Source organism: Rhinatrema bivittatum, chromosome 3 (genome assembly GCF_901001135.1).
Source record: "Rhinatrema bivittatum chromosome 3, aRhiBiv1.1, whole genome shotgun sequence".
Lineage (NCBI taxonomy): Eukaryota > Metazoa > Chordata > Amphibia > Gymnophiona > Rhinatrematidae > Rhinatrema > Rhinatrema bivittatum.
The window spans coordinates 522,376,494-523,423,580 of NC_042617.1; the positions used below are offsets into that span (position 1 = coordinate 522,376,494).

At 44.1% G+C, this 1,047,087-nt stretch overlaps 2 protein-coding genes, 1 long non-coding RNA gene and 1 other non-coding gene across 10 annotated transcripts in view; 2 read left to right on the forward strand and 2 right to left on the reverse strand.

Annotated features, from left to right (window-relative positions):
• Nucleotides 1-83,668: 83,668 nt before the first annotated feature.
• Nucleotides 83,669-857,316, forward strand: OTOF (otoferlin). Of its 7 annotated transcripts, XM_029596254.1 has the most exons (49): nt 83,980-84,058; nt 198,409-198,467; nt 365,836-365,924; nt 475,248-475,347; nt 506,027-506,174; nt 543,024-543,043; nt 558,933-558,957; nt 603,034-603,073; nt 635,118-635,188; nt 647,904-648,030; nt 649,236-649,290; nt 650,901-651,032; nt 654,970-655,032; nt 658,662-658,746; nt 663,140-663,299; nt 668,610-668,796; nt 672,154-672,340; nt 677,371-677,594; nt 681,094-681,202; nt 683,214-683,397; nt 687,137-687,257; nt 690,544-690,644; nt 693,245-693,335; nt 693,444-693,560; nt 694,625-694,777; nt 699,703-699,892; nt 705,430-705,554; nt 708,291-708,425; nt 722,309-722,470; nt 728,058-728,177; nt 729,645-729,806; nt 732,132-732,294; nt 733,397-733,467; nt 736,002-736,031; nt 736,920-737,045; nt 738,431-738,497; nt 755,022-755,143; nt 778,709-778,843; nt 781,073-781,210; nt 781,496-781,623; nt 787,644-787,814; nt 795,605-795,765; nt 800,487-800,629; nt 804,006-804,094; nt 824,594-824,692; nt 831,271-831,512; nt 838,813-838,991; nt 846,971-847,071; nt 857,136-857,316. In XM_029596254.1, the coding sequence occupies exons 1-49, from the start codon at nt 83,980-83,982 to the stop codon at nt 857,314-857,316; spliced, it is 5,967 nt and encodes a 1,988-aa protein (XP_029452114.1). The 7 variants fall into 7 exon arrangements, with proteins under 7 accessions (XP_029452107.1, XP_029452114.1, XP_029452110.1 ...); XM_029596247.1 differs by lacking the exons at nt 543,024-543,043; nt 558,933-558,957 and adding an exon at nt 600,004-600,057 and having other exon boundaries at nt 83,669-84,058; nt 506,027-506,244; nt 603,029-603,073; nt 754,992-755,143; XM_029596250.1 differs by lacking the exons at nt 543,024-543,043; nt 558,933-558,957 and having other exon boundaries at nt 506,027-506,244; nt 603,029-603,073.
• TRNAK-UUU lies at nt 590,779-590,851 on the forward strand. The gene has a single exon. It is a non-coding gene; the product is annotated as a tRNA-Lys (tRNA).
• LOC115088212 lies at nt 725,126-739,457 on the reverse strand. The gene is made up of 3 exons (XR_003855723.1): nt 739,398-739,457; nt 738,247-738,464; nt 725,126-725,343 (listed from the first exon to the last, which is right to left on the reverse strand). It is a non-coding gene; the product is annotated as an uncharacterized LOC115088212 (long non-coding RNA).
• Nucleotides 857,317-917,176: 59,860 nt separating the features above from the next.
• Nucleotides 917,177-1,047,087, reverse strand: part of DRC1 (dynein regulatory complex subunit 1) — a 310,180-nt gene continuing 180,269 nt past the window's right edge. The window contains exons 10-17 of the mRNA XM_029596255.1: nt 1,018,216-1,018,454; nt 1,002,781-1,002,953; nt 978,035-978,124; nt 974,513-974,599; nt 957,161-957,315; nt 942,386-942,529; nt 920,804-920,906; nt 917,177-917,802 (exon numbers count right to left, since the gene is read on the reverse strand). Coding sequence (XP_029452115.1) covers nt 917,740-917,802; nt 920,804-920,906; nt 942,386-942,529; nt 957,161-957,315; nt 974,513-974,599; nt 978,035-978,124; nt 1,002,781-1,002,953; nt 1,018,216-1,018,454 — 1,054 coding nt within the window. The 3' untranslated portion in view covers nt 917,177-917,739. The remainder of the gene's footprint in view (nt 917,803-920,803; nt 920,907-942,385; nt 942,530-957,160; nt 957,316-974,512; nt 974,600-978,034; nt 978,125-1,002,780; nt 1,002,954-1,018,215; nt 1,018,455-1,047,087) is intronic.

A 1,047,087-nucleotide genomic window follows, 5' to 3' on the forward strand; every position in this document is an offset into this window, starting at 1 on the left:
GAGATCAAACAACGTATCCCTCCCCCAACTCTGAAATTCCCTAGTACACGGTGGAGTTTCCCGAGTGTTCTGGTAAAGAAGGGTTCTGAATGCTATTCTGAAAAGGAAAAGTGTAAAATAAATGTTCTAGTGGAGTGATTTCTGTTGAATTTTTGCAAATAAATGACAGACCAGTTGGAATCACTACCTCTATGTAGTCTGCATTTTTGGACCATACTAACAGAAGTGGAACCATAGCCCACTTCTGATTATAGTTAATAAACCCCCCCCAGGTCCACTCTAACATCTGCTACACGTGACTGGATCAAGAATTTGCACAGTTGTGTCTTAAGTCTGCACCCAGGAACAGCTTATGGAGGGAAGAGGAATAGCCTAGTGGTTAGAGCAGTGGACTATGAACTAGGAGACCAGGGTTTGAGTCCATTTGCTTATTAACTTTCTTAACTCCTTGCTTCCATACGGGCAACTCTCTAAATTTAGACCAAATTAAAATATTGGACCAACCCAACTTAGTTCCTCTCAAAAGGTTCATTAAACAATTTAAATCCTTCCTTGCCGCTGCAGTAAAGTCCCACATCATTACCCCCCAAATGGATGACCAGGAGCTCTGGCTGCTGTCTTCACATGGACATGGAAATCATCTGAAGTAATTGATCCCTTTTCATTCCACGGAGCCCCATCCAGATCACCCGATGATTCTCAACCTCCAAGCCCCAATGTATGCCACAAGGCCCGACGACATGCCCAATGAATGAATGAGTGGCCCACGACCCAGGCACACCCAATCTCTATCATGCCCTCCCATGACTACAAAAAAACACAAAATCAGTATTAAACCCCTAATATCACCATACCATTACAAATGGAATAAGTGAATAACCCAAACCAACAACATAAATGTTGCACTCCCAGTACCCAAACCCTCAACGAATATAAGTTGCATAAGCCCCAGACTTCCATCACCCAATGCGTTTAATGACTTTAAGAACATAAGATCATAAGAAATTGTCATTCTGGGTCAGACCAAGGGTCCATCAAGCCCAGCATCCTGTTTCCAACAGAGGCCAAAACCAGGCCACAAGAACCTGGCAATTACCCAAACACTAAGAAGAACCCATGCTACTGGTGCAATTAATAGCAGTGGCTATTCCCTAAGTATAATTGATTAATAGCCATTAAAGGACTTCTCCTCCAATAACTTATCCAAACCTTTTTTGAACCCAGCTACACTAACTGCACTAACCACATCCTCTGGCAACAAATTCCAGAGCTTTATTGTGCGTTGAGTGAAAAAGAATTTTCTCCGATTAGTCTTAAATGTGCTACTTGCTAACTTCATGGAATGCCCCCTAGTCCTTCTCTTATTCGAAAGTGTAAATAACCAAGTCACATCTACTCGTTCAAGACCTCTCATGATCTTAAAGACCTCTATCATATCCCCCCTCAGCCGTCTCTTCTCCAAGCTGAACAGCCTTAACCTCTTCAGCTTTTCCTCATAGGGGAGCTGTTCCATCCCCTTTATCATTTTGGTTGCCCTTCTCTGAATCTTCTCCATCACAACTATATCACTTTCACAGACATACTTTTCTCAGCCACAGTGGTAGCTGCCCCAGTGCAGAAAGAATATGTTTTATAAACCCCAGGGTTTCAACCCAAACTCGAAATAAGCAAGGAAAGCACCCTAGCCAACTGAAAGCAAGTCAAAGGAGACTCATCCTCATGTACTAAGAAAAGGCCACCCACTTCAAGCCGCAACCTAAAAGAAGCCTGTGCCGCCCTCACTGGAGAAATCAATTCTTCCCCCGCCCTACCCAAACAAACCATCTGCCCCTTTCCAAACTGATCCACTTATAATGAGATTGTCCGGAACTGGAGTTCCTTCCACGTCTGCATGTGAGGCCAAACGCCTGAAGGAATCCCACTTGCAACAAGAAAGGGTATCCGCAATTACATTTTTTTACACCAAGAACATGCTTAGCTCTAGTAGTAATATTCCATCTTAAGCACAAAAGGACAACTTCCTCAATAAAGCAGACACCAGCTAGCACCTGGCGGACTGCCTGCTAATCACCTCCACAACGCCTTTATTGTTACAGAACTTTCCTATCACTTAACCTGTGACCCCAAAAAGCTAGAGCCTCAACAATCGAGAAAACCTCTAAAAAAGTGATGTTTCTAGTGATACCAGCTTCAAACCATTCCACAAGCCACCAAGCTGCACACCAGGCTCCCTGCCAATAAACCCCAAAACCCGTGGCACCCACTGCATCAGAATATAACTCTGTCGGTTGGACACCTGTTCCTTCTGCATAATTAATACTCCATTGAAAGAATCCAGGAACACCTCCCACATGCCCAACTTGCTCTTTATCCTTTTGGTCTCCCATATGAAATGATGTGCTGCTTTAATTCTCACCATCAGGGGCGCATTGGCCTATCAGGGGATCGAGCAGCAGACCACGTGGTATCTCCGGGGCGGCGAATCCCCGGGGCGACGAATCCCCGGGCCGGTCCGTCATCGGGAACCCGCCCCTGCTCACCATCACAAATGAAAGTCTGTGAATAAATGCATGGCCCTTAGGAAGGACCTGGCAGTGGCAACCAAAGTTAAGAGAGCCTATCAAAGACTGCATCTGATGTAGCGTAACTTTCTTGGAATTCTCTCAACCTTACCACCTTCTCCATTAGCAAGCGGCACACCATATCCACCGAATCTAGTTCTATACCCAAAAACGTGAGCTTAGTCACTGGATGATCAGTTTTGCTGTGAGCAATTGGTACTCCAAACATCCTTGCCACTTCTATAAAACCCTATAAAAATGCCTTGCAGTCCCCCCATCCATGGGTCCCACAAATAAGAAATCATCCAAGTAATGCAACATAGAATTGCGTCCCATAACCTGAACCGTCACCCAAAGAATGAATGAGCTAAAAATCTCAAAAAACGCACAGGACACCGCGCAACCCATTGGATGGCAACGGTCCACAAAAAATGACCCTGAAAATCAAAGCCCAGCAAGGGAAAACTGATCGGATGAATAGACAGCAACCTGAAAGCAGATTCAATATCCGCTTTGGCCAAAAAAGGGCACCCCGCCCACCCGTCTCACTAAATCAACTGCCTCGTCAAAACTCGCATATGGAACAGAATACTGATCTTGCGGAACAAAATTGTTAACTGATGCACCTAAAGGAGCGGACAAATTCAATATCATCCTAAACTTACCTACCTCTTTTTTGTCCTGCGGGGACAAATGCAAGACCTCGAAAAGCAGAACTGCAAAAGGACCCAGAATCCATCCTAAATCCAACTCGGCTGGCAACTTCTCCTGAACCACTCCCTGGAATCGGGTAGCTAACCTAGCATTCCTTAACCCACTTCCCACACCCAGGACCTTGATAAGGAATCAAAAATCCTTTGTCAAAACCCTTCCGCAAGATCACTGCTGCATTCCTATAGGTAGGGGTACCTCCCCAGCCAGCCAAACATTCTTTTCAAACTAAGAGGTGTGGGAGCCCTTGTAAAAAACACTTCTTTATTTGCACCACCCCCAGCTCTTTTACCACATTTGGAAACCGAATGGGCTCCTCCACAAACTGATCAAGCATGCAGGAACTTGCAGAGTTAGGGAACAAACAAGAGGACTTGTTAAATCTCCAACACACATCTGAACTTGTTTGAGATCATCTCTGATTCCCTGGTTTGGGAGCCGATTCCCTTGAAGCCAATCGCTGCACCCCTGACTCACAAAAGGAGCTTTCCTATTGACTTGACCCCCCCCCCCCCCCAGCCTTATCACCCAACCACAGAGCCTTTATTAGTCATCTGAGTAAACCAAAGGTTAATGTCCTGAGTGCCCTATGACATAAAACGGTTCTCCAAAGAATGTCCGATTAGAAACTTTTATTTATGGAGACGTGTTCTTTTTTGAGGTGAGCCCGACTCAGGCCGAGTTTTGCCCCCACATTGGGGCTGCCTCAGGGGCTAAAATACACAAATAACAAATATAACTCAACAATACAGGACATACAAAATCATATTATGAAATCATAATGATTCATGAATCCATGAATAATGGTAACATATATAATGAAACAGACTTTCTGGGGTCACATACAATGAATAGAACATTATGAAGCAGTTGAAAAGAACAAAATGACTTTGTTGTCTGATTTTACCTGCATATAGTAAATCTTTTAATGTATATGAGTACAGTCTCTTAACAAAGGTTTTCTGATGGCCTGTAAAAGTGTGCATAAAAAATAAAGATTTATGTAAGTATACAATTAAAAATAATAATGACATTAAAAACAAAAAAATGCCAAAATACTTTAAAACTTAAAAACTGGATCACATAAAAATATATTAGTATGGGGCTGATGCGGTAGCTGGTGGACCACCGGGTATTCGCATGGACTGTTATTGTGAAAAACATTTTTATCTCCCGTGGTATAACTTTATAGCAGAAGAGCAGTGAGACGCTAAAAGCTATTTATAAGGAATGAAACAAGTTGTTTTAAACTAAGTCCTGCGGCGATGCAGAAGCACAACACAAAATCACGAATATTAAAACCAGTTTTGTAGAGCATCGAAATGTTATTCTAATGTGGCAATCTATAATTTTGTTTGACAAAAAAGAAAAAACATTAATTTTTCAAAGTTTATAGGACGCATACCACAGGACTTACTTTTGAGGTGCACAGTGACAGTATGTACCGTCTCCACTCTAATCGCAAAAGTGAATAAAGAGACCAGGTACAGGTTTTTAATACACTGAAAACCGCGCCAAAATAAATGTCAATCAAGGGAGGGGGTGTGACTAAGAAATGCCCATATGTGACAGCTAAAATAAAATGGGGAATTAAAAAATTGCGATTTGAATGCTTTAAAAAAACAATATAGATAAAAATTAGAAATAAAAGAATGTGAAATGTGTTGTGATTCCGGGTCGGCCCCGGAATCGCCACCTACCTGCTCGCGGGTTGGCGCGGGTCTCGCGCTCCCCAGGCCTCCAGGGACGCCGGCGGCCGCAGGTCCGGCGTCTCCCCAGCTCGCCCGGGCCCACAGCTGATTCTGCTCCCGCTCCCCTGCCTCGCCGGAGCAGCCGGCGCCGCGCGGCGCTAAGCCCCGCCCCCTAGACGCGCGCGCGCGTCTCATTCAAATATTTAAAGGGGCCAGCGCGGGAAACCGTGGGGACGCCCCCTGATGACATCAGACGCCTCCAGGGTACTTAAGCCCTGCAGCTGGACCAGAACGTCGCCTTGCAACGAGGTTCCCAGGTGTTCCCTGCCTCCAGTTGCTGTCTTCCTGTTCCGTCTGATTTCCGGTGTTTCCTGATCCTGGTCTGGCTTACGGCGATTCTCAGCTTCTGACTCTGGACCGGCTTACGACTACTCTTGGCTTCTGATCCTGGTACGGCTTTCAGTGTTTCCTCTGGCTCTGGACCTCGGACTGGCTTACGACGTCTCCTGGCTCTCGGATCCCGGTTTGGCTGACAACGATCCTTTGGCTTCTGATCCCGGACTGGCAAGCGACGATCCCCTGGTACACGACTCCGGCCTGGTGAGCAACAACCTTGGACTCCGTCTGACTCCACCCCCGTGGGCTCTCCTAAGTCCCAGCGGCCGGGCCCCTACGGGCTCCTCCTGGGGGGGCGCCGGCTTCCAGGGTGAATCTCCTAAGTCCCAGCGGCCGAACTCCTACGAGCTCCTCTCGGGGGAGGCTCGGCTTCCAGGGCGAAGACCACCTCACCACCTCACCACTGTACCAGCTCCACAGTTCCGTCTTTCCTTGCCACGGCCCTTGGTCGCATAGGGCCTTCCAGGATCGTCTTCCAGCCACCCACAGCTCCGTCCTTGCCGCCTTCCGATCGGGACCTCCGCTATCACCCTACTCAGCGGCTCACCATCTGGTTCCGATCGGTCCAAGGGTCCACGAGTTCAACAGATTGCAAGGCCATGGACCCGGCGGACCTTGCCGGTCTAAAGGCTATCCCAGGCATAGCCCAGAAGCTACAGCAACAGCAATCCTGCCTCGACACCCTGATGTCAGCCGTCCAACGCTTGGCGGATCGCGTGGAGGGGACTTCCGCAGCTCGTCCCGCAGCATCCACGTCTCAGGTCAATCCGGGCTCTTCTGTCCCGGTACAGATGCCAGCGCCCCCTAGGTACTCGGGAGATCCGAGGGCGTGTCGGGGATTCCTCAACCACTGCTATATTCGCTTCGACCTCCTGCCGGCGCAGTTCACCACGGATCGGTCTAAGACTACTTACATAATTTCCCTCCTGGACGGGAAATCTTTGGCTTGGGCTTCCTCCCTGTGGGAGCGCCAAGACCCCCGCTTGAATAACCTCGTGCAGTTCGTCAAGGCTTTCCGGCGGATCTTCGACGAACCTTCCCAGGCTTCCACAGCCGCCTCAGAGCTCCTCCAGCTGAAGCAAGGCAATCGCCCCCTCGAGGAATTTGCAATGGAGTTCCAGACCTTGGCCACCGAGCTGGCCTGGGGGGAGGATAGTTTGCATGGAATATTCCTCGAGGCTCTTTCCCTCCGGCTCCAGGATGAACTTGCGGCTCGGGACCTCCCAGACGACCTTCAGGAGCTGATAGAACTGGCCGGACGCGTGGATCGGCGCATCCAGCGCCGTTTTAGAGAGAGAAGGGTCACCCAGGGACAGCTTGCTCGTCGAACCACGCCACCTTGGCTTCGAGCTTCGCCTCCTGCGGCAGCCGCTCCCCCGCCTGAAGAACCCATGCAGTTGGGCCGGGGTCCCCTCTCGGCCGAAGAGCGGAGACGTCGGCGCTCGCAGGGCTTATGCCGTTACTGCGGTGGTGCAGGACACTTTCTGGCTCGCTGCACAGCGCGCCCGGGAAACGCCTGAACCTAGGGTCTAGTGGGGAGTTGACTCTAGGCAGTATTTCTCCGGACTCCCCATTTACTGTTCCAGCTAAACTCTGTCTTCCTGGAGGGGGTTTCGATACCCTGGCACTCCTCGACTCCGGGTCCGGGGGGAATTTTATCCTCCGAGACCTGGCGCAACAACTACAACTCAAAGTCGTGCCTCAGGAACCACCCTTGCGAGTATCGTCCATCCAGGGGACCCCCCTCCCAGGAACCATAGCTACTCGTACGACTCCGCTTCAGCTTCAGGTGGGCCTTCTTCATAAAGAGGAGATCTCTTTCCTCATTCTTGAGAGGTCCATTCACCCACTCGTCCTCGGACTGCCCTGGCTAAGAAAACATTCTCCGGTGATCGACTGGTCCTCTCTCCAGATCACATCGTGGGGTCCAGGCTTTGCCCACCATTGTCTTCCTGCTCGCCCGCTACAGATGCTTCCGCTCCTGGCCACTCCTCTGACTGTACCACCCCAGTACCAATCTTTCCAGGATGTCTTTTCCAAGGAGAAGGCAGAGTTACTCCCAGAGCATCGCCCGTTCGATTGCGCAATCGACTTGCTCCCGGACACCACGCCTCCTCGTGGGAGAGTATATCCTCTGTCCTTACCCGAGACCAAGGCTATGTCCGCCTACATTAAAGAGAACCTAGACCGAGGGTTCATCAGACCGTCTAACTCTCCGGCTGGAGCCGGCTTCTTCTTCGTGGCCAAAAAGGATGGGTCTCTTTGGCCCTGTATTGATTACCGGGGCCTGAACCAGATTACCCGACGAGACCGCTATCCATTACCTCTGATTCCGGAGCTCCTGGATCGCCTGCAAGGAGCTCGCATTTTCACCAAGCTGGACCTTAGAGGGGCATACAACCTCGTACGAATCCGACCAGGCGACGAGTGGAAGACCGCCTTTAATACCAGGGACGGCCATTACGAGTACCTCGTCATGCCCTTCGGTCTCTGCAACGCTCCAGCGGTGTTCCAAAACTTAATGAACGAGGTGCTACTTGACCTCTTGTACACATCAGTCATTGTTTACCTTGACGATGTGTTGATTTACTCCCGGAACCTCGAGGAACATCGGCAGCATGTACGACAGGTTTTGCTAAAGCTGAGGGAAAACCAACTGTATGCGAAATTGGAGAAATGCCAGTTTGAGGAAGAATCTCTGCCCTTTCTGGGATACATTGTATCCTCTACCGGCTTCCGCATGGATCCTGAGAAGGTTGCTGCCATCCGGAACTGGCCCCGGCCAGTGGGAGTGAAGGCTATCCAATGGTTCTTAGGCTTCGCCAACTTCTACCGCCACTTTATTCCGCACTACTCCTCCCTGGTGGCGCCTTTAACGGCCCTCACGCGCAAGGGCGCCGATGCACGAAATTGGTCTTCAACCGCCGTCCAGGCCTTCCAGGATCTCAAAGAGGCCTTTCTGCAGGACACTTGCCTCCGACACCCGGATCCCCTACGTCCGTTCGTTGTGGAGGTGGATGCCTCCAACGTGGCCGTGGGAGCCGTCCTGTCCCAAGTCTCCAAAGACGGGAAGACCCGGCCATGCTCCTACTTCTCCCTAAAATTTTCGCCTGCTGAGAAAAACTACGGCATAGGAGACAAGGAGCTACTGGCCATTAAGCTGGCCTTCGAAGCTTGGCGTCAATGGCTAGAGGGGGCCCAACATCCCATCGTGGTTTACACGGACCACAAGAACCTTGAATACTTGTCCCATGCACAGAGGCTCAATCCGCGGCAAGCACGCTGGTCCCTCTTCTTCAGTAGGTTCGATTTTGTTCTCCGATATCGGCCAGCAGCCAAGAATACTAGGGTAGATGCTCTCTCACGCGTCTCTGAGAGTGAGGACGGTCCCAACCCTCCTCAATACATTCTGGATCCGGCCAAGGTCCAAATGGCAGCCACCGAACTAGCACCGGCAGGGAGAACGGTGGTTCCTGTGCGTGCCCGAAGGAGGGTCCTAGCATGGGCACACGATTCTTTGACGGCGGGGCACCCCGGGGTAGCCCGGACTCTCCAGCTTCTGACTGAGTTCTATTGGTGGCCGAGAGTAAAGGAGGATGTCCGCCTTTACGTCCAGTCCTGTCCCACATGTGCGCAGCAAAAACCTCTGCCTGGTCGCCCCTGGGGACTCCTTCAGCCACTCCCTGTACCCGCGGAGCCGTGGACCCACATCTCCACAGACTTCATCGTCGAGTTGCCCCCGTCACAAGGGAAAACGGTGGTCTGGGTCACGGTTGACCGCTTTTCTAAGATGGCTCATTTTGTGCCACTAGCCAAACTACCCACGGCTCCTGAGTTGGCAGAACTCTTCGTCCATCATGTCTTCCGCCTACACGGTTTGCCTCAGCATATCACCTCAGACCGTGGGCCCCAGTTCACGGCCAAGTACTGGCGGGCGCTCTGCAAGAAGTTTGGGATTCAGGTAGACCTGACCACGGCGTTCCACCCCCAGGGCAATGGCCAAGTGGAACGCACGAACCGAACCCTGAAAACGTTTCTCCGCGCTTTTGTAGGGGAGCAGCAGGACAACTGGGTGGCTCTCCTCCCCTGGGCTGAATTCTCTTACAACCGGCATCGACACTCCGCCACGCAACAGTCTCCCTTCAAGATGGTTTATGGAAAGGTCCCCAAGCCACCACTACCGTTATCTGTCTCCACCTCCTCGCCAGCGGCGCAACTGACGGCCAGCCAGATTCAGCAGCTTTGGCACTCCACGCAAGAGAAGCTCCGCCACACCACCGCACGCTTCAAGGCTTACGCGGACAAGTCCTCGGCGACCCGCTCCGGTATTTCTGCCCGGTTCCAGGGTGTGGCTCTCTACCAAGAACATCCAGCTCAGAATTCCCTCCATGAGACTAGCTCCTCGCTACATCGGGCCCTTCCGGGTAGCCGAACGGGTTGGCACGGTTTCCTACCGCTTACGTCTTCCATCTACCCTTCGGATACACGACGTCTTCCACGTTTCTCTCCTCAAGCCAGTGGTCCTCTCTCGTTTTCGACCTCTGCCTCCGGAGCCTTCCGAGATTGCTTCTGACCCTGGGACCACGTACACGGTGAAAGAGGTCTTGGACGTTCGGTTCCGTCGTCATCGCTGGGAGTATCTTCTCTCCTGGGAAGGATATGGCCCTGAAGAGAACTCGTGGGAGCCCTCTGCCCATATTCTGGATAAGGATCTCCTTCGGCAATTTCATTTGGCACATCCGGATAAACCACGGCCCCCCGGGAGGGGGCGTAGGAGGGGGGGTACTGTTGCGATTCCGGGTCGGCCCCGGAATCGCCACCCACCTGCTCGCGGGTTGGCGCGGGTCTCGCGCTCCCCAGGCCTCTAGGGACGCCGGCGGCCGCAGGCCCGGCGTCTCCCCAGCTCGCCCGGGCCCACAGCTGATTCTGCTCCCGCTCCCCTGCCTCGCCGGAGCAGCCGGCGCCGCGCGGGGCTAAGCCCCACCCCCTAGACGCGCGCGCGCGTCTCATTCAAATATTTAAAGGGGCCAGCGCGGGAAACCGTGGGGACGCCCCCTGATGACATCAGACGCCTCCAGGGTACTTAAGCCCTGCAGCTGGACCAGAACGTCGCCTTGCAACGAGGTTCCCAGGTGTTCCCTGCCTCCAGTTGCTGTCTTCCTGTTCCGTCTGATTTCCGGTGTTTCCTGATCCTGGTCTGGCTTACGGCGATTCTCGGCTTCTGACTCTGGACCGGCTTACGACTACTCTTGGCTTCTGATCCTGGTACGGCTTTCAGTGTTTCCTCTGGCTCTGGACCTCGGACTGGCTTACGACGTCTCCTGGCTCTCGGATCCCGGTTTGGCTGACAACGATCCTTTGGCTTCTGATCCCGGACTGGCAAGCGACGATCCCCTGGTACACGACTCCGGCCTGGTGAGCAACAACCTTGGACTCCGTCTGACTCCGCCCCCGTGGGCTCTCCTAAGTCCCAGCGGTCGGGCCCCTACGGGCTCCTCCTGGGGGGGCGCCGGCTTCCAGGGTGAATCTCCTAAGTCCCAGCGGCCGAACTCCTACGAGCTCCTCTCGGGAGAGGCTCGGCTTCCAGGGCGAAGACCACCTCACCACTGTACCAGCTCCACAGTTCTGTCTTTCCTTGCCACGGCCCTTGGTCGCATAGGGCCTTCCAGGATCGTCTTCCAGCCACCCACAGCTCCGTCCTTGCCGCCTTCCAATCGGGACCTCCGCTATCACCCTACTCAGCGGCTCACCATCTGGTTCCGATCGGTCCAAGGGTCCACGAGTTCAACAAAATGAGGCATAAAGCAAAGTGAATATACGATTAAAATTAATGTTAAGAAGTTTGAAAAAAACTATAAAACTGAACACTGGATCACATAACCAATATTACTGGCACACACATGCACTGCTATTTTGCAAGACTTAGAACGACGTTTCTATCTGCCGCAGTGCATTTTATATGGATTTTATCGGAAAAATTTAAAAAACTTAAAGATAGGATCCCCTAAAATATAACAGAAGAGCGGTAAGACACTAAAAGCAGATAGAAAATATCACAGAGGAGTGGTAAGACACTAAAAGCAGATAGAAACGTCTTTCTAAGTCTTGCAAAATAGCAGTGCATTTGTGTGCCCGTAATATTGGTTATGAAATCCGGTGTTCAGTTTTATAGTTTTTTTCAAACTTCTTAACATTGCTTTGTTTTAGCAACTAAATGTTTTCTTAGCTGTATTTTACATTATTTTTATGCCTCATTTCACATTCTTTTATTTCAATGGATTTGGATTCGTTCTATCTAAGCTACACTGCCTCCTCGGACTAACCAGGGGTACCCGCTCCTCGGGGGCCTCGCTCTCTCTCTCTCTTACTTTGTAGATTGCAGTCTGGAACCGGTACTCGCTCCTCGAGGGCCCTTGTTCCCGGACTTCTTCGAATTCACTTCTGCCTGGAAGTTAGCACTGCCTACTACATCAGTGAGTTACCATCGCTCTCTCAGAGCTTTCCCTGGAACCAGGTACTCGCTCCTCGAGGGCCTAAACATTACAGCTCCTGGGCTTCTATGAGACATTGTGTGAGTCTTACCATCAGGTTCTGTACATGAACTCTGCTTACCCTGCCTACTCACTATATTTCAATTTCTCTACAGCTCAGCCTCCAGGGATCGCTGTTTCAGCTTCTGAGGAACTACAGCCCAGCCGGGCATTCCAGCTCACTACTGCCACCTCTGGTGGTTCAGTATACTGTCTAATAAAATAATTAGTGGTGTCTGTCTCCATACTCTGATCCTGACCGGTGGTCCCTCTCGGGGTCTTCCCCGGGGGCGTGGTCATCTGCCACTGGTCCAAGGATCCACCCACAGCTCTCCTAAATGCTACAGATTGCTAACTCCTATCTGATTGCTCCTCCCAACAGATAGCTGTTTCATTACAGATTGCTAACTCCTCACGGAGAATCATTACACAAACCTTCCCTTGATCCCTAACTCCAGATGACCCAACATGCCCCACAGCCCTATCTCTAGAACACCATCCCATACCCTTCTAACCATAAGGAATCCCAGAGATCCCAAAACCCTCACCCACGAGGGCCACCTAAAAAGAGGAACAAATCCCATACTATATCCCCCCAAAGGGGGCCCTGAAACCCAGAACCTAAGATTTTTTTTTCTTCTGCAATTGCCAGCAGGCTTAAAAATACCGAAGGCAGGACAAGCAAAAGGAGGGCAGGAAGGGGGGTCAGAGGGGGCCAACAGGCCTTAGGGCCCCCCACCCCAGCAGGGAGCACCACATACAGGCCAGGAGGGGGGGGGGGATCTCAAATCACGCTCACCTGGCTCGTCATCAGGCACCGCCTCGCTGCACTCCTTGCCTCCTGTAGAATTCCCAGCATCTGTGGCAAACTTCTCAAGCCCAGGATCAGCAAATACATGCTGATAATAAAAACAGAAGGGAAAGAAGGAGGAGGGGAAGGGGGAAGAGTGGGAGAGGGAGAAAAAGGTGGGATGGGAATATAAGAACATGCCATACTGGGTCAGACCAAGGGTCCATCAAGCCCAGCATCCTGTTTCCAACAGTGGCCAATCCAGGCCACAAGAACCTGGCAAGTACCCAGAAACTAAGTCTATCCCATGCTACTGTTGCTAGTAATAGCAGTGACTATTTTCTAGGTCAACTTAATTAATAGCAGATAATGGACTATTCAAATTTACCCGTTCTAGACCTCTCATGATTTTAAACACCTCTATCATATCCCCCCTCAGCAGTCTCTTCTCCAAGCTGAATAGTCCTAACCTCTTTAGTCTTTCCTCATAGTCTTTCCTTTATCATTTTGGTCGCCCTTCTCTGTACCTTCTCCATCGCAACTGTATCTTTTTTGAGATGTGGCGACCAGAACTGTACACAGTATTCAAGGTGCGGTCTCACCATGGAGCGATACAGAGGCATTATGACATTTTCCATTTTATTCACCTTTCCCTTTCTAATAATTCCCAACATTCTGTTTGCTTTTTTGACTGTCGTAGCACATTAAACCGATGATTTCAATGTGTTATCCACTATAACGGCTGGATGGTAGCTCCTAATATGGAACCTAACATCGTGTAACTACAGCAAGGGTTATTTTTCCCTATATGCATCACTTATGCACATTAAATTTCATCTGACATTTGGATGCCCAATTTTCCAGTCTCACAAGGTCTTCCTGAAATTTATCACAATCCGCTTGTGATTTGACTACTCTGAATAATTTTGTATCATCTGCAAATTTGATTACCTCACTCGTATTATTCCTGTCCAGATCATTTATAAATATATTGAAAAGTACGGGTTCCAGTACAGATCCCTGAGGCACTCCACTGCCCAGTCCCCTCTACGGAGAAAATTGTCCATTTCATCCTACTCTGTTTCCTGTCTTTTAGCCAGTTTGTAATCCACGAAAAGACATCACCACCTAATATCCCATGACTTTTTACTTTTCCTAGAAGCCTCTCATGAGGAACTTTGTCAAATGCCTTCTGAAAATCTAAATACACTACATGTACTGGTTCACCTTTATCTACATGCTTATTAACCCCTTCAAAAAAGTGAAGCAAATTTGTGAGGCAAGATTTGCCTTGGGTAAAGCCATGCTGACTTTGTTCCATTAAACCATGTCTTTCTATATGTTCTGTGATTTTGATATTTAGAACAATTTCTACTATTTTTCCTGGCACTGAAGTCAGGAAAATTGGTCTGTAGTTTCCCGGATCGCTCCTGGAGCCCTTTTAAAATATTGGGGTTACATTAGCCACCCTGCAGTCTTCAGGTACACTGGATGATTTTAATGATAGGTTACAAATTTTAAATAATAGATCTGAAATTGCATTTTTTAATTCTTCAGAACCCTGGGGTGTATACCATCCGGTCCAGGTGATTTAATACTCTTCAGTTTGTCAATCAGGCCTACCACTTCTTCTAGGTTCACCATTATTTGGTTCAGTCCATCTGAATCATTACCCATGAAAACCTTCTCCGGAATGAGTATCTCCCCAACATCCTCTTCAGTAAACACCAAAGCAAAGAAATTGTTTAATCTTTCTACGATGGCCTTATCTTCTCTAAGTGCTTCTTTAACCCCTCGATCATCTAACATTCCAACTGACTCCCTCGCAGACTTTCTGCTTCGGATATATTTTAAAAAGCTTTTACTGTGAGTTTTTGCCTCTTTGTGCAACTTCTTTTCAAATTCTCTCTTAGCCTGTCTTATCAATGTCTTACATTTAACTTGCCAATTCTTATGCTTTATCCTATTTTCTTCTGGAAACAGGAGGAACGACTGGAAAGGCAGAGTGGGTCTCCCGGGTTAGAGGTGAACCGGAAGAAGCCATAAGAAGAAAACAAGGCCTGGATTTATCAAAATGTGATAAGTATCGCATGCGATAGCAAAAAGGGCCTGTTTATGTTAATAGACAATTTATCGCAATTTGTGCTAATTACCTATGTGAAGAGCTAAGTTAGTGCAAATTGCAGTAACGTTTTCAGACTTTGTGATAAGTGCCAGGCCTGTTGTATTTCCTGCATACAACCACTGGGGGGGGGGGGGGGTGGAGAGAGAGAAAGCCAAGCCTAGCCATAATGTCCTCTCCCTAGATAGGTATTTGTATCCCTATGGGAGGTCCACCTAGTAACTCGAGGTGAGGTTTAGGTATTAGTGTAGGGGGTTAGGGGCCACTTTGACATTCAACATGAGACGTATGAACAGAACAGTGGTCTCTTGTGAAGATTTGATGACCTTCAGAGTGAGGAAACTCACTCCAAGATATTTGTTCAAGGTTCTCTCAACCTAGCTTGATGGACACTTTACCTGGGTAACATCAAGCTAGGTGGAGAGAACATTGCACAAATCTCATCTTTGGGTGAGTTTCCTCTCTCCATAGGTCATCAAATCTTCATAAGAGACCACTGTTCTGTTCGTACGTCTCACGTTGAATGTCAAAGTGACCCCTAACCCCCTACACTAATACCTAAACCTCACCTCGAGTTACTAGGAGGACCTCCCTATCTAGGGAGAGGACATTATGGCTAGTCTCTCTATCTCTCTCTCTCTCTCTCTCTCTCTATCTCTCTCTCTCTCTATCTCTATCTATATCTCTCTCTCTCTCTCTCTCTCTCTCCTCTCTCTCTCTCTCTCTCTCTCTCTCTCTCTCTCTCTCTCTCTCTCTCTCTCTCCCTCCCTCCCTCCCCCTCTCTCCCCCCCACTCCCCCACGCTGGTGCTCCAGGAGCTTCAAACCTACTAAAACAGACATTTCAGGAGACATCGTGAAATGCGCTAACACCTTACCACCCCGTAACGCAAGCTATCGCATGGCTTAACATGGATTTGCATCGCACCATATGATATGGTGCTATCGCATGCGTTAAAGGCATTTTCGCATGCGATAAGCCCTTAACGCATGCGAAAACGCCTTAGTGCATTTTGATAAATGACCCCCAAAGACAGCAGGAACTGCCAAAGAAAAGACAAAATTATAACAGAGAGAGGGAGAAAAAACCTACCATCGGCAGGAAACCGTTGACAAAAAAAAAAACCAACCAAACAAAAAATGCCTGACCAATCAGGCGCTAACAACATATTCAAAATCTGTTGCCATGGCAATCTGGCCTCATTTTGGCCAAACAACACCCCCCCCCCCCCCCGGCTAAACAAGGTTTAGGGGAATGCCCACCCGCTGCAATGTTAATTCCCCCAGCCTTTCAATTTCTTATGTTCTTATGACTGATGCATTAAGAAGAGATAAGCAAAGATTCACTCATTCTAGAGGAAGACACAGTTAAGTCTACTTGATACTAAGAATGACTACCCCTCTATGCAAAAGCAGGATCATATAGCTACCCAAGGATATCATATGACATTTTCAGCAAAACCATGAAGAACTTGTCACAGAGAAACTAGATTCTATGCAAAAGGTATCCAGTAGCCGTGTCATGTTCTGTCGCCCAGGAGACCTGGGTTGTGGTTCTCCATTTCTTCATTTGTAGGATGACTCATATTTGTATGGAGGACAGTTAGTGATACTGTTTCATGTCTAGCAGAGGCAGCAATCGTCTTCTGGAGTTGTTGCAGCTATATCTGTGACATTAATAAATGGAACACTGTGCATCCAGGACAGACTCCAAGAAGACCCCTCACATTGGCCACAAGAAACCACTTGCAAGGTGATATACAATGTCAGCATTTTAATTTTAAGTCTGCCTGAACAAAAGAAATGCACCCAAACTTCCAGAGCTTCTTGTCTAGTAGGGAAATTATTTGTTGCCAGCTGTTAAACTGCTTCCTTGGGGTATCTTGCAGCAGTCATTACATAAAACACTCACGCACGTACAAGATTATTGTTTCCATGATCTGATGTACAATTTCACAAAATCAGTCAGTTACAGAGCATGAATTTTTCAAATGAATATTGCATTTGGATTTGAACAGGTTATATTTTCTGAAACTCATATATAGCCCACACAAATGATCAGGGCTATCAATCAGATATCATCTTTTGCAAACAAATACATCTTGTCCAATCAGGAAACATGCCAGAAGTGTGAAAAACCCTTCAATTTGAATGTTTCCAGGAGTTATGATAGGCTGAAGCCCAACAGTCGATGGGAAGGACTGAGGCTTGGCTGGAATTGAAAGCTTTCAACAGACTTAACATTCTGGACAGAAGCATGAATAGTTTATGAAATATATGTATACTAGCAGGGACCTGCAAGACATAATATCATGACCACCATTATGATGCTGTGGCTTAAAATTGCCCACAAATTACAATCACAATAACTGTTAACCCTGAGAAACCTAAAGGGATACTTTAACATGAGAAATGGCAGTCTATTTTCTGTTTTATAACATCTCTTTTCATCCTGCCCTGTAAGATCCAAAGCCATTATCTCCTTACTACCACAAATCTGTAGTAAAAAGGAGAGCAAGTGTTATTTAAAATGCTAGCAGAGTATCGAAAAATATTTGCCATCAAAATAATATCTTTATTGCAATAATACTTTTATAAATACAGGAGTCCTGGTTTTTCTTTCCCTGAAGATTTTAAAAGTACAGGTGAGTAACCAGATTGGGAGCAGAACATACGAAATTGCCAAGCTGGGTCAGACCAAGGGTCCATCAAGCCCAGCATCCTGTTTCCAACGGAGGCCAAACCAGGCCACAAGAACCTGGCAAGTACCCAGACACTAAGAAGATTCCATGCTACTGATGCCAGTAATAGCAGAGGCCATTCCCTAAGTCAACTTGATTAATAGCAGTGAATGGACTTCACCTCCAAGAACTTAACCAAACCTTTTTTAACCCAGCTACACTAACTGTACTAACCACATCCTCTGGCAACAAATTCCAGAGCTTAATTGTTCATTGAGTGAAAAATAATTTTCTCTGATTAGTCTTAAATGTGCTATATGCTAACTTCATGGAGTGCTCCCTAGTCCTTCTATTATCTGAAAGTGTAAATAACCAATTCACATCTACTCATTCAAGACCTCTTATGATTTTAAAGACCTCTATCATATCCCCTCTCAGCCGTCTCTTCTCCAAGCTGAACAGCCTTAACCTCTTCAGCTTTTCCTCATAGGGGAGCTGTTCCATCCCCTTTATCATTTTGGTTGCCCTTCTCTGTACCTTCTCCATCGCAACTATATCTTTTTTTAGATGCGGGGTGCCCCTCCCTCTACTCTGCTCCTTCTCCTCTTTTATTCTTTATTACCTCCAATCCTCTTTCTCTCCCTTCCCACTGTCTCTCACATCCCCAACCCTAGAACCCTCTCAAATACAGACCCACCCTTGGTGCAAATCTTTTCTCTCTCACACACATCCCTCGCGCTCATCCCCTCAGTTACATACATATACCGGGTGTTGCATAACCTTTGCCTGCCCCCCAGCTCCCCAATGGATTATCCTGTTAATATGAATTTTGTACCATTTTGTAGGCCATTCAGTTTGGAATTTAACACTACAGTACCTTACACATTATTTAATTTATTATTTATGGCCAGAAAGTACGATAGCAAAAAACAGCATCAGATTGTCCATATTAAGCGTTTTGCAGTTTGTGAGGCATGTGATGCTGGAGCAACCTTTATTACAAAAAAGTGGATTGTCGAAAAATGAGGTCGAAGTGAAAGCTGGGTTCAGAGGACAGGGGGCAAGACTGCCGATGAGTGTTTTACAGAATTTAGTGACTACCGCCAGCTAAAATTGTCTCAAAAAAAGCCAAAAAAGTATTGAAAATGTCATCAAGTAGAAAAAAAAAGCTGTTATCAGGTGGCACAAATGATTTTCGATGAGAGGAGGAAAAAATTGATAGAGGAACAGTTTGTTGTTATCAAGTCAGGATTGGTATAAAAGCATTTCATGTTATTTCAAAATAACTGAAAACCAAAATCCATATCTAAGACAGGCTCTGGCTGGTGAATTGGTTATGAAATTGGGATGAAGAAGCTTTCCTTCATTTAGCACCTTCTGACAAATTTTTCATTTGGTCAATTTGAAAACCAAATTTTCAAAATCATCAAGTTTGGTCAAAAACTTTGAATGACATTAGCGACAAGAAACTTTATCGCCAAATTGTCAGAAACCCTGCATGCACTGGTCTTTTTGTCCTGTTCACAGAGAAGAAAATGTTGTGTGTAATCAAAGAACGTGGGGTATCTTGGGATGACACCTATTTTCAGAAAAGGATTCTAGCCGAAAATGTTATCCCATTTTTGAGTGATCCAAAAAATGTTTCAGTATTAGGCATAGCTACTTTTTCCCATGATAAGATGCCATGCGTAGATGGCGACATAGACGGTTGGTGCTAACGCTGCTCTTGGCTTGCTGTTACTTTTTTACAATAACTGGGTTTGTTATCCTTGAATTTAATGCCGCACAAACGCAAGGGCAAGATCAGGGTGTTCCCTGCGGACCCTGGTCAGGCAGTAGAGCAGCGATTAATAACGCAGTACACAACCGCTTCACAGCAGCAACCAGTGGTGAGCCCTATTGGCGTTTCGCAGAGAGAAGCTTTGATTTCGCCCGGGGAAGTCACCTTAAGCCCGCCGGATTCTAGACAACCTCCATATGCTTCCTCACCGAAACCTGCCATATCGACACAGTTATTGACGGAAGGTGGAAGTCCTTCCGGATCTGGGCCCGCGGGGAGAAATGGCAGTGAATCGGGGATTCTCCCTACCCCCATCCGGCAGAGTCCGCAGGAGCCTCCGGAGATTGGAGCAGTTGGAGGAGTGGTTTCCTTGACCCGTGAGGAATGCGGTAAACCGGAGGAGTTTGGTTTGAACAGCTTGGAGACGAAGGATTTGGTCAAACCGGAGGTTGTGTCCCTAGATTCTCTCTGGGGAATGATGGCAGGTATGTCGAAACTAATTAAGGAACAAACTTCTCAAATTGTGAACTTGAGGAAAAAACTGGATTTAGTGGCGGGAGATAGTTGCCGTGCACAACAAGAACAAGCACAAGCAACTGAGGCACTAAACCAGGATGTAAGAAAGTTACAAGGTGTATCTACGACTCTAATGAAAGAATCCCTGAACTCAGCGAGACGTTTAGAAGCTGTGGAAAATTTCCTCAGACATTTGAACATCAGACTTCTAAATTTTCCAAAAATATTGGGTGAATTACCAATAGTGACCTTCAAAAAATATCTACAAGAGGCCTTAAAAATTCCACTGGAGCAAATCCCTCCTGTGAAGAAGATCAGTTTTTTGACTCAAAGGACTGGTAATGTCTTAGTAAGAGAAGAGAATAGACCTGATATTGATAATCTCACCCAGTACCTAGAAAACTCTGAAGTAGAAATTATAGAAAGGGCTGTGTTGTTTATATCATTATATTCGGAACAAGATTTCAGTATGATAATGAGAGCGTACTTTAAAAATATAAAAGAATTGTATCTAGGCCAGTCGATCCGATTATTTCCTGATTTATCCCGGCCGACTCAAATGCGTAGAAAAGTTTTTCTTACTATGAGAGCGGAAGTCTTGGCATTAGGAGCGAGTTTTCATCTTCGCTATCCTTGCAGATGCATTGTAAAAATTTCCAGTAATGTTTATGTTTTCTTTAACCCCGAGCATTTGAGAGAATTCCTGATTGGTAGAAGTCAGCCTTCATCAAACTAGAATATCAAAGTATTCTGTGCAGTACTATGTTTGTGTTCTCCTAAATTCCTTTACTTATTTTTCTTCTCAATGTATAGTAATTACGCCCCCTTCTGGTTTTCTTGCTTGGATTCAAATGATATATTAATATCTATTGAAAATATGTTAAGAGTTATATATTCATAATTATATGACTAAGTGTTCTTATAATTTTGTTGCTTTTATATCATGAAACTGTTTCAAGCAAAATTATATTTTTTGTGTAATTGTTTGCGAAAATTTGAGAAATAAAGAATTAAAAAAAAAGAAGATGCCATGCATGCAAGCAAACACCATGCGACAGCTGCTTAAACAAAATGGCATAGATTTTTGGGGTAACAACTTTTGGCCGGGGAACTCTCCAGACTTGAATGCTACCGAAAACATAGGTGTCATTATTAAGAATGAGGTAGAGAGTTTAATATTGAAGGAAAGTGATCAGAGACATTATTCCACCAAAACTTTGAGTTGAAATTTGTAATTGGTCTTATTAAATTTGGAAATTGATACCAGTTTATTTCAAAATGTGTTGTGTTCATACCCTGCTTGTTTTGGATCATTAAAACCTTTCAAGTATCTGAAGATCTGTATCATATCACCTCTGCTCCTCCTTTCCTCCAGGGTGTACATATTTAGATTCTTCAATCTCTCCTCATAAGTCATTCGATGAAGACCATTCACTTTTTTGGTCTCCCTTCTCTGGATTGCCTCCATCCTGTCTCTGTCCCTTCACAGATACGGTCTCCAGAACTGAGCACAGTACTCCAAGTGAGGCCTCACCACGGACCTGTACAAGGGAATAATCACTTCCCTTTTCTTACTCGATATTCCTCTCTCTATGTAAATCACACGTCCTTGTGTGCACACTGGGTAGCATGCGCACAATGTTGCACGCACGTATTTTTAAAAAATGTACCCCTACATGTTGTTTAATTCCGTATTGAATGGTGATTAAATTGTATATTGCATGTTTCTATCAGGTTTCTGGTTGCTGCTGCAGTGGGGAAGACAAAAGTTATGCAATACCTGTACACACAGTGTCAGTCTTCCTTCTCTCTCCTCATCTGATCTCCATTCACACCTCTCAAAGTGATCCGCTCTAACTCTCCCCTGTCTTACTCCTTAGTCTGCCCAGCTGATCCCCCTTTCTCGCATTCCCTCAAACACCTCCATTCCTTTCTCTCACTCCCTCTGATACCTTCTCCTAATGCTCAGAAATCAAGCTTATACAGCAACCATGGCATTTGTCATTACCCTGGCAGCATACCAGCTATAGCTCTGCTCTGCCCACACAATATGGTGGCCAACACCAAGGCCCTTACTGCTACAGCACAAAGCCCGCTTCCCTTCCACTATTGCTGTAGCATCAAGTCCCTCACCAGCACTGCCCAATGGCTGCACCCCTGCAGTATGATTGGTGCCAATGCTGGTGCTACTGATGTGACCTGCCTCCCCTGTGATGCAGCCTTCCTTGACATCACTCACTTTCCCCACTGTACATTACTTGTGCTCCTACCTTCAATGCGGCCCACTCCACGATTTTCAATGTGGCCACAAACCTGGAGCTCATGGCCCAAAGCCACAGCCTGGCTCTACAGGCGCATCCTGTGGTCCAAATCCACATGTATGTTGAAGACAGAAATAATAACTGCCTATTATTATAATTATAGACAATATCCTTAAAGGCTTGAAGAAAGGGATGGTGTAACATTTCCACTGGGGGCAACCTGTACAGACCAGCAGTTACTACCCTTAACATAACTCATGCAAGTAACCTGTGTGGAATGGTAGCTACTACCATTAACACAAACATGGTGTTGCGCTGATGGTGGACCCTTGGCCCGAGGTGGGGTTGGTGCTACCCGCAGGGCAAGCCCTACGGGTCCCCACCGTCGGATGGCGGAGCAGGCTAGGAGACAGAGGCCAACTGGAGCTTCGCAAATACCAACCCACATTCCCCTTAGGTTGAGCCCTCGGGTGCCAGGGCCAGCTGGACTTAGGCGGGCCTCCGTGAGATGACTCCCAGTTGATGTAGACAAGGGTATGCCAGAGACCAGCAGAGGTATTGGAAGGCCGAGGATGGTCCGGGCAAGGCAGGGTTCCAAAGACCCAGACGCCAACAGGAACAAAGCAGAACAGGGGGCGTCCAGGTAAAGATAGGCCGAAGCCTGAGAGGCCAGGTCTATAGGAGACAAGGAGAGTCCAGGCAAGCTGGAGTCAGCACAGGCAGCAGGTAGGCACAGTGCCGGGAGCAAAGCTAAGGTCAGAGCCAGGAGATAGATCAGACGTAGTCCAGACAAAACGGAGGTCAATAACAGAGAATCAGTCCAAGCGTAGTCCAGGCGATGCAGGGGTCAATACCAGAGAATCAGTTCGAGGAAACGAGGAGCAGACAAGGGAATATGCAGGAACAGAAACCAGGAACAATGACAGGAACAGGAGTCAGGAACAGGAACCAGGAATGAGCAACGAGTACATGAGCAATCGTGAAGACCTGTTGCCAAGACAGGGAACAAGTGGCTGGGCCCTGCCTTTTATACAGAGGCCCAGTGATGTCATCATCCGGGGCCGCGGGCTACTTTCCCGCCGCGGCCCCTTTAAAAGACCGCAAGTTGCGTGCGCCTAAGCCAGAGCCTGGAGGAAGTAGGGCGGCGGCGAGGCCTGCCGGGCGCCAGGAGGAACCGTGCAGCAGTCAGAAGCAGAAAGAGGTGGCTGCAGGTGCTTGGGGACAGAAGCGGCTGCCCACCGCCGCGAGCAAAGGTGAACCAGAGCTGGCAGCTGAGCTCCTGGGGTAAGTAGGCCCAGGCATGGGCCTAGCACGGCTGGGACGCGTAACACATGGGAATAACCTGCATGGAATGGGAGTTACTACCCTTAAGAGAAACATGGGAGTAACTTGCATGGAATGGCAATTACTTCCCTTAAGAGAAACATGGGAATAACCTGCATGGAATGGGAGTTACTACCCTTAAGAGAAGCATGGGAGTAACCTGCACGAAATGGCAGTTTCTACCCTTAAGAGAAGCATGGGAGTAACCTGCACGGAATGGCAGTTTCTACCCTTAAGAGAAGCATGGGAGTAACCTGCACGGAATGGCAGTTACTACCCTTAACAGAAGCATGGGAGTAACCTGCACGGAATGGCAGTTACTACCCTTAAGAGAAGCATGGGAGTAACCTGCATGGAATGGCAGTTACTACCCTTAAGAGAAGCATGGGAGTAACCTGCACGGAATGGCAGTTTCTACCCTTAAGAGAAGCATGGGAGTAACCTGCATGGAATGGCAGTTACTACCCTTAACATAACTCATGCAAGTAACCTGCATGAAATGGCAGCTACTACCTTAAGCAAATTGTTGGGCAGACTTGATAGACCATTTGGTCTTCATCTGCCATCATTTCTTTCTTTCTTTTTTTTTTTTTTAATTCTTTATTTATCAGTTTTCCAAACATAATATACAAAGCATCCACTTTGAAATCAGAAATATGGTTTACAAAAGAGTATCAAATCAAATCGCATTGAGAATAACAATAAAGGAAATATTACATCAGACTCTTTTGTCTTTTTAAACCCATTTTACCACTAACTTGTGGGGGGGCAGGTAACTGCGGAAAAATAGGAGTTTCTCAAAGAAATATCTTTAATAAAATAGCGGCGCTGAAAGATGTTAACCTTAATCTAATATATAGATCAGACATTGGTGTTTATTTGGAGGGAAACTTTTTTCCCTTCAACAAAATTTTTGAGATGTTCAGGTTGGTAAAATATATGAGTATTTTCACCATACTTAACTATGCACTTACACGGAAAGCGTAAGAAGTAGGATGCTCCTAGAGCCAAAACTTCTGTTTTTAGCTCTAGGAAAGCCTTCCTTCTCTGTTGGGTAATTTTCGATACATCTGAGTATATAGCAACATTAGCCCCCATGAAGTTTTTATTGGACTTCTTAAAATAAGCCCTCATTATTACTCCCAAGTCCTTATCATTAAAGAAGGAGATCAGGAGAGTGACTCTCTCCACCACCTCGTACGCAGAAGATTCCAGGAATTCTGTAAGATTTTCCAGGACATTGGGAGATGTTAACTGTCCTCGTTGAGATCTGCGAGCAGGTAGAAAATAAACTTTGTCGAGTGGGGGAGAATTATCTGAGGAAATATCTAGAACTTCCGAGAAATATCTCTTAATCGTAATCCGAGGGATTTCTCCCACCACCCTTGGAAAATTCAGTATTCTGAGATTTAAATGTCTGTTCGCGTTCTCTAAGTATTCAATCTTGTTATTCACAGTCCCAAAGTTCTGCACCATAGTAGTCTGCACTTGTTTAACTTGTTTCAGCTCTTCTTCCATTTTGTTCAATTTTTCTATGGTTTCAAATTTAGTTTTCCCAAAATTTTCATTTATTGTACATAGCTGTGATGACAAAGTACTTATATTCACTGAACATTCATTTAAAGACTTCACCATTATTGATGTTAGTGTCCACAAGGACTCCATCGTGACTACCTCTGGTTTCTTGATATTAATAATTTCACCAGGTATGAGGGGGGTAAAAGATGTCATACTCTCACCGCTTCCGCTGATCTGATTCAGCTCCCCACTCAGCTCAAAGCCTCCGGCTCCATTCTCTCCAGACAAACTGGGACTCCGGGCGTTCTCCTCATTCAACACTTCTCCCTCGGGCCGAAAAGTCATGGCACCTGCTTCGGATCCTGCTTCCAAGCTCGGTGTTGAGGGTTCCCGCTCCGCTGGAGGTGGTCGCTGATCTAGCGGGCTGAGAGAAAACAGTTCCGTGGTCGGGTCGTGTTCTCCTACAACCGGCCCGACAGCCGGAGAAACCAGCCCACTTCCTTCGGTTTTTGGAGTGCATTGTCCGATTGTACGCTGCCCAGGGGGTAACGGAGGCGCCGAGGGATACGCTCTCTGTCTGCCCTTTCGTTTAGGGGGCATTTTACAGACAAATTACGGCACTAAGCCTTCTTCGACAGAAAGAAACGCCGGAGCAGCAACACAATGCAACCTACTTCGGCGCCATCTTGACTCCGCCCCCCCTGCCATCATTTCTATCTTACTATGTTACTGACAACTTGTGTCCACTGTTGTCAATACAGCCTCTTGTGTTTCACAACATACAAAAAAAGTGAATATTATTATATATGTGAGATACAAAGCAAGACAGTAAATCTTCTTTGCAGACCTTTCAAATTATGTGTTAGGACAGAAGGAATGAGTTAATAGAGTGACCCCTGAATCCATTCTTTATGAGCCACCAAGTCTGCTTTTCAGGATATCCACAGGGCAGATTGACAAAATATTTGTATACTAGGGATGTGAATCGTTTTTTGACGATTTAAAATATTGTCCGATATATTTTAAATCGTCAAAAATCGTTAGGGCCACGATACAATACCAATTCCCCCGATTTATCGTTAAAAAATCGTAAATCGGGGGAAGGGGGAGGGCAGGAAAACCGGCACACTAAAACCCCCTAAAACCCACCCCGACCCTTTAAATTAAATCCCCCACCCTCCCGAACCCCCCCCAAATGCTTTAAATTACCTGGGGATCCAGCGGTGGTCCAGAACGGCGGCGGTCCGGAACGGCCCCCTCAATTGAATCCTGTTGTCTTCAGCCGGCGCCATTTTGTAAAATGGCCGCCGCAAAATGGTGGCGGCCATAGACCAAAACGATTCGACGCAGGAGGTCATTCCAGACCCCCGCTGGACTTTTGGCAAGTCTTGTGGGGGTCAGGAGGCCCCCCCAAGGTGGCCAAAAGTTCCTGGGAGTCCAGCGGGGTTCCGGGAGCGATTTCTTGCCGCGAATCGTTTTCCGTACGGAAAATGGCGCCGGCAGGAGATCGACTGCAGGAGGTCGTTCAGCGGGGGTTCCGGACCGCCGCTGAACGACCTCCTGCAGTCGATCTCCTGCCGGCGCCATTTTCCGTACAGAAAACGATTCGCGGCAAGAAATCGCTCCCGGAACCCCGCTGGACTCCCAGGAACTTTTGGCCAGCTTGGGGGGGCCTCCTGACCCCCACAAGACTTGCCAAAAGTCCAGCGGGGGTCCGGAACGACCTCCTGCGTCGAATCGTTTTGCTCTATGGCCGCCGCCATTTTGCGGCGGCCATTTTGCAAAATGGCGCCGGCTGAAGACAACAGGATTCAATTGAAGGGGCCGTTCCGGACCACCGCCGTTCTGGACCACTGCTGGATCCCCAGGTAATTTAAAGCATTTGGGGGGGGGGGTTCGGGAGGGTGGGGGATTTAATTTAAAGGGTCGGGGGTGGGTTTTAGGGGGTTTTAGTGTGCCGGCTCACGATTTTAACGATTTTCACGATAGTTTACACACCCAAACGGCAACAATACGATTCCTTCCCCCTCCCAGCCGAAATCGATCGTTAAGACGATCGAGGACACGATTCACATCTCTATTGTATACATTTGGTCTGTTAATTGCCTACTTTGATAATCTAGTAAAGCAGCCCGGAGTGGGGACTATTGAGTTACTGATACAAATGTGTTTTATGCTTTTGTGTATAAAACATAGCGCACATTCATCTCGGCACTCTGATACTTTATTGTTTTTTTTTTCCTCGGATCAAAACAGAGCATTACTGAGTTATTATCTTACATTATAAACCTTTTTATAATTATTGTTCTGATTAGGAGGATTTTCCCAAAATGCATACTCAGAGGTACTCTTAATGATTCAGTGGTTAGATCTGGTTCAGTTTCTTGATCAGACCCTTGTTTCTCAGTTTGCCCTGTGGTAAAAGTAGCCTGACCACTGGGAGGACAGCAGCTAGGAGCCAAAGAAAAACACTGCATATGAATTTCAGCCTTAAACTATCGCATCCCTTTTTAGCTTGTGCTCACATTCCCCCAGAAGGCACAGAATTGCATCTTTTAATTAGCAAAATACTGACTTGCAGTATTTCTTGCATAAAAAGGTAAACAAAGCTAGTGCCACATATTTTAAGTAAGATTTGATTATTTCACTAGAGAGCTGTTGTTTTGACTGTTATCTGTTATACATGGATAGGAATTGGATAACTCAGTTAAGCAATCAATTTTAATGGTAAAGTGACTTGTACAGAGTATTGCTGCTCCCAATGTGAATCTTATTTCCTTCCCCAGCATCCTTTATTTGGAGGTACTGGGAGAAATTGCAACTTCGGTGTCCACTGAATGACAATTTTTTTTGACTCACTGTTTTCCTCCTGTTGCTTTTGCACTTAGAGCTTAGTTGGAAACAGTGCTGGTATCTGGCCCCTTGAGCCTGCATTCACAACTATCTGGGGGGGGTTTCCCGCTATTTCATATCCCCACTGCAGTTATTGCTGCGAAGGTACTGGGCCAGGAGTCAAGGACCATGGCCCCTTTCTGGATCCTTATAATCGGGGCCCCTCAATCCAGCCACTAGGTGGCACCTTTAAGCAAGGAGGACCACGATCCCCCCCCCCCCCTCCCGGGGGTTGTAAACATTGCCTTCACAATAATCTGAGTCAAACAGACCAGGGAGCAGATGAGTGGTGATCAACCGGGGGATCTTCCACATGGCAGTGCACAGCATTTACCAACTGAGCCACCAGTCCAGCCCTCCAGTGTATGATAACTGAAGACTCATTTTGCATATTAAGAGCTCTCGCTATTTCTTTTTGTTAACTTTATCCTTGCTCTTGTTAAACCTTGTAAACCATTTTCTCTCTGTAACTCATTTATATAATGGTACACAGATAAGATTTGGCAGTGTGCGAATAACTCTGTTCAGCATACCTGGGAGCCTGTGTGTTGTAGTCGCCCAAAGATTGCTGTTAATAGCAGGGGAGGGGGAAGATGCATATCAGCTTCTTTTTTCCATCCTCCCCCCACACTAATCCACATTCTTTCTTTCTCTCTCTTTCCCCTATCCTTCTCCTTCCTCCAGGAATGACCCCCCACATTCTCCTCTCCCCCTCCCCCTCTAAGTCATAGCTCCCTGACTTGTGCTTCCTCTGCTGAATCCCAAGTCCTGGAATCTTTGCTGCAGACTGAGCTTTGTCTGTTTCAGCCCCTCCCTTCCAGTTTCTCACCATATGCTGCCTGCAATATCTGTTCCAGGCTCACTCCTCTTCTCCTGTTCCCAGCAAGCTCTCTGTGGAAGGAGAATTAATATGTTTAATTAAATATATATTTTGACCAACTATAGGAGGTTAACACATCCTTCTCAGGTCCAAACAGCTGAGAAAGGGAATGTTAGATCCCAAAATGTATTGTTAGTCTAGAAAAGGGTATCAACTCCTATTCTTTTGTTTGTTGACTTTTATTTCCATGAATTCAAGTGGATTAACATGGCTACTACACTACATTCACCTATTACAAACCTAGGACAGGAGTAAGTCTGATCAGGTATTTCTCTTGTTGAAATTATTTTTTTGCTCTCATAGAAAATTGTAGGAGCCAGGCCATGCCACTTTCTGTCCTTTTATTCTTTTATATTTCATTCATATGGAATGTGAAAAATGGATCTCACATACCAATTTGAGAGAAATTGTTGTTGCATTTAAAGTATTCAGCATGCACTTTAGCTCCTCCCATGCCAGGGAGATCTGGCTTGGAAATCTGGGCCACCCCAGAGGAAAGGCACATGTTTTTAGAGTCAAGGCCGAGAATCGTTGGCGGAGCCCAGGTGCTGGAGAAGAGCCAAGGGGAGATCCATGGAGCAAGAGCACTGGGAAAGGACACAAAGCAAGACACCGAAAGCGAAAACTGGACTGTTAGGCAGGAAGGTTTATATGACAGGAATATTAGAATAGGATTACTTGGTAGCTACATGGTAGAAAACCAGAGGCCAGATGGGTAGAGCTTCCATTGGGCAGATGCTTTCTGGGACTTTATATAATGGTGTCAACTTGGGGCACACCTAGGGTTGGTATAATCAGGATGCAGCAGAGGCTCTGCCAGGAATACGAGGTAGAAATGTCAGGACTCCTGGGAAAGCTAGCAGCCTCTTCAGCCACTTGACAAGCCCATGGCTTGTAAGTCCTAGGGCTGTGGGTTGACACCTTGTTGACCCTGATACCTCACCTATTATTATATCGATCCTGGAGCTGGGCTTAATATTCATGAAATATATTTGCATACGTTTAATTTAAACAAGTTGCTTTGCATGACTTGGTTACCCTAAAAGTGAAACCCATTTACAGCATTTCAAGACAGGAGCTGTGCACTTCTGGTTTAGGTAGAATGGATCCTTAGTGGCTCATAAAAGTGGGTGGCATCAGTTGGTCCTCTGAATGCAGATGAGTTGACTCCTTATTCAATGACATGGTTTCTACATTTCTTAATACAGCCATTATGCCATTACTGTACATGTGAGGCAAGAGATGTCCATAGACTTCTATGACTTAGATTACTTTTTCAAAGTAAAGGAAGCCTGGTATTGTCTACAGTTTCCTAGCCAGATGATTACTCTTTGTCCAGACTCCTAACTTCATTCCCTTTTGGCAGTTATGTTTTCTGTATATTGCACCTTACAGATGTCAGGACATGGTATCCTAGGAGTTGTAGAGTGGATAATACGAATTCTTGTTGTGCAAAGGAGGGAAAGATCCTCCTGGTTGTGCAATAAAGGACCAAAGACAAGGTAAAATATGCAACGGAGATGAAACTATATTTCTGGGGGAAGGGGGGTTGGGTGTAATTTTTGCTTGTACATGTCCGTGAAACTTCACCTACTAATGTTAAACATTCTCTGTAAACTCAATAGAAATGTTTAAGTACTTTCTTTCATTATCAATTAAAGATTTCTGTTTTTCTGTAATTCTATGAGGCTTGGCCATATAACTGCTTTTGGCTTATTTAAATGAGACAGTGTGATGTCTGGAGTGTGAGAAAACATCTTTTGCTTCTTGCCCTCTATGTTTTTTTTTTCTTTTCTGGGGCCTGGTATGGTTTGCTCTTATTCCTCTCAATTTCCAAATCATTAGAAAATGACTGGGATTTGGTGTATAATCCTTTATTCCTGTGACTTTCCTAGGGTATTTTACCCCAATTTTTTTTATCCTTTACCCTCATTTAGACTGGCCATTAATGCAATGATCCTCAGCCGGGGTCATACAACCACAGTCCCTTTGGAGCCTACAGCTCTGGTCCCTGAGTCTGGTCACAATGTCCTCAGCCCTGGCCAACCTGGGATGCAAAGTCCTGGCCCAGGAATTCAACCCAGGTTCTTTGCATGGCCACTGGGTCGCCTGGACCAGGCAAAGATCCCAGTTTTTGTGCATAGTTACTAGGTCACCAGGCCAGACCATTGCCCTTGTTTTTTATAACATCACAGCATGAGCATGCTGAGTGGGCTCCCCCTGCTTAGTTTAAAATGTTGATGACATCATGAGACCCTCATTTTCACTTATTGGGAAAGTGATAATGAGGGTCATGCAAATTGTAATGAACCTGATAATATATTACACAATTCAGAGTGAGAGTCTAAAAACACTACATAAAGGGAGTTTACTTTACTTCTCTGAAATACACAGAGCCCCTGATCTGCAATTTTAGCATAGAATGTGATTATTTTTATTTTGCATTTTTTAAGACCAGAATTTGACCCCCAAAAACAATTACAAGTTTTACAGGTAGAGTAGGTAAGGGAAGTCCCTTCCTGCCCTGAATAGCTCAGAGTGTGTCTTACTGAAGATTTGTTTTCACATTAACTGAGAATGAGAGGAATCATTTGATAAATCATACTCTCTATCTTCTAACGTTTTTTTCTAGTGAATTTAGTTCTCCTAAGAAGTGTTAGATTGATGGCACTGACAAATGAAGTGCGCTATTTGTCCAGAAGAAGTACGTCATGAACAGCAGCAGTGCAAACTTCTCCCATGCTGCTCTGTGGGGGAGAGGGTCTCCATGCCTGCTGTGCAGTTTTGGGTCTTTGAGGCTGCTATTAATAGTGCTAATTATGAATAGTATTTCTAGCAATGTAGGCATCTCTTCATTAGGAGCTGAACTGAGAACACCAGCTTGTTTCACATAGGCAACCAAACGACTTTTGCTCATTACTAAACTGAGCAGGTTTGAACTGGTGGGTTAGAGATGAAAGATGCTCTAACCTTGCACCAATTACTTTGAGTTATCCAGTCCCTCCATGGCACAAGCTGTTTTATTAAGTTTTTTCATCTATTTAGTTCGTATTATAGCTGCCAAAGAAGCACATGCCATGCATCTGTTGTATTTTTCTCACTTTACTACTGACATAGTAAAGAAAATGTTTTCCTTTTTTTGATACTGTGAATGTTCTTATGTTAATAATTTTTTATGGAAAAATAAATAGCATTTCATATTTTATAAAACAGCAATAGGAATGCATGGTAAGAAATAGTACAAAGGTACATGATAAATAAAAAAAACAACCAATTAGGGTTGAGCAAGGATAAAAGTTCAGGTTAGGCAAACTGGAATAGATGATTTTTGGTTGAATTTAGAAAACAAAAGAAAAGAGATATTTTGGACATCCAGCTGGAACTTTCAGAAAACTTTCAGTGTGAAACTTGTTCCTCTTTAGAGATGTGCTTCATTTTTTTCTACCGGGTCGTTTTTTGGCTCGGATACTTCGTGGTAAAATTCGGGTTTTCTCGTTTAATTTTTTTGAAAAACGAAACGAGGAAACCCGAAACCGGCCCAAAAAAGAAAGCGGGAAACGAAGCTAAAAAAAACCCCACCCCAAGCATTTAAATTCATTTTATTACATTGCATACAACCCCCCCCCCCCACCATCCCGATCCCTCCCCAAGACTTACTAACATCCCTGGGGGTCCAGCGGGGTCCCTGGGTTCCATTTGTCCCTCCGTGCCCGGTGTGCTACTGCAAGCCATGCTCCTCAAAATGATGCCGAATAGCCTCTGAACTACTATGTCACAGGGGCTACCGGCGCCATTGGTCAGCCCCTGTCACATGGCCATCGGCGCCATCTTGTGCTCATACCATGTGACAGGGGCTGACCAATGGCGCCGGTAGCCCCTGTGACATAGTATGGGCAAAGGCTATCGGCGCCATTTTGATTCCTGGCAGCTGACAATGAAATCGCTCCCGGACCCCCGCTGGACCCCCAGGGATTATTGGCAAGCCTTGGGGGGGGGGGTCAGGAGGCCCCCCCAAGCTGGCCAAAAGTCCATGGGGGTCCAGCGGGGGTCCAGGAGCGATCTCCTTCACTTGTGCCGTCGGATGCCAGGAATCAAAATGGCGCCGATAGCCTTTGCCCATACTATGTCACAGGGGCTACCGGCGCCATTGGTCAGCCCCTGTCACATGATATGAGCACAAGATGGCGCCGATGGCCATGTGACAGGGGCTGACCAATGGCGCTGGTAGCCCCTGTGACATAGTAGTTCAGAGGCTATTCGGCACCATTTTGAGCACGGCTTGCAGTAGCACACCAGGCACGGAGGGACAAATGGAACCCAGGACCCCGCTGGACCCCCAGGGATGTTAGTAAGTCTTGGGGAGGGATCGGGATGGGGGGAGGGTGGTTGTATTGTACTTAATCTTGATGTTTGGGGTGGTTTTTATTTTTTTTTAAAAAATGTGCCCCTCTCCCCACACAAACCCGAAAAACGAAGTTTCCCCGAAGTTCGGAGAAAATCCTTTTCGGGTTTCGGGGCCCCCGAACCACGACGAATTAGGCAATTTCGTTGCAATTGCCTAATTCGTGATAAACGATTACTCATCTCTATTCCTCTTATCAATCAATCCACTGTCGCGTTGTGATAATAAGCAACTTTCAGACTCCGTTTCATTATTTTTTTCCCCTGTAGAAGGCTGTTCCAATTCGATTGTTCGATTTATTTCTTTATCGAATGCTTGTGAGGAATAGTCATTGTCTGGTGTGGAAGGTAATGCAACCACTTGGTTGTCTCTACTAATCTGATCATTACCAGCCTCATGTGTTTTTTGGTTTTTGATCAGAAATCCTGTAATCAATTTTGACCTTTTGATTGCTTCTTCCTGTAATTTGGCTCGTTTTCTTTTTGCCGCGCCACTTTCAAATGTTTTCTTTGTCACCCAGAACTAAACAGAAAAAGAATTGGTACAAAATTATGTAAGATAGAATACTTTACCTTCTAAATTAAAACTTAGTATTACCTGATTCTTTTAATAATAATAATAAAAAAGATGATTGTCTTTATTAATTTATTATTGTTAAAAATAAGATCACTTCTAAATAATGTTGTGATAACTTTGTCAACAATTGTAATAAATGTCTAAAAACATATGACAAACATTATAGTTACATGCAGGGTTGTTACAACATAAAATCAATAAATTGCTCAGGTATAGAAGTTCTATAAAATAAAACCATCATATTTAAATTTAAAGAACAAAACAACTGAATTCTTCTCTTGCATAAAAAAGTTAGTACAATAAGTTGAATACATTTTTTATTTATACTTGTTAGAAATAGATATATTTAGCTTTCTTTAAAATTTTGCCCAAGAAAAGTAGGCCCCTTGAACATTGTAGGCTCTAGCCAAATGGCCATGCTGGCACCCCCTCTCTCCTGGAGTGCGTCTGTGAATCTTGTATGTTGAACTTTGTTTTTCCTTCTATCAGTGCCAGTAAAGACCTTTTATTTTGAGCAGCAGCCTTGGAGTCTGAGTGGTGGTTGGACTGATGAGTGGAAGAGCTTCAGTGAGGAAAAACCCTTAGGGCCATGTAGGAAAGACTTCTCCCCCCCCCCCCCCCCAATGCGGCAATCCCAGGAAGTCATGGAGCCTTCAGTAGGTCATGAGCTGTCTAGGGAGCTCCTTTGCCTAGGGCCAGATTGGGACAGGAGTTACATATGTGAAGTGATGGAGGGTTAACTAATTTTGTGAAAACAAGAAGCACCTCACCATGGTGGAACAGAGCTGGCGTGGGTCCCTTGATTAAAAAAACTGGCAGCACATCAGTGATCATGTGAGAATTAGCCAGTATGGTGTATCCCCTTGGCTCTTCCAGTGTGGTTGATGCCAATTTTTAAAATTGTCCTCAAAGGACATTGGAATTTTAGTAACATTAGTGCCCTGTGATTTTACAGGATCATTCTCAGTGGGGAGGGAGGTGGTCGGGGGGGGTGGGGTGAAGGGGGCTGATCCTGATTGTCGAAATGAATTATCAAAATCTTGGGGGGAAGATCATATGAGCCCAGAGCCCATGTGCTGAATTTAACATAAGGAACTAGGAGCTCATCTAGGGATGAGCAGATTGAGAGCTCAGAATAGATTGAGAACTGGGAGATGGGTAAATGAAAGAGAGAGATGTGAATGCCATTTGCGTAGGAATAAAGGAAGACATAAGAACATCCAGAGAGTGAGTGATGGTGGAGGATAAGTGCCCAAGCACCTTGCAGAACTGCAGCTGACAGAGAATGCCAAGGGGAAGATGTTTTGAAGGGACAATGAAAGAGTGGTTGGATAGGTAGGGAGGAAACCAGAAAAGAATTGAGTAAGAAAAGATAAGAGCAGCAAAAGTATTTAGAAATATATTGGGATAAATGTGTCAAAGACAGTGGTTAAGTCAAGAAGAACAAGAGTAGTCAACTGGCAGAAGTCCAGAGGGGAAGGCGATGGAAGAGATGAAAAAGCAGAGTTTCTGTGAAGTGGAACAGTCTGAACCTGGATTGGTATGGGTCCATGGCACTGCAGGAGAAAAGGAAATTTAGAGCTTTCCAGTGTTTTAGAAACAGAGGGGAATTTTTAAAGAACTGGAATCAAGAGAAGGCATATTTAAGATGAAACAAACTGCAGCAGTCTTGAAGAAGTCAGGGAATATGCTGGATAAAAGGGAGGAGTCAGAGAGCCATGATAAATGGAAAAAAAAGGCTGTAGATCTCTAAATTGTCGGAGAAATGGTCTAGTGCAGAGCTTTCCAAACTGTGTGTCACGACATGTTAGTGTGTCACCTGCAGTGTGCAGGTGTGTCGCGCAAGCCCGGTCAACTCCAACGCAAGTTTGGGCTTTTTTTTCTAGCTATCCACTTTTTTTTTTTTTTTCAGTTCGTGGGTTGCTTATTATTGGGCGATTTTTGCTGTCAATCGCGTTTTGTTTGGGCTTGGTGGGTGGGACTTGAGCCCAGCTGTCCCTGTCATTGGCTGCTGCTGCCGATGAGGCCTGGCCATGAGGAGTACTGACTGCAAGCAACAGTGTCTGGTGATCATGGAAGGTGTTATGCATCATGGCAGGCTTGAACCCTGAAGGGAGTGAAGCACGTAACTGGCAACAATAAAAAAGAAGAGATACATGAGTGTGGGGGCCAAATATGTGCTTGGGGGGGGAGAGAGATGAGTGTGTGGGGGACAAACGTGCTTGGGGGGAGAGAGATGAGTGTGTGGGGGACAGAAGTGCTGGGGGGGGGGGGAGGGAGAGAGAGGAGTGTGTGGGGGCCAGACATGTGCTGAGGGGGGGGGAGAGATGAGTGTGTGGGGGACAGGACATGTGCTGGGGGGGGGAGGAGAGAGATGAGTGTGTGGGGGGACAAACGTGCTTGGGGGGAGAGAGAGAGATGAGTGTGTGGGGGACAGAAGTGCTGGGGGGGGGGGAGAGAGAGGAGTGTGTGGGGGCCAGACATGTGCTGAGGGGGGGGGGGGGAGAGATGAGTGTGTGGGGGACAGACATGTGCTGGGGGGGGGGGGAGAGAGGAGTGTGTGAGGGACAGACGTGCTTGGCAGGGGGAGAGGAATGTGTGGGGGCCAGACATGTGATGGGCGGAGAGAGATATGAGTGTGTGGGGGACAGACATGTGCTTGTGGGGGAGAGAGATGAGTGTGTGGGGGACAGACATGTGCTTGGGGGTGGAAGGAGTGTGTGGGGGCCAGTATGTGCTTGGGGGGGTGGGGGAGAGGAGTCTGTGGGGGCCAGACATGTGCTTTGGGGGGAGAGAGATGAGTGTGTGTGGGGAAGAGAGATGAGTGTGTGGGGGCCAGACATGTGCTTGGGGGGGAAGAGTAGTGTGTGGGGGCCAGACATGTCTGGAGGGAGAGAGAGAGGAGTGTATGGGGGCCAGACATGTGCTTGGGGAGGGGGGGGGAGAGGAGTGTGTGGGGGCCAGACATGTGATGGGTGGAGAGAGATATGAGTGTGTGGGGGACAGACATGTGCTTGTGGGGGAGAGAGATGAGTGTGTGGGGAGACAGACGTGCTTGCGGGGGGGGGGAGAGAGAGATGAGTGTCTGGGGGACAGACATGCTTGGGGGGGAGAGAGATGAGTGTGTGTGGGGCCATACATGTACTGGGGGGGGGGGGGGGGTAGAGAGATGAGTGTGTGGGGGCCAGACATGTGCTTGTGGGGGAGAGAGATGAGTGTGTGGGGGACAGACATGCTTGGGGGGGGAGAGAGATGAGTGTGTGTGGGCCATACATGTACTGGGGGGGGGGGGTAGAGAGATGAGTGTGTGGGGGCCAGACATGTGCTTGGGGGGGAGAGGATGAGTCTGTGTGGGGGAGAGAGATGAGTGTGTGGGGGACAGACGTGCTGGGGGGGAGATATTAGTGTGTGGGGGCCAGACATGTGCTTGGGGGGGGGGGGTGAGAGAGGAGTGTGTGGGGAGGAGAGAGATGAGTGTGTAGGGGACAGACATGTGCTGGGGGAGAGATATGAGTGTGTGAGGGACAGACATGTGCTGGGGGGGGGAGATATGAGTGTGTGGGGGACAGACATGCTAGGGGGGAGATATCAGTGTGTGCGGGCCAGACATGTGCTTGGGGGGGGGGGAGAGAGGAGTGTGGGGGCCAGACATGTGCTTTGGGGAGAGAGATGAGTGTGTGGGGGCCAGACATGTGCTTGGGGGGGCGGAGAGAGAGGAGTGTGTGGGGGACAGACATGTGCTTGGTGGGGAGAGAGATGAGTGTGTGGGGGCTAGACATGTTCTTGGGGGGGAGAGAGATGAGTGTGTGGGGCTAGACATATGCTTGGGGGGGAGAGAATGAGTGTGTGGGGGCCAGACATGTGCTTGGGGGGGGGGGAAATGACTGTGTGGGGGACAGACGTGCTTGGGGGCGAGAGAGATGAGTGTGTGGGGGACAGACGTGCTTGGGGGAGAGAGAGATGAGTGTGTGGGGGACAGATGTGCTGGGGGAGAGAGATGAGTGTGTGGGGGACAGACGTGCTGGGAGGGAGATATTAGTGTGTGGGGGCCAGACATGTGCTTGGGGGGGGGGGGAAGAGATGAGTGTATGGGGGACAGACAGTTTGTTTGATTATTGTTACTCATAAATTATAACAATAATATTAATCTTGGAATATTATATATTTTTAATATAAATGAAAGGTTTTCATGAGATAGGTTGTGTCATGAAACATTTTATTTATGTATATATTTAAGGAAACATACATAAATTGTCAAAATATGTTTCGTTTGTTTAACCTTTAACCCCTGGTTTGCTAGTAGACTGAATTACTGTGTCGTGAAATTATGTTTGTCTAAAAAGTGTGTCACCAACATGAAAATTTTGGAAAGCTCTGGTCTAGTGGTTTGAATAATAGGATACGTTTCATATCTTGTTTGTCCCAATGATACTCCTTGTGTAATTAGGTAAGATACTTCATCTATCACTGCTTCCAGTACCCACTTAGACTATGTTTTGGGACAGTTATTGATTTAATATACCACTTGTGTAAATCACAGCAGTTACAAGATAAAACAATCTTGTATAGCTATGCAATTTAATGTAAAGCATTGTGTGGTGGTTTTATTTAATTAAAACAAACTCTCACTGAGACAAACCTGAAATTTCCCCTTTCAGCACTCTAGGCACTTTTGGAGGGCATTCCTTTCTTATCCCCAACCTAAAGAGTTCACAATACCCCTGGGCAGAACATACAAATACATCCACCCAGTTCAGGGGTGTATTAGGCAATAATGAACCAGCTCTTATTTAGAAGTGGATTTGAATATAGTTTTAATAAACAGCCACAGGACAGGTTACAAAATAAATAGGAGAATGACCTGCACAATATGAAGGTTGCACCATGTATATCTGCTGCTTACTACTGGTAACTGAGATTAGGATGGTGTAATCATGCCTGAAAGGAATCGTTGAAGGAAGTAATATGTTTTAAAGGAGGTAGTATTTTCTTGGCAGGATACCTAGGAAATTGATTTTTAAGGATATTTGCAGCAGGGAGAAAATGAAAAAGCAGGGCAATGATGTAATATATTTCTAGTAGTAAAAAATATTTAAATTGATATTCACAAAAAGATGCATAGTTCAAGGTTTCCAGATAGCATATAGATATTAACATGAAGACTATTTTTCTAGTTCAATATGTGACACATGTTTTAAGTTGGGTTAAACATTAAAAAGATGATCTGCAAATCAAATTATAATATATTTTAATATAAGTTGTAAGCATCATAACAAAATCTTAACACTACTGCAATACACAAACACATACTGACAAACACATAAACAAAATCTTACAAAACAAAAATAAAAACAAAAACACAACAATAATAAAGTCCAGTTAAGAGAGGTCAACTTTCATCATCCCAAAGAACTCTCCAAGAGTCCAGACAAAAGTCCCAACACACATAGAATGTAAACCAGAATGTTTTAGCACCCAAAATATACCAGATGACAACTGTTCCAAACAACAAGAACTGCACTGAAATCAAATCCGATAGTTGTATCAATCTAGTCACAGCAGAGCTTGTGTGGAGAATGTCAGATGGGTTTGCATTGCAATATTTCTACAATAAATCAAAAAATAACTCAAAATATCAAATAAACACATGCAGACTAGGAAAGAAATATACATTGTTTTAATCCACACACCAATCAGCATTTCCAAAGTTTTACACAAATGCCAAACAAAATAACACCATTTTGCAGGCAAATCTTTTCAGAGCTTAACTATATCTTCAACAAATATCACTGGCATTTTTCCCAGTCTCAGCCCTTTAAGTGCTTAGTTAAATGGCCGTGGATCAAATATATTCACCTTTTATGATCTAATAGGAGCACTTTTCTCACTTGTCCATTTCTTTTTTGTAGCCTCTAATGGCAAATTAATTTTTGTTTGCATACTCTGCACGTGAATTTCTTGCATTTCCTAATCACATTACCAAAAATGTTGAATTTTATACTCTCTTTGTTCAGCTAGTTTCTAGCTTTCTATAGTCAAGTTTGGCCTATGTCTCATGTCACAAGAGGGAACTCGATTCAAAAAGTGAAAATCATTGTTTGATAATTTGTATAATCTTAGCGCATGTAGTTTGTAAATTCCCATTTCTATTGTAGTAAATGTGATTAATTACATCTACAGTTTAATTTAGTCTAAGTGCTTTACATTCAGACATTGTTTATTCATTAAGAATGACATTTTGCTTATAGACATTCAACATTATCAGGAAATACAACTGTACATATTGAGGTTGATATTCAAAGTACATTCAGTGCTATTTAGCGAGCCTTATGTGGCTAAGAAGTGGCTGCTGAATATGCACATGTTCAGCAGCCACCGCTTAGCCATATTAGTTCTTTATACAGCTAAAAAGGTTATCCACATAAGAAGTAGGCATGTGGATTGGGATTGGGGCAGAAGTAGGGATGTGGATTGGTGGATTGGGGCAGAATCAGTTAGCCGTATGCTGTTATAGAGTCCATCAAGCTAGGGTGAGAGAACATAGTAGAAATGGCATCTTTGTGAGATTTTCCTCACTCCAAATGACATCAAATCTTCACCGAGGTGTACCGTCCTGTTCGAATGTTTCACTCTACATGAGAAACTGGCCCCTAAACCCTAAATCACCACCAACAGTTCACCTCGAGCTATTAGACGACCCTCCTATAGAGATATAAATACTTCAGTACTAGGAGGGCCTCATGGGTAGTCTCTCGCTGTCTCTCTGTCTCTCTCTCTCTATCTTACTCCTTAAATGGACAGCTTTGAATATTGACCTCCCTACTTTTTGTTCAAACTGGTTTATGGCTCCAAGGAGTCATCATTATATGTTTTTAATACAATTTATGTAATCTATGATTTAAATTTGATTGCATCTTTATACTAACACTAACCTCAGTCCTTTGAAAATTACCCCACAAAAATTACCTGCACATAATTACAAGTACTTTGTATGGGGATGGGGAGGGGGTGTTTAAGAAAATTTACATTCATAATTTTGAAAATGCAAAAAGGATGTGTGTAATTGCAAACCCCTCCTAACTCCATCACTGGAAACACTTAAGTTAAACTGACAAGCATGCAGGACAGATGGTAAGCATGGCCCCTGCAGCCCCCAGTTCTGACACCTATGTGTCCATAAAATACAACTGTTGGTCAAACCTATTAGCCTGAGATAATTATGCGCACAGTGCACCAGGATGTTCCAGGTCTGTACTGGCACCTATTCAACCAGATGTGGCTGAAGGCAATCTGCTGCCTGAGACCAGGGATGAGATGGCGCTCCTCCTTCTCCTCACTATGGCCCAGGAATGGTACAGATTAGTTCCTCAAGAGGGCCAACTAGGAGGTCCTCTTGGAGTTTAGCCCTTTCAGTGATCTGAAATTCTGCAGAAGGGGGAAAGCAGGAGTCAGAGTCCCCAGAGGAGTGGCAGATAGAGTATCAGTGATAATATTTCTAGGAAGCTGGCAGCAGTGCCACACTCCCAAGAACCCTATCACCCGCCTCCCATGTTTCCCCAACATTTGCCTCCTGGAGAAGTGGGAGATGGGTAAATGGTAGGGGGTCTGTGTGCTTTGCACTCTCTCTAGGTCCGTGCAAGGGTATTAGATGCACTGGGCGAACTTTACAGCCTTGCACCCCCACCTTCCCAGCTCTCACCACAAACTTAAAAATTGTGCATTTATAATAACTGATTTTACATTCATAGTCTTCTGAGGTAAAATATGTATATTATTTATATTTTTACATGCACTGTTGTGGTCCCACCAGAAAACCTTACAAAAAAATACTTGGAATGCATATGATATTAGGCATATTGTAAAGTGTGTTTGATGTGGGCTTGGCCCTCAGAAAGCCATGAGTAAACAATTACAATATAGTAAACCTCCCATGACAGCACTAAATGCCAGCACTGAAACAGTAAGAACCCTATCATGAAAAGGCAAAACTACAAATATTACACCAAGGCCTAAAACACCAATACACCGCCTATTAGGAAAACAAAATAAGCCATGCTGTTATAGATCCCTACACAGAAACTACATTCCAGCAGAATACCTCACCTCGATCAGACATGCAGAACACCAAATACAGAATAAACAGAAATATGCAGGCTCTGTGTGCAGTGCAACCATGGAAAAACAGAAATACCATCATTCTTCATAAAACAATAATAAAATCAAGAAATATAGCCAATCAATCATAATAGTAAAACTATACTAATTTTTTCATTTTCATTTTTATTAAAATGTATTAATCGCTTTTCACAAATGGTCAAGGCGATTTACAAATAGCTTTACAATAAACAGAATATTTCAAAATAGCTAATAAACAGGACATCATTTAATTATTAAACAAAAAAATGTTTAAAATGTTCTCAAAAAACAATGAAATATTTAAAAACAACAGACTCATCAAATAACACCCAACTGTTAAATCTAATAAGAAAAAAAAATCTCCCACTTTCCCTACCTGGGATCTTTTAATTTCCAGTCACCCTGAGATTGTCATGGATTGGGGGAAGAAAGCCTCTCTCTCTCTCATTCACACATACTTGCACACTCCCTCTCACATACACATACCCATGCTCTCACATACACAGGTTCTATTTCCTTCATATACACTCACACATGTATACAGATACTCTCACACATACACACAGGCTCTCATGCACTCCACACAATCACTGCACACAAGCTTTCTTGCACTCCCACAGACTAGCGCAATGCATACAGATTCTCTCACACATGCATACGACACACATACACTCACATATACACACAGCCTCTCTCTCACACACACAGGTTCTCTCACATGCATGCATACACACATTATTAGGGCCTCCCCCTCCTACTGTGGCCCTGCCAGGCCTCCTATTTCTTCAGAACTGTGGTGGGATAGGCTCTGCCACGGCCCTGCCACACCTCCTCTTTGGACCATGATGGGATGGATGCCACCATGCCCCACCGAGCCTCCTCTTTCTTTACGCCGAAGCAGAATGGGCTTCATTATGGCTCTGCTGGGCCTCTTTTTCCTTCAGGCCATAGCAGAATGAACTCTGCCATGGCCTCGCTGGGCCTCTTTCTTCAGGCTGTCCCTGATTTCCACCATCCCAATAGCACCCCCTCCTGACTGTCACCTGGGGCAGATTGCTCCCCTCGCAACCTCCTTAGTATGCCACTGTGGTCAGTTAGTGCTGGAGATAAAGAACGCCTTTGTAAATGTTCCATATTCCATGGGATACATTTGTCAAATCTTATTCATTCATTAAGTCTCAGAGGTAAGTTTCCTGGGCAGAGATATATCTGTCCCTACCACCTACAAATATAGTAGTATTTGTTCTTTCAACTGATGTTGTGCAGGAGGTGGACCCTTGAGCCAAGGTGGGGTTGACGCTACCAGCAGGGCAAGCCTGACTGATGAAGGCTAGCTGGAGCTTCGCCAGTACCAGCCCTCATTTCCCGCAGGTTGAGCCCTTGGGTCCTGGGGACAGCTGGAGTTAGGTGGGCCTCCGTCCAAGATCTTCTGATGGACGAGGAGGAGGACAGCCAGGGGCCAGCAGCGGTGAGGGTAGCGAGTCTGATCTGGACGAGGCGAAGTCCCAAAGACTCGGACGCCAATTGGAATGAGAGGCAGACAGGGGGCGCCCGAGTAAGAACAGGCCAAAGCCTGAGAAGCCAAGTCCAGAAAGAATACAGCAGAGGTGTCGTTGAAGAGGCTGAAGTCACGGCAGGCGGCACGCAAGGTAGGATGGTAAGGCAAGGCAATGGTCATGTCCATGAGATGATCAGTGAGGTCGTTCAGCGGGGGTTCCGGACCCCGGCTGAACGACCTCCTGCAGTCGATCTCCTGCCAGCGCCATTTTCCGTACGGAAAACGATTCACGGCAGGAGATCGCTCCCGGACCCCCGCTGGACCCCCAGGGACTTTTGGCCAGCTTGGGGGGGCCTCCTGACCCCCACAAGACTTGCCAAAAGTCCAGCGGGGATCCGGAACGACCTCCTGCAGTCGAATCGTGTTGGTCTATGGCCGCCGCCATTTTGCGCCGCCATTTTGCAAAATGGCGGCGCAGAATGGCGCCGGCTGAAGACAACACGATTCAATTGCAGGAGGCCGTTCCGGACCGCCGCTGGACCCCCAGGTAATTTAAGGCATTTGGGGGGGGGATTTAATTTAAAGGGTCGGGGGTGGGTTTTAGGGTGTTTTAGTGTGCCGGATTTCCTGCCCTCCCCCTTCCCCCGATTTACGATTTTTTGACGATAAATTGGGGGAATTGGTATTGTATCGTGGCCCTAACAATTTTTGACGATTTAAAATATATCGGACGATATTTTAAATCGTCAAAAAACGATTCACATCCCTATGGCATATTCTATATTCTTATGTACCTGGCAAGTACCCAAACATTAAATAGATCTCATGCTACTAATGCAGTAATAATTCTTCAACATACATCGATATAAGGGAATACTTGTGTAATGGTGTTTTTTGTACGGTGGCTATTTTTAAGGGCAACCAATCTGTGGCTGTCCTTGTATTCGCCCCGTCTATTGCTCTTTATTATCAAAATCTTGAAGTCATGTAATTTTTCTGTCACAATTTTTCTTTTTGATAAAACCCCAACTCCCTGTTGGCTGAGGCGACCCGTTAGTGAGTGAATAAATACTTATCGAGGCATCTGTCTCTGTAGCTTCTTACAGGATCGCTTCTGCTTGCCCAACATGGGCCATGTTTCGGCACAGATGTGCCTGCTTCAGGGGCTACAGGAGGGGTAGCTACTGCGTCCTGCCAGGTACACAGTGGCTGGTATATCTTCAACTAAATAAAATTCACAACGATAAATCTGTTCTTTTATACCTATTATAGCCGCAAATTACTCACTCACCATTGTCAAGTCGAAATCACTTACGTTTAAATTTTCCGTGCTTCTGGCCGTGGACGACGCCTCATTTTCATGTCTGGGGCGTCTATGCCTATTCTGTGCTTTTATACTTACCGTGGGCTCCCTCCCGCTCTCTTCACGGAATCGAGGCTGACTCAGGTGAACTGTGTTACGGTACTGCGGACCTGACGGGCAACTAGACTCTCTCACGTCCGCTTGCAGTCTTGGAAAAAAGGGGGCGTGTTGGTTGACTTTTAGGCGTGGTGTGGCTAGAATTGTTTAGGCGTTGATAAATGGTGAGGATTTATGTTGGGATTGATCGCAGTGCGCTGCACCGATCTTGGCACGCATAGATGTAAACTCCTACTAAAAAGTCTTCGAATCTTACTATTATTATACAGCTCTAACCCATTTCATGAATTCTTACTCGAAAGCTTCCAATCTATGTGTGGGGTGCTAGCTGTATCTGTGCCCTTTGGAATGCCACCTTTATGTGTACGATATGCAGTAATAGCAGTGGCTATTCCCAGGTCAACTTGTTTAATAGCAGTTTATGGACTTCTCCTTCAGGAACTTAACCAAACCTTTTATAAACCCAGCTACACCACATCCTCCAGCAATGAATTCCAGAGCTCAATTGTGCAATGAGTGAAAAAGATTTTTTTCAGATTTTTTTTTTAAATGTGCTATTTGCTAATTTCATGGAGTGCTCCATAGTCCTTCTATTATCTGAAAGAATAAATAACCAATTCACATTTACTTGTTCTAGACCTCTCATGATTTTATAGACCTCTATCATATCCCCCCTTAGCCATCTCTTCTCCAAGCTGAACAGCCCTAACATCTTTCGCCTTTTCTCATAGGGGAGCCATTCCATCCCCTTTATCATTTTGGGACTCACATCAGATCTGTTCCACCATGGTGAGGTGCTCCTTGTTTTTACAAAATTAGTTAACCATCCATCACTTCACTCCATATAACAAAAAATAAATTGTACATATGTAGCTCCTGTCCCAATTTTAGAATAATTCTTGTCATCAGGAAGCCCAACTATCTATTTTCTAAGATGTCACATTTCACAATCCATGACAGGACATCATCTCCTATCCCATAACTTTTTAGTTTTCTTAGAAGCCTCTCATGAGGGGCTTTGTAAAATGTCTTCTGTTGTGCTTCCCGATCGCGTTCCTACGCGATCCGGCCCCCCTACCTTCGCCAGCGGGTCTGCCCCGACTCCCTCGAGGCGCGGGTCGCAGCGCTCCGGCCGCGGCAAGAAGATGGCGCCTTCCCCAGCAGCAGCATCGGCAGTCGGAGGGGTAGCCCCGCCCCTTGTAGGGGCCGAGGCAAGGAGGAGGGGCCGTTCCCGGAAGATGATGTCAGCAAAGGCGGGGGATTTAAAGGCGACTCAGTGAGCTGCTGATCGCCTTTCAATAGGTTCCCTGCCTTGCTTGTTACCAGTGCTGTGTTTGGACCTGACCTTGCCTTGCCTTGCCTGCTGCCTGCCTAAGACCGGATTGGACCTGACTCTGCCTTTGCCTGCTGCCTGCCTAGACCCGGACCGGACTGGACCTTGCCTTTGCCTGCTGCCTGCCTAGACCCGGACCGGACTGGACTTTGCCTTTGCCTGTTGCCTGCCTAGACCCGGATTGGACTGGATTTTGCTTTGCCTGCCTAGACCCGGACCGGACTGGACCTTGCCTTTGCCTGCTGCCTGCCTAGACCCGGACTGGACTGGACCTTGCCTTTGCCTGCTGCCTGCCTAGACCCGGATTGGACTGGATTTTACTTTGACTGCTGCCTGCCTAAGACCCGGATTGGACTGGATTTTGCTTCTCACCTTTGCCGGGAACAGTTCCGTGGTTAAGTTCGGGCCTGTATCTCCCTGCTGGATTCTACTCCGGAGATACTGAGCAGTTTCATCTGGAATCCACCTTCCGGTGACGAGAGGCACCAGATTCCCCAGGTGGGTGACTTTCGTTCCGGGCCAAGGGTCCACAGTTAACACCTTCTGAATATCCAAATACTCGATTTTTTTTATTTATTTCATTATTTATTTTCTATACCGGTATTCTGGTACAATCATACCGGTTTACAATTTAAATAAGTCAGAACATACAAGAACAATATTAATAATATAAAAACAATCATTTGCTAAAATATTAAAATACTAAAACATTAAATATAATACATCCAATAACATTAAAAGGCTAAAATATTGCATAAAATAAATCCAATATATCTACTGGCTCACCTTTATCCATATGTTTATTAACCCCTTCAAAAAAATGTAGCAGATTTGTGAGATAAGACTTCCCTTGGGTAAATCCATGCTGGCTGTGTTCTATTAAACCATGTTTTTCTATATGTTCTGTGATTTTGTTCTTTAGAATAGTTTCCACTATTTTTCCCAGCAATGAAGTCAGGCTCACCAGTCTATTGTTTCCAAGATCACACCTGGAGCATTCTTAAATATCAGGGTTACATTGGCCACCCTCCAGTCTTCAGGTACAATGGATTATTTTAATGAATTTAGGTTACAAATTTTCTAATAGATGTGAAATTTCATTTTTTAGTTTTTTCAGAAGCTTGGGGTGTATACCATCCGGTCCAAGTGATTTGATACTCTTTAGTTTGTCAATCTGGCCTACTACATTTTCCAGGTTCACTGTGATTTGGTTCAGTTCATCTGAATCATCACCCATGAAAACCTTCTCTGGAACTGGTATCTTCCCAACATCCTCATTAGTAAACATGGAAGCAAAGAATTCATTTTCAGGCCAATGCAATAAAAGCACATAGAAAATGGGTCCTCATCCACCTCTCCTGGGCATATGATACAATATGTTAATGAGGTTCTGCGCTAAAAAGGACATGCTAGGGATAAATTGTGTATCTCTAGCATGTTCTTGGCATTGAACACAAAGGAGACATGTCTTTCTTTATGGGTTAGGAAAACAGATACTCAATTTACGAGCATCCTTTTTCCTAACCCGCGGACAGCCATGGGTTAGGAAAACGGGTGTTGGTAAATTGATCGTCTGTTTCCCTAACCTGACCGCCATCAAGACTTTTTTTTTTTTCATGATGCTGCTTTCTGTGGTTCCTTCTAATTAGTATTGCGATGATATTAATTCGGAAGGACCACAGAAAAGCAGTGTTATTTGCTTTTTTGTTGAGGCTTGGGGCGTGTCAAAACTTAACGCCAGCTCTGGAGCTGACATTAATTTGTGTGTATTAAACGTGCATCGGGCGCATGGTGATTTTTTGCATCAGGGGTAATAGCCAATAGACTCATCTATATAGTTTTTACATGTGATGAGTGCTATTAGCTATGTGCTAGTTTGGAAGCGCTAATCCCATTATCGCATTGGGAGTTATTCTAACACATCCAAAATGCAAATCCAACCGCTCATCAAGCTGTGCACTAGGCTGAGCGCACTATATTGCATCAGCCTGTTAGTCTTTCCACGATGGCCTTATCTTCCCTTACAGCCCCTTTAACCCCTCAATCATCTAATGGTCCAACTGACTCCCTCACAGGTTTCCTGCTTCAGATATATTTTAAAAAGTTTTTATTATGAGTTTTTCCCTCTAGGGTCAACTTCATATCAAATTCTCTCTTCGCCTGTCTTATCAGTGTTTTACATTTAATTTGACAGTGCTTATTCTTTTTGCTATTTTCTTCAGATGTATCCTTCTTCCAATTGTTGAAGGAAGTGTTTTTGGATAAAATAGCTTCTTTCACCTTGCCTTTTAACCATGCCAGTAATTATTTGGCATTCCTTCCACCTTTCTTAATGTGTCTGGACAAGTGCTTCTAAGATGGTATTTTTAAACAATATCCACACCTATTATGTTCTCTTAAACTTTGTAGCTGCATCTTTCAGATTTTTCCTATTTTCCTCATTTTATCAGTTTCCCTCTTGAAAGTTTAGTGTTAGAGCTGTAGATTTACATATTGTCCTCTCCCAGTCATTGGTTCAAATTTGATCATGTTATGATCACTATTGCCAAGTGTCCCCACCTCTGTTACTTGTTGCGATGTGGATCCTTGGGCCAAGGTGGGGTTGATGCTACCTACAGGGGGCGAACCCCACTGTAGGTCACCACTGTTGGCAGGCAGCCTGGGGTGGTGTGGAGTCCCTACTGGACCTTCACCACTACCAGCCCTCGTCCCCCGAAGGTTGAGCCCTTGGGTGGCTGGACTTAGGTGCGGGTCTCCATGCGAAGGTTCCAGGTGGCTTGAGTCCTGAGCTTCTTCTTATCTCATTGGTTGATTCTATTAAACGGAGTTTAGATCAGGGACAACAGTTTCATCTGGTATCATTAGATATTTCCTGTGCCTTTGACTCTGTTGATCATGAGATTCTATTATACCGCCTTTGAGAATGTGGCATAACAGGTTCAGTTCTTTCTTGGTTTGAGAATTATTTGTCTGACCGTTACCAAATATTTAGGTTGAATCAACAATCATCCACCCCACAGCAGCTAAAAAAAGGGGTTCCACAGGGGTCGGCGTTGTCAGCCACATTGTTTAATGTTTATCTTGCCCCTATCACAAAGTTGTTGTCTGTCATCACGGATGGATATAAACTCTACGCTGATGATATACAGTTTTATATCAAGGTGCAAAAGTCTTGGCAGGAAACTGTAGATCTGCTTCAATTCTGTATTGATTCTATAAAGCATTGGTTAAAACAAAACAAATTATCTTTAAATACTAAGAAAACTGAAATACTGTTAATTCATTCTCCCCATACTAAATCCTATCAAGAGGCTATTGTTATTGATAACATCTCATTTTCCATTACTGAGCCCTTGAAGAATCTGGGAATCTTGCTCGATGCATCCCTGTCGTTCAAACCACAGGTTAGAGCGGTCATTAAAACTGTATTTTTAAGCTTCGATTGACGGCTGGTTTAAGGCACCTTCTTTATGATCACGATTTTCTGACTGTAGTTCGTGCTGTAATGTTTCCACATCTAGATTATTGCAACAGTCTATTTGTAGGGTTACCTAAGACCACGTGCAACCTTTGCAACTTCTGTTAAATGCTGCTGCCCAGCTAGTTTCTCATACGAAATGGATCGAACATATCTCACCAATTCTTTGTAGATTAAATTGGTTACCGGTGCGTGAACGCATTGAATTTAAAATTGTAATGACTGTGTTTAAGCTTCTTAATTCAGATGGTTCTTATTGGGCAAATGCATTGCTATGCATTTATAAACCAATTAAGCGTGTAAGATCCTCTCAATTAAATCTGCTTGATATTCCCTCTGTGCAGCAAGCTCGTTTAGTATATACAAGAGAGACATCATTTTCAATTGTTGCTCCATTTTTATGGAATCGTATTCCATCTGACTTGCGCTCCCTGGATAATGTAAAGAAATCAAGAGGCTGTTGAAAGAGTTTCTGTTCCAGCGTGTCTTTAGTATATTTTAGAATGCATGATCTTGACATATGCTTAGACCTTTTTGTAAGGGCTATTTAAGTCATTTTTTGCCTGCTTACTCCTATATTATGTGTTGGCATAATAATGTTGAGATTATGGTTTCTATGAAACTTGATGACTTTTGTTTTGTTTGTCATGTTCCATGTGAACCGATATGATATGTTATTGTTTTAATGGTATTATGTATGTACGTTGTAAATCGCCTAGACCTTTGCGTTAGGTGGTTAATACATTTTAATAAATGAAAATGAAATGAAATGGATGAAGGCAGAGTCAGATGGGCCAGAGTCGGGGCAGGCAGCAAGCAGAGGAATCCAAGAGACGTACCAGAGTCAAAGCCAGAAGAGCAGTCTGGGGAGCTAAAGTGGGAACTGGATCAGGAGCTGGATCAGGAACTGGAGTGGGAAATGGATCAGGGACTGGTGTAGGAGCTGGATCAGGGACTGGTGCAGGAACTGGAGGAGGAACTGGAGCAGGAGCTAGAGCAACACACTACCCACATGGAGCTGAGCCATTGCTGAGGTGATTCTGGTCCTGCTGATGTCATCAGACGGGGCTGTGGGCGAGTTTCTCGCCGTGGCCCCTTTAAAGGTCGGGGCGAGCCACGCGCACGTGCCTAAGGAAGCCCTGTGGGGGGAGGCGCTGAGAAGGAGGGCGGCGGCGGTGGCTTCCTTGGGCTGCGGGGCGAGATAGCCTCGATGGGGGATGAATAGAGCTGGCTGCGGAACGCGGCAGCCAACCATTGCAACATTACTTCTCTCACCAAATCCTGCATTCCACTAAGAATTAGATCTAAAATAGCTCCCTCTCTCGTCAGTTCCTGAACCAATTGTTCCATGAAGCAGTCATTTATTCCATCAAGGAACTTTACCTCTCTAGCATGTCTCTTTATTTGTTTGTTTGTTTATACATTTTATATAGCCTCGTTCCATGTATAGATCATAACAGTTTACAAAGTAACATTCATAGTTATAAATTAAACAAACAGTGATTGGTTACAGAGGTGGAATTCATAGGCAGGTATTATTATCTATCAAGTGTTCTGATGTTACATTTACTCAGTCAATACTGGGGGTGATTGAAATCTCCCATTATTAATGCACTGCCAATTGATTATCTTCCCTGATTTCTCTTAGGATTTCATTGTCTGTCTCATCATTTTAGCCAGGTGGACAGTAGTATACTCCTATCACTATGCTCTGCTGTTACCCAACATATACAGGATTTTTACCCATAAAGATTCTACTGTACATTTAGTCTCCTGTATGAACTTTATCCTGTTGGATTCAATGCCCTCCCAGACATAATGCACCCCTCTCCCACCAAATTGATCCTCCCTATCATTGCAATTAAATTTGTTCCCTGGTATAGCGCTGTCCCATTGGTTATCCTCCTTCCACTAGGTCTCCGAGATGCCAGTTATGTCTATCTCATCGTTCACTACTATATACTCTTACTCTCCCATCTTCTTATACTTCTGGCAATGGGAATCAGACATTTCAAAGTGTGTTTTTGTTTGTATTAACAACCTGCTTTTTGGTTGATAGAGATAATTTGAAATCCTTTAGTTCAGGTGATTACCTATAGGCACTACTTTGGCTTTTATTGGGACCTCTCTGTTGGTCTGTCCTAACTCTCCTGTTTCATTAGTATCCTTTGAAGATACCTCCCTTCAATCCATGCACTGCTGAGTGACTGTCGGTTTTCTCTCTTGTTCTAGTTTAAAAGCTGCTCTATCTCCTTTTTAAAAGTTAGCACCAACAGCCTGGTTCCACTTTGGTTAAAGTGGAGCCCATCCTTTCAGAAAAGACTCCCCCTTCCCCAAAAGGTTGCCCAGTTCCTTACAAAACTGAATCCCTCTTTCCTGCACCATAGTCTTATCCACGCATTGAGACCCAGGAGTTCTGATGCCTCTGGGGACCTGCACATGGAACAGGAACATTTCAGAAAATGCTACCCTAAAGGTTCTGGATTTCAGCTTTCTACCTAAATACCTAAATTTGGCTTCCAGAACCTCCCTCCCATATTTTCCTATGTTGTTGGTGCCCATATGTATCACGACAGCTGACTCCTCCCCAATACTGTCTAAAATTTTATCTATGTGATGCCTGAGGTCCACCATGTTTGCACCAAGCAGACAAGTTATCAGGCAGTCCTCATGTTCACCAGCTACCCAGCTTTCTACATTTCTAATAATTGAATCACCAACTATGATGGCCGAACTAATCCTTCCCTCCAGGGCAATAGCCCTGGAAGACTCATCTTCAGTGTGAGAGGACAGTCCTTGCTTCAGGATCACTTCCTGCTAAACCAGGGTGATGCTGTCTGATCAGAAGACCTACTTGATCCAAGGCTGCACCAGGGCTTCCAGACTGGAGTTGGGACTTGGCTACTATGTCCCTGAAGGTCTCATCTGTATACCTCTCTATCTCAGTTCCTCCAGGACTGTTACTCTAGCCTCCAGAGATCAAAGTCATTCTCTGAAAGCCAGGAGCTCTTTGCACCAGGTGCACACATACAACCTCTCACTGGCGGGTAAAGAAATCATTCATGTGGCACTCAATGCAAATGACTGGAAGCCCCCCCCCCCCCCTTTTGCTGCTGAACTACTGCTTTCATCTTCATTTTGTTGGGTTCCTAGTTAAATTTAGGTTGCTATGGGAATAGGAATGTGTTCAATTAGAGTCCTTTAAATGTATTAGTGTATTTACTATTAAGCTGGTAGTGAACTTCAAGGGGATGATTAAACTCTCAAAAAGGGCTGGTGTAATAGTGTGATTTAGATAAGAGACTGATTGATTTTTAATGAGAAAGATCTCTTGCCTATAAATTAAAGGTTGAGCTAGGGGTGGGTTGGAGTGGGGTGGCAGGGAGGGAAAGACAGACACTTGAATTAACTCCCTTTGGCTTACTTTTTCTCTCAGACATACACAAACTAAAGAATATACCCAACTATTTTACTTCTTCCCAAACTTTTTAAAGTCCTAAAATTTCCCAAAGCAATATTTACCAATCCTCTTCAGCCACTAACAAGATGATCTTCTCCTCTCAATGCTCCCACTGATTGAGGATTATTGAGCTCTTCCCCAGCAATATATCTTGTGCTTCAAGGCAAGTTAATACTACACAATCATTTTGCTGATTTAAACTTTAGTTAGTGAACCTGGGTGACTCACCTCTAATCTTTCTGTTTAATCAAATGTTGGCACCTACTCAAATCAATCACACTACTCTAACATCTTTTTAAAGTGAGTAACTAACCTTTTTCAACCTTTTTACATAGGTACACACAAACTTTATTACTTCTCTCTGGATTGCTCTTTATCTCAGACACACACAAACTCTAAAGAACCTACCCTACTATTTCACCTCTCCCCAAACTTTTTTAAATCCTAAGATTTCCCAAAGCAATACAGTACTTACCAATCCTCTTCAGCCACCAGCAAGATGATCTTCTCCTCTCAATGCTCCCACTGGATTGAGTAATTTTTCATATTCTCTCATTTGAGATCCTCCTACACTCAAATAGCAGCCTTTCTTTCCCCCTATCCTCAATCAACCTATCCATCACTGGATCTCCCCTCCCAGGGAGGAGGAGAAGAGCAGTGTTTACCTGCATTTGCCGCCTCTGTTGGCCAACTTCAGTCTGGTTATATGGAACCTGCCAGGCTAAAACCAACCAGCAAAGGCAGACCCTGCTGAATGCTGCTATCCTCTTTCTATCTCCTTCCCAGTTAATTTCCCACTTTTCTCTCTCCACCTCCCCACCTTTATTCTTCCCCTTATTCCCCTTCTCTGTACTATTACTACTACTATAAATCATTTATATAGCACGGCAAGAGTGTGTAGAGACACATATAAGTCCCTGTTCCATGGAGCTCATAATCTACGCAAGATTTGCAGATGATACAAAATTATTCAGAGTAGTTAAATCACAAGTGGATTGTGATAAGATGCAGGAAGACCTTGCTAGACTGGAAAATTGGGCATCCAAATGGCAGATTAAATTTAATGTAGCTCAACAACTAAAGAATTAATTTTCCAATCCCTCTTGTCTATTTTGCAGATATCTTATTCATAACTGATTCATTTTAATCGCCTGTATATAACATGTCTATTACTACTGTTGTTGTTTTAATGTTATTTGTTATTAGTATTTATTCAATTGTCTCCAAGTTCATTTTCCTGTTCCATGTAAGACTCGCATGTTAAATAAATAAATAAATAAATAAATAAATAAATAAGTGCAAGGTGATACATATAGGAAACAATAACCCATGCTGTAGTTACATGATGTTAGGTTCCATATTAGGAGCTACCAACCAGGAAAGAGATCTAGGCGTCATAGTGGATAACACACTGAAATTGTCGGCTCAGTGTACTGCAGCAGTCAAAAAAGCAAACAAAATGTTGGGAATTATTAGGAAGGGAGTGGTGAATAAAACGGAAAATGTCATAATGTCTCTGTATCGCTCCATGGTGAGACCGCACCTTGAATACTGTGTACAATTCTGGTCACCATATCTCAAAAAAGATTTAGTTGCAATGGAGAAGTACAGAGAAGGGCGACCAAAATGATAAAGGGAATGGAACAGCTTCCCTATGAGGAAAGACTAAAGAGGTTAGGACTGTTCAGCTTGGAGAAGAGATGGCCATGGGGGGGGGGGGGGGGGGGGGGGGGATATGATAGAGGTGTTTAAAATCATGAGAGGTCTATAACAGGTAAATGTAAATCAGTTATTTAATTTTTCGGATAATAGAAGGACTAGGGGGCACTCCATGAAGTTAGCATGTAGCACATTTAAAACTAATTGGAGAAAGTTCTTTTTTTTTTAAATTTAATCTTTATTAATTTTCAAAATCATGACAGTACATCATATTGGAAATTCGAATGACTAAATATTTATACTAGTTACTACAAGCATATAAATTCAAAAGTAGAAATACCTAAACTTTTAATTAGACATTCTATGTACTATGAAATAAAGGGAATCAATGGGGTAGATTTTCAGAGCCCTGCTCGCCTAAATCCGCCCAAAACCGGGCGGATTTAGGCGAGCAGGGCCCTGCGTGCCGGGAAGCCTATTTTACATAGGCCTCCCGGCGCGCGCAGAGCCCCGGGACTCGCGTAAGTCCCGGGGTTCTCGGAGGGGAGCGTGTCGGGGGCGGGCCCGGTCGTCGCGGCGTTCCGGGGGCGTGTCGGTAGCGTTTTGGGGGCGGGTACGGGGCGTGGCCACGCCCTCCGTACCCGCCCCCAGGTCGCGGCCCGGCGCGCAGCAGGCCCGCTGGCGCGCGGGGATTTACGTCTCCCTCCGGGAGGCGTAAATCCCCCGACAAAGGTAAGGGGGGGTGTAGACAGGGCCGGGCGGGTGGGTTAGGTAGGGGAAGGGAGGGGAAGGTGAGGGGAGGGCAAAGGAAAGTTCCCTCCAAGGTCGCTCCGATTTCGGAGCGGCCTTGGAGGGAACGGGGGGAGGCAGCGCGGCTCGGCGCGCGCAGGCTATACAAAATCGATAGCCTTGCGCGCGCCGATCCAGGATTTTAGTGGATACGCGCGGCTCCGCGCGTATCTACTAAAATCCAGCGTACTTTTGCTTGAGTCTGATGCGCAAGCAAAAGTAGGCTGATCGCGCTTCTTTTAAAATCTACCCCAATATGAGTTGAGCATATTAAGGTAATTGTTACTTACATAAATTCGGAAATTTTTTACCCCATTATTCTACTTTTGCGAATACTTTATGTTCAGTGTCCTATTCCCCCAATAGATTCTTAGCCTCCAAAAATCTTTTTAAATCTACAGGTTCATGATAGATATAATTCACATTGTTCAATTTTACCATACATTTAGACGGGTAACGAATCATCATTTGAGCCCCTACTTTTTCTGCTAGTTGTTTTAGAGCTAAAAATTCCCTTCTTCTGTTCTGAGTAGTTCTAGTAACATCCGGATAAATCCATATTTGTTGGTTGTAATATTTAACCGATCTATTTCTAAAGAATAATTTTAGTACCAAATCCCTATCTGAAGGAAAGATAAACTTAACAAGGACAATACCCCTCTTTTGAACTAGCTCCTCACTAGATCCCTCTAACAAGTCGGTAACATTCAATAGTCCTTGTTGTTGTTGTTGTTGTTGATCTTGTTGATCATGTTGATCCTCTTGTTCTTTCCCTTTCCTTTCGGGTAGGTAATAAATTTTCGCCAAAGGCGGCATAGATTCTTTTGAAATTTTCAGAACTGTTCCCATATATTGTTTAAATTGTTCCTGAACTGATATTCCCACAACCTGTGGGAAATTGATCACTCTCAGATTTAAATATCTCAGTTCGTCCTCTATTTTCTCCATCTTTTTTTGCTGTTGGTTTTCCCCTAAAATTAAACCTGTTTGAACTTTCTCTATCTTTTGGATTTTTTGGTCAATGTCCTGTATTCGTGTCTTCTGTGTCTCATTTTGTTGTTCCATATTTGACATCCGGTTATTTACATCTGTAACTACATTAGTGAGAACAGTAATAGATTTTTCTAATGTCACTATTGCGGTCCAGACATTTTCCAGTGTTATTTTAGGAGGTTTTTGGAATCCCAGAGGGTTGCTGGCATCTGAGTCCATTGCTCTTACCACACCTTTGTGTGTATCAGAGCTATTACCTTCCTCAGAGACACAAGACCCCACATTTCCTCTTTCTTGTGTTTCTTTCTCCCCTGTGTTACACCTTCCCCCCCCCTGTGTGGGGGGGGGAAGGTGTATTTGGCGCTCCCGGACTTAAGGATAGAAATGAGGTAGGTGACGCCACTCCATGCTCTATGGTAGACATCACAGCACCTCCAACATCGGGAGTTATTTCTGGGGCGGGATTGAAGAATTTTTCAATCTTTGATTGATTTTGAGAAGGGGTTACTGGTGAGGAGGTAATTGTCACCTCCCTCAGTTTCCCCTTCCTTTTTGTATGTGGCATCTCTTATACCAACGAAAAAAAATCAGGAAATAAACTTCAATCCTTTCCAAATAATCACTTGGTTCCCTTTAGTGGAGGATCCGGAAATTCAATATATAATAAAAATATAAACTTACTGAACGACGATATTCTCAAGGACTTCTAGGAACTCGGTTCTCAGTTCTCAAACAAAGCGGCGCGCGCCGGCGTCAGCTGCGCGCCGCAGGGGTGTCTGTTCTTATAGCCCTTCCGCCGGCTCCGCCCTGGAACGTCACACCCGGAAGTCTTTAGCAATTTCGTCGGGCAGAGAACTCTACCCCAAACGAGCAAGATCCAAGGTAATAAATGATATCCTTCTCCTCGGGGTTTGAACCGCAGGGGGGTCTGTTCTTATAGCCCTTCCGCCGGCTCCGCCCTGGAACGTCACACCCGGAAGTCTTTAGCAATTTCGTCGGGCAGAGAACTCTACCCCAAACGAGCAAGATCCAAGGTAATAAATGATATCCTTCTCCTCGGGGTTTGAACCGCAGGGGGGTCTGTTCTTATAGCCCTTCCGCCGGCTCCGCCCTGGAACGTCACACCCGGAAGTCTTTAGCAATTTCGTCGGGCAGAGAACTCTACCCCAAACGAGCAAGATCCAAGGTAATAAATGATATCCTTCTCCTCCTGGAGAAAGTTCTTTTTCACTCAATGCACAATTAAACTCTGGAATTTGTTGCCAGGGGATGTGGTTAGTGCAGTTAGTATAGCTGGGTTTAAAAAAAAAGGATTGGATAGGTTCTTGGAGAAGTCCATTACTTGTTATCAAGTTGACTTAGAAAATAGCCACTGCTATTACTAGCATCAGTAGCATGGGATAGACTTAGTTTTTGGGCACTTGCCAGGTTCTTATGGCCTGGATTGGCCACTGTTGGAAACAGGATGCTGGGCTTGATGGACCCTTGGTCTGACCCAGTATGGCATGTTCTTATGTTCTTAGGTATACAAACTATGTGGCTCCCTGCATTAAGAAAATGTGCATGCACTGAAATGTATACATGTACTTTTAGAGAAGTGATACATAAAGCCACACAGTTTATAAAATACCAATTACTCTAAGATGGGGTTACAGTTCATTTTCTTATTAAAAGTATCAAGTTGTGGTAAAAAGATATCCCCAGTGCAAGTCCAAAAGGTTTTCACAGACCTGGTGTGGTAACTTGTTCATTATGGGGTATGTGGGGGCGTCGTCCATTTGGGTTCAGAAAATCTGTAGCTCTGAAGAATGTACTGGTATAATACCATAACGCATGTGATAAATATGCTAGCGCACATGCAAATTTTGGGAAGGGGTGGGATTAGAGAGGAGTTTATGAGAATGAGGGGCAATATCACACAGTTTTAAACAATATTTTGGCCATTTCTGGGCTTGGGGGGAGGGAGAGAGAGACAGAGAGACAGAGAGACTGGGGAGGCCCTTACAAAGTGCAACTATTTATATGCCTATAGAAAGGGCATCTAATACCTCGAGGTTAGGTATTGGTTGTAGTTTAGGGTTTGGGTGCCAGTTTTTCATGTAGAGTGAGATGTATGAACAGCACAGTACACCTTGGTGAAAATTTGGAGTGAGGAAAGTCTCACAAAGATGAAATTTTGTACTATGTTATCTCAGCCTAGCTTGATGGTACCCTGTTATAGAGTCCATCAAGCTAGGGTGAGAGAACATAGTAGAAATGCCATCTTTGTGAGAATTTCCTCACTCCAAATGACTTCAAATCTTCACCGAGGTGTACTGTGCTGTTCATACGTCTCACTCTGCATGGAAAACTGTCCCCTAAACCACCACCAACACCTCACCTTGAGCTATTAGATGCCCCTTCTATAGAGATATAAATACTTGACTACTAGGAGGGTGTTAGGGTTTGTGGGTATGTGGGCTGAGGTGAGAGATGATATCGCCCATGGGGAGGAGCCACGTGAGCCTCACCGATGGGAGGCAAGGTCTCAGCTGCTGGGTATGAAGGACAGCAGGTACTGGAGAGGAAGTAGAGAGAGAGAGAGAGAGCAACACTGCCCGTGGAACAGGGAGTGTAGCAGGAAAGTCACACAGACACAGAGGTGCCAAGGGTCAGTGTAGTGTGGTATACCCAAAGAGATGATATGGCAGTGGTCCGCAGAGTGGGGTACACCGATGAGGGTTCCTTAGTAGAGATGACATGGTAGTGGACCGCAAGCAGAGTACTCACAGTAGCGATGGTTCCAGAGGAAGCCTCGGGGATCGGCGCAGGCAGTGGTCCTAGATGCTAGGCCCTCTGAGGAGCGGATAGCCAGAGAAGGGGAAAGGGCTCCCGAGGAGCGGGTACCCGGGACGTCTCACGCCGAGGAAGTAGGAGCTGGAACGAGATGTCCGTGATGAGCAAAACGTATTCAGCAATGAGGGAACTCGTTGCCAAGTCGTAGGCAGACAGGGCCAGTCAGCTTAAGAGTCCACAAAGAATGATGTCATCTGGGGGGGACGCCCCCAAGGTTCCCGCCATGACATGGATAAGACTGGCCTGGGAGCGCGAGCGCCTAAGGAACTCAGAGGGAAAGATGGTGGTCGGCAGCGTCCACGCCATCCAGGGAGGCCCAGGAACAGGGGTAGGCAGGCTGGCAATAGCTGGCGGAGGCCACAAATTTACCCAATGGAGTCAGTGCAGTGAGGCAAGAGGTGAGCAACAGCAGTCGCAGCCATCTGCGACCAACGGGCGTAACAGAGGGTTTTATAGGTAGTCTCTCTCATACTCATAATTATCACATTTTGATGAATCTAGGGGTTGATTAGCAGGTTTGATTTGGCGATTTGATGCTCCTGAATGATATACTGCTTTTTCCCGTGAGCATCAAGTAACCTGGCAACTATTTTTCATACAAAGAAAGAAGAGCACTAAAACATATAATCTAAAGATAGAACATTCTCAGGGTCTACACAAATATATCACTGTGCCCAGGGACAGTTTGGAGACAGGAAAACTGTTAATTGTTTTGGTCTTCAGCATTCAGTTTGCTTTGCCTCTTCCATTTCAGTTATAATAATTTTGTTGACCCTTTCATTCCTTTGGAGTTTGTGTACACCAGACACCAGAGATGGCTGATTTAATTTGCTTTGATATAATACCTATTATTTACTGATCTCTTTAATGAGGTGATGGATCCGGAGTTCTGTGACTGAAACCATCTAAGGTAAGGTCAACATTATCTTAGATTATAGAGAATTTATGACATCCAGAGATTGTTTTAACTCCTGGACATGGGACTCTACTTCTTTTTCAAGTAGACAAACTGTTTACAAGAATGGATTTTACTTTGTTATCACGTAGTCTAGTTCAAAAGGCACAACACAAATTACTTCGGCAGTGCTTTCAGACTCACTCGTGGCTGCTTTTATCTTTGGCAGAAGGGAATATTGTGCAAACAAACACTAGATGGCACTTTTACAATAATCTTCTGCATGACACCGTTTTTCAAGCAGAAACGAGGTCTGAAATTCAATGGTATTTTCAGGAAAACGAACAGGAGGATTATTCTGTTCACTTGATCGGTGATGCAGGTAAAGTGGTAATCAGAGGCACGCATTGATATTGCAGGCATCAGCTCTACAGAGAGATAAAGTAGTAAAAAATCATACATATGCCCCTATGGATTTTATAGCATTTTTATATCTCTTTAACATAATACAAGAAAAGAAAGCTTTGAATATTTTCCCATAGCCCTCTTCAGATTCTGGTGAAATTCAGTAGGGTAAATTCAGCTTTCACATAGATTCTGAACCTGATCAGTTCACTTTAATGAACGTCATCATGCATTTGGACAAGCAAAAAGATGGACAGAGTGCCTCTCTGCATAAGTGCTTTTCAGATATATTGAAAGGCCTTACCCAAGACGAAAGAAACACTTAGGTCAGAGAAAAAAATTAAAATCTTGGAAAGGCGGTATAACTTTCTGGTCATATTAAAATGAGCTGCTGAAGGTTAAATTTGAACTTAACAACATAACTTCCAAAAAAAGTGGAGTAATGCATGAACTATGTGAAATATAATTTTTACATATTTGGCAAAAAAAAAAAAGTTGCCAACTTAGAGGTCTATTTACTAAAAGGTGCTCTTAAACCATGTGTTAAAATGTGGTTAACACATTAGTTACTGCAGCATTCACTAAACTGTAGCAATTTGAATACCACAGCACAGCATAATGAATGTAGCTTTATCATGAATTTTACTGTGGCCAGTAATGTGTGAATGGTACTGGCAGTGGGACTGCATCTGCATTCCCAGCCACAGTAATGCCAGTCACCCCCCTCCCCCCCCAAGCGAAATCCCCTGCTCCCTTGGAGGAAGCCCTACCAGAGCATAATCCCCATGTACTGCTTCCTCGCTGGCTGCACAGCATCAAAGGACACCTGCTGACCACATGCTCTCCTGTTCTGCCCAGGGGCACAGCTTAGGAGAGCGTGAAGTCAGCCACTGTCATTCGATGCCAAAGAGCCAGCAGATCAAATGTCCGAATGGATGATAAAAATTTGGTAAAACCTATGCTGATGCCAAATTATACAGAATATAAAATGCTTTTCTAATTTCATATTAGAAATGGGAGGATAATGCTCCAGTCAGGGCCAGTGCTAGTTTTTTTGCTGCCTTGTGCGAACAATTTCTGTGCTGACCCCCCCCCCTCCCCCCCCCATTCATTCTCTGACCCGGGCCCATCAAAGAAACATCCAGCTCCCTTCAGGGATACGAACTTTAAAAACTGACACCATGCCCCCGCGCCCCCCCCCCCCCCCCGAACCCATGGCTGGTGCAAGGCTATTAGATGCCCTGGGCGAACCTTATAGCCTTGCATAACAGCCCCACCCCATTCCACACCCAGTAAATAGTTATGCATTTATATTTTACATGAAAAATATCAAAGCACAGCATTCTGAGGTAAAAATATCACTTACATTATATTTGCGTGCACTGCTGTGATGCCAACCAGAAATCCCTACATAAAAGACACCTGGAACCCATATGATATTAGGTCTATTGTAATGTGTGATATGTGTGTGCTTGACTCTCTGAAAGCTCAAATACACTAATACACTTCCTATTAGCAAAAAATGCCTCACTTCAGTCAACCATGCAGAACATGTCAGAATAGAACAACCTTAAATACAAACACGCAGACAAAAACTGAACTGGAAACTGTAAGAAGCTAGACACTCTATGCAGTGCAGCAAAGAAAAAACAGAACTATCACTATTCCTCAAACAGCAAACAATAAAATCAAGAAGTAAAATAAATGCATAATCATAATACTAAAAACACACTAATAATAATATTTCAAAAAAAGCTGATAAATAAAAGATCAAATAATTAAAAACTCATATACAAGTGTTTTTTAATGTCCCAAACACCAATAAAATATTTCAAAACAGCAGACACATCAAATAACACCCACTAATTTATTTATTTGTAAGCTTTTATATACCGATGAACTTTGGGAACATCTCATCGGTTCACATAAAACATAATAGTAGCTAAACGAGCTTTACAGAGAACAAGGAACAATGAGCATAATATAGAAAAACTGCGAGCAATGTAATATAACATATAAGGGGGGGAAACCACTTAAAGCATGAACTCATTAATAACTAATTACAGCGAGGATGTCTAATTACATAGCTAATTAGATAAATATAGGCAGAATAAGTAGGAGGAAAAGTACAAAAACTCACAAAATAACTATTTACATGACGGATGTCTAATTACATAGCTAATTTAAGTAATTAACTATGGCAGAATAAGAAGAGGAAAGGGGACTAGTGGGGAAGGGAGGGCTGTTCTGGGAATGCTTGCCTAAATAGGCAGGTTTTCAGATTCTGCTTAAATTTTTTTGGGCAAGGTTCCTGCCGTAGGAAGGGAGGGAGTTTGTTCCATAGTACGTGTCCAGCTAAAGATATAGCCCGAGCTTTAGTGGAACCAAGTTTAGAATGTTTAGGTGAGGGAATGATGAGGGTAGCTCTGTGTTGTTGCCTTATTGGTCTGTTTGAGTTGTGAAAGGTGAGGTATTCTGTGAACCAGTGCATGTTTTGGTTGTGGAGAGCTTTGTGGATGAGAGTGAGAGTTTTATATGTTATTCTTTCAGCAACAGGTAACCAGTGCAGATTTTTTAGAACAGGGGTGATGTGGTCGTTTTTGTGTGTGCTATTGAGGATGCGTGCAGCTGCATTTTGGAGTAATTGTAGAGGTAGTAGCGTGCTTTTGGGTAAACCTAGTAGCAAGGCGTTGCAGTAGTCAATTTTGGATAGAATAAAAGCTTGTAATATGGTGCGAAAGTCACTGAGGTGCAGTAGGGGTTTAATTGTTTTGAGGGAGTAGAGTTTGAAATAGCAGGTTCTAAGTGTGTCGTTGATGAGTTTTTTGAAAGAAAGCTGGTTGTCAATAGTAATGCCAAGACTACGTACCTGTTGGTTGTAGGCAGTGGTGGAGTGGGGGATGCAATCTGTCTGTAGGGGAGGGGAGATGCCTTGTGTAGAGATGTACAAAAGCTCTGTTTTGGCCGTGTTAAGAGCCAAAAAGTTGCATGTGAGGAGTGTGTTAATAACAGATAATGTGGAATTCCATGTTTAAACAGCTTTTTGGAGCGTGTCTTTAACAGGTATAAGGATTTGCACATCATCAGCGTAAATGAAGTACGGGAGGCCTAGAATAGATAGGAGGTTGCAGAGAGGGAGGAGGTAAATGTTGAACAGTGTGGAGGAAAGGGAGGCGCCTTGGGGAACACCTTGTGGCAGGGGGATGGTTTTGGAGGTGCAGTTGCCTATCTGTACATTGTATTGTCTGTCTTGCAGGTAGGATTGGAACTATTGCAGGGCAGTGCCAGTGATGCCAATGTCTGAGAGGCGTTGGGCCAGAATTTTATGATTGACAGTGTCAAAGGCCGCTGAAATATCCAGGAGGATCAGGATATGTGATATGCCTTTGTCTAGGCTTTTGAGAATGTAGTCAGACATTGCAATTAGTAGGGTCTCCGTGCTCTGGTGTGTTCGAAAGCCGTATTGCGGATGTGAAAGAATATTATGTTGGTCGAGGTAATCAGTTAGTTGTCGGTTGATTGCCTTTTCAAGGATTTTAGCAATAAAAGGGAGGTTTGAGATGGGGCGAAAGTTGGAGAGGTCTGAAGGGTCCAGTGTGGGTTTTTTAAAGATAGGTTTGATAATGGCATGTTTAAGCTTCTGGGGGACAATGCCAAGCATGATGGAACTGTTGATAATATTTGAGATGGGTGTGGCGATGATGCTAGGGATGGTGAGGAATGTTTTAGTCGGAATGGTGTCTGATGGGTGTGTGCATGGTCTCATTTTTTTCAAGATAGATTCAGTTTCCAATGTAGAGATGGTATCAAGAGCAGGGAGTCTTGCAGTATTGTTACTCAGATAGCAGTCAGATGAGACATTTACGGGAGGGAAACGCGACATGATGTTGCATATTTTCACATTGAAGAAAGTGGCAAGGTCATCGCATTTGCCCTGTTGATTAGTAACATGTGCGCAGCTAGAACTGGACTTAGTTAATGAGTTTACTAATTCGAAAAGGGCCCTGGGCTTAAATTGCAGGTGGTGTATTCTATGTGCGTAGAAGTCCCTTTTTGCTTTGTCGATGGCTGATCTGTATGTATGGAGGTGAGTTCTGAAAGTAGTTAGAAGAGCTGAGGTGGAATTTTTTCGCCATTTCCTCTCCAGTTTTCTGAGGTTGGATTTCATGGCTTTTAGCTTGAGGGAGTACCAAGGTTGCTTTTTCTTAGCAGTTGGGTCGATCAGGTGTGATTGCAAGGGGCAAAGGTCATCAGCAATAGCGTTAGTGAGGAGATTCCACGATTCAAGGGCAGTATTTGCTAGGGATGTGAATCGTTTTTTGACGATTTAAAATATCGTCCGATATATTTTAAATCGTCAAAAATCGTTAGGGCCACGATACAATACCAATTCCCCCGATTTATCGTTAAAAAATCGTAAATCGGGGGAAGGGGGAGGGCAGGAAAACCGGCACACTAAAACCCCCTAAAACCCACCCCCGACCCTTTAAATTAAATCCCCCCCCTCCCGAACCCCCCCAAATGCTTTAAATAACCTGGGGATCCAGCGGTGGTCCAGAACGGCAGCGGTCCGGAACGGCCCCCTCAATTGAATCCTGTTGTCTTCAGCCGGTGCCATTTTGCAAAATGGCCGCCGCAAAATGGCGGCGGCCATAGACAAAAACGATTCGACGCAGGAGGTCGTTCCGGACCCCCGCTGGACTTTTGGCAAGTCTTGTGGGGGTCAGGAGGCCCCCCCCCAAGCTGGCCAAAAGTTCCTGGGAGTCCAGCGGGGTTCAGGAAGCGATTTCTTGCCGCGAATCGTTTTCCGTACGGAAAATGGCGCCGGCCATACGCGTATGGCCGGCGCCATTTTCCGTACTGCAGGAGGTCGTTCAGCGGGGGTTCCGGACCGGCTCACGATTTTAACGATTTTCACGATAGTTTACACACCCAAACGGCAACAATACGATTCCCTCCCCTTCCCAGCCGAAATCGATCGTTAAGACGATCGAGGACACGATTCACATCTCTAGTATTTGCATCTGTTAGGTTGAGTTTACTAAGTTTCTGTGTGAGGGCTGCTACTAGGTCTTCCTGCTTGCAGCTGCTCTGAATTGGATGGGGTTTTTTTGTTGTTTATTGGCTTAGAGGACCTGTTTATGGAGCAGGAAATGTCTATACGGAAGTGATCTGACCATGGGATGGTGGTGCAAGTGGGTAGGTTGGATTGAATTAGGGAGTTGGTGAAGATAAGGTCCAGGGTGTGTCCTGCTCTGTGAGTGGGGTTGGAGATTAGTTGCTTGAAGCCTAGTGCATTTAGAGCAGATAAAATGGCTTCACAGGAGGGTGTGAGTGGTGTCGCATCAACATGGATGTTAAAGTCACCAAGGATAATGGCTGGGAGGTGAATGTTTATGTGTTTTGAGATATATTCAATTAGGATGGATGGTTTTTTTTCTAGAAGACCTGGTGGAACATAGGCCAGGCAGATTTGCAGATTGGGCGCAGTGAAAAGGTTGATTTCCAGTTTATGTGGAGGTGTAATGGATTTGTTCACGAGTTTAAAGGCCTTTTTGGCAGCTAATAGGAGACCACCTCCTTTTTTTTTAGGTCTGGGAATAGAGAATATGTCGTATGTCAGAACAGGTAGTTGGTTGATAAGGGCGGTGTTGGTTTCTTTTAGCCATGTTTCTGTGATGGCAAGAATGTCTGGTTTGTCGTCTGTAAGGATGTCATGGATTAGTGGAGTTTTTTTGGAGATGGATTGCGCATTGATTAGGAGGATTGTGAATGTTGCGAGCCTGAGTAGTTGTGTAATTGGATTGATCATGATGGGAAGTAGGTTTCTGTGTATTTCCAGTGGAGCTTTAAGGGTGGGAATAAGGGGAGCCCTAGAATGGTGTTTAATGGTAGGGATAGGCAGTGTGTGCATGATGGTTACAGGTTATCTTAGAAGAGAGGGTGCAAATGAGTCGCAGGGTGGCAAGGGAAATGGGGTTAGAGGGGGTTTGTAAGAGGAGTAACTTTGGATAACAGAAAAGAGTGTGGTGAAGTGGGAGAAGGATGGGCCCTAGCGAGTTTCCACCCTGAGATTGTCATGGATTAGTGGGAGTGGGATGCACAAACTTTCTCCTCTCTTTCTTATATATATATATATATATATATATCTATATATATATATATATATATATACACACACACACATGCTCCCTCTCAGATAAACCCACAGGTGTCTTCAGCTCTTCTTTGGTTGGGATTTACCAGCAGTGTCAGGCCCTCATCTTCATTTCAGCTGCTGGCAGGTTGGAATCCAGCTGCAATACCCATTCTCTCTCACACAACTCAGGCAGCTCCCATTCTCCCTCAGACACCCACCCCAGACAAGCTCCTATTTATACCCACATTTCCTAGGCAGGGTCTCATTCATATCCACCCAAATCCCAGGCAGGCTCCCATTCTCACACACACACTCTATGCCCATCCCAGGAAGGCTTCCATGCATGCATGTGCGCATACATGCACACACGCATACCCCTACACATCCCAGGCAAGCTCCCATTCACATACACACCCATCCCAGGTAGGCTTCCATTCACATACACACATACACATATGCAACACAGGCGGGCTCCTATTCATACACCCACCCATCCCAGGCAGCTTCCCATTCACGTACCCACTCATCCTAGGCAGGCTCCCATTCACACACCCACTCATCCCAGGCAGCCTCCCATTCACTCATACACACATGTAGACCAGACAGTCAGGGTCCACGGGTCATTCCTCCTCCACTGTTCCTGCCAGCCTGACCTTCTTCATTGGGCAGAGCAGCCATTCTGCAGTTTCTCTTCATGTGGTGGCTCCGAGGTAATTCAACACTTGCGGTACTAGCACTTCCTGTATTCTCATCTCGCGATGCACTAGATGAATACAGGGGGTCAGCACATGAGGAGGAGTTGTTGGATGGCTTCTCTTCTGCTGGTGCCTCCTGCTTCTTCTATCGCCGGTGGTATTTGGTACACAGGTGGCACCACGGGCCTCCTGCTTTTCCGCCACCGGTGGGATTGGGTCCACCAGTGGCACCACGAGCCTCCTGCTTCTTCTGCTGCCGGTGGACCAGATCCCACCGGTGGCACCACAGGCCTCCACTTCTTCCACTGCCGGTGGGATTGGGTCCATTGGCATCTCCCTGCTCCTGATGCTGCCCCATCGGGTGTGCTGCCCTGTGCAATTGCACAATTTGCACACCTGGTGGCGCCAGGCCTGGCTCCAGTAGAATTTTATAAAACTTACAAACCCGATAACAGGTCCTAAAAAAATAGAAAAACTATATAATGATACCTTACAAAATTTGATATTCTGTGTTTCAATGTATTACATTATTTTAGGTTATTTAATTATTTTAGGTTTATAAAAAGAACAAAGCTACTCATTTTATGTAAGAGCCAACTTATTTACTGAATACAGATGTAAAAATATTTACAAAGATAATTTCTCTGAGCATGCCGACAATAATTTGTAAAAATCATACCTTGCCCAATAGTTCAGGCCATAGTGCTGAGTGCTATGTTGTAGTAGATTTGAGTTTGCTGTCTGCTGTCAGGGGGCCGATGCAATATTATACACTCAGGCTAGCACATTGGTTAGCCTGCGATTTGATGCATGTTTTGGACATGCTAGGCTAACACATGATGCAAAAAACACATCCAAACATGCTCATGGTTAAATAGCACTCATCACATGTAAATGCCATGATGATGAGGCTATTAGCTATTGCCCCAATGCAAAAAGTCGAGCTAAAAAAAAAGCATAAATTACTGCTTTTCTGGAGGAACCATAGGAAGCAGCATGAAAAAAAAATCTTGATGGCAGTCAGGTTAGGAAAAAAGACGCTCAGTTTTCAAGTGTTTATTTTCCTAATTCGTGGTTGTGCATCAGTTAATTAATGAGCGTCCGTTTCCCTAACCCACATGCAGCTACATCTCCTGGGCACCTGATACCATGGATGCGCTAGGGATGCACAATTTATCCCTAGCGCGTCCTTTTTAGTGTAGCAACTCATTTGCCTATTGCATCGGGCACCCAGGAGAGGAGGATGTGCGCACACTAAAAAAGCATGAGGCCAATTTGGATGCACATTTTTTCATGCTTAATATTGCATCGACCTGGAGGGGGACAATGAGTTTAGGGGATTTCTACAGAGGGCTGGAGAGGAAAAAGAAGTCCTCAACGTATGGGGGGAGGGAGGGTGGGTGAAGTCCCCAGATTATGAGGGAGGGGTAAGGTCCACAGACTATGGGGAGGAGGGAAGTCATCAAAAAATTGGGGGGGGAGGGGGGTAAGGACCCCAGAGTATCTAAAAAACATGGTGGAGGGAGGGAAGGGGTTAAGGTCTGCAGAATATTGAGGGGGTAAGATCCCTAAAATATGGGGAAGGGGTAAGATCCCCAGAGTATGTGGTGAGGGTCAAGTCCCAGATATGTGGGGGGGGGGGGGGGGGGTAAGGTCTTTGAAATATGGGGAGGGGGTCAAGCCCCCAGATTATGCAGAGGGGTTCTGCTGATTTTTTTTGCAATGGACAAGGTTTGTTGTTGACTTTGGATCATTAAAACCTTTCAAGTATCTGAAGGTCTGTATCATATCACCCCTGCTCCTCCTTTCCTCCAAGGTATACATATTTAGATTCTTCAATCTCTCTTCATAAGGCATTCGATGAAGACCCTCCACCTTTTTGGTCACCCTTCTCTGTACCGCCTCCATTCTGTCTCTGTCCCTTCGGAGAATCGGTCTCCAGAACTGAGCACAGTACTCCAGGTAAGGCCTCACCAAGGACCTGTACAAGGGGATAATCACTTCTCTTTTCTTACTCGATATTCCTCTCTCTATGCAGCCCAGCATTCTTCTGGCTTTAGCTATCGCCTTGTCACATTGTTTCGCCGACTTCAGATCGTTAGCCACTATCACCTCAAGGTCTCTCTCCTGCTCCGTGCACATCAGCCCTTCACCCCCCATCGAATACATTTCTTTCGGATTTCCACACCCCATATGCATGACTCTGCACTTCTTGGCATTGAATCTCAGCTGCCATATCTTTGACCAATCTTCCAGCTTCCTTAAATCCTGTCTCATTCTCTCCACTCCTTCCGGCATATCCACTCTGTTGCAGCTCTTAGTATCATCCGCAAATAGACAAACCTTACCTTCTATCCCATCCGCGATGTCGCTCACGAAAATATTGAACAGGACCGGTCCCAACACCAACCCTTGCGGCACTCCGCTCATCACCGATCTCTCTTCCGAGTAAGTTCCATTTACCATCACATATTGTCTTCTGTCCTTCAACCAGTTTACTATCCAGGCCACCACCTTGGCACTCACTCCCAAGCTTCTCATTTTATTCATTAGCCTCCTGTGCGGGACTGTATCAAAAGCTTTGCTAAAATCCAAGTAGATGACATCGAGCGCTCTTCCTTGATCCAATTCCTTAGTCACCCAATCAAAAAAGTCTATCAGATTCATCTGACATGCTGCCTCTGGTCCAGCAATTCTGCTGCTTGTAGATAGATACTACTGGAGCTTCATCAAGAATTACTCCTGTCTGGCAGCACCATTAACCAACCTAACTCGCAAAGGAGCTCCGGTAAAGGACTGGCCTGCTGAGGCTGAAGATGCTTTTCAGGCCTTAAAATAGGCCTTTTTGCATCATTCCTGCCTCTGCCATCCAGTTCCCCGACTGCCTTCGTCATCGAAGTGGATGCCAACTTGATCAAAGTGGAAGCCAACTCGATCCAGCCGGGTCGTTATGTCCCAATGCTTTTTTTTTCCAAGAAATTTAACCCAGCCCAATGGAACTACATCATAGGTGATCAAGAATTCTTGGCTGTCAAGATGGCCTTTGAAGAATGGCATCAGTGGCTCGAGGGAGCCCAGCACCGTATAACGGTCTATACTGATCACAAGAATTTAGAGCACCTGCATCAGATGCAGCGTCTCAATCCTCGCCAGGCCCGCTGGGCTCTTTTTCATGCACTTCAATTTTGAGCTGCATTATCACCCTGCCTCAAAGAACCAGCAAGCATACGCTCTTTCTTGATCCTTCTCATCGGAAGAAGCACCCGATACTATGACACACATTATCAACCCTGCACGAGTGATCGTAGCAGCTCTCCAGACAGTCCCAGCAGGGAAGACAGTGGTGCCAAGCAGGCTCCAGAATAGAGTCTTAGCTTGGGGTCATGACTCCCCATCTGCCGGACATCCTGGACGGGTGAGAACACTGGCGTGTCTACTACATTATTACTGGTGGCCCAGTATGCACTCGGATGTTCACGCTTACGTGGCCTCCTGCCCAACCTGCGTCCAACAAAAACCACCCATGGGCAAACCCTGGGGCCTGCTTCAGCCGCTGCCCCCACCTAGTGAACCCTGGACCTACCTTTCGACAGATTTCCTAGTAGACCTACCCTCATCTGGGGGAAACAGTTATTTGGGTCACTGTGGATCGATTTTTCAAGATGGCCCACTTTGTGGCCCTTCCGGCTCTTCCTTCTGCCCCATGTCCAGCACAGCTCTTTACTCAACACGTCTTCCAACTCTATGGACTACCTCGGCACATTACTTCAGACCATGGTCCACAATTTACTGCCAAGTGCTGGCAAAACCTCTGTAAAACGTTCTGCGTCACTCTGGACCTTACCTCAGCCTATCATCCACAAGCAAACGGCCAAGCAGAAAGAACTAATCATTCCCTTAAGCAATTTCTACAGATGTATATCAAAGCCCACCAAGACGATTGGGCCGAACTGCTCCCATGGGCCGAATTCTCGCACAGTTCCCATCCCTGCACTGCCACGGGGGCTTCTCCATTCAAGATAATCTATTGCAAGCAGCCGCTCCCTCCTATTCCGCTGCCGCTTTCTGTACCATCTCCCACGGCCCAGATGACTGCTGAGAACCTGAAGAACCTGTGGTCACAGATACGCGAGATGCTCCTTAAAGCTAGAACTTCGGCCAAGAAGTTCGCAGATCGCCATCGTCGTGCTGGTCCTTAATATCAACCCGGCCAAAAAGTCTGGCTCAGCACCCGGTTTATTCGGATATGGATGCCATCTATGTGGCTCTCACCCCGCTACATTGAACCGTTTCCCATCCTCCAGCAACTGGGTTCTGTAACCTATCAACTCCACTTACCAACCTCCTTGAAGATCCATAATGCTTTCACACCTCATTGCTAAAGCCCCTAGTCTTGTCATGGCCTTCCAGGAAGACACCCAAGACCCCATCCTTGGCTGCTGAGGAGGAGACCACCTATCAGGTACGAGAGATTCTCGATGTTCAGAGGCGGGGGTGCAAATGGGAGTACCTGCTTGTCTGGGAGGGGTTTGGTCCTGAAGAAAACTTATGTGAACCCTCTACCAACATCCTTGATAAAGACTTGATCAAACAGTTCCACCGGGAGCACCCAAAAAATCCCAGACCCCCGGGGTGGGGGCTTAGAAGAGGGGGTACTGTTGCAAGAGTCGGCCGTGGAGAACCACAGCCAGATTCCCTCACCGACTGGCATGGCCAACTCCACTTCTCCGAGCCCGGGAACCTCGCTTCTGTCAGCGGCACCTGCTCAGGCCAGCCCCCTGACCTCTGGTTCCCCAGGTGCATGCACACATGTCACCTGACCCCCTTTCAGGAAGCAGCAGGGGAGGGGTAAGGACTCCTCCTTTCAGCCCTGCAACTATTTAAGGTAAGGCCTGCTACACAGACCTTGCTTTGGCTACTCCTGTCTCCAGTTCCTGTGAGGTACATTCTTTGCTTTGTTCCTGGTAGATGTCTTCCGTCTGTGTTGCCTGCCTGACTACAAGATACGCCGCCTACCAAGACCTTGCCTGCCTGACCTCAAGCTCCATCACCTGCCTGAGCCCCCAAGTAAGTCCAGCCGGCCCCGGTACCCAAGTGCTCAACCCACGGGGAATGAGGGCTGGTTGTGGTGAAGGTCCTGCAGGGTCTCAGGTCTCCTATAGCCTCGCCTGCCATCAGAAGGACTCTCTGGGGCTCCTCCCCATTGGCTCCTGTTATAATTAGTGAAGTTTGGGTGGACCCTTGGACACTGTGGCAGCTGACCACGCCCACGGGGGGAAGTCCCGTGAGGGGCCACAGCTCAGGCTCAGCTAGGACACACAAACACAGAGATTTGATCTTTTATTAGACAATGTGATGAAGCCACCGGAGGTGGCAATAGTGAGCAGTAGAAGTAGCCCAGCTGGGCTAGTGTCCCTCAGGCGCTGGAACAGCGACTTCTCCAGTAGCAGTGCCGTAGTGGAAAGAACTGAGAATAATGAGTACAGTAGAATATGTACAATGCCCCAGTATGGAGAACCCCAGGATAGGGAGAGCAGGCCCTCGAGGAGCGAGTACCTGATCCATGAGAGCAGAGAGGCTTAAAGGTAATGTACTCACACAGTGGTTCCACGTAGGAGATGGCACTAGGGCTGGAATGGAGGCAGGCCCTCGAGGAGCGAGTACCTGGTTCCTGTGAACAGCTCTGAGGTGAAGATGGTAGTACTCACTGGTGTTGAAGATAGCGAATTCTTCCAGGCAGAAGAGAAGGTAGGAGCAGGCTGGCTATTTAAACAAGCTTTTCAAAAAGAGAAGGGAGAATAGAAGTCAGGGATGGGCAAAGCATGAACAATTAAACAACCATACACACTGCAGAATTCACTAAGTGTGTAGTTTTTAATATATAGTGCATCATCACTAAAGGACAAGTTACAATTATAAAGTTAGTTCTGTACTTAAAACTGAGAAAGAGAGACATGGACATGATTCATCACATTTAACAACGAACACTGATCACAAACTATGTTACCGAACCTTACGGCACCTATGTGAACGGACAAATTGTAGTATCATTACTTAATGTAAACCATTGTGATGGTACCCACCAAACAACGGTATAGAAAAGATTTAAAATAAATAAATAAAATAAATAAACATGGGCCCCCAAGGAGTGGGTACCCTGTTAGCGTTAAGAGTCCAATGGAAAATGGAGGCAAAGTAGCTGGGTACGGAGAGCGAATCCCATCCATAAGATTCCCCTTGCTAACTCAAAGGCTAGCAAACATTTTAGGCTTTAAATATCCGGGCAGCGTGACGTCATCACAGGTGTCGCCCCTGAGGTTCGCGCCAAGTAGGAAATAAGAGTGAGGGCCGTGCGGCGCACGTGCCCTAAGGTACCAGCGGAGCATGGCGAGAGGCAGCGCCCAAGCTGGTCCAGGGACACCGGAGAGGACGGCAGGCAGACGTCGCGGCAGCCAGGCGTCCATCCATAGCGAGAGGAGGTGCAAAGAAAGAAAGGTAGGTGGCGTGAAAGCGTCAGGAAGGGACGGTTGCAACAGTATCCCCCTTCAAATGGCGATCTCCTCTGCGGGTACCAGGTTTTGGTTTCCAAGGATGCGAGAGATGAAACTGATGGAGCATCTCTTTGTCAAGGATATTAGCCAGAGGCTCCCAAGAAGTTTCTTCGGGGCCAAAACCTTCCCAAGAGAGAAGGTATTCCCAGGTTTTGCCTCATTTGCTGACATCAAGAATGGCTTCAACCTTGTATTGTAGGTCATCTTCTGCATTGATAGGAGATGGTTCCTGAGATTTGGAAGAGAATTCACTGATGATGAATGGTTTCAGAAGTGAAACATGAAAACATGAAAAGCGTTATGGATGGAAGGTGCTAACTTCAGACCGTAGGTAACATTGCCAAGACATCAGAGGATTGGAAATGGTCCAACGTAGCGAGGAGCAAATCGAGAGGAGGGTAACTTCAGTCTAAGGTGCTTAGTGGATAGCCAGACTTTGTCACCAGGTTGAAAGACAGGCGCTTTGGAATGATGAGCTCGATCACTCGCTTTGAGTAGCATTGCTTTCGTCTGAGTCCATAATTGATGGATTTCTTCAGCAGTGGATTGAGCTGCTGGGGACGTCACTGAGAGCTTCAGTGGAAGTGGTGGTGATGGGGAAAGTCCATATACCACTTCAAATGGTGTTGATCCAGTTGATGTTGCTGGATGAGAATTAATGGCGAATTCAGCCCATGGTAACAGTTCAGCACAGTTATTCTGACGGCAACTCACATAGGCCCGAATGAACTGTTTGAACTGTTTGAGGGTCCTATTCATCCGTTCTGTTTGGCCATTAGATTGAGGATGATAGGCAGATGTACAATCTAGAGAGATGTCAAAGAGTTTGTACAGGGCCGTCCAGAATCTTGCCGTGTACTGTGATCCTCGATCCGAGACTATGTGCTTCGGTACGCCGTGGAAGCGAAAGATATGGACTATGAAGAGCTTCGCAAGTTCCGAGGCTGAGGGTAAGCCAGCCTGTGCCACGAAGTGGGCCATCTTGCTGAAGCAGTCGACTGTAACCCAGATGGTATTCATACCTCCAGAAAGGGGTAGATCAACTACAAAATCAATAGCGATATGTGTCCAGGGATGTTCCAGAGTGGGAAGCGGTTGCAGCAATCCCCATGGTTGGCCAGAAGTAGGTTTGTGCTTGGCACAGTTGGCACAAGATGCCACATAGGAGAGTGTATCTTCCTTGATAGTTGGCCACCAATAATACTTCTGTAGCTTCAGCAGGATACGACGTTGACCAGGATGGCCAGCCAGCTTGGAATCGTGCGCCCAATAGAGCACTTTCTTTCTGAGATTTTTAATTATTTATTTATTTAAAAGTTTTTCTATACTGTCATTAAGTTATTTACCATCATAACAGTTTACAAAAGGGCACATATAGCAAAGAAAAAGATTGTACTTTACAAGGAGGGTGCCAATAGTATCCAGTATCAAATAAAATTAAGAACTATTTGGTTTATGACATGGAATTTCATTAATGAAATTCACATGGGAGAGTACAAGTGGTGATTTTCATCATTTCGGATTATTGACTACGATTATCTGTGGGATAAAAATAATTTCCAGGTAGATATCTGGAGATTATGTGCTGGGTGCTCTATGCCTGCTCTTCCTTATTTATTTGCTTGCACCGTTCTCTTTCTAAAAGGCTTGTTTGAAAAGCCAGGTTTTGAGGGTTGTTTTGAAAAGTTTATAATTTCTCTGGAGTCTTAGATCGAGGGGCATAGTGTTCCATAATATGGGACCAGCCAGAGATAGTGCACATTCCCTAACCTGGGATAGTCTTGCTGTTTTTACAGATGGAATGGTTAAGAGAGCTTTGTTTGCTGATCTTAAATTTCTATGTGGTACGTGTACTCGAAGTGCTGTGTTTAGCCATTCTGCTTTTTCATCGTGAATCAATTTGTGTATTGTGCAAAGTGCTTTGAACTGAACTCTTTGTTCGATGGGTAGCCAATGCAGTTTGGCTAGTGTATATGTGATGTGATCTTTTTTGCTTTTTCCAGTAAGAATTCTCACTGCGGAGTTTTGTAATATATGCAGTGGTCTTATCGTAGTGTAAGGTAAACCAAGTAGTAGTGCGTTACAGTAGTCAGTGCTTGCAAATATTAGTGATTGAAGCACAGTGCGAAAGTTTGGCAGAGAGAGTAATGGTTTTAGCTTTCTAAGTACCATAAGTTTAGCATACCCTTCTTTAACCTTTAGTGATATGTGCTGTTTGAGGTTTAGCTCTGTATCAATTATGACGCCGAGGTTGCATACTTTCTCAGCTAAATCGATTTTTTAGTTGCTGTTGAGTATTATTGGAGTTTGCGTAATGTTTATATTCTTTCTTTCTAGGTGTAAGAATTCAGTTTTATCGATGTTAATTACCAGTTCCATTTGGTTTAGTAGTTGTTTTATTATGTCAAGATACATAATGGCTAAACTTATTGTTTTTTCAATGGTGTCCTCTACTGGTAGGATTAATTGAATGTCATCGGCGTAATGTAATGTGTGATTCCTAGCCCTGCGAGGAGATGGCATAGTGGAAGTAGATATATGTTAAAGAGTGTCGCTGAAAGTGCCGATCCCTGTGGAACTCCTGTTTTTAGGGTTATTTTTTTCAGATAGAGTGTTATTAATTTGTACTTGAAATATTCTGTTGGTTAGATATGACCTGAACCATGTGATTGTGATACCGTTTAGTCCTATTTCTTCAAGTCTTTTGATTAGTTTCTCATGATTCACTGTGTCAAATGCTGCTGATAAATCCAGTAATACCAGAATGCAATGTTTTCCACTGTCGAATCCTCTTAGTATATTATCAGTTAGTGCAAGTAAAAGAGTTTCAGTGCTGTAGTTCCTACGGAAGCCATGTTGTGATGGGTATAGGATATTGTTATTTTCTAAGTGCTCAGATAGTTAAACATAAGAAAATGCCATACTGGGTCAGACCAAGGGTCCATCAAGCCCAGCATCCTGTTTCCAACAGTGGCCAATCCAGGCCATAAGAACCTGGCAAGTACCCAAAAACTAAGTCTATTCCATGTTACCGTTGCTAGTAATAGCGGTGGTTATTATCGAAGTCAACTTAATTAATAGCAGGTAATAGACTTTTTGTCCAAGAACTTATCCAATCCTTTTTTAAACACCGCTATACTAACTGCACTAACCACATCCTCTGGCAACAAATTCCAGAGTTTAATTGTGCGTTGATTAAAAAAGAACTTTCTCCGATTAGTTTTAAATGTGCCCCATGCTAACTTCATGGAATGCCCCCTAGTCTTTCTACTATCCGAAAGAGTAAATAACCGATTCACATCTACACGTTCTAGACCGCTCATAATTTTAAACATCTCTATCATATCCCCCTCAGCCGTCTCTTCTCCAAAGCCCCAGTATGGAGAACCCCAGGATAGGTACTCGCTCCTCGAGGGGCGAGTACCTGATCCCTGAGAGCAGAGAGGCTTGAAGGTAATGTACTCACACAGCGGTTCCACGTAGGAGATGGCACTAGAGCTGGAACGGAGGCAAGCCCTCGAGGAGCTCTGAGGTGAAGATGGTAGTACTCACTGGTGTTGAACATAGCGAATTTTTCCAGGCAGAAGAGAAGGTAGGAGCAGGCTGCGAGTCAGGGAACATGGGCCCTCGAGGAGCGAGTACCGGTTTCCTGATAGTGACCTGAAAAGCAAGTGAGGCCCCTGAGGAGCGGGTACCCCGTTAGTGTTAAGAGTCCAGTGGAAATTGGAGGCAGAGTAGCTGGGTATGGAGAGCGAATCCCATCCGTAAGATTCCCCTTTCTAACTCAAAGGCTAGCAAACATTGTAGGCTTTAAATATCCGGGCAGTGTGATGTCATCACAGGGGGATGCCCCTGATGTTCGCGCCAGGTAGGAAATAAGAGTGAGGGCTGTGCGGCGTGTGCACCCTAAGGTACCAGCGGAGCATGGCGGGAGGCAGCGCCCAAGCCGGTCTGGGGACGCCAGAGAGGACGGCAGGCAGATGTCTCGGCAGCCAGGTGTCCATCCATAGCGAGAGGAGGTGCAAAGAAAGAAAAGTAGGCGGAGTGAAACCATCGGGAAGGGACGGTTGCAACAGCTCCCACTTTCGCCGGTCCAAGGATCCACTCTCGAAACAGTCACTGACCTTGGCCACCTGGGCAGGGCTGAGGAGAGAGGCTGGCCCAGGGAGTCCATGTCTGAGTGATCCAGGCCTTTGGTCATGCCTATGTCTCCAGGTCTTAAAAACTTCTTGGAAGAATCCTGGCAGATGCGAAAGAGAGCGATGGGCGAGTTCTCTCGTGTCTATGACAAACAGCTGCCAGTTGTACCGCAGGCCATCCACCTGGTGAAAAAAATTATCTGTGAGGGGGTGCCATCACAGAGCAGAGTCTGTGTATAGAAATCTCTGCAGGACCAGGAGAGGGAAGGTGTGCACCTGACTCCTCAGGCTTGAGTCCCTCCCCACCCTTTTTAAGGGGGAAAGTTCAGGACCCCCGCAGAGAACCAGTGCTTTTTACCATCCTCCCCAGAAAAATTCCAGTAGCTTTTTCTAGGTGTGGACTGGAAACTCCCTGGTTGTATTCAGAGCAGTGAAACGGTGCCACAGCATGGTGCTCATCAGTTGGTTCATCACTAAGGCCTGACCACTGTATAATAACAGTTGTAGCAGTCTCCTCCATGGCCTGAGGTGAGCCAGGTAATGGAGGTCACTGTTTCTGAGACAGAAAGGTGGACGTGCAGATGTTTCAGGGTCTTCCTGCCCTACGAGAGGTTCTCAAGTCAGCTGGGTAGAGTGTCCACCCTCTGCAGTCCTACCAAAAGGCTGGAGCACTTGGCCCAGTTGACCTTTGTTGAGGATGCCGCCAAGTAAACCTGCTGGCAGTCATGAACCCTCTCCAAGTCAGCTGAGTCCTGAGCCATGAGAAGTGTATCTCCAGTCTAGACTGACAGAGTGACCTGCATGTCGGTCTCTCGTAGGACTAGTCTTTTGAGTCACCTATGCAGCAGACATAGGAATGGCTCGATGGCTAGTGCATATAGCTGGCTTGACAGGGGCACCCCCATGCATTCCTCTCTTGAATGTCAAAGGTGCCACCAAGGACCAGTTAAATCTTTACGAGGCACTCTGTCCTCGAGTGCAAGAGGCAGAGATGCTTCACAAATCTGGATCCAAAGCCGAATGCCTGCAAAGTACCCATAAGATAGTTGTTATCCATCCTGTCAAAGGCCTTCTTCTGATCGAGGGAATTAAAAGGCCACTGACAGGCCAGTCCTACTAGCTAGATGAATAAGATTCCAGACCAAAAAATTATCAAAAATAGTCTGTCTGGTGATCATGTAGGTCTGGTTCGAGTGGATCATCACTGCTAGCATGGCCATCTGTAGAGCTCTTTGGCCAGGATTTTATAGTCTGTACATAGCACATAGACCGAGTGCCAATTCTTTCAATTGCACGGGTCATCCCCCTTGGGCAAGAGGGTCAATATCGTGTATCATCAGGACAGGGGCAGGTGCCAGTTTCAAGGCCTTCCTTTAGGACTCGAAGGAGATTGGGCCCTAGGGTTTAAAAAAAAAAAAAAGCTGGCAAACTTGGTGGTGAACTGATCAATGTTCAGAGACTTCCCTCTTGGCATCTACTCAAGGGACTCAGAGAGGTCCCCCAAGCTCTGGAGCAAGTCCAGCCATGCCAGGCTGGCCTCATTCATCACAGGAAGCCCCTCCTACAGGGTTTTGCAGGTGTCCAAGTCCACCAGGTCTGGTAAGAAGATAGCCGCATAGAAATTGTGGACCTTCGCCTGGATACTATCTGGCTCGGTGAAGAGTACCATCTGCAGACAACAGGCATGTTATCTGCTTCTTATTCCTCCTTCATTTTTCCAGCCCATAGAAGGTCCATCTCCTTCAGGAACTAGACCCACAACCACAAAAATGCCTCGCATTTCGCTGCTCTTTGAGAAGCTGCAGAGTTTGTCTTTTCTCTTCATATTTGAGGAACTCAATTTGGTGTGCTCCCCAGTCCTGGTCATTGTGGAGGTGATCCTCAGCTCCAGCACGTCCCCCAAAACCCGCTGGAGTGTTTGGCACCGCTCTACATTTATGCCCCTGGCATAATCTTGACAGAGACCCCAGAGGTGGACCTTCCCCACATTCCACTACTGAGTGATGGAGGAAAGATCTGCCTCCCAGCAGCACCAGTCCAGCCAGAACTCTCAGACTGCTGCCACCAACCCCTCTTCATGAGGGGCAAGTTGTTGAAGTGCCAGTGGGTCGACTTGGGCTTGGCAGGACTGAGAATGAACCTAAAGGCCATTAGATTGTGTTTCGAGAGGGGGGGCCAGCTCCACCGTGCATGCTGTGGCCCAGTATATCAGCTAGTGGGAAAGATACCGCTGCACCCTGATGTAGCTGAAACTAGAGCAGGCCCCCAGATGCTGCTCAAGCCAGGCATCTACCAAAGAAAAATGTTGTACCAGCCTTCTAAGGCATCTGGCTGGGGTCAGGTGCCTCTCTGGAATTACCTGATCAAGCAGGTCTATGGTGACATTAAAGTCCCCTTTGAACACCACTTCGTCATCGGGGTCCAGGTCCTTAAGGTAGGCCAACAACTGGTGAAAGAACGTTCACTGTTCGTCCATAGTGTTAGGAGTGTGCACGATGACATAGTTAACAGTGCAGTCCCTGAGTTGCATTCTCAAGTGCAGCATCCTGCCTGGCACAATATCCTTGAAGGCCATCACCTCACCCATGGGAGGGACTAGGGTTGAGTGAGGAAGGCCAGGGAGGTTGTTGACACCCTGCTGATTGGTCATGGTGGTTGCTCTGGCTTCCTGCCTCCTCAGCTTGTGCTTCTCCTTGGCGTTCAATGGTACCGGTGGGTGGGGGAGGCAGGATCTTGTGGGTCCTCAATGGTGGAGGGCTCCTCTGTGGGTGGAGGGGAAGGGGCAGGGTCTTTTTCATGTGGGACAGGGTTGGGTGGTCTTTTGCCTCCTGAAACTGGAGTGATGGTGGTGTCCACCTGGTGGGAGCTCAGGCTGACCTCTCTCAGAATGTGGGGCCCAGGGTTGGGGGGGGGAAGGCTGTCATGTTTGGAGGAGGCTGGCCCCTCGCTCCTGGATGTTTCAAGTGATAAGGCTGGGGGAGTGCAACAGCCTATGGCAGAAGAAACACCTGGCCTCCGCTGACCAATATATTTTGAAGATTCCCCCCCCCCCTTGGAATGGTACCATCTTCAACTCCAGGAGGAGACGTGCTGCAGCTGCCGCTCTCGCTGACTGGCAGAAGCACTATGATGTGAGTCATGAGATGGGCTTTTATCAAGGCACCTGGGAGGAAGAGTGGGACATTAGAAAAGACCACCTGGGTCCCTTGTCCCACAATGGGCTCCACCTCAAGCCCCTCCTTGATGGCCTTGTGGACCGCTTGGAGGGACTTGGCAAATATGACGGCCTTGCTGTACACGGGCCCCATTGCTGGTACCTGTCTGGGGCCCACAAGCTTTGCCAGGCTGGCGTTGTAGCACAGGGTGTCCAAGGAGGGGAGCAAAGTGCAGCGCAGGCTGTGCTTGATGGTAAGGCTGGTGGACCTTGCCGCCGAGGAGTAAAAGTCCATCAGAGGACTCATGTCCCTTGGCCTGCATTGCAGTCGCTGTGGTCACCGCGTACGACTGCTTCTGGGTAGGGTGAGGGGCCGCTGTGATAATGGCACTACTGCCCCGCTTAGCAGGGTTGCTTCTCGGGGCGAGGGAGGGGGGGTGCTGAAGGGAGATAGGGAGGAGGGATGATTATGGACACCCCCCTTCCTTGGTGACTCTCCCTGTGTTGTGCCAATAGGTGGTGCCACCGGGATCCTGCCAGAAGGAGGGGAGCTAATGTCCTTTAGTTTCCTCCTCCTTTTCTCAGCGGACTCGTTCCCAGGGTCCTTGGCAGCAGACCCGGCCTCACCTACCGTGAAGAGGTGAGGATTGGGGGAGGGCGATCAGGGATTGGAAGGTGGGGTGGGGAGTTTAGGGGTTTCTTTGCCAATTTCAGGGCCTCCACCCTCTTCCTGGCCAGGCAGCTGGCTTTCCTCCCACCTGCCTTGATGGTCTGAAGGGGTTGGGGAGGGGCGGAGCTCTGTCCTCCCTGCTGCTTTTAATGGCCTGGTCCAGGCCTTTCTTTGCCTGAGTCGCTGCTGCTGCTGCTGGCGGTGCGGCCTTTGGAAATGGGGAGGGTGAAAAAACTGGACTAAGACACTGAGAGCGTAAAGAAAAGCAGACGGCAACCTAAATTAATGGAGAGGGAGGAGAAGAGAGGAAAGGTTACTGCACCTTCCCCGTTCCACTTCAAACCTCTCTAGAAAGAAAAAAAGAAGAAGAAAGGGTTCCTTCCTAAACTGAAGGAACAACATTGAAGCCCCTGTAATAGATGAGAGAAAAACAGAAAAAAACACAAAACCCTAAAAGTAGGGGGAAGGGTGGAGTAACTCTGCTAATGGAACAATTAATTGCCTGCATCAACGGCAGCCAGGACCAGGAACACCTCCCCCACTCCCCAGCCCTCAGTTAGGAGGACAAAAATAGGACCAAACAAAATTCCCGTGGCTTTCCTTTTGAATGTAGGGAGGGAGTGCAGGGATTCAAAACAGCCTAGGAACAGTGACAAAAAGCAACAAACAAAGTAAAAAACGCTGAAACTCAAAATGTAAGATAAGTGAAAGGGAGGCGGGGCACAGGATGCAACAGGAACAGACTGAGAGGGATGCTGGGGAGCTGGTTTACACCAGGGATCCTGAGATGCAGCTATCGCGAACGCCGTCCTTCTCGGGCTACTGTGCATGTTATGTTTGCATGCTCACCTCAGCTGCACAAATATTTAGTACATCGCCAATTAAAAACCATTCCTGCTTGCATACTCACTCTTTTTTTTTTTTTGCATCTGTTTTAGTGTATAGACTCCTTAGATCTTGCTGATTTAATGTTACCTGAAATATTGATACCAGATTAGCTACTTATGAAATATTTCAGAGGTGTAATGGATGCCATCGGTACGATACATGCTGAGTAATCTGGGTTATGCCGGGGAGATTGTGGGAGCGGATAAAATCCAGTTTTTGGATTAGGGCACGATAAAAGGTTACAAGGTAGATTGAGGGAAAAATAGAGAGAGTTCAGGACAATGGATGGAATGATTACAATTTACAAGACATTGCAAGGTGATACTCCGAGATGGCCGTAAGGTATAGTGTGAATTATTGATTAAAACGACTTCTCCTGAGTGTTTCTCTACAAGAAGGAATCACAGGGTAAAAAGCAATTTCTTATCATCTGGATTCCTTTCTTCTCTAAAGTAGCTATGTTTGGAGAAATAAACATTTGAGCTCTGCAAGGATGCCAATATGAATCTTGTGATGAATCTTGTAATAATCCTAGAGGAGGAGGAGGAGGAGATGCTATCAATAAAATGCTCGAGAAGCAGGGGTAGTGGTGGGAAGGGAGTGCGGTTGAGGGATTTTCCATGGAAGGCAAGGAGCCTGCAGGCTGACAACTTTGCAGCTAAAAATATAGGGTTTGAGAGTTCCAGCAATTACATTGTATATAAGCCCATTTTAAAGACGTGCTGCTGTTGCATGCTTGAATGTGTATGTCCGAGCTCTATTATGCTAGCAGAAGTACTGGCTTTACAGCCTGCAACGTACGCGTGCCAATTAAACTTCTTCAAGTCGATTTTTTGGAGGCGTGGGGCGCTGCTCTCCTGTGCCCTGCTGCAGCTCGGGATAGCGCTCCTCTCCCAGCCACCTGAGAAGGGAGGCTGCAGGTCAGACCCCCCTCCCCCCTCCGGAGAGGAGCAGCTCGCGCCACCCCCCCGGAGGAGGAGGGACCCGCTACCTCGGGCTGGCACCCGGGACGGTGCACAATTAACAAGTGGCTTGTGTCGGCGCGCGCACGGCACCGTCCGCTCTCAGGCGAGCTGCGGGCTTGCAGTCCGGCGTGGGAGGAGACTCGCCCGGCAGCCTCCCAGGGCTCCGTGCCGGTTTGCAGAAAGAGGGAGCTGAAGGCAGCCAGCCAGCCCGGCTTGCAGGGGGCGCTGAGCTCCCCTCCCCGGCGCAGCATGGCGCTCCTCGTCCACCTGAAGACGGTCACCGATCTGCGAGGCAAAGGGGACAGGATCGCCAAGGTGGCTTTCCGAGGTAAGGGTTTCGTGCCCCGATGCGGGCTGGCGAAAAGTTCTCTCCAGAACGAGCTGGGAGAGGGGTTGAAAGATGCAGATTGCACCCCCCCCCCCCCCCGGGATGCAGCAGCAAGCGGCAGGGACTTCCCCCTGGGGTTGAAATCTGGGTTGCGCTGGGGTTTTGTTTTTTTTTTTTCGCACCTAGCTATTGCATTTCGTTACATTTGCCCGACACATTTTTGCCGGCCGCCTGCGATTGCCATAAAGCCGTGAACTCTGTGCAGGAGACCGGTGCAGCTCTGCTCGATTTCGCTGCACTTCGTGCCTTTCCCGTTCCTATAGAAATGCTGATGGAGCCTTCACTGTGCTGTGCCACCGCCTTCGTGCACATGCACCGATCGGACTTATGTACAGCACAGGCGATTCGCAGTTCCCCTTAAAAAACGCTGTCCCCCTCGGTCGGAGCACTACGTGCAAGAGGTCCTCACACAGAAATGGTGCCCCCTCCCATCCAAGCCAACCGCCAGGGTTCATAGTGAGGACGCTGCCTGCTCCAAAGCAGCTCTTCGTGAAACGGGCTGACGCTTACACAGCCGTGTGTCCCTTTTGGTTTAATGGAGGGGAAGAGATTATTGGGAAAGTTAGCCGATCGAGACCCCCGTGCATTAAGGAAAGTGCCACTTACCTAGAACATAGTTGCTCGCCTCTGCACAGGTTTTTTTTTTTTTTGGCATGGACTTTAGCCACTGTCCGAAACTTTCGTTTTATATTAAGGGAACAGCGCAGTAGTTATTACTAGCCCAAATGAACAAGTGTCAGTGAATGTCCAGTAAGGCGAAGGCATGCTGATTCTTCTACTGCAAAAGCAGACCTTTACTTTAGGCCGGTTATTGTATTTGCTCTTTACTATCCTGATGAGATGTCAGGTTATTATTTTCCCTAGTGAGGGAGTTCCACGTTTTGGGAAACCTTTTGCTCCTAGGTTCTCTCTGACGCTCAGCCACTTTCCTCTTGAAAGTCTGGGATGTCGTTGCTTTTATAATTGTAACTCGCTGTGATGAGAATCAGTCACCCATGCTCTTGTAGGATGGCACAGATCAGGTCACTTCCCCACAGCCCCAGGTGCTGTGCAGGTTTGTGGTGATAAACTGAGATGCCGTCCCCCTCCAATGCATCCAATTCCAGCCTGCTCATGGTACACTGACTGGTTATAAGCTGTTGAGGTTAGGTAATTGTGTATTTTGTTCTGATAAGATCTTGCTCTTTAATTTGCATGTATGCTCACAGAGGGAACTTTGAGGACCCCCTAGCACGCTGTTTGTGCAACCGAGTAGTTGGTGCTAGCCTCGGTCTTTTTTCAAACCAGTGCAAAAATGTAATATGGGCACCCCCTTCATTTAAAAAATATTTCAGCAAATAATACAGATACTTCCGTTTCCTGGCTTTAGTATTGAATTCTTTGTCATCATAGGCCAAAAAAAGTTCTCCTTGTTAATATATATAAGGGACTGTAAAAGAAACAAATAAACATGAGGGCAGAAAAAGGCCATTATATCCTATCCAGACTGCCCATGCACACCAACTACTCAGCTAAGGGACTGACATCCCTTGCTCGACTTCACTCATATTTGACATCTTGTGGAGAAAAACGTTATTTAAACACGTTAATGATAAGTATATTGTATCACTTGATCATATATTGTTCTAAATCTATTCTTTAGGAGACCCACCTTCCCCCTCAGCGTGGGGGCCTGGTTCTGCCGTGCTGTCATTACTCTTTTTGTATATGTATGTGTGTTTAATCAGGGAGTCTGTGACTCTTTCCAGGAATTTTACTTCCAACAGTGCAGAACCAATGGAGTCCGCTTTCCCGAGTGGACACACGACTGCGTGTTCAATGTGGCAATATGGATCTCAATCATAAAAACAGTCATTAGGGTCCCCTTTGATCCCCTGACATGTGCTGACAATTTGAAGTGGATAGGACACACGTGCGCGCACACACACTCTGATCTCAAAAGCCTTCTTCCCTTCAAAAGGTAGGAAAGCAATGTGTTGAAACCTCCACCATAGAGAGGGCTGAAGCTGGGGTTCAAGCCCCTTTGCAAAACTGTGGATCAAAAAAAAAAAAGCAAGAACCCGCAGGTTTTCTCCCCTCGTTTTGGAATATCAGAGCAGTCTATCCTCAGAGCCCCGCTGCAGCAGCCCTCGGTCCTCTCCCCGTTACAGCAGTAGAGCCTGCAGGAAGACCTCCCTTCCTGCTGTGGTAGATGTTGCGCTCCCATTGTACAAGCCTGTCGGATGTCAGCCTGCGCGGGAGACTTTTCTGGCTCAAGATGCTCAGATCTGCTAATTGCCTACAGACCCCATTACAGGCGTGCATATTCATTTATTCATTTGTTTACTTACTTTTATAATCCAGCTTTCTAAATTAAAGTACAAATTAAAATCATAAATACATCCATGAAATATATTTAGAAACCATTCTTGTACCGCACATTGGCTTACTGCAGGATTTAACAAAAAAATGACATTTTCCCATTGTTCATCAGTCTATTTATTTATTTATTTAACATTTTTATATACCGACCTTCATGAAAAAAATTCATATCAGATCGGTTTACATGTAACAAGGGGTATAACTTAAACAACCATTTAACAAGAGGCGAAAGTTACATATTATTTATTTATTTATTTATTTATTTATTTAAGGCTTTTATATACCGACTTTCTTGATACAGATCAAATCAACTCGGTTTACATCGAACTAAGCAGAATAATAAACAACATTTTAACAAGTGACAATTTGAGGGAGCATAAAAGTTACATTATAACAAGGTTGCCTTAACTGGGAGAAGGAAAAAAAAGAGGGGGAGAACAAAAGATAAATTACTATATACAATAAATTACTATATACAATGGAGTATGGGAATGAGACAGGGGCCTCATAATGGCTAGTAGGCATCGTTTGTTAATTTACATAAGCTATACAATAATTCTAAATCAGGCTTATTTACATAGGCGATATGATAATTTTAAATCAGGCTGATGGGCTAGTGGCTGGGAAGGCTCGGCAAAACAGCCATGTCTTTAGTTTCTTTTTGAAAGTTAGTAGTATAACAGGGAGGTTTTAACTTGGAGGGCTAGGTTAGCCGAAGATATAGGACAGCATAACTGATCCAATCTAAAAATCTAATCCAAAAAAGTCTAATCCAAAATCTAATAAAAAAAAAAATCCAAAAAAAATCCAAAAAAATAATCCAAAAAATTATAACCCAAAAAAAAAATCGAATCAAAAAAAAATCTAATCCAAAAAAGTCTAATCCAAAATCCAAAAAAGTCTAATCCAAAATCCATAATCCAAAATCTAAACGTCTAATCCAAAATCTTCCAAAAAGATCGAAAATGTTGATAGATCAGGAGCACAAGGCCTATGTAGTCTGCTCGTTCATGTGTACCAGGACAACCCACACATTTTCAAAGCAAATGTATGCTCATAAATTCACTTTGAAAATTCAGCTAAAGTCTGTGGGCACTTGTACCCATACGCTTCAATCCCGTGCGGGCTGTTATTAAATTACCCTCATTAAGGCACTTGAGTCTCATTTCATGGGACTTGTAGCCCAGGCTCTGCATCACTTGCTAGCCTTCTCCGGGCTACCTCTACTCTGACTATATTTTTTCAGATATAAGACTTCTAGATCTGGACACAATAGTCCAGATGAGGTCTCGCTAATATCACCTCCTTTTCCGGGCATTACCCTGTGCACCAGAGCATGCCTCTAGCTCTAGCCACGGCCTTGGCATGCTGTTGTGTTGTATTCGTATCATCAGGTTTGTCCTGATGGGTGCAGATCAGTGCCTCACTCCATTAAGTACGGCTCTCTTGAATCATTTCTCTTGGGACACTGGGATGCACTCATAATTTTCATTAAAAAAATAACATTTGAATGTTGTAATACCTGAAAGTATTTGAATATCTGAAAGTAAAAGGGGTCAGTTAGGGGTGTGCTTTCGTTCCTACGAATTGGGAATCCGCAACGTATAGGGCCATTTTCGTTGTATTCGTGGGGAAGCGAAACGTCCCTGGACTACCAGGGACTTTTGGCAAGTCTTGGGGGACCCTCCTGACCGCCACAAGACTTGCCAAAAGTCCAGCAGGGGTCCGGGAGTGACCTCCTGCACTCGGGCCGTCTGTTGCCAGTATTCAAATTGGCGCCGATAGCCTTTGCCCTCACTATGTCACAGGGGCCAACCATTGGCCCCTGTGACATAGTGAGGGCAAAGGCTATCGGCTGCCAGTATTCAAAATGGTGCAGGCGCCATTTTGAATACTGGCAACCGACGGCCCAAGTGCAGGAGGTCGCTCCCGGACCCCCGCTGGACTTTTGGCAAGTCTTGTGGGGGTCAGGAGGGTCCCCCAAGACTTGCCAAAAGTCCCTGGTGGTCCAGCGGGGGTCCGGGAGTGACCTCCTGCACTCGGGCCGTCGGCTACCAGTAATCAAAACGGCGCCGATAGCCTTTGCCCTTACTGTGTCACAGGGGCTACCGGTGCCATTGGTCAGCCCCTGTCACATGGTAGGAGCACAAGATGGCACCGATGGCCATGTGACAGGGGCTGACCAATGGCACCGGTAGCCCCTGTGACATAGGTAACAGGCTATCAGCGCCATTTTGAATACCGGAGCTGAGGGTGTGAGTGCAGGGAATGGCTCTCGGACCCCCCGCTGGACCACCAGGGAGTTTTGATAAGTCTTGGGGGGGTCAGGAGGGTGGGAGGTTGTAGTAAATTTAATTTTAGCCAGGTAACGAATAGGAATAGATGTATAAACGTATCGGGGGGGCCCCCTTGCCGAATGCAACGTATCTGCCCCCCCCCCCCCCCCCGACGAATACTTATCCCGAATACAAAGTATGGCGTCCCTCTGCACATCTCTAGGGCCAATATTGAAACTGTCACATTGGTACAAACCCCCTGGGTAGTTTTGCTCTAATCATTGTCGCTGTAAAAATTACCAATATAGATTTACTCCTGCCTTTCCTGCAGGTGCCTTTTGTTTGTTTTGCAGGCAAAAACATTGTTGCTACCCCCTCCAACCTAACCCCACCCAGGGGAATGCCACCACAGTATACGAGTATAGCGTGTACTTTGTTGAACAAAGCGTACACTTTTACCCACATAGAGAGCAGACAATTTTTAAAGAATTGCGCTTAAAATGTATTAGATACTTTTGTATGTGAATCATAAGAGAGATCTGTACTTACCTATTGTATTTATCTTCAAGTCAACTTTGGCAAATGGGTCTAGACTAGCTCTCTCCTGTATCGACAGTTCTGTAGTGGTTTTCTGTTTCAGTCCATTAACTGCAACGTCACGTCACTGCAAATTTAAAAGGCAGTGGATTTGCTTTGCCAGTTCTGTGCATTTGGTGCCTGATGTACTGTAGACCTCAGTGTTGTATACTTTCTCGATTAGACTTATGAGGTGCCTTTTATGAAACTGTATCCGCCAGCAGCAGGGGCAGGGGATTAGTTTACTGGGGTCCGTTTGCAAAGTGTTGGGAACCTTTTCCATGGATAACAAATAGGGAAAGCATGCAGGGACATGATGTCAGAAGTGCTTTCTAACTTAGATTTGGAGAAGGGGATGTTTCTCTCCTTCCATTTCATTTTTGAGTACATGCTATGCCTAATTATAGTTTCCCAAGTTGTTGCAACGCATTCAGTCATTAGTGTTCTGATTACAAATAAAAGAAAAATCTGCTGGAAAAGAGGAGACAGGACTGTTTCAGAATAAAACATTTTATGGAAGACCATACTGTGTTTAGGCGCCGTGAACATTTATTTATTTATTTTGTTTATTCATGGAAAATAATTTCTGTTCCGTTTTATCCCCAGAACAGCTGCTCTAAGCAGAGAAAAGCAAAACATCCACTGGCATCCTGCTCTGCGGATGCCACCATGGGGACTGCCACTCGTGCAGTGGGCTCGCCGCCTCACCCACCCCTGCCTGCCCCTTGCAGGCCTCGCTTATTTATTTTGACCAAGCCTCCAATTGGCCACCCCCCCAGACCAGCCACCTCTCTCGGCCGGTGCCATCCATCACATATTTTGACCAGGTCTCCTTTAAGCCTACCCAAACCACCCCTACCCTGGTCTTAGGTCCTTTTATGCCAGGCTTCCCTAAATGACCTGTCCTCAGCCTCCACCTATTAATGGGCTGGTCATCTACCACTATTGGCACCTCTGCTCCACGTGCCCGGACCCTTACCCTCCCCAATAATGCCAAAGCTTCCCCCTATGTGTCAATGAGGACCCCGCCTTGGCTTTGTTACTCTAAGGCTGTGACAGTGCCCCACTCCCATACCTGTGTCACCTCCAAGGCGCCTTGGGGTAGTGGGAGGGTTGCTTCTTCATTCTCCATCAGCAAACGTGCTGGTCCCCCTCCCCTAATCCTTATTCCTCTTCTGGGACCCCTGCTGTGTCTCACTTCCCATTGGCTCCCAGTTTAGTTTTAAACCAGCAGGGTACCCTATTGGCCACTCTCCTCCCTGGGCTGGCTGCATTACACCTGCCCAGTTACTACCTGCCTAGTTACTGCCTACTATTTATTTTCCGACTGTGATCCCATGCGTTGTGAAAATTGTACACTATGGCAATATTTGTGTCTTCATAGTCAAATTGCACAGTTTCAGCAGGTGCTGGTGGTGTCTGTTGGAGTTTGACTACATTTATGGGAGTCAGTATTGAAAGGGAAGCCGTGTATCTAAGCTGGATAGCTATATCTGACTAACTTAGCCATGCAGCTGCATATCCCATCTATGTGGCTGGCATCCCTGTTAAAAGTGCTACTTAGATGGATAAGTCTTAACCATCTAAGTTTAGACCTGCTATTGAGGAGGTCTCATTTAGAGGAAAACTTATTCTGCTAAATCTTAATATCACTACTTAGCTGCCCTGATCTGCCCACTGTCCACTCCCAAGTTAGCCGGCTAGCCAGAAGGCTGGATAAGTGATTTATCTGGCTATCTAGTGGCCCCTGAACATAACTGGATATTCAGCGGCTGCTAGATAAGTCCTAGTTATCCAGCTATCCGGAGCCCGGATATCAGGCCCCTGATGTTTTGGACTGAAGTGTTTTCTGAACGTTGCTAGTCCATCTGCTTTTCTTTCTTCTGGGAAGTCTGGTGTTTTCATTTCTTTAAACCCTTTAATTGTCACTTAGCTGGGGGATGTGGGGGCCGGTGATTGGGAAGTGGTGGGGAGGGGGAGGCTGTGTGTTGGATTATGACTTGAGAAGTGGGAGAGAAGGTGCCTTTGGGGGGTCCATCCTAGCCAGATGATTCAGTTACTTGTCGCCATCCCTTTGGAGGGTTGCAGTTGGAGGGGAATTGGTTTAGTGGGGTGTGGGAGGTAAATGTCTGTGGGTATATGTAATTAAGAATGTGTGAGGGCATGTGGCTTGGAAGGTGCCATTTCTTGCAATCTTTTTGCCAGCTATGTTTGCCCTGTCTGTGAGGGGTGAGCAGGTATGGGGGAACGCAGGTGCAAAGTTTGTTTGATTTTGTTGAGGCAGGTGTGTGTATGGGTGGGTGGATGTGGGGGGTGTTTGTGTGTGCGTGTGTGTGGCAGGTGAGTGGTGTATTTTAGAGTGTGTGTGGGGAGGTGATGTATGTGTGTGGAGGGATATTTTTGTGGGGTATGGGTATGTGAAGGTGTGAGAGAGGGGTTGGACAATGAAAAGTGTGAGGCGAGGTGGCTTGGAGGAGGCCTTTCAGCAACATTTTCTTGCTAGCAGCTTCAGTTATTTCTCTCTGTCTCTCTGCCTGTTTTTTCTACAAAGATTCAGGGTGAGGTACTTACATCAGAAATAGAAAAAAAAATGAAATTATAAATTAAAACAGTGCAAAAACATTAAATACAAGTTAAAGAATTAAAAAATGCTAAAACTACAAAGTGAGGGCAAAACCCAGCAATTTAATAATTCAGTGAGATTATAAACCACGGTTCAAACATATAAAAACCAAGGACAAGGATACAATTACTATACTAACACAGCACAGAAAGGAAATAGGCCTAAAAACTAGGTTAAAACTAATCCAAGCAGCACAATGGTAAGTCAGAATTTATATAACTGCAGCAACTAAAAAAATAATGAAGGGAAGCAGATGGGTCACAGAAAGCTTGATTACAAAGCCAGATATTCTGAAGATGCTTGATCTGGAGGGAGCTGTCAATTAGTCACACTACTGTCGGAAGAAGGTTCCGGAAGTAAGGATGCACTCCGGAAAAAATCCCGCCCATGAGTTCCTGTTAATCTGATTGCTTTTAAGCAAGGGAGGGGATTTGGGATGACTCTTATCAGCTGATCTCTGTGTCCACCTGGGAGCAGACTGTCTTAAGCACTCTTTTAAATAACATGGACTATTATCCTATCCGTTACAGATCAGCAGCCAGTGCAAACCTTTCAATAACCCGAGCAATATGTTTGTGGAGTTCCACGTCAGCAAGCCTTCGTGGCAGAGCCTCTTGCACTAGTTGCTGTTTAATGGACTCTCTGTGACAAGTTTACATAAACAGCGTCTTGTAGGAGTGGAGACCAGAAGTACTAGACGGGCTGGGAGAGCAGTGTCGTTAAGGACTGAGCTGGAATGCACTTTGGCCGGGAGAGCACTGTCTAAGTCTGTGTGTCTGGAGGATTTTGAGAGGAAACTTTTTCCCAGTGCTGCAATATGGGCCTCCAAATCCGGAACAACTCATAAACTCTTCACCTGAGAGTGAAGGAAAAGAACAGCCTCATAGCCTGACATGGAAGGAGGGCATCTTCTTGACAGATTTTCCTACTCCCAAAATCTTGTGGGTTTTTTTTTTTAATTTACTGTAACATAATTTATTTAGGAAAGCCCAACTATTTACTGCTTCTAGGCAGTTTAAGAGTCTGGTACTTGCTTGGATTGGCTGAGATCATTCATGTAAATAGGATATTTTGACCCAAAAGATGAAGTCATTTCTCCAAGGGGGTTGAATGTACAGCAAATATTGACCAGCATTAGCAATAATACTGAGCCTTGAGATAACACCGCATGTGAGAGGCCAGATCAGAGAAGGGGCATACTCTAGTAACACATATTGGGGTAGATTTTAAAAAACTGCGCGATCGCGTACTTTTGTTCGCGCACCAGGCGCGAACAAAAGTACGCTGGATTTTATAAGATACGCGCGTATCTTATAAAATCCGGGGTCGGCGCGCGCAAGGGAGTGCACATTTGTGCAACCTGCGCGCGCCGAGCCCAGCGCGCGCTACCTGTTCCCTCCTAGGCCGCTCCGATTTCGGAGCGGCCTCAGAGGGAACTTTCCTTCGCCCTCCCCCCACCTTCCCCTCCCTTCCCCTACCTAACCCCCCCCCCCCCCGGACCTATCTAAACCCCCCCCTTACCTTTGTTGGCAGATTTACGCCTGCTAAAAGCAGGGGTGGGCCACTAGACCATCGCCATTCTTTTTGAAGGGGTGGGGGTAAGGGAGGCCACTAGCACTATATTATTTTAATGGAAAGGAGGGGAAGCCTCTAGCGCTTTATTATTTTAATGGAAAGGAGGGGCCCAGGGATGGGGAGGCTAACTCTTAGGGTTTTTAAAATCTGTATGGACCGGGTTGGGCAAGGATGGGGATGGTCATCATCAAGCGCCACAGTTATCCCCCCGGGGTGGTGATGGGGGTCTAGTAAGACCCTGGTGACTTTGTTTTACTTCTCAGGGGATTGTTGTTTTGAGCCACAGGGCCCGTGTTCGGTAGCATTGGGACCCAGTCTCTGTGCTCCAGCGGGACATTACCAGATTTCAAAAATGTGTAGCTAAAATAGTGAGGCTGACAAAATTCCAAGTCAGCTGTGTTATTTTATATACATAGGATTAGGTATGTATGAACTGCTCTGCATGAATATGCAAAATTCAGGCATGCAAATACCATGCAAGCAGCTCATTGTAATAGGGATGGAAATCTGTCCAAAAATACGTATGATATTGCGTGATATCGCTGTGATAGGGCTATATACTTATCACATGCTATATGCTGTTTAACACGCTTTATAGCCCTGTTGTGGATTGATGAATCTCCCTGTAAGATTACACTAGATCTGTTTTCTGGCCCGTTTCTCTTTCCCATCCCTCATTTTAAAAATTAACTGTAAAATCAGATTTCATTTAATTCTGATATATATAGCCGCCTGCCAACTCCCCACATACATAAAGATAATCAGTGCTGTTTGGTGGGGAAATATTACCAATAAGATCAGGCACTTCCTCCCTCCTGCGTGCAAATGATACTGCCCCATCCCCACCCCCATCATGCTTTGCCAAGCAACATCAGTGTATGGAGTTATGGGTAAACAGCGCCATCTCAGTTGAATTTGGGATGCTTTTAGTTGCTTGTGCAATGCAGAACAAAACAGTGGGTCTGCACCACAAAATACGTATGTATGAATGTCAGGCCAGAGGAGCTCTTTGGCATCACTGTGTCCGGGCACCCCACTGTAACAGATGCTTCTTGTCCTGGGCTCCCCTCCCTTGGGTTTAAATCTGAGGTATGTGCTGGCATAGGGTTGCTACCTTATCCCAGGTCTTCTAAACAAGTTGATCCTTTCTTGGATTTGTCCCATCGCAGACATGGATTTTTAGTTTTGATCTTCTCCATTGTTTTTCCGAATGGAATCACAAATCCCTGCATGGAATGGGGCAAAATCAGAACTGAATAAGCCCTGTTTTAGTTGACCTGGGGTGAGGTGGCAATCCTGTGGTAGCATGAAATGTCAATAAAATATTTCAAGAGAGAGGATTTTGGGCTTCAGAGATTAATGTGGACAGGATGATGATCGCCAACGATGTTTGCTCCCTTCTACGCAACATATAGATAGTGTGAATATATGAAACAATACTTATATGGGTGGTAGTTGGGCTACTGCTGTTGGTCATGGTGGTTGATACTGGGGAGTGGAGTAGAGTGAGAGCTGGGAGTTTGCCCCAAGGTTCCAGTTTGGAGGAGGTAGTTCTGGGCTTGCGCTGGAGGTAGCATTGAGGGTTTGAGCTGGCAGTGTGGAGGCAGTGGTGGGAAGTCTTCTGCCTGCCTCCAGGAAGAGGCAGAGCCATTGCAATGAAGGAAGGGAGCAAGAGTGTTTCTCACTGCTGTGGCTGACGGTGCTGGAAGCGGAGGAGAACAGTGGCTCCCACAGCCGCTGCTTCTACTGCAGGTCTGCTCTGGTTCCGGGTCTGTATGGTGATGTAATTCGGGGGTGCACAAACCCAGAAGGGTGGACTTGGGCCATGGTGCCACCGAGTCACCACCAGCAGAGGGAGCCAGAGGAGTCATAATGTAGTGGGAGAGCCTCGGGGGAGGCTCCTGCTGTATGAAGATTGCTATTAGGGAGCAGTTTGACTGAATGCCACAGGCATGAAGCTGGAATGGGAAAGAGTTGACCCCTGAAAAGGGGGATGACAGGAAAATTGGAGGCAAAGTCTTCCCTTTCCTTGGAGCCAACCACAAGGCTGCTCATCTTGCTCTGGAGACTGGAAGGAAGGTTCATGGAGAGATGTCCATTGTAGGGGGGCAGTTGGTAGTTGGAGGAGACTGGGCTTTGAGAAGGATGGAGCCAGTTTTTTGAATCTCTAGTCCTGAGAGCAGTTTATAAGGAAACAAGCGTTAAAAACTGGTCTAAACCGACTGAGAAAAATACATTCTCAATATGAGAAGCTCTGTCAGCTTCCTCAGAGAGCTGTTGGTGGTGCTGAAATTACAACCTCTATAGGGGAATTATGCTATTGTATGGAAGTGCAGAAACGATTGCGTTCCAAAATACTTTACCACTCTGACAGTATTTGGTTGGGCGCAAGCCTACATTTCTATACACCTCAGCACTGTTTAAGATCAACCAACTGAGGATTGTTAGCAGTTCCCGTGATTCAGCAGGCCCATTTAGAGGAGGTAAGGGAACGAGCAATATCTGTAGCTGGGCCTAAATTGTGGAGCATAATGCCAGAGCAACTCCGTCTGTCTGAAGATGGAGAAACCTTTAAGAAAGCTTTAAAGATATCGTTTTTTTAAGACAGTATGTGAAGAGGGAGAGCCTACCACAGTGGGAGATTGAAGCATTTCTTAAGATCTAATCAATGCACTAGAATAAGAAAATGAGAATAGAATTTTTGTATGTATGTTTCTCATGCTTGGTGTACCAGATTGAAATGTGTGTGTTTTATTGAAAGCCACCAGGATCAGCAGAGTGGCAGCATAGAAAAAATTTAAATAAGTAAACAAACAAACAAAAATGACCTGATTTGACAGAAGGGTTAAATTTGAAATTTAATTTTAAACCTGGCAGGTTTACAGAATTTAATTTTTTGCCAGTGGAGTGGCTGCTAGAGAGAGAGAGAGAGAGAGAGAGAAAAAAGCAATAAGAGTAACAATACGCTGTGAAAAAGTGAAGAGACTTTGCCGATACAATTATTTATTATTTGCTTGCAGACATTGACAGTCAGCATTTTACCAGATGATCCCAGGGTGGATTACAAACTAGTTAATTACAGTTATCATTGGATCTCATTTACAGTAGTCACAGGATTTATAGTCATAAGGGCAGACCGAACTATCTGTGACCCAGCTTAAAAATTTCTTTACCTCTGTCTGATCAAAGGAACTGATGGAGGATCCATTGTTTAATAGGACTGTGCATTCATTCATTCATTCATTCATTCAGAATGGAATGAACCAAAAACAGCCTTGCCCGAAAATACCTGAACATTTTAGGGATTTTCAGTTTATTTAAAAAAAATAAAAATTGGCTTCCTTGGGCTCCTGCCACCACTTTCTGGGTGTTACATGTGCCGGCCGTGGCAGGCCCACGGCCAAGCCCTCTTACCGCCGTTTGCCTGCTCCAGCGCCTGGTTCTGCCTCCCTTGGGCTGTGGGCCGTCGCCTCCGGTCCGTTCCCCATGCTCCCAGCTTCACAGTGGATGTCTCTGCTCCGCGGCAGGTCTCCCCGCATGGTCCGCGTGGAGATGCCACCGTCTCGTGTTTGGCCCCTCTGCTTTCATTTTAAAGGGGCCAAGGCGGGAATCCAACCCTTGGCCCCGGATGATGATGTCACTGGGTCCTGGTATTTAAGGCCGGGCCCAGCCACTGCTTCCTTGCCTTGGCAACAGGTCTCCACGCTAGTCGTGTGTCTAGTTGCTGTTCCTGTGTTTCCTCTGTGTTCCTGGTTCCTGATTCGTCTGCGTTCCTGTTCTGACCCTGATACCTATTCCTGTTCTTGTGTTCCGTGTCTACCCTACTTGTTGCTACTGACTGACTCCTGGCTTTGACTACTGCTTCATCTGACCACACTACTGCTTGTCTCCTTGCTTTGACCACTGCTTTGTCTGACCTCACTACTGCTTGTCTCCTGGCTTTGACCACTGCTTCGTCTGACCACGCTACTGCTTGTCTCTTGGCTTTGACCACTGCTTCATCTGACTACGCTACCAATTGTCTCCTGGCTTTGATCTCTGCTTCGTCTGACTATGATCCTGCTCGCCTCCTGTTTTTGACCTTTGCCTTGCCTGACCATTCTCCAGCTGACTTATGCTTTTGACCCACGCTTGTCTTGCCACTCTTCCTTGCCTGCCACCTGCCCTGACTTCAGCCTGCTCTACGACGCTCCTCTTGTCTTCATTCTGGACTTGGTCTCTCGGCTTTGGCCTGTTCTTACTCAGGCGCCCTCTGTCTGCCTCTTGTCTTCATTGGCACCCGGGTCTCTGGGACTCCTCCTCATACAGATCAGACCACCTACTCCTACTACCACTGCTGGCCCCTGGCTGACCTCCTCATCGTCCCTGAGAAGACCTCGGACAGATGCTCACCTAAGTCCAGCTGGCCCCGGTACCCAAGGGCTCAACCTGCGGAGAACGAGGGCTGGTATTGGCGAAGCTCCAGCTGGCCTCCGTCGGTAAGCCAGCTCCACCTGCCGACAGTGGGGACCAGTAGGGCTTGCCCTGCGGCTAGTGTCAATCCCACCTCGGCCCAAGGGTCCACCTCCTGCACAACACTGGGGGCTCTGTGGGCCCTTCTGATCCTCTACCCCTGCATCCCCTGCTAATAAGTTGGGGCCCAGGTCTGCCTGACTGGGTTCAGTCAAGTCCAGTCTGAGCCTCCCTGGACCCCTCTGATCCTCTTCCTGCCCCACAGAAATCGAGCTGGGGCTGAGGACCTCCTCAACTCCTCTTAGCCCTTCCTGGAGGGTCTTGCAGGATGAAAGAGTCAGGAGCAATCCTTGCTCGCTCCTGCTCCACCACATCACTTTAAAAATAGCGCCCCTTCTGAGATCAGCATTGGTCTTTGGGCCAGCTGGCTACTTTTTCTTGAATGGCTGAGGTCAGGTTCAGTTCATTCCGAATGGAATACCTTGCCTGAAATTACTCCAGAATATTTGGATATTTTCAGTTCATTAAAGAAACACATGTGGCCCCATGGAACCCTTTTTAAAAGGTACAGTGAGGAAGGAGTGGGTACGTATTACTTCTACCCTTTCTTCTGACAAGAACCTCACAGAAGAGGGCTGAGGAGCTCTCTGGCTCATTTTTTGGGGGTAGGAGGGGATCAGAGGGGTGCTGAGAGGCCCCAGTTGGTGTTGGATTAGCCCAGCCAGGTAGATTCAGGCCTCAGTGGGGGGTGGGAGCACGAGAAGAACTTCAGGAGGACCCAGGAAATGGCCACAGTGGTCCTTGGGGCTCAGGGGTCCCTGTTTCATTTTTTTTTTGTTTTGGGGTTTTATTATTTTTTTATGTTTATTTCAGTTTCCAAAACAAATCAAACCAAAATAAATATTAGAAGGAGTTGGAAATTAATAACATCCCCCCCCCCCCATCTGTGAAATGAGAAAAAAAAAATCCCTGACATCCCTACTGTTCAATGAGTTAGTGTCACTGAAAGGATAAAATAGGACTTTATGCAGTGTTTGAAGGAATTTACAGGAAAACTGAACTGAGTCCTGAGGAGAAACTAGGACTTAGAAACCAAATGGCAAGCAGCTTGACTCCCTTTTAAAGTGCCTGACTGAGCAGTGAAAACTTCCTGAAAGAGAGTCCTTATATGAAGGAGAGGAACCGATATAACTATTATAGCTCAAGACATAGTGGGGTAGATTTTAATAAAGTACGCCCGCACGTACTTTTGTTCGCGCACCAGTCGCGAACAAGAGTACGCCGGATTTTAATAGATACGCACGTAGCCGCGCGTATCCTTTAAAATCCGGGGTCGGCGCGCGCAAGGCTGCGCAAAATCGGCATCCTGTGCGCGCTGAGCTGAATTTTCCTTCCAACCCCCCCCCCCCCCGCACCTTCCCCTCCCTTCCCCTACCTAACCCACCCCCCAAGCCCTAACTAAACCCCCATACCTTTGTTTGAAGAGTTACGCCTGCGCCGGCTGCGCGATTCCCCGGCCCGGGAGCTGTTTCGGAGGCCTCGACTACGCCCCCAGGCCGGAACCACGTCCCGTTCCTGGATAATACGCCGCCGCGACACGCCCCCCCCTCCCCGACAAGCGCCCCCAGGAAAGCCCCGGGGCTTACGCGCGTCCCGGGGCTTGCACGTGCCGCCGAGCCTATTCAGCATAGGCTCGGCGCACACAGGGGGAACTTGGGGCAGGTTTTCGGGGGGGGTACGCGTGTATCTTACGCGCGTACCCCTTTGAAAATCTGCCCCATTGAATAGATAACAAAATGTATCTGCCCCATCCATTTCCTCTATTTGGTGTCAGATCTGTGATGGAATAGAAAATATAACTAGCAGCAGGAGACCTTGTGAAAAAGGAGAGGAGGGGGTGTTAGGGACACATCCTGATTGCATTTATTTCTATCAGCTAAAACACAATTCCAAAAGAGGAGGAGGCGTCCCTTGACTGAGAGTTCAGAAGATGGGTCCTGAATAGGGAGGGAGCTTTTCCTTCACTGATTCTTTTTTTTAAACAGAGAGTAGTAGGAAGGAAGAACGGATGAAAGAAGATTGCCTTTGAAGGAAGAAGACACCAGACCTGGCAGGCATCCATTGAACACAAGTGACAAAATGCGGCTGTTGGTACACCAAGCTAGCATTAAATGCATTCTGGCCAGAATGAGACAGGCGACACACACACATTTTGGAGAAGTACACGTGAGGAAACTCTGTTTACTTACCTGAGGAAACTGCTTACTGTAGGTTTCAGAGAAAAATGCGTTGAACTGAAAAAGAGAAGACTCTTTTTTTTTGGAAAGTATTGCATGCACATTGAGGTAACAGTATTCTTAAAAGGTGCTGAATAAATAGATGAAGTCCGTATGACTTGTTCCAAAAAAAACTCCAATTACCTAATCAGGAAAAAGAGAAGTTGGTAATTAAGAATAACTTCCATTTCAAGCATGAACCTGAAAACGAAAGGTTAATTGAGAAAATGATGTAAAATATGATTACTTATCTTTGCTGACTGTGTTCTTATCTGGTTTTTTTTTTTTTTTTAATACACTGTAAAAATTAATTTCGCCAGCAATATTATGCAAATTAACACAAGAAGAAAACAACATTTTATTTCTAATCAATTTACCTTTGTTCTGCTAACATTTTTTAAATGTTTTGCTCTCTGAGAGTACCCTTGGCCAGGCGGGATATTATCACCCCTTCATTCATTAAACCTAGTAGGGGAGAGAGCAATGCTAAAAGATATCTTTATGGAATAACTCCAGGGGACTCAGATTTGAGTAAAAGCTTGCAGAAACCCTGAACCTAGTTGGTATTGAAGTAGGTGAGCGCTCACCAAACCAGCAGGGCAAGGAGGAAGGCGCGAAGGAGCTTACAGGCGCCCCATTTACTCGTGTGCAAAAGTTTAGGCTCCCCTGGTCAAATTGTGTGTTAAAATGAAGAGAACAGGAGCTGACATAACTTCTTTCTGGTAGAAAGTTAAACGTGACATTCTTCTGCAATGTTCAACTCCAAACCATTATTTATTTATTTATTTATTTATTTATTTATTTATTTATTTACTCATTTTACCCGCTGGACAATAATAAAACTGCACCATCTCTGAAACGAACCCCATATCCTGCAATGCCCTCCATTCTAAGCTCTTGATGATTTTCTCGCTGCTGCTAGTTCAGCAGCGTCCTGTATATAGCGCTTTGGCACACTGGGATCTGGAGCCATTTGCTTTAGGTTCCACAGATATGCAGTCAAGCCTTTGATGTTAATCATTTTTGGTATCCGTACTATTTTTTTTTTCTTGCTGGATCTTCTCCCAACCATAAAAGTTTTGCTTTTATGGCCAGTCTGTCATAATAATCTTTTCTGCATAGTGCACTATGTGCAAAGGTTTCTTTAAATTCACAAATAATAAGATGCTGGGGTGCAGAAACATATAAAGCAGCTCGTTATTTATGAATCAGTAGAAAACTAGAATGGAAAAATGTCTTTTCATGTCGATTTTCACAAAAAAAGAGACCTACACCTTAATGAGGAATAGTTTTCTTTTTTTCCAGCTGTGCCTAGAGCTCATTTTTGCATGAAAAGGCCACTAACTGGCAGGAAATCTTACATGGTGGTACCTCAGCCTCCGTGACTGAATTCTGCTTTGCTCAATGCTTGAAACTGAAAATAGGAGCTCTGGGAATGGTTTCTTGTGACCTCTCATTACTCCGATCCCCTTCCCCCACCTCTCTCTCACCCTGACTTTAGTAGTGGGGGAGAGGAGGAATTAATTGAGAATTTTCTGCTACACATGAGCTCACCTGCAGGAAGGGCACATCCGCACTCCCTCAGGTGTACCAGAAAATGCTGGTATCCCATGCCCCCTCCCCTCCATACCACATATCCTCCTGCTCTCCCCTCTCCTCCTTCCCTTCTGAAACCTCTTTACCCCCCAAATAGGTCTGCTTGTGCTTCTCTTTCTCCTTCATCTGCCCAGTTTCTGACTTTCCTCCATGTATTTTCTCTTCCCTCTGTCCCCCTCCAAACTTGTATCCTCACTTTCCAGCACCCTTGCCCTGCACCCTTCTGTCCTTCCTGTCTTTCGCTTCCCATGTCTACCGTTCTTCTCCACTTGTCTCCTCCCTCTCTCTGTGCCAGTTGGGTCCCTAAGTACTCCAAAGCTATTCTTTCCTATCCCTTTCTCATGCCCCTCTGTGCTTCTCCCACTCCATCTCCTGAGCTTTCATCCTTCCCATCAATACCTGTGACCCTAACCTTCTCGCCACCTTTCTCTGTGCCCCTTTGCCGTTGTCTTCTCCCTCCAATTCCGACTGCTGCCCCCTTTATGCCCCATGTAGTCAGGGTCTCCTCCAGCCTCGGGTCTGGAGTGGGTCAGAGCCAACTTTTCTTCTGGATCTCACACAGGACAGGACCTCCTTCTCCCCCAGCTCTGGCACAAGTCAGACTTCATCCTCGAACGAGTCCTGCACTGTTCAGGATGAATTCCCTTTTTCTGGATCCTGCATGGGTCAGGGCCTCTCCTCCTGCTCCGGGTCCCTCACAGGGCCCAGACTGCATCTCCCTTTTGTTCTGTGGGGGTGCTGCAGTCCTTCTGTTCCTGCTTGAGGGGGGTATCACTGTTTTTGCTTACTCCCGCAGTATGGGGCAGGCTGCTGCTTCAGCAACATCCTGACACCCCCTGAGCCTGTTTTGTGAGTTACCAGAATTCTGTTCTGCTTCATTCTGACCCATTTCCAACCCTGGTTGGTTTTTGCCGTATTTAAAAAAATATATGGCATAAAACAGCTACACAGAGAGACGTGAAGAGTCGCCTATGATCCCTGAGCCAAAGGCTGGCTATCACTGTCCTAGCATCAATAATCATATTTAGCAGTGACAGGAATAATGCTAAAGAAAACATTTCCATTACAACTAGGTTGGTTCCGGGCCTTTCTGTTGGAATAATGTTTGAGGTGAAGGCTAGGTGCGGAGTGTACCACTGCAGTGCTCTTTTACATCAGGCATAGGTATTTTATTCTCCCGAATTGCAAGCTCTGGGGAGCTTAACGTTTAGATGGTCTTTGCAAGAGATTCCTAAAGAAGTTTTGAAACTCGCCATGTTGTTAAGGCACAACACCCTTACCATTTTTTTCTCCTACCTTGGTCCAGAAGTTGCTGTACTGAGCAGTGCCCAGCAGACAGAGGAAGTGACAGACAGCATGACTTGGTTAAAAGTCAACACTGGGTGCTGTTTTTAGCCCTGGTTTCCCCACACGTTTCTAGCCCTCTTGCTATTCTGCTCATCATCCTGCAAAGTGCACTGGGATGGGAGCTGCAGAATCAGGACGAGGTCGGAATATCCTGATGACATGGTGTCGAGGTGGCAGCAATCCTAGGCACTAGAGTAAATAGCTGGGGCTATTCAGGGATGCCTTTGCGGAAATAGGTGCTGCAAACATCAGTGGATATATAAAGAAACGGGTCCGCTCATTTACAGTCAGCTGCACAGATCAGTTGAACATCCCCCAGTTTTCCCTCCAAGAGCGCTCATCTGAGATTGCTGCTTGAAACATTATCAATATAGGCTGATGAGGAGAAAGATAAATGATTTGCACCTTTATACTATCTATTTCAGATATGAATCAACGCCATACAGCAGGGCATCTCAGCCTGTGGTCTATGGCTTGCACATGGATCACAAGCTGGCATTAGGCAAATGAGGAATAACATGCAGAATAAATTAGCTTGTTAACATTTTTGAACTTGGAGCTAATTGGCAGCAGGCGTATTGGTATGGTGAATTGTTAGCATTTTCTTCCTCCCTCTCAACCACCCCCCAAAAATTCCTATTCATTAGTGTATCGCAGTTGGAAATTAAGATACATCCTTCTAAAATGCTTTGAAAGTGGTGGCATGTATGTGAGAAATCTCTGAAAATGTGTCCTTTAACACCACCTGAGGAAGTAATAGTTTTAGGGATGATGTGGAGAATATTATAGTTTTCTGGCAGACACTATAATTTCGCTAGAGCTCTTTGAGTGCTTCCTTAATAGGTGAGAGTGTGCCCTGACCTGCTGCATGTTCCTGTCAGTAACTTGCCGTAGCCTATTCAGGGGGAGACAGAAGGGGCATGGCCCCTGGCAGCTGTTTCCCTGTGCATCCAGCCCAAGAATTCTCATCTTCTGAAAAAGAAAAATAATAACCCCCCCTAGTTTTCAAAGAAATAAAAGGGCAATGTCTGAAAGGCTGTTGTTGCCACTCACTGATTTTTGGAGGCTTTTGCACACTTATTTGGAAATTAAAAAAAACCAAATCCACTCCAACTTGAAGTTAAATAAGGTCCAGCACTCTATATGAAACTCTGCTGGTGTAAGTGTGCTTCTCTGCTTAGCACCACCAAGCTGTAAATGACACGTTAAATCTCTTTGTAAACCATACCCCGATCTGCCAGCAGGGGGTGCACCTCACAAGCATGATGATCAAATCAATGTCATGTTCTTTCTCTAAGCAGGTCATGTAACAACCCATTCAGTCTCCACAGACTTTTGCTGTGTGTCAATAAAATGTTTTTATTTTATTTAAAAAAAATGCATACCTAATAACAGAGCATGTGAAATACTATCAGATGACATTTAGTTCTTTCTCTTATCCCTTTCCCTGATATACATAAGCTTATCGCACATAATTGGAGCTCAGCTTCATAGGGTTTCTAATACATATGACTTTCCTTCCTATGAGTACACAGAAACAAATGCAGGGGCAAAGTCTCTCAGCCAGTTGTATCTGTGGGCAATTGTCAAAGGGCCTTTCCCTTTGAAAATCTGTGCCAAACTGCCTGCATAGGTGCAAGGTGTGTGGATATGTTTATATGCACGCTTTGCACTGGTTTTCAAAAGGAAAGTTTCAGTATACTTTCCCTGTAAAAATTGTCTCAGGGGAAAAAGTCATCACAGAGTTTTGCACCTGCATGGTTTTGAAAATGAGAAACCACGTTATGTTGTTTCCCCTGACCCAAGCCCAGTCTCGGGAACACCTCTGCATAAAATGGGGAAAACTGTGCCCGCTGTAGAATAACACATGTAGTCTTACCCACATTCAGGCTGGGCAGTTGTCAAATAGTTTATCTGGGCAAATTGGCATTTACCTATGAAAATCACTTTCAAAAATTACCCTCCCAGGATACTGTACTGATTCTATATTTGGTTTGGTTAAAGAGTTTTTCACCAGTAACTAATGATCAATGATGATCTATAAATCCAGACAGGCAAAACAGATGTGAGTAGAACAGATGTAGAGCAGGAGATGCCAGTACGATGTTCAGGGAGTGGCTGATGCAAACTAATGACTAAAGTACACTTTTAAAGCAGTTTCCAAGGTCCATGGGTTAAAATCACTGAGGGTTTTGTTATTCCAAAACCAATAAGTAAAGTTATGATGAGCTAGCAGTAGCATGATTGATGATGATGATTCTACTAAAATGTACACAACCTATGACAGGTGGCATGGGCACCAGCTCCCTGCGTCGTTGAGCACCTCCAATTTGGAAAGGAGCCGTGGTCCCTGGATGTACCACAGGAGCTCCTCAGGCTGTGATGGCGCTAGCCAGTTTGAGAATGGATAGCTGCTGAAACTACAGGCCACTGAGTAATATTATCCAGTCTGCAGTAATGAAACCATTTTCTGACCCACTGGAACTGGGCATTAGTGATGGTGGCAGCATTCACCCTTGTAGTTCTTTTTGAATTTGGAAGCCGACTTGCACTTCTGGCTCCAGAAAAGTACTGTCAGATCTTTTCTTCTCAGAAGTGACTGAGCGCGTGTTCCTAAAATGTTTTAATGGTTAAAGACAGGGGTATCCTGATAAGCTAAAAGATACAGTACTCTATAAACCTACATTCTACTTATTATTTATGAGTTAAGTTTATACAATATTTTTATATGTGTATATGCATCTCTCTCCATATTGTCCTCTACCCTCTACTTGAATACTTTTGGGTCTTTTTTCCCTTTTCAGGGGAATACGTACACTCTGTTCCAGAGGATGAGGTATCCCCATGTGTACTTTATTTATAGATCGTGATCTAGATAAATCAAGATGCTTGTTGAGGTCAGTCCAAAGACATCTACCTTTTGGGGTCCTGCCAGGTGCTTGTGATCTGGATTGGCCACTGTTGGAAATAGAATATTACTGGGCTTGAAGGACCTTTGGTCTGATCTAGTATGGCAGATCTTATGTTCTTATCCATGGCTACATCTGATACAAAATTAACAGTTCTCTTCTGGGAGAGAGAAGACATCTTTCCTAGGGAACTTTAACTAAAGGGGGTCTCTGCTTTCCCTCTACTGGCAGAAACCACCTACTACTTACCGAAAGAGGGGTACAGGGGTCTACAGTATCAACCCTGTGCAAGTGCCTGACTTTGATATATTTTAGTATGACCAGAGTATCCCAACATATAGATCATACATACATATACTGTCATTGATTCATCTGTCATGGTTACTCGGTTTTTCAGCTTCTCCATGAGATTAAGTTTTGGGACCTTGCTAGTTATCCCATAGCTCAGAAAAGAAAGCAGGGAGCTGAGGGCATTTCCAGTTCAAGTGCCCAGAAAAGAAACCTTTCCCAAAACAGTCTAAAACAGTCTAAAAAGATTTTTTCCTTTTAAAATAAGATTGTGTATAACCGGAGTTCCAACATGCTGTGATTAGTTCATCAGTTTTGGCTTGCACTCCGCACTGACAATTTAGCAGTTTGCGGGCAGGAAGTGGGACAATTGAAAACAGTTTCATTGGTTTCCTGTAACTACAGAATAATCCAAGATCCTGGGTCACAAACAGTTCTGCACACTCAAGCCCTAATGATCTGTGATTCCAGTTTATTCTTGTGACCACCCCTTTGTGATTTTGATTTACATGAGATTGTGGTTTGTGTTTGGAGAATTTTTTTTTTTTACCATATTTTATGTTATCCCTTGTCTAACAAGCAAAGACAACCTAAATGAAGCCTTTCAGGCTTAATATTTATCATAGAGACCCCTTTGGGATCTTGATGGCCCTGGTAACAGATCTGGGATAGAGAGTATAAGAGAGGAGCAAATTCCTTGCTATAGTACCCCTGTGTGTTAAGGATCTCCATTTTTACTGTTCCTTTTATTTCTCCTGGGAATTTTTCATTACTTTATTACGAGGATATTTACCTGGAAAAAAAACAAATCATGTTTTCCCCTGATTTTTCCAGTTTTTGTTTTTGCTGTAATAAACGGTGAGAAATTCCCAGGAGAACTAAAAGAACAGTAAAAAAAAAAAAGAGAGAACCCTGCCTATGTGGTGCCTGCAGTGGTAGCCTCCAGCCTGCTGAAGGGCCGGCTGTGTCAGAGTTCAGCGTCGTCGTCACAGGAGAAGCAGCTGCTTTTTCCCCCTTGGTTGCTCTATTCCTGGTAGAGTAGAGCTTGCACCCTTGAGATATTTCTGGGACCCCAAACACTGAGAGACACTTGCATCGGTAAAGTTTTGGAAATCTGAGTCTACATATGGATGTCAATGGCTAAATGTTTATGCTGGAAGATATGCAGCAGTAAAGTTTAATTCTGGAACACCAATCCAGAGTATCCAACCCGTTTATTCAGGTACCATACCTATCCAGTTTACACCTACTGCTACCACACCCGCAGCAAGAGTCGCTCCCTGCACCTTGGGCCCTTTGGGTCTATTCTCCATGTTTTCAGGGAATCCACTCCCCGGAACTATTCAAGGACTTAGCCCTGGGACCGAGTGTGACCCTTGCCTTCCTGGAGAAACACTAGAAAAGGGGCTACTTTAGATATGAGTAAAGTAAAATGCTGTAAAAAATGGAGATCTTTGCCACCCTTTGATAAGGCCAAAAATTGAATGCAAAATAATATCTTGTTTGAAAAAGTTGGCACAGATGATTTTACTTTGCAATAAGCAGTCCAAAAAAGTGGAGTGACCCAGCCACATACGGTAATAGCACAGTGTGGATGTGTGGAGCAGCTGTATACAGCATGCTCTTCCTTACTTCAAGAGGACAAATTTTATATTTTGTTTGGTGTTTTATTCACAGAGTTCCAAATTAGCAAGGCTGTTCCATAAATACAGTTGTACAGTTCCCGACCCGGGCCATGTTTTGCCGGAGAGGCTGCATCGGGAGGGTCACAGAGGTTAACACCTTACATCAATGCAGCATAGTGTAGGAAGGTTACTGGTAAAGGTTGCTGATAGTTTTATACCATTGGTGGGGGTTCCTCCAATTTACTTCCTGTATACACTGAGTCTGGTTTATGAAGAGTTTTCTTCCATTTTGAAATCAGTTTTCTACATCTTTTCTCCTAGTTTGCAGGCCAAAGGTTTCCCATCCTTGTTCCACTGATCATAATACTACTCTGTGATGCTGAATAAAATGTTCTCAGCTTTTTTAGTATGAAACTGATCCAGTTTGAACAGTTTTATTGTTTTGTATGCACATATCTTAACGTTTGTGTATTATTATAAGAAAATAAGAAATTGCCATCCTGGGTCAGACCAAGGGTCCATCAAGCCCAGCGTCCTGTTTCCAACAGAGGCCAAACCAGAACACAAGAACCTGGCAAGTACCCAAACACCAAGAAGATCCCATGCTACTGATGCAATTAATAGCAGTGGCTATTCCCTAAGTAAACTTGATTAATAGCAGTTAATGGACTTCTCCTCCAAGAACTTATCCAAACCTTTTTTGAACCCAGCTACACTAACTGCACTAACCACGTCTTCTGGCAACAAATTCCAGAGCTTAACTGTTGCCACCTATAGCAGTATTAAATATTGCATTTGCAGGTTTGGTAGATATATACATCAGCAAATATGATTAACCTTTGCTTTGATTGACTAAGTCCAGAGGGGGAAGTTGTGTATCCTGGAAATTCTGACTTCATTGTGAGTGAGAACGCTCCATTTTTCACACAGCAGCTCTCAGCTAAGCCTGCAGCTCCTTGTTACCCCTGTCTCTCTAAGATTACAAAAAAAAAGCATTGCTTTTTTACCTGATTCAGCTAAATATTCAAATAAGACCTCAGTTCATCTGTGACAGAGACTTTGTTCTAGTTATTTTTGTCTCCATTTCAAAATTTTCATTCAATAAATGTTTGGAATTTAAGAATCAGCCTTTCTTCGGTGTGTGAATTTGGATGAGAGTTTAGTTATCTGTATAGCTATCTAGTGTGATATGTAGCAAGGACAGAACAGCAAAAAGCAGCTTATTCAATGAGCTCAACCACAATAGGTTCACATTCCTGTGGCTACATCCCTACAGAAAGATCTAGGGCTACAGCCATGCTTTAGACATACAGCTAGGGCAGGACCAGAACACCGACCCAGGAATACAGCTTTACCTAGTGCTGTGGCTTTTCCAGCAGCCTGATACTGATTGCAAGCATCAGCCATGAGTGTGCTAATCTTCAACTAGACCTTCAGAACCATCTGAAATGTGCTATTTTTTTCACCTCTACTTGCAAGTTAATACCCCGTGGAATTTTCTGTGGTGGTAAAATACCACAGAGAAAAATACTGCAACTAAGCAGAGCCATTCCAAAATTGCATGATAGCGGCCCCAGACTGTGGGGCCATGCCTTGAAAGGATCAGCCTAAGGTGACCCCCCACCAAGTGTCCAAAAGACCCCAGGGGTCTCTTGAGGCCCCCTGTCCCAATCCCATTCTGCCAAAGTCAAAAAATAAAATTTTCAGCAAGGGAAGTAGCACAGGCCATGCCCCCAAACCTCTCCCCTTTTTCTAAAAATCCTCTCAGACCACAGGCCCTCCATTCGAGCCCACCTTCCTGTTGCCCTATTGGTCCAGTGGGGACCTGGAGCACCCCCCTAGGCTCCGGATCCATCGCAGCCATTTTCCCAAATGGCACCAGCTGGCTAATATCTTGCCTTTGTCCCATGGGAGTGGCCTCACGCCACTTACTAAATATCCCCCACCCACTTAGTTTGATAATTGCTCTGAAAATTACAAAGCATGGAGGGCTACATTCAGGAATACAATCAGAAACCTGGATATTACTGCAGGGGAGGCACTTGGGTTGGTAAAATGGTTAGGGAAACAAACCCTCAGATCATGTGATGAGGCCCAGGTCAATACATATAAATAATCTCACAGCAGGATTGAAGGGAGTATGGGAAAGTATAGAGGCGTGCTCTGGCACTCCAGAGGTGATCAAAGGCACAGTCTTCAAGAGAAGTGCGAATGTTTCTAAAATCAGAAACAAAGAGAATCGCACGTTATGGGAATTTGGGGAACTTTAGTCCAGACTAAGCTGAACTTGTTACGGGAGCGCTAGGCGAGCGGTGCCCATTAGAGAAAGTGTGCCCTTGGGCCCCTGGCACGATCCCGCGCAAAGGGTAGGTGTAGTGTGGGACCGACCTCCAGCCGGACCTGCATGCCTCTGGAACCAACATGTGGAATGTTGGTGATGAACAGTCCTCCAACCGTTCCCGGCCCTTTTGGACCTGCCGCTGAGATAGCAAGAGGCAGCAGGCCAGACTCAGGGCGTTGGCAGTAGAAGGATCAGGAACAGACGACGAAGACTCGCACGGACTGAAGACGTAGACTCTAAAGCAAGATACTGTAGACATAGACTCTAAAGCAAGGTACTGTAGACTTAGACTCTGAAACAAGCAGGGAGGTTCAGACGTTGGCACTGTCCCTCAGGGCACCCTACACAGCCAGTACGACTGGTCTGGTCATGGACCACCCTGTCCCACATCTGCGGGAGCGGAACCAGGCAGGAAAGGAAATGTGCTGCACAAAGCAGTCCAGGATAATGTACTGCACCCAGGCAGTCAAGCGAAGTACTGCCCACCGGCAATCTGAAATAAGTTACTGCACACCGGCAGTCAAAAGCAGGTTAAAACATCAGGGTCAGGAACAAACATCAAGGAACATCAGGACGTGCAAGACAGCGGACACCAAGCTGAAACAGGAATGAAGGCCTGACGGAGCGCTGGAAGAGGAGACATCCAGAGAGGTGTAACTCCAAGACAAGGCAAAACATGAGTGCTGGAGCAAGGCTTCTATAGCCCAGAAGCAGGCAACTCCCTGGGAGGAGTCCAGATGGTCTGTCCCTCGCTGGCTCTATAAGAGTGGAGAGGAGCCACGGGCCTGCCCCTTAGGAGAAGGGCGTGGCCCACACCAGAGCATCCAGGCTGCAGTGGAGCAGGCCTCGACTAGGCCCCGAACAACACTGAAGGCCTCCTAGGCCGTGGAGCAGGATCCGGACAATTGCTTAGGCGAGGCCCTGGCTTCAGAGCGGCCTCCAGAAAAGGTGAGATGCCTCCTGTGGCGCAGCTACAGGAGGAATCGTAACAGAACCATATCTGCCAGGTCTATCCATCCATGCCATAGCAGCCCTGTGAATCAGTGGAGGACACAGTCTGCCTACGGGGTCAAGCTAGGATTGCTTCATTCTGCAAGGAACAAAGTCACTAAAAGACAAAAATAAGGGAAAATCTTGGCCATTAGTATTGCAGGCAGGTTGTAGTCGCAAAGCGGAGTGAGATAACAGGATCTAAACAAGCATTGCTTGAGTTTTGCTTTGAATTGTCACATCATACGGTGCCTTTCCCATGTCGACTTTGTTCCTTGCAGAATGAAGCAATCCCATCCCTGGCACAATCTCCTATGTGCGGGCTTGGACTCATTTGTATGCCTCGCTGATCTCCCTCGCACCCACGGTGTCTTCAGACAGGAGGAGATGTGTCACGTTTCACACCCACTTGATTTTGCAATGAAAATCTAAATAATTCCTTGCTCCCAGATTCTTAGTAAGCTTTCACTTCTTCTTTTCTTTCTGTTAGCTTCTTAGGGGTTTGAGCCATTCTGTCAGTCTGTCAGAGGATAAAGCTGTATCCTCTCCTTGTCAGGGAGCTCTTGCATCCTGGAGCCATTCTCAGTAAAGCATACAATGAGGTCCATATTCAGTCACTGTCTGGATAGCAAAGTTAGCCGGGTAAACTCATCTGGCTAACTTTGGAAGTATATTCAATAGTGTAGCTGCACTATTGAATGTAGCCAGCTAACTTTAGGACAGGTCTATGGGCAAACCAGACTTAGGCCTGGATGTATCAAAATGCACTAAATATCACATGCGATAGGAAAAGGGGCATGTTTTATGGTAATAGGCTGTTTATCACAAACTGCCCTATATTAGCACTTCACATAGGTATTAGTGCAAACTGTGATAATTTTTCGCAGTAAGTGCCAAAATTGTTGTATTTCCTATCTACAACGAGAGAGAGAGAGAGAAAGATGAGATTTGTGCAATGTTCTCTCAACCTAGCTTGATGTTACCCAGGTAGAGAGACAATCAAGTTAGGTTGAGAGAATATTGCACAAATCTCATCTTTGGGTGAATTTCCTCACTCCGAAGATCATCAAATCTTCACAAGAGTGCACTGTTCTGTTCGTATGTCGTACTCTGAATGTCAAAGTGGCCCCTAACCCCTACATTAATACCTAAACCTCACCTCGAGTAGCTAGGTGGGCCTCATATGGAGGTATAAATACCTACCTAGTATGAGGGCCTTATAGCTACTCTCTCTCTCTCTCTCTCTCTCTCTCTCTCTCTCTCTCTCTCTCTCTCTCTCTCTCTCTCATTACCATAACTAAGATTTGTTATGCACATTTACCCTTATACACTGTCATCCTTCATAAATATGAAGCCAAAAATTGGCAGCCAAGGTAATTTTCTTAGGCCTTGCAGCCTATATCAGAGGGGGATCAGTGGCCCATTGATGCACCTTGAGGCAGGCCCCATGTTCCACCCCCTCCTGCCCCCCTCATTCTGCCAAAGTGCTGAGACAGATTACTCCCCCTTCAATTCTTCTGACACCATTTTTGTTCTTTTTTTTTTTCTTGACAATTTTGGGAGATTTGATTTATCAGAGATTTTACTAAAGATAACTAAGGCTCATTATGTGAAGGAGGTAAACTGAAGTGATAATATATCGCCGGCATAATATCAGTGCTAGCATCTTATGGGTGTTTGACATCTTTCAGATCACCTACTTCTGGGGCTGTGGCCATAAAGCAGGTCTAAAGTTATCCTGTTAACCTAGCTGGATATAACCGATATTCTGCTAGGTTAGCCGGATATCTCACTCCTTTCCAGAATGCTCCTTTTTTATGCAGCTAAGTTTAGCCAGATAAGTGGCTGAATATGCTACTTTAGCAATTTAGATGGTTTATTTGTGAGATATCAATCTAAATGGCTTTTGAATATTGACCTCAAAATGTATAAGATGAACCTTTTTTTTGGAACTGACAATTCATTTCTTGTTTGTTTATTGACCTCTATTTCTGCACATTCAGAGGGACTAACATGGTTGCCACACTACTTTATCCTAGCAAACCAACTGTAAACGAGGTGTTCCTTCAGGATTTAGAAATGATGGCATAAATTATTTCCTGCTTTTTGGCATATCATTCCTGTGTTGTGAAAACCAAGCAAAAGAAACTACTGCTAGAACAACACAGACCTTTAACAGCAAATAAACATAATCATGGACATCAATTGTATTTATTTAAATAATAGCATTAAAGAGGTAGATATTTAGTGGGCAGGTCAGGTAACCTCATCTGAATAAGTCTGTTACTGAATATACCCAGATAAAGTTTAGGGGAGGGCATATGACACGACAAGCTCTCGGCTAAAGTGTAACCTTGCTCTGAGTATGCCTCCAACTCTGCCTCCTCCTGTGCCGGTAAATTCCGTATGCGCAATGGTTTATTAGGACCAAATTTACCTGCTCATTGGTGGGGGAGGGGCAGATTTTCCTGGCTAATTCCCAAAGTCAGCTGGACCAATCCTTGGAGTATGGTCCCACACAGAAATAACAAACCCTCTGTTTGTATTTGGTCTTCACTATAAAATAACTGTGTCTGTGAAGGAAATGTTATCTTAATCAGTAAATATAGTAGATAAGAACAGGCCCGGCACACAGCAGTCATTCATACTTGAATTCTTGGCCAACATATATTGTAAAAGCCAGGTAAAGCGCTTCCTCCCATGCTTAATTACATCATTTATTTATTCCTGGCACCACTTATCATAGCTCAGAGAAATGTTATTGATGTGACTCCTCCTTATAAGCTGGAATGCAGCAGTTCTCTGAGGTATGGTAGAGTGCAGCAGGGAAGAAGCAGTTACTATAGATATCCATTTATTTAGCAAGCCGGAAAGAATTTCTGATGAAAGGTTCTTCTGCCCTCAGGCCCTCTGCATTTGGTTGCACCAAAGAGACCAGGTTACAACTTCTGAAATATACATTCCTCCAGCTCCTTAACAGTCCCATTTTTATGCTAAGAAAATAATTATCCGGGAACATTTAATATTACCGAACAAAACAATCCAGTGGCTTTCAAACTCCATAAACTCACAGCTATGAAGATTCATCCTAGCTTCCGTGCATCTCTACTTGAGTTGTCTTGGAGCAAGTATTTTTTCCCTCCGCGCACAATTAAACTGTGGAATTTATTACCAGAGCAGGTGGTGGAAGCTGATATGGTAGCTGAGTTGAAAAAGGGCTTGGATAAGTTCCTGGAGGAAAAGTCCATAAACATTATTAGCCATATAGACTTGGGAAAGTCACTGCTTATCCCTGGTTATAAGTAAGAAAGATTGGATCTGTTCTTTGGGATCCTGCCAAGTACTTGTCACCTGGATTGGTCACTATTGGAGACAGGATGCTGGGCTTGATGAACCTTTGGTCTGACCCAGTATGGCATTTCTTATGTACTTAACTCCTTCCCATGTCAGCAAGTCCCATTACCCATTCCAGTGAGTTTTCAAAGACATGAATTTGTGAAAATCCCAGACTTCATGAGTGTCCGAGGAAGATATCACTAACTAATGTAAGTCATCTAGTCTGAGTATTCCATTATGGTCACCTCAGTAGACAAGATTGAGCAACCTCAAGCATGGCCCCTTGGAGGAAAGGGGTACTGTCGGGAATTGTCATCTGAACTGCTGCCTTGGGATCTCCAAAACCAGAGGCTTCTCTAGTAAGCCATTCAGCCTACTGGTGCAAGATGTTTTCCAGCACAGTAATCAGAGCATCCTGAACTTGCCTTATGACACCTATCAGATTTCATTATAGGGTACTCTACTTTATTACTCAGTACTAGGGATGTGAATTGTTTTTTGACTATTTAAATTATCGTCCGATATTTTTTAAATCGTCAAAAATCGTTAAAGAGTGCGATACAATAGAAATTCCCCCGATTTATCATGAAAAATCGTTAATCGGGTTTGTGTCCACTAACGGGAGTTATTGGGGGGGGGGGGCGGGAAAACCGGCACACCAAAACAACCCCTAAACCCACCCTGACCCTTTAAAACTAATCTCTTACCTTCCCCCACCCTCCCAAACCCCCCAAAACGTTTTAAAATCACCTGGTGGTCCAGTGGAAGCCCCGGGACCGATTGCCCGCTCTCGGGCGGTCGGCTGCCACTAATAAAAATGGCGCCGATGGCCCGATTAAAAAAAACCCCACCCCAACCCTTTAAAACTGACCCCTTAGCCTCCCCCCACCCTCCTGACCCCCCCCAAAAACATTTTAAAATTACCTGGTGGTCCAGTGGGGGCGCCAGGAGCGATCTCCCGCTCTCGGGCCGTCAGCTGCCACTAATAAAAATGGCGCCGATGGCCCTTTGCCCTTACCGTGTGACAGGGTATCCATGCCATTGGCCGGTCCCTGTCACATGGTAGGAGCACTGGATGGCCGGCGCCATTTTTAACGATGGATGTAGCATATTTGGATTTTCAGAAGGCATTTGACAAAGTCCCTCATGAGAAGCTTCTATGAAACTTAAAAGTCATGGAAAAGGAGGCAGTGTACAGTTGTGGATTGCAAACTATTTAAAAGACAGGCAACAAACAGAGTGTAGGATTAAATGGTCTGTTTTCTCAGTGGAAAAGGGTAAACAGTGGAGTGCCTCAGAGATCTGTACTTCGACTGGTGCTTCTTAACATATTTATAAATGATCGGGAAAAGGGTAAGACGTGTGAGGTGATCAAATATGCAGATGACACAAAATTGTTCAGAGCAGTTAAATCACAAGTGAATTGTGATAAATTGAAGGAGGAATTTGTGAGACTGGAAGATTGGGCATCCAAATGGCAGATGAAATTTAATGTGGACAAGTGCAAGGTGTTGCATAGAGGGAAAAATAACCCATGCTGTAGTTACACGATGTTAGGTTCAAAATTAGGAGTTACCACCCAGGAAAAAGATCTAGGCATCATAGTGGATAATACATTGAAATCATTGGCTCAGTGTGCTGCAGCAGTCAAAAAAACAAATTGAATGTTAGGAATTATTAGGAAGGGAATGGTGAATAAAATGGAGGATTTCGTAATGCCTCTGTATTGCTCCATGGTGAGACTGCATGTTTGGTACTGTGTGCAGTTCTGGTTATCGCTTCTCTAAAATGATTAGTTGCACTAGAGAAGGTATAGAGAAGGGTGATGAAAATGATAACGGTCATTTGATGGCTCCTCTATGAGGAAAGGCTAAAGAGGATGGGACTGTTCAGCTTGGAGAAGAGATGGCTGAGGGGAGATTTGATAGATGTCTCTAAAATCATGAAAAGACGTGAACAAGTAAATGTGAATTGATTATTTACTCTTTCAGATAATACAAGGACTAGGGGGCACTCTATGAAGTTAGCAAGTAGCATATTTAAAATAAATCAGAGAAAATTATTTTTCACTCAAAGCACAATTAAGCTCTGGAATTCATTGCCAGAGGATGTGGTTAAGGCAATCAGTGTAGCTGGATTTAAAAAGGTTTGGATAAATTCCTGGGGAAAAAGTTCATAAACTGCTATTAATCATTTTGTTTTAGGGATTAGCCACTGATTTTTACCAGCATCAGTAGCATGGGATCTATTTAACGTTTGGGTGCTTGCCAGGTACTTGTAACCTGGATTGGTCACTGCTGGAAACAGGATGCTCGGATTGATGGACTCAGTAATGCAACTTATGATGTTCTTATATGTTTCTCTAGGTTTTTGGACTGTTGCTGATTTTTCTGCCTTTTCTGGACTTTGATTCTGGAACTTTGAATAAATGCTTTATTCTTGTTTTGGAACCACACATTTCATGTGAACATTTTGTTGGTGGTCCCTTGAAGCCCCACAGGTGAATTCTGCTCCCTATAGCACAATTTGTGCATTTTGCCAGTCTTCAATGACTTAACTAGTTCTCTGCAACCTCTGAAGGTAACCCTTAGTGAAAAGGAGGGGGGGGGGGGGGGTAAGGGTTAGATCTATCTCCTTTACCATTCTATTGAATCTGCAGGAACTTTATTGGATAAACTGTACTATTTCCAGATCAGCACTAGTTTCCTGCTGGTACAGTAATTTGGTTTCTAACACAGGTAACTTCTTGCCAAGCTTATTTATTTATTTTTATTTATTTATTTATAGACTTTTATATACTGAAGTTTAGCTAGAGGCCTTCACTCTGGTTTACATGTAGAACAACATATTACAGGTTGAAATACAACTTATAGAACAACAAATTATAACTCTTTTTGACTTCTGCAGTGTGGGTTTGGGGTTTTTTTTTTTTTTCATTTTGTTTGTCCCAGTTTCATGCCTGATCCAGTATCTTCCTCTGAGCCTTTGCCAAAATCTGATTTTCTGCTCCTGGGGTTTGATTCTGACTGGTATCAAAATCCTTTTGGAAATCTGCCTTGGACTTGTGCTCAGCAACCATTGCCCCGCGCCTTATGCTTAATAGCAGGAGATAAGAGAACTGATATCTAAAAGAGAGAGGAACGTGGATCTGTTGAGAGAAGGGAGCAAGCTAGGGAAGTATATGATAACCTAGAAGAGGTGGGCAGAAAAGTGGTTGCAATGTAAAAATTTATTTATTTATTTATTTATTTATTTATTTATTTATTTAGGTGTTTTATATACCGTCGTTCCAAAAGAAGATCACAATGGTTTACACTCCTACTATGGAGGCAGGCTGCGCGCCGAGCCGCGCAGCCTGCCTCCATTCCCGTTACGCCTGCCTCCATTCCCGTTACGCCTGCCTCCATTCCCGCAGCCTGCCTCCATTCCCGTTACGCCGTAACTTGTCAAACAAAGGTGGAGGGGGGATTAGATAGGGGAAGGTGCGGGGGGGGGGGGGGGGTAGAAGGAAAGTTCCCTCCGAGGCCGCTCCGATTTCGAAGCGGCCTCGGAGGGAATGGAGGCAGGCTGCGCGGCTCGGCGCGCGCAGGCTGCCGATTTTGCGCAGCCTTGCGCGCGTAGACCCCAGGCCCGGGAGCAGTTTCGGAGGCCTCGGCCATGCCCCTGAAACACCCCCGGGCCGGAACCATGCCTGTGGCCCTGTCCCCGGATGATGCCCCCGACATGCCCACCCAGGAAAGCCCCAGGACTTATGTGCGTCCCGGGGCTTGCGCTCGCCGCCGAGCCTATTCAACATAGGCTCTGCGTGCGCAGGGGGAACTTGGGGCAGGTTTTCGGGCCTTTGAAAATCTGCCCCTTATTCTCTTATTTGTGTCTGTTTAGCTTGTCTCAGCTCTTTGCAGTACCATGGTTTCTTTTGTTTTGAGGTATTCTGTTCATTTTGGAGCGTTTTTGTTTGTTCTGGGCTTAAGTTATCAGCAATTTCATTGACAATTTTATCCCAGGAGTTAAAGGCTGAGGTGGCAATAGCTTGATTGAACTCAACTAGCTTATTTTTTTATCGATTCTTCAAGAATATCCGGTTTTATCTTTTTCCTGAGTGTGAGTTTGATTATTGTTTAAATTTGTTTGCCTAATGTTTAGGAGCATTATTTCAGCTTTTATTAGTTGGTGATCAGACCAGGGCAATGTATTGTGTGAGGTAATGATTGAACAATTATTGTAGTTTGCAAATATAAGATCTAGGATGTGTCCTGCTTTATGACTGGGATTGGTTACAAATTGTGACCATCCCATTGCTTCCATTGTATCTAGAAAGATTTTGCATGCTGTAGTTCTTGGTGTTCTACCTATATGTAGGTTAAAGTCTCCTACTATTATTGTTGAGTCGGAGACTTTAAATGCTTTAGTGAATAGTTTGATTAGGGGTGAGCAGTCTTTTTGAAGTGTTCGGGGGGGGGGGGGGCGGCGGCAATAGACCATTCCTATGTTTAGTTTCGGAGATTTTAGTAGTGCCACCTCATAGGGCGGGTGTGAGTTTGAGTTCTTTTTTACTGATTATTAGTAGTCCTCCGCCTTTACGTTTAGGTCTGGGGTAGTGGAAGACATCGTAATTAGGATGATCAATTTGATTTAAAAGCACATTGTCTTTATCTTTCAGCCAGGTTTCAGCAATGCAGAAGATAGATGGATTTAGATCTTCTAATAGATCGTTTATTTTTTGGCCAGTGATTGTACATGCAATAGTAGGAGTGTAAACATTAGACAGGACAAGATTATAGGAGGGGAGGAATTGTCTACTATTCCATTTTTGGTTCTGTTTTTTTGTGTGCCTTCTTAGTTCACCATAGATGCCCTGTCAAATATGGATTCGATAAAGTTTATCTGCTCCATTGTTAGGATTGTTTCAGTTTAGAGGAGAGATTATAGTGGGGAGTGCATAGCAGGCTAGCACCTCAGACTCACACGAAGGGGCGGACAAAGGGGTAAGCTCCTTTGTCGCACTCCTTCGTGCGCACGCCAAGGGCGCGTGCCTGCCAGTGCACACAACTCCGGCGCGGCTGCTGGGACCTTGTCCGTTCGTCGGTGTTGATGGGTGGACAAAGGGGCTGTCGGTGGGCAGGAGAGGTTGTCTGGAACCGGCATCTTCCTTCCCTCACCTGTGGGGGGAGGGAGCGCCCCTCCCACGGTTTCTCGTTGGGGTCTCTGCTTTTTGGCTGAAGTCGGGGCTCTGGGGGCAGTGAGCCGGCAGCCCTCACTCTCCAGCATGGCCGTTTGGGACCTTGAATGAAGTTAATTTTAATAATAAGTACATGGCTAAAGAAGAAGGAAAGGGAATAACAGTTGCAGAGAGAATCATTAAAATAATGAAATAAGTCACTAGAAGTTGATAGAAACTTGGAGATTGAGAGTTAGTAAAGGAATGGAAAGACTGTTTAGGTTTATTAAAGACCAAACCCTGTTCAGAACTGAGTTCTGAATGCGGATTGGCCCTTCACTGTCAGCTGTCAGTGAAGGGCCAATCAGTAAACAGTGAATTGCATATATGAATACTTATGTATGAGGAACTATCAGAGTTCTGGCAATTATTTATTAAGGGAGCAGGAGGAGGTAAAACCCTTTACTCCTCTTGCTTCCTGCTCTAGGTTAGGGAACTTTTTGTCGATTCTGGGGTGAGGGCAGGGTGAATTTCTAAACTATTAAACTGTTATATTAACTGAGGGGGAGGAGGGTGGGATCAGCTCCGTACAGCTGCAATTTCTTTAAAGATATCAGGGGACATGTTGGGGGGGGGAGGGGGGGTCTGGTTCTCAGCAACACTTTTTTTTTAAAGATGTGTGGTGGGGCGGGGTGAGGTTAAAGGAGGGGGATTCCGATGCTCCGAGCTACTTTTTTTTTTTGTTATCCATCTAAGTTTAGGCAGGGTTTTTTCCTGACCAGAAACCAAAGTTAGTGTTACGTTTGCCGGATGTGGCAGCCTGCCGCATCCAGCTACACTCACCCACCATCTCCGCAGACCCTGGACCGCCACTGCGACACAGCCTGACCCTTCCACGGCCAGCGTCCGGCTTTCCTCCTTGGGGCGCCGACCGGCACAGCCCGAAATGCTGACTCCTGCAAACCCCCACTTATGGACTCCTCCTATATAAGGCTCCCCAGGTCACTTCCATGATGCCTCAGCAACAGGTCTCCTGCATGCATGTTGATCTTGCGTCTTGGTTTCTGATTCCTGCCTGTGTTCCTGCATTCCTGGTTCCTTCTTGTCTTGCCTTATCCAGCCTTCCTTGTTCAGCCTTGCCTTGACCTGTCCGCTTGTGATAAAACTACTCTGAATAATTTTGTATCATCTGCAAGTTTGAATACCTCATTCATTGTGTTCCTTTCCAGATCATTTATAAATATATTGAAAAGCATCGGTCCAAGTACAGATCCCTGAGGCACTTCACTGTTTACTCTTTTCCACTGAGAAAATTGACCATTTAATCCTACTCTCTGTTTCCTGTCTTTTAACCAGTTTATAATCCATGAAAGGACATCGCCTCCTATCCCATGACTTTTTAGCTTTCTGAAAATGCCTTCTGAAAATCCAAATACACTACATCTACCTATTCACCTTTATCCACAAGTTTATTAACCCCTTCAAAAAAATGAAGCAGATTTGTAAATCATTGGTAACATCAGCCCAGTGTTTAGAAAGTGTTTTTACAACAGCTCTGCCTTTGAGGGTCCATGACAACCTCTACAAGACCCCGTTGACAGGATTCCCCCCCCCCCCCCCCGTGCCCCTGTAACCGGAACACAAGGAAAATGTAGCATTTCATATTGATAGATTATAGCAGCAATGGTGTTTTCCTCCTCTTTGTGATTTTTGCAGTATAACAGCATGAAGGTCTTAAACAAAGTTATTGATTTCTAGGAAGAAGATTGAAAACATGGAACTCTGTAAGGTTAGAAAAGCGAACATCAATTACAGCGGAAAATCCGGATTTGCAGGATTGCGTCCCTACTGGCCATGGTTTGTGGGGGGAGGGGAGGAAATAGCCTGCAGTACAGTCGCATCCCTGGCAGCTTATCTCAGTGTCTGAGGAGAGAACCTAACAGGCGACTTGTGATTGCTTTCAGAAAACAGCAATTTCCCTTTTCCTCCGAACAGCGTGAGATCCAAACATATGTTTAGTTCATTTTTAAATGATATTACCGGCACATCACCAAATGCCGGAGGGAAGAGGAGGCGAGGAAAGGACGGATGAAGGAGGGGATTAAACTAATTGTCACCTTCCGTGGAGCAGTCTCCTCCTCCGCAGCGCGTTTGCACTCTGTGGACAGGTAATAATAATCATTGGGAAGCTGTCAGCAGGATCTGCCCTCAGCAGGAAAGAAAAACAAACAAACAAACGACCCCCCCGCCCCCCCCAAAACAAAACAAAACAAAAAACGAGCAGACAGAGGGCAAAGGGATGGAGAGAAAAAGAAAGGGAAAAACTGTAAGCTTTATTAAAACAATGTCAATGGCCATCGTTTAAAAATAAAAGTGAAGCATTTACATAAATAGTAGCTAAAGGCATGTCATCATTAAGGGAATAAATTGGAAATAAATGAACTGCATACTTACAGTAATTATTCAGAAATGAATAGATGATGGAGCTGTGAAGGAGCTACCTTCTAGAACCCCAAGCCTCTGGTGACTTCCCTCCAACATCAAGGACTGCCCCCCCCCCCCCCCCCCACACACACACACACACACATACCCCCTTTCCCTCGGATGAAACCCTAACGCTCTCGCTCCCAGCCCTCCAGAATGAAGGCTTACTATTCTGGAGTGTCTCCCTCCTGCACGGAGCACAGTTATGCATGGAGGCTCGAGGCAAGTAAGGTTTTTAAATAAATAAGTAAGAAGGTAAATAAATAAATATTCACACCATTTGATCTGTGAAACTTCGTCTGGCATTGTCATTCGGCAGCTGCAGCAGCGCAGGCGGGAGGGGTCTTAAGTCCTTCCTGCCCATGAAGACCAGGGGTCCCTCCTGCATGGCAAACCCTCATTCCAGATGGATGGGAGGGGGATCAGGACTTCACGTGGAGTAGGTGAAAAGAAGGAACGAGAGGATTCGGGGGGGGGGGGGGGGGTACATATTCCTCGAGGGGACTGATGGTTACCTGGGAGGCAGTCAGATGGTGCTGATGGTGAGGGGTGAGGGACGGGATGGTGCTTAGGAGGGGTCGGGGAAGCAGATGGTCATCAGCAGGGTTTGGGGAGAGGGAAATCCCCCACCTAACTTGTTTGGTTTTTTTATTATAGTGCAATTAGCATGGGGGATTTTCAAAGACAGGTAAACAGCTTTAGGTCTTAGTGTTCATGGTATTGGAAGGTATTACATTTTTGGTATTAGCGTGTGTACAGTAAATAGTGTAGCAGAGAGCAGACCACACAGTTTCTCTTGCACATACTAAACCCTTATTTGCGTTTGATGTCCTGTCATTTACATAAATGTACATGCCCATTTTAGCATGCATATGCTAATGTTGTGTCTTCTGTGCACGCTAAGTTGTTATTGATTAGGACTCTTAATATTTTTAATTCTTTGAGGTTCAGTTATTCAGACACCATGATAGATTTTTCATGGTAAGAAACTGATATTTCTTGTGTTTCAAAAGCAAAATAAATAAAATAAAAGAGAAAAGAGAAATGGCTAGAAATGTTACGGATAAACTAAAACGAATAACACCATTCCCTCCCCTCCACAAACACACAGACGCAACCTTGATACAAATATGTTTACAGACTGCTGGCAATCTGCCATCATCTTGTAGATGCCTCTAGGTTGCCATGGAAACTCATCCTGCAGCTCCATTGCAGTCCGTGGAATAAATAATAAAGCTTCCCAGATGAATACGAGGACACAAACTGCTCTGTAAGTTATAAACTGGCAATATTCAAACTTAAGGTACTGTCAAAGTACTATTCTTTTGGTAGTGGAAAGGAGATGAGTTATTATTTCTGCTTTATTATTCTGACATTTTCATTACCAAAGAGGCATTAGTGTTTAAAGTGTTTGTCTGTTACCTCTTGCAGAGAGACCTGACCGAGCTCTTCAGTGGACTCACTGTTGTGATTATGACTTTTCAAAGTTTCTTGCTGGTTGTTGCGACTATCCGACGTCTTCACTCCGCCCTCTTTACCTCTGTGGCGACTCCCTCCAGGTCTGAAGGACGGCTGGCTGCCGCGGCATCTCCCTGCCGTCTCCCTCCGGCGTCCCTGGGCTGGTTCGACTCTGCAGATCCACCATGTTGCCTGAAGCCTAGGGCGCGCTCCGAGTGAAGTACCACCAAGGGTGCGAACCTCAGGGCCGTCCCCCTGAGATGATGTCATCCGCTTCCGATATTTAAAGGTCTCTGTTATCACTACTAGTTGAGTTAGCAAAGGTTTGGGCTAACCTCTGGTGGTTTCAAGACCTGTTTAATAAAAGAACTAGTGTGTGTCTGTCTCCATACTCTAAGCCTAGACGGTGGTCCCTCTCGGGATCTTCCTCCGGGGGCGTGGTCATCTGCCACCGGCCCAAGGATCCACTTACTACTATCTCCGGCAGTCTATAACAACAGATTTCTAAGTCTTGCCTCACAAATCTGCTTCACTTTTTTGAAGGAGTTAATAAACACGTGGATAAAGGTGATCTGGTAGATGTAGTATACTTGGATTTTCAGAAGGCATTTGACAAAGTTCCTCACGAGAGGCTTCTAGGAAAAGTAAAAAGTCATGGGATAGGTGGCGATATCCTTTCATGGATTGCAAACTGGCTAAAAGACAGGAAACAGAGTAGGATTAAATGGACAATTTTCTCAGTGGAAGAGAGTGGACAGTGGAGTGCCTCAGGGATCTGTATTGGGACCCTTACTTTTCAATATATTTATAAATGATCTGGAAAGAAATACGACGAGTGAGATAATCAAATTTGCAGATGACACAAAATTGTTCAGAGTAGTTAAATCACAAGCAGATTGTGATAAATTGCAGGAAGACCTTGTGGGACTGGAAAATTGGGCATCCAAATGGCAGATGAAATTTAATGTGGATAAGTGCAAGGTGATGCATATAGGGAAAAATAACCCATGCTATAATTACACAATGTTGGGTTCCATATTAGGTGCTACAACCCAAGAAAGAGATCTAGGCGTCATAGTGGATAACACATTGAAATTGTTGGCTCAGTGTGCTGCGGCAGTCAAAAAAGCAAACCGAATGCTGGGAATTAGTAGAAAGGGAATGGTGAATAAAATGGAAAATGTCATAATGCCTCTGTATCGCTCCATGGTGAGACCGTACCTTGAATACTGTGTACAATTCTGGTCGCCGCATCTCAAAAAAGATATAATTGCGATGGAGAAGGTACAGAGAAGGGCGACCAAAATGATATAGGGAATGGAACAGCTCCCCTATGAGGAAAGACTAAAGAGGTTAGGACTTTTCAGCTTGGAGAAGAGACGGCTGAGGGGGGATATGATAGAGATGTTTAAAATTATGAGAGGTCTACAACGGGTAGATGTGAATCGGTTATTTACTCTTTCGGATAATAGAAAGACTAGGGGGCACTCCATGAAGTTAGCATGGGGCACATTTAAAACTAATCGGAGAAAGTTCTTTTTTACCTAACGCACAATTAAACTCTGGAATTTGTTGCCATAGGATGTGGTTAGTGCAGTTAGTATAGCTGTGTTTAAAAAAGGATTGGATAAGTTCTTGGAGGAGAAGTCCATTACCTGCTATTAAGTTCACTTAGAGAATAGCCACTGCCATTAGCAATGGTAACATGGAATAGACTTAGTTTTTGGGTACTTGCCAGGTTCTTACGGCCTGGATTGGCCACTGTTGGAAACAGGATGCTGGGCTTGATGGACCCTTGGTCTGACCCAGTATGGCATTTTCTTATGTTCTTCTTATGTTCTTATGTTCCCCCTCAACCTCACAGTTTTACCTGGAGGCTGAATGTCTCCCTTTTGGGTGATTGCAACTTTCCTGACTTAATCAAGAAGGCTATCTCTGACTTTGACGAATTTAACTTAGCAGAGGACTATACCCGTGGTCTTCATTGGGCAGCCTTTAACGCTTTCCTATGTGGCAAAATAATTAGCTATACCTGCCATTTGCAATAGCTGCATAGACAGAAGGCTGCAGATTTAATTGATAAAATCAGGAAGTTTGAAAGTAAACATAAACAAGACTGCTCTGTCTGAACATATAAATTACTCGAGGCTACATGGAGGGAATTACAAACTCTGGAAATGGAGAAGATTGGGCGAGCTCTGAAATACTCTAAGCTTAAACTGTATGAGCATGGGGATAAGCCAGGCTCTTTGTTAGCTAGAATGGTTAAGAAAAGGGCAAGTTGCCATTCATAAGACTTCTGGTGTGGTAACTACAGACCTTTCTGAAATAGAGTAGAGTTTTCTTATTCTCCACACTTTACACTGCCTCTGGTTCTGCCAGTGGGAAAGATATCCAAAGTTTCTTGGATGGTCTTAACCTTCCCCATTTGCGAGAAGAGCAGCAGGAGGCACATGAAGCCCCGTTAACTCTTTTAGATATACAGGATGCTGTTAAGGCTCTCCCTAGTGGGAAATGGCCCAGACCAGATGGATTCCATATAGAATTCTATAAGAAATTCTTCTCGGAGGTTTCTCCTTTTTTGTTACCACTTTTTCAGGTGGCAGGAGAGGTAGAAACAGTGTTAGGTGACAAGGCTGATGCTACGATATCCCTCATATATAAGAAGGGGAGAGAGGCCCAAGACTGCAGTTCCTACTGACACATGTCTTTGGCCAGAATTTTAATATCAGAATTTAACAAAGTGCTGCAGCAGCGATTGGAATCTGTTTTACCTAACTTGATACACGACAATCAAACTGGATTTGTGAAGGGTTTCCACTGCGAATACCAGGCGGTTCTTTAATGTTTTCCATATGCCTAAAAGGAGGAGTAAGCCAGCCTTGATAATTTCACTTGATGCAGAGAAAGCTTTCGATAGGCTGCAGTGGTCTTCCCTCTTTCCGGTTTTGACATGTGTGGGTATTCCTGACCAATTTATTGGCAGGATAAAAGCAATGTGTTGCACTGATGATGGAACGGAGCACAACTGGGAGCTCTCCAGCGTGGGACGAAGAGAGTGTGTGCCCTTGTAGTGTGAACGGTCCAAGTCTGGGAGTCAGGAGCCTCGAATCCTCCACCGACCTGCATACCCATGAGACTACCAACACAATGGTGGTCTCTGAGTGGTCCTCTGACTACTCCAAGCCCTTTCAGACCTGTCACAGGGTGCAGCAGAGGTGGCAGGTCGGACAGTGGTCACAGTGGGAGAAGGCTGAAGGCACTGGAGCTTGGAATGAAGACTCAGACATAGCTTGAGGTGAAGACAGGAAACAGAGAGGGATGAGCAAGACCTTCAGGCGTCCTACACAGCAAGTGGGGCTGGTCGCGGACCGCACTGTCCCCTACGCGCCCTACACAGCTGGGCGGCTGGTTGCAGACCACAAAGGGAGCAGGACAGGCTCAGGAAGTCTCATAGCACAGGATTGCAGTAACCCCTCAGATCCTCCGGAGTCAGGACTTGGAAAGACGAAGATAAAACTTGGAAGCTCGGTTTAAAAGCAAGGAATCTGCAGAGGCACGGGTTCTACAAGTCCTGGAGCATTAGGACCAGATACATAAGGCTGGGGATCACATGGAACTTGGAACATCAGGAATATCATGGAACATCAGGAATATCATGGAACCTCAGGAACATCATTGGAACATCATTGGAACATCAGGGACATCACGGAACATCAGAACAGAGACCAGGAAGATACAAGAAGATTCATGGATGAAGATCAGAAATGCCTGGTTAGGAGCTGGAGACGAGGAGTCCTTGGGAGGACTTAGCCCCTTGCTGAAGTGAGGACTGAATGATTAGGCAGCCTATTTATAGGTAGAAGAAGGCAACTCCCTGGGAGGAGCTTGCAGGTGGGGCCCCAGGGCGGAACATCCGTGGACCCTTTAAATCCCTGAAGAAGCCACGGGCCCGCCCCCTAGGAAGGAAGGGGCAGGACCCTGGACAGTGGCCATGCTGCCGCTGTGACGCCGAGCCGGAGAGGAGGAAGTTGGGCCTCAGAGCAGGCCCCGATGCCGGGAGGTGGCTCCCATGCTGCCGAAGAAAGGACTGGAGGCGGCTTCCTTTGCTGCAGGCAAGTCTGGGGATGTGACCTCAGAGCCACAGAACAAGATGGCCTGGTCAGCGGCATCCTGCCGCAGGGATGTCTGAGGATGCGGCCTCTGGGCCGCTAGACAAGATGGCATCGGGGGTCGGGCTGGCTGGAGCAACAGTCGAGCGGCTCCTGCTGCTAGGAAAGTCCGGGGATGCAAGTGGCCTCCTGCTGTGGAAGTAAGAGACCTCCCATGGCTCTGGCCGCGGAAGGGATCGCAACAGCAACCCCCCTCAAAGAGGGTCCCCTCCCGTCCTTGGAAGGTAGGAATAGGAAAGGGAACTGGAGCAGGGTGCAGGGGCCTCCTGCATATCGTAGGAAGAAAAACATGGAAGGAACCACAGAACCAGGGAACGCACAAAGGAACAAGAAAACGAAACAAGGAACAGAACAAGAAACATGGAAACAAGAACAAAACAACAGAGCAAGAAAAACAAGAAACAGCAGAGATAGAACCAGCAATGTAACACGGAAGAAAACAAAGGGGCAAAAAACACAGCGAAGAAAAAGAGAACAAGAACACAGCAGAGCAAAAAGAGAAGAAAAGCACAGCGGAGCAAAGGAACAAGAGAGTGGAGAGGAAGAAACAAAAAAAACCCAGAACAAGTAAGAACAGTGGACAGCAGAACATAGAACAACAGAGCAACAAAGAAACAACAAGAGAACAGGAAACAAGAAACAACAGAAGAATTCTGGAACTTCAAAGAAGACCAGGGGGGGGGGGGAGCCAGGGTGGGTCCAGGCTGAGCAGAAAACATCAGGTGGGGCGCAGGCGCCTCCTGCAGGTCGTGGAACCCCATCCTGGAATTGTCGAAGAACTGGAAGTCTGGATGCAGGCACCTCCTGCAGGCCGAGGAATCCAGAACCTGGCGCCTCCAGCAGGCCATATGAGAAAGTCCAAAAATTTTTTTTTTTCTGGAGTCCAGAACAAGGGTAGTCCCACTGGGCACAAGGCTTCGGCAATTCTGTTGCGCTGATGACGGAATGGAGTGTAACTGGGAGCTCTCCAGCGTGGGATGAGGAGAGTATGTGCCCTTGCGGTGTGAATGGTCCAAGTCTGGGAGTCAGGAGCCTTGAATCCTCCACCGATCTGCACACCCATAAGACTACCAACGCAATGGTGGTCTCTGAGAGGTCCTCCTACTACTCCAAGTCCTTTTGGACCTGCCATAGAGTACAGCAGAGGCGGCAGGCCGGACAGCGGTCACAGTGGGAGAAGGCCAAAGGCACTGGAGCTTGGAATGAAGACTTAGACGTAGCTTGAGACGAAGACAGGAAACAGAGAGGGATGAGCAAGTCCCTCAGGCACACTACACAGCACGTGGGACTGGTCGCGGGCCGCACTGTCCCCTACGCGCCCTACACAGCCGGGCGGCTGGTCGCGGACCATGAGGGGAGTGGGACAGGCTCAGGTAGTCTCATAGCGCAGGATTGCAGTAAACCCTCAGATCCTCCGGAGTCCGAATTTGGAAAGACGAAGATAAAACTTGGAACTTGGAAGCTCAGATTAAAAGCAAGGAATCTCCAGAGGCACGGGTTCTACAAGACCTGGAGCATTAGGACCAGATACATAAGGCTGGGGATCACACGGAACTTGGAACATCAGGATCATCAGGAACATCACGGAACATCAGGAACATCATTGGAACATCAGGGACATCACGGAACATCAGAACAGAGACCAGGAATATACAAGAAGATCCATGGATGAAGGTCAGAAATGCCTGGTTAGGAGCTGGAGGCGAGGAGTCCTTGGGAGGTCTTAGCCCCTTGCTGAAGCGAGGACTGAATGACCAGGCAACCTATTTATAGGCAGAAGAAGGCAACTCCCTGGGAGGAGCTTGCAGGTGGGGCCCCGGGGCGGAACAGGCACAGGCACTTTAAATCCCCGAAGAAGCCACGGGTCCACCCCCTAGGAAGGAAGGGGCAGGACCCTGGACAGCAGTCTTGCTGCCGCTGCAACGTCGAGCCGGAGATGAGGAAGTTGGGCCTCAGAGCAGGCCCTGACGCCAGGAAGCGCCTCCTCTGCCGCTGAAGGAAGGACTGGAGGCAGCTTCCTTTGCTGCAGGCAAGTCCAGGAATGTGGCCTCCAGGCCGCGGAACAAGATGGCCTGGTCAATGGCATCCTGCCGCAGGGAAGTCCGAGGATGCAGCCTTTGGGCCGCAAGACAAGATGGCGTCATGGGTCGGGCTGGCTGGAGCAACAGTCGGGTGGCTCCTGTCGCTAGGAAAGTGCAGAGATGCAAGCGGCCTCCTGCCGTGGAGGTAAGAGACCTCCCGTGGCTCCGGCTGCAGGAGAGATCGCAACACAATGTACCACCGTACAAGAGGGCATTTATTATTAAATGACTCTCTAGTCCCATTTTTTGCCATAGCTAGGGAAAGCGCCAGGATTGCCTCTTATCACCTCTCTTTTTTGTCTTAGATATTGAACCTTTGGCTGTGGCTATACGACAACATTTAGGATTGCATGGTATTAGGCTGGGTGGTCTTGAACATAAGATTTCTCTGTATGCAGACAACATGTTGATTTACATGTCCACTCCTGCGGTGTCTGGGCCGGCGTTGTTGGATCTTCTTACCAAGTATGGTGCTCGTTCTGGTTACAAAGTAAACCTCGATAAATCTGAGGTTTTCCCAGTAGATCATAAATTGCTTATACTGGAATGTTTGTCAGAGTTCCAGATTGTGAAGGAGGGCTTTTAAGTATTTGGGTGTATATTTTCCTAGGGATACCTGTAGTTTGTTCTCTAAAAACTACACTGGTTTAATTGGTAAGATTAAGCAAAACATGCAGACTTGTCCATGAGACAGGTGAGCTACCTGTCTCATGGACAGGAAGAATTAGCTTATTAAAGATGAATATTCTTCCAAAGTTGCTTTACCTCTTTCAGCATGTTCCCTGCACCATACCACACCAAGTGTTCTTTGACCTACCCAGCCTGATGGGTAAGTTTATATGGAATTATAAACCAACAAGGATTAAGCTCAGTCAGTTGTGGATGGGTAAGCTACAGGGAGGAATGGCGTTGCCCAACCTTCTTGTTTATTTTTGGTTAGCTAGATTGGTCTGTCTTCTGACCTAGATGTGCGGATCACGCTGTTCATGGCTGTCCTTAGAGTGAGCACAAGCTGATGAAGTAGACTTGGCTGTTTTTGCCTTTTTTTTTTTTTTTTTTATCTCTGGCTGACCCACAATGTTGTAGGATCTGTAGATGTAGCTGTATGTTGGCACACACTCTTCATGTTTGGAGGCAGGTTATTAGGTTTCTTGGGCTGAAAAGGGAGGATAAATCACCAATTTCTCCCATATATAGTAACCCGATGTTGTCGGGCTATGCTTTTTCTCCAGTCTTTAAAGAATGGAAGGAGCGGGGTTTGGTTACCTTAGCTGTCTTGTGGGTGGATAATAGTATGCAGACTTTTCAGTCATGGTGCAGGACTGTGAAATCATCTCTAATTCACACGCTCAGTATTTGCAACTGCTACAGGCCCAGTTGAACTGTATGAAAATGGAAAGTCCTCTGCATCCATTGAATGGTTTGGAGAAATGTATCAGTGACCCTGACACATGGAAACGTGGTGTTGCATTAATATATCATGGTCTTTTGGAAGGTAAATATGGTAATATGATGCCCCAGGCTCTCATTGATGTATGGAACATGAATCTGGGCATAACACTTGTTGGCCGGGACTGGAAGTCAATTTGGTTCTCTGCTCATCATATCTCTATCTGTGTACAGCGAACTGCTCTAATGATGAGACTCTTACATAGAACATATCATACCCCTGTCTTTTACTCAAAAATGTTTTCCATTTCTGATAACACTTGTTGGCGGGGCTGTGGGGAACTTGGTACATATATGCACATGTGGTGGTACTGCCAGAGTGCTCAATATTTTTGGTCCTAGGTTATACAAGAGATCACTGATATAGTGGGTTTCCCAGTTCACATTGAGCCAAAGCTTGGTTTGTTAGGCCGTTTGGCTGGCTCATTGGTGCCAGTCAAACACAGGGTGTTTGTGGGGCAACTACTCTTGGCAGCTAGATTTACCATTGCAATCTTTTGGAAAATGAATTCCACATTGGACTATTGGCGTAATCAAATTAGGGAAATTACTGATTTTGAGCGTTTGCGTTATGATCTAAAAAATGAGTGTTTTACATATGATCAAGCTTGGGGCCCCTATTGGCAATATTCATGAAATGTTAATTGTTAGTTCTTTGGATTGGAATCTTGTTTGTATTGTCATATATTGGCTCTATGATATATGAGATTTCTGACTGGAACCCATAATACTGTTGTATGCTGAAAAAGTTGTTAAATAAAGAGTTAAAAAAAATCAATAAGGCTGTAAGTGGGATAAATCAGGCTTACAATTTAAAAGTAGTTTAAAAAAAAAGGTGGGTTTTTACTTTAAACTAGATTTGAACAAGGCAAGAGAGGGAATATGATGGAAGTCTATTCCAAGCATGTGGTGTAGCCAGGTGGAAATCATGAGTCAGGAGTTGGCAGTAGAGGAGAAGGGCATAGATAGGAGTGACTTGCCAGATGAGTGGAGTTCAAGGGGAGGGTTGTAGAGAGAGATAAGAAAGAAGTACTGATGCACTGTGGAGTGAAGGCTCTTATATGTGAATAATAGGAGCTTCTACTGTATACAGAAATGGATAGGGAGCCAATGTAGTGACTTGAGAAGAGGGGTTATATGGTATAGTAATACAGCTGAATTTTGGATAGATTGTATTGGAGAAAGATGGTTCATTGGAAGACTTGTGAGGAGTAGGTTGAAGTGGTTTAAGTGGGAAGTGATGAGAAAGTGGATAAGGGTTCTGGTAATGTATTCAGACAGGATGGAATGGATTTTGGTGATGTTATAGAGAAAGAAATGACATATTTTAGCTACATTTTGAATATGTGTAGAGAAGAGAGAGGTTATGGGATGAGGGGATCAGGAGAATGACAGAAATAGAGAAAGGGAGAATAGGGAACGTGGGTTTGGGGGATGGGAAGATAAAGGGCTCTGTTAGCCATTTTAAGGTGGCGGTGCGACATATAGGCAAAAACGTCAAATAAACAGGCTGAGATCTGGGACTGAATTCCTGATCAAATTTCTGGTGTAGAGAGGTAAATCTGGAAATCATCAATATAATTTATTTATTTATTTTTATTTAACTGCTTTTTTTATACCGACATTAAAGTACACATCATATCGGTTTACATCTTAACAGTAGGTGGAAATTACAAAAAACAGGGGAGGGGGGGGAGAGGGACAACCAAAAAACAAGAGGTAAGAGACTCTAACGGTGAGCCTGAAGAATTGGAACTAAGATGAAGAGGATAAGTAGACAGGGAACATATAATACAGAAATTTAAAGGGTGTGCATGGCTAGGGTTAAATTTGATGGAAGGAAGGGCGGGTGGGGAGGATAGGGATTGAAGCAATTGGTATTGAAAGCCAAGAGAGATGATCAGAGCACCAAGGGGCTTAGTATACACAGAAAAAAGAAAAGGATGCAGGATAAAGCCCTGAGACACACCAGTTGATAGTGGGATGGCAGGAGAGAAGGCTCTTCCAGAGGACACACTAAAATACAATGGGAGAGATAAGAAAGTGTCAGAAGCAGCAAATAGGTAAAGGAGGATAATGGTTGCACAAAGGTCTTTGGTTTTAGACATAAGCAGGTCATTTCATTTTGTTTCCAATTTTCTAGGGCTATTAATACTTCTCCTACCCTGGAACACCGTGCTGAGAGTTTCTGTAGGTCAAAGCACAAACAAATCATTGCTCACATGGTCCTCCTCAGACTTGTGTGCTCAGAGGTTTCTCCTTTACTGAATGGATAGCTCAAACTGGAAAGTTCTTCTGCAACAGGAGGGAAGTTTTACAGCTTTTCAAGCTTTCTCCTAATTCCTCTGGCATAGTAGCAGGGAGATAACTTTTCCTTTCAGTTCCTCATCACCTTCTCTTCTGGAAGAACTGAAACTTACTTCCTCTCTCTCAGAAGGAAAGTTTCAGTTCTGAATTTTCCATCGTCTACGTTACAACCTAAGCACTCCACTTTCAAATTGGGAATGATAGAAACTAGAATTTTCTCCTTATCTAGTACTAGGTAACACATTTAAGACAAATAGGAGAAAAAAATGCATAATTAAACACAAATTCATTGTCGGAGGATGTGGTAAAAGCTATTAGTGTAGCTGGGTTTAAAAAAGGTTTAGACAAGTTTCTGAAGAAAAGTTCATAAAACCATTATTAAGGTGGACTTGGGGAAATCCAGTCCTTATCTACCTTTTGGGATTCTGTCAGGTAACTTGTGACCTGGATTGGCCACTGTTGGAAACAGGATACTGGGCTTGATGGACCTTTTGTCTGACCCAGTATCAAAATTCTTACCATTTATTCTCTGTAACTAAAGGGTCTCTAAATACACTTCCTTAATTTTGTGAAAGATGAACTTTCCTGTCCTGTAGGTTTCTCTTTTATGTAAAGTCTTAGCTATGCATAATTTCTCTTTTGCTTTCTGGACAGTGATTAGAGCTCCTGTTTTTGATTAGTTTTAAAGAGAACTTCCCTACAGTTTTGAAATAAATACTTGCTTGGAAATTTCAGACTTTTTCTGAGTTAAAAAAAAAAGACTCAGACAGCAAAGCAGTGGAGATTATCCAGTCGAGTAATTAAATCTAAGATCCAAATTGAAATCCATATGTATGAGGAGAGGTCGGATGTGTGCACGCTGCGGAAAGAACTCCTAGTTCTCAGGGAATGAGCATGGTCTGTGTAAGCTAGATTGGCAGACCTTGATTCGCTGAGGTGTATATGAAGGGACATAGTAGAGCAGTCCCTCCTCCACCTTGGCAGCCCCTGTGCTGCTTGGGAGAAACAAGGTTACCAGGAAGGACAGCATCACCCTGCAGCAGGAAGTGATCTTGTAGCTGGGACCTGCTTTTCAGATGATATGCTATCCTCTTACACTAAGGATGTGTCTCCAGAGCTTTATATTCAGGAAGGTAGAGATGGAACTTCTGCTGCTATTGGTGGTTCAGTCATTAGGAATAAAGATAGCTGGGTGTGACATGTCTGAAATGTGTTTCTTCTTGTGTGGTGTTGTATGAAACCCCAATGCACAGTTTTCAGTTTTGGTTTGGCACGCTGTCTCTGAACTTGTTTATTGATGTAACTATATCTAAACACAGTGATAATTTGATGTAACCAACTTTGAACTCTTTTGTTAGAAAAATGTGTTATAACTAGATGATGATGAGGATGATATACCTAAATCTTAACTTTATTACAGAACTAGTAGAACTGCCCATCAAAAAATGATGGGGTAAAATCATATACCTCCTATTGTCCCTTCAGCCCACCCTGAAATAACCTCAAAACCCCTTCCCCCCCACCCCCAACCAAACAAACCCAGCACTGTCTGAAAACCATCAATTCACTAGGCCCCCCTTAGCCATTCCTTAGCATAGGGCGAGGTGAGATCTTTAGTGTCAGGAGTGATTCATAATTGCTTCTGCCCCACCAGTGGTCAAATTCAAAATGGTGCCGACTAAGCTGCAGATCTCCTTTGCCCCATACAGCTGGTACAGTCTTGAATTTTGGTGCCGTCAGGGCAGGAGCAATTGGGCATCGCTGCTTCCCCTGAAGACCTTGTCTTGTCTTGGGGTAAGGGTGTGTGTGTGTGGGGAGGGGGGAAGGTGGAAGAGGATAAGAGGAAACCAGGAGGCCTGGAGGACCAAAATTGTTCAGATTTGGTTGGATGGAAGATGACTTTTGTTTTCACAGTCACTGCAGCCATGCCCTAAGCACAAATAGCATGCGCTACCTGCAATTCTCCAAGGACGAGCAGGATGGTAGTCCTCACACGTGGGTAACAACATCGGATGGAGCCTGGAACAGAAATTTCATCTTAAAGAACCTAGAACTTTCAAACATGCCCTGCTGAGTATGTGCAGCTTTACTCATCACCTTTCCCCCTAGGCAGTTCTTCTAGAGCTGCAACTGTTTTCTTTCCTTTACCTTATGGTAGTTTTCTTTTCTTTCTCTTTTTCCTCTCTCCTCTGTCTGCCAGCCACATGGTGGGCCTTAGTCACTGTGCAGTCTGGCAGTCTATTTCTTCTTGTTTAAAAAAAAAAAATATATATATATATATATATATATATCTACTGGACCTACAGTTTAGTTTCTGTGTCCTCTCCTTGCTCTGTCTCTTTATGTACCTTTTGTCCGGTGCTGTCAGGACTGACTGAGTGCAGTCCTTGGGTGATTCGTGTAAGCCACTGAGCCTGTGGATTCACCTGAGATCTACTCGGGCAGGAATTCCATGTTATTTCATCGATCGATTGGCATCAGTGGAGTTCAGACAGTGAAGAGATTGAGGACTTTTCTGTTCTTGTGGGGGGTAGAACTCATTCCCCCCCCCCAAAGGAACTAGTCTCCACGGGCAGGAGAAATGGATGATGTAGCCTCCCCTTCTGCTTGCTGGTGATGGCAGTGTAGTCACCCTGTGAGAGAGAGGGTGAGCAGGAGCTTGGGCAAGCATTTTGCTGCCGCAGCTTCAGTGCTATTCCCAGTAACGGTTGCCCATTCACATCTATGAACAGCGCACGGTTGATGAGTTGCATCGATGTCAGGACTGCATCAGGGACCAGGTTTGCCATTGAGCACCATGGTCACCCTTGACATTGTCGAGGTGCTGGGACTCCCTCGATGTCATTGAGGTGCAGGACCACCCTTGGTACCATAGGGCCTTCTATGCCATAGGCATCGATGTGGCGGAGTAACAGCATCGACCTTTATTGTCGGGGACCAGGTGTGCCTTCAAGTGCCATGGTTCCCCTCGATGCTGTCTGTGCCAACCTCGATGTCAACACTGTCGCTGCTTTGATGCCTTGATGCCCTTGAGGCCTATGTGCCATCAGTATCGCGGTGCCAATAATGCCGCGATGCCTGCAGTTCCATCAGTGCCATGGTGTCCTTAATGACCGCAGTGTGCTTGATGCCCGAGGTGCCATTGATGCCCTCGATTCCATCGAGATGCGTGCATGACCACTCTTGATGCTGTCAGAGTATGTGGCCTTGATGCTGCGGCAGCCCTCGATGCAGTCAAGATGAGTGGCCTCGATACGCAGCATCCCTCGATGGTCTCGAGGGTGGCCGCATCCCTCGATGCGGCCACCCTCGAGACCATCGAAGTGAGTGGCCGCAATGCTATCGCAAGGCATGGCCTTGATGCTGTCACAATGCGGAGCTGCCCCAATACCAATCGGTGCATTCAATACCATTGGGGTGCGTGACCACCATGGAGGCCATTGGAGGTGTTGGTCACTGATGATTTTCGTTGCTGTTTTTGACCACCAATGAGGCACTACGATCACCACTGGGTGACAGGCATTTCCCCCTTGGACGGATCGAGTGCCGGGATCGCTATCTACTCGGGGCACCCTGGTATGCTGAGGCATCCAAGTGCAGCTGTCCGGTGCCCTCAGGGCTCCTTGGTGGTGTCCCAATGGGGCTTTGAGGAGCACCGTGCTGTTCCGTCATGGGCTAAGGCTATTTTGCATGGGGGCCTCAGAGGCGCCACCTAGATTCATGCCCTAGCGGGGTTATTGACAGCCATTGCCGCTGATGAAATATGCCATCGAGCTTGCTGCCGAGATGAGCCGAGAGGACATTCGATGGCGCTAGCAGTCATCTGTTCCTTTGGGCATCGATGTGCTGTGTTGGGGCTGCAAAGCCTCTGCCTGCAGACATTCCTGGCATCCTTGGTACTGCTGGTCCCTTGATGCTTTCAGGCACTGGGTGCTCTATCAGGTGCCACCAGGCAGTCGAGGTCCATGGGTACCTGTGGCGCTGGGGATGACGCTTTATACAGTTGATCTGATACTGATTTGGTCAAGTGCCGTTAAAGCCCTGGGTGCCGCATTGTTCAGTGTCCTTGATGTGACCCTTTGTTTTTATGCGCAATAGTGCTATAGACCCTACAGGAGTCTCGATTCTTGAATTGGGCTCATCTCTTGGGGGTGAGGGATGTAAACAAAGAGAAGCCGAAGGTCCTCAAAAATATTTATTGGTAAACAATAATTCGTGAATGCCCGACTCTAGGCCTGAGTTTCACCTAGTGAAGGACTGCTTCAGGGGCTGTTAAAAGCAAATTTTATAATCTGACAAGATGCACTTTTATATTCTCATGCCTCATTCAAAATGAAATCCAAAAATTGGTAGCAGGTCTTGCTGATATGCTCATTCCAAGTTATTCATGAAAGAGCTCTTAAGCTCGTGACAGTGTACACACTTCAGATACTGTCAGACTGGCTCCAAACAACATCACAGAATATTTTGGTTTGATAACAGTGGTAGATCAATATTGTACAGACTGAAGTACCGCATATACTGCAATCTCACATGTGTTGTACAATATGTGCAATCTCTTGGGGGGACCAGGGAACTGCAGAGGCAGTCGTTGGACCGTTTTTGCTGGGGCTCCTCCGTTGACTACTGTGACCTACCCTTCTGAGGGTAGTTGCCAATGGTGGATTGGTCACTTCTGAACCTCAGTGATCAGTGATTGAAACTCAACTCTCCTTGGGAGAGTGGAAAAGTTTTTGGGATCGGGAGGCCCTGGTTCCCATTTCAAGGAGGGGAGATTTGACCGGGTTCCAGAGCAATCCTTATATGTTTCCCTCTGGATACCTGATTGTCCACCCTTACAAGGGGTGTCCCTCGTTCTCTGCTCTCTGAGGAGGGATGTCACCGCTTCTACTGGCGGTTGCTCTTGGTTCCTTACGAGCGCCAAGAGCCAGTCAAGAGGTAGCACTTTCCTTAGGACATTCTAAGGCACAGGAGGTCTATTTTGCGAGGGAGCCTCTCCAGGTTAGCTCCCAAGTGAACCTCCCATCCAGGAGTCACCTTGTTGCCTGCTGAGCTAAATGGGCTGTTATGGCCAGTCATTCTCATCTGCGGGACCTGCCTCAGTGAGGAAGAGTCTAGTCCATCTAATTGGCGAGTATGCCTTTCCACCTCTCGCCATATCCATGGCTAAGATAGTTGGGGGACGAGAGACTTCACAACAGAGGTGCTGCTCTTGGTTGGAGTTTTCTTCTGCTCACACTTGCATCATTCCTCTGCCATTTTGTAACTCAGCCATTTCTATGGTTTTTCTTTATAAAACCCAACTCTTCTTCAGCCTGGAACCCTGGTGGGTCAGCTGCCTCACAGGCAAAAGAGAAATCGGTAGTACTTCTGCACTGTGTGGTTTCTCACTTTCTCCTACTCGGATAGCCTATAGCTAGAGATTCACCCATGTGTGAGGACTACCATTCTGCTTATTCTCAGAGAAAGTAGAATTGCTTCCCTGTAACAGGTGTTTTCCAAGGACAGCTGGATGTTAGTGCTCATGAAACCTGCCCGCCTCTCCTGAGAGTTGGTTTTTCCATGTATTAGTTATATTATAGACTGAGGGACTCTGCCTAGGGGGCAGCGTGATGACTACAGCTGCCCATGTTCAGCAGGGCATGTTTGAAAGTTCTGGATTCTTTGAGATCAAAGTTCCGTGCTGAATTCCATCCAATGATATTACCCATGTGTGAGGACTAACATCCTGCTGTCCTCGGAGAACACCTGCTACAGGTAAGCAACTCTGCTTTACTGTATATGCATCACCATTTGTGCATGTTGATTGCAATTAGTATGTACAAATTACAGTTAGTGGATGCAGGCTGATATTAAAAGAGCTAGGCATCTAAATCTGGCAGACTGAAAATGCACCCTGTATGAATGCCTAAACTGAGGTACCTATTTTTGCTAGACATCTATAATTAGATTCCTAAAAAGTAGGTGGGATCAGGGGAGGGGTCAGATCAGTGGAACAAAGTTAGAAGCTCAGTACTGATTTCCAACTCTAGGCACATGAAAGTAGGCCTAAATGTAGGCACTTCCATTTTAGGTGCTTAAACTCACTTAAAATAGGTGTTTAGCTAAGGTACCTAAATTAGATGCTCAGCTATTTTGGAATATCAGCCTTTCAGTAATTGCAATTAGCATGTGCTATTTGCTTTGTGCAGTATGCAATTCACAGTGGTCGTATTGCCTAAGTTGTTTGCCTTATTAGTTTGAGAATTTGAAATCCCGATCTCTAGATAAACATGAAAAATATCTCCCAAGTTGCAAGGCATAAAACGAATTTAATGAAGTAATTAGAGACTCCCAAGGGAGAAGTGAAACCACAGTTCCTTAACAAACAGGCTGAATATGTGTATATTTAAGAACCAGTGTTTGTTTTTGTAGGTCTTGTACTGAATATGTTCTAACGCTGTTTACAAAGCAAGAATCAAGCAGAGAAGGTTTCCAATGAGTCAGAAAAGATATTTCAGCAATAGTACTGTTTTTGAATGCTCACAAAATCTTGCTTCCTAGTGACTAAAAAAAAAAATCTAACATTTTTGTTTCTTACTATGAACTTCCTCTCCCCCTTCCAACTGTAAACCCTACAGCCAGTTTATCCCAATAGCTCAATAATGGAAACACTGCATAACATGGCTATTCAAAACTACTTTCCTGGGACCTGCAATTCCCACTGAAGCTTCCTGATTAGCCTAAAGACTTCTCACCAGAATTTGCCTCATAATACATGAAAACTACATAACATAGAGCACTCTCTTCCCTGTCACCTAATCGGACTGAGCACCATACTCTGCCTATGACACCCTCTCCAAATCCTGTTCAAAGCCACCCCCACACATCACTATCTGCCCTCCCACTATGTCCTAAATACCTCACCACTTGTTTTTCTATTACTAAATTATATGTCCCAGATTCCACCATATTATTCATCTGTCTTAAATTATCTGACCTACGTCTTCCTTAACACTATTATTGCATTGCTCTGTGTTGATATCTGCACTACCATTGCTGGTTTGTTTGTTTACATTTAACACTTTTACCACCACTATTGCATTGACTCATTCTGATACATGTTGTACACTGCCCTGATCAGTGATATGGCAGTAAATAGTAACAGTAAATGTAAATAAATATAGGGCTATTCTGTGCTGCCTGTTGGAAAATATACATTCAGCTCTCTGCACAGGCTTTTGGTTTCTCTGGTTGACGAGGACAGGAACACGTTCCCAGCCCTTAGGCAGAGGGCTGACTTTTCCTATTGTGGTGTTACACAAATAAGTCTACTAACATTAACAAAACACTGCTAACCTGTTCTTAGCTACCTAAAAACATACATACCACAAAGAATAGTGTATTAATTCATACCTATTATCAAATATCTCACAATAATTTGTCTCTTAATATTCTTTTAATCTCAAAATGCAGAATACAAAATACAAAACTATTTAGTCTCAAGTACCTATACATTGATCACACAACCATTCACACTATACTCGACCACTCTCTCATACTATATTCAACATAACGTACACAATACAAGTAATTAAAAGAAGCCACTACAATCATGAAACACATCTGTCCTTGTTCATTTAATGGTCAGATATTTAAGTTGCCAAATCGGCGTCCATTTAAATTAACATTGCATACTATGAGTGAGTCATCAGGAATGATTTATTTAATATGGTGTCCCTGCAGGTTATGTTACATCAGTAAGACCACTCGTAAAATAAAAGTAAGGATTCAGGAACATAACTGTATCAATCGTGTGAAACGGGAGGCAGCTTTAGGCACACATTGGATAGACAAAAGTTATAGTATTGATGATCTGAGTTTCACAGATTAGAAAAACTGGAGCACCGCTGTTGAGGTGGTGATTTTGAAAAATTCTTGCTACAAAAGGAACAAACATATCTTTAAATGGGAGACTTTTGTACCTAGTGGTTTAAACCAAGAGGCTGTGTGGGGAACCTTTTTCTAGTTTTTTTGGTTCTTTAACCAAATCAAATGTTTGTGCATCTGTAGAATGCAATATAGCCTTAAATAGCGAAGTAATATACATTGCCATGTTGGATAGGAAGAGACGCTGTTTGTATGTAGTAAGGATTGTATTTGTTCTTTTAAAAGAAAAGATTAAAAGTTAGGGTTAACAGTTAAGTTGTATGAAAATATAACCTCTCTTTACAGATTGCTGATATCATTCCCCTGACACAGGCATTTTAGATGCCGAAATGTTGCAGCGATGGGATCAACCTAGTTATGGAGATAATTGAAGCTTGATGCCATAGAAAGTAATGTCCTTGAAGATCAAGCAAATCTTACTTTCTAAGGCAGTGTTATTGATAAGAATTTGAAGCCTTTTTGAAGAATCACAAGTATAAACTGTTTCAAATTTAGAGTCATTTTATTTTGGAGGAGTGATGTTAAGATTCATAATGTTGTCCTTGATGTATGAATTTGAACATTCTCCTTATTTCATAGGATTGATTTCAAGGTCCATTCCATGGTTAGGATTCACAACTTGCCTTGATACATGACTTTAAAAATTTGTTTCTTCTTCAGAGACTGATTTCAAGGTTTTTCTCCTTGTTTCATCATTGTAGTGGCTTCTTTTAATTACTTGTAGTGTGCACATTATGTTGAATATAGTATGAAAGGGGGCACTCCATGAAGTTAGCATGTGGCACATTTAAAACTAATCGGAGAAAGTTCTTTTTCACTCAACGCACAATTAAACTCTAGAATTTGTTGCTAGAAGATGTGGTTAGTGCAGTTAGTATAGCTGTGTTTAAAAAAGGATTGGATAAGTTCTTGGAGGAGAAGTCCATTACCTGCTATTAAGTTCACTTAGAGAATAGCCACTGCCATTAGCAATGGTAACATGGAATAGACTTAGTTTTTGGGTACTTGCCAGGTTCTTATGGCCTGGATTGGCCACTGTTGGAAACAGGATGCTGGGCTTGATGGATCCTTGGTCTGACCCAGTATGGCATGTTCTTATATTCTTATAGTGTGAATGGTGGTATGATCAATGTTTATGTACTCGATACTAAATAATTTTGTATTTTGCATTTTGAGATTAAAAAGAATATTAAGAGACAAATTATTGTGAGATATTTGATAATAATTAATATTAATTAATATATTGTGGTATGTATATTACACAAGGCCAAATAGCATGTAACATAACATAAGATTGCCATATTGGGCAGACCAAAGATCTATCAAGCCCAGCATCCTGTTTTCAACAGTAGCTAATCCAGGTCACAAGTATCTGGCAGGATCCCAAAAGGACGATAGATTCCATGCTATTTCTCTAGTGATAAGCAGTGGATTTCCTCAAATCCATCTTAATAATGGTTTATGAACTTTTCTTCTAGAAACTTGTCTAAACCTTTTTTAAACCTTGTGAAGGAGTGGCCTTACTACCCTTCCTTAACCTGTGTGGGACCAGGCTAGGTGCCTGACCACCTTAAATCCAACAGAAGGAAAGAACTCTGTGGGTGGGATCCTGCTAGGCAGGAACAGTTCTGTGGGTGGGACCCAGCTAGGAAGCTAAGAGGCAGAGCCCAACTCAGATCAGGAGACTTCTGTGTCTCGAGGAGTAGACAGCTCTTAAATACATTTCTGTCCTAACTACAGCTGTGAGCATTGCTGCTGGAGGTAAGCAGTGTTCTGGGAGAAGGCAGCTCATAAAATACATTTCTGCCCTGAATAAAGCTGTGACTGTTGCTGCTACAAGGTAGGCAGTCTTCTACTGATTGTATGTTGAAAGGTGTAAATAAACTTTACATTTGTTAAGAAAAGTCTGGAGTCTGTCAGGTTTCTGCCTCTAGTGTAAGAAAGTTGCTCAGTCATTCCACAGACCTTTCTTTACCTTCACCTCTGGCAATGAATTCCAGAGCTTATTTATGCATTCAGCCCTTTTGATACATGAAGCTGATTCAAGCCTCTTTTGGTCAGTATGTTATCATTTCATGTGGCAGATGAGATCAATACAAAAAACTGGCTGGTGCAACAAAGAACAGTTGCTGTTGTCAATTTATAATGATTCAAAACATAAGAACATAAGAACATAAGAAAATGCCATACTGGGTCAGACCAAGGGTCCATCAAGCCCAGCATCCTGTTTCCAACAGTGGCCAATCCAGGCCATAAGAACCTGGCAAGTACCCAAAAAACTAAGTCTATTCCATGTAACCATTGCTAATGGCAGTGGCTATTCTCTAAGTGAACTTAATAGCAGGTAATGGACTTCTCCTCCAAGAACTTATCCAATCCTTTTTTAAACACAGCTATACTAACTGCACGAACCACATTCTCTGGCAACAAATTCCAGAGTTTAATTGTGCGTTGAGTAAAAAAGAACTTTCTCCGATTAGTTTTAAATGTGCCCCATGCTAACTTCATGGAGTGTCCCCTAGTCCTTCTACTATCCGAAAGAGTAAATAACCGATTCACATCTACCCGTTCTAGACCTCTCATGATTTTAAACACCTCTATCATATCCCCCCTCAGTCGTCTCTTCTCCAAGCTGAAAAGTCCTAACCTCTTTAGTCTTTCCTCATAGGGGAGTTGTTCCATTCCCCTTATCATTTTGGTAGCCCTTCTCTGTACCTTCTCCATCGCAATTATATCTTTTTTGAGATGCGGCGACCAGAATTGTACACAGTATTCAAGGTGCGGTCTCACCATGGAGCGATACAGAGGCATTATGACATTTTCCGTTTTATTCATCATTCCTTTTCTAATAATTCCCAACATTCTGTTTGCTTTTTTGACTGCCGCAGCACACTGAACCGACGATTTCAATGTGTTATCCACTATGACACCTAGATCTCTTTCTTGGGTTGTTGCACCTAATATGGAACCCAACATCGTGTAATTATAGCATGGGTTATTTTTCCCTATATGCATCACCTTGCACTTATCCACATTAAATTTCATCTGCCATTTGGATGCCCAATTTTCCAGTCTCACAAGGTCTTCCTGCAATTTATCACAATCTGCTTGTGATTTAACTACTCTGCACAATTTTGTGTCATCTGCAAATTTGATTATCTTACTCGTCGTATTTCTTTCCAGATCATTTATAAATATATTGAACAGTAAGGGTCCCAATACAGATCCCTGAGGCACTCCACTGTCCACTCCCTTCCACTGAGAAAATTGCCCATTTAATCCTACTCTCTGTTTCCTGTCTTTTAGCCAGTTTGCAATCCACGAAAGGACATCGCCACCTATCCCATGACTTTTTACTTTTCCTAGAAGCCTCTCATGAGGAACTTTGTCAAACGCCTTCTGAAAATCCAAGTATACTATATCTACCGGTTCACCTTTATCCACATGTTTATTAACTCCTTCAAAAAAGTAAAGCAGATTTGTGAGGCAAGTCTTGCCCAGGGTAAAGCCATGCTGACTTTGTTCCATTAAACCATGTCTTTCTATATGTTCTGTGATTTTGATGTTTAGAACACTTTCCACTATTTTTCCTGGCACTGAAGTCAGGCTAACCGGTCTGTAGTTTCCCGGATCGCCCCTGGAGCCCTTTTTAAATATTGGGGTTACATTTGCTATCCTCCAGTCTTCAGGTACAATGGATGATTTTAATGATAAGTTACAAATTTTTGTAACTTATTAACGTATTAATGATTGAGAGGAAAAGACCTCAGCACTGGTACCGCAGGGTTTGTGCCGTCTGATTTTGTGAAAACCAGTAAATGCAATCACGGGTCATAAAAATCTTTCTTTCTTTATTCAAATTTCAAACAATTTTTTATATATTTTTGTATTTTCTTTAAAAAATATTTTGAAAACTGGTTCCTCTGAAAATTCTATCAGACTGTTTTCAGAGGAGACATGACGTGAAAACCTTAAGATTGTGTCGCCCTGATGCAGCATCGGTGAAATGTTGACAATGTCGGCGTCCTAAATAGCAGCTGACATAGTCCTCATCATAAGTTACAACAAGGATGGTTTTCCGAAATATTGGTGAAAAATTCCAACAAGAAATCGTCAAACTAAGATAAGAGTTTCTATCGGCAATTTCATTGCTTGCAATTACAAGTTAAATCTGGTTCTATTTTTGAGCTATAATTGAAGAGAATAACATATACATAGCTACACAAAATATAGGAACCAGTTATCAAAATATTTTGTAAAGAAAATAAAAAAATATATAATTTTTTTTTTTTTTTTGAAATTTGAATAAAGAAAGAAAGGTTTTTTTTATGACCCGTGATTGCACTTACTGGTTTTCACAAAATCAGACGGCACAAACCCTGTTGGTACCAGTGCTGAGGTCTTTTCCTCTCTGATATAAATCATTAATATGTTTTGAATCATTATAAATTGACAACAGCAACTGTTCTTTGTTGCTGCCTTTCCTCCTCTCTCCGGAGCAGCAGGACTCTTTTTATCACTTTTAGTCCTCAGAGAAGGAGAGGAGAGCTTGAAATCTTAAAGACTGTGTTCCCAGTGCTTTCAGTCCCGTTGCCTTGGGACAAAAGGCACGCCCCCCTGATGATGTCACCTATTGGGGAGGGTGAAAAAGGAGTGGGGGACGCCGGAGCGTTGCGAGACTTGTTGCGTCGATGAAGGAGCGCGACAAAGGGGCTCTTTTGCGTGCTCCTTCGAGCGCGATGAGTGGAGATGAGCCATATTCATTTCATTCTGATGTCTCTCAAACTTTAACCTCTCCTATTGCTGTTATTCAGGGGAGAGGGATTTATGGTAATCTTGTAAATTCCACTCATTTAAAATCTGTATCGAGATCTTCATGTTTAGTGAGTATTCCATCTACTTCCTCTGTCGTTGAATCGAAGGTTGTTACTTTAAACATTTTGCTGATAAATGCTCAGTCTGTAAGAAAGAAATTTCAAATTCTATATGATTTAATAGTTGTTGAAAAGCCTGATATTTTCTGTATTGCCGAGAGCTGGTTATTGGATTCTGATAGAGTAGTTTTGAATCAATTATGTCCAGTTGGATATTCTTGTTTTTCTCAACCACGTGTAAAAGGGCGTGGGGGAGGGTTGCTTGTTATTTTTAGAGAATCGCTGAACTTGAAGTTTCAAAATCTCAGTGGTGCATCGTCTCAGGAATTGTTATTGATTCTTTTGTCTAATTTCTCTATATTTTTTGTATATTGCCCTCCGAGATTATTACATTCAGATTTATCTCTGTTCTTTGAACAGCTGTTGTTAGCTCCTATTAATTTAAATAATATGATATTGTGGGCGTGAGGATCGCCTGGTAACATGCTTACTTGGTGTGAAGGAGGCAGACCGCACGCGTCACCTAGATAGGATTTTAGACAGTGCTGGGGAGGAGCCGGCTGTCGTGGCACATGTGGGCACCAACGACATAGGAAAATGTGGGAGGGAGGTTCTGGAAGCCAAATTTAGGCTCTTAGGTAGAAAACTTAAATCCAGAACCTCCAGGGTAGCATTCTCTGAAATGCTCCCTGTTCCACTTGCAGGTAACCAGAGGCAGGCAGAGCTCTGGAGTCTCAAAGTGTGGATGAGACGCTGGTGCAAGGAAGAGGGATTCAGTTTTGTTAGGAACTGGGGAACCTTTTGGGGAAGGGGGAGTCTCTTCTGAAGGGATGGGAACCAGACTGCTGGCGCTAACCTTTAAAAAGGAGATAGAGCAGTTTTTAAACTAGAACAAAAGGGAAAACGGACAGTCGCACAGCAGTGCATGGTTCGGAGAGAGGTATCTTCAAAGGATACTAATGATGGATTAGAATTAGGGCATCCCGACAGTGAGGTTCCAATAATAAGAAAAGTAGTCCAAGTGCCTGTAACTAAAAACTCACCTGAGCTAAAAAATTCTAAACTATCCCTATCAATTAAAAAGCAGAATGAAAATACAAACAAAAAACAAACTTTGAAATGTTTGTATGCTAATGCCAGAAGTCTAAGAAGTAAGATGGGAGAATTAGAATGTATAGCAGTGAATGATGACATAGACTTAATTGGCATCTCAGAGCCATGGTGGAAGGACGACAACCAATAGGACAATGCTATACCGGGGTACAAATTATATCGCAATGACAGAGAGGAGCACCCGGGAGGCGGTGTGGTGCTTAATGTCTGGGATGGCATAGAGTCCAACAGTATAAACATCCTGCACGAGACTAAATGCACAATTGTATCTTTATGGGTAGAAATCCCTTGTGTGTTGGGGAAGACTATAGTGATAGGAGTATACCACTGTCCACCTGGTCAAGATGGTGAGACGGACAGTGAAATGCTAAGAGAATTTAGTGAAGCTAACCAAATTGGTAGTGCGGTAATAATGGGAGACTTCAATTACCCAATATTGACTGGGTAAATGTATCATCGGGACACGTTAGAGAGATAAAGTTCCTGGATGGAATAAATGATAGCTTTATGGAGCAATTGGTTCAGGAACCGATGAGAGAGGGAGCAATTTTAGATCTAATTCTCAGTGGAGAACAGGATTTGGTGAGAGAGGTAACGGTGGTGGGGCCGCTTGGCAATAGTGATCATAATATGATCAAATTTGATTTAATGACTGGAAGGGGGACAGTAAGCAAATCCACGGCTCTCGTGCTAAACTTTCAAAAGGGAAACTTTGATAAAATGAGAAAAATAGTTAGAAAAAATCTGAAAGGAGAAGCTACAAAAGTAAAAAGTGTGCAAGAGGCGTGGTCATTGTTAAAAAATACCATCCTACAAGCACAATCCAGATGTATTCCACACATTAAGAAAGGTGAAAAGAAGGCAAAACGATTATTGGCATGGTTAAAAGGGGAGGTGAAAGAAGCTATTTTATCCAAAAGATCTTCATTCAAAAATTGGAAGAAGGATCCAACAGAAGAAAATAGGATAATGCATAAACGTTGGCAAGTTAAATGTAAGACATTGATAAGACAGGCTAAGAGAGAATTTGAACAAAGTTGGCCGTAGAGGCAAACACTCACAGTAAAAACTTTAAAAAATATATCCGAAGCAGAAAGCCTGTGAGGTTGTCAGTTGGACTGTTAGATGATCGAGGGGTTAAAGGGGCACTTAGAGAAGATAAGGCCATCGCGGAAAGATGAAATGATTTCTTTTCTTCGGTGTTTACTGAAGAGGATGTTGGGGAGGTACCCGTACTGGAGAAAGTTTTCATGGGTAATGATTCAGATGGACTGAACCAAATCACGGTGAACCTAGAAGATGTGGTAGACCTGATTGACAAACTGAAGAGTAGTAAATCACCTGGACCGGATGGTATACACCCCAGAGTTCTGAAGGAACTAAAAAATGAAATTTCAGACCTATTAGTAAACATTTGTAACCTGTCATTAAAATCATCCATTGTACCTGAAGACTGGAGGATAGCTAATGTAACCCCAATATTTAAAAATGGCTCCAGGGGAGATCCGGGAAACTATAGACTTCAGTGCCAGGAAAAATAGTGGAAAGTATTCTAAGCATCAAAATCACAGAACATATAGAAAGACATGGTTTAATGGAACAAAGTCAGCATGGCTTTACCCAGGGCAAGTCTTGCCTCACAAATCTGCTTTACTTTTTTGAAGGAGTTAATAAACATGTGGATAAAGGTGAACCTGTAGATGTAGTGTACTTGGATTTTCAGAAGGCATTTGACAAAGTTCCTCATGAGAGGCTTCTAGGAAAAGTAAAAGGTCATGGGATAGGTGGTGATGTCCTTTCGTGGATTACAAATTGGCTAAAAGACAGGAAACAGAGAGTAGGATTAAATGGACAATTTTCTCAGTGGAAGGGAGTGGGCAGTGGAGTGCCTCAGGGATCTGTATTGGGACCCTTACTTTTCAATATAATTATAAATGATCTGGAAAGAAATACGACGAGTGAGGTAATCAAATTTGCAGATGATACAAAATTGTTCAGAGTAATTAAATTACAAGCAGATTGTGATAAATTGCAGGAAGACCTTGTGAGGCTGGAAAATTGGGCATCCAAATGGCAGATGGAATTTAATGTGGATAAATGCAAGGTGATGCATATAGGGAAAAATAACCCATGCTATAGTTACACAATGTTAGGTTCCATTTTAGGTGCTATTACCCAAGAAAAAGATCTAGGCGTCATAGTGGATAACACATTGAAATCGTCGGTTCAGTGTCCTGCGGCAGTCAAAAAAGCAAACAGAATGTTGGGAATTATTAGAAAGGAAATGGTGAATAAAACGGAAAATGTCATAATGCCTCTGTATCGCTCCATGGTGAGACCGCACCTTGAATACTGTGTACAATTCTGGTCGCCGCATCTCAAAAAAGATATAATTGCGATGGAGAAGGTACAGAGAAGGGCTACCAAAATGATAAAGGGAATGGAACAGCTCCCCTATGAGGAAAGACTAAAGAGGTTAGGACTTTTCAGCTTGGAAAAGAGACGGCTGAGGGGGGATATGATAGAGGTGTTTTAAATCATGAGAGGTCTAGAATGGGTAAATGTGAATTGGTTATTCACTCTTTCAGATGATAGGACTAGGGGGCACTCCATGAAGTTAACATGTGGCACATTTAAAACTAATCGAAGAAAGTTCTTTTTCACTCAACGCACAATTAATCTCTGGAATTTGTTGCCAGAGTATGTGGTTAGTGCAGTTAGTATAGCTGTGTTTAAAAAAGGATTGGACAAGTTCTTGGAAGAGAAGTCCATTACCTGCTATTAATTAAGTTGACTTAGATAATAACCACCGCTATTACTAGCAACGGTAATGTGGAATAGACTTAGTTTTTGGGTAGTTGCCAGCTTCTTATGGCCTGGATTGGCCACTGTTGGAAACAGGATGCTGGGCGTAATGGACCCTTGGTCTGACCCAGTATGGCATGTTCTTATGTTAGGAGATTTTAATCTTCCCTTTAACCATTTGTCAGAAGTCAGTCAAGTACAAGTTTTTAATGATATTGTAATGTCATTAGGGTGATCTCAGATTATACACACTCCAACTCATCGATTAGGTAACATTCTTGATTTGATTTATGTGAATTTCTGATAGTGGATTCTCCATCTGTGATCCATGTGCCATGGTCAAATCATTCCCTAATTAGTTTTTCTATGGGTTGTTCCATCTCGAAAGTCAATGACTTGAGGAATGATGTTGGTTTCTCTAATATACCCTTTATAGAAGTAGGTAAACTTAAGGAATTATTAATGTCTATTCCAGATCCATTAGAAGCTATTGATCTTAATAATTATTTGAATGTTTGGTCTTCACATTTAATTGACTCTCTCGATACTATTGCACCGCTGAAGCATTTTGAAACTGGGCAACAAATTTTCACAAAAGTTATGTCACGGAAATGAAATTAGTCAATTCTTATACATTTCCATGTGCTAAACACGAATGTGACTGTGAAAATGTAAAATTGGCTCTAGTTTTTTTGTAATATGCAATAATATAATTACATCTTGAACTGTATGCCAATAGTTCACTGGGCAACAAATTTTCACAAAAGTCATGTTACGGAAATGAAATTAGTCAATTCTTATACATTTCCATGTGCTAAACACGAATGTGACTGTGAAAATGCAAAATTGGCTCTAGTTTTTTTGTAATATGCAATAATATAATTACATCTTGAATTGTATGCCAGTAGTAGGAGACCTACGGTTAATACCGTTTGAAAAATGAAGTCATAGACTACGTCTTAGATTTCTTTGCTTGTCTCTTGTACACCTGTTCGGGAGCATCTCTGCAGAGTGTCCAGCAGTAGTCAGCCAGCATGAACATTTCAAATGCTCATCCTTTCTGACTGGGCTTCATATAGTACACTGCTGACGTCAGCTTACTCAGTAGCAGCATGGCAGTAGAACTGCATTGCATCAGAAAATGATGTAATAAACTCTGGCTGATGTGTGCATGATGGTATTATGCAATATGATGCAATATTACATCATTCTGGGCTTATTTACAGTCCTACTGGATAAATTTACATGACTAAACATAGAAAGTGAACTATATTAAATATCTTCAAAACGAGAGCCAATAAAAACTTTTCATGGTCATATTCGTGTTCAGCACATCAAGATACTACAGAGTAGGACCTTTTTAGGTCAGTAACACTTTCATTGTTGCCCAGTGATTAAGAAAAAGATCATATTGCCCTTGGTTTACCCCGGCTCTTGTTGCAATTAGACAATCTTTAAGGAAAAATGAGCATAATTGGAGAAAACATCATTCTATTGAAAATGTAGTGATATATAGATCCTAATTGGTAAAATACCAGATGGAGACTTTGAGTACAAACAAAGGCCTGGATTTATCAAAATGCAGTAAGTACCACATGCGATTGCAAAAGAGGTGTGGTTTATGCAAAAATTCAGTTTATTGCAATTTGTGCTAATTACCTATGCAAAGAGCTAAGTTAGTGCACATTGAGATAACATTATAAGAGAGAGCGAGAGAGGCCATAATGTCATCCCCATAGGTAGGTATTTGTATCCCTATGGTAGGCCCACCTAGTAACTCGAGGTGGGGTTTAGGTATGAGTGTAGGGGGTTAGGGGCCACTTTGACATTCTACGTGACATGTATGAACAGAACAGTGGTCTCTTGTGAAGATCTGATGGCCTTCGGAGTGAGGAAACTCACTTCAAGATCAGATTTGGGCAATGTTCTCTACACCTAGCTTGATGTTACCCAGGTAGAGAGTCCATCAAGCTAGGTTGAGAGAACATTGCCCAAATCTAATCTTGAAGTGAGTTTCCTCACTCCGAAGGCCATCAGATCTTCAATTCACCTCAAATAGGCCTTACGGGAGACATTGCGAAAGGCGATGAAACCTTACCTCACGGTCACAGCAGCTATCACACAGTCTAACGCAATTCAAAGAGGTTTTGTTAAAATTGGTGTTACGGCTGTGCGATAGCTCATTTTGATAAATGACCCCCTAAGAATTTTATTCAAAAAAGATCAAGGAGTTAGCAAATAGTCCTAAAGCTTTGTTCCATTTGGTTCACAATTTATCTAAATATAGGCAGTTGAAAGGTAGTATTAATAATCAGATATCCCTTAATTCCTTTGTTCAATTTTTTTCTATGAAAATAGAAAATCTGTCATTACTGTTCACAAATGTTACACCATGGTGTTTTGAAGATATTTCATCATCCGATCCAATTTGGTCTAATTTTGAGACAGTTTCATTGTTAGAGATTGCTAATATTGTTTCTGGTTTAAATAATACTATTTGACCTTTACTGAATATCTCCACTATTACCTTTAGAGAGATGTTTGAAGTTATTAAAAATTCAATCTGTCATACAGTGAATACTTCTCTTGCGACCGGAGTAATGCCTAATTTATTAAAAACTGCATGGTAAAACCTTTGTTAAAAAAGTTGAACTTAGATGCTTATAATCCAGCCAGTTACAGACCAATTTCTTCTCTTACGATTATAGTAAAAATTATTGAAGGTGCTGTTTTGAAACAGTTGGCAGAGTTTCTTGAAAATAATGAGATATTAAATTTTAATCAATTCAGTTTTCGATGAGGCTTCAGTACTGAGCTTCTTCTTATCTCATTGGTTGATTCTATTAAACGGAGTTTAGATCAGGGACAACAGTTTCTTCTGGTATCATTAGATATTTCTTGTGCCTTTGACTCTGTTGATCATGAGATTCTATTATACCGCCTTTGAGAATGTGGCATAACAGGTTCAGTTCTTTCTTGGTTTGAGAATTATTTGTCTGACTGTTACCAAATATTTAGGTTGAATCAACAATCATCTGCCCCACAGCAGCTAAAAATAGGGGTTCCACAGGGGTCAGCGCTGTCGACCACATTGTTTAATGTTTACCTTGCCCCTATCACAAAGTTGTTGTCTGTCATCACGGATGGATATAAACTCTACGCTGATGATATACAGTTTTATATCAAGGTGCAAAAGTCTTGGCAGGAAACTGTAGATCTGCTTCAATTCTGTATTGATTCTATAAAGCATTGGTTAAAACAAAAGAAATTGTCTTTAAATACTAAGAAAACTGAAATACTGTTAATTCATTCTCCCCATATTAAATCCTATCAAGAGGCTATTGTTATTGTTAACATCTCATTTCCCATTACTGAGCCCTTGAGGAGTCTTGGAATCTTGCTCAATGCGTCCCTTTCTTTCAAAATACAGGTTAGAGCGGTCATTAAAACTGTTTTTTTCAAGCTTCGATTGATGGCTGGTTTAAGGCACCTTCTTTATGATCACGATTTTCTGACTGTAGCTCGTGCTGTAATGTTTCCACATCTAGATTATTGCAACAGTCTATTTGTAGGGTTACCTAAGACCATGTGCAACCTTTGCAACTTCTATTAAATGCTGCTGCCCAGCTAGTTTCTCATACGAAACGGACCGAACATATCTCACCAATTCTTTGTAGATTAAATTGGTTACCGGTGCGTGAACGCATTGAATTTAAAATTGTAATGACTGTGTTTAAGCTTCTTAATTCAGATGGTTCTTATTGGGCAAATGCATTATTATGCATTTATAAACCAATTAAGCGTGTAAGATCCTCTCAATTAAATCTGCTTGATATTCCCTCTGTGCGGCAAGCTCGTTTAGTATATACAAGAGAGACATCATTTTCAATTGTTGCCCCATTTTTATGGAATCGTATTCCATCTGACTTGCGCTCCCTGGATAAGGTAAAGAAATTCAAGAGGCTGTTGAAAGAGTTTCTGCTCCAGTGTGTCTTTAGTATATTTTAGAATGCATGATCTTGACATGCTTAGACCTTTTTGTAAGGGCTATTTGAGTCATTTTTTGTCTGCTTACTCCTATATTATGTGTTGGCATAATAATGTTGAGATTATGGTTTCTATGAAACTTGATGACTTTTGTTTTTGTTTTGTTTGTCATGTTATTGTTTTAATGATATTATGTATGTACGTTGTAAATCGCCTAGACCTTTGCGTTAGGCAGTTAATAAATTTTAATAAATTAAAAAAAAAAATGGACTGGGGTCTGAACAGATCCAGGGCTAGTCATTGTCATATAGAACCCCAGAGTCACTTAAGCAGAGCTAGAGTATTAATTGCCTGCTTCATGGCACCACCCCTGAGGATCTAGCTTAGTCCTCAGGGGTTCAAATGGATTGTTGGGAATAATGTGTTCGGGCAACCTGAAGGCTGCAAGCCAAGATGAGTTGAGCCGTTGGACCTGGAGAGCCCGGTGAGTGTTCATTCTGATGTATCTGTTTCTGTAAATAGAAGAGTATTGTAAGAGTCTTGTGAAGATATTGTAATGTTGTCTATCTGTGTCAAGTACGGAGATGACTGATATACCTGGTTTAACTGACCCGGACTGGATCTTGGACTATATTGCATTGTGGCTATGCTGTATAGTTAACCCTGCAGAAATGTATATCATATTACTGTGCTTGTCCTGTTTAAATACTTTTGAATAAATCCATGCATGTACTTCGAGCTGGAGTTGGCTCATATATTGCAGGGAAGTTCTCAACCTGAAATCAGACAAACCCCATTTGCAATTCTCCCATCCCACTCACCAGCTAAATTTTATCCCCGCAAATCATTGCCTATACAAAATTTATCTGGAGTACAGTGAATGAATAAATATCAAGTGCCAGGAGCAGTCAGCTGTACCAGCACCTAATATTCAGCCCAGCAGGAAGAGGTAAAAACGTCTTCTCCTTCTGCAGTTGTTTTTCTCTGGGTTCATTCCCAGTGCACCACTTAGATATTATAATTTTCTTGAACTTTGGGATTCAACAACCAGCCCAGCAGCCAACTGGTGGTTGCAATGGCTTATTTATTATTTATTTATTCAAATTTGATCTACCTGTCCTATCATTACACACCTCACAATGGAGTACATTAGTCAACTTGTAAAATATAACTAACCATTAAATTCACAGAAGAACACTTAAATAATCTTAACTTTAGAGTGGACAAATGAGATAGCTTTTCACAGTCACATGCATTTGTGGTGGATCTCTGGCCTTCCTTAAAGTGTACTTAAGGAAATAAAATGATAAGACTTAAAGTAGATGAAATTCATCACTCTCTGGAAATCCTCCAACATCTTCTGGAATCTGTATTTATGCAAGCTGAAATGAGATACACTTGATGGGAATTTGAAACTCAGCTGCCAAGCCACTTCCCACCAGCTCTCTCTTCTCTGGAACACTCTCATACTCTACTTCTTACTAAATGTCGCTCTGTCTTCATGCACATATCAATTAGTACAATTTAGAGGGGAATACAAATTCTGCACGGTACAAAAAAATTGGTTTACATTAGGGAAAGAAATGTGTTAGTAACACATGGGTATTAGATATATCTGCTATGTTAGATTTTGTTACTTAATCATTGTAAGACATTAGGCACCGTTCACTAAACATTGTTTCGCATTTCTGCCAATGGCAGAAGTCCTCCATAAAATGAAGGAAATGGAGCTGTGCTTTTCCGTCGATAAGCAGACTGCATTAACCATGCTGCACAGGTGACATCATCAGGTGGCACTAGGTGGAGCTGTCTCTCAAAGCTATAAGCTTTTGCCCTTCTGGCATGCACAGTGGTTCCTGTGCGAATGAGCATTCTATAAGTCTCCTCAGTTCTTTTCTGTCCGCAGTTTTCAGGGATGGTGGAATCCTTATCTCTTGGTTCCTCTCCTCAGTTTCCAAAAACTTGCTTCAGCGAACTCCAAACAGTACTTTTCAGTGCTAAAACATGGCTCAGAAAAAGCCCTCTGGAGACCAAGATGGCTGCCTCCTGAGACACGCTGAGGAAGCTCTCTCCATTTCTTTCTGTTTGGAATAATTTCCTTATTTTCAATATGCCTCATACTAAAAGAAAGGTGAAATTAATGGAGAATACGTGTTCTTCTTCCTTAATGGAACAGCTTCAGCCTTGGATTGAGAGGTTTTTCACAACCCCATCGCAAGCCTCACCGGATGTGCCGGCCGCTTCAGATGCCGAGGCAGAGCCCTGATGGTCGAAGACATGTCGCTTAGCCCCGGTGCACCAACAACGCCTTCACCTCCACAAGCTGCGATTTTTGCCAACTCTGCAGCTCAGCCCTTGCTCCCAGATTTGGGTCAAGGAAAAGTATCATCAGGGTAGCCTAGATCTGAGGACCCAAGAAGTAATATGGAGGTCATATTTCCTTTGGAGTCTCTGTGTATGAAGGACTCTATGGATCTCCCTGCTGGTTCAATTGCTTTGGAGGGAGGTGTTAACAGCTACTCGAGTGTAGGTGATGGGATTCTTCTGGTATACCCCACCTTAAGATCTTCTTTGGTTAAGCCTGCTGTTATAACTTTGAAGGCAGTTTGGAGTGCACTTGTCTCTTTGGAAACTGCTATTTCTTCTTTAACTGCAGTTTTCCTTAATATTAATTGTCGTGTTCTTGCCACTGAAGGTCAGGTAGCAACATTTGGAGTGAAGTTTCAAGAATTGGAATCCTGTATCTCATCTGTGAAGAATATACAGCATAAGTTGGTTCAATATGATTTAATTTACTGAAAAAGTTGGAAAATGTAGAAAATTCCTTAAGAGCCTTGAATTTAAGGGTCTTAAACTTTCCTTTTATTAAAATGGCTTCTTCAAGTGATCTATTTAAGACCTCTCTGTCTCAAATACTTAAAATAAAATCACAAGCTCTGCCTATTATCTCCAAGGCTTATTATTTGCCTCAAAGCAAACATGGAACATTAGAAGATCAAGTATCAGATTCTCCTCTAAATTTGACTGATATTCTTTAACTACCCCAGGAAACGGTTATCAGTAAGAGAGGAACTTTGTTGGTTTCCTTTGCATTTATTTCAGATAGAAATTCGGTGTTGAGGTTTTTTCTTCGTAACAAAAATTGGATATATCCAGATATTAAAGGGTAACACAAGAACAACAAAAGACATTTCTTTTATTGAAACTGGAAGTATTATCATGAGGAGCAAAGTTTACTTTTAGATATCTGTGCAAGTGCTTAGTGAAGTATCTTAATTCCAATTATGTTGTTTTGTTTTTTTTGAGCCCTTACAATTACGGACATTCCTGGACTCCTATGCCTTGTATAGCTCATATGTAGGGTTGGTAATTCAGATATTTAGCAATAGGATTTCTCTCGCATTGCCTTTTTTTTGTTTCATGATTATCTGTTCGCTCTGAAATCCTTGGTCTCTCCCTTTTCTTGCTATTAGAAAATAGCATATTAATGATGTATTAGTGAGAAGCTCACTTTTCTATTTCTTTTTCCTTTTTTTTTCTTTATTGATAATTATGATGCATACATACTTTTTCTGGTACAAGATATTGTTGTGTTTATTTGTAAAATTCATTAAAAATAAAATAAAGAAAAAAAAGAAAAGAAAAAGCCCTCCGGGTTCAAATATTGTAGTTGCGGCCATATTATGTCCATCACTGATGGCCACAGCTACTGCTACTTATGCCTCGGCTCAGATCACGACTAGGCAAATTTCCGTGATTGCAGAAGAATGTCTCTGAGGGCACAGAGGCAGCAAGCTGACAAAGTAGCATGGCTTAGAGCAGAAGACATACCTCCGAACACTCCTTAACCTCCCTTTCCTCTTTGGGTGATGTAGGAGACCACAGTAGGTCGGTGAAGTCCTCTCCAGGGCAACCATGCCATTCCCAGGCTCAAGAGCACTGGCTGGCCTCCATGGGAGCAGTTTTAATGCCTGCACATGCAATCGCAAAAAATTCAGTGGTGCGAAAAGATTTGGCGACTGAGCATGGTTCACCTCCCGGAGCGTTGCATAAGGCACCCCCATACTTGCACAGCTCAGAGGGCATAGAAAGCCATGGTGCACCAACACTCCTGACACATCATGCACCGCAGACGCCACCTCATTTGCTGAAGACGAAGCACCTGGTGCTGACAAGGACTCACGCTGCGCCAACACTGACACATTCCACAGTGAATTGTGTATCAACACCTAAAGCGGCACAAAAAGCGTTGACCACAGTACACACCTCAAAGAGTTCAAAAGAGAAAAAGAAATCTTCGAACCTGGATCATGGGGGAGAAGGAACCCTCCAGCCAAAAAGAAAAAACAGGATCATGGAAAGGGGGGCTCATTACTTTCTACTCCTGTTCCCAGGAGCCAAAGTTGACCTCCAATCCAAGATGATTCTGGATTTGGGGTCTCCTCTCCACTCTCATCTGGGTCCTCAAATGAGAGTGACTGACAGGTCTATTTAGGGTCCACATCTCCAAGAGGAGATACTCTCCCTACGAAGTGGCAAGGTCCAGCTCTTCCTATAAGATTGCCACCCCCGCAGGACATATTGGTGACATTGATTCTTTCTCTGAGACTCCCAATATTTGTATATCCTTCCTACGAGATGGCAGTCCAAGTCCAGCAGGCGACTACGGTTCTTTTCTGATTCCCAGCACTGTAACTGGTTTGCTCCATCTTGCTGCTGATGCCCATAAATGCACTGGATCAAGAACACATCATGCAGCATAAGAAGCCTATCCCTCATTCTTCTAGCTGTAGAACAGATCATTGATATCATGCAGAAGTTCAACACATCCTTATTTCTGCAAGTTCAACCACCGATCTTTCTTCCGGTGTATCCAAGTTGACCAGTGGTAATTGAACCGGTGATGCTAGAAGCACCTTTATTTTCTACATCAGGTTCTTCTGAGGACAATGGGGAGGAGCTTTTGCCTCCTTTTGCACCTTCTTGGGAACTTTCACCGGCACTTTATTTATTTATTTATTTATTTAACATTTTTATATACCGACCTTCATGAAAGAAAATTCATATCAGATTGGTTTACAGATAACATGAGGGGAATAACAAAGTCAACCATATAACAAGAAATGAAAGTTACATATAACAAGGGGTATTAACCTGGAGGGCTAGGATAGCCGGAGCGATAGAAGGCATAACTGAACAAATTAGATAATACAATAATATGATGAGAAGAGGCATAAGTGTATAGGCTACACTTGTCAGAGAGTTTAGGTAGGAGATCAGAAAGATCTCCTACCTAAACTCTAAAGATCAGAAAGTCCCATGTTGCTATCTCCAGGGGATTCCCCAGGGAGCTCAGCTGGCATATCAGATCTGCCAGAGGAACCACCAGACCACTCCTCTCCACTAGAGGACTTGACCTGTTCCCTTTTCATTGAAAAGATGGATACGGCTGTAAAGGTAGACATTCAGAAAGACCCAGACCACTGGGTGGAGGGAATAGGCTGTTAGACTCACCGGCCATGGCCGTCCTGGCACCTTGCCAGCTCTCTGGGCTCCGACGCTCCCCTGGCATGGCTCTTACCTCCCGGCCCTGGCCGACACAGGCGGCAGGCCTCCCATGCTGCCAGGGCTGTCCCGAGGCCTCCCCGCTCACAGGACAATGCCGGCACGGCCCACCCCCGGCTTCCCCCTTAGGCGAGCGCACGCACTCCCGAGGAACTTTTAAAGGGCCCGCGGCGGGAAATTATCACCGGGCCACCCGGGTGACATCAGGCCCCAGCAATATTTATACCTGTAGCCAGACACTCCTCAGATGACTTGGCTACAGGTCTGTTTCTCGTAGTGTTCTTGCTTCGGCCAGCATTCCTGCTTCCTGATTCCTGTTCCGGTGCTCCGTTCCCACTCCTGCCTTGCTGGCTTGGATCCAGCTTGCTTGCTCCTCCCCGGTCTTTTCCCTGCAGGCGGATCTCCTGGCTTCTCGACCTTGGACTGGCATTTGGATCTTCTGGCTTCTTGACTGTTGCGACCATCGCTGCTCGCTGTCCTCATTCCACCCTCTTTACCTCTGTGGCGACTCCCTCTGAGTCTGATGGATGGCTGGCTGCCGCGGCGTCTTCATGCCATCTCCTTCCGGCGTCCCCGGACCAGCTCAATGTTGCAGATCTGCCATGTTGCCTGAAGACCTGGGGCGCGCGCGTGCGCGCTCTGATTGAAGTACCAGCAAGAGCGCGAACCTCAGGGGTGTCCCCCTGAGATGATGTCATCCGCTTCCAATATTTAAAGGTCTCTATCTCACTATCTAACTGAGTTAGCAAGGGGATTGCTTCAGCTACGACTCCCAAGCTACTCTACCTTCTCAGACTTACCAGAGGTACCCGCTTTACTTTCAGATTACAGATAGGAACCGGTACCTGCTCCTTGAGGGCCCATGTTCCTGGACACTGTGAAGATTCTCTATTGCTTGGAAGCTATCGCTGCTACAAACAATTGTAAGTTACCAGCTTTCCAGGGAAAGCTCTCTCAGAGCTTTCCCTGGAAGCAGGTACTCTCCCCTCGAAGGCCTAAACCTTTCCAGCTCCTGAGCTTCCTTGAGACCTTATGTGAGTTTGTCATCTAGTTCTGTTCATGAACTCTGCCTACTCACATTCTACAGTTTCTCAACAGCTCAGCCATTCTGGATCACTGTTCCAGTACCTGAGGGACTACAGCCCTGCCGGGCATATCAGCTCACTACTGCCACCTCTGGTGGTTTCAAAAACCTGTTTAATAAAAGAACTAATGTGTGTCTGTCTCCAAACTCAAGCCTAGCCGGGGGTCCCTCTCGGGACATCCTTCTGGGGGCGTGGTCATCTGCCACCGGCCCAGGGACCCACCTTCAACTATATCAGATTCATTACAGATTGCTACTCCTTAGCTGTTATGACTTGGGAGGTGGACCCTTGTTCCGATGTCAATGTTCTACCGTCGGAAGGTGAGGCCAACTCAGAAGATCTCGAGAGGCGGACGAGAGCAATCTGGATGCAGGCGCCTCCTGCAGGTCGTGTGGTCCAGATAGCTGATGCCTCCAGCAGGTCGTACGATTCAAAGGCTGAGCTGGCGCCTCCAGCAGGTCGAATCGGTTCAAAGGCTGAAATGGCGCCTCCAGCAGGTCGATACAGGTAGTCGAGAGTTGGCCAGAAGAACCAGAACCCAATGATACTCCGCAGCCAGTCCAGGAATCAAGAACCAAAGGATACTTCGCAGCCAGTCCAGGGGTCAGGAACCACCAGATACTCCGCAGCCAGTTCAGGGATCAAGAACCAGAGAAACACCGCAGCCAGTCCAGGGATCAGGAACCAAAGGATACTCCGCAGCCAGTCCAGGGATCAGGAACCAAAGGATACTCCGCAGTCAGTCCAGGGATCAAGAACCAGAGAAACTCCGCAGCCTGTCCAGGGATCAAGAACCAGAGAAACTCTGCAGCCAGTCCAGGGATCAGGAACCAAACAGAGTCAGAAGCCAGTCCAGGATCAAGCACGGGAGGTCCGTCAGGAACAGAGTACAGGCACAAGACCACAGGAGCCAAGAAGCCAAGGCAAGGTCTGAAGGCACAGACCTTGCCTTAAATAGTTCCCCGATGATGGAGCCTACAGGAAGTAAATAGTTCCCCGATGATGGAGCCTACAGGAAGTAACCCAACCTATTTCCTGTAGAGGCTCCTTTAAATCCAGGCTGCTGCCATGTGCACGGCCCTAGGGAACTCCAGGGGGCGGGGCTAGCCGCACGGAGAAGACGCCGCGGCCATGTTGGAGGCAGCAGCCGCTGCTGCAGGAAAAAGCCCGCTGACGCCGGCCTCAACGTCGGCGGTTGGGTCCACCACGCCGGTGAGTGACCGGCCCCAGTCGCGGTTTTCTGCGGCTGGCGGCCATAACATTAGCAAGACGATATCTGAGACACTACAAGATTGCTGACTCCTCCTTTAGGAGCCATTACATCATATTGCTAACTCACAGCTCTATCACAGAGCTTTCCTAACAGATTGCTAACTCTTATCTGATTGCTACTCCCATCAGATAGCAGAACATAATAGAATCCTAACATTATCTTCAGACTGGCAATCGGATCTTCTTCTGGCTTTCCGACCTTGGACCGGCGATCCTCATCTCCTACTCACCTTCCATCATCCCAGAGGTTCACCTAAGTCCAGCCGGTCCTGGCACCCAAAGGCTCAACCCGCGAGGAACGGGATTGGTATTATTGAAGCTCCAGCCGGCCCCTGCCTTCCGTCATCCTTGCCTCCTGTCGTTGGGAACCTGCAGCAGGCCTGCCTCCCAGTAGTGTCAATCTCAACTCAGGCTAAGGGTCCATATTCCCATCAGGCTCATAACATAGGCCTGCTGAAAGTTTTGGAGATTTCAGGAGAACCCATTGCTTTCCCATCTCATCTAGTCCTCCAAATGTCCCTCAAGAAATTTTGGGAAAGCCCTTCCTCGGGGATCATTGTGGCTCGTAAGGTGGACCTTAAATTCCATCTCCAGAAAACAATGGGCTATTGCATTGTACAGCTTTCCTATAATTCAGTAGTCATTGAGTCGGCAATGCAAAGAGGAAAAAAATCAAGGCTGCACTCTAATTTTCCCCCAGGAAAAGATCATAAACTATTGGATGATTTTTGGAAAAAAGTTTTCCAAGGTTCCATGCTGTCAACATGGATCCAGCATCACTAATTTAATATGGTGCAATATTTGTACGCCTGTTTGCAGCTGCTAAAACCATTCATCAGAACTGAAGATGGCCAGTCATTAAGAACATAAGAAATTGCCATGCTGGGACAGACCAAGGGTCCATCAAGCCCAGCATTCTGTTTCCAACAGAGGCCAAAAACCAGGCCACAAGAACCTGGCAATTACCCAAACACTAAGAAGAACCCATGCTACTGATGCAATTAATAGCAGTGGCTATTCCCTAAGTATAATTGATTAATAGCCATTAATGGACTTCTCCTCCAAGAACTTATCCAAACCTTTTTTGAACCCAGCTACACTAACTGCACTAACTACCTTCTCTGGCAACAAATTCCAGAGCTTTATTGTGCGTTGAGTGAAAAAGAATTTTCTCCGATTAGTCTTTCTACAACCCCTCCATGACATGAAGGAAGGTCTCAGACACTTTCAGAGACCAGATTATGAGAGATTTGACATGGTGGCAAGAATGTTGACAGCCTCAATAGCAGCCTGGCTTACAGCATGGCTATGAGCAAGTGGCATATGGAAAGTCATCCATGACAAGTTGGCAGATCTTCCTTGCCTAGGTGACAACCTTTTCAGAGAGAAATTAAGAGACAGTCATCCAAATCAAAGACCAGAATGTTGCAGTGCAATCCTTCTCCATGGGGAGCGACCAGACATCTGCATCATGGCACTTTAACCCTCACTACAAGAGGCCTTTCTTCCAAACAAGACCCTACCGGCCTTACCAGGGATATCGACAGATCCCATATCAACTGCTGCGCCCTCAACAGACATCTTTCCAATCTAGGGGAAGACAAAGGGATAGACGCCAACAAAAACAATTGCCCCAGTCCACGATGATACCAAAGCAGAATTTTTAAAGTCATCACCGCCACAGCAGCTAACACCAGTAGGGGGAAGAAATCCAATATTTTGCAATATCATGGTCCCAGATAACAATGGAACAGTGGTGTTAACGGTAGTGCTAAAGGGTTATCGCTTAAATTTCAAGAGCCAGCCTCCAACACCCCACTTAACCTTACTTCCACTCAATCAGTCCCAACTATAACTTCTACATTTGGAAGTACAATCCCATCTACAGCAGAATGCCATACAAGAACTATCCCTCTCTCAGTTCATTCAGGGCTGCTATTCCAAATACTTTCTCAACCACAAGAAATCGGCGGGGGGAGGGGGGTGTCTCTGGCCTATCCTTGATCTCAGAGCTGTCAACAAGCACCTGTTCCAAGAAAAGTTCAAGATGCTCTCCCTGGGAACCACCCTGCCTTTCATCCAATCACGGGACTGGATGTGCTCCCTAGACCTCAAGGATCCTTATGCTCATATACCTATGCACCCGTCCTCTTGGCAATATCTCTGCTGCAGGGCAGGGGACAAACATAATTACAAAGTATGCCCTTTTCGCTTATCATCAGCCTCGAGAGTTTTCACAAAGTGTTTAGCTGTGGTGGTAGCTAATCTACATTGGTCCAGAGTATGAGTATTTCCTTACCTGGTCGATTGTTAATAACAGTCCCCTCAAAAGAAAAACCATTGATTTCACACACAGTTTACCATCACCTGTGTGTAGGATTTAGGATTTGTAATAAATTACTTAAAGTCAAACTTATATCTGACCCAGATGATACAATTTATAGGAGCTCAGATAGATTCACTTCAATCAGAGCTTTCCTCCTGGAAAACAGAGTTCAGAGCCTTTGGACCCTAGCCAGATGCATAAAGCTACAGACCAGTACATCAGCATGACAAATTCTCATGTTGCTAAGATATCTAGCAGCAGCAATACATGTAGTCCCATTAACACGTCTACATATGAGATGATTGCAATGGGGTTGCGAATGTAGTGGAATCAATTCCTGCAACCTCTATCAACAAGAGTTATTACTGAGTTCATGAAAGGGGATGTCAAATGGTGGCTCCATCCAGGGATATTGGAAATAGGAGCCCCACTTCAGCCACAACTGCACCAAATCATATTCACTACAGACTCCTCCACTTGGGGCTGGGGAGCATACCTCCTACAATTCAAAATGCAGGGTCTGTGGTCACCCCGAGAATCAGGTTACCAAATAAATCTACTAGAGCTAAGAGTAATATGTCATGCCCTCAAGGTATTCCAGTACATACTCCAGGGACAAAACATAATGATTCATACCGACAATCAGGTAGCAATGTATTACATAAACAAGCAAGGGGGGATAGGGTCTTGGACCCTCTGACAGGAAATTTTGTCAATCTGGAACTGGGCATAAGTCAACCTTGCGACTGTACAAGCTGTCTACCTCCTGGGGATTGCAGACACAGAAGTGGACAGACTCAGCAGACTATTCCATCCCACAAATGGGCTCTGTCACATGAAGTAGCCGACCACCTATTCCATCAATGGGGCATCATTAGATAGACCTGTTTGCAAGTGAAGGAAACAGGAAGATATCCAGTTTTTTCTCCCTATATCCCAGCTGTTACAGAGAGGCCCCAGACACATTCCTAATTTTATGGTCTTAGGGACTTCTGTATGCTTTCCCTATGATCCTGCTAATAACCAAGACAGTGCAGAAATGCATGTGAGACCATGCCAAGATAATACTAATAGCCCCAGCATGGCTGAGACAACTTTGGTGTGCATATCTCACACAACTTTCAGCAAGTCCCCCACAGTGCCTGGGTACGACAACTTTCAAAACAAGACTCAAAACCTGGCTATTCTGTCAAGCTTTTCCTTAATTCAGAGGATCCATCCATCTCTCCCTCTAATAACTGGACTAGTTTTTAGTTAGCTTTTCTTGCTCTGAACAAGGCATAACTTCGTAGGCAAGTTATGTATCTTTCTACTTGCCATGTTAACAAATTTGTCATCATCCTTTGGCCTATTGTCTCCTCCTTTATCTCATCACCCGGGATGTTTACCCATTGGTCCATTCTCACCCAGTTTCATTTGTTTTGTTCCTTCTAGACTCCTTTTTTTAATCATAGTTAGCTTTGAACCCCTGTTATGTATCCTGGATATGTGATACTGTGCATTTCTAGTTTCTTGTTATCTTGACGAGCTTAGTATTTATTTGTTTCCTTTGGATCCCAGTCACATGTATCCCTTGTTTGATGTAATGCATTCGTTTGCTTTTATCGTTTCACTGTAAACCAATGTGATTTGTAATTTTGCACATGAATGTCAGTATATAAAAGTTCCAAATAATAATAATAAATAATCACTGCTGACCCAGAGCACAGATTAATCCTTCATGCCTTGCAGCCTTCACTCAATCTCATGGCATGGATATGGACCGCTTGACTCTAGCTCACTTGCGTTTATCTAGCAGTGTTGAAAATATTTTAGTCTCAGCATGTGGCATAATTACACTTTCAAATGGAACCACTATACCACATGGTGCAAAGAACACTCCCCAGATCCACTGACATATGAACCTTGTCATTATTGGACTACCTCCATTTCCTGTCCAACAGGATCCTCATAAACTTTTCCATCCACATGCAGCTAATCGCAATAGCAATAAAGATGGTAGTCCTTTATCACAGCTTCCACTCATCTCGCATTTCATGAAAGGCGTCATACACCTAGGACCTTCCCTTCAAAAGCCTCCAGTGCCTTGGGACATAAATGTAGTCCTCAGGGGTTTAATGGAACCACCATTCGAACCCCTGGATAAAGCCAAACTAAAGTTCCTAACATGGAAAGTAGTTTTTTTTAGTGGTAATTACTTTAGTGAGAAAAGTGAGTGAATTGCAGGAGTTAATGCACTTCCCACCATACCTACAATTCTTCTGTGACAAAGTAGTCCTGTGGACCCATCCAAAGTTCTTGCCAAAGGTGGTCTCCACATTCCAATTACCGTATTTTTCGCTCCATAAGACGCACCTGACCATAAGACGCACCTAGAATTCAGAGGGGGGAAATTTAAAAAAAAAATGGTGTGCTAAACCGGACTTACTATGTCACAGGGGGCCATCGGCGCCAATTTGATTACTGGCAGCCAACGGCCCAAGTGCAGGAGATCGCTCCCGGACCTCCGCTGGACCACCAGGGACTTTTGGCAGGTCTTGGGGGGTCAGGAGGGTGGAGGGTTGTAGTTAGTTTTTTTTGTTTTTTTTATATTCGCTCCATAAGACACACAGACATTTTTCCCCCACTTTTGGGGAAAAAAAGTGCATCTTATGGAGCGAAAAATACGGTAAATCAGTCCATTGTGCTCCCCATTTTTCTTCCTAAAACCACATAAGCACATTTGGGAAAAGTATCCATTGAGGAAATCTGCAAGGTGGCCACCTGGTCTTCCATCCACACCTTCACTTAATGCTACTGCCTAGACGGTGTAGTAGGAAAAGCAGTATTGCACCAACTATTAGGCAGATGCTGTCCAGAGAGCAGTCCATGTTGTAAAAAAAAAAGTAGATTGCTGGCCGCTATGGGCCCCAGTTTCCACAACCCTCACTTTGGGATTCCCCATGCAGCATGACTAATTCAGCCTGCTTAACAACGGAAAAGAGGGTGTTTTCTTAACTGTTAACAATGCTTTCCATAGATAGCAGAATGTATTAGCCATGCATTCTCGCCCTTCCTCCCTAGACTATTTGTCCTTCTAAAGTCCCTATCCCAAGATCATTTGTCCTTCTAAAGTCCCTATCCCTAGATCATTTGCCAATACTACTGTCTCATACCAATCATAACCATTGTAGACTTTGTATATAGTTTTGAGTTATACCCCTGTTTCATCAATTCATGATCCTAGTTTGTACACCCTGTTTCAATGTAATTGCTCTCTTCGAGGCACTGTTAATGTTACAATGTAAACCGAATTGATTTGTAACTTCTTCAAGAATTTCGGTATATAAAACTGTTAAATAAATAAATAAATAAATAAATAAATAAATAAATAAATAGACAGCATTTCTATATGTTCTGGATATCTCCTTTGCTTGAATATGAACTGAGACTTCTAGAATGCTTATTCGCCTGGGAACCACCATGCATGCCCAGTAGGAGAAAAGCTTATAGCTTTGAGAGACAGCTTTGCCTAGAGCTGCCTGATGATGTCACCCATGCAGCATGGCTAATTCATCTATCTAGCTACGAAAAACACCATTTACGGGAAGCAAATGTGCTCACCTCACTGCGTGTTGATCTTTTTTCTTCAGTGTCAGTTTAATATTGCAGGTTTTCACATTTAAAATAGATGCATTTTTGACTACTGATTGTTACCTTTCTGGTACTCTCAAAAGAAATGCCAAGGATTGAATGTGTCTATAATCCCAGCTTCCCTTCTGCTATTACATCTATGACCCCCCAGGGTCAGGGCATGGCTGAAGCACCTTGGGTAGGCATTGCAAAACTGCACAGCCATGCTCCACCCTGAGCACATGGACACTTCAGTAGTTTGATTCACTCATGTAGGGAGGGGGCAGTTTCAAGTTTGCAGCACAGTAGCACCAGCCTCCAGCAGCAAAGTTTTCAAAGCTTTGGTAGCAGGACGGTACAGCATACATACATTTAAAATTTCCAGTCTGCTTCTGTGCCATGCGATAAGCAGCACTGAAAAACGGATCAGGCTCACTTATGCAAAGGAGTCCATTGCCTTCCCCAACCTAATAAATCACTTTCATGCATTTTTATCTAATTAAATAGTCATTGCTGAAGGAAGTCCATTTTTTTTTTTTTTAGGAATTCGCTTACAAAGTAAAGAAAAGAAAACCTGATGGGGAGATTTGTGTCTGTCTGTTTGTGACCATGTATCAGCATACAAACCAGCCAATAGGCTGAGCTGAAATTGGAGACAGGACACTTGGGGAGCTAGGATAGTTCAATCTAAGCATATAAAACATTTTTAGAGGATGTCATTTGCCTCTTGTCTTTGCTTCCATTTGGTTTCCTTACATTTCGGTTGTAATTTGCACGCACTTCCTGCCTGCTACGTGAACTAAATAGGTTTTACGTGCACTAAACTGTTTTCTGTGTTTAAAACCTGTTACTACCTGAGAAAGCGAGTTAGTCCTGCCTCAAACGAACACCCTCCCATATATGTGTAGACCTAGTGGAGAATTCATAATCTTTGCTTGTTACAAATGTTTTTAATATTTGGAGACTATATAAAGTTTGAATCTCCCAAAATCTTAATAGCCATCCTCATTACAATGTAGTGTGTGTCTGGGTGCTGTGGTGGAGTTTTGCATCACTCCTGAATTTTCAATCTTGTTGCCATTACAAAATATAACTATGATGATTTTTTTTGTGTCATGCAATTAAGCACTTTTAAACTTGGAACAGTTCAGATAGAAGAGCTCACGAGCCATGCTATTTTGAAGGGAAAGAATGAGGGGAGTCATCAATCAGGATAAGTAAGGGTCATCTTCTCCGATGACCTCATGGTAGCCAGTCAGCATGACAAAGCAGCTGAGAAAGCAAACAGCATCCTTGGATGTGAAAAGAGACTAGCAGGAACAGGGAAGTAATATTACCTCTCAGCTTGTCTCTAGTGAAAACCCTCATTTTGAGGGTCAACTGAAATTCTGAATAGAGTATCTACAAAAGGATCTTAATTAGGAGAAGGCAGTTCAAAGAAAGGCCACCAGAATGGTGCAAGGTCTGTGCTATAAGTCCTACATGGAGAGCTTGAAGGAGATAAAGGCAAGGAAGACAGTTTCCCACATGATCTCCATGGGTGCACATGTTTTTTGCCTGCATAGATTACCATGTTTGGAAACCTCTGCTCGCACAATGTTAATATAATGTAATAATAACAATGTTGTTTCACAATGCAGCTATATTTAGCCACATTACACAATAGGAATTTTGGGAGCAGGGAGAGGTCAGAGGAAGCCACTATGTGCATACATGAAATTTCAAAATGTGTGCACGTACTATACCTGCATGGATTTGCAATATCCTTTGAGGTGGTGCAGATCTGTTCTTATGTGTAGCCTTTTTTGTCTCTCCTAGTTGCCCCAATCCAGGACCAAAAGGGCAGGATCGGAGCATCCATTAGGTGAACTAGGCAGTCACCTAGAGCACCCACCCTTAGGGGACTCTAAAAGTCACTAGCACAAGCTCCTGACCTAGTGGCCGAAGACCCAGGGAAGAAAGGCCCAGAGGGGCCACAGCTGACAAGCAGGAGAGAAAGGCCCAGGCATTGAGGCCGCAGGCAGAGCCCATCCTGCCCGCCACTGACAAAGCAGAGAAAAAAGGGCCGTAAGCCGCAAATGGAGCTCATCCCATTTGTGGCTGAAGGAGAGGAGAGGCCCAGAAGAGCTGTAGGTGGAGCCCTTCCCAGCTGCAGCTGAAGAGGCAGGGGAGAGAGGCCCAAGAGAGCCACAGGCAGAGCCCATCCCACCCGCAGATGAAGAAGGAGAGAAGAGACCTAAGAGAGCTGTGGGGGGAGTCATCCCAGCTGAAGACAAAGAGGCCAAGAGACACTGTGCATTTGTATGTGACAGAGAGAATTAGTGTAGTGTGTATAAGAGAGAGGGAGGGTGTACATGTGAGGGAGATAGAGAGGGCATCTGTGAGCAGTGAGGGAGTGAAGGTGTATGTATTATACAGAGGGAGCCTGTGGTAGTGTGTGAGAGAGTGAGCGTGTGTGTTTGAGTAACAGAAGGAACCTATGTGTGAATGAGAAAGAGAGACTTTGTGAGTGAGAGTATGTATGTGAGAGTGAGGATATATGTGAGTGATAGAGAGAGGATCCCTGTGTGAGGGAGTGAAGGTTAGTGTCTGAGTGAGAGGAGGAACCTGAGGATTGTGTGTGAATGAGAGAGAGTGGGAGCTTGTGGGAGTGAGTGAGGGTTTGTGTGTGTGTGTGTGTGTGTGTGTGTGTGTGTGAAAGAGAGAGAGCGCCTGTGTAAGTGAAAGAGGAGATGTGTGTCTGTGAGAGAGAAAGAGAATCTGTATATGAGAGTGTAAGATACTGTATGTGTAGGAGAGCGTGTGTGCATGGAGAGAACATTTGTGTGTGTATGTGAGAAAGAAAAAGGATAAAAGTTTGTGCGCAACAATCCCCCTCCCCACCCCATCAGGGCGTCTGTTAATCAAAGTTCCCTGGTATGGAGAGATGGTAGATTTCTATTCTTGTTAGTTTAATCATTGGGTTTTATTTGATGTGTCTGCTATTTTGTAATATTATTTTGGTGTTTGGAATATTTTTATAAATATGAGGTTTTAATTATTGAACGTTATTCTGTTTGTCAGAAACATAGAAATGACAGCAGAAAAGGACCAGATGGTCCATCTAGTCTGCCCAACAAGCTTATGGTAGTATCTGCTGCGTCATGCAGATTACCCCCATGCTGATCAGTTTCCCAGACCGCAAATGTCAGGGCTCTCATTGGTTGCTGTTTGAATCCAGTTTCCCTTTAACCCCATGTTTGTCAGCTATTATGAAATATTCTTTTTCAAAATATTGATTTTACTATTATTGTGAGGGAGGAGGTCAATGTCGGTGTCAAGGTGGGAGGGCAGCAAGACTGAAGGTTTGCCTAGGGTGCCTAATACCTTTGCACCAACCCCACCCACCATCCTATTGTAATATTCTTATGATTTCAGAGGGTCCCTTTGTTCACTGGGAGGAGGGATGTGGGAGCCTAGCTGCTGCCTGATAGAAGGTGCCACCTACTGGCGATTCAGCACATACATAGTGCTGGAGCACTGGCAGATGGCACCATTCAGCAGCCAGCACCAGGGCGGACAGGAGGGATCTGCCAGTAAACAGAGGGACACTCTAGGTCAGTGATGGCTAACCTATGACACGCGTGTCAGAGGTGACACGCCGAGACTTTTTGCTGACACGCGCAGCGTTTCGTGGACTATCAGGAATTTTTTTTTTAATCGGCTGTGCCGACCCTTTAAAACTAGTTTTTTAGTATCCCCCCACCCTCCGGACCCCTCCACCCCCCCAGTGCCCCCGGGCGCAGCGACAGGCAGATAGGCAGGGCCGCGGCCCGAAGAAACAGATCACTTTTAAACGCGCTGATGCTCCTCCTCCTTCCTGCTTGTGCGGCTCCGGAAGTAAACGTTGCCAGAGCCACGTGGCCTGGAAGGAGGTGAAGCATCAGCGCGTGCAGAAGAGGAGCAGCGCTTGCGTTTATGGGCAGCTGCGAATCCCAAGTCGCAGCGACCCGAGAAGAGGAAGAGGCCTGGTAGCAGGGCTGCCGCAGAGCCCATCCTGCGACGACCCGCGAAGAGGAGGCCCAGAGGTGAGAGAGAGGCTGAGGGTCTGTAGAGACTGTGTATGAATGATTGTATGAGAGAGAGCATGTGACAGTGAAAGCCTGTGTGAGTGTGAGAGAGGGAAATGCATGTGAGAATGAGAACCTGTGTGTTTGAGGGAAGAAGATGGAGAGAAAAGAAACAGAAAAAAGACAATATAAAAGGAATTGGCAAAAAAAATAAGAAAGGGAAGGTGGGAAAAAATAAGAAAGGGAAGGTGGGAAAAAAAAAGCCTGTGACCAACCAATTAGAAAATGAAGATCAGACAGCAAAGGTAAAAAACAAAATAAATTACTTTTTAGTGATTGGCACATGTAATCTTTGGGAATGTGCAAGAATAGCACTTTCTCTATGCGGATCTCACAATGTACGAGATCAGCATGGAGAAAATGGAAGCCCACAGGGCCCTGCACAGAGGAGGCAGCAGAATGGGCTTCAGTGTCAGTAGCAGCAATCGGCATCTCCCCAATAGCCATGCGGCAGCAATGACAGTGGCAGCAGAGGAATGAGAGAGGTTCTGAGGTTGCTGGCAAAAGAGAGGGGGGTCTGCCTTTAGTGTGTGCATGTGAATGAATGGGACTCTGCATGGGGGTGTATGTGTGTGAATGCATAGGTGCCTGCCTGGGTGTGTGTGTGTGTGTGTGAATGAATTGGTGCCTGCCTGGAGGATGGAGCGGGAGTGGTGTGAAAATGAATGGGAGCCTGCCTGGGGTTCAGTGTGTGTGTATGTGTGTGAGCGAGCCAGTGAGTGTGAGAGCATGTGTGTGTATGAGAAAATCCAGGGGAGTAAAAGTTTGGGGGGGGGGTGGAGGGGGAGAGAGTGTTTTAATTGAAGATTTAGCCAATGAAATTCAGCAACAAAAAAGTCACTAAGCAGGTAAGGTAAAGAATTATTTGTTTTTGCTTTATTAATAAATACAGAACATATATTAAAATTATAACTTTTTGTTGTTAATATTAGAGCTATAAATATCACAAAATTATGGATTTTTCTAGAAGTGACACACCACCCGAGTTATGCTCGGTTTTTTTATGAATTTTGACACACTGAGCGCAAAAGGTTGGCCATCACTGCTCTAGGTACTGCACTTGGTGAAAAGTAATATCCTGACCAAAAATATTGTTTCTACATGTTACATGGTTCTGGTTAAATTTATTTCTAACCTGCCTATGCTAAGTCCTAGGCAATTTATAGCAAAACATACACATTATCATCACTGACAGAAGTTATACATAAATTAGCAAAATAATAAAGTACAGTCAAACTATTAAACCTTAAACTTAAGATATTATTATCATGCAAGTTAAGACAGGAATGTGTATAACATCGTCTTAAGACAGACCTGCAAAGAATAAAATAATATTATCAAACTATTTGTGCTGTCTAAAACAAATTGTTAAAATGCAGTAGTCAGACTCTCTTGGCTGATTCTCTTACTGGGTGTGTTCCAATCATTAACAATTAATACAGTAGCAGCTTCAAAGAGAAAGGTCTTTAAAAGCTTTTTGAAACTTTTGACGCAGTTTACTTGTCACAGTTCTAATGGGAGATTATTCCAAATTTCCGGAGCTGACATTGAAAATGCATGTTGATACGTTTCAGCCAGACCGGTTTCATGAATGGAAGGTATTTCTAAAATGACTGCTTGAGACGAGCATAAAGCTCTTTCTGGGCTATAGAATTTCAGTAATTTCAATTGTTGATCCATAGGCATGAAGGTCGAATGAGTAGCTTATATACCATGAAGATGGCTTTAAATATGATTTTCCATTGGATCAGTAGCCAATGGAGGTCAAATATCACTGGTGTAATGTGCTCTCTAACTGACAAGCCCACAATTAAATGAGCTCAGCATTCTGCAGGAATTGCCAGGTTTTAGGGTAGCCCTAGGCAGACCAAAATACAGTACATTACTATAATCCAGAATAGGAGATAGCATAGCCTGGACAACTAGTTGAAAGTCGTAGACTGCAACAGATTCTTTAACAGGCAAAGCAAGCTTAATTTATACAAGCCTGACCTAATCACAGCTTTTATTTGAGGAATGAAAGAGAGTTTTGAACAAGAATCTTTCCTAGATGATTGACTTGTAAGACAACTTTTACATCAGTCCCATTAAAGGAGAGACAATTTGTTATTAAAATTGTCTCTTTTGTCCTGATGTATATAATTTCAGTTTTGGACAAATTTAAGGCTAAACGATTTTTGGATAGCCAAGTAATGACTGTAGATATGCAAGATGATAGGTTCTCACTCATTTCAGACCATGTTTTCTCCACTGAAAGATAAAATTGGATATCATCTGTATATCCCTGGAAGCCTTCACAGAGGCCAGAGAATGATTCACAAACTGGAGCAAGATAGATGTTAAACAGTATGGCTGATAAAGCTGACCCCTGAGGGACTCCTGAATGCATTCCATAGACATCAGAGGATTTCCCCATATTCCAGCCTTGTTGCCTTATGTCGGATAGGTAAGATTGAAACCAACTCCGGACCTTCCCTGAGAAGCCAAGGGTGTGGAATCGTCATATCAAATATGGTCAATTGTGTCAAACGCAGCTCTGAGGTCAAGCATAACCAGAATGAAGCCATGGCCCCTATCCAATCTTCTCCTTAAACCAGTAATGAGTGTCAGCATTAGGAGCTCAGTATTAAAAGCTTTTCTAAAGCCAAACTGACACGGATGGTGGACCTCATGATTCTCTATAAATTCCTCTTGTTGCTGTAGAACTATGCTTTCTTAAACTGTGGCTAAACAAGGCAATGAGGAGATAGGGCAGTAATTTGATAAATCTGTGGGATCAAGCCCTGTTTTTTTTGTTTTTTTTTTAGGAGTGGTCAAACGGCAGCCAGCTTCAGATTAGCTGGAACCAGATCTTTAGCTAAGGACAGGATGACTAAGTGCTTTATAGAAGGTGAAATAGTTTCCTTCATCAGTTTTAAGGTTGATGTCTTGAAAATATCAAGTGGACATGAGGTGCAGTTTACTGAGCTGATAACTCTAGATACTTCCAGAGAGGTGGTGGGTTCAAAAGCATCCCAATTTGAGATTACTGCAGCTAATGGTTTGTCAGGCAGATGACTGACCTTCTTAAAAGAGGTAGAGATCTTAAGCAGTTTTAATGCCGATAAGCATAGTAAGGCAGCAGTGCACTATCCATGCCTTCTGAAGTTTCTGGTGTACTGACTTTGATTAAAGATTTAAAAATATTAAAGAGAGCTTTTGAATTATATCCTGCCTCATGAATCAGTTTGGAGTAATATTCTTTTCTTGCTTCATTGCTAGGTTGTTGATACTTGATGAACAGTTTTTTAAAAGCAGTTAGGTCTGTATTGTCTAAATTCTTGTGCCATTTTCTCTCGGCCTGCCTGAACCAATGTGTAAAAGTGTGCAATTCAGCATTCAGCTGATTTTGAGACACATCAGATTTCACCCTTTTCATTCTTTGTGGTGTAGTCAAGTCTAAAGCAGAAACAAAGGGGCGGATTTTCAGAGCTCTGCTCGCCTAAATCCGCCCAAAACCGGGCAGATTTAGGCGAGCAGGGCCCTGCGCGCTGGTGAGCGTATTTTACATAGGCTCACCGGCGCGCGCAGAGCCCCGGGACTCGCGTAAGTCCTGGGGTTCTCCGAGGGGGGCGTGTTGGGGGCGTGTCGGGGGCGGTCCCGGTCGTCGCAGCGTTTTCGGGGCGTGTCGGCAGCATTTTGGGGGCGGGTACGGGGGCGTGGCTACGGCCCGGGGCGGTCCGGGGCGTGGCCGCGCCCTCCGTACCCGCCCCCAGGTCGCGGCCCGGCACGCAGGAGGCCCGCTGGCGCGCGGGGATTTACGCCTCCCAGAGGGAGGCGTAAATCCCCCAACAAAGGTAAGGGGGGGTATAGACAGGGCCGGGCGGGTGGGTTAGGTAGAGGAAGGGAGGGGAAGGTGAGAGGAGGGTGTTAGAGGATTCCCTCCGAGGCCGCTCCGATTTCGGAGCGGCCTCGGAGGGAACGGGGGTAGGCTGCGCGGCTCGGCGCGCGCAGGCTATACAAAATCGATAGCCTTGCGCGCGCCGATCCAGGTTTTTTAGTAGATACGCGCGGCTCCGCGCGTATCTACTAAAATCCAGCGTACTTTTGTTTGCGCCTGGAGCGCAAACAAAAGTAGGCCTATTCGCGCTCCTTTTAAAATCCGCCCCAAAGGGAATTATTAACTCTAACACAACAAAATATTCTTTATTAAATAAACTTCACCTGATTGTCATGTAATGCTTATAAGTCTTATAACATGAATTCAACAGATATAGAGTGCTCATAACCCTGATCTAACAAAGAAATTACTAGCATAACAAATATGTCCATTACAGACATATAAACATATCTAACAAACATACTATGCATTCCTACAAATACTCATACACTAAAATACAAGTCATGCAAGTATACCTAAATGTAAAAGTAGAAAGGGCCAGATATTCATACCTACGCGCGGGCGTAGATTTGTGCGCGCAACCCGGTATGCACAAATCTACGCCCGATTTTATAACATGTGCACGCAGCCGCACGTATGTTATAAAATCCGGGGTCGGCGCCGCCAGGGGGTGCACACTTGTGCAACTTGCGCGCGCCGAGCCCTAGGGGAGCCCCGATGACTTTCCCCGTTTCCTCTGAAGCCACTCCGATATCGGAACGGCCTCGGAGGGAACTTTCCTTCCGCCCCCCCACCTTCCCCTTCCTTCCCCTATCTAACCCGCCCCCAACCCTACCTAAATCCCCCCCCCTTTATTTTTTAATTTACGCCTGCCCAGAGGCAGGCGTAGGTTGCGCGCGCCAGCTGAAGCGGCAGTGGAGAGGCCTCTGGCCATGCCCACGCCCCGCCCCCGGACCGCCCTGCCCATGGCCCACCCATTTTTTCAAGCCCCGAGACTTACACGTGTCCCGGGGCTTGTGTGTTTTGCCGGGCCTATGGAAAATAGGCTCGGCGCACGCAGGAGTGGGTTTTCGGGGTTATGCGCGTAATATACTCGCGTAACCCTTTTAAAATCTGCCCAAATTGTAATTGCAGAATGTGCATAGATACAACGTGTACAACAAAATATCCACACAAAGTATACGGTGATGCAGTGTGTAGAACCGAATAGCTAAACAGAGGGCACTGTTTCACCAAGATAGCTTCCTCAGGGGGATTTGTATGCTTCAATGTATCTTTGAAAAAGCATGCTGAAAATTGGCACAACAGCCTAGGTCTGAGGGGTTCTTCTTTTGCATAAAAAGAGCGATTAGAAAGTGAGCAGACTATGCAACGGCCATGCATGAAATCTTATGGGAAGGAGAAGCTGTCCAGGAGGAGGAGTTAATGAAAACAAGATCTAGAGAGTTATTATTATTGGTCAGGCCAGAGGAAATGTTGGTCCAGAACAAAATCCAAACAGTCTCAACATTTATAAATATACAACCAAGGGCTTCCTCTGACTCCCAAAACAGCAGGTAAAGGCTTTTGCATAAAAAGAGCGATTAGAAAGTGAGCAGGCTATGCAACGGCCATGCATGAAATCTTATGGGAAGGACAAGCTGTCCAGGAGGAGGAGCTAATGAAAACAAGATCTAGAGAGTTTCTACAATTATTGGTCGGGCCAGAGGAACTTTTGGTCCAGAACAAAATCTAAACAGTCTCAACATTTATAAATATACAACTAAGGGCTTCTTCCGACTCCCAAAATTCCTTTCAGAATACTCCCTAGGAAATTCCCAGGGTGTTCAGCTCCCTTTCTTCTATCTAAATAATATATGCAAGCTTTAACTCCTCTGAAATCACAGGGTAGGTCTCCTGCTGTTACGGGTTCAGGCCGTGCACACTGGTATCCTTCCCATGGGCTCTGACCTGGGGGGCGGCTAATCTCATATAAACACAAAATTACTGGGATTATACCTGGGGGGCTTGAACCTGGAGGCTTATCCCCCACACAAATGGCCACACACAATTACTGGGATTATACCTGGGGGCTTGAACCCAGGAGCTTATCCCCAACACAAAGAGCCATACACAAACTTGGATTCAGTATGTCATGGTTCCAGGTAAGAAAGTAAATTTATTTGCGCAATAGAAGGATAGAACAAATAAAATCAGATTGTATAGAAAAAGTAATGGTAGATAATAACAATTGATACATAGATATAAAAAGCTTACATTTCCAAAGGATCAGCCGTACCATCAAGTCCAGGACTCTCTCGCCTCTCTGTCTCCCCTTATATACTACCATCACTTGTGAAAACAACAGCTTCCCTCCCTCTGAGTTCTTATCAGTTTTCAGAAACAGTTGTGCGGCCTACATTCTCTCTCTGTCTTTAGTATAAGTTAATTGCTAGTTTTCTCATCATAGACAGTGGAATAACTAAACACTCTTGCCTGTTCGTAAACATTTCAAGACAGTAAAGAGGAGTTCACTCAGAGGTTGGCCTGTGACCTTCAAATAGTCTGTGTCTGGGTGAAAACTGAATCCATAGGGCCTACCATCTATATACATCCTCAGCAAAAAGTAACAAAAAATGACTCCAGCATATTCTACCTCTGGATTCAGAGAATTCACACTGACACCTGCTGGATGAAAAGTTTCCTAATCTATAGTTATGTTGGTGTTAGCATTAATCACAAGAATGTGTATTACTTGTTGGATATATACATGCATTAAGTACCTGCTCAAGGATGAGATCCTTCTCACTCCTGTAGTTCTCCACTCAGAATTTCTGGCAATTCACATTGGTAAGGCTTCTGTTGCCACTCCCTTGGTGTAGACCTTCTTCAGCTGTAGATCAACACTCTTAGGAACCTGCTCTTTTTCTGAATAAAAATCCACGTCACAGATTTGGAATGAAATTTCCATTGGAACAAGGATTATGGAGAATGCTTCCTTTCACTAAGAATCACCACTAGAAGCCTGCTCAGAGCCCCTCATGGTTGCTTCAACTACTTGTCTCTCTCTCTCCTGCAGCTCCAGGGGACTCCAACCTTGAGTCCTGCACTGCTTTTGGAGAAGATTACAGAAACCTCTGGGCTTCTCCACTGTACTGAATCTCCTCAGTGGGGTGTGCCAGTAAAACCACTACACCTCCTCTGTGACATCAGTGCCATGTGTCTGTGGAGACCATGCATCACTAATAGGGAGCATTCTTAGGACCTCTTACACTCTCAATTATTTATTTTTATTAATTTTATTTATTAATTTTGATTTATATTCTACTTTTTGTGACTGCTCAACCACTTCAAAGCAGACTACCTTCAGGTATCATAGGTATTTCCCTGTCTCCAAGCTTTCATGAGATGCTAGAACAGTGTTTCCCAAGCCTCTCTAATGAGGCACATCTAACTAGTTAAGTTTTCAGGATATCTGTAAGGAATATTGTTGTGTGCTGATCTCCTCAGAATAGAGGTACCTTATAGCACCCTCCCCCCAGATAAATAAAATCTATGCAGTGCTAATGACTTGCACTGGCTGTGCCTCCTCCTTCTGATCTACTTCACAGGAATCAAGAAAGGAAATAATCTTGCCACATTTCAGGGTTTAGCCTGAAACAGGGCAGTGTAAATACAGGGTTTGCCTGCTGAAGTTCAAATACAGCCGCATTCCCCCAGCAACTGGTTAACTGAAAAAAGCTCCTCCTAAAGTTCACTATTCAGTCCCAGACTCAGTAGAAAGCTGCAGCACGTCCGTCCGTTCTCCCTCCCCCCCCCCCCCAATCAAAACTGAAGTGCACCAGCCCTGTCCTCTGCAGTGTTTAATTGAAAAAGCACCATAAAAGTTCATGGCACAGTACTAGATTATGCAGGGTAAGGTGCAGAGTTTTTGTCTTTTTTTCTTTTTAAATAAAGACAGAATACAATAGTTATGCTTTTAGCAGTATTTAACTGGAAATTGCTAAGGTTTACCATCTCCCTCGGTAGCCACTAAAGATACAAATGCTACCAGCCACCCACACTGGTGGCTCAGCAGTTACCCTGTTCAGTAATACATTACAATGGGCATTTCTCAATTTAAGCACACCTTTAACATTACTCTTAATACTTCTGGTAAGTTCAAACCTTGGAGCCATTTCTCCTCGGGTGGGATAGGAACATCTGTCAGTTCAGTTTGCATACTTTTCTCTTTATCCAACTCTGTTCAGAACCGGTTTCTTGCTAACCCTTTTTCTTTTTCATGGACTACATTTCTTTTACGGTAACCTTTCTTAATTCTACCTCCCTGTCAGGGTGGCCACTGAGATGAGGGCACAGACTCTTTGTCATAATATAATAGGCATGGGAGAGATTTGCACAACTGAATCTCTCATGTATGCAAATCTAGCTCATGCATATTCATTATGGAAATTCTGAAACACCAACCAGATAGATGTGTCTCCCAGAGAAGGTTGTATTAGATGGAATCATTTTCCAGAGAATGAGACGATTAGTGACAAGAAGAGATTATATGAAGCTCAAGGGCGGGGAAACTCCAAAGGAATGTAAGACTTTTTTCTTTTTTTCACAGAGATGCTGGTGATAACATGGAACAGACCCCCAGTGGAAGTGGTGGTAGCAAAAATAGTTTCAGAATTTGAGTATGTTTGGGACAGACACCAAGGCAATATAGTGGCAGTGCAAGGGAGAAAGAAGACCATAGACTGAGTAGGATATATGGCAGCACAGTAAGCAGGTCCTGGGTGTACCAAATGCTCCATATCTGCCAATATCTTAAACATTTCTGTGAGAGCTAAGAGATTCTAAATAACAGTTGGATGCCACTGAAAGGTAAAGTGACCCATCAGGGATCAGAGCCCCCAACCAAAAAAGCAACATTGCTAGCAACCAGCCAGTAAGTAGATCTTGCAAAGATCAAGAAGCAAAGTTGTTCTCCTCAAATGTAGTTCTGTCTTCTTACTGTTAGAGGAAGCTCATGACAGTGCCAATCAGTCCCTTTTAGCAGTATCACAAAATCCTTACAGGAATCCCTCTCAAAATACAGAGTCACAAATTTATAATAGTCATGATGGAAAATGTCAGATATTTACGGGAGGGACATCATTAAGGTCAATGGAGAATGGTCCTGAAAAGAGCATGGTGAGTCTGCCTTCATTAAGGGCAACACCCTTACACTGAAGATGAGCTGAGAAGTAAGGAAAAGTAATCATATAAATGGACTAGATCCATGTCACCTATCTTATACCGTATATTATAGCATGTACCGACACTGTAATGGCACTTTCATAGATACTTTTTGTAACCAAACTAAATATATGTGCCTCTATGTAAACCGTTGTGATGGTGCATTACTAAACGATGGTATAGAAAAGATTTAGAATAAATAAATAAACAAACAAACAAACAGCACTTCTGAACCATGAGATTAGCATTATTTCATTTTTACAAACAGTGCATGCACTGCTATATATACTACCATAGATAGGTAGTATATATAGTGTATAGGAAATGAGGGATATAAGTCCTAAAAGTAGGGTGGGAGATCCCTTTCCCACAGAGTTTACAATCTTTAATCCTATCCATTATGAGGCAGGGGCACCCATTGACATCGATAGGATTATCTATGACTCCTGAGGTCCACGTTCTGACACTTACTGGGATTTTGCAGTGTAGTAGGACACAGTATAGCAAGTTGTTATTACAACTTAAAAAGGGGTAAGTACATTTTTATTTAAAAAAGAAAAATAATCTGCCTATAGAGCAATATATGTATATTAATGGATTTTGTAAAATAAGATAAACAAATAACTTCTGAAACTATATCATCTTTTGGAAAACAAAATATGGGTCTATAATTATGATGAAGCAAGAAGATGATGATATATCTTATTTATAGGGCTGCATAGCACAACAGTACAGATTTCCTTTCTGCAGTTACTGAGATCTTTGCAATTGTAGTAAGACCCCCGGTTGGCTTGCTGGCTAAAACTAGGACACTACAATGCTGGGGTCCATCCAGCAGGGGAGATTTAACCTCTTGGGCCCTTGGTGTGGTCATGTCCGTGCTTATCCTCATTAAGTCCCAATCCACTGGTAGTAGTTACTGGGCAGGGGAGTTCTCCAGGAGTGCAAGTGAGACCAAAAGTAAAGCAACTCACTCTCCTCTCACAGCCCCAGTGTCCAATGGGAAAAATGGAGTCAGAATCCAGCAATGGTGTTAAAAAAAAAAAAATTTACCGTAGTTGAGTTTGAAAATCAAAATGCATGCACAGCACTGGGAAAATCAGTGTTAGAAAAATCATTGTCTCTTTATCCATGACACTCCTCCTAGATGTTCTCTCCCCTACACCAGCATCCATTTCCAAAATCCCTTCTCGTTGTAATTCCAGTATACAAAGGCTAGGAAAGGTGGCAAAAGTCTTGTTAAAAAAACTAGACTTCAGAATCAGAGAGATCCAACAACTCTTGCAGAAATGTCTAAAAATCTCAAAACCCTTCACACTCTTCATCCTTGCTATTTATTCTGAGCAAGGGCAAAAAGAAATAGAACCCAACCCTTCCAGATACTGGGGGTTAGCCTTCCAGATACCAGGGGCTTCCCTTCCATCAGGAACTGGTTCAGATCCACAAATCCAAAAACAGAAAAAGTCTTCAAATCTCCAAAATCTACTCCTTGGGTCACCTCTACTGGGAAGCAGACAAAACCCCTCTCCTGGTCAGTCCACCTGGGGCATTGGCAAAAACCCAAACCATATGATCTGGGGGACTTTTATAATCTCCAGCAGCCTTCCACGAAAAGGAGGGGGATAAAGCAAGGGGAGGATTCTAAAATGCAAAAGCAAAGCTCCCTCCCTAACTCTTTAGCGACAGGCAACGCCAGGGCACACGACGGTCATTTACAGGGCAATACTCAGACCCCACGGGAAGGCTGTAGAAAATGTGGGTAGCTTGCACACTGCAGGTACGTTTGTACCCACGTAGTTTGCACCTGCTCTAAGGAAATTCCAGAATGAAATCTGAGTGCACTTTCACTCCCCTGACCTGAACCCACCGATTTTTCCCCTGCACCTAAAAGCATTCCTGCTGTGAATAGCGTGCACGCTTTACCCATAGTGAGAGGGCACTATTCAACCACGTTCTGATGCTGGCATCCACACAAAAGACTTTGCTTACTGCCACTTTATTCAGTTGGCTGCAAATGTAACCCCTGGGTGGGAAACGCTGGACAGTGGACCTAAGGGCTCATGTCTCAATTCAGGTATTAAGTGCTCAGTTCTTTAAAGGTGTCAACACCTATCTGCCAGTCAAGGATTCCCTGTCGCAGCAAGGTTAATTTCTAGGCCTTTTTGCATTGCTTGGCTCTTGACTGCCCTTTTAGTCCTTTGTAAACAGAACTAATAATCTCTCAGAATTAAATAGCTGTGTGGATTCCAACTCCATTTTACTGATAAGATATAAAGTGAATGGATATATATATATATTATTTTTTTTTTTAACAGCTCTTGAAAATAGTCCAATTAATTTTTACAAGTTGAAATGTAATAAATGTGTGGCCTTACTCTTTCAGCAAGAGTCTTCAGAATAATTAAGCCAATTCCTTAAGTAATTTAGCTCTTTACTTCTCAATTTGTAAATCAATCTTCAGCTTCTGCCCATTAGGTAATGGTTAGAAATTTGATCCCAGTTAATTACCAGAACGAAATGTCCCAGTTCTCTTACCTCTCCTGCAGTCTTCTGTTTTATGCATTCTTCCATCAGCAGAACTGAGACGGTGCTGCCTTTACCCCCTTCCCAAGTGACTCTCACCTGGGTCAGTAGTGAAACCCTCGAACAATACTTCCCAACCCCTTCTTTCTCGCAATGAATGCAAATTCGTTCCTCCTGGCTGATACAACTACTCTTCAGGTTCTGTCAAGGAGAAAGACACCACTTCCTCTAGTTGATAAAATTCGAAGTCCCTGGGCCCTAAGCCACGGCGTGAGTAGAACAAGGAAAAATCTCACTAAAAGGGGGAACCCAATAAGAGGCAGAAAGGGTGGAGAAAAAACCCTTCCTCCTCAGACAACAGAAAGGTTTCCAAAATTAGGGGGTAAGGCCCTCTGCCTCCAATTCTTTACCCAGGTCTCCATCAGCGAGAACTCAGAGTACCTTTCCCAAAGCAGTAATCAGAAGTGGGGACTGCACAGAAATGCTGTCCCACAGCAGGGTAACTCAGGAAAAGCAGCCAAAAATGCATGCCCTGAGATAGTGTCAGAGCACACCATCTGCTTCTCCCACTTGGGGGAGCTGAAACCTCTGACTCTGCTCACTAATCTCTCTGTATAGCCCCAGACTTTTGGTTTAAACTTTCTGGTAAGGAATCCTATGATTCCTTAACCAAACAAAGAGAGGAGCAAACTGCATATTGCTGATGCATTATTGTCCTTTTCCAGTTCCTGTTATGAACTGATTCAATGACAATTTCCTTAGCAACCAAGCTGAAAAAAAGGAAAGGAAATTTGCATATAGTGAGCTTCAGGAGTTATGAGTATTTTGAATTTCAGAAACAATGGTGACTGTTTGTGTAGTATATCATGCCAGCATTTACAGAACAAGTGCTGGGGTGGAAGTGTGAAATGAAATACATTTATTCTTTATTTATTTATTTTTTTTGTAATATTTTTATTAGGTAATAGAACAAGCTCATGTTACAGCAACTACAAATGTGAAACGTACAATTACAAAGAGGGAAATACCAACTGGTAAATACAAGTTACACACTTAGCACTGTGAATTCAAATGTATCTGTGGTTTCAGAAAGTTAATGATTAAAGAATCGCCCTGTTCCTATGCCCATTTTTGATCCGTATTACAAACTATCCCCCACCCATTCCCCCCATCCCCTACCCATTAACCCTTGAAGCCTACATAACCTTTAATAATCTAGGAGCTCTGTGTGAGATAATTTCCTGCTGGATTTGTCATTGTCTATGGGATGATGACTTGATACTTGAGTTATGGTTTATGGTTGCCCTATGGATTGAAGATATTGTGTAAAAGGACACCAAATAGCTTTACATCTGGCATACGATTGTGCAGATTCTCCCCTGAAATGTGTTGTTTTTAATAGATAGACATCTGTTAATGCAGTTAACCAACTTTCTATAGAGGGTCCCATCGGTTTGTAACCAATACACTAAGATTCATTTCAAGGCTATTACGCAACCTTTAATAAGGAGCTCAAGATGTCTAGAAGAACAACCAAAGTTATGAGGCGTAATTCCCAGTATACAAAAAGCTGAGGACCAAATATCAGTAGGGACTGACAGTTTCCCAAAATAAGAAGTTATTGAAGCCCAAAATAAGGAGCTCAAGATGTCTAGAAGAACAACCAAAGTTATGAGGCGTAATTCCCAGTATACAAAAAGCTGAGGACCAAATATCAGTAGGGACTGACAGTTTCCCAAAATAAGACGCTATTGAAGCCCAAAATATTTTAATATTTTCGCAGTCCCATAAGTAATGTATTAATGAGGCTTTGCTCTCCCCACATCTCAAGCAGCAATTTGAAGTTGCAATATGCACTGCAAAGGCTCGACCAGGCCAGAAGACCAAGCGATACAGTATTTTGATATGTACCTCCCTAAGAGAAATCCATTTCAAGGATTTCAACACTAATTTTTCACTGTTCTCCAATTGTGTTTTGATTATGATTGTGTTAAATTTTGTAGACCAATTCATGGCAAGGGGTTTAAAAATAGATTTGCCATTTACAGTTTGTAAGAATTTGTACAGTTTTGACATGGAAAGAGAAGGTGAAAACTATAATGAGTTTAACTGTTGAGATGGACCATTAACAATGGAACTCCAGCCCTCTGATAGGATCTTCCTAATATAACTACAAATTTGCATATAGAAAAGATAATCTTTATCTTGAAAGGAATAAGTATCCATACAACATGCAAAGGAATATGGTTCTCCCAATCTTGTATCCACAAAGGATGACAGCATAGAAAGATCGTTTGACCTTATTATATGTAACAGTCTGCTACCCAAACTTACATTGAACTGAGGGTTCCCCTCAAATGGGAGGTACAGAAATGTTTGCCTTGATAGACCAAGAAGGGACCTAATTTTCCGTCAGGTCCATCTCATGGCTTTAATCATTATTAATTGATTCAGGTCAGTAGCAATTTCGCAAGCATTCGCATGTATAATATATTTAAGACTTAATGGAAACACAAAGGCATTTTCCATATCTGTTATAGATCCCTTCATGATCAGTCGTATCCAATCACCTAATATGAGCATCAAGCATGCCAGATTGTAAGTGCGTAAATCTGTAAAGCCAAGGCTCCCAGCATCTTTAGGTGCAATAATATTAGCAAATTTCATCTGTGCTCAGCGGCCTTGCCAAATGAAAGTAGCAAAACCTCACTGTATGATCCTAAGATCACTTTTTCTAATAATGAAGGGAGCCATTTGCAATTTATATAGCAATTTGGATAGCAGAATCATCTTCACTAGAGCCATTCTACCTAATAGAGACAGGGGGAGACCAGACCAACTAGTCAGAGACTTTTTAAAATTCCAATATGAGGGGAGAAATGTTAAGTGAGTATCAACATCCTGGTAGACGAATTTTAATACCTAGATATTCGATGGAGTCCTTTGCCCAATTGAGGGGGAAATCTGCCCAATTTGCTTTTAAGGTCTCCGATATATCTATGGCTTCAGATTTCAGAAGGTTTAGTTTCAATCCGGAAAAACTCCTGGGAGTGATAATTTTGCATTAGATAGTACCATGAACATATCGTCAGCAAAGAGCATCATTTTCATTTCCATGTTCCTTATTCTCACACCTGTTATTTCTCTGTGCCCAAGCAAGGTATGTATAAGATGCTTTAATGAGAGGATATATAATAAAGGAGATAAAGGGCATCCTTGCTGGGTGCCTCTGTGGAGGGAGAACATCGGAGATGCCTGATTGTTAACGCTTATAAATGCTTTGGGATTTTTATATAGCAGGCTGATTGTAGATAGTTCACTATTCTTTCCTTCAGCATCGACTCCAGTACTTTTCCCACCACCGAGGTGAGGCTAACCGGCTTGTAGTTTAATGCCTCTGTATCGCTCCATGGTGAGACCGTACCTTGAATACTGTGTACAATTCTGGTTGCCGCATCTCAAAAAAGATATAATTGCAATGGAGAAGGTACAGAGAAGGGCTACCAAAATGATAAGGGGAATGGAACAGCTCCCCTATGAGGAAAGACTAAAGAGTTTAGGACTTTTCAGCTTGGAGAAGAGATGGCTGAGGGGGGATATATAGAGGTGTTTAAAATCATGAGAGGTCTAGAACGGGTAGATGTGAATCGGTTATTTAATCTTTTGGATAATAGAAAGACTAGGGGGCACTCCATTAAATTAGCATGTGGCACATTTAAAACTAATCGGAGAAAGTTCTTTTTTACTCAACGCACAATTAAACTCTGGAATTTGTTGCCAGAGGATGTGGTTAGTACAGTTAGTATAGCTTTGTTTAAAAAAGGATTGGATAAGTTCTTGGAGAAGTCCATTACCTGCTACTAATTAAGTTGACTTAGAAAATAGCCACTGCTATTACTAGCAACGGTAACATGGAATAGACTTAGTTATTGGGTACTTGTCAGGTTCTTATGGCCTGGATTGTCCACTGTTGGAAACAGGATGCTGGGCTTGATGGACCCTTGGTCTGACCCAGTATGGCATGTTCTTATGTTCTTATGTTCTTAACCTCTCTTCATGAGGAGCAAGTTGTTGAAGTGCCAGTGGGTCAACTTGGGCTTGTAAAAGAGAGAGTTGAGCCCATCCGGTTCTGGAGATTTATGAAGTTTTGATTCTTTTATCACTGCTAGAATCTCTGAGGTAGTTATTGGTTTGTTTAAACTTTCCAAATCAGTAGGAGAAACCTTTGGGAGATGGAGCTTCTGTAGGAATACCTCCTGTGAGTGAACATTGGAATTTTAAGTTGTATATAAAGACATTCATTATATGGGGGGATTTTGTGATTATATTTCCACCTTGAGCCCGAATAGAGTGGATAAATTTAGATGCCCTTTGAGCTTTGACCAAATTAGCCAACAGGTGGCAAGGCTTATTACCATATAAGTATAATATTGAATGTTTTGCTTTCTGATGCAAAATGTCATTTAGGGCACATTGAATTGTTAGAAATTTATCTTTCCACATCTGTAATTGGGTACTGTTCCAACAAATTTTATAATATTGCAATTGTTTCCCTAATTGCAAAATTTGACTATTTCGAGATTTGCGTTTAAATGCTGCATAGCTGATAATATCCCTCCGAAGGATAGATTTGGCCATTTCCCAGAATAAATTTGGATCATTAATATGTGATTAATTATCCTTCGCATATGAGGACCACTTTTTAATTAGAAATTCTTTCAAAGAAGGGTCCCTACCTAGCCATTTTGGTATGTGCCATTGAAAGGGGCTAGTGTTATATTGGGAAAGTGTTATATTGCAAAATATTAGACAGTGGTCAGAAATGAGTAGATTCTCAATCTCAGCTGAGACCACACTGTTAAACAGAGATTCTGAAAGTAAAATAAAATCTATACTTTGTCTTCTCTATCGGTGTTAATTGGTTTCCCCTAGTTCTACTCTAAACCGGTACGATAAGACTTGGTCTTGAGCATCGGTACATTAAAAGAATTTAATTAAATAAATAAATAAATATACATGATTTAGTGGGATAGGCTTTTGCATAATGCTTAAAGACTCTTTTGCCCGGGTGTAAGATACGCCAGATATCTAAAAGGGATAAATGATCACAGAGATATTGCACACCTTTTTGTTTCCCCAATTTTGAAATTATAGTCTTGGAACATTTGTCTATATTTGGATCAACTACACAGTTGAGATCGCTCCCTAAAATCATGGATCCACCCTCCCCAGTGTGAACTAACCAGATATTATATTTGTGAAAAAAGAGTGATCATACTGATTAGGGGCATATGCAGATGTCAAGTTTATTTCTTTACCCAAAATGTTGCCCCTAACCATTATGATTCTACCATCTGAATCTTTCCAAGATTTCTGAAAGGAAAAAGGAACCTGATGTCCGATTAATATCGCAACCCCCTTTTGTGAGTGGTACCTGAAGAGTAAAAAGATATGGGAGAAGCCTTTCTTATTTAACTTGTCATGTTCCTTGTCGAACATATGTGTTTCTTGAAGGAAAATAATATCACCCTTAGATCTTTTAATATGGGACAGGACTTTTTCATACATAATTGGGGAGCCCATAGCAGTGATGTTCCAACTCATGATTTTAAGAGTTAGCCATCGTTACGAATACAATACAACTGTGGCACCCCACTATGCACTTGAAAAAACACTCATATAGCCATAGGAAACACTGCAATCGAAATCATAATGACATTCTTGAAAATAAATTTCCATAAACCCATAGACAATAATAGAATTGGCTTCTGTAGCAGTGAATTCCCCCTAATACTCCTTCCCCCCACCCTGCCATCTTATGCGGCCTCCGCCACCGCTCATCCTAAGGAGAGCCGAGGTCACTGTCACGTAAACCGGATGTGTCCGCTGCATAACAATCTGCAAACAGTTCAAAAGGCAAAAATATAGCAAATTGGCATCTCAAACCATAATCATGAAATGTTCAAAACTATATGATGTTGTAATGTCTCATCCTGTCACCATATCCACTTGCAGATGCATGTTCAGATTTCACAATACTTCTTGTGGAGTCTCTAACGATTTCCCACCACTTTTTAAGGCTCACAACAGTCTGAAAAAAAGGATTCCAGGCATCCCCTCGAGCCAATGCCCTTCTCTCATGTTCAAATATATTGCAGCTCATTGCCAAATAACTGAAGTTACTAACGTTACCCCCACATTCTGCTGTGGAGGATCAATGGGTCCACAATTGTTGTAAGATATAAGAAACAATCAGGTTTGCTCCAATGCTCCACAAATTTAGTCACGTCCAATGGGGATTCAAACGTGCATACTGATCCGGCATTCCAAATATGGAGCTGTGCGAGTACAGCAAGGCAAAATGAATCTGTTTAGTAGCTAATGTAGAGCAGATAGGTGAGAACTCCTTCCATTTTGCCGAGACCTTACTAGAGAAATCTTGAAATGTTTTTATAGGTGAATTCTTATAATTTAAGGTCTGTGTTTTGTGAGAACTCACCCAGATATGCTGCTTGTGATTGTAGTTCAAAAAGCGGGCTATGACCAGACATGTCTGGGAGTCGCCTGGCTTCTGTGCTCCCAGCCTGTGGGCCCATTCCACCTCCAGCGTGGTCATTAACGATGGCAAATTTAGGGCCTCTGGAAGCCATCCCATTAATATTTGTGCCAGATCTCCTTAATCTATGTCTTCCGGGAATCCCGGGAATCTCAAATTGTTCCTTCTTGATCTGTTTTCCAGATCTTCAATTTTTTCCTCTTGGAGAAGGAGTTGTTGATTCAGTTTATCCAGTTGTCTCGTGTGGGCCAGCAAGTCATCTTCTACCGAAGAGACTTGATCTTCCAGTTGATCTATTCTAGGGCTGAATTTGGTTATCGCGCCTTTGATCTCAGAGATCTGAGTAGAGATCGCTTATAGTTTTTCATGCAAAGCTGCTGTTACTGCTTGAGAAATGGCCTCTACAACCGAGGGATCCAGCAGAGTTTGCAAGGCCTGTTTCTCTACGGCGGCCATCTTTCCTTCCCCCGGATTCAGTTTTTCCTTTTCTTTTCTTGTAGGTCAGATCGGCATTCCCGACAGAGATCCGGACATGTAGGAGTCGATACTCATAAGCAATGCTGGATAATGCCAATTTCAAAAGGTTTTAACATGTGTGTAGGTCAGGATGTGAGGGATTAGAGCAGACACATCTGGAGCCCACAAGGAAAGCAACCTCACCGGCACATCGTGTCACGTGACCACTTTATTATTTATTTTTAATGTAGTGTAACCCCTTTTTAGAAGGTGGGCAATATTCCAGAGGGTCCATAAAAAATTAAATCTGTGGCTCTTTTGCCACTTCCCCAATCTCCTGGTCCCAAGGAGTGAGTTCTTTTCTATTGGGGAGGGGGGGGGGGGGAAGGCCAACCTTCAAGGCACTAGCGGTGTGGTGTGAAATCCCTTCGGGTGTATGTCCTGTATACTCTATGTGATGGTGCTGCAGGAACAGCCAGGATACAATTGGGGTGTTCAGCCTAAACTTTACTGTATTCTTCATAAATAAAATAATGTCCAATCAAGCAGTTTCACTGTTCACTTTTCAATGTGGACTCTGCTTCCTTTCCTCTGTGTAGGTGTCCTCAGTATACTGCTCTGGGCTTTAAGTTATCCCTCATGGAGTGAGCTGATTAGAAACTCCGAGTTGCACAGTGAATTTCCTAACTGCGAGGAGGATCCCCTTTGTCTCAAAAATCATACCTAAGGTGCACACGAGTCCAGCTTGTCCTCAGCCTGTGTCATGTGTCCCCAAGGGGGGAAATCCAGTTGTGGGTCTCCAAAGCTCTTGTTTCTTTTATCTGGGCTACTCCTAATGTGACCTCTCAATAGTATAGGTCAGCAGCTGAAGAAAAGCTAATGTAGCCCAGCTTCAACTGTGAGGAGGGTTGGCACTAAACCTCCTCACAATCCAAAAAGGGTAAAACACTTTCAAAGTCCAAAACACTTCTTCTGAGGTGATGAGTCACTGCTGCCCTTCCAGTTTTGGAGGAAGGAGTACGCAGGTCTTCTCACCCCTGGCCCCTGGATTAAGGTCTTGTCCCTCCTCAGAACTGGACCAAGGTCTCACCACAGGGAAACACCATAAAAATGGCCAAACTGTAACTAAAGTCTCTTTTCCCCAAAACTGGAGGCATATACTGACAAGCAAGGAATCTCCTCTCCACACCATCAGCTACCCAAACTGCACCTTACTCTCCAGAAATCAAATAAAAGATGACCACACTCTCTAGACCGCTAGCCCCTCCAAGTGAACCAAGGAGCTACCATTTACAGACAGCCTCAAGGGGAGGTGCTGTGCAGAAATAGTATCTCCCACTAAGCTAGAAAACTCAGGGTGGAAATCTAGGACAATCTAGTGGAGAGCAGAAGATCTCTACAATAGGAAAATTATAGAAGGAACCGCCCCCCCCATTTAATTAATTTTAAAGATGAAAAAGGAGAGCAGAGGGAATGCATGTTTGTTAGTGGGGAGGAGAAAAGCATATGGGCTGACCCATACTGGCATAGATCAGATGCATTGGAGCCTCCAGCAACTAACTACTCTTTCCATTTTCCATTTTCCATTGGCAATTAATAATTAATTTAAATCGTAAAAATAATCTCACTGGATACAATTAATTTGGATTTGGCACTTTTAAAATGTATAATTAATTATAGTTTATTTTGTCTCTAAATTGTCTCAAACCATCTATAAGAATCAAGCCTTGGCCTACGATCTTAATTTACCAGCAAACTGACATCATCGTTACACTTAAAGCTCCATGATTAGCCTCCAGTAAGCAAGAGTTTGTGTGAGCAACTAAGTAATTTATTTGACTTTTATTGGTAAGATTTAATAAATATAGGGCCAAACTTACCAAGCACTTTTCCTATAGACACAAAATGGGAGAAAGGCATTAGTAAATAGGTCTCATAGACTCTGCTGCACCACTTCAGTGGACAACGTCTGGTAGAATTAATTTCACTTGGACAGTGTATTCATTATACTATATACATTTTGGTTTTTGGATGATGTAGTTTCCCAGATCATTTGATGCATTTTTGCTTTCATTTTACTATGTGCACATGAGTTTCACTTGTATGCATAATAATCTACTATCTACATGCGAGTAGTTAATACCTGATTAATAGTGTTGTTGTCTTTTCATTTACATCAATCCCAAAACAAATGATTTATAAACTCCAGTTAACTTTTTTGCAGGATCTATTACTTGCAAAATTGTGAGGTAAGAAGAATCTGCACTCAGACAAAATATATTGACGTTTTATGACAGGTTCTATTTATTTTGGTGCACTGAAAGTTAAATCCATCTAGGGAAAAAACTGGCTATAAGCAATCCAGGCCAAAACAGGGAGATGAAGACTATGCAAAATATCTAAGATCCTTTATTGTCCCAATAAGAATCTAAAATAGAAATTCATCAGACTCAGACTTAAAGGAAAAAGCATGTCCCAATCATCCTATTCCTCTGCATCATATATTATCACAGCATTGCTGTTGCCCAGCAGGATCCTTCTGTTACTTTGAGCTTTCGGCTCACTTGGCCCCTTCCCTAACTGTTTAGAGTGCGACAAGCCTTCAATCTTAGCTACTGTGTGGTTTTCTCCATTTTTTTAGCCCCGACGTCTTTCTTCTACAAACCAGCCATCCCAGTTCCCTTCAGAACTCAGTACACATGCACTTTGAATCCCACCCATAGGTGTCAATGTTGTGCAGTGGCCGGGATTCCCAACCCCAATAGGACTATGAATATTGCCTCTCACTTGTCCTGTCAGCCCCAATGAGAAGAAGCCAGCTTTGGGATGCGTGCACTCACATCAAGATCTTCCCAACTCACTGGAAGAATCTCCGATTCATGATGGGAAAACACCATTTCCAGTATCGCTTGCTGCCATTTGGGCTCACATCAGCCCTACGTGTCTTTACAAATGCCTGGCTGTGGTGGTGGCATACTTTCGCAAACTGGGAGTTCACATTTTCCTATATCTGGATGATTTGGCTGATCAAGAACACATTTCAGGCGGGGTCCAACAGGTCCATGCTCACAACCATCTGGGTGTTGGAGACACTAGGGTTCATCAACTATCCCAAGTCCCATCTCAGCCTGTCACCATAATTGGACTTTATTGGAGCCCTGCTAGACGCTGCTCAGGCCAAGGCTTTTCTGCCTTGACAAAGAGCCATCAACCTGATGACCATCGCAGCAGAGATTCAACAAAGCCAGCAGGTGTCAGCTTGGCACATGTTGAGGATGTTAGGCCATATGGCCATTACAGTTCATGTCACTCCCTTGGCACATTTATACAAGCAAAAGGCCCAGTGGACCCTGATGTTGTAGTGGTGGCAGGCCATGCAGAGCCTCCAGGATCACATCTGAGTTACCTCACCTCTCTGGAACTCTTTGTCTTGGTGGCGGGTAATTTTAAATCTGGAATGGAGGATCTCTTTTCACAGTCCTCCTACCCAAATTGTCCTAACCATTGATGTGTCCAGCCTGGGCTGTGGAGCTCATGTGGATGAGCTCAGCACTCAGGGTCTCTGTTCTGCCCAGGAATGCCTCTCTAAAATCAATTTCCTGGAGCTGTGGGTGATCAGGTACATTCTATGGGCTTTCAGAGATCAGCAGGCCAACAAAGTTATCCTGTTCGAAACCAACAACCAAGTGGCAATGTGGTATGTCAACAAGCAAGGAGGTACAGGATCTTACCTCCTGTGCCAGGAAGTGGTTCAAATGTGGTCATAGGCCCTGTCCCAAGGGATGGAGCTCAGGGCTACGTACCTGGCCAGAATTGAGAATGTGATAGAGAACAGATTGAGTCGTGCCTTCAGAACCCATGAATGGTCTCTGAACCCAGGGGTCACAAATCTAATCTTCTGCCTCTGGGGAAGCATGGATGTGGATCTCTTTGCAGTGTCCTTGAAAACAAAGGATCCTTAGTTCTGCTCCCTTTATGGGACACATAGCAAACCAGCCTCAGATGCCCTCACCCAACATTGGGGGAGGGTCTTCTCTACACATATTCTCCAGTTCCACTGGTAGTGAAGACTCTCTTAAAGCTTCATGAGGACAGAGGGACTATCATTGTCATAATTCCTTACTGGTCGAGACCTGTCTGGTTTCCATTCCTACGGGAGTTGTCCATCTGGAAACAGATCAGTCTGGTGACTTTCCCAGATTTCATAACATAGAATCGAGGCAGGTTGAACATCCCAAGCTCCAGGCCCTGTCTCTCACAGCTTGGATGTTGAGAGGTTAATATTGCAACTGCTCAATCTCTCTGAAATATGTCTCAGGTCCTGGTGGCCTTGAGAAAGACTTCCACTAGAAAGTCCTATGGACTGAAGTGGAGGAGTTTTCCATGTGATGTGATCATAAAGCCCTAGATCCTTTTTCCTGCTCCACACAAAAACTGCTTGACTACCTTCTATACCTATCGGAAGCTGGCTTAAAGACCAACTCCGTTAGAGTTCATCTGACTACAGTTGGCGCATACCATCATGGTGTGTATGGTATACCCATCTCTGTACAGCCTATAGTTGTTCGTTTCATATGGGGTCTACTTCAGTTGAAGCCTCCCCTAAGGCCCCTCCACTTTGTCTTGGGACCTCAATGTGTTGTTAGCTCAGCTGATGAAATCTCCCTTTCAGCCACAGTGCTCCTATGACCTGAAGTACCTGATCTGGAAGGTCATTTTTTGGTGGCGGTCACTTCAGCACGCAGGATCAGTAAGCTCTAGGCCTTAGTGACTTATCCACCTTAAATTAAGTTTTTCATGACAGGGTGGTCTTACGTATGCACCTTTAAGTTCCTGTCTAAGATGATGACAAACTTCCATCTTAACCAGTTCATCGTCCTGCCAATATTTTTTCACAGGCCCCATTCGCAACAAGGTGAGCAAGCCCTGCATAGTTTGGACTGAAAAGGAGCCTTAGCCTTCTGTTTGGAGTAGACAGAAGCCTATAGACATTCCTCACAATTTTTTGTTTCTTTTGATAGGAATAAGTTGGGCATCACTGTTGCCAAGCAGACGCTTTCCAATTGGCTGGCAGACTTCATCTCCTTCTGTTATACCCAGGTGGGACTGCATCTTGGGGGCAATGTAAAGGCTCACTCTGTTCAAGCCATGGCAGTGTCACTGGCCCACTTGCGAGCAGTTCCCATGGAAGAGATCTGCTGAGCTGTTATGTGATGTTCTCTCCACACATTTACATCTCATTACTGTTTAGATACAGATGGCCAACGAGATAGTAGGTTTGGCCAATCTATCCTTCGGAACTTGTGCTGAGCCCACCTAGGGCCCGTTGTTTGTGTTCAGACTGCACCCCCCCTTGTTACCAACAAAACCTATTGTTGTGCCCGTTGGCACATAGCTTGGGTGGTTTGTTAGTCCCCTTTTTTGTTGGGGGGGAGCTTGTAGCTAGGGATTCACCCATGTACGAAACTATCATCCTGCTTGTCCTTGGAGAAAGCAGAGTTGCTTAATGGTAACAGGTGTTCTCTGAGGATAGCAGGATGTTAGTACTCATGAAACCCGCCTGCCATCCCACAGACAGGCCGATACAGTAAGGAGCGGTAGGAAGAGCTGCGTTAGTGCCAGGCGCACCCGCGGTTGCCGCACACACAGTCCGGCTCACCTACCGCTCGATACTGTATTTAAATTGCTTGCCAAATGCAAGCCGCGTCCAAGAAGCGTCCGTGAAGCGTTAGGCCCGCGCAACCCATTTTACTGTATAGAGCGCTATACAGTATCCTGGGTGCGCTGGCCTAACGCTTCACGGACACGCTGGTATCTGTCATTTCAAATGACATTTGAAATGACAGGTACCAGGAAGTGGACGGTTCTCCTACACTCGAGATTGCCAGTCCTCTCTCCCCGCTCAAGACGTGACATCACATGTCGTGACGCCAAACTTCGTGACGTCACGCCTTGAGCAGCCCAATTGCATGCACAGGGGCCGCTTTCGCCCGTGCAGGCATCCATCTTCGCCTCCGGGAGGCAGGGGAGCCGCGGTCCGTCTCCGCCGATGTCCGTCTCCGGAGGAGGGCTGCGAAAAAAGTAAGTCGTTGCTTTACACTGCCAGTCCTCTCTCCCCTCCTCCCGAAGCAAGGCTGCTTTACGCGCCTTGCTTCGGGAGGAGGGGAGAGAGGACTGGCAATCCTGAGCGTAGGAGAACCGTCCACTTCGTTGCTACTTTTTTTTTTTTTCGCTTTTTTCGCTTTTTTCCGCTTTCGTTGCTTCGGGAGGAGGGGGGAGAGGACTGGGGCTGCCCCGGAGACCAGCACCCATTGACGTGGCCAGGACAGGTGAGTGGGGGCTGGGGGAAAGTTTGCCGCCTACCCTTACCCCTGCCTCTAACGCAGGGGTAAGGGTAGGCGGTAAGTTAGCAGGTTAAACGCGCGGCAAAACGGCAGGGTAAAAAAGCGATAGTTGGGGAGCGCGTTACTGTATGGGAGGGAATAGCTAATTCGATCGTTTATATCTAATATATATGCCGCAGGCGGAAGGGGTTACCCGGTGATTTAAAGAGGCGGTAAGAATCGGTTAAAGGGGATTGTATATCGCAGGAAGGGCTAACGCGGCCGGAAAGTGAGTAGAAAGCGGGTTAGGAGCGGGGTAACCGCGGCCGCACTTTACTGTATTGACCTGAGAGTTGGGTTTCCCCTACGTGGATTTCTTTTCCTTTTTTCCTTTTATCCTTGAATTCTATATTATAAGACTGAAGGGGATCCCGCATAGACATGTGGTTTAATGCATGCCTGAGCTTGCTAAATGAGGCTCAGTAAAAGTTCTAGAAACTTTGACATACGTTTTCCGTGCCGGTCACCATCCAATGATGTCACCCATGTGTGAGGAGTAAAATCCTGCTGTCCTCAGAGGACACCTGTTATAGGTAATCAACTCTGCTTTCTTTTAGAAACCAATGTCTGATTATTTTTTTTTCACTGTAGCACTATTATCCTCTCAAACATTTCTGGTCTCTCTACCAATTCCTGATGTCTTTTGTTCATATAATTTTGCAGCATACTTCCTAGGGTTATTTTTGTGTAGATTTTGATTGGAGTGTCCTTCAGCTGTAACATAGCATGTTGGTGTTTATTAAGGTACCACCTGATCACATTTAGTTTGACACACTTAGTCTGGACTCTGACTCCACAGCACAGACACCCAGGCAGTTGGAGCCAGCCCCTAAAATCTGGATTGCCTCATAGCAACTGATTACTCTCTAGAGTGTTTACGGAATAGTAACAAAGCTTTTTTTTTTTTTTCATTTTCTCCCCTTTCTGCAGGGCTTTCATTTTACACAAGAGTGCTTGAGAACTGTGAAGATGAAGCCAGGTTTGATGAGGTAAGAAAAAACAACCCCTAAAGGTCCTGAGAGGACGAAGTGCTGTGGGTGAGAAGGACTGCAGTGAACCTGTTTGGTACAAGGATTTGCCCAGAAATTGCACTGAGGGTTTGCAATTGCTAATGCAGAACAGAACTCTGTTTTCAGGGAAATGCACAGTTTTCAGGCGTGACTTAGTTGAAAGAAGACATTAGGGTTGCCAACTCAAACACCCCCCTTAAAAAAAATGACTGGTACTTCCTTCCTTCATTGCATGAGCCTTACCACTCTTCACCACTTATCACCCCCTCCTATGGAACTTCACTCCTTTCCCCAAACCTCATCTCTACCGAAGATAGGGAAGCTATTGCTGCCATTTCTGAGGTCAATGGTGGTGGTAGCAGCAGCAGCAAATTCCAAGTGAGCTCAGGGGTGAGTCCTTGTGTTCATTGTCCCCAAATTGGCCCCATGTCTCCCTCATGCATGGGCTTCCTGTTTGGTGGTCGGGGGAAAACCCATGTGGGAAGCAGTGCCACTGTGGAGATTGCACACTTACAATTGCTGAGTCTCCGTGCTCACTTGCAACCTGCTGCTGCCACCGCCATGGGCCCCAGGACCAACAGCTACCCCTGCTTCAGGAGCAAGTGGAGTCGGGCTGGGGTGGGGGCCTGGAGAGGTAATTAAAGGTATGTGCAGAAGGAGAAGCAGGTGATTGGCAGATTACCGACAGTCATATTGCCGGTTTGAATGTCTTGCCAGCTGCCAGTCAGGATAGCCAACTGTTGCTGGTTGGAGACCCTAGAAGACACTGGCGCATGAAGCTCAATCTTCTTAGTGACATTTCCTTGCAGATCTCTTTCATGGCCAGAACATGTCCTTTTTGTGTCGACATCAGCAGTAGAGAGAGCAAATCTGATGGCTCAGTGGCAGTGCTTTGTACTGTAGTGCAGGAGATTCAGGTTCAGTTTTCGAGTCCAATTTTGTTTGCTTAGGTTGGTTGGGACGAGGGATGCTGCAGAGGAGGCATAACAGCTGTAGGCAAGGGAGCCCCGTTCCACAACAGTAACATTGGCTAAACTTGGGGTGGGGTGGGAGGGATGTTTTTATTTATTAAGCCGCATTACACCCGGCACAGTAACGTAGGAGATTGGCTTCTTCTAATGCAAGCGCTAGCTATACTCAGACAAGGAGATGCAGAATTTAGGAGTGTTACGGTGGCCACATTAAGGATAGCGCAGCCATGGTAAAGACACTATATGGTAGCATGGGTTTCCCTGCACTCACCAGCTTGAAAGTAAAATGACTGAAGAGTCCATAGGCATGAGGAAACATCAGTCCATCCCCACAACCCCCAAGGCCAGAAGCCTCCTCCTTCCAGAAAGCTGAATAATGACCTCCTCCAGCAGAAAAACCACCCCACCCCAGGCAGAATACCGCCACCCCCCCCCCCCCAGTAAACAATTTCTCCTCTTCCCTGGAAGAAAACCCCTCCCCTCTGAGGCATTAAATAATTTCCTTGGCAGGGAGGGTGGGGGTCTTCTACCAGGGGGGATTGTTTAATGCTTTTTTTTTTTTTTAAAGGAGTTCTGCTGAGGAAGGGAGGTGGTTAACTGCCAAGGGGGTAGATCTTCTGCTAGGGGTGGGGGTCTTCTACCAAGAGGGTGCCTGGCCTTAGGTGACACATGCTACCATGGGCCATGTGCAACTATAAAATCAACCTCACACTACTACTGAGGTGCAGTTAACTTTTAAGCCTGCTAGATATTAATGTTGGATAGTCAATGCATCATTAAAGCCTATTGAGCCTATTTCTGTAGGTTATCCCTCTGTTTGGGGCATTTGTATGTGTGTTAGCATTACTTCACAGTGACACTAATGTACATACAAATTTCATGCTTTTACACCTGTTATAAATCAGGCGTTAAGTAACTCATGCACCCTGCCTTGAGTGAATTTCATCTTCCAAAAAAGTGGGCAATAAATAAATAAATAACACCTGTTCATGTGCATTAAGTGTGGGTGTGTGTGTGTGTGTGTGTGTGTGTGTGTGTGTGTGTAAGTGTTACACCTAAAGCCTGGTAGTAGATTGGTCCCTCAGAGTGCATATGCAGTAAGTTGTGGAGGGAGGCGCGATCTGTGTGACCCCTGGCAAAGGTTTGCCACTGCAGTGATTGGGCTTAGATGAGAGGGGCTTAAAAGTAGAGTTAAAACTCTTGCAGTTGGAAATGAAGGTTTATGGCCCAGCAGCCTGGGACCGCCAGTTAAAAATCAAAAAGATTAGCTGTAAGCAAACCCAAACTTCAAGACATTCGGAGGGTACTTTTCAAAAGGGACTTCTGCGGATAGTGCAGTGCAGAAATGGGGCTTGTTCAAAACTGCCCACCCATTATATGGGTCAGCTTTGTCATGCATGTTTGTCAAGCTGAGCAGAGGTAATCATGGGGGCGCAGTTGGGGAGGACTTTGGACTTGACGCATGCTTTGGAAATTTAAAAGCCAAAACATGGAACATGAAGTTCCTTTAATGAGAAAGCAGGGCATAGAATCCTCCATATAAGAACAGAGAGTCAGCAATCCACTCTCATTCCCTAAAAAAACAAGTGGATGCTGACACACACTGCCTAAGGAGGTGCCTGTTAGATCTCATATACCATTCAATTGTTTTGCATCAAAGTTGAGAACTTAAAACTGAATTACACTTGTGAAAAGCAAGTTGTGGAACTAATCAATGGACAATAAAGTAGATAGTTTGGAAGCAACTCTACTGTGTGTGATCCACTGTTGTACTGGAGCCTTCCACCCAGATATTGCCCTTGCAGACACAGAGAAGAATTTTTCCTTTTAATGAGATTTCATTTCATTTATTATTCTTAATATCCTGCTTGTTAAGCATGTTATTCAATCAGTAATACAATTCAAAAATACATCCATAAAATCCACCCTAGATCTACTTCCTCAGCTGATAGATTGAATGACTAAGGAACTCCAGAGCCACATGGGGAACTTATCCCATGTGCATGAGATTGCTAGAAATTGTACAGCTGCTACAGGAGTTTAGCGGTGAGGATGAAAACAGTAAATGAATTAAAAGAGGCATGGGAAAAACACTGTAGATCCCTAAAGGCTACAATGTGGAAATGAAGAAACAAGTGCATGGGGGTAACCTGCATTGAATGGCAGCTACTAATCTTAAAAGAAGGCATGGGAATTAATACCCCTAACCAATTAGCTTTCATGATATTAATGCAACTGCAACATCGCTCTCCACTTTGACAGCATTGGGGGGGGGGGAGGGGGAAGGGGAGTTGGATTCAGACAACAGCCGATGCTGGGCCCTGACTTTATGCAGACATAAGGGAAATTTCACAAGACTGCTTCTACGGCCAAGTCCAAGAGCAAAGCACATTCAAGCAGGATTGTCTGGATTATCAAGAAGGCTGCTCAACCTGTAAAAATGTTGCTAGCAATAATTTTGTTATGGGTTTGACAGTTGCTTGGTTTTGATTGTAAATATTACTATTCTTAACATCAGGCTTGGTGGTTACCTGCATAGACCGGCAGTTACTACCCTTAAAAGAAACCTGGGGGAGAGAGAGGAAGTGACGTCAGCCGATGAAATGGCTGCCTAACTTTTGAGCTCCCGATATCTTCCCTATCAAAAGCTAACTTACGAGTGGCAAATTGCACGCCTGTACTTCCTCGGCGGTGAGATTTGAGTGCAGGCATCTCGGATGGCGACGAAACGAAAATCAGTTGATTTTCGCTGCTATTCATACCAAAAGTCGGGAGGAGAGGAGACGGAGGCCCCGATCCGGAGCGCGACTTCCGACATGCTTACTGAACCCTCTGATGGCGCAGATGAATTTAATGTAACATCAGACGTGGCCCCGACGCGATCAGAGTTCCGTGAATGGTTTTGTAGCATTCGGCAGGACCTCAAAAGCTACAAAAAGGAAATTCGCGAGATGATGGAAGACTTCCAGGAGGAGCTGCACGCCATGGGCCGGCGGGTCGATGACCACGAGGGCAAGATGGATGAGCAGGCGGAGGCCACGAAGCAACTCCAGGATATTTGCACCGAGTTGCAGAGTGAAAATGTCGCCGTACGGGCCAAAATAGCGGATCTGGAAAACAGAGCGAGGAGAGGGAACCTTCGCTTTCGGGGCTTCATAGAGAATTCTGATGGCGAGAACTGTGAGCAGTTAATTACCCGCTTCTGCATTTTTCTATTAAACAGCGAGCATTCGGATGCGCAGCAGGTAGAGGTGGACATAAAGATTGACAGAGCACATAGAGCCCTGCGCTCTCCGAGGGCAAATGTCCCTAGAGACATAATTGTATGTTTCCACAGCTATTCACAGAAGGAGAAAATAGCTGCGGCGGCAAGGAAACAACAGAAATGGGTGTGGGAAACCCAGGAGATTTCTATATATGCTGATCTCTCCCAAGCCACACTACAGAGCCGCTATGAATTCCGGGAGGTTACCCAATTCCTTCGGGGTGCCAATGTTAAGTACCGATGGCTCCACCCGTTTGGGTTGACTTTCACATGGGAGGGTCAGACTTCCCATCTGCAAACGGTGGCAGAGGCGACTACGCTTTTGAAGGGAAAGGGGTTCTGCCCTGTGACATCGCTACCGGGTCCATCAAGGAAAGCTCTACCTCAGGGCCAGCATCCCAGGTGGCAAAGAGTTGGTACCCGAAATAGCAGGCTGAAAAGGAACTCTGACGCTAACAAGTCTGTGGCTGGGACAACTTGACCTGATACGGGCCCACATAGTTGGTGGTCTGTTTGCATTCTTTACCTCAGGATAAGTGAGCCGAGTGCCCATGAAAACCTGCGCTCACTGTTTCACTGTTTCACTGTTTCAAATGTTTTTTTTGAGATATGTATCTGTTCAAGAATTGGGGAACTTTAGATATTTACTGCATTTTTCATATGTTTTTAGGGAAAGGGGAGTGAAGTCAGTTATAATCTTCCTCTATGAGTCTAAAAAGGTTGGATCTGCAGCACGGAGTCTGTAGATCTGCTGTGTGGGAGGGGAGGGGGCTGGGGAGGGGGGGATTTTGGGGGAAACAGGAGGAGGTCCGATGCTTGCTGGTTACACTACTGGGTATGAGAGGTTCACAGCAATGGTATTTTTGTGTGGGAAACAAGGTGCTGGCGAGGGGGATAGGGTCTCATAAATTTCAAAGCTTAGTGACGGCTGTTTTAGCTCTGATGTAATGACTACCTTGCGCATAGCCTCTCTAAACGTTAAGGGGCTTAATACTCCCTACAAGAGACGCCTGTTCTATAAGGAACTGGACAGTCTTAAAACCGATGTTATTCTTATCCAAGAGACTCACCTACGAGCCAGATATGAGTCACTCATGGCCTCTCCCCTCTATCCGCACCAATATTATGCAGCCAGCTCAAACAAGGCGAAGTATACAGGGGTTGGAACTTTGTTTAGTAGACAGGTGATCTTTGAATGTCTAAGTTGTATTAGGGATCCTCTGGGTCGCTATCTTATTTTAGTTCTCTCTATTAACGGGGTGGTGTATACCATAATGAATATTTATGTACCTAATAAGGAACAGGGAAGGTTTTTTGACCAGGTGGGATCCCTGCTTTTACAGCATGGCCAGGGATTTTTGTTGCTCGGTGGAGACTTCAATGTGGTGCGGAGGCCGTGCCTGGATGCCTCTAAGGGCAGTGTCTCCTCTTCTCCTACTCATAGAGCTAAGTTGAATACTCTCATGGATACCTGGCAGTTATTGGATGTCTGGAGGGTACATTATCCCACCTCTCGAGTCTATACATTCTACTCCACACCTCACTGCTCCTATTCCAGGATCGATTATTTTTTGGCAGACAAGGGGCTCTTCCATCAGATACGTCACTCCGATATAAGTCCGGTGGTGTGGACGGATCATGCCGCTGTGGTCGTCGAGGTATCCTTACAGGGGTATGATGCGGGGGTACGGTTCTGGCGCCTTAATGAATCCCTATTGAACGAGACAGCTTATGTCTCCACCCTCAATGACGATATCAAGAGTTTTTTTTCTCTAAATATGGGGGAGGATGTTTCTGCGCCCATGGTGTGGGACGCATTTAAGGCTTATTTCAGGGGACTATTGATCTCTCGTGGTACTTTTGTCAAAAAAAGGGATTCAAAAATCGCCCAGGGATTGAGGGATACTATACGCCATTTGTCTCGGCTGCATCAGCTCCGTGGCTCCCAGAAGGTATGGCTGAAACTCACACGCGCTAGGGAGGATCTCACTCGTTTAGACACCAATCAGATTGCCCACTCCATGTTGCTAGCGAAGCAGACTTACTTCGAGGGGGGCAATAAAGCTGGCAAACAGCTAGCATCTAGATTAAAACGCATACAATATCAAAATAATATTGCCAAAATTAAATCCCCCGCGGGCACTATCCTCACTAATAACACGGAAATCCGGAAGTGTTTCTTAGATTTCTATGCTAAGTTATATGCCCCTAACGCTAATATCTCTCAAACACATGTAGATGGCTATCTGGCGGATCTTCAGTTACCATGTCTTACCATTGAGGCACAAGAGGCCATTGATGCTGAGATTACCGCTGCCGAAATACTAGATAGTATCCATGAGTTGAAGGTGGGGAAATCACCAGGCCCCGATGGCCTGACGGCACAATTTTATAAGCAATTTGGGCCCCTTCTGGTCACACATCTGCAAAAAGTATATAATTCTTTAAGACAGGGAGTCACTCTAGGACCTCAAGCTAACCTAGCGGGTATTACGGTCCTCCCCAAGCCAGGGCGCGACCCCACGGTGTGCGGCTCATATCGTCCCATTTCCCTGATCAATCTGGATCTTAAGATTCTAGCGAAGATACTTGCTGGTCGTATGAACAACTACATCACGGGCCTCATACACCAAGATCAGGCGGGATTTATCCCGGGGAGAATGGCTGGGGACAATATTCGGAAATTGATAGATTTGATGTGGATAGTTCACGGTAGCCGGGAGGATGCGCTCCTCCTTTCCATGGATGCAGAAAAAGCGTTCGACATGGTTCATTGGCCCTTCCTGTTTGGGGTATTGCGTAAAATGGGGTTTGGCCCGTTTTTCTGTGAGTGGCTGCTTAAATTGTATGAACATCCTCAAGCCTGCCTCAAAATTAATGGGGGATATTCTGAGAGTTTTACGGTGGGTCGGGGAACAAGACAGGGGTGCCCACTATCGCCCATTCTTTTTGCGATATTTTTGGAGCCCTTAGCAATTAAAATTCGCAGTAATTCAGCCATTCGGGGAGTACAGGTGGGAGATGTCCAACATAAACTTTGCCTTTTTGCAGATGATGTTATCTTTCCGGTGACGGATCCACATGACTCCCTCTTGGCCATTGAACAGGAAATAAGGTGGTTTAGCGAGGCCTCTGGATATCGAGTCAATTGGGAAAAATCAGAGATCCTTAATCTCACCTGTTCTCCTTCCACTGCCCACACCTTAAAACCTCTTCATCCCTTTCGCTGGGCTTCCCAAAAACTCAAGTATCTGGGGGTTTATCTACCAAGCCACCCGAGGGATATTTATGCTTGCAATTACCCTCCGCTTATACAAAAAATCTTTTATGATTTGGATATTTGGCATCGGCTACCTATGTCCTGGTTGGGGCGCATAGCCACTGTCAAGATGAATATCCTACCAAAGTTATTATACCTGTTTCAGTCATTACCTATAGCAATCCCTAATATAGCCCTCAAATTGTGGCAGCGTCGGATCTTTAGCTTTATTTGGAGAAGACGCCCACCACGCGTTAGTAGACATGTTCTTTATCAAACTAAACTTGAAGGGGGGCTCAGTGTGCCTAATGTTCAGTGGTATTATGTAGCGGGACAGGTTCGCTCTCTTATAGAGTGGCATGTGGATAGAGATCCCAAACACTGGGTAGCTCTTGAGCAGTCTCAGGTACCGGAATTGCAGTTAGCTGCCTTGCCCTGGCAACCTAGGAGTACGTGGAGGGCCTGCAAAAACCAGTTCTTGCCTACTACCTCTCACACGTTAGAGTTGTGGTCCACTTGGAAAGCTAAGTTGGTGGGTACTAAGAAATATTTCTATATGACGAGTTTATATCATAATACCAATTTTGGCCCGGGGCTTCATGCCTCCGCATTTCAAGCCTGGAAGGCCAGATCTATCACTAGATTGGAGCATTTGTGGGGTGGGGATAAACTCCTTTCCTACGCCTTGCTGCGTGAGAGGGTGGACATCCCGACTACTGAATATTTGTCCTACAAGCAGTTGGAACATTTTTGTCTTGCAAATGGAGTGTTCGCAGATTTGCGGGGCGGCAAGACTTTATTTGAGGGCTTCTGTTCCAACCCCCTTGGAACGAGGGGCCTTCTCTCCAAGATTTATAAATTGCTTAATGGTCGGTTGTTGGATGCCCCCAGTCATATCAGAGCCTGGTGTGATGATCTCGGGAGGGAACTGACCACAATTGAATGGGAGCAGATTTACCTTCGTCTTAGTAAAGCCTCCATCTCATCCCTTCTTGTAGAAAATGGGTACAAGTTATTATTTCGTTGGTATATCACCCCTGACAAGTTGGGGAAAATGTATCCAAAACATGATGGTAAATGCTGGAGAGGGTGTGATGTTAGGGGAACATTTTTGCATATGTGGTGGGAGGGGGCGTGTATCCAAAATGTGTGGAGGAAAGTTGAATGTTGGTTAAACAAGATGCTTCCCCATCCCATTAATCTCACTCCTAATGGCGCGTTACTGAATGACTTTGACCGCCTAGAACCAGAGGGGACATCGGAACTGTGTGTACAGGTGTGTGTAGCTACTCGTTTGGAAATTGCACGTCTGTGGAGGGACAGGAACGGGCCAGGCTTGGCTGTGGTTCAACGGAGGACTGATCATATCTGTACCCTGAATAAACTCACAGCAGAAAGACATAAGAGATTGAAAATGTTTTACCAAATCTGGAATCCTTATCTCAACTGGCGGACTACTGAGGCTTCCTTGACTTCTGTTACTTAGCCCTGAGTACACCTGCCTACTGTATATTTCTTGTCTATTGGTTTTTATTCTCTGGCTGGGGGATTTAGTCCTTGCGGGGAGTCGTCATACGGTCTTACTGTCTTGGCCTTTGGCTCTTTGAACCATTGTTTCCTTTTTACCTTGATATGCTGTTGCCTATGAATAGTATCATTGCTTATGTACTCTCGGGAGGGGACTTCCTTCTGGTACAAGGGGCGGGGTGGGGGGAAGGAATTTGGGAAGGTCTGAAATAATGACACTGTGACGCAACTTATTAGTTGATTACTTTATTGTTGTTCTGCTGTTACTTACTGTGTCAATAAAACTGTTCGTGGCAAAAAAAAGAAACCTGGGGGAAACCTGCATAGAGCAGCAGCTACTACCATAAGAAACTTGCTGGGCACACCGGATGGACCATTTGGTCTTTTTCTGCCATCATTACTATATTACTGTGTTAGTGGGCAATTATTAAGACTGTGGGGGGAAGTGTAAAGTCCGCGGGTAATTTTTACCTGCAGAATTTATGCTAATTTTCAAAGGGAAAACTTTATTTTTGAAATCATAAAATTATTCAAAGTTGTTAAATCACAGGAGGATTGTGAGAAATTGCAAGAGGCCCCTGAGAGACTGGGCCTCCAAATGGCAGATGACATTTAATGTGGATAAGTACAAAGTGATGCACGTATGAAAGAGCAGCCTAAATTATAGCTACGCAATGCATGGTTCCACATTAGGAATCACCAATCAGGAAAAGGACCTAGGCATCATCATGTATAATATGTTGAAATATGCTGCTCAGTATGCAGCAGCAGCCAAGAAAGCAAACTGAATGCTAGGAATTATTAGGAAAGGAATGAAGAATAAAACATTGAATAACTTAATGCCCCTGTATCCTTGTGTGTTCTGGTCACTACATCTCAAGAAAGATATAGCAGAGTTAGAAAAGGTACAGAGAAGGGCAACCAAAATGATAAATGGAATGGAACGATTGCCCTATGAGGAAAGGCTAAAGAGGTTAGGGCTCTTCAGCCTGGAGAAGAGACGGCTGAGGGGACATATGATAGAGGTCTGTAAAATAATGAGTGGAATGGATCGGGTGACTGTAAATCGGTTGTTTACTCTTTCAAAAAGTACAAAGACCAGGGGACACATAATGAAGTTACTGCAAATACATTTAAAACAACTAGGAGAAAATATTTTTTTATTCAATGCATAATTAAGCTCTGGAATTCATTGCCAAAAGGCATGGTGTTACGGGACCGGGCCATGCCCCGGTCCCTCCTCCTACCTCGGGGCCGGCCTGGCCTGCACGGACTCCTCTTCAGCCCAGTAGGCCCAACCAGCGTCCTGCCACGGCTCTCCCTGTGCGAGGGAGATGCCACCGACTCGACGTGCTTGGCCCCGCCCCCTAGGCGCTCACACGCCTGGGGGCTGGAGCCTTAAAGGGGCAAGCGCGGGAAATACGAAGAGGACGCCCCGGATGACGTCAGATGCTGCAGGGTATTTAAACCCTGCAGCTTGACTAGGACGGGGCCTTGCAACGAGGTTCACTCTTCGGAGGATCTAGTTGTGTTTCCTGCTTCCCGGTTCCTGACTACTTGCGACGTTTGACTTCTGGCTCCTGACCTTGCTTCATTCTTTGACTCTGGCTTCTGCTCCTGTCCCTGGTTTTGGCTTCGACGTCTGACTTCTGGCTTCTGACCCGGCTTTGTCCACTGACTCTGACTCCAGCTTCCGCCCCTGGTTTTGGCTTCAGACTTCTGGTTTCTGACCCAGGCTTTGTTCTTCGTTCTTCGACTCCGACTTCAGCTTCCCCTCTGTCCACAGGTATCCAGTTCTTATTGGCCTGGAGGATTCTCCTAAGTCCCAGTGGCTCGGGCTCTCAAGGGCTGCTCCCAGGGGAGCCGTGGGCTTCCGAGGGTGAAGACTCTTCTAGTCTCCTGGGCCCTGCCGTCCTCATCTTTCATCTCTTTGGCCACTTCCTGGATCCTTGGTTGCATAGGGTCCCGCCTAAGTCCAAGAGGTCCGGGTCCCTATGGGCTCCTCCTGGGGGGACCTCGGACTTCCAGTGGTGAAGCCTTCTTCGGAATCTCTCTTCAGCACCGCCTCTCGGCTGCGATGCTCACTGTGGGTTTCCACAGCACAACACCTGCAGTCGCAACTGGCCCAAGGGTCCACGATCTTAACAGTTTGCAAGGCCATGGACCTGGTGGATCTCGCAGGTTTGAAAGCCATCCCAGGCATCGCACAGAGGCTGCAACAGCAGCAAACATGCCTCGACTCACTGGTGGCAACAGTGCAGAGGTTAGCTGACCGCATTGACGGAGCCGCCGCTTCCAGTTCCCCGGTACCTGAAGCTGTGACCAGCTGCACCCATACAGATGCCAGCACCCTTGTGGTATTCAGGGGATCCGAAGTTATGTCGAGGGTTCTTGAACCAAAGCTATATCCGCTTCAATCTACTGCCAGCTCAGTTTCCCACGGACCGGACCAAGACAAGCTACATTATCTCCCTGTTGGATGGGAGACCCTTGACCTGGGCCTCTTCACTGTGGGAGCGTCAGGACTCCCACCTAGCCAGCCTGGTACAATTCGTCACCTCCTTTCGGCGGATCTTCGATGAGTTCTCCCATAGACCCTCAGCCGCATTCAAATTGCTTCAGCTGCATCAGGGTAACCGGCCATTGGCGGAACACGCCGTGGAGTTTCAGACTCTTGCTGCCGAATTGAACTGAGGAAGTGATAGCCTGCATGGCATCTTTTTGGAAAGTCTCTCCCCAAGACTTCAGGATGAGTTGGCGGCCAGGGATCTCCCGGACGACTTGAATGATCTCATCGATCTGGCGGGCCGCGTGGACCGTCATATCCAACGCCGGTTCCAGGAGAGGAAAACCGCTCTTAGACCCGGGAGCTCTGGAACCACACCTTCCCGAAAAGGGCACTCCCCTTCTGCCTCTCCGGGGGTTCAAGATGCTGCAGGGTATTTAAACCCTGCAGCTTGACTAGGACGGGGCCTTGCAACGAGGTTCACTCTTCGGAGGATCTAGTTGTGTTTCCTGCTTCCCGGTTCCTGACTACTTGCGACGTTTGACTTCTGGCTCCTGACCTTGCTTCATTCTTTGACTCCGGCTTCTGCTCCTGTCCCTGGTTTTACCTTCGACGTCTGACTTCTGGCTTCTGACCCGGCTTTGTTCACTGACTCTGACTCCAGCTTCCCATGCAGGTGGGCCGGGGCCCAATTTCGCAAGAGGAAAGGAGAAGACGTCGGTCCTAGGGACTGTGCCTGTATTGTGGTGGCAAGGGACATTTCCTTGCCCGCTGTGGTGAGTGTCCGGGAAACGCACGGACCTAGGGACAGTCGGGGAGCTAACCCTAGGTCACACCACTTCTGTCTCCCCATGTACCGTTCCAGTGACTTTACTCCTCCCCGAAGGGGAGTTAGATACGCTGCCCTGATTCACTCTGGAGCCGGGGGAAACTTCATCCTCAAGGACTTAGTCCAACAACTCCAGATTGGGGTCCAACCACAAAGACCCTCCCTCCGTATGTCTTCCATTCAGGGGAAACTCCTTCCAGGAACTATCTCCACTTGTACCAAGCCTCTCACACTACGCACTGGTCTCCTGCATGTAGAGGAAATTTTGTTCCTCATCTTGGGAAAGTCCATGCATCCGGTCATCCTGGGGCTTCCTTGGCTGCGGAAGCACTCTCCCGTAATCTGTTGGGATACCCTCCAGGTGGCATCCTGGGCCCTCGTGCTTTGACTCCTGTTTGACTGCTGTTCCCCAACCATCGATACCTCTCCTGGCGGCTTCCGTGGTACTGCCGCCCCACTATCAAGACTACCTTGATGTCTTCTCCAAGGAGAAAGCTGAGCTACTCCTGGAGCACCACCCTTTCGACTGTGCTATCAACTTGCTTCCGGGTACCACGCCGCCACAAGGTCGAGTATACCCGTTACTTCCAGAGACGCAGGCCATGTCCGCATAATCCAGGAGAACCTGGACCGAGGGTTCATTCAACCATCCAAATCCCCAGCTGGAGCGGGGTTCTTCTTCGTAGCTAAGAAGGATGGGTCCCTCCGACCCTGCATTGGCTTTGCCAATTTCTACAGACATTTTATTCCCAACTTTTCTTAATTGGTCGCACCTCTCACAGCCCTTACCACGAAAGGGGCTAATACCAATGAGTGGCCAGAGGAGACAATCTCGGCGTTTCTCAGACTGAAACATGCCTTCTTACAGGAGCCATGTCTTTGCCACCCGGATCCCACCCGTCTGTTCATTGTGGAGGTCAATGCTTCCGCTATTGCAGTTGGGGCAGTCCTTGCCCAACTCTCTCCTAAAGGGACTCTCCATCCCTGCTCCTACTTCTTGCATAAATTCTCCGCCACGGAAAGGAATTACGGCATCTGGGATAAAGAACTTCTGGCCATAAAGCTGGCCTTCGAGGAATGGCACCAATGGTTAGAAGGGGAACAACACACTATTACGGTCTACAGAGACCATAAAAACTTAGATCACCTGCATCACGCCCAGCGATTAAATACCCATCAGGCTCGCTGGTTCCTGTTTTTCTGCTGTTATGACTTTGTGGTAAAGTACATCAGAGCAGACTTTGTGGTAAAGTACATCAGAGCAGACGCCCTTTCATGGTCCTTCGACCCTGAGGAAATCCTGGACCCTCTTGGATATGTGATTGACCCTGCATGGATTTTGCTAGCCACCTCTTACACCGTTCCTGCCAGAAAAACAGTGCTTCCCGCTAAGCTTCGACAATGCGTGCTGGAGTGGTCCCACAATTCTCGAGTAGCGGGCCACCCAGGTTGGGCCCAAACCCTTGCTTTACTTAAGCGATACTATTGGTGGCCTCAGATAGACCGAGATGTGAAGGCCTATGTGGATTCGTGCCCCACCTGCGCTCAACAAAAGCCCTTGGTGAGGCAACCTTGGCAGCTGTTACAGCCACTGACAGCCCTCAAGGAACCCTGGACCCACCTGTCTACTGACTTTGTGGTAGACCTCCCCCTCTCTAGTGGCAACCGCATCATTTGGGTCATCATTAACTGCTTTTCCAAAATGGCCCACTTCACTGCACTCCCAGCCTTACCATCCACCCTGGAGCTAGCTAAGATGTTCACCACACACATCTTTCGTCTCCATGGGCAGCCATGGCACATCACCTCAGATTGTGGTGTCCAGTTTACCTCCAAGTACTGGTGGGCCCTCTGCCACAAGTTCAATATCAACCTAGACTTTACCTTGGCTTACTACCCCCAGGTGAATGGACAAGTAGAACATGCAAATTGGACCCTTAAAACCTTTCTCGGACATTTGTAAATGAAAGGCAAGACAATTGGGCCTTTCTTCTTCCCTGGGCAGAGTTTTCACACAACTCTCACATTAATGTGGCCACTGGATCTTCTCAGTTACATTTAGTATATGGGAGACAACCACTTCCACCACTTCTTCTACCCTTGGTCGTCTCTTCGCCGGCAGCCCAACTGACAGCCCAGGAGCTCCACGACCTTTGGATCCGGACCGAAGGCATGATTCAAAAGGCAGCTCAGAAAGCAAAGTATTTCATGGATAGACACCGGCGCCCCACTCCCCAGTTTAGACCTAGGGATAAGGTCTGGCTGAGTACCCGCAACATCCACCTTCGAGTTCCTTCCATGAGGTTAGCACCCCATTACATTGGCCCGTTCTCCATCCTGCATCAGATCGTTCCTGTCACTTACCAACTCCTGCTCCCCACGACCTTAAGGATCAACGACGTTTTCCACGTCTCTCTTCTCAAACCACCGGTCCTGTCCTGGCCCACCAGGGGGACCCCAACGCCGCAGAAGATATCTTCTGATGAAAATCAGGTATACCAAGTGAAAGAAGTATTGGATGTTCACCGCAGAAACAAAAGATGGGAGTATCTGTTATCCTGGGAAGGATACGGCCCAGAGGAAAATTCTTGGGAACCAGCATCCAACATTTTGAATAAAAAACCTCTCCAAAGTTTTCATGCTCTACACCCTAGAAATACCAAGCCCCTGGGAGGGGGGCGTAGAGAGGGGGTACTGTTGTGATGGCTGGCCGCGGCACCACACAGCCAGCCACACTTACCCCCTGAACCGGCCTTGCCCGGCTCCTATACTCCAGAGCCGCCACTGCCGCTTCCTTTTTGTGCGGCGGGTAGCCGGCACTGCCGCCGCCATGCTGCCAACCTCAGCCCTCCCTAGGCGAACACGCACGGCCCCCCTCAACAGGGCCGCGGCAGGAAAACTTCCCATGACCCCGGATGCCCAAGTCAGCAGGGAAGGCCTATTTAAGGCAGCCCCTGCTGTTCTAACATTGCCTCTGCAACAGGTGGCACTCTCCTGAATCTACAAGTCCATGTTCCTGCTCTAGTTCCTGCTTCTCCGTATCTCTGCTCTAGCACCTGCTCTTTCTTTCCTCCTAGACCTGTGCGCCTGCCCTGGACCCGCTTTCCTGCTGCTTGGATGGTTCTTCTGGCTTCGACTCTGGTACGTTCTTCGGATTTCGTCTGTCTGCTGCCCATCCTGACCTTTGGCTTGTTCCCTGGATTTCGTCTGTCTGCTACCTGTCCTGACCTTTGGCCTGTTCCCTGGATTCACCTATCTGCTGCCTACCCCTGACCTCGGCCTGTTTGGTTCTGCCTTCGCCTGTCATGCTCCTGGATTTGGTGCTCAGAGACCCATGCCTAAGTCCAGCCGGCCCCAGTACCCAAGGGCTCAATCTACAGGGAATGATGCTTGGTAGTGTTGAAGGTCCAGTGGGGTTTCTGCACGCTCTGCTCCACCTGCCGATGATGGGGACCCGCAGAGGGGGCCTCCTTTCACTGGTAGTGTCAACCCTGCCTCGGCCCAAGGGTCCACACCTCAACAATTACTAGGCAATCCCGTGGAAATCAAATAACACAGCTTGCCTCAAAAATCGCAAGCTGTATTATTTAATATAAAGATAGCCTCAACTCGTGAGCTGTAGCTAACTTTCCTCCGGGATCATTGGGAGCTAATGCATATCCCGATGCCTCCCGGGGTCATGACTTAATAGGGCCAATCAGCAAATTCTCCTGTCATAGCCAAACTTCCAGGGGTCTTGTGCGGTCCCTGGTCCACTCCCCCCCCCCCACCACTGCCCCTTGAGGCAGCCCCAGTGGACAAAAGTAAAAACCAAAACGAAGATATAGTTACAGCCCATGCCCCTCCTCCTCCCTTCAAAACCTCACCCCTTTTTCACAAATTCCAGCTCCTCCCCTCAGATCTCCAATCCTCCCTTGCCCTCTTCCCAATCCTCTGTTGACATACCATTAAATCTTTAGTGGGCTAATGGGGCCTGCAGTGCCCCAGTGCCCCTACATTTTGGGCCCTGTAAAATCAGTGGAACAGGTTTCTGCCAATACCATTATCATAATGATGACACAGGGCCAAGAGGGGGGTCAGCAGCTTGGGGGAGGGTGGAAGATCTGGGGCGGCCCAGAATTTGTGAAAAAGGGGCGGCATATGCACCGTTACTATTTCTTCTCTATTCTAAATTTTGTCCACTGGAGCCATCTCAAGAGGTGGTGGTGAGGGAGGGACAGGGTGGTCTCACAAGATCCCTGGGGGGGGGGGGGCTTAGCCATGACTGGAGAGGATATGTCTGGCCAGTTGTCCTCTTTAAGAAGACTGTGGCATTCCCGGTCGTAGCTAAGCCACAGTATTTTTCTCAGTACCACACCTTAGTGAATCCCCCAGTATTTTGTCCTTCAGGGAGAAAACCACAGCTTAAAAAATAACCCACATACTGGCCAATACAGAATGGTGCACCCGGCCAAGCGCACCCTTTAGCCCCCAATTGGCTGCATGTTTTTGATGCGCTATTATTACCCCTTATACTGTAAGGGGTAATAGCATGTGGAAAACGTGCCACCAACCCCACCGAAACTAATAGCGCTCATCACATGCAAATGCATGTTGATGAGCCTATTAGTCACCCAAAATACAGAAAGTAAAATGTGCGGCCAAGCCGCACATTTTACTCTCAGAAATTAACGCCTGCCAAAGGCAGGCGTTGATTTCAGACGGCACCGGGCAAGTGTACAGAAAAGCAGAAAACACTGATTTTCTGTACACCCTCCGACTTAATATCATAGCGATATTAAGTCAGAGGCTAACATTGGCATCAGGGGAAGGTGGCAGTACTAGCCTGGGGAACCCTTCTGCCAGTCAAAGTAAAAGCCAGAGGAAAGGGGATGAAAAGGGGAAGAATTTTCCCCAAGCTGATCCCAAGGCCTCTTCCAGCAGTCAGGTGGCAGGCTATTAGTTCCCAGCTATACATCCAAAGCATCAACCCACCATCAAGGAAATTGAGTGGTATTCCGTAACACTGTCCCAGGGAAGAGGCAGGCAACATCTAAAGTAGTAATGAGAAGCACTGGGAAAATGATTGCCCTTGATGACCAGCCCCTGAATGTAGAACGTGGAGTTTAAGTGTCTGCTGCATATGTTAACCCCTAATTACAAAGCCTCCTTCAGGGCTACATTCAGTAGGAAGATCATCCCCACCCTATACAACCAGTGCTGTAGTCACATGTAGGCAGAGGGGAGTAGCATGTATTTCACCAGTCATATCTGGAACCAACATGAATGCTATGCATGCTTAGCTCTTCCTGATGGCACCCTGATGGGACCTGGCCGAGGCAGGGGCTGGCAGCAGCTCTAGCAGGGAGGAAGCATCAGGTACAGGTATGCTTTGCTGCCATAAGAAAAATGCTGAAGGGTTTTACATCTAGACTGAAGAGGCAGGAGTGTTGAGGTAGGTTTCTTTGTGATAGACAGTGGTGTAAATATGGTAAAGGCAAAAGAAGATTGGGAGTTTTCAGAGTATCTGTTGCTTTTCACACTTGCTACACCTGACAGTGAGGGTTGCCCTGGGGCTGGGGCCCAATGACAACAGGAATCTGTTCTTGAAGGACCTAATAGAGAGGTACAGGAAAATAGGGTATTTCCATCAAAGTGTGAAGGTAGGGCAGCTTCCCCATGAGAAACAGGAAGAATTTGGGATGCCTCACAAGCATCTGATTCAAGATCTTGGCACCCGCTGGAATTCCACATATATGATGCTGCAGAGATTAGTAGAGCAGCAGACACCCTTTTGTGATCTGTCTCTGGCAACGGAGATAGGTGTGACTCACCCCTGGGTCATCATGATTTGGTAGTAATGAGACAGCTGATATAAATCCTGAAGCCCTTCAAGGATGCCACCGAGATTTGAGTGTCAGGAGTGCCACCCTGCGCAGGGTCATCCCTATAGTAAATAATCTGGAGGAAATAATAAAGGGCTTCCATGAGCAAGAGGGAATGGAAGCAGAGGTGTTGCGGTTTCTGGATTCCTTGCAGCAACAGATGCAAATGTGACTGAAATCTCTAAAGAACAGTACATACATGCTTGCTATACTTTGTGATTTCTGGATGAAAGGGAATCTCACCTTCCAATCCTAGGATCTCACATTCATGAAGAAGGTGCTGGGAGCTAGAGAACAGTGGGGATGTAGCACAGGAAAGAGTGGCTACCTCAGAGAGTAGTGCAGTACCCTGTCAGCTACCACTTCTTTCCCCACCTCAATATACCAAAGCCACATTGCCCTCAAAAACCATCTCTTCTGACAGAAGCCATAGCTAAAGCAGCTAGCAAGAGAGACCCTGTCCCACCCTAGCAAAGCATACCCCAGCACAAATTTCTGTGACACCCTATCTCGCAGAGCCCATCAAGGAGATAGACACAGATGTGCTGACCAGCCCTAGCCAAGATGGCTCAGAGCTGTCTTTTTTGTCCACCCACCAGTGTGCCTACTGAATGTCTATTATCAATGGCAGGGGACATCTTGTTTATTTTATTTTAAAACATTTATTACTTGCCCTTACTATGTTCAGGGAGGGGTACAATTGCACATTCACAATCTGTATAACATACTGAAAATTAAAACAAGAAATAAAAATAGGAAATTAATATCAAGTCATAGACAGTAGGGCATGCCTCTAGAGCAGTGGTTCTCAACCCTGTCCTGAGGACCCCCCCCCAGCCAGTCGGGTTTTCATGATATCCACAATGAATATGCATGAGAGAAAATTTGCATACACTGCCTCCATAACATGCAAATTTTCTCTCATGCATATTCATTGTGGATATCATGAAAACCCGACTGGCTGGAGGGGTCCCCAGGACAGGGTTGAGAACCACTGCTCTAGAGGTAAGATGGACTGTTTCAGTGTTCATATGCTTTTTTGAACAGATAAGTCATAAGAGCTTTCTAAAAAAAATTGGACTCCTTCACAGATCTTATTTCTTTAGGGAAGGAATTCCAGAGAGAAGGACCTGTTAACGAAAAGGCACGTTCTCTGGTTTCATCAAGGTGCGCTGCTCTAGGGGATGGAATGTCAAGTAAATTTTGATCAGAGGATCGAAGAGCTCTAGTGGGAGTATGAATTTTCATAATTGCTCCAAGCTATGGTGAATGTACGTTTTAATCAGTGAGTGCATTATGGTTATTAATTTGTATTGAATACGGTAAGGAATTGGAAGCCACTGCAGAAATTGTAAAAGTGGAGTGATGTGGTCGTGAAGAGGAGTTCCTGTTAGTAGTCGTGCAGCTGCATTTTGATTAATTTGAAGGGGACCTATGGTATACAATGGAAGACCTATCAGAAGAGAATTGCAATAATCGATATCAGAAAAAAGAAGAGATTGCAAAATGGTGCGGAAATCATTGAGATCAAGTAATGGCTTCAAGTTACATAATAATCTAAGCTTATGAAAAGAGGATTGTGTTACAGCAGTTAAGTGATTGGTCATGGAAAGTGCAGGATCAATTAGAACCCCAAGGTTACGTGCACCCCTAAATTTCTAATTTTATTATTTTTTAAGGTAATTTCTTGAGCCCTCATTGCTCAAGGCTGGTGCAGAGTTGATGGAAAAGCTGATCTTTTTGAAAATCGATCTGCCTTTGCTTGGGTTTCCAAAATTTCCATGTGAGTGGCAAGATGACTGAAAGTATCTTGAAAGTCTTGCTGCCTCGCTGCCTACATGCTAGGCCCTAGATGTACCACCTTAGGGGTTTTGTTGCTACTGCTCCGCCTACTTGCCATGCCTTTGATGTAACTCCTTAGGGGTCTTGCTGTTACATGCTTTCCTGCTATGTCCCTCTTATATCACATTAAGGTTCTTGCTGCTATTGCTCTACCTATCTATCATGACCCAAGTATACCATCTTAGAGATCTTCCCGCTGTTGCTCTGCTTACCATCCAGGCCCCAGATGTACCACCATAGATGTCTTAATGCTATCGCTTTGCCTACCTACCATACCCCACATGTACCATCTTGAGAATCATGCTGTAATATGCCTACCTACCATGCCTATTATGTACCAGCTTGGGAGTTTTGGTGCCTCCGTGTTTGCTATTTGGATCTCAGCCTTCTTCTCCCTCCCTGTTTGTTTCTTTGTTGATTATACTGGGGTGCTTTATCGCCAGAACAAAAATGTGAAAAAAATACAAGTTTCTCCTCCCATCCCACCTTTATTATGGTTTTCTGTCTTTCTTTCAAGACCTGTCTAGGCCTTTCTGCTGTTTGCAATTTACCACACTCCATGTCATGCTGGTGTAGGAATCTTTGTTCTGTTTGTGATGGACTTCACTCCACGCCTTACTGGTTTAGACACATTTGTGCTGCTTGAAATTCCCTACATTCCATGCCTTCGTGGTTTAAACACCATTCTGCTGTTTGCAATTCCCCCACACTGTACACCTTAGGGATATAGCCATATCTGTGCTGTTTGCAATTCCCTGCACTTTGATGCCTTTATAGTGTTTGAAATTCTATTAACTGTGTCTTAGGGTCAGGGCTCATTGGCATATATTAGCTCTGTGTCACGGGTATCTAAGCTTGGCAATCAGGGCCACTCCAAAGGGCAGATAGGTATCTAGGAAACAAGGTGGAGGCACAGTGATAGAGTTCAGGAGCTGAGCAGGAATTGAAAGCCCAAGAACAGGGCCAGGACCGGAACTGGAACAGGAACCCAGAAACCAGAGGATCAACAGTGAACTTACGAAACACAATCACGAGAACTGAAATACCGGGACTAGAGGCAAGCAGGACACTGAAGACAGAACTAGTGAAACAGGAAGGTTTATGTGATAGAATGCTGGAACAGGATACAATACTGGCATGCAGGACAGGCTACAAAGGCAGGAATACAGGATCACAATTCTAGACTAGAACAAGGCTAGGAAATCAGGGTCAAAACTGGTAGTACTTCCACAGAGTAGTTGCCAAGTTAACTGTTGGACCAGCAAAGGTATGGCAGATAGAACTTCCTTATGTACAGCTGCCTATTAAAGCCACACCTAAAGCTGGTCCAATTGGAAGACTGCAGGGGCATGTCTGACTTCCTCAGGAAACAAGACAAAGTTACCACAACACTCAGGAAAGCCAGGGTCACCGCAACATTGTGGCTGGTTCATGGCTTAGAAGTCCCAGGGACATGGGCTCATATTCCATTGACTCTGACATTCTACAGTCACCACAGTTATTCAAGAAACAGATAGAACCATAACTGATAAAATGAACTATTTACAGTTTCACTGTACCAGCTGTGTGTACATATGTGCATGGTTTGCTATTTACAATTTGACAGAAGCATATGCTAGTATTCTGGTAAGATCAACCATATTTATCCTACTGAGACAAACATCCTTTACTCTGGCTATCATGCAGCATCTGTTCAAATCCCCTTCTCTTATGGTACATGTTGACTCTTGCTTTTGCCCTGGCTATCCATTGAGCATCACTACTCAGGCTTTTGATACCATTCTTCCTCTTCCCACCCCAGCCCTCAAGGTAGAACTTAGGGATTTTTCAGCTACTTTTTTTACTGTGTTGCTCTGATCCTACAATTTCTGTTTTTAATTGCCAGCACCACTGCTGCCACTACTGCTTCAAGCCAGTCTTGATTCCTTACAGTGCTTCCTCTGCTTCTCCAGCTGTCTCTGAGGTTCCTTTCAAGTCCCCTTCCCCTTTGATATTTACCAACTCATATTCTTGCTTTGGCATCTAATGCTTTACACAGGTCTTACCCACCCAGTTATCTTTAACAGTTTCATGCTATCTTGGGCATTTTCTTTAAACTCCATGCCCTTAAGGTTCTTGTGATTATTGGCCTCATCTGGTATTTAGCCTTTGATGGATTATATCACAGCAAAGGGCAAGGGTTGCAGAAGTGCAGCACCCAGAAACATGAGGACGATGCTCCTCTATGGATCACTGCTTCTGTGGTAATGGAGACAGTATTTGCAAAAACTGATTCAGAAGAAGAATCATGTCCTGGATTTCCTGAATCACAGGATATTAAACAGCTAGTGGCTAAAAAGCATTTGGTTTCTCTAGTCAGTAACATCTTAGCCTCTAGTGAAGACCAACTCCAAGATCAAAGAAAAAGCTCCATGTTGCCTAGGGCTTTGTACAAATTTAGTTGGTGCCCTTTGCTCTTCATTTGGAGCCTTGGGGTGTTCTTGCCATGCAGGGTGGCTGCTTTGCACCTTTAATGATGCTTTGGGATCTTCATAACACTCTTTTAGTTGCTTTCACCCTCTATCACTGCTTTGAGTGGATTTCTGCTTCTTGTGGTACTTTGGTCCTCCTTCTTGGTGTCTTGAGCTATTCATGCTACACATGGTGCTACTATGCCCCTCTCATAGAGCCTTGGGAGTTCATGCCACTGTTGTTGATGCCCTTTGCCTCACTTTTGAAGCCTTGGAGTGATCTGGCCAGTTTTGCTGCTGTTTTCCTCCTCTGATGGTGCCTTAGAGAGCTCCTGCCACTGCTGGTACCATTTTGCCCCATTGTGAGTCCTTGGACTCGTCGTGCCACTTTTAGTGCCACATTGACATCGTCTTGATGAATTGGCATTCCTTCACCCTTCTGATGATGTTTACCCACCAGTTTAGACATGATTAAAAAATCCCAATTTGGAAGCCTAATACAGGCATATTGCATCCCCCATTGATTATAATGGAGGACAAGTACATAAGTAACATGAAGAAACAAATGTTTTTTTGTTTAAAACTAATGGAACAAATGTAAGTGCCCTATAAAATGAATGAATGAATGAACCGAATGAACATTTTACCTCTGCACATTCCTACACTGCAATAGATCCAGCTTTGATCATCCTGTCTATGCAGGCCAGTTGGGTTTGGGCTCATTGTAGAAGTGATTTGCTTGAGGATCTGGTAGAAGGGCTGAGGGTTGACATCTGCTGGCAGAAGCAGACATTCTCAGGTTCAGTCTCAGAGGAAGCTTCATAATTCAGCATCCAGACAGGAGGTACTGCAAAAAGTAAACAGAGGAGCCCAGTTCCTATATTTTATAAAGATGGGCTTATCCATGCTTCTTCTTTTGAAAGAAATCACCAAAAGAAAAGCTAAGAGATTAAATATTAGCATTAAAAATGTAAGAAATACATTTTAAGTAACAAATATAATAGAAAAATGAGATGTGAAGGATTGCATACTTATTTTTCAGGCATGCAATGTTTATTCATCCTGTACAGCACAAACCACTTAAAAGCTACAGATTCCCAAAAGCAATATGTGAGATCTGCAAACACTCCTTGGTGCCAGAGGTAACTCAATTAGTTTATATGGAGCAATATGTTGTGTAACCAGAGGCATCCATGTATATCTGCAGAGGTTTTTTGTTTTTAGCAGTCTGAAGTATACAATAATATGCTTGCCCTCTATCTCTATTTTATTCTCAGCTTGAGCACTGGCTGGCAGGGAATCCTGGCAGGCTTAGGGCAGCCATTAAATAGAAATGGTAAGAAAAAGAGAAACACTCAAAATAGTGGATGGAGAATATTCAGAAATAAATTAGCTGCTTAGGTTGCAGTTCAGACTGTTAAAAAGCTGCAGACTGTGGGCACTCAAGGGCAGCCTATGGGCTAATTCATTGCTTGTTGATTGCCCATAGCAGCCCTCAGATGGACTGCAAATACCTACAGCTTGTTTGCAAACCTGCTGTGACAGCGAAACATGTATTCACACACCCGGAGAAGACATGTGAACTGTAGCAAGAAGACAACAGGAGGAAGGGACGGCAGACATGCGATAATGATTATTTGGAGAAGGTCACGCACAGAACTGACTCTGTTTAACTCTCTCTAAAATGAGATGGCACTGCATTTTCATTTCAAATCCAAGCATTATATTTCTGCCTCATTGTACAATACACTTCAAATTAATTTGAAATGCAAATGTATTGAACTGCAAACTTTTTTGAAGGAAAGTTAAAAGAGCTCTGTACTATATGTACACTTTCTATTCACAGTGCAGGCTCCGTTTCCTGTTCTTGGCTGTTATCCCATGGATATCTTAAACAAGGGATATTCCACTCCAGCTTGTGCTAAAGTTTTACATATTTCTGAACTTCACAGAATAGAGACCTTTGTGGGCACATTTGGTCCAACTTGAGATGAGTACTCAGCAATAAAATGTGATATCACAGAATTGTCCTTCCAGCAGTCCTAGAAGGAATGAAGGCATATTAGTTCAATTAACAAACAGAGCTGTGTGTATGTTGCTTTACTAAGTAAAATAGTAAAAAATGGCAGATAAAGACCAAAATGTTCCATCCATTTGGCCAGCCTATCCAGTAGTGATTTGTCCAATAGGGGTGTGCACGGCCAAAACTTTTCTTTGTTTTCATTTGTCATATTTTTTTCTGTTTTTGGATGTTTCAACTTTTTTGTTTTTCATTCTCATTCATTTTCAGCAAAGTATTGCAAATAGTGCACAATATGAGGTAGATCTTCAAACAATACGCGAGCGCGCCCGCCCCCGAAATGCTGCGGCATGCCCCAGAAACGCCGCGTCCCGGGGCTTTACGCGCGCCGGCGGCCTATGCAAAATAGGCGTGCCGGCGCTTGCAGGCCTTTTAAAATCCGCCCCTATTTGCAATACTTTGCTGAAAGCAAATGAGAACAAAAATATTTGTTTTTTTGGAGTCAGATGTGTTTTGCTTGAAAGAAAACAAAAATAGTCTTATTTGTCCCATTTCCATTTTTGTTTCAAAAAAATGTGCATCCCTATTGTCCACTTTGAGTAGATTTGCATACAAATTCCCCTATGAAATGCACCATCCACACTCTCTCTTCCCCCATGTGTCTGCAAGGGTTATAGCTGATGTTCCATGCAGATTATTCCAAGCCTTTCAGGAAGCACAATGAAATCATATAACTGCTGTTTTGTGCTGTAACTGCCGCTTTGTGCAAGTTACTCCAGTGCGTCAATACAGTTCTCTTGCCACTAGGGATCCTTTTTGTTTATCCTACACTCTTAAAACTTGTTCTACCACCTCTGCCAGAAGGGCGTTCCAGGCATCCACCAGCCTATCATTGAAAAAATGTTTCCTGACATTGTTCCTGAGTCTACCCCCTTGGCTAAAAGGCCACTGAAGTTTGTGCTTCCACCATAACAGAGGTGTCTCCTAAGGAATACAAAGTTGCTGAGGGAATAGGCCTTTGAAGAACCAGCTCAGGTTTTTGGGGTTGTGTTAGGAAATAGTCTGTACAGCCCCTACTGCCAAGTTAGGACATATTAGTTGCTATCAAAACATACTATGCCTTTCCTCAATTAAGAGAGCTAATTTGGGAGTATACTTTGGCATTGCATGCTGTTGTATCCATGTTTCTCAGGAGGCAAATTTGAAAAGGAAGGCATTTGCAGTTGCAGGGATGCAGACTGAAGTAGATTGCAGACCTGTGCAGACTGATGGAGCAGCATCTCAGGTCTTTTTGGCCATTGCAGTTCATGCTTCCACCATGACAGAGACTGCACAGCTACTCACTCTTTGAGGTTGAGGACATGGTCATATCTGCAAGAGTGGCAGAGAAGATCCAGCCTTGACCAAGGAGATGGTTAAAAGTGTGTTTTTTAGTTGTAGTGCTTCACAGGTTTGTAGGGTTGAGGACCAGTATACATGAGTGGTGAGGACACAAATGGTACCATCTCTCACACATGCTCTATATATTCAGTATTAGAGACATGTTTAGCCAAAGGCATCCTTCAGTAGGGATGGGCATTCGGGAGAAACGAAATAGGAAATGACACGAAATTTCCTATTTTGTTTCATTTCGTTCTCAAACAAAACAATTGAAAATCTAACAAAGTCGCATAGGATTTCACATTTCGTTTTGAAAACAAAAAGAGAAAAAGTGATCTGTTTCACCTAAGCTGTACACCAAAATGGCAACCTCCGCTGAAGAGGAAGGCACCGGAGTTAATTAACTATGGGGTGTCCTCAGCAGACACCATCATTTTACAAAAGAGGACACCGTAAGAGGTCTGGGCTCTGACCTCTGGGTCTAGGCCAAGGCATCAGGAACCAGCCTCAGGGTTGGAGCCTGGGTTTGGGCTGAGACCCCCACATTGGGACCTGACCTCCAGATAAGACCCCTGGTGTTGGTCCTGGGCCTCGGCTTAGGTTGAGGCCCAGGCAGCATGACCTGGCATTGATTCTGTGTCTGTAACGAAGCCCCGGAATTGGAACCTGGCCTCTGGTCTGGGTCCCAGAATCAGGCCTGGATCCAGGCCAAGGTTCAGGTGTTGGGACCCAGCCTCTGGGCTGGGCTCCGTCGTTAAGCATAGGTCCAGGCCAAGGCTCCAATGCTGGTGCCCGATCTGGAGGCCAGGTCCCAATACCTGGGCCTTGGCCTTCATAAAGGCCCAGGCCCGGTCCCAAGGCTGGAGGTCAGAACCCAGGCCTCTTGCGATGTCCTCTTCTGTAAAATTATGGTGTCCCTGGGGTCGCACCGTAGTTAATTATATGCAAAATATAATGTCTTGTGAATGCAGAAAACTTCTCAAATAGTGCTTAACATGCTAATAGGCAAAATAGTGTGCATTGTCGCAACTAGTGCACATTATTTCAGGATTTTGCATGTGAAGCCTTATTTGCGGAGTGTTCTGCGCTACATTGTCATCCTTTTTGTAAGCACATCCAAATGATGAAGGACCAAACCCAGCTTAGGAATTCCCAATAAATAGGAAGAATGGTAAAGAATTTTCAAAGTCCACAAGCTATCAAATTTTAAAATAAGCAGAAATTTATAGAAGACTTCAGGATGGCACTGATACTTACATAATGCATCTTACACGGTTCCCCGACACAGAACTGTGTTGCGAGTAACTGCGCTGGGGGGGAGCTTTAACCGAACAAAAGCAGCTCCAATGCCATCCTGAAGTCTTCAATACATTTCTGCTTATTTTACAATTTGAAAGCTTGAGGACTTTGAAAATTCTTGACCTTCCTCTTTTTTGTAAATCAACCACCTATTCTTGCAGCTCTGATGAGGATAGAGTCAGCCTGTGGCTGGAGAATCTTCTCATGGTTCTGCTAAGGAACAGAGAGCAAGCCCGGGGCTGAGGATTCCCATAACCCAGAGCCAAAAGGACAGAGTATTCAGAGAGTCAGATTTAAAATGAAAAATACATGAAACTTTCATGATTTATTTCAGGTTCTCGCATGTCTGTCTGTATACTAATAACAAACAGGATTATGCCATTGTAGGACACTAGCCATTGTCATATGGATGTGATTGATTGTTGAATTAAAGCATGGAATATGTAGATTTGTCAGAAATGAGAAGTTTTGTTAAAAATGTCACACAAACTTGAAAATGAAGAAAAGTAAAATCCAGTTGTCCAGGAGTGGAGAAAAGTCCAAACTGGGTTCTCTGGATTTCCCCAAACAGGAAAGAGATCCAATTCGAATGCCATGAATTTCTGGGAAGGTGGAATATATCTGAGATGGGTGTTCTGACATCTGGAGAAGAGCGAGAGAGATCTGAGAAGATACAGGAATGGGAGTGCACGTTCTGCAGGCCCTTCAGGCAAATATCACCAGATGTGGTGAGATAAGGATTAGCAGTTCCTCAAGGCAAAAATATGGTGCATGATGAGATCTTCTTCATGAAGGAAGGCACATACCATGCCTACAATCAATTATTCTGCTGGTGATTGGCCAGAGAGAGGGAGGGAGAGACAGATAAATGGAAAGGCAACGCTAAAATTAGTATGATGACATCATAGGAATTTAAGGATGATAGTGAAGGTGGAGGGAGATTTGACAGAGGGGCCAACGGAGGAGTGAGATATGGAGAGGGGTTTAATGGAAGGATGAGAGTCAGAGGACTGAAAGATAGTGGCCATGGCAGAGGCAGGATAGCTGCAGAAGACTTGAAGCACAGCCAGGGACACAGTGAAAACATACACACTTGGTGTCAGTGCGAGCTCTTCTTTCTTCCCCACAGGGAAGGGGATGAAGCAGTTATAGAGACTGGGATTTTAGGATTTCACATCTGCACTGCTAGAAGTTAGAGATTCTGAGATGGTGGAGCAGGTTTTAGAATTTCCTCATCAGCATTGGCAAAATGAGTTCTGCTCACTGCATCTGCTGTGCCCCATAACAGCTAGATTTTCATCCTGCTCCCGCTGCCCACTATCCCATCCTTGACCCTCCTGCAGTGCTGGTTATTGCAGTGGCTCTGCTTAGACTCCTTCATGTAGGGCATCCATGTATGTAGCACCTTCTGCATCAGTATTAGCATCACTAGGCTTTCAACTGCCTGCTTTTGCACCAGACAGCCTGATTATTAATCATGCCGTGTAGTATTTGATCAGAAGTACTTATTGGATACTAAAAATCCAGTTAGTGCAGGTGGTTCCTCCTTTCCTGGATTAGAGGGTTGAAGGAAGACCAAATGACTGCCAGCATGGGTTAGTGGTGAGGGGACAGAGGATATTAAAGCCAAAAGGGCATCTTTCAAAGAATGGAAAGCAGTCCCAAATGAGAGAAATGGGGAAGAGCATAAGCACTGGCAAGTTAGATATGAAAGAGTAATAAGGCAAGCCAAGAAAGAATTTGAAAAGAAGCTTACCAAGTACTTTTGAGGCAAAAACCTTGTGAGGGAGTCAGTTAGATCTCTTGATTATCCCGGGATAAAAGGGGTGATCAAGGAGAACATGGAAATAGCAGAAAAGCTAAATGAATTCTCGCCTCGGTCTTCAGACTGGGGATATACTCACGCTAGAAATGATCTATGATGGTACTGATTCTAAGCAACTAAAGCAATCACTGTCAAACTGCAGGATGTAATAGACGAAATGGACAAACTAAAGTAACAAATTACCAGGGCTGGCTGGTATACAACCCAGAGTTCTGGAAAAAATTGTAACCTGCCTGTACTAGCAATCTGTAACTTATCATTTAAAAGAGCCACAGTATCTGAAGAGGGTGGCTAAACTAATAACAATTTCTTTAAAAGGGCTCCTGGGGTGATCTGGGACCTCATAGACAGGTGAGCTTGATATCAGTGCCGGCCAAAATGGTAATTCTCTTTATATAGGTCTCCCAGATAACACACTTCACTCACTTCAACTGATCCAAAACGCAGCAGCACGTATCTTAACAAACTCTTCCATAAAAAATCACATCACTCCGATACTTCAATCATTACATTGGTTACCAATTAAATACAGAATACAATTCAAGATCCTGTCCATTATACACTCTCTCATCTACACTCCTAATTCAATTACCTTATGTTCCATTCTCCGGATTTACAAACCCACCAGACATCTAAGATCACTGGACAAAAACCTCTTAGACATCCCATCACCACGACAGGCCCGTCTTGACATCACCAGAAAAAGATCATTCTCTGTCATTGGACCAATCTTATGGAACGCATTACCAGACTCTTTAAGATCCATACCCAATCCAAACACTTCAAAAAATCCCTAAAAACACATTTATTTCAATCTGCTTTCCATATATCACACACTAAATAACATAACTACTTCTCCATCACACAGGGCACAACATTATTATATATTGATTTATTTTTTATGTAAACTATTGTTTTAGATTTTTATTTTTATTATATATTTTTGTAATTTTGAGCTTTTATAATTTGATAATCTTTATGTTCTTTTAAATTTAAATCTTTATTTACATTTGTTTTTTATTTAGTTATGTAAACCGTTTTGATTAAACACTGTTTGTAAAGACGGTATACAAACACTTTTAAATAAAATAAATAAAATAGTGTATTTGGATTTTCAGACAAAGTCATTAATGAGAGACTCCTTCGGAAATGAAAAAGTCATGGGACAGGAGGCAGTGTCCTATTATGGATTGGTAACTGGTCAAAAGACAGGAAACAGAGGGTAGGACTAAATGCTCAGTTTTTCAAATGGAGAATTGTCAGTGGTGAAATGTCCTAGGGATCTATACTGGGACCTGTCCTGTTTAACATATTCATTTAGATTCTGGCAAAGGGGACAATGAGTGAGGTAATCACATTTTGCAGATGACACCAAATTATTCAAAGTTGTTAAAACAGAAGCAGACTGAGTAATTGAAGAAGGACCTTGCAAGACTAGGAGATTGAGCATCTATATGGCAGATGAAAATAAATGTGGAGAAGTGAAAAGTGGTGCACATAAGGAAAGGTAATCCCAACTATGGGTTCACAATGCTAGGTTCTGTATTAGAAATCCACCTGCCAGGAAAAGGACCTCAGATTCCTTATGGACAATCCTTTGGAATCTTTGGGTCAGTGGACATTGGTCAAAAATGCACATTTTAGAATGTTAGGAATTATTTGGAGAGGAATGTAGAATAAAATGGGGAATATCTTAATGACTATCAGTGCAACCACAATTTGAGCACTGCATTCAGTTCTGATCACCCCATATCAAAAAAGACATAACAGATATTTTGCTTCTCCCCCTCATTCTGCCTAGCCCTCCCCTCCTGATCCTGTCTCCCGGAAATCTGGAATCCAACCTAGGACTGTCTGTGGAAGGGAGATTTTGGAAAGTAAAGGGATAGAAGACCTGGTGTGAAGGAGACAAAAACATGCTGGATGTACATGTGTCTATGAGAAAGGAGGTTGTGGATTTGGGACTATGTGAGGAGGTTGGGTATTTGGGAGTGTGTATGAAAAAGGAGGTTGTATGTTAGGGTATGGGTGTGGGAGAAGGAAGCTGTGTGTTGGTGAGTGTGCATATGTAGGGATGTGCAGGGAAAAAATGTTTTGTTTTTCTTTTTTTCATTTTTGTTCCTCCCCTCACTCCCCAGTATTGTTTCATTTAATGTTTATTTTGGTGCTGTAATTTGCAGAAATAAAATAAACATTTTTAAAGCACATAAAACCAAAATAAATACAAATAAAAAAGGAGCCTCCTCCGGCCCTCTCCCCATGTCCCATCTCTCTCACCTTTCAAAAATTGCCAGGGGCCAGGAATCTCCCTAGTCCCTATTCACCCAGTACATTGGAGGTCACATTGACATAGCTAGCCCAACAACGGGGCCAGGTCCCAACATTGCGGCCTCGGCCTAGGTCCACTCAGGCCCGGCCTGTAGGTTAGGTCCCAATGCTAGGGCCAGGCCTGCAGGTTGGGTCCCCTTGCCAAGGCCTTGGCTTAGGCCCAGGCCTGTTGCTGGGACTTTGTTCTCAGCTTTGGCCCAGACCAGGAGGCTGGGGACCAGGCTCCAAGACATCTTCTTCCACCAATGTCCTCTTCAAAATAGCTCTTTCTGTTTGGAAGATACAAATGGCCCTTAGCCTTACCTCGCTAGCTATGTTACTAGGAACCTCCTACTAAGTATCTAACACCTTTAATCTCCTAATTCTTAATCTTAATTGTCCTTTGTTAACGTTAACTGTCTCCCCCCTTCCTATTTCCGGCTACCTTAGCCTCCAAGTTATTCCACCTTGTTGATTGTAACTTTGCTCCGTGTTGCTAAATGATTTGTTAAAGTTAAAGTTATACCCCCCTGTTCTGTGTAAACCAATTTGATACGGTTATAACCATGAAGGTCGGTACAGAAAAGCATTAAATAAATAAATAAATAAGATGCGCTGGAGTGACGTCTCTCTTGTGCCTACCTCCTGACTGGAGGGCGCCGTTTTGAAGAGGATGTTGACAGAAGAAGATGCCCAGAAACCTGGACACAGGCCTCTGGGCCTGGGTCTAGTCCAAGGATATAGGCCTAGGCCTCAGCGATGGGACCCGGTTTCTGGGTTGGGCCTGGGCCTAGGCTGAGGCAATGGGTCCTGACCTAAGGACTGGGAAGCCTTAGACCAGCCGTGTCTTTGAGACCCCCTATAGATGGGGTAAGTGGATGCCAGGGAGGTTCCTGGCCCTGCAAATTTCGGGGGGGGGGGGGGGGGGGGGCGTATTTTTCAAAACAAACAAAAAAAAAAAGAATCGCATTGGTTTTTCTGACATTTCATTTTAAAATTGTTATGAAATGAAATAGGTTTAAGCGAACCTAAAGGATCCTCTACTAGAAAGGCTGATCCATTCCTTTGAGAGGGGAGCAGCGTGATATAGTTAGTAATAGTTTGGGGTAGGAGGAGCAGATGGTATGCTGTTAATGTGTACACACCCCTGCCACCATCTCAGGGCACGGATTCTTAGTTTGATTTCTATGAGTTATCCTGTTATGGGCAGCTTGTCAGTGCAGCTCCCACTTTTGTTCATTTTTTTTTTTTTTCAGGGAAAAGGACCTTAGCGTTCTTTTTGACAGAGGCTGGAATAAAGAATTAGAGACAGAGTGCATTATCCTTTTTGATAACTGAGGAGATTATTTTATCCATCCTTCCTGCCTCTTATTTAGTTTCTCTTTTTGAGTAAGATTTTTCCTTTTTTTTTTTTGAGCTCGCTGAGTGCACCAGGGTCCGGGGACTCAGATGCCGTGCTATCTAAAGGAAGCAGTGTCTTTCGTTTAGAAAGCACCAGAAGAGTAGCTGTAACATCAAGGAGGAATGGATTCACATTCATTACAAGAGTGAGGAGCGAGTGTCACTCGAGTATTTATCATTACTGACCCAGGTGAGAACACACTTGGGAGGAGAGGAGTAACATGGTGCCAACCTGGTACTGACCAGAAGAATGAAGAAAGGAGAGTAGGAAAGACTCCAGAAGAGGTATGATGTCTGGGACTTTTTTATTCTGGTGACTAATGGGGACTAAATTCTACCCATTCTACAGTGGGAGGAGCTGAACTTTATGTTGATTTTGAAGGTGAAGGAGTTAGATTCTCACAGAAACTGGACTGATTCAATTGCTGGAAGCAAAAGGTCACAAATGTATTCAACATTCTGATTGTACATCAATTGGACTTTAACATCAGCGACCTGTAAAGAACTTTTCATTTCATCTTATCTAACTACAAGTAAATTGAGATGGAAACCATTTACCTTCCAGCGTGATTATTTCTGCTATTTACCTCTATGAGATTATCTGTACTGTTTTCAGTGGACTAAAAGGGCAGTTTAAGAGCCAAGCAATGCAAAGGGTTTGGAAGTTAATCTTTCCCCTGAAGGGAATTCTGGACACTCAGAGAATTTGTACACCTTTTGGAGAACTGAGTGCTTAATAGTTAAATTGAGATATGTACCCCTTGGCTCCTATCTAGGACTATCCACTAGGGAGTTACATAGGAAATATTGTTTCATTTCCATTTTGTTTCAAATGAATGTACATTCCTCATATATATTAGAGAGGCTTAAATATGATATAAAAATTGCCATACTGGGTCACACTGAGGGTCCATCAAGCCCAGTATCCTGTTTCCAACAGTGACCGGTCCAGGTCATAAGTACCTGGCAGGAGCCAAAACAGTAGATAGATCCCATGTTGCTAATGCCCAGGGATAAGTAGTAGCTTTTTCCAAGTCTGTCTGGTTAATAGTTTATGGACTTCTTCAAGAAATTGTCTAAACCTTTTTTAAACCCATTTACGTTAACTGCCTTTACCGCATCCTCTGGCAATGAACTCCAGAGCTTAATTGTGCATTGAGTGAAAAAGAATTTTCTCTGATTCATTTTAAATGTGCTATTTACTAACTTCATGGGCTGCCTTCTAGTTTTTTTTATTATTTGAAAGAGTAAATAACCGATTTACATTTACCCTGTTCTATTCCACTCATGATTTTTTAGACCTCTATCTTACCTCCCCTTGGCTATCTCTTCTGCAAGCTGAACAGCCCTACCTCTTTAACCTTTCTTGAAAGGGGAGCTGTTCCATCCCCTTTATCATTTTGGTTGCCCTTCTCTGTACCTTTTCCAGTTCAGTTATATCTTTTTTCAGATCTGGTGGCTAGAATTTCACAGAGTACTCTAGGTGCGTTCTCACCATGGAGAGACAGAGAAGTTTTATGACATTCTCCGTTTTATTCTCCATTCCTGTCCTAATAATTCCTAACATGCTGTTTGCTTTTTTGACTGCTGCCATACACCGAGCCAAGGATTTCAATGTTTTGTCCACAGTGATGCCCAGATCCTTTTCCTGGGTGGTAACATCTAATATGGAATCTAACATCATGTAACTAAAGTGTGGGTTGCTTTTCCTTATCTACATGGCTTTGCTCTTGTTCACATTAAATTTCATCTGTCATTTGGATGTCCACTCTCCCAGTCTCACAAGGCCTTCCTGCAGTTTTTCATAATCTGCTAATGATTTCACTACTCAGAATAATTGTGTATCATCTGCAAATTTGATCACCTCACAGTCATTCACATTCCCTTTTCCAGATCATTTATAAATATATGTATAAAGCTCCAGTCCCAGTACAGATGCCTAAGGCACTCCACTGTTTAACTTTCTCCACGGAGAAAAATGACCATTTAGTCCTATTCTCTGCTCCCTATCTTTTAGCCAGTTTGCAGTCTACAGTTTTGTTAGGTGTCCAGTTATGGTGCATGGAAAAATTAGCCACCCTAATTTTGAAGGAAAATTAAATAAGACTGGCATTCTACAGACTGACCTTCAAGATCTGCTGATAACATCAAGGCTGAAGCTCATCTCAGCTAAATGTGAAGCTCATTATATAGTAAGGTACTGCAGCTATAACTATAATTTCCCCATGCTAAAGTAGGAGACACCCCCGCAGGGCACAGGAAAGGAAGGAAAACAATATACAGATGCAACATATTACAAAATTCCCATTTGCTATCATTTATTGTGCTTAAAGAATATATTCGGAGCACATCCCAGAGGGTTTCTTTAATGAATTTTATTCATTGCAGACTTTATTTATGCAAATCAGAAGACATTGCATATGGTGATTGATCATGTGTAAGAGTGTGCAGGCACATTTTACAAGCAAAAATTCAGAGAAGAGCAAAATAACTGAATACATGAAAAATGTAAATACATATTTATATGTGTTGCGCCTCTATAATCCAATGCTGTCTTTGAGGTTGGCCAATTAAGATCTCCTCGAAGTTTCTTTTCCTTGCTTAGCCAATCATGGCAAGACTCGAGACCATGCCTTTTGGTCGCCAGCACCTTGCTGGAACAACTGTGTACTGCATCTAGCACTGATGTATTTAAAAAAAAAAAAAAAGCTCTGAAAATATGGAGCTTCAGGCAGGCCTTTGAGTGTAGTGATTAAGCATCCTGTAAGTTAATGATCTCAGCTATTATATGGAAACTTTGACAAAACCTGTTTGTTTTTTTTAACTCTTTATATCTTTTCAATAAGATTATCAAGCAACAAAGCTGTTCAGAAACCAGACAAAAAAAAGAGAAAAAATATACAAAATAATAACAAATAACCACAACAGTCTGTGCTAAACCACATTGAGGTGCAGGACCCTGGAACACCTTAACGAAGCATAAAGACTGCTAATACCGCATAGCCACAATAACCAATTATCAAATCACTCCGGCATGGACGAAAGTGCCGTAGTAATTCTGCTATCCAATAGCCCTCTTAAGTGATTAGGATCATAAAAAATTAAACTGTTCCCATCCAGTTTCACGGAGCACTTAGAAGAATAATAAAGAAAACGTTTTTCACCCAAAGCAAGAACAGAGGTCCTTAACCGAAGAAAGGCCTTTCATCTACTGTGAGTTTGTGTTGAGACATCAGGAAAAATATGAATCTTATACCCCATAAAAAGAACAGAACAATTTCATTAACAAATTTTTTTCATTCTCAGAAGAGCATTGAAGTCACAAAGTTGCCCTCTCATCTATTTTTTCATCAGATATTTCCAGAAAATTAGTCAGGTTAAATGATCCTAAGGAAACTTGACCCCAATACCAAAATCTCACCCCTCATCCCCCAAAAGCAACACCCCAGTACCTTAAATTGGATCCTGAATCAGGGCTGGGTGCATCCTCGCACCCGGCCTGGTCAATGCCATTTTCCAAAATGTCGCTAACCTGACCTTGCACCAACCATGTGACTGGGGTAAGGTCCAGGGACATGGCCTGGGTCCGATCCCCGGACCTTACCCCAGTCACATGACTGCAACAAGGTCAGGTCAGTGCCATTTTGGCAAATAGTGCTGACCAGGCCGGGTGCGAGGGTGCACCCAACCCCGACACAGGATCCAATTTAAGGTACAGGGGGTCTGGAGGGGGGTCAGGGGTGGTGGGGGAGTTCTGCACATTTTTAGGTGGTGTGGGGAGATGTATGTATTGGCTTCAGAGGGCAGGGAGTGGGGGGTATTAATGTTGCTTTTGGAATGGTGGGAGATGTATGTATTGCTTTCTGGGAGGGGTGGCATGGGGGGTTATGATGTTGGCCGCGACACAAAAGAACACACTGTACAGAAGCAAAACATTTTTTTGAGGGAGGGGCCCACTGTTGTAGTGACACACCCTATGTTGGTGGGACCCCTCCTGCGAGAAAACATTATGGTTTAGTGCATTTGGGGGTTAGCTGGATAAACTTATCTGGCTAACCTTGGAGGCATATTCAACAGTGCAGTCACTCCACTGAATATAGCTGGCTATCTTAATTAGTTAGCCGGCTAAATACAGTCGGCTAACTTTAGAACAGCTCATTGACCTAACCAGACTTAGGGCTGGATTCACTAATGCCGCAGAGCATAGTGAATCCTACGATAACTGGGGGGGGGGCGGTCCTACGCAAGCCGGCAGCGATCGTACCTCCGCGGTGCGATCACTGCCGGCGTTGCGCCAAATAACTACACCATAAAAGGTGTAGTTATTTGGTGCGTAACTGACAGCAATAAAGGTGCTTACCTTTCGCTTTCGGCGCAGTCTTCGCAGCGTAAGCCCCAGTGCCGCCCCGACTCCTCCTCTTCCGGGGCTGACTCTACCCCGAGCTAGCTATCGCATGCATGCGCTAGCTTTAGAAAATAACCCCCTTAGTCGGCTAAGTCATCTGGCTAACTCTGAATATCAGAATTACTCAGTTAACTTAGCTGGCTAACTCAGCTCCTTACAATTACGCCCCAGGAACTCCATTAACTTATCTGGCTAAATTCTAGGGTCCTAACTTATTAGCCGGCTAGAATTTTAGCCGTATATGTGCCCAGATATTAATTTAGCTAGCTAACTTCTGAGTTAGCCGGCTAAATCCTTTTTAATATGGACCTCTCTGTGTTTTTGTCTTTGTGATTTTTGTTTGTTATATTTTCATCTTGCAATGCTTATTTTATTCTGATTTATGTAAGTTTTAACGTACCCAGCCATGAAATTTGGACTAGCGGGATATAAATTATTTTAAATAAATAAATTAAATCTTTCTATATAGGCCAGCAGGTGTTGAGTGTGCTTTGGAGGTAACAATCACAGCACCCAAGATGGTAGGAGTCCGTCATATACTCAACAAAAACAAATGCTGGCCTCCTGTAGGTGCACAGATACTGGGCTTCAAAGGGAGTTGTGTTCTGTAACCTCTGACCAAAGGACTATTGATGCAATTGCTAAGCTATGGAAGAAAGGGTTTATATGTAGCCTCCCTTCTTGAGGGCACACTCAATACCAGGCCTTAGTCTTGATTCAGTCTTGCAAAACTCTGTCATGGATCCTCCAATTGGGGGGGGGGGGGGGGGGAGGAAGTATTACCTTCAGTGCCCAAGTTGTTTAGATGGTTTAGCACCCAGAAGAGACTTGGTACAAGATGTTGATGTTCCAGAAATAAGTCTTTACTGAAACAGTTCAAATCAGAAAATGCAATTGATGTAGTCTTTCAGTATTGAAAATCAAAAGGCAAAGCCTGAAATTTCACAAGGAGGTTGCCAATCCTTGCTGTTACACCTTCTTTGGATCCTCTTACTTCTCTTCCTGGGGCTAAGGCTCCCTTTGACAGATCCTGGGCTTCTTGACTCCCAAGAAACCTTTTTGAATCTGAATCTCTAAATACATATCTTTTTCCTTCTCTGCTCTGGACTCCTTGATCAGAGCAATAGATTGGTAGTTCTCTCCTTTCCTCTTTTCTTCTTTCCACACTGCTGGTTAACATAAGAACATAAGATATACCATGCTGGCTCAGATCAAAGTTCTTTAAGCCCAACATCCCTACAACATAAGCCAGTTCAGGTCACAAGTACCTTGTAGATCCCAAAAAAAAATATCTACTTCTTGCTCACTTCTATGGATAAGCAATGTCTTTTCATGTCAATAACTGTTTATGGATTTTTCCATCAGGAACTTGTCCAAACCTCTTTTAAACCTCACTATGCTAATTACCTTCACCATGTCCTCTGGCAATAAATTCCATAGACTCTGCGCCAGGTGAAAAAATACTTCCTATGATTTGTTTTAAATCTGCCAGTTGTTATTTATTTATTTTATTTGTTTTTGTATACTGACATTCAACAATAGTCATCACATCGGTTCACATATAATAAAATAGTAGAAAATACATTGTACAGGATAAGAGAGAAAATTAACAGATATAGAAAAAAATAGAGAAAGAAAAATAGTGTTTGAAAGGGTAAATAACCATTCCCTATTTACCCATTCTACTGCATTCGTGATTTTAGAAATTTCAATTATATCCCCTTTCAGTTGTCTCTTTTCCAAGCTATAGAGCCATAATCTGTCTAGCATTTCTCCATAAGGGAGATTTCATTCCCCTTTATCATTTTTGCCTCACTTCTCTATGTCTGCTCACTGCCTCACTTTTCTATGTCTGCTATGTCATTTTTTGAGATAGGGTGGCCAGAACTGCAACACAAGATGAGGTTGCAAAATGGATCTATACACAGGCATATGATATTCTCAATTTTGTTCTCTATTCCTTTCCAAATAATTCCTAACATTTTATTTGTCTTTTTGACTGCCACTGCACATCGAGCTAAAGATTTCAAAGTATTGTCCATAAGGACACTGAGATCCTTTTCCTGGCTGGTAACTCCTAATATGGAACCCAGCGTCGTGTACCTGTAGTTGGGATTATTTTTTTTATACATGCATTACTTTGCATTTGTCCACATTAAATTGCATCTGCCATTTAGAAGCCTATTCTCTTAGGGGTAGATTTTAAAACCCCTGCGTGCGTAAATCCTGCCGGATTTACACGCGCAGGGCACTCGCGCGCCGGCGCGCCTATTTTGCATAGGCCGCCGGTGCACGCAAAGCCCCGGGACGCGCGTAAGTCCCGAGGCTTCGTAAAAGGGGCGGGAAGGGGCGTGTCTGGGGCGTGTTGGAAGTCCGGGGGTTTGTCCGGGGCGTGTCCGGGGTCAGGAGGCGGTCCGAGGCGGGTCCGGGGGCATGGTGATGGTTCGGGGGCAGGCCGGGAGGGCGGTCCCAAGTCCCCCGGCACCGCGGCCTGTGCTGGGGAATGGTGAGGCAGCGCGCGCAAGTTACGCCTGCTTTGAGCAGGCGTAACTTGTACAACAAAGGTAGGGGGGGGATTTAGTTAGGGCTGGGGGGTGGGTTAGATAGGGGAAGGGAGGGGAAGGTGGGGGGACATGGAAGGAAAGTTCCCTCCAAGGCCGCTTCAATTTCAGAGCGGCCTCGGAGGGAACGGAGGCAGGCTGCGCGGCTCAGCGCGTGCAGGGTGCCGATTTTGCGCAGCCTTGCGCGCGCTGACCCCGGATTTTATAAGATACGTGTGGCTACGCGCGTATCTTATAAAATCCGGCATACTTTTGTTTGCGCCGGTTGCTCGAACAAAAGTACGCGCGCGCGTACTTTTTTAAGATCTACCTCTTTGTCTCACAAGGTTCTTCTGCAGTTCTTCACAATCTTCTGCCATTTTAAGAACACAAAACAATTTTGTGTCATCTGCAAATCTGGTCACTTCACTAGTCGTTCCTTTTTCCAGATCATTTATGAATATGCTAAATAGCACAGGCCCCAATACAGACCCCTGGGCACTCCACTGTCGACCTTTCTCCATTTGGAAAACTGATCATTTAGTCCTACCCTGTGTGTCCTATCTTTTATCCAGTTACCAGTCCACAATAGGACACTACCTCTGAAGCCATGACCACCTAATTTCCTGGGGAATCTTTCATGAGGGACTTTGTAAAATGCCTTCTGAAAATCCAAATACTCGGCAGATCCCAGTAGTTGATCTGTTTTTTGTATCTTACTCCCAGGGATAAGCATTGGTTTTCCTAAGTCTACCTGGCTAATAACTGCTTATAAACTTTTCCTTTAGGAATTTGTTCAATTCTCTTTTGAACTCCACTATGTCAGCTGCATTGATCATGTTCTCTGGCAACAGATTCCATAGCTTCTTGATTGTGCGTTGAGTGAAAAAATATTTCCTAAGATTTGTTTTAAATCTGATGGTTGTTAGTTTCATGGAATATCCCCTAGTCCTAGTGTTCTTTGAAAGGGTAAATAACTGTTCCTTATTTACCCATTCATGATTTTATAAATCTCTATCATATTACCTCTATTATCTTTTATTCAAATTAAGAGCCCTAATCTGTTTAGCCTTTCTCCATAAAGGATCTTTCTCATCCCCTTTCTCATTTATGTCATTTATCCTTCTCTGTATGTTTTCTATATCTGCTATAGCTTTTTTGAGATTGGATGACCAGAACTGCACATAATACACAAGGTGAGGTTGCACCGTGGATGTATAAGGGGACAGTAACTTTTAAACAGCTGTGCGGGCACATATGTACACATGTATGCTGGCTCATGCTAATGATGCGGCCATTTTATAACATGAGCACGTATATGCATGCATGGATAAAATAGACTGTACACTAATACATGTGTCCACAATTTTATGTGGGCATGTGCATGTGCGTGCAAATCCCGACTCTACTGCATACAGTGGGGGGATTTTAAGAGACAGGCGAGCGACGCAATTACCACTTTCCCCAGTTCATTTCCAGTTAACCCAGGTAAAGCATAGGACTTCCTAACCCTCTGAGTTAAATAGCCTCCTTTTTACCCTGTTTGCCCCAACCCTAAAAACTCTGCTAACCTCTTCAGTTTTTTTTGTTTCAGGACTTACACACCATCCATATCAGAAGTAAAGTTATGCAGTAGAGGACTCCGGCGCACACTTCTGCACGTAAATACTTATGCGTTGATTTAATTGAGAAATCTACGAATGCCCACGCCCCGCCCAGACCATGCTCACACCTCGCCCCTTTTTTTGCAAAAACATTTTTTCGTGAGCGAACCAGGAGATACATGTGTACTCATGCTTTTTAAAATCTGTGTGGCACACGCTGGCCCGAATTCTGCGGTTATCGCCTGGCTTTGGCACTTTTTTTTTTTTTAATTTGCCTTAAAGGCTTTATGATAGTCTCAGTTTTGTTCTCTATTCCTTTCCAAATAATTCCTAACATTCTATTTGCATCTTTGACCACCGCCACTGTGCACTGAGCCAAATATTTCAAAGTATTGTCCAAAAGGACTCCGTTTTTTAATGACAAGGTATCCACATGTACCTTCCCTTGAGAACTGGTGCGAAGTTCATGGGTAAAGATACCCTTACACTCTGCAACGTCCCACATAGTTTTGAAAATTGCTCCCAGAATAATTACTAGTTATATAGTAGTATAGTAGATGTTGGCAGACAAGGATAATTTGGCCTAGTCAATTTACATGGTTTCCCCTGCCTATGCTACTCTTGCTAAAAGTATTTCCCAGCTGTCAGTAATTCAAGCTTCAATGGCTACTCCATTCTAGCTGTTTTTATTACTGTTTCTTATACCATCCACTGCATTAGGAATATCTCCCAACTCACATTTGTAGAAGTCTGACTGCCTGCAGGTACTTCCTCTTTCTTCTTTTATCTTTTCTCTGAAAATAGGCCAAGAGACAGTGTTAGCTAAAGAGGAGATAAAAACTCGAGGGGTGAGTTTGGATGGTAGTTGGAGTTTAGAAAATCACATTTCCAGGGTGGTGTGTACAGCATTTAATTCGCTTGAGAATGGTTCATCAGACCATTCTTAAACATTCAGGATTTGAAATCAGTAGTCTATGCTTTGGTAATGGCCATGGTATATTATTGTAATGTCATCTATTATGGTCTACCAAGGGCATCCATTAGGCACTTACAGGTTATTCAAAGCTTGGCAGCAAGGGTAGCTATGAAGCATTCTAAGTGAGATCCTGCAACACTGCTCTTAAAAAAAACTACATTGGAGCCCTATAAGATCTCGATGTAAGTTTAAAGTGCTAGTTTTAGCTTTTAAGATATTGAAGGGGAATTGTCCACCACATAGGAAGGATCTGTTATCATGGAAAAAAGAGTATGCTGCATAGATCTCAACATCAGTATCAACTTCAGCTGCCATCAGTTAAGGCTTTCCGTCAAGTTAGACTCCAGAATAGAGCTTTCTCCATGGCAATTCCAAAATTATGTAATGAATTACCTTTGGTGATCAGGGAGGAACAGGATCTAATAAAATTTCAAAAGAAATTGAAAACTTGGCTCATGATTAATGATGTAAGCTGAGAGATTTAATAATAGTTCAGTTTGCAAAGTAAACTGTAACTTTGAATGTTGAAGATGATGGTAATTTTCTTTTATTTGGTTTTATTGCCCATTGTTTTATGTTCATATTTGATTTGTTGAACATCGCTTTGAGCGATTTAATTTTAAATCAGGAAAGCAGTTTATACATTTTATTAAATGAACAAAATAAATAAAATCTTTACTGAAAAGTGTAGCCAAGTCAATCTGCAGCCCAGGCTAAGAAATGTGCCGCCTCTGCCTGATTGTATCTGGGACTATACCAAAGCCTTGCTGCCATTTGATATTGCTTGAGCCTGCTTCATCTTCCTGGGAGCCTGGCACAGTTATACATTGCTTTGTGTAAGTCGACTATGTCTTGTCTCATTTTTCTGTCCCCTGCTGTTCCAGGTGATTAAGTGTATAGGTTTCCATAACTAGTCCAAGACCCACGGTCCCCTCACATTTTTTTTTACCTGTTGCTCCCCTGCCTTCTGTATCTGCCCCAAGTGTCCTTAAACTTGATCAGGATTTTGCTTGTTACTACGTTTTCTGGTAGTAAGGATGTGTAGGGGGCCAAATTTTTCTTTCTTTTTGTTTGGGGGTGGGTTTCGGGATTTGGTTTGTTTAATATTTATTTAGGTTCAGTTTGTTTGCCAAACAAAAATAAACATTAAATTTTAAAAAACCCCACCAAATAGAAACAGAAATCTCCCCCTACTTCCCCTTGGCTTCCCTTCCCCCTTCTGTAGTGCTGGTCAAAGGGTAAAAAGGACAGGAATGATCCGCAGGCACGTCTGCCCTGCTGGTTCCACTTCAGAAATGTTGTGGGTCTCAGGGCTAGCCAACACTATGTTGTTTTTACAGCTGTAAATAATACAGCTGCAAAACAATATAGCCGTTAAGCAAGTTTTATGGTCATAATATACTGTAATAGCATTTAATTTTAAAAGGAAGACTATGACAAAATAAGGAAATCAGAAAAAAAACCAAAAAGGATTAGTTGCCAAGATTAAAGATTTGCATGAGTCATGTACATTATTTAAAAATACCTCCTTGAAAGCCCTAACAAAATGTACTCCATGTGGCAGGAAAGCATAGCTATCAGACATGTGGCAATTTTTTCAAATATTTCAAGTCCTCTTTTATTTTTTCCATCCCTACCTTACCTTGTTGCAAATTTCGGTGTCAACTGCAAACAAACATATTGTCATAAGAACATAAGAAATTGCCATACTGGGTCAGACAAAGGGCCTATCAAACCCAGCATCCTGTTTCCAACAGTGGCCAGTCCAGGCTACAAGAACCTGCAAGTACCCAACCACTGAGAAGATCCCATGCTACTGATGCTGGTAATAGCAGTGGCTAATCTCTAAGTCAACTTGATTAATAGCAATTAATGGACCTCTCCTCCAAGAACTTATCCAGACCTTTTTTAAACCTAGCTAACACTACCTGCACTAACCACATCCTCTGGCAACAAATTCCAGAGCTTAATTACATGGTAAGTGAAAGTTTATATGCAATGTCGCTAATTAAAATATATTGAAAAAAAATTGGGCCTAGCATTGAACCCTGAAGTACCTCACTGATCGTTTTACATTCACTAGAATAGACTCTGTTTAGCAACATTAACTGAACTGTGTTGCTTAATCAGTTTCTCATCCTCATCCAGTTAACTTTCTTCCCTAATCCCACACTGCTAGTTTGTTTACCAGTCTTCTATATGGAACAGTTCAATTACTTGCCTTTCCAACTCTTGAACTTTCTGAGTGCTTTCCTTAGTCTCACATGTGAAATTCCTAATTCTTAAACTCCATACTTTTTAACCACTTCTTGCATGTGAGCAATCTTCAAAGATACAGTATCTTATAGTCATGTTATTGCTTTCCACATTTTCACTATAATAATTTGAGAAGGTGGAGCCTCCTAAAATTTTTTCAGCTCCTCCAGCTTGGATAGAAGTTATCGCTACAGGTGCCAACTCTGCTGTTTCTTCACGTGGACAAGACCCCATACTGCCACTGGCTTGGGCTGCTGCATCTGCCCAACTCATTCTATAGTCATAAAAATCCACACTCACTCTGGGGAACTAAAGTAGCTTGAACCCTTAACCATGCAGAAGGTGCCAAATTCTGAGATGGCACCAGCATCTCTTTTCCACAAGATGCCTTAGCCATAGAGAGATCTTCAGGGCTGTCTCCTCTAGAGGGGAGACCATCTGAGCCCTCAGAGGAGGGTTCCGTAGTATCATCCTGCCGGGGGTCAAAGGGCCCCTCATCCTCACTTTACTCAACAGGGGATGGTGCCCTGGCTGCTCGGCCTTCATCCAGAGATGCAGTCTCCGGCAAACCCGGTGCAACCTCCAGCAAAGCTGGATGGGGGATAGCAGGCCACGGTGAATCTACTGGCCTAGGCGGAGCTTCCTCCTTGGAGGAACAGGGAATGACCACTGCATCATTCAGGGGAAACATTGGTGCCCTGCCGGGCTTCGATGGCCTCCTGGGAACTGGCATCAGCTGGACCGGTAACACATCAATAAGCACAATGAGCCGTTCCAGCAGCAGTTCCAAAGCGGACAGGAGCTGCCTCTGTGCCATCAGTGCCACAGGACCAATGCACTGCAGTGTCCATTCCACCACCAGCTGGATGCGCCACTCCAGCTCCTCCTCGAAAGTTGGAGACCATCACGGACCCCTGGCATCGATGGAAGATGGGTGCTCCCCGCAGCAGGGTCGCTTTCTGTTTCAGTTGTTGACGGATAAAGATGCCAGACACAAGATGCTGGAGATCCTCCAGTTTGTGGAGCCTCCTAAGGAAATCGTGGCAGTCCCAGTGCACAATATCCTTAAGGAGCTGCTGTTGAGGTTATGGGAACACCTTCTCACAGTGCCTCCTTTTAACAGGAAGGTCAATGGGAGTCTATCTCATCCAGAAGGCTTCTGGATTCAGTAAGCATCAGCTCCCTCACCAATCGGTGGGGGGCCTGACCCATTCTTCGGCAACCCCAGGAAGGACGTTAGATCCTCTTGGGAGGAACATGTTTCAGGCGGCCATGCTTATTGCCCGCAACGTCTCCAACCAGTTCTACATGTGTTGTACTTTGGACATTGAAGCATGGGCCCTTGGTCGCTGTAAGAGATGACACCTCCCACAGGGTGGAGCCCTGTGGGGACTTGCAGCGATAGGCTAGCTCAAGGCAGAGATGGATACAGAGATATAGCTTTATTGTACTGCAATGTAGATGGTAACCCGAGGAATGGGTGATGATTCCAGTTAGGAGAGGAGACACCAGATGGCAATGTTCCATCTGTAGGTTGCAGGGTGGAAACGGAAGTTCCACAGTCTCACCAGGCCCGCAGGGTAGGCTGAGGATTTATGGAGAGAGAGATGAGACAATGCAAAGACAGAACTGGAGTGGCGGTACTCACTCTGATGCTGGTAGTAGTAATAGGAGAGCCCCGAGGAGCAGAGTTCTCAGACAAACAAGGCCCCGAGGTGCGGGTACCGTAGGTGACCTTGTTGGTAGCAGATAACCCCAGAGGGTAAAGAGGAGCGAGACAAGGCCCCCGAGGAGTGGGTACCTAAGTCATCCTGGAGCGAGAGTACACAGAGCGTCTGGTAACGTGGAAAGATCAGCATGGAGGATTCCTTGCTAACTCATATTAGGAATCGTGAATGGAGTTTAAATACCCGAGCTAGTGACATCATGCGGTGGAGACGCCCCCGAGATTCCCGCCATGACGCATGTAAAGGACGGGTCTGCGCGCACGCATGCCCTAGGTGACTCCTGGAGAAGGATGGCGAACACAATCACTCATGCCGGACCGGGAACGCCAGAGGGTTTGGTGTGGAGAAGCGGAAGCAGCCAACTTACCAACATGGTGTTGAGCTCGTGGACCCTTGGACCGGTCAGGACCAGGGATGGACCGCTGTGAAGGATCGCAGCCGATGGTCTGACCGGCAGGCGGCTGGACGGACTCGTGGAGGGAAGGATGAAGAAGCACGGAGGAACCCTATGCGACCAAGGGTTCAAGGGAGAAGTGGTGTGAAGACGGTGTTGGCCCGGGTGTTCTGAGACCTTCGCCCTGGAAGCCGGTACTCCCCCGAGAGGAGCTCGTAAGAGTCCGGCCGCTGGGACTTCTGGAGATTCGCCCTGGAAGCCGGAGCCCCCCCAGGAGGTGCCCATAGGGGCCCGGCCGCTGGGACTTAGGAGAATCTTCGGGGCCAGCTGAGCAGGAACTTGGAGAACAGGGAAGATCCGAGGCAGGGTCCCGAAGACAGTTCGGAGAGTCCAGGGATGAGGCAAAGCGGAGTCGTGAAGCGGACTGAGTCAGAACCAGAAGATGGAAGGCAACCAGACGGAAACAGGTCAAGCCAGGAATCAGAGGACGTCGTCAAAACCAGAGGATGAGGCAGAAGAAGAGTCAGGAACCAAACCGGATCAGGAGGAAGCAATCGAAAGCAGGAACGCAGCAACTAAGACATAGGAAACCTGCGGAACCTCGTTGCAAGGCGATTTAGTCTTGTAACTGCAGGGCTTAAGTAGCCCTGCAGCGTCTGACGTCAGTCGGAGGCGGAACCTGGCTTTCCTGCGCTGGCCCCTTTAAATTAGGAGCCTGAATGCGCGTGCGTCTAGGGGGCGGAGCCAGCCGTGGAGAGACGCCGGCTGCTCCGCCGAAGCGAGGACGCGGCGGCAGAAGAGCCTGCAGGCCCGGGCGAGGTGGGAGCGCGCCGGGCCTGCGGCGGCAGAGGTCCCCGGAGGCGCGGGGAAGGCGGCCAGGAGCCGGGGCTGCCACGGGGTAAGCGGCGATTCCGGGGCCGACCCGGAATCACAACACATGGACTGAGTCAGGCAGAAAAAAGGTGAGTAATAGAGGGCGCAGCTGTCTGCGACCGGGCGCAACAACATGAGCCAATACTCATGTTGGACGCAGGTGCAGGAGATAGCTGAGCAGCTGCCTCAGCAACAGCAGGGCTCCCTCCTGTCACTGGTGCAGAAGGGCCTGGAGTGTGGAAAAGACAAGGTCTGGATGACCTACAATGTTTTTGAAACAGCAGCAATGGTCTCTGAGTGGGAATTGGCACCTGCAGAATGGTATGGCTGCAGGCCTATGATCTCCGTCGAGAGGATGAGGAATGGCTCACTGATGTGCCATGTACTGGGGAGAATCCTTTTGGAGATAGGGAGAGGGACATGTGGCCTAGTTGCGGGACCACCTTGAGACCCTCCAATAGCTGTCTGCTGGCACACTGGACCTATCCTCCTCATCCAGGAGGTCAGTGAGCCAGGGGCAGATGAAATCTTTCTATCGCTAGAGGAGGTACTATCCTCCGCCCCCTCACTTCCATCATCAGCATGTGAGCTCCTGTGGCTTCCCCAGGGAGCAGAGAGCTCCCAAGTCCCAGCCCGTGTCTCAGTCAACTCCCAGGACAGAGTTTTGACTGGTTTGGAGGGAGCATAAGCCAGTTGCCTATACCCAAGATGCTGGAACGGGGGCAGTGTGCGGTTCTTTGTGAACTGTTGGTCCCCGGACCAGTGGGTTCTATCCATCATCCATCAGGGGTATCAATTAAACCTATTGGGTGTCTTGCCAAATTGCACTCCATGCCTGAAAAGGGGGCTGGTAGCATGAGGAAGTACTGCTGGCGGAGCTCTCTGCCCTCTTAATGGCTAGGGTGGTGGAGCCTGTTCCAACAAGGCAGAGAGAGTGGGGATTCTACTTCAGGTATTTCCTGGCCTTGAACAGGTTTCTAAAAAAGAAATGTTCAAGATGGTTTCCCTGGGCACCATGATCCCATTTCTGCCAAGTGGGGACTGGCTATGCTCCCTCTTTCTAAAGGACGCATACACCCATGTCGAGATCTTCTCAGGTCACAGGAAGTGGTGGCAGCGCACCTCCGCAGGCTGGGAGTGCAATCCTTCCCCAGTCTGGACGATTGACTGGTCAGGAGCAGATCTCAGGCAGGGGCCATTCAGTCCATGAGCTTGACCATCCGGGTGTTGGAGTCATTAGGGTTCATCATTAACTACCCAAACTCCCATCTCAGTCATTCACCTAAATTGGACTTTATAGGAGCCCTGCTTTACATGGCTCAGGCAAAAGCCTTCCTGCCTAATTCATGGACCATCACCCTGGCGTCCATTGTGGCAGAGATCCAGGGGATAGCACAAAAGAAGGGTGGAGTGAAAAACACACACATATAGATAAATCACAAAAGAAAAATGTGTGGCATAAATTATACTGGACAATAACAATTCAACATCCAAAGATTATTTTTATTTTATGTGAAACAATTTTTATTAAGGAAATTTGGTACATAACACAAGGTATTAGCAACATATGGTTTCTTCTATATCCCCAATACCATTAACAACACATTTTACATGTGCACAATCGACACTGCACGAAATTCAATTCACAGTGAACATTACTGTAAATGCGAAGGGCTCTTACCCCAATATTGACTGGGTAAATGTATCATCAGTACATGCTAGAGATATAAAGTTCCTGGATGGAATAAATTACATTTTTATGGAGCAATTGGTTCAGGAACCGACAAGAGAGGGAACAATTTTGGATCTAATTCTCAGTGAAGCACAGGATTTGGTGAGAGAGGTAATGGTGGTGGGGCCGCTTGGCAATAGTGATCATCATATGATCAAATTTGAATTAATGACTGGAAGGGGGACAGTAAACAAATCCACGGCTCTTGTGCTAAACTTTCAAAAGGGAAACTGTGATAAAATGAGAAAAATAGTTTGAAACAAAACTGAAAGGAGCAGCTACAAAGGTAAAAAGTGTGCAAGAGGCGTGGTCATTGTTAAAAAAATACCATCCTAGAAGCACAGTCCAGATGTATTCCACACATTAAGAAAGGTGGAAAGAAGGCAAAACGATTACCGGCATGGTTAAAAGGGGAGGTGAAAGAAGCTATTTTAGCCAAAAGATCTTCGTTCAAAAATTGGAAGAAGGATCCAACAGAAGAAAATAGGATAATGCAAAAGCGTTGGCAAGTTAAATGTAAGACATTGATAAGACAGGCTAAGAGAGAATTTGAAAAGAAGTTGGCCCTAAAGGCAAAATCTCATAGTAAAAACTTTTAAAAATATATCCAAAGCAGAAAGCCTGTGAGGGAGTCAGTTGGACCGTTAGATGATTGAGGGGTTAAAGGGGCACTTAGAGAAGATAAGGCCATCGCGGAAAGATTAAATTATTTCTTTGCTTTGGTGTTTACTGAAGAGTATTGTTATGGTTGTGAGGTGTTGGAGTGGATTCTTGGATACTGCAGTGATGGCTACTCCCACGGGGAGGAGTCCCGTGAGGAACTGCAGTACCAGGCTAGACTCTTTGCACACAACACAGAGAAGGTAGTTTTATTGTACAGCAGGGTGGCACTGCCCAGGAAGCGGACAGAAGTGGTAGATAGCTCCAGCAGTGGTAGTCCAGGGATCCTTGGCTGAGAGGGCCTGTCTCACTCTGTAGTTGGTAGAGACAGCATGGAGAACAGGAACAAGTCCCGGATGTAGAGTGCTGAAGCTGTAGAGGAGACAGACTGGTAAGTTAGTACTCACTGAAGCAGAAGCTGTTTCTTTGAGAGACCTAGCAGGCAGAAGTTGTAGAGTGGCAGGCACCAAGTTAGCGAGAGTAGGCCCTCGAGGAGCAAGTACCTGGGATCCCAAGATAGGCACCTGAAAGAAAGTAGAAGGGCCCCTGATGAGTGGGTACCCAAGTTAGTAGAATTACCCCAAAGGGCGGAGAGAGCTTCTTGCGGCAGCTAGGAAGTGGCAGAGCAGCTTATACCAGAGCAATTCCAATCCTTGCTAACTTGGTTTGTTAGCAAATGAAGGGCAAGCTAAATACCAGGATGTGCTGCCATCACTTGGAGGGGACGTCCCTGAGTTTCCTGCCACGACGTAGATAAAGACGTGGGTGGCATGTGCGCGCACACCCTAGGAGGCCCTCAGGAAAAACATGGCGAACGCTGTCGCCGTCGCCGATCAGGGGGACGCCGGGGAGAGCTGCATGAAGACACAGTAGCAGCCAACCTCCCAAGGCTTGAGGAGAGAGAAGGAAAAAAGGAGAGCACAAAGGTCGAAGCCGTCTGAGACTGACGGATGCAACAAGGATGATGGGGAGGTACCCGTATTGGAGAAGGTTTCATGGGTAATGATTCAGATGGACTGAACCAAATCACGGTGAACCTAGAAGATGTGGTAGGCCTGATTGACAAACTGAAGAGTAGTAAATCACCTGGACCAGATGGTATACACCCCAGAGTCCTGAAGGAACTAAAAAATGAAATTTCAGACTTATTAGTAAAAATTTGTAGCCTATCATTGAAATCATCCATTGTACCTGAAAACTGGAATATGGCTAATGTAACCCCAATATTTAAAAAGGTCTCCAGGGGCGATCCAGGAAACTACAGACCGGTTAGCCTGACTTCAGTGCAAGGAAAAATAGTGGAAAGTGTTCTAAACATCAAAATCACAGAACATATAGAAAGACATGGTTTAATGGAACAAAGTCAGCATGGCTTCACATTTTTGAAGGAGATAATAAACATGTGGATAAAGGTGAACCGGTAGATGTAGTGTACTTGGATTTTCAGAAGGCATTTGACGAAGTTCCTCATGAGAGGCTTCTAGGAAAAGTAAAAAGTCATGGGATAGGTGGTGATGTCCTTTCGTGGATTACAAACTGGCTAAAAGACAGGAAACAGAGAGTAGGATTAAATGGACAATTTTCTCAGTGGAAGGGAGTGGGCAGTGGAGGGCCTCAGGGATCTGTATTGGGACCCTTACTTTTCAATATATTTATAAATGATCTGGAAAGAAATACGACGAGTGAGGTAATCAAATTTGCAGATGATACAAAATTGTTCAGCGTAGTTAAATCACAAGCAGATTGTGATAAATTGCAGGAAGACCTTGTGAGACTGGAAAATTGGGCATCGAAATGGGAGATGAAATTTAATGTAGATAAGTGCAAGGTGATGAATATAGGGAAAAATAACCCATGCTATAGTTAAACAATGTTAGGTTCCATATTAGGTGCTACCACCCAAGAAAGAGATCTAGACATCATAGTGGATAACACATTGAAATCGGTTCAGTGTGCTGTGGCAGTCAAAAAAGCAAACAGAATGTTGGGAATTATTAGAAAGGGAATGGTGAATAAAACGGAAAATGTCATAATGCCTCTGTATCGCTCCATGGTGAGATCGCACCATGAATACTGTGTACAATTCTGGTTGTCGCATGTCAAAAAAGATATAATTGCTATGGAGATAGGTCTGATAGCCTGTGAGAAAAGAAGACGCAAGCACAAAATAGCCAGGTCTTTCTGGCAGGCTGTGCACAAAAGCGTTGAGAACAATAGCGGGCAGGCATAGCCGGTTTGGTCTGGCAGGCTGTACGCTCCCCATCTTGGCCAGGTCAGCCTGGCAGGTCAAGGGCAGCTGGACAAGTGGGCCAGCTGTGAGTGACAATGATTGTTGACCGATTACTTGACTGAATACATATGTAAGCCGAACTTTAGCTGGTCAGTTAGCATGCATGAGATGTCATTGTACCTTGAATGTCAAATAAAACTGCGGCCTGAATTTTCCAAAAAGGCCTGACTCGTATTGTGTGCTCTCAGATTTTATGTGCTTAGGAGGGGGGCAATGGGTAATAGTAGGCAAGGGCTCCGTGCTGGACCTTGACCTACAGTGCACACGTTAAGTCCTTCTAATAAGGATTTAGATGTAATGTTGTAAAAAACTATGAATATAATTGGGTCCTTGGTTCAAGAGTTGATAACTAAATGGTCACCCTTACATTTATCCTGCTGGGGAAGGCTAGAGGCTATCAAAATGATGATAGCTACAAAACGATCTAAATATTTGGATGCTTCCTCTTTTTTTTTTTATCAGATTCTTTTTAAAAGACACTTGATAGATTACTCTCACAGTTCTTATGGAAAAATAAGGTGGCATAGTTGTGAGAAAACTGTAGCTGAATAAAGATAAGGGGGGGGGGGGAACCCTTTTCTAATTTTCTTGTTTACCATTTTGCTTTTATGTTATAAAAAGGGGCTTGTTGCCTGGTGGGAGATGAAAACGTCCATCACTGAGTTGATCTGGAAAGATAAGTGGAGCCACATCTTTCCTATTTCTTTATTGCCAAGAATGGAATTGTTTGGTAAGGTTAAACCACATCCTGCATTTGTGGCAATCTTAAAACTCTCTGTAACTTTTAGAAACTAGTGGGAACCATATTGAGGTACTCCATTAAAATGTCAATATAGAATACCCCATTATTTAAGAGTCAGAAGAAAATGATAAAATGGCAGGTAAATTGAATGTGGTCATTGAATCAGCTTGTGAAAGAAGGAAACATGCTTTTTGAGGAATTAGTTAATGAATATGATTTATCAGGCATGCAAAATTATAGGTGGCTTCGACTTCACCATTTTGTAATAGCTACGGTAGTAAAATGTGAAAAGGTTCGGTGAGTGAGAAGCCTGATTATCTTCAAGTATTGTATGTCCAGGAATACTATAGTTACTAAAAATAGTTTCTTTATTAGCTTGGAGAGAGGTTGTACTGGTGTGGAAAAGGTCTGGGGAAAAAGATTTTAATTCAGCCTTAGATTACAAATCCTTGTCACTTTTTTGGGAAAAATCATTGAGAATTTCGGTTTGCATCTGTTATACATACAGGGCCGGCGCACAAATGTACGCCCGATTTTATAAATGCGCGCGCAGCCACACACATGTTATAAAATCCAGGGTTGGCGCGCGCAAGGGGGTGCACAATAGTGCACCTTGCATGCGCCGAGCCCTTGGGGAGCCCTGCTGGCTTTCTCCGTTCCCTCCAAGGCCGCTCCGAAATCGGAGCGGCCTCGGAGAGAACTTTCCTTCCGCCCCCCCCCCCACCTTCCCCCACCTTCCCCACCCCCCCAACCTTTATTTTATAAGTTGCGCCTGCAGCAGGTGTAGGTTGCACGTGCTGGCCAATGGCCGGCCCGCGATCCCGGGCACAGCAGCAAATGGCTGCTGTGCCTGGGGTCTCCAGCCCCACCCCGCCCTGGACCGCCACGCCCCACCCACGCCCTATGTAAAGTGAAAGGACCAAAGCAGCAACATCAGTGGCAGAAAAAGATGTAAAACAATGGGAAACTACAAAAAAAAAAACCCTGGAAAATGGACCAGAATCCTGTGGCTCACAAACCAGCACTTTAACTGAAGTAGCAATATCTACTCCCCACTTTCCCCAGTCACTTTGGATTGCTGAGTCCTGCACCCACTGCTGCAGGCGCTCCAATACTCCTAAGGCCTCTCTTCTCCAGAATGCTGTGAAGAGGCCACATCAGGGATGGAGTCTCCTGGGGGAGGGGAGGGCGGGAGTAAGTTTTTCTGTGTGCTGTTGTATCTGGTGCCTCCTACTGGAAGAAGAAGTACATCTGGCCTGGCCTGGTCTGGTTCATATGGCGATGATGAGGAGGACTCCATTGCTGGCTGCCAAAGTGCACGTAAATTTCATCAACAAAGGCCTGCAATGTGCACGATTTATTTATTTATTTAGAACTTTTTTATACCGACATTCGTGTAAAATACATATCACATTGGTTTACAGTGAAACAACTTATTTGGAAAACCATTACATAGAACAGGGGTAACATCAAACTGGGATCTGGGGTAATAAATACAAACTGCTAACATGGTGGTTATTAAATAATAAATACAAACTGCTAACATAGAGATTATTCGAATAGAGTATAAAGGGAGAAACTGAACAGTTTAAAATAGCACATCACATAGTGAGGACCATCTTGTTCTCTGAGGTAATCGGGGTTACTTCTGTGGCAGGGGGAGGAGAGGGAGGGTAGGGAATGAAAGTGGAAGATAGGCATAATGATTACAGCAGGGGGGGGGGGAATGATAGGAGGTTAATAATGTTAGGCCATTGTTGTTAGGCCATTGTTGATTACTTTGTTTCAAGATGCTGGCAGGCCAAAGAAAGCATATTATTGGGCTGGGTTTGGCCTGTGATCCATAGTTTGCCCATCCCTGTGATAGGTGGCAAATGCTCATGTGCATTGATTAATAATGTATAAGAAGCAAACCTTTTTCAATGGAAAGAAAGTTCTAGAACTAGGGGGTCATAGTTTCATGTATAATATAATTTCATTTTACTCACACCTTTCTATGGGTGAAGGTGGTAGAGTCAAGAAGAATGTCAGAAAATATTTTTTCATGGAAGAGGTAATGGATGCCTGAAATACCCACATGGAGGAAGTAATGCAGGCAAAAGCTGTAACAGAATTTTAAAAAAGCATGGGATAAGCAGAGAGGATCCCTAGTGGCAAGAGGACGGAAATGAATCACTGGGATAGTCTGCACAGAGAAGCAGTTACAGCCCAAAACAGCATTGATATGATGCCATCAGATCTTTCAGAAAGCATTAAGCATGGAGAGCGGTATTTACAATCCTCTAAGGCAATGATAATATTGTGAAAGATTGGGTAATGGGCATGGGGGGTAAGAAGAGTGGATGTCTGGTTCCAAATGGGAATTTATAAACACATCGTTCCAAAGAAGAAAAATTGCTGCTGGGCAGACCCGATGGCCATAATGGTCTTTATCTGCTGTCATTTACTAAAGTTACTATAATGCATGCTGGTTCATCATTCCTCAGCAAGGTACAATATCTCATACTGTGATATTTCTCTTCTCAATTGAAGATCTTTTGACAAAGAGCATAGGAAAGGATTTGTGTAATATTAGGTGTTCGGGAAAACTTGTCCTAGAAACATATAATTTGGACATCGCTGGCCTTGGAGTACCTGCTATCTATCTCAAACAAGGAAATATTGGGTATTACGCTGTACTTGGTTAAAGTTACATTACAAAACTGGAACAAGAGTGAAGCAACTGATATGAATGCTTAGTGGAATGCAGCATGCCTCACCAATAAATACAGTACGAAGCTGTTGCTGCAGGGAAAGTTAGGACAATATCATTCTTATGAAATATGGAGACCAACAGAGGAGTTGGAGTAAGTTCTGAAAGTAGACATATTCTTCAGTTGAGTGAAGTTCAAATATATATATAGGGGACCTGGGGCTCTCACAGCAAGTTGCAAACGTTTATCTTATTGTTTTATTTTTTTTTTTATATTGTTGAAACATTTTTGTGTTTTTCTTAAGAAACATGAATTTTAATAAACAAATTTGAACTAATAAAAGGCATTTGTTCACAGTTTGCACCAGTTGTGTTTGTGCCAGCGATGTTTGTGTTCTTTGTCAACACATGGCCTACAGATAAAATGCCTAATTTGCAATTTGCATTGTGGCCATCTGAACACAATTTTGTCGCCCACCTCATTTTCGAAACATTCCTCAGTCCCACAGTCACCCTCTCACCTGGATCCCCCAAAACACCCACTGTGCCCCAGAATAAGCTGACACCTTGAGGGGCAGGAGCAATGCCCAGTCGCTTCTGCCACACTGTTGCCAAAATTCAAAATGGTACCAAGTGACATCAGCAGGCGCCATTATGAATTATTGCACTGGCGGGGCAAGAGCAACTGGGCATCACTCTTGCCGCTGGAGAATTCAGCTTAACCTGGAAAATAAAATGAGGGACCTGGGGAGAAAGGCCAGGGTGTCTGGGAATGCCAGTATTTTCTTCAGTCATCTTTGACAGGCTTTTACACTAGTATGTCATACGGAAAAGACTGAATGAGTGCTACTTTATCTCATGTATCTATGAGCTTGTCATCTTGTCCTTCCTTAGAGAGCTTGGAACAGCAAGTCAATAGATGCAGTGTGATAAAACCAGGCTGGGCTCCGCCTGTAATTTGTTTTGTTTTTGTAGTTCATAAGTAAATCTGCTCAAAATCCTGTGGTTCCTAGATATTCAGTTGGCAAGTGGAAAATGGTATGAGTGTTCAAAATGGTCATTAGCGGTGGCCGTGCATCCATGCATCAGTTGATATAGTAATAAATTGAAATTTAATGAAACTGCTGGAAACGTATTTATTTTTTTTTTATTACATTTTATTATGCAAATGCAAGAAGAAAAATATTATGCCCCTCTGTTTATTAATTGGGTGCTCACCATGGCATTTAAGACAAAAGAGAAACCCATCAGTGGTTTTACTGGTGCAGGCTGCAGGAAGGGTTGAGGAAGCACACTGCAGATAACAGTGACAGGTTTATAATTCACCCAGCTTGAGAGCATCTAATTGTCCTTTCATGCTGCTGGTGCTGTCACACAGAAGTAGCTCTTCTCTAAACGGCCAGTTAATTCCACAGATAAACTCGCCAGCAAGTTTTGAGTTGGCAATAAATTCATTTCTAGGAAGAGCGAGAGAAAGAGAGAGTGCATGAGAGATAGGGGTTAGCTTAGGGACATCAAGATGCTTTTTTTTGGTTGGAGGGGCCAAACAAACCAACCTCCACCCTGGCGCCCCTTCACTCCCTCCCCCGCCCACCAGCTCCCACTGCCAATTTCATGCTTTCCATTTATTTGATTTTCATGTCATTCTTACGTACATTCTTTGCATAATACATAGGGAGGGAAATTTTCAAAGGGACTTCTGCGGGTAAAGCAATGTTTTATGCACAGCAATGGCCTTTTACAGAATTGCCTGCCCGATATGCTGGTAGATTTATATGTGTATATCATATTAGCACATAAGTTTGTCCAGACTGAGAGGAGGCGTTCCGGAGAGGCAGGTGAGGAGGAGTCTGCACTCATGTGCATATGTTTGCATTTTCAGAAGCATGCTTGTAAAACTGGCTGAAAACTTTCTGTGCACAATTTAGCAGGTCTAATTGTGTGCAGGCAATTTTAGTGGGATAATTTTGTAAAAGGGAAAGTGTGCACATACTGGTTGCTGGTGTAAATGATTGAATGTATTTGACATCTCACTTATGTGGACTGCTACAAAATGACTCCCATAGAGTATAATTGGTTATTATTGACACAATGCTAATTATGAAATTAAGGTACAAAACTCACACTGTGTGCAGTAGTACAGAAGACTCAAACAGCAACACTCTTACCTATGAAAAAGCAGCACTCCAAATATTACACCAGATCCTAGGACACCAATATACCTCCTGCTGGAAAAACAAAACAAGCCTACACAGAAACTACACCCTAACAGAATCCTTCACCTCAATCACACATGCAGAGCACAGGTGGACCTTTACCAAATATAGTAAAAGGGACACAAATGTGCTGAATGAGTTTATCTAGATAACGTTTAGCACTGCTGTGTGGCATGACCAGATTTAGCCAGATAAGTTATCTGGCTTACTCAACAAAGTTAGCCAAATAACTTATCCGGCTAACTTATCTTTGCCCTGAAATCCTCCAGGAATTCTTGCAAGTTATCCAGCTAAGTTTTATCCAGCTAACTACTTAGCCAAATAACTTGAAGGTGGTCAACTAGCATGGATTTTCAAATCCCACCATTTGTCTTGCTAAGTTGAACTTAGCAGGACAAATGGCACCGAATATTGGCCTCATTGTGCTTACTGGTTCCTCCTCAGTGTGAATGACAAAAAAAATAAATATTCCCTTGTACAGGTCCTTGGTGAGGCCTCACCTGGAGTACTGTGTTCAGTTCTGGAGAACGTATCTCAAAAGGGACAGAGACAGGATGGAGGTGGTCCAGAGAAGAGTGACCAAAATAGTGGGTGGTCTCCGTCAAATGCCTTATGAGGAGAGGTTGAAGAACCTGAATATGTATATACCCTGGAGGAGAGGAGGAGCAGGACTGATATGAAACAGACCTTCAGATACTTGAAACGTTTTAGTGATCCATGGCCAACAACAGACCTTTTCCATTGGAAACAATGTAGTAGAACAAGGGGTCACGATTTGAAACTCCAGGGAAGAAGACTTAGAACCAATGTCAGAAAATATTTCTTCACGGAGAGGATGGTGGATGCCTGGAATGACCTTCCAGAAGAAGTGGTGAAGACTAAAACCGTGAAGGATTTCAAAGGGGCATGGGATAAACACTGTGGATCACTAAAGGCTAGAGTATTTCAAAGGGGCATGGGATAAAAACTGTGGATCACTAAAGGCTAGAGGATGGGAAAGAATGAAAAAAGCATGGGGGTAGTAGGCCTGGGGATAACCTGCACGGAGCGGCAGTTGATACTCTTAACAGAATCATGGGGGTGATCTACACGGAGTGGCAGTCACTACCCTTAAACATAAACATGGAATAACCTGCACGGAGCGGCATTTACCGCCATGGGAAGCTTGTTGGGCAGACTGGATGGACCATTTGATCTTTTTCTGTTGTTGTTACTATGTTATGTTATGTTACTATATAGATAGATAGATATAGATATATAAAAGAAACACATTCTAGCTGGTAGCCTACTAAAGATGAGTGAAAATTAAAATTCCTCTGTTTCATTTCACCCTCATCACACATTGGACCCATGTGCAATGTGTGAGAAGTGAAAGGATTAGAGAAAATGATTCCTACATGAAGAAGATTTCTTCTCAGTGGAGTGTGGAGGATGACACTTCATAGCATTTCCCTGGAGTCCTGGTACATGTACAGGAGGACAAGCTAGAGGAAGGATGGCCTGGATGGGACATGGTGAGACAGCTATCTCACCATCTCAATTCAATGAGGAGCAGTATGACACTCCTGCATTTTTCAAGCATTTAGTGTGTTCAGGAGGGTGGTATCGCAAAGCTGTTTAAAGAGTCAACGTCTCTTCTAGCACAGCATGCAGTAAGTACACATCCTATTATATACTTATACCTGGTAAAACGTTGCTTTTATTAAAAGGGGTAGGATGACTGAATGGCTGATCTCATTCTTCTGGCTCGCCGAAGCTGCATTTATTTTCTGAACAGATAGCTACAGACAAAAAGCCAACATATTAATGGGCTACACGGTATGTAAACCCCCCTCCCAATGAGTCCAAATCCCCCTGGGGATCTGTTTACATTCTTGTTGCCTGTCTAGGTGGCCAAGCCTATGATAATATTCCACCCCCTTGTTAAACTACTCCCCTTTTTTCAAATTTGCCCCAATCAAATACCTCCCCTGAATCAAACACCCCCTCTCAGTGTCAGTTCCCAGAACAGCCCCACACAAAGTATTCCCTGGTAATCTAGTACCCCCACACCCTCCCCCCTTGGTAGAAATATAATCCCTGTTAAGTTTAACGGACTCCTGTACCACCCCAGAGCCCCCTGCCCCAGACCCCTCTTTCCTAAAAAAAGACTCCCTGGTGGTTCAGAGGCAGCCTAGAGTGCCCCCTAGGCCTTGGACCAGTCAACACAATTTTCCAAAACGACATTGGCCAGGTTTTGCCCTATCACAGTGATGGCAAACTCCAGTCCTCGAGTGCCACAAACAGGCCAGGTTTTCAGGATATCCACAATAAATATGCATGAGATAGATCTGCATGCAGTGGAGGCAGTGCATGCAAATCTTTCTCATCTATATTCATTGTAGATATCCTGAAAACCTGGCCTGTTTCTGGCTCTCGAGGACTGGAGTTTGCCATCACTGCCCTATCATGTGATAGGAGCAAAGGCCAGTCAGCACCATTTTAGAAAAATAGCTTCAATTAGCCCAGAGCTAGGGGGCACTCTGGGCCACCACTGGACCACCAAGGAGTCTTTTGTAGGTACGGGGGGGGGGGTGTGCCAGGTACAGGGGGGATGTGGAGGTGGGAAACAGGCCACTAGACTAGCAGGGAATGCTTTGTGTGTAGGAGATCCAGTGGCTGGGGGGCTGATACTCGGGGCGGTGGGAGTGTTTAATTCAGGGGGGCATTTGGCTGGGGGCAAATTTTTAAAAAGTGGAGGGGTTTGGCAAGGGGTGGGGCATTGCCAAGCAATGGAAAAGTGATATTTTTTTACATTTAACTTTTGTGCCACTTCAATAGGCAGTGGCAGGTGGGGGTGGAATTTAGAAACATTATGAGGAAGGGTTCTTTTAGGGCCATGTGGCCCTTAAACATGATGGCAGCCCCAGGTGAAGTGGGCTGCCTTTATATATTTTCCCCTGTATCTCTGTTTTTGTGGGTTTTTTCCATGATATTTTGCCGTGGAGGTAAAGTGACCTGGCAAAGTCACAAGGACCAGCAGTCAGATTTGAACTTTGGCTTTCCTGATCTGTAGCTCACTGGTCTAGCCACTAGGTTACTCCTCCATTGCAGGAATGTGAAGTGAGAATAATTCTCTCAAGTGCAGGGAACTTTTTCCAACAATAAATGAAGAATATGGTGGCCTTGAACAGTGTCATAATATGAGGCTCTGCAGTAACATTAGAAAATATTTCTTCACAGTGGAGGTGATATAAGTAAAACAGAAACAGAATTCAAGATAGCACAGTGCATCGCTAGTTGCAAGACATAAAAGGGACAGTCAGAGACCAACCGGCATCTATAGCATATTAGATGAGCCTTACTTGTCTGCTGTCATTTGGATTTTTTCAAATGATACCTGCAGTTGCATTTTTTTTTTAATTGAATTTGGGTTTGCTTTTAATTTTAATTGTGTTTTTTGTTTATTTTGTTGAATTGTTTAATGTGTTATTTTATGTTGTAGGTCTTTTTTATGTTTTTATTTGTTATGATCAGGCTTGTGAATCCTTGGACCGACGGGAGGATGGTGTACCTTAGGAGTTGAGTCCTAGGTTCCCCTGTCGGGTGGCGAGGCAGAACAGAAGATGGGACCGGCTGACCCTTGGCACTGAAGACTGAGGCAACTGTGGAGAAAGCGAAGAGTTGTGATGTCGGAGAGCCAACTGGGTCTTCTCCACTGGAAGTCCGGGGTCTCCCCGGGAGGAGCCCATAAGGACCCGGGCCGCTGGGACTTAGGTGGACCTTTGAGAGGTCGAGGAGTCGTGAGGTTGGTGCAAGGACCAACTGGAGCTTCACCACTGGAAGCCCGCGGTCCCCCCGGGAGGAGCCCGGAGGGACCCGGACCGCTGGGACTTAGGTGGGCCCTTGGAGACGATGGTCCGGAAGAAATCCAAGGTCGAGTGCCAGAGGGTTGTTGCTTACCAGTCCGAGGTCACACACCGAGGGATCACCGCTTGCCAGTCTGAAGTCACACACTAGGAATCACCGCTTGCCAATCCGAAGTCACACACCAGGAATCACTGCTTGCCAATACGAAGTCAGATACCAAGAATCATTGAGAAGAAACAGGAACCAGGAAGCAAGGATCCGAAGCACTAGAAGACTCACCGAAGCAAGTAGACTTGAGCAAGGATGTTGCCAAGTCAAGGAGTGAGCGGAGGAAGTCTCCTTATATACTTCCCCTGGTCTGGTTCTTTGGAAACAGGTGCAGGCAATTAAAGGGACGAGGTCCCTTTAAATTCAGTAAGAAGGCGCGGCCTCGCGCCTAAGAGGATGGCAGCCATCTTGGATTCCCGGCCGCGGAGGAAAGTGGCCTGACGCCGTGAGGGGGGAGCAGGGATGCCCCCGAACCCAGTGGTCATCGCGGAGGCCCGCGCCGACGTGCAGGGAATGACTGGCACAAGATTCCCGCGGGTTCTCCGACGCTGTCACGGCGGCCCGCTGTCGCGGGTCAGGTAGGGGAACGTGGCCGCAGCCGTCCGCGGCCGCAGAACACAACATTATTTATGCTATTTATATTTAATGTTATATATTATGTTCTCACCCAGAGCCCTTATTGGAGGGATGGTGTTAAAAATGTGAGAAATAAATAAATAATTATCTATGTTTCTTCTGTGACTGAAGTGTGAGCTGTGGTTTTGGCTTCTCACCCTCCCTCCCAAAAAATGAAAAAGATGCAGGCCATAGCAGTCTGAGGTGCCCCTTTTGAAAATGTGATCACCTTACTCTTTGCTCCCTTTTCCAGATCATATATGAATATGTCAGAAGCACAGGTCCCTGGAACACTACACTTTTTACCTTTCTCCATTGGGAAAACGAGCATTTCTTTCTTTATCTGTACTTTTTCTATCAGTGAAATACAATGTTTATTTAGTCTTACTCTCTCTTTCTAGTCTTTTAACCCAGTGTTTCCCAATCAGTGTGCTATGGCACACTGGTGTATCTTCAGATCTGATCAGGTACACCATGAAAAGTCACCACTGCCTGATGTTTCTCACCTTTTGGTTGAGTTGATATCACAGCAGAAGCATGCTTATGTTTAGTCTGCCTAATTCCAGATGTTGGAACCATCAGGAAAGGATACTGAGAATCATTCCTTTGTAGTGAAATTGATAATGGTCCTTAATCAATAAAATATTTTCAGTAGGCACTGAGCAAAGTACTGTGTTTGTTGTATTAGTCCACAAGAAAACTAGAAATAAGGGTCAAACAAACAAGTTTTAGATTGTTGACCCTTAACTGGTCTCTGCTCTCAGCTTCTTGCAATGGCTTTTAACTTGTAGGAACTCCTTTCTGAGAACATGTGTATTCATGCATGGCTCATCTTCCTAGCTACAGCATGAATCCCAGAGTGTGGTAATAAATGGGCAACATTCAGGGCAGAGATAACCGGGACCTACTTTGTGAAGCACACACATCGCACACAGCATCTCTTCATCTTCCTCGTTTCTGAGTCCTTCATGTCTTTGTCTTATCATTGTTGAGTGAGAGCTTGCACTGAGCCCTGGATATGACTCCCTTTGAGTTTTGGGAGCAGCAGCAGTGAAGGAGTTCTGCCAGTCACAGGTGGCAGCTAAGGTTACTAATTGAGCCAACTACCCACACTATATCAACTTTTCCCTTCTCCTGTACTTGTATATAAAGGTTCATCATTGATGGATGCATGTGTCTTTGCTCTCTCTCTCTCTCTCTCTTTTAAATTTTGAAAGAGACTGGTGGGGCTTTCAGTGCATTCATTTTTTGGCCTTATCGATCCTTTCCATGTTCACACTGCCTGCTCTCTGGAGGTTGGTGTGACACACATTTTTGTAATATAGGTGTTTTAACCAGTTGCCAAGCTTCAATAAGACTTCACCTCCATGACTTTTTAATTTCCTGAGGAGTCTTTCATGAGGGACTTAAGAAATTTCAGATACAGTATATTGACTTGCGCACCTCCTATCAACATCATTATTTACACCTTCAAAACAATCCACTAGATTGACAAAACAAGATTCCCTTTGTTAAATCCATGTTGGCTCCACCCCAGTAGTTAATGTCTATCCATATGGCCAGTAATTTAGTTATTAAGAACGACATCTACCATTTTCAACAACATTATCTTTTTTTTTATTTTTTTATTTTTTTCAATTCTTTATTTTACTTTTCTTAATTATAACAGGCAAATGGATACAATACATATAATAACACATTAGCCACCCTCCAGTCTTCAAGTACCTTAGCCTTTTTTAATGATAGGTTACAGATTATTAGTAACAGATCTGCAATTTCATATTTGAATTATTTCAGAACTCAGATAAAACCATCTGATCCTGGTGATTTGTTAATCTTAAGTTTGTCAATTTGTTCTGTTACTTCTTCCATTTTTATAGTGATTTGCTTCAGTTCCTCTGAGTTATTACTATCTAAGAACATTTCCATTGTGGGTACCTCCCCAATATCCCCTTCTGTAAAGACCAAAACAAAGAATTCAATTAGATTTTCTGGTATGGCCTTATAAACCCTGAGCATCCCATTTACCCCTTGGTCATCTAACAGTCTGACTGACTTACTCAAATGTTCTTCTTGCTCTCTTATTATTGTTGTATGTCTAACCTAATAATGCTTATACTCTTTCCTAATATTAATTTCTTCAGTTGGATCAGCTTTCCATTTTCTGAACGATGTCCTTTTGGTTTTAACTGCCTCTTTCACCTCACCATTTAACTATGCTGGCAGTCATTTTGTCTTCCTTCAATCTTTTTTAACACATGAAATTAATTTCATCTTGGCATCCAGTATTGTTACTCCTATCAGCTCTTGATTCCACTGAGGACTAGATCTAAAATAATTCATTCTCTCATTAGTTCTAGGACCAGCTCTTCCATGTAGCAGTCATGGCATCCAGAACATTTACTAAATCAGTACTGGGGTAATTGAAATCTCCCATTATGATTGTATTGCATCATACATGGGACCTTATGACTTTTGCTCTTTCAGTGCCTATACAGAAATAAGGGTCAACAAGCAAGTTGTAGGTGATACCTTTAAATTGGACTAACTCAATATATCAGCAACTAGCTTTCAATAACTTTGCTGACCTGCATATAGAATGTGAAAGTTAGTCACAGTTGTATTAAATTTAGTCCAATGAAAAGGTATCACCTATTTTATTTCTACATATTCATGTGTACTAATACAACAAACACAGTACTTTGCTGAGTACCTACTGAAAATGTTCTGAGTAAGGCCTATTATCAATTTTATTACAACAGGAATGAGCCTCATTATCCCTTTCCTGATGATACCGACATCTGAAATTAGCCAGACCAAAATAAGCATGCTTCTGCTGTGACATCACCTCAACCAAAAGGTGAGAAGCATCAGGCAATGGTGACTTTATGTAATAAATCTGCTGTTAGTTAGATTGCGGAGTTAGCAATCTGTTAAGTATGAGTTTAGTTGACAAGCTAGGAGTAGCAATCTGTTATTATTGGCTCCTAAAGAAGGAGGAGTCAGCAATCTTGAAGTGTCTCAGATATCGTCTTACTAAGAAGTCGCAATCTGTAATGAATCTGATATAGTTGTGGGTGGATCCCTGGGCCGGTGGCAGATGACCACGCCCCCGGGAGGATATCCCGAAAGGGACCACAGGCTAGGCTTGAGTATGGAGACAGACACATTAATTCTTTTATTAAACAGGTTTTTGAAACCACCAGAGGTGGCAGTAGTGAGCTGATATGCCCAGCAGGGCTGTAGTCCTTTAGGTACTGGAACAGCGATCCAGGATGGCTGAGCTGTTGAGAAACTGTAGAAAGTGAGTAGGCAGAGTTCATGAACAGAACTAGATGACAAAACTCACATAAAGTCTCAAGGAAGCTCAGGAGCTGGAAAGGTTTAGGCCCTCGAGGAGCGAGTACCTGGTTCCACAAATGTTTGTAGCAGCGATAGCTTCCAGGCAGTAGAGGATCTTCAGAGTGTCCAGGAACATGGGCCATCGAGGAGCGAGTACCGGTTCCTATCTGTAATCTGAAAGTAAAGAAAAAGAGCGAGGCTCCCGAGGAGCGGGTACCTCTGGTAAGTCTGAGGAGGCAGAGTAGCTTGGGAAGCGTAGTCGTAAGCAATCCCCTTGCTAACTCAGTTAGATAGTGATATAGAGACCTTTAAATATTGGAAGCGGATGACGTCATCTCAGGGGAACGCCCCTGAGGTACGTGCTCTTGCTGGTACTTCAATCAAAGCGCGCGCGCGCCCTAGGTCTTCAGACAACATGGCGGATCTGCAACGTCGAACCGGTCCGGGGACGCCGGAGGGAGAAGGATTGGAGGCGCCACGGCAGCCAGCCGTCCATCAGACCCAGAGGGAGTCGCCACAGAGGTAAAGAGGGCGGAGTGAGGACGTCGAGCAGCGATGGTCGCAACACTTTACATGATGAACCTGATCAGATCTGAAGATACACCAGTGTGCTATAGCATATTGATTGGGAAACAATGAGTTAAAAGAATGGAAAGAGATAGTAAGTTTACCTGCTCTGTTTCCCAGTGGAGAAAGGTAAATAGTGGAGTTCTCCAGGGACCTGTGCTGTTTGACATATTCATAAATGATCTGGAAAAGGGAGCACTGAGTGAGGTGATCAAATTTGCATATGAGGGGCACCTCACACCCTGCATCCTTTTCATTTTTTGGGAGGAAGGACTTGGGGAGTTGGAAGGGATCAGGCGCTACCCCAGACATAATCTAAAGTATTTGGATGGAGGGTGGAAGGTTTTATTTTACATATATATTTAACCAGCTATATTCTAAACATAGCCTGTTAAGGATGTGGTTATCTGGTTAGACATACTTGGATATCCTTAGACCTGCTCTGGGCACGAACAGACTTAGCTGGATAAACTTAATTTTACAGCACTGATATTCAGTGCTACTTGGCTAAGTTTAAGCTCTGCCCAGAACACTTCTTTTATTTTTATCTGGATAATTTTTCTGGATAATTTTTAGTTAGGTAAGACTTACCCAGCTAAAACGTATCTGGACGGTACATCATCTCCTTATTGGAGGAAAAGGCCTTGGCCTGGGCCTCGCCCTTGTGGGAACGGGTGGACCCGATCCTCCAGGATCTGACAGGCTTTCTTGCCCTTTTTCACTCTGTCTGTGATGACCCTGCTCGGAAGACCATCGCCGGATCCATGTTGCTACACCTTCACCAAGGTTCCAGATCCCTTTCTGAATACATCATCGAGTTTAGAACCCTTGCATCTGAACAACACTGGGATTTAGGCTGCCTACGTGCGATTTTTCTTGAAGGGCTGAGTCCGCATATCAAAGATTAGCTGGCAGCTCGAGAACTTCCAGATACCCTGGATGCCTTCTTAGATCTTGCTGGACGCACTGACCGCTGTCTTCGTGAACACTCACAAGAGATCTGAGCACCCAAGAGGGTGGCTGCGGGTATCCCCTGCACACATCCTGCTCCTTCTATGAATATCGTTACTCCACCAGAGGCCAACAAAGAGGAGCCCATGCAGATGGGCTGCAGCCACTTATCCTCGAAGGAGAAACATCACCGTCTACGTTCAGGGCTATGTATGTATGTACTGTGGTCAACCCGGACATGCGGTACCTGCCTGCCCACTCATTCTGGGAAACCTCCAAGCCTAGGCTCTTCCGGAGGACTCCTCCTAGGCCTGACATCACCCTCTCCTCCATTAATCCTACCTGTCTCTATCAACTCAGGAAATTTGGAATTTCACACGCTAGCCTTAGTGGATTCCAGGGCTGGTGGTAATTTTATTCTATGACAGCTGGTGGAGCACCTCCAGATCCCCACGGTCCGCAATCCTACACCACTCTTGCTCTCCTCGATTCATGGTGAGCCGTTACCTGGTGAAGTTACCTTCTCCACAGTTCCTATTCAACTGCGTACTGGATCCATGCTCACAGAGACCATGTCTTTTCTTGTACTAGACAAAGCTATTCATCCAATGGTTCTTGGACTTCCATGGTTGAAACTCCATACTCCACAATTTGACTGGGACACCCTACAACTTTCCCGATGGGGCAACTCCTGTCATAAAAGTTGCTTGGAAGTCATGTTGCCACTGCCTTGTCTAACCACCCCGATGTCTCTTCCTAGTCTCCCGCTGCAGTACTCCACATACGCTGATGTGTTCTCAAAAAATAGCTGCAGGCACATTACCACCGCAGTGGTCCTTTGACTGTGCGATTAATTTACTTCGAAATTCCAAGCCCCCTCGTAGAAGGGTGTACCCACTTTCGCTGACTGAAACCAAGGCTATGTGTGACTACATACAAGAGAACTTGGCTAAAGGGTTCATTTGATCTTCTAAGTCTCCCACTGGAGCGGGTTTCTTTTTCGTTGGGAAAAAGGACAGTTCCCTCCGACCGTGTATAAATTACTGCAGCTTAAATAAAATTACCCAGAAGGACCGATACCCCTTGCCACTAATCTCTGAATTGTTTGACAGGCTCCAGGGGGCCAAAATATTCTCCGCATTGGACCTGAGAGGGGCTTACAATTTGGTTCAGATACGTCAGGGAGACGAATGGAAGATCGCTTTTAACACCAGTGATGGCCACTTCGAATACCTGGTAATGCTTTTTGGCCTTTGTAATGCTCCAGCAGTGTTCCAGAATATGATGAATGAGGTATTCAGAGACATGCTCTATCAGTGCATAGTAGTCTATCTGGATGACATTCTAGTGTTCTCACAGGACCTCCAGAGTCATCGCCGAGATGTTTGTAAAGTTCTCCAGTGCCTACGGGACAGCCGCCTGTACGCCAAACTGGAGAAATTCTCCTTTGAACAAGAGACCGTTCCGTTCCTCGGTTATGTGGTTTCAAGCCAAGGGTTTCAAATGGACCCTCAGAAGACCAAAAGCATCCAGGACTGGCCCCAACCTACGGGCCTCAAGGCACTTCGTAGATTCTTGGGATTTACAAATTACTATTGGTAATTTATTCTACATTATTCTACTCTGACCGCCCCTCTCACCGCCATGACCCACAAGGGAGCCAACCCCTCATAATGGTCATGTGAGGCTATACAAGCTTTTCAGGAACCTAAAGACACATTCCTCAGAGAACCATACTTACGCCATCTGGATCCCCGACAACCCTTCATCGTTGAGGTTGACGCTTCCGATGTTGGCGTTGGTGCAGTTCTGAGCCAGCATTCAGCCAATCACACTCTATCCCTGCTCATCCTTCTCTCGCCACTTCTCCCCAGGACAGCACAATTATGGAATCGGGTACAAAGAATTATTGGCAATTAAGCTTGCCTTTGAAGAATGGCGCCCTTGGCTCGAGGAGGCTCAGCACCAGGTCATGGTATATACAGATCACAAGAACCTTGAATACTTGCACCACGCACAGCGTCTTAACCACCGGCAGGCCCGCTGGTCTCTCTTTTTCACTTGGTTCAATTTCCTGCTAAAATACTGGCCAGCCGACAAGAATACCTGAGCCGATGCACTTTCCCGGTCCTTCACCACTGAGGATGTGCCAGATGTTCTGGGTCACATCATCAGTCCAGACAAAATTCTTCTCTCGGCCACCTTCACCGTTCCACCTGGGAAGATGGTGGTTCCCCGTTCTCTGTGTAAAAAGATTCTCCGATGGGCACACGATTCCCTGTTGGCGGGTCATCCTGGCCAGGCCTGGACCCTATCATCACTCCAGAGATTCTACTGGTGGCCAACAATGATTAAAGATGCTCAGGCATATGTAGAGTCATGCCCCACTTGCGCACGCCAGAAGCCCGCCGACGGGCCAACCCTGGGGTCTATTGCAACCACTGCCCGCTCCCAGTGAGCCTTGGACACATATCGCCACTGATTTCACAGTGGATCTTCCCCTTTCCAATGGCAATAATACCATCTGGGTGACAGTGGACCGGTTTTCACAAATGGCTCACTTTGTGGCTTTACCTGGCCTTCCTTCTGCTCCAGAGTTGGCAAGATTGTTCATCCACCACATATTCCGACTCCATAGACTCCCGAGGCACATTCTTTCCGATGGGGAGTACAATTTAAGGCCAGGTTTTGGAAAGCTTTATGCAGGAAGTTTGACATTGCATTGGATCTTACGTCGGCATATCATCCGCAGGCTAATGGACAGACGGAGCGAACAAATTGGACTTTGAAGCAGATTCTCCGGGCCTACATCAGACCAATCATTTTGTCGTGAGTTGAATTGTTGCCTTGGGTTGAATTTGCTCTCAATTCTCACCTCTCTGCGTCCATGGGGTCTTCACCCTTTCAAGTGGTCTATGGACGCCAGCCCCTGCCTCCACTTCTGTTGCCTCTATCAGTGGCCTCTCCTGCAGCGCAAGCCACCACTCAAGAGTTGCATAAACTCTGGAAAGACACTAAGCAACTCATGCAGGAAGCTGCCCAGAAGTCCAAAAAATGCTACGATATGCATCACCGGGCAGCACCACAATTCAGTCCGGGAGATAAAGTGTGGCTGAGTACTCAATTCATTCATCTGAAACTACCTTCAGTTCGCTTTGCTCCTAGATATATCGGACCATTCCCAGTACTTCGGCAGCTTGGCCCAGTTACATACAGTCTACGCCTGCCTACCGCACTCAAGATACATAACGCCTTCTACGTCGCTTTACTTAAACCTCTTGTTCTCTCCAAGAAACCATCTGAACCGCAACCTCTAGCCTCTGAGGAGGGCGTCGAGGGGGCCATAAGTGCGGCGCAGGGAACCGGAGAGTGACCTGCTCCTCTCTACTTGCCTTTGCCGCTGCCTCCACTGACACCTGAGGCCTTGCCGTGGGATAACCGCAGTTACATCACCGCTGCCGCTCCGGTTCTCGTTTCCACCGAGCCGCACTGTTCCCCCCTCGTGAGTTAATTCCGCCCCCTTCGTGACATCAGCAAAGGGCGTCGAGGGGGCCATAAGTGCGGCACAGTGAACCTAGGCGTTGCACGCCTGGCATCGCGCGCCGAAGGGGCGCGACAAAGGGGCCTGCCTTTTTGTTCGCCCCTTCGTGCAGCACCAAGTTTTCTGTTTAAGGAAAAGTACAAAAAAAGAAATCACAATGAATCTACATTCAGGACCAAAATACATTCCGGTGATAATGGAGAAAGGTAATTACGCACCAACAAGAAATTCTGTGAAACCAAAACAAACAAGGAAGAAGATAAAATGCTACTAGGTTTTCAAATCTGATTAACATCAAGACAAAAGATTTCAACATTATGAGTAAATGTTTAGCATTATCCTTTTTATTAATTAATATACAAGCATTAACAGAAAAGACTACATTAAAAGATGATTTGTTAAAAGATGGCAGTCCAGACTTTATTGCAGTAACAGAGACTTGGTTAAAAAAGTCAGATACAGTAATTTTAAATCAAATTGATAATAGCAGTTATAGGGTAGAATCAGTTCCTAGGCTACAGAAAAAAGGAGGTGGGATAATGTTGATTAGTAAAAAAAACCTTGGAATTAAAGAAAATCAATATAGAACCTCCGGAAAAACATGAAATTGCTGTTTTTCAATTGATGAATCTACAAATATGGGTCGTGTATTGTCCACCTGGTTTATTAGAATTTAACATATCCCCAATGATTGAATATTTGTTATCAGGGATAAAGCCGTATAAACCTGTAATATTACTGGGTGATTTTAACTTACATATGAATAATAATCCAAGTTCTCCAGCATGTATTACATTAACAGAGGCACTTCATGCCATAGGACTAGAGCGCCTACTGACTGGCCCGACGCACCAAAAAGGACATGCTTTAGATTTAATTTTCATTAACTCTAAATTTATCACAGCTGAAAAAATTATGACCGAACCAGTGCCTTGGTCTGATCACTGTTTGATACATGTAAACAGCTCAGTAATATCACATAGCGTGAAAAAACAAAAAAAAAAATTGGAATTCCAATACAGGCCCCATTTTAACGTAGAACAACTCCGGAATGAATTAACAGAGTACTTACCAAAATTAAAGCTGGAAACAGCACAAGAATCAACCGAGGAATGGTATGGAATGTCACAAGAAATTACAGATAAAATTAACCCAATAAAAACCAAAATAGTAAATGATACAAAACATCTAAATCCCTGGTACAATGGTAACTTGAGGCAAATAAAGAAAAATTTAAAGAAAAAAGAAAAAGAATGGCAAAAAAAGAAAAGCCCCATCCCATTAACAAATTACCGTGTCTATCTTGCGTTTTTATAAAAAAAATCAATAAATTTAAGAAAAAGAGAGTATTATGACATGAAAATTCAGAGATTTACAAATAATCACAAAGCACTCTTGAAATTGTAAAAAATTTGATAAGAAATCCAACTGAGAAAGAAAACAATGATACTGACCTAAATTATAATGATTTTGCTTTATTTTTCAAAAAGAAAATAGAAAATCTCCTTGACACATTAGATAAAAAGAATCATCAAACAATTGCCATCCCAAAAAAAGAGACACTACCATGGTCCACTTTTAAAAAATACAACAATAGACGAAATTGAGAAACTGGTAAGGAAGTTAAACCCAGCAAATCATCCTATAGATTTAATCAATACACTGACTTTAAAACAATGTATAAATCAAATAGTCCCAGTTTTAACGATAATAGTGAACCATTCATTACACGAAGGGACTATGCATGAAATGTTAAAAAAAGCCATAGTAAGACCAATACTTAAACAAGGGGACCTGGATGTCACAAATTAAAAAAATTATAGACCAGTTTCAATCTTGCCATTTGTAGCGAAATTAATTGAGAAAGTGGTAAATAAACAATTAATAGAGCATCTTGAATATAATAACATTCTTTTCCCTACACAACATGGCTTCCGAAAAAATCATAATACTGAGTCATTATTGTTATCACTAAATGATACAGTATTGAGAGGTTTTGATTGTGGTACAAGGTACATACTAGTGCTCTTAGACCTGTCGGCGGCTTTCGATACGGTCGATCACGAATTACTGTTAATAAGACTTTCAGAAATTGGTGTAGTTGATGTAACGTTAAAATGGTTTAGGTCCTTCTTAGAAAATAGATCTTTTGCAGTTAAAATAGATGACAATTTCTCAGACACCATTAAGCTAACGACAGGTGAACCCAGGGCTCAGCGCTTTTGGCAACATTGTTTAATATATATTTACTTCCCCTGTGTCATCTGCTAACAGGCCTTAATTTAATTTAATTTATTTTGTGTAGCCGCATGTATCTTATTTATTTATTTATTTATTTATAATTTTTATATACCGACATTCTTACATTAAAATGCAAATCATACCGGTTTACATAAAACAGAAAAAGCAGGAAAAATATTTCCATAGTCAAATACAGAGAACATTTATAATAAAATTGTTAACAAAGGCATAAGGTAGGAACTTGAAAAAAGGTTACTTAACAGAAAACGTAAAAGAAAAAATAGTAAATGAAGCACAAAGAGTTGACGTTGGGGTCAACTATTATAAAATTATTATATTATATTATATTATATTATTATTATTATTATAAAATCCGGGGTCGGCGCGCGTTGCCTGTTCCCTCCAAGGCCGCTCCGAAATTGGAGCGGCCTCGGAGGGAACTTTCCTTCGCCCTCCCCCCACCTTCCCCTCCTTTCCCCTACCTAACCCATTCCCCCGGCCCTATCTAAAACCCCCCCTACCTTTGTTGCCAGATTTACGCCTGCTTCTAGCAGGCGTAAATCTGCGCGCGCCAGCGGGCTGCTGGTGCGCCATCACCCGACCCGGGGGCTGGTCCGGAGGACTCGACCATGCCCCCGGGCCGGCGCCACGCCCCCGGTCCCGCCCCAAACCGCCCCTGACCCCGGACACACCCCCGGACACGCCCCTCCCCGCCCCTTTTACGAAGCCCCGGGACTTACGACCATGTTCTTCCACCAAGGAACCTTCCTGCATTCTCCACTGCTGATTCAGTGTGTTACAGTGACTGTATTTCTCGGCTCCCCCGCTCCTCGGGTATTTCCGCTTCCTCCTTTGACCCTTGTCTCACGCAAGACAGATGTCAGCAGTTGCTGCCATTCCATGGCCCACCTCCAGAGGTCACCTTTCACGTCTCCACCTCTACGTCTGCTGTATCTCCATCCCACAGCCAAGGCTTCGCCTCCCGACGGTGAGGCCCCGTGGAGCTCCTCCCCCTGGGTGATTCCACCTCTCACCTCGGCGAAAGGGTTCACTCACTAACTGATCCTAACAGCTACACATAGGAACCTGTTGTTCTCAGCCCAGTCTATTCTCAGCTAGAAGCTCTAAAGAACTCAATTATTTACTTCATATTAGAAAAAACTCCTCAGCACCAGCATCTGCAGGAATTCCTCCAGGTACTTGTATTCAGAGCTACTTGTGTCCCTTTGTAGCATTACTGCCTTCCCTGAGCAAATGGCTTGGTGTAACTTCCTGAGGAGCTATGTGAAGCCTTTATAATGGCACTGCTTAAACCCCCTGGCTTTAAGAGGTTGTGGCAAATTCAAGGTTTAGGCAGCTGCTGTCAGATTTTCTTTGCTTCTGTAATAGTTGGTAAGTGCTTCTCTAGTGAATGATTTAGAAATAAAATGAAATCAATAAATGGGTTTTATACTCAGTAAATACGTTTTCTATTAGAAATATAATGGGATATTTTATTTCCTTGCCTACTTCTTCAGACCAAGGTTGTTAGGGGCTTCTGTGTCATCAGCACACAATGGTTCTATCGGTGCAGATAATGATTCTGTAAAAGAATTGTGCTAGAATTCTTTTCCCTTTGTTGACGCTAAAATTACTTGTTAAACAGGACTGAGAGAAACTTTCAGCCTCCAAAGTGTATGGTGACATTGCGCTAGGGCTCATAGTGGATCTAGTTTTAAAGGCATTTAATACCTGAGCAATTCCTTACTTACATACAGTACATGATGTCCTAACCTGTCGATTAGTTGGCCCCTAATTTAAATAAGAACAGATATAAAGGATAATTTAAAAACTAAACACCATGAATGACATTATTTTTATTTTATCTGAGAAAGTATTAAATGAAAATAAAAAGGTGGAGCTCTAGGAATGGGAAGCAGTATTCCATGGCTTTTCTATAGAATATTTCTATGATGTATGCTGTTGGCCATATTCTAGTCTCATCTCACTTGTTTAGATTTAGCTCACATTTTTTTCAGTGGTAGCTCAATGACAAGTGAAATTCAAGTGGAGTAGGTATTTCCCTGCTCCAGAGGCTCTATAATCTTTGGCAGTCGAAGATCATAACCTAGTCTTATAATTATCAACTGTTTATTTAACCTACATTAGGCACTGTATCTTTTACTTATGCCTACATTGGGCAATGTATCTTTTACTTGTTAACCCCATATATACTTATCCAAGTTATATCGACCTGTTCATTGTAAGACATTTACTTGTCAATGTTACTGTTAAAATGTAAACCGAATTGATCAGTAATTCTGTTATTGGAAAGTCGGTATATAAAAATGCTAAATAAATAAATAAATAAATAAATAATCTAAGTCTGGACTTGAAGCAATGGAGTGTGAAGTGAATTGGCTGGGGTCATAAGGAGCATCCCTGGTTCTCTGCCCATTGCTTGAACCACCAGGCTACTCCTTCACCCACTTTTAGGTTTAATATAAAGGATAAGACTGTGACAACCACAGTGGGGCTAAGCCAGGGAATATGAGTGAGATATTTCATTTACTGCAAGAGTTGGAATTTTCTGAAGACATTGTTATGGGTACATGAAATTGGGTTGTAAGAGAAATGTAAGAAATATTATATAAGCAACTGTATAGTCCATTTTCTGCCATCATTACTATGTGTCTGTGTATATGTTGCTATGTTTAAACTTTTCTTTAAGAGAAGGGGTGCATTGGTCTGTGGTTCAGAGATTCAGTTTTTTCCAGATCTAGCTCTTCCTTGGCAAATCAGACAGAAATGTTCTGTGGAGCTCAAGTAAGAAGTTATTAAAAATATTTTATGTAAGACACTTATGTAAGTGCAGGATAATTTATCAGGACAATGATGTGTGTTTGATCGCCTACTGCTCTGAGCCTTTCATACGAACAAGATAAAAATTTCGACAGAGGTCCTGCTTTAAGTTTCCTCAAATTGGCAGTTTTCCTGAAGCTTAAAATTGTGGTAATTAGGTGTTGCTGCTCCATCTGGGCCATCTGCTGGGGTTTAGATGGATGTAGTTTTCTCTTGTCTTCCCTTATATTGTGTTTCTTAGATCTTCATCTATATATTGTGAACTTTAAATGTGAAGATTGTGTATTCCTTTTATGTATTTATGTATTTATTTTTTAATTTATCACTTTCTTTGGGTGACTCTTCTCACTTGTATTTCAAGATGTTTGTCTTCAGGCAATAGTGGATACTTATATAAAACTAAGATTAAAAATGGGAGGGGGTCTTGGGGATTGGACTAGTTATGGAAACCTATCTACCCAATCCCTTGGAACAGCAGAGGATCAAAGACAAGTTGGGCTAAACTGACTTACGCACAGCAGAGGTATGGTTGTGCTAAGCTCCAGAGATGCGGTGGCGAGGTCAGCCAACATGAAACAAAAGCAAGGCTTTGAGACATTCTCTGGTATAATTAAAGTATGTGTGTGAGGGGGGGGGGGGCGGGAAGAGAAGTGGCAGGTTTCCAAGGATGGGCAGAACACTAACTTGGCTGCATTTCCCAGCTAAGAACAAAAGGAGACGAAACAATATCCTTCAAGCAGTTAAGCTTATACGGCTGACATCTGTGAGATATTGCTTACGCTTTGGGTGGGGGTAAGGGTAAGAAAGAGTTACAGTCACAATTAGAACAGTTAGAGGCAGCCAGGCTTGCACTGCTGACAGCTGGGAGATATCTATTCCTAAAATAGTACAGGCAGGGGCAATCAGCAGAGGCGTTGCTAGGTACTTAAAAGATTTAGGGCATGGGCCCATGGAGATCGGGCCTATATGTTCTTCCCCCGAGATTTTGGTAATTAAATTCAATATTCATGATCAGCTCCTTACCCACACCCCCCAAGAATGATCCTGAAAAAATATAGCATACTAGTGTTTCTGAGATCCTGATGGCCTTAAGGGGGCAACTTTAAAAATCGGGACTAACCACACTGGAAGGGCCAAAGGGATTCTTACAGGATCTGTTACGCTCCTGCCCACAAGAAGCATGGGCAGACTCTTACCTTGTTACAGCCACAGCCAGTCGGGCTGCTTCTTTCTCCCTGAATCAGCTGGGGCCGTTTCCACAGCTGCTGCCATGCGGTCTGCTTCTCTGCTCCTGTTCCTGCCTTCCCCCCGACGTGCTGCGATCCCGGGACCTCCAGCCAGCAGCGAGACCGTCTCTCTCAGTGCCTGCTTCAGCCCGGGTCCTTGCCTGGCTGGGAAGCCGTCTCAGCCAGTGCCTGCAGTCTTACCTCTGCTCCTGGGGCTGTCTTCACGGCATGGAGCCGTTCCTGCAGTCAGCCCTTCCCCCGCTTCCTCTGCAGCCAGCACTTCTCTCTGCCAGTGTCTGCAGCCAGCCTTACCTTCTCTGTTTCTGTCCATGCGGCTGGGAGCTGCTCCATTGAACTGCCTTCACCCAGCTCCAGTCCAGGGCTGCTCCACTGCTTCCCTGGGCCTTCCACGTGGCTGAGGACGCCACCAGCTTCCAGCTCTTCTCTCCAGCCTCCTAGGGCGCGAGCGCGCGCCTCTCTGCTCCTCTTGAAGGGCCAGCCAGGTGTGGCCCCCTGCTGACCCCTCCCTGTGCGTTGTCCACCTCAGCCCTACTAAAGGGCTCAGCTTTCAGTGTGTCTTTGCCTTCGCAAGGAGTTGGTCACTCCTGAGATCCTCGTTCCAGGAGATGCCTTGTATTCCAGCCTTCTGCAAGGTCCAGTGTTCCATGTTTCCTGTTGAAGCTTCTTGTCAAGTTGTTCCAGTCCTGATGTCTGCCTGCCGTTCCAGTCCTGATGTCTTCAGTGTTCCAGTCCTGATGTCTGCCTGCCGTTCCAGTCTCAAGGTCTGTCTCTTGATCCAGTCCTGATGTCCATGTTCCAGCCCAGAGGTGTGCCTCCTATTCCAGTATATGTGTTCCAGTCCTGATGTTCCTGATATCCTTGTTCCTGATCCTGATGCTTTAACCTGCCTTGTGCTGCCAGGAGAGCAGCGTATTCTTGCCTTGTGCTGCCAGGAGAGTAGCGTATCCTTGCCTTGTGCTGCCAGGAGTGCAGCGAACCTGCTCCTCTTTCCTGTGCTCTCCCGCTCTCTGCGTGGTCCGCGACCAGCTTTCCAGGGCTGAGTAGGGCACGCATGGGACAGGCTGGTCCGCGACTCAGTCCCGCGGGTGGTCTGAGTAGGGCGCCCTGAGGGACGGTGCCCATGTCTTCCTTCAGCCCTCGTTCCTGACTCCACCTCTGTGCATCCAGTACCTCGACCTGAGTCCACGTCTGTGCCTGTCCACGTCTATGCATCCTGCACCTCGTTCCTGAGTCCACGTCTTGCCTGAGTCCATGTCTATGCATACTGCGCCTCGTTCCTGAAGTCCACGTCTATGCCTGAGTCCACGTCTAAGGATCCTGCATCTATGCCTGAGTCCACGACTAAGGATCCTGCATCTATGCCTGAGTCCACGTCTATGGATCCTGCACCTCGTCCTGAGTCCACGTCCATGCCTGAGTCTACGTCGTTCCTGAGTCTCGTCTGAATCCATGTTCCAGTCTTCGCTGCCCTGGCCTCCATCCGGCCTGCCGCTTCATGCCGTACCCTGCGGCAGGTCCGAAAGGGCTAGGAACGGTCGGAGGACTGTTCACAAGACCAACATTGCGTTGTTGGGTCTTCCGAAGCGTGCAGGTCCGGAGGAGGGCCTGTCTTCCATGTCACTCCAGCCCTGCTTCCGTCCAGCCCATGCTCGGGCATGCCACGCCTCCCGCGGCACCTCTTCAGAGCCCTCTGGGGTCGAGCCGTGGCCCAAGGACACACATCACCCAGGAGTGGGATCGCTCTCCTAGCGCTCCACAACAGATTGCGAAGGCCATGTGTCCGGCATTCATGTCCTTGTGATGGGCCTGTGCCAAGTTCCGAAGTTTCTTTGCCAAAGGAATTTTTTTTAAAAGGAAAAAACTTCAGTCCCAGTTTTTTCACTGTGCTTTACCGACCTGCTGGAGGCGCCAGCTTATTTGAACTTTTGTTTTCTCACACCGCTAGAGGCCTAGCACCTGTTTTCATCAAGTGCCTTCTTGAGACTTTTGCTTAGCCTGGGTACACTTGCTGTACGACCTGCAGGAGGCTCCTGCACCCAGGTTCACCACCGTCTTTCACGCTGCAGCATCTGGTTCCTGTGCTGCATGACTATCTTGACCAGAATTTTTTATTTTTTCCCTCCGAGAATGCTTGTTCACCAGCAAGAGGTTCCTGCCCAGAAGAGCTTACTTTGCTGAAATTCCTGCGCATCTCGCTCTCTGGGTTCACCATGCTTACAAGTGATGCCTACTACATCCCAGCTTGTGGTACACCTCTCCAGACGACCTGCAGGAGGCGCCTGCACCCCATCTGTGGTCATCTTTCCAATGGGGCCTGGAGTGTCTGTCATCTCTTCCAGCTGAAACCGCAGATGTCTTCGCTCTTTCCGCTCAGCCTCTACAGTACTTCTGTTACCACGTGCTTGTCTCACTCACCACCCCGAGCACAAGTCCAACAGCTTCTTCGGGGATCCGCTGCAAGCTTCACCATCCAAGCAAAGGTACTGGTCCAAGTGTGCCTTTCCAAGTAACCTACTACCAGCTTGCGCTCAAGCAATCTTGAGGATGTACATCTCTACCATCAGCCTAGGACCACTCGAGTGTGAGTGTCTGTTAACCAAGCAACACCAAGATTCTGCCCAGTCTCTGGGCTTACTCCTAGATGGGAATTACTGAACTTTTGTGCCTGTAATCCTCTGCACTACTCTATCCAGATTCTCACCACCAGTTACTTGAGCTGCCAGTTCTACCCACCTGAGCATCAGCAATATGTCTCCACTAAGGAATCTTGTTACCAACCGAAGAACTCCAGCTTTCATGCTTTGCCAAGCCTTAATCCAGCTGTGACTGCCAGCTTTGACTAGCAGACCACCTCCCATCTTGAACTATGCTTATCAGGATGTCACGTTTGAAACTGCAACATCATCTGGTCACCAACCTGAGGACTTCACCCAATGTTCCTTGTCAAGTGTATTTCCATCTGTGACCACCAGCAGTGACTAGCAGTTCACCTGCCCTCTTGCATCTACACATCAAAGGAAGTCACGCTTGCTTAAACGGCATAGCTTCTAAAGACTGCCAAGTCATCCGGTCACCAGGGCCCTTCAACCCTGACCCGTGAACTACTGTGTGGTACCCAACTCCGAGCGTGCCACCTTACTTCAAGGCCAACTTGAACCAACTGGGAATGTCCTCCATCCTCTAGTGAAACCAAGATCATTTCTCGCCACGTCTTGCATTGCTACCTCGACGCCTTGCTCCAGTTCTTCCACCTTGTGTCACTGGAGTCCCAAGTCTCTGGAACCATTAATCAGCACCTAATCTCCATCTAAGTACTCCAGCCTGCACCACAGCTTCAGTCTTAAAGTCTGAGTACCTCCATTCAAGCCAACTCTTGGAAGGAGTCCTGCCTCTACCACTTGATCCTTGAACCAAGATGCCATTTTGTGGTTCTGTACCCTACACCCTGCCTGATCTACGCCTTCAGCATTCCGTGTTCTGTGTTTGTCTTGCCTGGACCGTGACCACTTCTGCCTTGTCTTCTGCTTCTGTATCCTTCTCGCTACAGTTACTCGCCAAGAAATACCAGCTCGTCCTTGGATCCTCGCTTGCCCTCGACGGTATGGACTACCGCCTTCTTCTCAAGCTGTTGACAAGAGGCTTGAGGGGGGGCTTTGAGGAGGGGGTACTGTTACGCTCCTGCCCACAAGAAGCATGGGCAGACTCTTACCTTGTTACAGCCAGTCGGGCTGCTTCTTTCTCCCTGAATCAGCTGGGGCCGTTTCCACAGCTGCTGCCATGCGGTCTGCTTCTCTGCTCCTGTTCCTGCCTTCCCCCGACGTGCTGCTGCGATCCCGGGACCTCCAGCCAGCAGCGAGACCGTCTCTCTCAGTGCCTGCTTCAGCCCGGGTCCCTGCCTGGCTGGGAAGCCGTCTCAGCCAGTGCCTGCAGTCTTACCTCTGCTCCTGGGGCTGTCTTCATGGCATGGAGCCGTTCCTGCAGTCAGCCCTTCCCCCGCTTCCTCTGCAGCCAGCACTTCTCTCTGCCAGTGTCTGCAGCCAGCCTTACCTTCTCTGTTTCTGTCCATGCGGCTGGGAGCTGCTCCATTGAACTGCCTTCACCCAGCTCCAGTCCAGGGCTGCTCCACTGCTTCCCTGGGCCTTCCACGTGGCTGAGGACGCCACCAGCTTCCAGCTCTTCTCTCCAGCCTCCTAGGGCGCGAGCGCGCGCCTCTCTGCTCCTCTTGAAGGGCCAGCCAGGTGTGGCCCCCTGCTGACCCCTCCCTGGGCGTTGTCCACCTCAGCCCTACTAAAGGGCTCAGCTTTCAGTGTGTCTTTGCCTTCGCAAGGAGTTGGTCACTCCTGAGATCCTCGTTCCAGGAGATGCCTTGTATTCCAGCCTTCTGCAAGGTCCAGTGTTCCATGTTTCCTGTTGAAGCTTCTTGTCAAGTTGTTCCAGTCCTGATGTCTGCCTGCCGTTCCAGTCCTGATGTCTTCAGTGTTCCAGTCCTGATGTCTGCCTGCCGTTTCAGTCTCAAGGTCTGTCTCTTGTCTCAAGGTCTGTCTCTTGATCCAGTCCTGATGTTCCTGATGTCCATGTTCCAGCCCAGAGGTGTGCCTCCTATTCCAGTATATGTGTTCCAGTCCTGATGTTCCTGATATCCTTGTTCCTGATCCTGATGCTTTAACCTGCCTTGTGCTGCCAGGAGAGCAGCGCATTCTTGCCTTGTGCTGCCAGGAGAGCAGCGTATTCTTGCCTTGTGCTGCCAGGAGAGTAGCGTATCCTTGCCTTGTGCTGCCAGGAGTGCAGGAACCTGCTCCTCTTTCCTGTGCTCTCCCGCTCTCTGCGTGGTCCGCGACCAGCTTTCCAGGGCTGAGTAGGGCGCGCATGGGACAGGGTGGTCCGCGACTCAGTCCCGCGGGTGGTCTGAGTAGGGCGCCCTGAGGGACGGTGCCCATGTCTTCCTTCAGCCCTTGTTCCTGACTCCACCTCTGTGCATCCAGTACCTCGACCTGAGTCCACGTCTGTGCCTGTCCACGTCTATGCATCCTGCACCTCGTTCCTGAGTCCACATCTTGCCTGAGTCCATGTCTATGCATACTGTGCCTCGTTCCTGAAGTCCACGTCTATGCCTGAGTCTACGTCGTTCCTGAGTCTCGTCTGAATCCATGTTCCAGTCTTCGCTGCCCTGGCCTCCATCCGGCCTGCCGCTTCGTGCCGTACCCTGCGGCAGGTCCGAAAGGGCTAGGAACGGTCGGAGGACTGTTCACAAGACCAACATTGCGTTGTTGGGTCTTCCGAAGCGTGCAGGTCCGGAGGAGGGCCTGTCTTCCATGTCACTCCAGCCCTGCTTCCGTCCAGCCCATGCTCGGGCATGCCACGCCTCCCGCGGCACCTCTTCAGAGCCCTCTGGGGTCGAGCCGTGGCCCAAGGACACACATCACCCAGGAGTGGGATCGCTCTCCTAGCGCTCCACAACAGGATCAGTGATGTGCTGCTCTGTTCCACTTGGTGAGGCACTTCTAGTTTTCACACTACTTTTCTCCATATAACAACAAAAATAAATGATACATATAACATCCAATAACACTGAACATTATATTCCAATCATAGGATTCTTGGCAGATTCTGAAACCTTTTTCTGAATCAGTTTAATAATTATCTAAAAATATTGTGCATGAACTTCTGAAACCACAGAGGGCCCTTCTTACGATATCACATCAGAGACATTATTGACATAGGCGGAAGAGACCTCTGTGGTCTTGATAGCTCACGTATGACATCAGTAGATATAGGGCTGAATTTTCAAAAGGATTTATGAGCATAAAACATATAAATGGGCTTTTGAAATTGTCCGGGGTGGTTGTGCAAGTAAAAGTACACGCAGAAGGGATTCTGCATGCATTATTACATGTACTAGAAAGCGGAATTCCAGCAGCCAATATGCACATGTTTTAGATTCTTAAGAGTATGCATGTAAAAATACACATTTACACCTGCTCCCTGGGTTCTACGTGTAGCTAATTTTCAAAGTGGACGTACCCATGTAAGTTTGCTTTGGAAATTCAGGCTAAAGTCTATATCTACTTTCTACATGCAGACTTTAACCATAAGTGCAGTGTTATAAAATGACCTTCCCTATGCACATAGTCTAAAGTGCTGTCTGCCTGTTGAGGACTGGCAATGCGGATATGTGCTTATCAGGGCTTATGCACTCTCCTGCCAGAGGCTGAGGAGCCCAATCCTCTTTGCTTCTCCCAGGATAGAGACTCTGGTAGGGGTCGATAGATGAACATAAGAAAATGCCATACTGGGTCAGACCAAGGGTCCATCAAGCCCAGCATCCTGTTTCCAACAGTGGTTAATCCAGGCCATAAGAACCTGGCAAGTATCCAAAAACTAAGTCTATTCCATGTTACCATTGCTAATGGCAGTGGCTATTCTCTAAGTGAACTTAATAGCAGGTAATGGACTTCTCCTCCAAGAACTTATCCAATCCTTTTTTAAACACAGCTATACTAACTGCACTAACCACATCCTCTGGCAACAAATTCCAGAGTTTAATTGTGCGTTGAGTGAAAAAGAACTTTCTCCGATTAGTTTTAAATGTGCCCCATGCTAACTTCATGGAGTGCCCCCTAGTCTTTCTACTATCCGAAAGAGTAAATAACCGATTCACATCTACCCGTTCTAGACCTCTCATGATTTTAAACACCTCTATCATATCCCCCCTCAGTCGTCTCTTCTCCATGCTGAAAAATCCTAACCTCTTTAGTCTTTCCTCATAGGTGAGTTGTTCCATTCCCCTTATCATTTTGGTAGCCCTTCTCTGTACCTTCTCCATCGCAATTATATCTTTTTTGAGATGCGGCGACCAGAATTGTACACTGTATTCAAGATGCGGTCTCACCATGGAGCGATACAGAGGCATTATGACATTTTCCGTTTTATTCACCATTCCCTTTCTAATAATTCCCAACATTCTGTTTGCTTTTTTGACTGCCGCAGCACACTGAACCGACGATTTCAAATGTGTTATCCACTATGACACCTAGATCTCTTTCTTGGGTTGTAGCACCTAATATGGAACCCAACATTGTGTAATTATAGCATGGGTTATTTTTCCCTATATGCATCACCTTGCCCAATTTTCCAGTCTCACAAGGTCTTCCTGCAATTTATCACAATCTGCTTGTGATTTAACTACTCTGAACAATTTTGTGTCATCTGCAAATTTGATTATCTCACTTGTCGTATTTCCTTCCAGATCATTTATAAATATATTGAAAAGTAAGGGTCCCAATACAGATCCCTGAGGCACTCCACTGTTCACTCCCTTCCACTGAGAAAATTGTCTATTTAATCCTACTCTCTGGGAGGAGGAGGTGAGAGGGAGCTCTGTTGAGGGGCTAATAATTACCTGTTGCTTCAATTTCTTCATTTTCAACAACCAATAGCCCTAACTTGATCTCGTGAAGCTCCTTCCTGGATTGCTGACATCAACGGAGGCGGGACTTCCGGGACTAATAAAATCGGACGCCCAGCAGAGTTCCCCTTGAGGAGGAGGTGAGAGGGAGCTCTGTTGAGGGGCTAATAATTACCTGTTGCTTCGATTTCTTCATTTTCAACAATCAATAGCCCTAACTTGATCTTGTGAAGCTCCTTCCTGGATTGCTGACGTCAACGGAGGCGGGACTTCCGGGACTAATAAAATCGAACGCCCTGCGGCGCGTCGACGTTGCTGGCGACACGCCAGCGTTTTTCTGAACAAAGCTGCGCGCCAGGGGCGCGCAGCTTTGTTCAGAAAAATGCCAGGAAAGTTATATTGTTTGGCAAAGTTTCCACGAATATTTGGACATTAATAAGTGAGTACCAACAGAGCTATCCTCTCTCTTATTCCTCCAATTCATGAAGTTATAAGTGACTAAATTGAGTACTGGGTAAGGAAGGTATAAAGGGGAGTTAATTGTTAACTTATAAATGCCTCATACCAAACGTAAGGCCAAAATCAGGGAGATGTTGACCTCATCCCCTGTATCCTCGGCCTTACAACCTCGGATACCTTCCTTTTTTGCCCCTTCAGCAGGAATGGAACCGGTGAGACAGGTCGCTGGAAGTGACATGGAGCAAGTGTCACCTTCCCTGACCGAAACATCTCTAAGCCCAGGTGCCCCTACTATTCCTCCCCCACCAGTACAAATTTCTTTTCAAGCTGTGGGAATTCAAGACCCTTCCCAGGTAAATGGAGAAGGAACCCTAGCCACAATGAGGAAAATTGAATCAAGAGAACCCGAGACTTATTTACAGTTGGATAAACCGGCAACAATTACCATGGACACACTTTGGGATGCTATTAAGGCGTTAGAGCTTGCGGTAATTCATCTCTCCAGAATAACATCTGACTCAAATCAGAGATTTAAAAATATTGAAACATTTATGTCCAATTCTGAAGCTAAAAATCAACAATTGGAAAAGCGTCTCGGTAAATTGGAAACATGGCAACAGAAGTTTGCCAGAGCTGAAATAATTTACGACAAGAAATTGGAAGCTTTGGAAAATTCTTTTAAATATTTGAATTTACGGATAATAAATTTTCCAAAACTGGAAATAATTTCTCCACATGAAATGTTAAAAGAATATCTGGTAGAAATTTTAAAGATACCTGTATCTACCCTTCCTACTTTCTCGAAGGTATATTATGTAAATCCAAAAAGTGCTACTGTACAGAATGCCGGAGAAAGACAGGTATCTTTAAACTTAACAGATGTACTAGAATCTAACATAGATATAGTAATAACTAGTAGAGCTGTGTTACATGTAGCATTTGCCTTTTCTATAGATAGAGATCTTATATTTAAAGCATATATGAGAAACAGAACGGCTTCTTTTCATGGTGGAAGAATTTGGATGTATCCCGATTTATCGAAGCAATCTCAAGACAGGAGAAAAAGATTATTAGCTTTAAGATCAGAATTAGAAAAAAAAGGTGGTAAAATGTTGCTGAAATATCCCTGTAAATGTGAAGTCCAATTTCAGCAACAGAAGTATATCTTCTTTGAGGTTTCACAGTTAAGGGTTTTTCTTGATTCACATCCTCAAGAGGTTGTGTCAGGGGATGTAGAGGCTAGTTAGAGAGATTCCTGCTATAATACTCAGTATCAGTTGTTTGCCTGGAAGAAGAGTTTTTTCTTTTCTTTTCAGTATTGTCCTCTAAGATGGCTCTATTAGCATTAACTTCATGAAGTATTACTTTTATTTACTTTTGTGAGTACAGGATAAGAATATTGTTGGAAGATAGAACCTAATTGCTTAAATATTGTATGTATGCTTAAAACTGGGTTTTACATGTGTAAATGCACTTTGCCCTTGTAAGTGGGCTTTTGAGATTTGTTACAATTATCAATAGGTTTTATTCATGTTAAGTGCACTTAACATAGGTAAATGGCTTTTGAAAATTGCTATGATAATATATCACATGTATAACTCCTTTGAAAATTCCCCTGTAAAACTGCATGCAAACCAAATTAATTTGATCACACTAAAATGACTACATTGTGTTTCAAAGGGTATTCTCTGTTTTTACCAAAACACCCATAAGAGATAGTTGAGCAAAATTAAAAAGTTAGAAAACTTAAAAATCAGAGACAATTTTCTGTCTGGCGAGGGTTTTAAAATCCCATATAACTTGGTTCTGACACTGCACTCTCAAATTCTGAACCAGAGCCAGGATCTTAGCTCTAGATAGGTTCATGTCAAATGAAAAGATGAAAAGCCCTCACTGATGGGTAGATTGTAATAGGGCCCATAAACTCGTGTATCTCGCAGTGTGCAAAGATACATGCTATTTTATAAAGTATATGTGTAGGTTATAAAATAACCTTCATACACATATGTCTGCAGCTTTACACAGAAAGAGAGAGAGAGACTCTTTGTAAGGCTCAGTCTGATACTCTATATATGGACCATTGTAAGGGGGCACTTTGATTTGGGGTGAGTTTTCGGGAGGTGGGTTGGAGGTGGTTTTGTTACAGACAATTTCATAGAAACATAGAAACATAGAAATGACGGCAGAAGAAGACCGAATGGCCCATCCAGTCTGCCCAGCAAGCCTCACACATTTTTTCTCTCATACTTATCTGTTTCTCTTAGCTCTTTGTTCTATTCCCCTTCCACCCCCACCATTAATGTAGAGAGCAGTGATGGAGCTGCATCCAAGTGAAATATCTAGCTTGATTAGTTAGGGGTAGTAGGGGCAGTAACCGCCGCGATAAGCAAGCTACACCCATGCTTATTTGTTTTACCTAGACTATGTTGTACAGCCCTTGTTGGTTTTTTTTCATCTCCCCTGCCGTTGAAGCAGGGAGCTATGCTGGACATGCGTGAAGTATCAGTTTTTTTCTCCCCTGCCGTTGAAGCAGAGAGCCATGCTGGATATGCATTGAAAGTGAAGTATCAGGCACATTTGGTTTGGGGTAGTAACCGCCGTAACAAGCCAGCTACTCCTCGCTTTGTGATTGCGAATCCTTTTTTTCTTCACCCCTGTCGTTGAAGCTATGCAGGATATGCGTGAAGCATCAGTTTTTTGTTTTTGTTTTTTTTTCCCCTGCTGTTGAAGCAGAGAGCTATGCTGGAAATGCGTGATGTATCAGTCTTTCTCCCATGCCGATGAAGCAGAGAACCATGCTGGATATGCATGGAAAGTGAAGTATCAGGCACATTTGGTTTGGGGTAGTAACCGCCGTAACAAGCCAGCTACTCCCCGCTTTTTGAGTGCGAACCCTTTTTCTTCTCCCTTGCCGTTGTAGCAGAGAGCTCTGCTGGATGTGTGAAGTATCAGTTATTCTTCTCCCCTGTCATTGAAGCAGAGAGCTATGCTGTATATGCATTGAAAGTGAAGTATCAGGCATATTTGGTTTGGGGTAGTAACCGCCGTAACAAGCCAGCTACTCCCCTCTTTGTGAGTGCAAATCCTTTTTTCCATTACCTCTTGCTGTTGAAGCTTAGAGCGATGTTGGAGTCACAGTAAGCATGTGTATGTTTATTTAATAAGGGTATTGTGTCAATAGCCATCATTCTGGCGAGTCACCCACTCTTCATTGGCGGCCTCTTGACTTTATGGATCCGCAGTGTTTATCCCACGCCCCTTTGAAGTCTTTCACAGTTCTGGTCTTCACCACTTCCTCCGGAAGGGCATTCCAGGCATCCACCACCCTCTCCGTGAAGAAATACTTCCTGACATTGGTTCTGAATCTTCCTCCCTGGAGCCTCAAATCGTGACCCCTGGTTCTGCTGATTATTTTCCTACGGAAGAGGTTTGTCGTTGTTTTTGGATCAGAGGTATCCATTGGATCAGAGGTATCCATTGTAAAATTGACATCATTAAAGAATTTTAGACCTTATAAGCGATGAAAATTCTCTGCTAGCTGCATTGTACAAATCAACTCCTTTTCATCGCTTATAAAGTCTAAAATTCTTTAATGATGTCCATTTTACAACGAATACCTCTGAATGTGTCCCTTTTCCACCAACTTTTTCTGGGCGCGCGTAAATTGATGTACACTCACTCTTCCCAGCTATTTAAAATTCGCATAGCTCCTGCGTGGCCCACTTATGTGCTTATGTGGCTGTTTTGTGCGTGCAAGGCTTTTAAAATCTACTTCTGAATGTTCTTGTAGACCCAGGAGGTCTTCTTTGCCTCTGTGGCGCCTTCTGCAACCTATACAACAGTTTCCAGAAAACCATACCCCTGAATTGTTAGCCATTTCCTATGATAGGAATAAGCATTGTGAACTCTTAATTCTGGTGTGAGACACAGAGACTGTGTCTGGAAGAAACCCAAAACAAGAAGCTATAATTACATGTTTCTACACTCTTGATGAATGAAAATGCTCTACACTGCAGAGAGGAATGGAACAGAAGATTAAAGGCTGAATTAAAGTACTAATATGTTTCCTTATCCAGAACAAAATGTTGAGTTCCCAGTAAGGATAAACAATTTGTGATGTAAACATTATGCAACAGTGGTTCACAAATGGATCTTTAAGAATTATAACCTGAGGGAAGGAATAGTTAAGTGAAGGAGAAAGGCGATAAGAGAAAATTTGGTAGCATTAACAGCAAGATCAAATCAAGCAGCGTCTTGCAAAAAAAAGACATGGAGATTGGGAATGAGTGGACTTTGTGAAACGGGCTACCTGCATTTCGTGGTGGTTTGAGCAATAAGGAATTCAACAAACACTATCACTGTTGAGCTGTCCATTAGGTAATAAATATTATCTATCACTACGGAGAATGAATGCTGCTAGATTTAGTTTCATGTTATATTCATAATAGGGTCAGAAGTTTGGGCCCTGGAAGGCAAATACAACATCAGTAGATATTCCAGTTTTCCCCCAATGGCAGCTGTCAAAAGGAGATAGGACATATTTAATAAAAAACAAAGAATAAGTATTTGTCACAGTCTGAAAAGATACTCAAGGCATGCAGAAGGAGCCACCACCATAAACATTCCATTAATGCTCCAAACTCTGCACACAGACTTGCCCACATCATCTCTACTGTACATGTCTCTTATTTCAAGAGTTACATCAGGCTGGCGCAAGACCAAATCTGCTTGTAGGCTACAGGGAGCTATTTACTCATATACATACATAGTTTTGATTTGCTTCTGTCAGCCCCCCAAAATACAAAATGATTTGCTCCTGCTCCAGACTGATACAATTCCTGAAGGACCATGGCTATAACCGCTAGGTTTCCATAACATGAGCCAGCCAATGCAAATCTCCCCTCTCTGTAATCCTTGAAATAAGAGTCATTGTAGATCAGATTGTTGTGGAAGAACTTGGGCTGCAGCTTTTGTTATAGTATAGAGGGCAGTTTTCAAAGCCACTTCTATACCTAGAATAGTGTTTTACATGTGGAAATGGGGTTTTTAAAAAATTGCCTATCTGCATGTTAAATTACATGCAGAGAGCTACTGCATGCATAACTTTATGCACAGATAGGAGAGCTGAACATGGGGACGGGGCTGGGGAGTCACAAAAGTGCATATATATATAGAGGGGGTATCTTTGAGAACAAGGAGGAGATCTGCCGCTGGAAGATCTTCAGCAGGACCATGATGCTGCAATTGCTGCCCTCCCCCTTCTTCATGGGTTCCTCTGATGTCATCTCGGGACCAACTGAGATTACAAAAGCAGTGTGCCTATGTCACGCTGCCACCGCACGCCTATGGGGCACATCCCTAGGAAGAACTTTGGAAGATCACATATGGCTACCTCTCTTATGGGAAAGAAGAGAAAGGGTAAGACCTTGGTCTCATCTTCTACCCCTTCTCATGGCCCCATGGATGCTCATATAGTGTGGCTTAATGATTTAGCCCTCAAGGGTAGGGAAGGGGAGACTTCTCAAAGTTCGGGAGCCTCCCTCAGCCTAGGCCAAAGCCTACCACTCCTGCAATCCAGAACAGATTAATCGGCTAGACTGTCTCTGGTAACCTACCAGTATTCATGGAGAACTTGATATTGAATCAAGTTGGGAACTTGGAGAACTTGAGTTCCGTACTGAAGAATGATTCTGTAGTAGAATTATTGGATGGAACAAATTTGGCAAGCTTTTCAAATTTGGTGAATGGTGATTCTATTACTTCTAGACTACGTATTGCTAATTCTGGTATTGATCCAGCTCCAGAACTCATTCTTTTACCATCTTCAATTCATCTTTTGATTGATTCTCTTGGTAATAGCTTGGAGCCTAGGAATATTTTGTTCATGAGTGTGTGGTGAATAGTGTCCAGATTGAAAAGGACTCTGACACAATCCATTAGTCAGTGGAGTAAATTCTCTCAAGACACTATTAAGAAACTTCAAAATCATGAATCTCATTTGTGGACAATGGCAAGTGAGATATTAGTGAAATCTCAAGGACTAGTGGATCATGCGTTAATAGTTTCCCAAATTAAAGCTAATTTAACTATCCACAATCAATAAAGAATTCTGAAAATTCTCAATGAAAGAAAAACGTCAGATTTATTAATTTCCCTATGACAAAGTTGCTATCTGCTAATAAAATGTTTAAGAAATATGTATGTGAAATTTTTGGTTTATCTGAAGAGAAGTTATCAATGTTATTTAAGATATAATCCTAAGAACAAGAGAAGTGTCAATGTTGTAGAGGGTGGTGTGGATCAATTATCTCCTGATATTTCCAATCTGCTTTTCTTGAGTCTTCCCTAGATGATATTCCATATAGAGCTACTCTCATGGTATCCTTTGTTTAGAATCTGATAAGGACTTAGTGTTTTGTTATTAGTTTCTTAACAAGGATTTTTTATTTTGTGGTCAGAAAGTACAAGTATTCTCAGATGTTTCCTATGCTACTCCGTGTTGAGGATAACAGTTTATTTTGTTGAGACAGGATGGCTCTTGAGGCAACCCTCTTTCTTAAATTTCTTTGTAAATGTTTAGTGTGTTTTTCAAAAGAATAGATTTCTATTTACTGACCTTACACATTGGGAAACATTTCTGAGGGATAACTCTAGTTACTTTGAAGTAGCTGTGGTGTATAAGTAGGTATACACATGTTTATTTCCTCCTTTCCTTGTATTTTTTATTATCTGTGTGTTTGCTTTGTATAATGTCCCCCTAGATGTGGTCTGAGTTGTGTGATGCTGCTAGTTTTTTTCTTTTTTTTTTTTTTGTTTCTTTAATTTTATGGCAGTTACATCATTTTCTTTATTTTTGTGTCATTTATTGTAAATGATTTAAAATTAATAAAGATATAATTAAAAAAAAAGTACAAACATATTTTTTCTCAGAACGCACCCTTAAAAGTGTAGATTTGTGCATGTACGCTTTATGACTGTTTTCAAAGGGCATTTTTCCCCTCTCTAAAAAGTACCCATAAACTTTATATTTCTGTGCACAGTTTGGAAATTGCCCTCATAGGGGGTCATTTTCAAAATGGATCGCACGCAAAAAGGGACTTTTCGCGTGCGATAGCTAAATTGGGGCGGATTATGGGCGGCGTCCACACTGGAAGGGGAGGAGTCAGGGCAGCACTGGGGCGGATGCCGCGAAGACACCACTGACGGCGAAAAGGTAAGGACTCTTTTCTCCGCCAGTTTTGCGCCCAATAGCACCACCTTTTACGATGGCACTATTGGGTGCGAAAGCCAGCAGTGATTGCAATGCGGAGGTGCGATCTCTTCTGGCTTTCACAGGCCCGCCCCCCGCTTTGCCACCCTGCCCCCTGTTACTGCCGGATTTTCTAAGGTCTGCGACCTTAGAAAATCCAGGCCATAGTGACAACAATTTGAAGTAATATAATTCAGGTACTATGTTTACTAATTCAAGGCACGGTGGGGGGGATCACAAAACACTTTATAGAAACTGAAGTTTGATAAGCTCTATGTAGAAATATTGAGGTTGATATTAAAATCCAATTAGATGGAAAAGTTATCCATCTAAATGGCTACCCAGTGATATTCATCGCCTAATGCGGCTAAATTCTAGAGCATAAGTTATGTGGCTATCTCCGATATTTGGAGTTAGCCGCTTAACCTATGTGGCTAACTCTGGTTGCGCCATAGAGCTGTCCTAAAGTTAGCCGATTAGTTAGCCGCTGAATATACCCGGCTAACTTTAAGATAAAATGTATGTATTTATTGATATATTTATTTATTTGAAATGCTTATATTTTACTTACATCAAACTAACTGTTTACTTCACATTTAAACTTTCCAGTTTTTTTCCTGAGACACCAGGATCTCCAGTGTGTCTCCAGTGTGTCCCAGTACAGTACATAAATTTCCTAAGATCATATAGGGGTAGATTTTATAAATTTGCGTGATCGCGTACTTTTGTTCGCGCACCAGGCGCGAACAAAAGTACGCTGGATTTTATAAGATACGCGTGTAGCCGCGCGTATCTTATAAAATCCGGGGTTGGCGCGCGCAAGGGGGGTGCACATTTGTGCAACCTGCGCACGCTGAGCCCAGCGCGCGCTGCCTGTTCCCTCCAAGGCCGCTCCAATTTCGGAGCGGCCTTGGAAGCACCCCCCCCGGCCCTATCTAAACCCCCCCTTACCTTTGTTGGCAGATTTACGCCTGCTAAAAGCAGACGTAAATCTGCGCACGCCAGCAGGGTGCTGGCGCGCCATCACCCGACCCAGGAGCTGGTCCGGAGGCCTCGACCATGCCCCCGGGCCGGCGTCACGCCCCCGAAACGCCACGTCATTTCCGGAACGCCCCCAACACGCCCCTGACACGCCCCTTTTACAAAGCCCCGGGACTTACGTGCGTCCCGGGGCTCTGTGCGCGCCGGCGGCCTATGCAAAATAGGTGCGCCGGCGCGCGAGGGCCCTGTGCACGTAAATCCGGCCGGATTTATGCGCGCAGGGCATTTAAAATCCGGCCCATAGCTCTTATTTCCCAGACGTACTTTTTGCAGATTTAGAAGTCCTTAGTGAACATTTCAGACATCTTTGTGTCTGCGCTCAGATAAACTCTTTCCCTCCAGGCTCCCCTTCTGGCTCTCTGGCTCTCTCTGTTCCTGCCTGTTCTACTCCCAGTCTCTTTTAAACTGCAAGAGATAGGGGTTCTCCCAGTTAGTCACCAGGTTTCTCTTTTGTCTTTTTAAGGTGGACCAGTCTAATTCCACTTGAGGATTTTAGGGTGAGGGCATCTTCCACTACCCTTTGTCCCTTATGAATATAAAACAGATAAACATTCCCAGTGGTCTCAAAAATAAAACTAATAGAACAGTGTCCTTTTCTCTTCAGAACTACAGCTACTACACCCAAGAATAGGGCTAACATAGTCTTTTTTGAAAGACTGTGGGAGGTAAATGGATGAAGTAGGACTGAAAATTTTCTAACTGGAACAGGACATATAGCCTTCTCTCTTTAATCCTGGCATGACTGGCCATAATCCTCACCATATCCGGCCTGCTATTAAACCTGGCCACAGAACTCAAGGGCAAATTGCATGAAAATATCAGCCCCGGGGATTTTTTCAAAACTAGCCCACTGGGTATCTGACTCCCTCGTGCGCTGTGCAGCACGTGCATCAACAGTTCTAAAAGCACACCGAGCCAGTCGTTGAGAGGTACCATCACATCTCCTGGAGCCTGGCAGAATAGAGACAAAAACATCTCCCAACATAATTTTCATGTTTTTCCTAAACAATTAAGTAGAGCACATCCTAGACTAGGAGTGAATAAACTGAGCTGCAATCCCACATCTATCCATGCAATCAATCAACCCCCGTCCCTCACAAGTGTGGTTACATCTTTCATATATCCTGGATTCCTGGTCTGGTGTTAGTCCTCTGCCAACCAATCAGTTCAAAGAATGAGACAATCATATTGCCAGCCAGTTGCTCAGACACAGACAATCAGACATGGACAAATACAGACACACACACACATAAAGACATTTGTTGTTGTGCTGCTGCTCATGTGCTCTTGCAGTGACTACTCCCTGCTCTAGCACTGCTGTATCATTATGTAAAAGTTGATGCTTGGTGCCAGCCCTTCCACAGCCTGCACCAGCCACCTACCTTTCACATTCTCACCCCTTCTAGGCACCCTCATGTTCCAGGAGACTTACTGGTTCCACAGCCAGCTGTCCATTTCAGAGCTCAGCCAAGCCATTGCTATTCTGCTTATCTCTTCCTCTCTCCTTACCCTCCTACTTGAGGGAATGCAACCCATATTATGAACTACTGACTCCTGAAAGAAATTCTACAATGACCATTTGGGCCTAATTTTCAAAAAGATTTATATGCAATAAATGTGGTATTTTTCACATAAATGGGCTTTAGAAAACTGTCTGGAGGGGTTGTGCACCCAGAATGGGAGCAGGGATACAATTTACATGCATACTTTCAATTTTCATAAGTATATGCATAAATCTAAATGCACACATTTACACCTGATATCCTGGTTCTGCAGAGGCGACTTACAAATAAACTGAATACTTTTGGTATGGACCCCAAAGTGATTAAATGGGTTAGAAACTGATTAAGTGGGAGGTGATAGACTAGTGGAGGGGGTATTACTAGTAGGGATGTGAATCGTTTTTATAACGAATTGAAATATCGTACGATATTTCTTAATTTGTTATATATCTGTTAAAACGTGAAACAAACACTTTTTCCCCTGCATTTTCATGAAAATCGTTTTTCGGGTTAGTGTGCGCTAATGGGAGTTCACGCGCACTAACAAAAAAACGTTTATTTTTGTTGTGCGAGTAGTAGTGGACCCTTGAGCCGGCCTGACGGAGAGAGAGTATGATGGAAGAAGGAGTCTCCGTGGAGAGAGTACAGGCAGGAGGCGGATACTGGTAAGCGAAGTGAAGCTCTTCACCCTGGAAGCCCGAATCCCCCCGGGAGGAGCCCTTGAGGATCCGAGCCGCTGGGACTTAGGTGGTGGACGAAGATGACTTCACCCTGGAAGCTCGAGGCTCCCCTGGGAGGAGCCCGTAGGAGCCTGGACCGCTGGGACTTAGGTGAACAGAACTCCGAAAAGATGATCCGAGGTCAAGGCAGGCGGCCGGCGAGCAGAATCGGAAACAAGCAGAAGTCAGCACTGGGGAAGCAAGCCGGGAGGAACGGGAAGGTCCGGGACTGGAACCAAAGCAGAACCTGGAACTGTAACTGAAGACAGGATCCGTACCTGACGCTGGAACTGAAGACAGGATCCGAAGCTGGAGCTGAAGACAGGATCAAGAGAGAACAGACGTCTGCAGCACACTGCAACAGGGAACCAAGTAACCTTGTTGCAAGGCACTGACTGAAGGCAGACGCCGGCTTTAAATATCTGCCGGCGTCTGATATCAGATAAGGGGTGGCCCGCGGTCTGGCGGGAAACGGCCTTTAAATTGCCCCTCCTCGTGCGCGCGCACGCCTAGGAGGGGAGGGGCAATGCTCCGAGACTCGGTGGCGTCTCCCTCGTGGGGATGCCGCTGCACAGGCCCGCCGGAATGTGGCGGCTGCTGCTCAACTCCAGGCCCGAGGAGCGGCGCTCCAGCTGGCGGCCCCTGGACCTGTGGACACAAGGTAAGGTCCCGGTTGTCAGCGCAGCGACCGAGACCGCAACAATTTTTGTTATTTTTTGTTACTTTTTGTTATTTTTTGTTAGTGTACGCTAACTCCCGTTAGCGCGCACTAAGCTGAAAAATGATTTTTTACAAAAAAAAAAATGCCGATCTGCGGGAAAACGAGATTTTCCTGCGGCCACATGAACCCAAAAGCGCAAACGATCGGGCAACCGATGCACATCCCTAATTACTAGTGGTATGTTGAAGGGATCTGTCTTTGGACAGATTGTTTTCCACATTTTCATAAGCGATATTGCGGAGGTAATATTGGGTAAGGTTTGTCTTTTTGTCAGAGGACAGACACTCAGGAAGGCATGGAAAACTTGAGAAGGGATCTGGCAAAGCTTGAGAATCGGTCTACAGCTTAGCAGCTAAGATTAAAAGCTATAAAATGCAGAGTAATGCATTAGTGCTGCAAAACCCCAAGGGAGTGATGCTGCATAGGGTGTACAATTCTTCTATGCAGGAAACGAGAGGAATCTGGGGGTGATCATATCTGATAATGCCAGGGTGGCCAAACAGGTGAATTAGGTGATGACAAAAGCCAGAAACATGCTTGGCTGCATAGGGAGAGGAATGGTCAACAGAAAATGGGAGGTGATATTGCCGCTGTAAAGTCCCTGGTGTGACCTGATTTGTAATATTGTGTACAATTCTGGAGACCGCACCTTCAGAATGGATATGAAGTGAATTGGGTTGGTTGAGAAGATGGCTTCTACAGTGGACAGTGGTCTTTATTGTAAAGCATATGGGGATAGACTTTAAGATCTAGCCATGTATACCCTATTTATCTATGTATTTATTTATTTAAAAAAAAAAGTTTTTATTTTGCTCATATCCATGCTTTATAGTGGATCACATCCAAAAATATACTTAGCAAAAGAAAAAAACATATAAAAACAAAAGCAACGCCATAAGAGTCAAATGACAAAACGATATGGAAAATGACCACCACTGGAAACCTACAGATTTAAAATGTAAGTTTTTTTTTGTTTTTTTTTGCAAATTATTTTATTTAGTCAAAAAGCAAAAACATACAATCATCTCCCACAACAGGGGCAATTATCACAGAACATAAAAAACCAAGACGGTGCTACAGTTGTATAAGAAACAGAAATTGTGCGTTGAGTGAAGAACTTTCTCCGATTAGTTTTAAATGTGCCATATGCTAACTTCATGGAGTGCCTCCTAGTCTTTCTATTATCTGAAAGATTAAATAACCGATTCACATCTACCCGTTCTAGACCTCTCATGATTTTAAACACCTCTATCATATCCCCCCTCAGCACATCTCTTCTCCAAGCTGAAAAGTCTTAACCTTTTTAGTCTTTCCTATCATTTTGGTCGCCCTTCTCTGCACCTTCTCCATCGCAATTATATCTTTTTTGAGATGCGGTGACCAGAATTGTACACAGTATTCAAGGTGGGGTCTCACCATGGAGCGATACAGAGGCATTATGACCTTTACCATTTTATTCAGCATTACCTTTCTAATAATTCCCAACATTCTGGTTGCGTTTTTGACTGCCGCAGCACACTGAACCGACGATTTCAATGTGTTATCCACTATGACGCCTAGATCTCTTTCTTGGGTGGTAGCACCTAATATGGAACCTAACATTGTGTAACTATAGCATGGGTTATTTTTCCCTATATGCATCACCTTGCACTTATCCACATAAAATTTCATCTGCCATTTCGATGCCCAATTTTCCAGTCTCACAAGGTCTTCCTGCAATTTATCACAATCTGCTTGTGATTTAACTACTCTGAACAATTTTGTATCATCTGCAAATTTGATTACCTCACTCGTCGTATTTCTTTCCAGATCATTTATAAATATATTGAAAAGTAAGGGTCCCAATACAGATCCCTGAGGCACTCCACTGCCCACTCCCTTCCACTGAGAAAATTGCCCATTTAATCCTACTCTCTGTTTCCTGTCTTTTAGCCAGTTTGTAATCCACGAAAGGATATCGCCACCTATCCCATGACTTTTTACTTTTCCTAGAAGCCTCTCATGAGGAACTTTATCAAACGCCTTCTGAAAATCCAAGTACACTACATCTACCGGTTCAGCTTTATCCACATGTTTATTAACTCCTTCAAAAAAGTGAAGCAGATTTGTGAGGCAAGACTTGCCCTGGGTAAAGCCATGCTGACTTTGTTCCATTAAACCATGTCTTTCTATATGTTCTGTGATTTTTGATGTTTAGAACACTTTCCACTATTTTTCCTGGCACTGAAGTCAGGCTAACCGGTCTGTAGTTTCCCTGATCGCCACTGGAGCCCTTTTTAAATATTGGGGTTATATTAGCTTTCCTCCAGTCTTCAGGTACAATGAATGATTTTAATGATAGGTTACAAATTTTTACTAATAGGTCTGAAATTTCATTTTTTAGTTCCTTCAGAACCCTGGGGTGTATACCATCCGGTCCAGGTGATTTACTACTTTTCATTTTATCAATCAGGCCTACCATACCTTCTAGGTTCACCGTGATTTGGTTCAGTCCATCTGAATCATTACCCATGAAAACCTTCTCCGGAGCGGTATTTCCCCAACATACTCTTCAGTAAACACCGAAGCAAAGAAATCATTTAATCTTTCCGCAATGGCCTTATCTTCTCTAAGTGCCCCTTTAACCCCTCGATCATCTAACAGTCCAACTGACTCCCTCACAGGCTTTCTATTTTGGATATATTTAAAAAAAGGTTTTACTGTGAGTTTTTGCCTCTATGCCCAACTTCTTTCCAAATTCTCTCTTAGCCTTATGCGTTATCCTATTTTCTTCTGTTGGATCCTTCTTCCAGTTTTTGAATGAAGATCTTTTGGCTAAAATAGCTTCTTTCACATCCCCTTTTAACCATGCTGGTAATCATTTTGCCTTCTTTCCACCTTTTTTAATGTGTGGAATACATCTGGACTGTGCTTCTAGGATGGTATTTTTTTAACAATGACCATGCTTCTTGCACACCTTTTACCTTTGTAGCTGCTCCTTTCAGTTTTTTTCTTACAATTTTTCTCATTTTATCAAAGTTTATCTTTTGAAAGTTTAGCATGAGAGCCGTGGATTTGCTTACTGCACCCCTTCCAGTCATTAATTCAAATTTGATCATATTATGATCACTATTGACAAGCGGCCCCACCACGGTTACCTCTCTCACCAAATCCTGTCCTCCACTGAGAATTAGATCTAAAATTGCTTCCTCTCTTGTCGGTTCCTGGACCAATTGCTCCATAAAAATGTCATTTATTCCATCCAGGAACTTTATATCTCTAGCATGTACCGATGATACATTTACACAGTCAATATTGGGGTAATTGAAGTCTCCCGTTATTACCACACTACCAATTTGGTTAGCTTCCCTAATTTCTCTTAGCATTTCACTATAGTCTCACCATCTTGACCAGGTGGACAGTAGTATACTCCTATCACTATAGTCTTCCCCGACACACAAGGGATTTCTACCCATAAAGATTCAATTGTGCATTTAGTTTCATGCAGGATGTTTATCCTGTTGGACTCTATGCCATCCAGGACATAAAGCGCCATACCGCCTCCCTGGTTCTCCTCTCTGTCATTGCGATATAGTTTGTGTCCAGGTATAGCACTGTCCCTTTGGTTGTCCTCCTTCCACCATGTCTCTGAGATGCCAATTAAGTCTATGTCATCATTCACTACTATACATTCTAATTCTCCCATCTTACTTCTTAGACTTCTGGCATTAGCATACAAACATTTCAAAGTTTGTTTTTTGTTCGTATTTTCATTCTGCTTTTTAATTGATTGGGATAAGTTAGAATTTTTTTTAGTCAGGTGAGTTTTTAGTTACAGGTACCTGGACTACCTTTCTTATTATTGGAACCTCACTGTCAGGATGCCCTAATTCTAATGTATCATTAGTATCCTTTGAAGATACCTCTCTCCAAACCATGCGTTGCTGAGCGACTGTCGGCTTTCCCCTTTGTTCTAGTTTAAAAGCTGCTCTATCTCCTTTTTAAAAGTTAGCGCCAGCAGTCTGGTTCTACTCTGGATAAGGTGGATCCCATCCCTTCGGAAGAGACTCCCCCTTCCCCAAAAGTTTCCCCAGTTCCTAACAAAACTGAATCCCTCTCACTCATGGCTGATACTTTATTCTCCGTGATACGCTAAATCATTTTTCACTCTATAGTCCACAATCGAAAATAACCATGATACACAGCTATCTGCTTAGGGTTTTGCAAGGTCTTTTTCCTAATGAATTCTTTCTGCGCCATTTGTTTCATTAAATCCTTCCAAAAATGAACAGATGGTAAAATGTCACTTTTCCAGTTATACAATATTTTCTTCATAGCTAACAGTAATGCCACTATAATAAATTCTTTCCCACCTTGGGGTAACCATAGACTTTTGTCCATCACATTTAATATCTGGATTTGGCATCCCAGAATCCGATCCAAAAGTGTACATATCTGTCGCCAATAATTGTGGATATTAATACATCCTGTGAACATGTCTGAATCCCATAATACATTCTGTGAACATGTCTGAATCCCATAATACATCCTGTGCACATGTCGGAATCCCATAAATGCATTTTAACTCCCAAGGTTCTGGTAACAAATTAAATTTTATTTCTCTCAAATTAGCTGAGATTAGATGTTTATATGCCAATGAAAATGCTAATTGCATAATTTCCCCCTCCAGGCCCCCCCCCCCCCCCCCATCACCATTCCATTGCTGAGCCCAATGAGAGAAATGAGCCTCCTGCAGTTTAGATTTTAAATGCATGGACCGAATTGCAAATTTGTTGAATTTGGGAACAGCTTCCAAGAATGTTTCTTCCTTATCTGTTAGAGAAAGTAGCCTCAGATCCCCTTTACAGATTGTCAAACAATAGTGCTACCCCTGCAAATATGCAAAAAAGTGTGATCTAGGCAGGTCCTATGCCTCCTGCAGTTGCTGAAAGGAATAAATTCAGGGACCTCTGAGACAATTCATTGTTCTAGAGATTATAAACCTTTACTATGCCATTCTTTAAATATTTTACAGTCTAGCCCTATTTCCAACTAAGATCAGAAAAGGAGAAACAGTATAGCTGCGACTAATGGCTTTCCTCCACCAGATCCATGCTTTCGTTATAGCTTTCAACCAGAAGACAGGGCGTGATACTAAAGCTAATTTAGCGCTTGATAGATGCAGCAAATTACTAGAATTATAAGGATGCAACCAATCACCATCATACTTTCCACATCAGATTTTTTTGTGGTTCAAAACCCAATCTTGTATGTGGCATAAAAGGCATGAAATATTATGAATACATAAATCTGGTAACACTAGCCTACCCTGATGATTCCTCAACCGTAAGGTATCAGATTTGATACGTGCTTGCTTGTTGTTCCAAATAAAGGAACTTATAGTGGCTTCAAATGCTTGTACATCTTTATTCTTAACCCACAAGGGGATCATCTGCAGGGAATATAAAAATTTGGGAAGGATAACCATTTTAACCAAAGAATATCTGCCCTTAACTGATAAAGGAAGAGCCCTTCAGCTCTTCAACTATACCTTGCCCTTTTCCAATATAACTGTGAAATTTGCTTCGTATACTCCCGATTCCATACGCACCACATATATGCTTTAATATTTCACCTATCTACTCATATTAGTGGAAAATTGCCCTCCCATCTTTTCTGTATAGCCTTTACCAGGGGAAATGCTTCCAATTTATTATAGTTTATTTGTAAACCTGAAAATGATCCAAACTTGCAAAGATGGCCATGATTTCTCGCAAACATGTTTTGGGATTATCCACAAAGAACATTATGTCGTCTGCAAATAAACCATTTTCACATATTTATTTCTAATACAGATTTTATTTTATTTGTTTATTTAAAATCTTATATTCCACAAATTCTAAGGAGTTTTGTTCAGTGCAGATAACAAATTTACATACATAAAACAATTACATGCATACAATTTTAGTACAGTGCATAACTGTACATGTATAATAATTCCAGAAAAACATGAATCAATACCCAACATATAATAAACAATAGTTAAAATCAACCTCTGAAAACTTCCTCAAATAGAATAGCCTTAATCTGCCATCTAAATTCTCTCTTATCCCTTTATTTTCTCAGCTTCTCAGGTAACATATTCCACAAAGTGGGTGCCACAAAAGAAAATGCCCTGGACCTGGTTTATTCATACAAGAAACATTGTGAACTGGGTACTTGCAATAAGCTAGCTCCTAAGGAAAGGAGACTCCTTTTTGGCATAGACCTATGCAGTTTTTCTTTCGAGGAACAAGAAGTGCCAAATATATTAGTTGATGAGTGATCGCCAGCAACCAAAATTTAGATCTACTCTTCACCGGTAATCAATGAAGAGTTTTTAAAGCCAGCGTAATATGTTCATGCCGAGATAAACACAACAGAACTCTGGCAGCGGCGTTCTGTATCAATTGTAGTACTTTGATTAATTTTTGGGGCAAACCAATCCAAAGAGTACTGCAGTAATCTAAGTGTCCCAAAACTAGGTATGAAAGATGTCGGTAGGGAGATATTTCAATGGTCGTGTAATTTTTAATTTGTAGAACACCATTTTTGCTAATTGCCCAACTTGTGATTTAAATGTTAATTGTGAATCCATTTTGATTCCTAAACTATGAATTTCTGTTAGAATTAGAAGCTAGTGTCCTTCTAAACAAATAGATTTAACATCATTTTCTGGGGCAGTTTTCCATACCCACGTAAGCTTAGCTTTCTTGATATTGCTGTTCTATTTGTTTCTTTCTAACGAGCAGATATGAATGGATGCACGTTTGAAGCGCTGGGTTGTGCATGTACCCACTAATGTTCAAAGCAGACTTGCTGTCTATGTGTAAGTCCACTTCAAAAACTCAGGCTCAAGTCTGCATGTGCTTTGTACACACAAGCTTTATCCCTGTGCGGGCTGCTGAAAATTACCCCCTGCATAGTTCAATGGGAGTGATTGTTTACATTAGAAAGGAGGTGGATTTTCAAAATCAAGCCTTTTACCAAAAGTGATGCTTCTGGAAAAGTTTATAAATTATCGGGAGCAGCACTGGTAAGGTCCACGGTGATGCCTCTTGTTCCCCATCCAGCTTTATTTTACGTTCTTCTGCCTCTGCGTCTGATTCCTCCACTCCTGATGGCACTTTGCATCACAGTGGCCTTTCCAACCCACATTCTTATATCTGCCAACCTCTGCTCTATATCAATCATTTTCTGCATTTTGGCACAAACCTTTTATCTTCTCTTTCTCTGTTTGTTGTTGTTCTTTTTTTATTAATGGATTTTTGTCCACTTGCATTTTCTTCAGCTTTGAATTCTTCTGGGTTGAAAGTGTATAGTGCAGCTGAGTGGGACTGGATCTTTTTGCTTATTCATTTTAATTGCTCAAAAATATGTTTTGACATGTTGTCTTTTTATCTATCTATCTATTTATTTAACAGCCCACGTTATTCAATAAAACCTTTTCTAAGTGGGTAACAGTTCAGTCCCCGAGTCAGGCATGCCATAAAGGGAAAATCACTAAATTCCTGCATTTAAGGAATTGTAAAACTGAGTTCAGCTGTCAGGCAGGAACAAAGAAACATGACAATAGAAAAAGACCATACGGCCTAAGTAGTCTGCCCATCCACACCAACTATTCAGCTTCACAATCACTATCATTCCTTCAGAGATCTCCTGTGCTTATCCCATGCTTTCTTGCTTTCAGATACTGCTTTTGTCTCCACCAGCTCCTCGGGGAGGCTGTTCCATGCATCCACCACCCTCTCTGTAAAGAAATATTTCCTAAAATTACTCCTGAGTCTACCTATGACCCTTTGTTCCAGAGTCCTCCTTTCTGTTGAAAGAGGCTCACCTCCTGTGCATAGAAACCTTTGGGATGTTTAAATGTCTCTGTCATATCTTCTGTACCTCGCCTTTCCTCCAGATGTTTAGATCTGTATCTCTGTCCCTAGCCTAGGTAATTGTAATGTTTTTGTAGTAGATATGCCTTTATCCCTACAGTTCCTTGGAGTTATGAAGCATCCTTTATTTGTCTGAAGATTGCTAATTGTTTTTCAATAAATGTCTACCTCCTAAAATGAGAAAGATGACAACATTGAGTTACTTAAACTTTAAGGTCAGTTTGCAGCTTTCCACCCCGTGATTACCAGGATCCTGTTAAATACCAGGAGATTGTTAAAACCCATTCCACCTGCTTTTTGTCAGCCTGCACTATTTACACTGTATCCAGTGTTTAAAGATCTACAGAGCAGAGTCCGTTATGGCCGGGGGAGTATGAGGCAGGTGACATGTTGGCATGGATAGGCCTTCATTTTTCTTCCATTTTGATATCATAGTTTCTTAATTCTGTTGTTGTTTATTGGATTATGAATTTTAAATGGTGCCCTATTCTGAGTGTCTATGGGAAAGGGTTAAGAAATGTGAATAAATAAATAAGGCTGACCGGGAAAGCAGAACGCCTTTTTGGTTGAGGACACCAAGCCAACCAAGTTCTGCCCCCTTCCCACAAACCTTCCCTATGCTCCTCTGCCCCCCACCGGTCTCTCTCTCGCTCTCTCTCTCCCCCTGCCTCCACCACCTCCCTCCATCTCTCGCCCCCGCCCTGACCCCTCCACTTTCTCTCCAACCCCCCTCCCTCTTTCTTCCTTTCTCCATGCCACAATCATCTTCCGACCCCCCCCCCCCCCCCCCATCTATGCTAATCAGCAGCAGGAGGAGGAGAGCGGTGGAACCACAGGCTGCATACTCCTCCTCCTCCTCTGCCACCTGGCCTGACTGTTGCTTTGAGCTTACTCTGAAGAAGCTATATTATACTTTCCCAGTGCTAGACTGGTCTGAGACCTCAGGCAGGCTTAAACCAGGTCAAAGTATCATTGGAAATGTAAGGGCAGGGTGAGAAAGTGCCAGATCCTGCCATGCCATGGGTCATCTTCAACCTGCAGTAGTAGTAGAGAAACAGAAACCACAGTCACATCAGGCCAGAAAAGCATCTTCTCAGCATCGAACACCCTCATCTGCACAACTTATATTTCTGTATTTATTTACTATCCAATACACTGATACTCTGGGCAGGTTTTCCATGACATAATACCACAAAAAGAGTCCAGACTAGAAGCCAGTGCAGTATATAATCCAAAATACAGGCTATCTCAAATTAAACTTAATCAGGCCGATGCTATACCGTGCAGGTTAAACTATGCTATACCGTTGCTATACCGTGCCGATGCTATACCGTGCAGGTTAAACTATGCAGCGCATAGTTTAACCTGTGACTGGACGCGTATTTTGGACACACGTCCATAACCCCAATGCAAATCGGGGGTTAGTACGTCCAATTGTGCACAAAGGTAATAGCGCTCATCACATGCGCCTGAGGCACACACTTTTACTCACCAAAATTAACGCTTGCTCTGGAGCAGGTGCAAATTTTGGAGGAGCCCAAAAAGTGTACAGAAAAGCAGGAACTACTGCACAGCATTGAACACCCTCATCTCCACTGCTTATATTTCTGTATTTATTTATTTCTCTAATTTACATACTATCTAATTCACTGATAACTCTGGGCGGGTTTGCAATACCATAATACCACAAAAAGAGTCCAGACTAGAAGCCAATGCAGTATATAATTGAGCATCTGTTTTCCGTCCGTTTTCCTAACTGGCCGACAGCCACCTCTCCTGGGCGCTCCTGGCAATGGAGAATCTAGCTTTAATTAGCCTTCATAATGTGGATTGGTGAAAAGAAGAGCTTTTCAACCCCAGGTACTGCTATATAATCATAGGCTTCACATGCAAAGAATTTTTATTTTTCTAACTTTTGGACATACAATAAAAATCTAGAAGCAATAAAGCATTCTGTTGCTGTTAAAAGTCTGCATAAAAGAACCTACTGTGAGCTTGTTAGCACAATAGGCTTAACAGTGTGCCAAGCAATGAACTTATCTGATGCAGCAAACTTGACTGTGTCTCGGGTTTCCTCAAGGTGCAGCTTCAGTTGCCAGCAATTCAATTCCTTGTGACGCCAGGGCCGACAGGGTGCCATGGATCTGAGGTAACTAGGAGACGTCTGCCTTGTAGCAGGCGCCCGCCCTTGTGGGCTCAACAATTCACCGCGGTTACTCGCCAGTCACGGGGTCTTCCTTCAAAAAAGCTTTAGACCGGAAGTGACCTCAAAAACATTTCCAAGACTAGTGACCGTGAAACTCACGTGTGAACAATAAAATAAGCTTCCTGACTTACAGCATATTACTGGAAACCGTTCTTTTACCCCGAAGCAGAGGTCTCCTAGTTACCTGGAAACATGGCACCATGTTGGCGCTGGAGTCACAAGGAATTGAATTGCTGGCAACTGAAGCTGCACACGGAGGAAACCCGAGACACAGTCAAGTTTGCTGCGTCAGATAAGCTCATTATTTGGGACACTGTGTAGCCTATTGTGCTAACAAGCTCCCAGCAGTAGATTCTATTATAGAGACTTCTAGCAACAGGTTGCTGCATTGCTTCTAGGATTTTATTGTATATCAAAACTTTAAAAAAACCCAACATTCTTTGCTTGTAAAGCCCATGATTTTACAGTGGCACCTGGGTAGAAAAGCTCTTCTTTTCACCTATCCACATTATGAAAGCTAATTAGAGCTAGATGCTCTATTGCAAGAAAATGTTGTGCTGTTACTTATCTTTCATTAAGTTTAGTTTGAGATAGCCTTCTTTTTTGGATTATAATGACATAAGACATAAAAATACATAATTAAAACCCAAAACTTATAAAGAAAACACAACAGCCTAAGTAAAACAAAAAATATAAACATTAAACATATCATATAATTAACAAAGCAGATATGATACAAATAACAAAAACAAAAAAGTGGCAAGCTCACAAAATCTGTAGAATGAACTCAACCTCACTTTATCTTTTATGTGCTAAAGGAAAAAAAAACCCATGCCTTAGAGTGTTTACAAAAAATGTAAATATTCAGTGACTGTGCAAATTTCATTGGATATTGAGTTCCACAAAATTGGACCCCCTTCCAGTTGTTCAGGCAGCTGCTCTGAATGGACTTTGGGCCAAAAGCTTCTGCTGTGGGAGACTCAGCATCTCCTGCTGTTCACCTAGGAGAGTAGATTTACTCTTAGTGCCACAGTGCAGGTTCTTCAAATGCACATTTATCTTAGTTAGGCCAAGTGGAAAGGAACATATAACCCACCTCTTTCCAGATTTATGAAGGCCAGTGGTGACTGAGAGAAATCGATGCATGGGGTATCATACCTGTATCCAACAAGCAAACACATAATTGGTCCTTATCATACCTGTATCCAACAAGCAAACACATAATTGGTCCTTTTTTTTTTTTTTTTTTGCAGAGCTGCTGCATAATGTAAAACTGCTGGCATTAAGTGCTGGAGCACATAACGAAAAAAAAAAAAGCCATCGTAACAGGAGGCAGCAGGGCCAATGTTACCTTAAAGATTTGAAAGGCTATGTGCCCCCAAAATATTCTTTTGTGCAACTTTTTATAAGCTGAGCTCAAATTTGTGTGCCAGAAGCCAGCATATTGCAGAGAATATCCGGATTTCTTGTGTGCACTGCCTTGCCAGGTGCGCGGGGTTCATGACCTCTGTGCCTGCGCACACGCGCGCAGCTTAAGAGGGGAACAGTGGCCAGGGCCACTGCCGCTGCTGAACTCACCTCTCCTTCCCTCCAGTTGGTCTTCCCAGGCCAATGCTGGGGTACCTGCTGCAGAGAAAGTGGTCCAGAGACAGTACCTTTGTCCAATTCCACACCAGTGGAATGTGAATGAGTAACAGAAAAGAAGGCTGCATGGCTTGGCTTAGCTGATTGCCTGGGGTACGGAAAAAAAAAAAAAAAAAGTCACGGTTTGCCTCCAACAGAAGATAATGGGAACTGTGCAGCAAAAAAGGGAGGCAGCACAAACGTACTCCTTAATATATTTGGGGTCAAGGCCTCCAGGAGGGGAATAAAAGCCACAAAAGTGAATGGGTAAATAATCCTTTGTAGGCCAAATCGGAAGGGGAGTAGAGAGCATCAGTGGAGCATACCCTCTGCCGTGGCTCTCTCTCTTCTGCACCTTGAGTATCACTTTTTCAAACCATGCCAAATGGAGGTTCGCCTTCTCTGTATAGTCCCTGAATAAACCTTTTAGCAACCATTGCCATTTGGGAAAAGCCATAATTTTTGGCACTGTTTGGCAGGTGGAGGCCCAAACCAATGGATCAAATCAAACCTAAATAAACAAATGAAATACTGAAGCTTGGGTGAATTACAGTATCTAAGATGCCAGCTTTACAACCAGCCAAAAAATCGAGTACAGGTCAATACTTCCCTTTAAGTGAGAAAATTACTTTCACTAAATATACCATTTATATACTGTATACATATTTAATGTTTACTTCTTATTACTAAGGAGACATTCTGAATTCCATTATCAGACGCTAGTGGGAAACTATGAACCTTCTTGCAGTCTAAAACATTTTGCTCTGTCCTTCAAAATTCCTGAGCTGCGTACATTCTCAATACATTTTCTGGATAACGTGGTGGCATTTTTCTCAAGCTATAAAAAGAAGAGACAGGAAAGAAAATAGATATTCTGCACAGCTCAGGGGATACTTGACTCAATCTCATGCAAATTTACATTTCTTGCACAGCTCTAACTTTTGCATGGAGGTCAAATTAACTGGGTGTATATTCTGTGAAAAGCATTATGAATTGCACATTACACAGAGGTTGTCAGCAGAAAAGGACACCAGCTCTGGCCATCTGTACCTGGCAGAGGTCCAACTTGACCAGTGATCCCCCTTCTGATCTTGCCCTGCCACTGCAGTCCTTCCGTGTGTCTCCCAAGCATGCCGGACTCCTGTCACTGCCTTGTCTTGGCCTTAGGTCTGTTCCAGGTGTCTCCCTCCTTCTCAGTGGAAAAGAATTTCCTCGAATTAGTTTGAAGCCTCTCTTCTTCCAGCTCCATGTGGTGATCTATTGTCCACAAACATCTCTTGCAAAAAAAAAATGCCATCTACATGTTCCATATTGAAGCCTTCCAGATAATGAGGAAGGTCATTTTCAAAGCAATTTACACAGGTAAAAAAACAAAAAAATATTATAGCCGCCTAATTGTCTCTCTTAAAAACTGCCATCCTTCAATGTGGCTGACAGGCCATGCCTTGTTCTTTTAGTCACAAAGAGAGGAGGCATTTCCGGCATTGTGAACAGGTCACGGGAGGGAAAGTGTGCGTCTTGATGGAATTTCAAATCTTTACTCGTGATTTTCCAGCAAAAAAAATAAAAAAAATCTATCCTCCGAAAAAGCAGGTGCAAGTGAACACACATAGGGGCAGATTTTATAAATCTGCGCACACGCGTACTCTTGTTCGCACACCAGGCGCGAACAAGAGTACGCAGATTTCAATAGATACGCGCGTAGCCGCTAAAATCCGGGGTTGGCGCGCGCAAGGCTGCCCAAAATCGGCAGCCTGCGTGCGCCGAGCCGCGCAGCCTGCGTCCGTTCCCTCCGAGGCCGCTCCGAAATCGAAATCGCTGCGTCACTCCCGGCACGCCCCCCGACACGCCCCTCCATGCAAGCCCCGGGACTTACCCGCGTCCCGGGGCTTGCGCGCGCCGAGCCTATGCAAAATAGGCTCGGCGCGCGCAGGGGGGGTTTGGGGTAGGTTTTCGGGGGGGGGGGGTATGCACGTATCTTACGCGCGTATCCCTTTGAAAATCTACCCCACTCTGTACTCTGTCTCCACGGCAAGTTTCAAAGCAAAGGTACGCTTTGAATACTGGTGAAAAGCCCATGGGTTAAAAGCAAGCGGGGCCTTTCGCCCAGCACAGACGGCTTGAAAATTGCTGCCTGAGAAATCCACGTTGAGAGAGCCAGTGAGCGGGCGCAAAACCTTAGCCGGACAGCAGTGAATAACAGTGCTAAGCGGTTCAAGCGATACCGTACCCCAAGGATGCCTCCGGCCCTGCCATCTTTTTAGGCGAGTAAGGCTTGTGCAGGCAATGATTTGCCCGCTCAGTGTAGGATGGAATCGAGGGGGGCGGGGAGGTTATATAAACCCCAAAGATTTGTTCAGCAAACTCCCGGTGTTAGCCAGACAAAATTTTAAATTTGAACGTCTCATCGTTTGGGTCCTGTATCCTCTTTCCCACCTTTCTTCAAAATAGTGCAAATTGAGTTCCTTGAGGCATCCGTTTGCAGCCGCTTATGCACCTTTCATGCGGGTGAAACCCGAGATAACCCTCCCACGTCAGCCAATTCTGGGTAAGCTGACCTTTGGCCTCCAGGAAGTAGGCGTGTACCTACATAATACATATCGCGGCTGCACTGAAAAGATGCATTCCAGGGGGGCAATTTGGAGATGCGCCTGAAAACTATCCATGTACACTGAAGTTTCAAAAAAGTGCACATGTATACTATGCACCCACCTTTCCCACACCTAACCGCATACCCTTGAAATAATCTAAATAACCAGCAATACTAGTGTGGAATTGCCAAAAACATCTGGCTTCCTAGGTCAGCTGTGTAGCCTGCCGGACAGGCCTGCCTACATGAGCGCCTGTGTTTAGATTAGCACTTCGCAGCCTACCAGACAGTCCCAGCTGCTACTCAGTTCTACCTCTGTAGCCAGTCAGACAAACCCAGCTGCAAGGCTGCCTGTATTACCGCTAGGACTTCTGAAATTTCATATTAACCACTTTTCCATCCATTCCGGTAGCTGGGTAGCCCCATTGTTGAATCAGGTACGTATGGCATTATCAACACTTAAAACACATGCTGCTAGGTCATGCTTTTCACTCTTTCCTCTTTTAGCAACTATGGATTCTCTGTGCTTATCCCAGGCCCTCTTAAACTCTGTTACTGTTTCAGCCACCAGCTCACTCATGGGAGGCCATTCCACACTTACACCACTTGGACCGTGATAGCTCTGGGCCTTCAGCTCTTATTCTCAGATCTACAATATGCCAACAAAGGAGAACACTATTACAGTTGGTAGGATACTGTAGATCTGGCCTGTTCTTTTCAAGCATTTTCCAGTCGTTCCAAGCAACATTGCTGAGTTCAGAACTAGAGCACCGATGTCCAAATTCTGTATGGGGATTGGTCCATTCTTTGATAGTACAGTGAATACATGAATAATAAGTGCCGCTAGGCTTTCCTTGCTCCCGGCAGTGCAAGGACAACAGGATGTAAGTCCTCGCATCCAACGGAGCCCTAGTGCAGAAGATTTGTTTAAAAGCTTCTAGAAACTTTAGACATGCTGGACTGAGCAAGTGCTGTACGACCCATGTCATCCCGTTGCATGGGGGTCACTTCAGTTCTGCCGGAGCTATTTATTTCATAGACATGAAGAACCTCCTCCAAGGGCAGGCGGCCAAATTTTGTGAGGACTTAAATCCTGTTGTCCAGGGAGAAAACCTCTTACAGGTAAAGTAGCTTTGCTTTCTTAAAGGTCAAGCAGCATGGTAAGTCCTCACGCGTGGGGAATTTTTCCTAGCTACAGGTGACTCCTAACGAAAAAGGGGGAATCAACCAGAAACATTGGCAGAAGAATTTTTGGTGGCGATGAACCATTTTTCTTTTCTTTTTTTTTTTTGTAGTAAGAACATCCTAAATAAATAAATAAATAAATAAATAAATAAAACTGGGCCTTAACAGGGGATGGAGTTGAGTTCTACACCTCAGATTGACCAAAACTATTGTCGCTTCAGGAACCCTTATCCAAACAATAATGAGATGCAAATGTATGCACTGAACTCCACCCTGAAGCTTTGCAAACCTCTTCCATGGAAACTGATCTCAAGCGGACCTCCGATGCCACAATGGCTCTGATACCATGACCAGATTTAGGCTTGCCTGGACATAACAGAAGGAGATGCAATGGTTTTTTTCTTGGAGGTTAATGTTTTGCTGATTCTAGTAAACAGACGTTAAAAAAAGAAAAAAAAAAAGAAAGGGTGCGCTTGGCAACAGCAATTCCAAATTTAAATAAAATGTGTTAAATAAAAAGAAAAAGCCGGGTGGATTTTCTAAGGGCTTCAGTCCACTTCAAATAGAAGACCAAGGCTCTCTTGTAGTCCAAACTGCAATGCTTGTTCACCCTTGTGCACATGTGACCTAGGGAGAAATGTTGGAAGGATGAATGTCTGATTAAAGTTAAAGTCCGATACTACTTTATACAGGAACTTAGGCTGCATGTGCACAGCCACCCTGTTAAAAACACTGGGACTGTAACTATAAAACAGGCGCGCGCACTCATGTGTATATGGAGGAGCGGCCAGATACGCGGCAATGATATATCTTGTGTGCACGTACGCACGCATTTTATAAAATAGCCCTGGTATGCGTATGTGTACGCCAAATTTTAAGTTTGTACAGGTACAGCAGCTTAAGTCGGCTTTAGGACGTGCAAGAGAGGGAATTTTATAACGGGCACGTGCCCAGCCCATGACCAGTTTCACCAGTTTGTCCATCCGTTTGCCCAGTCTACAGCTAGGTTCTCCAACCCCCCCTGGTGCTTTAGCCTGCACTCCCCCCAGTTAGCCCAGACCCCTCAAACACTTCAGAGATGCCTGGAAATCATTTTAAGACTTACAGCTCACCCCATAGCAGAAGTATCTTGTTGTTGAGCTGCTATTGCAGTGCCTAGATTTGGCTGGCAAAGTTAGGCACCTAACGCTGGAAATCAGCACTAGTACCTAACTTCCTCTTGCAGACTTGACCCCACCTCTGGTCACACCCACTTTTAAGGTGCCTAAATTTAGGTACCTAGTGGGAGAAACTTTCAGATCTAGCTCATTAAACATCTAGATCTTTTGAATATGGGCCTATATGTTATCAGGATTGGCTTCTTTTTTTTTTGTATTATCTGCAATGCACCAAATGCTTCTTTTCGATTTGCTCTTCCATTTAGATCAAATCTGAATGGTGGTTGCTATTATTTCTGTTCCTTTGAGGAGAGATTTCGACTTTGCCAGCTGTAGACAGCTGTTTAAATCCATAGCAGCAACTGGCAATGTTTCTTTTAATAAGGAAAATGGATTTCTATCCCTTCTAATCAATGTTTCTCAGCAGTTTGGCTCCTTGAGTATTTGTCAGGAGGACAACCGTGTCACCTCTTTCAAAAACAATGGACTGCCATTGAGCGTCAATGTAGGCACCTCTTTCAATGAATTAAAATGGAGTATAGGGGGAAAATTGTCAAGTTGAATAGGAAATGAAAGAGAAAAATAACTGTATAAGGAAAGGGAAGTGCATTTAAGAAAGGTTAATGATCACATTTATATGTTAATTCTATGGGAGAAAAGGCAGTTTGTTTTTATAAGAACATAAGAAATGCCATACTGGGTCAAAACAAAGGTTTGTCAAGCCCAGCATCCCAGTTCTGACAGTGACTGATCCAGGACTCAAGTGCCCAGCAGGATCCCAAACAATAGACCGGGATAGGCAGCTCTGGCCCTCGAGTGCCACGGACAGTCAGGGTTTCAGGGTCTCCACAATGAATAGGCGTGCACTTGCCTCCCTTGTATGCAAAAGATAAGTCATGCTTGTACGTAGCGGGTACCCTGAAAACCAGATTTGTTTGTGGCACTCTACCCCTGGACTAGATCCAGTCTTTCAAGCTCACAACTTTGTCTTGTGGCCGATTTGTAGCGCAGGGAGCTAATATAGAGAACAGCAGTTTTTGCTGTTTTAAAATGCATATTTATGGACTTCCGGTATGAATGTCAAAAACAACAAAACCTAAACAAAGCTCATGTTTAAAACAGCAGATCATCTTCTGTATGGGGAAAAAAAGGATTTAGGTGCTGCTGAGGACCACACTCTGATCGGAAGCCCAAGCCCAACTATAAAACAAATTAATAGCAGAAACATTGAAACTCCTGTTTCATCCAAGGTACTTGCTATATACAATCAGTCCCAAAACGGAAAAAGAAACCTATCCTCCTAAGAGGTTTTAGTGGCGAGTGCAGTCCAGCAAAAAAGTACAACAAAAAAAGGATTAAGGAAAGGAGGGAACTACTGTTCAGTGTATGTAGGGTAGGGTCTGGGTCTCTGGTAGTACTCCAGATACCCCATCGATAATTAGGCATGATGTGTGCCTCCAGTCAGTGCTTCCTATACTGTTTGACGGCTGGCAGGGGGACATGAGAGACAACGCCATAGCAATACAAACAAAAACAATGCCTAACTCTGGCCCACTGCTGTCTGTACCAGCATCTCTTTTCCTGGCAAGGTCTTGAGCATCTAATTAAAATGTTCACAAGCAGTTAAAATGCATCAGGTTTCCTTCTTCTTTACTATTTTGACCCTTCTGTTTTTTACCTTGCTGCATAGTTTTCACAAGTGTTTACATGCATTTTGTGCCTGTTTTCTTCCGGCACCATGTTGGACCGTGTACAGTATATTCCTTCCTGTCTCTAATCTTGCACACTGACACAGTGATAGAGATTTGCAGCACTCATTTTGCACTGACCTAATGAAGGGGGCATAGCGCTCAAAAGCTAGTTTCAAATATATTTTTAATTCAATAAAAAGATATCACCTAAAACTTATTTGTTGACTTTCACTCCTGCTTGTATAGTTTTGAAACAGCACAGCATTTGCCCAAGGATTAAATCTCATGTAACTTCTTAAGAGTGAAAAATTCCTCAGAAAAAACTTGTGCAGGCAAAATTTTACTATGGAATTTTTGCATCATTCTTAAATTAAGTGGTTTCAGGCATGTCTCTTCTGTTCTTCATCTGAAGATCTGTTCAACCGTAGAGTACGAGGATCAGCTTTTATGAAAATGATATGCAAGCATCTTCCCCCTTTTATAAATACATATTTTGTTTTCTTTTCCCTGCTCTCCCAATGTAGGATCACAGTTCAGGGTTTTCCCGTATTTAAAAGCAGGTGGTTTACTAGTTTTTAGTGCTGCTCTGTCTGTGCTTCAAAGGGCAAAGCTTGCCTTGGATTACAGAGCTCCCAGCGCTCCCCATAGCACAAGCTTACTGGATCTACAGCATTCCAATGGTTATTTTTCTTTATATTCCCTCTGCAGTATATTTGTTTTAAGGGTTTCTTCTCCTGAACCGATCCTCTTTGTACTTATGTAACCCCCCCTCTCCCGCTCTGAAAATGCTCAGCGGCACACATCACAGAGCCGAGGGGGCCGCCCAACACCCTCTACGGCTACCAGGGTCCTGCTGACATGGAGGGAAAGCAAAGCTCCAGGGCTCTTAGGTATCAGGCATCATCTGCGCCTCCCAGTACAAATGGCACGTTCCCACAGATGTGTGTTGTTCCACAAATAAAAACTTACTGGGGTACCCGATAAATCTGGATGATTAGGCAAACAGTGTGGTTTCATCTTGTACAATCCATATGAAAGGAAATAAAACAACTGATTAACACAGTCAGTAAATGTTTCTAGTCAGAGAAACTGCAGATTAGGGGGATTTATTTTCGCCCACCCCTAGAAGGGATTCTGTAGAGATACTTTCACTCTGGAATGTTCCCTGCACTACTGGTACCGAAAAGGAGAAAATCTGGAAAGTGGCCTGAAAGAAGCAAAGAGTTTTACCACTAGGCTCCTGAACAAAGCACAGATGCCCTTCTGCTGGCACTCCTTGAAGTAGGAGGCTCTGCAGCAGCTTCACAAGCCAGGCAGTCCTTCCTGTAACTCCAGGATACACATCCACTTTCCTGAAATAGTTCAGGTAATAATCAGAGTAACTAAAGGAGTAAATGGAGCTAACTCCGCTCTCACTATGGACCACCTGCGGTCCTCTCACTCAGAAGTGGCTTTGAAAATTACCCCCAATAATTTGTGATTTTCCAGGATGAGAAAAGCGCCGTGTGCTGGATACCTCCCAGTATGTGGCCAGATACACATTTCAGGCCACTGAGATTATAGAATAATTTTCTTTTTTGTATTTAACTCTGGTTTCATATGACAAACCATCAGAGAATCTCCACTCCGTGGTTCAAATTACGCTGTTTTTCTCTAGAACTGCCCATCACACTTGATTTGAAGGTGGTGGATTGATCATGTCTAATGCTTTCTTTTGCAGTCCCCTGCTTTTAGGTTCAATTGGAGCATATAGGTTTTCTCCCCCTTCCTCGTAGATCCTTCCACATTATTTCTGACAAGCCTGGTGGATGGGTTCAGAGCAGGATCCTGAGCCTAGCTCTGCCGTAACGAGTCTCAATGGCCAGAAAACAAAATGTTGCCTACTGGGCTAGAGTGTACAGCAGTTCTTACCATGTTAATATGTGGCAAAACGCCAGCTCGTAATTTAGCATCCCTCTGCAGCTTTCAGATTTTATTTTGCCTTGCTTTTGCAGATTTGAATTCATTTTAGCAGGCTTCTTACAAACATTAACTATCTCAGCTGGTTGTAGCTGATTATTTTGGCCTATTACCTCCACAGTTTCCGTCTAGAAACCAGCCTTAGTAAATGTCTGACTTTTTCCCACAGTGCACATGAGAATATTCCAGCGGCTGTGCTGCTTATTAGGGAGAGAGGCAGGAATGAACCTATGGGGGGCGGATTTTAAAAGGGTTACGCGCGTAATATATACGTGTAACCCTTTAAAACTCCTCCTGCGCGCATCGCCGTGTATGTCCCAGGGCTTGAAAAAGGGGGCGGGGAGGGGTGGTGCGAGGCGGGGCCGGAGCCTCCAGGCACAGCGGCCATTTGCTGCTGTGCCCAGGATCGCGGGCTGGCCATTGGCCGGCGCGCACAACCTACGCCTGCCTGGAGGCAGGCGCAACTTCTAAGTTAAAGGTAAGGGAGGTTTAGGTAGGGCTGGGGGGGGGGGGGGGGCGGGTTAGGTAGGGGAAGGGAGAGGAAGAGGAAGGTGGGGGTACGGAAGGAAAGTTCCCTCCGAGGCCGCTCCGATTTCGGAGCGGCCTCGGAGGGAATGGGGAAAGCCATTGGGGCTCCCCTAGGGCTCGGTGCGCACAAGGTGCACAAGTGTGTACCCCCTTGCGCGCGCTGACCCCGGATTTTACAACATGTGTGCGGCTGCGTGTGCATGTTATAAAATGGGGCGTAGATTTGTGCGCTCCGTGTTGCGCACACAAATCTATGCCCACGCCTAAATCTTAAAATCCGGCCCTAACATTTTAAAACAAAATATCACTCTTACCTGTGAAAGGGATAATGAACAGAAGAAATCTGAAGAGTACCTGTATAGAATTCTCAAACAGGTCATGAAGGATCTCTGTTTAAATTGTTAATGTCATCATGCCTACCCCTACTGACATAAGCCCAACATTAATAACCTTTGAAATTTTCCTTCAAGTTAAGCATTTTGGTGTCCCTTGGGTATTTTGGCACTGAAATGTTTTTCTTTAAAGCTTGGACTCTTTGTAATTGAACGGACCACCGCTGAAAATCTCCTTTTGATGTAAGCTAAATTCCACTTTAAGAATATAAGAACATAAGAAATTGCCATGCTGGGTCAGACCAAGGATCTATCAAGCCCAGCATCCTGTTTCCAACAGTGGCCAATCCAGGCTACAAGTACCTGGCAAGTACCCAAACACTAAGTAGATTCCATGCTACTGATGCCAGTAATAGTAGTGGCTATTCCCTAAGTCAGCTTGATTAATAACAGTTAATAGACTTCTCCAAGAACTTATACAAACCTTTTTTCAACCCAGCCACGCTAACTGCCCTAACCAATCCTCTGGCAACAAATTCTAGAGCTTAACTGGGTGTTGAGTGAAAAATAATTTTCTCCAATTAGTTTTAAATGTGCTACTTGCTAACTTCATGGATTGCCCCCTAGTCCTTCTATTATCCAAAAGAGTAAATAACTGATTCACATTTACCTGTTCTAGACCTCTCATGATTTTAAAGACCTCTATCATATTCCCCTTTAGCCATCTCTACTCCAAGTTGAACAGCCCTAACCTCTTTAGCCTTTCTTCATAGGGGAGCCGTTCCATCCCCTTTTATCATTTTGGTCTCCCTTTTCTGTACCTTCTTCAGTGCGACTATATCTTTTTTGAGTACTTAAGGTGCAGCCTCACCATGGAGCGATACAGAGGCACTATGACATTTTCCATTTTATTCACCATTCCCTTCCTCCTAATAATTGCTAACATTCTGTTTTCTTTTTTGACTGCTGCAGCACACTGAGCCAACGATTACAATGTATTATCCACTATGACGCCTAGATCTTTTTCCTGGGTGGTAGCTCCTAATATGGAAACGTAACATCATGTAACTACAGCATGGACTATTTTTCCCTATATGCATCACCTTGCACTTGTCCACATTAAATTTAATCTGCCATTTGGATGCCCAATCTTCTAGTCTCACAAGGTCCTCCTGCAGTTTATCACAATTTACTTGTGATTTAACTACTCTGAATAATTTTGTATCATCTGCAAATTTGATTGCCTCACTTGTCGTATTCCTTTCCAGATCATTTATAAATATATTGAAAAGTATCAGTCCAAGTACAGATCCCTGAGGCACTCCTCTGTTTACCCTTTTCCACTAAGAAAAGTGACCATTTAATCCTCCTTTGTTTCCTTTCTTTTAACCAGTTTGTAATCCGTGAAAGGACATCGCCATCTATCCCATGACTTTTTAGTTTTCTTAGAAGCCTCTCATAAGGGACTTTGTCCAATGCCTTCTGAAAATCCAAATACACTATATCCACAGGTTCACCTTTATCCAGATGTTTATTAACCCCTTTAAAAAAAATGAAGCAGATTTGTGAGGCAAGACTTCCCTTGGTTAAATCCATGCTGTCTATGTTCCATTAAACCATCTTTCTATATGCTCTGTGATTTTGATCTTTAGAATAGTTTCTACTATTTTTCCCTGCACTGAAGTCAAGCTCACTGGTCTATAGTTTCCCAGTTTGCCCCTGAAGCCCTTTTTAAATATTGGGATTACATTGGCTACTCTCCAGTCTTCAGGTACAATGGATGATTGTAATGATAGATTACAAATTTTAACTAATAAATCAAAAATTTCATTTTTGAATTCCTTCAGAACCCTGGGATGCATACCATCCGGTCCAGGTGATTTGTTACTCTTTAGTTTGTCAATCTGGCCTACTACATCTTCCAGGTTCACAGTGATTTGGTTCAGTTCATCTGATTCATCATCCTTGAAAGCCATCTCCTGAACCGTTATTCCCCAACATCCTCATTTGTAAACACAGAGACAAAGAATTAATTTAGTCTTTCTGAGATGGCCTTATCTTCCCTAAGAACCCCTTTAACTCCTCATCTAACGGTCCAACCGACTCCCTCACAAGTTTCTTGCTTCAGATATATTAAAAAAAAAATGTATTATGATTTTTTGCCTCTACAGCCAACTTTATTTCAAATTCTTTCTTAGCCTGCCTTATCAATGTTTTACACTTAACTTGACAATGCTTATGCTGTTTCCTATTTTCTTCACCTTTTAACCATGACGGTAATCGTTTGGCCTTTCTTCCACCTTTCTTAACGCAAGGAATACATCTGGACTGTGCTTCTCAGCTTGTATTTCTAAACAGTGTCCATGCCTGTTGTACACTTTTAACCTTTGCACCTGCACCATTCAGGTTTTTTCTGTTTTTCTCATTTTATCAAAGTTTCCCTGTAGATTTACATATTGTCCCCCGTCTATTCATTAGTTCAAATTTGCTCATGTTATGATCACTATTGCCAAGTGACCCTACTACCATTACCTCTCTCACCAAATACTGTGTTCCATTAAGAATTAAATCTAAAATAGCTCCCTCTCTCGTTGGTTCCTGAACCAATTGCTGCAGTTGTTTATTCCATCGGGCGAATTTTTAATTTGCCATGCGCATACAAAACGGGGGTATCACACATGGCCGGGCCTTGCGCGTAACCCCTGATACGCACAAAAGTGCCGGGCCCATAGAAAGGGGCTATCCGGGGGCAGGGAGGGGCGTGGCTTGAGGTGGCCAGTACAGCGGAAAGGTAGGATAAAAGGTTTAGGGGGTGGGAAGGACAGGTGAAGAGGGAGGGAGTATGGGCAGGGGGGTAGGCAGGGGGGTAGGTAAGTTCTCTCCCAGTCTGCTCCTTAATTAGAGTGGACTGGGAGGAAACTGGGAGAGGCCCAGTGTACGTTTATAAAATTAGGTACCACTGCGCGTGCCACCCGCACATGTGTGTGCGGATTATAAAATCCAGTGTACATGTGTGTGCGGCCCCCGGATTTTATACCATGCGTGCACCGGCGTGTGCATGCTATAAAATTGGTGCGCCAGTGTGTGCTTGCCGGGAAGCTTGTGTACATGGACACTCACGCGCACCTTTTAAAATCTACCAGTACCCCTTAATCTCTAGCATGTCCTGATGTTCCATTTACTCAGTCAATACTAGTGTAATTGAAATCTCCCATTTTTACTGCACTGCCAAATTGGTTAGCTTCCCTGATTTCTCTTAGCATTTCATCATCTGTCTGACCATTTTGGCCAGGTGGACCGGAGTATACTCCTATCACTATACTCTTACCCAACACACTTGGGATTTCTACCCCTATATATTATACTGAGCATTTACTCTCTTGTCTGATCTTTATTCTGTTGGACTCTCTGCCCTCCTGGACATAAAGTGCCACACCACCAGCAAGTTGATCCTCCCTGTCATTGCAATACAGTTTGTACCCCGATATAGCACTGTCCCATTGGTTATCCTCCTTCCACTAGGTCTCTGAGATGCTAATTATGTTTATCTTATCCTTCACTGCTAAACACTCTTACCTTCCCACCTTACTTCAAAGACATCTGGCATTGGCATACAGAGATTTCAAAGTACATTTTTTGTTTGTGTTAACAATCTGCCTTTCAGTTGATAGGGATAATTTGGAATCCTTTAGCTCATGGACTACTTTTGCTTTTATTGCAACCTCTCTGTTGGGATGCCCTAACTCTCCTGTTTCATTAGTATTCTTCAAAGATACTCTCCTCCGAACTGTTGGCTTTTTCCCTTGTTCTAATTTAAAAACAGCTCTGTCTCCTTTTTAAAAGTTAGTGCCAGCAGTCCGATTCCACTCTTCTTAAGGTGGAGCCCTTCTTTTCAGAAAAGTCTCCCCATTCCCCACAAGTTTCTCCAGTTCCTTACAAAACTGAATCCCTCTTCCCTGCGCCATCGTCTCATCCATGCATTGAGACTCTGGAGCTCTGCCTGCCTCTGGGGACCTGCATGTGGAACAGGGAATGCTAACCTGGAGGTTCTGGATTTCAGCTTTCTACCTAAAACCTAAATTTTCCAGAGCTTCCCTCCCACCTTTTCCTATGTCATTGGTGCCCACATGTACCACGACAGCCGGCTCCTCAGCACTGTCTATTATCCAATCTAGGTGACGTGAGTTCCTCCACCTTCGCATCAGGCAGGCAAGTTACCCGATGGGCCTCATGTCCACCAGCCACGTAGCTATCTACGTTTCTAATAATCGAATCCCCAACTGTGATGGCCAACCTAATCCTTCCCTCCTGGGCAGTATAACTGGGAGACTTGTCCTCGATGCGAGAGGACAGCACATCACCTGGACATTGAATGTTCTGTTGTGAGATTTGTTGCACAGTCCAAGTCAGGCATTTTACTGCATGGATCTTGAATGGATATTTTTATATAGTTTAAGTTAAGGATTTACTTACTATGGTCTTCAATTGTTGTTAACTTTTCTATAAGGTAGTGTCACAAATTTTTGTTTGGATTTATTGCTTATCACATTTTTGTGGGACTTTTTGTGCCTGTGCATTATTTCATGTCTTTTCAGAAGAGACTTTTTCATAATTGGTATTTAAGAAGATATTTTCTACATGAATAGTAAAGTTGAACTTATCAATAGGGGCATATGATTATAACAATTTAAACTGATCTTTCTTGACCTGTTTGAGATTTCTATATAAGTACCCTTTAGATCAGGGATCCCTGATCTAAACTATGGCCCAAGGAGTGGATGTGGCCCTGGACTGAATTCCATCTGGCCCCTGGAAGCAATGGCAGAAGGAACTTGATCCCCCCTGCAGCAGTGACGAGGAACTTGATCTGGCCTGCAGTGGTGGCAGCAGGAGCGCATTCTGCTACTACCACCAGCTCAGATATTTGAAGTCAGACGTGCAAATGGCAGCACATCAGAGCGGCATGGATGTGGCATGCCAGTGCAAGGCCACTATTGATTGGCTGAATTATGCATTGGTAGTGTTTGTGCTGCTTGTGCAAGTAGAACCACTTGGGCTCAGTCTGCTAAGCATGCAGGCTTTGGAGAAGTGCAGAAATTGACATTATTACAACTCAGATACCAAATCATAGTGTCTCTCTCTGGATTAGGTCTCCAGAGGGGGCTGTTTTGCTCATACATTGAATCTGGCATGATGCAAGAGAGTGGAGTAGAGTTGAGGGGAAAAGGTTTAGAAAGAGGAAGGAAGTAGAGAGGGAGCAAGAGTGCATAGTGGGGGGGGGGGGAATACAAGTGAGAGAGAGAATGCACCACACACACAGAAACACCCTATTCCTCCATCCATCTACCCTTTACCATCGCCCCCCCCCCCCCCATTTCCCTAGGTGGGAGATGGGCAGATATTAGATAAGGGGGAAGCAGGAGGCAGGGTTGCTAACTTTGGAAAAATCTAGAAATATTATCTACAATCTATCTGCCACACCTCTACATCCCTGGGAACACTGCTCCCTGCTTTCCCCCTCACCAAAACGGCTGGACATGGTTCCCTTCCCCCTCCAAACCCTTCTCAGCAAACAGCTCCAAGAGATTCTCTTCCTCCCTCCGCCACCTCTCTCAGCTCAGCAAGCTCTGAGGATGAGCCCAGCACTCACCCTGGCCCTCTCGGTGACTTGAAATTCCTATGTGACCCTTCTCTTGAAAAGTCTGGGGGCCCTGCTATAGGTTCATTCTTTTTGCTTCATTGTTCTTTTCAAATGCTGGAATTGCACTTTGTTTTAAAATTATAGGATCTTGCCTGCTTTTTTTAAATTAATTACAGCTTCTCATTGTGAGGTTTTTTTTCTGCTTATTACTGAAGCATCAGCAGTGGCATTTTATTATTTTCCCCATATTTTTCACATTTCGCAAGTGTGACAGAAACTAGGATGTGTTGTGTCCCACGCCCGTGGACGGCTACAGGCGAGGCCCCCTACCTCCACCACGGCGGCGACCCGCCGCGGCAACTCCTGATCTATTCCCCTGGGCCGGTGCCCTTCACTCCGGGGCTGGTCTGCAGTCTGGCTACTGGGTATTGAGCCGTCCCTGCTCCTCCCTCGCGGCGTTCTGCTGGCTTTCCTCCGCGGACGAAATCCAAGATGGCCACCGCCATCTTTAGGTGCGAGACCACGCCCCCTTGCTTGATTTAAAGGGACCTGATCCCTTTAATGATACTCACCTGCTTCCAATGATCCAGGGCAGAGGAAGTATATAAGGAGGCTTCCTCTGCTCATTCCTTGACTCGGCAACATCCTACGTTGGTCAGGTCTGCTTGCTTCGGTGAGTTGCAGTGTCTTGATTCCTTGTTCCTGTTTCATCTTGGTGTTCCTGGTTCCTAACTTCGGATCGGCTAGCGGTGATTCCTGGTATCAACTTTGAATTGGCTAGTGGTGATTCCTGGTATTGACTTCGGATTGGCAAGCGGTGATTCTCTGGTGTGTGACTTCGGACTGGCAAGCGGTGATCCCTCGGTGTGTGACCTTGGACTGTTAAGTGACGACCCTCTGGCAATTGACCTTGGACTTCTTCCTGACCATCGTCTCCAAGGGCCCACCTAAGTTCCAGCGGCCCGGGTCCCTATGGGCTCCTCCCGGGGGGACCGCGGGCTTCCAGGGGTGAAGCTGCAGTCAGCCCTTGCATCGAACGTCCGTTTCCTTGACCTCTCAAAGGTCCACCTAAGTCCCAGTGGTCCGGGTCCCTACGGGCTCCTCCTGGGGGGACCGCGGACTTCTAGTGGCGAAGACACACTTCCGTTCCTCGACGTCACGACTCTTCGTCCGCCTCCACAGTCGTCTCTGTCTACAGTGCCGAGGGTCAGCTGGTCACATCTTCTGTTCCTGCCTCGTCTCCCGATAGGAGAACCTACAGATCTTCTCCAAAGGTATACCATCCTCCATTCGGCCCAAGGGTTCACAAGCCTGAGCATAACAGGATGCAGCTGTCTGCACAGTTAGTTCAAATGCAGCTCTGTGACCAAAATATACATGTGGAATGTGAGTTATCTCAATTTTCCTTTGTCCCCTTCTCCTCAAAGAGTTTTGTTACTTCAGAAATCCCTGGTCTACCTGAGGAGCAGAAACCTTAGCTATTTTAGGTCTTTTTTTTATCACGGCAAAGTACTTAAGTTGCCACTAAGTCACTGTGATTGAAAATGATATGGTCAATAGATGTATCAAGTGCTAGAACTACAGAGAATACAGTGGTGGTGTGGATGTTGCCCTGGTCAGAGAAATACAGACAGAAGTATGGAGGGAGGTTTAGTGATGCTCTGCTGCACAGAGAGAGGCATAATCAGCAGAAAAAGATGGTGATAATGCCTCTGATCAGGTTGTTTGTGAGACCTCTCCTAGAGTGTTGTGTCCATTTCTGGAGGCTGTTCCTCCGGAAGGATGTAGACCAGGTGGAGATAATCCAGAAAAAAAGCTACCAAAACAGTCCAGTGACTGCAACAAAAACATGAAACTTAAGGACCTAAATATGTACACCCTAGAGAAAAGGATGGAATATGATAGAGACATTTAAATACCTCCTAGATATAAATCAGGTAGAAGAAGCAAATCTGTTCCAGAGGAACAAATGTTGTAGAACAAGAAGCCACGGTATGAGACTCAAGGGACATAGACGCAAGAGCAACATCTGAAAATAGTTTTTTAAGGAAGAGTAGTGGTTATATGGAATGTACTCCTGGAGGAGGTGATGGAGACAAAAATGGTAATGGAATTCAAAAAAACACGGGAGAAGCATAGAAGATCCATAGTGGCAAAGAGGATGGCGAAGCACTGGGGTAACCTGCACAAAGCAGCAGTTACAACTCAAAACAGCAGTGGTATGACTGCATCAGGCCTCCATGAAGGCATCTGGGTGACATGTATAGAGCAGTGGTTACAACCCTAAGCAGCCATGGTATAACAATAGTGGGCTTCCAAGAGGGCTGGGATAACCTGCAGGGAGGATTTAAGCTTCAAACTCAAACTTCAATTAGCATGAGGAGGCCAGATTTTTATTTATGTATTTATGTATTTATTTATTTTTTACAACAACCTTATTAACTTTAGTGGCAGGTAGAAAGGGACTCAGGTGTTGATTTAAGGGGTGGTCAAGTGTGAATCAAAGTTGAAGGTGTGAAGGCCTTAAATGGCTTATTATCGTGTTTCCCCGAAAATAAGACAGTGTCTTATATTAATTTTTGCTACCAAAGATGCACTAGGCCTTATTTTCAGGGGATGTCTTATTTTTCCATGAAGAAGAATCCACATATATTGTTGAACAAAAAAATGAACATTTATTATATTCTGAATAGTTGTCTGGTTATGCTGGTTTGTGATGACAACTAACTGTGAATCCTGCAGGGTAAAAAAATCACAGCTGCATGCTCTGGTGTTCTGTGCGACGGACATGCTCCCAAATAAAAACTTTGCTAGGTCTTACTTTCGGGGGAGGTCTTATATTTAGCAATTCAGCAAAACCTCTACTAGGTCTTATTTTCGGGGGATGTCTTATTTTCGGGGAAACAGGGTAGCAGAGGTGGTGGAGGCTAGCACTATAGCAGATATTTGGCATACTTGCGACTAATATGGAGAGAAATGGTAGGAAAAGGATTGGGAGGTCAGAGAATTGACATGGAGGAGGGAGGGTTGCATATGGGAATTTATATGTGCATTAAACCAAAGTGGACAAATCTCAATTGGGCAGACAGGCTGGGCAATGTTGGTCTTTTTCTGCTATCATTTACCATGTTATGGATTTGTTGCATCTCACCTTGAACCCTTGTAGTGATAAGGTGCATAATAAACAAATAAATGTTTCTGTGCACAATTTTGTTCCATAGAAATTTTAGCCACAGAAAAAGCAAGTGCACAAGTCTGTGGGTATTTTGTACCCATGTACATTTCAAAGAGTAAGCTCCCACCCTCCTCCAGCCCTAATAACAATTGAAATGGGAGCAGCAAGTGGCTTAGCCATTGTCTCTTAATGCCTCAGTGCACTCTCTAATGCTTACTCAGGGTTAACCCTGTGAATGCTTGAGGGGTCCCACAAAGAACCTCTCAGGCCTACCTGCACCTGCACACATGCTCCTACACTGGCAACCTCCCACCGACCAACTGGCTTCCTGCTTGCCTCTAGGCAAATACCTCACCTGCATCAGACATCTAGGTGGCAACCAATGGGGAGATGGAAGAGCTGGAAAATTTACCCCATATTAACCAACCCTGTATCTTAGGGATGGTTAGTGTGGGGCATCACTGAATTCCTGAGGTAATAAGGATCAGGCCCCTGTTGTATAAATCTGTTTGTGTTGCTTATTTGAACACTGTAACATTAGTGAATGCAACTGTGTGCAAAGGTTTACCGCACATGGTATGTTTGGAAGGTTTTCTATGGGCAAACTTCATAGACATGACCATAGTAATGCTGCTACTTTCTGCATATCATTATTTTTCTACATTGGGCATTGTAACTTGATGTTCCATTGGATTTTAAAATGTAAGGTAACCCTGGTTAGGACATGGATGATTAAATGAGTAATGTTCAATCTTTCACATTCTAATGACTCATTAGTTTGCATTTTGGAAAGCCCTTTGATGTTGAGATTAAACGAAACTTGAAAACAGGAAGTTTACTTTCCAGCCTGTAATGTGTGCGGACATCAGATAGAAGAAAATAGTTTGTCCTGCTTCCTGTTGTTGGTTCTTATCTATAAGAGACCTTTCTCCCTTTGCTGGTAAAGCCCCTTCTCTCACCAGGTTATACTTTTTTCAGAGTAGCTTGCATTGACTGCCTGCATGCTTTGACTGCAGTTTATCTCTGCTTCCATTAGAATGCTGCCATGTGAAACCCAATGTTTCTTTTGTTTATACCATTTAGTCTGTTCTCCACAGTGTATGGTATATAGGACAGCAAGTCGTTTCTGAATTTGTAACCTGAAAGTTCTATTGATCATGGAACCAAATCATTCAGAGAGTTTTAAGTGCTGGCCATGAGACAAATAGCTTCGTCTTATCTGCATATGATTCTGGTAGGAGATGTATAGGAGGCAATTTTCAAACTATGTGGATTTTTGCAAATTCCATGGGCAATATTCCCTGTATATTTTGCACCAGTTCTCTCAAAGGGAAAGTATACGTGTACTTTCCCTTTGAAAATTGCCTAGAGAAAAGCTACCTACAGAAATCAGCACCTACTTTTTCTATGGATACTTTTTCCCTGAAAAACAATGTGATAGTTTTGAACATGCAACTACTTGCTTTGTTGTCTCTCCAGCACCTCTGATCCCATCTACTTTTCCCACAGGTATTGTTGATCCCCATGCTCACTTTCATCTGCATAGAGGACTGGCAAATTTAGACAGCTATTTTTAAATAAGGATGTGCATTTTATTTGAAATGAAAGGGTAAAACATGATGAATTAGTTCATTTTCAGTTTACTTTGTTGTTTCTGAAAAGAATGGACAGTGCTTCCAAAAATGCCCCAAAACTTTTTTTGTTTCATTAATCTTTGGACACATTAAAGTCTATGGGACAAGGAAAACTGTACATTATTTTCTTTGCAAGTCAGACAGAGCGGAGCCATGGTGGAAAGGGACAAGGAAGGAGGCGGACCAATGAAGGTGAAGCACTTTGCCAACTGACCTATATCAGAGTGACTTCCTCGTTTTTTAAATCTGAAAATGAAAGCAAAATGTAACTTTGAGAATTCATCCTTTTGTTCGTCTGCTGGATTTCAGAGAAAGAGGTTCTGATTCTGAAGCTCTTTCTCAAAGAAAGAATTTAGAAAAGCATAGGAGGTAAAAGATGGGTTATTGCTGGTTGTCAACTTGTCATTGAGTCTCTGTGTCAGAGGAGACACTGTAATTTTCCTATTTACTATTAAAAGGTTATTGTATGATTCAGCAATGATAAGAGGGTGTCTCTGCAGCACAAAGAGATCTGTGTTTCAGAGAAGTGGTATACAGTTGCAGAGACTCTGTGATGGGCAGCCAGGTACAGCTGCCTTTTCTTTGGTCTCTGACTTCCTTTATGTGGAAAAAGGAGTCAGTTTTGTATACAGTGTGTGTATGAATCTTCTATACACTGTGTCAGTCTACATAGCAAGAAGACCTTGCTGGTAACAAAAGCGACTGTATTTGTTTTGTTCTCTGTGTGCATCCACACTAGTACTGAATGTAAAGTATATGCACTGTAACACTGTAAACCTCTAGCCACTACCAGTAACCGAAGGCCCGATATTCAGCATCACTTACCAGATAAGTTCCGACTTATCTGGCTAAGTGGTGGCATCTGAATAAATGGCCACATTCAGTGGCTGCCATGTAGCTGGATATCTACTTCTCTGCTACATAGTGGGAAGTATGGGAGAGAAACGGGGAAAAGCTACATATCCAACATTTTAGCCGGATAAGCAGTGATATTTACAGTTATCCAGCTAAATTAGCCAAATAAGTTAGAGCTGTCACTGAGCAGGTTTAAAGCTAGCTGAATAAACTTATTTGGCTAACTAAAAATGATCTAGGCATATTCAGCAGCATGGCCACATCACTGAATGTCCAAGCTAAGTTAGCCTGATACGTTTATTAAGCAAACTTCCCTAGCTGGATAAGTTTTTAATAAGTTTTTAACCTCTGAGTGTTGAAAATTCCATCCTGGCACTAGGATTAAAGGGTAGACATGGCACGGACAACAGCAGTGGCAGAGGAAGAGGAAAGGTTTTTCCCTCCACAGGGACAAATAGCACTTTTGATAGTAGCAGTGACGAGAAGAGAGTCCTCCACCCAAGATAAAGAGAGATTTTTATAGGAGGAGGAAACCAGCCGTTAAAGAGGCACTGGCAGAGATGGGTAAGGCGCTAGAAGAGCCGCTGCCTGCTCTCAGTCCCACTGTTGCTATGATGCAGAGAGGCCAAAGAAGGCAAAGTTGTTGGAGAATGACATCAGCACTAGTGTGTGTGTGTGTGTGGGGGGGGGGGGGGGGGGTCACTTGAGAAGCCAAAACCTTTTTCCTCCTAAGCACTGCCTACAGGAGATCTTCAGAGAAACTGCTCATTCAAATGAGACTTGTTCTGGATTTTCAGAGTCAGAGGATATTGAAGATCTAGTAGCTCAGGAGGGTTTGGGGAGTCTAGTTACTAGTGTGCTATTCAGTGAGCAGCTGCAGGATCAGGCCGAGAGCATCCCCCCTCCCCACCCCCAGGAAACATAGAAACATAGAAATGACAGTGGAAGAAGACCAAATGGCCCATCCAGTCTGCCCAGCAAGCTTTCATACTTATTTTTCTCATACTTATCTATTACTCTGACTGCTGAGGTCAGGGCCCTTATTGGTAACTTTTTGGTTCTAATTTCCTTCCACCCCTGCCATTGATGTAGAGAACAGTGTTGGAGCTGTATCAAAGTGAAGTATCAAGTCTAATTGGTTCGGCGTAGTAACCGCAGCAATAAGCAAGCTACTCCCACGCTTGTTTACCCAGCCTGTGCAATTTAGTCCTTGTTGGTTGTTGTCTGAATATAAATCCTCTTTTCTTCACCCCCCTGCCATTGAAGCAGTGAGCTGCGCTGTATATATATATGAAGAACAGTTACTGAAGAGTGTGACAGATGTCCCTGGTTTTTTTCCTCCTGGTCTACTTGCAACCCAGCAGTAGCACCCAAGGAGAGGGAGAGTGGAGTGGAGGTGTGGAGGAAATTTACAGTTATGGAGTTATGGAGGGCAAGAGTCTTGCAGAATGCATTCACAGTTGGAAGGTACTGGGCCATTTTTCAAAGAGTGGTAATGCAGCATCATTTACAAAAACAACACCCATTAGGGCTGGTTTCATGGGAAGCTACTGATATTAGTCTGTGGACCCATCTTCCACTCAAGGCAACAGCAGCAGCAACAGTAGCGGCAGGAAAGCCAGAGAAAAAAGGAAAGTCTCTCTCTGAAGCCAACCCTACTGTCCCCTTTCCCCAGTGAGGTGACAGGCGGGCAGCCTCCACACCCATGTGTTTCACATCATTGTCCAGCATAAGAGGCAGGCAGCACTGAAGGTGGCAACATGGTGTGCCCTAGATGACCAGCCCCTGCAGGTGGTAGAGAAAGTGAAATGTAAGTGGCTGCTGCACCTCTTAGCACCCATGGATTTAGGATTTAACATTAGTGCTCTTGCTGCTTTGTGGTTTGCATTTTTCTTGGTCTTGGTGCCTCTACTCCTGCTGTCTTCAAATTACTTTTTAATTTCCCTTATATTTATTGACTATTGGTCTTGCTATGCAGATCCAATGCTTTATATACTGGTTGCATCTCTCATGGAGGCGTTCATGCCACTGTTATTGCTGCTTTTTGCCTCTCTTTTGATGCCTTGGAGTCTTCATTCCACTGTGGTTAGTGCCCTTTTCCCCTCCTTTGGAGCCTTGGGGTATTTTTTAATCACTTTGGTTACCCCTTTGCCCCTCTCAGGGTGCCTTGGGCTGTTTATGGCTCTGTTTGGGCTGCTTTGCCCATGTCATGGTTGCATGGGTTCTTCATGCCACTATTGGTGCCACTTTATCCCGCTGTTGGTGTCTGGAAGTGCTCTTCCCTCTGTTGCTGATACTTGCTGCGAGTTTCACTAAACTTGGTTAGAAAACGCCAGTGTTCTAGCCCAAAGTAGGATGTACTGCTTCCCTTATTGACTTTAGTGGAAAACAAATGAGCAAATGATTGAAATATAGGTAAATGGCTTTTGAAAATTGCCCTTTCTATATCAGGGTGCTTTCTTCACTTTAAACATAGAAGAAGAGAATGTGATAGTTGATAACTGAGTGGCCCATTCAATCTGCCTGTCACCCCTTTCTGTTGATATATCGCAGACCCTACTTCATCTCTCCAGCTTTACTCTCATTTTCTTGATACTAAGGATCCTCTGTGCTTATCCCACGCTTTCTTGAATTCTGTTACTGCTTTTGCCTCCACCACCCCCACTGGGAGGCTGTTACATCTACCCACCAGACTTTCTGTGAAGAAATGCTGCCTTATGTTTCTCCTTCGTCTACGCCCATCTGGGCATTAGTTTTTGTGTGAAATAGATTGGAACATTAAGATTCTGTGATGACAATTTCACTTTGAGTGGCTGCTGATCCAGAATATGTAAGGAGCCGAGTTCCCTCCGGTTAAGCAGTGTCCCTTTTGATAATCTCTTTCAAAACGAATGGGTGATCTCTGTCCAGTTCCAACTTTTAGTGCCGTGCAAAGGAGGGAAGTTTCATTTATCCATTTCTTTGGCAGATTCGCAGCAGGATGCACGGTCCTTCAGATTTAAACTGAATTTACATCCTTTGTTCGAAAAAGTCTTTCAGAAACAGCTTGTGCAAATTAAAGTACATCTTTGTCAATGCGCCATTAACATCAACTGAATATTCATTTGGTTTCACTTTGCATTTGATCCGCTCCCAGCGCCCTAAGAGACAGGTGTCCATGCGACCTAACAGCAGCATTATAATTATCACTACTTGTCACAGCAGAGAGCCCATTGACTGAGCAGATGTGGAAACTTTGCTATCCGCTTACCTTACAATGATTATTCCTTCAGAATAGGGAACTAGCATATTGGTACGAGGGTTTACAGCTGCTATAAACAACTTTAAAGGGGGGGAAAAAGAGAACAGCATGCCCAAATTCACTGGATACCTTCTTCAAAAAAAGCAGCGGGGGCAAATCAGCAGCCATCATTGTAAGACTATGGCAGGCATTTATGTCATGTTTTTTAGTGCTTTTTACTTATATTTTGGTAATAAATTCTGTCAGCCTTGGTGTTGGAAACAGTTCCTGTGTATAGAATTGTTTTGTCTGGGAAAATCGATTTCAGCTTAAGTCTTTTTACTTACCAGACTATTTTCAGGAACCCGTTCTGTCTTCAGTCCAAGGGCTTCCTGTATGCCCTATCAAAGTATTCAGCCCATGCATGCAACTCCTTATCGGCTGCAGAAGGTGAAACTTGTCAGCTCTCCCTTACTGAGCTGGACACGTCTTTTGGAAATGCTCCGCACTGAAAAAGGATTCTGGTCTCAGAAAGGCAAAGAAAATGAAGAAATGGATTGGGTAGTCTGTTTTAGTCAGCCTGCGTTGAGCACTGTTTGGAGTGGGGGTGTGCAGGATCTTCCAGTTTCCTACAGCTGGTTGCACAGTTGTTATTGGCAGCTTGCGGGGCCATTTTAATACCCTGCTGAAGCAGTGTTGGGCAGACAGTACTCTAAGCTTGATTAATGCAGGGTGAGATTGTCATAAAAACGTTAACAGCAAGGCATGGGGAAGGTTTTGTTTGTAAGCTCTCTTTAATCTTCCTAGACTGGGTGGGCTTCTTCATTCAGTCATTGTGCCCGTGTAAACGCTGATTTATGTGCTCTGTAATTGTCCAGTTCATTCCAGCAGTGCTTCTCAAGCTTTTTTTATTTCATGGTACACTTTCAAGTGTAACACCCAGCCCCTCGCCTCTGGTTTAGGAGGCGGGGGCACATGAGGGTCCCAGGGACAATCCTTTAACTTTCTCCCTCTCTAACACAGTCCAAGGGCCCTGGTGGGGAGGACTGAATCCTCCAAGGCTCAAGATGGCTGGGGTGATTCTTTCATTGTTGCCCTGGGGGGGGGGGGGGGAGTGTTTCACAGTTCTCTCTCAACTTTAAAGGGATATGAGTGCCAAAAAATACACTGGAGGCTCAGAGTGAATGTCCAAAAATAAATCTTTACTGTCAGAGTTCTTAAATAGCAAACTGACACTGTTCACATTAGTTCTTGGCATAAGGTAGAATGTACAGTTCTCTTATTGTATCTGTGTAAGTGTCTCTTGATATCAAGGCAAGTGAAACTCTCACCCTCCAGGGTTTGACTAAATAAGATTCCGAATTGAGCAGGGTATCCTTAGTTGGGACGGAAAACCCCTTCCAAAAATACTGATGGCAAAAGAATTACAGTCTTTGCACAGTCTCCCAAAGTGTATCTTTTTTTTTTTTTTTTTTAATTCTTTACCATTTTCAATTTTACAAACAAAATCATTATCATTTGCAATTTGAAATACATGAACTGGATATATTGATTATAAATTTAGGGTAATTCCTTTTATCTTCAATCTGAAGTTTAAACAATATAACTATACTGTAAAATAAACCATAACCAGTTACATTAGTATTAATCATAGTTGAGAGCGTGTTGCATAGTAAAGAAAATATTTAGGGAGTATATTATAACACCAAAATAAAATAAAGTTACTTTAAACATCATAAACTGCTATCTTTTTTATGCTCCATTAATTCGAAATTGGGGATGATGCAGGAATCCTTCTCTGTTGTAAAAATTCTTTAAGTTGTTCAGGTAGGAAGAAAATAAATACATCATTTTCCTTCCTCAACACACATTTACATGGGAACCTTAAAGTAAATGTATAGGTCAGATCAAGAACCTCTTGACGCATAACCAAGAAAGCTTTCCTCCTTACTTGGGTGGAATATGCAAGGTCTGGGAATATCTTAATAGGTTTTTCCATAAATTGGACAGGATATTTTTGAAAGTAATTCTTCATAATTAAGTTAATATCACTAAGTGAGGAGAAGTTAACCAATAAGGACCCCCAATCAATAATCTGAGCACTTGACTCTAAAAAATTGGTTAGGTCTCCTTGAAATATCTGTCCTGATCTATTATTGGGGTCAGATTTTTTTGGAATAAAGTAACAGTTTACTATACTTATTTTTCCCCCCAATACAGTGCCTAGTAATTCTATTAGAAACTTTTTTAGGGTGATTGAAGTTAATTCCCCTATCACTCTTGGAAAATTCAAAAATCTTAAGTTATACTTTTTGGCTCTGTTTTCCAGGGACTCTAATCTTTTGGAAATCACTTCTCTGTCTTTAACGACAGCTACATGGAACTCCACATTTTTCTTTTGATAATTTTCCAATTCTTTTGTCCTGTCTGTTAATTCCTTAATTTGTTTCTGTGTCTGTAATGTATCTTGTTGGGAACCAGTTATTAAAGTATCTACTTTCCTTTCTAAACCTTTTATATTTGTAAACATTCCTTCCATCATACCCCAAAGAGCCTCAAGTGTTATAACCGCAGGACGGGCGGGTAAGCCAGGGCTGCTAGCTTGGGTCGTTGGTTCATTATTCCCATTTAAGGGAGTTATTATCTCCAGGAACTCTACTCTCTCTCCTGTTCTTGGGATGGCACCCAAGGTAGCAGAAACTCCTTCACTGATAGTCTCTGCTTCAGCTCCTTCAGAGCTTATTTCCACCAGTCTTTGTGCAGGAGGTACACCGATATTGGGGCTTAGAGAAGCCTCGTCTAAGGGCACACTCAGTCCTCCCTGACTGGGTGGCTCAACATAGTCTTTGGTTTTCTCTTCATTTAAAGCAGGAGACAGTAAAAATCTGCTGATTTCTTGTTGTATTGGAGATGGCAAAGGTAATGGGGGGAACACCCGTATTTTACCCTTGCGTTTAGGAGGCATAGTCAAATTACTTTGAAAACGAACAGCAGTTTTACTTAAATATGATGTCTCTTTTACTTGCAACTGATGGTCTGCAGGGACTTGAAATTATTACATTGAAAAGAAATAACAGTACCTGAAGAAAATGAACACCATCCGATGGTTCTCCGACGTCCGACGAATCCGGGCGAAGCCGGGCAAAGCCGGTACTGCGCGCGCCCCTTGAGCGCGCGTGGCTTTAGCGGCGCGCCGGCTCTGCGGCGCGCCGCTGAGCGCCCCGTTTAAATGGGGCACTTCCGGGTTCCGCCTGGGACCGCCCCTCCACGTCTCGGCGTCGGTATCAGCTGGAGCTCCACAGCGGGTAAGCAGGCTCTCACCCCCGTTCTCAGACAGCTGCAGGATGATGGTTAGGTCTTTGCCTCTGCACCCTCAGCGAACAACTCAGACGCCCCGCTTAAATGGGGCACTTCCGGGTTCCGCCTGGGACCGCCCCTTCACGTCTCGGCGTCGGTATCAGCTGGAGCTCCACAGCGGGTAAGCAGGCTCTCACCCCCGTTCTCAGACAGCTGCAGGATGATGGTTAGGTCTTTGCCTCTGCACCCTCAGCGAACAACTCAGACGCCCCGCTTAAATGGGGCACTTCCGGGTTCCGCCTGGGACCGCCCCTCCACGTCTCGGCGTCGGTATCAGCTGGAGCTCCACAGCGGGTAAGCAGGCTCTCACCCCCGTTCTCAGACAGCTGCAGGATGATGGTTAGGTCTTTGCCTCTGCACCCTCCCAAAGTGTATCTTTTTCCCAGGATGAAGACTTTGGTTGGGTGTCCTCAGACTAGAATTATCAGTCTTACTCATACTTCTCCTCTTCAGTTGTCTCAATGAGATTTTTCTTAGGAAACTTCCAGTAGAAGGGAACACAGCAGCTCTCTACAAATGTCCCATTTTCAGGCAGGAAGGGTGGCCACTTACTTCTCTGGGAACCTCCTGCAGCAGGTCACCTCTGATTCAGACCCCTCTGTGAGGGCTGGAGAGCACTGGAGTCTCCCTACCCCCTGATCTAACCTGACTGCTGCTCCCCAAATCCTCCAGCCAGGGACACCAGGGCTCCCACAAAAGAAATCCTCAAAAAGGGAAAAACCATCCAAAATCTCCAACCAGAAATATGAAACTATCACCCAGGTAGGCACTGATCCTCTTCCTACTAGAATATTGGCCCAGGCTGTGAAACCCAGTACCAAAGCAGAGGAACAACTCAAAAAGATATACTCCTACTCTTTCTATCTCCTAACTAAAATGCCATACCGTGAAATGCTGCACGCTGCTTTTATTCACAGCAGGAGGCTGGCCATTCCAGCAACCTCGGTGGAGGAGCTTCTCTTCATGGTGTACCTCTCCCTCCACTACCTTTCCTATCCTATCTCAGAGGGTTAAAGGCTAGGGCCTTATCGTGATTATCCCCCCCACCCCCGTTTTATCAATGTTTGGAGACGAGACACGTACACAAATTTTATAGCAACAACAAAATTAACAGTACCAAACAGGTATTCAGCACATGAACCATACCATAACTCCAAAATACACATATACTTTTGTTAGGAGAGCATGTCATCTATTCCTTGTCTAGGCAGGGCTCCAGCTAGGTGCTGCTCATTGTACAGGCAGGCACTCTTATACATGGGATAATGCTCAATCCTGAAAGAAAAGAAAATGTTAAAACTCTTCTACAACAGCAAACAAGTTGAACAGCATCCCACTCATAGAACAGATGCCCATAGAAAACATTTTAATCCATTCCTGCCCCTTTAAGAACAGCTCCGCCATCACAGCCTAGCACACAGGTTAATCAAGGGTTGGACGTGTGTTTTGGACATGCTAGACTGATACCTGATGCAATAAGGGGATTAGCGTGTCCAAACGCATAGTTAATAGTGTTCATCACATGTAAATGCCATGTAGATGAGGCTATAAGCTATTAACCCCGATGCAAAAAATCACCATGCACCCAACGCGCACTTTTTAACACAGCAAATCTAACGCCAGACCCAGTGCTGTCATAACGTCTTACCGTGCGTCAAGGGCTCAACTAAAAAACAAAAAAGATCTACTCTTTGCATTGACTAAAAAATATAAAAAAATGAAAGGCTTGGTGAAAAAAAAAATTATTGGGCACACAATATACAAGCACGATATGCATGCTCCAGGCCGTGTATATTGTGTGTGTATATTGAACTGGTACGTTATCTGCGGCAGGATAAAACGGACGCTCGTATTACCTCCAGGACCCACTGCTGTGATGTAATCTCGACCCACTTCTGATAAAAAAGAGAGAGCACCCTCCCTATCTCCTGCTCCCGGGGGTTGGTTGGCAAAGCTTCATTGGGAGGGTTGGGAGGTTCCACTACCCGAGCCTGCTCCCTGGTTGGGCTGTCTGGGACGAAAGGACTGAGACCTGCCAAAAGGCCAAGTCCTCTGAAACGTCAACCCTCTGTAGGGACAAAAACGCCTGGAACCCTTGAGATGACCCTCACAGCAAAGGGGTGCGGTGACTGCTTCTTATGCTCTGGCAATCGAAAAACAGGGGGATTCACCCCACTTACTGGCCAGCTTCTCCAACTCGCTCCCAAACAAGAGCAAACCTTTAAAAGGCAATTTAGTAAAGTTGGCCTTGGCTGTCACATCAGCCTTCCAGTTTCTCAGCCATAACTGATGCCTGGCTGCTGTTACCGAAGCCACTTTTCTGGCTGAAGTGTGGTCCAAATCGCAGCCGCATCTGCTAAAAAGGTGGCAGTGGGTTCCAAAAATGTCCCTGGAATTCACTCCAGAGACATCAATCCCCTGAGAGAGAAGCAAGCAAGAGCGAACCATCAGGGAACCACAGGATGCTATCTTCAGTGTCATTGCCACTGCTTCAAATTCTTGCTTAAGGATGGCCTCAATTCTTCTATCATTCACATCCTAGAGACGGCACAGACAAGAGCATCCACTTTTGGTAAATGCAGATGCTCTCTCACCACTGGATCCAGGGGGTACAGGCCTTCCAAGGTCTGACCCCCCTTTAAAATTTGCCTTCAGGGCATCCCATTCAAGATCAATCAATTCTTGAATGGCCTCCATAACTGGGGAAAAGACAAGAGGCTTTACACAAAGAAACCACAATGGGATTTCTCTTTGGTTCAGACGTGGAATCTACCCCAGAAACTCCAAGCGTCTTCAATGTCTGGGAAATCAGAGCTTGTAATTCATCTCTGTGAAAGAACCTTAATGTAGTTATATACGGTTCCAGCCCCAGGGGGATTTCCCCATCCTCTAGGGAGTCAGGATCTGCCTCATCATCAGTGCCATCCGGATGCCTGTCAGGTTTACTTTGACACTTAAACGTACCAGAAGAGGGAGAGGCCACTGCCTGAGAATCTGAACTGACAGGCTTGGATGGCATTGAGGACTGCACCTGAATCCTTGAAATCCTTGAAAACATTCTACTCAAGAAAAGGCAGAAGGATCCATACCAAGAATAGGAGGCACTTGTGTAGCGCCCACTGAGCTGCCATCCCCTGCTGAGGAACCAGTCAAGAGAGCCCCAAGGTCAGGCGTCCCACCTGACATATCCTTAACCTGGGAAGACCCAGGCTTAGTAGAATCAGAGGAAGATAATCCTCCCTGAGCCTCTAAGCAGCGCTGGCATAAGTTAGAGGGCACTCCAGGCTGAGATGCCCTAATGTGACAGGCAGCACAGAGAGAAAGGCACTTAGGTTTCTTAGCCATTGGCACCATTAATCTGTCAGTACGCTTAATAGGCGACTGAAGATGTGCGCCCAGCTGAAGCCCCGCAACTCTTTGTGCGAATAAAATTTGTGTGTATAAATTTTGTTTGGACAAGTTCCTAGAGGATAAATCCATAACGCATTATTTGCTATGTAGACAACAGAAAGCTATTCCTGGGAGTGAGTAAGAGGAATTAGATCTACTTTATGGGACCTGCCAGGTAATTGCAACCTGGATTGACCTCTGCACTCAATGAACCTTGGTCTGAGCCAGTGTGGCAATTCTTATGTTCATTTATTGTGGCTTTAGGAAATGTGAATGGACTTTGTCATGAAAGTTGTCATTGCTATGGTCAAGCAAAGTTGCTGATCTTGCTCAGACAGGGTTCATAATGGTGTTGGCAGGCTGAGAGTCACCTATGGCAAATTTGCCCAAGAATTCCTTTACTGGTAAAACTGAGCTACAAATAAAAAAAAGTACTGCAAAATCTGATGCACATTTTAATGGAAATTGATACATTTTATGGGATCCGCTGGGCACTTATGCCAGAACTGGCCACTATTAGAGACAGGGTGCTGGGCCATTGGACCATGATCTGGATCCAGCATGGCATTTCTAATGCTGTTATATATTTTTTAATGAGTTTCCACCATGAAGGGTAATTCTTCACAAACATTTTGGCTATCCTTTACCATTTCAGCTTTTTTCCAATCATCCCTACTTGCTGACCTACCTGTCTTGGTAAAGCCTAGCAATTCATCTGGCCTTGCTTAACAGTGACAAAGAAAGGAGACAGCTCATACTGCGAGAGGGCTGGTACAGCCCGAACAATCCATCTCAATCTATTAAGCGACAGGCAGGGTTTGGAGGCCCAGCACAGCCCTGGAGAGAATGGATTCTAATCTACCCTGGTTGCTGCCTCAGCCAGACTGCAGTGTTGATAGCTATGGGGGCGGACAGACAGTGAGTAAGCAATTTGGGTGGTGGCTATTAGTTTACAAAAGCAAAGGGGCTATAAACTACTGCTGTTGGGCACAGAAAGGAAAGGAATGGGCGATCTTGGCTCAGTTCCCAGCGATCAGGTGTCAGTGACTGCTTAGCTGTCACCGCAGAGCAGAAGTGAGACACGTGGGTTAGGGCAGTGAGAGGAGGAAGCTTGGTCCGCTTATTCCTGGGCTCCACTCTACCTGCTCTGTAGGCAATAGAAGAAGTTTATTTTTCATTCTGAGGATTCACAATAAACAGGAGAAGACAGAAAAGACATTTTTTTCTTCCGCAAAGTTAAACTTTTCAAAATATCTATTATTTATAATGTGCATAATGATCCTTCTTAAAAATTTTTTATAGCTTTCCAGAGCTGACCTGCTGTATAAAGTCCTTCAGCAAATTGTATAAAGCAAATAATTTTATGTTTGAGGAAAGCAGAAGATGTGACTTCTGTAAGACTTTTGGCTCTGCCTCATATGATGTATCTACAATGAAACAGAAAATCTGATTTAGGCCATGCTATAGTCAGGCAGGTATACTACCAGCTGTAAAGATAATCTCAAAGAGTAGGCTCTGGTTCTACCATTTATCTTTGTTATTGTAAGGTATCTTGAGAAAAGGCACCACATAAATAAATGTAAATGTAGATAACGCTATTATTGGTTCAGTATCAACTGGGGAGGACATATCAATACCAACCAATCACTACAATGTTTTACTTCTTGTTAAACTTTTTATCTCTCCTCTAACTCTAATCCCAGTTAGAATAACCCCTGTTTTATTGTAACTTTTTCTTCTACGCACTTGTTATACTTTTGTAATGTATACTCTTACGTTTTAGCTATGTACGTTATAATGTATTGCTCACCCCTTGTTTTATGTAAACCGACATACGAACTGCCGTGAATGCCGGTATAGAAAAACACAAATAAATAAATAAATAAATATCACGTGCAGTTCTGCAAGGGTGGGTCCTGGTTTTGGTTCTGTTTACTATTTTTAGTGATTATGGAAGAGAACATACACTAATTACATTTACAAATGATACCAGGTTGAGAGGAATTGCAAATTTCTTGAAGGAGAGCATTCAAATTTAAAATGATCATGATATTTTGGAGAGGTAGAGACTCAATCGTGACCTATACCTGAACAATATTACTTTCTTTTTTTCTGCTGATGATAGCTGTACTCAGCCAACCAAGCTTATGGTTAGCTTTCCTTGTACACAGATGAAAACACTTTGGGGTAGATTTTTAAAAAATGCGCGTTCGCGTACTTTTGTTGGCGCACCAGGCGCAAACAAAAGTACGCTGGATTTTATAAGATACGCGCGTATCTTCTAAAATCCTGGATCGGCGCGCGCAAGGCTGCCGATTTTGGGCAGCCGGCGCGCGCCGAGCCGCGCAGCCTGCCTCCGTTCCCTCCAAGGCCGCTCCGAAATCGGAGCGGCCTCGGAGGGAACTCTCTTTCGCCCTCCCCTCACCTTCCCCTCCCTTCCTCTACCTAACCCACCCCCCCTACCTTTGTCCACGGATTTACTCCTCCCGGAGGGAGACGTAAATCCACCCGCGCCAGCAGGCTGCTGGCGCGCCGAGACGTGACCCGGGGGCAGTTCCGGAGGGCGCGGCCACGCCCCCGGACCACCCCAGGCCGAAACCACGCCCCCGGGCCCGCCCCCGAAACGCTGCGTCCTGCCCCAAAAACGCCGCGTCGATCGGCCCCGCCCCCGACACGCCCCCGACAAAAACCCCCGGGACTTACGCGAGTCCCGGGGCTCTGTGCACGCCGGCAGGCCTATGGAAAATAGGCGCGCCGGCGCGCAAGGCCCTGCTCGCGTAAATCCGAGCGGATTTACGCGAGCAGGGCTTTTAAAATCCGCCCCTTTATTACTTTATATAAGCCACTATCCCCACGCCTTGGCGGATCAGTATTCCACTAGGGCAGTTTTTCTGTTTACGTCGCATTTGCTCCTCTTGTATCGATTTCATTGTCCAAGCCCAGAATATGTTCTAACAATTTGTAGAGAGGGGCTATCCCTATAAAGTGATTAAATGGACCTATAAAAGAGCCCTCTACATTAATCGAGACCTATTGTTTATCCTGCAACATCATGAGGCCACACCAGGCTTAACATGTGTGCTGCCATTTTCCTCTCCGGTTGGTAAGATCTGTCAAATCATTCGGCGACACCGGCATACTTTGGCTCCTCTGAAGGTATTCACTGACACCCCCCCCCCCCTGAGATTTGCATTTTATTGGGGATGTAACTGGTATCTTCTGACTTCATTGAATGACCACTGACTGTTCTGCATTACTCAGGTCACAAGTCCTGTGGACATTGCAAAGCATGTGATGTAGCCCTTACTTTATCTGCCTTCACTCACCCAATTTCACATGTTAAAATTTCCCATTAAGGTATCTTTGGACTGTAACTCCTCTGTTTGTATGTGTAGGACCAGGCTAAAAGCCTGGTCCACCTTATGTCCATAGACAGAGAATGCTGTATGGGCAGGACCCTGCAGGGCAGAGAAGAGTGCAGAGAGCGGGACCCAGTTGGGCCTGGGTTAAGAGCGCAGATGCAGCTGTGTTCAGGAGGTCCCTAAGCCTCCAGGAGGAAGGCAGCTCCTGTAAAGCACACTGGCCTATGAGAAGGGAGTGAGTGTACAGTGACCAAGAAGCAAGGCAGTCTTCAGCCCTTATGTTGTCAGTGACTATGGTTAAAGTAGGAAGTCTATTGAGAAGTTTGTTTTTGCTTAATAAACTTTTTATTTGCACCAGAAAGGCTGGAGTCAGTGTGGATTCCAGTTTCCAGCCAGGGAAACTCTGCTTGGTTTCCACGATGTCCTTGTAACATCGTTTATGTTGGTAAAACATCATGTGCACATAAAACCCATATATTTTTTAACATTGTAGCAGTATACAGAGATCTGTTTTGCACTGGATGACTGCTCAGCACATAATTCCTGATTTAAGATTTAGTCCCACTGACAACATTCGAGCTCACCAAAGTGGGGGTGATAGAGACAGACTTCTTATGTGACGAGAACAGTGGATTTTCACTCTATGTTCCCCTTACCCTTCAGGACTAAACTGCTAGATTGAGTGGTCAGCCTATGGCTAACTATAACTATTCTCCCTATTAACTTCATTCTCTCCATGCGCATTGGTTCTTTTTAGACATGTGACCTTTTTGCGCCAAAGTTTGACAGCTTTTCTATTGTGTTTAAGTGAACGGAGCTCCAGTTCCTTTGTAAACTCTATGGAAGCTGTTTCTGGCTCCTTTAATTTGTGTATCTATAAGTCTCTGGAGGACTCTTTCGATATGTTTTTAACAGTTTTGTTTGTTTGTTGTATGCATTGGTTCATAACTTTATATATTTAGGCGCTCTGTTCATGGTATTTTTATAACTCCAGTTTTTTGCTTTCCAGCTTGTCCCTCCCAATAAAGCCAGCAGGTGAAACATGGTAGTGTCTGGGGGCTGATTCATGCTGACTTCACAATATTAATTGGAACTATTTATGCACTGGATTTTCACCTATTTTGTATCTGTTCCCCATACTTTGCTTTACTAGCTTGTCTTGTAGCCTTGTTATATTGAGTTTGGGTGGACTTATCAATATCCAGAGTAGGAAATTGCCTACAGGTGGTTACCTCAGGGTGTACAGGACCACTGGCAGTGGTGGGCCCTGGGGGTGCCAGCATGTCACCACCTCTGTCGGCATAAGTATGTTCCAGCAGCCGTTCCTGCACAGCTGCATCATTGCAAAGGCTATTGCACATCATCAGAGAAGGACCTCCCCCCCCAACTTTGGGTCAGCTGCCACTTTGGAGGGGGTCCCATTCCCCTCCCCCTCGATGAGACTTTGAGGAAGGGGGAGCAGCCAGCTTTCTACATGACTAAGGGAAACTGGAGGTATAAATATACCGTGCATTGAATGGTGATCCCTTGAGTTCAAATGAGAACCTATGTGGATATTAGAGACACTATCCCTGGTTGTAAATACCAAGGGGCTGATGCAATTCAGTGCGCTCAACCGAGTGCACTGTTTAACCCACAGTTAGCTGTGGGTTGTGTAGGCACAACCAAATCCCCTTATGCAATAAGGGGTTTAGCGCCTCCACAACGCGCGTCCACCGCACCAGGAAATTAATAGAGATGTGATTTGTCCGAACCTTTTGGTTTGGCCTTCGTTATCGGCCCCCAGCGGGAAATTTTATTTTTATTTTATTTCGGGTGCCCCCCAAAACGATACCCAAAACCCGCCCCAACCCTTACAATTTAATTAGTTACAACAGGGGGTTGTAAAAAAAAACACCCCAAACCCACCTCAACCCTTGAAATGTAATTAATTGCAACCCCCACCCTCCAGACCCCCCCCCCCAAAACTTGCTGAAATTCCCTGGTGGTCCAGCGGGGTCCCAGGAGCGATCTCCTGCTCTCGGGCCATCGGCTGCCAGTAATCAAAATGGCGCCGATGGCCCTTTGCCCTTACCGTGTGACAGGGGCTATCGGTGCCATTGACTGGCCTCTGTCACATGGTAGGAGCAATGGATGGCCAGCACCATCTTAAAAAGTGGCACGGGCCATCCATTGCTCCTACCATGTGACAGGGGCCGACTAATGGCACCGATAGCCCCTGTCACACGGTAAGGGCGAAGGGCCATTGGTGCCATTTTGATTAGTGGCAGCCGACGGCCTGAGAGGGGGAGATCGCTCCCGGTACCCCACTGGACCACCAGGGACTTTCAGTAAGTCTTGTTGGGGGGGGGTTCTGGCAAGTCTTGGGGGGTTTGCAATTAATTAAATTTGAAAGGTTGGAGTGGGTTTGGGGGGTTTTTTTTATGTGCCCTTTCTCTCCTGCCCCCGAAAACGATAAGAAAACCACACAAAATTTCGTGGGTTTTCTTATCGTTTTGTCGCCCCCCCCCCCCCCCCCGAACCATGATGAAATAGGAAATATTGTCTCTATTTCCTATTTCGTCGCAAAACGAATGCACATCCCTAGAAATTAATAGCGCTCCTCACATGCAAATGCACATTTTTGCATTCAGAAGTTAACGCCTGCCCGGAACAGGCGTTAACTATCGTGGCAATATTAAGTTGGAGGAACAAAAGAAAATTAGGAAAAACAATCTCCCTTCTTGACAGTGAGCCGTGTCTGACCTGCCCTAAGCTCCCTCCCCCTGAGGATGCTTAGTGCAGGTCGGAAGGAGTGAATAAATCAATAATAAAGTGTCGAGCCCTTAACATTAATTTATTCACTCCACTTATTGCCCATTGGTCCTTTCACTGACAAGTGTCACCTTCTGAAAGTTGATTGGTCCTTTCACTGACATTTGACAGTGGATTGCTTACTGAGTGGGACGTTTATCCCGCTGAATATATGGGACAAGTTATCCCACTAAATTTAGCTGGACATCTTGTCCACTAAACGGCCTACTGAATACTGGCCTTGGTTTTTAGGTAAGCCGCTAAGAACCTAGAATTCTGCAGCATATATATTGTATGCATAAATAAATAAATAAATAAATAAATAAATAAATGGATAATACTTCCAAAAATGCCACAGTCCTAGCCCATAGTCCAAGACCTCTCATACTTTCTTGAATGCCTCTTTTTCTACACAGATTTGGTTCCTAGCCAGATCATTTGTCCCCAGGTGACTATGATATCAGCCTCACATTCCTTTCTCTCCATTCCAGCAGTACCAAGAATACAAATTCTATCCCAGATTGTCAAGGAACTAGATGGGCATTTGACCTTCTTATTCCTTGCCTGATAGTCAAGTCTTCCACCAGACCAGAAGGTGTTTCAGTTTGTTTGGGGTTCTTCTCACATTCAGCCTGAGTTTTCTTTCATGTTGTCCCCCTCCTTTAAGTTATGTTCTGCATCAAATGCCTTTGTTGCCGAATACCATGAAGACATTTTGTAGTGATTTGATTTATGGGACCTATCTATGCAATATCTTTCCTCTCCTTCTGTAACTCACAATAATTCTTCTACTTCTTATGCCTCAGATCCTTTGTGGGAGTGGGGACGGATTTGTAGGTCTCTGGATGTGGGAGAGGCCAGCTTTGCCCATAGCTGATTTATCTCCATCCTCATTCTAGGAAGCTCGATTTCAGATGATTAGGGTTGAACAAGGGTAGGTTACAGAGGCATATACAATTTCAAAACACGGGATCTGGGTTGAAAGATAGTATACATTTGTAGCTTGAGTCAGATAAATAATGGCTACTCTTGTTCTGACATTTTCTTCAGGTTTGGATATTTTTCATGTGGCTCTCAAATTTTAGTCTAAGTATTAAACATTTGCAATATTTTTTAATATTTTGGATGTATGAATATATGTAGAAATCCAAATCAATTTTAGTAAATTTAGATTTATAAAAATCTGATTCAGGTTCAGCCTGGGTTAAATTTGACTGGCTCTTCAAGTAAATTCAAAATCTAAACCTAAACAGAAACAGAGGAACTAATTCAAATGATCAAATAAAAAATGGCTTGTATTAGACTTTAGTGACACTCATTCGCTAGCTTTCTTTCAAAGCTGGAGATTATAATAATAATTGAATTGAAAATAATATATTCAGAACACTCATATAAGGGATACACAGTTGTCACTGGTTGTCTCCCAGGATATAATTATTGATCCCAGTGGTTCACAATTTTTATGTTGAACGAATGAAACAGACTACAAAAATGGTGCATGAATACTCCTAAAGCAGATATAATTTTGAAACACAGGATCTGCATCGGGAGATAAATATTCAATTTAGAAGTTCTTATGGAATTTTAAAAATGCAATAAGGAAAAAAAATTCCCAAGGTGCTATGCAATCTGCGATCAGTGAAGTACAAGACGTAGTGCTCCAATCAATCAAACTGAGGTATTTCTGAAATATATGGAATACATTTAGTTCCCAGAAATGTTTCCTAAGGAGCAACTGACCCAATTCCCTAACAAGCTGTTCACAGTACACAGTGTTAATATAGACTATAGCTTGCTTTTTTGTTTAATTATTAGTTTTCTGCTAATATGGTTTCTGAATATTTTATGAATGTGTACTGCATACTTTTATAATGATACTCTGTTGGAATAAGAAAAGTTAATGAACCAATTTGTTGGGGAAACAACAATTCTTTCGCTTGTACTCAATTGCCTTCTATCAATTAGGGAGAGAATGTAAAGAAAACCAGTGTGAGCTGGGGATTTAGTCTCAAGGGAGAGATCCTGGTGTATGCTACACTTTCTGATGTGTAACCGATTCTGCAGAACAGTGATGTAAATCCACAAACAAGCTTTCCAATGTACATGCAAACAGGACCGAAATTATGTAACAGCTGACAAGTGTATGGGCAGTAACTCCAGTCTGGGGAAATGTTGACGTTAAGCCTTTACAACCCCTGTGCAAGCACTGCTGATCTTCAGTAAGGCTTCAGGCATTAACATCTCCTGCAAACATGAGCAAAATGTACTGAAATCTTACTTGCTTTATTACTTTATATTTATTTAACTCTCTCATGTCCTCTTTCAAGCTTTCTTTCTCTACTTTCCTCCCTTCTTTTTGTCTCTGATTCTCTTTGGTCAACTTGTTTTATCAACATGTTAGGAAGACATGTGTTGTCCAAATGGTTGAAATATTGGAAAGAGCAGTCATTTATAGAAGGAAGGAAGTTTATTGCCCTTTGGGCCATCAGTTTCCTTCTAGGAATTTATCAGTTCCATTTCCTGCCATTCCCTTCTGCCCTCAGCCAAAGCCTGGAAAATCTATACTTGCTGTAGGAAAGTCAAGTTCAGGAGGCATTCTCGCAGTGCTCTAGCTTGTGGAACACATCAACGTGTTCCTCTCGTTTCTACCGATGCCATGTTTTCAATCAGTCTCGAATATATTTTTACCTATGTAGAGACTCTTTGGTTCTCTACCAGTTTGGTCTATACCAAATTCTTATGTGGGAGGAGACAGGTTAAGAGTGTGTGTAGTTAGCTCCCCCATGTGGGAGATAGTGAATGGTGGGTTCCTCTGATATATAAACTCTGACCACCATTTTACTTCATGGAATTGTTGTTACCCTTTCTTGGGGTAGTATGCCAGGGCTGTCCCATCTTTTGGTTTGTGTTGAAGGGGTAAGGCCTCTCTGGGGTTCTCAGAAGTGAGATCTGGGATAGATGTTCAGTCAGAGAACCTTCGGTTATTTTAAATACCATTTTAAAGACACTTTTTTTTTTTTTATTTGAGCTGGGAGTTTTTATCTGCCTTCCCGGTCTCATGAGTTTTTCCCTTATTTCATGTTGAAGGAATTTTCTTTAAGTTTTACTGGGTTACCCATTCACTAGGGTGTGTCAGTCTTTCTTTTTGTTTGACACCAAACAGGGAGAGGCTTCCCTCACTATGAAGGGACCTGGGATCATCTGCATCTAGAGGAGGGATGACATAGAGGAGAAATGGAGAGAGGGTGAGAAAGGAGTCTGGTGGCCCCCTACAAGGGTTCACTTGCATCTGTTGAAAATCTTGGGAGAAGAAGAGTGAAACAAATAATATCCTGGTACTATGAGAAGAAAGGAAGATATGAAACAAAAGTACAGGAGAGGTAGGAGATACATATGGCTTACTAAATTACCAACTTCTTGGGCGGGAAGCTTACAACTGCCCCATACCATAGGAAGGAGAGAAAAAATAAATCTCCATAACTTGGATAATTGGCTTTTACATCTCTTAATATATTAAAGAAAGAGGTCGCAAATGAATTAAGAAACTTGATTATTATCACCAGCCATGACAAGCCTATTGGTAAAGATCATTCTCATTATTTCACAGCACTTCGGTAAAAGTATTGTTGGAAACTAGTTCAGCTCTCAATGTGTTTCTTATCGCGTAGATGAGTCAGAACTCATCAGTGCTGTATACTACATTTTTAATTTGGGAACTGATTGCTTGCATTGCACTGGCATGGAAGAATTAGTTTCTCCTCGCTCAGGGAATCCTGTACAAGGGAAAAACAAAACATAATGAGAAGTATACCATCATTGACTGTGTTTGAAATATGGGCTTCTGGAACCTGTACCTGGGTCTACCAGCCCAGGGTCACACCTACAATAGACTTTATTAAATGTGGTGAATATTTAAGTGAGATTTGTAAAATATTGGTGTGCACTGTGCAGTATGCTTTTGTCTGAAATACAGTAGAGCAGTGGTCCCCAACCCTGTCCTGGGGGCCCACCAGCCAGTTGGGTTTTCAGGATATCCACAATGAATATGCATGAGAGAATTTCCATGTTATGGAGGCAGTGCATGCACATTTTCTCTCATGCATATTCATTGTGGATATCCTGAAAACCCAACTGGCTGGTGGGCCCCCAGGACAGGGTTGGGGACCACTGCAGTAGAGGAAGAGAGCTTTTTGAGGTTAGTTTTCAAAAGGTTTCTGCGCATAAAATTAGATATTATGGGGCAGATTTTCAAAGCCTACTCATGCAAATCCAGACGGGTATGTCCTGGGGCTCAAAAAAAGGGGCGGGATGTGGGCGGGGCAGGGCAGTCTGTCAGCGGGTGTGACAGCTGACGCTCAATTTTGCCGGTGTTGGTTCTCGAGCCCGCTGACAGCCACGGGCTCAGAAACCGGATGCCGGCAAAATTGAGCATCCGGTTTTCGGCCCAACAGCCGCCGGCCCAATTTAAATTTTTTTTTTCTTTTTTTTTTTTACTTTTTACACCCTTCAGGAACTCCGACTTAATATCGCTATGATATTAAGTCAGAGGGTGCAGTTTTTACTGCTTTTCTGTGCACTTTCCCGGTGCTGGCAGAAACTAGCGCCTACCTTTGGGTAGGCGCTAATTTCTGAAAGTAAAATGTGCGGCTTGGCTGCACATTTTACTTACTGTATCCCGCGGGCATACCTAATAGGGCCATCAACATGCATTTGCATGTTGAGGGCACTATTAGGTGTCGCGGGGGTAAGGGAAAATGCACGTCCAAGGGCAGGTTAACATTTTTAAAGATGGCGCCGGCCATCCAGTGCTCCCTCCATGTGACAGGGGCCGGCCAATGGTATGGATACCCTGTCACATGGTAAGGGCAAAGGCCATCGGCACCATTTTTATTAGTGGCAGCCAATGGCCCGAGAGCTGGAGATCACTTCCGGGACTCCCACTGGACCACCAGGTACCTGTAAAATATTTTTGGGGGGGTCGGGAGGGTGGGGATTAGTTTTAAAGGGTCGGGGTGGGTTTAGGGGTTATTTTTGTGTACCTTTTTCCCGCCTTCCCCCAAAACGATAAGCGAACCCCCACGAACAATATTGTGGGGTTTTCCTATCGTTTCGGGGGAGCCCCCGATTTCTGACAATTTTGAAAATATCGACATTATTTTCAATCGTCCGAAGCCCGATTTACATCCCTAGAAAGCATCAACATATGACAGACAATGAAAATTACTGGCTGACTTCTACTTGAAATGCTTGTACATACAGCCACGTTTTTAGTGCTATAGTGACCAATGATTGAATTACGCAGAGCATGTTCTTAAGTTCTTTGAACTAGGCATGCCTGAGTTCTGAGGTCTTTTCCTCCATTTGTTATGGATATTTAATTCAGCTTTGGCATTTGAATAACTTTGAATATTTTAGTGAAAGTATTTTTCATGCATTTATGGGAAAATATACGGGCATGCTTTTGAAACTTCAAAAGTACACATAAAAGTGCTAACTCCCTCCCCAACCCTGCCCCACTGTCTGCACTTAAAGTTACATCTCTAGCGGCACTATGTAGGTAACTTTACACGCAGGCAAGCTGGGCACTTTTCAAGGGTCCTGTTGTATGCATAGAAGTAGCATACAACGGGACATACAGCCCTCCCCCCTGGAAAGTAGTTGCTACCTAAATATTACTCCTGGGGGAATTCTGCACACGACATTTTAAAATTCTGCAAACTTTATATCGGTCAAAATAACACAGTATACAGCACAGACTTTAAGTAATTAACTTAAAATGTAATATAGAAAAAGTATTATTCAAAGATGCAGAGTTTAAAATATTTTGAGCAGAATTCCCCTAGAAGTACACTGTAGGCGTGTCCCTTCCACCCTCTCTCCCTTCTCCCCTGGCCAGACCCCTTTCACTCTGCCCCTCTCAGGCTCTAACTTCTCCACTCTCCAATATATCTCCCCTGCCCCCTCCAGGCTCAACCCCTTCTACTATGTCCACCCTTCAGCCCTCCACTCCTAGAGTTTGACCATTTTCTCATACAGCCTTTCACACAGGCTCCCTCTGTCACACACACACATACACACACTCAGACAAGGTGCCTGTCCTCTTTCACATACACCCTCAAACAGGTTCCCTCTGTCCCTCTCTCACACACATACCCTCCCCTTCATACAGGCACACACACCCTCCTTACACATGCTCCCTCTGTCCTTTACTCAAACACATCCTCACATTTGCTCCCTCTCTCTTGCACACCCCCCCTCAAATAGACTCCCTCTCTCTTTCTCGCATACACACCCACTCACATTGGATCCCGCTATACTCTCTCACACACACCCTCACACAGGCTCCCTTTCTCTTGCACACATACACACCCCCTGCCAAAGACTCCCTTTCTCTATTGCACACACCCCTCCCTCCTTACATAGACTTCATCTCTCTCTGGCAAACATGCATTCACACAGGCTCCTTCTCTCTCTTGCACACTCATATACCCTAGCATATAGATGCTCTCTTTCACTCATAAACACCACTTCACATGGGCTCCCTCTCACACACAAACACACACCCTCACAAAATTCTTCATTTGTACACACCCTTGCTCAGACACAAAGGCTCCAAATCTCACACACACCCTCCTGTACCTGTCATTCTGCACACACACACACACAAACACTCACAGGCCACATCGATGCTACTCCTCAGCTGTTACCCACTCTTGGTCCACCGGCACCTCCCTTGTCCTCAGCTGCGAGCAGATTGGACTATGCTCATGGCCTGCCACACCTCCTTCCACTTTGGCCATGAGGGGGATGAGCTCCACCCATGGCCCACCGGGGCCTTCTTCAACTTTGGCCGCGAGTGGGATGAGCTCTGCTATTGGCCCCAAGGGCTGTCCTCAACTTCGGCTGCAAACAGAATAATCTTCACTTGTGGTCCACTGACACTTTCCTCATCAATAGCCATGAACAGGATTGACTGCGCTCATGGCCCACCAGGCCTCCTTCCACTTCGGCCACGAACAGGATGGGTTCTGCTCACAGCCTGCTGGGCAGCTTAAAATTCTGTGCAAAAAAAACATTTCTGTGCAAGAGGGGAATTCTGTGCAAATTCTGTGCCCTGTAGTAGCGCATAATTCCATCAGGATTAAAATATTCCCTTACAGAGCATGCACGGCGAGCTCTTAAGTTTTCATTCGTGATAATGGGCTTCCTAGGCTCTGCTGATCACATCTCATGTGCATTTGGAATATGATCCTGTTCTCTGATTTCAAAGTACCTGCACTGTCTTGGGCTGTTTCAGAACAGGGCTCAAATAGGAAAATGAAAACTAGTTTCTTCCTTTCATCTTGTAGAATATTATATTTATGAATTACTTTATATATAGGAGAACAGCATAGTAGAATTAATTTAAAATTAATTTAATAAAAAATATTTTTGCCATAAATTTTTTTCATTTTCTTTGCTCTCTGCTTTTTTATTTTTTTTTCATAATTTTGTACACGTGATGAAGTTAGTGAAAATGTGTATTTCTAGATCCAAATCTGAATCTAGATATTGGGGTTTTTTTACAAGTCTGGAATGGAAAATAGGTTGTTGGGTTTTTGGTTTTTTTTTTTACAATATTGATTGCTCTCAGGGCTGGCTTTTATTTTTTCTTTTGAGGCAGATGGAAGTTGTCCACAACTCCAGCATCATAAGGATCCCCCCTGGCTTAGCTGAGTGGTGTCATTAAGGCCTGGTGTCATTCAGGGTGCCTGGTTCTGGTTTGTACCATACCTTAATTTCTCCCAGGACCTCAGTGAGTCTAATACCAGCCCTGAATGCTAACAAGGTTACCTGAAAGCCAAGGAAAGTCACAAACATGGTTCAGGCAAGTTTCTGACAGTGCCTTTGTTATCTTTATAGTATCAGGGGAATTTTAAGAACATAAGAACATAATAAATTGTCATTCTGGGTCAGACCAAGGATCCATCAAGCCCAGCAACTTGTTTCTAACAGTGGCCAATCCAGGCTACAAGTACCTGGCAAGTATCCAAACACTAAGTAGATCCCATGCTACTGATGCCAGTAATAGCAGTGGCTATTCTCTAAGTCAGCTTGATTAATAGCAGTCAATGGACTTCTCCTCCAAGGTCTTATCCAAATCATTTTTAAACCCAGATAAACTAATTGTGCTAACCATATTCTCTGGCAGCAAATTTCATAGCTTAATTGTACGATGAGTAAAATAACTTTTCTCTGATTAATTTTAAGTGTGCTACTTGCTAACTTCATGGAGCGCTCCCTAGTTCTTTTATCCAAAAGAGTAAATAACTGATGCACTTTTACCCATTCTGGACCTCTCATGATCTTAAAGACCTCTATCATATCCCCCTTCAGTCGTCTCTTCTCCAAGCTGAATAGCCCTAACCTCTTTAGTCTTTCCTCATAGGGGAGCAGTTCTATCCCCTTTATTATTTTGGTCACCCTTCTCTGTACCTTCTCCACTGCAACTATATCTTTTTTGAGATGTGGCGACCAGAATTGTACACAGTACTCAATGTGCAGTCTCACCATGGAGCAATACAGAGGCATTATGACATTTTTCGTTTTATTCACCATTCCCTTCCTAATAATTCCTAACATTCTATTTGCTTTATTGACTGTCGCAGCTCACTGAGCCGACGATTTCAATGTATAATCCACTATGATGCCTACATCTTTTTCCTGGGTGGTAGCTCCTAATATGGAACCTAATATTGTGTAACTACAGCATGGGTTATTTTCCCCTATATGTGTCACCTTGCACTTGTCCACATTAAATTTCATCTGCCATCTGGATTCCCAATCTTCCAGTCTCTCAAGGTCCTCCTGCAATTTATCACAATCCGCTTGTGATTTAACTACTCTGAAAAATTTTGTATCATCAGCAAATTTGATTAACTAACTTATCGTATTCCTTTCTAGATCTTTTATAAATATATTGAAAAGCACCGGTCCAAGTACAGATCCCTGAGAGACTCCACTGTTTACCCTTTTCCAGTGAGAAAATTGACCATTTAATCCTACTCTCTGTTTCCTCTCTTTTAACCAGTTTGTAATCCTAAAAAGAACATCGCCTCCTATCCCAAGACTTTTTAGTTTTCTTAGAAGCCTCTTATGAGGGACTTTGTCAAATGATTTCTGAAAATCTAAATACACTTTATCTACTGGTTCACCAATATCCACTTGTTTATTAACCCCTTCAAAAAAATGAAGCAGATTTGTGAAGCAACACTTACCTTGGGTAAATCCATGCTGGCAGTGTTCCATTAAACATGTCTTTCTCTATGCTCTGTAATTTTGAGCTTTAGAATAGTTTCCACTATTTTTCCTGGCAATGATGTCAGGCTCACTGGTCTATAATTTCCTGGATCGCCCCTAGAGCCCTTTTTGAATATTGGGGTTTCATTGGCCATCCTCCAGTCTTCAGGTACAATGGATGATTTTAATGATGGTGTTAGTGATCTGTTGCAAGGAGATAGCAATCTGTTATTATTTAGGAGAGTTGTGGGTGGATCATTGGACCGGTGGCGGATGACCGTGGCCCCGGGGGATGATCCCGAGAGGGACCACCGGTCAGGCTCAGAGTTAGGAGACAGACACACACTAGTTCTTTTATTAGACAGTATACTGAACCACCAGAGGTGGCAGTAGTGAGCTGGAATGCCCGGCTGGGCTGTAGTCCCTCAGATACTGGAACAGTGAACCCTGGAGGCTGAGCTGTAGAGAAACTGAAATATAATGAGTAGGCAGGGTATGCAGAGTTCATGGACAGAACCTGATGGTACACTCACACAATGTTCTCATAGAAGCTCAGGAGCTGGAATGAAGTAGGCCCTCGAGGAGCGAGTACCTGGTTCCAGGGAAAGCTCTGAGAGTGTGATGGTAACTCACAGATGTAGTAGGCAGCGATGACTTCCAGGCAGAAGTGAATTCCGAAGAAGTCCGGGAACGAGGGCCCTCGAGGAGCGAGTACCGGTTCCAGACTGCAACCTACAAAGTAAGAGAGAGCAAGGCCCCCGATGAGCGGGTACTCTTGCTAAGTCCGAGGAGGCAGAGTAGCTTGGAAAGATGTAGTGAGTCCGTTGCCATTCCTTGCTAACTCGAGTTATTAGCAATTCAGAGACCCTTAAATATCTGAAGCGGATGACGTCATCTCAGGGGGACGCCCCTGAGGTTCATGCCACTTCTGGTACTTGAGGCGGGGCCGTGCCGCGCGCGCCCCTAGGCATCAGGTCAACATGGAGGATTACAGCGTCGGGCCGGTCCGGGGATGCCGGACAAGGATGACAGAGAGACGCCAAGGCAGCCAGCCTTCCATCAACCCCGGAGGGAGTCGCCAATGCGGTAAGGTGGGCGGAGTGGAGACATCGGGCAGTGACGGTCGCAACAGATGGGTTACAAATTTTAACTAATAGATCTGAAATGTCATTTTTCATTCCTTCAGAACCTTGGGGTGCATACCATCCAGTCCAGGTGATTTGCTGCTCTTTAGTTTGTCAATCTGGCCTACTACATCTTCCACGTTAACAGTGATTTGGGTCAGTTCATCTGACTCCTCACCCTTGAAACCCGTCTCTGGAACCGGTATCTCCCCTTCAAAAAATCAAAAATCCACAAAACAAGCCCCAAAAAACTCAGAAGTCTGAGGTAACTATAATAAAGTCAAAAAACACACCACACTATTCCTCAGTATATTTTAATCACATTCAATCAGCTATATTCTATATCAACTATTTTTGTAGGACCTTCATGGGAACAACTTTAAACCAACTGATGAAGTTGTATAACCTTTTGGTCCACTTTTATTTAAATATATTTTTTTCCTTTTTTAATTTCCATTATCTATGAACTTTTCATATTTTTCTTAAAACACAGTCCCAAACCGTGAAGATCCTTAGAAAGGGTCACATCTCAAACATCATCTCAATTGCAAAAATCTCTAATGAGAGCCGTTTTTTTTACTTATCTTTTTATCTGGAGGCTAACTCTGCTCACAACCCCCTGAAGCAGATCTTATACTGAAATATTGCCATGTCGGGGTTGTGAGCAGAGTTAGCCCCCAGATAAAAAGATAAGTAAAAACGGCTCTCATTAGAGATTTTTGCAGTTGAGATGATGTTTGAGATGTGATCCTTTCTAAGGATCTTCACGGGTTGGGACTGTGTTTTAAGAAAAATATGAAAAGTTCATAGATAATGGACATTAAAAAAGGAAAAAAATATATTTAAATAAAAGTGGACCAAAAGGTTATACAACTTATCAGTTGGTTTAAAGTTGTTCCAATGAAGGTCCTACAAAAATAGTTGATATAGAATACAGCTGATTGAATGTGATAAAAATATAGGGGCGGATTTTAAGAGCCCTGCTCGCCTCAATCCGCCCAAATCCGGGCGGATTTAGGCGAGCAGGGCCCTGAGCACCGGTGAGCCTATTTTACATAGGCTCACCGGCGCGCGCAGACCCCGGGACTCGCGTAAGTCCCGGGGTTCTCCGAGGGGGGCGTGTCAGGGGCGGGCCCGAACCGCGCGGCGTTTAGGGGGCGTGCCGGGAGCGTTTCGGGGGCGGACCCGGAGGCGTGGTTACGGCCCGGGGCGGCCCGGGGGCGTGGCCGCGCCCTCCGGACCCGCCCCCAGGTCGCGTCCCGGCGCGCAGGAGGCCCGCTGACGTGCGGGGATTTACGCCTCCCGGAGGGAGGCGTAAATCCCCCGACAAAGGTAAGGGGGGGGCTTAGACAGGGCCGGGTTGGTGGGTTAGGTAGGGGAAGGGAGGGGAAGGTGAGGGGAGGGCAAAAGGAAGTTCCCTCCAAGGCCGCTCCGATTTCGGAGCGGCCTCGGAGGGAACGGGGGTAGGCTGCGCGGCTCGGCGCGCGCCGGCTATACAGAATTGATAGCCTTGCGCGCGCCGATCCAGGATTTTAGTGGATACGCGCGGCTCCGCGCGTATCTACTAAAATCCAGCGTACTTTTGCTTGCGCCTGATGCGCCAGCAAAAGTAGGCCTATTCGCATAGTTTGAAAATCTACCCCATACTGAGGAACAGTGTGGTGTGTTTTTTGACCTGTATCTCCCCAACATCCTCATTAGTAAACACAGAAGGAAAGAATTCATTTAGTGGTTCTGCAATGGCCTTATCTTGAATCTTCCCTAAGAGCCCCTTTAACCCCTTGGTCATCTAACGGTCTAACCAACTCCCTCAGAGGTTTTTTGCTTCTGATATATTTAAAAAAGTTTTTGCTATGAGTTTTTGCCTCAATGGTCAACTTAATTTCAAATTAACTTGACAGTGCTTATGCTTTTTCCTATTTTCTTCAGATGGATCCTTCTTCCAATTTTTAAAGGATGTTTTATTGGCTAAAATAGCCCTTTTACCTTACCTTTTAACTATACCGGTAATTGTTTTGCTTTCCTTCCACCTTTCTTAATGCATGGAATACATCTGGAATGCACTTCTAAGACTGTGGGGCAGATTTTCAAAGGGGTACGTGCGTAACCCCTGAAAAGCTGCCCCTTCCACCCCCTGCGCGTGCCGAGCCTATGTTGCATAAGCTCGGCGGTGTGCGCAAGCCCCGGAATGCGCATAAGTCCCGGGGCTTTCCTGGTGGGCGTGTCGGGGGCGTGTTGCAGCCGGCACGTCATCGGGGGGGGGCGTTCCGGGGGCAGGGCCGCGGGCGTGGTTCCGGCTCAGGGGAGTTTCGGGGGCGTGGCCGAGGCCTCCGGAACTGCTCCCGGGCCGGGGAATCGCACGCAGGCGTAACTTTTATTATAAAGGTGAGGGGGGGGGGGGGTTTACATAGGGCTGGGGGGTGGGTTAGGGAGGGGAAGGTGAGGGGAGGCGGAAGGAAAGTTCCCTCCGAGGCCGCTCCGATTTTGGAGCGGCCTCGGAGGGAATGGGCAGCGCGCGCAGGGCTCGGCGCGCGCAGGATGCACAAATGTTCACCCCCTTGCGCGCGCCGACCCCGGATTTTAAAAGAAATGCGTGGCTATGTGCGTATCTATTAAAATCCGGTGTACTCTTGTTGGCGCCAAGTGCGTGAACAAAAGTACGCGCGCATACTTTTTAAAAATCTGTCCCTGTTTTTTTAAACAATGTCCATGCCTGTTGTACACTTTTAACCTTTGCAGCTTCACTTTTCAGTTTTTTTTCTATTTTCCTCATTTTATCAAAGTTTCCCTTTTGAAAATTTTGTATTAGAGCTGTAGATTTAATTATTGTCCCCCTTCCATCATTAGTTCAAATTTGATCATGTTATGATCACTGTTGCCAGGAGGCCCCAACACTGTTACCTTTCTCACCAAATCCTGCGTTCCACTAAGAATTAAATCTAAAGTAGCTCCCTCTCTTGTTAGTTCATGAACCAATTGCTCCTGAAGCAATTGTTTATTCCATCCAGGAACTTTGTCTCTAGCATGTCCTGAAGTTACATTTACCCAGTCAATATTGGGGTAATTTAAATCTAATCCAAAAATTCTCTTACTTTATGATCCCACGATTAGCACAATCTAAATAAGAAACGTGGTACTGAAAGATTTTTCAATTTATAAAGCTGTATGTAAACAATGCTTATATGTATTTAGACTGTAAATTTAAGGACCACCATACCACCCATAGTGCTCACAAGTTAAAACTTGTATTTCATGCACTTCAATTGGGTCACTTTTAATCATTGGTCCGAATCAGCTAGCATCCAATATATTAGTTTTCAATGTTCAAAAGAATTGTTTTGGTTTTTTAAGCGTATATATTTAAAAACAAATGAACTTCCCTTCTGTGGCTGTCGGGGTTAATCGTCCGACACGCGCGTTTCGCAACACTGCTGCTTCAGAGACATCAGTTCAAAACTCTCCTGATCCAGCACTCCCCTTCTGATTCTTTAACGGGGGTGTACCTCAGCGATGTGGGTTTGTGCGACCGCAAAATTTCTAAGCGGGGAAATGGCGTCGGGTCTGAAAAATTGATGGACCCGCAGCATCGCACAAACCCACATCGCTGAGGTATACCCCCGTTAAAGAATCGCTGAGGTACACCCCTGTTAAAGAATCAGAAGGGGAGTGCTGGATCAGGAGAGTTTTGAACTGATGTCTCTGAAGCAGCAGTGTTGCGAAACGCGCGCGTCGGACAATTAACCCCGACAGCCACAGAAGGGAAGTTCATTTGTTTTTAAATATATACGCTTATAAAACCAAAAAAATTCTTTTGAACATTGAAAACTAATATATTGGATGCTAGCTGATTCGGACCAATGATTAAAAGTGACCCAATTGAAGTGCATGAAATACAAGTTTTAACTTGTGAGCACTATGGGTGGTATGGTGGTCCTTAAATTTACAGTCTAAATACATATAAGCATTGTTTACATACAGCTTTATAAATTGAAAAATTTTTCAGTACCATGTTTCTTATTTAGGTAATTTAAATCTCCCATTATTACTGCACTGCCAAATTGTTATCTTCCCTGATTTCTCTTAGTTTTTCATCATCTGTCTGACCATTTTGTCCAGGTGGACAGTAGTATACTCCTATCACTATACTCTTACCCAACACACTTGGGATTTCTACCTATATAGATTCTACTGAGCATTTAGTCTCTTGTATGATCTTTATCCTGTTGGACTCTATACCCTCCCAGACATAAAGTGCCACACCCCCACCAAGTTGATCCTCCCTATCATTGTGATATAATTTGTACCCTGATATAGCACTGTCCCATTGGTTATCCTCCTTCCACCAAGTCTCTGTGATGCCAATTATGTCACTCTCATCATTTGCTGCTATACACTCTAACTCTCCCATCTTACTTCTTAGACTTCTGGCATTGGCATACAGACATTTCAAAGTGTGGTTTTTGTTTGTATTAACAACCTGCTTTTCAGTTGTTTGGGATAATTCAGAAATCATTAGCTTCGGTGATTTTTTACATATAGGCATATGGACTATGTTTGCTTTTAATGGAACCTCTCTGTTGGGATGCTCTAACCCTCCTGTTTCATTAGTATCCTTCAAGAATACATTTCTCCGAACCATGCACTGCTGAGTGACTGTCGGCTTTCCCCCTTGTTCTAGTTTAAAAGCTGCTCTGTCTCCTTTTTAAAAGTTAGCGCCAGCAGCCTGGTTCCACTCTGGTTAAGGTGGAGCCCATCCTTTTGAAAAGTTTCCCCCTTCCCCAAAAGTTTCCCCAGTTCCTTGCAAAAGTGAATCCCTCTTCCCTGTACCATCATTTCATCCATGCATTGAGACTCTGGAGCTCTGCCTGCCTCTGGTGACCTGCGCGTGGAACAGGGAGCATTTAAGAAAATGCCACCCTGGAGGTTCTAGATTTCAGCTTTCTACCTAAAATCCTAAATTTGGCTTCCAGAACCTCCCTCCCACATTTTCCTATGTCGTTGGTGCCCACATGTACCACAACAGCCGGCTCCTCCCCAGCACTGTCTGTAATCCTATCTAGGTGATGCGTGAGGTCCGCCACCTTCGCACCAGGCAGGCAAGTTACCAGGTGGTCCTCATGTCCACCAGCCACCCAGCTATCTACCTTTCTAATAATTGAATCCCCAGTGTGCACCAATACTGGCAGATATGCGCGTGGCTGGGCCGGGCATGGGCCGAGCACATTTTCAGAGCAGCCCGGCTTCACGCGGATCTGCCGGTATGCGCGGAAGTGCTGGGTTATTGAGGAGGGGCGGGGCGGGGGCTGGCCAGGACAGCAGCGTGCGGAACTTACTTCTGCTCAGGAGAGCAGGTAAGTTCAGAAACAAAATAAATTAGGTTAGAGTGGATTTAGGGGTCGGGGTGGAGAGGGGAAAAGGGAGGAAATTTAGTTAGTGGGTTATGGAAGTTCCCAAAGGAGCGGACTGGGAGGGAACTGGGGAAAGGCCTGATCACGTCGCCGTGCATCGATTACAAAATGCCCCCCCCCCCACACGTACGAGTCGGCACCTGCACGCACATGCGCGCGCCAATATAAAATTGGCGCACGCATGTACGCGCAGGTTGCCAATTTTATAACATGTGCACGTTGCCGCACGCATGTTATAAAATCAGCATGTTCATGTTCTTTGTTATAAGGACAAGGAATCTCTCTGCAGTACCTGGCTGCAACTTCTCCAGACTCTCTCTTTCTCCCCCAGAGAGTTCAAATGCAGCCCCTGCTGAATGAGATCACACGTTGTCAAAACCAGAGGGATGCACTGGATCATTCCATTTCCTCAGTGAGGGATTGGATTTAAGGGCAAAAGGAAGCTACAAGTGCCACTGATCTACTTTGATTGAAAGTCCTTGCCAAACAACTCTCCTGATTAAACAATCCTAACTGTGACATCTGTTTCCACCATTGGTAGTGTGCAGTACTTTTGGACTTGAATTGGAAGTCAGCAGCTCTGTGAAAATTAATTTAACATGAGTTTCAGTGATTTGCATTTTCTAGAAAATGTTTGCAAACTAGGGCATATTTTCACAATTTCCAACTAATGAGAGCTAGCACAATGTATCACAGCAACTATGCAGGACTTCATTTATTTTTTAATAACATCTTGCATTATCTTGACCCCTCACCATTAATTGAACTCACAACCAAAACACTTCAGACAGAACAAACCAGCTATACTGATGGGAGACTTTAACCTACATGTAAACAGCGCCCGCCCTACCCACAACTGTGACATCCTTCTCACAGCACTAAACCACCTTGGCTTCAATCAGATTGTCAAAGATCCCACGCACAAAGCGGGTCATACCCTAGACCTGATCTTTCTCAATAATGGCATAACTTCGATCACCAAGCCTTCATGTGACCCGGTCCCATGGTCAGACCACCACCTTATCACTGCGGAACTTGAAATCAAAGACCAGCCTCGTCTTACCCACACAGCTACCACCATTCACTACAGGAAACCCTGCTCCATTGACAGTCTTAGTAAAATGCTCAACAAAGAACTCGACAGACTGGACCTCACAGACGCTTCAACAGCTATCAACTCCTGGATTATGATAACAAATGAGGTCGCAGATATATCCTGCCCTTCCATCACCAAATCTCTGAAACCACCACAAGCTAATAGACATCCGTGGTACACTCCAACATTAAAATCTCTTAAACAAGAACTTAGGAAAAAAGAAAACAACTGGCGCAAATCCCCATCCACCACCTCAACTCTATACTACAAATCCCACCTTAACACTTACAGACTAGCTATCCTCAAAGCCAAAAAAGATTTTTTTGCAAAAAAAATCCACAACTTCGCTTTCGACTCCAAAGCCCTATTCTCATTTGTTTCATCCCTAACTAAACCCTCTCCACCTATCATCCCAGAAGAACAAGCAGCAGACAAAGCATTGGAACTAGCGATCTTTTTCGATAACAAGATCACCAACCTCCTCAAGCCTATCTCCACCCAACATCTGACAGCAACACCTCCTAGCACCTCAACTCACAACAAAAAATACAGCCTATCATCATTCGAGACCCCATCATCCTTGGAAATTGAAAACATCCTCAATAAACTTAAACCATCCTCTCACCCATTGGACTCCATCCCCTCCAATCTCTTATTATCTACTCCCAACACCATTTCCAAAGCATTAGCAAACATCATACACTGCTCCTTAACTCAAGGAAAGGTCCCAGAACAACTCAAAATAGCCATTCTGAAACCTTTACTAAAAAAACCTAATTTGTCAACAACAGACCCTGCGAATTTCCGCCCCATCGCCAACCTACCACTAATCTCAAGAGTGATGGAAAGATTCGTCAATAAGCAACTGTCAGATTACCTGGAGGAGAACAACATACTCTCCCCCTTTCAGTTCGGTTTCAGGAAATCACAAAACACAGAAGCCTTACTAACATCACTATCTGACACCATCCTCTACAACCTTGAAAGAAAACAATCATACCTCCTCGCTCTGCTCGACCTATCCGCCGCATTCGACACAGTTAACCATACCATCCTCCTCGAGCGGCTATCAGAGATAGGAATCCAAGGGGAAGCTCACAGTTGGTTTCAATCATTCCTGGAAAATAGATTCTACAAAGTCAAGATCAACAATGCAGAATCACCTCCTATCAAATCAACCAGAGGAGTACCTCAAGGTTCATCGCTCTCCCCTACCCTTTTTAACATTTACCTGCTTCCACTCTGCCACCTACTTTCCAGCCTCAAGCTAAAGCACTATATTTTCGCTGATGACATTCAGATACTTCTTCCCATTACAGAATCACTGCAAAAAACTTGGGCTCATTGGAACAACTGCTTACTATCCATCAATTCCCTGTTATCCAGCCTGAACCTTATACTCAACACAAATAAAACAGAAATCCTCATCATCTCGCCTGACGAAAACCACACTCTCTTCAAGGCCCAAAGCACAACACAATCCACAATACCACCCATCAACCACTCACCTTCCGTCAGGGACTTAGGGGTGCGACTTGACAATCAATTCAACTTTAAATCTTTCATTCACAACACAACAAAAGAATGTTACTACAAACTTCAAGTGCTCAAAAATCTGAAACCACTTCTCCACTTCAGCGACTTCCGTTTAGTAGTTCAGTCCATAATTCTGTCCAAGTTAGACTACTGTAATTCTCTTCTGCTAGGTCTGCCAATCTCATCCATAAAACCCTTACAGATGGTACAAAACGCGGCGGCAAGGTTACTCACCAACACAAACAAAAGAGCACACATCACACCTATTCTGTTCTATCTCCACTGGCTGCCTATAAAAGCTAGAATCACCTTCAAGACTTTATCAATGATCCACAAGGATATCATGGGCAGCACACACCTAAATCTCATCTCACAACTCCGCCTTCACACATCAAAAAGACCAATTAGATATAATTACAAAGGTTCTTTACATGCTCCCCCGATTAAGACTTCACTAGCTAAACGAGCACTCTCCACAGTCGGGCCCACCCTTTGGAACTCTTTACCGCCTGATCTTCGACTAGAAACCTGCCATTTAACTTTCAAGAAAAACCTGAAAACGTGGCTCTTCCGGCAAGCCTATCCGGAATCACAGGAACACTTAGACACTGGTCAAAGAACAAAATAGTTCAACATAAAGTCCATGACTGCCCATACACCCTCAGGACCAAAACACGCCTTACCTGGACAGTTCTCTTATTATGAAAAACCCTTTCTTGTTGCTTCAGCTCGTGCTCGTCTCATAGTTATGCCATTTTAAAATGCCCACTGTCCCCTGTTTACCTTTACCAGCACATTTCATCCACCAATAATTTGCAATTAATAATACCTCTTACTCATGATATTTGACAAATGTATAGTCATTTTATTTTATATATTTATTTATATATATATATATATATATATATATATACATTTATATATATATATATATATATATCTATACATAAGATTTAATATTTATTGATCTACGTTTTATTGTTCTATTCGCCGTTTATTGTTTAATGTTATGCTGTACGCTTTAGTTCAATACTCTGTTTTATTGTTTAATGTATCGCCTTACTTGCGAAAGTTTTGTTTTATGTAAACCGTCCTGATTCGATTATGTATATCGAGAAGGTCGGTATATAAAAACTCTAAATAAATAAATAAATTATACTCCACCAATAGCAAGCCATTCGACCTGGCAGAATAGAAATTTTGAAAATGCATAAGTAATGAGTTCATCTACGTTTATAAGTGGGAAGGACATGAGACTTGCATGTTTATTTGCATTTTATAATGGTATCGGATTTGTATGGTGTATTATTTATTTGTTGTACCATGTTTTGAACACACAGATGGAACAGCATGTACTGCAATTAAACAAACTAGTATTACTTGCTAATGAATCCCAAATTGTTATTGTGGTCTATAAATGTGAATATTAGGCCTAGCAATTCAGCCTAGATAAAACTGTGATCAGCAAACATGATAAAGTTCACCATATTCAAACAGAAAGGTTTAGCCAGTTTTGTTCCCACATAGAATCTGTTTCCTAACAATGCCAGAACAAGTCACACACATCACATAGTGACCTTTCTCTCTTTTTTTCCCCTCTTAGTGAGCCTACAAAAGTATTATGGTATTTTCCAGCTGAGGATATTGAGTTTCCAGCACGGACTAGCTCTCTGCTGTTGGTCTATAACAAATTGTTTGTAGCTCAGTAATTGCCTTTCTCTGCTCCCACACTAGAAGGATTATGACTAGAACAACTAGGTAAAGATAACATTATTCCCAGCTTTCACAAGGGATTGATTTTTCAGTTCAACATGGGAATACTAGTAGGGCAACAAAAGTCACTCTACCAAGTAGGCCAAGCTGGAGAAAGAAACTGTAAGAACTCAGATTGTGGGGGGGTTGAAATGAATATGAACTGATGTCCTTTTTCAACCAAACTAAGAATTACATTGAAGAGCAAACATAAATGTGTGAGGAATCTAGTAATAGCACTGCAGGCTATTGCAGGATTCTCACAGTATTTTGTGATAAAGTTTCTGTGCTATATATAAGATGACCACATATTATTGCAATCCAAAGAGCAAACCTGCACAAATGCCAGAATTAAAACCAATAATAATTTATGTCAGACTTTAAAAAAACTGTCAGAGCTAAATATTACTTGGAAAAGTATGTGTAATATATTTAACTAGCTCCAAGTCTTCTCCACGGCAGTAAGTATCATGCAGAAATGTTGCATTTCCTTAATTGTATTCTTTTCATGTTCTCTAGCTGCCCAGAGTGTAAGATAAGATGAGATTCAGGAATATTGCGGAATAGATTGGGGGTTTGACTAGACTGGGGGCGGGGACACACACACACACACACACACACATGGGTAAAGTCAACCATGGAATATATTAAATGCTGTGATTTAAGCATATTGGAATATTCTGCTGTTTTATTTTTTTTTTATTTAACAGTTTTTATATACCGATGTTCAATAGAGATATCATATCGGTTTACAATAAACAGAGAACTACACTAAATTAGTGTTTGACACGGAATGAGAACAGATCAAAAATAAAAATAAAAAAATGTTCTGCTGTTTTTATTTTAATTTTATTATTGTATATACATTGAAATATAATTCGCCATGAGCTTTAAGGGTAGAGAGAGTAATCAATTCTAAATGAATAAATAAAATGATTAATGGTGACCACTATAAAATGAATTCTTGAAGTATACCTTCAATTTTTCCCATATTACAGTACTAAAAATTGTCTCTTCTAAATTATCAGGATATATCATGCTCAAGCTCTTTATCCCTTCCTGTTTCCATTGGCATGAGTAAAGATCTAAAACAGCCTTTGCACAATGAATATTAAGGGGGAGCCTCCAATTTAGACCATTTGATTTTGTAACATGATAGATTCAAAAACAAGGTATCAAGCTCCATTAGAAAGATTCCTATGTTATCCACATAGATAGTTAATCCACATTCAGAGTCTGCACACTAAAGTTAGTATTCATGCTAAGGCTGTTTAGCATGCATACAGCATCACATGTTATGCACTAAGGAACTGATTTTAAAAACTCTACGCACGTAAATCGGCTTACGCGCACCGGGCCTATTTTATAAAGGCCCGGCGACGCCCGTAAAGCCCTGGGTGCATCTAAGTCCCGGGGCTTTACTAAAGGGGTGGTCTGGGGGCGGGGTGGGGGAGGGACCAGAGGCCTCCGGCACAGCGCCCATTTGCCGCTGTGTCGGAGGATCGCTTGCCAGCAGGCTGCCAGCATGTGCAACTTGCGCCTGCCCGGAGTCAGGCGCAAAAGGTAAGACAAAGGTCGGGGGGGGGGGGGGTGTTTAGAGTAAGGCTGGGTGGGGAAAGGTTAGGGGAAGGGGTGGGAGGATCAGGCTAGGGGGAAGGGAACAGGGAAACCCGCGGGCGTCAGGACGTGCCAGGTGCACTAGTGTGCACCCCCTTGCGTGCGCTGACTCCCGATTTTATGGCGCGTGCATATTATAAAATCGGGCATACATGTGTGCGCCCGCCATACTTTTGAAAATCTACCTCTAAGAGCCTAGTGTACATGTTAAAGGTTTCTCTGATGGTTCTGCATAAGCATTAAAATGGGCACAGACATGCATGTATGTGAAGTAACATCAGTTGAAATTTAGTCAAAAAAAACCATAGTATACTCTTCTCCACATGCTATTTAGCACAGGCTCACTAAGGCCTAAAGTTTGACATTAACCACAGAGAATATGGTAATTTTGTGGCATGCATGCTATTTCAAGGGTTTAGCTAATGGTGTGCATTTGGGATTACTGATGGAGGAAATGGGCTGAAGTAGAAAAGATCTGAGAGGTCCTCTATTGACATCAGTCTAAGCCATTGCCAGTAGAATTTGATATATGTAGCAGTGCAGCCACAAGAATTATCATAAGAACTATTTTCAACTAGGTCTACTTTTAGTACTTAAACACAGGTAGAAAAAATGATATAGAAAGTCACAATTCATCGAGGAAATCACATAGAAAACCAGCATAATTCATAACTTAAAGTTATTGCATGGTTTGTTTGTTTTTTAACATTTGTTCTGTCTTTTTTGTGTTTGCTTCTTAATAGACTTTCCGATGGCCCATCGCCAGTAACATTGATGAAAATGAGATGCTGGAAATCCAAGTATTTAATTATAGCAAAGTCTTCACCAACAGGTAAATGTCATTTGGAGAGTTTGTCCATGGATTTACTAATGCCAGTTCCTCATAGAATATCATTTTGCACGTATGTTCAGTGGAGATGTGTGTGACACAGTTTGTGCTTGCCTCTAAACTATCCATTGTATTCACAGCTTTTGAAAGATATTTAGTTTTGTAAATGTGTTATTCTCAGCTGTCTGTGCTTGATTGTGTTATTCCTGAAGCTCATTCGTATCATTCAGCACAATTATGTCATATGTATGAGAAGAAAGACAAGGGAGGTGGTAGGTAGACCATCACTACAAGCTCTGTGATTTTTATGCAGTTTAGGTTCCTTTCTCCAGGTTTGGATCTGGTAATTAGCAGATACTTGAGAGGGCAGGATATTTCTTGTTAGTCTGGAGCAGGGCTTAATAAATGCTACCAAATACATTGCAAACTGGATTCTGGTGAATTGACAGCAGCAAGGAGGGAAATGGAGAGAGAGTGCTTTTTTCAGGACCCTGGACAGCAGCATTCCTTTTGTAACCATTGGCTAGATTAGAAGGTACCACTGCTGCTGATAGTCTTAACCAGTTGAGAAGGCTGGCATTGATAAATATACCTTTTAAAAATGCATGTGTGTGGCTAGAAAGTTTTGCATTCCTGGAAAGTAATTGTGCAGTGTTTTTCTTGAATGCTGTTTCATTGCACTGACCTGCAGTTACTGGAAATCAGTCTTCCTTTAAAATATATATATATATTCCTGATGAGAAAAAGCAGTGTTAAAGATTAGGCTTCAAGGAGGCTTTCCTCCAGCCCCCATAGCCCAAAAAGATTCTGATGTCACATGGACCATGCCTCCAGGGGAGAAGATGAATTTAATGAGGAACAAATGAGAATGCATATATTTTATGGAATAATAGGAAGAAGAAGATTTTCTGTAATCATTGTGAGGTGAAATAGCAGCTCCATGAATTGTCTGCTGCACCAGTACTGGAACAAGTCTTAAAAGCTAGGCAAAATATTTTGAATTTTAAGCTATAATATACAGGTAACCAGTGCAGCCCACCAAGAATCACAGGTCAGAGATGTCCTACAACTGCATCCAGTAATTTATTTATTTATTTAGAAATTTTTATATACCGGTATTAGTAGTGGACATCATACCGGTTTACATCTGAACAATTAAATATGGAAATTATATGTCAACAGAAAGAAATGAACTGGGATGGGGGGTAACAAAGAGCAGCTAGGAAAAATAGATTAACACTGCAACTTGATCCTTAACATAAGGATAACATGAGGATAACATAAGATAACTTGACCATGCAACTTAATCCTTAATGTAAGGAGAGCATAACATCAAAGGGGAGACACAGGGGTTAACTGCTGTGGGAGGATCTAATCTGGATAGGCTTGTTTGAATAACAGAGTTTTTAATTTCTTTTTGAATTTGATCACACATGGTTCAAGGCGCAGGTTAGGAGGCAGGGAGTTCCAGAGTGTGGGGCTAGTAATGATGTGAGCAGTCACATTTTGGACAACCTGTAGGTACCCAGATGAGCAAGGCATTGCAATAATCAAATCCAGAGGTGGTGATAATATGTACCACCTTAATAATGTCAACTTTGTACAAAAAAAGAATGTAATTGTCTCAGAAAATGCAAGTGAAGAAAACAAGATTTACAAACTTGTCTAATTTGAGAGAGAACTGTCAACAGTGATACCTAAATTATGAACTTATTTTTGAATAGGAACTGTCACATTTCCAGAAGCAAATTATCAAATGTTGGGAATCCTAGTTTTTGTAGCATTCAGACAGGTTAATCCATGACCAGTAAGTTATGCACCTCTACCAGCAGTTGGAGACAGAACAAAGCTGACATTATGGTATATATAGCGCTACACTGACATCAACCCACCAGTATTCTCTGTCTCCAGCAGATGGTGGCATGGATTTCCCTACTAGGGATTGCTTAAAAAAAATTTACTAGGAGAAAAGAAGAAGGAAATTTATTCTTCCCGATCTCCTTTGGTGATACCTTATGATCCCTTCCTCAGTCGAGTTTACTTGAGGTGAAATCTGCGATCCCTCCCTCAGTAGAGTGCCTCAGTCTGGTAGCTGGTTTTCCAGCATGGCTTAGCTATAGAGAGAGAAACAGCTGAGAGGCTAGTGGGTGCAGGAAGCCGAGTGTGGTGGTAAAGACTTTTACCCTCTCTCTCCACAGCTGGAGACCGACTCTATACTCAGCCAGGACGGGCTGAGCTCAGGTAAAGAATAAATATAAAAAAGAAGAGATAATTTTAGGGATTCCATTCCCCTTCTGGTCTCCAAGCCTTGGCACTCACTTCTGACATCTGTACCCACCTCTGAGAGAGCTTGAGGAGTCGTGGCACCTTGGAGGGTTGAGCAGCCCTTTTGGCTAGGCCCCGCTCTCAGGCTTTGCTCAGGCACTGCGTGGTAGGGTGCGGCGGTGTTCGCCCACTTTTCTATACACAAATCTACCGTGAAACAGCATTTTATGTTGGTTTCTGCTTGTGCACCCAGGTGGGGGTTCAGGTTGGCACTTACCTGGATCATGTATTAGTTACCTAAATTTTGGATGTCTGTAATGTGCGTTTATTGGATAGAGCTTGTTTTTGGGTACCCTGTCCTGGCTCGCTTGTGTGGATGTGCAGTTTGGTGTACAATTGTCAGATGCCTTTGGGAGCATGTTGCTAGTGGGTGTTTATCCATAGCGCTGACAGCAAAGAAGCCTAAGTGCCCTACCCTTTGTACTGCTTCCATATTCGGTCATCTCAGCTTGGCATCTCCTCTAATTTGTGTCAGAACTGCTTGGAGGCTCAGGGAGAGTTGACTCCAGCTGATTTTGCTGAGCCCGGTCCTTCCCAGCATGATGAAGGAATGGGACCAGAAGGGGATCTGTCTGAGGTTTTGCCTGGTTTTGGGGATCCCCTTACTGGTTTGTCAGCAGGGGAAGGCAAATCAGTAGGTGCAGGACTTCACACCCCCTGGTTTTGGTATGGATCCTTTTGCCCTTTCTAGGGTGGAATTTTTTTCAAGGGCTGCAGACCTTTCTTCAGGCACAGTCTGCTGAGTCAACCAAACCTGAGTTGAGGATCGCAGACACTAGATCCAAGCACACCTAGTGCCACAGGTAAGTGTCAGAGTACATCTAGACCTGCTGCAGGTCAGGCTGATAGGGACCCAGATGGCATGGATGATGAAGGTGATCCTTACTCCCTGGAGGAATGGGACACTCCTCCTGGCCTGGAGTCATATATAACAATATTGCGTTTCGTTTACAGAGATGAGCTACCCACTTTGATCTCCCAGACTCTGAAGATGCTGGGGATACTGGGTGCTGATTTCATGTCTGAGCCAAAGACGACTCCCATTTTAGTTTCTTTGCATAAAGCATAAGATGGACTGAACCAAATTACGGTGAAACTAGAAGATGTGGTAGGCATGATTGACAAACTGAAGAGTAGTAAATCACCTGGACCGGATGGTATACACCCCAGAGTTCTGAAGGAACTCAAAATTAAAATTTCAGATCTATTAGTAAAAATTTGTAACCTATCATTAAATTCATCCATTGTACCTGAAGACTGGAGGATAGCTAATGTAACCCCAATATTTAAAAAGGGCGATCCGGGAAACTACAGACTGGTTAGCCTGACATCAGTGCCAAGAAAAATAGTGGAAAGTGTTCTAAATATCAAAATCACAGAACATATAGAAAAACGTGGTTTAATGGAACAAAGTCAGCATGGCTTTACCCAAGGCAAGTCTTGCCTCACAATTCTGCTTCACTTTTTTGAAGGAGTTAATAAACATGTGGATAAAGGTGAACTGGTAGATGTAGTGTACTTGGATTTTCAGAAGGCGTTTGACAAAGTTCCTCATGAGAGGCTTCTAGGAAAAGTAAAAAGGCATGGGATAGGTGGTGATGTCCTTTTGTGGATTACAAACTGGCTAAAAGACAGGAAACAGACAGTAGTATTAAATGGAAAATTTTCTCAGTGGAAGGGAGTGGGCAGTGGAGTACCTCAGGGATCTGTATTGGGACACTTACTTTTCAATACATTTATAAATGATCTGGAAAGAAATACGACGAGTGAGGTAATCAAATTTGCAGATGATACAAAATTGTTCAGAGTAGTTAAATCACAAGCATATTATGATAAATTGCAGGAAGACCTTGGGAGACTGGAAAACTGGGCATTGAAATGGCAGATGAAATTTAATGTGGATAAGTGCAAGGTGATGCATATAGGGAAAAATAACCCATGCTATAGTTACACAACGTTAGGTTCTATATTAGGAGCTACCACCCAAGAAAGAGATCTAGGCGTCATAGTGGATAACACATTGAGATCGTCGGTTCAGTGTGCTGCGGCAGTCAAAAAAGCAAACAGAATGTTGGGAATTATTAGAAAAGGAATGTTGAATAAAACAAAAAATGTCATAATGCGTCTGTATCGCTCCATGGTGAGACCTTGAATACTGTGTACAATTCTGGTCTCCGCATCTCAAAAAAGATATAGTTGCGATGGAGAAGGTACAGAGAAGGGCAACCAAAATGATAAGGGGAATGCAACAGCTCCCCTATGAGGAAAGACTAAAGAGGTTAGGATTTTTCAGCTTGGAGAAGAGACAACTGAGGGGGGATATTAGAGATGTGAATTGGAACCGGAATCAGTTTGGATTCTGGTTCCGATTCACATGTGGGTTTTTTTCATCGGGCTCGATCTCGGTTTTGTTTATCGGCTGCACCCGAGCCGATAAACAAAAAACCCACCCTGACCCTTTAAAACTAATCCCTATGCTTCCCCCACCCTTCCGACCCCCCCCCCCCAAAAAACATTTTACAGGTACCTGGTGGTCCAGTGGGGGACCCGGGACCGATCTCCCGCTCCCGGGCCGTCAGCTGCCACTAATCAAAATGGTGCCGATGGCCCTTTGCCCTTACCATGTGACAGGGTATCCGTGCCATTGGCCGGCCCCTGTCACATGGAGGGAGCACTTGATGGCCGGCGCCATCTTTAAAAATGGCGTGGGCCATCCAGTGCTTCTACCATGTGACAGGGGCCGGCCAATGGCACGGATACCCTGTCGCATGGTAAGGGCAAAGGGCCATCGGCGCCATTTTGATTAGTGGCAGCCGATGGCCCAGGAGCAGGAGATCGCTCCCGGGTCCCCCACTGGACCACCAGGTACCTGTAAAATGTTTTTTGGGGGGGTCGGAAAGGTGGGGGAAGCAAAGGGATTAGTTTTAAAGGGTCGGGGTGGGTTTAGGGGTTATTTTTGTGTGCCATTTTTCCCGCCCTCCCCCAAAACGATAAGAGAACCCCCACAATCAATATCGTGGGGTTTTCCTATCGTTTTGGGGAGCCCCCGATTTCTGACGATTTTGAAAATATCGACAATATTTTCAATCGTCCGAAGCCCGATTCACATCCCTAGGGGATATGATAGAGGTGTTTAAAATCATGAGAGGTCTAGAATGGGTAGATGTGAATATGTTATTTACTCTTTCAGATAATAGAAAGACTAGAGGGAACTCCATGATGTTAGCATGTGGCACATTTAAAACTAATTGGAGAAAGTTCTTTTTTACTCCATGCACAATTAAACTCTGGAACTTGTTGCCAGAGGATGTGGTTAGTGCAGTTAGTATAGCTGTGTTTAAAAAAGGATTGGATAAGTTCTTGGAGGAGAAGTCCATTACCTGCTATTAATTAAGTTGACTAAGAAAATAGCCACTACTATTACTAGCAACAGTAACATGGAATAGACTTAGTTTTTGGGTACTTGCCAGGTTCTTATGGCCTGGATTGGCCACTGTTGGAAACAGGATGCTGGGCTTGATGGACCCTTGGTCTGACCCAGTATGGCAGGGTTCTTATGTTCTTCCCTATTATGGATGCTATTCAAGAATGGATTGATCTTGAATGGGGCACCCCAGAAGCTAATTTTAAGGGGTGACAAACCTTGAAAGCACTGTACCTCCTGGATCCAGTGATGAGAGAGAGTAATTACACTTTCCGAAAGTGGATGCGCTGATGTGTGCTGTCACCAAGCGGATGACTATCCCTGTAGAAAGGGGAGCAGCATTGATGGATGCACAGGATAGGAGAATTAATGTTATCCTTAAGCAGGCCTTGAGGCAGTGGCAATGAATTTGCAGATATCCTCTTGCTGCTCCCTGGAGGCTTGCTCTTGCTTGCTTCTCTCTCAGGAAGTTGATGAGTCTGGTTTGAATTCCAGGGCAGTGATGGAACTGGCAGCCACCTTTTTGGCAGTTGTGGGCTGCGACATGGTCTGCACTTCTGCCAGAGGGGTAGCTTCGGTGATAGCGGCCAAACCTCAGCTATGGCTGAGGAATTGGACAGCCAATACAATTTCAAAGTCTAATTTTAACAATGCTAAATAAGAACAAATACGATGTGAAATAAGAGTTAATTACAATGTTCAATACATTATTTCTAAAGTTATAATCCAGTTACTGACACAATGTTAAATAAGAACTAGATGATGTTATAATGTCCCACAAGAAGACCTCAACTTCTTGAACACAGCTACAATGTAAATCATGGTGATATTCTATATTGAACAGCTACAATGTAAACTGATGTGATATTCTATATTGAACACCGGTATATAAAAACCAATAAATAAATAATAAATAAATAATTTTATGAAATTGCCTTTTAAAGGATCACTCTTGTTTTAAGAGTGAGTTGAAAAAAAAGGTCATGCTAGGAGTTTCAAACATTTTCAACCCTACAGAGGAATGGTTTCTTAGAGGGCTCAGCTTTTGGGTAGGTCTCAGTCCTTCATCACAAACAGCCCAGACTGGGCATGGGCACGAGTGGCGATGCCTCCCAACCCCTCAATGAGGGTGTGCCAGCCCACCTCCGGGAACAGGAGATAGGGGGTCACCTGTCTCTTTTTTGTCAGAGTTGGTTTGAGATCATGTTAGACCAGTGGGTTCTGAAGGTGATAAAAAATGACTATGCTTTGGAGTTTCTTAGTATTCTTTGGGACATTTTCATGGTGTCTCCCTGCAGAAGAGACAGGTAGTGGAGTGTATGTTCTGAATGTGCAGGCCGTGATCCCAAGGCCCATGTCACAAGAAAATATGGGCCGAAATTCCATTTATTTCACTGTACCCAAGAAGGAAGCTTCCTTTTGCCCCATCCTGGATTTCAAGGGAATCAAGTGACTCGTTTCCACATGGAAACATTACACTCTGTCATAATGGCAATACAGTTGGGGGAATTTCTTACATCTCTGGATTTGTCAGAGGCATATCTGCATATTCCCATTTGGCTGGAGTATCAATGGTTTTCTGCATTTTGCTGTTTTGGGGCAACATTATCAGTTTCAAGTGCTACCCTTCAGTTTGGCCACTGCGCCCAGACCCTTCTCCAAGGTCATTGTGGTGGTAGAGGCAGTGTTGAGAAAGGATGGCATTCTGGTCCACCCATACTTAGACAATTGGCTAATTCGAGCCAAGAGCATGAAACAGAGTCTTTGGGCCTCATGCAAGGTGATCTCCTTGCTACAGGAACTAGGCTAGATGGTAAACTTGGTCAAGAGCAAACTGCAGTCATCCCAGACACTGGAGTATCTTTGTGTTCATTTCAACATGAAGCAAGGCAGGGTGTTTCTGCTGGAGATCTGCATTCAGAAACTGATGGTGCAGGTTCAACTATTGACAGAAACAACTGAGCCTTCTCAAGGGCCATACTGTAAGACAAGATAGAGTTGGATCTTCGTGAAGAATAGGCCCCTGCCATAGCAGATCCCTGTGGACTGGTAATCAGAGAGGAGAGTCCACCAAAAGCTTCTACAGATCTGCATACCACAGCTTCCTGGGCCAATTTGGCGTCACTAGAAGCACCAACCCTGTGTGTCTCTCAATCCTCTCCACAAAGACTATTCTGCCTCCCTCGAGTATATAACCTCTACTCCTCCCATGTAGCCTCCCCTGTTTGGCTCTGAACTCTGCCACCCACCCAATTCCCCCAAAATTCCCTCCTGCACAGATCCCCCTATATCTCCCTGCCCTTAGACCCACCCTTACCCACTATAGTTGCTGGGTTCCGAATTGGGCAGGACAGTTCTCCAGGTGCTCTTTCCCTGCCACGCTGAAATTCAAAATAGCATCAGTTGACACAAGGCTCCCTGTTGCCACTCAAATGCAGGTCAAAGATGAGTCTCAGGTCAGCTGATGTCAAATAGAATTTTAGTGCTAATGGGGCAAGAGTGATTGGGCATTGCTTCTGCCCCTGAAGTCCCAAGATTGCCCTGGGATAAGGAGGGGATCCAGTGGGGGTTTAGGAAGCTCTGCGAGGCTGGTATCTGCAGAATGGGGGCATACATCTTTGAAAGTTGGTTGGGGTGTTTCATTTCTTTACAGAGGTAGGGCTAGCAAGGGGAGGATCTGCATGTTAATAGAGGAAACTAAAAATAGGGGCGTGTGCTAGGGGCAGAATTATACAGGAGAGGGAGATCTGCATGGGGGTTGTTTGCTGGGAGGGGGAGGTGCTCTTGCTGCCCCAAAGGCTTCGGTAGATGTATTAGCCTAGGGATGCTCTCAGGTGGGAAGTTAACGTCATCTCTTGAAATGTCATTAACTTTCAGAAGCTTATTGCAGATCACAAAGTATATTGTAATCTGCAGGAAGCTCTTTAATATTAAGGAGCTAATTTGCAAGCATTTGCATATGACATTGCTATTTAATTTTCCCATTCAGCCAAATTTTTGAGTGGTATCCATATTTGTTTTACTTTATAACATTTATATACCACTTCCTCAAACCACCAGGAGCATCCGAGGCACTTTACAACATATTAAGAACTACACCACAATTAAAATGCTTCAGCAAACATGCCATATAAAATGACATTGACAGTAGCATTACCGATCACATGCGTTAATATGTTTTTACCATGCATGAAATACTGAATTTGGCATTTAATACACTTTGGACGCAATGGGGAAGATTTTCAAATCCGATTTTGGAGCGGCCTTGGAGGGAACAGAGGCAGGCTGCTCGGCTCGGTGCACGCAGGTTGCACAATTGTGCACCCCCTGCGCGCGCCGACCCTGTATTTTATAACATTCGTGCGGCAGCGCGTGCGTGTTATAAAATCGGGCATAGATTTGTTCGCGTTGGGTTGCGCGAACAAATCTGCGCCCTCGCGTAAGTTTAAAGATTTGCCCCAATATGTGAGAATTTCAAATCAGATGCCATTTTATTATCATGATCATTTTAAGGTTCAAAAGAAATTGTGATGGAGGAACACAGAAAATCAAGTGGAGCTGAGCTTGTTTTTGTACTTTAATTACCCCCCTCCCCCAAAAAAAGAAACATCTGCCCTTTCATTAGTCCATTGATTTAATAGGGACAAAATCAGACCTCTGACTTAAGTTATAATTACAGATCAATTATTTTGGTGAAACATCTTTGTGTAAATGTCTGTGTAATGAGACACAACAGAATGTCCACTAAAGGAGCCCAAATTAGAATGTTAAGGATGAGTTCATTAAATTGCTTACTTTCATGATTCTGGCATACAGATCACCTTCCATTATCTCTTCACAGGGAAAGATATTTAAAATGCCCCAGACAGTTCTGATCAAATATCTCTGCTAGGGAATCTTGAGGTAATGCCACAGCATGAGGATTGCTTTAATAGGCCTGATGTATTAAGGTGCGCGCAGCAGAGCACAGTTTTCCCAGCAGCTATGCGAACACTTTTATTTTTGTGAACAAACTATACTTCAGATGCAGTGAGGACCTTAGCACACAAAAAATGTACAAATAAAACTGTGCATAATTCCTTGGTGCCCTCACATGGCATTAACTATTACCTCCAGCGCAGAGAGATGCGCCTGGCGTAATTCAAGTTTTCCTAGCGCTGGAAATTTTACTCCTGATCAAAGATGGAGTGAGGTTTCCGACACTGGTAATAGTCTATGGGCAGAAGCAGGCGTTTTGGTGCCGGGACCTGCAGTTGAGATTTATGTGCAGAAAACATGTGTTGTGCACACACAGCATGTTTTCTGCATGTAAATACGATTTATGTGCACAAAAATGTTTTCTGCCCCCAAAGTATTTTTATGCACATAAATATTCTATGCATACAAAACAAGCATAAATCATGTTTCGCATATAGCGGGAGTGGACAACGTATAGGCGGACTTTCTCAGCCGACAAAACTTGGATCCCGGAGAGTGAGAGCTCTCGCAGCAGGCGATGCGGATAATAGTACGGCGATGGGGGACACCGCACGTAGACCTAATGACAACCGCCGGAAATGCAAAGGCCGCCCGCTTCTTCAGCCGCAGGCGGGAGCGCGGCGCCGAGGGCGTGGACGTGCTGGTCCTGCCCTGGCCACGCCACTGTCTCCTATATGTTTTCCCACCGTGGCCCCTCGTGGGCAAGGTCATCCGCAGGATAGGGACACACCAAGGGCCGGTGATCCTTGTGGCGCCAGAGTGGCCCCGATGACCGTGGTTCACGGATCTGCGCAATTTGACGGTGGAGGGTCCCCTTCGTCTTGGTCAGCTGCCACGTCTTCTACGCCAGGGACCAATATTTTTCAAGGAGGCAGATCGCTTCTGTCTTGCGGCCTGGCTTTTGAGAGGCGTCAGTTGAGGAGGTGCAGTTATCCGGAGCCGGTTATTTCAACGCTACTGAAAGCACATAAGATGTCCACCTCTGTTACCTATGTTCGAGTCTGGAAGGTCTTTGAGGATTGGTGTGGAGGCCTCACAGGCTGGGGAGCGGTCTGTCGGGACAGCTCAATCCAGGGTCAATGGACCGAGGAACAGTCGAAGTGGCCCATCAACCGCTTGGAGACCAGGGCAGTCCGTCTGGTGTTACAGGGTTTCTTCCCCATAGTACGCCATCAAGCAGTCAGGAGTCAGTGTTTTATGCACATAAAACATGATTTTTGTGAACATAAATCCCATCTGAGAGACTCCTCCCCACTTGAGTTAAAATGTGCGAGTAGCCTGTGCTGAACACAGTTTAACTCAGATTTGTGTGCATATTTTTATGCTGGGTACCCACAAAGGTAACAAACAATAAAGTTACAAAACAATTCCCAACAATGTAAAGTCAAACAAAGTACAAGGGAATCACTAATACAGTGAAAAATGCTTTATTAGATACAATATGCTTGAGTTTCTTAAACTTAATTATAGTACATATTAAAGATCATCCCGCCCAAACATAGTTTACACTGCACATCAATACATAAATCACACACATATATCTTTCATACCTACAAGCACTAATTCATAGGGATGTGAATCGTTTTTTGACGATTTAAAATATCGTCCGATATATTTTAAATCGTCAAAAAATCGTTAGGGCCACGATACAATACCAATTTCCCCGATTTATTGTTAAAAAATTGTAAATCGGGGGAAGGGGGAGGGCAGGAAAACCGGCACACTAAACCCCCCTAAAACCCACCCCGACCCTTTAAATTAAATCCCCCACCCTCCCGAACCCCCCCCCCCCCAATGCTTTAAATTACCTGGGGATCCGGCGGTGGTCCAGAACGGCGGCGGTCCGGAACGTTTTCGTACGGAAAATGGCGCCGGCAGGAGATCGACTGCAGGAGGTCGTTCAGCGGGGGTTCCGGACCGCCGCTGAACGACCTCCTGCACTCGATCTCCTGCCGGCGCCATTTTCCGTACGAAAACGATTCGCGGCAAGAAATCGCTCCCGGAACCCCGCTGGACTCCCAGGAAACTTTTGGCCAGCTTGGGGGGGCCTCCTGACCCCCACAAGACTTGCCAAAAGTCCAGCGGGGGTCCGGAACGACCTCCTCCGTCGAATTGTTTTTGTCTATGGCCGCCGCCATTTTGCGGCGGCCATTTTGAAAAATGGCGCCGGCTGAAGACAACACGATTCTATTGATGGGGGCCGTTCCGGACCGCCGCCGTTCTGGACCACCGCCGGATCCCCAGGTAATTTAAAGCATTTGGGGGGGGGGGGTTCGGGAGGGTGGGGGATTTAATTTAAAGGGTCGGGGTGGGTTTTAGGGGGGTTTAGTGTGCCGGCTCACGATTTTAACGATTTTTCACGATAGTTTACACACCCAAACGGCAACAATACAATTCCCTCCCCCTCCCAGCCGAAATCGATCGTTAAGACGATCGAGGACACGATTCACATCTCTACTAATTCAATAAAAACAAGACTATGCAGCTGTCCATGAATGTCCAATTGCAAATTGTAACCACACTGAGTGTCTTGACACAATGTGTTCAACAAAGTACTCCAACAGAGACCACTGTTTCACCAAGATGTCTTCATCGGGAGATTTGTAGAATGCAACTGTTACATAGTATCTCTTGAGCACTTTATGGAGAATTATTCAGAGGAAAGGACAAAAGATATTCTTTAAACATTTTTTTACTTGCAGATCGACTCGAGGGGTAGACCAGGTTTAATATCTGAATGACACTGTAACATTCAATTGGAGTTAGCATGTCTGGATATTTAACACGCAATGAGTTTGAAGAAATGTATATATTAGGGAAATCTTATCAAATAGTAGTGGATCATCCAACGTTTCCAACTTGTAAAACGCAATGTTTTCTCCAAGAAATGTATGTATAACCCATCTGAATATCTGATGTGGTTTTTTAACCGCTCGATGAAACGTGTTCAGAGAGCCGACAGTGTTTCAGGCCAGAAGTCACACATAGTTTTATGTTGGAACACATTTTTAACTCCCAATGCATTAGCATACTGTTTGCATACTGCATCAGGAGGTACATTTTTTTAGTACTTGTGTTAAACTGTGCACTAAATTTCAGTGCAGTCTTAATGTAGGGCTTATTGCATCAGCCCATAGGTAGAAAGGTAGTGAATGCATTGTATTATTTAAATTCATCTATTTTCCTTTTCATGCATACATATGAAATAAGTGTTGGAAGTATTGTGTTTTAAAAGACCCGTAGGCAGCACTTTGTGATGTTGTAGCAGGCTGTAGCTCCTTCTGTTCCTCAATCCCTACAGCTCTGCTTTCCTTTTCTGACTGCATATCCAGCCAAGCGTGTAATAACAGGACATTCACCCAGGTGCTAAAAAGAAAAAGGTAGAGAGAGGAGATTTCTCTTCTGAACTATGAAATAAAGATCAGCAAACAAGTTGTAGGTGATGCCTGTTTACTGTACTAACGTAAAATGTTTCCAGGGCTGTGCTTCCTTTTTCAGGTCTGCACACAATGGGATAGATTTTAAAAGGAGTGTGTGCGCATCCATGTGTTCACAGTTCCTGGCACACTCACATGGATGCGCCAATTTTATAACATACGCACATCAGCACATGCATGTTATAAAATCCTTTGGCTTCGCGCACATGAGCACACAAGGAGCGGTCTGGGATGGAACCTCCCTACCTGCCTGGCTAACCTTCCTTCCCTTTCCCTTTCCCTTCTCCACCCCAACCCATAACCCTTACTTAGCTACCTGAAAATTTTTCATTTTTCTACTTACTGCTCCTCCCAAGCAGAAGTAGTTTCTGTGCGCCAGCCGACTGCCAGTGCGCGCTTCCCCAGGACAGCGATTAATGGCTTTTTCAGGGAGGGTATTTGTTCGCGTATCGGACTTACGCGTGTGGGTGGGCCCTTTTGAAAATACGTGTGGCTCACATGGCCCGGCCACGCGCATAAATCCCGATTTTTACGCACGCGGCCCTTTCAAAATCCGCCCTTATATGATTTGTAGCTCTTTCCATTTATCACTCAGGGCTTGACTCATCAAGGTCTTTTTCCATAGACACAAAGGAGGAAAATAAACCTCAGTGATCTGGACTCTTTATGTAGTTGTAATGAACCCTACGGTTCCATTACCGTTAAGCCCTGGGTATTTCCTGGTTCAGATAGTCAGTATAGGTTAGTGAGTGAAGGGAGGCACCATTTTGTACTGCCTCTCCCTTTCAGGAGGCAGGAATAGCTGTCCCCTTTATGACCTTTATAAGCAGCTCTCTCCTGGCAGCTCTGGGGGCTTTTTGGAGTTATTGGAGATGGTTGGAGCTTTTGCCTGTGTTGGATTTTTGGGCCTTCTCTTAGGGCTCAGGCAAACCCTGCTTGGAATCTGTGAGACAGGTCAGGGATCTGCTCTGCTTTATCCACTTCTGGGTGGCAGGGTCTACATCCTGGGCTGAATTTTGGGCTTTAAAAAAGACTAATTTGTAGGAATCCCGGTGGGACCCATGGACTCTGCTTGGGGAGAGGGCACGGGGAATCCTCTCTCTGGGAGTTCCAGGCCAGGGAAGGATTTCCTCCCTCCTGCACTCTCTGAGAGCACAAGGGTATGGTAGTGCCTCAATTCCAAGTCTTGCTGGTGTTTACCTTGGTTTTCGGGGAAAGGAATTTGGTTAGAAGATCTGGGCGGAAGCGTTTGCCCATTGAAAGGAATATTTGAAGCTGCTACTTCCAGAGTGGATCCCTCCCATCAGGGATTTGTTTGAGAGAAAGTGAATAAGGAAGATGAAACTAACAGTGAATAAAGGACCACTTTTAAAACCATTGAGGACACCCATTCGGAGTCTTCACCCCGGGGAGAGAGAGGAGTTGGATTCTGTGCAGAGACTATGAGATACATTTTTTTAACCAGTTTTGGAGGGGGGTTTTCCTATCCAGTTAAATGTTACCCTGCCCACCTGGGAACTCCACTTAGCCAAGCCCTCGGAGGGTGGATGTTTCCCGTTCCCTGGTAATGAAAACATTTGCACGGATAGAGGAAAAAGGACTGTAACAAAAGAGAAATTCTGTAGTGCGGAGGACTAAGTTATTGTGCCATATTTCATCTGATTTTCCAGCAGTAAAGGCTTTTATTTTTGTACACTAAAGTCTGCAGTGGATTCCTTTGGCACTTATAGCACACAGAGTGAGTGAGATACACCGCTCCCCAGGGAACCCAGAGCGAGAGTGTGCTGAAAACTCACCCCTGTCACCCAAGTCCGTGAAAGGAAAACCTTTCCCCCACCCAACAAAGGATCCAGGCCCTGGGGGAAGAGAAAGTGAAAGAGCTAGCCTGGTGTCCTTCCAGCCCCAAAAGAGACATTGAAAACTTTTATGGCCCCATCGGAGTGCAGTTAGCTCCCCAGGATGGGGTTACATATTATTCTGACAAAAACATGCACAACTTTCTCATGCCAACAATGTTTTGTGAATCTTGAGAGATTGCTTTACAATAGGCATACCTGGGTACACTCAGGATTTCCCCCTTGAGACTCAGGGAACTTGCATCAGTTGCAGGGTTTCCGGGGAAACACTAGAAATCTCAGAGCCTCTCTATACAGCTCAGCCACTCCCCTTCCTCAGTAAGCCTGCAGAGAACAGGAGAAGTGGGGTGAGTCTGCAGCAGACACTGCAAGCAGCATGTGAGGAGAAACTGGAGAGGGACTGCAACACACAAAATTCAGTCTTTAGCTGAGATTCCAGGAGTAGGGACTCACTGAGCCAAGGGCAGGGTGAGGATGCATAAGTCATGGAGCTGCGACTTATAGGGGGAGGGCAGAAAGAGAGTGCTGGGGTCGGGGAGAGAGGAAGGGGAAGCATGCTGGGTCATCTGAGGAAGGGGGGGACAGGTGAAGGTGATGGGTGTGAGAAAAAGAAAGTGTGGATTAGTTGGGGAGGGGGGTGGAAGAGAGAAAGCTGATACATGTTATTCCGTTTCTCCCCCCTCCCCCCCACAACCTCTGCTAATCAACAGCAATCTCAGGGTGACCACAACTCAAAGGTTCCCAGGTATGACAATAGGAAAAGGGACCAATGTTAATAGATACTTATTCCGTAACAACAGAACCCATTTGAAAGTATGCTTATCTTAATGCAGCTTTCCGAGATAGCAAATTAAAATAAATAAATGAATAAATAAATAAATATATTTAAACAGCACAGAAAGCGAGTCATTAATACAGCATTCAGGGAATGAGGCACCTGCCTCCTGCTATGTCTAACCCCAGGAGGGTCTTCATTAAATAGTCTAATGGATGCAGAAACCTCGGTAGATTGAACAGTGATTAACAGTGGTGCTGCCTGTTCAGGCGCCCAGATCTAAGGGTCCCACAGAATTCTGGTACCCAGAGCCTTGTTCCAGGCACGTCTTCCCCCACAGACCTAGTTTATGGAGAATAATTCTCTTTCAGCTTCACTCTGGGAACTGGTTTTATAGCCTGATATAACGGTATTGTAAAGCACAACCAGAGCGTGCTGTAAGTCTGCCATCTGAATAATTTATACAAGTATTTTTATTTGATCATTCAGCATAAAAGATTTGTGTGTGCTTGTAAGCTTGTTTGTGTGTATGCGTGTGTGCATGTATGGGTGTTTGCAATTGGGGGAGGCATGTAGGGACGAGAAAGAGCGACATCTACAGCAATAGCACAAGCACAGTTATTCCCCCTGCAAAGCGAGGCAATGCTTCAGATAGGGAAAAGGAAGTTTGAAACACTTGAAAAGACAAACCTTGCTTTCCTAGCAGTTAGTTGTAGCCACCTAGTTAGCAATATATTGCATTATGCTATGCACGTGGTGGTTTTTCCAAAAATTTTTTACTGCAGGTTTGAAAGTGTTGGGGCCATGTACATGAAAAATGCACAGCAAAGCAGCAGATGCACAACAGAAACTAACTCTGCTAGACAGGTCAGGCCTTTTCATTCAGTTTGCAAAACTTTGCTACTGCATCTCAGAACATTTAAAAGCTCCATTATACCAACCCTGACAATGTCCCCTTATATGTCCTTGCTACATTTAGAAAGGCTGCTGAGAATGAAGGCCCAGTGCATGAGAGCATTCATAGGTGTCTGTCTTAATCTGAAGTTCATAAGATGGAATGGATAAAGAATTTTGGACCCATTTTCTCTCACTGTCTTTCTTGCTAAATGCAGTCACCATATCTAGATTGCTGCAATGTGAGTCTCCGCTGACCGAGAATCCTGCAAGGTTTAACTTTTTGATTTTGTTTTAATGCCCATTGTCACATGCCTAAGGGGGTGGGGGTCACCAAATATGTCTCTTTCTAATAGATTTCAGAGTCTGAACAGATCTTGAGTGCATGAGGTTATGAGTAGGAGGGGTAGAGAAGTTTGGCACTGTCCAACAGGAGTAGTAATTGAAATTCTGTGGGCTTAACAAAACTCTAAGCTCACTTGGCTCTGGGTTGTTCTCAGGCCTCTCTTTCTAAGAAAAAGGTTCTTGGGGTCTTGGTCTCTCCAGGGAAGAGGACTGCTTATCCTGTCTCCTGTCCTAAGAAGATGGCTGAGGTCCAAGTGCAGGGTATGGAGGCCTTGAGGACCTGGGAGAGTGTCATAGGCTCCATGCATGGATTCCTGAGATATCCTGGAGATCCAAGGAAGAGGGGAGTTAAGCTCAGTCTTCTGTCTGAGAGGGATTGCTTCAGAGTTTTGGACAAAAAGAATTAATCTTTGCGCGGAGTCAGAGGGATGACAGCTTTGCAGGGAGAGGGTCTCACAGAAGGGCTGCTTATAGAGAAGCATCAGCCAGGAGTTTCTGCAGCGTATCAGCAAGAGTTCCCAGGGTCTCCTGAGGAGGAGTCTGCATCCAAGTTTGCAAGTACAATTGGCCCAGGAAGGGTCCCTTGTGAAGAGTACGGGGCAGCTCGAACAGTGACTGTGTTGGTGATTTTTCTTCTGGATTTTATTTTTCTAGATTGAAGTGCGCTAAGCAGCCATGTACCTCTTGTGATTTACACTGGCAATCAGGTTTCAGTAAAATGGTTTCCTTCTGAACAGCTAGCTACTGTGTGCTTGTGCGCTTTTGTGCTGGACCTCGAGACAAAACGTAAGAACATAAGAACATAAGAAATTGCCATGCTGGGACAGACCAAGGGTCCATCAAGCCCAGCATCCTGTTTCCAACAGAGATCAAACCAGGCCACAAGAACCTGGCAATTACCCAAACACTAAGAAGATCCCATGCTACTGATGCAATTAATAGCAGTGGCTATTCCCTAAGTATAATTGATTAGTAGCCATTAATGGACTTCTCCTCCAAGAACTTATCCAAACCTTTTTTGAAGGACTTTGAAAGATTTCCTTTCTCCACCCTTGTGTGGGAAGAACCTGGGAGCAGAGAAGCTGATGTGGCCCATGATCTCCCCCGCGAGCCCCTGCTGCCAAGGGGGGAAATCATGAAATAATTCCTGTTTTGCCTCCTCCTCCAACACCACCTGCGTCACCATCACCACCACCACCACACAAGCAGGAGGGTCTGCATACAGGACTATCGCAATGCCCCTAGCATCTATAGTTAACAACAGGAGGACCAATTCATGTTTTTAGCAGTTCCATGCACAATGCTCTGACCTGCTTTAGGTCACAATGAACGCCAAGCTCAGGCACTTTCTTTCTCTGGTGAGCTATTGCGAACAGGCAAGTTTCAAGTTGCTGACTCCTGCCCTGGATGTGAGATGCATTCGTCAGATGTCAAATCCAGCAGAGCATCAGCTGCACCAGTAAGCTTCAAAGATTAAATGCTGTTTCCCATGCTCAGGGCAGCAAAGAAGAAAGATTAAGTTTAAGCTAGTTTGGGAAAGGATTTCATATTGAATCTCATCCAGGCAATAGCAAACAGAGTAAAACAGCAAGAAAAAAAAAAAAGCCCCAGCAGGGCTTCAGTCTAAGACTACATCCAGTGTGACTCAATCACCAAATCATTCTGCACTACCGTCTTCACCTAACTTGTCTGAAAGTCATTTGAGACCAGGATGGAATAAGTTTCCAATGTGCTTTCAGCTATTGATGAATTTATTTTGGAACTTTTAAATTAGTTAAAACTAGTTTCCATGGTGCCCAGTTTCATTCTGTTCTAAAACAGTAAAATCAACCGTCCCCACTCATCTTCGAACACATTTTAGAGTCTCTTGATGTTGCAGAGAAAGTATGTGTAAAGCCTGATTTACCACTGCAATAGATTAATATAAAGTAGAACTTATAAGTATAATCAGTTTTTTAAGACAGGTTATATAGGTTTGAATCCTAAATTGCATATGCATTCAACTTCAAATAGCCGGATTCATAACTCTGGCAGATTCACCTGTCTAATAGCTGCAGACACGGCAATTCTTCACATCTTTATCATTGTTGACAAAGTATTGACATACCATGGGTAATAAAAATGCAGCATTTTTTTTTTTTGATGTGACAGAGCATCAAAATTCTCCTTTAGTGTAAAATGAAAGCATTAATCTATGGAAAGAGTGGTTTAATAATCCTTGGTAATGCCACAGTTACTTTAGCCTCACTGAAATTTCAAGTGAATTGGTAATTTGTTTCTTTTGTACTTTAGTAAACAATTACTAAGCAGAAGGAAGGGGATGCAAGGAAATGGATGTCTTACCAGAGCAGACCTCATCAATTACCAAGTATGAGTAGGCAGCTTCCACCTTAATGTCAAAAATGATCAACTCCAGACAGTACTAACTTGAACTCCTTGTTCACCGTTAAGGCAATTTAATTAGTAACTCAAGCAGATATATGCTGACCCAAACAAATTAAGGATGCAGTTGTGATCAAGGACTCCACGTAACCTCACAGACTACATGACCAAAGGTTGAATGGTTTGAAATTTCAGCAGAACCCAAGATGACAATTGCAATCTTAATTATTCAGCGGCTGTTTTGTGCAATGCCAGCCATGTTTCTGTATAAACTGATTAGGCATGTACTTTGCTCATATGCTCTCCTGTGGAAGGATACACTATAAATTGGGCCATTTTCAATAAAGAATTGTTCGGGGATAGGGGATAACATTTTTAAACTATATGGAAAAATATTAACTAGGGATGTGTATTCATTTGAATCTGAATGGGATTTTCAATTCAGTTCAGTTCTTTGCAACTGAATCAAAAACAAAAAACCCCAAATCTTTTTTTGTTCATTTGGTTTAGTGTCTATAAGAGAAGGAACCTCATGCATTGTTTTTACTTCAAGCCAGAGAGAGCAAAGCCAGTTGAGGATGAGAGATGGAAGAAGCAGGACCAATTACGTCAAAGCACTTTTTCAGCTAGCCTATTCTAGCTACATGTTATAATGCCATTTTTTTAGGTGAAAGTGAAATTAAGATCAGTTACTATTTTTTTTCACTAATTCCTCCAGTGGATCTCAGAGAGAGAAAGCACAAGTTCTGAAGCACCTTGCTTCAAAGTTCAGAGTTAGAGAAAAGCTTATTAAAAACAATTTACAAGAGAAAGCAAGGAGTGCTATTACAGTCACTATCATTGAGTTCTATCTATGGTTTAGAGAGGTAGTAGCAGGAGAAACAATAATTTCTCTGTCAAGAGTTACAGCATATATAATCAGAATAAGACTAGCATTATAGCAGATAGTGTATATCAGTATCTGTTGTGGAGTGCTAGGAGAGCGGTCCGCTTACCAGGAGATGTGTTCTTGGGCCACGGCTCGACCCCAGAGGAACTCCGAAGAGGTGCTGTGGTAGGCGAGGCATGCCCGAGCATGGGTTGAACAGGAGCGAGGCTGGACTGAAGAATGGAGATACTGACCCTCCTCCGGACCTGCACGCTTCGGAAGACCAACAACGCAATGGTGGTCTTATGAACAGTCCTCTGACCGTTCCAAGCCCTTTTGGACCTGCCGCAGGGTATGGCAAGAAGCGGCAGGCCGGATGGAGGCCAGGGCAGCGAAGACCGGAACATGGAGATACAGATGAGACTCAGGAACGAGGTATGTGGATGCACAGACGAGACTCAGGAACGAGGTACTTGGATGCACAGACAAGACTCGGGTATACAGACAATGGCGTGATCCCTCAGGGCGCCCTACTCAGCCAATACTACTGGTCTGGTCACAGACCACCCTGTCCTACATCCGCATGAGTAGGACCAGCGCAGGAAGGAACGAGGTACTTGGCTTTCAGAAGACTCAGGAGCGAGGTACTTGGCTTACAGAAGATTCAGGAACAAGGTACTTGGCTTTCAGAAGACTCAGAGACAAGGTACAAGGCTTGCATCATGAAGCACCCTACTCAGCCAGCCCGTGGGGCTGGTCGCGGACCACGACATGGCTTGCCTCAGGGTACCAAGCTTACAGAAGACTCAGGAACAAGGTACTTGGCTTGCATCATGAAGCACCCTACTCAGCCCGCCCGTTGGGCTGGTCGCGGACCACGACATGGCTTGCCACAGGGTACCAAGCTTACAGAAGACTCAGGAACGAGGAACCAGGGGTTCAGGAGAGCAAGACAGAATCACGGACTTCAGGATCAGGAGACGCAACATCAGGGCTGGGCCACGGACATCGGGAACAAACATCTGGACTGGAACATGGATACTGGATCAGGAGACAGACCTTAGGGCTGGAACACAGATATCTGGAACAGCAGGTGAACATCAGGACTGGAACGTAGACAGTAGGACAAGACGAGGTGCTCCAACGAAGAACAGGAAACACAGGACCTTGAAGAAGTGCTGGAACAAGGACGACTCCTGGAGCGAAGGACAGCAGGATCCCAAGAATGACCAACTCCTTGCGAAGGCAAAGCTGGAATGGACGCTGAGCCCTTTTGTAGGGCTGAAGAGGACAATGCCCAGGGAGGGGTCAGCAGAGGGCCACACCTGGCTGGCCCTTGAAAAGGAGGAGAGAGGCGCGTGCCCGCACCTTAGGAGAGCTGGATGAAGAGAGCTGGAAGCTGGTGGCGTCCTCAGCCACGTGGAAGGCCCGAGGAAGTCAGGGAGGCAGCGGAGCAGCCCTGCTCCGAAGCTGGAGAGACGGCAGGCTGCAGGAGCGGCTCCCAGCCGCGAAGACTGAAGCAGGAAGGCAGGAAGAGAAGAAGGGCTGGCTGCAGGGAGAGCAGAGAGCTGCAGGCACCAACAGGGACGGCTTCCCTGCCGGGCGAGGACCTGGACTGTAGCAGGCACCGGCAGGGACGGCCTCCCTGCCGGCTGAAGACCCCGGCATCGGCTGCAGCACGTCGGATGGCACAGGAGCGGTAGCGGGGGTCCAGACCGCGAGGGAGAGCTCGCGGCGCGTCAGCCCCACTGCGCAGAGCAAAAGGCAGCCGGGGAGGAGCCCGGACACAGCGGCAAGACTGCCGCAGAGGCAGCAGCGTCAGCAGCCCGACTGGCCGCGTGAGGTAAGGAGCGCGGGCAGGACCGCAACAGTATCTGCAAGAAAGATATAGACAGAGAGAGTGATTATTTCTTGAAACGTGTGGCGTGTACAGTGCCTGTCACGGGGGAAGCTTGCTTTCCCTGATTAAGCAAGTCAGTGACAGTGTACTAATGTCACAACTGAGGGTCCAGCTAGAGCTGGGGAACACCCACGGAAGCAGCACAGGACTTCAAGGTTAGGCAGAGAGGATCTTCTGCCTATATCAGCCACTTCCCTCACAGGTTGAGCTCTTGGGTTCTGGCAGCCAGCAGGATTTAGGCTGAGGCTGGAATCAAGGTGCAGGCTGGAACTTGGAGACACAGGCTGGAAACAAGGATGGATACTGAGGCAAGACAGGACTGGATACTGTAGCAGTGCAGGACTGAAAACAAAGGCTGGACATGTAGAACTAAGCCGAACTGGCTGGACAGATTGGGACAAGGCAAGGCACTAGCAATATAGGGAATGGATACCAGGGACAGGGACAGGACTAGGCAGGGTAGGACAAGAAGACAGCCGAAGAGAAGACAGAACAAGGAACACAGAGGCTCGAAGTCAGCAGTTCAGAAGGCTCATAAGCCACTAAGCATAAGGCCCAGAGGCCTGGAAAAGAGATACTAGGAGCCCCGGAGGCCACAGGCTAGGCAAGGCACAGCTGGAAGGCCCAGGAGCCACAGGACTAGCAAGACAGAGCTGAAAAGTCTGGAGGTCACAGGACTAGACAAGGCAGGGCTGGAAGGCCCAAAGGCCAGAAGACTAGGCAAGGCAGGGTTGGAAGGCCTGGAGGAGAGAGGACTAGGCAAAATAGAGTTCAAAGGCCCAGAGGACAGAGGTCTAGGCAAGGCAGCGCAGGAAGGCCCGGAGGACAGAGGACTGGGCAAGAAAGACATGGAAGGCCTGGAGGCCACAAAGCAAGTCAAGGTAGAACAGGACCAATCAGGGAGCTGAGTAGACTCGATGACAAGGCATAAGGTACTGTAAGAGGCAGGGCTAAATAGGCCAAGCCGTGCTAAGTCATGAGCCTATGGAGACTATGGCTGGAGCGAGAGCAGGTGTAGCTCCATGGGGACCTCTGATAGTAGGGAGGCTACATAGCAGGCTGGATCTTAACAACTAATTCTTTTGTGTTTGATTCTTACTCTTTTGACTTACTGTATATAATCAGCAAACGTCAGTAGTTCACTGTGCTTTGTTTGCAGCAAAAGTAACTGGTGTACTGACTAAATGTGTCCACACTAAAGGATACCTTGTAACACTAAAAGCTCCTACCCTCTAGTGATCTCTTTTTAATAAATTCCATCATGTCACTTATCTCAAGAGGCAAATATATAGAAACATAGAAACATAGAAATGACGGCAGAAGAAGACCAAATGGCCCATCCAGTCTGCCCAGCAAGCTTCACACATTTTTTTCTCATACTTATCTGTTTCTCTTAGCTCTTTGGTTCTATTTCCCTTCCACCCCCACCATTAATGTAGAGAGCAGTGATGGAGCTGCATCCAAGTGAAATATCAAGCTTGATTAGTTAGGGGTAGTAGGGGAAGTAACCGCCGCAATAAGCAAGCTACACCCATGCTTATTTGTTTTACCCAGACTGTGTTATTCAGCCCTTATTGGTTGTTTTTCTTCTCCCCTGCCGTTGAAGCAGGGAGCTATGCTGGATATGCGTGTAGTATCAGTTTTTCTTCTCCCCTGCCGTTGAAGCAGAGAGCTATGCTGGATATGCGTGAAGTATCAGTGGGATACTTCACGCATATCCATATGTGGCAATGGGAGAGTTAGAGGGAAGGCTGTTTCTATATATAGAATCCACATAACTGCAAGTAATACATAAACAAATAAATATATATAATGTTTATTTTTTTATCCCAGTTTCTCAAGTAAATAATTCTTACATGCTGCCATAGAAGACGAGTGCTGCATCAAACACTACAAAAAATTGCCACAATAAGAAAGGGAGAGAGCCAAGAAGAAATCAGAGCTATGTACTAGAAATGGGTAAAAGGTAAATCTGTTCACAGAAGTAAACAATCACAGGCCGAAAGTGCGCAGTAATGGGAGTTAGTGCGCGCTAAATCAGGGCCCCTGAAAAAAAAAACCTTAACCGCGGTAAAATGAAATTCCCACGGGGGAGGCCCCGAAATGATGCCCGACACGATATAGTAACCAAAGCACATCTCTAGTATTTTCTGCTTTTCTGTACACTTTTTGGGCTGCTGAGAAATTAATGCCTGCTCTGGGCTGGCGTTAATTTCTAGGGATGTGCATCGTTTTATGACGAATTAAATATTGTATGATATTTCATAATTTGTCATGTATCGGGGGTCCCCGAAAATAATTGGAAAACCCCATGAAATTTCATGTGTTTTTTTAATCGTTTTGGGGGGGGGGGAGAAAGGGCACACAAAAAAAATCCTCAAACCCATCCCAACCCTTCAGATCTAATTAATGGGCCATCCATTGCTCCTACCATGTGACAGAGGCCGACCAATGGCACCTGTAGCCCCTGTCACATGGTAAGGGCAAAGGGCCATGGTGCCATTTTGTTTACTGGCAGCTGACGGCCCGAGAGCGGGAGATCACTCCCGGGACCCCCGCTGGACCACCAGGGACTCTAGGCAAGTTTTTTTTGGGGGGGGGTCAGGAGGGTGGGGGATTGTAAATAATTAAATCTGAAGGATCAGGGTGTGGTTTTTTTTTTTTTTTGGATTGGGACAGCCAAAAAAAGAACTGGTCAGAACCGCGGGAAACGAAATTTCCCACGGTTCTACGGAAACGATTGCCGGTAAGATACACATCTCTATTAATTTCTGAGCATTAACATATGCAGATCGGGCGCACATTTTTTTTTTGTATCGGGGCGAATAGCTAATAGCCTCATCAACATGCATTTGCATGTGATGAGTGCTATTAGTTTCGGGGGGGGGGGGGGGGGAGGGTTGGAGTACACTGTATTTTATTGGCCTGTCAGTATATAAACATTACAGTATCAGGAGAAACCCCACAGTGTACCCTCGAATACATAACATACTAAGCAATGAAGGGACTTCTGGAATCAATAAGGCTACAAAGATGAGAAGGCTCAAAGAAAACAAACTTCTCAACAGAAAAGGAAATTAGACAAATACATGGAAATCAAAGTATCAGCCTAGCCCCCAATGTAAGAACCTCCTGCTTCATAGCCAAAAATGTCTTCCTGCATAGCTCTACAAAAGTCTGGAAGTATTTGAACTTTACAACCCATAAACAGCAAGTTAATAGAATGAAAAAAATAAAAAATGAAACACCAAATGCAATCCTGCAAAGAGAAAAAAGTCACTAATAAGATGGCCCGGTGAGCTTCCTCCACAACCGTGGATTCTAATAATGCCAAAACATCCAGGTGTTCTGCCACATGCTGAGATGTGTCTTGAATGCTATGCCCATCTCCAGTAGTTCTCTTTCCAAATTTTAGGCATAGCCCCATGTGAAATTCCAAGTACTTTAGACACAGTCAATACAGGGGTGGAAGCCATGCTCCAGAAGCTCCCTGTCCAGAAGAGCTTACAATTGGTTTGTTAGTATTACTGAACGCTAAAGCTGATGAGATGAAGTGTAATCAATCAAGCTCACTCCTGTTACTGTTCTAAACAGCCATACAGTCTATTGTATAATATACACACTGTCATCGGGGCTTTCATCTCAGCATTGTCTCCTGGGGAAACATTAAACTGCTCATCTGGCAATTCATCACTGTCAGCTTAGCTCGGGGGGGGACTGATATACTGTACCGCTCTTTGGAATTGGTTTTAACACATCCGTAGCCATAGGTATTCAAAGACAAGGAGCCTCTGGCTTCTCATGAAAAAGTATTCCTAGCCAAAAAGCTGACAGTATTTACTAGTCACTGAAACAGAGCCAATAAGTAACCATGAGTAAGAGGAGAATGCTTACATTGACAGCAATGTCATCTTTTACTGCAGACATCAGAAGGATTTAATTTCAGCATCAAGCTCTTGTTACATTCTTTCCACACCGAAGGGAGGGAGATCCAAAACCTTTCCTAGCAGTTTGGGTACAGAGCTGAGATCTCAGCTGTTACCTTTGTTTGAGTCCGTAGGGCGCCACTCCAGGTGTGAATTGTGCAAGTCGCTTAGCCTGGCCTCATGTTTCAATTGTAAACTCTTTAGAGGTAACGACTTGGTGCAACCGTACAATTTAATAGATCCTGTAGGAAGCTGGGTGTATCGATGCACATCCTCCAGTAGTTGCAACCTCAAAATGGATGCAGGCTAAGAGTAAGTGACGTAGGCTTGTGCCGTAGATTAAGGGCAGACGGGACCTTGTTAGAGGGCAATTCAATGCATTTAAGAAATATATTTTAAGCAAATTGACAAGGGAAACTCAAGAAGAGAGCAGCAAAAGGCTATAGAAAGGAAATATTGGTTGTCCAGAGAAATAATTAATTCTGTCATGCACTCGTTAATGGCACTTTGCAGTGCTGTGCAGTGTAATATTACTGATCATTTGCAAAATATCCAAAAGAGATATAAAGAGGGTTGTGATCAGAAGTTACTAACAGGTGTTTTTCCTATTAAAAAAGTATGCTTGTACCATGAAGGTGGTATGCTCAGGACCAGGGTAGAAGAAAGTATGATTGCCGCTACAGTGACTGAGCAACAAGCAACTTGGAGGAAACGTCTAGGAGGAGGTAGGTGCCCCTCTAGTTCTCAGGCTGGGGAAAGGTTGCCAGACCTGTCCCGGGAGGCTGTCTGGGGAGGGGGAAGTCAAAGACGGAGTAATAAAACCATAGAAAAAGGCAAAACCGATAAATAATAATTTGAAGATATGTGGGCCACACTATACACTAATTAGGATTCGGGTCTATTTTTGGACACCTAAGAAAAGCATTAGAAACATTTAATGCACAAACTTTGAAATATCTCTTTAAGACCTCCAGCGAGGCAGAGTGGGCCAGAGGGCACCATCTTTCCCTAGCACTCCCACTCAGTGTTTCAATCCAGCTTTTATGTCAGTGAGTGATCTTTGGTCTGTCTCGAAATGTTTTAGACTCAGAAGAGAGCTGGGAGAGCTCAAGAGAAGGAACTGTGTATCCCTTTCCCTCCTCATTAGATGTGCAGGGTGTATGCTTTAGTACTGGATCTTTTTGTTCTCCCACATAGAATAGTTGCTAGCACTGGGAAAGGAGAGGATTAACAACCCTGGCTGTTTTTAGCGACCATCTGTGGTACACAGCTCAGTCACTCTGAGAGACACTTCAGCAAAGTTTAACATATTTTTTTTAAACATTCAAAATGTAAATGTGATTTTCATGCTGTTATGTGTTGCTTTTAAAAATTCTAGCATGTATTAGCTCTTTCATACCATGCGTTGCTTACCAGTTGCACAATCTGCTCTGGTTAATAGTTCTACAGTGTAATACTATATGAAGCCAACATTCAAAACCCTGGAAAATGGATAACCTATCTGGCTAAAGTTAGCCAGATAAGTTATCTAGGATATTCAGTGGAATAAACATCCCACTGAATTTCCCCAGTTAAAGTTATCCAGCTAACTGTAGCTAGATAACTAAATCTAACCCAATATTTTTTTAATATCACTGGTTAGGTGTAAAGTTATCTGGCTATGGTTAGCCAGATATTTTAGCTTTAATTGGAGAAATTACTTACCTGATGATTTTGTTTTCCTTAGTGTAGACAGATGGACTCAGGACCTCTGGGTTTATGCTCCCCTGCCAGCAGATGGAGATGGAGCAAGCTGACGTCACAGTATATAAAACTCTGCAGTGACCCCAGCCTGCCAGTATTCTCCTCAAAAGCAACTGTGGACAGACTAGCAAAAAACTTGATTAAAAATATGATTAAAAACAGGTAACCAGAAATGTACTCAACCAACCATAAACACTGAACTCACATAAGATTGTAGGTACCCCAAGCTAGGGACTGGATGAACACTTACCAGTAATCCCTTGGGACCCAGATTCCCACAGGAAGACTATTGACACACTTATGCGGCAGCCATGGGCGGGAAGCTGAGTCCATCTGTCTACACTAAGGAAAACGAAATTATCAGGTAAGTAATGTCTCCATTTCCTAGCATGTAGACAGATGGACTCAGGACCAGTGGGATATACCAAAGCTACTCCTCAACAGGGTGGGAGGCTGCCCGTGTTCCAATCAACACCGCATGTGCAAAGGCTGCATCCTCCTGGGCCTGCACATCCAGATGATAAAACCTGGAAAAAGTGTGTAAGAGGACCACGTCACAGCTCTGCAGATATTGACAAGAGACAACAGACTAACCTCCGCCCATGATACTGCCTAAACCCTAGTGGAATGAGCTCTAACCTGAGTAGGCATAGCTTTCCAGCATCCACATACATGGCCGTGCCAACCTTCTTAATCCAACGAGCTATGGTAGCCTGCAAAGCTGGAGTGCCTTGCTTACTCCTGCCACAGGGGCTGATGCAATTATGTGCGCTGAAAGCAGGCTCTGACTTTTCAGCGCCCGCTTTTTTAATGCATGCATGGTGCCCGCAAGGGGGGCGCCATGCAATATGGAAATTAGGGGTTCACGCTAGGAAGAAGGTGCTAGGGTCACTTGCGTGACCTTAGCGCCTCTTTCCTAATGCGACCTGTCGCAGCTGCCGAGTTTATTGACAGCCATTTTCATTAATTTGGTGCTGGACTTCCAATGGCCACCGATACCCCCACTGAAGTGATCCCGATCCTTGGGGTCTCTGAGGAGGAAGATATAGCCAGCACCGTATTTCCTAGACCATGGTTCCCTGAGCCCATGCAGGGTCCTTTGGGACTCCCGCGGCCTCCGATCCCCTGGATGCCTGGGGATCTGCCAATTCCTGCAGTACCCTCGCGGCCTTTGAAACCTTCGGAGCCCAGATCCGATGTCCCTCATGGGCTGCGCCAGCATCACGATAATTAATGTGCAGTAGTAGCTTGTGATTTATCGGCTTTCCGTGCTATTGGCCGGACCCTGTCACATGGTAAGGGCCGGGAGCGACCTCCTGCACTCAGACCGTCGGCTGCCAGTATTCAAAATGGCGCCGATAGCCTTTGCCCTTACTATTTCACAGGGGCTACCAGTGCCATTGGTCAGCCCCTGTCACATGGTAGGAGCACAAGATGGTGCCGGCCATCCAGTGCTCCTACCATGTGACAGGGTCCGGCCAATGGCACAGATACCCTGTCACATGGTAAGGGCAAAGGGCCATCGGCGCCATTTTGATTAATGGCAGCCGACGGCCCGGGAGCGGGAGATCACTCATGGGACCCCCACTGGACCACCAGGTACCTGTAAAAAGTTTTTGGGGGGGTCGGGAGGGTGGGGGAAGCTAAGGGATTAGTTTTAAAGGGTCGGGGTGGGTTTAGGGGTTATTTTTGTGTGCCGTTTTTCCCTCCTTCCCCCAAAACGATAAGAGAACCCCCACGATCAATATTGTGGGGTTTTGCTATCGTTTTGGGGGAGCCCTTGATTTCTGACGATTTTGAAAATATCGTCTGATATTTTCAATCGTCCGAAGCCCGATTCACATCCTTAATAAAGATTCGATTGTGCAGTTAGTCTCATGCAGGATCTTTACCCTGTTGCATTCTATGCCATCCCGGACATAAAGTGCCACCCTGCCACCTAGATGCTCCTCTCTGTCATTGTGATATAATTTGTACCCCGGTATAGCACTATTCCATTGGTTATCCTCCTTCCTCCATATCTCTGAGATGCCATTTAAGTCTATGTCATCATTCATCGAATCAGCCAGTTGTCCAAATACAAGTGCACCAGGATTCCTTCTTTTTGTAAGGCCACCACTACCACCACTATAATCGTGGAAAATGTTCTGGGAATGGTGGTGAGACAAAAAGGCAGCGCCCAAAACTAATAAAAGCACCCCAAAACCGCAAAGCGTAGAAAGCGTTGGTGTTTCAATCGTATGGGAATATGAAGGCGCTAGCTGCCGCTTTCTCATTTTTGGATTGTTAGAGGAGGGGAATGAGTATCAGCAGGTATATTAGCCTGCCAATGCTGTCAAGAAAAGTTGAAAATCTTGAGTGGCAGTTAACTTTCTGAGGTTAATCACGATCGGCAGTAATCTACTTAAATCTAAATATTAATAAGTTGCTTTGCATGTATTTGCATACAGTACAGCTGTATCTGAGGTTTCTGACAGATCCAAGGAGGTGAGAAATTCCCCCGATTGCACTGTCATTATTACAGAGTGTAAGGTTTCCATTAAAAAATGAGTCACCTTCAAGTGACTGTTAACCCTTTTTGATATCCAAGATGGGATGAAAGGAGCCCTCCTTCTTGGGCACAACAAAATAAATAGAATATCGCCCCATACTTTCTTGAGAAATGGGCACCGGAACCACAGCCCTTAGTCTGAGGAGCCTTTGAAGCGTGAACTCTACTGCATGCTTCTTCTGCGGGGAGTGGCAAGGGGACACCATGAACACATCCCAAGGAATACTGCGAAATTCCAGTGCATACCCTTTGCGTATCACCTCCAGGACCCACTGGTCTGATGTGATCTTGATCCACCTCCGATAAAAGAGAGAGAGACATCCCCTATTTCCTGTTCCGTAAGGGGGTCGGCAAACCTTCATTGGGGAGTCGATCAGCATTGTCCAGTGTTAATTTCAGTGAAACGTTAACATATTAGAATTAGTTTAATATATTTTCAACTTTTACCCTTGAGCCCTTTTGATGTGACTTACCAGGGTTATGGAACTCCACAAAATTTAACATTGTAGGGGATAACCAAGAGATTGTAAGACTTTGATCCATTCCTGGGTCTCAGATGTGATTGCTTATTATTTCTCTGTTACTAGAATTTTATTACATGCTCACATGATGGCATCTAATCACATTAAATAAGTTAAAGGTGATCTATTATGGTTTTCTCTTGCAGGGTTTTAATCAAATTTGTTGAGTAGTGTAGATCTTTCACTTAGGGCTTGATTCATGGGGGCGGTAACTTTGAAAGAGTGTACATGTGCGCGCGTTTGCCACCTCACGTCCAGAGACAAGGCCATTTTCTAACATACGTGCTATAAGCGCAATGTTATAAAATAGGCTGAGTGCGCACACATGCGCACAATTTTAAGGGGGTAAGCACATGTGTGCGGAAATCTCGCTTCCACTGCATAAGCGGTGCACGTCCAAGCCATTGCCAGTTTCACCAGTTCCCAATGCGTCCACTTAAGGGATAGGACTTCCCAACTTCTCTAGTTTAATAGTTTCCCTTTCCTCCTGTTAATCCCAACCATTAAAACCTTGCTGACTAGCCTATTTTTTTAAATTTTATTACTTACACCCCATCCATAGCAGTAGTAAAGTTAAGCGTCAGGGACCATGTTGCATGCTTGTGTGTGTAAGTATTTAGGCGCATATCTCTTGGTCTTCCACAGACATGCTCATACTCAGCCCAAGGCCCACCCCTTTTAAAAAAATGTTTGACTTGTGCGCATAGTGGTAGATACATGTGTAGATGGTCAGCATATAAAATCCACTCGGAGCCTGCCAGCCCGATTTATGTGTATATCTCCCAGCTTTGACTCACACAGGGCTTTTAAAATTCACCTTTAAAGCTCTGTTTATTAAGGAATGCTAAAGCATATTAAAGCCTGGATTTTCAAAGGCCTGCGCGTGTAAAAATAAGGGTTTACACGCGTGGCTGGGCCTTGTCCACGCTGTGCGCATTTTAAAACAGGCCCAGCTACGCACGTAAATCTCGGCCCCCGCACAAGTACAGGGCCCTGAAAAAGGGGCGGGCCGGGGGCAGGGTCTGGGCGGGGGGGCGGGATAGAGCCTGGCCTGGACAGCGGCTATTCGCTGCTGTCCCGGAGAAGCATGTGCTGGCAGCCGGCTGGCGAGTGGAAACTACTTCTGCTCTGGAGGAGCAGTAACTAGTGAAATAAAAAAATTGGGGATAGGCAGGTAGAGGTTAGAGGTCAGGGTGGAGAGGGGAAAGGGGAAAGGGAAGGAAGGTTAGGTAGGGGGGGTAGGGAAGTTCCCTCGCAGTCCGCGCATGCACCGCTCGCACATGTGTCAGCTTCCATGCTGGCCCCTTCAGGCAATATGCAGCCATTGGATTTGATAACATGCATGCACTAGCGCGCGCATGTTATAAAATCGATGCATCCATGTGCAAGCACCAGGAACTGCGTGCACATGGACGGCTGCACGCTCCTTTTAAAATCAACCCCTAAATGCCAAATTCTTTATATAATGCGCATTAAAATGTGTTAATGTGCCTTATCGGTAACACCTACAATGCTGAAAACTGCAGGATGCTACAGGGCAAAAATGACTACAGTAAGGAGCTGTGCTGTATGCAAATATATGCAAAGCAACTTATTAATATTTAGATTTAAGTAGATTACTGCCGATCGTGATTAACCTCAGAAAGTTAACTGCCCCTCAAGATTTTCAACTTTTCTTGACAGCATTGGCAGGCTAATACACCTGCTGATACTCATTCCCCTCCTCTAACAATCCCAAAACGAGAAAGCGGCAGCTAGCGCCAAATGAGAAACCTCCCCCATTGCAGAACCTCTTCATTCCAAACCCCACCCTGTCCAGAAACTCCACTTCTCCCATCTGAATGCCAGAAAAGACACACATGCCAGGTTCCCCTCCCCCCACCTCCTTTTTACCTCATGACATCTTCTGGGACCTCCTGGGCAGGGGCAATGCCCAATCACTCCTGCTTGCCAGTGCCAAAATCTAAAATAGCAGCTCACCCAAGTGCAATTTATTTCCCCATTTTGTGCACCTGGAAAAGTTATATTTGCCATCCCAATCCATGATAAGGTACCCTATAAAATTACTAAATTATATATGAAGACAAATGATAAGGAAAAAGGATATGCACTGGTGGCTTGTGTGAAAGCTGAAATTGTTGCCCCTCTATGGAGGTGGCAGCTCTGGCAATGACCCCTTTCTTTCTCTCCTCCCTAGTATCCACTCCCCTACCCTTTGCCTAGGACCATTATCCCCCCCAGCTCCCTCTCTTCTTCCCTCTGCCGGTATGATTTGAAAGGGTATGGAGGAAGGGGTGCCAGCATGGCGTCGCCCCCTCATGTATGATGCCATGTGCAGCCACTCAGGTTGCACGTCCCAAAAGCTGGCCCTGAGTATGCTGCCCTTCTGGATCCAGTTACTGGAGTCATTTTATGGAAGCTTATAATTACGTGAGAACATTTCAAAGCAACCATGCTAACTGGATTTCTCAGAATTGCATTTTTTTCCTGTATTTTTACTTTACTATTTTCTCTCTTCTTCCCTTTTACTTATTTTATTGCTTATATTTTTACATTTTGGAATAACAGATGTGCATTTTTTAAGGTGGCAAAGCAAAGGGGCCTACTAGAATGCCGTGGCTGTCCATCCCTGGCCTTGTTTCAGGGAGCCTCTGGCTAAGCAAATTTGGATGACATTTATTTTGGGGGACTCTGATAACAAGAAAAGGCAAAAATAATACCCCAGGCCAGGTGAAAATGTAACTTTGGTTCCCGCAAAAGACATACTCTGAAATGCACCTAGTTTATGGTACGCGGCCAGTGTAGGTAATTTATTTTTATTATGGCTGCATCCACACTTTGTTTGTTTGTGCTGCATTCATACTTTACATGTATCAGTGATGCCCATGTGGGGTTCCAGAAAGGATCAACACAGCAGTGGTTTGATTTATTTAGTGATAGGAGTGGTTAAGTGGGAGGGGCCTCCAGACATGGTAAACAAGAATTGCTCCTCAAGAATATAATTAAAATTAGAACAAAAGAGGAGGACCTTTGATTTGACCAACAACTGAATCATCTTTTAAAACTCTTTTTGCTAGCGTTGTATTTACAATCAAACCCAACATGTTAGTGCTTGTTTCCTAACAGTGCAATCGCCATAATGTTCATTGCCTGATAAGGATGTGCAGCCCCAAAATGTTCAGTTTGGTTTGTTTTTCACTTTTTAGGGAGGTTCACTTTTTTTTCAGTTCGTTTAATGTTTTTTTTTTTCATGGTTTGATTCGTTTGACAAACCTCCCCCCCCCCCCCAAAAAAAAGTACCCCTTCTCAATAAAAACTGAACTGAATTTTAAAAAAGAAAACTCCCGCGGCCCTAGACACCCTCTTACCCTATCAAAATTTAACCCAGGTTTGGACGTGACCAGCTGGGCCTCCCTGGGCCGCTCTAGCGCCCAACCCCACCCTTCAAACTAAATCTTGTCTCTATGGTGCCATCCTCCAGATGCATAGCACCATTTTAAAATTTTCAGACCCTGGGCAGGAGCAACTAACCTTGCTTCTAACCTTTACGCTTTTCCTAAGGACTTGGAAGGGGTAAGTTTAGGCCAGGGTGGTTGCTCTCTGGTCCTGACAAATTTGAATGGGGAGGTAGCAGGGGCCTGGAAAGGCCTGGGCACCGGATTGGATTTATTTTGTGGTGGGAGCTGGGGTTGGAAGGGTCTGGGAAGGCCCCAGCTGGGCCTGGAGAGGCCTAGCCTGGCAGGCCCAGACTCTAGGTTAACTTTGCAGGATGGGAATGTGGTTGGGGCTGTGGAAGGCCCTTTAAAAAAGAAATTTAAAATACAACAAATATGAAAATACCCAAAACTTTTGGGGTATTTTTGTAGTAGGCCATTTTTGGTTCTTTCCATTTGGAACAAACTGAACGTGGTCTCATTTGTGGTATTTTTGGCATTTATTTAAAATGAATGCACATCTCTGTTGCCTAGGCACGCTCTCATTTTATTTCTGGAACAGGGAAGACAACAGACTGTCCCTATAAATAATAGACAGGCGCAGAGCTCCAAAGAAAATAAAGATACTTGATGCGGATGCTGTGAAAGAACATTTAATTATTGAAAGATGGCAGATATGCCCCACTGCATTGCCCATTTTGTGTGCGTGTGTGTGTGTGCATATGTGTGGGCGTACATGTGCACGTGCTTGTATGTGCTCTGTAAGACATCATTCATCACGCAACTAATTAGCCCTGAAACTGATTCTCTGTTCTTTTAAGCATGCAGCAAATAGTCTTTCTGCACGTCCCTATCAAACCCTTCAGATAACATTTGCAGGAACTGTTAAAAAACCCTTGTTTTCCCTCGTCATTCCTGGCAGTTTCGTGTTGTATATTAAGATGGAGAAGTTTAATGTAAGAGGTCACCTACAATGAGATTCATTTTAGATGCCTCATAATGTATATTGTTCAAAAGACACAGAAAAAATACCACAGAAAAACTGATACGTTACACTCGGGTTCCTGTGGCAGCTGCAGTTTTATTATACCGCAGCATAATATACTGTGGTGCAAAGCTATTCACAGCACTGTACCTTGGAACAGATCTTATTCATCTTTCTCTCAATAGGGATGTGCATTTATTTGAAATGAAAATGCAAAAATGTGATGAATGAGCCTGTTTTTATTTTGTTTCAAACAAACCAAGTTGTTTTGTTTTTTTTCCAGAAAATGAAACATTTGTGAATGTTTCATTTTCGGGAAAAAGAGCACCCTATTAGCAAACAGGGTGCACTATTACAAAAAGGGGCTTCTGGCGGGACCCAGACCTATTCTCGTCGCAACTAACATAGTGGTGTTGAAAAGAGGATTGAGCAAGTTCCTGAAGGAAAAGTAAACAAACAGTTATTAGCCAGGTAGACTTAGGAAAGCCAGTGTTTATCCATGGAAGTGAGATATAAGAAATAGAAAAACTATTGGGCATCTGATGGGTACATGTGACCTGGACTGGCTGCTATTGGAAACAGAGTGCTGCGCTTGATGGACCTTGGTGTGACCCAGCTTGGCACTTCTTACGTTCATATGACTTGCCAAAGCCCAATACTTCTGGTAGTGACAGATAATCTGCTCTCTAGTTTAGTTTGGTTTGATTTATAATCTGCATTACCCTAGCTAGACCCAAGGCAAAGTATAACTATAAATAATATACAGATATAAGTATTAACAAATAGAATGTAACTCCCAACACCTCTGATCTGATGCGCCTCTGGCAACATGCTACTTCAAAGACCCTGGCTAGAGCTTTCCTTCATAGGTCCTCCAGCTGGGACTTCTTGTGGCACTGGCTGATGACATCACATCCTCCATGAGTACATAAGGAAGTCCCTTGCAACCAGCCAGTGCCTCAGCAAAAGGTCTCCTGTGTTATCTGACGTATGTGTAGCTACTCTTTGTCTTACCTGTCTGTCTCCAGTCCTGCTCCTTGCCTTATTCCAGTCTGTGCCTTGCCTGTCTCAAGTTCCTGCTTCATATTTTTCTTGCTCCTTGCCTTGCCTTGTCCTTGCTGTGCCTTGTCTCAGTACTACCTTGTCTCTTGCCTTGTACCAGTCCTGCTTTCTCACATATGAATTGCCTTACTGGGTCAGACCAAGGGTCTATCAAGCCCAGTATCCTGTTTCCAACAGTGATCAATCCAAGTCACAAGTTCGTGGCAAGTACCCAAACATTGAATAAATCTCAAGCTACAGTTGCTTATTAATTAATAGCAGTTTATGGATTTTTCCTCTAGGAACTTATCCAAGCCTTTTTTAAACCCAGTTATACTAGCTTCTGTAACCATATCCTCTGGCAATGAATTCCAGGGCTTAACTATGTGCTGAGTAAAAATAATTTTCTTCGATTTGTTTTAAATGAGCTACTTGCTAACTTCATGGAGTGCCCCCTAGTCCTTCTATTATCTGAGAGAGTAAATAACTGATTTACATTAACTTTTTCAAGTCCTTTAATGATTTTGTAGACCTCTATCATATCCTCACTCAATCGTCTCTTCTCCAAATTGAACAGCCCTAACTTTAGAATTACCTCATAGGCATTCATGCCACTTATCATTTTGGTCGTCCTTCTCTGCACTTTCTCCAGTGCTGCTATATCCTTTTTTGAGATGCGGTAATCAGAATTGCACACAGTATTCAAGATGCGGTCTCACCATGGAGTGATACAGAGGCATTATGATATCCATTGTTTTATTTGCTATACCCTTCTTAATAATTCCTAACATTCTGTTTGCTTTTTTGGTTGCCTCAGCACAGTGAGATGACAATTTAAATGTATTATCCACTATGACACCTAGATCTGTTTTCTGGGTGGTAACTCCTAAGATAGAACCTAACATTGTGTAACTACAGCAAGGGATATTTTTCCTATATGCATCCCTTTTAAACTTGTAAAGACAATGAGAATCGGACGATCAGAAGAAGCCCTTTATTTCAATGCCCGACTCTGGCCGAGTTTCGCTCATAGAGCTGCCTCAGGGGCAATTCAATTAGCAGGACTTAAAATATGCCTGCAGGGCTGCTGTCACACTGTCACAATGTCACAATATCATTAGTGTCTGCAAAACACTCTGACATTCTAGCAGAAGGATTCTCATTGTCTTTACTGTATCACAGCCAACTGGATCGGCTTCCGATTTGTTTTTTGGGTCCATCCCTTTTAAACTTGTCCATGTTAAATTTCATCTGCTATTTGGAAGCCCAATCTTTCTGTCTCAAGGTCATAAGAACATAAGAAATTGCCATGCTGGGTCAGACCAAGGATCCATCAAGCCCAGCATCCTGTTTCCAACAGAGGCCGAACCTGGCAAATACCCAAACACTAAGAAGATCACATGCTACTGATGCAATTAATAGCAGTGATTGATTAATAGCCATTAATGGACTTCTCCTCCAAGAACTTATCCAAACCTTTTTTGAACCCAGCTACACTAACTGCACTAACCACATCCTCTGGCAACAAATTCCAGAGCTTTATTGTGCATTGAGTGAAAAAGAATTTTCTCTGATTAGTCCTAAATGTGCTACTTGCTAACTTCATGGAATGCCCCCTAGTCCTTCTATTATTCGAAAGTGAAAATAACCGAGTCACATCTACTCGTTCAAGACCTCTCATGATCTTAAAGACCTCTATCATATCCCCCCTCAGCCGTCTCTTCTCCAAGCTGAACAGCCCTAACCTCTTCAGCCTTTCCTCATAGGGAAGCTGTTCCATCCCCTCTATCATTCTGGTTGCCCTTCTCTGTACCTTCTCCATCGCAACTATATCTTTTTTGAGATGCGGCGACCAGAATTGTACACAGTATTCAAGGTGTGGTCTCACCATGGAGCAATATAGAGGCATTATGACATTTTCTGTTCTATTAACCATTCCCTTCCTAATAATTCCTAACATTCTATTTGCTTTTTTGACTGCTGCAGCACACTGAGCTGATGATTTTAAAGTATTATCCACTATGATGCCTAGATCTTTTTCCTGGGTGGTATCTCCTAATATGGAACCTAACATCGTGTAACTACAGCAATGGTTATTTTTCCCTATATGCAACACCTTGCACTTGTCCATCACAATATGTTCGAGATTTAAGTATTCTGCATAATTTTGTGTCATCCGCAAATTTGATCACCTCACTTGTTGTACCCCTTTCCAGATCATTTATAAATATATTAAAAAGCACCAGTCCAAGTACTGGTGCTGTTTACCTTTTTCTACTGTGAAAACAGACCATTTAATCCTACTCTCTGTTTCCTGCCTTTTAACCAGCTTGCAGTCCACAAAAGGACAATGCCTCCTATCCCATGACTTTTTAGTTTTCTTAGAAGCCTCTCATGCGGGACTTTGTCGCATGCCTTCTGAATATCCAGATATACTACATCTACCGGTTCACCTTTGTCCACATGTTTATTCACCCCTTGAAAAACATGTAGGAGATTTGTGAAGCAAGACTTCCCTTGGATAAATCCATGTTGGCTGTGTCTCATCAAACTATGTCTATCTATATGTTTTGTGATTTTATTCTTTATAACAGTTTCCATGAATTTTCCCACCACTGAAGTCAGGCTCACCAGTCTATAGTTTACTGGATCACCCCTTGATCCTTTTTTAAATATAGGGGTTACATTAGCCATCTTCCAATCTTAAGGTACCTCGGATGATTTTAATGATAGGTTACAAATTCATTTAGATAAGTCTGAAATTTCATTTTTTAGTTCTTTCAGAACCCTGGGGGTGTATACCATCTGGTCCAGGTGATTTACTACTCTTCAGTTTGTCAATCTGGCAGGTTCACTATGATTTGGTTCAGTTCATCTGAATCATCACCCTTGAAAACCATCTCCAGAACGAGTATCTCCCCAACATCCTCTTCCGTAAACACCGAAGCAAAGAAATCATTTAATCTTTCTGTGATGGCCTTATCTTCCCTAAGTGCCCCTTTAACCCTTATCTTAGTCTTGCCTTGTTTCCTGCCTTATCCCAGCCTGCCTTGTTTCTGCCTGCCTTTTGTCTGTCTGTGTCTTGTACATCTCCTGACTGACTACCGGTTCTGACCTTGGCCTGGATTCTAACTATGCTTCTTGATAGCCGCCTGCTCTGACTTTCTTATAGTATCCAATTCTGCCTGTATGCTTCCTGCCCTGACCAGCTTGTTGAAATATATTAGAATAAAACGCATCAGCAAGCCTTGACAGCATACCCTTTTTAATTCTGGGTTGCCTGGACCTTTACATCATATGTGCAGAAAAAAATTCCTGTTCCTGAACTTTTTCAGATTGTTTGAATAGACGATGTCTGAAAGATTGGGAAATTGGTTATATTTAAGTCACTTACTCGAGGACAAAAAAACATTTGAAGAACACTGATTTGACAGTAGGATCTAAGTGTTCCTGATGAAGCATATAGCGAAACATCGGCCCACGTTGAGCCCAGATCCTACTGTTAGGATGGTTAAATAATCCTGGATATTAAAGATAAAGTTGATGTAAACATCAAAAGTGAAAGAAAACAAAAAGCTATTTTCTGTGGCTCATACTCAGAGTTTCATCCATTCCCCATCTCTTAACCTGTGATCTTATAGGGAGAGCATTTCTATCCAGAAGAATTAGTGATGGTAGGGATGAGGAAACTGATTACCTAACCCACAGAATCTCAGTCTTCTCTGGGATAAGTTTCAATCTATTTGGTTTTGACCACTCAGAGATATATCCAAGATATTGATTATTTTTAGCGATAGCCAAGTGCAGGTCTGTTCTTGATCAGGGGGGAGTTACATTTCTAGGCCACTAAGGTTTACAAACTTTGGACTTTGAGAAATCACTCTTCACACACTGGATGATGTTCCATCTTAAATCTTTTCTGAAATAAAACTTCAATTATGGCAATCCTTCTGACAAAAAGTGCTTTTACGCGGAACTGAATGTGCTTCTTCCATTCACGAGCCACGTTCTCTCAGAATCCCCTTGCATCCTCAGTGCAGGATGGCTTACTGGGGAGGCTCTGGAACTTCCCATACGCTCTGTCTAGGATACCCCTTAGTCCCTGAAATTCAGCGACCACACTGCTCCCTAGCAGTCGCAGAGCAATCTGAATCTTCTCTCCTCCTTTCGTGCAGTTCAGAACCTGGTGCTTCTCCTTCACTGCAATTGTGAAGATCGTGTTTGGCAGCAGATCACACTGACTAGAAGAATCAGATTCAGAACTCCTTCTCCCTTGAAGAAATCACAGCATGCAGCTGTGTGGTTTCTAGCTAACCCCAAAATAGGATTTACTTGAGCTCAGAGACAGAACTTTCTCCTTTCCTGTGAAAAAAAAAAATCCTAAGAGCAAAAGCTTCCTTCCCTGCTTAGAAAACTCTTTCTTAGAAAACTCTTACTCCTTCTCTGGCCCACAACCTTAGAATTTACAAAAAAAAAAAATAGGAATCAGCTTCAGACTTGCTTTCCCTTCCTTAAATCAGCTGAAAAGAGATAGTTAGAAGACCCCTGACTTAGGTCTGAATGTACTCATTTGTACACTCTAGCCTATGCTGCCAGTGTGCCTTTCTGCCTCCCTCTAACTCCTTCTAGAAAGCTCTAGGAGTTTCTACACAGCACTGCAGCAACCATCCATTCTGGCAACCACCCAACGAGGACCGGTATGCAGTGTTGGTAGATGCAGTGCTGGTATATCTACCAGCACTGCAGAAATATGGCTGGAACGCACAAACAAACGCACTGTTTAGTAAGGAATTCTAGGTGGATCTTGCATGTGGATTTTGTAAAATCTAAATGCAATGATCCTTCTGATTGATTGGCTGTTATACATAGCACCATTGCTTTAGACATCACTTTGCCTTATGAGGGCTAGAGGCTGAAAACAGATAAATGTTAACTCACTAAAGCTGTTCTACCCTCTAGTCAGAGCATTCATTGCCAGCTAATTTTATGCTTGGGTTATTATAAATTCCCCCATGTAGTCATAAAATCACATTTTGAATTTGAAAGTGATAACATTGAAACGCCAAACCTGTTAGGAGCAGCTGCTGCAGCAAAGTTAGCACCACAATCATAGAAATGAGCAGAAAAATGAAAGCCAGCACAGAAAGCCAAACTGTGATTCCATCCCTTGCTCGCATGGCAGTTTGGTCCTTTACGGTAGTAGAATTGTTTCCTTGTAACTACAAGCAAATGCCCTGCATGCTAATTATTTTTATGTACAATGCATGAACAATGCATTAAAAGGACAAAATATCAGCTTAATGTCAAAGTCTACTGCACCAAAATTTTCTTTACAATTATTATTTTTAACCCTGGCTATTTTTACTCTGATGTGTTTGTGAAGTGTACAGTAGGTTGTTTGTTGATTCATGATTATGTATGTACAATTGTAAACCACCAAGAATTGTAAATTGGTGGAATATAAAATAAATAAATAAATAAATAAATGAATGTCACACTATTTCAGAAACCACAGGCTTCTACACATAGGACCTGTTTTACTATGACTTTGTGTTCTCATTCTGTGTCTATGAGAAAAGATATTGATGGTCTTTATTCAGTAAAAAGGTTTTTTTTTGTCCTTTCCAGTAGGTTCTTAAATTGCAGTTATTAATTGGGAGTCAAAAGGAAAAAAGTGCATAGGCTAGTTTTAATCCAATTGGAAATCAAGGGCTCCCCCAATAGATCTTTTAGGAGTTGTTCTGCACTCTACAGTCACCTTAAATTTCAGTATCTTGTATGGTGTTTTTTCCTAGTGTCTTACCCACTTATGCTTTGCTTACTTCCCCTATATAAGTGGCTGTGTATGTGTAGGAGTTGTTTTTCAAGTATCACATGTAATCAATAGTTCCCAATCATAAACATGGCTTGCCCAGTATAACTTCATAATCACATTTCTAGTGAAGTAAAGTTACTTAACTCTAGATGTTTTCACTCTTATTATTTCTGTTTCTTAACTCATTTGATTAAACTCACTAATCTTGCGGCATTTAGTTTCTGTTGTGATGACATTTTTGTTGCCTCGATGGTCACAACTTCACACAAAACATCTTCAGGGCACTATGTATTGTAAAACATCTGCTGCGTGCATATATTGATCCTGTACCATCCCCTCTTTTTGGTAACCAGTGAGAGAGAGTACTGCCTTCCAAATACAATAGGCATCTGTACCTCAGGCTAGGTTCCTACACAACCACTGAAAAGACAAAGTGCTGGATATGGATGCAGCCAAAATGATGTTCATTGTAAGTAGTCAATCTGGCAGGTCTACTCTAGGGTGTCCCTTATCCCAGTTTCACATGCCCCAATAAGCCTGAATGGATTCTCTTCAAAGGAGGGCAGTATTGCGGTTATGGCCGCGAGCCCCGCGGCCAGGCCCTTACCTCTGGGCTCCCGGTCCTGCTTCCGCTTCCAGAGGCCTGGTTTGTGGCCTGTTTGGCGGCGTCCCCGCTGGGGCTGTGCTGCTGTGAGCTCTCCCATGGATGCTCGGGTCCTAGGCGCGCGCGTGTGCGCGCGCCACTTGGGCGCTTTTCTAGGCTGTTTCCTGCCAGTGGTGACTCCGCCCAACTCCTGACGTCAGACGCCGCGGCCTTGATAAGCCTTTGCCTTGCAATGGGCTAGCCTCCCGGTTTCCTGTTGCGCTGTGCCCCGGAGTGACTCACTTTGCTTCGTCGCTCCATTCCTGCTACAGTACCTGCCTGGTTCCTGCCTGCCTGCAACAGTACCTGCTTGGTTCCTGCTTGCTTGTAACAGTACCTGCTTGGTTCCAGCCTGCCTGCTACAGTTCCTGCCTGGTTCCAGTATCCAAATCCTGCTACAGTTCCTGCCTAGTTCCAGAACCCGAACCCAGTTACAGTATTGTTACTGTCCTAGTCTGGTTCCAGTTACCTGTCCTGATCCACAACCCGCCTAAGTCCCAGCGGCCGGGCCCCTATGGGCTCCTCCCGGGGGGGCCTCGGCTTCCAAGGGTGAAGCCACCTAAGTTCACCTAAGGGTGAATCACCTAAGAGTGAAGCCACCTAAGCTTTGTTGGCCAGTTCATTGGCCAACAAAGCCAATGAACTGGCGGTCTACTTTGAGAACAAAATCGCCACCCTCCTCGCATTCCTCAAGGGACCTTCTCCTCAACCAAACAACTCATCCACCACTGGCCCCCAACGCTCGCACTCAACCCCCCAGCAACATAACTCAACCCCAGCTTCACTTGCCACCCTCGAGCCGACGTCAGCTTTAGAAATAGAAAACATCCTCAAGAAGATGAAGCCTTCGTCCCACCCATTGGACCATATCCCATCAAATCTGCTGTTCTCCATTCCTAACATCATCGCCAAACCTATAGCAGACATCATAAACTGCTCACTGTCACAAGGCCAAGTCCCTGACCAAGTCAAGCTTGCAATGCTGAAGCCGCTCCTCAAATAACCTAACCTTCCACCCACAGACCCAGCCAACTTCAGATCCATTGCTAACCTTCCAATGATCACCAAAATCATGGAGAAGGTTGTAAACAGACAACTATCCGATTTCTTAGAAGAAAACGACATTCTCACCTCAAACCAATTCGGATTCCGTAAGTCATTGAACACCGAATCACTATTAGCCTCGCTCTCGGACACCATCCTCCTTAATCTGGAAAAAGGTCAACCTTTCCTTCTCGCACTACTGGATCTCTCCTCAGCGTTTGACACCGTGAACCACTCGTGCCTCCTTCAGTGTATAGCAGACATCGGCATCACAGGATCGGCGCTCAACTGGTTCAAATCTTTCCTTGAAAACAGGTTCTATAAGGTTAGGATTAACAACAAAGAATCACACCCTATCAGTTCTAAGCTGGGGGTACCCCAAGGATCAGCCCTTTCACCTACACTATTCAATATTTATCTCCTTCCACTCTGCCATCTACTAACCAACCTCAAGCTAACACACTTTCTATACGCGGATGACATACAGATCCTCATTCCGATAGCTGAATCTCTCCACAAAATTGGTCTTATTGGAACAGCTGCCTCACAGCAATCAACAACCTGCTCACCAGCCTCAACATTGTTCTAAATACCAACAAAACCTAAATCCTCATAATAGCTCCAGACAATTGCACCCCGCTCAACCCTCCTATTTCTTCCCAACTCTCATTCACATCGATCGACCACACTCCGCAAGTAAGAGACCTTGCTGTGCTACTAGACAACTAACTCAACTTCAGCAAGTTCGTAAACACCACCAAAGAATGCTTCTTCAAATTGCAAGTATTAAAAAAATTAAAACCACTTCTACACTTCCGAGATTTCCGCCTGGTGCTACAATCTTATCATCCTCCCGAAACTGGATTATTGCAACTCACTCCTGCTGGGCCTGCCTGCTGGCACCATCAAACCACTTCAGATGGTCCAGAATGCGACGGCCAGAATCCTCACTATCACCAAAAAAAAGGGAACACATCACCCCTATCCTCCAGAACCTTCACTGGCTGCCTATTAAATTCAGGATACACTTCAAAGCCCTCATGATGATTCACAAGGCTCTACACAACATCTCCCCCCTCAACCTATCTTTTCAACTGCAGCAGCACATTTCTAAGAGACCGATCAGAAGTGCGTACCAGAACATGCTTCACACCCAGCCGGCTAAAACCTCACTGAGGAAACGAGCTCTGTCCACTGCAGGTCCCCCTCTTTGGAACTCGCTCCCACCGGACCTCCGCCAAGAACCGTGCCTTTTGACATTCAAAAAGAAGCTAAAGACTTGGCTATTCACCCAAGCCTTCCCTGAGAGCTAAGATCTGATGAAGCGATAGACGGTATCTATCCCACTGTACATATGTTGTTGAGTTTGTACTATGTTGCAGTTAATCATGTTCTTGATTGTCTCCTTGTAAGTTCTTTGTCATCCTGTTCCATTGTATTCCGCCCCTGAGGCGACAGTTCAGTTCCATGTAAACTGGTGCGATATGTATTGTATACAGGAACATCGGTATATAAAAATTAAAAATAAATAAATAAATAAGTCCCAGCGGTTGGACTCCTATGGGCTCCTCCCGGGGGAGTACCAGCTTCCAGGGTGAAGAGCATCTACGTCCTGCCTGAACATCTGCCTCCCAGCCTGCTATTCATTAGAGACATTGACCACCTTTCCCAGTCTCCAGCAGGTCGGCCCAAGGGTCCACTAAACAGAGACTCCCATAACAGATTGCAAGGCCATGGACTCGGTGGATGCGCCTGTCCTCTTGGACCTGCCGGGGTTGGCCCAGCAGCTGCAGTATCAACAACAGTACCTCGAGGTCCTTACCGGTTCGGTAGGGGAGTTGTCGGCCCGGTTGGATGCCAGGGCCTCGTCTGCCCCAGAACCAGCACTCGAGGCCCAAGACTCATCAGTGACTCAGCTACCGACACCCTCCCATTACGCTGGTGATTTAAGGACCTGCCGTGGCTTCTTGAACCAATGTTTTGTACGGTTCTCCTTGTTGCCTCGGCAGTTTCCCTCGGATGCGGTGAAAGTGGCATATATCCTGTCCCTGCTTGATGGGAAAGCCTTAATCTGGGCTTCTCCCCTCTGGGAGAACAATGATTCTTCGCTAACGGACTTACAACAGTTCATCACGAACTTTCGCCAGGCCTTTGATGAGCCTGCCCGAGTAGCCACAGCTACGTCTGACTTGCTGCAACTTCGTCAGGGGGCTCGCTCCTTGGCAGATTATGCAATGGAGTTTCAGACTTTAGCCCAAGAAGTAGGTTGGCAAGATGGTAGTCTTAAGGCCATCTTCCTGGAAGGCCTCTCCAGACGCATAAAGGATGAAATTGCTGCTTGAGATCTGCCGGAGGACCTCAACGCCTTGATTGAGATGGCTGTCTGCATTGACTGCCACCTACAACAACGGGCCAAGGAACAACGCTCCTCTCGCCATAGTCCGGCTCGTGGGCCGAGATCTGTGCCCTCGCCCAAGGTTTCTCGTCCGGATGCTCCCACCTGCGAACCCATGCAGCTGGGATGGGCCTCGCTTTCTGCTGAAGAAAGGCAACCTCGCCGTTTGTTGAAGTTGTGCTTGTATTGTGGCCAGAAGGGCCACTTCTTGGCATGCTGCCAGGAGCGTGCGGAAAACGCCAAAGCCTAGGAGGTCGGGAGGAGCTCCTCCTAGGCTGTGCTACAGCTCCTCAATGTACTGTCCCTGTTACCTTGGAATATCCCGGAGGTTCCTTTGAGGCGATGGCGTTCCTGGATTCCGGAGCCAGAGGTAATTTCATCCTGCAGGACTTAGTCTCCAAGTTGTGGATCCCTATGCATAGACGGGAGGTCCCGTTATGAATTACCTCTATCCAGGGGACACTTCTTCCAGGACCTGTCCAGATGTCCACAGCACCCATTACGGTCTGCACCGGGGCGATCCATTCAGAGGAGATAGCCTTCCTTGTATTGGAGAAGGCTGTCCACCCTGTGGTGCTGGGGTTGCCGTGGTTACAGAAACATTTGCCCACAATTCAGTGGGATATGCTACAGATTGTTAAATGGAGTTCTTTTTGCCTAGCAAATTGTATGAAAGTGCCTAAGAATCCCGCACTTCCCTTGATGCACGTTGCTGTGGGTCCTTCTGCACCTTATGAGGACTTTACGGATGTATTCTCCAAGACCAAGGCGGAGATCCTTCCGCAGCATCGTCCGTATGACTGTGCTATAGACTTGCTACCTGGTACTATGCCCCCCCCGAGGAAGGGTTTTTCCCTTATCCATACCTGAGACCCGGGCCATGTCTGAGTACATTCCAAAGAATCTGGCCAAGGGCTTTATCCGCCCGTCCAAGTCGCCTGCATGGGCAGGTTTCTTTTGTCAGCAAGAAAGATGGCTCATTGAGGCCGTGCATAGACTATCAAGGCCTAAACTCTATTACCAAGCGAGATCGCTACCCGCTACCCTTAATCCCGGAGCTCCTTGATCGGCTTCAAGGAGCGAAGATTTTCACAAAGTTGGACTTGCGAGGGGCGTACAATTTAGTCAGACTCCGTCCCGGAGATGAGTGGAAAACCGCGTTTAATACCCAAGATAGAGGGAGCACTGGATGGCCGGCGCCATCTTTAAAAATGGCGTGGGACATCCAGTGCTCCTACCATGTGACAGGGGCCGGCCAATGGCACGGATACCCTGTCACATGGTAAGGGCAAAGGGCTATCGGCGCCATTTTGGTTAGTGGCAGCCGACGGCCCGGGAGAGGGAGATCGCTCCCGGGACCCCCACTGGACCACCAGGTACCTGTAAAATGTTTTTTGGGGGGTCGGGAAGGTGGGGGAAGCAAAGGGATTCGTTTTAAAGGGTCGGGTGGATTTAGGGGTTATTTTTGTGTGCCTAAATCGACGATATTTTCAATCGTCCGAAGCCCGATTCACATCCCTAACTGTTATTGTTCCATGCGCTCACCTCTCTCTCCAGCACACAAACTCAGGGGTTAAGGCAAAGAGAGAAAGAGAAATATAATTAATATAGGGACTGACTTAGCAAATAAACACTGCACTGATTCATTAAGAAATGAAATAATTTTGCCAGCCTTTATTTTGTTCATTTTCCAATACCAGGCTTGCATCTCATTTTTCTCTGTTCTCCTAGGACAAGCAGGATGTTAGTCTTCACATATGGGTGACATCATCACATGGAGCCCAGCATGGAAAACTTTCGTCAAAGTTTCTAGAACTTTGACTGGCTCACTGAGCATGCCCAGCATGTCACCATCCATGCATCTACGCAGGTCCCTCTTCAGTCTCTTTTTTTCCCACAAAGTGCCTCGTGGTTGTGAGCTTTGCTATTTTCAAAGTATTTTTCTCAATCGGTTACTGACTTTTTTCTGCGCCGGGTCCCTCTTCTCCCGGTCAGTGTCACAAGGAGGCGGCGCGGTACGTTTTACCTAGTTTTTGTTCGATTCCCGGTGATCCATCGCTCGCCGGCTCTTTTTCATGGCATCATCCAGTTTTCGCTGATGCCCCCAGTGCCCGTGGACAATGTCCCTCACAGATCCGCTTGAGGTTTGCATCCTATGCCTGGGGGCATTGCATGACGTCTGGGGATGCCGTTTTTGCGATCAAATGACCCCCAAAGGCCGTCGTGCCTGACTGGATAAAATGGAGAAGCTTTTTGGGTCCAAAATGTCTGATCCATTGACTCAGGCATCAGGGGTGTCGACACCCAGAGGCCGCAGGGAACCTTTGGACATGCCGTCGATGTCCATTTCTCCTTTGGGACCTTCTCAGGAGTGCTCTTCTTTTTCTCTATCCAGTTTTCATTCTGATTTACATTTTGAATTCCTGAAGACATAAAAGCCAGTAAAGTATCTGAAAGCACTTTGTACTCAAGTCACTATCTCCATTGTAAACTGAGGCACTGCATGAAACATCTTAGAGCAGGACTCGAAGAAGCAGGTTTGTAAAATAATAGGCATGGACATGATTCTAGGTGTCTGCCTCTTGTTCCGCTCAAAACTATAAAACCTTAACAAATAAAATATACAGGTATGAAAAGAAAGGAGAGCTATGAATAAGATGAGCAGCCAAGACACATGAAAGCGAGAGACACGAGAGATGATCTTTTGCATAATCAAGACAGTGCTGCTCCTTTAACTCTCTGTTTTATCTCTCCTCTGTCTCCTATGACCTCTCACTTTGCTTTATCACCCTATCCCCCCAACCTTTCTCTAATTCCAGTCACCCTTCCTCCACCCCAAGTCTTGCTCCCTTTCTTTCCACTGCCTCCTCACCCCCTTCCATCACGGTTACATCCCTTGCTTCTCCTCTTTTTTTTTCTCCTTGTTTCTTTTTCTCTCTCTCACCCTCTCTTCCACCCTGCTCTCTCCCACTCAAAAGACAGCTGTCTCTTTTCCCCTCTGTTTACTTCAAAGTTCAGTTCAGGACAAGACTGATACCACTGCCTTCATGCAATTTCGTTCTTCTGTCAAGTTCTACTCTTATCTGAATTGCAGGCGAAATAGGATTTTGTTCAAAAAAAAAAAAGAAAGAAAAGTAATTAAAAGAGAAAACTCCTCCAGGAGAAGTGTAATCTGTGAAACTGCTAAAAGAGAAAAGTTAGCCAAAATATGAGCGTGACAAGCACAAATTTGTGACCATAAATAGAGCCTCACAGCAGTAGCGTGGTTCTGCCCTAACCCTGGCACTGAACCGAGATGCTGTCATCATGCTTTCAGCAATGAAGAGAGGTGCTTATGTCCAAGAACTAAAAATATTAGAGTATAATTTACCAGAAATATTAAAGATAGCCTAAGGCGATGGATTTACAGTTGTAGCCCCTGTTCCAGTCAGCTCTTGGGGCAAGGGTCATGAACCATGTAAGGCCCCGAGCCCTTCCAGAGTTCCGCAAGGAGGGGGGATAGTTCTTTTCAAGGCCCTTAGGGTTTTATCACTCTGTGGGCCTCTTGTGCACATCAGTCCAGTCACACAAAAATCACTCTTCACTCCAAAAACTATTGTTCAAAATAAAGTCTTTACTGAAGTGATAGCAGGAATATAAATCAAAGTCCACTAGAGGAATATACACCATACTGTACACTAAGTCCAAAATTAGAAAAACAAAAGATCTCAGTCTCTTTCAGTTCTTCTCTGTTCACACCCCAAACATGTCAGCTCATGGGGGTGGTACACTTCCTCCCTGCCCCCCCTCCCCTCCAGTACCTTTTGGGTCTGTATAGCCTTTCAGTTCTTTTCTCTCTCTCTCTATCGTCTTTAATGGAGTCTCTGGCTGCTGGATTTAATCAGTCAACACTCTTGGGGACTTTTCTGGACAGGTTGCTTCTCTCTGCAACCTCTCAAGACAATCCTCTCTACTGCACTCTGATGCAGTTTTTTCACACAACACTTCTCTTCTAGATTCTCTGGAGACCTAGGACTTCACCCCTTCTGGGATCTCTCCTTTCAGGCAACGCATTGCCCAAATGATATTACTCCTTCAGGCCCTGTCCCTGTGGAGGGACAGACCCACCAAATGTCCTCCGTGAGGAGAGATACCTGCTCACTCGGTCCTGTTCTAAGGCTGATTCTCAGCTCCTCCTATGTCACATGGGCACAGGAGTTTATTGTTAGATCCTAAACCCCTCTCACTGGAGAGTGACACACTACACTAACACACCTACAACACACTGACCTCACACAGGGTCAGGGTCTGGATGGAGACCTCTGACTCACACTGCTGTCAGGACGAACTGTTGAGGCCAAATTGCGATTCTACTAAAGGGCAAACTGCTAGTAAGGGACCGATTTTAGGGTCCCATTTACACACTGAAAAGTGACCAGGATCAAAAGCAGGATTCAAATTGTGGCACTGCTGTCTCCGCCTGTGATGATGTCCCATGCATACAAAACCTTGGTCTCCATGGATTCAGGCAGAAAACTATTGACTATCTAAGAATTACAGTGACCATTCCCAATTATACAAAGTCAAGTATAACTTTCTCTATATGGTAATCCAGGTGAAGGTGAAAAAAAATCAGTTGTACTTTAGCCAACTCAGGAGAAATGAAAAAAATTCCTTACTGACCATGATATGGCAATTAATTCAGAATCTCTGGAGTCTCCTTGACGTGGGACAAGATGTCCTGACTTTTGACTAGGGAAAACTCTTGTCATGCTGCCAGCATCTGAAAAAACTTTAAGAAACTGCTCAGCTCAGTGGTGTTGAAACTGGTCCTCAGTCTCCTCCCTCCCCCAATTAGTCAGGTTTTCAGGCCATCCCTGATAAAAATGTCAGTCATTGTTTCTTTCCAGACCCTTTTTATTGTAACACCAGTGGAGTCATTTAAGAAAATGAAATCCCCTTATGTGGCCCTCATCACAGTTCTAGCTATCTGAAAAGTTTGAAATCATGCAACCTCTGCAGTTTGTCTGTACTCTGTGACTAGGGTTGCCACCCTATCTCAGATGAAAGCCAAAAATGAATCTTCATCTGTTCCCATTCTTTTTTAAATATAAGAATATATAAAGATAAATAATAAAAGTTTAAGAATAAATCGTAATCTTAGGAAACCATCATGTAATTGTTTCAACATCGTTTTCATACTGCAGCACATGCAAGAGATTTTTGGGGGTTTCTTATGAATTTGTTCAAAAAACTTATAAAAATATATATAGAAATTATTCATTAGAAATAGACACAACTTAGATAAGACTTTTTTTTCTTTTCTCCAAGTATTCTGCAAGACAGATTCCTTAAGAAAGGGTAAGTTCCTTTAACATAGAAACATAGAAATGTCGGCAGAAAAAGACCAAATGGCCCATCCAGTCTGCCCAGCAAGCTCCCACAGTTATTTTCCCAAACATATCTGTTTTACTGACCACCAAGTTCAGGGCCCTTGTTGGTAATTGTTTGGTTCAAATTTCCTGCCACCCCCTGCTGTTGATGCAGAGAGTAATGTTGGAGTTGCATCAAAGGTGAGCATAAGGCTTAATGGTTAAGGGTAGTAACCACCGCATCAAGCAAGTTACCCCCGATGCTTGTTTACCCAGACTGCACAAATCAATCTCTTGTTGGTTGTTGCCTGAATGCAAATCCTTTTTTTCCACATTTCCCCCTGCCTTTGAAGCAGAGAGCAATGCTGTATATGCATTCAAAGTGAAGTATCAAGCTTAATTGGTTTAGGGTAGTAACCGCCGCAATAAGCAAACTACCCCCACGCTTATTTGTTTACCCAGACCGTGTAGTTCAGTCCTTGTTGGTTGTTGTCTGAATGCAAATCCTCTTTTCCACATTTCCCCTTGCCGTTGAAGCAGAGAGCAATGTTGGAGTTGCATTAACCATGTGAAGGCTTATTGAGTAAGGATAGTAATCACCACCATTCCAGCAAGCCATCCCCATGGCTCTCCTCTTCATTCCCATCCTCCAGCCTTTATGAATCATTCCACAGTGTTTATCCCATGCCCCTTTGAAATCCTTCACAGTTTTAGTCTTCACCACTTCATCTGGAAGGGCATTCCAGGCATCCACCACCCTCTCCATGAAGAATTACTTCCTGACATTGGTTCTGAGTCTTCCTCCCTGGAGTTTCAAATCATGACCCCCTAGTTCTACTGATTTTTTAAATTCTTTAGAGAGATAAAGAGATATCACCTTAGAACAAAAATATACAACTTATATTTAAATACATTTTTTTTACAAAAATACATTTTCCTTTGTTTATATCCTGCTGTTTTTCCTCTTCTTCTTCTTTGTTTTTTTAAACCAGATGGTCTTGAAACCAATTTCATTATTCATTTACCTATATGAAAGAATACTTTCATATAAACACATTTAACACCAAAGAGGAAAAGAAAAACTTTTTTAAAATGCTTTCAGGAGGGACAGGGCTGAGGGCAAATCATAAAATGGTCAGGTCAGGGTAAAGAAATCAAGACATCATAATCTGCCAAATAATGAGCTGTTTCACACTGGCAGGACAAGAGGGGCTAAAGAATGGCAATTGCTCGATCAGGGAGTGCTGAGCTTTAGAAACAGAATATTCCAAAGAGAGAACAGATTTTAGAACACAAGTTGTAAGTTAAGCTTTAAAACCTTTAAGCGAGTGGGCACAGCAAGTATAGAGTTCTTAATAGAGGCAGAATGGGAAGGAAAACACAGAAAATTATTAACATATTGTAACAATGTCCATTCATAAGACAGAGAGAAATCTGATAGAATTAACAGGAGGGAGAGTACACTGAACAGACAAATTATAGGGAATCAGGACCCAGCGAGAGGGAAAATAAGGACTAGAATCTGGAGCAATATCACTTCCTACCTGTTTTTTTTTTTCAAAGTGCAATACAGATTGCTCAAAAAGAAAATAGAGTATATTTACAGACAATTTATAACTCTTCTTTTATAAGAATAACATGTCAAATTAAAACCAGATTTTGTGCAACAAGCAAGTATATTCTCTATTTGTATATATATACACACACACAGTTGCAATAGTCTGCATCCCTTAATCATTATGCTTATTAAGTTAATACTCAAGTTATTTTACCTCCACACATACATGCATTGCATTAATTAACTAGCAGCAGTATCATGAAAAATTCAGACCTCAAAATTAACTTTGTGTCAATATGTGATTGTATACTAGAGGTGGCTGCATGTCATAAAATATTTAAACTTTTTCAAGCTAACATTTGCTTTCTATACAAATAGAGTTCCTTATACAATGCATAATAGGATAACAAACCTAAACATTTATTTTATTATTAAAATAAAAATTCATTAGTGCTCTTTTGAGAAAAAGCTAAACAAAGTACAGAACTATGAGTGCATACACTAAAGCCAGCAAATATTATCTTTACTGTGTTTTTTTTCTCATAAGAGATGTAGCAGATTCATCTTCAATGGGAATTAATTTAAGCATATGATTTCTGCTATCTGATCTAGGATTCTAGGTTCATATCTCCTGTTTCAAAGACTGTTTCAAATCTATTATTGGTTTCTATGATTGAATAAAATATATAGGATTTCTTGGACTTTATTTCCAATACTGTGTTTGAAGTCTATCTTATGCATAACAATTATATTCTTCGCATATTTTCTTAAAGGAATTTAGCTGTTTAGATACAGGCTGGCAAGAAAAGTAGAGAGCTAATTTCATCGATAAGACAGAGTTGGATTTGTTTTCCAGTTTGCTAAGCATACTAGAACATATTTTTACCATTCAAAAATACACTATGTCTAAGTACACACACAGAGAGGACATCATCATATTAATATTTTCAGAGACTCTAATCACATCAGTCTTTTACCATTAAGCATTGCAAGCACGGACTTTCCTAGCACTGACACTCACAAGAAACATGACAAAGAAAAGCAGGAGGGAAAGATGCATAAGGTAACATTGAACCAAACCAACAAGAATAGACAAAAATCCTTATCCCTGCAGGAAAGATTCCATGGGAAGAAACAGACCTTCTGTGCAATAAGGTTTTTCACAATTACTCTGTTCTCCCATAGCATATGGGAAGAAACTAAGACTTCAAAAGACAATTAAACACAAAATTGGCCCATTCATGCATTACCTAAGATTAAAAGCTCATGAACACAGCTGTACATGATAAGCACTTCACTCCTGCAAACATTTTCCAGACAATCAGTTTCAAACATGCATTCTCTGGAGTCCACCTTATTATTGCTAATCAGAGACCTCCTTCCTAGGGACTTCTAACTCTCAGTTTCACCACAATATGTCTAGGCTTACTCAATGAAATACTTACCCCAGTCTACAACAGAAGCCTGCCCGATTAATCCTAGTGGTAAATTCTGCAGCTGACTGACCTATAAGTGGAACCCTCAAGTTCTGGATAATTGAAGTACATTCCTAAATAAGCCCTACCATTAAATACCATCAAATGCAGCATTACTGATCATTTCCTATTAAACTGAAACAGTCTCTATCTACCAATCATTACAATGTTTTACTTCTCGTTAAACTGTTTATCTTTCCTCTAACTCTAATCCCAGTTAGAATGACCCCGTTTTATTGTAACTTTTTTCTTCCATGCACTTGTTTTACTTTTTAATGTATACTATTATGTTATTAGTTATTTACGTTATAATGTATTTCTCACCCCTTGTTTTATGTAAACCGACATGATACGAACTCTGTGAATGCCGGTATAGAAAAATACAAATAAATAAATAAATAAATAAATAAAAATACAACTAAATAAAAAAAAATTATCTATTTGCCGGTATGCAGAAAAATGCCCAAATCAGTGGGTTTTCTCATATGGGGGAAAGGGTGGAAGCAGAGAGCTTCTGAACAAAGGAAGCTTCTGAACAAAGCTTCTGAACAAAGGAAGAACCGTTATGAACCAAACAGGGATGCTATGCCGACCCCCCACATCCTATCTGGGTCACCAAAAATGTTGGGGGTGCAAGTAAGCACTGAATACCAATAGCCAGTAAGAGAAAAATCTTTTTCTTTTATTATAAGATATATTCTAATTAGAGCAGTGCAGCTTACCAAACAATGTAGAATAAACCTCAGGTTCAGCTCCTGTGAACTATTACATTCAGTTAAATACAGTATGCCATCACTCTCAAACTTATATACCAATGGGTTAGTTTGTTTGCATAACATTTTCCAACTGATCAGCATTTTATAATATATGCTACTAGACTAGATTCATGTAAGACACATGATTTCTTATAAATTGAGCCCAGAAGGCAGAACAAAACCCAATGCTGACTTTTAACATACTTGTTAACCTTAAGCTTACTTTATAGTATTTTAACAGCCTTGGCTATTTCTACAAGTCTGATCAGTGCAATCTATTATGCTGCAATTATCTTTGTTTCTTCACCACCACCAAATAAATCTGTCTTCATAAAAAATCTTCTCAAAGCAGTCTTACAAAACATTGCATATGATATTATGCTTTCTGGTTTTTATATTTTATATAGTTGCCCTTTTGCATACTTTTATTGTGGCCCTTCCAAGACTATGTCTGCTGTATTGCCAGTGCCACTTCTATTATGGAGGAGCTTGCTTCTGCACTATTTCTGCAGCTTTGTGTCGCATGCTCTGATGTGAGGGCTGTCTTGTTCAGCAGCTTTTTTTTTTTTTATTGTATTATCCCCATTATTAACTGATATTTCATTACGGAATCAGTCAGCTCTCCAAAATCATGAGATTGGCTTTTAAGTTTCAACTGTCTGACATACTCTTGAACTGATTAATAATAATAATACTTATTATTGTGCTACTGGATGTATGCAGTGTTGCACAATGTTGATTATTATTCAGGTCTGGAAAGTCCCTGTGCCAAAGAAATTGCCATCAAATGGTCTGATTTACTAAGCTTTTTCTCAGAGCTACAGAATGAGGAAAGAACCCCAGAAATCAGGCCCTGAGTTCTTGAGGCAAGGGGAGTAAAGTGCCTTGCCCAAGATCACAAGGAGAAGTGGGATTTGAGTGATGGTTTCTCTGGTTCCCGCCTCATTACTCTAACTAGTTGGCCACTCCTTTTCAGAAATGACAGAGAAGAGAACATTTTGTGAAATCCTGAATGCTTGTTTTGTTCAGTTTCAGAAGGAATTGTATGTTTTGAAACACCTCTAAAGTGTCTGCAGAGGGCAGGAAAGTCTGTCTGAACAGCCTGAACTCATATAAAACCGTTAAAGACCCTTTGTATGCTAAGATAGCACCAAAACTTGAAGAGCTGAGTTTCTGTTTCTGCTGCAATTTAACAATGGGATATATATTTTTCAAAGTGCATCGCACATTGTTTACCACAACTAACATTGTTTTCAATGGCACCTGACTAATAACGTGAGTTAATGAACAACATGGTCTGACAAATATACTCCTATGTTGGCATTGATTCCTTGGCAACTGCTTATCCGGAGAGTACAATTTGGATATAAATGCCTGGAAGCAATTAGCAGATGTCACAGACTTCAATGTATCATTAACAGTAAGCTCTGCACAGTGGGCCAAGCAATAAAATGAATACACTTCTTCAGCATACGTCTGCTTAAATAATGCAGTTACTCCACTCTACTGCTGTGCCCCGTCATCACTGAGCCTCCATGGTATATAATGCAATTAACTTCTTCTGCAGAAGATGTTCTTTGATTTATCTCCTTTTCCACAATACTTGTTGGAGCAATATTCAAACTGTCCATTTTGAGTCAAAGTTTGCAGGTACATTTTACTGGCAGAGTGTTCACAAAATTTCAAAGCAGCAGTGTGCATGTGCTTTCACTTTGAAACTTGCCACAGGTATGACGTCCCATGGGCATTTGCACCTGCTTTTTCTGTGGGTACTTTTTATATATATTTCTATCTATTTATTTATTTGAGTCACATGTAACCACACAGTAATAGGCAAAAATATCCATTGCAGTACAACAAAGAACAACCTTCTGTAAGGCGCACCAGCCGCGGATGGCTGTGTCCAGCCTCCCTTACCTCCTCTTCTGGCGCCAGGAACTCCACTGGGACCTGAAAGGCTGCAGGGAGATGCCTCCGCCACACGCCACTGGTCCCATCCACTCTCGCAGCCTCCACTGCCAAACTTATGCCGCCCCCCGCAGCAGGAGGGCCGACCCCAGGCCTCCTCTTCATGACACGAAGCCGCAGCCCAATGCCGCCAGCAGCCCCTTCTGGGCCGGGCCCTCCCCAAGTGCGCGGCCACACCTCCTGCTGGGATTTAAAGGGCCAGCCACGACTAATTGCAGCTCAGCCCCCTGGATGACGGCAGGGGCCTGGGACTATTTCTGGGAGCTTCCTCTTCCTGTCCCTTGCCTTTGCAATGAGTCTGCTTCACTTCTGTGGAGTCTTCTGTTCTTCATTGTGCTTTGATTCCTGTTCCTGCCTTCCGAGTCCTGTTCCTGCTCCTGGATCCCTGCTCCTGCTCCCATCCTTTGGTTCCTGTGGACGGATCTTCTGGCTACTGACCTTGGACTGACTATTGACAACTCTCTGGCTTCCGACTCTGGACTGGCTATCGATGACCCTCTGTCTTCTGACTCTGGACTGGCTAATGGTGACTCTCCGGCTTCTGATCTTGGACTGGTCTTCAGCGACACTTCTGGCTGTACCCAATTGTCTTTACAGGGGCTCACCTAAGACCAGCTGGCCCCGGCACCCAGAGGCTCAACCCATGGGGAACGGGGTTGGTATTGGCAAAGCTCCAGCCAGCCTCTGCACCAGCCTGGCCTTGCCTCCCGATGGTGGGGACCTGCAGGGGTTTGCCCTCTCAGATTGCGCTAACTCCCCCTCGGGCAAAGGGTCCACATTCTCGTCCCAGAATCCAACACCTTAAACAAGGTACATCTGCTCAACTCAACATTTTCAAATCCCCTCTTTTATTTTCTCCCCCATGCACACTCTCATCCACATGACATTACACCATTCACTCAAGCCATGCCCAAAGACAGACACAAGCGCTTCTGTCTAACTTTAGAAAAAATATTTACAACGTCTGATGCACTTTCAACCACAGATAATAATAGCATCTCAGTTTCACCTCCTGTCTTGGATTAGCAGTTTCTTATGTTTCCCACATTTCATACAGAGCAGTCTGCAACATTAATCCAGTCCATGATTTGAACTCAAGAATATCAACCGCTTTCCAGGTTAGCAAGATAACTTTCTTAGCTAATAAAATAGCTATAGTCAGAAACTGCAGCGCCCTACAAGTGCAAATATAAAAATTCCCCCATCCAATTGACAGTACAATCCAGTATTTTTTCTATGAAGTCACATAACCCTAGTTTCCAGAACCCTTGCAGCTTATTGTAACCAGTAAACATGTGACATAATGTGCCACTTTCAAGTTCACATTGTGTACAAATATCATTACCCCATAGTTTCATTTGGGCTCCCCTGGTTATATAACTTCAGTGGATCAGTTTAAATTGTATTTCCCTGAAATTAGCTGCAGATACATGCTTATACACCAGAGAGAATGCTTGAGAAATATCAGTATCTTCCAGTTGAATGCCAAAATCATTATCCCATTTAGCAGCTAGCACAGTCAAGTGTGATGTCTTTATATGTTTATGGATTACATAAACCCATATGGTTGCTTTATTATAGTTGAGGATAGTATCAAAAAATGTTTTCTTCCTTAAAAAAAACTATATTTCCCACCTTCCCTTTGCCCAGACTTGAACAATAATGCCTAGTATGCAAATAAGCAAAGTGCAATTATTGGATATAGCCCATCTTTCCTGCAGCTCCTGAAATGACAGCTTTGTCTAAGTATCCAAGTAAAATATTTGACCCACACTATATAAACCCTGATTCATCCTATCAAAAAATATCTGCAAACTCAATCCCACTGGGAAATCTTTATTCCCTGTCAGCGACAGAAATGGTGATATCGCCACTGACCTGCCAATTGCATGACGCCACTATTTCCTCGCCCTTTCGATTGCTTTCTGACAATATATTACATTGGACCTGCCATGGGCTCATGTAATATATTGACAGGATCATATGGTGTACATGCCTGACTTTTAACAAGCCCTCGGGATAAATTTTGGAACCATGAGACTCGCAGTCCTGAACAAAACAGGGCAAAGATGCAACATTATAAATTCAAAAATCAGGTATCGCTAATTTTATTTATTTATTTATTTAAATTCTTTTAATATACCGATGCTCAAGACCAGGTCTTATCGTACCGGTTTACAATAAACTAGGGGGTAAACCAGTTAACAAAGAAAGCAAAAGTTACATTACAACAGGGAGTGTGGAACTGGGCTGTTAGAAAATGGATAGGTTAACAATGTCTAACTGGAGAGCAGAGCATGTAAGCAGAGAGTAATTGCTTACAAGGTAAGAATTATATACAATTTACACAGTGTAGACGATTAGGCAAGTTATATGAAAGCGCAGTTAGCAGAAAAACAGTTCCTTTGTGTGGCGGAAAGAGGACGCAACCATGGGGTATGGGACCATGTGGGTGACCCTGAGGCTTCTTCAAGGATATGCTTGGGCGAACAGCCAAGTTTTTAATTTTTTTCTGAATGTGATATGGCAATGTTCCTGGCGGAGATCTGGCGGGAGAGAATTCCAGTGATGCAGACCGGCAGTTGATAGCGCTCATTTTTCAATGGCGTTGTGTATAGCGTATTTTTTCGGGGGAACCTGGAGGGAATCTCTGTATGCAGATCTGGTGGGTCTTGCTGAGGAGTGTGGTTTGAGGGGTATGGTGAGTTGGAGAGAGGATTGCTGAAATATGGTTTTGTGAATGATGGTCAGTGTCTTGAAGAGAATTCTGTAGCAAATGGGTAGCCAGTGAAGTATTTTTAGAATCGGTGTGATGTGGTCCATACGGCGAGAGTTCGTAAGGATCCTGGCTGCAGCGTTTTGCAGCATTTGAAGAGGTTTGGTAGATGAAGCTGGGAGACCAAGCAGCAGCACATTACAATAATCAATCTTTGAGAATAGTATAGCTTGAAGGACCGAACGGTAGTCGTGGAAGTATAGGAGAGGTCTTAACTGTTTTAGGACCTGTAGTTTGTAAAAACCTTCTTTAGTGGTGTTAATGAATTTTTTAAAGTTCATTCTGGAGTCTAGGATGGCCCCAAGATCTCTCACTTGATTTACTAATGGTGTGTTAGTATTGATGGCTAGCGGGTTATTATCATTGGGGGAAATGACTAGCAGTTCGGTCTTGGACGTATTGAGAACAAGGCAGAGGCTTGTGAGAAGGAGGTTGATGGCGTGAAGGCAGCTATTCCAATAGTTAAGAGTGTCGGAAACGGGATCCTTGATGGGGATTAGGATCTGCACGTCGTCCGCATAAATGAAGTAGGTGAGGTTGAGGTTATTGAGAAGTTGGCATAGGGGGAGAAGATATATGTTGAATAGGGTCGGCGAGAGCGAGGAACCCTGGGGAACTCCTTGCTTGGCCGCTACAGGGTGAGACTCTTTGTTGATTATTTTTACTTTATAATATCTGTCGCTTAGAAAGGATTTTAACCAGAGGAGTGCAGAACCTGAGATGCCTATTTCCATCAGACGGTTGATGAGGATTGTGTGGTTAACTGTATCGAACGCTGCCGAGATGTCTAGCAGAGCTAGCAAGTATGATGACCTTTGTTGAGGCCCAACAGGATGTTGTCCGTTAATGAGAGTAGGAGAGATTCTGTATTTCTGTGTTTCCTGAAACCGAATTGAGATGGATATTAGAGGTGTGAATCGTGTGATCGATCGTCTTAACGATCGATTTTGGCTGGGGGGGGGGAGGGAAATCTTATCGTCGTGTTGTTTTTTTTAAAAAATCATTAAAAATCGTAAATCGGGGGAGGGCGGGAAAACCGGCACACCAAAAAAACCCTAAAACCCACCCCGAACCTTTAAAAGAAATCCCCCACCCTCCCGAAGCCCCCCAAAATGTTTTAAATTACCTGGGGTCCAGTGGGGGGGTCCCGACGTGATCTCCCTCTCTCTCTCTGGCCACGGCTGTATTGAGAAATGGCGCCGGTGGCCCTTTGCCCTTATCATGTGACAGGGTAAAGGTAGCGCCGGTGCCATTTTGTTTCCTAGCTCCCGACGTCATGCCTGCTGGAGATCGCCCCCGGACCCCTGCTGGACCCCCAGGGACTTTTGGCCAGCTTGGGGGGGGGCCTCCTGACCCCGACAAGACTTGCCAAAAGTCCAGCGGGGGTCCGGGAGCGACCTGCACGCGGGCCGTATTGCCAATCTTCAAAATGGCGCCGGCGCTACCTTTGCCCGTATGACATAGTGAGGGCATGAATAGCACTGACGAAAAAAAAAGGGGGGGATAGTTAGGGTAATTTTTGAGTTACCGCAATGTGTGCTATTTTAGCACTTTGCATAGGTACCTGTGATATACTTTCTACCTAGCTGCTATCAAGCTAGGGCGAGTATACATTGAACAAATGCCTTTCCTTACTCCAAATCACATCAAATCTTCTGATATGTACTGTGCTGTTCGTACCTCTGACTGTGCATGTAAAACTGCCCCCCAAACCCTGGACCACCACTGTAACCTCACCTAGAGTTACTAGTTGATCCTCCCACAGTGGTACATATAGTTGACTAATATGGGTGCCATAAGAACATAAGAAATTGCCATGCTGGGTCAGACCAAGGGTCCATCAAGCCCAGCATCCGGAGGCCAAACCAGGCTACAAGAACCTGGCAATTACCCAAACACTAAGAAGATCCCAAGCTACTGATGCAATTAATAGCAGTCGCTATTCCCTAAGTAAACTTCATTAATAGCCGTTAATGGACTTCTTTAAGAACTTATCCAAACCTTTTTTGAACCCAGCTACACTAACTGCACTAACCACATCCTCTGGCAACAAATTCCAGAGCTTTATTGTGCGTTGATTGAAAAATAATTTTCTCCGATTAGTCTTAAATGTGTAACTTGCTAACTTCATGGAATGCCTCCTAGTCCTTCTATTATTCGAAAGTATAAATAACTGATTCACATCCCAGAGGCTCTGGGTCTCTCTCTCTCTCTCTCTCTCCTCTGAAACAGGATTTGCAATATTTATCACAAATCCTGGTTTAGGAATAATGCCAGTGTGTTATGCTATTGCACACAACATTAAACACCCCACATTTTCATAAACTCCTCCCCTTTGAATAAATTTGCATATGTATCTGGCGATGCATTATTTATCACATGCGTTATGGCGTTATCGTGGGCGTTAGGGCCCTAATGCCCACGATAAGGCCCTAATGCGATTTGATGAATGACCCTGTAAGTTTGTGGTTTTCCTCCCTGACTTCAATGTGCCTCCCAGAATGCCTCTTTTAAAAGCAGATAACAGTATGCACATGGTGGAACACTGCACACAATTTTAGTTGCATTGATGGAGGTCAATTTTGATATGACCAAATTACACAGGTAGATTGCTATTTATTGGCATAATTGCCTTTGAAAATAGTCCTTCCCATGCCTCTAGCATTTATGCCTTCTTTTGCTTCTAAAATTTAGACAAAAAAGATTTTCCACTCCACAGAATCAAAGCTCATCCTCAAGACTACAGTGAGGATACAGCACACTAACGCTTATATTGTAGAGTATGGCCTCATCCAGCCTGATGGCCATATGTAGACTGCATGTCCAAATTGTTTTACAACAGTTCTTTTTCATGCAGGAAACAAGATGATGGAGAGTGACTGTCCAGCTATGCTCTGCAGTTTCACAATATGAGGCTGTTGGAGAAGGAAATATTGTTTGGCTATGTCATAAGCTGTCTGAAAAATATTTGCTTTAACATGAAAATATTTTGAATGCCTACTTACAAGGCATGATACCAATCTGGCACTTCTATTTTTGGCCAAGCACTAGGCATGTGCAGAGGCAAAATTTTCATTTCAGTTTGTTTATTCATTTCATAAGTCACCTCCATTCATTTCATTAGTTTCAAATAAAAACAAAAAATTCATTTCTCTGTTTCATTAGTGTTTTTATTTCCCATTAGAGTAAATGGGGGAAGCAATGCTGCCTATTTTGAGCTTTAAAATTGGGATTTTCTCATCAATTCTAATTAAACCTTTGGGTAGACAACATCAGAAGGTAGAAGAGAACTTCAAGGCACCAAAACTATGTCAAAGTGGTGTCAAAGGTAGCATTAATAGCCTATCATAAAGGGCAAAAAGGTACCAGCAGTGGCAGGAGTTCTCCAAAACACTGTTAGTGGAGCAAAGCAGGATCAAGAGTGTCAAGAACACCCCAAGACTTCAAAAGAAAGCACTAATAACAGTGGCATGAATCCCCAAAGGCAGCACGAGAGAGGAAAATTGGCACAATAAATGGCATGAAAAAGAGTGGAAGAAAGAAACCCAAGGCATTAATAGAGGGTCAAATCAGCACTAAGAAGAAACACATGAAGACTCCGACACATCATGAGAGGAGCAAAGCAGTCACCCACAGTGGTAAGAACACACCAATGTGAAGAGTCCAGGGGTGTGGCAGCAAGGCAGAATGGAGAAAAAACCCCCAAGGGGTAAAGTCTGGATATGGTAGCAAGGCTGAGTGTCAGAAAGATCCTCAAAGTGTAGCATGAGGGGTATAGCTGCAAGACAAAGTGGCAGAAAGAGCCCCAGGTTGTAGAGTATGGAGAATGGCAGCAAGGCAGAGTGGTAAAAAAACCCTCCAAGGTACAAAGTCTGGGATATGGCAGCAAGACTCAGTAGCAGAAAGATCCAAAAGGTGTAAAGTTTGGAGTATGGCAGCAAGGCTGAGTGTCAGAAAAAAACCCAAGGTGGTTATTTGAGAGAATGGCAGCAAGGTAGAGTGGCAGTAAGATGGATCCCCCAATCTGGTAGTTTAGGGCATGGCAGCTAGGCAGTATGGCAATAAGACCCCCAAGTTGTAGCATCTGCTACATGGCAGCAAGTCAGAGTAGCAACAAGACCTACATGGTGGTATATTGGGCATGGCAGGTAGGCAAAGAGGCAACAAGACCCCCGAGGTGTAGCATCAGGGGGATAGAAGATAGGCAGAGTGGCAACAAGTCCCTCAAGTTGAACATAAATAAGAACATAAGAATTACCAATATGCATATTTATTTACACCTTCAAAAAAATCTAAAAGATTGGTAAGACAAGACTTCTTTGCTAAAACCATGTTTGACTCTTCCCCATTAAGCTATATCTATATGGGCAATTATTTTGTTTTTGGAAAATGACTTCTGCCATTTTGCTGAGCACCGATGTCATAGTTTTCCAGATCACTCCTGAAAACATTTAAAAAAATTGTCATCACATTGGCCACCTTCCAGTCTTCAGGAACTGTGGTTGTTTTAATTGATAGGTTACCTATTATTATTAACAGGTTAGTAATTTCTGTTTTAGTTCTTTTAGAACTCTGGGATGGATGCCATCTGATGCTGGGGATTTATTACTCTGTAGTTTGTCAATCAGATTTATTACATCCTCACATTTTTCTTTTGGGGACAAAACACCCCAGTATAACAAAGAAAAAATTAGGGTAGGGATCTGGGCTGGGATTTAGACAGTAAACAACACAGAGTCATCAAAACTCCCACGGTAGTACACCAGGGGCATGCCGGCTAGGCAAAGTGGCAGCTAGGCAAAGTGGAAGTAAGACTCCCAAGGTGGTGCATCAGGGGCATGACAGTTAGGAAGACTGGGAGCAAGATCACCAAGGTGGTGCATCTGGGCCATAGCAGCTAGGCAGAGTATCAGAATAACTCTCAAGGTAGTACATCTGGGGCATATCATTTAGGCAGAGTGGCAAAAAGACTCGCAAAGTGGTCCATCTGGGGCACGTTAGCTATGCAGAGTAGCAGAAATACCTCCAATGTGGTAAACCTGGAACATAGCAGCTAGACAGAATGTCAAAAAGACCCCCAAGGTGATACATTGGAGTAAGGCAGCTAGGCAGTGTGTCAGAAAGACTCCTAAGGTATACTCTGAATCATGGCAGCTAGGCAGAGTAGCACCAGTCCCTCCAAGCTGCTTTCAGTTGTCTTGCCGCTCTCATGGAAATTCTGGAAAGCCCAGCAAAGGCAAATTGATTAAAAAAAAACCAAAACTTTTTTTTCAACTCTGGTGCCAACATTAAACGATGAGGGCTCATGATGTCCCCTACCTTGAGAAGACATTTCACTAGACATGCTGGTGGCAAGGAAAGATAATGCTGAGCCACCTTGGTCAAGTCAGGCCAGATCATGGACTTATGTGCCTAATATGCCAGTGCTTCTGTGTCCATGTCCTCAATGGGCTCTGTTAGATAGAATGCTACAGAAAATTCTACTGGAATCTCCTTTGCTAGCATGGTTTGAGGGTCTTTGTTGCCCATTGCTCATAGTGGCCCATGTCAGGAGATATGTGTCTGCGGGAGCACCATGGTTTTGGCATATTGAGGTGGTGAAGTAAATGCTAGCTGACAGCAGGGTGCTCATGCCTGCCTACTCTCTAGGGTAGTCAATCTTTTCTGCACTGTATCCCCACTGTGCTACTGCCTCTGGCGCTTCTGTTCACTCATGCCAGCTGCCAGTATCTCCTTCATGTACATGAGATGCTGAGACTGGAAGGTGACACTCCCTTTCACCCATGGATCACAAAGTGCAGCAAGCATGTAAGTATTGTTTTCTGTCAGAGGTTTCAGTTTCACTTGTATCTGCTGCTGCAGGGGTCCACAGACTGCAACACCTCTGCTGCTATTCCCTCTTGCTCATAGAAAGCCTCAAACTTTTCCTCCAGAATATTTACTATAGGGTTGACCCCACACAAGATAGCGTTTCTGTAACTCTGACCCTTCGTGGCATCCTTGAAGGGCTTCAGGATGCCAAATTATGATGCCCCAGATCATGAAGGGGTATCTTCTGCTCCATTAAGCTCTGCAGCATCCGACAAGTGAAATTGTAGCATTTGCCAACATTTTTTAATCAGATGCTTTTGAGGATTCCTGAATTCTTCCTGCTTCTCACAGAGAAGCTGCCCAACCCTCACGCTTTGATGAAAATAACCTGCTTTTTTCCTGCACCTCTCTATTCTGTTCTTTAGGACTAGAATCTTGTGATCCTTGGGCCCCAGCCCTAGGGCATCCCTCACTACCAGGTGCAGCAAGTGTGCAAAGCAATGGATTCCTAAAAGCCCCCTTCTTCCATTGCCCTTATATTTACACTACTCTCTGTCACAAAAAAACCTCTCTGAAGACTTCTGCCTCTCCAATCTAGTTGCCAACCCTCCAGTATCTTTCTTATGGCTGATAGGATATTGCACGAGGTAAGAGGACTCTCTATCACGTGGGTGTGCAGCACAGCCCATCTGCACCCTAATGCTTGGTCCCCACTAGAGCTGCTACCTTCCGCTACTTCAGCCAGTTCCCGCCAGTGTGCCATCAAGGAGAGGTAAGCATGCATAGTATTTGCACTGGTCCAGATGTTCCTGGTGAAATGCATGCTACTCCCTCTGCCTTAACCGGTTGTGCCTATATGTGATTAAAGCACTGGTTGTACAGGGTGGGAATAATCTACCTACTAAATATAGTCCTGGATGGCTAACAGGTGCAGCAGATGCATAAAGCCAAGACTTTCCGCTATCTGCAGGGGCTGGCCATCCCGGGCAATCATTTTCCCAATGCATCTCATTATTACTTTCTGTGCTACCTGCCTCTTACCCCATGGCAGTGAAGTAGAACACCACCCCATTTCCTGTAAGGGGGGGGGGGTTTGCTGCTGCAGATGCATGGCAGGGGATGCTGGTGGAAGGGCCCATGGAATCATTTTGGGGAAAAGTCTTCTCCTTTTCAACACCTTTCTATAGCTTTTGCTTTGAGTGGTAGAGGGTATCCCTCCCCTGATACCAATGCTAGCAGGTGTTGCTTCTGCAGGTGATGCTGCATACCAGCATTTGTCAGATGCCTTAGTACCTTCCCTTGACTGATGCCCTTACTGCACTGAATACAATGAACAAAACGTGAATCCTCCCTCACTTTAAAATGATTCCAGATCAGGGATGTCTGCACAATCTCTTCTCTACATCATTGGAGGTTGATGCTGGCATTGGAGTTGAGGCTGAGGGTGAATATTGAGGAAAAAGGCTAGGGGATTCATTCATGCTCTCTAACTGCACTGCCTGCTCTTCCTGGATTTGCTGCCAACACAATCAGCATAATCAGTTCTGTACCCCATTATTTTATTGAAGGCTAAGATACTACCTCCCATATTTTTTTCAGCTACTAGTTCTTCAATAGCTTTTGTTCAGTGAATCCCAGACAAGATTCTTCCTCAGAATAAGTTGTTGAAACTACTGCCTCCATTACTGCAGAAGAATTAATCATGGAAGAGAGCATTTCTGGCTTTTGGTATTGTACTTCTGCTGCTCATGTCCTTGCCTCTGCCCTGCTAACACCAGCATCTGATGACTCTACCACTTTATGCCCTTGCTTTAAAAAAAAGGAGGTGAAAACAGGTGGCAGTGACACATTCTATCCCAATTTCAATTCCATGTGGCTTTAGCTGGGTTCCATTCCTGGCTTTCTACACTTTAAACAAGTTTCTTGGAACCTAAAAAGCAGGGCTGCCTTTTTTCTTACTGCACCTGCTAGTACTGTTTGTATTTCTCACAGGTTTGGCTGGCTCTGCAGCAAATCCTCTGCTCCTGCCATTTTCCTCTTCTGCCCTTTCCTTGCAATGATATCATGGAATTTGAAGAGCCAGTTAGGAGTTTTAATATCAGAATAGAATTTATTTATGCTGAACCAGCACTCACAGGCCATTCTACTACTGAATGAGTGTGTCTATCTTACATACTCACACATACACTCAATCTGATTCACAAACTGAGTTCATGTCAGTGCTTAGCAAGCACAGAGTCAACTTACCAAGCAGAGTAAGCAGCAGCAGTTTGCTAGTGGTGGCACAATCTGTCTCTCTCTTTCTAGGGCTATCCCTCAGTGTATGCAAAAATGTCTCTCTCACACATATTTTTCCATTCTAAGAGAGCTTCTGAACATACAATCTTCCTCTGCAAAATGCAAGAGAGGAAACAGAGTTTTTTGCACATGCTCAGACCTTTCAGTAGGAGGACATCATCTTCACTTGATCCAGATAGCAGCTATAGGCTAGTTAAAAACATGCTTCACCATGATTTGTCCTCTGTCCAGTCTCATTGCCAGCTTGTCCTGCCTCAGGTCCCAGGAGCCTGCCATGCCACACAGGCAAGAGTTGGTTGATATAGTAACCAGTTAGACCTTGCTGGCACCTGTTGTTTGCTCAACATAACCATAGATTTAAATGGGCCATAGATTTGAAACAAAAATGTAAATAAATGAGAAAATATTTCTTTTAATTTCATGGGCACCATCCATTGATTTTGGGAATCCACAGATGAAACAAAAATGGACTCATTCATTCATTTCAGATGAAAGCACATCCCTACCAAGCATTATGGAGGTAATATTAACTATTTCATCACCTAAAACACTGTTTTAGGTGCTGAAATAACATGTTGCATATTTCCCTGCCCAACATATGATAAAATTCCACATATAAGCCAGATATGCACATACATTTATCCACATTTGGAAGATGCATTCTAGGGGGGGCAGGTTTTTCATTTACAAGCATACCTTTTTATTTTGTCAGGAAAACTACCTATGCAAATTAGTGGGTGTAAGTCTATGGGGGTGTTATACTCCTGCTCGCGGTCCCAGTCACGAACAGGCACTTACTTTCGCAGCATGGAGCCGCCGAAGTTCTTTGCGGCAGGAGCTGCAGCCAGCCTTTCTTCACTGTGGCAGGAGCCGCGGACTTTGGCGACCCTTTCTCGCACAGCCGCAATCCCCGGTCTTGCCTGGCAGCTGGAACCGCCCTTGGTGCCTCTTCAGCGGAAGGATGTCGCCGTCTTCATCGAAGCCTGCTCCACGGCCCAGCTCCTGCTCCTCCAGTGACGCAGCGGCAGCATGGCCGCTATCCATGGTCCTGCCCCCTTCCCTTGGGGGCAGGGCTGCATCTTTCTTGAAGATTTAAAGGGCCAGCCTCCTGGCCCCACCTGGACTCTTCCCTGGGCGTCTTCTGATCTTCAGCCCTATTTAAGGGCCCTGCAGTCAGTCTGTCCTTGCCTTCGCAAGGAGTTAGTCTCCTTGGGGTTACTCCTCTCAAGAACTTCTCGTCTTCGCTCCTACTGGCATTTTCCTGTTCTTTGTGGGAACCCTTGTTGCTGTTCTATGTTCCTGGTCTCTTCTGGATGTCCTTCATCTTGTTCCTGATGTTTCATGATCTGTTCCTGATGTTCCGTGATGTTCCTACTTTGATGTCCTGAGCCCCTGGTTCCTCGTCGTCACCTTTCCTGGCATAAGCCTGCCTCCTCGTCTGCAGCACAAGCCTCCGGAGGGTCATCCTTCCCTGTAGCCAAGTTCTGTCTTGGTCCTGTTCCTTGAGGCTCATTCCGGCCCTTGGATTCCCGTGTGGCTGCTCTGTCCATGCCGAAGACTCTGTTAGAACCTGCTCCGCTCCAGCATGGTCCGAGACCAGCCATGGGAGGCTGTGTAGTGTGCTCTCGGTGCAGGCTTCTTCCGAATCTTCGCCATGCTCTGGCTTCATCTTCCACGTATTTGTCTGGAGTCTGTCTCGCACTCGAACATGGTCCGTGACCAGTCCCGTGGATCCACCCTATGGTGGGCAGTGTCGCAACCTCAACCCAGTAATTGACTTTGTTCCTGAACCTTGATCCTGAGTCTTCACGTCCCAAAGCATCTCGTCTGTGTCTTCACGTCTTCAAGTTCTTCGTCTCAGTCTTCATGTTCCAGAGCCTTCGTCCGCCCTTGCCTCTTGTCCGGCCTGCCGCCTTTGCCGTTCCCAGCGGCAGGTCCGAAAGGGCTTGGAGTAGTCTGAGGACCACTCAGAGATCAACCTTACATAGTTGGCCTCATTCAGGCTGTGCAGGTTGGCAGGGGCCTGGCTTCCTGGTCTCAGCCCAGGCTCAGACATGTCTCACCAGCCTCGCTTCTGCCTTGGGGTTCAAGGGCAAACATTCCCCTTGGAAACGGGACCACTTTCCTAGTGCTCCCTAACAGGGGGTAATTTTGCCAGGGTAATTTTCAGAGAGAACTGCCTAAGTTCACTTTGAAATATAGTGTAATTTATTTGTTTAACAGCCTGAAAATTTCAGAGGGCTGTTACAAAATTACCTTCTTTATGGGCCATTTCGAGTGTCTCTGTAGTTTAGATTTGTTCTTTCAGTCTTTGCTTCTACTAGAATATTCACCACTTTGATGAAAGGTGGACTCAATTGTTTTGGCCAACAAGTATTTTTGTCTGCTGTAGTGTTGCCAGCTGGATCAAGGTTTTGAAGACAGGCTGATCCAGGCTGCCTGGTTTTGCTTTTCTTAGGGAAATCAATAGAAACCCCATAACTACAAATCAATGCAGGTAGCATGGTAAAACCAGGAATGAATCAATCTGTCCTGAAAATCAGAAGTCAGTTGGCAACCCTAGTCTGCTGGAGGATAGAAAATCTCTATCACTGCACAGCAGCCAGTTATAAAGTTATTTCCATCTCTTCTATAGTCTTGGCATCTTCAGGATCATCAGAGGTGATGCTAATGGTCTCTGGGGTAACAATGGGAGAATTAATGTCTTGTTCAATACTGTCTGCTGTGTGCAGAATTTGGAAACAGTTGTTTCCTGGCATCAAAGTTATTCAGAAGTATCACTTTTAGAAGACATGGACACATTATGGGGTAGATTTTAAGACATGCACGCAGGTGTACATGTGCGCGCGCTACCAGGCACGTGCATGTTATAAAATTGGGGGTCGGGCGCGCAAGGGGGTGCACATTTGTGCACCTTGCGCGCGCTGAGCCGCGCTGCCTTCCCCACCTTCCTTGCCCATCCCCCACCTCCCCCACCCTTTCGCCCCCTACCTTCTTCTTCTTTTTTGTTTTGTTGCAAAATTTATTTCAGCCCTGGGGCTGAAATAAGTTGTGTGCTCCAGCAAACTGCCGGTACGCAATCCCAGGCACAGCAGCAAATGGCCGCTGTGCCGGGAGCCTCTGACCCTGCCCTGCCCCCTCCTCGCCCCTTTTTGCAAGCCCCGGGACGTACGCGCTTCGCCGAGCCTTTTGAAAATCCGGCCCTATTATCATATGTGACATCCCTACAGGTTGGCCACTAGATGTTACCAGGTCCCTGTATAGAACACACTATCAGTGAGCCTTCCATCCGTCCTCAGCCCCTCCCAACCTAGAGGGCTGTGTTTGGATGCCTCATCATATTTAGCCCAGCCAATTTAGAACTCAGTGTGATTAGTTTTAGAGAGCCTATGAACAATGAGAATGTTTTCGTTTTACTCTCTCATGAGGCCTCCTAGCCTCACTCGACACCATCAGTTTGAAGTGATACCTCATCGATCACTCCCTGCCAGAGGGTCTTCTCATATTAATTACAGAGAGAGATATTTTACGCTAGATTCACTTTTGGAGTGCAAGGGCACTCACCTAGAGGACTAAAGACCTGTGAATCCACTCTAAACCCTTGTGAGGCAAGCACCATTGGGAGCACCACTGGGAGTTGGCGGTAGTTCGTCAGCAAGACAGATATATTGATAATAGCTCCCAGATGGATGTGAGGGAAAGGAGAAGACAGAAAGAAATCCAAGATCAGGGTGCGACAAAGAGTACCCTAGTGATGTTACCAATGCTGGTCTATTACTGGTGCAGCTTAGGGATCTTGGTCCCTGTGTAATTTATTGCAGTACTAGCAGAAAGCTCCTAGACAATAAAGACAATAAACTGACAAGTACAAAAAACAATTGTGTATATCCTTTTTCTGAATGCTGATAAACCAAAAAAGCTTTCAGAACCCAAAAACATAAGAACATAAGAAATTGCCATGCTGGGTCAGACCAAGGTCCATCAAGCCCAGCATCCTGTTTCCAACAGAGGCCAAAACCAGGCCACAAGAACCTGGCAATTACCCAAACACCCAAAATTATCCTTTTCTCACTAACATCTTAATTCATATGGCAACTGATACAACGAGGTGGCCAGTCTGATGCTGTTCTTCTCTCGGTCCTGACTCCTGGCTATTGGCCAGTGTTGATTTCCTGCTCCTGGACTCCTACTAGCTTTGTCTCCTTGGGAATGATGTTTGCTTTCCATCTTAATGTCACATTCACAACCTATTATGATTGCCTATTTCCTAATTATTGATTACACTGGGGAACATAATTTTCGTTGGGTTAGACCTGATACTTAAGAAACATAAGAAATTGCCATGCTGGGTCAGACCAAGGGTCCATCAAGCCCAGCATCCTGTTTCCAACAAAGGCCAAACCAGATCACAAGAGCCTGGCAATTACCCAAGCACTAAGAAGATCCCATGCTACTGATGCAATTAATAGCAGTGGTTATTCCCTAAGTAAACTTGATTAATAGCAGTTAATGGACTTTTCCTTCAAGAACTTATCCAAACCTTTTTTGAACCCAGCTACACTAACTGCACTAACCACATCCTCTGGCAACAAATTCCAGAGCTTTATTGTGCGTTGAGTGAAAAAGAATTTTCTCCAATTAGTCTTAAATGTGCTACTTGCTAACTTCATGGAATACCCCCTAGTCCTTCTATTATTCGAAAGTGTAAATAACCGATTCACATCTACTCATTCAAGACCTCTCATGATCTTAAAGACCTCTATCATATCCCCCCTCAGCCGTCTCTTCTCCTAGCTGAACAGCCCTAACCTCTTCAGCCTTTCCTCATAGAGGAGCTGATCCATCCCCTTTATAATTTTGATTGCCCTTCTCTGTACCTTCTCCATCGCAGCTATATCTGTTTTGAGATGCGGCGACCAGAATTGTACACAGAATTTAAGGTGCGGTCTCACCATGGAGCGATATAGAGGCATTATGACTTGTTTTTGACTAACTTTTGATATCTAAATCCAAAAATGACCCCTGTTTTTCTCTATCACATCAACTTTGTCCCAAAACTCATACAAAATGTACATATAAAGGAAATAAAAGAAAAAATTACCTGAATATACTGTTTATTTAGAGTTATTTTATTCATACAAAGGCTATATATTGTTACTGTAAGTCAAATTGTGTACAAGTAGTAAAGTTCTGCTACTAAACATACATATTAAGGTAAAAATTTATGCTTATAGCTTTTCCGGCAGTGTTCAATCTGTGGACAATCTCGCCTGATGCTCCAACAATAGTCAGCCATCATATGTACATCCCATACCATGCCTCCATGACCTTCAAATCTTGGTGGAATCGTTCACCTTGCTCATCACTGACTGCACCAAGATTTTTCGGGAAGTCAGCAAGATAGTTATGCAGAAAATGCACCTTGATGCTCATGTTGCAACGAAGCATTTTGAAGCTCTCCAAGAGTATCTGGACAATTTCGGTGTAATTCTATGCTCGTGTATTTCCAAGACCTTGACAAGGTTTGTGAATGACAACCAAGCGTTATTTTGGAGTTACTACAATTCTGGCACTTACCGCAAAGTGTGAAAAAGTTATCGCAGTTTGCGGTAATACCTATGTGAAGCGCTAAGATAGAGCACTTTGCGATAAACAGCCTATTACCATAAAACACGCACCGTTACCTATCACATGTGATATTTAGTGCATTTTGATAAATCCAGGCCTAAGATAGGCTGTAGAGAAAAAACTTGACATGATAGAAGAAAACTAACTGCAGATTTGAAATCAGCATGCCTATTTAAGTCTAAAACAGCTGAAAAATCAAACTCAACAGGAATTCTGTTAAAAATTGTTCCCCAGTGTTATTGCCATACTTGGCGTGCATGCCATCTTGGCGTGCATGATAAACTCTAGGTAGTGTTATAATTTGTCATATATGTGTTTTTTCTAAACTAGTTGAAGGTCTGTATGTTTGGCTAAGCTAAATACCTTGCACCTGTGTTTATACTTTGGTTTGTAAGCCAAACTAAAGTTACTGTACAGCTTCATTATTTCTGACCTAGCAAGGCCTCATTATTTCTGATATATAGTTACAAATACATTACAGTTATAGCTTTCTGATAGGAATACCTGCTACTTAGTTCATCTGCCACAGTCTTCATGCTTTCATCAGTTTTTGTGTTCATACTGTTTCTGGACCTTTGTATTTCTTGCTGAACTCAGGATATTCTTGCAGCAGTGTAGAAGCTCCAGAGTAACCTTTTACAAATTACTCTGGCAATTTTAGCACTCCCTGGCAGAGGATTGTGGGTGTTTTAAGCAGAAGTGATGCAAGAGTATTTGGCGCCTTAGGTGAACCTTCAGTTATGAACCCTCCTCTCCTAACTTTCCTATTGGTGGTTGCTCCAGCAAAGCCAGGGCTGGTGCTAGCATTTTTGCTGCCCTGTGCGAAAAATTGCTGTGCTACCCCCATCCCCCGCTGTTTTGTATTTTATAATACAAAACGTTTGTTGTTTTCCCCTATAAACCAGAACACAGTGGAAACTGTCACTCTCAGACTCAGTCTCAAGCCCCCTTTTGCCAACAAAAACAAATCCCTGCTCCTTTTGGCAATTGAAACTATGTAAATCAACACACACCCATGAACCTATTTTACCCCATCCCCAGGTCCAAAATTTCTAATTTGTGAAGGAATGATCCCCAAGTGCTCCTTCCCCACCTACTGGTTCATAAAATTGATGCCAGCTGGGCCCTGTAGCCGGCACCAGTGTGTTGTACAGGAAAACATGCACTGCTGTGGTGCCAACTAGAAAACCCTGCAAAAAAAGACACTTGGAGCCCATATAGTAATAGTATTAGGTCTGTTAGATGTGGGCTTTGCTCTTAGACAACCTTCCGTAAACTGAATGTCAACAAAATAGTAAAAATCCCATACCAAAACATTACTAATTGCAAGCACTCAAACAGGAACAACCCTATCTATGAAAGGGCAAATTTTACTTCAGGCCCTAAAACATATATTATTAGGAAAGCAGAACAAACCAGTCTGATTTAAATTCCTACATAAAAACTATACATGTTAACAGAATGCCTCACCTTGCTTACACATGTAGAACACAGACAGACCTTCACCAAATACAGATTAAAAAGACCATAAAACATAAATAGAAATGTGTAGACAGAAACTGAACTGGAAACTCCAACAAGCTAGACTGTATATTATGAAGCAATGGAAAAACAGAGACATCACCAATGCTCATAAATCAAACAATAAAATCAAGATATAAGAATCAGTAATAATAAACCACTAATAAAAAGAATATTGTCAAAAAGATGACAAATAGAATAAAATCCAATAATTAAGAACTCCTATAAAAAGTTTTAAACATTTCCAATCAACAATAAAATATTTCAAAATATCAGATACATCAAACACTCAATTATTAAAACAAGAAGGGAAAAATACTCCACTTACCATTCCTGAAAACATTTGATTTCCAATCACCTTGAACTTGATGTGGATTAGTGGGGGATGGAAAAAATGTTTTATTCTCCCCCCTCCCCCGCCCAAAGGCAGGATACCATTCACACACAAATACACCCATCCTCCCCAGACAGGCTCCCATTCATATCCACCCATCCCAGACAGTCTCCCATTCACACCCAACCATCCTCCCACCTCAGGTAGGCTCCCATTCACTCATCCACACTAGGTAGGCTCCCATTCACAAGCAACCAACTAACCTACCAACCCACCATCCATCCATCCATCCTAAGCAGGCTCTCATTCATGACCAACCCAACCATCCATCCCAGGCAGGCTCCCATTCACACACACACGCACAGAAAGCCCCCAGGTAGGTTCCTATTCAAACATATACAGCCATCCCCCCAACCTCACCAGACATGTTCCATTCACACACACACACACACACACACACACACACAATCCCCCCAGGCAGGTTCCCATTCAAATACACTCATCCCAGGCAGTCTCCATTCACACCCAAAACCCTCCCACCTCAGGTAGGCTCCCATTCACTCATCCATACTAGGCAGGCTCCCATTCACAACCAACCAACTAATCTACCTACCCACCCACCCATCCTAGGGAAGCTTAATTTTGCAATCACTTATCCCAGGCAGATTCCCATTCACACACACATACACCCCCCTCCCCTGGCAGGTTCCCATTCATATAGAAACACATCCAACCTCCCAGACAGGCTCCCATTCACTCATCCATCCCAGACAGGCTCCCATTGTCAAGCAACCAACTAACCTACCTATCTACCTATCCATCCATCCCAGGAAGGCTCTCATTCAAGACCAATGCACCCATCCATCCCCCCAAGCCCCCAAGATAGGTTCCCATTCACATACCCACACACTCATCCATCCCCCAGGCAGATTCCCATTCACACATACACATACACACACACACACACACACACAACCTCTCCAGGCAGGTTTCTATTCACACACACACACATCCATGCCCTGGGCAGGTTTCCATTCAGACACACACACATCCATGCCCTGCGCAGGTTCCCATTCACTCACACACACACACACACACACCCATCCTCCCAGGCAGGTTGCCTTTCACACACACACACACACACACACACTCATATGAAACCTCCACATGCAAATTCCCAGTCACACATACACACACACACACCCATGCTCCCAGACAGGTTGCCATTCATACACACACATACACACAACCCCCAAGCAGGTTCCCATTCACACACATACACACCAATCCACCCCAAGTAGGTGCCCATTCACAGACACACACATACACACCCATCCTCCAAAGGCAGGCTCCCATTCACACACACACATCTCTCCCATTCTTCCAGTCAGGCTTTCATTCACACACAACCTCCTTGCAGGCAGGGTCCACGGGTCTCTCTTGCTGCTGCTGCTACTTCTGCTGCCACCTGGTGCCTCCTTCCTTATGGGAGAGCAGGATTTGTTGCAAAGCTGTAAGAGTCCTTCCTGCGGCTCCTCCTTATGTGGCGGCTGGCTCGCAGTACTCAACACTCGCGGTGCTAGCACTTCCCGTATACTCATCTCGTGCATTGCAAGATGAGCATACAGGAAGTGCTTGCACCGCGAGTGTTGAGTACCGCAAGGTCAGCCTGCACACGAGGTAGAACCACAGAATGAGCTCTCATTTCCTTCTTTTGCCGCTGGTGGCCACATGGACCTTTCCATTCTTCCATCGCTGGGATCCACCAGCGGCCACATTGGCCTCTGTATTCTTCTGCTGCCGGTGGGATGGGGTCCATCAGTGGCTGCATAGGCCTCTTGATGCTCCTTTTGCAGGGCTTCCTTCCATCACAGCCACCATCCTCCCAAATGTGCCTTCCTGTGCAATTGCATGGTTTACACATCTGGTAGCACCAGGCCTGGGCACAGCGCTCCCTTATTTGGCAGCATTGGCTCTGGCACAGCACCCCTGTAGACCACATGTTTGTGCGAGTTTGTTGCCCCAAATTTTTCAACGATCTAGGTGACCACCTAATTTGCCTAATGGAAGCGCTGGCCCTGGTTTTAAGCAGGCACCACTTAAAACTATATATTTGCTTTTTGTTAAGCAGAAATGAATTCAGGGACAGACATACATGAAAAAATTCTGTTAGTTTGTACCAGAGAAAAATACTCATTATAATCGTAGTCACTTTATTTTGTATGTGCATCAATGTGCAGTACAAAACTGTTCAAAAACTTAGGGATAAATTTTCAAAGGTACGCGCGGGTGTCCATGTGCGCGCGCTACCTGCCACACACACACACATGGACCCTCGATTTTATAACATGCACGCCCCCGGTCCCGCCCCAAACAACCCCAAACCGCCCCCCTGACCCCGGACACGCCCCCTGGACACGCCCCCCCCGCCCCTTTTACGAAGCCCCGGGACTTACGCGTGTCCCGGGGCTGTGTGCGCGCCAGCGGCCTATGCAAAATAGGCGTGCCGGCACACGAGGGCCCTGCGCGCGTAAATCCGGCCGGATTTACGCGCGCAGGGCATTTAAAATCCGGCCCAATAAGAATAAATATATTTTATTCTTACAGATGTTTTAATCCTCCCAGATTAGTCAGAGTCCAAGCAGTTTCAAGTCCCAAGGGGAGGGGTTGCACAGCAGGTTATTAGTTTTCCTTAATATACAGGTTCTTAATCACCATCAAAAGACCAAGAAGGGAGCGTCTTCAGCTCATGACCTAGACCTTAGATTTAATTTTAGCTAATAAAGGTGAAGACATGAGAGTTTCTTTATTGAAAGGGTGGTGGAGTGATGGAACAATCTCCCAGTGGATGTATTAGAGGTAAACACAATGTCAGAATTCCAATTACTTTACAGCAGGCAAAGTGGATACCACAAAATAATCAAAGTATACATCTAAGTGCTTTAAAAACCTTAAAAAGCTCACTCAGACCATATAAATGTGATAACATCAGAGCTTCAACTAGGCTTGAGCTGCTTTTTTTTCTATATTTAAAGCACTTTGGTGTATATCCTGGTTATCTTAATGCTGGTCCAGTTAAGGATCAGAATATTAACCATATCTGAATACTTTTTAAAATGTGGGTGAAACTCACAGCTGCATTTCTTGTATCATCTGTCACTGAGTGCTGAATCACAGCTGGAACTGAGATATGAGAGATAAGCAGCTGGAGTGAATGGTGTACAGTGTGTACATATGTTCACTAGCAGACATACCCTTATATTATTCACGTCTGGGGACTCATATCACTATAATGTTGATGACTAATTTACCATTTGCCAGGATGTTTCAGTGACACAAAGGAAGCATCTGAACTATGAATAAGACTTTACTTAAGCTGAGGAAGTCTCTTACTCTTACCTACAAGAGCCTTCGCTCTGCAGCTCCTCACCTCTCTTATCCCTCCCTACACCAATCCTTGTGAACTCTGCTCATTAGGAAGTCACCCTTATTTATGCCCTCCTCCTTTACCTCCAAATCCCAACTCTGTGCTTTCCACCTGGCCATACCGCATGCTTGGGGTTGACTTTCTGAGTTGGTGCATCATGCCTTGTTCAAATTTAGTCTAAAAATCCTGCTTTTAGGTCTTAACCCCTGATTATCCTGCTTACAGCCTTATTAATTTAACCGTTTTCTTTTTTTCTTTTTTTTCAATTCATACTTTATTAATTTTTACAAAATATTTATACAGCATACTTTGACAGGAAAATAAAAAAGCATATAAATGAGGATTAAACATATACTTCAGAATTGAAATCATAATTTATACTTTACAAGCTTTTCTGTGAGGAATAATTTATAGATCAGAGCGAAGGCCCGAAATTAAGGGAGTAACAATAAAGTATTATAACACTTATAGAAAAAACTGGCTTATCACATTATGTCAGATTAATTTTACATGATTGTCATGGTTAACCTTGTCCAGTTAAGCTGTCAACATTTCTGGCATATAAAAAAGACTTCAGTTGTTCTACTAATGTGAAAACAAAATTTTCATCTTTACACCTAACACAACACCTACAAGGATATCTTAGTACAAAAGTGTACCCTAAAGCTATCACTTGAGGCCTTAGATCTATAAACTCCCTCCTTCTAACCTGGGTATGTCGAGATAAATTCGGGAAAATGTTCACCATTTGGCCATGGAATTCTACATTTTGATTCTGGAAGTAACCCTTCATTACATTACTGACATCTCTTTCAGTGACGAAAGATGCCAGCAGTGTACCTCTATCCAATATCTCTATGGTTAATTAATTGTATCCGCGATTCCTCAAATTTTAAACATTCTATAAGAAACTATTTTAGTGTACTTTGGGTATCCTCACCCTGTGTCCTAGGAAAATTGAGGAATCTTAAGTTCAAGTGCCTTGTATAATTTTCAAGCGATTCCATCTTCTTGGAATGCATACCAATATCTTTTATCAGGTTAACATTCACCGCTTGCACTTGAGGACCAGCTCAAGATGGCAGCGTGAGAGGCTGCAAGTAAAGCTGCTCTTCTGAGTCTCCATTTTTCCTATCAAGATGCCTGCAAAAAGGAAGGGTAAAATACGGGTATATCCTCCCGAACCCATGTTACCTTTTGGCCAAAAGATGATAACAGCCTTTGCAGCCCCGATGTCGGAGAAAATGGGGGGGTGAAGTCCCTGCTACGGTAGTTGGAGAGGGAGCTCTGTTACTGCCTGGGGAAACGACTCTCAGTCCCCTGGATTGTAGATCTCCGCCGGCCCCTGCGACACGGGCGAGCACCCAGGATGCGGCATGGATTGATGATGTCATCTACCCGACAGGAGGGAGACGCCGAGGAGGCGAATCCACGCTTGCACTGCAATTCTCCTTGAGTCCGTTGGAAGCAACAGGGCCGCAGGCATTTGAAGATTCACCAACCTTATCTCCAGTTGACCCGGCAGAGGAGGAATGCAGAATTCTGGCGGCTCAAAAGGTGGAAGCAACGGGACATAATTTGTCCGGGAAGGGGGTGAGTTCCAATTACCCCCTAAACCGGCAGTTGTTACCATGGATAAACTATGGAACCTTGTGGCTAGCTTGGGACAGCTAGTCAAAGACTACAAAAGCAAATATTTAAAGGCAGAAGTGGAGTTGCAGTCCCTAAATCAAAATCTGGGAGGTCAAATAAAAGAATTGAGAAATAAGATGTCTTAACCATTTTCTTAATAAATGACATTCCCAAAGTCTATTTTTTGTCTGTATGTTTGTCTTCACTAGATTGCAAGCTCTAAAGAGCAGGAACTGTCTCTTATATTTTTTTATACAGTGCTGTGAACGCTGAGTAGTGCTATAGACGTGCTAAGTAGTAGTAGTAATATTATGGAATCCACAATTTCTTCAAAATTGTGATTTAACTAAACCCTTAGGGGTAGATTTTAAAAAGTAGCGCACACGCGTACTCTTGTTCGCCCACCGAAATCGGCAGCCTGCGCGCACCGAGCCGCGCAGCCTGCCTCTGTTCCCTCCGAGGCCGCTTTGAAATCGGAGCGGCCTCGGAGGGAACTTTCCTTCGGCCTCCCCCCCCTTCCCCGGCCCTATCTACAACCCCCCCCACCTTTGTCGCGAAAGTTACGCCTGCTCGAGGCAGGCGTAACTTGCCCGGGCCAGCTGCCGGCGCGCCATGTTCCGGTCCGGGGGCCTGTCCGGAGGCCGCGGCCACGTCCCCGGAACGCCCCCGGGCCGGAAACACGCCCACAGCCCCGCCCCCGGATGACGCGCCACTGCGTCACGCCCCGACACGCCCCCCGATGACACGCCCGTCACGACAGGGCCCCCCGGAAAGCCCCGGGACTTACTTGCGTCTCGGGGCTTTGCGAGATAGGCTTGGCGTGCGCAGGGGGGTTTGGGATAGGTTTTCATGGGTTACACGCATAATGTACGCACATAACCCTCTGAAAATCTACCCCTTACTGAGCAGCTGCACCCCATCAGGGGACTGCAGATCAGCCATTTCCTGCAATTTTCTGTGCCTTGTCCAGCACTCAGCTGCAACTATTTATCTGAAGTTAATTCTGCATTTTAAATGTATAACTGTGAATAAATGCTTTATATCCAATTTATAAAAATATTTGTTTATAGACCTTTTCCAGTCTACATGTTGTTTACAATGTAGCAGCTCTCTTGTTTTCAAAAGTATATTACCAAGAGAATGGGAGACACTCTTTTGAAAATTAGACTAAATATTTATTTCTGATACCTACATAAAATACTTCTGGTTTCTTGATTGTTTAAAACTTCCATGTGATGAATCAAGCATATTGCTTTTGTTTACCTGTACTCAATACTACAAAAATTTTTTGAAAGGCAACGGGTGCAAACATTTTCTTTTGTGCAATTGTTTACAAAGCTGAGATCAAATTTGTGCGCCATGAGTGAGTGTAATGCAAATAATATTGGGATTGCTTGTGTGCACTATGGTTTGCTATGTATGCAGGGTTCACAAGCTGTGTGTGCTCACACATGCGCACAGCTTAGAGGGAACATTGCCTATATTCCTGAATTTTCAACAACAATAGGGTCCTAAAGCATTTAACGAATAGGTGTGCCCAAACAGGTGCATAAGGGCCGTGACAAAAGCCAGAAAGATGCTTGGCTGCATAAGGAGAGGAAAGGTCAGCAGAAGAAAGAAGGTGATATTGCCTCTGATTAAGACTCTGGTGAGACTTAGCTTGAGTCAATTCAGATGGTGACTACTAAAATGGTCAGTGGTCTTTAATGGGATAGGGGAGATATGATAGAGACATTCAAATATCTTAAAGGTTTCCATGCACAGGAAGTGAGCCTTTTTCAATAGATAGGATGTTCTAGAATGAGGGGTCATGGGACAGGAGTAATCTAAGAAATTTTTTCTTTACAGAGAGGGTGATGGACGCATGGAACAGTTTTCTAGTGGAGCTTCTGGAGACAAGGACAGTATCTGAATCAAGAAAGCATGAGATAAACAAAGAGGATCTCTGAGGGAGTGGTAGAGATCGTAAAGTCAAATAGTTGATGTGGATGGACAGATTAGTTAGGTGATATGGTCATTTTTTAGTTGTAATGTTTCTATGATGCACAACTGGATTGTGCATTGATTCCTGGGAAGATAGTTTTATCTGAATCTCTAACATCATCATTTTTTTTACTGTATAGCTTTCCATTGGCTCCAGGAAAGCCCAATGTAGTTCCAGTATAAGCCATGATATCACAAGCCTCAGTAAGATTCCAACTTAAACTGCATTTGCATTCAGAATTGCTTTACACCTCAGGAAAATGCAATTCCCTTGAAAGCTTGTTTCATGAAAAAGAACCTGTATCTGGATCATTAAATATTAAATGTTAATCTTTACTTTTATTTCAGTAAATATCAAGATTTATTGTAATTCAAGGAAGTATTATCCTCTGCTGCACTTCTTGTGCTAATAATTCTTGATATTTACCTTAATAAAAGTCTATATATGCTTGCCAAAATTGCACCACATAAATGACAGTAAGAAATTGAGTTAAAAATGAATAAAAAATGAAGAGTAAGTGGCTTACCATACTAACCCAAAATCCCTGACATAGCTGGGATTACAATGTGCAGTTTCTTAATCTGGATCCCATGTTTATTTAGTTTACAGAATCTGTCTAGCAACACACCATATTTGCCTACCACTGAGTCTTGGTAGTAAGGTGGAGGAGTGGTCCAGATAAGATGGAGACATGGTATAGTCATAGGAAAGATATATAGTTTCAGGTGAGAAAGAATATGCAGACTAGTAGACGTGTAGCCTGGTAGTAGCTTGGATGCTTGGTCAAGAGCAGGTCTTCTCAACTCTGGCCTTTGAAAACTTCATACAAGCCTGATTTTCAGGATGACAACAATGATTCTTCATCAGATATCTTGAATACATGTGACCTAAAAGCCATGTTAATTTGCATATTTTGTTTTCTCTGAAAAGCAGACCTGTTTGTAGTCTTTGAGAACTGGACTTGAGAATCCTTGGTCTGGAAACAGAGAAAAGATGTGCTCTGAAAGTAAGGAGATAGTAAATTAATTAAAAAAATTCAATAAGATGGTAACTTTCAAACTGGCACTTGTGTGCACATTTGCGCGCGTATGTCAGCCAGCGACCAGGTATGCGGCCATTTTATAACATTTATTTATTTATTTGCTGTATTTAACAGCCTTACATGTATATAATCCTTTCCTCCTTTACCTTTTTCTCTTTCTTCCCCTATTTAAACTTATACCCCTTCATTCCTTTTCCCCTCCTACAGTTCTCCCTTGATACTATAATAAATTGTACTATTACAACTAATCCATATAATATTATCTTTATATATCTATATATATCTTTATAACCTGTTTTTTATTAATGCATTTAACTGTTTTAATGTATAGTTTCTCAGTTGTTTTCATACTGTTTTATGTACAACGCAATTGCGTATTTTTCGTTCTCTGTACACCGACGTGATATCTCTGATGAGCGGCGATACATAAAAACCAATAAATAAATAAAATAATAAAAAATTTATTTAAAACTTTTATATACCGGTATTAGTATGCAAACATCATACCGGTTTACATTGTAACTGAAAGATTGAAAATACAATTAACAGGGAGGGGGAAAGGAGGGAGTAAATACATAGTGCAGTAAGATAAAGGAAAGGGAACATCAACTTTGAGAGGTAAACATGAAAATTAATTACAAAGGGCTATATACAGTATTTACAGGAAGGCTATTAACAGAGTACAATTTGAGAGTCGCTTATGTGAGGATTGTTCGAGAGGGTTGAGAGGAGTAGGTAAATGGAGACAATTTATTCTGGGAAGGCCTGTCGGAAGAGCCATGTCTTTAATTTTTTTCTGAATTTGGAGTAGCATGGCTCAAGTCTGAGGGTGGTCGGGAGGGAGTTCCATTGTTTAGGGCCTGCAATGGAGAGAGCGCGCTCCCTTGTGGTGGAGAGGTGGGCTTTTTTGATAGGAGGTACTGTTAGGGTACCTTTGTTGACAGAACGCATGGGTCGGTCAGAGCGTACGGGGCAAAAGGGTTCATCTAGCCAGTTAGAGTTGTAGGAGTAGATGGATTTGTGTATTATGGTTAAGGTTATCATGCGGGCATATGTGCACATGTGCACATGTTATAAAATAGTCTGGCCATGTGTCCATGTGCGCTAAATTTTAAGTGGGTGTAAATCAAGGGATTTTAAAAGAAGCACACACCGACGCCATTCCCAGTTTTGCCAGTTTGTCCCTAGTTCAGCCAGTTAAGAGATAGATCCTCCAACACCCCCCCACCCCGGTTTGATAGCCTTCACTCCCCCCAGTTAGCTCCGACCCTTAAAACCCTGCAGTTTTCTCTAGTTTTCTTTACATTTTAACTTACACAGCATCCATAGCAAAAGTACATTTATGTGGCGGGGACATTGGCGCATGCCAAGTTGCATAAGTATTTACGCGCACATCTCAGGGCCATGCCCTTTTTTGAAAACTTTTGAGATGTATGCGCTGTGGGAGATGCACGCATATCTCGGCGGCTTTTAAAATCCGCTTGGCATCCGTGAGCCCGACTTTTTCGTGCATTCTCTAATACATACAGTGCCTGAATGTAATCTGCTTTGAAGTGCCGAAAAGTGGAATCTAAATCAAATCAAATAAATAAACTAATAATGCACGCATCCGGCTTTTAAAATCCACCTGTAGAAACATTGCTTATTTTAACAAATCTGTTTCACAACAGTAATATTAGCCCCGAAGCAGGCCTCTGCCATCTTTGGGCTCAGATTTGTCTCAGATGTATTGGCCTCACCTACTGGTAATTTAAGAGTCAACTCTCAAAAACCTGCAGAGTGGATACGATAATTGGGTCTTTGAATGGATACTCAGCCACACTTACCCACCTAATTTATTTATTACAAGGATTTATTACTCACTCCTCAAAGCGAGGTACAGGTTTATTGATTGATTTACATCCATATGATAGCAGAGACAAAAATAAATAGTATCATAGAGGGGTGGAGTGAAAGGGCATGACTTATAGGGTAAAAAGAGGTAATGCTGTACATATAAGGCCACCCGATATATGCATTGTGTATATAATCAGTGTTCTCCAATGTAATACAGTGGAATACAAATTATACACAACAGGTTATACAATACAAATTATATACAACAGGGTTGTAAGTTATGGAGTGTGCTGGCAACAAGATATATATGTGCAGCATACTAGGGTCAATGATGGTGATAGTGAGGGTCGGAAGGCTAGACTTGGTAGAAAAATAATGTTTTAACTGTGTGACGGACTGTTAGTTTATTGGTTACTAGTCTTGCTTCTGTTGGGAGAGAATTCCAGAGCTTGGGGAGGAAGAGAGAGAAGGCATGCTGGTGGGTTCAGGCCAGCCTGGAGCCTTTTGGAGCAGGAAGATGTAGAAAAGTCCCATGGGTGGATTTGTAGGAGGGCAGGCAGTCTTTCAGAAAGGTAGAACTTAGGACTTTTGGGGATTTGAAGGCAATGCAGAGGATTTTGAATAGGGCCCGGTACGGAACTGGAAGCCAGTGGAAGCCATGGAAGATTGGAGTGATGTGGTAATTACATCCCGATAGCATTCGAGCAGCAGCGTTCTGTACTAGTTGTAGGTGATGCAGATGTTTTTGTGGGAGACCCACATATGGCAGTAATTTTCAAAAGGATTTAACATTGTAAATGTATCTACTATTGTAGCAATTTTTGAAAGCCATTTACCTGTGTAAAGTGCACTTGCACGGGTAAAGCCTATGACAATTCAATGGCATATATTGTATCTATTTTCAAAAGCCCACTTACTCAGGTATGGTGCATTAACATATGTAAAACCCATTTTTAAGCTTGTAAATTAATTTGAAAATCAGGCCCTTATGTTCTTAATGTGTTGCTGTAGTCCTATTGGGAGAGAACAAACATGTAAGTCAGGGTGGCCAGGTGACCTCTCGCCAGGTTGGGTTTTATCTGCTTGAGTAGCCTGAGGTGGTAGAGGGTGCTTCTGGCCATTATGGATATTTGAAAATCTATGTGCAGTTTGAATGCTGGGATGATACCCATATTCTGGATTTTGGGTTTTATTAAGAGGGAAATGGTTAGCATCAATTTGAGGTTTATGAATGGGGTAGGGGTATATCTATGACTAATATCTCGGTTTTACTGGGGTTTAGTTTAAGTTTATTGGATGTGGCCCAGTTCCAGATTTCTGCAAGGCAGTTGCTTGTTTTGTTCACCATAGTATTTCTGTTGGGAACAAGTGTTAGAATGACTTGGATTTCATTAGCATAGACAAATCATTGAAGATCGTATTTTCCGATCTCATCAATTAGAGTAATGAGGTAAGTGCTGAACAGGGTTGGGGAGAGGATTTACCCTTGCAGGTCACGATGCAGCAGGCTTTTGGCAGATGAGGTGATATCACCCATGACAATTTGCTGTGTTCTTCCTGTTACAAATGAGCAGAACCAATTTAGGGCAAGACCTCTAATGCTGGTGACAGCCAGTCTGTCTATTAGAATGTCATCGTTAAAGGTATCGAAGGCTGACAAAAAGTTGAGTAGGATTAGGAAGAGTGCTTGCCAACATCAGAGTCTTTGAGAAAGTGTTAGGTATTTATATTCCACTTTTTTCATCCTGCCGGATTTACGCGTGCAGGGCACTCGCTCGCCGGTGCGCCTATTTTGCATAGGCCGCCGGCGCGCACAAAGCCCCGGGATGCGCGTAAGTCCCGGGGCTTCATAAAAGGGGCAGGAGGGGGCGTGTCTGGGGGGCATGTCCGGGGCAGATACGTGGGCATGGCGACGGTTCGGGGGCGGGCCGGGAGGGCGGTGCCGAGTCCCCCGGCACTGCAGCCTGTGCCGGGGGATGCCGAGGCGGAGCACGCAAGTTACGCCTGCTTCAAGCAGGCGTAACTTGCACAGCAAAGGTGGGGGGGGGATTTAGGTAGGGCTGGGGGGTGGGGTAGATAGGGGAAGGGAGGGGAAGGGAGGGGAAGGTGGGGGACGCGGAGCGGCCTCGGAGGGAACGGAGGCGCCAGTTGCGCGAACAAAAGTACACACGGGCGTACTTATTTAAGATCTACCTCTAAGTCTGTACTGGAGGCAATGGAGGGTAAAGTGACTTGCCCAAGGTCATAATGAGCTACAGCAGGACTTAAACCCTGGTCTCTTGGTTCATAGTTCACTGCTCTAACTACTAGGCTACTCCTCCAATCCTAGAGCCAGGAGTAGGTTTTGCTTTTGTGGCCTTTCCTGAAGCTTGATTGGAAGTTGTCCAAGGAATGCCTTTCCTCTAGTAGAGTCTAGAATTGGCTAGTAGTTTTGTGTTTCAGATAGGCCTATACTTGTCCAGAATCTTGGGGTTAAGGGAGGGTTTCTTGAGTAGGGGGTCAACAGCAGCTTTCTTTAACATGGTTGGCATGTTAAGGAGCAGTTTACCTGCAGGTTGATCCACCTGGAGAGGCTGAGTTTGGCTGCTTTGATTAGCTTGGCTGGGCAAGTTGGAATGGATGATGAGCAGACAACTATCCAGTTGAATCTATTCAGTCAAATTTTGAGTGAGTAAATTTAGTGCTCCTGTTTGTGTGGCCAGTTAGCACTGAATTTTGTGGTAACCAGCTAAATTTGAAATCCCATCCAAGGAGTGCCTCTGATTCAGCCCCCCTTTTACCTAGGTAAATTTGTGCGATTTGTGCTTTAAATGCACATATTTAGCTAGTTGGACCATATTAAAATCTGATTTTAGCCAGATAAATTCTTTGAATATCAACCCCCAAATACTTAAGAGATTCCTGCTTCCCTGGGTTATATTTCCTAATTATTTACCACTTTTTAGTAGACACATTTATTACTAAATCCTGCTTCATGTTCTTGTTCTAGAAGGTTTTTAATCTTTCTAAATCATATCATGGTTTGAGAAAACAATTCTACTGAGCTAAAAATCAATTTCCATAACAAACAAAAGTAGAACAGAGTTTGAGGCTGCTTCTCAGCTAATTCTTCATCTTGCAGATTCCTAGTGCTACGTTTCTTGGTTTTAGCTATTGTGAAGTAACAAAAACTTCATGAGCTAATCTCTTACTGTAAAAAAAAAAAAAGAACTATGTGGGTGTCTGGAATAGGAAGATAATTATGGCAATTAGTCTTCCATTAACCCTTTACTTATACAAGAGCTGTGCACTTACATATTGTACACTAAATGGTACGGCAAATTATGGTGGGAGGATAAGAACAGTGGGGGGATTTGTGGAATTAAGTAATTATTTCACTTTCAATACTAAACCTAGTTGTTGCTTGCAGAAATAAAGGAATCAGAACTGGGAAGCATTAGGCCTTCTGCTGCCATATTAGTGCTAGGTGAAATTGTTCTACAAGAAATCCGAACATGAGCAGAGACCCTGAGAAAAAGGAATGCATGTTCCTTGAAGTCTGACTCTCGGGTTCTGTCAGTCTGATGGACAGGAACGCACAGTAGGGCCCTTTGGCTGTCACTGGAAGGTCAGGCTGAATCTAATTAATAGAGAGGTTTTTACTACCTTCCTCCTGCTATAACCACCAAGGTAAAGTCAAAGGTTCTGGCAGAATATAGGATCCTGGTCAACTCTTCTGTTGACTAATAGTGACTTACTTGATCATCCTGTGTCACTTCCTCAGAGCCCGACCGGAAATTTATGGAATGGGAGAAATGTGGGCAGAAAGGATAGGAGGAAAAAAAAAAGTAAGAACAACTTGGAGGCGGGAGGAATAAGAGAATGAATGAATGAAGGAAGGAAGGAACAGAAAAAAAAATAGAACATCTTGGGGTAAGAAAAAGAGGGAGAGGAGGTGGAGTTAGACACAGACGTGAGAGAGGATGAAAGGCTGAATAGAAGAGAGGAAAAAGGGAAGAGAAGGAGCAGGAGCCAAAGCGCAAAAACTAAAGTGTGACAAAGAATAGTCAAGTCATGAGCCCAACAGTGAGACTGAAAATCCATGAGGGAAAACAACAAAGATTAGCTAAAAGATTTTATTTTGGTTTTCTACACCACATGAAACTGCATTGGGCATTTACCAATTTGCAGAGTATTCTCCATGAATGCACAGGAGTCGATTAGCCAGCCAGACTTCACACACTGGACATTTAAAATCGGTTGAGAGGGTCAGCCAGTTTGTAATAAGGATTCTTTGTATAGCCAGCTGGCTATAATTCCAAATGTCCCTATCCAGTGACAGAAAGGGAGAGGGGGTGGAGCAAGGAGCGAGTGAGGGGGAATGGGAGCAGTGCACAAGAGAGGGTGGTCCATGGAGGAACAGAGCATGAGAGGGAGAGCAGGGTAGCCACATAGATAGTAATTAATTTGGGGCAGGAATTGTACCGGAATTCTAAAAATAGCGTAAGGATAAGAGCATAAGAAATGCCATACTGGGTCTGACCACAGGTACATCAAGCCCAGCATCCTATCTCTGACACTGGCCAATCCAGGTCACAAGTAAGGTCCAATTCTTTGTGCTCATAACCATGGATAAGCAATGGCTTTCCCAAGTCTACATGGCTAATAGTGGTTTAGGGACATTTTCTCCAAGATCTTGTCGAAACCTATTTTAAACCTGGTTATGCTAACTGCTTTTACCATGTCTTCTGGCAACAAATTCCACTGGTTAATTGTGTGCTGAGTGAAAAAAATAATTTCTCTGGTTTGTTTTACATATGCTACCTATTAGCTTCGTGGAGTGTCCTCTGTCAAGTACTATTGGAAAGGGTAAATAACCAGTTCCTGTTTACCCGTTCGCCCCACTCATGATTTTATAGACTTATATCATATCTCCTCTCAGCTGTCTCTTCTCCAAGCTGAAGAGCCCTTACCTGTGTAATCTTTCTTCATAGGGAAGCCGTTCTATAGGCTTTAACATTTTGGTCCCTTTCTCTTTATTTTTTCTAGTTCTGCTATATCTTTCTTTTTTTTTTTTTTTTATTTAAGATTTTTTGTAGACATAACCACAAAGTCACAATAAGGCACTGTGAAAATACAGTCTCGCGTTGGAGATAAATACCATAAACAAATTGGCAATAAAACAGTTCAATGCCAGAAAAAAATAGAAGAAAGTAGTCAAAAGCCAACATAGATACACATGGGTTACACCACAATTTTCACCTTTTTTTTTTTTAATCCCCACTAGAGACCCTATCCCCCCTTCCCTCCCCCCCTCCCTCCCTCCCCCTCGTTAACTAGATGAGAAATAGAGCTACTCTGCTATATCTTTCTCGAGATAGGACAACCAATACACAAAGTGCAGTTGGACCATGGGTCAATGCAGAGGCATTATGATATATCCCCCCTATTCCTAACTCCAAATCATTCTCCCTAAGAGCTTCTAAATGTTGACATACATGATTTGGTTAATTCTGCAGTGTACAGATCAGCAGGAGCTTAATTTAGCGAGCACATTTAACAATAGTATCACAAGTGAGGCCTGGGCCCCAGTGAGGCTCACTGAAAGCTGGCCCTAAGCGGGTAACCATCGCTGGCCCCTCTTAAGCAGGTGCTTGTGGAGAGCCCTTGCTGCCGCCTCGCAGCATTTGCTGTTCATTTGGGGGATAGTTTTATAACATCCCGCATAAATTACACCAGTTGCCAATGTGGACCCCTGCACATAAGCCCGCTTTGAAAATTATCCCATGAAATCTCCCCTTATATGCTTCCAACTGCTATTTAGTGCCTGGAAATGTTTTGGGAGAATGCATATCTGTACATTTGAATTTTCAACAGACGTGGATAAGCCCAAAACCCTCCCTGACTCTTCCCCCCTCCCCCACCCCAGAATGCCTCCACTCAGTCTGGCTAAACTTACACATGGACAGGACCTACGTGCCTAAGTTTACCCGCATTTCAGATGGGCAGTTTTTAAAAAGCCCATTTCTGCAGGTAAAAGCAGTGTTTCACATGCAGAAATGCTTTTGAAAATTACTCTCCATCAGAAGATATCAAGATTTACATCCCTTCTATTTTAACAATAAGCAGCATGTAAAACTTAAAAAAAAAAATAAAAAAAAATCAGAAACTAGAAATGGAGAAAAAAGAATGAAAGAAAAGAAAAGTAATCTCAGAGTCCAAAGCCTGAGGCTTATGTGTGACAACTCTTTTCTGCTCATCATTAGTGAGTGGAACTGTGATAACTGCAGGCTGTATTTAATTTGCAGATGATTAATCCTTTTATATTTGCTCCCCATCTACTCAACAGCAGGAGGGAAAGCATCCAGCTTTCCTTAGATCACTCTGAAGCGTAGACCGTTCATTACTCCGAGTTTACCACACACACACCTCACGTGAAGCTTCTCTCTCTCTCATGAGCAAATGTAAATAAATGTTCAGCAGGCGCAGGAATTTAAAGGCCTGATCTGGGCCGTTATCTCTTCTCCCTGCCCTGAACTGCAGACAACTCTTTGCTGGGGTTCTGTGAAGGAGCTCCCAACGAGACTGCAACTCCATCCACAGTGGGGTGGAGATTTGATAGGACCTGTACAGTGAATGCCCCTCGGCACCATCTCCCTGAGAGACAGACACCGGACGTTTTATAGTGGGCGGTGGGAGCGTAGCGCATAACTTTAGTACAGAGTGCCGTTTAAATGCTGAAAGAAATGAAATCTGAATAAATAAAGGCACACCAGAGAGAAGCTGCATCTCAATCAGAGAGTGAAAGAGGAAGGGAGGAATGGGAAGCGTTCCTCATTAATTATGAAAAGCTGGAAAGTAAAGCACAGTGTACAAAGCTGATGAATTTTTCATAACGGGGAGGGTGATCGGGGCTGGGAGGGAGGAAGGAGATCACAGGCCTGAACATATGATGCAGTACTTTTTCTCAATAACTCCCAGGCTTGAAAAAAAATTGTACTATTTATCTGCAATGCCTTCAAGACGTTTTAGGGGCCTGAGGAAGAGCAGCACCTGAACTGAAATGTAAAATATTAGAAGAAGCTACTTTGTAAGTAATTTCAAATGACACCCACATGAGATTATACTCTTAATTAGCACAAGTTGCAGAACCTTAAACTCCTCTAGCAACCTGCATAGGTTTGGATTAGATATGTTACAAAACAATCTCCCACACAGTGCCATATTGCAGGAATTCAGAGAAATCTGCATAAAATGGAAAAATCATTTGCTGTATGTTGTGATTGTGTGCAGGAAAAGTCCATAAACGATTATTAAGATGGACTTGGGGGAAATTCACTGCTTATCCCTAGGATATGCAGCTTGGAATCTATCTACCTCTTGGGATCCTGCCATGTACTTGTGACCTGAATTGACCACTGTTGGAAACAGGATACTGGGCTTGATGGACCTTTGGTCTGACCCAGGATGGCAAGTCTTATTTCCCGCAATAAATTATAGAAATCAGCATTACACACCTGGGGGGTAGGGGATTGGAGGGAGAGGGACATTGTGTATCTCAGTCAGATTCTGCAGCAAACCACAGAAACTGAAATTATATTAAATGGGGGCATACTGTTAAGGTAAAAGTAGGATGTGATACATGTTTGAAAAACACTTTTTTAAAATGTGCATTTATTAAATTCAAACAAAATAAGGAATTTCTCTGAAGCATACATATATATATCACTAGTCACATTTGACCTCAATTTAAAAAGTAAGATTTTTCAGATATTTGTAGGATATGTCTCTTATTCTACTGTTTGTCATAACATTCCCTGTCACTGTCAGATGTCTGACACATACTTTTCTCTCAAAAAGACAGTTATAGACAGTCTTTCTATCTCACACACACACACTTTTCTCTCTGTCTCACAGTTTTTCTCACACAGGGATCGATACAATACCATGCACAGCGGCTAGTGCACAACTCAACACACAATTGGATGCGCGTTTTGGATGTCAACACCTTCACTCTCTAGTAGGAAAAGAAAGCCACTGATACACAAAATAAGACCTAGCAGAAGGTCAGATTTGGAAAGCAGGAAATATTCCCTAAAAGGTCAAGTCCAATAGGTAGATTCTCAAGTGGGATGACAAGCTGGACCTGCCACAAATCTATAGTAAAGTCCTAATCTGTTTGGACTGGAATTGAGCATCAAACAACAGGGTCTAATATGAAACCCCCATGAAAAACATTACTACACTTTTACATGTAATGATATCATGAATAGCTATAGTGATATATCCCCGATGGGAAAAGGCTATGGGCTTTGCTACACATATACATTGCACAGCTTTTCTTAGAAAATACAAATAGCTTAGCTCAATTTGGGAGAAAATGTCTAAGGGAATCATTTGCAGTATTCAGTGCTGTTAGATCAAGAATCCTGGACACCAAAGGGATGGGGTTACTGAAAAAATGCCCTTAATATAAACTTGTCTTCTGTTCTGGTCTGGTCCTGAGGTCACTAAACCTATCACATGGAATCATATATACCTCTTCATCATCTACGGATTTAAGATTTTGTAAAAAGACATTTATTGAAGATATACATTCAAAGCGAAAAGAAAATATTAATTTTGCCAAACTCTAAAAAAAAAAAAAAAAAAAAAAAAAAAAAGCATGCCTTCAGCAAAAGTCCTTCTCATCTGCTTGTTGCAAAACAAGTATTACCCTCTGTATTCAGGTTGTACATTATTCATGTTTCAGTTTTGCAGAAATAACATAACATGCAAAAGAATGAACAGCTTGCCAGGACCAGTAAGTGACCTCTTTCACATACTGGCAGAGACACATTACATGGTGGTGGTGTTGTACTTATTTAAACAAGACGCTTCGTTATAGTTTCCAGTCACTACTGTTTGCCTCATTCTGTGGCGATGATACGATCATTTTGTTGTCATCTTCCAGGACGCTGCTCCACTAAATGCAGAATAATAGCAGCCACCGAAGGCTGCCGCTGCTGCAGTTACACATTAGGGAGAAAAAGCAAGTGCAGTACTAATCAATATCCAGCCTGGGTGTTAATGCATCACTTTGAAGTATGTTTCCACCATGAAGTATTGATTCAGGATTTTAAAGCAGAGTCGGGAGGGAGGAGGGAGGGAAAGGGTAGGAGTAAAGGAGTCTCTTAAAGGATGCGCATGTCACAACTCATTCAATAGCTCTGCCTTGGTCTTGCCAGGTGCTTAGCTTGCAGGCAGGTATTCCATCGGTATAGCTTTCCCTAAGGTAGACATTAGTGCAGTTCTAGTAGATGTATTGGTCCTAGAGAAAACTTGAGGCTGAAGAAGGGACCCTTAGAGTCTCGAAAGCTTATGTACTGCTACGATCTGTTTGCTGGTCCTTTAGAAAGGTTTCGCATGCTACAAAGCCTCCCAGGCATGCAACAATGGCTAGGAGGTAAATGACTCTAATGGCACCATAACTTATGTATCCAAATTTGGAAAGAGCTACAAACTGTGCATGTCATAATGTGACAGCCGCAGTAAATATCAGAGCAGCTGCTCGCCAGAGCATGCTACACTGCTACATACCTACAGTAGGTAGATAACTTTACTAATGAATAAGGCCCTACCTAAACTGGGAGTGAGGCCTAATTTTGTGGGTTTCACAGTTTCACACAATTACAATTCAAATAGAGACTTAGTGGTCATCTGATACCTGCTGATATACTGCCAATCAGTTGTCTACTGCAATTTTTCCTATCTTCTCTGCTGCTAATGTTGCCAACTCACTGCAGATTTTCAGGAAGGCTAATTCAGTCCTACGTTTACTCCACTGCCTGCATGGACTTAGAGTTCTGGTGTCCCCATTGCAAGGGTGGTCAACTCTGGTCCTTAAGAGCAACAAACAGGTCTGGTTTCCAGGATATCTACCATGAATATGAATGAGATAGATTTGCATGCACTGCCTTCATTATATACAGATTTATCTCATGTATATTCATGGTGGAAATCCAGAAAACCAGGCCCATTTGTGGGTCTTAAGGACCGGAGTTAGTCTCCCCTGCCCTAAGAAAAGCAAGACTACAATTCAATGCAGGCAGTGGAGTAAAGCCAGGACTGGATCAGCCTGTCCTGAAAGTCTGAAGCCTAACTGCTGCTCAACCATAACTATTTGAAGTTCATCCTCCGAGTTAGGTAGGGCCCTAGTGTAACCCCTGGGCTGATAGTCCCAGATAAAGGGAGAAGAACCACATTTCAAACAGTGTCTCTTAATAGGAAACTCTTCCCATGTTGTTACTTTATCTGAGTGTCGAAGATTTCCCTGAGTGAGAGGAAAATATTCTTCTAGGCCCTCTACATTTGCTTTAAGTCAGATTTTAATTTTGAGATCCTTGTAAACAGCACTGACAAGCGTTTGGAGGTATATAGCAGCAATAACTACACTGAAAGCTGGAGATGGTCAGCAACATAACTTTTACTGGGAATTTTGTAATTGATGGCAAAGGCTGTACAGCAGGTGTTATCTCCAAAAGGATGTTGTAGAAGTTCTTTAGTTTGCATGTAATAAATTTAAGACTCTTAGTTTATTCTCAATAAAGTCAGATGTCAATTTACTGCCAATTGTTAACCTTCACAGTTCTCATTTCCAATCATGTGATGAAACTACCTCCCTCCCAATTATTAGGGAACAGATCTTAAATCAAAGTCACTATGTTCCATCGCAAAGCTCAAACATCATACCTCCCTTGTAGTTCTTCTCCTTTCCCTCATACTGTAGATAACAAAGTGGAACTTTCACGCCTCCCCTCTCATTACCTATTTGAGAAGATCAGGATCCCCTGGATGCGACCCAGCAAACCTTTTCTCCTCTCTCTCCTCCCTGCAAGTGAATAGAAATTCACTCCTCCTCTTTGGGCACAGATGTTCCCTTGAGCCTTTAACAATGAAAAACTCCACTTCGCTTGACAATACTAAATCCTGAGTCCCTGGGTCCTTGGATGTCAATTAATACCGAAGGTAAATCTTGATGTGATGAGAGTTTGTTTCCCACACTAAGATTTTCCCTCTACTGTCTGGGGGGATTCTGTAATTTTGTAATTTTCTCCATCCTTTTGGCCATCCCCTTTTTGCACTGATTCAGTGAGCCTATAAATCCTCTCCTGAGTATGCTCAAAAGGGGAGACCATTCTAGGTTAGAGAAGAGAGAGGAGAAATTTTGCTGAGAAGTGGGGTTTTTTGGAGGGTCCCACTGCTCACCTAAGAAGTGCTATTAGAGATTTCAGTTTCTCTATGGTTTTTTATCAGCTTCTGACACAAGGGCCAGTTTTCCCCCTGGTTGCATGCATTCTGAGCTGATGGTGGTTGCATTCCCATGACCAGTCAACAGTGAGTTGAAACTGCTGGAAACTGATGTTTTGGAAAAACGTTTTGCACAGTTGATGAAAGAGGGATTTTTGGATTTTGTTTACCATTCTAGCACATGCTAGAAGAAGAAGAAAACTTTCCCATCTTTTACGGGAAGGGTTTTTGATCGGATACTAATTCAGAAAAAGGTAGAGAATCTAGCAGTCCATGCACCATGGACAAAAAGACTCTGGCTTTTGGAGTGATGAGTTTTGTGTTGCTCTTCATTATTTTTGTCATATTAGCTTGGATTTTGTTTTTCAAACTTAAGTCAGTTTTTTGAGTTGAACACCGCAACTGACTCCTTGCCATGTTTTGGGGTGTTTGCTTCATCCGGAGAACTCCTCTACCAGTGAGTACAAGCTGCTTAGTGATTCTGTTTGGATTGTGATACAGATCCCCACTATTGTACCATGGGCCCCGGAGATATATTCCTCCTGCCTGCTGGTGAACCCCTGGCATCCCAGGAGCTAACAAATGGAATGGTGTAGAAGGTGCAGCCCTGGGAACTGTGTGGCCCCTAAACCCAACGGTAAGGGGGGTTGCATTAATAAAACAGAAAGAAAGCAAAATAAGAGTCAAGCAGGCTGGACATGTCCTTCGTCAAAAAACTTCATAAAACAGGGCAATAAATAGGTAAAAGGACTCCATTTCCTCTCTTTACTTTGGTTTCCATCATTGGAACACCAAACTCCTTTTCCAGAAATATAACAAAAAAAAGTAACAACAGAAAAATATGCTGCCTCATAAGGGTCAAACCAAAGAATCCACATAATAAAATGATGGCAATGCTTTTCATTGAATAGGAGTTTCCCATCCGGACTCCCAGATGGAGGAGCTATTGGTCTCTCATTACCTCCTCGATTCCCCCCTTTTATTTTTTATTTATTTATTTTTAGTTTTTATAGCCCGATGTTCCTGTATAATATACATATCACACCGGTGTACAGGGAAGTAAAACTTTTCATGAAATTGCATGTTCCTGGCAGAGAACCTTTAGAGTCTCTACATTAGTCATAATGCTTTGGGGGGGAGGGGGGAGAGGGAAAAGAATAGCTTTTTTAAAACAAGAAAGAAAGAAAGTTAAGCTTAGGAAAACATTTCCTTTTTCCGATGACTCGGCCAGCCGTGAGCTAGAAAGGGGTTCCATTTTCAATTGTGTTATGAAAACCACAGAGTGTCTCACCTAGCGAAGCAGAGATGGTGAGAGCCCCTGAAGAAGAGATGGATAGCATCTCCCGTGTCCTCTCCCAGCTCTTCTCATAGCCCATGCCGCATCCAGTCACTCAGAGAGCACCTCGTGAGGCCTCCCCTTACTGAATCCAGCAAAGGATAAGGAAGCTACCAGGAAAGGAAATCAGGGAACCCTGGCTGAAATCTCTCTAAGGTTATCTTTCAGCTTTTAAAGTTTGATTTATTCTCCCCTTCCAAAGGGAAACCACTTAGTAGCATTACATGCCATAAACAGCATGGCTGCCGTATTAGTCCATTGAAAAGCATGGAAGTAAAAGTTAACAAATGAAAACAAAAAATAAAGTGATGCATTTTTTGTTGGACTAATTTGACAAGTTTCTTGACTAGCTTTTGAGAGCTAATACTCTCTTCCTTGGGTCAGACCTGAAAAACTTCTCAAAAGGTAGTCAAGAACCATATTAAATCAGTCCAATTAAAAGATATCATCTCATTTATTTATTTATGTATTGTTTCTATTTGTCTACCATTACTTGCTTGCCAAAAAACAAACAGCTTGACACATCCAAGTTTTTCAGGCTTTGTTCATCCTCTGCTTTCAAACAAAAGCAAAGAAAACCAGGACTACAAGTACTGCACCGGATTGATTGCAAGGCAGGGATGGATTACTGTCATCCCTACACTTTTGGGTCTCTCGGCTTCACCGTTAAAGGATGCTACAGATAGCAGAGAACTCTGCAGCATGCACTACAGTAGGACCCTCACGGTTTTAACATGTGACGCAGATTTTGAAATCTTTATATTGGCTCCCCAACTTTTGGTGATTTCAATTTAAAATTTTGCCTGTAATTTTTAAGGTGCTGCATTCTGTAGTACTTTCCCGCATTATTAGTGTGTCTTTGAAAATTTATGATCCAACATGTTTGTTATGGTCCCAGTGTAAGAACTTTTTGGATGTACCATCTGTTTAGCATCTACACTTATGTGAATCAAGGGAACAGATGTTTGCTATTGCAGGCCCATTACTTTGGAATTTATTACCTGAAGATGCTTGAATAAAACCTTCTGAAAAAAAGGTTAAAGGATTCCTATTTAAGCAGGCTTTTGAGTTGCTCAAGCCACCTCACTGAAATAGCAATGGTTTTTGGGAGTAAATAGTTTGTTTTCTTCTTATTATTTGTTGAATGATTTGTCTTATTCTTTTTATTATTGGTTGTGTTCGGTGCCACTGGTTGACATTTGTGCCGTTGGCTCTGCTCCTCATTTTATGTTAATGATTTTTCTCCATTCTGGCATTGGTCTTGTTTTTTAAGTTAAAGTAAACCTATTTTTTGTTGAACACCACTCCCTGTCTGCTAGCTGTGTTTCTCCATGGGTATCCTGTTCTAAGATTTTATTAAGTGAGTACCACTGAACTGTAATTGAGAGAGGTCAACCCTGTCCTGAAAGCTCCCAGTGTACCAAGGGCCCCGGAGGTCTATACCTCCCCCCTGCCTGCAAAACCCCGGTGTCCCAGTGGCTACATTTGTTATGAGATGGCAGAGAGAATTAGAAGTCCAGGACATTAAAGAAATAGCACTGGGAACTATGTGGCCCCCTTCATTCAGGCTCTAAAATGAAGAGGGGGAGATTTTACATTGGTTTCTGTTGATTCGATGTGTGTGTGTATTTGTTATGCACTTAGGATTTCTGGATAGGTGGGATAAGAATATGGGATACCAGAACAGGTTAAAAATTGCTGCAGAGTACTTGGGCCTAACATAACATGACCTAGGTGCAAAGCACTGACTAGGTTGTACAGAGTCATGAGAAACACTGTGAGCTGCCGGTTCCTTCCAATTATCCTGTGGTCTTCTTAGATACCTTCACAAGCTTTCTTATTACTGTAATGAGTTAATAGAGTGGGAAGATTAAAGCTTTACCTGCAGATACTCGGTATGAGGTGCAGCAGTAACAGTGCTTACGTCTTACAATATTACAACTACTGTAAGAGCTGCCGTGTGGGTTCTCCAAGGATATAATACTTCCAATTTGTCAAGAACAGCAGATGGGCATGAAAATCAAGCTAATGTACTTTAACTTTAATTTGATGGTGTACTAATGAAATTATGTTGATTCCTTGAAAAAAACTCCTCAAGAGCCAACCGCTCTTTCTTATTCGGTCCCATTGCGTTTCAGCATGCAGACTGCGAGGGCATGGCCATGAAACATGCACAGCGCTCACAGAATTTAATGGCAAAAGTCCTAATGGAGCAAGACAAGCAGTACCTGGTGGCAGGTCAAGATCTGTGCTCTGGTGTCAAGGTTCACGATAGAACAATGCAGCAGAAAAAGGAAAAAAAGGGTGCTCATGTAAGGGCCAGACATACTAATCATTTGTCCCATAAACACAAAATGGGAAATTATTTTAGTACATCGGGCCCTACAGTCTGCTTCCCTCTTACATTTGTGAATTCACTTTTCATGATCTGAGCAGGAAGAGATTTATGCTTTTGCTTCCTGCACTGTGGCAGGCTGCCATAGATAGGGACTATGATCAGATAGGCAGGCAGAGGGGTTAGGGGCCACTTTTACATACAGAGCGAGATGTAAAAACAGAACAGTTCAGTCTTGTAAAGATTTGATGTCCTTCGGAGTGAGGAAACTCGGACAACGATGAGGTTTGTACAGTGTTCTCTCAACCTAGCTTGATGGACTCTCTACCTGGGTAACCCCTACACTACTACCTAAAACTCACCTCGAGTTACTAGGTGGGCCTCCTATAGTAGCATAAATAGCTAACTACTACAAAGGCCTTGTAGATAGGTTCTCTCTCTCTCTCTCTCTCTCCTCTCTCTCTCACTCACCTATGCAAAGCACTAAGATAATGCACATTACAATAAATAGGCTATTACCATAAAACATACCCCTTTTTATATCACATGCGATATTTACTGCTTTTTGATAAATTTAGGCCTAAGATTACTAATTAAGATGAATTAGTGGCACCAAATATATATTTTTTCCCCATTTTTGCATTTATATATGCTTTCCAAGTTTATCTCCTACAGTTTTTCTTTGTAAGCTCCCCAAGATTTATAATGGTGACTAGATTATTGGAATATTGTATTAACATTATAGTTATTATGGACTTTTGATATCTTGCATTCCAATGTTTGCTTTTTTAATTTCATTGATGTATGAAGTTAAATTTAATAAAAATATTAATTTAAAAGGAAAGAAACTTGGGAGGGGAAAATGAGATGTTTTCCACTGAAAAGCACTGGAATACGAGAACTTTTAGTTGAGAGATTGTAGAAAAATTACAAGTATTTTTTTTAAACTAAATAAGAGGAAGAAGAAGGAGAGCTATCAGCTGTGTGGTATAAAATGAGAATATACATTAGGAAACAAAAGTGAGCTGGAAAATGAGATGTAAAAAGGAGGGAAAATGGCAAACAGACTAAAAGGCAAGACCTGTATCCAAAGAGCAATTATCGTGTAGCAGAACACAGACCAAATTGCCTGTTTATTTATTTAGAAATTTTATATACCATCATTCCATGTATAGATCTCAGTGGTTACAAAGTGACATTCAACAAACAAACAAAGATTGGTTACAGAGGTGCTATTCATAGGCAGGCATTAATATTTATCAAGTGAAAATTTTCTAGTACATATTAAAATTGATCTAGTACATAAGGCAAATAGTCCGGATATTAAAATGAAATGATAATTTTCACGTCTTAGTGAGTTTTTTTTTGAGAATCTTGCATTCTCTTGTTTGATTTGTTCCTCATGATTCGATTATTATCTTTTGTCCTTCTTGTTTTGTGGTTCTGTTTATTTTGATGTTTCTAAGTTAAACCATAAGCGTTTTTGATTAGCCATGTTTTTACTTCACGTTTAAATTTCTATCTGGTAAAATACATAGTGCCTCAGGCAGAGAATTGCAGAGCTTTGGACCCGCTATGGAAAACACTCAATCTCTTGTTTGCATCAGATGTGTGCACCGTATTGTGGGAATAGACAATAGCCCATTATTTTGAGATCTTAGTATTCGCTGAGGTTTGTAAGGTTGTAGTATCAATCCTAATAAGCTGATGTTATTGGAGTGAATGATGTTGAATATTACCATTAATATATTATAGCAGATTCTGGATTGTACTGGTAGCCAATGCAATGACATCAGTGAGGGTGTTATGTGATCATATTTCCATATTTCCAGTGGGAGCACTGAGAGGAGAGGATCACCTTGCTGGAAGATGAAAGGAATCAGTAAGTTTTGCTTGGGATTTTTTTTTTTTTAAAGTATTTCTGTCTTTGCTACACACAAGACGTTACACAGCAAAGTAGAACTGGTGAAGGTTATAAGAACGCATCTATCCCCTGAGGCAGGGTTCTAGCTCGAAACATGGCACATGTTGGGACTAATGGGATTTGTTTCACCAGATACTTCATGGAATATTTGAACAAAAAAAAAAGTAAAAAAGATAAGTGGTTGCTTAATTTATTTTTATTTGCATAAAAAATATAAAAAACTACAACTTGAACCTTAGGAGCGATGATTATTAATAAAGCAATGAAGGTCTACAGTACCAGTAGTGCTTAGTATGCTGGTCCTTTCTCACACTTTCAATACCACCAATAATATTTAAGTGAATTTTTGTTTATCTGTGCTATAACAAACTCTCTTGTGACATATATTTTACACTGCAAAGCAGTACAGACATGTCTAGACAAATAAGGGAAGGTACTGCATACTGTTTCAGTGTAAAGGAATAGAGTTTAAGTCAATCAGTTAAAGACCTACCTCTTCAAACTGGCTTTCCCTTAATTTCCCTCCGGCCTTTAGTGCTCCTGTGGTTCACTTCACTCTTACTATGTAACTACCTTGCTTATTTAGTTCTTGTTAAGACTCCCCGAGTAGAATGACACAGATGAATCGTCCTGCCTTGTGCTAACTGACTTAACAGCCACCTTTGATATTGTAGACCATACCCTGTTATGCCATCAGATGAGAAACATAGGGATCGACGGTATGGTTCTCAGATGGTTTCACTTCCTTTGTATTCCAAGTCAAACTAGGCAACCATATATCTGTGATACAGGTGTTCCTCAAGGCTCAGCCCTCTCATTAATACTATTCAATATTTACATGCTCCCACTGTGTAAATTATTGATGAATCTAGGAATAACTTTCTTCTTGAATGCTGATGACTTACAGTTTTACATCCCACTCTCCCGATCATTTGAAAACCCAGCTTCAATACTCGCTACCTATATGAAAGCAATATAATAAGAATTATCGTAACTTAAACTGACATTAAACCCTAAAAAGACTGAAATCATTTGGCTGAGTAGAAACTTATCGACAGTTAAACAACCTGCCCTAGACCTTGGTAATTTTCAAATTAGTCCCTGAAATCAAGTACAGGATTTAGCTGTACAGCTAGATGAGAACCTCACAATGAAAATGCACATCAATAAATTAATCAAGACAGGTTATGCCAAGTTTTGTATATTGCATCAGTTGAAACCTTTATTAAATTTTGCAGACTTCCGTACTGGATTGCAAACTTTAATCTTCTCAAACCTTCTCAAAACTATAACTCCTTACTATTGGGTCTTCCAGCAAGTCACTTAAAACCACTACAAATATTACAAAATACTGTAGCAAGACTTTTATTAGGATCTAAGAACATAAGAACATGCCATACCGGGTCAGACCAAGGGTCCATCAAGCCCAGCATTCGGTCTCCAACAGTGGCCAATCCAGGCCATAAGAACCTGGCAAGTACCCAAAAACTAAGTCTATCCCATGTTACTGTTGCTAGTAATAGCAGTGGCTATTTTCTAAGTCAACTTAATTAATAGCAGGTAATGGACTTCTCCTCCAAGAACTTATCCAATCCTTTTTTAAACCCAGCTATACTAACTGCACTAACCACATCCTCTGACAATAAATTCCAGAATTTAATTGTGCGTTGAGTGAAAAAGAACTTTCTCCGATTAGTGTTAATGTGCCACATGCTAACTTCATGGAGTGCCCCTTAGTCCTTCTATTATCCGAAAAAGTAAATAACTGATTCACATGATTTTAAACACCTCTATCATATCCCCCCTCAGCCGTCTCTTCTCCAAGCTGAACAGACCTAACGTCTTTAGTCTTTCCTCATGGGGGAGCTGTTCCATTTCCTTTACCATTTTGGTCGCCCTTCTCTGAACCTTCTCCATTGCAACTATATCTTTTATGAGATGCGGCAACCAGAATTGTACACAGTATTCAAGGTGCGATCTCACCATGGAGCGATACAGAGGCATTATGACATTTTCCGTTTTATTCACCATTCCCTTTCTAATAATTCCCAACATTCTGTTTGCTTTTTTGACTGCCCCAGCACACTGAACCGATGATTTCAATGTATTATCCACTTTGACGCCTAGATCTCTTTCTTGGGTGGTAGTTCATAATATGGAACCTAACATCGTGTAATTATAACATGGGTTATTTTTCGCTATATGCATCACCTTGTACTTATCCACATTAAATTTCATCTGCCATTTGGATGCCCAATTTTCCAGTCTCACAAAGTCTTCCTGCAATTTATCACAATCTGCTTGTGATTTAGCTACTCTGAATAATTTTGTATCATCTCAAAATTTGATTACCTCATTCGTCGTATTTCTTTCCAGGTCATTTATAAATATATTGAAAAGTATGGGTCCCAATAAAGATCCCTGAGGCACTCCACTGCCCATTCCCTTCCACTGAGAAAATTGTCCAATTAATACTACTCTCTGTTTCCTGTCTTTTAGCCAGTTTTTTAATCCACGAAAGGACATCACCACCTATCCCATGCCTTTTTACTTTTCCTAGAAGCCTCTCATGAGAAACTTTGTCAAACGCCTTCTGAAAATCCAAGTACACTACATCTACTGGTTCACCTTTATCCATATGTTTATTAACTCCTTCAAAAAAGGGAAGCAGATTTGTGAGGCAAGACTTGCCTTGGGTAAAGCCATGCTGACTTTGCTCCATTAAACCATGTCTTTCTATATGTTCTGTGATTTTGATATTTAGAACACTATTCACTATTTTCCTGGCACTGAAGTCAGGCTAACTCGTCTGTTGTTTCCCGGATCACCCCGGAGCCCTTTTTAAATATTGGGGTTACATTAGCCACCCTCCAGTCTTCAGGTACAATGGATGATTTTAATGATAGGTTGCAAATTTTTACTAATAGATCTGAAATTTCATTTTTGAGTTCTTTCAGAACCTTGAAGTGTATACCATCTGGTCCAGGTGATTTACTACTCTTCAGTTTGTCAGTCTGGCCTACTACATCTTCCAGGTTCACCGTGATTTGGTTCAGTTCATCTGAATCGTCATTCTTGAAAGCCGTCTCTGGAATAGGTTTCTTACCAACATCCTCATCCGTAAACACCGGAGGAAAAAATTAATTTAGTCATTCCGTGATGGCCTAATCTTCTCCTCCGTAGGGCCTCTATTCCGGGGAATCACGCGCCGGCACTTGGCCGGCACGCGCAATCTACGCCTGCCCAGAGGCAGGCGCAACTTGCATAACAAAGGTATGGGGGGTTTAGATAGGGCTGGGGGGGGGGGGGGGGGGCGGAAGGAAAATTCCCTCTGAGGCCGCTTCGATTTCAGAGCGGCCTCGGAGGGAACAGGGAAAGACATTGGGGCTCCCCTAGGCTCAGAGCACGCAAGGTGCACAAGTGTGCACCCCCTTGCATGCGCTGACCCTGGATTTTATAACATACGTGTGGCTGCACGCGCATGTTATAAAATCGTGCATAGATTTGTGCGTGCCAGGTTGCGAGCACAAATGTACGCCCGTGCGTAGGTAGTAAAATCTAGCCCTAAGCTTTTTTCTAACTTTTGGCTTTCTTTTGATAAAAACACATAAACTCTAAGGGGTAGATTTTAAAACGTGCGCACACACGTCCATGTGTGCACACTTCCCGGCATGCACACATTGACGCGCCAATTTTATATAACATGCGTGTGCTGGTACGTGCATGTTATAAAATCCATGGGCCGCACACACATGCATGGTGGATTTTATAATCTGCACCCACATGTGCAGGCAGCACATACAGGGGGGCCAAATTTTTTAAGAGTACATGCGGCAAGTTCCCTCCAGTTAAGGAGCCGACTGGAGGGAACTTCCCTACCCCCCTACCTAACCTTCCTTCCCTTTCCCCTCTCCACACTGACCCCTAACCCCTACCTAGCTACCCCAAATTTTTTTACTTACTGCTCCTTGGGAGCAAAAACAATTTACACGCGCTGTCCGGCTGCCGGCGCGCAGTTCCCAGAGACAGCATACAATGCCGCTGTCCTGGCCCGCCCCTCCCCGCCCCACCCCTTTGAAAAGGCCCGGCAGTTGTGCGCGTAAAGGGGTTTATGCGCGTGGCCAGGCTTCTTTGGAAATTAGCCCGGCGCGCGCAAGGCCCGGCCAAATGCGTAAACCCCTGAAAATCTACCTGTAAGCTTTTTCCTACCTTTTGGCTTTCTTTTTATAAAACACACACACACACTAAAGAATATACCCCAGTAGTTTACTGCTCCCCAAAATGTTTTACATTCTAAAATTTCCCAAAGCAATACTTACCGATTCTCTTAGCCATCAGTAAGATGATCCTCTCCGCTGAGTGGTCCCTCATCTTTCTTTCTTTTCTTGAGATATTTTGTTATTCATTTTTTGTATTAGTGTTACTAATGTCTGATATTTTGTATATTCTAGTTTTTATTATTGTATTACTTATATATTATTGTTTTTGAATTTTGCCTCGAGCAAGTTTTCTTGGTAAGGTAAATCATAAATTCAACTAAATAATTTACCAAGGCATATTGTGACGACTCTTATTTGAAGCAACATATTTTCATGGCACTAGGTCAAAGCCATAGCAAAGTTTTCTTCTTTCTCTAGACCAGTGCTTTATACAGATTGCAATCATTTCCATGCTGGGCTCACTGGATCTTTCCTAGTCTAAAAAAAAAAGTGACTATCCCAGAGTAATTTGAAGTGTCTGTCTGATATAGGGGGAAGGAACTACCGCAGTCCATGTGATTTGCTTCTACTAATTCACAGGCCTCTCTGATTTCTCTAGTGTGGCAGGTGTCTATAAGGGACCATGGACAGATCCCCATTGGTCCTCAGTGAAGGTGCCTGGCCTGACTTTAGGGTGTCTGTGGCACATTTTGGTGGCCAAAGCTGTATTTATGATGAGTTCAAACTATACTGCGTTAGCACTCAGGCCATAGGCTTCTCGCCAGCAGGTCATGCAGGAGGAAGGAGAAAGAATTACGGGGAAAAAGAAATGAAAAGAAATAAAAGCCTGTTTTGAAGAGTGTCACCTTAGCAGAGAGTATTTTGTACTTTAATAATGAGAACTCTTCTCCTGCCAGGAAATGCATACAGTAGGCACAAAGCTTCTCGGACTTTCATCGTGACCTGATACGTTCCCTTCTGTTCCATTTGGTGACCCTTTACCTTGGAGGTATTGTATATAAGAGGTCTCATGTAAGCCCCTGACCTGCAGGACCTGGGACTATATTCTGATGCACAAAGTGATCTCCTCCATCTCTTAAGATCCCTGCCTGTCTGAACATGAGCTGCTTGTGAGATAGCTGCAAGATGTGCAGGAAGTCAAGATTCTCAGTTTTGCCATGGCCAGAGAAAAGCTGTGAGAAGTTTTTATTTCTAAAACAAAATAAATTCATACAGTCCTTTATTATATTTTATTTTACCTCCATGTCTTTTAGCTGCTGAAGCAATTATGATGGTGAGTAATGCAGTGCTGAGATAAAGAAAGCAAGGTCACAACCTTCATCAGTGGGAACGCTGCAATTAAAATAAATACAGTTCTTGTGTTCCCATTTCAGATAATTAAAAGCCTCAACCCCGTGACACAGAAATCCAGAGTTCACACACATCGCACATATCAAAAAGAAAATACAAATCGCCATCTTAATGTGAGTTATAGAAAGAGCCTTAAAGAAATAAATATGTACTAATCTAATCTTGTCAATGGACAGAATAATTACCTTAATAAGACACATCATCTTGATTCACAAACTCTTGTTTTGTAAAACATAACTTAATGCAGAACAAAAAAAAAAAATAAAATCTAGCCACAAAATAATTATAACTTTAAAACAAGAGCACGACTCATTTTTAAGATAATGTTAATTTACCCTTGTTCGATGTGAGCCGATGTGATATGACGGGCGTCATGAATGTCGGTATAGAAAATAAATAAATAAATAAATATTCATTATATAAATAAACATTTTAAAATGAATAGAGCTGGTTATGTTGATAACCTAATAGATACATTTATTTTTAATGCCTTAGAACTTATGAACAGCATTTTAAATTATTTACACTATCCTTCATATGGCTTGTTTACATTACAAGCGTTTTGCTTCCAAAACTACAAATCATTTCAAAAGGTTATAATGACTCCCAATTTCAACAAAGTTTTGTTCATTATATAATATTTTTTCATCATGAAAACATTTGAATTATGATATAAAATATGAATATTTCTAAAATGCCAGTATTTAATGTGTATATAGTGGCTAAAATTAAAATATTTAAACATTGGAGATTGGGATTTATATACATTGGAAAAAAATATATACCATAGTTCAAGAAAATGCATCTTATTTTCACTCAAGATTTTAGCCAATGTTATTTACTAATGTGAAGAAAAAACATAAAATGAATTATCAGTCCGGTTATAATTCTTGATGTAAATGCTTGCTTATGATTGGAAAGAATCCATTTCCTTTGGTTGAACATGAAAGGGATAAGATTATTATTTCTATTTTCAGATGGAGATAAGGTACTTGGTTTCGATGGTTAGAAGGGTTCTGTGTCCATTTCGCTGGTTATTAGATTTCTGTTTTTCAGTACTTAGTACAGAAATAGCTTTACCTTTCTTCGAACAGATACACAATTAAACATGTTGTCTTTTTTTGTTTGAATGAACAGGATTTCTTCTTCAGCTGCATTCGTTTGCAAATGAAATGATCTTATTGTTTCTTCTGGTATTTCTCATTGGTTTCCCAGACTTATTGGAACTTTCCGGATGGTGCTACAGAAGGTTGTGGAAGAGGCCCAGTTGGAAGTGACAGATACCTTGATAGATGACAACAACTCTGCCATTCGGGTTTGTGTTTTTCTTTATATTTATTTACATTTTGCATCATTAGAGATGGACTGAGTGATTCATAGAGCATAGAAAAATCAGCCAGCTCTTCAAACATGATAAAATAAGATTTATTGTAATCAAAGCATATTTACCAATGTTTTAGTCCTATAAATGAACTGTCATCATGATCCACCATTTAATAGGTCACAATTTGTTATTTGTTTCAAATTGACATGATGATCACTGACTCTAAATCTCAATCTAGAGAGAAAGCTGGTTTTGTTCAAACTCTAGAAAGTTAAGATTGCATTTTGGGAATTAGAACATAAGAAATGTCATACTGGGACAGAGTAATTGTCTAGCATCCTGCTTCCAACAGTGGACAAGCCAAGTCACAAGTACCCAGCAGGATCCCAAAGAATAGGTCAAATCCTTTTTTCTCATGACCAGGGATAAGCAGTGGTTTTCCCACTGGTTTATGAACATTTCCTCCAGGAAACCTAACTTGTATAGGATTTGCAACTTCCTTTCCCAGTAGAGGTTTGAGCCTCTGCCACCAAGGTCCACATGTGCAAGTCAAAGGGCTTGTCTGGGATTTAAACCCAGGATCTCTCACAGCCAAAGCAAGAATCATACCCCAGACCAATGATCTATTCAAAGAGAGGTAGATTTTAAAAGTGTTGCCCGTGCAAAAATGGCGAAATAAGTGCTTATGCGAGCCATGTGTGAGCACCACAATTTTTGAGAATCCTAGAAGTACATGCGTACATACCCATGCCCACGACAAGAATAAGGGGGTGGGGCATGGGCGTTCCGGGGTGGGCCTAAGACTTACGCGTGCAACTCAGAATTTTAAAAAAGCTGACCATGGCGCGCGTCCGTGTGTTATCCGCGTAACAGTACTTCAGGTCCTGATGAGGAGCAAGTCTAGAGATCTCAAGTTTTAGGGCTTTCAGCACAGCATGAAGGTTCAGGGTCAAGTGGGGGGCTTGCAGGATGAAGAACCAGAGGGATCTTGAAGACCTCAGTATCAACCGGACAAACTGATGAACTAATTGAAAAAACTGATTTTTCCCTTGCGCAAGCATGTTTTAAAATCCGCCTGCATACACATGTAAAAGCCACGAAAGCCCTAGCGGAAATGCACATGGGACATTTACATGAGCCGCTTAAGATAATGCACACATATACACGCGGCAGGGGAATTTTAAATGATACGTGCATACTTGCACGCATGATATAAAATTGCGGTGTATCTCTTCTCATGCACCGATTCGCGCGTTTATGGGTGCACGTGCGTTCCTTTTAAAATTAGCCAGACAGGTTTTAAATACTTGTTGAATGAATAATAGATTAATGGGCTTATTACCAGTAGGTGATGTACCAATGTCATGAAAACAATAGTAAACAGGTAAAAGTGAATCAGTGATATCCAAGGTCTGTTTGATGTCTGTAGCACATAGGTCCAATGTTGTCCATATGTGTGCATATGGAAAACACATTAATAAACTATTACATTTAGAAAACAACTACATGTGTGTTAAGACTTCATGCAGAGAATTTTAGTATTTGTCAGGGTTCTGTAATCTTCTGATATATCTAGATAATAGTAGGGAAGTTAGTGTTTTGTGCAAATGGACTGATAGGACATATGCCATTGTGCTACTTACACAATGATAAGAAGATAAGAATTGCCATACTAGGTCAGACCAAGGGTCCATCAAGCCCAATATCTTGTTTTTAACAGTGGCCAGTCCAGGTTACAAGTATCTGGCAAGATCCCAAACAATAGATAGATCCCATGCTGCTAATGCCTAGGGATAAATAGGGTTTTTTTCCAAGTTTATCTGGTTAATAATAGTATGGTAGACCAAACAGTGTTTCTCTGGCTGGAGGCACAAAGCCACGCTGACTCCAGCCTTTTCAAAACACTTTTATCTTTATTTTACAGCTTCAACAAATAGACATTAGTAGACTGTCTTTAGCTCAGGACAGGGTATTCTTAATTCTCATAGCTTCTTTAGAACTTCAAAGTTTAGACAGTGATATTCTACAGGAACTGCCTACCTCCTGGATATCTGGGCCTGGTCTGACTCTCCCTTCTGGGTCCCAACTCTTATTCCTCCCTTACTGAGCCCCTCCCATAGAGCTCTTTCTCTCTCAAGGGGAATTAAGGTGGACCAGGCATCTAGCCTGGTCCTGCACACAGTAGGTCCAATAGTTTTCACCCCCATCTACTAGGGTTACCCTAGATAGCACTATGGACACCACTCAGTGTGGGCTATTTTTTCCTATATTCATCACTTTGCACTTGTCCACATTAAATTTCATCTGCCATTTTGATGCCCAATCTCCCAGTCTCACAAGATCTTCCTGTAATTTCCCACAATCTGTGTTACGGGACCGGGCCGTGCTCCGGTCCCTCCTCCTACCTCTGGGTCGGCCCGGCCCATTCGGAGCACTCCTAAGCCGCGTGGGCCTCATCCTCCGCCTGCCATGACTCTCCCTCCAGTAGGGAGAATGCCGCCGACCCAACGCGCTGGGCCCCACCCCCTAGGCGCGCGTGCGCGGGGGCTCGACCGTTAAAGGGGCCAGCGCGAGAAAATCGTAGGAGGGCCTCCGGGTGACGTCACACGCTGCAGGGTATTTAAACCCTGCAGCTCCATCAGCCCTTTGCCTTGCAACGAGGTTCCTCAGGTTTTCCTGACTGCTAGTTGCTGCGACTCTTGGATTGCTTCTATCCTCGACCTGGCTTGCTTCCTGAACTTGTCTCTGCTTCTGCCCCTTGGTTTTGGTATCGACGTCTGACTTCTGGTTCCTGACCTGGCTCCGTTCCACGACTTCATCTTCAACTTCTGTTCCTGGCTTGGTATTGACTTCTGACCTTCTGGCTCCTGACCCGGCTTAGCTCCTGGACTCCGACTTTGGCTTCTTCCTCACCTCTCGTATCCGGTACTTGCTGTCCCAGAGGATTCTCCTAAGTCCCAGCGGCTTGGGCTCTCACGGGATCCTCCCGGGGGAGCCGCGGGCTTCCGAGAGTGAAGACTCTTCATCTACCTGGGTCCAGTCCTTGTCCATCTCCTCAATCGCTGCCTGGGTCCTTAGTCACATAGGACTCCACCACTTTCTGTTGTGGTCCCTGTCTGTAGCATCCAGACCCAAGACGTCCATTTGTCGTCAAAGTTGACACCTCTGCAATTGGTGCATGAGCTGTCTTGAGCCAGTTTTCTCCCAAGGGTAAATTGATACCTTGTTCATTCTACTCACACAAGTTTTCTCCTACAGAACAACGCTATACTGTTGGTGACCTAGAATTTCTTGCCGTCAAGTTGGCACACCAAGAGTGGCGCCCCTGGCTGGAAGGGGCGCAACACAAGTTTACTATCTTTACTGACCATAAGAACCTTGAGCACCTTAAAAAAGCTCAGCTCCTGAATCCTCGACAAGCCCAATGGGCGCTCTTTTTTGAACAGTTCAACTTAGTTTTATGTTTTCGCCCAAGTTCCAAGAACCTCCATGGTGATGCTCTGTCAAGGTCATTTGAACCTGACGACATTCCTGATGTCCCTAGTTACATTATAGATCCTGCTTGCATATCCCTTGCTGTGACCACTACAGTTCCTACTGGGAAAACCATCGTTCCACGTAGATTACATGAACGAGTTCTGAAATGGGCTCATGATTCCAAGTTGGCAGGACACCCGGGTCGTGCCAGGACCCTAGAGATGTTACGGAGACATTATTGGTGGCCCAATATAGTGCAAGATTCCAGAAACTATGTGGATTCATGTCCCTTATGCGCCCACAGAAGCTGCCTACCGGAAGGCCTTGGGGCCTACTCCAACCCTTCCAGCACCTACCGAGCCCTGGTCCAGCATTTCAGTGGACTTTATCACAGACCTGTCTCCGTCCAAGAACAATACCGTAATCTGGGTCATCATCGACCATTTTTCAAAGATGGGTCACTTTATTCCCTTGCCGGGCCTTCCATCGCCCCCCGAGTTAGCCAAGTTGTTTTTAAAACACATTTTTCGTCACCATGGACTCCCAAAAGAGATTATATATGACTAAGGACCACAGTTCGCTGCCAGGTTCTGGCGCTCCTTAGTAAAAAGTTTAACATTGCCCCGAGTTTCAAGTCGGCCTATCACCCACAGGCCAACGGTCAAGCTGAAAGGACCAATTGGACCTTAAAGCCATTCCTTCGCTCCTACATGAATGATCAGCAGGACAACTGGTCTGATCTATTACCCTGGGCTGAGCTGTCACACAATACCCACATTGCTGCGGCTACTGATGTATCTCCATTCTCCGTGGCTGCCTCTTCCATTTCCTCTGACTGTTCCTTCTCCAGCGGCACAATCCATGGCCCACACTATTCGTCCAGTGTGGAATCAAGTTAAAGAACGTCTGTCCCAGGCCGCTGAACGTTCCAAGTGTGCTTATGATGCCCATACACGTTCCGCTCCACTTTTCCGTCCTGGCCAGAAGGTGTAGCTGAGGACTCGACACATAAGACTGAGACTTCCCTCTCATCACTTAGCTCCTAAGTATATTGGCCCATTTCTGGTGATTTGAAGAGTGGGAGCAGTATCATATCAGCTCCAGCTACCTCGTGCCATGGGTATCCATAACACATTTCATGTTTCGCTGTTGAAGCCTTTGGTCCTTTCCTGGCCCTCACGTAGAGTTCCCTCTCCACCACGGGTCTCTACTGAACCAGATACATCTCTTCAGGTAAGAGAGGTCCTCGACATCTGGCATCATCGAGGGAAATGGGAGTACCTCTAGCCTGGGAGGGTTATGGGGCTGAGGAGAACTTGTGGGAAACTTCCCACAACATCCTTGATAAGGATCTCCTGAAGACCTTTTATAGGACTCACCCTGACAAGCCACGGCTGTGTAGAGGGAGGCCTAGAAGGAGAGGTACTGTTGCATGCCCCATCCACGTCCGGCCCGCGTACGGGCCTGCTCACCTTTCTGGCTCTTCTGCAGGTCCCGGGTTGGCCTCCCCAGCAGCAGCCCCGTCCTCCTCCAGGCCTCGGCATCCCGCGGCGGTGGTCGCCGGGTCTTCCACTGCGCATCAGGCCTCACGCTGGAGTTCGGCGTCTTCTGTGGTGTTGGCCACAACCCTACACATGCGCACAGGCGCGCGTGGACCGCCTGGCCTCTTGTAGCACCAGGGGCGGGTCCTAGCTCCACAGCGTGCCCTGATTGAAGGAGCTACTTAAGGAAGTTTCTGCCTGCACTTCCTTGCCTTGGCAATCGGGTCGACATTGTATTTTGTGCTAGATTGTCACTGCGTTCTAAGCCTTGTTCCAGTTTCGTTCCAGCCTTGTTCCTGCATCCTTTTCCAGTGTCCTTCTGTTCCAGTGTTCATCTGCCGTCTCCCCAGGTAGTACCCTCAGACTGTCTCTCTGGTACTGACCTTGGCTTGTTCCTTGACTACGCTACCTGCTGCCTGCCTTCTAACCTCGGCCTGCCTGTGACCTCGTCTGACCTCCGGAACCTGACCTCTGCCTGATTGACCACGTCCTGATTCTGGCTCTGTCCCTTGCCTTGTCATCGCCTACGCTGTTCTGGTCTGCCTTGCTCCATCTGATCTCCAGCCTTGAACCCGACCATGCCAATCTACCATCTCTCCAGGAGACCCTGCGAGGCCCACTAAGTCCAAGCGGCCCGGGTCCCTACGGGATGCACCTGGGGAGACTGCGGGCTTCCAGTGGTGAAGGTCATCCTAGCCTCTGTCTCCTCCAGTGCTCTGCCCCCTGGGGGCAGGTGCTTCCTGGTCCCTACCAGGGAGCCGTTCTCCACTGCTCCAGGACAAGGGTCCACTCCCAGAATGGCCTCAGATTCATGAATGGAATACAGCAGGGGTTCCATTGATAATAAAAACAATAATGGTTAAAGAGGGCAGCCTTGTTGTGTACCCCTAGTTAATGTAAACTCATGAGATCTTTTGCCATTTGCTTGATCAACAGCTTTAGGGTAAATGAATGATCTTGAGATAATTTTTTTGGCATTTCTAGCCTTTCGAAAGCAAAAAAAAAGGGTAACTATTCCACACAATCAAAAGCTTTTTTGACATCAGATCTAACCATCAAAGATTTAATATCCAAATTAACTGACTGCTCTGTAGTAACCATCATGAGACGCAGATTGGTAACAGAAAAATGATGATGCACAAATCCCATCTACATTTCTGATGCTATAGCTAATAAGAACAAAATCAGCCTATCTGCGTATATCTTTTCCAATAGCTTTATGCCAAAGTTCAGTAAAGAAATGGGATAGTAAGAGGCTGGCAGTAAAAGGTCCTTTCCCAGTTTTGGAAGCATAGTTATAAATGCTACATTGGGAGACATAGGGAAATGACTTGTATTTATGAGAGCCAGATAGTAAGAAGATAGTGGATCCACGAATCTATTGAGTAAAATGCAAAAAAAATCCACACTATACCAATTAGGGATGTGAATCGTTTTTTTGACGATTTAAATTATCGTCCGATAATTTTAAAATCGTCATTAATCGGTAAGGGACTCGATACAATAGGAATTCCCTCGATGTATCGTGAAAAATTGTTAAATCGAGTACGGGAATTATTTGGGGGGAGGGCGGGAAAACCGGCACACCAAAACAACCCCTAAACCCACCCCGACCCTTTAAAACCAATCCTTTACCCTCCCCCACCCTCCCGAACCCCCCCAAAATGTTAAATTACCTGGTGGTCCAGTGGGGGGGGGGGTGTCCCGGGGCGATCTCCCGCTCTCGGGCCATCGGCGCCATTTTGGCTACCACTGATAAAAATGGCTCCGATGGCCCGAAAAAAAAACCCACCCCGACCCTTTACAAATTACCCCTTTGCTTCTCCCACCCTCCCAACCCCCCCAAAAACCTTTTACATGTACCTGGTGGTCTAGCGGGGGGTCCGGGAGCCATCCCTTCAATCATACCCTCGGTGCAGGTGCTGGACTTGTTTCAAAATGGCGCCGATCGCCTTTGCCCTCACTATGTCACAGGGAGCGACGGTCGCTCCCTGTGACAAAGTGAGGGCAAAGGCAATCGACTGGCCCGAGAGCGGGAGATCGCGCCGGGACACCCCCCCCCCCCCCCCACTGGACCACCAGGTAATTTAACATTTTGGGGGGGGTTCGGGAGGGTGGGAGAGCAAAGGGGTCATTTGTAAAGGGTCGGGGTGGGTTTTTTTTTATCTGCTCAGGCCTCACTAAAAAATTAACGATGTGAATTGGAATCGGAACCGATTCCAATTCACATCTCTAACGATCCGATTTTTTTCTCCCTCCATCCGAACCTGATCGTTAAAACGATCGGGCACATGATTCACATCTCTAATACCAATTGGGGCTGGAGCTTTCAAAGTCCAGCCTTTTGAATGCCAATGCCAAGAGAGCCTTCTTGCTTAGAAAGAGGAACATTTAACATATCTAATTGCTCTAAAGAAAGCCTAGAGAGTTGGATTTTTTCCAAGAAATGTCAAGCTTGGTCTAAGTAACCCTGTGGGAGATATACAGGTTTATATTTAAAAAAATTTTAATATTTGAAGGATATTGTGATTTCTGTTAGACATATCTCCCCATTCAGTCCTCAAAGCTGTTATGATCCTTACTATTCCGAACCAAGTTCACTAACAATTTACTGGATTTTTCTCTAGGTTGAAACATCTTATATGTAAAATAAAAGAGGTTCTTCTTAGCCCATTGAAGCAACAAAGAGTTAACTGGTACTTGTGCTGCCATATATTTCTCCCTTTTTTCTTTAATTTTCCTCCTGGTTACATTTATTTATTTATTTATTTAGTTCTTTATTTTAGACATTTGATATACCATCATTCCGTATGCAGATCACAACAGTTTACAAATGTGACATTCATACAATAGATCAACATAACAGGGGTCTGATACAAATTGACTAAAGGTTTGGGACATTAGGCTAGTAGTCTAGTTATTCTATTTTAACAATTTTTACGTGATCGTCAGTAGGTTGTCTTAAGATCTTTATAATATCTCCTTCCTTATTATCTTTGTCCTTGTTATTGTAGCCTCTGCATTCTGATGTTTTTAGGTAAGGATATAAGCATTTTTTAATAGCTAGGTTTTCAGCTCGTGTTTGAATCTTTTTCTTTCTGGTATCATATGTAACATCTCAGGCAGAGAATTCCACAGTTTTGGGCCTGCTAGGAAAATACACGAGCTCTTATTTGCATTAGATGTGTCCTCCATATTGTAGGCACATTCAACAGTCTTTTGTTTTATGATCTTAGTGTTCATTCCGGTGCGTATGGTTATAATGTCAGGCCTATCATTCCAGGGTTATCAGTGTGCTGATTTTAATTATTAATATTAATACTTTATAATAGATTCGTGATTGTACTGGTAGCCAGTGCAGTGATATCAGCAAGAGTGTAATGTAATCACATTTCCTTGTTCCTAATAAAACTCTTGCTGAGGCATTTTGTAAAAACTGTAATGGTTTAAATAGACTTGTATGAAGGCCAAGTAATAGGGAGTTGCAGAAGTCTAAGTTTGAAAAAATTAGTGTTTGTAGAACATTACGGAAGTCTAAGAAAGTTAATAATGGTTTCAACCGATGTAATATGCGCAGCTTGGCGTAGCTTATTTTAATTTATTTATGTGCTGTTTCATTGTTAGGTTTTCATCTACATGGATACCTAAGTCTCGCACTTAATCTGAGGGGGTAATGTGAAAATTACCCAGGTATAGAGGTGGGGGTTTACTATATTAGAATTTCTTCTTAACCAGATGATTTCAGTTTTTTTAGTGTTTAATGTTAGTTTAAGTTTAGATAGTTCTTGTTGTATTGCTTTCATGTATGTTGATAGTGTCGATGCCGTTTTTTCAAATGATTTTGTGATTGGTATGTAGAACAATACATCATCAGCATATAAGAAGAAGTTAATTCCTAAATCAGCCAGTAATGTACATAGGGGGAGCATACAAATATTGAATAGTGTTGCCGAAAGCGCTGAACCTTGAGGAACACCTGTATCAGTATGAAAGGTATCAGATATGTGGTTGCCCAGTTTGACTTGGAATGTCCTATTAAATAGAAAAGATGAGAACCATTTGAGAACACTGCCGTCAATTCCAATTTTTCTCAGATGATGGCATAACAGGGTGTTGTCCACAGTGTTGAAGGCTGCTGTAAAATCAATTAGTACCAGGAAATAAGATTCGTCATCATCAAAACACGTAGGCCAAAGTCCATTACTGAGATGAGTAAAGTCTCAGTTGAGTGATTTTTTCTGAATCCAAATTAGTTTGGGTATTGAATAGCATGGTTATGCAGTTGGTTTACCATTTGGAATAACATTGCCTTTTCAAGAACTTTTGATAGAAAAGACAAATTGGATATTGGACGATAGTTATCCCAATTGTCTTTTCTACCAGTTTGTTTTATAGGATTGGTTTAATCACTGCTTGTTTTGCCCCAACTGGAACCAGTCCTTTTGAGAGTGAATGATTGATTATGGTTGCGATTGTCCGAGAGATTACGCTATGCACTTGTTTCAAGGAAATAGCTGGGATTGGGTCACACAGGAAATGATTTGACTAATTTCAAATTTAAATATTCTGTCAAATGTTGTCCATTTAGTTTGACCATGTGTTTCTTCAGGTTCTTATGTTGGTGAGCAGGTGGTGAATTGCATTTTCAGCTTATTGATTTTATCTAAGAAAGAAGAGGCATATTCCTTGCAAGCGTGATTTGTCATTGTTGCTCGTGATGGAGGATGATGGATCCTTTAGTAAGTTTTTAACAACTTCAAAAAGCAATTTGGAGTTAAATATTACCCCGTGAATCTGTTTAGCATAGTAGTCTTTTTTTGTTTTATTAATTAGTTCACAATATTTTTGTTGCGTGTGCTGGCTGCGGCAGGCCCATGGCCAGATCCTCTTACCCTCTGCTGCCTAATCCAGCGTCTGAACCATCCCCGGTGCTCCTGGTTCTGCTACTGACTCTTGTGTTCCATGGCGGGCCTCTCCGCGTGGTCCGCAGAGAGACGCCGCCATCCAGCACCGCGCCCCTCCCTAGGCGCACGCACGCACGTCTCTGCTTCCTTTAAAGGGCCCGCGGCGGGAACTTGCCTGCGGCCCCAGATGACGACATCGCTGAAGCTCCAGTATATAAGGCCGGGCTCAGCTCCTGTTAGTCGCCTTTGCAACAGGTCTCCACACTGGTCGTGTATTTCGTTGCCTCCTGGTGTTTCCTTCGTGTTCATGGTTCCTGATCCCTGCGAGTTCCTGTTCTTGGTCTGTTGTCTTCGTTCCTGTGTTCCTGCTACTTGGCTTTCCTTACGGACTGATCTCCTGGACCCGACCACTGCTTTGCCTGACTAAGCTACTGATCTTCTCCTGGACCCGACCACTGCCTTGCCTGACTATGCTACTGATTTTCTCCTGGACCCGACCACTGCCTTGCTTGAGTACGCTACTGATCATCTCCTAGTCCAGACCTCTGCTTCACCTGACCACGCTTCTGATCTTCTCCTAGTCCAGACCTATGCTTCGCCTGACTACGCTACTGATCATCTCCTAGTCCAGACCTCTGCTTCGCCTGACTACGCTACTGATCATCTCCTAGTCCAGACCTCTGCTTCACCTGACCACGCTTCCCATCTTCTCCTAGTCCAGACCTATGCTTCGCCTGACTACTTTACTGATCATCTCCTAGTCCAGACCTCTGCTTTGCCTGACCACGCTACTGATCATCTGCTAGTCCAGACCTCTGCTTTGCCTGACCACACTACTGATCATCTCCTAGTCCAGACCTCTGCTTCACTTGACCACACTACTGATCATCTCCTAGTCCAGACCTCTGCTTTCTCTGACCACGCTATTGCCTTTCTCTTGGACTTGACTTCAGCCTTGCCTTGCCACCATTCCTTGATTGCCGCGTGCCCTGATTTCAGCATGTTCTACTTCGCACCCCTTGTCTTCATCCTGGACTGGGCCTTTCAGGCTTTGGCCTGTTCTTGCTCGGGCGTCCTCTGTCAGACTTTGGTTCTTATTGGTGCCCGGGTCTCCGGGACTCCTCCTCATCCAGTACAGACTCTCCAGTTCCATAGTTGCTGCCTCTGGGCTGACCTCTTCATCTCCTCTTCAATGACACACGGAGGCCCACCTAACTCCAGCCGGCCCCGGTATCCAAAGGCTCAACCCACAGGGAACGAGGGCTGGTATTGGCGAAGCTCCAGCTGGCCTCGGTCAGCCAGCCCACTCTGCCTCACCTCGGCCCAAGGGTCCACCTCCCGTGCAACAATTTTGTTAGGAAAGATCTATATTTTCCTTGGGATTCAGTGGACAGTCATTTCTGCCATTGTTTATCAAATTTTCTCAAGGTCTGTTTAGTGTAGCTTAATTCATCATTATACCATGGCTTTTTTTAAATTTAGAGGTATTTCTTTCTTTTTGAATAGTTTTCATCTGGACTGGATTTAGGTTTTCAGCTATTTCATTGACCATCTTATCCCAGGAATCAAATGCTGAGGAGGCATTATCTTGATTAAATTCAATTAGCTTATTTTTAATTGTTTCAGCCAGTACATCCGTTTCTATCTTTTTTCTGAAGAAGAAAGTTTGATTATTATTTATATCATTATGAGTTGGGTTGAGGAAGGTTATTTCTGCCTTTATTAATTGATGATCAGACCAGGGCAATGTTGTGTGGGACATATTGATTAGACAATTTTTTAATTGGCAAATATTAGGTCTAGAATATTTCCTGCTTTATCAATAGCATTAGTAACAAATTGTGACCATCCCATTGCTTGTATTGTTTCTAAAAACACTACACATGCTGTAGTTTACGTGTTCTATCCATATGTAGGTTAAATTCTCCTGGTGATGGAAATACCTTAGTGAATAATTCGATTAGAGGTCAGCACTCTTTTGAAGTATTCTAGGGGGACAGTAGACCATTTCTAAGTTTATTTCTAAGTTTATTATAGCTCTCTGCTTCAACAGCAGGGAGAAGTAAAACTAATACTTCACGCATATCCAGCATAGCTCTCTGCTTCAACGGCAGGGGAGAAGTAAAACTAATAGTTCACGCTTATCCAGCATAGCTCTCTGCTACAATGGCAGGGGAGAAGAAAAACAACCAATAAGGGCTGAATAACATAGTCTGGGTAAATAAATAAGTATGTGTGTAGCTTGCTTATTGCGGCAATTACTACCCCTAACTAATCAAGCTTGATATTTCACTTGGATGCAGCTCCATCACTGCTCTCTGCATTAATGGTGGGGGTGAAAGGGAAATAGAAACAAAGAGATAAGAGAAACAGATAAGTATGAGAAAAAAAAGAAGTGTGAGGCTTGCTGGGCAGACTGGATGGGCCAATTGGTCTTCTTCTGCCGTCATTTCTATGTTTCTATGTTTCTATATTTGAGGTGATTTTAGTATTGCTCTCTGATAGGGAGGGTTAATTTCTATTTTGTATGGTCTTAGCTTAAGTTCTTTTTTACTGATTATTAGTAGACCCCCTACCTTTTCGTTTGTGTCTAAGATAGTGAAATATATCATAATTGGGATGTGAGATTTGGTTTAGGAGCACATTGTCTTTGTCCTTCAACCAGGTTTCAGAAATGCAAAAAATAGTTGGATTTGAGTCCTCTATTAGATCATTTCTTAGAGGGATTTCTTTTTGACAGCGACTGAACATTCAATAATAGCAGTGTAAACATTATGGGGCAGATTTTAAAAGCCTACCTGGATTTACGCACTCCGGGTCTATTTTCAAAAGGCCCGGCAGTGCACGTAAAGCCCCGGGACGGGTGAAAGTCCCGGGGCTTGAAAAAATGGGCAGTCTGGGGGCGGGGCAGGGGCATGGCCAGAGGTCTCCGTATGGCCACTGGGCCGGAGGATTGCACGGCACTCGGCTGGGGCGCGCAACCTACGCCTGCCCAGAAGCAGGCGCAACTTATAAAATAAAGGTATGGGGGGTTTTAGGTAGGGCTGGGGGGCGGCTTAGGTAGGGGAAGGGAAGGGAGGGGAAGGTGGGGGAGGGGGAAGGGAAGGGAGGGGAAGGTGGGGGAGGGGGAAGGAAAGTTCCCTCTGAGGTCGCTCCGATTTTGGAGCGGCCTCAGATGGAATGGGGAAAGCCATCGAGGCTCCCCTAGGGCTCGGCACGCGCAAGGTGCACTAGTGTGCACCCTCTTGCGCACGCCGACCCTGGATTTTATAACATGCGCGCGGCTGCGTGCGCATGTTATAAAATCGGGCGTACATTTGTGCGTGCCGGGTTGCACACACAAATGTACGCCCGTGCGACATCTTAAAATCCGGCCCTAAGCATGAACATATAACAGGAGAGTTGTTACTTATCTTGGGGATGACCAACTTTGCAAACCTTCATTGCTTATTTCTTGTGCTTCTTCTTAGATTTCCATTTAGGCCTTGTCCTAGAATTGTTTCTATGAACTGTGTCTGACCATGACTAAAGCTGTATGTTTGCGTCGAAATTAAATAAGCTCTTCGGGGCTTCACTTCAGGCGCGCATGAAGTGGTGCATAAAGGGGCAAGCTTGTCCCTCTCCAATTGTTTTTCTATCCTTACCAAAACAGCATCTAACTCTTTTAGCTATTTAATTGTAAACACCTTTACCACTTCCCAAATTAAAATTAGGTTATCAAATGTTCTTGATTATACTGCAAATATTCATCTCCCTTAGGCTTAAGAAATACTTATTTATTTATTTTATATACTGATGTTAGATATCACATCAGTTTACATTTAGGTACTGTAGGTATTTCCCTATCCCCAGAGGGCTTGCAATCTAAGTTTGATTTGCATCTAATGTAGGAAGATCGGTATATAAAAACCAAAAATAAATAAGTTTGTACCTGAGGCAATGGAGGGTAAAGTGACTTGCCCAAGGTCACAAGGAGCGACAGCAGGACTCAAACCCTGGTCTCCTGCTTCATAGCCCACTGCTCTAATCACTAGGCTATTCCTCCTCCCTTCTGAAATACTGGGTCATTAGCTAAATATTTAGGGAATCTCTGACTAGATACATTGTCCCATTGTACTTGCATCCAAATGGGAGCATGATCTGAGATTGTGTTGGTCTCAATTCCTGCATCTAAAACTTGGGGGAAAAAACCTCATTAGACTCCAGCCACTAATCTGTTCTAGAAAAAGTGGTATGTGCTCTTGACAAATGAATGTAATCCCACTCTAGAGGGTGCAACAACCTTCAGGCATCTACTGTTTGCAGATGTTCATTAAAAAATGGAATAGTTAAGTCATAAGTAGATTGTGATAAACTGCAGTTAAATCACAAGTGGATTGCAATAAATTGCAGGATGACCTTGCAAAGCTGGAAGATTGGGTAACCCATGCTATAACTACACAATCTTAGGTTCCATTTTAGGAGTTACCACCCAGGAAAAAGATCTGAGTGTTAATGTTAGGAATTATTAGGACGAGAATGGCAAATAAAACAGAGGATATCATAATGCCTCCTTATCGCTCAATGATAAGTCCTCACCTTGAATATTGTGTGCAATTCTGGTCACCGTATCTCACGAAAGATATAGTTGCATTGGAAAAGTCAGAGAAAGGTGACCAAAATGATAAAGGGCATGGAACAGCTCCCCTATGAGAAAACACTAAAGAGGTTAGGGCTGTTCAGCTTGGAGAAGAGATGGCTGAGGGGAGATATGATAGAAGTCTACAAAATCATGAAAGGACTTGAACGGGTAAATATGAAACAGTTATTTACTCTTTTGGATAATACAAGGACAATGTGGCATGCCATGAAGTTAGCAAATAGCACATTTAAAATAAATCAGAGAAAATTCTTTTTCACTCAGTGCAGAATTAAGCTCTGTAATTCATTGCCAGAGGATGTAGTTGAGGCAGCTAGTGTAGCTGGTTTTAAAAATGGTTTGGATAAGTTCCTGGATTAGAAGTCCATAAACTGTTATTAATTATTAAGAATAGCCATTGCTTGTTGCCGGCATTAGTAGCATGGGACCTATTTAATATTTGGGTACTTGCCAGGGACTTGTGACTTGGATTGGCCACTGTTGAGACAGGATACTGGACTTAATGGACCCTTAGTCTGACCTAGTATGGCATATCTTATGTTCTTATGTACATTTTCTTGGATTAATTACTTTAAATGAACACGATTTATGTACCAAAACTGCCACACCAGCTCTCTTAACAAGTGATGATGGATTACCAGACATCACCCACCCATCATCTTTTCAGTTTCAAATGTTCTGGGTCCAAGAGGCAAGTTTCCTGCAAAAGAATAATATCAGCTTTCTTCCTGTTTAAAGCAGTAAAATGTTTTGCCATTTTACTACTGAGTTAATCCTTCCCACATTCCAAGAAATGGCTTTAAGAGAATTTCTATTCATTTCTCTTTTTTGCCACTTCCAAACCCAATTAAGAACATAAGAACATAAGAAAATGCCATACTGGGTCAGACCAAGGGTCCATCAAGCCCAGCATCCTGTTTCCAACAGTGGCCAATCCAGGCCATAAAAACCTGGCAAGTACCCCAAAACTAAGTCTATTCCATGTTACCATTGCTAATGGCAGTGGCTTTTCTCTAACAGGCGGATTTTAAGAGCCCTGCTCGCCTAAATCCGCCCAAATCCGGGCGGATTTAGGCAAGCAGGGCCCTGCGCGCCGGTGAGCCTATTTTACATAGGCCTACCGGCGCGCGCAGAGCCCCGGGACTCGCGTAAGTCTAGGGGTTTTCTGAGGGGGGCGTGTCGGGGGCGGGCCCGAACCGCGCAGCGTTTTCGGGGCGTGTCGGGAGCGTTCCGGGGCGGGCCCGGGGGCGTGGCCGCGCCCTCCGGACCTGCCCCCAGGTCACGTCCCGGCGTGCTAGCGGCCCGCTGGCGCGCGGGGATTTACGTCTCCCTCTGGGAGGCGTAAATCCCCCGACAAAGGTAAGGGGGGGGTTTAGACAGGGCCAGGCGGGTGGGTTAGGTAGGGGAAGGGAGGGGAAGGTGAGGGGAGGGCAAAAGAAAGTTCCCTCCGAGGCCGCTCTGATTTCGGAGCGGCCTCGGAGGGAACGGGGTAGGTTGCGCGGCTCGGCGCGCGCCGGCTATACGGAATTGATAGCCTTGCGCGCGCCGATCCAGGATTTTAGCGGATACGCGCGTATCTACTAAAATCCCGCGTACTTTTGCTGGCACCTGATGCGCCAGCAAAAGTACGCCAAATTGCGCGGTTTGAAAATCTACCCCTAAGTGAACTTAATAGCAGGTAATGGACTTCTCCTCCAAGAACTTATCCAATCCTTTTTTAAACACCACTATACTAACTGCACTAACCACATCCTCTGGCAACAAATTCCAGAGTTTAATTGTGCGTTGAGTAAAAAAGAACTTTCTCCGATTAGTTTTAAATGTGCCCCATGCTAACTTCATGGAGTGCCCCCTAGTCTTTCTACTATCCGAAAGAGTAAATAACCAATTCACATCTACCCGTTCTAGACCTCTCATGATTTTAAACATCTCTATCATATTCCCCCTCAGTCGTCTCTTCTCCAAGCTGAAAAGTCCTAACCTCTTTAGTCTTTCCTCATAGGGGAGTTGTTCCATTCCCCTTATCATTTTGGTAGCCCTTCTCTGTACCTTCTCCATCGCAATTATATCTTTTTTGAGATGCGATGACCAGAATTGTACACAGTATTCAAGGTGTGGTCTCACCATGGAGCGATACAGAGGCATTATCACATTTTCCGTTTTATTCACCATTCCCTTTCTGATAATTCCCAACATTCTGTTTGCTTTTTTGACTGCCGCAGCACACTGAAGCGAAGATTTCAATGTGTTATCCACTATGACACCTAGATCTCTTTCTTGGGTTGTAGCACCTAATATGGAACCCAACATTGTTTAATTATAGCATGGGTTATTTTTCCCTATATGCATCACCTTGCACTTATCCACATTAAATTTCATCTGCCATTTGGATGCCCAATTTTCCAATCTCACAAGGTCTTCCTGCAATTTATCACAATCTGCTTGTGATTTAACTACTCTGAACAATTTTGTGTCATCTGCAAATTTGATTATCTCACTCGTCGTATTTCTTTCCAGATCATTTATAAATATATTGAAAAGTAAGGGTCCCAATACAGATCCCTGAGGCACTCCACTGTCCACTCCCTTCCACTGAGAAAATTGTCCATTTAATCCTACTCTCTGTTTCCTGTCTTTTAGCCAGTTTGCAATCCACGAAAGGACATCGCCACCTATCCCATGACTTTTTACTTTTCCTAGAAGCCTCGCATGAGAAACTTTGTCAAACGCCTTCTGAAAATCCAAGTATACTATATCTACCGGTTCACCTTTATCCACATGTTTATTAACTCCTTCAAAAACGTGAAGCAGATTTGTGAGGCAAGACTTGCCCTGGGTAAAGCCATGCTGACTTTGTTCCATTAAACCATGTCTTTCTATATGTTCTGTGATTTTGATGTTTAGAACACTTTCCACTATTTTTCCTGGCACTGAATTCAGGCTAACCGGTCTGTAGTTTCCCAGATCGCCCCTGGAGCCCTTTTTAAATATTGGGGTTACATTTGCTATCCTCCAGTCTTCAGGTACAATGGATGATTTTAATGATAAGTTACAAATTTTTACTAATAGGTCTGAAATTTCATTTTTTAGTTCCTTCAGAACTCTGGGGTGTATACCATCCTGTCCAGGTGATTTACTACTCTTCAGTTTGTCAATCAGGCCTACCACATCTTCTAGGTTCACTGTGATTTGATTCAGTCCATCTGAATCATTACCCATGAAAACTTTCTCCATTACGGGTACCTCCCCAACATCCTCTTCAGTAAACACTGAAGCAAAGAAATCATTTAATCTTTCCGTGATGGCCTTATCTTCTCTAAGTGCTCCTTTAACCCCTCGATCATCTAACGGTCCAACTGACTCCCTCACAGGCTTTCTGCTTCGGATATATTTTAAAAAGTTTTTACTGTGAGTTTTTGCCTCTACAGCCAACTTCTTTCCAAATTCTCTCTTAGCCTGTCTTATCAATGTCCTACATTTAACTTGCCAACGTTTATGCTTTATCCTATTTTCTTCTGTTGGATCCTTCTTCCAATTTTTTAATGTAGATCTTTTGGCTAAAATAGCTTCTTTCACCTCCCCTTTTAACCATGCCGGTAATCGTTTTGCCTTCTTTCCACCTTTCTTAATGTGTGGAATACATCTGGACTGTGCTTCTAGAATGGTATTTTTTAACAATGACCACGCCTCTTGGACATTTTTTACTTTTGTAGCTGCTCCTTTCAGTTTTTTTCTAACAATTTTTCTCATTTTATCAAAGTTTCCCTTTTGAAAGTTTAGCACGAGAGCCTTGGATTTGCACACTGTTCCTCTTCCAGTCATTAAATCAAATTTGATCATATTATGATCACTATTGCCACTCGGCCCCACCACCGTTACCTCTCTCACCAAGTCCTGTGCTCCACTGAGAATTAGATCTAAAATTGCTCCCTCTCTCGTCGGTTCCTGAACCAATTGCTCCATAAATGCCAAACTATCCTCCACCAGAAACAGAGCCTTCTCCATCATCGGACCAAAGTTATGGAATTCGCTACCCCACTTCCTCACCGTGCAAGAAAACTTAAAATCCTTCAAAAAAGACCTAAAATCTTGGCTTCTCAACCATACTCTTAAGGACAGCCCTCAATGACTTTATACTATAATCCCATAATCTGCCAACTTTCACTATTCCACTTGGACAATCTTTACTGATTCAAGCTACTGATGCCTCCTTTTATGAAGAACTCAGTGATCTCTGTCTATCTATTCAGTGTACCTACCCTGTGTACACTATGTTTTTGTTTATACCTCTTCTCTTTGGTGCCATTTCCCACTATTGTTAAATTTAAAGTTTAAAATCTTTCAATGTAACAAGTTGTTCTATTTGTAAACCGGAGTGAAGGCAACTATGCTATACCTCGGTATATAAAAAATGCTAAATAAATAAATAAATAAATAAATAAATAAATAAAGCTATCATTTATTCCATCCAGGAATGTTATCTCTCTAGCGTGACCCGATGATACATTTACCCAGTCAATATTGGGGTAATTGAAGTCTCCCATTATTACTGCACTACCAATTTGGTTAGCTTCCCTAATTTCTCTTAGCATTTCACTGTCCGTCTCACCATCTTGACCAAGTGGACGGTAGTATACCCCTATCACTATAGTCTTCCCCGACACACAAGGGATTTCTACCCATAAAGATTCAATTTTGTATTTAGTCTCATGCAGGATGTTTATCCTGTTGGACTCTATGCCATCCCGGACATAAAGCGCCACACCTCCTCCCGAGTGCTCCTCTCTGTCATTGCGATATAATTTGTACCCCGGTATAGCACTGTCCCATTGGTTATCCTCTTTCCACCATGTCTCTGAGATGCCAATTAAGTCTATGTCATCATTCACTGCTATACATTCTAATTCTCCCATCTTACTTCTTAGACTTCTGGCATTAGCATACAAACATTTCAAAGTTTGTTTTTTGTTTGTATTTTCATTCTGCTTTTTAATTGATAGGGATAAGTTAGAATTTTTTAGCTCAGGTGAGTTTTTAGTTACAGGCACTTGGACTACTTTTCTAATTATTGGAACCTCACTGTCGGGATACCCTAATCCTAATGCATCATTAGTATCCTTTAAAGATACCTCTCTCCGAACCATGCGCTGCTGAGCGACTGTCGGCTTTCCCCTTTGTTCTAGTTTAAAAGCTGCTCTATCTCCTTTTTTGTAGATTAAGGCAACCCAGATGAATGAAAAATTAAGAAAGAATCCTTTTACCCCACACCCCTTCATCCCATCTGAACTAATCCCTCCTCTCCCATCTAAATTCCTCAATTCTCCTGTTCCTTTTCTACAAACCCTCTCTTCCTTCCTCTTCCTAGAGGAGTCAAATTATGATCAACACCAAGGTAGCTACCTACCCTTACCCATCCCCCCAACCTATAATATCTTTCCACCTTAAACCCCCCTAATTGCTAGCCTGCAAACTCCAAACCAAAATAACTCCCCCCTTTAATGAAACTGTAAACAAAAAAAAGGCACAAAAAAGTAAGAAAGTAGATCATACACCTCATACTACTTGCAGATCCAATCCCAAAATGATAACCCAAAGGGGACCAGAAGAGACAACATTAAAAAATAAATACAAACATGAACTAAAGATAAACCTATAATTAGCTCTCTTTACGCTCTACCCATACACATAGGAGAAAAAGTTTACATAAGACTGGAGATCACTGTTTCACCATGAGAGTAAATAAACCAGGCTACAAATGTGTAAATTTTCCTGCCAATCCAAAGCTAATTTCCAGTGGAAAAAATAACTCAGTAGGAGATGCAGATGAGCATTAGATTGCAGTCAGATGTAGTAAACAATGGGCTTATGGAGCTTCAGCCATCTAATGATGTGCTCTCTACCCGCTGCACGATTCTGCTGTGAGCAGTGGGAAGTAAGTGTTCATGCTCTGAGCAACATCTTTAGCAGAGTCACACATTCAGATCAAAGGCAATACCCCAGAGCTTAATACATTAAAAAAAAAAGAGTTGTCGATAGTAACAAAAGCAAACCAAAGTCTGAAAAAAAGACATTATTGCTGTGTCTAGCTCCCTCTGCTCAGTGTTACATTAAGACAATTATGCCAGGGGCCACGATAAGGATCAGGCATCAGAAATTGTACCAGCGGCCCTCATAGTTTCCATAATTGCCTCAAAACTGTGGGTCAGAGTGCAAACTAGTCTGGTAAACAGCAATACGCCTTAAATGATCACTTACAGAGCAGCAGGGATTTTTCAAAAGTGCAGCTTCACAGGATTAGCCTTTGGTAGGTTCCCTCTGTTTATTATTTAAAGCCCACAGAAAGTAGAAATGTGCATTAATTTTGAATGAATGCGCAATCCGCAACTTATAGGTCCCTATTCGTTGCATTCGTGGGGTTCCGAAACGTATGGCGAACCCCCACGAATGCAACGTATCACTGACAAATAAAACCCCCAACCTCCTAAACCCCCCCCCCCCAAAGACTTGCAAAAAGTCCCTGGTGGTCCAGCGGGGGTCCTGGAGCGATCTCCTGCACTCGGGCCATCCGCTGCTGGTATTCAAAATGGCGCCGATAGCCTTTGCCCTTACTATGTCACAGGGGCTACCGGTGCCATTGGTCGGCCCCTGTCACATGGTAGGAGCAATGGATGGACGGCACCATCTTGTGCTCCTACCATGTGACAGGGGCCGACCAATGCACCGATAGCCCCTGTGACATAGTAAGGGCAAAGGCTATCAGCGCCATTTTGAATACCAGCAGCCGATGGCCCAAGTGCAGGAGAATGCTCCAGGACTCCCGCTGGACCACCAGGGACTTTTGGCAAGTCTTGGGGGGGGGGGGTCAGGAGGGGGGGGGGGTTGTAGTTAATTAAATTTAAAGGGTTGGAATGGGGTTTTTCGGAAATGAATACCATATGTAACTAATGGATGAATCGGGGTCTCCCGAAAACGTATGTAACGGATTTGGGTCCTGACGAATTCGAATACCGAATCAAAAGTATCTGTCCCTGCTGCACATCCCTAACAGAAAGTCCTTTGCCTCAGCAACTGACACAAACCACTTAATTTCCCCATTGTAAAAAACACATAATTTCGCAGAGTACAGTATTGAGCATCGGATAGAGTAGAGAGCATATTGGAGAAAACTCACAGGGAAGGTTGACAGTCTCAGTGAGTAGTCTTGAAATGCAAGTGTATTTTTAATCTCATAGAGTAGTTGCTTACCAGAATGGAGTACTTGTGAAATAGCAGATTTATAGGTGAAGTGAAAAACCCAAGGTATCACCACTCATGGCTTTACATACAGGGCTTTCTTTGGGCCTACTCTGAGTATGCACTCAATCATAAAGCTGGAGCAGGCCTCCCCAAGGCCCAGCTCACATAGTGTCCATTTCTCCAAGAAGCCCAGAATTCTCTTTTGATAAGGGTCTCCAGGAGGCCAGCAAAACAGAAGTTATTACACCTTGCCCTGTTCTCCAATTTTATTTGCAGGTATGCAAAGAGGTTTTCATTATTTATTTATTTATTTAGGATTTTTATATACCGACATTCTCAATACAAATATCAAATCAGGTCGGTTTCCATAGAACAAAACTGTCGCAGTTAAAGCGTTACATTAAACAGAGTTTCTGAACATAAGAACATAAATATTAAATATTAAATAGACAACAATAACTCGTCAAAATAACATGAATAAATGTAGGGAATAGCTAAAAAGAGGGTAGGCTAAATAGGGATATACAGGTAACAGAGAACAGTGTTGAGGGCAAAAAACATGAGTAATGCATGAGCTAGAGAACTAATGCATCAACAAAGGAGTCTTTTCAAAACAAGTGGGCTGTCCAGATCAGGCGTAATAGGGCCTTGAGGGGGTATGGGCAGTCGTGGAACTTATAGTGGACTATTTTGCTCTTTGACCGGTGTCGGAGTGTTCCTGCGATTCTGGATAGGCTTGCCGGAAGAGCCACGTTTTTAGGTTTTTCTTAAAAGTTAGATGACATGTCTCTTGGCGTAGATCCGGCGGTAATGAGTTCCAGAGGGTGGGCCCGGCTGTGGAGAGTGCTCTTTTTGTTAGTGAAGTTTTGATCGGGGAAGCATATAAGGAACCTTTGTAATTGTATCTGATAGGTCTTTGTGATGTGTGAGGGCGGAGTTGCGAGTTTAGATTTAGGTGGGCGATGCCCATAATGTCCTTGTGGATCATTGATAATGTCTTGAAGGTAATTCTGGCTTTTATAGGAAGCCAGTGAAGGCTGTGAAGAATTGGTGTGATGTGGGCTCTTTTATTTGTGTTGGTGAGTAACCTCGCCGCAGCGTTCTGCACCATCTGTAGGGGTTTTGTAGATAAGACCGGAAGACCTAGCAGTAGAGAGTTGCAGTAGTCTAACTTAGACAGAATTAAAGACTGGACTACTAGACGGAAGTCACTGAAGTGGAGGAGTGGTTTCAGATTTTTTAGCACTTGAAGTTTGAAATAGCATTCTTTAGTAGTGTTGATAACGAAGGATTTAAGGTTGAATTTATTGTCGAGATGCACCCCTAAGTCTCTGACGGAAGGGGAGTGGTTAATAGATAATTTTGCGAATTGTGTTGCGCTTTGGGAGTTGATGAGAGTATGGTTTTCGTCTGGCGAGATGATGAGGATTTCTGTTTTATTTGAATTAAGTATGAGGTTCAGGCTGGATAGCAGAGTATTGATAGATTGTAAGCAATTATTCCAATGTGCCCAAGTTTTTTGCAGTGATTCTGTGATGGGAAGGAGTATCTGAATGTCATCAGCGAAAATATAATGTTTTAGCTTGAGGCTGGAGAGTAGGTGGCAGAGTGGAAGCAGGTAAATATTAAATAGCGTAGGGGAGAGAGATGATCCTTGTGGTACTCCTCGTGTTGATTTAATAGGAGGCGATTCTTCATTATTGATCTTGATTTATAGAATCTATTCTCCAGGAACGATTGAAACCAGCTATGAGCTTCTCCTTGAATTCCTATATCGGATAGCCGCTCGAGAAGGATGGCATGATTGACTGTGTCGAATGTGGCGGATAGGTCGAGAAGAGCGAGAAGGTATGGTTGTTTTCTTTCAAGATTGAGGAAGATGGTGTCAGATAACGATGCAAGTAATGCTTCTGTGTTTTGCGATTTCCTGAAGCCGAATTGGAAAGGGGAGAGTATGTTGTTCTCCTCCAGGTACTCCGACAGTTGCTTGTTGACGAATCTTTCCATCACTCTTGAGATCAGGGGAAGGTTAGCGATAGGGCGGAAGTTTACTGGGTCAGCCGTTGAAAGGTGAGGTTTTTTTAGTAAGGGTTTCAGAATGGCTATTTTGAGTTGATCTGGGACCTTTCCTTGAGTTAAGGAGCAGTTGATGATGTCTGCTAATGCTTTAGAAATGGTGTTAGGAGTCGATAGCAGAAGATTGGAGGGTATGGTATCCAGTGGATGAGAAGAGGGTTTGAGCTTATTGAGAATAATTTCGATTTCCAATGATGATGGGGTCTCGAACGATGATAAGCTGCATTCTTTGTTATGTGATGAGATGCTAGGGTGCGTTGCTGTTGGCTGTTGGGTGGAGATTGGCTTGAGGAGGTTGGTGATCTTTTTATCAAAGTAGATTGCTAGTTCCGAGGCTTTGTTGGCTGCTTGTTCGTCCGGGATGATAGGTGGAGAGGGTTTTGTTAGGGAAGATACAAATGAGAATAAGGCTTTGGAGTCGAGTGCGAAGTTGTGGATTTTTTTTGCAAAGAAGTCTTTTTTGGCTAATTAGGCTATTAGGATGGCTAATCTATATGTGTTGAGGCTAATCTATATGTGTTGAGGTGGGATTTATAGGTAAAGTTCTCGTCCAGCATATGCACATCATCTTGTATATTCGAGATTCTCTATTCTGCTTCAGAAACTCCTGAATTCTATGATCGCAATAGTATCTTTTCCCAGGTTACCATAAACCTTGTCAAATTTATCCTCAAGAGCCTTTACCATCGTCATAGCAGCCACGGACTTCTGGTCTTCACTAAGGGATGCAGCCACCATTTTAGAGTCCTTCTGAAGGCCTTTATCCTTATCTTTATCCTTTTTAGTTGAGCAAGAGCTCAATTCTAAGATCATGTAACAATAGTTGCCAGGTTAACAATATCAAATGTGTCTGAGGGAGCTGGAAACACTGCAGTAAGGAGGCAGATTAAGGTAGATAGACCCCAGACTAGGGCAGCTTACATCTAGCCATATTCACATTGTTATGTGACTTCTCCCTGGAGCTCTTTTTAAAGATTGGATCACAATAGACAATAATGATAGATAACAAATTACTAGTAATAGATCTTTAATTTCAATTTTGAGTTCTTTCAGAACTCTGGGATGTTAACCATCTGGTCCAGGTGATTTGCTGCATTTTAGTTTACCAGTCAGACCTATTATGTCATCCAGGATCAGTATGTTTTGTTTCAGATCATCTGACTCATCACCATTAAATTGTGAGGTCAATATTCAAAAGCTATTTAGATGGATAACTGAAAAGTTATCCAACTAAATAGCTAACTGGCATAGCTAAAGACTTATCTGATTAGAATTCAGCCAGTTAAGTGGGGTTGTTTTGGAGGCAGGCAGGAGGAGTTTTGGGGAGGATCAGAGTTAGCCATATAAGTTAAACGGCTAACTCCGATAGTCAGAGTTAACTAGTTAACTTATATGGTTAACTCTAGTCGTGTCGCTGACTTGTCCTAGAGTTAGTCGGATAAACATATTTGGTTAACTTTAAGGTGGCTGAGTATATTCAGCGGTGTGACCATGCCGCTGAATATACCTAAGCTAATTAGCTGGATAACTAGTTGGGTCATCTGAACGTATGTGCAGTTTTTCACAATGCACGCATGTTTAGCCACATTTAAGAGAGGTGTCCTTGGAGGTGAGTTTTGAGTGGGCAGCAGAAAGTAACGCACATGGATTGTATTTTCAAGTCTGTTGTTATTTTCTGCCTGCGGGCCCTGCAAGTTTCCAGGCAAAAGTAAATGTGGATTTTCTCTTTGAAACTTGAGGCATAGTCCATGGATAAAAAGTGCCTGTGAACTTTGTCCCAGAGTAGACAGTCTTAACAACTACCCCGTTAAAGATGCTCCATAATATATAGCATCGTACTTTGTGCTACAGAATTTGAAAGATGAAGAATTAAGACTGCAGATCATTCAGCAAGGAACTGGAGTTATACATATGCAATACTAGGTGTCTATTCTTCAGCTTGGTATCCATAGCAACATCAGTGGACAGAACAGACAATGGTGCTCCATAAATTCTTCCCCAATATTGCAATCCTTCCCCAAACATGTGAAATATTCATGTGCATGGAGAGCTACTCATTGTCTTTTTGAACTCTATTTCTAGGCCCGCTGAGGCAACCTCTTGAGATGGTAAGAGGTGTTCTGGCAATGCGGCTGGAAAAACCTGTTGCCCGAATTTTAAAAGCCCTGTGCAGGTAAAATTTGGGGGTTACGCACGTGGCCAGGCCTTGCGTGCCCTGCGCGTATTTTTGAAAGGGCCCGGTCACGTGCAAAACCCCCAATATGCACAGAAGTGCCGGGCCAACAAAAAGGGGTGGGCCGGGGTCGGAGTCTGGGTGCGGCGGGGCGGGCCGGGTCAGCGCCATTAGATGCTGTCCCAGGGAAGCACATGCCAGCAGCTGGCTGTCACGCAGAGTTTACTTCTGCTCTCAAGGAGCAGTAAGTATTAAAACAAAAAAAAAACAAACTAGGAAGGGGTTAGGGATCAGGGTGGAGAGGGGAAACAGGAGGAAGGTTAGGTAGGGCAGGAACTGCGCGCACACGGACGTTTTAAAATCGACCCCTGTGTGTTCAAGCTAGACAGATCTGGCTCTCTAAGAATGTAAATGATAGTAGTCTACCTACCAGGGTCGGCTGCAGGAGGAGAAGCCATTGGTTGTAAGGACTAAATCACTAAAGGCTTTTATCCCATTCCCTGTGTGTAGAAGGAATCAAGCCCAAGGTGTGAAACTCCATTGTTGTATCATTTTCTAATGTGAGGTCAAGAATGGCAGATGTGCATTTAATAAATACAACAGGTGCATTAAAGCCACCCCAGCTGCAAACAAGCCTGCCAGCTCGTTAACCAAGGGACGTTTCTCGTTTTCCTGCACTGAGATCTCGGTGTCAGTCCTACTACATGCTGAGCTGCACTGCCACTGAGCTCCAGAGAAATGGGAACGCTGCTCTGTCAATTCAGTCAGGGCTGAAGCAAAGCTGTGCAGGATTTAATTAGCCTACCTGCAAATGAGATTCCTCTGAGCTGACCATCAGAACCCCACACGCAGTCACGCACATGCCTCAGCTTCCCCTCTGCTGCAGATATTCAGTATCTGAAAAAGCTGCATTTTGCTAAAACAAAGAGATTCCCTTCCTTCCCCCCCCCTCCCCCCCAGCCGTTACTATGCAAAATCCTTGTTTTTATTCCTTACAACCCTGGCTCCAGAAATTCAGTATTCAGAGGGGCTAGTGCTATAGATAAAGGAATCCAAAATGCAAGGCTGAGAATCAGAGTGCTTCTGCACTAGGTGCAGATGACTAGTGTGGGTTACCTTCCTCTGCATCACCATGCAGGTATAGCTTCTAAGGCTCTAAGCAATTAAAAGAAAGCTGAACTAGACAACCTATGGTCTGCTGTCAGCCAATTCAGCTATACCACACTGCTAGCAGAGAGACTCCCTCTCTCTGTCATACACACAGTCTGTCCCTGAGACACTTGAGCTCTTGTTCACGGACAATAATTATGTCACAGGCACTCATATTTCTCAGACACATATGCACACAAACACACACCCACTCACTTACTATTTTATTTATTTACTTCAGTTTATGGTTCATTTAATTACAAATGTTCCCTAAGCGAATTACAATAGAATTACTCACACACGCTCTGCTCCACATAACCTCTCTCTCTCTGGCTTGCTCACATGGGCGCTGTTTGCTCTCATGGCATGGCATTTTGCTTTTGCTTGCTCTCATGTGCTTTAATGCGATTGGGGGCAATTTTCAGAGCTGCCTATTTTGGTGCAAAGGTCACAGATTTTTTTACTTGTGGACTGTGCACCAGTTTTCCCTTGGAAAGTTGCCTGAGGAAAAAGTACCTGCGGAGATTTGCATCTGCTTTTTCCGTGGGTACCTTTACCCCGCAGAAAAACATGCACAATTTCGAAAATGAAAAATTATGTGCATTGATACCTCCCTCGACCTAAGCCCACCCCCAGGAACTCCTCCGCGCATTGCTGGTAAAACCACATGCATTTTACAGCGAGCTGGGTAGTTTAACCCACATCGAGGGTGGGCAGTTTCAACCAGCCAGTTTATTCAGGTAATCTGGCGCTTACCCAGGTAAATAGCTCTGTGTGGCCATTGTTTCACTTGAGTGTGCACTGTTTTGCTTTTCTGCATACTGTGGGCATTATTTCATTGAGCACATGTTAATCCACATTAGTGCATGCTCTTTGCCACGCCCAGATCTGCAGTAAACACCAAAATGAATTTCCTCCCCTTTCTCTGCCAACTCCCATGGGCCAGATTTGGGTGAGAAATCATTAGGTGATCTTAAGCACTATTCATCAGTCATCAGAAGTCCCAAAGAGTCCTGGGAAAAAGGCATTTTTGAAGGTGACTAACAGAGTAACCAGCACACAAACACTAGCAGATTGTATATATAATATAGCAGTTCTTATCTTCTTATTATATGGTTTATAATTGCACCTTACTAAGATGAGAACCTTTATTTTGTTAAGAGCCATAAAAGTGAGCCCAGTACTGGCAACTCAGTAATAGAGTTGAAGTCTAGTTTTATATATGCGGTTGGTTGAAATCCTAGATAAGTCAGTGAACTAGAGACTTAACTACAATTGATAATTTTCTTAAAATATGGAAATACTGATATTTATATGTAGCCCCCTTTTTAGTGAGTGTCCTGAATAAAGAGGTACACGGTTCCCCAGGGCCAATTTCTATCCCTGTATCTCAGTCCACAAGCCCCAGGTACTAGGGTGCTTTTTGGTGGGGGCGGAGGAAGGAATATGAACCTCCAAGGCCCAAAGCTCACAGTGGGAAACAGTCTCTCTGCCTCTTTCTCACACAGTTGTGCTCAAAATTAGGATGTCCTAGCTTTAGGGTCCCTTCACCCTTCAAAAAGACATTGGACATACTCGGAGGGTGCTCCAACAAAAGTTTACTGCATCCAAAAATATCTTCTAAGACAAAGTGATCAACAACAACGCTCCACATGATCTTCACATAAAAACTATTCAGTAGCACTGATTACCTCAATCCTGCTCCTCTGAGTGGATCCCCCTTCAGGTGGCAGGCACTAGGAGAAAGACCTAAAACGCCCAGTGATAGAAGGTAGGCTCCTGGTAGGGGACTGGGATGTGGATGAGAAAATTCCATCAGAACAAAAAAAAATGAAAGTCTTTGCTCCTTCTCACGGGGTAGAAATGGTGAAAAAAATTCTTCCCAAAGAACCAGGAACCCAATCTTCTCAGGAATGTCTCTCAATTCCCTGACGGTAAGGTAGCGCTGTCCCTCCTTGTAGTTCAGGCAGGGAAGCTCAGCTCTTTTCCCTGACCTCCATCAGGCGGGGAGGAATCCTCCCAAAGACGGGATCACAAGTCACACAAAAATGAAGACTCTTCACGAAAAACAGACTCGCCCAAATTCTTCTCCAACTCCTGAGACAACCCCTGCCAGACCAATTCGGTACTGGGCCAGGGATTCTCCTCTCTCCCTCATATCAGGCTGTGGGGGGCCTAAAGCAGGGAGTCACTCCAGACGTCTCCTTCCTCCTCAGCTCTAACCAAAACCTGCCACTCTGCCTTTCCCGCCCTGCTTGCTTTTATGCAAACTGGCTGGACCGAGCCTAGCAGCCTGACTGGAGGTGCTTGTCAGGGATAGCCTGCCATTCCTGTATCGTCTCTCGCCCTAAATCCTAACCCATGACTGGAACTAGAGACAAACGACAGTGAGTGGGGACCTAGACGTCCCTGCATATAAAACTGTGATAAATACTTTTCTCTTTTATTGCAAATGTTGTGTAGAACTTGAAAGGGGGAGTGGCCAAGGCACTGATTCAGGAGAGACAGCTCTGGTGGGGATCAATGGTGGGTTCCTCTGCTGATCAGGAAATAATAAGATCTGTAAACTAGTCTGATTACACTGGGCAACAATGAAAGTGTTACTGACCTAAAAAGGTCCTACTCTGTAGTATCTTGATGTGCTGAACGCGAATATGACCATGAAAAGTTTTTATTGGCTCTCGTTTTGAAGATATTTAATATAGTTCACTTTCTATGTTTAGTCGTGTAAATTTATCCAGTAGGACTGTAAAGAAGCCCAGAATGATGTAATATTGCATAATACTATCATGCACACATCATCCAGAGTTTATTACATCATTTTCTGATGCAATGCAGTTCTACTGCCATGCTGCTGCTGAGTAAGCTGATGTCAGCAGTGTACTATATGAAGCCCAGTCAGAAAGGGTGAGCATTTGAAATATTCATGCTGGCTGACTACTGCTGGACACTCTGCAGAGATGCTCCCGAACAGGTGTACAAGAGACAAGCAAAGAAATCTAAGACGTAGTCTGACTTCATTTTTCAAACGGTATTAACCGTAGGTCTCCTACTATTGGCATACAAGTCAAGATGTAATTATATTATTGCATATTACAAAAAAACTAGAGCCAATTTTGCATTTTCACAGTCACATTCATGTTTAGCACATGGAAATGTATAAGAATTAACTAATTTCATTTCCGTAACATGACTTTTGTGAAAATTTGTTGCCCAGTGTTATTAACGGTGATAAAATAATGCCAGGGTGTTTATTTTTCATTGCATTGAGATGCAGAAAGAGTACCGAGGGGGTGGTGATTTCATGTTTGAGCAGTGCGGACACTGCCTGTATAAACAGCACAGTTTTCACATGCTCTGCAACCTTGAGGACAGTCCCCAGAGGGAACCAAAAGCATTGCGCAAAACATATGACAGTTTATTTTGCTGGTATCCTTCATTTCTTCTTGCCTTTCTGTGTATTTTTTTTCCCCAGACCAGCATTACCATTGAGCTGAGATATCAGACTATGGATGGTACGGTGGGTGCCTGGAATGATGGGGAGTTTCTAGAAAGCCCAAACCAGCGATCGGAGAATGAAGGTGGGCATCACTGTGAAACCGACAGCCTGCTTTCTGGGCATAGTCAGGGCTCGGCAGTATCTCCTGGTCGATCCCACCAAAGTCTTTTCACCGGTGAAAGGGCCTTCAGAAGGTAATACGCCATTTTCCTTGCCGTTGCTTATACAGTGGGCTATGAACAGTGTACAGTAATGACCACAATGAGATGTGGGCTCTGGGATGCTCTCTCTTCACCTGTTGGGATTGAGCTAAGCCGTGGTAGTTTGAGCTCTGACTGGCTGGGTGTGTTCCAAGGATTGTGTGTTCTGTTGTAAATTAGTGTACACATCTGGCACATTTCACAACAGAAAAAAGACTGCATGTGATCAACATAGGGAGATTCACACTTTTGCTATAGACACTCAGAAAGGCCCTACATGTTGAGTGTGTGGGCCACCTTTAAGGGTTGGCAAAATTCTCACCACCTTTCTTCCCTTCCCCTGTGCCCCCACAAAAATGTGTGCATTTTCCAAGATACAAATCAATTAGACTTTTTCAAATGCAGATTACTACATATTCTACAGGAAATACAAATCAAAGTAAACATTAATATCTGCAACCTACTAGGAAATAGTGGGAGAGTAGGTGTAAACATAGCGGAAAACAAAGGAAAAATAGGAGGGATCAATTTTTCCCCATATTAAATACTTGAAATAAGAGGACACCACCTGGTATATATATTAAACTACGTCCGTACCCAATGCAGTAGCATCTTGGGTATGCGAATCTAAGAATGTTTGAAGCTGCGATAATTCAAAGAAAATATATTTTTTGTTTAAATAAGTTACTTCACATTTGCATGGAAATTTGAGAAGCATTTTACCCCCCTTAGCTTCTACGTCAGGTCTCAATCCCAAGAATTTTATTCTCCTTTCCTGTGTTATTCTAGATAGATCAGGGTAAACCCATATCTTCTCTCCATGAAATAGCATGCGATAGGCTTAGAAAATGACCCCCTTGGTTGAACAAATGATCTGAATATGGACCTCTGTATGTACAGAGAGGTATGCATATGCATATGTGTGTGTAGGGATCTGAATCGTATTTCGGACGATTGAAAATATCGTACGATATTTTCAAAATCTTCAGAAATCGGGGGCTCCCCGAAACCGATAGGAAAACCTCACGATATTGTTCGTGGAGTTCTCTTATCGTTTTGGGGGAGGGCGGGAAAAACGGCACACAAACATAATCCCTAAACCCACCCCGACCCTTTGAAACGAATCCTTTAGCTTCCCCCACCCTCCCGACCCCCCCAAAAACTTTTCACAGGTACCTGGTGGTCCACTGGGGGTCCCGGGAGCGATCTCCCCCTCTTGGGCCGTCGGCTGCCACTAATCAAAATGGCACCGATGGCCCTTTGCCCTTACCATGTGACAGGGAATCCGTGCCATTGGCCGGCCCCTGTCACATGGAGGGAGCACTGGATGGCCGGCGTCATCTTTAAAAATGGCACGGGCCATCCAGTGCTCCTACCATGTGACAGGGGCCGGCCAGTGGCACGGATACCCTGTCACATGGTAAGGGCAAAGGGCCATCGGTGCCATTTTGATTAGTGGCAGCCGACGGCCCAAGAGGGGGAGATCGCTCCCGGGACCCCCACTGGACCACCAGGTACCTGTAAAAGGTTTGGGGGGGGGGAAGCTAAGGGATTAGTTTTAAAAGGTTGGGATGGGTTTTTTGTTTATCGGCTCGGGCGCAGCCGATAAAAAAAACCCGATAGGGCCGGACGAAAAAAAAATCACGATGTGAATCGGAACCGAAATCAGAACCGAATCCGGTTCTGATTCACATCTTTATGTGTGTGTGTGTGTGCCTAATCACAGAATATTGCAGGAAGCATTTCAGCATTTTCAGAAAAATTAAGCCTTGCACAAAAATTATTTTAAAATAAAGCATTGAGAGCCTTTTATCTAAGCGTTTTGCCTTTATTCTGCAAATTCCTAAGTTGTGTAAGTGGCACAGTTTCTGGAGAGATCTAACCAGTGGCACCTTTTTTCATGCAAAAAAAATATTTGGGCAAAAGTGAAGAACATTCAGTTTTGCTGTGCAAAGATTTACTTTAATGCATAATTTTTTACACACTTCTGAATGTAATAGAATAGGGGCAGAAATGCAGTATATTTTGTTGGTTTGTTTTTAAAGGTTTGACTTAGGGTCTTTGAGACAAATGTCTTGTATATTTTTTTTCTTAGGGGGGACTGTCTGTATGTATGTAAAGTGGTTTATTTTTTCAGATGTATAATAGAATTAACACAGCAGTCTTTAAAGTGTTTCATTTTATATCAGTAAATGAAAATTTTTTGTGAAAAACAAACTCTTGTCCTGAGTATGTTATTATAAAATTGTATCATCTTTCCAAAAACAGAAAATCAAGGTTTGTGTATTGCCTGTCTCAAGGTTAAATCCCATTAAAATATTTTCAGAAATTGGGTATTCATATAGTTTTAAGTACTCTGACTTTTATAGTACAATGTTGACAATCTAATATCAATTTATTCAGCAATGTATTGTACTTTATGAATAATTGCATTGGAATGTACTTTCAATATAAGTTTTAAACAAAAAAAAAAAAAGATATATATATATATATATATATATATATATACACACACACACATGATATATATATATATATATATATATATATATATATATATATATATATATATATATATATTTCTGAATGTGGCATCTGTGATTTTTGGGGGTAGATTGCAAAAATCAAAACAAGAAATACATATATTTATTAATTAAAAGACATCCATACTGAATTGATTGAAAGTATTTTCTGAAATAGCTGGCTAGGCTGAACTGGAACGTTTCTCCTTACTACTCCAATATCAAGCAAGCAAGTTAGGCAGAAGAATGCTGATTGACCTTGTGATGCCAGTTGTGTGCACAGGAAACAGTTCAGATACCATACAATTGTGGAAACACAATCAGCATTGTAATACTGCTCTTCGAAACACTGAGTCACTGTCAGGCTTGGGATTTTCCACTTTGAACCTTAAGGAAGATTTAAGGAAGTTACATACATTGAGATAAGTATTAACTATTTTATTTGCATTTCAAAAGCAAAAAATATATGACTAATGATTAAAACTAATGACGCTAGATACATTTCATAGTGTGCTGCAATCAGTGTCCCTGGAGATATGAAGGGCATATAATGATTCATTCTAATCGCCTGTCTATAAGATTGCTGTGATTTATTGTTGTTTTAATGTTATTTATTTCAATTTTTTTCTCCAAGTTCATTTTCCTGTTCTATGTAAGACACACATGTTAAGTCATTCCAATGTTATATGTAAACCGAAGTGATTAGTAACATTGTTACTAGAACTTCGGTATATAAAATGTTAAATAAATAAATAAATAAATAAATAAAATATAATGATGCATAGGTCACACTTACGTAATTTCATTTCAGCAAGCTGAGTAACATCTTTTGATATTGAACCTTTTAGGACTTTTTCATTCTTTAGGTTCCAGATAATATATAGTATTACATTTATCTCCCTCCTACTCCCCATACCAAAAAACATTTTAAATTCTGTTGCACTTTAGTAACAGTCACAAAGATTATCTCCATTAAACACAAAACCCTGCAAAAAAGTCACTCGAAACCTATGTAGAAAACCTGCCATATCAAACAGCACAAACTCCCAGAACTTAAGCAGCACCAACCCTACCTATGAAAAGACAGCCCTAGAACACCTAGTATACTACCTTATGGGGAAGCAGATCCCTATACAATAATTATGAACAGATCCATAACGAGAAGTTATGCACTAGCAGTAAATCTCGCCTCTGCCACAAAAGCAGAGCACACAGCTGACCAAAAAACTAGAAAGCCTGGATGTGCTTGCCATGTAACAGTGGAGGAAAAAAGCAGAAATGCATTTTTGCTTATATTGAGTAATAAACAAAAGATAGATACTTATCAAAGCTAATTTATCCCAATTGCTAGATTTAAAATAAAGCAGTCAATTTTCAGACATAGCTGCTAAGTAAAGGGATCATTCATTAATAATAAATAACGCACCACAAGATGCGTATGCAAATTAAACAATTTTTCCTGAATGGGAGGAGTTAATTAAAATGAGGGGTGCTTTGCATAACATATGTTATCATGGGTTTTAACACCAGAAAAAGCTACACCTTTTTTCCTGGTATGAGAGAGAGAGAGATCGATTCTGAGGAGGCACACATAGTCAACTTTTTATATCATGTAGGAGGGGCAACCAGTAACTCAGGGTGAGGTTTTAGTAGTGGCCTAGGTTTGGAGGGGCACTTTTACATGCACAGTCAAAGGCACGAACAGCACAGTACACATCAGTGAATATTTGATGTGATTTGGAGTGAGGAGAGGTGCACAAAGATGAGATTTGTACAATATGCTCTCGTCCTAGTTTGATGCACTCTCTAGCTGCTGTCAAGCTAGGTCGAGAGTATAATGTACAAATCTCATTTTTGTGTACCTTTCATCATTCCAAATCATATCAAATCTTCGCTGATGTTACTGTGCTGTTCGTACCTCTGACTGTGCATGTAAAACTGCCTGCCAAAACCCAGGCCTACACCAAAACATCACCTCGAGTTACTAGTCGCCCCTCCTACGGTGGAATAAATAGTTTACTTATATGAGAGCCTAATAAAGAGTCAGTCTCTCTCTCTCTCAGCAGCCCAAACACAGAAAAGCCTGTCTAGGTGCCACTGAATATACCTGGAGAAGTTTAAAGTTACACAACAATAAAACAAGGTTTCGGGTTAATTTTTCAAAATTCAATACGCCATATACAAAAGTGCAATTGCTGTAAGAACAAATTATGTAGACCACTACCAACGGAATCTGTATAGCAATCAGACCCAACATAGGAGAGGTCACATTACTTTATTAATAATATTGAAATCTCTCAAAAATTATATTGCCACGGGAAGATAAACCTATAAGTTCAAAACAAAGCCACGGAAAAGCTTTTGTTTAGATGAAAAATCATACGCAAAAATTGCAGTACTTAGCTTCAAACCGGGATCAAGGCTGAAATCCCGACGTGATCACGTTTCGGACCACCGAGGTCCTGCTTCAGGGGTCAAGTCTTCTAAATCCTTCGGAATAGAGCTTCTAGAATTCATTCCCACAACGGTAAACAAACTGGCGTTTCTTTATCACAAACATTCTTTGGCGGTCCGTTTTCAGACCCGCTTAATTTAAAATGGCAGAACTGCAGGGTATATATCTATTTCCTATGGATATGACGTCAAAGGTACGTCAATCCGTATTGAGGGCGGGTAGAAAGTCCTCTGACAGGTCGTCTACTTCACGTTAAAATCTTCCATTTTGTATTTGAAGTCTTCTATCAGGTCCTCTGCCAGGTCATCTGCTTCAGGTTAAAATCCTGTATCCGATCTTTGAAGTCCTCTATCAGGTCGGCTATGTGGCGAAACTTTATGAAAATTAAATCTCACAATCTCTTACATAGGCACATGATATTGCTTTCAGATATTCAATCATTGTATAAGAAATTTGACATCAAACCACCGATATCTTCTAAATAGTCCAGGGGAATATATATATATTCCTGTGTTAGAAAATTCAACATTCCTCAGCGTCTAAAACAGACCATCAACTATGATCCTCCAATTTGTATTTGAAGTCTTCTATCAGGTCGACTATGTGTCCTCTACCAGGTCATCTGCTTAAGGTTAAAATCCTCCATTTGGTATTTGAAGTCCTCTATGAGGTCGGCTATGTGACGAAACATTATGAAAATTCAATCTCACAATCTCTTACTTAGGCTTTCAATCATTGTATGAGAATTTTGACCTCAAACTACCAATATCTTCTAAATAGTTCAGGGGAATATATATATATTCCTGTATTAGAAAATTCAACATTCCTCAGCATCTTAAACAGATCATCAACTATGTTAAAGTGTACCAGTTGATTTTCTCGTTGAGTCCACCCCGGATCAACTGTCTGTAAGGTAAAAATCCAGTATTGTTCACGTTGATTAAGACGTTGTTGGACATCACCCCCCCCCCCCCCCCCCCCCGTATATATGGATACAGTTTCTCAATGATGGACCGTTTTAGATCCACAAAATCGTGTTTGGCTGACATGCAATGTTGTACTTGGGGAGCTGTGACCTTGCAATTCTTGATACAGCTGCGATGTTCAATGAGCCTTGTTCTTATCTTTCTTTTTGTTCGTCCCACATATACAAGGTCACAAGGACATTGTATAATGTACACCACACATTCAGTCTCACATGAGGTCGTGGCTGTAAGTTTGATGGTAACATTTTTGGTGGGGGAAGTCCATTGTTTGCCAACCATTGTTTGTATGCAAAAATCACATTTCCCACAAGCTTGGTGGCCCCCTCCCCTAGAAATTGATTCCTAGAAATTGAGAGGAATCAAATGCAGATTTCACCACAAGGTCCCTGATGTTTTGAGCACGGGAAAACGCAAATTTCGGCAAAGCATCAAAAACTCGATGGAATGTTAAAACATGCCAGTGGGATTTAATAATTTGAACCACATTGTGAGCACTGCCTCCATGGTATCTCCAGCCCTAACTGACCTGATGAACAAAAGACCTCACCTTGGAATCAAACCTTGACCCCCTATGTGGGAATACATATCGCTGCTACTGGACTGGCCCTGTTTTCCTCAAGGCTTAAATCTGACCCCATGTTTCAGGAACACTATGCCTGAAACTGCTCTGCGTGCTATCGCCTGTCTCTAGCTATCCACTGACCAGCATGTCAGCCTCAGACTTTACACATAAAACAGTTTTATATGAGCAACTTCAGTGTACATGGCTAAAGAAAACAAAACAGGACTGACTCCATATAGGATTTTCATCACCCAGAATATTTTGACTTTCTGTGAAGGAAGGTTACGTAGACAAAAGCTGTGGATTGACCTTAGTAAGTCTGCATGCCAGGTGAGATTTACTCCTTTCCATCAGGCTGAACAGAATAGCTCCAGATTGCCTTTTTTCTCCGCACATGTGTGCAGATACGTTTTCCTTCCCTGATGCGACAAGTGTGCTGTGATGAGGAGAATTTGGTTTCAGTGGGTTTCCATCTCAGATAGCGTTCCTTAATCTGCTTCTTTGCACCACTGCTACCCTGGCTGCTCCAAATAGCTCATCAGCAGATCAGTTTGCAAATGGGAATAACTACAGTGATCCAGCTAGCAAAACCATACTTATCACCACTGGTTTACCTACAATCTGACCCTTACACATTCAGGCTGTGTTATAGTTAAAGGTTAAAGCAAAAGTATGAAATTATGTTAACTGGAAATGAACCATGATGCAACAAAATTAGTGATTTAGGCGCCTTGTTAAGTTAATGTAGTTACTCTTTTGCAAATATGCCCCTTAAGAATGCTCACGTAGGATGGGATATTATTTAAGGAAAGCAGTCTAGACTTTATTACTAATGGGGAGAATAACAACGATTTACATTTCAAAATGCAAAATAAGTGCACCCTGGGTGCATTTAAATGCTACAGCCATGACAGTTACTGCTGCAGATGCCTACTTCAAAAGAGGTTCAATGCCAGAATGAATAGGAGTGCATTACACACAGTTCCTGAGACCACATATTAAGAGAGGCAGTTGGCCGATACTTCTCTGCACCATCACCTACCTCTCTCCATCTGTCCACTGATTTGCTTCTTAACCCAGTCCTCGGGACACAAGAAGCTGGGATATTCACAATGAGGTGAATCTTAAGACCCACGTGCAGGCGCACATGTGCACCGCGTGTGCCGATGCGCGCACATGGACATGGCAATTTTATAACATGCGCGCATGTTATAAAATCGGCTATACGAGGGTATATGTGCACAGATTTTATACCGGCGTGTGCCTGTGCGCGCAAATGCCGCCTCAAGCGCGAAAGCGGAGGGAATTTTAGTAGCTATGCACGCTGATGCAATAGCCCATTTTTCTCAGTTCACTCCCTGTTTTCCCCAATAAAGGGGAGGACTTCCTAATCCCCCTATTTAATTTGCCTCCCTTTTACCATATTAGCCCTGACTCTTAAAACCTTCCTGACCAGCCTATATTTTTTTCTTACATGACTTATATGCTGTCCCTAGCCGAAATAAAATTACGAGGTAGGGGACCCCAGCACACGCTTGTGTGTATAAATAGGCATTTACTTCAGTTTACAAACACGGCCCACCCCACGACCTGCCCACGCTCTGCCCCTTTTTAATTTTTATGATTTATGCGCATAGTGGGAGAAATGTGTGTACCTGCATGGGTTTTAAAATCCGGGTGGCGAGTGCCAGGGCAAGTCACGTACGTATCTCCTGGCTTTGGCTCACGGAGGAGTTTTAAAACCTACCAGAATGAATATGCATGAGAGAGAGTGGTATACAATGCAGTCTGTGCATGCAAATTTATTTTATGCAGATTTATCATGGATATCCTGAAAACTGACTGGCTGGGTGTGTTCTGAGGACTGAGATGAGAACCACTAGTAGTGGATCTGTAAAATGCCAGGTCAGCCTCAGATGGTACAGAGAGAAATTGTAAAAAGAAACAATCAATTTAATATAATCAAATGAGAAAGCTCAAGGTAACGGAGGAAAATAGTCTATAGCTGACACTAAAAATGATCTCATTTAAGTAACAGAAAGTGGAGCATTGTAAGAATATTTTCATAAATATTTTGATTTAAATTCCTGTGGAATTAACCTCAAAGTGTCTAACCCAGGGGTAGGCAACTCTGGTACTCGAGTGCTACACAGGTCTGCTTTTTAGGAAATCCACAATGAATATGCACACAATAGAGGCAATTCAATAGTTTTCATTAGGGATGTGAATCGTGTGATCACATCCCTAATGTCGACATAGTGAGGGCAAAGGTAGCACCGGCGCCATTTTGAATATTGGCAATACGGCCCGAGTGCAGAAGGTCGCTCCCGGTCCCCCGCTGGACTTTTGGCAAGTCTTGTAGGGGTCAGGAGGCCCCCCCAAGCTGGCCAAAAGTCCCTGGGGGTCCAGCGGGGGTCCGGGAGCGATCTCCTGCACTCGTGACGTCGGGTCACAGGAACCAAAATGGTGCCGGCGGTACCTTTGCCCTGTCATATGATAAGGGCAAAGGGCCACCGGCGCCATTTCTCTTAACGCAGCAGTGGCCAGAGAGCGGGAGATCGCGCCGGGACCCCCCCCCCCCACTGGACCCCAGGTAATTTAAAACAGTTTGGGGGGGTTCGGGAGGGTGGGGGATTTGTTTTAAAGGGTCGGGGTGGGTTTTAGGGTTGTTTTGGTGTGCCGGTTTTCCCGCCCTCCTCCCCCCCGATTTACGATTTTTGACGATAAATCGGGGGAATTGTTATTGTATCGCGGCTCTAACAATTTTTGACGATTTAAAATATATCTGACGATTGTTTTAAATCGTCAAAAAATGATTCACATCCCTAGTTTTCATTGTAGGTATCCTGAAAATCAGATATGTTTGTGGTACTTGAGGACCGGAGTTATCTGTCCCTGATCTAAACTAATGTTTACCACAACAAATAAAGGGGCCGATGCAATATGACACACGGTAAAACGGGCACTCGTATTGAGCACCTGTTTTCCTAACGCACGCACAAATACCTCTCCTGGGTGCCCGATGCAGTATTATAATAAACTGCCATGTTAAAAAGGACGTACTGGGGATCAATTGTGTGTCCCTAGCGCTCTGCATCAGGCGCCCAGGAGACATCGGTGTATAAGAAAAACTGGCGTGTGAAATCCCCTGCAGTGACAAAGAGCGGCCATGCTCAGAACAGGGACGGAGTCACAAATAGCCCTTGTGTGCAAAGATTTCAGCATCCTAATATTTGCTGATATCACCTGTGGTTATCCATCGATTATTGCAGTCTCACAAAATGAAAACATTTTTACAGCAGGTTTAAAACTTTACTGATTCTGCTGCTAACAGGAAGCCAGTGTAGTTCACGTAGTACTGGGGTAATCTGGTCTCTTGGATTTTACCAACTAGGTAGGCAACCAGTAGAAGGAAGCAGAAAATCGCTGCATGGCTAACGGGACCTTGACTTGCAGTATGACTTAAAGCCAGCTCCGGTTAAATTTGCCACATTAACAAGGGTGTGTTAGCCGAGCAGCAATTTTCTGCATCGGGGGTAATAGCTAATAGCCTCATCTATATGGCATTTTCATGTGATGAGTGCTATTAGCTATGTGTGAGTTTAGATGGGTGTTTTGGAGACACTAATCCCCTTATTGTGTCAGGGGTTAGTGTAGCATGTCCAAAACACGCGTCCAGTCGCTCGTTAAGCTGTGTGCTAGGCTGAGCGCACTTTCTTTCATTGGCCCCAAAGTGAATTGAATACTCTATAACAAGGTTGTCATTAGCACTGAGCACACAGGGCCGGTGCGCTGAGAATATGGCCAGTGGCAGAACTGAAGAGAGACCAGTGATATATCTGTTGAAAAAGAGGCCCTGTGAGCCCACTGGTGTTTCTGCTGCAACTGGAAGCCATAGACGAGACCCTATAGGCATGTCAGTGTTTCTGCTGCAGCCGGCAGCCAAGAAGAGGTACTTGTGGGGCTGAGGAAGAGACCCTCTAGAGCCACATATGTTTCCCTGAAGACAGTGGCTGAGGAAGAAGTGTTTGTGTCAGAGTGAGAGAAAGAGAGAGAGCCTGTGGGTATGTTTGTGTTTGTGTGAGAGAGAGTATCTGTGTGTGTGAGAGAGCCTGTGTGTGTTTGTGTGAAAATGAGAGACTGTGTGAGTGAGAGAAAGAGAAAGAGAGTGGATGTGTGGGGAAACCTGTGTATGTGTATATGTGTGTGAGAGAGAGAGAGAAAGATTGTGTGAGTGTATGGTAGAGAGAGAACCTGTGTGTGTGTGTGAGAGAGAGAGAGAAACAGAGATGGGTTGTGTGTTAGAGTATATATAGAAGAGAGAGAGAAGATACAATTTTGTGCTCTCTCCAGTCTATGACAATCTCAAGTAGAGATGTGAATCGGAACCGGAATCGGTTCGGATTCCGATTCACATGTGGTTTTTTTTTCATCGGGCCCGATCGCAGTTTTGTTTATGGGCTGTGCCCGAGCCGATAAACAAAAAACCCACCCCGACCCTTTAAAACTAATACCTTAGCTTCCCCCACCCTCCCGACCCCCCCAAAAACCTTTTACAGGTACCTGGTGGTCCAGTGGGGGTCCCTGGAGCGATCTCCCGGGCCGTTGGCTGCCAGTAATCAAAATGGCGCTGATGGCCCTTTGCCCTTACCATGTGACAGGGTATCCGTACCATTGGCCGGACCCTGTCACATGGTAGGAGCACTGGAAGGGCCGCGCCATCTTGTGCTCTACCATGTGCGTAGGGCTCCTCCCGGGGGGACCTCAGACTTCCAGTGGTGAAGCTCATCTTAGCCTCTGTCTCCTCCAGTGCTCCGCCCCCAGGGGGCAGGAAGCAACAAAATTAATATGGGAATACTTTTTTATACAAAGCAACTCAAGAATGACTTCTGAGGGTTGAGATTTATTTATTTATTTCAAATTTGTAGACCGCCTATCAACATTCCTAGGCGGCTAACAGGATACCATTCATAAAGATACATAAAACAGTCAAAACACTGATTAACAAAGTTTTTGTTTACTTCAGGCTTTTTGGTGTTCCAAATAGATTTTTTGATGCTGATCACAGATATTACTTCGAAATTTGTACATCACATAAGGTTTTTGAAAAACGGCCAATTTTGTGTTACAATAATTGTGAAATTTTAAAACATAATCTTGCGTATATATATTTTCTTGCTGGACAGTAGTTTTTATGATTTTTAAAATTCATGTCGTATTTTTGATAGCCATAAGCAATGTAACATGTAACAGAGACTAACTTTTTTAAAAATACACCAAGAAACTGCCTGATCATGCCAGAACTTGCTCGGGCAAGCCCCAGCTCGGCTGCAAGATTCCAACTTGCTTCCATGACAACTCAGCCTTATATAAGCAGCAGCAATGAGTAGTCTGTGTGAATGAGCGAATCGTATCACTAAAACTGTTGAGTTTAAAGCTTGTGGATTTAATTTCTTATACTTTATGAAATGTCGCGCCAATGTCGTAATAGCTGTGACTCGTTTTGTTACATCTGTGGTGAGTTTAATCTGAAAGCACAGAAAAGGAGTATGACTGCACTCATTAAGAAGGCATACGAGTTATACTTCGGGTGCAAAATTGGTGACCAAGACAGAGTATGGGCTCCTCATAATTGTTGCGGATCTTGCGCCAGTAGTCTATGAGCTTGGCTGAAAGACGTGCGACCATCCATGCTATTTGACATGCTATTTGACATCCCAATGATTTGGACGGAACAGAAAGATCATATAACTGACTGTTACTTCTGCAAGATGAATGTGTCAGGATACTCATCAAATAACAGGAAGTTTATTGAGCACCCTAACCTTGCATCGGCAATGAGACCAGTGCCACTTGATGACAGTCTTCCTGTTCCAAAACCGCCTGAGGTGTGGATACTTGATGATAAGGATGAGGAGGTAGGCGATGATGGCGAGCCATCACAGATGGAAGCTGTGGCTGATCCTGACTTTGTGCCATCAACATCCAGCGATCCTCATTTAATATCTCAGTTAGAGCTGAACGATCTGGTCAGAGATTTGGCTTTATCGAAGTGTCAAGTAGAGCTGCTTGGGTCAAGGCTGCAAGAATGGAATCGTTTGTCATCTGATACGAAAATTTCAGTATTTCGCAGCAGTCATGAAGATTTGACAAAATATTTCAACCAAGTAGACAGTCTGACTTTTTGCTGTGACATCAATGGATTGTTTTGTGCTCTCGGATGTGACCACAACCCAACAGTATGGCCAATGTTTATTGATTCAGCAGTCTTAAGTTTAAAGGCTGTTTTGCTGCACAATGGCAATATCTATCCATCAATATCTGTTGGACATGCCGTTCATATGAAAGAAATGTATGAGAACATGCAGCTACTGCTGAACCACATTGAGTACTCGAGGTACAACTGGAATTTGTGTGGTGATCTCAAGGTAGTTGCAATTCTACTGGGTCTGCAGCTTAGTTACACCAAGTATTGTTGCTTCCTTTGTGAGTGGGACAGTCGAGCAAGAGATTTGCATTATGTCAGAAAATTCTGGCCTCTCTGCAAGAAGTTGGTTCCAGGGCAGAAGAATGTTGTGCACGACCCATTGGTGGATCCAAGTAAGATATTTCTTCCACCTTTGCACATCAAACTTGGGCTGATGACAAACTTCGTTAAGGCAATGAACAAGCAAAGTAAAGCCTTTGATTATTTGCGGCAAATGTTTCCACGTATAAGTGACACCAAGATAAAAGAAGGTGTTTTCGTTGGCCCACAAATCCGAGCTGTGATGAAGGACAGCCACTTTGATGGTCTTCTGCAATGTACAGAACGTGTTGTGTGGACAGCCTTCAAGAATGTCGTTTGTAACATTCTAGGCAACTATAAGGCAGCAGACTATGTTGAACAGGTTGAAAATATGCTTCAGGCATACAATTGATAAAGTGCAACATGTCATTGAAGATACATTTTCTTCATTCCCACTTGGACTTCTTCCCAGACAACCTTGGCGCTGTGAGTGATGAACATGATGAAAGGTTTCATCAAGACATTGTCAAAATGGAGAAACGGTATCAAGGCAAGTGGAATCCCTCCATGCTGGGTGACTATTGTTGGACTCTCATCCATGAAGCGTCGGATAGTGATTACAAATGAAAATCTGCGGCAAAACATATTTAGTTTTGTTTTCTGGTGCCAACATTGCCATTATATCTTATGCTGCTACAGACACGTAACAATGCTTAATGTATATCACACTTTTCTGGCAAACAGTACATGATACAGACATAATAAATGCATATTTGTGTTCAGCTTGTTAAAATCTACTTGTTCACCGAAGGTTGTGGAGGAAACAAACATTCCCAGAAATTTGTTTACCAGTGAAACATAAATATTTGGATACAAAGACTAAAACAAACAGACCATACCAATATATAATATATAGAAAATAACATAAACAATATTAAAACATTAAATAACATAGCAAACTAAGCAAATATTAATTAAAAAATACAAACCTAATAAAATGAAAACATAAAATCATAAAAAAAACTAATTAAACTAATTAAAGAAGTCAGTTAAAACCTGCTGTTAACCTACAGTTTGAAAAATATAATCATAGATTAAAGGCTACTTGGAAATAAAATGCCTCTATGGCTTGCTGGTAACCTTCACTGTAGCATATGGGATCATAAGTTGAAGGCTTGTTGAAATAAAAATGCTATTAAAAGCTTCCTGAATCTTAGCAGGTGATGAGCTCCTCTGTGGAAAAGATATTTGACCTCAAATATAATGATATGGTTTAAATTGCCCAGAAATTAGAATCACAGTAACTCCATAAATATTAACCCAGAAAAACTAAAAGGGATCATTTTATATGAAAAATAGCAGTATACTTTGCTATATAATACAGTAGATTCCATTTTTTTTAATGTTCTATAATATCCAAAGAATTGATCTTCTTATCAGAAATTTGTGAGATCCACAAAATATTTTAGGTTAAAGCAATATCTTTATTTTAATAATATTTCTAAAAATAGAGGATTTCTAAGTATTCTTTCACTGAAGTCATTAACAGTATCAAAATATCAAGGGAAGATCTGAATGGGGAGGGAGCTCCTGTTCTGCTCCCCCTCATTTCTACATTCCCTATCTCTGCTTCCAGTCCTCTTTCTCTCTCATCAAATCCCAATCCCTGGTTTCTTCTCTCATCCCCCCATCCTTGGTGCATCCCTAGCATCAATCCCCTTGCCAGTTTCACAGCACCCTACACACACTAAATTGATCCTCTTTCACTCATCCCTAGCTGATCCACTCTAACCTTATATCCTTTCCCCTGGCCGATCCTTAACCATCCTACCCCCGCCACTACCAGCTAATCCTCTCTCACACTCCTCCAACCACCTCTGATTCCCTCTCTTCCAATGCCTCCTCCTGTTGCTCAGCAGCCATTGCTGTGCAGCTCCCAGGACACCTGTCAGCACCCCTGTAGTACATTGGTTGTGGGCCCACACTGCCCTCTAAGCATAATGTGGTGAATGCTGCAACCTTTGCTGTCATTGCCATGACACCAAGCCCCCCCCCCCATGCTGCCATTATGGCACCTAGTTGAATGCAGCCACAGCATACTGCCATCAGACCTGATGTGGCCTGTATCTGCTGCTGCTGTTGCTGTGGGTGTGCCCCTGCAACACTCCATTCCCACTACAAATTATTGGTGCTGCAGCCTCCAATGTGGCTCACTCCAGTGTCATGACCCTACATCCTGATACGACCCAAAGTTGAAGCCTGATTACTTGTGATCTGACTCTACATGCTCATGCATGTTAAAGACAGACTATAATGACCTATTATTGCAATAGAAGATACTGACATCTGGTGGCACCTTCTGATATTGCAGTAGCCTCTTGTGTTTCCTAGACAGAGGAAGTGAATAGTATTATAATAGATTAGAAAAGTACTTACAAAAAAGGACCAGTCTCCAAAATCTTTAAATCTAAGGAGTGTGTTGAGTAATTTTTGACTAGTTAATGTATCACCACAGCATTTTCAGAGCACTTCTCAACTAACCTGGAGCATTAACTTTGAATTCATAGCCAAGTAGATGACCAAAAGAACAACCAAGGAAATAGCTCTAAAGTCAGCCATGTCCTGCTGTCCCTCAGCCAGAAGAGTTCACTGCAGTGCTTGAGCTGCATATGACAAAGCATATGGAATAAAACCAGAACTACCTTAGAGCCTGCATATAGATCACTCACGAGAACTAGACTGGAAGAAGATTTGACAAGAGCTGATGGAGAATAATGAGAAAAAAAAAAGTCCATTGGAACAGAATGTTTGTTATTTGGAGGGCCAAATTGAAAAAATGCAAATCTGGGGCTGAAAGATGGAGCGAGAGGGCTATCATGGCTTGGCACAACACTTTTGCTGATTGTTTGCTACAGTCAGGGAATGCGTTATACCTTTAAAACCACAGATCAATTAAAACGTGAGACAAGTAGATGGAAGTCGTATCCACTGATACAATAACAATTTTGAGCTCCTTTGTACTGAATTAACATGACAGTGAAGTTTGAGAACGGAAAGGAAAAGTGCAGATCAATGTCAGAGAGCTCTAGAGGATGTCCAGCACAGAATAGGTGAGAGATAATGAGTGTAAAAATAGCATAGCCACCATTCATGCTTGTCAAATGATTTTCTTTTCATAGTGAAATCCTATTCTTCTATCTTTTTTTGTTCTTTTTTCATTTTTTTCTCATTTTACAAAGAAAATACATAATTCTTTGTACAGATAGGCTAGTATGGGATTAATCCAAAAAACAAGACAGAAAATGTAAAGAAGGAAACATCCAAGCATTACATTTTTGCATAGTCTAAATAATAAGTCAACAAATAATAGCAGAGTCATTAATCCTGAAAAGAAAAAGAGAAAATAAAGTAAACCAGAGAAGATAAACAGATACCAGGAGAAGTCATGTTGTATTTCTGTAATAAGATACAAGAAAAAAAAGACCATGAAACAGACAAAATAGAATGATACATTTATGTAACAAGAAGAAAATAATCTCCAGATGAGACTGAATGATTTCTTTAATGCAGGAGTGGTCTTCTTTCAAACTATGGGGGTCATTTTCAAAGGCTTTTCGCGTGCGATAGCATGCTGGGGGCGGAGTCGGGGTGGCGAGGGGAGGAGTCGGGGCGGCGAGGGAGCAGACTCGGCGATGTCTTCACTGGTGTCGATAAGGTTAGTAACCTTATCATCGCCATTAGTGCGCCCAATAGCGCCACCTTTCACGGTGGCGCTATTGGGTGCGAAAACCGGTAGCGAAAACTCCATGGTGGTGCGAACCGCCCCCCCCCCCCCCCCCCCCCCCCGTTTTTGCTGGATTCACTATTCTGCGATAGAATGGTGAATCCAGGCCTATATTTGAAAAAAACAACCAGCAGGTCAAGATTCAGAAATGATAGGAGACTTCTGCATAAGTAATCTAGCCTTCAGCTGGTACTGTAGTATAAAGAGAAGCCATCGCCAGTCTCCAACATTTGTTGTCTAAATCGCAGAAAGCACCTCCTCCTGGCTTGCATTGCATGAGCAACAATGGAGAAAACCCTGACCTTATAACTTAAATAAGTAGGACAGTATGTGCTATAAGAATTGCACAAAGGCACGTTTCCCTTGCCTAGTTCAAGAGAAAGTCAGCACATGGGATTGACAGTAACATTTGTCAGGCAATTGTAGTTTTGCACCAATTCAAGCCAAAATTACAATTCCTTGACAACCTTTTCTTCAGATTCCCTGTGCCCAATTTCAGCAACATTTGATCAACAGACTTCCACCATGCATATGGACAGATTGGCACACCCTCGACAACAGATGCACTTGCTCCAGTGAAATATTCTTAAAAGAGAGATCCTTTCTCAAAAAGAAAGGAACAGAAAATAGTCTTTTGTTCTGGCTCAAGGACAAAAGTAGTCAAGAGAGATACAACTACTACTTATTCCGAAAGCTCTACTAGATATATGCATTACTGTACAGAAACAAGTAAGAGACAGTCCTTGCTTCATGGAGCTTACAATCTAGTCAACACAAACATACATGACAAATAAGCATCTACAAGAAATGTATTTACTAGAGTAGTGGTTAAATTTTAAAGCCTTAAAAAAGTGAGTTTTTAGACAGAATTTGAATATGGCCAGAGAGGAAGAGCATGACACATCAACAGGAAGAGTTGTCAATGAAATATCAGAATTCAAATTAAGCTCTGATTTTAATTTCAAGAAAGTATTCCAAAAACTAAATGAGTTCAGTGTCAAGAGTTTTTCCCAGTATTTACCACAGTGACCTGACCAGTATCATCTTTCCCCTCCACTGCAGGTGCATATTGTTTTATTAAACATAAATTTTACATTGGTAAAATGCTTCGCAAATAGTTCTCCTTAGCATTTGCAGTATTTCTACCATGTATATAAAATGCCTAAATAAATATCTTTTAAACATGTCCAGTGGTGATATTTTATCAGATTTAGGAAAATTGACGATATAGACATTTCTAAGCCAGCTGAAATTTTCCAACTGTCTTGACTTCTGTATTGGCTTGTGTAGAAGGAAATCTCTTCTCCAAAACATCCACTGTCCTGATAGTTTCTGTATGTTTTCCTTCCTGGACTTCACTGTTCATTTGCAGATTTGACACTACCATTTGAATCTTCTCCATTTTTGGAAGTCACTTCTGTTTCTGGGATTAAATCTACTAAATGGAATCTTCCAGGTACTTGTGACCTGGATTTGTCACTGTTGGAAACAGGATGCTGGGCTTGATGGACCTTGGTCTGACCTAGCATGGCAATTTCTTATGTTCTTATGTTCCTAATCCCTCCACAGGGACTCTAAAGTAAACTGCCGGTAGCTGTTGCTCTAATAGTTGAGCGGATTGCAAGTCTGATGCAGGATCCATGGCAGGAGCTTGCTGCTGAGACTCCACAGTGGAAAAAAGCCGAAGCTTGGCCACAATCAGAAGCAGGGAAATCTGCTATGCTTGCCAACCCTTCCATCAAGACTGGAGAAGAGGCCGCACATAGCAAATCCAATGAAAAGTCCATCAACTCTATAGAGTCCAAGGTTTTCTCAACCTTTCCGTCAACTCTATAGAGTCCAAGGTTTTCTCAACCTTTATGGACTGAGTGTCAGAAAGGGGAGAGAAGATGTGGAAGTCGTTTCCACCAGCAATTTAGATGCAGATCCCAGTTCATGAGCAACAAGTGTCCATTAGCCCTGGTACAAACATTTTCTGAGAAATATGATTTACATTTGCCCATGTTTTGGGGGTTGTTTTGCCTAGTATGTTCCCCTTTCTTTTTTTTTTTAATTTTAGCTTAAATCAGAAGCAGTAGGATCCTGGCACCATGAAAACAAAGGTCACTGGAAGCCAATGTAGAATATTAAATGCTGGGGATATATGATCCCAAGGATGCAAACCTAGCACTAGCCTGGCTGCAGAGTTCTGGAGCAGCTGTAATCTTGTTAAATGCATCTTCGGTAAACCCACTAAAAGGGAATTACAATAATCAACCTAGTTCATCGCATCAGCAAGGACAAGAGTTAGTAAATCTGATTGATTTAGAAAAGCATGCAGTCGGCGTAATTGGTAGAGATGGAATAAACATGATCTTAGCACTGAGGGATCATGGACAAGTTGCTCTCCAAAAGTACACCTAAATCACAAACTTATTCATTCCTCTGAAGCTCTATTCCCTGCAGCGTTAATACAGGCCCATCCATATAAATAGAGAGATTTCTAAGACAAAATTTCTGCTTTACAGGCATTAAGTTTTAACGTTCTCTGCCATCCACAGTGACATTCTACTCAAACAAATATTCATTTGAGACAGTGCCTCCGCTTTATTAGGTCCCAGCTCCTCTGACTTAATAACTCTGCCAAAAGCTGAATATATAAATTGAACAACACAAGAAATAAAATACATCCCTGCGGAACTCTGCAGGGAGGGTCCCTTGGAAAGGATACTCGGTCAGAAAACAGTACACATTGTGATTGATGTGACAAAAAGAGGTAAACCAGTCAAAGGCTGAGTCCCTAACTCCATAGAATTCAGCAGAATTCTATAATCTATAGTGTCAAAAGCTGCACTAAGATCCAGCAATATCACCAGTGAATTGCACCCTTTAATTAAGGAGTATAACAAGTCATCAAATAAAAAATCACAGTTTCCATATTAAAACAAAGATGAAAGCCTGATTTGTTGACAACCAAAATATCAATCTCATCTAAAAATCATTGAAATTGAAATAAAACTTGTCACTCTATTAACTGGCCCAAAAAAGGCACGTTTGCAACAGGATGATTTTCTATCACCTTAGAATTCAGTGTAGATTTATTATCTAATAATCCACCCCAACCTCCAAAAAAATGTTAAAATCACCTAAATTTAACATATCAGGATATTCCAAGAGAACAGATGCAATTGGCTATTGTGCATCTCTAAAAGAACCACACTTTTCCTTAGGAGCTTGATAAGTAAACTAGCTATCTTATACTTAGCTCCTAAAACTGCTAACAATCCTTCTACTTCAAATGAACAGAGAAATTTACAAAGTACAAAATGGATAGAATGCTTTAAAAACATCCCCACACCTCCCCCTTTACCCTGTAATAGAGGAATATGTAAAAAAAAGAATAAGCAGAAGGACATAGTTGGTGACTATTCACAGAGTCCTCAGATTTCAATTAAGTTTCTGTGAGACATAAAATATCAAAAGACCAATCCATAAGCATATCTGAAATAATCTGGATCTTACATTTTACTGGCCCATATAGGTACGGCAACTTTAAAATAAACATGCGGGCACTCATACACATGCATATGGGTGCACGAGTGGACGTACACTGGAATTATAATTATAGGTGCAGTAGCACGCTTATGATTTAAAATACATGAACTGTGCGTATGTGTACTGATAAATTTAAGTTACAAGAGCAAAAAGGCTTTGAGTATCTTCCTTAGGACTTTGTCGGCTTTAATGCACACAGGTAAGTTGATTTTAAAATATGTTCTCATGAAGGACATTCCCAGTTTTACCACTTAGTCCATGAGTTTGCCCAGCCTATTTCAAGGTCATCCAGAACCCTCTGGTTATTCAGGCTGCACTCCCCCCAGTTGACCCGGACCCCTCACCCTGTCCTGATAGTCCTAAAAAGCATTTTCTTCAGACTTACTCCTCATCAGGAGCAGCAGTAAATATATATGGCTAACAAACCACTGCGCGCTACAGCTAATGGATTTAAACACAGATTTATGCGCGTAACACACCTTTGCTCCACCCCTTTTTTTTTACTCACACTCACATATATACGCTCATAATTTGTGGCTTTCAAAAAATACGTGTTGTTCACGCATGGCCCAAATACTCATGTATATGGGCCTTTTAGCATGAGCAATTCTTTTAAAATTCACCCCATGAGACCTCCAAATAGAAGTAGCTATATGTGGCATTCTAGATGAATACAGCAAACAACGAGGTCATTGTTTTGCATATAATTTGCAACCATCCATGCTATATTTCCCATTGTTTAAAGCTATTGGAATGGTTTCTTTCAAGGGAGACAGCTGACGTGGTAATGTGGGGAATTCCATATTGTCATCTCCCCTGTTCCACCAGACTAACACATGCGTTCAACATCCTCCTAAATAAAATCATTAACCAAAATCACATAGCTAAAAATAAATTAATATAAAATGCTACCAAGTTCTCACCAAGGGGCTCACTAAGAGGCAAGTGAGCCCCTTTGGCACACTCCCCTTCCCCAGCGATCTGTCTGCGGCTATCTGCCTCCGAAGCTCCCTCTGCAGAAACAGTAGTGGGGGCAGACAGATCCATAAATGACTTGGGGAAATGTAAAATTCAAGCCCTGCCCACTCGTACCACAGGAAAATGGGATGACTATGACTCCCTCTGAACCCCAATGACTGTGAATGCTGGGTCTGCAGCATCCCCAGGCCCAGCCAACCTGGGGTGCCGAAGGCCTGACCCAGAAATTGTAACAGGGACCCTCTGCATCTGTCCACGTTAATAAAGATAAAAGGCAAAAGCATGACTTAAAGAGAGAACAGAATAGAGTGGAGCTAACTGTTCACGTCTGATCCTGCTGGCAGTCAAAATGTAAATGAACATAGCTGAAGCGAGATAAGAAACAGCTTTCACTTCTTCCCTAGGTATGACATGAAGTTATGAGGTAGGTAATTAAGTTTTGGGAACATCATCTAGCATTTAAAATTAAAAAAAACTCTAGAATTCATTTGGGAAATTAAAGATTTTTTTTTCCTTTAAAAGTTTGCAACATTTCAGGCATATTTTTATAGACTTATTAAGGCATTCTGGGGTGTTCTATTGAATTTCTCTGGAATGTATGTACAGTTTCTGAAGTACTCTCTGCATTTCAATAGCCCCAAGGCAGTACAAAGCAGCATTACCAATACCTGCTAATTGCCATTCTTCCCTTCCTCCTCTCTCTGCATCCATACTTTTCACCTTCACCACCTTATAGTAGCTGGGTGGGAAGTGACCTTGCTCCTAATTTCCCCTCCCCTGGGTACTAAAAATAAAAAGCTCATAATTACTTAATCTGCCTTATCAAGGGCCTGATTCACTGAGTTGTTTTTCCATAGACACTGATTGAGAAAAAAAGCCTTGGTGAATCAGGCTCCAAATTTGCAGATCACACAGAAATATTGTGCATCTCTAAAAGAGCCACACTTTTCCTTAGGAGCTTGATAAGTAAAATAGCTATCTTATACTTAGCTCCTAAAACTGCTAACAATCCTTCTACTTCTAATGAACAGACAGGCCGATACAGTACAGTGTGCTCCGGTGGAGCGCACTGTTAGCCCAGGTTTGGACGGGGATTGCGCGCACAAATCTACGCCCGCGCATAGGTATTAAAATCCGGCCCTTAGTATCCTAAACCTAATTAGGAACTGAATAAAATTAAGATGAAGGCAGCAGTCCAGCAGCAAGAGGGGGCTTTCCAGTCTTTTGCATTGAGTGTCACATGTATGATTTTTTACCCACCGGTGAGAGATTGTATGTTTGCACTCAGTGCAAAGAGCTCTTGGAACGAGTCCGATCTCTGGAGGCTAGAGTAGCAGACTTGGAGGAGCTGAAGCAGACAGAGAAGTACATTGATGAGACCTTCAGGGATATAGTAGCCAAGTCCCAAATCCAATGGATCAGAAAGGTCTCCCAGTAGGAGAACCTCACCCTGGTGCAGCAGGGAAGTGATCCTGTAGCAAGGACCTGCTCTCCAGGTGATGTATTGTTCTTGCGCACTGAGGAAAAGCCTCCCAGGGCTACTGCCCAGGAGGGAAGGGTTAGGCCAGCCGTCCATTGCTCCTACCATGTGACAGAGGCCGGCCAATGGCACCGATAGCCCCTGTCACACGGTAATGGCAAAGGGCCATTGGCGCCATTTTGATTACTGGCAGCCAACGGCCCGAGAACGGGAGATCGCTCCCGGGAACCCCGCTGGACCACCAGGGACTTTTGGTAAGTCTTGGGGGGTCGATTGGGAAAGTCTTGGGGGTTCGGGAGGGTGGGGGTTGCAATTAATTAAATTTGAAGGGTTGGGGTGGGTTTGGGTTTTTTGGGGTTTTTTTACAACCCCCCCCCCCCCCCCCCCCCCCCCCCGGGTTTCGGGCTTCGTTTCGGGGGCCAGACGAAATAAAATCGGCCTGAACCGCGGGAAAACAAAATTTCCCGCAGCGGGCCGATAATGAAGGCCGAACCAAAAGGTTCGGCCGAATCACATCTCTATAAATCAACTCCTCTTGTTAGACTTTTCATCACTTATAAGGACTATAATTCTTTACTGATGTCAATTTTACTAAGAATACCTCTGAATGTGTCTGAAATAACACCCCCCCCAATGCCAACCCGCTTCCTGAAAACCTACCCCGATTCAAAGTGCCCCTTTAGAGTGGTACCTATATATAGAGTATCAGATTGACCCTATAGAAAGGTTCCCCCTCTCTCTCTCAAGTTGCACAGGCAACATATATGCATTCCCTTTGCAAAATTTGTGGTTATGTATGTCAGCCTTGGGAACACCCATTTTCTACCTCCTTGTTCTGAACGCACGTCCTTCCCAGCTTCTTAAAAATTCACATTGCTCCCACGCAGCCCACATACTTATATATGTTTGATTATTAAAATGTATTAATCACTTTATGCAAACGCTCAAAGTGATTTACTAAATGACATACATAATGATTAAAATTAATAAATAACATAAAATCATGCAACAAACAGAAATACAAAATCACAACTATGGAAAGGTTACTCAGTTTTTCAAAACTCTACAGATTTCATGACACAGGAATAGAACCCTATAATCCAGGAGGGACTCCGAGGTATTTACTTATCAATCAAATGCTTGTTTCAACAGGCCGTTTTTGTGCGAGCAATGCTTTTAAAATCTACCTCATAGTTACTTGAGGTAGATTTTAATTCTTCTTTCAATTAACTTGTTGGGTTAATTGAAAGAAGACATTAGTTCATTGAATTCAACCAGTTTAGACTGATCATTGACCCTGTGAATGCATAATTCTGATTAACACACTACATAGATACAAATATGCCCCATTTTGGAATTCTGAAGAGCAAATCAAAATTAGCAGTGATTAGCAGCTTCGTTAAGAGAAAGATTGGTAAGTAGAAAGTCCTTATAGCCTAACCCATAGTGATGAAAAAAAGACATTGTCTAAAGTTTATCTTTTAGTGTAAAAATATGAAAAATCAAAGAGTTTTTCTGTCTTTTCATCGAGATACAAATGGCCAAATAAGACATCATTTATGCGTTACAGAATGTAAAATAAAGAGATCTGCATTTGTACATAGGTTTGTACTGTGCAGGTTAATGAAAAGCTGCATGTTCCCAGGTTTTGGGGGTTTTTTCCCTCAGTTTTCTCTTCCCTCATCGCCTACCCCATTTTTACCCCTTTTTCCTTTTAGGAAGACTGCTTTGATGATAAGGAACCGATCCCCCTGCAGGCTAGGAGATGGCGGGACAGAATCCTCCAAAGTCAGGGATAGCGGAATGTCTTTTTTAGTTGGGCGAGGAGAGGACCAACCAAGCTCTGCCTCCATCTTCACCCCCAGCTCCAGCTGACAATTTCTTATGTTAAATTTACTGTTAATGTCATTCTTTCTTACATATAGGGCCAGATTTTAAAAGCCTTGCCCGCATAAATCCCGGGGCTTTGAAAAAGGGGCGGGGTGTGGGCGGGGCGCCGGTCAGGGGCGGGACCGAGGCCTCCAGCACAGCGACCATGCTGAAAGATCGTGCGCAGGCAGCCGGCTGGTGCGCGCAAGTTTCGCCTGCCAGAGGCAGGCATAAATAAGAAAATAAAGGTAGAGGGGGATTTAGCTGGGGCTGGGGCATGGGTTAGATAGGGGAAGGGAGGGGAAGGTGGAGGGAGCGGAAGGAAAGTTCCCTCCGAGGCCACTCTGATTTCGGAGCAGCCTTGGAGGGAACGGGGAAAGCCATCGGGGCTCCCCTAGGGCTCGGAGCGCGCAAGATGCACAAGTGTGCATCCCCCTGTGCGCGCCGACCCCGGATTTTATAACATGCGCGCAGCTGTGCACACATGTTATAAAATCGGGCGTAGATTTGTGCGCGACGGGTTGAAATCTGGCCTATATTCTTCATGTAAATCATAATACATAAGAAGCTGTTTGGCAAAATGTAAGTATTAAGAAGAGCACTAGCAATAAATTTAAGTGATTGATATAGTACTCCGCATACCCTGGCTTAAGAGTGAAGTCCATTCTTATCATTGCATGTGCAGGACAAACCCAATATAAATCCTGTAGCTCCAGTTCTATAAATATACAGTCCACAGAACCTTTCCCCCTCCCCACTTAAGCGGTCGCTTAGGACACCTTACCTTGAGAGCGTAAGGTGTAGGAGCTGAGACAACATCTCCTTGACTATCAACTGTACGAGTCCCGGGGGCGAGAGCCCTGCCTACCCCGACGGTAATCTTCAGCTATGGTGAGTGGTGACGTCGAAGGGCGGACCCGGAGGTGGAACCTGGAAATGTTCCACTTAAGCGGGCCGCTTGCGGCGCGCAGTACATGCCGGCGCGCGGCTAAAGCCGCGCGCCCTTAAGGGGCATGCAGCTTAGCCCAGCTTCGCCTGGATTTGTCTGAATTCATCAGCAACAACATCTTGATTGGATCGCTTCATTACTTAAAAAGTACTTTTTTAAAAAAATTCTCTCAGCACCTCCCGTATGTTATTCTGTTGCATGTATGGAATTGGCAACATAGACTGAGCTGAAGTGGTTGTCTCTACAGTTTAAGTTGAACAATAAATTAAAGGAATAATCATGCCTCCAAAACAAAAAGGGAAAGTGAGGGTTTTTCCCTCACTCCCATTACCTTCACTGATACAGCAGGAGATTAGCCGTTTTATGCTCTCTCCTGCTTTAAAGAATGTGGATACCAAGGAATCTGATGTGCCAGGCTGTCAGGGAGGACAGCCTGAGCCAGCAGAGGAGGCCTCCCTAAGTCTGAATATCGGAGTACCACCAGCACAGAGACTGAGTGAGAGAAGCCTTGAGGAAGCTTCAGTAGGGATCATCATTACTAGTCCTGAAGCGGGAATATTTGAAACCCACAATAATGGACCAGTAGAAGGAGCTTCAAGTACTACTGTTTAACTCCAGAGAGTGGCGAGAAGGAACTGGAGATACAAATTCCCCTAGGTGGGAAAGATGAACATGAAACCAGTGGTATAACATCACCCTTCCTGAAGTGGTAACACTAGACATTTTGTGGGATATGATGGCTGGAATGTTATCTAATATTAAAGGGTTGGAAGGTAAAGTAGATGCGTTAAGTGCTGGGAATAAACAAGATGTATTTCATATTCAAAAACAAATTACAGAATCTGTTGATAGAATGAAGGGGCTTGAAGATTGTCAGAAGAAAAATCAGGAATTCCATGTTGTTGTGGTTAAAGATAGGGAAATTCTTACTAGAAGAATAGAATCTCTCGAGTACAATGCCAAGCATTATAATTTAAGATTTCTACATTTCCTCAGAGCAATTGGGGAAATACCTTTAATTATGTTAAAAAAAATTTTATCAGAAACCCTTGGCATTGTATCGGAAGATTTTTCAATGGTGAAGAATTGCTATTTTCTACCTAAACCTAGGAATATGAATAATAGATCAGAAATGATGTTTCAAGGTGATCTCACAAAGTTTTTGAGGATTCTAGTGCTCAGGTTATCGAATGGGGTACCTTATTGGTAACTTTTTCCTCTATTAATGACATTAATCAAATAATGAAGAAATACTTCAATAAATATCCAGTTAACTATTTGGAAAAATCAGTGAAAATATTCCCATACCTAGCAATATCTACACTAATAAGGCAGAAAGCCTTTTTGGCTTTTCGCCAGGAAGTAATCTCTATGGGGGTTTTCATTTACATTGTGTTTCCCTTGTAAATGCTTGATAAAAAAAACAAGAGGATATATATTTTTTCTTTATACCCGAACAGTTAAAAGATTTCTTAGAACAAAGGAAACTTCCAACTTCATCCCCAGTGTCTAGTCAGTAACTATAGAAAGGAAAGCAGGATCTATGTGAAAAGCCCTCTTTTGTAATATTTATCTTGTGAAATTCTCCCATTAGTTTTTCATACCATCATCATGCACTTCGCTCTCATTTTTGTCTTGATATGTTTAAATGGTATTGGTATAAATGTTTTCTTTTATCTAATATTACTTGGAAAAATGTTTTTCTTTTGGGATAGATACCAAACCATGTTATCTTGAATGCAAACTAATTGAATACGTTTGTATATTTGAAAATTATTAATAAAGAATAAAAGTTGTGCTCCAACATAAAAATAGTTTACTGTAGGTTCTTCAGAATAAAACACGTGGGCAATCACCAAATGGTAAAGGTAATTAATCAAAAATTACAGTTCTTGGGATCCAAGATGGCGACTGAGTAGTAGCACTGAGAGCGTGGTGCTTTGCTTAGAGAATTTTTTCCTAGCTTTACCTTGCTAAAATGCCTCATTCGGCCAGGAAAAGGCGTGCACGGGAGAAAGCAATACCTGGGGCTGCTTCCGAAGCACCAAATCTCGGCCCGATGGACGCCCATGTTCTACGAGGAGCTCAAGCATCAGAAAGGGAGTCGCAAGTGCAGGGAACGGGGAAGGAGGAGTTGAGTTCCCTGCCGGACCTGGATGTTACACTGTCCCCGATGCAGAGGGAGGCACCGAGAGATCCAGCATTGCTGCGAGACCCGGATGGAAACCCGGTAGCCCTGCAGGACGAAGTTACCAGCGGGGTGAGCCGGCCAGGGAGTTTGCCTACGGGGGAAAGCAGCTTAGAAGATCAGCCTGAAGGGCTAGCGGAGCAGCTCGGAAGCACAGATGGAGGTATACTGGAGCTGAGCCATGTGGAGATGACTTCTACACCACAACAGATAAGTTCAAAATCTTATTGTCCACTAAAGCCATCATTAATAACATTAGAATCCCTGTGGGAGACAATGGTTGAGCTGGGCAACTTGATGATACAACAAACTGAGCCATTAAAAAATAAAGTGGAAGATCATGAAACCAGAATTAAGATCTTGGAAAATACTCTAAAAATTGTAACTGGACAAGAAACTGAGAGAAAAAATTTATATGAATCAGTTAAATATAAACAAGAACAATCTGTGAAGGATAATATAATATTGTTAAATAAAATTGAGAGTATGGAAAATCTTTTGAAAAATAAGAACATTCGAATAATTAATTTTCCTAAAGTTCCTTATAAAACCCCAAGAGAAATGTTTATTAGATATGCGCAAGATATCTTGAAAATATTACCTGAACAAATGCCCCCAATTACTAGGGTATTTTATGTATCAGGAAGAGATGATCAAAAAATACTCTTGGGAGCTACATCTAACACACAGAAGGAATTACCGAAGGAGAATCTTGAAAATATTGGGCTAAATCTAACAGACTTTTTAGAAACTTCAGATCAGGCCCAAGTTCAACATGCAACTTTGATAGTTAATTTCGCGCTAGAAATGGACAAAGAATGGATTTTGAATTTATATTTTAAACATCGTATGAAGAAGTTTATGGGGGAACAAGTGAGGATTTTTCCTGATGTATCTAAGACCACACAGAAAAAAAGGAAACAATTCCTGATGATGAGACCACAGGTTTTGCAGATAGGGGCAACCTTTACTTTAAGATTCCCCTGCCGTTGTTTAATTAAGTTTAAAGATAAATCCTACTTATTTTTTTATACCTTCACAGCTAACACAGTTTATATGTGAAAACTCCGTAACTTAGTGTGTTAGTCTTACACAGGACATAGCCCCAACCTCGGGAATTCTGTGTTGTCCACCCTCATAAATTAGTTAGCTCCTGCCAGTGCTAAGACTGTATTCTTAGATTTAAGTTTAATTGAAGTTCAGTTGGATCCTATATTGTGGACTTGAAATTGTATACATAAATGTATTCCTAAATGAATCAAAAATTTCATGATACGAGTTATGGTGTATGTAATGATAATTGTCAAGAGATTTTCTTTCTTGATTGAATGTTAAAAAACTTAATAAAGATTAAATAAAAAAAAAAAATTACAGTTCTTAATCAGCTCCTTAAACAACCAGGAGTTTCTTCTTCCTTAACACTTTTCTTCCTTTAGTAACAGTTACTTCTTCTGTTTCTCCAATATATCCTCGTAATGCAGCCTCTTCTAGTTACTCAGTCTTTACCCAGGCCCATTCTGGCCCTCTTTTCCTTTCCATTTTTACAACTGCTCCTCACTCCGTCCTACTCAGAGCAAGGAAGCAATCCCTCTGGTGCGGCATCAGCATCCTCCAAGCCCCAAGGCAAGTTCCCCCTGGCACAGTTTGTCTTCCTTACCCCGCTGAAGCACAGGTTTCTTCATATCTTCAAACCAGACTTGACAGCACTTCAGCTTTTCCCCTCAGGCTCCCTGAGATTTTGGAAGAAAGTCTCTGCCCCACTCCTGCCCCTTCTGCAACCTGTCTCTGTCCCTCCAATCTGGGGCAGCCGCAGACTCAGTAGAGTCAAGGCTTCTATCGCTTTTCCTGCTGACCCAGCCCACTGTAACACCCTCTGACCAAGAGGTGATCTGCAAACACTGGAACGTTCCCACTGTAGCTCCAATACAAACGTTTTCCCCTGTAATTTCCTGTGCACCCTTTACAGCTTCTTCCAGGCCTTACAGGCTTCCCATAAGGGGAGAACCTCCACTTTACCATTAACCTTTTTAGGAGTATCAAATCCTATACACTTTGTGGCACAGGGATCACAAAAAGAAAAAACACTCTGTGCATATGTAGCAGCACCAACTCACAGGACTCCAAATCCAGAGGTTACAGATGTGGCCAACCTGCTGGCAGCTCCGTAAAATCATGAACTTCTCTGTACATGTCTACTGATTACCCTTGGATTCTGCAGCTTTCTAGCAATTTGTTAATTCTGAGAAAGCAGTAGGCAGAAAGAGTAATGGGATCATTCAACAACTGGATGATTGCCCAAATATTCCCTAAAGGGAGATCAAACAGAAATGTTTTACTGATTATGTTCAAACAGCGGTGAGATGCTCCTTTATTTTTATCATTAGAAAAAGCAAAATCTTAAGTGGGGAATTACTTCCTGTCCCAGCTGGAGTCTGGTTACATATTACATACACATATCTATCTCCAGATTATCCTTTCTGAATAAACTTATCGACTTCATTTATTCTATAATGTGCTTTTATAACTTAATAATTCCCATTGTGATGTCAATTTCCAGGACTGATTTACTGGGTGGCAGGCAATTGGTAGTGAATGAAGAATGAGATCGCTGGCAAATAACTTGTGGGATTGTTTCTGGCCAGAGACTGAATTTCACATATGAAAGATCTCAAGCAGCACCCTCCCCAGCACTGACTACAGTATCCAGGATTTGTTTTACTGTAGAGCTAGAATTAAGTGTGATGTAACAAGAGGAGGAATTGTTCTTTTATTCTAAGGCACAGAAAGCAAAATGTGCACTATTTCTCATAGTCAACATCAGCAGCTGGCTCTCGATGTCATGGCTGTGAGCTTTTTCTAATGGTGAATATGGCAGCTGATCAGCCACCATAAAGAACAGTGGTAAATTCCGGTTGCACATTGCAGATTATGGGTATTTTCAATGCTCATATATAAACAGCATTTTAGGGGTTAAGGAACACAGGCCTTGGATGTGAAAAACACTTGGGACAGACAGACTTGTTCTAGATATCCAGTGCAATCCTTCCTCGTCAGTCAGCCCTGGTTCTTGCCTAGGGGTCAGTAATTTGCAGATGCTGCCCCATCATCTTGGCTGTGTGACTAAGTGGTTTGTTACTAACAGGCTGTGACAGTGGGAGCCCAGCTGCTGGGGATTTAGCTGGTCTCCTGCCTCAGGAGTGGAATGAGGATGCCACAGAAAGAAGAAGAGCCGTTCACGCGGCTCGAAAAGAAACAGTAGGGGCTGAGTAGCCTTACAGTCCTGAAATACATTAACAGCATGTTGACAGAATCCTAAGGTTAATTCTTCCAGTGTTTCAGATGATTTCTCTCTCTTTCTGTCCCTATTTTTATTTTTTTTTTTCTCCATTCCTTTTTCCTTTTCTTTCTTTGGCTTTTTTTTTAGGATGTCTCTCTGTAAATACTCATCTTCAGTATCCTGTAACATCCCAGGTGCCACACATTATAAATATAAAGCAACTTTCAAAGGGAGTGTCATGCCTCCTGTCACCAGTCACAGCTTAGGACCGTGCCTGCCAAAGGTTATAATTGGGATGCAGAAGTGGTGAGCCGGGATTCATACTTTCATAGGTAGTGATTAGTGAAGAAATGCGCTAACGCATAATAAAATCCTCTGCTTGTCCACGGGGGACATTTTGGTAGAGGTACACATGATTAGAGCATGCCCCCACAGTTTCCATTGTATGTTCGGCAGTGTGGTAATTGCGTTAGTGCATCGGAATATGTAGAAATAAGGGTCAACAGGCAAGCTGTAGGTGATAGTTTTTATTAATTAAACTAACTGGGAGCTAAGCGCCCTTCTCTGGATCAGTGAAGAGGCAGCACAGTTGTACTGGATTTATACAGTGCCGTCAGCTAGGTCTCTCTTCACCTACCTGAGGAAGACAGCGTAGCTCTAGAAGATTAGTCACAGACGTATTGAGGTAGCCCAGTAAAAAGGTATCACCTACAACCTGTTGACTCTTATTGCTACATTTTATGCTCTAACATTCCTCAAGTCAAACCCCTTTCTGTCTCTCACTTTGCACCCTATAAACATTAGGCCTGCTAAATCACCAGGCGTGCTTTGAGAAAGGTTTCCGGCATACGGTTCTCATGCCCAAAGTCTGACAGGGACCACAGGAAACATGATGCTCACAGATTTCCTGGGGAGGCTGCAGGTTCCATAATTGTCCAATTCCCCCCCCCCCCCTGCAAGTCAGTTCTAGAACTTCACCCATGTGGGAAAATGAAATCTCAAGAATGCTGGAGAAGCAAAGAAGTAGAGGGGATGTGACATGAGAAAAGAACCTTCTCGTAGCTTAAACATGTGGTGGTTGAGAGGCATGTGCTCCCCTGCAGCACCACATAGCCGTTATTATTAATGCCTCGTTCGTCAGGGGTCTGTGCTTTGTGATGGTTAACACTGTTCATCGAATGCAAGGAATCCAGTTTTTCTGTGCTGCTCCTCCCCAGGCATGAAGACGGGGAAGATTATTATAACAGTGAAGAAGAGGGCGAGGGGGACATGAACAGCCAATGCTCCTTGATCTGCAGGTACCTCCTTGGGCAGGCCAGGCCAGGCCAAGCGAGGAGTGCATGTTTGACGTGCTGCTGTGTTTCACTGTGTGCTGTGCTCTGATACAAAATCTGGACCCCCTTCTGTATATGTGAAAAGCATCTGAAATCCCACTCCCAGTGCCATTCTTTAACCAGGGTTATGAGCCCAGAGGGAAAAGAGTGGATTTAGAACTTGCAAGGATCTAATGCTCTACTTCCAAAGATTTTTCATTGTTTCTGATGAAGGTGATGTACCACACTTATATTCAACTAAGCCCTGAGTTTAAGGATCAGGTAAAAGTCCCTCAGTGGTATTTGCAAATCTTTTGTACACGCAGTTTGGCTGTCTTGAGTTATTTCACACAAAAATATTTGCCTTGGGCCAAATGTCTGTCTTGGACAAAACTTGTCCAATTTCAAAATGTATTTATTTATTTATTATTTATTGAAAGCTTTACTACCTGCCTGTAGCAAATAAACTGTGCAATGCATAAATTGTGCAGGTTAAATAATTTTCCTCCTTTTGCATGGCTTTATTTAAAATATTGCAGTGGTAAAAAGTACAGGCTATTTTTCATGCATTATAAATTTGGAACAAATGCAAAACTCATTGTACATAGAAAGATACTTGCAGTTTTAAGGGATTTTGTAATTCCCCCACCCAATTCTTGAATCTGGCTCCAATTCTGATATTAATGAGGAAGCTACCACTACGACCAGACGCTTTTCTATGGGGTCAACAGATGCATACATGTTTTGGTTATATCTCACGTCTAAGCAAATAGCTGCCAAAAAATCCTAAAATGTCAGTCCTTTACTGCTGGTTCTGAGATATCCCAGTAATAGTGGCTGTTTCATTGAATTCAGACGGAGGGACTATTTTTTTTTAAATTTATGTATTACTTTCTATGCCACTTTATCGGGCCACTAGGGCCATCCAAAGTGGTGCACAATAAACAACCAACACCCCATCCCTCCCTCCCAACCTTCTTTTCAAATAATTCACCCCTTTGCCTGAGGGCACTACAATACACTGCCATGCAGGAGACTCACTCAGGTTGCTTTCTTGGACCAGACTCCTGCCCATTTGGTCATCTGGCGTGGCATGTGTTGTAGATGCAGTGCTCATAGTTCCTGGGAGGGAAAGAAAATACGTGATGCTATTTCAGTAGCAGCCTTTACTGCTTACCCGAAACAAATGGGACCACGGGAAGGCCTTGAAGAGACTGTTCATTGTCCTCTGTGGACTGTGTTGCTGGGAAGAGAGGATGAGAGGTGCTGCTGTAGAGGGAGTGTGGGGCAATAGACCAAGAGCCATTCGTAATGATTCCATGGAGCAAATGATGTGCCACCGTCTGTTCTGTGGTAACCGAGGGTGGCAGCCTGAGGGTATAGGAAGGAACAATTGTGGATATTGATGAGAGGCCTGTTGGTTGCAATCATGGTGGACACAAACTACAGTAATGACTAAGTGGTGTTTAGGCAATGAAACTGAGATAGGGCATTCCAAATAGCAGCATAACGTTTACTGGTGTAAAATTGTTCTAGAGGAAAAGTCAAAAAAAGGGAAAAATGTGGAGAAAGGTAGAGCCAGATTTACAATATAGGCGGGGGGGGGGGGAGCAGGTGTCTCCTAGAAATCATAAAAGCATATGGGATGAGGGGCTGTGAGCCTCCCCAGAAATTATGGATGGCACAGAGAGGGAGGGGAGTCCACCAACTCTCCAGAAATCATTCAGGGGGGGGGGGGGAGGGAAGATCCACTTTCCCCCCAAATTCAGAAGGTGCAGAGCCCCTGAACAGGTCCTACCCTCTCCCATTACCTCCGGGCCAGCAACACTTTCTGCCTCTTCCAGGTCCCATCCCCGCCGCAGCAAGAACATCCCCCATACAGATGCATTAGTATGTGCAGGCCCACACCCGGCCCCGTGGCATGGACTTCCGGTTACCACAGCGACCCGTGCTAGGGAGTAGAGTGCCACGGGGCTGCTCCTGACCACATACACCTTGGTGCGAAGGCCCCGTCTTTGTCTGGGAGACAGATGCTGGAAAAGGAGAAAAGGGCTGCCAGCTCAGACAGCAGCAGCAGCAACAGGCTGATGCCTATCAACATTTGGCGCTGGAGGCAGTTGCCTGCATTTTGTATTCCTAAATCTGGGCCTGGATACGGGGAGAGCTGGTAACAATATCAGTGTAGTTTTGTCTCAGTAATCTCTCACTTCCCAGTGGTACATAACATTGGTTTAGGGGAGGCACAGTTCCAGAGATGTTACTGTACCTTGTTGTCCTTCTCTTATTGATACCCTAAAAATTCCTTCTATTATCAGAACCCTAAAAATTCCCTAGCTAAGCTAACCTAAATAAGAGTGTAAAATGCTTCCTTCAAGATTAGGAAATTATTAGGTTGTCGGACTTACCATACTGTACTGCCATCATCAGCCAACCTCGTATTCCTGTAAGTTATTCCCATTCTTTCCCACTATTGACAGGACCCCCCCCCCCCCCCTCTCAATGATATCAGAATTCATTTATTGCACTATAATATCTGGGTCTGAAGATCTTGAATTCGTCTCCCCTGGCAATTGCAGTATTTCTGGGCCAATTGCACACAGCCACCCATGGTGCCACATTATTATTAGTTTGTTTCCTAAATCCATTTGGAATAATCACAAAAGTGTTCCAGTGCTGCTCTCCCCCATGCTACTGCTATAAATATCAAGCCATTAAGTATTGTTAAAGAAATACATTCAGGTCAGACAGTGACAAGGCTCAGGCCATCGGCAGACAAAGCAGGGAATGTGCGCATAATGTTCCATTCCATTGGGTCTGACTTTCATTTCAGGTGATGATATGGTTTTTGTGGTCTCAGTCCAGACTGGGAATACTTTAAAGGTAGCAGCTCAGCAGAACCAAAGATTCTTATACTGCTCTGTATATGTCACTACTAACTGTAGCACTATGCACCCTCTGGTGGGGGAGGGAATAGTTTATAAAGCTTGCATTTGTTTTTCACTCCTCGCTCTCATCTGCTTCTTGACTTTTGCTGACTGGAAAGAGCAGCTTCAGTGGGTACTGGACAGCTAGCGGACAACAGCTTGGGGAGGGGGGAGTGATGGCAATGAGCACCTATTGTGGGGGGGGGGGGGGGGGGGGGGGGGGGGGGGAGCAGCAGTGCAGCTAGCAGAGAGCAGTTTGTAGGGGGACTGGGGGTCTGGCAGAGTGCAACTTGTGAAGGGAATAGCAGAGAACAGGTTGTGAAGGGGCGCTGGCAGTGCCTGACTTTGGGTAGGGCATGCTGGGCAGTTGTCCACTGCGAGTGCACCGCCCAGGGTGCCATTTGCTCTTGAACCAGCCTTGGGTGCTGGCTTTTCGACTGGCCCTGCTGGTGATGAAGGCGAGTCTCATTTGCTATGGCGAGGATATGAACAAAGAAGCTTAACAAATCGAGTATTATTTTCTCAGTATTGTTCTCCCTAATTGCAGATCTATGGTACATGGCTACATTCTTTAGTAGCATTATACACAGTAGCTGATGCAGAAGATGTAATGCATTTTGTTTTCCAGCCCTGGCCTGCTTCTCCTGCAGTTTTGTTGTGTGTGTGTGTGCCTGTGGCATTGCAGTGGTTTGGCTAAATTCATAAAGAAGTGCTGAAAATAACAAGTTTGAATATGCGTCAGTATAATTACTCTACCTGTAAAGATCTGGAAATCATCAAAGTTAGTGCAACCGAAAGGTAAGACGTGGCAAAGGTCTAAACGACATTAGAACATTGCAAGAGAGTTACAGAGGATGCAGGACTGTATGGGTCAATCTGCAGCCCGTAATTATTACAATTTTTCACATCTGGCGTTACCAGTATGTGAGAGGCTTAAAGTGCAAAGTGTTACCGAACGTTATCCTGGGAGAGAAATTAAAATGCCCTGCATAGTATACATAATCAGTCACTTACAGTGGGAAAGTGTTATTGAATGAGAGAGGTATAATTTGATGTGTTGCTTCTCGTGATATGCCCATGTACCTGCCCATGCCTCTCATATTATACAAGTCTTTGAAAATTGATGTTCCCATGCTACGTGAAAACCAGGGACCTGATTTATTAAGGGATTTCTCCCAGTCTGTATCTGCCAAAAACCAAACACAAAATCCTGGCTAAATCTGGCCCTGTGTGCCTTCAGATCATAATAGTATCACTTATTTGAATAGCTGGTAAAAGAAGAAAAAATGTCATTTTCTTTCTGAGCATAACATATGATTTATGTGCACAAAAAATGTTTCCCCCACAGAAAGAATTTATTGTGCATATAATTCATATTTTATGTGCAGAAAACATGCTTTGTGCACATAAACCATGTTTTCTGCGCATAAAATCCCGATTGCAGCTCCCAGCACCAGAACTCCTGTTTCCACCCATAGACTAACAGTAGCCCTGGAAACTTTACTTCACCTCTGACCAGGAGTTAAGTTTAAAGAACTAAGAAAACAGAAGGTAAGCCAGCCCACCTCTCTGCTTTGGGGGGTAATAGTAATGCCATCATTAGCATGGGATTTGCTAGAGAGGGCGCTAATCTGTACGCACATTCTCGTGTGTGCTTTTTTTGTGCACAAAATTCCTTGCTGCTTTGGAAGTAAAGTTTGTATGCAAAAAATGTGCACACAGCTGCCTGTTAAACCATGCGCTCTGCACTTTATGGCATCAGCCCTGAGGATGTTAACCTCTCACACTGGGTCTGTCTTTCAAAAGGGAAAGAGGACCCTGATCTGATTTGCAGATCTTTGCAGGAGTGCCAAGCCATGAAGAGAGTGGAAAGGAGAAGGGAGAGAGCTGCCCATCCAGTGCTCCGGTCCAGGGAGTCAAGGGAGAGATTCAAGCATTTGATTAAAAGGAACAATGAGGGTCCTTGGGAAGTCAGAACTCCAGCAGCCAAATTCCGTGAGGGGACCCCAGGAGAGTGTACAGAAAGTGAATTTTCAAAACCATATACATGCATGAAGCACCATTTTCTATGCACGTAGAGGGCCTTTTGAAAATTTCCCAGGGGGTTGTATGTGTAAAAGCATATGCAGAAGCACTTTCATGTGCACCTTTTACACATGCTTGACAGAGGCGTTCCCAGAAGTGGAATTAGGATGAGGAAACCATTTACACGCACACATTCTAAAATTTAAAAAAAACTACATGTCAATGTACATATGAACATTCTCACTTGCTCCCGAGCAGACTTAAATGTGCATGTGGAAGCTGTGCAAGAGTTTGCACGTGCGAATCCACTAAATTTTCACAGTGGATTTATGCCTGGAAGTACGCTTTGAAAGTTCTGGTTGCACCCACGGACTTCAGCCCTAAGCACTGTATTATAAAATTAGGCTCTGCAGGATCAAAAATCCCATTGTCTGTTTGGAACGCTGTACTGTGCAGTTTTCAATGAAGACTGATTTATGCACAGTCTTTATGCTGAAGAAGCTTTCAGTAAAGGCTTTTATTCTGGAACACCATCACTTATATAAAGAGTCTTTGTGACTTCCTAACAAATCATGTGCTTTTGGCCCAGAAGGTAAATCCTTCCCCTTGTCAGTTGATCCATGCCAGGATTTACAAAAGTGAGTAAGAACTAAGCTCTGGTAATTGAGGGGAGCACTACCCGTTTTACTTTCCTACCATCTGAGCATAAATTCAGGTGAAAGAAAACTAAAGTATTCCATCCAAAAAGTCCTAATCTAGGATTGTGGGGGGCAAAGGGCTTGTGAGATAAAAAAAACTACAGGTCAATGCAATACGCCGCGCGCACAAATATAGGCCACGCGCATACCTTTAAAAATCTGCCCCTATATGAGCAGGTGCAGCATTCATGTGTGTACTCACTCCCCCATGGACCTTGCACCAAGTCTCAAAGGGAATGTACCTGCTTGCTTTCCCCTTGGAAAATTGTCCCAGGGAATAAAAGTATACACAAAGATTTGTACCTGCTTTTTCTGCAGATACTTGTTTCCTGGAAAACCAATATAAGGTGGCTATAAAAATGCCAAGCTGCACATCTTGTTGCTAATCGTCCTCTGATTCCACTTGCATTTCCCATGAGTTAAAAAACGTATGCGTTCTTGAGCCCCCCACGTACAGAGCTGGCGGTTTCCAGACAAGCCTGTTTAACCTGGGTAAATGGCTTTGGAAATGTCCACGAGCTTTGCAGCCCGTACTGGTCCCTTCTTCAGCTGTGACTGGAGTACTGCAAGACGGAAACTGTTATCTCTAGATGATGTGCTGGGCTGGAAATTCTCACAGTTGAGATCATCAGGAAATGTCCAGTGGATTAGCATCAATTAAAGGCAATTAGTAGAAAAGTCCCTGGAGGTGTCAGAATTGTTGTGCAGAGGGCATGAAGGTATGACCTCAGCAGCGCTGAGAATGGCAGGCATTGAAAGCTGCTAATTAAGACTCATGGGTCCGGAGTCTTGATTCAGTTCATTATTGTTTTTTTTAATCTAATAGATGAATATATGTCGGAGTCTAAGGTCTCCTTTCTTGTGTGTTTTCAAGTTGCCTTTAAGAGCTAACACAGATAACTCAGAGACTAGGCATCCATTTGTCTGGAATGCATTTAAGAGTCATTCTAGGGCAAGATGAATGAGGACTCCTGTGCAGTCCATGCAAGATTTATGGACCCGTGTTCCTGTGCTGAGGTTGGCTCAACCTACAGGGAGGGCCCTGAAGGTCCTCACCGACAGCTGGCCGAGATTAGTCAGGGGCTTCACCTACACTGACCCCTTTCCCCTTGGGTTGAGCCCTCGGGTGCCATGGTCCGGCAGGTCTTAGGCAAGAGTCTCTTAGGAAGTGGAAGGCGCGTAGGTCCTGGACGAAGCTAGGGTTCAGGATGGTCCAGGTCCAGGCTATGGTCATTGCCAGGCAGTAGGCAAGAATGGTCAAAGTTTGGGCTAAGGTCAGTGCCAGTAATCAGTCTAAGGGCAGGCTGGGAGACATTGACTGCAGAAGGCAGGGCAGGAAGGATGAGGCAAGCTGAACAGGAGAGATGAAGCAAGGCCTGAGAGATGAGGCAGGTTCAGGAACAGGACCAGGAGCACAGGATAAGCAGCAACTAACTCTTGCACAGGACGCAGGCACCCTATTGATGAGAAAGGGCATGGAGGTCCTGGGAAGCCCTTTATTGGGCTGGGTGAATATTATCATCAGTGGGCACCTTAGGTCCTTTCCCGGCTGCAGGCCCCATGCACCTAGAGGCACTTCAGGAGGAAGCAGAAATAGTGGCACATGCAGCTGGCAGCATCTCGCCGCACGGGAGAGGGGCTGGCTGGTCGGTATCACCAGGTGAGTGCTGCGGCTCACTGGCAGGCCCTGCGAGCCACGAGTCCATATGAAGACTGAGTCTGAAATGAACAAAAAGGAGAGAGTCTGATCCATCAGATGTGGTGGTTTAAGTTCTTTTTGACTCTTTATGAAGACTACAAGAAGTTCGGCTGCATAAAAGCAGCTGGAAAAAGTATGCAAGCATGCTAGTCATCCTTAGCATCTGTCCATCACCAAGGTATGGAACACCAAAGACTACCTCCCCTAACAGAAGTGGTCACAGCATTTACTAAATTGCCAATTGTTTAAGCACAGAATGGCCAACAGGAAGCAAACACAAGTCAGGGACAGGGCCGGCATTAGACACAGGGGGCCCTAGGGCATTAATTAAGGTGTGGATCCAACCAGTGCCGGGTACCTTGAAGCTTTGCCTCAGTAGCATCAATCAGGTATGCCAATGGGCCCCTTTTGGTCCTGGGGCCTTAGGTGATTGCCCTGCTTGTCTTCCCCCCCCCCCCCCCCCCCCCATAAAGAAAAACGGTGGGAATCAAAGAATGTGACAGCGAACCAAAAGGGGTTTGTGTGCAATAGCATGGTTATAATCACACACACACACGTAACAGTTATGTTAAAATGACACTTTTCAGAAGGAACAGTAGGGTAATGTGTCTCATTTAATGACATTGTATGAGTGCATTCCAGTAGACCGTTCCCAGGGATGCAGGCACTGGCACTGATGACTGAAGGAAATTATATCCATTTGACTGGATGATAGCTGAATTAGTTAAAATTAAGATTTAGTGGATTTCTTTTGAATTACAGTGACCAGGTGTGGGAGGAAGAGAAGGCTCAGAGGTGCCTGTTGGAATGGGGCGCAGTTTACTAGATAATGGATCATTATTCTTTATAATTCCATGCACCGACTGCTGTGCTCTACTGTAAGCAGTATTTATGTGGTTATAAAACAGATTTTTTTTCTTTGTTCCTAAACGTACTTAAAAGTTGTTTAGATTTCATTAAAGAAGTCCTGCAGTGATAAATGTCATTTTCTAAAATCTGCTAGGGTGGGGGATTAACGCAGAATACAATCGAGGATGTTTGACCCATATCTTATTGTCTTAGGGCCTGATTTCCTAAGGCTTTTCTCTCATTCTGTGTTTATGGGAAAAATGCTTTGTAAATGAGGCCCTTCGACAGAATCATACAATAAAAAATAATATAGAGAAATCTGTAGCAAGGGTCTGGGAGGAAGGAAGCTAGCATCACTCTACAGCATACCGTGGTGGCTGGCCCAAAGTTGTGTGATAGTAACATAGTAGGTGACTGCAGAAAAATGGCCGATCCAGTCTGCCCACTTATTTCTGTTCATACTGGTAATGATATATCCTTCCTTCTCTAAGATAATGTTTATCAACTTCCTCCTTTGTGCTTTTCCATCTTGAGCAGATGAGCATACAAGATCGCCCACTTAGTTTGCTTACAGTTCCTTTCCTATCCCATGAGTAACCGCAAGGCTTTGTAATAATCAGGGAGGGAACATTTGAAAGGGATTTCCATGGGGAAAAATGCTACATTACCCACAGAAGTGGTTTGTTGTAAAAGAGTCTTCCTGATATGTAGGTAAACCTACATGCAACCCCACCCCCATCATTGGTGGGTCACCTTCGTTAGCTGAAGGGGAGAGGGGAGGGAAAGATCACACAGATGTGAATGACTATAAACTGCCTGTATCTTTTGCTAATAAGCAGGTTGTGAATACAAACACACAAAAATAGAAATAAAAAACATAATTTAATGTCTGCATACAAATTCCAGAAGTCTAAATAGTAAGAGTGGAATATTAAAATCTATGGCATAAGAGGATATAAACATTATAGGTATCTCAAAGGCAAACGGAAAGGAGGATAACCAATGGGAAACTGTGATACAAAAGTATAAATTATAGCAATATAACAGGGCAGTTTGGTGGAAAAGTGGAATTATATGTAGAGGATGGCATAGTCAAGCAGGATAAAAGTTCTGCAGTAAACAAAATACATAATACTTATGCATAAAAACAGAATGCATAATACTTATGAATGAAAATTCCATGTTTGGGTAAGAGTATAGCAGTGGGGGTTTACTACAGTCCACCTGGCCAAGATGAAGAAACAGACTATGAAATGCTAGCAGAAATTAGAAAGGCAAACACATTTGGCAGCATAATAATGGGAGACCAATTATCCCAGCATTGATTGTGTCACTGTTTTATCAGGACACGCTAGAGAGGCTAAGTTTTTATATGCCATAAATAACCGCCATGTAATTCACTTTGATTATGGTGAAATGTGGAATATAAGCAAAATAAATAAATAGCCATTTCATGGAGCAGCTGGGCCTTGAACTGACAAAATGGTGGGAGAGCTACATTACATCTAGTCCTCAATAGAAAACTTAACCTGATGCAACAGGTTACAGTGGTGGGGCCCCTGAGCATAATACAATCAAATTTGACATAAGCACTGGAGGGAAGACATAAGTAAAGCTATTACAGTAACATAGCACTTTTAAAAAAGGATACTATGATAGAATGAGGAAATTAGAAAAACTACCAAGAAAGGAGTGATTGCAAAGGTTACAAGTTTGCATGAGGTGTGGACATTCTCTGAGGACAAGTAAGATGGCAGTCCTCAGACATGGGTGACATCATTGGATAGATCCCAGCATGGAAAACTTATTCAAAGTTTCTAGAACTTTGACTGAGTCTCATTGAGCATGCTCAGGCATACATTATATCACATGTCCACATGGAGTCCCCTTCAGTCTCTTCATTTTCTTGGAGCCTGTCATCTTGTGGTCAGGTAAGAGCCACACTTTGCTAAATTTTTGGCCTACTTTTCTACATTTGTAATTTTCATGCTTTCTTTTCGATGCCTCATAAGGTCAAAGCAAGGTTCCCCTGGTTCTCTCACTAGCATCCTATATAGGTTTTCTGACATCTATTGGAAAGTTTATTTTTATTGGGGCAGCGATGCACTCGGTGCCCACTGGCTATCGACAGCTGCCACAGATTTCTATCTCACATCCCTCTTATTTCATGATGATATGACCACTTTGGGTTTTAAGCAGTGCCTCAGGTGTACGAGAACCATGTCTGTTATGGACCCCCATGATAGATGCGTCTTCTGCCTTGGGGCATCACACAATTTCCTGGGTTGCAGCAAGTGCTACAGGATGACCCCAAAGGGACATAAGATCCGGCTCAACAAAATGGAGCACCTCTTAAGGCCAGAGAAGACCAATCCATCGGTTTTGGCATCGGAAGCATTGGAATCGAGGGACCTTGGAGCCACATTGATTGACACCGAGCCATTGACATCAGCTGGGCCATCAGTTCCATTGATGTTGTCAGCTAAGAGGGAGGCTGGAGACCAGCCATTGTTGGTTTCCTCCAGGTTAAGGATGTCGAGTTCATCGGCCTTGTCCTCAGCACCAGGGAAGGACTGATCTGAGTATTGAGGGAAGCCGAGAAAGCATCAGTATCAATCCCCATCAATGCACAGTACCGGGCGCAGGGATGCACCAGCCTCTGATGTGATGTCCCTAAAGTGATGCCACAGTGAGGAGAGCCAGTCCTCCCATAAATGCCGGGGTGTGCCATAGACTCCAGTGGTCCCAATGCCAGCCATTGAGCCTCCTCTCGGTTCTGAAGAGGATTGGGTTATACCTCCTGTGTCCCAGTCTGTTTTGGCATTGGCCATGTTCAAGGAGGTATTGAAGAAGCATGAGCAGCTGGCAGTCGAGAAGACGATGTGTGGCCTCAGCTTTGGGTACTGACACCGGCACTGTCACTGCTTGAGCCACTGCTGGAATCCCTGCATGTGCTTATCTGCGTGTTACCAACCCAGCCAGCATTGGTTCCTGGGACAGCATCAATGCCCTGCAGGGAACTGCTGCTGCCATGTGCTGATCTGGTCATTGTTCCCGGTTCCTCGGAGGAGGAAACTCCCCTGATACCAGAGAAGATTCTGGGGCCTGGGCCACCCTATCTAGTTCCACCAGTACCTGCACCACTGAGAGGAGGCCAAGTACATAGTGTCTTGTCCCCAGTCAATGAAAGTGGAGACGAGGGCACCTATGACCCCTGGGGGATGACTCATCCGTGGTCTCTGACGACGCTTCAAATGGTCTCCCCTCATCTATCTACTATAGAGGAGTGAAGGAAGTCCTGTTAACAGAAAGGTGTACGCAATTTATCTCATTTAAAAGACTCTACATGAGCTCCCCAACCCAGAGTGGGCACATCCATGGTTCGGATAATTTGAGAAGGAGGACTTTGGACGGAGATCCCCCGTTCTAGATTGAAATTACTCACCACCAAAACAAAGAGTCCCAGAGAAACAAAGTGATCAGATGCGAGCCTAGAGGTTCTTCATGGCCTGATGCTACTGTGACATCAGGGTCCACTGGGACTTAGGCATGTGTAAATGAGCCAAGTGAGTGACATAAACTATCACAGCCATATGGCCCAACAATCTCAATACATACCAAGCTGATGCCTTCTGGCTCTGTTGAATCCCATTTCCTTTAAAACAGCCACAATACCTGAATACGGGAGAGTGGCCAATGTGAAACCAGTTTTTAAAAAGGAGCTCCGGGGTGATCCAGGAAACTATAGACCAGTGAGCCTGACATTGGTACTGGGCGAAATGGTAAAACAATGCTTAATAACAATATTACTGGCCATATAGAGTATCCCAATTCTCTCGTTATTCTGTAACATATGTTTTCCTTACTCTACCCTAGAAAGAGTATCCCAAATATCTCATGTCATTCTGTAACATATGATCAAGTACTTTTTTGCAATCTATTGTCAACTTCTTGCAATCTGCACGATCTATGTTTAATCTGTTTATGTTGCTTGTTCTTTGAATGTTATAAGGATTTCTGTTAATAAGCCACTCAATTATACCGTCTATTATTTGTAATGAGTTGTTAAAATGTAAACCGGAGTGAAGGCAGCTTGCTATACCCCGGTATATAAAAGACTTCAAATAAATAAATACATATAAATAAATATGGCTTAATGAGAAAGAGTCAACATGTTTAGCAAAGAGAAGTCTTCCTTTACAAATCAATTAGATTTTTTTTGAGGGTTAAATAAACATGTAGATAAAGATGAGCCAGTTGATATAGTGTATTTGGATTTCCAGAAGACAAGTGACAAAGTACCCCATGGGAAATTCCTCAGGAAATTAATAAATCATGGGCTAGCATTTTTTAACTGGTTAAAAGATAGATGGAAAGCAATATATCTTTCTTGAGTCTTGTCAATTAAAGGCTTTCCTGAAGAAAAGAAAAATGAGATAGGAGCTTCTTAACAATTACTCCTACCCTTTCTTCTTAGCTGCGTATGCAATTTTCTTTTTCCTTTGCAGATTGGTGTTTTTTAATATTATTTCTCCCAGTTCCTTTTGATTCAGCCTGTATTTTTTCTGCATAAAGATTTCTTGGATTAGTTACTTCTGTTATTTTTCCTTTTAATATCTTGAAAGGATTCTCTCCCACTCTTCTCTTTTGTGGATTATATTGCAGATAATCAGATATAGAAAGGTATTTCTCATTTATTTTTTGTTTTGTCTTGTATATGTAATTACTTTTTCATTATTTGCTGTTTCCTTTAAGATTATGACTTTCATATATCTTTGAAAATGTAATAAATATAAATTTTAAAAAATATGAAGTTTCCAGCCAAGATTCAAACTATAGGTGAAGAGTTTCACCTACTCTTAATTTTTTGTTTTGTTTTGCTTTTCTTATGCTGCCTAAAGTTGTCATCAGTTCCTGGGTCCTAGCTCTGAAACCTCGCTAGAAGATTTCTGGTCTGTGTTAGAAAGAGCAGTGTTTTATTGAGACCCATACAAGCACTCGAGGCCTATGTACTATATGCAATAGTCCATTTCAAGCCCTCCATCTCGCTCGTTCTCTCTCTCTCTTACATTACTTTTTTTTTATCGTGATTTATTGGATTGTCTTTAGTGGGTGGATAAATCTTTTCCTTACCTTATAGTGGATAACTTTTTAATTAGATTCTGAAGAGATAAAGCTGCAGAAATGGTGATCCTGTAGTGGAATGCTTTCTTTAAAGCTCAGCCAAGAAACCTCCCCAGGGTGCAACATGTTATTCTGTCAGTTGCAAATACTAAAAGAGACATGAAATAATTCCATTTCTTTCTGTAGCTACAGTCTGCTTTAGCAGGGCCAGCTTTTGGAGTATGCAACCTGTGTGATCGCACAGGGTGCAAAGCACTAGGGGGCGCTAGCACCCCCTTCCAATTCTGCTGCTGGACCGAATGAGGGCTGATAGGACGAATGGGGAGAAGAAAAGTTGCTTCCAAGTGTTGCCTCTTTCCCAGCAGTCCATGGGGCCAATGTGCTGCTACTGCCACCTCAACCAATAGGATAGCAGTGCTGGGGACTTGGCGCTTCTAAATGCCATTTCCTGCCACTGGCATTTCTCTGTCTCCCACATGATACACTGAACCATGTGGGAGAGAGAGAAAGATGCCAGCAGCAAAAAGCAATGTTTAGAAGTACTGGGCCTCCAGCACCGCTGTCCTGTCAGCAGTACCAGGCTGGGCCAAGAATGAAGTGGGGAGGATGGAAGAAGAGGGGCAAAGATGAAAGGCAGAGGGGCAAAGATGGAAGGCAAGAGGGGAGGATGGATGGTGTGGGGGGGGGGGGGCAGGGATAGTAGATGAGATAGGATTGGAAGGAAAGAGTGAAGAGGGGAGGGGAGCATGGAAGAAGAGTTGGAGGCAGAGACAGAATGTCTGGGGGTCACAGGGATGGAAGGTTTGGGGCAGGGATGGACGACAAGGAGAAGCAAGGATGGAAAGAGGGGGGCAGAGATGGATGGTGTGGGGGTAAAGATAGAAGGAGGAGGGCAGGGAGGACAAGGATGTTAGCTAAGAGCAAGCACTGGCATGAGTGATGTGGTATTTTTCCCAGGTGGGGGGTGGCACCAATTTCAGATTTTGTACTGAGCACTGGTTAACTTAGAACTGGCCCTGTACTTTAGCAAAGTACATTCACTGAACTACATATTACGGATGCAGCTTTGGAGGTTTGGGGGTGGGGCAATTAGAAAAGGCTTCTGTCTGGGTACATGCTTTCCCCCCTCCTTTCTTCTCCACTCTTTGAAATGTGATTAGCAACTGTGCAAACCAACCCAGGGACTCCTTTGGCCCATTTTTACCGGCACTGCTAAAATAGCAGCAACACATATGGAAATGCAGCCTGGGTGTGAGGGAGTTGATATCCTGGAAAATATTAACCCGCTCATTACTGCCCACCCCCCTTTCCAGGTACTGCGGGGGGGGGGGTGTAGTCAGGGCATGAGTCCCTATTATGGGGTCTTGAAGATGCTGAACTGGCCCCTCAATGGCAAAGAACCCAGAGCTGATGTACCAATTCACTGCACACACCGTTCGGGGCCCTCATGGATTTCAATTTATTAAGGTAGCTTGTGGTGATTCCAAAATTCACTGCATCCAATATTCACACAAGTGAAATAAATTATTTACAGCTGATTCTCTTATTTTATAGAATTAGTAATTTTGTCTGGTCTACTCCAGGGGTCCCCAACTCCCCCCCCCACACACACACACACGCACACACATCCCCAGCATCCATCCTCCTGCTGTTATGACTGTCGGTCCCAGATGGCTGCGACCGCTGTTACTCACTTCGTGCCTCACTGCCCTCTCTCCTCTGGGAAGACTCGCAGCTGAGGCTAGCTACCTCCGACCCGCATGGCTCCATTCCAGGTCTCCCCAGGGCGGCGAGGACGCCACTGACTGCCATGTTTCTCCCGGGCCTTCCTAGGCGCGCGCGCGTGCTCCATGACCCTCCTTTAAGGACACCAGGGCGGGAACCTCAGGGGCGTCACCCCTTGATGACATCACTAGCCCTGGACTCTTAAGCACCATCAGGGCCTGGCTCTAATCGACTTGGCAACGAGTTCCCTCCTTGCTGAATCCTGCTATTCTTGCTATGGATGTCGGTTCCTTGTTCCTGCTCCTCCCGGCGTGAGACAGTCTCGGGTACCTGTTCCTCAGGGGCCCTGCTCCTATCTCTGGCTATCCGCTCCTCGGAGGGACCTGCGCATCGGACACTGACTGCCTTCTTCCCCGCTACTCAGGATTGCTTCAGGAACTACTCCTACTTTGAGACTCTACTTCGGTGTACCCTGCTTTGCGGACCATTGCCAGACTACTCTTCCCGTGAGGCTCTATCTCGGTGTACCCTGCTCTGTGGACCATTGCCAGACTACTCTTCTCATGAAACCCAGCGCTGGTGTACCCCGCTCCGCGGGCCATTGTCATCGCTTGTGACTAGCTGCGCTCCCCTGCTCCTCGGGGGAACTTGGGACTATGCTGCATTTTCCGCTCCTCAGGGTAGTGTCCTGCCTACCTTGTGACTGTGCTGCACTTTCCCACTCCTCAGGGTGGTGTTCTGCACTGCCAGAGACCCCTGCGCTTCCCCGTGTCCCGGGTAAGCCCACGTCATTCCCTCTGTGCTGACTCTCTTTGTGGCTCTGCCCCCTGGGGTCACCCTCACAAGTACTTCCCCATACCTTGCCTGCATTCCCCGCTACTCGGGGCCTGTCCAGCATGCCACCACTAGGGGGACCTATCCTAGCTACCACATCCATTCCCCAGACTCCTGCTCTTCTGCTACCCGCAGGGTTGTGTCACCTGTAGCTCAGACCTTGCCTCCCGATGGTGAGGCTCAGTGGGGCTCCTCTCTGTGGGCGGTACCATCTCTTACCTCAGGCCAAGGGCCCACTAACCTACGAATCATAACACCTGCCTTCTCCCCCATCCCCAGCATCCGCCTTTCTGCTGCCTCCTTCTCTTCCTGCTCCTCATATGGCTTTATGAGGAAGAGACCCAATGGATTTAGCAAAGGAAAGTCTATTAGAATTCTTTGAAGATATACATATGCACATGAACATAAGAACATGCCATACTGGATCAGACCAAGGGTCCATCAAGCCCAGCATCCTGTTTCCAACAATGGCCAATCCAGGCCATAAGAACCTGGCAAGTACCCAAAAACTAAGTCTATTCTATGTTACCGTTGCTACCGTAGTAATAGCAGTGGCTATTTTCTAAGTCAACTTAATTAATAGCAGGTAATGGACTTCTCCTCCAAGAACTTATATGAAAGACTCCTCAGAAAATTAAAAAGTCATGAGGGAGAAAGACTGATACTTCACGCATTTCCAGCATAGCTCTCTGCTTCAACGGCAGGGGAGAAAGTCTGATACTTCACTTTCAATGCATATCCAGCATAACTCTCTGCTTCAACGGCAGGGGGAATGAAGAAAAGAGGATCTATATACAGACAACAACCAAGAAGGACTGAATTACATAGTCTGGGTAAACAAATAAGCATGGGTGTAGCTTGCTTATTGCGGCGTTTACGACCCCTAACTAATTAAGCTAGATATTTCACTTAGATGCAGTTCCAACACTGCTCTGTACATTAATGGTGGGGGTGGAAGGGAAATAGAACCAAAAGGTTACTAAGAGCCAAGTGTAACATAAGTATGAGAAAAGAAAAAGTGCGAAGCTTGCTGGGCAGACTGGATGGGCCGTTTGGTCTTCTTCTGCCGTCATTTCTATGTTTCTATAACGTCCTATTGTGAGCTGCTAACTGGCTCAAGAATAGGAAATAGTGTATTTATTTAGATTTAGCTCACAGCTTTTCATTGGTAGCTGAAGGTGAGTCACATTCGGGTACAGAGGACTTTCAATCCCATATCACAAGCATCCCCCATCTTGAGAGCAATTTCAATGTGCACTATCCAAATTTACTATTATATGATGGCCTTAGATTCCCAAACAAGATGCACTTTCCACAATGGCCCTAATAATTAGCTATGTTAACAAGCCATTGGATGTCCTTTCCTTGACCTCCTTCCATATAGAACATATTTTGTACAAATAGGTAAACATGAAATCAATATGTCAGACTGGGGGAGGTATCAGAGTGCAGCCTCTCCTAGTTTGTTGGCGACATGAGTATTCTCTAGGGTGGCTCTAGAGATGTCTTAGACACAGTTATAGTTATCTGGAAGGGGGAAAATTGAGGAGTGTTTCCTCATGGTTCTGTGATTTGTGTCATCAATATCGTTTGCTGTATTATGTTTGCTTGTCTGTTATCGGCAAAGTTTCATATTGTGTCTGAGGATCACTCAATAAAAATTGTATTACAAAAAAAAAAAAAAAAGAAGGGTCAGAACATCACAGAAAAAATATCTCATGTAGGATTATATAATCAGGTTTCCCAAAGGACAGAGACAGAAAACTGAATGTTCCAGAAATCTGTACTGGGACCGGTGTTTAACAAATTCATGAATGATCTGGAAAAAGGTGCAATGGGCGAGCTGATCAAAATTTGCAGATGGCACAAAATTATTCAAAGTAGTTAAAACAAAAGCAGATTGTGAAGAATTTAAACCTACATATAGTGAACTTTCCAGTAGTGAAAAGATTGTCCCCGGCTGAGATGTTTAAAGAATATATGTCAGAATCCCTAAAGATTCCCAAAGAAATAATTCCAGTTGTTACAAAAGTATTTTTTGTCTCAAAGAAAACTGTACCATCTATGGGAGCAGAGGAAATACAAGAACCACAATCATTGAATACCTCAGAGCTGATTGAGTTGTCTGTACCGACTGAGATTAAAAACAGAGGCACACTACTGGCAACTTTTGCTTTTGAGCAGGAGAGAAATCCTGTCCTAAAGTTTTTCTTTAGGAACAGAACTGTTCAATATTATGGGCAAAGTGTATGGATATACCCGGACATTGTCCGTTCCACTCAGGAGCAAAGGAGAAAGTTTTTGCTTATGAGACCCGAGGTGTTAAACCGAGGAGCCAGTATGGTGTTGAGATATCCTTGTAAATGTCTCTTAAAATTTCAAGAGGTTAAATATATTTTTTATGAATCTGATCAACTAAGGGGATTCTTAGATGGTAAGGGATGAAGTGCTATAATGTTTAATTAAGGGGAAGTGCCTCATGTGTCGGTTTATTCCTGTTTTTGAAGAATATGGGGCGGATTTTCAAAGGGTTACGTGCGTAACATATGCGCGTAACCCTATAAAACCCTTCCTGTGTGCGCCGAGCCTATTTTGCGTAGGCTCGGCAACACGCGCAAGCCCCGGGACGCGCGTATGTCCCAGGGCTTTGAAAAAGGGGCGGGAAGGGGGCATGGGCATGGGCGGGGCGCCGATCCGGGGGCGGTCCAGGGACAGGACTGAGACCTCCGGCATGGCGGCCGTGCCAGGGGAATCGCACACCAGCAGGCAGAACCAGGCGTAAATGGGATAACACAGGTAGGGGTGGATTTAGGTAGGGCTGGGGGGCGGGTTAGATAGGGAAAGGGAGGGGAAAGTGAGGGGAGCGGAAGGAAAGTTGCCTCCGAGGCCATTCCGATTTTGGAGCGGCTTCAGAGGGAACGGGGAAAGCCATCGGGGCTCCCCTAGGGCTCGGCACGCACATGTTATAAAACTGGGCATGGATTTGTGCGCGCCAGGTTGCGCGCACAAATCTACGCTCGCATGTTTGTTACAAAATCTGGCCCTATGTAAATGAAAAAAAATTGGCTGATTTGGATATTCTCCTTCATTCTATGAGGCTGACAACTATTAAACCAAAGGAGAGAAAACCTTATAGTCAGAAAATGTCAATGTATCTCAACCAAACCACAACACGCGACCAAAACAGACATAGATAGGCAAAACATTCTTCAAATTGGGTCACATAAAGGCAGGCAATATTGGAGGTCATAGCAGCCACCGTTGCCATGGTAATATTCTGGAAATATTCATCCTTAAACAGAAAATACTTTTTTGTCAAAGCAGAAGAGGCTAATTTGACCAAAATGTCAGTAGGAACATGAGAATCTAAAGGCCTACTTTCCAGCACAGACCGAATAATTTAGTCTGCTTCCAACTGGGGAATATTAGAACCTAGAGATTCAACATCCAAACTGACTAATACTACATCATCTGATAAAGAGAGGACCTGCCTAATAAATTGAGAATCACAAACAAAAGACTTTGCAAGCAGTACAAATGGTTGTAAAAATGTATCAAATATTGACAAACGTTTCAGCAATGATGCCCAAAACAATCAGGCAACCAGGAGGAGCTGTAAGCGATTTATGAATTTCTGGTAAAATATATACCCTGGGAGTACAAGGATATACCTCAACAAGAAATTGAACGACCTTAGTAGTTAAATATTTATCTGTCACATCACCAAAGCCTGGTTCAGAAATTGATTTTGACAAATTCACTGAAGGATCAACAGCAAGTTTTAAATAATACAAAGAATCTGATCACTGTCTCTATATCTCATGTTCATAGTCATCACGATTCAAAATAACTGTGTATCCACCCTTCTCTGCTGATTTAATCTCTATACTCTCAGAGGCTAAAGATTGAAAGGCCAATCTTTCTTGCTTAGTAAGACTTACAAAGGATGGGAAAGAGACTGCTCAAATCATAATAAATCATTCTCCACCAGCTGTTCAAAAGCTGCAATTTAAAGGATCAATATTACCCAGAGGCACCCAGGCAGGTTTCTTAGCCATAGCTGAAATGTCTGGGCAATACACTGGCTTATCCTGGAAAAAAAAATGTAATCTTAAGAGCCTGAAAACAAGTTTACAATCTAAGCCTGACTTCAGAGGGATCATGTAAAGGCATGGTTACATATGATAGCCCTTTACTGAGGACCAACCACCTTGGGATCTTAATCCTTCTTTAGGCCGCAAAAACAGACAGGGAAACCTCTCCCCATCCTCTGTCTCTATACTGGCAGCAGACCTCTCCAGAACAAGGATTTTTGCCTCATGGACTGTGTCTGGCACATTTTAACCAGTCTCCCTAGCAGCCCAGCGAAGACCTACGTTCAGGCAACACACTGGGGAAGTCCTCCCAGAGCTTCACAAGCAGAGGTCTTACTGTCACAAGAATCTTCTCAAAATTCACAGAGCTTTCCCTCAAGGAAGGTACTTTCATATTCCATCCCAAACCCATTCTCTTTATAGAAAAGAACCTCCAATCCATCATTTCTTTAGCTCACACCTCCGGAACTTCCCACAAACCTCCCTCTGCTGGAAGAGTCTAAATTTTACTGAAAGGCACCTTTCTAGTGAAGCCAGGCAAAGGTAGTCACATTTGTAATTAAACATCGCTGAAATGAAAGATTCAACAGGACATTCTCCGTGCAGTCAAAATTGCTTTTCCATATCCAAATTGCAATCCCTTCAGGCAATGGTCCTGACGTGGACCATGTTTCACTAAATAAACAGTTTCATCGGGGAAATCTGAAAATGTGCCATATTTACAATTCTATAGCAACACCAAAGAATTTCTCAAAATCAACCACCTTTCAAAGTGAGAATATCACTGCTTTCTACCAAAGCATATTGCTACATTATTATCCAGCTTGAGGGAATCAGAGCAATAGAATCCATTCTGACTAAGATAAGGTGCAGGTTGTTGACTGGAAAGCTGAGGGGAAGGGGATAAAGAAGGGGTCGGGATATGAAGGAGTTTATCAACTTAAGAACATAAGAAATTGCTATACTGGGTCAAACTGAGGGTCGATCAAGCCTAGTATCCTGTATCCAACAGTGGCCAATCTAGGTCACAAGTACCTGGTAAGTACCCAAAAGTAAATAAATCCCATGCTACAATGCTAAGTAGTGGTTATTCCCTAACTTCACTTAGGTCAGGGCTTGGGTTTTCATAACATCCACAATGAATATGCGTGAGATAAATTAGCAGGTAGAGTCTCCAGGGCATGCTAATTTATCTCACGCATATTCATTGTGAATAGCTTGAAAATCTGATTGGCTGTGGGGTCACTAGGACAGTTTTGAGAAGCTCTGACTTCAGTGTTGTCTGAGAAGTTTTTTATTCAGTATGTAAAAATAAATTCACATTAGCTACTTTTTATCCATAAATTCTAGAGAAATTTATTTGAGTTCAGGTAGAACAAGTTTTTTAAATTACTTTTCAGAGTTAGTTCTTTGTAGATTGTGGTACTTTTCATTGGAACAATATAAAAATTATAGGCTGGGTTTTAAAAACCCAGCACGTGCCAAAATGGGCAGATGTGCACGTGGCTGGGCCACGCGCGCGCCATGGGGATTTTCAAATGCCAGTCTGCCCATATGTGCAGAAGAACAGGTTTTGGAAAAAGGGGCCAGGGCTTGGGCAGGCCGGGACAACTTCATTAGGCACTGTCCCGCTGGAGTGCGGCTGAAAGACGACCGGCCCACGCAACTTGCTGCTGCTCCGGAGAGTAGGAAAGTTGTAAAAGAAGAAAAAAATAGGGTAGTTAGTGGGGTTTTAGGGGTCAGGGCAGATAGGGGAAAAGGGAGGCAGGTTAGGTAGGGGGTTTAGGAAGTTTCCTCCCTGTCCGCTCCCTTATTGGAGCGAACTGGGAGGGAACTGGGAATAGGGCCTATCGCATTGCTGCGCGTATGTTATAAAATTTCCCCCCCATACGCGTGTGATTCGGCGCATGTACGCACGGGTAGCAAATTTTATAACATGCGTGTGTCGGCATGCGCACATTATAAAATCGGCGCATCCGTGTGCGCAAGCTAGGAACCGCGCACACATGGACGCCCGTGTGCGGGTCTTAAAATTTCCCTTTATGTATGAGTTTTTGAGACCACATACATTGCTGAGAAAAAGGAGAGTCTGTATTTGAGCACAATTTATACTGATCCTAATCTAAACCCTAATAAGAGGGAAAGATAACGCCACTGAATAAATAATTTAGACAAAAAGGATATATTTTGATTATTTATTCAACAAAAAGATTAATAAATAATTACCCTTGTGTGAAAAGGTATATGAACCTTTCATTCAGTAACTGATGGCACCTCTTTGAGCAGCAAAAACATCAACTAAACATTTCCTGGAACTGTTGATCAGACTCTCACATTGTCTTTGAGGAATTTTGACCCATTCTTCCATATAGAACTGTTTCAGTTCTGTTATATTTGAGGGCTTCCTTGCATGAACATTTCACTTTAGGTCTTGCCACAATATTTCAAAAGTATTTAGGTCGCCTTTGACTTGGCTAATCCAAACTACAAAATCTCTTCTTCCTCTACTGTTTTGTAAATGATTTACTTCAATGTTTAGGGTCGTTATCTTGCTGCATGATGTACTTTTGACTCAGACTCAGCTCACAGATGGATGGCCTGACATTTGCCTCTAGAAATCTATGATATAAATCATTATTCATGGTTCCATCAGTGGTGGCGAGCCATCCAGGTCCTGATGCAGTAAAGCAGCCCACACCATGATACCTTCACCACCATGCTTGACAGGATGAGGTTCTTACTTTGGAAGGCAATGTTTGATTTTTGCCAAACATAAGTTGAATTTTTGACTCATCTGTTCAGTATAATTCCAGAACTCTTGTGGGTCATCCAGATGCTCTTTGGTGAATCTGAATCAAATAACAATGTTCTTATTAGAGAGCAGTGGCTTCTTCCTAGCTATGCTTCCATGAGTAGCATTTTAATTCAGTTTTTTCCTGATTGTTGATGCATGAACCCTCATATCAGCTGCAGCGAGAGAGGCCTTTATGTCTTTAGATGTTAGTTTTGGACTCTTTGTGACTTCATGGATGATTTACCAATTTAGCCTTGGGATGATCTTGACAGGATGACGTCTCCTGTGTGACAGTAGATGGATGGAGCCCCAAATATTTAGAAATGGTCTTGTAACCCTATCCAGATAGATAAATATCAACTACTCTTTTTCATAGGTCCTCTGATATTCTTTTTTGATCATGACATGATGAGTTTTCTTTAACTTTTATGATGGCACCTTTTGAACCTTTATATTGGACAGGATACCCAAACTCAGTCATGCAGATTTACTCTGCAGGGTAGTTTACTTGTTACTCAATTATTTAAGGACCTGACTGTAATTAGTCAATTAATTGCACTAAGGTAACTAGGAATTCACATACTATTTCCCACACACTGATTCTGAATTAGTCTTATTGTTTCTACTTTGTATATCATCGTATATTAACAAAACATGGACTTGTTTAATGTATACCCTTTTTAAGGCACAAAAAAGACAGGTTTCAAATAAACAAAGGTATCTTGATAAGAACTTGTAATTTCATTATTACTCTTGTGGTTCACAAACTTTTTCTCAGCATTGTAGGCCCCTATTTCAGTTTTATTTTTTATATAATAGGGCTGATCATTTTTCCAAAGGCTGAAGCCCCAGCTTGGACTTTTAAGGGAAGAATATACAACATGAAGGACTGCCAGCCCAGTCAGCATTAGGTGCTAGTCAGAATATTGCTTGTGAATGTTGCTTGTGATATACTGAGAATGTTGCTTGAACTGTGGATTTTATTGTGATTTACTGTGAATTTTGCTTGTAATCCGCTGAGATTTGTGGATTAGCAGACTATAAATTTTGTAAATAAATAAATAAAATGCAGATATAAGGATATTGAGAGACAGGCTAGATTTCATTTGGAAGCAAAATAGGGTATAAAAATGCAACCAAAAAAAAAAACCCTTTGCAAGTCAGATTGCATAATTTTGAAACAGTTCAAAGGTATGCTAGGATTTAATTTCCTGCAAAATCTGAAAGAGAAAAAAATCCACAGAAAAATGTGGTTCATGATAAAAAATAAAATCAGCAATACTTGGTGTGGGATCACTACCCAGTAAAGGAGAAGCCTAGTGGTTAGAGTAGCAGGTTATGAATGCGCAAAGGCAGGATTCAAATCCTGTTGACACACCTTGGGTAAGTCATGTCATTCTCCATTGCTTCATTAATAAACCTAGGGCCCTATTTACTAAGGAGATAATTTTCAAAGGAGTTACGCATGTAAATGTAACATACTATCAGAGCAATTTTCAAAAGCCATTTACTTGAGTAAAGTGCACTTATGCAAGAAAAAACCCAGTTTTACTCCAGTAAATGTTCTTTAAAATCAGGCCCTAAGCATTTTTCCCATAGACACAAACAGGGAGAAAACCTTTAGGGGCGGATTTTAAAAGCCCTACGCGTGCCGGGCCTATTTTAAAAAGGCCCGGCGATGCGCGTAAAGCCCCGGGATACATGTAAGTCCCGGGGCTTGCAAAAAGGGGTGGTCCGGGGCGGGGCATGGGTGGGGCAGTCTGGGGCAGGGGAGGGGCCAGAGGCCTCCAGCACAGCGGCCATTGCTGCCGGTGCGTGCAACTTGCACCTGCCCAGAGGCAGGCACAAAAGGTAAGACGAGTCGGGGGGGGTTAGAGTAGGGCTGGGGGGGGGGGGGGGGAAAGATTAGGGGAAGGGGTGGGAAGGTCAGGCTAGGGGGAAGGGAACGGGGGAAGGCAGCACGGCTTGGCGCGTGCAAAGTGCACAATTGTGCACCCCCTTGCGCGCACCGACCCATGATTTTATAACTTGCACGCCCCTGTAGTATAAAAAGTGGGGAATGATGGTATTACTATAGATCAATTCAGTGATTATGTTAAGAAAAAATTGTGAAATAGAAGAAGCAATGTTAAGACAGTGAATTGTAACAATAAAGATACGAATTTCATAAAAAGAGTAGGTGGTATATTGACAGTGACTGTGTTACTGAAGGAAATTCAGGTGGGTTCTGCAATTCACTGCGGTGTGTGATTTGGTGGTGTTTTAGTATCCTGAAAACCAGACCTGTCTATTTATTGCTCTTGAGGACCAGAGTAGGCCAACCTTGTTTTAGGAACAGGGAATATATCTTTGGTTCCTGAATGAAATCTGCTTTGAAGTGGCTGACAAGTCACAAAATGCAGAATATAAATCAGTAATGAAATTAAGTGCTACATTTAAGAATGACACAAAAGTGCCACAGTGCATTTTTCACATAATATATTTTGCATGATTTTTTTTCCTCTGAAATTTTTTCTTCTAGAAATTTCAGGAAATTAAATCTCTGAGCAAAGAATGATTTCTCAAACTGCAATGCAGAAACTAATTGACCTATAGGTGCTTTGCACTTTTTTTTTTGCCCAGTTTTTGTCCAGTATTTAACTCTGGCCCTTAAAGTCAAACCAGCTGGATAGTCTCAGGAAACAGACTAGGTCAGAACTTTAAAAAAATCCCCAACATCTGCCAACATACTGGGGTCAAGTCATAAGCTGATACAATGACATTTATAGTATGATAACTTATTTTCCCCTTTCTTATACTGGGAGAGCATAAGTGACAGACATTTACACTAAAGCAATGGTTGGTAATCTAAACTACAGTTTTATTGTTACCTATGTACTTCAGTTAGGGATTTTTAAGTGTGGCCTTTAATGGTTATATAACTGATGCGTGTGTATGTGATTGTAACCTTGCTGTTGCATACAAAAGCTTTTTGGTTTGCTGTCACATTCTCTGATCTCAGCCGGGGGTTTTTTTTTTTGGTTTGTTTTTTTTGAAGGATTGGGGAAGACAAGCAGAGCAATTGCCCAAAGCCCCTTGGCAAAGTAACTGTGCTGTTCGTACCTCTGACTGTGCATGTAAAACTGCCCCCCAAAACCTAGCTCACCACCGAATCCTCACCCCTGGTTCAGAATAGCCCCTCTTAAAGTGGTATAAAAAGTTGACTAATATGTGTGCCTCCCCAGTTGTGCTCTCTCTCGCCCCACCCCCTCCCCGAAACGGGATTTGTGCTAAATATTGTGAATCCCGTTTTGGCCATAATGCACAGCATAACGCCAGGAAAAAAGATGTACTTATTTCTGGTGTTAAATCCCACGATAGCGTGTGTTAACGCTACCACACACAACATTAAATGCCCCTCATCTTCATTTACTCCGCCCAAACTCCTCCCACTGGAATACATTTTTAAAATTTGGATATGCATCTCGCGATGTGTTATTTATCGCAGGCATTATGGCGGGCGTTAGGGCCCCAACGCCCGCGATAAGGTCCTAACGTGATATGAAAAATGACCTCTTTATTTGACAAAAATATTGTCTCACAATATGTAGCTCAAACTAATCAAGTACAAGAACAAACTTTTAAAGGTAACAAAACCAGGGCCGTCCTTCGGGGGAGGTGACCCAGGGCAGTCGCCCTGGACCCTGCGCTTTTGGGGATCCCATACCATCGGGGTAGCCCCACTTTGGCTTGGCCTCATCAGGCTTGTGCTTGGCCAGCAGGAGAGTGGCTCTAGCACTGCTATTCTGCTGCTCCTGCTGCTGGCTCCTCTCCCTCCTTCGCTGGTCAAATCACAGATCCGATGGCGTGGGAGAAACGCTAACAGCAACTGGAGTGGTTAAAGGCACCTGACTGCTGGCCAGGGGGGGAGAGGGAGAGAGACCCCCTGACGGAGCAGCCTACTAGATGGAAAATCAGTGGTTGGGGTTGGGATAGCGGGGATGAGGGGTGACGCTGAAGGGAGTGGGTGAGTGGGGACCCAGGAATGACATCGGGAAGGCAGGGAGTGAGACAGTGGGGAACTGAGGCATGAAGCTGGGGGTGAAACAGTGGGAACGGAGGGATGCCCTTGGGGAGGGGTAATTAATGCAGCTATCCCCCAACATCTTTTCCAGTGGGCCAGGGTCGTCTTTCCCCTCCTCTTCTGACTGATTTACCCTGGATCTCATACCCCACTAGTGTCAGGCCTGAGCAAAACATCTTTTATCTGAAGGGAAAGAAAATCACCTCTTCATTGCTGAAAGAATGCAGGCCTATAGGTCAAATAAAATAAACAAAACATAATTTCACAGTACAGTCAACCAAAACTAACCAAGTACAGAAAACAGACCACTGAAGAGAATTCAATGAAATGTCATCTAAAGAAAAGCAGAAATCCTGACAAAGTCCTCCGTTCCACATACAGTAATAACCTCTTCCAGTGCACTGTCCTGAATTGATTGATTTAATAAACCAGTTTCTCTCCTGGACCTTTGGCATATATTTATCTAGCAAAGGCAGGGTGAGTGTTTCCTGTGTTGTGTGACCCAGCAGTGGGAGAGCATGCTGTGATCTATCTATATCTCTGCCTCTGCTCTGTCCTGTCATTCTCCGTGTTATCTAAGAAACACATTGTGCTGTTCTCAAGCAAAAAAAAATATCCAGGCAGGTTCTGTAGCTGAACCACTTCAAAGCAGGCCTGCAAAAGTCAGAGAGAATTTTGTCAGAGAAAGGTACGTGAGAAAAAGAACTGATAGGGATTCTGACGCCTCCTCAGAATCTAAATGCAGTAGCACAGAATCAAAGGACCATTGCTCTGAATCAGCTAAATGCAAGAAAGGAGCGTTACTGAGGAACAAAAGTGGGTAGCACTTGTGGGCCGTTACAGTACAGTGCGCTCCGACGGAGCGCACTGTTAACCCACCATTGGACGCGCATTTTCCCTTTCCCCTTATTCAGTAAGGGGCCGAAAACGCGCGTCCAACCCGCCGAACCTAACTTATTGGAATGCTTTCTTTAAAGCTCAGCCAAGAAACCTCCCCAGGGTACAACATGTTATTCTGTCAGTTGCAAATACTAAAAGAGACATGAAATAATTCCATTTCTTTCTGTATCTACAGTCTACTTTAGCAGGACCAGCTTTTGGAGTAATAAACCTGTGTGATCGCACAGGGTGCAAAGCACTAAGGGGTGCTAGCACCCCCTTCCAGTTCTGCTGCTGGACCGAATGAGGGCTAATGCATGTTGATGGCCCTATTAGGTATTCCCACGTGATTCAGAAAACAAAATGTGCAGCCAAGCCGCACATTTTGCTTTCAGAAATTAGTGCCTACCCAAAGGTAGGCACTAATTTCTTCGGGCACCGGGAAAGTGCACAGAAAAGCAATAAAAACTGCTTTTCTGTGCACCCTCCGACTTAATATCATGGCAATATTAAGTCGGAGGTCCCGAAGGGTAAAAAAAGTGCTGGCCTCACTAGACTTTCAGGAGGAGTTGGACCACAGGGTGGAAACCGCGGTGCTCAGAGCCCCCGCCACCAGTCCCCATGCCAGTGCCAGAGCCTCCACCGTCTATTCTGACACCTCTGCTCAAGTGTCTGGACATCCTTCTTGGTGCCCTACTGATACAACTGGTGTCTGAGAGACCTTCGGTTCCCCAGCGGCCACCGATGCCCCCCTCGGGAACGGTCCCTATGATTGGGTCCTCCGAGGAGGAAGACGCAACCAATGATGCATTTCCGAGGCCTCTGTTTCCAAAGCCTTTGCCTGGGGCCTCTGGCCTCCCGCGGCCCCCAGTTCCCCCATTGCTCAGGGGTCCGTCAATTCCCATGGTGCCCTCATTGCCTTCGAAACTTTCAGAGCCCAGGACCAGGGCTCTTCACAGGCCTCACTTGCACAAGCCTCACAATGACCTCAGTGAAGAAGAAGGTCCTTATGACCCGTGGGGGAATAATTCCTCGGAATCTTCATCTGAATTCTCGGATGAACACCCTCTACGAGCTTTCCCCACCGGAGGAAAGGTGTCGGTGCCCCCCCCCCCCCCCCCACCGAGGTTCTCTCCTTTGCGGGGTTCGTCAGGGCCATGGCCGAGGCTATTCTGCTCCAACTTCATATGGAGGAGGATGCGCAACATAAGATGCTGGAAGTAGAAATGTGATTTGGCTGAACCTTTCAGTTCAGCCTTCGTTATCGGCCCACTGTGAGAAATTTCGTTTCCATTGCTCCTCCCATGTGACAGGGGCCGGCCAATAGCACCGATAGCCCCTATCACATGGTAAGGGCAAAGGGCCATCGGTGCCATTTTGATTAGTGGCAGCCGACAGCCCGAGAGGGGGAGATCGCTCCCAGGACCCTGCTGGACCACCAGGGACTTTCGGTAAGTCTTGGGGGGGTTCGGGCAAGTCTTGGGGGAGGGTGGGGGGTTGCAATTAATGAAATTTGAAGGTTTAGGTTTGGGGGGTTTTTTTATGTGCCCTTTCTCCCCCCCAAAAACGATAAGAAAACACACGAAATTTCGTGGGTTTTCCTATCATTTTGGCGACCCCCCCCCCCCGAAATTTGGGCCACCCTCAAAACTTTGGCACTCAGTCTAGGCAACCACCTAGTTTGCTTAAAGGAAGCACCGTCCCTGCATAAGCCAGAATTAATGTGGTGCTTATCAGAGAGGAATATTTATCATTCTCTAATGGATAGGAATGCCAATGAGGATTAACTGTGATTGGGGAGGTGGAAGAGTTGAGGTTATTGTATTATTATTATTATGATTGATTGTATTGAATGTATATTGTTGTTATTTTATTATGTATCATGCAATAAATAGGTATAGGCTGCAATAATAGGGCACGTATTTAAATAGAACAAAACAAATAAATAAAAATTATGCAGAGGTTTGCCATTACCTTTTGCAGACAACAGTTCCTGGCTATCCTTTATCTAGGTTTGATCCTGCTTAGCTTCTACAGTCTAACAAGTACAGATTCTACAGCCAGATTTGCTGGTTTTCTAGATCAACAGTAGAAAGCTACTTAATGTTTGAGACATCCAAATAAGTTCTGGTTGCTGAGGAAATGTGAGGGTCTGCTGCAATGTTTTTGTGTTTCATCAGAGGATCTGTTGTATGGTATTAACTGACTGGTTAGAAGAAGATGTCATGTAAAGTATTTTTTGCTATATTTGCCTGCCCATCCTGCAAAAATATGCAAGGTGGTTTTTATGTGATCACGCAGTAGGTTGATTAGACCCTGATGATGAAATCTCATGAAGGAACATTTCTTGTGTATTTTTAAACTGCTCCCAACCACTGCATAGTAACTATATCTACGCGTGATGTGATTGCAATTAATAGAATAAGCAGATGTAATATACTTTAAAAAGCATGAGGCAGACTCACATATGTGACCTGATTTATCAGGCATTTTTCATGTAGGTTTAAAATGGATAACAAAAACACTTTTGATAAAATCAGGCTTAAAGTGATACATTTACTTTCTTGATGGAGCTCATGGTGTAATCCATATGTCAAACAACAGCATATGCAGACTTAATGATGAATGTTTTTTTAAAACAATGTGATGTGTGACACAAAACGAAGCAGCGCATTGCTGTAAATAATTATGCCACAAGTCCCTGTGTTTGCAACTCAAAGACCTAATTTTTCAGATATGTGTAGCACTAGAGGGTCACTTAGAGAGTACTGTAACAAGATCTAAGCTATGAAGGGATTGATGTACAGAAGGTGCGATAACCATTTGGTTGAGTCATTTTTGATAACCAAGAATTAGTGCATCCCACCTGTGATTTCAGTGTTCTCTTTGGCATGCCTGTGGTTTACGTGTGCAGCATGGTCTGCAGTGTGTTTTTCAGGATTTCAGAGGTTTCACAGACTTCACAATTTTATTTTTTCTCTAACGCCACAGCCATGGAGAAGATGAAGAAGAAGAGCAGAAGGGTGTCATTGGGTAAATACTGAACCATGTACATTTCTGACAGCAGACATGGTCGTGGATGGGCAGTGGTCTGGGTGGTGGGAGGGGAGGCTGTCAATGGAATAGAAACTAGGGATACTGATTGACTGAAAAATAATTCTAAAAATCTTTTTCTTCATATTGTCCTGCCGCCTACAGCAAGCACACTTTGATCTATAGTTAATTGATATTTGAAATAGAATGGTCAGTTACAGCTATTTACACATTTTATTTCCCATGAAGCACTGCAAAATACATAAATATGTGATTGCTGTACTCCTAAGCTACTAATCCAGAGCAGAACCATTGCAAATTATTTATACTCATGAAAGAAACCAGTGACAGCCAGGAAAACACCAGAGGGAACAGAACAGCTGTAAAGAGAATCAAAGATTACAAACGCACATAGAATTCAGTGCTTGAAAGTTTTTTAAAAATTGATTATACCTAACACTTTCCAATGGATATAAAGGACTTATTTGTGCATTATGGATTGCCATGCTGTCCCAGCATGCATTTGTCAACAGAGGGTCCAACTAGGGCTGGGGAACCCCTACAGGGGCAGCTCAGGACTTCAAAGTAAGACAGAGCAGATCTTCCACCTGTACCAGCCACTTCCCCCGCAGGTTCTGGCGACCGGCAAGACAGGCTGGGGCTGGAATCAAGGTGCAGGCTGGAAATTGGAGATGCAGGCTGGAGACAAAAACTGAATATGAAGGGAAGGCAGGGCTGAATACTGAGGCAGTGCAGGGCTAGAGTCTGAGGCAAGGCAGGACTGGGCACACGTGGAACTAGGCTGGACAGGCTGGGCAGACTGGGACAAGGAAAGACACTGGCAATACAGGGAGCGGATACCAGGGACATGACTAGGCAGGGTAGGACCGGACCAGACAAAGACAAGACTAGACAAAACAGACCAGGACAGTCCAGGGACACGACAGAACAGAACAAGGAACACAGAAGCCCGAAGGTAGTGGTTCAGAAGGCCCATAGGCCACTAAGCATAAGGCCCCAAGGCCTGCAGGGAGATTCTAGGAGGCCTGGAGGCCACAGGCTAGGTAAGGCAGAGTTAGAAGGCCCAGAGGCCACAGGACTAGGCAAGGCTGAGCTGAAAGTCCTGGAGGCCACAAAGCAATACAAGGTAGAACAGGGCCAAGCAGGGAGCTGAGTAGACTTGATGACAAGGCATCAGGTACTGCAAGAGGCAGGGCTAAATAGGCCAAGCCCTGCTGAGTCATGAGCCCATGGAGATTATGGCTATAGCGAGAACAGGTGTAGCTCCATGGGGACTTCTGGTGGCAGGGAGACTGCATAACAGGCTGGATCCTAGCAACATTTCACTTAATACTTCTCAAGAGGGCTTTGCTCTTGAAGCTGGTATCTCATTTTATATGTCCGGAATCATTATTCTGTTCCTACAATGACATTCTGGCCTACATCTAACAAATTATTAATTTAAATCTCTGTCCAGATGTTATAAATTCAAAACAAAGATTTAAAACATATTGGGGCCTATTACCTAAAAGACAATAAGTTTAATTCAATATTGTATCTTATTGGTAAACCTCATCATGCCTTAAATCTACAGTGCCATTGTAGTATTCACTAAAATTAAGGGCTAGATGCACTCAAGGGTTTTCCCCATTTGTATTTATGGGAAAAATACTTAACACATCTGGTCCATATGTATGCAAAAATATGCATGCCTGCTTCCACTGGTAGCATATCTGAACTGCAAGGCTCTGACCGTTTGAGAGGCTGCTGCAGGCTGTGTGTACTCAAAGGAAAAAAAATAAGTGGTAGCAAAGTCAGATACAAAGGGGTAACAGGCTTCACTCATGGACATAACAAAATATTGGAAAGGTAGGATGCATAAACCAAAGCAGGCAAAAACAGGCAACATTAGAAGATATAGCTCAGGGAACAAGACTCATCCACTGGAAACTGTGCAAACACTATAACATTGCGATATCAGAGAAACACTGAGATCACAGAATTTTATTAGCCTAGGGGTATCTTGGGCAGTACCTGACTATGGTAGGACGTGTCATTTATTTATAGACATTTGCTATTCTGCTTCTTACCTATAACCCCTCTTTGGGGACTTCCCAGAATGCAGGAGCTCACTGTTGTCCCCAGGGCCACTTCTGCTCCCAGCTCTCTGTGTCCTCTCACTTCACACCAACACAGTTTGCAGCAGGCTGTCAGGGTGCTAGGTGTAATGCTTGATGATTCATGGGACTGTTCCGCGAGCCTCCTCACCCCCGATGCCGCCAGATCCATCACATGCGGCCTCCCTCTCTGGACGCCGCTCAGCACGGCCAGAGACACCATCAGCCGCCACTTCCTTCAAGCTCCCCCAGGCATGTGCGCGCCAGTCAGGCCACCTCTTGAAGTTCCCACAGCAGGAACTCTGCCGCGGTGCCCTTGGATGATGTCAAAGTGCCCCTCTACAAAAGACTCCTTCTTAGGAGCAGGAAACACCTTGGCAACCGGTCTCCTGACCTAGCTCTTACTTTGTCTTCCTCTGTTCTTGAGTATCTATGTCCTTGGTCCCTGCCTCCTACTGTGCCCTGTTTCCTGGTCCTTCTCCATTGCCCAGTCCTGCTCCTTGTGTCCTGGTCTGCCCCTGTCCTACCCTTGTCTTGCTCACCTCCCCTGGCTTGACTTCCTGGTTCCGATCTTGGCCTGTTCTCTGACTTCTTTAATTGCTTCTTGCCCTTGACCCTTGCTTTGGACCTGACCCATGATTGTCTGCTGCATGCCCAGACATCTGACCCACCTCTTGAACTTTTGCTGTCTACTGCCTGCCCCGACTTCTGGCCTGTCTTCTAGATCTTTGCTACCTTCAGCCTGCCCCGGCTTTGCCCTGTGCTCAGAGTCCTGTGCTTGCTACTTCCCCCAGGACTCTCCTAAGACCTGCTGGCCATCAGAACCCAAGAGCTCAACCCGCAAGGGAGTCGGGTGCTGTAAGTGAAGTTCCTGTTTGTCCCACTTGGTTGAGCCCATCTGCTGTCAATTTGGACAACGGGCTTGCTCATCCAGTAGCGCCAGCCACACAACAGCTCAAAGGTCCATGTAACTAACACCAGGGTTCATTCCAGTGGGAAAGAGGATACATCTCTGGGGCCCTAGGCTCTTGGGGGCGGGGACCCCCACACACAGTCCCTTGCTTACTTCTGTCTCCCTTGGATCATAGTACTCATACTTAGGATGTCCTTGTGTAGGGCAGCTTTACCACTGAAGAACCACTCTGGACATCCTGGTTAGGTGTTCCACAAAAATTTACTGCAATTTCAAAAATACTTAAAGGTCAATATTCAAAGCCATTTAAATGGATAACTCATAAGTTAGACATCCAATACGTCTGTAATACGAAATGTCATACATTTTTCACCATATGACAATTTATATATAATGTCAGCCCTTCATAATACATAACAAAATCGTCACTTGGTTCTAATATTTATCTAAGGTATTTACTGTAGCCTTACTCAAGGTTTGTCTGTGAAATCAAAACATTTTTTTTAGAAGGACGGGGATGGTTTCATATAGTTAATATCCGGCACCCCCCTCGGTGCCTTTATCATTTAATCATCAACACACCCTTCAACCTCCATGTTTTTATTTCAAAAATGTATTTTAAAAACTTTTCAGAGATAGGCATCAGTAAATTCCATTCTTTATTCTTTTTTTATTTGTTTTATCTTCTATCCTTATTTTCTTCGTGCAAAAACACTATCAATTATTACCCCAAACCGTCAGAAATTGAGTTGCTATACTTAGCTTTCAAATGTCTCAGGGATATTCGAGACATTTGAAAGGACATGCGCCGGATATTAACTATATGAAATCATTCCCGTCCTTCTAAAAAAAGTTTTTGATTTCACATACAAACCTTGAGTAAGGCTACAGTAAATACCTTAGATAAATATTAGAACCAAGTGACGATTTTGTTATGTACTAGTTATACACTTGGTGGACAATCTCTGTTTTGGAATAGAGCCCTTCATAATAGGCACTCCCAGCCAAACCAAAATGGCCTTCATTTGCCTTCAATTTAATCATTGGCCTAGTCCATTTATGTAACTACTATCCAATTTTTTTAGTTTGTGAATTTATGCAAGTACATTTTTCTTAGCTGCATGAGGTTTTATAGCTAAGGTGCTGCTATATCTTCAACACCCAGATAAGTTGGATTTTACTTGCATAAATTACTTGCTAGTTTCTGGCCACAAAAAGCCAGATAACTAAAAAAATCTAACTAGTTTTATTCAAACATAGCTGGTTAGATTGTTTTGTTATCCAGCTATATGTTGTGGATAACTGTGAGCAAATATATTCAGCAGGACGTTTAATTCTGCTGAATATCTGGGACAAGTTATCCAGCTAACTTTAGCTGGATAACTTATCCAATTACTGGCTTGGGGGTCGATTTTAAGGCCCGTGCGCACATGTCCATGTGTGTGCGGTTCCTGGCGTGCGGTCATGGATGCACTGATTTTACAACAGGTGCAAATTATAATATCTGATGGCCACATGCACATACATGCCGTATTTTAAAATCCATGTGTGTATGTGCGAGCGGCTCGCCACTCACGTGCACAGGGGGGCAATTTTAGGAAAATATGATTTGTGACGCAACCTGGCCTTCCCCATTTCCAATTAAGGAGCGGACTGGGTGGGAACTTTCCTATCCCTAACCCTACTCCCTAACCCTACCCTTCCTACCATTTCCCCTCTCCTCCCCGACCCCTAACCTAACCCTACCTATCCCTAATTTTTTTATTTTAATACTTACTGCTCCCCAGGAGCAAAAATACTCTCTATGCACCAGCCGACTGCCGGTGCACACTTCACAGGGACAGCGGCTAATGGCGCTGTCCTGGCCCACCCCCAGCCACACCCCTCCCCACCCTGATCATGCCGGGCCCCTTTTGTAGGGCCCGGCACTTCAGCACATAACAGGGGTTTTGTGCATGTCTGGGCCCTTGCAAACATGTGCACGGTGCATGCAAGACTCGGCCACATGCATAACCCCCATTACTTACGCACATGGCCCTTTTAAAATTGGGCCGTTACTGAATATTGGGTCCTTAAGTCCAATTCCAACAAAAATTCTCCAATATATCTTCACATAGAAATAAATAACCTAAAAGTGCCCCATTCTCAGTTTTAAGAGTTGCATCAGTGTCCCTTTGGATGGCAAACACTAGGACAAACCCAGCCTTCCAGTGGGTAGAAGGAGAGCAGCCCCAGTGAGGACTGGGATCTCCTATCTCTTTCCCTAGTGACACAACTTGGATTTCTGGTGGTAGAAAGTCCCAAAAAGAGTTTCAAAAATCCAAACTTTCTCTCCTTCTCAGTGGGCATGAACTGGTGGCAAAAATTCCTCCCAAAGCAAAATGGAGCAAAACTCTGCAAAAAATACTTCTCTTTGCTTTTCTCTGTCATTACTCTGTCAGGTCACTCCTCTCCCTTCTTAGCTGGGTGAAAGGAGTCACAGCAGGCAGGAACAGGATCCAAAAAAACACTGCCCCCCCCCCCCAAAGAAAGAAAAGATCAGCTATTCTCAAACTCTTTGCCACTTCTTCTCTTTCACTCTGTACAGCCACACTCCTTCCAGACCTCGAGGCACTGGATAAGGAAAATGCTTCTTCTCTAGAATCTGTCTGGGTACCCAGAAATAGGAAAACTCCTCTCTGCTTCTTCACATTCCAACTCAAAGATCCAGAACGTAAATGCTGCTTCCTCTGGTATCAGGTTGGGGCCCAAACAAAGGGGACCTCTCCAAAAGCACACCTGCAACTCAAAGGACTAGAAACCAAAAACCTCAAGCTACACCAACCCATGTGCAGAGCTGCCCTTTATAGGAAACTACTGACCAATCTAGACAAGCCTTTGTGGAGGTCCCTGCAGGGATGTTCTGCAAATTATTGTCTCTCTAAATCCCAGTAAGAGAGGAAGCTGGAGACAATTTAGTTAGTGCAAAGTCAAACATTGGCCACATGATGGAGCTCTGGTGATCCTCACATCTAAACAATAGATTATACTTTTCATTCCATACAGGAGATCCAGAACATAGCACTACAAAACAAATTAATTATTAGAGATTTGACAAGCTCTTGGTAGAGAAGAACCCCACCTGAAAAAAGAATTACAAGGTTAATATTGATCCTTCCAAAAACAAAAAAAGAAAAGAAAAAGACACCATTTTTTTGGCATTTTTAACCATTCTGTAATTTTTATAGAAGGGTTTTCATTTCTTTTTTCAAAACATTGCATATATTTACCTGGCAGAAACTATAACCCATTCCCACCCTCCAAATGGGAACAACCATTGGTCTGGCTGAAAAGAGTATCAGGATAAATGGAAATTGCTGCGCTGAAGTCTGTCTTTGCAAATACAGGAAAGGCAGTAAACATGGAAATGCAGATGGACTCTCCAGAAAAGATGAATCAGGACTGCCTTGACAATTGCTGCTGAGATCCGACCATCATCCAAATAAGTCTCAGTCTGGGGGTCTGTTTTTAAGGTGGGGAGGTGTGGCAAAATAAGAATTTATGGGTGTAAATTTAGCCATTCAGAGAGGAAGCATATTTAGCAACAGATGATTGACCCTTGCATTTGGCATTTGTGGCCATCGGTGAGACAGGTGTTTCCTTCATGGAACTTTAGTTTTGAAGGCTCTGTGTGGCCTGCCGTTTGGGCTGTTGAAGGCATCGTTGACAGACCTTACATTGAAGCTAGTTACATATTGGTTAGCCTGCTGATACTCTCAAGAGAAGTTAACTATACCTTCTTCTAATCTCCATCTCCTTCCCCTTTTTTCCTTTTACTGTTGTATTGCTTCCTTTCTCTGTTACACATTTTCTCCCTTACCCTTCCCACTTAGCTCTTTCTAGGGACGTGTACTCATCTAAAACAAAATAGACAGCACTAATGATGACATTTGCTTCGTTTCATGCTTCCATCTGAAATGGCAAAAAAGGAAAGCGTTTCCATGTACAGCTCAAGCCCTTTCTCTACTCTTGTTCTGCCTCTGCTCTCTCATCCCACCTTTTTCTTTTTCTTCACCTCTTGCTCTTTGCCCTATCCCCTCTCCTCGCTTCCTAATCCTAACCATAATTTTACCACAGAACTTACTTAGAAGGCATTGCTGGCCTTTCCTCTTATTACCAGAGCTTCTCTCTCCTCTGCAAGCACACACCAAATCCAGCCTTTTAACACCGTGGGCATTGCTTAGCAGAAGCACTATCTAACAATTACACCCATAAATCACATTATGCCTTGCTATTTTAATCAATGCAATACATTTGGGCCATGAAAATTGAAAAAAATTCAAAAGCCCACATAACACAGAGTTGCAATTTCAATACCCTGCATTGGTGCCTGCATGATAAAACTGCCCCAGTAATGACCGGGCAGGAAATATATTGGGGACTCTAACATTGCTTCAAATAAAAATGAAAAAGTGACTTAACATAAGGTGAGAGATCATTACCATTTACACAGAGTTTGCAAGCAGAACTGTAAAGAGAATCTTTGTCATTTTTCTTTTTTCTATAATTTATGTTTTGCTATCTTCCCCCTTGATTAAGAGAGCAACACTAAGGGCCTGATGTACCAAGCATATTTCCCTTAGACATGAAGGGGTAGATTTTTAAAGAAGGACTCACCAATTTTATAACATGCGTGGCATGTTTTTTTGTAATCCACGCGCATCTGTGCGGGCGACGCGCACAAGGGGGGGTAGATTTTAGCAAATTTAACACGGTGACGAGAACGGGCCTCTCCCAGTTCCCTACCCCCCTGCCCATACTCCCTCCCTCTTCCCCTGTCCTTCCCACCCCCTAAACCCTTTACCCTACATTTTATTTTTTCATTTTGTTGCTCACTGCTCTGTTGGAGCAGTAGCAACTTGCGCAGGCCGTCAGTCCCTTCTCCGGTACAGCCTCCATCCCCGCCCCTCGGACCTTTCCTTTGGTCTGGCACTTCTGCGTGTAACGAGAATTACGCGCGCGTCCGGGCCCCTTCTAAAATGTGCGTGGTATGCGCAAGGCCCGGCCGCGCGCGTAACCCCCAGATTTTACGGGCGCAGGGGATTAAAAATCAGGTCAAAATTAGGGAAAAACCCCTTCAGTACATCTGACCGTAGAAGCATGTAGGTTAAACATTGTTAATATGTTCATCTTTTTTTTTTCAACTATTATTGAGTGCTGTTTTTCCATATGTGAAAACATTATCTTTTTTTTTATCACTAAAAGCATCTCACCTTGGGCCTTCGGGGAGGGGCGAGTTATAAATAAGAGAAAAACATTCCCTTAATATGATAGTGAAGAATAGGTGATGGAGAGGCAAGGTGGCTAGAGATATTGGGGCGGATTTTCAGAGCCCTGCTCGCGTAAATCCGCCCAAAACTGGGCGGATTTACGCGAGCAGGGCCCTGCGCGCCGGTGAGCCTATTTTACATAGGCTCACCGGCGCGCGCAGAACCCCGGGACTCGCGTAAGTCCCGGGGTTTTCGGAGTGGGCGTGTCGGGGGCGTGTCGGCAGCGTTTGGGGGCGGGTACGGGGGCGTGGCTACGGCCCGGGGGCGTGGCCGCGCCCTCCGTACCCGCCCCCAGGTCGCGGCCCAGCGCACAGGAGGCCCGCTGGCGCGCGGGGATTTATGCCTCCCTCCGGGAGGCGTAAATCCCCCGACAAAGGTAGGATGGGGGTTTAGACAGGGCCGGGCGGGTGGGTTAGGTAGGGGAAGGGAGGGGAAGGTGAGGGGAGGGCAAAGGAAAGTTCCCTTCTAGGCTGCTCCGATTTCGGAGCGGCCTAGGAGGGAACGGGGGTAGGCTGCGCGGCTCGGCGCGCGCAGGCTATACGAAATCGATAGCCTTGCGCGCGCCGATCCAGGATTTTAGCCGATACGCGCGACTAAGCGCGTATCTACTAAAATCCAGCGTACTTTTGTTTGCGCCTGGAGCGCAAACAAAAGTAGGCTGTTCGCGCTCGTCTGAAAATCTACCCCATTATGCTGTGCCCTTCGCTTCGCTCTTTGGGGCGGATTTTCAGAGCCCTGCTCGCGTAAATCCGCCCAAAACCGGGCGGATTTACGCGAGCAGGGCCCTGCGCGCCGGTGAGCCTATTTTACATAGGCTCACCGGCGCGCGCAGAACCCCGGGACTCGCGTAAGTCCCGGGGTTTTGGAGTGGGCGTGTCGGGGGCGTGTCGGGGGCATGTCGGCAGCGTTTTGGGGGCGGGTACGGGGGGCGTGGCTACAGCCCGGGGGCGTGGCCGCGCCCTCCGTACCCGCCCCCAGGTCGCGGCCCAGCGCACAGGAGGCCCGCTGGCGCGCGGGGATTTACGCCTCCCAGAGGGAGGCGTAAATCCCCCGACAAAGGTAGGATGGGGGTTTAGACAGGGCCGGGCGGGTGGGTTAGGTAGGGGAAGGGAGGGGAAGGTGAGGGGAGGGCAAAGGAAAGTTCCCTTCTAGGCCGCTCCGATTTCGGAGTGGCCTAGGAGGGAACGGGGGTAGGCTGCGCGGCTCGGCGCGCGCAGGCTATACGAAATCGATAGCCTTGCGCGCGCCGATCCAGGATTTTAGCCGATACGCGCGACTACGCGCGTATCTACTAAAATCCAGCGTACTTTTGTTTGCGCCTGGAGCGCAAACAAAAGTAGGCTGTTCGCGCTCGTCTGAAAATCTACCCCTTTGTGCACAAACAGGAAAAGAAACGAGGATGCAGATTAGCTTAGCCTTTAGTGATGTTCTTAGTGAGTTGAGGCAGATTCGCTAGAACCCAAATATCTTCAGAGGTGCGTGGAAAACCGGAGGCTGAATGTGAACCAGGCAAAATTTCAGCCTCATTTAAGGTGAACAGAATTTTCAGCTTTTCCCCAGGATTCAAGGAGGAAGTTCATCAAAATATTTCCTAGCGAATCATGAGGGGGGCAGAAGAAGGGAGGAAATCGGACAAATTTGACATGAATTTACAGGACTCTGCATTGAATCTCATTGCTGCAGACCACGCGAGTCAGGTGAATCTGCTCCAGCTTTGGAGCAGATTCATCAATTTGAAGACTCTGGCATTGGATTGAAAATATTATAAAAGGTCCCACAAATCAGACTGTCTTGTGGGTTCATTAGCAAACATTATTTGAAAAGTATGCACACGCCTAGCGACTGATTTGGGTTATACTGTAATAATAATCGCATATTTTCTGTTGCCTTGTTCATGCACCCGGGAAATGCAGTGATTCTGCAAGCCCCTGCACCACCCTTGAGCATCGTATTCCTGTTATTAAAGGTTCTGATGCCAAACTACCAAGCAACATTGCGTTTTGCTTTTAAAACATGTGCTTCTTTGCTTGCAATCACTTTTTTAAATTGTATATCCAGCTGCTTCAGTCTGACTTTGTTTAAATGAATGAACAACTACACTGTGATCAAGGCTGGTGCAAGGGTGTTGGGCACTCTAGGCGAACCTTCAATCTTGTGCCCTCCCCCTTTCACACCTCCCTGTTAGTGGCAGCTCTTGCATAGTAGTCTCCTCTCTCACCCCACTCAGCCTTCTCTTCTCATTCTCCCCTCACCCTCAGGCCATCCCTTTGCCCCCATCCACAGTGCCCAGCATCTGTTTTCTCTGTTTCCCTGTCCAGCATCTCTCCTCTCTTCTTCTCCCCACTCCTGCCTCAGTATCCTCCTCTTTCTCCCCTTCACTACCTGCTCAGCAGGGCAGTATCATCCCAGTCTCTTTGCCCCCATTTTGCAGTACCCAGTATCCTATCTCTCCTACCTGAACTGGAATCCTCTCTCTCCACCCAACCCTTACTTATTCAGCACCCTCTCTACATAACTTCCCCACCCAGCCACCCGGCTTCCTCTCAGTCTCCACCCTCTACATCAGATTTGAACATAAGAAATTGCCATGCTGGGTCAAACCAAGGATCCATCAAGCCCAGCATCCTGTTTCCAACAGAGGCCAAACCAGGCCACAAGAACCTGGCAATTACCTAAACACTAAGAAGATCCCATGCTACTGATACAATTAATAGCAGTGGTTATTCCCTAACTAAACTTGATTTGCCACCCCTCTTCCCCCAAACTTTTGACACCCTAAGTGACTGCCTAATGGACGAACGGACATAACTGTAATGTGTCAAGTCAACACAGTCTTTATGTTGTTCTCGCAAAACACGTTCTGCCTTCACTTGTGTTTCTAAACAGTCAGTTAACCATTTTTCCAGCTTCGGATACCAAAACAACTCAGTTCTTGATTACCAAGAGATTTTTTTGGAATGGTGACCAATATAACACTTACTGTGAATGAGAAGGAATCAAGGAGAGAGAGCATAGACTCTCGATATTGTTACAGATAATGAGTTTTCTCTGAAGCCCCAGTTCAGTCTGTGTGAGGCAAAACTGCAGCTGTAATAGAAGCTGTGGAAGAATATCTATGGTAAAAAAAAAAAAAATGCCTTTCTCAGGAGCTTATGGCTAAGGATTCAGAATGAGCTGTTAGCTTGCAAAGAGTCTTTCCCTCAACTGAAAATCCCTCCAGGCAAAACTGTCCCTTGCTACCTTGAACTCAAGGACCAATAGAAAGGTGAGAAGAACACAGAAAGAGGGCAGAACAGGAACAGGTTCAATTAGGAGTACAAAACACTCAAACAGTAGCTAACAATAACCAAACAGGATACAGAATTCATATCCTACAGAAAATCTAAGCCAAGCAGTAGTACAAGACGACACAGGGTAGTAGTGTATAATAAGACATATAGAAATACATTGTGGAGACTGAACATCCTTGCTAGTGGTTAGTGTTGAAAGAGATGTGAATGTGTTTTCCGGTTAGCTGTACTGCTGCTTCAGTCTGTCATTATAGATCTCTGATAGCATTTTATAAATAAAGCAGTAACATATTTCACTGTTACGCATTGTTTTTGATTTTTATTAGCACCCCTAAGATACATAGGAAAGTTTCATATAAGCCTTCAGCCTCTAAGTGGCCACAGGATTTAAGTCAACACCACACATACTCAAGAGTTTTATTCATATCCAGCATGGAAGGAAAGGGTTTATAGATTTGGCCAGAATTACATGTCTGCAACCCTTCAGATGATGTAGACTGTACAACAGTCTACATCACCAATGATTAGAGCAACTAGCTTTTCATTTATAGTCCTTAAATGTGCAAGGAAGTGTACGCTGTGTTTCTCTAATAGTATAGGGTAGAAAGAAAGCAATTTATTAAACTTGTATTACAAACAATCATTTTTAGATTAGTCACAGCACAGATTTTATTGGAAAATGATCAGCAATGTGCTGTAAGAGAAATTAGAAATTGAGCTGGCAATGGAAATAACAGTATCATATAAGCATCAAGAACTCAGTGAAAAATGACAATGGAAGCAGTTTAAATTTGGCCATTTTCTTCTGCTCCATTTTGGGATTCCAGCTCACTTGGAGCTGGTCTTTACTGGGCTAAAGCACCACGAGCCTTCACTGGCAATTACCTCTGGGATTTCTCTTTATAACTTCCCACCTAGCCCAGTCACAACAATATCAGGGCATCCTGAGTCTGGCCAGTAAGTCTCACTGTTGAGCAATGACTGATATTTCCCTCACCTCTCCAACTCCCCCTCCCCCCCCCCCCCCCCCAGGGGCCATGAATATCTGCAGCATTCCCAGCCCTCACTGACCATTAGAATGGAATCCCTAACCCAGGAAGCAAACCTAGGTCCTATATATAATAATGCCACTGAGCCACCAGTCTGGTCCCTGTGTATACTCATTCTGTACTGGAAATCACATGGAAGGTATGTTTGGCAAGCTTTCAAATAACTATGCTACAGATTTGCAGGAATATTTGCTGGAGACTCCACTAGTTTGCTGGGACACTTGGAAGCTGGACACTTAGTGGGTACTACATGATGAAATCTTTGGATTGGTAATTGATTGCAGTAGCAAGTAGAGATGTGCATTCGTTTTTGCTGAATTGGAAAATTGCAACGAAATTGTCCAATTCGGCATGTTTCAGGGAGCCCGAAAAAAATCAGGATTTTCCTGTTTTTTCGCAAAAATTCGTTTTTCCGATTAGTGCGCACTAACGGGAGTCAGTGCGCGCTAACTCCTCGTTAGTGCGCGCTGTCCTGTTAGTGCGCACTAACAAAAACTAACAAAAAGTAACAAAAACTAACAAAATCTAACGGTTTTTGTTAGTGCGCACTAACAGGAGTTAGCGCGCACTAACGGGGAGTTAGCGCGCACTAACTGGGAGTTAGCGCGCACTAACTAAAAATCGATTTTTCGCGAAAAAAAAGACCCGAACCGAAAAAAACCGACATTTTCCATGGCGGCCGAAAAACGAAGAACGACACGAACACAAAAAACTATGCACATCTCTAGTAGCAAGTACTAATATTCAGAAGTAAATATTTAGAAATCTTCATAACAAGCCATATTTTACAGCACCTTAAACCTCTAAAGCCTTTATCTTATTCTTTGTACCTCCTGCCCACTGTCTGGCCAGGAAATATCAGATAATGCTGGTTAATTCAGGAATGCGCCCTGATGTAATTGACCATGCACTGAAAGGCTCATTGCCAGTGGCAGTACAACATAAAGCAGTGAAGTGCAATGTATTGGCTTTTAGTATAATAACAAAATATCATAGAAACATAAGAAAATAGATACAGAGAACAAAGCCATTTTCAATACCTACTGCTTCCGGAGCTCTGATTTTGCCATCATTTCCCTACTGCTTATGGTCCTCTGTGTTTGTTCAGATCATTATGTAGTACCCATACCCATTGACGAGACAGTAGAAGGAAATCCAGTCTGCACAATACTTGAACCCCTCATGTCCCCAAAAACTATCGACCAATGATCTGCTTGCCTATGATTTATAAGCTGTTCACTGCAGTCAATGCAAACAGAACACAACATCACCACATTGATTCCAATAAAATCTTGGAAATAGAACTGAAAGATAACAAAAGAGGAGCGTAAGGAATCAAAGACCAGCTGATTTATTATTTATTTGTTTGCCATTATTTATATTCTGTCAGATTACCAGATATCTGTTCTTGGTAGCTTACAAAATCACATAAAAATGGTTGAGCAAAATCATGCCTTTATATTACAGAGAAGGCTTCTTGAATCAAATAGTCCTTTAACTTTCTCCGGATCATCTTATAATCCTGAATCTTCTGCACGGGTAATGGGAGCTGGTTCCATAATACTGGGGCTTTCCACGAAAAAGCCCACTCTCAAGTCTCTTCTAATTCGTCTCCTTTACACTTGGAACTGCCAACACAGAGAGAACTCATGGAGCACAAACTCTGAGAAGGACAATACCAGGGAGCCATATTTTTTTAAATAATTAGGACCTTCATTATATATTAGGTGGCGCACTAACATCTTAATTTTAAACTTTATCCTTTGCTCTGCCAGAAGCCAATGCAGATTCTGTAGTATTGGCAACATATGCTCCCACAAAGGGGTTGCTTAATTAATCTAGGTGCTGTATTTAACAATAATTGCAAGGTTCTTATTTGATATTCGGGCAAGCCAATATATAAGGCATTGCAGTAGTCCAACTTTGTTAGAACAAAGGATTGAATTACAATTCTAAAATCCTTCTCCTTCAAGATATGTTTTAACTTACATAACTTTCTCAGCTTAAAAAACGCTACCTTGACCACTTTCTTTATTTGTGCACAAAATGAAAAAGTAAATTTTGCCTGGTTCCTCACTGAATTGGAAAAATTGATTTTTGTACCATTATATACTAACTGCTGAGTAGGGACTGACAGAGAGTGACAGAGAATGTCTCTAAATGAGATTTAGAGACATTCAGTTTCAAATTATCTTTCATCCAACACTCCATTTCCTGTAATACACAACAAATCAGGGCAAGTGTGGCTTTCACTGTTGTACAAATACGAAACAATAACTGTATGTCATCCACATAGACCTTAAAGAATAGCCCTAACTCTTGTAGTTTATTACAAAGGGGATGCAAATATATATTAAATAGGCAGACCCCATGCAGGACACCCATGATGAGGATTGCTATCCTATCTGTACCTGCTGCACTCTTCCCTTTAGAAATGATGCAAACCAGTGACCTATAGTTCCCTTATTCCATATACTGATGCTGAATAAAGCCATTATGAATAGCTCTATGCACAGTCGAAACCTCAGTATAGCATGGATTGATTATTATCAGAAGGCCTTAGATAGCATCCCCCACTCTTGGAAAATAAATTTCCTTGAAATATACAAAGTGAATCCTGTATTGGTAGAATACATCAAGTTCACCATTAAAATGTGTCCATCTGAATTATGAGGATGGACAATATGTCATTTTCAATATTAAGTTCCAGCGAGGAATATTTCAGGGAGATTCCCTATCAGTGCTTTTGTTTTGTTCGGCATTAAACCCACTGAGTACTCTTATTATCTCCTTCAGTTATGGAATTTGTCTTAATCCTAGAGTGACCAATCCTCTACCAAAGTTATCTCATTTACTATTTGTTGTTGATTTGAGACTCTACAGTTCTTGTGAGGCTTATTTAGGAGAACCACTTCATGTGGTGAAGAGTTTCTCAGGTGATATCAGAATGACACTTGGCTTGGATAAATGTGTTAAGGCAACTTTCCTTAAAGGAAAATCAAGCAAAACTAAAAACATCTCCCTGAATGAATATTGCAATATAAAGGAACTGGAGCAGGAAGGCGTATATAAATTCAGCATAAACTATTGAGAGAAAATATCAGTAAAGAATACTATAGGAGGGTGAAGCTGATATTGAAGAGTGCATTAACAGCACAAAACAAGATACAAGCTATTAACCAGCTTGCAATCCCTGCATTATTATATAGTTTTGGAATAGTAGACTGGCTTCATACATATCTTGAAGAGTTGGACATAAAAACAAGAAAGCTCCTCCACACCCATCAAGTAATTTATAAGAACCAGTGTATGCCAAGATTGTATATCCCTAATGCTGAAGGTGGTATGGATCTTATTGAAATTAGTAATACCTATAGAGCTACCATAATAGGCCTTCAGTCATCCTTAATGGCATCAATGGATCCAAATGCTAAAATAGTGCAGAAGTACGAAAGTGAACAACCATCCTCACTCTCAGTCCTTAAACTGGGACAATCATTCTGGCAGAGAATCCATCAGTATACAAAGGTAAAGAAGCTACAGAATTAGCAAAACAAGAGAAGAAACTCTTTAACAAATCAAATCAGAAAACAAGGAAGAATAATTTGCAGAAGCATAAGTTCAGAGAGCTACTTCAGCAAGCTCACATAGCTCAAGATTTGACATAGCAGTAATTGAGGAAAGGTTATTTCAGACCTATGGATGAAAGCTTGGCAATTGTAGCACAGAATAGTGCACTACAGACAAGATGGTTCACAGCCAGCATAGAAGACTGGTAAAATGGAAAAATGCAGATTCTGCAGGAAAGAACTGGAAACGGTGTAGATAGGCCTTAGGCCTGAGCTATGTATTTCCTGACTCTGCTGGCAACATATTTCGCAACCATGTGCTTTGGCAAGCTCAATACCGGAAGAAGGCAACACCCCAGAGACGGTACCTGATTGGACTATAAAGCAACGTTCATAATTGGATATTAGAAGAAGATAATACACCCAGGATGCGCATCAATGTATTTCTATTGGACAATGCAAAAAGTTTAAAAGTCCCTTCCCGAGACCTCCGCATTTGAGAAGCAAGCTGAATGTCCTTTGCCACTGACCTGCGTCTCCAGAGAAACAACGACTTCCTCTTATTCCTTGTTCCTCTTTCTATATAGTCTTTGTATTGCTATCAATAAATTTGTCTTTTAGATCATAAAGCTGTCTGAAGGTGCTTTCCGACTACCCGCAGAAAAACAACGGTTACATATCTTGTTGCTGGATGTGATGTGCTGATGTGCTGTATATTCAGAGGCACAACAAGGTAGCACGGCTTATTCATTGGAAGCCGTGTGAACATTATAACATCAACATACCAAACAAACATTCGGGCCGATACAGTAAGGAGCGGTAGGAAGAGCTGAGTTAGTGCCGGGCACACCTGCATTTGCCGCACGCACAATCCGGCTCACCTACCGCTCGATACTGTATTTAAATAGCTTGCAAATGCAAGCCGCATCCAAGAAGCGTCAGAGAAGGGTTAGGCCCGCGCAATCCATTTTACTGTATAGAGCGCTATACAGCGCCTATACAGTAACCTGGGTGCGCTGGTACCTGTCATTTCAAATGACATTTGAAATGACAGGTACCAGGAAGTGGACGGTTCTCCTATGCTCGGTTCTCCTACGTTCGGGATTGCCAGTCCTCTCTACCCTCCTCCAGAAGCAACGAAAGCTGGCCGGTGAGTGAAAAAGGGGCAGCCCAGTTCTCTCTACCCTCCTCCCGAAGCAACGAAAGTGAAAAAGGAGAAAAGGAGAAAAGCGACATGTGAAGTGTAACCTACTTTTCTTGCAGCCCTCCTCCAGAGACGCACCGCGGCTCCCTCCCGGGGGCAGCCGGCGACGAAAGCGGCCCGCCGGCGAAGATGGATGCCTGCATGGGCCCTCTGACACGATCGCTCCAGCTGTGGCCACTTCTCCTGCGTGCATTCAGCCTGTGCGTGCAATTTGGCCGCTCAAGGCGTGACGTCAAAGCGATCGTGTCAGAGGGCCCGTGCTGTCTTTCGCCACCGTGCTGTCTTTTCACCACCGTCCTGTCCCCAGGAGGCACAACCCTAATAGAATAATGTTGTAACTTCTGCTTCTCTTCGCTTTGTTAATATCTAAGGTTATTGTACCCCCATTCCATGTAAACCGACATGATATGATTGTATCATGAATGCCGGTATAGAAAAGCACCAAATAAATAAATAAATAAGTACGAAGAAGTTGTGATCACCTGGGACATTCCTATTCCCAGAGACAGTGAAGATCAATGTGAACCAGATATTGTGGTGAAGGAGAACACAAGAACAGCATTGCTGAAAGAGGTGTCAGTACCCAGTGACCATTCTGTGGATCGTATGGAGAAAGCAAAAATTCTTAAGTACCAAGAAATGCAATCAGAGACCCAAAAAAGGTGGTAAAAAGATATAGAAATAGTCCCAATCATAGTGGGTGCCATTGATCTGATTTCCAATCCCACCATGATATGTTGCCAATTCTATTTATTTATTTATTTAAAATCTTTTCTATACCGTTGTTCAGTGTACTACCGTCACAACGGTTTACATAGAGGCACATATATGCCCTATGAACTCCAGGAGGCAGCTCTCTTTGGCACAAGGCAAGCACCAAGAAGGGCATTAGCAGCAGTAAATGTGAGAGATTGAGATCATCTCCAACATGCCCGAGCTTACGAACCAGATCCATTCCTGACCTGTCCAGGTATGCACAAAGCAAACGCAGTTGGAGAAATTGCCCCACAGAGAGATATAGGAAAGGAAATATTGGAAAACAAAATACAGCATGCCAAATTGGTTTGTGATAAAATACTGTCTATTTCAAGGGGTTAATTAGCACACTCATTTACTGCCCTGTTGTTTCACCTTTGAAGACATGGGTTTATATTTTCAACGAATGTATCAAAGGGATGCTGCAAGTGAAGACCGAGGTATGTTACATGGCAAGGGTTCAGTGGTATCTCTCGCATAGTATCCTTCTCTCTCACCCCAATCATCAGCAGTCACTTCTCACTCTCCCCTTATCCTCTGACTATCCTGAATCTCCTTCTCCCATCCACAGTGCCCAGCATGCATTTTCTCTGCCCCCTCCCCCCCCCCCCCCCCCCTCCATCCAGCAGAGCTGTGTGGGATCCCAGAAGCTGGAACAGTAGGAGATGCTGCAGGTCAAGAATGAGGTGTAGGGGCAGAGTTGTTGAAAGGCTCAGCATTGGAACAGCAGGAGTCCCACATGCCAGGATTGAGATGCATTGGCAAAGGCGTAAGGAGAATATTCTACTACGTATGTCCACTCTGGGGGTCATACTCAGTCACTGGCCAGATTGCAAAGTTAGCCAGATAAACATATCCAGCTCACTTTGAAGGGATATTTAGTGGAACAGCCACACTATTGGAAGTAACCGACTACACTTTGGCTCAACCAGAGTTCGCTGGGTAAGTTTATCTCTGCAGATACTATTTTCTTGGGCAATTTTCAAAGGGAAAGTATGCACAAAAGCTGCAGTATTTTAAGCTGATGCAGATGTTAGTTTTGCCACCAGTTGATTATTTATGTGTGTAGATTTGTACATCGCCTAGTACCTTGTAGGCGATTCATAAATTTTAATATGGATTTTTAAAGTAAAGATCTTGTTAACTTTGAATATAGGATTTAGCCAGATAACTTATCTGGCTAACTTAACTCCACCCCAGAATGCCCCTGGAACACCCCTACATTATCTGGCTAAATTTTAGATGGTAATGAGTTGGCATTTAGCCAGATAACTTGTGCATATCTGGCTAAATGCCTCTAAATATGGATTTGTGTCCAGTACTATTCATCCTAACTCTTCATGATCACTAAAAAGTTACCCAGTGTTTGAGAAAAGCATATATTTCTCAACATTTATTTGTGTCTCTTTAGACCAATACAAATAGTCACTGTTTTAAAAGGTTTCCCGACTGACTCCAGTAGGGCCATGTACACATGTCAGAGAAAGACTAGACCTTCAGCTTTTAAAATGTATTACCTGATACAGTGGCTGTTCAGCTTTAAAAATTCATGGGTGGGATTAGGGTCCATGGCAGAATGCATTATGCACAGCCTGAATTATTAATGTCCATGCCTACCGAAGGCCCAAGCCTCCATTTTAGAGACATGCTGATATAGTATTGGGGTGAGGGCATGGATGAGGGACGCTTGGGTGCAATATAGGGGTTTCTGTTAGGTGGCCTGAGTACATGTTCAGTATACTGGATAAGAGACTCAAATTAAATCACTCTAAGCAATAATGCTGTTACAGGCTAAATTCTTTATTAAGAGGACAAATCTATGGCATTTTTAAAGCATTTCTACAATGTAAATTAACTTACATTGTAGAAACGAATAGCACTTTCAGCAGCTAAGTCAGCGTCATATGACTATAGAAAAGGATGCAAACCCGCCCACTAAATATATGCAGATATTCCCACAATACAAATTCCTCCTGCTGAAAAAAAAACCCAAAGCCACAACTGTCACAACTCCCTCATTCGCTTTTAGGACCACTGTACTTTCCGGGGCTAGCAGTAGTTATCTTACTTCCCAAAGTGGTCATATTATCAGGGCAATTTTTAACAGCCATTTACCCATCTAAAATCGGCGGTGTTCAAATTGCACATCTTCCCTGTGGGTAAAACTGCATGCGCCGTTTCACAAGATGAGTCCTATTTACATGCCTTCAGCGGAGAAGGTCAGGCTGTGGAATGCTACAACATGCGGAGTTTTGCATTTTTAAAACTATATGCATTGTTAGGAAGGGGGAAAAATAGATGCCAATCTCTGCAGGTACTTTTTTCTTCAGCAGTTTTCAAAGGGGACATATGCACAGCAGCTACGGGTTTTTAAGCTGATGCGAAAGTTACCATTGACAGCAGTTAATTATTTATTATTACTGTTCAGTTGTATAGAGCCTACCCATATGTACCCAGTGCTGTACAGAGAGAGTCCCTGCTTCTAGGAGCTTCCAATCTAGTCAAGCCAGACAAGCAGGACATAACAACGAAAAACAAATACGTTCGGAGTCAACACAGCAAGGCCATGACTGAGAAGATATAACCTAAGTGGGAATTAGGGATGAGTTTTCATTAGACACAAAATAGGACATTTCAACAAAATGTCCTGTTTCGTTTCATTTTTAAAATTCAGTGAAAGAAAAATGAATGAAATTTTGTTTGTTATCATCTATTTTGTTTTAAAATAAATGTTGCTCCCGCTGCAAAAGTCAAAACATGTCCCAGGACTCTCCCAATCCCTAAAACTCCCCTCCCCCACAAGGGTCAGTTTTTCAGCCTCCATGAGGTGAGGGCAGGAGTAATCTTCAGTCAGTTCTGCCCCACCAGTGAAGGAGAAGACAGTGGCACTGGCAGATCCGAGGACAGTGCCATTGTGAAATCTGCCATACAAGAAAATGGCGTCAGGGCAACAAAGAGGTTAGACACCGTGTAGTCCAAAAATAACCTTTTTATTGAGTGGAGACAAGAAATTCAAACAAATGCCCGACTCTGGCCGAGTTTCGCCCACCAAGGGCTGCCTCAGGGGCTGTATGAAGAGGTTCTTTTTGAAAATACCTTTGTAAAACAAACTTCATAACGCATTCACTTGCTGCAGCATGATCGTGTGAATTCTCCGCTCAGGTTGTGGACCAATGCCTGAGTAGCTCAGTCGGTAGAGCATCAGACTTTTAATCTGAGGGTCCAGGGTTCAAGACCCTGTTCAGGCCGGATCTTCTTTCTTCAATCCCAAATCTAAGTTTATTAGGTCCACAACCTGAGCGGAGAATTCGCACGATCATGCTGCAGCAAGTGAATGCGTTATGAAGTTTGTTTTACAAAGGTATTTTCAAAAAGAACCTTTTCATACAGCCCCTGAGGCAGCCCTTGGTGGGCGAAACTCGGCCGGAGTCGGGCATTTGTTTGAATTTCTTGTCTCCACTCAATAAAAAGGTTATTTTTGGACTACACGGTGTCTAACCTCTTTGTTGCCCTGACGGCTTTTTTAGACAACCTACCCTCTTGCTTCATCAATACAAGAAAATGGCACAGCATCAAAAAGCTGCATAGCATTAAATAGATAAAGAGATATAGATACCTTCAGGTCAGTTAAGTGGTGTTTCTCTCTACTATGTTAATGATTATGAAAGACACCGGCCAAGATTAAATATAGTTACTAGGGGTGTGAATCGTGTGATTGATCGTCTTAACGATCGATTTTGGCTGGGGGGGGGAGGGAAATCTGATCGTCGTGTTTTGTTTTTTTTTTAAATCGTTAAAAATCGTAAATCGGGGGAGGGCGGGAAAACCGGCACACCAAAACAACCCTAAAACCCACCCTGAACCTTTAAAACAAATCCCCCACCCTCCTGAACCCCCCCAAAATGTTTTAAATTACCTGGGGTCCAGTGGGGGGGTCCCGGCGCGATCTCCCGCTCTCTGGCCACGGCTGCATTAAGAGAAATGGCGCCGGTGGCCCTTTGCCCTTATCATGTGATAGGGCAAAGGTAGCGCCGGCGCCATTTTGGTTCCTGGCTCCCGACGTCACGCGTGCAGGAGATCGCTCCCGGACCCCCGCTGGACCCCCAGGGACTTTAGGCCAGCTTGGGGGGGCCTCCTGACCCCCACAAGACTTGCCAAAAGTCCAGCGGGGGTCTGGGAGCGACCTCCTGCATGCGGGCCGTATTGCCAATATTCAAAATGGCGCCGGCGCTACCTTTGCCCTCACTATGTCATACGGGTAAAAGTTTTGTGTCGGGCTTCGTTTGGGACACCACCCCCCCCCCCCATGGGAATTTCATTTTTCTCGCGGTTTGGAGGTTTTTTTTCAGGGGCCCCAATTTTCGGGTTAGTGCGCACTAATCTGGCAGAGTTAGTGTACGCTATCGGGAGTTAGCGCACACTAACAGGAATTAGCGCAGACTAACTCCCGCTAGCGTGCACTAACTCAAAAATGAATTTTTTTTCCGAAACTTCAGAAAAAATCCAATCATTTTTCGGTTCTCCCGAACCATTCCGAATTAGGCAATTCCGTTGACATTGCCTTATTTGGGAAAAAGATTGCACATCCCTAGTAGATACATGAAACAGTCTCCTACGATAGGTGGTGTGGGCACAAATGGTTTCAGAATTCACAAAGGCATGGGAGGGGAACAGAGGATTCTTAATGGTAGAAATGCAATGGTAAAGCTGGAGAATAAATAGGCAGTATTGCATTTTCAGTGATGACGTGGGCAGTCTTTTTGTCATGTGGTTATAATTTTATGTATGTTTGATTTTTACGCCGCTTAGGACTTTTTGCGTAAGTGGGTTATAAATAAACAAACAAATAAATAAATACACCTCTGTTCGTTTCTATGCTTTCATATATAAAAATATATATAAATTGGTTGGTAGCTATGTTCCCCACCGTAGTCTCCATTTGGCTTGTGGAATCTCGGGGCATACTCCATCTGTCCATGAGGTTCTCAAGGTGATCCACCAGAAAAGGATTTTTTCAGTGGTTGACCCAGAAACATGGGACCTGGCACCACTTGACTTCAGGTTGGAGGCTAATTATCTGCTGCTTAGAAAAAAAGATGAAAGCATAGCTCTTCCCTGCTTTTTCATGTCTGCCTTAATAAGCAGGGAACATCTTTTGGCTACAGATGGTTTTAGTTTGCATAACTGGGGTGGAGTGAGGAGAGGTAAGAGATTAATTTAATTTTACTATTGATTTTATGTTATATTGTATTTTTGTTTGATTGTTGTTCACCGCATTGACGAGGTTTTACCCGAGAGTGATGTATATAAGAAATCAGAAAAAGAGCTGGCATCTGAAAGCAAACATCCCAGGAATTCTTAAAATGTTGTGCTCTGCTTATCACCCCTACATCTTTTCCCCACATATTTTCCATACACCAAAAACCTGTAAGATCTGGATTTCCCACACTAACTTCCTGCCAGTAGCTTAAAAAAAAAACATTTGTGCTCATTAACTAGGCTTATTTTACATTGATGGATGGTTTCCATGCTGATTGAAAAAGAAAACTTTGAAATACAAATCATTTTATCCTGTGCAGCTTGATATCACTTGTTTCAGAAAGAATAAAGAGGATCAGGAACAGAAAGCATGATTCTAACGTCATTACTGAGCAAATGCGGAACAGCAGTCCTGGTACCTTCCATTCACTGCCCTCATCTAACTGAGGTCAGAGAGAGAGTAATATCAATAGGCCGGCCCCAAACTGTGAAACACGACGCCCGAGAGTCATGGAGTTTGCACCGATTTCAAAATATTAAAGAAGGAATTAAAAACCTGGCTTTTTAGGGCAGCGTTTACAGGCCAAACCTGTAGAACTTGCTGCCTAAGACGCTTTTCTGTTAGGGGGATGTTCTTGGTTTAATTAAGTATTAACAGGTGAATTTTCAAAGGAGTTATGCTATAAATGTAGCTACTATCATAGCAATTTTCAAAAGCCATTTACTTGAGTAAAGCGTACTTACGCGAGCAAATCCTATGGACAATTCAATGGCATATATTGTAGCAATTTTCAAAAGCCTACTTACCCGAGAAAAATCCGGTTTTACCCATGTAAATGCTTAAATAGGCCCTAATTGTATATTGTTTACGCATCCGCTGTCTTGCAGTCCATGTCCTGTATGTTTTGACCTGTAATCAGTTTTGATCTAATATTCATATGACAGTATATAAATAATGTGTAAAGTGAAGTAGAAGCAGTCAAACAGGAAGATCCCACCACACTGCATTTCCTATCTTATATTTATGTTTGACAGCAGCAGCAATGGCAACATCAAACTAAAGCTTTGCTGTGCCTAATAGCGAGATGACTACGAGGCATAACCAGGGCCCATCATTTTCAATTGTTATTGTCATTTTCCTGGGAATTTATCAGAATTTATTGTAACAAGCAAAAATGGAAGAAACCTTAGGGGCAGATTTTAATACCTATGCACGGGTGTAGATTTGTGCGCGCAACCCGGCGCGCACAAATCTACGCCCGATTTTATAACATGCGCGCGCAGCCGTATGCATGTTATAAAATCCGGGGTCAGCACGTGCAAGGGGGTGCACACTTGTGTACCTTGCGCGCGCAGAGCCCTAGGGGAGCCCCGATGGCTTTCCCTGTTCTCTCCGAGGCCGCTCCAAAATCGGAGCGGCCTCGGAGAGAACTTCCCTTCCTCCCCCTTCTGCCCCCTCCCTTCCCCTACCTAACCCGCCCCCCCCCAGCCCTACCTAAAACTCCCCCTAACCTTTGTTTTGCAAGTTGCACCCTCCTCTGGGCAGGCGTGGGTTGCACGTGCCAGCCAAGTGCCGGGGCATGATCCCCCGGCCTAGATGCTCTACGGAGGCCTCTGCCTATGCCCCCGCCCTGCCCCGGACCGCCCCCGCCCCTTTTTTCAAGTCCCGGGACATACGCGCATCCTGGGGCTTGCGTGCGTTGTCGGGCCTATTGAAAATAGGCTTGGACACATAACACACATAACACACATAACACACTTGGACACATAACACACATAACACACATAAATCCAGCTGGATTTACGCGCGTAGGGCTTTTAAAATATGCCCCTTAGTGAAAAAAATGATTCTTTTTTTTTTTTTTAATTGATTCTCTCCTGTTTTTATTAATATTAAAAAAACACTGATAAAATCCCAAGAAAATACAGTAACAACTGAAAACCCTAAACATAAGTATATGTTCCTTATGTTATATCCTTTGGTAAAGTGATGGTCATGCTTATTGTCCTTTGGTGAAATAGCCTTCCTTTTAAACAGTAGTTTGAACCGACTTGTTTTTAAAACACATCTTGAGTCCCCTTGTCAGATACAAGTGCAATTGTTGTGGCTATGAACCATGTTTGCAGTATTGTCTTATTCTAACAAAACCGATGTCTCCTTTTCTTCTTCCTTTACATACATCAGCAAAGTTTCTGAGATTCGGAATAAGATCAATGACGGATATAAGACAGTAGGAAGGTACCTGGGTTCTGTGTGTGGTGTGGGATTATTGATATTTGAGTTTGTGAAAAGAATTCACACTCTCAATCTTGTTCCTCTCCTTAGTTCCATTTTTTTTTTGGCTGCTTGTCACTCTGCCTTATTTACGGTAGTTAATCTTCTTAATCCATCATTCACCCTTGACTCCTTTCACGCTGTCATATTTTGGTATTCTCTCTTGTTATTGTACTGTGTGCTTTGGTTTTTTGCCATGTTATGAGGTGCAAGGAGCCCACTAATTATAGCTGCGTGCAATAGAATCCTATGAATATAGCAGTATTATATCTGTGCAGCTTATGCAAGAACTAGCTGCTGTAGATAACTTTCATATTTTTAGTTTGGAACGCATTTACAAAGAACCTATGCATATGAAAAGATGTCCCCATATGTGTCATTATATTTATACAGTATGCACATATTACATATGTATTTATTTTATCAATGATAATTTTGCTTTATAAAGTGTTCTTCACACCAGCATCTATCCCCCGTTTTTGTACAAAGTAAAATGCCACAGATGAACTGAAGTAAGTAGAAAGTAAATGAAAAAACACCATTAAATGTGCAACATGGTGATATCTGAAATATATTCTTATGGAAGCCTTAACACTTTTCTGCTAAATCACCACTCCATGGAGCTTACAATCTAATCGAGACGCACAGACAAGACAAATAATTTTTAGTAATCACTTAAGTATTACAGTAAAAATATGTTTAATGTGAGAGGGGTTTTCTGGATATAAAAGCAATCTTTAAGCAAGACTTCAATTCAGCCAAAGATGAAGCAAGACACATTAACTCAGGAAGATCATTCCAGGCACAGAGTGCTGCAAGACAAAGCACTATGGACACAAAGGGCCAGATTTTTAAAAATGTACGTGCATAACCTGTCTTACGCGCGCCAGGCCTATTTTAAAAAGGCCCAGTGATGCGCATAAAGCCCTGGGACGCATATAAATCCCGGGTCTTTACAAAATGGGCAGGATGGGGTGACCCAGGGGCGTGGCTGGGGCCAGAGGCCTCCGACAAAGCGGCCATTGACGCTGTGTTGGAGGATTGCGTACCAGCAGGCTGCCAGCAGGCGCAAAAGGTAAAGTAAAAATTTGGGGGGGGTGTTAGAATAGGGCTAGGGGGAGGAAAGGTTAGGGGAAAAGATGGGAAGGTCAGGTTAGGGGGAAGGGAATTGGGGAAAGCAGCGCAGCTCGGCACGCGCAAGGTGCACGATTGTGCACCCCTTTGCGCACGCCGACCCTGGATTTTATAACTTGTGCGCTCCTGCGTGCACAAGTTATAAAATCGGGCGTACATGTGCGCACGCTGGATAGCGCGCGCACATGTAGGCCATGTGCGCTCCTTTTGAAATCTACCCCAATGTGTTTAACCCTAAATCTTATTGTTCAGTCTTGGGGTACTTTTACTTGACTGGACAAACAACTACATTGAATTTGGAGCATACATTTCTTGTAACAAGAAAATTGATTTTTGTTCATTTTTCAGAGACTATATAACGCTGGTTGTTAACGTTTTTGTAGTATAGTGGGCAGTAATGTTTTTTTTGGGGGGGGGTTGGGGGGTGGGGTTAGGAATTACAGGCCTTTCTATAACCCTTTTAACCCTTTTGCCCTCTCCTTCATGTCTCTGGCAATCAACTAGGCAAGACACTATATAAAAGGACATGGAAGAACAAGAAAGGTTGATGGAAATATTTTATTGGATCTTCTAGGAATATTTATACCGCAGTGTACTGTGTTTATGAAACATTTCAGCAACTAAATGAATACAGGATATAGAAGCTAAAAAATTACTGTTGGTTGATTGATTGGCTTAAGAGATTGACCAAAGTTATCAGTACTTAATGGCTGTTCACTGGCCTATGTGAAATGCAATGGCCTCAATGCAGGAGAGAAAAGTAGTGTTTACATGTCAACAAAACCTACCATAGCACTAGTCGGCATCCTTACTGTAAATCTTAGTACAGAACAGAGAAGAAAGACTGAATGAGCCTGAAAATGCTACTGCTTTCTCATCCCTAGAGAAGGCAAGGCAATTTGGGAGAAAGTTTTACTGCTAATGCTCATTTTGCTAGACCTGTGGATAATTGGAAGGATTAGGACCTGATTTACTAAGGCATTTCTCCCATTCTGTGTCCATGGGAAAAAATGCTTAGTAAAACAGGCCCTGAGATTCCTATGATTTATGCTGTAAATTTTCAGCACGCACTGTATGTGACAGTACTTTTTCATATGGTCAAGAATCCCAATCTGATTGTAAAACATATTGTGGCTGGGGACTCATTATAGATGAGGATATGTGATTGATGGACCAAGGAATATGAATGTTGCTTTGTTGTCCTCTTTACGCATGTCTCCTGTTTCTCCATTGCAGGGAGGATTCTGATGATCCCAGGTATCTCAGTACTTCTCCCAAACCCTCAGCTCTTCCTTGGCCCACTAGGCTAGCAAATAATTACCTGTTTCTTGCATGAAGTGTGCCTTGGCATGGTGTGGATTTCTTTTTTATTCCTGTACAAACAAGCATTCCATGAAAGTTATTTGTATTATAAAAACTAAACAATTAATATTCAGTCAATATTCAGTGTCCTGCTTAATACAAAAACTATTCATGATCACCTTAAAATGTTTTCAAAAGATTTAAATAGGGGCGAACAGAATGAAATCTAGAGCGATGAAAAGTCATACTTTATTAATAAGTGATCATTAAGATATTATCATTGTTACAAAGTGCTTTTATCGCAAATTCTTGCATCCTCATGCCCAAGGCTGTAAAAAGCCCAGGAGCCAGGTCATTGGAGCACTGAAAATGTGGCGCTTGATGCATAAAATTTCAAAAAGAGCAAAAAAAAATGGAATAGAAGCAAAAAAAAAAAAAATAAAATTTTTTAAACGAAAGAAAAAATAGAAAAAAGAACAACATAAATATTTTTAAAAAGCCAATCAAAATATCAAGTAAAATAGCAGCAATACCAAAAAAGAGCACAACAGTGAAAAAGAAGTAAGGAAGAACATTTCCCTGGCTCCTAAAACATTTTCACAGGCACTTAGTTTTCTAATTATATTTCCACTCCTGCTCATGCCATATGCTTAAACCGCGTGGCCTGCGGAGAGATGCCGCCATCGGCGCCGCGCCCCTTCCTAGGCACGCGCACACCATTAGTTCTTTTAAAGGGCCCGTGGCGGGAACCTGGCCGCGGACCCAGATGCTGACGTCAGACTCTTCAGAGTATAAAAGCTCAGGCCTCGCTCCATAGCGTTGCCTTTGCAACAGGTCTCCTCATACTCCGAGTGCTCGTTGCTGATCCTACAATCATCTCTTCATTGTGTTCCTGATTCCTGTGGTTCTCGGTTCCTGACTTCTTTGTTCCTCTTTCGTTTATGTGTTGGACTGACTCTTTCAATTTGACCACCACTACGTCTGACCACTCTTCAGCTTCTCTCCAGCCCCGGACCTCTGCTACGCCTGACTACTCTTCAGCTTCTCTCCAGCCCCAGACCTCCGCTACGCCAGACCACTCTTCTACTTCTCCACGTCCTGACCTCTGCTACGTCTGACTACGCCTGCCTTCTCCGTGCCTGACCATTGCCTTGATTGACTACGCCTGTCTTCTCCATGCCCTGACCATTGCCTTGATTGACTACGCCTGCCTTCTCCATGCCCTGACCTTGATTGACTACACTCGCCTTCTCTGTGCCCTGACCATTGCCTTGGTTGACTATGCCTGCCTTCTTCGTGCACTGACCATTGCTTTGAACGACTATGCTCCAGACCTCTCTGTGTCCAGAGTTCTATGTTGCTTGCCACAACTTCCACTTGCCTCCGGCTCTGATCCTAGCCAGTCAGTGACGCCTTCTCTCACCTATCCTCTGGACGTGGATTTACAAGGCTTAGGCCTTTCTTTGCTTGAGCGCCTCCAGTTATTCATTGTTGCTTTGGTGCCTGAGTTCCAGTACCGAATCCAGTCCAGGGTAGGACTACGCCATCTACCGGCTGTTGTCTCTAGGCTGAATCACTTCTCATCTCTAACTAACCTCAAGGCCCACCTAAGTCCTGCCGGCCCCGGCACCCAAAGGCTCAACCCGAGGGGAACGAGGGCTGCTATAGGTGAAGCTCCAGCGGCCTCTAGCTTCAGCCCACTCCACCTGCTGATGGTGGGGACCCATAGGTCCTTACCTACGGGTTGCATCAACCCCACCTCGGCCCAAGTGTCCACCTCTGATGCAACAATTATTTAATATCAATTTTATTTCTATACCACAAAACCAGGCAAAAAGCACACAATTAGAAAATATACAACTATCAAAAGAAACAGATGTACTCAGCTGAAGCAAAGCACTGGAAACTGGAAGAAGAAATGCAAACTTCTTAACATCTAATAGCCATGCTTTCAACTATATTTTCCTCCACTTCGTCTTCTACTTTCATCTCTTTCCTTCTCTTCGCGTGTCCTTACTAAAGAAACTAACTTTGATTTAGATACTGAGTCCAATAATCTACTGCACCATTGTCTTTGTTGAATGAATACTGATGTGCTTTCTTTCTAAATCAAGACCTTCCAACCGACCTGACCTCTAATTTTTCAAACCAAAAGATGAAAATTCCTTTGGAATTTGATGCCCTTAAAATCTATGGCAGCAAAAATGTCTGGAAGAGGGCAAGTGCCTTAAAATCTATGATTGAAACCCTGGAGATGAGTGTGAGCTGGAAGGTTTGATCTCTCTCTCTCATTAGTAGTCACCCAGAGATTGCTGTGAGATTTATTATATGCTTATCATTTTTATTGCCTTGTGTGAACCTAATAGCTTTACCATTTCTTATGTTCTAGTGAATAGAGTGAATTGAACTGATTGATCTTTATGATTTCAGAGCTAAGACTAAAACCAAGGGAAAAGAGAAAAAACCCAGCATTCTATCCTTCAGGTATCCTCAATTGGAAAGAACAAGTCCACCTTCAGCTCCTAATGATATCCGTTGTTCTGTTGTTGCTATGTGCTTTCTCTGTCAAACATACGGGCCAATTCAGTATGGTGCACCTTGCCTAGCGCAGCTTTAGCTCCGGTTTGGCCGCGCGTTTTCGATGCGCTATTTTTACCCCTTATACAGTAAGGGGTAAAAATAGCGCGTCGAAAATGCGTAGCCAATCCCCCTGAAACTAATAGCGCCTGCAACAACAGCGAAGCCACACATTTTACTTTCAGAAATTAACGCCTGCCCAAAGGCAAAGTTAATTTCGGCCGGTACAGGGAAAGTGTACAGAAAAGCAGAAAAAACTACTTTTCTGTACACACTCTGACTTAATATCATAGCTATATTAAGTCGGAGACCCCAAAAATAAAAAAAAATAAAAAATCTGCCCGCGGCCTGCAGGTTGAAAAATGGACGCTCAATTTTGCCGGTGTCCGTTTTCCGAACCTGTGGCTGTCAGCAGGTTCGAGAACCAACGCCGGTAAAATTGAGCGTCGGCTATCAAACCTGCTGACAGCCACAGGTTACTGCGGGCCCTAATTTGCATATCTTTCTTTTGCTGAATTGCTCGCCCAGGAGAGTGGCCTGGGTGCGTGTCGGGAGAGCGCTCGCCGGCTCTCCCACACATCTTACTGTATCGGCCCGATAGTGTGGTAAATTTTCAGAGAACTGATTTACTAAGCTTAGACACAGAATTGGAAAAAAGACTAGGAGGTCCATATTCAATAAGCCAGCAAGTGGGCAAGTTATCTGGATATTCAGCGGAATTTAACCAGATACCTTTTCTACTGAATATTTGGATAAAGCTATCCAGCTATCTTTGGGCTTGCTATTTATGCAGACCTCCTTGACCACACTAATTTAGGGCCTGATGTACTAAGCATTTTTCCCATAGACACAGAATGGGAGAAAAGTCTTCGTAAATTAGGCCCTTAAGGCCAGATTCTTAGGGATGGTAACTTTTAAACAGGTGTGCAGGTGCACATGTGCGCGTGTTCATCGGCCCACACCCAGGACATGACCATTTTATAACATGCTCATGTATATGCACACATATTATAGAACAGACTTACCGTGTGCACATGTGCACACAATTCTAAGTGGACACACCCTTATAAGTGCAAATTCTGCTTCTACCGCATAAGTGGGAGAATTTTAAAAGGCAATGTGCGCCGATGCCATTACCAGTTTTACCGGTTCATTCTCATTCTCGCAGGTAATAGGACTTCCAAATCCCCTAGTTTTATAGCCTCCCTTCTCCCCTGTTAGCTCCAACCCTTAAAACCCCGAGGATCTATCCATTTGTCTTTATTTTATTACTTGCACGTCATCTATAGCAGAAGTAAAGTTACGTGGCAGGAGACGCTGTCCCTTTTTTGGAACTTTTCATTTGTGCACCTAGCGGCAAGTACGCGCATTCACGGGCAGCTTTTAGAATCCGCTCAGCATGCGTTGGCCCAACTTATACGCATATCTCCAGTTTTGGAACACACCAGGATTTTCAAATTCATCTTTAAGGCTTTTCTCCCAGTTTGTCTCTATGGGAAAAACCCTTAGGGCCAGATTTTAAGAATTACGTGTGGGCGTAGATTTGTGTGCGCAACCCGGCGCGCACAAATCTACGCCCGATTTTATAACATGCGCACACCGAGCACTAGGGGAGCCCCGATGGCTTTCCCCGTTCCCTCCGAGGCCGGTCCGAAATCGGAATGGCCTCAGAGGGAACTTTCCTTCCGCCCCCCCCCCCCACCTTCCCCTCCCTTCCCCTATCTAATCCGCCCCCCAGCCCTACCTAAATCCCCCCCCCTCCCCCACCTTTATTTTTTCATTTACGCCTGCCTCCGGGCAGCTGTAGGTTGCACGCACCGGCCGAGTGCCGGCGCGTGATCCCCTGGCATGGTCGCTGTGCCGGAGGCCTCGCTCCCACCCCCCGCCCCTTTCTCTTATGCGCGTAACCCTTTTAAAATCCGCCCCTTCGTGAATCAGCTCTCAATGTGGTACTACCTGGCTAAATATTTTAGCCTCACCCTGCCATTCTTCTGCCCTGACCTCTTTGTGCCTACACAAAATTTTGTGCAGATAAAATTACCCAGTCAAAGGGGGAATATTTTTAAAGAGGAAGATTTATGCAACTAAATGCCTGTTTTATCTGTATATATCTGTTGAATATCAGCCTCATAGTAGCTCAAGCCCTCAGTCACTTTTTAGTAAAATGGTCAGCGATCTTCATTCTAAAGCATATGAGGGTAGACAAAGATCTAAATATAATTATTCTAGAGGAAAGGCGAAATAGGGGAGATATGATAGAGATGTGATAGGAATTGCAAAGGCAAGATAAATTGGATGGATGAGTAGACTAGATGGGCCATATGATCTTTTTCTATTGTCGCGTTTCTGTGTTTTACATAAGTAAAAATAGAGAGGTCAGAATTTGGCTGCAGGCTTTCTGGATATAATATCCAGATAACTTAAACCAATTCATTAAAACCAAGTTATCTAGATAATTTATCTGGATAATTTTAGGATTCATCTGCCAAATGACCAGACTTATCTGGATAACTTACCCAGATAGCATTGAATATTGGCGTTATTCACCTATGTTTTTTGAAAACCGGACCTATTGATGGCTCACAAGGATCTTACTTGGAAACACAGAATTAAAGTTATTTCACTTCGTCTTCTAACAGAAACAGAGGGGAATGATAGGAGTGAGTGGATTGATTCATGTTTCACAATTCAATAGTTTAAATAATAGAAATCCTCAAGACTGAGGTCTGAGATTTCACTGCCTACCAGTATCTAGTTATTTTACAACAGTAATTATGGTGCCAGTTTTGTAATGCAGCCCTACCAAGAGGGACTGCTCTGATATTGAGTCATACTCATAAAAATATTTTTGCTTCTTCCCATGTTACTTGCATCCCAGCAAAGGCAAAGAAAAGAACAAGGAAAACAAGGAGAGTAAAGAAAAGTAGGTATCCCTTTGCCTGGTGTGCCATCTTATGGTGGGTGAGGATCTGTCCAGCTGGCATATCTTTCTGCGACTCACTCTGTCCTCAGGTGTGGCCCTATATGAGAGGTTTTCCTTCTCTACTATTTCTTTTTCTATTCTTTTGGGGGGGGGGGGGTTTCTTGGAGTTTACTATTTTGGAGAAAGAAATGTAAGCAGAAATCATTGAACCCTGTTGGTGGGAGGGTTGTAAAAGGATGTCAAGAACTGCAAGGTTTCTCCATGGCGAGATACATTAGTCAACCTCTGTACTGTGATGAAGCAACCAACTAGAAGGTTCCGGTACATAGCAAGCTCACTTTTGATGATCAGTTTGGCAGACTCCGTTGGACACTGAAATTGATGCTCTGCATATCAAATGGAGATGATTGGACTGAGATTGCCAAAGGTAAAATTATTGCTACAGTCGGTCAGTGCAGTGAAACACTGTTATAGCTTATGGGCCGGATTTTAAAAGCCCTGCGCGCGTAAATCCAGCCGGATTTACGTGCACAGGGCACTCGTGCACCGGCGTGCCTATTTTGCATAGGCCGCCGGTGCACGCATCGCCCTGGGACGCGCGTAAGTCCCGGGGCTTCGTAAAAGGGGTGGAGGGACATGTCCGGGGGGCGTGTCCGGAGGTCAGGGGGTGGTTCGGGGCGGGTCCGGGGGCATGGCGCCGGCCCGGGGGCGTGGCCAAGGCCTCCGGACCAGCCCCCGGGTCGGGTGATGGCGCGCCAGCAATCCGCTGGAGCGCGCAGATTTACACCTGCCTCGAGTAGGCGTAAATCTGCTGACAAAGGTGGGGGGATGGGTTAGATAGGGCCGGGGGGGGGGGGGGGGTAGGTAGGGGAAGGGAGGGGAAGGTGAGGGGAGGCGGAATGAAAGTTCCCTCCGAGGCCGCTCCGATTTCGGAGCGGCCTCAGAGGGAACAGGCAGCGCGCGCCGGGCTCAGCGTGCGCAAGTTGCACAAATGTGCACCCCCTTGCGCGTGCCGACCCCGGATTTTATAAGATACGTGCGGCTACGCGCGTATCTTATAAAATCCAGCGTACTTTTGTTCGAGCATGGTGAGCAAACAAAAGTACGCGCGCACGCTGTTTTTGAAAATGTACCTCTATGTGTCTATTTGTGTAGAGTTTTTATAAGGTATCCCACTCAGAATGTTTTCTGACAAATTTAAAACAAAATAAAACTCCTACGATACAGAATAACTGAGTGAATCAGACAGGAGGATAAACCGGTTTAGAGACATGCATTTTGAGTGGAAGCGTGCTAAGGAGGTAATTTCTTGGATATCATTCCAGTGATAGGATGTTAACTGGAAAATAAGAGAGCCTGTGAATTGCTGTTAACAAAAATTCACTATATCAAGGGATTTACTGTAACTGGACACTTCCCCACCCTTTCCTTACACCCACACCACAATTTGTATACAAAGGATAAGCAAAAATGTGTGGATAAAGATCTATTACACTGAGCATGGGTAAGTAATATCTCCCACTCTTATGTTGCTTTTGTTGGATCCAGTGGTGAATGAATGATTGTCTTTAGACTGCTGTAGAATAAGAGCAGGTGAGAGTGTTGAAATATGGTTAAATGTCATATATATGTTTTGAAATAGCATATTCTGCCAAAATGATTGTGCACTATGACATGTGAGCCGTTCACTATAGCAGGGCTTCTCCCCCATCAGGACGTATTGAAAAAGATCAGGACATAAGGAAATGCAATTTTAAAAACATCCAACATAATAAATTTCATTCTGATACCGATTCACAGTGATCAGAAAATAAAAATTGAAGTTGAATCAGTAAGCACCATCTCCAATAGTGTGGATAACAACAACCCCTATTTAATAGTACTTCATTAAAGCATATTGAGGTAGCAGCCAATCAGAAGCAAGAGTCTATTGTCATCATCTGTTTCATGCCAGCATAATCTAACTTCTTAGTTGCATAGCTGAAATCTTCATTTTTTTTTAAATTTAATTTTTAAAAACCACAGATTATTTTGTAATTGATGGTGGTGGGTAGGGATGGTGGATGGTGCAAATGTAACCCTTGCATTGAGTGGCTACTGTATACCACCAGGGCAATAAAAGTCTTTGTACTTCTTGGGGCTGGATCGCCCAGAGCAGCTCACACACAAGTCGCTTTCCCTAGGGCCTGAGTCCTTTGTTGGTGGAGGGGGGGGGGGGGAATTCTCCTTCTAGGCCCAGAGTGACGGGGGTGCCTTGGGAACTCTTCCCCTAGAAGGGGTACAGCTCTTTCCTCTGCTGTGAGTGATGTCAGTGCCAATAACACACGGAGACTGTGTCCGAGTGTCCACAAAAACAATACTTTACTGAAGGTGAATCAAACGAAGTACTGGCATAGTTCAAAACAGTTCTCAAACCCCACAGCAGGTCTCTTCCCGTTCACGGCCCTTCCTCTGTCAGTGCAAGGGTCTCTCTCTACCAGGACGGGGGAAACACTCACCCTCCAGGGCATGGATAAAATGATATTCCTAAGTGGACAGGTTATCCCCTCCAAACTGGCAAAAATGGTAAAACTGTTTCTGCACAGAGAGTCTCAAATTCCTCTCTCTCCAGGGGTGAAGACTCCAAGGGGGGTCCTCAATAGATCTCAGTTTGGTCTTACTCACTGTTCTCCAGTGTCGCTCTCGATCTCTCTCACTCTGTCAAATCCCACGATGGAAGGGATCCACACTGGAACATACAGCTCTCGATGTTCCTTTCTCCAGGGAAGGAAGGGGACAGCAAAAAGTCTTCTTCCCAGCTCTTCTAACCAAAATGACTTTTTTTCCCCCAAAATGGATCCAAACACCCTGCAGTGGGTCACTGCCATTCCTCTGTCCTCCAGAAGGTTACAAAAGGGCAAGTCTTCCCTATCCTGGGCCCCCAGAGAAAAGGTTTCTCAGTGACCTCTCTTCAAGCGACACCCAGGGTTATCGTAGGCTTCCTCCCAAAAAAATGCAAAAACCAAAACTAGCCCTGGAAACAAAACCCAACTAGCCAGTGAGTGGACTGCAAGGGCAGCTTCCCGACCTTGCTCAGGGACACCAGGCAGCGCTTGCCTGAATCCTCCAGAATAGGCCCAAAAATCCAATCCAGGAATAACCTCCTGCACTTCCACCTAACTCCAAAACATTGCCTCCAGTCTCTGGGTAGAGAGCTGCTTTTATTGCCTCACACAGGGGGATAGCCATCCCAGCTCCCTCAGAGGAAAGGGGTTGTACCAAATGGCTCCTCCCCATAGTCTCCACCAGTACCGCCCCTAGCTAAAGGAGTTAAACTAAGGGCACGACTTGTAATGAACCCCAGTGGTTCATTACACAAATATAACAGCAACATATTGATCCTGGGGATCTCACATGCCCAAGTTGCAATCTCTGGCATGTAATTTATTTGCAGATGGGGGATGTATTTGCCTCCTCTGTTTTATTGCTTATTATATCATCACCAAAACAAACATCAGAATTAAGCATTTTTTTTTTCTTACTGATCATCTGCCCAGATCCTCCCCTCACCTCAGGAGTCATCACCCGCCCTGCAACAGCAGCAGCAGCAATTCTGTGCAGAAAATTCAGCGCAGGACCTGGGAGCTCCCGCGTAATAACCGGCCCTGTGGCAGCCCCGCCCCTTCCTCTCGTATGGACTTCCTGTTACCGTGGAGAGGCAGGGCGCTGCTGAGCCTGTCAGTGCGAGAGCTTCCAGAGCCCACACTGAATTTTCTGCAGGGAGTGTCTCTGCAGGACAAGCCACGCCACAGTGGTGGGGGGGGGGAGGGCAGGCCCAGATAGCAGCATGGCGGCGCCAACCCTCCGGCGCCTATGAACATTTTGTGCCAGAGGCAGTTGCCTACATTACCTGTGCCTTATTGTAACTAATCAAAAAGCTTTTTTTTTTCTGCAGGCCCACGTCTCTGGGATGCCCTTACTTTTGAAATCAAATCTATTATTTCCCAATTTGTCAAAAAGGTGTAAAGCCTAGTTTTTTGGGAAAAGCTTTGGCTGAATTGACCTGATTGTAATTTGCTTATTTGTTGTTATGTGTTTTTAATTGTATTTGTGTTCTTCTGTAAACTGCTTTGAAGCCTACTTGGGAGAAGCACTCAGTACATTTGTAAATAAATAAATTAATTTGGGCCTGGTTTGCACTTTGGGAAAAGCACATTGTAAACATGTAGATAATCTAATATAATGCTAGGTATACTCATGATGCTCTGTAACCAATGGATGTTTACATTCATATCATGCAAAATACTCAGAATTAACCCAAAAACCCACCATAGATAAGAGCTAAAAAAAAAAATCATAGATAAATAACAGTATAAGGTGGCAAGATGTCTCTTTAGATTTTACATTTTTTATTTTAGGGGACTCAGAATAGCGATCATTTATCCATCAGGGCAAACATGTTCTTTCATATGTAGCCCCTGTCCCGTTCTAGTCCTGGTCATTGAGGCACATGGGGAAGGCCACAGACCATGCAAGACCTCAGGACATCCCAGGGTTCCTGAACAGGGGGGGAAAAGCAGAGTCTTTTCAAGGCCCTTAGGGCTTTTACTTTCTCTGGGGCTCTTGTTCGCACCAGCTCCAAGCACTCAGAAAATAACCCCTCCTCACAATTGTGCTGCTGCTCATAACAGAAAGTCTTTACTGAGCTGATGGCAGGAACAAATATTCCAGAATTCCAAAAAGCAGAACAGCACTGCAACACAAACTCTATAATTCACAAAAATCAAATTCAGTATCTTTCCAATCTGCTTTCCAACACAAGCGAGCTCTTTGAGACAGGTACCCTTCCACCCTTGGCCTTCCCAGTACTTGGATGGTATCTAAAATCCTTAAGTGTTCCTTTTCTTGTGATCTCTCTCTCTCTCTCTGATGTCTTTGGCTGATTGTAGCTGAATGAGTCTGACTCTGTTGGACTTTCCGAGGAAGAGGGCCTCTCCTCTGGCACCTCTCAGTACACTCATCCTCCACTTCCAGGGATTCCCTTTCTCCTCGGGACCTTTTCCTTTCCATTCTGACTGGATTTCTAGGAACCCCAATCCTAGAATCCTTCTTCTCAATACTCCTCCGGGCCTTCTCTGTGAAGGGATAGGCCCTGTGGCGCCAGTTTGTGGAGAGATGGTTCCAAGCACCACCAGAACTCCGTTTCTTAGAATCATCACAGAGGTTTTATATGCTCCTATCAAGCCTCCCAATAGGGAGTGGTACTCCTCCTTAGCACACTGATATCAGATACTGGCAAAGTCTAGTGAGACCTCTGTCACCTTGAGGGCACTCAGACCAGCTGAAGCCTCCACCTGCATCTTTGCATAGAGCAGAGGCTACTTTCTGAGAGGCAGAAAATGGACTCCCCCTACATCCTCCCCCCCACAGATCAAAACTTTTGTATATCCACAAATGGACAGATGCTTTTAAAAAACCAAAAAATGAATATTAGACCAGTGGTTCTCAACCTTTTGGACACCTGGCAGATATTGCTTACAGGCATGACACACTGAACACTTGACCATCACGGGGCTAAATGTAAACATATACTCTGCACCCCCTCCCCCCCCCCCCACACACACACACACATACTCCTTCCCCCGTCTCCAAACAATGGATGCGGATCAGAACTAGGACATTTCAAATAAAACTCGCTATATAAAAAAGATATTCTGATCCTGGTGCTACCTCAGTAACAGAAATACAAACTCCCTTACTAACAGGTGCATTGTAAAATACAAAACCTGAGAAAAAAACACACAGCACATGTGTAGCAAACCTTCCATACTATTGCAGCACTAATTCCAAGAACTCAAACAGCAATAGCCCTTCCTATTAAAAGGCAGCAGTGAAGCACCAGTGCACGTCCTATTGAGAATGAGAAAACGCTACAATGAAGATTGATACAAATCCCTACCTACTAGTAAAATACCTCACCTCAGTCACACATACAGATCTGACCTTCACCAAATACAGAATAAAAGACCACAAATTACAAACGTGGAGACAAAAACTGGAATGGAAACTTCAAAAGGTCGCTCAGCATGCAGTGCGAAACTGGAGAGCCAGAAACAGAAATACATATCCTCCTATGCTAAGCAAAGTACAAAGATAGAAGAAGTGCATATTCCCAAAACTGACATAGTATGGCTCTTGCATCCTGCCACTCTCCTTTCATGTCTCCATCATCCTTCATTTTTCTCCAATTACTCTCTTTCAATCATCCGCTCACACTCATATCCTGAACCCCCCTCCAATCCTCTTTCCTGTGCTCCCTCTCTTCCCTGCTTGACTCTCCCTATCCCCTTCATCCCATCTCCCTGCCTGCCCAGCTACCCAGACCCCCTGTTTCCCACCCCTTCCTGCTCAGCAGCCCGCACACTCCCTCTACCTTCCACCTTCATCTTCCCAGCATCCCCAGCTTCCTTTCCCCCACCCTCCATAGGGTGAAGAGATCATCAGCAGCATCTCTCCCAGACTCAGCAGGGGAAGATAAAGTTTGTGTCCCATCAGGACCCGAACAGCAGGAGTTGGCAATGGCTCACCCTGATCTGGGTGAAGGAGGAAACAGTCTCCCACTGGGTCAGAAAGAAGCGAAGGAAGTATACCTCATACCTCATAGGCGCCATTTATTGTATCACAGAATCACATCATTACACCACACTCCTTGTGCAGACATGGGTTGTGATCTGCTTCAGAAGTTCTCAGCCCTCTAGGCTCTTCTTTGTTTCACCTGCAAAGGAGCTCATAGTTAAATCACCTTAACCCAGGCCATGGGCACAAACCACAAACTCACTAAAATATACTACACATACTGCAGACAAGAGCCAGGTGGGCATCTTTCCACCTAGAATGACTGTCTGGATGATAAATCTTCCTTGTTCCTTCATTCCAGCAATGCCTCCTTGTCCAAAACACCTTCCAGTGGACACTCTGTGCTGCAGATCCAGGCACCTGCAAAACAGAGTAAACTCATACATCCTCCTCCAATCCAGCTTCCTTCTAGATACTTCATACCAGATTGTGTAAATAAAAATCTTATAGTAGCAAGAGCAGGCAACCTGAAACACAAATTCCAATTAAGAAGGCATATGCAATAATAATGCAAATGAAGGCAACATTTGAATGAACAACAGTTTTTTATGAATGTTTTAGATTTTTATAAAATGAGTTTTTATTTTACAAAACCCTGAAAAAAATGTTGAAAAAAAATCATACATTTTTTTCAAATGTTTCTTTCAACACCAAACTGGATACTTTTGCACTGCAATGTCTTTAAACTCAAAGATCTCAGTCCTTAGACATCTTCTGGCCTTATGGTCATCAGCTTCCTTTTAAAGAATCCAAAGTCCCAATAGAAAAATCACTTTGGAAACTATCCAGAAATTTTTTTAAAATCAGGAACAGTTCCTTTAAATTAACAGCAAGGGTCATTAACGCTAGCATTCCAGCTGCATTTGTTCCTCAAAATCTAAAGTCTCCAGAGGGTTATCTCAATTAAGCACACCTCTGGACCAGTTGCACCAGGCACCAAGGCCTTAGCTGCAAGAAAACACATATAGTGCAAATGGACAACAAAGGACAACATTTAAACAAGTCCTTTGTGGACTGCCATCTCAGTAATGATGTATTCTACACCACATCCCCTCCTGGCAACACGTGTGTTACTATCTCTTGGGCGGCTACACCATTCTGGAAGTAACTGTTATGGTATGCTTATGGATATTTCATCCCCACCGCCAGAGTTCTATCTGTCATCTCATGGTATTTTGAATCAAAGGATGATCCCGTAGGTATCCTTGATAGAGTGGGTCAGTGTACATTTTGTAAAAAATCTATGCATGGAGTCACTCATTCCAATGGGTTTCTATGTTATACATAAGTTCAGATGGCACATGGGGGTAGCGGTAGTTCCAGCACATCTCCAGATATTGATGTAACTGTTGCTCCTCCTGAGACCGATTTGATTATAAGCAGTTCCTCTCTCACACACACACATCTTTCTTATACCATGGCTCACAGTGAAGGTGCCCTGGAACAGACTGGTTGGTTAGATCATAATCTCGTCTAGGAACGTTATATAAAATTCCCAACAGATTTTCACCACTTCCCACTGAGCTGAGACGTGACGTCGCCCCAAATAGCTGCAAAAGTCTTTACTGAGCTGAGGACAGGAGCAAAAATCCCAGAAAATAGTACACTACTAGGCAGTGCCCCACTGCAGGACAAAATCCAAAATTCACAAGTCACAGAAGCAAGGAAACATGATGGCAGAAGAAGACCATATGGCCTACCTTCTCTGCTCATCTGCCCAACTAATTTAGCAGGCAAGGTGCAGTGAGACATCTGTTACACTGTGGGCACTCAGGTCAGCTGAAGCCTCCACCTGCAGGTTTGTAAGGGGTAGGTGCTACTTTCTGAGGGCTTCCCCCCTACCCACTGCTTAAAATGTAATCTTAGCCAAACCATTTTTTCAAACCATTTTTTCCAACGTGCAAGTTAAACATTGTTGGAAAAACCCAAGGAAGTTGCCACTTTCCTTTTTTGGTAATACAGCAACATGAAGTTCAAGAAGATGGGACTGCCTGCTGCGTTGTGGCATGTACCACCTTCTTTGGGGGTTGATTTCTTACGATGCCGCATCTTTATGTTGCCGCGTTACCAAAAAAGGTTAAGTGGCCACTTCCTTGAGTTTTTCAACAATTTTTAACTTGCACATTGGAGAAAATGTCCCCTCCTCCCACATGGGCTTCCTGTTATTATGGACATCCATGCAAAGGGAAGGGCCATTGCAGGGCCTGGGAGTGCATGATAGGAGGCCTCACATTGCATTTCTTTTTTGAAGTTGTTCCTGCTGCTGCGAGATTGAGGTGCCGATGTGCTGCATGATAAACAGCGACTCCAAGGCAAGCCCAGATAAAGGCATGGTAGTGGAGACACTGCTCCAGCACCTATAAAAATTTGGCACCGGAGGCAGTTGCCTATGTTGCCTATACCTAACTCTGGGCCTGGAGTACAAACAAGATTCTCTTTTGTTTCTCTTTCTTTCCAGATAAAAACTATAACAAACATTGCTTTTCTTTCAAGGCTCTCTCCTGTTTCTCTTACTGACTAGACCATTTTGCACTTTGTACAAAGAGATGCACCACAAGTGACTCCAGCAAATTATTGTAGGTGCACATGACATAGGGAGCCCAGTTTTTAAAACTGTCTGCAGTGCACCATTTGTGGAGATTTATGCTAGCATTTATAAACTGAATGACAGAAGCCATGCAGTTTCTAAGATACTGCGTATTTCTGCCCTGAAAATATACTTGGAATTACCAGTTCGCTGATACCTCCACCAGTTCACTCAGGCCTTCACCTGTTTTAGAGGCTACTGCTTGCCTCCTTCTTCACTGCCGGTGTCATCTCTAAAGCCATGTATCTACTCCTGAGACACTTCAGTTCCTACTATCACTACAGACATCAATAGAACATAAGTTATGCCATGCTGAGTCAGACTAGACATCCTGTGTCTGATAATGATCAATCAGTTCACAAGTACCCAGCAGATCTCAAAAAGTAAATCCATTCCTTTTGTTCACTCCCAGGGATAAGTAGTTGCTTTCCCAATCTACCTGGATAAAAATTGTTTATGGACTTTTCCTTCAAAAACTTGTCCAAACTCCTTTTAAACTCAGCTATACTGGATGCCTTGACCACATCCTCCAGCAACAAATTGCAAAATTTGATTATGGGCTGAGTGAAAAAATACTCAGATTTGATTTAATCTGCTACCTGTTAGTTTCATGGAGTGTTCCTGAGTCTTAGTACTGTTTGAAAGGGTAAATATGCATCCCCTAATTACCTCTTCCACTTCACTCATGATTTTATAAACCTTTGTCATGTTACATATCAGTTGCTTCTTCTCCAAGCTGAAGAGCTTTAACCTGTTTAGCCTTTCTTCATGAACGAGATGCTCCAATCTCTTTATCATTTTTGTTGCCCTTCTCTATAACTTTTCTCATTCCACTTTATATTTTTGGAGATGGGGAGACCAGAACTGCACTCAGTACTAGGGATGTGAATCGTTTTTCAACGATTAAAATTATCGTCCGATAATGTTAATATCGTCTTAAATCGTTATAGAACACGATACAATAGAAATTCTAACGATTTATCGTTAAAAATCGTTAAATCGTGTTAGTGCGCACTAACGGGAGTTAGTGCGCACTAACTCCCCGTTAGTGCGCACTAACTCGATTTAGTGCGCACTAACTGAAAATGATACAAATAAACACTTTCCAGGTCACTGAAGGTCAGTTAGGAATGAATATGTGTTCCTATTGGCTGGCTGCCCTCTTATCTATTGATATTACCAAGCTTACCACTGAGGTGATGGTTGGGGGGATGGGAAATGGAACTGGAAACTAACGAACACCAACAGAAAATGAAACAAAGTGTTCACACTTCCCAGGTCAGTAAAGATCACTTAGGAATGAATATGTATGTATGTATTCCTATTGGCTGGCTGTGCTCTTATCTATTGATGTTACCAAGGCTAACACTGAGGTAATGGTTGGGGGGATGTGAAATGGAAACAGTTGGAAGCTTGACAAAAAAAGTAATGTAATGATCAGCACTCACGTGACTAGAACTTGTTTGTTTATTATTTTTGTTAGCAGGCAACTGAAATGCTAGTGCATGTTGAATTTGCCAATCACTGTGCATTTTAGAAAGGTGGTCCTGGCTGGAACTGTACACAGTTCAAGTATATGTAATTGATTGTTGGTAAGTGTATTTTTTAAGCAGCCACACTGGCACAAGTATGTTTACTTTTCCTCCTACTTAACTCACTAGCTCAGCTTTGTAAGAAGGGCTTCTCTGCTTGTGTGTTGTTTTTGTTTGGTGTGAGGAGAGCAGAAACATCAGATCTTTATTCAATCTACTACAGTCATCTCTTACAGTGCCCTATCCCTATTAATACCAGGAGTGTTGTGATCTTCCTGCACACAGTGCCCTAACCCTGATACCAGTCTGAGACAGCTCCCTCCCTGCATTACTAGTGAGAGGCTGGTTTCACAGACAGGGGGGAGCTGCCTGACCCTCACTCCTGACTTCCCCCATGTCCCAGCTAGTGAATGGTGTGTGGGTGAGGGGGGGGGGGGGAGGATGGTGAAGTCTGAGACAGCTCCCTCCCTGCATTACTAGTGAGAGGCTGGCTTCACAGACAGGGGGGAGCTGCCTGACCCTCACTCCTGACTTCCCCCATGTCCCAGCTAGTGAATGGTGTGTGGGTGAGGGGGGGGGGGAGGATGGTGAAGTCTGAGACAGCTCCCTCCCTGCATTACTAGTGAGAGGCTGGCTTCACAGACAGGGGGGAGCTGCCTGACCCTCACTCCTGACTTCCCCCATGTCCCAGCTAGTGAATGGTGTGTGGGTGAGGGGGGGGGGGAGGATGGTGAAGTCTGAGACAGCTCCCTCCCTGCATTACTAGTGAGAGGCTGGCTTCACAGACAGGGGGGAGCTGCCTGACCCTCACTCCTGACTTCCCCCATGTCCCAGCTAGTGAATGGTGTGTGGGTGAGGGGGGGGGGGGGGGATGGTGAAGTCTGAGACAGCTCCCTCCCTGCATTACTAGTGAGAGGCTGGCTTCACAGACAGGGGGGAGCTGCCTGACCCTCACTCCTGACTTCCCCCATGTCCCAGCTAGTGAATGGTGTGTGGGTGAGGGAGGGGGGAGGATGGTGAAGTCTGAGACAGCTCCCTCCCTGCATTACTAGTGAGAGGCTGGCTTCACAGACAGGGGGGAGCTGCCTGACCCTCACTCCTGACTTCCCCCATGTCCCAGCTAGTGAATGGTGTGTGGGTGAGGGGGGGGGGGAGGATGGTGAAGTCTGAGACAGCTCCCTCCCTGCATTACTAGTGACAGGCTGGCTTCACAGACAGGGGGGAGCTGCCTGACCCTCACTCCTGACTTCCCCCATGTCCCAGCTAGTGAATGGTGTGTGGGGTGAGGGGGGGGGGGGAGGAGGATGGTGAAGTCTGAGACAGCTCCCTCCCTGCATTACTAGTGAGAGGCTGGCTTCACAGACAGGGGGGAGCTGCCTGACCCTCACTCCTGACTTCCCCCATGTCCCAGCTAGTGAATGGTGTGTGGGTGAGGGGGGGGGGGGAAGTTTTTGAAGGATACCTTCTCCCTGCAAGAATCCGCTCATACTTTAGCGTTCCTCCTCAGCAGCACAGGAAAAGCTTTCTTGGGTTCTTGGTTCAAAGCAGGCAGTAAAGAGGCAGCCATGCTCATTATCCCCTTACTCCCTCCTCTCCAAAAACATCCCCCAGCAGGAGCTGGGGTCTGAAAGGCAGAGACAGGCTCTTCCAACTCATGCAATCACTGCAACTCAGCACTTCCACAACCCTGTTCTGCATTGTTCAGATAAGAACCAAGTTAAATCCCCAATACAGGGAGGATGGTGAAGTCTGAGACAGCTCCCTCCCTGCATTACTAGTGAGAGGCTGGCTTCACAGACAGGGGGGAGCTGCCTGACCCTCACTCCTGACTTCCCCCATGTCCCAGCTAGTGAATGGTTGTGGGTGAGGGGGGGGGAGGATGGTGAAGTCTGAGACAGCTCCCTCCCTGCATTACTAGTGAGAGGCTGGCTTCACAGACAGGGGGGAGCTGCCTGACCCTCACTCCTGACTTCCCCCATGTCCCAGCTAGTGAATGGTGTGTGGGTGAGGGGGGGGGGGAGGATGGTGAAGTCTGAGACAGCTCCCTCCCTGCATTACTAGTGAGAGGCTGGCTTCACAGACAGGGGGGAGCTGCCTGACCCTCACTCAAGCAGAGAAGCCCTTCTTACAAAGCTGAGCTAGTGAGTTAAGTAGGAGGAAAAGTAATCATACTTGTGCCAGTGTGGCTACTTAAAAAATACACTTACCAACAATCAATTACATATATTTGAACTGTGTACAGTTCCAGCCAGGACCACCTTTCTAAAATGCACAGTGATTGGCAAATTCAACATGCACGTGTCTGCTAACAAAAATAATAAACAAAGAAGTTCTAGTCACGTGAGTGCTGATCATCACATTATTTTTTTTGTCAAGCTTCCAACTGTTTCCATTTCACATCCCCCCAACCATTACCTCAGTGGTAACCTTGGTAACATCAATAGATAAGAGCACAGCCAGCCAATAGGAATACATATTCATTCCTAAGTGACCTTTACTGACCTGGGAAGTGTGAACACTTTGTTTCATTTTCTGTTGGTGTTCATGAGTTTCCAGTTCCATTTCCCATCCCCCCAACCATCACCTCAGTGGTAACCTTGGTAACATCAATAGATAAGAGGGCTGCCAGCCAATAGGAACACATATTCATTCCTAACTGACGTTCAGTGACCTGGAAAGTGTCTATTTGTATCATTTTGAGTTAGTGCGCACTAACGGGGAGTTAGTGCGCACTAACTCGAGTTAGTGCGCACTAATCGGAAAAAACGATTTTTAACGATTTTTCAACGAAATAATCGTGCCAAACACGATTTTCTTCTCCTGCCACACGATTTCTATCGTTAAGACGATATGGAAAACGATTCACATCTCTACTCAGTACTCACTAGAGAGGCATTATGATAATCTCCACTCCATTCCTAATATTTGCCTTTTTAACTGCCATGCACACTGAGCTGAGGATTTCAATATATTGTCCATAGTGACTCCAAGATTCTTTACTTAGGTGGTGACTTCTAATACAGAACCCAGCATTGTGTATGTATAATTAGTATTATTTTTCCATATGTACATCACTTTGTAGTTTTCCATATTAAATTTCATCTGCCAATCAGTTGCCCCATCTCCTAGTCTCACAAGGTCCTTCTCTAGTTCATGCAATCTGCTGCTGTTTGATCAACTTCAAATAATTTTGCGTCATCTGCAAATTTGATCTTCTCTTATGTTGCTCTCATTTCCAGATCATTAATTAATATGTTAAACAAAACTGGTCAGAATACAGATCTCTCGGGCATACCTCTATTTACCTTTTCCCATTGGAGAAACTATTTAATCCTACTCTCTATTTCCTGTCTTTAACAACTTGGACATTGCCCCATATCCCATGTCTTTTGAAATTCCAAGGAGTCTCTCATGGGAGACTTTGCCAAATGCCTTCTGAAAATCCAGATACACTATATTGACCAACTCACCCTTATCCACATATTTATTAATACCATCAAAAAAACCCTAATAGATTGGTAAGATTGTTAAATCCATGTTGGCTCTTCATCATTAAACTTTATCCATCTATATGCTAGTAATTTTGTTTTTTAAGAATAGCTTCTACCATTTTGACTAGCACCAATGTCAGACTTACCAGTTTATAGTTTCCCAGATCACCCCTGGAGCCTTTTCTAAAACTGATGTTACATTGGCCACCTTCCAGTCTTCAGGCACAGTGTCTGTTTTTAATGATAGGTTACAGATTACTAGTAAGAGGTATGCAATTTCATATTTCATTTCTTTCTAAACTCTGGGGTGAATACCATCTGGTCTTTGTATTTGTTAGAGTTAGAAAGTTAAATACACTGTTTCTAGAAGGATCATATGATGCTACAAAATAATAAGCAGTATAAACCATAAGTAGCAACTGGATAGACAATGTCTTTAATCATCTATAATGGCATAATGTATACAACATCTTAAATAAATCAAAATGATCATAAGAATAATATCTCAAACATAAACATTTTTATAGTACAAAATACATTCAAACAACTATTACAGTAAGACTAGCGTACATCAAAAAAAATTTACATTCAATAAATATTCTTTATAAAAAATATCCAAGCATTTCTCAAAAAATGTTTTTACAGATGTTTTCAGTTCACTATTAATTAAAACACAGAACTTTCTTCCAATGTTTCCACACTCTCAGTCATACAGGTACTCCCCAAAGTTTCTTGTAATGAAAATTCACAAGTTTTTCAAATGTCCTCAGTCTCTCAAGCTTATAGTTAATCTCCAGGGTCCTTGTAATGAAAATTTACAACATTTTCCAAATGTCCTCAGTATCTTGATTTTACAATTAATGGTTGTTTGAATCCATTTTGTACTATATACATTTGTATGTTTGATATATTATTCTTATGCTCATTTTGATTTCTTTAAGATGTTGTATACATTATGCCATTCTAGATGAATAAAAGCATCATCTATCCAGTTGCTACTTATGGTTTTTACTGCTTATTTTATTGTTTATAAGTAGGATTTATTGTATTCTGGAGGTAGGTTTTTGTATTTTGCTATTGAGATACACTACCTGGTGTATTGTGAAGCTTTTTGTATATTATCATAAGAAGCTACATCACTTTACTCAGATATGACTTCTCATATAAAATCTTTCCTTTCTGAAGTGCCAGAGAACATCTTTAAAGTCCGAGAAAAACAAAAAATATCCAAGAAAAACAAAGTATATTACACTGTTGTGTAACCACAAGCTTCATTTCAAACCCTGCACACAAAAGAGGGTGCTTTTGTACAGCTTCCCACCCCCAAAAAATCCAAAGTTGAATCAAAAGAGGAAACCAGGTCTGTGTTTGTCTGTCAAGCTGTAAATATTTCATCATCAGGATGTAATCAGATCCATATACATAAGCCAGAATGCAAAGTTCTCCTTCTCTCCCCAGCCCGCCTTCTTCATGATAAACACGCTGCACCAAACTATTTCTTTCTTTCCTCCCTTTTTCGGAGCAACAAATAACACAAAGACTTGCTAAAAAAAAAAGAAATGTATTTCCAAAGGCAGCACTAAACCTTTGCTGCTCCTAGAAAGGTTCCATCCCTTTTAGTTCTGTCTTTGCCACCTGTAATGATCTCAGCAGATATGCCCGTGTCTCAGGTTCTTGCAGCATCATGCAGTATTCATGGAGAGGGATCATCTTGCAAGCTGCTCCCACAAACCTCCCATCCCTCACACAAGCAACTCTTTTCTCCTGCTCTTTTTTTTTTTGCCCACTTTACTTGCATTTTGACTGTGCTTTTCTTCTCAAAAGAGATCTAGGGCCTAGGATACCCTTGGGTCAAATGTGCGCAACTAACCGGTGTACGGACTTATTTTTTAAACAATTGTTGGACTCTGCGGAATCTGTGCATAATTGCAGTCTAATGGAATGAGTGGTGAATGCTACAGATAACAGAGGGATCTTGGTGTATGGAGGTACTATAGGTATGTGTTGTCTGTTAACTCATTTTTTTTCTCTTGATTTTACTCGTGTGGTCGTGGGAGGGGGGAAAGAAGATACAATGAACTAACTTAGAATACAAAAGAGTGGGGAACAAAAGCCAGAAGACTGAAGATGACAAAGGATGAATTTATAGCAACCTTCTATTCTTTAGATGCTCTCTAGTGCATTTTTTGTGTTCTTTAGAAGCAAAACATATAAGTAGCCAACATCATTTTTAATTCAAGGGTTTTTGCAACAAATAAGACTGTGTGCATTTAGCTGATTTCTTAAACAAAAAGAGAAGAAGACTTGTCACCATAAAGTTCTTTTGAATGAACAAACATTAGATATAAGAAGTCTATGAAAACTGAACATTTTCATGCAATCAAGAAGTATCGATCAGTAAATGTGTAATATATAAATACTATAAAGTAATTATTACAGCCTTCAAAATAATGTGGAAGAAATAGTAGATGCATATGAAGGAGAGCAGTTAGAGTCAGTTACATATGTAAGCACACAAGTTTATCTACATTGGGAAATGGGAGACAGATAAACTGTGGTGAATTCACTTAATTGCCTAGTTTTAATTGATTTGATTTTTACATTGATTTCATTTTTTTGATCAAATTTACTCGTAATATTAGTGTTCTTAGTGTTAAGAAAAGTATTTTCACGATTTTTGTCTGAGAGCTGTATTATCATCTGCAAAAGAAGAGTTAGAGTGATGAGGAGGAAGGGAGATTGTAAACACTTTAATTGAGAGGCAGCTAAGGAGAATTTATAGCACTTCATTTTTAGAAACTGGTTAACTGGTTTTCCAGATTACTGGAAAATCATTCTGGATTCCAAACACTACCTGTTTAAAGTAGAAATTATGGAACGCTGTAGTAACTTCCATACTGCACTAAAATAAGGCATTTGGCACATTTTCCAAAGTTTTTCCCTGTCGGCATAGATTGAAAGAAAACCCTTAATATATCACGCCCAGCAATGCATTACAGATAGGCAGTGTATATATTTTCCAGAATCTGTGGGAAGGGGTGTTGACTAATGGTTAGAGCACTGAATAATAAATCAGGGTAACTTTTAGGAAAGTTCAATTCAAAGCCCATGCCATCTTTAGACTGGAGTTAGGGCCAACTATGGCAACAAAACGCAGGACGTATTAGTCTGATTCCTGGTTTGGTATATCATTCTTGGGTCATAAGTATGGCACAACTGCAAATAGGTTCTGTAAATCTTTAAAATGTGACCAATTCCTAGGTGCTATGAAAATGAGCATAGACATTTTTAAAGAATGATTTATGCATATTGTTTTATGTTATTTTGTTTGTCACTTGCTATGAGCTAACACCTGAAAAACAAGAAGAAATTAAAATAAGACCAAACACCTATACTATGAGCTCCCAAAAATTGTAAAGCAATCAGATTGCTGCATTTTGCATAGCATCTAGTTCATGCGATAAAACACAAATCTGCCTTATTAACCATGCATTGCCTGTATGAAGACCATTTTGCATTGCCTTGCAAAATACAAGTCGGCTCACGTCAGCTTTGGGAAGTTCACTCAAGTCCAGCAATAAAGCAATTTTCTTCTTTTTTGACACCCTAACCAGTCCACCTAGTTATTTATATGACACAGCTTTTATTAATTTTAGCTTCCAAAGCTTCTTTCAGCACTTTCTATTGGCACTGAAATTACACACAAAATTCTAGGAACAACTTTGGGAAGGAATAGCTAAGGATTTTTATTAGCTAGAGTCTAAATTTCTGTTAAACGCTTTGGCATTCCTAAAAATGATACATCCAAGATATCGGAGAACAAGATTTAAGCTGTGACATCCACAGGGATGTAGAAGGCTCATGGATTTTCACTAATTATTTTTACTTCACCCCCTTGATGATGATCTTTCATATTGACAATATTGACATTATTGTAGCCTTGACTTTCCTCAGTCTTCAGATTTCAGTTACAACTGATTATGTTCAGTGTTCAGTGACCTTAACTCAGGGGTGGCCAGCTACAGTGGAGGCCTTTTTCCCTGTTTTATCCTTTATTTGAGATGACATCAACCATATTAATCCATTGTGAATTGATGGTTCTGTTTTCACTTCTGAGTATGCTTTTGCTCTATTGGATTACATTATGCTTTCATCTCAATCATTGCCAAAAATTGGCCAATATTCTCTTCACTTAATATATTTTTGATGCCACAAAATGTTCTATGCTCTGTTACAGTGGTTCCCAAACCTATCATGGTAGATCAACAGCCAATCAGGTTTCCACATGCAGTGGAAGCAGTGCATATAAATCTATCTCAGGCCTATGCACTGTGAATGTTTTGAAAACCTGACGGACCCCCCAGAACAGACTGGGAACCATTGTTTATTACAGTCCTCTCCGAATCAATTTCTAAGTAACTTACAACAGGTGCAGTAAGTGGCTTACAACAATTTAAAAAACAGATTTTATAACAAATGTATTAATAAATAAATTTTATAAAGACAATACAAAATAATATAAACATAATTTTATTTTAGAAATGTATATACCATGACCAGTATAAATGCAATAAAAGCAGTTTACTAATAATATACACAATAATAACACAAACAAAATTCCATATAATATTGATACAAAGCACCACAAACCCTGCTGACTGCATCCCCCCATCCCCCTCATTCTCCCTTAACTAAACACTCTATCCCACCAGCCCCACCCCCTTTCTAGCCAGTCCCCTCACCCAAGATCTGAAAGGGAAACAAATGAACCTTAATCTGTTTCCTAAAATGTTGAACAGTTCAATTCGTTTCTTCCCAGCATAGACAAACTATTCCAAGCCTGTAGCACCACAGATGGAAAGGCATGTGTAAAGACACAACCATAGGACAATTCCAACCTTGCCTCTTGAGAAGCTGTAAGAGAGCGCCTCAGAGCACGCCACAGTAAATTAGCTGCTAGATACCACAGGCCCATTCATATGGACACAGTGAAAGATTAGAGATAATAACTTAAAATTAGTCTTCTCAGCGATAGGAAGCCAATGTAATGAAGAAAGCAAAGGCAAAAACCCGCTCCCTCCTAGACGTCCCACATGCTAATCTTGCCGCACTATTTAATAAAAATAATGAATTCCCTATACAGAATGAAACTCAATTATGCTCAACTAGTTACTAAGCTATCTATATGATAATCAGGCTGCCTAACTGGTAATGCAGAAATGTATTTTTCAATTGCATAACCGCAGTAAATTTTCAAACATAAGGTACCTGCATACATAGTCTTTGAATATTGGCTTGCTATGTGGCTAAAAGTATGTGCATACATTTACACAGTTTTAAACAGTGACATAAAGTGCACTCATTAGTGGCACACCTATAAAACATACACATATACATTTTTAAAAATGAAATATACCCACATGGTTTCCAAACTCACCTCTGAAATGCCCTTCAGACTGCCCCTTTCCTATCTGACCAAAAGTATGTGCAATCTGAAGATACATGTGTACTTTTGTCAGCTAAAAAGTCATTTACCCACCCCCTCCACCCCGCCGGGGAGAAATGCACGTGCACTGTCAACAGCGTGGCTGCTTTTCACTGTGGGGAAGAAAGGAGGAGCCAGGGCGAGCTGGCTGATCTATGCACTGGAATTGATTTTGAAATCCCAGAAAAATATTTTACATCGCATCCCTGCCACCTGCAAAGTACAGTACATGGGATAAAAATATCTCTGCAGGATTGGCAGCTGCAAGATTTTCAATGGGAAGTTTCTAGACAAAATACACTCTCTCAACTAAAGCTACCAAAAATATTGTTCAATTACCAAATCATTAAGCAAAACCCTCGAGTTTTGGGACACCTGCCTCAAGTCCATAAACAACCTTCTATCAAGCCTCAACTTGATCCTGAACACAAAAAAGACGGAATATCTACTTATCTCACACGACGGCAATTTCACACAGCTTAACCCACTTCCTGCAACCCTTCCCTCTTTCTCCGCCGAAGTCAGAAATTTAGGAGTCCTCATGGATAAACAACTCAACTTCAAAAGCTTCATCAATAACACCACCAAGGACTGCTTTTTCAAACTCCAAGTCTTAAAACGACTCAGACCTCTCCTCCACTTCCACGACTTCCGTACAGTACTTCAGGCAATCATTTTCTCAAAGATAGACTATTGCAACTCACTTCTGATCGGCCTCCCTGCAAATACTATCAAGCCATTACAGATGGTACAAAATGCCGCTGCCAGGATTCTAACCAGATCCAAAAAATGGGACCACATCACCCCCATTCTGAAGATCCTCCATTGGCTCCCTATCAATTTCAGAATACTGTTCAAAGTTCTAACCATCACCCACAAAGCGATTTCCAACATCACACCTTTGGATCTCAAATTCCCTCTCAGATTGCACTTACCATCCAGGCCGGTAAGAGCAGCATATAAAGACACCCTCCAGGTTCCCTTTCTAAAAACAACTTCAGGATTGAGAGCCCTCTCAGCGTCTGGTCCAAAACACTGGAATTCTCTCCCTCCAGACCTAAGGCTAGAACACTGCCCGGTTACTTTTAAGAAAAGACTCAAAACCTGGTTGTTCAATCAGGCCTTTTCCCATTCAGATAATCCTCTGAATTAAATTCCTCCCGTTCCCCAGCAGTATTACACCCTTCCTATTCATTTATATCTCCTTAGTCAAAAATTTCATGTCCAGATTTTGCCCCTCTACTTAGCTCCTGTTGCCTTCACTACGGTTCACATACCTAATCCTCACCCCACTAGCCGTTTATTATATTGTACAGTGACACCCTTATATGCCCCTCTGTTCCATGATTTCAATTTGGTGCAATACCTTAGCGTCAACCCCTAGTTTTCTGTTTCTTAGTTCAAGACCTAAGCCTAAGCCTCTGCAACCACGGATGTATTATATTTACTCTCTCTGGGACACTGTTTTCTGTACAAATGTTAAATGTTGTTCTGCTTGTTTGTTGGTTAATAAGATATTTTATTATTAGTTCTTTGTAATTGTTCACATTTGAAGCTCTGTTAATGTTCTATGTAATTGCTTTCATTTACCGAAGCACTGTTTCTGTTCAATGTAAACCGAACTGATTTGTAAACCCTTACAAGAATTTCGGTATATAAAACTGTTAAATAAATAAATAAATAACCAAACCAAACTCCAGATGAAGGTCATAAAAAGATTTCAAATGTATACTCTCCCTTAATTGTCCAGTACACCAAATCCCTTTTTTTTATGCCAATGTACCCAATTTGTCATGGTTTTATTAATTTACCACAAAGGATAAATGGGCATTTTAGGAGAGATTCCATGATACCACAATAGCCACACTCTGCTAGTTCCTGTAAAACCACCATACATCGTATCAGAAACAAGAAGCAATCACACAGACAACCGTATACTGTACATAATTATTCTTCTAATAGATATTCTCTTATTTGCCCCAACATCCAAAACAATCAACACATTCATCCCAGCTTGCCAGCAGATGTGCAATGAATTCCCTTCCATGTTCACTATGACCTCAATATATAGCATCAACCTACAATACCCTTCAATAAACTATATGAACAACATTCATGTCCAACAACCTCATCCATAACTCACTGTATCCAAAACACACCGCTTTATAACTTTTATCAAATACAATATTCATAGAAAATCAAGCACTCCAAATAAGACCATTCGATTCATTAACCTCAATCCTCCCAATTTTTACTGACCCTCACAACTTAATTCATAACTACATACTCAGCAGTTCCGGCAAGGATACCCATACATCCTTCACATAAAAACACAGTCATGTTCAATTATTAAAGCATGATAAAGTCCAATGAAATCCAGATCTTCATTTTACTTCCCTCACCCCTCCAATAATGTCCTGAATGAACCATGTCAAAAACTATGTATCATCAAAATTCTTGGTCACTTGCATCCTAGCAGGGTAGCATAAACCAAATTTGATGTTAATAGATTTCAACTGGGATTTAATGGCCAAAATTTATTTTCTGTGTTGCAAAGTCACTTTATTCAGATATGGTACAATATTGATCTTCTGACCTTCCAACCTTAATGGAGTATTTATCCTCATAAGATTTGCCATACTGGGTCAGACTAAAGGTCCATCAGGCCCAGCATCCTGTTTCCAACAGTGGCCAATCCAGGTCATAAGTACCTGGCAGGATCCCAAGAGGTAGATAAATTCCAAGCTGCATATCCCAGGGATAGCAGTGGATTTCTGAAACTCCACTTTAATAATGGTTAATGGACTTTTCCTCCAGGAACTCGTCCAAACTTTTTTTAAACAAAGAACAAGTCAAATTTTAGATCCAGAAGATCAGTGACAAATGATTTTATAAATCCATTTGGATCTGTTTGCCCACCATTCTCAGAAACACATAAAATCCTGATATTGTTCCTCCAACTTGTAATATTAAGGTTCTCTAATGATTTAAAAAATTTTTACATTGCAGTCTTCCTCATCTTCTGGCTCAATTCTTCATACAATTAAATTGATCATTTAGCTCAGCCATGTCATTTTTTAATTCTGCAGTCTTTACTGAATTATCCTTCAGTAGCTCTTTCACGTACAGCAGCTCGTATATAATTAATTGCAGGGAAACCCCTGAGTTATTGCTGCCTGCCATCTTTGTAGGAGATGGAGAATCTAGCTTTGCTCTCTTAACTCTTCGGTGGACCATTGAAACAGTCATCTTTCCAGATTTGGTTGGTGCCATAATTTTGATAAGTAGTAAGCAAAATGGACTCAAAATGGGATTTACTTGTAAGAAACCTGCAGATTTTTGAAACTTATCTCTAGAGCTAATGCCTCGAGCAGCCATTTTGTCAGCAGCTCACTAGCACCCCTCTCCCCAATGTCTCAGTTCCTTTTTTATAATATGTGAGTTAAATTGCTAATAAAACTTTAATCAAAAAGCAAGGACAATTTTGTATTAATTATATAAAACTGTTATATAACTACAAATATTCACAAAATTCAAATATAAATATAACATTTTTTAAGGGAGGTTGTGTTTGTTTTGTTTGTCATATGTTTTTTGTTAGTGATGTTGATGTGCGTGTGGACCCTTTCTGTCTTTTTTTGTATTTGAATTTTTTTATTCATATTTGAATTTTGTGAATATTTGTAGTTATATAATAAACATTTTCTTTGATTATTTTATTAAAGTTGCCTTTATAATATTTGATTATTATTGGAATTGTGTTGGGAATTGTTTGTTTAAAAATTATTCACATGTATCTTTTTGTTTTGCAAGTATTATTGGGATTGGTACATTGTATAGTTAAATCCCTAATGCCAGCAGTTGAAGGATCTAGTAGAGAAACCATTTTAATTTCAGACTATACCTGCATTTCCTTGCAGCTAAACTGTGAGTGATCACAATCTAAAAGCTATTATAGAGTTTAATTCACCTTTGTTGGAAAAACTAGATCTTTCTAAATTTGAGAGAGTCTATAAAGTAAGTCTTTTAATTCAGTTATCACAGTGAAACACCTTATGCAATGATGTTCTGAAAGAAACTCTAAGATAATTATGTCATTAGTTATTGGCACATAAAGCCAAGGATAGGATTATTTTTAAGTTCTGTAAGAAATGCAAATCTGGAGCAACCCAATATTGAACTTCTGAATCAACTGACAAAAAGATTAAGCTAGCGATTAAGTCACCTAGAGGTCCATATTTAAAGCCATTTATCCAGATAACTCACAAATTATCTGGTTAAATGGCATCTTTTAAAAATCCCCCTTGTTTATCCAGCTAAAAGTTGGCCAGATAACTATTTATTTATTACCCACTTCTTGAATATGAAATTCACTGAAGGTGGTTTACAGCACATTTGAATAGCAGCAGATGAGCAAAAGGCAATTTGCAGCTTTAGAAAAGATAGTGTAATCAATTTTAAAGTAGCAGCATTCAAAGGAGCTAAACAAATACTGACTACATTGTACTGATTAAGTTTATACATATAGCAGAAATACTGGAAATTTAGTTCCAGAAATAGATACATGTAACTAATGTTTGATCGTAGTGATGTCTAAGCAGTTTGTCAAAGTATTCAAGATGATGCCAAGTGATTTAGCCGAATAAGAAAGGAGTATGTTGGGGGCATTCCGAGGCGGGGACGAGCAGGTCTAAATTTTTCTGGGAACGTATTCTAGAAACCTTTCGCCTTAACTAGCTATATTCAAAAGAATATAGCTGGTTAAGTAGAGCTATAGGATTAAAAAAAAAAAAAAAGAAGAAGAAGAAGATTCAAGTCTAGTGATCCAATCCCTTACTCCCTACCCAATCTTAAAATGCAGGATTGAGCCTGCAGTCCCCTCCCCAAAACCCCTCAAAATTATTTTGTGATTTATTTATTTATTATTCTGCCCTGCCCACTTTCCACTGCTGTCTACATGCAACTAAAATTTGCCTTCCCCAGCCCCCCTCCCTCTTTCCCCTCCCCTCCCCCCCAACCCAGCCCTATCCCTTCCACTGGCCTGGTACCTTAAATCTGTAAGATCTTCAGGCCAGTTTGCAGTAGCAACCTACCGACCCAGACCTGGAATTTCTGTGGTTGCTAGGAAAGTTATATCTTCCTTAGCAATGCTAGAAGCACTAGGCTGGAATTGTTCACTTCCAGCATAACTCTTCTAGCAACTTTAGAAGCACTGGGCCCAGGTCACAGAAGGCTGCAAAGTTTAGTTGTATTTAGACAGGACCAGGGACCAGGTGGGGGGAAGGTGGGAGACTGGCACCAGATCAAATAAATAATAAGTTTGAGGGGTTTTGGGCAAGAGGTGGCAGCTGCAGGCTGCCAGTGCCGGAGATGGTTTTCAGCGGTGTTGAGTCAGACGAACTGAACGAAATCACTGTGAACCTGGAAGATGTAGTAGGCCATATTGACAAACTAAAGAGTAGCAAATCACCTGGACCAGATGGTATGCATCCTAGGGTACTGAAGGAACTCAAAAACGAAATTTCTGATCTATTAGTTAAAATTTGTAACCTCTCATTAAAATCATCCATTGTACCTGAAGACTGGAGGGTGGCCAATGTAACCCCAATATTTAAAAAAGGCTACAGGGGTGATCCAGGTAACTATAGACCAGTGAGCCTGACTTCAGTGCTGGGAAAAATAGTGGAAACTATTCTCAAGATCAAAATCGTAGAGCATATAGAAAGACCTGATTTAATGGAACACAGTCAACACGGATTTACCCAAGGGAAGTCTTGCCTAACAAATCTGCTTCGTTTTTTGAGAGAGTTAATAAACATGTGGATAAAGGTGAACCAGTAGATGTAGTATATTTGGATTTTCAGAAGGTGTTTGACAAAGTCCCTCGTGAGAGGCTTCTTTGAAAACTAAAAAGTCATGGGATAGGAGGCGATGTCCTTTCGTGGATTACAAACTGGTTAAAAGGAAACAGAGAGTAGGATTAAATGGTCAATTTTCTCAGTGGAAAAGGGTAAACAGTGGAGTGCCTCAGGGATCTGTACTTGGACTGGTGCTTTTCAATATATATATAAATGATCTGGAAAGGAATACGACGAGTGAGGTTATCAAATTTGCGGATGATACAAAATTATTCAGAATAGTTAAATCACAAGCAGACTGTGATACATTGCAGGAGGACCTTGCAAGACTGGAAGATTGGGCATCCAAATGGCAGGTGAAATTTAATGTGGACAAGTGCAAGGTGTTGCATATAGGGAAGAATAACCCTTGCTGTAGTTACACGATGTTAGGTTCCATATTAGGAGCTACCACCCAGGAAAAAGATCTAGGCGTCATAGTGGATAATATGTTGAAATCGTCGGCTCAGTGTGCTGCGGCAGTCAAAAAAGCAAACAGAATGTTAGGAATTATTAGGAAGGGAATGGTTAATAGAACGGAAAATGTCATAATGCCTCTATATCACTCCATGATGAGACCGCACCTTGAATACTGTGTACAATTCTGGTTGCCGCATCTCAAAAAAGATATAGTTGCGATGGAGAAGGTACACAGAAGGGCAACCAAAATGATAAAGGGCTGAAGAGGTTAGGGCTGTTCAGCTTGGAGAAGATACGGCTGAGGGGGGATATGATAGAGGTCTTTAAAATCATGAAAGGTCTTGAACGAGTAGATGTGACTCGGTTATTTACACTTTCGAATAATAGAAGATTTAGGGGCATTCCATGAAGTTAGCAAGTAGCACATTTAAGACTAATCGGAGAAAATTATTTTTCACTCAACGCACAATAAAGCTCTGGAATTTATTGCCAGAGGATGTAGTTAGTACAGTTAGTGTAGCCGGGTTCAAAAAAGGTTTGGATAAATTCTTGGAGGAGAAGTCCATTAACGACTATTAATCAAGTTTACTTAAGGAATAGCCACTGCTATTAATTGCATCAGTAGCATGGGATCTTCTTAGTGTTTGGGTAATTGCCAGGTTCTTGTAGCCTGGTTTAGCCTCTGTTGGAAACAGGATGCTGGGCTTGATGGACCCTTGGTCTGACCCAGCATAGCAATTTCTTATGTTCTTATGTTCTTATTTCAAGATCAGGTGGGGATGGTGGTAAGTAATAAGGGCACTAGTCCCATGACTTTCTTTTGTTTTTTTAATCCTGCAGCTCAACTTCATTGGTTATATTATTTTAAATAAAGCTGGATTAAAGCTAAAGTTATGTGGCCATACAAGGCTATATAACTTTAAACCTAATCAGTGATATTCAAAAGATATCTGGTTATATTTAAAGTTATCTGGGTACAGATAGCTGAATAACTTTAATTGGGGATATTCACTGGGATACTTATCCCAGTGAATATCCCAGATAACGTATCCAGCTAACTTTAGCTGGATAGGCTATCTGTTTTCTTGGTTTTTGGATATTGGCCTCTCAGGGCCTAAGGTTAACTCCCTGTCTTCTGGAAAAGGATACATCAACATCAATAGACACTTTAGACAGTGTGGCCTATCAATTATGTTTATTTAAATCAGAATCCATTAGGAAATATTCCAAGAAATGAATTGATTTGTTACTTGCATTAGTGGAAAAAGTAATTTTAAGTAACTGAAAAATGGAATTTAGTAGATTTTTATCTAAGGTGGAGCTTAGTAAATCTTACACACATATATGAAGCATCAACTAGTGAAAAGGCTAAGAGAACCAAACATTGCCGTAAAGTATGGGACCCTGTGGATTGATAGCTCTCTAGACAAGAATTTTCAAGAATATTAATTCTTCTCATGCACTTCTCTTGTAGAATGGCGCACTTCCATGTGTTATATTGTTTTATGGGTGGTATCATATAATTGAAAATGTATAAAGGGACCAATTCATTCGGGATGTGCAGACAAAAAGTTTATGTTCATAAGTCCATAAGTCGAAGGTGAGGGTAAATTTCGGTCAATATGGACATATGTAGAATTCCATAAGTTGAGGCTATGTCCATACGTGCACCGGTTCCCTAAATAAAAATTTAAACCCCTCACCCTCCTTAATCCCCCCCCCAAGACTTACCAAAACTCCCTGGTGGTCCAGCGGGGAGTCAGGAAGCCATTCCTGTATTCCTTTGCGAGGAGCATGTGACGTCGGCGTCACGTCGGAGTGACGCGGACGTCACGTGATTCACCGCGCCTCCGCTCCGGGACCCCCGTTGGACCCAACCGGAACTTTTGGCCAGCTTGGGGGGGGGTCAGGAGGCCCCCCCCCCCAAGCTGGCCAAAAGTTCCGGTTGGGTCCAACGAGGGGTCCCGGAGCGGAGACGCGGTGGACCACCAGGGAGTTATGGTAAGTCTTGGGGGGGTCAGGAGGGTGGGGGGTTTAAGTGTTTATTTAGGATCAACGATCGCGATTTCCAACTTATTCAACATAGCTATGTTGAATAAGTTGGAAATCGCGATCGTTGCGCCTCATCACTTTTTTAAGTTAAAAAAAAAAAATAAGTTGCGTTTTACATATGCATTCAAAACGAATGCACACCCCTACAATTCATTAAGGTATTCTCCCATCGATAGAAAATGGGAGGAAAGATATAATGAATCAGACCCAAAGTGATTAAATAATGATTCTAGTTGCTCAAATATAGAAGTAATATTTATTAGTGATTACAAGTATCTTGTTCTTTGTGAATATGTTCAAGATTAGTCAACTGAAGAAATGATTCAAAAAAGTAAATACAACCCTGCTGAATTTGTTAACACAGAAGTAAAGAAACAGAGAAGATGTCAGCAGGAAAGGACCACTTAATCCACAGATTATGCTCATTTGTACCTGCCCACTGTGCTATCACAGGTCATATCTAATCTGGGGGTCTTCTACCTCCCTCCGTTACTAAGGTCCCTTTAGCCTGATATTCAAATAGCTCTTAGCGCCTGATTTAAGCCCACGTAAACAACTGAATACAGATTCATAAATAAGGCTTCTAATTAAGGTGCCTAAATGAATTTAAGGCTCCTAAACTGAGCTGATATAGGCCTGGACTTTCTAAGTTCGCAGAACTTAGAAAATCCGGCGGTAATGGAGGTGGGGGGCAAAGCAGGGGGGGGGGCCTGCGAAAGCCGGCAGCAATCGCACCACCACGGTGCTATCGCTGCCGGCTTTCGCAAACCAATAGCACCACCGAGAAGGGTGGTGCTATTGGCCACGTTACTGACGGCGATAAGGCTCCTTACCTTTTTGCCATCAGCGATGTCCTCAACTCCTCCCGTTCCGGAGCGGACGCCGCCCAGAACCCGCCCCGATCTAGGTATCGCACACGAAAAGTCCCTTTTCACGTGCAATACCTTTGGAAAATGACCCCCATAGTGACTTGCCTGAAGTTAGGAATCTTATTTACGTGCCCAGAGATGGAAATCAGTGCTGAGTCCCTAAATTTATGCCTGTGTCGTATTTTAAGGCACCTAAATTGAGGCCTTGTGATTTAAGATCCCTAAATTTAGGAGCTGAGTCTGGGAGAATTTTTTAAATTAAAACTTCTAGGCACTTAGAGGCCGATTTTAAAAACCCGGCGTGTGCAGATCCCAGGAGATAAGCGTGTGGCTAGGACGCACATTTTCCAAGCAGCCCGGCCTCGCACGGAAGTGCTGGGCTTTTAAAAAGAGGAGGGCCGAGGGCGGGGTCTGGGAGGGGCGAGGACCAGCCGGGACAGCACCATTAGGTGCTGGCTCCACCATCCCCACTCCTGGCCCCCAGCCGGCACGTGCAACTTTCTTCTGCTCAAAGGAGCAGGTAAGCTGTAAAACAAAAAAATTTAGAGTAGCTAGGTGGGGTTTAGGGGTTGGAGAGGAGAGGAGAGGGGAAAAGGGAGGAAGGATAGGTAGGCGGTTAGGGAATTGGAGAAAGGGCCGATCGCGGCACCATGCATTTATAACAAAATCCCCCCCCCTCCCTTTATAAGTTAGCCGGACAAACCTTGTTTTTTAAAATGTCCTTCCAACCCCTTATTGATCAGCTAAAGTTTGTGCAGACAAATCATAGCCTGCAGAAAATTAAGTCAGCCAAAAAAGAACTGGGAAAGTTCTTGAGTTTAACTTTGGCCAGTCAGTACTGGTCGGCCAAATATTAAGCCTAAAATTAAGCAGAGAACTTTGATTTAGTTTAGACTGGATATTCAGCCTGAACCCTTTTGCCCTGAATATTGGGATAGAAGTTAATAAGATAAGGTTATCCAGTTAACTTTATCCACTCAAGGCTGACTGAATATTGGCCTCTAACTGGCTACTGGAGGTCATCAAAGATGATGAACACCAGGTCTCTTTCCTGTTTGGTAACTGTTAGCTCTTCACCTTCAGAAAGGTATTTGGTGTGGGGCCAGGAGTGGGGATGGTGGAGCCAGCAGACAATTGCATGAGGGATTTGATTTTGAAATCCCCACCTATGTTTCACAGCATTGACTTTGCACCTGCTCTGATGTAGGAGCACAGGTATGAAAGTGCACATGATGTCCCCCTGTCCAGGGGGGATGGAGTCTTCTAATCTAAGGTAAGTGGGTGTGGGTGATCCATATGGGAGGGTCATTTTTTGTATTGGGAGTGGGGTCTATGCATGGTATATATGATATTTGTGATATGTGCATGTTATAAAATACCACGGTAAAACTGCATGGGGTCCCATATATGCATATATGCTGCCACATGCAGTTATTTAAAAGTTATCCTCCCTATGTGCACTATGGGGTCGATTTTAAGACCTGCACACGAGCGTCCATGTGCATGCAGTTGCCGGTGCACGCACATGGACGCGACTATTTTATAATGCGCATACGTGTTATAAAATACAATATCCGCGCACACATATGCAGTGGATTTTAAACATCTGTGTGCGCATGTGCGGGTGGATGGCCTCCTCTGCGCGTGGGGGGGGGGGGGGGAATTTTAAAAGGCCACGCACAATGCCGGCAGTAAGTCTTACCCAGTTCCCTCCCAGTCCGCTCCAATTAAGGACAGCGGCTAATGGTGCTTTCCTGGCTCACCCTGGCACCGCCCAGACCACAGCCCCTGGCCAGTCCCTTTTGCAGGGCTCGGCACTTCAGCGCATAAAGCGGTAGATTTTTTTTAAAAGCGCGATCGCGTACTTTTGTTCGCGCAGCAGGTGCAAACAAAAGTACGCTGGATTTTATAAGATACGCGCATAGCCGCGCGTATCTTATAAAATCCTGGATCGGCGCGCGCAAGGCTGCCGATTTTGGGCAGCTTGGGCGCGCCGAGCCGCGCAGCCTGCCTCCGTTCCCTCCGAGGGCGCTCCGAAATCGGAGCGCCCTCGGAGGGAACTTTCTTTCGCCCTCCCCTCACCTTCCCCTCCCTTCCCCTACCTAACCCACCCCCCCGGCCCTATCTAAACCCCCCTTACCTTTGTCCTTCGATTTACGCCTGCTAGAAGCAGATGTAAATCTACGTGCGCCAGCAGACTGCTGGCGCGCCGTCATCCAACCCGGGGGCTGGTCCGGAGGCCTCGACCACGCTCCCGGGCCGGGGCCACGCCCCCGGTCCCGCCCCCGAAACGCCGCGTCCCGCCCCTGAAACGCCACATCATTCGGCCCCGCCCCGACATGCCCCCGACACACCCCCTTAAAAAAACCCCTGGACTTACGCGTGTCCCGGGGCTCTGCGCGCGCCCTGCTCGCGTAAATTCGGGCGATTTACGCGAGCAGGGCATTTAAAATCCGCCCTAAAGGGAGTTACGCGCGTGGCTGGACCCATTCTAAAATGCGTGCGGTGCGCACAAAGCCTGGTCATGCACGTAAACCCCATTTTTTAAGCATGTGGCCCTTTTAAAATCAGGCCGTAAATGCCAAATTCAGAATTTAACACATATTGCTGTATTACTGCGGTTTAGTAAATAGGCCCCTTAAATTGTAAGCTTTTGGGAGGAAAGACCTTATAACAACATGTAATACTATGTAAATTGATAGAGCTTTATAATTATTACATTTTTAAATAGTGGCACTAATTGACATTGTATTGACTATTTCTTATAGGCAGGTAGGAAAAACTCCTCAATGGTTGGATCTGTTTGCAAGATCATTCAAAAAGTTGTCAGCTCAGACTGTGTTACTGAAAAAGGATGAATTCTTATTCTCTTTAAACCACTGAGAATTGGTTATCTCAACTTAGTACCTAATTATTAGTATAGGTTTTATCAATAATGGACTAACTTTCTTTTCAGAACACAGCTCATTCCTGGAAAGATAATTCCCTGAAAATAATACATTTTTACAGTATGATGCAAATTTAACTGGCTCCAAATCTGTCAGAAAATGTGAATATAATACAGTGAAATGTGTATCTCATTTTCTTTTACTGCAGAGTGGGCAAAGGAGTATTTTCAGCTATGAAGCTGGGCAAGACCCGTCCACCCAAAGAAGACAAGAGGCAAGGTACTGTACTGTGTTAAGCTTCCATGTATTTTGTGAATGGTGGTACATAAGCCTCCATGTACTGTTTAGAGTGATGCTAAAGTAGTCTCTGTGTGTTGTATTATCAATAACGGAACCTACATTTTTATGCATTCTGTTGTTAATGGTGCTAGATGAACCTGTATGTTTTATATTGTGCCAAAAAAAGCCCAGCTCCTTCCAGCAACCTAAACTTTAAAAACTGTCACTTCTCTATTCTCTGAACCTTCATCCCCTCCCCTGGAACCCATTGCCAGTGCAAGAGTATTAGGTGTCCTAGGCAAATCTTATACGCTTGCACCTCCTGCCTCCTACTGTCTCCATGTACACAGTTAAAAATCATGCATTTATAATAACAGATTTTGCATGAAAAAGAATATTCAAAGTACAGTTTCCTGAGGTAAAAAAATAACACAACATGTATTTTCATGCACTTCTTTGGTGCCAACCAGAAAACCCTACAAAAAATAAAAAACTTGGAAACCATGTGGCATTAGGGCTAGTGTAATGCGTGTTGGGTGTGGGCTTGACTCTCAGAAAGCCTTGAGTAAATTACAACTAAAATATAATAAACCTCCCACACCAAAACAACACTAACTAATAACTACCAGCACTTAAAAATGTAACAAGCATACCTATGAAAAGGCAACACAGAAAATATTATACCAAGTCCTAAAACACTAACACTCATATTAGGAAACAGAACAACTAAGCTCCTATAGATTCCTACACACTAGCAGAATACTTCTCCTTGATCACACATGCAGAACATAGGCATCCCAAAACAAATACAGGAAAAAGAAACCATGAAGTATAAATAGAAATGTGCAGACAAAAACTGAACTGGAAACCGCAACAAGTCAGACTCTGTATGCAGTACTACAATGGAAAAACAGAACCATCTCCAATCCTGAGACATTAAACAAGACATTAACAATTAGAGATATGCATTCATTTATTACGAATTAGGCAATTTCAACTAAATTGCCTAATTCGTCCTGGTTCGGGGGACCTGAACCCCGAAACGGATTTTCCCCGAACTTTGGGAAAAATTTGTTTTTCGGGTTAGTGTGGGGGGGAGGGGCACGTTTATTTAAAAAAAAAACAAAATACCCCAACCCTTCAAATTTACTTTTACTTTATTACAACCCCCCACCATCCCGTGGTCCAGCGGGGTCCCGCGAGCGATCTCTCCCTCTCGGGCCATCTGGCCGTCGGGCCTGCCAGGAATCAAAATGGCGCCAGTGGCCCTTTGCCCTTACGATGTGACAGGGGCTACCGGTGCCATTGGTCGGCCTCTGTCACATGGAAGGAGTAATGGATGGCCCGCGCCATTTTCTAAGATGGTTCTGTCCGTCCACTGCTCCTACCATGTGACAAGGGCCGACCAATGGCACCTGTAGCCCCTGTCACATGGTAAGGGCAAAGGGCCACCGGCGACATTTTGATTCTTGGCAGGCCCGACAGCCTGAGAGGGAGACATCGCTCATGGGACCCCACTGGACCAACAGGGCTTTTAGTAAATATTGGGGAGGGATCGGGATGGTGGGGGGGTTGTAATAAAGTAAATTTGAAGGCTTGGGGTGGGTTTTTTTCGATCCGTTTTTTCCGATTTGTTTTTTCTATTCCGTTTCGCTGAAAAACAACCCGCGGGAAAACAAATTTTTCACACGAAGTGCCCGAACCGAAAAACCGAAGTACCCAACACAGAAAAACAAAGCTCATCTCTATTAACAATAAAATCAAGAAAAATAATAAATACATTAATCACAATAGAATAAGCATACTAATAAAAAGTATATTTCAAAGCAGCTGATGAATAGAAGACCCAATAATTAACAACTCATAAACAATTTGTTTTACATTTCTCAGACACCAATAAAATATTTCAAAACAGCTTATTCATCAAACAGCATCTAAAAATTAAAACTAATAAGGATAAAATAATTCACACTCTCAATACCTGAAAACGTTTGATTTCCAGTCACTCTGAAATTGTTGTGGATTAGTGAGAGAGGGATGCATAAATGTTCACCTCCCTATCTCATAGATACATATCTATACATACACATACATACATACATATGCTCTTCCCTCATACACAAATTTGCTTCCTCTTACATACACATGCTCACATACACATGCTTCTTCTCTCTCACACACATTCTCAGACTCTTACACATGCTCTCTCCTTCATACCCATGTTCCCACACTTACACACATGTTCGCTTTTACATACACATACATACACAAATACAAGATCCTTCTCTTTCTCACATATACATGTTGAGACATATGCTCACACACATGCTCAGACACACACATGCTCACAAACACGCATACATTTTATTTATTTATTTTTATTTATTTAAGGTTTTTCTATACCGGCATTCATGAACTTGTTCACATCATGTCGGTTTACATAAAAAACAGGGGTGTGAAGAATACAACCAAGAACATAAATAAATGTGATGAAGAGATGCAGTTACAATTAACAGGGCTGATGAACTTGGATAGGAGGAAATAAAAAGAGATAGGTTAATTAAATACAAGAGTACAATATATATATGTTTATGAGCATACATGCTCACAAACATACATGATCAGATACATACATGAAGAGAACACCCTATGCTTTGATATCTCAACCTTTCCTGATATAAACTCCAGAATGAGAGGTGTTTTGTATATTGGTTTTGTACTAATAAAGAATTTTTGTTTTGCTATTGTGCAAGTGAATACATACTCTCATTTATGTTATTGATGATTTAATTATTATTTGAGAGTTATGTGTAATTTTACCCATATTAATTCACCAAATATATTCCTCACCAGGGTACTATGGGGAAAATTGTATAGTTACAAAAATGCAATTTGGTTTCACTGGTTTTACTTTTATATCATTTCAAATAGCCACACATTCAATCAAATCACTTGGACTTCTATAATTTAATTTTAGGACCCATATGCAAGGAGTTTGTCTATCAATCAAACTCACAATTGGTTATATGACCAGTAAAACCAGTGGAACCAATTTGCATTTTCGTATTAATACCTCAAGATTACTGGAGTACACTGTGGGGTGTTTTTGGGCCAATTTTTGTGATTAAAATTGTGTAGTGCCATCTCCTGTCAATGGCATTCATTTTTCAGGACCTTTGTTTCTAATTAGCTGAGTTTGTGAACTGGTGTCTCTAGGAGACTGTGCCCCCCAATCCCGGCTTCCATTCCATCAGATCTGAAATTATAAGGAATCAGTAATGGAGTCATGTAATAATGGAGTCACAAGCTTATCACATTTATTACTCACTCTGGGGCGGATTTTCAAAGGCCCGCGCGCACCGGCGCGCCTATTTTGCATAGGCCGCCGGCACGCGTAAAGCCCCGGGACGCGCGTAAGTCCCGGGGCTTCCTGTCGGGGGCGTGTCAGGGGCGTGTCAGGATGACACGGCGTTTAGGGGGCGGCACCGTGGGCGTGGTTTCGGCCTGGGGGCGTTCCGGGGGCGTGGCCGCGGCCTCCGGAACAGCCCCCGGGACCGGACCACAGAGCGGGGGAGCCAGCCGATGCGTGCAAAGTTACGCCTGCTGAAAGCCAACAAAGGTAAGGGGGGGGGTTTAGATAGGGCTGGGGGAGGGTGGGTTAGGTAGGGGAAGGGAGGGGAAGGTGGGGGGAGGGCGAAAGAAAGTTCCCTCCGAGGCAGCTCCGAAATTGGAGCTGCCTCGGAGGGAACAGGCAGCACGCGCTGGGCTCGGCGCGCGCAGGTTGCACAAATGTGCACCCCCTTGTGCGCACCGACCCCAGATTTTATAAGATATGCGCGGCTACGCGTGTATCTTATAAAATCCAGCGTACTTTTGTTCGTGCCTGCTGCGCGAACAAAAGTACGCACTCGCGCAAGTTTTTAAAATCTGCCCCTCTGTGTAGCTGGTCAGATAACCCTAAACAGAAATTTTTACCCATTACCATCTTAATTCTTAACAGGGTTTGACTCAGATTTTTCTAACTTCTGCTCTTAGCATTTCCTGCTAATGTTACAGTCTTCCTATATGGAGCTCCTGTGCTGATAGTTTTATATGTGGTCATTGTGGGTGGAGCTTTTGCCTGCCATCATAGTTATATTATTCAGGAGTGACTGGTGGCTGGTGCTGGGTATCTCTCATTGGTTAGCATATTCATAGACACTTAACTTATTAGCATTTTTTGGTCAGGCATTCCAGATACATGATTAGTTATGAATGAGTTTCCATCCCATCCTGATTGAGTCTACAAATCAGGGAGATGCCCTGTATTATTTATTTTTGAATTGGTTTTATTGATTATATGTGTTATCTTTGTTACCTGCTATGAATGAAGGATGTAAGTGGGACATACATTTTTAAAAATAAATAATTAAGCATCAGCAGTTCATTGTCAGGCCTTTAATTGGCTAGAGTTCATTACAAATGTTGTTGGTAGGGGCATTCTGCTTGATGAGTCAGGTCAGTATTATACCTAATTTGGTAGAAATGGTCTGCATCTGCAGTTAGCCATCGCGAGTCGTCTTGCAATGTACTGAGCTCTGTGTATCAAAAGTCCAGTAGTCAGTGCCTCTTGGTGATAGCTCATATCCTACTTTTCATTTTGCATTACTAAATTCAGACCTATGTCACTTGTCTTGTATTCTTTCCCATCTTTTTCCTACTATGGTTTCCTGCTTCTGCAAAGGCAGGATATGACTATCACTAGCTAGAAAGAACAGGAAACTGTCATTTATGTTTTAAATTTATATATAAAATATTTAATATTGACCACTACTGACCATTAACAAGTTGTCTCAAGAACTTACTCCATTTAGTGTGATCACACTATTGAGCTTATCCTTGGTAAATAACAGGCTGACATTGGTAAGTTATCACTAAGTCCTAACAGGTATTAAATAGTGTTCACTTAGCAAAAAGTCGCTAAATAGCACAGGGGGTGAGCATACCATGATATTTACTGTATTTGATAGCCCCTCATTTGCATATGACTTTTCTTTATTTGCATGTGCAGATATGCAAAATATTGCATGCTCATGTTCAGGGCTTAATTTGTAGACAAAGAGGAAGTGGAAATGTGGAGGACAGTGGGATGGATTGGGCCAGGGCCGAGTATGCCCTGTAGAAAGGGGCAGAATCCGGGCCAGATGTAACACTCTCTCAGACAAATAACTGAGCACACCCAATCCTTTTTGCACCCCCTCTGATCACTTAACTCACAGACTGCCCCTACTCTGAACCCCTCACTTACACCCTGCAGCACCTTGATCCCCTGACCCACTCTTTTCCCCTCTCCCCCACACAACCTACAGCCTCTCCGATTTTGATCCCTTCAATCACATGCCTGCCCTCCCTCATCCCATCGCTCACTTTCTTTCCCCTCATTCCCCACTGCCTCACCCCATCCTCTCATTCATTCTCTTGGCCCTTTTCACCCTCACCAGCAGAGGCAGCAGGGTCTGGGTTGATGGCATGAGAAGCAGGAAGCCAACACAGCCAGGAGTGTCAGAAGCAGTGGGGATGACAGGCAGTTACCCTTTTTGTTTTTCTTTTTTTATCTAGGCTGTTGTCCCTCACAGCCTCCTAAACTGAGATGGGAAATTGTACAAAAATCATAGCTATGTGGCTGCCCTTGTCTCAGGGTAAGCAGCTCGAACACTCTCTGTTCTTCTCTGCATCCTCCAAGGGCTGGAGGGCCATAAATAATCCATGCACTACTGGCTCTGTTCTGTTTCTGTTGCGACCATTGCTGCCCGACATCTCCACTCCACCCACCTTACCTCTTTGGCGACTCCCTCTTTGCTTGATGGTCGTTTGGCTGCCACGGCGTCATCTTGCCAACCTTCTCCAGCATCCCCGGACCGGCTCGACGCTGCCTTTACGCCATGTTCTCCTGAGGGCTAAGGGCACGCGCGTGGCGCGGCCATGACTCAAGTACCAGCTGTGGCGCGAACCTCAGGGGCATCCCCCTGAGATGACGTTATCATCGCCAGATATTTAAGGTCTCTTGTTTTGCTAGCTAATCGAGTTAGCAAAGGGTTTACTACCTAGCTAGGGTTCACTACCTAGCTGCCTCCAGGTATCACTGCAGATGGGATTCGCTCTCCGCTTACCTTGCTACTCTGCCTCCTCGGACTTTACCAGGGGTACCCACTCCTCGGGGGCTTCGCTCTCTCTTTTGCTTTTCAGGTCGCAGTCTGGAACTGGTACTCGCTCCTCAAGGGCCCACGTTCCCGGACCTGCTACTGAATATAACTTCTGCCAGGAAGTCACCGTTGCCTACAACACCAGTGAGTTACCATCTCTCTCTCAGAGCTTTCCCTGGAACCAGGTACTCGCTCCTTGAGGGCCTACTTCATTCCAGCTCCTGGGCTGTTCTAAGAGGATATCTTGTGAGTTTACCATCAAGGTTCTGTTCCTGAACTCTGCATACTCTGCAACTCACTATCTCAGTTTCTCTACAGCTCAGCCTTCCCGGGATCGCTGTTCCAGTGCCTGAGGGACTACAGCCTTTCTCCAGCTCACTACTGCCACCTCTGGTGGTTCTCAAAAACAGTTTAATAAAAGAACTTGTGTGTGTCTGTCTCCCAACTCTGAGCCTAACCGGTGGTCCCTCTCGGGATGTTCCCCCGTGGGTGTGGTCATCTGCCACCGGCCCAAGGATCCACCCACAACTATCACAAATAATAACAGATTGCTAACTCCATGGATCCGGCACAGCTCAATGCCTTGCAGGCCATACCAGGCCTGGCCCTGCGCATTTCGGAGCAGCAAGATGCCTTGGAGAAACTTACTTCAGCATTCCATCAGCTACACACACAGAAGGTTCAAGGAACAGCTTCCAACCATGAAGTTCAGTTACAGGAGGTAACTTTAAAGACTGCTGTACCACTGGCAAGTCCAATCCGCTTTTCCGGAGAAATCCAGAAGACCCGGGGCTTTTTAAACCAGTGCTGCATACATTTTACCTTACAGCCCTCTTTATTTCCTACAGCTCTCTCCAAGACTACCTACATCCTTTCCTACTTGGATGGTAGGGCTTTGTCTTGGGCATCTACCTTGTGGGAACACAAAGACCCCATTTTGCAGGACATAGAAGGATTTATGGACTTATTTAAATCCATTTTCGATGACCCTGCCCGAACTGCTGTCGCCGGTTCTGCTTTGGTTGAATTGAAACAAGGCAACAGATCATTGGCTGAATTTGCCATAGAGTTCAAAAGTCTTGCGGCAGAACTCTGCTGGGACCCCAAATGTCTCAAGACTCTCTTCTTCAGAGGCCTGGATAACTGTTTAAAGGACGAACTGGCTGCTCGCGAAACACCTGACTCGCTGGACGAATTAGAAGCCTTGGCTACTCGGATTGATCACCGGCTCCGGGACAAGGTGAAGGAACTCCGGCCTAAGGTGTTACCTGGGTTAAAACAGGCTAGTGCTATACCTGCACCTTGGATGGTTCTAGTAATCCCTGCTACTGATAAAGATGAACCGATGCAACTTGGTCATGGACGTTTGACTTCCAAAGAGAGAAGACTTCGGAAGAGGCACGGCCTTTGCATGTACTGTGGTCATCCCAGCCATGACGTCTCTACATGCTCCATTCGTCCGGAAAACGGATGGGCCTAAGTCTTGCAGGAGGACTGTTCTTAGGCCTCACTACACCCTCTCCTCTGCTCTCTCTCCCAGTCTCCGTAACCTACGGACCAGTCACGGTTCAGACTCCTGCCCTGGTGGATTCAGGGGCAGGAGGTAACTTCATTATCAGGAGTCTAGTGGAATTCTTGAGGATTCCCCTCATCAAGTTGAAAGGTCCACTACTACTATCCTCCATTCATGGAGAGCCCTTACCGGGCAACGTAACTTGCCAAACCATACCAGTTACTCTCCGCACCGGAGCTCTCCATATGGAATCACTCTCCTTCTTGGGATTGGAAAGGGCTATGCACCCTATCATCCTGCGGTTACCCTGGTTGCAAGTGACCAACCTCAATTTGACTGGGCATCCTTGGATCTCTCCCGCTGGGGCCCAGAATGTCATGGGAGGTGCTTTAAGGCGATATCGCCTATCATTTGCATGCCTACAACTCCAGTGACGCCAGGACTGCCACCCCAATATGCTTCCTTTGGGGATGTTCTGGAGGGCCTAGTGCAAATTGTTTGACATCTCTCTAGACTACACCTCAGCCTATCATCCGCAGTCGAATGGCCAGACAGAACGGATGAATCGAACAATGAAGCAGTTTATTCGAGCTTATGTCACGTCCCGACAGAATAACCGGGCCGAATTGCTTCCATGGGCTGAATTCGCCATCAACTCTCATCCAGCAACATCTACTGGATTGTCACCATTTGAAGTGGTTTATGGACGTTCCCCAACACCGCCACTTCCACTGAAGCTCTCAGTGACGTCCCCAGCAGCTCAATCCACTGCTGATGATATCCATAATCTGTGGGTTCAGACAAAGGACATGCTAAAGATCACCACCACATTTTCTCCATAGTGAGTTGCTGTTTTCTACATTAGGCAGGGGGCCACTGGTCTATAACCTGATGGGTAGCAGGAGCCATGGTGGAAAGTCTTTTCCTTTTAAACCCCTTTCTTCTGGCTTGTATTTCAAGTGGCAGAAGGGGTCTCCAGGCTATTATTGCCACCCTCCCCTGATGCAAATAATAATAAGTGCTGCTTCTGCAAGAGATACTGTATAACAGTGTTTGTCAGATACCCCAATTGATTCACTTGACTGATATTCTTCCAGCAATGAATACACTGAGCAAAATGAAGGTACTCTCTCACTTTAAAGTGCCTCCAGATCAAGAATGTCTTCCCTTGATCACTTCTCTATATATTTGGGGGTCTGATGCTACCATGGTCATAAAAAAGCTCAAGCCCCTGCTCCATACTCATGACCTCAAAACTGTTATCCAAGCCACCTTATCATCTAAGCTGGATTACTGCAACTCCTTGTACCTTGGCCTTCCCTTTTCCAACATTAGACCTCTCCAGATACTTCAAAATGCCACAGCAAGGATAATCAGTAATGCACGCAAATCAGACCATATAACCCCCATCCTTAAAGACCTACACTGGCTCCCCATTTCCTCTCGCATCCTGTTCAAAATCCTTACCATTATACACAAAGCTATCTACAATCACAATTCCTCTTGGTTCAATGAACCTCTTCAACTCACACAATCCTCCCGCCCCATCAGAATGAACCACAAATGTACACTACTAGTCCCCCCACTTAAGAAAGCCCATCTCTCAGCTACAAAGGACCGGTCCTTCTCAATTGCCAGCCCTACTCATTGGAATGCTCTACCTCCCAATCTCCGTCTGGAACCCTGCCCTTTTAAATTTAGAAAATTGCTAAAGCCCTGGCTTTTTCACCAGGCATTCCCGGATTAATATTTATGACCCGGCATCCTGTCATCCCATCATTCCATCCCCCCTCTGCCAGCAGCTAGCAGTTATCTTGCTCAGTCCTGTAAATCTTTTATTCTTGTAAAACCCTATTTATTCCTTATCCTTTTAAACACCCCTGTTATTCCAGTAATCACTATAAAATCAATATAAAACCACATGCAATCCTGTAAAATGAATAATCTTGTAACACTTGTATATTTGTATTTTAGTTAAGCTTGTTACCATCTATCCTGCTTCTCTCCTACTTCTTTAGTTTGAGGTTCGCTGTTACTGAGCCTCCTTTTGGTTATCCACCCCCTCCCTCCATCCCCCGTTATTTGTATTTTCCACCTTTTGTTATTATGTAAACCGATATGATGTGTACTTTAATGTCGGTATAGAAAAGCTGTTAAATAAATAAATAAAATAAATACCAAGAGAATTGAGGTTGAGGGTGGACCCTAATGAAAAATGCCAGAGGTATCACTCATTTCCTCTACCTGTGCTGTCTACTCTTCTTGGGGGTTGCTCTCAACTACATCAGTATTGTCTCTCTCCCTCATCACTGCACTGGAGGCTAAAATTCTATTTATTTATTTTATTTTTATTTATTTGTCTTTGTTATACCGACATTCAATTTGGCATATCACATCGGTTTACAGAAGAACTCATAGTATAATATGACAACGGTGTTGTTATTATAATAATTACATTGAAACAGGGCAAAATTGATTAATACATTGGAACTTAATTTTGATATACATAGAAAACTGTGTAAGTTAATTAACAAATGGAGTTACACTTGATTTATTATTATATTGTATCAAGGAAAATTTGTTAATAAATTGGAACTTAAGTTTGATTTACATAGAAACTGTGTACCTTGACTAATCCACCCAAGTTTTCTTCAGCTACTCGCTCTTCAATTTCTGATTCAGGGAATCCCAGACAAGATTCTTCCTCAGAATCAGTTTTTGAAAATACTGCCTCCATTGTCTCAGAAGCAGTAACTAATGTAGAGGAATGAGTAGCTGGTTTTGGCTGTTTTATTTTTGCTGCTCTAGTCCATATCCCTGCCCTGCTAAGGCCGGTCTTGGATGGCTCTCCCACCTTTTCCCTCTGCTGCAAAACAAGAGGGAATGTAATAAGCAGCAGTAGCATATATTCTATAACTTTCAATTGCTTCTGCTTTGAGCTGCCTTTCTCTCCTACCATTCTGTACCTAAAAGTCCCTCTTTAATTTAGGAGCTGTGTTTACTCAGTACTGAGTAACTCCACATGCAAAAAAAAACCTGTTAGCCTGGTAATACTCTTCTTTTCTTTAGTCTCTGGCAGTGTGCTCTGCTCACAGGTTTCCAGACAGACAGAAACAAAAAAATTACTAGCACTACTACAATCTACAAGAGACCCACCCGTCTTGCACTCCAAGGAACACTCCATGCCCAATCTATCAAACCTTTTAAACTCTCCTCCACCATGAACAGAGCTTTTTCCCTTGCCGGCCCAACCATATGGAACTCACTGCCACATGATATTCGCATTGAGACCTATACCCCAGCCTTCAAAAAGAAACTGAAAACATGGCTCTTCCAGCAAGCTTACTCCATCTCACCCCCCATTACTTAACTGCCCCTTACTAATTGTTTATCTGATATCCTGGTATGAACGCCTTTTTGCCTGATGATTTTGTACTGTGCAATAATCTGTATATAGGTTCTGTTAGAGCTCAATCCCTTAGCATATACCCTTAGCATTTCCTCTTTGATGTTTGTATTTAATGTAAGAGCTCCTTCCAAAAAAATTTTTTTTTTTTCTTTTATATATGTTACCTAGCTACTATATTATCTGTTTTTTGTAAGGGCTCCGCCCAATGGTTTTTTGTTCACTGTAAACCGATGCGATGTGCGAACGGACATCGGTATATAAGAAATGTTAAATAAAATAAATTAAATAAAATCTCCACACTGTCTCCTATCCTGACCCTCCCCCAGTGAAGAGTAAAAGTAACAGTGCCACTATCTATGTCTTTCTGTCACAGTGAATGAATCCACTGCAACAGAAAAGATCAGATGCAACCTTTTACCAATGCCAGTTTTATTAACTTCTCAGCACGCATCCTTTTCTACCAACTTCTAGAGAATAAATACAGAGCTTCTTGCAGATGCATAGAGTTTACAGAGGGAGTAGGTCAGCATCACTTGATCTATATAGAAGCTATAAGCTAGTTAAAGAGATGCAGCACTGTGATTTGTGTTCTGTGTGGTTTCCTTGCCACCTTGTCCTGCCTCACTTCTGACAAGGCTTTGAGGTCACACAGGCAGGAGTTAGTTACTATAGTTATCCACACCTGTTTGTTTGTTCACAGTACAGCCATAGATTTCAAAGGGCCATAGACTAGAATTGGAAACAAACAAATGAGATGAAAATTTGTTTCATTTGTGAAATCCTTTCCATTGGTGTCTGGGGTCCCTGAATAAAACAAAAAATGGACTCATTCATTGCATTTTACCCATTTGTTTCAAAAAAATGCAAATCCCTATGGGTGATTCTTCTGCCCTGTTGGAATTCAATAACCCCAGGAAGTTGCATCCAGGCAAGTGAGGGATGCAGACAGGCACTCAGGCTGCCTTGAACATTTAAGTTTTTGCAGCAGTAGATATTTTGGCTGCTGGGGGAGGAGGAGTGATAGGATTCTTGGCTGGGAATGGTGTCTGATTAGTGAAAAAAAAAAGGCAAAATGTTCAAAATTTTGTACATTTTTCTTTTGTTTCTTTATCCAAGAAAATGAAAAGCAAACACATCCTTAGACAACATCACTTTCCAATCCTTCTAGTAGCCATTGCTTTCAAGCATACTGTGATCACACCAGTCCTCAAAAAACCTCACTGGACCATACTGGCCCTGCTAACTGTTGACCCATCTCCCTCCTGCCTTTCTTATTCAACTACTTGAACATGCTGTTCACCTCAGTTGTCTCAGTTGATCTTGCTGTGATTTACCCTAGGCACCATGGCACAGACCACAGTTTTATCTTCTCAGATAACTGGTGTCGGGCATTTCCTAGACCTGCAATTCACGGCATAGGTGCTACTTAAGATAGGCATTTTCTTCCCGGATTATCAGACAATAGCAGGATAGAACAGCCCTAGAAATTTTATTCCACCTTGGATAGGAGTTACATTTTCAGCCATAAGAAAACATGAGTTAAGCAACTGCACCTCTTTGCATGTTATTATACAAGGAGGGACAATGCATTCATTCTTGTGCCTCCGGCAGATGAGCCAGCCGTTCTGGAAACGGACGACCTTGACAGGAAACTCATGCGGCTGGGCGGGCGACTGGATCCCGACACCATCTCTTTGGCATCGGTCACAGCAGTCACCACTAACGTGTCAAACAAGAGGTGGGTCGCACATCCTGGTGGAAGTATAGACTGATGTTCATCTATTAAACGGTTCTGTTTTCTTCTTAGATTTATGTCTTTTAAAGGAATATTATTCACACAAAACCATGTTACACCTTAAACATGCTGCCATGAAAAGTAACTTCTATGCTTTTATGAGGGTGATTTTCAAAGTCATTTACATGCTTGGAACCTGGATTTCTGCACATAAATGGCTATTCTAAACTTGACCCAGGATCAGTGCATGTAAATGTAAGCCCATAACCCAATTTCCCACATACCTTTACTGAGGAAAGGCATTCCGGAGAGGGGGGCCATGCCACACTTACGCACATCCCTTTTGATTTGTATATGTAGGTGCATAAGTGTAAATGGGTAAATTACGCCCTCTGAAGAGGTGTAGTAACATTATGGGAGCAAATACATGCACGTACCCTAGCCAATCACCCGAGGAATTTCAAAGCAAACTTAATGCCCATAAGCTCGCTTTGAAAATCCTTGGTAAAATCTGAGTGTACAAATGTGCACCCAGAGTTTACCACTCTGTGGACTGCTTGATGATTACCCTCTATTTGTTTAGGGTGATATTTTCAGGAGCTCGCATTGTTGCAATGTTGCAACGTTGGTATCCGTGGACCTTGTCGCCAGTGTTCAAAGGGAAACTCAGAGGGTTACATAGTCTAAAGCACTGTCTCTGACTGGGCATAGCATAGAACCAAATCTGTAATTCTGAATTTCTTTTGCCATAGCCATCACAATCCAGATAAGAAATGAGAAACGTTGGATCCTCTTCAAAGCCAATATATTCAGCTACACTATATACCAAGAATAACCAAATCTACCTCAGACTTTATTTCTGACCCAGAAAAAGCTTGGATTCTTTCCTGTAGAGCATGCTCCTGAACCCTCAAGGTTCAGCTGCTGCTCTGAAGCCAAATCCAGTGCAAGTCACAGAGCAGCTGGCTGCAGAAATTGCAGAGGCTCTGTAAAAAAAAAAAAAAAAAAAGACATTTTTTCAAAATTTACTTGGACAAGGCCATCAGATACTTTTGGTCTCCCTTTTTCTAACATTTTTACCACTTCCAAGCTTCTGCTGTTTCATAGGGAAATTCACATTTATTTTAGTTTTAATGACAATGTTTGGAACAAAATCTGAACATTTTCTTCATCTTTGCTTTAATCTTCTGGGTTTTTTCTCTTCAAAGGTCCAAGCCTGATATTAAAATGGAGCCTAGTGCTGGCAGACCGATGGATTACCAAGTAGGTTTGTGCTATGTCGTTTTCTGCCATTTTTTTCTGGATTATTATAACTTTGTCTTTAGTGACCACAGGGAGGATAATTTTCAAAAGGGACTTCCGTGGGTAAAACAGGGTTTTATGTGTAGAAATGGACTTTTACAAAACTGCCTCCTTCCCCCCCCCTTGATATGCGACTAAACTTACGTGTGCATGTCATGTTCGCATATAAGTTTACCTAGACTAGCTGGAGACATTCCCACTGGCAAGGTTTGGAAAGGGTTTGGACTTCTGCACATGCTTTTGGAGGTCAAAGTTCAGCAGCACGCTACTGGACAATTTATCCAACTAAAGTCAGCCGGATAAATTATCACAGATATTCAGCGGAGTGCTGCCGATTAGATGCTTTGCAAATATAGCTGGATAAAGTCCTAGTTAGCTATCCAGCTAACTTTAGAACTGGTCTCCGGCTAACTCTGGTGAAATTATGTCTATAAGATATGGGGCTTTATTCTAAAAGGGATTTTTCCTATTTTGTACTTATAGAAAAAAGCTTTATTGACTATGGCCACAGTCCAAGCTTTAAGCTGACTTTCTAATTCCGTCACGCAGTACTTTACAGATAGCTTTGCACTTATACAGTCTAGAAATAGATTCCTGTTAAACCTTATAAACACATCTAATGAGGATCTAGTTCAATTGTGGCTCTGCCTTACTGACATTTTCTCTGTAGGCACTCATGTATTTACATTAAAGATCCCCAGCACTTACCAGTAGCTTGACAATACAGAAAGGTCAACACGAGTGAAGAAAAATTATATTTTTAGTGGGATGGCATAATAGGACAATGATCACCAAGTAGGATTTCCAAATGTTCTCACTTTAAAAGGGTAAATTGAAGAAAACTTAAAAAAAAAAAAAGATTAATTTCTTAATTCATTTTTCAAAAATTTGCACCCATTCCAATGCATTTTAATGGGAGTTTCAAAGAGTCCTCTCCCATTAGTTGTCAAAGGGCCTCATTTATTAAGCATTTTTCCCATAGACATAGAATGCGAGAAAAGCCTTAGTAAATCAGGCCCAAAGTTAGGGGATTGATTCTCAGCTCAGTTTCTTGTTCTTCAAGCAGATAGGCCAAGAAGGATTCAGAACTAGCATGTAGTCCCCTGGGGTCATAAGGAGCCACATACCACTCTCTTTAGTGGCAGTGGCCAGTCAAGGAGCAGCAGTGAAAGCTACATCCTACTCTCTTAAGCACAGGAGGTCACTGCTTTACATGCTTTCTATATAGGAAGGGATATGGTAAACACTAGGGAAAAGACTGAATTTTGTGCTTTAAATTATAAGCAGAAGGGAATGGAATAAATAGAAAAATCATAATCTAAACTATCTATGTTAGCAGCATGTTATTATTTAAGAGACTGCAAGTTTCTGCATCACAAAAATGCAGTCTCAACTGTTGACTGATTTGAGGCCATTTTAAACATGGTAAATAATGGATCTGCACCCGTTGCTGTATATCAATGCTGTAATAATACTGAAGCTGTTGATCTGCATCTCTTTCTCCCCCCCCCTCTCTCTCTCTTTATATATTTATAATATATTAAAACTGTTGACATTTATCTTCTGTACAGGTTAGCATCACAGTGATCGAAGCCAGACAACTTGTGGGGTTAAACATGGATCCTGTAGTTTGTGTGGAGGTGGGAGACGAAAAGAAATACACATCTATGAAGGAATCGACAAACTGCCCCTATTATAATGAGGTGAGAAACTATAAGTCCACAATTTTGGGGGATTGTACCCAGATGTGAGCATTGTTACAATCTGGCTATATCTTGTCCCAGAATCCGGCCCTGAATTGGCAGTAAAATGTTCACCTTGCTATGCCTGCCAATGAAGGTGGATTCATGGAATCACCAACCAACCAGTATTTACTCACTGTCAAGGTCCTGCCTCCTTCCACAGAATAAATAGATATTGAATCCGTGCTCCAAGAGCCAATGTATCTCTGCTAAAGGTGGGGAATTCTCTCATCCTGTTGAGGGTGATGACAGTCCCTACCCCTAGCAGAAGGATAAATATGGGCTGCTTGTCTGCCTAGAGTGATGTCCAATATGCAGTTTGGGAAAGGTCAGACACAGTGACAGCTGATCTCGGGGTATGCTTTCACTCATTATAGTCCTATGTCTTTTAACTTTTATTAATTTCTGCAGTCAAGAACCTTTGCTATGAATCTTTAAAACCTTATACTTGGGACAACTGTACTTCATGGACATCCGCGGAGTAATTATTTTAAATTTGTAAATGGCTCCTATCTCCCAGAGTTATTTTGTAGCAAGTCAGCTATTTAAACTGCCAGGGTAGGCAAAAACCTGTGTCGAATATACCATACAAACAAGGAAAAAAACCTCCCAGCCTAATCGCAACTGCTGGAGGACCTGACTGTTTAAACATCTCCAATGAGCAACTTTTAGTTTCCATTTTCCAGAGGAGAAAAAATATGTAACACTTCATCTTTCATTGTCTTTATTAAAGATACAATTCTACATGGCTATAGCACAGTTGCTCTATTAATCAAATCTCCCCCTTAGTCCCCGGGGCTCATCTCTAATATCTTTCATTAACAGGACATGTAACCAATCAATGCTTCATTCCCTGATGACAAACATTCTTACATCACGTCATTATTCTTATTGTCACATAATTGGTCCAATCACAGACCTAATTTAGGGTCTGTTGCCAATCATTTTTTGTCCCATTGTAACCAAACCCAAATACTGAAACAACACCCATTTTTCATATATGCTAGGTATCATCAATTATATCATGCTACATGTCAATTGCAAAGTTTGATGCAACATTGCACAATCCATCCCTGGAGTCAGCACAAGGCCCACTCCATATTTTGAATACCTTTTTCCCCAAACAAAGTGTAACAGTACATTCACTTCTTGAGATAACAGCAACTCAAAACACAACATGCTTGCTAAGCTCTACACAATCTAAAATATTTCTTTTTTTATGTATCTACTGTGCTTTTCCATATAGCCAATCCATCAAATATAGAAACCTTTAAGAACCCAGAAAAAAATATTTTTACTCAAATTCCACACCTGCCTCAAAGCTATGCAAGTGCCCAAGCTTCCTGCTCCTCTGATGCATATCCAGTTGAATGGGGGGGAGGGAGGAAGAGTAGAGTACTACTATGGGGTACTACAGGAAGATTTTGAGACCCAAACCTTGGTAATGCAATGGGTGTCTCTTTCACTACAAAAAGGATTAGGTGGGCAAAATGTTTTGTCTGAGGTTCAAATCTAATCAAAATTTTAATATACCACAGTTTTCTGGTCCATCAAAGGATCAACCAGTGTGGTTTGTAAATAGTACAATATACATTAAAAACAAGTAAAATATAAACACATAATAAATACAAATTAATGCAATCATTAATGGTCTTGCCTGGAAAAGGAGTATTCTAGAGCTCCAGTCAAGATTTGGGGGGAGGGGGCAAGAGGGTTTCAGTGTCCTTCCAAGTTCCAGCTGAGGCATGTGGTGAGCTTCCCTGTGGCCCACGGCAGTGTTTTGACTTCCAGGCAAAAGCGAGCTGGGAACCCATTTTGCTGCTGTGGGTGATAGTTTACCCACTTCTTTTCTGCAGGCTGATTCAGCTGTCAGCCATAAGTAAGGGCTGCTTATCAGAATCCAAATGACTCCTGCCTACTCAATCTGAGACAGTGAGGGGGTAGGTAGGGATGAGGAATGCTCTAAGGAGACATGTTTTGTCTCTTCCCCCCACCCCCCAAGTAGAAACAATGCTGGAAGCACCTGAAGCAGTAGGGTGAAAGGTACTGTTGATTACCATAATCAAATTAATGGTATTCTAAGCATTATTTTCATGTAATCACAATTACCCTTCTTTATAATGTACCCCATTAAAATAACTTTGGTTATAATAACCATCCAGCTCATTCACCCACACAGAAAATAAAAATGCATGTATACACATGTGGGCTTTTTTCTCCATCGGGGGCCTACTCTGTGAGGCCTTCCATGTCAGAGACTCTGCTCCTGGTGAACTTGGCATATTAATCAGCACATGGAGCTCAACAAGTGTCATTCCCAGACAAAGTCTTTTAACAAAGAAAAATGGCAAAGAAAGTATTTACAGTCCATTTACAGGTTCATCAAAAAGGCAGATCACACACAAATTCAGTTCTCATATGGATAGTAAAATTCTGGTAGGTAACAGCATTCAGTAAGCACTACTCCTCTCTTCCCATTTCCATGCCCACAAACTTCAATGGCAACTTGTTACAACAAACCTTTAGCTTGGGAGGAAAACTATCGGGTTAGAGCAGACACAGCCCATTCACAAGGCTGGATTTTGGAGTGGGCAAGCTGGGCTGTCGCCCAAGATGCCATGAGCTGGTTGGGGGGGGGATGCCTGGGCACTGCCAGCATCACTCATCCTGCGGCAGTGTGGCCACCGCAGATCCCATCCCATTGCAGCCGAAGAGAGGCCCGGGGGTAAGAGGGGTGCACCATCAGATGGGGGGTGCTTTAATTTTTGCCTAGGGTGCCATTTGCCCTAGAGCCAGCCCTCCCCAAAGCAGAACATTTCAGATGCATGATGCTGTTTGCCGAGTCCCTAGGGCTGTTAATATTTCTCCCACCCTGGAACATCGTGCTGGTAGTTTCAGTAGGTCCATGCACAAACAGGTCACCCCTCAAATGGTTCTCCTCAGACTCGTTTGCTCAGAAGTTTCACCTTCACTGGATGGAAAGATCAAACTGGAAATTCCTCCTTCTGCAGCAGGAGGGAAGACATTTTACAGCTTTTCAAACTTCCTCCAAATTCTTTTGGCATAGTGGTGAGACCAGGGAGATGAATCCCTCCTCCTCACCATCTCTACTGGGAGAATTGGAACGCTTCCTCTCTCTTCGGAAATCAAAACTCAGAAGTGAAACCATTCCCTCAGGGCTCTGCACTCCCAACCACTGGCAGAATCTAGGTGGTAGTATCCACTCTAAGCCAATATCTTGTATCCTCTAAGAAGGAGCAAGGGGTCCTGCACAAACATAAACCTTACCCCTGAAAGTGATACTTGTTTGCTCATTCTCAGAGTCAAATTTTGCTTTAATGAATGATTGGGGTAGCACATTTTGTTGACTCGTGGCTCCTCTGTTGTAAGGAGAGAGGTCTTTAACTGGTAATAACAGTATTAAAGCTTGCTGCAGCCAGGTTGTTATAACTCAATAAGGACCTGGGGGGGGTAAGTATAATGTAACTTATACTGCACAATTAAAACCCTCCGGAGTCCATATAAGAATGATGACAACCCACAATAGGGTAAGAATATGGGTGCTGAAAATAGAAAACAATGTGAATTTTCATGCATAATGATGATGATCCTTTTATTATATTACGACTACAACATAGAAAAGGCAATTCTTCTTTAACAGATGCTTAAAAGGAATCCCAGGGTTGTCTCAGTCCCTAACTTCAGGAGGCTATTTCTAATACTTATGGATGCACAGGTTACTGGCAAATCTCTTATCAGAAGACAGTCCAAGCTTAAAGTGCCTTTGTTAACTGAGTTGACATTCTGCAGATTCTTGTTGTGTCAAGATGCAGAAAATAAAAAATAAATGTAAACTGTTGGTGTCTTACATATTTTCTTTATTCTTTTGTCTTTTTAGTACTTTGTCTTTGATTTCCATGTGCCTCCAGATGTGATGTTTGATAAAATAATCAAGTTATCAGTAAGTATGCATGGTACAAACTGTCTTGCTCTTCCACAGAAACCAGTACCAGGGATTTAAAAATCTGCAGCACAAACTAAAATGCCCCTTTATCTTTCTGGTTCGTTTTTATTTGTTAATGCAGAAGTTATTTCAGTTCTGCAAAGTACCATCTATCAGGATACTGCTGTACTGTTTATCATCACAAACATGGGCACCCATCACCCTGATACACCCAAAGAATGTAGCAGGAACAGTTCAGAAATATGTACAGAGATTGACATGTTTAAATATTTCTTAATGTTTTTTCATTTTTGTGCACATCTTGCTGCTTCCCTCCCATCCCCCCAGATGGTATGACCAGGAGACACATGACCTCACCAACCAGGAGAAGGATCTCCTCCTTTTGTTGGCCGGAGTCATTGCAATATCAGCTGCCATCTTCCCTCCCTCTCTCTCTCTTTCAACTTTTGCTGGGCCCATCAGACAGGAGACTGGAAGTCGAGTCTCTTGTGCTGCAGCACACAGCACTGAATTGCTGGTAACAGCTATAACTCATCCAAACACAGATTTTGTACTACGTTGTGCTAAATGACATTCAGGCCAATGCAATACAGTGTGCTCAGCCAAGTGCACTGGTTAACCCATGGTTGGGCGCGCGCCCACAATCCCTTATGCTATAAGAAGAGTAGAATGTCCAAAACGCACGCCCACCCCACCCCCCCGCGAAGCTAATATCACTCAGGATATGTAAATGCATGCTGCTGAGGCTATTGGCTATTCTCCCCCAATTCCAAAAAGAATGTATGCCCAATGCACACATGTTTACCCTCAGAGCAGGCGTTCATTTTTAAGTAGACCAAAAAGTATACAGAAAAGCAGAAAATTTTGCTTTTCTGTACCTCCTCCGACTTAATTATCATGGCGATATTAAGTTGGAGGAACAAAAAGGAGGAGAACCTTTACAAAAAAAATTGTGCTGGCGGTCAATTAATGAGTGTTAATGAGCTCAATTAATGAGCATTAATTTTCCCAACCTGTGGCTGAGCACAGGTTAGGAAAACGGACGCTTGTAAAATTGAGCATCCATTTTCCTAACCCGCTGACAGCCACTCGGCATCGGCCCGAAGAAAAGAAGACTGCAGCGCGGCTCGAAGGAAAATGAAGAGCTTCAACCACGGCCGATGGGACTCCGCCTCCGCGAGGGCTGAAAATGAAGAGGTTAGCGTTGGGAGGAGGCTGCTGCTGCCGCGAGTTCCCGGGGTGGGGGTGGGGGAGAGAGAGAGAGGGTGGGGGAGAGAGAGAGAGAGAATCGCTCATTCACTCTCTCTCTCCCCCCCACCCCCACCCCAGGAACTCACGGCAGCAGCAGCCTCCTCCCAACGCTAACCTCTTCATTTTCAGCCCTCGCGGAGGCGGAGTCCCATCGGCCGCGGGTGAACCTCTTCATTTTCCTCCGAGCCACGCTGCAGTCTTCTTTTCTTCGGGCCGATGCCGAGCGCACTAGCGTGGCCTCTTCTTGCCGCGCACGCACCCGATACTCTCCACTTCCTCTTCCGGGCCGCGGGGGGGGGGGGGGGCGGGAAGAAGAGAGCATGCCTGTGCCGCTGACTCCAGCTGTCCTGCCGCGTTCCGCCTGGGCGGAGGAGGACCGGGGAGCAGCTGGGTCAGCGGGAAAGTGTGGGGACACTTGTCTGCGAGCCAGATGCAGCCCTCAAAAGAGCCATATCTGGCTCGCGAGCCATGGGTTCCCGACCCCTGCTCCAGAGCTTGCTGGAAAAGGAAAAAGCTGTTCTGTGCTCATGCGCAGACCTTCCCATATTGGAGCAACCCTTTAGATCCCCGTAGTTCCTTCCTGTCCCACTGAACACAACAGAAATGTCTTTCTTTCGTGGCTCTGTGAGTGTGTGAAAAGTGTGCTTCTGAGATTCCTCTCTTCTGCTTTCACCACTAAGAACTCCATAGTGGCCCCAGATTAATGATTGGGTAGCAGATTGCATCTTCGGTTATGCCCAGGCAGGCCTGGCCTTAGAAAGGCATATCAAGGTCCATGGTGTCAAGGCCATGGTGCTGTCATTCACCCATCCAAGGTCTACTGTATTGAGGAGATTTGCAACATTCACATCCCATTACTTTCTAGACCCAATCTCCCAGTGGAATAGTAAGTTTGCACAGTCCATCCTCCATGGTCTCTTAAGAAAGGCTAGAGCTCAATTCCATCTCCACTACAACCTACAGATTGTCTTTCTTATTGTTGTAAACAACAAAAATGTCTGTTCTTGTTGTTACCTCCTTTTTGTCCCAGATGTGCGACTGATGAAATCTGCTGTCTTCAGAGAAAGTAAAATTGCTTATCTATCACGTATTCCCTGAAGGCGACAGTTCACCAGTCACACAAACTCACCTATTTCGCCTTAGAGTTGTTCTTCTCCCAGTCAGACTTGTACAGTATATAGAACTGAGGAGCTGCAGGGCTGCTTTAGCACAGAAACTGCTGCACGCGTGCACAGGGAGTGGAAGTGCATTCATTTGAAACCAAGTAGGAACTGTCAACATTTCCTATTATGTTTCATTGTGTTTTCAAAATGGAATGAAAGAAAAAAACAATTAAACTGCAATGATTTTCTTTTTGTTTCCTTTTGAATATAGTTCCTTTTTAAAAAAAAAAATCTTCCTTGCTGATCCAGAATTCCCTGGGGCCTCACCAGGCCTTTCCCGAGGGCTCCCTAAGGCCTCCACCAATCAACTGGGGCCCAGACCTAGGCTGGCTGGGCTGAACTGATCCAAGCCCAGCCGAGGCCTCCTTGGGCCCTTCCAGCCTGGCTAAACCCGACCCTTAGAAAAGCTGCAGAGGCCAGGAACCTCATCAGCCCCATTTACCCCTTCTGTGGAGGTCCTGTATCATGGAAGAGGCAGGAGAGATGCCCTCTCGCCTCCTGCCTCTCCTAGCATCCCTTTAAAAGTGGCACTAGTTGGCCCTGAGACCGGCGCCATAATGACATCGAAATGGCGCCAGTCTCCGGGATGGCCAGCGCCATTTTCAAGAGATGCCGGTGGAGGTGGAAGGCAAGAAGGCATCCCTCCTATCCCTTTTACAACACCAGATGCCCACGGAAGTTGTAAGTGGGGTCCCGGAGCTCTCCAGCCCCGATGGTTTTTCAGGGGGCAGGAAAGGGAGGCCATTTTTCAATTATTTTTTTTGTTTGAGGGTTTTTTTTTAATTTTTGTATTTTAGTGTTTATTTTGGTGTGACCAATGAACCAAGCCAACATTTTTATTTATTTATTTATTTGATTTATATTCCATTTTTCAGGCACTTCAAAGCGGATTACATTACATTCAGATACACGAAAGAAAATTAAACTTGGGGGAAAAAACCTCCAAAACCAAAAAATCAAACCAAAGCAAAATTTGGGGGTGGGAGGGGGTGGCACTTCCCTAGAACTCAGAAAAGTCTTAGATCTTCCCCAGAAAGCTCTAGAAGTTTACAGGTCCATTCAGTGCTGATGCATGGTCACGTGACTCACTTGTGTGACTGGTGAATTGCTGTCTTCGGAGAACGCCTGTTACAGATAAGTCACTTCACTGTGCTGCTGCATGCAGTTCTCCGCTGGCTTACCTACAGCAAGTAACTGGGTCTTCTTTTCAAGGTAATCCATTCGAAGAATCTTTTGCGCAGTGGTACACTGGTGGGCTCCTTTAAGCTAGATGTTGGCACAGTTTACACACAGCCTGGTAAGTGACATTTTTGTTTGTCCAATTAAGGTAGAGCCCCATGCATAAAAGAGCTGAAAGGAAGGCGCTTCCACATCTTCCTATTTATTCTGAGAACAATTCACATTCTTTATCAAGTTGCAAATCAGCAGTGCAGCATTTTGGAAATATTCATCAGATTTGGAAAATTAGATTGACCAGTCATCTTTTTCTAGCACATATCACCAAAATAGGGTGCCGATATTGTGACTGTGAATCCGATACTTCGTCTGCCAGGTGAGGAGTACTTGTGGACAGGGGTATGATCTTCTGGTGGGGGTGATCACGAAGAGGGAGTGTTTGACCAGGATGCAGCCTCCCTCTCTAGTGAACCACGGTGGGTTTGGCTTGTTATCAATGAAATATACTTCTGGAGGAGAACTCTCCTCTCGAAATGTGGTATCATATCAAGCAGTACATAAAGGGAAGAACTTTTCCATTTTCTTTTTTTATTTAATGCAACAAAAATGTTATTATAAAATATGCCCTTTGTATTGGCCTTATGATTACACAGTAGTAGCATACAAAGAGCGACCAAATGCTTTCATGGTAATGATACGAGTGTCCTTTACATATATTTATAAGTGCATTTGAAATAAGTATTGTTAATGAATGCTTAATTTTTTTTAAATCTCAGTGGTAAATTTATCTATGCCATTTTCAGTGCCATGATATATGAGGCTAAAAATCTAGTTTAAAAGAAGAACTGGTGAGAGTAATAAACAACAAACATATGCCTCACCTCACAGAGTCATAGATAACTGTGAAATGTGATACAGATAACCAACCAAGTAAGTACAAGAAAGAGCTGAGTCAGAATAGAACAAACCTATATAGCTAATCGCATACCAATGTTCGATATCTTTATTAAAGTCTAATTATCAAGGATTTTAATAAGAAAGAGATTGGCGGGTATAACATTGTAACTAGAAAGAGGAGCGTGCTGATCACCATTCTGGGGGTGAGGAAGGAGATCTTTTTTTTCAGGGTGCTGAATCTGCTACCGATTCCCAGTATTTATTTATTTTTTTGCCTCTTGCATTAAACGCTCAGCAATAGCCATAAAGCAATCAGAAGAAGGCTATACACTCATTTACTTTTAACTTAACTGCCAGTGTAACTCTAGCATCAATACTAATTTCTGTAAAGCCCAAAATCAATTAACACGATGTTCAGACCCAACCCATTCTGCCAGCCGTTGCTGGCTTGTGTCTCCCACGTTGCCACACACTTACAGTTCCTACGACTTCTAAGCTTTATCTCCAGTGGGAAGGGAAGAATCTTTAGTACAATATCCTCCTGCTGTTGAGTTTTTGTATCTAGCCAGCGCAATGTTTTCACTTAAACAGTATAACATCTTCAGAATCGCACAAACTCAGGGCCGGTGGGAGAAATAGGCGGACTAGGCGGCCACCTATTGTGCCGGAAGTGGGCGATACACCACAGTCAGAGGTAAGGGTGACATTTTTTAAAACAACAAACAAGGGCGGAGAGGCATGGAGCTGAGAAAGGTAGCGGTGTGTGAATGGAGCTATGGAGGTTTGTGGTGTGCAATCTGCGGTAGTCAGGTTGGTGTGGGAAGAAAGAAAGAAAGAGAGAGAGATATATCACGTAATGCCGTTACGTCATCACTTCCTAGGGTGGCTGCAGACCTTTGCAACAGGCACTGCACAGAGCGTAACTCCTGTGTACTCCGCAGTACCTGGTTGGCTTCATTTGCAGATAAAACCGCATTCTCTCCTGCTTAAAGTTGCAATTTTTCTTCCTGAGTGACCAAATAAATAATGTTAAATATAGCTTTCTTTAAGGCAATCAGACAGCTACCAACATAGCTGCTACTGCAGTTCTACCTAGTAAAGAGCCAGAAATGAGAAGAGAAAGAGAAAGGCCCATGTACTAACCTGAGCTGTGTATTCTGTGTGTATTAAATGTGTTTAACTCATGTGTTAACAATAGCATCGTAGATGAAGGCTGATGGTGCACATTGAATCCCATTAGAAAGAATGTGCTACAAATAATTCAGATGTGTTAAATGTTAGTGCAGCTGCATATACAATGCATGTAAATGCTGTGGTGATGCACTAATTAACCATCACTGCAGTATTTACAAATCTGCAGGAAATGTGTTGTAGATGTGTTGTCCAGATAAATTTATCACCGCCTCCAGAGGTGTTGTGAAACAAACCCATGGTGGTTCACTAGAGAGCAATCACTCCCTCCCCGGGATCACCACTCCCTCCCAGCAAAGCACACTCTTTCCCTTAGTTACTGCCCACCCTGGCAGACACAGGGGCCAATTTAGCGTCACTCTAAGACTCATTTTTGTGCTGCTGAAAATAAGCCTAAGATGGCTAGCTAGGTTTTAGATAATGCTTAGAGACTGGCTCAAAAGTGGCCCTTTTATGCCTCCACATTTGGGAGGATCTGTGAGAGGAGACTGTCAGGGCAGCTTTGCGGGTGGTGCTTGCTGGTGGGGGAGACCATTAAGGGAATTTATCTGTTGATATCCAGTTCTGTAACTTTGAGCTAATAGCACAGAATAATACAGCTAGGTAATGAGCTGCAGGGAATAGCTGCAACATGTCCTTTTTAGCTTGGTTTCACACTGCATATTAGCTTAGTACATAGTACATTCAAACGCTGTTTAACACAAGGCGGTATATAGGTCCTACAATGTTCCCGTTGTAATATTTGTTTACTTTGTTTTCATTATTTCAAATAAAATGCTTCAGGTTTCTTGGCATTATAACAGTACATACACTAAGGTATATTTTAAAAGTGTTGCTTGCGCAAAATCAGTCACATACGTGCGTATGGAGCTGCGTGCGAGCAATGTGAATTTTAAGAAGCTGTGAAGTACATGCGTGCACACCCGCCTGTGTGTCAAGAAGAAGAGGGGGGGGTGGAAAATGGGTGGAGCATGGGTGTTTTGGGGCGGGGCCAAGACTTACTCGCTTAACTCCGAATTTAAAAAAATGTGACCATGGCGAGTGTTGTATCTGTGTAACTTTACTGCGGGTCCTGATGAGGAACAAGACTGCAGATTTCAGCACAGCATGAGGGTTCAGGGTCCACTGGGGGGGCTTGCAGGATGAAGAACCCAAGGGGTCTTGAAGACCTCAATACCAACTGGACAAACTGGTGGACTAATTGAAAAACAGTTTTTTCCCTTGTGCAAGCCTGTTTTAAAATCCACCTGCTTACTCATTAAAGGCCGCTAAAGCCCTAGCGGAAATACAGACGGGACATTTACTCAAGCTGCCTCTTAAGATCACAAACACACATACGTGTGGGAGGGGTATTTTGGATGATATGCGTGTACCTGCGCACGTGATGTAAAATTGCAGCGTATCTCTGCTCGCGTGCAGATACACGCGTTTATGGGCACCCGCGCATTTCTTGTAAAATTAGCCAGACTAAACACAACTTCAGTTCTTGAAGGCTGTAAACAACAAATATTCCGCAATGATTTTTCATCTGGCATATCTGCATACATTTGGGCTGAGAAACAGGTTCATTTTCGTAGCTTGGTTGCCTTGAAAACCAGACCTGTCTGCAGCCCTAGAAGACTGGAACTGAGACCCTCTGACCCACAGTAGTCTATGGATAAATGGAGAGCTTCAGTTTACAATACTCTGTTTAACACTTTATTTGTTTTTTAATTAAAATATTTAACACTGGCTTAGATTTAAAAAAAATTCTAAGCAAGCTACAACCTCAAGGGAGCATAAATACAACATAAATAGTGTAGTAAATTCATTCAGTAATGAAAACAAACAACATATCTTGAAGGACTTAACCTATTATGTCCCAGTGTCCTATTTAGAGGACATAGTGGGTTAATAATACAAGTAAAAGCTACACTTTAAAATATATATATGCATATTTAATTTTGACCAAGTTAAGATTAGTAAGAAATGCAACATTATTTTTTATAAGAATGGTTTGCAATATTTTATATGATAATATGAATTTGTGATTGAATCTTTGAATTTTTTTTTTAATAACATCAGATTTCAGTTAATTTGTCTGTTGATTCTCCTAATAATGCTTCTGTGGGATTCCTGAAGAAAAAAGTTAGATGGCTAAAATTTTAGGAATGCAGGTTTAAAGATCCCTAAAATTTGCAAATTAAAGGATGTGGGTGCATAAGTGAGTTTATTCAAGTGGATGTTCTGTGTTCTCTCTCAGATGTTGAAAATCTTATGCTTATTCAGTAAATGGGTTGGAGGAGCAAATTTCCAGCATCAAGTCTAGTGATCCATGAAAATCCACTTTTTGTCCATCGAACATTTGATGCATAACTTCAGTGTGGGCATGCACTGCATAGCTTTGAAAATTTGGCCTATGATGTCACTGCCCTTTATTTCCACAGAGCATCAGTTCTACCACAAGTGGGCCATTCTCTCAGATCCTGATGACATCACCGCCGGGTTGAAAGGTTATGTGAAGTGTGACATCGCTGTTGTTGGGAAAGGGGACAATATTAAGACCCCACACAAAGCCAACGAGACAGATGAGGATGACATAGAAGGGTGAGGCATTTGGGATTTGGTAGATTCTTCATTATCAGCCTACTTCCTTTTACTCTGTTCCTCAATATTTTTTTTAGAATAATTGTTTGTCAGAGGGTTTGCATTGGCTTTTCATCACATGAACTGTGACCTTTTTTGGCCTCTTATGCTTTGTATTTAATTGGTGTCACTTATGTAATATAACATCATTTGCAGGGCCAGCATGAGATATTAGGCAGACTAGGCAGTCACCTAGGGTACCAGAAGTGGACAGGGCGCCATTGGTGGACATAAGGGCAGTATTCTTTTTAATGTGAAGGAGTCGGGCAGCAAGTTTGAATGAACACAAAGGGACCTGTGCAATAAAATTCATGTAGCCCCCAGGCAGAAAAAAACCCTGATATTGTCCCCCAAAACTCACATCTCACCACTAGATGTCTATCTGCACAGTTCTGACCAGGATCGAATACCACTCTGAAAGTCCAGGATCCCCTGTGAGAAGAAGTTCAGCTTCAAGGCACTTTGCGTTATTATCCCAAACTCCTCTCTTTAAGCCTCTCTTTCCACACTTTGTAAACAGCACTGACGATCTCCAAGCACAGGCAACAGCAATAATCACGCTGGAGACTGTAGATTCCAACTCAATTTTACTGATAGGTTGCAAAAGTGAATTAATGTTTTCTTTACAAACTCAAAAGTGAAAACAATTCAATTGTTTAGCAAAAGCTAAGTTGCAATGAATTTGCAACCTTACTTCTCCAACAACCAATTCTCCAATTTCTTCAGTCAATTCCTTGGGGAAATTGACGCCTTTCTTCGCTTCAGTTTTTCCAATTACTTTTCTCCTAGTTAACTCTTGTCCCAATTACTCTTCAAATCCTCTCATGGGAATGGGAAGAAAAAAATGTTTCCCTGTTTACTTCCGGAAATCACAACCAAGTCCCATTTCTCAAACCATTCCCATAGTTCCACTATTCTCCACTCTCCACCTTGTGGGACCTGATGGGCTCCTTTGCACACTTTTTGTTGTCTAGTAGGTCTCCCTAAGTTTATACACAGTCCTTACACCATACCTCAACTTCTTCTCCCTGGTGATGGACAGGAGTCCATTCTTCCTTGGTGCCACCTCCTCTTCTCTCAGTCCTTTCAAAAAGAAAGGCACCATCTCCTCACCACAGCAGCAGCAGCTGAGCTCCTGGGCCCTAGGGTGCTCACTCAGTAACACAAAAAGGGAAAAAAAAATCTTACTCAAAAGGGCAACTCAATTAGAGGTAGGAAAGGTGGAAAGAACTTCCTCCTCTGGCAACTAAAACAGTTACCAAAAAGTAGACAAAACACTACAGGAATGAGGCCCTCTGTTTCCTTTCTTGTCCCAAGTCTCTGTGTAGAGAGAGCCCAGAGGCTTATCTTGTGAAATTAATGAAAGTGCTGCCCTTAAAAGGTTTAGCTCAGGAAATCGGACTCAAAAATCCAACTAAAATCAAAAAGAAAGTCCCCATTCTAGGATGGTGGCAGGGGATTTTAAAGGCTCTGAGCACACCATCTACTTCTCCCACATGGGGGAGAAACACTCAGACTTCGGCTTCACTACTCTCTTTGTACCTCCCCAGAATTTTGGTTCAGTCCTTCTGGTAAAGAAACCAAAGGTTCTTTACACCCACATGAAAAGGTTTTTAGAGTAGGCTCAGAAACATTTTTATGTGCACGCAAAAGCTCTGCTTAAAGTGCAAGATAGAAAGGGTTGTGTCAGGATGTTAAATGTTAGTAACATTAGCGTGGCCACACTGGTGGCATACACAGTAACCCCCGTAAATCTATCATGCGTGCTACTACTCTTTGCAATCCCCACTGCTAACTGGTCCGAAGTGAATGGACTGATTAGGCATGGGGATTTCTTCCCTCCCTTTCATGGCAACATTTACTTCCAACTTGAGTACCTATTTCTTCCTTCCTCCCTTCATCTCGTAGCAAACCCCATCTAGGGGCATCTCCGTTCCCCCCCCTCCTTCCACTGCAGTGTTAGCAGTCTCCCCTCACTGGAAACCCCCCACCCCTAGTCAAAAGGCCCCCTCCCTCCAAGGCACTGACTTTCTGAAGAGTCCCAAGTCTTCAAGCCCAGCTGGGAAAGCAGAACCCTCTGGCCTGCAGGTCTCCTCTTTGGCAAATGGCATCACTCGAAGTGCCATTCAACATTATGCAGTGCCTTCCCTCCTGCCCAGGAAATCATGGGATTCTCTGGAAGGGGGAGCTCATCTTCTGGCCATCCACAGAGGAGCAGAGGAGCTGAGGGGTGTAGGGGGAGGTAAGGGCAGAAGGGGACTAGGTAAGCAGTTGGTGCCTAAGGGGATAGGGTGCTTTTGCCTCAATATGGTGTCCAGTGCCTCAGGGGAAAGGCTGTGTTTAACTTAGTGGAGGTTCCAGTGGTGAGGGGACTGCTGATTCTTTTGTGGATGGAGAACTGTGACCACCATGGGGTGGGTGAGGGATGGGGTTGCCCCAGATGGCGCTTGTTCTTGTCGCAGGTTGAGAGTTTGGGAGGCAGGAAAAGGAATACAGTGGTGGGGGCTGAATGTTGCCATGGGAAGGAGGAAATCCCCACTGCCTACTGTCCCATTCACTTCCAATCCGTCAGCAGTGGGGATTGGGGGCCTTACTGTGCCAGACAGTGAATACCAGGTCCTGGCAAGTGTTAACTAGCAATCATTTACTGAGCACGCAATATGCAGTTTGAAGGTGCTCTTTAAATTAGAAGAAACAACTAGAGTCTGCAGTATCAACTTTATGTCTTTTTTATTCTATTATTTCTCCTACTTCTTTCTTTTTTTATTCCAATACATTTTATATGCTATATTATGGCGTTTCTTTGGCAATAAAAGATGTACACCTTCCTATTATTGCCACACAGTACCACTTGCATTTACTTAAAAGGGTATAAAGATGGATAATCTGGAAGAGCTTCCCGAAATTTTGAATTCTTGCATCAATTAATGAATGAAATGTTCAGCACAACAGAAAGGGAGACATTTTAATGATGCTGCTAACTCCTAGCTGAATTATTTAAGACAGGTTTTACCATCCTATTATGTCCCTTTAATTATTTTGCATATGCCTACCCTGGGGAAGTTCCCTGCAGTTTGAATCAGCCAGGTGCTGCCCTAATTTCCTACAGATCAACTTTGAATCTGATTTTCTAATTTATATTTTTTCTCTCCATTTGGAGATGGTTTTGCAGCTCTACCCACTAACCTTTTCACTATTGACATGTTTCAAATTTTCTGCCAGGTTCCAAAGGAGTTGATTTCTTAAGCTGACTCAAATTGGTGTTTATTTTTTAAAGTTATTGCTTTTACTAGAACAATAATGCCAGTAAAAAAAAAAAAAAAAAAGTAGTTGGTGGGTGTATACCATGCAAACATCCGTCATACAACTCTGAATTCATCACTGATCTGCCCTACAATCTCCCTTCTGCTTTAGCCCCTTATCATCAGATTTTTTTCCCATGTAATGCACTCTTGGATCCCAATTAGAGCTCTGCCAGCCACTTCTGTTCTGATGAAAAATCTGCCTGGTTCCAAATGATATAAAAATCTATAACAAACTAATCCATTGGAGGGGGTGTGTGGAAAAGATGACATAAAAAAAACAGATCCAATGAAACAAATTAATTATAAAAAAAAACCAAAAACGGAAGAATGATGTGAGGTTTGAAAGATCTGCTTCTGTGCAACAATGCATAAAATCGTGTATTTTGGGGTGCAAAACCTCACTAGTCACTTATCAGTTAGAAGGATCAGTTCTGAAAACTACCAAGAAGGAGAGGGACCTAGGAGTAATCATGCATGATGACCTCGCGTTTGCCAGTGAGATAAAACAACAGGAAAAGCTAACAGAAGTCTTGAATGCATTGGGAGAGCTACCTACCACCAATAGGGCAAGGGAGATAATATTGCCCTTGAATAGGTCACTGGTGCTCTCTCTTGTTCTTGTGAAGAATACAGTCCGGGATGGGTCTGATCTCAGGTGTCAAGCTGTAGGGAGTTATCCTGACTGCATCCAATACCAGGGTACTTGGGATTTGTTTCTGAGTGGGAGAAGTGGAATTTCCTAGCTTCAGAGACTTCTGAGGGATTTAGAGAACTGGGAGAAATCCCAAACTCCTGCGTAAGGCGCACTCAAGAAGGTTGAGAAGATAACAAGGGTGTGGATTCAAGCATCTGCATCCAAAAGCTACATTTCCCTTAGGCTTTTCTGTAATTCTTTTCATCCTGCTACTTTATATTTTTGTTTTGCTGAACTGCTTTACTTTTTGTTCAATAAGTTTCACTCTTGTTTTGGAACACAGCACTTTGGTTGAGAGCTGCTTTCTTTATATGAGAGACTGTGTTTGATCCCCTGGGCTTTATGGGTTAGTCTGTCCCCCATAGCATTAATCTGAGTTTTATTTATTTCCCAGACACTGCAAGAAGTTGTCAATGCTCAGCAGTCTCTAAGTGTTGCCCCCCCTGTGAAGGGGCATTTTTATGTACATTATTTTGAAACTACAAAAATATTTTCATTCACTTCTTAATGTGTACGATACAGCAAGACTAAGTGCCGCCATATACCATGCCCCCCTCTGGCACTGTATGTTATCTGTCTATAACAGCAAGATGGTTAATACAAAAGTTGGCACTCATCAAAGCTCTATCCTATAGTTCAAAACCATGTGGAATGGGTGAAGAGTTTGGTAAGGAGAGCCAGGTCTCTGACTGACTGCGGGGGTCAGTGGATCAATCCAGTTTTCCTCTGTGGATCACGCAAACCTAACAAGCCCAGAAAAAAGTTGTTACAAGATGATAATGAGTAGGACTGATGCTTGATACAATAATGCTGGGAACTGTTGGTGTGAGCGATTGGGGCTTCTTTGGATGATAAGAGCTTTAAGATTAAAATTGCGAGCCCCCTGAGACAGATTTACATCAAAACACGGATTCATGTCGGGGTTTGGATCGTTTCATTTTGGCAAGTTAAGTATTGTTAAAGGTGGATTGTCTGGTGCTTACATATACCTTTAGATATTATTTGGCACAATTAAAAGTTATCGCTCACTTTCTCCTAAAGTGATATTGCTATAGAATTTTTTAAGAAAAATTTAAAAATAGAAACAAATAATAATTGCTGAATAAAGTAAAGTTGGACCTTAATCAAGAGGCAGTTTTGTGTTATAAGCTGTTTCAGTGTCGGTCCTACATAATTTACTTTCAATAAATCTTGAGATATATGACCAGGTGACTACACAATTGTTCTTTGGGATCACACAAACCTACCAGTCTCTCTTTGTCTCTGTTACAGGAACTTGCTTCTTCCTGATGGGGTTCCTGCAGAGAGGCAGTGGGCTCGTTTTTATGTCAAGATTTTCCGAGCAGAGGGATTGCCCAGGATGAATACTAGCATCATGGCCAATGTGAAGAAGGCACTCATTGGCGAGAACAAGGACCTTGTGGACCCCTATGTTCAAGTGCTCTTTGCAGGGCAAAAGGTGTGCACTGTTACCAGAAGGTTCTGTCATACTGTGTCAACATTCACACAGTTCTCTAAGTAAATGCTCCTCTAACAGTTTGTGTGCACACATGGAAACGTCCATCCACCCTAAAAGAAACGTTCTGTGAATAGTATACATTCCAAAATTGATCTAGGCCATAGCAGACACAAAGGAGGTCGATATTCAAACTTAGCTGGATAAGCAGCGCCAACCTGAACCATCCACTGCCCACCCACTAGATATCTGGCTAACTACTTAGCTGGATAAGTGGCTAATCCGGCTACATGGCACCCGCTGAATGAAGCCGGATATTCAGTGGCCACCACTTTGCTACTTATCCAGTTAAGTAGCACTGAATATCGGCCTCATACATGTTTTGTTAGCTTAAAATGTATTCATGAGGCTGTCCCCCACTAGAAAACAGGATAAAAGAAATATTTTGAAGAAGTCCGTAGTCCCTGACAGAATGCCAGTCTTTGTAATGTGAGCAGCAGGAAGTACAAAATAAGGCAAACATTTGTAACAAGCCCTAGCCACAAGTAGCAAAAAGTAGACACCTTCACTATTACTGATAGGCAAGGACAAAATTCAATTTAGGGGTAAAATGAAAGCTTTATTGAGGCTCATTCTTTTTAGGATGCATACATGCAAATTGCTTCTCTGATGTTACCAGAGCAGATGATAAAGAAACTAAGAAGGGAAGCTGGTTGTACATACACAGGTTTTAGTCTCATGAAAACCACAGAGCTTCAGTGGCAACTAGAATTATACACAGCACAAGCTGCAGCATTGAGAGTGATAATGTCACCGGGAATCAGAGGATGAAGGAACAATTCCTTAGAATTTGGTGTACAGCACTCATAGGATCATGGTCAGGAATTTCACTCAATAACGTAGGTAACCCTTTTTGCACTTTGGGGCACATTCAGGATTGGTGAGATAATTAGACTACCCATGCTCCCTGATGACAGAAACATTACATTGTTTCAAGGCTGTTTGGAGTTCTTCTGACACCTTCCAGTAAGAATAGCACAGTCTGGCATTCAAAAATAAATCCTTTACTTGAATAACAGATGAATAAAATTAGTAGAGTGTGCATTGAAGAGCAGACAATCCATACATCAAAAACAAAAGCCGGTACACAGTCCAAAAAGTTACAGTCACTATAAAATCTTCACACACTAGTGGTTTTCTTCCTCTTCTACCCACTAACTCTGACGTACTATCTGAACTTTCCCCTTTCTGGTACCTGCTCTGCAGATTTCTGCAGTCCAGTAACTGAACAGGAACATCCCCCTGAACATACAAACTTCTGCTGACTCCTTCCAAGCAGCAGCTCTGAAAGCAGATCTCCCAGTCTGAGAGTCCTTACTCTGACTCCAACCAGAATTCCCCTCTGCAAATGTCAAGGCAAATCTTGACTGAAATGAAAGGAATATGGAACTAAATCCCCTTTTAGTACCTTTCACCTCTTGTGTTGTTATCTCAGTCTCAGGATCCCCCTTGGACCCCAAGAATTTTCTCTCCCTCGTGGAAGACCTGAGGGCTCCGACCTAAAAACTCAGTCACTTTCCAGTGGAAGACTTGATGAAAGAACACGAGCCAGTGCGGGCTAATGAGTTTTATTAAATATATCCCTTCACAAAACACCCTCCAATGAGGAGTGTCAGGAAACCTTATACACTCCTACTGCCAGTGTCATCACACTCAGAGTCTGTCATTCCTTCTGGTTGGTGAGCGTTTCTGGGGTGCGATGCTAGGGTATCGCCCTTTCTTACCCTGCTCGGGAATTCAGAGTTCTTGCCTGGGCTTCAGTGTGCCATGTTTTGGGATTGGGCTAGTAAGGGGCTATGTAATTTGGTGTATTTAGTGGATCCGGATATTCCTTGTTGGGTTTGTTTTCAGCAATTGCAGGGTGAGTGGGAGTTGCCGAATAGTCATTTCTTTGCTTTTCTGCAGGCCTGTCGTTATAGGGTCAGTATCTGTGCTGGAGAGCTGTCTCGGGTTGTTCTCATGGATGAGGAAGATAGTTTTCTCGACACTACTCCTAAATTTAATAAAATGTCAATCTTGGGCCACTCATTTAAAAGCACGTCTGCCCTCCTCCCACATGGCGCGTTTGGTGGCACAGTGGAGCAAGGATTTGAGGGAACAGATTGAGACTGAATCCATGTGTTTGGCCTTTGCGCTGATTCACATATATCTCCTGGCTGCGGATATGCAAGCAATCCAGTTTAAACTGCTGCATAGAGTATATATTATAAGGGCTTCAGGGGTCAAAATGCAGCTCTGGGCTCCTGTATTAAATGTAGCACCCATATTGGGTATCTATGTCATATGTTCACTGGCTGCTTTAAGCTACTAGGGTTTTGGGATGAGATTACAAATTTCTTATATGATATTTTGGGGGATGGAATTCCCTTGTCTGAGCTGCTATTCTGCTTGCATATTATGGACAGGAATGTTCAGCTCCATGGGGGAGGGGGGGGTGGCATCGGCACCTTTGCTTGCTAAGAAAATTGTGTTGCTATACTGGAAAGCTAACGATGCCCCTAAGTTTCTGCATTGGAAAGCGCTGATACAGAGTACTGCTCACCACCCCATCTCCCCACCATCCCTTTGTCTATCTATCTATCTTTTTATTTATTTATTTATTTATTTATTTGATTGATTGATTGACTTCAATTTCTAAACCACCTCTCTAAGAAGGGCTTTAGGCACATCCAGTACATTCAACATAACATTACCAAGACATAAAATTTGCCAAGTACTATAACATACAACCACAAATATACAAAGTTCAGAATGTTTAAAAAGCATCTTTTAAGCTAAATGGATTCTGAAGTTTTGGTGTGCAAATATAACTTTGGTCCTCTATAGGAAGAGCTCCCAGCGCCACCTTATTTCTATGTCTTTTTGTTGTGCGAGACCGAGAGGCCTCCTGCCACTGTGCTAGTGAGATAGGAAATGTAAAGCACCAGAAAGATTCAAACGTTTTTAATTCCACCACCAGGATGACTTGAAAGAAAGCTAAGTTCTTGTTTTAAAACATTGCATTCTCTTTCTGCTGACGAAACAGAAAGCATGCAAGGGATGGACTGTGCCTCTATCCATTGTGAAAGGAGTGGCTTATTGGTTAGAGCCGGAGTTCAAATCCCTTTCTCCCATTGATACTTTTTTGTGATCTTGGACAAATCGTTTTATCCATGTAGACTGTAAGCTCTTTAGGTACCCACTTAGATTATAGGGCAGGGAATGATCGTATCAGAAATCACCATTGTAGAGTGCTGCTTATAGCCAGTAGTGCTATAAAAACAATAATCATTATTATGGGTTTTCCTTCACTCATGACAGGGTAAAACATCTGTCCAGAAAAGCAGTTATGAGCCCATGTGGAATGAGCAGATCATCTTCACTGACATGTTCCCCCCTCTGTGTAAGAGAATGAAAATCCAGATTCGAGACTCGGACAAGGTGAATGATGTGGCGATTGGAACACACTTCATTGACCTCCGGAAAATCTCCAATGAAGGAGACAAAGGTAAAGAGTTAGCAGAGTTTCTAAGTCCACTGCATCTCACAACAGTGCTCCTCGGCAGTCACCTCTTCCCTAAATTATTTGCTTCCATAGACTTTTTGACAGTATTACAATAGTTAAGGCAGCAGAGTCTCCTGCAGACATGTAGGAAAGAGTTGTTCAAATATCTTCCCTCATCTCTAAAATAAGTTGCGTTTTCAGAATTTCTTTCCTCTTATTTTGTGTTTTGATTTTTCTTTTCCATACCCGCCCCATCTGAGACTGAACATGCTTTATGGGTTTTTTTCCATCTAGTGCATCTGTATCCATATATCCCCCTCCCCTCCAGGAATCTTCTTTCGTTTGAAATGAAACAGGAATTTTTAACAAATTTTCCTGTTTCGTTTCATGTGGAAAACGAAAGAAAAATGAATGACATTTTGTTTGTGTTTCTTTTCATTGGGTTTTCCTTCTAGTGAGCAACCACCAGCCCTAGCCCAGATCCCTGCTGCTCCTTTCCTCTGCCGCAAAAATTAGAATATTCTAGATCCCACAGGCTTGCCCAAACTTCTGCCCCCTCCACCACTGATACCAGTTCGAAATACTGGCCTGGCAGGGCAGGAGCAACAGGGGATCGCTCCTGCCCTATTTTGACTTTGAAGACCTCCAGTAGAGAACGAGGCATCTGGGATGGTCTTTCATTTTTATTGGCACTTTTATTTGGGGGGGGGGGCAGTGAGATCACATTTGTTCTTTTGCTTCTTTTGTGGGGGAGGGGGGAAAGCAGTATCCAGTCGAACTGTTTATTTCATTTTGAATAAATGAAATGAAATAATTCACAAATGAAACAAAACAAAAATAAATACAAATAAAAACAATATAAGAGGGCATCCCAACTCTCCTCATGCTTGTCCTCTTGCCAGTGTGAATTCACATTCCCTAATGCAGGAGATGTAAATTTAAACAGAATCCTCGAAAATATATTTAGAATTATTTTCTTCTAATTCTGAAAAGCATGGATGTGAATTGACTGGATTACTTTGCCATTGGGATAGAATAATGTTTCTCAACTTGGTCCTAGAGGCAGTGCATGCAAATATATCTCATGCACATTCATTATGGATATCCTGAAAACCAGACTGGCTATGGCAGAGCTTTCCAAACTGTGGGTCAGGACCCCAAATGGAGTCACAGGGAGGTCGATATTCAAAAACCATTTAGACGTGTATCTGAAAATGTATCTGTCTAAATGGCTAGCCTGCTATATTCAGAGCCTTATGCGGCTAAATTCTAGCCGCATAATGACTTATGAGGCTAGAATTTAGCCGCGTAAGTCGGGAGAGTTCCAGAGGCGGGCAGGAGGTGTTTACAAGCAGAGCCACTTAACTTATGCGGCTAACTCTGGTCACATTGTAGGGCTGTCCTAAACTTGGCTGGATATACTTTCCCAGTTAACCTTAAGATAGCCGGGGATATTCAGCGGTGCAACTGCACCACTGAACATCCCTATTAATTTAGATGGATAGCTATATCCATCTAACTTAATTAGCCGCTCCGTGGCTGAATATCAACCTCAAAATGTTCAGCTGGGGTCACAAGTACATCAAAGGGCAGCATATTTCTTTTAGGCACCAGCAGCAGCATTAGTGGAAGTCAGCATAGAGCCTGAGAGCCAGCAAACACCACAGTCCTTGCATGAATTTCTGAGGTAACAGGAAGCCCTAAACAAGAAGGGATCCAGGCTGCCACAGGGCCTGTGAGCTTACACTGGTTTCACAGCCCTATCCTGACTTTCATTACTTATATTGCTGCTGTTTTCAGATCACTATTGGGTTTGGGACAGCCATGAAGGAAAGGGTGCACTGAGTGTGCACAAGCCAGTGGAAATTGCCACTGCTTTTCTCTCCTCACCCACCACTGAACCTACCAAAGAAAAAAATGTTTCCCCTGTCAGCAGCCTTCCCAACAGTTGTCTTAAACCTTTGGCCCAGGGTCAAAAGGGAAATGTTGCTGACCCTGACCAGGGGAATGTTTGAAAAAGGGATCAGATGTGGGAAGGGTTTGATGGTTCGATCACATGAAGAGGAATTGGCTGTGGAGGGTGAGGGAGGTATGACAGAAGGTCAAATGGGGGATGTAGGAAGAGAGGGGATCAACTAAGGGGATGTGCGAATAGGGCTGGAGGTGAGGATGGGGGATGAGCAAGAGGGGGTGGAGGATCGGGTAAGAGGAAGGGATGACAGAGGATCAATTGGGAGTTATAGAAATGCATGGAGATGAGAGAGGATTAGTTAGGAAGATGGGAAAGGGCTGGAGGAGGTGAGAGAGAGGGTGGTCTGGGAAGATTAAGATGAGCTGTAGGATCAGCTGAAGGGTCAGAGGTTGAGAGAGGAGGTCCTCTGGAGGTGATGGAGGTTGAGAGAGGGGATCAGCTAGACTAGTGTGGGGAGGGTGAGAGTGGCATGATATTTGGAGGAGGACTGCACCCCTGCTGATTTCTTTTGGTCATCCTCTGGGGTCATAAACATTTTCAAGTAGTAAAACAGGTCACTTTGGCTAAAAGTTTGGGAAGCCCTGGGTTAGGGAATACTCTATAACTGGATGAGAAACACAGGGGTAAAAGACCACTGTTTGCCTCTTGAAAATTTGACTCTTTTTATGAAAACGGGAGGAACTGCTTGTGTAATATCAGAATTTGTTCATCACATAATGCTTGTAAAATGTCATTGTTTGACTAAAATTGCAAAATCAGATCTCTATAGCAAATTACCAGGTTGTAGACCCAGGAAAGTTGTCATTTCAAATCTCTGCCCCAATATGTTTGTATATAATAGAATTCTGAGTAATCGTTCCTCAATGAGGCAATTTCCTGATTTTCAGTTAATAAAAAAGTCGAGATTTGATCATTTTGTTTATGGTGGCAAACTCCTCTTATCTATTTGATTTATTTTATTCCAGATATTTATAGTCCGCTTATAATGAGAGCATGCTAAGTGGAGTACAGGTTCTAGGACACAGGATTAGATTGTCTAGGGTTAGATTAGGGGACGCTTGTTTTGTTTTGATTAGTGTGCACTAATTTATTTAGTGTGTAGTAAATTGAGCTAGCACAGACTAAAAAAATTAGCATGCTCTAAATTGAATTAGTGTGTACTATATTGCAACAATGTAAAAGAAAACAAGAAAATAATGAATCAAAAAAATGAAAAAAAATGTTTTTTTGACTGCACACCCCTACAGGACACTCCAAGAACTTAACTGGTAGGAGAGTCAAAACAAATTTATTAAAGTGTTTTCCAACCAATATACAATTAAGCTGTGGAATTGTTGCCAAAGGATGGGGTCAAGGTTAATAGTATAGCTGAGTTTAAAAAAGGTTTGGAGGAGTATCTGGCGTACAAATCCTTTATCATTTATTAGCTGGGCAGACAAAAAGATTGCCATCTCCTTCATCTGGAAATGAACAACAGATAAATGATCTTTCCATTAAGATTTGCTGGCTATTTCCAAGTGACTTGAACTGGCCACTGTCAGAGAGAGGATGCTGGGTTCGATGGACCTTGGCCTGACCCAGCATGACATTTCTTATATTCTTTGATCCCTATGCACTTGAAGGATACTTAGCTCTCTATAGCATAAAAAAAAAGAGTACGAAGATGTCATGAGAAGAAGAATGAAATAGACATGGGAAGGGAAGAAAATGATGAAAAACTGAAAGCTCCATTGAGCTAAGGCAAGAACCATCCCATTTGATAGTATTAATTGGACATGAATTCAGATTTATAATTAATAGGGATGTGCTTTTGTTTGAAACAAAACAGGAAAAGTTTCATTTCATTTTGAAAATGAAACAAATAAAATGAACAGAATTTCATTTGTTTTTCATTTTGATTTAAAATTAAAAAAAAAGGCATTAGCAGCCAGCCCCGGGGGTCCTACACCCCATGGCTTTCCTGAAATCATAAATGTCTTCATGGGGCAGGAGCAATCCCCAGACCCTCATGACAATGCTCTATTCAAAATGGATCCGGCGGACTTTTGAGGCCGACACCATTTTGCTGTTCGGAGGTACTTCTGTAGTGAAATACAGCTATACTTCTGTATAACAAAATAGTGCTGGCCTCAGGGCCCACTGGCATCATGTAGATTAGAGCACAGTGGGACTGGGGTGTCTGGAAATTGCTCCTGCCCCATGAAGAAGCTTATGATTGTGAGTAAGATGTTTGTGCTTGAGAGAGTTCTGGTGGGAGTTTCCTTTATATTTTAGAGTTCTGATTTTTGTGGTGGGAGAGGGAAGCCCTGGGGCTGCTTGCTGCTGTGTTGTTGTTTTTTTATTTATTTAAACAAAAGATCCTTTTTTAAAAAAAAAATCACAAAACAAAATGGAAATTAAAAATACAAAACTGCATGAAAATTCCTACCAAAGAAGGAAAATCAAAATAAAACAAAACAAAAAACATTGCAGACCCCCTAATAATTGATGGTTAAAGATAAACTCTCCAGAAATAAGTTGACTTAGAAAATAGCCACTGCTATTACTAGCAACGGTAACATGGAATAGACTTAGTTTTTGGGTACTTGCCAGGTTCTTATGACCTGGATTGGCCACTTAGGAAACAGGATGCTGGGCTTGATGGATCCTTGGTCTGACCCAGTATGGCATGTTCTAATGTTCTTACTTTAAGTATTGATATTATTTGTGATGGTCCAAGAGTTCTTTTGGTACAGTTAATCACTCTTTATAATTAAGACTAGGCAGTTTGCTACTATGTAAAATGCTGGAAGTGCTATAACATGCATTCCCTAGGTAAGGGTGACCACCAGAAAGGTGTGATTTTACCACTGCAAAGGATAAGTGAGTTAGTTTTTTTGCTGTGCCAATTGCCGAAGAGTGTTTTACTGTACAGGTGGTAGAATGATAACCTGTTGACAGTACCCATTTCCATCCTAGCAAATGTTCTTTAAATGAATTGAACTTTTTATGCTTTGATGCATTTGCAGTGAACTTGAGAGAAATATAATTGTTGATTCCATGACAATTTTGGTTTGTGCAGGTTTTCTCCCTACTCTGGGCCCAGCATGGGTGAATATGTATGGCTCTACTCGTAACTACACACTGATGGATGAGCACCAAGACCTGAATGAAGGCCTGGGTGAGGGGGTCTCTTTCCGTGCCCGATTGCTTCTGAGTCTTGCTGTAGAGATCTTAGATACCAGCTCTCCAGAAATCACCTGTTCAACAGATGTGCAAGTGGAACCAACCCCATCTGTAGCTGATGTAAGCATCACATCTCCATCGACTTACTGAGCATTGCTAAAAAGAAAAAAAACCAGGCCCCTAAACTAACTATCTCCCTATGTATCTCAGTATAAGACCACATATCAAATTTACATAAATAAATTATTACATTAAAAATAACATACTAACTAAATACATGCATAGGAAGTCTAATAGGGCTATAGAAATGATAAGTAGTGGTAGTAGTAGAGGTAAGAAGTAAGAAGTAGTAGAAGGTAAAAGTAAACAGGTAGAGCTTATGTGCATGCATTTTTACTCACAGGGGTAAATTTTAAAAGATACGCGTGGATGCCCATGTGCGAGTGCTACCCGGGGCGCGCACATGGACGCCCAATTTTATAACATGCACGCGCAGGTGCGCGCATATTATAAAATATGGGGTCAGCACGCCAAGGGGGTGCACACTAGTGCATCTTGCATGCGCCGACACCCGCAGCCTTCACCTGTTCCCTCCCAGGCAGCTCTGATTTAGGAGCATCCTGGGAGGGAACTTCCCTTCCCCCTACTCTATCCTTCCTACCCCTTCCCCTAACCTTCCCACCCCCAGCCCTATTCTAACCCTCCCCCCATTTCTTTAACTTACCTCTTGCATGCGCCGGCAGCCTGCTGGCACGCAATCCTCCAACACAGCGGCAAATGGCCGCTGTGCCGGAGGCCTCTGGCCCCGCCCCCGCCCCTTTTTCGAAGCCCTGGGACTTAGACGCGTCCTGGGGCTTTACGCGTGTCGCCAGGCCTTTATAAAATAGGCCCGGCGACACGCGTAGGGCTTTGAAAATCTGCCCCACTGTGAGCAGAGGCACTCCTGGGGCTGGAGTTGGGGAGAGGTTTGTACTTGGGGGCATACTTTTGTGGCAGTTAGTACCAGGGCTGGTGGAAGCATTAGCTGGGGTAGGCGGGACCTAGGGAGCTGGAAGTGGGCGGGGTGGCAGAGTAGCCGGTAAGGGCAGATGAAAAGTGGCGCAGGTGGGCACGGAGCTGGAGGGCGTTTTCCGTTTTTGGATATGTATTTCTTAGAAGAGCTGGGGTCGTTTGTGGTGTGCCATTTGAGAGAGAGAGAGCTTTCACGTGACAACACCACCACCTAGGGCGGCTGGATACCCTTCCACCAGCACTGGTTACTAACAGAAGGCTTGGGGGTAACCTGCATGGAGTGGCAGTTAGTTACTGCTACCCTAAAACACTTGCTGGACTAGATGCCATCATTTACTGTGTTACTGTATTTTTCCTGGAAAAAAAAAAAACTACACACATACATGAGCAGGTGTAAATGTAGGCAGGCAGTTTGGGTGGGATAATTTTCAAAGGGAAATTATGCATTCACGTTCTCTGTGAAAACTGGTGTCAAGTATATGGGTAAAAATTAGCTGAAGACTCTACACCAATGCGGGAAATTACAAAAACCACCTCAAAGAAGCAATCATAATGAAGAAAAAGGATCAAATTAAACGGGATGAGTTTATTTTCCAAAACCTAAGCAAAAGTCAGAAAAATCTGCAGATGCATTGCAAAAATAATACATCCTGCAGTCTTGCAAACACCTGAAGAGAAAGCATTGCCAAAACCTATCCGTGCTTCACTTTAATATGTATGCTGCATCTTTTTGTGCAAGTCTTAGATTAGGCTCTGAGGGAGGAAAGTCCAATTCTTGCGGCATATTTTTTGCAATTTCTCTGTCCAGTCTTTAAATCCGGCATTTATTCCTCTTCCACACTGCTCGGTCATGGAATGCATGGGCAGGGTTCAGTGCATTCCTATATTATTATAGGAATTCTCTTGCACCTTAAAATGTATCCGTATATTTAACTATTATTTATTAGAATTGTTATGGATAATGTGCTAAACCGTTATGGATTTTTTAAACATTTTAATATGATAGTATTTTAAATCATCTATTGTACTTCAGTTTTACATTGTAATGGTTGATAAGTGCATTTGGAGGTTTGGCTCTGGAGATCACTGAATTAGCAAGGAGCTGAGGCTGATAATAATACAATTATAATAATTTTCATTATTACCTATTGCAAGGCCACACATGAATGTGATTGTAATTCTCCTTGAGGGCTTAGTTTATATTTTAAATCACCACACTAAATTACCATGTTGACTGACTGCAATCGATTTTCTGTGGTATGAAATATCCACTGCCTTTCACCTCTGCCAACAAAATGCTAGGGTACTGTCCATGCAGCTTTCTGTTCAGTATTTGGCTTAGTTTGAAAAAAAAAAATTATTTGAGTGAAACTTTAAGCAGTTCAAAATAGGGGATTGGCATTTGCCTTTTTTCTTAGCAAATAGATTACAAATAGTTTAATTTGTACATATTTGGAAAACAATATGTTGAACTTAATCCTCCTTCAAACTGCTTGCTTGCTTTATGATCCATGAGTTCTAATGGTTAAGAAATGTACAAAGTATCAAGCCTTGGAGACTAGGACTCGTGGATTCTAAAGCTGCAAAGTCATGTCAGTTTTGGCCTTATAAATGATGGCTATGCAGTAATAATAACAACAATTGGAGAAGTCAAAGAAAATCTCAGCCTTAGTGGATAATGTATTTAGTATAAAGAGAATGTGCGCCTTGATATTTACACTTTCGGATAATAGAAGGACTAGGGGGCATTCCATGAAGTTAGCAAGTAGCACATTTAAGAATAATCGGAGAAAATTATTTTTCACTCAATGCACAATAAAGCTCTGGAATTTGTTGCCAGAGGATGTGGTTAGTGCAGTTAGTGTAGCTGGATTCAAAAAAGGTTTGGATAAGTTCTTGGAGGAGAAGTCCATTAACGGTTATTAATCAAGTTTACTTAGGGAATAGCCACTGCTATTAATTGCATCAGTAGCGTGGGATCTTCTTAGTGTTTGGATAATTGCCAGGTTCTTGTGGCCTGGTTTGGCCTCTGTTGGAAACAGGATGCTGGGCTTGATGGACCCTTGGTCTGACCCAGCATGGCAATTTCTTATGTTCTTATATGGTCTGTTTTCTGTTTCTAATTCATCATGAGATGGAGGTTTAAATTAGTTGTTCTAATGTTGAGCACAATTCTTTCAGTCTGTGAGGACCAAAAAGGGAATATCTATATTTAGTTTAAAACAAAAAACACAATGTGAAATTTATATGAGAGCCATAATAATAATAATAATCTGTATTTACATAACTCTGCAAGGCATATACAGTGTTGTACAGACACATATAAGGGACAGCCATGCCTTCTATATCAAGAAATTTAGTTTTACTTAGACTAATGTACTCCTGAAACATATTAATACCTTTGCATGCTAGTCAATGGACTGATAGCTGCTCCATATGTGGGCTGTTATTGGTTGAAACAGTATGGTAGTCACAGCTAGTTTGGTGATGCTGAGGATGGTTACAGTAGAAGGGGGACTTTTGCTTGACCTGTTCACTAGGCACCAAGAAGCCCTTTGTGTGCTATTCCCATCACGTGATCGCCTTGCATGGTGTGCTCTGTTCACAGAACTGCACTGGGAAAATGGAAGAATTCTTTCTTTTTGCTGCCTTTCTGGAAGCTACAATGGTTGACCGAAAGACTGGGGATAAGCCAGTCAACTTTGAAGTCACAATAGGTTCGTGATCAACATATTTTCTTGGGTCTAGACTTAACCATTGCTAAGGATAAGCCACTATAATTTCTGCCTCATTTGTTTATATGACCAGACTTTGAGAATTATAACATTATTTGGCACATTTCTATCCAGTTAGGTCATAGGGTTGATTTTAATCCATTGTGTGGGACTGCCTCCTTGTTCAGTTCAATTAGGATACTCTGAAAAAGCTCATGTGTATAGTATGAATGGCCTGCTGTTATTGTGCTTGGATCACATATTTGTTAAAAGAGGGAAAAACGTAATCTGTCCCTTCTGAGGGCTGAGACCTAACAAGAAGATGCTGGCACTGCTTCCTTGTATCTCTCCTATGTCTGCCTTTCCTCAAACTTATGGGGTCATTTATCAAAGTGCTATATGGTGTTTTTGCATGCAAAAAAAGGAGAGAGAGAGAGAGAGCACCTAGCCATAATGCCCTCACACTAGATTGGTATTTATATCTCTATGGGAGGCCCACTTAATCACTCCAGGTGAGGTTTAGGTATTAATGTAGGGGTTAGGGGCCACTTTGACATTCAAAGTGAGACGTACGAACAGAACAGTTGTTATAGTAGTGGATCCTTGGACCGGGACGAGGGATGACACCCACCTGTAGCGCCCAGGTGTACTCGTCTCCAGAAGGTGGAAAGTTCTGCAGCACAATCCGGCACGGAGTCCTCAGGAAGATGGCGAGCAACACAGTCCGATTCCAGGCAAGGGTCAAGGCAGGCGGCAAACAGACACAATCCGAGTTCCAGGCAAGGGTCAAGGCAGGCGGCAAACAAACACAGTCCAGGTTCCAGGCAAGGGTCAAGGCAGGCGGCAAACAAACACAGTCCGGGTTCCAGGCAAGGGTCAAGGCAGGCGGCAAACAAACACAGTCCGAGTTACAGGCAAGGGTCAAGGCAGGCGGTAACCAAACACAGTCCGGGTTCCAATCCGAATCAGGCCAGTCACACAGTATCCAAACCACAGGTCGGGGCAGGCAGCGAGCAACGAAATCCAAATCCGGGCAAAGGTACAGGGCAGGCGGCGAGCAGCAAATCCAAATCCAATCCAAAATCAAGCCAGGAAACAGGAAAGCCAGAAGAACAGCAGACAAGCACTGGAACCTGTTGCAAAAGCGTCTTTTCTTCCTCCGAGGGAGTTTAAATCTCCCTGGCTGATGATGTCATCTTCCGGGGCCGGCCGGGTTTTGGCGTCACGGCCCCTTTAAGAGGCGGGACTCGCTGCGTCTCTCCCGACGCTGTTCCCCGACGTCCAGGGGCAGTCGCGCAGCGGCCCGTGTGCTGCTGCCCGCCACGAAGAAGACCCTGTGCCAGCCATGTGGAGGAGGTAGGGAGGTCTGGCCGCGGGTAAGCGCAGCCGGGACTCACAACAACAGTGCTCTCTTGTGAAGATTTGATGACCTTCGGAGTGAGGAAACTCACCCAAAGATGAGATTTGTGCAATGTTCTCTCAATCTAGCTTGATGGACTCTCTACCTGGGTAACATCAAGCTTGGTTGAGAGAACATTGCACAAATCTCATCTTTGGGTGAGTTTCCTCACTCCGAAGGTCATCAAATCTTCACAAGAGAGCACTGTTCTGTTCATACGTCTCAATTTGAATGTCAAAGTGGCCCCTAACCCCTACACTAATACTTAAACCTCACCTCGAGTTACTAAGTGGGCCTCCCATAGAGATATAAATACCTTTTCCTATCGCATGCGATATTTAGTGCATTTTAATAAATCCAGGCCTTAGATTGTAAATGCTTCACAGTGCAGACTTTCCTTATGTATTTTACATCTGTGCAAAGTAAAAATTATATAACAATAGTTTGACAGATAATTCAGAATGGCCTTTAGCAAAACTAGTAAAATGATTGCAGTCGTAGGTCATCAATTGCAGTCCCTAGCAGTATTAATCAGGAAAAACACTGCTGATCACTGACTCCAAAAGCTTGTATGTTGTAACACGGGTGATCCTTAGGATTTCACGTTTTGTGCAGGTAACTATGGGAATCAGATTGATGGGATATCAAAGCCAAATATGCGAAGGAAGAAGGAGGGAGGAGATGGAGAAGAGGAAGAATCGGAGCTCCTTCAGAACTCCAGTGATGATGACGCTGATGAAGATGGAGAGATGGTATCGGTTTCTATGACTCCATCAATGAAACCCTTTATAACTGACAGGCAAGTGCAATAAGAGTTAAGGTCTCAAGGAATGAAATCCAATTACAGGGATAATCATTTAATCAATTACTGAGTTACGTGTTACTTAGCCACTAAAGAATGGGCCTGCCATGTATATGCAGGGGCAGCCACAGACTCTATGACTGATCTTAGGCAATTAAAATGAGCTTGCTTCGTTTTTAATCACTTTACTAAGATGTCATTGGGATAGATTGAATTGTCCGGTTACCGCAGAACTCTAGGTACAGACAATCTCATTGTCTGTAATGAGCAGACATATAAACCTATGCATTGCCTCCTTCCATTTTCCTCAGGAAATTACCACAAGTAAAACTAATACTTCTGCTGCTGCTTATAATTTTTACAGCGCTTCTAGACATATGCAGCACTGTACCAATACACATAAGCGTGAGTTCCTGTTCCATGGAGCTTAAAATCTAGTCAAATCAAACATCCATGACAAATAAAAGTCTGCTGAAAATGTATTTATCATAGAGAAGTGGTTAAGACTTAAAAGCAGCCTCTAAAAGGTGAGCCTTTAGCCTGGATTTGAATACAGCCAGAGAGAGAGCATAAAGCACCGACTCAGGAAGTCTATTCCAAGCGTGCGGTACAGCAAGATGGAAAGAGTGGAGCCAGGCAGTGGAGGAGAACGGCACACATTGTAATGACTTTCCCAATGAATGTAGTTCATGAGGAAGGGTGTATGGAGAGAGAGGAGAAAAGAGGTAATGAGGACCTGTAGAGTAAATGCATTTGTAGGTGAGCAAGAGAAACTTCAATTGTATGCAGAAATGGATGGGGCGCCAATGTAGTGACCAAGACATTCTTTAAAAAGATGGGTTTGGAAGCAATCATAGAAGCAGAGAAAATAGAACTTGACTGCAAATAAAGACCCTGAAGCCCTTCTAGTCTGCCCAGTTCCATTCCTGGTGTAATGCCGTAACTCCTAGGGATGTGCAGAGTCAAAAACGTTGTTTCAGTTTGTCAATTCATTTTGTGGATGACAGTCATTCATCAAGTTCGTATGAAATTTAAAAAAAATTGTTTTACTGTTTCATTTGTTTTTTTGTTATACATTCAAGTCAATGGGGGAAACCCCTTTGAATTCAATATAAAAAAAAAATGGTCCAGGGCCAGGTTGCACTGCCGAGGCCAGGACCTGGGCCTAGGCCTAGGTCTGATGCCAGGACAAGTCACCAAGGCCAGGTTTCCTTTGCCAAAATCCAGGCCTAAGCCCAATGCTGGATCATGTTGATGAGGTCCGAGCCTGACATTGGTGTTCAGCTGTGGCTGGGTCCCATCTCAGAGGCCAGATCTGGGCCTAGACCTAGACCCGATGCCGGGACTAGCTAAAAGCTGGATCCCATCGCCATAGCCTAGACTTAGACCCATTGATAAGGCCCAGGCCTAGGTGTGTGCCTAGTTGTAGGCCCGATGCTGGGGACTGGACTGATGCCGGATCCTGTTGCCAAGGTTTAGGCCTGGGCCTGAAGCCAAGGTCAGGTTCCACTGCTGAGGCTCAGCTCTGGGCCTAAGTCTAGGCCTGATTCTGTGGCTTAGCCTGAAGATGTGTCCCATTACCAGGACCCAGGCCTAGATCAGAGGCTAAGTTCCATAGAAACATAGAAATGACGGCAGAAGGAGACCAAATGGCCCATCTAGTCTGCCCCGCAAATTTTCTCTCTCATACTTATCTGTTTCTCTTAGCTCTTGGTTCTATTTCCCTTCCACCCCCACCTTTAATGTAGAGAGCAGTGATGGAGCTGCATCCAAGTGAAATATCTAGCTTGATTAGTTAGGGGTAGAAGCCGCCGCAATAAGCAATCTGCACCCATGTTTATTTGTTTTACCCAGACTGTTATTCAGCCCTTATTGGTTGATTTTCTTCTCCCATGCCGTTGAAGCAGAGAGCTATGCTGGATATGCATCGAAAGTGAAGTATCAGGCACATTTGGTTTGGGGTAGTAACCGCCGTAACAAGCCAGCTACTCCCTGCTTTGCGAGTGCGAACCCTCTTTTCTGGATGTGTGAAGTATCAGTTTTTCTTCTCCCCTGCCGTTGAATCAGAGAACTATGCTGTATATGCATTGAAAGTGAAGTATCAGGCTTATTTGATTTGGGGTAGTAACCGCCGTAACAAGCCAGCTACTCCTCTCTTTGTGAGTGTGAATCCTTTTTTCCACATTTCCTCTTGCTGTTGAAGCTTAGAGCGATTTTGGAGTCACAGTAAGCCTGTGTATGTTTATTTAATAAGGGTATTGATTCCAGGCAGTAGCCGTCATTCTGGCGAGTCACCCACTCTTCATTGGCAGCCTCTTGACTTTATGGATCCACAGTGTTTATCCCATGCCCCTTTGAAGTACTGACACCGGGACCTGGTAGAGGCCAGATCCCATCATCAAGGGCCAAGCCTGGGCCTAGGCCTAGGCTCAATGCGGGACTCCAGTTGTGGCCAGGTCCCATCACTGAGGCCCAGGCCTAGACCAGGCCTGAACCTGGGGCCTGGCCAAGGTTGGGTTCTATTGCCAAGGCTTGGGCCAAGGCTGGGCCCCAGCATCAGAATGAGTCCTAGGCCTGGGCCTCAATGATGGGACATGGTCTCAAGCTGAGGCCTAGGCCTAGGCCTCAGCGACAGAACCTGGCATCTGGTTATGCCCCCATTGGGCCTAGGTCCAGGCCAAGGCCCAGACCTTGGCAGTGGGACCTGGCTTCAGCTGGACTCCAGTATTGGGTCTGTGCCTCAGTATTAGAATCTGTCCTAAGCCAGGCCTCAATATTGGTCTCAGGCCTAAGCTTTATGTCTAGGCTTTGGCCTCGGTGATGGGACCTGGCCTTGTGCTGGGCTCCAGAATCAGGCCTGTGCCTCAACAAGAGGATCTGGCCTCGGCTACTCCCCAGTGTTGGGCCCAGGGCCTCAGTAATGGCACCCGACCTCAGGACGGGCCTCAGAGATGGGACAAGGCTGAGGCCTAGTGCCGCTGAAGGCCCTTTTTTTTAACGGACAAATACAAAAATACCTGAGAATTTTTGGTTATATTGTCTGAGGCTAGGTTTCAGTTCGTATCATTCATACAAACCAAAAATGGCCTCTTTCATTGTGTTTTTCCCATTAGTTTAAAATGAATGCTCATCCCTAATAAATCCCAAATCATCTCTTGCTTTTTCTTTACTTCTTCACTTCTAAGGCTCTTCTGTGCATATCCCATAGTTTTGGACTTCACCACTTTCACTTGGAGGCTGTTCTATGTATCCAATACCCTTTTTGTTAAGAAATATTTCCTTATGTTACTCCTGAGTTTACCTTCTTAACTCACATCATAACTCCTTGTTTTAGAACTTCCCTTCCCATTGAGAAATAGTTGTTTTGTGTGCACTATTAATACTTTTAAGGTATTTGAATGTCCTTAAATCCCCCCTCTCCCTTCCTCATTCTAGGATATACATATTTAACTCCTTAAGTCTTTTTTTATAGGACTTATGGTAGAGAGCTCCACAATTTGGATAGACATTATCTGGACTGTCTCTAATCTGTATTCTTTTGGGGATCTACCTCTCTGCACACAGTACTCCAGATGAGGTCTCGCGTTACTCCTTCCTTTTTGTTTCTATTGGTAACACCTTACTTGATGGTATAACTAGGGTCACGTCTTCATTGCTGAAAGTCTTGTTTTGCTTTCAACGATTGTTTGCTCATTACTGATCCTGTGGATTCTCTGCCTTCCTTTCACCACTGCAGGAACTACTTCCATTTGCCTTACTTTGAGAAGAAGCCTTGTATCTACATAAAGAGCTGGTGGCAGGACCAAAGGCGGAGGCTCTACAATGCCAACATTATGGATAAGATTGCAGACAAACTGGTCAGAACTGGTGACGTCTTATAACATCGTAGTCTTTGTAAACATAAATCTTCTTTACTGCCTAGGTCTCCATACTAACCCGGGCTGACTTTATGAGATCGATTGTTTATCAGAGAATTCTAGAGAGTCCAACACTAAACATTATTAAGAAACATCAGGGCACCCAAGCGTATTTCAACAGGATTAGGTAATTATTAGGACACTGTAGGGAGTTTGAGAACCCTAATTAAAACTGATTAAATAGCATTAGTTAATTATTTGCAAAATGCACCAGGCTTGGAAGCAAACGAATTGAGAAGAAAGAAAGACTGTACAGACAGTGGTGTAGTGGAGTTTATTGGAGTCCCCCTCACAAATTGGAGACAGCATTCCCCCCCTCCCCCCCAAAAAAAAAAAAAAAGTTGTTCTTTTCTTCATATTCTGTGCCAATGTCTCTTAATTTTTTGCTACCATTTCCTTCCACCTATGCTTCCACTTGCTTCTCCCCTTCACTTCAGCCCCAGCCAAAAAAACCCAGTCCCTGTGCTGCAGCCTCTAAGCTCCAGACCGGTTGCAGCTGAAATGGAGACCAGCTGCCGCTGCGAGTTTCATGCAATCCTGTAGCGCTTTTTGGTCTCTGGCACTTCCCATGGCATTGGGCCTCAGCATGCATAGCTCCATAGTGATGGAGAAGGCACTCAAGCCTCTCCTCTTCCCACCCGCACACACATCGCGGGCGGCTATGGGGATGCGCACTGTGCCACAGTACATGAGAGTTATTCCAGCCGACTTCCTAAAATAAATGTGAAAAGCGATGCATGGAGGGAGGGTCATTTTCCAAAAGCCCGCACAGTGCTAAAGTCTGCTTGCGCGCTGTACATGCAGACGTTTTGAAAATCCTGGTTTAATTGGTCGAGTGCACGCATTCATTTGCGTAAAGCTGCACCTCCTTCTTGGAGGGCACACACTTATGTGCATACGCTTTCATGCATCCTTTTTTACAATCAAAAGTATGCGCAGAAGTCCTGGCTCCATCCCCTGCAATACCTCTGCTCAGTTTCCCTAAAACGACGTGCGTAACCAGGTTACATTGCAGGCTTTTACACGCTCTCAGCCACGGCCTATTTTAGTACAGCCATTTACCCATAAAAGTGGGTTTTGTGTCCCTATGTGACTTAGAAAATTACCCTCTAAATTGTATTGTATGGGAATAGCTGCTTAGTAATGCACAGTAGCACCTTCAATGAACATTCCTAATGTTGGAGCATTGTCCTTTTTTTTTTGTTGCTAAAGCTTTCACTTTCATCATTTGCAGCATTTTCCTTTAATAAACATTTCATCAGCCGGCATACTGACTACCCCATTCACTCTCAGCCCTTTGGAGCAACATTCAGTTCTTATTCTCTCCTATGGGTCATCAGCTGCAGAGACAGTCACATGTTTCCACTCTAACATAAAAACTGCCCTTCTGCGCTACATCCTAGGTCTTCTGTTAGGATTCTGTTTTGGTGGAAATTGTGACATTCAGTGCTGGAAATCCAGATTTGTATTATTAGATATATCTGCACTTTCAAGTGTTGATATTGACTGCAAGACATCTCAGCAGCCTGTGCACTGATGATGCCCTAGAGAGGTAAATAAGACCCAGGCGTGTGCACAGCCAGGCAGGTGGTTAAATTGCTGGCGTCAGAATCTGTAGAATGTAGTCTAAGGTCTGGGCTAGTCTAAACTTCCTGGCAACTCCATTTACTCAACTGTAATTGAATAATGCTAATACCACATTGCCTGCTCTCTGGGATTTCAACAAATTTATGACTTTTTGAAAAAAAATTAATCTAAAGACTGCCGTGAAGTTATACTGATTCCCACTTTGAAACCTGAGCCTTAGGTACAGTGAAGCTAGCACTTAAGCCCTTAGGGAGAATGGGATCTCGAACATCTCTCAGTTGTACTTGGTGACCAATGGTGGCATTTCAGTCCAGGTTCCGGTAGAGCCTTGGTTTGACCTACCTTGAGGTTCAAGTCATCGAGCTCTTTAGTGGAATCTCACCATAGCACATGACTGTGGTGGTGAACTTTTCTGAGAAAAACAAGTGTGTGCTCGTCTGTCTTCCTTCTTCTGAGCCACAGAAGGAAGAAATACATTTACATTTTCTCTTCAGTGATTTCCTTTGCCTCTTGGCATTTTCAATTTTTGTTTCACAGCGTGAGAGGTCTGGACTTTTGCACTAATTGTCATATCATGAGGGCCACGCTCCTCTACTGATTTTCAGCTGTAGGAAATTCTTGCTCCAGGAATATTTTTAAATAATAAAATGTTTCCTTCCGTCAGCTTTTCAGTCACAGCTGCAGAAAGGGAACTTATGTGGTCTTGACTGCTGACGTACTGCAACACCTTTTTTTTCTGTTGATCCAGTAAGAGGTATCACAGTCTCTGGAGATTCCAGTTTTCACTGGCACTAATTTGATTCTACGCTGTGGCACTTGAGCCGCACAGGAAGCCATGCTTCAGTTCTCCCCTATCACTAGGGCAGTGTGCCAGGCAGCAGCAGGTTTCTCTTATATTAGAAAACCTGCAGCGTATGCATTTCTCCCATTAAGCGTATGCTGTACTGTGAAAAGGAAAAATACTTAATGTAACACATCTGTCAGCTATGCTAGTGCTTTCATACGTATCACTCCATATTTTTAATAAACTTTACAAATGAGGCATTGTGTTCAAGGGATGTCCTTCCTGTCTGTTGTAGGTGGGGAAGTGATAAAGCTGTTGAGTTCAAGTCTAAATTTCTTCCACCGTTTACTTAATGGCCGAAAGTGCCCCCTCTCTTCTGTAATTTCCTTTCTAGTCTTTGTTTTTCTTCCCTTACTGAGTCCTAAATTGCTTTTCTGTTGACTTCTTTGAAAGTGCCAGCAGGCATGGTAATACCTGTATTTTCTCTTTTTTTTTTTTTTTTTTGCACCACCTCATGCGCATACAGCAAGCCAAGACCTGGAGTGACCTCTGGTCAACAAGTGCAGCTGTTTGTCTGCCCCACTAGTTGTCATTGCAAAATCAATATCTGACTTGAACCTTCCTCGGGGTCCTTAAGTACTGCTTCAGCAGGACACCGTGCTAGGGAAGTAATCAAGATCAATCCCAATTAACACCACAGAACACAGGCTGGCCTTAAATAACAACTGTTATTACTATTATTAGTTGTACTAGTATTAGTATTATATAACAGGCATTTCTATAATATTTTGCAAAAAGGTCTTTTTCTTGTGTCATGGTGGCGTTCTCCCCTGGATCACTTATGTGTCTTTGCAGGAGGAGGGGCTGAATGATGTCCATGAGATCATAAAGACCGAGAAGCCGTATCCTGAGCGCCGTCTCCGTGGGGTCCTGGAGGAGCTAAGCAGTGGATGCTTGTGAGTGTGACAGGGAAGAGCAGGGACGGATGCAAAACAAATTGATGGTGGAAACAGTAGAAAAGGAAACACATGAGCTCTGTACCCTTGATAGACATGGATACAGCTAGCCTGGCAATGCTACAAAATCTTTGGGCAAAATAACCATTAAAGGTTCAGATTTATGCGGACAAAAATTGACTTTGAATAATGACCTCTGTGTGGCATGCATGAAGGGGGTTGCAGACCCCTGATCTAGATTAATCCATAACTAAAGATCTGAATGACTGGCTGCTATCCCCAGACTTTTTGAAATAAACATCAGAGAATCTAGGACTAGGAGGAAGACTTGGAGCTCATCAATCTTCCTCCAGTCACATGTGGATATATCATTAATTTCCAGGTATTAATCATATTTCAGCTCTCTATTAGGATAGGTGGTTTATAAATAAATAAATAAATAAATAAATAAATAAATACATCCATCCTCATAACCAGTTTTGAATGATCATGATTCTAAGTCTGCTAATCCATGGTCTTCCTGTCTAAAGAGAGAGTGCATAGTCATTGCTGCTATAGGGCTGCCTAGACCCTACTAGTCTTTAACAGTAAGAACTTTCCTGCAATAGGAGGTTCAGGAGGTATGGATAGTTCAAATGATTGATAGGAAGGTCCCTCCCTGAAAGAGTGAGTTAATTTTGACTTTCGAGTCAAAGGAAGATATCAGAGAAGTTCTGAAGTGTTGGAGAGACGTCTCACAGAGAGCTTGGGAAGAGTCACCAAGAGATTCCCCTCTGTCCTAGAGAAGGGCATTCTCTCTGGCAAGGGTAAGAATCAGGAAGATTCAACCTCTAGACCACAGGGAAAGGATTAGACTGGTTAGTCTGGAGCCAGTAAGAGTTGAATAAAGGAGTTCCTATCTTTCATCGGGGCCCGAGGAGTGTGGGAGGAAAGAGAACCTCCTGATAATGTGCCCGAAGGCCCACACTAGGATTTAAGGTTTTGAAATCTGCTGAGACAGATAAGTTTAAGCCACAATTTTGATACCTACACCTCTCGAGGCAGCGGTAGTATGACAGAATGAAATGCAACATGGACGGTGGAAACAGCATGGAAACAAAACAAAGCATTGAATAATTTCAGTTCATAGGTTGTGTGCTAGAGGCTGGGAAGAAAAATCTCTGCAAATCTCCTTGGCAATGACAGTGTGCCCCCAAGGGTGGATTGAATCAAAGGAATACAATAGAAAATGTCTTTACATGCAGTTTTCTTAAACCAATAAGGATAAAGCAGTATAACATAAATGGATTTTACCCACAAAAATCTTTTGATTAAGGACCTCTGTATTTCATTCGTAAAGGGGGTTGCAGACCCCTGATCCACTACCGCTCTTTTAATCTAGCATTATTCTCCATGGTGGTTTAGGCCTGTTTTACAGAGGTTGCATTTTAGATCAGTTTCAGTTATATGTCAAACATACAAGCAAAAGCTGGAAAAGATACAAAGCAGGGCTTCCCAAACCTCTTCTAGGGGGTACCCAATAGCCAGTCAAGTTTTCAGGATATCACCAGGCCCAGATTTAGGTATAGGCAACACAGGTAACTGCCTCCGGTGCCAAATTTTCATAGTTGCTGAAACGCTGTTGCTATCATGCTGTTATCTCTAGACCTGCTCCCACCATGGTGCCACTTGTCCTGCAGAGTGGCACTGGCCTAGGAGCAACCGCACATCCCAGAAGAAAACTGAGCGTGATGCCTGAGAGTCCTTGCATGCTGACAGGCCTATCGAGGTCTTGCCCCATGATTGGGTTTCCATGGTAACAGGAAGTCTGTGTGAGTGGAAATTGTGGGCCTGCCACAGGGCCTGTTAGAATGTGCTAGTTTCCAGGCCCCATGCTGCAACTCTAAGATGAAGGGGTGCCAGAGAGTGAAAGATCTGGTCAGGCAGGGGTATGGGTCTCTTGCACCTCTGATGACTGCCCTGACCTCCCTGCATCCTATGATTATTTCTGGAGGGAGACTGCCCACGCTGTTGCCAATGGGCACCCCTTTTTTAAATCCCACCTGAATATCCACAGTGAATATGTAGGGACCTTCATTTTCAGGATTTTTATTATTATTATTATTTTTTTTCCTAAGAATTTAAATGATATAACAACAAAAATATTAGGTGAAAGAATGACTTTTCCATTATTTTTTTCCTGTCTTATAACAAAGTCATTTTTCCACTGATAGTTTTTTGTTATAACATTGAAATTCCCAGGAAAAATACAATAAAAACTGAAATCAAAGGCCCCCTATGAATATGCATGAAATAAATTTGCATATACTGGGTTTTCAATGTACCTAAATCTCATACATATTCCTTGTGGATATCCTGAAAATCCTACTGGTGGTAGGGTCCCCAGTGCAGGTTTGGGAAGTCACGAGTTAAGCGTTCCCCCTGCAGATTTCTGGGATTTCCTTACAGTGATCTTGCAAAGGGAAATGTTCTTCTTGTCTGTAACACACAGGGTTCTGTGACTTCCTGTATGCTCCCACAGTGCAAGGAACAATGTCCTCCATTGTTCCTAGTGTTCGTTTTTCACCTGTACACAGATGATTGTTTATTATTTCTTTCAGCCGCTATGTGACTCTTGCCAACAAGGATCAGAACCAGAGTGGAAGTACAAGGCTGGACAGAGAGAGGCTTAAATCCTGCATGCGAGAACTGGTAAGGGTTTTGGGAGAGGGGTTACATTTATTTTTTTTCTCTGTAACGACGGAATATTTGCTGCTCGTTGGGCCTCTCTGAACTCTGGCCCTTGGATGTGTGTTTCAGGAGAATATGGGAACCCAGGCAAAGAGCATGCGATCGCAGGTGAAGAAAAACACCGTGAGAGACAAGCTGAAACTGGTGCAGAACTTCCTGCAGAAGCTGCGATTCCTGGCAGATGAGGTACGCACGAGGCTCACCCTCGCACCATAGGCTTACACAGAGGTGGAGCTTAGCTCTTGTTGTACATCTGTATGTGGTGGAATGGGGTTGAGGCACCCTTGTTTCCTGGGTGTGAGAAGGATCTGGCATGAAGAACCTATATTTGATTTAAAAATATCATAGCTTTAAATATCATATTAGTGAGGATGAGGGCAGCATTATGTTTCATCCAGCAGTAACTAATAGCACTTATCTCTGGAGAATGATAGGTGAAGCTTTGTTTTTATTTTGAACTACTTGGACCTGAGAGTCTGCCTATATATTTTTCTATTCATATATACTCCATGCCTTTCCTATGTAGGTACAAGAAAAATTATATCACAAGATAAAATACAATAAAACATATAGAGGCCGATATTTTCTAAAGGTTTAGGCTCCTAACTTTTAGAGTTAGGTGCCTAAATTGGCCCCTTTTAAAATTTACTAGGATGAGTTCCTAAATTTGGGATCCTAGGGGAGGGGGTCAATATTTAGGGTCAAATAGCTACATATCTCACAATTTATCCAGCTAAATGGCAACTTTTTGAATATTGCATCAGATTTGAGCAGATAAGTCATTATCTGGATTAAAAAGAGATGTTCCGGGGCAGGCCGAAGATGTCGACTACCTTAGCCAATTTTCACTTGTATCCAGCTAAGTAGCCAGAGATGTTTAGGCCTGCCTTAGAGCAGAATGATGAATCTAGGCCTAAGTTCAGCTGAAACTTCACCTTGCCATATCTATTTATTTATTTGCTTATTTATTTATTTTGAGTATTTATTATCCACTTATAACATAACAGTACTAACCTGAGCTTTGGTACCTTACACTGAGGCTCCTATATCAGGCATTCAGTGTTTTTTGAATATCAGCCTCTTAAAAATGTTTTACAATCACATAAACTTTTAAGACTATATATCATATATACCCAAAATCTTCAAACAACCTAAGCTTAATAAATCAACAGCAAGTAAAATAATGATCATAAGGACCTGCCTCGTATCTTTTCCTTGTCTCTTACGTCTCTTTCTCTGGTGTCTCTCAGCCGCAGCACAGTATTCCTGACATCTTCATCTGGATGATGAGCAATAACAAGCGCATTGCTTATGCCCGAATTCCTTCCAAAGACATCCTCTACTCCATCGTGGACGAGGAAATGGGCAAAGACTGCGGCAAAGTCAAAACCGTCTTCCTCAGAGTAAGCTTTGCAAAACCAGGTTTCCAGGGAGAGCAAGCTAGTGACTCGTGAGCAGTGGAGTGTGGTCAGGCGGATGATAACTTTGGCAGTCTGAATTGCCCACTTGCCATTTGCTGCTACTTGATTTAGTGATTCATCGTGATGGGGCACCTCCTGTCCTGTGCAATTCCCCCTTTCTTGTGGACACTGGAGGGAGTAATGAACAACCAAAGAGCGCTCCCGAAACACTGAATTTAGATGCAGATTTATCTTGTGATGGTTTATTTTCACTGCATACAAACACCAGGACTAGAGGCAGCATGCTAGTCATTTAAGCAAAGTGCACAAAAAAGCTAAGCTTAACTCCCATCTGAAATCTTAACTACCTATTGGCTATCTTCCTTCTGCCAGTCCAGTATCCTCTGTAGGCCAACACCCAGTCATCAGCCTCAGGGCCAGCTGTATTGAGCCTCTCATGAGAAATCAATTTACAGAAACTTACCTTTCTGGTTTACACCGCTATAGCCTGCAAATCCTTCTTTCTGGCAGCTTCCCAGAACTCCTCTCTGGGCTCAGAATTCAGCCCATTCTCTAGAAAAATCATGGTACAATGTTGGCAGCCTCCCTCTACACTCCCTGCACACACACACCCACCCTGTTGTTTCTGAAGCAGATTCTAAAGTTGCTAGCCCTACACCAGCAGGTAATCAGTCATCCCATTAATTATCAATACACTTGTAGCTACTCTTAGAACAGCAGAATTAAAGGGAAACAGACAAGCCGAAGGTGTTGCATTTTTATTGGGCTAAGGCAATGCATCTCTGACTAGCCTTTCAGAGCTACATTCCCTTCATCAGGTCTGTACAAAATCAGTGAGGGATGATGTTTTTTTGGGCATATTAGTACATTCCAGGTTACTTACAGTGATAATGTAGTTTTATTTGTTATTAAAGGTGCGACCAGTTATATAGTAAAAGGAGGCGGGAGGCGAGTGATGTCTTGGGAGAGAGGTAAGGAAGCAGAAATTACAGCTACAGGTGGACTATGGCTGGTAACGGGTGTTTCTTTCAAAGCGTTTGATCATTTTAATTTTTAATGGCTTACGTTCTTGTGTAGTTTTGAAGGTCCCTTTTAGTTTCCTCCTCACATACACAAGATAACGCGTTGCAGAGATGCTCAAGCTAGCACTCCTGTGAATGACCTTTTGTCTAGGCCAGACCATTCCATTAGTGATGCTCCTTTGCTGGTTAGTCCTTGGAACCATGTTCAGGCCTCTTTGATATTGTTCTGAGAGTATTTGCTGTGCCTGATAGTAGTTCAGCAGGGTCTGCTAAATCTCAGATAATGATTATTTGTGTATCCCCCACCCTCAGGGTGTGAACGAGGGCAAGTAGGAGGCGGGAATAAGCATAAGAAGCAAACCGCACTCCCTAAAGAATTGTGTAGCCATAGATCCTTCAAAAAGAGAAGGGGAAAAGGTAAGTTTCTAGAGCCCCCTGTTCCATGCAAGCCTCTTACTCTAAATACCCTGGCCCCAGTGTCTCTACTCCTGCAGTCTATATAGTCAGGAAATCTGCAAATTCACCATTAGGAGTCTAAACTTTACGCATCACCTTGAAACAATAAACTAACCACACAGGTGGGTAAGCTCAACACAGAAACTCACATATCACATGACAGAAAAAAATGACCATGGGGCATAAAAGAAAATGAAATGCGGCAAACAGTTCAGTAAAATGTAGTTGAAAATTCTTGCTCTTTTTTTCACCAATTTGCCCACAAGAGGAGCACCGAAAGAGGAGAGCAGGAATCCACTGCAGAAATGAAGCTGAAACCAGAAACAGTTCTGTGTATTAGATACACCAAAGAAAATGAGGGCGAGCTACTAAAGTGCAGTGCTTTTCTTCTCTTAGGCATTCTGTGCAAATAAGCCCAGCAGAAAAAAAAGGACGTCTGGTTTTGCTGCAAACTTATTTTTTGTAAAAACATTAACTGCATCGCATTGAGGTGTAGTTAAAGTTTTTACAAAATGTATCTTGTGAAGCTCTTTTTGCATGTACTTTTACAATGTGCTGATAATGAATGAGCTGCTGTAATAGATTATAATCTGAGGAAGGGGTTTGTGGGGCAGGGAACAGAGGATGGCTAGCAGCAATCCCGGGATATATTTTGTAATTAGGAGATGTAGGGTGGGGGGATGCAAGGCCTGATAGGGCACCTGACCTATTTGGTGGGGGAGGGGGACAGGAAATCTGGCCATAGCCCCTTTACTTCTTTTTTTTTTTTTAAAGCGCTACTTACACAGATATCTTTTGAAGGTATCCAGATAAGTAGCAAATTATCTGGCCACACAAGGCCAGATACATTTAGACCTGCTTGAAACAGGTCTAAAGTTATCTGGCTAATTGAGCCAGATCTATGTGATATTTGGCTAAGTTATTTGGATAAGTTAACCTGGAATGCCCCTTTTTATGTGGCTAGATTATAACTGGATAACTGCTTATCCAGTTATATTGTAACCAGATAATTGGCTGAATATTCCTGTTTTGCCATTTAGATGGATAACTTTTGAGTTATCTGTATAAATGGCTTTTGAATGTAGACATCACAGTGACTCATTAACTATGAATAGGAATAAAATTTCACATGAGTAAAACTACATGAAAAATTTAGTGCTAGTGTGTGCTGTTTCACTCTTTAGCACATGAAGTTGCCTTTGTGCAATTTTGCACTGTTTAGTACAATCGCCTCATTGTTTGAGTTCCTTGGGAAGTAAATGGTACAGTGGCCCTCACTATCTGGAGACCAGATATTCAAAGTGTGTTTAGCACTAGATAGCCAGTAGGACTTATCTGGCTATATAACAGCCACACTGAATAGCCAGATAAGTTGTGGGTGGACAGTGGGCGGATGACGCTACTTAGCTGGATAAGTTATTTGGCTAAGTAGTGATATTAAGTCTTAGATGGATAAGTTATGCAGGAATGTTAGACCTGCTCAATGGCAGACAGATATGACCTATCCACCTAAGTAGCACTTGCTACGGATATATTCAGCAGCATAGCTGTGCTGCTGAATTTCCCATCTAAGTTACCCGATCTATCTAACCGGCTACCTTAGAAAAATGGGTAGGTTTTCAATATCTATCCCTAAGTGACTGGTGACTAACCCTTGATTGAAACACTTCTCTTCGCTTTTCTCAGGGTGCTCTGGTTAGTATTACTCACTTATGGAAGTTGATTCAACTCATATTGTTTTAACGCACAGCTGGAGGCATCAATAACTTGCTGCTTTTTTTGGTGCTGTGAGCAGATTTCAAACGGTATATGTGGCACAGATACAGTGTGACTCACCACTGGATCCTAACACTTCCCTGTGGCTCTCAGCTACTCAAACATGGAAACCCCTCTCTTTCTTGGGCTGGCAGATCTTTCCGTTTCCTGCTGTCTTTTGATTTGCTAGGGGAGTTCTTCCTCTGCAAGGTGCATCTTCTCTCAGTTCCCTCCAGCTCTGGCCTCCATGCTCACACAGATGGTGTACTTTCTCTCTACATATATATTTTCCTAACCCTGGTGCACACACTCTGCAGGCAAGTCCAGCATTACAGGATGCTGTTCTCCTTTGCAATGGTTCTTGGCATCTAGCAGCTTCCTGAGTGCTCACATGCCTCTCACACTTCAAGTTAGGAAGAACAATTAGCTCGTGTGAACCCATCAGAAATTAACCTCTTAAATCCAAATTTGCATTGCCCTAAGGGAAACATGTCTGCAAGCATCTTTAGTTGTCATTTAAAAAAAAATAAAAAGGTAAAAATAGGACCGGGGTCACAACTGTAATTTACGCAGTGGGGGATAGATGTTTCTGGAGTATACTAGTAACAATCATCTACACCCACAGCTTGGTACTCTTAAAAGAGAATTTTGTTGGGACCCCAGGATGAACCCGCCTACCCTTGTAAAATATGATACAGGCTTTTTCTTCTTTGTCATTTTATTAGGGAGATATTTATGGGATTAGCATAACCCATTTCTAGACTTAAACCTTTGGCACAGTTCAAATAGGAACTGCATCCAGCTCTTTTTGTCACAAGCAGTTTCATCAATTTTCTTACATAAAGAAGAGGGTGAAGAAAAAAATCTGTAAAAATATAGAGGCTATTTATAGTGACCTCCTAAAAAGATGGGCTCTGCAGGGACAGAGAAAAATGTAGTTTCTAACCAGAATTACTTTTATATGTTAGATGTAATTAAATGTTCACTGATACTGTGGAAATGGAACGAGTTTACCTACAGTAGACTAGAATAAATGCCACAGCTTTTTATGCCTAAACAGTGGAAAAAGAAATTAGAAACACTGGGCTCCATTTTCAGCTGCTTAAACTTATCCGGCTAACTTCGGCAGGATATTCAGTGGCACGGTAGCACCACTGAATATACCCAACTATCTTAAAGATAGCCAGATAACTTTATCTGACTAACTTTGATTGCTCTTCAGCAGGATCAAAGATAGCCGAATAAGTTATCCACCTAACTTTGAATATCAAAGTTAGCCTGATAACTTATCCGGCTATCTTAATTCTACCCCCAAACATCCCCAAAATACCTTCAGCTAACTTATTTAGTCAAATAACATAGGGGCAGTCAACCAGTGGGAATTTTCCAATTCTATCATTTGTTCAGCTAAATCCAAACTTGGCCAGACAAATGGTGCTGAATAACAACCTTGCCATGATCTAAAAGGTTTCAAGCATGAGGCAGTCATTTGGAGTTATGAACTTAAAACACATGTTAAAATTACTGAAAATTAAAGTTATAAAAATGTGGTACCTTTGCTTTTTCTTTTGGAGCTATGTGAAAGATTGAAAACATACAAGTTTGAGAGACACATATTTTTTTCCCTTCCTACTTCAAGTGACAGAATTTATGTAAACTGTTCTTTCTTCTCAGCTGCCTGGTAAAAGAGGGTTTGGACCTGCAGGCTGGACAGTGCAGGCAAAGATGGAAATCTACTTGTGGCTAGGCCTCAACAAGCAACGCAGAGATTTTCTGTGTGGCCTTCCCTGTGGATTTGAAGAGAACAAAGCAGTGAAGGGTCAGGGCCTGCAGTCCTTCCCACCTATCAGCCTCATCTATACAAGTAAGAGCATAATTTGTCTTTTACAGAGTGGGAGGGGGAAATAGGGCTGTGTTAAGAGCTGGGCTCTACCTTAACCTAGGTGGAACTCAGCTGTTGATGCTAACATTTAAAAAGGAGATAGAGCAGCTTTTAAACTAGATCATAGAGAAAAGCCCAACAGTTGCTCAGAAGTGAATGATTCAGAGGGAGGTATCTTCCAAGAATGCTGGCAAAACATGGAAATTGGAATATTCCGATAAAGAAACTGTGATAAAAGTTGAAATAGCCTGGATGGATTTAAACAAAGAGCACACAAATTAGAGATGAGCTTCATTTTTTTGTATCGGGACGTATTTCGGTTTGGGCGCTTCATTGAAAATTTCGTTTTTCCATGGATTGTTTTTTGTCGGCATGGATTGGGAAAAACGAGTGGGAAAACGAATAAAAAAAACTGAATTGAGAAAAAAAAACGAATTGGGAAAAAAAAAACAAATCAGAAAAAAACCACCCCAACCCTACAATTTCACTTTCTTACAACCCCCCAGCATCTCAGTCCCTCCCCAAGACTTACTAAAAGCCCTGGTGGTCCAGCGGGGTCCCGCGACGATCTCATGCACTCGGGTCGTCGGCTGCCAGTATTCAAAATGGCGCTGATAGCCTTTGCCCTTACTATGTCACAGGGGCTACCGGTGCCATTGGTCGGCCCCTGTCACATGGTAACAGCACAAGATGGTGCTGGCTGTCCATTGGCACCAGTAGCCCCTGTGACATCATAAGGGCAAAGGGCACCGGCGCCATTTTGATTCATGGTAGGCCCGTTGGCCCGAGAGGGAGACATCACTGGCAGGACCCCGCTGAACCACCAGGGCTTTTAGTAAGTCTTGGGGAGGGATCAGGATTGTGGGGGGATTGTAATAAAGTAAAATTGAAGGGCTGGGGTGTTTGGGTTTTTATATATATATATATATATATATATATATATATATATATATATATGTGCCCCTCCCCCTCGCACTAACTCGAAAAATGAATTTTCCCCGAAGTTTGTCAAAATTGCTTAATTCGTGATAAACGAATGCACATCTCTAACAAAAATAGGAAAAACGCTACACTGCCTGTATTATCTGCTAATAAGCAGGCTGTGAAAACAAATAATAGAAATACAAATAAAAGACAGATTCAAAATGTTGGTCTGCAAGTGACAGAAGTCTGAAAAATAAGATTGGAGAGTTAGAATGCATGGCACTTAATGAAGATATAATTATAATAGGCATGTCAGAGATGTGGTGGAAAGAGGATAGCCAATAGGATACTGTGATGCCAGACTATAAATTATACTGACACGACAGGGCAGATCAAATTGTTGGAGGGGTAGCTCTATATGTAAAGGATGGCATAGAGTCAAGCTTGATGAAAGTCCTACAGGAAACAGAAGGTACCGTGGAATCCTTATGGCTAGAAATTCCATGTATGACAGTTGAGACTATGACAGTTGATGTATCCTACCATCCACCAGGCCAAGATAAGAAACAAACTGTGAAATGCTAGCAAAAATTAGAAAGGAAAATACAATTGATAAACACAATACTAATGGGAAATTTCAATTATCATTGTATTGACTGGGTCAGTGAGTCTTGAGGACAAACCAGAGAGGTTAAATTTATAGATGACAAAAATGACTGTTTTATAGAGAAACTGGTCCTAGAACCAATAAGAGGGGCAGCTAGTTTAGATCTAGTCTTCAGTGGAACACAAGATCTGATGTGAGAGGTTACTACGGTGATGCCGCTTATCAATAGAGATAATAATACAATCAAATTTGATATAATTACTGGGATGAAAACATTAAGTAAAACTACTGCAGTAACATATAACTTTAAAAGTGGAGACTATAATAGAATGAGAAAATTAAAGAAAACTTACAGGAGAAAGTGCCAAGGTTAAAAATTTGCAAGAAGCATGGATGTTGTTTAAATCTACTATCTTGGAAGCCCAAATAGTATGTATTCCATCAATTTAAAAAGGCAGAAGAAAGCCCAGATGACTGCCAGCATGACTTAATGGTTAGGTGAATCAAGCAATAAAAGGCAAAATGGCATCTTTCAAAAAATGAAAGCAAATCTAAATGAGGAAAATAAGCAAGAGTTGGCAAGTTAGATGTAAAACTGAAGGATGACAGGGCAAGAGAGAATTTGAGAACAAGCTTGCCATAGAGGCAAAAACTAATAATAAGAACATTTTCAAGTGCATTTGAAACAAAAAGCCTATGAGGGAGTTAGTTGAGTCACTAGATGACTAAGGGACAAAAAGGTTTGCTCATGGAGGAGAAGGAAATAGCATAAAAACAGGGGAGATAATTTTCAAAGGATTTACATGCATAAATGTAACATACTATCAGCAATTTTCAAAAGTCCATTTACATTCTCAAAGAGCATTTACACATATAAAACCTATTGACGATTCAAAGGCATATATTAGTAGTTTTCAAAAGTTCACTTACACATGTGAAGTGTATTTACACATGTATACCCCAGTTTTAAACATGTAAATCCTTTTGAAAATTACCCCCTAAATTAAAACAGAAGAGGATGTTGGGAACATACCTACAGTGGAAATTTTCTTTGGTGATGATTCTGAGCAACTAAAGCAAATTTCTGTGGGAATTGAAGATACAGTAAATCAAATTGACAAACTACAAAGTAACAAATCACCAGGACCCAATGGTATTCATCCCAGAGTTCTGAAAGAACCCAACTATGAAATTGAACATAAGAACATAAGTTTTGCCATGCTAGTCGGACCATCAAGCCCAGAATCCTGTTTCCAATAGTGGCCAGTCCAAGTAATGAATATCTGGCAGGATTCCTAAGTTCAATAGATTCTATGCTGCTTATCCCAGGGACAAGCAGTGGATTTTCCCAAAACCACCTTAATAATAGTTTATGGACTTTTCTTCCAGGTGCTTATTCAAACCTTTTTTTAACCCAGCTACACTAACAGCTTTTACTGCATCCTCTGGCAATGAATTCCAGAGTTTAATTATGCATTGAGTAAAAAAGTGTTTTCTCCTACTTGCCTTAAATGTATCACCTTGCAACTTCATTATATGTCCCCTAGTCTTTGTACTTTCTGAAAGCATAAGCTACTATCTCACGTTTACCTGATCCAATCCACTCATTATTGTATAGACCTCTATCATATCTCCCTTCATATTTCACCTGCAACCTACCATTTAAAACAACCATAGTTCCTGAAGACTGGAGGGTAGCCAATATAATGCCACTTTTTAAATAGGCCTCTATTGGTGAGCCCGGAAACTATAGACTGATTAGTCTGATGTCAGCACTGAGCAAAATGGTAGAAGATATTATTACAAACAAATTACTGACCACATAGACATGGCCTAATGGGAAACAATCAATATGGTTTTAGCAAAGGGATGTTTTGAAGGTGTAAATAAACATACTTAATGGTGAGCCAGTTGATATAGTATATATAGTTGATTTTATGGGAGATATTTGACAATGTCTCCCATGAGAGACTCTTCAGAAAATTAAAAAATTATGGGATAGGAGACAATATCCTATTGTGGATTGGTAGCCGGTTAAAAGACTTGAAACAGAGAGTAAGACTAAATGTTCTGTTTTCAAAATGGAGAGGGGTCATTGGTGGACTGTACAGGGACCTGTGCTGTTTAACATTTTCATAAATGATCTGGAAAAGAGAACAATGAATGAGCTAATCATGTTTGCAGATGACACAAAATTATTCAGAATTGTTACAACAGCAGCAGATTGCGAGGAACTCATCATCATTTATTTATGGTATATCACACGTTTCCAAGCATGCCACATCAAATCAAACTAGTATAATATTGGATACACAATACAGATAATACAAAATGACAATAAATAGAACATTCTGTGGCTTTGCAGGGGGGACAGTGGGTATCTAGTGTAGATAGTGCAAAATGACAAATAAAGAGAGTGGATGCAGCAGTGCTGGGCATGGTGTCACATAGAGAGGGAATGCAGGATAGTGAGAGAAGGTGCAGGAGTGCAGAATAGGTGCTATTGTGGGCGCATATTGGGGTTGTGTGAGAGGAGCTCAGTAAGAGAAGAGTTTAAGGGTTGCACATACAGAAGGACCTTGCAAGGCTAGGAGACTGGGCATAAGAATGGAAGATGAAATTTAATGTGGAAAAGCTCAAAGTGATGCAAATAGGGAAAAATAATCCCAGCTTCAGGTGCACGATGTTTTAGGAGTAACCATCCAGGAACAGGACTTTGGGGTGCTTGTAGACAATACATTGAAATCCTCAGATCAGTGTGTGGCGGTGGTTAAAAAAAGAAAATAGATTCAAAAAGGAATGATCCAAAAGGGAGCAGAGAATAAAAGGAAAAATATGATCTCATCTCTGTATTGAGCCATGGCGCGGTGTCACCTTGAGTACCGTATGCAGTTCTGGACACCCCCATCTCAAAAAAGACGTAGCGGAATTAGAAAAGGTACAAAGAAAGGTAACAAAAATGATAGAAGGGATGGACTGGCTCCCCTGTAATGAGAGATTACACAGATTAAGGCTCTTCAGCTTTGAAAAGAGACAGCTGATAAAGGGGATATAATAAAATCATAAGTGAGCTGGAATGGCAAAATAAAGGATGGTTATTTATCCTCTCAAATAATACTAAAACAAAAGCACACGCCGTGGAACTAATAACCAGCAGATTTAAATCAAATCGTAGAAAGTGCTTTTTCACTCACTGTGCAGTCAGGCCATGGGCTCCGTTGCCAAAGGACGTGGTGGGGGTGATTGGCACAGCAGGATTTAGAAGAGGTTAGACACATTCCTGGAGGAAAAGCCTGTCTGTAAAGCATTATTAGCCAGGTAGACTAGGGAAAGCCAGCTCTGTAACTGGGGGGGATTATCCAGAGAAAGATCTGCTTTTAGGACTCTGCTGGGTGCTTGTGACCCAGATTGCTGTCGGAGAGAGGATGCCGGGCTTTGATGGACCTTGGTCGACAAAACCTGGCATATCTTATGTTCTTACATATTAGCCTGACCAAGCAGCCCCATGTGCATCAGAACAGCTCTGGAACCTAGTTTTTCTCCTCCATCCCTGTTTTTGTCATTTTTTTTTTTAAATGGCATTCATATTGTTTCTTACAATTCACCTTCTGTTCCCCTTTGCTCCCACTTAAAGGCAAGAACTCACAGCATTCTAATGAGCAACAAATGTGTCAGCATCCTCCTCCAGGTCATTCACCTAAACTCTTGAATCACTTATCAGACGTCAGCCCAAGAGGGAGGACATGAACTGTCTTTCCCCTAACCCACACATCCTTAACATGCCAGCACTTCTCAGCATTACTTTACTGGTTTTTCATCTAAAGGAAAAGCTATTATAACAATAAGAGGTACCTAAACACTCCTATAGGAACAACAAAGCAGAAAGGATTACCTGCCGAAGCGTTAGCAGTTGCAGAGACACAAGCACAGCACGCCTAACAGTTCTGGATTTTGACTCCCTTTTTCGGTTCCTTTCTGCTGTTCTCAGAGAAGCAGGTGTTCCAGCTGCGGGCGCACATGTACCAGGCTCGCAGCTTGTTTGCAGCGGATAGCAGCGGCCTCTCGGATCCCTTTGCCAGGGTGTTCTTCATCACGCAGAGCCAGTGCACGGAGGTAAGAGCCCGAGATGTTAGCCTCGGCAAGCATGCGTCTGGGAAGGGTTAACCGCTCCGTCCCGCTCCCGGGAGTCCAAGGTCTCTCCGTGCCAGCCTGCCCAGCAGCAAGGTGCGGGTGGCACAGCACTTTGTTCTGAACGCCCAGAATATCCAAATATTCTCAACAAAGCGCGGCTCTGGATTTCTTTATTATTATCTCAAATGGAACTTTAACATTTATGAGTAAAGAAAAATATATTTTCATACGGGCACCCCTTTTTTCATGCTAGAATACCACTGATTTTTCTGCTGGAGGAAATTATTAGTTGGCCTTGTAACTGTGCCCCCCACCCTTCCTTTGAAAAAGTGTCCATGGTGGTCTGTGGGTCCCTGACATCCACCCACCCCCACCAGTCTGGGACTGAACCATAAAACTGAAAAAACTCTCCCTTATTAGTCCACGCCCCATGCCTTTCATCCCCACTCCCTTTTTTTTTTAATACCATCTTTTGGAGAGAGACCCCAGGCCTCTTCCAGGTAATTTCATTTGTGGGGGTGTTTTTAGCAGGCATGGGAGATCCCCACTTGCTTCTGCCCCAACGGTGTCATTTTGAAAAATGGCACTGGGTGAACACACATCTACCCAATGGCTTTGCCTGTGAGGGGAAGAGTGGGGGCTGGGATCAGCTGGGATCATTTCTCAAGATGGTGTCAGAGGGGCAGGAGCAAGTGGGATTGTCGTCTGCCCTCTGAAGACACCCCGCACAAATGGGGTAAGCTAGGGGAGGCCTGAGAGGCTATCCCTAAAGGGGGGCTCATTTAAAAAAGGGGATGGAACTAAGAGTCTGGGAACAGGCATGGCTGTGACAAAAGGAACCTTTCTTTCAATTTTATGAGATGGACCATGACCAACGGGGGTGGGAGCCGGCTGTTGGGGGCCCACGGACCACCACGAACATTTTTTCAAGGTTGGGTGAGGGCTTTTAAAAGTAATTGCAGCACCTTTAAAAGAGGGTGGCCCTGGGATGGGGGGACTGCCATTGCACATTGCCACAACTGCAGACATGTGGTATTTCCAGCCTTGGCACCGCATGGAAAAGCCACATGGTATTTACAGAACTGCGTACTCAGGTACCACAGAAATGTGCTGTTTTACTGCAGCTTAGTAAATTGGCCCCTGAACTCTTATTGCAGTAAAAGCCAAAACCAAATCTGAGCATTTCTTTTATATGTTTATTTTGTGGCCTGGCAGTTTCCTCCTGCTCCTTTGGACTTCCACATCAATGTGCAGCTTCCTCCGAAACTCAGTTTACGTGGACCCTAAGACTGGCCTCTATGTGTCGCTGTTGAGCCATGGCTAAGACTCCCTTCCCCCAGGGGCTATGAACGCTACCTCCGCAGCATCCCCAGCTCCAGACGAACTAGGGAGCAGAAGCCTGGCCCAGGAATTTAAACCAGTGTCTCCCCACATAGCAATGTATGAAACTACCTCTGAGTCAACAGGCCAGCCTGTCTGAGTTCTTCCAACAATAACAATGCACGCAAAATCATTTTTAGATTGAAAACAAACATTGCAAACAAACACACATACATACAAACACACAAATACAAACACATACACACATACATATACAAACAAACACACACACACATATATATACACACACATATATACACACACACACTGCCTGCAGTATATGATATGTGAAGCATCTCACAGCCTGAATCTTGGCCCTCTGGACTGGTATCTTTTAGAGCAGAAATTCTGAATCTCTTTCTTGCCGAGATGATCTGCCCAAGAAGCAGCTTCAGTCTTTTGGCCTGTCATTTTTTTATTCATGTCACATCTGAAATATAAACTCCCAGAATGAGATACTCATTGCTCGACAAAGTGCTTTGAACCCAGAGCCATGTTAAGATTCCAGTTGCTAATTTGTGTTGCAGGCACTGAAGGGTCTAAAACATTGTTATTAACAATGATCTTAAATGGCCCGATTCTAAATGTAATGCTCCCCAAAAGAATCACATACGTATAGAACGGCACCATCAAGGTTATTGCTAGCCCCGGTTCAGTCAGCTGAGAGAGATTTCATTTTATCTTTTTTAATTCAGTAATTTGTTTTTCATGTTTTAAAATTCTGGGCTGGATGCCAGTGCCTTTTTAATGATGATGATAATGGAATGGTGCAAGAACATTTGAACCCTGGTAAAGATGTAACATTTTGTCAAAGATCTGTTTATAATGGAAATTCTTAAACACCTCTATAAATTAGTTAGGTTACCACACTGCACCATCTAATCATCTATTTTTTTAAGGTAAAAAAGCCTGCAGAAGTGTCACAGATTCTGTCAAGTGATGGCACTGCAGTGATACCAACACAGTGGATGCTAGTTGAAGAATTTGAATAGGTGAAGAAGCTGTGTATGGGGAATATATCTCTGTGAAGCAGAACTGAATATTCCCCAAGCTGGTCTTGACTATCATTTTTTGAGGAAATAGAAAAGTGCTGTGTGTCATATCTATCCAGACATTCAACCCACTTACCCAGCTCAGAAGTGTTGCCGAATCGGCTCTGGTATTCCAATCACGCGTGTTCCAGCTCCCCAAGGATGTGAACTACAGGCTACAGCAATGAAAAATAAAATCACAGAAACTTTGTTTTGTACATTGTTTGTGCAAAATAGAAAGTTAAAAATAGCGGAGTTGCAACCACAGCTCCAGTGGTATTTCTCAATGTTTTGGTGTCTCTTGTAGGTACTGAATGAGACCCTGTGCCCAACCTGGGACCAGCTTCTGGTATTCGATAATGTGGAGCTGTATGGTGAAGCTCAGGAGATGCGAGATGACCCTCCGATTATTGTCATTGAAATCTATGACCAAGACACCGTGGTAAGGGAATGCTTTCCTCTGGGCACTGTGGTAGAGTCTAGTAATGCTCAGCGGATGATTTCTCAGAACCCAGCATGATAAAAAAGAAACATATACCAGCACCATAGACAATAGTATGTCTGTAACAGTGAGTCTTAGGTTTGGTTCTCAAGGATTACAAGTGTGGTGTTCAGGATAACCAACCTATGGAAATTTCCAGAGAGATAGCCTGGTAGTCTGGTGTAACAAAAATGACAAGAGGCAGGTGACACCTTATAGACTAACCAATTTATTGAGGCATGAGCTTTCATGACCAAGTCCACTTTGTCGAATGCAGGAAAATTAGACTTGTTCTTAGACCATACCTAGGCTGTCATATCTAGTGAAAATTCATTGTGGCACTCCTGAAAGTCAAACTTGTTTGCGGCTCTTGAGAACTATGCCCTAGTTCTTCTTTCTACTCCCTAGCCATTAGGAGAAACCACAGAATGGAAGTGGGGAGGTGGCTCAGATGGTCATTTTAAAACAAGCACATGTGTGCCCCTACACGCGCGTATCGGCACGCGAGGAAATATAAACTGGAATTTTAAATCCTGCACCCATTTGCACACGTATGTTTTAAAAATGCACCAATCGCATGTATGTAAGGTTCTCCATGGAAAGCCAGCATGCGTGTGTCTTCCATAGGACTTTGTCATCTTTTACGCTCATATGTAGGTGGATTTCAAAACATGTTCACGCGAGGCACATTCCCAATTTTCCAGTTAATCCACCAGTATGGCCAGTTAATATCGAGGTCTTTCAGACCCTCTCATTCTTCATCCTGCACAACCCCCAGTTGATCTGGACCCTTTATCCTGTCCTATAAGCCCTAGAACTTGAGGTCTACAGGCATGCTCATCATTGGGAGTAGCCGTGAAGTTACACAGATATCTAGGCTACTTGTGCTGTGGTTTTCAGCTTTAACATATGGAGTCACGTGTGTGTTGTCCCCACCCCAGAATGCCCCTGTTCTGCCCCTTCCCTTCCCCCCCCCCCCTTATTTTCTCGCACACACGGGTACATACACGGGTAATTTGTGGCTTTTTAAAATCTGCATTTCTCATACGCAGCCCACATACGCTTTTAAAATCAACCCCTTAGAGAATAGCAGTGCTTGGATCATAAAAGCGTTCTGTTGAGCTTACTCTTTAACATGGATTCTGCTTTTTCTCGCATTCATTTCTTTTGTTTTGTTTTTCTAATGGATTTTGCTGAATTTGTCATCAACTTATGAGCTAAAACACTCATATTTCAATTAAAGGATGTCACTTGCAAGGTACTAATGTCACAGATCAAGAGTACCAGGATTGAGAAGCAGCTATGACTGACATCGTTTCAAAAGTAATTGTGATTTTTAACTCACACCATGAGCGTGCTCTGTGACTTGTAAGCGAAGCAGGAAATCGAGCTGAACACTTCTGACTTTTAAAAAAAAATAAGTTTCAGACTACTTTCACACGTTAGCAATAAATTATTTGCCAGTAGTGCACATAAGTGCAACATAACAGGAAGTCATTATGGAAACCTGATGTGACAGCCCAGCTTGCATCGGTAAAAAGTTGATTTTCATTGATTCCTTACATTAGAAATGCTGGCAGCTTTTCAGAGCAGTGTGTCTCAAACCGGTCCTGGTATGCCCCCTAGCCAGTTGGAGGTTTTTTAGGATATCTATAATGAATATGCATGACGTAGATTTGTGAATATTCCAAACATTTCTGCTGGCAAGGAGGTACTCCAGGACCCACTGGAGAAACACTGGTTTAGATGGTAGTAGAATACTGAAACCCTGAGATGTAGTGGGGAATAAAACATTAAATATCAATGTCCTTTTATTGGAGCTGAAGCAGCCTGTGAAGTATTCTGGATAAAGTTCAAGATGGCAAAGAACAGTTTATGAGGCCTACGCGTCTGATGTTCTGGCTTTTGGAACGTTAGGCTGGAGAAAGTGAAAGGGTTTTCTGGCTCTTTTTCCCCTTTCTCCACAAAAGTAGAACTCAAATATTGGAGGCCAACTAGCCTATCTGCTCCCTGAGTGCTTCTCTCCTATATCCTATGGGTTCAGGTTTGGACTACTTTTGCTATGTTTGTTATGGGAATGTTTCTTTATCCCACACTAAGTGTTAAGGTAAGAGGATGCCATGTAGGAATGAATGCAAGAAATCCAGTTGGCCAGGGCACCTCGTTCCTTCCAAGCGAAACTTGCTTAGAATAACATCAGTACTTAAAGAGTTTACCCATAAAGTACCAGGGATTTTTTTTTTTTTAAAGAAGGCACAAAAATTATGTTCTTTGTTTTTGAGAAATATCAGAGAACTTGCCTCACTCCGGGTACTACACAGAGAGCCATAAATGAATCCAACCTAGGATAAGAATAAAGCAGAAACTGTATAAACTTTGTTGGAACATACCTACAGTATGATTAATGAAAAAGTTCCAGGAACTTTTATGTGAAGTAACATTCAAATTTACATAGGTGCCATACTGGAGTGGAGAACCAAATTGCACATAGTTAGGATCTAGTAAAGGAAAAGTAGGTCCCATTATAAGATCACATCTTATAACACAAAAAGGGTTTTTTGTGGTCTCTTTAAGGCATACGTTCACAGTATTTAGAGTAAGAGTTTTGTCTGTTCTGTAAACTTGAAGATGGTGTCTTCTGTGGACTAGGAATGTGCTGTCATTTGTTTTGTTTCATTTTGATTGGTGTGTGCTAAGGGGATTTATATGCTTAAGGCCTGATTTTCAAAAGCATTCAAATGCTTAAAACTGGTTTTACATATGTAAATGCATTTTACCCTTTTAAGTGAGCTTTTGAAAATTACTACAATATATGTCATTGAATTGTTAATAGGTTTTACACCTAAATGCACTTTAAGCACGTAAATGGGCTTTTGAAAATTGCTATGATAGCAAGTTACTTTTATGCACATAACTCCTTTGCAAATTACCTCATGTTTTTTGATACTTGCTAACTTTATATGGCAAACTAAGGCCTGCGAAAACGGGGGCGGGGTGAAGGAGGGGCAGGCCTGCAAAAGTCCGCAGCCTTCGCACCATGGTGGTGCGCTGGCTGCCGGCTTTCTCACCAAATAGCGCCACCGTGAAAGGTGGTGCTATTCGGCGCGCTACTGCCGACGATAATGTTAGTAACATTATCGCTGGCAGCAAAGATACCTCCGACTCCTCCTCTCCCCACCCCGACTCCTCCCCTCCCTCTAATTTGCATTCTATCACATGCGATAAGGCCCTTTTCGCATGCGATAGAGGCTTATTGCACTCGATATGGCTGTTTCGCGTGCGATAAGCCTTTGATAAATGACCCTATAAATCACATTAGCACACACTAAGTCAAATTTATGCACACTAAATGGGTTTAGCATGGATTAAAAATATTTAGTGCACACTAAAATAAAATCTCTTAAAACAAAAAAAAAATTAAGTGAAAAAATAAAACGAAATAAACAAAAACACATTTTTCAGCTACAAAATCCTACTGAGGACCAGACTGCTGGCTTTTTGGTATGACATAGTTCTTATAGTTGAGTAGAAATCCAACACGAATGCTGGTATTAAGTAATACAGTCCCAATACTTCATTCAGGTATATAAATGTAAAGTCTCATTTATTCGAAAATTGGCAACTCCATTGTTATAAAGCGCAATCTTTCATGCACACGGGGTCCCCCGACACGGTCCCGTGTTTCGCCAGCGGCTGCGTCGGGAGGGATGCCTGGGATGCCTGGGATGCCTGGAACTTAAGAAATCCGTCTAAGATTTTCCTGTTTGAGTTTGTGGGCATCCCTCCCGACTCAGCCGCTGGCGAAACACGGGACCGTGTCGGGGGACCCCGTGTGCATGAAAGATTGCGCTTTATAACAATGGAGTTGCCAATTTTCGAATAAATGAGACTTTACATTTATATACCTGAATGAAGTATTGGGACTGTATTACTTAATACCAGCATTCGTGTTGGATTTCTACATTACTGGTTTGAATGCTGGCCATAGCTCGGTTTGCTTGTGGATAGTTCTTATAGTTATCATACAAAATAAGATCTTGTTAGAGTTGCTGTGTATGCTTTATTATAACATACTGATAATGGTAGAGTCCCAGGATCAATGCAAATAAAAGATGCTGATGTACTATAGTCAAAGTGCATCCTTATTCACAAAGGTCATGTAATTTACCAAAATAGATAATAGTGCACATTAAATAATCTAACGCACACTATTTGCCCTTTTAATGTACAAAAGTTAACTATTTACTGCATATAGTTTTATACTTGTGAAATTTCTTCCAAATTCATTGTTGACGAGTATCTGTGATGCAAAATTATGCAAAGCAGCTCATTAACTGTGAGCGCACAATTGAACTATGCACAAAAATCCTTCACAAACCCAATTTTGCAAAAGGTTTAACTGCATCTTATCAAGTATGAAAGGCAGAAGTTTGATAGCAGGGTTTTCAGAATATCCATTTTGAATATGCATGAGGTATAGTTAAAGTGTTTGAATAAACATTGATAGAAAAATATGCTATTTTGCTAGCTGGTTCATTTGCATAGAAGTCCCAGTAGCAAAGTAGCAGGTGGGTGCCGAAACCAAAACAGTGCATGTAAGTCTGTGCACTTTAGTACTCGGGCCTCTATGGGCCTTATTTTCTAAGGCTATTGCAGGCTTGCGCTAACAGCGCAAGCCTGCTTACGAAGGTAGTGCACGCCTGTGCTACCTAAATCGGGGCGGAGTCGGCCCCGGAAGAGGAGGAGTCGGGGCGTCACCGGGGCCGACTCTGCAAAGACGGCGCCGCCAGCGAAAAGGTAAGGGCCTTTTCGCGTCCTATTTCGCACCCAATAACTACACCTTCTGTGGTGGCGCTATTGGGTGCGAAACTGGCAACGATCGCACCGAGGCAGTGCGATCACTGCCAGCTAGCACAGGACCGCCTGTGCTAGCACAGCACCCCCCATTAGCTCTATTTTCTAAAGTATCGCAGGCCTGCGATACTTTAGAAAATGAGGCCCTATGTATGCCTCTGTGTGTTCTGTGGCTGTCCATGGTGCTGAAATTGGTCCCTGTCAATTTAAGCACAGAACGATTAATTTCCTGGCAATTTTTTTTACAGACAGTTGTGCTTGTTAGGTTGCTCTCTTGCTTCTGTTGAAGGTGACCTGTCAGTCACCAATGTTACAAACTCTCCATACAACACATTCTTGGAACTGCTCCAAATAAATGCATCATGAAAATTGATCAATGCTATTCCAACAGCCATGCTCCCTAAAATGAGATAGTATTTATATTTTCAGTCAATTGTTTTAAAAAGGGGGGAGGGGGTGAGAAAAGAAAAAGGTGCATAAGGTGCTGGAAAATTTGGTTGAAAATAAACATTGAATTTTCTGATCTCTAAGAATACAGATGGTGGTTCAGGCTGATGACTTTCCATGGCTTGCATGATCCTGCAAAAGTCAACTAAGAGCCATCTTGGCTAGAGCAGAGCAGTCAGCTTTAATGAGCCCTGGAGGACCACTCATCTCACGTTAGCTCACTATTTAAAATATTGTAACTATTTTTTTTTCCTCATGTTCACACTCCATCTGGATCTCATTTGCTTGGGATAAGTACAGCGTGTTTTGCTAGAGTTAACTGTAAAATAGATCCGTAGATATAGAAGTTTTTTTTTAAATAGCTGTATATGTCTGTAGCTATATGTATTTGACAAATCAGGGAATGCAACAAGGCCTACAAAGAAAACAGCTGTTCCTGGCAGCTGATCTCACTTTCATCATGCCCTTGTCACAAGACAATGACAAGGTGCACAACAGAATGCACAGATTCATAGGAATCTGACAGGATCCATGATATGAATGCTTCTGCTATGACGCCTAGAACTGGACTAGGACCTCCAATTCATTTCATATAGAGAACCATAACTTGGATATGAGCTAGTAGCCTAGAGGAAAAAGGCTCTGTAATGCTATGTCAATTCCTCTGATCTATTTGGCAGATGTATCTCCTCAATAGAATTGTTGGCATTAAAAATACTATTCAAAAGATACATTATAGTAGTAAAACCTTGTGTTGCATCCCCTCTGAACTGTAAAAGTTTGCACTCTGTCTGTTACTGTGGGTACCATATTGCATCAACGTTTTCTCTGAGAGGTCACTGATCTTCTAGCGCAGCAGCAACCTCTGAAGACACTGAATTCAGATCTCGCTTGAGAGCAATACATGTTGGAACTGGAGCAAAAGATATCCCAAGACACTAATTCATTTCATGCAGTATCAACCAAATTGGTCATGGGGTAGCCAGTTGATTTGAAATGAGCACATAAAAACCTAGAATCATCAAAATGCTATAAATATAACGGAAATAGTGCCCATGCTAAAAAAAAAAAGGGGGCATGGTTAGGCTAATTTTCTTGCTCCTGCATCACATAGGTCATTTCCGCAACACACGATACATTTATCACACCTACTCTATTTTTTGCATTGCATGCTGATTAATCCACCGCAGGCGCAATCAAGCTAGGTAGAGAGTACATTGTATAAATTAACTCCTCTTTTACCTTCCATCACTCCAAATTACAGAAAATCTTCACTGCGGTTTGCACCTCTGACTGTGTATGTAAAACGGCCCCCCAAACCTCACCCCAAGTTAAAAGTGGCCCCTCTTACAGTGGAATAAATAGTAAACTTATATATTGCTCTCTCTCTCTCTCTCTCTCTCTCTCAGAAAAAAGGTATAATTATTTCTGGTGTTAAAACCCACATTGCTGTGTGTTACTGTATTGCATTTATTTAATGCGTGCATTAGGGTCTTAATACGAAATGATAAATGACCCAGAAAGTTTCTTAAAAAGGTGGAAAAACCTATGGTCTCAGATCAGATTAACAAGTGATATGTTGCCTTGTCTTCTGCAACTGGGAAGTAAATGCAATGGGACCAGTAGGTTCTCCTCAAAAATTCTAAGAGGAGATATCCTTAGAATTCATGTTCTGTATTGGTACCTGACCTAAGAAAGAATAATTTTAAAGCCCATTTGTTAGTCATTGGACATGTTTGTCCCCGGGTGGCTGCTATTAAAATCTGTTTATTCTGCTGTGACTTCCTTGTACTCAAGGAATCCTGACACAGGCAAGGTTTATTCTGGAAAGCTATCAGCTATTAGCAGTCGCCCCTACTGTACCCCTACTGATGCCACAATAACTATGAAAAGGAGCTAACTAATCTCAGGTAAACATGTCTTGAGCACACTAGATGATCCTACCGCTGGACCTGCTGTATGTTGTTCTTGTTATCAGCTGGTGTTGTGCTGTGGTTCTGTATTATGTTTTATTATGTTTTACTGTTCAAACCCAATAAAATAACAATTTCAAAAAAAAAAGAAAAAGCTGCAGGTTCCATGCATGATCTGTAGGTCTGCTGCAGCCAGCAGTGAGAAACTCACAGCCTCTTGTGGATAGCCTGGGGAAACTCCAGATATTTTATATACCTTTTGTATACCTTTTGATATTATCAGATCATCAACCTTTCTTTTTGATGGGAAAAAAAAAAAAGACAGCATTTTTTCCCACCAAGTTCATGGCTATAAAGTGCCCTGAGGTGCAGTGTTTTTTTAAAGGCATTTTAAGCATATCCCTGTTGCAGCTCACCCCTTCCTGTCCCCCACAATTCCTGGCAAAGGGGCCTAGGTACTAAGCCATTTCTCATCAACACAAAAATAAAAGAAGACCTTTAGTACATAGTCCCAGGTGTCTTGCTAAATTTCATCACCCTAAAAATGAGAGTGCCAAGCTCTAGCAGAGAAGTGACCTCTTCCTGGGGTTAGTATTAGTGAGGTGTGAGGCTCTGAAATAATTCATTTTAGATATAATCTTTTACAGGGGAGGTCTCACAAAGTATTTCTTTTTTGTAATTTACAAATTTTGGGTATCTAAAGTGAATCTGTTTACTCTCGGTATTTCATTCATGTTGCTGCTTGATTTTGATTGTCTCTGAAATCATACATTCCTCCATTTCAAACTGAGATGCTGTTCCTAGGGCATTGGTGGTAATTAACTCCCTATGTTGACATTATTGTATACAAGGAGGTTTCTATCAAGGCAGGCAGGAGAGTTTATTCTTGCCACTGGTAGCACTATCTCCTGCACTATACAGCATTCCTCAGCCTTGCAGATTATTTTATGTTTCAATAGTCAACTACTGTCAAGTATTTCCAATATTTTGGTCTTTTTTTGTAATCAAATACTCTACCCCAATAAATAGTGTCTCCGATGCTCTGCTATCTGGTTCCTGACGTTCAGCTATGCCTCCTCCAGCACCATTTGAGGCTGTGATGGATGTCTTCCTGTTCCCAGTTCATTACTCTTATACACTTTAATATTTTGCGATCAAATTAATAATAATTTAAGCATACAATTATATGTGAGAGACCAAATTTGCAGGTAAGGATTCTTTTTTTTTTTTTTTTTTTTTTTTTTTTAAATACTTTGTAGTTTGTGAGACTTTCCCTTTAAATATCATTAACTTTGTAGCACTATCCCCTAGCACTGAATTTCTGAATTGTGTTTATCAGACCCTTTGGCAGTGAAAAAAAAAATGGCTAGCAGGGCTGGGAGAAGGTGTGAAAAAATTCAGATATGGGGGCATTTTCCATGCATTTTCTTGCACAAGTGTTTCAAGGCAAGCTCAGATGATTTACTGAGCATTGATCTACCATGCCAAAGTATTAATGTTTTTCTAGAAGGATCAAAGCTCAGAGCTCAAGTTCTGATTCAAAGCTAGAGATTTCGAATCCTTAAAACATTTATTTATAAATGTTCTGTCATAGAGCTGGATCCTCAAATAAGAATGACCAGATGACTCCATGAGCAGTGCAACACTGTGTGGATGCCAGAATAACTACTTTTCCTTTGCCCAGTTTACCACTGGCTATAACAGTTGTCTCTTGGGATAAGTATTTTGAAGAGACTGCAATTTTTACTTGCTGGGTTTACTGATTTTTGGCTTCTTCTTGAAAGAGCAGAATTCTCACATGTCCATCTGGCAGCAAGCTGCCTAGTGCCCCCCTTGGCTGTAGGTATTATGAACATGCAAAAAGTGAAGCAAAAATACAGTGAACACATGTTAATAGACATATTTATTAATTAAATCATGTCCTTAATCTATTAATGAATTAAAGTAATAACTACAGAGGAATTTAAGTTAAAGAGCAATAGCTACTGACACTAGTTCATTCAGAAAAAGTCATAATTTTCTATCTGCAGTACTGTTTTAGGCTCTTAGTCTATAATAAAAAGGCATCACCGCATCAACTAAGGCTGAATGAACAGGCAGTAAATTAGGACCCAGCCGATATGTGCAGATAAGAGAATGTGCACACATCCAAAAGGCACACAGGTGAAATTGATCGTGCTTTAACTTTTATTTGTACTGCCTTGAAAGTTCAACAAAGTGACTTTAAAAACTGCATAGGAGTGAAGAAAAATATCATTTCCAATGTTCCTGGGTTCAGCTGGTCATGCTAACTTACAACTACCACACACCGGGCTCTGATGAATGAATCACACACGTGTGTTTATTCATACTGAAATCTCATAGCTCGCAGCATGCTTGTGTATCTGGTTCAAACTAAGGGTGAACTAGAGTTCATTTTTATTTACTTTGGGGGGGGGGTTCTCACATTTTTTTTCAAATTCTCATTTAGTAACCCTCATTTAATGACTATATTTTCAACCCATTCATTTTCTAGTTGGGAAGGATTCTCCCAGCCCTTGGCATTTTAGAAAACATTCTTACTTTCTTACTAAGTGCAATGTGACTAAATATCTTAGCGTGTGGAATTTACTGATTATTCAACCTTTTCAAATAGAAACCTCTTAAGCCAGTAACAACAACATAGTTAAAAATACAGAAAATGAAAGAGGACTTAAACAGCTGAAGGTTCTTCTGTATGTTGCATCTGTGGATCCTTGGACTGGGGTGAGAATGGCTCTGCCTGTGGGAAGAGGTCCCTGCAGGTTCTCACCACCAGTAGGTGGACCGTGACCAAGTGAGGCTTCACCTATACCAGTCCTCGTTCCCCTCAGTTTGAGCCATTAGGTGCTGGGGCCGGCAAGACTTAGGTGAAGGTCTTTGGGAGCAGGCAAAATATTGGAATCCAGGGCCAGGCTATAGTCAAAGCAGGCAGCTATCAGTCGAGATGAGGTCCAGGCTGGTGTCAGATGAAGGCAGCTTTCAGGCAAGGTGAGGGTCCAAGCAGAGGTCAATACCAGGTATCCATCTGAAGCACTGGGAGACCAGAAGGTGAAACAGAAAATGGGTCAAACTAGACGGGTGAGGCAGGATCAGGCTGGGCCGACGAGGCAACAGGCTGGCAACATGCACTACAGAGTAGCTGGACCTGTTGCTGAGGCAAGGAAGAGCATCTGAGGAGCCCTTAAATAGGCCCAGGGATGATGATGTCATCAGAAGGTGCCATGGCCTTTTCCCACCTTGGGCCCTTTAAATGAATGGCTGTCAGGCATGCACGTGCCTAAGGAGGGCAGCGATCAAGGCGGTATCCTGTCGCGTCACAGGAATAGCTGAAGACCAGCGTCGGGGGAAGTAGCGTGACTCGCGGGGTTCTCCCATGGGCTGCAAAATGCAACACTGTATATATCATGTATGGCACATGGGACTTGTGCTGTGAGATAGGCCAGGGCTCGGGCAGGTCCAGGTAGATATCTAAAGGCAATACTGGGGATTCTATAAAATACAGAGCGCAGGTACTGAACATATTGTTGACTTCAGCAAAATGCATGACACTTGGAGACTATGCATGAGAGGGCTGAGGCACACTGGTAGAGCTCAGAGGCACTAGCGATGAAACTGCTGGTGTTCCCTGTCACTCAAAGCTGAATACGTGTTGATAGAGCTGGTTGGGAATCCAGTAATGGAAAGGATAGTTGAGGGGGAGGAGGAGAACACAGGTCAGGATCCGAACGCCTCAACAGAGCCATGTTCCTGAAAGCTGTACTTCTGGCGATGGCAAACGCTTCTAGAAAGCAGAGGCTCAGCTGGAATGCCGAGAGTATCACATTCTTAGGAAAAGAGGCATGGTTTCCTTGGAAACCAAATAGCAAAACATACAAGTAAAAAAAAAATTAGTTTTACACTCGCTCACATTTCCTTATTGAACCAGCCCCCTCTGTCTCCTAGATCTACTGTGAGATTATTTAAATTGACTTCTGGTCCCATCCAGCCTTTGCCTCAAGACACATAACTGGGGCTGAAGGCAGTTATCTCACAGATGCAGAGCAGGCTATTGCTTTCAGTAGAAGCTGTTTGCTGCCCCTGAAATAAATGTAAATATACAGAACACCAGTCTTCTGCCAAAGAGAGAGTTCCTTATTTGAAAAGGTAATATTTCAATGCTGAGAGCTCAAAGCAGCAAGTACCATAAGTAATTTAACTTACAGGGATGCTGTTTTATTTTGCAAATATGACACGGCTTCCACTCGCAGCCTTCAAAGTTTGACAGAGATTCGGTAAGATATGCAATGAATCTTGAATTCTCAGCAGGGTAACGTAAAGGTTAATCAGTGAAATGAATCTGACAGCGGCTCAGAGGCAGTGATGAGAGGGATTTGATTCCAGAGCTCAGCTTCCACTCCTCAGGCAGCTGCAGAGGTGGCACTCAGGGCCTCCAGAAGGGAGAGGAGTCCCAGATATTATTGTCAGTGACACCTACTGGTTAGCATCAACATGCACCCAGCAGGACTGTGACTCAGACCACGGGTTCTTGCTGCAGTGTCTGGGCTGACCAGGAGGAGGCTGGGAATAGGGGAAACCCTGGGTAGTTGTGAACAAAGGGTAACGGGGCCAAATCCTCGTGTAGGCTTGCCCCAGTGTAGCTGAAAGCCCTACCAGACCAAAAATAATTACTTTAAGAAATCAAGACAAAAAAACAGGATCTGAGAATTTATGATACTTTTCTTTGTCCTGCTTGTTTAAGAGAAAAGGTTATTACACAGAGAGCAACAGACAGGGATTTCTGAATTACAGTTAATAAAGACATCATGGAGTTCTGCTGACAGGTGATTCAGTTTCAGGTTTTTTATAGAAGTCACTGTTTCTGTTAATTTTTCTTCTTTTGTTTTTTTCTTGGAATTTGGAAGACTCTTCCATTTTTCATGACTTCTTCCCATAATTATTGTCTTCCTCCATGATTTTCAATATTTGCCATGCTTTTCTCCCAGTGGCCTCCTGCCACATTCTGTTTAGCAGTTTATTCCGAAACAAAAAAAACGATGTGTTGGCTATTTCTAGCTTTTGAATGTTTATCATTGGCACCCATTGTTTGTAGCCTGTGGCAATCACCCAACCTATGAAGCAATAATCAAAACTGGCCGTGTTTGTGCAGGCCCTGTGGGGACTTCTAACCACGGGGTTTGCACCAATAATCCAAGCAAAAGGCCACACAGATTTTTGCTTTGATTATTGCCCCTGGAAAACTAACCCGCAGAGTCTGTGCCTGCTTTCTCCACATGTAATATTTCCATCAGAAACTATGCAGGTAGGTTTGAACAATCAGAGTGATGGGTATGGTTCCACTCTCTGCCCCCAGAAACGCAACCAGAATCCGCAGGTACAGGTATGTGCGTCACTGAACTTTTCACCCACAGACAGATCGGGCAGTGCGCCCGGAAAGAGCTTTGAATCTTTTGGGGAAAGGTGAAGCAAATCACGGTTAAGCCGTCTCTGGAATCACGGCTTAACCAATGCAAAAGATGTTAAAGGGGGTATTCCCTAACTGGAAATTCAAAACTGAGGACAAGATGTTATCCCACTGGGGTATTGCAAGATGTTATCGCAGAGGGGAAACCATCCGAATTTGACTTTGATTTAAGATGATCATTTTCTAAAAGCTATATAAATATATATCTTCTTGTTACTACTTTATGTGCTTAAAACCTCAACAAACAGAGTTTATGAACCATAGCAGCACAGGCTTATTTTTAAAAACCTGCTGCTACACAGCCTAAATAGTCCCATAGGCTGCAGTCGATTGGTGCTGAGGGCCTGCCCAGCTTGTTGCAGGGCAGACGCGCTTCCTGTTTCCTCCAGTACTGAGAGGCCGTGTGCCGGGAGAGACAGGATCCAGGCGCCATTCTGTAAGACGGACTGATCGACAGCACCTCAGGACCCATGAAGTTCTTTCCTGGTGTGGGAAAGATTTTTTATTTCTAAAGAAATGGTTGTTTCTATTACATCACAAACTTGACAGGTGCCAACCAAAGTGATAACCATTTTTCATTCCCTAGCGTGAAGGCCATGGATAATAATAATAATAAAAAAAAAATAAACATCTGGGGGAGTCTGCCATGATTGGGAACTGTATTAAACAAGAGTGTGCGTTTTTTGGTCAGCAGTAAATCTGTTTATGGGGACTTCTTATTTTTAAAAATATTGCAATATATCCACAAGGATGTTAAACTGGATGAGATGAACGAGAACAGACAGAGGGAGCATGCAGGACATGGGACCTGGCTGTCGATCCCTCGTGACCGGTCCTGCATCACTGTCGGTTTTAATGAATTCTAGAGAGGTTGACCTGGCATCCTGGAGGATGCAAACCCAAATCCCCTTTTTTTTCCATCACTTTCTCACACTTTTCTTCTGTTCTCTTTGTTTCTCACTCCCTTTAACCTGAACTTCTCAATCTAAATCTGTTTTGTTTGCTTTTGGCTTTCTTCTTTCTCTCACCTTTCAGCTGTCCCTCCTTCTCTTCCTTACCACCTCCTGAGCTTCCCCTCCCTAGTCTTCAGATGTGGTCAGGGAGTGCACCTCCCATCGGTTTTGAAAATCACTGTCTCTACCTTTCAGGGAAAGGCAGATTTCATGGGCCGAACCTTTGCCAAGCCAGTGGTGAAGATGGCAGACGAGGGGTACTGCTCGCCCCGCTTCCCCCCTCAGCTGGAGTACTATCAGATATATCGGGGAAACTCCACTGCCGGAGACCTCCTCGCAGCCTTTGAGCTCCTCCAGGTAACTACCATAATTGCAAAAAAAAAAAAAAAAGCTTCGAACTGAGTCTGGACAGCTTGTGCAAAGTGTGATTTTTAACCCGAGCAGTGCTGGAGTGCTGTTAACACCAAGTGCATTCAATGTTTGTCTTCTGCTGGCACACAGTTACTGCCAAGGAAGCAAAAGGGCAATAATTACAATAAATGCAGAGCTATAGATCATCTTCCCCTAAACAGTACCTCAGAAGTGTTTTATAATGCATTTATTTGTATTCATTTGATATTCCACCGTTTCCAATAATAAGGCACAAGGCACATTACAAGAAGAAATATTGCAAAGTGTGGTACATAATGTAGGGAAGAGAGTTCATTTCATGTTTCAGAATATATAGCAGGTAATTTGCAAAAGCTTTTTGAAAATTACATTGGGGCTTGTGCATATAAAATTCGGTGCAGAAGTGATCTCTTGTTTATTCTTGTACTTGACAAGGGCGTTTCCTGGGGTGGAGTTGAGGTGGGGAACTCATTTGCATGCGTTAAGTCTGGAGTTCATTCTGCCCTCCTCTGACAGAAAGTGAAAAGGAGGACTGTAGGATTCCTCAGTCCTATTCCGCTGGATAGGAATCAGTAGGGAATTTTAAGTGTTGTAGAGATGTATTCCTGTGCCATTATCTTTATGCAACTTCATTGTTTGTAATATTATTCCATTATTACAGCTGGGTGAACTGAAGCACAGAGAGCGTAGGCTGCCTTACCCATTCTCATGTGCATGGAGGAGCCGTTGGTCACTTGACTGGTATTAGAAACTGTAAGCTCAGGCTCTGACACAGAATGGCATTTACCCTTCTGCACAGTAAGATGTGTGTCCAGAGGACATTATGAGGATTAGATCACTGAAGGGCTTAGCCCAGTAAAATAAAGCTCCCATGAGGCAGGATTGCAGTACCTCCTCCTGGCGGTGACTTAGTATGCCTCTGCCGCAGTGACAAGGAAGAGACTTGCAAGGCACCAACATTCAATTTCTATGTAGAAAACCTTTGTGATGGTCCAACAAACAAATATCAAGGCCTCAAAAGTGCAGCCTGCATCCAGAGTCGTAAGCTACAGCCTGCGCAAATGTAACAGAACACTGACATCTAGTGATAAACTGTGTTTATAATCTCTTAACCACTGGCTTCCCTAATAGTTTTTCTACTGGCGTGTACTAGTACTTGCCAACTAGGGCAACACTGTGCATTTTGCTGTCCTGTTTAAAAAATATTCAGTTCTGTTCCCCAGGGCTCAGCATTCAGTGACTACCATAGACATAGAATCTCTGCAGCCTCCTACCCAGATCTAGGGAGAGGTCAAGCCCTGGTGCTGCTCCAGATTCTTCAGCGTACACACTGGAGGAGGGAGAGCTGAACTTGGAGTCAGCCAGCCCTAGCAAGCAGGCCGATACAATACAGCGATTGGATATGGGTTTTGGTCGCACGTCCACAACCCCCTTGACCATAAGGGGATTAGCGTGTCCAAAACGAACATCCAACCCCCGTGAAATAATAGCGCTCATCACAATCAAATGCACGTTGATGAGGCTATTAGCTATTCGCCCCAGATACGAAAAAAAAGAAAAACAAGTGCGCCCAATCTGTACATTTCTATGCTCAGAAATTAACGCCTGCCCAGAGCACAGGTTAGGAAAACAGATGCTTATAAGATTGAGCGTCTTGTTTTTCTAACCCGCTGACAGCCACTTCTCCTGGGCACCTGCTGCCAAGGAGGCACTAGGGGCACACATTTGTCCCCAGCGCCTCCTTGGCAGTGCGACCCCCTTATTTGCATATTCTATCGCGTGCCCGTAGAGGTGGCTGGGCGCAGGTTAGGAAAGCGGGCGCTTGACACAGCTCCCGTTTTCTGAGCGGCTTTATTGTATCGGCCTAAAGGAGAGGATGTGCGAAGTGTCAGGAAGTAAAGAAAGTGGCAAGATGTAGAGCAGTCCAGGAGGCAGGGCAGGCAAGGCCAGACCAGGTTCCAGTAGCTGCTGCTCAATCGGTCTTCAAACCTCAGCAAAGCTAGCTGAATCACTTGAGCCTTCAACCAACTGATGGATCAACTAATCTCCTTTGGAGACCACTGCCCCTGTACAATCAGTTCCTGGCAGTGTCGATATGGTTGCAGATTGCTCTTATCCAGTTTGACAATCCAACCCAGCTCCTACATCCACTGTATCATCCTCCTGGAAGCCACCTGGCTCCCTCAAAGGACTTTGCATGGATCAACTAATCATCCAGGTATGGGTGGACCAGGATTCCTGTCTTCCGGCAAGCTGGGATCTTTCAAGTCCCCTTATACCTTTGCCATCTTTACTAACAATAGCTGTCATCTAAACGGTAGCTTGTTTAAGATATCCAAAAGCAACCAAAGAAGCCTAAAAAACCAGCCGTCCCTCATGTAAACTAGCCTCAGCCTCTGTTTCCCTTTGGTAACCACTTACCAGCTTCTCAGGCAAAGGTCAAACAGAGAGGGGGAAACAGTTATTTGTTTTAACCGAAGATATAACTGTATTTATATAATTTATAATTGAAAAGTTGTTTCTTCTTTAATCATGAAAATTACATTAACTTATGTATTCATCAAATGAATCTTACTGGTTTTTGTAACAGGAAAAACAAATAGCATTTCTCAGTTATCCAGTTCTTTTCCTCAGCGTTCAGACTTCTCATTACTTGTAACTTTCTTTCATGATAGCAGTCTTTTTTATGTAGAGTCTTCTGGCTCCACTGCTTTTAGAAGTCCATTACTCCGTCGGAAAGGAAAGTTTCCACAACTTGAGTCCTTCACCCGCTCAGATTTCCATTGCCCTCTACCGGCACCGATCCTGTTGGTAGCACAGCTCTGCCTTCTCCTCCGGTTCTGTGCAGGATTAAGAAAAGCACTTTACAAACTTTTAGTATAATGTTTCCATCCTATTAACTTGTGTTGCCACAGTATTATGATCCAAATCACCTCACATCTATTACACAGGTTTATATCTGCAGAAATATTTATTTATGTATCTGCAAGTAAAACGGGTACCATCAGTGGTGCTTCTTAATTTAACTGTTTAGCACTAACCTGAAAGACGTTTCCAAAACTTGAATCCTGCAGCCCGCTCAGATTTTCACTGACCTCTGTCCTACAGCTATCCTGTTGGGTCAGTGCAGAACTGCAGAAATGTCACCCTTCTGCTAGCTGTATGCACCTATTCTGCCTGCAGTTTCTTTGAGTATGGGGTGTGCATATTGCCCTCATGCCCTTCTCTGCCAAGGCTTCTTAAAGAGAAGCTTGTTGTGAAAATAGATCCCTGGGGAGTGCCCACGTGACATACCATGGGGGGCTGCAATTTTCAGACAGGCCGCTTAGCTGCAAAACCTGCCAGTTCGTTCTGTGCATGTGCATTGCAGCTTAATTTGCAAAGGGAAGCCATGTGGGAAGTTACCCTTTGAAAACTGCTGCTTATCAGTGGCCTTTGCAGCTGCTTTTTCTGAGGGCAATAATTTGCTGGAAAACAATGTGCACAGATTTGAACATCACATCTACGCCAGTCATATCCCAACTCTATCCTCTTCCCATCCCCAAGAATAATTCCCCTTACTCTGGCTAAATGTATTTGTGCTGTGGAAGCCCATGCGTAATTTGAACCAGACTGAGGGAGGCAATGAGCAGACAGGCCAGGTTACCCTGCTAAATGACTGTGAGAGTTGCCCTCTGTGCTATTATTCCTATAGCTCCTATGGTAAAGTGTCGCATTCGTAGCTAGCTCAACCTCCTGGAAGACAGCATGGGATGAGTATGACAGTGGTACATTAATGGGGCATGATAATTGATTAGGGATGCTCTAGTTGCAATGTTGCCTCTGTGGAGAGACCTCAGTCCTCATGCTAAGCTGTTAGTTTCCTATCTCTGTTTCTGAAGTCCCTGAGTCTGGACCCCCTGAGTACTCTTTTTCGCTTCATGCATGTCTCTGTGTGTGTGTGTGTGTGTGTGTGTGTGTTTATGTCCCCCTCCTGCTTTCAGATTCCTTTTAATGATGGAACGATCGGGGCAGCCTTGCTGACTGTTTCTGACCCCAGCCTGCAAAAACTGAAAATGCTTTCCAGATTCCCTACATCCTACACAGCTATTTGGCTAGTCTGGCACGAGTGTCTGTTAGACGTGGAACAGAAGCTCAAAGCCTGTTTTACTTGTTAACATTTTGTTGTAACTAGTTTTGCAAGCTTCTAAGATATCTCAATAGAACAAAATTACCATGTTTCAAAAATATCCATTTAATAGCTCTCTCTTATTTTTCTTTTTACTGTTGGTTTTCTTTCTCTACCTTTCCTTCCTGGCTATAGTATCTAATATCTCTGAGCCCTGTTCTCTAAAAAAAATGTTCTTCTCTTTTGTGTCTGAATGATTTGCAAAGTGCCCTTAGTAGATTATAAATTGGTAGCCATGTTTTGTATCTGGTAGTTAAGGTTGGACGTCTGGACTTTCTGATTCCCTTTCAACCGGTGTGCTGCTATCAAAGCACGCCCAAAGCAGGCTTCAGATGCCAAAGCAATGGGCAGCCTCCATGAAAGTTACACATGACGGTAGGCAGAATCAGAGAGAAGTCTGGGAGCGATCAGTAGACAGAGATGAGAGAGCAAGCAGGGAAGAGAAACAGGTTACGAGGCAGAGAAACCAAAGAAGAGGGTTAGGGAAAAGGAAGAATGAGCGAGGTAAAAAGAACTTATGCTAATGTGATAAGCAGCAGAGCACTAATGCCCCTGGGCTGCAGTGTAAGCAGGACGGGAGCCAGAGATGCATTAAAACACAGCGGCGCCCCTGGCATTCTCGTCCCAGGTCTACATAGAAATGATAAGAAAATAAGAGAGTCGAATGTGTGTATGCAAGGCTTGTTATGTTGCACTGAGCAACCTATCTATATGCTTTCCACTTAGTCACTTGTTAGGGTCAAAAACTTTGGTGGTTGAGTTTTAGCAATTTTGGGTGAAATTTAGCATTTTATCCAAAATTCGTCCCTGCTTCTCATGTTCGTTCTCACTGGGTTTTGTGATGAAGGGAAATAATTTTGCTCTTCCAATTTGCTTTTTTCACTAAGGAAAACCGAACATTTTGAGTCATATTTATTATCAAACGTTATTCGCAGAGGCACAGCATGGGGAAAAAAAACAACTTTCGCTGTGCCAGTCCAGGGGTCAGAGTCAAATACAGAATTTTGACCGCTGCCTGTCGGGATTTTTAGCGCTGATTTTATTTACGTATTTGACATTTCTACACTGCCTTCTAGATTGCAGCCAAGGCGGTTCATAGCAGTGCAAGAAAGCAGCACTGAACATCCGCGCTGGCAGTGGGCTCGGCCTCTCCTTTGTGACTTGCAGCCATCTCTAGTAATCCAGCTCCTGACTAGGAAGCTTGTGCCCGACCTGCTGAACCTCATCTTCCCTTTTTCAGCTCTAGTAGGATTTGTGACCTGAACAAGCCTGATACCTGTGCTTGAGAGACTAACTGGTTTTGTTTTGTTTTTAAACTAAAGAAGAGGCTTGCACACGAGGTTTGGATGCGCCACCTGATACTGAGCACTGTTTAATGTGTTACAGATTGGCCCAGCGGGGAAATCGGATCTGCCTGCCATCGACGGCCCCACGGATATGGACCGAGGCCCTATCCTGCCTGTGCCCCTGGGCATCCGCCCTGTCCTGAGCAAATATCGGGTTGAGGTAACCTAGTGACTCCTTTCCTTGTTCCTGCTGTCTCAGTGCATTGTCCCTGTTTGCTGAAGGACACAGTCGTTGCCAGAATGACAGCAGAGGCAAATCATGAAAGAGAGGCAGGGCAATGGGATAGGGATGATGAAGCAGAGTTTCCTTGTGAAAGATATTCCTTTACTCCAGGTGGAACTGCTAAAATTGATACTTCCTTATATACTTTCTCTTTCTGCCAGCCGGAAAAAAACTCTGACATTTTAGAATGCAGTTCATCTCTATTGTCAAATGTATTTATTATTATTATTATTATTAATAAATACATGATTAGATAAATATTGCAACTTATGATTACTATTTGCTGAGCATGGTCAGGCACATAAGTCTGTACAGGATCATTTACAATGATAGGGAGCTTGCAGTTTAGCACTGAGCACAGGGCAGGTTTAGTGGCTCGCTGACGCTCAAATGGTGAATGGTGGCACTGGTCTCCAGGTTTAGTAGCCATGATCTCTGCTAGAGATGGGCTGAGCAATCACAATCCTAAGCCTTACCCCAGATTCGCCAGTTTGCAATACCAGTTGCTTTGCCATTTTTCCACCCTTTCTTTGCTTTGGATAACTATGGTGTAGAATCAAAATCCAAAAACTTCAAGTATCTGGAAAATTCCCAGATTTTGGACAGAGTTTAGGGCTGTAACCCGAAATTACATTTTTTCAGCCCCTCTGTGACATTGCTTAGATCTGCATTGCCGACACCTATTGCCCTCTCTTTTTGATTTGTATTTTTTCACCTGGTAGTTTCCTCCTGCAACTTTTGGGCTTTCAGATCAAGCAAGATCAGCTTCTGATGGGCAATGGCACCATGAGCCTTCAGTCGTAGCTCCCCAGGGTATTTCCTCTATTTTTATAACTTTCCCAAGCCCAGTCATCGCAGTGACCATTCTTGACCAAGACCCACAGACTCCTCCATCCCAGGGGCTGTGAACACTGCCTCTGCAGCATCCCCAGACCCCACAGCTCAGTGAGCAAAAGCCAATCCTAAGAATCAAACTAAGGTCTTCCGCACACCAGTGCACAGCGCTTGCCTCTGATCCACATTGGATCAGCTCCAGTCTTCATGTTTATGATATAAAAGTAAGTTTTATTTTAAAAAAAAAGTGTAAGACTTTATTTTATACAGTACCTTCCCTTCCCTTCCCACATGCTAGTTCCTAAATTGCTCTTCTCTCTACTACTTCACGTAAGGCATGTTAGACTCTGGATAGCAGAGTCGCATGCATTGACTGTTGATATGTTTAGGAACATTTGTCCTCCATGCTGTTTTGTCGTTGCCAATCACCTTCTCTCTTATGAAAGATGTGATCTAGCCAGTTCTCTTCTTCTTAAACCCTCTGGAGAAGACTAAACTCGAAAGGCCTGTTTATTGCGATACTCGTTATGACTTAATTTTCAAGTTTCCCTTTCCTGTTGTTGTTTCTAGATCCTCTTCTGGGGTCTGAGGGACTTGAAGAGAGTAAATCTGGCCCAGGTGGACAGGCCCAGGGTGGACATTGAATGTGCTGGCAAGGGGGTTCAGTCAGCACTCATCCAGAACTACAAAAAGAACCCCAACTTCAGCACACTGGTCAAGTGGTTTGAAGTGGTGAGTCCCTGCTGGTCCTGTGCCACAGAGTCTAGATCCCTTAGATCCATAACAATGAGTGGAGTGATTTAAGTTTTCCTTTCATTTTAATAATAAACTCAAAAGGACAGGGCGGTTACTGGTAGTTAATGGCCTGCCTGGAGGCATTCACTCTAGACCTTTAGCCCAAACAGTAAATGACCTGTCCAGAGGGTGTTATTGTCAATTGAAGCTCGCATTAATTTATCCTAGGTAGTTTGCTGTGCTGTTTTTAAGATACCATTAATACAATGATTCTGAAGTGTTAAATAATTGAAATAGAGCATATCTAACATGAGTATAGGTACAATATAAATAGGGTGGCCAACTGGCTCAAGGTTTTCAGGACAGGTTGATGTAGTCCAACTTTTACCACATTGCATGCAGGGACTTGTAGCCTTGCTCTTCTAAAGAAATGCAATAGAGAAATCAGAACTACAAGTCCCTGCATGCAATGGAGAAAACCAGAGCTGGATCAGCCTGTTCTGAAAATCTGGAGCCATTTGTCAACCCTAAATATAAAAAGTATGCTAATTTAAGTGATGTAAAATACTGGAAGTATTCTTAATCGTATACTATTATGGCACAAATAATATTAAAAGTACAAAAGTAGTATATTTCTTTCATACTTATTTATTTTAATATGCTTTAATTCCAATGTTAAATGAAAACAAAGTATACTAGCATTTTTTAAATCACAAGTATGTATGATGATGGGAGATTTTACGATAGTGATCTACTAACTGAATACTTGTGCTATTTGTTTTCTGTGCTTGTGGTATAAATTTACAGACTTGAGGAGGGTAATTTTTCAAACAGCCCACATAGAAGGAAAGTCTGCGTGCACATTCTACATGCCAACTGTATAGAGTATTTTCGAAGTGAACTTACACCCACACAAGTTTGTTCTGACAATGCTCGGATAATTGGCTGGGTACACACACACACACACACACATTCACTCAAATAAACGTTCACCTTCCTTATGGAGGGAATAACTCACTCATGTACACTTACATGCATGCTTGTTAAAATTAAAAAGTTTGCACGTAAGTGGCAACTCTACCCAACTGCCCCCTCCTCGGAATGGGTTATGGGCCTATCTTTATATGATCTCAGGTCAATTGTAGAATACCCATTTACATGCATAAAACTGGGGTTTGTGAGTGTAAATGGCTTTGAAAATTACCCCCCCCCAACTATTATTTGATAAATATGCAATCAGTACATAGAAATAGTTCTTTGCTGTATGTTTAACATGATACTGTAATATCAGTGCAGTTCCTGCAGTGACATCAGTGTGGCTCCATATGTGGAGCAACATTCCTACGATGACATCACAGCACAGTTACAATCGTTTACAAATGCCACGTTAAAATATATACAGAAGTACTTCTATTTAAAGCAGATGAGGTTTTCAAAATCTCAATCTGCAACAGTAAGGGCCTACAGTGTTCATTTTTTCAACTATTATAAAATTGGTTTGCTGTAAATCCCTGGCTGGCAAGCTTGCATGTTATGTTCTGAGGGACGACTTTCCTATTGTGCACAGAAGTGTAACGTCTGCAAGTAATGCATGCCTACAGACTCTATGCCGATTTTCAAAGAGAAAGAGTCCCCTTTGAAAATTGAGTTAGGAAAAGTGCCCACACAGCCCTGCACCTCCTATTTGGCTGGAATTTTTTTCTGAAAAAATATAGGCGCATGCATTTGAAACTCCAAAAGTTCATGCATAAGTGTGAACCCCTTCCAAACTCTGCCTCTCCTATCTGTGCATAACATTATGCATGTAGCAGCACTGTACACATTACTTTCCTCATGGAAAGGGTAGGTCTTTTTCAAAGATCTCCATTTGCATGCATAAAACATTTCTAACCATGGAAAATTGCCCTCCCCAGGCACTCTTTTGTCATGTTGAGCTTTGGAAGCACATTCTGAATAATAATAAAAGATGATTTTCCCTGTCCCTGTCCGCACCCTCACCTCCAGGCCAGCTGCCTGAGTAGAATGTTATAACAGAACAAAAGACATATATAGAGAAAATATACATATATTTTAAAAAATGCCATACATTCTACCACTCCAGCTCTATTCTGACTTCACCCACAGGTCTATTGAGTCTCTGAAGCCTGCTAGTAAGGGACAGTTTGGGGATCCTCTAACACGCTTTTTCACAAGAGAAAATTCCATTATCACTAGAACGTAAATCCAGGAGTTAATGATGCTTCATCTCAAGATATAACTACTGGAATCTGCCTTTTCTCATCCATCAGTCTCACAGATAGCTTTGTCTGAATTTTCTACCAGGACCTGCCTGAGAACGAACTTCTTCACCCACCTCTCAATATTCGAGTCGTGGACTGTCGGGCATTTGGCAGGTACACTCTTGTTGGTTCCCATGCAGTCAGCTCACTGCGAAAATTTATCTACAGGCCTCCAGATAAGAAATCTCAGCACTGGAACACCACAGGTACTGTGCAGGCGGGCTTTTTTTTTTCTTTGTGGCTGAGTAATGAGCTGCAAGATCTATATTAACAGAGCTGCCATGAATCCAAGTTCCAGCAGGAAGACTTTTTGGCTAGTCCTTTTTTTTAACTTACATCCCAAAGCAGTGTATTAGCTGTAGTCCCTAATTCTATGCATTGAAATTAGTGCTACCGGTCCCATAATACATCAGGATGGAGTCGTCAGAAATCCAGGGCTGGCCTAAACTCTCTTTCTCGGAACTGGATAACTTGACAGTTCTGCATTAAGAGAAGATGCAGTGCTAGCAGTATATCCTGCCTTTCCACAGCTGGCATTTTTTTAAACCCCGGTATGGCCACCAGTTTCCCAGATTTCTCAGTGAAAACTCTCTTATAATTTGGCATCAACAACTACATTTGAAAGCTCATCTTTACATTTAGTTGTATAGGTCCTGATAGTAATAATCCACTTCAGCTGGGCCTGAGAGTGAGCATCTCACATTTCATAAATACCTACATTCAGCCTCTACATTTCCAAGCATGGGACACGTTTATTCCCTTCTGTACTGGATCTCCTATGAGAGATTAGGCTGTTGCAAATGTAACTCTTTGGTCATCCTGAGATTCGATGTGCTCTTACTATTTAACTCCCTTCCCAATACATTTCATAGGATTTTAAGGACCAGACTATATTAAGATGGGAGTTAGAAACCAGGACTGTGAAGTATGCATATTGGCGGTAGCTGAGATGATTATATCCTGACAATACATGTTGCATTGTTTGCCTTTACTGCTACATTGTGAATATGTATTCACATATTTCCAATATTCTACTTCCTGTTCAGCAGAGGCAGTATAATTCCCAAGCCAAAGTTTGAAATAGATTTTACTTCTTCAAGAACTAACCTTTCAAGGCTCATTATTTTTTATCTTTTTCATCTCTTCTGGCCGTCCTGTATTCTGTTGCTTTCTTGCATTCATATTGCATTATCTTCTATTTTCTCTTGAGTCTGTCCTTTGTTCTATCCTTCTCCCTCTTCTGTCTAGCAAAATTGATGAACGGCTATATGACACTGGCAAATGGAGGCCACTACTCTCATCCTACAGGTGAAATTGTTGTTAATGTGGAGCCAGAGGTGCCCATCAAGAAAATGGAGACCATGGTGAAACTGGAAGCCGTGAGTACTAGCTGAGGAATTAATTTGATTGTTGTGTTTTATTTGGTTTGCCCTATAGTTATTCCCCCTTACAAGACCTCTCTCTTTATTCAATATACATTATAACTTGGCATGTAGGTTAGGCCTTTTACTGATTGGTCAGTTTTTCAATGAAACTCATTTGCTAATATAACCACTTGGCTGGGACCCTCTACAGGAGTCCAAAGGCACACCTCAGCTCCCTGGAGCTTAAGCTGTCTTCACATCCCATAAGCTTCAATAAGCTCCACAGCACTCCAGGATTCCCTGTACAGGTGAGGAAAAGATTGTTTCTCCAAGGCCCTGGGTGTTGTTTTAGAGTCCATAAATATATCCTTAGTTAAAACCACACTGGAGACCATGTTGAGGTTCCAACATAAATTTACTGAAGGACTAAGTTAATATTTGATACAAGTAATATTCGATAAGTCCATCTTCAAGCAGTTTATTACATGAAGTGCTACTTCCTAGGCAAATCTGTGACTCTCGTTGGTAATACATGATCTTCCCATCCAGATCCCTTCCCAATTTCAGGGGCCATTATAAAACCTCTTCCCAAATTGTGAATATGATACTTGAGTGGGCTAGATGATACTTCAATTCAAGATGTCTTGGTTAGACTTCTTAAAGTTTCTCTAACCTCTTCCATTCCCTCTTAGTACCTGGATGGCACTTGCCAAATGCTCTCTGGAGTATCTGTGGTATTTCAAGTGGATATACACTGGATGGGCGTCACTTTTCTCTTTTACTTTCTTCTTCCTCTTCAGGGACATTGATGGATGTCACAGTCTCCTTAAAATGTCTGCAGATAGTAAGGGCTGAATTCCTCTGGCACTGGGAATTCAGATGACTAGCAGAAAATAGGACCAGGTCTCAAAAAAAATCCAAAGACATAGAAGGAAGGGGTGGAGAAAACCTCCTTTGCAAGAACTTAAAAAATAGAAACTGTTTACCAAGAGGCTAAGAGAACACCTTCTAAACCCAAACATTGGGTCTTGAGGTTCCTCGTTCTCAAATTAAATAAAAGAAGGAAAAAGAAATAATTAAAACGAACACTTCTATCTCATCAAAAGAAATCCACAAATACCACAGGATCTGCTTTTTATAGCAGAAGGCAGCAACCAACCCAGCAGCCCTCATGGAGGAGCTGAAAACCAAACAACATACTTCCCTCTCCCTATCCTGATGGATTAATCCTGTTAGCAGAGACCCAGTAGGGATCTACACTGATTTATGTTTGTATTAATTGTATTAGTAACACATGACCCAGATGTACAGTACCTAATAGCGAACCACCCTGAGACTTAAGAGTTCTTGTCATGCTGTTTAATTCAAATTTGTAATTTGTTTTGTTTTAAAATGCCTTGAGCTAAAATTTTAAAGTTGGTATAGAAGTATAAAATAAATAAATATCCACATTCCCTCCTTTCAAAAACATTCATAGCCACTCGGAAGTGCATCCTCAAAGGCCATATCATATTGGTCAGGAGGGGTGGCTAACCCTTCTAATGACACGCGGTAGCCTTACTTGACTGCATTACTTGACTGCATTACTATGTCGACATAGTGAGGGCAAAATGGCGCCAGCGCTACCTTTGCCCTCACTATGTCGACATAGTGAGCGCAAAGGTAGCGCCGGCGCCATTTTGAATATTGGCAATACGGCTCGAGTGCAGAAGGTCGCTCCCGGACCCCCGCTGGACTTTTGGCAAGTCTTGTGGGGGTCAGGAGGCCCCCCCAAGCTGGCCAAAAGTCCCTGGGGGTCCAGCGGGGGTCCGGGAGCGATCTCCTGCACTCGTGACGTCGGGTCACAGGAACCAAAATGGCACCAGCGCTACCTTTGCCCTGTCATATGATAAGGGCAAAGGGCCACCGGCGCCATTTCTCTTAACGCAGCCGTGGCCAGAGAGTGGGAGATCGCGCCGGGACCCCCCCCCCCCCACTAGACCCCAGGTAATTTAAAACATTGGTTCGGGAGGGTGGAGGATTTATTTTAAAGGGTCGGGGTGGGTTTTAGGGTTGTTTTGGTGTGCCGGTTTTCCCGCCCTCCCCCGATAAAACGATTTTTTAACCTAAAAAACTAAGACGATCAGATCCCCCTCACCCCAGCCAAAATCGATCGTTAAGATGATCGATCACACGATTCACATCCCTAATAGATACTACCAGCTGCAGTTTTGAAACATTTGTGCAAACTTGGCCAAAATTAACTTCTGGGTTACTTAGGCATCTAGCATTATAAAAGAGATGGACCTGATTGGTAGTCTAGCAACTGGGCTTTGCATCAGCAAGTTTGACTGATTTGACAAGTTTTAGTCAGCCAGATCACCAGCTTGTTTTAGTCACCCAGATCACCAGTGCCTTCCATAGTTGAATTTTCACTCTCCAGCCCTTGCATGTTCTTTTTGTCTGGTGTTTGTGTCCAGCTGTAAAGGCCATGCTGTGTTTGTATTTTATTTTATTTTTTTTGTAATTTTGAATTTTGCCTCCCATTTTGTTTTGTTTCTGTGTGACAGAACTCTGATGCTGTTGTTAAAGTTGATGTGGTAAGTTGTGGTTTTGTTGTTTGTTTGCTTTTTATTATTTTACATTGTTCTATGTTTCTGCCATTACCTATTGTTCTGTGTAATCCCCAAACAATAGTAGGATGCACTGAAGGAGGGAGGCAGGCTACTGTTCATCTTTTGGACAAGCTTACACTGTTGAAATATCCCACTAGTAATATATTATTCCTTTGTAAAATTAAGGCCTTCAGGTGTGCTCAAATCGGCTTGCTTTATGGCTTAGAGCAAACATCAGCTCAGTTTATCCTTTTACTTATACACTCAGTAACTCTGTAAGGCATATGATGCCTGCATGCTCTTCTTAAATGAGCTGACATCATTACATAATTAGTGTCCTGTTGTGAAACCTTCCCCAAGTCTCCAAGTCAGAGACTGATAAACTCAACTGATTGTACCCAGGATACAGATACTACATCATGAACCAAAAGCACCTTGAGTGTTCATGCTCTGCCACTGACTGTGCAAGAGCAACGTGAGGTCAAGAAATGTGCTGCCTCGCTAGCCAGTGCATTCATCGCGTTCTCAGAATTATAATATGTGATATTGTTTTCTCCTTGACTGCCATTCTCTCCAATCTCTTTTTCTGCCTCCCGCTTTGTTACTCGCCCATTTTCCAGTTCTCCAGCTTCCTCAGTCCTCCTCTTGCCCTTTTCACTGCCTTCTTTCTATTCATTTACCCACGAATTGCCGTGTTCCTCTCTCTGAAATCTCTCAGTCTCTACATGTCTCTCTCTTTCTCTTGCCTCTCTTATGCATGCGATTACTCTTTCACTCGTGGTTTCACTTCCTCTATCTCCCTTAAAATCTACTATCATACTGACACATATGCTTTTCCTTATTCACTCCGTGCCTTCCTTCTCACCGCGGCAGAGTGAAGAAGAAAAAGAGAAGAAAAAGAAGAAAAAGAAAGGAGAAGAAATTGAGGAAGAGGAACCAGATGAGAGCATGTTGGACTGGTGGTCCAAGTACTTTGCCTCTATTGAAACCCTGAAAGAGGTGAGCCCTTAGTTCCTCTTAGGCACCACCATAAAACTGCGAAAAAGTGAGGCATTTGACTGCTTGCCGTGGGCCCCTGTATATGCAGTATTTTATAAAGCTGATAGGTTTAAACCTTTTCTATGTAATCTTTGCAAATGTCTCTCCATCAGTGAAAATTTGAAGGGCCTGCTCTGGAATGAACCACGGTCTGTGATCCCTGGTTGAGAATTGCTACTGATATGGGAGAAAATACATAGTAAATGACAGCAGATAAAGACCAAAATGGCCAATCATTCTGCTCAGTTGAGATCATTCACTTTAGTTGGGTGTGCATATAGATTAAGGATGTGCAGGCCAAAAACTTTTGCCTCAGGGGAAGTTTCTGGCCAGGTTTCAGGTCATTGGAGAGCTTTCTATCATTTTTTCCATTTTGGGAAATAGTGCATGCTATTGACTGAAAGAAAAAAAATCCTAATTTTTTTTGTGGAATTTGTTTTAATGTCATTTGCAAATGAAAGGAAACAAAATGAGGGTGATGATTGCATTTTTCATTTTGTTTGCAAACCAATCCAAATGCAAACCCCTAATATATTATACATTTTGAAATGCAACCTAACATCAATTTCCCCCTCACCCTTGTCTTCTACCCAACCTCTCAACTCTCTTCTCAACTATGTCCCAAGCATGCCCAAAATCCATTTAATGATGGCCCAACCCAATGCTTTCTTAGAGTCCTGAGGCAATTGCGCCACTCCTGATCATTTTGTAACCACTGCTCTGTGCGGGTTACCCTAGTGCTTCATTACCATCCTCTTGCCACTAGAGATCCCCTCAGTAATTTTCAAAGGAAAATGTAAATGTAACATACTATCATCGCAATTTTCAAAAGACCATTTACCCAAGTTAAGTAGAAGGCTTTTGAAAATTGCTACAATATATGATATTGTCAATAGGTTTTACCCACATTACATGCACTTAACACAGGTAAATGGGCCTTTAAAAATTACAACGATAGTATGTTACATTTTCCTGTACATTTTCCTTTGAAAATTACCCTCTCTGGGTAATCTACCCAGCATCAATCCCCTTTTTTCTTATGGTACCATGCCTTAAAAATGGGCAGGAAGCTCTTGGAGATTTCCAGGTTTTTTGCCATGCCCCAAAAGATTTGGCACCCAAGGTGACCACCTAGTTCACATAATGGAAAACAAAGCCCTACCCAAAAGATACTGGACCCAAGGAATGTACGTCTCCTTCAGTCTAAGAAACCATAGGACCGTACATGTATGCATACACAGTCCTTTCTGTGATGTGGCAGACAGTGAACATGGCCACCAAGGTCTTTCAGCTCATCCACAAAGCTTTCTTTGCTTCTAACTCATGGCTTCTTGCTACATTTCCAGCAACTGCGTCAACAGGAAGCAGCAGCGGCAGAGGCTGAGGAAAAAGAAGAAATGGATATCGCAGATGGTAATTTCATAACAGAAAAACATGATCCCAGTAAATGAGAGACTATAGCAATAGACTCCAGAGCCTTTCAAATAATATCTTTGCATCGTTTTCCACCTTTCTTGTTCACAAAGCTCCATCACATTGGGGCTACCTAGTAGCAACAGAGCCATCAAGGGCAAGCATAGTCAGTCACATGTTTTTGTAATTTTGATTCAATTTCATATTATTAAAATGAAAATACTGTATTTCTGCATTGTAAAGATTTTGAGACTTGACAATGCAACGGTATCAGAGTATTACTAAATACAAAAAAAGACCAATCCCATTGTATAGGAATAATTCCGCTAATAGAAGACTGGATAGAATATTAAAAATATTTTAGATCACTTACAGCTTCATAAAAAGAGAAACAGTCACTTACTGTTAACAGAAAGGTAGGAGGTCATCCGACAGCAAGCATTCAGCTGTCGTTCTGTAATCAGAACCCTCTCCCAACCAAAATGAAAAAACATTTTCTGCAAAAAGCGCTACTTATGAACAAAATAATAATAATAATAATAATAATAATAAAAAGCCAACACAATTACGTTTTGACTCATGTCTGTGTTAAGGGAACAAGAGTCAGAGAAGCGAAAAAGTAAAAAAGATTCCAAATTACATTTTAAAAAGTAATGCTTACATTCGTATTACAAGAACCTCATGTAGGAGCAGATTTGCTAAAGCTTGGTAACCTGTGCTTCTTTAATGCGCACTACCAGGCATGCACCCCATTATTTCTCTAAATAACACGCATTAGCAGGAGAGCAGATTACCACATTTTAGTGAATCGGCGTCCAAATCTTTTAAATAAACCTGAGTAGCTTCATGCTAAGAATGTTGCGATTCCCCCCTGCTGCTGCGCTGCAGGAGGTCTCTTACCTTCCTCCAGAGGCCGCTCTGAAGCCAGGGCCTCGCCTGCGCATCATCCAGGACTTGCTCCAGGGCCTGAGAGGCCTAGCTGCTCCTGAGGCATGCCGGTGGCTTGCAGCCTCAGTGTTTGGACTTCCTGTTGGGCGACGCCCTTCCCTAGGGGCTGGCCCGCAGCTCTCTACCCTAGTTATAGGACCAGCGATGGGCGGTCCTGGCAAGCTCCTCCCAGGGAGTTGCCTTCTACCTCCAGTATTTAAGGACTTTCTGTTCACTGTGTCTTTGCCTTCGGATTGGGCTCTACAGTAGTCTGTAACCCTGCCGATCCAGGTCCTCCGTGGCTCCGACTCCTGCTTGTCGTCAGCCTGCCTTGACTCCGGTCTGTGACTCCGACTCCTGCTTGTCTTCAGCCTGCCTTGACTCCGGTCCGTGACTCCGATTCCTGCTTGTCTTCAGCCTGCCTTGACTCCGGTCCGTGACTCTGACTCCTGCTTGTCTTCGGCCTTGGATCTGAGCATTTCAGTCGCCTGTAACCTAGCCGATCCAGGTCCTCCATGTTTGATGGCGCCTTGTCCTGTCTCTGCTTGATGTTCCTGATGTCCAGTGTCTCTGCCTTGATGCCTGTCTCTGACCCTGCCTAGATGTTTGTTCCTGTGCCTGCCAGCCGTAAGGGCTTCGGATGTGAGTTTCCCAGCATCGGAGTCCTGTTCGCCTGGGTCTTCCCCGCGCCCTCCTTCTCAGCGTGGTCCGTGACCAGCCTCCCAGGGCTGTGTAGGGCGCGTCTGGGACAGGGTGGTCCGTGACTCAGTCCCACGGGTGGGCTGAGTAGGGCGCCCTGATGGACAGTGCAATGTTCCCGTCCAGCCTTGTCTACAGTGTCTGCTTCAGCCCGTACCCTGATGTCTTCCTCTGCCAGCCGAGGGGGCTTCGGATGTGAGTATCCCAGCATCGGAGTTCCTACTCGCCTGGATCCTTCTAGTGTCTCGCTTCAGCCCTTGTCCTGATGTCTCCGTCTGCTTCAGCCTGCTTCTGCCCTGTCTGATGTCGTCTGTTTAAGGACTCTGACTGCCCTCGCCTCTGTCCGGCCTGCTGCCCATTGCCGTTCCCTGCGGCGGGTCCGAAAGGGCCGGGAACAGTCGGAGGACCGTTCACTAGTCAACTTCCCCGTGTTGGCTACCATGGGCATGCAGGTCCGGCTGAGGGCCGGACTCCCTGTTTCTGTTCCTGCCTGCCTGGCTCACCATGCCTGCTCAGCTCACCTCCCACGGTGTGGCCTTGGGCTCCTCCTGGGGTCCTGCCGTGGCCCAAGGGCTCACCACCCGCCCGAGACGACCGCGCCCGCGTGCGCTCGTAACAAAGAACAGGCTTGCTCAGCTTCCAAATTTGAAATACTGTTGAGTTTAAATTGTTCAGTCACCTAAGGATTAGATTAAATTACTCACCTTTCCAAACTCATGCTTAAGGTGAGTTACAATCCAGTTACAGTAGGAAGGGCTCTGCTCCAGAGAGGATTTTCCAGCTAAACTGGCATCGGGGGCAACGGAGGTAAAGTGACTTGGCCAGTGCGAAAAGGTTCTCAGCCCCCTGCTCTGCTAGGGTCACTCCTCCACTCCTGAGGACAAACATATCCTCCAATAAACGGTGCTCTCATAGGATCCAGTCACGAAGAAGCATTGATATCCTCTGCAACAATGGTTTCCACAGTCTTTTATTCTGATGGACTTGAAAAATGCAGTTCTCAAGCTGGTCCCACATAAATAAAGTGTACTGCATCAATAATGTCACATCATTTAGGGAATCATTTTGTAGCAGCCTGCCTAAATTAGATGGCAAAAAAGCACGTAAGTTGCACTGATTGTCAAAGCACGCTTGCCTGCCTAAGTATGCTTTGAATATTATCCCATCAGATTTACCCACACACAATTACACCTGCTATGTACTGTATGTACAAAGAAAATGTTGGGGAAATTTTACGTGCATACGTTTGAAAATGTCAGAATGTGTGCTTAATCCCCTCCCCATCTCCATGAATCGATAGTCTGCACTTAATTTTATAAAAGATCATTTCTGCAGGTAAAACACAGTGGAAATGCCTTTGAAAATTGTCCTCTTAGGGCTGAAACCTTTTTTCACACGTGTATGTGGTGCTTGAAAATCAATCGGGAGCCTGTGCGTGCAAAAGTATTGAAACTCTCTTTCTCATGGATCTTGACCTACACTGTAAGTAGGCATTGCAGGGGCCAAAGCTGGATATCAGTCTAAGCTTGTGCTGAGGAAGAATATCATAGTGAATAGATTAGATTGTCAACAGCTTTGCTTTTCAAATGGTTCGGTATGACATCTCAATACAAGTACAGGGCTCGTTTATAAACTTTATGCACATATCAGATAGATGTCCCTAAAAAATAATGTAGGTGCTGCATCCATTGCTTGTATTTTAAAATCTTCAATGGAAGAGCATTCAATGGAAGTTGGGTGAACTGACTAACTGGCACATTTTCACAGACTGCACATAGATGACAGCTGTTAAACAGCAACAAATAGTTATGATCAGTGGGTTTTCTAAAGATGCATGTCTCAGAACCTGTGAGTACTGTCAGTCCTGAGATCCAGAAAAGAAATTTCACATTCACCAGTCTCTAAATGAAATTTGAGAATTTTGTCACAGGTATTTAACTGTTCCCCAAATCCAATTAAACATTCTGTTCCATATAATCAAAATATTACCAGCATATCTGTCCCAGTACCCAATATTTAGTCTGTATTTATTTTGAGATTTAAAAATTATATATTGCTCAAAATATCGATCATTGAAGTGCCTGATTCCTCAAGGACTTTTCTCATAGACACAGAATGGGAGAAAAGCCTCAGTGAATATGGATTCTTTGCAGGTGTGACACCTTTTACCGGACCACCTTAAGAGTCCTCCAAAGGTGTGATTGCACGTGAGCTTTAGAGATGACACATAAGGCAGAATATGGCCTCAAATGCTCACGTGCGGTAACTTCATTGGTCCATTTTTATGTTGGGTGGAGCCTGCAAAGAGTCCAGCTTTCTTCATTACCAGTGCGGGGATTGTAGAGGTCTGTACTGTGAGATAATGTCATGCACTCATTCGAGCATGCCTGCTCCCAGTGAAGCTTGGAAATTGCAGGCGATCAACTTTAATTTCAAAAATCAACAGATTGACAATGAATTTTGTAATCAGTACAGAGTATGTTATCCTACTTGCCATGTGCACTTTGAAGTATTGAACAGTGCAGACAGTGTTCACTTAATCTGCCGAGGGGACTTTCCTGAAGAGTATAGGGTCAGTAGTGTGGAATGGCTAGACTCCCTTCACAGGAGAGACTTAGTAGATTTGAACAATAGTTAAATCAACTAGCCAGTTTTGGACAGGAGATAACAGACTCTGTGGTAATTATTGCTAATATAAACCGAGATGTTCAAAGCAGCTGGTTGGAGTTTAAATTATTGTTTGCTTGTGACAGCAGGCCTTTTCTGAATATTGATGACCACAACTGTGACTAATGAGAAAACAGAATTTCTGCTGGAATGTTCAATTTGCTTTCTAAGTGTCGACACACATATATGTTTTAAGAAAATGTAATAAAAGCTGTCTTTAAGTGTTCTCCTGTCCTGCCCTGTTCCACTGTATGTTTTAGAGCATTCTCTTCGAGAACTGTGATGTGTTAGGAGTGGCCTTGTGTTGGCATGAGAATGTGTCTTATGGCGTCTCTCATCTCTCTTTGCCAGCGGTGACTGAACGTATGGTCTCTGCCTCTCAGCATGTCTTTCCTTTTCACTCTGCATTGTGTGTACTGATCCTGTATCTCCATGCCATTCACATCCATGTGGCAAAGAGGCCATGAAAGTTGGCATAAAAGCACTGTAGTCCATGTAAAACCCTACCTGGTAAGCTATTAGGGATAGCTATTAAAACTATTATTCTAAGGGTTTCTATCCTGTAGGCATTGACTCCACAAAAAATTAATTGCTCTTTAGTTGAAGCAGTAAGAATTTGTAGAGCTGCAGAGAAGCGTAGCAAAGAGCAAGTGTCTTTCACTGTAAGTGGCAGAGTCACAGCTTTTGGTTTTTTTGTCGAGGATAACCTGACAGGCTAGATTTCTTCATAGCAAGTTAAAAGAGAGTCTTGAGATTGTGGGTCACATTCTGTGCAAGCAAACACTGATAACTCTGCTCAATAAGTTCAGATGGGGTTAAAATTAGTTTATGTGCCTGGCATATACAATGAGGTCCATATTCAAAGCCATTTAGCCAGACGACGCACAGGTTATTCAACTACATGGCCAGCATTTGAAAACTGAGCCACTTAATCAAAAAACAGAGGCATTCTGGGAGCGTTCTGAAGCAGGGTAAAGTTATTCGGCTATCTTAGCCAATTTTCAGTTGTAACCAGCTAAATTAGCTGGATAACTTCAGATCTGCTTTAGAGCAGCTCTGAAATTATCCAGCCATGCATAGCCAGATAACCTGCCACGTAACCAGATATCTTCAAAAGATATCTAGTTTAGTGGCACTGTAAAATGTTTTAAAAGTACCATGCAGATCTGCAGCCTGATTCCCACTCCCTTTCCCATTATAACTTAACTAGCCCTGCCGGGCCAAGCAGCCCCACTCCCTAAAACTACCAAAGACTAGGGATGTGAATCGTTTTTTGATGATTTAAAAAAATCGTCAGATATTTTTTAAATTGTCAAAAATCGTTAGAGTCGCGATACAATAGAAATTCCCCCGATTTATTGTGAAAAATCGTAAATCGGGGGAGGGCGGGAAAACCGGCACACCAAAACAACCCCTAAACCCACTCCGACCCTTTAAAACGAATCCCTGTTTAAAGATGGCGCCGGCCATCCAGTGCTCCTACCATGTGACAGGGGCCGGCCAATGGCACGGATACCCTCTCACATGGTAAGGGCAAAGGGCCATCGGCGCCATTTTTATTAACGCAGCCGATGGCCCGAGAGCAGGAGATCGCTCCCCGCGCCCCCACTGGACCACCAGGTAATTTTAAAACCTTTTTTGGGGGTTCAGGTGGGTGGGGGAGGGTTTTTTGATTATCGGATCGGGCGCAGCTGATAATCAAAAATCAAATCGGCGATAAAAATTTTAAGATTTGGATCGGAACCGATCAGATTCCGGTTCCGATTCACATCTCTACCAAAGACTTTAAAAAAATATTTCAGGGTCACAGTTTGCTTCCCCATGCCCCACCCCCATTTTTTAAATAGACTCCCTCCTGCCCCACCTCACCACCCTCTACCCACCCGCAACTTCAGGAACACAAAGAGAATCCACTAGAGCAGGTTCTGGAACAGCTGCTGCTTGAAACGGATTCTCCAGAGCGGACTCTGTAACATCTGGAATCAAACCTGTAAAAGCAGCTGGTGCAGGCTTAGATGGAGCCAGACTGGCTTGAACAGACAGCACTAGGCTTGGAGTCATGACTGCATAGAAAGCAAGGAATAACTTCACCAGAGTAGAGATGGGCTCTGAAGCTGTAAAATCAGCAGGTGCTGAATTCACCGGTGCAAGGGCTGGAGTCGTGGATACAGGTGCCTGTGATTCTAAAGCCAGATTCTGAATACAGCAAGCCACACAAACAGCACTAACATTAGTGGCTAAAAAATACTGCAAATCCACACTCTGGGTTTTTTGCTAGACTGGTGTGAGTCAAGACCTGAAAAAAATCAAGCCAGGCTCAGTGAAGTCCATCTTGCTGTGCCCATGGGGTCTGTCTGGCCACAGCTTGATGTCATGGCGTACTACCAGTGTTCTAACCCCTGGGGCAGGAATGGGGCATGACGCTGGCAAGGCTAGCAAAGCAGGACAGGAATTGTGTATCTTCTTCCTACACCAACCACCTTCCCCTCAGGTTGAGCCTCAGGTGCCAGTGTCTGGCAGACTCTTGGACAGGAAGCAAACATACGCATACAAGGTACTGAAAGACTCCCACTCCTACTGCAGCACGAACAGGAGAGGATGTCCACTGAAACAGGACAGATAAGAGCACAAGACAAAATAGGTCAAGATAAACAAGACAGGGCAAAATGCATGGCCTGAAAGTAGAGTAAATGGAGAATGCAAACACAGAACCAAGACAATACTAGAAACAAGGACAAAAGCTAGGATAAAAACCAAGGCTGAGAACAGGAGCAACTTGAGGCCAAAAGCAGGAAAAGGATCTGAGACCAAGTCTGGGACCAAGACCAAGCTGTGGAACTGAACATGGTATGAGGCTGATGTATAACTGCAATAGTTCCAGAGCAACTTGGCCATCAGAAGAACCTCCAAGCCATAGAGCCTGGAAAACTAGGCATCAAGTACACATGGCCCACTGAGGACCCCTGCTGGCAGGAGCCAAGAACACTCCACAGATCTTTACAGCTACCAGCTAGTTTCATGGATGTCCCTTAGTAGTATTTGAAAGGTTAAATAATCATTCCTTATTGATACGTTTCACATTAATCACGAATCTTATAAACCTCTATCAGATCCCCTCGCGGTTGTCTCTTCTCCAAGCTGAAGCGCCATAACCTGTTTAATCCTTCTTTGTACCTTCTCTGTACCTTTTCTAGTTCTCCTATTTCTTTTTTGAGATGGGACGACCAGAACTACACACGATATTCAAAGCGTACGCTCATCCAGGCTTAGATTTAGGCACAGGCAACTGCCTAGAGCACCAAATATCCCAAGAGAAGCCCACTCATGTCTGGCTTGCTTTAGTGCTTTGCACTGGCACTGCTTCAAAGATCCTCTGGCCCTTTCCCCTCCACCCACACACACTCTGATCACTGGAGAAATCTAGAATCTTTGCAGGCTGTGATATCGTTACCTAAATTAAAAAAAGATGTTGTAGAACATGAGCTTTTGAGATTACATACAGAGGGGTCTTTTTTCTTTCTCTTTAAATTAAATCATAAAAGACTAATTACTTTCTTTATGTTAACTCTATTTATACTCATTGGCACATTGACATAAGCAACCTTAGCTAAATAATGTGTATGTTACCCCTGGGCTGTTAGTCCAGGGACCACACCTCAAACACAGTCTCTGATATTCAAACTTCCCATACTGTTTGCTCTTCTCCTCAACATCCTGATAATGTAGACCTGGACAACACCAGACAAGTGCCATAACTCCTCTTCTCTTTCTCCTCTCCAGAAATGAATGTAGATTCATTTCTCTTCAGAACTCCCAGTGTTCCATCTGTGCTGTCAGGGTGAGACACACCACTTCTCTAGGTTATAGACACCGAGCCCCGGGTGAGTACACAGGCATTTAGAAAACAAAAAGCACAGAAGAAAAAGGGATACCAAAAACATGAGATGAAGAGGTTGGAAAAACACCTGTCTCAGGAAACATAAAATAGTAACAGGTTTCCAGATATGGTCTACACAGCTTCAAATACAGTCCTTCAAAAGCTAGTATTACAATTGGCGGTCTGTGTGGCTGTGGACCGCCGCTCCCAACTGCCTTCCAGATGCTGGCACGACTCCTTCTCTTCTGATTGTGGCCAACCGCCAAGCTCCCGAGATCTTCTCGGCCTGGGACCCCACTCTTCTGCCCGCTGGAGCCCAATATGGCCTGTGGCAGGACATCGGGCCTAGCCTGCCTTCCTTGATGCCTGATCACGAGCCCCTCCTAGGCGTGTGCACAGCCAATTCCCCCACATTTAAAGGGCCAATGGCAGGAACGGCCAGGCGGTTCTCCCTGATAATGTCACCCAGACAGCCCTATAAAAGGCTCGTCAATAGGTTAACTCACGTCAAGAAGTGCTTTGCCACAACGTTCCTATTCCTGATTCTTGGTTCTAGTTCCTGTTCCTGCTATGTGTCCTGGGTTCCTGTGTCTCATTCCTGTTCCTGTTCCAGTTTGGCAGTCTGGTTCATCTTGAGTCCTAGCATGGGCATCCCCACTATAGGAATGAACCAACCCGATCTTCTGAGACATTAATTCGTTGCTGAATGTCTTTGATGATCCTGGCCACTGGGCTAAATCAAGTACCTATGGCAGGGGAACCGGCCCTTAATGGACTACACAATTGATTTCTGGATCCCAGCTATTAAACTCAATTGGAGGGAGGATTGCCTATGCCCCATCTTCCTTGAGGGGCTCTCAACCCAAATAAAAGACGAGCTGGCAGCTTATGACCTCCTGGAGTCCTTGGAAGATCTCATTGACTTGGCTGGCAGAACAGATTTCCATCTCCAGGAGCTGACCAGGGAGCTTCAGCCACCTCGAAGGGCCATTACATCAAACCCCCCCCCCCCCCCCCCATTTGCCATGACCGCCATCTCCACTTATCTCCTGTGGCTCATGCTGATGCCCCTATGCAGCTGGGACAAGGACACCTCTTTCTGGAGGAATGCTTTCAGCATTGCCAGTCTGGGCTATGCCTCTACTGTGGTGGTTCGGGCATCGTATAACCCAGTGTCTGATCAGGACAGGAAACTTCCAAGTCTAGGGTCCAGGGGGGGGCTGACCCTAGGCTTCACGACTCCGGCTCCCCAACTGACCCTTCCCATAACAATCACCATAGGTGAACACGGTTTCTCCACCCTGGCTCTTGTGGACTCCGGTGCCGGCGAGAACTTTCTAATGAAGGCCTTGGTGGACCACTTTCATATACAGACTGTTTCCAAGAAGGTTCCACTAATAATTTCTTCCATTCATGGAGACCCATTACTTGATAAGATTATACTCACTACAGTACCAGTGACAAAATGCATTGGCACTCTCCACGCTGAACATATCGCGTTCCATGTTATTGACAAAGTGATCCACCCTATGGTTTTGGGCTACCCTGGCTTCAACTCTATTCACCTTAGTTTTATTGGATTTCTTTGCAGCTCTCCAAATGGGGTCCCAACTGCCACAGTTCTTGCTTAGGAAAAGTGGAGATTCCACAATGCCTTCCTGTGGCAGTCACCACGTCAGGCATTCCTCCACCATACGCCGAATTCTCTGACATCTTTTCCAAGAAAAAAGCAGAATCTGATTCTGCAATCAAGTTACTACCTGATGCCAATGTGGCAGGGTATACCCGTTGTCACTCCCAGAGACGAAAGCAATGTCTGAGTATAAATGCGAGAATCTTGAGAAAGGTTTCATCCACCGTTCCACATCTTCAGCTGGTTCTGGCTTCTTCGTCTCTATGAAGGATGGGTTGGTCCGCCCCTGCATCGATTATCGGGGTTTAAATACGATTATCAAAAAGAACCACTACCCACTGCCTTTATTTTCATATCTGTTCAATCACCTGCAAGGGGCAAAGATATTCACTAAGCTGGACCTCCGAAGAGCCTACAATCTAATTCGCATCCATGCTAATGATGAATGGAAATCTGCGTTCAACACGAGGGATAGGCATTACGAGTACCTCATGATGCCTTTTGAGTTCTGTAATGTTCCAGCAATGTTCCAAAAGATGATGAATGAAATCCTCAGGGACCACCTTTACATCTGTGTCATGGTATACCTCGACAACATCCTCATCTTTTCTAAGGATCTCACATCACATTGCCAGGATGTTCCCGAGTATTTCAGTGCCTCTGTGACAATAAGTTATATATCAAACTGGAACAGTGTCTTTTTGAAAAAGAAAGCCTTCCCTTCTTAGGGTACATTGTCTCCAGAAAAGGGTTCCCCATGGACCCAGTCAAATTCAAGAATATCCAGGATTGGCCTCAGCCAAGTGGGTTAAGGGCCTTACAAAGGTTCCTGGGCTTCGCCAATTATTACAGACATTTCATCGCTAACTACTCCAAGATCACCACTTCTCTCACTGCCCTCACGTGAAAAGGGGCTAACACCAAACTCTGGCCACCTGAGGCAGTGACATCCTTCCGAGACCTTTCTGTGAGAACCGTGTCTCCATCATCTGAACTCTATGAGCCTCTTCATTGTCGAAGTGGATGCCTCCTCATTGGGGGTAGGGGCCATTTAAAGTCAGCAGTCCCCCAAGGGCGTTCTTTTCCCATGTTCCTTCTCAAAAAAATTCTCCCTGGATGAACGCAATTATGGAATTGGCAATAGGGAACTCCTTGTGATTAAGTTAGTCCTAGAAGAATAGTGCCACTGGCTTGAGGGTGCCCAACTCTGCATAACCATTTACACTGATCATAAAAATCTAGAGCACCTCCATCATGCCCAATGTTTAAACTCTTGACAGGCCCACTGGTCTCTATTTTTTGCCCATTTTGATTTCGAGCTGAGATATTGGCCTGCATTCAAGAATGCTCAGGCAGAAGCCCTCTTCTATTCCTTCTAGACAGAAGACACCCTGGAGCCTCTGAGGCACATCATTGACCCAGCTAGGGTCCTCTTGACCACCACCATGACTGTTCCACCAGGGAAGACAATCGTCCCACACAAACTCAGAGAAAAGGTATTAAGTTGGTCCCATGACTACTGTGTAGCAGGGAACCTTGGCTGGGCCCGGATGTTTGCCCTTCAACAATTCTATGGGTGGCCACAAATGCAATGAGACATATGAACCTAGGTGGAATCCTGTCCCACCTGCGCACAGCAGAAATCTTTCTCGAGATGATCCTGGGATTGTTAACAGCCTTTGCCAGCCCCCAGGGAACTCTGGACCGATTTGTCCACCGATTTCATATTGGACTTCCCTCTCACTAACAGCTGCACCATAATTTGGGTCGTAATTGAACATTTCTCCAAGATGGCTCATTTTGTTCCCCTGCCTGGACTTCCCTCGGAACCCGAGTTGGCCCACCTGTTGACACACCACATTTTCCATCTGCATGTACGCCCCAACATATAGTCTTGGACCGAGGAACCCAATTCACTGCTAGAAACTGGTGCTCATTGTGCAAGTAATTTGGCATTTCCCTGGACTTCACAATGGCATTCCCTAAGTGAGTGGCCAATCCGAACGGACCAATTGTACCCTCAAAACATTTCTCAGAGTGTACACCAATGAATGACAGGATAATTGGGCATCTCTCATGCCCTCGGCAGAATTTTCCCATAACTCACACATCTGTGCAGTCACGGGCTTCTCTCCCTTCCATATTGTTTATGGAAGCAGCCACTGCCTCCTCTACCTCTTCTTTTAACAATCCCTTCGCACAGGAGCTCCAAGAGCTGTGGACTCACACCCAAGAAATGTTCCAAAAAGCAGCCCAAAAGGCCAAGAGCTTCATAGACATTCATTGGAGTCCCGTTGCCAGTTCAAACCTGGCAAAAATGTATGGCTAAATACTTGCCATATCTGACTCCAGATGCCCTCCATGTGGCTTGCTTCCTAGTACATTGGACCATTTCCAGTCATCCAGCAACTTGGCCCAGTAAACTACCAACTACAGTTCCCACTTCCTTGGGAGCTCATAACGTGTTCCACGTCCTGCTCCTAAAATCCTTGGTACTCTCTGTTCCTGCAGGAAAACCCCAGAGCCACAAGAGATCTCCTCTGAGGTGAACACTACTTATCAGGTGAAGGAGGTCTTCGATGTCAGATGACACGGCAAGAATGGGAATATCTTCTCTCTTGGGAGGGATATGGACCAGGGGAGAACATATGAGAACCAATCTCCAATATCTTGGATAAGAACCTGGGAAACCTAAACCCTCAAGAAGGGGGTTTAGAGGAAAGGGTACTGTTATGATTGGTGGTCCCCGTGGCAAGGCCATGGACTGCTGCTCTTACCTGCCTCACAGACACCAGTCTGGTCCTCCTCTTCTCAACATGACCATCCACCGTGCTCCCCCACTCTCCTCGGCCTGGGGCCCTGCTCCTCTGAATGACTGACTGCCACACCACTGCAGCCCACGGCAGGATGCCAAGCCTACCCTGCCTTCTGCAATGCCTGATCACCAGCCCCTCCTAAGTGCGCAGCCAATTCCCCCACATTTAAAAGGTCAGAGTGGGAACGGCCATGTGGCACTCTCTGATGACTGTTAGGATGTGTAGATATGTGGGCCCTGGGCCAAGGTGAGAGATGGTACCTCTCACAGGGAGGAGCCCTGTGAGCCTCACTGTCGGGAGGCGAGGACTCAGTGGACGTCAGACACAGCTGTGGAATAGAATCTTTATTAGAGAGATAGAGAGGCACTGCCCGTGGAGCGGGGAGTGCAGGAGAAAAACACAGAGTCTGTGCGATGGGGTATACCCAAGGGGAATACCTCTGTAGTGAAGATACGCCAATGGTCCGTGGAGCGGGATACACCGATGAAGCTCCTCAGTTGAGATGATACGGTAGTAGTCCGTGGAGCAGGGCACACCAGTGTAGGGACCACTACCCCTCGTTGCGGTAGTGGTCCGCAACGTGGGGTACACCGATGAGGGATCCTCACATAGAGATGACACGGTAGTGGTCCGCAGCGTGGGGTACACCGATGAGGGTTCCTCACTAAGGGGTAGATTTTTAAAAACAGCGCGATCGCGTACTTTTGTTTGCGCAGCAGGCGCAAACAAATGTACGCTGGATTTTATAAGATACGCGCATAACCGCTTGTATCCTCTAAAATCCTGGATCGGCGCGCGCAAGGCTGCTGATTTTGGGCATCCGGCGCGCGCCGAGCCGCTCAGCCTGCCTCCGTTCCCTCCGAGGCCGCTCCGAAATCGGAGCGGCCTCGGAGGGAACTCTCTTTCGCCCTCCCCTCACCTTCCCCTCCCTTCCTCTACCTAACCCCCCCCCCCCCCCCGGCCCTATCTAAACCCCCCCTTACCTTTGTCCGTAGATTTATGCCTGCGAGAAGCAGACGTAAATCTACGCGCGCCAGCGGACTGCTGGCGCGCTGTCCTCCGACCCAGGGCCTGGTCCGGAGGCCTGGACCATGCCCCCGGGCCGGCGCCACACCCCCGGTCCCGCCCCCGAGACGCCGCGCCCTGCCCCCGAAACGCAGCATCATCGGGTCACGCTCCGACACGCCCCCTTCCAAAAACCCCGGGACCTACGCGCGTCCCAGGGCTCTGCGCGCGCCGACGGCCTATGGAAAATAGGCGCGCCGGCGCGCAAGGCCCTGCTCGCGTAAATCTGGGCGGATTTATGCGAGCAAGGCTTTTAAAATCCGCCCGTTAGAGATGACACAGTAGTGGTCTGCAGAGTGGGCTACACAGATGAGGATTCCTCACTAGAGATGGTGCGGTAGTGGCCCATAGAGTGGAGGTACTCACAGTAGCGAAGGTTCCAAGAGAAGCCCCGGGGAACGGGGCAAGCAGTAGTCCAAGGCAAAAGGCCCTCCGAGGAGCGGATAGCCAGAGACGAGGAAGGGCCCCCAAGGAGGGAGTACCCAGAGCGACTCATGCCAAAGTAGCAGGTACTGGAACGGGAAGTCCATAGTGAGCGAAGTGGATTCAGTAATGAGGGAACTCGTTGCCAAGTCGTAGGTAGGCAGGGTCAGCTGGCTTAAATGTCCTGGAAGGATGACGTCATCCGGAGGGGATGCCCCCGAGGTTCCCGCCATGACATGCTTAAGACTGGCTTGTGCACGCGGGCGCACCTAGGGGATTCCGAGGGCAAGATGGCAGTCGGCAGCATCTGCAGCATCCAGGGAGGTCCGGGAACGGTAGGCAGGCCGGCGATAGCTGTCGGAGGCTGCAAGTCTTCCTCACGGAGTCAAAGCTGCAAAGAAGGAGGTGAGCAACAGCTGTCGCAGCCATCTGCGACTGACGGGTGTGACAGATGACATCACCCAGACAGCCCTATAAAAGACTGAGGCTGATTCCCATCCAGTGCCTCGGCAATAGGTTGCCTCGTTTCAAGAAGTACTTTGCCTCCACATTCCTGTTCCTGATTCTTGTTCCTGGTTCCAGTTCCTGCTATGTGTTCCTGGGTTCCTATGTCTTGTTCCTGTTCTGGTTTGGCAGTCCAGTTTGTCTTGAGTTCTTGTTTTTGTGGCCAGTCTCCATTTGTCTGTCTTCAGCGTCTACTGCTCCTGTAGTCCTCTATCTTCCTCTTCGTTCTCCATCCTCCTGGATTGGATTTCTGGCTTGCCCTCAGACCAGCTTTGACTGTGACGTAGATTGGATTTCTGGCTTGTCCACTGCCTGGACCATGAAGCACTCCAAACTCTTTCTGCCTCCAACCACAGCCTGAACTTGACCATGGCTGACCGCTGCCTGCCTTGATTGCTGCTTACCCTGACTTTGCTTCTTTCTCCGTGCTGGCCTGCAACATCATCATTGTCTCAGATCATCACCATTGCAGAGGCCTGCACCTATGACCATCCAGCCCCTGCACTCGAGAGCTGAACCTAAGGGGAACATGAGCTGGTATTGATGAAGCTCCAGTAGGGCCTCTACTCCAGCCAGCTCTGCCTGCCAATAGGTTGCGCCTACTCCGCCCCAGCCCAAGGGTCCGCATCCGCAACAGATAGAAAGGTTTCTGTCTTTTTTCTGAACTCAGTTCTCAATCCGGAGACCTTCAGAGGCCATCTTCCTTAAAATACCAGGGAACAACCACAGACATGCTCCCTGGAAGGGTCAACTAAAAATTCCACACCCTAAGATGATGGCAAAGATTTATATACTCTAGAAGCTCATCATCTCAAGCACTATATGGGGGAGCAACAAACCCACACTAACTAATTATTCTGCTCCCTTCCATCCAGTTAATGGATCATTCCTTCTGGTGGAGATCAAGCAGGATTGCCTCATGTATATCTGTAGATGGATTTGGGATGTTTACATTTTGTTAAAAAGTAATCATTATTTATAATTGTTCACTGAAGTTAGGATCTAAATAAACTTCTGACAAGCTAACCTTCTCTTCTGATTAGAAGTTGCCCTTCTCTTTCATTTTCTTGCCTATATCAAGGAACTCAGGCAGTTGGCTCCAGCAGTCATTAGAATAGTTGATAGTATGACAGCTTGGGAGAAGCAGCTTCAGAGCACCACATGAAATTGTCAAATGATCTCATCTAAATGACTCCATAACACTAATACAGATAATTTTTTATGATTATATCAAAAGAATCCTGAAGCAGAGGGAAAACTTTATTTAGGTCTCCTGTTATGCTTGATTCACAGCCACACTTAGTATGGAAAATCTTTGAGGAGAAACCTCAGGCAAGGAAGGAATAAGTACTGAAAACTAAATATTTTAAACTAAAAATAGTTACTCTATATTTAAATATATGAAATATTGATATTATAACATTTAATACATTAGTAGAAATTTAAAATCATAAATATATAGCTATATTTGAAGAGATATTATCACTTAGGAAGTTAAATCAAATGGAAGAGATAGTTGGTAATGTCAGAACTTTGGTAGAGTTCTTGTGATGGTTGCAATAGATGAAGAATTATCGAGAATAACATTTTGGATGAGCAGTGGAAACAGAAGATATAGCTTAAATTTGTAAGATTATTGATAGACTGTCTACAGTACATGTTTTTTTTTTCCTATTGGGGTTTAATGAGAACTCATTAGACCAATGTGTGATTAAATGAACTAAAACTGAATAATACATCTGTTGAGAAGTGGATTATTAGTATGGGACTCTTTGCCCTTGTAAGAAGGTAAGTGGCTGTCAACTTTCATGCAAATCATGGTTGAGTGTTTTGTGTTCATTCCACTCCCTCCATTCCCCCTCTTCCCTCCAACTTGTGAACAGAGATCAAAATTGATGACTCTCCCATGAAAGGCTCCAAGGGACAGGGGAAAACCAAGGAGAAAGTTAAAGCTCCCAAGGAGGACAAGAAGAAAAAACAACAGCAGTCTGAGCAAGTTGAGAAGAAGAACAAACAGAAAATTGATGAGCTAAAGGTATATAAAGATCTTTACACCAAAATATCATGTATATTTCTTTTTCGATATATTATCTGTTCATTGGGAAGTGTTGTAGGATGAATGCACTAAGACACTGCCTATAGATTAAGAGTTAAACCATTTGGTATGGAAAAATGATCATATGACATCATAAACTGCATGAACAAAGTTCATAGTCGTGTTATGGGTTGTTTAAGGTCTATATACAAAAGTCAGTAGTTACAACCATTTTTCACAATAAATAAAAGTCCCCATTCAGAAGCATTTAGACATAATTCAGACGTTATCTGGCTAAATGAATATGAGGGTACTTAGCAAGCTATATTTTAGCCAGCTAATAAGTTAGCCAGCTAGAATTTAGCCAGCTAACGGGGTCATTCATCAAGCCTTATTAGGGCTTCAGCGCACAATAAATGGGGTCTAATGCATGATAGATGCACAATATTGATTGCACCTCATGTTAGTATGTAAATATGATAATAAATATGCAAAAGCTAGAATGTTATGCAAATGAGGGACTCCTACAACATTTCACGACAAAATAATGCATTACAATGCTGAATTTAACGTCTAAAATAACAATACCTATTTTATTTGTGGTAGCCTGAAAAAAAAAGCTTTTATCACACTACAGCAGTTATCACAGATAACAGAAAATATCGCACCCGATAGAAGCCTTGGAGAGACATACCTGCACAGTAGGGATGTGCAGAGCAAAATTTTATGTTCATATTTTTTATGTCCGAAAGGGGGTCCCACTTGCGGCCAATATGGACATAAAAAAAATCCAATGAGTTGGGTATATGTACATATGTGCAAAAAAAAAATTTAAACCCCCTCACCCTCCTTAATCCCCCCCCAGACTTACCACAACTCCCTGGTGATCGAGCGAGGAGTGAGGACGTCATTTCTGCAATCCTTGGCGAGAAGCATGTGACGTCGGTGGCACGTCGAGTGACGCGGCGTCACGTGATTCCCGGCTCGTTCGCGCCGGACGGCTCGTTCGGCCCAAAAAGAACTTTTGGCCAGCTTGGGGGGGCCTCCTGACCCCCCCAAGCTGGCCAAAAGTTCTTTTTGGGCCGAACGAGCCTTCCGGCGCGAACGAGCCGGGAATCACGTGACGCCGACGTCACGTGATTCCCGGCAAAAAGAACTTTTGGCCAGCTTGGGGGGGTCAGGAGGCCCCCCCAAGCTGGCCAAAAGTTCTTTTTGGGCCGAACGAGCCGTCCGGCGCGAACGAGCCGGGAATCACGTGACGCCGGCGTCACTCGACGTGCCGCCGATGTCACATGCTTCTCGCCAAGGATTGCAGAAATGGCGTCCTCACTCCTCGCTCCATCACCAGGGAGTTGTGGTAAGTCGGGGGGGGGATTAAGGAGGGTGAGGGGGTTTATATTTTTATTTTGGCTCAACAATCGCGATTTCCAACATATCGAACATATCTATGTTCGATATGTGGGAAATCCGATCGTTTATGTCGAATCAATTTTTTAAGTAAAAAAAAATATGAGTTGCGTTTTACTAATGCGGTCAATCCGAATGCACACCCCTACTGCACAGTTCATCTCATACAACCTGAGGCAAACTGTAGTAAAAGCTATTAATCTATTCTGTCATGTCACAGGAAGCCACTGGGAAATATTGGTATGTCAGGGCACAGCAAGGACCTTTGTCTGTCCAGCTCAGGGCGAATTATATTGTCCTGCTTTATGTATGTACATACAAAATCTGCAGAGTAATTTGTTTGTTGTGATAGCTAGTATTCATTACAGTCCTTATCCTAGATGTGGCCAGTCTTAAAGCACATAGGCTGGGAGGACTCCAGGGGAGACGTGCTATCAGATTAGTCATCTTCCAGGCAGAGGCATGACCTTTCAGGTCTTTTCAGGTTTGAGGCCCTTGCTTTCCCACATGGCTGTCATAACTTGTGGTCAACATACCAGAGTTGCTGTCCTATAGGATGTGTCTCCTGTAGTGTTAGAGCATTCTAGACATTGTGGATACCAAGACTAAGGCAGGTGTGCCAATAGACTCTCAGTTATCAGCTCTGTGTATAGCATGAAGGCAAGACAATGTGTTGTCAGCTGATTACCTCATGATCCAACAACAAACCTCTTTCTGAAGCCTGCCACTGTGCAAAATGTATAGCCTAACTGCTCCCTGAAGTACCATGTGGTAGGCACTTTCAGTATTGTTTTGTGAAAGACATGCTATTTTTGTTACCTGAGGCCTGAAGTTACCCCATGTCTGTTGGAAGCATATATGCTTCCAACAGAGGTCTGGCTGGCTGCCTGGTGTGGACAATCTTCTATGACTAATAATGATTCTGACTACCTCATTAGCAGGTAGGGTCAAGCTTGACACAGACATCATTGATGGTTGATGATGAACAGGCCAGGAGCAGCTATTTTGGACCTCAGTAGGTAACCAAAATGCAGGAGAAAGTCTGTAAACAACAGTGTCCTAGCAGATGTGTTTGTCTGTATGTGTCTAGGTGACTGATGTGCTGCATAAGTCTCTATTGATATCTGTGCCTGGGAATGATGTAGAGCTTGTAGGTTTCATCCTTACTACACCAATGCAAACACCAGAGCATGCACTGTTTGTGCACCCAACTAGCTACAAGCAATCCTGTGCTTCCACTCTTTAGGATGGATGCTACAGGAATGCTAACGTATAGGCAGGGAGATAATGGCCTATACAGTATAAGTGCCCTTACACTGTTTATTCATTCAGCAGAAAGGGGGGATGAGAATATTGGCAGTGTAAGAGCTCAAATATCCAGTGCCACTTTGATAGATGAGTTGATATCTGCCTGTAGTTGGCAGTAAATTAGCACATCTTGATAACTCCCACAATGTAGCTTGAACTAAAAGCAAGTAGGCAGCCCAGGGTGGGTTGTGGATTGGCCTGCCTTCCTTACAGGAAAGGAAAATATCAGGTAGGTAATCATGTCTCCTTCCTCTACATTCAGGCAGACCAGTCCACATCAGTGGGATGTACCAAAGCAACTCCCGAAAAGGGGAGAGGCTGCCTGCTGTCCCGTCAATATGACACGCATAATAGCCACACCCTCCTGAGCCCTAACGTCCAAACAGTATGCTTGGAGAAAGTGTGTAAGGACAACCACGTCTCTGCTCAGCGAATCTCGACGGGAGATAACAACCATGAACTGTAGTGAAATGCTCCCTGACCTGTCTAGGTAATGGGATATCTGCATCCATATAGGCGGCTGCAATGACTTCTTTCACCCAACGGGCTATAGAGACCCGTGTCACTGGTTCTCTTTGTTTACCTTCACCATGGAACACAAACATTCGATCAGATTTCCTGAAAGGGTGAGTAATCTTCAAGTACCACACCAAGATGCCGCTTGATGCCCAAGGCATGCAACAGACGATAATCATGTTCATCTCTATCCCCGTCCAGTATGGGCAGGGAAATAGACTGATTTAAATGAAACTCCAAAACCACTTTCAGCAAAAAGGAAGGTACAATCCTAAGCTGTACCGCCCTCAGAATCATTTGTAGAAATGCTCACAGCAAGAAAGAGCTTGCAGCTGGGAGACCTACTATGCCGAAAGATTGCTACCAGAAAAATTGTTTTCAAGGTGAGCAGCCACAAAGAGAGACCACGCAATGGCCAAAATGTAGGATGCACCAAAAAAAGCAAGATCAGATTAAGGTCCTAAAGAATCACCGGTAGCCGGAAGGGAGGACATAGGTGCTTAACTCCTTTCAAAAATCTGGACACATCTGGATGTGAAGACCACACATCTGGATGTGAAGTCCACCATTGACCCTCCCTCTATTGTAAGCGAGAGAGTCCATATGTGTGAGAGAGAGCATATGTGTGTGTGAGAGAGAGAGAGAGAATATGTGAGTGAGAGAGAACAAAGAAGTGCAAGGGAGCATGTGCCTGCTAGTGAGAAAGAGAAAGAGAGCATGTGTGTGTGTGTGTGAGGTTTTTGCATTTTATTTATCTCTTTATTTAAATTTAAAACTTTTCTAACCTGCTGTATCCATTTTTCTAGACAGGATACAACAGGTATACATAATCATTGAAAACAATACAAGCCTTCATATACAATACAAACTACCAGTTATCATAAAAACAAAATAGACATGAAATGCTTGTCTGAATAACCAAGTTTTAAAATGTTGTGATGGAGAAAATCCGGATGTGGATCCTTAGGCCGACCGACCCGAGGGAACAGTCGGTAGGCAGAACTCCCACTGGGCAATAGGAGCTTCACCTGGAAACCCGTGACTCCTCCAGAGGAGCTGTGGGAGCCCGGGTTGCTAGGACTTAGGAGTCTTCGCCCTGGAAGCCCGAGGTCCCCCCAGGAGGAGCCCGTAGGGACCCGGGCCGCTGGGACTTAGGCGAGAACGAAGAAACCCAGGAGTGGAATCCGGACTGGAGTCTGGGCAGGCGGCGAGCAAGCAGGAGTCGGGGTTACGAACCGGAGTCAAGGCAGGCTGAAGACAAACAGGAGTCGAAGTCACGGACCGGAGTCAAGGCAGGCTGAAGACAAGCGTGGTCAGGCTATCCGAGGTCAAGGCAGGAGACAGGCAAGCGAAGTCAGGCAAAGCGGGGTCAGGCAGGAAACAGGCAATTCAGGAACGCAACTCAGAGCTACCAGAAGTAGTGAACCTTGTTGCAAGGCAAGGAAGGCTGAGAACTGCAGGGCTTAAATAGCCCTGCAGCGTCTGACGTCAGAAGAGGGAGGAGCCGTGTTTTCCCGCGCTGGTCCCTTCAAAAACGGAGCTCAGCCGCGCGCGCGCGCCTGGGGGCGGGGCCAGCCGGGAGAGAACGCCGGCGGCAGAGAAGGAGCAGGCGCATGGCGCCTGATGGCCCTGTAGGCCCGCGCTGAGCTGAAGCGGCAGGGGGAAGCTGCGGCTGAGGTCCCGGGTCCGCGGAACGCGGGAGCTCTCCGGGACCCGGAGAGAAGGTAAGGCCTCGGGCGCCAGCGTGGCGACCGAGACCGCAACAGTACCCCCCCTCTTACGCCCCCTCCGCCGAGGGCCAGGCTTCCCGGGATTGTCCAGATGAAACTGAGTTAGCAATGATTTGTCCAAGATGTTCCGAGCTGGCTCCCATGAGTCTTCCTCGGGGCCGCACCCCTCCCATGCCAGCAGGTATTCCCAGCGACGGGCATGGAAGCGAACGTCCAAGATTTCTCGTACCTGATACGTATCTTCCGTAGACGAAGGAGATGATAGTGCGTCAGTGGAAGGATGGTGGTACCGGGATAGTACCACCGGCTTCAGCAAGGATACGTGGAACACGTTATGGATGCGAAGTGAAGACGGAAGGCGAAGTCTGTAGGATACTGTACCAATACGCTCCGCAACTTGAAAAGGCCCGCAGTATCGAGGGGCCAACTTACGAGAGCGGTTATGTAGTTGGAGGTTCCGAGTGCTTAACCACACCTTGGTACCTGGCAGAAAAACCGGCGCTGGTCGTCGATGACGGTTGGTATACTGCTGGGACTTTCTTGCTGCAGTGGTCAGTTTGAGTTGAATCCCCTTCCAGAGATGATGCACTTGACGTGCTGCGGTTAAGGCAGCAGGTGATGGAATGGAAATAGGAAGCGGCAAAGGAGGCCTTGGGTGACGTCCATACACGATCTGGAAAGGGGTTTGTCCTGTGGCAGCATGGGTATGATTGTTGTAGGCAAACTCTGCCCAAGGCAGGAGAGAAACCCAGTTATTTCCCTTTTCGGAGATGAAACTGCGGAGGAAAGTTTTAAGAGTGCGGTTCGTGCGCTCTGTCTGGCCATTAGTCTGGGGGTGAAAGGCCGTGGACAAATTTAATTGGACCCCAAATTTCCTACAAAGGGCACGCCAAAAATGAGCCGTAAACTGTGGCCCTCGATCCGATACGATACTCTGTGGTAGTCCATGAGCCCGGAAGATGTGTAGAATAAACAGAAGTGCGAGTTCAGGTGCAGAGGGCAGCTTAGGCAAAGGTACCAGGTGAATCATCTTAGAAAAACGGTCTACGGTTACCCAAATCACCGTATTACCTTCCGAGGGGGGCAGATCCACTACAAAGTCCGTGGCTATGTGGGACCATGGTTCCACGGGAATAGGCAGCGGCTGCAGGAGCCCCCAGGGCCGACCACTAGGCGGTTTTTGCCGGGCACATACTGGGCATGAGTCAACATATACTCGGACATCTTGTCGTATTCGAGGCCACCAGTAATAGTGACTAAGCAGATCGAGCGTCCTCTCCCTGCCGGCGTGACCCCCTGAAAGAGAGTCGTGGGCCCAAGCTAATACCCTTCTGCGGTCTTTGTGGGAAACCACCACTCGTCCTAGGGTGGAAACCGTGGTGCTGGCTAACTGGATCTTAGCGGGATCAATAATGTGTTGTGGGAGGTCTTCCTTCTCCTCCTGAATTTCATAACGGGAGAGCGCGTCAGCCCGTACATTCTTCAAGGCGGGCCGGTACTTCAGTATGAAATTGAAACGGTTAAAGAAAAGGGACCAACGTGCTTGTCGAGGATTAAGACGTTGGGCCTGGTTAAGGAACTCCAGGTTCTTATGATCCGTATAAATTGTAACCGGATGAAGGGAGCCCTCCAACCACTGTCTCCATTCCTCCAGCGCAAGTTTGACAGCTAGCAACTCCTTATCCCCAATGCCGTAGTTGCACTCGGCTGACGAGAATTTCTTGGAAAAATAGGAGCAGGGTAGGAGATGTCCGGAGGTAGAGACTTGCGAGAGGACCGCTCCCACAGCAATGTTAGAGGCATCGACCTCGACGAAGAATGGCCGCGTTGGATCCGGGTGACGTAAACAGGTATCCCGGAGAAACGCCTTCTTTAATTGTTCGAAAGCCTCAGTAGCTTCCTCAGGCCAAAGGCGAGTGTTTGCCCCTTTCCGAGTTAGCGCGGTTAAAGGTGCCACCAAGCGAGAGTACTGGGGAATAAAGTGTCTATAGAAGTTAGCAAACCCCAAAAAACGTTGCAAAGCTTTTAGCCCCTCAGGTCGGGGCCACTTCCTGATAGCGGATACCTTACTGGGGTCCATCCGGAAACCAGTAGAGGACACAATATACCCTAGGAAGGGTAACGACTCTTGCTCAAAGAGACATTTTTCGAACTTAGCATACAAATGGTGGTCTCGTAAGATCTGGAGTACTTGCCTCACATGTTGCCGATGGGAGGTAAGATCTGGGGAGTGTATGAGAACGTCGTCCAAATAGACGATCACGCAGGAGTGCAATAAGTCTCGCAGAATCTCGTTCATCAAGTGCTGGAATACAGCGGGAGCATTGCACAGTCCGAACGGCATCACTAGATATTCATAATGGCCGTCCCGGGTGTTGAACGCCGTCTTCCATTCATCCCCGGGGCGGATTCGAACCCGATTGTATGCGCCGCGGAGGTCCAATTTAGTGAAGACTTGGGCTCCTTGGAGTCTGTCCAGCAATTCCGGAATGAGGGGAAGTGGATACCGGTTCTTCTTGGTGATAGCATTGAGCCCACGGTAATCAATGCAAGGCCGCAAAGCCCCATCCTTTTTTGCAACAAAAAAGAAACCTGCTCCGGCGGGAGACTTGGAAGGGCGTATGAAGCCCTTAGCCAGATTCTCGGTGATGTAATCGGACATAGCCCGGGTCTCTGGCTGAGACAAAGGATAAACTCGTCCTCAGGGGGGAGTAGTACCTGGAAGCAACTCTATCGCACAGTCAAAAGGTCGGTGTTGCGGTAACAATTCCGCTTTTTCCTTGGAAAAGACGTCCTGGAAGTCAGCATACGGAGCCGGTAATACCGGCGAGGTGTGAGCCAGCGGAATCCGTTGGAATCTTTTCACTTGGAGGCAGGATTGGAAACACTCAGAACTCCACTGGGTAATCTGAAAATCCTTCCAGCGAATCACAGGAGAGTGTTTCTGAAGCCAGGGTAACCCAAGAACCACCGGATGTACAGCTTTCTCCAACACTAGCAACGAAATCTCCTCTGAGTGTAATAAGCCCGTCTGCAAAATCAACGGTACAGTCTCGGTGGAGATGCACCCCGACAAAGGAGTACCCTGAATAGAGGTTACCCGTAAGGCAGGAGTCCTGGGTCGCGTAGGGAGATTCAGCTGTTGCACCAAATCCTTAGTAATGAAATTGCCACCAGCCCCGGAATCAACTAGGGCTTGCGTGAGGAAGGAACCACCAGGATACTCCAAGGTTACCGGTATAGTACATTGAAGAGCAGGACTAAGGCAGCCTAGGGGACACTCCTCCCTTACACCTAGGCGCGGGAGTTTTCCGCCCGTTCTTTACACTGTGCAAGGTAGTGGCCCTTTCCGCCACAGTACAGGCACAGCCTCAAGTCACGGCGTCGCTGTCTTTCTTCAGGTGACAAAGACGAACGGCCCACTTGCATGGGCTCGTCAGAGGCAGTTGCTGGTGAAGGTGCGGTTCCCCGTGACCCCGAACCTGAATTCGAGAACCTGGGAGTCACGGACGTCGAACGTCGGAAAGGGCGCCCCTCTTTCGCCCTCTGCTGCAAACGCCGATCAATTCGACCCGCTAAGTCAATCAGGGAACTCAGGGTCTCCGGTAGGTCCCGAGCCGCTAGCTCGTCCTTAATACGACCGGCTAAACCCTCCAGGAACACGCCCCGAAGAGCCTCATCCTGCCAGCCTACCTCGTGGGCGAGGGTGCGAAATTCCAACGCGTAGTCTGCCAAAGTCCGCGATCCTTGCCGGAGCTGGAGTAACTCTGAAGTAGCGGAAGCCTGGCGTGCTGGCTCATCAAAGGCCGCTTTGAACTCTTCCACAAAACGGTTCAAATCCCCCAGTGCAGGATCGTTATTCTCCCACATGGGGGAAGCCCAATTCAGGGCCCGTCCGTCCAGAAGGGCAAAAATGTACGCCACCTTAGTACCATCAGTAGGAAACTGGTTCGGCAGTAGTGCAAAGCGCACATAACATTGGTTTAAGAACCCTCGACACGCCTTGGCATCCCCGGCATAGCGAGAGGGTGCTGGGAGCTGCGTAGGGGACTGGAGGGTTACCAGTGGTGCAGGAACAGGTGCTGGTACTGGAACAGGCGCGGGCGGCTCGGTATCCATGCGAGACGCCAGCCGCTCCACTGTAGCAGCCAGAGAATCCAGGACTTGCTGTTGCTGAACTAACCGCTGGGCCAAACCCGGAATGGCCTGTAGCCCGGCGAGGTCTGCCGGATCCATGGCCTTGCAAACTGTTGTGATGGAGAAAATCCGGATGTGGATCCTTAGGCCGACCGACCCGAGGGAACAGTCGGTAGGCAGAACTCCCACTGGGCAATAGGAGCTTCACCTGGAAACCCGTGACTCCTCCAGAGGAGCTGTGGGAGCCCGGGTTGCTAGGACTTAGGAGTCTTCGCCCTGGAAGCCCGAGGTCCCCCCAGGAGGAGCCCGTAGGGACCCGGGCCGCTGGGACTTAGGCGAGAACGAAGAAACCCAGGAGTGGAATCCGGACTGGAGTCTGGGCAGGCGGCGAGCAAGCAGGAGTCGGGGTCACGAACCGGAGTCAAGGCAGGCTGAAGACAAACAGGAGTCGAAGTCACGGACCGGAGTCAAGGCAGGCTGAGGACAAGCGTGGTCAGGCTATCCGAGGTCAAGGCAGGTGACAGGCAAGCGAAGTCAGGCAAAGCGGAGTCAGGCAGGAAACAGGCAATTCAGGAACGCAACTCAGAGCTACCAGAAGTAGTGAACCTTGTTGCAAGGCAAGGAAGGCTGAGAACTGCAGGGCTTAAATAGCCCTGCAGCGTCTGACGTCAGAAGAGGGAGGAGCCGTGTTTTCCCGCGCTGGTCCCTTCAAAAACGGAGCTCAGCCGCGCGCGCGCGCCTGGGGGCGGGGCCAGCCGGGAGAGAACGCCGGCGGCAGAGAAGGAGCTGGCGCATGGCGCCTGATGGCCCTGTAGGCCCGCGCCGAGCTGAAGCGGCAGGGGGAAGCTGCGGCTGAGGTCCCGGGTCCGCGGAACGCGGGAGCTCTCCGGGACCCGGAGAGAAGGTAAGGCCTCGGGCGCCAGCGTGGCGACCGAGACCGCAACATTAAAATACATTTTAAATGTCTTCAGACATTGCTCATTCCACAACGCATCTGGAAAAGAGTTCCGCAGTGTGACCCAACCACAGAAAAGTCCTTTCACATCTCTCAACCAGCCTGACCTGGCTTAAAGAAGATATATCTAGCAAATTTCATCTCAGTGACCTCAGTGCTCTAGGGGATTTATAAATCTTTAAAACTGAGCTAAACCAGATAAGAGAGTCAGTACTCATGGCCCTGTGAATAAGAGAGAGAATTCTAAATTTAATTTGCCACTGAATAGTGGAGAGCATACAATACTGGAGATATATGTTTTTCCCAACCCTGTCATCATCTTGCTGACAAATTCTGCACCATTTGCAGAGCATTTATTGCAGATGAAGGCAGACCAATAAAAATTGCACTACAGTAATTAAGAGAATAGTGCATTCAAGAGTGTTTGAAAATCATTACCAGAAAGAAAATGTTTACATCAGGGGTAGGCAACTCCGGTCCTGGAGTCCAACAAACAGATCTTCTTTTCAGAATATCCACATGAGATATATTTGTATGCACTGCCTCCTTTTTATGGAAATACATCTCATGCATATTCATTGTACATGTCTTGAAAACCAGCCCTGGTTGTGGCACTTCAGGACTGGAGTTGCCTAACCCTGGTTTAAGTTTTCACAATTTCCGCAATTTAAAAAAAAGCATCTTTAACTACTGATTTAACCTGTGCCTTTAGTGACAAATTAAATTCAAGAATAATTCCTAAACTCTTTACTTGTGGTGATATTGGAACTGTCCAATTCTCAAAAGGGAAAGGATAATGGAATCTTAGCAGATGGAAATCAACCCAATAACGTTATCTCTGTTTTTCTTACATTCAACCTAAGTCTATAATCAAACATCTATTGTCTGCTAGTGGAAAGGCATTGAGATACACTAGAAAAGCTTCAGAAAAAGAAGTTGCAACAGGAACAAAAACTTGTATGTCATCTGCATAGAGCCTGTAGCCGACTCCAAGACTGGCCAGAAGGCATAAAGGCAGATGCCGATAAACCCTGACTAAGCCTGCTGATAAGGCTGAACCTTTTGGAACTTGTGTATCAATCTGATACCATGCTGAGTCAATAGATTCTGTACAATAGATTATTTCAAATAAGAAGTAAAGCAGGCTAGATCTGTTTCACTTATACCTAGATTTCTTAATCTAGATAACAAGATGGAATGGTTACGGTATCAAAGACTTTAGTTAAGCCATTCCATCAGTCAAAACAGCAAGACTGACCCAAGTGAGAGAAAGGGCCTTATCTTTGGCAGGCCCTACAGTATGGAACACAGTGCCTCTAGAAATCAGATTATAAAGAGATCTCAAAACCTTTAAGAAAAGTTTAAAAACATGGCTTTATAAGCAAGCCGATTACAAAGAGACCGGAGAATAGAAAATACACAGGAATAGGCAGAAGAGCACCAGTAAACAGCACTATTCCTAAAATGTGCTGGATAATATTTTTAATAACTTTATTTCTTAACTAACATAGTAGTAAAACTTAAAGGATGTGAATTTTACCTGTAAATAGTACCTTACAGGTACACATGGTCAGGACCTATATCACTAAACAAGCGAAGCTTTTTTGTTTATGATAAAATGTAACCGAACCTTTTTGGCACCTGTTAGAATGTACGATAGTACGCATTCACCTATCCTAATCTATGTTGCGATGGTATATAACTTAGTGACGGTATAGAAAAGATTTTAAATAAATAAATCAATCTAGCAAAACCAGTCTGTAATAGAGCATCAAATTCTCTTCTAAAAACATCCAAACCTGATAACAACTTGGCCTCAGTGCTATGAATCTAACAAAAACCAAGTTGGTATTGATCTAAGATGTTGATGTTGTTAGCAAAAATTTTGGCAAAACTGGGAGTAAAGATATTTTAAATAAATAGTAATATAGTAAATGATGGCAGATAAAGACCAAAATGGTCCATCCAGTCTGCTTTTCTATCTCTACCTGTGCCTCTCATTCCTTTTTCCCTCCTTCTCCTATACCCCTTTGTTGTTCTCTTTCTTTCCCCTCTAGTTTTTCCTTGCCTTCCTTTCTGTCTCTCCTTCCTCCACTGTGCACCTCAATCTGTTTCCTCCCCTTTCCTTGTTCCCCCCATATCCATTTTTTCTACTCTACATTAAAAAAAAACAACAACTCAGCAATGTGCAGCATTTTTAAATCTCTAAGGGTGAAGAAGCTGACTCTGTGCATTTGCTGCCGTGGTGCCATGTACATAGACATCGTTGGTGTAGCAGTGTATGTATAAAAGAGACAGCCTCCTCCCCTGCAATGCTTTTAGAGTGCTGCCGCACTGCTTTGGCTTTTTTTTTTTTTAATTCACCAGCCCTGGAGAATGCTAGAACTCTCCTGGAGACCTGAAGTTCGGGTTTAAAACTTGGGAACTCTGGATGAAGGCCCGAGAGTTCCCAGGGCTGTTGAGCTTGGTAACAGTAGAGTAGTATAGCATTAACTGCATTATCATTATATTGCAAATAAAACTTCAGAAAGTAAGCACAGTGTAATCAGATACAAAAATACGTTGTAGTATCCTGCAAGATCGAATGAAAGAGAGAGATCATTAAACCACAGGTTAAAGCAGCATTTCACATTACATGTGTTTTTTCTGATGAAAAAGGCATCGGAAAATGATATCCTGGGTCAACCAGAAAGCTGCCCATGAAAGGACCAATTCACCCTTGGTCTTTTTAGGTTCAGAATATTCAGGTTTTGCCAAACAGCAACTGCTGTAAAAGGGACATAAATATAAAATGTTTGACATGGCTCAAAAAAAGATATTTGTCACATACAGGACTCTGATTTACTATAGACACTTCATTCATTCATTTTATTCACGCCACAATGGGTTATTCACCCACGCACTTATGCCATATTTTATGTCTCCTTGAATCCAAAAACCTAAGTATATATACTCCTGTCTATGGCTGGAATATGTCCAGAAGGCCCCTTTCTCCAGTGCAATGTATTACTCGCCTACCCAAGGATACTAGGTGAGGTACAAAAACAGATAAAAACAACCATTCAATTAATACAATGTAAAAAAGCTCATTCAGGAAGGACACCACAGCGAATCATCACCCTACAGAGAAGGCACAGACAGCGGCCTAACCGGGGACCACCTCGATTAGGTTCCATCAAATGTCTCTTTATCCAATAGCAGCTCATTTGGAAGAGAATTCCACACGCGTGCACCAGCAAAGAATGAAACCCTGTCAAATGTTTCATCCAGACGAAAGTGTCTGGGAGAAGGCTGGAGCCTGACAATCTCAAGAGTTCAAGGAGGGTGGAATACCTTAAGCAGCTTACTGAAACAAGAAAAGGCCTCCTGACTGAGGGCTTTGTGAATCAGAATTAGTATTCTTTGTATAACTGGCAGCCAATACAGCAGTTTCAAGACTGGAGCAATATGTTCCAAACATCGAGTGTTTGTCAGGACTCATGCAGCTATGTTTTGCACCACCTGTAAGGGTCTCAAGGAAGATTTGAGCAAACCAATATACAGAGAGTTACAATAATCCAGCCCATTTAACACAGTTGCTTGTAAAACAGTGCAAAAGTCAGAAAATTCCAATAATGGTTTTGGGCTAATCTGCAGAAATACCATAAATAATAGCTGTTTTGTGACTGGAGGATAATATATAAAACACTTTCCACAATCCACTATCTAATCCACAATGTCAGCAGTCCATGGTTGCATGCAATTCTTCATTTCTATGTTCCTACACGAAATCTTAGATCACAAAACCAATTCCTGCTCGAAATATCCTCACCCAAATCAACCAGACTCTCAGCAACTCGAGAGCATGCTTTTTCCATCGTGGGCCCCATAGTATGGAACTCTATACCACTCCACATAAGATCTATACCTGGTGCTAGAGACTTCAAAAAAAGCTTTGAAATACTATTTAGTCAATCAGGCATATAAAGATCTTAACCGATCATAAATACTTTTTCTCCTCCACGTCCACAGTCCAATCCATAATATATCGGGCTTGGTAGTGTGTCTGTCAGTGCTTGCGCATGTTCCGCAGCCCGCCGATAGATGGCGCTATACTATATCGGGCTTGGTAGTGTGTCCGTCAGTGCTCGTGCATGTTCCCCAGCCCGCCGATAGATGGCGCTATACTATATCGGGCTTGGTAGTGTGTCTGTCAGTGCTTGCGCATGTTCCGCAGCCCGCCGATAGATGGCGCTATACTATATCGGGCTTGGTAGTGTGTCCGTCAGTGCTCGCGCATGTTCCCCAGCCCGCCGATAGATGGCGCTATAATATATCGGGCTTGGTAGTGTGTCCGTCAGTGCTCGTGCATGTTCCCCAGCCCGCCGATAGATGGCGCTATACTATATCGGGCTTGGTAGTGTGTCTGTCAGTGCTTGCGCATGTTCCGCAGCCCGCCGATAGATGGCGCTATACTATATCGGGCTTGGTAGTGTGTCCGTCAGTGCTCGCGCATGTTCCCCAGCCCGCCGATAGATGGCGCTATACTATATCGGGCTTGGTAGTGTGTCCGTCAGTGCTCGCGCATGTTCCCCAGCCCGCCGATAGATGGCGCTATACTATATCGGGCTTGGTAGTGTGTCCGTCAGTGCTCGTGCATGTTCCCCAGCCCGCCGATAGATGGCGCTATACTATATCGGGCTTGGTAGTGTGTCTGTCAGTGCTTGCGCATGTTCCGCAGCCCGCCGATAGATGGCGCTATAATATATCGGGCTTGGTAGTGTGTCCGTCAGTGCTCGTGCATGTTCCCCAGCCCGCCGATAGATGGCGCTATAATATATCGGGCTTGGTAGTGTGTCTGTCAGTGCTTGCGCATGTTCCGCAGCCCGCCGATAGATGGCGCTATAATATATCGGGCTTGGTAGTGTGTCCGTCAGTGCTCGTGCATGTTCCCCAGCCCGCCGATAGATGGCGCTATACTATATCGGGCTTGGTAGTGTGTCTGTCAGTGCTTGCGCATGTTCCGCAGCCCGCCGATAGATGGCGCTATACTATATCGGGCTTGGTAGTGTGTCCGTCAGTGCTCGCGCATGTTCCCCAGCCCGCCGATAGATGGCGCAGGCGGCTCCCTGGCCGCTTTGGGGACTCAAACATGCCAGAGGTACGAAGGACAGCGGAAATCGCGAGACAGGCAGAATATAGCAGAGGAGACCCTAGCATGCGTCCCACGGCACACGCTCCGTTCGCGGCAAGGATGAAGGCCCAGCGCACCGTTCATGGCAAAAAGAGAAGGCCCCCGTGTGCCACAATTGGCGCGCCCGGGCCTTCATCTTCGCCGCGGAGTGTGTGCCACGGGACACGCTTGGTTCGCGGCATGCCGGTGTCTCCACTGCTATTTTCTGCTCAAGATGAAAATGGAAGGCCCCCGTGTGCCGCGAACGGCGCGCCGGGCCTTCATCTTCGCTGCGGCATGCCGGTGAGAGAGAATGTGTGTCGGGAGGGGAGGGTGAGAGAGAGCAGGAGGGTGTGAGAAAGAGCATGGGGGGGATGCCGGTGTGAGAGAGAATGAGTGTTTGAGAGAGGGGGTGACAGAGAGCATGGTTGGTAAGAGGGAGGGTGGGGAGGGTAAGAGAGAGCAGGAGGGGGTGAGAGAGAGCATGGGAGGTAAGAGAGGGTGGGTGGGGGGATGCTTGACTGTGGGTTTCAGAGAGAGGGAGTCTATATGAGGGGAGGAGGATGCCGGTGAGTGACAATGTGTGTGTGAGAGAGGAGAGGGGGTGTGGGGGAGTGCGAGAGACAGCTTGGTTGGTAAGAGGGGGAGTGCGTGGGATGCTTGAGTGTGGGTTTCAAAGAGGGAGCCTATATGAGGGGATGTGTGTGTGTGCCAGAGAATGAGGGAGCCTGTAAGAGGATGTGTGTATGTGGAAGGGACACTCTTACAGTGAATTTCTAGGGAAATTCTGCTCAAAACAAGAGCAGATGTGCCAATAAAAAGGCTTGCCGCCCGGGCGTAGAATGAGTATAGTTGCTAGTTTCTTTAAACCATTTAGGTTTAAAGATTTTTCTTTCCAAGTCCATTCTTGTATGACAGTTCATTTCTTTTGTCCTTTAGTTTTACCATTGTATTTATTATCCCATTGTGATCATTTCATTATGAATGTTTTATTATGTATGTTTCCATTGTTACCTGCCTCAAACTTTGGAGGGTGCGAGCAATAAGTCCTTTTTTAATTAAATACTGCCTTATTCTGAGGCTGGGAAGAAAGATTTTGGTCTAAGATTATACCTAGATTTCTTACTTTAGGTGAAATGGGAACAGAGGCGTCCTCATGAGATCTCTGGAGAATCACACCTACTCAGATTCACTAGGAATAAGGGAAGAGACGATGGGTCAAGGAAGAAGAAAAGCCAGGAATCAGTGTCAATGAGAAAGGAGGAAGAGGATTTATCAGGGGGGGGGTCAATAAATGGCAGCTAACTGGAGAGGTAGTGGGGTAAATAGGTGGTTGGAAAGGACCTCAGAGGAAGAAAAAGAATGGAATCGAGGTAGAAGAAGGGGGTGAACCTACAAGAGGGGGCGAGCAGCAGTCCAACACCACCGCCCATGCGGTTATAGGAGAAAAGATAACCTCCCTGACAGAGAGCAGCAACTGAAGCAGAGTCCTCAGGGGAAAGCAAGACCTCAGTCAAGGCAAGAAGATGAAGAGTATGAGAAATAGAGAGGTCATGAATATAGGAAAGCTTCTTGGAAACAGAGTGGACATTGCACTGGGCACATGAGAAAGAAAGAGAAGAGGAACAGCAATAAGATTAGTGGAGTCACGCTTTAATATGCACCAATAGGGTGGAGGGCCAGGACCGGGATTGGTATCCTCAGCTGAGAGGAGGAGGAAGAGCAGGAGAATGCATGGAAGAGAGGTGGAGAAGTGATGATTACAACAAGGATGAGATGCTGTTAGAGAGGAAGGAAACTTTGAAGTTCTAGAGCACTGGACAGTGCAGATGACAGAAAAGCAGGTAAGATAAAAAATGGAGAGAACTGGGAAGGTAGATACAGATTTACTTGTGGTTTACAGCAGGCAATAAAAATGGGGAGGGTTAGCATCAAGAAAAGAAAACATAAAACCATTGGAAATAGAGGTCTGAGATGGTTTGTGGTAATTTTCAATGCAACCCAAACACACCCCCCCCCCCCCCCCCCAACAAACCATACCTTCTCATCACCTAGCTGGCTGCTCAAGGAACAGGAGCAGCTCAGGCCTGAAATAGGTTGTGGTGACTTCTGGAGTTGACAGCAAGGCATCTGGGAAAAGTATGCAGATATGCCACAGCCTCCCTAGTACTTGGCTGGCTGCTCAGGGAGCATGGGGTGGGAGCAGCTCAGGCCCAATGTGGGTTGTGGTGACTTCCAGAACTGACCACTGAGGCAGCTGGGAGATGTATGCAGATGCGCTGCGACCTCCCCAGAGGTATTAGAAACCCAAACCCCACGTGATACATGGAAGCTGTGTAAAGCAGTGCTGAGAGTAAGAGTGAAAATGAAGAATCTTTAGCTACTATTTAAGGAAGCATTCGTGTCATCTGCTTAAACTTTGTCTCCTATGAACCCATGCTTTTCATTGTCTCCCAGCAGCATATTGTAAAATTGTGTTTGTGCTTGTTTTGTTTATTACTTTGATTTGTTTCACTATCTATGTTGAGCGGTACCCGTCCACAAACTTTAGAGGGTGTGGGTAATAAATATTGCAAATAATTAAATAAATAATAAGATAAAGATCGAAATGGTCCATCTTGTCTGTCCAGTGGAGATTCATTCAATTTGGGTAAAAGCACATATAAAAATCCCATACATAATCCAACACCAAATCCTGGCCCCTCTCTTCTCCCTACTCCCTCCCATTCCCCCCACCATAACACAGTAACATAGTAAATGATGACTGGTAATGAGCCAAATGCTCCAGCCACTTTGCCCAACAATTTTCTTAGGGTAGGATCTGCTGCACCATGCAGGTTAACCCCATGCAGAAATGTTACACCTACAGGGGTCTGTTACCTGTCCTTTCAACTCTTTCCCAAGTGTAAAACCAAAAAGTGGAAGATTGACAAACTGAAGAATAGTAAATCACCTGGACCAGATAGCATACTCCCCAGGGTTCCGAAAGAACTAAAAAATGATATTTCTGACCTATTTCAATTAATTTGTAACCAATCATTACAATCATCTGATGTATCTGAAGATTGAAAGACATCCAATGTAACCCCAATATTTAAAAATGGCTCCAGGGGTGATCCATGAAGCTATAGACCGGTGAGCCTGACTTCAGTGCTGGGAACAATCATGGAAACTGTTATAAAGGAATAAAATCTCAAAACATTTAGATAGACATGGTTTAATGGGACACTGCCAGCATGGAATTTCCCAAGGAAGTCTTGCCTCACAAATCTCCTACATTTTTTTGAAGGGGTTAATAAACATGTGGACAAAGGTGAACCTGTAGATGTGGTGTATTTGGATTTTCAGAAGTCGTTCAATAAAGTCCTGCATGAGAGGCTTCTAAGAAAGCTAAAAAAAAGTCAGGGGATAGGAGGCAATGTCTTTTTGTGGATTGCAAGCTGGTTAAAAGACAGGAAACAGAAAGTAGGATTAAATGGTCAGTTTTCACAGTGGAAAAAGGTAAACAGTGGAGTGCCTCAGGGATCTGTACTTGGACCGGTGCTTTTTAATATATTTATAAATGATCTGGAAAGTGGTACAATGAGTGAGGTGATCAAATTTGCAGATGACAGAAAATTATGCAGAGTAGTTAAATCTCAAGCAGATTGTGATAAATTGCAGGAGGACCTTGCGAGACTGGAAGATTGGGCTTCCAAATGGGAGATGAAATTTAACATGGACAAGTGCAAAGTGATGCATATAGGGAAAAATAACCCTTGCTGTAGTTACACAATGTTAGGTTCTATCTTAGGAGTTGCCACCCAGGAAACAGATCTAGGCGTCATAGTGGATGAGACATTAAAATAGTTGGCTCAGTGTGCTGTGGCGATCAAAATAGCAAACAGAATATTAGGAATTATGAAGAAGGGAATGGCAAATAAAAGGATGGATGTCATAATGTCTCTGTATTGCTCCATGGTAAGATCGCATCTTGAATACTGTGTGCAATTCTGGTCGCCACATCTCAGAAAAGATATAGTTGCACTGGAGAAAGTGCAGAGAAGGCGACCAAAATGATAAGGGGCATGGATCAGTTGCCCAATGAGGTAAGGCTAAGGAAGGCTTGTTCAGGTTGGAGAAGAGACGACTGAGGGGGGTATATGATAGAAGTCTACAAAACCATGAAAGTTCTTGAACAAGTTAATGTAAATTGGTTATTTACTCTCTCAGATAATAGAAGGACTAGGGGGCACTTCATGAAGTTAGTAAGTAGCTCATTTTAAAATTGAAGGAAATTCATTTTTACTCAGTGCATAGTTAAGCTCTAGAATTCATTGCCAGAGGATGTGGTTACAGCAGTTAGTGTAACTGGTTTAAAAAAGGTTTGGAAAAATCCATAAACTGCTATTAATTAATAATCAATAGTAGCTTGAGATTTATTTAATGTTTGGGTACTTGCCAGGTACTTGTGTCTTGGATTGGCCACTGTTGGAAACAGGATACTGGGCTTGATGGACTCTTGGTCTGATCCACTATGGCAATTCTTATGTTCTTATGTAAGGAGAAATGAGAGATCATGCACACAAAGAAAGCTGAACTTGAAAGAAGCTAGTAGTGGCCCAATCACATTTACTAGTCTGACCTCACCCATTTTGACATGCAAAGAAATATTTTCTGAAGAGCAAATCTCACTAATTGCAAAGAATATGGTAAAAGTCAGTTAAGCAGGTTACGCTACCTTCTGACTCAGAGACCGCTGACAAAACCCTGCAAATAATTAAACTTTCAAAACCGGAGAATGGAGGTCTTGCTGATAACATTTTAGTATCCAGAGAAAAGTACAGTCTGTATCCTGAGATAACCTGAGAAGGAAGGCACGTGAATGAACAAACCATTAAAAAGCAGGAGAAATAAAAACACAACGTTATAAGGGATTTTATTCTCCTAACTGAGGACTTAAAATGGATATCAAGGGGCAAGGGACACCCAAGCTTAGATGGTTTGGAATAGGAGGTGGGGGGGAGAGGGGAGCAAGGCCATGAATAAAACAGAAGATGAATATACAGAAGTGCAGGCTGAAGGAAATGCAAGGCTCCAGGCTATGATCAGGCTCCAAGCCCATGTAAAGTGGCTTGCTGAGGGGAGAAGATTCCATCCCGCCTGTTTCTCCCTATCTCATACTGGCAAAGGGGAAGGGCTGCCCCTGTTGTTTTTTCTGGAAGTCGGAGAAGCCTCTCTAGCAATCGAGCAGTTATACTGTCACCCTGTGCGGAGGAGGGCAGGGTGCAGAACTGGTCCAGGCTTGGAAACCACAGGAACGAAGAACTGAAAAGAAAGGTTTTCTCAAGAGATGATCTGAAGCCTGCTCCTCAGCATTAACATGGGGATAGAATACTTGCTCGACTTGCCATCCATCCCCCATAAGAAAATACACAACACATTAACTGGGATTTAAATAGGCCGCAGTTTATTAACACAAACTAACCCGAGCCCTTACAAATCGAACTTAACGCACAACCCCCAACTTACCCGCCCCCCCCCCCCACCCTTTCCTCCCCCTTTTCTCCACCACTTTGCCCCCAGTAGTGAAGGAACAGAAAACCCCACCCCCTACCCCACCTACTCCGCCTCGGACCAGCGAGAGTAAGCACATACCGAGAACTTGACCCCTTAGTTCTTCGGTCCTCCCGTGTAGCGGCCCCCCCAGCTACACGAGGCTTGCACCACCGGCCCCCACCACCGTAAACCCCCCGCCTTACAAATTCCTCTTGGGCTCGGGTTTACCGCCACAAAACAAGTCGACTAAGTCAACTTGTTCCCCCCACACTGCGGCCAGCTACCATTTCCTAATCTCTCTTTTTAAGCCTTCCAGTATGGAGTTATTAAACAAGTCCATACCCACTTCGGATAAATGGACCCATCACCACTGAATAACCCAACTTCCACCGCCCAGGATCAGGGGTGCCAAATCCAAAACCCCCCTTCCCATCCCATCCATTTTCCCATTTGTCTGTTCAACTTTTTGACTCCGGAGTGCCAGATTTCCTCATCCGTATTTCGCAATCGGAGAATGACATCAGACCATCCAATGCGTACCCGGGGCCATCTTATTATCTGCAATAGGTCTTTCTTCATGCGGTGAGTAGCTCCCTGCATGATTTAGACTCGATATCATTCCCCCCTAGGTGTATGAGGAGTATATTTGGCGTACCCCACATTTCGATCCTCTCATACAGGAAAGGTAGGCGTTCGTCCCAACCCATGCCCCGCTTACTAAACCAGGCTAAATGCCAACCTGCCCTTTCTAAATCCAAGTGCTCCCCGTACGGACGCTTCAGCGCTCTTCTTTGCGCCCGGTGTATGTATGAATGGCCCATCCTTCGAAACGTCGCATCCCTATTCTCTCTGTAACCTGACTCAGAAGCAAGGGCATGCAGGCACCCTCGGCTTTGAGCAACCTGCATTTGCGCAGTGTTGATGCGTGATGTGCCGGCTTGAGTCCCTGACAGTACTGAGTCATGTTGCAACAGAACAGCTTCATGTCATGGCACGGGGGTTGTTGTTTTTTGTATAGATTGACTGGCTGTGCTAAACTCATACATCGTGAGATCAGCACAGCCAGCTTGCACGATTTAGAAATAACTACATGACTCCTGTGCCAGAAGCTGGATTAATGGTGGAGTGTGTGTGTGTGGAAAGACTGGAAGAAAAAAGAAGAGAATAAGATCCTATTTTGACACTAGTCTGGCAGACTGGCAGCACACACAGGCAGTGGTGCTGACAGCTGGCTACTAAGCAGAAGTACGGCTACCATGTCAGTCCACTTGAATGCATAGACATAAAGGTTAACAAATAAAAATAAAAGAAATATATAAGATGAAACCTTTTTATTGGACTAACAATACTTTTTTTGACTAACTTTCGAGAGCTAATACTCTCTTCTTCAGTTCAGAATTCAAATGAACAAAAGATAACGTTTGTTAGGAAATATAGAGTAGAGTGGCTGCTATACGTAAATCATAAAAGGCATTTCTGTGATTCACGTATCACTGCCACACTACTCTTTATTTCCTGCTTATGTCTTCTTTTGCTCATTTGAATTCTGTCCTGAAGAAGAGAGTTTTAGCTCTCGAAAGCTAGTCAAGAAATATATTGTTAATCCAATAAAAAGGTATAATCTTTTACATATATATATATATTTGTTTTTAATTTTGTGATCTTTATTTCTGTGCATACTAAGTAGTAATAAGCTATCCTGCAACTGCAAACACCAAACGGACATTCAATGACAACTTAAGAAAGAATGATTATAGGGAAGGTTACAGAGAGTCACTCACTAACTGCTCCTTCTCAGATCAGCAATCAGATAACACTCATACAACACAACCTGAGGAAGCATCAACCACTGTCACTCTTCTGAGTCAAATAAAGTTTAATATTGAAAGGTGAAGGAGATGTAGGTGCAGAGGTGTCCTGTGCCAGATCTGAGTCTCGCCAGCAGCCAGTGATTGCATAGGCAGTGGTGGCCAACTCCAGATCTCAAGATTTTCAGAATATCCATAATGAATATACATGAGATAGATTTGCATGCACTGCCTCCATTGTATGCAAATATATCTCTTGCAAATTTATGTGGATATCCTGAAAGCCTCATCTGTTTGTGACTCTTGAGGACTGGAGTTGGCCACCCTTAGCATAGGATTGGTGCAGAGGAGCCTGTCTTAGCCCAGCCTCTGATTCACATCTGAAATCTCATCAGGAGGCATCCAGTGCCACCTGGAAGACTTAGGAACCAGACTCCGTTAGCATGTATAGCTGTAAGATATATCCTCTGTGTTATTGTGCTATCATTAAGCAATGATCAGAGAATCTATAGTGTGATTAAAGAATAGATCAGAGGTTCCCAAACCTGTACTGGAGGACCACCAGCCAGTTGGGTTTTCAGGATATCCAAAAAGAATATGCATGAGATAAATTAGCATACACTACCTCCATACCATGCAAATTTTATTTAATGCATATTCATTGTGGATATCCTGACTGACTGGCTGAGGGTCCTCTTGGATAGGTACGGGATCTTCTGATACAGAGTTAATATGCATGTTGTGAAATGCATTATCAGTTTCTTCAATCTATTTATAAACTAGCATCCTAACTGTAGGATCTTTAACTTTAGTCTTAATCCATTCTGAAAGCTTTGGCAGGTACAGTTGAATTACACATCCCATAGTTCATTGAATGTATGTCCGATTTCTATTCATAGGCGGCAGTGTGACTTGCTTCACAACCTATATCTCCATCTCTTGCAAAAATTCATTAACATTGTTGAATTATATTTGCATGGAGAAAAATAAAGCATGATTTTTTTGCCATTCAAGGTGTACAATAAAGAGTTGGAGCTAGAATACGGCAACTTTGAAGACTGGCTGCATACTTTCAACCTCCTGCGGGGCAAGATTGGCGATGATGATGATAACGTGGCAGAGGAAGAGCGCATAGTAGGCAGGTTTAAGGTGAGCCTGTTGCTGACAATCCATAGCACTCTCTCTGTGTACCACAATTATTAGGGCAATGGTAGCAACTGATTTTTTTTCTTTATTATTTTCTGTCATTTTCTATTAATTTATGCATTTTTAGATTTTTCTTTTTTTGGTATTTACCACTTAAATTACACTTTTAGAAGTAATTTACAGGTCGATGTACTAAATCATAGGATTTCCCACAGGTTAGCAGTCTGTTTTGAGTGCAAGTTTCCCTCTTATGCAAATGAACTGGGTAGGAATCTTTCACACTAATTTGAGTTCTGGGATGGCAGAAAGATGAGATGTTATATTTTTGCAAAAACTGGCAAGCAAAGACATTTTCATTTTCATGTGCTAGTTTTCAAAAAATTCATAAATAATGAGCAGCTTTGCATGTTGTTTTTTGTTGTTTTTTTTTTTGCATCGCAGCACTTTTGTGCATAGCAAACAATGAGGTAGATGTTCAAAACATACGTGTGTGTGTACTTTTGTTCGCGCCGGTGGCGCGAACAAAAGTACACCAGATTTTATAAGAAACGCGCGTATCTTATAAAATCCGGGGTCGGCACGCGCAAGGCTGCGCAAAATCGGCAGCCTGTGCGCGCCGAGCCGCGCAGCCTGCCTCCATTCCCTCCGTTCCTCCGAGTCCCCCCACCTTCCCCTCCCTTCCCCTCCCTTCCCCACCCCCCAGCCCTACCTAAATCCCCCCCTACCTTTGTTGGGCAAGTTACGCCTGCTTGAAGCAAGCGTAACTTGCGCGCACCGCCCCGGCATCACCCAGCACAGGCCGCAGTGCCGGGGGACTCGGGACCGCCCTCCCGGCCCGCCCCCGAACCGTCGCCACGCCCCGGACCCGCCCCGAACCACCCCCTGCCCCCGAACACGCCCCCCCCGCCCCTTTTACGAAGCCCCGGGACTTGCGCGCGTAAATCCAGGATGATTTACGCGTGCAGGGGTTTTAAAATCTACCCCTATATGAGAAAGTTTACTACAGAGACTGCTCCAAAGTTACAAATTCTTCTTTCACAGAAGGGATGTTCTAGTGGGGGAAAAAAAAACACACCAAATACCAAAGCTTTGGCATCTTTTGGTGTTTCTAGGTGGCTTGTGTGTTTATCTTTTCAACCAGAGCTGTTCTTGAGTCATAATTTACTGGAGACCTCCACTGACAGATCACACAGCCAGCTGGGACTGTATTTGTTATAGCAAACCAGGGTCTCATATCCAGGTGTTTTGTATCGGTAGCTAGGGCTGAAGGAAATAGCTCTCTGGGTAGTTCTGGAAAGTTGCCTTATCTTCTTGTGCCTCAGTTTACTGCACTGTGTTTGGGTGGTAATAACTCTAACACGATTCTCATCTGGAAGCTTACAAGCAGTTCAGGCCCTTGATCCCAGAGATGAATGCATGTATGTTTCAGAAATACTAAAACAATTCTAAAGCACATTGTGATTTTGTCTAGATGAGTTGTGCTGTATAAACCCAAATTATTAATATTATTATGCACTTAGCATAATGTCATCTGCAGATAGCATGCACATTGGCGGCTCTTTCTCAATATCCTTCTTCAGTGTATCCAGTTCTAATAAGAAGAGAAATGGACTTAGGGTTGATCTCTGCTTTATTCCCACTTCAACTGGAAAGCTTTTTGTTTTTCCACAACCTCTCTCACCTGAATCTTCCTATCCTGTCATGTCCTTGACCAGCTGTATGCAAATCTCTGGTATATTGGTATGGTTTATGATATTTATATACAGCCTGCATGTACCGATTGATATGGGTTACATGAAAATTTCATACATAATTCCAAAATGTATAAAAAAGAAACACAAGATACATTAACCAAAAAACAATAACCTCCTGCTCTACCAAATCATTTCTCTGACCACCATCTCGTATACCCTTTCAAGACTGACAAACACCAGCAGCAGCTCCTTCTTTTATTCTCTGTACTTCTCTAGTAGAACCTTCAATGCAAAATTCACTTCTATGAGGACCTCCGATGACAGAAGGTGGACTGGTTTTCACTGATCTTTGCCAGCTTTCTTAGCTTCTTCTCCATAATCCTCTCCCACAACTTGATTGCATGGCTCATCAGTATTCTCACTCTGTCATTATTGCATTCGGGCACACCTCCTTTTCTCTTGAAGATCAGGGCTAGTGGAATATTCTACTCATTTGGCATTATTAACACAATTCTCTTGGCTTTTTTTTTTTTTGCAGGGTTCAATGTGTGTGTACAAAGTCCCTATTTCCGATGATATTACCAAGGAAGCTGGTTATGACCCCAACTTTGGCATGTTCCAAGGAATCCCAAACAATGATCCCATCAATGTGCTGGTCAGAGTCTATGTGGTGAGGGTAAGCAGCTCCGTGACTTTGAAAAATGAACTTGCACTGCACTGTGAAGTGATAACATCCAGTGCTTTGAAACCAGCGGCAGCTGAGGCTTTTTTTGGTGTGAAAGTATGATTCTGTTAACATACATTATTAGAATTCTTCTTTAGCTAAATGTTCTCCATTGTGCCTTTGAGAAACATCCTTTTAAATGTTAATCCCTTTTCTTTAATTTTTCCTCATTGTTTTTCTGCATCTCTGAGTGTGCTATTTCTGTTGATGTGCTCTTTCCCCTATCTGCTCTCACAGGCCACAGACCTGCACCCTGCCGATATTAATGGCAAAGCAGATCCCTACGTTGTCATAAAACTGGGGAAAACTGACATCAGAGATAAGGAGAACTACATCTCAAAGCAGCTGAACCCGGTGTTTGGAAAGTAAGTCATCATCTCCCCGCACACTATCTGCTCTCTTCTCTGCTCTTCCATGCATTGGTTCTGAAAGGGAATTTTGTTCATTTTTCTGTATCTTACCCCATCCTTGCTCCTTTTCCCAAGTAAATCTCATAAGAAGAAGCCAAGTACAGACACTAGCATTGCTATTTTATCTCGTGCCCTTCTGGTAAATAGGACAAGCACTACAATGACTTCATGTTGCTGAGAAAGCAGATCATTGCTCTTTGCTGATAACTAGGTGTCTCCATCAGAGTACTATTTGACTTAAACCTTCACCCCCACCGCAAAACTTCACTAACAGTCCCAGGTGCCCCCTATCCAAAGAACAAGGATCCTCAGCAGTAGCAGCGATATGAAGTCAAAGCGCAGGCACTAACAGCAGTGCCATCTGGCTGCCGCCGTGCTTCCCTTTGTAATAGCGTATCTAATAAACCACAGCCTGGGGCCATTATTTGATGACAGAAGGATGTTCTAGAAGGCATTCCAGCTTTTTATAAGTTGGTGAGACTGATTTGAGAGCCTAGCTTCTTAATTCCAAAACTCTGTGTATCGAGTTTCTCAATTATAATACACAAAAAGGGGTTGAATTAGCAGAAGTTTGAAACTTGTGAACAGTGGTGACTGTTGTCTCAGTTTCAATTTCAGTTCATTTTTATATGCCATAGATTCCAGATGCTCATTGCAGTATTGCAATACATAAAACACAGATAGTATATAACAGTTTAAATTACAATAATACTTAAAACCAAAGATCTCAGTTCAGATAAAATACTCTGATGCTGAACACATCTGTCAACTACAATAGTAAATCAAAGAACAGCAATACAATTAGCATAGTCATCAACATTTAAGCCAGTATAAACTACAAGGAAAACAGGCTAGAGCAATTTAGAAATCTGTAAAAGATTCACTAAATCAATTAAAAGCCAGGCTGTCAGATAATGTTCAAATACTAAGCAGTCTGTCTCAAATCGATGTTTCTTTCCACCAGGAAGGCCCTATTCATGAAAACCACACCCCCCTCCTAGTTTTTGTCAGTCTATACTCTTAAGAGGATAACTTTCAAACAAATGCACAGAGCCATATAAATGGCCACGAGTAGATCTGTGCTACTATTTTGTAACCCAATGTACATGATATACTTGCAATTTATGAAATACACATATCTCTATCCCGTAATATACACTCATATGTAGGCTTACACATGATTACATTCAATGCATTGAACACACGTACTTTTCCTACCTATTTTTTAAATATACAGGTGTATACTTTATGTGCAAAAATAAAGTAGGACCTACTTGCATATATCAGGATGTACGCGCACAAGTTGATGTATTTTAATACATGTGCATTTCAAAGACATAACCAGTTTTACCAATTAGTCCACCAGTTTGCCCAGTCCTTCTCCAGTCATCGAGACCCTCAAGTTCTTTATCCTGAACTCCCCCCCCCCCCCCCCCCCGGTTCTCCCAGACCTTCCACCCAGCCAATAGTACCCAATAAACACATTAAATATCATTTACAGCAGATAATTAGCAGATGTAAAATTACACAAGTAAGCTGGCAAATCTATGTGCATAAGTGTCTCATAAAATATCAACTTTTGCACATAAATGTTAGCTCTGTCCTGGACCGCCCCTTTTTTGCGCACATATAGGTGCATGCAAAAGTGAAAATACATGCATATTACTGACTTTTATAGAATATGGAATATGCACGTAGAATCTACAGATAAGCAAATGTGCGCATTTTTTACACGCGTAACATTTTGAAAATTCATCCATGTGTGTGCAGACAGCCTTAAAAATGTTTCATTCCAATCAACTTTAAAAAAAAAGAACTATAACCTGAGACCTCGCAAGACACAAAATTAAAGAGTTAAAATTTTAAAAGGACATTGGAATTTTCTCGAGAGCTCTTGAAGTTCTCTAAATATATGCAAAATACTATTTGTTCTCTGGTAATGTTGACACTCTGGCTGCACAATTTTATACCATCTGTAACCTTGTACTAGCTTATCTGGGAGACTCAGATATAACATGTTCCAGTATTGAAGATGTGAATCTGAAGATCCTGCATTACTCATTTTAAATGATTTGATTCCAGGTAAGGACATAACCAGCAAAACAGATGTAGCTTGCCATATGCTTTCTATGAAAATTCCAGAGCCTAACATAGTAACATAGTTAACGATGGCAGATAAAGACCAAAATGGTCCATCCAATCTGCCCAGCAAGTTGCTTAGAGTAATAACTACCAGTCCATGCAGGTTACCCTCTTGCTTTCTGTTAAGGGTAGTAACCGCTGCTCCATGCAGGTACTCTCCTCCTGTAGAAATTTTAAATTTCTTCATTTCCATTCTTTAGTCACTAGGGATACTCTGTGTTTGTCCCACGCCCTTTTAAATTACATTATTGTTTTTGTCTTCACCATCTCTTTCAGGAGGGCATTCTATGCACACACCACCCTTTCCATGAAGAAATATCTCCTGACATTGTTCTTGAGTCTTCCTCCTTGGAGTTTCATATAATGACCCTCTATTTTGAAAGTCTGTATCACATCTCCTCTTCACCACCTTGAGACCCACTCCCCAGGCTTCTCATTTTATACATGAGCCTCCTATGTGGGACAGTATCAAAAGCCTTGCTGAGATCTAAGTAAACCACATCAAATGCTCTTCCTTGATCCAATTCTCTTGTCACCCAATCAAAAAAAAAAATCGGATTTGTTTTGACAGGGCATTTCTCTGGTAAAACCACGTTGCTTTGGATGCTGAAACCCATTGGATTGTAGATAGTTCATTCTACTTTTCTTTATCAGAACCTCCATTAATTTTACCACCTGTGAGATAAGGCTCACAGGTGGTAAACCTACGGGTTCCTTTATAGTACATCTCTCATCTGAAGCTCTGGGAATAAAGTAAACTTTATTTATTGATGGAAACTCAGAATCTGATATTAGAAGAATTTCACGAAGATATCTCTTAAAAGTTATTTCCAGTAATTCTTCCATAATTTTAGGAAAATTAATCAATCTCAAATTTAACCGTCTGTTCCAGTTTTCAAGAATGTCCAGCCTACATGATAGGGATGTTCTGTCTTTAACTGTAGCTATATTGAAATTCTTAATTTGTTGTATACCAGTTTCCACTTTGACTACAGACACCTTCACAGTCTCCAAAGCATTCTCCTGATCTTGCATTTTGGTGTTCACTGAAACAGTTAACTTGTCCATTTTCCTATTACATGCTTTTACTGCAGTTGAGAGGCCTGCCACAAGTTCCAATAGATTCTCCAACATTACAATCACAAGTTTTGTTGGGAGTAAAAGCTGCTCACTCAGTATAGCGGGATCTGGTTCCAAAGCTGTTGTAACTGGCAGTCCATTCAGGGTCCCAACACTCTCCCCCGTTGAACCTCTCTGCTTTCCTCACTGTTCAAACTCCAAGGAGTCTCCTTCCTGCCCTGCCTGCTTGGTGACCTCATCGGTCTGAGACGGCTGCAGTGTGCTCATGGGCAGCTCTGCTCCAACCAACAGCGGTCTCGTATCAGGGCTGAGGGAAACCTCTGGCTCCAGGTGATGCGGCTCTCCTCCAGATGCTATCACAGTGAGGGAATACCCCTGAAATCTGCACCTCCAGCAGAAATGAAGCACGTTATCAAGGCTTGTTCAATAAGTTGAGTCGGGATTGAGGGAAAAACCCTCACTTTTCCCTTATGTTTCGGCGGCATATTATTCAGGCAATGATTCCTTGATAGATGGTCAGAGCAGCTCAGCTACACGTCTCTGCTCAGGATGCCATCTTGCCCCCCCCCCCCTCCCTTCTAGAAATGTATCTACCCCACTCCGAGCCATAATTTTGCCAACCAGCAATGATCCTTCTTCAAGGCATAGCTCTCTGCTTCAACGGCAGGGGAGAAGAAAAACTGATACTTCACGCATATCCAGCATAGCTCTCTGCTTCAATGGCAGGGGAGAAGAAAAACTGATACTTCACGCATATCCAGCATAGCTCTCTGCTTCAACGGCAGGGGAGAAGAAAAACTGATACTACACGCATATCCAGCATAGCTCCCTGCTTCAACGGCAGGGGAGAAGAAAAACAACCAATAAGGGCTGAATAACATAGTCTGGGTAAAACAAATAAGCATGGGTGTAGCTTGCTTATTGCGGCGGTTACTTCCCCTACTACCCCTAACTAATCAAGCTTGATATTTCACTTGGATGCAGCTCCATCACTGCTCTCTACATTAATGGTGGGGGTGGAAGGGAAATAGAACCAAAGAGCTAAGAGAAACAGATAAGTATGAGAAAAAATTGTGTGAAGCTTGCTGGGCAAACTGGATGGGCCGTTTGGTCTTCTTCTGCCGTCATTTCTATGTTTCTATGTTTCTATATAAGGTCTTCTTTAGTGAATACCGAACCAAAATATTTGTCTAATATTTCTCCAATTTTCTCATCTTTCTCCACATCTTGCTCCTTATTTCCTGCCAGTCTTATTATGCCACCTTTGTCCTTTCTCTAATATATCTGAAAAATGCTTTGTCACCTCACTTTATATCTTTGATGATTCTTGCTTCCACTCGAGCTTTAGCTATCCTGATTTTTCCTTATCTCCTTCACCTTTGTCCTTTCTCTAATATATCTGAAAAATGCTTTGTCACCTCACTTTATATCTTTGATGATTCTTGCTTCCACTCGAGCTTTAGCTATCCTGATTTTTCCTTATCTCCTTCACCTTCACCAGATAATCTTCCCTATGTACCTCTTTTTGAGTCCCCTTGTACTTTTTGAATGCCGATCTTTTTGCCTTAATTTTCTCAGCCACCTTGGAGAACCAGATCAGTTTCCTTTTCCTCTTATTTTTATTTAATTTATTTACAAAAAGGTTTGTTGACTTTATTTTAGCTCTTTTTAATTTGGCCCACTGTTGTTCCACTTCATCCATCTCTTCCAAGTCTTCTAAATCTTCCTCAAAGTGCATTGCCATTTTAGCAAAGTCTGTATTTTCTTACCCATATGATCTCAGTCTTCCCAGGGTTCAGCGTTAGCATGTTTTTATCATGCACAATGATATAGCTAACATACATTGAGTTACCTACCTACAGATTTGCTCTGATCACTACCTAGTGGGATTGAATTCTGTATATCATCGGCATAAATAAAGTAGTTAAGTCAGAACATAGCCAGCAATTTTCCCAGTAGAGGCCAAATATATGTTTCAGACTTTTCTTAATTCAACCCCTTTTTATGTCTGTTACCATGTATCCAATATATGTGCACATATTTTTTCAATTATAGTACAATGAATGGCACAGGATTATATAACTGAAGTGCTTTCTTTCCAACCTTGTCACATTTCAATGCTTTACTACATCTAGGCTTTACAGAAACATTAAAGAGTTTTAATAATCCTGGCCCTAAATGCACCAAAGATCCACATTGTAAATGTTATGTGAAGGGGCTTTCACCAATCTTTCTATGAGGAGACAGCATCAGATTTATCATTTTCATTCAATTACTCAGTCAGGGCAAGAGAGAAATGATATCCCTTTCTGTGAGATATTATTGAATCACCCTTAATATTGTAGAGAGCAAGACATATGCCTGAGAGCTATCTATGAGACAGAGATTATAATCTACCGGAGGTATTTAGAGAGACAGAGTTCTGAGAAATACAAGATTGAGAGAGATGTCCTTGAGATAGTTAAACTGTAGAGAGACATGATACTTATGAGGTAATGTTTTTTAATTCGACCAACCAAAATAATTTCTTTTTTTATATTATTTTGTTATTTTGTTATAGCTTTTTACAGGCTTCTCTCTAGCATTTACAGAAGAGCCAAATGATATATTTGAAGAAGCACATTTTCATATAATATTCATCTCAAACTCGTCCTGCTTACTTCCTGTTGATACCTATACTTACAGAGATTCACTGAGAAATGAATCACCCTTTGCCTTTCTGAAAGTCAGTTTCCTCTTTCTTTCACCACCAGGTCATTTGACATCGAGGCCACCTTCCCCATGGAGTCTATGCTGACAGTTGCCGTGTTTGACTGGGACTTGGTGGGCACAGATGATCTGATTGGCGAAACTAAGATTGACCTGGAAAATCGTTACTACAGCAAGCATAGGGCCACCTGTGGGATCTCAAAGACCTACTCCACGTAAGACATAGCACCCTGTGATTTATAAAGCAGAAATGCATTGTGACCTTTGTAATGTTAGTGTTTCTGAGATGCAGAGGGAAATGTTAACTGGGGGATCAAACAGCCAAACAGCTTTACAGACTGAAACTTTCAGAAAAGAAAAAATGGCATAAACTCTTACCGACTTGTATAGAGTCACCATTGATTTTATTTTCATGCTGAGAACATAAGCTTTTGGAGAGGTTTCACCAGGGCTTTCACTATTTGTAAGGAGTAGCCTGTTTCCATATAGGCACAAAATGGTAGAAAAAAAATAGTGCTCCACATTCATCATGGAGCAGCTCCATTTTTGTGCCTAAGGAAACACAAGTTCACCCATGATGAATCAGGCCACTTCCCTTTCCATTTCAAGTATTCACTTCACACCCCTCATAATGGAAGTGTTCCTGACCTGTTAACTTGCCCATCACCAAACAGGGATTCTTCCATTAATGGAGGAGAGAGAGGAGAGGAGATTCAGGAGCAAGATCAGGGCAAATCAAATGCTAGAATTCTTTATGGGTATTCTAATAAAATCTTGTGTGATTATTGTTATGTTATTTTTGTATGCTAAGGGCCAGGTGTCAGGCCTATGCAAAAGGCAAGATGGACAAAGCACAAAAAGCCTGCAGGTCTTTTCATCTTTCATGATTATGAAACAGCGACCCTTTTACCCTTGCTTTTAATTTTCTGCACCTTTAAGAAGGATTAAAAGTCCACAGAAAAATGTGTGTAAGCAACAAACTTGTGCATAAAGCTCCAGGGGACTTCTGCTTCTATGGGACACATTTAATGATTTTGTATACTAGTCCCACTCTACTTTTCTGGCACAGTTTTGCTTGCAAATTTTGTTTTCTGTGCATTTTTTTTCTTTCCTGAAGTTACAAGATATTAAAGACCTGGGCAAAACACTTCATTTTAAAGTGATGCAAGGTACCATTAGTCATATTGATCTTGTAAGAAAACTGGAAACTTAGTAGGTCAATAATAGTAATACTTTGCCCTATCCTTAAATCTGGCTCTCTCTGACAGCCTCAAAAGAGAAGAAACAATATTATTACTCATATCCAACTATACTCAGATGAGATAAGGTACAAGTAGACAAAGTGACTTTCTCCAGGTGACTGAGAGAGTTTACTGCAGAGAAGGAGAGAGAGAGAGAGTGTGTGTGTGTTTCCAGCTTCTCACCCCAGCTATTAATTTCTGCACTGCTGGATGCTGCAGAAAGATAGGCAGGATTTGGGGAAACTGAAAAGAGCCTTTGAATTGTGGTTTCCAATGTCTATGTGCCACTTTGAACAAACAGTCATGTAAACCGCTCCTCCAAAATTTGGGGTACTTTTTAAGACCACAGAACTATAAACCCCTAAAATACTTTGAGATTGGAGGTAGAAATCCAGGCCAAACAAAATTAACTCATAAAGATGAACTATATCCAGGAGCGATGTTTGAGGGTAGTCCAGAATTAGATAATGCCAAGTCTCTGATTTATTCAAAAGAGCTAAAACCAGCACAAGCAGGGCTGGCGCTTCCATTAGGCAAACTAGGCAGAGCACCAAGTCCCGAGGGGAGCTGTAGCACAGCCAGTACTGCCAAAGAAGGGAGCACAGTCCCGGAGCCACTGCTGTGGATAGCAGGGAGTGCTGGGCTGGATCTGCCACCCATAGATAAGCTGGGAGAGGGAGGGTGAATAACCAGAGGTTTGCCTAGCGTGCCAAATAGGCTTGCACTGGCCCCGAGTGCAATATATGTTGAAGATTTGAATGCCTTTCAGTTCCCTCTTTAGGAAATGGATCCAGTGATTATTTATAGCTTACACTATAAGTGACTAATCTTTAAAAAGGATTAGACTTTGCAGTCTAATTTTGGATCCGTCTCCAATGATCCCACTTAAAGTGCTGCTCTCTGTCAGGGCCTCCGTTCTTCTGCGATAGGGCAATGAGAGCTACAAAATCTGGCACTCGCTGAGGAATTGCAGGGTCCCATGTAGAATTGCAGGACACTGCAGGCAGATCCAGGAGGCAACAGCTGGCTGGGCTGGTTGAGTTTACAGATCTATACAATTTCCCCCACCCCCCTATATTCATTGGCCAGCAGGAGGAGCTGGTGAGTGGTGGTGCCTCGGGCTGCATCCTTCTCCTTTGCTGCCCATGGACTAAATGCCATTTTATAGCATGTATCTATTTATTTATTTATTTATTTATTTATTTATTTATTTATTTATGTTTTGTATACCGATATTTGTGGTAGCTTGTCACCGGTTTACATCAAATATAAAAACAAAGATAGATAAAATGAACATTAAAAACAATAGTAAGAAGACAATATTCATTACTAAATAAGTAACAATACTAATCTAAAAATAGCATAAAATAATACATCCTAAAATATAAGATATTGTAAAAAACAAAATGATAGTAGCCTAGCAATGCGTTCATCCATCCTGATCTCTTCATGTAAATGCTTTTTTTAAAGTCCGCGGGTTCACTTCTAGCCTTAGTTCAAGTGGCAGTGCATTCCGTAGCCCAGGTCCTGCTAGTGATAAAGCTCGCTCTCTCTTACTGAGTTGAGGTGTGCCAATTTAGGGGACGGGATTGTTAGGGGTCCCTTGTATGTAGCATGTTCAACATGGTTCAAAGCAACATTTGGGCCAGGGGTAGCAGAAGAGGAGAATGTGATCCAAAGCACTGCTTCTCATCTCCTCCTCCTGCTTACACAGACTGGCACCATGGATATTGGCAGTGAAAGGGGGGAAGGGAGCGTGAGGATTGGTGGAGGAGGAGAAGAGGAGGAGAGGCATTGAATTGGCAATGGATGGGGAGGGCGAGAGGGGGCATTCAACTGAGGGGGATGAGGATGGTTGTGAGGGGACTGGCTGGAGGCTGAGAGGAAATAGCTAGGGAGAAGGAGTGAGAGGGTATTGGTGCAGGGAGATGAAAGGGACAGGCATGGAGATGGGGTGTGGGTGAAAGAGAGAGGGGGCGAGTATTGGTGCAGCTGTGTGTGTGTGATACAGGAGATTAGCACCAGGTGGGGAAGGAAGTGAGAGAGGGGTTCAATCTTCCCACTCTTGGTTCTGGATCCCCTTCCTCCTCCTCCCCCTTATGCCTTCCTCCACTCTTTCTCCACCCTCTGGCCTCCCACATCCCACTCTCTTTTTTCCCCATCCCTAAGATCCCATTCCCATGTTAATCCCTCTTCCTTCCCTGCTGTGATTTCTAAAATCCATTATTTCTTTATCCATAAAAGTAAAAAAAAAAAAAGAACAAAATAAATTATACAGAAACATAAGATAGATCAGAAAAAGTCTTCCTTTGTATAAAGTACGAAGACTAGGGGACACACAATGAAGTTAACTAGGCAAATAGGAGAAAATATTTTTGTACTCAATGCATAATTAAATTCTTGAATTCATTGCCAGAGGACTTGGTCAAAGCTGATTATTAGGAATGTAGATAGCTGGGTGGCGGGTGGGCGTGAGGATCGCCTGGTAACATGCCTACCTGGTGCGAAGGTGGCGGACCTCACGCGTCACCTAGATAGGATTTTAGACAGTGCTGGGGAGGAGCCGGCTGTCGTGGTACACGTGGGCACCAACGACATAGGAAAATGTGGGAGGGAGGTTCTGGAAGCCAAATTTAGGCTCTTAGGTAGAAAGATTAAATCCAGAACCTCCAGGGTTGCATTCTCTGAAATGCTCCCTGTTCCACGCGCAGGTCACCAGAGGCAGGCAGAGCTCCGGAGTCTCAATGCGTGGATGAGACGATGGTGCAAGGAAGAGGGATTCAGTTTTGTTAGGAACTGGGGAACCTTTTGGGGAAGGGGGAGTCTCTTCCGAAGGGATGGGCTCCACCTTAACCAGGGTGGAACCAGACTGCTGGCGCTAACCTTTAAAAAGGAGATAGAGCAGCTTTTAAACTAGAACAAAGGGGAAAGCCGACAGTCACTCAGCAGCGCATGGTTCGGAGAGATGTATCTTTAAAGGATACTAATGATGCATTAGAATTAGGGCATCCCGACAGTGAGGTTCCAATAATTAGAAAAGTAGTCCAAGTGCCTGTAACTAAAAACTCACCTGAGCTAAAAAATTCTAACTTATCCCTATCAATTAAAAAGCAGAATAAAAATACAATCAAAAAACAAACTTTGAAATGTTTGTATGCTAATGCCAGAAGTCTAAGAAGTAAGATGGGAGAATTAGAATGTATAGCAGTAAATGATGACATAGACTTAATTGGCATCTCAGAGACATGGTGGAAAGAGGATAACCAATGGGACAGTGCTATACCGGGGTACAAATTATATCGCAATGACAGAGAGGAGCAGTCGGGAGGAGGTGTGGCGCTTTATGTCCGGGATGGCATAGAGTCCAACAGGATAAACATCCTGCATGAGACTAAATACAAAATTGAATCTTTATGGGTAGAAATCCCTTGTGTATCAGGGAAGACTACAGTGATAGGGGTATACTACCGTCCACCTGGTCAAGATGGTGAGATGGACAGTGAAATGCTAAGAGAAATTAGGGAAGCTAACCAAATTGGTAGTGCAGTAATAATGGGAGACTTCAATTACCCCAATATAGACTGGGTAAATGTATCATCGGGTCACGCTAGAGAGATAACGTTCCTGGATGGAATAAATGATAGCTTTATGGAGCAATTGGTTCAGGAACCGACGAGAGAGGGAGCAATTTTAGATCTAATTCTCAGTGGAGCACAGGACTTGGTGAGAGAGGTAACGGTGGTGGGGCCGCTTGGCAATAGTGATCATAATATGATCAAATTTGATTTAATGACTGGAAAAGGAACAGTGTGCAAATCCAAGGCTCTCGTGCTAAACTTTCAAAAGGGAAACTTTGATAAAATGAGAAAAATTGTTAGAAAAAAACTGAAAGGAGCAGCTACAAAAGTAAAAAATGTCCAAGAGGCGTGGTCCTTGTTAAAAAATACCATTCTAGAAGCACAGTCCAGATGTATTCCACACATTAAGAAAGGTGGAAAGAAGGCAAAACGATTACCGGCATGGTTAAAAGGGGAGGTGAAAGAAGCTATTTTAGCCAAAAGATCTTCATTCAAAAATTGGAAGAAGGATCCAACAGAAGAAAATAGGATAAAACATAAACATTGGCAAGTTAAATGTAAGACATTGATAAGACAGGCTAAGAGAGAATTTGAAAAGAAGTTGGCTGTAGAGGCAAAAACTCACAGTAAAAACTTTTTAAAATATATCCGAAGCAGAAAGCCTGTGAGGGAGTCAGTTGGACCGTTAGATGATCGAGGGGTTAAAGGGGCACTTAGAGAAGATAAGGCCATCGCGGAAAGATTAAATGATTTCTTTACTTCGGTGTTTACTGAAGAGGATGTTGGGGAGGTACCCGTAATGGAGAAGGTTTTCATGGGTAATGATTCAGATGGACTGAATCAAATCACGGTGAACCTAGAAGATGTGGTAGGCCTGATTGACAAACTGAAGAGTAGTAAATCACCTGGACCGGATGGTATACACCCCAGAGTTCTGAAGGAACTAAAAAATGAAATTTCAGACCTATTAGTAAAAAATTTGTAACTTATCATTAAAATCATCCATTGTACCTGAAGACTGGAGGATAGCAAATGTAACCCCAATATTTAAAAAGGGCTCCAGGGGCGATCCGGGAAACTACAGACCGGTTAGCCTGACTTCAGTGCCAGGAAAAATAGTGGAAAGTGTTCTAAACATCAAAATCACAGAACATATAGAACATATAGAAAGACATGGTTTAATGGAACAAAGTCAGCATGGCTTTACCCAGGGCAAGTCTTGCCTCACAAATCTGCTTCACTTTTTTGAAGGAGTTAATAAACATGTGGATAAAGGTGAACCGGTAGATATAGTATACTTGGATTTTCAGAAGGCGTTTGACAAAGTTCCTCATGAGAGGCTTCTAGGAAAAGTAAAAAGTCATGGGATAGGTGGCGATGTCCTTTCGTGGATTGCAAACTGGCTAAAAGACAGAAAACAGAGAGTAGGATTAAATGGGCAATTTTCTCAGTGGAAGGGAGTGGACAGTGGAGTGCCTCAGGGATCTGTATTGGGACCCTTACTGTTCAATATATTTATAAATGATCTGGAAAGAAATACGACGAGTGAGATAATCAAATTTGCAGATGACACAAAATTGTGCAGAGTAGTTAAATCACAAGCAGATTGTGATAAATTGCAGGAGGACCTTGTGAGACTGGAAAATTGGGCATCCAAATGGCAGATGAAATTTAATGTGGATAAGTGCAAGGTGATGCATATAGGGAAAAATAACCCATGCTATAATTACACGATGTTGGGTTCCATATTAGGTGCTACAACCCAAGAAAGAGATCTAGGTGTCATAGTGGATAACACATTGAAATCGTCGGTTCAGTGTGCTGCGGCAGTCAAAAAAGCAAACAGAATGTTGGGAATTATTAGAAAAGGAATGATGAATAAAACGGAAAATGTCATAATGCCTCTGTATCGCTCCATGGGGAGACCGCACCTTGAATACTGTGTACAATTCTGGTTGCCGCATCTCAAAAAAGATATAATTGCGATGGAGAAGGTACAGAGAAGGGCTACCAAAATGATAAGGGGAATGGAACAACTCCCCTATGAGGAAAGACTAAAGAGGTTAGGACTTTTCAGCTTGGAGAAGAGACGACTGAGGGGGGATATGATAGAGGTGTTTAAAATCATGAGAGGTCTAGAACGGGTAGATGTGAATCGGTTATTTACTCTTTCGGATAGTAGAAGGACTAGGGGACACTCCATGAAGTTAGCATGGGGCACATTTAAAACTAATCGGAGAAAGTTCTTTTTTACTCAACGCACAATTAAACTCTGGAATTTGTTGCCAGAGAATGTGGTTCGTGCAGTTAGTATAGCTGTGTTTAAAAAAGGATTGGATAAGTTCTTGGAGGAGAAGTCCATTACCTGCTATTAAGTTCACTTAGAGAATAGCCACTGCCATTAGCAATGGTTACATGGAATAGACTTAGTTTTTGGGTACTTGCCAGGTTCTTATGGCTTGGATTGGCCACTGTTGGAAACAGGATGCTGGGCTTGATGGACCCTTGGTCTGACCCAGTATGGCATTTTCTTATGTTCTTATGTTCTTATGAGTTTAAAAAAAGCTTTGGACATTATTAGGGTGGACTTGGGGACTTGGGGAAATGCTTATCCCTAGTTTAAGTAGCATGGAAAATATCAACCTTTTGGGATCCTGCCAGGTACTTGTTCACCTAGATTGACCACTGTTGGAAACAGGATACTGGACTTGATGGATCTTTCTGCTGACCCAATATGGCAAATCTTATGTTCTTATGCTCCAAAGTAAAATAATTAGTTAATATGCAAATCTATACAAATGTATACTAATTTGCCATTGAATTCCTGCAGAATTCCAGAAACTTTGCTGCAGAATTTTCTCTTACTGTTGATTATTCCCCCTCCCCCCAGGGACTATGCTCTCAGTAAATGAGGTCGCTGGCCCTGTTGTAAGTTGAAGACTTGGAATCAAGTGACTTGCCACACATGGTAATAACTGTTTTCTAGCAGACACAGAGTAGAAATATCTCAGCACCTTCCTATGTGGAATTTCTTAATCTCTGCACTAGTAATTGACAATTTTCTCCTAGGGAAGAAGGGACTAGAATGAGGCGTCCAATGGGAACAGAAACAAAAGTTATCAACCTCTCACTGCAGCAAACCATTCTGCTAGCTAGGATTATTGGAGATTTTTTTTTCTTTCACAGTCACGGCTACAACATGTGGAGGGACCCCATGAAGCCCACTCAAATGTTGTCTAAATTGTGCAAAGAAGGGAAGGTGGATGGTCCTCATTTTGGGCCTGGAGGCAGAGTGAAGGTCTTAAATCGGGTTTTTACCGGTCCCACCGAAATTGAAGATGAAAATGGTAAGTAATGTCATGTCATAGGGCTGTAGGGGGGCGGGGGGGGGTGAGAGGGTGCAGTAACAGGTTACATCATGACATTCATAGCGACTGGCAAAAGCGCACAGTTTAACCTGCGGTTGTGTGCACATTTTTTGTGCACAAACTGTACTCCCAATGCAGCAAGGGGTTTTGCGCACAAAATAATGGGCACACAGCAATGTGTATACAGGTGAGCGCCCTCCAGCAAATCCCATGTTAATGATGGGATTAGCTTTCCTAGTGCTTGAAACTTAACTCCTAGGCCGAGGTGGAGTAAACTCTCCAGGGCTGATGTTAGTCTATGGGCAGAAGCTGGAATTCCGGTGCGGGGACCTGTAATCAGGATTTATGCACAGGAAATATGCATTGCATACATGTTTTCTAATCACAAAAAGCAGAGCAACACCTCTCCAATACACACATACAAAAAAGGAGAAGGAACCAATCAAATACAAAAAACAATTTTCAACTTAAATAACAAAAAAATAACGGGAGGGACGGTATCAGGAATTATTGTGCCAAAAGATGTAATCCACTGTCTCTCGCCCGCAATGGGCCTCAAACAGTATCAGCCCTCACAGCACTCTTAGTTCAATCATTTACCGTCACACTCAAAGTTTCTAACCTCAAAAATATATATATATCTTTTTATTAGTTTTATTAATTTTATTAATGTCCTAGCACAAACATTTTTATAATCCCCCCAAAAAATTATCATAATTTGTCATATTACGATGGAGCATACCTAGCTCAACCAGCGATCAATCTTTACTCAAACCGCAATCTGTCTTAGAAGCGTTCAGCTCCACCAAACATTCTATTGCTGCTCATTGTCCACCCAGTGTTTTCTGTCCACCCAACATGGACCATGTTTCGGCACCACTGCCTTCAACAGGGGTTGAACCTCAAACAATGTTTTTCAATGCTGAACGCTTCTAAGACAGATTGCAGTTTGAGTAAAGATTGATCGCTAGGTATGCTCTATCGTAATATGACAAATTATGATAAATTTTTTTTGGGGTTAAAAAAATATTTTGTGCTTGGACATTACTAAAACTAATAAAAAAAAAAATATATATATATTTTTTTTTTTTAAGATTAGAAACTGTTGGGTGTGACGGTAAATGATTGAACTAAGAGTGCTGTGAGGGCTGATACTGTTTGAGGCCCATTGTGGGCGAGAGACAGTGGATTACATCTTTTGGCACAATGATTCCTGATACCGTGCCTCCCGTTATTTTTTGTTATTTAAGTTGAGAATTGTTTTTTGTATTTGATTGGTTCCTTCTCCTTTTTTTTATACACGTTTTCTAGGCATAAGATATGATTTATGTGCACAAAAAATGTTTTCAGCACTGAAAAAGGAAGGGGAAGGCGACTTTTCCTGTGGCCAGTGCTTTCTTTTCCTGCAGCGCCAGAGGGAGCAAGATCCGGCACTGCAAGAACATGTGCACTATGCAAAAGCCTGAACACACATTTTAACTCGGGCCTGTTAGCTTTTCTAGCTCCCGATTCATTAGCATGCCATTTGCTTACTGCTTTGGGAGTTACATTCTATGCAGGTTATAAAAAGAACTGCATGCTGAGTTTCAGGTCAAAGTTACACTGCGCAGCACATTACATGGGGACCTTGTAGAGTAAGCAGATTTTGGACGAGGACGAGGAAGAGGAAGGGCTTTAATGAGATCCTGTTTGCTAGATGGAATTTATCAGTCTCAGTTTTAAAGCAGCACATTATTTATTCAACAGTATTTGTATGCCATCTTTTTACATACAGTGAAGGCAGTTAATAATGTTACATAGGAATATAAGTCTATGTAGCACAATAAACAGCAATTCATGACCATCCCCTCCCCCAAAGCAACCAGGGAAATTATATATAATAATACAAAGCAAAACTAAAATCCCAATACCTGAATTACTACATTAACCTCCAGCTGACAAGCAGCATATCATATCATAATGAATAAAATAGCCAGGTCTCAAGATATCCTCATATTAATTAAAACAGCCAGGTCTTAAGGGCATATCTAAAGCCCATTAAATAATCTGCTACCTTAATATCCTACAGTAAAGAATTCCACAAACGGAGAATGGCCTAGTAAGAAGGTTTGTTTATCCAATCTGGCTGACTTTAAGTTCCTCAAAGGATGAAGCTCTAAGAAATTCTCCTTTTGGGAATGTAACACATGATGGAAAGGATAAGATCTCACACTGACAGCCAGCTACTTGGGCTGTGCATTCTAGAGAATCTTATAGGTCAAGATATTTTAAACATAATGCTTGACTGAATAGGTGACCAATGTAACAGCTAAAACTGGGGTGATATAATTCGGCATGTTGCCAGGCAACCGGCAAGCTGCTGAATTTTGAAAAACCTGCAGCCTTTTCAAAACTTTACAAGTTGATTTTAAAAGCGTTGCTCGCGCAAAAACGGCCATGTACACGCGCACGCAGGCCTCATGCGAGCAACGCACATTTTAAGAAGCCGCAAAGTATGTGCGTGCGTCAAGAAGAAGGGATGGAAAAGGGGAGGGGCATGTTCATTCCAGGGCGGGGCCAAGACTTACGCACACAAGTCCGCATTTTAAAAAAGCTGAACAGGGCGCGCATTGGCTTGTTATCCATGTAACTTTCCTTCCGGACCTGATGAAGAACAAGTCTGGAGATCTCGGGTTTTGGGAAGTTCGGCACAGCGTGAGGGTTCTGGGTCTAATGTGAGGCTTGCAGGATAAAGAACCAGAAGGGTCTTGAAGACTGGGCAAACTGGTGAATTACTTGGAGAAACTGGTATTTCCCTCGCGCGAGCATGTTTTAAAATCCGCCTGCTTACACGCATAAAAGCCGCTAAAGCCGTAGCCGAAGTAAGCGTGGGAGGAGTACCTTAAATGATATGCGTTTACTTGCGAGCACAGCATCTCTCCGCTCACATGCCGATATGTGCGTTTATGGGCTCAGGTGTGTTCCTTTTAAAATTACGCTGATAGTGAAGCCCAACTACCAAAGATTACATTAATCAAGCCAAGAAGCTAGGGTGCTATGAATGACAGTGGCAAAATTTAACTTATCAAACAGTGGACAAAGCAGCCAAAGTTGCCTCAGATGGAAATGACAATTTCTAACTATCAGGGAAACCTGAGCCTCCGTGGTCAGTTCACTGTCAAATTAAATCTCTAACCCCAGCCTTCAATAGACAGTTAAGCAGCATCAAATGACCAATGATGTTGAATGAGGCACTTAAATCTCATAAGATCAGGACTATGTCCAGTCCACTAGCAAGTGTCCAGCTAAGGTCATCAAACAGGGCTACCAGCACCAGTTCGATGCCATAAAGAAACATGAATCCAGCTTGATGATCATTTAACAACGCAGTCTCCGAGCAAAATCTTGTACCTTTACCAACACCGCTTTCTCCATTATCTTAGCTAAAAATGGCAAATATGATACTGGATAAAAATTCTGCAATTCAGTATCACTAAGTCCTGTTTTTTTTTAACAGTGGTGTGATAACAGTCCTGTTCAGAAATGGGGATAGCCAATAGTCTCTTAATGATGAATTATTATTAAGCTGGGCAGATTTAATGCAGCAGTGATTCCCTGTTTTGATCAGCTGAGAGAGGAGTGGATGCAACTGAGACACTGTGGGGTATAACACTTGCAACAAAGCCCAAGTAAACCTTCTGCATTTGAATCTAAACAAGGGAGTGAAGGACATTCTTCTACACCCACGGATCTTAGCAGAAAACAAATCTGCAAATACATTAGCCTTGAAGTTTGCAAGTAGTTTATTCCCAGTCCCATCTCCAGTGCTCCAGGGATTGCAGTGAAATAATACCCAACATCCACCATTTATATTGGTTCTACAGAGCTATCAGTTTCGGTCTTGTTAAAAAGCATATTAAGTTAACATTTCTACTTGGATTTCCATATCTTTTATCTTTGTGCCCTGTGGCCGCAATGGTACAGACAGTCATTAGCTATCGAATCTTCAGATATGTGACTCTAATCAAGAAGCTTCTCTGTGAAGAAAGGGTGATTACTTGCATGCACCTATGAAGACTGCATCTGAAACAGTCACAAAACATGCTTTTTCCCTGTTTGGGAGTCATCCATTCTTCATTTCCTTGGCTGTACTAAATATACCGAGGCAGACAGCCTCACCTCCGTAGTCATTTACTCCACCTGAAGATGCAAGAAAGTTGCGGAACTTGAGAGATGCTCTTCCTAGACAGTACAAAATGGTTATTTGACGCATGTACAACTGGTGTGTTTGGTGGACAATTGCAGATAAGGAAAGTTTCTTCCTAGCCCCAAGAGAATGAGTGGAAGAAATCCTGAGTTCAGTCCCTATCAATGAGAGTCTCAGTATACTGATTCTGTATAGCTACCATTGCTCTCTGTATCCTCACCTTATTCTCATCTGCCCCCAACAATATGAATCTCTCTGCCTTGCCTCCACATGAATGATTCCTTCTCCCATTTAAGATCCTGTGCTAGGATTCCCTCTCATTCGCTTGTTCAAGAACACTTTGGTGTCATGCATTAAAAAGATTCAAAAGAAACAAGATACCCGAAATAAAAATGTGAATTTCCTCAGTCTAAGAATTCCACAGACTGAGGCAACCTTGAATAAATGTGTTTTAGGGAAGTGTTTGCTGTAGCCAGAACATTGGCCCATGTTTCTCCTCCCTCTGCCCCTGCAGGTCAGAAGAAACAGACGGATGAACATCTGGCACTAACTGTTCTCCACAACTGGGAGGAAATCCCACGCGTGGGCTGCAAGCTGATCCCCGAGCACGTGGAAACGCGTCCCCTTCTGAATCCTGACAAGCCAGGAATTGAACAGGTGATGCCTGCCAAGAGCTGAGAGCCTTATAAAGCACTTGACTGTCCTCCATTGCCCTTTGCTTTCAGACTATATAAGGGCTGGATCCAGCTCTGAAATTATGTAACACTGTGATAGAAACTCATTTCAAGCTAATGACTCTCTAAAGAAGGGGAATTTTATAGGGATGTACTTTTGTTTGAAAGGAAACTGAAATCTCAACAAAATATCCTAAATTTTTCATTTAGTTTTGAAAACAATGCAAGAAAAAGGAATAAAATTGAATTCCTATGACTCTCCGCTTAAAATAAAAAGCATTAGTAGGAACCAGCACTCTCATTCCCAACCTCACCCCCAGCAACACCAACATTTAACCAAAATAAGTCGCTCCCTCCACTTCACACCCCTCCACACACACACACTTGGGCCTTGGACTTAATGCATCTACCCCAGCCCCTCCCGGACCCCCTGATTCTGTATCTATTTATTGTATACAGATTTGTTATCCACCTGGATCAGACCATGTGTGCATCTTACCCCATCCAAGGATCTTCACAGGGCAGGAGCAATCCCCAGTGGATCCTGTCCTGCTGGTTCTGTATTTCAAAATGGCAGCAACTGTTCCAAAGTCTGCGCCATTTTGCAGTACAGCCTGTACTCCAGAATGCACCAGCTTTGAGTCCGCTGGTGCCATTTTGTAATACAGCACTGACTAGGCAGGAGCAACTGGGGATCACTTCTGCCATCTGAAGACCCGTACATGGGGTGAGATGTGGTCTAGGAATGCCCTGGGATGGGCTGATGGGGATGACCCTAAGCTTAGTGCAGGGCTGGTGGCTAGGTTTCAGTGTCAGCTATTAAGAAACTGCATACTCTAAAAACAAGGCAAAATTTAAAATGACATATTAAAAATGAAGTTCCCCTCCCCAAAAAAATGGAACAAAATTTTGCGGCATGCACGCTCCTCGAATTTTGTACATTTTTTTTCCAAACAGAAAAAGAAATTATCAGGTTATACACTCAGAGATCGGCATCCAAAGGGGTTTGTCCTGGCTTTGAAATTCCTGCCCCACTGACTGACTAAATTTTACCTGGATAAAAATGTAGCCAGGTAAAAAGGGAAGGAGCCAATCCAGGGGCGGGACTTAGGTTTAGTTGGGCAGCGATAATATTGAATGCTACAGCAGCTTATGCAGGCGAATCTGGTCAGATTTGCCTGCAGGTTCATCTTCAAGTTACCTAAGTATTGAACAGTGCGTTCAGTCCTGCATTTTCTAAATTAGGCATGTTATTTTTGAGAGAAACAGTAGGAGCAAATCTCTGCAGCTAGATTTTCCCTAGGCAGAATTGGTGCAAAGTCTGTGGGTAAAGCACCCGGACAGCTTGCATCAAAACACACAGTTTTGAAAATTCCCCCTTCCCCCTCCCCTCCAAAAAAAAGGTGTTGCCAGACAAAATGATAATGGCTGAGTACTTGTCCCTTGGCGAAGTCAGAGTAAGCGGATGGGTAAATCTCTGGTGAGCATCAACATGTTAGGAAGGGCAAGATCAAGCAGTAGAAAGAGGAGGCAATCAGGGACAAAGCATGGACCCCATGGCCGAGCTCCATTACAAATATATCCGCATTTCTCAATAATTGGAGACAGCAGTTACTATAGGAGCCAAATTACTGCCGTGCTGTGTAATTATTCAAGGAGCCTGAGAGTGGGAAGGCTTGAGTAAGTTATCTCCTCTGAGCCACTCTTCCCGTGAGCAGTGGTTTTCAAAACAGATTTTTCACTCATTGGGAAGAAGATGACTGCTTTAAAATAAGGCCGTCATAGAGATAAAAGTCACTTTGCAAACTGTTGCATGGTGTACCGAAGGCGGCTCTGGGATTTTCAGTTCAGATCTGCACTTTGCACAGTTCTGTTACCGCACGTCTCTTGGCATGCTCGGGATGAGTCTTTCAGGATCTGACATCGTTAGACCACACTGCTCTCCGGAGTGCTGATGTCAGCTTCTGAAGAATCCTTCCGAGGTTTGCCTGGGGAAGGGCTCAGTGAGGCTTTAACCCAGTTATGGCTACCTTACGCTACTGCAGTTTTCTACCGTTTCTCTAAACTACACAAATGACATAGAATGCAGAGATACGGTGCAAAAAGAATAAAAACTAGGGAACTATGGGATTATGATGTGAGTCCCCCAAGTATCCTTTTAGCTTAATAATATTCAGGCCCAATCAATAAAGTCCGCAGGAGAGCCGGCACTCCGAGGCGAGCACCTGCTGTCCCGACGTGCGCCCAGGCACTTCTCCTGGGTGCGCAATTCTTTATTTAAATTAGGGCCCATGCTAATAAGGAGGCGCTAGGGACACTAGCGCGTCCCTAGCGCCTCCTTATTGGCGGAAGTGAAGGTTGTCAGCGGGTCTGACAGCCGATGCTTAATTTTACCGGCGTCGGTTGTCAAACCCACTGATAGCCACGGGTTCAGAAAACGGATGCCGGAAAAGTTGAGCGTCCATTTTCCAACCTGCGGGCCGCGGACAGATTTTTTTTTTTTAAATAAGTTATTATTTTCTCTTTTTAAATAAGTTGGGGGTTTTTTGGGGGGACCTCTGACTTAATATCGCTATGATATTAAGTCAGAGGGTGTACAGAAAAGCATTTTTTTCTGCTTTTCTGTACACTTGCCCAGTGCCGTCTGAAATTAACGCCTGCCTTTTGTAACAGGAAAATAACATGTTTGTCAAATACTAATGCAGCCTTTATCACTCATTCACAGACCTCCAAAATCTGCGTCACACACACATACTCATCCTATCAACCTTTTTCTTATACAAATTTACACACACAGAGAAAATTCTCACTCTCACATACGCACACAGCATTTCTCCCAGTAAACATACATATGCTTATAGGTACCAATGGCATCAACCTCCTTAATATTTATAAACAATCACCAGCTCCCTACCTCCTTTGCTGCACCCTTTCTTCTCTTCCTTTGCCCCTGGATACCCATCATGCTTCTTCCCACCTCCCCCCAACCACCACCACCACCACCACACACATACACAGACTATCATTACACCTTCGACCTCTCTCTCAACAGCTGTCATCAAGATCCTCTTCTTTTGGCTGACATTACCCCCATCTTTCCCCTTGACTGCCTTTGCAGCTGTGATTACTGTCATCTTCCATACCCTCCTAGCTTCCATCATACCATTTCTATCATCGGCATCCCTCTCATCACCCCTGTCCTAATCATGCTCCATAACGCTTAATAATGTAAGGGCTGGAATATAGTCAAACGTTCCCAGAATAAAGAGTATGGAAAAGGGACCTTAAAAAGTCAGAAACTAGCTAGATGCATGAATAACTATAATGATGAACCTGCTTTTTTTGCCTGTATGTTACAGGGCCGTCTGGAGATGTGGGTGGACATGTTTCCAATGGACATGCCAGCACCTGGTCCGGCCATTGACATCTCTCCCAGGAAGCCAAAAAGGTAGTGAGCCTTCCAGAGCCTCCAGAGGTATTCTGGTAACAAAAGGGTCCCCTCTCCCTCCACCACCACCACCACCTTTGTGACATTCCCACCGCACATGAGACTAGCTCAAAATGTTAACCTGGTTATGCCATCTTAAGTAAAACAACTGGGTTTCAGACTTTCATGAAAAAGTAGAACAGATGTTTCTAACAAGTGAATATGAATATTTTAAGACTCAATAGACCCTGGATGCTTAGACTTTGACAGTTTTACCACCCACATGTAAAGTAAAGTGGCTGTTGAAGAGGTACAAGAAGAAAAGAGACATACACACAAATGGTCTCCCACCTACGTAGCATTGTAAGTGTTGAAGTGTGCAAAAAAGAGTTTCCACCCAAGAAAGTGACTTCTCTCCTGACTGCCTCCTACCATACAAAATCTTCTACTTATTTTGTTGTCCTTTTTCTCCTGTCCCAGTTTTAAAGCCCCTGTTGCATTTCAGAAGGTATTGTTCTCTATGACACTTGACATCATGCTGTACTGGGGACCATTGAGGTTCTTTGTTCCCAAAAGCAAGAAAATAGATAGATAAAATGAAATTCCATAGGCAGGATTCAAAGTGCAATACAAACAGTGACGTTATTTACTTGCTGGTAAGCAATGATGGCGAACAGCAATCATTTATTTATATATTTATTATGTATTCTGCTTTTCAGCAATCATAACAGTCTTTATAAAGAAGAATAAAACCATAAGCACTTGACAAAGAATATAATGAATGTAGAGACCCTTTGAGATCTCCATTCGTTGGCCTTATTCAATGACTACGGTAGAGAGTAGGGTTGTGTATTGATGTTTTTTTCGTGTCATTTTCGTTTCGGGTCATTATCTGTTAGATTTCATTTTTAAAATGTTTCGGGGGGGGGGGGTATTTCAGGTTTCTCTCATTTCTGAGTTAGTGCGCACTAACAGGACTTACTGTGAACTAACTATAGTTATGTTACCGATAAGTTAAAAAGTGTCAATTGGGGAGCAGTTCGTTAGCTAAAGGTATGGGTCTGCATTTCCATTGATGTCTCCTTAGTTTCTTGTTTGTGCTGGGGATGGCCAGTACCTGGAAACAAGTGTGGGATAAACATACTTGTTTATGCATAAACTATAGTTAGTGCACACTAACATCCAGTTAGTGCACACTAAGTTCCGTTAGTGCACACTAACACAAAATACTAATTTTTATGAAATTTCATCATTTTTTCTTTCATTTTGTGGTGCTCCTTAATCAAAGATGAAATAGACAATTTCATTGCCATTGTCTGTTTCGTTTAAAATTAATGCACATCCCTAGTAAAGAGTATGGCAGTAGAGCAAACCACTTGCTACAAGACCCTTGTGTAAAGGAAAAAATGTTTGTGGTGCCAGTTAATTTCCCCTGCAGATTTTCTGCACTAAAGTTTTAATTTGGAACACCATCCATAGAGTCCAGCCTGTTAGTTCTGGTACCTACACTTATTGAGCTCACCCCATTAATATTGCATCCACAGCAAGTGTCACTGTCTGCCCACTGGGGCCAGGAGGTCTATCCTCCCCCCCACCCCCATTCTAAGAATCCCTGCCCTGGGGCTGTTGGAACTGTGTGAGGATTTAGCCCCTGGACTAAGTATGACCCCTGCCTTCCCAGATAAATACCAGAAGAGGGGCTACATGTACCTAGGATCCTATTTGTTCTATCTACATGGAGATCTGAATGCCTTTCTGTGGCTACAAATGGATTGACTCATCCGAAAAATGCAGGATCTCCCAGAGTGAGGGAATGAAACCCAGCTTTTGGAGAGTTTTGACAGTCTCTGATTTCAGAACAATTTTGATTGAACAACAAGATTAAATTTTACATATTCTTCCAGCTGTGCCCAACTAGATTTATGTACATGCCTCCTAAACAAGACTTATTATATTGAATATCATTTTGTGCTATGGTACACCACAGACATGAGGCTCCATAGCCCAAGAAACCTGGCAATGTAAAAGAGCATCCATACCCAGAAGCCACACTCAGTCACCACTCTTGTTGCTTCTGCCATCCTTGCCAAATATGAAAAGAAGACCATTAAATCCTAGCCTGAAATATTTACCATTCTGCTCAATTCCTCTACTGCTGTTGATAAAGATTTTGGAGAAATCTGTAACATTTAGAAAATCCATGTGTCACATTTCCCATTGAAAATGACTGGCAAACCTGACTGCAATTAACTCTCTGCCCGTATCAGAAAATGATTACAGTGTATTCATCTCTACTAGTGGGGTACCTAAAGTATTTGGCACCCGGGGAGGATACTTTCTTTGGCACCGATTCACCTCTCCGTCCCTTCTCCCACCATTCACTTCTCCATCCCTCCTCCCCCCCTCCCCCACCCAGTGATCTCCAGTTCCCCTCTCCCTCACTCTCTTGCACACACTTTCACACCCCCCCCTGCACATGTACACACAGCTCCCTCTCTTACACACAAACATGCACCCTCACTCCCATACACACACACACACACACACACACACAGACATACTCTAACACACATATAGACACAAACACACCCTCTCTCACGTCCTACCCTGCTCCCCATCAGAAGCACAGCAGCAGTTTCCTCCTTCAGCCCTTGTGACAGACAGGGACTCTTGAGGTGGCACAGGGGGCTGGTGCGGCTCTGCTTCCTGCATCTGCGGTGGGGAGGGTGGGGGTCAGCACTGTTGCTCTTCCACCTGCTTTGGGCTGCGACTGCATGTTCTTTCCTTCTTCCCACCCGCATGCTCCCACTACTTCCTCTTCCTGGCCGTGGGAGGGGGGCAGGAAGAAGAAAAGGCTATGCAGTTGCCGGCACCAGACCCATGGCACTCTAGGCGGCCACCCAGTGCTCCCACTGCTCGTGACCCGGAGGCCTCCCTCTTCTTCTATCATCTGCAGGATGGGCTCCACTCGTGACCACCGACCTCCCAGCTGTCACCACCCTCTGGGCTAGCACCCAGGGCGGACCGCACCCCCCCCCCCCCTTTTAGTACACCACTGATCTCTACCAGTCACTGTTCTGCGTCCCTAAGATAGCCACATTTTCCTCATTGACTTGTGTGATGCTCGATTGCAATTGCCTACCAATTTATCACGTCAATCACGTGAACTGATCAGTCACTCTGTGTCAGTACTATCATGCATTCCAACAACAAAAACAGTCAATAATGCCAGGTAATCCAAAAAAATGCCAGGTGACTTTACTCCAGCCAATCAGGTCATGTGAAAAACGCAAACAAAAAAGGAATATTAGTAAAACTTCAAAACTTGACTTTCTTTTTCATAATGCCTGTGAGCAGGCAGAGAATGGCAAGTATGACAGCACTTTCTTCATAGGATCCAGTATCTGTCACTTTACAAACTGACTGACTCTTCTATTTTTACAGTTCAGCTGTTGTGCTTGGCCAACCGTGGGGTAGATCCACGGCTGGCCGCTCTTACCTGGGACTTTGGGTAGCAGGGAGACCACCGCCGCTGCAACGACCTCCTGGCTCCAGACGTAGCAGAACGCCAAGCACAATGGGATGTGCCACACCAGGAACGCCGCTCAGCTGTGCAAGCAACCCTGGGTGCACGTCTTGCCCCTACTTAAAGGGTCTGTGGCAGGAAACCTCCCATGGCACCTACTGATGACGTCACGTAGACCTTACTATTTAAGGCCTGGCCAGACCTGCATTGGCCACCTCAGCAACAGGTTGAACTCCTTGGAATAGCTGGTTGCGTGTTCCTGACTCCGTCTCCATGTCCCTGTCTTGTCTTCCCTCCAGATTGCTTCTTTGGCCTTGACCTCTGGTATGTCTCCTGGATTTTGCTTGCTCGCTGCCTGCCTTAACCCCTGGAATGTCTCCTGGATTTCACTTGATCACCGCCTGCCTTGACTTCTGGTATGCCTTCTGGACTTTGCTTGCTCACTGCCTCCCTTGACCCCTGGAACACCTTGACAAAGCTTGCTGCCTGCTGGACTTCTGTAGATACTATCTCAGCTGCTAACCCCATCATCGTGGGAATCACCATCGGAGACCCGCAACTAAGTCCAGCGGGCCTCAGCACCCAAGGGCTCAACCTGTGTGGAATGAGGGCCGATATTAGTGAAGGTCATGTTGGGTCTGCCTTCTGACCAGTTCCGCCTGCCGATGAGAAAAACCTGCAGGGTTCCTCCCGACAGGTAGCATCAACCTTGTCACTGTGCAAGGGTCCACTTCTTCACCAGTTTGCTGAGACCATGGACCCAGCAGATCTGTCAGGCCTTCAAGCCTTTCCAGGCCTAGCTCAGAAGATCCAGCAGCAACAACAATTCCTGGAGGAACTGGCAAGTTCAATGGAACATCTAAGCGCCTATCTTGAAGCCACCACCGCTTTAACAAGTTCCGGACCTCAGCAACACTTGTAACCCTGGCGGCTTCTCCAGCAGTACGTCTTCCAGTACCACCTACGTATGCAGGAGATACTAGACTTATGCACTTCTCTCTTCAGCCTGCACAGTTTTCCAGTGACACTATTAAAACCACTTTTATTCTCTCTCTTTGATGGGAAGGCACTAGCCTGGGCCTCCCCTCTCTGGGAGTGTGGAGACGCATTGCTTCAGGACTTACAACAATTCATCAAGGTCTTTAAGTAGGTATTTGATGAACCAGGCCATCCGGATACTGTTGGATCAGAGCTGCTGCTCCAGACCCCTGATGGATTATGCCATCGATTTCCGCACAATGGCCACGAAACTAAATTGGCAGGAAGAGAGTCCTTGGAGTATTTTTTTAGAAGGATTATCCTCCCGAATCATTAAGCTAGCTGCCAGAGAACTGCCCAACTCCATTGATGCCCTCATAGATTTGACAGGGAGGACCAGCATCTTCAACAGCAGGCTAGGGAGTTGTGAGCACTGTGCAGGCAGGTGTATTGGCCCCATCTTTCTCGCATACCCATACGCCAGCTCTTGTGACAATGCCTGCTTTGGCCCACCCGGAGGAACCCATGCAGCTCAGATGGAGCCACATCATGTCATAGGAGAAGAACCGTCACCGTACCCAGGGTCTCTGCTTTTACTGTGCAGGGAAGGGGCACCTTCTAGTACAATGTCCAGTGAAACAGGGAAACTGCTGAGCCTTGGAGCCAGTGGGGAGAAGTCCCTAGGCTATACCGTTCCCGCTCCCCAACTCACTCTTCCTGTGGAAATCACCTGGGAAGATTGTGTATTCTCCCCCCTCACATTAGTGAACTCCGGTGCAGGAGGGGGAACTTCATCATGAAGGCCCTGGTAAATCACCTGAAGCTACTGACAGTTCCCATGGACTCTCCATTAATAATCTCCTCCATCTACTGGGAACCTCTTCCAGGTCACTTTGACAACTGCTCCTCTATGCCTCTGCACTGGTGTCCTACGTGTGGAGGAGATAACCTTGTTCATCATTGAGAAGGCTGTATACCCGATCATGCTGGGGTTGAGCTAGAATCAGCTTCATTCTCTCAGTTTTGACTGGGGAACTCTGCAACTAACAAACAGGGGACCTCACTGCCATACCTCTTGCCTTCGTCCAGTTCAGCCCCTCTCTCCTGTTCCACTAGTCATGACTTCTGTGGGAGTACCACCACAGTATGTTGAATATGTGAACGTGCTCTCTAAGAAGAAGGCGGAGACCTCACCGGAACATCGGTCCTTCAATTGTGCCGTTAATCTTATACCAGCCACTACCCCACCTCGGGGAAGAGTATACTCCATGTCTCTACCTGAAAATAAGGTTATGTCTCAGTATATCCAGGAGAACCTTGAGAACATAAGAACATGCCATACTGGGTCAGACCAAGGGTCCATCAAGCCCAGCATCCTGTTTCCAACAGTGGCCAATCCAGGCCATAAGAACCTGCCAAGTACCCAAAAACTAAGTCTATTCCATGTTACTGTTGCTAGTAATAGCAGTGGCTATTTTCTAAGTCAACTTAATACCAGGTAATGGACTTCTCCAAGAACTTATCCAATCCATTTTTAAACACAGCTACACTAACCACATCCTCTGGCAACAAATTCCAGAGTTTAATTGTGCGTTGAGTGAAAAAGAACTTTCTCCGATTAGTTATAAATGTGCCACATGCTAACTTCATGGAGTGCCCCCTAGTCCTTTTATTATCTGAAAGAGTAAATAACAGATTCACATTTACCCATTTTAGACTTCTCATGATTTTAAACACCTCTATCATATCCCCCCTCAGCCGTCTCTTCTCCAAGCTGAAAAGTCCTAACCTCTTTAGTCTTTCCTCATAGGGGAGCTGTTCCATTCCCTTTATCATTTTGGTCGCCCTTCTCTGTACCTGCTCCATCACAACTATATCTTTTTTGAGATGCGGCGACCAGAATTGTACACAGTATTCAAGGTGCGGTCTCACCATGGAGTGATACAGAAGCATTATGACATTTTCAGTTTTATTCACCATTCCCTTTCTAATAATTCCCAACATTCTGTTTTCTTTTTTGACTGCCGTAGCACATTGAACCGATGATTTCAATGTGTTATCCATTATGACGCCTAGATCTCTTTCTTAGGTGGTAGCTCCTAATATGGAACCTAACATTGTGTAACTGTAGCATGGGTTATTTTTCCCTATATGCATCACCTTGCACTTATGCACATTAAATTTCATCTGCCATTTCGATGCCCAATTTTCCAGTCTCATAAGGTCGTCTTGCAATTTATCACAATCTGCTTATGATTTAACTACTCTGAACAATTTTGTATCATCTGCAAATTTGATTACCTCACTCGTCATATTTCTTTCCAGATCATTTATAAATATACTGAAAAGTATGGGTCCCATTACAGATCCCTGAGGCACTCCGTTGCCCACTCTCTTCCACTGAGAAAGTTGTCCATTTAATCCTACTCTCTGTTTCCTGTCTTTTAGCCAGTTTGTAATCCATGAAAGGACATCGCCACCTATCCCATGACTTTTTACTTTTCTTAGAAGCCTCTCATGAGGAAATTTGTCAAACACCTTCTGAAAATCCAAATACACTACATCTACCGGTTCACCTTTATCTTCATGTTTATTAACTCCTTCAAAAAAGTGAAGCAGATTTGTGAGACAAGACTTTCCTTGGGTAAAGCCATGCTGACTTTGTTCCATTAAACCATGTCTTTCTATATGTTCTGTGATTTTGATATTTAGAACACTTTCCACTATTTTTCCTGGCACTGAAGGGATTCATTCGACCATCTATGTCCCCGGCCGGGACAGGATTCTTCTTTGTGTCTAAGAAGGATTGTACACTAAGACCATGCATAGACTACCGGGGTCTAAACGCCATAACGAAGAAGGATCGCTACCCCTTGCCTCTTATTTTTGAACTTCTCAATTGTCTTCAAGGAGACAGGATATTTACAAAACTTGACATCTGGGACGCATACAACGTTATCCGCATTAAGTCAAATGACAAATGGAAAACAGCATTCAACACGCGGGATGGCAACTATGAATAACTGGTAATGCCCTTTGGTCTGTGCAACACCCCTCATTGTATTTCATAGGGGTGTGCATTCGTTTGCAACGTATTGGCAATCTGCAACATATAGGCCATATTTGTTGTATTCCTGACCTCCCCAAGACTTGCCAAAAGTCCCTTGTGGTCCAGTGTGGGTCCTGGAGCCATCTACTGCACTCGGGCCGTCGGCTGCCGATATTCAAAATGGCGCCGATAGCCTTTGCCCTTACTATGTCACAGGGGCTTCCGGTGCCATTCGTCGGCCCCTGTCACATGGTAGGAGCACCGGCCATCCATTGCTCCTACCATGTGACAGGGGCCGACCGATGGCACCAGTAGCCCCTGTGACATAGTAAGGTCAAAGGCTATCGGCGCCATTTTCAATACCGGCAGCCAACGGCATTAGTGCAGTAGATGGCTCTCGGACCCCCGCTGGACCACCAGGGAGTTTTGGGAAGTCTTGGGGGGGTCAGGAGGGTGGGGGGTTGTAGTTAATTAAATTTTAGCCGGGAAACGAATAAGAATGGAACGCATGAACGGATCGGGGCTCCCCCTTGTCGAATGCAACGTATCTGCCCCCCCCACGAATACGAATACCAAATGTAACGTATGCGGTCCCTCTGCACATCCCTAGTATTTCAGAATATGATGAACGAGATTTTCAGAGATCTCTTGTATGTCTGCTTTGTAATCTACATTGACGATATTCTCATTTTCTCCAAAGGCTTTCCTTCTCATTGTCGGGACATTCAGCAGTTTCTCCAATGCCTATGCTCTAACAAGCTGTTTGCTAAACTCGAGAAATGTATCTTTGAAAAGGAAATCTTACCCTTCTTGGTGTATATAATCTCCAGCAGTGTCTTCCACATGGACCCTGAGAAGGTAGAATGTATTCTAAACTGGCCACAGCCCTCCAGCCTTCGTTCCCTGCAAAGGTTTTTGGGATTTGCGAACTTCTATTGACATTTTATTCCTAATTACTCCCAGATCTCCGCATCCCTCAAGACTCTCACTAAAAAGGGCGCAAATACCAAGGATTGGCCTCCAGAGGCAGTCAATGCTTTCCTCAAGTTGAAGCAAGCTTTCCTTGATGAACCCTGCCTCCGCCACCCCGATCCCACATGTCCTTTTATTCTGGAGGTGGACGCTTCCTCCATGGGAGTAGGGGTCCTATTGAGTCAACACTCAGATACAGGGTCCTCCGTCCATGCTCCTCCTTCTCTCAAATACTTTCCCCTGCTGAACGAAACTACGGCATCGGGGACAAAGAATTATTAGCTATAAAGATGGCACTCGAAGAATGGCAACAATGGTTGGAAGGTGCACAATATCGCATCATGGTATATATGATCATAAAAACTTAGAACACCTCCGTCTTGCCCAACGTTTGAATGCCAGCCAAGCCCGGTGGTTCCTGTTTTTAACCCGCTTTGATTTTGAAGTGAGATATAGGCTGGCAACTAAGAATACCTGAGCAGACACCCTATCCTGATTCTTCGAGTTAGAAGACACACCTGACCATTCCAGTCACATCATTCCAGCATGAATCCTCCTGGCTACCACCATGACCATTTCTCCAGGAAAGATGATCGTACCACAACGACTCCATCAAAAGTTTTTAGAATGGTCCCACGAGTCTATGGTCGCAGGCCATCCTGGTTGGGCTAGGACTCTCACACTTCTACAGCGGTATTACTGGTGGCCCCAAATGCAAAAGGATGTCAAGGCCTATATGGACTTTTGTCAGACCTGCGCCCAGCAAAACCTATGGTGGGACAACCTTGGGGGCTGTTACAGCCGTTGCCAGCCCCCAAGGAACTGTGGACCCATTTGTTCACTGACTTTGTGGTAGATCTTCCCTTTTCAAATGGTTGTCGTATTATCTGGGTTGTGATCGTCTGGTTCTCTAAAATGTCCCACTTCATTGCCCTTCCTGGCCTACCATCCGCACCTGAATTGGCAAGATTATTTATCACCCATGTCTTCTGCCTACATGGATTACCACGGCACATTGCCTCAAATCGAGGTGCCCAATTTACTGCCAAGCACTGGCGTTCCTTATGCCGTAAATTCAACATTACGCTGGATTTTACCTCGGCATACCACCCTCAAGCCAATGGTCAAGTGGAACTGACCAACCGCACTCTAAAAACCTTCCTTGGGTCTTTCATTAATGAACACCAAGCAACTGGGCTACTCTTCTCCCATGGAACACCAAGCAACTGGGCTACTCTTCTCCCATGGATAGAATTCTCACACAATTCCCATATCAACGCTGCCACCAGATCATTCCCATTTCTGCTAGCATATGGGAGATAGCTGGCTCCTCCACTACTGACTCCACTATCGGTCGCATCCCCAGTGTCCCAATTAATGGCACAGAAACTTCAGGAATTATGGATCCGAATGGAGGCAATGATCCAGAGGGCTGCCTTGAAACCAAAAAAGACAACTGACACGCACTGATGACCTGCCCCACAATTCAAAATTGGAGACAGGGTTTGGTTAAGCACTCGCTATATCCGGCTCAGAGTAACCTCTATGAGATTAGCACCATGCTACATTGGGCCTTTTCCCAATATCCACCAAATAGGGCCATCACTATCAACTACGTTTAGCAGTCTCCATGAAGATTCACAGCTTGTTTAATATTTGTCTCTTCAAGCCCCTGGTGTTGTCTTGGCCAACCCAGAAAATTCCCAAACTCCTAGAGGTAGTTACAGAAGAGGATCAAGTGTACCAAGTGAAGGAGGTCCTGGATGTCCAAACACGAAATAAGAGGTGGGAGTACCTAATGTTCTGGGAGGGGTACAGCCCAGAGGAGAATACCTGGGAACCTGCCTCAAATATGCTGGATAAGGATCTCCTTAAAGCATTCCATGCAGCCCATCCCAGCAAACCCTGTCCCCTGGGGGAGGGCTTAGAGGAGGGGGTACTGTTGCGCTTGGCTGACCGTGGGGTATGTTCGCAGCTGGCCACTCTTACTTGGGACTTTGGGTGACAGAGAGACTGCTGCCACCACAACAATCTCCTGGCTCCAGGCATGGCAGGCCGCCATGTACTATGGGTTGTGCCACGTTGGGAATGCTGCTCAGCTGTGCGAGTGTCTCTAGGTGTGCCCGAGCACATTTCGCACCTACTTAAAAGGTCCGTGGCAGGAAACCTCCCGTGGTATCTATTGATGATGTCACCTAGGTCTTACTATTTAAGGCCCGGCCAGACCTGCATTGGATGCCTCAGCAACAGGTCAAACTTCTTGGAGTAGCTGGTTGTGTGTTCCTGACTCTATGTTCCTGACTCCGTCTCCACATCCTTGTCTTGCCTTTCCTCTGGATTATTTCTTTGGCCTTGACTTTTGGTATTTCGCTTGCTCACTGCTTGCCTTGACCTCTGGTATGCCTTCCAGGCTTCGCTTGGGATCTACTTAGTGTTTAGGTACTTGCCAGGTACTTGTAGCCTGGATTGGTCACTGTTGGAAACAGGATGCTGGGCTTGATGGACCCTTGGTCTGACTCAGTATGACAATTTCTTATGTTGTTATGTTCTTAATGTTCAGCTAGGGGCTCACCTGAGCACCAGTGATCATAAATCGGTTTGGTTCAATTTTACAAAGAGGGTACAGAGAAGTCACTTGAAGACCAGAGTTTTGAATTTCAAAGATAACTGATTTTGTCAAAATGGGGACCTATCTGGAGGAAGAACTGTAAGACTGGAAGAAAATGGGCACGTTGGTATAACAGTGGGCCAAATTAAAAGGAGCTATTACAAAGGCTACAAATCTATATGTTAGAAAAGTAAACAAGAGTAAGAGGAAAAAAAACCCAATCCGATTCTTGAAAAAATAAAGGCAAAAAGAACAGCAGTCAAGAAGTAGAAAGGATCTCAAAAAAAGGAACAAAGAGAAGAATATCTGTTAAAACTGAGGGAGACAAAGAAAGAAATAAGGAAAGCAAAAGGTCAAGAGGAAGAAAGGATTGCCAAAGAGGAAAAGCAAAGTGGCAAACCATTTTTCAGATATATAGAGAAAAAAGGAAGTCCAGAAGTAGTATAGTGAAATTGAAAGAAGACAAGGAGTAATGTGTGGAGAGAAATGAAGAAGTTGCAAAAATATTTAAGAACTCTTTCAGTTTGAAATTCACTAAAGAAGGCTCTGGAGAAGGACTGTTGCTGGTTGACAAGACCGAAGATGGTGATGCAATAGGCGAAACTATGTTTACAGAAGAGAATGTATGGGAGGAGTTTGGCTAACTGAAAGTAGACAAAGCCATGGGGCCAGATGAGATGCATCCCAGGATACTGAGGGAGCTCAGAGATGTTCTGGCTGGTCCGCTGAAGGACCTGTTCAATAAATCCCTGGAAATGGGAGTGATGCTGCAGGGTTGGAGAAGAGTGGTGGTGGTCCCACTTCACAAGACTGGTAGCAGAGAGGAGGCTGGAAACTACAAGCCGGTTAGCCTTACCTCGCTGATGGAAAAATTAATGGAGTCTCTGTTAAAGGAAAGGATTGTTAACTATCTACAATCCAGTGGGTTGCTGGACCCAGTTCAGCATGGATTTACCAGGGGAAGGTCCTAGCAGACAAATTTGATTGACTTTTTTGATTGGGTTACTAGAGAATTGGATCGAGGAAGAGCATGTGATGTCATCTACTTGCATTTCATCAAACCTTTTGATATGGTCCACACAGGAAGCATGTGAATAAAATGAGAAGTTTGGGAGTGAGCACCAAGGTCGTAGTGTGGATTACAAACTGGTTGACTGATAGGAGATAGCATCTAATAGTAAATGGAACCTATTCTGAAGAGAGATTGGTGTTGAATGCCACAGGGACTGGTGTTAGGACCATTTTTGTTTAATATCTTTGTGAGCAATATTGCGGAAGGAATAGAAGGTAAAGGTTGTCTATTCGCAGATGATACTAAGATCTGCAAAAGAGTGGAGCAAAGAGAATAAAAAGTGATTTAAGAAAGCTTGAAGAGTGGTCGAAGATTTGGCAGCTGGGATTAAATGCCAAAAGGTGCAGAGTCATGAATCTGGGGTGCAATAATCCAAAAGAATTATGTGTGATGGAGGTGAAAGTCTGATGGGCATGGACCAAGAGAAGGATCTTGGGATAATAGTGTCTGGTGATCTGAAGATGGCAAAACAATGTAACAAGGTGATAGCTAAAGACAGAAGAATGCTGGGCTGCATAGAGAGAGGAATAACCAGTAAGAAAAAGGAGATAGTAATGCGCTTGTACAGGTCCTTGTTGAGGCCTCACTCAGAGCACTGTGTTCATTTCTGGAGTTTGTATCTCAAAAAGGATAGAGACAGGATGAAGTAGGTCCAGAGAAGGGTGACCAAAATGGTGTGGGGTCTGTATCAGAAGACCTATGAGGAGAGGCTGAAGGATCTGAAAGGAGGTGAGGGGAGATATGATACAAACCTTCAGATACCTAAAAGGTTTTAATGATGTACAAACTTCAAACCTTTTCCATTGGAAAAAAAAAAACAATAGAATAAGAGATCATGAAATGAAATTCCAGGGGTGATGACTCAGAACCAACATCAGGAAATATTTCTTCATGGAGAGATTAGTGGATGCCTGAAATGCCCTTCCGGACGAGGTGGTGAAGACAAAAACAGTCAAAGAATTCATAGGGGCATGGGATAAATACTGTGGATCTCTAAAGGCTAGAGAATGGAAATGAGAAAGCGCGCAGGGGGTAACTTGCTAGTGCAGTGATTACTACCCATAGCAGAAGGCATGGAGATTACTACCCCCAATATGCCTTGATGGTTTTAATGCAACTGCAACATTGCTTCCTGCTTAGAAAGCAGGGGGGGGAAAAGGCCCCATCTTCATGGTCTGGGATACTGATACACAGACATAAGAGAAAAAGTACAGGACTATTTCTATGGCTAAGTCCATAAGCAAAGCACTGCAAGCAGCACTGTGAATTTTCAACAAGTTCATCAGCTAGTAACAAATGTTGCTAGCTGCAGTTTTTATGGGTTAACATAAGTCTTGGAGTGGTAGTTACTACCCTTAAGAGAAACATGGGAGTAACATGCACAGAATGGCAGTTACTACGTTAAGAAGCTTTCTGGGCAGACTGGATGAACCATTTGATCCTTTTCTGCAATGATTTCTATGTTTCTATGACTATCCTGAACCCATCATTAAGTATTCTGTTAATGTGGAAAAGTATTGTTGTCAGCCACACATTTCTACTAGAAGCAAATTTAAATCCCTGAGGTGGATTTTAATAGTCTCCCATCCATGTTCTTCATTTCAGTGATTTATCTTATCACTCGGAAAGGCAAGAAAGGAAATATCTTAAGTTTGATATTGATGCCAAGCAAGGGCAAGAGAATTGGCATAGAAAGGCCATCAACTCCTTATTCTTCTAAGCAAATCATTTCCTCATGGTCTTTACTCCTTGCTCACTATGTAGAGTCTTTCTAGATAGGATAATGCAGAGACTGTCTCATCAAGATATGAATGGGAAACCCTCTGTGGGGAAGTTCAGTCCTATAGCCCTGAAAAGGTTGCTCAAGTTACAGGATAATGGTGAGAACTATGTATAGATCAGGCTCTTCTTTACCAGACTGTGACAATGAGTCTCCACCTCCAATGAGGTGGAAGAAAGGACGAAGCAATGAACTGAGTGATCGCAAGGGAATGGAAAACATCTTCAAAACTAGGAGCAGAAAGGGATGGATGAAGTTTGATGAACAAACGATTTGGGATTTCATAAAGGGAGGAAAGATTAATGGAAACCTTCAGCAAAAAATCTTAATAAAGACCATGCCAATAGCTGATTAGCTTCTGCTTAGGTGGTATTAGTCCTGGGAGTCACTGCCTTTTTCAAGTAGAAATTCTAATGTGGCATCTTTTAAGATTGGTGCTACAGAGCTTTTTCTGTCCTCAGTAAAGATGTGCTCAAGCCACTATACCTAAGCAACTGAATGAGTCCAGTTTTGGAGTCCTGATCAGTATACTGCATTTGGGGATTTTTATGAGAATTGAGTGCTATGTACAATGTAACAGAAGTTGCTAACAATATGAGGAGTTTAAAGATTAGTCTGGCATCTGATACCCAGTGGAACTGTTAAGATACCTTGCTCTAAAAGCGAAACCAAATCATAATGTATAACTTTTCATCCAATGTTGGACACAAGCTTAATTTAGTTACTTTTCCTTGTCTCTCCTCTGAAGCATCAACCATGCTGGAACTTTGGATACTTCCATTTGAAGGAGAGAGGACAATCAGTGCGAGGAAAATGAGATAGTTTAGGAGCATCAGATATAAGTAGAAGATGTTTCTTCTGCTTCTATTCTGCAAAATACAGAGATTTACAAACGTTAAGAAGAAGATTAAATCTCTATTGGAGATAGATGAATATTCATCTGGCCCAACAAAACAGCTTTTTTTGCAGCTCCAGAAAAAGTTCCAAGGCCTAAGTATCTCCAGATAGTTTAATGGGGTGGAATTTCGAAGTGGGTTAGTCGGCTTACTCATGAAGTTAAGCAGCTAAACCCGACATTTGAAAACCAAGTTTCAGGTAGCTATCTTTAGCTATTGAACAAGTACCTAGACCTGGGGGCAGGGTTAGATCAGGGAGAGAAGAGGTTAATCAGCTAATTTAGCTAACCAAATCTAGGTGCATCTTAGCTATTCCAGGTTTAAATCTAGCAGACTAAGCTGTGGCTGTATATTAGCCTGAGGTAGTTGCTTTGCCCTATACTGAAAATTGCCTGCATAGTAGCATAATTGATGATGGCAGATTAAAGAGTACTTGGTGGAGGAGGAGAGACTGAAATAATTACCTGGAAGTACCGGGGGTGAAGCCTTGTGCCCGGCCCCGACAGAACTGAGATAAACTCTTGCACCTGAGGTGAAGCTTTGAGCCCGGCCCTGATTGAGCTGTTGCATCCCGTGATGTCATCGCTGTGTCCAAGGAGGCCTATAACATCAGCTTCAGAGAAAACTAACAGAGGAGGAGGAGAGACTGAAATAATTACTTGGAAGTACCGGGGGTGAAGCCTTGTGCCTGGCCCCGACGGAACTGAGATAAACTCTTGCACCTGGGGTGAAGCTTTGAGCCCGCCCCTGATTGAGCTGTCACATCCCGTGACGTCATCGCTGCGGCCAAGGAAGCCTATAAAATCGGCCTCAGTGCGGAGTGCTGCCTAAGCCGCTCACGCCAAAGAGGCGCGCAGCTTTGTTTCGGGTTTTGTTTTGTTTTTTGTATGAGAAACTCTCCCTCCATCTCAGGTAGGAAATTTTAAACTTTGCTTTTGAGACTATATATTTCTAATATAATGCCTATTGGATTCTCTGTCTCCTCCCCCAGAGTTATGGATCCAAGATATGGTATAGCTTAAACCTCATGAGCGCCCTGTTATTTTTTTCCTATAAGCTTGATTCATCATTATTAAATGCCTCATTTGGGCCGAAAAAGAAGGGCATGGGAGAGGGGTTTAGTTGAAGCCCCCACCAAGGTACCGGTGATCGGCCCGATGGACGCCCATGTGGTTGTTGGGCCTATTCAACCAGGAAAACAATCGCGGGAGGGAGTCCAGGAAGGCTTGGATACAGCCGATTCCCTCCATGATTCAATAACATCTTTATCCCCGGTATTAAGAATGCCACCGGAAAACCCTGCGATGTCGAGAGGGGACCAGCGGGGGAGTTCCTCGGTGCGGGTTGATGAATTCATCGTCTGCGGTAGCCTAGGAGATGAAACAACAGAGGATACTGCATCGGAATTAGATGCAGTTTGTGATCCTGGTGTGATTGCAGTGGGAGGAGAAAGGCAGGCTGAGGCTGAATCAACTTTGGGTATTAGTAAACATTTTTCACCTTTTAATATAACTCTGATGGTGAGACCGACAATTTTTTTCCCATTGAAACTATTTGGGAAACTCTAGTACTGCTTAATGACAATATTTCTATGCAATTAACTCTGCTGGTTAATAAAGTAGTTGAAAACGAGTTAAAAATAAAGAGAATACAAGAGGAAAATATAAAGAAAGATCATGTAATACAAGCAATACAAAGGACAGTTGGAAATATGAATGATCAATATCTATCTATAATTAAAGAAAATCAAAGTCTGGGAAGAAAGTTGGAAAGTTTGGAAAACCAATTGCGAGGAAAAAATTTAAGATTAATAAACTTTCCTAGAGTGCCATTGGTCTTGGCTAGAGATATGTGAAGCAGGTATGCGACAGAGATATTGAAGTTTACTCCAAATACACTTCCACCATTAACTAGAGTTTATTATATACCATCTATGAGACTGAAAGAAAATGGGAGACAAGACTGCCAATCTTTTACACTGTTAAATGTATCAGAAATTTTGGAATCTTCAGATATAGAAATAGCGCAACCATCAACATTGATCATATCTTTCTTGTTAGATACTGACAAAGATCTAGTAATGAAAAAGTATTTTCGTACTAAAGAATTGTTTCTACAAATGAAAGTACAAATATTTCATGATGTAGCAAGAGACACTCAAAAAAGAAGACGACAATTTTTGTTAATGAGACCTCAATTGTTAGAAATAGGTGCCTCGTTTAGATTGAAATTTCCATGTAAATGCTTTATTAGACATAAATAGATTAATTATATATTTTTCTGTCCGTCACAGCTATCAAAGTTTATACCTGATAGAATTTATTCTGTACCCATTGAAGATAGGCCTGAATCTGCTAGACCTCAGTAATACTGCAAGATTCTTTAAATTGTATTAAGTAAGCCCTAGCTATATTCTTTAAAAAATTATCTTATTATAAGCCTTCACTTAGCTATGGATCCATAATATTGTGGACTTGTCACAGTGACCATGAAATTTATATTGATGGGTTTTTTTATTTGTTATATCCTAATAATTAATTTATGTTAAATGGTCTTTGTAAAGCTCCTAGCTAATAAGTTTTTGCTTGTTGGTATTTGTATAAATTTTCAATAAATTTAAAAAAAAAAGAGTACTTGGTTCATCCATTTTGCCCCATTATTCTGTTATACATTGCTAAGGACATATCCCATAGAGGGTTGACTGCTTTTAGGATATCACTTCTTATCCAAGACAACTTTGTTGTCTTCCTTTTTGTTGTCTTCCTGGGGAGAAGAACATACAAGTTCCCATACTTAGTACAACACCCAATTGCCTTCCCCCATGTCTTGTCACCAAGCTTTGTTACAATCTAAACAGCTACCAATAACAGTGAGCCTGTTGCCCAAACATCTGGCCACCTAGGTTCCATGACCTTGCTGGACGATACCTGGTCACCATCAGTTGGTTTCTGGGGACTCGCCTTTTGCAGGTTCCAACCTGGCTGCCCCATGACATGCAGTGTCATTATGTTGTGCTTTCCTTACCTGCCCCTTGCTTTCTCCTTATTACCGTTCCTCTTGTCTCTGCTCTTGAAGGAATGAAGAGTGAGTTGTTTGTAATACCTCAATTCCCCAGACTTGTTCTTTCCACTGTCCTTTATCTCTGTCCCAAGCTTGCATGAATTCTGTCACAATACTGGTTTCCACCATCTCTTCTGGCAGATAATTCCAGGAATCTACCACTCTCCCAGTACAGAAATATTTTCTTATGTTCTTCAGAACCTTCCTCCCCCCCAGCTTCATATCTCTAGGCCCTTGAAAATTATTTTTCAATAGAAAATTTCACCTTCCTCTAATTTATTAAAGCCTGTCAAATATTTGAATGTTTCTGTCTTCTCCCCCTTTTTCTCTGTTTCCTCCAGCAAGCACATTTTATTTATTTATTTTATTTAAAAACTTTTCTATACCGTTGCTAAGTTAAATACCATCGCAACGGTTTACATGTAGGCACATATTTAATGTAGGTAAAAGTGTACTATAGTACATTCTAATAGGTGCCGTCAAAGGTTCGGTTACAATATATCATTAGACATAGTCATTTAGCGAAGTAGTTCATGACCAGTTGTACCAAGGTACTTACACCGGTAGTTTATCACACATAGTATAGATATGCTTATTGTGGTGTAGAGTTCGTAGACTAATCTACTGTACAGTCCTAAGGACTGTGTGTCGGTGCCTTTTTGTCTTTTCCTGAATAATTTCTCTCTATTCTCCTGTCTCTTTGTAAAATGCTTGTTTAAAAAGCCATATTTTTAAATTTTTCTTAAATGTCTTGAGATCACTTTGTAGTCTGATCTCTGGAGTATGTTAAGCCTTTCTTTATATGGTATGGGATAGATTTTCAAAGTCCCGGCCATGCGTTCACATGCGCATGGTTCCCGGTGTGCGCACATGGACGTGGTGATTTTATAACATGCGCGTGTCACCGTGCTTATGTTATAAAATATGATTCCCACGCATGCATGAGTGCCCAATTTTAATAGCACGTGCGCATGTGCAGATGGGTGGCGTCTCGCGCAAGGTCAGGGCTTAATGACCGCTGTCCCGATCGGCCACTAACCCGCCCCCACTCCACCCAGACCATTTATGCGTGTAAAGTGCACTTACATGTGAACATCCTGTGGACAATTCAATGGCATGTATTGTAGCAATTTTCAAAAGCCCACTTACACGGGCAAAGTGCATTTACACCTGTAAAACCCAATTTTAAGCATGTAAATGATTTTTTAAATCAGGCCCAAGTGAGGATCTCACTAGGGACCTATCCAAGACAAATATTACCTCTTATTCCGTTGTTTTATTCCATTGACTAGCTAGCTTCAGGTCATCTGAGATGATTAGTCCTAGATCACATTCATGTTATAGATTTTTGAATCATTGGCAAACAAGCATATTTTTTCCTCCAGTCCTTCTACAATATTGCTACTAAAGGGGATGATGGAATAAAGTACGCTATCTTTAGTGCATTTTTTTTTACTTCTGTTTTAGCACACGTTTGGGATTGCTAAATAACTTCCAAAGTAGCATCAGATTTTAGGACAGAAAAAGTATATAAAGCCCCATAGCCTGTAACTGTGTTAAAATAGTGCAATTGCTTGCAAAGGGCCTGTAAATGTTCTTCAGCATAGAAATTAGCTATTGTTTTTCCAGTGCAGGAAGGTGAGTCAGTATGTCTTTTTTTAAATAACTGCAGATTTTAATGCTGGATTTTTACTTCATGGTTAGAGGTGAAGTATAGCCCCAAAGTTAAATATCCATTTATCTCTGGTGCAAGCCCCTTAGGCCCAAATGTCCCAAGCCCAGGATTCCTGGGTCTGGAAGTCTTGAATCAGGAGCCTGTCATAAGTCAGTGGCCCTCAGGTATGAGAGCCCCAAGTTTAGATCCTCTAGTTCTGATAGGCCCAGACCCAGGACCCCAGAGTCCAAGATCCACACTCCCAGGACTGCTGATCTTCAGAGCCCTGAGCTAGAAACCATCAAGCCCAGGAGCTCTAGACCTGAGGCTCTCTAAGCTTGAGAGTCCTAGGTATTGGGCCCCGGGCCCAAGATCCCCAGGGCAAGAGAAACTCTGTCCTATGACAGCCAAGCCAGAGAGCATCTGACCAAGAAGCCCCAGCCCAAAGAGTCTCTGACCCACAACCACCAGCCTAGAGAGCCCCCTCACCAACCTACACACTCATCTGATATCTTCATTTCATGGTCTGTAACTTTATGGTACCTTACCACCTAATAATCAACCGTTTTACAGCACAAGAGTAGAAGAGTTTGTTTTTGCAAACTAGATTTTGTATCATGAAAAACAAGAATGCAAGGTACTGTTATCAATGCTTTGCTTCCATTTTTACCCAACCAGCATCTTTTATTGTAAGAAATACACTGGCATTGATATATTGTGATATATCACAAAATGTCTCTCATCTTTTACATGAACACCTATTCTCGACTGCATCATTCATAGCACCTATTTATTTCCATAATAATCTTGGTCTTCTGGACTGTAAGTACCCTCCTCCTCTTCTGTTCTTTGCTCCCCTTCCTCATTTTTCTTCCCCTCACGTTCTTCTTCTTGGTCTCACCTTGTCTCACTTCCTCCTTGCCAGATACGAGCTTAGAGTGATAATATGGAACACAGATGAAGTAATCCTGGAAGATGATGATTACTTCACAGGAGAAAAATCTAGTGACATTTTTGTCAGGGGGTACGTACAAGAGTGGAAATGTGAACTCCATGTGTGTGTTAATGTTGCACATGTGCTTCTGTGTGTACACAAGTGCTACACACACATGCACAGCCTCCACCTCTCTCATCGCTGGGTTTTCTTTTTTTTTGTTGTGCGTGATTAATGGAATTTTGCTTTCTGTGTTTTTTTTTTCGCTTTTGTTTTCTTCCTCGTGTTTCTTGTTTGCAATGTTGCTGTCTAGTTTTGAGCTGCGTATAATTATTTGGAACACTGATGAAGTGATTCTAGAAGATGATGCTTTCATGACAGGAGAGAAGATGTCTGACATCTATGTCAAGGGGTAATGATGCATTAGTGCACGGCCCGTTTCCCTCTTCCCTTTTGCCTCCCGCCATCCATCCTGTTCTTCCCTCCAGACCTTGGTATGCCAGTATATGCATATCCCTCCCCCATCACTCAACACTGCTTGTGTCATTGCACTGCATTGCATCCTTAAGTTGTCCCACTCCGATTTCTAGCTCATTTAATGGATTGACTTGATGCCATTAGGTTAGTTGACAAGAGAAACTACTCTTCATTTTTTGAGGAACTCCTTACCCCAGATATTCTTGGGTTCAAGACTTTAAACAGCTTTTCCTATCTTTGGAGAAGCTCAATGGATTTGAGACAGAAGTACTTTGCCTTTCATGTTTAGGCATTCATGTTGATAATGCTTAAATTTTGCTGCGATACTGGCATGATCCATGCTGGATGAGCCACTTTTTGGTTTATGTGAAATGAGTTGATTGTCTCGGTCCTGTTCCCAGTGGATAGTTATCTGCATCAGTTAAACCACCCTTGTAATTGGCATTATTTGGTCTCCTGGTGGGCAGTCTCATGAAATGGACTCGGAAACTGAATTCCTTCACACTTCTAGAAATGGTCCCTGCAGCACAGATTTGAGGCACATAGGTAGTCTGCTATATAGGATTAGATTTATTTTACCCCATAATATTAGTTGAACCACTGAACCAAATTTCTTTTCAATAATTGATAGGTCTGAAAAAACTACTTTACATATTTTGGAGGTTTTTTGGCATAAGAACTTAGCAAACGTGTTGCAGAAGTTTTAGTAATTACTATTACTAAAATATTTTACTAAGAAAACCTCCCCAGCTAAAATCCATGTGTAATCCCATAGGGGGATAGACTAGATTCTGTATAGGGTAAGGTGGCGGCATGTAGAAGATTGAATAGGTCACATTATGTCATGTTGTGACGTGTCCTGATCTCCTAGAATTACAGCCCTCTGCTCATGCTATTGTCATAAGCAGAGGACTGTAAACTTCCATGCAAATCAAATTAAAATGGACTTAAAAAAATTGATATGATTGCTACTGCATGAGCCCCCTGCTCTGAAGAAGGCTGCTTTTTGTGGCCAGCATCTCTGCACAATCCCGTGAGCTAGAAATGCCCTTGGAGTGGGTTTGACTGCACACAGTGCTTCATATGCTTGCACCACTATCTTCTCTGTAAGAGAACATTATGGGGGGTGCAAGAGGGGAACATTTTATTTTGTTTTTCTTTCGCTTGCATAACCCAGGTAAATTTTGATTTGCTTCTTAACTTCACTTTGCACCTGGAGATGAATGCATCACTCAAGATCTTTTGCATGGAGAGTTTGAAAACTATTTCTGTGTGGGTTTTTTATAATGTTTATCTCTTTTTTAATATCCTTGTTGCATACTGTTAAAAAAAAAAAATCTCTTTTCCTTGAAATAGAAAAGGAATGCAGAGTCATGCAGGCTTTCCTTTCCTTTTGCAATCAAGGAGTATATTATTATGTTATTTTATTATTTTACCTCCAGGAATGTGAAGGGAGGGGGTGAACTAAGGTAGATAGGGTGTAGGGAATGTCAGCAAATCTCCATACACAACTGTTCCTTGAAACATTTTGTATGTGTCAGCATTCTGTCATCATTGTGATCCATGCATTTAAGCTATTGTGCATCTCACTGCTCTTGTGCTGCTGGCCTTTCCTGTCTACTTGGTCAAAGCAGTTTAGTGTAACAGAACCTTCACAGTGTTCTCTGTATGTGTTGGATTGGTTTAGCCAGACTGCTCATCTTTGAAAGCTTTTTCTCACTTGTTATGTTGAATTTTTCCAATGTAACATAAAAACAAACAGCTTATGACAAGGCAGCTAGAGGTCTGTGTCCTTTAATCTTCTAGATACCTAGCATCTAAGTTAGCTGGTCCTCTGGAAAGCATCTTTTTAACCTACATCTGGAAGTGGACATGTATAGGCAGAGGCTTTGCTCTGTGCTCCTCAATGTGAGAGAACCAGGACTCAGATGCATACATCATTGGAAAAAATAATTGAAAAAATTTCCATTTTGGTTCTGAATACTTTGCCAAGATAGAAAGAGACAGACAGGGAAAATACAAAATAATTGGCAGCATTTTTGCCCAGGACCAGGTCACATGATGATGTATATGCCCAAATAATTGGTTTAAAAAATAAGGCTAAAAGAACTGCCAGAGGAAGAGTGGAAATAGCCTTTGAGGTAAAAAGAATAAACCTATTATAAATATCAAACAATAAAATCAAGAAGTATAAATCATGAATCATAATAGTAAAACCATACTAATAAAAAGAATATTTCAAAACATCTGATGAACAGAACTTCCAACAATTAAAACATGTCATAAATTGCCCAAAATATGAATAAAATATATCAAAACAGTAGAAACATCAAATAACACCCATACCTGGGATCTTTTCATTTACAGTCTCCATATCTGGGATCTTTTCATTTACAGTCACCCTGAGATTGTCATGGATTGGGGGAGAGGGACTAAACCAAATGTATCCTTTCTCTCTCTCTCACACACACACACATACACGTTCATTCTGTCACACACTTTCTCTCTCATACACATATCCATGCTCTCACACTCCCTCTCTCTCATATACACAGGCTTTCTCTCACATGCACACACATGCACAAAATCCCTTTCTCTCACCCATTTATACACACAGGCTGTCACACATAGATACACACATGAGAGGTGTGTGTGTGTGTGTGTATGAAAATATCCAACATGTGTGTATGAAAATATCCAACATGTGTGTATGAAATATCCAACATGTGTGTATGCGATAGCTTATGTGTAACACATAGGTTCTCACATGCACATATTCACATAGGCACACAGGCTCACACACATACACACATTCACACATGTTCATTTTCTCACTCTCTCATACACACACCCATACTTTTAGTCAGATTCCCTCTCTCTCACATACTTAGGCTTTCTCTCCCCTACACATACACATTCACATAAGCTTTCTCACTCTCACACATAATACACACGCAGGGCCTCGCACACACCCTCTTTCTCACACATACTCGCTCTCAACACACACTCTCTCTCTCAAACATACACACATTATATGTGTGTGTGTGCACAAAGGCGAAGACACACACAGGCTCTCACTCTCTCACACCCACACACACACATTTTATTCGCTCACACACTCCCTCTCTCATACACACCCTTGCTCTCAGACACACTCCCTCTCGCTCACATATACAGGCTCTCTCTCCCTCACACACATACACGTGCACACAGGCTCACACACTCAGGCTTTCTCTCTCACACATACACGCACACACACACACACTCTCAGGGCCTCCCCCTTTCTTTGGGCTACAGTAAGATGGGATCCGCTGCTACCCCATTGGAAATCTCTTCGACCATGGTGGGACAGGGTGTGCCATGGCCCTGCCAGGCCTTGCTGTGGGCCTTGGCAGGATGGGATCCACCATGTCCCCATTGGTCCTCTCTTCACGTCATAGTAGCAATGGGTTCTGCCAGGCCTCTCCTCTATGCCACAGGATGGGTGATGCTGGCAGTGCCCAGGTCACCCCTTAGCATGCATTGGGTAACTGCCTAGCTCGCCCTACCCAAAGATCAGCACTGGAGGGATGAGAAGGAGAGAAATGAGGAGGAGGGTTGATTTGAGGAAGAGGAGAGGAAAAAGAGGGAGAGAAAGAAAATAGCAAAAGAAGGTCAGTCAGTACTTAAGAGAAAAGAATGAATGAAAATGCAACAAAGTAGTGATAAAGAAAAGAAACAGAGGGTGAGAAATGAAAACACCAGATGGAGGTTTGAAAAATGTTTTCTTTACTATTTTCTTGCATTTAATATTTCCTGCACAATTTAGTTTCACTGCTACAGAATTCTTCTATTGTAAAGGTGACTGCTATACTAAACCTTTTACTGTAAAACATCCTCTGGTATTATATATACATACATAAATATCTAATCTATCCATACATATATATAAATATATACAGATATAGATATATAGCTAGCTGTAGAGTGGAGGAGTAAACTAATGGTTAGAGCAGTGGGCTGGAAGCCAGGACTCAAATCCTGCTGCTGCTCCTTGTGACCTTGGGCGAGTCACTTCGCGCTCCATTGTCTCAGGTACAAACGTATAAGTACATTTACTAAGCTGCAATGTCTGAAAACAATATTTATTATGCAGTATTTTGAACAAAAATCTGCTCCAATTGAAATTAACTGCTTGCATGCATTTGGATGCATAGAATTTACTAATGCATGCAAAGCAGCTAATGCATAGGTAATCCTATACTAATAAAATAACGCAGCTTGCCTAAAAAAAAAACCAAGCCACATTATTTTAACGAAAACTCGGGAATTGCAGCTAACTGATCCTGATGTTCCAAGGATGTTTCTTAAAGGGCTTGCAGTGGCCCTCAATTGACCTCCCCCCCCCCCCCCACACACACACCCCCAAAGTAGAAAAGACCCTTCTTAGGGGTCTTGCGAGGGGCTCACCTCTTCCCCTGCTGCCACCATCAATCACTGTCCCTCAAACACTTCCCATGAACCTTCCACCACTGAAAGGTTCTATACTTTCTAGTGAACCCTAGCTGTATCTACTGTATATGCAATGTGTGTATGTAAAATTATAAATATGTACATGCACACATATACAAACACACGCCTGGAGTGGTTATGTTATGTAATGTCAGTTAATACATGCTTTTCTGCAGGTAAGCCGGCATCTGCTTGCAAGTTGCAGTAGGCCTAATACACACAAAATAGCAATATTACTACTACTACTACTTAATATTTCTATAGCACTACACGACATACGCAGCGCTGTACAAACATACAAATTCCATATAGATGAGGCTATTAGCTATTACCCTGCAGTACCAAAAATTGCTGCGTGACCAAGGTGCCCATTTTAACGTGGTAAATTTACACCTGCCCGGGAGCAGGCATTAAAGCATGCCGCACTCATGTGCTCACGGGGGGGGGGAAAAAAAAAACAAAAAAATCTGATTTCTGTGGGTTTTTCCTATTAGTATCATCGCGATACTAAATAGGAGGAACCACAGAAAGCAGGATCATGTCGCGCTCAAGGGCTCAAAAAAAAAATAATCCTGCTTTCTGTGGTTCCTCCTATTAGTATCATTGCGATACAGAAGGAGGACCCACAGAAAGCAGCATCCCCAAGTTCCGACTCGTTTGAAGGAGTGAATAAATTAGTATTAAGTGTTGGGCACTTAATATTCATGTATTCCCTCCTTCACTTACTGTTGATTGGACCGATCCCCTTTCAAAAGGCTGTCCTGCTGGGGGGGACGACTCTACCCAGCTGTTGTGGACGCATAGCCACTCTCCTGGGCACCCAATGCTGAGCACTAGGGATGCACAAATTGCACAACCCTTTTAGTGCAGCAGCTCATTTTCCGATTACATTGAGCGCCCAGGAGAGTGGCTATTTGTACGTGTATGTGTTCAAAAACGTGCACTCAGTTTGGACGCACGTTTTTTTACACAATGATATCGCATTGGCCTGAAAATGCGACGATATGAAATATAAAATGTACATCATTATCGTAAAAATTTAAAACACAATTATAAAAACCCTAATACAGCCTCCCACACTCTCACTCGGGGCCTAGATCCGACTGCCTTCCAGACTAAAGCAATAACATCAAAATTACACTCCTACCCTAGCCAACACAATAATAAATAAACATCATCAAAGCAATGTAGATACAAAAACAGCAATATAAATCCCTGCTGCAGCCTAACCATCCCCCCACGCCATAGGGAGTTCTTCATATATGTTCTGTAGAAGGCCTTACACTTCCTTACTGCACCAAATCCTGCTGCAACCTAAAGCCAGCTCTTTTTGTGTCTTTGCTGCCAGCTACATTCTAACTCTCTCTCTCCATAGGCTAAGGGTCTCTAACACATGCAGACGTTAGCATTCTAAGAAGATAACCCAATGCATACTGGGAAGTCTGCAGCTAAAAAAATAGAACATTTTATCTTCATGACACGGGACAGCTAAATAAAAATGTCTTTAAAATAAACTAGGAATGTGAGTAATAAAACTATTAAAGTATGTAACTTTCCCTTTTAGCTAGAGTCAGAGTCAGTCAGTTGTACTCAGTTAGAGCTGTAGGAGTTGCTGGGTACTTCAGGACTCTATGGAAAGAGCTTGTCATGTTTTTCAAGTATTGACTTGTTTTCCCTTTGAATCTGGGTGACTGCCATAGGTGGCTGAAGGGCCAGCAGGAGGACAAACAGGACACCGATGTCCATTATCACTCACTCACGGGTGAGGGCAACTTCAACTGGCGCTTCTTGTTCCCCTTCGACTACCTGGTGGCTGAGGAAAAGATAGTAATCTCCAAGAAGGAGTCCATGTTCTCCTGGGATGAGACGGAGTACAAGATCCCAGCCCGTCTCACTCTGCAGGTCTGGGATGCTGACCACTTTTCTGCTGATGATTTCCTTGGTACGTGAAATGCCGGAAAACTAACATTCTCTTAAGAAAATCTGACTGTATGTTCACAAATGCTAGGTGTACCGTAATCGAGAGTTTTAAATGGCGTCTTGCCACCAACAGGCCCCTTGTACCAATCTCACCAACACAAGGAGGGGCGCATAGTCTGCCAGACAGATTCAACTGCACGGGCGCCCGCGTTAACCAGCTCTGGGTTCCAATGGCCATTCATGCTCTGTAAATGCCGACATAAATTAAAAGTCAATTACCCGCAGGCTGTACACCAATTTTCACACCAAACTTAAGCACCACATACTTTTTTTTTTTGAAAATTATTCCTCCAAAACTGCTAATGTGCACACATTGGGGCAGATTTTAAAAGCCCTGCTCGCATAAATCCGCCCGGATTTACGCGAGCAGGGCCTTGCACGCCAGTGCACCTATTTTCCATAGGCCTGCCGGCGCGCGCAGAGCCCTGGGACTCGTGTAAGTCCCGGGGTTTTTCGAGGGGGGCGTGTTGGGGGCGGGGCCGATCGGCGCGGCATTTTGGGGGCGGGACGCGGTGTTTCGGGGACGTGGTTTCGGCCCGGGGCGGTCCGGGGGCGTGGCCGCACCCTCCGGAACCGCCCCCGGGTCGCGTCTCCGCGGGGCGCGCGGGGATTTACTTCTCCCTCCGGGAGGCGTAAATCCCCCGACAAAGGTAGGGGGGGGGGGGTTTAGACAGGGCCGGGGGGGTGGGTTAGGTAGAGGAAGGGAGGGGAAGGTGAGGGGAGGGCGAAAGAGAATTCCCTCCGAGGCCGCTCCGATTTCGGAGCGGCCTCGGAGGGAATGGAGGTAGGCTGCGTGGCTCGGCGCGCACCGGCTACACGAAATTGGCAGCCTTGCGCGCGCCGATCCAGGATTTTAGCAGATACGCGTGACTACGCGCGTATCTACTAAAATCCAGCGTACTTTTGTTTGCGCCTGATGCGCCAACAAAAGTACGCAAAGGCGCACTTTTTAAAAATCTACCCCATAGCTTTCTCAAGGATAATTATGTTCATACTTTTCAAAAGTCAAATGTATGCACATAACTGCAAACCCCTCCCTAGCCCTGCCCCCCCACCCCACCCCCACCAGGAATGCCTCTCTTCACTGCAGGTAAATGTAAATGCACCCAGGCCTCAGGCAGGTTCTGTTACCAGCATATCGGGCAGTCACGAGTAAAGCATGTTTTGACCACTAGAAATGACTGTGAAAAACCAAGATGGACTTTTCCACCTATCTCGAGCACCAGTTGTTACGATGTAATGATGGAGTGCTCAAGCAGTGAGCTGCAGAGCAAAGCTGTTCAAATGAAAAAAAAAACAAACAAAGAAAGAAATAGCGAAGTAAAGAACTAAACAAGAACAAAGAAGAGAAAAAAGAGAGCCACATATTGTTCAAGCTTTAGGAAGTAAAATAGCCAATTTTCTGACCTGGAATTAAATCTGCAGAGGCAAGGAATGAACGGAGAGGGAGCTGGTTCCACCGGCGAAGGGGCAAGCATAGGAGAAAGGAAGTGCCCAGGTAAAAAAGGGGAGAGAAAAGGAAAAGGCTGAAGCAAATGCAGCTTACGTAGAGAGCGGGCATAAGCGACCAACAGCCGAAGGCGAGCAGGGTGAGGAAAGATGCAAGAGCGAGAAGAAAAAGCTGATAGGAGAGCCGTTGTCAAACTGCCTGCAGAAGAGTCAGGTTGCCCTGTGGGCCTTGCACCAGTCTTCCAAGGGAAGACGTTCCCCTTTGAAAATTGCTGAAGTTAAAAGTACCCACCCAGTCTTGTGCCTGCTTTTTCCAGGTGACGTTCTGCACACACTTTTGTAAATGTCAGCGTGTGTGTGCATGTGCAAGCCCCCTCCCCACCCCTGGCCCTGGGACCACTTATTTATTTATAAAAGGTATAACCCACTTATTGTTATCCCTCCGTTAAATGCAAAGTGATACTACATTCATAATTGTATCTGCATTGAGGGCGGGCAGTTTTCAAAGACCCCCATTTCCTCCGCAAAAGCGCTGTTTCACCCATGGAAATGGCTTTGAAAATTGCCTTCATAGTGAAGGCACAGGATCTATGGAGAGAGCAAAGAGGAAGTGTAACATGTCAGGAGGAGCACCAGGATAATCCAGGCTAGCGGCTGACTTTTCAGTATTATCCTGTAAAAGGAGATTGGAGGAGGGACAAGGAAGGGACACCAGCAGGTAAGGAATTAAAGTTATTACAAGATACACATCAAGAAATTGATGCACTCGACATCAAGGTAGTGGATATGTCACAAAGTGGGGGTAGAGAGCCTTAGGGCTGCTGTTAAGTTTATACAGTTTATCTTGTGCTAGCACAAGACAGACCATGACAGGCAGCAGTTGATACGCCACAAGACTAGATCTTCTGCCTGACTAGCCATCTCCACCTTGGGTTGAGCCCACACGTTCTGGAAGTCGGCAGGGCTTTCCAGACCACATACAAGGAAGGTAGAAGTAAGCAAGGTTGGTTGCTGAGGTCAGGACAGGCAGAGAGCAAAGCAGAGCCAAGGTCCAGCCAAGGTCAAGGAAGGCAGAGAACAAAGTGAAGTCAAAATCCAGGCTAAGGTCAGGTAAGCACACACTGCAGAACAAGCAGGAGAGCTGTTGTGAAAGCACTGGAAGGTGGCTCTGAGCTTCCTTTTATATGAGGCAGTTTGTGATGTCCCCTGTGCATGTCACAGGAAGTCCAGCTCGCAGACCCTATAAAAAGGGGCTCAGGAACTACAGGAAGTTTAACCACATTCCTGGGATGCAGCATGATGCCAGAGACGCTTCAGACTAGAGGTGAGGCGTGCTATGGCAGTAGAAAAAAAGGAGGTGACAGACCTCTGTGCAGGTCATTAGTGAGACATTATCTTGAATACTGTGTTCTGCTTTAAAGTGTGTACCTCCAAAAAGGGAAAGGTAAAGGCAGTCCAGTCCAGTCTCGTCTCCCTGTCTAGTCCTACTTCAGTGCTCTCTTCCTACTGCCCTCCTCAGCAATCCAGCCCTAGCACACTCTGACCCTTTCTCTAACCCAATTCCAGCTTACTCTGTGCTTCCCCTCCCTAGCACATTCTGCACCCCCTCACCACCTGACCCTAGCACGCTCTGATCCCCCTGATTGGGCTAACCCTAACATTCCCTTCCTCCCTCAGCAACCCAGTCCCAGTGCACCCTGCTACACCTTCCCCAGCACACTTCCCTTCCCCAGAACACAAGGCCCACCTCCCCAGCTAGTCCCAAGCATACTGTGATTCACCTCTCCAGGTCATCTCAACTCCCATCACATTCTGATCCCCCTTCACTGGCCCAACCCAGCAGGTCCAGGCCCCCCTCCTCAGCCTGACCCAAGCACTCCATGGCCCCCCAATCAGCTCAGGCCCAGTATACCTTGCCTCCCCCAGTCTGACACCAGAACACTTAGCATTCTCCCTCCTCAGCACATTCTGACCTCCCTTCACCAACTTGATCTCAATAATCCTTGTCCCCCTCCTCAGCCTGACCCCAGCACATTCTGACCCTCCTCCCATATGGTAAAATGAAAGAAAAGGAACAAAAAAGCATCCAAAAACAATCCTCCAAAAAAAAAAAAAGCAAACCAAAGAACCACCTTTCCCTGCCCAGCAAACCCAAATGAACAAAGGCCCCACAGACCACCCCCAACTTCCTCTCACCCAGCTCTTCTTACCCTATTGTTTCCCAACACTCTCTTGGAGGCACAACTAACCAGTCAGGTTTTCAGGACATTCATATTGAATATGCATGAGATAAATTTGCATGCATTGGGGAGCCAGGATAAGCAAATCTATCTCATGCATATTCATTGTGACAGTCCTGAAAACCCAAATGTAGACAAGAGTCAAATATGATGAATGCAAACAAAAAATGTCCAAATATCCAAATTCAGCATTCAAAATTGGTTCCAAACAATTCACAAGCCCCCAAAATTAATGACAATGACACTTCAAAGCATTAGCTGAAACAGGACCTTCAAAACACCTGCACATGCAGTCAATTTCTAGTATGAAATGCCTGGGCCATCTTTAATCATTGGTCCATAAAGTTTCTAAATAAATGTCTATTTTTTTTACATTTTTTAAATGCAAAATAAAATTGGTTACTTCCCTTTATTGTTTGGAAGCAACAGCGGCAGCAGAAAGCCAAATTGCACCCGGCAGCAGAAAATCAAGTTGCACCCGACATAACGTCATGTTTTGTGAAAGAACCGCATTAGGAGTGACCGTTCTTCACTTTAAAAACGCTGACACTTATACAACAGTCACCCCGATGCAGTTCTTTCACAAAATATGACGTTATGTCGGGTGCAACTTGATTTTCTGCTGCCGGGTGCAATTTGGCTTTCTGCTGCCTCTGTTGCTTCCAAACAATAAAGGGAAGTAACCAAAAATGTAAAAAAATAGAGATTTATTTAGAAACTTTATGAATCAATGATTAAATATGGCCCAGGCATTTCATACTAGAAATTGACTGCATGTGCCGTACATAATAATGGCATTGGCCAGGGTTTGACCAGTGGCCATTTTGGAATACAGGATCAGCTGGACAGGAACAATTGGGGATCACTCTTGCCCCTAGATGAAGTGTCCCACAATGGAACAAGTGGAGAGAGGCCAGGGGAGGGGGGCTCTGGAAGTGGAGGGGGAACTTTTGTTTAAACAGGGAAGGGCATTAGACACCACAAGTGCATTATATATAATTGTATCTACCACTGCAAATTGTCCAGGTTATGAAAATTGAATCTCTCTGTATTTAAGGCACTTATTCTGTGCTCTTATGGGTTGTGCTATTGGGGGGGCAGGGGAGGGAGGGGGAGAGTTCTAGCCAAAAACCATATATTTGATGACAAATATTAGTCAATTGATATTATGTTGAAAAAAGACAGGAAGAGAGATGTCTCATTACTCAATCATGGATTCTGATACATAGAGAGAGTAAATTAAAAAATCAAAAGCCGGTGCTTTTCCCACAGAAATGTGCTTTTATAAAACTGTCCATCCTATGACGGTAACTTTCAAACCGGTGCACCGGCATGCATGTTATAAAATAGCCTGGTCAAGTGTACTTGCACACCAAATTTTAAGTGGACGTGCGCTCAGGCACATAAATCCCGCTTCTCCCATGTAAGCCGAGGAATTTTTAAAGAGGCCCTCGTCCATGCCATTGTCAGTTTAACCAGTTCATCCACCAGTTTGCCCAGTTAACAGCTAGGTCCTCCAAACCCCCCTCCCCCTGGTTTGATAGCCTAAACTCCCCCCAGTTATCACGGAACCTGTAAACCCCCTCGGAAATGGCTCGATCCTTTTATTACTTACATAATCTCCATAGCAGAAGTAAAGTTACAAGGTAGGGGACCCTTGGTGTCCGCACATCTCTTGGCCAGGCCCCGAAACGCCCATGTCCCGCTCAGACCACGTCTGCATCCTGCCACTTTTTGGAAACTTTTCAGATGTGCACCCAGCAGGTTTAACACACGTATCTGGGCGGTTTTTAAAATAGGGTGTGCGTACGTCATCCTGACTTATTCGCGTATCCCTCGATTGATGCGTGCACCAGGCTTTTAAAATGCACCTCGGTATAAGGGTAAAAATACAGGTGCAGGTTTCCGCTGGAAGTTAAACCTGGTGTAGTGTACGTTTCCAGCACAGCTTTGACAGAAGCTGCACTGGGACCTTGCCGGGAGTGGGTAAGTGCCGACCCTGCTCCTGGCAGGGATTTTTGAGCTTGAAAAGTGGGGGGAAGGGCTGAGGGGTGTTGCAGTGTGGTGGGGAGGTAAATTAGATCAGGGAGGGGGAGGGGGAGGGCATGGCCTTACAGATTCTTCTGAACAAGGAGTTTGTCCGGGGGGGGCGCGTGACAGCTTCGTTACATTTAAAGATGGGTGGAAGGGGATTACAAAGCCTGATAGGGTAACTTTGATATTACGTGGGAGAGACACAAATTTGGGCAATAGGACACTTAATTCTTGGGGGTGTTTGTGGATATTTTGTTTCCTTTTCAGGTTTCAGGCAAAAGAGCTACTTACCCGGATATCTTCAAAAGATATCCGGGTAAGTAGAAAGTTATCTGGCCACAAAAGGCCGGATAACATAAAAACCTAAACGGCTATATTCAAACATAGCCATGATTATCCCGCTGAATATTCAGGACAAGTTATCCCGCTAAATTTACCCGAATATCTTGTCCACTAAATGGCCTGCTGATATTGGCCTCCTTACTTTCAGCTGCCACTGCAGCAAGACCCAAAAAGGAGAAAGTAACGGAAGGAAAACACATTCCCGTTTATTCTCTTCTTTTTGCATAATTTCTCTGCATGTGCAAGGCTTTAGCACAGAAATCCTTGAACTGACACCGGAGTGGTCTTAGAGTAACCAGAGGTCAGATTCAGGCTGGACTCTGGCAGAAATCTTGCATAAATGTCTTTATTAGAAACAAGAAATTACACAAAAGGTAGCTCTGTTCTTCTTTGCAGTTCAATAACACAAAGATAGTACTACAACTTACAGTCCAGTAGCATTTTCTGTCTCTCCCCGAGCCTCCTGGTCCCTCCTGGGCCTGGCTAGTGATGCACCTTCCCAGGGATCTCCATCCAGACCAGGATTCCCTACTGTCTGAAGCTTAAGGTGAACAGGGCTAGATCTCTGAAGCTGGTCCTTTAAGGTGTTTTTCCTGAATACTCCTTCACAATTCAAAGTGCACAGATAAAAGGTACCTGCAGTCTTTGCGCTTATGCAGTCAGTTTTAAAATAACCCCCAGTATGTGGTATTGACCCTTCATTTACACTGGTACAAGAGGAGTAATGTTGCTATTTGATGTAGGATGGCCATAGGCAGCTATGCATTTCCAAACTGAATGAATGGCATGCAGTTAAGCCTTTCTGTTCTAGTCCAGGGCCCATATAGGAGCTGTGCTATGGCAGCTCAGTTTTGCTTTCTTTTCCTGCTCCTATTTCAATCCCAAACCCTTCAGACCTCTGAACTAATCTGTTCTAATCCCTGCTGCGTCCCTCTGAAATGCTTATGTTACAAGGCAGTTCAGCATGGCAGCTCCTCCCTCACCCATTGCCATTCCAGTGCTTATAGCCCTTCCCCAAGTTAAACTTCTTCCAGAACTACTCTAGAAACTTAAACTGTGCAGGGTCTAGACTGAGAGCACTAAATATACTTTACTTATGAACCAAGGTGCGGATGCAAGGCCTTCAAAGGGGAGACAGTGATCTGTTAGCTGCCCTGTGCCTTCTTACTGAACTTGATGTGTGCTCCTTCCCTACAGGTGCTATTGAGCTGGACTTGAACCGGTTTCCTCGAGGAGCAAAGACAGCCAAACAATGCTCCATAGACATGGTGACAACCGAGGCTGAACTGCCCACAGTCTCCATCTTCAAGCAGAAGAGGGTAAAGGGCTGGTGGCCCTTTGTAGCTCGAAATGAAAATGATGAACTGGAACTCACTGTAAGAATTTCTAATGGCTTACTGTCCCTTTTTAACATTTAACTATAATAAAGCTTTAAAAAGCATTCCCAAAGATTAAAAAAAGGACAAATCAGCCACCTGTGGTCCCACAATGATAGCTAAGCACGTCTTGAAGTGGCGGGGCCTCAGATCTCACAGCTCTGACTGCCCCATCCAATTTCAGCCAAGCAACGCAGCAGAGATTGTGAACTCCGGTCCTTGAATGCTACAATCAGGTCAGGTTTTCAGGATTTCCACAATGAATATGCATGAGCTATAGTTGCATTTGTTTGATCCAATGACAAGGATAAACTGGTGATACTAAAAACCAGAACTGCTTGCGGCACTAGGGGAATGGAGCTTAGGATCCCTGCAGTTGAATGATTCTTATTCCATTTGCCAATTCCAATGCCACCTACACGGGTAAAAGCAAGTTTGCTTACCGTAAACGGTGTTTCCGTAGATGAATTAGCCATGCTGTCATGGGAGCTGTCTTCAGGTCTTGGGAGGCGGAGCTTCCCCAAGCAGAGGTTAAATTTTTTTCCTCATGCGGCTGCGCGTGGGTTCCCGCGCAGGAAAGTAACAGATTCTCCTCAGTCTGTAATTAAGCTGTAGCGGTTTAGTCTTGAAAGATCGACTAACCAGGGAGGAGGGCGGGTCAGCATGGCTAATTCATCCTGCTATCTACAGAAACACAGTTTACGGTAAATAAACTTGCTTTTTCCTGTCAATAGCAGGGCTGAATTAGCCATGCTGTCATGGGAGTCCTAAGCCCCCAATCACGCTCTGTTAATAGTGTTTCGTTTATTCATGATCTGGATCTGGTGGTTGTCGATCCAGTTCTTTCGATAATGATGTTAGTACTGCTCTGCCCAGTGTGGCTTCTTCTCTTGACTGCTGGTCTAGGCATTAATGGGATGTGAAAGTGTGTAATGAGGACCATGTAGCTGCCTTGCAAATGTCCACAGGCTGAACCTGACGTAGATGTGCAACTGAGGTGGCTACGGCTCTCACTTGGTGAGCGTTTGGATGGGAAGGCAGCGGTAGGTTCCGCTTCGCATAGCAGAATTGGATACATTGCATAATCCAGCTGGATATAGTCCTCTTTGTCACCAGTAGTCCCTGGGAATTTGGATTGAAAGAAAGAAACAATTGTGACGATCGGTTATCCAAATGTGTTCTATCTTTGTAGTAAGCTAAAGCTCTTTTGCAGTCTAATGTGTGAAGTAAGCGTTCCCTGTCATTGGAATGCGGTTTTGGAAAATATGTAGGCAGTTCTATAGACTGGTTCAAGTGGAACTGTGAAGCTACCTTTGGTAGAAAGGCTGGATGAGTGCGGAGTACTGCATTGTGGTGATAAAACTGCAGATATGGAGGGTAATGAACCAAGGCTTGTAGCTCACTGACTCTACGAGCTGATGTCACTGCGATCAGGAAAACAACCTTCCACGTGAGGTATTTTATGTGAGAAGAGGCCATAGGTTCGAAGGGAGAATGCATGAGTTGTTCCAAAACCTCATTTAGGTTCCATGGTACTGGTGGTTTAGCTATTGGAGGTCTAATATGTGAAAACCCTTAAGGAAACGAGACAGTAGAGAGTGCGTCAAAATTGGTTGACCACTATGCAGCCTGTGATATGCTAAGATGCACCCTAATCAACGACGTTGCTAACCCCGACATATAGAGTGTATGGAGATAATCTAAAAGGGATTCCGGTGGACAGTCTATAGGAGAAATTCCTCTGGACGTGCACCAGTATGAGTAACACTTCCATTTAAAACCATAATTTCTCCTAGTTGATGGTTTCCTGGACTCTAATATAATATCTTGGGCTTCAACTGAGATACCTTGTTCTAATAAAAGGAACCGTTAAATGAAGGGACGAATGAAGAGGGTGGAGAAGGGTTCCCCCCTGTTGTATGAGAAGATCCGGTCGATTCGGTAAGCGTATCGGGTCTTCTATTGAGAATTGTAACAGGTAACTGTACCATGGTTGCCTGCGGAGTTCGCAATGCAGTGTTGTATTGTCCTTGTGATGAGAGGAAAGGGTGGAAAAGCGTATATCAAGTCTTCTGTCCAAGGGATCAGAAAAGCGTCTTGTGCTATTCTTTTGTGGCTGGGCCATACTGAGCAGAAGCATGGAACTTGCGTGTTTGCTTCTGTGGCAAAGAGATCCATGGTTGGAATCCCCCATTCGTTGAATATGTTCTGAGCTACCTGTTGGTTGAGTGTCCACTTGTGGGGGTGGAATATCCGGCTCAGACAGTCCGCTTGAGTGTTTATCACTCCTGGAAGGTATGTCACTTGGAGTTGAATTGAATGACAATGTGCATGTTGAAAAATTTGGAGAGTTTCCTTGCAGAGGGACCATGAATCGGACCCTCCTTGTTTGTTTATGTAATACATGGCCACTTGATTGTCCGTGTAGATCATTACTCGTCGGCCCTGTAGATGACTTTGAAAAGCTTTCAATGCTAGTCGGATGGCTCTGAGTTCTAGTAAGTTTATTTGTAAGTTCTGTTCTTGTGGGGACCACAGTCCCTGTGTTTCCAAAAGGTCCAGATGTGCGCCCCACCCTTTGCATGAGGCATCCGTGGTGAGGACTGCATTGTGTGGAGGAGGACTGAACAAGATTCCTCTGGATAGAATGGACTCTTTTAGCCACCAATTGACATCTTTTGTCATTTGGGAGGTGAGCAATAGATGTGTTGTTAATGGTTGCCAGTGCTGTTTCCATTGTCGTTTTAATCCCCATTGTAGACGACATATGTGTAGTCTTGTATTGGGAACCGTGAAGATGGCTGCCGCCATATGTCCCAATATTTGGAATATCTGTCGCGCCGACGGTCTGTGCATAGCTTTCAGGGCCCACAGCAACTTTTGCATCTCTTGTTTCCTGTCTTCTGGAAGGAAAGCTCTGCAGCGCGTAGTGTCCAATCGAGCTCCTATGAATTGCAAGACCTGTGTCGGCTGTAACATCGACTTCTGAAAGTTTACGACAAGGCCCAATTTTTCTAAACAGTCAATCACCTGATGAAGGTGATCTATGAGTTTAGAAGGGGTTGAGGCTACTATAAGCCAATCGTCCAGGTACGGGAAGATGCGCATGCCTTTCTGTCTGAGGTATGCCACCATCACCACCATGCATTTGGTGAAAACTCTCGGGGCTGCTGACAGGCCGAAAGGAAGAACCTTGTATTGATAACTCTGTTTCTTGTATTGGAAGCATAAGTATCGCCATGAGGATGGATGGATAGGAATGTGTGTATAGGGGTCCTTCAAATCTATTGAGCACATCCAGTCATTTCGTTGAAGGAGTAGCAAGATTGATTTGAGGGATACCATTTTGAACTTTTCCTTGTGGAGGCATTTGTTGAGCTCTCGAAGATCTAAGATTGGGTGAAGGCCACCGTATTTCTTTAGAATGAAGAAATATGGGGAGTAAAACCCTTGTTTTGGGCTGTTTGGGAAATATGACAGATTGCTCCCTGTTGCTTGAGCAAGAGGATCTCTTGTTCAAGCTGAGGATGAAAGATTTTTGTTGTGTGGACCAGTGGATGAGGTAGTGAGGGCATAGTTATGAATTGTAACTGGTACCCATTTTGTACAATGTCTAGGACCCAAAGATCTGATGTTATCTCCGCCCATGCTGGAAAACGAGCTGTGAATCTTCCTGGGGGCGCTTAATGTGGAGGTGGCGGCAAAATACTTAAAAAGACTGTGACGTTTTTGCTGTTGTAGTTGACTGTTGAGCCTGCGGGCATTGAGTCCTTGGTTTACCTCTCCTGTTCAACTGTTGTTGTTGCTGTTGAGGACATTGGTACAGTTGGTAATTCATCATTCTGTAAGACTGATAAGACCTGTATGGTCGATGTGCGTATTGGATACGGCGCGAGGATCCAAACTGGCGTCTTGAGGCTGAATACTGGGAAGTGCCCACAAGAGACTGAACAGCTACCATCTGGTCCTTTAATTTTGTTACTGTTTCTTGAAAGTGTTCTCCAAAAAGATTGTCTCCTGTGCATGGTATGTTGGCTAGCTTTTCATGAAGGTCTTCTTGGATGGCGCTGGGTTAGAGCCACACCATACATCTTGCTGCAGTCACTGTAGCTGAGGCTCTCGATGTTGGTTTGAACCCTTCGTAAATGGAACAAAGCAAATGCCTGGTACATTCGTCCATGTCTTGAAGAGGGTGTTGGACAGAATCTGATGTGGAGACCAGCATTCCTTTGGTTGCCTGGATGCACTCGTAAAGGTATTGCACCATATAAAATTGGTGGTGCTGTACTCGGGATGAGAGCATGGCGTTTTGATATACCTTTTTTGCGAATTCATCCAAGTAGCAATTGTCACGACCAGGCGGGGTAGATGCATGTAGCTTTGACTTCTTAGCCTGTTGCATCGCCGATTCTACAACGATAGATGTGTGCGGTAGTTGTGGTGTAGAATAGCAAGGTGATTTTTGCATCTTGTATTTAAGATCTGTTTTCCTTGCCACCGCTGGTATGGAAAACGGAGTCTCCCACAATTTCTCCCACACTTTGTCAAGTTCTGTCTGTGGGGGGAGCGACGGTTCACTGGGAACATCAAAAATGTTTAAGAGACCCATAGTTTCTGTCCTGGGATCCAGGAGTTTCTGGGTCTCTAATTGTAGAATTGCTCCCATTTTATCCAAAAACCTTGGGTATGATAGGTCTTCAGGTGGCGAGTACAGTTCCTGAGGCTGATCTGGTGGATCAGATGGAAATCCAGTAGAGGAAGATGGTGAGGAAGATGGCAAATCTGTTCTCTTTGGTGGGGTGGGATCATCCACCGATATAGGAGAGTGAAGTGACGCCAGAGACCTCGAAGGGGTCGGAGATGATTCCTTGGCAGGTTGCGGGAGTTCTGGAGAAGTGGAGGGTGACTCTGGTGGTAACGAGAACGTTGCCTGTAAAGTATCGAAAAAACCAGAAAGCACTTGAGACAAGTGAGTAAAAGCCTCTCGTGTCTGAGGTGGCATATTCGGGCAACTAGGCTGATGAATTGGCTCCCTGAGGGTGATGTGTCCACCTGCAGGTGTAATGGTCGTTTGTCCTTCCTTGTTACCGTATCTCTATCTTCATGAGAAAATGGTCGCTGATGTTGAGCAGAACATGACTGAGATCGTGAACTGTTGAATCTACTCCGAAGGGATGTAGGAGAGGATAGTACGTGAATCAGTTCCGCCTCCGAAGACGAAGTGGATGTGGCAGTTCGTCTTGTTTCTGAGGAACTGGGACTTTGTGCATAAAATGGGCGAGTTGGATCACTAATTGTGGATTTTTTTTGTATCCCTGTGTCTGTGGGAAACATGAGTCTTTGAACATTTAGGATACGGTTCTACTGGTAAAGATTGACTGTGTGGAGTAGTAAGGCCCACCTGCATCGGAGACAATGACGATTGTCGAGGTTGTGTCAATGAAGAACCCCGATGCGTCGTATGTTTTCTTTTCTGAGTGGAGTGTTTTGGTTGTGGAGTCTAACAGGTCGACGTAGATGTCTGATGTGCCTCTTCTGACATACATTGCATCGGTTTCGACGTCGAATGCGTCGGACTCAAGGCAGAGTGCGTCGACTTCGACTCTTTATGCGTCGGTCTGGACTCTTGCGTCGATGTCAACGCTTTCTGTATTGATTGCATCGGCTTCGAGTCTGTGTGCTTCGGTGCCCTCTGCATCGATTTCGAAGCACTATGTGTCAGCTTCGCTCTGTGCGTCAGCGTCGAGGACTTTGGCTCCGACTTTGAGTGTCTCAAATCTCCTTGACACTGCGTCGATGTTTGTGTTAGCGTCAATACTCTCGACGCTGCTCTGACGACTTCGAATCTGAATGTTGCAGAGTGAGTATTGGGGTTGATTTGTCCGCGCTGTGCGTTGAGGGGGCCGGATGTCCATCCCGCCCTTGTCCCAATTACTTATATCAGGTTTCCTCTGATTCTTTCATGGGCCTTACCATTTCTCCAGGCCTGGAGAGTTCAGGATCCATCAAGGCTGCTCTTTTAATTGATGGGGCCCGTTTCTTTGCCGGTCCCAGCGAAGAATGTGTGTCTGACGGGGGGGGGCATTAGAGCCCTCTTTTCACGATTTTAAATTTTGAATTTTCTGGGCCCACTGCCGTCGGGCCCTCAGTGACATTCTTCCACAATGTGGGCAGTTGTGTTGAACATGTTCCGGACCTGAACACCTGTAGCACAAATCATGTCCATCTGTTATGGACATGATTTTTTAACATTTGCAGGGCTTAAAACCAGGTTGCCTACTCTGATTTTGGGACATCTTCTTTCCTTAGAAACAAAAAACTGAGGAGAAGACAAGCTCTGCGTGCGATCCCACGCGCGGAAAAAACAGACTGAGGAGAATCTGTTACTTTCCTGCGCGGGAACCCACGAGCAACCGCAGAGGACAAAAACTTTAACCTCTGCTTGGGGAAACTCCGCCTCCCGAGACCTGAAGACATCTCCCATGACAGCATGGCTAATTCATCCCTGCTATCGACGGGAAAAAAGCCTTTAACTCCTGTTAACAGTGGCTAAAAACTACTCTTTCTCAATGCAGCCAAAAATATATGCAGGGTTCTACAATGTGCACCCTTGAAACTGTAGTGACAGGGGAGGTTCTTGAGAGGAGGCCAGGGGGTATTTAGATTGAGGGAGGAAGAGTATTCTCATAGATGACAGTTTCACATTTTTGCGTGTACTTTTCCAGCAAATTTCTGCCTTCCGTAAAAGCAGATGCAAGTTGACCATTGCAACTTTCAAAGCAAAAGTGTGCAAGTAATTTTGCTTTGAGAACTGGTGCACAGCTCATGGGTAAAAAGCACGCCCACTGTTTGTCACAGTGCAGACTGCTTGAAAACTGCCCTCTAGATGTTCCTGATGATCAAAATTGCAGGGATCAAATTTAGTGGTAGCTGGATGGCATAATGCCACTCCTTTTTGCTTTGGGTCACAAATATTTGGTTGGTCAGTTGGCCAATAGTACTTCATCATATACATTTGACTTTGCCCTTTACTGCAATAGTGCACCATTTTCAGCAGGCAGAGAAAACTGTCTAACACAGTGAAATTGACTTGAGTCAGGTTCTCTGCCTGCCTCTATAGGTGTGTTTACATCACCCAGAATACACAGAGACAGCAGGCAAGGTTTATGGATCCTACCAGCAGCATGCCTGAGCCTAGAGGGAGAGAGTAAGAGTGAGACAGAGAGGTACCACATGGAAGAGGAGAGCCAAGGAAACAAAAGAGGAGAAGAGGAAACGCCAGGGGAAAAGTGAGGGGGGTGGGGAAGGAAGAGGAGACACCAAGGAAAGAGGGGTTAGGGATGCCAGGATGGGAGGGAGCGGGAGGCAGGCAAGAGACACCATGAAGGAGGAAGAGGAGAAGAAGAGATTCCAAGGGTGATGGATGCAGGAGATAATAAGGAACCATGGGCAAGAGACACCATGGGGGAAGGAAAGGAGAGAGACCATGGAGGAACTGAGAGAGACTCAATGTAGGGAGAAGGGGAGCATGAGACTGAGGCAAAGTATGTTATTTCTTTATGAAATTGTAAAAGAGTAAGTAAAAACTATTTCAAATTCTAATATGTTAAATTTGTAGAATCCATCACTAAAGGACCAAAAAGAGTGATTTTCATTGGTATTTTTAATTGTCAGTTGAGTTTTAAGGCAAGCCTCAATTTTTCTTCAGAATTGAGCCAGGAAAAATATTTGTTCCAAATTCATTCCCTAGAATATGATGCCAAAAGGTTACTTTGCTGTCATTAAACCTCCTTGCCAATAGTCAGTTTTACTGACAAGTGACCCTTCATTAATACTCTTCCGGTTTCCATTATTGAGTTAACCAGGGTAGTGTTGTTCAGTTGGTTTTCTTGGTGAAGTTATCACTAACCATCCCCTCCATGCACATGAGTAACACAAGGCTATGTGAACTCCACTGTCACTCTCTCTGTTGCCTTAAGGGTAAAGTAGAAGCTGAGCTGCACCTGCTGACGGCAGAAGAGGCTGAGAAAAGTCCTGTCGGCCTGGGCCGTAACGAGCCAGAGCCACTGGAGAAACCTAAGTAAGTGCCTGTGTCTCCTTCCCGCATGTCACCACTCCCATTCCTTAATTTGTTCTTCAAGGCCATTCTAGCTAATTTTATATATTATGCATTTTATATAGTATAAAAGGGGAATAAGGCAGCAGGGTAGTCCGACTCTCTTTTGATTCATCTCTTCCATCATTCCTAATGCAGAAGTCTTTATTCAAAAGCGTGCTCAGGTTTTAGGAACCAAAGTAATACTGTCCTAATGTTTTTCAGAAAAAAAAAACCTTTTGGAAGAGTTCTTTGCTTTTTGAAAATAAAAAAACAGGTCTTAAATCCCTCCAAACTTGGAATGGAGTTCCCTCCTCCCCTCAGTTCTTGCCTAAAATGCTGTTAGCCCTCACTTGTTCAGATTACGCTGTGGAGCTCCTTCTAGCATCAGCATCTGGGAGTATTAGAGATAGCCCAAATGTTTCAAGGGACATGTTGAACACAAAGGGGCAGATCTTACGCGCGGGTGTAGATTTGTTCACACAACCCGGCGCGAACAAATCTACGCTCGATTTTATAACATGTGCGCGCTGCTGCGCGCATGTTATAAAATCCAGGGTCGGCGCGTGCAAGGGGGTGCACACATGTGCACCTTGCATGCGCCGAGCCCGAGGGGAGCCCCGATGGCTTTCCCCGTTCCCTTCAAGGCCGGCTTAACTTGTGTGCGCCGGTCGGCTGCCGGCTCGCCATTCCCCAGCCCGGGGGCTGCTTCGGAGGGCTCGGCCCCGGAACACCTCCGGGCTGGCACCACGCCCATGGCCCCGCCCCCGGAATGCCCCCGAATGCTGCGCCGCCCCGACACACCCCCCAAGCAAAGCCCCGGGACTTACGCACGTCACAGGGCTTTTCGCGCGCCGGGGGCCTATGCAACATAGGCACGCCAGCGCGCAGGGCTTTTAAAATTTACCCCAAAGGTTTTTCCAGTAGCTAACAAGACAAAGGAGAAAGGTAGGAAAGGAGGGGAAGAGATGAAACCTTCCAGGGGATGGGAAAAGAGGATTTTGTAACAGCAGTAGAGGCCATGGCTTTTAGCAATCAAGAGAGGGGTGGGGAAGGTCCCCACTAGCAAGAAGCAACAAGGGCCCAGCTTGTCATGAAAGAAAACTAAAGTACATTATTAACATGATAACCAGCATGTAATAAGAAACAGGACAGTATGAGGCATATATTCAAAATGTAGCTGGATTTCTAAGTTAGCCAGATAGACATAGCACCATAATAAGTGCTGCTTAGGCAGATAAGTCTTATTCATCTAAGTTTAGATCTGCTATTAAGCAGGTCTAACTTACCCGGATAAGTTATCCACCTAACGATGAATATCGCCTCTTAGCCAAATAACTTATCCAGCTAAGTAGCCCCACCCCAATCCGCCCACTGCCCACCCACAACTTATCCGGCTATTCAGATAGCCAGATAAGTGACTTATGCAACAATCTAGGAGCCGCTGAACATTCTTGGATATTCAGCGGCCACTACATAGCCGGATAAGGCCTACTTATCCGGCTATCTAGCACTAAATGCACTTTGAATAACAGTCTCTAGGTGCCTAAGAGCAAGGTACAGATGAGTTTTCCTTTAAAAAGTAATGGGATAGCCTGTTTCAAAACATCTGATTTAAATTCGGCTCCAAGCAGGCCAATTTGATTGTGAACTGCCAGTCTCTATCAAGAGTCAGAGACTTCTAATCAGGAAATACATCACCCTCACTTCAGCATTAGTAGAAAGTGATAAAGAGTAATACTATATCTATATCAATAATCCACCGCACTGTGGACCATTCTAGGGAACAAGAACTATCTCAAATGAAAGTGCCCAAGCATGTGCATAGGCACCGGCTTAAATCAATGGTGACATCTACTGTACAGTATCAGTGCTAATGGTGGAATAGAATGTCAGGGCTGAAGTACATCCCCTAGTAGATTTCCCTGTCTATTATTTAGCCCTTGTGAATATGTGGAAAATCTTTTTTTTTTTTTTTTGTATATTTTCCAATTGCATCTGGTGATCATCTAACAGTTAATCAATGGCATAAAGAGGTAGAACACAAGAAAACAACGTTGCTGAGATGAGAGAGAGCACGCATTCTTTCTAGACGAACGAGTCACTGGAAGCCGGTATGTTTCCAGGAGTCACGTGCTCTCTCTGCCCTCCCAAATCCTGACATCAGACGGTGTTTCGACTGTGCCTGTGTAGGGAGAAAATAATGTTAGAGCAAGCACTTATATTGCTCAGCATCATCTGTTCTCACCCATCCTGGTCACAATATAAAAGACATCTGCTGTCAAAATGGAGACAATTGCGAAATAAAAAAAAAAAAAAATTTCACATATTCACACAGGGTAAATAATAGACAACAAGGACATTTACTAAGAGATGAAGTGCAGCCCTGACATTCTGATCCCCCATTAGCACTTACACTGTGTAGTAGATTTCACTGTTGATTTGAGCCGGTGTTTGTACACAATGTTGTGTGCCTGACATGTTTTGACGTGAGTACATTTGATCAGTGGATCTCTAATCTTGTGTTTTCTGAGTATTAACACAATAACAGAACTAGGCTAAAGCTGCAAATCACAGACCTCAATTTTCTCCTTTTTAATATCATCAGAACATGAAATATTTAACAATTCTATAGCAAATCATATCCTTGTCATAAAATTGTATTAGAATTCTATTGAGTTGAATAAAACAACAAATCCTCGGCCATAATTATGTGAAATTAAGCATCCTCTATAAAGTCAGTTTATCCACTTAGCATGATTATTTTATTATAGGCAGATAAGACATGTTTTAATTAATAAATGAATCAATAAAATCAGTCTTTCCATTGAAATGCTATTGGACAAATATTTATATGAGAATCTTCAGATACAGTATTTGTAAATATCTTTAAAACTGCCTCCATGCTGGATCTTCCTATGTGAGTAATGATTAAAAGCACTGTTATAAAAGTCTGAAAGAGATGATCATGGGCCTTTAGCACAACTGGCAGAGGTGGATTCAGGAGGAGCAGAGGGAATCCTTTCCTGACAGGAAGTGCAAAGGGTGTAAGGATCAACCTCTGAAGGTGGGGCCTAAATCAGCATTAAAATTCAAGAAAATTGAAGACTAAAGTGTCAGAGTCCATGCGTGAGTTCAACAAACTTACAAAAAGTTCAAGGATTCATTGAATTTGTTTGCAACTGTCTATTATTAAAAATATATTTAATGTGGATTCCTCAATCAGCAAATTTGCTTTGGCATTCGAGTGGATTCACCCAAATTAGGGTTCCACAGCTGGCAGATTTAATGCAAACTCATGCCACTCCTTGGCAAATCTAGATCAAATCTGGTCAAATTTTCTCCCATTTGCTGGGGGAATGTCAATGAATGCCCCCATTAAACCTGAAAAAGCTGACAAATTCAAAACAGGTCACAAATTTGCCTAGTTTGATTTTTATCTAGAATGATTGGCACATGTCTAGTCACAGGCCAGGTTATATGCTAAAGTGCATCCTCTGTTAATCTCATTACATATTACTAACCCAGAGGAACTAGGCTCAATTTAAAGCCAAGCATATGTTTTATATATATTTATTTCCTACGTCTCATACAATTTAACAAAAAGTGCTGAGTGCAATACATAATATCCCCGTTAAAAATTCTCCATACCATACTCACATACACACCATGCATACCATCATATCCCACCACATACTAAAAAACCCAACTGGTACATAAACAATACTAATACCCCCCACTATATACCCCAATGTACAATACATCATTATTCAAATAGACATTCACTGTTGTTACCAATACCAAGTATCTGTTATTAATTAACATGTATTACATTGTATTGTTTTTAAAACACAAGAAACTCTTAAATGTCATATCAGATACAAAGTATCTACCATGTTAACACAATCTTTAATTCAATTTATACAATATGATATCTGATGTTATAATGCCCGACGGGACACCCGTTTCACCCCTTCCTTGGGGCTTCTTCAGGGATGAATTTCTGTATTATTCACATACACCCTCTATCACCGTCTTCCTCATATGTATTGGTCAATATCCATGCATTCATATAGTGATATTGAACTCCAGTTCATTGGGAGGATATCAATTGCACACAGCCGTCAATTCTCCAACTAACAAAAGAATATATTTCATAAAGTTAAAAAAGAATATCTATTTTATGACAGGGATAACCACCCTGTGCACCGTCACCTTAAACACACCATACCAACCAGATGTATTCAAACCGGCGAAACTGTTTCCCGCTAATTACTAAAAGCACTTATAATTACAAATTTGCAGGGCATGCGTTGTCATTTCATCATTGCTGATCTCACGAAACAAAGACCCGAACTGTTTCGATATCTGTGTAAAATCAGATCAATAATTCCTTTAATAATTCATGTTCCCATATGTCTCATCATTAATGATGTCAAAATAAAGGAACCTTTCACACGTTCAACTTATTAAATCAAACTTTTTAAAACTATCTACTAACGCGCCCTGACTCTTTTAACAAACCTAGTGACACCATTATATACTAACGTTATCTATGCTTCTACTTCAACCTCACCATTCAACTTCCCCAATGCAACCTCATATATTAACATTATCTCACAATAGTTATCTCACCATTCAACCTCACCAATTCGACCTATTGTACTGCCACTATCTATACTCCGAGTCAACCTCACCATTCAACCTCATCAGATCGACCTCATATACTAACGTTATCTGTACTTCAATTCAACATCACCACAATAAATAACCTAGAAACTTCCCAAACTTACCTTAACAGAACTTAATACCAATCGTCATGTCTAGCAGTCACTGCAAATGGTAACACTCAATTTAACAAATTTACTGCGACAGACGCCGCCGCCATGTCCTGAACTTCACAAGGAAGTCTATCGTGGAAACGTAATATCCGTATTTTTAACTCTCCCCTGACGTCAAGACGTACCTGACGTGATACTAATGTGAAACGCCCTGTAGCGTGCTGAACTTCAAAATGGGAAATAATCTTTAATAAAAAATCGTCCTTCACTGCTTTTAACTATGCCCCTTAAAATAAGCAGCCTCATCAGACCACAGACAGAAAATCACCTTTTTACTCCACAATTTAAAACTTTTTGTTAAATTGTATGAGACGTAGGAAATAAATATATATAAAACATATGGTTGGCTTTAAATTGAGCCTAGTTCCTCTGGGTTACTCACAGGCCAGGTCAGGAAAAAAAAAAGAGAAAATAGACAGACTAGAGAGACCTTGCTTTATTTTCTATCATTCTCTGCTTTTCTGTTACAAACCTGCGTAGGGGCATAGTTTGCTGGCCTGACAGATTTTCTTATCAGTTCACTGTCTCCTCTGCTACAAAACTTCAAACTCAAGTAGTGAGAATTGGATAGAAGATGAATTGCTAAAGCTGTAGTCCTCATGATAGAAGCAGGGCTATCCACCTTTGTCCTGCAGAGTCACCCGATGGGTCTGGTTTTTCACGTTATCCACGAAGACTATGCATGGAAGTTCCAAATGTGTGCAGCCTTAAATCGTGGCCTGTTAGGTGAGGGAAACTTGAGGACTGCTTTAGGAAACATTGCCCTGTACATTAGTTATTCATCCTGGAATGAAACTGAAGAGTATACAATGAGAATCAAAGCTATTATCTGCTTACCAAAGAGGGGCTATTACTATTAGAGGAGAAAAACACTACAGGACACGTCTTTGGCTGCATCTGCCCAAGAAAGAAATTATAGGGAAAAATTCCGGAACCAGTAATGATGCGTCAGGTCAGGGCCTGAGGACCCAGGCCAGCCTGCCAGTCCTCATTCTTCTATGCCAGATTAGTGACTGACCAGCAGGACCTGGCAGGGGAAAGGAGGGAGGGGGGTTATAGAATGTCTGTTTGGAAGTGTGAAGTTGCCCTAAGCAGAGAGATGAAGATCAAAGGAGACTCTGGAGCAAATAGAAACACTCCTCCAGATTTCAGTCAGGCATGCCTCCATGGCAGGGCTTCCCAAACTTTTAGCCAATGTGACCCCATTTTAGCACTTGAAAATTCACACGACCCCAGAGGACAACCAAACCTAATTAGCAGGGGTGTAGTTTGCCTCCAACAACCTCTTCCCTCACCATTCCTGCACTCCAACTGATCCCCTCTCTCAACCTCCATCCCCCTCCAGAGGGCCTCTCAAACTTTGCCCTTCCAGCTGATCCCCTCTTACATCCCTCAGTTCCTCTCCCCTTCCCAGCCTAGCTGCTTGCTCACCCACTCCAGCTTTTTACATCCTGCCCACTGAACCTCTCTCACCTCCAAGCCATTTTTGTAACCCCAATTGATCATCTGTCATCCCTTCTTCTCTCTTTTCTCATATACCCCCCCCCCCCCAGTTGATACTCTCACCCCTAGCCCCTCTCTTGCATCCCCCATCTCACCTTCCACAGCCAATCCCTCTCCCACTGATCCAACTCTCAAACCCTTCCTGTATCTGATCCCTCCCTTCAAACAGCTCCCATCCAAACATCCCCTTGACTAGGATCACCAGCAATATTTTCCTTCGGGCCTCAGGCGATAAGTGGATGACAGCTAGTGGGAAGAGAGGGCAGGCTGATGACAGGGGCAACATTTTTCTCTTAGGTAGTTCAGTGATGGGAGAGTATAGAGAAGAAATGACAACCTGCACAAACCTGTGCACACACTGCCCACTCTTTCCCCAATGGCTGGTCCAATGCCCGATGTTGATCTGCAACTGTCATCAGCATTAGTAATGAAAGTCAGCACAGGATCTATGAGCCAGTAAAAGCTCACAGGCCCTGCAATGGCCCCAGTCCCTCCTCACACATTGCTTCCTGTTAACGTGGAAACTCAAGCGAGAGTGGTACCATTGCAGGACCTGAGAGAATATGTAACTCAAAGATCCCATGCTGATTTCCACTACATCTGCTGCTGGTAATGTCTGGAGAGGACTGTCCTTTGAGGCATTTGTGACCCCAGCTGGAGGTTTTATGACCCCATTTGGGGTCCCAACCCACAGTTTGGGAAGCTCTGCTCCATGGCCTGACTTGCTATGCTCAGAGATTCTCCTTCAGTAAAACTGAGAAGGGTACCAATGCTATTGGCACTACCACTAAATATCATATATTTTTTATTACTTTTATTTATTCTTGCTATTCCTTCTTTTTGTCTTTTTTGTTCTATTCCTTTTACCTATACTCCCTTTTCCCCTCTTATTTCCCCTACACACTCCATCCTGCTCCTTCTCCTTCACCTATTCATCGATTCCTCCTCCCTGTCCTTTCTCTCCTCCCTCTCCCATCCATTGTTGTTGTTCTCCTCATGCCTCTCCCGGTTCCCTCTTACCACACTCTTCCCCCACCCCCTCCTTTCTTACCTTAGTCGGCCTGACACCAGCTTCATCTGGTTTCTGAACCCCTTGAAGTCCATCCGCTACTTTATCTGGCACACTTACCGCTGGCTGATCCTGAAGGTGCTTCTCCTCGCTCTCCTGCTGCTCATGGTTGGCCTCTTCCTTTACTCTATGCCGGGTTACCTAGTCAAGAAGATCCTAGGTGCTTGAGAAGACTTCTGTCATTCATGGTACTCTTCCTCTTTTCTTGCGCCTTCTGTTCTCTCTCTCTAACAATCTTTCTAGGGGGAGTCACTTCTCAACACACTCCCCCACTCCGCTCACAGGTAGGGCTACCAGCAGTCCCACATTACTAGAAGGAACATCCTGTTTATTATTTCTAAAGATTGTCATATCTGTTTGTAATCCATATGGATTCTATCCCTTATGTTTCAGTGACAGTGTTGGCAACCCCATTTATAGGATATGTCCTGACATTAGATCAAGGATTAAATGTGCAAGAAAAAAACACAAGAAGGTTAAACAAATCTGTCCAGAGAGAAACAGAGCACCAAAGTGATGTCACAAATACCCAGGGTTTTTTGAGAAAGAATACAAAGAAGCTGTCTCACTGGTCCTCTGGTTATGGATGTCCAGAACAAACTCTGATCAATCTCTCAGATTCTCAGGGCTGGATATGCTATGGAGGCAGAAGACACAGCTTCCAGGAAGGGAAGACTGCGGCTTTTCACTTTTCAGCACCATCTGGTTGAGAGTGCTGGAATGCAGCAGCATTACTAAGCAGATGCCCTGAATGAGAGTGAAGTTCAAGGGTTAAACTTTTTCCAGATGTCTTTATGTCCCTAGGGAAATGCACTGGTAGTGCTGTGTGTACCCCAGCACAGAGATCATGCTATAGGCGGAAGATCCATGTCCATGGAACAGCTGCAGTAAAGACACCATTAAAGTCTAGTAAAGAAGTCTTCTTAATCATGGGTAGGGTTGCCGGCTGGTTCCATGTCATAAGGAACAATCTAATCCAGTCCTGACTTTTTTTTCCCTATTGCATGCAAGGACTTGTAGTTCTGATTGTCTCTGCATGCAAAAATGTAAAACCAGGACTGGATTAGACTGTTCCATATGACATGGAGCCAAATAGCTACCCTATTCATGGATTCATTAAACAACACTGTGGGCAAGTCTGTCATCCATGGAGCAACAATGATATCTCTTCCCAGTGGCCTGATTTACTAAGTTTTTCCCATAGACAAAGAATAGAAGAAAATGCTTGAAAAATTGGGCACTAGATCTATGTATATCTCCAATTCAGTCAATGGGCTGAATGTTGCTGGGGCCATGAAAATCCCAGGGCTGAGTTCCAATGCTACAGTTACTAATCCTTTTGTCCTGGGGTATGGGTTCTTAGTCTCTTATGGGGGGAAGGATATCCTTCAAGGCCCAGGGTTTGAGTGGAAACCTTATGTGTGTTTTACTATGGCTGTTCAGGGCAAGTACATTGGCAAAACAGGTAGGACTCACTGGATGGGTGTTCAAAATAAAATTAACTGTGCTTGCAAAAGAATTAAAATGAATAAGTAATGAAGAATCCAATTGCATCCAAGTTCTTCAGCCATGTGGCAGTACAGATTTAAAGTCTCTACCTCTGTGAAGGTGTCCCTCAGTTCAGGGCCCTGGAACTTGTTTATCCTCCATGGGGTGGAAAGATAACTGTCCCTAGTTGGCTAGGGTATCCTAGGTATGACTGAATCTCTTCCCCACAGTACCTGAGGTCCACAAGTACTCAAGATCTTCAACCTGCAGTGTCCTGCATCCTCTAGATGGAGAATCCTTAGGGGATCTCCAGATGTCTTTTTTCTCTTCTCTCCCTTGAATTCCTCTTAAAATCAGACAGATGCAGACCTTCCTGGAGGAAAGGCCTCTGTTGGAAAACAGTTCTTAAAGCTTTCCAGCTCTGGGGTAAGGAAGAGTGGCAGAAAAAACAAGACTTCCTTCCCTCTCAGATGGACAAAATAGACTTAGACAAAAATCCTCACTTCACCTTGATGGTTGCTGCAATCCCTCTTGGATGGGGCAAAGAGGTATACAGTTCCCTTCTGACCTAGGCAAGGGATACAACCTTCCAGAAAGGCACAGGTCTTACAGGAAAAAGTCTCTAAAACTCCCCTCTCAACTTCCCTGCCAGCTCTGTACAAGGATCTCGCCTTCCTGCTCTAGGCTGGGACCTAAAACTGGAAGAGAACTCCAAATATTCCTTACTCTCTCAAAAACAACTCGACACTGCCATTCACTACTCTGCTAGCCCCCTCCCTTGTGCCGCAGGAGCTCTCCATTCCAGCAGGCCTCTGGGGAGGTGTTGTTTAGAATGCTATGCCCCTCCGTGGTGGTCTAACCCAATGGCTGGGAGCTAGGGCCAGCTGGTGGAGACATGACTACATGTGTTTCCAGTTTCATTTGAAATAAAGGTAAAGCACAGTTTGGTTTGCCCATATTAATGGACATTGGACCAATTTTCTTTTTCATTTGCTAAACTTAAAACATATGCAAAATAATTTCTAACATGTACTAACTGGAGGTTTCAGGCTGTTTTATGTTTTCTGAAGCTAACACCACTAACAACTGACATGTTTGTTCCCACCCGTACCCTTCCTCTCCTCTCTTCTTCATGCTGCCATGGACAGTCGGCCCGACACCTCCTTCATCTGGTTCCTCAACCCGCTTAAGTCCATCAAGTATCTCATCTGCACCCGCTACAAGTGGCTAATCATTAAGATTGTGCTGGCTTTGCTGCTTCTGGCCATGTTGGCTCTCTTCATTTACAGCATGCCTGGCTACATGGTGAAGAAGATGCTGGGAGCGTGAGGGAGATTCCAGCCAGTGGACCCAATGCAGCTCTCCCCATGCCTCTCGCTGCTCCCCGGTGCTCAGCTAGCAGAGCTTTCATATGGGTTTTAGCAACATCCACTTCTCTGTGTTTGAATTATATTTTCTAAGCTAGAGGACATGTGGGGGTATTTTGGGAGGGTTTGGGGGGGTTTTTTTGGTTTGGTTTTTTTTTTTGCAGGGGATGGGGACAACAATGTAAAACAAAAGGGAAGAGTCAGATTAGGGAAGTATTTTGCTTAATTTAATAGAATCAAAATGATCAATCTGCTGCCTCCACATTTCATGTCACAGTGAATTAATCTCACTTGGAGAAGATGTGCAAACTGTGTTCAAAATATGTTTTGTTTTCTGCTTTTCATTTCTGTCCTCCAACTAGGATTTTAAAATTTCCTAATGGACTGTGGTATTGTTAGTGTGTCCTCTCTTTCAGTTTTACTTTACAGCTCATCATGAATAGGGCACATCTTCTGATGGAGGCAAGACATAGGAGGACTATATAACTCCAAGCCTAAGGGGCAGAATGGGCCAGCCCTGATTTTACGCCCACTGCATGCACGGACTTAAGAAACTGGAATTACAGTAGGCGTGAAACCAGGACTGACTATCCCTTTTGATATGGAGCAGTAGTGTCAACGTAGCAATATACAGATTGAAATTTACTGTCAGTGTACAGTAATGGGAAATATACAGTAATGGGAAAATGGCAGGTAATGGTCCCTTTAAATGCTGTTACCAAATATTTTTCTCATAATAGCATATTTACGACATGCAATGGAAACAAAATTCGGGTCACACAAGGAAAAATTGTGCATTAGAGCAACAGGTTTTGAAATCCAGTGTGCGCACATGAGGCAATGAATTGGCTCACACACCAAAGCTATTTTGGATGATAAGTCATAAAAAGCTAGGGGCAGATCTAAGAGTTTGTAAATCAGCTTAAGTCTCAAAAGGTTTAGAAGTGGCTAGGAAGCCTTTGGATGTGTCTTAAATTGCAGGAGACCTAAGTCAACTCTTTACTGCAGAAAGCCCACATCCTGGTTTCTTACATTCTCTCCATTGATTTTTGGGCATTGGGTCATTTGTTTATGCTTCGTGAGACAGGCAGGAAAATAGTTCATGTTTTTGACACTCTCCCATGGAACTACCCTTGTGAAGAGGAAAAGGATAGGAATCACTCTTCACGGGAAGTCTATTCTTATACTCCCCAACATTAACACGCCTTCTTCAGCTTCCCATGTGTCCAGAAGCTCTAGTTCAGGGGAGGTGAATTCCGATCTTGAAGAGCCACAAAGAAGCCTTGATTTTCCAGCTATCCACAATGAATATGCAGGAGAAAATTTTTCATACAGTGGAATCGGTGCATGTACATCTATTTCATACATATTCATTATTGATATCCTGAAAACCAGGCCTGTTTGTCACTGTTGATGACTGGGGTTGGCCTCCCCTGCCCTAATGTATAGGAGACGCATCATGCAGCTCAAACTGTTGCCATATGCTCCTGTTCTCTTAGTTCCAAGAAATTGTAGTTTCTTTTAAGCACATTATTTTTACTACCCGGTTGCTGACGTGAATGGCGTTAATAAATAGCTGTGTATATACACCTCTGGTACATATCACTAGCACAGACACACCAACTTATATCCTCTTTTATATATTCCTAATCCTACTTACAGCAGCATTGACTTTATAGATAAAAAGAATAGCCTCTGACCCAGCAGCATTAAAAGGTTTCATCCATTTTGCATTTCTGGGAAAATACTTAGCATATCTGGCCCAGAAAGAGAACATGACATGGAGGAGTGCATTCATGTGATTCTTGGAAGTCCACATTCAAACAGGTTTTGAGCAGCACAAAAGTTTACAGAGCATTGGAGAACAAATGATCTCCACAGGCTATAAACCTTCTCCAAGAGCAGTTTGCCTGGAATCTTCATGTAGCCGGCAGGTCCTGAGTGATAACAGGTCAAATCAGTAAAAACAAAAAAAGTCCATGCAGCAGAAGGGGAATATTATCCAGTCCGACTGTAAGACTGGCTGTTGAATTTTACCTCTAATTCAGTGGACACTGCCAGCTCAAAGACACAACAAACCTTTTTGCACTAGGGAGGGGAATATCCTTTCTCCCAATATCATTTAATGGTTAATGTTTTGGGTTTTAAAAACACAAGATTATAAAACACCTTAAAATGATAAAGTAAGAGCTATTTTAGATTAAGGTAATATCTATTTTGGTAAAAGAGATCTTGACCTCTTTTAGGCAGATAGAACTGCCCAGCTTTGCTTCATTACCTCTGCATCCATACATGTTGAAGCAGCATCTCTTGTACCACAAGAGAGATTACTCATAGCTCCAGTTAATTTAAGACAGTTATGGCAAAGCAACAGAGAGAAGTTGGCCAATTCAAATTTATTTCCTTGGGTTTTAGAGAGACCTGGTTTTCAGGATGACCAGCCTAGTTTTTATCCAAATTGTATGCAAATATACATAGTGAATTTTTATGTTACATAATACTTCCCGAAATTGTATTTATTTATTTGATTTAAATTCTGCTTTTCAGGCACTTCGGAGCGGATTACTTTTAGTTGCTGTAGGCATTTCCCTGTCCCCAGTGGGCTCATAATCTAAGTTGTGAAAAAGACTTGTTTCCCAGCCACCAAAGACCATCCATCCATGAACATTACCCATCAACCACTGATCTGCTATTCTAAGCCAGTCACTAAAGGAGCTCATCTCAAACAAATATGGCATTCCAGCCTTACCCCAATTACTAAAGGGTGCTTATGATGACACATCTTCAGTGCTGGTGTTAGACATACTGAGCCCCAGATCCTGGGCACACTCTCCATGGGTGCCCTCCAATTCTGAATTCTCTCTCCCTATCCCCTCCCACCCCTCTCAATCTCAGCTCCAGTTTTCCTCCTTCAATTTTAACTACCCCCCTTTTCTTTGCCCTCATAGCAATCTTTCAATTTTACTCCATCTTCCTGAGCTCGGTGATCTATAATTTCCCCCCATCCCTCCATACTCTCTCCCTCATCTCATCGGACTGATCCAGCCCCAAGGTGTTTTTCTTCAGTTGGCAACAGGCAGAGGCAGTGAGAAAAAGAATTAATATGGGAGCCTGCGAGCCTCTGCATGGGCTTCCTATTAAAAAGGAAACTCGTGCAGAGGTTAGGGCTGCTACAGGGCCTATGAATGCATGCCAGTTCACAGGCCCTGTGCAGACTCTTCCTTTCACTGCTTCCATCCACAGCCTACTAAAGATAAACACCATGAATGATGTTTCCTCTAAGTTTCTTGTGGGCTGTGTGCACAAAAAAGTTCTTGTGTCTGACATAATGTACAAATTTATGCATATTTGCTCTTGGAAGCACCATTCTGTTTTCCGTTTCTCGTGCGTGCTGTTTTCCAGTGTGCACTTTTTTTTACAATCTGTTTGCGAGCACACTTGCACAATTTACAGGGAACATTAACTCCAGTTCAGGAACATACCTCTTTAATCCAACACTACAGAGGGTCATGCAGCCTGAGTAGCCTTCAGTGACAGGCCAGTGATGATGGGCCCATAGGGGCACTTATCACATTAGGCCCCTGCACAGTTGTCCTAGTTCACCCCCTACGCCAGTTACATTCCTAAGAATAAGCTTCCTATACTATATGTGCCTCCTTGTCATCCCTAAGCACCCCCTTAAAGCAGCGATGCCTGCTGCTCACTGCAAAACAAAACTTTGAGGCAGGTCGAGAACTACAGAGAATGTGAAATAAAAACACTTCCTTTGGGGTAATTTTTTTAATGACTTTTCTTAAAAAGGCAGGTATTCCAAGGTTCTCTTCAGCATCTTCCATGCTATCTAAGTCAGGACTTCTGAAACCTGTCCTGGAGATCCCATAATCAGTCAGGATTTCAGGATATCCACAATGAATATGCATGAGATACATTTGCATATACTGAGTTGATCTAAGTTTTCTTTATTGGTTGGGTGTTTTTGAAGCAGAAGCTCAGAGGGAGTGGACTGGAGGTTTTTTTGGAACCCAGTTGATTGCTTAACTGGAGCTTTGACTTTAGCTTTATACATTTGTATAACGTATTTTTTGGAGGGAATTGAAGGCACTGCCACATTCACTCTTACCTAATAAACAGGGGAGCTGGAGAAATTAAGAACATTCACATCATCTCCTGCTTCTATTACCAGCCAGTGCCACTTACCTCTGGGATACAGGGAATAGCAAGAGCTGTTTTATAGAAATTAAAATCACTGAAGGACAGCTCAATGTAATTTTTATCTTTTGTTCTAGTATTTTCTGGTTACCCTGAGAAAAACAAAACTGCATGTACTAGGAGGTGCGGGACAGGTATTAGTGCCCAGGACTGACTCAGCCTCTCACCACTGACCCAGTAAAAAAAAAAAAGCACATCCCATATTACCATAACCCAGTCTAAGTTTGGTGTGCATCTTCTGTAGAACCATAGCAGCATTTGGTTTATAGTTATGTAAAATTTTTGTGTTGTATTTTGTTTTTGTTTTTTATTTTGAAATTCTGTTTCTTATTCTCATTTCTCTGTGAAAAAGAAACCCCTTCCCATTTACAGTAATTTTTGACTTTGTAAAAGAATCTTGGTTTGTAAGTTTTGCCATGTGTGAATTAATTTGTTTTTTTTTTCTTTTTTGTTCATGTTTTGTTTTTCTGTTTGTGTTTTGACATTGCTGTTTTTGTCTGTAACAATAAATTGCACTGACTCCCCCCACCATCCACCAGTCGACCCAGTACCAGTCTTGCATGGATGCTGAATCCAATACGCTTTGTCTTCATTCTTTTATGGCGGCAGTATCGCTGGCATTGTTGTGGGCTGCTTGTGGCTTGCACGGTGCTGGTTTTCATAGCACTGATCATCTATACTCTGCCTGGAGCCATCAATGAAAAGCTGATAAACTCTGGCAGGTAGATTGAACAACACACCGTAACTAGAAGGCAACAGAATGGCTCAGGCTAAGGAAGCACGAATGCTCCAAACAGCAGGCATTGCATTGAGAAAGTTTGGAGGTAAACAGCTTTCTGAGAGGTTGAACTGAATGGCAATGCATTCCAGGCTGAAAATTGGTATAGGAAACCTATTTAAAAAATGTGATTATAAAGATTGTAAAACTGACTGTTTGGGTTACATGTGTATCTTGCTCAACACAACTACATGGTTTTAGGCTGTTAACTATTCAAAGTAGGGCTTACAAGTTGTATCGTATGTACCAATATTTTAGAGCATATCCATTTTTTTTATGAGTATATGCTTAAGGGTAGATTTTAAAAAGAGAGAGAGGAAACACCTTTTTATAAGGCTCAGTCTGCTGCTCTATATATGGACCATTGTAAGGGGGCACAGTAATTCAGGGTGAATTTTCAGTAGGTTGATTTGTACACTGCAGTCTGTGCTAGCTGCATTGTACAAATCAATTCCTTTTCATCACTTTTAAGGACTAAAATTCTTTAATGATGTCAATTTTACAATGGATACCTCTGAATGTGTCTGTAACACCACCCCCCCCCCAACCCACCTCCTGAAAACTCAACCCAAATCACAGTGCCCCCTTACAATGGTTCGTAGCAGACTGAGCCTTATAAAGAGGTGTTCTCTCTCTCTCTCACTGTTGCAAAGTGACACATGTAACATATGCACACTTGCTGAGAAACATTAGGAGTTACAAACATGCCCTGCCCCTTCCCACCTATTTAAAATTCACATAGCTCCCCAGCAGCCCACTTACACACGTGGCCATTTTTGCATGTACAAGGCTTTTAAAATCTACCTCTTAGTGTACTATAGGAAAGAAAAAGACTCCAGGATCTAAATTATCTCTTCCTTCCAGACACACTAATATAGGGATATGTTCATACACATATGTGATCTTTTTGTATAACAAATGTGTCTGACAAACTCTTGGGTGCCATATACACATACATATGCAGTAGTTTCTTAGACGTAGGCACACTAATCCATCTCATCCTAAGGGTCTAGATATATTTAAAAGAAAGCTTTAACTTCCATTTACTATGCATTATTTCAGGACATGAAAAGTAGTAATACATTGTCCCTTTTAAATTATTATACTATTAATTCATTATTTTTAACATTGTTCATGCTGCAGACTTAGTTTCTCTGTTCCAGTGGAAGCAGCCATGTACTATAACTACTACTGTTATATATCACTTCTATAGTGCTATTCAATATATGCAGCACTGCACAAAAAGATAGAAGAGACCGAACCTGCTGAATAGAGTTTACAATCAAAACAAACAGAGAAAACTTTTGAAAATGTTATTAAGAAAATGATTGAGATTAATAAGGCTAAGGGTGGGATATTCAGGAGGTTAAGCTTTAAAACCTCAGAAAGGTGGGTTTTAGACTGGATTTAAATAAGGCCAGAGAGGGAACATGACATACTAACTAAGGAAGTCTATTCCAAGTGTACAGTGCAGCTAGCAAGAAGTTGAGAGTTGGGGATGGGGAGAAGGGTGTAGATAAGAGTGACTTGTCCAATGAGCAGAGTTGATGAGAAAGGGTGTGGTAAGAGATAAAACAGAAGAGGGAGCAAGGAGCTGCAAAGTAAAGGCTCTTGTCAGTGAGTGAATAGTTACAAGTTACCTCTTGTAAAATGAGATCAGCGTGATTCATTCAGTGTATATGATTTCATTTATGACATCACAGCCAGTACAAGTCGATCAGATTGCTAACTTGGCTGTTCCAATAGGTGCAGGGGAATTGGAGGAGAGTTGATGATTTGGGGCTGGCCCGGTGGCTCTATGGTTGTGCTGTGCACTGCACCAGAAAGATCTGCATTCATTTTGTCAGGTCAGACCTTCTGCTCCCCGGGCTGACCAGAGCCAAGGATGCTGCAGAGTCAATGTTCACAGTCCCTGGGAGAGGGAGTTACAGTCATCATGCAATGGCGACACCTGCTGGCTGGTGAAGGTGCCCTGCTGCGTGGCCCTCACTGAGAACTGTTAGTCTAAAATACAGGGAACAATCTCCTGCATAGTTTCAAAGGAAGGCTTATGACACTAGACCCCAGCCCCTGATTAGAGCTGAAAGCAGAAGGAAACCGCAGGCTCCCTCCTCTCTCTCACATGTTCCTAGCGCCCCCCCCCCTCCCCGACCAATTTAAAAAAATAAATCCCAACAGGTTACCCCATGTATCAGTCAGTGCTGCTTCACGTGCTTTGCTTATTGATTTGGCCATAGAAGCAGTGCTGTGTTTTTTCCTTAATGTCTGTGAATCAGTACCTCAGGCTGTAAAAAAAAGTCATGGCTTGGGTTGGTTGTCTCTGAATTCAAATTTCTCTTCCTCTACACTGCCCCCCCCTCCTTCAAAGTAGAAAGGAGGGTGGGGGCTGGAGGGAAAATTCTTCCATCTGCAAATCCAAGTTTAAAAACAGTGCCAAAAGCCTTTTTAGATATTTCAGATTTAAGTGCTAGTTATAGACAAGACCTGCAAATACATTTTAATACCTAGCCTTAAAGAGCAACAAAAGAGAAAATCTAATTTGTAGTTCTGATTTCAAATAAAGGAGTTCTCAAATTAAAAATATGGAGATGCCATTTTTCCCTAAATATAAATATTTTATGGTATTTATATGGGGAAAAATGAGCAAATGGGATTTCAAAAATTGCCATAACTAGCTGCAGATGTGTTTATATCACTTCTGTTGCTTATAACATTTTCTCCCATATTGTAGTGATGCCATTCTGAAAATACACAGTGACTGAGGTAAAGATACAAAACACTTAAAATTGTGCATACAAAATACATTTTTGCATTATTTATGTGATTTTTTTTCTTGACCAACCTTTAAATCTGGCCCCAAGCCTATCTAGCCTATGGATACACTTTGTTTCTATTGAATTAGATTTTCCTTTTAAATTCATGATTAAGTCATATGTACTATAGCTGCTGTACTCTAATATGTTTGTACAGTGCAAGATAAAAACTATCTCAAAGATGTAAAGTCAAATAGGGCCAGCATTATTTGTGGAAAGGTACTTGTAGATTAAGAGGCCATTATAAGAGGCTGGATGTGGGTCGACTCAAGAATAACACAAGGAATCATTTCTTCACAGACATGTTGGCAGATGCACAAAACAGCCACTAAGGGCCTCATTTTCCAAGGAGTTTACCGCGCGCGATAAATTCGCATATCGCGCTAACAGCCGTTAACGCGATTTGTGAATGCAAATTTGTAATTTGGTATTCAGGGGGCAGAGTTGGGGTGGAGCATATGTAAAGTGAGAAACAGTTATCGTGTGCGGCGAAACAGCCGCAGTGTTAGCGCGGCTCCTATCGCGGCTAATAGCTACAACCCTTTCATTTGCGTTACATACCGCGCTAGAGGGCAGTAAAGGTTTATCGCAGTGCATGACATTTCCGGACAGCCTATATATATATATGAGAGAGAGAGAGAGAGAGCCTTCCTGTAATGCCTATGCCCTAGACAGGTATTTGTATCCCTATGGGAGGCCCACCTAGTAACTCAAGGTGGGGATTAGGTAAGAATGTAGGGGGTTGGGGCCACTTTCACATTCCACGTACGAACAGAACAGTGGTCTCTTGTGAAGATTTGAAGGCCTTCGGAGTGAGGAAGTTCACTCCAAGATGAGATTTGGACAATGTTCTCTCCACCTAGCTTGATGGACACTACCTGGGCAACAACAAGCTAGGTGGAGAGAACGTTGCCCAAATCTCTTGGAGTGAGTTTCCTCACTCCAACGGCCAGCAAATCTTCACTAGAGACCACTGTTCTTTCTGTAGGTCTCACGTTGAATGTGAAAGTGGCCCACAACCCCCTACGCTCATACCTAATCCCCACCTCGAGTTACTAGGTGGCCCTCCCATAGGGATACAATTACCTGTCTAGGGTATAGGCATTATAGGAAGTCAGTCTCTCTCTCTCTCTCTCTCTCTCCACGCCTGGAGGATACTGAAATGGGCTGTCTGGGAATATCGTGGACCGCGATACTCCTGGCTGGACACTTTCATGCACCGCGATAAAACAACCAATGAATCATCGTGGTGCACGATGTTTTCGCGATTTGCGACTCCAGGTCCGCGAATGGCGAAAACATCGCGTGCGGCGATGTTTCCCCACTGCACGAAAAATGCCTTATTTGCATAGGACACGCCCCCTCATGCGTTACCACTGCGATATTGGAAAATGAGGCCCTAAGTGAAGTTGTCGAGGTCAAAAATGGTATCAGAATTCAAGAAGGTATAGGACAGGGTGAATAGAGGAAAAGCACGAGAACAGTTAGAGATTAGGATCCGCAGTTTTCCACTAGACAGGTAGGGAAGACTAGATGAGCCTTGCAAATGATATTTAATGTTGTACTCTGGAATATAATAGATAAAGGAAGATAAATTTCAGTCTGTCCACTTATAGAAGTTCACACTGCCAAGAATATCGCACAGCTGCCAACTGTAGAAGTTTATTGATTGCAATATCTTTATAAAGTCTATTTTTGTTGGCTTCCTCACTGTTTCATACTGTACTGGGTAGATGATCATACAAGTTCTCAAACGGAGTCCAACACCCAGTTGTCTTTCTCCATTTCTTACTACCAAGCTATGTAATAATCTAAACAGCTAGCAAAACCAGTGAGGCGGTTGCCTGAACATCCAGCTACCTAAGTCCATGTAGGCTTGCTAAATGGTGCCCAACCCCTACCAACTTACCAGCATCGATCCGGTTGGCATTTCTATCACTTTATCTTAAATAAACAGAAAATAATATCTGTTATACCTGGCTTCACCCCAGAGATGCTAAAGAGTATTGTTCTTTTCATGGCTTTTTAACAAGGCTTATACAGAACCAGAGCAAATCACATAACAGTCAGCCTCTTTAATTAATTAATTTATTTATTTATTTATTGGATTTTATATACCGCCGCTCATCAAAGATATCACGTCGGTGTACATAGAACGATAAATACGCAATTGCGTTTACATATAACAGTATAATAACAGGTGAATTCTAAAGTACATTAAAACAGTAAAATACAGTAACAAACAACTTATTTAACAAAACAACTTATTTAGTGAAGACTAGATAATAAAATAGATTAAAGATTAACTATGATAGCATAAATTAACATAGTATCAAGGCAAACACTGGAGAAATGAGGGGGGGGGGGAACAAAAGTAAAAGGAGGAGGAAAAAAGTGAATCAGAAAGTAGAGGGTAATATATCTATATACAAAGGGCAAATCAAAGGTTATAAGAAGGAAACAAAAGCACTAGGAATGGACCGAAAGGGGCAGAGTTGAGTCTAAGGTAGAGGGTACTATTTTAGGGACAAGATGACAAGATTGACAATTTAAGAAGGGACGTAATGAGAGATAAGAAAAATCTTGTGCGTTAGGAACATGAAAAGAACATGTGAGCTAAGAAGGGGCATGTACGAATCATGTGTAAGCCTTAGTAAAAAGCCATGTCTTAAGCTTTTGCTTGAAAGTCTTAGGGGATGGTTCAAGGCGTAAATCAGTAGGCATAGCATTCCATAGTGTAGGGCCAGCTATGGAGATGGCACGAGCTTTGGTGGATGCATATTTAAATAATTTAGGCGAAGGAGTTTGTAGTGTAGCAATATAGGGATTTCTAATTGGCCTATCAGAATTATTGAATTGAAAGGTGTTAGAGGGCCAGTTCATTTCTGGGTTGTGGAGCGATTTGTGAATGAGAGATAATATCTTGTATTGTATACGATGGTGGACGGGGAGCCAGTGCAATTCCTTAAGTATGGGGGTAATGTGGTCCCTTGTGGGTGTGTTAGTGAGAATGCGAGCAGCCGTATTTTGCAAGATTTGTAGTGGGTGTATAGAATTTTTAGGCAAGCCTAATAGCAACGCATTACAATAGTCAATTTTTGAAAAGACCAAAGATTGTAGCACGGTACGAAAATCAGAGAAGTGAAGTAGAGGTTTAAGTTTTTTGAGTGTGTGGATCTTAAAGAAACATTCCTTAAGGGTGGCATTAATAAATTTTTTGAGAGACATTTGATCATCTAATAGTACTCCTAGGTCTCGGACTTGTTGAGAAAAATGTGTGTTTGGTGGGATAATATATGTTGAGGGTGTAGCATGTAAAGGTGTAGGAGGTGAAATAACCATAAGTTCTGTTTTAGTGGAGTTAAGGGCAAGCTGAATAGAATTTAAAAGGTTGTTAATTAAAGTGAGAGTGGATTGCCAGATTTCAAGTGTTTTAGGAATGGAGTCAGTAATAGGAATAAGAATTTGTACGTCGTCAGCGTACAAGAAGTGTGGTAACTTAAGGTTTGAGAGGAGTTGGCAGAGGGGTAGGAGGTAGACATTAAATAGTGTGGATGAAAGTGAGGAGCCTTGGGGGACTCCCTGCGCAATGGGAATTTCTTTGGATTTATGGTTGCCAACTTTAACTCTGTAATGTCTGTCGCTGAGATAGGAACTAAACCATTTGTGGGCATGGTCAGTTATACCTATATCAGAGAGGCGCTCAAGGAGGATCTGATGATTTACAGTATCAAAGGCAGCAGAAATATCCAATAAAATTAGGAGATGAGATAGTCCTTTATCTAAGCTTTTCATTAGGTAATCAGAAAGAGAGAGAAGAAGGGTTTCAGTAATGTGTAATTTACGAAATCCATATTGTGACGGAGAAAGGATTTCTTGTTCATCCAGAAAGTTACTAAGTTGGCAGTTAATAGTTTTTTCTAGAATTTTTGCAATAAACGGGAGATTAGAGATAGGACGGTAATTGGTCAGATCAGCTGGGTCAAGTTTGGGTTTTTTTAGGGTGGGCTTGAGGATGGCTTGTTTTAATTGGAAGGGGACTGTGCCGGAGTCAATTGAGGCATTGATAATCTTTGAGATGGGAGGGGCTATTATGTCAGGTATGGTGAGTAAAAGCTTTGTCAGGATGGTATCAGAGGGGTGGGATGATGGTCTGGCTTTTTTAAGTATGGATTCTATTTCTATGATGGAGGTGTGTTCAAACATAGTAAGTTTGGTGGGGGATTTGCTAGGTTGCATGGTGCAACTAATTTGAGGAGTGTGGGGGATAGTAGGAAAGCGTGTCATGATTTTATTAACTTTATCGTGGAAGTATTCGGCCAATTGCTCACATTTATTTTTTGCCTCTTCATCAGGAATGAGATTAGGGGTGAGGTTAGTGAGTGAGGTGACGTAATCAAATAGGGCTTTGGGGTTGAATTGGTACTGATGTATTTTAGTGGCATAAAAATTCTTTTTGGCTAGATTGATTTCATTGTTGTAATTGTATAAGGAAGTCTTGTATCGCGCAAGGAGAGTTGGGGAGGGGTCTTTGCGCCAGTTTTTTTCAATTTTTCTAAGGGCTTGTTTCCGTTCTTTTAGTATAGTATTATACCATGGTTTTTTAGCATTTCTTTGAGAGGTTAGTTGTTTGGTAATAAAGGGGCAGATGTTGTCGGCAATTGATTGTGTATGCTCATTCCATGATGCAAGGGCAGTATCAGCATTACTAAGATTAAGGTTGTTAAGGGCATATAACAGTGCAGTGGTGAGCTCATCCTTATTACATAATTTACGGATTTGTATAGTTGTGGATACAACAGGCAAGGGAGGGGGCCTTTTTAGTGTGTTGGAGGTTCTTATAATGTAGTGGTCGGACCAGGGAATAGGCGAACATGTTAGAGATTTTGTGGTAATGTGTTGGTTAGTGAAAATGAGGTCGAGCGAGTGACCTGCTTTGTGAGTAGGAGAGTTTATAGTTTGCTTGAATCCTAGGGATTTCATGGCTTCGAGGAAGGATGAACAGCTTGGTGTGAGCGGCACATTATCAACATGCAAATTAAAGTCGCCTAGGATAATGGCTGGGGAATCACTTGAGATGTTTTTAGCTATATATTCAATTAGTGCAGACGGGCTATTGTTTAGTGTACCAGGAGGGGCATAGATGAGGCATATTTGAATGCTAGGAGCTTTGAATAATCCAATTTCAAGTAATATACCAGCTCTTTATTTTATCTCACTTTTTTAAATTTAAATTTATCGATTCTATTATCTTAACTGCTCTTATGATTACATATTTTATTTCATTTGTATTTTATCTATTTAATTATTATTACCTCTTATTATTATTGCCTCTCTGATTTTATATATTTATAATATTATTGTTTTATTTTTATAATTCTATGTTTTTATTCCTTTTCCTAAATTTTGTAAACCGTTGTGATGGTTCCTCCAAACAACGGTATATAAAATAAATAAATAAATAAAGGTTTCAGTTACAGTCCAGCATATACACATTCCTCCTCTGTTTAATATCAATCCAGATAATGTCAGCAATGAAATTAACTACTGATTAGACACTAACAACGAAGCTGTCTATGAGACACCACCAATTCACAATAGGATGGACAACTTCAGAAATAGTAAAATACTGTACCATCCCTTTGGAAGCAAATGAAAGCAACCAGAATGTATTACTGATTGAGGGCGGGAGCAGCTAGTGAACTTTTCTAACATGGAAGACCTGTTCTCCAATGAACAAAAATTCTGTGAACTGCAGGATCATGTCGAACTTTTTTGTTTGAGACCCACTTTCAGGCTAGAACAGATTTCAGGACCCACTACAAAAGAAAATGACTTCAAATTTCAGATCAGAGTATGGTAGTGTTTATATTTTTAATGCTGTACATGTGATGCTATACAGTTAATAGATTTTACCCATTTCTGTCCTCTTGTATGGCTTTTCAGTCCTAATTCTCCAGGTTGAGTGACTAGACTAGGGCTTCACTTTGTGAGCTGCCTGCATGTTTCCCAGGATCCATAAGTGGGCAGAGACCAGGTTAAGAACTAGGTGACCAGATCCCAGGTGAATGAATGAAAGATGGGAAAAGACTACAATGGTAGACTTGGGTCCAAGCTAAAAAAAACCAAACTTAGACAAATAGCGTAACAGGGAGTTTTATTAATGGCACTAACTCTCTGACTGCCAGGTCATGCTTGCTTATTTCATGAGAAACTATTTTCTAATTATTATTACTTTTTTTTTTTTTACAGTTACTATACAGAGAAAATTGTTTATGAATATCAATATGAGGTTTTTCTAGTTTTGATATAATTAGATAGTATGAGTTTGATTTGGTCAAAGGCTCTTGATAAATCTATGGCTGTGCTGGTGCTTGCTTAATGCCACTCAGAGAATGCAAACAGAACTCCATCATAGACCTTTTTTTTTTTTTTTATTAGTAACAGCATACAATAAAGTGTCCTTAACCTTGAAACTAAGTAGATATGATTGCACTCTTTCAAGCAGCTGAACAATCTGGCATTCAGAGTGAGTAATCTCACCAGAGGAGCACTTGAACTGTACATTAACTCAGAGGCTATCCTTGCCCAGCTAGTATAAAGGAAAGTGACTGTTTAAGTTGACTATATTGACTGGAGATTTCAGTCAACCCCAAAAGAAAATGTTTACTGTCTGGAATACTGATGTAGAGTTTTAGTTCCTTTTTAGATATGTTTTATTCTAAAAACAAAAAAGACAAAATATAGTTTCAGCTATTTGATATGACGCATATATTATTTGCATTGAAAAAAAAGGAAGATTAGCTGGAGAACAGGGCACTCTCGCAAGTCCAAATTGAAAACAATGAGAGAATAGATACAGCTGCAAAGAATGTTGTGCAACTCTCCAAAACAGCGAATAATCCAGAGAAAAGAAAGGGCATCATTAATCCATAATCCACCATTTTGGTCCTAGTAAGAAGAGATCTTCAGAGGTGACCATTTTAGGATCAGAACTGATGCCAGATATTTCTTTTAGTATAACCTGTTGTGGCTGACCCTTCTTTATCAGCATTATTTACACTGGATATATTTGGTGATGGAGTATTTTTGCAGAATAGCCTCTCCAGCAATAACTGTCATAACACCTGCTGTAACAAACTCATCCTTGGACCCTACAAATGCTCTTGAAACTCTCACTCACAATAGCCATTTCTGACTTCAGCAAGGAAAATCTTCTAGAGAAGTAACAGGCACAGCGATCAAAGCATATGATTGATCAGTGTCCCATTGTATAGGCCATCTGATTTTAGAACTCAGTGCAATAATTACTCCCACAGCAGGATTTCACATGGAAATACCTATTCTGCACAATAGCCTTTTCCACATTATTCTGTGTAAGCATATGACTTTTCAAATTTCACAGTGCCCATTTCATTCTGAAGTTTTGTTTTACCAACATTTCAAACAAAATTTGGACCCAAAAATGTTTTTCTAATTTTTCAAAGTGGTCAGTTTTACTCAATATTTTACTTGCAACTGGGGAAAAAAAAAGCTGAACATAAGATGTCTATGACGAAAGCTGGAGACCATTTGAAATCTTAGCTGTCAAAATAGCCCCTCTTCATGGAGGTGCACTGTCCATTGTCACTGGAATGCAGTGTTGTATCTGTCTGACAGTGCATCAGATAAGTGCACTGTGCTTCCAAGACAAGCAGGGCCTAAAGGGAGGACCCTCTGTAAATAAGTGAAAAAGCACAATATGTCCATTTTTTCAGAAACTGTATATACTAAGGTCACATTCATACTGCTGTCATACCAATAAATTATTCTGTATATTTTTAGTCAAACTTGACCTTTTGTATCAGATCTTAACCGTTCCCTTTGTTTGTCTTGAGATAAAGCCACATATTAACATCAGTATTGCCTCTATGTTATTTACACTGTTCAAGAGACGAATGTACTGAAAGTCTAGCTGTGTTTTAAGAATTTAAAGGGCTGCTTAAGATGTCCATCAATTACCCTCATCCTCTTTGTGCGTTACAAAATCAAAATTAAAGGCCAAGTGAAGGAGGATCAAGAAAAAATAGTAGTAAGATCAGCATGGGGAGAAGACACTAGGGATACACCAGATAAAAGGAAAGAAAAGGCATATGATATAAATATTGTAGCAGCATTCCTCAGACCTGATGCTAGATCATGGAAGGGCTTGATATTTGCTGCAGGCTAAAAAAAGCTCTATTGCCATAGTAATGACAGCAGCAATGAAGGTTCTGCTAATTAGTGGAAAGTGTTATCTTGTATGGGGCTGACGGTCTTTATAATCCTAGCTATGTAGAACTCTATTGGTCTCCCTGTATGAGCTCCAGCAGTCCTGAGATTTTTCAGCATACCCATACCAAAATTCACATCCAAATGAGGACAAAATATAACTCCCATTTGCACGATTTACACACTCTACTCTGGTCTTTGACTTTCTTTATGAATTCCACACTACCTTCCTACCAGTGCAGGCTCCGCAGACCACTGCACTTAAGGGACATTCTGGGACACTCATCATCTTGGACTCACCTCTGCTCCTGAACTCCTGGATCACTTCCTCAGAAGGAGGAATGACCTCATTTTTCTTTCTACCTCCTGGTAAGTTCTCACCTTCACCTCCTGGATGGTTCCTCAGGAGGAGGAAAAAACTCTCCTACTTCACAGCTTCGAACCTCTCCCCTTGAGGGGGAGAGCTCCCACAGGGTTCCACTCCCACTGGAAGAGTCCCACGGCCTACCAACCCACAGACTGGCTACTTCAGTTGATCACATCTTTGAAGGTTCCTATTGCCCACCAATAGAAGCCAAAGGGCAAAATCCACCAAAAACATCCCATCTTTATACATCCTGCTAAACCTTGGTCACCCAATCAGAAAACTTCCCAAAGGTTTAAGGGAACAAATGCACCATTTCCCCATAATCACATAAAATACAATGCTTACACTTCTAAAAATTCCATTTAGTGGTCATTTAGCAGTACTACAGTACTAAATTTTTAAAATATATCAAAAGATGATAGTAGCAGGGTCTCCCCCACTCAAACCATCTTCTGCACTATAACCCAAAAAGAAGGTTAGTTCTGGGGGAGGGGGGGGGGGGGAATTTCCTAATATTCTAACAGATAGATGCTAAGCAATCACTAACCATTCTTTATGTGCTTTTAGAATAAACATTGTGGTGGACTTGAACAGCAATGATGAAACAGGCCATCTCAGGTCAATGAAACACAACTGATGTTACAGAATTATTTGCTTTCACAGTGGTTTAATCATATCACAAGTGCATTGACAGCTACAGCAAAACAGCCTGAAACAGCAATATTAAGTACCAAGTAAATTGGCATTATACAGTTAGCATCACAATAAGCAGCACTGTACATGGTACATTAATTGTCCACTAGAAGTAATATTTTCATTCATTCACACACATACAATCATATGCTGCCCAGAAGACCTCCCAAGTTTAAAGGTGTAGAATGTAAATCAATATCTGACAACCAGTTGCTAACCATTTGCACCATCCATTTCTTTTTGATCCAAAGCAAATATTTTCAGATCAGATAATAAAAAACCCTTGATGAAATCTTCGGTATAAATAATCTTCTTTATATTATTTAATTATTTTTATTTAACACTTTTATATACCGTCATTCATGAAAAAAGATCATATCGTATCGGTTTACAGAGAACAAAGAATTTTAACATAACTGGTGGAAGCTTAAAAGTTACATAAAACAGGGGTATAGAACTGGGGAGGGGGAGAGAAGAGGGGACAGCATGCTATATATATAAAGCGTGCTTTATATCTCAGCGTGCTAGCTCATTTATTTGTGGCCTCGAGATATTTTGGTAACCAAATATAAAAATGAACTTGGATTGGATGTATACAAAGTATATTATGAATATTCAGTGTGAATACCCTGAAAACAGGTCTATTGACAGTTCAGGAGGGCTGGGTTTGAAAATTATTTAGACTAAATCTACATGGAACAGATACAGCAGCTTCCAAAAAAAGAGTGGGGTTGTATGAATCTATTAAACTACTATCTCTAAGGAGCAAACACTTGCAGATGACAGGTTGATAAGCTTCTAAGGAGCAAACACTTGCAGATGACAGGTTGATAAGCTTCTAGATATCCATTTATTAAAATGGACCCTGGAGGGAAACATGCATTCATTGTATGTAAGGCAAAGAAGACAAACAACTAAGTTCTAGAGAACTAATGAAGAGTTTAGTTATGGATTTACCTAAGCAGAGCCTGGGAATAACTCAATTAAACTCAAGTCAATGGAACAATCTCGACTGAGCTCAAAATTGGCTTATATTGTAGCATGTAGCCCCAAAGGAGAAGCTAATGGAAGCACAGCTTTTAAACTGTAAAAAAGTCTATTGCCATGAAGCATAACACTGAAAATATGAAGAGGTAAAAGTTCCTTTAAATAACTCCAAAAAGAGAAGACAAACAATAGAAACTACAAAAGGAAACCTTCTGTGTTGCTTATGAGATCAGAAAGATGTCTGTGCCAAACAGTGAGTGAAAAATTGGTGTAGAACATCAGAATTTCAGACGAATACTAATGTGAGTAAAGAAGCATCTTGGTTTCTTCAAACAATGAAAATTAACATCGATTCTAAAAGTGTTGCTCATGCAAAAATGCCCACATAATTGTCACATGTGGGCCACGCATGAGCAAAGGAAAATTAGTTCTTACCTGTTAATTTTTGTTCCTCTAGTACCATGGATCAGTCCAGACCATGGGTTGAACCTCATGTCCAGCAGATGGAGACAGACCAAAACTGAAAGGGAGTCCTATATCAGGACAGAGCCTACCCTGCAGCCCTTCAGTATAACCATTGTCAAAGTAGATAACCAGTAAAAGATCAAGCAAGTAACGAGAACTCAAGTAAATAACAAGAGAACTCACAAAAACTAAATAATTGCAAACATTGGATGAACTGAGTATATGATCACTCTTGCATGTCCATTGTCATCAAAACAGATGCTTCCAGTGCCTTTAAGAATACTCACAGTTGAAATCATCCAGTAACCTGCAAAAAAAGAGCGAGTGGACGGAAGAAAAGACAGGGAAGGGTGTCTGGACTGATCCGTGGTACTACAGGAACGAAAATTAACAGGTAAGAAATAATTTTCCTTTCCCTGTATGTACCCAGATCAGTCCAGACTGTGGGATGTACCAAAGCTTCCCTATAAAGGGTGGAACCGAGACAGTCCCGCTCGAAGCACTTGCCGACCGAAGGAACCAAAGACTGGTGCCTGTACATCAAGGCAGTAATGTTGAGCAAAGGTATGTAGGGATTTTCATGTAGTGGCCCTGCAGAGAGACTGACTCTCCGCCCAGGAAGTAGCCTGAGAACGCAAAGAATGAGCCTTCAGGCCCTCCGGAACTGCCCAGCCTTGGCAGATATAAGCCAACAAAATCGCCTCCTTCAACCACCGAGCGATCGTAGTCTTAGAAGCCTGTTTGCCCCTATTTGGACAACACCACAGAATAAAAAGATGATCCGAGACCCGGAAATCATTGATAACCTGAAGGTAATGCAGTAAAATGTGTTTTACATCAAGGCGACGAAGGTCATTCCCAAAGGAACCCACTACATCCTCAGGAGAGAATGTGGGAAGCTTCACCGACTGATTGACATGGAAAGAAGAAATAACCTTCGGCAAGAAAGAAGGTACGGTCTTGAGAGAAACCCCCGAATCAGGAAAAGGCTCCCAACAGGACAACGCTTGAATCTCTGACACCCGTCTGGCGGAGCAGATAGAAACCAAGAAGACGGTCTTGAGCGTCAAATCCTTAAGGGTGGCGTAACAGAGAAGTTCGAAAGGTGCCACACAAAGAGCCCGAAGGACTAAGTTAAGACTCCACGAAAGACTAGTGGACCAGACGGGCGGCTTCAAATGCTTAGTGCCCTTAAGGAAACGGACAACATCCGGGTGAGACGCCACCGCGTAACCATCCATGGTGCCTAAGAGGGAGCCAAGAGCGGACACCTGAACGTGCAACGAGCTGAAGTAGATACCCTTGGAGAGGCCCTCCTGAAGGAAGGAAAGAATCATTGAAACCGGAGCTGAGCGAGCTGAGACACTCAACGCCGCACAGGCAGTTTCAAAAACCTTCCAGACGCGGACATAAGCCAGAGAAGTAGATGGCTTATGGGCTCGAAGCAGAGTTGATATAACTTCCTCTTTATATCCCTTCTTCCTTAAGTGTTCGCCATTCAAAAGCCAGGCCACTAGACAGAAGCGATCCACCTGGTCAAAAAATACAGGACCCTGCCGTAGCAGGCGAGGAAGATGGCCAAGGCGAAGAGGAGCATCCATCGCCAGGTTTACCAGATCTGCAAACCAAGGTCTGCGGGGCCACTCGGGTGCTACAAGGATGACCAGACCCCTGTGAAGTTCTAGTCTTCTGAGAACCTTTCCCACTGGGGCCAAGGAGGGAACACGTACAGAAGGATGTTGCAGGGCCAGGGAAGGACTAGTGCATCTACTCCCTCTGAGCAGTGTTCCTGCCAGCAGCTGAAGAACCTGGGAGCCTTGGCATTGTCCAGTGTTGCCATCAGGTCCAGGTGAGGAGGACCCCCACCTGTGGACCATCAGATCCATCGCTCTGTCGGACAACTCCCACTCGCCCAGATCAAGATGTTGGCAACTCAAAAAATCGGCTTGAACATTCTCCTTGCCCACTATGTGAGAAGCAGCTAGGCACTCCAGGTGGCACTCTGCCCAGGTGAAGAGCTTGCTGGCTTCCAGGGCCACCAAGCGACTCTTGGTGCCCCTCTGTCGATTGATATAAGCCACCGTAGTGGAGTTGTCCGAGAGCACACACTCTGCCTTGCAGTGAATCAGCGGGAGGAAGACTTTGAGAGCCATATGGACCAACCGGGCCTCCAGGCGATTGATGTGCCAACGGGATTGGCCTGGGAATCAGTATCCCTGTGTAGCTTGAGACTGGCAGACTGCTCCCCACCTGGAGAGGCTGGCATCCGTCGTGACTACTATCCACTGCGGAGTCTGAAGGGAGAGGCCCTTCAGAAGGTGCTTTAGCGATAGCCACTATTGTAAGTAGGCAATGGTAGAGTCAGGGAGCGGTAGAGGCGTCCAAAACTGCTCAGACATCGGTTTCCATCGGGATAGCAACGCTTTCTGTAATGGTCGCATTTTCAAATCAAAATCACTCCAAATCATCCTCCTTTATGCCCCCCCCCCCAGAACTCTACAACACAACATATCCGCCCTAATTGAAACCATCGTCACCAAAATTGACATGGCCATTCCTGCGATCATTTTAGGTGACTTCAACCTACACATGGACAAATCCCCACTCTCACTAACTGATGAACTCCTCCTAGAAAGTATGACAGCCATCGGAATCAACCAAATAATCAATACCCCCACCCATAAATCAGGACACACACTAGATCTAATATTCACCAACAAGCACATAGACCTCCCCCACCCCCCAACAGCCACCACCATCCCTTGGTCAGACAATAAACTCATACACACCAACCTACATATAAATCACCCACCCACAGAAACAAACCAAATCAACAAAATCATCGAATTCATCAAACCATGCCCAATCAACGAACTCACCGAAATCCTACCAATCAAACTGAAAAACCTCGACCTAAAAAATGCAAACACCGCAACAAACTCTTGGACAGCCATCAATTCTGATGTAGCAAAGATCAAATGCCCAACCATCAAAAAAGTAATCAAGACTGCGAATAAATACAAAACACCCTGGTACACACCTGAACTAAAAACATCAAGCATCTCCTAAGACAATCCGAAATAAAATGGAGAAAAGATCCATCACCACAACTAAAAAACAGATACAGAACCATACTATACATCTATAGATCAGACATCGAAAAAGTCAAAAGAGATTACTACGCCAAAAAGATTCACAACCACCAATTCAATCCCAAGACCTTATTTGCATATGTCTCTGACCTGATACTACTCACCCCCAACACACCTCTCCAAGACTCTACCAGATCTTGCGAAGAACTCGCCAACTACTTCAATGACAAAATTACCAAAATAATTGCCGCAAACCTACACACCAATCAGCCACCCCCTAACGCAACACATCTCACCACACCATCCTGGACCCAATTTGAAACAGTTGCATCAACCAAAGTAGAATCCATAATTCGCAAACTAAACCCAGCTGCACACCCCATCAACCCCATACCTGTAAAACTTCTAAAGCAAATTCCAAACATCATAGCTAGACCAATTGCAGACATAATTAATATATCACTAGAACAAGGAATGTTCCCTGACACTCTCAAGTGTGCCAGCATCAAACCAATCCTCAAAAAGCTACATCTCAACAAAACTGATCCAGCAAATTACCGGCCCATCTCCAACCTTCCCTTCATCGCCAAGATCCTTGAAAAAATTGTCAATTGTCAACTCTCAGCTCACCTGGAAAACAACAACATCCTTTCCCCATCCCATCATGGCTTCAGAAAAGACTTTAACATCAAATGCTCCTCCTCTCCCTCACAGACCACATTCTCAGAGACCTGGGCCATGGCCAATCCTACTTCCTCATCCTACTCGACATCTCCGCCGCCTTTGATACCGTCAACCATGAAACCTTACTAAACAGACTAAGGGACATCGGCCTAGGCAACACCACAATCAACTGGTTCAAATCCTACCTAACAAACCACTCAAAGTCAGACAACTCCAAAGAATCCAACCAAATCCTCCTTACACACAGTGTAGCTCAAGGTTCATCCCTCTCCTCCACCCTCTTTAATATCTACATCCTCCCCCATGTATGCTTCTAACCGGACTAAACCTAACCTTCTTCCTATATGCAGACGACGTTCAGATTATACTACCCATCAAAGAAACCATCACAAACATACTAAAAACCTGGGACAACTACCTTCGGAAAATAACACAACTACTATTCCAAATGTCACTCAACCTCAACCATAACAAAACCGAAATACTACACATTAACAAGACAATATCACCTCTTAAAGACAACATCTCAACACCTACAACCGAAGACAAAATATCCCTCTCAGCCAGAGACCTTGGTGTACCCATCCCACAAAGAATCCAATACAAAGTCCTAACACTCATACACAAAGCATTATACACTGAAAAATTCAACTGGCTGAATACTGCCAGTTGAGCTCAGCATGAATACTGCCAGTTGAGCTCAGCATGAAGAAACATATAAGCTCAATAATAAAGGACAGATTCTTCAAACTGCAAATTCTCAAAAGAGTCAAACCATTTCTCTACACCCAAGACTACGGGACGGTACTCCAAGCCCTCCTATTCTCCAAACTCAAATATTGCAATGCCCTACTCTTGGGCCTCCCAGCCAACACTCTCAGACCACTTTAACTTCTCCAAAATGCTGCCGCAAGATCACTTTCAAACATAAAAAAATCTGAACACATCACACCAATCCTCAAAAACCTGTACTGGCTACCCATCCCACAAAGAATCCATACAAAGTCCTAACACTCATACACAAAGCATTATACACTGAAAAATTCAACTGGCTGAATACTGCTCTTCATTTCCAAATTTCAAAGAGAACTCTACGATCTACCAACACTGGACTCATTCCTACTCCATCCCCAAGAATTGCCCTCCTGACCTCAACAAGGGAACGAGCCCTAAGAGTAGCAGGCCCAACACTATAGAACAGCCTACCACCCCAACTCAGGCTCAACCCCACAACCCAATCTTTCAAAAAGAATCTAAAAACATGGCTCTTCCAAAAAGCATACCCGATGACCACAAGCGCTCCCCCCCCCCCCCCCCCCCCCCCACCCTTCTCACTCAACACCCACATCAAATCCGCATAATCCGCAAAATCCCAACACAAATTGATGTAAAGCCCCAGTAGAAAATGTCATAAAGCTACTACATAATGTCATAAAGCCCAAACCAACATGTCAGAATACAACAGGTCACAAAATTAAATGTAAAATGTCCAATGTTCCATGTAAAATGTTCCATGAAAATGTTCCAGGCAAAATGTTCCATTTAAAATGTTCAATGTAAAAATACAATGCAAAATGTTCAATGTAAAATGTCACAAATGTCAATGTAAAATGTTAAAAATGTAAAATGTTAAAAATGTTTAATCGTAAACGACACAATGTTCCATTGTAAAACAAGAAGTCCACTGTAACAGAGTCCTCTGTTACAGTGGACTTCTTTTTATTTATTTATGAACTTATTTATTTATGAACTTATTTATTTATGAACTTTTATATACCGGCATTCGTAGGACACATTAAGCCGGTTTACAATAAATAAACAGGTAATGGACTTCTCCTCCAAGAACTTATCCAATTCTTTTTTAAACACAGCTACGTTTCTGCCATGTTTCTGCAATTACCAATGAGACCTATCACTTACAACTATGGCATGCCATGTTCCAAAAACTACCAATAAGGCCTATCACTTACAGCTATGGCATGCCATTTTCCAAACAATAATGAGGCCTGTCACACCTATAGCATGCCATTTTCTAACCCTAACCACTGAGGCCTGTCACTTACAGCTACGCATGCCATGTTCAAATCATTACCACTGAGACCCTATCCATAGATTGCATTACAAACTAACTGAAACACTCCTCAGGATTTTAAGACCATTCTTCATCTATGGTATTCACCTTCTTGCCATTTCTTGCTCTTGCCACGGCAATCCATTCTTCTGTACACTTGAGGCATTGCTTCATGAACCATAACTGATTTCATGGCCCACTAGCAGTTCCATTGTACTCTGCATTTAGATACTAGAGATGTGAATCATTTTTTGACGATTTAAAAAATCGTCTGGTATTTTTTTAAATCGTCAAAAATCATTAGAGTGCGCGATACAATACAAATTCCCCCGATTTATCATGAAAAATAGTTAATCGGGTACGGGAGTTATTTGGGGGGAGGGCGGGAAAACCGGCACACCAAAACAACCCCTAAACCCACCCCGACCCGTTAAAACGAATCCCTTACCCTCCCAAACCCCCCCCCAAATGTTTTAAATTACCTGGTGGTCCAGCGGGGGGGGGTCCCGGCGCAATCTCCCGCTCTCGGGCCATCAGCACCAATTTGGCTGCCACTAATAAAAATGGCGCCGATGGCCCGATAAAAAAAAAAACCCACCCAACCCTTTAAAACTTACCCCTTAGCCTCCCCCACCCTCCTGACCCCCCCAAAACCTTTTTAAATTACCTGGTGGTCCAGTGGGGGCACGAGGAGCGATCTCCCGCTCTCGGGCCATCGGCGCCATTTTGGCTGCCACTAATAAAAATGGCGCCGATGGCCCAATAAAGAAAAAACCCACCCGACCCTTTAAAACTTACCCCTTAGCCTCCCCCACCCTCCTGACCCCCCCAAAACCTTTTTAAATTACCTGGTGGTCCAGTGGGGGCACGAGGAGCGATCTCCCGCTCTCGGGCCATCGGCTGCCACTAACAAAAATGGCGCCAATGGCTCTTTGCCCTTACCATGTGACAGGGAAGCCGTGCCATTGGCTGGCCCCTGTCACATGGTAGGAGCACTGGATGGCCGGCCATGGCCCGCGCCATCTTTAAAGATGGCGCCAGCCATCCAGTGCTCCTACCATGTGACAGGGGCCAGCCAATGGCATGGATTCCCTGTCACATGGTAAGGGCAAAGGGCCATCGGCGCCATTTTTATTAACGCAGCCGATGGCCCGAGAGCGGGAGATCGCTCCCTGTGCCCCCACTGGACCACCAGGTAATTTTAAAAGGTTTTGGGGGGGGGGAGGGTTTTGTTATCGGATCGGGCGCAGCAGATAACAAAAAAAAAATCGAGCCGGACGATAAAAAATTTAAGATTTGAATCGGAACCGGAACCAATCAGATTCCGGTTCCGATTCACATCTCTATTAGATACCTACCTACTACCTTGCTGTGACATGTATGGCTTACTCCATGACACAAACATATCTATCATTCTGGTGAAGCTATACTTTGACAGGAAGAGTCATCTGCCTTATCTATGATTGTCTTCGTGCTCTAATGGAATGACTGGTATTTCCCATGCCAATCTGCCTCAGTGCTATGCCCCTCATTCTACACCTTCAGATCCTTATGCTGCTCAGCCTTGCTACCATGCACAGATTTTACACCTTTATATTCTTTATATTTCTCTCTGTATCTTGCTGACATTCTCCAGCTCTTATACTTTGAGGACGTTTTGTAAATCTGGGGTGCTGCTGTGCACCCCTCCCATGCTTTTGAATTCTTCGATACCATTCTTTCTGATTCTTGGTCCCTTTATCTGTACCTTGGGATTTTTTCTGCTATATTTTATTCTTCAATCCCCCTTCATGTTGCCTTGGGGTCCTGATGTCACTTTTTGTGCCACTTTGCCTCTCGAGCTGCCATCAACTGTTCATGTCACTAATTTTGGGCATCCACTCTCTTTCTAAACCTCTTCTTACTGCTTCTTTGCTTCACTTACATTGCATTAGAGAACTCCTGCCAATCCCATAATCCTTGTACCCCTATACAGAGCCTTAGGCTTCTTTTTGCCATTTTCTAAAGTACCATGCAACTCTTTCCCCTTTTGATGATTTCTTCTCCCAAGTTTCATTACAATTGATATAAAATTCACTATTCTAGAGCCTATTATAGACTGTAATAATTCTCCCATATATTGTAATGGAAATGAATAAAAGCAAAATTGCTTACCATGTAATAGGTGTTATCCCAGGACAGCAGGATGTAGTCCTCACATATGGGTGACACCAGTAATGGAGCCCTATATGGAAAAACTTCTGTCAAAGTTTCTAGAAACTTTTGACTGGCACTGTGTGCCTACTGAGCATGCCCAGCGTGTTATGATATTCTCTGCCACAGGGGTCTCCCTTCAGTCTGTTTTGTAGCAATTAGAGTTAGCCAAAAATAAAATAATAAAACGTATCGGACCCAACTCTGCGGGGTGGTGGGTGGGCTTTGTGAGGACTACATCCTGCTGTCCTGGGATAACACCTGTTACGAGCGCGAGGAGCACGGTCACCTCTAGAGCAGGTGGAGTGAGCCCTTGGGCCACGGCAAGACTCGGGGAGGAGCCCCAAGCCACACCGTGGGAGGTGAGCCGATGCAAGCATGTAGAGCCAGGCAGGTACTGAAGCAGGAATGAGGAACAGAGTCTGACCCTCAGCCGGACCTGCACGCCCATGGCAACCAACAACGCAATGTTGATTGATGAACGGTCCTCCGACTGTTCCAAGCCCTTTCGGACCTGCCGCTGGGTAATGGCATAGGGCGGCAGGCCGGACAGAGGACGAGGGCAGACAGAGTCCTTAGAACACTGAAGACATCATAGACGAGGGCTGAAGCAAGACATCATGGACGAGGGCTAGGAAGGAAGACATTGGCACTGTCTCTCAGGGCGCCCTACACAGCCAGCACGGCTGGACTGGTCACGGACCACCCTGTCCTACAGACGCAGGAGCGGGACGAGCACAGGGAAGAGGAAGCAGTGGGTTACTGCACTCCTGGCAGTCTAGGACAGGTTGCTGCACTCCTGGCAGCCTAAAGCAGGTAGGAACATCAGGAACTGGATCAAGAACTGGATCCGGAACAAACATCAAGACAACAGGCAGAGACAGGACAGGGAGCCATCAAGACAAGCGAGACCACGGAGGACCTGGACTGGTTTGAAGACACAGACAACTGTGAACCCCAATCCAAAGGCCAACAGGAACTGAAGTGAAAGTCCTTTTATACTGCTGTATGCGGGCAACTCCCTGGGAGGAGTTTACCTGGACCGCCCCTCGCTGGTCCTATAACTGAGGTGGAGAGCTGCGGGCCGGCCCCTAGGGAGAAGGGCGTGGCCGAACTAGGAAGTCCAAGAGGAGCCAAGCAAGCCACAGGCAGGCCCCAGGAACAGCTAGGCCTTCCAGACCCCGGAGCAAATCCTGGATGGCACACAGGCGAGGCCCTGGCCTCGGAGCGGCCTCCAGAGGAAAAAGGTGAGATACCTCCTGTAGCGCAGCAACAGGAGGGATCGTAACAACACCTATTACAAGGTAAGCAATTTTGCTTTATCCCAGGACAAGTAGGATGCAAGTCCTCACATATGGGTGATTAGCAAGCTACAGGCTGAGTCATCTTTGTATTGGACCAACAGTGTACAACTTGTGCAACAGGCACAACAACTGGTGTACTGTTGGGAAAAATGAGGCAGCCTGAAATCACGAAAAGTTGGATGTGGAAGGAGTTGGGATTATACTGGAAACAAGTTCTTTAAGACAGATTGTCCATAGGCTGAATCTTATCATCCTTCTTTGTCGAGATAGTAGTGAGCCGCAAAGGTGTGAAGAGAACTCCATGTTGCGGCCTTACATATGTCAGTTATTGGCACTGAATGATAGTGTGCTACTGAGGTTGACATTGCTCGTACTGAGTGTGCCTTTACTTGCCGCTGGAGAGGAAGGCCTGCTTTTTCATAACAAAACTGTATGCAATCTGCTAGCTAATTTGATAGAGTTTGCTTGCCTACTGCTTTTCCAGGCTTGTTTGGATCAAAAGAAACAAAGAGCTGGTTGGATTTTCTATGGGCTGTAGTGCGATCTAAGTAGTACGCAAGTGCACGCTTACAGTCTAAGGTGTGTGAAGCCCTCTCGCCTTGATGAGAGTGTGGTTTTGGGAAGAAAGTAGGCAAGATGATAGATTGATTCAAATGGAATTCCATAACCACCTTTGGAAGAAATTTTGGGTGTGTACGGAGTACCACTCAGTCATGTAGGAATTTTGTGTAGGGTTAGTATGTGACAAGTGCTTGCAACTCACTAACCCTTCTTGCAGATGTGATGGCTATTAAGAAAATAGTCTTCCATGTGAGTAATTTAACATCACAGGAGTCCATGGGTTCAAAAGGAGAACATATGAGTCTTGTTAAGACCACATTAAGGTCCCATTGTGTGGCCGGTGGTCGGTGTGGAGGTTTAAGTTGAATTAAACCTCTCATAAATCTACTAACTAGGGGTTGTACTGATATAGGTGCATCCCCAACAGTATCATGATAAGCTGAGATTGCACTTAAATATACCCTTACCGAAGAGGTCTGAAGGCCCAAGTCTGAGAGATGCCATAGATAGTCTAAAAGAGATGATGTACTGCAGGAAAAAGGGTTAATACTATTTCGTGTGCAGCACGTGGTGAATCTTTTCCATTTAGCACGATAGTTTTTTCGTGTGAAGGGTTTACGTGAAGCTACAAGCACTTGAGAGACATTGGTTGAAAGATTGAGAGGTTGCAAGATCAAGCTTTCAACATCCATGCTGTTAGGGATAGGGATTGAAGGTTGGGATGACACAACCTGCCCTGATCCTGAGTTATGAGAGTGGGTGCTATGCCCAGGCGAACTGGGTCTCTGATCGAGAGGTCCAGAAGTATGGGAAACCATATTTGTCGAGGCCAATATGGGGCTATGAGTATCATGGACCCTTTGTCCTGTTGTAGCTTCACTAGAGATTTGGTTATTAGCGATATTGGGGGATACGCGTATAGAAGGCTTTAGCTCTAGTGGCGAGCAAAAGCATCCCTGGGTAAGCAGTGTGTCTGCTTGAATAGGGAGCAATAATTGTCCACTTTGTAATTCACTTGTGATGCAAAGAGGTCCACTGTTGGTTGGCCCCAAAGTTGAAAAATCTTGGTCGCCACTTTTGGATCCAGAGACCACTCGTGAGGTTGGAATTGACAACTGAGGCGATCCGCCACTACATTGTGAATTCCTGTTAGATAAGTGGCCCATAAAAGCATTGAATGTGCTAGGGCCCAGTCCCAAATCTGAGCTGCCTCTTGACAAAGGAGATACGAGCCCATACCTCCCTGTTTGTTGATGTACCATATGGCTACTGTGTTGTCTGTTTGTATCAGAAAGTCTTGTGGGAAAGGCAGTCCTTGAACACATGCAGCGCATAACGTATAGCTCGAAGCTCTAGGAAGTTTATCTGAAATGTGGCTTCGAGCTTTGTCCAAGTACCTTGAGTCTGTAGATGACCAATATGTGCTCCCCACCCTAAGGTGGATGTATCTATAGTTAAGGTCACTTGCGAAATTGGTTGTTGGAAAGGTAGGCCCTTGAGCAAGTTGTCCATGGTTGTCCACCATAGGAGCGAGAATTTTAGTTTCTGCGTGACTTGAATTGGATAAGAAAATGGTTGGATGGCTTGTATCTATTGTGTTTTGAGTGTCCATTGTGTGAGTCTCATGGCTAATCTAGCCATAGGAGTGACGTGAACTGTGGAGGCCATGTGACCCAGTAAAGTGAGACATCGATGAGCTGTTATTTGTGTGTGTGCACACAAAGAGCCTGCTAACGAAGCTAGTGCCTGTGCACGGTCTCTTAGAAGGAAAGCTTTTGCTGTTATGGTGTTTAATTCTGCTCCAATGAATTGTAACAGGTGAGATGGTGTGAAATGTGATTTCTGGTAGTTGATGAGGAATCCCAAGGAATGGAGTAGAGTTATTGTGAGCTTGAGAGAGCTGAGAGCTCCTTGTTTTGTTTGGCTTCTGATGAGCCAATCATCTAGGTAAGGAAACACGTGTACGCCCTGCTTGTGTAGATGGGCAACTGCCACTGCTAGACATTTTGTGAACACTCGAGGTGCTGAGGCAAGACCGAATGGTAACACCCTGTACTGGAAATGTTGATTCCCTACTAGGAATCGTAGATACTTGCGATGAGGAGGGAATATTGGAATGTGAGCGTAAGCATCTAGTAGATCCAGAGAACAGAGCCAATCTCCTTTTTGAAGTAGAGGTAACATGGTGCCCAGAGAAACCATCCTGAATTTTTCTTTTTTTAGAAACTTGTTGAGATTTCTGAGGTCTAGGATGGGACGTAGGCCTCCTGTTTTCTTTGGAATGAGGAAATAACGGGAGTAGAATCCTCTGCCCTGCTGAGGTCGGGGAACTGGTTCCACGGCCCTGGCTCTCAGAAGGGTGGATAATTCTGTTTGTAAGAGTGTGGATTGGTTGTTTAATGTCCAAAACGAGGGGGGTGGAGTGTCATTTGGTAGAGTGAGAAAGTCCAAGTGGTACCCCTGAGTTGTTATGGAGAGTACCCATTGGTCTGTGGTAATGTGAGACCAATTGTGTTGGAAGAAAGCAATCCGACCTCCTACTGGCAAACTTGGGGTCAGATTGGTAGACAGGCTGCTGCTCTCTGGTAGTGTCTCAAAACCCTGATGTTGCTCCTGTTTGAGGAAGGGGTGAGTCCTAGGTTGTCTTGATTGACGAGATTGTGCTCTCTGAGTTGGTTTGGATGAGCGGCCCCGGGCAGGAGGTGGATAATAACGCCTAGGTCTATAATATGGACGTTTGGATTCTTTTCTCGGGAGTCTTCTAGATGGTATTTGAGACTCCTGAGAACCTGAAGAAAGTTGTTTTAGGGTTTCTGAATGTTTCTTTAGGAGGGAAACCGCTTCCTTCACCTTGTCTCCGAAGAGGTTGTCCCCTGCACAAGGGAGGTCAGCCAATTTCTCCTGAATTTCAGGTCTCATATCTGAGGCCTTGAGCCAGGCCCATCTTCGAGCACTTATCCCAATGGCTGATAGTCTTGATGCCGTTTCAAAACTATCATATGCTGCACGAACCTCGTGTTTGCCCGCTTCCAGACCTTTTTGAATTATGTCAGAGAAAGATTCCTGAAATTGCTGGGGAAGAGTTTCAGAGAGTTCTTGTATTTGCTTCCATAAGTTACGCCTGTATTACATCATATATAATTGGTAGGACGCAATCCTGGAAACTAACATGGATCCTTCAAAAATCTTTCTACCTATGTTGTCAAGGAATCTGTTGTCTCTTCCTGGTGGAGTTGAGGAATGAGTTTTTAGCCTTTTGGACTTCTTTTGTGCTGACTCAACTACCACTGACTGATGAGGTAGTTGAGTCTTCTGGAATCCTGGAATGTGTTGAACCAGGTATGTGGCATCAGTCCTCTTGTTGACTGAGGTCTGGAGCATGGATGTTCCCATAGCCTGTGAAGTAAATCTACGAGAACTTCATGGACCTGTATTGCTAATACCTCCTTAGATGGGTCCACGAATTGCAACACTTCTAATGTTTTTTGTCTGACATCCTGTTCTGATTGTAGCTGAAAGGGAATGGTGTCCGCCATATCCCTAATGAAAGTAGAGAAGGATAAATCCTCCGGAGGGGATTTTCTTCGTTCTTCTGGAGGAGATGGTTCCGATAGGACCTCTTCTGAAGAGGTGTCGGTGTCAGTATCCTTCCACATCTCCGGTGTATGTGGTCTAGGCCTTGTATGCCCCGATGGCATCAATGTTGTTTCTTAGGCATCTATGGAAACAACGGAGACATTGGTGGAACATGACGTGGAACCCCCGATGGACCCGGAATGGGCTCAGGAATCGGTGATTCACTGACAGTGTCTTGTCCCCTCAGTGGCAATGGTACTTCCTGAGGTTTTACAGGGAGTGCACCGATGAGCATATCTAATTTTGCCAAAATTGGCGCAAAAAGAGATAAATCCGGCAATGGCATCGGTGGTATCTCCGGAGGAACCGGTAGTGGCATCGGAATCGGCATCGGTGGAATTGGCGATGGGACCGGTGAGGATATTGGAAGTGGCATCGAAGGTGTCTCCGATGGAACCAGGAACGGTATCGGTACCGGCGTCAATGGAATCGATGGAGACAGGAGTGGCAATGGCACTGGCCTCGGAGGTAGAGTCGGTGCCGGCCTCGTGTCGAGGAGCGCATTCCTAACTGCCTGGCGGATATAGCTGTCCAGTTCTGCCCACATAGCTGGTGATACCAGAGCAGCTATGGGGGGAGGCAGCGATGGCGATTCCGGTACCTCCGCAGAGCCCTGGGGAGGTACGGTTCCCAGCATCGGTATCAGTGGGGATCGCCGTGGAGTGGAAGGCCTTGATGAAGCGTCGTCCCTCCGAGGTTTCTTAGATGCTGATCCATGATCCTTCGATGGACCACCGGTTATTGGGTCGGTCTCAGGATCGTGAGGCCTCCGATGATGATGCCAATGTTTCTGTTTGAGTTCGATGCCTTTTTCGATGCCCGACATCGATTTTATCGAGGAACCGATGGGGATGGTGATGCCCTATCCCCCGCTTCATCCGGTCTTCGCTTCTTAAGGACGACCTTACGGATCGCTCCAGCCGGAGACGACTGCGTGAACATCGATGTCGAGGGGATTAACTGCAGATGGAACAGGTGTTCCATTTTCTCCATCCAGAGTCTTCTGCCCTTCGGTGTCATTTCGGCACATTTCGGGCAGGATAGGACGTCATGTTTGTCACTGAGACAGAGCACACACTCTAAGTGTGGGTCCGTGATGGACATCGTACGACAACAAACCGGGCATTTCTTGAATCCCGTAGCCATTAAGTCGGACAGCAGTCGATGACTTTAGGCTAAACAACACGGTCGGAATTGACGGCAAAAAGAGAAAAACTTAACGCGATGTAAAAAAATGGAAGACCCCTGCGGTGTCGAAGTTTTTCAGTTCTTTTCAGAACTTTTTTGTATATGGTGAAAATCATCACACAGGACTCCAATTTAACCGCGAGGCTAACGGCTCCGCGGAAAAAAGAAGATTGAAGGGAGACCCCTGTGGCAGAGAATATCATAGCATGCTGGGCATGCTCAGTAGGCACACAGTGCCAGTGAAAAGTTTCTAGAAACTTTGACAGACGTTTTTCCATATAGGACTCCATTATTGATGTCACCCATATGTGAGGACCAGCATCCTGCTTGTCTTGGGATAAACTAATGAAATGAATCAATGAAAAAAAATTTTTATTTGGAAACTAATGAAACTAATATGGGTCCCAACAAAATGAACAAACCAAAATAATTTTTTTTGTTTGCACATCTCTAATAGCTATCCCCAGTTTGTTGGTATGAAAAGAAACAAAAATCTGGGTGGAATTTGTTGGCTTCAAGTAAAAGACTGAAGCTTTTTTTTTAGTCCAAACTGTGCAGTGCTTGTTCACCATGGTGGACATGTGGCCTGGGGAAGAATGTTGAAAGACGATTGGCCATATAAAATACCAACTTATTAAGAACCTAAGATGGGTAAGTACACAGAACCACCCTATCATGATGAAATATGGTAGAACCTGGATAAGTTAGAGCCTGGAACTCACTGACCCTTATAATTTTATTATAAATTGCCTTGATTTACTGGAGTATGAATTGGTGATTAATCAAGTCAAATAAATAAAAATCCTGGGTGCTGAAGTGACCACCACCAAAACCTGACCTTCCAGGTCAGGTTCTTCAGTTCAAAGGATTGCAGTAGCTCAGTGATAGCTTTCAACAACTGGGTCTGTACTATGTTGAGGTCCCAAGACACAATTGGAGGCTTCAAATGAAGCAAACTCTACATGAATCTAACAACCAAAGGCTGTACAGAGATGGGTTTATGTTCTACCTGCTGGTGATAAGTGCCAATTGCACCAAAGTGAATCTTTACTGAGCTGAGACCAGACTTGGACAGATATAGAAGGTATTTGAGTAGTTTTTGTGCAAAACAAGAGGAAGGTTCTAGGACCTTATGTTCACACCACAGGGTGACGAAGAGGTATAATCCCATCTTTATCTTCAATCAGGAAGAGTCAGAAGATGCTCTGCCCTCGGTTCCCTATCAACTCTCAGCAACTTGAGAACCCATGGCTTCCCCTATGCTGATCATGCTTCCTTCACTGGCGCAGCTCCACAGTTCTTTCATGTTGATGTCTCCAATATGCATGAATCCTACTTCTGGTACCTGAAGTACTTCTCCATCAGTTCCATTCAGGACCATTGTCCTTCTGGGCTCAGAATCATGTGATGCCCCATGATACAGGACATATCTTGTATGAGATTCAGTGATAGATATGATCCTGGTGCCCCAGGGGCATCACTGGAACCTGCTAGACATGCTTGAATGAAAAATAAGGGAAGAGAAAACCAAACTCAATGGTGGCAGCAACTGATGCCCACACAGCACCAATGGCATCATCTTGGTACCAAGATGACAACAATAATTTTAAAATGCTTGAAAAACCTATCTAAGGAAAACTAATGGGTTAGAAGAAAACAATACTGCTGGATCCCACAACAGTGACCTAAGGTAAACCATAACCGGAGGCACTGCAGAAAAGAAAGAAAGGGCCCTCATGTGGATGTGAGGTATGTTAATATGCATAAGCATGCTCAGTATGGTAAAGCCAAAGTTCCATGCCGGGCTCCATAAGATGATGTCACCCATGTGTGAGGACTTCAATCCTGCTTATCTTTGAAAAAGAATTTTCCTATAAAAATCAAAAGTTTGGGATTCATTCTATGGGGGAGCGAAGAGTAAGACTTGACTTTTTGGCTCTTTTCAAGGATAATTTGACAAACATAGGGGGTTATTTTCCAAGCGGATCGCACGCGAAAAGTCCCTTATCGCGTGCGATACCAAGATGGGGGCGGAGTCGGGGTGGCGTCAGCCCTGGAAGAGGAGGAGTCGGGGCGGCACCGGGGCTGATGACGCGAAGACTGCACTGACAGTGAAAGGTAAGCCCCTTTATCACTGTCAGTTTTGTGCTGAATAACTACACCTTTTATGGTGTAGTTATTTGGCACGACGTCGGCAGCGATCACACCGCGGAGGTGCGATCGCTGCCGGCTATCGCAGGACCGCCCCCCCCGTTACCGCCAAATTCACTATGCCTTGCGGCATTAGTGAATCCAGTCCATAGATTGGTGCAGATATTGGACTCTCTTGAATCCTTCAGCTGCCAGAACATGATACTTGGTGTCCACCCTCATATCAACAGGAAGTATTGATAGGGAAGTCTCCTACTCCAGTAGAAGTAAGTGGATGGACAGTACACTACTACCAACTCTTTAAAGGCATCAAGATATTTAAGAAAGCCTAAAGCAGTGCCCTGTGCTCACTCTCTACCTCTAAATTAAAGGGAATGGCATTAGCTATTCTCTGAAAAAGACAAAGAATAGATCCTCAATGGAGGATCTATTTTTCACCTGTGAAGAGAAGGTTCTGAGAGGAGGGAAAAAGAATATTCATCTTCAAGATAGGATTCTTTAGACTTATAAAATGGACCCCAGAACTCTTCAGATTTGAAGATTAAAACTTGAGCTGTAGTCTGGGATGGCACTGACCCTTGAGCAAAAGCCTCAGTAAGCTTCAGAGATGTTCCCTTGGCAGGGCTGGTGGGTGTAAGCTTTTTTGCTGCCCTGTACAAAAAATACTGTGCTGCCCCCTCCTCATTCTGTTTTTCATACTTATGTTTTTCCAGTAACCAACAGAAAAAATCTTTGTTCTAGTTTCTCTCTCTCACATACACACATATAGTCTCACTCTCAGTCAGTCTCACACTATGGGGGTTATTTTCCAAGCGGATCGCACGCGAAAAGTTCCTTATCGCGTGCGATACCAAGATGGGGGGCGGAGTTGGGGCGGTGTCAGCCCTGGAAGAGGAGGAGTCAGGGTGACACTGGGGCTGATGCCGCGAAGACTGCGCTGACAGCAAAAGGTAAGCACCTTTATTGCTGTCAGCCCGCCCCCCGGCAGCCTTCTCCATACACAATTTAAATTATGCATTTATAATCAGATTTTACATGAAAAAGGACAAAGTACAGTCTTTTGAGATCAAAATATCACTTACAGCAACATGCATATTATATTTAGATGCACTGCTGTGGTGTCAACCAGAAAAATGTGCAAAAAAAATAAAAAAAAGATACTTGAAACCCATATGATATTTGGTCTATGTGTGCTGGGTTTGAGGCTGGCCCTCAGAAAGCTAACTGAATTACAATTACAATATGGCAAATCTCCTATACCAAAACAGCACTGACTGACAGCACTCAAACAGCAATAATTCTACATATGAAAATGCATCATTGCATATATAACAGGCCCTAAAATGCTAGTACATCTCCTATTAGGCAAATAGGACAAGCCACGCTGCTATAAATAGCAGCAAACTACTCAATAGCAAAAATACCTCAATTTGATCACCCATGACGAACACAGACAGACCCTCACCAAATAAAGAGACCATAAAGTATAAAATAGAAATGTACAAACAAAAACTGAACTTGAAATTGCAACAAGCCAGACTCTGTAAGCAGTGCAATAACAGAAAAAATATTATATTCCTATAAAACATCAAGAAATAAAAATCAAGAATTATAAAACATCAATCATAATAGTAACACTATACTAAAAAAAGATAAATATTTCAAAACAGCTAATGAATAGAACATACATGAATTAAAAAATCATATAAAACATTTTAAAACTTTCTCAAACACCAATAAAATATTTAAAGACAGCAAACAAATCTCCTGCTCTCCATATCTAGGAACTTTTATTTTCCAGTCATCCTGATATTGTTGTGGACAAGTGTGTATGTGTGTGTGGGGGGGGGGGGGGGGGGGGGGGGGGGAGCAGGCGCAAATACTTTCTCCTCTCTCTACACACACTCTAACAGACATGCTTTCTCTTTCTCACATACACATGCTCTCTCTCAAACATGCTCACACACACATAAGAACTTGCCATGCTGGGTCAGACCAAGGGTCCATCAAGCCCAGCATCCTGTTTCCAACAGAGGCCAAACCAGGCCACAAGAACCTGGCAATTACCCAAACACTAAGAAGATCTCATGCTACTGATGCAATTAATAGCAGTGGCTATTCCCTAAGTAAACTTGATTAATAGCAGTTAATGGACATCTCCTCCAAGAACTTATCCAAACCTTTTTTGAACCCAGCTACACTAACTGCACTAACCACATCCTCTGGCAACAAATTCCAGAGCTTTATTGTGCGTTGAATGAAAAAGAATTTTCACCGATTAGTCTTAAATGTGCTACTTGCTAACTTCATGGAATGCCCCCTAGTCCTTCTATTATTCGAAAGTGTAAATAAGCGATTCACACCTACTTGTTCAAGACCTCTCATGCATTTTCACACTCCCCTCTTTCACACACATATGCACTTTCTCACTCAGCTATGCTTCTCTCTCTCTGTAATCTTCAGCCACTGGTGGACCCACATATGGCCTTGCCATCTCTTCTACACTGCTGAGTGTACTTCCCCAACAAATTGCATGATTTGCAAACCCTGTAGTGTTGGACCTCATCCTTAGGCATAAGGATTGAGCATTGCTGTACAGCTGGAGAGACTTCCCTCTCTGATGTTGTTTGGTTTAAACTTGGTGAGGATGGTGCCAAGTCACTAATTTCAGCACCAATCCACTCAGTACCATGGCCAAGGTCTCACGGATCTGTTCTACTAAAGCTACAGATGGTGCTGAGATGTTAAGCGCTGACAACTGAACTTGCTTGAAGTTCCAACTGAGAGTTTTGAGGATTCTATTCAGTTCTCTCTAAAAACTGCAGTGGCCAAACCTGAAGATGTCTCAGCAGGAAGATAGTTCCAAACTACAGTGGCTGAAGTTTAGACCTCTGGAGACCTTTACAACTGAGTTTCAGAGGATGAGCTCAACTCAAGACAAAGCCACTTTGAAGAGCATACGTGTCACAATCCCCCCTGCTCTACACTTGTCACCTGTCTTCCTCTTTCTGCAATCTCTCATAGTTGATTAATGCTAACCTTTTCTCCCTTACCATTTCAGCTGCTTCTTTTGAAAATCATAGGCAGCCTCATTTTCCTTTATTTACCTTCCTAACAAAAAGGTTAGTTACCCTTATAATGTATTTTCATTTTGCCCACTGCTCTTCTACTTCCCCTAGATTTTCCCAACCAGTTAAATTCCTTGAGATATTCCCCCATTTTAACAAAGTTAGTTTTCCTGAAGTCTAGGATCCTCATTCAAAGGCAACCTGGAGATCCACGGCCGGCAGAACCGAAGGCTCCAGAGCTCAGGCGAAGAACATCAAGGGACCTGGAACATCAGGGAGCGGACATCAATGACGAGACACCAGGACAGGGACCTCAGGCAATGAAGACATGGTTCAAGACGCAAACAAGATGAGGAGCTCGACGGAGAAGACAAAGACCTGTCGGAGCACTGGACAGCAGGAGCTTCCAGAGACGAAGTAACTCCGATGCAAGGCAAAGAGGAAATGCAGGAACAGCCCTTTTATAGGGCTGAAGCGGGAAACAGTCTCAAGGTGGGGCCCAGGGCATATCCGGCCATGAGCCCTTTAAATGTAGCAGAGAGGTGCGGCCGCGTGCCTAGAGGGAAGCAGGAAGTTGTGCAGGACCATGGACAGCGGTCCTGCACTGACGTCGACGTCAGAAGCAGCAGGGCTGGGCCTGGACGCAGGCCCCGACGATGGCAGCGGCTCCTACCGCTGCAGGAGGCCCCGAGGGCGGCTCCAGCCACCAATCCAGCTCGGGGCCGCGGCCTCCAGCCCCCTGAAGATGACCAGACATTGGCGGCTCCCGCCGAGATGGCAAACGGCGGCTCCGCGCCGTGCCAAAGCAGGGCAGGATGGGCGGCCTCTGGGCCGCAAGAGAAAACAAAGTCTGCGGCTCCGACCACGTGGGAGGCCCGACAATGGTGTCGTGCCGCGATGGGAGAGGCAGCAGAAGCGAGGTGAGGAGCCTGCTCGCGGGGGAACCCGTGGGCAGAGATCATAACATGTACAGCATGTGGGTTTCACAAGGATTAATTGTGATCTGTTAGAGATGGAGCTTTGCATGCTAGCCTCCCCCCCTTACATCCCAGATTATTAATGATACAAATCAGGGTCATAGCTAGTGGAGGGGAGCTACTCCCTTCCCCAGGACTAAGGGATCTATGATCAGGCACAGATAAGAACTGCATCCGGAGATCATCTGGTTTGTGGTGCCCTTGTAACCCTTGTTCTGACTTAGCAAGTGAGGCATTTTTAAGGTATTCAGCCCTGCCTGCTTTTCTCAGCTGAAGTATTTAAGGCATCTAGAGTCTGCTGCATAGGGTATTTCTATCCGCCCCCCCCCCCCCCCCCCCTTCAGAGATGAAGCCGAAGAGACTCTTTTCATCTGGCTCACAATAATTATTGCCAGACTCCCTGGACAATTACTGGATACAAAGAGGTAGGGGAATAATCAAGGGGGAGAGGGAGGGGACTGAACAGTGGTTATGAGAAGCAGAGGCCCTCCCTTTTTCACGTCCAATATCTGCAGCATCATGCTGGCAATTTTGACTGCATAACACAGGGGTGTTTCAGCAGGAAAGAGGGGAAAAAGTTACTGCTTTTTTTAATGTGAAGGCAGCAGAATTAAATGGAAGAAATTTGTAACTTTTTCTCTTAGTTTTTTTTCTGTGGTTGACTCAGGAAAAATCTCTAAAGTTGCTTTAAACAAACATTCTTTCTCATGGTTTGTAGGGGAATCTGATGGGTATGTACATTCTGGAGATTCTGGGCTATGTATATAGCTCAATGCCTACACGTGTACATTCCTCAGCATCCCACCAGCTGCTGAGTTTATGTACATAGTCTCTTAGTTACTGTGTGTAATTTACAAGCTATGCATATAGCTTAGTATTTATATATCTATATCTATATATATCTCAACACTTATGTGCATGAATAAATAAATATCTGTGCCCTGGTTAGGAGTAATCTGCTGTATTTTAAATGTTAGTTTTATTTTTCTATTGCTTGATTTTAGCTTATGTATGAATTATGATGTCCATAGTTCCACAATAACTGGAAGTATGATATTATTATTTTGTAAGAATGTTTTATGATTTATTAATTGTACATAAGTCTAGAAACCCTGATGTGTGATAAATAATGGCAAATAAATAAATAACTCAGAGAATATGTACCTATGCTCCACAGCAGAGTACAGGGGTATGCATCATGCTGATGACTGCTTAGTGCATACACAACCCACAGATTGCCAGACGCCGTCCGGAGGGCTAAGTGCAGATGTTCAGAAAAGGTTTTTCAAGCTTTTCTAGAAAGATCTGGGAGATGCTCCATGTTGGTGTATTTGGTTGACATCACCCACATGAGTAGTTTGTCTTCCTGCTTGTCCACAGAACTTTCTAAGGGCTTGGGCAAGGAGGACATTTTAGTGCGGGGGCAGTCAGATTTCTTCTGTAGTAAATCTCTCAACTAATCTTTGTTTTATTACAATTGTGGTTGTAGTATGACATGCATAAAAAATATCAATAACAATAAAGTTCTATATTTATATTGAACCATCAAAGTGGCCAGTCATAATAGGCACTTCTGGTATAGTCAGACCTTCATTTGCCTTATCAATAATCATCGGCCAACCAAATGTTTTGTATATGATTTTTTAAAATATTTTTTTATAGTGCAGGTAAAATGTACGTATCTTGACAACATATCCCTGATATGGAGCCGTGTTTCGAAACCTGCATCAGGGAGCAATTCCTAATGAGTCAAAGTTATCAATGCTCAATTGTCATAGTGATAAAGAAATATTTCACTGTGAAACAAAAATAAAATAATCAATAAATTTTGTTCAGGCAGGCGATAGCACCTGGAAGAGATTTCTCAACCCTTCTAGACTGACAGTATTACTAACAGACAGCCTTTTTTTAGGCACGCACAACACTGGAACCGCCAAACAAATCAAGGAAACCAGTTTCCAAGGAATGAACAAAAACTGGGGACCCATCTGTAAACGAGATCGCAAGCATGGCAGGTACATCTGTAATCAACTTATCTGGTTCTGAGATTTCTGCAGAACAAGAACAGGTATTTAACAAGGGTCTTTCATTTGTCCCTACTTACAAACACAAACCCGTTCAATGCAGAATCAATTTGTATTGGTTCTTTAGACTGCTGCATATTCGATTATTTTTTGATAATTGCCCCACTTCTAGCCAAGAAATCTCATTGATTCAGCAAAAATCTCAATGGATACTCCCGGGGTCAGTTGATGCTCATATAAAAACATACATGTATTTGGTGTTATGAGAGGTTGAACAAATTGAATTAGATACCCCTAGGGTTCATTACAATTTGAGCAGAGCAGAAATAATTGCTTTGCAGGATTTACAACTAGACCAAACTTGGTCATTAAACTGGCCAATAAAGGTGGAGCAATCGTGGTCCAAAATCGTACCCACTATCTAGAAGAAATATACTCAGTTGGCAGATTCCATATTTTATTAAAAAGTTGGGCAGTGCTTGGCTCCAGAAAATCATTTTAGAGGAACTGGAAGTTGCTGGAGAAGAGGGTTTCCTCTCAAAAAGAATCACAATATTTGATTCAAAAGTATCCAGTTATTCCAGTATTATATCTGCTACCTAAAGTACATAAAAATCTTGAAAATCCACTGGGGAGACTGATAGTGGCAGCGACTGGATCTATCTTGGAACTTCTATCATAATTTTTTGATACCTTTTTAAAGGATGAGGTACCTAAGTCTTGCTCTTTTGTAAAGAATACAAAACATGTGTTTAATATCCTATTGTTTTACCATCTTCCCCGGTTTCGTTTGTAACTCTCGTTATAAAATCTCTTTACACCAATATTCCACAATTGGAAGTTTTGAAGATTGTAGAAGATACAATTGAGAATTGCCCACGTCCACACTGTTTACTATCAAGCTTTATTGTTCATATGGCAGAATTGGTATTATGTCACAATTATTTTTTGGCCTCCAATGAATTTTATTTACAACTACCCAGTACTTCAATGGGTACTACTATGGCTCATAGCATTGCCAATTCGTATGTGCCACATTTTGAAGAGAAATTTCTATACAACTCGGAATTTTTTGAAAAAATTATCATATGGAGATGATACATAGATGACATTTTCTTTTTATGGTCATCTACTGAGGCACATTTATTTGAGTTTATATTTTGGTTGAATGTACAGGGTAAAAATCTACAATTTTTATGTGAACATGACCAGCAGAAGATACCTTTTCTAGACATCTACATCTATAAAGACGGTCAAAAAATCAGCACTACTTTATTCCGCGAACCGTTGGAGAGAAACACTTTGCTACACTTTTCCAGTTTCAATCTCCAGGGTCTCAAAAATAATCTTCCAATTGGACAATTTCTACGCATCCACCGAATATGCTCTACAAAAGCAGACTTTAATATCCAAGCACAAGAACTGAGTACACGTCTGATTGCCTGTGGATATCTGTTCAACATCATTAAAAAAGCTTATAAAAAAAACTTATTATGCGGAAAGAATGTGGCTTCTTAATGACAAACAAGATGAAGACCAAACCCCTCTAGTATGTGTAATACAGTACTCTCACATTGCCTCATCAATAGCATTGATTATTTTAAAATACTGGTATGTATTAGAATTACATCAAATTTTCAAAAATCGACCTCTGATTGCTTACAAAAGAGGGAAGAACATGAGAGATTTTGTCGTCCATTCTGAGTTACTCTCACCACTACACCAATATCGTCATCTCATGGACATACTATATGTGGTCGTTGTTCATTTTGTGCCCTAAGCGTAGCAGGTACATATTGGATACATCCCGGCTCTGGCAAAATTATAAAATTATTAGGCTCCACAAATTGCCTTTCCAGTTTTGTGTTTATTTTATACAACACAAAGTATAGATTGTATACACTGAATGCATGAAGTGCTGTATAAAAACCAGGCACACAGAGCATAAAAGCTTTATCAATATGGGCAAACTGCAAGCCCCTATTATATCCCATTGCGTGGAGCACAATAGGAAAATTGGTTCTTACCTGCTAATTTTTGCTCCTGTAATACCATAGATCAGTCCAGACAAGTGGGTTTTGCATCCCTACCAGCAGAGGGAGGCAGAAAACAAAACTTTGAAACATTGTTACATAACTGAGAGTGCCACCTGTAGGCCCTCAGTATTGACCTGTACCCAAGCCAGAGTGTAGACACCAATCCCCTTTCCAGGGCAAACCGGATGAAAAAAACTGTGTTGGAACACCCCCCCCCCCCCCCCCCCGAACTGGAGGCTCTCAGAGCCCAAAAAAGGGCAACACTCAGACAAAACAAAACGCCCAACCTCTGAACAGTGTGAGAAATTTTATTTCTAACATAGTAAGGGGCACTTAGAGAAGATAAGGCCATCGCGGAAAGATTAAATGATTTCTTTGCTTCAGTGTTTACTGAAGAGGATGTTGGGGAGGTACCCATACTGGAGAAGGTTTTCATGGGTAATGATTCAGATGGACTGAACCAAATCACGGTGAACCTAGAAGACGTGGTAGACCTGATTGACAAACTGAAGAGTAGTAAATCACCTGGACCAGATGGCATACACCCCAGAGTTCTGAAGGAACTAAAAAATGAAATTTCAGACCTATTAGTAAAAATTTGTAACCTATCATTAAAATCATCTGTTGTACCTGAAGACTGGAGGATAGCTAATATAACCCCAATATTTAAAAAGGGCTCCAGACTGGTTAGCCTGACTTCAGTGCCAGGAAAAATAGTGGAAAGTGTTCCTAAACATCAAAATCACAGAACATATAGAAAGACATGGTTTAATGGAACAAAGTCAGCATGGCTTTACCGAAGGCAAGTCTTGCCTCACAAATCTGCTTCACTCTTTTGAAGGAGTTAATAAACATGTGGATAAAGGTGAACTGGTAGATGTAGTGTACTTGGATTTTCAGAAGGCGTTTGAAAAAATTCCTCATGAGAGGCTTCTAGGAAAAGTAAAAAGTCATGGCGATGTCCTTTCGTGGATTACAAACTCGCTAAAAGACAGGAAACAGAGAGTATGAGTGGAATGGCATGGGCAGTGGAGTGACTCAGGGATCTGTATTGGGACCCTTACTTTTCAATATATTTATAAATGATCTGGAAATATTTACGACAAGTGAGGTAATCAGATTTGCAGATGATACAAAATTGTTCAGAGTAGTTAAATCACAAGCAGATTGTGATAAATTGCAGGAAGACCTTGTGAGACTGGAAAATTGGGCATCCAAATGACAGATGAAATTCAATGTGGATAAGTGCAAGGTGATGCATATAGGGAAAAATAACCCATGCTACAGTTACACAATGTTAGGTTCCATATTAGGTGCTACTACCCAAGAAAGAGATCTAGACGTCATAGTGGATAACACATTGAAATTGTCGGTTCAGTGTGCTGCGGCAGTCAAAAAAGCAAACAGAATGTTGGGAATTATTAGAAAGGGAATGGTAAATAAAATGGAAAATGTCATAATGCCTCTGTATCGCTCCATGGTGAGACCACACCTTGAATACTGTATACAATTCTGGTCGCCGCATCTCAAAAAAGATATAATTGCGATGGAGAAGGTACAGAGAAGGGCTACCAAAATGATAAGGGGAATGGAACAGCTCCCCTATGAGGAAAGACTAAAGAGGTTAGGACTTTTCAGCTTGGAGAAGAGACGGCTGAGGGGGGATATGATAGAGGTGTTTAAAATCATGAGAGGTCTAGAATGGGTAGATGTGAATCAGTTATTTACTCTTTCGGATATTAGAAAGACTAGGGGGCACTCCATGAAGTTAGCATGTGGCAGATTTAAAACTAATCGGAGAAAGTTCTTTTTTACTCAACGCACAATTAAACTCTGGAATTTGTTGCCAGAGGATGTGGTTAGTGCAGTTAGTATAGCTGTGTTTAAAAAAGCTTTGGATAAGTTCTTGGAGGAGAAGTCCATTACCTGCTATTAATTAAGTTGACTTAGAAAATAGCCACTGCTATTACTAGCAACAGTAACATGGAATAGGCTTAGTTTTTGGGTACTTGCCAGGTTCTTATGGCCTGGATTGGCCACTGTTGGAAACAGGATGCTGGGCTTGATGGACCCTTGGTCTGACCCAGTATGGCATGTTCTTATGTTCTTAGTATGCTCAACACCACCAGGAAAATCAGTCTTTTATCAATACATGGGGAGGGTCTCTGGACTGATCTGTGGTATTACAGGAACAAAAATTAGCAGGTAAAAGCCAGTTTTCCTTTCCTGTTCATAGCCAGATAAGTCCAGACAAGTGGGATGAACCCAAGCACCCCTATACCAGGCAGGAACCTGAAACACCCGCTCTCAATATACTTTCACCGAAGCTCGCCTCTTCCTGGGCATGAACATCCAGCCGAAAAAGTCTGGTGAAAGTATGAAGTGAGGACCACACAGAGGCCCTATAAATCTCTTGGGGAGACACAAACTGACATTCTGCCCAAGAAGTTGCCTGTTCCCTAGTTGAATGCTTTATGAGGCCCAACGGAATTTTGCAACCTTTCCAAATTTAGGCCGAGCAAATTATCTTCTTTAGCCATCTAGAAATCGTAGCTTTAGAGGCTTTCTCTCCTTTCTTCACTTCACCGAATAACACAAAGAGATGATCTGATTGCTGAAAACCATTAGTGACCTTGAAATAATGCAACAAAGTGCGATGCACATCCAGAAAGTGAAGATCTCTATCCTACAGAGACTCTCTAGACCAGTCTGGAAAAGCCGGCAGCTCAACTATCTGATTCACATGGAACGAAGACATAACCTTCGGCAAAAAGTAGGGTACCATACACAACGTCACCCTGTCATCCGCAATACACAAAAATGGGTCCTGACAAGACAGTGCTTGCAGCTTGGACATCCGCTTGTCTGAAAAAATGGCCACCAGAAAAATTGTCTTCAAAGTCAGGTCCTTCAGAGAAGCTCATCACAAAGGCTCAAAAAAAACCTGTAAAACTAACCCGTAAAACTAAACTGAGGTTCCATTCTGTACACACTTTCTGTACCGGAGGCAACAAATGCTTAGCCCCCTTTAGGAAGCGAACCACATCGGGATGAGAGCCCAGTGACCTGCCCCACAATTTGCCCCAAAGTAGCCAAATCAGATACCTGGACACAGAGCAACCTATAGGCTAGACTCTTAGACAATCCCTGCTGTAAAAAGGAAAGAATATGAGGGACTCCCAATGACAGAGGATCCAGTCACTGGTGAAGACACCAGGACTCAAACACTTTCCAAACCCTGACATATGCCATAGACATGGAAGGTCTGCAAGCTTGGAACAAAATAGAAATTACTAGTTCCAAATATCCCTTCAGGCGCAACCACAGCCTCTTAAAAGCCAAGCCGCGAATCAAAAGTGATCCTCCCGATCCGAAAACTTGGGTCCTTGATGCAGCAATCCTGTCAGGTGAGCCAACCGAAGAGGTCCGTCTATCTCCAGATACCCCAGATCTGCAAATCATGGACGTCGTGACCACTCCCTGGATGTGCCTCTATACATCGCAAAACGCTACCAAGGAGGAAAAACTTACAGAAGAATCCTGGTTGGCCACAGGCACACCAGGGCATCCAGCCCTACTGAGCCAGCCTCTCTTCTGTGACTGAAAAATCTTGTTGTCTTTGAGTTGCCTCGCATTGCCATCAGGTCCAACTGAGGAACTCTCCATCTGGCACAGATGTGATTCCAGGCTTCCGGGGACAGTTCCCACTCCCTGGGATTGAGCTGTTGCCTGCTGAGGAAATCTGCCTGCACGTTTTCCGCTCCCGCGACATGTGATGTCGCAATCCCCTCAAGATGGCGCTCCGCCCATGCAAACAATAGCTGAGCCTCTCGAGCAACCACATAACTGTTTGTCCCCCCTTGGCAGATGATGTAAGCCACCATCGTTGCATTGTCAGAAAACACTCAAACTATCCGACCCTCGATCAAGGGCAGGAATACCTCCAGAGCTCTGCGCTTTGCCCTGATCTCCAAATGATTGATCAACCAGGATTCCTCCACTACGAACCAAAGTCCCTGGGCTGAACGACCCAAACACACTGCATCTGTGGTCACTACCATCCAGTCCGGGGCTTCCAGATCCACTCCCTTTTCCAGGTTGCGCCTCAAAACTCACCACGAAATACTGGACCTGGCTTCTCCTAGCAGAGGTAACAGCAGTTGATACTCTTCAGACACCGCATTCCATCTGGACAAAAGTGTCTTTTGCAACTCACATACCAAATCCAACGTCGAAGCCATGGACCCCAATACCTGTAAGTAATTCCAGACCCTTGGGACTGAAAGGCTCAAAAGTCGCTTCACCTCCGCCTGCAGCTGTGACATTCTGTCTGCCGTCAGAAACACCCTGCCTTTCTGGGTATCGAAACGAGCTCCCAGATACTCCAACAACTGGGACGGAACCAGACAACTCTTTGCTAAGTTGATCACCCAACCCAGACACCTCAGGATGTCCATCACCTGCTGCATGGTATGACCACACTCCTTCTCTGACATTGCCCGAATGAGCCAATCGTCCAGATATGGATGAACCAGAATTCCCTCTTGCCTTAAGGCCACCACCATCACCTTTGTGAAGGTGCAGGGCGCCGTGGCCAAACCGAAAGGAAGAGCTAAAAACTGGAAGTGATTGCCCAGCACCATGAACCATAGAAACCTCTGATGTTCCTTTCGAATGGAAATTTGAAAGTAAGTCTCAGTCAGGTCCAAGGATGCCACAAACTCTCCTCTGTGAACTGCTGCAATTACCGTGAGTAACATCTCCATCCGGAAATGCGGCACCTGTAAGGATATGTTTACCTTTTCCAAATCTAGGATGGGACGAAAGGTACCCTCCTTCATGGGTATCACAAAATAAATGGAGTACCTCCCCTGACCAGCAGGACCAGAACTATGGCTTCTAAGGTTAGCAATTTTTGTGATGAGCAGTGGGACTCCAGAAAGGCCTCCCTGACTGGGTGCAAAAATTCTAAGGCGTAACCTCCAGAACCCACCACTCCTCATAAAAACAGGACAATCTGCCCCCTACTGCTTCCACTGAGGCGTGGGTGAGCCTGGCTTTATTGTGAAGCCTTACCCCCTCCGGTCCCCTGACCGGAACCATCTCTGGAAGATCTATGGCCACCCTGAAAGGACTGCTGTCTTCTTGAAGATTGTTGTGACCCCGAGGTCGAGGACCCTTTTCCGGAACGAAACCTCCTTGAATCCTGAAAACGGGACCGGGGAGGAGAGGTCTTCTTAATGCTACTCTTATCCTCTGGCAGTCTGCTCCCTTTAGATTCCCCTAAGAACTTCATCAGCTGATCAAGATCCTCCCCAAAAAGCAGTTTCCCTTTAAATGGAAGACTGCATAGCTGGGCCTTGTACGACATATCCACAGAGCAATTGCGCAGCCACTGCAGAGACCATGCTCCTTGTGGAGGTATGCACCAAATCATACAAAGCATCAGCCACATAGGCCACACCAGCTTCCAGACGTGCCGCCGGGATGGGACCGAGCAATCTGGAAGACAACTGGTCCGGTGTCTTCTGAATCCAGCACAAACAGGCCCACTGCATCATACTGGTGCACACCGCAGCTCGGAGACTTAACGCCGAAACATCAAACATGCATTTCAACTGAATCTCCAACTTGTGGTCCTGAACATCCTTCAAAGCGGCCGAACCCACAGCCAGGATCATGGTCTTCTTAGTCACTGCAGACAATGCCGCATCCAACTTTGAGGTCTTTAAGCAATCCAGATGCTCCTCCATCAAAGGATACAGCTTCACCATAGCCCTCCCAACCTTCAAGCCTGCCTCTGGGAAATCCTACTCCCAGCTTATCAGCTTCTGAATTTTCTTAGGCAATGGAAAGGCACTAGTAGGACCATGCAGCCCACCCTGGACCAGATTCACTCCTTCACTGTCTGACTCCTCCTGAATCAGCTTAACCCGCAACTCTTCCAACACCTGAGGGATGAAAGGATGCAGCTCCTCTTTCTTAAACAACCATACCACCCAAATGTCATCCCCCTAGGTCACTGGACCCACATCCAGGTCCGGATCATCCTTACTTGCATCAGAATCAGGATTCTGCCCATCTGGATCCATGAACGAGTCTGCTCCCAGTGGTGATGCAGGGTCCTCTAGCATGTCATCTGAGTCATCCAGGTCCCTGGGGGTCTCCCTCCTCACCAGTGCATGATGCCTGGTGCTTGAGCAAGTCTCCAGAACCATCCATCGCTGGCAACCTTGGCCTTTTGGACGAGACTGGCTGTTTCCCCCTGGACCTCTTCTCCCCTACAACCCTCCTTGCCAGGAAGGCTCTATGTAAAAGCAGGACAAATTCTGGAAAGAACTCCTTTGGATCATCAGCCCCCTGCGCCATGAGACTGTCCTCTGAGTCTGCACCCCCTTCCTGGCTTTCCTCTTCCACCTGCATCTGTACCACAGGAGAGAGTGGGGGAGGGGAGGCCCCGGAGTCCTAGCCAGCTGGACCTCCCTGGTCGTGATCTCCCACGGCCATGGATGAAATGGAGGCTCCCTCCTGCACCACTACCATGGTCTCTGAGGATCAGGAGGTCTTCCTGGCCCTTACACCCCCCGCAGAGGCTCCCTGTGCATCCGAAGCACAACCAATGCAGAAGCCACAGGAATCAAGCTGGGCCAAAAAAAATCCGCAGGCCCTGCACACTGCCATGTGTGGATTCGCCGCCATGAGCGATGCGGTTGACAGCACAACACGGCCCGAAGGTACCATCTCACAGTAGGCCACACTACGTGAACATTCCACTAGGCTGCGCAATTGCAAGCAGCGCACGGGAAATCATGGAGGCTGAAGCGTACCAAGATCTTGTCGCACACCACAGGATTTTCCCCGCTAGGGAAATAACAATTAACACTGCCCTCTCCAAACCCTGCCAGCTCCTGTTTGCTGACTGCCCTGGTCACTGAGCCTCCGACAGATTCTCCTGTATCCCTATTTCTTTTCTTTTAAACTTTTTTTTTTTATTAAACTTAATGAAGCATTAGAGTTAGGGCATCCCAACAGAGAGGTTCCAATAATAAGAAAAGTAGTCCAAGTGCCTAATTATTAAAAACTCACCTGAGCTAAAAGATTCCAATTTATCCCTGTCAACTGAAAAGCAGAATGTAAATACAAACAAAAAGCGCACTTTGAAATGTTTGCATGCTAATGCCAGAAGTTTACATCTATAAGAAAATTATTCCTTACCTGCTAATTTTCGTTCCTGTAGTACTCAGGATCAGTCCAGACTGTGGGTTATGCTCCCATTCCAGCAGGTGGAGTCAGAATCAAAAGCTCGAGGGGAGGTCCTATATGACCTCACACCTTGTGCCTCAATCCTCAGTAACTAGACTTACAAAGCCAAAGAGAAGAGACGGAGGAATCAAGAATAACACTTATTCAACAAGAATGAACGAAGATTAAAAAACTGGTAAAACAACACCAACATGGAACTTGTAAACCAAACTGTAAAACAGTGAGCCCTGGAGCCCCAGGGCTAGATTAAGAGGAGAAAAAAAAAGGAGTAGAATTAGAGAGCAGAGGCTTATCCCCGAATAAAAAAAATCCCAAACACCAGGGAGGGTGTCTGGACTGATCCTGAGTACTACAGGAACGAAAATTAGCAGGTAAGGAATAATTTTCTTTTCCCTGTACGTACTAGGATCAGTCCAGACTGTGGGATGTACCAAAGCTTCCCTACTCCGGGTGGGCCGATAACAGCCCTGCTCTCAAAACACTACCGCCGAAGGATCCGAAACCCGGAGCACGAACATCCAGACGATAGTGTCGAGAGAAAGTATGTAAGGACTTCCAGGTGGCCGCTCTGCAAATCTCTTGAGAGGACACGGACGAACTTTCTGCCCACGACGCAGCTTGCGCCCGAAGGGAGTGTGCCTTAACTCCTATAGGCGGAGAACGCCCCTTTCCTATATATGCAGCAGCAATCGCACCCTTGAGCCATCGGGCTATGGTTGTCTTAGAAGCCATGTGACCCCTTCTGGGACCCGACCATAGAACAAAAAGATGATCTGAAAGACGGAAGTCATTAGTGGATGCCAAGTACTGAATTAGACATCTCTTTACATCCAGACTACGGAGCTGTCTAGAATCTGACGGCAAGAAGGAAGGGAGTTCTACCGACTGATTCAAGTGGAAAGAAGAAACCACCTTTGGGAGAAAAGAAGGTACCGTCCGTATGGAAACTCCGTCATCCGAAAAACGGAGGTAAGGTTCTCGGCAAGACAAAGCTTGGAGTTCCGAGATACGTCTCGCGGAACTTATGGCCACCAGAAAAGTAGTCTTTAAGGTGAGGTCTTTGATGGAGGCCCCCCGTAAAGGCTCAAAGGGAGGACCTCCGAGAGCCTCGAGCACCAAGTTAAGACTCCAAGACGGACAGGGTGATCTGGAAGGAGGTTTCAGATGACGTACACCCCTGAGAAAACGGAGGATATCCGGGTGAGAGGACAGCGATGAGAGAGAACCAGACTGCAACAAGGCTCCCAACGCCGATACCTGCACTCGAAGAGAGTTATAGGCAAGCCCCATCTCAAGTCCGGTCTGGAGGAAAGCTAAAACCTGGCTCACTGAGGCCCGACCCGGAAAAATGGAACGGGTCACACACCAATCCTCAAAAACCTTCCATATCCGCACGTAGGTAATGGATGTGGAAGATTTTCTAGCCCGCAATAAGGTAGAAATAACCGCTTCTGGATATCCTTGACGCCTCAGCTTGCGCCTCTCAAAAGCCAGGCCGCAAGACAGAAGCGATCTGCCCTCTCTAAAAATATGGGCCCCTGCTTTAGGAGTTGAGGGATGTGTCCGAGATGAATCGGTCCCTCGCGAGCTAGATGAAGAAGATCCGCGAACCACGGTCTCCTTGGCCACTCTGGAGCTACCAGAATTACCGGTCCTGGATGATTCTCTATCCGACGGAGCACTCTCCCCACCAGGGGCCACGGGGGAAAAACATAAAGGAGGACCTGTCTGGGCCACGGAAGTACCAGGGCATCTACGCCCTCCGCTCCGTGCTCCCGCCTGCGACTGAAGAAGCGCGGAGCCTTTGAGTTTCCGGCAGTGGCCATGAGGTCCACGTGAGGACGACCCCAACGCCTCTCTATCAGAAACATCGCTTCCCTGGAGAGTTCCCACTCTCCTGGATCCAGACGTTGTCGGCTGAGGAAATCCGCCTGTACGTTGTCTATACCTGCGATGTGAGAGGCCGCTAAGCGGATTAAGTGTCGCTCCGCCCACTGCATTAACTTTTCCGCTTCCCACGCGACTAGGCGACTCTTTGTGCCTCCCTGACGGTTGATGTATGATACTGCAGTTGCATTGTCCGAGAGGATCCTGACCGCTCGCCGACGAACCAGCGGAAGGAATCCCTGTAGAGCAAGGCGTACTGCCCTTGTCTCCAACCGGTTGATGGACCACTGTTTCTGTTCCTTCGTCCAAATGCCTTGGATGGAACTCGATTGACATACCGCCCCCCATCCTGAGAGGCTGGCATCTGTAGTAACCATCAACCAGTCCGGCGTTTCCAAAGAAACTCCTCGAGACAAAGAGCGGGGATCCAGCCACCAACGAAGACTGAGTCTTGTCGCTGGGGGAATTGGCAGAATCGCACTGTAATCTCGAGATACTGGCTTCCACCGGTATAACAGCGCCTTCTGTAGAGGTCGGAGGTGCGCAAATGCCCAAGGTACAAGGTCTATCGTGGAGGCCATCGTTCCAAGAACCTGCAGGTAATCCCAGGCTGTTGGGACTTGAAGTGTCAAGAATCGAAAAACCTGCTCTCTCAATGACTGCGCCCGTTCTGGACGCAAGAACACCTTTCCTTCCCTTGTGTCGAAGTGAGCGCCCAGAAAGTCTATTGACTGGGAGGGTGTTAGGTGGCTCTTGTCGTAGTTGATTATCCAGCCCAGCGATTGAAGCAAGGACACTACTCGGTCCACAGCATGGACCCCCTGGCTTTTGGACTTTGCCCGAATGAGCCAATCGTCTAGATACGGGTGCACCCGGATCCCTTCCCGGCGAAGTGCCGCTGCAACTACTACCATTACTTTCGTAAATACTCGAGGAGCCGTTGCTAGACCAAAAGGCAACGCTTTGAATTGGAAATGCTGTCCCAGAATCTTGAAGCGCAGATACTTTTGGAAATCCGGATGGATCGGGATATGGAGGTACGCCTCCGTCAAGTCCAATGAGGCTAGAAATTCTCCCCGATTGACCGCCGCTAACACCGATCTGAGCGTTTCCATGCGGAAGCGTGGGACCCGAAGCGCCCTGTTGACGGTTTTCAAATCCAGAATGGGTCGAAAAGTGCCCTCCTTCTTGGGTACTACGAAGTAGATGGAGTATTGACCTCGTCCCAACTCGGTTACGGATACTGGCCTTATTGCCCCTAGGGCCCGCAAGCGTTGTAGAGTCTGGCGTACGTCTTGCTGCTTGTGAAGCGAAACGCAAGGGGAGAAAAGAAATCTGTCTTTGGGGGCGCGGACAAAATCCAACACGTAACCTTGTTTTAAGATGTCCAAGACCCACTGGTCCGTGGTGACTCGGGACCATGCTTCGTAAAAGAGAGAGATCCGGCCCCCCACCCGCGGGATCAGCCCGCGGACTAACTTGGCATCATTGCGCTGGCTTGGGGGCTGAGCGGGGGGCCGCAGCCTCTCTTCCCGAACGTCGCCCTCGAAAGGACCGATTCCATCCTTGTGAGCGGTAGGAGGGAGTCCTCGATGTCGGTTGTTGTCTGTTTGTTCGTGAACGTCTCTGGTTCCGGGAACGGTTTCTAGAGAAACTGAATGATCTAGCTGACCGTGGTCTATCCTCCGGAAGCTTATGTACCGCGTTCTCATTCAGAGATTTGATTATCTGGTCCAAATCTTCACCAAAAAGGAACTTGCCCTTAAAAGGCAAAGAACCGAGACGTGTCTTGGAAGAGGAATCTGCTGACCAGTTACGGAGCCATAGGAGACGGCGGGCCGAAACAGCCGCCACCATAGAGCGAGAGAGAACCCTGAGAAGGTCATACAGTGCGTCCGCACCGTATGCCATCACGGACTCTAATCTATCTGCCTGATGAGCCTCGGCAGCAGGAAGATCTTGAGAGGTAAGGAGTTGTTGTACCCAACGTAAGCCAGCTCTCTGCGCGAGGGCGGAACAAATGGCAGCCCGAACTCCGAGAGCCGAAACCTCAAAGATCCTCTTAAGGTAGACTTCCAATTTCCTATCCTGTAGGTCCTTTAAAGCCGTACCACCAGTAACCGGAATGGTGGTGCTCTTCGTAACCGCCGAGACCGCAGAATCAACTGCCGGTACCTTTAAAAGATCCAGGAAATCCATCGGGAGAGGATACAATTTCTCCATGGCTCTGCTTACCCTGAGGGAAGCTTCTGGAGTATCCCACTCCCTGGAAATCAGTTGTAGAAAACTGTGGTGCGTAGGAAACGCTTTTGCCAAGGGCCGGAGCCCCGCAAGGAGGGGGTCCCCTTTCCTTACCTTGGAATCCGAAGGCGTTGGATCCGGGGGGGATCAATGTCCATTTCCTGGAGAATATGTGGAATGAGGCTCTCTAACTCATCCGCTTGGAAGATGCGTAGCACCCTCGGATCGTCTCCCTCTACCTGCACTGAGAGAGAAAGATCATCACCAGCTGCATCTGGATTGACAACCCCCCCTGGGATTGTTGGAGATCCCTGAGGCGGACCCGAGAGAGGTCTGGGTGGCATCTGCGCTGTAGCTATCGGTTGGATCGAACCCTGTGAGGAAGGACCCCCTAGTGAGGGATCTATACGTGGAATTTTGGCAGTAGGAGGCTCCGAGGGAGATAACAACGACTGACCGCTGGTTTGTAAAAAGGCGCGATGCATCAGAATGATGAATTCCGGGGAAAATCCTGGTAAACCCGGAGGAATTCCCCCAGGGAGTCCCCCAATAGTAAGATGTTGTCCCTGGGTCCCTGTGGTCGTCAAAACGGTAGTCTGTAAAGGAATAGGATCCTTCTCTTCCTCACAGTCTGAGACTCCTGCCTCATCTTCCGAAAACAAAATGGCCGCCGTTCCCGCACTTAACGGAAACGGAGCCTGCCGCTGCCTGCAAGTGTTCCCCTCCGCTGAATTTCCTGTGCCATCTCCGGCCGGTGCGCCTAACACATCAGTAGGAACGCAGTCAGAGCACAGTCCCTCAGTGGAGAGGCGACTCCCCAAACGGCCACAAACGGAACAAGCCGACGTTCGCGGCATGAGGAGGAGAGGCAGGAAACTAGGCGGCGCGGCAGTTGAAGAAAAAGAACCCCGGCGCTCTAAAACCAACGCCTGAAAACCCTCGACCCCCTCCTACCGACCGAGATAGCTGCCGGGGAAAGGACCTCCCAGAAGCCGGCGGCCCCGGGGAATGTTACGTCGCGGGGCCGCGGGTCGGTAATCAAAAACAAGTTAATTAGGAAGGGGGAGGTAGGGGTGTCTTGAAGGTAGCAGTCAGAAACACTGACTGAAAAACAACAAATGTCGTCGTCCTCCAGTGCCGAGAAAACTGGCAAGAGGGAAACCTGAAAGAAATCTTTTTTTTTTTTTTTTATTAATCACTTACCAAAAACGACAGTGAGAAACGACTAGGGGAAAGGAACAGAGAGACAGTTAGTCAGCAAGTTCCTCTCTATCCAACAAAAAATTATTCCACTAAAGTTTAAAGAACTATTACTCTTTTTTTTTTTTTTTTTTTAAATTCTTGATTCCTCAAAGATACAGGAAATAAGGCCTAAAACCTAAAAACCTGTGCTGGGGACTGGTCAGTCCCCTGCTCGCACCTGCTGGAGTCAGAAGATACTGAGGATTGAGGCACAAGGTGTGAGGTCATATAGGACCTCCCCTCGAGCTTTTGATTCTGACTCCACCTGCTGGAATGGGAGCATAACCCACAGTCTGGACTGATCCTAGTACGTACAGGGAACTACTGGTTTTTCTATCTGCTACTCTCATCACCTGGGTCTGCTCGACCCTCTAATACTCCCCACTTGTTCGTTTTGACCCCTTGTTAATTATAACTTTATAATAGAGATGTGAATCGTGTGCCAGATCGTCTTAACGATCAGATTCGGCTGGGGGGGGAATTCTGATCGTTAAAATATGTGAATTGGAATCGTTTCCGATTCCAATTCACATCGCTAATTTTTTTTTTAGGGAGGCCCGCGCCGCTAAAAAAAACAACCCACCCGACCCTTTAAATCGCCCCCGACCCCCCCAAAACCTTTTAAAATTACCTGGTGGTCCAGGGGGGCCTCGGGGAGAGATCCAGGGGGGGCCTCGGGGAGAGGAGAGATCCAGGGGGGCCTCGGGGAGAGATTTCCCGTTCCCAGGCATCAGCTGTTCTAAAAAAAAAAAAAATGGCGCCGGCCATCCAGTGCTCCTACCATGTGACAGGGGCCGGCCAATGGCACGGATACCCTGTCACATGGTAAGGGCAAAGGGGCATCGGCGCCATTTTTTTTTTAGAACAGCTGATGCCTGGGAATGGGAAATCTCCTCCAGAGGCCCCCCTGGATCTCTCCCCGAGGCCCCCCTGGACCACCAGGTAATTTTAAAAGGTTTTTGGGGGGGCGGGAGGGGGGGCGATTTAAAGGGTCGGGTGGGTTTTTTTTTTTTTTAGCGGCACGGGCCTCTCTAAAAAAAAAAAAGGGTCAGGAGGGTGGGGGAGGCTAAGGGGGGTCGATTTAAAGGGTTGGGTGGGTTGTTTTTTTTATCGGGCCATCGGCGCCATTTTAATTAGTGGCAGCCAAAATGGCGCCAATGGCCCGAGAGTGGGAGATTGCGCCGGGACCCCCCCCCCCACTGGACCACCAGGTAACTTAACATTTTGGGGGGGGTTCGGGAGGGTGGGGGAGGGTAAGGAATTGGTTTTAAAGGGTCGGGGTGGGTTTAGGGGTTGTTTTGGTGTGCCGGTTTTCCCGCCCTCCCCCAAATAATTCCCGTGCCCTATTTAACGATACAATACAAATGCCCCTGACGATAAATCGGGGGCATTTGCATTGTATCGTGCACTCTAACGATTTAGAACTATTTTAAAATTATCTGACGATAATTTTAATCGTTCAAAAACGATTCACATCCCTACTTTATAAATCAATTTCTCATCTTTGATGGTTTATCCCCGTTGATCTGTAAACCGATGTGATATGTCTATGAATGTCAGTATAAAAAAGTTCTAAATAAATAAATAAATAAATGTGGGAGAATTAGAGTGTATAGCAGTGAATGATGCACTAGACTTAGGAGAAGATTTTTAAACATATGTGTGCACATCCATGTGTGCGCTACCTGGCGCGCACACATGGACGCGCAATTTTACACCACGAGCATGCCAGCGCGCGCATGTTGTAAAGTCTAGAGCGGCGCACGCAATGGGGGGGGAATAAATGTTTTTGTGCGGTGACGCATCGAGGCCTTCCCCAGTTCCCTCCCCCCTCTGCTGACCTCCCTTCCCCTTCCCTTCTCCTCCCCAACCTCAAGAATCTGTACTTGGACCTGTGCTTTTTAATATATTTATAAATGATCTGGAAAGGAGTACAACGAGTGAAGTGATCAAATTTGCGGCTGACACAAAATTATGCAGGGTAGTTAAATCTCAAGCGGATTGTGATGAATTTCAGGAGGACTTTGCGAGACTGGAAGATTGGGCTTCCAAATGGCAGATGAAATTTAACGTGGACAAGTGCAAAGCGATGCATATAGGGAAAAATAATCCTTGCTGTAGTTACACGTTAAGTTCGATCTTAGGAGTTACCACCCAGGAAAGAGATCTAGGCATCATAGTGGATAATACATTTAAATCGTAGGCCCAGTGTGCTGTGTCGATCAAAAAAGCAAACAGAATATTAGGAATTATTAAGAAGGGATTGGAAAATAAAAGGGAGGATGCCTTAATGCCTCTGTATTGCTCCATGGTGAGACTGCACCTTGAATACCATGTGCAGTTCTGGTCACCGCATCTCATAAAAGATATAGCTGCACTGGAGAAAGTGCAGAGAAGGGTAACCAAAATGATAAGGGGCATGGAACAGCTGCCATATTAAGAAATGCTAAAGAAGTTAGGGCTGTTCAGTTTGGAGAAGAGACGACTGAGGGGGTTATGAAAGATGTCTACAAAATCATGAAAGGACTTGAAGAAGTTAATGTAAATCGGTTATTTACTCTCTCAGATAATAGAAGGACCAAGGGGCACTCCATGAAGTTAGCAAGTAGCTCATTTAAAACAAATCAAAGAAAATTATTTTTCACTTAGCTCATAGTTAAGCTCTGGAATTCATTGCCAGAGGATGTGGTTACAGCAGTTAGTGTAACTGGGTTTTAAAAAGTTTGGATAAGTTCCTAGAGGATAAATCCATAAACTGCTATGAAGGTAATTAACAAGCAATAGTAGCTTGTGATCTGTATAATGTTTGAGTACTTGCCAGGTACTTGTGACTTGAATTGTCCACTGTTGGAAACAGGATACTGGGCTTGATAAACCCTTGGTCTGACCCAGTATGGCATATCTTATGTTCTTATGTAATTGAAAAGAACAAAAAGGGTACTTCCCTTGAGAGAGACAGCGAGTGGCAAGAGGGGACTTCGAAGACAAAAAGGGAGCCAGTCCTCTGGCTACCAAGGATCCTGGAACACAGTAGGCCACTGAAGTCAGGGGAATCCAACCCCCAGGTCACCCACCACTACAAAGGAACTTAGCACCTCGGGGAGCTACTCCAACTTTTTATTTCCAGAATTTCATCTCTCAGTCAGAACTGCAGATTTGCACCTCTACCATCTGCTGGAGACAGAGAAATACTGAGGGACAGTAGGTGGCACTCTCAGTTATTTAGCAGCGTCTCAAAGTTTTGTTCTCTGCCTCCATCTGCTAGAAGGGATGCAAAACCCACTTGTCTGGACTGATCTGGGTATGAAAAGGAACATTCCTTCACAGACCTCAGGTGGGAAACCCTTGAGCAAATTGACATGCTGTTGAGAGGGAAGAGCAGAGTTTAAAAATTGAACTTACGTGAACAATTTTGGATTTTTTATTTAAATTCGGTTGTTCTTCAAGGACTTAATCTAGTAATCGAGTGATGCTCATTGATTTAAATACATTTTTATTATTATTATTTTGACATTTCACTATAAATATAGCCTTTCGGAAGCCCTTTGTTGTTTTCCAGTTTACATTTTCGCGCCAAAGGTCCAGCGTTTTGAGGTAACGTCTGTTGCTTGCTACAATCAATTGAAGAATTTATAAGCGTGCTGATTTTATACTAGATTTTATTATGTCTTATAGAGTGCTTTTATTTACAATTCTGCTGAACAAAATGAATTATTTTATTTTTGTTTTACAGTAAAATATTACGATATCACTATGATGACAGCATTGACAACTTCAAATCATAAGGAATTGCCCCCTGATACAGGCTTCGAAATATGGTTCAGTGTTGGGGCTATGTTGTCAAGATAAGTACATTTTACCTACAATAAAAAAAATATAAAAAATCATATACAAAACATTTGATTGGCCAATGATTATTGATAAGCCAAATGAAGGTCTGACTATACCGGAAGTGCCTATTATGACTGGCCACTTTGATTGTTCAGTATTAATATAGGACTTTATTGCTATTGATAGCTTTACGTTGGTCCTTACATTCACCCTCATTGTGCAAAATACATAAAAAATAAACAGAGATCACATTTTTTTGGGGACTGGATTTATGGAAATAAAAGAAAATTATTCCTGCTCTTTCCACAGTTTGAAATGAATAATAATTGAATCCACAGTATACAAGGCATCAGATGCTGTCCTGCTGTCTTAAATTATATCTGAGATAATTCTAACTGAAGAGCATGAGAGGGAGGGATTTCCAATTCTGAATTCACCTGCAACCAGAAAAAGACAAAATTAAGACATGTATTTTTAAGATTAACAACTTTTTATTCCTAATGCTTGAGTCAACTGTACCACCCTGACCTTTAGGCACAAACATCAAGCTGTCATACTGAAATTAGCTTATGTTGTAAAACACTGCAGTAGAACAAAAGCATAGTTCTTATCATTATTAAAATGTTGCATTCTTGATTTATCTATTTATTTTTACAGATATATATATTCCGCTATTTTAACTGTTATACATAACAGATTGCATACATTTAACATAAAACATTTTATACACAAGACAATTTGCCCAGAACACATTAGTGCTGTGGTCAATCAGACGTATTGCTTTTTATACTTCTATTTAAAAGGCAAACTCCAGGCTCAACATTTAAGATAGCATCTTGTCTAGCCAGGCAAAAATAATTCCCTAGCTCATGGGTTCTCAACCCAGTCCTCAAGATATACCTGGCTAGTCAGATTTTCAGGATATCCAAAATGAAGATAGTGCATGCATATTTACTTCATGCATATTCATTATGGATATCCTGAAAATCTGTCTAGCTAGGTGTGTCCTGGGTTGAGAACCAGTGCCCAAGCTAAAAGACCTGAGCAAATTATGAGCTAGCTTATCTCAAAGAGAATGCCTTATTGCTGGAGGGAGCATCTCTTTTGTGCCAGCAGCAATCAGTAATGTCCTAAATGTTTCTGTTTTCCACAACAGGAAAGGATTTTTTACATTCTTGCTCTGATGTTCTCATCATTTGGTATGAGGGCTTTGAATTTTGAACATGGATTTCTCCCTTTAGTTCTATGATTGGATAGAGTTTGTTTATTCAAGGTTCATCATTTAAAAAACAGAGGCTTCCTCACTGAAAATCGAATTTTAAAAGCCCAGTGTACACCAAATCGAGCAATGTGCACGCAGGTTGGGCTCACGTGCACCCACTGAATTTTAATAGCCACCCAGATGTGTGCGTTTCACCCACTGCATGCACTTGACTGGATTTCAAAAAGGGATGGGCTGTAGGTGTTTTGGGGCATGGCAAAGAGGTGTCAGGGCCCTGCCTGCCCAAATATGATCTCTTTGACATGCCCCAAAATGACCACAGCCCGCCCCTTTTTGAAATCGAGTCAGATGTGCACACAGTGTGTGATATGCGCACATTTGGGTGGTTTGCACCCAGGTCCACTGCCGTATAAGTTTACTTCTATGGAGGAGTTGTAAATTGTAAAAAAAAACCCAAAACAAACAAACAAAAAAAAACCTCCAGCTGTTTTGGAGGGGTTTAAATGGTTCTGGGATAAGTGGGGGTGTGCAGGCTATTAAACCAGGGCGTTTGGAGGACCTAGCTCAACACTGTGCGAACTGGTGAAACTGTTTATAGCATAGATGTGTGCTTGTTTTAAAATACACTGATTTACGTGGTAGAAACTAGGGATGTGAATCGTGTCCTCGATCGTCTTAACGATCGATTTCGGCTGGGAGGGGGAGGGAATCGTATTGTTGCCGTTTGGGGGGGTAAAATATCGTGAAAAATCGTTAAAAATCGTTTAAAAATCGAAAAATCGAAAAACCGGCACATTAAAACCCCCTAAAACCCACCCCCGACCCTTTAAATTAAATCCCCCACCCTCCCGAACCCCATCCCTCGCCGGAACATCGTTAAAAATCGAAAAATCGAAAAACCGGCACACTAAAACCCCCTAAAACCCACCCCCGACCCTTTAAATTAAATCCCCCACCCTCCCGAACCCCCCCCCAAATAACTTAAATAACCTGCGGGTCCAGCGGCGGTCCGGAACGGGCTCCTGCTCCTGAATCTTGTCGTCTTCAGCCGGCGCCATTTTCCAAAATGGCGCCGAAAATGGCGGCGGCCATAGACGAAAAAGATTGGACGGCAGGAGGTCCTTCCGGACCCCCGCTGGACTTTTGGCAAGTCTCGTGGGGGTCAGGAGGCCCCCCACAAGCTGGCCAAAAGTTCCTGGAGGTCCAGCGGGGGTCAGGGAGCGATTTCCCGCCGCGAATCGTTTTCGTACGGAAAATGGCGCCGGCAGGAGATCAACTGCAGGAGGTCGTTCAGCGAGGCGCCGGAACCCTCGCTGAACGACCTCCTGCAGTCGATCTCCTGCCGGCGCCATTTTCCGTACGAAAACGATTCGCGGCGGGAAATCGCTCCCTGACCCCCGCTGGACCTCCAGGAACTTTTGGCCAGCTTGTGGGGGGCCTCCTGACCCCCACGAGACTTGCCAAAAGTCCAGCGGGGGTCCGGAAGGACCTCCTGCCGTCCAATCTTTTTCGTCTATGGCCGCCGCCATTTTTCGGCGCCATTTTGGAAAATGGCGCCGGCTGAAGACGACAAGATTCAGGAGCAGGAGCCCGTTCCGGACCGCTGCCGTTCCGGACCGCCGCTGGACCCGCAGGTTATTTAAGTTATTTGGGGGGGGGTTCGGGAGGGTGGGGGATTTAATTTAAAGGGTCGGGGGTGGGTTTTAGGGGGTTTTAGTGTGCCGGCTCACGATTCTAACGATTTATAACGATAAATCGTTAGAATCTGTATTGTATTGTGTTCCATAACGGTTTAAGACGATATTAAAATTATCGGACGATAATTTTAATCGTCCTAAAACGATTCACATCCCTAGTAGAAACAGGATATATGCACCTAAGTACGCACCCGCTTAAAATTAGGTGCACTTGTGCACATGTTCAGTCTATTTTATAACATGTACACAAGTGGTGCGCCCCTGCACCACTTTGAAAGTTACTATCCCTATGTACCTTTGTTTATAAGGTAATACACAGCCGGTAATCTCATAATTTGATCGACTTGCATAGACTTTGCTAGGAATGGCATAAAATAATTTCATCTAGGCAACTTGCTCCATCTCGTTTCAAGCAATCCAGGGATCCAATGCCTTGTTTAAGAGTGGCCCTTGCATGCTGCCATCACTTTGACAGCTCACTTCCTGGAAGTCCCTGGCTGGCCCAGAACCTTTGCATACCTTTGAGTTGAGGTATTGATGCAGTAGCATCCGCAGCTCTGAATTCTGCTGCCTAAGACTGGCTGTGTCATTCAAGAGCTTTGACCTTCGAGTCAGCACATTGCTTGAAAACAAAATGTAAGCATATATTTATTGTTGGTATTTTAGACTACTTTCCTACAAACATCTCAAACAAACCTCAAATACTCATCTCCTGGACATGAGGGAAAGGGAGAGGGGAACGATAGCAAAGAATGTACTGGATTAGGGAACAGAGTGGTTTAGTTCTTTCCTGCTCCAGCTTCAATTTCACCGCTCTCCTATTCCCTGCAAACTACCTAGGAGGAGAGGGACTGGAGCATGATGCAGAGAGATTATTTGCAGGGGGCTAAAACAGAAAGCTGTTGAATCAGCTCTGCAGGTACTGTAGCTTCCTTCAGATGACTAAATTAACTTGGAGGAGCTTCAAGTTTGTTGATTGCCCAGGAGGTTGTAAATTATGTGACAAACGGCTAATTATGCAGTTTTTCCCATGGATATAACATAGAACATATAAATATCACCAGGCTGATCCAGTCTGCCTGTTATCTTTTCCTGTTGCAATACCACAGAACCTCATGATCTTTGACTTTACCTTAATGAAGGATCTCTGTGCTTATTCTTTATTTTATTAAATTCTGTTACTGTTTTTGCCTCCATTACCCTTTCTGTGAAGAAATATTTCTTTATGTTACTCCAAAGTCCATATACTTTGAGTCTCATAGAGCTTACTTTTCACTGAAAAATGCTTCTTCTTGTGCTTTATGTATAAGCCCCACAATTGGAACCCTTATATCAGCAACGGGAACTGAAAACGTTTGAACTCAAAACCAGTACAGTAACTTTCTGTTCTATATACATACTTTCTTCAGTAACATACAGAAGAGAGATTGGTCTTTCCAAAAAGGGCAAGGTTGTGGACTGATATGAGGTATTCCAGGAACGAAAATTAGCAGGTAAGAACCAATTTTCCTTTCCTGTTCATATCCTAGATCAGTCCAGATGCCTGGGATATGTACCCAAGATCCCTTAAACTGGACAGGAATCCGAAAGACCATCTCGCAGCACATGCTCCCCAAACTGCACCTGAACATCCAGTTGGTAATGTCTAGTGAAAGTGTGAAGAGAAGACCATGTCACCGCTCTGCAGATATGCTGACATTCCGCTGAGGAAGCTGCTTGTGCCTGGGTAGAATATGCCTGCAGACCCTCTGGGATCAGCCATCCTCTACATAAATATACCAATACAATTGCTTCTTTCAGCCACCACACAATTATAGCCTCCAACATCTTACATCCTTTCTTGCACCACTAAACAGCACAAATAGATGATCAGATCTCCTAAAACCATTAGTGACTTTAAGATACTGCAACAAAGTCTGACGGACATCCAATAAATGAAATTCCCTTGATGTGGCATCGCCGAATCCAAATGTCGAAATGCGGGGAGCTCCACTGTCTGACTAAGATGAAACAGAGAGATGACCTTCGGCAAATAGGAAGGCGCTATACACAATGATGCTCAATCATTCGACATTTGAAGGAAAGGATTCCTACATGACAAGGCCTGAAGTTCAGAAATCCTCCTGGCTGAACAAATCGCCACCAAGAAGACTGTCTTAAAGGTAAGATCCTTCAGAGATGCTCACCTCAATGGCTGAAATGGAAGACCACAAAGGACTCTAAGGCCCAATTTAAGATTCCATAAGAGGCACATCTTGTGGACTGGAGGACGCAAATGCTTCACACCCCTAAGAAAATGGATTACATCCAGATGCGAAGCCAGCAATACACCATTAACCGTACCTCGAAAACAGCCTAAGGCTGCCACCTGAACTCGAAGAGAGTTATAAGCCAGACCCTTTATTAGACTTCTAAAAAAGGCCAAAATGTGAGACATTGACACATGTGTACGGTCAAGCCCTTCCCAAAGACACCATGTCTAAAACACTCTCCACACTCTGACATACGCCAAAGAAGTGGATGGCCTCCTGGCATGAAGTATGGTAGAAATAACTGATTCCAAAAATCCTTTCAAAAGACAGGCCATGAAACAAAAGCAAGTCGCCCAATTCAAGAAAACTGGCACTTGGTGAAGTAAACCCTGCAGATGGCTTAGTCTTAGGGGTCCATCCACTGCGAGATGTATCAGATTCACAGACCATGGCCAGTGCGACCACTCTGGAGCCACAAGAATCACCTTTCCTAGGTGTATCTCGATATGTCACAATATCCTTTCTACCAGAGGACACGGGGGAAAAACATGTAGCAGAATTCCCTCCGGCCATGTAAGAACCAGAGAAATGAGCCCTTCAGATCCAACCTCTTGCCTGTGATTGAAGAACCAGTTTGCTTGGCAATCAGCTGTAGAAGTCAACAGGTCCAGCTGAGGACAACCCCACTTAGCCCAATTGAGATCCATGGCCTCTGAGGACAGTTCTCAAAATCCAGGATCCAACTCTTGCCAGCTGAGATAGTCTGAATGCACATTGTCCACTCCGGCCACACGAGACGCTGCCAGTACTGCCAGGTGCTGTTCCACCCAGACAAAAAGCTCTTGGGCCTCCTGAGACATCATGCGACTCTTCATCCCATCTTGATGATTGACATATGCTACCATCATCGCATTGTCCAACAAAACGTGCACCACCGAAGAAATGAAAGCAACGTCATGCGTACCACTCTCATTTCTAAGCGATTAATAGACCATACGCTTCCTCCACTAACCACTGACCTTGAGCCATCTGTTCTTGACAAACAGCCCCTAGCCTCTCAGGCTGGCATCAGTGTTCACCACCATCCAGTCCAGAACCTTCAACTCTTCTCTCTCCAGACTGGGTCAAGAAAGCAACTACGAGAGACTGGACCTGGAAATGTTATCGGAAGCTGATACTGCTCCAACTGAGAACTCCACCAGGTCAGGAGTGCTAGCTGAAGAGGCCTCATGTGAATGAATGCCCATGGTACTAAATCTAGCATAGACATCATAGAACCCAGGACATGCAAATAAATCCATAGACCCTAAGTACTGAAAATCACAACAGCTGGTGGACCTGGGCTTGCGACTTCATCACCCTGACTGAAGTGAGGAACACCTTCCCCACCCTGGTGTCAAACCATGCCCCCAGCTACTCCAGCAATGGGGAAGGAACCACATTGTTCTTTGCTAGGTTCACCACCCAATGCAAAGTCTGCAACCTCTGCATGACCTGTTGAACCAACTATTGATATCCAGACTCCAACTTTGCCCAAATAAACAAGTCATTCATGTAAGGGTGTACTAAGACTCCTTCCTTTCACAGTGCTGTGGCTACCACCACCATGACCTTGGTAAACATCCTTGGCATTATCGCCAATCTGAATGGAAGGGCTCAGAATTGGAAATGATCTCCCAGACCTATGAAACACAGGAACTTTTGATGCTCTGGCTGAATGGGTATGCGCAGATAAGCCTTTGTCAGGAACTTCCCTTTGCAAACCACTGCGATCACTGTTCACAACATCACTCGAAATCATGGCACCTGAAGCACCGCATTGACCTTTTTCAGATTCAGACTGGGACAAAAAGTACCCTCCCTTTTTGGAACCAGGAAGTAGATGGAGTATCTTCCTTGTTCCTGCTCCCCCAAGGGAACAGGGACTATCACCTCCAGGTGCTCCAGTTGCTACAGTATGTCCTGCACAGCATCTCTTTTGCTGCAGGATGCACAAGAGGAGACTATAAATGCTTCCTAGCTTGGTTGAGCAAATTCTAACATGTAGCCATCTCTTATCACCTCCAGGACTCATTGGTTCATATTGATCTTGGTCCACTCTTTGTAAAAGAGAGCTAACCTTCCTCCGGTGATTTCCAGGGAAGAATGGACCAACCTCATTTTATTGTGTGGCCTTGCTTCCTCTGGTCCCTTGACTGGAACTTTCCTGATTCAGTCTATGTGGCCCCCAAAATGACTGCTGGCATCCCAAACTTTTCCTCCAAGAGGAAGAAGAACCTCTATTGGACCTATAGCTCCTTGTATCTTGAAAACAAGACCGAGGTGGAAAACTCTTCTTTCTTCCCTTCAGTTTATCTTCAGATAGCTTATGCCTCTTTGACTCTCCTAAATGCTTCACCAGCTGTTCCAGGTCTTATAAATAACAGCTTTCCTTTAAAAGGGAGATTGCCCAGTTGCAACTTGGACCAGACATTCACCAACCAATTTCACAACCAGAGGAGTCTCCGTGCTGATACTGTTGATACCATATTCCTGGCGGACATCTGGATCAAATCATACACTGTGTCTGTCGCACAGGCCTCTCTCGCTTCCAGACATGCAGCTTGCTTGGAGCAGCTGAGGATACTGTGCCCTTCTCCTGTGACTTCTGTATCCTAACAATCAGGATTAACTTACACACTTAGTTTATTATTTTAAATTGTTACCGTACTATGATGGCACATGATTAACTTATAATCTATACCACTCATATTTCTCTTTATCGTGCCCTTCTGTAAACCGTTGTGATGGTTATTTAATTTAACGACGGTATAGAAAAGTTTTTAAATAAAATAAATAAAAATAAATAGGCACATTGCATAAAACTGCTACAGATTGCACCCCTCATTCTTAAGGCCAAAACCTCAAACAGCCTCTTCAAAAGGATCTCCAACTTCCGATCCTGGGCATCTTTCAATGTGACAGACTCCTCCACAGGGATGGTTGTTTTCTTTGTCACCGCCGAGTCTGAAGCATCCATCTTAGGGAGTATCTGCAACTCCAATGCATCCTTAGCTAGGGAATGTAGTTTCATCATTGCCCTACCCATCTTGAGGCACACCTCTGGAGTATCCCACTCCCAGATTACCAGCTTCTTCACTGTTCTATGGAATGGAAAGGCCTTCAGTGGGCCACACAACCCTCATCAACCTCCTCATGGTCAGACTCTTCCTGAGGAAACTTGATCTATAGTTCTTCAAGCACAATGAGATGAGAGGGTGCAATTCCTCTTTTCTGAACAATCTGACCACTCTAGGGTTATCCCCTTCGACCACCAGGATGTCCTCAAGATCTGAAAGGTCTCTTATCACATCATCCGCTGGAGGGTCTTCCCTAGGGTCTCCCAGAGGGTCCCCTGCCCCTTCCAAATACTTTGAATCCTTCAAACCATCAGCCAGAGAATCCCCTAAGATCATCCTGGAGGTTCCACTCTCTTCACCTTGGCTGGACAATGGACACTCTGTGGCTGGGACCGCTTGCCCCCTGCTCTTTTCTTGGCCAAGTATGCTTTGTGCAGGAGGAGAACAAAGTCCCAGGAAAAAGCCTCCAAATCAGTGGCATCATCCTCCATCAGATCATTCCCAGCTTCCCGGCACTCTCCTGGTTCCCTGCTGAGTTTTGGACCATTGGCAATAACCGGAGTGAAGAATCCTGGCCTTCCCCTGAAGCTGCATGCTGCATGCCATGTGAAGGCAAGATGGCTGCTATTCCTGCACTGCTGGAAAAGGCCTCCTTGCCGCCCCCAGATGACCGAGTGGCTCGCCTGCTCTCCACTGCCTCCATGGCCAACCCAGAGTTTCCTTTTCCTCCAAAGGCATACCTTGAGCAAAGTACTGCTGCCTCAAGCCACAATTTCTTATCCCCGCAGCTTTTCCCATGCCCCACAACCACAGCCTTGCTGTACATGAGTTGCCAATCCTCCAAACAACTTTCCCCTGGTTACCTTATATGGATCCTTGGGTTGAAAAAGTGCCTTGGCCAGTCCTCTTTCCCCTCCTGTGGCTCCACTCGAGCCCCACTGCTTGTTCGACTGCTGTCCTAACTCGCTATCCCTCTTCTTTCAGTGTTTAGCAAAAGGGAGACACAGAAGAGAGGACTTCAGAGGGACAGAAGGAGCCAGTCCTCTGGCTTTCAATCCCCTGGAGACTTCGGGCCGAGCCAGACCAACCCCTTGCTCGACCTGCTCTACACCCAAGGGATGGGACACTTCAGGGAGCAAATCTTCCTTCTTCTATTCTTTTTCTTTCTGATGTAACCCAAATGTTTTCTTTGGGGTTTGTTTTTTTTTAAATCTACTCCAAACTGCAGGATTTACACCTCTGCTATCTGTTGGAGACACAGAAATACTGAGGGACTGTAGGCAGCACTCTAACAAGCTGATACAGAACGGTGCTGAAAAAAGTGCAAAAAGCAGAATATAAAAATCTAAATAAATACAATACATAAATTCCAGTTTACTGTTTGTGTATTATATAACAGTGATAAACGGTATAATAGTGATGAATAAAAGATTTCGAATGATATAACAATATTAAAAGGTATAATCATACAAACATAAGAACATAAGAACATGCCATACTGGGTCAGACCAAGGGTCCATCAAGCCCAGCATCCTGTTTCCGACAGTGGCCAATCTAGGCCATAAGAACCTGGCAAGTACCCAAAAACTAAGTCTATTCCATGTTACCATTGCTAGTAATAGCAGTGGCTATTTTCTAAGTCAACTTAATTAATAGCAGGTAAAAGCAAGTTTGCTTACCGTAAATGATGTTTCCATAGATAGCAGGATGAATTAGCCATGCTGTCATGGGATCTGTCAATCAGGACCGGGAGGCGGAGCTTGTCAAAGCAGAGATTAGAGCAAAGCTCTCTGCGGCTGCACGTGTGTGCCCGCGCAGGAAAGTAATGGAATCTCCTCAGTCTGTGATTAAGCTGTAGTGTAGTCGAATATTAGGTGACTGCCAGGGAGGAGTTTGGGTCAGCATGGCTAATTCATCCTGCTATCTACGGAAACATCATTTACAGTAAGCAAACTTGCTTTTTCCCGTCGATAGCAGGGCTGAATTAGCCATGCTGTCATGGGAGTCCCAAGGTCCCGATCATGTTATTTCTGATATATATGTTTATACATGATCATTAACAGTGTGGCGGTCACCTTGGACAGGAGGATAGAGATTGTAGGATTGTTTGCCCTATCTTCGCATCAGTAGCTGCCTGTTGATCAAGGCAGTAGTGAGATGTGAAGGTATGAAGCGATGACCATGTAGCTGCCTTGCAAATGTCTATGGGTTGCACATTCTTTAGATGTGCCAATGAGTCTGCTACTGCTCTGACTTGGTGAGCTTTAGGCTCTGAATGTAGTTGTAGTTTCTGTTTGTCGTAACAGAATGTGATGCACTGCGCTATCCAGCTGGAGATGGTGCGTTTAGCCACCGGTAATCCAGGTGCCTTTGGGTCAAAGGAGACAAAGAGTTGAGAAACACGGGAGTCCGAGTTTGTTCTCTCTTTATAGTATGCTAAGGTTCTTTTACAATCTAGTGTGTGCAGTAGTTTTTCCCTATCATTTGCATGAGGTTTAGGGGAAAAAATGGGTAATTCCATGGTTTGATTGAGATGGAATTGAGAAACCACCTTTGGCAGAAAGGATGGGTGAGTTCGGAGAACTATCTTTTGGTGATGAAATTGTAAATATGGAGAATAATGGACCAAGGCCTGCAATTCACTAACTCTTCGTGCTGATGTTACTGCAACCAAGAATACCACTTTCCATGTGAGGTATTTAATATGTGCCGAGTCCATGGGTTCAAATGGGGAAAGCATGAGCTGTTCCAGAACTATGTTGAGGTTCCATGGAACTGGAGGCTTAGAGATCGGAGGACAAATGTGGGTGAGCCCCTTAATGAAGCGAGATAGTAAGGGGTGATTGGAAATAGGAATATTGTTAACTGATCTATGATAGGCACCTATGGCGCTGAGATGAACTTTGATGGATGATGTTGCTAGACCAGCTACATATAGTGAATGCAGATAATCAATGAGCAATTCAGGTGAGCAGTCCAATGGTGGTACCCCTCTGGAATTGCACCAGGTAGAATAGCGTTTCCATTTATAGCTATAATTTTTCTTCGTTAAGAGTTTCCTGGATTCTAACAAAATGAATTGTGCCGAAGTGGAAACTCCCTGTTCTGTTAAAAGGAGCTTTTAATCTCCACGCTGTCAAGTGGAGAGATGAGTGTAGCGGGTGTAGATGCGTCCCTTGATCTTGCCAGAGAAGATCTTGTCGTTTTGGTAACCGAATTAGATCCATGATGGATAGTCGGAGAAGGAAACTGTACCATGGTTGCCTCGGCCAGGCCGGGGCGATGAGTATCAGTTGAGCTTTGTCTGCTATGCATTTTTTAATTGTCCTTGTTATGAGTGGTATGGGAGGAAAGGCGTACAGGAGGCCTGTGGTCCACGGAATGAGGAAGGCATCTTGGGTGATCCTGAATTGGCTTGGTCTTATCGAGCAGAATTTGGGAACTTGAGCATTGATCTCCGTTGCAAAGAGATCTATCAAAAGTGTCACCCACTGCCTGAATATGTCTTGGGCTATTTCTGTATTGAGTGCCCATTTGTGAGGATGAAAGATGCGGCTTAGCCTGTCCGCTCTTGTGTTTGCTACGCCTGGTAAGTAAGTTGCTTGTAGATGTATGCAATTTTTGTGAATGTGTTCGAATATTTGCTGGGTCTCCTTGCAAAGGGACCATGAACTGGACCCTCCTTGTTTGTTGATGTAAAACATTGCTACTTGATTGTCCGTGTAGATCATGACTCTGCGGCCTTTCAGATGGTCTTGGAACACTTGTAAGGCCTTCCGAATCGCTCTGAGTTCTAATAAATTTATTTGCAGGTTCTGTTCTGAGATTATCCATAAACCTTGTGTCTCGTAAATCTCGAGATGTGCCCCCTAGCCCTTGCGAGACGCATCCGTGGTTAAGACTGCGTTGTGGGGAGGGGAGCGGAACAATGCTCCTTTGGCCAAGGTGGAGTCTAGGAGCCACCATGTTATGTCTTTCCTCATCTCAGAGGTCAACGATACTTTCTATGTCAATGGTTGAGTGTGTTATTTCCATTGACGTTTCAAACCCCATTGCAAGCGTCTCTTGTGTAGCCTGGTGTTGGGAACTGTGAAAATAGCTGCCACCATGTGGCCTAAGACCACCAGAACTTGTCTCGCTGAAGGTTTCTGAGTAAGGTTCAAGTCGTGTAGAAGGTGACGGAATTGTGATATTCTGTTGTTTGGTAGGAATGCCCGGTTGCAAGTGGTGTCCAGGCATGCTCCTATGAATTGTAGTTGTTGTGTGGGTTATAGGTGTGATTCCTGAAAATTGATCACCAAACCTAACTCTTGTAAGCATTGTATCACCTGCTGGAGGTGAACGAGTAAGATGTTTGGAGCTGGGGCAATTATGAGCCAATCGTCCAGTTATGGGAAGATGGTTATACCTTGTTGTCTGAGATGAGCCACCACCACAACCATGCATTTGGTGAAAACTCTGGGTGCAGCCGATAGTCCAAAGGGAAGAACTTTGTACTGGTAGTGTTGATGCTTATAGCAAAAGCATAGGTAACACCACGAGGATGGATGGATTGGAATGTGTGTGTAGGCATCCTTGAGATCGATGGAACACATCCAATCGTTGGTTTGAATCAGAGGAAGGATTGATTTCAACGATACCATTTTGAATTTCTCTTTGGTGAGAAATTTGTTTAATTCCCTTAGATCTAGTATGGGATGAAGGCCACCCGACTTCTTGGTTATGAGGAAATATAGGGAATAAAATCCTACTGATTGGTTTCCCGGGAAAATTCGTTGAATTGCTTGTTTGCGAAGCAAAGCAATTTCCTCCTCCAATTGTGGTTGGAAGTTGTGAGTCTTGAGAGTGGAAAGATGAGGTAATGTGGGTTTTGTGACAAACTGGAGTTGATAACCGTGTTGTACTATCTCCAAAACCCATTTGATCGGATGTTATCCTTTCCCAGGCTGCTAGGCAAGAATGAATCCTGCCAGGTGGTGCTTGTTGTTGTGATGGTGGCTGGGTAACTAAAAAGATGGAGTCGATTTTAGTGCAGTAGCCGACTGTTGAGCCTGCTGTCTCTGGTTACGTGCTTTACCTCTATGTTGGTTGGAGGTATTTAGTTGTGGAGCAAGACGCTGGTAAGAAGGGTAGGACTGTTACGAAAGGACTGGTAAGACCTGTAAGGTCTCCTGGCATATGATTGCTGATGAGTAGATCCCATATAATGACGTGTAGTCGAATAATGAGGTTGTGATGTTAATGATTGTACTGCTAGAGCTTCCTCCTTCAGTTTACCTACTGTGTCCTGAAATCGTTCCCCGAATAGGTTATCTCCTGTACATGGGAGGTTTGTTAGTTTCTCGTGCAAATCCTCACGTATCGAATTTGAGCGCAACCATGCTAGTCTTTGGGCTGCAATAGCTGTTGCTGACGCTCTAGAAGATGTTTCATATGCTTCACAGATTGACCTCAAAAGGTGTCGCGAGCATTCTTCCATGTCGTGAAGCAGCGGTGGTATCTGATCCGCCGTTGAAGATAACATCCCTTTTATAGCTTGTATGCACTCATAGAGGTACTGTATCATGTAAAATTGATGGTGCATAATTCGGGCACTCAACATGGAGTTATGGTATATTTTCCTACCAAACTCATCCAAATATTTGTTATCTTTCGCTGGTGGGTATGAGGAATGCGACTTTGTTTTCTTAAATCTTTGCATCGCTGATTCTACCACAATTGAAGCGTGAGGTAATTGTGGTATAGAATACGGTGATGTTTTCCTCATACAGAATTTTATGTCAGTCTTCCTGGAAACCGCTGAGATTGTGTAAGGTGTTTCCCAGGATTTCTGTAAGACGGCGTGCAGGATTTCTTGTGGTGGAAGAGATGTTGATTCTCCTGGAGTATCAAAAATTTTTAGGAGACCAAGGGTTTCTGATCTAGGGTCTGGTCTCTTTTTGGACTTCTAGATGCAGTATTATATCCAATTTTTCTAGACATTTTGGGTATGTAAGGTCTTCTGGAGGGGAGTACGGCTTCTGAGGTTGTTCCTGCGGATCCGATGGGAATCCCGTAGATGATGATGGGAATGTTTGCGGTGAAGGAGAGTCGAATGATGTATCCTGTTTATAATTTGGTGAAGCTGGTTGGTTTGCTATGGGAGATGTCGGAGGCTCTACCGACTGTTCTCTAGAGATGTGAATCGGAACCGGAATCGGTTCGGATTCCAGTTCCGATTCACATGTGGTTTTTTTTTCATCAGGCCCAATCGCGGTTTTGTTTATCGGCTGCACCCGAGCCGATAAACAAAAAACCCACCCCGACCCTTTAAAACTAATCCCTTAGCTTCCCCCACCCTCCCGACCCCCCCCAAAAACTTTTTACAGGTACTTGGTGGTCCAGTGGGGGTCCCTGGAGCGATCTCCCGCTCCCGGGCCGTCGGCTGCCACTAATCAAAATGGCGCCGATGGCCCTTTGCCCTTACCATGTGACAGGGTATCCGTGCCATTGGCCGGACCCTGTCACATGGTAGGAGCACTGGATGGCCCGCACCATCTTGTGCTCCTACCATGTGACAGGGGCTGACCAATGGCACAGGTAGCCCCTGTGACATAGTAAGGGCAAAGGCTATCGACGCCATTTGATTACTGGCAGCCGATGGCCCGAGTGCAGGAGATCGCTCCCAGACCCCTGCTGGACCACCAGGGGCTTTTGGCAAGTCTTGGGGGACCCTCCTGACCCCCACAAGACTTGCCAAAAGTCCAGCGGGGGTCCAGGAGCGACCTCCTGCACTCGGACCGTCGGCTGCCAGTATTCAAAATGGCGCCAATAGCCTTTGCCCTTACTATGTCACAGGGGCTACCAGTGCCATTGGTCAGCCCCTGTCACATGGTAGGAGCACAAGATGGCGCTGGCCATCCAGTGCTCCTACCATGTGACAGGGTCCGGCCAATGGCATGGATACCCTGTCACATGGTAAGGGTAAAGGGCCATCGGTGCCATTTTGATTAGTGGCAGCCGACGGTCCGGGAGCGGGAGATTGCTCCAGGGACCCCCACTGGACCACCAGGTACCTGTAAAAAGTTTTTGGGGAGGTCGAGAGGGTGGGGGAAGCTAAGGGATTAGTTTTAAAGGGTCGGGGTGGGTTTAGGGGTTATTTTTGTGTGCCGTTTTTCCTGCCCTCCCCCAAAACGATAAGAGAACCCCCACGATCAATATCGTGGGGTTTTCCTATCGTTTTGGGGGAGCCCCCGATTTCTGATGATTTTGAAAATATCGTCCGATATTTTCAATCGTCCGAAGCCCGATTCACATCCCTACTGTTCTCTATTAGTTTGCATTTTATGTTCCGGAGAACTATCAGCAGCAATATTAGTCATTTTGAATGATGATTGAAGAGTTTCATAAAAACCTGCTAAGGATTGGGACAATTGATAAAATGCCTCTTTTGTACGAGGAGGCATTATTGTACGATTATCTGGTTCTTGTGACTCGCACGCTTTAGGGTGCGTTGGCGTGTTCTCAGGTAAAGTAAAGTAGTGTATACTTTATGGTCTTTCTGTTTTTTGTCGCATATGATATCCCTCGAATCCTCTGAAGCTGTAGAAGCGTTAGAGGAATCAACTTGTATGACTTCTCTGTGGGAGAAGGTGTTTGAAGTTGGTACATGAGATGATATAGAAGTTGAAGGGCTTACTTCCCATGTTGCACTCCTTTTTTCAGACTTTCTGTGGTGGGAGTGTCGAGAGTGCTTATGATAATAGTGTGACAAAGAGTCTGTATGATTTGTACGTGAAGACGGTGATCGCTTTCTACATTTTATTGTATAGTCTGTCGAAGTAGCTCTCGAAGAGAGGGAAGTAGCTGAACGAGGTGGCATTAGCGATGGAGAGGTGGAATAAGCTCTTCTAGAATGTCCACATCGTCACTTTAAGCCATGATAAGAAAATTATTCCTTACCTGCTAATTTTCGTTCCTGTAGTACCATGGATCAGTCCAGACAGTGGGTTATTATCCCCCGACCAGCAGATGGAGTCAGAACAGAGTTTGAGAGCGTCAGCATATAGAGTAGTGCACCCACTGCTGGAGCTCAGTATTTTATTTATTTATTTATTTATTTCAGATTTTTATATACCGGCATTCGAGACAGCAGTCACATCGTGCTGGTTCACATAAAACAGGGGTTTTATTATTTAGTATTTAGTATTACGCATAGCAAAGCCCAAAAGCAAAACACAACATTTTGGATCCAGATCCGTCCCCAAAAAGGAACAGAGAAAGATATAAGTAAACAAACGGTCAACGGGACCACCAACAGTCAACTTGTGAGGAGCTGTGAACAGTAACAATAATCAGAGACAAACAGAATGAAAGTTACCTGGAAGAATCCGAGCAGGACCTAATGAAATCCCTAGTGGCGGGCGTCTGGACTGATCCATGGTACTATAGGAACGAAAATTAGCAGGTAAGGAATAATTTTCTTTTCCCTGTACGTACCTGGATCAGTCCAGACAGTGGGATGTAACCAAGCTTCCCTAAACCGGGTGGGGTCCTGAGAGACCTGCTCGGAGAACTTGATCGCCAAAAGAACCCGTGTACTGAGGCACCAGGTGTAGTCTGTAATGTCTGGAAAAAGTGTGCAACGACTTCCACGTCGCCACACGGCAGATTTCCTGGGAGGAAACGGAGCGAGATTCCGCCCAGGACGCCGCTTGGGATCGCGTGGAATGAGCCGACACGCTGCGAGGCGGCACCCGCCCCGCCGCAATGTAAGCCGATGAGATGGCGTCCTTTATCCAGCGCGCAATAGTTGTCTTGGATGCCTGAGAACCTCTCCTCGGTCCTGACCAGAGGACAAACAAATGATTGGATACCCGGAAGTCATTGGTAACCTCCAGATAACGGAGCAGCACACGCTTGACGTCCAGGAGCCGGGAGACCGGGGTTCCTCTGGAGCGAACGCTGGAAGCTCCACCGTTGGATTGACGTGGAAGGCCGAGACCACCTTTGGTAGGAAGGATGGCACCGTACGAAGGGAAACCCCGGAGTCGGAGAAACGCAGATAAGGGTCCCGGCAGGACAAGGCTTGGAGCTCTGAGATCCGGCGAGCAGAAGAGATGGCTACCAGGAAAACTGTCTTGAGGGTCAGGTCCTTGAGGGAGGACCCCCTCAGGGGTTCAAAAGGAGGGCCCGACAGCGTTCGCAGCACCAAGTTGAGGCTCCAAGAAGGGAAAGGATCCCTGACCGGTGGCCGTAGGTGTTTGGCACCCTTCAGAAAACGTGCGATATCCGGCTGAAGGGGTAGAGAGCAGTCCTTCTGTACCAAGATATTCAAGGCCGCCACCTGAACCTGGAGCGAATTATAGGCGAGACCCTTACCCAGACCATCCTGTAGGAAATGAAGGATCAGCGGGACAGTCCCCTCCATGGTTTGGACCCCGCGGTCGGAGCACCAGGCTTCGAAGACCTTCCAAACTCGAACGTAAGCGACGGAGGTTGAAGGCTTGCGGGAACGAAGCATCGTTGAGATCACTGTCTCCGGGTAGCCTCTGTGGCGGAGACGGCGCCGTTCAAAAGCCAGGCCGCAAGACAGAAGAGTTCTGCCTGCTCGAAAAATACCGGCCTCTGACGCAGAAGATGAGGAAGATGGGATAGGCGAAGTGGGCCGTCCACCGTCATCTGAAGTAGATCTGCGAACCATGGCCGACGGGGCCATTCCGGGGCGACGAGAATTACAGTCCCTCGATGATGTTCCAACCTGCGGAGAACCTTGCCGACCAGAGGCCAAGGAGGAAACACATAGAGCAGTTGATCCGACGGACACGGAAGGGCGAGGGCATCCACCCCCTCCGCGCCGCGCTCTCTTCTGCGGCTGAAGAAGCGTGGAGCCCTGGCGTTGAGAAAGGTCGCCATTAGATCGAGGCGTGGAGTCCCCCAACGACGGACGATGAGATGCATTGCCTCGTCGGAGAGAGCCCACTCGCTGGGGTCTAGCTGTTGACGACTCAGGAAGTCCGCCTGAACGTTGTCCACCCCGGCGATGTGAGAGGCCGCTATCCGGACGAGATTGCTCTCCGCTCACTCCATCAGGGGAGTTGACTCGAGGGAGACATGCTTGCTTCATGTCCCCCCTTGACGATTGATGTAGGCCACGGTGGTGGCGTTGTCCGAGAGGATCCTCACCTCTCTGTGTCGCACCAGGGGAAGAAAACGCTGGAGAGCGAAACGCACGGCTCTCGTTTCCAGGCGATTGATTGGCCACTTTGCCTCCTCTGGCGTCCAAGTCCCCTGCGTGGCGCTTCTTTCGCAGACGGCGCCCCATCCCGCGAGGCTGGCATCGGTGGTCACCACCACCCAATTGGGAACCTCGAGCGAGACTCCCCGAGCCAGATGTGAGGGGACAAGCCACCAATCCAGGCTTTTCCTGGCTAATGGTGGAAGCGGCAGGATCACCTGATACTCCTGGGAGACTGGTTTCCAACGGGATAGCAGGGACGCCTGCAGTGGATGCTGGTGTGCAAACGCCCAGGGTACCATGTCGATGGTGGAGGGCATTACTCCCAGGAGCTGCAGATAATTCCAGGCGGTTGGTTCTTCCAAAGCCGAAAACCGAGACAAGTGCTCCCTCAGGGCTTGCGCCTTATCCTGGCGCAGAAACACCATACCCCGCCGGGTATCGAAGCTCGCTCCTAAGAAATCCAGGTGTTGCGAGGGCACAAGGGAACTTTTTGGAAGGTTCACCACCCAGCCCAGAGAGCGTAGGAATTGTACTACTCTGGCCACTGAGGTCTGACCATGTGAGAAGGACTTCGCTCGAATCAGCCAGTCGTCTAGGTACGGATGTACTAGGATACCCTCCTTGCGGAGGGCCGCCGCCACCACTACCATGATCTTTGTGAAGGTCCGAGGTGCGGTCGCCAAACCGAAGGGAAGCACCTTGAACTGAAAGTGTTGACCGAGAATCTTGAAGCGAAGATACCGCCGGTGAGCCGGCAGGATGGGAATGTGCAAGTATGCTTCCGAGAGATCCAGTGAAGCGAGGAATTCTCCCTTGTGCACTGCGGCAATCACTGATCGAAGAGTCTCCATGCGGAACCGGCTGACCCTGAGGGCCTTGTTTACCTCCTTCAAGTCCAGGATGGGCCAAAAGGAACCGTCCTTTTTGGGAACGATGAAGTAAATGGAATAGTGGCCCAAGCCCACCTCGTCGAAGGGGACGGGAACGATGGCCCCTATTTCCTGCAGTCGGTCTAGTGTTCGTTGAACCGCTATCCTCTTGAGATCCGAACTGCAGGGGGAGAAGATGAACCGGTCCCTCGGGGGGCGGACAAACTCCAAGGCGTAACCGTCTCTTATGGTGTCCAGCACCCACTGGTCCGTGGAGATAACTGCCCACTCCTCGTAAAAGTCCATGAGGCGGCCTCCGATCCAGGGAGGTGAGAAGTGGGCTCCTTTGGCATCATTGGGAGGACTTTGTGGGCGGATTTCCCTGCCCTGGCCCCTCTCTCGCGGGCCTCCGCCCACGAAAGGAACGAGACCAAGGCTGGGATCTTGTCGGCTGTGTCCGGGAACCGGACTGCCAGTAAGACCTACAACGTCGCTGTGCCCTGGCCCTGGTTCTACCGGAAGAAAATGACCTGAAGGAACGCTGTCTATCCTGCGGCAGCCGATGCACCGAATTTTCCCCCAGTGACTTGATGATCTGATCCAGGTCCTCTCCAAATAAAAACTTCCCCCGAAAGGGGAGGGAGCCAAGGCTCGACTTGGAGGAAGCATCCGCCACCCAGTTGCGAAGCCACAAGAGCCGTCGGGCTGCTACAACCGAAACCATGGACCGCGCCATTACGCGAAAGAGATCATACAAGGCGTCCGCCCCGTATGCTATGGCAGATTCCAGACGGTCCGCCGGGCAGCCTCTTCGGGGGGCAACTCCTGAGAGGTGAGAAGCTGCTGTACCCAGAGTAAGCTGACCCTTTGCGCGAGCGAACTGCACATCACGGCCCGCACACCTAGGGCGGAGACTTCGAAGACCCTCTTGAGGAAGGTTTCTAGTTTACGGTCCTGCATATCCCGCAGGGCCGTTCCACCCGTGACCGGGATGGTCGTCCTCTTGGTCACTGCCGACACCGCTGAATCCACCTTGGGCACCTTGATAAGATCCAAAAAATCCTCAGGGAGCGGGTATAGCTTTTCCATGGCACGTGTAACTTTCAAGGACGCCTCGGGAGTGTCCCACTCCCTGGTGAGAAGCTGTAGGAAGGACTCATGGATAGGGAAAGCCCTTGCCCTAGGACGGAGGGCGGCAAGTACTGGATCCCCTTTGCGAGAAGAGGTGGCGACGGCAGGAGCCACAGGGATCGGCGGATCTGGAGGTGGGTCGAGGTCCAGCTCCTGAATAATATGGTGGATGAGTTCATCCAGCTCTTCTTTTTGAAAAATCCGTAGGGCTCGAGGGTCGTCCCCCTCCGTATGTCCATCCGGATGCGCCTCCGGGGGTTCCGGGGAGTCGTCTCTCATCGGCGAAGCCGCCCCCGTGGTACGCCGGGGTGGCACGGGAGAGGGACCCAGCAGGGATCCAGGCATAATGGGCGAGGCGGTGAGACAAACAGCAAGTTTAGGAACCTTGGGGGGAGGGGCCCCCAGGGGATTCGGCGCCTGCGCTCCCATACCCTGCAAATAAGCCATGTGCATTGCCAGAATAAAATCAGGTGAGAAAAACGGGGAGCTGATTGGAATCCCTGGGGGGGGGGACCGTCCTGGGAGCCCCGGTCGGGCAAACCCCCCGCCGGGGGCAAAGCCTGTTGAGAGCCAGTGCAACCAATCCTGTCTGCATCTGGGAGCGAGTCCGTCTCACGCTGTCCCCCTAAAATGGCCGCCGTTCCCGCCAAAGGTGGCGTCGTGGCCGGCCCGCGCTGCCCGGGCTGAGGAGGAGGCAGGTCCGAAATCGCACTGGAGGACTGCAGGGTGCCTTCCCCGCCGGGGAAGCACCGCTCACAAAGCCCCTCCCTCAGAAATTGATTCCCCGGTTCACCGCAGGCCTCACACCTCGAGGACCGCGGCATGTCAGCACTGGGAAAAAAGCCTCGGGGGGGGGCCCAAAAACGAGCTAGTGCCTCGGGGGGGGGGGGCCTGGAATGGCCCTAACAACCCGCCGAAGGGGTCCAGGAACTGCGGGGGAAAACCCCCGTTTCAGTTGAGCACACACCCGCGGGCGGAGCTTGCGAACCACGGGACCCACAAACGACGCGTGGAGCGGCCGGAACCACCGGCATCCACGGGGCACCACCAAAAAGAAGCAAACCTGTGGAGAAAGAAACTCAAAAAACTTCCACTTACCCCAATGGAAGAGGAAAGGAGTACAGAATAGAGAAGGCAGAGCCACAGACACACGCCTCCACAAAAATTGAAAAGTCTTTTTTTTTTTTTAAATTTTAAGGATCCAAAATGAAGAGAAACATAAGACAGGGAAATACTGTGGAGAAAAAGAAAGAAATAACCAAAAATGATGAAACCCTGTCAATCTGGGGGAGCTAGTGGATCCCCCCACTCACATCTGCTGGAGTCAGAAGAATACTGGGCTCCAGCAGAGGGTGCACTACTCTATATGCTGACGCTCTCAAACTCTGTTCTGACTCCATCTGCTGGTCAGGGGATATAACCCACTGTCTGGACTGATCCAGGTACGTACAGGGAACTGGTGATTTGTGCGCCGATTTGGGTTTATGTGCACAGCTCTTGTGCGCATATCTTTTTTGTTCTATGCATGCAGGAGTGATTGGCGCCGATGTCTCCGGCACCATGCGTACAGACAGATCCTGCGCCATGCGTGTAGATGTCGTTAGCGCCATGCGTGCAGGTGTTGCTGCTTCTGTGTGCACAGGCATCTTCGGCGCCATGCATGAAGTTTTCTGCGCCGTGCGCGCAGGGTCTTTCGGCGTCCTGTGCCTAAGTGTCTTCGGCGCTGTGCGCACATCTGTCTTGTGCGCAGAAGGTATTTTAGGCGCAGAAGTTTTAGGCACTTGGATGTCTGGCGCCGATGTCTCCTGCGCTGGCGATTCTGGGACTGTGGATTTTTTAAAATCCAATTGCCCTTGCTGGTTCGTCAAGTCCTTACCTCCAATTTTGGAGGATTGAAGTTCCCATGACGATGCCCTCTTTTTTAAGGGAGCCTGTAAGGAAGTAGGGCCAGGTGACGAATAAGCCTCCGATGGCTCCGATGAGGCAAAAAGTTCCTGAAGTCTATATTTATTTATTTATTTATTTATTTATAGATTCTTTTATACCGAGGTACGTATAGTTATACATCACTTCGGTTTACAGGAAAACAATAAATTAGCAACAGGCTTTACATATAACAGTTTAAACAGTAGAACATTTATCAGAAACAGGCTTTACATTTAACAGCTACATGCTTTACAATAAATAAAATAACGGAATTCAAGGGAAATATGCTAACTTCATTAACTATAATAACCATAATATATTAATATTCAAGAATTACGCAGGAACAATAAACTGTCGAGGGCAAAGTCCTATGTCACATTAGAGTCTATATACAGAAGTTGAAAGACAGGGGGAGGGGTAAAGTCAAAGAATTATGCAATAAACAAATAGAGAGAGTAAGAATATGGAGCAGGTAAGGGATAATGGGATAAGATAAAATGGGATTGCTGAATTTTAGGATAGATAGAAATCATTGATAGAAGGCTTGTTCAAACAACCATGTTTTAAGGTTTTGTTTGAAAGTTTTGTGACAGGATTCAAGACGCAGGTCCAACAGCATGTTGTTCCAGATTTTGATACCAGCTATGGAGAATGAGCGGTCTCTGGTGGATACATGTTTAATGAGTTTTAGAGGATGAGCAGTTAATTTCGCTTGGTGAATATTTCTAATTGGTCTGTTGGAAGTGTGAAAAATAAACTGATCAGAATACCATTGCATCTCTTGGTTGTGAATTGATTTGTGGATGAGAGAGAGAACTTTAAATGTAATCCTGTAGGATACGGGCAGCCAATGTAGGAACATGAGAGCTGGTGTAATGTGTTCATGTCGTCGCATGTTCGTAAGTAAACGAGCAGCGGCATTCTGCAACATCTGTAAGGGTTGAATTGTGTTTTTCGGGAGACCCAGAAGTAATGCATTACGATAGTCAATTTTTGGTAGAATTGTGGCTTGTAACACAGTCTGGAAGTCCTGAGAATGTAATAGCGGTTTAATCCTTTTCAGTGTATGTAACTTGAAGAAGCCACTCTTGATCGTGTTCGAGATGAAATTCTTCAAGGAGAAGTGATTATCAATCATGACCCCAAGGCTGCAGACATGTTTCAGCTTGAAATGGTCTGTAGTTGAAGTAGGTGAAGGTGAAGTGTTAGAGGTGGTGTTCTTGTATGGTGTAATGATGAGGAGTTCTGTCTTGTTGGTGTTGATTGCAAGAAAGTTTTCCATGAGTAGATTTTTTATTTCATCAAGGGCTGATTCCTATAGGCCCGTTGTTTTAGGGCTCTTGGCGACATTCTTGAACAATAATCACAATCCTCACGATTGTGATCTGGCCCCAGGCATCGGTAACATCGGTCATGACCATCTGTGACCGACATTACCTTACCGCAATTAAGGGTTTAAACCCTGATTTTGACATTTCTATTTTTTAACGCTGAGGAGAAGAACAGCTCCACGTGCGATCCCGCTCACGGAAAAAACAGACTGAGGAAATTCCGTTACTTTCCTGCGCGGGAACACACACGCAGCCGCAGAGAGCAAAGCTCTAATCTCTGCTTTGACAAGCTCCGCCTCCCGGACCTGATTGACAGATCCCATGACCGCATGGCTAATTCAGCCCTGCTATCGACAGGAAATGGACTTTTCCTCCAAGAACTTATCCAATCCTTTTTTAAACATAGCTATACTAACTGTAACTGTAAGTACTATAATACTAAATGGCATAATTTTGATGAGTGGTAGTGTCTGCATCAGTAGTCTTCTCTGTCAGAAAACCATCCATGCTAAAAGATATACCAAGCAGGCAAGCCAAAGGCCAAAGAACTAATAAATAGACAAGGGCAATTATCCAATAAAGTACCATTTCAAGACACCCTCACAAGAACATACTTCAAATAGTTTTAATAACATTTTAAACTACTGCACTTTTACTATTAGTTAATACCCACTTTTCTGCCAGTACAAAATTTCCATTTTCTGATCATAACAAGAGAAACTGCATTAGTAAGTGATATCATAACAGTAAACAATATGGGGCTAATTTTCATAAAGCCCATAAGTGCTTCTGAAATTTACCCTGGGGGTTATTCCCATAAAAGTAATTGCGGAAGCAATTTCGCAGGTACTTTCACCCATTCCTGGGGGGCAGAGATGGAGCGGGGAAACCACTTTTGCATTTTTGAAAGTATGCGTATAAATATATGTGTACACATTAATGCCTACTCCCACATAGATACAAATGTATATCTATAGGCCACCAGAGTTCCACATATACCTGCTGATTTTCAAAGTGGACTTACTATAAGACCACTTGGAAAATTAGGGCTGAAGTCTGCTTGTATTTTCTAGATGCAGGCTGGTATAAAACTACTCTGTATTAGCACAAAAAGAGGTTTAATGGCGGCATAGCCACAATGAATGTTATTATGCCACTAAAAGGTGTAATAATGGTGATTGTAATCCTGTTGACTGCAGTTAATGAAGTGGTATAAAAGAGAGGAAGGGTGTAGCCAGTCACAGGTGCACTTACTAATATTTCTCTAGCGCGACTTCCAGTGCATTCCAAAACCTTAGCTTTTCCTCGGGAATGACTTTTGCCAAGGCCTCCCAGTATGCAGCATCTTCACTGTTGTCTCGCTGATCTAAAGATATCTTTTTCTGAAAAGATTTTTCTCTAAATCACAGGTAAAATAATCAGAATTATTTTGTTGTACAGAAATCCTTTTTTTTTTTAATTATATCAATGCAGTAGATCTTTGTATTAAAGAATTCTGAGTTTACCAAGGAATCTTACTGGAATCATTATGTATGTAAATGGGGAAGGCATAACTGGAAACTATAGAAACTTCAACATATCACAGATATTTGCACTTTTGGTATACAACTGGAAAAATATATATGTCCATTACTTCAGGTAACTAACATAGACATACAAATGAATATGCAGTAGAGGAGGACCAGAAGGCTCATCTGCATACTGTTCCCAGCATCCCCCGAGAGAGGAGTCCAGAGATCACCGGAAGTGATCCAGGGATTGACTTCCACAGCCCCAGCTTTCAGAGGCCCTCACCCTTTGCAGTAGAGGAGGAAGGCGCGCGAATCTCAAACCCTTCCATTAACTGAGTGAAGATTAATTTAACAGTGATTATAGAGGATTGGTAAGTATAGCTTTCAGAAATTTTTGGGCTTATAAAAGTTTGGTGAAAGGTGAAATTAAGGGATATATTCTTTAGAGTTTGTGTGTGTCTGAAATAATAAGCAAGCCAGAGATAGTTAATTCTAGTGTCTGTCTTTCCCACCCACTCAACCTTTGATTTTTAGGCACGAGACACTTTCTCATTAAAAATCAATCAAAGACTTATCTAAATCATACTATTGTTCCAGCCCTTATTGAAAGTTTAATCATCCCCTTGTAGGACACTAGCTGATTAATTAGTAAATTCACCTGTAAATTTAAAGTACTCTCATTCCATCTCCCTTAGTATCCTAAACGTAACTAGGAACTCAATAAAACTAAGATGAAGGCAGCAGTCCAGCAGCAAGAGGAGGGCTTTCCAGTCTTTTGCATTGAGTGTCACATGTATGATTATTTACCCGCCGGTGAGAGATTGTATGTGTGTACTCGGTACAAAGAGCTCCTGGCTCTCAGGGAACTAGTCTGATCTCTGGAGGCTAGAGTAGCAGACTTGGAGGAGCTGAGGCAGACAGAGAGGTACATTGATGAGACCTTCAGGGACATAGTAGCCAAGTCCCAAATCCAGTATGTTAGCCCCAGTGCTGCCTCGGATCAGAAAGGTCTCCCAGTAGGAGAACATCACCCTGGTGCAGCAAAAAGTGATCCTGTAGCACTGGCTGAACAGCACAAGGATGCTTCCAGAGACAATGTTGGAGGTCCACTAGCACTTCATTGACAGGGATAGCCATAACTTCTTTCGGGGCATCCACAAATTGGAGAACTTCCAATGTTTTATGGCATGTATCCTTCTCTGTAATCAGGTCAAAGGGGATTGTCTCTGATATCTCCCTTACAAAATTAGCAAAGGAGAGATCTTCTGGGGGAGATTTTCTCCTTTCTTCCGGAGGAGATGGTTCTGATAAGATGTCCTCCGTGGATGTGTCGGTGTCCACATCTTCCCATGTGTCAGAAAAGGTCTCTAGTCGAGATCCAGAAGGAGGGAAGAAGGTTGGTGCTGTAGGACATGTTGGCACTGATGGATCCTTCGATGGCCTTGATGGATGATGCGGTGGCACCTATGTGGGTTTCGACGGCACCGAAGGCATCGAGGGGAAACACGGGCCTCTCGGTCCCGAGAGCCCTGATGGACCAGGCATCATTTCCGGCATCGGTGGAATTGGTGTTTGGAGAGAACTGGAGTCCATGCCTTCGTCTTCTGAGGACCCCAGAATGGGAATCGGGGCTTTCAGAGACTTTGGGGGTTGCTTTGGCATCGGTGGCCTGGGTTGTGTCGGTAGGGCACCGATGAGTGTATTCAGTCTGGTTAGAAACGGTGCAAATATCGATGACGCCGGTGTCTGTGTTGGTATGGGGGCCGGCATCGATGGCTGTAAGTCTCGGACAGCATCGAACAGTGCCTGGCGGATGAAGCCATCCAGTTCCTCCCTAAAAGCTGGTGCAAATAACACAGCTACAGGGGAGGCAGGCTAGGCACTACTCATACCTCCACAGGGTCTTGTGGGGGCTCAGTATCCAGCACCGATATCGGTGGGGATCGCCTTAGTTTCTCAGGTGGAGAGGGGGTTAAAGGCTCCTCTACCCGTGTCCTCTTCGCAATCAGCTCGATAGCCACTGAGGCCAATGCCGGCACCGGTAGTAAACTTGCGTCGATGCCGGTGTCGATGCTTCTCTCGGTGCTCGGTCCGGTCTTTCTCTGGCACCGAGGAAGACGACATGGATGCCTTAGATGGAGTCGGTGACGGACAGTCACCGCTGCCCTGGTGCTCCCAGCGAGGTTTGATGACTAATTTCTTCGATGCTCCTGCCGGTGACGATTGGGTGGACGTCGATGGAGTCAACTTGATTTTAAACAGGGTCTCCATCTTGTCGAGGTGAGCCCACCTACCCTTCGGAGTTATCTGGGCACAACTTGGGCAGTGAGAAACGTTGTGTGATGAGCCGAGGCACAGCACACAGACATTATGCTGGTCGGTAATCAACATGGAACGGGGGCACTCCAGACATTTTCTAAAACCTGTTACCGTAATGGCAGAGGTTGAGGCCCAAAAAACATCAATGGCCTGTGGACACCGAAAAAGGTAGGGGCAGGAACCGACCGGGGACAGTGAATACTTACTCACCGAGCGATGAAAAACAATATCGCGATGGGAGACCCCTATGAGGGAACTTTATTTGAGTAATCTTCAGGTTTTTTCCGTGAGGAAAATTTTTGTGAGAGAGTTCTCACAGAGCTCCTAACCGTGAGGCAAACTGCAGTGCGGAAAAGAAAAGACTGAAGGGAGATCCCTGTGGCTACAGGAATTATGGCATGCAGGCATGCTTAGTGTGCCAGTCAAAAATTCTAGAAACTTTGACAGAAAAGTTTTCTGTGATAGGGCTCTGTCCAGTGACATTACCCACATGTGAGGACTACCATCCTGCTTGTCCTGGGAGAATGTTCCATATATGCTGTATCATTTCTTTTTCTGGGGTGGGGGGGTGGGGGGTCAGATGCTGACATTAACTTTTTTTGTGGTCTTTTCATCTCAAGGATGTCTTTCTCAGTCTATGGCTCTTACATTATCCAGAGCACAGGGTACTGGTTCTTTTGTAAGCATTGGGGGGCCTGTGTGCAGCACGAGGTGGATCTTGTTTGCAGTGTCAGGCGATTATTCCAGATTATCTGATACTTATGGTGTTTAATCTAGTTACTTGGAATGTGGCCGGATTGGGAGGTCCAGTGAAAAGAGAAAAAGTATTGACCCGACTGAATAAGCTTCACTCCAAGGTAGTGTTCCTTCAAGAGATTCATTTAAGGCCAGTAGAGGCTGCTAAACTAAGAAAGAGATAGGTAGCACAAGTTTTCGCCGCCACTGGAACCACCAAAAGTTGTGGTGTAGCTATACTTATTCACAAAGCGGTCTCTTTCCAATTGCTAAAGAGTATGGCCAATCCGCGTGTGAGGTATATTATTTTGCTGGGGAAGATGATGGGATCTAATGTAATTTTAGTTTCAGCATACACTCCAAACACTTATAATTATTCATTTTTTGCAGAATTACTTTCCCAAATTTCTCAGCTGGGTGATTACTTGGTGCTAATGGGGGGCAACCTCAACTGTGTTATCGATCCAGAGATTGGATAGATAACTGTCTAGAGGTGGTCATCTCATGAGTGAGACTAAGGGTCCCCAATTTTTGTATAACAACTTAAGATTGCTTGAATAATCTCAAAACATTTAAGAAAAATTTAAAAACATGGCTCTTTAAAAAAGCCTTCACTAAAGAGTGTGGAGGGTAGAGAATGAAAGTACAGGGTAATGCAGATGAGAATGAATTTACTCAATCCTACATTTAAGAAGTAATATCTCAAAGAGATAGTAACTCAATAATATACCTGAACTTGACCAACATTACTCAAATAATGATTTTATTTATGAAATTGTAACCAAACTTTATTGGCACCTGTTAGAATGTACGATACCCTACATTTACTTACCTTAGTCTATGTGCCTATTTGTAAACCGTTGCGATGGTATATAACTTAGCGACGGTATAGAAAAGTTTTTAAATAAATAAAATAAATAAATCTGGGTGAATAGGATTTTACCCACATGGATAGGGCCCATCTGACTAGGACCAGGATTGATCATTTACTGGTCTCAGAGTGCCTATTGCCTTGTTTTTCTAAAGTATCCATAGAGGATTACTTATCTCTGATCACTGTCCTGTACTGGGTACTATGATGATAGGGAAGTCTCGAGGGGCGGATCAGAGAAAAATGCCCTTTAGCTTGTTCACTGACCCGGAGATTCCTTCTTATCTACAGCGTAAATGGCAAGAATATGTTGAATTTAATGGGCAACACTTAAAGCAACCACTGTTGTTCTGGGAAACAGCTAAGTCGGTCCTCAGTGTTATGAACCCTCCTGTAGCAGGGCTACGGGAGGCTCCTTACCTCTTCCTGGAGGCCGCTCCAAGCCAGGGTCTCGCCTGCGAACTGTCCAGGATTTGCTCCAGAGCCTGGGAGGCCTTGATGTCCTTGGGGCCTGCCTGGGGCTGCTTGTGTTTGCATGGACTTCCGGTTTGAGCCACGCCCTTCCCTAGGGGCTGGCCCGCAGCACTTCTCCGTAGTTATAGGGCCAGCTAGGTGTGGGGCCTGCCAAACTCCTCCCAGGGAGTCGCCGGTCTGCAGCCCTATAAAAGGACTTCAACTTCAGTCTGTCTTTGCCTTGCATCATCGTGACTTCCCTCTGGAGGCTCCGGCCTGCCAGAGCTTTGTAAGGTCTTCCGTTCTTTGTGGAGCTCCTCATCTCGTCTGCTTTTATACTACGTCTTCGTGTCTTGATGTCTTGCCTGAGGTCCCTGACTATGTCCTGATGTTCCGCCATGATTTTCCTTATCCTGATGTGTCTGCCGGCCAGGATGTTCTTCCCTGCGTCTTCGTCTGCAGTGATCTTGAGCCTTCCGGTACCTGTGAGGCCGGGGTCCCTCGGATGAGGTTGTGCCCGAGTGGACCAGCCTACAGGTGGACTGTGTGTCCTGTGCTCCTGAGCCTCCGTTCCCGCCAGCCTTAGAGGGAGCTTCGGGTAACACCGGCTTCGTCATTGGAGTCCCTCCTTGCCTGGGTCTTCCCTGCGCTGTCCCACTCTCCTCGTGGTCCGTGACCAGCCTGCAAGGGCTGTGTAGGGCGTGCAGTGGGACAGGGTGGTCCGCGACTCAGTCCCGCGGGTGGGCTGAGTAGGGCGCCCTGAGAGACAGTGCCAATGTCCTCCTGCCTTGTGATTTGCCTGTTTGGATGTCAAGTTCCTCGTCATGCCCGTGATGCTGTCGCGTCAGCCAAGTGTCTACGTCAGTGATGCCGTCGCATCAGCCAAGTGTCTATGTCAGTGATGCTGTCGCATCAACCCTGTGTCTTCGTCAAGGATGCCGTCGCATCAACCCAGTCTCGTCTGAGATGCCCCCGTATTCTTCATATTCCTGTCTACGTGTGAAGGCCTCCGTCTGCCCTCAACCTCAGGCCAGGCCTGCTGCTCCATGCTGTTCGCAGCAGGTCCGAAAGGGCTCGGCATGGTCGAAGGACCATTCACCTTCCAACATCCTTGGATGTTGGCCTTGGGGGCTTGCAGGCCTGGCAGAAGGTCAGCCCGTCAGCCAATCGGAGCCACCATCAACCCTCAGCTCGGCCCTGAAGGTCTGGGCCCAGGCTGAGGCCCAAGGGCACACTAAACACCCCCGTACGTAACACTCAGGGGTGATATCATTAGTTATGTTACTTTTAAACGGAAACAGTTACACTCAGACCTTATTAGTTTAGAAATGAAACTAAGGGACTAAAAACAGAAAATGATTAATGACTCGGTGAGCCCTTATTTGGAGGAATGTAAAACCACACAAATGACACTCAATAATCTGTTGCATGCCAAGGCTGTAGACTCCCTGTGACACATGAGGTACCTCTGTTTCACTTCGGGAATAAGTCGGGTCGCTTGTTGGCTAAGTTATTAAAGAGGCAAGATCCTCCCAAATGTATTCCTTCCATCAAAACTGAACAGGGCCTTGTCAAGACCTCAACAATGGATATTGCGCAAGATTTCTCTGAGTATTACCAGAATCTTTACTCTGCGGAGGCCTTAGATCTGGCTTTAATATCCAATTTTCTGGAACACAGAGTTTCCTATGCCTACCGCAGAGGACTTACAGAAATTAAATCAGGATACTGAAGTCCCTCATGAGAGGCTTCTATGAAAACTAAAAAAAGTCATGGGATAGGAGGTGATGTCCTTTCATGGATTACAAATTGATTAAAATACAGGAAACAGAGAGTAGGATTAAATGGTCAATTTTCTCAGTGGAAAAGGGTAAACAGTGGAGTGCCTCAGGGATCTGTACTTGGACCGGTGCTTTTCAATATATATATAAATGATCTGGAAAGGAATACGATGAGTGAGGTTATCAAATTTGCGGATGATACAAAATTATTCAGAGTAGTTAAATCACAAGCGGACTGTGATACATTACAGGAGGATCTTGCAAAACTGGAAGATTGGGCATCCAAATGGCAGATGAAATTTAATGTAGACGAGTGCAAGGTGTTGCATATAGGGAAAAATAACCCTTGCTGTAGGTTACACGATGTTAGGTTCCATATTAGGAGCTACCACCCAGGAAAAATATCTAGGCATCATAGTGGATAATACTTTAAAATCGTCGGCTCAGTGTGCTGCAGCAGTCAGAAAAGCAAACAGAATGTTAGGAATTATTAGGAAGGGAATGGTTAATAAAAAGGAAAATGTCATAATGCCTCTATATCGCTCCATGGTGAGACTGCACCTTGAATACTGTGTACAATTCTGGTCACCGCATCTCAAAAAAGATATAGTTGCGATGGAGAAGGTGCAGAGAAGGGCAACCAAAATGATAAAGGGGATGGAACAGCTCCCCTATGAGGAAAGGCTGAAGAGGTTAAGGCTGTTCAGCTTGGAGAAGAGACGGCTGAGGGGGGGGATATGATAGAGGTCTTTAAAATCATGAGAAGTCTTGAACGAGTAGATGTGACACGGTTATTTACACTTTCAAATAATAGAAGGACTAGGGGGCATTCCATGAAGTTAGGAAGTAGCACATTTAAGACTAATCGGAGAAAATTATTTTTCTCTCAACGAACAGTAGAGCTCTGGAATTTGTTGCCAAAGGATGTGGTTGGTGCAGTTAGTGTAGCTGGGTTCAAAAAAGGTTTGGATAAGCTCTTGGAGGAGAAGTCCATTGACGGCTATTAATCAAGTTTACTTAGGGAATAGCCACTGCTATTAATTGCATCAGTAGCATGGGATCTTCTTAGTGTTTGGGTAATTGCCAGGTTCTTGTGCCCTGGTTTGGCCTCTGTTGGAAACAGGATGCTGGGCTTGATAGACCCTTGGTCTGACCCACCATGGCAATTTCTTATGCTCTTATGTGGAAGAGGTGAACGAGATTATTAAATCTTTGCCTTTAATGAAGGCACCAGGCCCTGATAGACTCAATGCTTTCTTTTATAAGTCGTTGATAAATGATATTCCTGATAGTTTACAGCTAGTTTACGAAGCTATGTGCTCCAGGGGGTCAATGCCTGATGCCATGAGGGAAGCTACCATAGTTGTCCTACCCAAACCAGGGAGGGATGCCCATCTCCCATCATCTTCCCAGCCGATATCCCTCCTTAACCTGGATATTAAGATTTATGCAAAAATCTTGGCGAATCGTTTGATGTAATGCCTAAGGTAATCTCACCTGATCAAATGGGCTTTATATAAGTGAGGCGCTCTACAGTCAATATACATAAGGTACAGGCTACCTTGGAAAGCTGCCTCCACAACTCTAATACAGACCCTCTCTTGGTGAGCTGTGATGAGGAGAAGGATTTTGACAGGGTGGCTTGGCCCTTTTTGCGTCATGTGCTGCAAAAGTTTGGATTTTCGGGGGAAATTTATCAATATATTACTTTGCTGTATACCAACCCCACGGCCAGAATACTGGTTTAAGGCCACTGGTCTGAGGCTTTCCTTCTTCGTAGAAGTACAAGACAAAGCTGCCCCCTTTCCCCGCTTTTGGTTATTTTGATTGTGGAGCCACTAATCAAAATCCACCAGGGCTGTATGTGGGACCTCTGCAATTCAAAACCCTTTTGTTTGCAGATGACATTTTGTTACTCTTGTCTAATGCTAGAAAGGCGCTTCCAGAAGCGCTAAAAAGTTTTTCAGAATACCAGTTAGTTTCTGGGTTTAACCTCAGCTTGGATAAAACTGAGGCACTAGATATAGCTGTGTTGCTATAGCAAGACTGGAGTGACCTCTTGGTAAATTGGACAGGGAACACTATTAAATACTTAGGTATCCATATTCATAGGAATCTAGCACAGTGGTTCCTTATCAATATTCCACTGCTTATTGAGAAACTGTATCAGAAACTGGAGAGTTGGCATTCCCTCCCTCTGACGATTCAGGGGCAAATTGCGGTAATAAAAATGATTATCACCCCTAAATGACTATATCTCTTTCTTATGCTTCCTGGTTATTTGTGGATGAAAGAACAGCGGTCCTACAGCAAATTCTGAGAAAATTCATTTGGTGGGGTAAGAGGGTGTGTCTATCATATGCCACTCTGTCCGCCCCGAGAGTGCAAGGGGGTCTGGGTGTTCCCGACTTTAGCCTACACTTGGGCTGCAAATTTAAGATTTTTAAAGAATTGGATTTATGCTACCTCTGAATATACTGATTACCACTTGATCTTTACCTTATGTGCTCCCCTGGATCCAAAAGAACATAAGATCATAAGAACATAAGTTATACCATACTGGGTCAGACCAAGGGTCCATCAAGCCCAGTATCCTGTTTCCAACAGTGGCCAATCCAAGTCACAAGTACCTAGCAAGTACCTAAATATTAGATAAATCACAAGCTACTACTGCTTATTAACTACCATAATAGAAGTTTATGGATTTTTCCTCTAGGAACTTATCCAAACCTTTTTTAAACCCAGTTATACTAACTTCTGTAACCACATCCTCTGGAAATGAATTCCAGAGCTTAACTATGCACTGAGTGAAAAAGAATTTTCTTTGATTTATTTTAAATGAAATGCTAACTTCATGGAGTGCCCCCGGTCCTTCTATTGTCTGGGAGAGTAAATAACTGATTTACATTAACTTGTTCAAGTCCTCTCATGATTTTGTAGACTTCTATCATATCCCCCCTCAGTCATCTCTTCTCCAAACTGAACAGCCCTAACTATGGGTGAGTTATGGGGCTGCCAATTGTCGTTTGGCTTAGTTAGGTCTGTGAGGTGAGTTTGGGCAGCAATGTGTAAACTTTTATTGTTGCCAGTACATGTATCATTGCAACTACCCTTCCGGGGTAACCCAAGCTTTCCCTCCTTCGTGTTACCTAAACAACACAATCTGAACATCTCACCAGAATGGCTCCTAAAAGACTTTGTAGACCCTGTCTCGGGACACTTTCATTCTTTTCTGGCATGTCAGGAACGGCTGGGGATTCACAGTGGTCATTTCTTACTCTATGAGCAGCTTCGGGCATTCTTTCACAGACTTATCAAGGTGGTAATGGGGGCAATAAATAACCCCTCTTTCACTCTCTTACTCAAATTATTTGTGGCTAAACAAGGTTCCCTGTCTTGATTATATACCTTCTTTCAATGTACTAAATCATATTCAATAAGGACAATCTTGTTCGGAAGTGGCAGGCAGATGTCACAGAGGAACTTGATGCTCTTATGCTGAAAGATTATTATGTTTCAATAAATAAGATAACCAATAATATCTTAGGGAAATGCAAGCTAGAATTTTCCATAGAACTGTTTCTTGCCAATGTGTGCACATAGGGTGGGGCTAATTGCAGCTAGTGATTGTCTCAAATGCGGCTGTTCTCAGGCATTAATCCATTGCTTGTGGAACTGCAAGCCTTTACAGGGGTTTTGGGAGTCTGTTTGTAGCCAGATCTCTGTTCTATTATATATGGAGATTTGCTGGTCTTGCTCAGTTTGCCATTTAAATAATGACAATGGAGCTGAAAGTATTAACTCTGACAATATTTTGTTTCTTTCCAAGGTTTGTTTGATTGCAAAAAAATGTATCTTGCTTAACTGGATCAAACCTACTCCTCCCACCAGGGACATGTGGAGATTGTTAATGACTGAACTTTTCCAGTTGGAGTATGGTTCTTTTTACTGGCGTTTTTCCTGCAAAAAGAAATGATTCTTTAAGGATGTTTGGTTTATGTTCTTTCAATCTTTGCCTGACACTATGTGGGATCTTTTTCCTTTGGAAGTCTAACTATATGACTGCATTTAAATAGTGGACAATATACCAACTGTTGCGGCTTGTCCTTACTTTGACGAACTTAAGTTTATTTTTTTATTTAAGTTTTTTTTATATACCAACATTCAAGACGGTAGTCCCATCATGCTGGTTCACAAGAAACAGGGGTGAAACTCAAATAAACTTTACAATTTGAACAATGGTGCAGAAAAGCAGTTACATGTAACAGGGAATCAATAACTTGGGGTAAGAAGGAAAATGAAGATCAGATATATATATATATATACAAAAACATTATAAGAGGTGGCTATTAATGATTGATAATTTAAGGGAGTTAAGTAATGTTTGAGTTAGGAAAGGCCTGCGTGAACAGCCACGTCTTGAGTCTTTTCTTGAATGTTGAGATGCTGAGTTCCATTCTGAGATCCGGGGGAATGGAGTTCCATAAAGTTGGACCGGCTGTGGAGAAGGCCCGATCTCTGAGCGTGATGTGTCTGGTCGTTTTGGCTGGAGGAACTTGAAGTGAACCTTTGTAAGCATCTCTTGTCGGTCTTGTTGAGTGGTGTAATCGGAGGGGGATATGGAGGTCGATTGGGGCTAATTGATGGATGTTTTTGAAAATGGTGAGAATGGCCTTGTAGATTATTCGGAAGTGGATGGGTAGCCAGTGGAGGCCCATCAGGATAGGGGTTATGTGTTCTCTTCTCCTGGTGTTAGTGAGTATACGGGCGGAGGCATTTTGGACCATTTGTAATGGTTTGGTGTGTGATGAAGGTAGACCAAGCATGATGGAGTTACAATAGTCCAGCTTTGCGAAAATGATTGATTGTAGAATTGTTCTAAAGTCATGTGTGTGGAAGAGAGGTCGTATTCTTTTCAGCACTTGGAGCTTATAAAAGCAGTCTCTAGTGGTTTTGTTGATGTTCGCTTTCAGGTTTAGGTGATTATCAATTAGAACTCCTAGGTCTCTCACTTGTGTGGTGTTTGGTAAGGTTGGATGAGTGTGTGTGAGGGAGCTGTTTTCTGGTGTGATGATTAGAAGTTCCGTTTTTGATGAATTTAGTATCAGGTTGAGACTTGTGAGACGCTGTTTGATATTTTGGAGGCAGGTTTCCCAGTGAGATAGTGTTTTTGCGAGTGACTCCTTGATGGGGATCAGTACCTGAATATCGTCAGCGTAGAGGAAGTGTTTGAGATTGAGGTCAGAGAGAAGTTCACATAAGGGTAACAGATAAATGTTAAACAAGGTTGGAGACAGGGACGAGCCCTGAGGGACTCCTACTGACGCGGGGTGAAGAGAGGATTCTTTATTATGAATCTTAACCTTATATCCTCTGTTGCTGAGGAAGGTTCTAAACCAAGATAGGGCAGTGCCAGAGATACCTATGGCTGTTAGTTGGTTGATGAGAAGAGCGTGATTGACCGTGTCAAATGCAGATGAAAGGTCGAGTAGGATCAGAAGGAAGGATTGTCCTTTGTCTAAGCCTAAGATGATGTGGTCGGTCATAGAGATGAGGAGGGCTTCCGTGCTTAAGGTTTTACGGAATCCGTATTGAGATGGGAATAGTAGGTTATTGTCTTCAAGGAAGTTTGAGAGTCGAGAGTTTACCAATTTTTCCATTATCTTGGCTATGAAGGGGAGGTTGGCTATCGGTCTAAAATTGTTAGGATCGTTTGGGTCAAGATTTGGTTTTTTGAGAAGGGGTTTGAGTGATGCTAGTTTAAGGTTGTCAGGGTAGAGTCCTTGTGAGAGGGAACAATTTATGATATCTGCCAGGGTTTTGGAGATCGAATCCGGAATTGATAGTAGTAGTTTGGCTGGGATGTGGTCTGAAGGGTGGGAGGAAGGTTTCATTTTCCTTAGAATTCCTTGGATCTCCATGGATGAAGTTGTGTCAAGTTCTTCTAGCTGGGTGTAGTTGATTGAGGGTTGAGGAGTGGTTAGTGGCACAGTGGGGTTAGTGGGGAGCTGAGATAGAAGAGTGTTGATTTTGTTGCTGAAGAATAGAGCTAATTCTTCCGCTTTCGATTGAGCTTGGTCATGTGCAATCTCTGGTTGGTTTAATTGTGTGAGGTTGGCTACATAGCTGAAGAGGGCTTTGGCATCGAATACAAGGTCGTGTATCTTCGAGGCGTAATAGTCCCTCTTAGATCTTAATGTGCTTGATTTGTATAGATGCAGAGATGATTTGTAGATTGAAAGGGTGTTGGTTCCTGGGTTTTTGCGCCATTTAGCCTCATTTTGCCTTAGTTGGAGTTTGAGCTTTCTTAGTTCTGAGGAGAACCAGGGCTGTCTTTTGGAGGAATTCTGGTGTGGTTTTTTTGTAATTGAAGGGCATAGCTTGTTAGCTATAGTTTCGGTGATTGTATTCCATGATCGAAGTGCTGAGTTCGGATCTGTAAGGTCCAGTTTGTGGAGTTGAGGTGATAGGTGATTATTGAGGTCTTCTGGGGAGCAAGTTTTCCTGTATGTGAAGGAGGGCGAAGGAATACAAGCCGGGCTAGTATCTTTTATAGAGAATGAAGTTGTTATGAGGTAGTGATCTGACCATGGGACCTTTGTGCAATCTGGGATAGATACGGGCTTGATTGCAGCGTTAACGAAGATCAGGTCTAACGTGTGGCCGGCTTTGTGAGTAGGTTTGTTAACTAGTTGAGTGAAGCCTAGCGCTGAGAAGGCTGTGAGTAGTGTTTCACAGTTATGTGATGGGATAGGGTTATCTACGTGCATGTTGAAATCACCTAGTATGATAGCTGGCGAGTCAAAGTTGATGAGGGAAGAGGTTAGTTCGACCAGTGGTGAAGCATCTGATTCCAGGAGTCCTGGGGGAGCGTATACGAGAAGGATTTGGAGCTTGTCTGAGGTGAAGAAGCCAAATTCAAGTTTAGAATTGGAATTGGATTGCTGTAGAGAGAATTTGAGGTCCTTTTTAGATGCTAAAAGAATACCTCCTCCCTTTTTTTTATGACGAGGTAGCGAGAAGAAGTCGTAAGCCTCTGTAGGTAATTGATTAATTATTGCTGTGTCTGCTGGTTTTAACCACGTTTCAGTGATTGCACATATCTCCGGTTTCACGTCGATGAGGTAGTCGTTTAAGATTACAGACTTTTTCGTTAGAGATTGAGCATTGACCAGGCTTAAAGAGAAAAGGGTGAGGCCTAGCAATTGCGTGGTAGGAGTGATCAAAATTGAAGAAAGGGATTTAAGGTTGTGTTGTTGGGCATGTCGGAAAGAAATTCTTTTAGGTGGTGGATTATGTTGGAGAATTGGAATTGTGAAAAATGGAGCCATTTGTAAGAACTATGTTGTGAGATTAGAAGGATAGTGAGAGGGGCTATGTGAAAGTTGGAGGCTTGACTGTGCAGGTTTGATGAGTGTTAGAGGCTTTCAGGAGAGGCTGTATGAGTGCTAGAATCTTGCAGGTGGGTCATGAAGAGTGCTAGAGGCTTGCAGTTAAGGCTGGATGACTGTAGGAAATTTGCAGGCGAGGCTGGATGAATTGGTCTTGTATGTATGTACGAACTGATTATTTTTGCCTTATTTTTGCTCCTTTTTTTTGTAAGCCATTGGTCTTTTTTTGGCTGCTTTCTTGTTTGTCTAGACCTAGCAGTTTATTCTGCTAGAGGGTTTTCTACTGTAAAGCATCTGAGAGGGTTGGGGGGAAGGAGTTGTGTTTGGGGGAAAATTGGGTAGGAATACTGCCTAGATGATTTAGTTTAATGTCTTTCACTGTTTGTTGCTGTTATATTCCTCAATAAAGATATGCTGAAAAAAAAAGAAGGCTTTTTACATGCAGTACTCCCTGGAAGCCTATACAGAGCTGGTTGCGAATTTCAATATTTGCCCAATTGTGTTAGTCTGGACAGCTGAGAGCTTTCACATTATTTTCAATACACATATCATGGAAACATCTGATATACTGTTTGAAAATAAATGTTTATTACAATTAATTATATTTAAAATTGCAATTTTTCTTCTCACCTACCCAATCTTCAGCACCCCCATAACCTTCAGCATTCTAGGTCCAAATTACCTCCTTTGGGACTCACCCAATGCTTCTCCTGAAATAATCAGAAGGTGTTTCGATTCTATCAGCATTTACTGATGAGCTATAGTTGTTATCACTACAGTATTCCCAAGTCAGGGCTTGAGCCTGGGCTATCTATATGGTAGCACAGGCCATTAGGTCAGGCTCAATCTAACAGTCTCCCTTTCATACTGCCCTACTCTGTCCAATCCTACTAAAATAACTATTCTTGTGACTCATTCTAGTCCAAAGCAAAAGTACATGCAACCATCCCACAGAATTCACTCCAGACCTTGGTTTCTTGAATTCAAAGACAAAAGCTCGAAGAGCACGGAGGACATCATTGGGGTGGACGAGCTCTTTTGAGATTAATTTGCGCAACTGGATACATTTGCTTTCTTCTGGATCTTGAGCAAGTTCAGGTTCATCTATTTGTTCATTAGTCTCCTGAAGAAAATTAAAGTCAACTTAATACAATTGCATTACAACTTCCCTGAAGTTGAAAATGGTCCCCCCTCAGAATGGCTAAAAGTGCAGGCTTTCATAACACAAGTACTTTTAGCTGGCTTAAAGAGAGGAGTTCCTAGGGGTGTGTTTTGGTCAGGGGAGTAAACAATGATCTACATGTGGATTTTCAAATGTACATGTGGAGATCCATATTCAATCTGTGGGGTTAAAACATCTGCCTGCTGAGCAGGTAAATTTGTCTGAGCAAATCACTGGAGGAGGCAGGGTTGGAGAGGTTCTGGGGATGCAGTTACATTTTAGCTGGAAAGCGTGGGATATCAGCACTCTCTAGCTAAAGTTAGACAAGTAAGGTTGTGATGGATACCTTTCCTAAAGTTACTCAGGTAACTTTACTTGGGTTTATTCAACAGCAGAGCTACCTAGATAAGTGCTGCAAAAAATCCAGATAAAGTTAACTGGGAAAAGTTAGCCAGGTAACTTTCCCTCTCACTGACCCACTAAATATCTTGACAGTCCGCCGACCAATTTCACAGCCACAGCTGATATCTAGCCGCTATCATGGAAGCCACTCCTCTGGTGACAGTGCGAACAAGGTCACAGTCTGCATCATCTATGACGGTGGCTCCTGGTTCCATCATCATTCTGATATTCGATCCCAGCTCCATCAGTCCCCTGAGAGAGACGTAGACTAGCTCAATCCACCAGTGAGCAACAAGAGGCAATTTGAAAATTCATTGTCATGGCCTGAAAGGTCTGCTTAAAGATAGCTTCAATTCTCCAATCCTGAGCATCCTTCAGAGCTGCCTCTCCTTCCACCGGAATGATGGTCCGCTTGGTTATAGAACACACCAGTACATCCACCTTCGGGAAATGCAACTGTTCCCTTGCCGCTGGATCTAAGGGGTACGACCCGCCAAAGCACATCCCCCTTTAAAGTTTGCTTCTGGAGCACTCCATTAAAGGTGAATCAACTTGAATGGCATCCAGGAGGGGAAAGAAATATGACACTTTGCAAAGGGTGGCCAATATAGGGTCTCGTACAGTCACTCCCAGCCACACCAAGTGTCTTCAGAGTCTGAGATAAAAGACGTGGCAACTCATCTCTGTGAAAGAAACAGAGAAGATTTCTATGTAACTCTATATCTGTGGGAATTTTCCCCTCTTCCAGGGGGAGAAATCCAAATCTTCATCAGAGTCATCCTTATCCACATCCTCTTGAACATCATCAGGGACCAGTACACTGCAATGTTTGCAAATGGTGGCAGACATCTGGGAACCTCGAGTACGCGACCCTGATTTCGAAGGTATCTGCTGGGTTCCCCGGAAGAAAGGTCTGTAGTCCCTGGAAAAATTTCACCCAGGAAAAGGAGGAAGGGTCCATACCAGGACCTATAGGTTCCAATCTAACGTCCTCTGACCGAACATCCATTGAAGACATCTCTGTCATAAGTTAACTGAAGAAGGGGACACCCTCATTGTGTCACCTTCAGCACGAATCCCTCCTGTCCGAGGGGATGGACCAGTATTGGCAAATTCAGTAGTAGCCAAATCATCTCACGCATCCTGGCAGCACTCACACAGACTTGGAGAAATCCTGGCTGTATTGCCCTTATACGGCAAGCAGCACAGTTCGCTAAGCTTTTAGATTTCTTTGTCACTGGTGCCATACTGCCTCGTTTTTCTTGTGTGCCCAAATAAGATATGAGCTCAGTACACGCTCAAGCAGGCGCTTAGTACGTGCTCATGTTCAGTACGCACACAAGTAGGCTCCCACATGCACATCAATATTACTGCACAGCCACTGCGAGAATGTGCATATGTAAGTGCGTGAAAATGCTGACGTGACCTAACACGTGGCTCAACAAACCCAAGCCTGGGAGTGGGGTCTAGCTAAGGCTGTCAACCTGCCGAGCGTCTGTGCCGCCTCCGCACCTCACTAAACTCCCCAGAGATGTGAGAGGGAAGAAGAGAAATTCAACGATCACTCATGTGCTAATGTATTAAAGCACTCACTTGGGATGCCACAAAATACCAAAGTAAGTTGGGAACACTGAGATCCCCCACCCTCAGCTTCTCTTGAAAACGGACAGAGCTAGAAACCTTGGGTGGCCTACGTCTCTAAATGAACCTAAGTAATTTTCGTTGCCACAGTTTCAAGAATTTAGGTGCCATCCACAGCCTGTCAGTATTATGCAATGTCAAAGCAGGATAGTTGCCTACCAAACTAACTATATACAAGAACCTTAAAACATAAAGGCCCATTGACCCCAACTGTAAACCAGGCCCCGTAAACAGGGCAACTCCAATTGTCTGCAGATGAGAAAAGACACAAACAAATGCTGAAGCGGACTCTCCATTACCTCCTATGCAGTAAATGGGTGGGATTCTGGACCGATCCGTGATACTACAGGAACGAAAATTATCAGGTAAGAACCAATTTTCTTTTCCCTGAACGTAACCGGATCGGTCCAGACTCCTGGGATGTACCAGAGCTTCTTCTTACCTGGGATGGGAACCGGAGAGGCCCACTCTAAGCACACCTTCTCCAAAATTAGCCACCCCCGGTGCTTGAACATCAAGTCTGTAATGCCTTACAAAAGTATGCAAGGATGTCCACATAGCCACTCTACAGATCTCTTGCGGTGAAATCTGCTGACATTCCACCCAAGAAGCCACCTGAGATCGTGTCGAATGTGCCCGAAGGTCTACGGGCAAAGGCCGACCACGGAGCAAATGTGCGGAATTAATGGCCTCCTTCAGCCACCGAGCGATTGTTAGTTTTAGAGGCCATGTTACCTCACTTTGGACCACTCCAGAGCACAAAGAGATGATCTGAGACTCAAAATTCATTAGTAACATCCAGATAACGGAGCAGAGCCCTGCGAACATCCAATTTCTGCAAATCCTGAGAAAGAGAATTTGACCTATCCAGACTGGAGAACGACGGAAGCTCCACAGATTGATTCAAATGGAAGGAAGACACTACCTTTGGCAAAAAAGAAGGAACCGTACGCAAGGAAATAACTGAATCTGAAATCCTCAAGAAAGGTTCTCTGTAGGATAATGCTTGGAGCTCAGAAACTCTACGAGCCGAAGCAATCACCACCAGAAAAACCACCTTCAACGTTAGATCCTTCAAAGTCGCCCGTTTTAAAGGCTCAAAGGGCGGTGCACACAGAGCTTTGAGCACTAAATTTAAATTCCAAGACAGACATGGCGAAGCCACTGGAGGATGCAAATGCCTCGCCCCCTTAAGAAAACAAGAGACATCCGGATGCGCAGCTAATGCTACTCCATCCACAGTGCCGCGTAACAACCCAAGGGCTGCCACTTGTACCCGCAAGGAACTACAGGACACCCCCTTTGCTAATCCCGCCTGAAGGAAACACAGGATATCTGACATGGACGCCCGAGTGGGCACAACCTCCCGAGCCAGGCACCACGACTCAAAGACTTTCCAGACGTGAACATAAGATAAAGAAGTGGAAGTCTTCCGCAAACACAAAAGAGTAGCGACCACTGCATCGGAATAGCCTTTGCTCCTCAGACGCTGCCTCTCAAAAGCCATGCCGCTAGACAAAAACGATCGACCTGATCGAAACAGATGGGCCCCTAATGAAGAAGGTTCGGAAGAGAGGGAAACCGCAGGGGACCGTCCACTGCCAGATTGACCAAATCCACAAACCATGGCTTTCGCGGCCACTTGAGAGCCACCAGGATTACCTCTGCCGGGTATCTCTCTATTCGCCGGAGTACTTTGCCTACTAGAGGCCAAGGCGGAAAAACATACAGTAGGACCGTCGTCGGCCAGGGAAGAACCAGAGCATCCACTCCTTCCGCTCCTGTGTCTCTGCGGCGAGCAAAGAATTGTGGAACCTTGGCATTCTTGAACGTTGCCATCAAATCCATGTGAGGGACACCCCACCTGTCGCAGAGGAGTTGAAAGGCTTTGTCTGCCAGCTCCCACTCACCGGGTTCGAGACAATGCCAACTTGGACAATGTTCACGCGGATTTTCTATCTCAGCTATGTGGGACGCGCCTATGCTGAGGAGATGCTGCTACCCCCAGTCTATCAATAGCCGAGCTTCTTCCGCCACCGGCCGACTTTTGGTTCCTCCCTGGCGATTGATGTAAGCCACTGTGGTCACGTTGTCGGATAGCACCCTGTCCGACTTGTCCTTGAGCAGTGGAAGGAATGCCTGCAGTGCAAGTCGTACTACTCTGATCTCGAGACGATTGTTGGACCACTGAGACTCCTCCCGGGTCCACTGCTCCTGCACCGAGTTTCGCAGGCAAACTGCACCCCAGCTGGAGAGGCTGGCATCTGTGGTCACAACCATCCAATCCGGAACCAGCAATGGCACTCCTCTGCTCAAGTTGTCCGAATGCAGCCATCATTGCAGACTGGAACGAGCGGAGTCAGTCAGAGGTAGATACTAATGGAACTGTTTGGAAACCGGACTCCAGCGGGAAAGCAAAGCTGACTGTAAAGGCTGCATATGAGCGAAGGCCCAGGGAACCAGCTCCAGAGTTGAGGTCATGGATCCTAGAACCTGCAAATAATCCCAGACCTTTAGCCGAGCCTTGGAAAGCAATATTCCCATCTGTGCCTGCAACTTGACAATACGGTCGTAAGTTAGAAAGACCCGTCCTCGTCGAATGTCGAACAAAGCTCCCAAATACTCCAACGATTGGGAGGGGATTAGGTGACTCTTGGACATGTGTGCACCCAGCCGAGCGACTTCAAGAGCTGCAACACTCACTGAATCGCTGCCTGGCAAAGAACTTCCAACTTTGCGTGTATCAGCCAATCGTCCAGGTAGGGATGCACTAACCACCCCTTTCTGCGAAGTTGTGCCGCCACTATCACCACTATCTTGGTAAGTCCTGGGGGCCATAGCGAGACCAAAGGGCAGGGCCTGGAACTGATAATGCCGCCCCAGAACTGCGAACCTCAAAAACCTTTGATGATCCTTCCTGATCCCAACATGTAAATATGCCTCCGTGAGATCCAGAGGCACTAGAAATTCTCCCGGATGAATGGACATGATTACCGACCGGAGCGTCTCCATGCGAAATCAGGGGATTCGCAGGCTTCTGTTGACCTGCTTTAGATCAAGAATGAAGGAACCCTCTTTTTTGGGTACCATGAAGTAAATGGAGTAACGGCCTCTGCGCTGATCTGATGGAGGAACCGGGATAATGGCGCCGAGGTCGAGCAGGCATTGTACCGTCTGTTTTACCGCTTGACGCTTTGCGGCATACCCACAAGGGGAAACCAGAAACTGTTGGTGTGGCTGGCGTGCAAAATCTAAAGCGTAGCCATTTCTTATCACAGATAGAACCCATTGGTCTGACGTGATCTTGGTCCATTCCTCGTAAAACAGGGACAGTCTGCCCCCTACCACTGGAGTCGAGGAATGAACCAGCTGCCTATCATTGTGAAGTTTTACCACCTTGAGCAGACTGGGAGTTACCTGGTATACTGAAACGCTAACCACGAAAGGACTGAGGCCAAGATTGTTGTCATCCAACATTCTGTCAGAACGAAGAAGTGGATGCTCGAGGCGTTCTAATCCTATGGCCACCCCGGAAACGAGATCTCGAAGAAAAAGATCCTCTCACCTTGGGACTGTCTTCTGGGAGACGATGGACCTAATTCTCTTCCAAAGATTGTATCATGTCTTCCAGCTCCTTGCCAAAGAGCAACTTACCTTTAAATGGGAGAGAGCCCAACTGCGCTTTGGACGAAACATCCACCACCCAGTTTCGCAACCACAACAATCTTCTAGCCGAAACTGCCGAGACCATGGACCGAGTGGAGGTCCACAAGAAATCATAAAGAGCATCCACACTATAAGCTATTACCGCTTCCAGGTGCCCAGCCTGAGCAGCTTCTTCCTCAGAGAGAGATTGATTGGCCAGTAGCTGCTGTACCCAGCAAAGCCCAGCCCTCAAAGCAAAATTACTACACATTGTGACCCGGACCCTGAGCGCCGAGACTTCAAAAATCCTTTTCAACTGCATCTCAAGCTTACGATCTTGCAAATCCTTGAGAGCTGTACCGCTTGTGACTGGGATAGTTATTTTCTTTGTGACTGCCGCTACGGCAGCGTCCACCTTCGGGACCCAGAGAACCACTAAAGCCTCCTCTGGCAGTGGATAATGTTTATCCATAGCTTTCGTGACCTTGAGCCCCATATCTGAGGTATCCCATTCCCCAGAGCAGACTAGATCCATCGTGGAGAAATGGAAAGGGAAGGCTGTAGGAGAGCCCCTCAGACCCAATAAGACCAGGTCCAAAGACTCTAAGGACGCTTGCTCCTGTGCTGTCTCAATGCCCAACTCTTTCAGAATAGCGGGAATAAGAGGCGCCAGTTCATCCCTTCAGAACAACCTTACCACTTTAGGGTCGTCTCCGTCCATGCCATGGGACTCTCGTGCAGCACTCTGCTGCTGGTCCCCGTCACCCTCTACCCTCCTCGGGGGAGGGGTGGCTAGGTCCTGATCCCCGCAGTCTGGAGACCGCGGGGATCAGGACCTAGCGGGGATCCGAGGACGAATCAGACTCATCCTGAGGCGCCACTGACTGCAATGGGTGTTTAGCCTTAGGGGCCCCTTGATCCCCCCTGATCTTGGACCGTTTCTTGGGCTTAGAGGGCAGAGGGGAAGAACTCTGATCCCTGCCCTGCTTCTTTGAGGCTCTTCTGGCCTTAAAGGTTCCCCTCTTGTTGTGCTTAGGCCGAAAGGACTGGTTCCTGGCCTGCGAAAGAGGTGCTTGGTAGCGAGTCCTGTAAGGGTTGAAGCGCTGAGAGGTTCTACCTCTGGATGGTCTAGGAAAGGGGCGCTGGGTCCTCCTTGACCGGTCTTCTGGTAGACGGGGTAATGGGGAGGCGCCCCATTTATTGGCCAGTTTCTCAAGGTCGCTGCCGAATAGGAGGGATCCCCTCAAAGGGCATTCTCGTGAGGCGTGTCTTGGAGGAGGAGTCGTAGCCAGAGCTGTCTCCTGGCCGCCACTGAGGAGGACACTCCTTTGGCTGCCGTACGGACTAAGTCAGAGGCTGCATCAGTGAGGAACAAGAGAGCTGATTCCATTTCTTCTCCCGGGGTGTTGTTCCTAGCCTGTGATAAACAGGAACGTGTCACCACAGTGCAGCAGGTCGCAATTCGTAGGGACATGGCTGCCACCTCAAAGACTTGTTTCAGAATGGTGTCCATGCGCCGGTCATGTGTATCCTTAAGGGCCGTCTCCCCTCCACCGGAATGGTGGTGCGCTTCACAATTGCGCTAACTATGGCGTCTACCTGGGGGCACGCCAGCTTCTCCTTGGTTGCTGGGTCTAAGGGGTACATGCCAGCCAAGGCCCGACCCCCTTTGAATGAGGCCTCCGGCGTATTCCTTTCCAGATCGATTAACTGCTGAGCTACTTGTAGGAGGGGAAAATGGTGAGACGTTTGGCGCAGGCCCTCTAACAGGGGGTTCATTCTAGGTTCTTTTGGGGCATTGTGGCCCGGAATAGCCAGCTCCGACAGGCATTGAGAGATCAGGCCTGGGAGATCCCCTTTCAAAAAGAAGCGCCTCATGGTCCGATATGGTTCAACCCCCGAGGGCAGTTCTCCCTCCTCAGGGGACTCGTAGTCTTCCTCAGGGCAATCTGAATCCCCATAAGTGGGGGTTCCGGGTGGCGCGTGGCCGTGCCTAGGCCTTGAGGGTCCAGGGGCCGGGACATCCGGTACGTATGGACCCGCTTGGGGAGCAGCCTGCATTGTGACAAAGGCATGAATCCCCTTGAATAATTCCACCCAGGAGAACGAAGCAGGATCTGGTCTGAGGGGTACCAGGTCCCTCGGGGTCCCCGGCTGCTCACTGTTGCTTGCTAGGTCCGGGGTGTTCCCTAAGGAACTGGCAAGTACACTGGGCTGCGACCGGTCCTGACCCGGAACTCCCAGGGCCTCTTCACATCGGGCACATAGGGAGTCTGCTTCCTCGCTCTGTGTGGCTCTGAGGTTGCATGCCGAGCAGAGGCTCATGCCTGATGATGGAGGGGCCGGCTCCACTGACGCATGGGCTCTCTGACGCTCCATGTGTGCCTGGCGTATCAGTGGGCACCTATGAACGGGCGCCTATGAACGCGTGCCTACCAACGTGCGCCTACCAATGTGCGCTTAACAACGCGCGCTTAACAATGGGCGCTTAACAATGTGCGCCTAACAGCGTGCGCCTATCGCGCGGTGACAAACCAGGCAGGAAAATGGCGACCTCCGTGGTGGATTGCCACATAGGCAGACTCTGCGAATCCTCGCTTCCTCGGAGACCAACAAGTAAAGATGTATGCCTTACCTTGTCTTCGGCGCTTCCCGGTTGTGACCCGGGCGGTCTTCGGCTGCGGGGGGAGAGGGTGAGTACCGTCACCGCCGCGCTCAAGGAAGTGCACCCGCTGCCTCTGGGCCGCGCCCAAACTCGTCTCGCTCGGGGGCCAAGTCCACGCTGGGACCGAGGCTGCCTCTATGCCGCGCCAGAGCCCTTCTCACTCGGGGGCTAGGTCCCTGCCGCGAGCCGGCCACCGGACCAAGGCCCTTACCTCCGATGGACCACGGAAATCGCCTCGGGAAACTCAACTGGGGGAGGGACCGACTGGTATCACTGCAGGAGTGCGGGGCTCGTCTTCAGGTAGGTTTCTTCTATGAATTTAGTTGTGTAGAATTTGGAAACATGCTCAGCGAGTGTGAGGTAGCTCCAAACTGCTTTGGAGACGGAAATTACTGAATTGCTACACTTCCTGTGGGGGTATATGTACCCGTGCTGACGTCAGATCTGTCTCCAACTGCTAGCACGAGCACACTATACCCACTTGTTTTGAGTCCATCTGCTACACGCTAGGAAATATATAGTTTTGATCACCCACCTGAACTCCCTGTACCAGGGGATTGTATCTAACCCTTTCTGCAAAGGGTTCTAAAGATAAGGCAAAAGCAATAGCAACAAAGGGCAGTCCTGCCTGGTGCCCCTTTTTACCCCAAACGGAGCTGAGTAACCTTCATTGATCTTAATGCAAGCCCAAGGATTCTCATATAAACACTGGATCCACCCAATAAAGTCCACTTCCAACTGCATTTTCTCTAATACTTTAAATAGAAATGGCCAATGAACCCTGTTGTATGCTTTTTCAGCGTCAACTGCCAACAATACTGCCAGTATATTGTCTTGCTATGCATGCCAAATCAGTTTTAAAACCCTCCTAACATCTGAAACTAATCTACCAGGGACAAAACCTGATTGGTCTCCATGAATAAGAAAAGAAGCCACAATCCCTAATCTAACCATTAGTACTTTAGCCAAGATTTACAAATCTATAATCAGAGAGACTGGTCTGTATGACCCACATAACATAGGATCCCTCCTCCTTTCCCCAGTATTGTTATCTCAGCTAAGTCAGCATCTGATGAGATTGCCCTCCCGTCCTCAGAGAATTAAACATGTCTACTAGCGGCTGGATTATTACAGGATGAAAAGTTTTATAAAACTTGGTGGCGAACCCGTCTAACCCTGAAGATTTACCCAATTTTAGTCCCTGAATGACTTGATATAGCAAATGTTGCTTACCTGGTGTAACAGGTGTTCTCACAGGACAGCAGGATGTTAGTCCTCACAAATGGGTGACATCGAGGATGGAGCCCACCACGGAAAACTTCTGTCAAAGTTTAACAGAACTTTGACTGGCCCCTACTGGGCATGCCCAGCACGGCACTGACCCTGCAGCCAGCAGGGGTCTCCCTTCAGTCTGATTTTCAAAGCTACAGGCAGTGCCTAAAAAGTAAAAAAGAAAACGAACCCAACACCGCGGGGTGGCGGGCGGGTTTCGTGAGGACTAACATCCTGCTGTCCTGTGAGAACACCTGTTACACCAGGTAAGCAACATTTGCTTTCTCACAGGACAAGCAGGATGGTTGTCCTCACAAATGGGTGAGTACCGAGCTGAGGATGTCCTGACTTGCACCAAATGCACCCAACGGCGTGCAACAGGCACAACAACTGGGGTGGAATTTGGGAAAGGGCATCCGCACCCTCCCGGGAAGGTGGAAGGGTGTTGGTACATTACGTTGGAAAAAGGTAACGCAAGACAGATTGGCCGAAGATGGAGTCCTGTCTTCCAGCTTTATCCAAACAATAGTGGGCTGCAAAGGTATGGAGGAACTCCAGGTTGCAGCTTTACAGATGTCAGGAAGCGGCACCGATCGAAGGTGTGCTACTGAAGTCGCCATGGCCCTCACAGAGTGTGCTTTAACACGGTCTTGAAAAGGAATGCCAGCTTGCTGATAGCAAAAAGAAATGCAGTCCGCCAACCAGGTGGAAAGAGCCTGCTTACCCACAGGTTGTCCTAACTTGTTAGGATGGAAAGAGACAAACAATTGAGTGCCCTTCCTGTGAGCAACTGTACGGTCTAGATAAAAAGCTAGAGCTCGTTTACAGTCTAGGGTATGCAGAGTCTGTTCCCCGGAGTTGGAGTGGGGCCTGGGAAAAAAGATAGGTAGTATGATGGATTGATTGATATGGAACTCAGAAACTACCTTAGGTAAAAATTTAGGGTGAGTGCGGAGTACCGCCCGGTCCTGCAGGAGTTTAGTGTAAGGCGGATAGGTGACTAAGGCCTGTAACTCACTAACCCTACGAGCTGAAGTGATAGCCAAAAGGAATAATACCTTCCATGTGAGATACTTTAATTCACAGGAGTGGAGAGGTTCGAAAGGTGGTTTCATTAGACGACCAAGAACCAGATTAAGGTCCCAAGATGGGGCCGGAGGACGTAAGGGTGGCTTCAGATGGAGCAAGCCTTTAAGAAAGCGTGTTACCAGGGGTTATACTGAAATAGGGACACCCTGTATACCTTTATGGAAGGCGGCTACCGCACTGACATGCATCCTAATGGAAGAGGTTTTAAGACCTGATTCTGATAGATGCCATAAATAGTCCAAGAACTTAGAGATTGGACAGGAAAGGGGATCAAGGGACTGAGAAGTGCACCATGATGTGTACCTTTTCCATTTATATGAATAGGATCTTCTGGTGGAGGGCTTTCGTGAAGCTATCAGGACACGAGAAACCGAATCCGAAAGGTTAAATGGCTGAAGGACTAACCTTTCAACATCCATGCCGTCAGGGACAAGGCTTGGAGGTTGGGATGGAGGAGGCATCCGTCGTTTTGAGTGAGCAGATGCGGATCCGTTCCCAGAGGGATGTGCCTGCGGATGGAGAGATCCTGAAGTATGGGAAACCACACTTGGCGTGGCCAGTGGGGTGCTATCAGGATCATGGTTCCTCCGTCCTGGCGAAGCTTCACGAGAGTCCTTGACAGAAGAGGAAGTGGAGGGAATGCATAGAGCAGACCTGTCGTCCACTTGAGGGAGAAGGCATCCCTCGGCCGAGAGTGCTGGCTCCGAATGAGAGAGCAGTAAGTGTCCACTTTGTGGTTCTGTGGAGAAGCAAAGAGGTCTATGTGGGGATAACCTCACTTGTGAAACAGAGAGGTCGCTATCAGAGGATCGAGTGACCACTCGTGTGGTTGGAAGACACGGCTTAGCTGGTCTGCCAACACATTGTCTACTCCCGGCAGGTAAGTGGCCCTGAGGTACATGGAGTGGGAGAGGGCTTCTGCCCAAATCTGCGCAGCTTCCTGACACAGAAGGAAGGAGCCTGTGCCTCCCTGCTTGTTTATGTACCACATGGCCACTTGGTTGTCTGTCTGGATTAAGATTATCTGATTCGATAGATGATCTTGGAAAGTTCTGAGCGCGTAGCGGATTGCTCGAAGTTCCAAGAAATTTATCTGGTGTTCGGCTTCCTCTGGTGACCATAACCCTTGGGTTTGGAAATTGTCCACATGGGCTCCCCAACCGATGTGGGAAGCGTCGGTGGTTAGGGTTACTTGTGGATCTGTTAGGAGAAAAGGCAATCCCTGAAGGAGGTTGATTTGAGTCGTCCACCAGGTTAAAGACAGGCGTAGCGCTTGTGTAACTGTGACTATGGAGGACAGAGGCTGAAGAGCTTGAATCCATTGGTGTCGCAGAGTCCATTGTGTTACTCTCATGGCTAGTCGGGTCATGGGAGTGACTTGAACCGAGGATGCCATGTGTCCTAGAAGAATGAGGAATTGGCGAGCCGTGGCAGTGTTCTGAGACTGGAGCTGGCGAGCTAGGGACATGAGAGTTTGGACCCTTTGAAGCGGAAGGTAGGCCTTTGCCTGTAAGGTGTCCAAGTCTGCCCCAATGAAGGATAAGGTTTGAGATGGGACTAAGCAAGATTTCTCGTAATTGACAAGAAACCCTAAGGAAAGGAGTGTCTGAATTGTCAATTTTAGGGAGGATTGAGCAATCTGAGGGGTGGAGGCCCTGACTAGCCAATCGTCCAGGTAGGGGTAGACGTGGACACCTTCCTTCCTGAGGAATGCTGCTACTACGACGAGACATTTGGTAAAGACTCGTGGAGCAGATGCCAGACCGAAAGGTAGTACCCGGTATTGATAATGGTTGCGGCCTACCAGAAAACGCAGATACTTGCGATTTGATTGTGCTATCGCAATGTGGGTATAAGCGTCTTTGAGGTCGAGAGAGCACAGCCAATCCCCCCTTTGTAACAGAGGGAGCAACGAGCCCAGGGTTACCATCTTGAACTTTTCTTTTTGAAGGTACTTGTTGAGGGCGCGAAGGTCCAAAATGGGACGTAGTCCCCCTGATTTCTTTGGTATTAGGAAGTACCTGGAGTAGAATCCCTTCCCTCGTTGAGAGGGAGGGACGGGTGCTATAGCATTTGATTGCAGAAGAAGAGATACTTCCTGTTGTAATTGAGTCAAATGGCTGGTTAGACTCCATGCTTGAAGAGGCGGGGAGTCTGCCGGAAGAGTTATGAAGTTGAGGTGGTAACCCTGTGCGATAATCGCTAGCACCCACTGATCTGAGGTGATCTGTGTCCAGCGTTGTAAAAAGTGGTACAGTCGACCCACAGGGATGTCTGGAAGAGGGATCTGGCATGTGCTCCCTACAGGGAAGTCAAAGGCCCGCCGCAGGCCCAGGAGGTGGGGCTACAGCAGGTCTTTGTTTTCTAGGCTGGCGTGGCTGAGGTCTGTTGGAGGACCGTGCAGGACGTGGCCTAGCCGATGGAGGATAGTAACGACGTGGCCGAAAGAACGACTTTTTAGAGTCCTTCTTAGGTGGTTGTTTGGAGGACACCTCAGGTGGAATAGATGAGAGTTGTTTCAACGTCTCGTGGTGATCTTTTAATTCTGCTACAATTTGCTGAATTTGTTCTCCAAACAAATTGTCCCCTAAGCAGGGTAAATCAGCTAGACGATCCTGGACCTCTGGGCGAAGATTAGATGACTTTAACCAAGCCCAACGTCTGGCTGAGATGGCTGTGGCTGAAACTTTTGTGGAAGCATCGAAGATGTCATAGGCCGTTCTAATTTCGTGCTTCCCTGCCTCAAATCCTTTATGAAGAAGGGCTTGAAGCTGTGGTTGGTATTGGTCCGGCAAAGTGTCAGCGTAGTCTTGCATCTGCTTAAGGATGGCTCTGTTGTATTGAGTCATGTAAAGTTGATATGAAGCTATGCGTGAAATCAACATAGCTCCATGATACACTTTTCGTCCCACACTATCCAGGAATTTATTGTCCTTGGTAGGTGGAGTGGAAGAGTGTGGCTTTAGACGCTTGGCCTTCTTTTGCGCGGACTCAACCACAACAGAGCGATGATCCAGTTGAGGCTTCTGAAATCCTGGTGCTGACTGGACAAGATATGTGGAGTCAGCTTTCTTGTTAACAGGTGAAACAGAGGAAGGAGATTCCCAGTTTTTCTTTAAAAGATCCAGAAACACCTGGTGAATAGGGATGGAAGCGATGATTTTAGGAGCATCCAGAAATTGGAGCAGTTCCATCATCTGGTGTCTGTCATCGGTCTCAGATTGTAGCTGAAAAGGTACAATTTCTGACATCTCCTTCACAAAATTAATAAAAGAGAGATCCTCAGGAGGAGACCGTTTTCTACTCTCTGTAGGAGATGGTGGTGAAGGTAAATCTGTGTCAGAAGATGTATCATCACCCCAGGTATCGTAGGGATCATGTGGGGCTTGAAGCCCTGAAGGACCTGGTTGAGGATCCGAAGGCATCGAGTGAAATCTTGATGGAATCGGTGCTGCAGGCGGAACTGAGAATGGCATCGAGGGCTTCGGTGCTGCCGATGGAATCGGTGCCGGTCTTGGAATCGATGGAGCCGAAGGATAAATCGGTGGAGAAATACGAGAAGGCACCGATGGGACCACCCCAGAAGGGGGAATCAGGAACGGTGTTTCTCCTGCCGATGAAAAACCTGTCGGAGACGGTGGTGTTGTCGGTGCTACTGGAATCACCGATGGAAGTGCCGTCATAAGAGCCTCCATGCGGCGCAGTAGCGATGCTAGAGCTTCCACCAGAGGCTCGGTGGTCGGTTCCCTCCCCGGTGGCAGAGTTGGTGCCGGGGTCGGTGCCGGAGGCGGTGCCGGAATCGGTGCCGGAGACGGTACCGATGGAGGCTGGAACTTTTGCATCGCTTTCTCGATGGCCTCCTGGACCAGCCGGTCCAGTTCTGCCCGGAGACCAGGGGTAACAATACCCGGCTCGACGGGAGAGGGAGGCTGAGGCAGAGCTGGAGGGACCACCGTAACCGGTGGGGTCACGGCTCCCACACCCCGAGAGGGTGAGGGTTTCCTCGGTGCCTGCGAACGAGACGTGGACGGTGCCAGGTCTGGCCGAGGCTTTTTTAGTCGGTGGCTCGGCCTGTACGGAGGTCGATGGCTCTGGATCCTCGACGGGCCGAGACTTGTGCCGTCGATGGCGATGCTTGTCCTTCCGATCTCCTCGCCCATCCGGGGAGGGGACAGGAGTCGACGGCCGAGAAGTCATCGATGGTGGACGGTCACCGGAGGGTTGACGGTGATGGTGCAACTTCGACGGTGCCGGTTCCGATGACGTCGATGCTATCGATGGCGTTGGGGTGGGTGCATGGAAGAGGAGCCCCATCTTCTCCATCCTGGCTTTGCGCCCTTTGGGTGTCATTAAGGCACATTTGGTGCAAGTCAGGACATCATGCTCACTACCCAAACACAAAACACAAACCCTATGAGGGTCTGTGATTGACATAGTCCGGGTGCAATCCGGACATTGACGAAACCCCGTCGCCATGGCCTTGGGCCAAAATTTAGCCGCGGGATCGGTAGTTGCCAACAGGCCTCGAGGGCCAAAATCGACGGAAGTCGATGAAAATCGGCAAAAAACTTACCGGATTCCGTGAAGTTGAAAAAAATTTGTCAAAGGGAGACCCCTGAGGGGCAAATTTTCTTCGGAAGAAAAAAAAACCGAATTCCTGTCAGGAACGTGGTAAGAAGAGCTCCTTTCGCCGCGTGGCAACTGCTGCGCGGAAAAAAGAAGACTGAAGGGAGACCCCTGCTGGCTGCAGGGTCAGTGCCGTGCTGGGCATGCCCAGTAGGGGCCAGTCAAAGTTCTGTTAAACTTTGACAGAAGTTTTCCGTGGTGGGCTCCATCCTCAATGTCACCCATTTGTGAGGATAACCATCCTGCTTGTCCTGTGAGAAATCTCGCTATGAGAAATTTCCCTTTTCTAAATTTCCCTAGCCTCCTCTGGCAAACTAGGCAATTCTACACCCTGCAGGTGTTGTTCGATGTCCTGTTCTTTCACATTTTTTTCCAAGCAATAAAGCTCCTCTTAAAATCTTATAAACCTTTTGCTAATTTCCTCCAAGTCATACCCGTGCTATCCTTGATCTTAGTGATAAAATTTTGTGTATCCCTCTCCTTCAATTTCTTCACTAAAAAAGAAAAGGCATTTCATAGTAACACTAACATGTACATTTTAACATGTCTGCTAGACACTGAACCTTTCTCAATCATCTGCAAGATAAGATCAACTAATATCTGAAAAGATCAGCTACAACACGGATAGCTGATTTCCTTTCTCAGTTATTCAGTTTGGGCCCGATTTTAAAATATACATGTGCGCTACCCGGCGCACACAAATGTACACCTGATTTTATAACATATGCGCGCAGCTGCGCGCATGTTATAAAATCAGGGATCGGCGCGTGCAAGGGGGTGCTTTGACCTCAGGGAGACCAGCTGGCTTTCCCCATTCCCTCCGAGGCTGCTCCGAAATCGGAGCGGTCTCGGAGGGAACTTTCCTCCCCCCTCCACCTTCTCCTCCCTTCCCCTACCTGTCCCGCCACCCCCAGCCCAACCCCCCCCCCCCCCCCCGTACCTTTATTTCAGAAGTTACGCCTTGCTGGCGTGCGATCCCTCAGCCTAGCGGCAGTGGAGAGGCCTCTGGCCATGCGCCTGCCCCGGACTGCCCCGCCCACACCCCACTCCCGGACTGCCCATTTTTTCAAGCCCTGGGATTTACACATGTCCCAGGGCTTTACGCTCGCCGCCAAGCCTTTTGAAATAGGCCCGGAGTGCAGAACCCCCCTATGCGCGTAAATCCTCCTGTATTTATGCACGTAGGGCTTTTAAAATCTGCCCCTTTATCATTAGCTGGTTCACAAAGCAAAGATTTCTCGCTTAGATAAGACAACTGTAACTTTCAGTTCTACGTGCTCTCTCTGTCCCTGTCAGCTTATAATGGTAACTCTCAACTGTCACTCTGCCTTCTTACCCAGTGTGATATCAGCAGTTGTAATGTCAGCAGCTCACTCATTCAGCATCAGGGATTACCCCTATTTACTCCAGCTAATTTAAAATCAGTAAAAAGTTAAGGTGTTTTAAAGAGAAAGAAGTTTCACGGGATTGAAAAATAATGAGAGTAACTGTCAGGAATCCCTGTTTTGTGACAATATGCATGAGGAAATATTTATGCATTGGAGACCAAGTATATTCAAATTTATGTCATGCATATTCATTCTGGATACCTTATAAACTGACTGGTTATGAACTCACTAGGACAGTTTTGGGAAGCCCTATCCTATGCACTCTAAATATCATTTTTTAAGATGGTCATGAATTTTTGTTTTAATGATTATCTGCTTTCATGATAATTGCTGTTCAAATTTTGGACTTTATTCATCCTCCAAAAGTAAAAATCATTTAATTGTATCAAACACTTTATTATTATTATTATTATTATTATTATTATATTACCATTTCTGATAATAACTGCTGCGATCTATACTTAAGGAAAAAATCCACAAGTTTGTACAAGTCATCTTCAATCTCAATTCCAAGGGCCTGTGTGGAAGGAGAAAATTAACAATGCTATTAGTGAAGCCTGATTTCTCCTATTCTTATGTTCACAGATATCACAAATAATAGATTTCAGGAAATGTACTAATTAGATTAAACATAGTTAAAATCAACACAGTAAGAACCAGTTTGTCCAGTTCCCTCTGCCTAACTACTCTATCTCTAGTCATTTCCCTTCCTTGCCCCTAACAATGATCACTGTGCTAAAAAAGATCACCATTTAAGCTTCTTGGACTGCAAGAGATCACTAACATCCTTTTTGCCATTAGCTGGGAAGGACCACTCATGCTAGGTGAGAGGTTTGGGTGTATGGACGTGGGGCAGGAGGTTTTGGTAGGCTTGACAGGTGTGGTGGGAAAGGGGAGAGGGTGCCCTTATGCAGCCAACTTTGGCTTAATCTATGTTTTCACTTTTACGGGCGGGGGCAGGGAGGTTTTTCGAGCCTGAGTGGTGGTGGGCTGTGAGGCCTGCTTGAGAATTTTTTTCCTTAGCAGCTCAGCTTAACCAATGATACAGTAATATTCTTTGACTATTACCAATTAAGTTAAAGTTATTATTTATTTATTTATTTTGGACTTTTATCCAGGAAAACCTACCCAGATAATTTTGTACCCTAACCAGCATTATTCAATGATAGCTGGTTAGGATAACTGTATTCGGGAAATTCAGTGGGACATCGGTTCAGAGGATGGCTACTAAAATGGTCAGTGGTCCTCGTTTTAAAGCATATGGGAATAGACTTAAAGGTCTAAATATGTATATCCTAAAAGAAAGGTGAGTTAGAGGAAATAAGACAGAGACATTCAAATATCTCAAATGTTTCCATGCACAAGAGGCGAGCCTCTTTCAATGGAAAGGAGGTTCTAGAAAGAGGGGTCATGAGATGAGGTTGAAAGGGGATAGACTCAAGAGTAATCTTAGGAAATATTTCTTTATAGAGAGGGTGGTGGATGCATAGATCAGCCTCCCAGTGGAAATAGTGGAGACAAAAATTGTATCTGAATTCAAGAAAGCATGGGATAAATTCAGGGGATCTCTAGGGAGTGATGAGATTAATAATGCTAAATTAATTGGATGGATGGGCCATACGGTCTTTTTCCACCATCATGTTTCTATGTTTCTATTAGGGATGTGCATTCATTTCATTCATTTTAGAGTTAGGCGCATACCTCACGGACTTTATAGTGCATGCGTAAAAATGGATCGTATGCACATAACTCATTATTAAAAGTACACACATTTTATCCATTTTTAAGCATAAAGTACACAATTTTCATGCATAACTCCAAAATGAATGCACATCCCTAACGTTTATCCTGTTGAATATCCAGGATAACTTACCAGGCTAACTTCAGCAAGTTAATATAACCATTTATGAGGTTTTTAAATATTGGAGTCACAAGAGTTTGCAAGGAGAAAGAGTTCTCTTTGGAGAAGACAAAGGTCCCAGAGCAAAACAGGAAATCATAACAGGCACATAGATCCCCATTTTGCGACACAGTATATTCTAATTCATTCTAACAGTCACTGTATTGTGTTTTGAATTCTATGTTGGTAAGCCCTTTCATGCCTTAACAGAACCCAACTGCAACCTATTTATATTTCATTAAACAGATTCCCTCAAGATTCTGAAACTGATAAATTTAAGTCTTGCTTGAACTCAGATGCATGCAAAAGTAGAGGTGTACAGATGTCATATGTCGTCTAATGAGTTCTATTGTGGGTTCTACAAACATTGCTCAAGAAGTATATTGAAAGATCATTGATTCCATTCCATCTCTATTTATTTTGAAGATTCTCCATACTAGGTCCTATGCTTTCTTGATGCAGTGTCACTCCTTAGTTATTACACTCAGCTTTCTTCCTCAGCAGAAAATTAATGAAAAGCATCACCTTTACCATGTTTCCTGCATATACAACTGATGCCCATGGCCAAAGTTGTGTCCACTTAAAAATAGGGTGCACATGTGTGCGCGGCCAGCTTTTTTTTATTTTATTTTTTTTTTAACATGAGCGCATTTGTGCGCATATTATAAAATGGCCGCGTCCATGGGCATAGGCCGACACACATGCGCACATGTATGTCAGTTTTAAAATTCACCTTACAGTGTCTGAATGCTCAGACTGATCCGTAATTGTCTTTTTATTTTGATTAATTTATCAACTTCCTCTTGCATTTTTGTGTTTACAGTTCAACTGAAACTGGCTCCTACTGGGCCAGTCAGGTAATGCTATTGTGCAGTGGCTAAGATTCTCTCTTCCAGGTACTGTGAATACTGCCTCTGCAAAATCCCTAGTCCTGACTGACCCAAAGAAAAAATGCCAAGCTCATGAATTAGACCCAGGTGTCTCACATGCCAGTGCATGGTGAGTCATCAAGCTGCTCCATCTGCAATTTTAAAAGTCATGTTAATGTCCATTATTTTTTTTCAAATAAGTGCTTTTCTGAGCAGGTTGGGCTTTGCAAATAGTAATCCACTATTTCACACAGAAATGTATCAGGACAGCCCTATCACAACCGAATCTAAATTAGAATTTGCAAAAGGCCATTTAAATTAAGAATGGAAATCTTAATCACTTAATTGTTTATGTAAAACTAAATTTGACACTAGTTTTACAGGGTATGGCATGAAAAAGATATCTCATTTAATATGCTCATGATTAACCTGCAATTTGAACTTTTTCGCATATGGTCTGTTGAAAAAAAAATAAAAGGTACAAAAATATATGAAAAAAGGAAGATGACACTGTTGCGAAACTATTCCATTATGAACAAGGTAAAATAAGTTTAGAAAAATTCAACCATTCAAACCATGTGACTGCTAGAGCAGTCTTTGCGCCTCTGCACTGGTATTTTGCATGTGGAAAGTATCCATGTCATCAACAAGGTAGTCCACCCCCCATTGTGTTGGGGCTACCTTGGTTTCATCTTCACTCCCCTCTCTTTGACTGGAGCTCACTACAGCTGGTGAGCTGGGGGGCCCATTGCCACGACTCCTGCCTACAATGTATTGAGCCTCCACTAAGCCTGCCCCTGGCAATGACCTCCCCAGTACACAGAGTATGCTGATGTGCTCTCCGAGAAAAAGGTGGAGACACTGCTTTCCCACAGAGCTTACAACTGTGCCATCAATCTGCTACCAGGCGCTGAACCACCACAGGGGAGGATATACCCCTTATCGGTGGTCCCAGAGACTGTGGCGATGTCTGAGTACATCAAGCAGAACCTTGATATAGATGAAAGAGATTTATCAGGTACTAAAAGGAGTGAAGGCAATGGATACCATTAGTATCATTTATAAGACTGCATCCAGATGGATTCCAGTTCTATAGACTGGTGCATTCCATACCATGAATAACATAGATATATTTTTTATCTTATTGAGAGCACCAGCAAACAAAGCTTCCCAAATAACATACCTGAAAGATGGAATCAAGCTTCAAAAGGGAGCGCTCGTCCTTCTCTAGTGGGGAGAGCAGTTTCAGCAGTTTATCCTCCATCAGAAAGCCCTGAGAAGGCAAGAAGAGAGTTTGTGTTTCATTACTCTACACAGTACTGCCGTCTCCCAAACAAAATGTTTCATTTTTAGGGTTTTCTAATTCCCTAAGCTAGAAGTGAAAGAAGTGAAACCTGTAAACATAGGTTTAACTTGGGCTGGGCAATTCTGACTTTTATTTATTAGCAATTCAAGTGTAAAAAAATTCTACTTAAACAAAAAAATGTATCTTTTATTGGAAAAATGCTTACATCTTGTGGACAAAATGTAGATTGCAATTCTGTGTTTCCTGTGGACTGATTTTTTTTTTTTTTGGTGGGGGAGAGAGCAAATTCTCATTGAAAAGGCCAGTATGAAGATCAAAATTGCTCAGCCCTAGTTTATAGCTAAGCTTTGCCACTCAACATTATTTATTTACAATAGTAGGAAATACTCTTAACAGGTTGAAACACTCTCAGCAGGTCATTTTAGGGATAGGAAATTTGACCCATATTCCCTGCTTCCTATGAGCACATCTTTCAAAACTGTCAGCAGGTCATCAGCTGCGCATGAAAGTAGGCCTGCGGAAATTTATATTAATATTTTACAAACTGTATAGAGGGAGTCACAGGTTATAAAATACCATGCATTTTGGCCCTGAAAGTATGTGAGTATGTTTCAATACATGGGTATATTTGTAATGCACATACAGGTGAATTTTAAAAGGCCGGCTCATGCCAAACCTGGGAGGTACGCGAATAAGTTTGGCCAGTGCATGCCGAGCAGATTTTAAAAGCCGCCCAGATTTGCGTGTATCTCCTGCTACATGCACAAATGAAAAGTTCAAAAAATGGACAGGGCGTGGACATGGGTCTGGGTGGGACATGGGAGTTTCTGGATTTCACATTGAAATTAGCATGTGCCGGAGTCTCCTGCCATTTAACTCTACTTTTGCTATAGATAACAGGCTACTTATAAAATAAAGACAAATAGACAGATCTTCAGGGTATTAAGTGTTGGGGCTAACAGGAAAGAAAGCAGAGAGAGCCCCGGCGTCAATCGCTAGCGACTGCATCACAAAGAAACGTGAAAAACCGCAAGAGAAAGTTTTCCAAACTAGTCCAAAAACAGGAGGCTTACTGACCGCGATGCTGCAGTTCTGTGGAAATGCAGAGACTGAAGAGGGATTCCGCATGAACACATGGTATAGGGCATCCTAGGCATGCTCAATGTGGCCAAGTCAAAGTTCTAGAAACTTTGACATAAGGTTTTTGTATTGGGGCACCATCTGATGATGTCACCCAAGTGTGAGGACTACCATCCTGCTTGTCCTCGGAAAAGAGAGGCTATTAAATTAGGGGGGATTGGGAGTCCTTTTCCTTACCTGGGTGAACTAGTAACGGACTGGGGAAAATAGTAATGGTGTCAGCGCACATGTGTTTTAAAATTCCCCCCACTTACGCAGTAGAAGAGGCAATTGCTTGCATAAGTGCACATCCATTTAAAATAGTGTGCACATGTGCATGCGTTCAGTCTATTTTTTTTTTAATCCTTTATTTTTCATTTTGTCAAATAAGTAACCAATACTGAGAACAGGTACACATCAAATGAGAGTGCAACGCAGTTATCCCCCCTTCCCCCCAGCCCCACTCTGGTAGGTGAGAACCACAATGGTGACATCAGCAACATCGGTAATGTGAACAATATTATTATACCTATTATTATTATTATTATCCTTATCATGGGAGATTTCGCCCCCTGGTCTATATGCAGATCAAGGATTAGAGACATGACAGTGCTCTGCTGCAGCACTAGGATCTCAGGGTGCTGATTAATATATCTCAAAAAGCCTGTTCCGTGCATTGGTGCTGAGAGATAAAAGGAACACTGACCATTTGTCCATGAACTCCTTGTATTTAGCAGGGGTCGATCTCTTGGCTGTGATATGTTCATAGATAGCTGTGTGGTGCAATTTCACTCTCCAGGATGTCACCGTGGGTGGGTCTTCCTTTAGCCACATTTCCAGAGTCACTTTTTTTGCCAGCCAGAGGGCGTGTTGCAGAAACACCCTCTGTCCACTTGAGACTGAAACCGGTAGATTGTTCATCACCTCAAACAGACATAAGCATGGGTCGTCCGTTAGGGATGTGCCCAAGAGGCCATTAAGAAAACTCAGAATACTTCGCAAGTACCCGTGCATTTCACCGCAGCTCCAAAATTGGTGGAAAAGTGTGCCTTCTGCAATCAGGCATTTGATGCAAGTGTAACTGGGTGTCAATTTGACCTTATAGGCCCAGGTTCGAGAGACATATAAGAAACTTATATTGTGTTTCCCTTAATAACACATTGTTGGACACCTGTTTGAGGCTGGCAAAACAACACTCCAGGGCTTCGGGAGCGATATTGCAGTTCATCTCCTTGGTCCATCGCTCCGCCAGCCCCGATAGCGATCCTGGAACAACTAGTCCACCTAGCGCCCGTTTCAAAGTGGTGCATGTGGTAGACTGGTTTGTGGGGTGGAAAAGAATTTAGCAAAAATTGGCACATTAAGCGTATTAGATCTAGGTAGCAGGTCATGTTCAATGAAGTGTCAAGCCTGTAAATACATGTAAAATTCCTTATTAGACAGGCCATAGGTTTGCCAAAGGACGTCAGAGGGGAGCACCCGTCCTGTTTCATTGTGAAGAAATTGAGGAAGAAATTCCAATCCTTTAGTTTCCCAGGCAGTGAGTACCGAGTGTCCAAGTCCCGGGGAGAAATTAGGATGACCACGAATCGAGAGAAAAGGAGACACTTCCCAGGAGACTCCAAGGTGGCAGCATAATCAACGCCACGCGAGCCTGCAGTTTAAGAGAAAAGGGTTGTGGGAGATTTCCCTGGGCATGGTTGTACCGGCGGCGTGCAGTAAATTCTGAAGCTTCGTGGGGCCACAGCAAGCCTGAATAAAACTAGTAGGAGTAAACTTGTCGGAACATAATAGACAGTCTTGAACATGCCGAAGAAGGCAGGCTAAAATATATTTATTTATTTATTTCTAATTTTTATATACCGATATTCTTACATAAAATGTAAATCAAACCGGTTTACATAAAACAGAAAAAGCAGGAAATATAATTCCTTCATCTGATACAATGAACATTTATAACTAATCTATTTAACATGCTAAAGAAAAAGATAAAAACTTGGAGGAAAGGGTTAGTTACAAAGACAAAGGAATATTAAATGAGGCACCAAGGATTGCACGAAAGAGTGTACAAATGGGAAAACCCCTTTGTCGCACCCCTTCGTCGCGCGGCGCCTGATGGTGATGTGCTTTTTAACCGCCGACCAAGCTCTCGGTGACATCGTGGGAGGGGGCGTGGTCTCTCTCGCTCTCTTTCATCTCACCTCCCGATGTTCCTTCTTTTTTTGCAAAACGGTTTTTATTGGTTTTCAACATATACAATACAGTGTCAGACATGTAGCAAGCGTTTACCACAGTATCATACCCCCCCCTCCCCATGGTCAGCCCTACAGTCTCCGCCAACAGTCCAGGGGTCCCCATAAACATAGTCAGTCTCCAAGAGTGCTGACGTCTTAAGCATTCAAAATGTGGCTGCGAAGCCTATGTGGTAGTGATTGAATATATGAGTCCCAAGTACGTAGAAAACATCGATCTTGTTGAAAGGATGTAGCCGCCCATTGCTTGTCCATCAACATCAACTGATGAAATTGATTCCTCCATTGCCAATGTGAGGGGGGAGCGGCGGACTTCCAGTTGCAAAGGATAACCTTCTTCCCCACCGCAAAGCCCTTCCGCAGTAGCATGCGTGGTCCCTGTCCCCGAAGAAGATCCATTGGAATCTGTCCAAACAAGATCATACAAAGAGAACAAGGAAGAACAACATCCAAGAGCCTGGAAAGATATTGAATCATTCGCAACCAAAACTTCCGCACCAGGGAACACTCCCAAAACATATGAAGCAGAGTGCCCTCGGCCTTCTGACACTTCCCACAGATTCCAGTTGGCACAAGCTGATAGTAAACCGCCCTAACAGGTGGAATATAGGCCCTCCATAGGAATTTAAATTGCATTTCCCGATAATATGCATTGGAGGAGACAGTAGATAAATGACGAAAGCAGCTTCTTATCATAACCGCCGTTACCTCAGTACGACCCTCCCTGTGCCACCGGGTTTCTAAAACCGTGGCTATGTTGTTCTTTTGTTTCCCATTAGTTTTTTATAGAACTGAGATAGAGTGGGGGACTTTGAGGCAGATAAAGCAAAAAAGGTTTCCAAAGAGCCAAAATGTCTCAGCTCCTTGCTGACAGGGGACAGGGAATGGATATAATGACGTACTTGCAGATAGGAGAATACCTGCGTCGAGGGCAATCCATATTGCTGTGTTAACATGGAAAAAGATAACAACCTACCCTCTCCATCCAACAGGTGACCCAAATATATAACACCCCGATCAATCCACACTTTAAAACTAGTGGTCTGGGAGCCCGGGGTGAAATCGGGATTCCCCCGTAGGGGCAAAAAATAGGCACATACACGGGGAAGTTGCAGGATTTTCATTGTGACCCTCCATGTTACCCTAAAGGAACGAAGAGAGCCTCCACGGTGGGGGGGGGGGGGGGGGGTTAGGCAAACCCACCATGTCCCCCCTGCAGTACATACCCCAAGTCAACAGGGTCCACTATAGTTTGTTCCGCTGGTAGATTAAGATAGGCCGATTTACGCAGAAGCCAATCTCTGATAAGGCAGAGATTGCCTGCTAAATTATAGAGACGGAGATTAGGCACACTCAGGCCGCCAGAACCCCACCTCGTTTGCAAGCAGCGAAGGGGTATATGCGCCCGCCTCCCCTGCCACAAAAAACCCCGCAGAACTTTCTCCAATTGCCTTATATCGGATGCGTGCAAAATAAAGGGTAATTTTTGAAATAAAAAGAGCCATTGTGGCAAAATAATCATCTTGAATAGATTAAGCCGACCCAAAAGAGAGAGTGGCAAAGCCCGCCACGCCTCTAAGCGCTCTCTAGTTTTCCTCAAGAGCGGGGGTTACATTACATTTATATAAAGAGTGTAGTTGAATCGGAAGAAAAATACCCAGGTAACGAATTTGAGAGGTGGCCCATGTCATCGGAAAATCTGACCCCCAGCTTGCCTTAAGGGACAAAGGAAATGGTATGGCTTCTGACTTTCCCAGGTTCAGCTTAAATCCAGAGAAAGAGCCAAATTCTCGAAAGAGAGATAACAAAGAGGATAAGGATTCCCGGGGATGCGTCAAAAATACCAAGAGATCATCAGCGAAAGCTGCATATTTAAATGTCTCAGCCAGAAACCGGACCCCCTTAATATTTTGAGCAGCTTGTATCGCTAACAATGGCTCAAACTGTAAAACAAACAATAGTGGGGACAGAGGGCAACCCTGTCGCGTGCCCCGAGCAATGGAAAAGGATTCAGAGTGTGAGCCGTTCGCCACAATAGTAGCCAAGGGATTATGATATAGTAATTGTATGGCTTGGTAAAAAAAAACCTTAATCCCCACCTGGTGGAGTAGCGGGAACAAATAGCTCCATTCCACTCGGTCAAACGCCTTTTCGGCATCAAAGCTTACCACCAGATGGGGAATGTTTTCATTTTGACACAACGTCTTGGCGATTAACACCTTACGGATGTTAGTTAAGGCATATCTGTGGCGGACAAACCCCACTTGCCCAGGACCTAACAGAGTGGGGAGAATGGTGGCCAACCTATCTGCCATAATTTTAGCTAAAACTTTTTGGTCCACATTGAGTAATGAAATCGGGCGGTAGGAGCCAGGATACAGAGGGTCCTTACCCGGCTTAGGAATCAATGTTACCTGAGCGGTGTTCATATGGGGGGTATAGGAGCCACGCGTGATAAGGGCATTGAAATTATTAGTAAGAGGGCCGACCAGGGAATCCTGCAAAGACTTATAAAATTCGGCCACATAGCCATCTGGTCCCGGAGCTTTATATTTTGCCGCACCTTGGATGACTAAGCGAACCTCATCCTCCAAAATCGGGCTATTAAGCCACCCTTGCTGGTCCCCCGTAAGTCTGGGAATAGGTACCCGGGCACAGAACTGCTCACGAGTCATGGGACTAGTAGGTCCCTCCGAATACAAGGAGGCATAATAATCATGAAAGATGCGCAGTATGGAGGAGGTATCCCGCACCAGCTCCCCCCCCCCGGGGAGTATAAGGCCGAAATATGCCGGGAAGCCCGCTGCGATTTTACCAGGTTAGCCATCATTCTCCCCGGTTTATTCCCATATTGAAACAGGCGAAACTTATAATATGCCAGACTTTTTTTGGCCCGCTGGTGAATCAGGGTGTTAATCTCAGCCTGGAGGGCAAAATACTGAGTTCTATTCGTGGCCGTAGGGGACTGTTGCAGAACCTGTCCAGCCCGCCTCAGTTGATCATGGAGACACAATAATCTTTTGTCCATTAATTTCCTACGGCGAGCCACAAAAGCAATCACATCCCCCCTCAACACGGCTTGCGCCGTGTACCAAAACAATATCGGGTCAGATACGTGTTCTCTGTTAAATTGAAGATAATCATCCCATTTGGAACGGAGATAATCTTGGAAAGGGCGGTCCCCCACCAAATACTGGGGGAAGCGCCACCAATGGCCCGCAGAGGAGGAGGAGGAAGTCTGCACTTCCAACCATATTGGGGCATGGTCAGACACCACAATTTCATCAATATCCGCCTGAACCACATTCGTAAACAATTGAGGACTAATGAAAAAATAATCGATGCGAGACTGCGACGGATGAGCTCTGGACACATGTGTAAATGTTTTATCCATAGGATGCAGGAGATGCCAAGGATCTAGCAGATGGAGGGATACTTCTAAAAATTTTAGCCCCCGGCTAGGCAGCTGGGCAGTGGCGTGTACACCAACCCTGTCAAGAGCAGGGTCCCGGACGAAGTTAAAATCACCCCCAAGAATAAGATCTTGGTCTACATAGGGCAACAGAGAGCGATAAAGCTGTTGAAAAAAGCCCAAGGGCGGATTGTTAGGCGCATAAATGTTACATAAAATAACGGGCTTATGGTCCAGCTCCGCAACCAGGATCAGAAACCGCCCCTGAGGGTCCTTGATCTCCTGGTGGACCTGAAGGGGAACAGTTTTGCGAATTAATATGGCGACACCAGCAGACCGGGATGTCGCAGAGGCGAAATGAACCGCCCCCACCCATTGTTGGCGCAGCTTTTGATGCTCAAGATCACTAAGGTGTGTCTCCTGGAGAAATGCTACATCCGTCGCCTTCTTCTTTAAAACAGACAAAATTTTCGTTCTTTTAATTGGGGAGGTAATGCCACAGACATTCCAGGATACAAGTTTAAATGTTTGCTTAGACATACTTAGGTGATCCCAAGGGACCATTGCGATGTGTGAGAAAGCATGACAGAAATCAGGAAGCCAGATGGCCCTCCCAGCGGGAGCCACCAGGCCCAAACAGTAAGGGCAAACCCGTGAAAAGAATCCAGGAAAAAATACACAAAGACGGAAACCCAAATCCCACTTCCATAGAGCTGACCCCACGCACACACACCCCCCTCCTCCTTCCCTCGCCCAACCAACCCCTCATCCTAGGGTATATAACACCTCCCAAAGCCCTCCAAGAGGTCTAGAGGTCACTCTACACTAAACAGTCCCCCCACCGAGCAGCCCGACCCACCCAGCACCCCACCCTCACTGAACATACCAAGTGATGCATACAACTGGGCAAAAGTACAACAATAATTGAACCACAGTAACAGTAAAACATATAGAGCAGCCAAGATGAACAGGGCTGTTAAGGGAGAGATAAAATTAATGCAGTACAGAAAGACATTGGAGTCCCGCCACAGGTTTCAGATAGTGGGACCAGTGTGCCGAAAATCAGCACACGAAGCAATTTTGCGCCGCGATAGCCGGCAAACTCCCAGTCTGTCAGACCCCAAAAAACAGCGCAGATTTAGAAGAGAATTTGAAAACATCAAAACCAAAGGCGGTGCTGTCAGGCGCACGCCGAACCAATCTCCCAATGAAGACATCGATAACTGCGAAGTGGCATCGCAGGGTTCCCGGAGACTCAGGAAACGGCGGGTGGCAGCTTCGGGGACGTCTCACAGTCGTCAGCGAATTTAGAGGCCTCTCCCGGGTCAGTAAACCATTTCACGCCGGCATTGGTAGGGACCCGAAGTTTGCCGGGTAGATGAGCATCGCCTTGATCCCCAGCGCATGTAGGCGCGAGCAGGTAGGTGCCATTGCGTGACGTTGTTGGGCTACCGCCGCCGACAAATCCTGAAAAATCAGGACTTTCTGATTATCATATTGCAGCGCCTTACCTCCTCTTGTGGCTGCTAAGATTTCGGCTTTGTGGAGAAAGTTTAATACCTTCACAATGATTACCCGGGGGCGGGGATCGGCCGGCTTCTTCAGGCCTAACCTGTGCGCGCGTTCAACGCGCAAGGGGCCGTGGGTGTTAGAAAGCTGGAGCACCGAAGGGAGCCACTTCTCAAAAAATGCTGGTAACTCGCGGTCAGGTAAGCTCTCCTGGAGGCCCACAAATCGTAAATTCGACCGCCAGGACTGGTTTTCAAGGTCCTCCATGCGGTCAGACTGGCGATGCACCATTTTCTTAAGGGCCTCGAGCTCACTTTGCACGGACTGGTGGCCATCTTGTAAATCAGAGATCCTCTGTTCCGCCTTGGCAAAACGAGTCTCAAATGATTGCAAGGACGACGAGAGGTCAGACAATTTGGAGGAAATCATGGATAATTCAGGTTTTAGAATTTCCTGCATCGCCTGTTTAATCTCGGCTAGGCTTGCCGGCGGGGCGGTTTCCGGGGAAGAATCCTCCCCCTCGATCATGGCTTCTGAAGGCCGCACCCGATCCTTGTCTTTCTCTCGATCTTTCTTCAGTTGCCGGGTAGTCATGGTCGTCCGATTGACTCAAATCGCTGAGACTGATACTGCGGTTGTAGTTCCGATGTTTATCACCACATTAAGGTGCCAGATGGGTCCAGATACTCGGCAGGGGCCCTGAGAAGGGAAACTGTGCGTCCTTCCCCTTCACAGCATCACGTGACCTCTCCCGATGTTCCTTCTTATTTTTATTTTTGTTTCAGGTTGGAATAAAATTAATTGCGGCGGCCTAAGATGGGAAAAAAGGCCTCCCCGCTCATCGGCGCCTGATCTTGAGGCGCCCCTCAACCGCCGACCAAGCTCTCGGTGACGTCCTGTATGTTTGGGCAATCCATTCCCCCCTTTTCCCAGGGGGACTGTAGAGTAGTCAATGTGATCTGTGCCCTTTTACCCCTCCAGAGGAATAGTCTCAGACTATTCCTCTGGAGGGGTAAAAGGGCATGTGCTTCCGTAGGAGTATAGAGCCAGCATGGGAGCTCCATCACTTTGAATAGTTGGATTCTGCCACTGATGGATAAGGGAAGCACCCTCCAATGTTCCATTCTTTCTTTGGTCTTAAGAAGCATAAGCATTATATTACATTTATAGATATTCGCTACATTAGTGGGGATCTTAATGCCCAAATATCTCATTTCCTTGTCTACCCACCGGAGTGGGAAGGGGCCCGGCCAGCTACTCCTAAGCGAGCCTGTTACATCCAGCGCCTCAGACTTATCTAAATTAATTTTGAGGCCTGAAAAGACACCAAAGTGTCGTTGGTGGTCCATCACCCTCGGCAAGGATCGTAGGAGGTCAGTCAAGTACACCAGCACATCAGCAGCAAACGCTGCAATTTTAAAAGATTCCCTTTGCTTTGTGAAGCCCCCGATTTCTGGGTCTGTGGTAATTTTCCTAAGTAAAGGGTCTAGGGATAGGATGTAGAGCAGTGGAGATAGCGGGCACCCCTGTTGAGTCCCACGTTGGATGTCGAAACTGCTCAACATGTCTCCATTAGCCAGGATACAGGAGGAAGGATCCTGATATAGTAATGAGATATTGTGCATTATATCACCCTCCAACCCATAGTGTTTCAAGACAGAAAATAAATATGGCCAGGCTACCCTATCAAACACCTTTTCGGCGTTGAACCCCACAAGCCAGTGCTGGCGTCCCCCTAGATCTAAAATGTGCCATTGCCATCCACAGACATATAATGTGTTTGCCGGACGTCTTGCCTTGGACAAACCCAGCTTGTTCTTAGGAGATCCAATGAGGCAGTACCATGTGTAACCGGGTGACTATGATCTTTGTGAATGGCTTAGTGTCAAAGTTCAAAAGAGAAATGGGACGATAAGACGCTGGCTGGAGTGGATCTTTCCCGCCCTTAGGAAGGACTGTACTATATGCTAAAGTGGCGTTTTTTGGGAGTGCCCCTTGTTCATCTGCCACCCGGAAATATTCCTGTAGGTCGGCACCCAGTTCTTTGTTTACTATCTTGTAGTATTCTGCATTGCACCCATCCGGTCTCGGGGTCTTATGAGTTGCGCTGTTCTTAATCCCATATTCTATCTCCTGTACGCCGATTGGCCTATTGAGCAATTCCAGCTGCTGAGGGGACAGCGTGGGCAGGATCAACCCATGGAAAAACAGCCTTTCCTGTGTCTCTGCCTTTCTCATGTCTTCTGCAGTGTATAAGTCCCTGTAAAACTCCCTGAAGATGTCACATATTGCCGCTGCAGAGCTATGTCTAACCCCTTTAGTGTCTAATAATTCAGTGATATAGGTTTGTCCCCGTTGGGCTTTAACTAGGGTGGCCAAAAGTTTTCCCGCCTTGTTGCCAAAGCGATATAGGTGGTGTGAGGCGAAGAGCATAGACCTTTCCGTTTTCTGATGGATGTAGCTATTTAAGGAGATTAACATCTCCCTGTACAACTTTTTATTGTGGGTGGAAGGATACCGGATTAAGCGGACCTTTGCCTTTCGTAGTTCTTGTTCCAGTTATTTATTTATTTATTTATTTATTTATTTTTAATTTTTATATACCGAAGTTCTTGTATGGGCTACAAATCAATCCGGTTTACATAAAACGAAGAACTGCTCAACAGAGAGCGGAGCTTTACATGGAACCGAGGAACATATGGAACAGTATAACTGATTGACAATTTAACATAGTGCTAAATAAAGTAATAATAGTTTAACTGGAAATAAATAAAGCAATATAATATTTTATAAAGACAGTTTAACTGTTTAACGTATCAATAAATATAAATATAAGCAATACCAAATATATATATAAAATATAGTAAATTTTTGAGCTCAACGGTAATTGTCCAGTAGCAGATTCTAAAAATAGTACTTGATGCAGTGTCCATAATTAGGGTAATTAGGATACTTAGGAATTGGGAAGTCTGTTCGTCACCGTAAAATTAATCGTCTGGGAAAGCTTGTTGGAAGAGAAATGTCTTCAATCTTTTTTTGAATTCTTGATGACTGGGTTCTAGTCTAAGATCTGGGGGAAGCATATTCCACTGGTGAGGGCCTGCTGAAGATGCGCTCGTTTGCTCAATGATGATTTAATTTGTGGAGCCTGCAGTGTTCCTCTGTATGCGCTTCTGATTGGTCTGGAGGAGGTGTGTGGTTGTAGTTGAGAGCTTAATGAGATGGGAGCTAGTTTATTTGTCGCTTTGTGGATGATAGTGAGTACCTTATAGAGTATCCTTTGTTTAATGGGGAGCCAATGTAAGTTCCGGAGGATTGGGGTGATATGATCTTTTTTGTTGGTGCTAGTTAGAATTCTAGCCGCTGAATTCTGAACCATCTGTAATGGTTTGATAGTGTTGGCGGGTATACCTAGTAGCAAGGAGTTGCAATAGTCGAGTTTAGAAAGAATGATGGATTGTAGTACTAGCCTGAAGTCGGAGAAGTGAAGGAGGGGTTTAAGTTTTTTGAGGACTTGCAGTTTGTAAAAGCAGTCCTTTGTGGTATTGTTTACGAACTTTTTTAGGTTTAGATGATTATCAAGCCATGCTCCAAGGTCTCTGACGTCAGATGAGAATGAGTTGTTTGTGTTTGGTAGAGAAAGGCTGGAAGAGATTGTGCGTGGATCCTGGGAGACAATGAGCATTTCGGTTTTATTAGCATTCAATACTAAGTTGAGGCTTGAGAGTAGGTTTTTGATGGGCTGTAGGCATTCGTTCCAGTACGTGATGGTTTTTTGAAGGGATTCTGTAATCGGAAGGAGGATTTGTATGTCGTCTGCGTAGAGGTAATGGGTGAGCTTAAGGTTTGAGAGTAGATGGCAGAGAGGGAGGAGGTAGATATTGAATAAGGTAGGTGAAAGTGATGATCCTTGTGGGACTCCTTGCTCTGTTAAGATTGGATGCGATTCTTTGTTGTTTATTCTTACTTTGTAGAATCTGTTGCTTAAGAAGGATTGGAACCAACTAAGGGCTGTGCCTTTGATCCCTATGTTGGCTAGTTGGTCTATTAGAGTGGAGTGTTTTACCGTATCAAATGCAGCGGAAAGATCCAGAAGAATAAGCAGGTAAGATTGTTTATTCTCCAGATTAACGAGGATTGTGTCAGTGAGAGATAGTAAGAGAGATTCGGTGTTTAGGCGTTTTCGGAATCCATATTGGGCTGGGGATAGAATGTTATGATCTTCCAAATAATCTGATAGTTGCTTGTTGACAATTTTTTCCATCAGTTTAGCTATAAGTGGTAAGTTTGCGATGGGTCTAAAATTGGCAGGGTCTGAAGGGCAGGCGTTTGGTTTCTTTAGTAGTGGTTTCAGTATTGCCAATTTTAACTGGTTAGGAACTAAACCTTGAGAAAGGGATGCGTTGATAATTTCTGCAATTGGTTTTGAGATGGTGTTTGGTATGGCGATGAGGAGATTTGTTGGTATTGGGTCTGATGGGTGGGAGGAAGGTTTGAATTTTTTGAGTGTGTTTTCAATCTCCAGTGAAGAAGTGAGCTCGAAAGAATCCAGGCTTGTGGTTTGTTGTGTCAGGGATGTGAGGTGGTGTGTTAGGGTAAGGCTGTTGTAAGTGATGGTTTGAGTAAGGTTGGTGATTTTTGTTTTGAAGTAGTTGGCTAGTTCGTTTGCTTTGTTGAGAGCTTGGTGGTCTGGGATAGTAGGAGGAGATGGTTTGGTTAAAGAGGAGAAGTAAGTGAATAGAGCTTTTGAGTCGAATATAAAGTGGTGTATTTTTTCTCTGTAGAATTCTTTCTTAGTTCTAAGGATTGTGTTCCTGTAGTTGAGGAGGGATTTGTAGATGGCATGTGTTGAGGTGGTTGGGTTTTTTCTCCAGCTTTGTTCTTTTTTTCTAAGTGATTGTTTAAGGGATTTAAGTTCGTGTGTAAACCAAGGTTTCCTATTGTCTAGTGTAGGTTGTATGGTTTTGGTTGTAGTTGGGCAGATTTGATCTGCAATTTTATTGTTAATATTGATCCAAGAGGTAGTTGCAGTTGTTGGGTCTGTGAGGTCTAGTTGCTTTAATGCTTCAGTCATTTTCTCACTGAGTATGTCTGGCGAGCATGGTTTCCTGAAGTGGATAGTGGTTTTGTTAGTAGTTTGAGGTGGTGGGTTGTTGATATTGAGGGTTGTGTGGATAACTTTGTGGTCTGACCATGGAACTGGTGAGCAAGTGGGGTTGGTATGAATATTAAAGGGTTCATTAATAAAGATGAGGTCCAGAGTGTGGCCTGCCTTGTGGGTAGAACTGTTGATAATTTGAGTAAAGCCCAAATGGTTGAGAGAGGAAAGAACTGTTTGGCAGTTGATGGATTGTGGAGAGGCATCTACGTGTAAATTAAAGTCTCCGAGGATTATGGCAGGTTTGTCGACGTTTATGTGTTTGGCTATAAGTTCTATCAGTAGAGAGGGATCCGATTCTAATGTTCCTGGTGGTGCGTAGATTAAAGCTATTTGGATATGTTCAGATTTAAAGAGTGAGAATTCTAGTTTGTTGGAGGAATTGGTAAATTGTAAGGTAATATTAAGACCTTTTTTTGCTGCTAGAAGAAGACCTCCACCTCTTTTTTTGGGTCTTGGGACGGAGAATAAGTCGTAAGATTGTATGGGCAGTTGATTTATGAGTACTGTATCTGTGAGTTTTAGCCATGTCTCTGTAACTGCACAGATATCTGGGTTGGCTTTTATGAGGTAGTCGCTGAGGATGTCCATTTTTTTGGAGAGCGATTGAGCGTTGAATAGTGTTAAGGTAAATAATGAGAGTCCTAGGAATTGTGTTATAGGTGAAATCATTATTGGTAATAGTCTTTGTTGTCGTGTGATGTGATGAATTGCAGGTTTTGTGTGTTTTCTGATTTTGTGCCAGATTTTAGGGATGGAGCAGAGGTGCATTATTGTGGCTCAATTAGTTGGGAACAGAGGCTGGATGGTTGCTGGTGAGGTTGGATGAGCGCTGGTGAGGCTGGATGAGCGCTGGTGAGGCTGGATGAGTGCTGGTGAGGCTGGATGGTTGTTGACGCTGTTACTTGCAAGCTGGCGAGTCTGGGTGAGTGTTGAGGAAGCAAGTATGAGTATGAGCTTGCCGTTGCTAGGTTGTTAAGTATGTAGGATGGTGTTGATCTTACTGTCTGCGGTGGTCTGCACTCCGGTCTGCACTAAGGGGCGCACAAAGGGGCCAGCCCCTTTGACGCGCTCCTTCGACGTGTGGCGTTCGACGCGTGGCGTCTGGGTGGTTTGTGCTTTAAATGGCTACTTGGACTCAACTGATTGGCTGCCTTGCAGCCGTCTGTTGGGCGTGTCCCTCTGAGGTGGAGGGAGGACCTTTGTTGCTTGTTTTAGGCCCCGGTTTCGGTCGCGCTGTCGGCGCTGAGGCCGCCCGGGTGGGGAGTGAAGTTTGCTGACCTTCCCCCGGCGGGGCTCGGCGCCGATTGCGCAGGTCCTCCCCAGCTGTAGCGGCAGCGGCAAGGTAAAGGAGATGGCGCCGAAGAGAGCCGCGATTTAAATCTCCGCAGGGCCGGCTCTGATTGGGTTAGCTGAAGCGGAGGCGGGACATGAGTCTCGGCGCGTTTTTTTCTTTTTTTATACCTTTGCTGCTTGTTTTAGGCCCCGGTTTCGGTCGCGCTGTCGGCGCTGAGGCCGCCCGGGTGGGGAGTGAAGTTTGCTGACCTTCCCCCGGCGGGGCTCGGCGCCGATTGCGCAGGCCCTCCCCAGCTGTAGCGGCAGCGGCAAGGTAAAGGAGATGGCGCCGAAGAGAGCCGCGATTTAAATCCCCGCAGGGCCGGCTCTGATTGGGTTAGCTGTAGCGGAGGCGGGACTTGAGTCTCGGTGCGTTTTTTTCTTTTTTTATACCTTTGCTGCTTGTTTTAGGCCCCGGTTTCGGTCGCGCTGTCGGCGCTGAGGCCGCCCGGGTGGGGAGTGAAGTTTGCTGACCTTCCCCCGGCGGGGCTCGGCGCCGATTGCGCAGGCCCTCCCCAGCTGTAGCGGCAGCGGCAAGGTAAAGGAGATGGCGCCGAAGAGAGCCGCGATTTAAATCCCCGCAGGGCCGGCTCTGATTGATCCAAAATATGCTGATTAAGCAATTTGGCTTTCCTGATCACATATGCTATGATTTCCCCCCTCATCACCGCCTTACCCGCGGCCCAGAATAAGCATGGGTTAACTTTATGCTGTTCATTGTTTAAAGTGTAGGCCGCCCATTTCTCTCTGAGGTAGACTTGGAAGTCCGGGTTGTTTGCTAAATGAGAAGGAAACCTCCACATAAGTTGTTTGCCAGTCTCTGCCCCCCATTTCACCTCCATCCAGATTAGAGAATGATCTGAGAATTCTGGGAGGCCAATCTCCGCCCGTTGCACCTGTGCAAAGCTTCCCCTGGAATAGAGAATATAGTCTATCCTAGACATAGTCATGTGTGCCCGGGACACGTGCGTATAATCTGCCTCCTCGGGCTGCATAGTTCTCCAAATGTCTAGGAGTTGCAAATGATTGCAGAAGTACGAAATCCCCTTATTTTACCCCAACGCTGTTGTGGCCATCTGTGAGGACCTGTCCAAGACAGGATCTACCACACAGTTGAAGTCTCCAGCCACCATCAGGGGACCTTGTGCCACCCTTAATCGTTCCTGCATTAAGGTTGTAAAAAAGACGTGTGAATAGACGTTGGGGGCATAGACACTACATATGGTAGTGACCCTTCCGCTGATTTTCCCAACCACTATAAGGTACCACCCCAGGTTGTTCTCAGTAGTGGAGAGCCATTCCCATGCGACCCGTTTGCCTATTAGGATCGCCACCCCTCCTTTTCTATGGACCGCTGCAGCTGAAGAGACTTCTCCCACCCAGTCCTTTTTCAACTTTCTATGCTCTAAAGTGGTTAGGTGTGTCTCCTGAATGCATGCGACCTGGGCTTTACGCCTACGGAGGGATGCCAACAGTTTTGTGCGTTTTACCGGAGATCCTATTCCTGCCACGTTCCAGGATACAAAGCGAATGTATTCACCCATATTTAATCCAGAAAAGTCTTCTGACAAAAACCTGTTTCAATACTGTTAGATTCAACTCCCCCCAGCCTAGGAGTTGAACCCTAGATGTACCCTCCATGTCCTGAGATTGTGTGTTGAGGCCATTTCGTCTTCCACTAAGTTGTGTACCTCCATGGGGCCAAGGTTAAGAACATAAGAACATAAGAAATTGCCATGCTGGGTCAGACCAAGGGTCCATCAAGCCCAGCATCCTTTTTCCAACAGAGGCCAAAACCAGGCCACAAGAACCTGGCAAGTACCCAAACACTAAGAAGAACCCATGCTACTGATGCAATTAATAGCAGTGGCTATTCCCTAAGTATAATTGATTAATAGCCATTAATGGACTTCTCCTTCAAGAACTTATTCAAACCTTTTTTGAACCCAGCTACACTAACTGCACTAACCACCTCCTCTGGCAACAAATTCCAGAGCTCTATTGTGCGTTGAGTGAAAAAGAATTTTCTCCGATTAGTCTTAAATGTGTTACTTGCTAACTTCATGGAATGCCCCCTAGTCCTTCTATTATTCGAAAGTGTAAATAACCGAGTCACATCTACTCGTTCAAGACCTCTCATGATCTTAAAGACCTCTATCATATCCCTCCTCAGCCGTCTCTTCTCCAAGCTGAACAGCCCTAACCTCGTCAGCCTTTCCTCATAGGGGAGCTGTTCCATCCCCTTTATCATTTTGGTTGCCCTTCTCTCTACCTTGTCCATCGCAACTATATTTATTTATTTATTTTATTTATTTTAAGTTTTTCTATACCGGCATTCGCGATAAATATCGCATCATGCCGGTTTACATTTAACAAGTGGATAGGGAACAAAAAGGTAAAAAATAACATTGATCCTAATAATAGTAATAAATAATGATAATAGTAATGATAAAACATTAACACATTAAACAAGAGAAAGGCTAAGGAATGCAGTTACAATAAAACAAGGGAGTAATACAACTTGGAGCATAGAAAAAGAAGCAGGGGATTAAATAGAGAGAGTATATATGTCAGACAATGTGCTTTATCTTTTTTGAGATGCGGCGACCAGAATTGTACACAGTATTCAAGGTGCGGTCTCACCATGGAGCGATACAGAGGCATTATGACATTTTCCGTTCTATTAACCATTCCCTTCCTAATAACTCCTAACATTCTATTTGCTTTTTTGACTGCTGCAGCACACTGAGCTGACGATTTTAAAGTATTATCCACTATGATGCCTAGATCTTTTTCCTGGGTGGTAGCTCCTAATATGGAATCTGGCATCGTGTAACTACAGCAAGGGTTATTTTTCCCTATATGCAACACCTTGCACTTGTCCACATTAAATTTCATCTGCCATTTGGATGCCCAATCTTCCAGTCTTGCAAGGTCCTCCTGTAATGTATCACAGTCTGCTTGTGATTTAACTACTCTGAATAATTTTGTATCATCTGCAAATTTGATAACCTCACTCGTATTCCTTTCCAGATCATTTATATATATATTGAAAAGCACTGGTCCAAGTACAGATCCCTGAGGCACTCCACTGTTTACCCTTTTCCACTGAGAAAATTGACCATTTAATCCTACTCTCTATTTCCTGTCTTTTAACCAGTTTGTAATCCACGAAAGGGCATCGCCTCCTATCCCATGACTTTTTAGTTTTCGTAGAAGCCTCTCATGAGGGACTTTGTGAAATGCCTTCTGAAAATCCAAATACACTACATCTACCGGTTCACCTTTATCCACATGTTTATTAACCCCTTCAAAAAAATGAAGCAGATTTGTTAGGCAAGACTTCCCTTGGGTAAATCCATGTTGACTGTGTCCCATTAAATCATGTCTTTCTATATGCTCTACGATTTTGATCTTGAGAATAGTTTCCACTATTTTTCCCGGCACTGAAGTCAGGCTCACTGGTCTATAGTTACCCGGATTGCCCCTGGAGCATTTTTTAAATATTGGGGTTACATTGGCCACCCTCCAGTCTTCAGGTACAATGGATGATTTTAATGATAGGTTACAAATTTTAACTAATAGATCAGAAATTTCATTTTTAATTCCTTCAGAACCCTAGGATGCATACCATCCGGTCCAGGTGATTTGCTACTCTTTAGTTTGTCAATCTGGCCTACTACATCTTCCAGGTTCACAGTGATTTCGTTCAGTTCGTCTGAGTCATCACCCCTGAAAACCATCTCTGGAACTGGTATCTCACCAACATCCTCATTAGTAAACACGGAGGCAATAATTCATTTAGTCTTTCTGCAATGGCCTTATCTTCCCTAGGAGCCCCTTTAACCCCTCTGTCATCTAATGGTCCAACCGACTCCCTCACAGGTTTCTTGCTTTGGATATATTTTAAAAAGTTTTTATTATGAGTTTTTGCCTCTATGGCCAACTTCATTTCAAATTCTCTCTTCGACTGTCTTATCAATGTTTTATACTTACCTTGACAATGCTTATGTTTTATCCTATTTTCTTCACATGGATCCTTCTTCCAATTTTTGAAGGATGTTTTTTTGGCTAAAATAGCCTCTTTCACCTCACCTTTTAACCATGACTGTAATCGTTTTGCCTTCCTTCCACCTTTCTTAATGCGCGGAATACATATAGACTGCGCCTCTAGGATTGTATTTTTAAACAATGTCCAAGCCTGTTGAACACTTAACCTTTGCAGCTGCACCTGTCAGTTTTTTTCTAACTATTTTCCTCATTTTATCAAAGTTTCCCTTTTTAAAATTTAGTGCTAGAGCTGCAGATTTACTTATTGTCCCCCTTCCAGTTATTAGTTTAAATTTGATCATGTTATGATCACTGTTGCCAAGTGGCCCCACCACCGTTACTTCTTTCACCAAATCTTGCGTTCCACTAAGAATTAAATCTAAAATAGCTCCCTCTCTTGTTGGTTCCTGAACCAATTGCTCCATGAAGCAATCATTTATTACATCCAGGAACTTTATGTCTCTAGCAAGTCCTGATGTTACATTTACCCAGTCAATATTGGGGTAATTGAAATCTCCCATTATTATTGCACTGCCAAATTGGTTAGCTTCCCTGATTTCTCTTAGCATTTCATCATCTGTCTGACCATTTTGTCCAGGTGGACGGTTGTATACTCCTATCACTATACTCTTACCCAACACACATGGGATTTCTACCCATATAGATTCTACTGAGCATTTACTCTCTTGTATGATCTTTATCCTGTTGGACTCTATACCCTCCCGGACATAAAGTGCCACACCCCCACCAAGTTGATCCTCCCTATCATTGCGATATAATTTGTACCCTGATATAGCACTGTCCCATTGGTTATCCTCCTTCCACCAAGTCTCTGTGATGCCAATTATGTCACTCTCATCATTTGCTGCTATACACTCTAACTCTCCCATCTTACTTCTTAGACTTCTGGCATTGGCATATAGACATTTCAAAGTGTGGTTTTTGCTTGTTTTAACAACCTGCTTTTCAGTTGTTTGGGATAATTTGGAAATCATTAGCTTTGGTGATTTTTTACATATAGGCATATGAACTATGTTTGCTTTTGACGGAACCTCTCTGTTGGGATGCCCTAACTCTCCTGTTTCATTAGTATCCTTCAAGGATACATTTCTCTGAACCATGCACTGCTGAGTGACTGTCGGCTTTCCCCCTTGTTCTAGTTTAAAAGCTGCTCTATTTCCTTTTTGAAAGTTAGTGCCAGCAGCTTGGTTCCACTCTGGTTAAGGTGGAACCAGTCCTTTCGGAAAAGTCCCCTTTCCCCAAAAGTTTCCCCAGTTCCTTACAAAGCTGAATCCCTCTTCCCTGCACCATCGTCTCATCCACGCATTGAAACTCTGGAGCTCTGCCTGCCTCTGGGGACCTGCACGTGGAACAGGAAGCATTTCAGAGAATGCCACCCTGGAGGTTCTGGATTTCAGCTTCCTACTTAAAACCCTAAATTTGGCTTCCAGAACCTCTCTCCCACATTTTCCTATGTCGTTGGGGCCCACATGTACCACAACATCCGGCTCCTCCCCAGCACTGTTGGGGAGGGGCACTGTTGGTGCCCACATGTACCACGACAGCCGGCTCCTCCCCAACACTGTCCCCCTCTTCCCACCCTACACTCCCCTCCCCCTCCCTGTCCCAAACTCTGCAATCTGTCCCTGGGTACAGAAAACCTCCCCTGGAGAGGGGAGACCACATTTCAATCCGGACCAGTCCTCCCTCCCAAACCACATGAACACAGAACATCTGGTGGATAAAAAACGGAAAAGTAACTTATACAAAAGGTCCTTGTCGGCTGTTGCTGCCTGCCGGTCATGTTTGACCTTTCTATTTTACCAGAATCTGAGAGCTGCTGATGCTCCGTCGCAGGAAAGTGGCCCCCTCAGTTGGCCAGGCTTATGGAGCCTCAGGCTCAGTTTGAGAGTCCAAAAACTGCTGAGCACTGCTGGCTGTATCAAATGTGCGCCAAGCCCCCTTATATTCCATCCATAGTATAGCTGGATATTGCAGCAAAAATTTTATGCTTTTCTTAAACAATGTGCTACAAATTGCGAAATATTCTCTTCGCTTGGCAGACACCCCTGCGGAGAAGTCTTGGAAGATTAAGATTTTTTCTCCCTCATGTTCCAATGCGGCTACTTTCCAGTATGCATGGAGAACAGTCATTTTGTGGGTATAGTTCAGGAAGTGGGCTATAACCACCCACGGTCTGGCACTTCCCGATTGGCGGGCCCCCAAGTGATGCGCCCGTTCTACCACACAGTGACCTCTGAGGTTCTGAAGGCCCAAAGCATCTAGTAGCCATCCCTTCAGGATAGGGACCAGGTTCCTGTCAGATATCGATTCAGGGAGGGCTACAAACAGCAGGTTGTTTCTGCGGGACCTATTCTCAAGGTCCTCCACCTTTGCTTCCAATGCTCTTACTTGCTTCTCTAAGGTACTCTGGTGCTGTTGCAAGGACTGTGTGTCCACCTCCAGGCCCACTATCCGCGTCTGTGTGTCCTCTACCTGTTTTTTTAAGTCAGTGAGGGTTTCGTTGCCTGTGGTGATTTGATGGGATAGAACTGCAAACCGGGCATCCAATGCCTGCACCACTGCATTTGTGACCTCTTCAACTAGGGCTCTGGTGACGTTAGGCCCACGCTAGCTCGGTGGCCCGTCGGCCATCTTTGTTTCGGCTGCCTTCCCTAGGAGTTTTTTCTCCCGCTGCGACTTCCCTGACATGTCGCCGCTGCTGTGCCAAAAATCGGCGAGCTGCTGTTGGGTCACCACGAGGGAGGTAAGACTTTGCTTTCAGCGCTGGGAAACGTGACTTCGCGGCTGCAAAAAGAAAATTATTCCTTACCTGCTAATTCTCATTCCTGTAGTACCATGGATCAGTCCATGGTATCTTTTCTGACTCCATCTGCTGGAAGGGGGACATAACCCACCGTCTGGACTGATCCTGGTACGTACAGGGAATGGCTCTGTTTGGAGGGAGGACCGGGATAGGGCAAGGCTTGCGTCTTACCCATGCATCGGATCACGTCTCCTCAGGCAATTTTATAACGTGTGCATATACGCACTTATGTTATAAAATGGCCGCGTCCCTAGGTGCGGGCTGACGAACACATGCACATATGTGCCCATGCATCTGTTTAAATGTTACCATCATATATTCTACACACATAATTATAACAATGTGCACATAATAAGCCAGCAGGTATTTTATACAGTATGCAAGTACTCCATTTCTGAAAATACTTGTGCATCTATTTGGAATCATCAGTTTGCCAATACCTCCACCAATTCACCCAAACCCTCCAGCACTTCATCCTGACCCCCCACCCAAAAACTACAAACAAAAGACAAGTACGATTTCAACTGTGTGAATGAATTATTAGGTGTAAAAGTATATGGACAAGTTCAGTACTGTATGTGCATATACCACTTACCAAATAGCAACTTGTGCGCATATTTCCAAACCCTTCCCTGGAATGCCCCTAAATCACCCCTTTTCCCCTGTTAACATTTACACATGATACTGCAAGTATATGCGTACCCTCTCAAAGTTCATAAAATAGGGCAAGGGTAGGCAGCTCCGGTTCTGGAATGTACAACCTAGTCTGGTTATCGTGATATCTACAATGAATATGCATAAGATATATTTGCATACAATGGAGGCAGTGCATGCAAATACACCTCTTGCATATTCACTGTGGATATCCTGAAAACCAGACCTGCTTGTGGCACTCCAGGACCTACGCTGCCTATCTCTGAAATAGTTGCATCAACAATAAGAGAACTCAAAATATCTCAGCATTCAATTTCAATCATATATAATTTATTCATGAAATATATATATATATAAAAGATCCTATCTAGACAATAATTACTCTCTAGCACAATCATTCTTCCATACCCCAATCATACAACACATATAAAAACATTATGATATAATGTAAAATCCCATCACCAAAATGTGATTTCAATTCAAATAACAATGGACAGTGTTTATTACATTATCATGTATTCTAAATTTAAATATGCATCACATAATATTGCATACACATTCAGGGGTAGATTTTAAGAGGCGCGCGAACAGCCTACTTTTGCTTGCGCATCAGACTCAAGCAAAAGTACGCTGGATTTTAGTAGATACGCGCGGAGCCGCGCGTATCCACTAAAATCCTGGATCGGCGCGCGCAAGGCTATCGATTTTGTATAGCCTGCGCGCGCCGAGCCGCGCTGCCTCCCCCCGTTCCCTCCAAGGCCGCTCCGAAATCGGAGCGGCCTCGGAGGGAACTTTCCTTTGCCCTCCCCTCACCTTACCCTCCCTTCCCCTACCTAACCCACCCACCCGGCCCTGTCTACACCCCCCCCTTACCTTTGTCGGGGGATTTACGCCTCCCGGAGGGAGACGTAAATCCCCGCGCGCCAGCGGGCCTGCTGCGCGCCGGGCCGCGACCTGGGGGCGGGTACGGAGGGCGCGGCCACGCCCCCGGGCCGTAGCCACGCCCCGTACCCGCCCCCAAAACGCGGCCGACACGCCCCCGAAACGCCGCGTCGACCGGGCCCGCCCCCGACACGCCCCCGACACGCCCCCCTCCGAAAACCCCGGGACGTACGCGAGTCCCGGGGTCTGCGCGCGCCGGTAGGCCTATGTAAAATAGGCTTCCCGGCGCGCAGGGCCCTGCTCGCCTAAATCCGCCCGGTTTTGGGCGGATTTAGGCGAGCAGGGCTCTGAAAATCTACCCCTATGCATCTATACTCATCTCTATAGATGTATGAAATCTTATCTTCTATAGATATGCATCACATAATATTGCAACTCATCTCTATAGATGTATGAAATCTTATCTTCTCATGTTCCAGCATTAACCACTATTCTTTTGCAATAATCACAACCAAAACGGTGACATCGTCCGACGGACGACGGACGATGTCACCGTTTTGGTTGTGATTATTGCAAAAGAATAGTGGTTAATGCTGGAACATGAGAAGATAAGATTTCATACATCTATAGAGATGAGTTGCAATATTATGTGATGCATATTTAAATTTAGAATACATGATAATGTAATAAACACTGTCCATTGTTATTTGAATTGAAATCACATTTTGGTGATGGGATTTTACATTATATCATAATGTTTTTATATGTGTTGTATGATTGGGGTATGGAAGAATGATTGTGCTAGAGAGTAATTATTGTCTAGATAGGATCTTTTATATATATATATTTCATGAATAAATTATATATGATTGAAATTGAATGCTGAGATATTTTGAGTTCTCTTATTGTTGATGCAACTACTTAGGGAAAGAGAACGAGTAGTTTAATAGCACCCTCAGTGTAGTGTATCTCTGAAATAGGACATACATGTGTACATGCTACTTATGCTCAATAATGCTAATTATACAAACACAACCCCCACATAACTCTTTGAAAACTACCTCCTAGAAGATTAAAATAAAAATTCTCTTACTAAAGGAAATATTTGTTATGCAAATGGTCCCATTTTGAAGGTACTGCACAGATTTCAAATCTATGCTTTCTATACTTATATAGAAATATCATTTAAAGAACCAGTAAATTAAACTCAGTTACTCTCATTCTTAATACACTAAGTACCACCCAATTGTGATTCAATGGGAAAACTAATTGGTGATGTCAATTTTCTGCGAGACATATTTGTGGCTATTTATTTCCCTGTTAGCTGGCACTGGAAAAGAGTTTGTATAATCACTACCACAATGAAACATTATAAACCAATATGATACAGATAAATCCTAAAATTTTTCCTGAAAGACAGCTCACTGATTCGTCACAGAAGATCTCCAGGATCTGTTTAACAGTCTTTGCTGAGAACTTCTGGGATGGATCAATTATGGTATCAGTCTCTCCAGTATCCTTTCTGCCTTCCTCCCATGAGCTGACCAGCTCCTTGTCTTCCTTATCATCCTGCTCTTCATCTTGTTTGTGACTGCCATCTGTAAAGGGCAAGGGAGAAAAAAAAATAAAAAGAAAGAGTAAAACATAGTTGATTCCAAATTTAGCACCCTAAAGCTCTTAACTACCATCTTCAGTGTCTTTCACTTAAGGTTGCCAACCATCTGGAACAGTTCTAGGATCTCAAGAATTAGAGGTTAACTTCCAGCACAGGGCTTCAGGTAGTCCTGGAAAAAACTCCTTGGGAATTCTCAAAATAGAACACTGAGTGGTGAATCAGGCAGATTTTAAAATCAGTTTCTCTTTAATTTTCAAGGTTTATGGAGAAAGAAACAAAGACTAAATTATACAGGTTCCAATTTCAGTAATATAAATACAACAACATTTATTTGCTTGCAATTATCGCCCATCTAGAACTCTAGGTGATGTACAATCAACAAATTATACCAATCAAATATTGAAGTCCATTAATGGCTATTAATCAATTATACATAGGGAATTATACTTAGGGAATACCCACTGCTATTAATTGCATCAGTAGCATGGGTTCTTCTTAGTGTTTGGGTACTTGCCAGGTTCTTGTGGCCTGGTTTTGGCCTCTGTTGGAAACAGGATGCTGGGCTTGATGGACCCTTGGTCTGACCCAGCATGGTAATTTCTTATGTTCTTATGAACACCATCTTACATTAAAATACAAATATCAAAAAACACAATAAATCTCATAATGATTCTAAATTTATATTAAATTCAATAAAAATAATAATAGAATAGAACCTCAAATTAAAAGCTTTCTGAAATAAAAAAGCCTTTAAAAGTTTATGAAAGTAAAGATAATTATCTTATAATTTAAGTTCTTTAGGCAAAGAATTCCACAAAATGAGGACAACACAGGTAAAATAATGCTCTTTCATTTGAGACTGATAACTGGACATGCCTTGTGGCTGGAACATCAAGCAAATATTGGTTAGCAGACCTATGGTTTCTGGTACGAACATAAAAATGCAGAATTTAACTATTTATTTATTTTAAAATATTTGTTACCTGTCCTTCCTAAGATCAGGGTGGGGTACAAACAACATATTTAATAAAGTTAAAACGGAACATACATTAAAATAAAACAGAATAAAATCAAATCGACAAAAGCTGCATCAGAAATACTGGAGGACATATGCAGGTAGACATATGATTGCTCTTTTGTGGAAGTCAGCCCCCTCACTGGAGGTTTGGCATCAGCAAATTTTTGAAATTGCAATGATAGAAAAGTTAACACACATGCTGAAACGCAAAATGGATCTGTATGGGAAAATATGGGTTCCTTTTTGGACATACTGGAATAACAGGAGTTAGGGTGATTCTACTATACTATTATTTTCTGATTGTTTAACTGCAGGGGTTATGTGATGGAAATGGGCTACTTAATTTAGATGCTTGTGGGGAGACACACACACACACACACACATATATATATATATATATATATATATATATATGCATATATTAATGACAGATTTGTATTCTTTCTAATTTCTGGATATATGATAACTTTTCACTGTTCTTGTGAAGTTGAGGATTCAGGTATCGTGATGTATCAGATACTACCATGGGAAATACACCTTTTGAAACAAATATGTTTTTTTTTTTACAATTTAAAGTTTATTAAAGTTTTTAACAGATATAAACATCACAAAAAAACCTCATTATACAGTACAGAAATATAGAGTCAAAACCATTACAGATATAGTGCACTTGCCTGTACAATACAGAGTACAATCCGTATTCTCCCCCCCCCTTCCACCCAATATAGTGGAGCCAAATTAAGCTGCAAAAGCCTAGGAAAATCACTGTATACTGTCAATCACAGTAAGTACAAATCACATGAGAACATAAATAATAAGAAAAATTAAGTATTAGAAAGAACGAGCATAGCTAGTTACAAGTAGAAGCAGTGGTTAGGAAATGATCAACATCACTGACGTAGCAGGTAATCGGAAAAGGGTCTCCAGGACTTATGAAAGGAAGCCTCCAATTGATATTTTGTTGCAGTTAAAGACACTAATGTATAATATGATTGCAACTTGGCTAAAACCTCCTGAAGAGTAGGTATGTGAGCCGTCTTCCAATGACAAGCCACCAATGATCTAGCCGCTATGAATACATGTACACAAAATCTATGACACTTTGGATCTAGATTATCTGGGAAGACATGCAGAAGAGCCATCTCCGCAGACACTACCAACGGATGTAGTAGGATCTTGCCAAGCCAATCAAAAAGGGATCGCCAGAAAGTTGCAAGCACAGGACATTCCCACCAAATATGTAAATAAGAGCCACATGACCCACAGTCTCGCCAACATAAATCAGATAAAATTGGATAACACCTATGTAGCTTAACTGGAGTGAGGTACCACCTGTAAATCATCGTAAAGCAATTCTCTTGTAAATTAGCTGATATCGAGCTACTGCGAGCTTTCAGAAATACCTGACCCCGGGTACCCCATTCCCAGTGATTTGCCCAGATCTGATTCCCATTGGGCGAGGAATCCGCAGGGTCGGGATTGATTCGGTATAAATAACTGATATAGTTTAGAAACTACACCTTTAATGGCATCACAGTGCAGGATGTAAGACTCCATCAAGGACCGTCCCGGTCTCAAGGAAGAGGATCTCTGAAGGAGGTGTATAAAATGCGAGACCTGAGCATAGGCCAAAAAATCTCTTTGATCTAGGTTAAACTTTTCAAACAGTCTTTCCCTGGGCATGACAGTTCCCTGGTGTAACATTTGTCCAATAGTTGTGAGGCCCTGAGACCTCCAGACTGCCAACCTTGTAGATTGATAGCCTGTAGGGAGTTGTGTAGTATTTTGGAGGGAGGACTGATAATAATATGGGTATCTCCCAACCAGTTGTTGCCTGCAAATAGGCCACAAGCATAGTGTAACTCTCAAGGACCTAGGAACCTTACGTACTGGGTGCCACGTGTTACGGGGTTGCCACATCATAGTTGTCAATTCCATGGGTCCTACAATTGCTTGCTCGATTTGGACCCATCGCCTCGGCGTTGTATGCCGATAAATATCTACACAAGCCCACAGTTGGGAGGCGCTATAATACCAAGCAAGATTAGGAACTGCCATGCCTCCCATAGCTTTGGGGAGGTGCAACACTTGTCTAGCCAGCCTCGGAGGCCGCCTCCTCCAAATGAAATAAAACATTTTCTTTTGCCAGGATCGTAAAATGGCCGCTGAGATGTAAATGGGTAAAGAGGAAAACAAATACAGAAATTTAGGCAAAATGGACATTTTCATGATAGCTATTCTACCTAACCAGGAGTAAGCGTCCTTATTCCATCTGCTCATATCTGTGATTATCTTGGAAATGAGTGGCCTGTAGTTAATATCGTATAGATCAGGTAACTGCGAAGAGATGTGCACACCCAAATATTTAATGGAGGATTTAGCCTACTTGAAAGGAAGTTGTTGGCTAATAGCTTGCCGATCCTGGGCCAGTAAGTTAATATTGAGAAGCTCAGATTTTTCCAGGTTCACTTTGAGACCGGAGACCTTGCCAAAGTTTTGTAGTTCCCGCATGCCCCCCCCCCCCTTAATAATTGTTGGGGATCCGTCAGGATGAGGAGGACGTCGTCTGCAAATAAAGATAACTTATATTGAGTGGTCCCTAATGTGACACCTTTGATATCAGAGGCCTGTCTTATTTTTGTAGTCAGGGGCTCCAGATAGAGGGCAAAAAGCAGGGGAGACAGTGGGCATCCCTACCTAGTTCCTCGCCCAATGTGGAACGCAGATCCATACCCATTGTTCACCTTAACCCTGGCCTGAGGGTGATCATATAATTTTTGTATCCACTTAACAAAAAAAGTCCCAAAAGAAACGGCCAGTGAACCAAATCGAATGCTTTCTCTGCATCTATTGAAAGCAACACTGCCGGCTCCTTTTCCTCAAACACCCACCACATCAAATCCAACACCTTACGAATGTTATCTGCCGCCATGCGCTATGGCACAAATCCCACTTGGTCTGAATGCATTAAACCTGGAAGTATTTTATTGAGCCTAAGGGCAAGGAGTCTCGCTAAAATCTTAAGATCGACATTTATTAAGAAGATAGGTCGGAAAGAGTTACATTGCGTTGGGTCCCGCCCTGGCTTAGCAAGTACCGTTATGCCTGCTACATTAGCCTGAGAGCTGATAGATCCTTCTCCTCGAAGGCTGTTAAAATACTGAGCCAGGGATTCTGATACTGTTTGGGCGAATTTTTAATAATAAGCTCCTGATGAGCCATCAAGACCTGGAGATTTACCCATCTTCAGAGATTTAATTACTGTAATCTGGGAGGTCCCCAGCAGTGATCGGGGAGTCTAGAGAAAGACATTGCTCTGGAGTAAGGGTAGGCAGTGTGACCGATTGCAAATACTCCTCAATCTGGTGCGCTTGGATTGATTCTTCTTTACTGTAGAGTTTTTCATAAAAAAGGGAGAATGCCTCGCGAATTCCTGAAGAATCCGTGAGTATATTCCCACTAGACCCTTTAATCTTAGAAATATTATTTTGGGATATGCGCACCTTTAATTGTCTAGCCAAGAGGCGCCCCGCTTTGTTCCCACCTTCATAGTATACTTGTCTCGTGAGATCTAGAGAGTGAAGTAAATGTTTATTATCTAGTTGATGCAATTCAGATTTAAGGGCTAAGAGCTTAGTATAGCAGCGATGGTATCCAGACTTCTTATGCTCCTTTGCTATTTTATTAATCTGAGTCATTAGGACAGACCTAGCTTGGGTTTGTTTATGTTTACAGTCCGTAGCCCTGGAAATAAGTAACCCCCTCACTACAGCTTTAGAGCAATCCCACAAGGTACTGGGGGAAATGCTGGGATCGGCATTAAAAAAAAAGTATTCTTGCATTTGCGCATCCAGAGTATGGACAAACTGGTCATCCTGCAAAAAGGATTAATTTAATTTCCAGAATCGATCTCCCACGTCCCTGACTCCCAAGCCAACCTCCATGCGCACTGGGGCATGATCTGACCAAGTAATGGCTTCGATGTCTACTTTTAGGGCCTGATTGCACAATAGTTTATCTACCAGTAGATAGTCTATATGGGAGTAGCTATTTTGAAGAGCAGAATAAAATGTATACGTTCGAGAAAGGGGATATCTATGCCTCCAGGTATCAACCAGCTGCCAGTCTTCCATTAGACTTTTCAATTTACGGCGACTAGGCGAGTTGATAGGAACACGTCCAGTAGAAATTATCCAAAGACTGACAAAGGGTAATATTAAAATCGCCCCCTAGAATAAGTGCCCCCTCAGCATGCGTTAATAAGAGGCCATGGAGTTCCTGAAAAAAAAACTTCCTGATCCCGGTTAGAAGCATAGATGGATACTAAGGTATATATGTTAGTACCAACCTTCCCCCAAGTTACCTAACAGCCCTGTGCCCATCCTTCCTCTTACTACCCATTATGTATTTTGCACCTGCTGAAACACAGATCTGTAGTTAACCACTTCCTTCCAAACTGTACATAACTGTATTATTTTGTACATAGTCATTATTTCGTTTTTTTTGTTATAACAATTTTACCATCTTATTTGTTGCCTGTGGCGATGTTGCTTGCATTTCATCACTTGCTTTAGTTACTTGTACCCCCCTCCCCCTCTCCATTGTAATTTCCATCCCTTAAGTTCGCTGTAAACCGATATGATGTCCTCCCGAATATCGGTATAAAAGATTTAATAAATAAATAAATAAGTTGGCTGTAGAGGCAAAAACTCACAGTAAAAACTTTTTTAAATATATCCGAAGCAGAAAGCCTGTGAGAGAGTCAGTTGGACCACTAGATGATAGAGGGATTAAAGGGGCACTTAGAAAAGATAAGGCCATCGCGGAAAGATTAAATGATTTCTTTGCTTCGGTTTTTACTGAAGAGGATGTTGGGGAGGTACCCGTAATGGAGAAGGTTTTCATGGGTAATGATTCAGATGGACTGAATCAAATCACAGTGAACCTAGAAGATGTGGTAGACCTGATAGACAAACTGAAGAGTAGTAAATCACCTGGACCAGATGGTATACACCCCAGAGTTCTGAAGCAACTAAAAAATGAAATTTCAGACCTATTAGTAAAAATTTGTAACCTATCATTAAAATCATCCATTGTACCTGAAAACTGGAGGACAGCAAATGTAACCCCAATATTTAAAAAGGGCTCCAGGGGCAATCCGAGAAACTACAGACCGGTTAGCCTGAATTCAGTGCCAGGAAAAATAGTGGGAAGTGTTCTAAACATCAAAATCACAGAACATATAGAAATACATGGTTTAATGGAACAAAGTCAGCATGGCTTTACCCAAGTCAAGTCTTGCCTCACAAATCTGCTTCACGTTTTTGAAGGAGTTAATAAGCATGTGGATAAAGGTGAACCGGTAGATGTAGTATACTTGGATTTTCAGAAGGCGTTTGACAAAGTTCCTCATGAGAGGCTTCTAAGAAAAGTAAAAAGTCATGGGATAGGTGGCGATGTCCTTTTGTGGATTGCAAACTGGCTAAAAGACAGGAAACAGAGAGTAGGATTAAATGGACAATTTTCTCAGTGGAAAGGAGTGGACAGTGGAGTGCCTCAGGGATCTGTATTGGGACCCTTACTTTTCAATATATTTATAAATGATCTGGAAAGAAATACGACGAATGAGATAATCAAATTTGCAGATGACACAAAATTGTTCAGAGTAGTTAAATCACAAGCAGATTGTGATTTTATTTATTTATTTATTAGGTATTTTTATATAACGGCATTCATGACCACAGTCACATCATGCTGGTTCACAGTAAAACAGGGGTGCATGATAAATTTCAAACTAGAACTGTGATGCGGAAAAAAGCAGTTACATATAACAAGGGTGGATGAACTGGGCGAGAAGAGAAACAAAAGGAAAGGAAAGGTTAACGTTGGCTAACAATAATTACAAATAGTTAACATTGCAATGGCTGAGTTTTATGTATTGATGGTGAGAGGTTAAATTATTTGGAGTCCGGAAATGCTTGTTTGAACAGCCAAGTCTAAGATCAGGGATGGAGTTCCATAAAGGTGGACCAGCTGTAGAGAAGGCCCGATCTCTTAAGGTAATGTGTCTAGTGGTTTTAGTAGGAGGTACCTGTAGTGATCCTCTGTATGCGTCTCTTGTCGGTCTTGAAGAGTTATTTATTTATTTATTTATTTAACATTTTTCTATACCGACCTTCAAGGAAGAATACCATATCAGGTCGGTTTACATCGAACAGGGGATAGATACATATAACAAGAGGAACAACTTTTTATAAATCAGAGGAAGCAAAAAAGTAAGGAAGTAGAAAAATTTAAAAAAAAGTAAAAAGTTACATTAAAACAAGGATCATGAACTTGGAAGCTGATTCAGCTGGAAGAAGAAAGGTCTTAAGAGAGTATTAAGTTAAATTAAATACATTGAATCATGTCCGAGTCTGGTCTAGAGCCAGTTAACTTATTAGATTAGATAGATAGTAAATGAGGTGAATGTTGAGGGGAGTGAAGTTCCCTATTCATTGGAGGATTAGTTATCTAGTGAGATTCTGATGGAATCGGAGAGGGTTATTTAGGTCAATTGGGGCCAGTTGATGGATGGTTTTGTATATGATGGAAATGGACTTGTAGATGATTCTGAAGTGGATTGGCAACCAATGGAGGTTTTTTAGGATTGGAGTGATGTGGTCTCTTCTCCTGGTGTTTGTCAGTATTCGAGCAGCCGCATTTTGTACCATCTGAAGCGGTTTGGTGAAGGAGGAGGGGAGACCTAGTAAGATGGAGTTACAATAATCTAACTTTGAGAAAATGATTGCTTGTAGGATCGTTCTGAAGTCTTGAGCGTGGAAAAGAGGTCTTATTCTTTTCAGCACTTGGAGTTTGTGGAAGCAGTCTTTGGTGGTCCTGTTAATAGTAGCTTTCAAGTTCAGGCGATTGTCAATTATAACTCCTAGGTCTCTCACTTGTGTGGTTGTTGGGATGGCTGGATGTGTAGAGGTGATGGTACTATTCTCTGGAGAGATGAGCAGGAGTTCAGTCTTGGAGGAATTTAATACTAGGTTTAGGCTGGTGAGAAGGCGTTTGATGTTTTGGAGGCAGTTTTCCCAGTGACAAGAGTTTTCGCGTAGGTGTCTTTGATGGGGATCATGATCTGGATATCATCCGCATAGAGGAAATGTTTAAGATTGAGGTCGGTGAGAAGCTGGCATAACGGTAAAAGGTAGATGTTAAAGAGCGTAGGAGACAGGGAGGAACCCTGTGGGACTCCTACTGACGAGTCATAGCGTGAAGATTCTTTGCTCTGGATCTTAACCTTGTACCCTCTATTGCTGAGAAAGGTTTTAAACCATGTGAGTGCAGTGCCTGAAATACCTATGGAAGCCAACTGGTTTATGAGTATGGAGTGATAAATTGCAGGAAGACCTTGTGAGACTGGAAAATTGGGCATCCAAATGGCAGATGAAATTTAATGTGGATAAGTTCAAGGTGATGCATATAGGGAAAAATAACCCATGCTATAATTACACATTGTTGGGTTCCATATTAGGTGCTACAACCCAAGAAAGAAATCTAGGTGTCATAGTGGATAACACACTGAAATCGTCGGTGCAGTGTGCTGCGGCAGTCAAAAAAGCAAACAGAATGTTGGGAATTATTAGAAAAGGAATGGTGAATAAAACGGAAAATGTCATAATGCCTCTGTATCGCTCCATGGTGAGACCGCACCTTGAATACTGTGTACAATTCTGGTCGCCGCATCTCAAAAAAGATATAATTGCGATGGAGAAGGTACAGAGAAGGGCTACCAAAATGATAAGGGGCATGGAACAGCTCCCCTAGGAGGAAAGACTAAAGAGGTTAGGACTTTTCAGCTTGGAGAAGAGACAGCTATGGGGGGATATGATAGGGATGTTTAAAATCATGAGAGGTCTAGAACGGGTAGATGTGAATCGGTTATTTACTCTTTCAGATAATAGAAAGACTAGGGGGCACTCCATGAAGTTAGCATGGGGCACTTTTAAAACTAATCGGAGAAAGTTCTTTTTTACTCAACGCACAATTAAACTCTGGAATTTGTTGCCAGAGGATGTGGTTAGTGCAGTTAGTATAGCTGTGTTTAAAAAAGGATTGGATAAGTTCTTGGAGGAGAAGTCCAATACCTGCTATTAAGTTCGCTTAGAGAGTAGCCACTGCCATTAGCAATGATAACATGGAATAGACTTAGTTTTTGGGTACTTGCCAGGTTCTTATGTCCTGTATTGGCCACTGTTGGAAACAGGATGCTGGGCTTGATGGACCCTTGGTCTGACCCAGTATGGCATTTTCTTATGTTCTTATCCTTCAAAATATATTTCAATAAAGGTTACAGGTCTGTGTAATAAGATAGTTACAAATGATGAGCTAGATGAATGATGGCAGACGAGACCTAGGCTGGGGGGTCTGGGATGCAGTTGCGGTTTACTACTTTGTTATCGGATTTGATTCACTCACAGAAGCTAAATTAGTAAGGCAATAGTATGATATATTACTTGGAATGCAGCAGGTATTGGGTCCGTTATTAAGCAGTATAAAATTCTGTAAGCCTTACAAAGAGCAAAGATGGATATTGCAATGTTGCAAGAAACTCACCTAATGAAAGATGAGCACCAGAAACTTAAAAGGCAGTGGGTGGGAGAAATGTATTCTGCCTAGTCAGGATCATGAAAAACAGGAGTGGCAATATTGTGGGAAGAGAATGCCTTTCTAGGTAACCAAGGTCATAGAAGACCCTGTAGTAGTGGCAGGCACACTAGGCATTGTATAGGCCTATGTAACCTGTATGCTCCAAATATCTACGATCATGGTTTCTTCACCAAGATATTTAATATTTTGGTTGATTATGATTGTTAGGAGTTAGCAGTCTGCTAAGGAGTTAGCAATCTGTTGTAGGAGTTAGGAGTTTGCTGGCGTTAGCAATCTGATCTTATTTAGGAGAGTTGTCGGTGGATCCTTGGACCGGTGGCAGATGACCACGCCCCTGGGGAAAGATCCCGAGAGGGACCACCAGTCAGGCTCAGAGTTAGGAGACAGACACACATTAGTTCTTTGATTAGACAGTATACTGAACCACCAGAGGTGGCAGTAGTGAGCTGGAATGCCCAGCTGGGCTGTAGTCCCTCAGATACTGTAACAGTGATCCCTGGAGGCTGAGCTGTAGAGAAACTGAAATATAGTGAGTAGGAAAGGTGTGCAGAATTCATGTACCGAACCTGATGGTAACACTCACACAATGTCTCATAGAAGCCCAGGAGCTGGAATGTATAGGCCCTTGAGAGGCGAGTACCTGGTTCCAGGGAAAGCTCTGAGAGAGCGATGGTAACTCACTGATGTAGTTGGCAGTGATGACTTCCAGGCAGAAGAGAATACGGAGCAAGTCTGGGAACGAGGGCCCTCGAGGAGCAAGTACCAGTTCCAGACTGTCACCTGAAAAACAAAGGAGAGAGCGAGGCCCCCGAGGAGCGGGCACCCCTGGTAAGTCCGAGGAGGCAGAGTGGCTTAGGTAGAGTAACCCTTGCTAACTCAATCTGTTAGCAAATTCTAAGACCTTATATATATCTGTCGTGGGTGACGTCATCTCAAGGGGATGCCCCTGAGGTTCGTGCCATCACCGGTACTTCAGTCGGGGCTGCACCGCACACGCACCCCTAGGCCTCCAGGAAAACATGGCGGGTAGCAGCGTCTAGCCAGTCCGGGGATGCCGGAGGACTTTGGCAGAAGGAGGCCGCGGCAGCCAATCTTCCTGCGGACGAAGAGGGAGTCGCCAAAGAGAGGGCATCGGGAACCGACAGACACAACAATGAACAGGCAACTCCACTAGTTGGAGGAGATTTTAATTGTTTGAATGATCCTGTACTGGATAAAAACGATTCCGGGAGCAGGGCAAAGTCAGAGGAAACTATTAGGTATATCATATTTATGTAAAATTGTAGATCTTGTGGATATTTGGAGAATATTACACCCTATGTCCTGAAAATATATTAATTTCTCGAGAGCATATAATACATGAGCGAAGCAGAAATTTTGAATGTGGCCCTCTCAGATCACTCTATGGTGTGAGTAGAGGGTTTCTGCCCTCCTGATTTTCAAAAAACTTGGAGATTTCCCATATACCTTTATAAAGACCTGCATTTTTAGGGATTATTTAATGAAATGCTGGGAACTATTTATGGAGACAAATGGAGAACAGAGAGATAAACAATTACTCTTTTGGGAGACTGCCAAGGCAGTGTTAAGAGGAGATATCTCCTTTGTAGTCTAGACAGAAGGCCATCAGTTGAGAAATCTTAAATTTAGACTGTAAAATGCAAAAAAAGCAATAGTAACAAAAAAGGAATAGTAACAAAACTAAGTTTATGGAAACCTAGACTGTTTCGAATACTTTATTATATCAAACAGCAAAAAAGGGTTGATCTACTTTAGATATAAATACTTTTACCATGGTAACAAAGCGAGGAAACTATTGGCAACTTACGAAAAGATGGGGTGGCCCACGGTTTATCACGGACATGAGAATGGCTCAGGTCAGTCTGTACAAACTAACCAAGACCTATGTAAAGACTCCACTGAATATTATGAACAACTATATTAAGCTCAGTCACCAGATCCCTTAAAAGTGCACTGGCATCAGTAGACCTGCCTACGTTGACAGAGGACCTGATATCTAAGTTGAATCTTCCTGTCCAAGTGTTACAACTTCAAACAGATATCCAGAAGGCAAGGCAAGGCTTATAAAATCCCCGGGCCCAGATGGTTTTCCGGCAGAATTTTATAAGCTATTGAGGGATCAACTCCTCTTTCCTTTGGGGACTATGGCAGTGGGATAGTTGACCCTTGGTGCTGTGGTGTGATTGATGCCACCTAGCAAGCAAGGCCACTAGGCCCACACCGCCAGCTGGCAGACAAGCCCTGTGACAGGAACTGCTGAAGCTTCACCTATACCAGCTGCCCCCCTCCCCCTATAGGTTGAGCCTTTGGGTTTTGGCAGCTGGCAGGTCTTAGATGGATCCCTGGGGCACTCCAAGAACGAGAGTCCAAAGCCAGGTTTTGGTTGGGGCAGGCAGCAGACAGCAAGCACAGTGGACAAGTCAGAGTTTGGGGCAAGCGGCAGGCAGCAGGCACGGTAGACAAGCTGAGGTCAGGGCAGGCAGAAGACAAGGCAGGGTCATATCCAAAGCAGAAGGTCAGGTCCAGGCAGTGATCAGGGAAGGTCAAGGTCCAAGCCAGGGTCAGAATCTGGGTAGTCAAGCCAAGGAGAATGGGAAGAGGCAGGGACCACGAACAAGACAAGACAACAGAAAGGGCAAAACATGGATGAAGGGCACGGCTCAGAAAGGGCAGGAGCACAACAAAGACAGGATGTCAGGAATAGCAACACACACTGAGGCACAAAGCACACAGGAGACCTGCTGCTGAGGCATCTGAAGGGCATCAAGGGCTGGCTTAAGTAGTGTGAGTTCGCTGATATCATCAGGCTGCACCAAGGGCTGTTCCCCTGTGGGACCCTCAAGAGTCAATATATATGAAAAAGTCTAGCACAAGTATGGGTGAGGATTGTGTGAGAGCTTCTGGTGAAAACCTCATATAGTGCCTTCAAAGGGCTACTGGTGCCTGTCGGGCTACTGTTACTCCATCCCTACAAATGCAGGTGTTGGATGTGTTATAATCATTGGCTGCCCCAGAGCTATGAGACAGGTATGTGCTGGTATACAAAAGACTTGTTTTACCAGACTGTTGTGTTATGCTCTCTGTTATAATGCCAAGATCTTAGCTGAGAAAAACTTCATGCTGTCAGTGTAACAATCCTGACACTGCAATGTTTCGAAAGTTAATTCTTCGTCAGGGAATCACTTGTAAGCACATAAATCTCGGCTTGATCATAGATACCTGAAACAATATCAAACGACACAATCCTTAAAGTGATGTAATGACAACTACGGGAGGACGGTGGTGGACTGTGATAGGACACTTACTTGATTTGTAATGGTCAATAGTGCGTATACCTTGAAAATTCTTTGTGCGCTGCAAAAGTAATATTAGGAATGTAAGATGGTATCAACAAAGTAAAGAATGCTATTAAATTGAATGAAAAGTTCCATCGTAACTTACGTGTGCGGTCTAAATCTGTGCATCTGGCTGTTTTGGCATTGACAGTCGGCAGCAGAAAGACGCTGAACTTTAAAGCAAAAAAGTCCTGCCGAATTTGGGGTAGAGGAAATGACGTATGTGTCCAAAAAAGGCCATCAGTGTCATGCCGGGGCCATTTTGAATTTGTTGAAAACCCTTAATATCCAAAAATGGGCTGGTACGTTATCAAGAGGCCATTTTGAACTCGTTGAAAAACCCCTTATGTCCAAAAATGGACTTGTACGTCCATCAGGGGACCATTTTCGATGATAGAAAAATGACGCAAAATGAGGACTAAGGCATGATATCACCATATATCCTGAAGAAGAAAGTTTGTTCGTCTTATAGTGCTATGTTGAACTGACCAATATATGTTTTTATTTATTTATTTATTTAGGGTTTTTATATACCGGCATTCGTGAAAAAATCACATTATGCCGGTTTACATTCGAATAGGGTGTACAAACAGTACAAGCAGTACAAAACTGAATTTAGTGCAGAGGAGTTGCAGTTACATTGAAACAGGGGTACTGGAACTGGGACAAGAGAAAATACAGTAGAAGGTTAACTCATAAATTAATAATTATTTATAGAACCGGAGTGGCTACATTCTTTGAATAGGTGGTTGTGATTCAGATGTGCTCTGGGAAGGCTTGTTGATGTTGATGAAAAAATTTAGAAGAATAAGAAAAATTGAAAATTAACGTAATAAGCCATAATCGTATCACGAGGTGTTATAAAACCAACAATCGCAACGTTACAATGATGTTAAATTAACGAAAACCATTCTACTTTTTCATTGAGCCCGAAGGGCTCTACACTGTGTAAGCGGAAAATCTATTGGTTTTCTTTGCAGTTCAGGGTAGACTGTCTGTCTCCCCCTCGCCAAGTTTGTGGAACATGCTCAATGATCAACCATCGTAGATCCTGAAAGGTATGATTGTGAGTCAGGCAATGAGTCACTACTGGTGCTTTTGTGTCTTTATTTTTTAGACGACTTTTATGTTCAGCTAATCGGATCTTAATTTTGCTTTTTGTACGACATACTTATATCATCTGAAATGGACATACAAGACCATATACCACAAAACTTGTATTACAGTCAACCTGTAGTCTTCTATGGATGGTAATACCACTCTTGGGATCTGTCCAATTTGTACCTGTAAGAGCTTGTGTGCAAAATCCACATTTCTCGCATGTAATCTGTCCTCTTGCATTGGAACTAAATGGAATAGGGGGGGGCAGCTCTTACTATATGTTGTTTAATGTTGATCCCCCTGGAATAAGAAAACATCGGTGGTGGCTGGAAAATTTGATGTGGACTGAGAAAATGCCAATTCTGTAAAATTGCACGTTTGACATGTTGAGTGGCGATAATGTGTGGTAATACACAAATTAAATTTGTTTCTTGTGGTCTGTTTCTATATTGTAATAATTGATCGCAGTCTGAAAATTTGGCACATTTGTATGCCTTTTTGATACTATAATTGGGATAACCCCTATCCAATATTAATCTGACATCAGTGGATAGGATAGATGGTTGTTGATTGGATCATGGGTGGGCCGCTGATTTTGAGTTGGGAGTTAGGGGTAGATACTGCTGTCACACGTGGTAGGGGGAGTCTTTGGTTTGAGTCAGGGTATTACTGCTTCCATAAGGAGGGGCTTCTGCTTCAGTCAAATGGGTGGGGAATTACTGCCATCACACAGTGGGGCTTCTTCTTGAGTTGGGGGAGGGGGGGGTTCTGCTGCTACATGGTGGGGGCCCATTGATTTTTGTATCAGCATTGGAGGGGGAAATTGGAAACCCCATCAGGGCTGGTGCTACTGGCAGTTTGTAAAACCAGGTTTAATGCTGAATTTACTAAAATCTTTATGTAAACGCTTTAGCTGCCAATTTTAACACAGCTTAGTACACCTGTGCTTTGGACTACTGCAATCAACAGTTAAATCTAGTACTGTGTTCATTTTTAGGGATTTTCAAATCATGAGGTAGATAACTCACCAGTGTTCTCCTTTTTGTGTGTGCTTTTTGCCAACAAACGACACTCTAAAGTAAGCATTTATAAATATCAATGCATTTCTTCACCTGCTAATAATATGACTTCCTCTGCAACCTGACTGGCAGTTTTTTTCTTCTTGGACTGTGGCACGATGGGTCCAACATTGTATAAAAACCAAAAGTCAGGTTTCACCCAGGGTAGACCCAACTGCTGCTCATGAATAATCTTATCAGTTTGCAAGGCTTTCCGTACCAACTCTTTCATTTCTTCCTCGTTCATCAGCCACATATCTTCAAATTTCTTTTTATCAATGAAAGAAAAGTGCCTACACAAAAAACAGAAGGAGCAGGCTGTGATTGACTATGGCTTTGCGTGAATGCAATGTGATCAATACAATGCACACTAGGGTAATAGAATCCATATGTGAGCCTGCGCTTTAGAGCAATGCTCTCACCTTCCTTCAACAAGAAAGTAATCTTTTGGCTTGTGAATAGGTTCAAGTTTTAGATTCATGTGAGGCATAATTTCAAGTCTGATTAACTTCAGGTTAAATTTGGAATACAGAAAGTTACCAAAAGTGAGGGGGAAAAACCCAGCTCAGTTTAGGTGAGAAATTATTTTCATCAGTAAACAAGCACATAAAATAACAAAATTCATAAAGTCAAAACTACTTCCTTATCTACTCATTGCATCTGGGAAGCACCTGGTGGCTCAATGGTAGTGATGCACATTGCCAAGCAGATCAGGGTTTGATTCACAAACCTGGATTTGCCTCTCAAGTTGGTCACAGCCGAGGATGCTGCAGAGGTATCATTTACAATTCATTAAGAGCAAGTCCCAGCCATTGCACAATAAGACAGTAACTTTGAAACAGGTGTGCGGACGCTCCTATAGATTTGTATATGGGCATGCAGCCAGATGCACTGAAATTTTATATTGTGTGCTCAATAATGCACGCATGTTATAAATTAGGCCAAGCGTGTGTATGAGTGCTCCTAATTTTCAGAGTGTATGTGCACAGCAGGGCAATGTCGGCTTTGAGGCACGTGAGGGAATTTTATAACAGGTGTGTATCCAGGCCATAATCAGTTTCACCAGTTTGCCCAGTTTATAGTTAGGTCCTCAAGATCCTCCCTGGTTCTTTAGCCTGTATTGCACGCTCCTATAGATTTGTATATGGGCATGCAGCCAGATGCACTGAAATTTTATATTGTGTGCTCAATAATGCACGCATGTTATAAATTAGGCCAAGCGTGTGTATGAGTGCTCCTAATTTTCAGAGTGTATGTGCACAGAAGGGCAATGTCGGCTTTGAGGCACGCAAGTGAGGGAATTTTATAACAGGTGCATATCCAGGCCAAAATCAATTTCACCAGTTTGCCCAGTTTATAGTTAGGTCCTCAAGATCCTCCCTGGTTCTTTAGGCTGTACTGCCCCCAGTTCACCCAGATCCCTCAAGCACTTTATAAGTGGCTAGAAATAGCAAAATTGCTTACCTTGTAATAGGTGTTATCCCAGGACAGCAGGATGTAGTCCTCACATATGGGTGACGTCATTGAACGGAGCCCAGGCGGGAAAACTTTCTGTCAAAGTTTCTAGAAACTTTTGACTGGCCCAGTGAGGCCACTGAGCATGCCCAGCATGCTATGATATTCTCTGCCACAGGTGTCTCTCTTCAGTCTAGTATGTAGCAAAAGCTTTAGCAAAAAGAATAATAAAAATAAAAAGGCCCAACTCCGCGGGGTGGCGGGTGGGTTCTGTGAGGACTACATCCTGCTGTCCTGGGATAACACCTATTACAAGGTAAGCAATTTTGCTTTATCCCAGGACAAGCAGGATGCTAGTCCTCACATATGGGTGAATAGCGAGCTAGAGGCTGAGTCATTGTGTAGTGCAATGTTTTTGTTGAATGAGTCAGCCGAAGATCACAGCAGTTCGGTTGTAGTAGGAGTTGGGTTTAAGCTGGAAACAAGTTCTTTAAGACAGATTGTCCATAGGCTGAATCTTGTCGTCCTTGCTTGTCCAAACAGTAATGAGCTGCAAATGTGTGAAGAGAACTCCATGTTGCTGCTTTACATATGTCAAGTATTGGCACTGAACGATAGTGTGCAACTGAAGTTGACATTGCCCTTACTGCATGTGCTTTTACTCGCCCTTGGAGAGGAAGGCCTGCTTTCTCATAGCAAAACTGTATGCAATCTGCTAACCAGTTGGATAGAGTATGTTTACCCACTGCTTTACCTGGTTTGTTTGGGTCATAGGAAACAAGAGTTGATTGGATTTCCTGTGAACTGCAGTGCGGTTTAAGTAAAAAGATAGAGTGCGCTTGCAATCTAAGGTGTGTAAGGCCCTTTCTCCTTGGTGAGCATGAGGCCTTGGAAAGAAAGTGGGTAAAACTATAGATTGGTTTAAGTGGAATTCCGTAACTACCTTAGGAAGGAATTTAGGATGAGTACGGAGAACCACTCTGTCATGTAAGAACTTAGTGTAGGGTTCATATGTGACTAGTGCTTGTAACTCACTAACCCTTCTAGCTGATGTAATGGCTATGAGGAAGATAGTTTTCCATGTAAGAAATTTCAGATCACTGGAATCAATGGGTTCAAAGGGAGAACGCATGAGTCTAGTTAGAACCAAATTTAGATCCCATTGAGTGACTGGGTGTCTAATTGGTGGTTTAAGAAGAATTAAACCTCTCATAAATCTTTTTATGAGAGGTTGTGTAGAAATAGGTGCATCTGATACCTGATTATGGTAAGCTGAAATTGCACTTAAATGTACTCTTACAGAGGAAGTCTGTAGACCAGATTCTGAAAGATGGTACAGGTAGTCCAATAAAGACTTTGTGGGGCAAGTAAAAGGATTGATGTCTTTTTGTCTGCATCACAAGGTGTATCTCTTCCATTTGGAAGCGTAGTTCTTCCTTGTGGAAGGTTTACGTGAAGCTATAAGAACTTGGGAAATGTTAGTTGGAAGATTGAGTGGTTGTAAGATCAAGTTTTCAACATCCAAGCTGTCAGTGATAGGGATTGAAGGTTAGGATGTCGCAACCGACCCTGATCCTGAGTTATGAGAGTGGGAGCTACTCCCAGGCGAATGGGATCCCTGACTGAGAGGTCTAAAAGTGTGGGAAACCATACTTGTCGAGGCCAATATGGGGCTATGAGTATCATTGTCCCCTGGTCCTGTTGTAGCTTCACTAGAGTTTTGGTTATGAGTGGTATCGGAGGATACGCATATAATAGGCCTGAGTTCCAAGGGCGAGCAAAGGCGTCCTTGGATGGCCTGTTGTTCAGGTTGATTAGGCAACAGTAGTTGTCCACTTTGTGATTCAGATGTGATGCAAAGAGGTCTACTGTTGGTTGTCCTCAACGTTGAAATATCCTGGTCACTACTGTGGGATCTAGTGACCATTCGTGTGGTTTGAATTGACGACTGAGTCTGTCCGCCACTACATTGTGAATGCCTGCTAGGTAAGTGGCCTTGAGAAATATGGAGTTGTTCAAGGCCCAACCCCATATCTGAGCTGCCTCTTGACAAAGGAGGTACGAGCCTGTCCCTCCCTGTTTGTTGATGTACCACATGGCTACTGTGTTGTCTGTTTGGATCAGCACAGTCTTGTTTGAAAGGCAGTCCTTGAAGGCATGTAGAGCATAACGTATAGCTCGAAGTTCCAGGAAATTGATTTTAAATGTTGCTTCGAGCTTTGTCCATGTTCCTTGTGTTTGGAGAGTCCCTATGTGAGCTCCCCAACCCAAGGTGGATGCATCTGTAGTCAGAGTTACTTGTGGGACTGGTTGCTGAAAGGGTAGGCCCTTGCACAGATTGTCCTTGTTCATCCACCATAGTAGAGAAGAGCGTAGTTGGTGGGTTACTTGAAGTGGAGAATAAAGTGGTTGAATGGCTTGTATCCATTGTGATCTTAAAGTCCATTGAGTTACCCTCATGGCCAGTCTTGCCATAGGAGTGACATGAACTGTAGATGCCATGTGGCCTAGTAATGTGAGAAACTGATGAGCTGTTGCTTGTTTCTTGGAGTGAATCGAGCTTGCCAGTAGAGACAGTGTGTTTGCTCGATCCTCTGGTAGAAACGCCTTTGAGAGGTTGGTGTTTAAATCCGCTCCTATGAATTGAAGCAGGTGAGATGGAGTGAGATGGGACTTTGGATAATTGATGAGAAATCCCATGGAGTGCAGTAGAGCAATAGTTTTGTTGAGAGACTGTATTGCTCCTTGTTGAGATTGGCTTCTGATGAGCCAATCGTCTAGATATGGGAAAACATGTACACCTTGCTTGTGTAGGTGTGCTGTTATTACTGCCAGACATTTGGTGAACACTCTGGGAGCAGAAGCTAGTCCGAATGGCAGTACTCTGTATTGGTAATGATGAATGCCCACCTTGAAGCGTAGATACTTGCGATGAGGAGGGTATATTGGTATATGGGCGTAAGCATCTTGAAGATCCAGAGAACAGAGCCAATCTCCTGTTTGAAGAAGTGGTAGCATTGTGCCTAGTGAAACCATCCTGAACCTTTCTTTCTTTAGAAATTTGTTGAGATTTCTGAGGTCTAGGATGGGTCGTAGGCCTCCAGTTTTCTTTGGAATGAGGAAATATCTGGAGTAGAATCCTCTGCCCCGCTGAGACCTGGGCACTGGTTGAATGGCCCTGGCTGTCAGAAGGGTGGATAATTCTATTTGTAACTGAATTATTTGGGAATTTTGTTGTGGGTAGGAAGTTGGTGGGAATTCTGGAGGAATTGAGAGAAAATTTAGTTTGTAACCGTGAGCTACAATGGAAAGTGCCCATTGGTCTGTGGTTATGTTTTCCCAATTTGATTGGAAGTAGGAAATCCTTCCTCCCACTGGTATGTGTTGTTTGGGGTTTTGGAGGGTGGGTCTGATCTCTGGATTTGTGTTCAAAAACCCGTGGCTGGACCAGTCTGTGGAGGAGGCTGAGCACGGGCTGGTCTTTGTTGTCTGGCCTGAGAGCGCTGGGTAGGCCTAGAAGGTCTAGGTCTGGTAGGCTGATTATAGTACCTTCTTGGCCTGTAATATGGGCGTCTAGGTTCCCTTCGGGGAAAACGTCTAGGGGCCTGGGTGGTTGGTTCTTGCAGCAGTTGTGATAGCTGTCTTAAGGTCTCCGTGTGATCCTTAAGTTGTTGGACAGCATCCTGTACCTTCTCTCCAAACAAGTTATCCCCACGGCATGGCAGATCTACTAGCTTGTCTTGTACTTCAGGCCTGAGATCTGATGCCTTCAACCAGGCCCATCTTCTTGCTGTAATGCTGGCTGCTGCTGTTCTTGAGGCTGTGTCAAAGTTGTCATAAGCAGCCCTTACCTCATGTTTCCCAGCCTCAAGGCCTTTGGTGATAATGGATTGTGCAGATTCTTGAAACTGCTCTGGGAGAGAATTTGTGAAGTGCTCCATTTGCTTCCAGAGATCCCTTTGGTACTGTGTCATGTACAGTTGATAGGCAGAGATTCTGGAAGATAAAAGTGCACCCTGGTACACTTTTTTTCCTAGGGAGTCCAGAAAACGATGATCCTTCCCTGGAGGAGCTGAAGAATGTGGACGTACCCTTTTAGATTTTTTCTGGGCAGATTCTACCACCACAGATTGATGTGGTAGCTGTGCCTTTTGAAAGCCTGGTGCCTGCTGCACTAGGTAGGTAGTGTCTAGACGCTTATTTACTGCTGGGACAGTGCATGGGTGTTCCCACACTCGTTGCTGTAAATCCAACAGGACTTCATGGATGGGAATTGCCAGAACTTGTTTTGGCGGATCCACGAATTGCAGCACCTCTAATGTATGCTGTCTTGAATCATCTTCTGATGAGAGCTTAAATGGAATTGTATCCACCATCTCTTGGACAAAACTTGAAAAAGATAAGTCCTCAGGTGGTGATTTTTTCCTTTCTTCAGGAGGTGATGGTTTGGACATGAACTCTTCAGAAGAAGTATCTGTCCCTGGATCATCCCAAGAATCTTCTTCCTCTGGCTGTTGATAAGGAGTTCTTGGGATTTTCCTTGTGAAAACACCCGAAGGCCCAGGTAATGGGTCATCGATGGATATTGTGGGAGGAGTCACTTCCAGGGATTTTTGAGGAGCTGTGTCGACAACTTTGTGATATTTTTTCAAAAGGCGTTGAAAAAGTGCCAATTCTTGAGTATCACTAGTGTCTTGCTCAGTTATTGTTGAGGGAAGAATGGGTGTCCTCGATGAAGTTGTCGAGGGTGGTGCCATTGGTGTCGAGTCCGTCGACGGTGGTACCATGGAAGGTAAGGGTATCGAAGAAATCGCTGGAAGCTGTGCGTATATGGACGTCGATGACGTGATGATCTTCGGTGTCGACGTCGAGTCCCTGTGTCCCGTCGGGGTCAAGAATGGCCCCGGCATCAGTGTGCCCACCGGCATCGGCAAATTTGCCGGCATCGATGTGGAAATCATCGGCATCGACAATGAAGTCGGCATTGTAAATTGTTCTTTGAAAGCCTGAGAAATCGCTTGTCAGATGAAATCGAACAATTCCGGCCGCACAACCGTTGGAAGCAGAGCGGTTGCGGGCGGTGGCGCAGGCTGAGGTACCAGTTCCTGACAAGTTGTCTGTATGGGATCTGGCGTCATCAACGGAGTCGAGGTAGGCCGAGGCGTTGAAGACTCCGACGTGTCCTGTGTTCTAGGCCGCTTCGCTGTCGAGGGTTGCTGGGAAGCAGAGTCAGACAACGGGGGGCTTCTGTGTCGATGTCGATGTTTTGACTTCAATTTTTTGGACGATTTTGGTGACGTCGAAGACGAGGAAAGAGAGGAATGATCCCCCGACGGTCCCGGGCGAGGTTTTTTAAGAATCACTCGCTTAGTCGCTCCAGCCGGAGACTACCTCAACGACTGCGACGGGGAAGGTATCAGTTGCAGGCTGAACAAATGTTCCATTTTTTCAAGCCTGGTTTTCCTCGATTTCGGCGTCATTTCTGCACATTGCGGACAATTTTGTATGTCATGTTTGTCACCCAAACACATCACACATTCGGTGTGCGGGTCCGTGAATGACATTTTCCTAGCACAAACAGGACATTTTTTAAATCCTGTCGACATTTTTATCGAATGACGGCCGTCGATTCGAGTGAGGTAAATTTTTTCTACTCTCCGAAAACAAATCAAGACTGGGTTACTTACCGGCCGGTAAGGAGAGACCCCGAGAGATTTTATGAGAGAGAATATCACTTTTTTTAGACTAATAAGTCACAAGAAGGTTGAGAAAAACTCAACGGCTCCGGTTCCGCGATGCTGGCTGCAGCGCGGAAAAAACGAAGACTGAAGAGAGACACCTGTGGCAGAGAATATCATAGCATGCTGGGCATGCTCAATGGCCTTACTGGACCAGTCAAAAGTTTCTAGAAACTTTGACAGAAAGTTTTCCCGCCTGGGCTCCGTTCAATGACGTCACCCATATGTGAGGACTAGCATCCTGCTTGTCCTGGGATAATATTTTATTCTGACTTACACCTCATCTATAGCACAAGTAAAGCTGTGCTGAAATGAGCTGGACGCACACCCAAACGAGTAGCTACATTTGCACATATCTCTTGGCCCTGCCCTGCAACATCCTTGCCCCACCCACATTCCACCTATTTTTTTCCTGATGCAAAATATTTGCATATGTGTGCGGCTTATAAAATTGAGTGGACGTGTTAGATGCACGCCCATCTCCGGATTCTGGAGCATGTCCATCTTTTAAAATTCAACTTTATGCTTTAGCATGCACATTCAGTTTGCATAAGCACACTAAAAGTTTTATGTCCATACATATAAGTGAAGGAGCACTATATGCAAATGAGGGTTTAGTGTGTTCTTAATTAATAATGGTATATGCTCATCCTTTACACTGTTTACCAAATGCTTACTAAGGGGTACATTTTAAAAAGTATACACTGATTTTATAACATGCGCATCCTAAATAGCATCATCATACTAAATTGAGCATTCTCTTAAGAGGGCTCAGATAACTGGAAAAAGAGGGCCTGAAAAATGAAGGCAATGGACACAGTGTAACAATAGTCATAATGAATACATTTGACCACACTTCCTTTTGCCAAAACAAAACACAGCCAGCGCAAACTTTGGGAGAGAATTCTTACAAATATCCACAAACCCCACAAACATTTGTTCTCAAACAAAACAGTTATGCATCACAGAAGGTCTTAAAGCACCGCTCCACACCTTACAGAGTTCAAGACACAAAGGGGTAAATTTTATAATTTTGCGCAAGCGCGTACTTTTGTTCGCGCACCAGGCGCGAACAAAAGTACGCTGGATTTTATAAGATACGTGCGTAGCCAGGCTTATCTTATAAAATCCGGGGTCGGCGCGCACAAGGGGGTGCACATTTGTGCAACCTGCGCGCGCCGAGCCCACTGTTCCTTCGAGGCCGCTCCGATTTCGGAGCGGCCTCGGAGGGAACTTTCCTTTGCTCTCCCCCCACCTTCCCCTCCCTTCCCCTACCTAACCCACCCCCCCGGCCCTATCTAAACCCCCCCCCTTACCTTTGCTGCACGATTTACGCCTGCTAAAAGCAGATGTAAATCTGCGCGCGCCAGCAGCCCGCTGGCGCGCCATCACCCGACCCGGGGCTGGTCTGGAGGCCTCGACCACGCCCCCGGGCCAGCACCATGCCCCGGGCCCGCCCCGCAACGCCGTGTCACGCCCCTGAAACGCCGCGTCATTTTAGGACACGCCCCGACACGCCCCTTTTACAAAGCCCCGGGACTTACGCGCGTCCCGGGGCTCTGTGCGCGCCGGCGGCCTATGCAAAATAGGCGCGCGAGGGCCCTGCGCACGTAAATACGGCCGGATTTACGTGCACAGGGCATTTAAAATCCGGCCCAGAGGTTCCATAGTGATGTGAAAATGACATGCTCCAAGGTATTGGATGATTCTCAGGAACACCATATTCCTTTCTCTATTTGCCAGTTAACACTACTGGTATTTAAATGTCAGTCCGCAAACAGTCCTTTTTGTGGGGCATCCAAGGACTCCCAGCCCCAACCCCAACCCCCAGCTAGTCAAAAAAAAAAAAAAGCAGCCTCCCATGCATGGCAAGTGGCTAGCCAGTGACCCACCCACATTCCCAACGTCCTTCCTCCACAACTCCCAACATAAAAATAAATTGTTCACAGAGAGCCAATGAAGACAGAGGAAACATGAAAGAGAGAGAAAGAATGATTTATTTATTTATTTGTAGAGTTTTATATACCGTTATTCGGCAGAGCCATCATAACGGTTTAGAAAATATGCAATTATCATACAAAATATGCAATAAGCATACAATCAAATGGAGTTAACATGGTAGTTGGGAACAGTAGAGTATTGTGAACAGTAAACATTTTTTCTTAGTAGTTGAATAACAGAATAGTGAGGAGAACATTTTCAATGAACTTAATGAATCAAGTGAGAGAGCAGGGAGGGGTGAAAAAGGAGGGTACATCAGGAGAGCACGAAGAGGAGGATTATGCTTGCGAGTTCTGTTGAGGGCTGGGATGATCAGGTGTCAGATAGTTAGAATAGAGTTTGTGGAATAAACATGTTTTTAGGTCTTTTTTAAATGTTTTCAGGATGTGCTGGGTCCTCAGTTCTTTGGGTAGGGTATTCCAAATTTTGGGGGAGGCAATGGAAAATGCTCTCTCTCGTGTAGTTGAAAGATAAGCGTCTCTTAAGGTGGGGATGTTTAAGAATCCTGTGTTGTTAGAGCGTAGGTTTCTTTGTGGGTTTTGGGGGGTTATGTTTAAGCCTTTTAGTCCATAAAGATCATTCATTTAGGATTTTATGAATGATGGTCATTGATTTGTAGGTAATTCGTGCAGAAATAGGTAGCCAGTGAAGACAGGATAAAATGGGTGTTATATGTTCGTTTCTTTTTTTTCCTGTAAGGATTCTGGCAGCTGAATTCTGGAGTATTTGGAGTGGTTTGAGGGATGATGAAGGAATTCCAATAAGTAATGAGTTGCAGTAATCGAAGGTGGAGAAAATAAGCAGCTGCAGGACGGTTCTGAAGTCAGAAGGGTTGAGAAATGGCTTTATATGTCTTAGGGTTAGTAGCTTGTGGTATCCTTCTTTCGTTTTATTTACTATGTGGGATATGAAAGAGAGATCAGCATCGATGGTAACTCCAAGGTTCCTGGTATGGGTGGTAGGGATTATCGTTATCATTTGTTTATCTAGTATTGTCAGGGGTGGCGGAGTTGGATTGGGTTTTTTATCCATGAGTATGATTTCAGTTTTGTCAAAGTTGATTATGTGTTTCAGGAAGTTTAGTAGATGCTTGATTGAGATAGTATATCTGAGGTTTTTTTGTATGCGTCTTCAATTGAGTTTTGTATGGGAATTAGAAGCTGAATGTCATCAGCGTAGAGGAAATGTGAGATTCCATGATCTTTTAGTAGTTGGCAGATGGGTAGGAGGTATATGTTGAAGAGGGTAGCAGATAAGGCTGAACCTTGGGGGAACTCCAGTTTTGAGGTCAATCATTTTTGATGGGGTGTTTTTGATCACTACTTGGTATGTACGTTCAGAGAGGTAGGACGAGAACCATTGTAATGTAGTACCAGAAAGGCCAATATTTGATAGTCGTTCTAACAGTATATTGTGGTTTACTGTGTCGAAAGCGGCTGAGAGGTCAAGGAGTATGAGTAGGTATTTTTCACCTTTGTCAAAGCCTCTGATGATAATGTCATTTAGGGAGATGAGGAGAGATTCTGTATTTAGGTTTTTTCTAAATCCAAATTGGGATGGATGTAGGATGTTGTTTGACTTCAGATAATCATCTAGTTGGGTGTGTACAACTTTTTCAATGGTTTTGGCTAGGAATGAAAGGTTTGATATGGGGCGGTAGTTTGTGAGGATTTCTGGATCTAGGTTGTTCTTTTTGAGGATTGGTTTGATGACAGCAGATTTGAGGCATTTGGGGTAGTAGACTCAGTCAATGATAAATTGACGATTTTGGTGATGGTTTTAGCAATGGTTGGTTCGATTGTTTTGAGGGAGGTTATTGGGATGGTGTCCAATGGATGGTTGGCTGGGTTCATTTTGTTTATAATAGTTTTAATTTCAAGAGTGGAGGAGATGTCAAAGTTTGACCAGGATGAAGTTATCATGCTGTTGAGTTTGTTGTTCTGGTTGTTGTTGGTTATGTTGGATTGGATGAGATGAGCTATTTTGTTGTTGAAGAAGTCCGCAAAGTCGTCACTTCCATGTTTGGTGCATGTAGAATCTTGGGTGGTTTTCGTAAGTTTTTGAACTATTGTGAATAGCATTCTGGGGTTATGATGAAATTTGGAGAGTTTATTGGAGAAGAAATTCTTTTTTGCATTGTTGATGATATTTTTGTATTGAGTTAGATTGTTCCGATAGTTATTTAGTGTGGTAGGGTTTTTGTTTTTCCGCCATTCTCTTTCTTTTTTTCTAAGTAGACGTTTGGCAGTTCTGATATTTTCATTGTACCATTGGTTGTTGTGTTTGGACTGTTTATATATTGTAATGATGGGATTGATGTGGTCTGCTACTTTTTTTGTGATATTCAGCCATGATAAGATAGCATTATCTGCGTTAGATAGGTTGATGTTTTTTTAGTTCTGATTGAAGAGTTTTTTGTAGGAGATCTGTGTTAAATGGTGGACGGTAAGATATTATTTTTGGGGTGCTTTGAAGTGTTTTTAGGTTGAGGTATGATGATTCAAAATGTGAGGAACTAGCTACATTCTTTTATAACAAAATACACTCTATTTTAACGCGATTTAATTCATTTCCTGCTCCTTTACACACCAACCAAGCTACATCAGCCACTCAAGATAAATATGAAACAAAGCTATCTAATCTTGAGATTACTACTGGTATTGAAGTTGAGTCAATTCTAAAGAAAATGAAACCAGCTTTCCACCCCACCGACATATTACCTACTAAGACTCTTCTCACAATACGTTCTACAATAGCAAAACCTATTGCAAAGATTCTTAACAAATCCATCACCACAGGCTTAGTTCCTTCTATACTTAAACATGCTATCATTACTCCAATGATAAAAAAATCTAACCTAGATTCATCTGATCCAGCAAACTTTCGTCCAGTATCAAACCTTCCCTTCCTCTCAAAGATTATGGAAAGAGTCATCAACAAACAACTATCTGATTATTTAGATGATCATCAAATACTCTTTCCATCTCAATATGGGTTCAGAAAGTACCACAGCACGGAAACACTTTTGATATCACTTTCTGAGGTGCTACTAAAAGCTTTAGATGCTGGCAAATCATACCTCATCGCCCTTCTTGATATATCAGCGGCTTTCGACACGGTAAACCACAACACTCTTATTACCCGTCTTTCTGAAATAGGTATCTCGGGATCGGCTTTACTATGGTTTCAGTCATTCCTGAGCAATAGAACATACAGCGTTAGATGTGGACGAAGTGAATCCAAGCCAAGAAACCTCTCTCAAGGAGTCCCCCAAGGATCTTCTCTCTCCTCCACATTGTTCAATGTTTACCTTACACCGCTATGCCGGCTACTCTCTAAATTGGGTCTTCAACACTTCATCTACGCAGATGATGTTCAAATACTCATACCTATAACCAGCACAATCACAAATGCACTGAATACCTGGAAGGTAGCTTTATTAGAAATTAAAACAATCCTCACAGACAACCAATTGGCTATAAATACCAATAAAACTGAACTTATCATAATTTCACCTCCAAAAAATACAATACTGATCAACTCTGATATTGCTCAAAACAACTCCACTATTTCACAACAAGTACGCAGCCTTGGTATCATCATTGACAGCAATCTCACATTTAAAAAATTCATCGCGGATACGGTAAAAAATGGTTTCTTTAAGCTATTTACGCTTAAACGGATTAAATCTCTATTATACCAATATGATTTCCGCACAGTTTTACAAGCAACCATTTTATCAAAGATTGATTACTGCAATGCTCTGTTACTGGGTCTACCCAAAGCCATCATTCAACCTTTGCAAATGCTGCAAAATGCAGCTGCCCGCATTATCACCGACACAAGCCGCCATGATCACATCACTCCAGCTCTTCAGTCTTTGCACTGGCTACCTGTGGCTTACAGGATAATTTATAAATCTATGTCGCTGATACACAAAGCCATTCAAAACAGAGAAATGCTCTGGTTTACAGATGAACTACAATTCAAAATGTCTTCCCGCCCAACGAGATTCCAGAATTTAGCCAAACTAAATATCCCAGCACCCAATCTGACTAAACTCTCTAGCACAAAAGATCGATCTTTCATCATTGCTGGATCAACAATCTGGAACACCATGCCCTCTGAATTACGCCAGGAATTCTGTCACAAAAAATTTAAACAAAACCTTAAAACCTGGCTATTTAAAAAAGCCTACTATCAATGATCTGAATCCTCAACTACTCTTCCTAACTGCCACAATCTCTCATATATTACTGATATTCTATTAATATAAAGTTATATACTGTATTGTTTTTCGTTTAGTTTCCTTGTTATATTGTAAAGCGCAATGCTGAATTACTGTTTGAATGTAAACCGAGGTGATGTTATTTACGTACCCCGGTATAGAAAAATCTATAAATAAATAAATAAAAATAAATAATTTAGCTTGGATTAGGTGATGGTCAGATCATGGTATTTCTGTAGCGTGAGTAGAGATTGATTTCCAAATTTCAGTGTTGATAAAGATGAGGTCAATTGTGTGGCCTGCTTTGTGAGTTGGAGATTGGATTATTTGTTCAAGATTTAGAGCTGATAGTGCATCAATGATCATTTGGCAGGTTTTTGATTGGAAGGGTAAGTTGAAGTGTATATTGAAGTCGCCAAGTAAGATAATGGGTTTGTTGAGGGAGATGTTGTTTATGAGAAATTCAATTAGAGGTGAGCAGTTTTTCTCAAGTGCTCCTAGTGGAGAGTAAACGATGCATATCTTGTTAGTGGCGCCGGCCGCGGCAGACCGCAACCGGGACCGGGTGTCATGGCCGCCGGCCGCGGTCAGCCGCCACGAAGACAAGATCAGGGGCAGCAGGCTTAACTTACCCGGTTTGCCGGGGTTTGGCTGCTGGAACTGCAGGGACGGACAGCCCTTCCTGTCTCTTCTTTGGCCGCCGCTACCACTGAGCCAGCAGCAAGGCTCCGCGGCCATCTGACTCCTCCCCCTGTGCCTCTTAGGGCCGCGCGCGCGGCTGCAGGAGAATCTTAAAGGGGCCATGACAGGAAATGTCATGGCTCCCCCTGTAGCTCCTCCTCCTGCTTCCTGTACTTAAGGCAAGGACTGAGCATCCAGTCCTTGCCTTGGTATTAAGGTTCCTGCCTTGAGTGTGTTCCTGGCTCCTGGTTCGTGTTTCTTCATCCCGTCTTCTCCCCTGCTCCGTGAATTGATTCTTGGCTGCTGACTTGGACTGGTGGATGTGTCTTCTCTGGATTGATCCCTGTACGGCCCTGGACTCTTCTCTGGCCTGACCTCGGTACGGATTTGGACCCTTCTCCTGTCTCGACCCCGGTACGGCTTTGGACCCTTCTCCTGTCTTGACCCTGGTACGGCTTCGGACCCTTCTCCTGCTTCAACCCTGGACTGGATTCGGACCCCGCTGGCATATTGAACTTGGACTGGCTTTGGACTCTTCTTCGATTCCATCCTCAGACTGTCACGACCTGCTGGAGGCGCCAGCCGTCTGGAACCCACGACCTGCAGGAGGCGCCTGCATCCAGACCTCTTACAGTCTTCAGAGAAGTCGCCTAAGTCCCAGCGGCCGGACCCCTTCGGGCTTCTCCTGGGGGGGTTGCGCGCTTCCAGGGTGAAGTCTTCTAGCAAGAGTCCTCGGTTCGAAAGGCCTCGCCCTTCGACGGTAACTGTTACCTCGAAACAAGGGTCCACTTTCACAACAGAATACCAAGGCCATGGACCCGGCAGAGGCCTCGGCTCGACAAGCCATCCCAGGACTGGCTCAGAAGGTCATGGAACAACAACGGATTCTGGAATCCATGGCATCATCATTAGAACGACTTAATGCACGTATGGAATCCATGGCAGCTGCTCAGACTGCTGCTGCCGCCGTACCAGCGTTGGCGCCAAGTCCCGGCCGAACCACAATTCCGTTACCCATACCTCCACGCTATGCAGGGGATCCTCATTTGTGTCAAGGATTCATCGATCAGTGCAACATGCATTTTCAACTCCAAGCCTCTTTGTTTCCAGACAATCTCACCAAGACCACATACATTTTGTCACTGTTGGAGGGGAAGGCCCTGGCGTGGGCATCTCCCTATTGGCGACGATCAGATCCCATCTGCAAAATCTTCAAAAGTTCTTGGAACTTTTCATCACAATCTTCGATGATCCTGGGAAGCAGGTAGTAGCCGGTTCTAAACTGCTGCAACTACGACAAGGTAACTGAGCCCTTGCAGACTATACCATCGAGTTCAGAACATTGGCTTTGGAACTGCATTGGGAAGAGAACTGCTTGCGTTCCATTTACCTGGAGGGTCTATCGTCAAAGATCAAGGACGAGATGGCGGCTCGGGAACTACCAAGGTCCTTAGACGCTATCATCGATTTAGTAAACCGGATAGACCGTCGGCTGCAAGAAAGGGCCCATGAAGGAGCTAACTCCAGAAGAACCAGCTCGTGGAACTCTCCTCATCCAGTACCTACCACTCCACAACCTACCACACCTTCTGGAGGAAATACTGAAGAACCTATGCAACTGGGGCGTGGTCCTCTTTCTCCTGAGGAACGACAGAGGCGCCGTCGGGCTGGTCTCTGTATGTACTGTGGAGGATCGGGTCACCTCATAGCCCGTTGCCTGATCCGTCCGGGAAACTTCAAAGCCTAGGCTCTGGCGGGGGAGTAACCCTATTTATTTATTTATTTAGAGATTTTTATATACCGCGGCACGTAAAATGATACATCACCTCGGTTTACAATAAACAATAAATTAACAACAGGCTTTACAGACAACAGGCTTAACAGACAGTAAACAATAAAAACAGCAACAGGCTTTACCTGTTGCTGTTTTATTTTATTGTGGGGGGAGCTGGAGAGGTACCTAGGCAGTACCTCTCCAGCTCCCCCACTTACTCTCCGGATCTCATTGGCACTAAAGGACCTCCATTTCTCCACCATGGCCCTAGTAGACTCTGGCGCAGGTGGGAGTTTCATCCTCCAAGATATCGTGGAGAAACTCCATCTTCCTCTGCAACCTTGCCCCACACCATTGATTATATCCTCTATTCATGGAGACCCGCTTCCAGGGAGGATAACCCATCAGACTGTTCCCCTCGAGTGTCACATCGGACCCAAACATTGTGAACGAATTTCGTTTTATGTCATCCAGAGAGCTATACACCCTGTGGTATTGGGGATTCCCTGGTTGCAACGGCACAACCCTCAGTTTGATTGGACGACCCTGAAACTTCTGCAATGGGGAGCTGCTTGTCAAGAGACTTGTCTTCAAGAATCCATACCTACTGACAACTACCTCTGCACCACACGACTCGAAGGTCTACCTGCACCGTATAGCCAATTTGTGGATGTCTTCTCTAAAAAGGCAGCGGATATCCTGCCCCCACATCGAGAGTTCGACTGTGCCATTAACTTAGTTCCAGGGGCCTCTCCTCCCCGAGGGAAGGTCTATGCCTTATCTGCTTCAGAGACTCAGGCTATGACCAGCTATATTCAGGAGAATTTACAAAAGGGGTTCATTCGACACTACTTCGCCGGCCGGAGCTGGCTTCTTCTTCGTGGGAAAAAAAGATGGAACGCTAAGACCATGCATTGATTTCCGTGGACTCAATGCTATCACCATTAACGATCGCTACCCACTGCCTTTGATCGCTGAACTTTTTGATCGTTTACAAGGGGCCCAGATATTCTCCAAATTGGACCTCCGAGGGGCCTACAATCTTATCAGAATTCGCGAAGGCGACGAATGGAAAACGGCGTTTAACACGAGAGACAGACATTATGAATACTTGGTTATGCCGTTTGGACTGACTAATGCCCCTGCAGTATTCCAAAACTTTGTTAACGAAATATTCCGAGACCTGCTTTATATCTGTGTTATGGTCTACCTGGACGACATTCTTATCTTCTCGGCTAATTTGCAAGCTCATAGACTACACGTCATTCAAGTATTACAGCGGCTTAGAGAGAACAGACTGTATGCTAAGATTGAAAAATGTATTTTTGAAAAGGAGTCTTTCCCTTTCCTGAGTTACATTATATCTAAACAAGGATTTCAAATGGACCCCGCTAAGCTGAAATGCATCAAAGAATGGCCTCAGCCTAATGGACTGCGGGCGCTTCAGCGTTTTCTAGGTTTCGTAAATTATTATCGCAGTTTTATTTGGAATTTTTCTAAACTTGCCGCACCTCTGACTGCCCTGACTCGAAAAGGAGCTAACATCAAGACCTGGCCTGTGGAGGCCGAGGAAGCATTTCAAACCCTTAAAGATTCCTTCCTTCGGCAGCCCTGTCTTCGGCATCCCGATCCCAAGCGCCCATTTTTTATAGAAGTTGATGCATCAGCCGAGGGAGTGGGTGCTGTTCTGAATCAGACTACCACATCTGGAGCAGCGCATCCTTGTTCATATTTCTCTAAAAAATTTTCTGCAGCAGAACGTAACTATTCCATTGGAGACAAGGAGCTGCTTGCTATTAAGATGGCGCTAGAAGAATGGAGACAGTGGTTGGAAGGAGCCCAATATCGCATAACCATCTTTACTGACCACAAAATTTAACATACTTACAACAAGCTCAACGATTAAACCCCCGTCAAGCCCGCTGGGCCCTCTTTTTAACTCATTTCGATATTGAAATACGATATCGACCTGCCGACAAGAACATTAAGGCTGACGCCTTATCCCATTCATTCTCCACAGAAGATATTGAGGAATCAGAACAACACATCATTGATCTGGCCCGTATCATCCTGTCTGCTACCTTCACAGTACCACCTGGGAAGACGGTGGTACCCAAGCGGCTGCGCAATAAAGTTTTGGCCTGGGGTCATGATTCCAGATTGGCAGGACACCCCGGACGACTGCGAACACAGGCGCTGTTACAGCAATATTATTGGTGGCCAGAGATGCATAAAGACATACGAGCTTATGTGGATTCCTGTCTAGTCTGCGCTCAACATAAAGTCCTCACTGGGAAACCTTGGGGCCTATTACAACCGTTGCCCATTCCCACCAGACCATGGACACATATCTCCACAGATTTTGTAGTAGAGCTTCCTCCTTCTGATGGCAATACAGTGATATGGGTAGTGGTGGATCGCTTTTCTAAAATGGCCCATTTTATTCCACTCCCCTCCCTCCCGTCTGCCCCACGACTAGCTCAATTATTCATGCTGCACATCTTCCGTCTACATGGCCTGCCGCAACACATCACCTCAGACCGGGGCCCGCAGTTCACGGCTCGATATTGGCTCAACCTCTGCAAGAAGTTCCAGATTTCCTTGGATTTCACTACGGCTTTTCATCCTCAGGCTAGTGGTCAGGCTGAGCGCACTAATCGCACACTAAAACAGTTCCTACGTTTGTATGTTAACTCTCGTCAAGATGATTGGGTATCTCTTCTCTCCTGGGCGGAATTTTCACATAATTCGCATGCTGGGACCTCTACAGGTGCATCCCCTTTTCAGATCGTCTTCGGTCGTCAACCCCGTCCACCCTTGCCTGTACCCTTACCTGTGCCTTCGCCTGTGGCTCAGTTGACTGCTACTCAACTGAAACAACTTTGGGCTCATACGCAAAAGATGCTATAGAAAGCAGCCCGCTCTGCGAAGAAATTCACTGAGCCGCATCGACGCCAGACTCCGCAGTTCCATTCCGGGGAGAGGGTGTGGCTCAGCACCCGGCATATCCGTCTGAGAGTCCCTTCTATGAGATTGGCTCCTCGGTATATTGGTCCGTTTCCGGTTTTGAGGCAACTGGGTCCCGTAACCTATCAACTTCGGTTACCGGCTTCCTTGCGCATTCACAATTCTTTCCATGTGTCTCTTCTAAAGCCATTGATCCTCAGGTGGCCTAGTCGGAAACCGCCAGAACCAGCGCACCATCAGGCTATGGATGAGACAATTTATCAAGTGCGAGAGGTGTTGGATGTCCGGAAACGGGGCACCATTTGGGAGTATCTCCTGGCGTGGGAGGGATATGGTCCGGAGGAGAACTCGTGGGAACCGGCAAAGAATATATTGGACAAATCATTGCTCAAAGACTTTCATGCCAAACACCCTGGTAAACCCAAGCCTTCTAGGGGGAGGCCTAAAGGAGGTGGTACTGTTAGTGGCGCCGGCCGCAGCAGACCGCGACCAAGACCGGATGTCATAGCCGCCGGCCACGGTCGGCCGCGACGAAGACAAGATCAGGGGCAGCAGGCTTAACTTACCCGGTTCGCCGGGGTTTGGCTGCGGGAACGGACAGCCCTTCCTGTCTCTTCTTTGGCCACCGCTACCGCTGAGCCGGCAGCGAGGCTCCCCGGCCATCTGACTCCTCCCCCTGTGCCTCTTACGGCCGCGCGCGCAGCTGCAGGAGAATCTTAAAGGGGCCATGACAGGAAGTGTCATGGCTCCCCCTGTAGCTCCTCCTCCTGCTTCCTGTACTTAAGGCAAGGACTGAGCATCCAGTCCTTGCCTTGGTATTAAGGTTCCTGCCTTGAGTGTGTTCCTGGCTCCTGGTTCGTGTTTCTTCATCCCGTCTTCTCCCCTGCTCCGTGGATTGATTCTTGGCTGCTGACTTGGACTGGTGGACATGTCTTCTCTGGATTGATTCCGGTACGGCCCTGGACTCTTCTCTGGCCTGACCTCGGTACGGATTTGGACCCTTCTCCTGTCTCGACCCCGGTACAGCTTTGGACCCTTCTCCTGTCTGGACTCTGGTACGGCTTCAGACCCTTCTCCTGCTTCAACCCTGGACTGGATTCGGACCCCGCTGGCATATTGAACTTGGACTGGCTTTGGACTCTTCTTCGATTCCATCCTCAGACTGTCACGACCTGCTGGAGGCGCCAGCCGTCTGGAACCCACGACCTGCAGGAGGCGCCTGCGTCCAGACCTCTTACAGTCTTCAGAGAAGTCGTCTAAGTCCCAGCGGCTGGACCCCTACGGGCTTCTCCTGGGGGGGTTGCGCGCTTCCAGGGTGAAGTCTTCTAGCAAGAGTCCTCGGGTCGAAAGGCCTTGCCCTTCGACGGTAACTGTTACCTCGAAACAAGGGTCCACTTTCACAACATATCTGAAGTTATGGTGAGTCATATAAGGCAATTTCAAAAGGTGAAGGAATGGTAGATGGACGAAGTTTTAGTTGAAGGTTTGTTTTTTTTTTTAGATATAAGCATTAAGCCACCTCCTTTTTTATTTTTTCTGGGAATTGATGAGATGTTGTAGTCCTGGTTGGATAGTTGATTTATTAGGACGGAATCTGTGTTTTTTAGCCAGGTTTCCGTGATTGCAATGAAATCTGGTTTGCAGTCGCTGAGTAGGTCATTGAATAGAGGGAATTTTTTTAATTATTGAGCGAGTATTGATAAGTATAAATGAGAGAAGCATATAGCTTGAGAGTTGGATGTGTGTGTTGTTTTTGATGGAGGTTGGCTTTTTTACATTGTGTAGAGGTTTCGAAGAAGAATTTTTTTTTTTTGTGTTGAGAGTTCCTTAGAAGAAGTGGGAGGGTTGTTTGGAGAAGAGATCTTGTTCATCTTCACTTTTTTTTTTTTTTTTTAGCGTTTGGAAGGAGCGGGAAGAGGAAGGTAGGCGTTAGAGGTGGGTAGGAATAGTGGGCTGCTTTGAATGGGCTACTCAAAGGGGCGCGCAAAGGGGCCTGCTCCTTTGGACGCGCACCTTCGGCGTGCGGCGCCAGGGGTGAGTGTAAATTTAAAATTCACTCACCCAGCCCCTCCGTTGACGTCAGAGGGCTGGCTTAGCTGCAGGTCACGTGGTGTGGATTCCGATCGGAGGCCTTTCTGGTAGGCCTTGAGTGTATCCCCGTTGCTTGCTGCGATCTGGTGGGGGGAGGGCGTCCTGCGGTGTTTTCTCAGCTCAGGCAGCGAAAGCTGTGATGTTGTTCTGCTTTTTGTGAAGCCCCTGCGGAGCTTGCCTCCAGCTGGCTGTGCGAGGGGTTCGGCAGAGCTGGCTGCTTCCAGGAGAGGTGGTAAGTCGTGAGAAGCTTTTGAACGGTCCCCTGGAGATTCGGGGGGGCACCCGGGGTGAGTGTAAATTTAAAATTCACTCACCCTGCCCCTCCGTTGACGTCTGAGGGCTGGCTTAGCTGCAGGTCACGTGGTGTGGATTCCGATCGGAGGCCTTTCTGGTAGGCCTTGAGTGTATCCCCGTTGCTTGCTGTGATCTGGTGGGGGGAGGGCGTCCTGCGGTGTTTTCTCAGCTCAGGCAGTGAAAGCTGCGATGTTGTTCTGCTTTTTGTGAAGCCCCTGCGGAGCTTGCTTCCAGCTGGCTGTGCGAGGGGTTCGGCAGAGCTGGCTGCTTCCAGGAGAGGTGGTAAGTCGTGAGAAGCTTTTGAACGGTCCCCTGATGAAGAAAAGGAGGTGACAGAAGAGACAAACGAGCAAATTAATGGAACCTCTGCTAAAAAAGAGGATAGTGCAGTTTCTGGAATCCAATGGACTATAAGATCTGATACAGCATGGTTTTACCAGAGGTAGCTCTTGTCAGACAAATTTGATCATGTTCTTCAAATGGGTGACCAGAGAATTGGATCGGGAAAACACTAGATGTAGTGTGCTTGGATTTCAGTAAGCCTGTTGATACGATTCTTTATAGAAGACTTATAAATAAAGTGAGTACAATTGGTATAGGCCCTGGGCTTTAATTAATTATTGTTTAAACAGAGTTTCCCTCTTCCTGGTGGGTTTCTGGACTGGTGTAGCAGAAATATTGGAAAGGAACTTATCAGGTAAGTATAAATTTCTCTTTCTTTTTCTTTCTGTTACACTAGTCTAGAATGACTGGGAAGAACCAAAGCTCAATTATTTTGGTTGGGAGGATATTATACCTGTTTTTAGAACACTTGCTTTATAAGTAGTGTTCATTTTCATGAAAACATTCAATCTGTAATGTTTGAAGATGAAAGTACTGTGGATCATGTGGCCACTTTACAAATCTTTGCAGGATATACATTACTCCAATGAAAATGACTGCACTAGTTTAACAGACACTGATTACGTTAAAGCCTGATTTTATTTTAACACATGTGCTGTACCTATCTTCTGCTTTTTAGAACCTGTTATGTATATCACCTAAAGTTGTTATGCTCCTCCAAATAAAATGAACAATTTATCTGACTTTTTTGAAAAAGAATTTGACACTTCTAAATATCTCAGTAAAATTCTGCTTACTTTTAAATACCTTAAGTGTTGCGGAGCGCGCTCATCGGGACCAAGCTTATGGCCTTCGGGTACTGTTACGAAGCCCACCCTCAGACCCGATCAGGAGCTCGGAAGCGTGATCCATCTGAAGAGGAATGAGAGCCCTTGAGCCAAGGCCTGACTCAGGGAGGATCCCCAAGACACACCACGGGAGGTGAGCTGGTACCAGCACGAATGGGGCAGGAACAAGGCTGGAGTGAAGACAAGGCAAGGATTACCCGGAACAGGAACAATCCGGGACAGGAACAAGGCTGAAGATACTGACCCTCCACCGGATGTGCACGCTACAATAAGACCAACAATGCAACGGGCAATGAACAGTCCTCCGACCATTCCAAGCCTTTTTGACCTGCTGCTGGGTAACGGCAAGAAGCGGCAGGGGACGGAGACCAGGCAAAGACATGGATACTTGGACGAAGACTCAGGATCAAGGTTCAGGAGATGAAGACTCAGGATCAAGGTTCAGGAGACAAAGCCTCAGGTTCAAGGTTCAGGAGATGAAGACTCAGGTTCAAGGTTCAAGATAAAGTCAAGTACTAGGTTGAGGCTGTGACGCAGCGCGCCCTACACAGCCAACCCACGGGACTGGTCGTGGACCACGCACGATGCGGGGCAGACTCTAGACGAGATAATGGAGCAAGTGAGGACATGTCCCAGAAACTGAGAGGCCTGCACCGGGGCGTGCCCTACACAGCCACTTGTGGCTGGTTGCGGACCACGCTTCGTCGATGCAGGTTCCAAACAGAGTCTAACACATGGACAGAGCAGACACAAGGAATCCGAGGGCCGGCAAGGTTCAGGACACAGGACTAAGACAGGACTTGGCTTCAGGCAAGGATTCAGGACCAAGACAGGACTTGGCTTCAGGCAAGGATTACCCTCCGGAGGCTTGTGCTGCAAAGGAGGAAGGGTGGACATCAAGGAACCAAAGGTACAGGACATCAAGGCTGAATCACGGAACATCAAGGACATCAGGACTGGATCACGGAACATCAAGGACATCAAGACTGGATCACGGAACATCAGGACTGGATCACAGACATCAGGAACATGGAAACAACCCAAACCACAAATGAAGGAGCTCCGACGAGGGACGAGACCAAGACATCAGGATGAGGAGACCAGGAACATCAGGATCAGGAACATGAAGAACACTGAACACGAAGCCATCTACACAATGAAGACCACGGAGGACCTGGACCAGCAGCCAGAACACAACGATGTGCAAGCTGATGCGAAGGCTCGGAAGAACTGAAGAGAAGCCCTCTTATAGGGCTGAACCAGGAAGTGAGATCTGAAGACTTCCGGTGGGGCCGTGGGCATTTCCTGCCGCTGGCCCTTTAAATACATTGAAGAGGTGCGCGCCGGCGCCTAAGAAGGCCCACAGATAGAACAGCACCAAGGACAGCGGCGTCCTCCCGGCCGCACAGGAACAGATGGAGCAGGCAGGCCGCAGGATGAAGGCAGCAGCACCAGGCGGCGGTTCCCAGCTGCATAGGGGAATCCCCGCTGCAAAAGCGGAACTTATGGGGTGGCACCAGGCTGCAGTGAGGACGGCGTTGGCGGAATTTGGAAACCCTGGAGTGCTTTGCCGATGGCCTCTTGGATCATCCAATCCAATTCCTCATGGAAACCTGGGGCATGGATACCTGGTTCTGGAGTAGGAGGCAGCACTGGCGTAGCCGGATGGTCCACAGGTGAAGGTGGAATCGTGGATCCCGGCACTTGTCCAGGTGGGGAATGCCTCGGTGACCCAGAGACAGAAGAGGACAGGGCCTTTTCCTTGTCATAGGCTCAAATGACGACAATGCCGAGGGTTTGCCCATATTGGTGGTCTGAGCTTTACAATGACGGTGTCGATGTTTTTCTCGATGTTCACCTCGGTGTTTTTCCTGAGGAGGAACAGAGGGGGTCGACACCCATGGAGTCGTCAAGGCCGGCTGGATAGCAGTGGATTCCTGGTGCTGGCGCGACGTAGATGGCACTGGTTCAGACAACGTCGAAGCTATCGATGGAATCGGGGTTTTTGGCCGAAAGAGAAGACCCATCTTATTGAGCTGAACCTTGCGATCCTTTGGTGTCATTTGGGCACATTTGGTGCAAGTAAGGACATCGTGGCCAGACCCCAAGCACATCACACAGACCGTTGTGAGGGTCAGTGATGGACATTGTTCGAGTGCAGTCGGGGCATGGATGGAAACCCGACACCATGGCCTTAACAAAATTTAGTCGCAGTGCAGTTGATGGCCGGTAGGCCGCGAGGGAAAAACTCGATGGGAATAGACCACAAACATGCAAAAAACTTACCATTCGACCGCGGAATAAAGAAATTGATAAGGGGACCCCTGTGGGGTAGAATTTTTTGAAATTTTTCAAACAAAGTTCCGTGAAGAAAATTCCTGTCAGGAATCTCTGAAGAGGTCCTTAACCCGCTTGGCTACTACTGCGTGGAAAAAAGAAGACTGAAGGGGGACCCTTGCTGGCTGCAGGGTTGAGGCTATGCTGGGCATGCCCAGTAGGTGCCAGTCAAAGTTCTGGAAACTTTGACAAAAGTGTTCCGTGATTGGGCTCCATCCTAATGAAGTCACCCATATGTGAGGACTACCATCCTGCTTGTCCTGTGAGAAAGGTCATTCCACTAAAACCTTACTTCTATCATCATTTGATACTATACTATGAGGGTTCGATTCAAACACAGATTTCATCCTAGGCTTTTTAGATATTTCTGCAGCTTTTGATACTCTTGATCACTGAATCCTTCTATCCAGCTTAGAATCAATAGGCATCTCTTCCTCAGTACTCAACTGGTTTACTAGCTATTTATCAAACCGCAATCAACAAATCAACATTAGTTCACACTCTTCCAATTATTACTCAGTTTTCTTTGGTGTCCCTCAGGGATCTTCACTATCTCCAATTCTCTTTAACTTCTATCTGCTGCCCCTTTGTCATTTGTTATCTGCACTGGATGTTCAGTTCAAAATTTATGCAGATAACATACAATTGTTTGTTCCATATAAATCATCTTGGTCAGATACCATCTCTACAATAATCCTATACATACATACTATCAACACCTGGCTATCACATAATTGTCTCAAACTGAACCCCACTAAAACAGAAGTAGTCCACTTATCTTCAATCATGAACCCAACAAATGGCCCTCAGTCTCACATACTGTTAGAAGGTATTTCCATTCCCATTTTAACTGGGAATCCTTGTCAACTCGGATCTCTCACTATCTCAGCATATTTCTACAATAGTCAAAAAATCCTTTTTCAAATTATATATGCTTAAACATTTACATCCATTCCTCTTTTTTCAAGACTTTCATACAGTTCTTCAATCTTTGATCTTTTCCAGTAGTAAAAGAGGTGAGCGGGTTTTTAAGGGTTGGAGTTAACAAAGTAAAAGGGAGGCTATTTAACTAGGGGGAGTTAGGAAGTCCTATCCCTTATCTGTGTGAAGTGGGAACAAACTGGGAAAATAGCCAATTGCATCGGCTTGTGTCCCTTATAAAATTCCCCTACATGTGCGTAAGAAGCAGCATTTGTGTGCACATTCGCGCGTATATTATATGCGTGTTTAGCCTATTTTATAACATGTGCGCATATACACGCATGCTATAAAATGGCTACGGCTTTTTACACAAACCGGCATACACGCATACATGTGCGCCTGCACACTGATTTTAATATTCATCTTTATCTATTTAGCATGATGTCCTAGTTCATGTGCTAGGTCTGCTGGTGCCTCATACCAATCCATCCTTGTGATTCAAGTTCAGATCAGATCTTAGGTCTTGTGTATCCAGGAATATAGTATGGCACGTATAATTTCAAGGAAGGCAGGTTGATCCCAGGAACAGCTATTAACTGAACAAACAGTAACAGCCTCCAGGATGACTTATCCAAGTGCGAGACTTACTCTCAGGTACTAGTAGCTACATTCAGGTTAACAGTCATGTGTGGAATTTTTCCTCAGATGGGTCTAAATTAATCTTATAATCTTACTAGATAAACGAAGCTTGACCGACGTGCCGCAAATGCGCAGTAGAGACCAGCTCTACCGCGCATGTGCGGGCGAGCACGTCGGTCTGAGCCAGCGTCAGAAAGAAAAAAAATGGCGGCATCCAGTGGCAGCAGCGGGCGGCAACGGCGGTAGCGAGCGGCGGCGGTACCGGCAGCGGGCGGTAGCGGCGGCAGCGGCGGTAGCGACGGCGGTAGCGGGCGGCGGTAGCGAGCAGCGGCGGTAGCGGCGACGGCGGTAGCGAGCGGCGGCGGTAGCGAGCGGCGGCGGTACCGGCAGCAGCGAGTGGCGGCGACGGCGGTAGCGGCCGGCGGTAGCGGCCAGTAGCGAGGGAGGGAGAAGAGAGAGAGAGGGAGGGACGGACTGAGTGGGAGGGAGGGACGGAGAGAGAGAGTGGGAGGGAGGGATTGAGTGGGAGGGAGGGATTGAGTGAGGGGGAGGGAGTGGGACTGAGTGAGAGGGAGAGGGGGGACTGAGTGAGAGGGAGTGGGACTGAGGGAGGGAGTGGGACTGGGAGAGAGAGGGAGGGAGTGGGACTGAGGGAGAGTGAGTGGGACTGAGTGAGTGAGAGGGAGGGAGAGAGGGGGGAGGGAGTGACTGAGTGAGAGAGAGGGGGGAGGGAGAGACTGAGTGAGAGGGAGGGACTGAGTGGGAGGGAGGGATTGAGTGAGGGGGAGGGACTGAGTGAGAGGGAGGGGGGACTGAGTGAGAGGGAGTGAGTGGGACTGAGGGAGAGAGAGGGAGGGAGGGAGTGGGATTGAGGGAGGGAGAGAGGGGGGAGGGAGTGACTGAGTGAGAGGGAGGGATTGAGAGAGGGAGGGGGGACTGAGTGAGAGGGAGTGAGTGGGACTGAGGGAGAGAGAGGGAGGGAGAGAGAGGGAGGGAGAGAGAGGGAGGGAGAGGGACTGAGTGAGAGTGAGTGGGACTGACTGAGTGAGTGAGAGGGAGGGAGAGAGGGGGGAGGGAGTGAGTGAGACTGAGTGGGAGGGAGGGACTGAGTGAGAGGAGAGGAGAGGGAGGGTGGGGAGGAGTGGGGGAGGGGGGGGTGGTGAAGAGTGAGAGGAGAGAGAATGAGGGGGAGGTGAGAGACAGAGGGATGTAGCCCGTTTTAACGGGCTTAACGGCTTGTTCAAGAATAAATAAATCAAGCCTCAAAAAGAGAATGCACATACCTCATTTTTTTCTGCACATCCTTGTAGAGCTCCACGATTCTCTTATAATCATCTGTCAATGTTTGGTTCTCTTCTTGATACTGCTTTATTTGCTTGGCTAGTTTCTGTTTCAGGTTATTGAGAACATCATGCAATCTAAAATAAAAGGAGAAGAAATTTGGTTAAATGATGCTTTTGAAGGTGTTTGCCCAGTGAGAGGTAACATCTCCTTTGCTGATAGGAATGGACCATTATCACCTACATTTATTGTGTCTTTTTTTTTTATAACTTTATTTATCTTAGTGTATTACAGTGAACACAAATACAATGTATAGTTATTGAACAATATTGGCATCAACATTTACTGTGTCTTGATATGCAAACCAGTAATAAAAAAAAAATTGACATTTGCAGAGTAATAGGAAAATCTTTTTAATACGGTAAACATATTTTATTCTTTTACATTCCTTTGATTTAATTTTTCCTTGAAATTCAAGAAATGGAAAATGTGCATCATTTTTTACTATCCTTAGTCCAAGGATCAGAGCTACAAAGTGACTATTTTTAAACAACATATTATTTATAACTAGTTTCTTTGAACAAGTTAACTGAGAAACATAGTTGATTTTTTTATTTAGCTAATCAAATGATGTTTAAGCATGTTTGTTTACCATAAATGGTGTTTTCAGCAGATAGCAGGATGAATTAGCCATTTCTTGTGGGTGATGTCATCCAGCGGCACTGAATGGACTCATCCCTTCTAGCTAGTAGAGCTTTAAATTCTTACTGAGCATGTACAGGAATTCCCCCTTTGGCATTGTCTCATAAGCCTCCTCAGTCGATATCAGAGATAATTCTAGCTACTTAGTTGACTATCTAGGGAGATGGGTGGTATTCCATATCTAATTCATCCTGCTATCTACAAAAAACACCATTTACGCTAAGTAAACTTGCTTTTTCCATTGGAAAGCAGACTGAATTAACCATTACACATGAAGAGTTCCAAGCTGAGGGTAGCAGCAGATCTGGCAATAAGACCTCCTATGTCAGGTCTGGCAATCAGACCTCCTATGTCATCTATATCATAGCATGTCCTTGTGACAAACTGTATGTCGGTCAGACTAAATGTCCAGTCCACACTAGGTTAATTGAACACCGCAGTTGCTTGTCGACAGAAAAGGTTCAAGCTCCGATTGTGGCACACTGTCTCTTGGAAAAACATAAATTTGTGGATCTAAGATGGAGGGTGATAGATTGTATCCAACTATCAGGGAGGGGGGTGATCCACAAAAATTGTTGAATTTAAAAGAACAACAATGGATTTTTAAATTAAATTCTGTACAACCTC

Excerpts from the sequence above, each read along its gene's own strand:
- OTOF (XM_029596247.1), top strand. The coding sequence starts at position 83,980 with ATGGCGCTCCTCGTCCACCTGAAGACGGTCACCGATCTGCGAGGCAAA. Across the intron at positions 651,033-654,969 it reads ACTGCCCCTATTATAATGAG|TACTTTGTCTTTGATTTCCA; the intron begins GTGAGAAACTAT and ends TTGTCTTTTTAG. Across the intron at positions 728,178-729,644 it reads TGAGCAAATATCGGGTTGAG|ATCCTCTTCTGGGGTCTGAG; the intron begins GTAACCTAGTGA and ends TGTTGTTTCTAG.